General features: G+C 38.2%; 2 protein-coding genes, 1 non-coding gene and 3 pseudogenes across 3 annotated transcripts in view; 1 reads left to right on the top strand and 5 right to left on the bottom strand.

Moving 5' to 3' along the window:
* Window positions 1–122,869: 122,869 nt before the first annotated feature.
* On the bottom strand, window positions 122,870–128,639 carry LOC130874181 (elongation factor 1-alpha 1-like; annotated as a pseudogene).
* A 180,620-nt stretch (window positions 128,640–309,259) lies between these two features.
* On the bottom strand, window positions 309,260–1,051,660 carry Dpp10 (dipeptidyl peptidase like 10). Its single transcript, XM_057769460.1, has 26 exons — window positions 1,051,529–1,051,660; window positions 901,549–901,663; window positions 877,720–877,815; window positions 690,471–690,565; window positions 659,974–660,048; window positions 450,576–450,628; window positions 450,395–450,476; window positions 416,183–416,303; window positions 405,416–405,570; window positions 395,881–395,978; window positions 385,991–386,114; window positions 375,596–375,634; window positions 371,057–371,164; window positions 359,133–359,224; window positions 358,386–358,433; window positions 353,805–353,926; window positions 352,424–352,471; window positions 342,881–342,979; window positions 342,704–342,773; window positions 327,599–327,793; window positions 326,289–326,343; window positions 319,808–319,907; window positions 319,508–319,566; window positions 319,317–319,389; window positions 315,251–315,324; window positions 309,260–313,188 (listed from the first exon to the last, which is right to left on the bottom strand). Exons 1-26 carry the CDS (start codon window positions 1,051,598–1,051,600, stop codon window positions 313,054–313,056), a joined length of 2,403 nt encoding a protein of 800 aa, XP_057625443.1. The 5' UTR covers window positions 1,051,601–1,051,660; the 3' UTR covers window positions 309,260–313,053.
* On the bottom strand, window positions 453,098–453,206 carry LOC130875291 (U6 spliceosomal RNA). Its single transcript, XR_009057217.1, has one exon. It is a non-coding gene; the product is annotated as a U6 spliceosomal RNA (small nuclear RNA).
* Window positions 806,446–808,380, top strand: LOC130874309 (heat shock cognate 71 kDa protein-like; annotated as a pseudogene).
* On the bottom strand, window positions 811,635–812,515 carry LOC130874493 (SPARC-like; annotated as a pseudogene).
* A 101,554-nt stretch (window positions 1,051,661–1,153,214) lies between the features above and the next one.
* Window positions 1,153,215–1,153,433, bottom strand: part of LOC130875180 (heat shock protein HSP 90-alpha-like) — a 2,784-nt gene continuing 2,565 nt past the window's right edge. The window contains 1 exon segment of the mRNA XM_057770919.1: window positions 1,153,215–1,153,433. This exon segment is cut by the window's right edge and continues 847 nt beyond it. The gene's annotated coding sequence lies outside the window, so the exon portion shown is untranslated.

Here is a 1,153,433-nt window from a genome sequence, read left to right as displayed (position 1 = left end):
CTGGGGTAAGAGGAATAAGGAGAAAAGAAAGCTTCTTCTGAGAGCTAGGATAAAACTCCAGGAGTCCATAACACCCCAGAGAAGGATATTTTAAAGAGAAAAAAATATGTCTAAAGGCAGAGAAATAAAAGGTGTTCATGGAGTTTTGTGAGATACTTCACATGGATAGCATTTGCTGTTGGCAGAAGTCATTTGTTCCTAACTGGCTGCCCAGACCACAGAATAATCACACAGAAACTATATTATTTGCAATACTGTTTGAGCAAAAACTTAAGTATATTGCTAGCTAACTCTTACATCTAGAATTAACCCATTTCCATTATTTTATATTTTACTATGAGGCTTGTTGCTTACCAGCAAGGTTCCAGCTGGTGGCTCGTGTCTTTCTCCTTTGGAAGCTCCATGGCTTCTCTTTGACTCTGCCTTCCTTCTCCCAGCATTCAGTTTAGTTTTTCTGCCTAGTTCTATTCTGCCCTATTAAAGGCCAAATAGTCTTTTAAATCATTAACCAATAAAAACAACATATATACAGAAGGACTTCTCACACCATTTCCCATTTTCTGTATAAATAAAAAGAAAAGTTTAACTATAACATAGTAAAATTACATAAAACAAAACAGTTATCAAGCAAAAATGTATATCTACTTTATCTTTTATCATAACAAAAGAAAATTATAATTTATAATAAGTTATTCTTCAACTCCATTAAAGAGTCCAGAAGGATATAATATTACCTAAGTAAACAGGAAATGCATTGTAAGCAACTTCTAAACCTCTAGAATTGACAGAGACATCTCATTGCCTGGACAGTCGTCCAAAGTTCTTCTGCATTGTTAGAGCATCCATTTACAGCCTACAGGTCCATAGAATCAGGCACACTTTTCCATGAAGCAGGAAATTTGAAGATCTCTTCTGCCTTGTAATGGCAAAGTCCAAAAGTTGCTTTCTTCTGTGTTCTGCGGAATTTCTGGCAGACTCTTTCATGAAGGAGGAATCCTGAAGAACATTCTTATCTTTAAGGAAGTTCAGCAGTCATTTTTCTGTGAGTCCTGCATGTCTAATTAATACAGCATAACATCAAGCAGTCCAGGGAAGAGCAGTTTCTTGCCCAAATGGTTAACAAACTCCATAGGAAATCTCTTTGATGACCATATTTCTCTTGAAGATATTGCTGTTGCCAGGAGTAGATATGTTTCATTGTCATGAAAAGTCCTAAGTTTTTAAAATATTTTAAATGCCATATTCTGTAGATCTTTGAAAAGTTTCGAGATTTTCTATCTAACTGAAATATATCTCTATATATCTAGAAAACCTAACTATCATGACTACAAGCTTAACTATTATAAATGACTATCTATTAACATATTTTTCTTAATTATACATTAAATTTTTATTTTCTTTTTATTTTTTTTATTGATTTATTGATTTCTTAAAGATTTCTGCCTCTTCCCCACCACCACCTCCCATTTCCCTCCCCCTCCCCCAATCAAGTCTCCCTCCCTTGTCAGCCCAAAGAGCAATCAGGGTTCCCTGTCCTGTGGGAAGTCCAAGGACCACCCATCTCCATCCAGGTCTAGTAAGGTGAGCATCCAAACTGCCTAGGCTCCCACAAAGCCAATACGTGCAGTGGGATCAAAAACCCATTGCCATTGTTCTTGAGTTCTCAGTAGTCCTCATTGTCTGTTATGTTCAACAAGTCCGGTTTTATCCCATGCTTTTTCAGACCCAGGCCAGCTGGCCTTGGTGAGTTCCTGATAGAACATCCCCATTGTCTCAGTGTGTGGGTGCACCCCTCACGGTCCTGAGTTCCTTGCTAGTGCTCTCTCTCCTTCTGCTCCTGATTTGGACCTAGAGATTTCAAAAAAAAAAAAAAAAAAAAAAAGAGCTGCACAAATACAATACCTTAATCAAGAGCAGAAATATATAGAAATATATGTGTATATGTATACATATATATGTATATATACAAAACAAAATTGACCTCAATTTTGTATCTACAGACCAAGTTCCATACCAATGCAAAGTATCTACCTCTATCAAATATCCCCCTTTAAATGTAAACATTTATAAACAATATTTGGGAATTTGGGCATAGTTCTCTCCAAAATGCCTCCTTCTTTTGGTTGGGTAAAGCAATTTTAGGAGATGATCACAGAAACCTTTCAGAGGGTATTGGTCCATCAAACCACATTAGTCTAAGGTTCTCATGCTCTGTGGAAATTAAAGAAGAACCTCTTTTCCAAAGCAACAAGTTCTTATACCAAAATTCTGAACTCATGATACCCTTAAAAGATATATGTTGGTTTAACTTAGCATTTCATACAATAAAATGTCTCTCTGTGCTTAGCTTCTTCACAGTAAAACTATTCAAAGAAAACACAATAATATACATAAAGCAGACTCTGTATTTTTTGTCTTTATGTGGCTTATTTTTCTTTACTCCTTTTAATCTATGGCTGTCTGCACTCTCTTTAAAGACTGCTTTATTTTTTTAATGGTTTACTTCTTTTATAACTCTTTGTACTCTTATTCTTCTCTCTCCCAAGCCTACACACATTTATCTAACACTGTGACCTATTTAGAGGTCTTTTTAAAGTCTGAATCTGTCTTTATTGTGTATCTGTAATTATCTTTTGACCAGAAGCAGCATTTTTTAAATGCTAAGCAGGCATGACTAGGGCCAACAGAACCCTACCTGCTTGCTCTGCCCAGTCCAACATGGTGGAGGCATGTTCGCTGCCTCTGATAGCCATGTATATTGCCCCATTTTTAGGCACACAGTGGGTCTCTGTTGCCATTAAGCAAGTTGTAGCACTCTACTTACAGACCTCCATTTAAATACTCTATATCTGGACTTCCTAAAGGAGTCAAAGCCATTTGTGCTGCTGTACAAGGAAGCCTTCTTAAAGGAGCCCCATGATTTTTACTGCTACCTGAGTCAGGAAATCTTCTCTTAAAAGAATTGTGCCTCTCCTTGCTTCTAGCCCACTTGAGAAAATGCTGCTACCAAAGAGCCATGCTTAACTCTGTTCTTTTGTGTCTAGAATTCCTGTTTAAGCTTTCTCAGGTTTTTTATGGATATAGTCGACCACATTGGTGTGCCAATTGTTCGTGGAAGCTGTTGGTTCATTCCTGGGTGCCAGACCAAAAAATAATCACACAGAAACTATTTTATTTGCAATACTGTTTGGCCAATAGTTTAAGCATATTGCTAGCTAACTCTTAAGTCTAGAATTAACCTATTTACATTATTTTACACTTTACCATGAGGACTGTGGCCTGCCAGAAATGTTCTTGCTGGTGACTCATGTCTTTCTCCTCTGGAAGCTCCATGGCTTCTCTTTTTTTTTTTTTTTTTTTTTTATACTTGGAATTTTATTTTATTTTTTTTTCTTTTTTCTTTTTTATTTTTTTTTATTCTTTTTTAATTAAAATTTCCAACTGCTCCCCGTTTCCCATTTCCCTCCCCTCCTCCCACACATTGCCCCCTCCCCCCACTCCCCTCCCCCATCCCCACTCCTCTTCTCCTCCCCCCAGTCCATTCCCCCTCCCTCTCGATACTGAAGAGCAGTCCAAATTCCCTGCCCTACAGGAAGACCAAGGTCCTCCCACTTCCATCCAGGCCCAGGAAGGTGAGCATCAAAACAGGCTAAGCTCCCACATTGCCAGTTCATGTATTAGGATCGAAACCTAGTGCCATTGTCCTTGGCTTCCATGGCTTCTCTTTGACTCTGCCTTCTTTCTCCCAGCATTCAGTTTAGTTTTCCTGCCTAGTTCTATTCTGCCCTATCACAGGCCAAAGTAGTTTCTTCATTCATTAACCAATAAAAGCAACACCTATACAGAAGGATTTCCTATACCAATTGCCTCTGCAGGCTTCTGAAGGGTTAGAGCAGAAAAATAGTGGTAGTATTTGAGATATTTAAGGGGAAAGGGAATAGAAATGCAGGCTTTCAAAAAGTTAATAAAGTTTATTTTTTTGTGATTTTTTTCTCCTTGGATTCCCAAAGAGGGTAATGAATATATCACAGGTCAAAGCATGTGGTTAGAGAGAAGGAAAATCCAGAATTCATTGGAAGGTAAACAGGACAGGGATAATTGGAGAGGAGATCTTTGAAATAGAATTAAAATTGATCAGTCAGTCTATCTAAGGGAGAGGTGTGAATCTAGAACAAATAGGATAGCTCTCCTCAGACCAGCAGTTTAGCCTGTGTCTACTTTTATAGCAGTGGGGAAGACATGTCAGCTAATAGAAGGAAAAGAGACAGAATGTTGTGCTACTTATACCCACTCCCACACAGAATGCTAATAAAATTATCTGAATTTCACTTTGCATTTTGTGTATGTTGTTATGTTTGAGTACATATATTTGAACATAAACAGTCATTTTCAGTGGACAGCAACTTCTTTGTACAGAGGTTGTTTCTAGAGTTTTAATTATATTTTTGTGTGCATGTACATGTGAGTGAAAATTCACTTGCCTCAGTATGTATGTGGAGGTCAGAGGGCAATTTCGAAGTTGTTTCTCTCCTCTTTCAAAGGAGTCTAGAATCAAACTTGTGTCATCAGGTTGGCAGCAAGTCATCTCTCTAGGCCCCTAATCAGAGGTTTGTTGCTTATGTGTTTATGTATAATAAACCATGAGCAGATCATGGAATTCAATGCTAGATCACAAAACATTAATTTGGTATTGTTATTATAGAAAATTAATGTACAGTATTAAGTGACTAAGTAGGATTTGGGAGCAGGAATCTATAAGGAATAAAAATGACTAGATAAAAAAATTGGCTGGCTCAGGAGACTCTTTGCAAAAAGGGAAAGGTGTCAGGTAAGAATTACATGCTACATTTGGGATTGAGTTTTGTGCATGGGGATAGATATGACTCTATTTGCATTCTTCTACATATTAACACACAGTTATGCCAGCACTATTTGTTGAAGATGCTTTCTCTTTTCCATTGTATAATTTTAGCTTCTTTATCAAAACTTAGGTGTTCATAGGTTAATATTAATTAATTAATTAATATCAGGGTCTTTGATTCAATTCCATTGGTCCACCTCTCTGTTTTTATGTAAATACCAAGTTGCTTCCATTACTGTAGCTTTATAATGGAGCTTGATGCCAGGAATGTTGATGCCTCCAGAAGTTCCTTTATTGTACAGGATTGTTTTGGCTATTCTGGATTTTTATTTTTCCATATGAGGTTGATTATTGTTCTTTTGTGATAAGTGAAGAAGTGTGTTGGGATTTTGATGGGGATTACATTGAATCTAAAGATTGTTTCTGGTAGGACTGCCATTTTTACTATGTTAGTCTTACCTATCCAAGAGCATGGGCGATCTTTCGATTTTCTTTTATCTTCCACAATTTCTTTCTTCAAAACTTAAAAGATCTTATCAGACAAGACTTTCACTTCTTTGGTTAGTGTTTCCAAAGGTATTTTATGTTATTTGTGACTGTTGTAAATGGTGATGTTTCTCTGATTTCTTTCTTATCCCCTTTGTCAGACTTATATAGGAGGGATACTGATTTTTTTTTTTATGACTCTGTGCTGATAGCATGGAAAACTGCATAGGACCAACTAGAACCACTGAGTGTGGGGGCCAATTATTATGCTTGGGCAGTCTGTGTGACCACTGACAGTGGGACCAAGATTTACCCCTAGTGTTTGAACTAGCATCTTGGACCACATTCTTGTTGGAGAGATACTTTGATCAGCCTAGATATAATGGATGGAGGGTCTTGGTCATACCTTGAAGTGAAGTATCAGACTTTGTTGACTATCCATGGGAAACCTTACCCTTTCTGAGGAGTGGATGGAGTTGGTGGGAGTAAGTGGGGCAGAAGGAGGGAGGGAGTGGGAATAGGTGTACTGTGAGTGGCGGGCTGCATTCCTGCCGCCCCGGCTCCCGGCTGCCTGTCTAGGTTATGTCCCCAAATAATTACATGGAAACTGTATTCTTTTATATATATATATGTATATATATATATATATATATATTGAACATTTATTTGTATTAATTTTTGAAAGTATACAAAATGATGGGTCTCATTTAATCATTTTCACATATTTATTTCATAATAGTTTGGATATCTAAAAATTTACATGTATGAATGGAGATGATAAACATCCACTAAATGCTGATCTAACATTTGAGTTTCCATTCAGATGTATTGCTATAAGAAATAAAATATTTAACATGGAACGATGTCAAGGATAAAATGTTTTTTGAAGTAGAACCCAAATAGCATATAACAATGTAACCCTCTGATATGGCTTGAGTGTGAAATGCCCACCATGGTTTTTTCTATTTAAATACTGGATCCCTTCTCTGTATTGCTTCTTTTTTGTTGTTGTTGCTTGTTTGTTTTATGTTTTTTTTTTTTTTTAGATTTTCGGGGTTTTTTGAGATGGTTTTCTTTGTGTAGCTCTGGCTGTCCTGGAACTAGCTCTGTACACCAGACTTTGAACTCACACCCATTTGCCTCTGCTTCCCGAGTGCTGAGATTAAAGGAGTGAGTCATTGCTGCTGACATGTTTTATTTTAAAGATTTATTTTATTCTTAATCATGTGTATTTGTGTCTCTCTGTGTGCATATGTGCACATGAGTACAGTTACCCAACGATGTCAGAGAGAAAGAGAGAGAGAGAGAAAGAGAGAGAGAGAGAGAGAGAGAGAGAGAGAGAGAGAGAGTCAGTCTCTGGAGCCAGAGTTACCCAAGTGGGTACTGGAACTTGAACTCAGGTCCTATGCAAGAGCAATATGTCCTTTTTTCTTTACAAGAGTCTGGAAACTGTATTCTTTTAAACACTGCTTGGCCCATTAGCTCTAGCCTCTCACTGGCCAACTCTTACATCTTGGTTAACCTACCTCAAACAATCTGTGTAGCACCACTAGGTGGTGGCCCACCAGGAAGGATCCTAACCTACATCTATCTTGGCGAAGAAAGCTATAGCGTCTGCTTGGAGAGGAGAGGCATGGCATCTGCCTCACTTCCCTTCTTCCCAGCATTCTGTTCTGTCTACTCTGCCTACCTAATTTTCTGTCCTATCAAAGGCCAAGCAGTTTCTTTATTAATTAACCAATGAAAGCAATAGATAGATATAAGACCCACCTCCATCAAACAGGGATAACTATATAAAATGAGGAAAGATTGTATTAAAAAATTCTTAACAAAAAGTTCTACATGTTATGGAGAGTTCTAGATAAAGGAGACAAAAAACATGAGAAGTGGGAATTGGCCTTGCAGATGTCCAGACCAAAAAAAAATGCTTTGTTTTTGTATGCCGGGTACATTGCATTACACAGAGAAAGCCAATAAAAAATTAAGTCTTAAAATAGAGAAGATGGAGAGCTGGTTCACTGGTTAAGAGAACTTGTTGCTCTTCCAGAGGACGCAAGTTTAGATCTCAGTATCTAAGTCAAGAAGCTCACAAGCAGCTATAATTCCAGGCCCAAGGGTCTGACATCTTTTTCTTACCTCCACTTATACCTGCACACACATGAACATATGATATGCATGCAGAAATATATATACATATACACATGCATTTAAAATTATAATAAAATGGTGAGAGGAACTATAATTATCCCACCAAAATACATTAAATTTAATTAAATTTAGAAAGTTATTATAGTCTATAGCATTAATATATACAATCAATGAAATATCTATGCTCTATTAATGGTATATTTAAAATGATATCAATAAAACATTTATTTTTATGGTAACTACAAAAAGTAGAATAAACAAGTTTGACTATGAGAGATAGCTATGCGCTGAGTCTTATAGAGTGATGAGTGAAACAGAATAAAGCACATTAAAAATTCAGTTTTGAAAATCTAATATTTTTAAAATATTACATCATCCAAAGAAACCTAGAGAGTCAATCTAAGTCGAACAAAATGCACATGATACTACTTTTCATTTAATAAACACTGAGCCAAATAACTAAGGAAGAATGAATTCATTTTGACTTCCTGTTCTAGAGAGAGTTCATCATGACAGGGAGCTATGTCATGCCAACCATGGGAAGAAGCTCCTTAATTAAATTTCTCCACTGATAGGAAGAATAGAGTATGAAGAGGGACAAGGGGAGACATGGCCAGTGCCTGAGCAGGATGCGAGGCCAGGCTATCACCCATCAGGGACCTGCCAAAGCAGTGCCATCAACTGGGGACCAAGCATTCTAACAAATGAGCCCATGAGGGTCACTTTTCACTTAAACCACCACAAGCGTATTTTTTTTAGAAAAAAAAAAAAGTAAATCTTAAAGTTGTATTGAAACTTGTACAAAAGACTCAGACTAACCAAAGTAATTTGTGAAATAAAAGAATGAACTGGGTAACAGGAGACCACATATATATTTATGTATATATAATATATATACATAACATAATATGAAAAGCCTCAGAAACTGCAATGTAATGGTGTTAGTAGAAAAACAGGCAATTCAGTGAAACAGAAGACAGAAAAATATCCACATACATATACTGAGTTTTTCAGGACAGGTGCTTAGACTACAGTGGTATAGAAGTGTCTCTTCCAGCTCCAAGGTCCAGTGACCTCTTCCTGTCTCACTATACACTGTACATACATGAATGTATACACACACACACTCACACACACAGATACACACATACACACATAAACACACAAAATAAAAATAAGCAATTTTTTTAAAAAGGCATAAAAATTAGCCAAAGCCCTAAATACACACTTCTCAAAAGGAGATGTAAAATGACTACAACAAGGAAATATGCTAATTATTCATCATTAGGCCAATCAAAATCTCAATGAGATATCACTTTCGCCGATTAAGATGGCTATAATCAAAAGGACAAAGAATTACACGTTCCAGGGAGAATGTAAAGAAAATCCAATCTCTGCCTGCTGTTAGTGTGCATGTTAATTAATACACTATTATAGAAAACAATGTGGAGGTTCTTCAGAAAACTAAAATTAGAAGTACTATGAATCAGAAATTGCATCCCTGGGTAGATATCCAAGGGAACAAAATGAGCATATCAGAGATATCTATCTGTATTTCCATAATTTGCAGCATTATTTGAAACAGAAAAGAAATGGAATCAGCCTGAGTATTCACCATCAGTATGAACAAAGAAAACACTAGTATATACACAGTAGGACAGTATTAATCCATAATAAAGATGGACATCTTAGAATTTGTGACAACACAGTTGAACTGGATGTGGGTGGGTTCTGTTCAGTGAAATAAACAGGTTGAGATAGGTTAAAACAATGCATATTTGTTTACATTTGATGTATACAACAAACCAAACCAGGGGCTTGAGAGATGATTCAGTGGTTAAAGAGATTTCCTACTATTTCAGAGAAAAAAACTCCCCAGTGCCGACGAAGTGTGGCACCATGTAGCAGGGTTACAGTCTTTGAAGAGACTTCAGGAGAAGCAATTGGTAGAAAACGGAATCCCAGTGCAGTGGAGATCCCCAGACTTTGGAGTTGTTAGTAGCATGGAATTACCACCAAGGACAGAAACCTGTGTGAAAGTGAAGCCATCATGAGCCTATGAAACAGGAATGGTCGAGCTGGAGAAGAGCAACTCTCTCAGGCCCCTGGATCCCAGAGGAGTGTGAGTGAGACCCAGATTCCAAGCACTGGATATTTCTCACTGTTGTACTTTGATTTTGCTTTGTTCAGATTGCGACTGTGCCCTGATTCTTCCTTCATGAATTAAGAAAACACTTAGCTTACTTTTGATTTTATGGAAGTCCACAGTTGAGAGATTTTGGAACCCTGACTGCTCTTTGGACTGGAGAGGGAGGGGCAGGGGAGTGGAGGGTGGGGAGTAGGGGGAAGGGGAGGGAAAAGGGAGGCAGGGAGGAGGCAGAAATTTTTAATAAAAAAGAATATAAAAATGACTATACCATTAAGACATTCTTTAAAAGAGAAAAAAAAAAGAAATGTTGATGCTTTAGAGAGATTATGGATGTTTTAGAGACTGAAAATTTAAAGATACTTGGGAGTTTTGGAGAGAATTTGGAGTTTTAGAGAGACTGAACATTTAAGAGATGTTTGGGATATTTTGAAGGGGCTTTGAGAAGTGAAAGAGACTTTAGGTTTTTTAAAAGGCTAAGGTTTTAAAGAGTGTGGGACTTTTCAAGTTATTTGTATTATAAATTGTAATGTCAATACAAGATATTGGGGATGAGCAAAAAGAGAAAAGCTATAATTTAACAGCAACAGTTTTGTGTGTCAGTTTCTAAGGGGTCAGTTGTGCTGACTAGTTTTATGTCAACTTGATGCAAGCTAGAGTCATTTGCAAAGAGAGACTCAATAGAAAAAATTCCCCCAATAGATTGGCCTGTGGATAAGTCTATGATGCATTTTTTATTGATGATTGATGAGGAAGAGCTCAGCTCTTAATTGGTGGTGCTTCACCTGGGAAGATGGTCCTGTTGTACATAAGAAAACAGACTGAGAAAGTCATATGTAGCAAGCCAATAAATAAGATTTCTCCATGGTTTCCACTGCAGTTCCTGCCTCCATGTTTCTGCCCTTAATTCTTTCAGTGATGGAGTATTGCCAGAAATTATAAGCTGAAATAAATCCTCTCCTGCCCAAGTCGCTTTGTTCATGGTGTTTTATTACAGCAATAGGAAACAAAATAAGATATCCCCAGTCCTGAGATATTGGTTAAGTTAAAATACAGGTTTTGTGGCTTGTGATAGTTATGAATTTTAGTCAGGTAAATTGGAAATCCACAATGAAAAAAATAGTCAGTTGTCAATTTTAAATAAGACATCTACTTAACACATTACTGCACTTGGTGATTTTCTTCAACATAAGCTGCAAAGTATTCCAGGAAACTTTAATTAGTTCTGGCTGAATACATTTGGCCCTCAACTGGGCAGCCTTTCAGAACATACTAACTTGATATTTACCCTTAACAGTCTGAGTTTTGAGAACACTCTAAACCACCTCTGACAATCAGATAATTTGCAAGATACAGAACCACAAATGAGACACAGCCTGCCGTGGGAAACCAACCAGGTCACAAAAGCATCTGCCCATTTCAGGAAAAGACTGTGTTGCTGCACAGAAATATGTGATGTTCACTGAAATGGTTACCCTGAGTTACAATTATTGAGGGCATCATCCCTCCTTTCTGTGCATATCTGAGACCAGTTTTGTGGTTTGTACGACCCCTCACCATTCTAGGTGATAACTGAAAGAAGAATTCTTTGGATTAGAAAAACTTGAGGGGAAAAGTCCAGGATGGGGGAATTATAAACCCATTCTAAATGTGTTTCTGAATCAACTATGATGACATGGCGCTGGTGAGGAATGGTTTTATGCTTTTCTGCTTGTTTCCAGATCCACTGAGTTTTGACCACCAGTTCTCCAAACAAGCTATCCTAATCTTTCAGATACTGCCTAAATATCATCTCCTACTAGAAGCATTCTACAACGATCTTTACATGAACTGTACCCATAGTGTGGAACACTCTATAGACACATTGATTCATAGAACTAACTACTCTGATTGCCTGACACACCCACTACACCATAAGCACCACAAGGGCAGACACCCAACACATCGGTCTAAGCACCACCCCTGAACCATATAATGATATGAGATCATTGTCTCACACATAACTACTAGTAAACATCTATGTTGTGCAAACTCACTCCCTGAAAACAAAGAATCAACATTCTGAGTTACACATGCTCAGAATGGGACTCAGAATGAGATAACTTCCAGTTTGTTGTTGCCCATGTTTAGGCCTGAGTTGTCCTTAATATTTGCGCCACAGGAATATTGCTCCAACTGTGTCCCTCTGACCTTTGTATTTTGGGCTGCCTTACCTGTTAGACGGTCGCTGTCAGTTCAGGGTACTGTCAGCAGCCCGCACTGTGATGGTACACCAGTGACTTGCCTCCTGCATTCCTCCTGACAGCTATCTCCACAAATAAAATCTAAATTGAAACCACTCCAAAAAATACCCATGACCTCGAAGAGATTTATCAACTCTCCTGGTGGATGTAGTAAATGAAAAGTTATTATTCTTCCTTCACACAAATTCTGTCTGACAGATGGTGTTTGTTATTTTAGGAGAGGACCAGTCCACTAGGTCTTAAAGGGGCTCATTTAACGGTCCCCTTGCACCCCTTCCCACAAATCTTTTGCTGCTGTCTAAAAACACACATACAACAAATTCTACTGTAATATAACTATGGAAAATGAGCACATCTTAGTGTTATGAGGATGAAATTAACTACATGGAAGACCCATCACTGCTTCCCACACATATAGACAAGTGGAAACCTGTGCTTTCCAAGTTCCCTCTGAGTTATTTCATTGGGTTTTCATCGTATTTCTGTAGAACTAGCCTTTTCCGTGTGACATATTTCCTTGCCTTTCTCAAATGCTGTGTGATAGTGAGGCAGGCTTATATAATTACCACTACACTTTATTTCACACAAAGACAAACTGAGGCAGAATTCACTTTTCAAGAGTCCCTCTGAAAGGAGTTGCAATCCCCAGAATCCATGTAACAAGTTTAGTGTCTCCCTGGACACATCTGTAACCCAAGCTCTGTCAGAGATAGAAACAGAAGGATCACTGGGGGTTGTTGGCTATCGATTCAGGGAGAGATTCTGTATCAAGAAAATAAGCTGATAATGAGAAAACAGTCCCCCCCATGTCTCCTTCTGGTGTCTATATGCACACAGGCATGCACGCCTTACATGTGGTATATATACCTTATGCCACAAATATGCAATGAAATTAAATTATTCAAATAATGAATGATTGAAATGTAAATTTTGCAAAATCAATATTCAGCAGGAAGAATTTCCATTTCCTTTTCTTGACAATATTTTTTAAAAGGGAAGACTTTAGCACCTTCCCTGTGTTAACCAAAAATAGTTAATTCATCAATTTTAATTGGACAAATAAATCATTATGCTAGATCAAAACACACCAAAATTAATCTTGTATTACAACCCTGTGAAACAACCTATAAACTAAGTAAAATCGAGGCTAGACTGGGTTGTTTCCCATGCATTTGCATCCTACATTAACATCAATTTTCTTTTAAAAATGATTATGTAGGCAATAGCAAAATGACTCAGTGGTTAAAGGTACTTACTGTAACAAGCCTGATGATCTGAATTCAAGTTTCAGAACCCATGTGCGTGAGGAAGGAAAGAAATGAACTCACAACATTTTAAACTGACCTCCATGTGTTCACAGTGACGTGCGTGCGTGTGCGCATACATACACACACACACACACATACACAGCAAGAGAGACAAACACAGAGACAGAGACACAGAGACAGAGAGACACCCAGAGAGACAGACAAAGACAGAGAGAGAGATAGAGAGGCACACAGAGAGGCCGACAAAGAAAGACAGAGAGGCAGAAGAACAATTCTGACATCTAAAAAATAGATTGGGGAGTGTAAATGAGTGTAATGATTTTGGTAAGCCTTTTTTTTTTCAATATCTCTTGCAGTACATTTTAAAAATTGCTTCCCCATTTGTAATACTAAAGTTCCACTGCTAAAGACTGACTTCAATCTGCGACTGTGATATAACACTCGAAATGTAACTATAACATTCTGGGTTCGTCACAGTAAAAATAACTCAAGTCATGAGCAGCCATAGCTGTTTATAGAATCGTAACCATCATGCTTAGTCACCTAAACAGCTAACTCCCCCAAGAGATTCTAAATAGCTTTTTATTTTATTGTACCACAAAGAATTTCACTGTATGCCCTAAGTTACTCTTGGATTACCTATGCAGCACAGCCTCGACTCAATTCAGAATGATCTTTCTGTCTCATACTTCCTAGTGCTGGTGTTATAGGCACGGGCCCCCATACCCAGCAACAGTTAATCTTTTTTTTTTTGCATTTTCCACTGAGCTATTTGCATTGAATATTTTACTGTCTTATAAATGTTAGTTTTTATACAGTACATTTACATTTTTATAAAAGTATAATCTTGCTTTCTAAAATATTTCACAGGCTTTTCCTGTAAAGCTTCAAGGATGTTTACAAAATGTGTGTCTATTTCTACTTAGAAACTCGGACAATGTAACTAGTTGATTAAAAAATGATGAATTGCCAGTACTTTTATTTTTTAGGTTTATTTTTATTATTTTTTAAAATTACAAGTATAGGGTATCAGCATAGAAATTTAGAACCTGCAGAGGCCAGCAGGGGGCGATATATACGCTGGAGCTAGAATTACAGAAAGTTGTGATCTGCCGGACACTGCTTCCTACAAATCCATACTTGAGTCCTCTGGAAGAACACTGTATACTCGTAATCACTGAGCCATTGTTCCAGACACTACTCTGCCCAAGTTAGGTTTTTAAATAAGCATATTTGGGAACCAGTTCAGGTTATAGAACAGGAACAAGATGGAAGAAAGTGTCCTCAATACTCTGCACCCAAGTTCAGTTTTTGCCAATGTAATCCTTGATGGTACATTGTTCAAAATGAAGACCGACACATTTCCAAACCCAAGACTCAGTTCAGAAGCCATCAGTGTGTCCAGTGTATCCACCCAGAGAACCACATTCTTTTCACTTGTCAATGGTCCTTCTCTTTCCCCTACTGCCTGTTTCTTAATGCTTTCAAACTTTTCATTGCCTTGGCAGTTCAAGGAGTATGCACAATGTACTGTAATCTATCCTTCAGTAAGGGTTGGCACAATGTTTTCCTCATCATGAGACTGAGCTTATTGGATTTTGAGAATAAGACCTATGAGATTTGGTGAAATTCTCTTCAGCATGTGATCTGCTCAGCATATGGTTACCCTCCCCTCTTCTTTAGGGGTCAGAGGAAAAGGCAAATCCATATATTAAAGCATATAAAAATGGGACTAGTTAGAAGGTTCAGCTGGTAAAGTGGGGGGCATGCAAGCATGATTACTGGACTTCAGATACCTAGGCCCATGTAAAAAGGGTGAGTAAGGTAACCCCAGTGCAGAGAAAAAGACAGGCAGTTCCCTGGAGCTGTCTGGCCACCCAGTATAACCAAATCATGATCACTGGGTTCAAAGTGAGATTCTGTCTCAAAAATATAAAGTGTTAATTAATTGAAGACCTCAACCTCTGACCTCCATGTGCACAAATACATACTTGTGTGCACATACTTATATATGCATATGCATATACTATACACATGCAGACCTGAAAAAGTATCTAGGAGTCCATGAAAATATTCAGGACAATATTTTTATTACTAAGAATAGTAACATTTATTGCATATAAGCTGTAGTGCCCAGGATTGTGGATGTTCTGCCATGTGCAGGCCTTCTTAATAAAAACTTGAACTGTTAACATTTGTGTAAAAATTAATATCACACCAGATGTTCTTGTGTGTGTTTATATCAGGGCCAATAAGCAAAGTTAAACAAAATACACTTTAATGGGCTTTTTATATGCCAAATTGTTTGGGAAAATCTTGAGAGACAATAAAGTTGTTCACTATTTTTAGGAACATAATCAAGGCCTTAAATATCAACTTGGAAAATAATGTACCTTATTAAAGCATCATTAATTCTAAATGAATTGCATTGTGGTGGGCCTATTACAGCATGCCTGTACAGCTACAGCAATGTGGGATCTCCAGTGTAGAAGTCAATGTATTTATTTAGGCTTAATATTAAATGTCAAAAAGAATGATATTTATTTTAATGTTACAGTTTTGAATTCAAACTTGTTCCTTCTAAGTTGTTACAAACTTCTGGCCCTTTATTGTATATAGACTAAACATTTTCTTTATTGTGCTTTATTGTAAAAATTAATCTTTTTCTTTTCACAATTCACTAATAGTTCAACATTGAGTTGTTAAATGTCATGTATGATTTCATTTTATTCTTTGCAATTATCGGGATTTTGTAATATTTGCCTTACCACTTACACAATTTATGTCCATGTCTTTGTGTAAGTGAGTATGCACATGTGGTTGCAACGGCCTATACGGTACAGAAGAGAACACTGGGCTCCCTGAGGTGGTCGCTCACAGGTGATTGTGAGTTGCCAAAAGTGGGTGCCGAGAACAGACTTCAGGTCTTTCAACAAACAGCAAGCACTCTTGATTGCAGGGTTAATTCTCCAGCCCCAATATCAGGATCTCAAAGGGGAAAATATACAATACAAGCAGGGATTCTGTCAAAGAAGGTTAATGTAAGGCCATGGGAACATGCCACGGTGATTTCTCTATAAACCCAATGAAATTCAACAGCGTTGGAGGTGGGGAAACACACAGAGATCTCACCATCCACTATTGTGGATACCTGTAACAAACAAGGGGATTGACTTTTTACTTGTCTCAGGAAACCCAGCCTTTAGAGATTTCTCCGTTGGTTGTCACCAACAGCACTAATTTTTTACACTAATGTGTTCTGTGCTGGATAAAGACTTACTTGTTGCTTTAAATGACAGGCGTGAAGTATGGTTCCAGCTCTGTTAGGTCAACAGAAGAAAGAAGATGGCTACCTGCACCTCCTTGCTGCCCAATCCACGTGCCAAGGTTCACTAGCTTAAAAACCAAACACTTCTCTTTATTTTTTGCAAGTATTTTAACTATTTTAAAGAACTATGCCAAGAGATTCCTTCTCTCATACATGCCAAAACAGATTCCGACTACTAGGTATCACACAGAACACTAGGTCAGAAAGTATCTGGTGTTTCATAAATCCATCCTGGTGCTGCCTACTACCAAGCTACAGGGAGTGATCTGACACCCTGGTTCTTTTACTTCTGGTAGTGCACATGAAAAGTTCATAAATACAGACTGGTATTTCAAAACCGCCACTTTCTAGTAGACCTGATCCTGCTGCCTATCCAGGCAGGGAGCACCAAACTACAGGCATGATATCAGGTACTTTGTACCTGACCCCGAGTGAGCACACAAACATTTCGGGCCCACAAATGCTCCGTGCTGGAGATTGCACTCGCGACAGAGCCCAGGAAGCCTTGTTTTAAAATGGCCTGGCTTTTTCTTTCTGCTATCACTGAGTCAGGAAAATCTCTCTGCGATAAGTTGCCAGCAAACAGCAAAAAGCTGTGGTAAACTCTGCTTTTTTTTTTCTGTGTGTCTAGAATTCCTTTTCAAGCTCTCTCAGGTTTCACGTGGAGTTAGTTTACCATGTTGGAGTGCCACTCTTTAAAAGGAGAAGGCCGCTTCCTGCCACGCAGCTAGCTTAACCCCCTGAAATAATCATACAGAACTTGTATTAATTAAATTGATACCTGGCCCATTATCTCTAGCCTCTTATTGGCTAACTCTCACATATTAGTTTAACCCATCTTCATTAATGTGTATTGCCACTTGACTGTGGCTTACAGGCATGATTCTAACCAGTGTTCGTCTCAGGCAGGAAAACCATGGCATCTACCCGCTCTGCTTTTCTTCCCAGAATTCTGTTCTGTCTTTCCCGCCTACCTGAGATCTGCCCTATCAACTAGGCCACAAAGTTTCTTTTTTTTTAAATTTTTTTATCACTTTTTTTTATTTATTTATTAAAGATTTCTGCCTTCTCCCTTCCACCACCTCCCATTTCCCTCCCCCTCCCCCAACAAGTTCCCCTCCCTCATCATCTCTAAGAGTAATCCGGGTTCCCTGCCCTGTGGGAAGTCCAAGGACCACCCACCTCCATCCAGGTCTAGTAAGGTGAGCATCCAAACTGCCTAGGCTCCCACAAAGCCAGTACGTGCAGTAGGATCAAAAACCCATTGCCATTGTTCTTGAGTTCTCAGTAGTCCTCATTGTCCGCTATGTTCAGCAAGTCCGGTTTTATCCCATGCTTTTTCAGACCCAGGCCAGCTGGCCTTGGTGAGTTCCTGATAGAACAACACCATTGTCTCAGTGTGTGGGTGCACCCCTCGCGGTCCTGAGTTCCTTGCTCGTGCTCTGTCTCCTGCTCTTGATTTGGACCTTGAGATTTCAGTCCGGTGTTCCAATGTGGGTCTTTGTCTCTGTCTCCTTTCATCGCCTAAATGTTTTTCTTAGGGTTCACCTTCTTAATTAGCTTGTCTAGGATCACGCATAATAGGCTCAACGTCCCCTATTCATGGTTAGAAACCAAATATGAGTGAGTACATCCCATGTTCCTCTTTTTGGGTCTGGCTCACCTCACTCAGTATAGTGTTTTCTATTTCCGTCCATTTGCTTGCAAAATTCAGGAAGTCATCGTTTTTTACTGCTGAGTAATACTCTAATATGTATATATTCCATACTTTCTTCATCCATTCTTCCATTGAAGGGCATCTAGGTTGTTTCCAGGTTCTGGCTATTACAAACAATGCTGCTATGAACATAGTTGAGCATATACTTTTGTTGTATGATAGGGCAACTCTTGGGTATATTCCCAAGAGTGGTATTGCTGGGTCCAGGGGTAGGTGGATCCCAAAATTCCTGAGAAACCGCCATACTGTTTTCCAAAGTGGTTGCACAAGTTTGCATTCCCAAAAGCAACACAAATACAGAAGGAGCTCCTATACCAATTTTGTGGGTAAGTATGGATGTGTAAAACTGTGTGTTGAAGAAGGGGAAAGCACACATGCCATTGCAAATACATGGATGTCAGAGGACAAGTTGTGAGCATCAGTTCTCTCCCTCCACCATGTTGGTCTCAGGAACTGAACTCAGCTTGTCAGGCTTGGCAGTGTTTTTACGCACTGCACTATCTAACCACTCCTTGTTCATTTTTTTTAAAAACGAAAACTATCTTTTTTTCATTGTAAGTACCAATCCAAGTGACCACTCACTCCTTTCCTACCATTTCCTCCACAAACCCTCTCACTCCACCCCATCTTTATCCTTATCCTCAGACAGAATAAGGCACATTGACTTGGGGAAGATCAAGGCCCTCCCTACTATATCTAGGCTGGACAAGATATCCATTCAAAAGGAATAGATTCCCAAAATACCAGTATATGCAGTGGGGATAAATCCTGGTGCCACTGCCAGTGGCCCCTCAGTCTGCCCCAGCCATGAAACTATCGACTACATTCAGAGGGACTAGTTTGGTCCTATGCTTCTTCCTTCTTAGTACTGCTGGAGTTGGTGACCTCCCATTAACTCAGGTACACTGTTTCAGTGGGTGTCATTTTTATGATTTTGATTTCTTTGCTCATATTCTTATTCCTCGCACTCTACAACTGGACTGTGGGAGTTCAGTCCAGTGCTCCAATTTGGGTCTGTGACTGTTTCCATCAGCTGCTGGATGAAGGTTCTATGATGATATTTAAGATATTTATCGGTCCGACTACAGCGCAAGTCAAGATCAGTCCCCTGTCCTCTATTGCTTAGTGTCGTAGCTGGAGTTGTCCTTATGGATTCCTGGGAATTTCTCTAGAACCAGGTTTCTTGCTAACCATACAATGGCTCCCTTAATCAAGATATCTCTTTCCTTACTCTCATCTCTGTCCTTCCTCCTTTTCAATTATAACATTCCCTCAAGTTCTTCTCACCTTTCCCCTTCTTCCCTCCTCTTCCTCTTCCAGTTTCCCTTCTTCCCTCCATGCTCCCAATTTTGTCAGACAATCTTGTCTGTTTTGACTTTCCTGGTAGATCTATATATGTTTTTCTTAGGGTTTACCTTCTTACTTAACTTCTCTAAGATAATGAACTGCAAGCTCAATATTCTTTGTTTATACCTAGTATCTACTTAAGAGTGAGTCCATACTGTACATAGCTTTCTGGGTCTGGGTTACCTCACTCAGGATGGTGTTTTTTAGTTCTATCCATTTGCATTCAAAATTCAAGATGTCATTTTTTTACAGCTGAGTAGTACTTTAATGTGTAAATGTGCCACATTTTCTTTATCTATTCTTCAGTTGAGGAGCATCTAGGTTGTTTTCAGATTGTGGATATTACAAATAATGCTGCTATGAACAAAATTGAATAAAAGACTTTGTAATATGATTGAGAATCTTTGGGTATATGCCCACGAGTGATATTGCTAGATCCTGAGGTAGGTTGATTCCTAATTATCTGAGAAACTGCCATACTGATTTCCAAAGTGGTTGTAAATGTTTGCATTCCCAACAGCAATGAATGAGTGTTCTCCTTACTCCACATCCTCTCCAACATAAGCTATCATTGGTGTTTTTGATCTTATCCTTTCTGACAGGTATAAGATGGTATCTCAGAGTGGTTTTAATTTGCATTTGCCTGATGGCTAAAAATGTTGAACATTTCCTTAAGCATTTTTTGGCCATTTGAGATTCTTCTCTTGAGAATTCCATGTTTAGTTCTATACCCCATTTTTAATTAGTTATTTAGAATTTTGAAGTCTAATTTCTTGAGGTTTTTTTTATGTATTTTGGAAATCAGTCCTTTGTCTGATGTGGGGTTAGTGAAGATCTTTTTCTATTCAATAGGCTGCTTTTTTTGCCTTACAGAAGCATCTCAGTTTCAGGAGGTCCCATTTATTTATTTGCTTTCAGTGTCTGTGCTACTGGGGTTATATTTAGGAAGTGGTCTCCTGTGCCCACGCATTGAAGACTACTTCCCATTTGCTCTTCTATCTGGATCAATGTGCTCAGATTTATATTGAAGTCTTTAATCCATTTGGACTTGAGTTTTGTGCATGGGGATAGATATGGATCTTTTTGCATTCTACATGTCAACCTTCATTATGCGAACATTATTTGTTGAAGATTCTTTATTCCATTGTATATTTTTAGCTTCTTTGTCAAAAATCATGTATTCATAGATGTGTAGATTAACATTTGTGACTTTGATTCAACTCTATCAGTCAGCCTCCCTATTTTTATGCCAGTACCAAGCTGTTTTCATTACTGTAGCTCTGTAATAGAGCTTGATATCAGGGATGGTGACCTTCTGGAAGTTTCTTTATTGTACAGGATTGTTTTGGCTATTCTGTTTTTTTTTTTTTCCTTATGAAGTTGATTATTGTTCTTGCAAGGTCTGTTAAGAATTGTGTTGGGATTTTGATGGGGGTTGCATTGAAGCTATAGATTGCTCTTGGTAGGATTGCCATTTTTATTGTGTTGAACCTACCTATCCAAGAGATGGAAGATCTTTCCATTTTCTGGTATCATAACGTAAAGTTTTTGTTAAGTAGGTCTTTCACTTCTTTGGTTAGTGTTACCCAAAGATATTTTATGTTATTTGTGGCTATTGTTAAAGGTAATGTTTCTCTGATTTCCCTCTCAGTTTCTTTATCATTTGTGTATAAGAGGGCTACTGGTATTTTTGAGTTGATATTGTATCCAGCCACATCACTGAAGGGATTTATCAGTTGTAGAAGTTCTCTGGTAGAGTTTTTGGGGTCACTTATATACACTATGATATCTTCTGCAAATAACAAAAGTTTGACTTCTTCCTTTCCACTTTGTATCCCCTTGATGTTCTTTTGTTGTCTTATTGCTATTGCTAAAACTTCAAGAACTATGTTGGAGAGATATGGAGAGAGTGGAACAACCTTGCTTCTTTCCTGATTTTAATGGAATTTGCTTTGAGTTTCTCTCCATTTAATTTGATGTTGGCTGTCGACTTGCTGTTTACTGCTTTTATTATATTTAGATATGTTTCTTGTATCCTTGATCTCTCCAAGATCGTTATCATGAAGGGGTGTTAAATTTTGTCAAATGATTTTTCAGCATCTAATGAAATGGTCATATGGTTATTTATTTTAGTTTATTTATATGATGTATTTTCCTGTGTTGAACCAGCCCTGCATCTCTGGGATAAAACTGACTTGATCATGGTAGATTTTTTTACGTGTTTTTGGATTCAGTTTGCCAGTATTTTATTGAGTTTCTTTTTGCTTTTATGTTTATGAGGAAGATTGGTCTGTAATTCTCTTTCTTGGTTGAGTCTTTGTGTGGTTTTGGTATCAGGGTAACTGTAGCCTTATAAAAAGAGTTTGGCAATTTTCCTTCTGTGTCTATTATGTGGAACAATTTGAGGAGTATAGGTATTAGCTCTTCTTGTAAGTTCTGGTAGAATTCTACACTAAAACCATCCAGCCCTGGGTTATTTTAGGTGGAGGTTTTGATGACAGCTTCTATTTCCTTGCAGTTTATAGGTCTATTTAAATTTCTCACCTGATCTTGATTTAATTTTGGTTTATGGTATCTATCTAGAAAATTGTCCATTTCTTTTACATTTTCCAGTTTTGTGGAGTACAGGTTTTTGTAGTATGACCTAATGATTCTCTAAATTTCCTCAATATCTCTTGTTATGTCCCCCTTTTCTTTTCTGATTTTATTAATTTGGATGTTCTCCCCCTGCCTTTTGATGAGTTTGGATATGGATTTGTCTATCTTGTTAATTTTCTTAAAGAACCAGCTCTTTGTTTCATTGATTCATTGTATTGTTTTTTTTTTTGTTGTTGTTGTTTCTATTTTGTTGATTTCAGCCCTCAATTTGATTATTTCCTGGCTTCTACTCTTCCTGTTCTAGAGCTGTTCTACTGCTCCTTGTTCTAGAGCTTCCGGGTGTGCTCTTAAGTCACTGATGTGAGCTTTCTCGATTTTCTTTAGGTAAGCACTTAGTGCTATGAACTTTTCTCTTAGCATTGCTTTCATAGTGTCCCATAGGTTTGGATATGTTGTGTCTTCATTTTCATTAAATTCTAGGAAGTTTTTAATTTCTTTCTTATTTCTTCCTTGACCCAGGGGTGGTTCAGTAGTTTACTGTTCAACTTCCATGAGTTTGTTGGCTTTCTGAGAGTAGTATTGTTTTTAAATTCTAACTTTAATCCATGCTGATCTGATAAGACACAGGGGGTTACTCCATTTTTTTGTATCTATGTGGCTTTGCTTCGTTATTGAATATGTGATCAATTTTAGAGAAGGTTCCATGAAGTGCTGAGAAGAAGGTATATTCTTTTATGTTTGAGTGGAATGTTCTATAGATATCTGGTAAGTTCATTTGATTCATGACATCTGTTAATTCTTTTATTTCTCTCTTAAGTTTATGTCTGGTAGACCTCTCCATTGGAGAGAGAGAAGAGTGTTGAAGTGTTGAAGTATCCTACTAATAGTGTGTTGAGTTTGATGTGCGATTTAGGTTTTAGTAATGTTTCTTTTATATATGTGGGTGCTTTTGTATTAGGGACATATATGTTCAGGATTGAGAGTATATCGTGATGGATTGTCCCTGTTATGAGTATAAATTGTCCTTTTCTGTCTCTTCTGATTGACTTTAATTCAAAATCTATTATTAGATACTAGGATAGCTATGCCCGCTTGTTTCTTAGGTCCATTTGATTGGAAAATCTTTTTCCAATCATTAACTCTTAGGTAGTGTCTGGCTTTGAGGTTGAGGCATGTTTGTGTATACAGCAGAAGGCTGAATCCTGGTTTTTTAATCCATTCTCTTACCCTGTGTCTTTTTATAGGTGAGTTGAGTCCACTGATATTAAGAGATATTAATGACCAGTGGCCAGTGGTTGTTAATTCCTGTTTTTTTTTTAATAGTGCTTGTGTGTTTCCCTTCTTTGGTTTTTGCTGGTGTGTGTGTGGGTATCTGTTGCCTGTGTTTCTATGGGTACAGTTAGCTTCCTTGAGTTGGGGTTTTCCTTCTAATACTTTCTGTAGGGCTGGATTTGTGGATACATATTGTTTGAATCTTGTTTTGTCATGGAATATCTTGTTTTCTCCATCGATGGTGACTGAAAGCTTGCTGGGTATAGTAGTCTGGGTTTGCATCCCTGGTCTCTCAGTGTCTGCAGCCCATCAGTCCAGGACCTCTGGCTTTCATGACTTCCAATGAGAAGTCAGGTGTAATTCTGATAGGTCTACCTTTATATGTTACTTGATCTTTTTCCTTTGCACCTCTTAATACTCTTTCTCTATTCTGTATGTTTGCATTTTGGTTATTACATGGTGAGGGGATTTTTTTTTTTGATCCAGTCTCTTTGGTTTTCTGAAAGTTTCTTGTATCTTCTTATAGATATCCTTCTTGAGGTTGGGAAAGTTTTCTTCTATGATTTTGTTGAATATATTTTCTGTAACTTTGAGCTGGAGTTCTTCTCCTTCTTCTACCCATATTATTTTTAGGTTTGGTCTTTTCATATTTTCCCAGATTTCATGGATGTTTTGCGTTAAAAATTTGTTGGATTCAATGTTTTCTTCAATCAATGTGTTTATTTCTTCTACAGTGTCAACACCTGAGATTATTTCTTCTATTTCTTGTATTCTGTGGGTTATACTTGTCTCTGTAGTTCCTGTCCATTTACCCAGATTTTTCATATCCAGAATTTACTAGGTTTGTGTTCTCTTTATTACCTCTATTTCAGGTTTAATGTCTTGAACTCTTTGCTTCTTCTGTTTGATTGTTTTTCTTGGTTTACTTGGGTTTCTTTGAGGGATGTATTACTTTCTTTCAATTTTTTGTTTGTCTTTTCCTCCATTTCTTTATGGGAGTTTTTCATTTTCTTTTTAAAGGTCTCCATAATTTTTATAAAGTTATGTTTAAAGTCATTTTCTTCTGCTTCTTCTCGGTTATAACAATCAATTCTTCCTGTTGTGTGACCTATGGGTTCTAGTGTTACCATGCCACTTTTTAGGTTGTTGAATGAATTCTTGCATTGGCAACTGCTCATCTCTTCCTTCAAATGAGGCTAACAGTGTCTTTGTGTTTTGGTCCAATCCTTGCAGTGGCTGTCTTAGTGTTTGGGTGTTTTTCTTGGTCTGTTATGTACTGTCAATGTCTGTGTCTCAAGGAGCCTCTGAGGTCTCTCCAAGCCTGCTCTCTTGGCCTTTTCTCATGGTTTGCTCTCTAAGTCCTCTCTCTTGGTCTTCTCTGTGTTGTAGCAAGCTCTTGGTCCCGTTAGCATTATAACAAGCTCTTGGTTCCCTCAGTATAGTAACAAGCTCTTTTTTCCCCTCAGTATCATAGCAAGTTGTGTTTCCGAGTTCCAGTGAGGAGGATAGGTGAGTTTGGGGGAGGGATGGGGCTAGTAGTTTGCAGGGTCCAGTGGGTGGGGTTGGGCAATGGGGGATCCTACCTGAAGATAACTCTCTCGCTGGCTGTCTAGAAAAGCCAAGGGAGTTGAAGGAGGGGCCCAGGGTTTTGTCCCACTGTGGAAAGCCTAGAAGTGGGGTGTCCCATTTCATGGCTGTTCACTTGCTTCTTAAATCTCCTCAATATTGGAACAAGTCATGTTTCAGTGTCCCATCGAGGTTGTGGGAGGATAGGTGAGTTTGAGGATGAGGGGGTTAGTATCTTGGATGGTCAGTTAGATGGGGTTGGGTAATGAGGGAGCCTACCAGCAGGAAACCCTCCTGCTGGCTGGCTAGAAAAGCTGAGCTCTTGTTCATAATTTTAACAGCCAGGAAAGTGTGTTAACTTACAAATGTCATTTCATCCTTGGAAATATTGGTAATAAGAAGCCATGTATGGTAATAATAAATGTAATAAGAAAACTCCATGTATGAGTGAAGTGAAAATATTTTCTCATAAAATTTTTCCAAAAATTCCTTCTTAAAGGAGATAAATATTTGATGTGGGATATCTATAAACTGTGTAAAGATATATTGCTGTGACCTGTTTAATAAAAAGCTGAATAGCCAATAACTAGGCAAGAACTATAGGTGGGACTTCAGGGCAGAGAGAGGCATAGGAGGAGATAACAGAGTCACAGTGGAGAAGCCAGGAGACACAGAGAGGAAACAGGAGGTGCAAGATGGGAGAGAGGTAACACCATGTGGTGAAATGTAAATTAGTATAAATGGGTTAATTCAAGTTATAATAACGAGTTAGGAACAAGTCTAAGCTATATGCGGAGCTTTCTTAATTAATAACAACTCTCCATTTCTTATTTTTGAGCTAGTATTCTAAAAGAAAGTCCAAGTACAAATATTAGCTCCCCTAAATAAGTGACATATGTCAAAAATTTTTATCAGTTTCCAGCTAATGAGAAGTTGGGAATGTTTATTTATAAAGCTAGTAGCTCAGAGGCCAGTAAGAACCTCAGTGGGTAAAGGCATTGGCTGTGCAAACCCTGGAACCTATATAGTGAAAGGAGAAAAGTAACTCCCCAAGCTATGTGTCCCTCTGACGTGCAGCTTCACACCATAGCACACATGCATGCACACATAGTCTCCAACCCAGATAAATAAATAGGTGGAAAAGAAAAATATAGAGAACTGAGTCTTCAAACAGTCCAATTAGTCTGGTGTAAAGTGCAATAAGCAGTTCTCATCCACACTGACCAACAAAAGCAAAGGTGAAATGTCTTCAAGGTTTAGAGCTTAGAACTGACACTGTCAGTTAGACTCCCAGTGCTAGGAGTATGGATCGGACTTCATCACCGCTGAGCTGGAAAGTGTATGTCTTTTACAGTGATTCCCAGCAGAAAGCACAGTAATAACAAAATCAAAATAATGAAGACAATTGTGTTTATTCTACTAGTTTTATGAATATTAAAAGCCAGGTCATTGTTGTGACTTGAATGTGAAGTGACACACACAAAAAAATTATGTGTTTTAACACTCCACCCCCTGCAATAGTGGTGTTGTGTGGGATCATTATGAAATATTTACAAGGTAGATGTTGGTGGGAGAATGTATGTCAAGAGAATGCTTTACGATTTTACAACCTGTCCATGCTTGTTCTCCAATTCATGATTTCTGGGAATCCTTAAGCTCCTGCCACTACAATGCATTGTATTCCCTCTGCAACTGTGAGCCAAACACTCCCTTTCTCCCTTAGGTTGCTTTTGCCAAGATGTATTGTTGGAACATAAAAGCAATATAAACGGGGGGGGGGGATAAGTCATCCCAAAGACACAAAATATGCAATCTAATATAAATAAGAGCTACCATTCATTTAATCATTCACTATCTTAATACTCTTCAACTAAGTTGATCATGAATATATTGGTAACTGAATAATGGCTGAAGATGGACTGTCTCTGAACAAGGAATGATGCAGAAAGCAATGAGACTTGTGTGAAGTAACTTATGAAAGGATTTGGGAAGCTGACTGTAGTTCTGCATGGGATGTTAGAGAATAGAATCTGTATGGATATGTATTCGCCGGCATGGATGTTCTATTACTCAGCCTGTTGTCACTAGGAAGTGGTGGATTTTTAAGAAATGGGTTGAGTCAGTATCCTCCAGAATGACTTGTGTTCTGACTCTCTGCACCCTGCCATCTCACCATGCAGTCTCTCCCCATCCTCTGTGTAGTACCTCCTCTGTCATGTGAGCTGAGCTAAGTCCCAAAGCAGAGCCACTCAGGAGCCAGAAATTCACTCTTGGACCTACATTCCATAACCACTCATCCAGCTTGGGATATTCTTTATAGAAACAGCAAATGGAAAAATCAAAGTATCATAACTTTTACCAAGGAAGAAAGAAGATCAAAAAGAGGCTAAAGTTATTATTGGGAAAGAAACAGCAGTCACTCATGTGGGTCAGGAGGAGGGATTTTCTGGTCACTTTTGCACTTTGACCAGTGTCTTCTTTTTGTCTTGATTTGTCAGTTCCCAAGCTGCCTTTTTCTGATGCCATGCTATAGAATGATGTCTAATAGAAAAGCGGTAAGTCCTAGCTGTAATTACAAGTTCTGTAGAAATCCATTACTTTATCTCATTCTCTCCCTCTCTCCTTCCCTCCTTCCCTCACTCATTTCCTCCCTCCCTTCTTCCTCTCTGCCCCTCTTCCACTTACTCAATGAATAGCAACTATCTATGGTACTGCAACTATGTGTATGCCTCTAGACTTATTAGTGCATTTATATCCTTCCTAGAACTAACTCTCTCTCTCTCTCTCTCTCTCTCTCTCTCTCTCTCTCTCTCTCTCTCTCTCTCTCTGTGTGTGTGTGTGTGTGTGTGATTATTTAACAAGTGTCTCCTGAGTCTCTATTGTGTGTGTTTTCTAAATTCATCATTACATACTTGATACTCCTTGTTCTCATAAAGTAGCAAGGCTCGATGTTAGAGTTTGGGGATGCTAATTACATACTAGAGAGTTATCTTATTATCAGGGTGGCAAGACATCATGATGTCTTCAGAGGAAAGAGGTGGCATTTAATCAGGAATCAAGGCACACATACCCTTTTGCCAGTTTCACATAAAGAAGTGCATTGTGAGGAAGAGTGGCAATTCAGAAGGGCCTAAGATAGGTGAGGAAGACTCCAAACCCAGAACTAAGGTTCTAAGGCCAGCTCTGACTGGGGCAGCAGGTACACGATGTCCTTCTCCTCTTTATGCCAGGTCACATTAAGGACATTGTGATACCATTGGTCCTTGCTAAATATTTGTTTCCAGAGTGGTGTAATATTGGTATTGAAGTCAAAATGACAGGATTTAGAATCACATAGAGACAAGCTTCCAGCTACCTCTTGGAGAAATTGTACATGGAGTCTCTGGGTTGGGCTGCCATGGGAAGCTCCTCTCTAAATCTGAGCAACAGCCTTCCCATGAGCTAACTACATAAAAAAAGAGAGAGATGGCTGAGTACTAACATAAATTAATTTCTGATTCCTGATGGTGGCTCCAATTTGAACAGCTGTCTCAGACTCCTATCCTGGGATATCCCCACTGTGACGGACTGAACCTTCAAACCAAAATCCAAAATTAACATCTGCTTCCTGAAGTTGCTTTTGTCAAGTATTTTGTTACAGCAACAGAAAAGTAATTAAGACATGTGGTATTAAATACATTTACATGGGATGAATAGCTTGAGAGTCCAAGATCACAGCAGAAAGTACCTGGTACTAAGCCTTCCCCATGCTGGGTGCACAGAGATAGTCCCTCCTCTTTCCTTTTCTATCCCTGTCTCATTAGAATGCTAATCTCCTGCAGAGAAAGAGCCCCTGGGTGAGAGTGAATTTCAGTCACTGAAGAAAAATTGTTCTTAAGAAAAGAGGAAGAGTTTAGTTATGTAGAATTTGACTTGATTGTGAAGAAGGATAAAAGCCATCGAGAAATTGCACCCTGGTGTTGAGAAACCTCTCCGGTTTTACAAATCAGCCATTCTTTCTTAACTTTTGTTCAGGCTATTATTAAATACAGATTTTAAAATACTCTTTCAACCAAGCATTATTAAGTGGTAAAAAGGAACAGCAAAGGAAGACATGGCAACTTCTCAAAGGGTCTAAGATAAGATGGACTGCAATCTTCCTTTCATAATTTCAAGACATCTCAGGCAATAATAAGGAAATTAAGGGGATGACCTTTCCATGTTCTTTCTAGACTAGAAATTATAGGATAATGTATGCTAATAAGCCCTTGTAGTTAACAAAATAGGAAAGGACTTCTTTACGAACTCTGCATTATTTAAATTATTTTTTCTGTAGAATTAAGGATCATTTTATTTCAAAGTTAAATTGTGTGTGAAATTGGTTCTAAGGGTTTTTAAGCAAAAAAGGCTACCTGTGGTTTTCAAACTTCTCTTCCCATCTCACAAGTTGTACATATTTATTTAAGACAATTTCAAAAAGTACAAAAATGTCTAGGAAAGAAAAATATCACCCATAATTTTGGTGCTTAACTATATTTCTGCTCAATAATTTTATCTATATTAACCATATTCAACTTTAAAATATTTCATGGCAACTTCTAGTCTTCCTCAGATTCAGCCCCTATCAAAAGGCCCTCTATAAATTTCTGCTGTTTCACGTTCCAACCCCTCTTATATTAGGTTTTATTTTATTTATATATATTTTTTGTGTATGTGTACATACTTGTGGAGGCCAGAAAGAGGACTGGCTTCCTGAAGCTGAAAATACTGGTGGTTGTGAGTCACCTGATATGGGTGTTGGGAACTAAACTGGGGTCCTCTCTGAGGGCAGCATGTTCCAGGTACATGGCATATTCTGTTAATTCCAACTCCAACACTCTGGCAGGAGGGTATCTGAGTTTGAGGCCTGTCTGGTCTACAGAGTTACAGGAGGAAAGCCAGGACTACATAGAGACATCCTGTCTTAAAACAACAAGAAAAAAACAAAAACAAAATGATAACAAAAATAGTGGCGGTATGGCTCTTTACCACTGAATCGACTCTCTAGCTGAGGGTACTATCTGGCTTCTTCTCATAATACTGCTTGGCAGTGTTATTCTCAAAACTCCTCTAATCTCTTGCCTTTCACATATACAAGGAGATTCTTAGGACTGAAGTGCTGCACTTCTTTTGCATGAATCAAATTGCTTTCTCCTTCTTTCTTCTCTGTCAGAACTTTATGTACCATTAAATACATGATATTAAAAATTGTTAATTGAAATGCACAAGGAATAAAATGGCACAAATAACTCAGAGGGAACACTCAGCTGCTTGGTACCTATACATTATAATTGCAGTTGACTTTCTTCAGATATCACAAATTCAATTAAATGGCAGCCAAAGATTGAAACCGGGACAAAATAGCTGACTGTACTGAAATACAAAGGTGACAGCTCAACACCCACTCATAACATTAACTATGAAAAAAAAAACACTTTTATAAATCTAAAATATATGTAATTGTTCCAATAGAGAAACTAGAGGTTATATTGAAACCCATCTGAGGTTCTACTTTTAGCCCACTTTGTGACATCATTAATCAGAATAAGTATACTATAAGAAAGTACAATCATAATTTCATTAAAAATTTCATTTTAAGGGCAGGTAAAGTAGCTTACTGGACAATACACATTACATAAAAGTGTACAGACTGGAGTTCAGATTCCCACCTACCATGTAACTGTCAGGGGAGAGTGAAAGACGTACATAATCCCAGCCTATGAGCAACATATAGGGAATTCTTGGAGCAAGAAGGATAGCTAGCAGAATGGATGAACTCTGGGTTCAAAGGAGAGACTGCCTCAATTTATAAGGTGGAGCATGATATCCTATCTCTGTCCTACACTTGCATGTATATATGTGTGCCCACACACAGGCAAACCTGCATATATACATACCACAGGCACAGTAACTTTTAGTTACTAAAGGGAAGCTGTTGAAAAGGAGGCCATCATCATTGTACTGAAGAGCACTGGTTAATGTTCTAAGGAGGAGCCTTTTGTTCCAGGTAATCTAGTGGGTGTGCTCAGTTTTTTCCACTTGTCCTTGACTCAGTATGTGCAGAGCTCTTCATCAGATCGGTGAGTGCTATTGCTCTTCTGGAGATAGTTAGGACTTCCTGAAAAATCCCATTTAGTCTCCCTTGTAAACTTGACATAAATATCACCAGTGTAGCTTTTTTTCCCAAGATTTGCTTTATAGTGTATTGGTCTCTCTCTCTCTCTGTCTCTCTCTGTCTCTCTCTGTCTCTCTCTGTCTCTCTCTCTCTCTCTCTCTCTCTCTCTCTCTCTCGCGCGCGCGCGTGTGTGTGCTTGCAGCTTGCAGGTATCCAAAGGCCATAAAAGGGTAGAGGTCCCTTGAAGCTATAGTTACAGGTTGGTGTGAGCTTCCCAACATAGGTTCTGAGAACCAAATGGATGTCTGTTAGAAGATAAGTGAATACTCCTAACCACCAAGCCATTTTTCCAGCCCCTTGGTGTACAGATTGTTTGATTGCTAAAGATTGATTTTGATTGTCAATCTGACAAAATCTATAATCACCTAGTAGATAAACCTCTGTGCATATGTACAGGGAATTCCTTAGATTAGATTACATGTAGTGGGAGACCTATAACACTTTGGATGTACCATCCTATCAGCTGGGATCCTGAACTCTGTAAAAGGTCGATAGTGAGCTCAGTACGAGCATTCAACTCTCTCGTCTTTCTTCTACAGATGCAATGTGACCAGCTGCTTCTGTTCCTGTCTCATATCCTCCCTGCTGCAATAGAATCCACCTTGAGCTTTGAGTCAAAAGAAGCCCTTCCTTCAATTGCTTTTGTCAGTCATTTTTTTTTTCACATCAGTAAGCCAACAACTACAATGAGGAAAGAGAATCTGATAGATCAACATGATTAGCAAGTTCATGATGAACTGTCAGAGCCATCTTGGTCAATACATTTAGAGAGAGCCCAATCTGATTTTTATGTATAGTGTTATTTTAGAATATAATTAAAACAATCATATTCCATTTAAGTAGAGAGAGACTGCATATTTACCTTTTTGAGGAGATTCCTGTACAATTTCAATTGTATACGCACAACATCTTGTTATTCTTCTACCACATTCTTCAAAATATAATGCATAGCTGGGCGGTGGTGGCGCACGCCTTTAATCCCAGCACTCGGGAGGCAGAGGCAGGTGGATCTCTGTGAGTTCGAGACTAGCCTGGTCTACAAGAGCTAGTTCAAGGACAGGCTCCAAAACCACAGAGAAACCCTGTCTCGAAAAACCAAATATATATATATATATATATATATATATATATATATATATATATATATATTTTTTTTCCTTATATTAACAATGTTCCAAAAGGGTTGGGTATTGCTTTCCCATTCAGAGCTCATTTCACACTCTTCAATAAAAATTACAAGAAACAAACATTACACATACCCTATCTTTCTGCTTTCCTCATGTTTGCACCTTGTATCTCCAAGATGTATTTCTTTACTTGTACTCTACTAAAGTGACACTTGGTTCAGGTAGATGGCACATGCCTAGAATGCCAGAACTCAGTAACTAGAGAACCAGATATCAGAAATTTAAGGTCATCTTTGGCTTCACAGTGAATAAAAGTCAGCTAGGACTACATAAGAAACTCTCAAACATACAAACAAGAAATATATATATATATAACTCTCTATCTCCCTCTTTTCTATCTACTCTCTCCAACCCTTGACCCTGCCACTGAGAGCACTTTTCTCTCTCTGTCTCAAATAAGTCCTTTTCTGACTCTGTACATATAGACTTCATCAATAAGCTTACCAGTAAGATGGGACTTCTAGGTTTCCCCTAATACATTCAAGAAAGTGTTATTAAGGCTGAGATAATGATGACTTAGTGAGGTAAGTGCTTGCTACACAAGCATAAAGACCTGAATTTGAACCCACATCCCATGTATAAAGTTTAACTTAACCATTCAGGCCTATAACCTCAGCAGTGGTGGGGTGAAGAGACAAGCATATCCTGGATATTCCTGACCAGCTTTTCTTGCCAACTGGTGAACACTAGATGCAGTGAGAGGAACTCTCACAAAAAATATGCTGAACAACTCAGGAAGACAGAAGGTGCTGACCTCTAACCTAAACCACACAGAGAGACACACATGACAGATCTATCTTCCAAGTAGAAGCTGTAGAGGTGGAATGTTAACACAGGTTAAGCTTTTATAAAATTCTTTAGGTAACACAATACTGGAGAATAATTGGGAGGAGACCTTGCCATTTATTGGCAGAAGAGTTATGGATAGGAAAGTTATTAAAGGGGGTGGCTTAGAAAACATGGTAAAAAATGATTCAGTTCTGAAACTGAGAATATATTTCCTGACATTGTACGCAGTATGTGTAAGGCCTAAGTTTGAGAGAACAGCCAACTTTTCTGGTTGTCCTGAAGATGGGAAGGACAGGTAGTCTTGGAAAAATTCAAGAGAGACAAATGTGATTTTGCATAATCAGACACAATTTTGGATTTTGCATCAAGGCATTTTATTTTGTTGTCAATAAGATAATATAAAACATTTGACTAGATTGATCTTGCAGAGTCTACGATAGTAACTTCTGCATAAAGTTTTATATCTTCATAAGTGTTGAGGTTTACATAACCAAATGTACAAAAGAGGTCCATTTTAAAAGAGTTAGAATCAAAAAAAAAAAACTAGCTAGAAGACCTATGGTACTCACATTTGTCTCCTACAGGACAAAGCGTGGTGGTTTGGATGAGAAATATTTGCCATGGGCTCATGGATTTGCATGCCTGAATCCAGTTTGAGGTGTTATTTAAAAAAGTTATAGAACCTTTAGAAGGGAGAATTTTGCTAGAGGAAGAGTAACACTAGGGCCGGACTTTGACAGCTTATAGTCCCTACTTTCTGTTCTTGCTCTCTCCCTTGGTTCCGTGCATGATGATGATGATGAAATTTGGATAATCCAGCTTCCAGCTACCCCTACCATGCCTTCCCTGCCATGATGCATACTACTCTCATGGCACTGTAAGCCAGAATAAACAACTTTATCCTCAAAGTTACTTTTTGGCCATGGTGCTTTATCATAGAAAAATAAATGCAACTAACACATTCAAAATTGTATTTTGACATTTACAGTAAGTTCAAAGTGTAAATAACTCAGTCATACTCTGGTCTGTTCCTATAGTATACTGTGAACTGAAATTGAGGAATTCTATAGTTCTTAGAGCATTGGAGATCCCAAAATATCACCTCTGATTGCAAAAGTCCCAAATCAAGTCTAGTTCCATTTGCATGTAAAAAATTTAGAACAGAAAGAAGTAAATTCCCCTGTATCACTTTGTCAAGAGCTGATAAAGCAGGGATCCCAGGATGTGACTGCTGCCTCATATGCTGAGTTTCTTTAATATCCACTAAAAGGATTGTTTCAGTGTTTCAACAGTCATTACTATGAGTTAATGGAAAAAATGTTGTTGATGGTCATTTCGAAATTGCTTCTTGCAATTTTCAATGTATAAAAATCAGAGGAAGTTGTTTTAAAACCTGAAATAAAGATGTTTGACAAGAGTATAAAGTAGCTCACCAAAGGTCCTTGCTACAATGGTTCAATTCTACATTTGAACACCTTACATATTGAAACAAATTGACATATTATTTTCTCCAAAAAGGCCTGTTTGAATTAGACAAGAAATAAAATATTAAGGTGTTTAGGTAATAGCTTAGTTAGTCAGTTGCTGTGGGATAACCCTGTGTTCTGTGAATTTATATTCGTCTCATTGGCTAATAAAGAAACTACTTTGGCTTTCCTCTTTGGGCACATAACACCATCCAGCTCAGTCTGTCTGGCGCTGGGGGCAAATCCTCAGGGCAAGTAGGCAGGCGAGACTTCCTTTGTTTCACTGGCCTGCCTGCACCAAGCAAGGTAAGGGCTTTGTTTACAAACTACCCAACCTGCACGGAGATCTGATCTCGGCACCAGGAGAGACAGCAGCGGGGTGAGTTTGTGACCAGCGGCAGCGGAAGCAGCCCTGGACAGGGAACTCTGAAGTTCCTCATCCCCCACCCTATACTCCCTGGGCTCCCTGCAGGGGCTCTACACCCTGCATACTGCCTCTCTCTTCTTGTCCCACCCAGCTTGCATCCAGAACCCTTCTTCCTTCTGCCCCCTTTCCTCTTTGGGCACATAACACCATCCAGCTCAGTCTGTCTGGCGCTGGGGGCAAATTCAGGGCAAGTAGGCAGGCAAGACTTCCTTTATTCACTGGCCTGCCTGCACCAAGCAAGGTAAGGGCTTTGTTTAGGAACTACCCAACCTGCACGGAGATCTGATCTTGGCACCAGGAGAGCCATCAGTGGGAGAGCTAATCTGGGTACCAGGAGAGCCGTCTTTGGGCACGGAGATCTGATATTGGTACCAGGAGAGACATCACTGGAGCACCAGGAGAGCTATCACTGCAGAGTGCCATCACTGGGAAGGTACATCAGTAGGCAAGGAGACCTGATCCGGTAAAAGAAGATCCATAGGGGAGCATTCGGAGAAAGAGATGGGCAGGCGCCATTGCAAGAATTCACCCAACAATCTGAAAAACTATATGAAACCACCAGAACCCAGCGACCTCACAACAGGAGGACATGAACACCTTAATCATGAAGAAGTAGATAAAATTGACTTTATGAAAGTGATTGACGCCCTTAAACAGCATGTAAAAAATGCCCTTATAGAAATGGATGAGAAGTATAACAGAAAGTTTGAAGAATTGAGTAAATCAGTGAATGATACCCTAGGAAACCAAGGAAAAACAATCAAACAGATAATGGAAACAGTTCAAGACTTAAAAACTAAAATGGAGGCAAAGAAGAAAACACAAACAGAAGGCCAGCTGGACAGGGAAAATCTAGGTAAACGAATAGAGACTACAGAAGCAAGCATAACCAACAGAATACAAGAGATAGAAGAAAGAATCTCAGATTCTGAAGATACCATAGAGAAAATAAACACGCTGATCAAAGAAAACAGCAAGGCCAACAAATTCTCATCACAAAACATTACGGAAATATGGGACACAATAAAAAGACCAAACCTAAGAATAATAGGAATAGAAGAAGGAGAAGAAGCGCAGCTCAACGGTCCAGAAAATATATTTAATAAAATTATAGAAGAAAACTTTCCCAACCTAAAGAAAGATATACCTATGAAGGTTCAAGAAGCATACAGAACACTGAATAGGCTGGATCAAAAAAAAACATCCTCTCGCCATATAATAATCAAAACACAAAGCATACAGAATAAAGAAAGAATACTAAGAGCAGCAAAGGAAAAAGGCCAAGTTACCTATAAAGGTAAACCTATCAGACTTACACCTGACTTCTCTATGGAAACCATGAAAGCCAGAAGGTCCTGGATAGATGTACTGCAGAAACTAAGAGACCATGGATGCAAGCCCAGACTACTATACCCAGCCAAGCTTTCGTTCATTATAAATGGAGAAAACAAAATTTTCCAGGATAAAAACAAATTTAAACAATACGTAGCCACAAATCCAGCCTTACAGAAAGTAATAGAAGGAAAATCACTAATCAAGGAGTCCAACAATGACCACAGTGACTCAGACATCTAGAGACCCTTTTCCAGCACATCTCAAAGAAGGGAAACACACAAAATCTACTACTAAAAAAAATGACCGGAGTTAACAACCACTGGTCATTAATATCACTTAATGTCAATGGACTCAACTCAACTATAAAAAGGCACAGACTAAGAGATTGGATACGAAAACAGGATCCAACATTCTGCTGTTTACAAGAAACACACCTCAACCACAAAGACAGGCACCTACACAGAGTAAAGGGCTGGGATAAGGCTTATCAAGTAAATGGACCTAGGAAACAAGCAGATGTGGCCATACTAATTTCTAACAAAGTTGACGTCAAACTTAAATCAATCAGAAGAGATGGAGAGGGACATTTTTTACTCATAACAGGAACAATTTATCAGGATGAAATCTCAATCCTGAATATCTATGCCCCTAATATAAAAGCACCCACGTACGTAAAAGAAACATTGTTAAAACTCAAGGCAGCCATCAAACCGCACACATTAATAGTAGGAGACTTTAATACTCCTCTCTCACCAATGGACAGGTCAATTAGACAGAAACCTAACAGAGAAATAAGAGAATTAATGGAGGTAATGAATCAAATGGACTTAACAGACATCTATAGAATATTCCACCCAAATAGGAAAGAATATACCTTCTTCTCTGCAGCTCATGGAACCTTCTCAAAAATCGACCACATACTCGGTAACAAAGCAAACATTCACAGTTACGAAAAAAATATTAATAACCACCTGTATCTTATCATATCACCATGGATTAAAGCTAGAATTCAGCAACAATGCTACCCCCAGAAAGCCTACAAACTCATGGAAAATGAATAGTCAACTACTGAACCATACCTGGATTAAGGAAGAAATAAAGAAAGAAATTAAAGTCTTCCTTGAAGACAATGAAAAAGAAACAACATACTGAAACCTATGGGACACTATGAAAGCAGTCCTGAGAGGAAAGTTCATAGCACTAACTGCCCACTTAAAGAAAACAGAGAAAGCACACATTGGAGACTTAACAGCCCACCTAAAAGCTCTAGAAAAAAAAAGAAGCAGACTCACCTAGAAGGGGTAGAAGACTGGAAATAATCAAACTGAGGGCTGAAATCAACAAAATAGAAACACAGAAAACAATTGAAAGAATCAATAAATCAAAAAGCTGGTTCCTGGAGAAAATCAACAAGATTGATAAACCCCTATCCAAACTAATCAAACGGCAGAGAGAGAATTTGCAAATTAATAAGATCAAAAATGAAAAGGGAGACATAACCACAGACACAGAGGAAATTCAGAGAATCATTAGATCTTACTACAAAAGCCTGTATGCCACAAAACTGGAAAATGTAAAAGAAATGGATACTTTTTTAGATAAATACCATATACGAAAGTTAAACCAGGACCAGCTGAACAACCTAAATAGACCTGTTAGTCGTGAAGAATTAGAAGCGGTTATCAAAAACCTCCCTTCCAAAAAAAGTCCAGGACCAGATGGTTTCAATGCGGAATTCTACCAGAACTACCAAGAAGACCTAATACCTATACTCCTTAAGGTATTTCACAATATAGAAACAGAAGAGTCATTGCCAAATTCCTTTTATGAAGCTACAGTAACTCTGATACCAAAACCACACAAAGACCCAACCAAGAAAGAAAATTACAGGCCAATCTCACTCATGAACATCGACGCAAAAATCCTCAACAAAATTCTGGCAAACTGAATCCAAGAACACATTAGAAAATTATCCATTATGATCAAGTAGGCTTCATACCAGAGATGCAGGGCTGGTTTAACATACGCAAATCTATCAATGTAATCCATCATATAAATAAACTGAAAGAAAAAAACCATATGATCGTTTCATTAGACGCTGAAAAAGCATTTGACAAAATTCAACATCCCTTTATGATAAAAGTCTTGGAGAGATTAGGGATACAAGGGTCATACCTAAATTTAATTAAAGCTATATACAGCAAGCCGACAGCTAATATCAAATTAAATGGAGAGAAACTTAAAGCCATCCCACTAAAATCAGGAACATGCCAAGGCTGTCCACTCTCTCCATACCTCTTCAATATAGTTCTCGAAATTTTAGCAATAGCAATAAGACAACATAAGGGGATAAAGGGGATTCAAATTGGAAAGGAAGAAGTTAAACTTGCATTATTTGCAGATGATATGATAGTGTACATGAGCGACCCCAAAAACTCCACCAAAGAACTCCTACAGCTGATAAACGCCTTTAGTAATGTGGCAGGATACAAGATCAACTCCAAAAAATCAGTCGCCCTCTTATACACAAAAGATATGGAAGCAGAGAGGGAAATAAGAGAATCATCACCTTTCACGATAGCCACAAAAAGCATAAAATATCTTGGGGTAACTCTAACCAAGGAAGTGAAAGATCTATTTGACAAGAACTTTAAGGCATTGAAGAAAGAAATTGAAGAGGATTCCAGAAAATGGAAGGATCTCCCTTGCTCCTCGATTGGGAGGATCAACATAGTAAAAATGGCAATTCTACCAAGGGCAATTTATAGATTCAATGCAATCCCCATTAAAATCCCATCCAAATTCTTCACAGATCTTGAAAGGACAATAATCAACTTTATATGGAGAAACAAAAAACCCAGGATAGCCCAAAACAATCTTATACAATAAAGGAACTTCTGGAGGCATTACCATCCCTGACTTCAAACTCTATTACAGAGCTACAGTAATGAAAACAGCGTGGTACTGGCATAAAAACAGAGCAGTTGACCAATGGAATCATATAGAAGACCCGGATTTTAACCCACAAACCTATGAACAACTAATTTTCGATAAAGGAGCTAAAAGTATACAATGGAAGAAAGAAAGCATCTTCAACAAATGGTGCTGGCACAATTGGATGTCAACCTGTAGAAGAATGAAAATAGACCCATATCTATCACCATGCACAAAACTCAAGTCCAAATGGATCAAAGACCTCAATATCAATCTGAACACACTGAACCTGATAGAAGAGAAAATGGGAAGTACCCTACAACATATGGGCACAGGAGATCGCTTCCTATGTATAACCCCAGCAGCACAGACATTAAGGGCAACATTGAATAAATGGGACCTCCTGAAACTGAGAAGCTTCTGTAAAGCAAAGGACACTGTCATTAAGACAAAAAGGCAGCCTACTGACTTGGAGAAGATCTTCACCAACCCCGCTACAGACAAAGGTCTGATCTCCAAAATATATAAAGAACTCAAGAAACTAGACTTTAAAAGGATAATTAACCCAATTAAAAAATGGGGGCACTGAAGTGAACAGAGAATTCTCATCAGAAGAAGTTAAAATGGCCAAAAGATACTTAAGGTCATGCTCAACCTCCTTAGCGATCAGAGAAATGCAAATCAAAACAACTTTGAGATATCATCTTACACCTGTCAGAATGGCTAAAATCAAAAACACCAAGGATAGCCTTTGCTGGAGAGGTTGTGGAGAAAGGGGTACCCTCATCCATTGCTGGTGGGACTGCAAACTTGTGCAACCACTTTGGAAATCAGTGTGGTGGTTTCTCAGAAAAATTGGGATCAACCTACCCCTGGACCCAGCAATAGCACTCTTGGGAATATACCCAAGAGATGCCCTATCATATGACAAAAGCATTTGTCCAACTATGTTCATAGCAGCATTATTTGTAATAGCCAGAACCTGGAAGCAACCTAGATGCCCTTCAATAGAAGAATGGATGAAGAAAGTGTGGAATATATATACATTAGAGTACTACTCTGCGGTAAAAAACAATGACTTCTCGAATTTTGCATGCAAATGGATGGAAATAGAAAATACGATCCTGAGTGAGGTAACCCAGACCCAAAAAGAAGATCATGGGATGTACTCACTCATAATTGGTTTCTAGCCATGGATAGGGGCCACTGAGTCTATAATTTGTGATCCTAAAGAAGCTAAACAAGAGGGTAAACCCAAGGAAAAACATATAGATATCCTCCCAGCTATGGGAAATAGACAAGATTGATGGGCAAAAAATTGGAATCTTGGGGGGTGGGGTGGGATGGGGAGGAGGGGTGATGGGGAGAGAAAAGTGTGAAGGAGAGGATGAGGGGAACTGGGGGAATCGGGGTGATTGGGGTTAAAGGAAGGTTGGATTGGGGAGCAGGGAAACTCATACCTTAGTTAAGGGAGCCACCTAAGGGTTGGCAAGAGACTTGAACCTGGAATGGCTACCAGATGCCCAGGGCAATGTCCCCAGTTAGTTCATTGGGGCACCTGAGGATAGGGAACCTGAAATGAACCTATCCTATAATCATACTGATGAATATCTTGCATATCGCCATAGAACCTTCATCTAGCGATGGATGGAGATAGAGACAGAGACCCACACTGGAGCACCGGACTGAGCTCCCAAGGTTATAATGAGGAGCAGAAGGAGAGAGAACATGAACAAGGAAGTCAGGACCATGAGGGGTGCACCCAACCACTGAGACAGGGGGGCCGATCTATTGGGAGCTCACCAAGGCCAGCTGGACTGCTACTGAAAAAAACATGGGATAAAACCGGACTCTCTGAATGTGGCGGACAGTGAGAGCTGACGAGAGGCCAAGGAGAATGGCACAGGAGCTTTCATCTGGCGATGGATGGAGAGAGAGACAGAGACCCAATTTGGAGCAACTGTCTGAGCTCTTAAGGTCCAAATGAGGAGCCCAAGGAGGGAGAACATGAGCAAGGAAATCAGGACCACGAGGCGTGCACCCACCCACTGTGACAGTGGAACTGATCTATTGGGAGCTCTCCAAGGCCAGCTGGACTGGGACTGAATAAGCATGGGTTGAAACTAGACTCTCTGAACAAGGCGGACAATGAAGGCTGATGAGAAGCCAAGGACAATGGCACTAGGTTTCGAGCCTAATACATGAACTGGCTTTGTGGGAGCGTAGCCTGTTTGGATGCTCACCTTCCTGGACCTAGATAGAAGTGGGAGGACCTTGGTCTTCCTGTAGAACAGGGAATTTGGACTGCTCTTCAGTATCGAGAGGGAGGGGGAGTGGACTGGGGGGAGGAGAAGTGGAGTGGGGATAGGGGGAGGGGAGCGGGGGGAGGGGGCAATATGTGGGAGGAGGGGAGAAAAATGGGAAACGGGGAGCAGTTGGAAATTTTAATTAACAAAGAATAAAAAAAAAAAGAAACTACTTTGTACTAAAGTAGGGCACAATAAGACCAGGCAGAAAAGCCAAACTGAAGGTATAGAGAGGAGAATGACAGATTCTGGGGGAGATGACACCCAGCCACCCAAGAAGAGATATCAGTCAGCCACCAATCAAGCTGCATATGTAGAAAATAAGGTAACCAGCCTTGAGTCATATGACAAATCATAGAAATACAGGTTAATTTAAATGTAAGAGTTATTTAGTATTCAGCCTGAGCATAAATAATTAATATCACTAATCATTTGGTAGTGATTATTTAAATTATTTGAATGGTTATTTTGATGCAGTTACAGAACAACAGAGGGCAGAGGAACCCCCATTTACATAAGGCACTCCAGTGTGGTGTGTGTCCATCAACCTCAAGCCTAAAAAACTTTTATAAAGTTTTCTAGACATACAAAAACAGAGTCAGACATGGCTTCTTGGTTGCCACAGTTTTTTTTTTCCTTTCAGGACAGGGTTTTTCTGTTTGGAGCCTGTCCTGGAACTCACTCTTTAGACCAGGCTGGTCTTGAACTCACAGTGATCCACTTGTGTCTACCTACTAAGTTCTGGGATTAAAGGCATGTGCCATCAAGGCCTTGCTAACAGCAACTTTTTTTTTTCAGATAGACTGTTTGCTGGTAGAAAGCAAATGCTCAGCTCTTTTAAGAGGTGGCTTCCTTGTCTTGATGCAGGCAGGACAAATGACTCTTTTAAGTGGCCCTGCTATGGAGCACTTGACTGGAATTTGTGGGTGGCAGGCTGCATGTTACTTGGTGATAGTGTGGACCCCACAGCTTGCCAGAATTGGGGAAGTAAGTGTGACTCTGCCATGTTGGAAAGCCCAGCTGGGTGGACCCAACAGCCAAATGCATTGCTTTGGTCCTAGCCATGCCCTCTTATTACTTTAAAGAATCTTGTGGCCAAAAGGGATTACAGATATATAATAAATACAGATTCAGACAAAAGAACTCTCTAAACATGTCACAGTATGTTTAAAAATATATGTAGGCTTGGGAGAGAGAAGAAAAAGGATAGAGACAGTTATAGTTTTAAAGAATAATTTAAAGAATATGACATGAGACCCATTAGAAAGGAATACAGCAATAAAAATTATAATAAATCACATAAAGATTGAACATACACAGAGTGTCTGGATTATGCATATTATTGTGTTTTCTTTGGATTTTTGGACAGTTAATGAGCTGTTAAAAAACATTTGATTATGGGAGCTGCTAAGTTAAACAAGCCTATTATTTTAAGGTGTCTTGTCTTTGAAATTCAAGTATAAGGATATGTTGCTTTGGAAAATATGTTCTGTTTTTGTTTCCATAGAAGATGACAAACTGTGGATTCCTTTTAAATTAATATGGTTTGATTGAGTAAACCCACATGAAAGGTCACTGATGAGAATGATGACCCAGGTTTTCTGATACCCACAACAGTTTCAAGGCTGCTGACTGAGATGAACTAGCCACACAAAATACCCTTGTCATAACTTGACCATAAGCTTGTATTTTCTCAGGGTCCCCAATCAACAAAAATAGTATAGAGAACTATGCCCAAATTCCCAAAATATTATTTATAAATTTTTGTTTTTATTTAAAGGGAGTTGGTTATAAATTGTTATTGGTCACAGCCAATCGTTTTCTACAGAAGAAAGGGAGATATGATATAGAAATAATGAAGAAGGCTGTGTGGTGGTGGCACACACCTTAAATTCCAGGCTTGGGAGACAACGGTTTGCTATGAGTCCATGATCAGGCTGGTTTACAGAGTGAGTTCCAGGACAGATACCAAAGCTACACAGAGAAACTGTTTCTAAAACAAACAAAAAAGAAGTAGAAATGATGAAAAGAAGGGTAGGGTATTATAATGGGAAATGGTAATTTATTGAATTTACTTTAATTAAAAAACAACTGTTACTCTCAAAATATTTTACATTGGTATGATTTTAGCTTATTTATATAAATTTAAAATTAATTTTGCCACATTGTGTCTATATTTTTGTTTATATAGCTCAATTACAAAGTTAAGGTATAATTAGAAATGCAAATTTACAAAAATACAGTTAGTCATCTATAGTAGTTAAACTTCTAGTCATGTTAGTAACCTTTTCTATGTTTACAAAGTTGTATTTCAGAATGGTAGGTACTGTTCAAACATTTCAAAGACCTATATAATATGACATTTAAAATGTTCTAATAAAGTAGGATTTTAATAATGATAGATGTTTGCTCTTGGCAATGGCAATACACTCTGGAGAAGATCATGGACACAATGGAGTTTCTTCTATTTATGGTGAAAAATAGCTATGTAGGCAAAGAAACAGTTCTTGCCTTAATTGCTGACAGTTACTATCTAAACTGGACCAACATGACAGAAGAAAGGCAACTGCCAAGTTTTCCAAGACAAGGAAGGACAGTCCTTCAAAATTTCCTGTCTCTCAGGAAAGTTTATCAGATAAGTTAGGCCTGTAGAACAAATATGTATGCCCCAACAGTACAAAAGAACCTCGAGTAACTGTCAAGGCAGCCAGAAGTTTCTGTCATTTTTTTGGAAGTTGCTTTCTTATATTTCATGCTTAGTCAGGTAATATTTCTTTCTCAGGTCTTTTATGGAGTTAAAGACTAGATAGTTATAATTATAGTTTTTCTTAGTTATGATAGAAAAGTATATTGCATATAAAACTTTAAACTCACTGAGATAAACTAGATAATTAAATATTTTCTCTAATTTTGTCAAATACAAATAATTACACTATGATGTGGTATTATCCTCATTGTGCTGTAAATATGTTTTATTATTATTGGTTAATAAAAAAGCTTCTTTGGGCCTGCGCAAGGCAGACTAGATCTAGGTGGGGAAAACTAAACTGAATACTGGAAGAAAGAAGGCAGAGTCGAGGAAAAGCCATGTAGCCCTGTTGGAGACAGACTCCAAATGGAAATTTACCCAATAAGCAACTGCTATGTGGTGGTACACAGATTAATTGAAATGGGCTAATTCAAAATGTAAGAGTTAGTCAGAAATATGCTTAAGATATTGACCAAACAGTTTTGAAATTAATACAGATTTCTGTGTGATTATTTCTGGAGTATGAGTAGCTGGGGATGTGTATTCCTTTCATTGGTCAATAAAGAAACCATTTTGGCCTATAGTAAGTCAGAATAAGGCCATGAAGGAAAGCCAAACTGCAAATAAAGAGAGAAGAGTAGATTCTAGTAGAGATACTAGCCATCTGCCCAAGAAGATGTGCCAACCAGCAGTTGAATGAACAGAACTTGTCAAAAATGAGGTAATAATTTCCGAGCCATGTGTCAAAACATAGAGAGATATGGGTTAATTTAAAAGTAAGAGTTATCTAGCTATAAGCATGAGCTATTGGCCATGCATAAATAATTAATATAAGCCTCTGAGTAATATGAAAGCAGGTATGGGATGGGGCAGGATAGAAACCTCAGTTTATAGTCAATTCTTCCAAATTGGAGGCTTTGAATTTGGTCCCCAGAACCCATATAAACAATCAGGTCTGTTGGTGTTCTTTTGGAATCCCAGGGATAGAGAGGCAGATATGTGAGGATTACTGAAGTGCCTATACAGCCTAGTATATTTCATAAGCTCTAGGTCAATTGAAGACCCTGCTTTCCACCCTGAAAAAGGTGGAAGGCAAGTTTCTAATGACATCATAGGTTGACTTCGACTTCTGGCCTCTACAAGCATGCATGCACCTCCACACACACTAGTTCATTTACACACACACACACACACACACACACACACACACAGCCATACACATAAAGAAACACAAAAGTAATAGCTACAAACACTTAAGACATGAGGTTTAATGAGTACTAGAAAGAAACAATGGTTAATGATATTGCTAGACTGCAGAGTACATAGATGATAGACAGCTCAGAAGAGAGAAAATTATAAAGAGTATACTGTAGATATCTTCTTGCCTGCTACTATATCCGCCCTTCCTCCATCTCTACCCTCCCACTCCCCCAAGCTCTCACAAGTCTTTCCCTTCTCCCTTCCCTCTCCCCTTCTCCCCTTCCCCCAACCTCACCCCCACCCTTACCCCCACTCCCATGCTCCCAACTTTTGTCTGGCAATCTTGTTTGCTTCCAATTTCCAGGAGGATCTATGTTTTTCTTTGAGTTCATCTTGTTATTTGGATTCTCTAGGCTTGTGAATTATAGGCTTAATGTTCTTTGTTTATGGCTAGAGTCTACTAATGAGTGAGTACATACCATATTCATCTTTTTGGTTCTGGGTTATCTCACACAGTAAAGTGTTTTCTATTTCCATCCATTTGCATGCAAAATTCAAGATGTCATTGTTTTTTACCACTGAGTAGTACTCTAATGTGTATATATTCCACACTTTCTTTATCCATTCTTCCATTGAGGGGCATTTAGGTTGTTTCCAGGTTCTGGCTATTACAAATAATGCTGCTATAAACATAGTTGAACAAATACTTTTGTAGTATGATTGGGCATCTCTTGGGTATATTCCCAAGAGTGGGTTGGCAAGAGACTTGGCTCTAGGGGCATCCTAGGTGTCCAAGGGGATGTCCCCAGCTAGGTCCTTGGGCAGCAGAGGAGAGGTGCCTGAACTGTTCTTGCCCCACTATCACACTGATGATTATCTCGAATATCACCATAGAATCTTCATCTGGCAATAGATGGAGATAGAGATACAGACCCTCATTAGAGCATTGGACTGAGCTCCCAAGGTCCAGTTGAAGGGCAGAAGGAGGGAGAAGACGAGCAAGGAAGTCACGACTACTAGGGGTTGGTTCACCAACTGAGGCAGTGTGCTTGTTCTAATGGGAGTTCACCAAATACAGCTGGAATGGGACTGATGGGCATGTGATCAAACCGGACTCTCTGATTGTGGATGATAATGGGAGCTGATTGAAAAGCCATTGATAAAGGCACTGGGACTTTTTTTACGGCATGTTCTGGCTTTTTGGCACCCTAGTCTATATTATGCACAGCTTCCTAGGCCTGGATGTGGATGGGAGGGCCTTGGACTTCCCACAGGGCAGAGTTCCCTCCCCTCTCTCCAGCAGGCAGGGGGAGGGAGGAAGGGGAGTGGGGGAGTGGGAGGGTATTGGGAGGAGGGGAGGAAGTATAAATTTTTGAATGGAAAAATAATAAAAAAAAAGAAAAGAGTATAGTGAAAGACTGGATGTGAGACTCACAAGTGTGTCTGGAGTTAGCTTGGCAAATACTGTGAGTCAACTACCAGCACCACCAATTGGAGAAGAAAAACCCTAAGCAAACACAAACTTATAAAAGAGAGACTATATGATCTCCTGCAAACCCTTCTCCAAAGATTTTTAGATAGTAATGAGGGTAATATGTTATTTGGAGAACCACATGACAGTACATCCCTGCAAGCCTCTGCATCATTTTACAAGAGCAGAATGCCACACAGTATATACGGCTAAGTTCTCTCCAGATGAGCTCACTTATTTACCCACAGATATTGGCAACCATAGAAGGAGTCTCTAAACAGACTCCTTTAAGCTAGATAGATAGCCCCTCATGCTAACAAATTAGGATTCATTTCTACTCCCTTGAATGGGAAGGAATCTCGCTTAAAGATCCTACTTGAGTAGAAAGAACTCAAGATCTACTTTCCAAGTTCTGAAAAACTTACTCTCCTGCTCTTTATACAGGAGTGGAGGCTAGTTGTCAATGCCAGGTGTCTCCCTCTGTTGCTCTCTACCTTTATTTTTAGTGATAGCATCTCTCCACTGAACATGAAATTTACCTGAACCTGGTACTCATTCTGATGAGAGCACCAAAGCAGTTAGTTGTTGGGATCTACCATCTCCATCCACCCTCCACCTGGAATCTGCCATTTTCATCCTCTCTCCACCATCTGTGCTGGGATTGAAGACTGAAGTCCATGTTATGAGAGTGCTAGTTATCTAATGCTTACAAATGCTCAGCAAGTCCTTTACCCACTGATCCTTCTCCCAACAAGAGCACTGTTGTCTTAAGCATGGCTGATTATTCAGAACAAAAGAAACTGCATATGTTTGTATATGAGAGAGAAAAAAGGGGGCAGGAGGATGGGGAGAATAAAGGGATGAAAGGAAGGAGGGAAGGAGAAAAGAAGGGGAGGAGAAAAAGGAAGGGAAACCTCATATGGAGGAAGCAAAAAAATTGAACTCTTTTTCCTCACTTTATTTTATTTTTTAAAAAGAAAGCAAACTACCATTTTTCTTTTTTTTGATGCCTTATTTTTTTTTTATTAAAAAATTCTGCCTCCTCTCCACCTCCACCTCCCATTTCCCTCCCCCTCCCCGGCTCGCCTCTTTCTCCCTCTCCAGCCCAAAGAGCAGTCAGGGTTCCCTGCCCTTTGGGAAGTCCAAGGTCCTCCACCCTCCACCCAGGTCTAGGAAGGTGAGCATCCAAACAGCCTAGGCTCCTCCAAAGCCAGTACATGCAGTAGGATCAAAACCCAGTGCCATTGTTCTTGGCTTCTCAGCAGCCCTTATTGTCTGCCGTGTTCAGAGAGTCCAGTTTTATCCCATGCTTTTTTAGACCCAGTCCAGCTGGCCTTGGTGAGTTCCCAATAGATTAGCCCCATTGTCTCAGCGTGTGGGTGCACCCTTCATGGTCCTGATTTCCTTGCTCATGTTCTCCCTCCTTCTGCTATTCATTTGGACCTTGGGTGCTCAGACTGGTGCTCCAATGTGGGTCTCTTCTCTATCTCCTTCCATCGCCAGATGAAGGTTCTATGATGATATGGAAGATATTGATCAGTATGACTATAGGATAGGCCCATTTCAGGCTCCCTCTCCTCAACTGCCCAAGGAACTAGCTGGGGACATCTCCCTGGACACCTGGGAACCCCTGTAGGGTCAAGTCTCTTGCCAACTCTAAAATTGGCTCCCTTAATTATGATATATACTTCCCTGCTCCCATATCTACTCTTCCTTTATCCCAACCATCCCATTCCCCCAAGTTCTTCCCATCCTCCCCTTCTCACTTTTCTCTCCCCTTCTCCCCTTTCCCCCATCCCACCCCACCCCCAGTTCCCAGTTTTTGCCCTGTAATCTTGTCTACTTACAATATCCAGGAGTATAACTACATGTTTTTCTTTGGGTTCATCTTGTTATTTGGATTCTCTAGGCTTGTGAATTATAGGCTTAATGTCCTTTGTTTATGGCTAGAGTCTACTAATGAGTGAGTACATACCATATTCATCTTTTTCGGTCTGGCTTCCCTCACTCAGGATAGTGTTTTCTATTTCCATCTATTTGCATGCAAAATTCAAGTAGTCATTGTTTTTTACCGCTGAGTAATACTCTTATATGTATATATTCCAAACTTTCTTTATCCATTCTTCCATTGAAGGGCATCTAAGTTGTTTCCAGGTTCTGGCTATTACAAACAATGCTGCTATGAACATAGTTGAGCATATACTTTTGTAGTATGATAGGGCATCTCTTGGGTATACTCCCAAGAGTGATATTGCTGGGTTCTAGGGTAGGTTGATCCCAAATTTCCTGAGAAACCGCCACACTGCTTTCCAAAGTGGTTGCACAAGTTTGCATTCCCACCAGCAATGGATGAGTGTACCCCTTACTCTATATCCTCTCCAGCAAAACTATCATTGGTGTTTTTGACTATAGCCATTCTGACAGGTGTAAGATGGTACATTTTATATAATAATCCTAGTTCCCACTCTCTCCTCTCCTCCCATTCCTTTCACCTTCCCCTCTACCCTACCTCCCCATTTACTCCACAGAGAGGACAAGGCTCATTGTTCCAAGGAAGTACCAAGTCCCTCCCCACTATTTCCAGGCTGATCAAGGTATCCATACAAAGATAATGGGTTCTAAAAAGCCAGTACAAACAATCAGGACAAATCCTGGAGCCACTGCCACTGTCTCTGCCCATCTGCTCCAGCCGTATAACTGTCACCCATATTCAGAGGATCAAGATCGGTCCTATGCCAGTTCCTTCTTTGTCCAACTAGAGATGGTGATCTCCTATTAGCTCAGGTAAACTATTTCAGTGAGTGTTTCCACCATGGTCTTCACCTCTGTGCTCAAATTCTCATTCCTTCTACTCTTCAATTAGACTTTGGGAGCTCAGTCCAGTGCTCCTCTGCAAGCATCTGCCCCTGTCTCCATCAGTTGCTGGATGAAGAAGGTTCTATGCTGACATTAAGATAGTCATCAATCTAACTACAGGCCAGTTCTGGCACCCTCACCACTATTGCTTAGGGTCTTAGCTGGTATAGAGACATTTAAATTGTATTTTAATAAATAAAGACTACCTGAAGAACTGAGAGTAAAACAGTGCCACTGGTCAGCCTTACAGACCAGATTATGGTAACACACACCTTTAATCTCAGTAGCCATAATGATACACATCTTTTGTTGTGGGAGCTGTGGGCTGCGTTCCTGCCACCTAGCTCCTGGCCGCCTGGCTAGTTTATGCCCCGAAATAACAACACACAAACTGTATTCTGCTAAACACCATCTGGCCCATTATATCTAGCCTCTTCTAGGCTAATTCTCACGTATTAATTTAGCCCATTTCTAATAATATGCATAGCACCACTAGGTGTGGGAAAGATTCAGCATGTCTGACCTGGATGCTGGCTGCATCGCGTCTGGCTCTGAGAGGAGCTGCCCTGCATCTGAGCTCACTTCCTCTTCCTCCCAGCATTCTGTTCTGTTTACTCCACCCACCTATGTTCTAACCTATGAGGTCAAGCAGTTTTTTTTTTATTAATTAACCAATGATCTTCTCCCATCAATCTTTAATCCCAGAGTTGCCATGGATATCAGGTGCCTTTAATTCCAGTTGTGTATACCTTTAATCCAAGTCCAAGGGAGGAATATAAAATGGTGAAGACAGCTCTAAGGGACATCCTCATTCTGAGATTTCAGGAGTCAAGATCACCATTTCTGTCTGAGGTTGAGGTAAGAGCCAGGGGCTGGCTCTTTTATATTTTTGGATCTTTAGGTTGAACCCCATTTCTTTCTCTGAGTTTTTAACAATTGTGCTTTAAGATAGGGTCATCCTTGTGGATTTCTGTGAATTTCTCTAGTGCCAGATTTCGAGCTAGCCCCCAAATATTTCTTTCCTTGCTCTCCATCTCTGTCCTTCCCCCATCTCAACTATCTGATTCCCTCAAGTTCTACTCCCCCTTCTGCCCTCCCTTCTTTCCTCATACTCCTAATTTTCTCAGGAAATCTTGTCTTTTTCCCCTTCCCAGGTGGATGTATATATGTTTATCTTAGGGTTCATCTTGTTACTTAACTTTTCCAGGATCATGAACCAGAGGCTTGTTATCCTTTGCTTTACAGCTAGTATCCATTTATGAGTGAGTGCATACCATGTTCATCTTTCTGGGTATGGTACCTCACTCAGGATGTTTTTTTTTTCTAGTTCCATGTCAATTTTTTTTCCACAGAGTAGTACTATATTGTGTAAATGTTCCATATTTTCTTTATCCATTCTTGGGTTGAGGGACATCTAGGTGTTTCCATGTTCTGGCTATTACAAATAATGCTTCTATGAGCATAGTTGAACAAATGTTCTTATAGTATGAATGAGCAATAGTTGGTACCAGGAGGTCTTGCACAAGTTGATTGACTTTTGCCAAACAAGTTTATTAAGTATGACATCTTGCATATTGTTTACATAGGAAAATGGAGGAGAAGGTAATTATGAGAGGACATCACTAATGGAAAAAAATAGAAAATTTTGTATTTTGATACAAAGTTGAGATGAATTTTGTTAAATCTTACTGTTCATAAGTTTCTAATCTTGTTAAACATATTGCATCTATACAGTTAATTTAGCAATGTAATGCAAAACTATTATTACCAACTAATTAGGATAATACAGATAAGCGTTATTAATTAGTCACCTATTATAATTGAAAATATAGTCACATTGTGTATGTTTTGAAGGTCAACCAAAGACATATTTTAGATAGACAGATCATCTTCAAATACTTCCAAGATCTAAAGCATATACCATTTATGATGTTTAAGTAACATAGGTTCTTCCTATGACAATGAGACTTGTCTGCTCCTGGCAGCACCAATCTACTTTAGAGAAGATAATGGAAACTGAAGAAACTCCACACAGAGTTTACTTTCTTGGTAGCAAAAGTAAACCCCTGGGGAAAAAAATGCCCTTGCCTCTACTGCTGACAGTATGCTGTCCTGATGAGACAAGTCACACACAAAAGAAAGTGACTGCCAAGCATTGTCAAGATAAGGAGAGAAAACCCTGCAGAGTATCTTGCTTCACAGAAAAGTCTGAAAGATATACTAGGCCTGTAGGCCAAACATGGATGCCCCAATATTGCAGAAGAACCTTGGGTGATTGTTCAGGCAGCTAGGTGTTTCTGTAATTAATCACAATTTTTGGAAATTGCTTGCTTGCCCTTCCTGGTTACTCAGCTAAAATTATCTTCTTGGGTCTATGAGGGAGATGAAGATAGATATATATATATATATATATATATATATATATATATATATATATATATATATATATATATATATAATTATAGTTATAGTTATTCTTATTTCCTGATGCAGAAAGCAAGTTATGATAGAAAGTAAATTAGGTACAAGACTTTGGACACACTAAGATAGGATAGATATGGAGTATTTTCTCTGAATTTTACAAATTGAAATGGGCTGGACATTGTTGATGTAGTTTTTCAATATATATATATGTATATATATATGTATATATATGTATATATATAGTATATTGTTATTGTACTTATTGTATATAGTTTTCCTTTTATTAATTATAACCTTTTTATTTTAGACAAAAATGGGAAATATATTGGCTTCTCATTTGTATTTTAATAAATAGAGCTTGTCTGAAGATCAGAAAAGTAAAATAGCCACACTGGCTTGCCTTGCAAACAAGGAAGCAGTGACACACACTTTTAATTCCAGTAACCACATGACACACAGCTTTAATCCCAGTAACCATACTAGTTTGCCATTGAAACCAGATGGTAGAGGTGTACTCCCTTAATGCCAGAACTAGAGAGGATTATAAGATGGAAGAAGATAGTTCTCAGTTTCATTCTGAGGCTTCTTGGAAGCCAGATCACAGTGGCTGGTTCTTTGCTTTTTTAGGTTGAACCCCAATATCTGTTTCTGAGTTTTTATTAATTGTGTTTCATCATCTGGATTAAAACAAACATATTGATCAGTTGAAGACTGAGACATAAGTCCACACATGTGTGGAGAACTGAATTCCTTTTTATAAAGAAGCCAGAAATACATATAGGAGAGAAGGCAGTAGCCTCAAGAAATGGTGCTGGTCAAACTGTATGGCTGCTTGTAGAATGCAAATAGACCGATATCTATTACCTTGCACAAAACTCAAGTCCAGTGGATCACAGAATTCAATATAGTATGAGATGTCTTTAATATTTCATACAAAAAGTGACATCACTATGTTATATTTTGAAAGAACATTGCCCTGTAATGTCACCACAGTGCCTTGTAGAATCCTAGGGCTCATTTATGACACCATGATCTTGCATTGCTATATAACAGTTCTCTATTTTGTCATGCAGTGCCTTATTTTGTCATAGCAGTACTCTACTATGACATCACAGTCTTATATTGTTATACAACAGTTTTCCTCTTGTATCATCACAGAGTCATATTGTGATATAACAATAGAATTTTAGCATAATAGTAATCTATTATTTCATCACAGTGCCCTATTGTGACATCATAGTATAGCACTGAGATTTAATATTGCCTTATTGCATCATCAAATTGTTCTATTGTGACATCACAGTTCTGTATTATGACATAACATCACCTTATATTGTATCATAATTACCTATTATTATACCACCATTTTGTATTGTAATATCACAGTGCTCCATTTTGATATCATAATATAGTATTTTGACCTAAAAATATCCTATTGTCATCACAGTGTATTGTTTATACATTACAATACAGTATTGTGACTTAACAGTACACTATTGTATGATCACAGTGCCCTATTATGATATTACAGTGTCCCATTGTGATATCAGAGTAGCAATTTGAAATAATAATACCCTACTGTGCCATCATAGTGAACTGTTGTATCATCATAGTGTAATATTCTGATATAACAGTATGCTATTTCATCATCATATTACACTATTGTAACATTTTTGCATTCTATTGTGTCATCACAGTACCCTATCATGATAACACGCTGTAGTTTCATGAGTTAACATGGCAATACAGTGCTATCAAAGTGACCTACTATGACAACACAGTGTTGTATTATGAGGTAATATTCCATTATTATTTTATTGTAGTTACCTGTTGTGATATCACTGTTCTGTATTATATTACAGTGCTTTATTGTGATATCACCATATAATATTTTGATGTAGAAATACCCTGTGATATTACAGTGAAGTATCATGACATAATAGTAATCACTTATGTAATCATAGTGCCACATTGTAAGATCACAGTGTAGAACTTTGACATAACAGCACCTTGTAGTGGCACTAAATGTAGTGTTGTGATATAAAAATTCCTTATATATCACCATAGTGGTTGTGATGGTGATTCTTGGTTGTCAACTTACTATATAAGGAATGAACTATAACTCAGAAATTGAGGGCACACTTGTGATCTGAATCATGATACTGGATGACACATGACTTTAATTCAGACCTTGAGACTGGAAGGTGCACCTTTAGTCTGGTTATACTTTCTTCTGGAAGCATATATAAAGAAAGGGAAAGAAGGAATGGGTGTGTTCATTCTCCACCTACTTGCTTCTTGCTTGTCAGCAATCCTTTCCTTCACTGGCATTGAAGTCTACTTTTTTCAGGATTCCAGCATACAAAGAAGACCAGCTGAGACATCCAGATTCATGGGACTGAAGAGCTACTATACTCTTGGAGTTTCAATTTATAACTAGCTATTTTTAGACTGCAGCATGAACTTGGTGTTGTGAGACCAACCATACCATAAAGGAGGATGTGCAGAGCAACAATCTATTATCAGATGGAAAGGAAGTGGTATATACAAGATTGGGCTCAAACAGGTCCTGAAGGCACAAGCTAGTTATCTAAAGAAGTAGCTATTGTTTCTACACCTCTTACAATGCTGCCAAGTGTGCACCTGTAGCCTCATGGGGTGGTTTGTATGATTGGTTGACTGAAGAATAGAAAACTAGGGTCTGGTTTACTGATGGGTTGTCACATTATGCTAGCACCACCCAGAAGTGGACACGTATAACATTACAAATCCTTTCTGGCACAACCTTAAAAGATATTGGCTGAGGGATATCATCACAGTGTCAGAACTTCAGGCAGTACACATGGTATTATATAGTTTGTTTGGAAAGAGAAATTGCCAGAAGTGTGATTGTTCACTGAGTCATGGCTGTAGTCAACGGATTGGCTTAATGGTCAGGGACTTGGAAACAGAATGATTGGAAAACTTGGTGAGAAAGACATCTGGGAAAGAAGTAGATGGATGGATCTCTCCAAATGGGCAAAAAGATGTGAAGATATTGGTGTCCCATCTAAATGCAGTAATCAACTAGATAGGATTGCCCATTATGTGGAGTTTGCCTCTTTCCTCAATAATTCCTGTCATTGCCCAATGGGCCCGTGGACAAAGTGATCATTGTAGCTGATATGGGTTTTATGCATGAGCTCAGCACATGAACTTCTACTCAGCAAGGCTGATTGGGCTAAAAATGCTGCTGAGTGCCAGATCTTCCAATAGCAGAGACCAATGCTGAGCCTCAAATATGGCACCATTTCCCAGGGTGACCAGACAGCAACCGTGAGGCAGGTTGACTATATTGGACCACTTCCTCTATAAACAGAACAAAGCTTTGTCCTTGCTAGAATAGATACTCTGGTTATGAATTTGTCTTTCTTGCACATAATGGTTTTGCTAATACCACCATCTGCGGACTAATAGAATTCATGATCCACCAACATGGTACTCCACACAGTATTGTATCTAACCAGAGAACTCTCTTTACAGCCAGAGAAGTGAGACAGTGGGCCCACAATCATGGTCTTAGCATCTTCCTTACCATCCTGAACAGCTGGCCTGACAGAAAGTTGGCATGACCTTTTGAAGACATAGTTTTAGTACCAGCTTGGTGGCAACAGCATGGAAGGCCAAGACAAGGTTCTCCAGAAGGCAGTATATGCTTTAAATCAGTACCCAATATATAGTACAGTTTCTCCTGTAGCCAGGATCCATAGGTCTTGAAATAAAGGGATGGAAAAGCACGTATATTCACTATCCCTGTTAGTGACCTACAAGGAAAGTTTTTGCTTCTTCTTCCTACAACCTTAATTATGCTGATCTAGAAATTTTGTTCCAGAGGAAAAAATGCTTCTGCCAGGAGCCATAAGAAGCATTCCATTAAATTGGAAATTTAGATGTGCCTGATCATTTTGGGGTTCTAATGCCCATAAGCCAAAAAGATAAGAAAAAAATAAGTGTTTATTCCACATGGATCCAGAATACCATGTGGAAACTGGATTGATTTTTCACAATGAAGATAAGAAGGATTATATCTAGAAGTCAGTAATTCCTTTAAGGATTATGTTTGTAGGGCAAGGTTCCTTTAGGGTACCTTTTGGTGCAACTGTGCACTGTAACTAAAGTTAATGGGAAACTACAACAACCTAATCCAGGAGGGATTGACAAAGGTACAAACTCATCAGAGTTGAAGATATGGGTCTTTCATCCAGGTAAAGAACAAAAACCTTCTGAAAGGCTTGCATAGGGTGGAGAAAATACAGAATGGGTGAGTAGTACTGGAAGGTAGTTCCAAATACCACATAAAGTCACATGACCAGTTGCAGAATCAAGGATTATAACTGACACCAGTGGTTTCGTCTTATTTTCTTAAGAATGATTTTGCACAGATATTTGTATTTTCTTTCAACTTCCTTATCATATGTTGCAACATCAATTACAAGAATATCAATGGTTATCATATGTAAATTTGAGATACTAGAAGGATGTCTACCATAGTACATTGCCATTATTCTAACTCTATGTGTCTGCAATTGTACAGGGCATAGTTATATAATGTTAAACATAATTATGACCTGGATAAATATAACATACACTTATGATTGTACATGGAACAGTTATAGTAGCATGAATAATAAAAATCCAGAGGTAGACATTTGGTTTCAAGATGAAGATCAGAAAAGGAAAACAGCCAAACCACTAGAGAAGACGTAATTTTATGAAGGCTTAGCAACTGCAGAGAGTCCTGAATTTCTGCTTCTCAGTTTGTATTCCCGTCTAGTGCTGGGATTGAAGGCATGTGACATCCTACTACTGGGATTAACGCTGTGAGCCACCATCACATGGATCAGTTTCTGCATTGATCTTGTGTAGTCCAGAGTAGCCTTGAACTCATAGATCCATCTGCCCCTGTAATCTAAATTTTTGGATTAAAGGTGTATACAACCACTGCCTGGACTCTAGTATCTTAGTTTTAATATCTGATCTTCAGATAAGTTTTACTTATTAATACATAAATAAAATATCACTGTAAGATGTATTATATTTAGGCATAATCATGACCTGGTTATTGTTTTTCCTTTGGAAATTAATCATGCATAAGGATATATGATTGTGTATTAATTTGACAAATTATGAATTGTGATGGTTATTCTTGGTTGTCAATTTGACTATATCTGGAATGAACTATATTTCAAAAATGGAGGGCGCATTTATGCTTTAGATCTTGAGGCTAAAAGACATATAGCTTTAATCCAGGACTTAAGACTGGAAGGCAGATCTTTAATCTGGGCTGTACATTGTGCTGGAAGCCTATATAAGGACAAAGGAAGAAGGAATGGTGGTGTGGGAAGAGAACTATGCCCAAGTTCCCAAATATTGTTTATGAAGTTTTTTATTTTTAAAGGGGGATATTTATAAAGATGGATATTTTGCATTATTATCGATGTTGGTTTTGATAAAATTTAAGATCCATTTTGTTTTATATATATTTCTGCTCATGATTAAGGTATTGTGTTTGTGCAGCTAATTTTAAAATGAAATGTATAATTAACAAATATAGGTTAATAGATAATCATTTATAGTAGTCAAGCTTTAGTCATGTTAATTAAGTTTTTTAGATATTTTATATAGAAATATATTTCAGTTAGTTAGGTATTCTTCAAGTATTTCAGAGACCTTCAGAATTTGCTATTTAAAATGTTTTAATAACTTAGGACTTTTTATGACATGAGACACATCTGCTCCCGGCAGCACTTTTTACTTAAAATAGATGGGCATCAAAAAGTTTCCTAAAGGAGTTTGTTAGCCATTTGGGCAAGAGACTGTTCTTGCTAGACTGCTTGATGTTATGCTGTATGAACTGCAGTACCCACAAAGAAATGACTGTTAAAGTTGCCTAAAAAAGGCAAGACCATTCTTTGGGGTTCCTGTTTCATGAAAGAGTCTGTCAGACATTTTGCTAGACACAAAAGAGAAACACTGCCAATATAGACAGAACTGTCTTTGGAATTTCCTGCTTCATGGGAAAGTCTGCCAGATACCATGGCCTGTAGACTAAAGTGAATGCTCCTGTGGTACAGAAGAACTTTGGATGACCGTCCAGGCAGTAAGATATCTCTGTCAATTCTAGAGTTTTGGAAGTTTCTTACAATGTACTTCCTGTTTACTTAGGAAATATTATATCCTTCTGGAGTCTTTTATGGAGTTGAAGAATAGTTATAGTTATAGTTTTCCTTAATTATAATAAAAGATAAAGTAGATATAGATATTATAACTATAATTCTTACTTGATAACTGTTTTGTGAGATGTAATTTTACTATGTTAAAGTTAAAATTGTCCTTGTTATATTTAAAAAGAAAAGGGGAAATGGTGTGGGAAGTCCTTCTGTATATGTGTCACTTTTATTGGTTAATGAATAAAGAAACTATTTTGGCCTGTGTGTAACATGAGGGGCCAGCTTCTTGGGGTTTTCTGTCCCACCCGGTAACCCACAGCTGTCAAGGTCCCAAAGAACATCATACTGAGAGTATACATTAGGTTATAAACTGATTGGCACATTAGCTCAGGCTTCTTATTAGCTCTTATCACTTATATGAACCCATTATTCATAACTATGTTAGCCACATGGCTTGGTACCCTTTTCAGCAGGGTAGGTGATATGGGCAGGAATGGGGGGAGTATGGGCTTCCTCCTTCCCAGCATTCTCCTGTTCTCCTTTGCCCCAACTATACTTCCTGACTGGCCAATCAGCATTTATTTAAAACATGATTGACAGAATACAGAAAATTTTCCAGCACCACTCCCCCCCCATTTTTTTTAAACAAAGGAAAATATCCATAGTCCATTTCCATATTCCAGGCTACTTCCGCCTGGTTGGGGATACTGATAAATCTTATGGGGACCTAAAGAAAAGTTATAATTATGATCAAGTCCTGACTGGAGTATCCTGTGAGTCTTGATCATCTCAGGCAGCACTCTTGAACCTGTTCTGGATTTAGAACTCTGTCATCTGGGCCATCTGTTCCTACCGAAGATTTCTCAGGTGGTCTTCCTTGACCAAACCTGATGTTTCTTAACTCAGAATGAATACACAGCCTCTCATTTCCTGTGGAAACAAAAGCAAAATCTCTTCTCCAAAGTAACATACCTTTTGACTTCAGTTTTGAAGTCAAAGTATTTTCAAAATACGTACCTGGGATTAATTCACCAGCGTTTATAAGCAAATATCTTTTAGCAGCTGTTGCTCCTTCCTCAGCATTCAAATAATTCACTGAGAGCATAATAACATACAGTATCAAGATTCTCTGTGTATTTTTCGTTTTTTCGTGGCTTCATTTTAACCTCTATTTCTTTTATTTTTACTTTTTGGCTTTTTGAGACAGGCTTTCTGTGTATCTTTGTCCTGGAACTCACTGTGTAGACCAGGCTGTCCTTGAAATCACAGATCTGCCCGCCTCTACCTCCTCAATGCTGGGGATTAAAGGTGTGTGCTACCACACCTTGAAGTCACAGAGGTCAGTCTATCTCTCTCTCCCAAGTGTTGGAATTAAACATATGAACCACCACACCCAATTATGCTCATTCTTTCTTTTTTTACTTTAAGAACTTTAACCTTTAACCTACAGATATTTTTAACACACTGTAAATGATATAGAGGTTTTCTTTGTCTTTTAATCTCTCTTTACTGTATATCTCTCTTTTTCTGACCACATGAGTCTTTAATTTACCAAGCCATATGTGTAGGATTAAAGCTGTGGCATTGATGGCTGGATCCAGCCCATTTCTTAGCTTTTTGAGATTTCAGCCTCATGGCAGAGGTACAGGCTAGAGCCATATTTATTGCCACAACTCTATGGAGTTCCAAAGTTCTTGCCAGCCAGCAAGCTGCACAGTGTATCCACCACAACACTCAAATGCTCTCTCTGTAGTTGGACCTCCTGCCTCAAAGAGTCAGAGTTTGCACTGTCAGGACGGCACAGAAAGCCAGTCTTTTAATATAGTGCAGCAGCTTTTTTCCTGCTATGGCTGAAAACAGAAAAGCATGAAGTCAGCTTTTTATCAACACTATTTAAGTGTTTCTTGTAAGGACTTCTTAAAAGAGCTGCAAGTCTTTACAGCTACAGCTGAGTTAGGAAGCCTCTCTCAGATGAGAGCGCTTGCTTGCCTCTAGCAAGCAGAGCAGACCCAAGAAATTGCTGCTACCAAGAATTCACTCTATTCTTTCCCAAGCTTTCTCAGGCTTTCTGTGGATGCAGTTATCCATGCTGAGCACCATTCTGTTGTAAGGGAGCAGTGGGCTGTGTCCCGCCGCCTGGCTAGCTTAACCCGTGAAATAACCACATGGAAATTGTATTAATTAAACACTGCCTGGCCCATTAGTTCTAGTCTCTCATTGGATAACTCTCACATCTTGATTCAACCCATTTCTAATAATCTGTATCACCACTTTACTGTGGCTTACTAAGGGTGAGTCTAACCAGTGTCTGTCTCAGGCAGGAGAAACATGGCATCTGCCACAATTCCCTTCTTCCCATCATTCTGTTCTGTCTTCTTTGTCCACCTAAGAGCTACCCTATCAAAAGGCCAAGGCAGCTTTCTTTATTCAACCAATGAAGGCAACACAAATGGAAAAAATCCTCCTACACCATTTCCCCTTTTTCTGTTCAAACAAAAAAGAAAGGTTTTCACTTCAAAATAGTAAAATTACATGTAACAAAACAGTTATCAAGCAAGAATTACAGTTACATTATTTATATGTACTTTATCTTTTAGCATAACAAAGGAAAACTATAATTATCTATTCTTCAACTCCATCAAAGACTCCATCCAGAAGGATATCATATTACCTCAGTAAACAGGAAGTAAGCAACTGCCAAAATGCTAGAATTGACAGAGACATCTTGCTGCCTGGACAGTCACCCAAAGTTCTTTGTATCGTTGGGTCATCCATCTTCAGCCTACAGGCTCATAGTGTCCAGCAGACATTTCCATGAAGCAGGAACTTTAAAAGCCAGTTCAGTGACTTCCTTCTGTATCCTGCAGAATGCCTCATAGACTCTTTCATAAATCAGGAACCCTGAAGGATCATCTCACCTTTAGGCAAGTTTAGCAATCCTCTCTCTGTGGTTTCTTTGTATCCAGTTTATGCAACAGTACAGGCAAGAGCAGTTTCTTGCCCAAATGGCTAACCAACTTCATAAGGAGCCTCTTTGATTTCCATCTTCCTCTTGAAGTAGATTGGTGCTGCCAGGAGCAAACGTGTCTCATTTTCATTAAAATCCCTAAGTTACTAAAACATTAAATGCCATATTCTGTAATCTTTGAAAGATATTAAGAATACCTATCTAACTGACATATATCTTTATATATCTAGAAAAGCTAACATGGCTACAAGCTTGACTATTATCGATGATTATCCATTAACAAACTATATTTTCTAATTAAACATTACATTTTAAATGAACTACACAATCACAATACCTTAATCAAGATCAGAAATAAATATACATATAAGAAAATTGACCTTAAATTTATATCACTAACACAAAATCCATACCAATGCAAGTTATCCATATCTAAATCATCTCCCCCTTTAAATGTAATAGAACATTTGGTCTCTCAGTGGCTATTGGCTGAAGGAGTGGAAGGAGCTCCCACAGCACCTGTGATAGGGCAGAATAGAGCTAGGCAGGGAAAACGAAACTGAATGCTTGAAGAAAGAAGGTGGAGTCAGTGAGACTCCACTGGGAACTGACACCAGATGGAACCTTGTTGGTAAGCCACAGTCACTTAGAAATACACATATAATGTAGATGGATTAAATTAAGATATAAGAGTAAGCCAGAAACATGCTTAAGCTATTGGCCAAACAGTATTGCAAATTATATAGTTTCTAAGTGATTATTTTGTGGCTTGGGCAACTGGGGAATGAATGAGCCAGCTCCAACAATAGAATGGGATATGTTTGTTTTTTGCCTGCTTGTCCTCACATTTTTGCACATCCATTCCTGCCCTCATCCTTTTAACACATTCATTCCATCACTGCCACTGGAGCCCACTTCTCTGGGATTCCAGCATATACTGAAGACCATCTGAGACACCTTGCTTTATGGGATTAAGCACCTACTAAATTCTTGGACTTTTCATTCACAATTAGCCATTGTTGGACAGCAGCCTGTATTATATATGTTTTGTGATTCTAGAGAACTCTGCCTAATACAATGACCTATTGTGATTTCACAGTGTTATATTCTGATGTATCAGTGGCCCTGTTCTGATATTACAGTATAGTATTTTGGAACGACAGTACCCAATAGTGGCATCACAGTGTACTTTGCAACATCACAATTTTGTATTGTGACATTACATTGCCCTATTGTTTGATCAGTTGCAGTATTGTGACATCACTATTTTTATGTGATATCACAGTACCCTATTGTGTCATTATAGTACTCTACTCTATCATCACAATTCCCTATTATAACATCCCTGTGTTCTATTACATCATCATAGTGCCCTATTGTCATATCACAGTATAGTACTGTGACATAACTTTCCTCTGTTATGCCATCACAGTGGCTTTTCATGACATCACAATGTAGTATTGTGACACAAAATTTCTCTATAGTTTTCATCATAACACCCCACTGTTATATCGTAGTATCATATTATGTATCACAGGGTTGCATTCTGACATGCCCATGCCCTGGTTTGTCATCATAGAGTGATATTATGCCATCTCAATGTTCTGTTGTGTCATAACAGTGCCCCCATTGTAATTTACAAGCATAGTATTTTGCCATAGCAATACCTTTTGTTAGGCAAGCGTGATAATGAGTACACTACAGAAACACCTCTAAAATTCTACAAAGGAACTCTTACAGCAGTTAAACACCTTCACTGAAATGACTGGATAGAAAATTTACAAAACCTCAGTCACCCTTTTATATACAAATGACAAATGGGCTGAGAAAGAAATCAGAAAAAAAAAACTCTCTTCACAATAGCCACAAATAATATAAAGTATCTTGGGGGTAACTCATACCAAGCAAGTCAAAGACTTGTATGAATTTCAAGTCTTTGAAAAAGAAAATATCAGAATTTGGAAAGATCTCCCTTGCTCTTAGATCTATAGATCTATAGGACTAACAGTAAAAATGGCCATCTTCACAAAAGCAACCTACAGATTCAACTCATTCACCATCAAAATTCCAACACACTTCTTTACAAACTTTGAAAGGACAATACTCAACTTCATAAGAAAAACAAACAAACAAACATACAAACAAACATACAAACAAAAAAACCAAAATGAGCGTAACTAAAATGGCCCTGTACAATAAAAGAACTTCCAGAAGTATTACCATCTCTGATTTCAAAATGTACTACTGAACATTCAAAAATCATACGGCATCAAACAAACAGGTAGATCAACAGAAATGAGTTGAAGACCCACCCAGATGTAAATCCACACCCTGTATCACACCTAGTTTTTTATCAAGAAGACAGAAATATGCAATGGAATGCACAAGCTGTTCTAGTATAAATGCATTTCAGTGTGAACAAGAGTGCAAGTATATTCCCATATATCTTATAATCTCAAGATAAAGTGAATCCCATACCTCAAAAGAAGGCCAGATCCACTGAATCTGTTTGAAGAGTAAGTGGAGGGCAGTCTTGAGTGCACGGACACAGAAAAAGATTTTTTGGCAGAACATTGATAGCACAGGTACTAAGAACGACTATTAGTAAGTAATACTTCATGAAACAGAAAAGCTTCTGTATGACAAAGAATGTCTTCATTCAGACAAAGCAGTAAATTACAGAATGTGAAAAGATTTTTATCAGCTGCACATCTGATAGAAGACTAATATCTACAACACATAAGGAAGTAAAAAAAATAGAAAAAAAACTGAAATCAAGAAAACTAATAAATGAATTAAAAAGGGGTACAGATCTAAAGAGAATTCTCAAAAGAGGAAACACAAGTGGATGAAAAACACTTAACAAAATGTGTAGCATGCTTATCCCACAGGGATATGCAAATAAAAGTACCTTGAAATTTCGTCTTATTTCAGTCAGAATGCCTAAGATCAATAAAACAAATGACATCTCATGCTGGTGAGAGTGAGGGTTAAGTAGAACACTCATATTTTGCTAGTGGGTGTGTGAACTTGTACAATACCTATGGAGATCAGTGTGATGGCTCCACAGGAAGCTGTAATCAATCTACCACAAGATCCAGCTGTACCACCCTTGGGCATATGCCCACAGGATATTTCATCCTACTACAGAAACACTGCCCAATTATGTTCATTGCTGTTCTAGTAATAACAGTCAGAAACAGGAAAGAGACTAGATGCTAACCAATTGATACATGGATAGAAGGAATGTGTACATTTACACAAGGGAACATGACTCATCTATAAAAATAGAAAAAAATCATTACATTAATACATAGATGTATGTATCTAGAAAAAATCACTTGTAATAAGGTAACATAGTCCCAAAAGATGAATATAGTATATATTTACTTATATGTGAATATTAGCTGTTAAATCTTGAATAAGTAGGCTACCATCTATATAATCACAAAGGTTAGTTATAGAGTAGAAAACTAGAGAAGAGGGAGTTAAAATAGATAATTATCTATAGATAGGGTTGTGGGGGAGACAGGAAATGGAGCAACAAATAGAAAAGCAGAAGGAAAGGGGGAGGAGGATACTATGAGAAGGGACAGTTAGAACGAAGGGTCATTTGAGGGATTGTATGGAAACTTAATAAAGTAGAAGCTTTTTAACATATATACATATATAAAAGAAAGCTAAATGGACTCATCAAATAACATGGAAGACAGAGACACAATGAGACATTTCCTATTATCAAATAAACCTCCAGTTTCAGGAATGGATTATATTTAAACGAGTTGTTGGCCAACACGACCCTGTGGGAACCATCAAACAACTAGGCTATTGACCAAAGCTATTGATTGTTCTCCACAAACTTAGTGTAAGATCCTATTGCTGAAATCACATCTACATATCTCCATGGCTACAAAGAAGGTGAGCTGATGCCTACCTAGGGCCTTCACTGGTACTAACTTGTGTTCATGTTGTTTTAAAGTACTGACTGTGCACACTACCAGGGCAGAAAAGTAAATACCAATTCAACTGAAAACCTTTTGTTCTACAATTGGTGACTTTCCTGCAAGATGCACTAGTAAGACATTGGCACAAATATTGTGGGATTAACTAATCTGTATCTGATTGTATTTAAATTCCACTCCTTGAGATGGAATCTAAGGCTGGTTCCTGCCTGTGTAGCCAAGAAACTGAGACTAGAAAGGGCATAAACCTAGGGGAAAATGAAACACTACTGTACAATGAAAGGGAAGTAGCAATTACATGACTCCTAATGACATTTTGCTATACTCATAAATCAGTGTCTTTCTCAGCCATCATCAGAGGAGCTTCCTCATGCATTAATGGAAAGAAATAGAGACCCACAGCTGGACAAAGTGCAAAGGGAGACCTTGAAACACTCCATCCTAAATGGAATGTCTCCTTCAAATCCCTCCCCTCAGGGCTCAGGGAATCAAGTGGAAGAAGAGGTAGAAATATTGTAAAAGCAAGTAGGGATGGAAGACACCAAAGAAAAGGCTTTTGAGACAAAATAGGACTGATGTGAATAAGAACTCAAAGAGTCCAAAGCATATTAGGTCTCAAATAATCTTATATTCTAGTAAATCAAGAGAACTCAGCCAACCATATTGAAAATGGATTTGCTATCCAAAAGTTGTTTATAAAATAATTAAGTAAATAACTTCACTCACTGTACTTGGTACCTGAAGAGAGCTAAAAGAACAAAAATGATGATGATATCATTATTTTGATGGCTTGAGAGTCAAAATGAAGCAAACAAGCTATTAAGTGAGAATTTCAGTTCTGTTGCAGCCATTCTTACCTTTTCCTTCAAAACTCTACTGTATGTGGATACTTTTGGTATTCAGATCCAATTGCTTTTATTCGTTTGTTCAACATTTAAGATATGTGTAGACTTAAACACAGAATTTTTTCTGTCTTGGTTGTTCTAATAGTTAATCCAAGCAAATAAGAAGCTAGCTGTTTTGTTTTCTAACAGATAAGCAGGTATTTAGTAGTCAGAAGTCAGCATCTGACATAGTCTTAAAGATTGTGCCCTAACTAGGGATTCTATTGCTGTGATGAAACATCATGACCAAAAAAACTTTGTGAAGGAAAGGGTTTATTTGGCCTATACTTCCATAGCACTGTTCATTATCACAGGAAGTCAGGACAGGAACTCAAATAGGGCAGGAACCTTAAGGAAAGAGCAGATGAAAAAGCCATGGAAGGGTGCTTTGTACTGACTTGCACCCTTTGGTTTTCTTGTCCTGTTTTCATATAGAGCAGAAGATCAGGAAAGGCATCAACCACAATGGGATGAACCTTCTTGATCATTAATTAAGAAAATTCCGTACATGCTTGCCTATAGTCAGAGGCACTTTCTCAACTGAGGCTCCCTCCTTTCTGATGCCTTTAACTTGTTTCAAGTTGGCATAAAACTAGCCAGTAGAGTTGCATAACACCAATCACTGTACACTCAGGAGTGGGAAAATAAACTCTTGAAGGAGAAGATCCATCTCAGGATTTGAACTCATATTTCTGGTCTTGTGCGCCAGTGCTAAAGAGATTCTGGTTCCCTTCTCTGTGACCTTTCTTCTGGATACCCTTCTCTTTTTGAGTATACATGATGCATGCTCATGGAGGCCAGAGAGCAACCTTGAGTGTCATTCCTCAAGTGCCACCTTGTTTTATGAGACAGAGTTAATTGTTCTGGAACTTGATACCTGGCCAGCAAGCTTCAGAAACCCTCTTGTCTTCACTGTCCCACCACTGGGATTAAAGGCACACTGGACTCTTTTTATGTCCATTCTGGTGATTCAACTCAGATATTCATTTTAGCAAGGCAAGCACTTTATTGGCCGAACTATTATTATATCGCTCCTGCTCTTTGTATTTCTACAAATAGACTGGAAATAAAATACAACAGCCTTTTCTATCAATTTGTGTGTTAACAGTGTCTCCCTAAGATTCATGCCCACACTGAAATAAGGTAGAAATTTAATCCCAAATAACTGGTATCCTAATTAAGATAGCCACATTCAGAGGTGGGATTTCAAAATCTATTGTCCATAGCCAAGGAAATGTTCCAAATGAGAGCTCCCAATACCTGAGAGAGAAAATTTTTTGTTACTTTTAAGTCTCTGGGTTTTTTTTTTAAATATACTTTGTTACAGTATCCCTTTGGAAGCATACACACTGTGCCTTTGGAATTGGTTCAAATACCCTCTTCTAAATACATCCAGTGCTTGTGGGGGAAAACCATGGCTTCTTCCTATTCACTGACATACCAACAGAACTGTGTGAAACAGTCAGAATGCTTTCTTTGGAAGAGAAACATCTTCCTCTAGAAGCAATCTTTTCTTTTTCTGATATAACATTTAGCAAGATGAAAAGATGTCAATCATAGAGAGGTATTTGGACAAACCGAAGAAAAGATGCAGAAGGAAGTCTATAGTAGCTAAACGTCAGTAACTATTTACTGAACTAATACAGATGTGCTTAAGTGCAATTCTTTGATTTGATAAGGTCTCATGTATTCCAGGCTGGTCCTGAACTCACTATGCATCCAAAGCTGATCTTTAACTTCTGGTACTACTTTCTTAAATCCTAGAGTGCTATAATCACAGGCATGGACCCAGAACTAAAAGATTCATGAGTAGAAGCCGAGCATGCCTCAAACTGAGCTGCATCCCTGACAATGGCACTATTGTAACAAGGAGTTTTATGATTCCTTTGAAGCATCTTTCTAGGAACCCATGACTCTGAAAATGGGCTGGAAGGTTTTTTTTTTTTTTTTGACAGTCACCTTCACTCACAGGATATGTCATATCACAGAGAGGGTGAAAGTCATGTTACTCCTGTGCTGTGTTTCCTATGAGAACCCCGATTTGACATTCCTGGCTCCTTTTAGCAACCTCTTTCCAGAGGTGAAAATGATGGGGAAGAGTTCTGTTGCTAGAGGCAGAGATCTCTCTGAGAGTGGTGGTGGCAAATGCAGGAGAGAAGAACAAAAAGCTTGACATTTTATTTGCCTTTTCAGAAAACACCTTGGGGAATAAGAAAAGAAAATCACCTCTCATTTCTAGTGTGCAATTGTATAAGAAAATATAATCGTGGGGCATCTGAGAGGTTTCTATTTCTGTTTGCAGCTCCTTGGTAAGCTTATTATGACAATACAGTCAGAAAGAATAGCTGGCATTCTCATGAAAAATACAAACCTTAATGATATGTTTGTGGTGTGTGATTGAAGTCCTCAAGCTTGAGTGTGCATAATGCCCCAAATTATTGTTGTTTGGGCATTAAGATATGATGGATAGTGAGGTATACGCCTCATACTTTATACACCTCCAACTTGCAGTTTTTGACATTGGATTGCTGCACATTTACCAACTGTATGTTATTACTCGGGAGGAAAGAATACTCAGATAATTGGGGACTCTAACATGTGGATGCAGGGATTTATAGTTTACATAAAATTACCTTCTGTAACATGAAGTTTGGAGAGACTGAAAACCTCATATATGCCCCCAAAGGCTGAGAACTTATGAGGCAAGTCAAGATATGTTCAGATTTATAGTGGACATTTACTGCATTTTCTATTTATGTTATTTGTTCCTTCTTTGATCTCTGATCCCCACAGACACAATGCAGTGTACCACCATCGTTTCACAATAAAACAGTATGTATTTTCATGTTCAATGAGATGTAACTTTGAAAAACAGGACCTTTGTCAGAAAAGAAAAAAAAAAAAGCTCATGTGAACAGAAAAGAAAGAATCTTCATAAAATGCACTTATAAAGGTCATTTCTACATTTCAAATAGATTTATTGCAGTTTTTACAGGACTTACAATAGAAAGAAAACTACCATCCCTCTGTTGATTTATAACCTTCACCCTGGCCACAAATACCAGAAAAATAGAAAAGGCCAGTTATGTGATTATTATAATATAGACTCTGTCACTTAATTTAGCAATAAATGTTTTATTAAACATTGAACATTATTCCCCATTACATATTTTTGCAATATAGATAATATCTTAGAGTTTAAAACGTAGTTATAATTAAAAGTTTTAGAAGATCCCTTATGAAAATAATTTTACAAATCTTGGTACTATCTCATATTGTTCTGGTTAATGTTTTTTTTTTTTTTTTTTTTTTTTTTTCGCTGCCAAGTAGACATTTAAGAATCTCTTGGGGTAAGGGAAATTCAGTTGAAGAATTGCTTGCATCAGATTAGCCTATGGGTATGTCTGTGAGGGTTATCTTGATTGCTCATAGAAGCAGAAGTATCTAGTTCACTGTGGGGCACGTGATCCCTTGGCAGATGAGCCTGAACTTGATAAAGGCAGCTGAACCTGGGTCTTGAAGAAGCCAGGAAGCAGCAATTTTTTTGTCTCACTGTCAAGTGCCTGCCGTGCATTTCCTTGGTTAGGGACGACAATGGCATTGTGAAATAAAGTCTTTCCTACCTGAGAGCTTTTGTGTTACAGTTTTTATCACAGCAACAGAAAAGCAAAATAAAACACCTCTCTCTGTGTCTCTCCTCCCTCTTCTCTCTCTGTCTCTCTCTCTGTCTCTGTCTCTCTCTGTCTCTCTGTCTCTGTCTCTCTGTCTGTCTCTCTCTCTCTCTCTCTCTCTCTCTCTGTGTGTGTGTGTGTGTGTGTAAGCAGAAGTCACCCATTCAGCTGGATTGCCTGGCCAATGAGTGTCAAGGATCTTACTGCCTACATATCCCAAATATCATACAATTTTGAGAGCACTATGATCATAGCGGGTTTTTTGATTATTGGGTTCTGATTGAACCCAGGTATTTATGCTTCCAAGTAGAAGGTTTACCAACTTAGCAATCCCCCATTCCAGAATTAATGTGTCAAGTAATTTTAAAAGGATCTTGGCTTATCATTTTGGCAGATGCACAGGACAATGGTCAGAAATATGAACATCTGCCATCAAAGCTTCAGAAATTATGTTCACAATCCCTGGTTATCATGACTGCCAGGGGAAAATACTGAGGCTCCATATATGAACCTAGGTGAATATAATTAAGTGTGAGTAGGTAACTCTATCCAATCAAAGGAAATATGAAGGCGCAAGTCATAAACAATCCCACACCAGTTTGGAATTGTGATTAATAGGGTGGTATTTATTTAAAAGGGAATAAACTTACAGATCACCGTCCCAGACAACAGCCCTCTACGCACGCAATTAGGAAGAAGTCTAGTCGCCGGAACCGGAGCAGGAAGTAAAGAGAGAGAGGAGGGAAGTAGCCGCTTTTTTTAAAGGGAAAGATACCACGCCCCAATGGGCTGGTATCTCGGCGGCTATTGGCTGGAGGTGCGGAAGGACCTCCCGCAACACCTCCCCCTTTTATTTAAGAGAGTTCTAAACCTGCTCTGAAATTATATACAATAACTACAAATATCCTATTCTAACTAGCTTAGGTCTTATATAATAAATAGCTTGGCTAAGTCATGAGTCAAAAGTAACTACATTTATATAGTCTTCAACCCCATCGAAGATCTGAGAAGGGAAATAATGTTACCTGAGTAATTAGGAAGTGCAATCAAACAACTTCTAAAACAAGCAACAAATCACAGAGACAACTAGCTACCTGGGCAATCACCCAAGGTCACGTTTGCAGCGTTGAAGCAACCAACTTTGGCTAAGGCCTAACATAACTGACACACCATTTTCAAAGGCAAGAAACTTGTCAAAACTATCTTACCCTGTCTTGGCAGGATATGACAGTCCTGTTTTTTCCATTCACAGATACTCTGTATTTCTGTCAGTGGTTGAGGTATGGGCATTTCTTTACCCAAAGGCCAGTTCAGCCAAGAAGAAAGGCTCCAGGTGGAGTGTCTTTGGTGCTCAACATTCTCTCGGGAATAGAGCGGTGTTGCCAGGAGCAATTGTGTCTCACTACCACAAAACTCTGAGTTAGATTAAAAGCCATTTTCTACAGCTCTTTGAAGAGGTTGAAGATTATCTATCTATACTGAGTATAATCTCTATGTGTCTAAAGAACCTGATTAGTCTAATTATAAATGACAAACTTAGAATACTATTGATCTATATAATTCTCAATACCTATCTAACTTAAAGACTAAGACAATAAACAACTGTGAAACAAATGAGGACAATGACCTCCAAATATAAGCAATGTATATTGCAGTATGGTAAATATATATCAATACACAAGCAATATGTAAGTATCTTAATCAGAGGTAGACATGTACACTGCAGTATGGTAAATATATACAATATATATCAATACAATATATGTCAATACATAAAAAATGTTTTTAAACAGAGGTAGAAACATGCATGCATACAATAGTCAATATAATTTCACTTTGTATCAATATATAAGAATCGATACCAATACATTTGTCTCAAAACAATAACTCACAAGTACCAACAAGTACCAATCTATTATCCCTTTTTTTTTCAAATGATCCCTGAGCTTATTATAAAATTCCTTCCCCAACCCTCAACCGTATACCAATTATAATCAACCCCTAAATGATGTCCCTAAACCCAAGGGCAAACTTTACTGGGAGAGGGGACGTCGTCCTCTAGAGTTATTTCCAGGTGTCATGGGGGTGACGTTCTTTCTGGGGGATCCTGTGAAAGTAAAATGATGGTTAAATTTCAAGATCAATGTCTTTTAAAATTGCAAATAGTCTCTGAGTATTTTGTGCAGGTCTGGCCAGAATGTTGTATAAGATGTGCACCATTTCAGCTAACCAAGTTGGGATAGTCTTGTGCAGCTGGTACCCAAAACAGGTCTTGTAGTAGCGCTATCAGTATCATGACGTCATATCAACCAGGTGGAGTTGTTATGGGGCCCCATCTTCTTCCTGGAAACTTTAAATGTCACTTCAGGAAAAATTCATTGTTCATTGTGAAAAACTTAAACATTAATCATATAGACATACACACACACACACACACACACACATATATATATATATTCAATGAAAGGAATGATAGATATATTCAATGAAAAGTATGATAGATATGAAGAAAAGCAAAGATGTTTTCTAAACTCATATTTCTTTCTGTCCCCTATCATGGCTCTTGACATGAGACAGAAACTCCAGAAACTCTGGGTTTTTCTCTTACCAACAGGCTTGGAATTGGAGAGGGACTGAGCCAGAGTCCAACTTCAAAACCAGCTCTATAAATTTAGAAATATGGTTTAGTATATTTTACTTACACAACTTATTCAGTTTTCTTGATAGTTCCTATTGGGCAGGTATTTTTCCATCTGTCAGTATCCAAACATCCAGGATCCCTTGAATTTTTCAAAGATGAGTGTTTTCCTGTGGAGATAAGAACAGAACCCTGCCCCCATTCTATATGTTTTTCTTACCACCTGTAAGAATATCATCATTGTGGATGAGTTGTCATTTCTCCTTTCCAAGAGGTTTCTCCTCTTCAAATCGAACCTTTATTAATTTTGATGGTATCCACAATTTTTCTTCTCCTGTGGAAACAAGAGCAAAACCCCTTCCCCAACGTAGCACATCTCCTGGCTTCCATTGAGAGGTCAGCACATCTTTGAAATAAATTGGTTGATTTAGTTCAGCAGACTTTTCCATTATCCAATGTCTTTCTGCTGCTGTCGTTCCTTTCTCATTAGCATTAAGAAAATTCAAGGTCAATAAAACATTATGTAATCTATTTCTGGGGGTATTTTCGGTCCCTTTCTGTTTGTTCAGCATATCCTTTATAGTACGATTTGATCTTTCTATAACTGCCTGACCCGTGGGATTATGTGGTATACCTGTAATGTGTTTTATATTATAATAAGCAAAAAAGCGTTTCATTTTCTTAGATACATATGCTGGACCATTGTCTGTCTTTATTTGTGCAGGTATTCCCATGATGGCCATAACTTCCAATAGATGTGTGATTACTGAATCAGCCTTTTCTGAGCTCAGGGCAGTAGCCCATTGAAAACCTGAATACGTGTCTATGGTGTGGTGTACATATTTTAATTTACCAAATTCCATAAAGTGGAACACATCCATCTGCCAGATTTCATTTCTCTTAGTACCCTTTGGGTTACTCCCTGCAGGCAACGGTGTTTGATTATAGAAGGAACAAGTAGGACATCTCTTTATGATGTCCTTAGCTTGTTGCCATGTAATGGAAAATTCTTTCTTTAGGCCTTTACTATTGACATGATGCTTCTTATGAAATTCTGAGGCCTGCAACACGCTTCCAATCAATAATTGATCAATCTCAGCATTGCCTTGTGCTAGAGGACCAGGCAGACCTGTATGGGACCGGATGTGTGTTATGTACATCGGACAAAGCCTGTTCCTGATTATGTCTTGTACCTGAATAAACAATGAAGTCAACTCTGTGTCATCTGGTATAAATTCAGCGGTTTCAATATGCAAGATAACTCTTTCTGCATATTGTGAATCTGTAACTATATTAAGAGGTTCTTTAAAACCCCTTAGCACCATAAGAATGGCATATAATTCTGCCTTCTGGACAGAATTATAAGGGCTTTGTTCCACCTTACTCAATTCATCTGACTTATAACCTGCTTTCCCTGATTTATTTGCATCAGTGTAGAACGTACGGGCTCCAGTTATTGGAGCATCACGTACAATTCTAGGAAGAATCCAAGAAGTTCTCTTTATGAGGTTAAGTCTACCACTTTTGGGATAGTTGCTATTAATTTCTCCCAAAAAATTAGCACAAGTTCTTTGCCATGGTTCATTGTCTTCCCATAACTTTTTTATTTCTTCAGTAGTAAAAGGCACTATAATTTCTGCTGGGTCTATACCTGCTAGTTGACGAAGTCTCAGTTTACCCTTTATAATTAATTCAGAGACTTTTTCCATATAAGTTTTTAATTTTTTACTTGGTTTATTAGGTATAAATATCCACTCTAAAATAATATCTTCCCTCTGCATTAGAATCCCTGTAGGAGAAATTCTGTAAGGCAATATGACTAGGATGCAGCTAAGATTTGGGTTCACCCTATCCACATGTGCCTCCTGTAATTTTTCCTCAATCATTGTCAGTTCCTTTTCTGCTTCAGCTGTCAGTTTTCTTGGACTATTCAAATCTTTATCACCATCTAAGGTTTTGTTTAAATGAACTATTAGATCAGGTGTTATCCCAACAGCTGGTCGTAGACTGGAAATGTCTCCTAACAATCTTTGGAAATCATTAAGAGTCTTTAACCGGTCTCGCCTAATTTGTGCCTTTTGTGTTTTAATTTTCTCAAACCCTATTCTGTAACCTAGGTAATTAATAGAATTTCCTCTTTGAATCTTTTCAGGGGCAATTTGTAATCCCCACCTAGGCAAGACTTTCTTTACTTCTTCAAACATCCTTTCAAAAGTATCTTTATTTGAATCAGATAACAAGATGTCATCCATGTAATGGTAAATTATGGACTTGGAGAATTGTTTACGAATTATTTCCAATGGCTTACTTACAAAATATTGGCACAATGTAGGACTATTGAGCATACCCTGTGGGAGGACAGTCCATTGATATCTCCTATTAGGCTGAGAATTATTATAAGTAGGCACTGTGAAGGCAAATTTTTCTCTATCCTTTTCTTGTAACGGTATGGTGAAAAAACAATCTTTCAAATCAATAACTATAAGAGGCCATCCTTTTGGTAATAGAGAAGGCAAAGGAATTCCAGATTGTAGTGGGCCCATAGGTTGAATTACCTTGTTGACAGCTCTTAAATCTGTCACCATTCTCCATTTACCGGATTTCTTTTTTACAACAAACACAGGAGAATTCCAAGGGCTGGTTGATTCTTCAATATGGTGAGCATCTAGTTGCTCTTGCACCAGCTGTTCCAATGCCTGTAATTTATCTTCAGCTAGAGGCCACTGTTTGATCCATATTGGCTTCTCAGTTAGCCATTTTAAAGGTAGGGCTGTTGGTACCTCTAAAGGTTTGGTATTTGCTGTATGTTCTTGTACAGCCTGAATGGCTGGTGACCTTTTCCCATAATATCTCATCATGTCCTTCCCAGAATTATGAGTTCCTGGAACTACAGGAATGTTAATCTGGGTATTCCATTGCTGTAGCAGGTCGCGGCCCCATAAATTTATTGCGATATTGGCAATATATGGCCTTAGTCTTCCTATTTGCCCTTCAGGCCCTATGCATTCAACCCATCTTGTGCTTTGTTTTACACGAGATAGGGTTCCAATTCCCAGGAACTGAACATCTACCTCTTGAAGAGGCCAATTTGGATGCCAAGATTCTGGAGTAATGATACTTACATCCGCACCTGTGTCTAATAAGCCTTCAATAAAAGTGCCGTTTATACAGACTCTTAGCTTTGGTCTTTGATCATTAATAGAAGTCCGCCAAAATATACGTTTACTCTGTCCTACTGGGATTTTTGACTCATCCTCCATGCGTAATTGATCATTTAGACCAGTAATATTTTTTACAGCAGAAATTGGAGCTTTTAATTTTCTTGGTGAGGCACATTCTCTACTGTGACTGGGAATGACTGGGCCACTGTTGGCTTGGGGGCCTGCGAGAGGACCCTCAAGGAGTTTCCCGATGGTATCGGGTTGCCTTGTCTGTCTGTTGTTGACCTGCATTCGTTGGACCAATGTCGGCCTTTACCGCATCTCCTACATATACCTGAAGGCCGAGGTCTCCTATTTTTGTCATTCCCAGAAGGGATATTATTCCTAGAAATCCTTTGCCTGCAATCCCTTTTCAGATGTCCTAATTTACCACAATTAAAACACCTGGCCGTTTGATGTCTCCTCATTGCTTTGGAAATCGCTTCTCCTACCCAAGATTCATCATTATAGCTAAACGTCTCAACATTCATTGTATGCTGAATCCATTCATCCATAGGTGCTGATCTAAACTTTAAAGGCCAAATTATCTTTTTGCATTCTATGTTTGCATTCTCAAAAGCTAGAGATTCAAGAAGTAGTCGTCTAGCTTCTGGGTCTGTTACCCCTATGTCCAGAGCCTTAATTAATCTTTGCAAAAAGTTAATAAAGGGTTCTCTCTGTCCCTGCCTAATTCTGGTATATGATTCAACCCTTTTTGCTGGATCTTGTAGCCTATTCCAAGCATTTAAAGCTGCTTGGTGACATAAACACAGTACTTCATCATCATAAAGAGCTTGGACCTGTGGATCAGCATATTCTCCTACACCAAGAATTTGATCTTGGGAAACCTCCACACCTTTTGCTCTTCCTTGCTGTTCCATATGTTTGGATTCTTCTCTGAAATAGATTCCAAACATCAAGGAAGGTCCATTATCTAAAACTGCAGACACTAACTGATGGAAATCGTGGGGGGTAGCTCTAGCATTAGAAGCCCAAGTCCTTATCATTTCCTTAACATATGCAGAGTGCAAGCCAAAGGTAACTATAGCTTGCTTAATTTCTTTTAGATCATTCATTGCTATTGGCATCCATCTAGCTTCTCTGACTCCCTTTGAGCCTTTAGAAGTTGACGCTTTGTCAGAATGAATTACAGGGTATGTCGCTAAAACCCTGGGTAAGCCAGATCTAATAGCTGGTGGTGGCATTGTATCCTGTCCTTGTGCCTTCTTACTCTGTTTACCAGCTCCAATAATTTCTTCAATCATTTCAAGTCTTTTTATCATTGTCTCTCTTAAATCCTGAATCTCCTGAGCTACATGTGTTTCTAGTGATTTCACTGAGGTATCAATTTTTTGATCCCCATTCTGCACCTGTGATTTCAAAGCTTTTGAATCCTGAATCTCCTGACCTGTATTAGTTTCTGGTAAAGATTGTATGGTTCTTAGGACCATATTTTTCCTAAATAATAGAATATTCAAAAGAATACTGAAACCTAGTAACCAGTAAATTAAGTTATCTCCATAGTCGTATAAACCTTGCATGAAAAAACCCATTGTTTTGGTAGTCAAAACAGTAAAATTCATGTTGGAAACGAAAACTGCCATATTACCTATTATCCAGCAGGTGGCGCTGTTCCCAAGTCGCGACGAAAACGGGGTCCTGTTTCAGTGTCCACCTAGTATTTGTTAAAAACTGGGAAATGCAAGTTGCTCAACAAAGTAAATGTAATTAAATCAATTCCGTACACGGAACCATAAACCCAGAATCCAGGGGTAGAGAAGAGTAACCCGGAAGCCGTTTATGCCTCCACGTGACAGAGTCGTCCCAAGGGGTTGCAGCTTTCTGCAACCAGTAACCGCGTGCTCTGGTTCGCTCCGCTTAAGAGCTGCGCTTGCACGGAAAATTTGAAAACAACTCAGAAAAGAGCAAACCACGTGGGCAGAGACTACGCGTGCCTGTGGAATTTAAATCCACGTAGGGAGGCAAACGATAGGCTGCGTGGGGACTTGAAGTCAATTTGAGGTGTCTAAAGGGAAAATATAAAGAACTGCAGCAAGAAAAGCCACTGCGTGATGATTTATGTTAAACTGCTGGCTCCATGCACAAGGCACAGGCCGCAAGGCACAGGCTGCGGCCGAACTGGCGGCCACAGCCGAGTGGGGGAAGGAGGGGTCCTAAAACCAAAAGTTGGGTGCCAGATGAAGGCGCAAGTCATAAACAATCCCACACCAGTTTGGAATTGTGATTAATAGGGTGGTATTTATTTAAAAGGGAATAAACTTACAGATCACCGTCCCAGACAACAGCCCTCTACGCATGCAATTAGGAAGAAGTCTAGTCGCCAGAACCGGAGCAGGAAGTAAAGAGAGAGAGGAGGGAAGTAGCCGCTTTTTTTAAAGGGAGAGAGACCACGCCCCAATGAGCTGGTATCTCAGCGGCTATTGGCTGGAGGTGTGGAAGGACCTCCCGCAACAGAAATATCCTGCAGACAAAATTCTTTGTTTAGAAAAAAAGACATTTGTACATAGGCATGAATTCAATTAATATTGAGGACTAAGGCTCTCATGAGAAACCCATCCCCATTCTAAATGATAGCAATCACCTTCCCTTTTCAATGTAACCACCTATAACTTTGGTGGTTTGAATATAATTGGCCCTGATAATCTTATATGGAGTGACACTATTAGGAGATGTGGCTTTGATGATGTGAGTATGGCCTTGTTGGAAAAAGTCTATCTCTGCAGGGTGGGCTTTGAGGTTTCTTATGCTTGGAATACTGCCCAGTAAATCAACTTCCTGTTGCCTACAATATGTAGTGTTCTTAGCTCCATCACCAGGTTTGCCTGCATGACACCATGCTCTTCATCTTTACGATAATGGACTGAACCTCTGAAACTGTAAGTAAGCCACCTCAATTAAATGTTTTCTTTTTAAGATTTACTGTGGTCATGTTGTCTCTTCATACAAACCTAAGATAATAGGCCATCTGTGAACAATGAACAACTTGTCTATGCCTCTGTTTCACAGCTATATTTGAGTTCTACATGAAGACACTCTAGAATTTCAAAAAAAATATTCTTCTACAAAATCAATGAGATGAATAATAAAATAGAAAAAGATATCACCCAAGGGGACAGAGGAAGCTCATTTGGTAAAGCACTTGATTTTCAAGCCTGGGGACTTAAATTTGGATTCTTACAATTCACATAAAAAAAAAAAAAAAAACAGACTTGGTAGTGAGTGCTTGCAATCCTAGTGCTGGGGAGGTGGACAGAGGCAGTTCTCTGAGGTTCGATGATTACAGTTCAGTGAGACACCCTGTCTCAAAAGCTAACTAACTAACTAACCAACTAACTAGCTTAAAAGAGTGTGCCACACTTCAGGGAAACCAACTGAAGCTGACCTCTTGCCTCCATATTCATACAAGTGTGTGTACACACAAACTCCATATATTAAATGTATAAACTTCATGTGAGAAGGACACCAGAATCTTATGAAGCAGACTATCACAGAAGCAGACATTAAAATATGAGAGAGAAAGAAAGCCAACACCAGATGTGAGAGTAAGTTGCACCTGAGCAGAGAACCAAGATATTGTTCAGAGGATGAAATGGGAGTCAAAAACAAAATCCCAGCGCACAGGGGTTTCAGAATGACAAGCTCAGAAATGAGTAGGGAAGAAAACATCTAAAGGCATAGTTTATAATTCATCACAACCAAAGGGAATCAGAATTTGAAGTAAGACAAGGTGCACAGCAAGAAAGTTGGAAATTAAGATAGATTAACTTATTTTCTCCTTCCTTTTGTGTGTGTATTTGAAATTGTGAGTGTGTGTGTGCGTGTGTGTGTATGAGTGTGTGATATACATGTGTGTGAGTGCACATGGGCTTCAGAAGAGTATGATGCATCCCTTGGAGCTAGAGTGGCAGGCAGTTGTTAGAAGCCAGTAGCTGAGACTGAACTCTGGTCTTTTAGAAGTGGAGTATGTGCTCCCATTGCTTGAACCATTTCTCCAGCTCCTTCTATTTCTTCCAGGAATCAGTATGAAATTTCAGAATATCAAGGATAACCAAAGTCATTATGAAGGCAATAGTGTTGGTATTTTCTTTTAGTAACAATGAGTGCAGGAGACAAAGAAGAACTGGGTTTAGAATTGTGAGAAGGCCATTTTTTCAACCCAGAATAGAATACTTTGTCAAGCCTCAGTAAGTAAGAAATCAGAATAAAGTTATTCTCTGTCATGACAGCCTTACAGAGTTGTGTTTCATGCCCTCAGGGACCCCCTTGAGGATGTGTCATGAAAACCAGAGACAGGGCAATTAAAAGTAGAATGTGAATTCATGGAGCCCAGAAAAGCAGTTGAGAAGCAGACCCAGAGAGTTCAAATGGAAGCAGAAGAAAGCCTGGCAGAGAAGCCTTTCTCTTGAAGAAAAGTGGATTCAGAGTTTTTCCTCAAGATCTGAAGAGAGATTTTGAAAGTTTTTAACAGGTGAAAAGATGGAAGCCAAAGAATTCTGCTTAAAGTAGCAGAAGTGAGCAAAATGGGAGCATGGGTTAAAAACAAAACAAAAATGCAAAGCAATAATAACGACAAAACCCATACCATTTATTAAATAACAAAATAAGCCCTTTGGGAGTATGGATTAAGGTTCTTCCCAAAGACATCATATTTGAAACCTTTTCTTTTTTTAAAAAAAAGATGTGTTTTTATGATGGTTTATGTGTTTTGTCTGTGAAGACATGGGCATATGAATGCAGTACCTACAAAGCCCAGGAGACGGTATCTGTCTCAGGAATGGAAATTAACAGAGCTATCTGACATGGATGCTGGGAAACAATTAATCTTGTCCACAAAGGAAGCTGGTGCTTTTAACTGCTAACCCTTCTCTCCAGTGCCATCCTTCAATTCATCCGTCTATTCATTCATCTTTCTATCCATCCACCCATCCATCCATCCTCTCTCTTGAAACATGAAAACAGTGGTGCTAAGTGTAATTTAAAAGAGCAATGCCATGAAATGATAACAAAAGACAATTATTAAACTAAAGCAAAAACAAAACTATTGTTAGTCTTATCTAATTACTGACATCCGGTCTCATTGAGAGGCCCTGTTTCAGAAACTCAGGTAGAGGAGCTGAAGCAATAGCTCAATAGTTAAGAATGCTTGCTGCTGCAGAGGACCCAAGTTTGGCTCCCAGCATCCGTGCCAGAAAGCTCACACAAGCCTGAAACTCCAGTTCCAGTGGAACCAACACGGTCCTCTAATCTCTCTAGGACATAAACACAGACACAGACACATAAATCAAAATAAATAAATAATTAAAAGATGGAGAGTGATAAAAGAAATATTTAAAGTGTACATATGAACATACAAACTCGTGCCATGTGCACATACAAACATGCACAATCCACATATGCAAAGTACATCATTGATTTCTTCTTATTAACCATGTACACTAAATTATAGGTAATGTATAAAGTTCTAAAACAACCATGTATACTAAATTATAGGTAATGTATTAAAAATTCTTATAAGAAACGATTTAATGGGATTACATGGTGGTTTCAAAACAAGATGTCATGATGCTGTAAGGTATGTTCTAAATGACGTTGACCCTGGTTAAAGCACAAGCAAGTCTAGGTCAAAGAGCTGAGGTAACGGGTTCCAAAAAGTCACAGATGTGAGACGTGTTTGACTTATCCTAGAAGCTGTGTGTACTGCAGGGTGCAAGTACTCATCTCAAAATGATCAGAGTAGTCTTCTTGTCCTGGAAGTGGACATAGTAAAATCGCCAGGGTGTTAAAATTCCAATAGTACTATGAAGCATATGAATCCAATTCAAAGCAGTAAGTGCTGACACAGCGGTGCACGAGGAAAAGGCTTTTGCTGCCAAGTCTGGTGTCTGAGTTGTAGCCTCAGGATGCACATAGACGAAGGAGAGAAACTCCTTCTCCAAGATCCCCTCTGACCTCCATACTTGCACCTTGGCCTGGGTGCCCACGAACATAGTAAAAATAAATCAATGCAATAAAACATATCTAATTTAAAAATGGATATTTTTTTAAATAAATGCAATGGATTATATTTGAGCCAACAAGCAAGTTGCCTTTGAAAACTGCAAGTTTTCACCAAAAACTGCTAAGAAACGCAGAAGAGACAAGCCTTGTTTCTCTGTGTGCATGCACACAAGACAGCACATTTCTTTTCTGTTTTACTTTTCCTCGTATAATATATCCTGATTAGAGCTTCGTCTCCCTCCCGTCTTCTCAGCTCCTCCCCACCTTCCCTCCTATCTGGAACTGCCCCTTTCTCTCTCTCATTAGAAAACAAGTCATAATAAAATAATACAAAACAGAACAAACATATTGGAATAGGATAAAACAAACAGAAGAACCCAGAAGAAGCACAAGAAACAGATATAGATGAAAAGACACACTGATTCACACACTCAGGAATCCTATAAATACACAAAACCAGAAGCTATAGTGTATATGCAAAAGATCTATAGGGTAGAAACAGAGGGAGTGAGACAAAATTTTAAAATAGGAAAAGAAAAATAATAATTCCTGAGGTAACATCATGAGACAAGGAACCTCCAAAAATGACATTGAGTTCATTTTCATTTTTTTAAGTTTCCTTTTATTTATTCTGTGTCTTTTACATCATGCTTCTTGATCCCACCGTGCTACCCTCCAGTAAAGCAAAACAAAATTTAAGAGAGAAAAAAGGAAGAAATGGAAAATCTCATCGTGGAAGCTGGAGTGTGAGTCATGAAGTGAACACCTTTGTCCATGCATTTTTTACACGTTGCATTGATCACAAAGAATCATTGCTGTGGTTCAAGGCCCTAGTCTTTTCTATACTATTGTCACTTGGCCCTTTCTGTGAGTCTTCCTGGAGATTTTTTGCTGCCCTGTGTAGTAGAGATCCTGCAGCCTGTCCCCATCCTCCATCCCCAAGTGCTCCAGGAAGTTACAGATGGGATGAATATTGGGATGGGCCAACATATAACCCTGGTTTTGGTCCTGGGTTGTTACATGGTTGGTCAGCCCATCAATTCTCTTGAGTTCATTTTCTCTTGGCCAACTACTACTACTGGGTGTGCAGCATACCCTTAAGAGTCATTTGTTCACCTCACTCAGGATAGTGTTTTCTATTTCTGTCCATTTGCCTGCAAAATTCAGGAAGTCATTGTTTTTAACTGCTGAGTAGTACTCTAATATGTATATATTCCATACTTTCTTCATCCGTTCTTCCATTGAAGGGCATCTAGGTTGTTTCCAGGTTCTGGCTATTACAAACAATGCTGCGATGAACATAGTTGAGCATATACTTTTGTTGTATGATAGGGCATTTCTTGGGTATATTCCCAAGAGTGGTATTGCTGGGTCCAGGGGTAGGCGGATCCCTAAATTCCTGAGAAACCAGAGGAACATGGGATGTACTCACTCATATTTGGTTTCTAGCCATGAATAAGGGACGGTGAGCCTATTATGCATGATCCTAGAGAAGCTAATTAAGAAGGTGAACCCAAAGAAAAACATTTAGGCGATGAAAGGAGACAGAGACAAAGACCCACATTGTAGCACCGGACTGAAATCTCAGGGTCCAAATCAAGAGCAGGAGACAGAGCACGAGCAAGGAACTCAGGACCGTGAGGGGTGCACCCACACACTGAGACAATGGGGATGTTCTATCAGGAACTCACCAAGGCCAGCTGGCCTGGGTCTGAAAAAGCATGGGATAAAACCGGACTTGCTGAACATAATGGACAATGAGGACTACTGAGAACTCAAGAACAATGGCAATGGGTTTTTGATCCTACTGCACGTATTGCCTTTGTGGGAGCCTAGGCAGTTTGGATGCTCACCTTACTAGACCGGGATGGAGGTGGGTGGTCCTTGGACTTCCCACAGAGCAGGGAACCCGGATTACTCTTAGGGATGATGAGGGAGGGGGACTTGATGGGGGGGAAAATGGGAGGTGGTGGCGGGGAGAAGGCAGAAATCTTTAATAAATCAATCAATAAATAAATTAAAAAAAAGAGTCATTTGTTTTCCCAGTGAGATGGTCTTGGAGCAAACTAAATTTGCAAATGGTTATCAATTGGAGATTGCTTCTGGGTTGGGGGCATATGTTCATTTCTCTTTTCAGTTCAAGGACCACATCTGGCACAAACCAACATAGACTTTGTACATGCTGTATCAGTCTCTGAGTTCATTTGTGCTTCTGTCCTCTTGAATTTAAAAGACCTTGTATTCTTGGTACTTGACATCCCCCTGGATCTTACATTCTTTCTGGCCCTGCTTCCACAGGATTCCCTAAACCCTGAAGGGAGAGTTTCGATGGAGAGATCTCATTTAGGGCTGAATGGTCCAAGGTCATTCACTCTCTGCATATTGTCATGCTGTAGCTCTCTGGTTTTGTACCCATCTACTGCAGGAGGAGCTTCTCTGATACAGATGAGCAAGGTACTCAATTTGTGAGTATAGCAGAATGTCACTAAAGGCTACATTATTTGATTCATTTCTTTAGTAGAATAGTAGTATTTAGTTTGACTCTAGGTCCCTGGGCTAGCTCGTCAGGTTTCTGGTTACTCAAACAGTGTCAGGTATAGGTTTCATCTCATGGTATGAACCTTAAGTCAAATCAGAGATTAGAAAGTTACTCCATTAGCTTCATGCCACAATTTCACTAACATATCTTGCAGTCAAAACATCACTGTAGATCCAACGGTTTGCAGCTTGGTTGGCATTTACCTTTCTCGTCTGATAATATGCAAGATATTTCTTCCATTACCATGAACACTAGTTAGTGGGGGTAAAGGCTATAAGTAGGCATCAGTCTGACTTCTCCATGTTCAATGAGTTGTTTTCAGCGATGGGGTCTGGCTGTTAGTTTGTGGAGAAAAACCAATAAACCTGGCAACAGCCTGGGTTGTTTGGGAAGTCCATGGGATCCCTTTGGCCATTGACTTAATTAGATATGACCCATTCCTGTTATTAGAGGTTTCATTTGGTAGCGAGAGACGGCAAGTTGGGGGCTCTGTTTCCTCCAGTATTTGGCAATTTCTTTCACTCTATGCTAACCTCTATATTTCTATGAATTATGAGGTATTTATCATTGATTTAATACAAGCAAAGCACATTTCAAACCAGTGTGACTATGAACATCCACCTTGTCATCCAATTCTTTTTAACTATTTGTTCACTAATTTTAAACTTTTTGCTCTTCACTAGCTTTGAACTGTATCATTTGGGCCAGTTGACCAATCTTTAATTCATATGAAATTTCATAGCTGAATAAGAAAAACATAGTTTTCCCCCCCAATATTGTCATGTAGGATTCAAAAAACAAAATATCCTAGACACAACAGAAGCTACTGAATGTCTGGCATATGCTCTAGATAAAGCAGGTGACATATCTTTCTAGTATGGTAGCTCTGGACCTTATGTGACTGTAATGTCAGGGCAAGTCTACTTCTCAATTGAGGTTTCTGTTCCAGTAACCCTGTTTACATCCTATACATGACTCATCCTTAGACAAAAAGCCAATGGAGATATTATGATCACCCCACCTTATATGGAAAATAAGGGATCATAGAGAGATTAAATAGTTTCTCAAAGTTACACAATGAGGGGACAATCTCAGGGTCCAACAGGGTGTCCTACAAAACTAAATATGAGTTCTTTTCTTCAGAATCAAGATCCTTCCAGGTGGCTACGAATCCAAACTGTGCTTGGATAGGATATTTTATTTTAAATGGTTCTTTTAAAGTACAGATAAAAAGAAAACCCTCACACGAATTTGTCATTGATACCACTTTCCTCCCTGATGGTAAATCCAATAATTTTATATTCTTCTCAGGGCAACTAGATTATGTAAACATTACTTTATGTGTTCCTAACATGAACAAATTGCTGCACCAATTCAGGGGTGTCATTTCAAATTAAAAGATATACCATGAGGGGCTGGGAGTTAGTTCAGTTGGTAAAGTGCTTGCCACTCAAACATGAGGACATGATTTCCATCTCCTGAACCCATGTAAACATTGTTGACATGGTAGTGCACATATGCAATTTCAGAGGTAGAGAGCAAGAGACAGATCCCTAAGGTTTGCTGGCCAATCAGACTAGCTTAGTCTACTTGCACACTCTAGGACTGTGAAAAACCAAAGACACTGTCTTACATAACAAGGGTGAAGGTCTTGGTTGAGAGGAGGCTCAGTGGTTAGGAGCTGGTACTACTTATTTCAGGGGATCCTATTTCAGTTCCCAAACTCTCTGTCAGGCTACTCACACTGCCTGTCACTTTAGCTCCAGGGAATCTCTCACCCTTTGTTAGTCACCTGCATTCACATTCGCATACCAATACAGACACATTCACTTCAATTGAAACATAATTAAAAAAACCTTTTGAAAAAGAAAGATGGATAAATTGATGTCATCATTTATCAACACACACTTGCGCCTGCATAAACATAAGCACATGAACACATATGATATAGATACTACATAAATTCAAAATTAAGTTTTTAACAAATTATACATTTAGGCCATTAATGTCTCATCAGAGTTTGTTCCTTTAAACACAATATAAAAAGCATTCTATTCTAGACAGATGAATATCTTTGGATGCACAGATTGGGGAACAGATGGTATCTTTTTGTCAGGGAAGCAGAGATGTGTCTTCTCCTGGCCTTCTCAGCGACACCCCTGTGCAGACATCAACCTTGAATACCTTTGCTTGAATCAAGTCAGTGAATAATTCCCACTCGGCAGCAAAAGGAAAACAAAACCCCAAAAACCACAGGAGTAAAGTGTTTTTCAAACACAGGTATATAAACCTTGCTAGGCTTCAAATGAGGTAGGACACAGAGCTGTGCGTGACTTTGAGCAGATGGGTGGAGAGGAAAAAGTGAAGTTACTAATTTCCCTGTGTGGCAGAATGTTGTCCTCTAAGCAAAATGGGCAACATCTTCCTCAGAGCAGCTGTGCCTGTCAGCAAGAGCCAGTCCCACTGAGGTCTGGGTGTATTGGCCTTCCCTCCCCAAAGGAGGAGTGAGGTGGATCAATGGACCCTTACCAAGATTCTAGCGACTCCCCCACATATTTGGGTGCTATTCTGCTCTAATTGCATATGCCCTCTGGAAGCAATGACGAACAGTTATTGTTGTACAGGCTGGGGAGGGTTAACTACCATGTGACTCCATCTATGTAACTGTAGGGAAGTCATTATCCATGCTGTAACAAAAGTTCCAATAAACCCCTGGCTCCCCGGGATCAACTTTGGTGGTATCTTACTTTGCCTTGTTATTGAGACCTGATGAAGAATGTACAGACTTTGCTTATGTCTCCCAGAGAAGGAATCACACAATGCTTTAGATATTGTGGTAAGAATTACTTCAATATGAGGAAACAGAGAAAAAACTAAATATAGACTTCAGTTTTGAAATCAAAACCATATTTTATTCTGGCTGTGATTTGCAACCATAGAAGTTGAAATATTTATTCCAATTTTAAACCATTAAAGGGAAGAAAGACTCTATTTCAGAAGGACACAACTTTTGCATAAACGTTTAAAGGAGTTCATACCCATTTTTATTTAAAGAGCTTAAATGCACAACCTTGTACAAGTGGAAGTATCGTTCAATCTCTTAGAGGAATGTTCAGAATCTTAGAGGTGACAGAAAAGTAGCTGGAATTAAAAGGTTACGAATGAATCGGTAAATTGCCAAGGGAAACCACAGAAGATCACTTTTACAGATAATGGATGGCCACTCATTCAATTGACTAGCACATGTCATGTCCTCAGACAGAAAAGAAAATCCTGCAGCCTCCCTTGACATTATCTCAAGACAGGATACAGAGAAGAGATCTACAGGTCCAATATGTTAGATACTAGAAATGTTAAATGCATTAAATACTGGAACCAAAGAGAGAGTCCCACTTAACATGATAATCTGCTACTTGAAGGCTGGCATGCGTAAAGTCCAGGGTTCAGTACCTAGCATGGCACAAAATCAAGTGGAGTGACCCATGCTTGCGACCCCTGCTCTAGAGGTTAAAGCAAGTAGATCAGAAGTTCAAGGTCATCTCCATCTACATATTTGAATTCCAGGCCAACTCCATCTCAAATCAAAACAAATCAAGTCAGATAACTATCTAAACATTGAAAACACACTGTCTTTTTCTTGGGCAAATAATTTTCATGAGTATGTGCAGATGCCCTGTGATTGCTACCACAACTTCTCTTGGAGAGTAAACGAGCTCTCAAAGGAATATATCCAAGTTCTAGGAATAGGGCATGCATCTAGGCCTAATTCCAAAAGTATGTCCCGCCAAGCAGGTCACAATCTTCTCCTTAACAGGAAAATCTGATCTTCTTGTTTATCTTTAAGATGTAATTTTATTTATTTCTGTATATGTTTCCTGTGTCTATATGGATTTATGTGACCTGAGTGCATGTGTCCATGGAAACAGAAGAGGGTATCATATCCCCTGGAGCTAGAGTTCCTCGTAGTTGTGATCTGCTTAGGGTCGGAGCTTCGAATTCATCTGCAACCTGCAAGACATGCAGGAAGCACTCCTCAACGCTGAGCCATCCCTTGAGCTGCTTAATGGAACTTTCTCTATTGGCAAATGTGAGGACATAAGAAAGCAATATTCAGAAAACACAATAAGGCATATTAGCCCACATACTTATCCCTAATAATGCTCAGTAATGTGGGAAAAGATAAGCCAGCTGAGGTGAGAATCACCAGTGCAGAGTGGAGCTTGCGTGCTGACACATCTTCTCCTATCTATTGATCTTTAATTACTTTTATAGTTCTACTCAGTTTGAGCTGAGGATTCTGTACTTAATCCCTCCCCTTTTAAACACTTACTTAAAGTGAAGACTGTTGTAAAAGAAACCTCTTCAACTAAAATCTGGAGCTGATGGGGCTGGGAAAGGAGTTCAGTGGGTAAGAGTGGTTGCCCTGCAAGCAGGAGAGCCCACGGGCTGGGGATATTATTCATTCTGCAGAGTTTTTTGTGTAAACACTGGGACACAAGTTTTAATCCCTAAAACCCATGTAAAGCTGGATTCAGTAGGGTGCATATCTATAACCCCAGTACTCCTGTGGGGAGAAGAAAGGTGGAGGGAAGAGAATACTTAATGGATTCTTGAATTCCTTAAGTCTTGAGGGTCAGTTACTCTGGTGGGCACAATGGTGAACTGGAGATAATGTCTAAAGGGGGGAAGAAAAATAATACTGGAGATTGTCAGCTGATCTGAATGCATGTGTTACAGCATGCACACACTTGTAACCAGACACATACACACCATGCAGCACACACATACATATAAAGATAAAATAATCATGTTCAAATCTTAAGTGGAAATATGATATCCTAGTTATACTTATATATATTTTTATGTAGCACAAAACCACAAAGAATAATGAGGTGTGTGTGTGTGTGTGTGTCTGTATGTGAGTTTGTGTGTTGTAGTTTTTGAAGGCCTAATAACAAAACCCAAAACCACTTGCTGTGGAAATCAATACTCCACAAATACCCAAGAAAGCCAAAAAACACTGCCAGTGTGTAAGGATAACACCATCTAGCAAGTTTCTCCATGAGAATTATGTGTTTCAAAAGGAAATCGATATTATACTACAAATTAGACTTTAAGTCAGTGTCTATGATAGGATTTCTAAAATGCCATTGATGTGCCAATTTACCTCCATTTCCTTAAGAGAAATAAAAGTAATGCAGCAACTACAGACAGAAAGTTAGCAGGAAACTCACAGTGGCTCACCACATTTTTTCCTTTACATTTCACAATCCTGGGAGAAAAGCTTAATAACTTTTAAAGGAAGAATAGAAAAATCATCAACAAATGACAGTAGGAATGACTTTGAAGAATGCAATCTTGACATATTTATAGCTCGATCAGAAAATTGATGGATTTAGACGTACTCCAATTTATAAAACTATTTTAAGTAGAAAATCCTATAAAGAGAGGCTGTTTGTCAATCCTCCACCTGCATCTTTTTTATCAGAAAGACAAGTTTAGATATAGGTGCCAATCACTTTTACACACATGAATCTACAAATCTGAGGACCTCAAGGAATCCCCAGGCTATTAAGAATTAAATGGATCTTAGGACACAGCTGAGACCTTCGATTTCATAGATTTCTGCTAATATCATTGGATTCATCTTCAGAGAAATGGTTTCATATTTTTTCTTTACACCACTAACATGTGATATGTTTTCTTCTTGAGTCCTGTGGATTGTGGTGTTGAGGACAAGGTCAAAGAGGCAGACCTGCAGAAAATACACTGTCTGACTGTGCCTGATACTAATTCCAAAACAACAAAAATTTGGGCTATTTTTACACAGGTCTGAGAACTTAACTCAGGTCCTACACAAGTGCAATATGTGTGCTCAACCACTTTCCAGCACCAGACCACACATTTAAAATCTTCCAAACAGAAAACTTGCTGGCTTATTCAAAGTAAATCTCCAAGAATGTGTGAAATGAATTTAAAACAATGAATAACCTGGGCCAGTGGCCAGAATCCAGGAAGTCTGTACCCGAGCAATCGGGGTTCCTGGAGTCAAAAAAGAGGAATGGAATGAAATCAAGTGAGAAAACCGAGCAAAGACCATACCGTGAAAGAGCTAGGAAGCTCAGTTAAAGACTGATGTTTAAGCCAGGCAGTGGTAGCACATGCCTTTAACCACCCCCCCCCAACAAAAGACTGTGATTTTATCATTTATGTAGTGAAGTAACAGCTGGAGACTACTAATTTAAGAAGAACTATTGGCTGAGTTCTATTTAGAAAGCTCAATATGTGAATATTAGGATAAATTCTATAAAGTAAAGAATAAGTAAAATACTATTTGACTCCCAAAACAAGTAGATTTATATATGCAATCTACCTGTAAATATATAAAAAATGTAAAAGTATAGTTTAAACTCACATATAAATTTATTTAGAAAACCAAGTTAGTTGTCCCTATAAATGAAAAATTGAAAAGAAACAGAATCACTTTGGGGTATATTTTAGAAAAGGTATAGTTCAAAAGAAATAAGGTCTCAACAGCTAGAATATCTCATCATTAATTTTCATTATAATCATAGTCTACCAGGGTTGATGTTAGGTATGTTATTTAACTATTTTTCATACATTTTTCTACATGCCAAATGGTATATCTAATCTCAGGATGCTCACATAGATGAAAAGGAGATGAAGTACACCTCTTGTTGATGAAAACTGAACAAATGTAAAATATCTAATGTATAATAGACTTTTAAAACATAGTAATTATGCACATGCACAATGCTTTGTGATTCAGCATAATTTTGTATAAGAAAATATATAAAATTAACACTGAACAAGATAATGAGTTTTCTCATGGGTAATTTGAGCACATTATTCATCTCTATAACTAAATTCCAAAGTCCATTAGTGCAATTGTTTTCACTGGTACTAAACAAACACACAGCTCTGCATTACAAGGGAGAATCAATGTGTTCCACATCACCTCCTAAGTAATTTCAGAAGGGAGAGAAAAATGTGCCAATGCAATCAAAAACAATCTGTATCTTTTCTTCCGAAGGACTAAAGTTCCATACCACTGCTATTGGCAAAGCCATTACACAAAAGTGAGAACAAGTGAGAGGTGCTCGCTTGAATTTTCCTCACTTTCTGTTTAGAAGTGCTCAGGGGGCAACACTGAGGTTTCTCCATGGGATGAAAATTTTTGATATTTTTCATTTCTCTCCCCTAAAACACTCATATAGATATTTTTATATGGTTTGGGGATCCTTTTTTTTTCACTGTTTGTTAAGTTTTATTTAATGGGGCAGGAACACATATGCCTGTGTGTGTGTGCACATGCGCATATATGTGCATATGTATGTGCGCATGTGTATGTGCGTGTTTGTGTGCACGTGTGTGTGTGTGTGTGTGTGTGTAGGTCAGAGGAGACTTTATAGGAGTGCTCTTTTCCCACCATGTACATCAAGGTCCTCAGGCTCAGCAGCCAGCACCTTTATTTCCAGTCATCTCTCTAGCACTGACCCTAAATATTCTGAACTCTGAGTCCACTGCAGCTTTCAGACTTCTCTTTCATATTCTATAATATTCACTGATAGCTCTTATCTTTGAAACCCAAGCTTCCAATCATCATTCACTACCAACCAAGACGTTAAAAGACACATGAAGCAAGTTAGTAGAAATTTAAAGCAACTAAAATTCATACAATACAACACAGTATCCGGGAGAGGCCTTATTTGGTAAGGTTCTTGATGTATAAACATAGCAACCTGACTTGAGTCCCAGAATTCATATAAGAAAATCTAGTGTGGCGATCACAGCACAAAGAAACAAAAATAAATGCTTCTTTGTGGCTCACTGCACATAATCAGTTATTGAGTTCCAGGCCAGTGGCAGACACTGTTTCAAAAACCAAGATGAAAAGGTCCTCTGGCCTCCACATGCAGATGTGCACATTCATGTGTTCAGACACATGAACATTGATACATGTACATAGCTCCCATTCTTCCTTCTGCTCAACAGCCATACTAAATATGCTAAAAGCTGTAACAGTTAAATAGATATGCATATGCATCCCCCACAGTATAATATGACTGCAGCAAAATGCTTCAGAGGCTAAACAGTAGTGAATTAAAGAAATTCATTCAAAGCCGGGCGGTGGTGGCGCACGCCTTTAATCCCAGCACTTGGGAAGCAGAGGCAGGTGGATCTCTGTGAGTTTGAGACCAGCCTGGTCTACAAGAGCTAGTTCCAGGACAGGCTCCAAAACCACAGAGAAACCCTGTCTCGAAAAACCAAAATAAATAAATAAATAAATAAAAATAAAAAAAAACCAAAAAAAAAAAAAAAGAAATTCATTCATCATCTTAGTTAATCTAGGTTAATTAATTAAATTCTACTCACAGGAAATGCTAGTAATGTGGCTCAACTACTCAGCATTTTTGTCTCGATGATGTTTACAGTAGACAGCCAGTCATGGGGAACTTGGCTTTGAAGAAGAGCTTGCAAAGTGATTTCAACATAGTGATAAGTGAGTTCAACTTCCTGGGTATGGAAGTAGCAGAACCATAAAAATAACGTAAATCATGAAAATGCAAACCGTAAGTGAAACTCTAAGACTTCAGAACAGGTATCCTCACAATACTGCAATGGACAGAACTTGAGACACAAGAAATGTTTGAGCAGCTTCCTTATACGAGCTCTGTGATAGCAATTAATTAGAATAAAGTGATTCGGGGCTAGAGAAATAGCTCAGGGGTTCAGCGTACTGGCTGCTCTTTCAGAGGTCCTGGATTCAATTCCCAGCATCCATGTGACAGCTCAAAACTGCCTGAAGCTGCAGCTAGGGGATCCAACACCTGCACACAGACATATGTGGAGGCAAAACACCAGTGCACATAAAATAAAACACAGTTAAAGCATAGAAACAAAAAATAAAATTAAAATGATTCTATTAAAAAGTCAAAATTATTTCATTGAGCTTGTATTAATATGTTAAAATATTTATCAAAATGTAGAGAAATGTTATATGTCAAATTTTTATTTTCAGTCTGGTGTGGGGAATACACATCTTTAATCTGACACTCAGGAGGAAGAAGCAGATGTATCTTTATTTTTTTTGGGTTTTTTTTTTTTTTTTTTTGGTTTTTCGAGACAGGGTTTCTCTGTGGTTTTTTGGAGCCTGTCCTGGAACTAGCTCTTGTAGACCAGGCTGGTCTCGAACTCACAGAGATCTGCCTGCCTCTGCCATCCAAGTGCTGGGATTAAAGGCGTTCGCCACCACTGCCCGGCGGCAGATGTATCTTTATGAGTTTGAGACAAGACCTGATCTACACAGCAAGTTCCAAGGTAGTCAATGTTACATAGTGAGATTATATCTCAATTTTTTCACTTTTAATATTTCATCAATAATTAATTTTCAAAATTTATCTTATATAATCAAGGAGGGGCTGAAGAGATGGCTTAATGTTAAAGAGTGCTAATTTCTAGAGGACCACAGATCAGATTAAGCATCCTCTTGAGAGGCTCACAATTGTCTGTAATTTTGGTTGCAGGGGATCAGATATCTTATTCTGAGGTATCTGCATACACATACATATGCACACACGCAAACACACGCATCTTTTTATGAAATTAGAGTGAAACTCACGTTGCTTTTGATTAAATATGCATAATAAATTTCCTGAGCATGAGTCTAATGTTGTTGGAAATGAATTCAAAATGTTTACAATGTTTCTAAGGTGGTTAGTGGTAATTTTTTTACAGACATGTGATACTTCATGTATAATTATTTTTATTATTTGTTAGTACTTCATAACCTTGTGTCAAATTCTGCACAAACTTTCTGATATTTAAACTTTGTTTTGCTTTTTTACTCACATATCTAAGGTAAAAATATACCCATGAGTTCAAGGTCAGACTGGGATACAAAATGAGAACAATATCTCAAAGGTGGGGGGTGGACTGTAATATTTATGTATCTGATGACCTTAGAAGAAACTGCTATTCCACAGTTTGTAATAAAGAGTGAAAAGTATGGAGTCTGCTAGCATGTTTCACCATCACTGTATGCTGCTTTTTTCTTTAAATTGTGTATGTGTGGAAGAGAGTGAAAGACAGACAGACAGACAGACAGACAGACAGACAGATAGATAGAATATACATGCTAAAGCACCTGTATGTAGACCGGAGTACAACTTTTTGGATCTAGTCCTCTCCTGCCACCTTTACATGGCTTCCAGGAGTAGAACTCAAGTCTCCAGTCACATGCAGCAAGCACCTTCACCAGCTCGGACATGTCATTGGTGCCTATGTTACATTTATACTTAACTAAAAACATGCACTGTAACTGGACTTTGAGCACTGTATAGAATTCTGCCTGAAGCTACTCCTTCAGTGTTAGAGATTCTCTCAGATATGGTTAGCAAGGAAGCTGTATAGCTATAATTTATGAAAAATATTTGGCAAGAATAACAGTACTTTACTTTTGCATGTGTGAATATTTCTGACTGGATACATATGCCCAAGCAGAAACAAATATACAAATACCACTGATGACTAATTCAGTCACATTTTATTTCATAATGAGTGACATGGTAGTGACCTAAGTTCCTCAATATATTTTACATCTAATTCTTCTAAAGGACTTTAGTATTCCCCTACACTTCATCAGTTTCAGACAATCACCATTACACAAATTGCTGAGTTTCCTCAATTCCTTCTGGTGTTGTTATAAATGTTCAACAACCAAAATAATCTCTCGTGTCTTTGTTACAAAGAATCAAGTACTGCCTGTACTGAATTCTCTAATTTTCTGCTGTTGTGACAAACATCTGGATAAAACAACTTGAGGGAGAAAGCATTTGTTTGGCTTAAAATTGAGAGGAATAGAATACACCTTTATGGGAAAGCTACTGCAACAGGCAAGGAGAACATAATGGCAGGACCAGGAAGTTAACAGATCACACATTATCGGCATTCAGGCACGGAAAGAGAACAGGAAGCCAAGTCAAGCTATAAACACTAACACTTGCCCTCAATGATATACTTTCCGCACAAAGACTTCACCTTCTAAGATGTCTTAACCTTCTGAAATAGCACCACCAGCTGACGATCAACTGTTCAAACCCATGAACCCATGGGGACAATCTATGTTTAATCCACAGCACTGTCATTCCTGTGAAGTTTATCTAGCATGGTCTCAGGCTTCATCATTTATTTTCTAGATACTGTGTTTCATTATTACTGCATGCATCTCCTTTATCTTTCATTATTTCCCTAACTTTTCTTGCTAATCATGCTGAAAAATTAAATAATTTTCTTGAGGAATTAAATCATTTGCAAGTTGGCCTTTCTTTTTGTTGAGTATCATCCTCATAAAATACCACTGTTATCTTTCTCTGTATTTAAGCTTCACAGAGATCAAAATAGCCTAGAAGTCTCTGCCATTTTATCACATATTTTTCTTTGCAATTCATGGTCGTTCAGTTCTCATACTTGTAAAAGAAATTAAAATGTTTCTTAATAGAATTGAACTGTCAAATTTAATTAGTATTCTTATGCCTCATATTAATGAAATTCTGTTCTTGATCACTCTCTATATTAGAAAAATCAAGTCTTCTCTGACAGCCACTTCTAAAACATTCATGAGAATTATTAAACATTAGCGCTCTATACATTTCAATTTTGAGTTCACACTTTTTTTGATCCCTACATTTTATTTGGGTAACCAGTCTCACACTCATAACATTTATGTGTATGTGGAGGTATGTGTATATACATATCTAAGTGCCTATTGTGCAGGTTCACATGCTTTTGTGTACACACGCATCTGAGGCCATGGGTCAATATCAGGTAACCTCTTCAATTTTTTTTTTACTTCATTTTTGAGACACAGTCTCTCAGTGAACCTGGAAGTCACCATTATAACTAGGCTGGCTGGACAGCAACCCCAATATCTGCACTTCTTTGGTGCTGGGATTACAAACATGTTACCACACCTGGCTTTTTACCTTATCATCTTTCATCTAGTCATCTGAATTCAGACCTTCATGTTTGCACTGCAAACAGTTTACTGATTGAGCTATCTCTATGGCTGCTACCCCTATAATTTGGCTTTAGAGGCTAATGACTCCTAAATCCCTACCTCATCTCTGTACTGTCTCCATGTAGTTTTATATATGACCTAATTGTCCAACATTAAATTGGTCCTGAAATCTCTACAGTTGTTCATAATGTTCAGATTCTAGCCAATTCATTCCTTTTTCTACTTGATTCTATTTAATAATTTATTAAGTCAGTCAACAATATTACCACTTAATACGTCTATATCTTAGCCACCTTTGATCAAGATATTCATCACTCCAACAATAAACTCTTCTGTGCTCTGTACCAGTTATAAATACAATCAAGAAAATTAAGTTACATATTAATCTGAAATGAAAACGATGATGAAGAATTAACAGCCACGTTAGGAGAATGAAAAGACAAGATCATTCAAATGGTACCCAGGACTTGGGGAGTGTATCTAAAGAATTGTGGGAGCCTAGGCTGTTTGGATGCTCACCTTACTAGACCTGGAAGGAGGTGGGTGGTCCTTGAACTTCCCACAGGGCAGGGAACCCTGACTGCTCTTCGGGCTGCTGAGGGAGGGGGAGTTGACTGGGGTAGGGGGAGGAAAATGGGAGGCGGTGGCGGGGAGGAGGCAGAAATCTTTAATAAATAAATAAATTTAATTAAAAAGAAGAAGTTGAGCTTCTTTCGCATCTCCCTAAGACCTCCTATCATTGTAGCTCATCAAGTGATGGCAAATTTCACTGGGATAAACTTGATCTCAGATGGATGTAACTAGGGACCAGACCAAGGCCTGTAGATTACCAGGGGTTGACTCCCAACTGCTTGCAGCACAGGATAAAGAGACATTTCAGGATGGGGAAGAGAGTAAATGGATGCTTTATATTTGCAATATAGTAATATAGTAACAGGCCTACTTTGTGGGGCCCAATCCCGGGCAGGGGTCATTACCTATGGAAACAGTGTCTAGATACTCAGTCTTTGGGATTATTGCATTCCTATATCTTCTGAATTGAATATTTTTCTGAGACTGGAGATATGCTCAAATGGCATAAACAAAGCTGAAAAAAAAACACAGAAAATTACAAGATATTCAAGGCTCCACTTAAAGGTTATACGTACAGGAGAAACAGCTCAGAAGATGAAACACTATTCAATAACTTTTTATTCACATCTCAGCAGCACATGGAACATTTTCAAGGACATATCCAAAGGTAGGCCACAAATTATGATTCAAGGGATTTAAAATACTAGTGACTAATATCTATAATCTCACCTCAGAACAAGATGCTAAAACTAGAAACCAACACCAAGAACAATTTGGAAACTCTAAATATGTAAAAATTAAATATACTACTAAAAACACAATAGATCAATAAAGAAATTAACAGGGAAATATAAGAATGTGTCAGAATAAATAATAATAGAAAGTCATATACAAAGCATAAATTAAAGTAGAATTAAGAATTTTTAACAAGGAAAACAAACACCAATACATCAGAAAAACAAATAAAGAAAATCAGAAATATGCTTTGTAGTTTCTGTGCCTTTACAAAATATGTACTGAGGTTTCTCAAAAACTGAAAACCAGTCATATCATTCTCAGAGAGATACCAAATAGCTCACCACACAGATACAATCATGTGCATGGCTGTTGTCTTCACAATAGCCAGGAAATGGATTCAGCCCACATGTCCATCAACTGCTAAGTGGATAATGAAATTGTGGTACATATATACAAAATAATTTTTCTTGACAGTTAAGGAGATCAAATTATAAATCCTGCATGAAACCATAATTGAATATATATATATATACATACAGAGTAAGGTGACCCAAGTCCTGACAGACAAATTCTATATGTTTGTTCTCACGTGTAAATCTTAGCTTTGAATTTTTATACTGGGGTGTTTAAGTTAGGGGTGTCTCTAAATTCCAGGAAGCTAGAAGAGGGTCAACCAATTAAAATTTCTACCTGCTCCCCGTTGCCCATTTCCCTCCCCTCCTCCCAAATATTGCCCCTTCCCCCCCACTCCCCTCCACCTATCCTCACTCCTCTTCTGCACCACCCACACCATTCCCCCTCCCTCTGGGTACTGAAGAGCAGTCCAAATTCTCTGCCCTGCGGGAAGACGAAGGTCTTCTATCTACGTCCAGGAAGGTGAGCTTCTAAACAGGCTAAGCTCCCACAAAGCCAGTTCATGTATTAGGCTCGAAACCTAGTGCCATTGTCCTTGGCTTCTCATCAGCCTTCATTGTCCGCCTTGCAGAGAGAGTCCAGTTTCAACCCATGCTTATTCAGTCCCAGACAAGCTGGCCTTAGTGGGCTCCCAATAAATCAGTTCCACTGTCACAGTGGGTGGGTGCTTCCCTCGTGGTCCTGATTTCCTTGCTCATGTTCTCCCTCCTTCTGCTCCTCAATTGGGCCTTAAGAGCTCAGACCGTTGCTCCAAATTGAGTCTCTGTCTCTACCTCGATCCATCGCCAGATGAAGGTTCTAAGGTGATATGTAAGATATTCATCAGTATAGGGCAGGATCATTTCAGGTTCCCTCTCCTCAGTTGCCCAAGGTACCAGCTGGGGACATGTCCCTGGACACCTGCGAACCCCTCTAGAGTCAAGTCTCTTGCCAACCCTAAGATGGCTCCCTTAGTTAGGATATATACTTCACTGCTCCCGTATCCACCCTTCCTATACCCCAACCATCCCAATACCCCAAGCTCCTCCCATCCTCGCCTTCTCATGTTTCTCATCCCATTTCCCTTTTGCCCCATGCCACCTCATCCGCAAGTTCCCAGTTTTTACCCTGCAATCTTGTCTACTTCCCCTCTCCAGGCGGATGACTATACGATTTTCTTTGGGTTCAGTTTCTTATTTAGCTTCTCTAGGATCACAAATTATATGCTCAATGTCCTTTATTTATGGCTAGAAACCGATTATGAGTGAGTATATCCCATGTTCCTCTTTTTGGGTCTGGGATACCTCACTCAGGATAGTGTTTTCTATTTCCATCCATTCGCACGCAAAATTCGAGAAGTCATTGTTTTTTACCGCTGAGTAGTACTCTAATATGTATATATTCCACACTTTCTTCATCCATTCCTCCATTGAAGGGCATCTAGGTTGTTTCCAGGTTTTGGCTATTACAAACAATGCTGCTATGAACATAGTTGAACAGATACTTTTGTCATTTGATGGGGCATCTCTTGAGTATATTCCCAATAGTGGTATTACTGGATCTTGGGGTAGATTGATCCCAAATTTCCTGAGAAATCGCCACACTGATTTCCAAAGTGGTTGCACAAGTTTGAATTCCCACCAGCAATGAATGAGTGTGCCCCTTTCTCCACAACCTCTCCAGCAAAGGCTATCCTTGGTGTTTTTTATTTTAGCCATTCTGACAGGTGTAAGATGGTATCTCAAAGTTGTTTTAATTTGCATTTCCCTTATCGCTAAGGAGGTTGAGCATGACCTTAAGTGTCTTTTGGCCATTTGAATTTCTTCTGTTGAGAATTCTCTGTTCAGTTCAGTGCCCCATTTTTATTGGGTTAATTAGCAATTTAAAGTTTAGTTTCTTGAGTTCTTTATATATTTTGGAGATCAGACCTTTGTCTGTTGCAGGGTTGGTGAAGATCTTCTCCCAGTCAGTGGGTTGCCTTTTTGTCTTAGTGACAGTGTCCTTTGCTTTACAGAAGCTACTCAGTTTCAGGAGGTCCCATTTATTCAATGGTGCCCTTAATGTCTGTGCTGCTGGGGATAAACATAGGAAGTGATCTCCTGTACCCATATGTTGTAGAGTACTTCCCACTTTTTTTTTTCTATCAGGTTCAGTGTGTTCAGACTAATATTGAGGTCTTTAATCCATTTGGACTTGAGTTTTGTGCATGGTGATAGATATGGATCTATTTTCATTCTTCTACACGTTGACAACCAGTTCTGCCAGCACCACTTGTTGAAGATGCTCTCATTTTTCCATTGAATACTTTTAGCTCCTTTATCAAAAATTAGGTGTTCATATGTTTGTGGGTTAAAATCAGGGTCTTCTACTCGGTTCCATTGATCAACTTCTCTGTTTTTATGCCAATACCAAGCTGTTTTCAATACTGAGGCTCTGTAATAGAGTTTGAGGTCAGAGATGGTAATGCCTCCAGACAATCCTTTATTATATAAGATTGTTTTGGCTATCCTGGGTTTTTTGTCTCTCCATATAAAGTTGATTAATGTCCTCTCAAGATCTGTGAAGAATTTTGATGGGATTTTAATGGGGATTGCATTGAATCTATAAATTGTCCTTGGTAGAATTGCCATTTTTACTATGTTGATCCTCCCAATCCAAGAGCAAGGGAGATCCTTCCATTTTCTGGTATCCTCCTCAATTTCTTTCTTCATAGACTTAAAGTTCTTGTCAAATAGATCCTTCACTTCCTTGGTTAGAGTTACCCCAAGTTATTTTATGCTATTTGTGGCTATCGTGAAGGGTGATGCTTCTCTGATTTCCATCTCTGCTTCCTTATCCTTTGTGTATAGGAGGGCAACTGATTTTTTGGAATTGATCTTGTATCCTGGAATGCTACTAAAGGTGTTTATCAGCTGAAGGAGTTCTTTGCTGGAGTTTTTGGGGTCGCTTATGTACACTATCATATCATCTGCAAATAATGAAAGTTTAACTTCTTCCTTTCCAATTTGAATCCCTTTGATCCCCTTATGTTGTCTTATTGCTAATGCTAGAATTTCAATCACTATATTAAAGAGGTATGGAGAGAGTGGACAACCTTGTTGTGTTCCTGATTTTAGTGGAATAGCTTTGTGTTTCTCTCCATTTAAATTGATGTTAGCTGACGGCTTGCTATAAATAGCTTTTATTATAATTAGGTACGACCCTTGTATTCCTAATCTCTCTAAGACCTTTATCATAAAGGGATGTTGAATTTTGTCAAATGCTTTTTCAGCATCTAATGAAATGATCATATGGTTTTTTTCTTTCAGTTTATTTATATGATGGATTACATTGATAGATTTTCGTATGTTGAACCAGCCCTGCATCTCTGGGATGAAGCCTACTTGATCATAATGGATAATTTTTCTAATGTGTTCTTGGATTCGGTTTGCCAGTATTTTATTGAGTATTTTTGCGTCAATGTTCATGAGTGAGATTGGCCTGTAGTTCTCTTTCTTGGTTGTGTCTTTGTGTGGTTTTGGTATCAGAGTGACTGCAGCTTCATAAAAGGAATTTGGCAATGACTTCTCTGTTTCTATATTGTGAAATACATTAAGGAGTATAGGTATTATGTCTTCTTGGAAGTTCTGGTAGAATTCTGCATTGAAGCCGTCTCGACCTGGGCTTTTTTTGGTGGGGAGGTTTTTTATAACAACTTCTAATTCTTCGCGACTAACAGGTCTATTTAGATTGTTCACCTGGTCCTGGTTTAACTTTGGTATATGGTACTTATCTAAAAAAGAGTCCATTTCTTTTACATTTTCCAATTTTGTGGCATACAGGTTTTTGTAGTAAGATCTAATGATTCTCTGAATTTCCTCTGTGTCTGAGGTTATGTCTCCCTTTTCGTTTCTGATTTTGTTAATTTGCGTATTCTCTCTCCACCGTTTGATTAGTTTGGATAGGGGTTTATCAATCTTATTGATTTTCTCCAAGAACCAGCTTTTTGTTTCATTGATTCTTTGGATTGTTTTCTGTGTTTCTACTTTGTTGATTTCAGCCCTCAATTAGATTATTTCCAGTCTTCTACTTCTCCTAGGTGAGTCTGCTTCATTTTTTTCTAAAGCTTTCAGGTGGGCTATTAAGTCTCCAATGTGTGCTTTCTCCATTTTCTTTAAGTGGGCACTTAATGCTGTGAACTTTCCTCTTAACACTGCTTTCCTAGTGTCCCATAGGTTTGAGTATGTTGAGTGTTCGTTTTCATTGAATTCAAGAAAGACTTTAATTTCTTTCTTTATTTCTTCCTTGATCCAGGTGTGGTTCAGTAGTTGACTGTCCAGTTTCCATGAGTTCATAGGCTTTCTGGGGATAGCATTGTTGTTGAATTCTAACTTTAATCCATGGTGATCTGATAAGACACAGGTGGTTACCGATATTTTTTTGTAACTGTGTAAGTTTGTTTTGTTACTGAGTATGTGGTCTATTTTCGAGAAATTCCATGAGCTGCAGAGAAGAAGGTATATTCTTTCTTATTTGAGTGGAATGTTCTATAGATGTCTGTTAAGTCCATTTGATTCATTACCTCCCTTAATCCTCTTATTTCTCTGTTAGGTTTCTGTCTGATTGACCTGTCCATTGGTGAGAGAGGAGTGTTGAAATCTCCTACTATTAGTGTGTGTGGTTTGATGACTGCCTTGAGTTTTAGTAATGTTTCTTTTATATAAGTGGGTGCTTTTATATTAGGGGCATATATATTCAGGATTGAGACTTCATCCTGGTGAATTGTTCCTGTTATGAGTAAAAAATATCCTTCTCCATCTCTTTTGATTGATTTTAGTTTGAAGTCAACTTTGTTAGAAATTAGTATGGCCACACCTGCTTGTTTCTTAGGTCCATTTCCTTGATAAACCTTTTCCCAGCCCTTTACTCTGAGTAGATGTCTGTCTTTGTGGTTGAGGTGTGTTTCTTGTAAGCAGCAGAATGTTGGATCCTGTTTTCGTATCCAATCTCTTAGCCTGTGCCTCTTTATAGGTGAGTTGAGTCCATTGATATTAAGTGATATTAATGACCAGTGGTTGTTAACTCCGGTCATTTTTCCTTTCTTTCTTTCTTTCTTTCTTTCTTTCTTTCTTTCTTTCTTTCTTTCTTTCTTTCTTTTGGTAGTAGAGTTTGTGTGTTTCCCTTCTTCAAGTTGTGCTGGTAAAGGGTCATTAGATGTCTGAGTTATTGTGGGCATTGTTGGACTCCTTGGTTTGTGATTTTCCTTCTATTACTTTCTGTACGGCTGGATTTGTGGCTACGTATTGTTTAAATTTGTTTTTATCCTGGAAAATTTTGTTTTCTCCATTTATAGTGAATAAAAGCTTGGCTGGGTATAGTAGTCTGGGCTTGCATCCATGGTCTCTTAGTTTCTGCAGTACATCTATCCAGGACCTTCTGGCTTTCATGGTTTCCATAGAGAAATCAGGTGTAAGTCTGATAGGTTTACCTTTATAGGTAACTTGACCTTTTTCCTTTGCAGCTCTTAATATTCTTTCTTTATTCTGTATGTTTTGTGTTTTGCTTATTTTATGACGAGGAGATGTTTTTTTTTTTGATCCAGTCGATTCGGTGTTCTGTATGCTTCTTGGACCTTCAAAGGAATATCTTTCTTAAGGTTGGGAAAGTTTTCTTCTATAATTTTATTAAATATATTTTCTGGACCATTGAGCTGTGCTTCTTCTCCTTCTTCTATCCCTATTATTCTTAGGTTTGGTCTTTTTATTGTGTCCCAGATTTCCTGAATGTTTTGTGTTGAGAGTTTGTTGGCCTTGCTGTTTTCTTTGATCAGCGTGTTTATTTTCTCTATGGTATCTTCAGAATCTGAGATTCTTTCTTCTATCTCTTGTAATCTGTTGGTGGTACTTGTCTCTGTAGTTCCTGTTCGTTTATCCAAATTTTCCATCTCCATCCTTCCCTCGATTTGTGTTTTCTTTATTACTTCCACTTCATTCTTCAAGTCTTGAACCGTTTCCCTTACCTGTTTGATTAATTTTTCTTGTTTCTCTTGGTTTTCTTGGGTATCTTTGAGAGATTTATTCATTTCCTCTCCCTTTTTGTTTGTAATCTCTAATTGATTATGGCAGTTTTTCACCTCCTGTTTAAGGTCCTCTATTATTTTCATATAATTCACTTTTGAGTTGAATTCTTCTAATTCTTCTGGATTAGGGTGTACACTTCTTATTTCGGGATTCCTGGATTCTGGTGATGTCACATTGCCTTTCAAGTTGTTGGGGGAATTCTTGCATTGGCGCCTGCCCATCTCTTCCTTCAAATGGAGCCAGGAGAGGCCTGGTGTCTTGGACCAGTCTTTGCTGTGACTAACTCTCTGGGTGTATCTCCTCAGTATAGGGGCAGGAACAGTTCCCTACCAGATGAACTCCTCAACACCAAAACAGGGATGCTTGGTATTCCAATGACCCGCGGAAAGAAGGGCAAATGCAGGGGTAGGGCAGGGTTGAGTAGAACACAGGCGACACTGCAGTACAAGCTGGAGGTGCCTGCGCTCCCTTTCTGGGGTTGCTGAGGCCTGCCCACTAGGCAGGCACTCACTGCTCTGGTTGGGTAGCCTTAGTGTAGGGGGGTTTGTGCTCTCTCCCGGAACAGTCCACCCCAGGATAGCACACACTCACCCATCCAGATGGAACTTCTCAGCACCTACACAGGGACTCCTGGTAGCCCCAATGAGCCAGGGACCAAGAGAAGTAGGGCGCAGGCAGAGCTGCAGCAGGAGCTGGGGGAGGGGCGTTTGTGCTCTCTACTGGGACAGTCCGCCCCAGGATAGCACACACTCACCCGTCCAGGTGGAACTTCTCAGCACCTACACAGGGACTCCTGGTAGCCCCAATGAGCCAGGGTGAAAAAGGTAGTCTTAAGGGAAGATAGGTAATAAAGTAATCATCTAGGATAATAGAATACATATTATATTGAAATAAAGATACCTTTACTGAAAATAGTAAAGTTAGTGGGGATAAAAACCGGGAAATTGGGGTTAAGAGAAAGTTAGGGAGAAAGATTTACCCAAACAAAGGATTATGAAAAAGTCTTAATGTTGTGCGATGCTGTTGGCTGCATTCTTGCCACCCAGCTCCCAGTTGCCTGGTTAGCTTATGCCCCGGAATAACAACACACAAACTGTATTCTTTTGAACACTTCCTGGCCCATTATATCTAGCCTCTTCTAGGCTAATTCTCACGTATTAATTTAGCCCATTTCTAATAATCTGTGTAGCACCACTAGGTGGGCTTACCGCGAAAGATTCAGCATATCTGACCTGGCAGCTGGCTATATCGCGTCTGACTCTGAGAGGAGCTGCCCTGCATCTGAGCTCACTTCGTCTTCCTCCCAGCATTCTGTTTACTCCACCCACCTATGTTCTAACCTATGAGGACCAAGCAGTTTCTTTATTAATTAACCAATGACTTCCTCCATCATTTCCCCTTTTTCTGTTTAAACAAAAAAAAGGAAGGCTATTAACTTTAACATAGCAAAATTACATATAACAAAACAGTTTTCAAGTAAGAATTACAGTTACAATATTTATATCTATTTTATCTTTAATCATAACAAAGGAAAACTATAACTATCTATCTATTCTTTAACTCCATCAAAGACTTCAGAAGGATATAATATTACCTAAGCAAATGAGAAGTAAGCAACTTACAAAACTCTAGAAATCACAGAGACATCTCACTGCCTGAACATTCACCCAAAGTTCCTCTGTACCCTTGGGGCATCCATCTTCGGCCTACAGGTCCATAGTTTCCAGCAGACATTTCCATGAAGCAGGAAATTTCAAAGGCAGTTCAGTCACTATCTGCTATGTTCTGCAGAATGTCTCACATACTCTTTCATGAATCAGGAACCCCGAAAGATCATCTCACCTTTAGGCAAGTTCAGCAGTCCTCTCTCTGAGGGTTCTCTGTGTCCAGTTTATGCAATAGTCCAGGCAAGAGCAGTTTCTTGCCCAAATGGCTATCAAACTCAATAAGGTGTCTCTTTGATGACCATCTTCTTCTTGAAGTAGATTGGTGCTGCCAGGAGTAGACGTGTCTCATTGTCATGAAAAACCCTAAGTTATTGAAACATTTAAAATGCCATATTCTATAATCTCTGAAAGATACAAAGAATGCCTATCTAAAATATATCTATGTACATCTAGAAAATCTTAACTAACATGACTACAAACTTGACTATTATGATTATCTATTAACAACCTATATACAGTACATTTTTAAGTGAACTACACAATCACAATACCTTAATCAAGATCAGAAATACATATACATATAACAAAATTGACTTTAAATCTCTATCAATAAAGCAAAATCTATATGAATGCAAATTACTCATACCTATATCATATCCCCCTTTAAATGTAAAAGAACATTTATAAACAATATTTGGGAATATGGGCGCAGTTATTTCTCTCCAAACTGCTTCCTGCTGAATGGGAGCACTGTTATTTAGGTCTTTTATGGTATAACCTGTGTGCTAGGTTCATCTCACAGTTGAGTGAAGTAATGTTTTGAAGGTGTTCACAGTAATCCTTCAGGAGGATGTAGTCCATCATACCATATTGGGATAGAAACAATCCACAGGGTTTCATCCTCTGTGAAAACAAAAGAAGAAACTCTTTTCCAAAGTATCATGTCCTTAGATCCAAATTTTAAAGTCAAGATATTTTCAAAATATCTATGTTGGATTAGTTCAGCAGCATTTATAAACAAATATCTTTTAGCATCTGTTGCTCCTTCCTCAGCATTCAAACAATTCAAAGAGAGCATGATAGCATACAGTATCAAAATTATCTGTTTATTTTCCATCTTTGTGCAGCTTTATTTTAACTCTATTTTGTTTATTATTACTTTTTGAGACGGGTTTTCTGTATATCTTTGTCCTGGAATAACTCTGTAGACCAGGATGTCCTTGAACTCTCAGAGATCCTCCTGTCCCTGCCTTCCAGGCTGGGATTAAAGGCAGGCATGTGTTACCACACCTTGAAGTCACAGAGGTCAATCTCCCTCTGCCTCCCAAGTGTTGGGATTAAAGGTGTGTACTACCACACCCAACTACTTTCTTTCTTCTTTTTTTTTTTACTTTTAAGAACTTTAACATTTAGTCTGCATATATTTTTAAACACACTGTAAATCATCTAAAGGTTTTCTTTTTCTTTGAATCTCTCTTTACTGTATATCTCTCTTTTTCTGACCACATGAGCCTTTAAATTACTGAGCAATATGGGTAGGATTAAAGCTGTGGCTTTGCCAGCTAGATCCAGCCCATTCCTTAGCTTTCCAGCCTCATGGTGGAGGTACTCCTGGAGCCATTTTTATCGCCACAACTGTGTGGTATTTCAAAGTCCCTCCCAACAAGCAAGTTGCAGCATTCTGCTCACAGATCACACTCATTTGGACTGACTTCCTGAAAGAGTCAAAGTTTGCCCTGGCAGGACGGCCCAGAAAGCCAGCATTTTAAAACAGCACAACTTTTTTCCTGCTACTGCTGAAAACAAACAAGCATTCAGTCAGCTTTTATCAATACCATTTAAATGTTTCATGGCAGGACCTCTTTATGAGCTGCAGGGTTTTGCAGCTAAAGCTGAGTCAGGAAGCCTCTCTTAGATGAGAGCGCTTGCTTGCCTCTAGCAAGCAGAGCAGACCCGAGAAATTGCTGCTACCGAGAAAACATGCTTTACTCTATTCTTTCCCAAGCTTTTCCAGGCTTTCTGTGGATGCAGTTGTCCACCTGTTTGGGCAGCCATTCTGTTGAAGGAGCTGCGGGCCTCTTCCCACAGCCCGGCCACCTGGCTAGCTTATGCCCTGAAATAACAACACACAAACTGTATTCTTTTAAACACTTCCTGGCCCATTATATCTAGCCTCTTCTAGGCTAATTCTCACGTATTAATTTAGCCCATTTCTAATAATCTGTGTAGCACCACTAGGTGCGCTTACCGGGAAAGATTCAGCATGTCTGACCTGGCGGCTGGCTGCATCGTGTCTGGCTCTGAGAGGAGCTGCCCTGCATCTGAACTCACTTCTTCCTCCCAGCATTCTGTTTATTCCACCCACTTATGTTCTAACCTATGAGGGCCAAGCAGTTTCTTTATTAATTAACCAATGACCTTCCTCCATCACCTTAATACTTTAACTTAATATTTAACAGCACATCTGAAAGTTCTAGAACAGTGATTCTCAACCTGTGTATCAGGACCTGCAAAGGGGTCGCATATCAGATATTTACATTATAATTTGTAACAATTGCAAAAGTAGGTTATGAAATAGCAACGAAATAGTTTTGTGGTTGTGAGTAATCACAACATGAGGAACTATTTTTAAAGTGTCACAGCATTAGGAAGGTTGAGAATCACTACTCTAGAACCTAAAGGAGAAATCATACCCAAAATGAGTAGACAGCACAAAATAATCAAACTCAGGCTTGAAATCAATAAAATACAAACAAAAAATAAGCAATATGAAAAATTAATAAAACAAAGAGTTGATTCTTTGAGAGAATCAGTAAGAATGCAAACCCTTATCCAAATAACAAAAAGCAGAAAAACACTATCCAAATTACCAGATTTACATATAAGATGGGGGACAAAGCAATGGACAAGAAAAGAAATCCAAAGAATCATAAGGACATGTTTCTAAAACCTACACTCTACCAAATATAAAAACACACTCTTATGAGACAAAGATCCTCCAAAGAGAGAGAGAGAGAGAGGAGAAAACAAGAATAGCTGAAAAAATTCTGAATAGTAAAAGAAACACTGTGTCATTATCCCCAGTTTCAAGTTTTACTACAGAGTTATAGTAATAAACACAGCATGATTTTAACACAGAAGAGCATATCTATTAATCAATGGAATCAAATTGAAGTCCTAGACATAAGTCCATACACCTTATTTTGTTTTATAAAGAAGCCAGAAATATACACAGGAAATAAGAAAGCATATTCTACAAATAGTGCTGATCAAACTGGATGAATGCATATAGAAGAATCCAAATAGACTCATATTTGTCACCCTGCTCAAAACTCAACTCCAAATTTATCAAAATCTAACCCTAAAAGTAGATACATTGAAACTGATAGAAGAGAAAGTATAGAATAGCCTTAGACTCACTGGCAGAGTAAGTAACTTTCTGAATAGAACACAGACACTAAGATCAGCATTTAATGGGACCTCATGAAATTGAAAAGCTTCTGTACAACAAAGGGCATTGTCCATCTGGCAAAGAGATGGCTTACAGTATGTGAAAAGACTCTTACCGCATATCCAATAGAAGACTAATAGCCAAAACATATGAAAGAACTTTAAAGAAAACAGATATCAAGAAAACAACACAGTTTAAAAATGGGGTACACATATAAGCAGAAAATTCTCACAAGAGGAAACTTAAATGGGTAAGAAATGTAGAAATGTTCAACATTCTTAGTCATCAGGGAAATGCAAATCAAAAGTTCTTTAAGATTTTATTTTATATTGGACAGAATAGGTAAGATCAATAAACAAATGACAGTTCATGCTGGTGAAGATGAAGGGTAAAGGGTAGACTCATCCATTGTTAGTGGGAGTGTAAACTTGTACAGCCACTATAGAAACAGTATGGTTGTTCTTCACAAGGAAGGAAATTGATATACATCAAGATCCAGATATTTCACTCTTGGGCAGATACCAAAGGTGGCACAAAGCCTGATGGGGTAATCAATCAATATCTGATTTGATTTAAGGTCCACTTCACAAGATAGAGCACTTACCTGATACTGCTTGGTTGACTAAGGACTCAAGACTAGCTAGCCCAAAGACTTAGGGTAAAACTAAATACTACTATTGTTTAAAGGAACAGAGCAATAAAGTGATCCTAATGACATTCTGCTGTACTGTTAGATCAGCCCCTTTCTCATCCATTTCTGATTCATGATCATTCCTACTGCATCAGAAGGGAAAAACTATAGAGTCCTATGGCCATATCTTATTCAGAGAGTGAGAGAGCTGGAAACACCAGCCCTAAGTGGGATATTGCCATAAAATCCCTCATGGCCCCGGTCACCCCATATAAGGGGCTCTTAAAATACTTTAAGAACCAGATGTCATGGAGCACACAAATATAATAAGGCCTTCTAAGTCAATAAGATTGATTCACATAGAAACTTACAGAAACTGAAGCATTAAGACACAGAACCTAGAATAGAAAGGAGAAAAGGATACATGTCCCCCATTCCTTGATCAGAATCAATCACCAGTTTATACCACCAGCAAATGAAAATTTAGTTTTTTCCAAGGGAATCTCATTGAGGAAACAAACTTTTCCTAAGGGTGGGCTGCATCCCTAGCAGTGATGACCCACAGAAAAAAAAATCAATGGCAACTTTGGAGGATCTTTGTCTCATAATATTGTATCAAGATTTTTCCTTTTTTTTCTTTTCTTAATTTTATCTTATTTTTTTATAGTTGGTTATACACTTTTTCTTCTTCTTTCTTTATACCTTATAGGTCCTTTATTCATATATTATGACTTCCAGTGTAGTGTTTATATAGGATTCCCAAGTGTGTAAAAGGGTGTGGCTCTACAACTATAACAGTTTTTGTGCCTTTTCTTGGATTCTTTTCTTGTTTATTTGCTTTGCGTAATTCTCATATGTTTGTTTTTGTTTCGTATTATTTATTTTATTATTATCCCTTAGAATTCTGTTTACTTTCTAAAAACATAGAAATGGGGTGAAATTAGTTGAGAAATGATATGAGGAGGAACTAGGAGAGAGAGGAAGAGGGGAAACTATCATAAGCATACAATATATAAGAAAAATCTGGTTTTCATAAAAGGGAAAAGAAAAAAGAAAGAGATATCTCCCTTTGAAACTGGTTATTAAATAAGTGTATCAAAAATCTTAATTGTCAAAAGATCTTAAGGTAAGCAACTTGCATCAGTGGATAATATTTATCTGAGAAAAGAAAGTCTGTTAAATGAGAGGTCTAATGCCAGTGTGGGAAACTTTCCTATTTTACCTCACAGGCCCTAAAGGAATCCAAAAAAATCAAGTTGAATCTAAACTAGATGCTTCTTCCCTGCTGACCCTCCTTTATAGTGTTTAAAGGTGCTATGAAAGCACTTGGGAAATAACAATCATCTACCATGCCCCTCAGTTGGGTACCTCGAGACCTACAGCAAATCTCACTGATACAACAGGTTCATGTTCATTATGATGGTGAACAACAGCTTTCTGATTAGACTTGAGGCATGCTCTGTAGAGGTAACTCATGCCTGGTATTATAAATATGACCAAGTGCCATAGCTGGAAAAGATGTAGGCGCCACAGGAGAACCTACTATGTCTGTTTTGCTAGATGGACATCGTATTGAACTGCCACTAAATACCTTTGTGTTTACTCAGATTAGTGATGCTCTCAGTCATCACTAGAGAGGTGTCTTTTTATGGTTTGTAATGGTTAATACAGTTTCCAACTGGTAAAAGTGTGGAGAATGCTCAGCCTTAAGAGAGGCATCTTGATCACCTATACCACAATGGTACAGGGGGATCATTGAAGAAGGAGCAGAGAGACTGAGGTCAGAGATGACTTCCCCTAGAACAATGCCTTCTGAGCACAAGAGAGCCATTTTACTCATGAACATACTGCTTCTGTGATTACCTCTATAAGAATTGTCCAAGATTGGCCCTATCACCATTCTGTCCTGCATGGGGGAGGCACTCATGATACTCTATCCCTCACTTAGGTACTATGGGCAGTTAATGGATCCTGGGAGAAAAGGAGCATTTTCTTCAGTGGTGTAGCCACTGGTAAGTTGTTCACACTCCAGTAAATAATTTCCAATTTATGCTTATATAAACAACCCTAATTAAACCTAGTGAATAAAAAAATCAAAGTAGGAATAGATTTTTAGAAATAAGAAGGTCTTGAATAGAAGAATGATGAGAGAGGGTGTTGAAATAAGGTAACAGAAATGAAATGACTCAAAATCATTATAAACATATAGAAGTTATCAACAATATACAAAACTATAAAATAACTATTAATAAAATTAAACATGAAATAATTGTATAAATATAACTAAAAAGGAACTAATGGAATGTCACAAAAGAACACAAGTACACACAAAATAATTATTTTATTGTCAAAGGTTGGAAGAATTAATATTATAAAAGCATTTCATACTCCTCTCAAACAATCATCATTTTTATGGCAATACTTATTGAAACAAAAAATATCCATCACAGAACAAAAACTTTTGAGAATGGAAAAAAATCTCTGACTATTGGATTAACTTTGTTGAGAAAGTACACAGTAGCATGCCATTTAAGTCCCAAATACAGTATGGAATTGCAGGATCCAATAGAGCAGCATGATAGCATCATAAAAAGATAGATCATGGGAGAGATGATAGAGATTAGAAATAAACTCAGGTATTTGTTTAACACAGAAAACAGGTGCTAAGAAGATGCTATTGGGAAAGGAGAGTACCTTTAATAAACAACATTGGGAGAATGAAAATATCAATAAATGCAGAAAAAACTAGACTCCTCACTCCCATTCTAGTAAATTCCATTGTGAAATGTAACATAAAACTTTAAAATGATTATAATGAGCTTCAGAGCACTGGAATAAGTCAGGGTGTTTTATAATACTCCAAAGATACATAATAGAAAAGCACTAGCACAAATAATGGAATTAAATAAAACAAAACAAACACAAATACCTTCTTTTTTTCACAAATGTCTTCTTGACAAAGCAAGTAATCAACACAACAAAGAGAAACCTACATCATAGGAGAAAATACTTTCTAAATATATTATCTAAAGGATTAATACCTAGAATATACAAAGAAATCAATGCAATAGAAAAAAAACAAAAATAACCATAGAAGACATAATGAAAAGTGGACACAAGATGAATTCTCAACTTTGAAGGCATCAAAGTCCATGAATAAATGAGGAGACATCGCAACCTCACCACAAGTATTTGAAATGCTAATAAGACCATTTAGATTAACAGTTCATCCTCCTTGAAATAGCTAGTGTCAAAAATACAAAATATGAACACTGAAAAGAATGAGAAAAAAAAGGTAATCCTGACACCATGTTGCTAAGAATAAAAATTAGTGCATGAATTATGTAAAACAGTAGAGAATCCTCCAAATATTAAAATAACTAAAACCAGAATAAGCATATGATCCAAATTCCCACTTCTGAGCTTAAATCAAAACACAATGAAGTCGGTATGTAAAAGCAAAACAAACCAAAGCAAAAGACATCTTCAGTTTTCATTAGTGCTAATAGAAATAACCAATAAATGGGATAAACTGTGCATCAAACAATTAATAGACAGAAGAAATATTATATATTTTATATTTGTACACATGTACACACACACACACACACACACCTCATGACTGACCTTGCATCCATCTGGAATCTTAAAGTATTAATCTCCTTGAAGTTGAAAATAGAATAGTGGTTACCAGAACTTGAAAGGTACAGGTTGGAGTCACATAGGAGAAATCATGTCTTAAATTCCACCTGCAGTTCAGAAGAGTGACTCCAGATGACAAAAATACACTCTGTATGTGATGGAGGAAACGTCAAGAAAAAAGTTGAATATTCTAAAATGACAGGTGAATAATGTAGAGAGATAGATTATATAAATGTGTCACAACTTGACATAGTATACCATATTTATATTTAATTTTATGTATCAGTTCAGTAAGTACACTTTAAAAAATATATCCTTCCTTGCTTTGTTCTGCAGCATCACCAACCTATTGAAATGACAACCCTGTTAGTAGTACCAGAGAAGCTGCATCTCCATGACACCCTAATGTCATCTTAAGCAAAGACACTTCAGATTTGAGATAATATATATGATCTTGTCATAGCTGAATGTCAATTTTATTCAAGTTTTGAAATGGTGGCAATGACTTGAGGGCTATCCGTGATTGCATGTCCTGTTTTTGGTGTTCTTCTCAATATACTCCCATGGCAACCATTTAGTCTTATACATTTGGAACCAGGTATTCTTCCACTTAGAGCCAATATCAATTGAAACAAAGTGTTCCCTCTTTTTATCTTTGCTGTTCTGCTTGTCTTCTGTTTCCCGTATGTCCATTGGCTCGTACTCATTTCCCAGATAATACACTCTTCAGTGCCTGCCAGCCTGTTCTTATTTTGAAAACCATAATGAGGGACTTAACCACCACACAATACATATGTGAGTTGTACTCCTTTCTGGCTAATTACTTCTTAATAACAACTATCAAACAGAGAACTTTATGATATGAATTTGGAAGAATGGTCTTTTAAAAATTAAACAGGGTTTGAAATATTGGATAAAATATTTATTGGCTTTTTGCACAAAATATAAATTAGCTTTGAAGTGCCCAAGAACTAATGAAAATCTAGGTAAAAGAGAGTCACAGGAAACACAACAGAGGGCTCACAGTGTCCCGATTCCCAGTGCACTTTTATTGAAGGGTTTAGAAAGACATTTTAGGACCCACAAGTGTCAAAGGTCAAAGATGAACATATTTGGATAGAGATATTGCATCCATCAAGAGTCCTGTGATGAGAGAAATGTGTGTCATTTTGTCTGAATCAGAGACAATCAGTCCTAATTGTTCTCATTCCACTACCTTCCCACAATGAAGAACAAGTCTTTCTACTCTGCCCAGCTCCAAAAGAGGTAAGGGGTGTGAAATGTTACCAAAGAACTACCAACAGAAGGGAGTGGAGATGAATACAAACCGTTCTTCCTCAGGCCCACAGAGTTCTTAACTACAGAGCAACTATAAAGAACTATCACACTATCAATTAACAGAATCTCACAACACCTGTTTTATAAACAATAATAAGAAATGATAGAATGTCAGCATCTTTCATCAATGAATTTAAATTATCTTTTAATACAGAAAATGATGGTTGTTACTGAGTCATTGTCCTTCACAGAACTTATATTCAGTCTGCTCTTGTTAAGGAACAAAAATGCTAATTCACATTTTGATGTAAACTAGAAGGAAATAAAAAATATTAATTTCATGTTTCATTGAATACTAAAATTTAAGATATACACAGTTCTCCTAGGTATGATTTCTGTGTAAAATATGTATATACTTTATAAAATAATTTTTATGAAGTGTCTCCTTCAGTGATTGTTATCAATGATGATGTCACCAGATGCTGAAGAGGCTGAGAAGGACCCAAATGGACAGGTTAGTCAAGCTGCAGTTCTGTGCTTTTCAACACTACCTGGATCTTAAAGTGAAACCTCGTTGTGAGGAACGATCAGCTCTGGGCACTTCCAAGATTCAAAACTAATGTAAGAGTATTTTTCTTTCTTTCTTTCTTTCTTTCTTTCTTTCTTTCTTTCTTTCTTTCTTTCTTTCTTTCTTTCTTTCTTTTTTTTTGGTGACAGTCTTTTTTTTCTAATTTATTTATTTATTAAAGATTTCTGCCTCCTCTTAGCCACTGCCTCCCATTTCCCTCCCCCTCTCCCAATTAACTTCCCCTCCCTCAGCAGCCAGAAGAGCAGTCAGGGTTCCCTGCCCTGTGGGAAGTCCAAGGACCTCCCACCTCCTTCCAGGTCTAGTAAGGTGAGCATCCAAACAGCCTAGTGTTGTGGGGAGCTGCAGGCTGTGTTCCTGCCACCCCAGCTCCTGGTAGCCTGGCTAGCTTATGCCCCGAAATAACAACACACAAACTGTATTTCTTTTTCTTTTCTTTTTTTTTGTATTGCCTCATATGGCAAGAAGTCTTTTTTTTCTATTTATTTATTTATTTAAGATTTCTGCCTCTTCCCTGCCACTGCCTCCCATTTCCCTCCCCCTCCCCCAACCAAGTCTTCCTCCCTCGTCAGCCCAAAGAGCAATCAGGGTTCTTTTAAACATTGCTTGGCCCATTAGCTCTAGCCCTTACTGGCTAATTCTCATATCCCAATCAACCCATCTCTAATAATCTGTGTAGCACCAGTATTACCGGGAAAGATTCAGCATGTCTGACCTGGCGGCTTGCTTCATCATGTCTGGCTCTGAGAGGAGTTGCCCTGCATTTGCTCACTTCCTCTTCCTCCCAGCATTCTGTTCTGTTTACTCCACCCACCTATGTTCTAACCTATGAGGGCCAAGCAGTTTCTTTATTATTTAACCAATGACCTTCCTCCATTATTTCCCCTTTTTCTGTTTAAACAAAAAAAAGGAAGGCTTTAACTTTAACATAGCAAAATTACATATAACAAAACAGTTAGAAAGCAAGAATTACAGTTACAATATTTACATCTACTTTATCTTTTATCATAACAAAGGAAAACTGTAACTATGACTAACTATTCTTCAACTCCATCAAAGACTCCAGAAAGATACAATATTACCTAAGCAAACAAGAAATAAGCAACTTTTAAACTCTAGAAATGACAGAGACATCTCGCTGCCTTGACAGTCACCCAAAGTTTCTCTGTACCGTTGGGGCATCCATCTTCAGCCTTTAGGCCCATAGTTTCCAGCAGACATTTCCATGAAGCAGGAAATTTCAAAGGCAGTTCAGTCACTATCTGATGTGTCCTGCAGAATGTCTCGCAGACTCTTTCATGAATCAGGAACCTCGAAAGATCATCTCACCTTTAAGCAAGTTCAGCAGTCCTCTCTCTGCGGGTTCTTTGTGTCCAGTTTATGCAACAGTCCAGGCAAGAGCAGTTTCTTGCCCAAATGGCTATCAAACTCCATAAGGATCCTCTTCGATGCCCATCTTCTTCTTGAAGTAGATTGTGCTGCCAGGAGCAGAGTGTCTCATTGTCATGAAAAACCCTAAGTTATTAAAACATTAAATAGCATATTCCATAGTCTTTGAAATATATGAAGAAGGTCTATCTAAAATATATCTATGTACATCTCAAAAATCTAACATGACTACAAACTTGACTATTATAGATAACTATTCATTAACAACTTATATACATAACATTTTTACATGAGCTACACAATCACAATACCTTAATCAATATCAGAAATACATATACATATAACAAAATTGACCTTAAATTTAAATCACTAAAGCAAAATCCATATCAATGCAAATTATTTATACCTATATCATATCCCCCTTTAAATGTAAAAGAACATTTATAAACAATATTTGGGAATATGGACGTAGTTATTTCTCTCCAAACTGCTTCCTGCTGAATGAGGGCACTGTTATTCAGGTCTTTTATGGGATAACCTGTGTGCTAGATTCAACTCAGTCAGCAGTCGAGTGAAGTAATTTTTTGAAGGTGTTCACAGCAACTTTTCAGAAGGGCATGGTCTATTATACCTTATTGGGATGGAAGCAATCCGCAGGGTGTCATCGTCTGTGAAAACAAAAGAAGAATCTCTTTTCCAAAGAATCATATCCTTAGATCCAAATTCTGAAGTCAAGGTATTTTCAACATATCTATGTTGGATTAGTTCAGTAGCATTTATAAACAAATATCTTTTAGCATCTGTTGCTCCTTCCTCAGCAATTCAAACAGGGCATAATAGCATACAGTATCAAAATTCTCTGTGTATTTTCTATCTTTGTGCGCTTTATTTTAACCTCTATTTTGCTTATTTTTACTTTTATTTTATATTCTCTGTATAGCTTTGTCCAGGAATAACTCTGTAGACCAGGCTGTCCTTGAACTCTCAGAGATCCTTCTGTCTCTGCCTCCCAGGCATTGGGATTAAAGGCGTGTGCTACCACACCTTGAAGTCAGAGAGGTCAATCTCCCTCTGCCTCCCAAGTGTTGGGATTAAAGGTGTGTGCTACCACACCCAACTACTTTCTTTCTTCCTTTTTTTTTTACTTTTAAGAACTTTAGGAAGTTGAACATCCAAACTGTCTAGGCTCCCACAAAGCCAGAACCTGAAGTAGGATCAAAACCCCGTGCCATTGTCCTTGTCCACTCGTCAGCTCTCATTGTCCACCATGTTCAGAGAGGATGGAGGGGGTAGGACCTTGGACTTTCCACAGGGCAGGGAACCCTGACTGCTCCTGGGACTGGAGAGGGAGGAGAAGAGGAGTAGGGGAAGGGGGAGAGGGGCGGGAGGAGGGGGAGGGAAATGGGAGGCGGGGAGGAGGCGGAAAATTTTTTTTTCAATAAAAAAAAAAGAAAAAAGAAAAAAAAGAACTTTAACTTTTAGCCTGCATATATTTTTAAACACACTGTAAATCATTTAAAGGTTTTCTTTGTCTTTGAATCTGTCTTTACTGTATCTCTCTCTGTTTTTCTGACCATATAAGTCTTTAATTTACCAGGAATATTGGTAGGACTAAAGCCGTGGCTTTGGCGGCTGGATCCAGCCTATTCCTTAGCTTTCCAGCCTCATGGCTGAGGTACAGCTGGAACCGTTTTTCTTGCCACAACTCTGTGGCATTTCAAAGTCCTTGCCAGCAAGCAAGCGGGAAAGATACATGTCTGACCTGGTGGCTTGTTTCATCGTGTCTGACTCTGAGAGGAGCTGCCCTGCATCTGCTCACTTCCTCTTCCTCCCAGCATTCTGTTCTGTTTACTCCACCCACGTATGTTCTAACCTATGAAGGCCAAGCAGTTTCTTTATTATTTAACCAATGACCTTCCTCCATCAGCCTAGGTTCCCACAAAGCCAGTACGTGCAGTAGGATCAAAACCCAGTGAGATTGTTCTTGACTTCTCAGCAGCCCTCATTGTCTGCTATGTTCAGCGAGTCCGATTTTATCCCATGTTCTTTCAGACCCAGTCCAGCTGGCATTGGTGAGTTCCCGATAGAACATCCCCATTGTCTCAGTGTGTGGGTGCATCCCTCACGGTCCTGAGTTCCTTGCTCATGCTCTCTCTCCTTCTGCTCCTCATTTGGACCTTGGGATTTCAGCCCAGTGCTCCAATGTGGGTCTCTGTCTCTGTCTCCTTTCATCGTCTGATGAAGGTTAATATCCAGGAGGATAACTATATGTTTTTCTTTGGGTTCACCTTCTTATTTAGCTTCTCTAGGATCACGAATTATAGGCTCAATGTCCTTCATTTATGGCTAGAAACCAATTACGAATGAGTACATCCCATGTTCCTCTTTTTGGGTCTGGCTTACCTCACTCAGGATAGTGTTTTCTATTTCCGTCAATTTGAATGCAAAATTCAAGAAGTCATTGTTTTTTACTGCTGAGTAGTACTCTAATATGTATACACTCCATACTTTCTTCATCCATTCTTCCATTGAAGGGCATCTAGGTTGTTTCCAGGTTTTGGCTATTACAAACAATGCTGCTATGAACATAGTTGAGCATATACTTTTGTTGTATGATAGGGCATCTCTTTGGTATATTCCCAAGAGTGGTATTGCTGGGTCGAGGGGTAGGTTGATACAGAATTTCCTGAGAAACCGACACACTGCTTTCCAAAGTGGTTGCACAAGTTTGCATTCCCACCAGCAATGGATGAGGATACCCCTTACTACACAGCCTCTCCAGCAAAGGCTATCATTGGTGTTTTTGATTTTAGCCATTCTGACAGGTGTAAGATGGTATCTTAAAGTTGTCTTGATTTGCATTTCCCTGATTGCTAAGGAAGTTGAGCATGACCTTAAGTGTCTTTTGGTCATTTGAACTTCTTCTGTTGAGAATTCTCTCTTCAGCTCAGTGCCCCGTTTTATAATTGGGTTGATTAACATTTTACAGTCTAGTTTCTTGAGTTCTTTATATATTTTGGAGATCAGACCTTTGTCAGTTGCGGGGTTGGTGAAGATCTTCTCCCAGTCAGTGAGTTGCCTTTTTGTCTTAGTGACAGTGTCCTTTGCTTTACAGAAGCTTCTCAGTTTCAGGAGGTCCCATTTAGTCAATGCTGCCCTTAATGTCTGTGCTGCTGGGGTTATACGTAGGAAGTGGTCTCCTGTACCTATGTGTTGTAGAGTACTATGAGAAAAGAAACACAACATCCCATTTCCTGGGACAGCAGGAAGGTTTATGTTACAATTATCTTGGTAAAGTAACATTTGTTATAGGTGTCCCGGGATTACATTTGTTTTAAATGACATTTTTTTTAAGAAGGGCTAAGAAGCTAGGTCACTGAATAAGATAACATGGTGTCCTGAATTTGAATTCCTAGAATCCAGATAAGAATCAGGTCACAACACAAATACCTAAAACTCAGGGCTGTAGAGTGATTGGAAGCAGGAGGATACCAAGTTTGCTGCCTAGATTTAGGTGTTATCCCAGAGATCCCATATCATGGGAATATGATAGAGGGTGCTAGAGCAGAGCAGTCTGATCTCATTCTCTGGGTTATCAGCACACATTTACACACAGATACATGTGTGGGGAGTGCACACACATCACACAAAGTAAATATTGTAGTTTAGAGGCTTTTGATTAATGTTCATTGGATAAATGAGTAATGGACTAGCAAAATGGTTCAGCAGATAACTGAACTAGTAAGTATGACGACCTAAGTTCGACCTACAGGACAAGTGTAGTAGAACAAACAACTCCCAGTGGTTGTATTTGACTTCTACATTGTTGCAGTTGTACAATTATCCCTCTCCATCTGCCTCTTATATACATAAATGAATGTAACAACCATTTTCAAGTAAATAAAGTACGTCTAACAATATGTAATGCCAACCTCATTCCCATTTAAGTGAGGCAGAAATTTGGTACATATATTTCCAACTTAACCTCTAACTTCTATTATATACCATCTTGTTATATATTGCATCCTAGTTGTGTATGTCTGGGTGCAAAATTGCTACACTCAAATATAAGAGCCTCTTAGCAAATTCCATTCAACTTGTTAATACCCAGGAAATATTCAACACATTTGATTTTTCTGTGATAAATATGCACTGCTGTTAATTAACATGATGAAACAAAGATTGTTCTAATAAGCATAAACCTCCAACCTTAGGTATTAAATTGTCTATTATTTTATCTATGCTAAATGAGGCACTAAAATTGCTAGAGATATTTATTGAGAAGGTAGAAGACTTCCAGAAAGAGAAGCATAAAATAGTGTTTACATAGACAATCTCCCACAAGACCTAAATAATATATGTGGGGTGGTTTGACTGAGTGATATTCCCACAGGCTCATATGTCTAAACACTTCATCCACAGGGGTGTTGTTTGGAAGGTTATGGAACATTTAGGTGACAAATTTTTTAGAAGAAAGTCACTGGGGTGGGCTTGAAGATCTACAGCATGGATTCTCAATCTGTGGCTTGTGACCCCTTTGGGGATTGCACATCACATATTTACATTATGGTTCATAATAGTAGTAAAATTATACTTATGAAGTAATCAATGAAAATGATGTTATGATTGGGGTCCCCACATCATGAGAAACTGTTTTAAAGGGTTACAGCTTTGGGAATGCTGAGAACTGGTATATATTCTCTCTCCAATTCCTGTTCACTCTCTGTTTCATATGTAGATAGAAATGTGATATTCTTACCGCATTCTTTTCCTGCCAACTTTTCTGCCATTATGTAATATATATCTCTAGAACTTTAAGCTAAAATAACTTCTTTATTCTTTATGGTATTTTTGTCATGGTATTTTGTCACAATGATATAAAAGTAACTAATGCAGCATTATCTAATCTGATATAAATATATATGGATATAAAATATATGGATATGTAAAATACGTGGTTAGATGGAATACTGTATTATTTAAAGAATGAGATGGGAACCTTGCTCACTTTTTCTACAATTTGTTTCTTATTTTGATACATGATTAGTTCAATAAATGGATACAGAACATAAGGTCATTCAGATTCAACTGAATATATACTGATTATTCTTACCAGGAAGAGAGAATCACAATGTAAATCCAGCAATACAAGAGATCAATACATCATGACTACATGAAGTTTATGTCAGAAATATGAAGATTGATTCAAGTTTTAAAGAAGGGGCAGAGTAATGGTTCATTGCCAAAAAGTGCTTACTGCTCTTGCAGAGAACCAGAGTTCAGTTCCCAGTGCCCATATCAGAAGTCACACATACACACACACATACACACACACACACACACACACACACACACACACACCTGCCTTTCCAGCTCCTGGAGTTCAACCTGCATGGGAGCCTGCATGCCTGCTCACAAAAACAACTACAAAAGAAAGACACAAATGCTTTTTTCAAAGGCCTGAAAGTAAGAAGGCCAACCAGTTGAGAAGAGGAGGGGACTGGTGGTAGTTTAAGAAAGACAAGACAGGGTGAAAAAGTTCAGATATGATCAAAATACACAGACATGTGTAAAAAAGAACCACTTTTCACCCACTGTGTATAATTAGCCCATGCTAATAAAGAAATGTGAGGATCACTATATATGACCTCATGAATAGAATGTAGAGCACATAGAGGATACACAAAGGAAAGGGAGAGAAGAAGGTAAGGATAGTAAACCCCAGTCTCATAGAAGAGAGTGATTAAACCCCTGGAATTGCTTCTGCTCTTGAAGTATGGAACACTTTCCTCTATAGGTCTCTCCTGTATTAGATTATTTTTTAAAAAAAATCTTATCTTATGATTTGTTTCTACAAAACTCAACAAATCTATAGCAAACTAAAATAAGCAAGCTAATAGTTTTTCTTAAATATTAGGAAATGAACAGCACTAAAACGACACAAAATAGTGAACTAAAATGTTACAAGTAATAGCTAAGTAAAACTAGTCTTTAGAAAAGATTAATACAGTAAGCACTAATAGCCTGAAAATGGAAAAAAGGAAAATTAATACTTGTTTCTCACATACCTGTGGCTAAACACATCTGGGAGCGAACTGAGGATAAACAGCCCCAACTCCAAGTCTAAAAAACTGTAGGCTGGATGTCGCTAAGTGATGGTGTGGCCTCAGATGTGCAAGAATTCTGATTCACCTATTAGAACCATTTTTAAAAAATGGAGTAAATTTTCTCCAAGCAAAATTTTAAATATTTGTAGAACCAAAGTATATTTACAGTTTTGTTCGTCAAAGGGGTTCCTAATAAAACTCAATCATTTAAAAATTATCCATATACAGCAGGTTAGATTGGTGATCATGCTATGGTCCAAACACCCAGAGAGACTAAGTAAGGAGGGGGATTGGGGGTGGAATGAGTACAAGGATCTCCCTGAGAAGGGGAAACAGAATAGATTTCTAGGGTGGACTGGGGTTGGGGTGGGTTGGGTTGGGAAGAGGAGGGATCAGGTGGGTGGAATGATGGAGAAAAATACTGGGAGAAATGACTGGAATTGGGGGGCATTGGAGAGATGGCAAGACAGAAACCTCATGCAAAGAAAATCCATGGAATCTGCAAGAGTAACCTTAGCAAAGACACCATTGATGGGGGACCCAGAGCCTGAACTGACCATATTTTGTTACCAGATAAGACCTCAAATAAAGGGATTGGAACACCAACCCAGCCCCAAAAGCTTTTATGTGTCCTGTCTGCAGATGATTCTAGGATAGCCTAGCAGAATCATCATCAAACAGAATAGAGAGACTTTATCCAGCAACTGACGGGAGCACATGCAGAGTCCTACAGCCAAACCGTACAGGAACTCAGGGAAACCTGTGGAGGAGGGAAGGGAAGATCAGAGGAACCAGAGGGGTCAGAGACACCATGAGAACAAGGTACACAGAATCAACTGACTAGGACTCCTGGGGGCTCACAGAGACCTGGGAGCCTGTAGGGGTCCTCTGCAAATATGTTATGGCTGAGTAGCTTTGTGTACCTGTGGAATTCATAAGAGGGCGAGCAGGGGCAGCTGTCTTTGACTCTTTTTGTCTGCCTCTGAGACCGTTTTTCTCCTATTGAGTTCCCTCAGTCAGCCATGGTGTAATGGTATGTGCCTAGTCTTATTGTTGCTTGCTATGCCATGTTTGGTTGAAGTCCCTGTGACATTTGGCTTTTTTTCTGAGGGGAGAGAATCTGGGGGAGTGAGACTTGGAAGATGAGGGAGGGGAAACTGCAGTCAAGATGTAATATAAAAGAAGAATAAAATAAATAATAAATAAATGGATATGTGAAAAATGTATTAATGACTAGTGATTTGAGAAAATATCCACCACAGTCAGTAAATAATTCATTCTGACAATAAATGTTTTCAGAACAAAAACACAAACAAAATCAAATCATTCCTAAACTCATTCTGTACACCTGTAACAGTCTTGAGGTCATTGTTAGCTGTTGTATTACAGGAGAGAAACCATAAAAGGAATTTGAGGATATTGACATGTAAGGAAAATGTAAAAGATTAGCCATCAAGTCAAAAATGTTTTGAAGAATGTGTAAGAAGTTGGATAAAAAATTCAAGAATTTTTTGATGGTTAAATTAAAGCTGTTTTAATCTATAATATAGCAAATACTAATATACTTTAGCAGTAACTAAATGTGTTGATTGAAGTGTTAATACTCCAAACAAAATATAGATTTGAAAACATAATCATGAGATTTTAATTTCTGTGCCTTTATTTATCACTAGTCTTGTTTTAATAGGTCTCAAAATTCTGTGATGAATTTTTGGGCAAATTGTTTCCATTTTAAAAGTACTGATTCTTAAAAGAAATAATTTAAAACTGTCCCTGGCCAAAAAAAAAAAAAGACTCACAAAAGATTTTCCTTTCCTTTTGAAGGCTTTGTTACACTGTTGTCATTGAGCAGTCTTTTACTATTAAACACAAATGGTCAATGGTGACAAACAGATTTGCGACCTTCCATCACTGAGTCAGAAGGGAGTGGTATGTGTTAGGGATAATATTTATTTAGCCTTCTGAGATTTCTAGGCAGACTCGTTGGCCCTACCAGCTTCCAACAGCTTTCGTCCACAGCTTTTTTTTTTTTTTTTTTTTTTTTTCGAGACAGGGTTTTTCTGTAGCTTTTTGTTTCCTGTCCTGGAACTAGCTCTTGTAGACCAGGCTGGCCTCGAAGTTACAGAGATCCACCTGTCTCTGCCTCCCAAGTGCTGGGATTAAAGGCGTGCACCACCACTACCCGGCTTGTCCACAGCTGTGATGACACTCACAGCAACTGTCTGCCTCATGTCAGAAACAAAACAAACAGAAAAAAGAACCCAGGGAAGGAGAGTCAGGAATGCTCTCAACACACATGGGATTTCCTGGGACCATATTAACAATGCCTCCATCACCAAATTTCAATAATTTAGAGTCATCCTCCAGTCTCTTGCCAGAAGTGATGTTTTTCTTTAAGCTCAGTAAACTTTAATGCCATGTGAGCTGTGTGACAATCGAAAACAATGGTATAATCATTATTGATTTGACCTGGATGGTTCAGTCCAATCACCTGGGCAGTAGAGCCATCTCATTCCACTGGTGGGTCATTTTGGCTGCGTGTAGCAATGTTGCCATGTCTAACATCTTTGATAGATGTTCTTTATATAGAAACACACTGTCCCCAGTAAGAGCTTCACTCAAAACTTCATAGTATGCATTTCAGTAGACTGTACCTCTATTTTGATATTGACTGGAACAAAGGTAACCACCATGTCATATTTGAGGACACATATATCCATTCAGCCAAAAGGAACAGTGCCAATAACACCAATTTTATAGACATTCTGGAGGGGCAATCCTTAAGGCTTGCCAGTTTGACAAGTTGATGGTAAGATACAATCCAAAGCTCCCAGCAGGGTAAGTGTAGTCACAACACCATCTTTACAGGTGACTCTCCATCCCGTGAACGAAGGCATATTAGTAATTAGCTCCAGCATGTCACTATTCCAACCCGAAACTGAAACAAATGCTACTGGGTCAGGGTTGTTACTAATTTTCTTAATGGAGATGCTGACTTCTTAAACAATTTATGCATATGTCTTTAGGCTGTAGGGCAGCTTGATGGAATCCATTTTGCCGACACCAAGAATTAGTTGCTTCACATTCCTACTGAGTGCTCACAGGTGTGCCAATTTACCAACACCAGCAGTAATAACCAGTATAACACGATCAGCCTGATATGTGCCTGTGATCCTCTCTTTAATAAACTCTCTATATCCTGGGACATCAAGATAGTCATATAGCATTTCCCATTCTTCAATTTCCACAGGAGATGCCAATAGTGATTCCATATATATACTCAACTTCCAGTTTGTCCAACGTTCAGAAATATTTGAAGGAGTCTTTCCCCATTTTAGCAACCTCCTTTTCAAACTTCTCAATAATTCATTTGTCAATTATATCGGATTTGAAGATCAGTTGTCCAGTTGTGGTGGACTTGCCTGTAGCAACCAGGCTACTACATGTACTACGGTCCTGTAGTGCCTATACCATGTGTACTATGGTACTACGCCTGTAACCTAGAGCCTTCAATTCTGCACAATTCATGAGTTGGGCAAGGGCCTGCAGATTGACACACACACACACAGACACACAGAGACAAAGACATGGGTCATCCTTGAATTCCCCACGAATGCCCCCTTTTTTTGTGTTCCAGGGCAGCTTATATAAGGATCCTTAACTGATAGCCACACTTCTGCCAAACCCACCAGAAACCACGCCCCTGGCATCAGTAACTCCTGAGGGTCTTGTGCCCAGAGCAGCTGAAAACACAGGAAAACAAGTTGTTATGCTCAGAACTGCTCTGAACATAACAAGTTGTTTACAGGAAATTCAGGGTTGGGAGTCCACAACCCCCAAAAGTTGCCCAGGTATACAAATCTAATGATGATTTTGCTGATGAATCTTTTCCTTTTCTGTTCTGACTTTGAATAAGAGATGGTATTACAAACACCTGTGTGAGAAAGTCTACTTAGTTTGTAACTTAGGTGTATTTGGTGCCTCTGTGAATTTATAGCATCATTTAGAGACTATAAGAGGGACCAGATGCACTGGCACTGAAAATGCAGGTGATTGTGAGCCCTCTGATGTGAGTACTGGGAAATGAACTCAGGTCTTCTGCAAGAGCAGTGCAGACTCTAAACTGCTGAGTCAACTTTCCAAAATCTAAATGTTATATTTTTAACATGATAGCATGGATTTTAAATTTAATAAGAGTTGGGTTATCCACTATATTTTAGTAAATCAAAATTAATATGACAACCTAAGGAGCAGATAACTTTATTAAGATGAAATATTTTGTATGTACACATTAAGAAAAGTATTAGAAATCTATTAGTTAAAATTCAGAAACCATAATAAAAAATAATACATTTAACTATGTGAACATTAAAAATTCCCATGTAGGGAATCTATCAAATTTAAACCAAGTGACCGATTATAAAAGGCTGTAATACATTTATAACAAAGAAAACATATTATATATACTTACCTATTATAAGTCAATAAGAAAAGAAAAATGATCCCAAAGAAAATCTGGACAAACAACATAGAAAACCACAAAAGCGTGAATGTGAAATAGCAATATAGCATGACTAGTGTGGGGCAGGGATGCCAGAAAGATGTTTCTCTGAAGTTTTACTTTAATCTTCAACATGCCTCATCAGCTGGGTGTGATCTATCCCCTTATTTTATATATGGAATAACCAAAGTGGGGTTAAACTTATACACTGTCCTGGGTGAAAAAGAAAGGAGGTAGGAATAAAACATTAAATCCAGTTCATTGAGACGGTTCAAAGGGTAGAAACACCTGCTACCTCACCTGACGACCCTGGATCCACACAGGAGAGGTGTCTCAGGTAGGGTTTTGTTGCCATGAAGAGGAACCATGACCATGACAAGCCTCATAAAGAAAAACATTTACTTGGGAAAAGCATACCATTTCAGAAGTTCTGTCTTTAATGGTCATGGAAGGAAACAGGGCAGCACATTGGCAGACATGGTGCTGGAGATGGAGCATAGATTTCTAACTATGTATCTGCAACAACAGGAAGAGAGAGTGCCACTGGGCCTGATTTGGGCTTCTGAAACCCCAAAGGCCTACCCCCAGCACACGTTTCCTTCAGCAAATCCACGTGCACGATAGTGCCACTGACTATGAGCCTATGGTGTTCACAAGAGGCAAGCACATACTTGCTCAAGTTTTCATCTGGCCTCCACATGCACACTGTGGCATTCCACTTTCCCTATCCATAGCACATTCAAAATAAATTACTTAATTTAAAAACTTGGGATTCATTTATCCTCAATAGACATTGCAAAAAATGAAACAAAATAAACCATTTAGTAACTATGCAGGCTTGAAAAAATTGACAGTTTTATATACTTTCATCGGGTGACAGTATTTGGTTCATTGAAATGCAGCTTGATATTATTCAGACCTAGTAACATGAATGTCTGCATGAAATGGAAAGCTGTATATATTAAATTGCTTTTTTAAATAACAAAGCACTGTAATTCACCTGAAAATGTACCACTGGAGCAAGGAAATGTGTTAGGCATATGGTATGGAGAGGATGCTGAACACATTGAGCTCTCCTGGAACTCACGTGGTAGAAGGAGAGAACTGACCTTCACATTCCACACGTGTGCCATGGCATGCATGCACTCTTGCTTGATCTCTTGCTCTCTTTCTCTCATGTTCTTACGATCAAATATTAAAGGTGAGTATCAAATATCTCCTTCATGTATGTACTAAAATATATACACATGTGACAATAAACTGAGAATCTTTTTCAGAAAAATATTAGCTAATGTTTTGATGACAAAGAAAGAAGAGTGTGACTTTGATCCAAGATACTGCTTCACATACGTGCCCACTGTTTAGTTTTATAATGCTTCACCTGCATTTTGGCTTCCCATCTCAACAATCAATGCAGCAAATGTGTGAACATAAACTTTCCATCTCTCTTTGGTGGGGATAGAATTATTTTTCTTGGAAGAAAAAATGTGGAAACATATTTCAAACTCCCTGAAAATATTCATTGAATTTCAACCAAGAATTCTAGTCCTGATTTGTCTTCCTGGTGTAAATACATCTCTTCAAGATTGCAAGTGGATAGAAAGTTGATCATCAGTTAAGAAAACTGAAAGGTAGTCAGGCTTCAGTAACAAGGGTATGGCAATTGTTGGGTGCACAGTGCTGATGTAAGCATCTTCCTTGCTATCTTTTTAAAGAATTCACATTGTAGTTAGAAAGCATAACTCTGGAATGAGAACTCAAAATTTGTGTTTAGCATTTTACTGGAGAAAATGGAGCTTAACTGCATTACTACTGAGATGCATGGATAGTCTTTTGCTTCTTCCACCATTTTGCTTGATGTGTCTGGTACCAACTATACTATGCTGCCAGAATGTTCAGTGACAGTTCCAGTAATATTCATGCTAAGAGAAACAGAGATCTTACCCTGCCCTGTGAAACTCTTTATTCTCTCTTGACAGTATTTCTTAGCGCAGTCCTTGTCAGGCTTCAGACAGGCAATGACTTAATACAATCATTCAGAAACTACAACATTCAATTATTCCAGGATGCCTAAGAGCAATAATTATCAGTTCCATGTGTTCTGAGATGAGTCAATAGTGTTATAAATAAAGTACAGCTGGGCATGGTGGTATATAACTTTAATGTCAACACTTGTCAGGGAAAGGCAGGCAGATATCTATGAGTTCTAAGCCAGCCTTGGAACTCTACAAAGAGAGCTGCCCAGCAAGGGCTATGTATCGAGACCCTGTATCAAAACAAAACCACAAACAGAATCTGGCATACAGTCATGATTACCTAAGCAATCATGGGAACACTTAGATGCAATCCTGTAAGATCTGTATCAGGGAGTCTGTTCAGGCCCCATGCAATATGGGATGATGGAAACTATTATGCTCATGTTTCTATGGTTAGAACTGTAAGCAGTATGTGACTAGAAAAATGGAGATTGCTTTCTTCTCACCACATATTGGCCAATGACAGAATCTTTTATTTATCAGGTGAGGTTCATTGAATCATCTTGGAACATTGATTTCCTAGCTTAGATTTTTAGAAAATTTTAGGGTTGATTTTGCTGTTCTTCATTCCTCACAAACAAACATGACTGGCACTAGTATGCACAGAACTATCTGAATGTATTCACTAAAGTCACAAATATGTATTGAAGGCATCATGTGTCAGGCATTTGATTCAGACCCCAGGAGCAGAGCAGTAACAGAAAGCCAAAAGTATAAGATGCTAGTCCCAGCCACGAAGATCTTACTGTCTACCTATAAAAAACAAAAATAAATGATGAATTAAACAGCAGATTTAAATTTTTTAAACTCTATAAATTGTTAGTAAAATTTCGAGCATCTGTGTACTTCAGGTTTTTTTAAAGATTAATTTTTATTTGTGCCTATGTGTTTATGCACATGTGTGTTCATGAGAACTTGCATACATGTGAGTCCAATGGCTGTGAATCCAGAAAGGGGCATAACATCCTACAGAGCTGGAATTGCAGGGGTTGTGAGTTACCTTCTGTGAGTACTGAGACTGGAACTCTAGTCCTCTGTAAGAACAGCTAGCACTCTTAACTGTTAAATCATTACTGCAGCCCCTGTGTGTTTCAGTTGAAGGGGATGTTTCATGGAGCAGATGTGAGATAAACACTTAAGTGTGAGGGATGGCAAGGACAGAGGCACCGTTCCACACCATTGCCTTTAGCAGTTTGGGGGTTCCCCTAATCTATTGGAAACATTTATTTAGGTAAAACCAGATCATTGGATTCTGTAGAACAAACACCAAACCTCAGCATGAATTATTATGAAGCCAAGTTGGGATTTATTAAAAGCAGAAAGGTACTCAGAGAAAGAACAAAGCACATCTGAGAGCATGGGTGTGGACTCCTCGAAAGGGAACCATGGTATATTAGAAGACATTTCCATCATAGATTGTAAGCATGGGGATTAAAAGAGAGGAGCACGAGAGAAAGAGTAAGATACTCGAAGAATACACACAGGTTTCAAGGGAGAGGCAGTCTTCACTTTCGCCACATAAGCGATCTTAGTGGAAAAAGGTACATTTCAAAGATGGCTAAGAAACTTTTTTTCTTCTTCCTTCTCTTTATAAGTAAGATGTGGGAAAACTGAAGGTAATTTAGGTAGGATTATAATCTCACAAATGGAAGCTAAAGTCCACTGTTGTTGCACAAAGGGGTTAGGACACATCCTTTCCCTGTATGAAGGGTTTATAGTGAGATTCCTAGGTAACTGCTGAAAGGGGGAAAGGATGTGAGCATGTCCTTAGCTATGCTGGAATTCTTGACTTTTAGCAGATCAAGAAGCTTCAACAAGACTTCCAGGAAAGCAGCTCCTTTCCCTTGCTTGCACTGCTTGTTTTTCTGCTGCAGAAGAGAGAGTCTGCCAAAGTGGGTCTAGGAAAATCATTCCCAAGAGAGAGGAGCTAAAATAAGGCATACACAGAGCACCAAAGAGGACAATGTGAGAGGGAACAAAAGGCTGCAGGAAGCTGGAGGATCCAAGATCAGAGATGTAAGAGGCTGATACCAAAGAAAGAGACTCACTGGGTTACACTGGAAATTTATGAAGGGAAACTTGGCATGCCACTGTGACATGCCTAGCATGATGAAGGTAATCTAAAGAGAAGCATATGTCCCTTATTTTGGATATAAAACTACTGAAATAATGGACCCCCAACAAATTGGTGTCTCTCATGATGGGAAAATAAAAATCTAACACCTTGACTAAATGCAGGACAGTGGGAACATACTGACAACTTTTAAAATCACCTTACAGATGAGACAAAGGTTGAGTCAGGTTCTGTATTTAAATTAACCTCACTTCAGGACTCTAAAAATGGATTTGAGTTTGGTAGGATAGATGGATCGATTTGTTCTTCTTTCTATTGTGTGGCCACATATAATTTGCCTCCTTTCCTTCTGTTTATTTCCTTTTCTCTATTAATTTGAGAGTTTTAATTACCTTTTTAAGGATGGGTGGCCTAACCTGGTTTCACCTGTGACCCTCAGTTTGTTATTTTCTGCCACACTGCTCTAAAAGCTCTAAAAGGTGATTTGGATTCCCCAATATGCCGTGATGAAGTGTTAAGATCACATTTATAGGAATTCCACTGGCCATATTAGAACCCACTGAAAAGTCATGCCACCTAGATAAGGGAAATGTGAGTAGGGCATCATGGGCTCCAGCACTGAGCCAGCAGTGAACCACCAAGACAGGTTCTCACTGTGCTTCTGCCAGGGAGAATTCCTTGTCAGACTGACAACACGATGAGGCACTCTTGTGGATTCACATTGCACATGACCAGCAGAGAACTCAACTCACAAAAGTTCTAGAAATGCCCCCAGAAAATCTCTCCTCTATTACAACTGTATCCAGGCTCTTTCTGGCTAAGACAGCAATGACTTACAGACCTGGTGAACATTGGTTCCAATGTGTGAAGAAAATCATTCATGCTCTTATTTACAATGACTTATAAAGCTGCTCCAATTTGGCTGAACAATGACAGTTCCACAGATGAAAGCAATTTTGCTTCCAGAACTAAAATAACTTGTTCTAAACTCTTGTCCTTCACACTGGTGTAGTTCATTATACATTATAGTCCCCAGAGACCCTTTCCTATTGCAAACCAGCAGGAGACTTCCAGACTTCAATCTCTGCTATGAACTACATATCTTCACTGGAAGCACAACCTCCTCCTCCTTCTGAAATGTATGAGGGAAGTGATACTTCCACTGTGTACCTGAACATTGCTCAAAGCTCCTTCCATGATGTGTCTGCTGTCAGAGGCATTAGTAACTCTTCTAATAAATCTTTTAATGAAGGATATTCCAACTCACTGTCCCACTTGAACCCAAGACCTTCATGAAAGTATTTCTCGGCAAAATTGATCAGTGTAAATTTACATCATCCCTAATATGACTGAGTCTGAGGACTTCACAGAAAAGGGTCACAGAGCCTGAACTGAAGTAATTGCAAACAGAAAAATTAAATGTGAATCACGAGTAAATTCTTCATCACCTTGAGTGTAGAATTTAAGACATTTTTGTGGTGGTCTTTGAAAACTCCATTGCCAACTGAGTGTAGATCTGTATGAGGCAATAAGGAATCTTGGTTCCATATGACTCTGTAGCATTTGTTGGTTTGAACTTCTAGAGTCTGACACTGGGGAGTCTTAGGCACATTTAAGCAGAGCACAATTTGGCTAAAATATTTCTTAGTGATAATTAACACAATCCCATCTGCACATCAAAACTTAAGACACACTTATTCTCTTAGTTGGGATTTCCATTTCAGAAATGAAATACCATGACCAAAATGAAGTTGTGGAGGATGGGGTTTATTTCATTTACAATTCTAGAAAAGAGTCCACTTTTAGAGGGCATAAGGACAAGAACTCAAGCACAGCTGGAGCCTGGATGCAAGAGCTGGTGCAGAGTACATGGAGAGGTGTTGCTTACTGGCTTGCTCTCCATGACTTGCTCAGCCTGCTTTCTTATAGAACCCAGCATCAACAACCCACGGATGGAACCACCCACAATGGTCTGGAATCTCCTCCATCAATCACTAACCAAGAAAATACCCTATATCTGGGTCTTGCAGAGACATTTTCTCAACTGAGGTTCACTTCTGTCAGACAACTCTAGCTTGTGCCAAGTTGATATAAAACTATTTAGTACAATTATATTGAAACTCTTGGAAAGTACATGTGACATCTTCCATAAATGTAGATTTGACAGAATAGCTCAGAAAACAGGCTCAAGATAATGAATGCTTACGAAAAGAGTTTTGGAGAGGGTAGCACTACAGATTTGCTGAGATAAACATGAGAATCTGGGAGAGCCAGTGTGGTCTGGTTATGAAGAACGTGCAGAGATCGGCAGGATATTAACCACCTTTTTTCCTAGCCTTCTGGCCAGAAAGCTGGTTCTCTCCTTTTGATGAGACAACCCTATATGTGTAGCATTCCTGGTTTCCCTAATGCTCATCTGTGACGACAAGGACCTCATATTTCCTACACTTTTTCTTTAAAACAAGTGCAGTGAATTTTACTCTCCTTGGCAGTTAGAACTGCACTGTGATCAGAAAACTGATTGTCCACTGGACAGACACACTGAAGGTGTGTTTGGCAAACACAATGATAACACTAATTACCTTTTAACCACCTTAGTCATATACCCTTTAATACATCAGAATAAAATTTTATTGGGAGTAGAACCCGAAACTTACAGATGACCAATCTAATTTCTTTTATTTCTTTTTCTTTCCTTCCTTCCTCGCTTCTTCTTTCCTCCCTTCTCCTCTCTTCTCTTTTTCTTTCCTCTTTTTCTTCATTTATTTATCCAATGTCAGCCTCCAACACAATTAGAAACTATCACTATTTTTCAATAAGACATATGAAACTATTTTTTAAAGACAAAGGTAAAATTAAAATATACTGCTTTTCATGACGCCCTTCAAAGCTTTAAGAAATGCACAACATTTGCCTCTATTTTATTTTATTTTTTTATTTTTTTTTCTTAGGACAGGAGATAGAGTTTCTCTGTAGCTTTGGAGCCTGTATGGGAACTAGCTCTTGTAGAGCAGACTGACCTTGATCTCACAGAGATCTACTTGCCTCTGCCTCCTGAGTCCTGGGATTAAAGGTGTGTGCCACCACTGCCCGGTTGCCTCAATTTTAAGGAGAAAAATTTCTTCTGAACAAATTTGATGTGGGCTCTGAACTCCACACACGGAATGCTCTGTAAGAGATGTTAGTCACTTAGAAATAAGCACTGGAGATAGCTGTTTGAGTGCACTAACTTTCTTTTTCCTTTCTTTTCTTTCTTCTTTCTTTCTATTTTTCTTTCTTTCTTCATTCCTTTCTCTCTTCTTTCTTTCTTTTTTTATTCTTTCTTTCTTCCTTCCTCCCTTCTTCCTTCCTTCATTTTTTTTCTTGATTGAAGGATGGAACTTTTCCTGTTTAAACTGAACCATCTGCTTGCTTATTGACAGCAACCTTCTGAGTTTAGATTTCTCAGCATAGATCTCTAAGGTAAATGGATCCAGACTAAATTTTTTTGTATATAAATGTTTTTACCCACGAAGAAGATCCTTGGGAAATTTAACATAGCAAAAGATCATTGGATTATTTAAGATTTCTATAAGGAGAAGATTACACCATGGTCACACACACAACTAAAGTGAGTCCTCCCCACAATGGAAGCATTGATTAGTGGATGCTAACAAAACAGACCAGGAAGGCACTACTGGGCCAGCTGTCTCCCTCCCTGAATATTCAGGAGTAATAAGAAAACTGTCACAACAACGCCACCTTGGACACATCTCTCAAAGCTAGTCATTAAGCAGCCATCTGGCATAGTCAGTCCCTCCGTCATGTCTCCTAAAAAGACATAGCAGCTATGGGTTTACAAGGGCATCCAAAAAGACCCTGAGTTCCTATGCACTATTTCTCAGATGTAAGAACTGAGCTCCTGGAGGTGAGACAGTATTTTCAGGACTCTGTGGAGAATTAGGATGAGTGGCTCCAAGATTAGATATTCGGGTTGAAGCTTCCAGAAACAAGTCACACCTCTGCTAAAGGTTCTGTAAAAATAATGAATTGACTAACCTCCTATTATTGTGGAGAATTGTAAGGTCGTATCTCCAGAAAGAATTTATCTTAGACTTTCTTCAGCCCATTTAATGGCCACCTATTGTTTACCTCTGTGACTGACCAAGCAGCATTGTAACTAGCAGGTACAATCATTTTGGAGTATACTAACTGGCCCCTGGTCCACCAACTTAAAGACAAAGAATGATATCATATAATTTCTTAGGCCTATAGAAATGATAACCCTACATTGTGTAACTCACCTAATCAGGGTTCCCACCCATGTATTTGAAAAATGCTTTGATTTGTAATTTTCTTTGTACTGTTACTTTACAAGACACATAAAACTATTACGATGTTGGAGCATGGTATTTGGGGTACTCTAAATCTGTGTTTCTAGGCTATTGACACTCATATCTTGGTTCAAAAGGAACCACCACTAATTCCCTTTGAGGGAGAGCAGTGTGTGCTTGAGTCAACATTGGTTGCTATGGAACACTGAAGCATTTTCATGGTCCTCCATGATAACTATTTCCTGGCTGACAGCTCAAGTGTATTCAAACTTCCACTACCAGCAAAGATGTTTGAAATGCTCCAATGTGGGAACAAAGAGAGAGGGAGAGAGAAAAGAAAGGAAATGTAGCCTGTTTCTCCTGGCCCCCTAGGTCACACAGGCTTCTTTACTCTGGTCATGGTCCTTTGAAATCCTCTCTTTCCCACACGTGTCTCCTCCATGAGCTCGTTACTTCCTAGTACTAGCTGTTAGACTCACTATCTGTGAGACCAGGAATGCCTCAGCGGTTCAGAACGTGGACTGTCCTTGCAGAGGAGTCAAGTTGGGATCTTAGAATTCATGTCGGGTGGCTCTTAACTACCTGTAAGTCAGTTAAAGGAGATCCGATATCTTCCCTCTGCAAGCATGCACCCTCCCCCACACATACATTGACATGATTACTTAGACATAATTTTAAAATGACAAAAATAAATCTTTTTAAAAGCTCAATTGCTAGTCTTTCATTTTCATTTCATAAAAACAATGCCCTGTTGCCTTTACTTTCAAAAAGCCCTGCTAAGGCATTTGGAAGTTTCACATACAGCCTATAGAATGTTTTCTTCATCTTATAACTTAATGATCAAAACATAGGTATTAGAACTGAGTATATTACAAATGAATAATCTGTATTGGTAAAAGGAGTCACAGGAATAATCTTGATTTAGGAAATCAAGGGCAGAATAGAATCACAGAGCTCAGAAGGAAGAGAAGCTATTAAAGGTCACGGAGTCGTACTATGCTTTAAACATAAAGGAAAATGAAACATGGGTTGAAATCATCACCCCATCTGTGTAAGGAGAGCGCTAGATCAGAGTCCTGGATAATGGTTTTTGGCTATCTTACCTGCTGAGCAAACTCTTTAACTGAAGGGACTGGGGGGTGGGGGGTTGACTGGTGCATGACAGAACAGATCTCAGAACCAGAACCAGAATCTGGAGGGCTGTAAGAATTACATATCCTTAGGCATCTCTGCAGGCCTGCACATCACAGGTTTTAGGGGCAGACCCGGGGCTCTGTTTCAATAATTTTTTTAAAGCAATTGTGAGGCAAAGTTAAAATTGAAGGCCCCTAATCTGGGCAAACAAATCTATCTTCAGCCATCTGAGAAAATCATTCTGATACTATTCATTCAAATCTGCTAGCACATAGTCATTTTCAATTTTATTTTAGAATGGCCCAAGGCAGTATATTAAATCTCTAAGGCTAGAGACATGAAAATTAACTTCACATCAAATATTTTATTTTCCTGTATGTTACTTCATCTGAAGCTAGTTCCTTCCTCTGCAATCATTTCATTCAGCACCTACACTGTGCTCATTTCTGTGGCATTCTCCTAAGTTCTTCATACATCCCTCCTGTATCATGTAACCAGCTATACTTCTCAAACTTACACCTGTCACTGCTGTTTCAGTTGTCAGTTCCTGTGAGTGATACATACAATATTCCCTTTGCATTTCTCACTGCTCAGGTTTGTGCATGGTGATTCTGTTGAATAGAACTTTGAAGAGGTCATTCTCACCCCTGAGCTTCTATTCCAGTCTCCAAGAGACTACATAAAAGCAAAATGCCCAGTCATGTTATGTTTCACCTCATCACCTAATCATACATATGAGAAATACAACATGGTACAATACACCAGCTGAAGAAAAACAAAAACAAAACAAAACAAACAAACAAACAAAAAAAAAACCACAGGGTCTGCAGAGACAAATGAGCACTTGTAATCAGGTACTATTCTTAGAGGATCCAAGTTCAGTTCCCAGTACTCATTTAAGGCAGTTCACAACCAGCTTTAGCTCCAGACCCAGAGGATCAGATACCTCCTTCTGGCCTCCTTAGAAAGCCACACAAACATGGTACTCAGCACACACACACACACACACACACACACACACATACACAAATAAAATAGATAATTTTTATATCTTTAAATACTATTGCCAAACTAAAAGTATTCTGATTTGATTTCTCAACTATTTGATGCATTTTTCTTTTAATCTTTTGATGACTCCCTAGAGTAATAATGTACAACTTATTTCTTAAAGTGAGAAATTGCTTCACAATACTTGAAAATTAGTACAATTCATTTTATCAATAATCAAAACAGAATCTAGAGGCTACCCTTGAAAGATATAGAGAAAGGTTTTATAGAAATCCACATTTCCTCATGACTAAAAACTTTTAATAGGAAATATAAAGATTCCTGAACCTAACATTTGCAAACATATACAAAGCTATAAACCAGTTTTATATTTGAATACAGAACGATGATACCTTCCAATGTCCACAAGAAGTAAAGGTTGTATTTTTTTTCCTTAGCACTTCTATTCTATGTTGTATTAAGGGATATAGCCAAGAAAATTAAATACAAAAGAAATAATAAAAAGATATCCCGGTTGAGAAAGAGGTTTAGAAAAATTAAACAGCATGATCTTTGTTATAATAGCTGTTAAAATCAGCCAGGCAGTGATCATGCACACCTTTTACCCCAGAATTCAGGAAACATAAGCAGGTGAATCTCTGAATTTGAGGCAAGCCCAGTCTACAAGAGCTAGTTGCAGGACAGGTTCCAAAACTATAGAGAAACCCTGTCTCAAAAAAGCAAAATTAAATAAATAAATAAATAAATAAATAAAGAAGCTGCTAAAGTTCTAGAATAACAGGAATTAATATACAGTTTTAAGGAGGTCACAGAATTGAAGGCAATATACACAAATAATTTGCACTCCAACCTACAAGTATTATAATAGATATTTGGTATTTTTTTTAAAAAAATCTGTGATCAAATTTGTTCAGGACCATTGTGACAGATCTATAAGATTGTTTAGGAGTGAAGCAGGTTTGATTTACCTCCAAGTTCAAAAAGGAAAATAGAAATTTATAGGCAAGGTAGAGTGGGAATGATGGTCAAACAATTGCCAAGTGGAAATCCCAGGGCTTAGAGAGAGCCTGGATAAATGCACTTAGCTTGAAGAGGGCAGAAGACAGGCCAGGGTTATCTGTCATCACCAAGGCTGGCAGAAGAAGGGGGACTAAGATCGAAAGTAATCATATATTAAAGACAGGTAATTCTAATTAAACTGATTTGTTAGGATCCTCACCCAAAACAGACAAATTCTTAATGTTGAATGTCAGGGTCATATTGATAGCATAGATTTGAGCAAACCAGGTAAAGGTTGGTCATGAGTAATGAAAGATAGAAGTTTTAGTTTGAAATATCTATTTATCATTGCACCAATCCCCAACAGAGTTAGATGTGAAGGACACTAGGAAAAGAAACAAAAACATTTGCATGAAAAATGAACCCTGTTGTGTATGTGCCTTGGAAGACGCAATACTTCAAAAATGTTCCCCAGGCAATCTATGGGGAAACTGTAATTTCAATAAAATTTCACTGAAAATTTCAGCACAATATTTTAAAAAGTAACAAGGCCAGTTTTATTGTAGATTTTGTTTTTGTTTTTCCTGACGCATCATAGAAAGTTCATTAGAAAGTGGCATTGCTCAGTAAAGCATAGTGGGACACATCTTTAGTCGCAAGCACCTTGGGAGGCAGGTAGATCTGTGAGTTCGAGCCAAGCCTGATCTACATATTGAGTTCTAGGATAGGGAGATACATAGTGAGATTCTGTTTTAGAAAACACAAAAACCAAAAGGGGGAGGGAAAGAAGGAAGAAAGGAAGAGAAAGCAACCAAGCAAGGAACATTGCTCTATGATAAAATTAAAGGTGCATTAATTAAATAGAATGGAGACAAGAACTAGAATGAAACATACAGTCCAATATATACTAGTATCAATTTTATAATGGTACCTAGCCCTTATAGCTGGGATTTGAGGTATCTCGCAAAGACTTTTGTTTTAAAGAAAAATCTTCAGCATCTTGGTTTAAGGAAGGATGTTTTAAGCCTATGAAAGGAAATCACAGCCTAGAGAAAGCAATCTTCATCAGAATCACAGCCTACTGACTCTCAAGATTAATTATTGGGTCTGGAGAGATGGTTCAGTAATTAGGAGAACTTGCTGCTCTTCCAGAGGTCCAGAGTTCAGTTCCCAGCACCCACGTGTGGCAGCTCACAGATGTGTGTAACTCCTGCTCCTGGGGTTTTAACACCATTGTTTTGGCCTTCAAGGACAACCTCACACACATGTGCCCTCCCCAGATACACAATGTTTTAAAAAAAAAATCACAGTAATAGTAATGACAATAATTGACAAAAAAAGAAATCATAAGCTGAAAAATACAATTACTCAGCTATTGAGAGACTAGTTCATTGGCTACACAGTCAGATTTAATTCCAGTATTCAGGAGGTTGAACCAAGAAAATTACAAGTTTGAGTCTGGCCTGGGTTTCATAACAAGTCAAAATCTAGACTCCATATAAAAATAAGTTAAAAAAATGAAATGATAAAAATATTTACAAAACATGTTTGCTTGCTCCCTTTCTCTGTGCATCTTATTTGTGTTGTTTCAGATGCTACAACCTTGGGTCCCCTCAATTTTTTTTTTTTTTTTTTTTTTTTTTTTTTTGGTTTTTTCGAGACAGGGTTTCTCTGTGGCTTTGGAGCCTGTCCTGGAACTAGCTCTGTAGACCAGGCTGGTCTCGAACTCACAGAGATCCGCCTGTCTCTGCCTCCCGAGTGCTGGGATTAAAGGCGTGCGCCACCACGCCCGGCCCCTCAATTTTTTTTTAACCTTTATGCTACCCCTTGCCTGCCCTGAAGACAGCTTTACATTTCTTTCTTTTTTAGTTTCACCTACGTGCAGTATTTTTCCTGGTAAGAACATATTATAAAGATCCAGCGAACAGCAATGGCAACAAAATCCAACATGCACTGAAATTAAGCTTCCCAATGTCTATATGTCTCAATGAACTTCTCAAAGGAACGGCCATTCTGAAACTGCAATTTCACACTGGGTTTTATACTTTCACTATCAAGTATGTTTTCACACAGTGATCCATCACCAGAAAAGAAGAATCTGTGAGAGAGTTAGAACTAGAAAACAAGGAACTTTATATTCTATTTTATTACTTATGTCCGTGTCCATTGCTGGCATTCAGTCCTCCCTCATCTCCTAGTAGCTAGTCTTTCTTGTTGTCTTTATTAGTCTGTATTCATGTGCACATTTGTTTACATTTTTATATGTACATTTCCCATAATATATTATATATGTATGTATGATATATATGTATATATATATGGGCTAGGATACACATAAGAGGAAGAACATATATGTATTTTTCTTTCTGATGTTATTTGATCTACTTTATATTATATACTATGGTCAGGCAAATTTTTTGGTTTCACTTTTCTGTAGAGGTAAATACAATTTCTCTATATATATGGATATAGATATAGTATGTATATGTATGTATATATAAAATTTTCATCATCCATTTATCAGTTGATGAACAGCTATGTGGATTCCAATTTTTTACTACAGTAAATAAAGCAGAAATAATCTTGGAAATGCATTATCCCTATGGTGTGGTATAGAGTTTTCCGGGTATATAGCTAAGGTATATAGTAGTTCTATTTTTAATTTACTTTCTCACTGAACCTGGAGCTTGTGTACTTGCTAGACTAGGTGGTCAAAAATGTGAATAGCTAACAATTACATGAAAGAATATTCAATGTCACCAGTCATAGGTGAAATTCAAATTAAAATCTCAGCAATGCAATCATGTCTACTAGGACAACTGTGTAAATTTTTAAAAGGTAAAGAAATTGCTAACAAAACCGTGGAGAGATTGATGAGAATGGAAAATGATTCAGTCACTACAGAAGTAAATTTGGGACCAGTGAGATGGCTCAGAGGTTAAAGGAGCTGTCTGCCAAGTTTGAGTCCTAAATTTGATCCCCAGAATCCGTACAGGAGGAAGAGAGAACTGGCTTCTGCAAAGGTGTCCTTTGACCTCTGCCCATGTGCTATGGCACACAAATGCACACACACCAAAAATAAGTAAGGCCTGTAGAGATTTCTCAGCAGTTAGAATACTCACTGTTCTGGCAGACGACCAAGGTCTTATTTTTAACACCCATATTAGACAGCTCACAATGCCTGTAACGCAGCTCCAGGAGACTTGACACCATTTTTCAGCCTCCACTGGTACCAGGTATGCATATGGCACTCACACATACATGCAGGCAAACACTCATCCACATAAAATAAAAAGAAACAAACCTTTCAAAGAAATACATATACATGGAGGGCCTGCACTTTCCTGAAGGGAAGAGAGAAGTAGTTGGGGGAAAGGTAAAGATTGGAGGGAAAGAAAAGAAAAAATAAATAAATTCATAAATAAAATTTAAAAACCAGTTTGGCAAAAGCTCAAGAAGTGAAATATAGAATTAACTGAAGCTCAAAAATTCTACTATTCAAAAGAACTGAAACGAGGTATTCAAACCAGCACATGTAAACACATCTTGGGAACAGCATTGTTTACAACGGTCAGAAAATAGATGCATCCCAAACACTACAGGGGATGAGAAGACAAACAAAATGAACTATATCTCTACAGGTGGGTGCTATTCAGTCCTAAAGAGAGAATGGAGCACTGACCGTGAAGCTATGTGGGTGAACATCAGAAATACTACAACTAAAAGGTGTAAGATACCAAATGACAAAATTTGAAGATCCCTTTTTGTGAACAACCCAGAAGAAGAATCAAAACCACCAAACAAGAATTTTGGTAGTTGTTGGGGTTCTGACTAAGCCAGGTCAGCATGAGGGAGAAACTGCTTACAGAGAGGAGGGTTTTCTTAAGAGTGATGAGATAATTTCTTTTCAGAAAGCCATGAGGACTGTGAAACACCACAGGTGGTACTAAAGGCTGGGGAATTCTCATTCAAAAATGATTAATTTGTGAGCTAAAAAGATAGGTCAGTGGAAAAGGCATTTGCTTTATAAATTTGAAGACCTCAGCACCCACATAAATTCCAGGCAGTCATGGTAGTTCACCTATAAGCTAGATATTTAGAAGACAGGGGTTGGGTACACAGGGAAAGCTGGTTGCAAAGTCTAAACAAACGAGTGACTTTCCTATGAGGTATCCTGCCTCAGTGAATAAGAAAGATGATCAAGAACATACAGTATCAACTTATAGACTCCATTCATTCATATACATACAAAAAGAAAGGAGGGAAGGAAAATTGATTCTAACTAAGTGAATGCAATTTCAACAAAAATTAGGGAGTGATATCTCTTTAAATATTTATTTTCTATGTATGATTATATTACTAAAATTCATATTTTGGCACAACATGTGTGCTGGTGTCCCAAGCTGAATATGTCATCTCCTCAGGAACTAGAGTTACAGACAGCTGTGGGAACTGGGAACTAAATCTGGGTCCTCTGGAAGAAGCACAAGTGTTCTTAACTGCTGAACCATTTCTTCAGTCTCATGTTTCTCTCTTAATGAAACATTTGCTCATGCTTCCCGTTCAATGAAACATGTCTTATGCAGGATTTTCTTTATTTGTTCTTCTTTGTCTATTATACTAACACACATGGATATGTGTATTTACGCACACAAAGATACACAGGAGTGGGTACATTTATCTTTAGAAGACATCCGTGCCCTACTTAAAGATGAGAAGTTGATCTAAATCTTCCTGAAGGTGTAAGAGGCTTGCCCACATATCTCACTATAGCATTCCGCAATGAGATTTACTCTCTATAGCAATGGGAGATTTTCAGCTCCATGAGACTCTTACCCAATGAACATCATCAGTTAACTCTCTTTAGAGCCTGAAAGACACTCTTTAATTAGGTTCTACAGGTTCAAGCAGAATAAGCAAAAAGTAGACCCACTTGCTCAATTGCGACCTTTTACTAAGAAATCCTAGGAGGAAGATGATACTGCAAGTTCTTAGATATTGAGAAGGGGATGGACAGTCAACCTCCACCTCCAAAAAATAATAAGTGTATCTTAACCAGGAAGAGTCACTGACAGCAAGAGAAATGCATGCATTAAGAGAAAGTATCTCAATTAAAATTATATGTATGGTAATTTCACTATAGCGACTTAACTGTAGTTGGCTACTGTGCTCAACTGGTGCGTAGAGTGCTGCTCTGGTAGCTGAAGTATTGCATCATGTGAATCTGTAGTGTGTGTGTGTGTGTGTATGTGTGTGTGTGGTGTGGTGTGTATCATGTGTGCTTTTAGGTTTAGTGTAGGCAGAAGACTGCAAAGCATGTCTGTGGAGTTCAGAGGACAACATGGTTGTCAGACTTCATCTTCTATCTTTCATGACGCAAGGTCTTTACACAGGCAGAATGTCCATAACTGTGTACTTCCGGGTAGCTATGGAACAAGCTACAGAGCATTCTCTTGCTCCTCCCTCACATCTCGCATCACAGGCTCTGCAATTAGGGGCTGTGCTGCAGCATCCAATTTACATGTGTGCCAGGATTCTGAACTCAACCTCAACTCCCCATGTCTGTGCAGCAAGTGCATTACTGACTGTGCTAACCCCCCAAAATTTTACTTTTTTAAAACATATATATTTTTTATTTTGTGTGTGTGTGTTGTAAATGAGCGCAGATGCCCACAGAGGTTTAAAAAAAAAAAAAAAGTCATCAGACTCCACCCTGCACCCACAGCTGGAGTTACAGCAATTGTGAGCTATTCAACCTGAGTGCTGAGAAGCTCTGGTGCTCGGCAAGAACAATAACATGCTTTTTAACCACTGAGTTGTCTTTGCAGCCCATTTATCTGTTTTTAAGTGACTGCTTTCAGCAATTTATTTTAAAAGATTTCTTCTAGCATGGAGAATGCACACAGCTCCTAAAAGTATATTTTGTTCTCAAATTTATCTACTTAGTACTATGAATTCATTATTATGTTCCCAGAGTAATTCATAAGAAACACAATTATCAACCAACCAGTTTCAGAGCAGAATGTCAAGAGAGTTCTTGATTAATTTGTCCCATGCAGGCATCACTGCCTGTGTCATCTCCTTAGCAGTTCCTCACTGTGAAAAGGGAACAAGCCCACACCTGTTCAGTCAGCTGAAACCTCATCCTCCCTAAGTACTCCATATACTTCCAAGCCTCTGTGGCTGTGAGAAGGTCATGTTCCACCTGGTAAACATCCCACATCTTCTAAACTCTCAATAATGAATTCATCTTCCACAAGCTACTGTATTATCTTTTAAAAGAATGTTTCTCAACTATTCCTGGAAATAAAATTCATATAGTCTTTCCTAAATCATTCAAGTAGGCATAGTAATCCATGAGAGATGATGAGTCCTTCTTTTCCTCCCAAATGTCTGGGGAGTCTGGGAGTAATTATATTCATATAATATTTGAAATATAAATGATCATAGAAACCTTTTGTCTAACAAATATACCTATATACAGAAAATTATGAAGAAAGGAAGGGATTCTTTTGACCAAGTTTAAGGGTAAAAGTCCATCGTGGTAAGTAAAGCATAGGAACAAAAATAGGAGGGAACTAGTCACATTGAATCTGCATAAAGAAAGACAAATAATTAACAGGAAATGGGCTAGGCCATAGAAACTTTCTAAGGCCAATCTCTCATAATCCACTCCTTCCACCAAGGCCCTACCTCCTAAAGGTCCCACAGTCTCCCCAGATAGCACCAGAGTATCAGGTTCAAGTGCTCAAATATTGAACCTATAGAAGTATTTCATATTCTATACAACATTCTGAGAAAAAAAATACTAGAAAAAAATGACTGGAAGGAGTTAGGCATTCATATAAATAAAGAAAAAGTGAATGAGCTTCTTGTTGTAGTTATTAGGGAGCCAACAAAACAAAGTCCCTGTGGAGACTTTGCATCATTAAGCAACCCAGAAAGCTCTAATGTAGCCACATCCCAGTTAAGTTGATTTAGTCAACTTATGCACTCAGAGAGTTCTAAATGTGCAGAAGAGAAATCCTAATGTAAGTGACAGAACTGGTGGCATGTTTCAACATATCAGGACAATTGCCACCAAGCATGATGAGAACCACCTCTGGCAGGTTGTCTTCTGACTTATATAGATATGCTATGACATACTCATACCTACTGCAAGCACATACACATGCACACGCACACACACACACACACTAATAATGACAGTAGTAGTAGTAGCAGCACATAAATGCAAACACACACATACACACACACTTAGTGGTAGTAGTAGCAACATATAAATGCAATAGGAATAGAAATTTCATCCTGTTTCAAAGAATACCTACTACAAAAGCTGGCCATGTGGAGTGAATATGCATTACAATTACCATGTACAGAAATATTAGTTGAATGCAAAGGGGAATGGACATTCTGATGAAGGCTGATTATGATGTCAAGTACACAGTCCATTGTGCTTTCCTACAAAACTGAGAACTAGTATGAGACGTTGTGAAGTTACATTCTAATTGAATTGATAAAACATTTTATTTTTAGAAATTTTCAATAAATTTTCACTTCAATAGTCAAGATTGAAAGCAGGACTGCTTAGATAAATTCTGGCTTGGCACATCATGCGCAGTCTACTTCCAAGCAGTTATTGGTCATGTAGAGGATTAGAACCCACCAACTCGGATATTAATACATGAGAAGGTATTTTTATTATTAGAATTAAATGAAAAATCAAGAGAATGTTAATGTGTTTCTGATATTTCAGTTCTTACACCAAATAACTCAAGCTCCAAGGAGATATTTCATCTGACCTAAAGTCACAGAGACTTTGGTCCATGATGGGCTCCTTGGTAGTCTATCTGTTGTGAGGTTGTACATCATGGCAGGGGACCAACAGCAGGACAAAGCTCATTCACCTTATGGTTGATATGGAGCAGACAGAAAAAAGATGCTGGCATCCGTCTCCCTTTCAAAGACAAGCTTCCAACAATGAGCCCATCCAGGAGATTCCACCTAGGAAAGCATGTACCACCTCATTATAGCATAGAGGCATCTTTCCAATGAGATTAAAATCAGAGTCTGTATAGGGAAGCATCTACCACCTCCTCATAGCACAGAGGCATATTCCAATGAGACTGCACAGCAGCATCCACCTAGGGAAACATCTACCACCTATTGAAGCACCAGAGTAGAAGACACTTGGACCTTCGGGATTAATTAATGAATCAAACTTTAGTATTTAATAGAGACAGTATTAATCTCTAGGGTCTAAGTGAATAGAGGAACTAGGGGAGAACAGTTGGATATAAAAACATAGACACACAGACACACAGAGAGACAAACACACACACACACACACACACACATACGCATGATTGCAGACATGCCTCCAAAGTTAAGAGTGTTTCCTACACTTGCAGAAGACATCAGGTTGGTTCCCAACATCCTAATCAGTCTTCTCACAACCAGCTGTCACTCCAGCTCCAAGGAACCCTGAACTTACTTTTAGTGTCTTTGGCTACCTACATGCATTTTGTGCAGACATACAGAGTCAGATAAAATGTGTCATTTTTAAAGCGCTGCAAGCATAAAGTCACAGCTGTTGTATTGCTAGATATGGGAGGTCTTTTTTTATTATCATTTATTTATATTATTTTGAGACAGTGCCTCATGTAGTCCGGGCTTGCCTAGAATTAAATATGTAGTAAAGGCTGACCTTGAAATATTGATCCTTCTCCCTTCTTGTTCCCAAAAGCTGGCATTACAAGTGTGGGCAACCATGCCAGGATTATGTGATGCTGGCGATAAAATCAAGAGTTTTGTGCTCGTCAGAGGAACACTCTACTTTCTGAGCTATATGCCTAGTCCTTTGGCAGAGTGATAATTTCTTAATAAATCAAACTTTTATGCAGTATGGAAAGAGCTTTTATATGTAGTTTACTAGGCTGTTTGTAATAATAGGAAGAAATTCTTTCAGGTCCATAAAAAGGGCCATTCATCAATTAACTTTTTGTTATTATGTTGGACTATAAATTAGGCTCAAGTTACCTTTACCACAGATGTGTCCTTAAATATTTTTATAAAAGTTTTCACAAACAAAGTATATTGGTACACGGCCATTTTTCTAGCACTGAGGAGACTGAGTCAAGGTTATCTTGGGCTCTCTATAGCAACACCCTCTCTCAAAACAAACAAACATACAAAGAAGCAGTCTACCTCTTTAATATGGCTTGCATGTTAAAACATTCTGATGATAATTAATATACTAATTAATGCCTTTATTAGTACTTTGTTATTTAAAATGATGGATTTGTTTTAAGACAGGATGGAATAGAATATATCCTTGGCAGTCCTCAAACTTGGTATATAGCTAAGGATGACCTTAAACTCCTGATCACCTTGCCTCTTCCTGCAGAGTGCTGGACTGAAGGTGTGCACAACCACACTGGCTATGTTTAGTGCTGTGAATCAACCCCAGGGCTTTGTGCATGCTCGATAAGCACTCTACCCACACAGCCACACTCTAAGTCCAAGAATGGTGGACATTTAAGAGCATTAATAATCTGTCAGTTACAGAATTATGTGGGCTGATTCACGATTTTATTTTTCAAAAGAGATTGCTTGCTACTATCTATCCTGTTGAATATTCAATTGATTTCTGCTAGTGACATGAAATAATCTGCATTGGATACCACATTTCTCAAACAATACCTGGGAAAGGTTTAAGATTAATTTTACTTTCAATTATATATCAACTCCTATGTCTCTATTTGTCTGCCTGTCTGTCTATCATCAATCTATTATCTATCTACCCATCTATCATCAATCTATTATCTGTATATCTGTCATCTATATCTATCTATCTATCATCTATCTATCTATCTATCTATCTATCTATCTATCTATCTATCTACCTATCTATCATCTATCTATCTATCATCTGTCATTTATTGTCATTTATCTTTATCTATCATCTATCAATCTATCATCTATCTATCATCATCTATGTACTGTCTTTCATTTGTGTGTGTGTGTGTGTGTGTGCGCGCGCGCATGCACACATGCATGGACATGGATACCCACTAAGGTTTCTGAGTGGTTAAATCACGAGGAACTGTTGTTACAGACAGTTGTGAATTGACCCATATGGATGTTAGGAATCCAGTCCTCTGCAAAACTAGAAACACTTTAAGCCACTGAACCATTTATTCCCCTGACTGGACATCTTAAATGGTGAATATTCATTTCTAGTAAAAGTTTATAGCAGCGTTTCTCAACCTCCCTAATGCTGCGACCCTTTAATACAGTTCTTTGTGTTGTGGTGACTCCACGTACAAAATTATTTTACTTTTTTTCCTACTTCATAATTGTCATTGTACTACTGTAATGAATCATAATATTCATATCTCTTTTCTCATGGTCTTAGGCATGTCATAGGTTGAGAACTATTGTTCTGGAGTCTAGGAAGGAAGACCAAGATCAAGTACCTGTAGATTTAGTGTATTGCAGGCTTTGCTGTTGCTTCATCTACACATAACCAAAGAGAACCGCAACCTCTTGGTACTTAAGGACACTGATCTTCTTATACAGGCTCCACCTAAATGACCATATTTCTCCACTACAGTCTGACATTCACATGCCATCATGACAGTGATGGTCCTGCAATACATGCTGTTCTCAGGGGAATGGAGACATAGCAGTTCTTTCCTTGACCCACAAATAACATAGCACCTAGACATTTAATTGTCAAAAGATATATAGTAATTACTTTAAAACAGCTGGCACTGAAACACAGACTCACTTGTGTGTTTGATGTCCATAAGATAATTACAGTTGTTGAGGACTAGACAGTTGTGTGGCTACACTGAGAGAGTGCTCACTTAGCATGTTCAATACACTGTGTTAGATCCCCAGTACTATGTATACTGGGTGCAGTGCACTCCATTAATCCCAGCATTGGGAAGATGGAGAAAAAGGGATTAGATGCTCAAGATCATGTTTTACTAGCTAGTTCCAAGAAATATTGGGCTTCCTGAGACTCTGTCTCACTTTTTAAAAACTGAACAGGACAGTTTGCTTCTTCCTCTCAAGCAGCATTTACCCATAAAAACTAACTGATAATACACATCCTTTCCTTCCCTCTCCCAACTCTTTCCTTAGTGTTTGCACTCCTAAATAAAATAATACTCAACATTTTTATGTTCATTCTTGTGTATAAAAATATGGCAGTATATTTGCCACATACGTGTAGGTGCTTTCAGGGGCTAAGAGGGAGCTCCAGAGGCCCAAGAGCTCCGGTTGCAGGCAGTTGAGCGCTAACTAGCACGGGTACTGTGAACTGAATTCTGGTTCTCCATAAGAGCAGAAAATATTAGCTGCTGGGCCATTTTTCCCCTACCACTCACCCACCCAATATACTTTCAAAACATCTGATCTTTTCTGAATTTTCAGCTAAGTAAGATGCCTCATTTCATAAAAACAATTACTATTCTGTGGCAGAATAATAGCATATTACAGTTGATCATACCTAAGGATATTTTTTAAATACAGCAATAAAACTCATAGTAATTATGTGAATAATTCTCTTCCCCCCTCTCTTTCTTTTTAAGTTAACAAATCTATGAAATAGCAAGCTTTGAACAAACATATGATTCAAAGGAAAAAAGTTTTTGCTGAGCCCTATGTTCTGGAAGTTTCTTTGGTACAATTTCACCCATTATTCTCTACTAAGAAAGGAAGGCTTTTTTGAAAAGAGAGCTCAATTTTTACAAAAATCATATGTACTTTGTAACTAGGTTCAAAAAAAATAGAAATTGGTATGATAATTTGAAAATTAATGACTCAAATCTACAAAATACAATACCATCTCCAGAAAAATTGGTTATAGGGAAATGAGGATCATTATAGTCTAGCTACCACATGAAGGCCTGTGCCAGGCACCATATCCGTTTCTATGACTACTGGTGACACCACCTCCACATATCTGACATGAGCATCCTCTTCTATTTTGTAGATTTTCTTTAGTCAGTCTCATCAACCCACTGGTGAAATTATTTATGATTTTATTAGCAGGATGTTCTGAATAGAGTCTCAGAAACCCAGGCATAGGTGTTCCTTTTAAGATTCTTAGGCTACCAAGACACTGTTAGTAATTTCTTACAGATAGTGCTTAAAATTAAACTGAAAGAACATTAGTGCTGATGCAAGAGTTCAATAATGGCCTTTTCATCAAATATGAGAGGGGATGGCAAAGAGATCAAAGCATTGTCAAAAGCACAGGAACCATTAGATCTCTACCCTGAGTGGACAGGGCCTGTTTCACTGAACCATCAGTTCCATTCAAGACGAAGAACATAGCTTTTGAGTTTCTCTCACAATGTGGGAGGCATTCTCACTCACTTGTTCTAGTCTTTGATAAGTAAAGTTCTAGAAGTGGTGGGAGAGCTGAGCAGGCAAAGGTGCTTAGCACTGAACCTGGTGACCTGAGCACCATCCCTGGGACTCACATGATGGAAAGAGAAAACAGACTCTGATGCATTGTGCTCTGACCTCCTCACACATGACATGGCACATTCACACATGCACAATAAATGTCAATTTTTAATGTAAAATTTTAATTGTTTGAAAGTATTACACAAGTCTTAAATACCTTGTATGAAAGAAAACCTCATGATCATATGTAGAAAGTTCTCAAGCTCCCCATGCAATTACAAAGACAAGGGGGTGGTGTGCTGGAATCTTTACTGGGGAAGAAGCCACATGTGACCTGAAGCTAGTTTAGGCACACCTCTAGGAAGTCATTCCTGCTGAGACCTATGCCCGTGGTAACCCTCTATTCGTGCACATAAAGATGAGGATCAATAGTTGGGGTTATGTTCTGACCTCCATAAATTCACTGACACACACCCTGCTCACCCTCATATGTGCACACTGATACACACTCTCATATGTGCACCCTGACACACACCCTGCTAACCCTCATATGAGCACTCTGACACACACCCTGTTAACCCTTATATGCGTACTCTGACACACACCGCACTCACCCTCATATGTGCACTCTGACACACACTGCACTCACCCTCATATGTGCACTTTGATACACACTGCGCTCACCCTCATATGTGCACTCTGACACACACTGCACTTACCCCTATATGTGTATTCCAATGTACACCTAAACCCATCCCCACAAGATTCCTTTTTAAAGAAGCAAACCTGAGTTAGTAGATGATATCTTCTTTTAGACATTCTCTAATTCTATCCTGGCATGTTTTAAGGGTCCAGAAACTAAAAAATAAAAAATAAATTAAAAAAAATCTGGCAGCCTTCCTATAAAGAAGTTAGGAATTGGCCATGGCCACATTGGTAACGTCAGAAGAGCAGAAGTCAGGAAGGAGGTCTTCCTCAACAACAACAGCTAATGATCGCAACAGGAATCAACAAAGCAGTCCCATATGATCACTATAAAAAGTTTCCTAATTAAGGAATAAATTTAATCAAATAAGTTTTAAAAAAGGATGCTAAATGGAAATTTGAAAATGATGATGCCATGTTGGCAGTTCACAACAGCCTGTCTCTCCACCTCCAGGGGATACCATATGCTATTCCAGGATCCTCGGGCACTTGTGTGAGCATATACACATATTTGCTTACAGGGACGGAGGAGGGGGAGAAAGAGAGAGTTAAGAGATAACAAAAATAAATGTTTAGAAGGTGTAAAATGGATTAAAGGCTTACACATTAGACCTAAATAGTAAAACTATTTAAAAGGGTAAAGAAAAAATAAGAACACTGAAATTAACAGTATTTATTTTGTAAGACCCCTCCTAATTACATGAAATTGAGAAAAACTTTTAAATATATTGCATAAAAAAGTCCCAGGAGAGAGCAGTAAGAACCAGAAGGGAACAACAGCTTTGGGTGGTGAGCCGACCACACACCTTGGAAACAGTATTGCCCAGAATAGACAAGGGCTTCAAGGCTCTCCAGGAAAACAGGTCAGGTGGAAGTTAGTTCTCACAAGAATATCATTAACATCAGGGAAATGAAAATCAAACCAAAAAGAGGTCAATTTGCCCTGAATGTAATTGTTATTCCCTAGAAGAGCAAAGAAGGGTTGAAGACATGTTTCAATAGTTTGGATTTTGTTCTGCTCTCCCAGAAGACCTGAGTTTCAATCCCAGAACCCACATCAGTTGGCTCATGATCACTTGTGGCTTTACCTCGAGGAATCATTAGACCTCTGCAGGCACCTGCACTCATCTGAATATAATCATCCACAGATAAACACACACACATATGTATGTATATATAATTAAAAATAAACTCTTATTTTTTTAAAATATCAAACCTACCAAGTGATAGGGAATGTGTAGAAAATACTGGTAGAAAGGGGTGCCAGTCAGCTATTATAGACACTAACATGGGACTTCCTCAAACTCTTTGCTTTAGTTAGGGCTTCTACTGCTGTGAAGAGATGCCATGGCCTACAGCAACTTTTATAAAAGAAAACATTTAATTTTCTGTCTTATACTTTCAGAGGTTTACTTCACTATCCTCATGGCAGGAAACATGGGGCATGCAGGCAGACATGACGCTAGAGAAGGAGCTGAGAGTTCTACATCTTGATCCCCAGGCAACAAGAAGTGAACTCTCTCCCTAGGTATAGCTTGAGCACAGGAGATCCTGAAGCCCATCCCACAATGACACACGTCATCCAACAAGGCCATACCTACTCCAACAATGCCACACCTGTTATAAGTGCCACTCCCTATGGGGGACATTTTCTTTCAAAACACTGTATCCCACTCCCTGACCACAATAGGCTTTTAGCCTATGTAAAAATGAATTCAGTCCACTTAGCGTGTACCAGTCTCAAATTTATTTAAAGGTCTAAATTTCCAAGTCTCCTTTGAGACTCATAATAATCTCTTAACTGTATTCCCCTATAAAATCAAAATAAAAAAAAAAACAGATCTCATACTTCCAATATAAAATGGCACCGGATGTACATTATTGTGGTGGTTTGAAAGAAAATGGCCCCCAAAGGGAATGACACTATTAGGATGTGTGTCCTTGTTGAAGGAAGAGTGTCACTGGGGTTGGGTTACTAGGGCTTTTTCTGAAACTTTACTCAGTGTGATAATCAACCAACTTTTGGTTGCTGGCCTATAAAGATGTATGAACCTTCAGCTCCAGCACCACCACCACCTGCCTGCTACCAAGTTTCCCAACATGATGAGAAAGTACTGAAACCTCTGAGCCTCTAAGTGAGCCATCCCAATTAAATGTTTTCTTTATAAGAGTTGCCATGGTGATGGTGTCTCTTCACAGCAATATAAACCTAAGACAATTACCATTCCAAAATGTAATGACAGGAGTATCGTGAGTGAGGAAATATTGGATCAAAACAAGATGAAAACCAGCTGGACAAACTCCAAATTCTGAATCACCATCTCTGATGTCAAAACGCTCTGCAGGTCTCCAACTTTTTTTCAGTTTACTGACTGCAACACACTTCTCTCTCTTGGGCTGATTCTACTCCTTGTTAGAAGCTTTCTTTATCAAGTGCCCTAAACTCTGCCACCTCTATCATCTTGGTATCTCCAAGACAATTCAGACTTTACCTCATTTTCATCCAATGGCCTCTATTGGCCTCCATTCAGAGACACCCCTGACACAAGACTGGCCTCAACAGCTTCCCTTAGTGACAGAAGAAGAATTCACAAGCCCTTTTCTCTATTGTTGATCTGAAAGCGAGAACCATGTGGCCAAAGCTGCCAAGTTCTGCTGCTTGCTGGGGCTGGAAAATGGCCCCCTTGTTCAATTACATCTTCACCAGCTCTCTGGTATTTTTGTTATATTTTGTTTTAACATAATTTATTCATTGAATCTTTGGGAATTTCACATCATGCACCTTAATTCCACCCACCTTCTAGTCCTTCCATATCCTTCCCCCACATTGCAATACCCCACAGAAGAAAAATTCAAAAAACCAAATGTTATTCTTCCTGTGGGGTTGGAAAGGAAACACGAGACACGTGGGGTACCACGTGGGTAAACTTTAATGAGGGGGGGCAACAGGTAAGGAATGGGGGTGAAGAGAAGAAAGGGAAAAGAGGGAGCGGGTTGAGGTGTCCCCCATTTTTAAGGGGGCTCCAGGTGTCTGGGAGAAAATGTCCTGCGCATGCGTGGCTTTCCATTGGGTTGCTGGGATTTGTAGTCCAGAGGAATCCAGGTGCGGCTAGGAGAATGTCCTGCGCATGTGCAGCCTTGTCTCCAAAAGGAACAACACCAAACACATACAAAAAGAAGCAAACAAACAGAAAGAAAAACAAAAATGAAAAAAAAAACCAACTACACAATGAAACCTCTTCCTTCCCCCATCTTCCCTGTCTCTCCAACACCTCCTCATTCCTCCTGGTGGCACTGGGAGCTGAGATATGTCACACAGTGTACCCTTTTGCTCAATAAGCTTTATGCAATGAGTCAATGGTCTGGTCAAGACCTCTGATTTCTGGCACACCATCACCACTGAACCCTCATCAAAACTAACCTTAGATATCCCATAGCTGCCACAAGTCATGGAGATCCTGCTGGTATCCTTCTATAGGACCAGTCCCTTTACAAGCTCCAGCGGGTCCTAGATATGGTAGATGTTAGGTGGGTCAAGTACAGACCCAGCCTGGAGCACTAGTGGTAGTTGAGCTGTTCAGTCCAGACCACTGGGGAATTCCCTTCAGGCAATGGAAGGAGTCAGGACCCCCTATGCCCATGCCATCTAGGTCAGTTCTCCTTTGCCCATAGTGAGTAGTGGGGCCATCTCTTCTAAATACAGGAGGCAAGCTCTCCCATGAGGGTTGGGGGCCATCTCCCTTGATGTACTGCAAGCAAGGGGCCAGGGCAGCTTTCCCAGGGCCAGTGAACAGCCTGGTCATCTCACCAGTCCTCTGAGTTCATCACACATGGCTCCTATGACTCTATGAGGTGATGCAGGCTACAGACATCAACACAGGCCCCCACAGCAGCAGGTCAATGGACCCACACTTGGCCCTTGGCAGCAGCTTAGGCCCAGATGATATCCTGACTTTGGTTCGAATCACAGGGCACTCAGGTTGGCTCTGGTGACAGCACATTCCTGGAAACAAACAAGGCCATGTGGTGTGCCCTTGACCCTGGTTTTCTGTGTGACCTTTGGTGGGCCTCGGACTTCAACACAGACCTGGCTGTGGTAGGACCACAGACCCAGACATGGTTCTTGGCTGCAGCCAGTTATGGATGTCACCATTGCCCCAACTGGCAATGCAAAACACTGAGATCAGCATGACTCCAGCAGTAACATGGGCATCAGACACTAACATGGTCCTTCTCAGGTATCAGGCATTGACGTGGCCTTCAATGGTAATCTCTGAGTCCATGTTGTTGCCTGAAGGCCACAGGGCCATGCAGATCTGAGTGGCCTGAGCTGTTACCCAGTGTTATGGTGATGGCAGAGCCAGAGCTACAGCTGAAGGCTATGTCTGGGTCTGGGTCTGTGGCCCTACTCCAGTCAGTGTCTGTACTAATATCTGAGATTCCTGTTACCTGCTTTATTTTTATGATAGTTTTCTTCACTGCCTAAGCTTGGATGTCCTGAAACTCTATCTGTAGGTACAACAGGTTGGCCTTAAATTTAGAGATCCCCTTGCCTTTTTCTTTAGAGTGCTGGGATGAAAGGCATTCACCACCACATTGAGCTCTAAATCTTTTGTTAAATATTTTTCACATATTGGGAATTCAGATGAGTGAGATCATGTCCTGAGGTCACCAAGCCCATTTTTATTCCATTTTTTAATCTGCTTATCTCCCTGAACACAGGACTTAATTCCATTCCACTTCCTGGTGCTTCTTTTCTCCTCAAATTGTACATTTGTATTTTTTCTTGCTCAGCTTGCTCTCTTTCATTATATATTTTTGTTATAATTAACACTAATAACCATATTACATAGTCTATAATAGGCTGTTTTGAGATTTCCTCTGCTAGTGTAATTAATCCAAATCTCTTCACTTTAGTCTCAAACAGGTTCTATAGAAGAGGATAAAAGGCAGTCACTTTCTTCACCAAAATAACACAAGAATGATTCTAGGTAACATAATAAAATCCTTTGTCTCCAAAACCCCTTGAACCAGGCTTCGACAGTTCATCAAATAGCGCTCAACACTATTCTTTTCCATGCCTCTACTAGAGTGGCCCATTGAGCAGTACTTAAAGCTTTTCTCATCCACAGTCCCAAGGTCAATAGCCCTTCAAACAAAAGCATGGCCAGGCCTTTCACAGCAATTTCCCAGTCCCTGGTACCAGCTTCTGGATTAGCTAGGGTTTCTATTGCTCCGAATAGACACAGTGTCTTTTATAAAGGAAAACATTTAATTTGGGGCAACTTACAGTTTTAGAGGTTTCGTCCATTAACATCAATGTGGGATGTATGGTGACCTGCAGTCAAACATGGTGCTGGAGAAGAAACCAAGAGTTCCACATCTTGATCCCCAAGAAACAGGTAGTGAATTATGTCACAGGGTATAGCTTGAGCACAAGAGACCCCAGACTCTACCCCCGCAGTGACACATTTCTGCCAACAAGGCCATACCTACTCCAACAAAGCCACACTTCATAATAGTGCCACTCCTTATGGAGGTCATTTTCTTTCAAACCACCATACTATTCATAGCAGACCTACTAAGCATGGGGAAAAAAGTGATCAAAGTGCATTGTATCCATACATGAAATTGTAAAAGAGTACATTGTTCATCACTGATAATGTGATAATAGTCTTCAATTTATACATTAGCATTACACTACTGCCCTGGCAAGATTAGCTACTGAAATAAAGAAATAACTATTGAAATTGAACATGCAGAGTTTTAATGACTCCTAAAGGCTACTTTAAGCACACCTGTATGAATGTTGGCAGAGGTGTTCCTTACAATAGGCCCAAACTAGGAGCAATCCTACTGTTCATCATTGGTAGAATGGACACACAGCTTTGCGTTGTTTAAACCATGGTGCAGGGGTTGAAATTAGTTGTCCATGTTAATATAATAAATACCATAGATAATCACATAGATGCTTCATGAAATAAAATAAGGCAGGTGAAGAGTAACAGATACTGTATGATCTATCCCCTTTACAAAGTTAAAAAAATAGTCATCCATCTGTGTAAAACCTTAATCAATGCTAGCTCTAAAAGAAGATAATTTTTCGACATATATGAAGTTTCCTTAACGCTAATGTCCTTTTACCTAGGTAAATTTTATGCTGTTTACTGCACTTTAAAAACTAGTGTTGGGACAATGGATGGCTCAGTGTGTAAGACTGCTTGCCGTGCAAGTATGCAGACCTGAGTTCGAATTTGTGGGACATATGTTCAAAGCCCACTGTGGCCAGAAGAGCCACAACATCCTCCTATCTTATGGTCCCAGAATGCTGTGCCTTACTGACTACCATCCCAGCTGCAGGTTCAAAGGACAGGCCCTGTCATCAGAACTAAAAGAAGAGAATGATAAAACAGGATACAACAAACCCTTCTGCGGCCTATGTGCCCACAGAGGCTCATGTGAATACACACACCACAAAATGCACATTTTCATATATTTCACTTTAATGTTTATAAAATATACAATTACATTTTAAAATATTTTTAAAAATCTAAACCAAATAAGCATGGTATTGTGCCAATAAACTTATCTCTGATGCTTAATTGCACATTTGAATTTCTAATACAAATAAACATTACCCTTGACCAATTTTCTTTCTTTCAATAGGGTTCTTCAAGGAGAGACAGAACTCTGATAGTCTAAGTTACAAGTGCCATACAAGAATACACTGTCAATATTGGATATACTGAAGCTAATTTAAGATTTTAAAATGTCATTTCAATTTAACTGCTCCATACTCAAAACCATCTGAAGAAAAAGACATTTTCTTCATCTGAGTAGCCAGACCCTGGAACTTTGAGAACTCTCTTTGAAAGATTAAAAAAAAATCTTTTTACATCTTCAAAATGCAGTATTTATTTGAGTCAAGAGAATCATCTGGGAGACAAGTTTTATATTTGGTTCAATATGTGTTAAAGAAGGAAGAAAAATATCATGTGCTTATGTGAGACTGTTTAGACATTTTATTTCACAACTATTTCTGCAGTCAGTATACATGGTTTTTGGTCTAATGTTTAATCAGTAACTAATCATGCTCAAAATTTATAATACAACACTGTCTCCATGAAACATTGAGAACATAAACACATGATCTTCTAGAAATACTTTTGCAAGTTTTTTTCCCATATTTCTTTGGTTCATGAAGCCATTTTTAAGGTGTAAAATTACACCTATTAAATTGAAATAAATGTTCATCTTAAACAATTGCATAAGCAGGAAGGACCCTAGAAATATTTCTGCCCTGTTTCCACATTTGAATATATATTCTTAAAATTTTTGTTTTTAATTATGTGTATTTATGTGCTACTATTCAGAGTTCTCTAGAAGAATAAAACTAATGGAATATTTTTATTTGTATTGGAAAACCAAACATGAAATTGAGCATCAAAAACAAGTTGGTACACATGATATCATGTTCATTTGTTTTAGCTTTACAAAATATTTTCAAATGACTAACTGTACTTAACAGACTTCTTAACATATAAAGTAAAGTAATCAAAATTATAAAATTATATAATTACACATATAGCATGCAATAGAATAATAATTAAATTATATATAAAACATATTTATTAGAATGGTTTATAGGCTGTGCTCCAGTTAATCCAACAATAGTGGTTTACTAATGAAAAGTTCAAGAATACAGTATGTTTTTCATCCATGAGGCTGGGTGTCTCAGCTGATATTCAGTATATGCCAGAATCTTGAAGAAATAGGCTTTGATGCAGTGAAGAGATGGGCTTGTTTACAAGGGAAGGCAAACCGGCAAAGAGCAAAAGCTTCTTTCTTCCATGTTCTTATTTAGGCCACCAGCAGAAAGTGTAGACCATACTATAGATGGATCCTCCCACTTCAAAAGTTTTGTTTTGCCTGGCAGTGGTGGCACACACCTTTAATCCCAGCACTTGGGAGGCAGAGGCAAACAGATCTCTGTGGGTTCAAGACCAGCCTGAACCTGATCTGCAGAGGAGTTCTTCCAGGAGATCTAGGGCTGTTACACAGAGAAATTCTGTTGAAACCAACAAACAAAGATTTGGATTGAAGGTGGTATTCCCATTTTAAACGACTTAATCAAGAAAGAAAGAAAGAAAGAAAGAGAGAGAGAGAGAGAGAGAGAGAGAGAGAGAAAGAAAGAAAGAAAGAAAGAAAGAAAGAAAGAAAGAAAGAAAGAAAGAAAGAAAGAAAGAAATTCCTGACAGGTATACCTAGCCATTTGGATTTTACTTAATTCAAGATGTAGTTAGGCTTACAACCAAGAATAGCCATCACAGTGCTTGTCTGTATTGGGGTGGGAGGGAGGTTAAGATATCCCTGGAGCTGAAGTTACAGGCAGCTGTGTACTTGTGAGTGCTGGAAACTGAACTTGGATCCTCTGCTCGGTCAGTATGCCCTCCCTACACTGATGAGCAATCTCTCCAGACCCCACATATTGTGTATTTGGGAAGTATATAATATAGCTTAGTTCAGACAATGAAATGCACACAATACTCCTATGCACGTGTATACCTTCTGAGTGTCCTGCTCTACTACTCTCTGCTCTATCAGTTGTATAAAGGATCTCTCACTGAATCTACAACTAGGAGGACAGCTTGAAGTCCTTCTCTCGCAGATTTCCACAGCACTGGTATCGCTAGCAGTGAAGACACACCTACATGTTAACATAGCTGTGTCTGCTTGGACTCAGGTCCACATGTTTGTGAAACTTCTCTTACCCAAGGCCTAAAAAACTTTTAATGCTAAAATCATGATATTCTTACTCCCAGGTATTTCTCTTCCTTGACAGGCTGCAATCAAACTACTGCAGAAACAACAAAAGAATCAAGATCACCTCATTCCAACAGATTTATCAGAATTGCTCTACCCACAATGACTTGTGTGTATGTCTGTGCAGGTGCTCACGTCTAGATAGTATGTATGTAGTTGTCCATACCTAGGATGGGCATGCTTGTGTGTGCATGTGGAGGTCATAGACCAACTTTGAGTGACACTCATTCTGGGGTGTGATGCAGTTAACATAGAAGCCACAAGGGTCAGGGACTGAACCAGCAAAAAGAGAGTTTAGTTCCTTTAGGGAGAACAAATTTGTGGAGACAGGAGCAATTCCCTCACACTGCAGTCAGAGGAAATTTCAGGAAAGTGTATAACACAGTGTCCTGGGTGCAAGTGAAGTGAAAAGCAAAGGCCTTTCTCCCCCACCCCTGCCTGCAAGCACACAGCCACCTGCACTCTTCAAGGACTTTCTTCCCACTATGTGTGTCTAGATGCAAGATGAAATGAGAGCTGAAAAACCTTATTATGATTTTCTTAGTGGTCTGTTTATTGATGATTTAGGCTTTGTTTACACTCATAAAAAGTATAAAATTTAACAATATATTCCTTTTAATATTCATGTGGGTGGCCTGGGGTGTGTGTACATATGTATACAGGTACCTTTGGAGGCTAGAAGAAGTCATCAGATCCTCCGATGCAGCAATTATAGGTGGTTGTGAGCTGCCTGATGTGAATGCTGGGAACTGATCTCACACGCTCTGGAAAATCAGAAAGCATTCATATCCACTGGGTCATCATTCTAGCTCGTATATTTTTTTCAAATACCATCAGCAGACATTTAGTATTCTTATTCATATTTCTCCTATACATAGATCAATATAACACATAGTCAACAGTTAAAAAGGAAAGTGTGTCCTTAGGGGGAATGTTACTGTATTATAAACTTGGGATATGAACTTGAGGTAGCATGCAAATGGGCAGCCATTCTACCAGCTCCTGGAATGATTGCTAAGATTATCCCGGTTATTGTATTACAGCAAAAGCTTTAAATTTCCATATTTCACGCTTTTCCAAAATTTACAAGATTACAAGTATTTCTGGAAAATAAAGAAAACGCTATTTGTTAGGAATGGGACTGTTATTTTTGAGACAGTTGGAATGTGCTGCAGTGGTTTGCAGTGCCAAAAAGTCCATGCTTCTCTGCAGGAAACTGAGTTAAATGACAATGGGATACCACCCATTTTCACCTAAGGGTTAGAATGGCCCATTAAATTGAAAGAATGGCAGTCTTTCTTTAGTGTACCTGCTTTAATAATTTTTCAAGTATTTCCTAAGTCAGACAAAGTAAGTTTTAAGAGAAGCAAGGAGGAACTGCCCAACGTGCATAGAGAAGCCTACACATACACATTCTTGTCCGTTTCTCCAGCTTTCTGATGATAAAATGTAGAATAGTCTATCAAACTGCAAGACTGATGTGAGTCTCTCACGGCTAGCTGGGGGCAATTCAGCTGAAAAATGGACAATTTAAAGGTGCTGTGAAGACCGACCAAACTCACTTGTCTGGAGGCCATCAGTGAAGTGGCAAATGCTGAAAGAGGAGGGAGCAAAAGCTTCTCTTCTGTTTCACTGCAGCTGTGCACACACCCATAGCAGATGCCTAGTAAACACACAGATAACGGCTCAGTGCTGCTGGGGGCAGGGGAATGGAGAGAGGCAGCACAGTCAGTAAAGCACTTGCTGTGCAATGTTAGCAGAGGAGTCTTATCCCCTGAGACAATATACAGTGGGCAGGCCTTTTGATGTGCATCTGTAATCCCAGTGCTGGGGAGGTGGAGACCCGAGGATCCCTATGATATGCTTACCAGCTGCTTTAACCCAAATCAGCAAGTCCAGCAAGGTGGTGGTGGCGCACGCCTTTAATCCCAGCAATCAGGAGGCAGAGGCAGGCGGATCTCTGTGAGTTCGATACCAGCCTGGTCTACAAGAGCTAGTTCCAGGACAGGCTCCAAAGCCACAGAGAAACCCTGTCTTGAAAAACTAAAAAAAAAAAAAAAAAAAAAAAAAAAAAAAAAAATCAGCAAGTCCAAGGAGAATGAACTGTCTCAAGACATAAGGACAGACCCTAAGGATCAGTATACACAGGTGAGTTTTATCTTCTTCTTTGTATGTATTCATGTGTGCATTTACACACAAGTGCACTTGAACATATATACACACACATACCATCCACAAGATATGAATTAAAGTGATAGTTGATTTACACAATAATCTGACTTTGTCTCCTTGGTGCCTATAGAATCCATCTCAGGAACCCACTACCTTATTTGTACTAATGCCTCTACTGCTCACATATAGCTATGTTTAAAGTCTTATGCCATTTCCTCCTTTGGCAATGTAGTAATAGTAGAAAAATACCTTTGTTTAAAAAATAAAAGGCTGGGCGGTGGTGGTGCACACCTTTAATCCCAGCACTTGGGAGTCAGAGGCAAGCGGATCTCTGTGAGTTTGAGGCCAGCCTGGTGTACAAGAGGTAGTTCCAGGACAGGTACCAAAAACTACAGAAAAACCCTGTCTTGAAAATCAAAGAAACAAAAAAACAAAACAAAACAAAAAACAACAACAAAAAACAAAAACAAAAAAGGACCAGAAAGGAATCAAATAATAATAATAATAATAATTCTGGGCACAGATTCAGAATCAGGTAGAGGCAGATGACAACCTGATCCAGACTGTATTACTAGGTATATCGCTTCTTCAAAAAGATGAAGAAAAAAAAAAACACAATCAAGATCACTGAATTGAAAGCAGAACATGTAACCATTGTACTGGAAATAATCTAGACTGAGTGAGACACAAAACAAGACTGAAAGCTGTGAACCTTTGAAAGCGACTGACAATCACATGGGGGATGGCAACAAAGGGAAGGAGATAAGAGAAAGTGGGGAGATAGAAATCAGACAATATTATATACGTGGATGTATATGGACATATAGGCATGAAATAGGTAAACAGCACAATTAATTATAAAAAGAGAGTGTGATCACAAAGCCTTCACTTATAAATGAAAGAGCACCTTCTTGCTCATCACTGCTGGCCTTCTGGTTCATGTTCAAGCTGGTCACACAGCACTGCTTCTTTCCCTTATCCCACACCTGTGAATCATCCTGTACTGATTTCTAATCCTTGCTGTCACTGTCCCATTCTCAAAAACTTAAGGTGTGATACTAACACATGCATTTTAAAAAATGAATACTTGGTGAATACTTCTTAAACATTATTCAGCTATTTGTGTTTTATCTTTTCTGAACTTTTTTTCCGTTTCATGCTCCATATTTCAATTGGGTTTTTTGTTTCCTTGACTCTTCATTGTTGGAGTTCTTTGCATATTTTACACACTATCATTCTGTCAGATGTATAAGTGGTAAATATTTTCTCCATGGTGCCTCTTTGGTGTCCTTTGCTGTACAGAAGCTTTTTAACTTTATGTGCTTGCTGTCTTAGGGCTTTATTGCTATGAAGAGATACCATAACCATGGCAACTCTTATAAAGGAAAACATTTAATTGGACCTGGCTTACAGTTCAGAGGTTTAGTTCAGTATTGCTATGATGGAAAACATGTAGCACACAGGCAGACGGATGCTGAGAAGGAGGTGAGAGTTTTACATCTTGATCCACAGGCAGCAGATATGACGGTGAGACACTAAAGCAGGCTTGAGCTTCTGAACCCTCAAAGCCTACTCCCTAGTGACACTCTTCCTCCAGTAAAGTCACACTAACTCCAACAAGGCCATACTTCCTAATGTGCTGTCCCCTATGGGGCTATGGTGGCCATTTTTATTCAAACCACCACAATCTCCTTTGTCTTTCCTCTTCAGGAAACCCTTTCCTGTGCCTTTAAGTTCAAATCTATGTCCTACTCACTCCTCTATAAGACTCAGGCTATCGTGTCTTATGTTGAGGTTCTTTATCCATTTGGAGTTGAGTCTTATGCAGAGGGAGATATATACAAATTCAAGCCAGGCCAAACCTCAGCATGGAGAGAGGAAGCAGACATGAAGGTAGACATGAATAGCTGAGGAACTATTGGAAATTGATTGCTGCTCAGAGAGGAGTTTTCTTTAAGAATGTTGCCCCAGGTTAGTGTACCACACTCCAGCAGAAGGTCCTACACCTAAGAATACACCAGCAACACAAATTTCATTTGGTGAGTAAAAACAAATAGAATCCACAAATTTGGGCAGGAAGGGGTATGTCTGAGTGAGAGGCATTTCTGAGGGAGATGACTATGACTAAAATACAGGCAGAAAATTCTCAAAGAGAAAAAAAAAAAACAAAAACAAAAAAAAAAAAACAAAAAACAAACAACAACAACAAAAGAAATTACGTTTCAGTGGTGAAAAGTCCTTGCGTCTTCTTATGAAGACCTCTCTTTGGGTCCCTGCAGCCACACCAGTGACTCACACTTGCCTCTGACTCCAGCCTGAAGGGAGCTGACTCTGTCTTCTGACTTCCAAAGATACCCACACACATGTGGGTACATTCACTATGAGACACACGGACACCCATACACATTTATACACAAATGAAAACTTTTTAAATCTAAAAATAGCATTTAAAGTAATATTTTACTGGCACTGTTTCAAGGCCCTCTATATAATTCAGGAACATTGGCTTTTCTATATCACTTCTGAATATTCAAACAATTATTCCAAGTCCTTTACATAATTAATAAATTACTTTATAACCATAACATCAACTTGAAAAGTCAAAATGTGTGCAAATGAAGGTTGAACATGTATAATATCCTGATACTTGTGTATTATATCTTGACACTCTGTGGTCCTGCTACTGAAGTTCAGAAACTGAGGTAAATGTAGCAAAATATTAAAATTAGGAAAATATTAGTATCAGAATCTACAAGACTCCTTAGGTACTGTTTTACATAACAGCTTCTGGAAGTTGTTAAAAAGTCCTTGAAATGCTTCTGACATTTATTGTATAACGATTTCTTTTGAAAGAAAATATTCCCTCCTGAAGAGAATTTTGCTAAGACTCAGGAAATAAATGAAACTTATAGAGCTTAAGAAGAAAACAAGGTTTAAAAGCTCCTAAAACTCATAAGACCACCTTTCAAGGTTCTACAAGCAGTGAGCCATAGCTGGGGCAAGAAGATTTTCAGTAGAGCTGCCTACATATTGTGTATTGATGGATCTCTGCAGCTACTTTCCAGTCACCTGTGCTCCTAGAGCATTGCTGATAAACTCGCCAGTTCACCAAGCTAGACTTGAGGGGAACCTTCGCTCTTGAGTGCTGTTTATGCCTGCCTAGAATGAGTAGACATTTGCGTCACTCCAGGAAAAGTCATACATGTCATGTTTGCCTTAAGTATAAGGATGGTATTTGGTGGGGAGAATGCTGCCTGTTTTCTTAAAAACATACAGCTACTGATCGGTGGTCAAGTTTTCAGTGATAATAATAGTGTCATGCTTCTATCTTCTGATGCAAGAGTCCTTCAATGTTACTCTAGAGTTTGGTCTCCTAATTTCTGTAATATAAATTTCTCTCATCAATCTACACTCTCCTTTCTCTGCTCCATGGAGCTTTTGCATTTGTTATGTTTGCTATTTAATCATTGCTTCAGAATAAACTGGAACTGTAGTATTTCTTCCAGGAACACACTATACCCTTCATTGGCAGCACATACTCCCGCCTCCTACACCAGTACAGTTTGTCCTTCTCATCTACAGGTAAAGTGGTTAAGAACAGTTTCCGTTTTGGAAGAGTGTCAGGAAAAAAAGGCAAGAGGTCAAGGTTATGAGATTTTCCTGAGGTTGCTGCATGAGAGGAAGTGAAAATTCAACTCTAAACTCATTTTACTGATTCCAAACCCAAAGTTTATCTAAATGGATGATTTCAATCATTGATGAGTGCATACTATTAGGTGTCACCCTCACTACTTTTGACCCTAAGACATATGACCCAATGTGTCATACAAGTGACTGTGTGTGTTGCTGTGAGGCCATGGAAGTGGGTAGAGAAGACAAACACGGACTGCAGTGATTATGACTGACTGATAATATGTAACCCAAGAATTTATATTTTTACAATCTTGATACTATAGGTTCAGACAAAAGGCTTAGAGTCAATCTCTCTTCTCTCTCCCTCTCTCTTTCTCCCTCTCTCTTTTTCCCTCTCTCTCTCCCTCACTCCCTCGCCCCCCCCTCCTCCTTTCCTCACTCCCTCCCTCTCTCTCTTTCTCTGCTCTGAATTTATTCGTTACATTAAACATCCTAGGTTGCTCCTTGGGTCTTGGGTCTCGTAGTGGGAACTGCGGGCTGTGTTCCTGCCGCCCCAGCTCCTGGTCGCTTGGCTAGCTTATGCTCCAAAATAACAAAACACAAACTGTATTCTTTTAAACACTGCTTGGCCTATTAGCTCTAGCCCTTACTGGCTAATTCTCATATCCCGATCAACCCATCTCTAATAATCTGTGTAGCATCAGTCTTACCGGGAAAGATTCAGCATGTCTGACCTGGCTGCTTGCTTCATTGCATCTGCTCTGGAGAGGAGCGGCATCGCGTCTGAGCTCACTTCCTCCTCCTCCCAGCATTCTATTCTGTCTATTCCACCCATCTAAGGGATGGCCTATCAAATGGGCCAAGGCAGTTTGTTTATTGACAAATGACCTTCCTCCATCAGGGTCTGAGTGTATATTAGAATAAACCAGGGAGAATGTTTTAAATATTTTTTAATTTTAAGATTATGTTTTCCCTTCCGCTTCCTCCCTTCAAACCTTCCTGCATAATATCTCCATTTTCTTTCAAATTCATGGCCTCTTTTTTCACTAGTTGTAATTACATGAATATATGCATATTCATAAATATAACAATATAACCTGTTCAGTCCATATAATGTTACTTGTATGTATGTTTTTAGAAGTGATGGCTGAGTTTTTTTGTTTATGTTTTTCAAGACAGGGTTTTTCTGTAGCCTTGGAGCCTGTCCTAGAACTAGCTCTTGTAGACCAGGCAGGCCTCTAACTCACAAAGATCCACCTGCCTCTCCTCCTAAGTGCTGGGATTAAAGGTGTGTGCCACCACCACTCAGCTACAGTTGAGATTTTTAAAATACATTTTGAATTTTCAAATTACAGGCATACAATTATAGTTTGATTATCATTGAATTCACAACTGATATCCACTTATAAATGAGTACATACCATGTTTGTCTTCCTGGGCTTGAGTTACCTGACTCAGGATGATTTTTTTTCCTAGTTGTTTCAATTTCCCTGAAAATTTCATGATGGAATTTTTGTAACTTCTGAATAATACTCAATTGTGTAAATACCACATATTTTTATCCATTCTTCAGTCCAGGGACATCTAGGTTGTTTCTTCTTTCTGGCTATTATTAATAAAACCTCAGTGAATGTAGTTGAGTAAGTGTCTTTATTGAAGGATGGAGCTTCCTTTGGGTATATGACCAGGAGTAGTATAGCTGAGTCTCTCCTTGCCCACTCTCTCTGCCTGTGGATCAAGATATAACTCTCAACTACTCCTCCAGCACCATGCTTGACATGCTTGCTGACATGCTCCCCTCCATGATGATAATGGAAAAAAATTTCTGAAGTAAATGAGCACCCAAATAATGGTTTATCTTATGAGTAAGTTTTGTTATGGTGTATCATCACAAGCAACAGAACAGTGACTAAGACACCCATAAAATAAACCTAACAATAATCTGCATACTACCTCACTCAAAAGACAAAGAATATACATCCTACTCAGCAGTTCATAGAAACTCCTCTAAAATAAACCACATACTAGGACACTAAATATGTATTTTTTTAATTACAGAAAATCAAGAGCAAATAAACCTCTAAGAATTATACAAATTTGTAGTGATTAAACACATTAATGAATAATAAATGAGTCAGAGAAATTAAGAAAACAATAAAAAATAAGTTAAAATGAATACAACACAACAAACCTCTGGAAGAACATTAAAAGCCATCTTATGAGTAAAAATTATAAGTGCTTTCATTAAAATAAATCAGAAAGAATAAGAATGAATTATTGAATGATGCAAAGGAAGAACTTGCAAAAAACAAGAAACAAGTTAAGCACAAACCTAGTGCACAAGACAAAAGAATATTGGAACAGATATTAATGAGTCATAATAAAAGAAAACATAGAGAGTCAGTGGATCTAAGTGATGTCTCTTGGAAATGATAAACAAAATTATGGATCAAAAACAACTTGTACTTCAGCCTTAGAACAAAGTTATTTCCTAGGCACCTGTAAGCACATTCAGTTGATGCAGGAGAGGCTAAGCATGCATGGTCCTCAGAATTCTATACAATTATTTTTGCCATATATTTATGAAATTGTGTATAGTACTACTATACCTGTCATCCTCTAAAAGAGTCTACATATGTCCATAAATAAATTATATTTTAATAATGAAATAAGACAACCTCAGCAAATACACAAAAATATCAAAGAATAATTTTGAGGCTTCCTCTTAAACGCAAATGTGAACAATGAGGAAAAGAGGGCTGCATCCTAGGAAAAGGGAGGGGGGAAGAAGGAATAAGAGAGCAACAGCTGAAGTATGGAAAAGAGTAAAGAGATCTTTGGAGAAAGGTGTTATATTCATAAAAAAGATAAAGCCAATTTTGAAAGCAGAAATCTGTACTCTAACCCTGACTTTTCTAAATGGTACTGAAGCTGACTGTTCATTGACTTCCAAAGATTCAGTTTTCCCATTTAGTCTTGTCAGAGTCCACTGAATGCCTGGGGCTGTGAACCATACTGTCTTCTAAGTTCAGACGAGAAGATTTACAGTGGTCATTAAGGATTAACATATTCACACCTGATCTTCACTGCTGATGCCTTCTGAAACATTGTGTCTTTATCAATGTCATTAACTGTTAGTTTTCCACCCAAAGATATATGATCAAATCATTGTTCAAATAAAACGAAGCAGCAAGAAATACCAGCACTGTAACTAATTCTGTATCTGTGTATAATCGCATGGGAACATTTGTGTATTTGCAGGTGTACATGTGCATGGAGACTGGAAGAAAACCTCTTGTGAAAAATGCCGTTTCTTTTTGAGACAAGGTCATGGGTGACTGACCTGAACTCTCCAGTCAGGCTAGGGTATTTGGGTAGCTAATCCTAGCTCTCTAACTGTGTCTGTTTCTGCTTCCCCACTGTGCCACCTTGCCTGGCTGATTTTTGACATGGGTTCTGAGGAATGTATTGAAGTTCTACATGCTCAGAAGGCAAGCACTTCAGGACAGAGTTAACCACCCTTCTCTATGAATTTTTTTTTGACAGCATAAGAATTTATTCTGATACAGAGTATAAAAACCCTAGTGAGATCAGAGGCATACTGTGCCACTATTCTGATGAGAAAATGGTATCTATGACAAATAAGAGAGCTGTTTCTCTGAAATCTGGAAGAGAACATGACTTTGGATTTAAAAAAACAAAAAGCCTTCATCAGATGTACTTTAAAAAAAATGATGGGCTATTCTCATAGAAAAGAAATAGAAGTCAAGGGCACTTTAATTAGCTCTTTCATCATTGATTTAAGAATCCACACTAGGAAGGTGGAGCATATGTTTTCTAAAATGTGACAAAGTAAAGTAATTACATGTCATTTAATGCTTCTGATTCTAAAACAATTTAAATCTTCCTTTTTTATATTCAAGAGTTTTCTGGAAGGATTAAGATACATAGGGGGGGTCACATATATTAATTGTTTCTCTCAGTATCTGTGCTATCAGGGTTATATTTAGGAAGTGTTCTCCTGTGCCAATGCATTCAAGTGTACTTTTCTGTTCGATAGGTTGAGTGTGACCGGCTTTATGTTGAGGTCTTTGAACCATTTGGACTTGAGTTTTGTGCATGGTGATAGATATGAGTCTATTAAAAAACTTTTCTAAAGCAAAGAACATGGTCAACAAGACAAAATGATAGAATGGGAAAAGATCGTCACTAACCCCATATAGGAGAGAGGTTTGATCTCCAAAATATACAAAGAACTGAAGAAACTGGTCATCAAAAGAACAAATAATCCAATTTTAAAAATTGGAGTACAGACATAAACAGAGAACTCTCAACAAAGGAATCGAAAATGGCTGAAAGATACTTAAGAAAATGTTAAACATCCTTAGACATCACAGAAATGCAGATCAAAATAACAGTCATATTCCATCTTATACCTGTAAGAATGGCCAAAATCAAAAACACTGATGACAACTTATGCTGGAGAGGTTGTGGGGAAAAGGGAACACTTCTGTATTACTGGTGGGAATGCAAGCTGGTACAGCCTCTTTGGATGTCAATGTGGCAATTTCTCAGAAAATTAGGAAACAATCTTCCTCACAACCCAGTAATACCACTTTTGGGTATATATCCAAAGGATGCTCAATCGTGCCACAAGGACATGTGCTCAACATGTTCAGAGCGGCATTGTTTATCAAAGCCAAAACCTGGAAACAACTTAAATGCCCCTCAACTAAAGAATGGATAAGAAAAATGTGGTACATTTACACAATGGAGTACTACACAGCAGAAAAATAACAACCTCTAGAAAACATCACTTTGAATAAGGTAACACAGACATAGAAAGACAATTATCATGTATACTCATTCATAAGTGGTTTTTAAACATAAAGCAAAGAAAACAAGCCCACAGATCACAATCACAGAGAAACTAGGCAACAATGAGGACCGTAAGAGAGACATATATAGATCTAATCTACATGGATGATGAGTATTATCATGCAAAGACAAGAACAGAACCTTGCCCCAACCCTATATGGTTTTCTTACCACTTGTATTGTTGCCATCATTGTGGATGAGCTGTGATTTCTCTTTTCAAAGCAAATCTGTATTAATTTTGATGGTATCCATAGTTTTTCTTATCCTATAAAAACAAGAGCAAACCCCCTTCCCCAAGGTAACACATCTCCTGGCTTCCATTTTGAGGTCAACACATTCTTGAAATGTTACATTGGCTAATTTAATTCAGAAGAATTTTTATCCAATGTCTCTCTGCTGCTGTTGTCCCTTTCTCATTAGCATTAAGAAAATTCAAGGTTAATAAAGCATTATGTAATCTATTTTGGGGGTATTTTCCACCCCTTCCTGTTTGTTTAACATATCCTTTATAGTTTGATTTGATCTTCCTACAACTTCCTGTCCTGTAGGATTGTGTGGTATACCTGTAACATGCTTTATATTTTAACAAGCAAAAAAAAAAAATGCTTCTTTTTTAGAGACATACACTAGACCATTATCTGTCTCTATTTGTGCAGGTATATCCATGATGGCCATAACTTCTAATGAAGGTATAATTACTGAATCAGCCTTTTCTAAGCTTAAAGCAGTTACCCACTGAAAATCTGAATAAGTGTCAATGGTGTGGTGCACATATTTTAATTTTCCAAATTCTGTAAAGTGGAACACATCCAACTACCAGATTTCATTCCTTTGAGTACCCTTTGGATTAGTCCCTGAAGATAGATGTGTTTTATAGAAAGAGCAAGTAGGACATTTCCTTATAATCTCCGTAGCTTGTTCCCACGCAAGAGAAAACTCTTTCTTTAAACCTTTGCTGTTGACACAATGTTTCTTATGGAATTCTGAGGCCTTCAATACACTTCCAATCAGTAATCCATCAATTTCTGCATTACCTGATGCTAGAGGACCTGGCAGACATGTATGGGATTAGATGTGTGTTATGTATATGGGACAAAGCCTATTCCTGATTATATCTTGAACCTGTATGAATAATGAAGTCAATTCTGTATTATCTGGTATAAATTCAGCAGTTTCAATATGCAAAACAACTCTTTCTGTATATTGTGAATCAGTAACTATAGTAAGAGGTTCTTTAAAATCTTTTAGCACCATGAGAATAACATATAATTCTGCGTTTTGGACAGAATTATAAGGGTTTTATTCTACCTTACTTAATTCTTCTGATATGTAACCCGCCTTTGCTGATTTATTTGCATCAGTATAAAAGGTATGGGCTCCAGTTATTTGAGCATCAAATACAGTTTGGGGAAGAATCCAATAAGTTTTCTTCATAAGGTTAAGTTTATCACTCTGGGGATAATTGCTATTAATTTCTCCCAATAAATTAGCACAAAGTCTTTGCCATGGTTAATTGTTTTCCCATAACTTTTTTATTTCAATAAAAGGCACTATAAACTCTGCTGGGTCTATACCTGCTAATTGACTCAGTCTCAATTTTCCTTTTATAATTAATACAGAGACTTTTTCTACATAAGTTTTTAATTTTTTACTTGACTTATGTGGTAAAATAATCCATTCTAAGATAATAATCATCCCTCTGCATTAAAATTTCTGTAGGAGAAATTCTGGAAGGCAATATGACTGAAATACAATTAAGATTTGGATTCACCCTATCCACATGTGCCTCTTGTAATTTCTCCTCAACAATTGTCAATTCCTTTTCTGCTTCAGCTGTTAATTCTCTGGGACTACTTTAGTCTTTATCACCATCTAAGGTTTTGTTCAAATGTATTATTAGATCAGGTGTTATCCCAACAGCTGATTATAGACTGGAAATGTCTCCTAACAATCTTTGAAAGTCATTAAAAGTCCATAACCAGTGTCTCCTAGTTTGTGCTTTTCTGGTTCTAATTTCTGTAAACCTATTCTATAAACTAGGTAATTGACAGAATCACCTTTCTGTATTTTTTTCAGGAGCAATTCATAATCCTCATTTTAACAAAACTTTCTTTACTTCTTCAAACATTCTTCTTACATATCTATGTTTGAATCAGATAGCAAAATGTCATTCATGGAACGGTAAATTATAGGTTTAGGAAATTTTTTACATTTTATTTCCAATGGTTAACTTACAAAGTATTGGCATAGTTTGAGACTATTGATCATTCCCTGTAAAGGACGGTCCACTGGTATCTAGGCTGAGAATTATTATAAGTAAGCACTGTGTCAGCAATTTTTTCTCTGTCCTTTTCTTGTAATGGTATAGTGAAATAAACAATATTTTAAATCAATAATTATGAGAGGTCATCCTTTTGGTAATAGAGAAAGCAGGGAACTTCCAGATTGTAGAGGTTGAATTAATTCATTGAGAGTTCTTAGATCTGTTACCATTCTCCATTTACCAGATTTCATTTTAACAACAACCACAGGACAATTCCAAGGGTTGGTTGAGTCTTCGATATGGTGAGCATCCAGTTACTCCTGTACCAGCTGTTCTAAATCCTGTAGTTTGTCTCCTGTTAAGGCCCACTGTTTAACTCATATTGTTTTCTCAGTTAATCATTTTAAAGGTAGGGCTGTTGGTACTCTAAAGGTTTGCTACTTTTTTTTGTTTTTTGTTTATTGTTTTTTTTGTTGTTGTTTGTTTTTTTTCTTGTACAGCCTAAATAGCTGGTGACATTTGTGTAGTGCCTTATATATCATTCTCAAAATTATGAGTTTCTGGGACTGCAGAAATGATAATCTGGATATTCCATTGCTGCAGCAGGTCATGACCCCACAAATTCACTGCAATATTAGCCACATATGACCTCAGCTTTTCTCTCTGTACTTCTGGCCCTATGCATTTAGCCCATTTTATGCTCTTTTTTTTTTACTTGATATAGGATCCCAATTTTTATTAATTGAATGTCTGTCTCTTGAAGAGGTCAATTTGAATGCCAAGATTCTGGAGTAATGATACTCACATTAACACCCATGTCTTCAAACCCACAACTACAATACCATTTATATGCACTCTTAGCTTTTGTCTTTGATCATTTATAGAAGTTTAGCAGAATATACATTTCATTTCCTATTTCCAATTGAAATTTTTGATTTATCCTCCATGTTTATTCCATCATCTAGAACAGTATGGTTTTTTACAGAAGGCTCTAGATGTTTTAATTTTCCTGTTAAGACATGTCCTCTACATTGACTGGGAATGACTGGACCACTTTTGACTTGAGGGCCAGTGAGAGGCCCCCTAAGGAATTTTCCAATGGTATTGGGTTGCCTTGTCTGTCTTTTGTTGATCTGCATTCATTGGTCCAATGACGGCCTTTGCCACACCTTGTGCATGTACCTGAAGGCTGAGTCCTCCTATTGCCATTCTCAGAGGAAATATTATTACTAGGAAACCCTTGTCAACAATTCATTTTCATATGTCCTATTCTACCACAATTAAAACATTTGGCATTTTGATGTCTACTCATGCCTTTGGAAATTGCTTCTCCTACCCAAGATTCAGTATTATAGTCAAATGTCTCAATGCTCATCGTATGCAGGGTCCTTTCATCCATTGGGGCTGATCTAACCTTTAAAGTCCCAAGTATATTTTTGCATTCTAAGTTGGGATTTTCAAAAGGCAGAGATTCAATAAATACTCGTCTAGTATCTAGATCTGTTACTCCTATTTGTACAGCCTTAGTTAGGCTTTGTAAAAAAAATCACTTAAAGGTTCTCTCTAGCCCTGTTTGACCCTGGTATATGATTCAATTAGATTTACTGGTTCTTGAATTCTGTCCCAAGCACTTAAGGCTCATTTGTGGAATGGGGACAAGATTTGTTCATGATAAAGAGTTTGACAGCATAAATGTCCTCACCAAGAATTTGATCTTAGGAAGTCTCAAGTCCTTTTGCTTGTTCCCTGTTTTTCTAAAATTTTAGCCTCTTCTCTGAAATACCATTTAAACATCAGTTGAGGCCTGTCATCCAGGACTACTGAAACTAACTGAAACCAGATATGTGGTATCACTTTAATGCTAGAAGCCCTTGTCTTTATCATCTCCCTAACAAATGCCAAATGCAAGCCATAAGTTATGACAGCTTGCTTCATGTCTTTTAGGTTATTCATTCCTATGTGTATACATGTACCTTCTTTGGATCCTTTTGGGCCTTTAGAACTTGATGCTTTGTCAGAGTAGATTACAGGGTAGGAAGCTAAATTCCTGGGTAAGTCATCTCTGACAGCTACTGGCAATGTTGAATCCTGTCCTTGTACCTTCATTCCCTGCTCACCGGCTCCAATAATTTCCTCAATTGTTTCAAATCTTTTTACTACTGTCTTTTGTAAAGCCTAAATCTCTTGGCCTGTATATATTTCTAGTGATTTCACAGAGGCTCCAAGCCTATGGTCCTCACTCTGCACATGTGATTCCAAGGTCTGAAGTTTTTCCTTTAAAGATAACACCTCATCCTTGGACATTATTGGATAGCGTGCAGATTGCCATCCTGGAGAGATATTCTATCTGCTAACCTATCATAACTTTTTAACCCATTTTGATTGTCAAATTCAACAGTATGGATTCTTTTAAATAATTTCTCAATATCCTTTAACATGAATTCAATTTTGTTTGTCAAATTAATGTTCCTTTTTTAATAGTATTAATTTTTTCATCTTACTTTTGATTTTTGGTGATACTAATCCTGTCATCTAGCTGTTAATTATTAGTCTGTAAAGACTGTATCATTTCTAAAACTGCCTCATTGTTGTCTCTGTTATCAAACCATTTTTTAAGGATATAATATAAAGAAAAATGGATGTATCCCCATAACCATATAAGCCTTAGCATTAACAAAAATGCTACTAAAAGTTTCAATGGTAATTATGTCTGCCATTATATAACTTTCAGGTTTATTGATTTATTAATTACCTGTTAAATCTGGTAAATTGTTTTATGTGTAATTATCTTTATAGTCTAGCAAGTGTCTTGGTTGCAGAGTCATGACCAGCAGTGCATCCTGGTGCCTTGAACAGTCCTTAGCCGTTTAGGTTTCCCTGCCTTGATGCTAGTTAAATACTGGGAAATATGCTTTACTTGACAAGTTAAAAGCAATTAAATCAATTCTGTACACGGAGCAAGAATCCCAGAACTCAGGAGCCAGAAGTATAAACTGGAGTTGTGCAAATTGCCACATGGCAGGGAACATGACAGTGAGGGTGGGGGGACGCTTGCACATGCTTGGGCAATTTCCAAGTCGCAACTTGCTCCACTGTGGTTGGAATTTTCCAAAAAAATCCACTTAGTAGGTAAAAGCAAGTCAAAAGGATGGGAATGACTTTCTGGGCTATGGATCATTTAGGCCTTTAAGCTGATCTACCTGTGAGGAGTTCACATACATGTGAGGCACTAGATGAAGATGGATGCTTTGAAGAATTCCCATACTAACTCAGAACTGAGTATAATAGAGGGTTATCTATTTAGAAGAAGACTCACAGATTACAGTCCTCTGCTCAAATCAGGAACAACAACTGAATCCAACAGTCAGAAGAGAGAGGCTGGATGCGTGATTTACATCAGCATATATAGTATAAGAAGCCACACCCAAATGAGCAGATAACTTAAAAGCTCCTGGTGGTAGGAATTCTTACAGCATATATGTAACTAGATGTTTTCATAATCTCTTTATAAGAATAGTCAGAAACATTTTTAATTCCTAATTTGTGAATAATTTCGATTCTTTTTTCATTTTAGGAATATTTCGAATTATTTCATAGATTTCCAATGCTTTTTCTTGTTCACAAGACTTCTCCAAATTCTTGTCAGATGTTAAGGAGTGAAAGTGGGTCTGAATTCTATAACAAACCCTGAATATTGCATCTAAAAGAGACACTAGAGTGCCTCTTCAGAGAACATTAATCTAAACTGGGAAACTTACAACCAGGTCTTGCAGGGAAGATGCACCACGTGAGGCAAGCAGAGAGTGACTAGGGACTTAAGATCAATGACACAGCCAAGCAAAACACAGGCTTCGAACATGAATATCCAGCAACTTAGTCATGACTCTTACATTACAATATTGTTTCTCTGACAAAAGATTTCCTTGAATGTACAGCTGAACTATTTTTGTAGGTCATTTAGCACCGAAGCAGAAAATGATTTCTCCTAGAATTATTAAGAATAACAGGAAGCATGTCGGTTTCTCTTTTCAGCACTTAATGAAAATGTGTTGGCAGGGTATTTGTGTCGTTGCAATAATTGCTTAAGAGGTCAGCATCTTCTAAATTGAATCATCATGTCTTTTCTGGTGAGTAGTCACTGTGAAGATGGCTCACCTTTTCTTTGATGTCTTGAACTTCTTAAGCAACACAATCCTCCAGTTACACACTACTGTCTACCACATCCTGGGACATTATACACCAGGCTCATGAGAAAGGCTCTCCTGATACATTTGTCATAAGTTAACTACATAGGACAATAATAAACCTCAAGATCCATCCACGCATCCAGCCTGCCTCAAGTGGACACCAACCCAGCACTCCAGCAACTGTCCACTGAACTCATTCCCACTTCCTTCCATCAGTTTGATCTCAGGGCTTCAGAGTTTGTCTCCCTTGTACAGAGTTCAGAGACATTCTTCAGAAAAGTTGTACGATGTATCTCTTAATTTCATTCTTGAAAAGAAAAATACAGAAGTTCTTGAAATAAAAACTACTGATTTGAGAAACCCCAAGATAATCACTGATTGGCAAAATGCCTTACAGCGGAATCTTGGGAAGTCATGTCCTCAATTGAAGTTCCTTCCTCTCAGATGAGTATAGCTTGAGTCAAGTTGACACATAAAACCAACCAGTGCAGTAGCATTGTGGACAGATGCTTCATGCTTTTGCATCCATGGTGTCCCCAAAATGAAAGACTGTATTCTCAAAGAGTGACAAAAATAAACCGTTCCTTCATTAAATTTCAATTGTTAGTTTCTTGTTTTAACATCAAGAAAAATAACAACTACCAACTGATATATTTTACAGTCTAAATGATCAGAAGTCAAGCCCAGTCCCCAAACAATTCTGTGCTTTGGTTCCATACCCTATCAGTTACAAATATGTTATTGCTATAAAGTTAAATAAATAAGTTAAGGAATGAATGAGTACTGACAGATTTAATCCAGATTTATCATCCTTACATACTCTGACTTTTAAAAATATGAATAGAATTGAAAAATGTTATTATTAAGCTTAAATAAAGGACTTGGTTTCTGCTTTGTTTTGCTAATGCAAAGCATCACAGTTTCGACTCACTATTGCTTTGGCTGTTCATATTAACACTTTTCTAGCATATTAAAATATGATTATGGGTGACCCTTGATATTTTTGATGTGGGAAGTCCTTCTATATATACTTTTATTGATTACTGAATAAAGCTGTTTTGGCCAATGGCTTAACAGAGTAAAGTCAGGCAGAAAATCCAAACAGAAATACAGAAAGAGAGTAGGCAGAGTCAATGAGACCCCTTGTAGCTGCCAAAGGAGACAGTTGCAAGCACTGTAGTAATTAGTATAGCTTCTGTGTGATTGTTTGGCTCTTGGCAGCTGGGAAACCAAAGAAGAGGCACCATTAACAAAATGGTATCTGCCATCTGGGGCATGGAACCACATAAGACATAAAAATAACTTTAAAAAGAGGGCTTTAAGACCCATAAAATTGGGACCCAAGTTCAGTATCTTTGTAGTCACACCTTTTCAGATAGGCTCTCTTTGCTGTCATGAAGCAGATGTGCAATTCCTTTAAGAGAAGGCTTCCTGGTTCATGGTGGTGCAGTTATGGAGCACTTAAATGTGATCTGTGAATAGCATGTTACAAACTGCTTAATGGCAACCTTGACCCACTGCATCCCTAGCAGGGGCAGTGAACATATCTCCACTATGCTAAACTGGTCAGAACAAACAAGGGGAGAAAGAGAATTGGTCCTAGCCATGAGTGCTTTGCATTTAGAAAAAAAAAATAGTTCTCCTGGTCAGAAAAAGGTTTCAGATAAGCAATTAAGACAGATTCAAATTTAAAAAGACCTCTGAATAGGTCATAGTGTTGGATAAGAGTATGTAGGCTTGGGAGAGAGAAGAAAAAGAGTATAGACAGTTAGAGAACATTAAAAGTAACATTAAAGAGTACAGACAGTCATAGATTAAAGGAGTAGAGAAAAATAGACCACAAAAGGATGGAAAATATCCAGAGTCTGGATTATACATATTATTGCATTTTCTTTGAATTTTTTACTGCAGAGAGGCATTTGATTCAGAGTGCTGCTAAGTTAAACCAACGTAGAGGTATATTGACTTCCAAATTTAGGTCTAAGTATATGTTGCTTTGGAAAAGAGGTTCTGCTTTTATTTCCACACAAGATGAGAATCTGGTTTGATGGAACAAGATCCTCCAAAAGTTCTCCCTGAACCATAAAGATACTTCATTCCATAAAAATCAAAAAGAAGATTGGAGAAAAATATGCCCTAATCCCAAAAATGATTGTTTATAAATGTTTGTTCTTGCCTGGTGGTGGTGTTGCACGCCTTTAATCCCAGCACTTGGGGAAGCAAAGACAGACAGTTCTCTGTGAGTTTGAAGTCAGCCTTGTCTACAAGAGCTACTTCCAAAATAGGCTGTAAAACTACTGAGAAACCCTGTCTCAAAAAATGAAAAATAAATAAAAAATAAATATTTGTTTTTATTTAAAATGGATTGGATATTAATTGTTAATGTTCACACTCAATCTCTTTTTTGGTAATAAGTAAGGGAGTTGAGGAAGATTGTTTCCTAGTTTTCTGAGAAATTACCATACTGCTATCCAAAGGGGCTGTACCAGCTTGCACTTCCACTAGCAATGCATGAGTGTTCCCTTTACCCCACAACCTGTCCAGCATAAGTTGTCATCAATGTTTTTGATCATGGCCATTCTTAAAAGGTGTAAGATGGAATCTCAAAGTTGTTTTGATTTGCATTTCTCTGATGACTAAAGTGTCTTTCATCCATTTTAGATTCCTCTGTTGAGAGCTCTGTTTAGGTCTGTACTCCATTTTTTTATTAGATTATTTGTTCTTTTGCTGATCAATTTTTTGAGTTCTTTGTATATATTGGAGATCAGCCTTCTGTCTGATGTGGAGTTGGTAAAGATGTTTTCCCAATCTGCAGGCTACAGTTTTGTTTTGTTGACTGTGTTCTTTGCTTTACAAAAGTTTTTCAGTTTCAGGAGGTATCATTTATTGTTTCCCACTTTTGGAAATATACTAAATGGATTCTCAAGCATACCATAAAGAAATGTGCTCAATTATGTTCATAGCATCTTGAAATTTGCAGGCAAATGGACGGAGCTAGAAAACATCATATTGAGAGAGATAATCCAGACCCAGAAAGACGATTATCATATGTACTCACTCATAAGTGGTTTTTAAACATAAAGCAAAAAAAAACTAGCCTACAAATCACAATTCCAGAAAATGTAGACAACAATGATAACCCTAAGAGAGACATTTGTGGATCTAATCTACATAGGAAATAGAAAAAGACAAGATGTCCTGAGCAAATTGTGAGCATGGGGACCATAGGAAAGGGTTGAAGGGGGGAGAGGAAGAGAGGGCAGCAGGGAAAAATGTATAACTCAATAAAATCAATTTTAAAAAACTAAGGGAGTTATGATATAGAGTTGAATTTACTTTACATTGGTATTGATATTAGTATAGTGATACAAATTTAAGGTCAATTTTTTTATATGTATTTCTGTTCTTGCTTAAGGTGTTATGCTTAGAAATCTAATTTAAAAATGTAATGTTTAATTAAAAATTACACATCAATAGGTAGTCATTTATAATAGTCAAATTGTAGTCATGTTAGTTAGATATATATATATATATATATATATATATATATATATATATATGAATTTCAGTTTGGTAGATAATCTTCTAGACTTCAAAGACCAATGGAATATGCCATTTAAAATGCTTTAAGAACTTAGACTTTTCTCAACAGTGAGATATGTCTGCTTCTGGAAGCACCAATTATTAAAAGAGATTGATGGGTCCTGAAGAAATTTGTTATGGAATTTGCCTTCCATGTGACAGACCATTTTGGCAAGAAACTGCTCTTCCCTGGACTGCTTGATGGTATGCTGTATGAACTGGATATTTAGGATGCACTGAAAAATGACTGCTGAACATTCCAAAAGCTGGGGTGATCCTTCAGGTTTCCTGCTTCACAGAAGAAACTACCAGACATTCTGCAGGATACAGAAGAAAGTGACTGACAGACTTCCAAGATAGGTGAAACAGCCTTTTAAATTTCTTGCTTTGTGGAAATGTCTACCAGATACTATTGGCCTGTAGGCTGAAGATGCATCTTCCAAAGTTACAGAAGAATTTTGGGCAACTGTACAGACACCATGATGTCTCTATCAATTCTAAAGTTTTGGAAGTTTGCTTATAATGCATGTCCTGTTTACTTTAGTAATATTATATCCTTCTGGGGTCTTTGAAGAGTTGAAGATAGATAGTTATAGTTTTTATTAGTTATTATAAAAGATAAATTAGATATGAAACTTTAGACTCACAAAGATAAAATAAATGATAGTATATATTGTTTTATTTTGCCAGATACAAATAGACTAAATAATGTAATTGTAATTCTTGCTTGAATTGTTTTGTGATATGTAGTTTTACTATGTTAAAATTAAAACCTTTTGCTTTTTTTCGTCCATGAGACCCTTGGAACTCTGTAATAGACCCTGATCCAGTGCTAAGAGGACCGGAGAGGTGAGTCAGTGGCCACACGGCTGGACAGCTGGAAGTGCCACTCTATGGGACCTTCCCAGAGGTACAGAATCCAGGCCCCCCCAATTCCCTATGCTTTTCTGGCCATCCAATGGGGTGTGTTCCCGTTGCTGGACTTTCTTTACCCCATCTCAACCTGTCCCCAAGCCTACCTTTTCACCTGTGAGGTCCCTGGAACCCTGCAGCACAGCCTGTTTCAGGGCTGAGGGGACCGGAGAGCCAGCAGGGAGTGTTCCTGCTGCTAGGCTATCTTTCCCCCATTCCACCCCAAACCCAAGCCTTTCTTTTCATCTGTGATATTCTTGGAACCCTGCAACAGACCCTGCTCCAGTGCTGAAAGGACTAATGTCATCAGAGAGGCTCCTTTTCTCAGCTTAAGGGAACAGCTGCAGAGATCCACAGCCAACCATTAGAAGGATAGAGAGCCCATGTTGGAGGTCTCCATCAGAACTCTCTCCTCAGAGCTTGGGGAACCCTGTAGAAAAGGCAGAGGAGGAATTGTGGGTGACAGAAGGGTAGAGGGCACCAGGAGAGGAAAACTAGGAAAATCAACTAAGTAGGGGTCATGGGGCTCACAGAGACTGAAGTGGCAATAGCAGAGCCTGCATGGGTCTGATTTATATACTCTGCAAATGTTTTGGTTATTGGCTTTGTGTTTTTGTAATACTCCTGACATTGGGAGTGGGGGTGTCTCTGACTTTTTTGCCTACTCTTGTGAAACATTTGCTTTTACTGGGTTCCCTCATTCAGCTTTGATGTAAGGATTTGTGCCTGGTCTTATTGCATCTTATTTTGTTATGTTTGTTTGATATCCCTAGGAGATCTGCTCTTTTCTTGGGGGAGATGGTGTTTGGGGAGTGGATATATAGGTAAGAGAAGGTGGGGGCACTGGGAAGAGTGGAGGGAACTGAAGTTGTAGTTGGGATAGAATATATTGTATGAGAGAAAAATTAAAAAGAAGAAAAGAAAGGAAGGAAGGGAGGGAGAAAGGGAGGGAGGAAGGAAGGAAGGAAGGAAGGAAGGAAGGAAGGAAGGAAGGAAGGAAGGAAGGAAGGAAGGAAGGAAGGAAGGAAGGAAGGAATGTGACTGAGCCAGCTTGCTCCTGAGCAATAGAGATGTCTGCCTCTGCATTTATAAGTGACCAAGAAATAGGCCAGACAGTCAGTTCTCTACTGCTGTGTAGTCAAAACAGAATTGGCAGTCAAACCTCTCAATGTGTATGTGGCCACATGCTGTACCTGGTAGCAGTTGTCACACAGGAGGTAATTCTTAGGTTGGAAGAAGATGAAGACAGGCTGTTCTCACTGTCAACACGATCAGAAAAGATTAGAATGCATCTGCAGTGATCCTGGTATTGTTTAAGCTAGCTAAACAGACCAAGTGAGTAAGTTTTATTTTTTTTTTTTGTAAGCAAGATCATGATTTTTCTTTTGTTTTGTCATCTGTGTGTTTTTAGCTATTTTGAGATTTCATGGGGGTGAAAGTGCTTAACGTGAAGCCCCCTTGAGAAGTTCTAGTCTCTCAGGACCCCATTGTGGTTTTGAGAAATTGCTCCCAGAGGAGAGAATAGCTAATAACTGATATTCCTATGAGCTATTAATCATGCTGAATATCAAAGGGATCATGGTTTGTGTTTAAGTATGAACTGCACAGTGAGAGCCGGAAGGGGGAAACACACATTCCCTCATGCTTTTCCTCTTGCCTCCTAAGATTCTCACTTACACGCAGATGAGGCACAGACAAGACAACCCTGTCCCCACTGGCATGTGAGCCAAAAAGGCTTGGCAGACAAGCATGCTTTTAATTTGATGCCAGTTTCATTCACACACTCATGGATTAAATGCTTACCAGACAAGAAGAAGGTAACAAAATAATGTATTTCCTCATTGCATATAAAACTACTGATGAAGAGTGAGATCCCAAAACTTTATTTGCTGTAAGGTTGCAAGCCAAGCAAAGAAGGAGGTGTCTTGAGTAAGGACAGGATACTGATATTTAGTAAGTTGGTAAGACAGGGAAGGGAGATGGTTTAGCTGGTAAACTATCTTTCACAGGAGCACCAGATCAGATCCTCCAACAGTGTGTTCTTATAGGAATGTGAAGTCCCTCCCATAGACTTCCATGTTAGAACACTTGGTCCCCTGTTGGCAGCACTGTTTGGGAAGTTTAAGGAAGCTTTAGAAGGTAGTCTTTCTCCCCTAAGTTTCTTTTGCCAGAATATTTTAACTCACCAAGAGAAGGAAAACTAAGATGCATGTAACAAAGCCAGAGACTGGTGTTTTCCTGCAATCCTGGGACTGATAAGGAAGGTAAATTATTTGAGATAAATGTGTGTCTTATATAATCATAAGTCAATAACTATAACAGGAGCATCTAACATTCCTAAATGGGCATCTGCCCAATATTAGGGACATGAAGTGAAAATATAATTCATAAGGCAGTAAACATCACCAATGCAGACTTTCATATTTTCTTATGCAAATTATCAAATGACTAGAAAGTCAACAAGAACATAGGAATAAGCAGCAGACTGGATCAAAACAAACACACAGAACAAACAAGCTTTAGTTATTAGAAAATCCTCAAGGAACACTCACCATAATAGTCCATACTGGACGCCATGAAGACATCCTGAGCAGAATGAAAACCATTTAAATCTGACATGATGCATGTTTTGTTCATAATGGAAGCAATATGAAAACCAGTAACAATAATCCAGGTAGAAAATAGGCAGAAGTTAGTTCTGCAGAGATGCCGTGAGGTGAAAACACTTGCTTGTGCAAGCATGAAGACAGTTTGCATACTTGGAAATCAAAAAAATGCTGGTTGGATGTGGCTGTTATCTGTAAACCCAGCATTCAGAAGATAGAAATAGATACTCAGAGGAAACGGCTTAACAAGATTAGCCACAATAGTAAGCTCTGGGCTTATATGAGAGACCCTTTCTCAGTGAGTAAGGTGTAGAGTGACTGAGGAAGACTTCTATTATCAAACTTGAATGTTTACACAGACAAATGTGAGCACGCAAGTATACATGCAACAGCACACATACATGAATAGAAAAAAGAAAATACTAAAAAGTCAGTAACCTAAAGAAATAGACAGTTATAAATAACGCATGATTCTCATAAATTTAAAATAGATAAAACCTGATTGGGAAATGAATATTGTTAAGATACCACTTCTGCCCAATTCCATATGCAAGCTCAGTGCACTCCTTATCAAATTCCCAGAGGCATTTTTTTACAAAAAAAAATCATAATTTCTAAAAAACAAATACAAATACATAAATAACTCCTTAGCCAAAGCAATGGAGGAATAGAAAAATAAAGTTAAAGAATTGTATTACCTGGTATAAAATTACATTATAAATCTATAGTGACTAAAGCAGGATGTTTCTGGCACATCAGAGCTCCATAAACAAGGGACCAGGACAAACAAGGGAAATCATAAAACATCCCAGCTCTGTGGTCATTTCATCTGTAATAAAGTTATGAAAGCAACTCAACACAGATGGGAAAATTTCTTAATAAAGCAGTTCGAAAACTGAGTATTCACCTGCCTCAGATTAAAAATTAATCTTCTTTTTATACAGCACGGACAACCTAATTTCCCTTGTACGTAATTTCTGGGAGTAAAAGCTAGCACTGGGCCAGTGAAATGGCTCAATAGGTGAGAGCCTTGATGTATAAGCCCGACAACCTCAGTTCTATACCTGGAACCCACATGAAGGTGGAAAGAAAGATCAATCCCACACTGTTTTTGACCTCACAGTCCTTCAGCCAAATATATTCCAAAAGAAAATGAAATCAATACTTCACAAAGATATCTGAGCTCCTGGATACCTTTCTCCATTATCCACAGCAGCTACAGTGAGCCATGAAGGAACACCACTGCCACGGACATCCTGGATAAAGTATCGTGGTGCTACATGGACACATGCTTAGTGTGGGATGTAGCCAGTCTTCAAAAGCAAATCATGGGGGCTGGAGAGAGGGCTTGGTGACTTAGGCATTTGTGTTCTTCCAGACGACCCGAGTGTGGTTCCCAGAACCTACACCCAGCAGTTCATAACCAACCACTTGTACGGGTGGGAAGGGCATGGAATGGGTAGGTCTGTAAGAAGAAAAATCCAGAGAACTAGATACAGCATGTAAGCCATGGTAAATATACACTATATTTTATAGTATGGGATAGTAGAAGTTGACTAAGAAAGACTTTAGGTGCTCTTATAAAAATGTAATTATATAAAATGAAGGGCATTTTTTTAATTTTTTTATTTTTGCTTAAAAATTTCCACCTCCTTCCATTTCTCTCCCCCTCCCCCTCCCTCTCCAGTTCAAAGAGCAGTCAGGGTTCCCTGCCCCTTGGGAAGTCCAAGGTCCTCCCTGCCCACCCCCCTCCATTCAGGTCTAGGAAGGTGAGCATCCAAACAGACTAGGCTCCCACAAAGCCAGTACATGCAGTAGGATTAAAACCCAGAGCCATTGTCCTTGGCTTCTCAGTCAGCCCTCCTTTCAGAGAGTCCGGTTTGATCACATTCTCCATCAGTCTCAGTCCAGCTGGCCTTGGTGAGTTCCCATTATATCAGCCCCACCGTCTCAGTGGGTGGGCGCACACCTCGCTGTCCTGACTTCCTTGCTCATGTCCTCCTCCTTTTGCTCCTCATTTGGACTTTGGGAGCTCAGTCCAGTGCTCCAATGTGGGTCTCTGTCTCTAGCTTCATCCATCGCCAAATGAAGGTAATGAAGGGCATATAATTGCCTCCAGAATAATAATATTAATAATACTAATGTATACGTATGGGATGGCAAGATGGCTCATCAGGTAAAGGTGCTTGCTATTAAGTCTGATGACCTGAGTTCCACCCCCAGGACTCACATGGTGAAGAGAACTGACTCCCACAACTTGTTCTCTGCTCCTCACATTTGCTCACCCTCTCCTCCATTAGAGAGTTTGAAAAGTCATAATATGTGTATTATATTTATATATACATAATATGGGTATATATTTTAATATGTAAATTAAAATATAACCCACTTTACATATATAAAAATGTAAAATACACAAAGTAAAATATAAAATATATATAATAAAATGAAACTGATCAAAATCCAGAAGGATTCTACTAACACAGTGTTAAGAAAATTCCTAACAATGAATAATTACATTGACAAAAAAGAAGCAGTCTAATAAATAAATAATCAAATATCCTAATACAAGAAACTCGCAAGAAGGGTGCAAAGTAAAGCAGGTAGAAAAAAATGAAATATGAATCAAAATAATGAAGTTTAGAGTAATAAAAAAAAGGAAAAGGCAATGAAACAAATGTCTGGTTCTTTGAAATAAAAGAAAGTATGTCTCATGCAATAAAGTCAGATACAAAACTGTAGAAGGCAAAGAGACATGTATCTTGCAAGAAGCCTCTGAAATGTGGCAAGGGAAAATTTTCAGGATGTAATGTTTACAAACTTACATATATGCAAGAATGTTTCAAATCTCCACAAACCAGAAACCACTGAAACTCAGACAGGCTGAGAAAGATGACTGGCAAAGGCAAAGGAGGCCAAGCCAAAGCTGAGCTGTGTGGGTTAACCTGATTTTACAGAGGCAGCTTGAGGAGCTCACATACTTGCCAGACTCGTTTTCCAATGTCACTGTAAGCCAGAAACAGCCCTTTCCTGATGGAAGTGATCCCATGTAATCTACCTGCCGTGGTGCCAAACATTAATCTCACTAAGAAACAATGCTGTAGACAGAGTATGTTCTGGCATCTCATCTCCAATATTTTGGCTACTTTGTAAAGGATCCCATTGGGTGATGACAGGTGTGGGGACTGCAGAAAGGCTGAAGAAGAACCACAGGGGACAATTAAATTACTCCCGTGATCAGTCACATTTTGACAAATATTCAGAGGACAATTATTTTCATGTTTTTGTTTTGTTTCTGTTTCATCATTGATGGAAGCCAGACCCATAATTTTTTTTTCAAAACAGATTATTGGTTATTTTTCTCCTTGGGATAGAAAAATAGCCAACAAAGAGGAACCTATTAGAGGTTAGATTTAATTCGTCCCACAGTTCAAAGGGATAGAGGTTGTGATGGTATCAGGCATTTGAACACTTGATCCCCAGTTGGTAGCACAGTCTGAGGATGCTTAAGAGATGTTGCCTTGCTAGAGGAGGTATGTCACAGGACTCACCTTCTGGTTTCAAGGTCACATATTGTTCCCAGTTCAATCTCATCTCTGTGATCTTACTTGTGGTTCAAGGTTCAATAAGTGAGGATACAGAGGAACCACTGAACCAGATCACTCATGGGCAGAAAGAAAGAATCATTGGGGAGCAAACTGCTAACATCATTTATCAGGGAGCAGAGAGAAGAGCAAAATGGTAGAAAAGCAAGCAGATCTTTTCTGACAGTCATCAGGGTAGAAATGTGAGCTGACATAGGCTGTCTGATTGACTGGATCCATCCTTGCTAATGTTGTTGACCCTTGAGAAAAAGGAAATGGGGTTTCCTGAAGGATTAAGGGTGGTTCCCCACAGAAGAGACCCATCTTAGGAGGTATCCTCTTCTGATAAACAGAAACCTATAGGCATGCTTATCTGATAAGAGACTTTCTGTTTACTAAGTCAAAGTCTTGACTGTCACCAACACTGCCTTCTTAGGGGAAGGGGATCTTCAGACTTGACAGTTTCAACTCTCAGCTCTCTACTTCAGCATCCATTCCTGCCTGCTGACTCACTTTCCTGTCATCACAATGGGCTTTTATGGTTCTGGAATCATGAGCCCCATAAATTCTTCTTTCTGTAAGTTGCCTGATGGAGGAAGGTCATTGGTTAACTAATAAAGAAACTGCCTTGGCCCATTTGATTGGCCAACCCTTAGGTGGGTGGAGTAAACAGAACAGAATGCTGGGAGAAAGAAGCTGAGTCAGGAGTCGCCATGATTGTCTCACTCCAGACAGACGCAGGTTAAGATCTTTCCTGGTAAGCCAGCTCGTGGTACTACACAGAATATTAGAAATGGGTTAGATCAATATGTAAGAGCTAGCCAATAAGAGGCTGGAACTAATGGGCCAGGCAGTGATTAAAAGAATACAGTTTCCGTGTAATTATTTCGGGGCATAAGCTAGCCATGCGGGCGGTCGGGTGCCTGGGACGCAGCCCTGCCGCTCTTATTACAACAGTTGCCTTGGTCATAGTGATTTATTACAGCAACAGAAAAGTAACTAATACACAATTATGGTGGGGTCACATCAGAGGCTAGGTTGGCTAGTCACATTGCAGCCACAGTCAGGAAACAGGGAAAATAAGAAGTGTAGCTGAGCTACAAATCCTCAAAGTTCACCCCTCCATGATCCACTTCATTCAGCAAGGCTCTATTGCCTAAAGGTTTCATGATCTCCGCAAAGAGCAGGAACACAAACGTGAATCTGTGAGAGACAGTTCACAAATCTTCTTATGCACCTGCTGAGCTTCTGATTTCCCTTCACCAGCATCCTTCAGGAAGGTCTCAAAAGAAGCCTACACTTTTTCAGCTGAGCATTTCTAAGTGTGGTCACTACACCTTACAGAGCCTTCCACACAGCAGGTATTTCCTTATCTCCAGTCAACTCATTGTAGAGTCCTTCCTGGTGAGGTTGGGGGAGCTGGGAGAAGGAGTGTGATGGAGAAGAGACAGGAGCATCTGAGTGACCTCTAGTGACTTGTGCACTAAGTGGATTCTAGAATCAAATTTCATACTTCACCTGAGAATGTGGTATTCCTATACACTCAGCTTTCTGACTTCATGGGTTCAGATATAAAATGCTTCAAAGTGAGTGTAGTTTTCAGGTTATATGGCAAATTAGTGACTAATGATTAATTGCTAGGCTCTCCGGAGGCCCAATTTAAAATAAAGAGAAAATAAAACTCCATTACTGTTAATGAAATTATACAAAGAAATTGCAGAATTTTTTGTAAATTTCTCAGGATCCATACCCTGTACATATGCACACCTGGGGGTCAACCATTTCTTGGTGGTCCTGACTTCAAGCCTGTGTGGATCTGCAGGACTGTGGTGTGGTTTGACTGTCAGAGCAGCCTGGGCTTCTCCAGAGCCTTCCCTTTTAAGTGCTTTACATAAAACAGCTTTTGTTTTAGATTTCATAAAAAAAGCCACCCACATTCTTACTTAGCTGTGAACCATGCAAGTTATAATGATCCACCTAGCCAGTCATGCACATTGGTGCAACAGTGGTATGGGTGTGTTGAGGGTAACCAACAACTTTTGATTTAGACTCAAGGGTCACACTGCAGAAGGGAACCCATGCCCGGTACTGCAACATGTCTAAGAAACTGGCTGCGGAGCTCATGGGACCTGCTACCCTGATTTTCTTAAGAGACACAGTAGCAAGATGCAATGCACATACTCAAGATTCTAACCATTGCAGAAAAATAGAAAAGTAATCAACATCTTTTTAAAATAATTTGGCAGATAGGCCTGACTAACCCATAGGCAGGTAAAATGTTTTATGTTTATGCTATGACTAGAGTTTTGTCAACTTGGCATAAACTAGAATCATTTTCAAAGAAGAAACCTCAACTGAGAAAATGGCCCCACCTGAATGGTTGGTGGGCAAGACTATGGAGTATTTCCCGATTTATGATTGACATGGAAGGGCCAGTTCACTGTGGGAAGTATCATCTCTGCCAGGGTGATCAACAACAGTGCTATAAGAAAGCAGAGTATTCACATGGAGCCCTTCTACACTTCAGTCTTTAAAGTTTTTATTTGATGTTTGTGAATACTGTCAATCTTCTAATTTTGTAATATACTCTGCTCATTCTAAATAAATAAATAGCCACTTTATAAATCAAAAAATAAGCATGCAGACTGCATGGAATACTGGTGAAATAATGGTGCACATGTTATAGGAGTGACCAACCACTTTTCAAATTATATTTATGGCCCACTACATGAGATGGAACTTGGCACTGCTAAAGGTCAAGGTCATAGACCCTAGGGAAAAAACTACTACTACCATTCTGCTAAATAAACACAGAAATAATTTAACTCTTAATGCTATATTGTTATACATCAGTGCTTCATTCAACCCTCATCAAAAAATATTTTTCTTGGAACAGAGGGAAATTTATAGTTACCGACAACTAGACAATGTGCAGAAAGTCAATAACTTTTGAATCAGCCCTTAATGGATGTCTTCATCAAATCCTTCCTTCAAAGCTCAGTACCTATGCAAAGGAGATGGAAATATTGGCAGGTCATGAGTTGCTGGATAACTCCAAGGTAACAGCACCATCCACACACATCAAGACTGATGCACATATGAACTCAGAGGCTATGACAGTACACACAAGCTATGCACAATTTCAAAGCAGGCAAAATCCTAGCAAGGAGAAGAGGGAGTGAATACAGTGGCCCACTTCTAACCAACATGTCCAGGAGTAGTTGGCCAATCCCATAATCTTTTCTTTGGTACTTTTGTCTTTTTGGCATATGTATGCATGTACGTATGTATATATGTATGTATGTATGTATATATTTACTTACAAAAATGGGAGAGAGAATGAGTATGGTAATGTGAAGTTGACTGGGTAGATAAGTGAAGAGAATATAGGAGGAATTATGAAAAGGGAAAGAATATGATATAAATGTGTTATATAAAATTTTTAAATAATACTTTAACAAAGAAAGAAAAAATAGGGCTGAATACACCATAAGGAACTGACCTACAAGCAACAGTCCTTGATGACTTTTCTTTCAGTTCCTAACTCCAGTTTTCTGTCCTACTTAAAATCCTGGCTTTTCTTTACTCAGAGATGGGCTGTTACATGCAAGTGTTAGCAAAAATAAATCCTCGCCTCTGTGAGTTGTTTGTGATCATGTTTGATCACAGTAATAGAAATCCTAAAACATTTCATAATCAAAAAAAATGCCACTTAGGTGAAGGCCATGTGTGTGTTGACTGTAGAAAAGCTAGATGTAACAATTTGTCTTTTAACTTGGAAGATACATTTCATCTTGTCCTCCCTATGCACACTTCTAATAAAGATGTATTTTAAGTAAAGTCCCCTGAGTTTTTATCCCTATTACTCCCTCTTTTCTGAAGTAAAAGTGCCTCATCAGGAAGTAAAGCATAGCTTCTTAAACTATAAGTCACAGCCTTATTTGGTATTGTTACTCAACATAAGAGTTAAGAAATACCAGCAGGTGAAGGTTTCTGAAAGAACAATATCTACAAGCTAATTCAAAATCAGATGTGTAGAGAATCTGAGCTGTTTGGGGCAGCACTCAGCAGTGTTTGATCAAGATTCCATCGCTTCCTTAGTTTTGAACACACAGCACATGCACTCTGAACTTTGAATGCCATTGCACTGCAATGTAAATAAAGCTGCCTGACACACTGTTGTGAAGATGTGAACTTGTTGTATGTGATGGATCATAGTGTTTCTACTCTGTATGCAAAGCTCTCTGCTCTTACAAAACATCATACTTTAACTACAGAAAACAAAGACTTTAAATATTTCCCGTTACCTTTTATCAGCATGAATCCATATATTCCAATTATATTGTATAAGAAACTTGACTTTCTTTTGGGTGACTGACTTCAGCTTCCTAAAATGCCTTGCAGTTTTTTGGCTTGATATCAGATATTGTGTGTAACAGCTTCTGAAACAGCCCTGTACTTGCTTCTGCCATCTTGTGATACTTTCATATGAGGGCACATTCTCAGCGCTGACAATTTTAATGTTAAAGTATTGACCAACACTGAAAAGTGTTGAAGATCCTCTGTTTCCTGTAGTATCAGACACTCAGCCACAATTTAATTTGTGATGTAATGCTAAACAAGTGTGTGTTTGCTTCTTTGTATGTCAAGTTGCTTTTTCTTAAACAAATGATAAAATTATATGCATATCAAATTGTTTATTTTGGGTAAATTTCATTAATTTTATTAATCTTTTATTATTTTATTTATTTGGGGCACATTCATGCCACAGTGCCCGTGTGACAGAAGAAAACTCATAGAAATTTATTCACCATGTGTGTCTTCAGGATTGAACTGAAGTCATTGACCTCGACTGTAAGAGCTTTCACCCAAAGAGCCATCTTGCTGACCCCTAGGTTTATGATTTGTTGTAAATCTTTGTTCAATTCCTACAACTCTCAGAGTTATGTACTTAGCATCGTGTAAAATTTCTGAGGCAAAATAGTTTGTGAGTCCAAAAAGCATGAGCATTTTCATCCTGAGGAATCGCTATTTCCTGTTAGGAGGCATGATCAATGTAATGTTGTGCATGTAGGACCAGCCTAGCCTCTTAGAGCGGAAAGTAGATTAAGTTGTTTGAAGACAAATGAGTGTCATGTACCTGGAAAACTGATTACCTTTCTCTGAGTGAAAAGGTATGGCTCGCTATGATGGGCTAATATACCCTGTGTTTGGTGGTCTTCATAATGACTGTTGAAATTAAAAGACAAAACGCATTTATCATGTTAGTAGCTGCATACCATATACAATGGGTAATGTGTAAACTGGTTCAAGCAATAAAAATCACATCTGAGAGAATAGGCATGCCTGGAGTCAGTGTATGATTCTGCATTATGTTCTCTTGGATGAGAAATGTCCCTCATGTGTGCTTGTATATGAGCACTTGGTAAAGTTTGAGAAGGTTCTACATATTTTAGGAGATGGAGTTTGCTAGAGGCAGTATGTTGCTGGGGTGGACTTTGGGATCTTATAGGCTCATCCTATATAGAACTTGCTGTTCTATATTCTGTCTCTTAAATATGGACAAAAGTGTGATCAGTCAGCTCTCTATTTCTGTCTCTATGCTCAGGCATGCCTTTTGCCAGACACTTACCATGAAGACTCTACTGCTAAGCAACACGAGCTTTGCTTTCTTAAGCTGCTCTTGCTCATGGGATTTTATCACAGTAATCAGAAATCAACTGACACACACATACGTTTCCCATTGCCTTTCCTCAAGTGTCACCAAGTGGAGAAGTCAGAGGCATCAGGCAGATGGAGACCAAATGGTGAGCTTGCCATCTTTTAACTCACAGATGTGTTTGTTTCCAAGGTCTTTCTAGGAATTCAGGGTTGTTTCTAACTCACTACATTCAGGATGATAGTAGTTTCAGTGCCATCCATAACAACCATCACTTCATAGTGAAAGAAGACTTACACAGACCTTTATAAATATTAATATTGCTATTATAAGTACTAAAAAGAAAGTGGATACAACCACAACTCATCACTAACTGACAAATGGATAAGTAAATTTGGAATGTTCATATAATAAATTTCTTGGACATGAAAATTAAACAAGTATTGATGCACAAAATAAAATAAATTTCTGAAATGTATTACTTGAAAACAAATATAAAAGGCTACATGTTATATGACATCATAAATATGAAATGACCCGACTGTAGAGACAAAACTATCAATCACCTGTTCCTGAGATGTAGGTGAGGAAGAGAAGGGTAGTGTGTTCTAAAGAGGGCAGGATTGGGTGAAGGGACTGAAAACCACAAATAGATAATAGTCATCACTGACAACTTATAGTCAGATTGTTTAAAAACTCAATTTAAATTGATGGCTAATGACATGGCTCGGTCTGAAAAGGAACCTGCCCCCAGGCCTGAGGACTTGAGCTTGATTCCTAGGACCCAATGATGGAAGGAGAGACCTAATTCCAGCAAGTTGTCCTCTGCTCCAAATGTGTGCACATAAACACATAAACACAAAAATACTTTGAAAATAAAGACTAAATGTAAAAACATATCTAGAAAAATAGCTTTCCATGAGATGCCAGATTAGAAACTAAACATAAGTGTTCCAAACATCTTATTCTATATTATAATTTTATGTAACTCTAAGTATCTGTGCACTAACTGGAATTAATGTCCTTACTGAATAATCCTATCACTGTGGCACCACCTCTCCTTTCCGGTTACAAAACAGTCAAAATGGAACACGTTCTAATTTTAAGGTTTCTTCTTTTTAATGGAACTATTTACCTACTTGTGATTTTTCATCTTTCTGTGAATTAATATTTCCCATTTCTAAATTACTTCTTTCAAGCTTAATTGAAAAGGCTAATATTGTGTTGTCTCTTTGTGAGGTCTTGCCTACATTGACACACTTTTTGTAGAAATTACTATTTTAAGGATCCCATTTAAATAACTCTATTTCATGATGTCATGTAATTGAATTGCAAGTTCATACAAGCATGAAGAGTAGAGAGAGATACAGAGACATCAAAAGTCTTTTATACTGAGCTGTGTCAGCAGAGAAAACTGGTGAAAAGTAATGGGAATAGAAGTTCACCAAGCTCCTTTTGCTTATTCAGTTAATTGCGACCAAGTTCAAGGTGCTGGGGACACAAACATAATTGCAGGTAAATAAGAGATTTGCCTGTGGCCATACTTTCTTCTCAAAGTCAGTTACACTTTGAACTCTGTTGCCCTCTTCCTCATTTCCAGTATAGTTTGCAGGTATTACTTAACCTTTGAGTACCCTCATTTTCTCACATATGAATTGATACAAAATCTAACATAACTAAGAACTAAATAAGGTTTAAGTCTTTTGATTAGAAGTAAAAGAAACACCGTATGGCAAAGCACCAGATCCACAGAAATGTTAGTTTATATAGGTAAATATGTCACCTATATGACACGAGCAGTAATATGCATGTTCAAATACATGGTTATCAAGTACTGAAATGGGTGACTGGGGCCACAGTTCAGCTGGTAAAGTGCTTGCTTTGCATGCCTCATGCATGGGTTCACGTCCTAACCCAAAAGTGATACCATGAACTTATGACCTCAGCACTCTTGAAGAAGTGGAGTATCATGAGTTTAGGATCATCTTCAACTCTATGAAACACTCTGTCACAGGCTACATAGTTAATATGTAGGTCAGCCTAGGATTCGCAGTATTATACCAGAGTTCAGATTCCCAGAACTCACAGAGAAACAAAGCAGCCTGCCTTTGCAGCCTGCCTACTATTCCAGCTCTCAGGAAGTTGAAACAGGGCTTCTAGGGGTCAAATTGGCTAGTAACAAGCTCTGGGTTTAGAGAGAGACCTTGTCCCAATATGTAAGGTGAAGGTTCATTCAAGAAGACACCTAATACCAATGGAAGCCTTCCCACCCACTCCCCCACTACTGTGCATTCACACTCATCAGAGAACACGCAGGAAAGAACATACACACACAAACAAGGTAATTGTCAAGGCTAGGTATTGTAGCAGCTGGACTTCAAGTTTTAAAGCTTAGAGCACAGCGGCTCAATGCTTGGTAAATAAGCACCTCTCTGAGGTTTTTAAATAGTGTTAGAGCCAAGTTAAGTTTATGAGCAAGCTATAAAATTATAATTTGGTTCTGAAGAGGAAACCTCATTTGCTGGCACTCAACAAACTAATACAGTGACCCTAACTCCCAGTCTGACTGTTCAGTTATTACAACCCACCAGTAGGAGACTATTAACAGGCCTAATTAAGACATCCATCACTTATCAGAACCTCAATAACCATCCAATAACTCTTTTTATGGCATTTCAACCATTTCTTCTAATGTACGGGTGCTATATACAAATGAACTGGATATTATGGGGGTTGATAACGCTTAACCATTTGGCTTGTGTCTCCAGCCTTAATTTTATAGGCTTGCTGGGGTGTAGAGTAGAATACATTTTAGAAAGGCATAGACAATAGTGAGTTTATCTCTATTTAATATAATCCTATATGCTACTAAATTTTTAGTGCCATATAGGTATTTAAATAGAATCATAGAGGCTATTAGGTCTTTTCAGGTTTGTGAGGTTGAAACTCTTGAGAATGCCTTCTGTGATGATTGCTTTTAATTAAAATTAACACAATCTAGAATAACCTGGAAGAAGGGTCTGTAAGAATGTCTGTGAGGGATTGTATTAATTATGGGAAGTAATGGGGGAGTGTGATTATTTTATAACTGACTAGTTGGGAAATCCCACCGTTTTCTGTCCACCCATACAGGAAAACAAGATTGCCTTAATCCTGGATCAACAAGCATTAGGGAATAAACAAATGAGTGGGGAGCTCAGGATCGGTCCGAACAACATCAGTTTTATTATATCCAGAGAATGATAAATTCAGGTCTAGGTAGATAGTCAGGTAAGCAAATAATAACAAAGTCAGACTAGCACTGAATTTATAATTGGCACAATGAGCACCTCCTGCCTAAACCAGTTATAACTAATTGATTTCTGGGACTAGAACTCTTAGTACCAAACACAAACTGAACCATGCGATGCAAGGGACTGAGCACTCTCTTGTTGGTCATTCCTTAAAATCAGTGCATTGAAATGTCAAAATCTATTGATAGTCTGGTGACAGCAGATACTGGACCTACTTGGCTAGATAGAGCTTTGATGCCAGTGAGTTCTGAGTTCAACTCTGAGACCCTGCCTCAATGAATGAGATAGGAAGATATGAATACATGTTGGTATTCAGCCATGAAAACATTTATATATGCATATACACATGTGCTCACACACATGTGATCACAAGCTCATGCAATATCCAGGTTACAATCAGATCCTCCAAAAGGTGCAAATATAAATGTTCATTGTACATTGTCCATTATTAATTTTTCAGTGATTTTGGTGTTTCTTACCATTCTTAAGGGATGCTTCTGTGATCTTAGCAGAAGGCAGGTGACCATGACTTTGCACAGTGAGTGAGCAGAAGGCAGAAGCCTGAACTCCAGCTTTACCTAGCAGCTGTCACATTCCTTTAAGGGACTGACCTATCCTCTTATGGACCTTTTCCAAGGCAGTCTTTTGCAAACTGCTCCCGTAATAATTGGTAATCAAGAAAGTATCTTCTCTCAGAATCACCTTAGATGTTCACTTAACCTGAGTATTGGGTTTGTCCCTTAGCATTTCCATAAGGATGAAATATTCATTCTACCTAGAAAATGAGCTTGGGTTTTAAAGGCTCTATGATATCTTTTCAAAAGTTGTTTGACCTGTAACTATATACAACACACATTTTAAAATATTTATTATTTGAGGATTTCATACATATATAAAATATATTTTGATCATATCACTTCAAAAGCCACCTAAAAATTGCCCTGAGCCCTCTCGAATTTGTTCCCTTTCAAGCTCATGCCCTTTTCCCACTGTTGATGAACTGCTGAGTGCAATGACTGGCACATAATTTTATGTGTATGTGTGAGAGATGGTTGCTGACTATGGTGTATTAATACATATACATACATGTGTGTTTTTGTGCTGTATATGTTTATATAACACATGTATGTAAAAGGAGACTGCACATTGGTTTCCCTGACACCCTGACAAAAATATTCACACAGAAACTACATTAAATATAACTCTTTTGGCCAATAGCTTAGGCATATTCCTAGGTAGCTATTATATCTTAAATTAATCCATTTTTATTAATCTGTGCATTACCATTAGGTTTTGGCCCACCTATTAGTTTCCTGCATCTTTCTCCTTTGGCAGCTACATGACATCTCCCTGACTCCACCTACTCTCTCTATATATCTTTGTTCAGATTTGCAGCCAGGCTTTATTCTGCTAATCCATTTGATAAAACAGATATATTCATCAATCAATAAAAGCAACACTTAGACACATATACAGAAAGATATCTCACATCATCTTTCCCTTTCTGCCTATATAAAATGAAGATTTTAACTTTAAGATAGTAAAATTACATATATAAGACAGCTATCAAGCAAGAATTATAGTTACAATATTTAGTCCATTTATATGTGACAAATTAAAGAAAATACTCCATTATCTATTCTATCTTTGTGAGTCTAAAGTTTTATACTAAACTAAGTAAAACTATAACTATCTAGTCTTCAACTCTATCAAAGTCCAAAAGGATATAATATTACCTAAGTAAATAGGAAGTGCATTGTAAGCAACTTCCAAAACTCTAGTGATGACAGAGGCATTTTGCTGCCTAGGCAATCATCAAAAGTTGTTTTTTAGCATTGGGGCATCGATTTTTAGCTTACAGGTCCATAGTATCTGGCAGACTTTTCCATTAAGCAGAAATTTTGAAAGATTCTTTTGGCTATATTGACAGCTTGTCAACCACTTTCTTCTGTGTCCTGCAGAATGTCTGGCAGTTTCCTCTGTGAAAACAGGAAACCTTAAACATCATCCCATGTTTTAAAAAGTTTACCAGTCAATGTTTTGTAGATATTGCATGTCCAGTTCATACAGCATAGCATCAAGCAGTCCAAGCAAGGGCATTTTCTTGCCCACATGGTTAGAAAACTCTATAAGGAACCTCTTCAATCTCCATCATTCTCTTGAAGTAGATTGGTACTGCCAAAAGCAGACATGTCTCACTGTCAAAAAAAGTCTAACTTCTTAAAACATTTTAAATGTCATATTCTGTAGGTCTTTGAAATATTTGAAGAAAACCTATCCATCTGAAATATATCTCTGTACATCTAGAAAACATAACTAACGTGATTACAGTTTGACTATTATAAGTGATTATTAATCTTATTTCTAAATTATACATTACTTTTTAAAATGATCTGCACAAACATAATACCTTAAGTAAGAGTAAAAATAAATATAGAAAGTGTAACAAAATTGACATTGATTTGTATCAGTAGACCAAGATCCATAACAATGCAAAATATTCATTTCTTTATCATATCCCCCTTTAAATGAAAACATATATAAACAATCATTTTGGGAATTTGGGGCATTGTTTTCTCCAAACTGCTTCCTGCTGTTTGTTGGGCAAAGTATTTTTTATGGTTCAAGGAGATCTTTCTGGAGGTCTTGTTCCATAAGAACACATTAACCTAGAAAGAATACACAGGATCTCACCTTCCATGGAAACAAAAGCAGAATTTCTTTTCCAAAGTAACATATCATTAGACTCAAATTTTGAAGTCAAGATACCTTTAAAATATATATGTTGGTTTAGCTTAGCAGCTTCCACAATCAAATGTCTCTCTGCAGTCAAAAAACTTAAAGAAAATAAAATAGCATACATAATCCAACCTCTGTGTGTATTTTTCATCTTTATGTGTCTTTTTTCTATTACTTTTTCATATTTATTATCTTTATTTCTTTAATCATATATTGTCTTTTTTTTAAAGACTTGGTTTTATTTTTACAACTATTTATTTCTGTTTATAACTATTTATACTCTTTTTCATTTCTCTCCCAAGCCTACACATATTTTTAAACACACTGAGACTTTTTTAGACATCTTTTATCTCTGAATCTATCCTGTTATGTATCTGAAATCTTTTTCTGACAAGGAACATTTTAAAATGGTAAAAGTATGGTTGTTGTATCCCTGGATGCTAGGTCTGTCTCTCTTGGCCTTTCAATATGATGAAGTTAAGTTCACTGCTCTGGAAGCCATCCTCATTGCCTCAGCTCTAGGGACACAGTAGGTCTATTTTGCCTTTCAGCAAATTGTAGTATTCTGTTCACAAACTTCATTTAAGTGCTCCATTGACAGTCCTCCTGAAAGAGTAAGAGCTATTTGTGCTGGCAGCACAAAGCCGGAAGCCAGCTCTTAATGAAGTTGTGCCTCTGCTTACAGCCAGAAAACAGAAGTTATCTGAAAAAAAAATGTGGCTACCAAGAATCTGTACTTGGCTCCCATTTTTTGTGTTTTTCTATGTCTAGAAGTCATCTTTTTTATGTTTAAGCTTTGTTTTAGCTCTTATGTGGACCCATGCCCCAGACGATAGACACCATTTGTAAAAGAAGACTGTGCATTGGTTTCTTGACCACACTGACCTGAATATTTACACAGAAACTAAATTAATTACAACAGTGTTTGGCCAATAGTTTAGGCATATTCTAGTTAGTTCTTACATCTTAAATTAACCCATTTCTATTAATCTGTGTATCACCATAAGGTTCATATTTCTTTCTCCCTTGACATGGCGTCTCCTTGATTCTACATACTCTCTCTATCTATTTCTATTTGGACTTCCTGCCTGGCTGTGCTCTGCTAAGCCATTGGCTGAAACAACTTTATTCATCAACCAGTAAAAGTAACACATGCACAGAATGACACTCGATGTCACATGTGTAGTATATTTGTATACTGAGAATGGTATATGCACATAATACATGTGTGCTGAGTATGTATACATGTGTATATAGTGAATGTACTTTCTGGGTATAGTGATGTTTGCATGTGATATATGTATGCTTGGTGTGTTATGTGTATGTTGACAATATATGTGTGTATATTGGGTGTAATATATTATGTATGACTATATATAATGTGATGGTATGATGGCTATTCTTGGTTGTCACCTTGACTATATATAGAATTACCCAAATGTCTGGACACACCTGTAAGTTTTTCTTTTTCTTAATTAAAGAACTTGATGTTGGAAGACTGACTTCTAATCTAGAATTTTGAGGTGGGAAAACCCACCTTTAATCTGAGCCACACATTATGCTGGCAGCCTATGTAAAGGAGATGGGAGAAGGAAGCTTGCTCTCAATTTGCCTGCTTGCTCTCACTCTTACAGAATAAGCCTATTCCTTCACTGGCATTACAGTCTACTTTTTCGGGAATCATGCATATTCATGGCCAACTGAGACATCCAGGCTCATCGACTGAACAGCTACTGGATTCTTGGAACTTTTATTGGCAAACAACAATTGTTGGACTAGCTGGAACACAGCCTCTAAATCATTCTAATAAATTTAGCCTTTAAATATACATACACATAAACATTACATATATATTACACTTACTTATTTGTACATTCATACACATTTACATGTGTATATACATACAGAGACACATGGGTATAATTTGTGTTTATGTGGGAGAAGTGTCTGTTTATCCTGGGTGTGATACGTGTATATGTGTATTTGTCTATGGTATATTTATATGCAAGGTATGATATATACATGCATATGTGTGCATTTGATGTATGTATACTTGTGGGAATTTGTGCACCTATACATAGAGAGCAGATGAGAATGTTCAATGTCCTCTTCTATATATCTCTCTGCCTTATTCTCTTGAGACTCTTTCTTTTTTAATTAATCAACTAATTTGCTTTTCACATCCTTACCATAGTTTCCCCTCCCGCCTCTCCTCCCCAGTCCCTCCTCACTATTCTCTCCTTCCATCTACTTCTTATTTCTGTTCAGAAAACAACAGACTTGCCATGAATAGCTACAAAACATAGCTTATGAAGTTGCAGTGAGACTAAACACCTTTTATTAAGGACAAGGCAATCCAGTATGAGGAATAGGGTACTCAAAGTCTCCAAGAGTTGGAGATAATACTTTTCCCACTGCTAGGAATCCCTAAGAGGACCATCCTTGACAACTGTAACATATATACAGAGGATCTAGATCAGCCCCATGCAGGCTCCCTGGCTGTCAATTCAGTCTCTGTGAGCTACTATGAGTCTGGATTAGTTCATTTGAAACAGTGTCTCTTAATCAATGAGGTGCTCACCATTTTTATGTAGGCTTGTTGGCCAAGAAATCCCAGAAATCTTTCTGTTTCTTCCACCACCAGTGCTGGGGACCACAGTCATGTTCTTATGTGGGTATTGACCATCATAACTACTCAAAGAAGGACTCATGTGAACTGAGCCATCTCCCTGTCCCAGAAATAAATTTTAAAGTCAGCAAATATTTATCTCTCTTCATGCCAGATGTTTCTCTGTTGTATGTATAATAGAATTGGCTTTTATGATTTTTTCTTTGTGCAATAATTGATAGGAAGTTATATTCTCCCACAACTTTTAAGACTTCATCACAAAAAAAGACCAGGTTGCTTAAGCTATGAGTCATGACTCCCTGCATTAACAGTAATTCATAAAATGTTCATGAAATCAGTTTTATTCTGCCTTTTTTTTACTTTGGCCATTTTATTCAGGTCACTGACTCTTGTAATTGCTTCCACAAAATGGCTGCAGTTTTAAGACTGGGGAAACAGGAAGACTAATTATAGATGCTGTTAACTACTCAGAATTGTAACATGAGGACCAGGCTTGTTGGGGTTTCTGTCCTACCCAGTTCCCACAGCCAGTAAGCCCCCAAAGAAAATAACACAGAGAGTCTACATTAGGTTATAAACTGATTTGCCCATTAGGCTTCATAGTAGCTCTTATAATGTATATTAACACATTATTCTTATCTATGATAGCCACATGGCTTGGTACCTTTTTCAGTGGGGAAGGTCGCATCTTTTTTTCTTCTGTGGTCTGGGAAGGACTGGTGAAAGAGCTTCCCTCTTCCCAGAATACTCCTGTCCTCATTGCCCAACCTCTACTTCCTGTCTGGCTACTGGCCAGTGTTTATTTAAGGTATAATTGACAGAATATAGAACTGTCCTACACCATTTCTCCCTCTTTTTTTTTTTTTTTTTTTTTTTTTTAGAAAACAAGAACATTCGTAGTACATTTTTTGGGAATGTGGATGTAGTTTTCCAGCCTACTTCTAACTGGTTAGGGGCACTGATAATCTTATGGGGACCTAAAAAAAAATTTAGAATTATGATCAAGTCCTGACTGGAGCAGCCCATGAGTCTTGATCCTCTCAGGCAGCAGTCTTGAATCTGTTCTGGATGTAGAACTCTGACATCTGGGCCATCTGTTCCTACCAGAGATTTCTCATGTGGTCTTACTTGATCAAACCTGATTTTTCATAAATCAGAATGAATCTACAGCCTCTCATTTCCTGTAGAAACAAAAACAAAATCTCTTCTCCAAAGTAATATACCTTTTGACTTCAATATTGAAGTCAGGGCTTTTTCAAAATACCTATCTTGGATTAATTTAGCAACATATATAAGCAAATATTTTTTAGCTGTTGCTCCTTCCTCAGCATTCAAACAATTCAAAGAGAGCATAATATCATCCAGTATCAATATTTTCCGTGTATTTTTCATCTTTACATAGCTTTATTTAAAATTCTACTTCTTTTATTTTTAATTTTGGCTTTTTGAGACAGGGTTTCTGTGTACCTTCATCCTGGAACTCACTCTGTAGATCACGCTGTCCTTGAACTCACAGAGATCCACCTGTCTCTGCCTCCCCAGTGCTGGGATTAAAGGTGTGTGCTACCACACCTTGAATTTACAGAGGTCTGTCTGCCTCTGCCTTCCAGGCATTGGGATTAAAGGTGTATGCCAACACACCTTGAACTCACAGAGGTCAGTCTACCTCTCTCTCTCCCAAGTATTGGGATTAAGGGTGTGTACCACCACACCCAATTACTCTCTTTCTTTCTTTTTTTTATTTTAAGGTTTAACCTTTTATTTTCAAGTCTGCATATATTTTTAACACCCAGTTAATCATTTAGAGTTTTTTTTCATCTTTGAATATCTCTTTACTGTATATATCTCTCTCTTTTTCTGACCACATGGGTCTTTAATTTACCAAGCAATATGGGTAGAATTAAAGCCGTAGCTTAATTCCTATTCCTTAGCTTTCTGCGATTCTAGCATCATGGCGGAGGTACCGGCTGTAGCCATGTTTATTGTCACAACCCTATGGTGTTTCAAGGTCTCTGCCAGCAAACAAGCTGCAACAGTGTGCTCACAAACCACACTCAAATGCTTCATAGTCAGACCTCCTGCCTGAAAGAGTCAGAGTTTGGCATGACAGGACAGTCCAGAAAGCCAGTATTTTAAAATGGCACAGCTTTTTGCCTGCTACGGCTGAAAACCGAAAAGCCTGTGGTTATTTTTTTTTTACCAACACTATTTAAGTGTTTCTTGGCAGGACCTCATAAAAGAGCTGCAAGGTTTTATAGCTAAGCTGAGTCAGGAAGCCTTTCTTAGATGAGAGCACTTGCTTGCCTCTGGCAAGCAGAACAGACCTGAGAAATTGCTGCTACCAAGAAACCATGTGCAATGCTGTCATTTTTTTGTAGAATTACTTCCCAAGCTGTCTCAGGCTTTATGTGGATGCAATTGTCCATGTGGGCATTATTCTGTATCTGTATAGTATTGTTTATAAGTGTTCTTTTACATTTAAAGGGAGATATGAGATAGATATAAATAATTTGCTTTGGTATAGATCTTGGTTTATTGATAGAAATTTAAGGTCAATTTTGTTATATGTATATGTATTTATGATATTGATTAAGGTATTGTGATTGTGTAGATCATTTAAAAATGTAATATGTAATTAGGAAATATAGGTTGTTAATGGATAATCATCAATAATAGTCAAGCTTGTACCTGTTATATATAATTTTACTATGTTAAAGTCTTCCTTTTTGTTCCAATTGAAATGGGGAAATGGGGCCCTTCTGTATTTGTGTTGCTTTTATTGGTTATTAAAGAAACTGCCTTGGCCTAGTTGATAGGGCAGAACTCAGGTAGGCAGGGAAGGCACAGAATTCTGAGAGGAAGAAAGCAGAGACAGGCAGCCACCATGTTTCTTCTGCCCAAGATGGGCGCTGGTTAGACTCATGCCGGTAAGCCACAGTCAAGTGGTGATACACATTAATGGAGATGGATTAAACTAATATGTGAAATTTAGCCAATAAGAGGCTAGAGATAATAGGCCAAGCAGTATTTGAATGAATACAGTTTCTGTGTGGTTATTTCAGGGCTAAGCTAGTCATGCAGACAGGACCAAAAGCAGGCCCACTCATTTCTATAACAAGAATAGCCTCAACAAGCCCTGGTATACAATCTTCAGTTGTACTATACAGGTCAAAACCCACTCTATTAATCAGGATTCTCTAGAGTAACATAACTTATAGAATAAATTTCTCTCTCTCCCCATCTCTCTCCCCTCTATTCTCTCTCTCTCTCTCTCTCTCTCTCTGTCTCTCTCTCTCTTTCTTTGTGATATATATGTATAGAAATATGTATATCTATATTTATATATATGGAATTAAAAGAAATGACATAAAGACCGTGAATCAGCTAATCCAACAATGGCTACCTATGAACAGAAAGTTCAAGAATGCAGTAGTTACTCAGTCCACAGGTTAAATGTCTCAACTGATCTTTTATACCCTGGAATCTCTAAGGAATAGGCTCTAGTGACAGTGAAGGAATGGATGTTCTAGCAAGGTGAGTACAAGTAGACAAAGAGCAAAATCTTCCTTTTTCCATATCTTTATATAGGTTTCCAGCAGAATGTATGGACCAGATTAGATATGCATTAATGGTGATTCTTCCTACTTCAAATATCTGTATTAGAAGTACTCTTCCCAAATCAAACCAAGAAGAAACCCCTCACAAGTGTACCCTCCATTTTTGGATTATAGTTAATTCCAAATGTAATCAAGTTGACAACCAATAGCTATCATAACTGTCCTGTCAACATTGATATCTCTAAAAAGTTGGTAAGGGTGATCATCAATAGGTGGTGGATGTGTTTTCAGTAGTAAAAACAAACCTTGTTTATCTTCTCAAGGATGATTTGGGAAACAATGTGGAGATGGCCAGTTGACAAAGGACTGGCCTTCCATGTATGTGAACATGAGTCCATCCCCAAAGTCTAAGTTTAAAGAGGGCATTGTGGGTCATGCCTATAATCCCAGGGCTATAAAAGTAGAGACAGAAAAAACTCTGAGACTCACTGACCAGCCAACCCAGTGAAATTGGTGAATTGTAAGAGAATGGGAGACCCTGACACATAACCAAGGTAGAGTGAGCAATGGCCTTCAAAGGGTCATGTATTTGAATATTTGCTTTCTGCTTGGTGTTTCTGTTTGACGGAGTTATAAAGACTCTAGGAGATGGAGTCATGCTAGAAGTACAGCATTGAGTTTAGGATTTAAGTGTTTATCATTGTGGTAGTTTGAATGAGAATGATCTCCCTAGGTACACATGTTTAATAACTTTATTTACATTGGCAGAACTGTTGAGGAAGGACTAGGAGGTGGAGTCTTTTTGGAAAGAGATGTGTCACTGGGGATGAGCTTTGAGGCTTCAAAAGCCCATGTCATTCCCAGTAATCTGTATATTGATATTTTATTTGTGTTTTAATATATAAAGTTTGTCTGAAGATCAGAGTGCAGAGCTAAGCCAGTAGAGGTCAGGGAATGATGGCACACGCTTTTAAACCCAGGACTCAAGGCCTCCCTCAACTACATGAGATTGAATTTGTCTAAAAATTAATAAAACTCACACAAAGGTGCTCCCCAACTCATAAGTCTCATCCCCTTAATTTCAGCACTAGGGAGATGGAGACAGGAGTGATATTGCTGGGATGAGAGAGGTATATAAGGCAGGAGGAGACAAGAACTCATTGCAGTCTGAGGTTTGATGGAGAGCATTGCAGTCTACAATTATAATGAGGACAGGATTGTCCCTTTGTTTGTCTGAGCCTTGGTAGAGGTAAGACATCTCTAGTGGCTTGGCTGCTTTACTTTTCTGATCTTCAGCTCTGTCTAAATATCTGTAGTAATAAACCCAGCATCTGTCTCTGGGATTTTGTTATTCATGCCACAAATCTCTCTTTGCCACCTGCTTGGGGATTAAAATGTGAAATCACAGTTACTGTTTCCACTGCCTGCCACCATGCCATCCCTCAGTCATAGACTCTAATCCACTAGAACCATATGTTCAGTAAAATTATCCCATTTTTTAAGTTGCCTTGATCATTGTATCATATCACGGCAACAGAAGAGAAACTGATACATTCACCTTATCCCACTGATCTTTGTCTCTGTCTCTCTCTTTGACTCACTCTGTCTCTGTCTCCCTCTCTTTCTCTCTCTCTCTTTTTCTTTCTCCTTTCTATGTATGGATGGAATGTGATCACATAGCTTTGTGTTCCTGCTTCTATGCCATGTCTTCTTTACCATGATGAGTTCTGTCCCTGGAAAAATGGCTACAACAAACTCTTCCTTAAATCACTTTTGTGTGATTATTTTATCACAGAAAAAGAAAAGCAATGGATACACCATCTCAGCTAGTCTCTCCTAGAAAGCCCCTCACAGATACATCCTGGTAATTCCTTCCAGGATTATTTTAAATCTCAAGTTGACAACTGAGATCAGTAATCATAAAACAAAAACTTCAGTTCTCAGTAGTCCTCATTGTCCATTATGTTCAGCGAGACCGGTTTTGTCCCATGCTTTTTCAGTCCCCGGCCAGCTGGCCTTGGTGAGTTCCCGGTAGATCATCCCCATTGCCTCAGTGTGTGGGTGCACCCCTCGCCGTCCTGAGTTCCTTGCTCGTGCTCACTCTCCTTCTGCTCCTCCTTTGGATCGTGAGACTTCAGTCCAGTGCTGAAGAACAATGGCAATGGGTTCTTGATCCTATTGCATGAAATGGCTTTGTGGGAGCCCAGGTAGTTTGGATGCTCACCTTAATAGACCTGGATGGAGGTGGGTGGTCCTTGGACCTCCCACAGGGCAGAGAAACCTGCTAGCTCTTTGGGCTGAGGAGGAAGGAAGACTTGATTGGGGGAGGGGGAGGGAACGGGAGGTGGTGGCGGGAAAGAGGCAGAAATCTTTAATAATTAAATTAATAAAAAAAAAAAAAAAAAAAAACTTGTGACTATTCTTGAATCTTCAGGATTGGAATATACTGCGTACGTGACTGTCAGTAAATGTAAACTAACTGCTATTTCATGTAGAAGGGCAAATAACTTTGAATCATAGATGACCTAAACAAGTCACAAGCAAGTAGAGAAACTCCAAAGTCAGATATTGCCTCATCTTATTGCTTGTTAAGATTTGACTGGGGAAGAGCTGTAGCAGTGAATTTTATTTTATTTTTAAGATCTTCTTATTAAGTTAAATAGTATTATGTGTATTATGTATACCTGTATTGCTATAGCCTGTATGTGGAATTTAGAGGACAACTTGCATATGTTAATTCTAAATGTGGGAGGAGGAACACCAGTGACCCAAATAGTCATAGCAAGCATTTTATATATGTACACACAGACTGCTTCCCGCTAAGGCAGGTTTGAGATTTCAGCAGTGAGTGTGAGCAAGACAAGGGTTTTATAACTTATAAATAGGGTGTTTCCAAATGGGAGTATATGATGAACAAAATAGGCGGAGCTACGGGAGCAAAACAGAGACCAATTGCCATTTTTGGAACATGCAGTACAGAACCATTTGTAGTTAAGGATTGAGCACAGCCCAATCCTTGAGAAACAGATGTTTAATCACAAATAGAAATGAACCTAATTTGTCTTTATTAAATGATGGCTTTTAAACTTAAAATGGAGGTGGTCAGTAGGTATAAGTTCTCTTCCTCAACCATGTGGACCTGGTATATCAAACTCAAAATACTATGTTGGGCAGGAAGCACTTTATCAACTGACATTCCTTGCTGTCCTGAGCCGTGATTTTTAAGTGGAATTTTCTGTCATAATCACTGTTACATAATCTCATGTTTAGTGTTTAGAGTCATAAGAGAGTCGGGTGGTGGCAGCACATGCCTTTAATCCCAGCACCCAGGAAGCAGAGGCAGGTGGATCTCTCTAAATTCAAAGCCAGCCTGGTCTATAGAGTGATTCCAGGACAGCCAGGGCTATAGAGTGAGTCTAAGATCATATCTTGAAAGTAAGCAAACAAGCAAACAAAAACAAACAAAACCATAATTCTTAGTTCTCCTAAGAATTCTTCAGAAATAGTTTTCCAAATACATTGAAAGCATGAGAAGAGGAGTTGTGGTCTACAGGTTCTTCTCTACCTGTCCTTTAGAGCAGCATCACTGTGATCATCTGAACAGGCATAGTTCTTTTCCTCCATTTGAGCTACAAGGATAAACTGAAGAATTTCTCAGTCTCAGGTGCCTGGACAATACTGCAGAGAGTGAACTGATATTGTGGAGGAAGAATCTCAACATATACATCTAAGAAGTTTAAACAGTGATGATAGAGCCCACGGTGTCTCCTTGGTTCACAGTCTGATAGTCTGATAGTCTGCTATTGTGCCTTTCTCCAGTTGACTTCTTGCATTAAATTGGGAAGATTGTTCCACAACTCTGAAATATACATAGATATTCACGTTAATGTTAGAGACAGGGAACCTGAAACTGTTTTCCTATCTTCTCCAATCTGTTTGCTTTCACAAACACAGTAGGTATTTCAAAGTGCTGTCTGGACTTGTGCCTCTTTAATTCTCATATTGTGGTTCTTGTCTTGTCTAAGATATGGCCTCTCAGCCTTCACGCATCTCAATTCATTGAACAAGTAGCTACAAATTTCAGTGCTTAACTAAAGACATAAACCCCAGCCACTCAGGTGACTGCCACACCATAGTTTTAATTTTATTCCTTTCTTTTTTTCTGGGACATTAGACATCTGCCCTTTCATAAGGCAGTGTCTTCTGTACCCCAGACTGCTTTCTGTCTTACAAAGGAACTCGTCCCGGAGTCTGGCCCTCTCCTTTCATTGTTTGTTCTGTCTACCTTTCTGATCCCTTTGAGACAGCCGGTATGCTGAGGTTCAAATTCCCAGGATCCTTCTGCATTTCAAGGCTCTGAAACTGTTTCCTCTCTATAACCACAGAGAACAGCAATGTTATACATATCCACCTCTGGTATCTATGAAAGATTATATCAGTGAGCTGCTATGGACACCAGAACCCAAGGATGTACAAATCTCTTATATTATTTGGCATAGTGATGGCAAATAAACTAAGCATATCTTCATATATAATTTAAATCCAATCTTAGGGCTAGAAAGAGGGTTTAGAAAGTAAAGGTATTTGCTATCAAGCTTGTCAAACTAATCCCAAGGAACCATATAGTAGAAGAAAAATGACTCTTACAAGTTGATCTCCACACTGTAGTAAGCGCATGTGCGCGTGTGCATGCATGCACACACGCACGCACGCATGCACACACACACACACAAAACAGAAATTAAATAAAAGCATATCTAGAATATTTATAACAAAATGTCACTGCTACAGGGCTGTCATAGTCTAGAAGAGAATGAGAACGAACACATCTGCATATGGTCTGCACATAACCCATTCCTTTTTCTCCCATATGTAAATCAAAGCCCCCAAGGAGAAAATACACTGTACTGGACATTCTAGAAGCCTGACTGACTGGTAGACCTGCAGTGATTGGAGTGTTGCAGATCCAGAGTACAACTACAGCTTATCTTACTCTATCCTTAGCCCCTTAATCATCATTCATTTTCCACCCTGATGTGAACTCATATCCATGTGACTATGAGATAAATTCTTTCAGAATATCCTTATAGACCGTTAGCTTCCACCAATCCAAAATGAAAGAGTGTCATCAGGTAGGGTCTGAGATCCACAGCAGGGATTTTCTGATGTTTCTGGGACTTGGTTCCTTAATGTTTCCATCTATATATTTGCAAGTACCTTGATTTTGTAATTTTTGCTGTTATTTTACTAAAATGAAATCATTGCCTCATTGGAATATGAAATTGATGTAACCTAAATCTGGGTTCCTAGGTCATGGTCAGTCATGTTTGGCTTCAGAATAAACTACCTCTTATTCCCTCTGAGGTTAGAGCTGTTTTAGTGGTATCATAAGAAACCTCTCTCTTTGGCAAGCATCATACAGTATAACGTCCTCGTGTTAGCGGTACTTGTGTTAGCTGGCAGTTTGACCCAGCCAACAACCACTTGGGAAAGAGTGTCAATTTAGTACTTGTCTTTATCAGATTAGCCATCAGCTCTGTCTATAGGAGATTGCTTTGATTTTTAATTGATGCAGGAGGACACACCTTCTGTAAGTGGCATCATTCCCTTCTCAGGTTATCCTGTAATAGATAAGGAAGTTAACCAAGAAGGAGCCTGAACAAGCCTGCAACTAGCATTCCTCCTCGTTTCTATTTCAGGGTCCTGTTTGTTTTCTAGTTCTGACTTCTCTCAGTGATAGAATGTCCACTGAAATTGTCAGTCCACTAAATAAACCCTTTCCTTCCCAAACTGCTTTTGGTCAGAGTATATGATTACAGCTACAGAACGGAAAATACACTATAGACACAACACAGACTTTTCTGAAGTCCAACCAATGTTCATTGGCTTATTGCCTATCATGTGATTCTCATTCCTTGTGTGCTCTTTTTGAATAACGACATATTGCCTGGAACCTGCTGCGGTCACAAGGACCACCTCTGCTCTGTCTTCTCTGAATATAAAACACTCCCTTCCATTCTTGCAGCCCTTGTTATTCTCTCCCTTGCTCCGTAATTATGTACAGCTTGTCTTCATTAATAGCTTAACCTTTCATTGATATTAGGAATCTTAGTCATTTTTATGCCTCTCCCGCCCTCCTCATAATCACTGGCTCACTGGCCTTGTCCACAGTTGGCTCTGGATAATTAATTATCGAGTTATGCTCAATAACTGACTAATTAATTTTAAAAATTATATTATTGGAACAGTTTCATTTTGTACTTTCTAAAAAACTAATACAGTGCCTCTCTGCTTCAAGGTATTTTCTTTCTTCTTCTCTTGCTTCAAACACAAAGCTGAATACCAAAATCTACAGATAGTCCCTAAAGGAAAGTCACTGGGTCACAACGATATAAAGGACAGATATTTAAACATCCATATCGTATGGAGTAAAGCAGAACTTGTACCCAAGAGAAATTAGCTGTGAGGAGCATTTCGACACAAACGTGCCTAAGGTATGAATGTAAAAGTAGTAGAGATTAGGCCAGGGGGATGGGTCAGGGGGTAAAGTGATTAATGCACATACATGAGGACCTGAATTCAACCTCCAGCACCCTTGTAAAAGGGGGATATGGCAGCATCTTATATGGAACTGCAGGGCAGAAATTGAGCTGGGGTTAAAGCTGGGTCTTGATGGCCCCCCAGTCCATACAACACATTTAGCTCCAGGTTCAGTGTAAGACCCAGTTTCAAAAATGAAAGACATGGAAGTGATTGAAGAAGATACCTATAACACAAGCACACACAATACATACACAATAAAAAGATTAAGATATTAAAGAATGTAATGGAATGTAAGATGTGCTAATTTGCTGCCAAGTCACATACTCTATAGTTTCAACTTATATTTCATTTTTTCAGCATCAAATACATGTACTTTGTTTTTATTTACTTAAAGAGTATTTTTAGTAGCTGTGTCTCTGGGACTGATTCTTCATCTACATTCCTTTCCTCATTATTGGAAGTCTTCTCCATGGCATCTGCTGTCATTGAGGTTTATCCCCAAAACACCATGAACATGTCTCCTGGTTCTTCATAACAGGAATTCAATAGTATATTGATATAGGCAGTCCCTTACTTTGTAAGACATGCTCTTAAAGCCCACAGAGATGGCAGACTAGGTAAAGTCTCTTGCCCATGAGCCTCCCAACCAGAATTCCATTCTCTGAAACCAGTGGCTAGAAGGAGAGAAGCAACTCTATTCCTTGTACTCTAAACTACACAAACACATTGTGCCTTGCATGCAAGTCCCTGGCCACCCCAAAAAAGTATCTTTTGGTATCTTTTTTTCTGAAAATACCTTTTACCTTTGAGGAACCTGAATTTTGCCAGACTTTTCTGTTAAGTTAATAATATACCTTGAGAGCATTTAAGACCATAGGGTTAACCAACTGTCCTACTGTGTATTCTGCCTACTTACATTTAACCTGACCTTAAGCAAACAATATGGCCAACCTTATTTGCGTTGAATTTCCCATGTAACCAGCTTTTACAACCTAAGCTAACACATAGCTACAGTTTTCAGTTGTGCACTCTTCCGTGCTCCTTACCTAGAGTGATATGTATGTGTGTGTGCTGTGATCATTTGCAGAAAGCAGCCAACAGGATAAAAGCAACCTTAACCAAGAAATTCCATAAATGTAGGAAGTAGCATGTGGATAAACACTGATAGCATTCATGAAAGATTTTGAGTGCTGTACTGTGTCAGTTGGAGCCAGTGAAGTTTCTTCTTCTCTTATAAAACTATGCTAAAGATCACTGTAAAGAATTCCCCATGCAGTGTTCTCTGTGCTGTTTAATAATGCAGAGAAAAGCCCTTTGTTAGAGACGGGCAACATGGGCATTCACAGTACAGAGGCTCAACACACAGACCTGACACACACAACAGACAGACAGCACAGACAGACCACACACAACAAACAGCAGACACAGTTACAGAGTGGAGAATTCTACTTAAGCGTGCTCTTAGTCAAACTATTCCAAAATTAAGTCTCCTTTTCTGGTTTTTTTTTTTTTTTTAATTCAAAAGACACAGAACAAGACAAGGTTATCCACTCTCTCCATATCTATTCAATATAGTTGTTGAGGTTCTAGATAGAGCAATCAGACAAGAAAAGGAGATCAAGTGGATACAAACCAGAAAAGAAGTCAGACTCTCACATATGAGTTACCCCAAAAATTCTACCAAGGAACTTCTACAACTCATAAATACCTTCAGTAATGTATCAGGATACAAGATTAACTAAAAATAATCAGTGACCCTCCTTTTCACAGATGATAAATGGGCTGAGAAAGAAATCAGATAAACATCAACCTTCAGAATAGCCACTAATAGCCTTAAATATCTCAGAGTAACTCTAACCAAACAAATGAAAGACCTATATGATAAGAACTTTAAATCTGTGAAGAAAAAATTTGAAGAAGACACTAGAAAATGGAAACATCTCCCATGCTCTTGGGTAGGTAGAATTAACATAGTAAAAATGACAATCTTAACAAAAGCAATCAGCAGATCCAATGTAATGCTCATCAAAGTAGCAGCAAAATTCTCCACAGACCACAAAAGAAAAATACTCAATTTCATATGAAAAAAAAAAAAAACAAAAACAGGATAGCCAAAACAATCTTGTACAATTAAAGAACTTCTGGAGGCATCAAAATCTCTGACTTCAAACTCTGCTACAGAGCTAGAGTACTGAAAACAGCCTGGTATTTGCCTAAGAACAGATAGGAAGACCAATAGAACCAAATAGAAGACCCAAACATCAATCCACACACCTAAGAACACCTGATTCTTGACAAAGAAGCAAAAAATATAAAATGGAAAAAGGAAAACATATTCAACAAATGGTGTTGTCATAATTTGTTATCAACATGTAGAAGAATGAAAATAGATTCATATCTATCACCATGCACAAAACTCAAGTCCAAATGGATCAAAGACCTCAACATAAAGTTGATTCAATCACACTGAATCTCTTAGAAGTGAAAGTGGGAAATACACTTGAATGCATTGGCAGAGAAAATCACTTCCTAAATATAACCCCAGTAGCACAGACACTGAGAGAAATAATAAGTAGGACCTCCTAAAACTGAAAAGCTTCTGTAAAGCAAAGGACACAGTCAACAAGACAAAATGTCAACTTACAGAATGGGAAAAGATCTTCACCAACCCCAGATTGGAGAGAGGGCTGATCTCCAAAATATACAAAAAACTCAAGAAATTAGTCATCAAAAAAACCAAATAATCCAATAACAAAAATGGAGTACAGACCTAAACAGAGAATTCTCAACAAAGGATTCTAAAATGGATGAGAGATATATAAGGAAATGCTCAACATCCTTAGCCATCAGAGAAATGCAAATCAAAACAACTCTGAGATTACATCTTATACCTGTAAGAATGGATAAGATTAATAAAAAAAAAAACACTGATGACAACTTATGCTGGAAAGGATATGGGGTAAAGTGAACACTCCTCCCTTCATGGTGGTAGTGCAAATGGTACAGCCCCTTTGGATATCAGTATGGCAATTTCTCAGAAAATTAGGAAACAACCTACCTCAAGACACAGCAATACCACTTTTGGGTATATATCCAAAGCATGCTCAATCTTACCACAAGGACATGTGTTCAACTTTGTTCATAGCAGCATTGTTTGTCATAGCCAGAACCTGGAAACAACCTAAATGCCCATTGACCAAAGAACAGATAAGGAAAATGTGGTACATTTACACAATGGAGTACTACACAGCAGAAAAAAATAATGGCATCTTGAATTTTTTAGGCAAATGGATGGAACTAGAAAATATCATATAGAGGTAACCCAGACCCAGAAAAACAAATATATGTGCTCACTCATAAGTGGCTTTTAGACATAAAACCAAAAAAAACCAGCCTACAATTCACAATCTCAAAGAACCTAGACAACAATGAAAACCCTAAAAGTGATATACATGGACCCAAACTACATGGGACATAGAAAAAGACAAGATCTCCTGACTAAATTGGGAGCATGGAGACCATGGGAGAAGTAGAAGGGGAGGGGAGCAGAGAAAAATATATCACTCAACAAAGACAATTTAAAAAATTAAATAATCTAAACCATTTTCAATATGTTCCCCTTTGTCATCACCATTCCTATCCACAACTGTTATATATGTATATAAATATATATACATATATTTTATTTTTTTATTGTTCTTTTAACAAACTCAAGAGATGGTGTGTCAAGGACCCAAGTTTCAAAACCTTCCCTGAGAGTGGTATAGCACAAAGTTCTGTAACAGGGAGACTATGTGCTTGGAGATGGATCTCAAAGACCACTTTAAACTTTAATAGAAATATCTGTATCTACTGGTAAAATCAAACAAAACTCTACCATGGACAGGGGTTTGTTTGCTATGTGTAAAGGACTTGCCTTACTGTAAGCATGAAATCTGAGTCATATTTCCTGTACTCACATAAAATGTTAGGCACATGGCATGCACTGGATCCTCAGCACTAGGAAAGTGGAAATAACAGATTCCTGGAAATCTTTACCCAACCTTTCTAAATCAATGAGCTCTGGTCTCATGGAGAGACTCTGTCTCAAAAGCCAAGGTAGAAAGCAATTACAAGAGCCCTGATATTGACTTATGGCCTGTACATGCATATACAGCACACAAATATGTACTCACACTCAATTACTTAGGAAACCCATTATAAATACTATGATTTTTTTTTTATGCAGAAAGGTTTTAATTGTGCTTGCCCTTCCACTTTTCTTGATTTACACCAAGCTTCCCGGGTATTTGACTTAAGGCTTAGCATGAGTTATTGTATACAACTTGTAAAAAATGGAGATACCTTAATATTGAGTATTTGTCATCATAAAATAGTTTTCTGCAGATGTGTTTTTATCGATTGTTTCTTACAAACCCTATAGAGCTAAAGAAATATTGACAAACAAAAGACCCCAATTATATCCTCTATTGAAAGTAAAGTAAAGAGAGTGCTTTGGACAGGATATTATCATTTGTTTTGTTACACCAAACCCTTAGGGACCCAGAAAAGCAATGTAAAAGATTAGAGGCAAACACTGTCCCAACAGGAAAACAGAAGACAATCTGCTGAGAATGACAACACATCCTCACTATTCTAGGGAGAAAGAAAATGTATCTCAGGTTTTCTCCCCTCTTAAGGTCTAACCCTGAAGTTCTGGAAAGTAGACAGCCAAGAATTAAACAAAGAAAAAGCAAATAGGGATTAGTCACCTATGCACAGGCCTGACTGTGAGAAACAACCAAGAGCTTCTCAAAGGAGCTATCTGACCGGCTGAGTCAGAACAAAAGAAAATGCATCTTTCCAAAAGAGGAAAGAACATTAAGCTTCTAGGTGCAAGAAATTGCCAACCCATTTTACATGCTATGCAATTTTAATATTAGTATATGTACATACATAAATCCTCATATATATGCACAAATATATATATATATATTATGTGTATGTGTTACATATTCATCTAATATATACCAGATAGTATACACAAACATACAAACATGCATACACATATCCCACACACACAAAGACACAAACACAAATATGCACACATACAAACACATATATACACACATACACACACACATACACACACACACACACACGGTACTCACAGATCAGTCAAGAATTCTGCAGTGATTTACACCCATCTCATAGATTTTCACTGAGACTGGCTTTCTAATTTCAAATGTTTTGAAACATTGAGAGATTTATAATTATCCAAAATTAACCTACAAGGATTTTTTGGACTTAGGGAAAGTGTTTCCTATCTGCATAGTCATATGGTAGCCATGGTACTTTAAAGTATACTTTGAAGTAGGTCGTGACTAGGAAGATCACAACAAAAGGATGCAATTAAACAAGTCTTCTCTTAACTTTATATGGAGGTGCAGGTAATAATGCCAGCACAAAAACAGATGCAGGAAGATTGGGAGTTCAAGGATGGTTAAGCATATGTAAAGAAAACATGTCTCACATAAATTAAACATAATGTTCCCAATTCCCCACTGATTACGAACCAGAGGTTGAAAGGATGTCTTACCAGATATTTTGGGAGGAAGGCTTACTCTACAAAGTCCCAAGAGGACAATATTAATACCCAATATTTATTTTACTAATACTGTTTATCTACACAATGTCAAAAAGTGTCCTAGAACCAATAAAATTCATTATACTTTTTTTTCAGATGTAAAGTGATGTGGGAGAGTCTTCTGTTTTGAGTTGATTTCATTGGTTAATTAATAAAGAACCTGCTTGGCCTTTGATAGGACAGCAGCTTAGATAGGTGAAGCAGACAGAATAGAATGCTGGGAGAAAGAAGCCCAGTCAGGCAGTAGCCATGATTCTCCTCTCCGAGGCAGACACAGGTTAGGATCTTACCGGTAGGTAAGCTACCAACTCCTGGTGGTACACAGATTATTAGAAATGGGTTAATCTAGATGTGAGAGCTAGCCAGTGAGAGGCTAGAGCTAATGGGTCATGCAGTGTTTTAAAGAATATAGTTTCCGTGTAGTTATTTCGGGTAAAGCTAGCCGTGTGGGAGCTGGGTGGGAACGCAGCCCACAGCTCCTTCCTATAGTAAAGGAGTAGGCTAAGGCAATTCCATGAAACTTGTCTTACAATGCAGTTCAGGATGACCTGGAAGTCCCTCTCACCCTACCTCAGTCTCCCAAATGCTGGGATTATGCAGAAGTGTGCCATCACTCACAGATGAGCAGTCCTAATTCTGAATTTATTCTGGAAAAAGCAATGAATGACCCACTGTGATTTTTCTCACTCTAGTATGGAAATTCCCTCTCTTTGAAATGTCGCATGAGCCTTAGGTGCTGTACTGGGTCAACCACAGCAGCGATTGTTTTCTGTCATTTCAAATCCATGACTATGTGGTCTCTAGCACTGGGATAGTTACTAGATATTTGTGGTCATGTCACCTTTAAAATATGTCCAGTTTAGATTTGAATATATCAAAATTTTAAATCACACATAAAACTTCAGGTTTAAATTTATTTTTTATTTCAAAAAGTAAAAGTATTTAATAATTTTATTATTTTGACTGACTGTAAAATTAAAAGAGAAATTACCAAGGCCTCAAAGCCTATAACCATATTATTAACCATAATCATAGCCCACACTCATGATGGGAATAAATACAAATGGTAGGGAGGGAGATGGGAGATGTGGAGGTCCATAGGTAAGCCTTATAGAAGCATTCTGTCAAGCAAGACAAAAAGAGCTAGGAGCTGTCAGAGACTTTAGAGATTGTGATGCCAAAGGCTTAAACTTTCCCATTTGAGCTCGTCATGTAAATCAGGCATTCAGTAATGTCCTACTCTAACTGAGCAGAATTACAGTACAGCATCAGGCAGCCCACTGACCCCTTTGATTAAATGAGAAAGACAAATCTGTGGAAAATGGTTCCTGTTTACATCGGTGTTAGTAAGACACAGGAAAACCTGTTGTATTTCTTAATTTGCCTCAATCTGTGTGCCCCGGGTCCCCATTGGGCTCTCCTCTGACTGGCTATGAGGACAGAAGACAGGTATGATCCCTGTGGGGCCCCTCCCCAGAATCAGAACATTCTAACTTGATTGCTAGGTGGTTCCCACCTCCTCAAGATTGCATATTCAATAGAGGGGTCACACCACTGGCAGTCAGTGTCCTTACATTCACCACTCAAGGGTCTCTCTTTGCTTTGCCACCAGCAGTAGCTTCTGAATTATTCATTACCAAACCATCCATATAGAGATAGCAACCTGCAAATTGGAGGATGCAACTCTCATATAAAATACATTAGATACTGAGAGTGATAGCACAGATCTGTAATACCAACACTTGAGAGAATTACCACAAGTTCAAGACCCACCTGAACCACATAGTGAACTCCATTCCATTCTGGACAACAGTGTAACAGACTCTTAAAGTCAATGAGCAGGCAGTGTGGTGGAGGACACCTTTAATCCAAGCACTGGCAGAGGGTCTCTGAGTCCATGGCCAGCATAATCTAAATATTGAGTTCCAGGCCAGTTAGAACTACACAGTAAGATCTGTCTCAAAACAAACAAACTACAACTATAACAAAAAAGATACATTTTAAATCCTAGCAGTGGGCTGGTAGATCTCTGGTCTTGCTGGGTTTATCAATGATGGATCCTGTTTCAGAAAACAAGAAATAGGTACATATCACCTAAGGAATGACACACAGGGTTGTCTTCTGTCCTACAAACACACATACACACACATACTCACATTCACATATGCACACATGTTGAAGGAACTGCGGGCTGTATTCCACTGCCCAGCTCCCAGCCACCGGCTAGCTTTACCTGAAATAACAACACACAAACTGTATTCATTTAAACACTGCTTGGCCCATTTCTATTCATGTGTGTAGCACCCCAAGGTGCACTTACCAGGAAGATTCTTGCCTACGTCCATCCTGGGTCAGAGCTTCATCGCATCTGCCCCAAAGAGGAGAGGGTTTATCTGTAGCTTTGGTGCTGGTCTGGAACTAGCTCTTGTAGACCAGGCTGGCCTCGAACTCCCAGAGATCTTCCTACCTCTGCCTCCTGAGTGCTGGGATTAAAGGCATATGCCACCACTGCCCGGCCCTATCTCAGTCGGTAGAGCATGAGACTCTTAATCTCAGGGTCGTGGGTTCGAGCCCCACATTGGGCGCCATTCTGTTGAAAGAGCTGCAGGCTGTGTTCCACTGCCCAGCTCCCAGCCACCGGCCAGCTTTACCCGAAATAACAACACACAAACTGTATTCATTTAAACACTGCTTGGCCCATTTCTATTTATGTGTGTAGCACCCCAAGGTGCACTTACTGGGAAGATTCTAGCCTACGTCCGTTCTGGGTCGGAGCTTCATTGCATCATGCACTTGTGCACATATATGCATACAAGTTACATTTTCAAAGTAACTAGTTCACTGAATTTTCAGGTTTTCTCAGGCTCTATAAAACTACACCTTGAGACATTTCTTCTGCAAATAGTTAATTTAAGAAGTGAAAAACTCACTTGCTAAGAGAGGACAAAAGAAAGGCTCATTACCATAAGAGCTACCTCTGGGGATCAGCAAAGCTTTGCCTTGCTTAGAGAACACACACCTCAAAGCTAGCGTGGAGGTCATGCTTCCAAGCAACCCACTCAATGAACAAGAAGGATGGGATATTGTTTCTTCAACTTCAATATCAGTCAAGCATGCAAGAGGCTCCAGTTCCCTAGCAGACATGGCTTTGTACTGTGTTCCCTTGAAGTTGGCTCATTAGAGAGGAAGATAGCAGGCAGAATGACACAGTTTTCGGCAGTGAGAAGTCAAGTCAGCTTATGCCAGTCTCAGAAAGATGAGGGGACATGAACAGAGCACATGTCTTAGTTTTGCTCTGCAATTTGTGGTCTGAATCTTTCAGAGAAGGTTAAAAAAAAATGTGTGGGGCCAGCCTAGGAGTTTTATCTATTGTAGAGACAAATTAAGTGAGCAATTTGCCACAGGTGTCTCCACACACCCAGTCCTTTTATGTCTTGCCTTTGTCTGTCCACACAAGCAAGTTATGACTTTAATTACATTGTCCCTTTTTAAAATTGCATTTTACTGTAAACTTCTCTAATTTCTCCAGTGCATGCAATTCTTTTAGAATCAGATTCAAAACTTACTATCAAAATTTACATTTATAGTCAGAGACTATATTTAGTAAAATTAATCAGGTAGTTGTCATTTACTCATGTCTGGTATATTTTTTACCCCTTTTGGTTGATCCAACCATAAATATTATTTTGATCCAAATCATTTCTCTTACCAATACTTATGAAATCTTCTTCCCCACAGTCTTCCATGTTATGGAATTTCATTAATTAAAAACATCACATTAGGGCCATTAAGATGGCTCCACAGATAAACATGCTTGACACCAAGCCTGAAGACCTGATATCAACCGTTGAGTTTCACATGATGAGAGGCGAGATCTGACCACAGAAAGCTGTTCCTTATCCTCCTCACATGTATATGTTCCCACTCTATAAACATGTTTTCAAGCCAGCACTTTACATGAGCATAGTGTAGTAGTTCACAGATGCATGGAATTCCATGGCTTTTGTGGAAAACTAGCATATACATGATATAGGTTAGCAGTTGAACAAGAGGGCAACACACAAAGGCACACAAAGAATATTTAGATGACCTTTCAAATTATGTTACTTATGTGTCTCTCTTCAGTTAGATGCCAGAATATATTTCTCTCATCTGCTCTTCTCATCCTTGCCTGCGCATGACCTTGTGTCTCCTGCTTGCTGTTTCCTGTGTGTATTACCTCTCTTCTCCTTCTCAATAAGATTCTCCGAAAATTCAATTAGAATGCTGCTTCCCACATAAAAATCATTTCTCTTTTGGATTCCTTTTTCAAAATGATTTATGGCTCAATTTTGGAAGCCTCATGTTGAGTTAAGATAGGAAGGAGTTGATGTGTGTAGACTGCTTTGATATAGATTAACCAGCAGGAATACAACAAGAGAAAAAAAATGCTATCTTATTTATTTCAATGTGTAGGTGGCCCAAGAGTTGTCCACATAAACAACGCAATCATGATGTTTTTAACAGTGTTTTCCCAATGCTGAATGTATTGACTGAAAAGCCCTGGACATGGGCTAAATTCAAGGAAATTGATAGGAGGAATAATGAATAAATCTACACAGCAGCCTTTTCTACAATTCTTTTTAAATTCTGATTTAGACAGAATGCCATCTTGTTCGATCCTAAAGGAGAATGGCTGTTAACGTTTCTTTCAAACAAGATTCCCACAGAGGCCTCAAAGCTGTGGCAGGAGAGTCACCAGGACTCAAAGTTAAATGCCTGAGCCTTCAGCATTAAGTATTGGGTGAAGAAAACATGAAGAATTATAGCCAAGGACCATCTTAAAATAAGTCACTGGTGGATTTGAGTCACGTGGGAAACAGCGTGCGTTTGTAGTATTTTTAAAAGATTGTGTTTAATTTTGTGTGTGTATGCATATGTGTTTGTTTCTGTATGAGCATTCCTGCCCATCTGCACACCAAAGAGGACATGTAGATTAGAGGTCAACCCGTGGGAGTAAGCTCTCACCTCCAACCACGTGGATCCCAGAGACTGATTCTGATTGTCAGACTTTGTGGCAGCAGCCTTTACCCATCCATTGAACGATCTCACTCTCCCTGCATTCAGAATTTTCTAACACATCTTCTTAGGCACAACATGGGCCAACTTCCTATAGTGGCACCTTCTGAAGACAATGGTTAACATCTCATTAGCAGTGAAGTCCCTCAGCAATCTTCCTAAGTTGTTATGTTGATCTTTTCAAGGCAAACACAAAAGTCTCAAAATGAAATATTGAAGTCCTTCACAGATATAAAGATTAAAAATAAGCATGTAACAAAGAATTTTTGGTTGTGCATCTAGGAAGCTCTGAAGTCTGTCCTGTGCTCTGAAAAGCAGAAAATTTCAACACACTGGAAAGTGCATCACCTCCATCTGAGCACAGCAGGATACCACTCTGTGACCCCACAATTGGACAGAGGGCTAGGTGATGACACTTGAGAAACTTCCATGGGACCAGAGACCCCTGCTGGGAGGAAAGTCAGAAGGGTTAATAGTTATTGTTGTAAGCTCCCTATGAGCAGTAATGGGACACAGGCATTCTACACTCCATTGCCCCTGTCCCAGCAGGGACCAGCCCTTGGTCAGTGCTATTTCTAGGAGCTTGCCAGGTTTTCTCTCAATACAAAAAAAAAAAAAAAAAAAAAAAAAAAAAAAAAAAGAAAAGAAAAGAAAAAAAGAAAGAAAGAAAGAAAGAAAGAAAGAAAGGAAGGAAGAAAGGAAGAAAGAAAAAAATAACACTAAAGCTCTCATGATTCCTGCAGGGAGTATGGGGAAATGGGGAAAGACTCATTTTAAGAGTATTGAGAGCTGCTCTTAAGAAGGTGCACCCTCTGGAGAAGCTAATTAACACAAGTCTAAAGCCCTGGGAAGCTAATTAACATAAGCCTGAACTACTGGGCTTTATCAGAATATGATTGACCTGGGAACAAGCAAATGCCAAACTCCAGAGGCTCTAGCTGCATATACAAAAGAGGGAAGTAACCAATTCTGTCTCTCTGTAGAGATGGAAGAAACACTGTCTGAAAGTTTTCACACTACCTAGGCATTGTGTTGCCAGACAGACCTACTCAGGGGCAGCAGTATCAGTCCCCTCACTACCCCACCTCACAACCAGAGCCTGCTTAAACTGGCTCAATTCCTTAGTACTTTTAGGAATTAGATAGGCAATAGTGGTTTTGAGGCCACTCGGGATGGAAGAATCTGCTTTGGATGCTGCCCACAACTTCTTCTTTAATCCTAGAAAAAGGAAGCATTGCATTCTGTGTGCATGCATGCACACGCACGCGCACACGCACACACACACACACAAAATCAATCTTGACCAACTGACACACATAGAAGATGCTCTTCAGCCTGTAGTATCAAGTATTCGGCCAACATCCCATCTTTAACTAAACAGATTTAAGCACATATAGCTCTTTAGCAGGAAATTTGTTTTTGTCTTAAACAATGGTAAAAAATAACTTTTCTAGTGAATTGATTTAAAATAAATTTTCTTATGGTTATTCCTTGTGATCTATTTTTATGACTATACAATTGGAAATGATCAATTTGTCTATTTGTTTTTGATCTCTATATATCCAGAGTTTCTTAAAAGGTTTTGGGTATGGACTTGTGAGATGGCCCAGTAGGTAAAGATGCTTGTCATCTAACCCAACAGCCTGAGCTCAATCCTTGGGACCCATATAGTAAAAGATAGAACTGAATACCAAGATTGTCCTCTTATCTCCACACGTACTGTGTTTGTTTTAACATAATGGTTCCTATAAACTCATAGTGAGTGACACTATTAGCAAGTGTGTCTTCACTGGAGTAAGTATAACTTTTTGGAGGAAGTGTGTCACTGTGGAGGTGGGCTTTGAGGTCTCATACTTAAATCACACATAGTGTCTCAGTTCACTTCCTGTTTCCTTTAGATCAAGACATAGAACTCTCAGCTCCTTCTCTTTCACCTTGCCTGTCTGCACGCCACCATGTTTCTCACCATGATGATAATGGAATAAATGTCTGAAACTTTAATGCACCCAGTTAAATGTTTTTCTTTGTAATTGTCGCCTTGATCACAGTGTCTCCTCACAGCAATAGCAACCGTAACTAAGAAGTTGAAATCGGTGACTGGGGTATTCCTATGTTAGGTCTGACCATACTATACTATACTATATTATATACAGGAATATGGGAGTATTAGAAAAGGAGTCGAGCACTTTAAGTGCTGCCTAATAGTGTTAGGAGGATGAAAGACAGTACAGATCTGATTAACTGTGTGGGCTAGACTCTAGAAGCTTCAGAAAAGAAAAAATTTTGTATCTTGCCTAGAAATCATTCTTGTGATATTTGGTGAAGAATGTGGTTGCTTTTTGCCCTTGTCCAAAACGTTTGCCTTACACTAAAGTGAAAAGTTTTGGATTAATTTGGTGGCAAAGGTAACCTCAAAACCTAGTATTGACTCTGTTATGTGTTTATTAATGTTTAGCCTAATAAAGATTTATAATAAAAAGGAGCAAGTCAAGCAGAGAAAATGCAAAATGTAAAATTTGAGGAGGAAAGGAACACCAGAAAGTGGAATGAAGCTAAGTTCTGTGTTTAAGAAGATAAACAGATTAAGTAATGGAATAAAAAGAATGGTGACTTCAGGGCAAGATCTTGCCCAGATAAGTTTAACTTGTGAAAAAGAACTAAAGAAAAGCTTAGAGTCAGACCTGGTGGTGTGAATCTTCAATCCCAGAAGTCCAGAGGCTGCGGCTGGTGGATCTCTAAGTTTGAGGCCAGCCTGGTATACAGACCCAGTTTTAGGACAGTGAAGCTTACACAATGAAGGAAACCATGGAAAATAGAAATCTGGTGAAGATGTAATTGAACAAGGAATCCATGTTCCAGCAACAGAACTTGGCAGATTCAGCCCCATGGTTCTGGCTTTTTGAGTCAAGAATAGAATAAAGGGGTTATGGAATATTCCTCTGCCACTAAGGAAAGATGCTGAGGTCAGGCTTATATCAGGGATGTATGAAGCTGTTAAAGAGAAATTTTCTTAGAGATGCCAAGATGTTAGAGATGCCATAGTTGTGGGATACCTAGCAAGAAAAGCTGCTAACAGGGAGTGGAAGCCGCCCAAGAGAAAGAATTACATTGTAGTCAACAAGCTGAAAGGAGTTGGTAATCTGAAGAGTGTTTTGACATCAGACATGGAGACATAGAGGTTGCAACTTGTCCAGCTGCTTTTCGCTATTACTTTGGTTCAACATTTCTTCACTATGCTCCCTTCCCTATGCTTTCAGATGGTAATGTATATCCTGTGACATTATAGATTGGAAGTATTGATTTATAGAGGATCACAGCTAAGAAACTGCATGGATCTCAGAAGATATTTTGAACTTTGGGCTTTTAAACATTGTTGAGACTGTGATAAACTATGTGGACTTTTGAAATTGAACGAACTACATTGTGCATTGTGATATTATTATAAGCTTATGGGGGCCAGGGAGTGGAATGTGTTAGTTTAAATATAATTGGCTCCCATAACCTGGTAGGGAGTGGAACTATTAGAAAGTATGGCTTTGTTCGAATAGGTGTGGCCTTGTTGGAGGAAGCATGTCACTGTGAAGGTGAGCTTTGACATCTTTCATATGCTCAAGCCATACTTAGGGTGTCAGACCACTTCCTGTTGCATGCATGTCAAGATGTGCAATGCTCAGCTCCTTCTCCAGCACCACGTCAGCCTGCATGCTGCAAATGTCACCATGATGATAAATGACTAAATCTGTAAAAATGTAAGCCACCCCAATTAAATGGTTTTCCTTTGTAGCAGTTGCTGTGGACATGATATCTCTTCATAGCAACAGAATCCCTAAGACACGCACCCAGTGGTAAGGTCTTACACACACGCTGAATGGTTCAGATTCTTGATGAAGTATATAGCTGGATGAAATAAGGAAAAAGAAAGCATTCATCCAACCAACTGTGACAGTGAGTTTGCTCTGATTGGCTTCAGAGGGAAGAACTAGAATGTCATGCAGTAGACACTTGTAAAAGAGGGGCTTGTTTTTGCAGGTGACCAAGATGATTAGAGATGAGAATGCCTTTCAAAAAAATCTCTTCTCAGCAAATTCACCTACTTGTGCAAAAAGAACATGTTCAAGATGCAGTGAAAGAATCTCTGATTGGCCATCTTTAACCAAATGCTTAGTTCTTCTCTAGATTTTTGAGACCAGAGAATTACTATGTGCTGTGACTGAATTTCCATTTGAAAGGCAGGAAATAAAGATGCATCAGCCTGAAGTGATCAGCTTCTATGTTCTCGATATTTGAAATGCAGTGACCCTTTTGGGGGTAAAAATAAGAGCTGCAAATGTATTTAATTCACTATCAGAAACCCCGCAGAGTTCCTCCCATGACCCTACTGAGTGGCACTCTTACTATGGCAATCTAGGGGTCAGAGCGGTGGTTCTGATGACAAGAGCACTTGCTATGCATGCATGAGGACTTCCACTCTGCTGTGGTGGAAAGAGGCTGATCTGAAAACCTCGCTGGCAATTTAGGAAAGCAGAAACAGCAAGGGTCCAGTGAGAGACTATCTCAAGGGAAAAAGAGAGCAGATGAGAATGGCCCACCATCATCCCTATATCCTCTTGCACAAGCAGAGGTGCACACATGCTACACTCAGGTACCTGTGCCACACACACACACACACACACTATATATATATATATATATATATATATATATATATATATATATATATATATATATATATAAAATAAACATTATTTCAAAGAAAATCTGCCTTTGCTGCAACTGCTGTGTCTTTATATCTTTTGAGTAGCCAAAATAGAATTTAACATTTGTTTAGTCTTGTTATTTTTCAGGCACTTTCCTAGAATTTTTTAAATCAATTTTTACTTGTTTTCAAAGAGTTTCATTGAATTCTCATAAATCCACTGATATGGCAACTGTCAATCAAATTTTACTGAATAAGAAAAGACAGGACAGATGCACTGAAGCCCATGCCCAAGGCTGCACAGCTAGTGAGATATTTTGCTAAGAACTCAGCTTCTGCAGAACATTCTAAGCATCTACCAATCATGGGCAGACATGGTTAGCTCACCAAGGCCTGTGAATAGAGTCACTGCCCCCCTGTCTTTCTGATTCCACCTTTTTGTTCATTGTGTGTATGTGTGTGTGTGTGTGTTTGCAGAGTGTTCCCATATTGGGCAGTTCACAACTAGCTACTCATACCACCAGCTCCAGTGCGTCTGATACCCTCTTAGAGTCTCCGGGTATTTGCATGTATGTAGCACTACACAGACACAGAAAAATACCTGTCTATAAGTAATGCATTTTTTTTAAAAGAAAATTATTTGACTCTCATGGTAAAATAATTACTTGCTCTAAAACCTTGGTAACATTTTGTCATATGTATATCATGACAATGTTGACCAACTTTGCCAACAGTTTCCACTTTCCAAGCAAGGATTTGGAGAGTGCAAACACCTGTGCCATCCTACCTGCTACCATGAGACTGCTGATTACACTGCGATTATTCATTAGCAGATAAACTTGACCTGAGCATCATAAACCAAGTAGCCAATAGCAGAATACCTTAGACAGGCCACTGTCCCCAGACAAAAAGCAACTCCTCGCTTTCTATCTATTCTAGCTCTTTACAAGTGTTACTTGGTTCTAACCTCACCTGCAGACTGCAGCCTCTCAGTATGCAACATTTTACATTCCCTATTGATTTCTGAACACAATATTTCCCATGGATATCTGTCGTCTTCCACAAACTTTTGAAACATATTATTTGAACTTCATGAACAGGTTAGACCCCAAACCATGTAGATGGTCAGAAATACAAACACTGTCGAAATGTAAGGACAGTAGAAAATTCCCAGGGACACTTCCTCAGTCAGGTAAATGGCAAATGCACTTGACTCTCAACCTGATAATTATTGGATTGAAGCAATGCTTCTGTGTGTATATATATACATATATATAGTAAATTCATATATATACATATATATCATGCATGTAAATTCATATATGATGCATGTGTGTTTACCAGTTGAGCACTTAAACACACTTCTACTATATTTATTTTAAAAAGTATTATAAACACTGCACAATACTGAAGTTTAATTTTTTTCTAATCAAGTATATGTCTCAGTTGAAGATGGCTCAGTGCATAAACATGTACCAGTATGAGAATCTGAGTTACTTGCTCCAAAACATTGGTACCTTTTTGTCTTGTATCCTTTTTTTTTTTTTTTTTTTTTTTTTGGTTTTTTGAGACAGGGTTTCTCTGTGGTTTTGGAGCCTGTCCTGGAACTAGCTCTTGTAGACCAGGCTGGTCTCGAACTCACAGAGATCCGCCTGTCTCTGCCTCCCGAGTGCTGGGATTAAAGGCGTGCGCCACCACCGCCTGGCATTTGTCTTGTATCCTTATAGTAAAAAAGAATGTGTATGCTTGTGTGCATACTGGTAAAGCACTTGATCACACTTTTATTATATTCACAGGAAATATTATAAACACTGCAGAAGACTGCCCCTTGTCCTTTTCTAGTCAAGGATATACTTGAGTTGCAGAATGCTCAGCGCATAAGAGTGCACAAGCATGGGTACCCAAGTTCAAATTCTCAACATTTAACTAAAAATGCCAAATGTGGTCACACATGTACATGCAACCCAATGCTGTTGTAGAATGGAGATAGGAGATTCCTGTGGCTTACAGTCAGCTAGTGTAGATTCAGGTTTGTCAGAGATCCTACATCAAGGGAAGAAGGCGAAGAGTGACACAGAGGACACTGGATGACTTGCTCTGGTCTCCTCAGGAGCACAGATATATAATCTACACATATACCACTTGTAAATGGACCACATACTCATGCATATAGCTTCTATACATGATGTACCAATGAAAATTTAAATTATCTTTGAAGCTCTGTCATTAAAAAAACACTGCAGCAAACCTTTCATGGAACTAGTGACATTTTGTGACATTTTATCCAATGAATATATTCCCAGTCTCAGCAGGTACTCAAATAATGCATTTAAATAGATGACGACAAATGCTAAGCAGTTTAGCAATCTATGTTTACACTCTTGTTTGAATGACAGTGTTCCTGCAATTTCTGTACTCAGTGCTAGCTATCATTAATTAGTGTTGTCACATTCTTCATGTCGTTTTGCTTACTTGTATTTCTCTAATGACATGCTCTTCAGCAAGCCTGCTTTTGGAAGTGAGCTACTGCTTATGTGATAGTTCTTATTACCTAGCAAGTGTAACCTCTATACTGAGTTAAAACTTGTGGACAAGGGGCTAGCAAGAAACTAGAGAAATTCCCAGGAATCTGCAAGGATGAACCCAGCTAAGACCCTAAGCAATAGAGGAGAGGGTACCCGAACTGGCCTTTCTCTGTAGTCAGATTGGTGAATATCTTAAATGTCACCATAGAACCTTCATCCAGTAACTCATAGTGACAGGGGCAGGGACCCATAGAGGAACACTAAGCTAAGCTCCCAAAGTTGAGTTTAAGAGTGGAATGAGTGAGAATATGAACAAATAGTTCAAGACCATGATGGGGACACCCACTGAAACAGTCTACCTGAGCTAATGGGAACTCACCAACTCCAGCCAGATGGGAAAGGAACCAGCATAAATCCAAACTTTGAATGTGGGCGACAGTTGTATGACTATACAAAAGACTGGGGGGCCACAGGCAGTGGCACCAGGATTTATCTCTACTGCTTGTACTGTCTTTTTAGAAACCCATTCTCTATGGATGGATACCTTGCTCAGCCTAGATATAGTAGGGAGGACCTTCCCCAAAGTAATGTGCCTTAACCTCTCTGAGGAGTGGATGGGGGTGGGGTAAAGGGGTAGGTAGAGGGAATGGGAGGAGGGGGAGAGTAGGAATTGGGATTGGTATGTAAAATAAAAAAGATTGTTTTCTTTTTTCAAAAAAATATATATAAATAAAATAAATTAATTGATCTATTTATTTAAAAATGTTATGGAGAAAAAGAGAGAGATAGAAAAGAAAAACTAGATTCAGACCTAATTATGAAAAGCAAAATTAAAAGCTAAGGAGGTGAAAATTAGAGATGTAAGCATGAGGTCATGAATTTGATCTCCAGAACCCATGTGCAGGCCAGATACCATGGCACACACATGCAGCTTTAGGGGTTCTGGGGGCACTCGCAAGGTAGAAGGATTGCAAGGCTTGTTGGTCTGCATATGAAGTCAGTAAGTTCCAAGTTCAGTGAGATGCCAATCCACAAAAAGTAAGGTGGATCACTTTAGCAGTGCTCTGTCATAAACATATTATTTAAACTTCATAAGGACCATATGTCATCAACTACAGACTTGACATGACTAAGGTGATGCATTAAAAAAGAGATGGGCAGCAAGAAACCAACATCAGAACACAGAGATGGAAAATGAATTTTCTATCATGCTGAAACTTCTTGTTCCAGAATGTAGTAGGGTGAAGACAATGAGAGAGGGTATTCATTCAGGAGGGAGTAGCAAGTTAAGTTGGAGTGAAATAAAGAGAGGTAGTAATTGAAAAAGGCTGATAGACTAGTATATAGCAGAGAGCTAAGAACATATCCAGGCTGTTTGAATTCTGAAATGTCTCCAAAGTTCTCCTTTTATAGTGCTCATCAAGAATGTTATGGGTTCCTGTGGCTGTGATAAACAGAGCAGAACTGGGAAGAAATATTTCTTAATTCAATCAGTTTATACCTACTATGAACTGAAGGGCTTAGAAGGAAAAGCCCAGAGGAAGGGAGAAGGAGGAAGGAAGAGGAAGGGAAGGAGTGGGGAAGCAACACTTGTGTTAAATATTCTACAAGGACAAATGGCTGAGATTATGGAGAATTAAAATATTGTAGAGCCAAATTATCAGGAGCTATTTTTAAGTCCCTTTAAAAGCTATCACTGCCGACCCCTGTTTCTGAACTAACTTCCTGGTTATTACCAATCCTTATAGAAGATCACAAGTTTCACCAATCCAAAAGTTAATAATGCCATCAGGTGACCTCAGACACCCTACCCCGCATATCTACCATCCCCACTTTGCTGTAACCTGAATTTCTGTGGCCCCCACTACTGTATTTGGTAAAGGATTTGATTTATGACTTCCTTTGTTCTATAATTAATAAAAATCACAAGAAACCATGGTGAAACATGGAATTTGGGGAAAGTATGTTTGCAGGCCACAGCTACTTATATTTTGTTCTAGAATAAACTATTTCTTCCCTTTGAGTTCAGAATAGTGTTTTTGTGTCTACACCATATACTAAAATCCCTCTAAGTTTTCTTTTTTTACCGATGGGAAATATGTACTTAATAAAAGGACAATCATAATGACTGAAAGTCCCATAACCAATCCTGTCTACCAGAAGGGCATTGGTTGTCAAGTGCTTACTAGTTGGTTTCTGTGTATGTATTTCTTACCTTGGTTTTAAAAAAAGGAGAAGGAGAAATAATCAACTAGATAATTACACAGTAACATGTGTAGGTAGCTGTTTCTGGAAAAAAGTAACAATATCTCTTTTTCTGCATGTTGGTAACAGAGGAAGTAGGATTTTTCAAATAGAGCAAACAGCAGGCAGCTTGTTTGTCTGGCTGCTCAGAACTGAAATAATCACACAAAACAGTATTATTTAAATCACTGCTTGGTCCATTAGCTCTAGCTTCTTATTTGGCTAACCCTTACATATTAATTTAACCCATCTCCATTAATCTGTGCATCACCATGAGGCTGTGGCCTACCAGCAAAGTTTCAACACATCTGTCTATGGTGTTGGCACTATGGCTTATCTCTGACTCTGCCTCCTTTCTCCTAGCCTTCAATTTAGTTTTCCCTGTGTACCTCTATTCCCTATGCAGGCCCAAGACAGTTCCTTTATTAACCAATGGTATTCACAGCATACAGAGGGGAATCCCACATCAATATAGAAAAGTCAGAAGTAACTAATGGGATTACTGAGACCCTACATTACATAAATTGTCTTCATTGGAGTTTCTATTACTGTGATAAAAACAACATGACCAAAGCAACTTGAGTGGAAAAGGGTGTGTGTGTGTACGAGAGAGAGGGAGAGAGGGAGAGAGAGAGAGAGAGAGAGAGAGAGAGAGAGAGAGAGAGAGACAGACAGACAGACAGACAGACAGACAGAGGGAGAGGGAGGGGGAGAGGGAGAGAGAGAGATCAGATCAAGACAGGAACTCAGGGCAGGAATCATCATTTAGAGGGCAGTAACTGATACAGCGGCCATGGGGAAATGTTGCTTTCTTGGCTTCTTCCCCATAGATTGCTCTGTCTACCTTCTTTTCTATCTTAGCACCACCTACTCCTCAGTATAACTGAACCCAGTGAGCTAGACTGCCCACACCTATCATTATTCAAGAAAATGTGCCACAGACCAATCTGAGGTGTGGGCATTTTGAAAATTGAGGTTTCCTCTAGTTTAAAACAAGTTGACATAAAATACACTAGTACATAAACCCACACCCTTAATAAAAATGTAATATAACTGTTTTCTAATGTTTTTTTTTTTACTTCACTGGGGTCATTTAAATTAAGCTTTAATGCTTTTATTATTAGCAAGCAATACTATTGGAGAATAACCTTTTTGCTGTAGTTTTTACTAATAGATTAATCTGGACTGTACCATGTTTAGACTTATGTTCCATACATTGGGTAATCATGCATACAATGCATATGGCAGATTAGAGTCATGTTAGAAAGAAGATAGCAGACATAGAACTGAAGACAAATAGACTCTTTCCCTTGGTAGTTATAGGTTAAGAAAACAAAAACACAGCAGATGAACAAAAATGATAGGCTTGTAACTTCTGTATCTCATTTATCTGAGGAATGTGAATGACTAATAAATGAATTTGTTTTCTTTTGAGAGCAAATCTCTCTGATAAGCCGACCAAGAGCTATGGTCATTCAGTGTGGGAGAAAAAGCCAGACACAGAAGGTCAACATGCTAAGAAAAGTCGTTCCTTTTGGATAAAATAGTTTTGTGCAAACATAAGAACCTGAATTCTGAATTCAATCTCCATCATGTCCTACACCATCAGAAATGAAAGAAAGAAAGAAAGAAAGAAAGAAAGAAAGAAAGAAAGAAAGAAAGAAAGAAAGAAAGAAAGCCAGTCATGGTGACAAATACCTATAAGCCCAGAACTGGAGAGATAAAGAGAAGAAGATCCCTGGAGCTCACTGAGGAGCCATGCTTGTGCCAGCAGTCATGGTTGAATGAATACACACAGACAGACAGACAGACAGACACACACACACACACACACACACACACACACACACAGAGAGAGAGAGAGAGAGAGAGAGAGAGAGAGAGAGAGAGAGAGAGAGAGAGAGTCCTGTACTGTACTTGTCTAGTATGTTCAAGACTTTAGATTTGGTCCATAGCACTATCAAAATTGTACAAAATGTTATGAACACAATCAAGATTGCATGACCTTTATCAAAACTTTGATATCTGACTTTCAGAAATTTTATATTAGGTAGAAACCATACACTGGGAAAGATCTTGAGAGACAAAAATAAAAACAAAACCCAACAAAACAGAAATGACAGAATTGTATTGCCATTGTTTACAAATGGTAAAAATTCAGTGAGTTTAAAACATATTAAAATCTGTTTTAAAAAAATATTGGGAAAATATGGTAGAATCTGGCAATGTCTTACTGAATGGCGTACTAGATGAATGCTCACTGGGTTTTGAATCTCATATTTGGCTTAAAAACATGTATTTAGTTTTATGTATTTAAAATAAAACAAATTGGGGAGGAAGATGACATACAGTTCACAATTCTCTACATGTAGTAGATGTATTAGAAATAAAGTATCTCGGGAGATCTGATCTTGGCACCAGGAGAGCCATCATTGGGGTGAGTTTCTGACCCCTGGCAGCAGCCCAGGACAGGGACCTCAGAAGTTCCTCACCCCCCCCCATACTTCCTGGGCTCCCTGCAGGGACTCTACTCCCCGCATACTGCCTCTCTCTTCCTATCCCACCCAGATTGTATCCAGAACCCTCCTCCCTTCTGCCCCCTTCCCTCTTTGGGCACATAATGCCACCCAGCTCAGACTGTCTGGGCACTGGGGGCAAATCCTCAGGGCAAGCAGGCAGGCAGGAGTCCCTTTGTTTCACTGGCCTGCCTGCACCAAGCAAGGTAGGTGCTTTATTTATGAACTACCCAACCAGCAAGGAGATCTGATTTCGGCACCAGGATAGCCATCATTGGGGTGAGTTTCTGACCCCTGGCAGCAGCCCAGGACAGGGAATTCAGAAGTTCCTCATCCCCTCCTATACTTCCTGGGCTCCCTAAAGGGATTCTACTCTCTGCATAGCATACTGCCTCTCTCTTCCTATCCTACCCAGCTTGCATCCAGAACCCTCCTCCCTTCTGCCCCCTTCCCTCTTTGGGCACATAACACAACCCAGCTCAGCCTGTCTGAGCACTGGGGGCAAATCCTCAGGTCAAGCAAGCAGGCAGGAGTCCCTTTGTTTCACTGACCTGCCTGCACCAACCAAGGTAAGCGCTTTGTTTATGAACTACCCAACCAGCACAGAGAGCTGATCTCGGCTCCAGGAGAGCTATCATTGGCACGGGGATCTGATATTGGCACCAGGAGAGACATCACTGGAGTACCAGGAGAGCCATCACTAGGGAGTGCCATCACTGGGAAGGTACATCAGTAAGCAAGGAGACCTGATCCTGTAAAAGAAGATCCATAGGAGAGCATTCGGAGGAAGAGATGGGCAGGCGCCAATGCAAGAATTCGCCCAACAATCTGAAAAACAATATGAAACCACCAGAACCCAGCGACCTCACAACAGGAGGACATGAACACCTTAATCATGAAAAAGTAGAAAAAATTGACTTTATGAAAGTGATTGACGCCCTTAAACAGCATATAAAGAATGCCTATATAGATATGGATGAGAAGTATAACAGAAAGTTTGAAGAATTGAGTAAATCAGTGATTGATACCCTAGGAAACCAAGGAAAAACAATCAAACAGATAATGGAAACAGTTCAAGACTTGAAAACTGAAATGGAGGCAAAGAAGAAAACACAAACAGAAGGCTGGCTGGACATGGAAAATCTAGGTAAACGAATAGAGACTACAGAAACAAGCATAACCAACAGAATACAAGAGATAGAAGAAAGAATCTCAGATTCTGAAGATACCATAGAGAAAATAAACACGCTGATCAAAGAAAACAGCAAGGCCAACAAACTCTCATCACAAAACATTCAGGAAATATGGGACACAATAAAAAGACCAAACCTAAGAATAATAGGAGTAGAAGAAGGAGAAGAAGCACAGCTCAATGGTCCAGAAAATATATTTAATAAAATTATAGAAGAAAACTTTCCCAACCTAAAGAAAGATATACCTATGAAGGTTCAAGAAGTATACAGAACACCGAATAGGCTGGATCAAAAAAAAAAAATCCCCTTGCCATATAATAATCAAAACACAAAGCATACAGAATAAAGAAAGAATATTAAAAGCTGCAAAAGAAAAAGGCCAAGTTACTTATAAAGGTAAACCTATCAGACTTACACCTGACTTCTCTATAGAAGCCATGAAAGCCAGAAGGTCCTGGATAGATGTACTGCAGAAACTAAGAGACCGTGGATGCAAGCCCAGACTACTATACCCAGCCAAGCTTTCATTCACTATAAATGGAAAAAATAAAATTTTCCAGGATAAAAACAAATTTAAACAATACGTAGCCACAAATCTAGCCTTACAGAAAGTAATAGAAGGAAAATCACTAACCAAGGAGCCCAACAATGACTACAATAACTCAGCCATCTAGAGACCCTTCACCAGCACAACTCAAAGAAAGGAAACACACAAACTCTACTACTAAAAAAGTGAACGGAGTTAACAACCACTGGACATTAATTTCACTTAATGTTCATGGACTCAACTCACCTATAAAAAGGCACAGGCTAAGGATTGGATACAAAAACAGGATCCAACATTCTGCTGTTTACAAGAAACACACCTCAACCACAAAGACAGGCACCTACTCAGAATAAAGGGCTTGGATAAGGCTTATCAAGCAAATGGACCTAAGAAACAAGCAGGTGTGGCCATACTAATTTCTAACAAAGTTGACTTCAAACTAAAATCAATCAGAAGAGATGGAGAGGGACATTTTCTACTCATAACAGGAACAATTCATTAGGATGAAGTCCCAATCCTGAATATCTATGCCCCTAATGTAATAGCACCCATGTACGTAAAAGAAACATTGCTAAAACTCAAGGCAGCCATCAAACCGCACACATTAATAGTAGGAGACTTCAACACTCCTCTCTCACCAATGGACAGGTCAATTAGACAGAAACCTAACAGAGAAATAAGAGAATTAATGGAGGTAATGAATCAAATGAACTTAACAGTCATTTATAGAACATTCCACCCAAATAGGAAAGAATATACCTTCTTCACTGCAGCTCATGGAACCGTCTCGAAAATTGACCACATACTTGGTAACAAAGCAAACATCCACAGTTACAAAAAAATATTAGTAACCACCTGTATCTTATCAGATCACCATTGATTAAAGTTACAATTCAACAACAATGCTACCCCCAGAAAGCCTACAAACTCATGGAAACTGAACAGTCAACTACTGAACCATACCTGGATTAAGGAAGAAATAAAGAAAGAAATTAAAGTCTTCCTTGAATTTAATGAAAATAAAGAAACAACATACTCAAACCTATGGGATACTATGAAAGGAGTCGTGAGAGGAAAGTTCATAGCACTAAGTGCCCACTTAAAGAAAACAGAGAAAGCAGACATTGGAGACTTAACAGCTCACCTGAAAGCTCTAGAAAAAAAAGAAACAGACTCACCTAGAAGGAGTAGAAGACTGGAAATAATCAAACTGAGGGCTGAAATCAACAAAATAGAAACACAGAAAACAATTGAAAGAATCAATAAATCAAAAAGCTGGTTCCTGGAGAAAATCAACAAGATTGATAAACCCCTATCCAAACTAATCAAATGGCAGAGAGAGAATTTGCAAATTAATAAGAACAGAAATGAAAAGGGGGACATAACCACAGACACAGAGGAAATTCATAGAATCATTAGATCTTACTACAAAAGCCTGTATGCCACAAAACTGGAAAATGTAAAAGAAATGGACACTTTTTTAGATAAATACCATATACCAAAGTTAAACCAGGACCAGGTGAGCAACCTAAATAGACCTGTTAGTCACGAAGAATTAGAAGCTGTTATCAAATCCCTCCCTTCCAAAAAAAGTCCAGGATCAGATGGTTTCAATGCGGAATTCTACCAGAACTTCCAAGAAGACCTAATACCTATACTCCTTAATGTATTTCACAATATAGAAACAGAAAGGTCAGTGCCAAATTCCTTTTATGAAGCTACAGTAACTCTGATACCAAAACCACACAAAGACTCAACCAAGAAAGAGAATTACAGGCCAATCTCACTCATGAACATCGACACAAAAATCCTCAACAAAATACTGGCAAACCAAATCCAAGAACACATTAGAAAAATTATCCATTATGATCAAGTAGGCTTCATCCCAGAGATGCAGGGCTGGTTTAACATACGCAAATCTATCAATGTAATCCATCATATAAATAAACTGAAAGAAAAAAACCATATGATCGTTTCATTAGATGCTGAAAAAGCATTTGACAAAACTCAACATCCCTTTATGATAAAAGTCTTGGAGAGATTAGGGATACAAGGGTCATACCTAAATATAATTAAAGCTATTTACAACAAGCTGACAGCTAACATCAAATTAAACGGAGAGAAACTTAAAACCATCCCACTAAAATCAGGAACACACCAAGGCTGTCCACTCTCTCCATACCTCTTCAATATAGTGCTTGAAGTTTTAGCGATAGCAATAAGACAACATAAGGGGATAAAGGGGATTCGAATTGGAAAGGAAGAAGTTAAACTTGCGTTATTTGCAGATGATATGATAGTGTACATAAGCGACCCCAAAAACTCCGCCAAAGAACTCCTACAACTGATAAACACCTTTAGTAATGTGGCAGGATACAAGATCAACTCCAAAAAATCAGTCGCCCTCTTATACACAAAGGATATGGAAGCAGAGAGGGAAATAAGAGAATCATCACCTTTCACAATAGCCACAAACAGCATAAAATATCTTGGGGTAACTCTAACCAAGGAAGTGAAAGATCTATTTGACAATAACTTTAAGGCATTTAAGAAATAAATTGAAGAGGATACCAGAAAATGGAAGAATCTCCCTTGTTCTTGGATTGGGAGGATCAACATAGTAAAAGTGGCAATTCTACCAAAGGGAATTTATAGATTCAATGCAATACCCATCAAGATCCCATCAATATTCTTCACAGATCTTGAAAGGACAATAATCAACTTTATATGGAAAAACAAAAAACCCAGGATAGCCAAAAGAATCTTATATAATAAAGGAACTTCTGGAGGCATTACCATCCCTGACTTCAAACTCTATTACAGAGCTTAAGTATTGAAAACAGCTTGGTATTGGCATAAAAACAAAGAAGTCAATCAATGGAACAGAGTAGAAGACCTGGATTTTAACCCACAAACCTATGAACACCTCATTTTCGATAAAGGAGCTAAAAGTATACAATGGAAGAAAGAAAGCATCTTCAACAAATGGTGCTGGCACAACTGGATGTTAACCTGTAGAAGAATGAAAATAGACACATATCTATCACCATGCACAAAACTCAAGTCCAAATGGATCAAAGATCTCAATATCAATCTGAACACACTGAACCTAATAGAAGAGAAAATGGGAAGTACCCTATAGCACAGGAGATCGCTTCCTATGTATAACCCCAGCAGCACAGACATTAAGGGCAACATTGAATAAATGGGACCTCCTGAAACTGAGAAGCTTCTGTAAAGCAAAGGACACTGTCATTAAGACAAAAAGACAGCCTACTGACTGGGAGAAGATCTTCACCAACCCCGCTACAGACAAAGGTCTGATCTCCAAAATATATAAAGAACTCAAGAAACTAGACTTTAAAAGGATAATTAACCCAATTAAAAAATGGGGCACTGAACTGAACAGAGAATTCTCAACAGAAGAAGTTTAAATGACCAAAAGATACTTAAGGTCATGCTCAACTTCCTTAGCAATCAGAGAAATGCAAATCAAAACAACTTTGAGATACCATCTTACACCTGTCAAAATGGCTAAAATCAAAAACACCAAGGATAGCCTTTGCTGGAGAGGTTGTGGAGAAAGGGGTACCCTCATCCATTGCTGGTGGGAATGCAAACTTGTGCAATCACTTTGGAAATCAGTGTGGCGGTTTCTCAGAAAAATTGGGATCAACCTACCCCTGGACCCAGCAATACCACTCTTGGGAATATACCCAAGAGATGCCCTATCATATGACAAAAGCATTTGTTCAACTATGTTCATAGCAGCATTATTTGTAATAGCCAGGACCTGGAAGCAACCTAGATGCCCTTCAATGGAAGAATGGATGAAGAAAGTGTGGAATATATACACATTAGAGTACTACTCTGCAGTAAATAACAATGACTTCTCGAATTTTGCATGCAAATGGATGGAAATGGAAAATACTATCCTGAGTGAGGTAACTCAGACCCAAAAAGAAGATCATGGGATGTACTCACTCATAATTGGTTTCTAGCCATGGATAGGGGCCACAGAGTCTATAATTTATGATCCTAAAGAAGCTAAATAAGATGGTGAACCCAAGGAAAAACATATAATTATCCTCCTGGCTATGGGAAGTAGACAAGATTGCCAGGCCAAAAAATTGGAATCTTGGTGGTGTGGTGGGATGGGGGTAAGGGGAGAGGTGGAGAGAAAAGTGTCAAGGAGAGGATGGGGGGAACTTGGGGAAACGGGATGCTTGGGGATAAAGGAAGGTTGGATAGGGGAGCAGGGAAGCACATATCTTAGTTAAGGAGCCACCTAAGAGTTGACAAGAGACTTGAACCTGGAGTGGCTACCAGGTGCCCAGGGCAATGTCCCCAGTTAGTTCCTTGGGCACCTGAGGATAGGGAACCTGAAATGACCCTATCCTATAGCCATACTGATGAATATCTTGCATATCACCATGGAACCTTCATCCGGCGATGGATGGAGATAGAGACAGAGACCCACACTGGAACACCAGACTGAGTTCCCAAGGTCCTAATGAGGAGCAGAAGGAGGGAGAACATGAGCAAGGAAGTCAGGACTACGAGGGATGCACCCACCCACTGAGACAGTGGGGCTGATCTATTGGGAGCTCACCAAGGCCAGCTGGACTGTGACTGAAAAAGCAAGGAATAATACCGGACTCTCTGAACATGGCGGACAATGAGAGCTGATGAGAGTCCAAGGACAATGGCAGGGGGTTTTGATCCTACTTCATGTTCTGGCTTTGTTGGAGCCTAGAGAGTTTGGATGTTCACCTTCCTAGACATGGATGGAGGGGGGAGGACCTTGGACTTTCCACAGAGCAGGGAACCCTGACTGCTCTTGGGACTGGAGAGGGAGGAGAACAGGAGTGGGGGGAGGGGAAGAGGGGTGAGAGGAGGGGGAGGGAAATGGGAGGCGGGGAGGAGGCAGAAAAATATTTTTTTCAATAAAAAAAAATGAAAAAAAAGAAGTAAAGTATCTCAAGGTTGTGACTGAGTCTCAAGGTGAGAGGTTGAGCATGACAAGGAATGACAATATGATATATAGAAATCCAGAAATGTTGGGGTTAAAGGGAAAGAGAGACTTCTTTTTAAAACCTGGATGGGCAATTCATTAAAGTGTAAGAATGACACATACACACACACACATACAAACACAGAGTGTGTATGTTTTGTACTGAGAGTATTATTTAAGCGAGGCTAAGCTATAATGTTCAAAAGGTTAAATTGAATATTAAATTTTATGTTTAATATATAAACTGAATGCTATTAAATATATAAAATCATTCTTATGATGTTTTCAATTTATAATTAATTTATGATCTATGCCTCACTATAAGTTGAGCAATGTTTGTAGATGAAAAATTAGATTTAGTATAATGGGAGGCTATTACCATCTCTGCACACTCTACCCGAGCTCGTGTTCTGGGAAACTGCTGTGAAGTAACCTTGATAGGTAAACTATTGACACAGGACACATAACTTGTAGTGTATATCTGGCTAAAAATAACTATACTTTGTTGAGAATAGAATATGATGGTTTATTTTCAATGCAGAAAGTGCCTTAGTTACACGTTGGCTAACAAGCTACAAAGTATAGGTTAGCAGGAAACAGGAGGCCCTACCTGTCTAGGTCTTCTGGTTACATAGCACACAAGCAGGAAGTTTATCTTCAGATGACAAATTATGGGCAGCCTGTTCACTTGACCAAGCCCGTGCATCCCAAGAGAGTCCCTAAATAACAAGACATTAGGGGAGGGAAAAGCCAACTGCAAAGTCTTCATTGCAGAATTTGCTGTAAAAGGGAAGGAGGGATACCCTATAAAGTAATAATAAAACTTAGGTGATGTCTGGGTAAGGTTCTGCTCCTGGAGCACTCAGTTAGGAACAGAGGGTGGTATGTGCATGGCTGGGGATAGATTGCTTCTACTGACCTGAGCATGTCTGCACCAGACCCCTCTTTTTGCGAGACTCTCGGTAGAAGTCTCACTTCCAATGGCAGCATTCTTTTGTCTTCATGACCATTGCTTTGGCTCAGGAAGACATATTTGCCCCTCACATATTTGACAAAAGAACTTTAAGCTATGACAAAAACAATCTATTGTTATCTGAGATGCATTGAGTTGTTTCTTTATAAAAAGCATTTCCAGTTGAACTCTTTCTTCACTCAGTCTTCACAGTGCTCTAAGGTAGATGATGTTGTTATTCTGTTGTTACAAATGAAAATAACTGAGGCCAAGGTTTCTGTGTAATAAAAATCCAATAGCAAGTTCACACGTACAACTTCAAGAGTTGATCAAATCAATTAATTAAGCGATTTCAGAACTAAGCTGTTTCATTATAATTATTGTGTACTTCCTCATATGGTAACAAGAAGATGGCTAAAACTCTGCCAATTAGATTATTGTCAATTATTAAAAGGGCCATGAAGGGCTGTAGCTAAGTAATAAAATTTTATGTCCTAATCATGAGGCTTCAGGGTAGATTCCCAGAACTACCAGAAAATAAAATATTTAAAAAGGTCACGTAGTGAGTTGATAATATTAGTAGTATGGGGTCCATCAACACAGGGATTGTTTGGTAATGATAATTACATTTATTTATATTGTATATATATGCAATTCCACAGTACATAAGTAGAGAGAAGAGAACAATTATGGGAGGCAGCTTTCTCCTTTCACCATGTGTTCCTAGGATTGAACTTAAGTCACCAAGCTTGGCAGCAAGTACCTTAACCCACTGAACAATTTGGCTGGTCTTAGTCTATTTATTTGAAACAAATAGAAAATGGTTTACCTAAAATTTATCAAGCACTTCCCCTTTCACTTTATTTTGGGTACTGTTTAGTATGACAGTCACTAATACTCACTGGAGACAGAAACTAGCATTAACATAATTGATTAGTGTCAATTAGAACACATTCCCCAGAAATGGGCACTTTCTTGTCTCGTTCTTGACAGTATCTCAGCTATTTTAGCAAATAGGAAGATTGAACATCTGTCAGTTTGGAAAATAGCACATCTGCCTCTATTTCACACAAATACACTCAATTGAGAAATTAAATAAAGTTAACAATGAGTTTGACTTGTCATTAAAAATGTTTGTTTCTTTTACCCTTTTCTGGTTTGTTTGTATTTTATTTTATTATTATTATTATTGCATGTTTAGATTTTTTGTTTTTTAAGGGGAGAGGAAAAGGGTGTGGATTTGGATGGGTGGATAAGTGGGAGGATCTGACAGGAGTTTGGGGGAAGGGAACCATAAGAGGTATACATTGCAAGAAAAAAATGTATTTTCAATAAAAATTGTTGATTATCTTCATCTAAGAAAAGACATTTGTGATAATGTAGTAAATGAAAACAAAACTATACGAAATCAAATTTAATAAAATATTAGTTTGTTTAAGGAAATTTCAGATTTTTGATGTTTATAGTGCTAAAATAGGGTATATGAAAATTAAGAAAAATCTCTGAAACAAATGTTTAAAATGAAATATAATTAGTGAAAATTTTCCATACCTTTAAAATAAATTTGATAGAATGCATATTTGAATAGATAATGAGTAGATGGTTATCAAAAGATAATATGGAATCAATCCCTCCAAATATTTACAAAGTGGACCACCTACAATGTACCAATGTTTATTGATAAATCATAGAGGAGAAATGACATAAACTGCAAATTAAACAGAAATTGCAAACAGATAAAACTAAAACTTTTAAAGTAACAATAGTAATACTAAAAAACATATGTCAAAATAATAATCTTAAGATTCACCTAAAGGAACTGGGCAGCTTAGTCAGGCACAGCCTGAGGGTGAAGGGTCAGGTATTGAGCCCAAGACACCACCAGACCATTTCTCAGCACAAAAGAGACTTATTGCTCCAGAGAAACAAAGGGCGAGGAACAAGATATAATGACAGGACATAGGGGATATGAGGCAGAATGGGAAAGAAACAAGAGAGGGAAAGGGATATTTTGTGTCTTGGTGGGGGGCAACAATGGACTGCCTCTCGATAGAGAGGAGGCAGATGTGACTTATAGTCAAATGACAATTTATAAAGGTAAAAGGGGAAATCCTGTGTTAGCATAAAGTGTTTAATTTTAATTAGGTTAATTAGGACAGCCAAAAGGGACTTTTGATTGTTAAACTTTAATACTTAGCTCGACATTTGTAGTCAGTTTCAGGAGGAGGAAGTGACCAAATAAGGGACTAAACCTTGATTACTAACTTTAGGAATGTAATCTAAAGGTTTTGTTGTTGTTGTTGTTTTGCTTTTGTTTTTATTTTGTAAGGTAGAAGGAACGGGGAAGAAGGACACTGCCTGCCAGAGCCATGCTTAAGCTAAAGAGAGTTCCATTGGTGGGGTGGGGGTGTTGGAGAGAAAGGAGATTCCTAGGCCTCACTGTCCAGCAATCTGAGCCTATTTGGAGAATTTCAGGCCAGTGAGAGACTCTGTCTCTAAAAGAAGGTGGATGGTTCCTGACGAGTAACAGTCAAGGTTATCATGTGGCCTGCAGGTACATGAACAAACACACGAATATGATCAAAGACTTGAATTATTTATGTTGGAAAGAAATCATAAAATTCATAACTAAACACAAATTATTCTATTGAAATTGAATATCTTAGCCCCTTCTTCTGACAGCACTCTAGGAACCATTATGAATGCTCACTTGAAGCTGATCAAGATCAAGAATGGTGAAGCAATTGATCAAAATGTCAACTATGAAAAAGAAGCCAAGCAGCAAAACAAAAAGACAAAATAACTGAAGGTTGTAGATGGTGAACTGTCCTTAAGATACAGGAGAGATCCTGCAAGAGTCCTAAAGTATGAAGATCCTAGCTAGCCAGCATATATTTTTCTTTGCATAATTTAATATGACAGATACACGAGTTCATCTAATGAATTTGTCTACTATATTCTTTTAAAAAAGAAATTGTCTCCCATTTGAAATTTTAAAGTATGATATAATCTAACTGATTTTTATGAATCAATGTAGCAATAGGCAAAACTCTACAGACAGATCTGGAACGTTTATTGTAAAAAAAAAGAAGCATAATTTATTTGATGGCTTTCTGTGGATGTTTTGGGCTGAGTGTGCTAAGGGCAGCATTGAAGAACTGGTGTGTAACTTCTGGATGTTTTGTTTATTTTAATAAAAATTATTCAAACTCTGGATATAGTGCAGTTGGTAGAACGCTGGGATGCTCAGAACTGAATAAACTGGATTCTATGAAGCATGCCTGTAATTCCAGAGCTCAGAGAGTAAAGTGTGGAGGATCAGAATTTCAGAGCCATCCCTAGTTACATAAAAAGGAAAAAAGGGAGAAAGAAAAAGGATAAAAGAAAGGAGCAGTCAAGGAACAGATGGAGAGAAGGAAGAAGACAATGAGAGAATGAGAGAGTGAAGGAAATACAACCTAAAATATGGAGACAGAGACAGAGATAAAAGCAGAGAAAAAGACAGGAAAAAAGGAAAAGACAGGGAAAAGGGGGAAGATAAAGGGAAAGGAGGGGGAGAATAAATTGGGAGATAACCAACAAAGCAAAGCAAAGAATTGACTGAGCTAGTAACCTAGGCCAGAGCAGGCCTAAGGTAGCAAATTCCACAGGAGCAGGACTGATCTGGTGACCTAGCCCAGAGCAGGTCTGAGACAGCAGGCTCAACGGGAGCAGGAGCAGGAGTAGATCTAGACCAGAGACATTTGCAGAGGTAGAACGGAGCCAGCGACCTGGGCTGGAGCAGACCTCAGTTAGTGAACTCCACACAAGCAGGTACAGGGGAGCAACCACTGAGTGAGTGGGCCAGAACCAGAGACTTTTGTGGGTCTGTATGTGAATCTGAGACCTTTGAGGGAGGAGACCTGAGGCAGCCCCCCTCTGGGTTGGAGCTTGAGTCTGGGACCACCAAGGGAGTAAGCAGGAACCAGAGAACTCTGCAGGTTAAAGCATGAGTCTGGTACCTCTGAGGGAGTAGGCTTGAGCCAGGACCTCTGCAGGTCTGAGCACACCCCAGTCTGGGAGCTCTGAGGGAGTAGATGAAAGCAAGAGACCTTTAAGGCAGGGACAACACCAAGCCAGGAGCAAGATCATATTCAGACCAGGGACATTTATGGAAACAGGTCTGAGCTGGCAAACTAGGACAGAGCAGGCCAGAGACAGCAAACACTACAGGAGCAGAGCAAACCCAATGTGCACCAAGCGACCACCAGGAACACTGAGTGATCAATGGGGTAACTAGGACTATAGAACTGACTGTACCATGAAGAGCAACCATCTGAGCCTTTGATCCACTGGCACCTGAAAGATTAATCCCCAAGTCACAGACAGCCCCAACTACACCAATTAGAGGAAAAGATGAGTAGACAATGTAAGAACACATGCAAAACCACAGAGAGCAACATGACAACAGTAAAATCTAGTTATCCTACAACAGTAAAACTTGAACAACCAAATATTGATGAATCACAAGAAAATGACCTAAAAAATAACTTTGGGAGAATGTTTGAGACTCTTAAAGAGGAAATGAGAAATTTCCTCAAAGAAATGGAGGAAAAGACAAAAAAAATGGAAGACATCAACAAATCCCTTAAAGAAAAACAAGAAGCAGCAATCAGCAGAATACAAGAGATGGAAGAGAGAATCTAAAGGGCTAAAGATACAATAGAGGACATAAACTCACCAGTCAAAGAAAACATTAAATCTAACAAAAGCTAAACACAAAATATCCAGAAAATATGGGACACCATGAAAAGACCAAACCTTAGAATTATAGGGATAGAAGAATGAGGAGTTCAACTGAAAAGCAGAGAAAATATATTTAACAAAATCAAAGAAGAAAACTTTCCCAACCTAAAGAATCATATCCTTATGAAGACACAAAAGCTTACAGAGCACCAAATAGACTGAACCAAAATGTCCAGATAAAGGCAGACCTATCAGAATTACCCCTTTCTTCTCAATAGTGACAATGAAAGCCAGAACGTCTTACTCAAGTGTTATACAAATAATAAGAGACCATGGATGCCAGCCCAGACTACTATACCCAGCAAAACTTTCAATCACCATGGGAAAGCAAAACAAGATATTCCATGACAAAACCAGATTTGATCAATACCTAGTGACAAACCCAGCCCTACATGAAGTACTAGAAGTAAAACTCCAATCCAAGGAAGTTGGCTACATCAACAAAAACACAGAAAATTGATGTTCTCCAAGCAGCAAATTCCAAAGAAGGGAAAAACACACAAATTAACATCACCAACAATGAAAACTAAATTAGCAGAAGATAGCAATCACTGGTCAATAATATCCCTTAATATAAATGAACTCAACTCACCTATAAAAAGACACTGGCTAACAGATTGGATACAAAAACAGAATACATCCTTCTGTTGCATGCAAGAAACACACCTCACCCCCAAAGACAAAAACATTGCCTCAGAGTGAAGGGAAACAATTCCAATCAAATGGACTTAAGAAACAAGCTAGTGTAGCTATTCTAATATCTAACAAAATAGACTTCAAACTAAAATCAATCAGAAGAGACAAAGAAGGACATTTTACATTAGTCACAGGAAAAATCCATCAAGAGAAAAATCTCAATACTGAACATCTATGCCCCAAATACAAGGTATCCTCATATGTAAAAGAAACACCTCTAAAGGTTAAATCATACAATAAACCCCATACACTAAGAGTGGGAGACTTCAACACTCCACATTCACCACTTGATAGGTCAGTCAGACAAAAAATGAACAGAGAAATAAGGGAACTAACAGATGTTATGACTCAAATGGACTTAACAGACATCTATAGAATATTACATCCAAACAGAAAAAAAAATATTCCTTCTTCTCACCACCTTATGGAACCTTCTCAAAAATTGATCACATACTCATAACAAAACAAACCTCAACATATACAAAAAAAATTGGAATGACCTCATGTATCTTATCAGATCACCATGGCTTAAAACTAGAATTCGACGGCAAAACTAATTCCAGAAAGCCCATAAACACATGGAAATTAAACAATGCTCACCTGAATCATCGATGGAAGAAATAAAGGAAGAAATTAAAGACTTTCTAAAATTCAATGAAAATGACCATACAATGTACCCTAATTTATGGGACACAATAAAAGCAGTGTTAAGAAGAAAGTTTATAGCACTAAATGCCTGCATAAAGAAGCTGAAAAAATCCCACACTAGTGAATTAACAGAACATTTGAAAACTTTAGAACAAAAAGAAGCAAACTCACCTAACAGAACTAGATGGCAGTAAATAATCAATTTGAGAGCTGAAATCAACAAAATAGAAAACAGTACAAAGAATCATTGAAAAAAGAATTGGTTCTTTGAGAAAATTATTCACTATGATCAAGTCAGCTTCATCTCAGAGATTCAGGGGTGGTTCAACATATGAGAATCTGTCAACATAATCCACTATATAAACCAACTAAAAAATAAACACCATAAGATCATCTCATTAGATGCTGAAACCTGAAACAACCTTATTCAAGACCCAGTAATAGCACTTTTGGGTATATATCCAAAGGATGCTCGATCATGCCACAAAGACATGTGCTCAACTATGTTCATAGCAGCATTATTTGTCATAGCCAGAAACTGGAGACAACCTAAATACCCTTTGACCAAAGAATGGATAAAAAAAATGTGGTACACAATGAAGTACTACAGAGCAGAAAAAATAATGACATCTTGAATTCTACAGGCAAATTAATGGAGCTTCAAAGCATCATTTTGAGTGAGGACAGAAAGACAATTATCACATATACTCACTCATGAGTGGTTTTTAAACATAAAGCAAAGAAAACCAGCTCAAAAATTACAACCCCAGAGAACCTAGACAAAATTGAGGACCCTAAGCGAAACATACATAGATCTAATCTACATGGGAAGTAGAAAAAGACAAGATCTCCTGAGTAAATTGGGAGCCTGGAGCATGGGGACCTTGGGAGAGGGTAGAAGGGGAAGGGAGAGGCAGAGAAGGGAGCAGAGAAAAAATATATAGCTCAATAAAAAAGCTTTTGAAAAATACAACATCCCTTCGTGATAAAGGTCTTGGAGAGAGCAGGAATACAAGGAACATACCTAAACATGATAAAGGCAATATAAAGCAAGTCAACAGCCTGAACCTCTGCTTTCTTCTCTTAGTCCATGTCTGTGGAGCAATGGAACATTTACCCAGGACACAGCTAGGGAAAAACTGTCAAACTCTGAAGGGCACATGCATGGGAATTGCCAAACAGCCAACATCAAAATAAAATTATGCTCTTTAGATCAGTTCAATTATGTAATCTGAATCACTAAACTTGGGCAAAGAAGAGCTACTTCAAAAGGCTTTGGGTCTCCTTTAGGGAAGCAGGCAGCCAATATCTTAAATTTAATTATGGATTGCTTTACATAAACACTGACATGTATCTAACCATGTTATTTCTAGCAATACTCATGAAAAATTATGGCCAATGTATCTTTGGAGATGGTGATATTACCAAAGCCATGGTTCTGAGCACACTGTGGACTATGCATGATATCACACCTACCAATACAAACACGGCCAGGAAGAATTTATATCAGACTCAAGACAATTCCATGTTATAAACTCCAGTTTCTTTACTGTATGCAGTTTTCTACTCTTCTAGTAACAGTGACTTAATGTTAGAAAACAAAAACTTTTAGTATTTTTCTCCCATCATTCCTCAGTATATAAGCAGTAAATTAATCAATTTTAGGATTGTATTGTGTTACAATGTTTGGTTTTTTTTAAACCAATGTTTGAGTGACAGAGGCTATATACAGAGAGAATAAAACAGAAATGTGGAGGTAAGACTTGAATACTAATTAGGGTATTTAGAGAGGAACACAATGAGATTACATTCAGGAAAGACTGAAGGAGATTCTGGGCCATGTGAAAAGCCAAGGGGAAAGCACTTAAGGCAAGGGGAAGTTAGGATTTCATAAGATCTTGAGGCAGGAGGCAGAACAAAGTCTCCATGGTTAAGAACACTTGTTCTTTCAGAGAACCTGACTTCAGTATCCATGTAGATAGTTTAGAACAGCTTCCAGCTTCAGCTCTGGGGACATTCAATACCATCTCTGGTCTCCATGATAGCAGCTTACACACACATAGGAACAAACAACCACACAAGTAAATATGTATAAAGCCCTAAGTCACAATTTTGCTATGTACTACAAGGAGTTTGGCCATTGTAAAGGAGGCATATAAGTTAACATTTGATGCTGTGATAAAGTCCCAGGACCAGAAGCATCTTGTAGCAGAGTTTATTGTGACTTATGGCTTCGGAGGAATGAGAATTTATCATTGTGGGGAAATGTGGCAGCAGCAGTAAGCTAAGAGTTTCATTGGTCAAAGAAAACATTAAATCCAACAAATTTTAACAAAAAACATCCAGGAAATCTGGGACACCATGAAAAGACCAAATATAAGAATAATAAATAGGGATAGAAGAAGAAGAACTCCAGCTCAAAGTCAAAAAAATATGTTCAACAAAATCATAGAAGAAAAGTTTTCCAACCTAAAGAAACTTATCCCTATGAAGATGTAAGAAGAATGCAGAACACCGAATAGAGTGGATCAAAAAATAAATAAATAAAATGTCCCCTCATCATATAATAAGCAAAACACAAAACATACAGAATAAAGAAAGAATGTTAAGAGCTGCAAAGGTAAAAGTCCAAGTAACATATGAAAATAGATCTATCAGAATTATACCCAACTTCTCAATGGTAACCATGAAAGCCAGAAGGTCCTGGGAAGATGTGCTACAGATACTAAGAGATCATGGATGAAAGCCCAGACTACCATACCTAGCAAAGCTTTCAATCACCATTGATCGACAAAACAAGATATTCCATGACAAAATGAGATTAAAAAATACCTATACAGGGTCCAGCCTTGTGTACCACACACTGGACCCTGGATTTGACCCTGGTACCAATCTGAGGAACTGAGATTCTCATCAAAAGCAAAACTGGGAATTGCAACTATCCAGGCTCCCATCTCCGTCAGACTTAAGCCTTCTTAGTTGTAAGGAAGAGAGGAGAGCAGCTAAGCACAGCCTTGAGTTCTTTGCTCTGCCATGTGACGATTCTGAGTTGTGTATAATGCTTATGATTGTCATAAATAAAATGTTTTTATTGTAAAATAATACCTATCCACAAATCCAACCCTACAGAAAGTTGTAGAAGGAAAATTCTAACCCAAGGAAGCTAACTGCACACACAAAAACACAGGTAACAGAAAACCTCACACCCACAAAACCCAAAGAAGGGAAACACAAACACTATCACTGAAAAATAACATGAATTAACAATCACTGGTCATTAATATCTCTTAATATCAATGGACTCAATTCACATATAAAAAGATGCAGACTAAGAATGGATACAGAAGCAGGATCCAGCCATTTGCTGTATACAAGAAACCTACCTCAACCTCAAAGACAGACAGTACCTCAGAGTAAAGGGTTTGGAAAAGATTTTCCAATCAAATGGATCTAAGAAACAAGAGGTGCAGCTATCTTAATATCTAACAAAGTAGTCTTCAAACTAAAATCAATCAAAAGATATGGAGGACACATTATACTCATAACAGAAACAATCTATCAGGATGAGTATCAATCCTGAACATCTATGCCCTAAATACAAGAGCACTCACATATGTAAAAAAATATTACTCAAGCTTTAATCATACATGCTAATAGTAGGAGACTTCAATGTCCCACTCTCCCCAATGGACAGATCAGCCAGACAGAAACCTAGTATAGAAATAAGAGAACTAACAGATATCATGGCTCAAATGGAATTACCAGACACCTACAGAACATTCCACCCAAACACAAAAGAATATGCCTTCTTCTAAGCACCTCATGGAGCCTTCTCTAAAATTGACCATATACTTAGTGACAAAGCAAACCTCACCAGATTAAAAACAAAATGGAGCAACCTCCTCTATCTTATCAGATTACCATGGTTTAAAATTATAATTCAACAGAAAACCCACAAATAAATGAAAATTAAAGAGTGCTGTATTGAACCACCCCTGGGTCAAGGAAGAAAGAAAGAAAGAAATTAAAGACTTCCTAGAATTCAATAAAAATGAAGGTACAATGTACCCAAACTTATGGGACACTAGGAAAGCAGTGCTAAGAAGTAAGTTCACAGCACTAAGTGCTTACATAGAGAAAATGGAGAAATCTCACAATAGTGATTTAACAGTGCATCCTAAATCTCTAAAACGAAAAGAAGCAGACACACCCAAGAGGAGTGGAAGACAGGAAATAATCAAATTGAGGGCTGAAATCAATAAAGTAAAAACAAAGAAAACAATACAAAGGATCAATGAAACAAAGAGCTGGTTCTTTGAGAAAATCAACAAGATAGACAAACCATTAAACAAACTAATCAAAAGGCAGAGAGAGAACTTCCAACTCAACAAAATCAGAAATAAAAAGAGGGAGATAACAACAGACACTGAGGAAATCCAGAGAATCATTAGGTCATACATACTACAAAAAACTGTACTCCACAAAATTGGAAAATGTAATAGAAATTGACAATTTTCTGGATAGGTACCACATACCAAAATTAAATCAAGACCAAGTGGACAATTTTTTGGTTACTTTATTATTATTATTTATTTTATTTTATTACTTTTTAAAAAATTACCACTTCCTCCCCTCCTCCCACTCCCCTCCCACTATCTCCACACACCCTACCTCACACCCCTCTCCAATCTTTTTTTTATTAATTAATTAATTTAATTATTAAAGATTTCTGCCTCTTCCCCGCCACCACCTCCCATTCCCTCCCCCTCCCCCAATCAAGTCTTCCTTCCTCCTCAGCCCAAAGAGCAAGCAGGTTTCTCTGCCCTGTGGGAGGTCCAAGGACCACCCACCTCCATCCAGGTCTATTAAGGTGAGCATCCAAACTACCTGGGCTCCCACAAAGCCATTACATGCAATAGGATCAAGAACCCATTGCCATTGTTCTTCAGTTCTCAGTAGTCCTCATTGTCCATTATGTTCAGCGAGACCGGTTTTGTCCCATGCTTTTTCAGTCCCCGGCCAGCTGGCCTTGGTGAGTTCCCGATAGCTCATCCCCATTGCCTCAGTGTGTGGGTGCACCCCTCGCCGTCCTGAGTTCCTTGCAAGGCACCCTGCCCTGTGTAAAGTCCAAGGTCCTCTCCAATACATCAAGGTTGAGCAAGGTATACATCCAAAGAGAACAGGAGCCCAAAAAGTTAGTACATGTAGTAGAGACAAATCCCAGTGTCATTGGCCCGTCATTCTGCCCCAACTCTCAACCACGTTCAGAGGGACTAGTTTGATCCCATGTTTGTTCACTCCCAGTCCAGTTGGAGATGGTGAGCTCCCATTAGCTCAGCCACATTGTCTCAGTGAGTGAACCCATCATGGTCTTGACATCTTTGCTCATATTCCCCCTCCTTCTACTCTTCATCTAGACCTTGGGAGCTCAGTCCAGTGCTCTGATGTGGGTCTCTGCTTCTGTTTCCATCTGTTGTTGAACCAAGGTTCTATGGTGATATTTAAAATAATCATCAGTCTGACTTCAGGGCAAGGCCAATTCAGGCACCCTCTCCTCTGCTGCTTAGGGTTTTATCTGGGGTCATCCTTGTGGATTCCTGGGAAGTTTTCTAGAGCCAGGTTTCCTGCTAACCCCAAAATGGCTCCCCCAATCAAGAAATCTCTTTCCTTGCCTTCATATCTGTCCTTTCTCCATCTCACTATCTCATTCCCTCAAGCTCTCCCCAAACCTCCCCTTCTCCCCTCCTCTTCCACTTCTCCCCTTCCTTCTACCCTCCCTGCCTCCATGCTTCCAAATTTTGTCAGGTTATCTTGTCTGCTTCCAATTTCCAGATGGATCTATATATGTTTTCCTTTGGGTTCATCTTATTATTTAGCTTCTCTAGAATCATGAACTATAGGCTCAATGTCCTTTGTTTATAGCTAGTATCCACTTATGAGTAGGTACATACCATATTCATAATTTTGGGTCTGGGTTATCTTACTAAGGTTAGGGTTTTCTTATTCCATCCATTTGCATGCAAAATTTAAGATGTCATTGTTTTTTTTTTCTGCTTAGTAGTACTCTAATGTGCAAATGTGCCACACTTTCTTCATTCATTTGTCCTTTGAGGGCCATCTAGGTTGTTTCCAGGTTCTGGCTATTACAAATAATGCTGCTCTGAACATAGATACTCAAAGACATGTTCAATTTCCTTAGCTATCAGGGAAATGCAAATCAAAACAACTTTGAGATACCATCTTACACCTGGCAGAATGGCTAAAATCAAAAACTCTTATGATAGCTTATGCTGGAAAGGATGTGGAGTAAGGGGTACACTCATCCATTGCTGGTGGGAATGCAAACTTGTGCAACCACTTTGGAAATCAGTGTGACGGTTTCTCAGAAAATTGGGAGTCAACCTCCCTCAGGATCCAGCAATACCACTCTTGGGCATATACCCAAAAGATGCTCAATCATACTACAAGGACATTTGTTCAACTATTTACATAGTAGCAGTAGTTTTAATAGCAAGAACCCGGACACAACATAGATGTTTTTCCTCAACTGAAAAATGGATTTTTAAAGAATGTGGTACATTTACACATTAGAGTACTACTCTGTGGGAAAAAAAAATCTTGAAATTTGCATGCAAATAGATGGAACTGGAAAAGAAAACATCCTGAATGAGGTAACCCCAACCCAGAAGTATGAACATAATACACTCACTCATAAGTGGATACTAGCTGTAAAGCAAAGGATATTGAGCCTATAGTTCACTATCCTAGAGAAGCTAAGTAACAAGCTGAACCCTAAGAAAAACATACACAGATCTACCTAGAAAGGGAAAATAGACAAGATCACCTGACAAATTTGGAGCATGAAAGTGGGGGTAGTAGGGAGAACAGAAGCTTAAGGTGAGGGGACAAGGGGAGGGAAGAGGAGAACTTGAGGGTATGGGATAATCAAGAGGGAGGAAGGACAGAGATGAGAGCAAGGAAAGAGATATTTTGATTGAAGGAGCCATTATGGGGCTAGCAAGAAACCTGGAACTTGAGAAATTCCCAGGAATCCACAAGGATGACCCCAACTAAGACCCTAAGCAATAGAGGAGAGGGTGTCGAGGGTGTCCAAACTGACCTTCCCCTGTAGTCATATTGGTGAATATCTTAAATATCACCATAGAACCTTTATCTAGCAACTGATGGAAACAGAAGTAGAAACCTGCCTCAGCGCACTGGACTGAGCTCCCAAAGTCCATCTAAATAGTGGGAGAAGAGTGAATATGAGCAAAGAGGTCAGGACTGTTACCGGAACACCCACTGAAACAATGTGCCTTGGCTAATGGGAGCACACCAACTCCAGCTGGATGGGAAGAAACCAGCATAGGACCAAACTAGTCCCTCTGAAAGTGGGTGATAGTTGTATGGCTGGGACAGACTGCAGTGCCACTGGCAGTGTTACCAGGATTGATCTCTACTGCTTATACTAGCTTTTGGGAAATCTATTCTCTTTGGATGGATACCTTGTTCAGCTTAGACATAGTAGGGAGGGCCTTAGATGTTCCCAAAGCAATGTGCCTTACCCTCTTTGAGGAGTGGATGGGGGTGGGGTGAGGGAGTAGCTAGAAGGAATGGGAGGAGAGGAGGGAGTAGGAACTGGGATTGGTATGTAAAATGAAAAAAAAAATAGAATGTTTTCTTTAAAAAAGAAAAAGAAAAAAGAAAGAGTTTAAACCCTCAGCCAGCACAAGCAGAAGCAGAGTGAACTAAAAGTGCTTCTTCAAGAATCTCAAAACTCAGCCCAGAGACAAAGACCCACATTGGAGCACCGGACTGAAATCTCAAGGTCCAAATCATGAGCAGGAGACAGAGCACGAGAAAGGAACTTAGGACCGCGAGGGGTGCACCCACACACTGAGACAATGGGGATGTTCTATCAGGAACTCACCAAGGCCAGCTGGCCTGGGTCTGAAAAAGCATGGGATAAAACCGGACTTGCTGAACATAATGGACAATGAGGACTACTGAGAACTCAAGAACAATGGCAATGGGTTTTTGATCCTACTGCACGTACTGGCTTTGTGGAAGCCTAGGCAGTTTGGATGCTCACCTTACTAGACCTGGATGGAGGTGGGTGGTTCTTGGACTTCCCACAGGGCAGCGAACCCGGATTACTCTTAGGGATGATGAGGGAGGGGGACTTGATCGGGGAGGGGGAGGGAAATGGGAGGTGGTGGCGGGGAGAAGGCAGAAATCTTTAATAAATAAATAAACAATAAAAAGAAAAAAAAACTCAGCCCCAATGTTATTCTTCTACCAGTGAGGCTGTGCCACCTAAACCTCCCCCCAAAGCCCCACTAACTGGGGAACAAGTATTCAAACACCCAAGACTATGGAAGACATTTCTCACTCAGATCGTCACCAAGGGGATTTAAAGGGAAAAGCCCTACAATGAAAATATGAAATAATCAAGGGAGCAACTATGTGTAGAACATCTTAAACCACAGTAATGGCTTTAAAAAATTGGTGAATAAATAATACTTACAACTATTTATGTGGTACAGGGTAATGCTGTGATTAATAAATACAATGGGTAATTAAGTCAGGTCAATTTTTTTAATGTTTGCGTTTCTGACTTAAATATTTTTACAAAAATCAATGAAATTTATCTTGAATTAAGTTAAACATTTTTAACAATTCCCAAAATGACTTTAAAAATTATTTTGCCTTTTTGTATTACATATTGATGCAAAATTAAAATTAAGATTTGATGATTAGAAAATCAAAATATTGACTAACTCTGAAAAAATATTAAAGATATTCTTTGTTCTAATGTGTCTAATACTGAGTCATTACTTAATTACTTTTGTAAAAAGAAATAAGCAAAATCCATTTCATTAGTATGAAAATTTGTTTGGGTCTTGAACAAATGATAAAATTATACATATATATCATATAGCTATATATGTATATATAAATTCACACACACGCACACACACACATACACACACACACATATATAATTTGTAGATTTCTCTAGCTTGTGTCAAGTTGACAAAAAATAAAACAACCAAAACACTTATCTACATTATACAGTTATACCTCTAGAGTTAGGTATAGGTATCTCAAGAAAAAGAGGTCCAAGTAGAAAAATTTAAAAAGTGCTGAATAAAAGAGAGCTTATCCAGTGAAAATGCTCACATGATAAGTAAAACTCACCGTTCATCAGCAGTTCAATCAAAGACCATTAGTTCTGTCTTTCTATCAATTGACCATCTTGAGCTTCCTTTTACTTCCTTATATAAGCAATGCTTGTGCCAAAAGAGGTGTGAGGCCGTATGAAAGTAGAGAGCTGTTGACGGAGTCTGTACACAGGCAAACCTAAAGGCAAGGTGTGCTTTGACAGCTAAACCAAGAGCTCCTGGATAAACTAAAATGGAGGGCTTGAGAAGAAAGATTTGGGAACTCAGATTGTGTCACTGGTCAGGCTTTTCCAGGGGAAAGACGCAATAGCTTGGGAAATCTTCCTGGTACTGCATTCTGGCACTGGCTACTACAGCCATGTCTTCCTCTTTCACTGCTTCTGGTCTACTATGAAATGAACAGCCTTATTGCTGGTGCATTCCATAGTATTTCTCTCTCACCACAAGGCTTTAATCTCTGCATAATCCTGAGCCAACATAGATGTTTCCTCCTATAAGTTCATTTTTTCTCAGGTGTTTTGGTCACAGATATGCAAAAGTGAGAAATACATGGATCCGTTCATATACAATGTTGTTGTTTAATATTTGATACCATTTTTGCTTGACAAGTAACTTAAGTCATTCTAATAATCTACACCCAAATGGCTTTTATAATATATTTTCTTAGGACTTCCATGGCAACTGTATTTATCTTTGAAACTGAGGCAAACAGAAGTAATCGGAACTTCAGAAATCAGGTCATCTCCATTTTATTATTACTACAGATGTCATGATTTGCACTTGAAAGTTATTTGAAAATTAGATGAATTTTGTGAGACACAGCCAAAAGAAATTATGAATAAAAAGGAAAGAAATGGGAGATAAGAAGAGAGGGAAGATTAAAGGAAGTTTCTTTTTTAAAGATTTTATTTAAAATTACATGAATGTGGGCAGTACTGGAGGGAGTGTGAATATAAGTGTAGTGTGGAGGCAGGAAGAAGGCATCAGGTCTCCTGGAGCTGGAGATACAGGCAGTTGTGAGCCATGATCAAGGACACTGGGAAGGGAAATCATATCTCCTGGGAAAGCAATACATGCTCATAATTGTTGAACCATCTCTCCTAACCCAATTTATTCCTTCAAAACAATTAGCACCGTGTACGTATGCTATCTAGAAATGACTTATTACAGTGATCAGTTAAAATGATGTATACTGATCCCATATTACTGAAAGCAATATGCTAACTTTGGTACAACACAAATCTGCTTTAAATTATTCCTAGCTACTTCATGAAACAGATGTCTAATACATAGAGTAAAATCTTTAATAATCCAGTTAGATTTTTAAAACAGGGAATTAATAACTTGAAGCTTTTTTATTAGTGAATTTGAAATTTTGTAGGATTTCAATTATTGTTGCATTATTAATGAAAATTTCAATTCAATTTGGAGTGGATGCTGCCCCAAGGCTGACTCCTTAATACAAATGTACCAAGATTTATAAAATGGGGTCACTCTGGAGTAGCCAAGATAATGGCCTTGACTAACAGGTAGACAGTCTCCTTGCTGATATGTCTTGATGTGAGGAAAAGGCCCTGGGGACTCTAGAGAGCCTCGTGTGAGACACTTAGGCTACTTAAGAATTTCTTATGAAGAAATTAGGAGACTTCTAAGTAGGACATACTATGAAGACATGGATGTTATACACAGAGGATGCTGTACAGATATTGGATTTTGTCAACAAGGGAAATAAGATCAACAATAATTTTTCAGTTCTAACATAATGGAAGAATGGAAATGATTTCACGGGGATTAGAAAGTGAGTAGACACCAAACTCCTAAGACAGTGAATATGAGGAGTACTTTGAAAATACAATATGATGTAAAGATAAGGTTGGCCAGACATTTGGTAACACACATGACTGGTATGAGGCATAACAATTGGTCATAGTCCTTTCACCACTGAAGTAGCTCTTTATTATTTTCTCTTTCTGGAAACAAAGATAAGATGAAAACCACCTCAGAATCCATGCCAGAAAACAAAACAAAATAAACGAAAATATGCTGAGGGCATCACACCCTCAGGTTTTCTCTTGGCTATTTCTCAGACACTAAGAGCTTTCTCTTTGGATCAATAAATTCTGTTTGCATGGCAGACTAAAACAGAAAATAATAGCCATTTGACTCATGGATTAATTTCCTAAATACTGGCAGGGGTTTCCCCTGAAGGCTGGGATTCTTGAGAATCCCAGAGTTCTAACATTTGAAAGTGAACCCTTAGCTCAGAAGAGGAAAAGGGACACCGAGGAAGGGGAAAATGGGAAGAAGAAGGCTGAATATTGTCAAAGTACATCGTTCATGTGAAGATATGATAAGAATCTCACTTTATACAACTTATATTAATTAATAAGCATGTTAGAATTCTTAGAAGCAATGGAGAAGGAAAGTAGTTTCGCTCACTTTTGAGGTAGAACAAGCTAATACAATGTAAACTATACATGAGCAACAGAATAGAATAAATACCTATTAGTCTATGCTATGGTAAACAATTGAGTAGAGAGATAGACATAGATATGTATATACTTAGCAGGGAAATAATGAACACTGCTTGTGATGGTAATTTCAAACAATTCAAAAAACATATTGCTGTTAAGGGCCTTATATTCATTACTTTTTATATCTCTGAGACAGAATACATGTCAGATACAGCTCAAGGGAGAAAAGATTTATTCTTGCTCATCATTCAGAGGAATCTTCTTTTAAGGTAGGAAAGGCGAATTGGCCAGGAAGCTGGAAAGCTAGGTCTATGATGTTGGAAGCCTGTAGTATGATATGTTGTATCTAGTCGGAATCCAGAGCAATCTGGAAGGAGAGCTAATCCAGAATTCTCAGGGCACATTCCCAGGATCCCACGTCTACCCCATCACAACATAATACCAACTGCAGGGGAACTATGTTTAAATACATTAACCTGGAAGGACTTATGTCTTATAAATCCTAGCAATGATAAAACAGAGATGTACATACATTGAGCATGGGATGTGCTTAGCAACTTCCTTACAAAGATTACAGTGCATAAAGGAGACAGGGAGAGAAACCATAGAAACCAGACATGCACCAAGATGAACATGAATAAATGTTCAGTCTTCAGGTTAGTTCACACTGAGGCACACTGTTATTGGTACATCAAGGTGTTGGAAAGACAACTTAGGGGGTTAAGAGTACCTGCTGCTCCTTCAGTGGACCTGAGGTCAATGGCCTACATCTTTGTCAGGCTTACAACCACCCTTTACTCTGGCTCTAGGGAATCTAGACCTCTTTCCCTGCCCTCAATGAGTACTCACATGCACATGTGCCTGTACAGATATACAGATAGATAGATATAGAAACACAAGCAAAAATATTAAAAATAGAAATAAAATTAAAAAGAAAAATATATGCCATATTTGTCAGCCAAAAGAGCTGACCAATACTTTCCACATTTGTAAATATTTTACATCTATTTATCTATCTATCTATCTATCTATCTATCTATCTATCTATCTATCTATCTGCATAGTATCTGTGTGCATATATATATGCACACAGACATACACACACACATATATATGTATATATATATATATATATATATACACACACATAGTCTCAGAAGTGTTCACAGACAAGAAGACTCTAAAGAAGCATGATAGCTGAAGAGGATTATAGAGCAGAAAAAGAACATTTTCTTAAACTAAAAGGACACAAATATAGACTTTTCTTAATTATTTGTTACAGATTCCTCAGTGGATGAGAAAAGTCAATAGTCCAGGTAAGTGCTTAGCAGTGCAAGAGGACTTAGTATTTTAGCTACACAACTTTCTGCTAAAACAACCATTTCTCATTTTAATAATTTTGTCCTTTATATAATGTTTATTGACCATATCCACTCAACACTATCTCCCCAACTCCACTTAGTATCCCCAACTCCAGGCTTCATATCCTTTTTATTTTTATTTATTTTTTGTTACTAATAATCTCCTGAGCCCAATTACTGCTGTCCTTATGTGCATGTGTGTGTGACCATGCATTGGGGTATGAACAACCTATCAGTTGTCATATCCCCAAAGCAGAGTGACTCTCCTTCTCTCAGCAGGCATCAGCTGCCAACAGCTCTTCTATACTCTCTGAACTGTCCTGATGTGCATGCTGGTGAACTCTGGGTTAAGTTGAGAGACCTTGCATATTTGTCTAAGATAAGTCACCGTTGATGAAGACTCCAAATGCCAAATTTGGTGTTCAATGCATATGCACACACACACACACACACACACACACACACACACACACAAATGTGACATGCAGATAGGTACATATGCACACATAATACACATAGATAACATAAGAGAAATAAATAAAACATAGAACAAAATGAAAAAAGTAAAATTTCAAAGGAACCATAAGTTCAGGAGGAAAACAGTATTGGTAATGAATATCTGCTTCTTCTAAATCAGCATATAAGACACAGTTATGTGGAAAGGGCCTAATGTATAGAGAGTACAGAGATTTGGAAGAAAAAAAGCACCAAAAACAAGGGTAAAGCCAGCACCTTGGGCATAGACTTGTCTAATGAGTATGAGAATAATTATGAAAATGTGTGTGTGTGTGTGTGTGTGTGTCTGTGTGATGTTCATTCACATGCAAAAGCCAAGGACTAATAGCTGAAATTTAGGTACTCTATGAGTCACAAGAAATATTTTTTGGGACAGGCAAAGTGACTCAGTAGATAGAGGCACTTGCTCTCAAGCCTGATGACACCATGCAACCTTCACAGTATAAGGAGACAACTCCCAAGAGATTATATTTTGACCTTCGGATATGCAACATATCACCTGAGCATCACACACACACACACAAAAAAAAACATATATTTTATTATCTGTTTAGGTAGTTCCTGTCACATTTTGCAACAGGGATAAAAAGTCTAAGAATCACACACACAATCCCACTGCCAAGCTGAAGCTAAGCTTTTGGCTTGCACTTCTGAGAAAGTAAGGTGAGAGAGATAGCAGACAGTCTCTCAACAACTCTGTGGTTTTAACTGGCATGGTAACTGAATCCACTACTTTAATCAGTACACAGCACAGGTCACAGACAGTGACCATGTGTCCCTATACACCAAAGGTCACAGGCAGTGACCCATGTGTCCCTACACACCACAGGTAGCAGGCAGTGACCCACGCATCCTTACAAACCACAGGTCACAGAAAGTGATTCATGGAAAACAGTTCATTATTTTCACCATTCTGTCTCTCTGCCCCACTTTTCCCCGGGAGGGAAATTTCAACGTTTAAACTGTTTCTTGGGTTTTGTTTGTTAAACTCTGCTTTATTCGGTCCTTTTTGTCTATAATACCAGCTTCCTCAGTCCAACTCATCAGAACACATTCTATTGTGGCACAAAGTTCTATCTGATAGTAAACTTGAAAACAATCTCAATTAAGATATTCAACAGAAACCCATGTCCTTCTGAGAGATAAATTTTATGACTATTGTGATTGTTTTTGACATTTTGTAGTTGGAACATGCCCTTTCTCATCCTGGATAATTCAAAAAAGAGAAAGTATATGGGAGATACAGGATGATAAGGAAGAAAAGGCCCAGAACAGGAGGAAGACAAGAAGAAACCTGGTAAAACAAACAAACAAACAAACAAACAAACAAAAAAACTAAAAGGCTGGGAATCACAGTTCCATCTTCTTTGTTAAGCTTAATAGCCAGGAGTAATAAAACTAATATCAGAGGCTAAAAATATAGCGATCCAGACAATGCATTGTAATAATTTTAGGTAACATTATGTCCTTTGGAAAATTTGATGGCTCAAACTGAATCAGTAAACTTCAGCTCTGGAAAAATAGCTTGGCTGAAACAAGAAGCAGAAATTTTGTGAGTGGACCACATCCAGGTTTCAGGTGTGCCTTACTTTCTTTTTGAGTATTTATAGTGTAGACCTCATGCTTGCACTAATATTAAAAGTTTGTTTGTTTTGTCTTTTGGGAAAGGGTTTCTCTGTGAAACAGCTCTGGCTGTCCTGGAATTCACTCTGTAGACAAGGCTGGCCTTGAACTCAAAGAGATTCACCTGCCTCACTCTCCATAGTGCTGGAATTAAAGGTGTGGACCATCACCACCTAGCTAAAATAATATTTTAAAAGGTTTACGTTTTTAAATTTTATGCATATGGCTGTTTTGTCCACATGTATGTAAGTGCATAGCATGAATACCTAATATAATCAGAGACCAGAAATTGGCATTAGTTTTCCAGTAACTAGGGTTGAAAAAAAGACACCAGAAAAATCTTACTCATTTAAAATTTTGCAATTTGAGCAAAGTTCATTTTCAGCAGCCCCAAATGGAATATTCACAGAAGAAGGGCCTTGAGTAGCAAGTGTCAATCAAAACCTTCAAAATGCTGAAAACTTCCCAAAAGAAAAGTTAGCTTAATGTTAGGGCACCTAGCTAATTCTTTTGGTCTGCAAATTGATTAGGAAAAGGTTCCTAAAAGTGATGGAGTTCTTTTCATCCAGCACATGTAACCAAGAGACCTAACATTAAGTACATTTAATGAGAAAGAAGGAAAATGGGAGGGGAGAAAGGGCAGACAGAATGATAATCAAATGTCAAACATTTAAACTCATCATGATAAATGTGTTTTCAGTAGAATCAATGTTATGGTTATGGGCATGAGACACGGATGGAATACATAAGTGGCAGGAGTGGGTACATTGTAGAATTTCATCTAAAAGAGGCACCATGCTAAAGAAGACTCAGGCCAAGTCTTTACGAGAAAAAAAGTAGACAGAGAAAGTTATATAATATCTAAGGAAAGTTAATATTTCAAATCCAGTGTCCTAGTTATCATTAATTGCCAAGTTGGCACAGCCTACTCACCTAAGGGAGTCTTACCTGAGAGACTGTAGGATAACATTGACCTGTGGGCACGCCTGTTAAGGGTTTTGTTCATTGTTAATTGACCTATGAGGGTCCTGTCTACTATGGGCAGCACCATTTCCTGGGCAGATGGTCTTGTACTGAATAAAGTAGCTGAGGATGAGCCTACAAGTGAGTCCAAAAACTAGTGTTGACCAATGACTCCTGCCCCTTCCTCTGAGGGATCCTGGCCTGACTTACCTCAGTGAAGCACTATGACCTTTTATCCTCTGAGTTGTCTTTGGTCAGAGTGTTTTTCCACAGCAACAGAAAGAAAATAGGATGAGGACATAATCCCCAGGGTGAGAAAGCTAAGCCTTAATCACCAGTGACTGTACAGAAGGGGACAGCACAATATCTGCCTGGCAAGTTTTCAGACTCTCTATGAATATCCGTTCTTTATAGAGAAAGATCATTCTTTTTGTTGAAGTTTATTTACCAACAAAGGATTTGGGTGAACAAGTATATTCTTTTTCTTGGGATAACTGATTGTGAATCCCTATAAACACAATACAACCCTGATGTGATGAATAACATTGACTGTAAACCTCACACGATCTAGATTCACTTTGCAGACAAAGTTCTTGGCTTGTCTGTGAAGCTGTTTCTAGATTGGATTAACTAAGAAGGAAACAGCAACCTGAATACTAATAGTGCCAACCCATGGTTTGGCGTCTTACGCCAGAGAAGGTGAGCTGAGCACAAGCATTCATCTTCCTGATTCCTGACTGTAGATGCAGTGTGACCAGCTACCTCCTGCTCCTGCTGCCATGATTTCCTCACCACAGTTAACTGTCCTTGGAATGATGAGCCAAAATAAAACCCTCATTAAATTGTCTCAGTCAGGCATTTTGACACATCAATCCTAAATTTGAAGTTGGATGATCATTTCTTATGCTTTATCTACTCTTGGAAAAGAGTTGTAGAGTTTGTGGAGAAAATGGCTGAGGTGAGGGCCAGAATGGCTGACTGCTCTCAAACAAGAATTTTTACCTTTTATTCTTTTTGACATTTTTTTCTGTTGTTTTATAATTTGGGGACCTCTGTGGAGATTGCTTTCAATAGTTTGTTAGGAAAACGTACTTAAGGCATTTAAAAGTTGAACTAAAAACAATACTTCCCAGCCTTCTTTCTCTAACACAGCCTAGCTGAGAAACCTTTCCTGTTGTTTGGTATTTGGGAGTTACTTCTTGTTTCATTGTTGTTAGCTTGGGTTTTGTTTTGTTTTTGTTTTTTTTTTTTTTGCCTGTATTGTTTGTTTAACTCTTACAGTCCAGTCAAGCCTTAAACTTGCTATATAGTTGAGGTGGATCTTGAACTTCTTATCCTCCTGCCTCTACCATCCTACCATCTGAGTGTTGGGTTTTTGGGGATGCAATGTCATGCATAGGGATGTGACATGGGATTCCCCTCTGTAGGCTGTGAATATCATTGGTTAATAAAGAAACTGTCTTGGGTCTGTGCAGAGCAAAACTAACTAGGTGGGAAAAACTAAACTGAGTGCTGGGAGAAAGAAGACGGAGTCAGAGAAAAGCCATGTAGCCCTGCCAGAGACAGATGCAAGCCACAGCCATGTGGCAATATACAGATTAATAGAAGTGGGTTAAATTAAGATGTAAGAGTTAGCTAGTAAGAAGATAGAACTAATGGGACAAGCAGTGCTTTAACTAATACAGTTTCTGTGTGGTTATTTTCAGAGTCTAAGAAGCTGGAAAAAGAACAAGTGTCCTCTCCTACTACAGGGATGCAGCACTGTGCACAGGTAAGGCTATGGGTTGGACCTAGGGCCTAATTCATGTGAGGCAAGCACCATACCAACTGCCAAGATACCCTCCAAACCCAAGTGATGGGTAATATGTTATAGTTGTATATCTAATAACAAATAAGCACATGCCTTATAAACTACTTCAGATGTAGACAAGATCATTACTAATGCTAGCCACATATTCACATGTTGAATTCACATATATACATTTATACAGGCATGTTATATTTCACATCTACATTTCACTCTATATAGTTAGCAATCAAGGGAAATCGAGCTGAACATGTGAAGTGATAAGTTATTAGAATTAATTTAAAGACTGTGCATTGGAATTTGTAACCAATGAGATTGTAAAAAACAGTTGAGTGGTGGTGGCATGTGTTTTTAATCCCAGCAATCAGGCGTCAGAGGCAGGTGGATGTCTGGGAGTTCAAGGTGAGCCTTTTCTACAGAATGAGATTCAGGACAGCTAGAGCTATAGAACATAGTAAAACTCTGTCTCAAAAATCAACAGATAAAAGAGTACAGAAAACAGCTACCTGTTTTCTCACTGTTATAAGGTTCAGTTGGAAGTGATAAAATGAATGCATGAATAAAAATGGCAGTTTCCATTGGTAAAGCAGCTTACAATTTTTCAGTGGATGACCAGAACAATAATCCATCCATCTAAGAGTCTTCTATTAACACAAAGAGATTGGAATATCTTTTTAAAAAATGTATTTATTTACAAAAATGTGTATCATGTGTGTGCAGTGCCCATAGAGGGCAGAAGAGGGCAGTTGGATGCCCTGTCTCCTGGACCTGAAGTTATTGGTATTTATGAACTGCCAAATGGATGTTGAGAAATGAACCTAGGCCTTCAGTAGCACCAAGTGCTCATAATAATAGCCAAGCTACCTCTCCACCTCAAATAATTATAGTTAGAGAAAGCAGCACACAACAAGTCTGAGACTAGTTTTTAGATTTTCCTCATCAGCCCACCCTTCCTTCCTGTGAATATTATACTTACAGAATGATTGGCACTGAGGGATCAAGACTTCATCCTCTATAAACTTGAAATACATATTTTTTCCAGGACATTTTTCTGCTCAGGGTAATGAAACTGAAAGAAGGAACACCTTTGGGCCTCTCATTCTAGACAATGGTTTCTGTGAGGAAGAGAAGCCCAGTTACAATGCTCTTTAGAAGGTGTGACATTTGCTGAGGTATTAGACAACAAGTTGAGCTGATCTTGTGTTTGTCTCCGAAATTGATTCCCTTCCTACACACACAACTAGCTCTTCCTTTCTTTGCCAATGGCCATGTCAACTCCTGTCACATTTACACAGGTGATATAAAGTCATATGGTCAAAAACCTAGACAAGTGAAGACATGTTTACTGAAAAATTCATGGACCTTCTAAACGAAGTGCCTGTGACAGGTAAAATTGCAACCCTAGACACAAACTGAGAAAGGTTATAAAAAATGGCACAAAAATGTTGCCACAGATAAGATTGCCAGCCAGACAAAAACTGAAAAATTCTACATAAATGGTGTAAATTTTTTGCCAGAATTTTAACATTTTTAACCTTTCTTTTCATATTCTTTTCTTTTCTTATTTTTAGAAGGTATTTGTACTTTGAGAATTTTAAACATAAATACAATATATTTTTATTGTATCTATTCCTCATCTCTGCCCTGCAATTCATCCAGATTTCCTCCCAGGTCCAACTCTGAACTAGATGTGTATGTCTAGCTATACATATATACATACATACATACATACATATGTATATGTATATATATAGATAGATAGAGAGAGAGAGAGACATACATATGTATATATATACAGACATGTGTGTGTGTTTGTGTGTGTGTGTGTCACTGTATACAACTAGTGCTGCCCATATGTGCAAACGGCTGTTCAAAGACAATGTCTTGGCTAATACAGGAGAAGACCAAGACAAGACAGCAGGATATTTGATGTTTTGTAATCAGGGTTTCTTATTTAGCCCAGACTTTTCCTTGAACTAGGGACTTTTCTTTCTCCAGACTTGAGTATGGGCTTAGAATTTCAGAACCTTCTGCCCCATTCTCCTAAATGTAGGGATTACAGGGAAGTTCTATCACCGGAAGAACCCAAACTTCTTACTTGCTGTTTGTCAAATCCTTTCTACCATTCTTAAGTCAACCATGGAACAAACACTGCAGTTAACTATTGATCCCATTCATCATACGTCAATCAACAGCAATGCAAGCTTAGTTACTAAATGTGGACAGTTGAGTATTCATTAGCACTAAAGTTTCATAAAAGTAGTAATGTTTCAAGATGTTACTAACATAATTTTAATAATGGTCATCATTTGTTCTAGTTCTATATTGGTATTTTAGTGTTAATTCCATTATTTTTAAACTATCTACACCATGTTAGATTTATTAACTTTGTGTGTTTACATTATTTTCCAGGGATTCTTAGCAAATTATATTGGATATGCTAAGTATATGACATTTATACTGTATAAGAATTCACTTGCACTAAAATATTGCAAACATTAATATCTCAGTTACAAAATACAAAATTAAAATCCTTTCATACGTGATTAATGTACATATACTAAAGTTCAATTTCTAGGGTTTTTTTTTGTAAATTCGATATTTAAGTATATATAAATAAGCCATGAAATAGGTATTTATACTGCAAAGATGAAATTTACTGTTAATAGTCATTTAATGAAAGAAAGAAAGAAAGAAAGAAAGAAAGAAAGAAAGAAAGAAAGAAAGAGTGTGAATTTGCATAACAGGAGAAATGAGAAATAATATGGAAGGTAATGGGGGAGAAGAAACTGAAATCAGAATATACTACAGGAAAAAAATCTACTTTCAATAAAAAAGTTTGTCACCATTCTATAATAAATGACTTAATGGGACACAAATGTAAAAATAAAAAATATTTGTGCTACTCAAGCCATGTATAGAGTCCATTTTATGCCATTAAAATCTTGAAATAATTCTTCATAGAACAATTTTTAAATATGTATATGGATCCACAAAATATTCCCAATGCAAATAAGACTTAAAAATTGAAGATATCATACATACTGATTTATAAATGCATCATATGACTATAATAATCCCAATCCTGTTGTATTAGAACAAAAACAGAGAGACATATCAGCTTCTGGCAGCACCAATCTACTTCAGAGAAGATAATGGGCATCGAAGAAACTCCACATTGAGTTTACTTTCTTTGTGGCAAAAGTAAGCCTTTGAGCAAGAAAATGCTCATGCCTTGACTGCTGATAGTATGCTGTCCTAATTAAACAAGCAGGACACAAAATATCCTGCTTCACAGAAAAATCTATTGTACATGCTAGGCCTGAAGGCCAAAGATAGATGCTTTGGTGTGACTGCCCAGGCATCCAGCTGTTTCTGTCATTACTCACATTTTTTGAAAGTCATTTGCTCGCACTTCTTGCTTACTCAAATAATATTATTTTCTTCTTGGGTCTCTGAGGGAGTTGAAGATTAGATAGTTAAAGCTTACCTGATGCAGAAAACAAGTTATTGTAGAAAGAAACTTAGGTATGGGACTTAGAACTTACCAAGACAGGATAGATATGGAGTATTTTCTCTGAATTTGTTAAATGCAAATGGCCTAGACATGATTGATATATTTATTGTTTGTATATATTGTATATAGTTATTGTATTTATTGTATATTGTTTTTCTTATATTAGTTATTGCCCTCTTTTTATTTTAGACAAAAATGAAAAATGTAGTAGCATTTCATTTTTATTTTAATAAATAAAGCTTGCTTGAAGTCCAGAGAGTAAAACAGCCACAATGGCCAGCCTTACAGATCAGGCCAGAATAACACACACATTTAATCCCAGAAGCCACACTATTTTGTTATAGAAACTGAGAAGTGCATGCTTTTAATCCCAGCACTAGAGAGGATTATGAAATGGGAGGAAACATCTCTCAGTCACAGTCTTATTCTGAGATAAATGAATAAATGGCGCAAGAGCGCCATTTTCAGACTGAGGTAGAGGAAAGAGCCAGTGACTGGTTGTTTTGCTTTTCTGACCTGCAGGTTGAACCTCAAGTCCTCTATCTGAAATTTTATTAATTGTGCTTCACCACATGGCTGTTGACCTTGTCATCTTTACAGCAGTCATGGGAACTCTCTCACTCTGCTTCCTCTGATATTCATGAAAAGGTTTTGGCCTTTGGACTTAAACATTGTCTGCCAGTTTCTTTCATTGGACTCACAAGACACAAACCTAGTGTTTGTCTCTGGTGTTGGGAGCTCTGCTGCCCACTGATCATCCTGACCACTGACCACCTAGCATGCTGATTTGAACACCATGCTCAACTGTCTTTTAAAGACTGTTGAACTGAAGATGACCAGTCTCATCAGTTTAAAACTGGCAAGGTCTTGAATAGGTGTTTTTTTTGTTGTTGTTGTTGTTGTTTTTTTAAAAAAAATGATGCAAAACTGGTCAGAAGTGACCTGGAAAGGCACCTAACATCAGGAATCATGCAGATTTATGAATCGAAGATGGTATAAAATGGTAGCTAATGCCTTTAGGAGAACTAGCATCAAAACAGACTAGCAAACAAACAGAGCCTAAGCCATCAAAACAACCTACAAAACAGAATACAGAGAACAATTTTGGTGAGGATGTGGAGAAAAGGGAAACCTGCAAGCTCTCATCTTCAATATAGATTGGTGTGGCCAGTAACAAAGTGTTTAGATTATAATTAAACTTAAAATAGCAATACTGCTTCAGTCAGCAATCTCTTTTCAATACTGTCTTACATATTTATTGCTGTGAATAGACATTATGGCAACTCTTATAAAGAAAGATATTTAATTGGGGCTGGCTTACAGTTCAGAGATTTACTTCATTATTGTCACGGCAACAAGCACGGCAACATGCCTGCACACAAGGTGCTGGAGAGGAGGCGAAGAGTTCTACATTTTGATCTGTAGGCAGCAGGAAGTGAATGTCATACTAGACCTGGTTTGAGCATTTTAGACCTCACATCCAGGCCCCAGGACCCCTTCTCCAACAAAGTCACACCTGACTCCAGCAAGACCACACCTACTTGTAGCACCACTCCCTGTGAACCTATGGGGCCATCTCCATTTAAAGCATCACAAACACATACTCAAAAGAAATAATACTGCTTTTCCTCAAAGGCTTGCCTTTTTTCAAAGAGATCTGTCTGGGGGAGAAGGGAGGTGGTGATTAGCTAGGTGGAGTGTCGGAAGGGGAAATTGTGGTCAAAAAGTACCGTAAGAGAAAAGAATCATTTTTCAATCAAAAAAGAAAGAAGGAAGGAAGGAAAAAGGTGGCAGGAAGGGAGGAGGGATGGAGGGAGAAGGGGAAGGAGAAAGGGAAGGAGGAAGAAAAGAAATATGTTATATATATATATGTTATATATATGTTATATATAATATACTTTAATGAATATATATACTTTATACAGTTTCCCATGGTAAGTCTTTGACTACTTACATTATGAAAAACAGGAAAAAAAATTAGTGTTCACTGACTCAGAAAGAAAAAAGGGTTACACAGAGAGAAGAAAGGGAGGGAAAAGGGATAGATTGAAGGAGTGGGGTAAGAAGAGAGAGAATGGTAGAGAGATTAAAATATTCTCTTTCCTTAGGAAAAAAGACATCCTGACATTTGCCAAGACACAATGGACCTGGAAGCATTGTGCTAAGTGAGAAGAATGTGACACAGAAAGAATGATAATATATATATATATTTCAAAATTAAAAGACATAAGGTCAAATTTATATAGAAGTTTACTTGTTTAGTCTTTTCTTGTTTTTTTTTTCCCCACAAGGTGTGGGCAAAAGGATGAGGTATAAATCAACACAGACCAAGTAGCAAAGATAATAAGATGAAAAAAGTTATGGATTCAACATGCATTTAGAATAAATTTCCTGATAGCACACCAAATATGGAATTATGGCTGAAAGAGCAGGAGATAGTTGCTGTTGTGAGATGGCCATTATAGTAACTTGCTTTACCTTCAGAACCATTTTATTATATGTCTATATCTTATAATATCATGCTGTAGTGCTTAAATACACATAATAAAAATTGCTCTTTAAAAAGTAAATAACTGTTGAAGTGTGGTACAGAATCATTTAAAAACTGCATTTTATTTCTTAGTACTGTGAAGTTTGCATTGCAGGGCACTAAAATATTATAGTGGACAGTTTATCAGTGTACCTGTTTTTAGCTTCAGTTCATTTTTTGTCAAATATACACCAAGCATCAGAATGTATAATATTCACTGGTTCATACAAAAGTCCATTAATAAGATAATGGATAGAAAAAGTCACTACAAGCCCTAGAAAAATTGTTATGACAGAAAAGTTGACTCATGGGTAGAGAAAGTAGCCACAAATATTAATAACAAAGCAGAGGGTAACAAGAGAGTCAGTAGTTCTCAATTGTGTGTGAGGGATGGTGAGGGGCATGAGCACAGCCAAGGAACAGTAACTACTGCTTTCTGCCATAGCTGCTGGACACACACACACCTACACCCACCCACCCTCACGCACACACCAATCACCAGTGCCAGAGCACTGGAAGCCCCCAGGCATCAGCTGTGCTCACAGTGTTCTGCTTCTTTTGGTATCAACTCGTACCCAACAAGGATTTGCTGCTGCCCTATAAGAATGCTTCTACGAGAATGTTCTGCTCTTCCATCCACATGCCTGCTCTGTTTCCTTTCCATATTAAACCCCTCATGTTAATATAATTCTGTTGTCCTGTATCCTGGAACTATAATTTCACTCTAGGGAATTGAGATGCCAAGCCCTTATCTAAATGAAGAGATTCAATGGGGGAGAATATGAAACGTCATTCCAGGGAGAGCAATTTTCTTCTTTAGAGCAATATAGGTGGATTCATTCACTTCGCCTTCTTTCAGCTTCCCACATCTAAGACAATACCTAGAATTCACAGCATTCTACAGAGGAGTCCTAAACATTCACTCAAAGTAATGGTGATGCTTAATAGTGTCAGCTTGACAAAGTCTAAGGCATATAGGAGATAATTCTCTGGGTGTGTCTTACGGGACTTTCTAAATGAGTTTAAATGAGATGAGAAGGCTTCCCCTAACTATAGACAGCAGAGTTTCATGGACTGTTGTTCTGGAGTAAATAAAAGGAGAAAGTTGGCTGAACACCAGTAGCTATCTCTTCCTGCTTCCTAACTAGATGACATGTAACCAGACATTTCCAGCATCTGCCAGCACAATTTCCCTACCAGTGAACACTCAAAGTATGAGACAGAGTAAGCCGCTTTTCTTAAGTTGCTGTTTTCAGACATTTTGTTATCAGAATCAGATTCAATGGATTATCCAAATCCACAGACTGAATTAAAACACCTGAATATGGTTTAGCAAAATCCAGCTTGAGTGCTGGCTTGGAGGTCTGATCCACTTCTTATTGTACCAAACACTTCCAAATGCACCCCAGAAAGAGTTCTGAGAACTTTGGAGAACTCCTTTGCCATCCAAGTCAGTACATTCTTAGTGATGCACAGCTAATAATTTGATTCTGTGTTATTGGCGTGAACAAAAGAATGATATTGGATTTGGTTTACCTTTTCCAGGCCACCAAATAAACTGAAATTAAAATCTTTTGGGAAGATTTGTAAGTTTTATATTTATATGTATGTATATAAGTTTTTGTGAATCTATACCATGTGGTGATGAGCCATAAAGGCCAGGAGAGGCTGGTAGATCCCCTGGTCCTGGTGGTTGTGAGTAGTTCTATATCAGTGCTGGGAAATGAACTTGGGTCCTTTAGAACTGTAATGAGTGCTCTTAGAACCTGGGCCATCTCTCAAGTCTGTTGCTTTCTGTTTGTTTGGGATTTTTGTTATTTCTGTTGGTGTTTTCTTTTTTAACAACAACAACAAAAAAAAACCTTAAGAGAAAAACTTAGAAAGCATAATAAAGAATCTCGTTTCTTTGAAATGACATTTATTCTTTAAAGCTAGCCTGAAAGACATCTATTGGGAAACAAGTTGTAAATTCATTAAATGTTCTTACTTTTTATACCTGAAAGTGATACATTGATCATGGAAGTTTTAGAGAGAAAAAAATTTTCATGGTTTCTTTTTGAAAATTAAGAAGCAAAAAACAAAACACAACAAACAAAACACCCTCACTCTAGATAAATTTTTATGGCAATATGATAGAGAGGGTCACACACAGACTTTGGCCATTATTTTTTCACTTAGTATTTTTAAGAGCTTGGCTAGTCTGATGTGTGTGTGTGTGTGTGTGTGTGCACACGCGCATGCATATGCCTATACATAGAAGCCAGAAGAGTGTCCATGGCCTGTCATGCCATGTCACCTTCTACCTTATTGTCTTAGTACAGGGGCTAGGCTGGCAGCAAGCAGTTCCAAGTGATCCTGTTTCTGCCTGCCATAGTGTTTGGATCACTGGTGTGCATGGCCATGCCTGGCTTATATTTGGGTTCTAGGGAGTTGAACACAGATCTTTATGCGTACACAGAAAGATCTCTTACCCTCTTATCCATCTGGGCAGCCCCTCTGAGATATTTTCTCTGCTATTTTTTCCTGTCTCTCTTTTGCTGTTGAACTTCCTTCAGCCTCCATACTTTCTTACACTTATTAATATATAAGAAATATATAATATTCAAATTTTGTTCTTGGTTTATTTGTCAAAATATTTTCCACACAAACATCCTATTATTCTTTCTGTTTCTCTCTCATGTAATAATAATTTCCTCAGAGCTGAAACATTCTGTCCTGGACCAGGACTTTTGAAACCCTGATAACTCTCTAAATTGAAACCTTCCATCCAGGGAGGAAGGTAGATGCTAGGGAGACACAGAAGAAAGCACTTCAGATGGGAAGACTTCAGCTATTCCTGAAACTAAAAAGATCAGCTTTCAAGGTAACAAAGGCAGCAAACAACTGTTGGGGGAGGAGACTTTCTGGCCAGCTGCATTCCCTGGAGGAGTACCCTCTGACTTGCAGAAACACCTTACCTCATGCTGAACTTCAGGGGTGCAGCTCTGGTGAGTCCACAGCTGTGTGTTGGACTTCTGTGGTGATGGAGCCATCTTTGAGCCAACTCTGTGTTCCTGTGTAGTCTCAACAAACCTATCTGTTTGTCTAGCTGAACTTGAGTGTAATGGTTACTTTGGGACTCTACTTTGTTCCCTATATGGAGTCAGTGAATGGATGTTCCCTTCCTCCCTCTTTATCTCTCTTCTTCCTTATTCTCTGTCTCTTTCCTCTCTGTTCTTTCCTCTCTTCTTTCCTTTTCTTCCTCCCTCGTGTCTTAGTCACATTTCCTTCTTCCACCTCCCCTCCTTCTTTTCTTTTCCCCTCTCCCTCCCTCTCTTTTCTTCCATTCTCCCTCTTTCCTTTCCTCTCTAATGCTTTGTCCTTTTTTAAAAATTGAAGCACATGAGAGAACACAAAACATTAATAGGGTATGGTTTCAGCTAGATGCTCCTAAAGAAATCCATCTTCCTTTTTTGTTATTGCAGATTTCAAGGAAAGATTTGTTTTTATAAAAGATTGAGCTTAAAGAATTGCCTTCAGTAGCTCATTTATTCATGAAAACCCCATACTTTTACTGATCCAAATTTCACAAGAGAGATTGCTCACATTACGAGTCCGTATTTTTCAGCCTAAATTGTCCCACACGGATATAAGTGGAAGAAGTACACCACTGTTCCACACGCATCAGTCAGTGAGCTCAATTGTATTTCTAATAAAATTTTTAGGAAGTAAGATGAGTTCGCTCTCTACAAATTACAATTTCACTGCATTTTAAATGCTCAACTGCATGTGAAATTATAAATTATATTTTCAGTATATGTATTTCAGTATACTTTTCAGGAATTCAAAGCAACTGTTCTTACTTGCATATGAAAGTCTAATAAAAAGAAAATTTCAGGTAATAATTCAATTTCATTAACAATTAAGAATAATAAATCTGTATATAGCAAAATATCAGACCATATATTACCTTCTTATTTTCTTACTTAAGGCTCTTTCGGAAAATTAACCATATATATATATATATATATATATATATATATATATATATATATATATATGTGTGTGTGTGTGTGTGTGTATAAAATTTTATTGGATCATTTTTCCATGAGTAATATTTTAAAAATTCAATCATATTTAAGCAAATTCACAAGGAATCAGTGCTTACTTCTAACTGAAGAAACATATAGTTTTTATCTGAATAAACAGAACTAGAATTAAGTATCACCTGAATGTAGGGTGTAGTCTGGGGTCAATATTGAATGAACATTGGGTTACCAAGTCATCCTCACAGAGGCGAGCAGCAGTCCTGTTGCAATGACTGTTTTGTTGTTGTTGTTGTCATATTATAGGCATATAGAAAATATTATTAATATATTTTATAATTAAATCAATCAGCATATAAGTATATAAAATATATCTCATAATATAGCAACATGAATGTATAGTATATATTTAGCATTTCATATTGAGTACTACTAATATTTATGAATAATCATTTACAGAAAATAAAGCTTCTAAAATTTCTCTAGCTAGTGCTAAAACTCAGCAAATACAAGAAAATAGAAAAGTTCATATTAAGGATCTAATATGTTTCTAGGATGTGTTGGGAAGTTAAAATAATGAGAGAAAAAATAAGATGAGAGCATATATTAGAAGTTAATACACTTAGAAAATGATGAAAAAGAAAAAGAACAAAATGATTTTGAAGAATACTAAGAAATTAGAAAAGCCTTAGAAATTAAAGCTAAATCAAGCCAGTTACGGTTCCAGTATGGGTGGAAGAGGGATCCCCCATGGCCTCCATTCTCTGAGGATCGATTAGCATTTGATAACTATTTAGAGAAGGATAGTTATTTTTTTGCACAGCCATATCTGATGGGAATGGCAGAAGTCATAAAGCCAGCACAGCTACATGACAAAGATCCAGCAAAGTTGGGCCACATGATGGCTGCTGTAGCACCGTTGGTTTTCATCTCCACGTGGTGTATACTTGGGGGACTTTTAATATTTATACACTTTTGGAAGATCTGATTGATGGCAAATTTCTTATTAATCATTTATTCCTTCTCCCAGGATTATTGTTTCTAAGTTTCCCCAGCAAAGCCCTGAACATATTACCCCTCCCACTTTGAGGGAGATATTCTTGTCTACTTGAAGGTCTTTCTTACTTCTTGGAGCTTGAGACACACATAAAGAAGTCAGAGGTCTCTTTATGAGACTATGAGACATTCTAGAAACATCTGTTCCTTTACTTAAGCAGAAACAAAATATTCAAAGAAAGTAAACTCAAAAAGCTCGAAAGATTCAGTGGGCTAGAGGTCATAGTTCAGATTGCAAGCCTCATCCCATTAAACACTGATAGAATTGCAAGACATACACAGCAACAAATTTAGATTAGCTGAAATTATCTAAGCCCTACACAGAGACTTATACTGATAAATAATATATGGAGTCAAAAGACGGTAAAAGAATGAGATGTCAGGACCTCCCTTTCATAGAAAAGTTAGCATATGCAGAGCCACTGTGGTGTCATATAACCAAGGAACAACAGAATGCCAGGATTAGACCTGTAGACACGTTCTATAAAAATATAAAATATAAACGTTGTGCTATGCCAGAATTTAGATAGTGACTGCAACAGCTTTGGCATGGGTTTTCTTGGGCCCTCTAACCATTAATAGTTAATAATATACTGTTTGGGACATGGCAGTATGCCTGGGCTGGCTTGAAGGTTTTGTTTTGGTCTAATGTCCTTGTAGACACAAAAGCAACTAGTCTAAGAACAGTTTGTCATAAGCCTCTGGATTATTAAAAAATGGGTGATGGGGTTAATGAGTAAGAACGATTGTAAAAGATAACTCTGTTTATCCATGATGTTAAAACTTTAGGGAAAATGATTGAAAATGACAACTATTCTGTCATAATTTATTAATAATGACCAAAAGATGAGTAAAAGGGTGTAAAATGCATGTCCAAAACCCAAAGTGATGTCATCTATGTTTTGGAACAACATGAATGTATCCCTTCTTAATAAATTATGTTAACTAAAGAAGCACTCTGGTTGCCAATCAGTCAGGCTGCAAGAATCTCCAGACCATCACTGCCTGGCTCACTTCATGTTCCATCTACTCCTGACATCCTTTGCTGGGAACTGTCCACCACCAGGAGTGACTCCTAGCACTTTTTGTTTTGTGCAGGTAGCCACGAGGTGGTTATGGGCAGCACCAACTGGAACGCAGGGGTTCTTAATAACAAGAAAAGATGATATTAAAGTGAAGGGGCATTAGATGAAGTAGAGGGCATTAGAAGGGGCTGAAGGATATGCTCAAAATGGAGGCAGATATTATCAAAATATGCTGGATAATTATTTGGAATTTTCAGATAATAAATTTTAAATATTATTTAGAAAGAAACTTTAGAAGTAAGAGTTAAGCTCAATGAAAGATAAAAGAGAATAATCAATATGAATAATTCCTTAAGATAAGTACACACCCAAGGGGCACATTAAATGAAATGATTAAAAAGTATGACATAAAGAAGAGACAATTTATACTAATAACAATCAAGGAAGAGAAAACCTTAAGCAATAGAAGTTTATTAACTTTATAGTCTAATGATTAATTTATGGAAATCTTCCTTATGTTTAAGAAAAATCTCTTAAGTTATGATCTAAACTGTGTATCCAAGACAACTACAGATTTTAATAAAATTATAAAACTTTGTGTGTGTGTATGCAACCAGTTCTCACTATATAGCCCTAGAATTTACAACAACACATACCAGACTAGCATTTAACTAGTGCAAACATAGATACAGACATACAGACAGACAGGCAAACAGACAGAAACACACACACATACACACAAAGATAAAGAGAGCGAGAGAGAAAATAAATAAAAAATGTTTTACCAAAAATATCTAAAAATACCTTTTGTCATCATATTGTCAGTGATAAAGTTTAAAAAATTTCTGAGACTGAAATGTTGAATTATGGGTGAAAATAAATGAGAAATTGTTTTTCTAAGACTTGAAATAAGTACTGAACTTGGATCCATTAATCTTTAATAATTAAATAAATTAATTAATAAAAAAAATAAAAAAAAATAAAATCATTTACATTTGTGTGTGTGTGTGTGTGTGTGTGTGTGTGCACGCACGCTTGTGTGAAGCTGGAGGACTACTTGCCTGAGTAGGTGCTTGCATAAATAGTTTCCATCTGTCTAAGATATAGGTCTTGGAGTCAAAACTCAGATTGCCAGGCTTGGTAGCAAGCATTTTTGCCCATTGAGCTTCCTTGTCAAGCCACTTACATTTTTAAAATATATTATATGGTTCTGTGCACTGGAAAAATAAAATAACAACAACAATAATAACAATAATCAAGCCATCAGTGCTGAGGATCCCAATTGCTCAAATTATATCACATACATATCATTTCATACTGTGAGGAAATAGAGGTTCAAGTATGGAGCAAGAATGGTAATTTAAGCACAGCATGGTTGTCATGCCACAAAGAAAGGAAGTTATAAAAAATTTCTCAGATTACTGAAAAAGGACAAAATATCTTCAGCAAAAAAGAAGCTGGCTGGGGTTGGAGAAATGACACAGCTGATCGCATGCTTGGTGCATAAGCAAGAAGACCTGAGTTCAAATTCCCAAAAACACCATAAAATTTGGGTGTAACATATTGGTGACAGAGTTTGTGGAGTTCATTGGCTAATCATTCTAGTTGAACAGTAAGCTTCAGGTTAAGTGATAGATCAAAAACTAAGGTGAAGTGGGATGATGTTGGGCCAAAATTATCTCAGGGCCTGTACCTCGAGGCCTAAAGAACAGAAATAAGTCTGGCTCCAGTACTTCAAAGCCTGTAGGACAGAGAAAAGCCTGGCTTGAGTTTGAGTGATGATGAAACAGCAAAAATTAGGTAGATGCCCCTACAGCCAGAGGATGGGTTTGGCTGTCTCTCATTGGACAGAGGTACCCCCACATCATACTGTCAGGAATTTTTCCTAATGTGAACTCTCTTTTGATGCAAATTCTCAATCAAGCCAAATCAAAACAAGCCAAATTAAGAAATATCCAGGTTTAATGGGAATCCTGCGCTCTTGGGTGCACCCGAAGGGGAACTGGAAGGCCACAAACGCAGCCACCACTGGGGAGAGAGGAAAGAGACCACGTGTTCCTCTTTTGGGAGTTCACTTAAACACTCTGTGGGAGTGGTCAGGACCTGGTGTGCTAGGATTTGGAGTCCAGACCAATACAACTCTCAGGCCTGGGGGTTGGGATAGATGCGAGGGGCTGGGGTCTACGCTCCCAACTTAACACATACCATGTTACTTAAGCTATATAAGCTGACATTCACAGTAATAAATGGAGTTCCTGCTTCACTCAACTTCCTATCATGTCTGATTGTCCTGCATTGTGGGGCTGTAGAATGGGCATCCTGCATTATGGGGCTGCAGAATGGGCAGATAGCACATCCACCTTTCCCTGGGGAATAAGGAGGCCTAGCAATGATTAGGGGAATAGGGAGGCTCAAAAAGCCAGCAGGATGAGACACCTAATGTTGATTTCTGGCCTCCACGTGCCCCCACACTAGCATGTACAGTCGCACACACCTCCAAATACAATTATATAGATAAATAAAACCCAAAATACACAGCATAATACACAAAATACCTATTCACAAGCATTTGTTCAAGAGTGATGTATAAGGCTGCACAAATATCAAACCAGTAATTAAGAAAACTCATCACTTCAACATGTTCATGAAGTAATGGGTTATGTGTTCCTACCAGGAGCTAACAGAGAGCACACACACACAAAAGCATTTGACAAAATCCAGTCACATTTCAGATAAAACTTTAAAGCATATAGGAAGGCAACTTCCTCAACCAATAAAGAAAAGCATTCTGAGTGGGTAACACAGACCCAGAAAGACAAATATAATATGTACTCACTCATAAGTGGCTTTTAGACATAAAGCAAAACACCAAACCAAAACAAAATTCACAGCTGCAGAGAACTCATACAACAAAGAAGACCCTAAGAGAGACATACATGAATCTAACCTACATGGGAAGCAGAAAAAGACAAGATCCCCTGAGTAAACTGGGAGCATGGGTATCGCGGGAGAGGGTAGAAGGTGAGGGGAGAGGAAGGGAGGGGAATGGAGAAAAATATATCGCTCAATAAAAACAATTTAAAGGAAAAGAAGCTACAAAATCATGACTGTTCATGTCATCAGTACAGAGAGAAATTAGAAGGCACTGGGAACAAGAGCAGGCACAGTATCTTTCTCAGTTTCTTCCTAGTACCTTACTGTTACCTAGGTTATGCAAAGAAAGAGTCTGGAAGACACAGAAAGTCTCTACACATTCAAAGGCTCATGCTGTCCCAGGAAATGATGCTCCCATCTCCCAAGGATAAATGGTAATCTTGAGCCTAAGTCTTCTGACTTGTCAGTCATATTTACAGTAGAACAGTACTATTTCCTTAAAAAAAATATTCTTGAAATGTGGCGGCAGGGGTGGCACACTTTAATCACAGTACTCAAAAGGTAGAAGCACGTGGACCTCTTTAAGGTCATCCTGCTCTATAAAGCACATTCCAGTCTGCACAGATTACCAGAATTGTTACAGTCCTCATGAACATCAAGTGGTATGTAGTCTCAAGTCAAAACACAATCTGCATGCTGATGACAGCCAAACTGAAAAGTTTATTCATAATACCTCCAGGATGGCAGACCCATCCACCTACTTTGAATTTTTGTCTGAACTTTCAAATTATCAACTCATTTTGAGCTTGACACGGTCAAGCAGAATACCTGGTATCTCCATCTTCTCTGGCTTGTATGTCTTCCTCCTTATTTTCATCTATTCCTCAAAGTAGTAGCTTTCTTCACTGTATTAGTTGGGATTCTCTAGAGGGACAGAACCAATGTAATGAATATATGTATTCATTACATACATATATATATATATATATACACATATACATTCATTACAATATGTATATATATATACATATATAACTTATTTGGTAGACTTTAAAATAGTAACAACAGCATATTACACCTTAGATATGTGAACCCAGTTGTTGCTCCTTCCTTGAGGCTAAATTCCTCAATAGTCTGGGTAGTCCTTATATTGCTATCTTTTACTAGGGCAGGACAGCACCCTGTTGTTACTCACTCTACAGGGCAGGGTACCTCAGTAGTCCAGAATTGACAGGGGAAGCACAGAAAGTTCCTGGAGGAGTGGCTGGTCTCCAGTCCCTTACAAAAGCTTGGGAATGATGCTTCTGGTATCAGAGGAAGGAATCTGGATCAGTAGCAAAAATCAGTTGCTGACAGGAACTAAGACCACATGGACAAAGGAGAGATGATGGCTCGTCTGCTGCACCTTTGCCTCTGGACTGCTCCCAGGAATCATCACCCACAGTGGAACTCCCATGTCAGTTAAGGTGATCAGCACAGCTTCTCAGGTGATACTCCCTACTCAGGGGATCTTAATTTTATGGTAATTAAGATGAAAAGTAACAATATTTACCAATTCAATTAACCCTAACTCCTAATCAACATCCTTAGGCCAAATATTTTCCTTCTTCTTTTGTGTTTGCAAGTTATTGCTGGCCTTGGTTATAAAATAAATTCTGAATGTGTCTCCTTGGATTACATCCTCAACCAATATTTTAGTTAGTTCACCATTATCTTTTTGGTATGTAGGGCTAGAGATTTCAAATTGTTCTCTTGTATTTACAGCTTATTTTCCTCACAACATAAGCATTTATTTTATTATGTACAAACAAAACCACAATGGCATCACAACCCATTTACTTTTAAAGAGCTTCTGAGGTCTTGAATGCTTAAAATTCCAAGTTTTGGCACAGAAACATGTCTTGAATTTGATCCTTGAGACCCATGTGGTGGAAGGACAAAACCTAAGTGCATACTCATGCAGGAGCACAAAAAATTTAAAATTATAAGCAAATAAATAAAAGTCTTGTTCTACTGACCCCATGTCAGCTGTCTTCCATAATGTTCTCCCTTTATGCAAATGCATCAGTTCTTAAAACTGTTCTGTTTCTTGACATGTAGATCAATGGACTAGCATTGAAGACTCAGACCTAAATCTACATAGCTAATGAAATGTGAATTCTGACAAAGAAGCCAAAATTATATAATGGGAGAAAATATAACTTCTTCAAAAGTTGGTGCTGGTCTAACTGGATGTTGGCATGTAGAAGAATGTAAATAGATCTATATCTATAACCCTGAACAAAACACAAGCTTATGTGTTTCAGTCTATTTCCCACTTTTTCTTCTATCAGGTTCAGTGTGGTCAGATTTATATTGAGGTCTTTAATCCATTGGGACTTGAGTTTTGTGCATGGTGATAGATATGGATCTATTTTCATTTTTCTACAGGTTGACATCCAGTTATGCCAGCACCATTTGTTGAAGCTGCTTTCTTTTTTCTATTGTATGAGTTTAGCTTTTTTGTCAAAAATAAGGTGTTCATAGATTTGTGATTTAATATCCGAGTCTTCAATTAAATTCCATTGGTCGACGTCTCTATTTTTATGCCAATACCAAGCTGTTTTCATTACTGTAGCTCTGTAATAGAGTTTGAAGTCAGAGATGGTAATGCCTCCAGAAGTTCCTTTATTGTATAAGACTGTTTTGGCTATCCTGGGTTTTTTGTTTTTCCATATAAAGTTGATTATTGTTCTCTCAAGGTCTGTAAAGAATTTTGTTGGGATTTTGATGGGGATTGTGTTGAATTTATAGATTGCCTTTGGTAGAATTGCCATTTTTACTATGTTGATCCTACCCATTTAAGAGCATGGGAGATCCTTCCATTTTCTGGTGTCCTCTTCAATTTTTTTCTTCAAACCCTTAAAGTTCTTGTCAAATAGATCTTTCACTTCCTTGGTTAGTGTTACCCCAAGATACTTTATGTTATTTGTGGCTATCATAGAAGGTGAAGTTTCTCTGATTTCCCTCTCTGCTTCTCTATCCTTTGTATATAGGAGGGCTATTGATTTTTTTGAGTTGATCTTGTATTCTGTCACATCACTGAAGGTATCTGTCAGCTGTAGGAGTTCTTTCGTAGAGTTTTTGGGGTCACTGATGTACACTATCTTATCATCTGCAAATAATGAAAGTTTGACTTCTTTCTTTCCAATTCCAATCCCCTTGATCCCCTTATGTTGTCTTATTGGTATTGCTAGAACCTCAAGCACAATGTTGAAGAGATATGGGGAGAGTGGACAGCCTTGTCTTGTCCCTGATTTTAGTGGAATGGCTTTGAGTTTCTTCTATATTTAATTTGATGTTAGCTGTTGGCTTGCTGTATATTGCTTTTATTATATTTAGATTGATCCTTGTATCCCTAATGTCTCTAAAACCTTTATCATAAAGGGGTGTTGATTTTTTTCAAATGCTTTTCAGCATCTAATAAAATGTTCATATGTTTTTTTTTCTTTCATTTTATTTATATGATGTATTACATTGATAGATTTTCATATGTTGAACAAGCCCTGCATCTCTGGGATGAAACCTACTTAATTAATGGATTTTTTTTTGGTGTGATCTTGGATTCGGTTTGCCAGTATTTCTTTGAAAATTTTTGCATCAATTTTTATAAGTGAGATTGGTTGGTAATTCTCTTTCTTGGTTGATGCTTTGTGTGGTTTCGGTATCAGGGTAACTGTGGCTTCATAAAAAGAGTTTGGCAATGACTCTTCTGTTTCTAATATGTGGAACACATTAAGGAGCATAGGTATCAGCTCTTCTTGGAAGTTCTGGTAGAATTCTGCATTAAAACCATCTGGCCCCGGGCTTTTTTTGGTTGGGAGGTTTTTGATGACAGCTTCTATTTCCTCATGACTTATAGGTCTATTTCAATTGTCCACCTGGTCTTGATTTAATTTTAGTATATGGTACTTATCTAAAAAAAAGTCCATTTCTTTTACCTTTTCCAATTTTGTGACACACAGGCTTCTGTAGTAAGACCTAATGATTCTCTGAATTTCCTCAGTGTCTGGGGCTACATCCCCCTTTTCATTTCTGATCTTGTTAATTTGCATGTTCTCTCTGCCTTTTGATTAGTTTGGATAGGGGTTTGTCAATCTTGTTGATTCTTTCAAAGAACCGGCTCTTTGTTTCACTGATTCTTTGGATTGTTTTCTGTGTTTCTATTTTGTTGATTTCAGCCCTCAGTTTGATTATTTCCAGCCATGCAACTGTCAATCACATTCAGAGGAAGTAGTTTCGTCCTATGCTTGTTCCTTCCTAGTCTGGCTGGAGTTTGTGAGCTCCCATTAGCTCAGGCAAACTATTTCAGTGGGTGAACCCATCATGGTCTTGACATCCTTGTTCATATTCTCATTCCTTCTACTCTTTTTTTTTTCCTTTTTATTTATTTTTTATTCTTTTTTAATTAAAATTTCCACCTGCTCCCCGTTTCCCATTTCCCTCCCCTCCTCCCAAATATTGCCCCCTCCCCCCACTCCCCTCCCCCTATCCCCACTCCTCTTCTCCTCCCCCCACACCATTCCCCCTCCCTCTCGATACTGAAGAGCAGTCCAAATTCTCTGCCCTGCAGGAAGACGAAGGTCTTCTATCTACGTCCAGGAAGGTGAGCGTCTAAACAGGCTAAGCTCCCACGAAGCCAGTTCATGTATTAGGATCGAAACCTAGTGCCATTGTCCTTGGGTTCTCATCTGCCTTCATTGTCCGCCATGCTCAGAGAGTCCAGAATCAACCCATGCTTATTCAGTCCCAGACCAGCTGGCCTTGGTGGGCTCCCAATAAATCAGTTCCACTGTCACAGTGGGTGGGTGCATCCCTCGTGGTCCTGATTTCCTTGCTCATGTTCTCCCTCCTTCTGCTCCTCATTTGGACCTTAAGAGCTCAGACCGTTAGACTTTGGAAGCTCAGTCCAGTGCTTCGAAGTGGGTCTCTGCCTCTGCCTCCATTATTTGCTGGATGGAGGCTCTATGGTGATGTTTAAGATGATTATTAGTCTGACTACAGGCCAAGTCAAGATCAGAACCCCTCTCCTCTATTGCCCAGGGTCCTGGTGGGGTCATCCTTTTAGATTTCTGGGAAGTTCTCTAGATTCAGGTTTCTGCTAACGCTGTAATGGCTCCCTCAATCAAGATATCTTTCTCCTAGCTATCATCTCTGTCCTTCCTCCATCTCAACTATACAATTCCCTCAAGTTCTCCTCTACCCTTCCCCTCTACTCTCCTCTTCTCCTCCTACCCCTTCCTCTGCCCCCACCCCATGCTTCCAACCCTGACAGTTGATCCTGTCTATTTCCAATTTCCAGGTGGGTCTATACATTTTTTTCTTTGTGTTCACCTTATTACTTAGCTTTTCTAGGATTATGAACTATAGGCTCAATGTCTTCTGTTTATAGCTAGTATCTACTTATGAGTGAATACATACCATATTTATCTTTTAGATCTGGGTTACCTTATTCAGGATAGTATTTTCTAATTCCATCTATTTGCATGCAAGATTCAAGATGTCATTGTTTTTTACTGCTCAGTAGTACTCTAATGTGGAAATTGCCACATTTTCTTTAACCACTCTTCATTTGAGGGACATCTAGGTTGTTTCCAGCTTCAGGCTATTACAAATAATGCTGCTATAAACATAGTTGAACAGATGCTTTTGTAGTATGATTGAGCATCTTTTGGGTATATGCCCAAGAGTGGTATTGCTGAATCCTGAGGTAAGTTAATTTCCAATTTTTTGAGAAATCACCATACTGATTTCCAAAGTGGTTGTACAAGTTTGCATTCCCACCAGCAATGGATGAGTGTTCCTCTTACTCCACATCATTTCCAGCATAACCTATCATAAGTGTTTTTGGTCTTAGCCATTCTGACAGGTGTAACATGATATCTCAAAGTTGTTTTGATATGTGTTTCCCTGATAGCTAAGGATGTTGTACATTTCCTTAAGTATATTTAGGCCATTTGAGATTCTTCTGTTGAGAATGCTCTTAAACAAGGAATTGTTAAGAGAACAGAAGAATCTCAAATAGTAAGAAACACGTCAGGAGATGTTCAACATCCTTAGCCATCAGGAAAATGCAAATCCAAACAACTCTGAGATTCTATCTTAAACCTGTCAGAATGACCAAGATCAAAAACACAAGAGGCAGCTTATGCTGGAGAGGGTATGGATCAAGCAGAACACTCTTCCATTGCTGGTAGGAGTGCAAACTTATACAGCCACCTTGGAATTCAGTGTGACTGTTCCTCAGAAAGCTGGTAATCAACTGACCACAATACCCAGTTATACTCTTCTTGGGCATATACCTAAAGGATGCTCAATTATACTCCAAGGACACTTGCTCAAATGTGTTCATAGCAGATTTAATTGTAATAGACAGAACCTGGAAATAGCCTAGATGTTCTTCAACCAAGGAATGGATAAAGAAACTATGTTACATTTAAATATAGAAGTATTACTTAGTTATTAAAAACAAGGACACCTGGAAATTTGAAGGCAAATGGATAGAACTAGAAGAAAATTGTCCTCAGTAAGGTAATATGATTTATGAGTCTACCACTAAATAAATAACCATTTATTTCTCAATTCTGAGTTAGTGTGGGATTTCCTTTAAGCATCCATCCACATTTGGTGTCCATGTGGATTCAGACTCCATGGCTCCCTACTGGATGGCCTAAAGGCTTAGTCGTTCCACAGTCCAGATCAGTCTCCCAACTCTGCCCGCTTGGCTTGCTTTTATCGAAGTGGTTTTTATGTAGAGTTTCCACCACAATGAAATTTACTGCATGTGGCAACTTGAAAACTTCCCAAGTACATGCACAACTACTGCATTCCCTGGGTTGGTTCTTTGCCATGAGGCAACTTGTGCAGCTTCCAGTTTGTGCTCCTTGCCCATGAGTTCTGGTTTTCTTGCTCCATGTATAGAACTAATTTAATTGCTTTTAATTTGTCAAGCAAAACATATTTTTCAGTATATAACCAGTACCAATGTGGGAAACTAAAGTGGCTCAGAAACTAAAGCAGCTCAATACCATTCCTGTCACCATCGTGAATCTATATCCACAATGTCTGCTGGACAATAAAGATTAGTATACCTAAAACAATTTACCAGATCTTTTAACAGGTAATTAATAAATCAATATGGCAGATTACATTAATATTAAAACTTTTAGTAATTTTTTGCTAATACTATGGATTGTATTATGTAAGGCTTATATGATTATGGTAATACTTCAATTTATTGGGTATTGGGATTCAGTTTTCTTCTCCATATTCTATCCTTAAGAAAGAATATGGCACTTTTAGGAATTACATAGTCTTTACAGACTAATAATGAGCTAATTGACAGGATTAATACCATCAAAAATCAATAGTTGCCTGAAAAAAGTAATGCTATTTAAAAGAATAACATTAATTTGATAGACAAAATTGAGTCCATATCTAAGAGTACTAAGAAGTTATCTAAAAAAATTCATACTGTTGAATTTGATAATCAAAATTTGTTAAATAATATTAAAATTTAGTTGATAGACAGTCTCTCCAGGATAGCAATTTGCATACTAGTCAAGTAATGTTCAAGGATGAGATGTTATCTTTAAAGGAGAAACTTCAGACCTTGTAATCACATGGCAGAATGAGGATCAGAGGCTATATGTCTCAATAAAATCACTAGAAATATATATAGGCCAGGAGATTCAGGCTTTACAAAAGACAATAATAAAAAGATTGAAATAATTGAAGAAATTATTGGAGCTTTCTCAGGCTGTACATAGATTTAACTAGCACACATTGGAGCACTAATCTGTAGGAGAAGGGCCTGCTTTCTGGGCTATGCTGCCAGCGCGACCTCTGGCTCTTTTGGGAGACAGAGCATTTGAGTGGGGTTTGTGAGAAGACTCCTATAAGTTGCTTGATGATGGCATGGACTGGCTGTGTGCCTAGAAGTGGGGTGGTGCACACAGCTCAGAGGCATGAGCAGCTCCTCCATGCTGGACTGGGCAGGGCAAGCAGGCAGTGCCATATTACCCCTGGCAATGATAGTAATGATGCAGTTTAAGTTTTAAGAAGCACTTAGCATTGTAAGAAGTGCTCCTGGACAGTAAGTTATTACAGATTCACAATAGGACAGATTCAGATATAAAGGACCTCTAAATGGCTCACTGTATTGGATAAATGTACATAGGCTTGAGAGAGAGAAGACAAAGAATATAGAGAGTTGGAAAAGAAGTAAATAGTTTCAAAAAGTCTTTAAAGAAACAGAGTACAGATAATCATATATTAAAAGGAGTAAAGAAAAATAAGCCATGTAAAGATGAAAAATTGACAAAGAGTCTGGATTATGTATATTATTGTGTTATTTTTGAATTTTTTAATGTGAAGTAGTTAAGTACAGAGACATCTTTCATTGTATGGGCTACTAAGCTAAACCAGCATGTATATTATAAAGGTATCTTGATTTCAAAATTTCAAAATATATGTTGCTTTGGAAAAGAGTTTTTTCTTTGTTTCTACAGAAGATGAGAACCTGTGGAATATTTAAAAATAAATATGGTTTGATAGACCACGCCCTCCTGAAAAGTTGCTGTGAACACCCTCAAAAATATTTTACCTAACTACTGACTGAGATGAACCTAGCACATAGGGTACAGCATGAAAGACCTGATTAACAGTGCCTCCAATCATCAGGAAGCAATATGGACAAAACTACGCCCATATTCCCAAATATTGTCTATAAATGTTTGTTTACATTTAAAGGAGGATATGACATAGGTATGAATAATTTGCATTGTTATGGATCTTGGTTTATTGATACAAATTTAAGGTCAATTTTGTTATATGTATATGTATATTTCTGTTCTTGATTAAGGTATTGTGATTGTGTAGTTCATTTAAAAATGTTATGTATAATTAAGAAATATAGGTTAATAGATAGTCATCTATAATAGTCAATATGGTGGTCATGTTAGTTAGGTTTTCTAGACATATAGAGTTATATTTCAGTTAGTTAGTTATTGTTCAAATCTTTCAGAGACCTTCAGAATATAGCATTTAAATGTCTTAAGAATTAGGACTTTTCATGACAGTGAGACATATCTGTTCCTGGCAGCACCAAGCTACTTCAAGAGGAAGATGGGCATTGAAGAGACTCCTTATGGAGTTGGTTAGTATTTGGGCAGGAAACTGCTCTTGCCTGGACTGCTTCATGGTATGCTGTAAAAAATGGACATGCAGAACCCACGGAGAAATGACTGCTGAACTTGCCTAAAGGTGAGATGATATTTCGGGTTTTCTGATTCATGAAAGAGTCTGTGAGACATTTTACAGGACACAAAAGAAAGTGACTGAACTGTCTTTGAAATTTCCTGCTTCATAGAAAAGTAATATGGACACTATGGGCCAATAGGCCAGAGATGGATGCCCCAACAGAAGAACTTTGGGTAACTGTCCAGGCAGAAATATGTCTCTGTCAATTTCTAGAGTTTTAGAAGTTGCTTACAATGCACTTCCTGTTTACTAAGGTAATATTATATCCTTCTGGAGTTTTTGATGGAGTTGAAAAATAGATAGTTATAGTTTTCCTAAGATATGATAAAAGATAAAGTAAATCGAAATGTTGTAACTGTAATTCTTGCTTGATACCTGTTATATGTAATTTTACTATGTTAAAATTAAAACCTTTCTTTTTTATTTAAACAGAAAAGGGGAGGTAATGTGGGAGTCCCTTCTGTGTGCTGCTTGTATTGGTTAATGAATAAAGAAACTGCCTTGACCTGATAGAGCAGAACTTAGGTAGGCAGAGAAGACAGAACTGAATTCTGGGAGGAAGAAAACAGAGTCTGAGAGATGCCATTGACCCGCCACCAGAGACAGACATGCTGGAATTTGGCTGGTAGGCATGACCTTGTGGTGATACACAGATTAATGGAGATGGTTTAAATTAATATATAAGAGTTAGGCAATAAGAAGTTAGAGCTAATAGACCAAGCAGTGTTTTAATGAATACAATTTCTATGTGATTATTTTGGTTCTGGGTGGCCGAGACAAACAACCAGCCCTCTCCTTGCAACAGTAATACAGACTGGAGAAGGCAAACATGATTTGTACTCATTCATAAATGGATATTAGCTGTTAAACAAAGGACAATAATGCTATAATTCTCAGACCTAGAGAGACTAAGTAATAAGGGGAGCTAATTGGGATATGGCCAGATCTCTATGTGTAGGGGAAATAGAAAAGAATTCATGAGGAGACTGATGGCAGGGGGGGATGGGAACATGAGTGATCAAGTTGTGGGGAAGACATAGGGAGAGAGTGCTGAGAGGGGGGACGGCTGGAAGTAGAACATTTCAGGATCAGGTGGAAGCCTGCAACAGAGGGATCTCACAGAAGTATACTGGGAGTCCTCCACCTTAGACTTCTAGTAATAGGGGTAACCTGAACTGGCTACCTCCTGTGACCAGATTGGTACCTTGCCCAGTTGTCCTCATAGAGGTGTCATCTAGCAGCTGAGAGGCAGATGCAGAGAGCCAAATATTAGGCAGAGCTTGGGGAAATCCTGCAGAGAAGGGGAAGAAAGGAGTGTAGGAGACCAAGTGGTCAAGGACACCACAGAAAGGCTCATGGAATCAACTAATCTAGGCTCACAGGGGTTCCCAGAGACTAAAGCAAAAACCAGTAAGCATTTGTGTGACTGACTTAGGTCCTCTGCATATATGTCACAGTTGCATAGCTTTGTCATCTTGTGGAACTCCTAACATCAAGAACATGGGCTATCTCTGACTCTGGCACTTTTACTGGCATTTGGAGTACTACCCCTCATACTGGGTGCCTTGTCCAGCCTAAATACATGGGGAGGTGCTTAGTCTTACTGCAAATTGATATGCCATGTTTGTTTAGATTGCGATGGAGGAGGAGGGGATTGCAGATAGGAGGAGGGTCTGAGAGGGGAGGAGTGTGGGGAGGCTGAAGCCATGAATAGAAAATAAATAGATGAACAAATTTATTTATTTGTTTTTTTATTTTAATTTTTATTTAATTTTTTCCTTTTACATACCAACCATGGTTCCTTCTCCCTCCCTTCCTCCCACTTCCCCCAAAAAACATAAACAATAAAAAATAAAACTTCCCTATTTCTTGAAAAATTCTAGATTCCACCCTGCTCTGGTATCCTTGAACTAGCTTTCCCAATTCATGTGGGGGCAATGGACAAGATGCATTGATCTTAAAGATTAAACATTGGAGTTAATAAAAATAAAGATACTTATTAAGCAACAGAAAAAATAACAATGTTAAAACATGGCTCTCTGAGAAGATCATTAAAGTATACAAGTCTTTAGCCAGACTGATCAGTAATAAAGAGAGGAATAATCTATTTTTAAGGAGAAGGGGCTGGGGAGATGGCCCAGCGGATTAAGGAGCTTTACCACTGAGCCTGGCACCTGGCACATGGCATTGTATTTAGTGGTGAAAGTTTAGAAGAATTCCCTGTGAGGTCAGAAACAGGACATTGTTCTTACCAGTTCGGTTAAACATTTATAGGCTCTGATTAGGGTAACCAGACACAAAGAAATTAAAAGTGTCCACATGGAAAGGAGGAAGAAAACAAATGAGTCAAATGAAATAATTCACTGATAGCTGGTGAATTTGCCTGTGTATCACTATGTATGCCAAGTTAGACTTGAACTCAAAGATGTTTGCCTACCTGTGCCTCCCAAATTAAACATGTGTGACATCACACTGATCTTCATACTGAAAGTCTTCAAATTGTTTTAAAATCTATCCAAGCAAACTCATGAAGACAGCAAAACTTTATATATGCCATCACTTTCAGCACACAATTCCATTTTACATCAAACTTCTGTGCCATCCCAGAATAGAATTTAAAACCTGGGCATGATGCCATATGCATATAATATAATATCAGAACGTTGAAGGCTGAGGCCGGAAAATTGTAGTTTTCCAGCCAACTAAAGCTTCATAGCAAGAACCTGTCAAAAGAGGAAGGGGAAGGTGTAGAAAAGAGATAGGGGTGAGAAAAGAAAGTAGGAATGGAGGGGAAGTATAAATGAAAAGACATAAAATGAAAAGAAAAAAGAAATTTTATTTATATTAGCATTAAAAACAGAAAACTTTCAGAAGTGAATAACATTCACTTTCATGACCTTGGCACTAAGCAGTGACTCGTCAGATGCCATACCAGACACACATAAGATAGATAAATACCCAGACCTCAAAAAAATTAATTCTTCTAACCAACAAGAATTTTATAAAAAGAAAAGTTCTAAATAATAGTGAAATTTATTTGAGGCTGACATATCAGACAAAGATTTAGATTGCAGTATATAAAAACAGTTCTGATGTGGGACATCCCAACAGAAATTGAGCAGATGTGATTAGACATTTTCCCAAAGAAATCATAAAAAAGGGCAGAGAGTGCTTGAAAGATATAACTCTCCAGTCAGGAGGGAAATGAAAATTAAAAATTCGTAAGCAATGTGATGTTTAGTAGGAGGGTTCTAATAAATAAGTATTATAAGACGTTGACCAGATATATTGAATGTGATAGAGATGCCAACATAGAAGAGCCACTTTCTAAAACAGTTCCCCAGGTCCTAGGACACTAAAGACAGTTGTCATATAATTAAGTAATCCTTCCTCTAAGTACACATAGCCAGGGCATTCAAAGACATGCCCACACAATCTTCTCTAAGATTGTCCACTACAGCACTAGAAGGTGACAAAATTACTGATGGATTTCATTGATGATTTTCTTTTTCTTGTTTGCTAAGGACTGAACCAAGGCCCTTGCACTTGCCTGGCATGCACTGAATAAAACCCCCAGGCCTTCACCCAGTGATGCTGGAATAAAGGAGATATATCCATGTAAGAAAAAATTATTTCACCTTAAAAACAAAGTCCTAATACGTAGTGTTGTAACACCCTCCCTGGCGAGACATTAAGAGGCACCTATTCATCTTACACAGGGCACCGCCCACAGGCCAAAGTAATGGCCTCATCAAAGTCCAACCGAGTGAACCAATGTGTTCCTGGGGCTTGCAAAGCATGGGTGAGGGAGTTCTTCCAGCAACCTGGGGGACCCTAGAGCAGTTCCATCACTGCAGTCACCGCCCAACCTGGATGATGATTTCCCCATAGCTGCACAGATGGAGTTTCACCTTCAGTAATCTTCCCATGCACTATATACATGCTAGCAAGCAACTCTTGCAAGTCCAAGGTCCTGGGGTCAGAAGACCATGTGCAGCTGAGGTAGAATTAGATACAGCTGGGAAGGAGGCATATCAAGAATGCTGGAATCTCAAGTGAGGGACTGATGAGCCTTCCTAGCCCCTCTATGATGCTTTGTCAGCAGGCTCCATACCTAGGTCATTGCTGGTAGTCACAGCTGCTTGACAATAATATTCTCAGAGGAGAGCTTTTTATAAGACATGCTGAAACAGAGGCCAATATTAGTAATATATACTAAAAAAGTCAATCTAATTCAATAAATGGCTCCATTTATACTAAATATCCAGAATTTCGAAGTCTCTAGAAAATAATAGTGGCTAAATGGTTGTCATAATGTGCCGCGCCTGCATGGCCTGGAACCAAAATCCAGAGAAGGACATCAGGATTGAACATGCATATACCTCTCAAGTTGCTGGTAGAAGAAGCCCTTAATTGAAGAGCATCACTGAGGTTTTTAATAGCTAACACAGTCAGGTGGACCAACAGGTGTTTAAATCTAACCCAACCAGGTGGGTCAACAGGTGAAGACCATATTGCCTGATCCTTGGTCAAGGCCAGGGCAATGGGTACTCAGGAAGCAGCGTTGGTAAATAAGTTTGAGACAGCTCTCAGAAGCACAAATCAAAAGGGCAAGAAAAGGTCACAAGTGGGGAAGAGCAACTGGAGGCCAGGATTCCAAATAGTCCGAACAATAACGTAGGATAGGACTGTGTGAAATTTGTCTGAGCCAAACTGTAGTCACATTGCTTAAATATAACAATAATCAGAGCTGGAAGGGAACAGGAAGGAAGAGCTTGCCTCTAGTTGGATAAAATCTATCGTGGAAGACCATGAGGATGGTCAGCCTGCCACAAAACACAGAAGTCCCTGTTACCCCCTGACACACACACACACACACACACACACACACACACACACACACACACCATTCACAAGCAGCCTCTGGAAAGACACTTCTGCAGCAATGGTTGTTCCAGTTGCAGACTTCGGACAGCCTGGGTATTGACTCTTATAACCAAGGGGAATTGTGTCAAAATAAATTATGTAACTGGTGTCACCTTACCTTTAAATGTCCTTTTCTTTCTGTGGTCCCTGGGATGCATATTTGTATCCATTCTTTCTGCAGTACTCTTTCTTGAATAAATATTTGTCCTTGGGGATCTGTGTTGGTTACTTAGGGGGACAGAGGCATGGAAGGTGACTGCAGGCTTTATATACATAATGGCTTCTCAGAGCAGAGCTTAAAAATGCAGTGGTGATTTTTTTTTGGGGGGGGAAGCCTTGTGAATCTATTAGAAACTACTGAAATGTGTATTGCAAAGTGTGAATCCCAAGGTTTGCTCATTATATTTCATTGAAAAGTAAATTTAAGCTCGCTGTGGAGAACAGAGGTCAAAGCCAGAGTGGACAGAGAAGGAATAAGAAGGCGATAGGAATGGAATCGTGCTACCAGAGGGAAATGCGGGAGCTAGAGGAGCAGCTCAAGAAGACAGACCTGGCTGCTCTGGGTCTCCACCACCCTGTAAGCCCCACCTCCATGAAATGGACAAGTTCCATCCTGAAGCACACCTTGCAGCAATCTTTGCTCAGGTCTCAGCTTTCATGGATGCTGCCTGAGAAAGGACTGACTCACTAGCTCAGAAGCCAGCTGGAAGGGATCCTTTCACTTTTGCGATTGTTCTCTTGCATCTTTAAATGCATGGCTCTGGAGGAAATGAGACTGAGAGCTCCTTCCAGTCCCCGAGCCTATGGTAGCAGATGTTCTGAACAGGTGTTCATCTGGACAAAGCAATCATCCTTCCGAATAGGTACCACCTCCTTAAGGGGACAAAGACTATATTAAATTCTGTTGACTTGCTTAAATTTCATTTTTCTGGCAATTAAGTAAAATGCACTCCAATACTTACCGCCTCTCACCCGATTTTTGGTATTAAGACTTTAGATTTTAAATGAATTTTAAAGCATCAATTCAAGAGTTGGATTCAGTTATAGTATGGTATGAATATCAATAGAAGGTCCCTATTTTCAGACCAGGGAGCACATTAAGACACGCTCTTAGCTTTTGGGTTGAAAAAGTATTGTGAAATATACGTGTACAGTTGGCATCACACAAAAGTTAATAGAGACAGGGTTGTGGGAGCTACCCGAGGAACTACAGGTACCTTACAGCTTGGAGTGGCAGAAGAAGACAGCTATGGGGGGAGGAGAAAGGGTGAGGAGTTTGTATCTTACTTAGATTGCAATGTGAAGTTAGGAATGGGCCTATGCTAATGAGGAAGCAGGGGACTTTTGTTGCAGTCTGAGTAGAGGGAATTGAAGCTGTCAGCTTTGTAAAGAGAGAGAGAGTTTACTCCCCGACCCCATTCAGTGTTCAGTGAGACAAGGTAAGAGACAAAAAGAAGCATCATCATCATGAGTGAATTTTTCTTTAAAAAAATGAGAGTTCAGTCACACGAGAGTCTGTCTTGCATGAATGAAGACCAGAGTATGGTATCCAGAAATGTTGAAAGCTGGTTGTGGGAGTATGTGTTTGTAATCTCAGCCCTGAAAAGAGGGACACAAAAGGGTCCTTGGAGAAAGAAAGGGACCTGAACCCTAGGAAGGATTCCCAATGAGTGTCTCTGGCATCCATATATACCAGCACACACACACTTGCATATACATAAACACACACATACCAAAAAGAAAAAATAAGGGAGCGAAAAGGCCTTCTCAAGGAAAGAACTAGAGCATAGAAAGAGATGGTTAGGAGCAGGGGAAAGGCTTCCCTTGAAGACAGGAAAATAGAGGGAAGAGGGAGAAAGGCGACCATGAATCCTGCTATCAGCTGGGAACAGCCATATTCCCCAAAGGAAAGACAGAATAATAGTGCTTAAGACCAGACAGACAAAACATGAAAATTGCTGCTAACAATTGTATTAGCAGTCCTGAGACCTTCAAACAAATGACTTTTGGGAAAACAGACATATCTCAATAAGAGTGTGAAGTTTGGATCTTTGTAATACCATATGGTAGAGAAATCATGAATGTTAGAGCTGAGAACATTTCTCCTTCTTTTGTTATTTTATACTATTTATTTAGTGTGAGGGTCGAACTCAAGTGCAAGGTTGATGATGACTGTCAGGAGTTCTCTGCCTCCACTATGTGGGTCTCAGGAATTGTACTCAGGCCACAGACATGGGCATCAGGCACCTTTGCCCTCTGCAGCATCTTACCTGCCCCAGGATAGTGTTTAACTCTTATCAGGCTCTCCTGCCATCACATATTCTCCCCAAACTCCTTTAAGAGAAAAGGGTTTGGCAGTCTCATCTATTTTCTCCCAGTTGTTTCCAGCATGAAATTGTTCCTCTAGAGATTTCTGTCTTTACCAAATGCATGAAGAAGACATGGTGAATTTGTTATTTATTAATTACAGTGCTAAAATTAAAAACCTTGGACTCAGCCCTTGCTTTCCTCTGACTTAGGTAAGGAAGTGTGCTGCTTTGAGCAAGAATTAAACTAGACAAAATAAAAGTCACTGTTTCAAAAAATAGAATATAAAAACAGAATTTTATAATAAAAGTGAAAAATAAGCCTTAGATGTTCGTGACTTTGCTCTTCCTAAGGTTCAGAAATCACAGTTGTTGATCATAAACAGAAAGTAGCCAGGTGAAATAAACTAATAGCAAGTTCCTTGCTGTAGGTAGTAATACGCTGTGGCTCACGCTGGAAAGAAGCACCCACACGTTAGGCAAGAGCATGGCATAGAAATAGGCCATGTGGCCGGGCGGTGGTGGCGCACGCCTTTAATCCCAGCACTCGGGAGGCAGAGACAGGCGGATCTCTGTGAGTTCGAGACCAGCCTGGTCTACAAGAGCTAGTTCCAGGACAGGCTCCAAAACCACAGAGAAACCCTGTCTCAAAAAAAAAAAAAAAAAAAAACAAAAAACAAGAAATAGGCCATGTGGGGTGGAAACCACACAGCAGTCATTCTGAGGATGACTTTGGTGAAGGTAGGAATGCCAGAGGATAGTTTTGGTTTCTGTTTGTTGTTGTTGTTGTTGTTGTCTTCTAAAGAGAATTCTATCTAAAAGCTCCTGTGACTAGGTGACTCAGGGTGAGAGCAGGCATCTGGACACTTGTTCGGGTCAACTGGTCTGAATGGTTCATCCCATGCCCCATACCTCACCCCAGTTCCAGACATTAATCCAGTAAAATTTCTCCAGACTAGCAGCTTGGTGCTACCCTCTGATATATTGCAGCTCTGCTATATTGGGTTTCTCTCTCTCTCTCTCTCTCTCTCTCTCTCTCTCTCTCTCTCTCTCTCTCTCTCTCTCTCTCTCTCTCTTTCTCCTCTCTCTCTCTTTCTCTCTGTCTTCCCCCTCCCTTAAACTTTCCCTTCTGAACATATAACAAACTCTAAAACTCACCCTTCTGCAGTTCATGAATTTCATTATTTGAATTCACAAGATCAGAAAAGCTGCTGTTTTGTGCAGCTTGGTAGCCACAGAGTTTTCTGGGACCCTTGCTCCTTGAGATGCCCTGCACCATTCTCAAAGACACCCAGTATTTCTGCATCACTGTATCTCTCAGAAACCTCTGCTGGTCATTAATGTGTGTTGACAAGATACTTATGATTTAAGCACCATCTTTGTTTGGAAGTTAAGTGAGTAGGAAACACATTAATTCTCCACATGATAGATATGTGAGTCTATACCCGGTAGTGTCTGGCCACTTGACTAAGATGCTTTGGATTTCTATCTACAGGGGGAAAGTGGGCTGAGCTGTGTCATTCCCACAGGCAGAAAAACCCTTCCCTGTTGTTGGAAGGACTCTTCATTCCCATCACTGCATCTTGTTTTTCATGTATAACAGGGGACTACAGGACAGACACCACTGTTTTAAACTTTCAAAGGCTTCAAAGAAAAATGAAGGGTTTTGAAATATTTTATTATTTCACTTGAAAGAAAGGTCTTACTTTGTAGCCTTGACTTGCCTGGAACTTAACTATCTATACCAGGCTGAATTTAAACTCAAAGAAATCCTCCTGCCTCTGCCTGCTTAGTGCTGGAATTAAAGTCATGTACTGCCATACCCAGTCAAAGATTTTATGTTTGTTTATTTATTTAATTATCTGTATGACGTGTGCATATGGGTACACCTATCTGGGGAAGCCAGCAGTCAGACCCCTGGAGCTGAAGTTATAGGTGGTTATAGGCTTTTGTGAGCTGGCTCTTGTGGGTGCTAGGAACCAAACTCAGGTCCTCTGAAAAGCAGTATGTACTTTCAACTAATCATTAAACTCTCCTGTCCTGCAAAATGAATTTTTGTGGAGGCTCCTTCATCACATCTATTAATCTTGGGCTATGAATTGAACGGATTGGGGTGTTTGTTGTTGAAAGTGGCAATGAGTGTGCTCTATGTCTGTATGTCCTGGAACTGGCAACAGATTCAAAGAAGCAAGTAAAATATTTGCCATCCAGAATAAGAGCTGTTCTGGAGACAGCAAATTGTCGCTAAATTCTTCATTATGGTCCTCTAAATTCTGTGAGCCATTTGCTGGCACTCAGGCACCATTTAACTGTCATGAATAATCAACTTCAAGTAAAGGTCATGGTGTCAGTTTAGAGATATGGTAAATGAGACCCCAGCGTGTCTCTCCTTAAACTTGTCTTATTCTAGCTTCCATTAATCAAATCAAACAACTCCCCCATGCCACAGCTGACTTCATGGGTGTGGGGAGTGAAGCAGTGTTTTGCAACATGCTGAAATCTGGCTCCTTTCTTTTATTATTATTTATTATTGTTAGTATGTACTAGCAAGGCTTACTAAGATTTTGATAACCTAAATTTGCTAAGCTTATAGTTTCCCTTTGTAAAATTGTGCTAGTGATCACACTTATCCACAGTTGTATTAAATGTGAAGACTGAATGAATAGATTCAGGTGTCTAATATACATTAAGTAGCCAATTCTTCCCGCTACGATTGAGTTTGTTTAGCTACTAACTACAAAGTAGGTAGGTTGTAATATAAGTCACACATGTTTTCAAGTACATATGCTGGGTGCGGTGCCTCATACCTGTAATTTCAGCACTTAGGGGCCTGAAGTAGGAAATTCTGAGTTCGAGGCCCATCTGGTGTACGCAGAGACACCCTGCAATTTTAAAAAGTTAGCATACACACACATGAGATGTATTTAGTGAAATAAAACTGAAGAGAAATTTGGGGCTTGAAAGTAGCTAGAAACAATTGATATAGCTGTGATTGATGGATATACAATTTGATAAGGGCAAATTGAAGAAAGTGATTGAACATTTCATAGACTTCACAGAAAGTTAAAACCATTTCTGTACAAAAAAGTGAGTTTGATACTATGAAGCCTTATACTTTGTCCAGACTTTTCCAGATTGCTTTGGGTGTTCAGGGCCTTTTGTAGCTTCTTTTAAACTTCAAGATCATTTTGTCTAATTTTGTAAGGAATCACATTGATAATTTGGTAATGACATCAGTGATTCTGTACGTCACTGTGGGTACTATTGGTAATTACTATAACTTGAATACAGAATCCCAAAGCCACAGTTCGATGGGAAAAAAAAATAGAGTACATAAACACAGTATGACACATTACAAAAATTAGCATGAATTCTTGTCAGGGGTGACAACATGGAACTGTGATAACCTGAGAAGCTGTTAGAGAAGCCAGGCACAGAAAGACAGACATTGCATGGTACTTCTCCTAAGGAGAAACCTTGACAATTTATCTCTAAAAAGTTGAAAGTCAAATAACAGTTACCTAGGAATGGAGGATTAAGCTCAGTGGTGGAGAGGTCAGTCAATGGCTACCATTCTAGTGTTATTGCTAGATGGTATTACAATCCAGACCAGCCAGACAGAAGGAATCAGCACTGCTGTTCTATTATGCCATGGGGTGAATATAATTCAAAATAGATTATACATTTGAAAATAACTACAAAAGAAGAATTTGTACTCACCGTTAAAGATTAAGGAGCTATCCTTAATTACCTTGCTAATTACCAAGTTGATCACTACCCACTGAATACGTAAATCAATACTTTTCCTCAAAAATGTGGAGGGCAGACCGTTAATAAAACACCAGGTAATGGAACCGCTCTGCCATAAGGGAATCTTCACAAGCATTGCCAGGAATCCAGCAGTGCCAGCATGGGAATGCTGAACCTGGCACTACAGACCTACAGCCTCCAACCCAGGCTTGGGCTAGAACCGAGCTTTGATCAACCAGGACTGTCCTGATTTACATGAACTTGATTTACTTGGCCCTGATTTGCAAGCTTCTTAATTGCATGACCCTTATTTACATGCCAGATGTTGCACAACTGGAAATAAATTACATGCACAGCAGTTTACACTAATTTCTCAGAACTGCACACCTGCCAGCCTGTATTATTCTCCTTTACTTAGTACAAAATGACACCCCAGGAATCTGTACATAAAGAAACTCACCCAAAATATAAAAGTACTTCTTTCAAAGGAGATTCCCTATAATCCTTTACCCTGGGATGTAGTGATATTATAGTTAGTTCCCAACCTGTTACCCTTGTAGAGTATGATCCATAAATAGATTTTCATCTAATGGCATAAAGGAGTAATTAATTGATTTTCTGCCCACTAATGTGTTCCCTTACTATCAAATCTACAACAACACACACATATATGTGTATATATATGCATATATTATATATAGATAAAAAACCATCCTAAAAATAGAACCATACATCAAATCTCTAAAATCTTGAATGAGCTAACAAGCAGGGAAAGAGAAAAGCATGTCACTCACGCAATATCCCATGCTTGGCTAAATAGAAAACAATGAAAATAATATAACCAGAGAAAGAAGACTGGTTCCATGTCCAGGTTGAGCAACATCTCCCCCGAGAGTCAGAGGCACATGATCATCTACAAGCATACAGTAAATCATCATCTTTTTCCAGTTAATTCTTGTTTCAAGAATCTAGATTCTAGTCTCGATTACATTCATTCAGTTAAAGTAAAGCCAAAACGTGTCCAAATAACACAAGCTAAACTACACATTATTTTAGTAATTACATTTTGTCATAAACGATTTGGCTTGTGAGGTAATTATCAAAAATATAGCTGTGTTTTATGAGAAAATTCCCCAAAGTTGAATTCAGGACAGGGAGCTGCACCTAGACAGTCTACTGTGAAAACAGAAGGGGACTATGGAACTTTTGGATTAGCTGGGGGATAGCATCATGAAGTAACTGAACATTTATATGTTACAATGAAAGCTAACACCTGATCAAATATGCTACTATTGTCTAGAAAATAATGACTCATTTGACTATGAGGTTTGCACTAAAACAGTCATTAATATTTATATGCATTATTCATATTGTCATTAACATAAATAAATGGGTGGGGATATCTTTGCTGGTAAAGGAGCTTGCTGCGGGGTCTGATGACCTGACCATACTCCAAACCCACATGGTAAAAGTAGAGAACCAACTCCTGCCAGGTGTCTTTTGACAACCACATGGACTCTGTTGCATACAGTACCTTTCTTCATCCACAAATAAACAAATAAATAAATGCAAAACTAAAATCAATAACCACATGGTTGTATCAAATAGTATAATACATGGTACACAGTAGACAGGCAATATTTTGTGCTAGACAACCTTGAAGCTGAAGTTCTATTTATTCCAGCAAAGGAATTTTACATGTTCTTCTCCCCAAGGGCTCAAAATCCAATTACACCACAAAGATCACAGCATCCTAAAGGACAGATGTTGAGATATAATGAGAATCACACTCACTAAAAGTGCATATGAATGGGGAAGTCCTGTTACCTGTGCTTCATTGCCAGGCCTTTTTTTCCCCCATTGGTATAAGCCTTCTACAACCCATCAATCAGGAGAATTAATGGTGTGCCTAGAAATTCAAGCCATATGGAGATAATCAAGGCATCATAAATCTTGTTAGAGCAAATAAAGCCTGCAGAAAGGGACCGATAATGCAGCAATCAAATTTCAAAGCTACCTGCTTGCCCTGAATAACACGTCAGTGATGAAGATAATACGCCAATGGGGAAGTAGGTACTGATTCCCAGGAATAAAGAACTGGAAGGAATTTAAGAATCTTCTTGTGGTGGGGGATAGAGGAGGCTCATGTATAAAAATATTCCATGTTTACTGTCCAATAGCTTGAGGTTTTCTTTCAGACACAAAACACCCATACAGATAAGATCATTGAATTTCAAGCCTCTCCTTTTCTATCTTCATTTTAATCTCCTATCCTTCTTGCTCTGTGACTTTTAGGAAAGAGACTGTAGATATAGAAAAATAATTCCCCAATCTGAGTTGAGTATTTGTAGCCAAACCTGAACCAAAAGTTATGAAGAGATTTCTGCTTCTGAAGAGAATTATAGGCAAATAAAAAGTACCTCTTCAATAAATATATTTGAATGTTATCATGTAAAAAGCCTTTGATGTTGTTTGGATAAAACATAGTGATGTAATGATATCCCAAGACTAAACAACAGACCAAAGCTGAAGTGAGGAAGGAGCAGAAGGCTGGCCAGCATTCACTGTGCCATTGTTCTCTTAAACCTGCCCTCAAAACATCCACCTTGAACTCTCTTGTGATGTGTTAAAGATTTCTTTAAGCCAATGTTTCTCAAATTTTAACGTGTAAAATGAAAGACCCATGACTTGTGTTGCAATCCAAGAGCAGTCATTGTTCCTGTCAAGTCCTTCTTCAGCCCTTTCTCTCTTTGTCCTCACAGTTGATGCTAGGTTCCCTGCTGCTATAGGAAGAGGTAGACACTGTGTCAAGGGCCTGTCTCTGAGCCTACAAAAATATGTCCCAGGAATTTGGATTCAGGAAGAATGAAGAGCCAAAAAAGCTGACAAACCTTGGGTTGCTAGACTCCTTAGGATATCAGAGAGCTATGATGGGGGTTCATTCTCAGAGTTATGCTTTTCCTGTGATTCCTTCACCTCTTTATGTGACCCAAGAATCAGCAACAGTTTGTCTACATGCTCGTGTTGTAGAAACAGAATGCTTTCTCTGAGACATATAAGAAAGCATCTCCATTCTTCCTGTGGCTAGGACTCTCATCAGAACTCCTCCTAAGTTGCTGTCTCTCTGTTTGTTTGCCCATGGAATTGACATTAATAATCCTTTCAATAAATGTCTTACCAAAAAGGACAGTCCTCATCAGTGCCCTCCTCACTTTCTCCACCTGATACTTCTCAACTTGGTGATTGTGCAGATAATTCTGATTCTTTTTCTTACAAGGTCATGCCTGAGAGCTGGCAAATGGGACAAATTTTCAGAAGGCAGTCAAGCATCTGAATAGTCACAGATTAAACCAGTTTGAATTTATATCTGTTTACTTGAAGCTTGGAAAATGTCAAATAATAGCTCTTTATGAAGAGCTAGTGATTCCACAGTTTAACCCAACCTAATGACAGATGCTGTGAATTTAGAATCTAACAGAAAACTGTGACCAGACTCAGAGGCATTACAAACTGACTTCATTTTCCAGTCCTATTGTTGAACTGTATGATATCACTGAGGAATTGTTTGACTCCTCTGACTCTTGATTCTTTTTATCAGAGAGCACTGCTGCCAACTTCACATGTTTGAGCTCATGTGGCAAATAGCCTACACTGGGAACGAAGGTGAATGAAGCTTCAGGGGGAAAGAAAGTCTGCTTTCTCACACTACACTTATGTCAAATAGCTAAAATAGTGCTAGTGTAACCAGGGTGACAGAAAATGAAGGTATTCTAAAGAGACACTTGTGTCCCTCAGTTGATCAGATTGATAAAACAGTTAACCAGAGAAACTTGAATTGTCCCAAGATCTTATGCTGGGAGAAGAAGAAGGCTGAAGCATTGTAACAGCCAGAGGAGGGACATGTAGTACAGAAGAAGGAAGGGCTAAGAACTTGTCAGACCACGTTACAGGATGATACTGAAGCCCAGACAATGTTGGTTCAACAGGGGGAGGGATCACACATTGACAGGGATGATTTAGATGGTGATTACACTTGTTCCTTTGTGTAACTGTAAACTCACATTAAGACCCTGAAAATGAATTAGAGAATGTCAGGGTCTCTTTGTTTCTTGTTCCAGTATGACCACATTAAGTAAATCTCCCCTTTCTGAATTTTCTCCCTATTAATTGGGTTTCTTGAGAATGTGTGACCAAATCTAAAACTATAGGATGGATATAGACAGTAACTTCAAGGTCAGTAACACTAAGTCTAACTGAGCTGGACAGGAGTGGTAGTCAACACAGACATTCCTAGCCACTTTACTGCTATGTCACTGGGCTCTTATACCCCCATAAGCTCATGGGAAGTTCACTGGCATTCTAGAATAAAAAGTATCAAAACTGAACTTGAATATGATCCTTTCAAAACTGTTTGTCTGGTCTTTGAGATAATTCTATTTATTTGTATGTATGTATTTGTAGTATGTCTATGTTTGCATGTGCAGGTGGATGGAGTAAGAAGACATGACTACACACTGGTCCTTGACTACCAATGTGTTTGAGATAGAATATCTTGTTTTCCACTGTGTTTGGCAGGCTAATAGGGCCAGGAACTTCTTGGTTTCTCCTGCCTCCATCACCTAAACATCACAGAAAGCTCTGCAACTACAGTTTTGTGCTACTGTGTCTAACTTTATTTGTCTTTCAGAGAGGTCTTTCCATGTCTGTGACCAGTGCATTATCCAATGAGCCTTGAGAAGTGTTGTGTTTTCTTCTAACAATTTCTAAAATTTTGTAAAATGAATTAAAGTTTTGTTCATCTGATCAACAGTGATCAAGTGAGTGGTGAAACAAATCATTTTCTTTCAGTGGTTGACTATGGGAGGCAATTTAAGTTTGTTTGAGTCTGCTCTGACTCTAAGCACCAAAATCTGCTTCCTGAATGTGTAGCATAAAAATGGTGTGAGATTATCATGTTTACAAGCCTGGGTCTTTTATCAACAAAAATCTTCTTCAAACTATGGACACACCCTTGCTATGGAATAAACTTGGAATAATGTATGCACAAGGGCACTCACTAATGACCTCTCTAGAATACAGTCATGGCCATTTGAGCCTAAGTTCACAAGTAGGGATAGATCTTCTATATCTCCAGTTTAAAAGTTAAAAGTCTTCCACAACCACCACCACCACCACCACCACCACCACCACCACCACCACCACCACCACCAGTTTCAGGTATGTGGAGGCCAGAAGTCGGCTTCATGTATGTTCCTCTGTCTCCCTACAACTTCTTTCTAGGAAAGAGTGCCTTAGTTTTATTTATTGTCCACGCATTCCCATTCTACCAGGCTGTATGACCGCAAACATGTGCATGACTCTTTCTTTCCAGTCCTGGGACTACAAAAGTTGACTATCCAGTTCATCTCTTTACATGGGTGCTGAAGATCCTCAAGTTTTCTATGTAAGTACTTCTGATCCACTGGGTTATCTCCTTAACCCTTCAGCCCTCACCAAACATGTCAATATTATAATATACATGTCCTCTTAACATTAGTGAATTCACTCAGACAATTCCAAACACACCTCAGCACTAGACTGACTAGTGGAAATAAAAATGGTAAGCTATTCAAAAAAATATCCAGGACTATAAACTCAGATATTTAGCATTGTGACTCAGATGGTTGAACACGACTTTACTCTTTTCATATTGACTTAGTAGCAATGCAGAGAAGAGCAGCCATGACATACACTTCTCAGTTGACTGCAGCTGTGACCTAACCTGTTTACTTCTTAGATACATAATTGTGGGTGAGTTACAAACTTCATATAAACTTGGTTCCTTTATGAATTACGTGGGAATACCAAGATCTCAGGCCATTGCTTGAAATTGCTTGGCATATAGTTGGCAATTTATATAAATTTTAAATAGAGACAGAATCAAATTCAAATCTGGAAAGAAACCATAGTTTCAAGTTGAACACAGGCATACATGGTGGGCAGGTAGAAGCAGGTGAATCCCTGTGAGTTTAAGGCCAGCCTGGTTTATGTTGTTAGTTCCAAGTCCACCATGGCTACTGCAGGAGATGCTGCCTCAGAACATAATATAACATAATATAAAGTAAAGCAACATAATATAACACAATATGACATAAGACTCTTTACAAAGAAGGGAAGGAAGAAAGAAACCAGTTTTATTTTTATGTTATCTTGTTGTCTTCTTATTTCATCATATTCACAGAATAAGGTCTTGTGGAAAACTGAATTCCTCTGGAATGTAGGTCCTTTGTCAACAGCTGATACAAGTGTAGTTAATTTTAGAAAGCAATCCTAAGAAGAAAGATTGAAGACTGAGAAGAATGAGAAGAGGAGGAAAGAGAAGAATGTGCCTGTGGTCAATGGGAGCCCAGGAAGCCTTCCCAGAACTACACATCACATGTTCAGGAGGAGCTTCCAAGACTGGGTTTCAATGGACTCTGGAAACAATGAAATTATTTGGAGGAGTTAGACCTGCATGTAAGTAGTTGATGTGTCACTAATGATGTGGGTTCTAGCAGCCATCATTTCTGTTAGAGAATTCTCAAACCATAATGTAGAGGTCAGATCATACTTATGAAATACTGATTGCTACAAGAGGCAAAGATTGTCAGATCAAAGAACATGATTCTGAAATAGAAGTTATCTGCCCACAGGACCCAAGAGACATGACAGGAGCTTGTTTATAGGTATACATATGTGTGTGTGTGTGTGTGTGTGTGTGTGCACTTGTTTTTTTTCTGTAGGTGCTCCATATGCATGAAGGTTCCTGCAAAGGCCAGAGGAGGATGTCAAATCAAATCAGCTGGAACCGAAATTATAGGCTGTTGTAGGGCCCTCTGGGTACCTGGATTCTCCACAAAAGGACCAAGTGTTCTTAACCCATGCAGTATTTCTCTAGTCTTATAACTCTCATTTTAAAGTCATCAGAAGTGGGGGTGAGGATGGATCAACTAATGCTCTACCTGGTAGAAATCAAGGCCTAAGTTTCACCTGAAGGGCAATGGATTGGATAATTCTCCACATGGTAACTAACCAGAGCTTAAGACACCTCAGTCTTATAACTCTGTAAACAAAATCATTTTTAATGGGAGTGTCTGTGCTGAGCTGAAGCATCCTCACAGGCTTTTGAGATCCATGGTTTGGACAGTACCCCATCCCTTCATTCTTTAGAGAACAACAGAACAACGTAGCCCTCTTTTTGTAGCTTGAATGTCAAATGTTCCCTACAGGCTCCCATGTTTGAACACTTGATCTCAGTTTGAAGCACTGTTTAGGGGTGGGGAGTGGATCTATAGAACCTTTTAGAGGCAGAGCCTTGCTTGAGAAAGTACACCACCGAGGGTAGATTGAATGGTTTTAGCCTTGTCCCACTTCTTGTTTTCCTTCTGCTTTGTGACAGCTGGCCAGACCTCAGTACTCCTACAACATATCTTCCCTGACATGTGGAAGGAAACCAAAATAAGCCTTCCTAAGTTGCTTATGGTGATTGTGATTTATCTTAGCAATAGAAGAGACACCAAGACATTTCTCATTGATCCCTATTTACTGAGTAAGTAATGCTCTAAATGGAAGTGAGAGAAGCAAATTTGCTTTCAAAAGGCTGTGTTCATTTTTGAGTTAATACTCCCGATGTCTCTCACTATAGAACTGTTAGTTTCTTTTGTAGCTTTACTTTAATATTAAGGAAAAATTATCTTGTGGGAAGTTTGCCATTAAAGTCTCAGGAATCTCTCAGAATTTGTAAATATGCATTAAAAATCATTGGAAAGCAAGTGAGGCAAAAATGTAAAGCTTCTATCCAGTTCTATAGTTCCATGACACAAAATAAAAGAATACACTGGTGTTTCCTTTGTGTGGTGTGGCCCAGTCCTGGGAGCCCCCAAAATCACAGAAAGGACAATTTTCTATGTTCCTATTAAACATCATGTTTTCGTGTGAGATCCATCGGTACTGTGAGGTGAAAGTGGTCCCAGACAAGCAACTTTCACATTACAAACTGTATTAAATTAATCAAAAAATAGATAAACATTGATAATAACCATAAACAAGAGAAATGATGAACAGTAAAGGTAAACACTTTTTAAATGTTACTCAAATAGACATTCAATAAACCACATCTTTCAGACAACATAATTATTTGCATCATAAAAATCTCTAGTGGTTGAAATCTAAAATATTGATTAAAAAGCTTCAGTTGGACTTCAAATCAGCCTAGAAAGAAACTCCCATTTTAATAAAATAGGCAAAACTTTCCTTGGAAACATTACAACCTATTTTGTTAAAAAAATGTGTTCACTAGTCTTGAAAAGGACCTAAAATCGGTCTTTCTGGAGAGGGCATCTTTCCATATTAAATTGAATCTAATGGAGCAGAGAAGATACAATGCCAAAGCACTGAGGAGAAAAGTGAGAAAGCTGGCCTCAGAGTCCCAGGACCACATCTCAGAATCTTTATGGCTGCTTCGCTGAAGAAGCAGAGGGTGACTGGACACATTCTTGGCTTTTAAAAAGTTCCCTTCCTGGTTTTCAGAGGACATGGTAACCCAGCTTACCCTTTAAGAACAGATCTCAAGCTGTGAACATATATTAGACTGCGTGGATCTTCTCAGAGTTTGGCTTCAGACTCTGAAACACCTCCTGGATGATGCCTCAAGTGGACTGAGAACACACCCTGGCTTCAGTCACCACCATTGCCTTCTCTGACTGAAATTCCACACAGTTGATCTTGTTTATCATTCTCACTTACTGCTGCAAGCTGACAGACACATCGGAGGATTTGGTACCCGTGTGCCTTCCGTTTCAATAAAACACCACATACTGCTATTTGTAAATTTGGGGGGCAATGAATAAAAAAGATTTCAATTCTAATTCTTACCACAAAGCCTTAATTAAACAGCAACAGATGAATCGATTAGGCATGGAATGCTAACTTGACTCTGGAAACAATGAAATAAGTCAGATTTTTGCTTCTATAACAAAAGTGAGAATTGACTTTACTGTACTGGGAGCTGGAAGTTAAAGGTCTGAGTTTTTAAAAAAGCTTTCTCCACCAAGAGAGCAAAATGCCACTCAGTGGCATTGCATTTGTTTAACAAAATTTCTTTATCAGAAACTATAATTTAATATTTAAGTATCTAATTTACATGTGACAAGATATCATATTCAAAAAAGTAAACTGCAACTAGAAAACTATTAACCACTAAAAACAATACCAAACACAACCCAAACATTTATAGGAAAGCAATCGCTAGAATCTGAACTGGAAACAAAAGGGTCTCATCATATTTGGCTCATTCAACGAAGTGTCCACATTGCAGCCTTATAAGATTATCCATTCTAATTCATTAAAGTTTACCCTTTGTAGCATGAGTAACATATAAAGATTGACTCACTGTCTGCATATGCACACGTGCGTGTATATATATATATTATATTGTGAGACATACACTCGTGTGTGTTGATTTAAAGGTATTCTATCTACTGACAACTGCCTGACTTTGGAAGGTGCTGAGATCCATATTTCTACATAGTCTTGACTCATTTAATAATGCCTTTTTAAAAACAGAACTTTATGTAAAATACTCTGCTTTTTGTTTATTAACTGAATATTTCCTTAAGCATAATAATAGACAATGAGAGAATTGCACTTATTATAAAGATACATTAACATGTTAGATTGCAGCTCAGCCATCAAAGATCAGGGACTATGATACTGATGGTATGTTATGCACTTTATGCAAAGGTGATTGTGGCCATTGAAATCAAAGTGAGGGTAACCAGTCACAGAACAAAAGGGGATAACAGAAGGAAACATGCACTATTCCTACTTTAATGTGAAACTAATTTTTTTTCCCAGGAAACCAACCCTTGAAACTTCCCATTACAATGAAACACCTTCTGCACCCTTGGCAGCACAGTAGATGAGGACGTCTGTCTGCAAGTTCTAGTTCACTGTCTGAGTGTGCTGTTCCGGTTTCATCTCCTCAAGCTGTCCTTAGAATTCTGGAGCGTCTACAACATGACAGTCCCTTGGTTCGGTTTCATTGAGCCTCCATAACCCCTTCAGCACTGTCTAGTAGGGTCTGTTATTCATCTTCTTCTGGTTCTGGAGGCAGCACGGATATTTCTTCCTTTAGACAATCACTAAAGAATCTGAGGATTGTGCTGTAGAAATGATGCTTGCTCTTATCGGAAACATGATATCCTTCATCTGGATAGACCTGACATTAAAGAAAAAGGTGAAATCAAGTAATTCTTAGGTTGGGCTAGAGTCTTCCAGAGCTAGGTTCTACTTGCAGCTCTCTCTTTCTCTCTCTACATTAACCTTTCTATGATTTCCTGCAAGTTTTTATTACTCACTTCCCCCCAAAAAAGTTTTCTGAGTTCTCTAAAGAATCTAAATCTGGTTGGATCGACACAAGTTAGCTGAAAGGCTGAATCTTTTCCATTTCTGCTGTGACATGGGAAATAGAAATAATCTGATTTCAAGCAGGTAATAAGGGATACACATCAGTCACATAGCTTTGGACATTTCTCTTTTCTCTAAGACCTGTGAGAAGGGTCTCTATTTAGACTTGAGAGTTTAAACCCTTGTCAGACTCCCTGTGTCGTGGTTTGAATAAAATGACCACCATAGGCTCATATATTTGAATTCATAGTCACTAGGAAGTGATACTATTTGAAACGATTAGAAGGATTAGGAAGTGTTACCTTGTTGTAGAAAGTGAGTCATTAGGGGTGGGCTTTGAGATTTCAAAGGCCCAGTTAGTTTCTCTCTTTCCGCTGTCTCTTGATCGGGTTATGGAATTCTCAGCTACATCTGTAGCATCATGTCTGCCTGCATGACACTATCTTCTTCATTATGATGATAATGGATTAACCTCTGAAACTAAGTGCAAGCTCTCAATTAAATGCTTTCTTTTATAAGTATTGCCTTGGTCATGTGTCTCTTCACAGTGGTAAAGCAATGACTAAGACAGAAGTTGATATCAGCAGTAGAATCTTAGTAGAAGATACTGTTCCTTTCAGGAACCTTTCTCACCAAGATAATACAAAAACTCATTTAAATTAGAGCTTGTTGGTTGAAATAGTAGACCCTTCCTTGTTCTTAACTACTGTGGCCTAAATATTGTAGTCTAATTGAGTAAACATGTAACTACTGGAATACAAGGTCCAGACCTGTAAAGTATTTGCTTGAGAGAATTTGCAACTATGTATCAGTTTTTATGCACCTTAAAAATGTCCACACATTTTCCGGTCCGTTTTACAGTAAAGGCGATATACTTCTTTAAGACAGGTCTAAGAAGTTGAAATGCAGCGTGCAAAGGAGGTTAGAATTTCCTGTCTCTGTAGGAGGGTAGGATCCCTTCACTTGCCTTGAGGGCATGTCAGAAAGTGAAAAGATTTTTGCTATAGCAGGTTCAGAGACATAAAAATAAACTCTTAGAGAGTTTTCTTGAGAAAAATGCACCAGGGCATGGTGACTTCACACAGAGCCTTGTTGGCACTTGTTTTCCTGGGATAAACCCCTAAAATTATTCATCAACAGAGAAGGTACAGCTGTGGCTCAAACAGGCCCATCCACAGCTCACACTAGCTTGAATCTTGGGGTTGGCCATGGGTTTCTAATTTTGCTCCCGTGGAGAGTTAGGCAGTTGTGAAGACTTCCAGGTCTCCAAGGAGAATGACTGGTCAGTTTGTGTATGATCAGGTTAGCTACTTAGCCAACCCTTATGAGGATAATGCCTAAGGTGATAAAGTGAAGTCACTGGAGAACAAAGAAGTTAGTTTAGAGATAAAGAAAACACAGAAACCTAGTGAAGAAAGATGCAGTGAACAGAGCCAGCCCCAAAAATCAGTTATATGAACTTTACCCAGTGAGGACACAGAAACATGTCCTATCAAGTCCTATTAAATACATACCATGTCATTATATCCTCAGGGTGATGAACATGAAGCTACAGTATTTGATATTTGCTCTGTTGGTCTCCAACATCCACACATGCCATTTGGCTCACACAAACACACACACACATGTATGTATGCAGGCACAGCACATGCACACAGACACGCACACATACAGATACATGCACACACGCACGTGTACATGCACATGCACACACACACATATACACACATTTTTCAAGAGCTGTTTTACTTTCCCAGAAGCTCTTGAAACGTGATGTTTCTTTGCCACAAACACAAAGTCACAGGTCCCACTGAGAGCTCCAGCACCTTGATATAAAGCTGAGATGAGAAGACTTTTTCGGAATGGTGGCTTACCTGCAGAGTATAATTCACCCCAGCTTTTATCAGATGCTTGATCAATTCTGCTGAATGTTGGAAATGAACTTTTGCTGCAAAAAATATTAAATTATGAAATTTGAAAGAAATGAATCCATTAGAACCAGAAACTTTTAATATATTTTCCAAAGAGCATAAGTATCTTGCATACATTATTCACTTGGAAGGCCCATCATTAATTTTAACTAGAAAGCTGTTAGGTAAAATTGCAGAGTTTCATTTCACATCATAAAACAGAGCGCGAACACGGGGGCTATTACTAAGGTGAATTTAAGTATTCAATGGAAGTCTTTGCATGTGTGTATATTTGTGTGATTGCTCCTATGTGGGGGTGTGCATATGCACATTTCTCTGTGTGTGTGAAAATCAGGGAACCACTTTGGAAGTAATTACTCAAATTCCTTCAACTCTTTATTTGAGACATGGTCTTTCAATGGTCCTGGACTTTGATTAATAAGCTAACGTAGCTGGCCAGCAGGTTCCCTTTATGCACTTGTCTTTGCTCAGCATCTTGCCTGCACTGGGATTATAACCATACACCACCATACCTGTGCTTTACTTTTTACTTGGATTTTGGAGAATCCAACCTCTGGACTGTGCATGAGAGAGCCACCTGCCAAGTTCTGTAGAAGTTCATTTAGGTATATTTTGCATGGGATAATTTATTTTGTAACTAATTATATATTTAGTTCTTTCTAAACACTGAAGGTAATGAGTGTCTTGCCTGCCATGAACCCAGTGAAATATCTTCATATACATACTTGAGGATTTCTAGAATCTAGAAATTCATAGACATTGACACTGTATTATTATTTTAAGTTAGGAGTGGGCAGCAGTGAGATGGCGCGGCAGAAAAGGGTGCTAGACAAGAAGCCTTACAACTTGAAATCAATTACTGGGACCCATAAATGGTGGAAAGAACAGACTTCCAAAAGTTGTCCTCTGATCCCAAACACATGCTTTTGTAAGCCTGGGCACAACATATACATATACACACAATATGTAACTATATGAATAAATGTAATTAAAATCTCATACTAAAACTGAATGTCCCATGTTGAGAAGATAGAGTATGTCATTCATTATTCAGTGTTAAATATTTGATTTAGACCAAACCGTTTTTTCTCTTTTCCCTCCATCTTCCTTCTGTCTGAATGGAAGGTCCCTAAGCTTTGGAATACACATCTCAGAAGTTCTGTAGTTAGTAATGGCTTTGTCTGAGCTAGTTACTAAAGCTTGGCCCTGCCACTCAAATCTTCCTGTGCTAGAGTTTGCTTGTATTCTGCCTAGGCTATTCATTTCACTCTATACATATACTTAGACTTCTATAAGTAACTTTAAGCTAATATTTGTCAAACTAGGGCAGCTTTATCAGTGGTCTTAGCCTCCCTAGGTTCTCATTTTATGGTGCCAAATAATCTTTCTATACAGCAGAGGGTAGACAGTTTCAAAGAGTCATTCATTTTAAATATGCTCAAGAGCTTTCTGAACAATTTTCTATTATAATTAATAAGAAAAACATCATCAATTCTAAATAACTATAACTTGCTTAGTATATGTTTATGACTATAAATATAGATTTATATGGACAATGCTTGAGGTAAAATAATCTCATATAATACATATATTTTGGAGGATGAAAGGAAAGGTATATGAAAAGGACTCTACCATGTTTACATTTATATATGGCTGAAAAGATAAGCATGCAAATGAATTATTGTGGCAGGAGGGAGAGGGAGGGCAGAAGAGACAGGAGTGGGGAGGGAGGGAGAGAGAGAGAGAGAGAGAGAGAGAGAGAGAGAGAGAGAGAGAGAGAGAGAGAGAGAGAATATGTGTGTTGTGTGGGTATGGGCTCAAGAGACAAAACAGACAGAGACAAGAAGACAACCTTGAGGTCAGTCCTTGTTTTTCAACTGATTCTTTTCTGTTTTGATTTCAGTGTAAAGTCTGTTGTATGCTATTTGTCTCCTTAAAAGGACTAAATGGGACAATAAAGTTTGACTGAATAAGTGGATAAATTTATTATTTTTCTGGGCAATAATAATAGCTAGTCTCTTTGTAGGGTTTCCAGCACTGAGATCAGGATCTGTCTTTGATGCTTAGCTGTCTTTCGGGAACCTGGTCCTCATGCTGAATTACTTTCCCAGCCTTGATGCAGGGGGAGGAGCTTGATCCTGCCTCAACTTGATATGCCCATATCAAGTTCAAGCCCATGAGAGGCCTGCACCTTTCTGAATGGAGACAGAGAAGGAGTGGATGAGGAAGGGGTAGATGGGAGGCAGAAGGACCATGGGAGGGAACAGGAGGAGAGGGCAGAGGGAAATCTTGAGTAAAATAAATGAAAAAAAAATGTTAATTAAATAAATCACAGAATGTCATCAAACACCCACAAGTCAGCTTCTCTATGAGCTGTGTGGTGAATGTGGACATGTGTACACATGAACTCTGTGCACAGACATGGTCATATCCCTCTGAACTGCTATATAACATGAGGTATATGAAACACTTAGTCTGAAACTGAATCAAACAGGAAACATAGTTACAGTAATATCAGCAACTTAACCTGGTAGTTGGAATGTGGTTGGCCTCCACAATCTAAGGGAGTGGCACTATTAGGAGGTGTGACTTTGTTGGAATGAGTATGGCCTTATTAGAGGAAGTATGTCACCGTGGTGGAGGGCCTTGAGGTTTCCTATGCTCTGGATACAACCCAGTGTTTCGGTCAACTTCCTGGTGCCTGCAAGATGTAGGACTTTCAGCACCACATGTGCATGCACACTGCTATACTCCCCATTGTGATGGTAATGGTTAAACCTCTGAAACTGTAAGCAAGCCACCCCAATTTAATGTTTTCTTTTTAAGCATGCCTGTTGTCATGGTGTCTCTTCACAGCAATAAAAGTCCTAACTAAGACACTTAGTAAATGGGTTTCAAAGAGTACTAAAAAATTGTAGGGTGATGTCTAGAGAAAAAATCATCTCATTTTCACTATTATTGGTTCAGCTGGCTCAGGTTTCATAGTGAAGCGGATAAGAACTGCAGTACCAGAACAAATCTCCATGTAAAGTCCTGCTTTCCCAACGCTTATTTCTCTAAGAGACTAGGTGTGAAAATGGTTGGTAGCTCTGTCGGATAGCATTTTTGTGCAGAACAAATAAGACATTGCTAAGTGCTGCTAGTGCACTTTCTGACACATGGTTAACAATTAGTGACTTCCCATGACTGCTATTGACATATGTGGACGACATTAATCCTATGGCATCCTTTAGAAGCATGGTGCTCTCTGACGACGTACATCATGCAATGCTTCTATTAACTAAATCATTTTCTGAATACATTGCCCAATATGTGATAATTGTGGATTTTTAGAAGAGTTCTCAGGAGAACAAAGGTTCCTGTGTAGGCTACACCAGGTTTTCTTTCTTTTTCTCTTTTATACATTTTACATTGTGATGAGAAGTTTGTTGCACAGTAAAACAAAAGGACTATGGGTACCAGCCATGAGCTGCTTCGTGTGGAGCCCGTTACTGTTTTCCTGTGCATCTTTTTATATTTCAGGTAAGAACCTAGATTAACATATGACTCTTAGACTTCATAGCACCTAACCTAATTTTAACTAAAGGATACATACATACACATATGCAAACATGGAGGCATAAACCTACACATTCATACATACTCTCACACACATACCACATTCATTGATCTGAGCCCTGATGGAATCACATCTTGACATCAATTATTTTTTTGTTTCCTAGTCAACACTAGTCGCAATATGGTCTTTGGTTGTAAATGGCCAGTAGCTGCTGTCTACATGAATGCAAGATCAGAAGTAAAGTTTCCCTATCATATCAGAAGGTGATATTGGAGAGTACTACCTTATTTCCTCCCCATTTCCTGCCAGACATCTCATTCTCCATGTTACTTCCTGTACTCTTGTTCAGTAGCTTCACAGGACCCTCTGGAAACAAGTCCTACATGTAAGATGTGTCCCTTTGTAACAGGATAACTCCCATCAGATAGAAGCAACAAATACAATACTTACTATCAGCAGTTCCGTGAATTATTAATATATTTTCTTCTTTTAGACCATGAATGTTATGCAGTACACTGGAGGCCTGTAAGTAAAACACAAGTATTTGTATGTGTGGAGAGAGCCAAATGGAAGAAATTCAACCTAATTTTCATAACAAAAAAGTGACCTTTGCCTTTTGTTGTTAGTTTTGTCTTAGTTACCTGGTAAGTGCTTTCTTCCTTTGATGGCATACCAAGGTAACGCTCAGAGAAAGCCGAGGCTGCGACCAAAGGAAAAAGAAAACAGCATCAGAAGAAGCAAATTGTACTGTTTCATTATTTATTCATGCACTTCAAATACAATTGTCATGCTCTGGTAAAATCAATTGCATCAGGGAGGTGATAACTCACAATAGGCTTTAATAACACATGATAAATGAGCTCAATTGAGTTTTATACATTGGGATTTTGCTTTCCACCAATCAATACCTTAGATTAGGGCAGTTGCTAGGACATACTCACCATACAATCTCATGTCTGAGATGGGTGCAACCACGGCTCCACATTTGAAAAGCTTCTCATCTGACTTTAAGATCATTGCTGCAATATAGCCCCCGTACCCCTGAGCAAAAGAAAAATGATAATAATGATTCCTAACGATATTTGTACCTTTTGATTGCTGTTTAATAATGCACATATCCCCGTGTCTCTGAGTGTAGAATGGAATGCAAAAAATCACTGTGTACTTATGAGGATTCAACAGCTGTTTAAAAATTTATGCAACAGGCTTTTTTAATAACTAAGTAAAATATGAAATTAACTATATAGCACAAAAAGTCACGATTTCATACCATGTATCTGGGAAATGCTCCAAATAATTTGAAATAAAGTATTTTTTATATATCATTTTAAGACAATTTGGTGTGTATTTTAATTGAATACTTAATAATGATGGTGGTTATGTTCAATTATGAAGGGAAAGTAAAAGACTGAAAAACAGAACCAACTATATACTCTGCTTGCAATTTCCTTGCAGGGACTAAGGACCTGTCATTCCAAAGTGTGACTCTAAGAGAACAGAATCTGCTGTCAAGGAATGAATAATCCTGCTTCGGATAAGGATGATTTGAGATGGTAATTTTGAGAAATACAGACAGAAGCTGCACTTATAGAGCATGTAGTAAAGTGTTTCCCATGCAAGCTTTTTGTCCTAAGTTTGATCTTCCAAAACCCAACTTTAAAAAACTAAAAAGCTGAGCATTGTGGTGCACACTTCACATCTTTGCGCTTGGACGGTGGAGGCAGGTGAATACCTGGAGCTAGCTGGCTGGTGAGCCTAGCTTACCTGGTGAGTTCTAGGATAATGAGAGACCTTGTCTCAAAACTCAAGGTGGATGGTGCCTGAGAAAGAACAGATGCAATTGTCTTCATGCGTGGACACATTTGCAAACATATGCACCCTTCCACACACAAACATGCACAGTTATCACTTACACAAAGATGACAAGAAAAGAAAATCTACCAGACATAGGACATACAGGATTTTTATGGTTGTAAGAGATTTATATTTATAGGGAAATTTGTCGATAAGATATCTACCTTCTGCACCATTAAGAGGTGAAGCCTACATGCTGAAACTCTCACCAGTGGGAAAGGCATGAATTAAGTAGAAGAAAAAAGAATAGAGAGAAAGGAAAAGGGAAAAAGGAAGGCAGAAGACACAGATGAATATGAAAGATATGATGAAGAAGAGGAGGAAGAAAAGGAATAGGAACAGATTAGGGTTGTGGTGAAGAAGTGAGTTCTAATTTATATATGCAAAAGCAATTAAACAGTACTTCTTGGAGGCGCAGGGATGGCATGGGGGCTGTGCAAGAACTGAGGTAGATCAGCAGAGCAGAAGATACAAGTGTCTGATAAGGAGAATGGGAACAAAATCCTGAAAAGTTTGCACAATATGAAGCCATGAGCTCAAAATGTATTGGTTTGACTCCTGCCAAAGGAGCAGATTTTAGTTGTTCTTTGCACAAAAGCTAAAGCAAACAAACATGGAGGAAGTAACCAATGATGTCAACTCTCACTGTCCACTACAGGAATCAGTTCGTCACAGAGATGTGTGACATTATGTCATTGTATATAGACTTTAAATCTACATGGCAGTATTCAGGAAAAATTAAGCTAACAACATTTTACAATAATGGTTTAATTCAGTAGACTGGAGGGACTCTCTCTCTCTCTCTCTCTCTCTCTCTCTCTCTCTCTCTCTCTTCCACAGTATGTCATTAGCCTAAACTGCCTCTAACCTATTATTCTCCTGCCTCAGATTCCTAAGAGATGGGTTTCGATATGTTAAGACTTTTCATTTTAAACAAACTTTAATGGTATGCTTGTGATACTGTTGGACATTACTTTTTTATTATGTGGTGTGTGTGTGTGTGTGTGTGTATTTGTACATTTACATGCATGCCACTGTGCTAGATCATGCGAGGTCAGAGGCCAATCTTCAGGAGTCCAGTATTTCCTTTTACCATGTAGGTCCTAGAGATTAAACTCAGGTCATTAGGCTTGGTGGCAAGCACCTTTGCCTCTGAGTCATCTTGCCAGCACCCGTTAGACATAGTGGGTTGGGGGTTCTTATGGTATACTAACACATTAAAGATGCCTAACAGAAATGACTTTCTATTTTCCTCAAGAATTCCCTAGACTCATGGAATGAGACAGGGAGGAAACCAATAACAGCAGCAAACACGCCATCTAATGAGAATTTGACAAGAGCCTTGGCCTGGGAAGATGTCCCAGCCAGGATTCTTCTCCTGAGATCTGGCGCACACATCCCTTGCTTCTTGCTTCCTGAGGAGCTGTGTTTCATTATTTTTTTTAATATGAAAATTTGGAATGTAATGAAGCTAAATAATCTTTAAGACTTAATGATAGTGAAAACTGTGGAATTTAAAAATCAAATCTAAAATGCTGCTTTAATTTGATTTATTTCAGAGAAATAACTTCTGTTTTTAAAGGGAAAAATCAACACTGACAGGAATTAGAATGAATTAAATTGTAATTGCTCACCATCCTCTCAATCATTTCATGTTTATTCACTAAGGGAAAAGTTGAACTTGAAGAGCTGTTGGAAAACAGACTGTGGTCGGCAGTGAGAGTCAGATGTGAGCTCTCGCTAGATGGGCAGGTGTTGGGCTTAGTTTTCAAAACAGTTTACACTTCAAGTACTTTCTGAGTTTGTGGCTCCTTAGACTGGCCTGCAGCCAATTAGAAGTGGTTTGCCTTCAATGGGGAGAAAAGCATCCAACAGTTCAGGATGCTCTGCTTCTACCATGCCAATGCTTGGATTCCTATGATCAATAGTTTTATAATCACAGAAATTTTAGGGGAGGACCCAAACCTGGAATTAAAGTTTGTCTGCAAAAGCTGAAACAGTGTATGTATGACAGTGGAGTGGGTTCCTTTCTTCCCCAGAAATGTCTGTGGGAGATCGGCTAATTCAGACAAAGAAATGGAAACTAATTGGTTTTGTCACCCCATCCCCATCCCCAGAAATTTGAAAGTCCTCCTGATTAGTTCTCCTGGAAAGGCAGCATCAAGTCTTTGTTTTGGGGAGATAGAAGAAGCAGAAAATTGGCAATTTTAAGCACTGAAGTGAAAAGTACATTGATATACCTATGAGATCCTTTTCCTATCTATTTGTCTGCCTGGCATCTGCCTAACTCCTGGTCTTCAATACGATTAAAATATATTGTACATATGCATTAAATTCTCAAATAATGAGTAAAAATGTTTTTTTTAAAAAAATTTGGTATTTCAGAATTAGCAATATTTTATCACCATGTATCTCTCTGCATTAATTCTGTTTCTTTAAGCCCTCACATCTTTATATATGGGTATGATGTGTGTGTGTGTCTGTGTACACAGACACACACACAAATATATGTACACATACAGACTCTCTCTCTTTCTCTCTCTCTCTCTCTCTCTCTCTCTCTCTCTCTCTCTCTCACACACACACACACACACACACACACTTATGCTTGTTTCTGTGATAGTGCAGATGCTCTTGTGCCACAGTGCATATTCAGGAATCAGGGAACAATTTTGAATATCTATCTTCCAACTCCTAATCACTGCTGAATAAGCCAGGCTAGGCTGCACTGTGACATTCTGAGGACTTTCCTGTCTCCACCTGCAGCCTCTATGTAAAAGCAATGTGGTCACAGGTGTGGGCTACTGCATCTGACTTTAAATGAGTTGTAGGAATGTGAACTCACAGTCTTGTGTGTATGTGGCAAAATCTTTGTTCACTCAGGCATTTTTCAGCTCTGATAATATGCATTCTCACAAACTCCAGAAATGCCTTGATCTGGTTTCAAACTTTAAGAAGTTCTTTTGCAAATAACAGAGGCAAAACTGTAAATATCGGTTTCCTCTTTGTAAGTCAAGTTTAATATATTTTATAGTCAGTCTTATCTCTAACCATAAACCAGCTCTGGAAGTCATGTTCCTTGATTTTTACTGTGTGGTCTCATGCCCTCAAGATCTCCTAGTGGGAGGTTGTTACTTCAACGTTTCCTGAAAAAATACAGCATGTAAAAACATGATGACCTAAGTTCAGTCCCTGGAACCCACTCAAAAGTGGAATGAAAGATCTGACTCCACCAAGGTGTCCTCTGACTTCTACGCATTCATGGCATGCATGTGTGTATGCATGTACACACATACACCTGTAATAAATAAACATAAATTAAGCTGCCCTTCTCATCGCCCATCTTTGGCTATATTTTTGCTTCATATCATTGGATATTTTGTTGTTTATCTTCCATTTATTTCTCTATAACAACTAGAAATTCAATAATGTGACCTTTGTGTGTTTTATTATTAGTAGACTTAACTCTGTTAAAATTGTTTTGCATATGTGGCTGTAGTGGGGATGCATGTGAGTTCATGTGCCCATCGAGGCCAGAAGAGAACATCAGATCCCCTTCTGAAAGAGTTATAAGCAATTGTGAGCCTGCTGATGTGGGTTGTGGGAAATGAACATAGGTTCTTTGCAAGAGTAGTGCATATTTTTAATTGCGGAGCCATCTTTCCTGCTCTCCACATTGCTCTGTTAAAAGTGCTGGGTATAAAGTACACAGGATTGGTCTTAGTAAATAATAATATTCCCTGCATTGCTAAGTGATCATTGCAATGCTGTTTTCTCGCATGATGTTTATAAAATTCTCACGTTTTTCATGCAGGTTAAATTCATATCAAAATTTTTAAAAAGAAAACAATTCAGAAAAGTTTTGATTTAGGAGTTTGGTGACCTTTCACAACAAGAATGTTTGCTTTAAAGAGTAAAATAAAAGATCCAATATATATTTAGGTGGATTGAGGGTAGGTTCCAATGATTATAATTTAAACTACCATGGTTCCAAGCCTCAAGTCTAATTATTGAGTAAAAAAAAAAACAAAAGACAAAAAAAACCCACATGGTCAGTTAAATGCATAGCTGCTAAAATGTTTTCAATACTCTAACAAGCCTGTTAAAGCATAATAGAGAAAGCAGTCATTCACAGGGACATTTAAATAAATCACATATAACGTCTAGGAGCCAACATTACAGTGAAAAGATTTGTCATGTATGTATATACCTGGTGTACACATATAAAATAATATTCTAATGGGAGGGCAAAAGAAGATTTAAAAACTAGCTAAGGGCTCTTCTTGTAGATATTTTATTTATCCTCAAAGGAATTTAAAAGAATTGTTTAATAACATTTTTAATTTTTAGCTGATGAGCTGACACCAGACAAAGAAAAAAACATTCCTTTTCAAGCTAGGCTGGAGGACTCAGAAACTCAACCCATGCACCACCATGCTTTTGCACCTCTATCCTTCAGAACTGGAGAAAATCCCACAAAACTATTTTATAAAAAACAGTAAATATGTCCAGTGAAATGGTGTAGAGAATAAGGATGTCTGTGTCTAAGTATAATGAACTGAGTTTGAGTCTCAGGACCCACACGTTAAGCAGAAAGAAGTGTTCCCCAAAATTACCCTCAGACCTCTATATATACAACATGGCATGTGCACGCATGCAGGGGTGCACACGTGTGCGCACACACAAACACACACACATACACACGGGGAGGGGTGAAGACAGAGATGCACACAAATAAACAAATGGTAAAAGGAGAGAAAAAGAAGAGACATGGGAGAGTGGAAATGAAAGTGCAGGTGTAGGATTCATAGAAAATAGTGTTTTTAAAACATTAAAATATATTGCTATTGATGTGCTTTCATTAAAGGATCATACAAGGAAAGCATCAGAACTCATAGCAGGTAACTCCAGGGGTAAATCCAGGGATGTCTGGGAACTCACTATTACATATTTTGAGTTTCAGTATTAAAGACGACTTAGTGAGCCAAGAAGTCAGGAAACAAACTGATCAGGTACTGGAAATTAAAAGTGTAAATCCTGACCATGCTTTGCAAGAGTTCCATCCTCTCTTTTCTGCTTAAGCTATAAAAAAAGAAAAAGATTCACAGGATGTATGTAGCCATTAATTAATGATGAAACATTGCCTAATACGTTTTAATAGTTTCAGTTTGAGGGTGGAAAGATGCCAGCTTAGTGGTTAACCACTGAGAGTGCTTGCTGCTCCTGCCGAGGACCTGAATTCAGCACTCACATCAGGAGGCTCACATAGGCCTATAACCTCATACCCAGGGGGATCTGATGCCCCTCTGGACTTTGCAGGTACTAAACTCATGTACATATACACCTTCTTCCAAATACATAGAAATACTGCTCATTTCTAACACCAGCCATCAACTGTATGCTTGATAAATAGACATCCCAATAAGCAAGTGAATAGACACAATATAAATTATGTGATTTTTAAGGGTCATACAGAAAAGTAAAATACAATGACTAATGAAATTATACATACATAATGCATGTATATGTATGTGTGTATGGAAAAATATATTCAGTGTTTTTATTTACCTTTCCAAAAATGCTTAATCTTTTGGAGTCAATATATGGCAGTTTCAACAAATATCTGTGAGAAAAACATAAATATACATTGTTATACATTTTTGAGTCAAACGCATGTCTGAATTTATGACTTATAGACAGATAGGCAAGTATAAACACTCCCCAAAATCTTCAGGCATGCTTCACTATGGGGTGAAGTAATGACTCAGTGGGCAGAAGTATGAAGATCTCAGTGCAAATCCCTAGAACTCTCATAAAACTAGGTAAGGTAGTGTGCTCCTACAATCCCAGAGTTCCTTCAGCAAGACAGGAGGTATAGACAATAGCATCCCAGAAGTTCATGGGAAAGGTGGCCTGGTGTCCACAGGGGTGACCTCAAGAGATGCTGTCTCAAACAAGGTGAAAGGTGAGGATGGACACCTGAGGTTGTCTTCTGACTCCCATACTTGATGGTAGCATTACACACACACACACACACACACACACACACACACACACACACACCAGTAGAAATACTTTACTAGAAAGGCTTTCCTTATACAAAATGCCTGTACAGTTCACAGTCTTCTGCTCAAAGCTACAGTCCAGTAGTCTGTCATCATTTATGAGCTTATTACAGATGTGGAATCTCCAGGTGTACCACGACCCACAGACATAGCTTCCTTACACCACACCTGGCTGATCTTTGTATACTAAGCAGCAATGACCTTCCTATTGTACCTTTCATGCCACCATAGTAATAGTAACCTTGAGATGTTAAAGAATTAGAGCTAAGGGTGGATGAGATAGCTTAGTAGGTAAAGGAAATGGTGTAAAATCTGATGATCTACATGTAATCTTTATGGTTGAAAAAGAGAACTAACTCCTGTTAATTGTCTTCTGACCTCTACATATGTTTAACAGCTTGTACTCACCTACACATCACACACAAACACACACATACACATACATACATACATACATACACACACAAAGAAACACTGTAAATAACATTCCAAAAATGTATTAGTATTTTAAAAGAAGAATCACAATTAGTTGTGGACATGCTAGATAGTGTAGATTTCTGTCAATCAGGAATGTAGTGGTGAAGTGCTTCTCACAATTCCATAAACCCAAAGTAAATTCTAATTGCAGAGGATAATAAGATTATTCTTTTATGGTGCCCCTAAATGTGATAGATACTTGAGAAAAATGCAAGGAAGCTACGTGTTCAACTTAGAAAATTGGTAGACCCTCAAACACTGCCTGAATGAGTAATGAGTCCCGTTACATAAATTCTGCAGTTATGGAAAACAACAGGAAGACATGCACCAACTTACTTTACAGCTGCTACTTGGTCCTTTGCGTCTACCGACCCTATCCTTCTGTGAATCTCCTGCAAAACTTTCAGGCCCTGGAATCCACTTCCTCTGCCATCAAATCTTGCTACAATGACATTATCAGTGTCAATAAGAACGGAATCCCAGTCAACATGGAACTTATCTGTCACCATCTGGCCTCCTGGTTCTTCATCCCTGCAAATTTGAGCATACTTGATGAAATAAAGAGCAATTGGCAGTCGGGTAGGTTTCACCTTCATACTAACTGGCTAACCAGTATGGAAATCATCTATGCTGACTCTTAACATTTTGCATAATTTTTGACAAGCCTAAAGGTTAATTCTTGATGACAAACTATTTTCCTTACATAAAGTTTTAAATGAAGAGCTCCAAGGATGAGGTGTAAACATGCCTTAAAACTGCATAGTAGAGCCTGGTTTAAGTCATTTTTCGAAGAGAAGAAATGGAGAATATATGTGGCCCTTTTAAAGATTTTTTTTTTCTGAAGATTGACTGTCAACTTGACAGACAAGTCTATTTTTGCTAGATGTCTTCAACAGTGTTGAGGAAATAAATGTGTGGATTACAAGGGTTGAAGGGTCTGATAGAGTGCTAACAGTCATGGAAACTTCATATAATTTAACAGGAAGTATATAACCTTAAAGACTGTTGAACTCTGAAGAAAATATTGTATTAATATTTCCTGGGAGTTTTCTTCCTGTCCATGATAGAATTCTCACTGAGAAGTTAAACAAATAGTAAAAGGGGAAGTATATTTCAGCCTTCAAGCTAACAGCCAGGAAAAAAAGCAGAAATGCATATGTCTGAAAAAGTTTGAAAGCCAGATGCCAAGGTGGACATGAAAATTACAGAGTTTGAATCTTTTCTCCACTGGGGAGAGATAGCATAACTTTACACTGTCAGATTCAAGTGCTTATTTTTGTTACCAGGGCTACATTCCAAGAATTTTCTCCTCATAATTCACTATTCAAGGATAAATCACCAGGTCATCTTTCTTCTACAATCACATATTGTGAGGGTCCGCAGACATGAACCTGTTCCACCTTTACTGGAGGTCAGAGATTTGAAGCTCATTTTTGCTGTTTCAATGTTGTTGACAACAGATGTGATTACAAACAAGAGATTCTGACCTAGGTTGTGGTTAATCAATATTATAGAGGTGGATCTGCACCACTTGGGCTAAAGGTCAGAGGATTCAAATCGATTCCTTATATCTTGCTAATGAAATCTACTGCATTCTCCCCTACCCTTTAAAAGTGAAATACATAAGCATGGGGAAAATAAAAGTAGAAGGATTCAGGATTCACTGAATATCCCTCCCGATGCTGTTCTGTGTATCTGTCTCTTATTTCTCTTACATCTCCGTTTCTTTTGCTTAATAATTCTAATACTCATGCTCCTACCCTGGAACATAAGAGTTTCATCAAGACTGGCTTTCAACAACATATGTGCTCAAAAAGAGACACCAACACAGTACACAATTCTCATCAACAGTTTCTAGTTAGTATCTACTTATAAGTGAGTACATACCATATTCATTTTTGGGGGGGTTGGGTTACTTAGGATAGTGTTTTCTAATTCCATCCATTTGCACACAAAATTCAAGATGTCATTTTTTTAAACCACTGAGTAGTACTCTAATGTGTAAATCTGTCACATTTTATTTTTTATCCATTCTTCAGATGAGGGGCATCTAGGTTGTTTCCAGGTTCTGGCTATTACTAATAATGTTGCTATGAACAGATGCTTTTGTAGTATGATTGAGCATCTTTTGAGTATATTCCCAAGAGTGGTATTGCTGGATCCTGAGGTAGATTGATTCCCAATTTTCTGAGAAACCACCATACTGATTTCCAAAGTGGTTGTACAAGTTTGCATTCCCACCAGCAATGGGTGAGTGTTCCCCTTACTCCACATCCTCTCCCACATAAGCTATCATTAGTGTTTTTAAACACTATCCTGAGTCAGGTAACCTAGACCCAAAAAAGTGAATATGGTATGTACTCACTCATAACTGGATACTAGCTATAAGCAAAGGACATTGAGCCTATAGTTCATGATCTTAGACAAGCTAAGAAATAAGGTAAACTCAAAGAAAAACATATATAGACCTAGCTGGAAACTGGAAACAGACAAGATTGCCTGACAAAATTGGGAGCAAGGGGGCAGGAGGTAGAAGGAAGAGGGGAAGAGAAGGGAAGAAGGGGAGGGTTGAGGAGAACTTGAGGGAGTGGGATAGTCAAGATGGAGGAAGGACAGATATGAGAGCAAGGAAAGAGATATCTTGATTAAGGGAGTCATTACGGGGTTAGCAAGAAACCTGGCTCTAGAAAAATTCCCAGGAATCCACAAGGATGACCCCAACTAAGACCCTAAGCAATAGAGGAGAGGGTGCCCAAACTGGCCTTGCCCTATAGTCAGACTAGTGGTTATCTTAAATATCACATAGAACCTTCATCCCACAACAGATGGAAACAGAGGCAGAGACCCACATCAGAGCTCCCAAAGTCCAGTTGAAGAGTAGAAGAAATGAGAATATGAGCAAAGAGGTCAAGACCATGAAGGGTTCATTCACTGAAACAGTTTACCTGAGCTAATGGGAGCTCACCAACTCCACCTCGACTGGGAAGGAGCAAACATAGGATCAAACTAGTCCCTCTGAATGTGGTTGACAGGTATATGTCTGGGGCATACTGGGGTGCCACTGACAATGGCACTGGGATTTATCTCTACTACATGTACGAGCTTTGGGGGATCCTATTCTCTTTGGATATATACCTTGCTCAGCCTAGATGTAGTTGGGAGGACCTTGGAATTTCCACAAGGCAAAATGCCTTATCCTCTCTGAGGATTAGAGGTGAGTAGGGTGGGAGGGTGTGTGGAGGGAATGGAGGGGAGGGAGTGGGAATTTGGATTGATATTTTTTAAAAACAAAATCTAATAAATAAAAATTTAAAAAAGCAGTTTCTAGGTCACCATATTTAGAGAGAGAGAGAGAGAGAGAGAGAGAGAGTCCAAGAACATTAAGCACTGAGCACAGACAGCATCTGTAAGTGTTAAATCCAAAGGGAACTCCAGTTCTTCAAATTACCAAAGCCAGTGCCTGTGTCTAGAAAAGAGTCTGGGCTCTTGTGACCTACAGAGGGATTGTTGGAAGCCTATACCCAACATTTTTCAGGGATCTGTAAAATGGGGTTCTGCCTGCCAGAAGGGCTATTTCCTTTATCATATACCTGTTGGTGCATATCAAACTCTTGCTAGCCTCCAGGCCCATCTCTCTTCCCCAACTACTCGACTATGCTACCTCCTAAGCTGTTACAGCTCACAGGCTTCATTCCTCCCAAATACGCATTCAGTCTCTAGAAAACAGCACACCCCATTCCCACTCTTCCTGCTTCTCTTACAGATAGCCCTGGCCATGACCTGTTTGCTTCTCTTCCTCTCCATTCTGGACTCTTCCAAATGCCTCTCTTCTCTCTTACCGACAACAAAAACCTCACCCCCGGACATGAAGCAGTCATGTTTTACTGTTTCTTTATTGGCCCTTTACTTATGGTATGGAACTAAAAAGTAAAGGAAATAAATGATTATGGACAAAACAAAAGCTGTTATGTGAGGAATTTTGTTGCCTAAAGTTTATACAGTGAATTTCTGATACCTGGCACTACAAGATGTGACTATATTCAGACAGAAAATCTAAAGAGACAGAAAAAGTAAACTGGGATCCTATGGTTGGTGGAATGCATTTTCACTGGTGCCTTGTAAGTTGAAATTTGGAAACACAACAATTATGATAGACACCTGTACAAGAGCAAGGGGTCAAGAACAAGTGCCACCTGAGGCTGAAACAATAGGGACTCCACCTGCAGGCCACAAAGAACAACTCCTGGGAAGTGCTACCATGGTGGTGTGTTGGTTCTTTTCTGGGTTTTAAATTTAAGAATATATTGTATTTAATGCATTATTTATCTTAAAAATATGGTGACTGGAGAGATGGCTCAACAGTTAAGAGCATTTACTACTCTTGTATCAAACCAGTGTTTGGTTCTCAGTACCCACTAGAATGACTCACTCCAGCTCAAGAGAACTGTCACAGTCTTCTGGCCTCGATAGCATCTGCACTCACATGCACATAGCCCATAAAACACAAAAACATAATAAAACAGTAAAATAAATATTTTTTTATGAATGACAAAATATTGTGCCTTAGTATAACAGAAATTTATTCTATTCTTCCTTACCTCCTTCCCCACATTTCCCATTTGCTTTGTGATTTTGGTAGACCAGACTTCCTCATGCCAGGACCAACGATTATCTACTAAAGACTTTTTCTTTCCTTCAAGGACATTGTATACCTTTTTGCTCTTTCTCTAAATGGGACCCACCACTGTCTCTTTAGCCAAATACAAATATTGTTTAAAGACTCTCATGAGAGCAATAAAAGAAATGCTGAATACACCCCTTTCTGTCCTGCTATTCAAATTGCAGCAAGAGTCAAAAAATGGACTTTCATCACTACACAGGTTGAAACAGTGAACAGCATGGTTATTAATGAGCGAGGCCTAAAGCTCAAAAATGGACTATTAGTATCATCCACACAAAATTAACCTTGGGATAAACATCCTAGACAACACATGAAAATAACAGAATAGAACCAACAGGAAAGGGCCTTAAGGGCATCACCCAGGCAGAAAACATAGGATAAGCAGGGAAGAAATACAATCTTCTAATGATCTCTGCTGTCAAGTCTCACTACATTAATTCTTATCCTTTGGCTAATTTCCATCTGAGATAATTTCTAACAGCATCATTGAAGGAAAAAGAAAAGGAGACTGGAAGATCTTTTATTTGTTTAAATATTTGCATCATCCCAAAGACAGAAGAATATCCAATTTTCAATTCCTTTGCATTTTGAAAGGGTTACACCTACATCACTTACCGTTAAAAGGTACCCCAGCACAATATAGAAATAGATCAGGGTAGAAGAATCCACTGTCTTCTTGTTACGTATGAAATAACTGCACACCTGTTAGCTGTTAGAGTGAAAAACATTCTATACACTGGCTCAAAGAAGAGGATTAGGCAATGTCTCCGTCAATAATGTGCGTGGCACAGGAACACAAGGATCTGTGTGAAATCCCTACAATCCATGTGATTAAAAAAAAAAACAGTCATGGTAATTCACACCCTTCATCTAAGCAGTGTGCTAGTAGAAAAATTCCTGGGGTTTGCCATTCCACCAGTTTATCTGAGTCAGCAAGCTCCAGGTATTGTGAGAGACCTAGTCTCAAAAAAATGTGGTTGCAAGAAATTGAGGAAGATACCTAATACCAACCTCTAGTCTCTACACACATATACACACATGTGTACTCACACACACAGATACATAAATACACACAAAATAAATCTTTTACATGGAGTATTGTATAAATAGGGAACGATATTATCAGTTTCAATGGAAGGCACTCAAACAAATTAGGAGGGTTTTCAGCACCATGCATGAGCAACTTGATGGGTTCTGAAGGGAAAGTCTTACATTACAGGGAAAAAAGGGACTTTCTCATTCTTTCAGGTTTCCATTTCTTACAACTTAGCCCACATTCCAGGAGCCAGGAACATTTTGATAAAGCCTAGGGAAACAATTCAAGGTACTTTATTCTTGGGCAGTGGGGACTGGTCACTGCAGGGTGGGGAACTGGAAGGTTGGAAGTGATGGGCAATGCAGTGGCAGGAGGATAGGTTTGCCTACAGTGGTGAAGTAGGGAGGGAATACAGGCTCTAGAAGGTATTTCTTTGGGTTTGGGAACAGAGGTCTTTTTATAGGTCTTGCTCTCCACAGTAAGGGAAAAAATTCAAGTCTAAGAGCAACACGGGGCCTGTTTCTACTCTTACGCTCTGTTAGGAGCAAGACCACAGGAGGTGTGGCTTGAATTTGGGGAGAGAAAGAGCAACAGCAGGAGTAGAGCTAGTGACCTAACAGGGCGGTATGGAAGCATGGTGACTGGTCTGGCAGAAGTGAAGACAGTCTGATCTTACTATCAGAATCTGAAAGCAACAAACCCCAAGAACTAAAATTGTCCTGAAGGATCTCATGTAAAAAGAAAGAGAAAACTCTTAGCCTGAGCAGAGGGGAGGGGTATTTGTCTCCCTGCAAGAAATTTCACACAGTTCTAAGAACTTGACAGACCAGCTTGCAGGATGAGAGTGGAGCTAATAAATGGTGGTTCAGGCCGACATGGCAACACTCTGCCCAGGACTCCTTAGATGTGCATATACCTGGTCCAGAAAATCAAGTTTCATTTCTCTTCAGGAAATCAGAGATGGGCTAGAAGGAGCCACTAGATTTCTTTACCCCTCTTTCCGATATGGCCACATTGAATATTTCTTTATCTTTTATTATTTATTTTTATTTGCCTTTTCTTCTAATAATTCAGATGTTCATTGGCTTCACAAGGATAGTTGGTCCATACTTGACTTCCTGGGGCATATGGATAGTGTCCCCAAGTTTGGTACCAAAATAAAAGACTATACCTTTACAAAACAAGCAAGTAACAATTTCTCAACAACCTCAGTAAAAATGTAATTAATTGATCATGGGACTCCTGTGAGTACAATATTGAGACACAGAATTCGCAAGATAGAGATGAGGAATGGGGGTGAATTAAGAGTGAATCCACAGACATTCGTTACATACTGTTAGACTACAGATCCACTAGGAGCCTGTTTTCCTCTCCCAAAAAAATCGGGTCAGGTACCTGCTACGCCTGTCACTCAGAACTGTTTCCTTCTGGGACCATTAGAGAACTCAGGCCTGCCCAGAAACCAAAAAGAAGGTAGCTACCCAGAGCCTAAGCAGTGCTGAACTTCAGTCCCAGACAGTGTGGACTCAAAGCTCAACTCCATGACACCTGGGGTTCTGCTGAGTTTATGAGGGGTGCAAATTTACAAAAGCCTGGCACTCCATCTGCTCTTGGGAACTGAGGGATCTGTCTGTCCCTTCAGAGCTCACCACCATGCTACACATGGCAGCGATCTCTCCAAGGGCACTCTGGATTTTGAAAGAAGCCTCTGCTTTCAAGGTCATGGTGCTCTCCCAGCCTCTCTTCTGATTCTCTTCTAATTCAGGGTATGGCCATGGCTGTCCATGACTAGGAGGCTCTTTCCTAATAAATCTCAGCTGAAGGGTGATCATGTGTTAGCCCTGATCTACAAATCTTTGCTCAGTCAAGCCACACTCAAAAAGAAATTCTAAGTTTCTTGACTTTGTGTTCATACATACCTTAAAAGTATACTTTGTTCTTGATAGGGCATTGTGGCAACTTCTGGTAGTTATACCATTTTGTTTTCCTACCCATCTAGCTGGATTCTAGGAATTGATTTATCAATGAAAATCTGGATGTATAACCCAGATTTTTAATCTTATTGTACTTTTCTGTATCAAACAAACAACAACAACAACCACAACAAAAGAGCAACACAATGCTAACAATGAACAGTGGATAATAGCGGAACCATCTAACAAATCAATACACTGAGACACAGAAGTAAAGAAACTACAAAATTAGATAATTAGGAAACTTCAGCTTTTAGCAATAACACAATTATAAGACTTTCTCAGAAAAATATTCATTTAAATGTTAGGCATATGAGGCTCATTTCTACAAACGCAAAGAAACCAGAATTCTTAGTCAGCATAGACCTAAGAGATGAAGATCCTGAATGCCCCTTAGCTGTCTACACTATTTTGAGCCTTTTTTGTGAGTTTATACATTTCCCTCATTTATTTGTGATTGTATTTGTGGTGTGTGTGTGTGTGTGTGTGTTCACATACAGAGGTCATAGAAGACCTTTCAGGAAGAATCTTTCTCCTTCCACCTGGGGGATCAAGCTCAAGTCTTAAGGGTTGGTGGAAAGCACCCTTACTCACTGAGTCTTCTCAGTGCTCCCATCCTCCTGATAATGTTTCATCTCTCGATACATGGTCACCATATCAGGTGCTACCTATCACTTCTCATCCTCAGTCGTCCTCATCTATTAAAAAAATTATGATACCTACCCTGTCCTCATCCCAGTATGTGAGAAAATTACTTTCTAAAGAAAATGTGTCATGAACTGCACATTAAATAGGTAGGCATGATTTGAGGTCCCATATCAGGTGTAGGATACTTCATATGGATAAAGGAGTTGGCATCGTCATAGAAGACACATAACCATAGTTCATGTGCAATGGTTCCCAGAGCATCAGCATTTAGAGGCAATGAATGATGCTTTTTACAGTTACTATCTCAGCAGTGCATTAAGACCACAATAAAAAAGCTTCCAAAATCCCTGACTTCCATGTTTGGCTCTTTTAATGTTGCTGTAGTTTGGATCTAGAATGAGCTCTGAAGGTTCTAGTGCCAAATACATGGTCCCCATCCAGGGACACCATTGGAGGTATTTGAACTTCTAAGGCTAAGGTCTAGAGGGAGATCTTGGGTTCATTGCAGAGTCATCTTCAAAGGATTGTGAACTGTGAAGTGGGAAGAATGCAGAAACAAAAAGCTTGACTAGAGATAAATGTCTTCAGATTCAATTCTGTATTCATTGATAATCATCCAGTAATTAGTATAATATGGCAAAATCTGCCAGGTGGACATGATAGGTAGTATAAGAAGCAGAGGGCTTGACTTAAATAAATAAATTCAATTCCATTTCAGGAAATAATTTTGCTATGTTCATGATTCTGGGAACAGCAGACATGACATATTCTATTTTTTGCTTCCTCCTGTTAAGATAGGAACACATTATTTGCAGGCATCTTTCTCTAAGAACTAATCATAGGTGATTGAGGAGATGCTTTAGTGGATAAAGAACTTTACAGGCAGACTGAAGTTTAGACACCTAGCACCAAGTTAAAAGGTCAAGCCAATATGGTGGCCTGCTTATAATCTCAGGCTCTAGAGACAGGACTCAGGAAACAGTTTCCCTGGGTTAACTGACTAAATGGACCTAGCAAATACTTCAGAGAGAGACCCTTGAGATGGAGAGTGATTGAGAATGAGAGTTGATGCTGACCTTCAATGTTCCACATGTGCCCACATGTAGGTACATTTATAAGAACATGAAACTGTATATATACTTCATATACGCATGGCGTCTATACATATTCAGAATGATATGTATAAAATGAAATAATGGTAGTTGATGTTAATTCTTTTTTTTTGTTTTGTTTTTTTTTTGTTCCAATTTTTTATTGTTAATTCGACTTTTGTTTTCTTCAGTGAATTTGTCTCAACTAATTGCAGTAATTGTTGTTTACTCAAGCCCATATATAATATTGCCACATATTATGAATATTCATGCCAGTATATTAAGATTAAGGTAAATTGGCCAGTGAATAACTTCTATCTGAAGAAACATTCTCCCTGTGACTGATATCTCCAGTAAAGGATAGTCTCCACAAATAAATCAGCATAAGAATATATGTTCAATAGTAAAATTATGAACTCAAGTGAGAAGATGCATAAGGCTCAATTTTCAGCATCATTCGGAAAATCTAAAGAAATGAGAAACTGATTCACCTAGAAGGCTAAATTAATATATGTTGTAAGTGCTCTTATGCTCCAATCTTTCTCGAATTCACCTCATTCTTGAAAACCTTTATGGTTGACTGACCCATTTGCTTTTTGCTTTTTGATCATTCATTTATGAATTCTGTCAGTATTCACAGGGCATGACTCCAATTAGTGTCCTGAGGCAGCATGACACAAAGGAGTTAACTGGTCAACAAATGGATGAGTGAAACTACAGTAACATTTTATTTATATTTTAATAAATAAATCTTGCCTAAATATCAGAAGGGCAAAGCTAAGCCACTAGAGGCCAGGCAGTGGTGGCATACACCTTTAATCCCAGGATTTGAGAGACAGAGGCATATGGATCTCTGTGAGTTCAAGGCAACACTGGGCTACACAAGATCAATGCAGAAACAAAACCAGGTCATTATGGCTCACACCTTTAATCCCAGTACTAGTGAATCACATGCCTTTATTCCCATCACTAGAGGGAGAGGACTTAGTCTGCTTAGTCTGTGGTCACCCATCCTTGGTAAAGGTTAAGTCTTCTCTAGTGGCTTGGCTACTTTGCTTTTCTGGATTTCTGGTTGAACCACAATATCTGTCTCTGGAATTTTATTAATTGTGCTACTGATTATTCTCTGCTATGGTTACATATCAAAAACAAGGACATGCAGAGAATTATCTAGAAATATGTCTTTAAACATTACTAGAACGTTTTTCAGTTGGGCAAAGTATGTGGCAGCATGAGCAAATATACATTGAGCCAAGATCAAAGAGATGTATTTGGCTGTGATCAAATGTTTTCTGGTATCTAGAGGAGCTAATTTCTGATGGCTGCTGTGTGGGTCACATCATCCAGGGTGGAAGTCCCAGCATTTGTCCTCACAGAGGGCAGATAAACAACAGAGAAAGAGGGCTTGGAGGGACACTAAAGGACAGAAAAGTCAAGCAGAAAGCAAAGTGGTCACCTAGAACAGAAGTACTCGGATAGGTAATCTACTGTTACAGAGCTTTAAGAGTGTAAACTTCCAGGAAACAAAATCAATCAAAAGATCAGGGCAAGAAATACAGTCTTATAACCTCAATGACAATTATGCTATTGATTGGTTGAATGACTGATTGGTATAGTGTGTGTGTGTGTGTGTGTGTGTGTGTGTGTGTGTGTGTGTGTGTGTGTATGAGAGAGAGAGAGAGAGAGAGAGAGAGAGAGAGAGAGAGAGAGAGAGAGAGAGAGTCTTTTGTATCCTAGGCTGGCCTCAAACTTATAATGTATATCAAAAGTGACCTTCGATTTCTGATCCTCTGGTCTTCCTGTCCTGAGTGTTGGGGATACAGCCTGTACCATCAGTCCTGGTTTATGCAGTACTGGGGCTGGAAGCCAGGCTTCATGCATGCTATACAAGCAATTTATGAACTGAATTATATTTCTAACACCCCAATCATCTGTACACCAAGCTCTTCAGACCAAGAAAAGATTTTTGTCTCTTTGTAAACCAGATCCACTGCACAAGACAGCAAAAATCATCCTCTATGCCTGACAAAGTAGAAGAAACCTGGCTATTTTCTGCTTAGCAATGTTTAACTCATAACTACTGAAAAAAAAATCAACTATTAATGTTTTAGAAAGAGAAGTCATATCATAACTAGAAAATAGGGTTTACATTTAGGAAGAAAAAGTGTCTCCTTTAGTTCTAAGCAATTTCACTCACTCCCTATGAATTGGGATTTTCCAGTTAGAAATAAAATTAATTAATGCCACTTTCAGAAAAATGACTGAAGATAATAATATTAGGTAAATTACATCCATCTTAGATAGGCAAAAAGGGATTTGAAAACACTTTTATGCTTGCCAATGTCTATTTAGATGTCTTACCATAAAGTTCCAGAAATGATTATGTTAATCAATAGAAATTAAAACATACATTATTGGGTTATATGTGATATACTTTGCACAATTTTAGATAACTGATATCTTAAAACCTAGGAGTCAGGAATTGAGTAGATTAATATATAATGTGAAAAGTATCTAAAGGCAGAAACTGGAGACAGAATCAAATACCTGCTTGCAATTTTTGCTTCAGCCAGTCAGAATGCAGCAATATAAATTCCATGAGCCCGACTATACTACTTCATCTGACCTGGTAGCATTCACCTATTAAATAACTTTATAGGCCCTATATCACATATCTCATATTTATACTGTTATATTTAAATGTGTAAAATATAACTATCTTTAATAAAAGTATGATTATACTTACAACCTATTAAGCACTATCTGAAAGTGTTTATGTCCCAGATAACATTATGTTTTTATACAATTTATTAAATAACTATGCTTATACTTAGAATTTATTAAACACTAAGTGCAAGCATTTATGCCCAGATAACACTTTCATTTTGTATAAATAATATGCATATAAAATTTGTTGTACACTGTGCATATGTAAGGACACACTATTAGCCCCAATTTGTTTACAATATAACAGCAGCTTAACTATTAAGCAGTGGATTGGAAATCCTGACAGCTCTAATTAGAAGCCAGTCTCAGCCAACATATTTACTACTGTGCTTCTTAAAGGAGACTCAGATGGTCCTTTCCACTGCACCAGATTTTTGCATCAACTTTTTGATTTAAAGTTATCATTCTAAGTAGTCAGAATCAACCCGATGAAAGGGAAAGTTTGAAGCCAAGAAGACCGAGTTAGCATCCCTCCTCAAACAGAAACCACCTGAAGGTCTGGTCATGGTGAGTTCCTCATCCTTGCAGCAGGTAGGCATGGAAGCACAAATAACAGCCTCTGCATTCGTCTGAATAAAGGAATCAAACCACAAATGCAATGTCATCCCCTATCTTCCATCTTAAAGGTCATGGTATCCTCTTAGAACCCTTTTCCTAAGGAAACTTTAGTTCTTAGTGAACTTGTGACAACAACAAGGACAACAAAATCCCTACTGCTGAAGGACAAGGTGACTGTAATATAGGAGTGTCCTCCTAGTCAAAATGCCATTGTTTTCAATTTTGCTGGGCCTGCTTATAGGAGAAGAGGATCATGGGACACTCACCCAAGCGTTCACCCACCCTTACCAGTTACATGCCATCCTGTTTCAATTTCATTGGCACAGACTGGGAGAGAGACTGGAGTATATAAGTTGAGAATGGTGAGGGGCATGTTGCCAGCTGAATTCATCAAACCCGTTGGGAGCAAACTTTCCAGTGTGGCTGTTTTAAGGTTGTGGGAGTTGGAATACAATCGGTTCCGTATCTCATAGTGAGTGGCACTATTTAGAGCTATGGCTTTGTGGGAGTGGGTATGACCTTATTGGAGGAAGTGTGTTAGCATGGGGACTGGCTTTGAAGTTTGCTATGCTCAGAATACTCCTATTGCCTGTAAGATGTACGACTCTCAACTCCAGCATCCTGTCTGCCTGCATGCTGCCATGCTTCCCACCATGATGATGATGGACCAAACCTCTGAAACTGGAAACCAGTCCCAATTAAATGCTTTTCCTTTGAAGAGTTGACATGGCATAGCTGTCTCTTCACAAAAATAAAAATCTTAATTAAGACAAAGGTCACATTTGCTCTTGTGTGAAATCCCTCCCCCACTGCTATAAGTAAACCTATAAATTCATTGGCTCCTCCTAGGACTGGAGAAATCATATGTAAGTTTGTTCTGAGATATTAGAAGGAGAGGTAGATGTTGTTTTTGTCTCTCCCAGGGACATTATGATAACAGTGAATAAGACAAAAAATGCTTGATTTTCCAAGTTTTCTCATTTTCATGTCATATGCATACACAAGAACTGGTGAAAGGGAAGAGCAGCAAAAGAATTAGTAAAGAATAAATGAAAGGTGTCTGAGAAAGTTACCACTAGAATTGCAGTTCCTTCTGGTTATCAGGGTCAGAAAACTGTCTGTACCTGAGCTAGATCTCTCAAATCTCTACAAAATATCCCCAGTTTGAAGATAGTACACAACTGTAATCCCAGAGTCGGGAGGTAGAGAGAGATGGATCTCTGAGGCTACCTGCTCAGCAAGCCTAATCTGCTTGGCAAGTTCTTGGCACATGAGAGACTCTGCCTCCACCAAAAAAGAAAAGGTGAATAGAAATTAAGGAAGACATCTGACATTGACTGATATTGACCTCTGACTTACATACCCCCCCCACACAGTGACATATTAGTTACATAACTAAAATATCTAAATACAGTCAGTACAAACCATCACTCCAAGTCTATGAATCATATATATTAGGGGGGACACAATGGATACATGGAACAAAGTGTGTAATTCATTTTATTTAACCTATAAAGGTGGCATATCATAGGCTGAATAACTATGTCAGAGTTAGGTCACTTCTCTAAAAACCACAGATAGTAAATGGCAAACTAGACTTGGAACAAAAGCAGGTTAAACTTTAGAGTAATAATCCTGAAATCAAGTAAACACAAGACACTTTCATATTTTCATATGCCTACCAATGTCCTGAACAAAATTCTGGATAGCATAATGTGTTGTGGACCAATATGGTACCAGGTTTCATAGCAAATCAGAGCCTTAGATACTCAAGGCTCAATGAGTATCAGTTACTATGAGATGTTATGGTCACTATACTGAAGTCCATATTCCCTGATATTACAAAAAGTATGAGTAAATTCAGATCTAAGGCACAACATTACAAACCTCAAGTTTCTTAAGCACAGACTTACTTTCTTTGATCACAAGGCAAGGAATATGAAATGAAAGGGTAGCAAAGACATAACTATTTTTTTTGTTTAAAAATGAAAAAAAAGTTTGTTTGTTGTCACAAAAATACTGACCAAGAGCACAATGCTTCAATAATTACTAAGCAGACATACACAAATCAAGATATCTGATGACGCTATTTTCAGTGACAGTATCAGATTCATTACATGGTTAAAGATGTACCAAGAATTTGAACAATCTCAGACAATATTCAGTGATGGTCTCCATGAGGATTCCATATAGTTGATAGCCTTCCTAGTTGTGGTGTAGAGTTTTTATCTACCTACTTGAAACAAACTAAAATCACTTTGGAAGAGCAATTTTCTAAATCATATTGGCCTCTGGATATGTCTGTAAGGGATAGCACTGTTGATTGATGTGGGAAGACTCATTCCACTGTGGGCAGTAGCATTCCCTAGGCAGGTAGTCTTGAACTGAATAATAGTGGAAAAATTCAGCAGAGCACAGTTAAGCACACAAACATTTGAATACATCTCTTTGCTTTTGACTTTGGATGTGAAACAAGTAGCTGTTTGAAATATCTGACTTGACTCTTCACAATGATGGCTGTAATTTGGACTTACTACCCAAATAAACCCTTTCCTCCATAGGTTGCTTTCCTCAAGATATTTTACCCCAACAAAAGAAGTGAAACCAGGACAGTAGTTAGGTAAGAATAACTCTTTTGTTCATTTAATAAAACTTCCATCTGAGGCACAAGAACATAATTATGAAATCTTTAGATCTACGTATTTCAATAAAAAATTAAATACTTACATTATTAAAAGAAGAGCATACTGGTTTTTCTCCACAAAATCTTTGGGAAAGGACAACTGTAAAGGAAGTTCTTTTAAAGAAAGAGCAAAATATTAAAGATGGAGACTCATTTAAATGTAAAAGTGTAAGATTCAGAGAAAGCTATTCTTGAAGGATGCAGCATGTGCCAAACTTTACCATAGTCATCTATGTGAAGGATTCTGATTTCTGACTTGGCAAGCTTCTTTTTCTGGATAGTTTCTTTCATCATAGAGTTGCTTTCCAAGATGAAATACTCTGAAAAATCAGAGAATAAGTGTCTGTAGAGCATCCACCAAGAGGTGCATCCACTTTATACCCTCCCAGCAAGGCTCAGGGACCACTGTGGAGAGGGGAAAGAAAGACCTTAAGAATGAGAAATCAGTGTAGACCAAAATGAAACAGTGTCTTCTAGACATGACCGATGACAGAAACCATTGCCCTCGTGAAATCACAACAGCTGTGAGTTCTTGGACAAGGTTAATCCAGTGAGCATTCCAGCATGGAGTGTGAAGGGGCTCAAAAGTCCTCATCAGTAGCCAGGAAGCTATTGACTGCTAATGGAGGGAGAGAAAGTTTCTTTAAAAGTGTGGTCCTGGCTGGTTGATCATGCTCTACTGGATGTCCCCACCCACAAGTATATGAGCAACATAAAATGGTCATGGTGGGTTATAGAAAAAGAAAAGGATATGAAGTTGAAGGGATACATGAAGTGTAGGAAGGAGTTGGATTTGGGATGAGTTAAGGAGAGAATTGAGGGGTGAGTATGTTCAAAATACATTGCATGCATCTATAAAATTCTCAAAACATAAAAACATATTAGAGCATTCTGCATACCCAAAGGGGTGTATAAACAGCTACCTTCAATTCAATTACTGGAAATCAATCCACCACCACAAACTAACCTCAGGTTGCTGATATCTGTCAGATACCATACCAAGCATGGAGGGAAATTTCTAGTCTGTCTCCTAAATCACTACAGGGGTCTTTCAACTGAACTTGTTCATATTAGTGACTTTCCATCCATTTGTTCCAATACATTGGACTTATCATTTACATTTCAAAATAAAAGTATAATCATGCTACTACTCTCCTTTAGAATATTTAAAAGACTGCAAAGCTATCTAGCAGTAAAAGAGTTAAAATTTCAATAATTTAGATAAAACTATAAAAACTCAGGAAGATAGCAAAATGTGGTCAGTAGGAAACAACCCAGAAATGACCTACAAAGCATCAGTCTCAGATGAGAATGTTAAAATTATAGCCCAAATGTTCAATATGATGGAAAAAGCACAAAATTGTATGCCGAAAACTAAACATGCAAAATATGAGATATGTGATAATTATAGTCTAAGAGGAAAAATTTCCAAGTGAGACCTATAGAATCTATAGAATATTAGATGTTGCAGAACACACTGATGAACTGGAAAATGTAACAAAATACTAACAATCAGTCAAAAATTTAAAAAATTTAACTGACAGTCTTGGGAGATGACTCAGCGTATAAAAGCATGTGTCCCGAAACATTAGTAGACAAGACTGATTCCAAGGTCCTTTATGGTAGAAAAGGAGGGCAAGTTGTCTCCTGACCTGTTCATATATGTTGTGACATGAGGATGTCACACAATAGTAAATAAATGCAATTTTTTATGTTGATGCACCATGAAAAGCATATAAATAACTTGCTAGATTTTACTTACTTTTTGTGAAATATAAAAATACACTTGGGCCAAGCAGTGGTGGTCAACGCCTTTAATCCCAGGACTCGGGAGGCAGAAGCAGGCAGATTTCTGTGAGCTTGAGGCCAACAGGGTCTACAGAACTAGTTCCAAGACAGCCATGACTGTTACACAGAGAAACCCTGTCTCCAAAAACAAACAAAAAAACAAAACAAAACAAAAAAAACCATTTGGGGAGACTTTAGATAGTAAAATAAGTGATCCTTAAAAGTGTGTGTGTGCATTTATGTGTACATTTGAGTCTTTGATATTTCTCAGACACATATCATAGCTTTTATTTTAGGGGTCATGTTTTATGTTTTTTTATTAACTATATTCATTTGAAATGACTTTAAATCTTCATTATGTTTTGTAAGGTATTTGAAAAAAATATAATTAGTTATAGTTATGTGTGTGTGTGTATGTGTGCATGGTAGATTTGTTCATTTTAACAGTTTGCTTTGTGTTATAGAGGTTTTTGCTTGTTTTTAAAAATCTTCTTGTAGCTGGGCAGTGGTGGTACATGCCTTTTTAATTCCAGCACTCAGGATGTGGAGGAAGGAGGATCTCTATGAGTTTGAGGCCAGCCTAGTTTACAGAACAAGTTCCAGGAGAGGTACCATGGCTATAGAGAGAAAATTTGTCTCGAAAAACCAAAAACAAACAAATAAAAATATTCTTGTATATAACTATGTCTTCTGTGAATGAAGTATAAAGACAGGTGCTATTATTATTCTTGTTTATGTCCTGGCTGAGTATTCAGAGTATTGTAGAAAAAGGGTTGTAGGAAGCTAGCTTGCCTCCCTTGATCATACAGAAGCATCTGTCTCTCAATGGTACTCATAATGCCAGATATACTATTTTTGTGGAGACCATCATCAAATTCAGTAATTCCCTTTACATATTTTGTAGTACTGATTTGAAATTTCTATGACTGTATTGTTAAATGTTTGTCAAATTTATCAAATGTTAGTTTTCTAAATCATTTGTAGTTCTCATAGAGATATGGTGAATCACATTGATTGGGGGTATTTCAGCAACATGGAATGAGCAACAATTGTATAATGTTAGTAAACATATTAGTCTTTTAATAAATTATTAAATGCAATATCTGGTAAACTAGTTTCATATCTAAATTCTTGAGAAACTTTATTTTGTTATTTCTTTTCTTCTTATTTGTGTGTGTGTGTGTGTATGGAAGGAGGTGCAATAATTATCTTGTAGAAGTCACAGAACAACTCCATATCTTTCCTCGGGTGCAGTCCACCTTTGTGTTGTTGTCTGAGTCAGGGTCTCTTATGGTCCACAGGGTGGCTTACTGACACAAAGGCTCTTTCAGTCTCCAACTCCACAGACTGAGACTAAGTGTGACCCCACAGCGCACTGCTTTTCTTACGACAATTCTGGGGACTTGTGCTAGCAAGGGAAACCCTTCACCAACTCAATCTTTTCACCTAGGTAAAGAGGTAAATTTTACTTTAGTTCCGAATTTGGAATATAAATAATAGATGATGTAGGTTTTCTTCCTTTCTTAGATAGGGTGCCCATGATGGATTTGGACCCTTTTTTCAATCTGAGTTAATCTTGAATCTGATATTATTCTACTTCTGCCTCCCAAATGCTAGGATTAGATGTGTATACTAATATGCATGCCTAGGTCTCTTTCCTGGAACAGTCTGTCTAAATGTCATGGTACATTCATTAAGCATTTTTTTTTTTTGGTTTTTCGAGACAGGGTTTCTCTGTGGTTTTGGAGCCTGTCCTGGAACTAGCTCTTGTAGACCAGGCTGGCTCGAACTCACAGAGATCCGCCTGCCTCTGCCTCCCGAGTGCTGGGATTAAAGGCGTGCGCCACCACCGCCCGGCTTCATTAAGCATTTTGTGGATTACACAAGTAAATGCTTTTATTTTCTCTTTACATTTTAAATATATGGTTCCTGGGTATTGGGTTTACTTCTTGTCTGATAATACACATGTAATTACATCATCTTATCATTGTTATGTGAAATGGGGTGAATCTAACCCTTTTCTATTGCTGGTGACCTTTTCTCCCATATCACAGACTTTCTGCATTTGATTTTTCTGTTCATCAATATGGTTTGGAGTTTTATTCATTTTGAATTTTTAATGATTTTTATTGGAGATTTCTGACTATAATTTTGTAATCTTCTTTCACAAGTCCTGCTGCCTTTCTGATTAGAGACAGAGACAGAGTCTATCACCAAGAGTGGTTCAATGACTGATTTCACTTGTTTTTATGTAGTTCTGGAAGAGTTTCTTTCTTTCTGTTTTGTTAATATTTCAAATCCTCAATTTTAATATTTATTTTAATAGTATCCACTCTGAATTTTGTTTTCATTTAAAATATTTTGTGGTTATTAATTTCCTTTATAAAAATCACATCCTATCTGTTCTACTGACCAAATGCATTTCCTATATTTTAATTATCTACTTATTATGCTGGCACTGTTTACTTCTCTGGGGATGGAAGCACAGGGCCTCACACATGCCATGTGTGTGTTATTTTGCTGGGCTCCATCCTCAGGCTCAGAAATCAAGATAAATAGTCACATTCTACAAGAACCAATTCATTTCTGTAATATATTTATCTAAGTCATTATATAATTAATAAAAACTTAGGAGTAAATATTGGGATGTAAAACTGAGATAGGTAGAAAGCAGTGGAGAAACTATGGGCTGACTCTTTCTCTTTACCGTTCCAGATCAAAAAGACCAAGAAATCTCCCTAAGCCCATCCTTATCTCTTCCTGTACCTCTCTACCTGGCCCTCCAAATTCCCTATAGCTCATCTGATCAGCCAGTCATGGATTCTGCTCCTTGATTCAAGGTTCAACTTTATTAGCAGTGTCAGAGTATCAGTGCAAACAAATATCCCACAACATTTTTGTATATCTGATTGAATTGAATTACAACTTATATGTATGATATCATTCCCAACAAATTTCTGCTTCTAAAATATTTTCCTCATTAACAAAAATTGTGAAGAATGTGCTATTTGACCTTCCTAAATTTCAGCAACATTATTTAAATGGTGAAACATTTTCAAAGAAACAATCAAAAATATTGCATAGAAAATATTTTAAAGTGTAAATTTATGTTTCAAAGAGTTAATCACATTTTTATTTAGATATTTAGTAGCCCATGTGTGTAGCCATGTGCATACCAAGGCCTACACATGGACAACTTTTGGGAGTCCTTTCCTTCCACCTTGTATGCCTGGGTATAAAACTATGAGCTTGGCATTTTCAACAGTTTCACTGGACCTAAAAATTTAAATTCTTATCATCTATAGTCCATTAACATTAACTATTTGTACTTTAAGCACTAATATAAAAGCACAATAAATATATAAAAACAGATAATTTTTGCATGTACAAGGTTCTAATGTCACTTGCTAATGTTAGTACAAATGACATGACATTAAAGTTTGTTAAATTTTTGTCTTTATAACTCTAAATATGTATCATATTTAATAGTAGTTTTATAAAGGTGCACTAATTTATTGTACTTCAATTAATAATTGAGTGAATGAATAAGAACATCTAGAGGGACCAATGTGGGAATATTATAGTAGTAATTTCATATAGCTTATTATAAATTACCAGTGGGGAAAAACATAATTACAAGTAAACTAATTATATCAATATAATAACAGTTGGAATTTTTCTATTAAATTAAATTGAATTAATTTACTCATGAAATAAATGAGCAAAGAGAACTAAATTGTAGTTAAAAAACAAATTTAAGAAAGTTTTAAAACATTTCAAAATAATATCAAAGCACCATAAATTACAATAAATTTAGAAAATAGGTTTAGCAAAAATGACTTGTTTTTGACAAATGATTTAAAGATGGGGTAATACTAAGACATCCAATTAAGTGTGGAGATAAGGAAGCAAAGAGAAAATATTAAGAACAGAAAGTTTTGAAGGAAATGAAAAGGGGGATAAGAATTGAGAAAAGAATAAAAAGGAAGCAATGGAAAGAGATGCAAAGCACACAAAAGGCAAAGGGGAGGCTGGAAAGAACAAGACAAGTAAAAGAAACAGACATACCTAAAAGCAGGGAAGAAACAGGTGGTGAGGGCTGAGGAAGTGACAGGAAACCCAGCCTCATCATTTATCTACCAAAATTATGGTGAGCTGAGCCACCCCAAATCACACATTAATGGTATTCAGAAGACAGAAAATGGTATTAAAGAGGGAAGCCTCAATAGCAGAATGTTATTGGCAGTGTAAGCAGAGGAAATACACAGACAGACAGCTGCCCTTTTCCCTGGCCCTTCTATGGGATGCACTGCTTGTCCAAGTAATTGAAAACAAAAACTGTACACCCCAAGGCTGAGCTATCGGGTGTACCTGTCCTTGTACCACAAACCTTTCAAACGGTAATCCTCTGCACACGTTTTTCACTGTGATACATCTGGATAAATATGGGAGTCAATGGAAGAAAAGGTGTTTCAGACATTAACCATGTAGAAATGTGGTATTTATGCCACATCTGAAGTCCATAGATGAAGGGTTTCCTTGCTTTTATACATGGAATGTGTGTCCAGTATAGAGCATTTGGAAAATATTAAAACAGAAACAACAACAACAACAACAACAAAAACAGAAACCACAAAATTACCTCAAAGTTTCCCATAGAAATGTAAGATAAATGCAAATTGTCTGAATATCTGAATTCAGACAATATCCAAAATACCTTGTGTTTTATTTTTGTTTTGTTTTTGGAATAGAATCTCACCATCCCAGGTTAACCTCGAACCCATTATGTAACTAAGGATGACTTGAACTTCTGATCGTCTTGCCTATACTTCTGGAGGGCTGGGATCAGAGGAATGAACCGTTACATCCATGTTATGGGGTGCCAGTGATTGTACTTGGGACTTTGTGTATGCTAGTAAGGTTTTCTAAAACTTTAGTTCCATCTTCTCAAAATTTTATGCAATTTAAGATCAGCTATATATTTGTTTTACAAATTTATATTCAGATTTCTTATTTAGCTTTAATTAACAAAAGAAAATATAAAAGTTTGGAGGCTACTGATATTGTTATGTTTCTAAATGTTCATTGCTCTTTATATTCCTAGTGGAAAACTATGAGAGCCTCTTCCTGTAGTCATTTAAAAAGAAGGTTTTGTGTTGTTAATTTGTTAGGAAAGATATTAAATGATATTTTATTTACTCTGTTTTCTATTGCTTTCCATGTTGGTTAAATAGTCTTATTTTTCTTTTCCCAATTTTTTTCTCATGCCATATTTTACTACATGTGGTCCAGAGAACAGTTGAGACTATCTCATATATGCTTTTATTTTTTCAACCCCCAGTCTCACTTGTCATTAAATACAAACTTCGTGTTCCTAATAATTGTCTGTTAAAAGAAAAGCAAGCATATGACCTCTGTCCACTCAGCCAACTAAATCAAAGTTGACTTTTTGGTGCAATACTAACAATATTTAGTAACTTTTCAGAAGAAATATTCTGTAATTGTCAATAATGTTATAAAACATAGCTTTGTAACAGTGATATAAAATTAAATCCACATCTCATCAAGAATGTTCTTTGATTCACTTTTTGACAGAGGTCAGATATGCAATGTGACCCCAATGTCAACTATCAGATGTCACAGGTCATATCTATCTCCTGGTGTGTTTTTGTCCTTTTGCTCCAAGGAAAGTGACCCTCACTGTTGACTCTTAACTTCCGTGTTTCTGCTCTCGGAATGTGATGATGGAGTCATTTTATACAATGATTTTGTATCTGCAAAATTAAAGCTTCTTGCTGTTTTGTTAACTCTCCTGAAGTTGTTATAACTATCTCTGCTTGGATGCTGCATTTTTAAGTAGGTTCTCCAAAACTGATGATCTGATTACTGAAATGTTTAACATTAAGTGTAGGCATGGGCTGCTTTTAGATATTTGCTATTTCTATGAATTATGCATATTATAGAATTTAATCAAAGCAGTAAGATGATTTCAATTTAATTCAGTAATACCTTCACTCTTACACACATTGCAAATGACCCTATGTTTGTGCAGAAGAAAAAAGATTCTCACTGTCAAAAAATAATTATCTTTGCTATGAGTAGTGAGCAGACCCAATTATTTATCACATCTCCTTTAAGATATATTTTGAAGATGAGGAAAAAGGGGCAAAGAAAAATTGAAAAAAAATACTGAATTATCTTTCAACCATAGAAGAAAACAACAAAATCAGGATCTATGTTTGTGGGAAGAGGTGATAAATCTCTATATGGTACAACTTGATGAGCATGGGCTGCCTTTCTTTTCTTGGAATGGCACATGTCACATTTACACATTTACATCTGCAGCCCCATCTAATGACGATTGCTATGTCAGTAAATGTGACTCAGGATAAAAAGCATGACAGAAAAATATCCTAAGCTCAGAATGCTTCATTTGATTTCTGGTTTTATTAAGTATTAACATAGCTCTATCCAAGTACTTTTAATCACTCTTTGACTCAGTTTCTTTATATGTAAAGGAAAATAATAAAACATTATCTCACGGATGCTCTCCGACTTGACTATGTCAACCAGTAAACATTTACTGTTAAGATAATATTGCTTATGGTGCAGAAGAGATGCACAGCGATCAAGAATGAGCACTGTTTATGAAGAAAACCTGAGTTCAGTTCCCAATACCAACATCATGTAGTTTATGACCTCCCCACCCCCGTAATTCCACTTCGAGAGGATCTGGCACCCTCTTCTGGCCTCCACTGGCACTCGAACACACCTGGCGTACATTCACATCCACATAAATAAAATTAGACTATACAGAATATGATAAATCATTAGAGCATAAGAATTCTGACTTTGTAAATTTAGAAAGCAAAAGAAGAAAATGAAGATGGGAGACAGGGATGAAAAGGAATATAATATAGGAATTCATTCTACGATCAGCTCAACATGGAAAGATGATTCATCAGTTAAGAGTACATACTAATCTTTCAGAGGATCTGCATTTTCTTCCTAATACTCACACTGGACAGCTCACAACTGACTGTAAACCCTGTTCTAGGAGATCTAATGCCTTCTCTTAGCCTTCATGGGTACTTACGAACTCATATGCTGTAAGTTCCCACACTAGGTGTACAAAACATATACATACACATAAAATAAAAATGAATCAATAAATTTGTAAAACAGATTGACTTAATCATATAACTTATTCACTCTATTTAAAGTTTTTTAACATACAACCATCTTATTAGTGAAACCCTAGCCTCCCCTGCATGATTTTATAACATGGGTGGACAATAAAAAATAAAGTTGGGTGGATATATAAATGACTAACCAAGAATATTCACATATAAATATAAATGTGTATATATATATAATGATATCTGCATATTTTATACAAATAAGGTAAATAAACCACATAAAATATTTTATAATCTTCCAAATATTTTATGACTATCTCTGTGCTTCATATTACATTAAGCAAAGGATTAAACATGTTTTTTTTCTTCCCAGAAAAGAGGGAAACTCATGCACCCTACCGACAAGACAAATAAGCAAATAATGTTTTCAATATAAAAAGATATGTTTATGACCTTTGAAGTGTGATAATCTCTATAAAAGGTATGGGATGGGACATAACCTACAAGGGGCTCAAAAATGATCCAGAAACTCAGAGGCAAGAGGGTGGGAATGCACGTAACTGTCAATCTTTCTTTATTGGGTAAAGAAGGTGTCAAGATCTAACATAAGCAGTAACATGATCAAATCAAACCACTACTTTTACCTATTTTTACTGTTTTATTAATATAAATAAAATCAACTTGAAGGCCTCAAAAGCATTATTTATGCTAAGGATCCTGTTGAAGAGTGTCCTAGAGTGCATGACACCCAGAATTAAAACAAACAAACAAAAACAAAACTTTGCCTATGATTGAGGCCAAGCTTAATTTTCCTAGCTGTCTCTTTTTGGTACTCACTTGATGGGTTGTCCGTACTGTGGAGACTGACCACTGGGACCCTTGGACCTGGAATTTAAAAACATACATATATAGGTTTTTAAAGACATGTAAGGTGACTGGAAAGATGGCCAAATGGGCAAAGGTTCTTGCTGTCAAGACAATGGTGGAAGGAGAGAACTGACTCCCATAAGCTTTCCTCTGACCTCCACATATGTCTCACAGTATGTACACATACATGATACACACATACACAAGCAATTAAGTAAATACAATAAGACACCTAACTAACTCATGCTATCATGAAGACTACGTGGCAGAGTTCCTTTTTCCACATGGAAATATTTTACATCTAAAATACAATAAAAACAGAAACAAAATAAATAATTTATGTTATTAATTGCATTTCAAGGGGATGCATGAATTTCATTTCATATCTGAGAAATACAGTATCACAATAAAGAAAAAAAGAGTCTTTTTAATGCTTCCTTGAAAGATTTCCCTAAACATATCCATGTAAGGCCACGGCATGATAACATAAAATGAAAGAAGGAAAACAGTGTGGAAAACGCTGCTCGGCACCAAATGAGAAAGAGCAGAGGAGGTGAGTTCCTATCAATTCCCAAATCCTTGTATGCACTGTGTGAGCAGATCCATAAACGTGTGCTCAGGGAAAGATCAAAGGACAACCTTGAGCATACTTCTTTAGTTGCCATTCACTTTTTATTTTATTGAGAGAGTGTTTTTCACCACCATGGAATTTGTCAAGGAGGCGAGGCTGAATACCAGCCAGCTCCAGGTATCCCTTGCCTCTTTCCTAGCAATGGAATTGCAAGTGCATGGCATCATACTCAACATGATTTTTTACGTGACTTCTGGGAACCAAATTCAGGTTCTTGTTCTCAAAAGGAAAGCATTTTAGCCATGGAGTTGGCTCCTTTGTCCACATTTATCCTAAGTCTCTTAACCTTAAAATTGCTTATTAGGAGGAAAGCAGTTGCTATTTTTCTTTAAAGACAGATTATTATTGCACGGTGATTTTGTCAAAATAATTGTCTATCTCTTTAGATTCCCCAAGTTCAGATGTCCCTATAGACTGTACATCCACTATAATTCCAAAGGATTTCTATTTGAGGGGATTGGAGAGATGACTCAGTAGTTAAGGGCATATATTGTCCTTGAAAAGAACCGAGATTCAGTTTCCAGTTCTCAACTTTAGTAACTCACAACCACTGACTCCAGCTCCATGAAATCTGTAGCCCTCTTCTGGCCTTCTCTAAGTGAAACAGTGGAATAAGCATGGAATCTCAGCAATTATCAAATTTATAAATACCTACTAACAATGAAACTTGTCAAACCAAGTAGATGGAAGGGATCCTACGAAAAGCATATGCTATCTAACCTTCACAGAATAACAAGAAATGTTGGTTCATGGGACTGAAGCTGGCATCAAAATATGTACAATCATCTTTCATAAAGTTGCATGAGATGCAATCACGATTCAACGGTCCCTCGGTAGAAGCACTGAAAAAATAAAACAAAAATGAGAAAATTGTTAATATAGCCACTTGAACTTCATGGCATCAACATTAAAATATATTCAAACAGAAAATTTGCTTTACTTCTTCTATGGAAATACCTTCTAACTTGTGAATCATCCAAAACATAGAAAATCAATTTCCATGTTTAAAGTTATGACGTATATATTTTTCTTCTGGGGATAACATTAAAATTGTGATATGTACATATAAGTTGTAGGTGTATATAATTATTAATAAATTCACTGATTTACATAGTATTCACTATAATTTATTGTTAATTCCATTTCCCTGTTAATATTTATTTCATTTTCACTTACATGTGTATTCATGTATGTATGTGCATGTATATGTGAATACCTGAGGAGGACAGAAGAGGGTGTCTGGACCCTGGGAACAGAACTGTGGTCCTCTGTAAGTGCATTACAGACTTTTAACTACTAAGCTATCTCCAGCCCCTAAGATTTCTTCATAGATATTTCTATGTACAGAATAAAAGACAGAACTTCCTCATAGAAGCACAGATAAAGCAATCTTCAATAAATAGCAGCCAAAAGATGAATAAATATTTCTACAATTTTCCCAAATGAAGCCCATAAGTTTGTAACCTCAAAACTCTAAACATTATAATACAGGATCTTAAATTTTAAGCCCTGGAATCTTAACTAAAGAAGCTACAATTGTGTTTGATAATACATGAAACATTACTGACATATGAGATCAATGGGGAACTTTTTGTCTTATTTTATGATAATGTTGCTTTAGGTCAGAAAGTTATGACCAGTTTATTTAAGATTAAACCACATATCAATACTTTTTATTTTATAAATAGTTCCAAGTGCAATATTAGCCTAATCAGCAGATGAAAACATACGCTTTCTCCACTCCCCCCACCTGCCAAAGAGAAGAGAACTCATGATAGATGTCTTTAGGAAGTCTGGGCAGCTAATGGCTCCTGAGGGAAGGAGAGACATTTTCTTGTGTGGTTTAGCCACTGACCAGGTGTCCATGTTCCTATAAATAAACTTAAGAAATATCTCTCTCTCTCTCTCTCTCTCTCTCTCTCTCTCTCTCTCTCTCTCTCACACACACACACACACACACACATACACACAGCAGAAGGGAGACTTGAGAAGAGGAATAAGACCCTACGTGAATATGATCAAAATGCATGCATGTATGATAATGTCATACTGTCAGAAGGACAGTATTAGTATTGTACATAATTAATATACAGTAAGCAAAAACTTCAAAAAGTTTATTTGACCAAAGTGTTCTCAACCACATTTTAGAATGGTTCACAATTTCAGACACACACATGCATGTATGAATAAGCATGTTAACGTTGATGTGTACTGTATGACAACGCTGGGAAAAAGAGAAGAGGTGTTAGAATGGATGCAAGGGTGGGAGAAAGGAACCAGGCTTAGTGTTATTTCCTGCCCTCAGAGCTACAACTTTATACTTGAAATGTTGTGAGATCATCACAATCCACAGACATATTAGGCACTTAAAAATTCACCCTTCAATGACTTGTGAGATAATCATATAAATGTATTTGAACTACGGTCATGAATTTTTCCATTTAAACAATTTTTAGAGATAAATTCAGTTATGCTAAATACATCTACAATGATGTTCAACTATTATTCCAAAGAATCTGAGTTGCATATACCTTATCAGTGGTAACACTAAGATTTGAAGCCTTTCTCTGTCCTCTTCCATAAAGCTGTTTTCACGTCTATGCTCTCTAGAGATTACCCTTTGTATTTAGGACTTATCTATTTAGTGTGTATATATGTGTGATATGCATTTGTGCTCAGGAACACTCTCCTGTGTGCTATGTGCAGGGCCCAAATGCTGATGTTTGGTGTCACCCGTTATTTCTCCACACTTTAGTTTTTTGGGACAGAGTTTTTCAAAGAACCCAAAGCTGGCCATGTCAGCTCTACTGGCTGACTCACAGTTCCAGGTATCCTCCTGTGTCTCCATTTATCCATCACTGTGATTACAAACATGCACCACTTTTTACATAAGGGTTGGGGATCAGAACTCAGATCCTCATGCTTGTACAGCAAGCTCTTTATCAGTTATCTCCCCAGCCACCCTTTACTCTACTCAGTTTATGACATTCCTGAAACAAAAAAAATACAGTGCTTTTAGACAAAAATATAAACACTGGGTTTGGTAACTGTTCTGACTCTTCCACACATTAAATCAAGCATGGGGCATTTTTACAGCTCAAGCAAGATGATGATTGAGTTTTCTGGGTCAAACTACATCTTTCTGTCAAGTCAACTGGCACTTAATGAGTCATGTAAGAGGACACATATTAGCACAATATTCTCTTTATAGGACAGTCCACTACACTAGTCAGGTCACGAACCATTGACTGCATAGACCCAGTCATGATGCAAGTAACCACTCAGATCTAAGCAGTTGATATGCTTCAAGTCACATTTAGACTAATCAGAGCAAATAGCCTCAAGTATGTTCAGCCAATGACCTTGACCAAGGTTTGTCTCCAACAGACATTTCTTTGTGTGTGTTTTTTTTAATGAAAAGAATAAAATATGATCAAATATTTCTACATCTCTAAAACATTGTTCATAGTTGTGAGGGTTAGTTTTTACTGCCAAATTCACATTCTAGAATCATAATGATGAATTATCTGGATTTGATTGTTCTATGAACATGTCTTTGTGAGATTTCCTTAGTTGTGTAAATTTATATGAAAAGACTCACGTTGAATGCGAGGGGTACCATTCTCCAGAATGTGTGTTCCTGTGCATATCCGTTTTTGTGGGCCAAAGGTTAATGTGAATTACTCCCGCAAGTGTTCCTCCACTCTATTTAACTGGACACAGCCTCTCTCTGATCTAAGAGTTTGTCTGTTCTGGCTAGTCTAACAAGCTGGCTTGCTCTGCGGGCCCAATGTCTTCTCCTCTCAAACGCTGGATTTTCCTCTAACCAGGTTTTGCATAGTTGGAAATCCAAACTCCAATTACCCTGCTTTCAGTCAGCACTCTATCCCCTGTACTTCATATACATTTTTACCCTTAAAAGAAAGCTATGTGACTTGGTAAGAAGGAGAGGTGAAACTTCTTCAAACAGGGTGAATTTCCACTGAGAATAACCATGCAGCCTTGACGTGTTTAAAATAGGTGTGTGAAATGGAAATGAGAAAGTGCATGTAGAATCTGAAAATAATAGACCCTTTGCCTGCCCCAAATAAAAAGTCCTTCTTGTAGGTCCTGCTGAGAGCTGGTAGAATGAGGAGATGTTTTAATGCTGACTGGATGAGCTAACTCTTAAGACCTTGATGGATTTAGTTTCACATTTGGGAATGCTGGGCAGATGTAAATATTCACATATGTATTGCTTCATTTTGTTTAAGTAAAGAATATTCTAGACTCAGATAAGGCTACCTTCTCCAGCAATCTTATTTAATTTTATGACCCTCAACACAGGAGCAAACACAAAATAATAAGAAAAAGATACAGAAAGAAGTTATTGCTTGCTTGAATTTGTATTAAAAGTCCCTTCCATCATGCTATTATGTTATACAGGAATAAATTATATTAATGTCACATTGATTGATTACAGAAAACTCAACATGAGATGGAGCAGAAGGAAAGATTGCTAGAAAAATATGTAAATGTCTGTAATGTAGGGAGGTAAGAAAAGACACACACACACATGCACAAAGAGTAGCGTGAAACTATAAACATGAAAAAATAAAATGAAGAAGTGACATAGAAATCTCTAGTCTGGGCATAATCTTCCAGGCTTCCAGACGGTCACAGCCAAAGGACCAGAGTAAAATTGTAAGGTTCTTTCTTGCAGAGATTGGCCATATTAAAAATTAACACAGGTTTTTAATGTCTTCCTTGCTGTGTTTTAGTATGAACTAAATTTATAAGAAAGAACCTGAGTTCAAAATATAATACAGATTTGGAAGACTTACTGTAAGTTATCTACTGAAGTGCTCAACAATATACTTGAAAAGTATCTTAATTCATGACTTCTATGCCATATTACTATAAAAGTTCTGTGACACTGGTACCCAATTGGAAAAAAGTATTTGAGGTGACCTGAATCTATGTTCCCTTGTCATGGTCATTTACTCTGTTTCTGGAATATACTGTTTTTTATTCTCTCTGAAGTGAGAGCTTTGTCTTTTTTTTTGTCATCAGCAAAACAAAACAAAACAAAAACCCACATATGTAAACAGCAAGACAAAAAATCCTAATCCATCTGGAGCTCCCTATACCTGCTAAGGTCTAAGCCCAAGATACATGACCAAGAGTGTAGGGATGTCATATAGGAGGCTGGTTGTTCCCTTGCCATATTGAAAATGAGCTGAGCTTTTCCCACACCTCCGTTGTCTTATGTTCATGGCCTCTGAAAAGTCAACCTAGGGTAAAAGAGTTCACACCACCTACCTGTACAGCTGCCTCCCTCGGGGAGAAAACTCTGTGCTCAGAAAGTAACTGTTGGGGGAAAAATAGCAAGAACATTAGAGGTATGTTTATTTTTGTCAACCTTAGTTTTTCACTTGAATTTTCTAACCCGTCAAAAAGACAGGCAAGAGCTGTTTTGTTATTCAGTCACAGGAATTTGTTCCAACTGGGAAATGTATGTGTCTTGTTTTGTAAAATAATCACTCTACTTCATAATCTTTCCCGAAGCCTGAAGAGTATGTGATAGGACTGGGTCTGTGTGCAGTGTCTATGAATGAAGCAAAGATAATAGTTTTAAGATTTATTTGTATTTACGTGTATCTGTTCATATGTGTATTTCTATTCGTATGTGTATATCTGTTCATATGTGTATATCTGTTCATATGTGCATTTCTATTCATATGTGTATATCTGTTCATATCTGTATTCTATTCATATGTGCATTCAAGTAGAGGAGGCAGAGGCAGCAGAGGGTGGCAGGTTCCCCTGGAGCAGGAATTATGAGCAGTTGCAAGTCTCTCAATATGGGTGCTGGGAACTGAACCTGGGTCCCCTGCAAGAACAGTCTGCTGTCCTGCTCCAAAAAAATGCTTTCAAAGAGAGGGTCGCTATTACATGAGTAGCTTATTTGAACAAGAGCTTTGATAAAAAAAAATTATTCTCTTATAATAGAAAAGATTACACTTGACAATGCTGATGGCAGCCATGTAGAGAAGCAAAAACAATCACATTTTTTGAGTTGTTTCATCATAGGCCAAGATCCGTATCACTTCCCAGTTTCCTGATGTCAGATGCCGCACTGTAATTTGCTCATTTTTGCTCTGCAAAAAATAAAATTGAAAATATTGATTTCTCATTTTTACTTAAACAGTGTCTCTGTGGTAAACAAAAAACAATACTGGCAGCCTTTGCTTCATCTAATTCTTTCTCAACTAAGATTCAGTTCCCTACATTAAAATCAAAGACTCACACATGTTCTAATAAAAAGACCATGGTGAGACAGTGCCTTACTCCCTGAGCTATAGGGAAACAATCAGAGAGTGCCAGGTAGCTATACAACTGAGAGTTATCATGAGGAAAGCACTTGGCTCCACTGTGACTTCTACACACAGAGGGGGCAGCTGGGCAGTTGTGGAGCAGCATCGTCGCAAACACTTCAGAAGAAACCTTGCTGCAACCCAGCATTGCCATTTATTCTTGCCCTTCCATATGAGCGCACTACCATAACATTTGGTAAGTTATATAAATACTCAAACCGGGACAAGGCTGTATGCTTCCGCAAACATTTTTCTCTTCTTTTCTGTGTGAGTAATTGCACATGCTCACATGACATCTCAGTCCAGCACACATTGATCTGATCAGGCTAATGGCCTGTCCTTCACTACAGACAAATAAGATTTCTTTGCAAAGGCTTCTTAGCTTTGAAGCAGCCAAATTTTAGTCAGCCACAGTCATCTCGCTGTGTGACAAAATGCCAGAAGCTGTTCATCCACAGACTTTACTTGTGGTTCCCACATTTTGATTCTTAAAATCAAACTTCCTTATGTTTCCAGGCATGTGGCGAGGAATCACCTGGGGCTGGGACTCTTAGTCATAGGACACACATATACTCTTCACCTGTGTTGGCTTTCTTGCTGTGTTTGCTTTTGAGACTGGAGATCACTTTGCCCTTTGCCACAGACTCCTGATTGCTGGATATCAGGCATGTGGTACCACATGTGACTCTGGAGTCTGGAGCGCTGGATTGCATGAATGTGTCAACATGCATGACTGGTGTTGCTTTTCTAGCATCTATTATAATTTAGAGTCCACTAGCAACATGAGCTTCCCTGGCACCTCATTTTCATGTTTTCTCCTTGACACTAATTTTTTCTTATTCTTTGTTTTTTTGTCAAATGGTACCATACTTTCTATTTATTGAAAAAATATACAAAGGTTGAGAAAGTTAAATAAAAAGTTAATTCACCAAGTGACAATGTTTAAATACATTTGTTATTTTTCCTTTGACTTGATGAATCATCTGAAAGCAAGATGAACACAGGAGGGTATGTGTACTCTAAGTGTACTACTGGCATGCATCTTTCTGGGAGGGTGTTCTGATATTATCAAATCACAATAATAAAAATTACATTAACAGTTTTGAGAATTTTATACATGAATACTACATTTACATTAATTCTACCCATTTTTCTCACCTTCATCTCCGATGTGCCCCCAATGACCTTTCAAATTACTGACTTTTGTTTAATTATTGTTTTCTGTCTCACACACATATATGCAGATATATTTATGCATATTTATTGGTAAAGGCATGTATGTATGCATTAATGTATTCCACTGAGTTGACTTAGTACAGTTCATTTGCACATGTGTTTAATATTGACCACTTGAGATGGGATAACCTAGCAGAGGGTCATCTCTGGAAAAGGTGGAGTCACGCTCTCAGCAATAATTAGCTGACCATAGCTTTTCAGCTAGGGTTGTGGTTTCAACCATCCTTTGTGGGAGACTTGTCTGTATTCTGTCAATCATGCTTTAAATAAACGCTGATTGACCAAGCAGGAAATATAGGCGGGAAAACCAGACAGGAAATAGAAATGATGTAATGAGAACAGGAAAATTCTGGAAAGGAGGAAGTTGATTCCTTCCACTCCTGCCCAGATCACCGAACCAGCAGGATGTGATCTGCTCCATTGAAAAAAGGTACTGAGCCACATGGCTAACATAGATCAGAAAAAATGGGTTAATTAAGATGTGAGAGTTAGCCAGTGAGAAGATAGAGCTAATAGGCCAATAAGCTTATAATTTATGGAGACCTATGTGTGATTTACTTTGGGGCTAAACAGTTGTGGGGTACTAGGTAGGACAGAAACCCAAACAAGCAGGGCTGGTCCTTCATGTTACAGAATGGCGCCCACATAGATAACTGTGATCTTTTAATACAGTTCTTCATGCTGTGGTGATCCCAATTATAAGTATCTCATTGCTACTACATAGCTACAATTTTGCTACTGTTTTGAATAGTCATGTAAATATCTGATACATGATCCCTAAAGGGGTTGTATATAGACACAAACAAACACAGTGAAAAATTAAAGTCAAGGTTGGAAATAAAATACATCTATGTTGTTCATATATCAAAGAGTTTACAAACAAATAAAGTAGACCTAGATATGTGGAATACAAATAAATGATACAATTAAAATTTGCAGTGTTTTATTATATGTCTAGGACAAGAAATTATAAGAAATTTGGTTTTTGAAAGTTGTAATTGCTGTTATTAACTCCCAGATCTATAGCATTGCCCTGAAAGAATGTTACTATCTGAGGAATATTCTTCTGAAGACATCTTTGAAGTAACTATGTTCAGAATATAGGTGTATCATTAGGAAAATTTTCTTATCACATATTACTGCCAATTCTATTTGAAGCAGAAAGTAAGCACATAGTCTCGATGTTACTCTGTTGTCATAGCAACAAATCCTTCTTCAAAACAGTCTTAGTCTTCTTCATTTACATCTTCCTAAATGCCCTATTGCTGCCCACTATGTAGGTTCATGCCTACAATCTCTCAGCTCAGAAGACTGGGGAAGGAGGATTGAGCACTCTCTGATAGCCTGACCAGAGTAAGTCTGGGTCACATAACCAGAACGTTCCTCAGTGAAAGAAAGAAAACAAATGGATGAATGGAATCTTGTTCTTACAAATTCTCTGCCCTTCTGGCTATCACTATCAACATTATATATATATATTTCTTTATGCACTATCTGAGGTAATACTATGATTTAAGTCTTTGTAGATCAAACGTACAAATGTAAGGACAATGGAAAAACTGAGATTTTAGCCAGGTAGCCTCCAAAGACCAGCTTGGAATCCTAAACAACCATGTAGCTATCCTTATCTGCTTTTAGGATCTGCTTTGATTGTTACAAGAACAGACTTCTATTGCATCAATATTTTAGTTTATCTATAATGTCAATTTTAAAACACCATGCTACACTTGTGACTATTTTCAAAGACCTTTAATTCACAGAACTCTGAGTTGATTGTTTTGTTCGTTTCCCAGGAAATTTTGGTGTATTCGTGGATTGTTTCAGTTTGGCTATGAATAAAACTCAAAACCTTTCAGAAAGCCTTGGACACAGTGTGCAAAAGAATATAGTTATGCAGCATTCACTTCACAGATGTATTTGGTCCCAGATATTACACATTTAAAGCCAGCTATGGTGGTACACACCTATAGACCCAGATTTAGGGGCTGAACAGGGAGATGAGGAGCTCAATCCAGGCTGTGCTATGTAAGTACAAAGTCAGACTGAGCTAAATATGAGACAGTGTCTCAGAGACCTAAAATACTACTGCAACAAAGATACACTAATAAAACTTTTAAAAAAATCTATTGTTGGACACATTATTGGAGGTTCATGACTTTCTAATTTTATTTTGAATATCTATCACTTCCAGTTATATATTTCTAACATGATAAATAACCTCTAGGAAAAACATGATCCATATTTTCTACTAAGGGCCTCACTAATTTTTCTATGACTTACATTAAACCCTATATTACATAACAGTAAAAACATTAACTTTTGTATGGTGTCCAAGTAACTCATTCCAAACCATTCAGAATGTATTAGATTATTATCAAGCATATAAACTTAAATGTGTAAACGATTAATTTACACAAGGGGGTGTCTGAACTTAGAGTAGTTTTGCAAACACTTTAAGGAAACATCAAGTCAAAGAAAGTAAATTTACATTTTTAACACTGATGATTGATTAATGTGTTTGTGTGTGTGTGTACACCATGGCGTATATGTATGTGATGGTTAGAGGACAATCTGTGTGAGTCATGTGTCTCTTCCACCATGTGAGCCCCCATAATTAAATTCATGATATTAGGCTTGGTTACAAGCAGCTTTTCCAGTTGAACCTTCTCTCAGGTGAAGAAATGGAAAATTAACAATGTAGCAAAGAATACAAATTTTTATTACACAGAAATAATAGCTTCTGGTGAATCCATCATCTTTTCTATATAAACTTGGCAGACTAGAAACGCAAAGTGTAGATTTAAATCTCGGTGTAGTTCTGAAAGAGGTTACAGCAGAGCAATGTACTTTGGGTTCAACTCTTCAACTCTAAACTCAGAATACAACAACAAACAATCATATGACTTCATCATTCTACAAAGAGGGCTGGAAATCCAAAATAGAGTGGCTGTATTGGAGACTAGACATCAGACACACACACATGCTGAATTGGTGATGATTTTATCTCATGCAAAAAAGTGAAATATGAATCACGCAATTCTATTCAAAAACTGGAGGCATGTTGGCATATTTAGCAGTGCCTGTATTTGTCACCCAATAACTCGCTGTTTATTCAAATATCTGATATTAAATTCTGCCTAAATTCTATGGTCTCTAAATAAGGGAAATACTGTACTGCTTAAAAATAGCATGCTTTAATTTACTGTCTATTCATCACAGAAAATGAACCCATTGTTTTCAGACAATGTCCTAATCAGATAGAGTGGTGAAATTTAATGAAAAACTTTTATTAGGTTGATTAGGTGATAGGATTGTTTTGTGAGCGGGCTATTCTCTACACTACTTAAAATGACTAAGGTAACTTAAATGGTTCTGAGTGGAATCATCAACTCTAATATGTGAAACTTCTTGTTGTTGTATAGACAAAGTGGGCAGATACAACATTGAACAATTATTTTACTTAACACAGTTTGGGAAAATGACAGTCTTGAAACATTGTTCACCCTTCTCCGAGTGGGAAGGGTATGGTGAGATTTAATCTTGACTCTCAACATAACATGACTTGAAATAACCTAGGAGACACTCTGCTGGGCATGCCCATGAGGGAGTCTCTAGGTTAGGTTAACTTAGTAATGAACAAGTGCCCTAAATGTTGGCAGCTCCATTCCATGATCCGGAGTCCTGTAAGTGAGCTGAAACCAGCCCTCATCTCTCTCTACTTCCTGACTATGGATTCTATGCGACTAGCCATGTCAAATTCCTGCCACCCTTCCTTTTCATCATCATGGACAGTAATTTTAAACTGTGAGCAAAGTAAATGTTACTTTTGTGGGGCATTTTGTCACAGCAATGAGAAGAATGACTAATAGATGGGTCATGTGCCAATAACTGCTCAGAAGAACGCGTTCACGTTTGACAACAGATAGATACTCTTTGTTCATAAGATCAAACATTTATGTTCCTGTGTCTGTGTTGGTGTATGTGTAAATGTGTGTGAAGGTTCACCTGCCTATGCCCATGGGTGGAGGCCACAAGAGGGCACTGGGTGTCCTCTTACAGTCTTCATCTCCAAGTCCATGGAGACAGAGTCTCTTGCTGAACCTGCAGCATTTATTATGGCTGGGCTGGAAACCGCAAAGTCCACCACTACTCTCCCCGCTACTCTATGAACTAGATGGATAAAAATATCTGGGTGCTGGGTCCCAACTCAGGTAATTGTGGAGTATGTGTTCTTAAGCCTGTGTTGTCTCTCTAACACTCCAAATAGTGTTTTCAAGTATTGTTTTAAGTGATTATATGAAACACAAGGCAATGTTCACTATTCTGCTTTCACACATTCCTAATGAAAGCAATTTCGAAACATGTATATAAGAATATACAAGTATTTTACTTTGGGCACAAAAATTGCGATTTAAACATATTAAATAATAGTCCAAAATACAAATGAATATGCACTATGCATATGGTCTCACTGAAATGTTGAACAAATAGTTGGTAATATAAACATACTTCGCGTCAACTAAATGCTAATAACAAAGAATTAGGTTAGTAATTATTTGGAATTATGAAAAAACACATATTTCAAATACAAATTTTAAATATGATAAAGACAAGGAAAAACATTCTGCAAAATGAATGCTGTGAAAACATGAAGACCCGAGTTTGATTCTCCATGGGAGAGACTAGGAAAAATCAACAGTAACTGGCCATTGGGGTATGTACGTTGTCAAGCAGATCCCTGGGGCTCATGGTCCAAACAAGCGTAGTCTCTTTGGTGAATTGTGAGATATTGTTTTCTTTTTTATTTTATTGATCTTTATTGAGCTCTCCATTTTTCAAATATTGAGGTAGATAGTACTTGAGGAATGACACTCAAGGTTGACACCTGGCTTCCACACATGTACTTGTGCTTAGACACACAGCAAAGGGGAAAGAGGTAAAAAGAGAGAGAATATCATAATGTAATGGTGGTTTTTTTTTTACAGAAAATTATTATCATATTTAATAAGAGACTAAGAAAAATATAAGAATTATTTCTCCTTATTGAATTACCTTGACTAGGGATAAATGTAAAAAAAAAATACAACAAAGCTCACGACCATGTTGCCAGTGCTCATCATGACCAGGGTTCTGTACAAGCAGTGAATTGCTGTCCAATGGAAGGCCAGGAAGACGATGCAAGGCAACAATGCCTGGTGAGAGGGCATTAATGCAATGCCCACTTCTTTTTTGGTTATAAATGATGCTGTTTGTTTTGAAGAGCCACGTGTCATTATATAGGAAACCAAAACAAACACATTACATATGCCTGTGATTTACTTGGTGAAATGGGAGGGGGTGTATACAATTTGGGTTGTCAACATTATTGGATCTGGAATTGACAAGAAGGCAATAATTTGATTATTCCTGTGACAGATATTTTGATCAGATTATTGTAAGTGGAAATATCCACCCTAAATATGGGCAGCACTTCACTGTGGTGATCCAAAGGAAAGGCCACGAAAGAAGGGATGTTTTGCTTTCATCACTTGCAGCTAAGTTCATCTAGCCTCTTGTTATTGCCTCTGTTTGCAGATATTAGAATCATCATTTTAGGCATTAAATGTATAGTGAAGGTGACTCTCCAGGAATTTCTCAGGTTTTCAGGGGACAAACTCATACTACTGAGACATCCATTCATATGGACTGAGAAACTGCTGGACTATACCTGTCCAGTGTGAGACAGATACTGTTGGCCTTCCCCCACTGTATCGTTTAAGACATTCTTATAATTCCTCTTTTCATATGTACTTATTTCATCAATTCTGTAGAGAACACTGACTAATACCCTTATGGATCTTTGAACATTTAGAAATAAATTCTTTGGGGGCAATTGAAAATAGAATTGTTTGTGAATAGGGCTTCTTGTCTGAAAATCTACCAACAAAGAGTAGAATAATGTTAATGGTGAAAATGGGTCATTTAAAGAAAGTATAAAAAGTCTGTTTGAGTGAATGCTACAGTTCTATTAAAATAACATTTCAGAATATGATAAATGCAAAATATTAAAAATCCCATTAGAGGATATCAGAAAAACCATGTATCACTCTTTAAATGTTCCAAACCTAAAGTACATTAATTGAAATCTTTAAGGAAAAGGTTCTTATTTTTATGTAAAAAGGAACTGGAAATAAATGCACAAATTGATGAATAAATAATAGGAATGGCAGAACTGCAACACATTTATTTTTTCTCTCATTAATTTAATCAGGTGTTATTTTTTGAAAATGTTGTGCTGACTATACATGTACAGTTTAATAGCTGTTAGTAATTAAAATAAGAAGTTTCAAGCTATGTCCCTTAATTTCGTATATATGTGTGCATGTGTGTGTGAAGCTGTGCCTGTGTGTGTTTATATGTGTGTGTGAATACTGGACATTTTGATAAAGTATAAAATGTTTTTTCCTAAACACCAAGCACCTAAAAAATGTTAATTTGGGTCAACTCACAGAAATTTTACAGACAATATACAGTTTTGTTCTTTTCTCAGAGATGAAATTATAAACGCCCTTAATGGCTCCCAGAATAGAGGAAAGTTTGCTACTTCAATGACAACTTTCACACTCTGTATGGAAGATAAGCAAAGTCAACACAGCTGCTCCAGGAAGTTGCTCTGGACATTGCAGCAATAATGAATGAGATTGCACACCAGGCTGCTTCAGGGAGAAGATGAAATTCTTTTCAAGACTTCAAGAGAAACTCTTGGTCCGTTCCTTATTAAGGTGCTCCTGGCAGCAGATGGCTGCTGGAGGAGAATCATTGTTTTATTGAGAATGTGGCCACTGGTATGTTTCCCATGCTCCATCAGTTGCCCTTCCTAGGTATATATGTGCAGCACTAATTAGAATTAGTGGTTATAATACAACAACAACAAAATATAAAGTTGGAAAGGGATGTATTAAAGAGGTCATGGAGAGAATGAGGGAATGTAGGAATCATAATCATATTCTAATGTATAAAGAGATGAAAATCACAAGAATAAAGAAAACTTTCAAAAATAAAGAGAAACTCTTAACTAAATGTGAAAGTCCTGTTTTTGGAACACACCATCTGCCCAGCACAGTACTAGATACTGTCTTATTCTAAATCAGTTAAGTAAACTGATTTCATTTGGAACTGTGAATATTATCTTATATTGTATGTATTTTTCTAGTCTTCATTCTCCAATTCATTTGTAAAGATTTTCTTTGGTGACGGTATACATGTACACGCATATATTTGTCTGTCTCTGGGTGTAGGCCAGAGAATGACATTGATATCTCCCACAATTTAGCTCTTTCTTGTCTTTTGAGACAAGATTTCTCCCTGAACACAGTGCTCCTGAGCTGGCTAGACTGAGTGGCCAGTAAATTATGGTGGTCCAAATATTTTCATTCCCCAAGCATGACAGATGTCTCTGACCATGCTTTTAGGTACCATGAATCCAAAGTTAGGTCCTCTTGCCTGCATATCGGTTGCTTTACCAATGGGACCATCTTGAATGTTAAAATGTTAACTAAATTTAAGAGTATGTGGTTTTAACAATTCAAAAAAGACTAAAGAAGTATCTCAGTTGTTAAGAAGACATGCTACTCTTCCAGAGAGCCTCAGTTTGAATTCCAACACCCATGTCAGGTGGCTCAAAATCAGCTTACTTCCATAATTCTAGCTCTAGAGGATCTGACATTCTCACAGGCTTCTAAGGGCATAAACAGACACACACACACACACACACACACACAAAATAGATACACACACAGACAAACTCATACACATAAATAATAAGATGACTCTTAATAATGAAGATTCACTAAAATTTCCTGATTATGTATAATATTTATGAAGTGCAACTTGTTGGACAAAATATTTCCCTAATAATATCTAATGATCATTAGATATACTTAGAAAAAGATAAATAAATCTATTTTCTAACGTTCCATTTTTTATATAGAAACTGAAAATATTACCTTAAAATCTTACCTGCCTGTTCTAATAATGATCCAATAGTTTGACACAGAAAACCTTGGAAATTTATTCATATACAAATACATGTATTTATTGAGAACTAAATGCAATTGCATTACTCACAAGCGTATAATTAACTCGTCCACTTTTCTACCTTAATAGCATACTAAGAAAATCAGTCTTCCTCTTCGCTGTAGAAATTACACGTCCTAATTTTTTTATTTCAACCTTGATTAAAATTAAAGTTATATTTGTGGAGATTGATTAATAATGCAAACCCTAGGTAACACTGTTGTTCTGACACCAAATTTTGTGATTCCAAAGTAAAAATTTCTAGATACAAATATGTACATAGATAATCGCAACTTTCCCATGTTTTTGTTGGTATATGCTAATGATACATCACGGGTTTCATTGTGACATTTTCAGACACATACATCACATATTTGGTCCCATTCACTCCCACCTTACTCTCTTGCCCCCTTCCTCTCCTTCTGACCCATGTCTTTTCCCAGACAGGCCCCCTTCGATGTCTTTGGATGCTCCAGTGAGCTTTACTAAGGTTGCAGCAGCTTCAGGATAGAACAAGAAATGAATAATCTGAGAACTTAAATAAACCAAGTTTGTGAGGGATTTTATGCCACATTTATATTTAAATTTCATAAAAATAAGATACTTTTGGCTACATGCTTGAGAAGTTCTCATAATATTTCAATTTACTCACAATTATTTGTCATTATAAAGCTCTCTCTGTGTGAGTGGGATGTTTATTTTACTTCCAAGGATGCTTGTTTCCTCCTGAATGTTCATTACAGAAAATTATATTTAAATTGGCTTATTAATCTTGACATATTTAAATCAACTATTAATAAACTTTCTGATTTTTAAAATAATTTAAACTTTTAAAATTCTTTTGAGATTTTGAAGGAATAACTTTTCTTTCTTCTTGGCCTCTGCATCATTGAGAACACATTAAAACATATTATTTTGTATTTTAAAATCTGTGTTGATTTTCTAGTATAGATGCATGTTCAATTTATTGCACTATTTGATTTTGTTGGGGATCTCCTTGGCTTTGAATATTCAAATTTAATAATATTCATTTATTTATTACTGATTGTACACTAAATACATGTGTGGCTGCACATTCTGTATCATGCATATGCAAGTCAGATGACACATTGTGGAGTCTGTTTTTTTTTTTTTTAATGGATTTTATAGATGAAACATGGGTTATCAGCTTCACAAAGAAAGTCTCTTTACTTACTGAGCAATATTGTCAGTCCAAACATTTAAAACCTATGTAATGTTTGGAGAGTGTTACTTGTAAAAGAAATAGGAAATGTGCATTTAATGAACAAAACCTCTCTAGCTTGTTCCCAGGTTCTTGAAATTAGCATGCTTTTTAGTTATTAAGTTCTTTATCCCAGTTGGGTGTGATGGCACACACCTTGAATCTTAATACTCAGGAAGCAGAAGCAGATTGGATCTTTGAGAGTTTGAGAATACCCTGGTCTACATAGTGAGTTCTAAGACAACCAGAGCTACATAGTCAGACCTTTTCTCAAAATGACAAAAACAAAATTCTGTGTCTCAGAGCTATAGCTCAGTAGGTAGAAAAACTTGTTTAACATACATACATCTTGGATTTGATCCCCAGAACTGCATAGACTGAGATGGTGGCATACGTCTATACTCCTGGCATCTGGTGGTGGAGTCAGAGATCATCATGTATCATACAGTAAGGCAAAGGCCACCCTGGTCTATATGAAATATTGTCTAAATAAATAAACAAATAAAACTATATGTCAAGGCTCTCAATTCACAGTACATACTGCTGACTAAATTTTATGACATTGTGGTGATGCAGCTTGAATATATGTGTGATGTGTGTTGATGGCATCACCTTCCCAAAATATGTGTGACCCCCATGTGCTTAGCTTCATGGTACTCACTCTAGGCTCTGAATGGCACAAAAATTGGACATTTGGGTCTGGGAAGATGGCATAGTTGATACAGCTCTCATCACATCTTCATGAGGACTTGAGTTTCAAACCCAAGAGGCCATGTAAAAGTCACGCTGGGTAGCAAGCACCTGCAACACCAGCACTCCTGTGGTGAGATGGGAGGTAGAGACAGGAGAGCCTCTGCAAGCGTGTGCACCAGCAGGCCTAGCAGAAGCAGAATTTAAATTAAGAGACCCTGCCACAAAGAAGGTGAAAGGAAAGAACTGGCACTAGAGCTTTGCTTCTGTATTCCACAGGTGAGCAACTGGTCATGTGTAGCTGTGTACACACACCAGCACACACACCAGCACACACAAAGTCAAATAAAAGGAAAGAGCACTGAGCCTCCAATGACAAAGAAACTATACCAAAGAAAGAGCCTAGAACCTACCTGGACCAGGAACATAGCTATGTGGTGGAATTCTCCCCGGCCACCTTGTTTGACAGGAACAGTCATAAAGAACTTGCTTCCATCTCTGGAAAACACAGGCTCCTCGTTCTATAATGGAGAAAGGCATGAAGAATCTCAGAACTTAGGTGGGTGCACTTTCTACTCAGCATCAAGCATAAGCTGCTGTTTGATTCTGAATTAGTTTGGGAAATAGAAAAATTGTTTAAAAATAAAATAGAATTTAAAAAATTGAAATTCATATCATATATGCATTAATATCAAAAGTGGAAAGAATGGGGAAGTTTCACTCATGAGGGATGAAAATGATTAAAAAGTAGACTAGATACCTATGTCCATGAATATAGACAAGAAATACTATATCTTGACCTGAGTTTACACTCAGTAATTTATCTCTTAAACACAAGAAAAGAGTAAATAAATTAAACAGGTAAGATTATCAAAATATTTTTTAAATAATAAAAAAGCTTGTAAGAAAGATGTTTGTAAAATCTTTACTGAGCCACTTTACTACCAGGAGATTCATTTCTGATAGTGTGCACAATATTTGCTGAAAATACAAAAAAAATAGAATGCCACAAGTTAGGGAATTACTGAAGATTATTTACTTGAAATCTCCTGCCATTTATGTTCATTTCTCCTCAAACTCACTCCCAAAATGCTTATTCCCAGCTGTGAACCTCAGGTGAATTTTAAATTAAATTAAAGCGACATACTTGTATACAATTATCAAGGCTTTGAAAATCATTACATTAATCATCCACAAAGACACATATAGTGTTTTGTGTGGTACGTGAATGTGTTTGTGTGTGTGTGTACCTCTTTGGGAAATATATATATATATGGCACGGAGGTATTCATGCACACACGATACACTAAGAAAACTGACATCTGATAAAGCATCATATTTCTTTCTGCCTAATTAAAGAATGATTCTACATGTGATACGGTTTCCAATGTAAGATTTTAACATTTTAAAGTCTCATTATTTATTTTAAATGATACTTATGTGCCTATGTGACAGTGTCTGCGGAGACCCATAGAGCTGGAGTTACAGGCAACTGTGAGTCACCCAAGTGGGTGCAGGGATCCAAACTCAGGTCTTCTGCAAGAGCAATGCATGCTCTAACAACCAAACCATTATGTGACCCTGTTTAAAGTGTCCTCCTGGTCCTGCAGATGTCTCACATTGCTATCATGAACTTCTGGTCTCTCTTTTATTCTCCCTGGGCCTGAGTGTGCTCCTACATCACCAAGGCTTTCATTCTTTTCTTATCCATGTCCAGCTCTGCCTCCTATGTCTGTATGTTTTAGCTGCTTTAGTGTCACCCATCACCTGCTGCTCCCAACAGCTTTATTTGATTAATTTGCTTTCATGCACCACCTAATACCGCTCACAACATGCACTGCACACGTGTGCATCTGTTTATAGCTGTGTGACTCGTGCATTACAGTCTTCAGTGATACATCCCCAGCACCTGGAATAGACACTGTTAACAGCAATGGCAAGATAATTTTCATTGTTCACTTTGTGATATTCATGAAAAGATATGATAATTTATGGAATAAGTGGAAATCTCTGCAGTAACACATAGGTAAAGGTTGAGAAAAATCATGCGACTTAACACATAACAAAAACACAGAACACACGACTGAGTTAACCCTGCACTTTCCCTCTCTGCCTTCACATATAACATCCTTCACAGCAGTGTCTCTGGAAAACACTACACTGGACCTGAACTCAACCGTGTAAACTTCCAGGTGTGTTACACACTTACCATCCATCTTCAGGCCCTTGGAAGATAGGACAACCACGTCCATTTCTTGCTTCCTTTCAACTATCCTGAAATTGATGGTGTGCTGCTGCAAGTCCTAATTGTCATAGAAATGTGTTTCCACTCATCACCACACTCAGCTCTTCTATTTCATGAAATTCTAAAAATTCAGTAAGATTCCCATAGTTCTGCTGAAGGAAAAAAATCAACTCTGACAGGCCACCAAATGCATTTTCTTACTAAATAATTGATAGATGGGTGTGTTCTTGTTAAGAAATGACTTCTATTCAGCATTCATGAAGTTGGGTTTAATATAGCAATGCCTGTTAAACTATTATGAATTTTTACGGCTCTGAAAAATTATAGAATAAAACATGTGAAGAAGAGCAATTCAGAAATACTGATATCCATCAGGTTTTTAATTTCTAATGACTATATTTAGTGACTAATTAAACTGAATAAAAACATTGTTGGTTATAAATTCAAATTTTTTATTTCCATTTTATCTTGCATAATAACAGGGCAAAATTATATTAATACACATATGCATATACAGGACACAATAAAATCTTCTTCTCTCTCCATGTGTACAGTTGTGTGTATATCTACCTTGAATCTATTCAAGCCACTGAGAGCGTGAATCTATGAACAGTCTTTTTACTTTTTCTTTTCCAGGCAATAAATATGAACATCAGTGTTCTTGTGCTGAATACTGCAGGGGGCGTATATTACAATTCATAGCAACAGAGAATATCCTTTTTGTTGACTTATCTTGCCAGAGGGATAGTAGATTTTATTACACAAAGATTTTAAAATAATTGTATTTGAAGATGTGATCTGGTTAGGGTTGGAGCAGGAGGTTACATTAATAGGTGATTTATGACGAAGTTTAAAACCTAGATATGCTATGGACCAAAAGCTTTTTGTTGTTGTTGTTGTTGTTTGTTTTTTTGTTTTGTTTTGTATTGTTTTGTTTTTTTTGTTGTTGTTGTTTTGTTTTTTGTTTTTGTTTTTTTTTGATTTTTCGAGACAAGATTTCTCCGTAGTTTTTGGTTCCTGTCCTGGAACTAGCTCTTGTAGACCAGGCTGGTCTCGAACTCACAGAGATCCACCTGTCTCTGCCTCCCAAGTGCTGGGATTAAAGGCATGAGCCACCACCGCCCTGCTCAAAAGCTTTTTGAAAGAATTTAGTTTCCAAAGAAAGGGACATGTGAATACCCTATATACTTGAGAGTAATGATAATGGGATGGAGAAGAAGATGTTTAGGACTGCATGTTGTAGAAATGGGGTGACTTTCAATTGTAACTGTTGTGGATCATCCAAGGGTGTAGGTTATGCTGCAAAGGGCAGAAGGAACACACAAATGCGTTTAAGTTCTGGGAATGGAGAGGGAAGGGAAGGTTGACAGTGACGTCCAAGAGTATTTCACAGCAGCCATTCAGCAAATCCATGGGCAAAGAGATTGGCAGGAGAATGAATGGTTGGGTATCTACCAACTTAAGAGGAACTGTGGTACCCACATTCAAAACCTAGACAACGTCTGTGAGCTGATGAAGGTCAAATAACAGGAACACAAACTTATAAAGTGCAGTGATGAATTGGATACACCGGTGAAGGCAGTAAAGAGTCATACGAAGATCTTGCCAATAGCTAGATGGGCAATTATTAATGAAAATAAAGGACTAGATAGAAGAGAAATGTACTCTCTGTTTACAACGGGGGCTTCATGGTTGCTTCAATAGATTAGGAGATGTGAAACCTGACCTTGGTGCTTTGTAACTCACTGAAATACCTAAAGCTAAAATTTGGATGTTTCAATATTTAGGTGAAAACTAAAACCAAGGATGTATCTGGCATTTAAAACAATTTACAAGAATAGCATGGAAAGAAAAATCAAACCCAAGCCAACCCAACCAGCTCACACTGCCCTTTGTGAAAACCAGTGTGGAGTTACTGATGAAAAGAAGTCAGTTATACCGTGCTAACTATCTGTATTTCCTTCTGAATTTCCAAGGTGAAGCTGTGGAAGTCATATGAGGTATACATTAAATGTGTGAGTATATATAACTTTTTTGTTTTTTGTAAGTGGTTATGGAGCCTAGGCTATCTTTCAATGTGCTACATAGCCCAGGTTGGCCTTGAGCTAGAGGGCCCCCCATCAGCTTCTGAAATGCATGGGGTACCACATCTGGCATCACAAATAAAGGAAAAGAATCACTTCTTAAAATTCAACCAAAGGCTTAAAATTTTATCATTGGGAAACTTGTCTTTGTCTATTCCATTTTTCTGTGTCCACACGTGTGTACTTGTTTGTGGTATATATGTATATATACAACTACATATATACCACAAACAAGTACATATATATGTGTGTTTGTAAGAGCACATGTGCTGTGGATAAATGCTGCTGCATTTATGAGCATGTGAAGAGCTGAGGTTGATGTTGGGAGCCATCTTCATGACTCTTGGACACTTGTCATTGTGGCAGTCTCTCAATCAAATCCATTGCATGCTCTTCCTTGGACTAGTCTCATTAGGCCTTTGTCTCTGTCTTCGTTATAGGTAGGCTACCTCATCCACATGGCATTTACATGGATTGTGGGAATGTTTGCAATGAGAACTATTCTAATCTATGAACCATCTTCCTAGACTCATGAGAGAACATTTTAGAGAAAACTATATGACAAATATGTGAGGAAAATATTCACAATGGTGAACAGGTGACACAGGCCACCTATACTATACCTGTTTAGAGAGCCAGGTGTCGGATGTCATCTCATATTTCTGAAACAGAACAATTAACTCATGAAGCATCTAAGACCAACATGAACATCCATTCATTGTAACTTTTCTTACACTCTTCTCTTCAGACCTTTCTCCCTCATCAACTAGAGAAATATCTCCAGAGATCCATCCCATTGGCAATACTGATTTCAACTGGATGACAAGCAGAGATGCAGCATTTTGATGAGGGCAGCTCCCAAGAACACATCACCCAGGTAGTAGGGGTGCAAGTCACTCTCCAGTTTGTTTTATTACACGCTTCAGAATTCTGTAAGCCACCAGACCCTGTTTTTCTTACCTGTAGTTATCATCTGGAAACAAAATTTAGTCTCCAGCAGAATTGGGCAAACAGCCAGAGATAAAATTCAAAAATGGAAATTCTTTAAAAAACACTTTCAGTAATAACCTTTTTTCCTCATTAGTAGTCATTCAGTGTTAGAGAAAAATATCAAACCTAGGACATGCCAAATTTGATTTTCCTTTGAAATAGCCTGAAAGAGCTATTTCAAATTTGACCAATTAATCTCAAGTATATAAAATATTTTAGAAATAATGTCTTTTTATCATGACATGAAGCTTGTGTTTGTTGAAAGACACAAATATATGTTAAAAAAGGCCATCAAAGGCAAAAAATTGAAATCTTGGGGGTGGGGTGGGATGGGGGTGAGGGGAGATGGGGAGAGAAAAGTATCAAGGAGATGATGAGGGGAACTTGGGGAAACGGGATGATTGGGGATAAAGGAAGGTTGGATAGGGGAGCAGGGAAACTCATATCTTAGTTAAGGGAGCCACCTAAGGGTTGGCAAGAGACTTGAACTTGGAGTGGCTACCAGGTGCCCAGGGCAATGTCCCCAGTTAGTTCCTGAGGATAGGGAATCTGAAATGAACCTATCCTGTAGCCATGCTGATGAATATTTTGCATATCACCATGGAACCTTCATCCGGCAATGGATGGAGATAGAGACAGAGGCCCACACTGGAGCACTGGACTGAGCTCCCAAGGTCCTAATGGGGAGCAGAAGGAGGGAGAACATGAACAACGAAGTCAGGACCACGAGGGGTGCACCCACCCACTGAGACAGTGGGGCCGATCTATTGGGAGCTCACCAAGGCCAGCTGGACTGTGACTGAAAAAGCATGGGATAAAACCGGACTCTGAACATGGCGGACAATGAGAGCTGACGAGAGTCCAAGGACAATGGCAGGGGGTTTTGATCCTACTTCATGTTCTGGCTTTGTGGGAGCCTAGACAGTTTGGATGTTCACCTTCCTAGACCTGGATGGAGGGGGGAGGACCTTGGACTTTCCACAGGGCAGGGAACCCTGACTGCTCTTGGGACTGGAGATGGAGAAGAAGAGGAGTAGGGGGAGGCGGAGAGGGGTGGGAGGAGGGGGAGGGAAATGGGAGGCGGGGAGGAAGCAGAAAATTTTTTTTTCAATAAAAAAAAGCCATCAAATTAAGAAAACTAAATGCACTATGCATAGTTCTTCCCTACATGAGGAAGGGATCAATTCAAATTGTTCACTCTATTTTCATAATTTTATATTACTTGTTCATTCTATATAGATTATTACATACTGTATAATTGATTCCTTTCTTTTAACTTATTATTAAGCATTTATGTGTATGTTTTATCTGTGTGTGGGAATATGCACATGAGTACATTGTCCTCAGAGTTAGAAGAAATCTTCAGATCCTTCAAGCTCGTCTTATATGCAGTTGTGAGTCTCCTAACGTAAGTGCTGGGAACTGAACTCTAGTCTTCAGAAAGAGCAACAAGTACTCATAACCATTCACCCAAAATTACAGCCCCAATCACTTCCTGTTTTCAAGAGCGTTTTTTTCAGTGGTTTACTACCAATGGCTCGATGCACTCATCAGAAATATCTAAAGAAGTGGTTTTTTAATTCTCAGTGGGCATGGAAGTAACAGTCATTCATTCTACCTAGAAAAATAAAGAATTCTGATAACAGCTGCTCATTCATATCCTCCCGGTTTTCTTAAGACTACAATCAGAGCTAAATTCTCATTGTCATCATTTGTTATATAATTTAAATTTATGGAAAAGGAAACTTTTAAACTCAGAAACAGCATAAAATTACTAAAGTCTCAATAAAACTTTAAATAAATGCACTGATAAACATAATGATGTGTGGCATTTTAACTTCTCCTTGTGGTCACATAGTAAAAATACTTTGATTATCCTTGCATAGAAGAGGTAACAGGAGTCTCTGGTTAAGATGGTTTCACCTCTCACATATTAGGCAATGAATGTTACTAAAGAACACCAACATCTCTATCCAGAAGAAGTTTAAGATGACTAGGGCTTCCCTTGAGTAACAACCCATCTAGAACAGTTTCTCAAATGCACCAGGAAGTCCTGGTCAATCAATAGCATAAACAGATGGAGAATAATGGCTGGAATGATGTTAAAATGATACAATGTAACATTAAGAGCATCACTGGCATTCAATATGTGATGATAGCTTCAACTGTCCAATCTCCATATTTAAATAGTCTTCTCTTGAAAATCCATTTAGGAAGTGTGTTTCCAGAATGTCCACACAAAGTGGAATGTACAGATCAAGAGTGCTTAACTTCAGGAGTTTTGACAATTTGATATATTTATGTATGATCAAGATAAGGAGCCCCAGGTTCTTCCCTTTCTATAGACTTCTGCAGTGGTTCCAAAACGTCATTCTTCTCATCTTTCCCCTACAGATTAGTTTGTCTGGTTACAGAAAGTCAGAGAATTAAACCAGGTATCACTTGTTGGTGTGAGGCTTCTTTCATGCCACATTTTTGAGGTTTATTCTTATATTATTGTTTTGTTTTTAAAATTGTACCAGCATTCTATTTCTGGTATTAGAAAAGAAAATTTTGTTTTGAAATGATCTCTCTCTCTCTCTCTCTCTCTCTCTCTCTCTCTCTCTCTCTCTCTCTCTCTCTCTCTGCGTGTGTGTGTGTGTGTTTGCTCCCTTCTGTGTGTGTAACGTTAGGTGTGGATATGCCCTGGCACATGTTAGAAAGTCAAAGGACAATGCCAGGTATCAGTCCTTGCCTTACACCTTGTTTAAGATAGGTCTCTTGTTTGCTACTGCCTATGCCAGACTACCTGGTCTATGACTTGCCACAGGAGAAATGGTGTTACAGTTGCCCACTACTGGGTCCAGCCTTATGTGACTTGTAGGAAATTTCTATCATGTCCTTATGTGGGCATAGCAAGCACTTTACCCACAGGGTCATCTTCCCAACCCATATGACTATTCCTTTTTAAATTGCTAGATGGAATTACACAAAATCAATAAATATGACTGTTGTTTTAATCCACTCCCTGTTAATGAACTGTTTCCGACCTGCAATCTCTGTTACTGTGAATAAAATTTTGCTGATGTTTTATTTTCCCTACAAATCCTTTTGTAAACATATGATTTTACTTCTGTGCAAATAAGTAATAGTGAAATGACTAAACAGGCAGAAATGGAGTTGTACTGTACTAAAATATTCTATTATATATGCCATGTTTACATTTTTGTCTAATCTCAGTTGATCTTCAAAATATATTTTAAAAGAATTGAATAATTTTTATTTTGACCTGCAAAGAATACAAGTTGTAATGTTTTATACCTTTATCCACAAAGTCTTTCCGTCTTTGTTTTACTGTTTTAATTTAGTCATTCTCCAAGTATGTACTATTATCTCAGTAGGTTCTTAATCTATATTTCTCTAATACCTAATAAGGTCAAACACATTTCAATTGTTTGTTTGTTTTTATACTGGTACATTGGATTGACTGTGGTATTTATTTGTGCAAGATGCATTTCAAAAACAGTTTTATCATCCATGGTTTTGTTAGCCATTTACATAATAGTTCGTGAAGAGTTTGATTTTGACGAATCTCCATGTATTTTTTTTCTATGATTGGTTATTATTTGGCTTAATCAGTGTAGTGGAATTGTATTATTTTTCCTGCTGCTATGCTCAAATTCCTGACAAGAAGGAATTTAACTTAAGAAATAGTTCATTACAGATTATAGTCTGAGGGATATAATTTATTGTGACTGACAAGGTATGGGGGCAGGAGTAGGGCACAGACTGGTTATATTTAGTTCACACTCTGGAGTCAGGGAGTAAACAAGAAATGGAGTTGGCCTATCATTCTTCCATTTACTAAAGATTCCACACCCTTCCCAAACAGTGCCACCAAGTGGGGACAAAGTGCTCAGACACATGAGCCCATGGGAATATTTCATATTTAAACCACTCCCTAACCACAAAAGCCAGAAGGTCCTGGACAGATGTGCTGCAAACACTAAGAGACCATGGATGGAAGTCCAGACTACTATACCCAGCCGAACTTTCAGTCACTGTGAATGGAGAAAACAAGATATTCCATGATAAAACCAGATTTAAATAATACCTATCCATAAACTACACCCTATGTTGTAGTCCACACTTTCTTCTGCAAGGTTGACATTATCATCCTTTGGATTTAGAGTTGTGGTTGGCCTCAAATTAAAGTTAGGGCATTACTATGAAGTAGCTGCAAACAATCCCTTCCCATTTAGTTGAAAGTTGTTGCATTTTATAGAGTAGGTATCACTGATACCATAAATGATGGTCCATTTTCTGTAGAGCATGCAATTCAACTGTTAATTTCTCTCTCTGCCCTTCATCTCCCATCAGAGACTCCATAAATTCCTAGATATTTTTGCAATCAGGTTGTACAATTGCATCTAACTTTCTTCTTCTGTAGGATTACTTTGAAATAATATATATTTTAAAATACTTCTCAGTAAATTTATTTTAGATTTTTTATATTTAGCATGTGGATAAGACAGGTGAAGGGAGTGTGTGTTTGTGTGTGCGTGTGTATGTGTGTGTGTGTAGCATCTTTGAGGAGGTCAAAGGACAATGTTTACTGAGTTATTTTTTTCCTCCTTTCACCATATAGTACCTAGGAAACTAAACTCAGGTCTCCAAGTTTGATAGCAGATAGCCTTACCCTCTAGACACCTTGCTGGTCACAATTATAAAATTTTAAACAGGTTTTTATTTTGCAGAAAGGAAATCTGAGAGAAGCTGGGTGTGGTGGTGCACACCTGTCACCCAACATTCAGCAAGGATCAGAAGTTCAAGATCTTCCTCCACTACATAGTGTGGTCAGCAAAAGATACATAAAAACCTTTCTAAAAGGGGCCGGGATTGTTGGACAGAAGGAACTTTAACTTGAACTATGTCGAAACTAGAATAGAACTGATTTTTTAACAATATTAAGTTTTTCAATTCAAGAATATTTGTTTAGCATTTAAAATGTCTTTTAAAATTCTGTGGCACTAAATGCTGAAATATTTTAATTTACCCTTACATATTTAATATTTAAATACTTATCTTATATTAGCGTACCTTCATCTTAATATTATTAGAATATACTATGTATTTTGTTTCATTTTCTGAATTCTCTATTTTGAAATATGTTAAACATAAAGAAAATTTATGACCAGATATTAAAAATGTGCTCTTTATGCTTGTTTACCAATTACTTAAAATTTTTTGGTTGCTTTATTATTGATGTTCTCTCTTCTAAATAATTGGAAAATATTTCAAATATAAAAGCATTATTTTTAAATTATGGGTACATGTTTGCATCTGTATAGATTCTTGGTTTTTATTTCCACAAAATTATCACCTTGAAATGAAGAGTTTCCCTTTTTAATTTTTTTGAAACTTCTTTGTGTTCTTGAGGGTTCTGTTCTCAGGGAGCTGTCGGTGTAGGTTGTGTGAAAGTGTTGAGAACGGACAGGTTGGGGTCACAGAACTCGGAGCTGAGGCCGTACTGCTCGTCATAAGACTCATGTGAATGCATTTACCACTGTGTGTGGAAATGTGTACATGAGACATGAGTGGAGGCCCATGAAGACAGCAAGAGGGTGGCTGATTCCCAGGAGCTGGAGGTATAAGCAGTTCTGAGCTGCCAAATGGGTCCTGGGAATCAAATCAAACACTGCAGAAACAGCACACACTTAATTACTAAATGATCTCATCAGCCCCTAGTTTTAAAATTTGATGCAATGTTTCTTCTCATAGCTAGCTCTGGTCCTTAGACTCCATGAGATTTACAGACTGACCTTAAGCTTGTGATTCTCTGGTCTCTGCCTCCTGAGTGCTGGGATTATAGGCATACTCTATGAATGTAGATGTCTTAAAATAATCTCATTTTCCTATGACAAACCCATTACTTAACATGTATCATGTTCTAGTTACATTGATAGAGTTGATAGATGTTTAAGTTTTTTGTTTTGGGAATATATTTATGAGAAAAATTAATTGTATCTGAACTGACAGAACTTTTTGTTTTTATTTTTGTTTTAGCATCGTCAATAATTTGAGATGTTCTCCTGTACTCCAGGCTAGCTTTGATTTCCCATTTAGTTGAGTATGCCCTTGAACTTATTCCTGCGGCCACCACATCTGGTTTATGTGGTTCTGAGTACTGACCTCAGGGACTGTGCAAGCTAGGAAAGCACTCTATCAGGTGAGCTACATCTCTAGTTCAATTTGAAATTCAAATCCTCCTAACCTCCAGCTCCAGTGACCTGGGAGTAGAGGTATGTCACCATGCCCAGGTTATGGAAAGCTGAGGATGAAACATAGGGCGTGCTACGTAAGCGGCCGCTAACTAAGTTATAACCCCACATTCAGCATCAGTATTTTTCCTGACTCATTTAATTTACAATAATGCCATCCAGATTCAGCCATGTTGCTATTTATCTATAATTTCTTTCTTTTAAAAGACTGAATAACAAATGATTGCATCAACCTTCTATTCATTTGTCTAATTATCTATTCAGTAAACATCTATTTACTCACTGTGATTTTAAACTTTAGCTATTAACCTGATACAACCTTGAATCATCTGGAAGAAGATTCTAAATGGAGGGCATTTTTTTTTTTTTTTTTTTTTACTTTTTGTTGGCTCATAGGCGTATTTGTAGGTGACAGACTTAAGTTAATTGATATGAGAAGACCCCCACTGTGAGGAGCACCATTCCCTAGGCAAAGGATCCTGAACTGCATAAGAGTACAAAAATAGAATTGAGTGGAGAAGCAAGCAAACCAGTATACATGCATTTATTCACTCTGATCTGGGCTATGGATGTACTGAGACGGGCTATATTAAATTTTTGTGGCTGTGGGTAAGTCACAGCGATGAGCTATATATACATTGTAGCCCAGCAGAAGTCTACAATTTTCCTTCCTGTTATCTTTGGAGATGAAGTCACACTATGAATTGAACCTGTTCTCAAACTTGTGATGCTCCTGATGCAATGTTCTAAGTATTGGATTATGGGCATGTTCTATAACACACACCCAGCCAGGAGCATAATAGAATTTAATTTTTTTCTTTTATTTTCCAAATATTTGATGATATCACATATTTCTAATTTAATTCCTTTAATGTTAAATGGGGGACTCTTTGCTTTATCTATTTTTTTATACTTACATTCACTTTATATGCATGTTTGTATGCCTGTTTGTCTGTATGGGGGCCATGTGTAAACAGGTACCGATGGAGGATAGACGTGTTTGCTTAATTCCCTGGAGCCAGAGTTACAGGTCGTTACCCAGCAGCCTGACAGGGGTGCTGACAACTGAATTGGGGTCATCTGCAAGAGGAGCAAGCACCCTTAGCCTCTGAGCCATCTCCTTAATTCTTTTTTGTTCCATTTCTATTTGAGGCTTGTGAACAGTCCTTTGGGACCAAAGATTGCTCAGCCATTAAAGGCTAAGACTTATAACTATCAAGACAAAAATATGATACACTTTGTTGTTGAATGAGATATTTTTAATCTATTTTTTCATATTTTGTCATTGAAATATTTTGCACATTTATTGGTATATATAAAAGGCACTGAGTGTAAGTAATTCTATCTTCTTCATTCATGATTCCAGCTTGTTATGAATTCTGAATCATCACCTTTAGATGTACACATATTTTTTCATGATTAGTCAACAATGCATCTTGAACAAGAGATTATCAATCACTGATCTAATCCCATTGCTCTAGTTCAATCAACTAAAATACATGTTTCCTATGTGGTTATGAAATTCATTCCCTTTAAGAAAACTCAAACATGAAGAAGTTTGACAATGAAGACAAATCAGTCTGAATTCTGTCATTCTGTTCTTCTCTGTTTTATGCTGTATCTGATAAAATGTAGACAAGTCTCAGAATTATGTCCCCTTATATTAGTGTTATCTTCTCTGATAATGCTTTCAATATTTTTTCTAAATCTTTGATTTGTAACAACTTGATTATAAATTGTCTAGTTATTATTTATATTGGTTTGAATTTACCAAATTCTTGGACACTTTGGACACACCTGTAATAGAGCAATATTATATCATTATATTTTCAGTTTTTCTTAATCCAGTATCTTCATCCTAGAATTTTCTAAATATAATTTCACGTATATAACAATTTAAAGTGTTATACATACAATTAAGATTTTCATGTAATTGAGTTAAGAAGAAAAGCAGGTGTCAATTCTTTATGCGCTGGACTCTGGATATTCTGTGACCAACTGCTTCAAACTCTCACTGCTGTGACTTGACCCAAATGATCAGCTACATATTGTAATTGTATTTTTCTCTCAGGAATTCAGACTTGCTTTTAATTCTGCCTTTTCATTCTTCAGCATTTAATGGGATGAGGCTCATCCAGTTAATCTTTCTCCTCAAATGCTGCACTTTTTCACTGAAAGTTCCATCTGTTGTTCATAAAGCATTTTGTGAAGTATTTTTCTAATAGCTTACAGAAACCCTGTGGGCCTTAACACTGTTACACTTGGTATGCTCCTACAGGCTAGTTTGGAGGTAGAAAACTGGGTTATAATTCTTCAAATATATAGAATATTTAACTTTCACAAATCTGCATGGTTGAAAATCATCTATTAAGGTTCTCATTTTCCCTTTTAAAAGTAAATTTCCTCAAAAGAAAAGCAATGTTTGCACAGAGCCAAACACTAGAATATTTTCTTATAGACTCGTGGAGTTGTTTCCTAGAAATCCTTGCTTCTGGAGTGGAACTTGCTAGATGAGAATGTGATTCTCGCTGGTCACATGGTTGAGTGAGAGTCCTAATTTGAATATTTTCCACATCTTTGCCTCTCGCTCACCACCATCTCACTGAGGATGGTGTTCATCAGGAAAGCATATACCTAGTATTCCCTGTTCCTCCTATTATCCCGTATCTGAAAACAGTATTTTATATAATTTTAGTGGTTTACTGAGCAAAGTGTAACCAGCAATGCTTGGTCATTTCCAGAGCAGAAATTTGCAAATTTTCTTATTAAATAATCTGAGAATCCTTTATATCCTATCAAGCATATAATATAAAAATTTAACGTATCGATCCATGTTCTTTACCAAGAGCCTTAAATACGATGCCCATTTAAATTGTTGCAGAGTTTAGAAAATTAGTTTTAGAAATTGAAATTCAACTCACTGTTACAATATTGTGGAACAAAAGCCACTTTCTCTGCTTTTATTTATCATAGGGAAGGAAATACAACCACGGAGCTAATGTGAGCTATATGGAAACTGGGCCATCTCTAAGGAAAATTGGAAGAATACTTATAATAATGTCAAGGGAAAGACAAAATATGGAAAGAAATTCTCAGTTGCAAAAAGCTCCATGTGGTTTAGACTGCTTTTGTGGTGCTGACCTGTATTCATGCATGTCATTAAGAGGGGAGTGAGTTCTCCTTTGCTTATTCTTGATGCCACTCTCTTAAGAAAATTGGAATATATAAGGGAATAGATTATAGTGTGTACTTTCATTTACTTCTTATATTTGGAAGTGTATGTGTCTGGTGTGTGTGTGTGTGTGTGTGTGTGTGTGTGTATGCATGCATGTTCACATATCTGTGTGTGCAGAAGCATGTGGAAGCCAGGATTTATGGTGAGTATCTTAATTGTTCTCAGTGTTTCCTACTGAGGCAGGGTCTCTTGCTGAACTTTGAGATTAGCAATTCATCAAGTCTAGCTAACCAACCTGCTTTTGTAATCCCCTGTCTTCACCCCCCAAATGCTAGAAATACAAAAGGCTAACCACACTTGTCTGAAATTTTCTTAGGGGCTCAGGTACTAAAAACTATGTGGAAAGCACCTCATTCTCTAAGACATCTCCACAACCACACAAGTATAGATATATAGGATTTATTCCTTTTTCTATTATTGTTGTAAATAAAATATTGAAATTCCTATATGAAACCCTAACCATGCCTGACTTCCGTAGCAATGACTCCTAACCACTTTACCTTATGCAAAACATGGAAATAATTTAAACTCACCCTACTGCATGCCCCGGTGGTAGACTCACAGACTGTGAGGATGGAGATGTTCTGAGGCCGATTCAACCACCTGACCACTGTCCTGGTGTTGCTCACCCATTTAACCATGGTGATGTAATATTCTCTAGTTTGAAAAAAAAAGTAAAATTTATATTTAGAGCCTGACAATCAGTTGAATACTGATAAAGATCCATGTGTTGCTTTATATGCAATAACTGAAACATTATAAGAATGTTGTATTCTGTTTACATATTTAAACATGCATATTCTTGTTTAAATATTCACAGACACAAATTTAAATAAATGTATATGTATATATGCCGATATATATGTATATATGAACAAATATACATATGATATGAGAAAACATTTCAGAATGAATTATTTCCCAGAAAAGCAATTTTTGGAACAACGGAAACCAGCAGATGCTTGAATTTTCTGAAAAAATGTTTATTGATTGGGACTAGTATGTAAAAAGAAAGTATATAATTTTAACACTATGCTATACTTTTTGTTAGAAGAAGAGCAGATAGTCAATAAAAATGGAAAACTTAGTCTTGACTTCATGGTTATGTCTTATGCACAACCTTTATGTTTTATCTTATATATGAAGTCTTTAGCTACAGGGGTAATATGTATATGCTATTATGAATATGATATATACGATGTTTAATCTTCTTGTCAACTTGACTATACTTTAGAATCAGCCAGAAGACTTATCTCTGACATGTCATCCTGAAGAGGTTTAATTGAGGAGGAATGACCCAATTGGAAGGTGGGTGGTACCACTGCATGAGTTGCAGACTGACTGAAAGGACGAAGTGACGTGAGCACAGCCATCCATTTCTTTCTACTTCCTGACTGTGGATGCCCTGTGGCCAGCATCTTTATGCTCCTACTGCCACATCTGCCATGATGGACTGTGCTCTCAAACTGTGAGCCCCAATAAACCCTTCCTTTCTTTCATTGTTTTGATCAGGTATTTTATCACAACAACAAGAACAGAAAATAATATTATAGAGTTTGTTTTAGTCATTTGTAGATTACAAAATGGTTCAGTCATTTTTTATAATATTGGTCTTCATCTTGTCTCAAAGAGTTAAAAATAAAAAAGGGAAATCACATGGAAGCATCTGACTGGATATTAAATTTTTACCATATAAAGAATGTTAATTACTGTGTGTATAATTTCCTCAAAGAGATGGCGATTGTTATAAATATGTAATATAAATTTTATTTACAACATATTTTGATTTTATGCTTAGAAATTAACATAATGTATTGCAAAACTCTGAGCTCCCACACCTTAAAAAACGAGTCATTATGGTTTGATTTGTGATAAAAAGGAAAAAGCAGCATCCTTTCTAGATATGTTCCCAATTCCATAATAGTGGAGTCGCATTAGAAACAGCTGAAAAGTGCCATCTGTGCTTGTTGTGTTAAAACTTGTATTTAACGAATGCAGAGTCACTTCAACAATTAAGAGCACTTGCAGCATTATCCTGAAGAGAATTTCAGCACCCAGCTCCCTCATGTGACAGCTTCTAACCTCCTGTAACTTCAACTCTGGGATCCAATGTCCTCTTCTGGCCCCTGAGGGCACTGCACTCACATGATACACACACACACACACACACACACACACACACACACACATAAATAAAATTAAATCTTTAGAGTAGTAAAATAGACTGATATTTGTGTAAGTTAGTGAAAAGTATCATTTATAGATGTAAAAACATGAAAGAACAGATATTTTGTTATTGGACAACCCTTGGCAAGAGATCCAGCTACATGAATCTCACATTTTTTCATGTGTTTCTGAACGGCTACAGTTCCCTCTAAAAATATCTGTTAGCCTGTCAAAACGAAGATATCAGCAAGTACAACTGGCCATGGAGTGATGTCAGACATTGTTTCCTGAGCCTATTCAAAACATTTGAAACCTTTCACAATCAGCTGAGCCCTACTTACAAATTGCCACGCAGCTCTGAGATACCACAACACCATGTGCCCTACGCAATTAACACGGCAACCTTGAATCACATGCACAGTTGATTTGCAAAGACTCTTTGACCAAGTCACTGCGCTGGGGGTTCTAAAAGGAAGAGTGTTCTGCTCTACTTTCAACACTTTTTTCAAGAATTTATTTATTTTGAATATGCAATATTTGGCATTATGACAAATACATAATACATAAAGGGTAAAGGGTCTATAGAGGTGACTCGGGTGTGTGTGTGTGTGTGTGTGTGTGTGTGTGTGTATAATTCTTGTCACACAAACACAGGAAGGGAGTTCAAATCATACACACTCTCAAATACAAACACTGGAATGCACAGAAAATGTAAACACCAACTTTTTATAGATTTTATAAGATTAAGCTCTGAGAAAAAGGAATTATGTGTCCCATACACAAACAGAGAAAAGAAAGGTTGAATTGTCATAATAGATATTTTTGAATGACAGCTACAAATGGCTTCAGTTGTACTAAAATTAATATGACTATTGTAAAGACTTACATATCTTGCCACAAATTACATTAAAATTAACATGAACATTGGAAGTATTTATCAATGACTATACAAATCAAAGTGTCCAGGGCTTTGAGGGTGAAACCCTACACTGGCGAACTGATTTTGAGCCTACATAAAAATTTGTTTCAATTTCCTGACCTAGACAATGGGGAGCCAATTGAGATGTGCAAATAGCATGAACACTTTCTAAGGTGAATAATGAAACACCAGAATTTAAATATTTATCTGAAGTGCCCTTAGAAAAATCTTTGCAATCCCTTCACAGAAGATACACTTTACTATTACATAAACTGGCCTATAGTGACTTCCAAAAATATTTAATATTTGAAGAACAATTTAAATCCTAACAGCTCATTGTTGGCAACTAAGATTTTATAGTGGATGTATTAGTTGTAAAAATTTAAAGATAAATATCAGTATTTTGTAATCAAACACTTCTATTTTTTTAAAAAAAAAATGATTTGGTTATTTTATCCATGTTAGCCATTCATACAAAATTTAATCTAACATAATGTAGCTTAATATGCATCTTATTTATATATAAGCATCACTTTTTTCTTGGCATCTAAAATCTGAAAAATGACAACCATTTCTGAAAACAAATATGCATAGTTTTAAAAGAAACATTTTCCAAGCACTGGAAATTTCCACTAGGTTGTTACATGTACATAACATAGAAATTAGAGCAGAGACTGACACTTAGGCAGCGAGGAAACATGGTTAGACTAGCTGAATCTCTTCCTATGATTCTGCACTTTATTGACCTCAAAGTCCCTGGTTCACATCTCACTTGGATTCCTATCACACACTTTGTTAGATCTTAAGCATAGACTGAGTAACAGAGCAAAGACAAGAGGGTCAAAGGGACACCACTCTAGTCATGGCGGCTTTTTATCACAGCATGTCCTGGCTTAGTAGATGCAACTGTCCACACAGTCTGTGAAGAGGAGTCTCAGAATCCTTTCAAGATGCATGTGTTGGCAATCAGACCTGTGTTATCTGTCAGAATGCTTGTCTGCTTGCCTGTCTGCCTGTTCCTCCCTCCCTCCCTCCCTCCCTCCCTCCCTCCCTCCCTCCCTCCCTCCCTCCTCCCTCCCTCTTTCCCTTCCTTTCTGCATATAAGTATGTGGATGTGCAAAAATATGTATAAATATGATGGTGGACAGAATCCAAACCCCATTGTCCTCCTTAGTAACTTACACGTTTTTTCCTTTCTTTTTACTTATTTATTTATTTTATTTTTTTATTGAAAAAAAATTTTCTGCCTCCTCCCCGCCTCCCATTTCCCTCCCCCTCTTCCCGGTCCTCTCCCCCTCCCCCCACTCCTCTTCTCCTCCCTCTCCAGCCCCAAGAGCAGTCAGGGTTCCCTGCCCTGTGGAAAGTCCAAGGTCCTCCCCACTCCATCCAGGTCTAGAAAGGTGAACATCCAAACTGTCTAGGCTCCCACAAAGCCAGAACATGAAGTAGGATCAAAATCCCGTGCCATTGTCCTTGGCCTCTCATCAGCTCTCATTGTCTGCCATGTTCAGAGTCCGGTTTTATCCCATGCTTTTTCAGTCACAGTCCAGCTGGCTTTGGTGAGCTCCCAATACCCCTCGTGGTCCTGCCTTCCTTGCTCATGTTCTCCCTCCTTCTGCTCCTCGTTAGGACCTTGGGAGCTCAGTCCTGTGCTCCAGTGTGGGCCTCTGTCTCTATCTCCATCCATCGCTAGATGAAGGTTCTATGGTGATATGCAAGATAATCCTTTTTCTTTTTTTGCCACGGGGTCTCTAAATAGCCTAGGGGATCACCAATTCAAGCAGATTATCCAGCAAGCCCCAGAGATCTGCATTTTTCAGCAATACCAGTGCTAAGATTTGAAGTATGGACCACCTTGCTTGTATCTTTTAAAACAATCTGAGTTCTGGAGATCAAATTCAGTACAAGCACTTTCTTGACTTGTGTTGCCATTGGTTTGCTGTGTAACCACCGCTGGTTCTTCCCGATATCTGTTAACCTATATGTGACATTCTCTTTGAGGGTTCCCAGGAATTATACCCTAAGTGCACTATAGTGGCCCTCTCTACAGTCTCAGAATAATGTCCTCCTAAGACTCAATGTTTCACTCAAATGAAAGGCCCTTTCAGTCATTTCCATGGAAATGGAAACATGAATGAGTTAGACTTTCCAAAACATCCTGCTACTTCTTGGAAGACTAAGGAATTCAGAGTAGACATATGTCAAGGAAGAGACAGCACAGCGTCATCAAGCCCAGGTGACAGAAACAGTTCCAGAGTCATGTCAGTAATAATAGAAAATCTTTTATAAGTAAATTCATGCTAAAAGATACTGAGTGAGGAGACCCAAGCAGATGATGCAGGGCTAACTACCCAGCTCAGTGTGTGGAGGTACTTGCTGACAACTCTGGCAACTAAAGTTCAATTCCTAAGGCTCACGTGGTAGAAGACAGAACCAGCTCCAACAAGCTGTCCCCAGACCTTTGCATACATCTCCACAAGTGTGTTCAAAGAACAAAATTTAAAAAAGACAGTGTACTTTTTTCTCCAATAAACATGATAGTCATCTGGTGTCTTCAGGGCTCATCCATAAATAATATTTTTACTAGCTCTAAAGCAAGTCTTTGAACTACCTACCTAAGTTTTCTAGAAAAAGCATTCAGTGTTTGTAACACTTTAATAGTGAGAGCATCTGGAAAACACCACTACTTCTCCAGATGATATGAACCATGTTACCTCCCATTGGGTTTGGTTCTTGGATACTGGAAGGGAACTGGGCCATTTCTTTAGATCCTTTTGGGTTGCATTCTATCCAGAATCAGTATAACTGTACTTTAAATAAGGAATAATTGTAGATTGTGTACAAAATAATTGATGTTTGAAGACAACCTGTATGCATGGTCTACGTACACCTGCTGAAATGACATGAATAAGTGAAAGTTAATAAGTAAAATGAAGAGGGGGAATGGAGGTGGAGACTAGAGAAAAAACTGACTGTCCCCAAGTTATCAAATATGTTTTTAAAATAATTTATTTTCAATTGTTTTCTAGAATTTAATAAATCAGTGCAATAAATTTTTATCAGATCTGCCTCTCACATCCCAACTCCTACTCTGCTATATGCTCCCACATACTACTCTCAATTCTGTGTTTTCTACTTCTCTCTATATATGCATATAAATACACACACACACACACACACACCACTGAATCCAGCTGATGCTACCTGCATATATATGGGTATAGTGCTGACCACTTAGCTATGGGCAAACTATCTTTGCATTTTCTCCTGAAAAAAAAAAAACTTTCCTTCTTCAACAGACATAGACCGCCCAGAGCTCTTCAACTACAGATGGAGGCTTGTGTGTCCTTCCCCCATTCATGCTGCAGTGCTGACAGGTACGGTCTTGTGTAGACAACCATAATACTGAGAGTTGATGGGTACAGGGTACAACTCAGGGCACTGAGAAGTTTCCCTTATGGCATTCTTCAGACACACTTAGCATCATTTCCCTACCCCTATATGCTTTTCCCTGGTCTAGGTTCTTTGCTGTTCCTAACTGGGACCTCTCTTTCACTTTATACACTATTTCCCTAAACTTTCTTTCCACCTCTCAATGACCCCTTTCTAAGCTTCCTTACCTCTACTCAAACATCTTCCTCTTCCCATCCTCATCTTCATTGTCATTTTTGTATGTTTTGTTTTGAGACAAGCTCTCACATATCACAGACAGACTCAGACTTGTTAGAACACCAAGGATGACTTTGAACTTCTGAGATTGCCCTGCCTGTTTCCACGTCCCAAGGCTGGAGCTACAGGTATGCACTTCCACACTCATTTTCTGTGAGGTTTGTCATGAATGTAAGACTTCATGAATGTCAGGAAGGCATTCTACTAAGAAAGCCCTATTACCAGCTCCTTTACTGTTTTACCTGTTTATTTGAATTATAAAACAATCGAAGAAAAAAAGGATAAGGTAATACAAATTTAATATATAAAAGAAATATATATATATATAAAGAATATGATTTCTATAATTCATTTACCTTTTATTGTTTGAAAGTTTCATACAATTATATAGTGCATTTTGATCTAATCGATCCTCTCTTCCCTCCCCTTCAATTGCTCACCTGCCCCCTCCTGACATTTTATTTCAATTTCATGTGCATTTTAAAAATCTCCGTGAACTCTCTTAGTGCTGCCTTCATGTGAAGGAGTATCTACAGGAGACTGCAATCCTCTCAGAAGCCTCATCCCCAGGAAAGGTGACTCCTCTTCCCTTGGTGACTATTGCCTGCCAATAGTTCCTGAATAAGTCTTCATGATGCCCCTTCCCTGTCTGTTTTTGTGGATTACTATTTTAAATAGGCAAAATTGTGTTACATTTGTTTATGCTGCATTTGTTTATCAATGTATTGACATGCTACAGTTGTCTGTGCTATATTTGTTCAATTATGTTAATGTGTGTTGCATTTGTTTCACCTTGCTTGCCTAAGGCACCTGATTGTTTTAATTAAAAGCTGAACAACCAATAGCTAGGTAGGAGAGGGATAGGCAGAGAGAATAAATAAGAAGAGAAATCTAGACTCAAGAATAAGGAAGAAAAAGAAGAGAGAAGATAACAAGGAAGAAAGAGAGGAACACTCCTGGGGCCAGAAGTCAGGCAGCCACCAGTCAGGTACGAAGACAGCTAGAAAGTAAGATATACAAAGAAAAAGAAAGGTAAAAAGCTCCAAGACATAAATATAGATAAAATAGGAGATTAAAATAAGAGCTAAGCTAAAGTCAAGCATTTAAAACTATTAAGTCTCAATGTCATGATTTGGGGGCTGGTTGGTGGCCTAAAGAAAGCCTCATACAGTCTGTGCTAGGATCAGGGCTGGCTTTGTCTTGAACAGGTGTCCATGTTTCTTTACTTGTGACTAGTTCACTCATGTCTGGTGGACCAACTTCAGAAACAGAGTTTTCTGTTCGGTTCATTCAACCCTGCTACACTCTACTTATCATTTTGAACCACTTTAAGGTTTTTTCATTGAATGTAGATAAAATACTCTGGAACTAGATGGAACGGTCTTATCTCATTGGACATGTATTCCCAGCTCATGCTGAGATTCTATCACACACATTCATTCTTTCTGGCTTTTATCTACTCCATTCATTAAAAAAAATAAGTTAATATTAGACAATTAAAGAAGGTCTTTAGTCAGGAGCATTATGTAGAATCTATTACCATTTTAAATAACTTCCATACATATCAGAGTGTGTTATCTGTAAATATGCCCACCTGTGATTAAATTTCCCTAAATTTGTCGACATTCAAATATTTTTTTCAATATTCAGCAACTTTGGGTTGATTATAGAAGTCATCAAAATAAGCATGAAGCTTAGCCCCCCCTTTTGCTCTCTGTCTCTCTCTCACACACACACATACACACACATACACATGTGTGTAATGTGAACTATGTTATACACATATGATGGAGAAAGGTCATTGGCTAATAAAGAAACTGCCTTGGCCTATCTGATAGGGCAGAATTTAGATAGGCGGAGTAAACAAAACAGAAGGCTGGGAGGAAGAGGAAGTGAGCTCAGATGCAAGGCAGCCAGCCGCCAGGTCAGACATGCTGAATCTTTCCCGGTAAGACTGGTGCTACACAGATTATTAGAGATGGGTTGATTGGGATATGAGAATTAGCCAGTAAGGGCTAGAGCTAATGGGCCAAGCAGTGTTTAAAAGAATACAGTTTGTGTGTTGTTATTTTGGAGCATGAGCTAGCCAGGCGACCAGGAGCTGGGGCGGCAAGAACACAGCCCGCAGCTCCCACTACACACATATATATGCAAGTTTGCTATAAACAACACATACCTACATAAAGGGAGTAATTGATAGACAGAAAAGGACAGGAGATAGACATATATTTTCTATGAACAGTGAGACCACACTTCAAGATTAGCTACTCAATATATATTTAGGATCTTGGTAAGCTGACAATAACACCGAATGAAGCTCTTTAGAAGTTTGAGACATTTAGGACTTCAGTGTATAAATGATTATCTGGTTGGTGCAGAAGATATTTCCAGCATTAAATAAATATATGCATTGGACATATGTATACCTATTTACAGTGTTCATTCAGGTTTGTGCATGACACAGTGTATGTGTCGGGGGGGGTGGTGTTCAGAGAACCACCACAGATGTCATTCATCTCCTTCTACCATGTTTGAAGCACGGTTTCTGATTGCTCACCACTGGGGCCTCCACACTTGTTGGCCCGTGAGCTTCTGATTATTCTATTGATTCTGGCTCCCATCTCAACACAGAGGCCCTGGGACTACAGATATACAATATTCCTTATATCTCTATGTGTGTTCTGGAGATCTAAACTCTTCACGAGATTTACCTACTAAGCCACCTCCCCAGGTCCTGTTCAAACATCATAAAGACTTCTGATCTTAAAATAAATCATATTTCATTCAAAGATTCTACTTAAAGAAGATTACCAAATAAACTATCGGCAAGTTGTGGGAGAAAGTAAGGTAAATTACACACATTATTGAGAGAATTTAGTCTTTTAGGCTTTTGTTGTTTTGTAAACAACAAAAACAAAACAAAACAAAACAAAAAGGCCTCACTTAGGCCAGGCTGGCCTCGAGGTCCCTAAATAGCTAAGAATGATCTTACGATCTTAAGCTTCTCAGTATCCCAACTCCCCTTCTCAAGGGCTGGGATTACAGATGTTTGCCACTGTATCTAGTTAATACAGTGCTGGGGATTTATTCAACCAAGGGCTTTGTCCATTCCAGGCAATCACTCTTTCAACTGAGTTGCAGTCCCATCCCTGATCCTGGTGCTTCTTAATGGTAGAGGCACACACTTTTAATCTCAATGCTCAGGAGGCAGAGACAGGTGGATCTCTATGAGTTTAAGGACAGCCTGGTCTACAGAGGGAGTTCCAAGACACAAGCTACAGAGAAATCCTGTCTTGAAAAACTAAAACAAACTAAAAACAAACAAGCAAGCAAACAAACAAAAACAAAACAAAAGAATGAACCAACTATTCTCTGGAAGAAAATTCAGTGGAAAATTAACCTGTCTTCTGTCCTTCACATCACCAGCCAAAGACCCACTCATTAGCATCTTTCATCATTCAGTGGTATCTCTAGTCACCTTGAAACTAAGTACTTCTTAAGAACAGCCAGACAACCAGAATGACTTCATTCCCAACTGATGGAGGCAACCTCTGCTTCATTTTCAAGTGGAATTGTGGCACTGATCACATCATTTTCTAAATTGCAACAAAATGATAATTGGATGGAAAATATCTATTTCTGCTTAAAAGTGGAATCAAAATTGCCTACCTTGATTTAAAAATGTCGGGCGGCATCAGCTCCAAAGTATGAGTTGGTCCATACAGGTTTACAACATATAATTTCACTGTTGGGTTCACTTGACCTGCCTTTGAGAAAATAAAAGTTGTCATATGTAATATATAAGCACTAGACTATATTAAAATTAAAAATAGAATTTTGACTAGTTTACTTGTAGGGGGTTGTATTTTACTGGGAATAAAAAGTCCAATATCTCTCAAATAGAAATGATTTTTAAATTCAACCACTTGATTACTTTCAATTGTTTTTTGCAGATTGCTGCTTCTGGAGCATTTTCACCAGGCAATTAAAGGTTAGAGGAAATTAGGGTAGCTTTATTCATTAGGTGGGGCTGTTTTGCTCCTTTCTCAGAGCTGCAGAAGAACTATGCATGCAAAATAGGCAGTAGACCAAGTGACTGTTCACATCATAGAACTTCAGCGTAGAGCTTTCTAGGGGTAGGAAAGGGCTGGGAAAGGGAAATGAGGAGAGGGGAGAGAAGCCAGTAGTGAAAAAAGAGGAATGGAAAGAATGAAAAAGGAAATGGCAAGATAGAGGAAAAGAAATGGAACAGGAAAGAAAAGGTAAGGGGACAGGAAAGGGGAAGGTAAGGAAAATCCCACCAACAAGGATTATAGAAAACCTCCCCAGAATAGGTTGCTACAAGTTATCCTCTGACTCCAGAGTGCCGTGACACATGTGTACTAACACACACACGCACACACACATACACACAAATAAATCAACAAAATGTAATTAAGAATAAATGCAAAAATATTAAAAATCTTATCCACATGCATCAGATACCACATTTAAAATTCAAAAGATCCTAAAGTATTCCAGTGCATTAGTGTGCCCAGCCCTTCTTTTTAAGCTGTACTAAATGGGTGACTCATATTTGAATGACCCTTGAGAGGTGCAGAAAGAGCCTTCTCCAAGTCTGAGGCAGGAAGAGTAGAAATGCACATATAACTTGGCTTTAGCTAATCAAAATTCCATTGAAGGAACAATAACTACCATGGTGCAGTAGTTGGTATGCTTCTAGTTTGCAATATATTCTAAAGGTTGATAACCAGATTTGTCGCTAAATGTCCCTACTTCAGTACAAAGATTGTTCTACTCATTCTCTAGATGGAAATGGAGATGCTAAAGGAAAATCTCTAATATTGAAAGAGCTGAGACTTACAACATACATGCTAGTTGTGACTTCTGTTATCTCCCAGGCAATGACAAACAAACCGTAGCCAAATACTCGGTGAGTAAGAAAGAGAAATGAAGGCAAACACTCCCAAATACACCTCAAGAGTTTGCATTAGGGAATGAGAGAATAACCCCATGCTGGGCCTGAGGAGATTGCTCAGTACTTGGATTATGTGCCAGGAAAGCATGAATACTGGGGTTCCACTGCCCAACACCCAACTAAATACCAGATAAATTTGTTGGTTGTCTCTTCTTAGCACAGACTCAGAAAGGGCAATTTCTGCACGTCCATGGGTCATTTAAATATATGAGTCATCTACTTAGTGATCAGTAATGCTTAAAAGAAAGATTGGCACATTAAAGCAACGAAATTCCAATCACAGCAGGTGGAAAAGGAATCCCGAGAGAAAGCTGGCTAATAAGACAAGCCATATCAGTGAGCACTTGGTTTGACTGGCAGACAGTATCTAAATGAATAAGGTGAAGGAACAATTTAGAATGATTCCTGATGCCAGCCTCTACATAAATACACAATGCATCCACAAACATGTAGAACTATACATGTGCTCTCAGCACACACACATGGACATGGTAAAAGAAAAGTAAAGAAAGTGTGCCCGCGTGAGTAAATCAGGTGATGTATCACAACATGTTCCTAAACAATATGCAATTATCCTTGTGGTATGGTGGAGCTCGAAAAGACTACATGTTAGATACAGAGAAGATGAACGGAAATTAAAAAACACGAGTTAAAAATTGAAGGCATAGGATCAAGCTTATTTAAGGCCTGCAAAGAGAGATTCATACTCAAAGTATTGACTCAGACAAATGCTGAAACAAGCCAAGGCTTGAGACAACATGATGGATTCTACTCAGAGTGAGCAGGCCCCTTAGCCACTGTTTTATTTTGTTATCACTCGAGACTGACACATCTCTGGAAGAGTGTCACACACTGGCCAGAACATTGTAGCTAACTAAAGTGGTCAGGAAATTTCTTTTCGCTAAAGGAATGTCATGACTACTAGAAGCCACTATTGGCATCATAATTTATGTTTTTGTTTTGTTATTTCTCTCACTAGATCTAGTAGGTTAAAATTTAATTCTTGTTTTGTGATGTAATTTGGCCAGCTAGGATTGTAGCACAAATCTGCATCACCTGGGGCCTTAGATACTCAGAGCCCTGGTCCCCAGCTCACAGACCTAAAATCAGAGTCTCGATGTAGAACTATGTATCCATGTTTTAACTATGATGCCGAGTCATTAGTAAAGTTTTCTGATTAAAAAACTTTCCATGTATTTTTTTTTTTTTTTTTTTTTTGGTTTTTCGAGACAGGGTTTCTCTGTGGCTTTGGAGCCTGTCCTGGAACTAGCTCTTGTAGACCATGTATTTTTAATCTATGCTCAATATGTATGAATGTTATCTACCATTCATATACATCTGTATCATAAATGTATCACCTATTTGTCATTTATCATTTAACATCACTCACCTATTACCATCTAGTTATTTATTACCCACCTATTAATCTTTTATCTTTATCACATATTTATTATTTATTTGTCAGTTATCTATCATCTAACATATCTATCATATATTTTCCTATTTGTATCTCTATCATCTCTTTTATATTTGTGTTCTATTTATCTGTCATCTATCTATGTATTATCTATCTAATCTAGCTATACTCTATTAGTTTATCAAAATTTATAGCTTTCATTTGTTGTCTAACATCTATTTATTTCCTATTTATTCTCTATCCATGACATAGAATTGATCTGTCTTAGTTGCTCTTGCTGTAATTAAACTCCATGAGCAAAAGCAACTTGGGAAGGAAAGAGTTTACTTTGCTAACAGTTATATACAACAGTTCATCATCAAAGGCAGTGAGTACAGGGACTCACACAGGGAAGAAAACTGGAGGCAGAAGATAATGTAGAAGCCACAGAAGGGTGAAGCTTCCTGGCTTCCTCTCCATGGCTTGTTCAGGGTGCTTTCTCTTAGAATTCAGGACCACCAGCCCAGACATGGCATCACCCACAAAGGGCTTTAGACTCCCCAATTAAGTACTAATTATGAAAATGTCCTATAGACTTCCTTACAGATTAGTCAAATGGCAAAATTTTCTTCACTGAGGTTCCCTCCACAGATGACTCTAGCTTGTGTGAAACTATTATTGACAGAAAACCATTCAGCTCAGTCATATTTCTCTGTCATCTATCATCAGTTATCTTCTAAGATGTCCCATCTATCATCTATCTCTCATCTCTCCATCTTATGTAGTCTATCATTTCTCTGTCAACTATTATATCATATTATCTATCTATCTATCTATCTATCTATCTATCTATCTATCTATCTATCTATCTATCTATCATCTATCTAGAATCTATCAAATATACCTGTCTTCTTTATATCTGACCATACCTCACTAGTGTCAGAAGTTAGTTTTCATGAGACTGGTCCAGAGGAGATGACACCCACCTCCAGCACAATATGATCACTGCTGGTGTCTGGAATGTGTTTTGAGATCTAGTTTACCTATATCTGTGATTCAGAGGAATTTGAGTTCAAATGCTGGCTCTGCTATAACGCATCATAAAATATATGATTAAAATTCTAATGCACAATTTACTTGATTTTAAAAGCTGAGACAGATATTCTTCTGAGAATATTTCAGAAAGCAGATATTGTGAGAAAAATGTTTTCTTTCTTTGGATAAAATATTATAGCATTGCTATATTAACTAACAAAGAGATGCTTAATAAGCTAACTATAAGAGGATACAGCCATGCACTAAAATGATTGGTGTTTTTTGATACTATTCTTATTCAGTTAGAGAAATTTGTGCTTATATTTTTATAATTAAATATACTGACTAGACAAATAAGGACATTAAGTTAGATTGGCTCTTACTGATAATTTGTTTTACTTTTGTGAAAGACACGCAAAGCCTAATCATTTCTTTAAGAGAATCTTCCACTGAAACCATAAATTCGCACCTGTGCATGAAAACTGATATCCCAATCAGCTTCCACCCGAATGCAAGTTAAAAAGTGTACACATGAGGCCATTTTTATATAAAGGCACCTCAGTGAGGCATCAGACTGGCTCCCAAATTTTCCTATTCAGCATTTCATAATCTCAGTTACATTTTTACTTTTCCATGGGGTTTGAAATTAAGCAAACCTAGTGAGTTCATTTGCACTTTTAATATTCGAATCATTCAGAGAGTGTACAAATTAGAGAGCTCATCTCTTTGCTTTCAACAGTTGCATTTGCCACAAAGACTGCAAATCCACAGAATCCCTTCCTCCATGATTCTGAAATGCAAGCCTCAATAATAATTAACCTTGTTTTACTGGCAACTAAATTGTCATTAAACGAGATAATGTTTTAATTAAGAAGATTAACCTGAGGTTAGAGAGAGAGAACTCTGCATCTCTTTTGTGCTGAGTTGCTAATGATAGGGTATTTTATGAGCACCAAATCATGCTGAATTAAATAAAATCCAAATATATTTGTTTGGTGTAAGTGTTTCATCAGTATATCTGACCGTGCAAAGTTTTGCTGCACCAGTTTTTAAATCTAGCTTAATTTAAACAGCAATTTAGTATGAACTCAGCGTTATCTCGATTCTAAAGTGTCACTTTCTCAAAGTTTATTGTATGGAAGCAAATTGAACCTGAATTTGTGATGAGAAAACTAATGATCATTTAAAACTAGGGTAGAAAGGAGTAAGTTTGAAAATGAAAGACATACTCAAAAAGACACTGAAATTCTTGTGACTACAAGGACCCTAACCCCAACTTTCTTTGAAAACTGGTATCTTAAGTACATGGGTGGTCCTCTCACATAAAAGCCACATCCAGACAAAGGTATGGTCATTTGGTTTTGTCTGGTGATATGCCTTTTCACTTTTAGTTTTTTTTTTTTTTTTAATGTATGTGGACAGGCATATGACATGAAGTGCATATGCATATATATGTAAATGGCAAGGTACAAGTCTAGGTGTCATCCTCACAATCATAGCTCACATCCTTAGAAACAAAAGCCTCTCATCATCTGGAGCTCTCCAAGGAGGCTAGGCTGGCTAACCAGTGAGTCCTGGAGATCTGCCTATTTCTGCCTCCCCAGTACTGGGATCACAAGCTTACAACACCAGGCCTGGATTATTTTATCTGGATAATTCAGATAATGTCTGTATTATCAAAGTTCCCCACACATGGTGTGCAAAAGATGAGCTATATCCCTAGTTCCAGGTTTTATTTTTAAAAGTTCCATTGGCAGTCAGTGCTCACTTGGAACCTTCGTCACACTATGTTCATGTGTTGATGTGGTGAGACTCTCTGCTCCCCTTACATAGCTGAGTCTGGATGTGTATGTATGTGGGGCAAATGGACCCCAGCCAGTATCTGGTTGTCAGGCAGGTGTTCAGGTTTTCTGAGCCTCTATAAAATAACAGCTGATCCATATGAGTGTTATTTACATTATCTTCCTGTCCTGAAATAGCTGTAACTTAAAAGATGTATCTTTAAAAATCATAGGCATAAATTTGAGGTTATGTGTTTGTGTGTGTACGTATGTGCATACAGGTATCTGCAGAGTCAAGAAGATAACATCAGATTCCCAGGAGCTAGAGTTACTGGCTGCTGTGAGTTATACCCAATGTGGGTGCCAGGCACAAAACCCAGGTACTCTATAAGAGCAGCAAGTGCTATTAACTGCTGAGTCATCTATCTGGCTCATAACTATGCCTTTTAAAGAAGCACTTAACCTTTTAAAAATCTCAGTTTATCTATTTTTGAAAGATAAGTGACTGCAATGAAGATTAAACAACGGATAAAATAGTAGCCTCCCTCAAAACAAAAGAAAAATGTCTACTAGAACCCAGGCTTTGTTTAAATTTATAGACATGCAGAATCATGACTAAAAAAACCATAATTAACACAAAGAAAACAAGCCCACAAATCACAATATCAGAGAACCTAGACAACAATGAGGACCCTAAGAGAGACATGCATAGATCTAATCTATATGGGAAATAGAAAAAGACAAGATCTCCTGAGTAAATTGGGAGGATGGGGACCTTGGGAGAGGGTTGAAGGGGAGGGTGGGGGCAGAGAAGAGAGCAGAGAAAAATGTAGAGCTTAGTTAAAATCAATGAAAATAAAAAAAAGCCATATATTATTAAATGATAAATTATATATAATGATTTTGTATGCAAGTTTCTGGTGACATATTTTAATTTTCTCAAATATTTATATTTCTCCATTTATGTATGAGTCTTAATTTTCTTACATGGCAAGACATGGAACTGTCCAAAGCTGAGAGAGTGATTTCAAGACATATCTATACATATTATTTTAAAAAAATGAAAATCAATTGCAAGTCCCACTCTTGAGAAATAAATTGCTGTGTTGTCTCTTCCATAGCACTGAACTCACTTATTTGTGTACAAACAGCTGCACATTCCTTTACCGCACTGGTTCTTCACCTTTTTCTGTAATTGCTAGATAAGATTTCACCACCATTACTAAATAAAGTAGGGAAAGAATTAATATATTGGAGAAGAAAGTTCAGTTATCTAGCATGCAAAAAGGGCTGGTGTGTTGTTTACAGGTTCAAACCATCAACAACAAAAACATGGCTGAACTTGTAATTGTGAAAAAGTCACATGATTTTTTTTGCATGAAAATGATGAATATGTTTTGTAAACAAGAGTCTTTCATTGTAGGGACAAACTGCAATTTTCTGAAGAGCACTGACTTGGTGCCTTCTATACTAGTTCCAGGTTCAAGGTTCAAGGTTAGCCAAGATATTTGCACTTGAAAAAAACGAAGCATATTTCTCCAAATCAGTGCACAAAAACAGATTCTTGGAGGTCAGGGAGGCATTTGGGTGGGTAAAGTGGCTTGCCACCTCCCATGATGCCATGAGCATGATTCTTGGAACTTACATGTTGAAAAGGGAGATCAGAGTCTGACCTTCAAAGCCGTGTACCCCACCACTAAAAGTAGAAACAGTTTCTTGGTTTGCATAATTAGGAGCGAAAAAATGTACAAAGAAGACATTCAGAAGACCTCTTTGCATGAATAATGCATAAATGGATTCACCACATGCTCCTTATCTGTTATTCATTGGGGAGACAGGTTTTAAAAGAGAGATTGACAGCATAAGACCATGTCAGTCATCACTATGGCATGGGTTTTGGTGGGAACCTCCAGCCTCACCACTAATAGAGGAGTTATTGGCTGTTGGTGGCTATGGTGGAGAGTGTTTTTTCTTCAGTAGTGTGGCTATGATAGATTCCTGAAACTCTAAATGATTAGCCTCACATCCATGAACATTTGAAAAATACCAATTAAGCTCAGAGGGTTGTAACAATGAAGAGAATAGTCAGGTGATGGTGGCACAGGCCTTTAATCCCAGCACTTAAGAGGCAGAGACAGGTGGATCTATATGAGTTCAAGGCCAGTATGGTCTACAGTCCCTGGACAGGTCCCAAAGCAACAGAGAAACTGTGTTTCAAAAACCAAAAATAAAATAAAATTAAAATTAAAGATGAGGATACAAAGTTTTGTAGCAGAATTGTTGGAAAAGGGTTCTGCAGAATTTGTAGTCAAGTAATAGGGATTATATATGATCAAAATGGATTGCATACATTTATGAAATCTCAAACATGAAATATTATAATTTCTTTTCATAAGAGAATTTAAAGTGCCTGAGATGGCTAAGACAGATAAATGTGGTATAAAGATGGAAATCTGTGTTTGAATCTCACATTAAATAAAAACTTGGTCATAGTCATATATATCTAGGGGTATCTTGAAAGGCTAAGAAAGAGAATTTCTGGAGTCCACTTGCCAGCCAGCCCAGCTGAATTGCTGAGCTTTAGGTTCAGTGAGATCCACCATCTCAAAAAATAAGGCACCCAGTGACTGAGGAAGACATGCAACATCCTACCTCTGGGCTTCGCACACTCATGCATATGCAACACACACACGCACACACACACATAAACACACACATCATTACCACCACCACCATAACCGCACCCACTACCACTACCACACAGGAAACCTTGAGGCATTCAGAAGAAACTGCAGGAGGAACCCAAGTGCTTTCCAATTTATTTGTGTTCTTGTCCTAGAAGCTTTGTTCAATACTTGGGAGTAGTTTTGTCTAGGCAAGATTTCCATTCTTGCCCTAGAAATCCTTTTTATCTATCTTATCTACCCCTGGATAGGACTCAAAAGCAGCATTTCATAAACCACATTCCTTATTAGTTTCTGCCAAAATAATGCTGATATGAATGCACTTACTAGTAAATTTTTTATGCTTGTTCTATTCTTTACTGAGTCCTTTATGATTCATCTATTCTTGACTGGAGATTTTTTTATGCTCAGTCAATTTTTATGAGAGAATTAAAATACATATTAACTTATAGCACATTAACTGCCCTAAGAAATCATTTGAAAGCAACTAAACTTTTTTTGAAACTAAAAGAACTAACTTACTTAGCTGTAATATTCCTTCATTTTATAATCTATTCACAACTCTGAGGTTGTACCTAGGAGAAGCTTTTGTCCTCACCTTAGGTTTGTCTCTCTTCTCTTCTCACCTTCTTTTCAACTTAGTAGGTGAGAAGAAAAAAAATCAAGTGTGAGCATCAGAATGGAAGAAGTACAGCAGTCTCTCTCTCTCTCCCTCTCCCTCTGTGTATGTGTGTGTGTGTGTGTATGTGTATGTGTGTGTGTGTGTGTGTGTGAGAGAGAGAGAGAGAGAGAGAGAGAGAGAGAGCGAGAGAGAGCGAGAGCGAGAGAGCGAGAGAGCGAGAGAGAGAGAGAGAGAGAGAGAGAGAGAGAGCATGTGTATGCATTTGTATGGAGGCCAGAGGTTCTTTTGCTGCCATTCCTCTGGTGTTCTCTACCTTTTTTGTGAGATGAGGTTTATTGTTGGCCGGGAGTTCACCATGAGCTTTAGTCTAGCTGGCCAATGAGCCCCATGGGTACACCTATATCCATCTTCCCACTCATGGTATTACAAGTAAGCACGTCAAAGCATGGCTTTTTAACATAGTTTAGAGAGGATCAAATTCAAGTCATTCTGCTAATACAAGTAATTTGTTGTCTGAACAATCCCTCTAGCCCCATTTGTAACTTTTTCTACCCACACTCTTTCTGTTGACTTCAAGTCAGAATTGATGGCTTTGTCTACAGATAGGAAGTTTCTTTTTCAGAGTCACTTTTTCTTGAAACAAGCATGTTGTCCATCAAGTCACTGATGCAGAGAGAAGGAAGAAAATAGCCCTTTTGCATTGCTTACCTTGGGGTATGGGTACTGCTTTGCTTTGGGGTACAGTGTTCCAGTAAACCGAGGTATAACCATATTAGGCACCAAGGAGTCATTTATCATCAGGAAGGCAAGTCTCTCTCCATCAGGTGACCACCAGTGGGCGATGTGAGAATGCAGGAGTTCCTCTAAAATAAATGAGTGTTAATTGAGATCGACTGTAGAGATGTGGGCTCAGTGACCCACAAATATCTGTCCTGGAAATCCTCATTGTGCATGAATATTTTATAGACAGCAAGATAGATTTTATCTACTACTCTGAGAAGTCTGTATTTTCAAGTTGCACTATGAATTCCAGGAAAAGCAGGAGGGAGGAAGATTAATCATCAAATTTGGGGTTTGAGGTAGCACGGTCCTAGCACATGAAAGTATCATTTGAGTGAAGAGAATAAGAACAATGAATGAAAAGTCAGATACAGTAAACCGTGCCTACTCATAATATCATCCGTACCTATTTGCATGCAACTCTTTTTTCTATTCCCTCTTTAAATAAGTTGGGGACTTCCTTTAGCTCCAAGAAAGAGAATGAAATATATAGAGAAACATTTTTCATACAGCATAAGATCCACTATATACTTCTGATTCAATAAGTTAATTTATAGGAACCTAAAAGTCCCCATATTATGCCCTCTGGCTCCTATAGTGTGTCATCATTATAGCTTTTTCACAATTAGAAGTAAGTGTGTAAAACCATATCATTTATTTTCATAGTGCCATCCTGAAATGTAACCTCAGGCTAGCTGTGAACTTTAAATGATATACCAACACTGTTCATAAGTCTATAGTATAATTCTGTGTCTGGGAACAGCTCTTCACTACATTCATAGTGATGATGATGACTTGCCTGCTCTTAGCTTAGATTATAGCAGGTAACTCTGTGGTTTGCCATGGCTTCAACTCTATAAATAGTCTCTTTGTAAAAATGACATCTTCAAATCATTTTACTGAATAATTCAAGTCTTTCCTTTGGGAACCCAGAGACAGTAATTAATACTAAAGAAGAGATTCATAAAATATGCTTTCAAAATTAGATTATTGAGAATAAGTGGTATTTTTTTGGTTATGGTGTATGTGTGTGTGTGTATTGTGTATCTGTTGTGTGGGGGTTGCAATAATTATTCTTCTTCCAAGGGAGGAAATAAAGTATGGGTAATCTATAGAAGAAGATGCAGCTGAGAGTCATCAGCTGTCATTGGTGGAGACCTGGAGTGACATGTTGGTAGAGATGACAAGGACTGAAAGAACAAATGCTTGTGCCACCTGGTTGTGACAAAAAGTAATGGTGATCATAAAGACTATAGAACATGTTGACATTGTTCTTCTAAAAACCTAGAAAAATATAGCAGGAAGAAAAGAGAAATACAAGCTGAAAACACATAGGAAGAACAAAGGTTCCCATGGCATCACTGGAATAGTCCTTGTCTTGTGTGCAGTTGGAAGAGAAAGCCAAGGTTCAATAAAGCCCAGTAATAGATGAAAATTAAATAATTACCTGCAAAATGAATTACAAAATGACAGTATGACCCAAACTTCCCATTATGAACTGAATGCATGCAGCAACATTCCACTATAAAATGAATGTCTGGACATGTGAGGGGCTGAGCCTGAAGAGCACATGGGACTGCATAAAGTACTACAGTCTCTGACATGCCTCATTCCTTCGTTTTCCATCTGTGGCCCATGTTGTGTTTCCAATACAAGTCAGGAACAGATGAAGGCTTAAACTCTAGGAAGGTCCCTGAGCATGGCACCCATGAGCAAGCTGGAACTGGGTCAGAGCTATACAATATTCTGACTCAGGAAGAACAATGAGGTACACTAATAACCAGATCTCTAACTTAGCAGAATTTTGAACAAAATATTTTTATGTTTCTAGGAAAAGCTCTGACCTATAGAAAGTAACTAAGAAATGTCAACTTGATCAGACATATGAGAAGAATAAAACTTGAAATTTAGAGGAAGAGAAATTTTAGGGAAGACTTATCAGGAGGACTAAATATATGCAAATATAATTATGAGTATCTTAATGTCATGTAATGTCAATAGAGTAAACCCATGATCAAAGTAGCTATCAATAATCACATGGACAATATATCGTCTAGTGCAGCAGTCAGCATTCAGCTCCTACCTTATGTGCAAAGGTTGTGATGACTACCCTGTCCCTGGAACAGCATCACCTGCTAGACTAGCCAGCTGTCTAACAGCAGATTGGCTGTGTAGGAACCCTTCCACTCAGTGGGCGGCATCTGTGTTACATAGAGACACATCCTGGGAGTCAACTTCATTTGCTATCAATAGTTCTGTGGACACAGCTTTATGAAGTTTTTCCAAACTATTGGTCACAGTCTTAATAACCTACACTACAGTAGCTGTAACCAGGCAAACATTTATGAAGAAAGGCCACAGGATCACTCACTGTAAGAATCTGGGAGTCTTACCCTTTTTGTATTTGCTTTATGTTTCTGAAATGATGACTAAATGGACTACTTTTTTTTCCTATGGAAATATTGCATTTTTTGTTACTTTAAGAACACTGAAGAGGAAACAACATTTTACAGAAAGCATAGGGATTGAGAAACTAGGGTACACATGAGAATGTACTGTCACTGTGACACCACTAACACACAGGATAGTATCTTTTCTATTCTTTTAATTGTGAGGATGTTAGACATTTTACTGCCTGTATGAATAATAGCTCCAGTTAGAACATATTCACAAGTCCAATACTCTGAATTAGAAGCTCAAATTTCTCTTGTAATCACTTTGAGCTCAATATAGCAGAAAAGCAAAACAGAAGAAAACCAAAACCTAACAGAAAGTCCAATCACTTTGCTTGATCCGATAATAAAGCTTACCTGCCAGAAATGAAGTATATTGTTAGTACACAAAACAAGTGACTTGCAAACCCTACTTTGTCCCATAGTGCTGAGACATTTTTAAAAAAATGTTGGGAGTTGGCTTCTTTGTCCCATAGTGCTGATACATTTTTTAAAAAATGCTAGGGAGTTAGCTCTGTAAGTAAAGTGTTTCTGCCACAACCTTAAGGACTTGATTTTAGGTCACCAGAGAGCATGTAAAAGACAGACCTGCTTGCTACAACATTGGTGATTCCAGATCTCCTCTAGGGAGATGAGAGGAAGAGCAGGGGGAAATCCCTGGACTCCAAGGTTTCGTCTTTCTTGATATAAGTGGACGTAATGAAGAAAAGATTATATCTCAACCAAGGCGACAAAAAGGAAGGGCCAACATCTACAATACGAAGGATGCAAATAAGAGCATCTTTAATAGAATTTCTTCAAGAGACATCCTGAAACAAGCACCATTTATTGAATTGCAACTAACAGGGCATTTATTTAAGGATTATGCTAATTATATTACATTATTTACAAACAATTTCTTTTTTACGAATCACACTGCATTCTAATTTAGTGTAGCTTGGCTTTTTTAAAAAAATAAATTCAAATTCGTGTGGTTTAGAAAATTTCCCTATAGAGCAGATGGAGTTTTCAACACGTAGTTGTTTTTTTTGTTGTTGTTTTTATCACAGATTCTTAAGAACACACAGCCACAAACATGAAGTGTTTCTCAAAATCTAAGATACAATCATTTCATTCAGATTAACAGGCTCTTCCAAAAGACAAGCTGGTTTTTATCCACCTGTAATCAACTTAGACAGACAAGATTTCCTGAAGGCACCACTGCAGTTTGTGTGCTTGTTCTGGTCTACTTACTTTCTTCATGTTACTGTCAACATTCTTGTGGGACTTTTCTGTCTTTATTCACCTCCCACTCCCTTCTTCCAGTCCCATCTTTTGTAGTCCTGTTTTGGCCTAAACATGAAGGTCTCAGTGGTATGCCAGTTAATCCACCAGCTGTTTCCCTCGCCCGCATTGTCTATAGCCCTTTGTGTCTCTGGTTTCCATGCTTCTGTCTTGGTATGTTTACTTTACCTTATTTTCTATTTTTTGTTTCACTGGCAGTCAACAAATGAAAAGCATTTGATAGACTGATTAGGAAGAACATAAAAAAATATGGCAAAAAAATAGGTACTTTGCCTTGTTCTTTTTTTAATGAAACTGATACAGTGGTAAGTGTGTGGAAGGAAATTGTTAACGCTATGTTGTTTATCTTTCTTCTTGCTGTTCTTTCAGAATAAAGCAAGGGCCATTGTTTTCTCTATAGAGCTCCTTAAATTTCTCCATGCCATCAAACTGATCTCTGATTGTAAATCTACTTAATAGTCTGACCTAACTTTGGTTCATATCTGACTACTCTGAGCAGAAGGGTTTGTTAAGTAATAGTTGGTCAGTCCACTGCTTTGTCAATATTCTAGACAGACACCATTATTCACTGTTATAATACTGTGCTCACATTTGACTGATAAATTAATTCTATAGATGTGTATGAATGTCAGAGAATGATCCCTTAAAGCACACAATAAATAATTTGGGCATGATTAATATTCTTGTTCCAAATACCTAAATATTTTGTTTATTTTAGTATATGTATGTGCATGTTGTGTAGTGTGTGTGTTTGCATGTGTGGTAACATGAGTACGGGTGCCCACATAGGCCTAAAAAAGGCACTGAACCCCCTGAACCTAGAATTACAGGTAATTGAGAGCTAACTGATGTGCTAGGAACCAAACTCGGGTCCTCCAGAAGAACAGCAAGCTCCCTTAACCACTGAGTCATATCTCCAGACCTCAGCCGCTCTCAAAACAGTTTAAAGTCCCAGAATTTTTTCTCTCAGAAATTAAGTACTTATAGTTACAGATATTATAAGTTACAGATATTATACATATTTATACATTTCTCTTTGATTATATTATTTACTCCATTATATAGTTACAGATATTATACATATTTATACATTTCTCTTTGATTATATTATTTACTCCATTATCCTCTCTTACTTCCCCCATCATTTCAAGCTATGATGTTGGCAACTGTATGTTCTACATTCCTCCTGTTTTAATCAATTTACAAGTTCCTTAAAAGAAACTTTGACGTAGTACCTTTCATTGTATTTCTGTATCAAATCCAGAGGGTAACATTAGATTTACTTTCAATATATATAATATGAAAAAATGTCTTATATTTTGGAATTTTTTTGCACATTTCTCTGAATTTTAACAGCTCTTAAAAATAGGTTTATATTTTCTCATGAATTGAATGGTTATAAACTAGAAGAAAAGAGACTTAAGATGACGCTCTGAAAGATGTGTGAGTACTCCACTTAGTGTCTTTGGGCATTAATATTGTGCTCTTACAAACTGGCCTGGTAGGGAACATACCATTTCCCGTCCTGAAAATTTGTCATAAAACCACATTGCTTTTCTTTAGCGACAAGGTGTTGCTACGTAGTTCGCGTGGCTGGAACTCACCCTACAGCCGAGAATGATTTACTTTCAATCTTTCTGCCCTCCAAGTGCAGAAGCACACGGTGCCACCTGGCTTGAAGCTTTCCTTGTCGTTTATGTGAGCTATCTTTATTCCCACCCCCCATGGCCTTTAGAGAAGTCAAGTTTTAATTTAAGAAAAAAACGACAATATGCTATGCCCCTTCTGAGTCTCCCAGATATAGGGATTTAGATCAGAATTGCTTTCTGTGAAGTCCAAGGAAGGAAATCTCTGCTTCTCCAGGCCACATGTCATCAAAGTTAACAGACTACACAGAGGTGTGTCCCTGACTCACAATGTGGACACTGAAGAGGAAGAAGGCTGGAGTGTAGAAACTGCTGGCACATTGGAGAAGCAAGGGGACAATGAGAAGCCCAAGCTGGGAAAACCAAAGATTGCTTAATCCCCACTGCCAAATCCTTTGAAGTGGTAATTTTGGTAGGATTCCTGTTGGAAATTGGGTAAAACCTGGGCAACTCATGGACAATAGCATTCAGAGTCTTTGGTTGAGGAAAACCCCAGAGACAGCTGATGGTGTAGGAGGCACAAAGCTTATCCTGCATGGCGAAGCCTGTCATTGTACAGATTACCTTCTGCAATGTGTCAGGTCTACAGTGTCATCGGAAAGGAGTCTGTGACCTGTTTTCTTGTGATCTTCTTGAACTCCACCACACTGCCCATGAGCAATTCAGATTTTTAGATTATTTACTTGCTTACTTATTCATTATCTATACTATTTATAATATATTTGCATTATATTAATTTATGTTTATATTATTTATTTAAATATAAATCTTATTTATATCTTCATTGATTTTTTAAATTATTACATTTTGTTAATTTGCTGATGCTTATAAATACATTTATACTTATTATTAATTGTATTTTATACATATACATAATTTTGGGTTTTATTGGGACATTTTCATATATGTACAGGGTTTTATGTATCCCAGAATGGCCTTGCATTCATCTTGTAGCTGAGAATGACCTTGAACTCCCAATCTTTCTTTCCCTACCGTCAAGATGCTGGGATTACAGACAAGTACCAACATGTCCTCTGTATGTGATGCTGGGGACCAGTCCAAGCATTTTCTGTGTGATACTGTACCATACAAAAGTGCTGTGCTAACAGATTTCCATCCACAGTCATAGAATTTTGTTATCATATTACATAAAAGAATTGAGGACTGGTGAGGTGCTCTGCAGGTATAAGTACTTGCCACCAAGCCCCATGACCTGAGTTCTGTCTCCAAAATCTATATACTAGAAGGAGAGAAACGACTTATATAAGTTATCATCTTACACACACACACACACACACACACACACACACACACACACACTAAATAAAGAAGTAAATCCAAAAATTATCTTTAATATTAATTCTTAAATTTCACAAAAAAGGAACGGTTATGATCCCCATGCAGCTTTCCTAAAAACGTCGATGTCTCAGTCCTCTCAATCAGTGCTCAAGCCTGAGAAGCAAACCTGTGCAAGGGACCTTGAGTATTTTCTCTGTTGGCTTAAAATAATCACAAGGTGTCACCCATCATAGCATGCCAACAGTCTGTGAAATGTCTATACTTACACCAACCCCTCTCCTCTGAGATAGCATCTCCTTGTCGCTGTTCTCTCACTGTGTCCGACACCACTGTTCGTTAGCGACCCAAACCCAGATCAATAGACTCGTTCTTCGTCTTTCCTCATGCCCCCATCTGCTTAGCCACTAAGACCTAACTATGCTACTGCCTCATCGATTTTAGAATCTTCCCTCCCTCTAATTGCTTTAACCTCAGTTTTATGACTCATTATCTCCTGATTGAACACAGAAACTATCTTACATAATAGCTGTTCACAAGTCCGTTTCACCGTTCGACCCACACTCTACACTATCACCAAGTGACCTATCTCTGTGGAAGAGCTAATCTTATAACTCCCTGCTTGACCAGCTTCTCTCATTTCCCTACAGACCAGTAATAAAATGCCCAAAGTCCCAGCTCATTGTTACAGGTCACTGTTGATCTTGGTTCTTAGTGACCTCTTCTGTCTCATTTTACACACCATAGCTGTCAAGGCATTTGAAATCCCTAGGGGTAAGCACCTGTTCATCCCTTCTGTAGCTTTGCAAGCTGTTTCCTGGGGTTAGACATTCCTTCTTATGTGCAATTGTGTGTGTGTGTGTGTACATCCTTGTATGTGCATAGTTGTAGAATTAAGAGGATATGTCAAGTGACAGTCTTCATCTTCTACCTCCTATCACATAGGTTTCACTTGTTCACCCTTGAATACTACAGACTAATTGACTCATCAAAACCCAGATATTCTTTTGTCTCTGTCTCCCTTCTCTGCTACAGGCACTAAAACTACAGATGCATATGCACTACCACACCAGATGTACATGGGTTCTGGTGATTCTAAATTGGCTCCTCATTTTTGTGTATCAATGGTTTTACCCATATCTCCAAAGCCCAATACTTCCTATTCTTTCAATATGTACTCAAGGGGCTTGCTTCATGAAGAATGTTTTGTAAATAACTAGAGTGCGCTAATACTCACAACATTCTTCTTTACAAACCTACATTTACTATGATTGAAGGACTTCTTTATCTTTTAGAGTCTACTGCAGAATTAAGAATGTTTTGAATACAAGAGGCTTCTCAGAGTCGCTCTGTTTCTCCAGACAAGGCTATCCCTTAGTTTCTGCCTTCTAGAATTACTGAAGTAGCCAGCCTTGTTCTGTTTTGTTAGTCAGTGCCTTCCTCAGCATCTCTAGTAACTTATCTTTGAGAGAGAGAAGTCGGAATTAGCTTCTAGAATTCTCAGCAGAGAGCTAGTTTGTTATGGTGTGTGTTTAGCAGTTTGTTTTTACTCTTCCAAGCAGTAACTATTTCTAATACTGCCATTCACCACAGCTCTCGCTACTCCTTGAGACAGTGCTGAGTGTTAAATAGTTTTCCCTGATGCTTGCATGTATATGAAAACCTATTATGCACACACCTATATACATGTACATACATATGATGTGTATATAAATGTACACTCACATGTCAAAACCTCAACCAACTACACATATACATCTAAATTTGACTAAGCTCAATAAGACGGCTCTACTTAGTAACATCATTTATACTGAATGTAAGGCCACATGGTCACTTGCACATGGAAGTAGTCCTGGACTACTAGAATATAGCTGGAATACAGACGGCTAACAGTAATTACCATTGAGTGAGAAGATGAATGAATGGATGGATGTCTGAATGATTTGTTTTTAGTTTAGAACTAAAAGTATCAGCATGCTACCATACTGCTGGGAATACAAAGTATCCAGTAAGAGCTTTGTGACAAGTAGATACACCTGCTTTCCCAGGACTGTCTGGGATATCCTTATCATACTCTGCAGTATTTTCTTTCCAGGTGAGTACTGAGAATGGAATTTAAGCAATGATGTCTGAACTGGTAAGATGGCTTAGTTGGTCAAAGTGCTTGCCATCATGAGTTCCATCTCCAGACTCCACATGATAGGAGGACAGAGCTGTATCTGTCAAGTGTTGCCTGACTTCCCTATACATGCTGCAGCATTGTACACATCACACACATATCTCTCTCTCTCTCTCTCTCTCTCTCTCTCTCTCTCTCTCTCTCACACACACACACACACACAGACACACACACACATACTAAACAAATATCAAAAAATTTTAAAAAGTGGTTTTAGATACCACATATTAGTAATTGAATATTGTTGTTTACTAAGATTTTTAATTTACTTTCATTTTTAAAGGGAGTGCACCATCTCTAGAAATTTCAAATTACTGAAAAAAGTTACAATTATTGACATATAGTATACAGTTATTATATATCTTTTACATAAATGAGCAGTTATAAGCTAATGTGTATACACATACACACACTTATGACGTGTAGACTATTTAGTGTCTTCTGCTGTACTGCCAACTTTTGAAACAAGTGTTCCCTTGTCTCATGTTGAAGCAGCTGTATACATGAATTATGAGCAATATTGGTCTAGAAAACTTATGAACTCCCATTTGTACAGAGGCAACACAATCTATTAAATATGGAAGATTTTACCTAAATGGGTTTGGTTACAGAAAATAATAAAATACTTTCTAAGTGAAAAAAAGGATACTATAGACCAGAACATTTGCATTTAAAAAAATGAGATATGAAACTGATATTCTCAATTATTCTTTTTACTTTATAACTTGTGATCAAGTAGAGTGACTCCCCTTAAATCTTGACACAGACAATTTTGATTGAACAGCTGCAAGCCTACGTATTAAACACAGGCCTGATCTCTCATTCTTGAGCACAACTAGCTAATAATTACCCCATGTTCAAAACTGGACAGAGGTTTTCATTTTCATTGATTTGCTCAGTTATTAACAAAATTTGATTTAGCAGTATCAAAAGATTATGAATTAGGCCCCATTTTTGTTCCCATGTAGCAATTATTAAAACATAACTGAATGTCCCCCATGAAAAGAACTAAAATAATGGTTTGTGTAATTTTTTAAATTTAGCTTTATAATTTTAAATTTTTACTTATTTTTTATTTTTATGTATAGAGTTTGTGTTTGCATGAGTTTATGTGCACTGTGTGCATGCAAGAACCCATGGAGGATGGAAAATAACATTAGCTTTTTTAGAATTTCGTTTAAAGAGAGTTGTGAGCCACGCTGTAGGCTAGGACCAGATCGCAGATCTCTTGGAAGAGAATCAATTGCACTTAAGTGATGAATCATCTCTTTAGCTCCTTATTTTTATTTTTAATAATGTTCATGTGAGTACAGATACCCATGAAGTTGATGTCTCTGGCACTGGCATCACAGACAATTGGGAGAGACCTAATAGCGGTGCTAGGATGGGAATTTTGGTACCGAGGAAGAGCAGTTCAGTCTTTCAGCCACCAAGCCATTTCTCCAGTCTCCCTTGGGCAATTTTTAATAAGTAGGAATTTGCATCTTCTTTTCAAAGAAAAACAAATTTTCTCCACCTAATTCCAGAGTGATGTAACCATCTACGTATAGAAGTTATGTGTCATCAGCACTGAAACTGGTTTAGTTCAGTGTAAATATAGTCATAGGTATCCACACATATCTACTCACCATAAAGCATGTGTGTAATATGCATGAAAACATGAATCACAACCAGGCAGCATGTGAGCACATGCAATAAGAGAGCATGACTGTCTTGAAAAGAAATACAGAGGAGAACCAGGGAGACAATGGATGTCTGTAACAAACAGACTTTTCTTGGAGGTTTTATACACAAATATGTCATTTTGTCCTCTGGAAATTAGAATTGTCCAACTCACCTTCATATAACCAGTCAGCAATACCATTGAAAACAATTCCTTCTTTTCCTGAAGATGTCAGTCGTAAAGAACTGCTCTTGATATCAGGTTGATAGTAGATATTGTTTTCAAAAATATAAATCTGTATTAGGAAACAGGAAATAAATAAAAACCCAAACATGTTAGTACGCCTTTCTTAAAGGTTTGTGATAAGGTATGAGCCCTGGAGAGCTAATAGTCTTATTCTCTACGTGCTTTCAAACTGATATCATTTCAAGTTTATATTCATACAGCATTGAAAGACTAATACCTGTATATATCCTTTTTTATCTTATCGATATCAGGCTGTCATTTGAAAATTTTTGCATGGCCTTTCTACTTTTAAATCTATATTTTCATCAATGGTATAATGCTTGTCTTGTACTGCCAAATTGTTTTGGCTGTGAAATGATATTTTGCAAATTCAAAGGGACTGATGATTGCCACTAGATGCTATTTTAGTAACAGCAAACTGACTTCTGACTTTTGCTAAGCTTCAATATGAGGTCTTTGTTTCTATATAAATGTGCTTGATGATCAATAAAATAATCTTGGAAAATTCTACCTGTTCTGTCCATATTGACTCGCATGGTCACTAATGACAAGCAGCAATAAAATTCCTTTAAGCCGGTAAACAAAATGAAGGTTTCCATAGACCCATATCCTTTGGCAACTCCTTCTTCAGGAGCATAAAGGCGCTCTAGCACGCCCTGGCATGGCAAGCATGGTTTTAGCAGCCATTTCTCTCCCCCTCTGCCTTGCTACAAAGTCCTAGATTACATTCCTAAAATTAGCCAAGATCTATTCACTCATTTGGCCACTTCCTCCCCTTAAAGCTGACCACTGAGATCCAGCTATCAAACTAATGAAGTACAGCAGTTAAAAGTTCCCTATTGTTTTCTCCAACTAACCTGCCCAATAAAAATTAAACACCTTATCATAACAGGTGTTTTCCCCTTTAAACTTTATAAACTGCTATTTGCCTATGGGACATGTCTGTCACAAAGGCAGTTCTTTGTCCCTCCAGGTTAAATATCTGCCCTCCATTGTTCTTTTCCCTTCTCCTTCATTCCCAAACTCTTGTCTTTGTCTCTCTGGGGACAAGGACTTTGTCTTGTAGTTCTTGTGCTGACTCTGGTCCTTTCAGATCATAATATTAATAGTATAGCATCATGCCTGAGAGCTGAAGAGTTTCATTATGAATGAGTTTTTGGGTGCATGTTTGTGTGTTTGAAGCATACACTAAATAAGACTGTTGAAGCTGGAGGACAGTTTTAGGTGTCTTTCCCAAGAGTTGCATGTATATTTTTTGAGAAAGTTTCTCTCACTAGCCTGGGACGTGCCAAGTCAACTAAACTGGCTGGCCAGAGAGCCCCAATGATCTCAAGATCTCTACCTCCAGTTAGAGCTAGGATTATAAACTAGGTAGCATGCCCAGCTGTTCTTAAGTGACAACAATTGAAATCAGGTCCTCATACTTACAATGCAAGTGTGTTACCTATGAAGTCATTTCCCAAGCCCCCAAAGAGTCTTTACTTGAACATATCAAGAAGCTTTCCAAAATAATTTAAATCATAATAGCTCCAATACCAGGATCAACAATGCTCACAAAAATAATGTCCTTTTTTTGTAGAAAATTCAAGATAAAATTACTAATTACTCATTATTGAAAATGTCTTCAATGCCAAATAATTGAAATTATTAATGCTTTCATAGAAAAAACATTTCTTCCACATATTAGTGGTTAAATTGGTAATTATACCTACTATTTGGTGTTTACACAGTGAAAAATGACCCAGTCCTGTCTTTTCTTCTTTTTGCCCTACCCGGGAGCACATACTACCATTGCTGGACCTGTGAACATCCTGAATTATTGGTGGGATAATGGAGAGCATGACCAGTTTCCCACTCACAAGTAAACTTAGATGTTGCAGAAAGCAAACAAGAAATGAAGTGATGGCTTTACTTAGTTTTAGGTACACATTATATAGCACAATCTGTCCTTCATTCATCTTCTTCCTGCTACCACCTATTTATTTCCAGGTGTAAAGCAGTGTGCCCACCATAGTGGTTAAGAAATGAACCAAGATGAGATGGTACAGAATGATCAGCATGTCAATAGCCTATAGCTGCAGATTCTACCAGCAGCAGTGTTGTGTGTGTGTGTGTGTGTGTGCGCGAGTGTGTGTTATTTGTTGTTTTCATAGAAGTATTACCTCAAAGTTTTAGCCAGCTTAAAAGAAAATAAGAGTGTGACTAGAGTGGAACTATAAATCCTGCTCCAGGCCTCTGATGCCCAGTTCTGTGCTGTGCAGACACACATTCACAAACCCACAAGCACACACAATTAAAAATAAGAACACATTCTTCGAACTAGCCTCTACTGCTTGTAACGGTGTTGGAGGATCCATAAAGATACACTGCAGCTGGAAGAGTGTTGGGACTGTCTTCCATTGTAGCTTGCTGTTGGAGAAAACATGTAAATAAAAGCACTCACAGGTGGCAGCAATTGCCAATATGGAAATTAAGAAAGTTTGGTGGCAACTCTTATATCTATATAGAATGCTTCTGTCATCCCCCTATCTAGTAAGTAGTACATATTCAACTTGTTTCTATGCATTGATCTTTCCCAACAGCATTTAGCACAGAATTGCCTATGTCATCTGGAAGTCCTCGTCTTTGTTGTTTCAAATCAAGACTAAGAAGTTATCTTATGCCAGGCAGTGGTGGTGTGTGGCTTTAATTCCAGCACTCAAGAGGGAGAGGCAGACAGATCTCTGTGAGTTTGAGGCCAGCCTTATCTACAGAGCAAGAGAGCAAGTTCCATGGTTATATAAAGAAACACTGTGTCAAAAAAAAAAGAAAGAAAACAAAACAAAACAAAAGAGTAAAGTATTGTTCTACTGCTATGAAGAGACACTATGACCAAGGCAAAAGGTATAAAAGAAAGCATTTAATTTAGGGCTTGATTACACTTTCAGAGGTTTAGTCCATGACTATCATATCAAGAAGCATGGCAGGAGGCAGGAAAGAATTGTGCTGTGATGTGGGATTCCCCTCTGTATGGTATGAATCTGTTTTATTACCATTGGTTAAAAAAGAAACTGTTTCAGCCAATGGCTTAGCTGAGTAAAGCCAGGCAGGACATCCAAACATAGATATAGAAAGAAAGTAGGAAAATAAACGGACTGATCAAAGAAAACACCAAAACCAACAAATTCTCATCACAAAACATTCAGGAAATATGGGACACAATAAAAAGACCAAACCTAAGAATAATAGGGATAGAAGAAGGAGAAGAGGCACAGCTCAAAGGTCCAGAAAACATTTTTAACAAAATTATGGAAGAAAACTTCCCCAACATAAAGAAAGATATTCCTTTGAATATTCAAGAAGCATACAGAACACCAAACAGACTGGATCAAAAAAAAACCGTCCCCTTGCCATATAATAATCAAAACACAAAATATACAGATTAAAGAAAGAATATTAAGAGCTGCAAAGGAAAAAGGCCAAGTAACTTATAAAGGTAAACCGATCAGACTTACACCTGACTTCTCTATGGAAACCATGAAAGCCAGAAGGTCCTGGATAGAGGTACTACAGAAACTAAGAGACCATGGATGCAAACCCAAACTACTATACCCAGCCAAGCTATTGTTCACTATCAATGGAGAAAACAAGACATTCCAGGATAAGAACAAATTTAAACAATACGTTGCCACAAATCCAGCCCTACAGAAAGTAATAGAAGGAAAATCACAACCCAAGGAATCCAACATTGCCAACACTGCCTACAATAACCCAGGCATCTAGCGACCCTTCAACAGCACAACTCAAAGAAGGGAGACACACAAACTCTTCTACCAAAAGCAGTAAGAATAACCGGAGTTAACAACCACTGGTCATTAATATCACTTAATATTAATGGTCTCAATTCACCAATAAAAAGGCACAGGCTAAGAGATTGGATACGAAAACAGGATCCAACAGTCTGCTGTTTGCAAGAAACTCATCTCAACCACAAAGACAGGCATCTACTCAGAGTAAAGGGTTGGGAAAAGGTTTTTCAAGCAAATGGTCCTAAGAAAAAAGCAGGTGTGGCCACACTAATTTCTAACAAAACTGACTTCAAACTAAAATCAATCAGAAGAGATCGACAGGGACACTTTATACTCATAACAGGAACGATTCAGCAGGATGAAGTCTCAATCCTGAATATCTATGCCCCTAATATAAAAGCACCCACTTATGTAAAAGAAATATTGCTAAAACTCAAGGCAGACATCAAATCACACACACTAGTAGTAGGAGACTTCAACACACCTCTCTCACCAATGGACAGGTCAATCAGACAGAAAACTAATAGAGAATTAAGAGAATTGTTGGAGGTAATGAATCAAATGGACTTAAAAGACATCTATAGAACACTCCACCCAAATAGGAAAGAATACACCTTCTTCTCTGCAGCTCATGGAACCTTCTCGAAAATTGACCACATACTTGGAAACAAAGGAAACCTCCACAGATACAAAAAAATATCAGTGTCCACCTGTGTCTTATCAGATCACCACGGATTAAAGTTAGAAGCCACCAACAAAGCTACCCCCAAAAAGCTGACAAACTCATGGAAACTGAACAGTCAACTACTGAACCACACCTGGGTCAAGGAAGAAATTAAGAAAGAAATTAAAGTCTTCCTTGAATTTAATGAAAACAAAGAGACAACATACTCAAACCTATGGGACACGATGAAAGCAGTGCTAAGAGGAAAGTTCATAGCAATAAGTGCCCACTTAAAGAAAACGGAGAAAGCATACATTGGGGACTTAACAGCACACCTGAAAGCTCTAGAAAAAAAAGAAGCAGACGTGCCCAGGAGGAGTAGAAGACTGGAAATAATCAAACTGAGGGCAGAAATCAACAAAATAGAAACACAGAAAACAGTCCAAAGAATCAATGAAACAAAAAGTTGGTTCTTGGAGAAAATCAACAAGATTGACAAACCCCTATCCAAACTAATTAAACGACAGAGAGAGAACACGCAAATAAATAAGATCAGAAATGAAAAGGGGGACATAACCACAGACACAGAGGAAATTCAGAGAATCATTAGATCTTACTACAAAAGCCTGTATGCCACAAAACTGGAAAATGCAAAAGAAATGGACACTTTTTTAGATAAGTACCATATACCAAACCTAAACCAAGACCAGGTGAACGATCTAAATAGACCTGTTAGTCGCGAAGAATTAGAAACAGTTATCAAAAATCTCCCTTCCAAAAAAAGCCCAGGGCCAGATGGTTTCAATGCAGAATTCTACCAGAACTTCCAAGAAGAGCTAATACCTATACTTCTTAATGTATTTCACAATATAGAAACAGAAGAGTCATTGCCAAATTCCTTTTATGAAGCTACAGTTACCCTGATACCAAAACCACACAAAGACCCAACCAAGAAAGAGAATTACAGGCCTATCTCACTCATGAACATCGACGCAAAAATTCTCAATAAAATACTGGCAAACTGAATCCAAGAACACATTAGAAAAGTTATCCATTATGATCAAGTAGGCTTCATTCCAGAGATGCAGGGCTGGTTCAACATACGCAAATCTATCAATGTAATCAACCATATAAATAAACTGAAAGAAAAAAACCATATGATCATTTCATTAGATGCTGAAAAAGCATTCGACAAAATTCAACACTCCTTTATGATAAAGGTCTTGGAGAGATTAGGGATACAAGGGGCATACCTAAATATAATAAAAGCTATTTACAGCAAGCCGACAGCTAACATTAAATTAAACGGAGAAAAGCTCAAAGCGATCCCACTAAAATCAGGAACACGACAAGGATGTCCACTCTCTCCATACCTCTTCAATATAGTGCTTGAAGTTCTAGCAATAGCAATAAGACAACATAAGGGGATCAAGGGGATCCGTATTGGAAAGGAAGAAGTTAAGCTTTCATTATTTGCAGATGATATGATAGTATACATAAGTGACCCCAAAAACTCTACCAAAGAACTCCTACAGCTGATAAACACCTTTGGTAATGTGGCAGGATACAAAATCAACTCCAAAAAATCAGTTGCCTTCCTATACACTAAGGATAAGGAAGCAGAGAGGGAAATCAGAGAAGCATCACCTTTCACGATAGCCACAAATAGCATAAAATACCTTGGGGTAACTCTGACCAAGGAAGTGAAAGATCTATTTGGCAAGAACTTTAAGTCTTTGAAGAAAGAAATTGAAGAGGACACCAGAAAATGGAAGGACCTCCCTTGCTCTTGGATTGGGAGGATCAACATAGTAAAAATGGCAATTCTACCAAAAGCAATCTATAGATTCAACGCAATCCCCATCAAAATCCCATCAAAATTCTTCACAGATCTGGAGAAGACAATAATCAACTTTATATGGAAAAACAAAAAACCCAGGATAGCCAAAACAATCTTATACAATAAAGGATCGTCTGGAGGCATTACCATCCCTGACTTCAAACTCTATTACAGAGCTACAGTACTGAAAACGGCTTGGTACTGGCATAAAAACAGAGAAGTCGACCAATGGAATAGAATAGAAGACCCTGACTTTAGCCCACAAACCTATGAACACCTGATTTTCGATAAAGGAGCTAAAAGTATACAATGGAAAAAAGAGAGCATCTTCAACAAATTGTGCTGGCAAAACTGGAAGTCAATCTGTAGAAGAATGAAAATAGATCCATATATATCACCATGCACAAAACTCAAGTCCAAATGGATTAAAGACCTCAATATCAGTCCAAACACACTGAATCTGATAGAAGAGAAAGTGGGAAGTACTCTACAACACATGGGCACAGGAGAACACTTCCTACGTACAACCCCAGCTGCACAAACACTAAGGACATCATTGAATAAATGGGACCTCCTGAGACTGAGAAGCTTCTGTAAAGCAAAGGACACTGTCACTAAGACAGAAAGGCAACCCACTGACTGGGAGAAGATCTTCACCAACCCCGCAACTGACAAAGGTCTGATATCCAAAATATACAAAGAACTCAAGAAATTAGACCGTAAAAGGTTAATCAATCCAATTATAAAATGGGGCACTGAGCTGAACAGAGACTTTTCAACAGAAGAAGTTCAAATGGCCAAAAGTCACTTAAGATCATGCTCAACTTCCTTAGCAATCAGGGAAATGCAAATCAAGACAACATTAAGATACCATCTTACACCGGTCAGAATGGCTAAAATCAAAAACACCAATGATAGCCTCTGCTGGAGAGGTTGTGGAGAAAGGGGCACTCTCATCCATTGCTGGTGGGAATGCAAACTTGTGCAACCACTTTGGAAAGCAGTGTGGCGGTTTCTCAGGAAAGTCGGGTTCAACCTACCTCTTGACCCAGCAATACCACTATTGGGAATATACCCAAGAGATGCCCAAACATACAACAAAAGTATGTGCTCAACTATGTTCATAGCAGCATTGTTTGTAATTGCCAGAACCTGGAAACAACCTAGATGTCCTTCAATGGAAGAATGGATGAAGAAAGTATGGAATATATACATATTAGAGTACTACTCAGCAGTAAAAAACAATGACTTCTTGAATTTTGCATACAAATGGACGGAAATTGAAAACACTATCCTGAGTGAGGTAAGCCAGACCCAAAAAGAGGAACATGGGATGTACTCACTCATATTTGGTTTCTAGCCATAAATAAAGGACATTGAGACTATAATTCGTGACTCTAGAGAAGCTAAATAAGAAGGTGAACCCAAAGAAAAACATATAAGCATCCCCCTGATTATTAACCTTCATCAGGCGATGAAAGAAGACAGAGACAGAGACCAACACTGGAGCACTGGACTGAAGTCTCACAATCCAAAGGAGGAGCAGAAGGAGAGTGAGCACGAGCAAGGAACTCAGGACGGCGAGGGGTGCACCCACACACTGAGGCAACGGGGATGTTCTTGATCCTATTGCATGTAATGGCTTTGTGGGAGCCCAGGTAGTTTGGATGCTCACCTTAATAGACCTGGATGGAGGTGGGTGGTCCTTGGACCTCCCACAGGGCAGAGAAACCTGCTTGCTCTTTGGGCTGAGGAGGAAGGAAGACTTGATTGGGGGAGGGGGAGGGAACGGGAGGTGGTGGCGGGGAAGAGGCAGAAATCTTTAATAATTAAATTAATTAATTAATAAAAAAAAGAAAAAAAAAACAAAAAAAAAAACAAAAAAAAAAAAAGAAAGAAAGTAGGTAGAGTTAAGGAAAAGCCATGTAGCTGCCAAAGGAGACAGACACTAGAACCTTTACCAGTAAACCACAACCTCGTGGTGATACACAGTTGAATAGAAACTGATTAATTTAATATCTAAAGTCTAGTTAGAAATAAGTCTGAAACATTGGCTTAACATTGTTGTAATCAATATAGTTTCTGTGTGATTATTTCGGTCTGAGCAGTAGGAAAGGAATGAGCAGCCTCCATTTACAGTGCTGTTAAAATAGCTGAGAACGTTGCATCCTGATGTACAAGCTGAAAAAAAGGCTGGACCTGGAATGCTCTATTGAAAACTCAAAGCCCACCTAAATAACACAATGGGAAACATGAGCCTCTAGTACAGGGTAAATCATAATAGAGGACACCTGACTCCCTCTATTTGTCTGTCGTTAGAGTCTCCCTCTCTCTCCTTTCTTCCCTCCTTCCTTCCCTTCCGCCCTCCAAGTTCATTTACTTCTTTTTTTTTTTTTTGATTTTTATTGAGCTCTACATTTTTCTCTGATCCCAACCCAGCCCCGCTTCTCCCCTTCCCTTCTATCCTCTCCCAAGGTCTCCATGCTCCTAATTTATTCAGGAGATCTTGTCTTTTTCTACTACCCATGTAGATTAGATCTACAATATGTCTCTCTTAGGGTACTCATTGTCTCATTGTTGTCTAGGTTCTCTGGGATTGTGATTTGTGGCCTGTTTTTTTTTTCTTTATGTTTAAAAACTACTTATGAGTGAGTAGATTTGGTAACTGTCTTTCTGGGTCTGGGTTACCTCACTCAAAATGATGTTTTCTAGCTTCATCTATTTGCCTGCAAAATTCAAGATGCCATTATTTTTTCTGCTGTGTAGTACTCCATTATGTAAATGTGTCAAATTTTCCTTATCCATTTTTTGTTTGAAGGGTATGTAGGTTGTTTTCAGGTTCTGGCTATGACAAACAATGCTGCTATGAACATAATTGAGTACATGTCCATGTGTACGACTGAGCATCCTTTGGATATTTGCCCAAAAGTGGTATTGATGGGTCTTGAAAAGGTTATTTCCTATTTTTCTGAAAAATCACCACACTGACATCCAAAGGAGCTGTACCAGCCTACATTCCCACCAGCAATGCAGAAGTGTTCCCTTTACCCCACATCCTCTACAGCATAAGTTGTCATCAGTGTTTTTGATCTTAGCCATTCTTACAGGTGTAAGATGGAAACACAGAATTGTTTTGATTTGCATTTCTCTGATGACTAAGGATGTTAAACATTTCCTTAAGTGTCTTTCAGCCATTTTAGATTCCTGTTGAGAGTTCCCTGTTTAGATCTGTACTCCATTTTTTTTATTGGATTATTTGTTGAAAAGATGACCAATTTCATCAGTTCTTTGTATATTTTGGAGATCAAACCTCTGTCTGATGTGGGGTTAGTGAAGATCTTTTCCAATTCTGTAGGCTGTTGTTTTGTCTTGTTGACCATGTCCTTTCTTTACAGAAGCTTTTCAGTTTTAGGAGGTCCCATTTATTAATTGTTTCTCTCAGTGACTGTGCTGCTGAGGCTCTATTTAGGAAGTAGTCTCCTTTGCCAATGCATTCAAGTGTACTTCCTAGTTTCTCATCTATAAGGTTCAGTGTGGCTGAATTAATGTTGAAGTCTTTGATCCATTTGGAATTAAGGTTTGTGCATGGTAATAGATATGAGTCTATTTTCATTCTTCTACATGCTTATATCCAGTTACGCTGGCACCATTTGTTAAATATGCTTTCTTTTTTTCATTTGATATTTTTTACTTCTTTCTCAAAAATCAGAAGTTCGAAGGTGTGTGGATTAATATCCAAGTTCATTTCTAAGTAGCACAAAGCCATACTTCCAAATCCTTCTAAAACAATTCCACATAACAGCGACCAAGCACTCAAACTTATAAACTTATGGGGATGTGGGAAGGGATTCTCATTTTAACCACCACAGAAACGTAATTACTAGGATTACAATGAGGTTTTATTCTAATTTGGGGGGTAATTTTCTCTTTGTTATCTGGAGTACTTTCTCTAGATTCCTTTGCATCAGCAGTGCATATGTTTGACAATTTCATATTATAGTCAGCATTTGTGTTTCTTGATCAGTTGATTAGTTCACCGGTAGTTATTCAGATATGAGGCATGATCTCTTTGTTATTTTGATTGGTATTTCTTTTTGATTAATGAATACATTTATATTTGTGTGTAGATTATAGATGCTCATATGTCAGTGAATAAATTGTCAATGATAATTTCAGAGATTAACGGTCTCTGTGATGGAAAAATTAATTTGGCACATGGGTTAATGGACAACAGATGTTTAATAATTATAAAAATTAAATATTTATTTCCTTTTTAATTTTGTGTGTTCATGTGAGAGTATGCATATATGAGTATGGTTGTCAGTGGAAGCTAAAAGAGGGCACCAGATCTCATGAAGATGGAAACACAGATGGTTGTGAGCTGTCCAGTGGGGTTGCTAGAATTGAACTCAGGTCTTCTGCAAGAGCAGTACGCAATTCACCAATTAGCCAACTCTCTAGCCTCTTTATATTCTGGGAAGAATGCTATCTGGTGACAATTAAGGTAGTCACCAATGTGATGACAGGAGAAAGACATTTCAGGCACCTTCTCCACTATTGGTCTTAGCTAGGGTCATCCTTGTCGATTCCTGGGAGTTTTCCAAGGACCAGGTTTCTCCCTAACTCCCAAACTGCCCCCAACCAAAATATATTTTTCATTATTCTTATCATCCATCCCCCAACCCAATCCTTCATGTTCCCATACTTCCATCCACCCTGATCCCAATTCACAAGATCTCTTTTATTTATCCTTTCCAGGGAAATCCATGTCTCTTTCTTTGAGCCCTCCTTATTATCTTATTATCTAACTTCTCTGGGGCTGAAGATTATAGCCTGGTTATTCTTTACGTTATATCTAATATCAACTTATGAGTACATACCTTGTTGGTCTTTCTGGGTCTGGGATACCTTACTCAGTATGATTTTTTTTTCTAGTTCCATCCATTTACCTGCCAATTTCATGATGTCATTGTTTTTTACTGCTTATATAAATGTACCACATTTTATTTATTCTTTAGTTAAGGTGCATCTAGGTTGCTTTCAGTTTCTGGGTATTTTGAGTAATGCTGCTATGAACATAGGTGAGCAAGTGTCCTTGTGTAATGATTGAACATTCTTTGGGTATATGCCCTAGATTGTTATAGCTGGGTCTTGAGGTAGATTGATTCTGAGAAATTGCTTGTTTTCACTTCCATTAGCAGTGGAGGAGTGTTACCCTTGCTCCATATCCTCTCCAACATAGGTTGTCATTAGTGGTTTTGATCTTAGTCATTCTTATAAGATAAGATGGTATCTCAGAGTTGTTTCAATTTGCATTTCCCTGATGGCTAAAGATGTTGAACAATTGTTAAGTGTAAATCAGCCATTTGAAAATCTTTCATTGAAAATTCTCTGTTTAAATCTGTATCCCATTTTTAAATTGGATTATCTGGTATTTTGATGTCTAGTTTCTTTAGTTTCTTATATATTTTGGAGATCAGCCCTCTGTCAGTTGTGGGGTTAGTGAAGATCTTTTCCCATTCTGCTGGCTGTTGTTTTGTGCTGTTGACAGTGTTTATTGGTTTACAGAAGCTTATCCATTTCAGGAGGTTCCATTCATTAGTTGTCAATCTCAGTATCTGTGCTACTCGTGTTATACTTAGGAAGTTGTCTCCTGTGCCAATGCATTCAAGGCTACTTCTCACTTTCTTTCTGCTTCAATTCAACTGTATTTACATTGAGGTCTTTGATGTACTTGGACTTGAATTTTGTACAGGGTGATAGAAATGGATCTATTTGTATTTTCTACATTCTGACATCCAATTATGCCAGCACCATAATATGAAAGCATCACCAGGCCATTTTCTGACATAGTTTCTGATTCAAGTTTCAAGTTCCTACTTGAGTGCCTGCCTCAATTTCCCTTAATGATGGCCTATGATTTAGAATTGTAAGCCAGTAAACCCTTTCCTCCCCTAAATTGCTTATGGTCATTAAATTTGCCCAGCATCAGAATGAAACTTGAACAATAACTTGTTAAATTCCTTAAGCATGTATGGTATAGAAAACCAAACACTTGTTTTAAAATATTGTGTTGGGGATCTATCTCAGTGTGTAGAATGTTTGTCTAGCATTCATGAAGTCCTAGGTTCAATTTCCTACACTATATGTAATCTGAATTGTAACTGCATACCTGTAATCTCAGCACCAAGATGATGAAGGTAGGAGGAATACAAGTTCAAGCCAAGAAAACAGAAGGCTATATCTTTTTTTTAAAGGAAACAAAAGAAAGGAAGAGAAAAAGAAAATAATTTTGTTACATGTTATTTTGAAAATGAGCTATATGGAAATTTTGCAGTGATTAGGCAAGAGAGATGGCATACATTCACACAGACATACACACATAAATACAGATATTATAGGCACTTGATGATTTATGACTACATATAGGGACAAATACCATACATTTTTTAGATGGACAAAGACACAGTATATGGACATCATTGAAGCAAAATTATAACATGTATATATACTCGGATGGATCATAAATATTGTAAAAATTTATCACTTTAAATTTCAACATTCATATAAGATGATTTTGCAAGACATAATATTTAGGACTATATTGTGTGTGTGTGTATGTATGTATGCACTCATGCATGTGTATATAGGTATGTGTAAAAGACAGAGGAGTTGATTTATCCACTGATGAAGCTATAGAAGATGAACCACTTGAAGTGGCTAAACTCAGGTCTTCTGCAAAAGCAGTGAGCTCTCTTAACTATGGAATTATCTCGCCTTTATACTCAACTAGCTGCTAGCTGTATATAAAGTACTAATTCTATTTTACTACAGAATCATCTCTGGGACAGACAACAGACCAATCAAACCACCTTCCCCTCACACTCTTAAAAAAGGTCTTTATGCAGCAGTTCTCATTAGCTATCCTAACACCTAGGAGGTGATTATAAACACTCCATCTTTTTGAATACATACAAATTCCTTGAAGTATTTGTCATGTTTCCTTGACGGATCGGATTTCACTGAATATTAAAGGAAAATGTTCTTGCCAAGCAACAAAGAACATTACATTTTAATAAAAAGTTTGAAGGAATTACTGTTTAATTTCAGGAAGTAAAAAAATCAAGAAGAAATGGAAGTCTAGTTTGATTTTTATAGCTTAGACTCCTTTGCTATCATAAAAGAGTACAAATAAACAAAACCTAACTGCTTGGGTCTTATAATTAAAATAATTAAAAGACAAAGGAGACAATAATAATTCCTATTAAGTATATGAAAGGAGTACAATGCTGATGTACTTCTTAGGAAAGGCAAACTGCTCTGTGCACTTTTTTTATTGGTATTTTCTGAGCTCTACATTTTTCTCTGCTCCCCTCCCCTCTGTGCACTTTCTAAATCTTACTGAATTTTAAAAGATAAGAACATCTATAGAACAGAAAGCTGCAGAAACTCCACTCCAAAATATATGCATTACAGACATATGTGTATAGATGGAAAGACACTTTAATCAATAGATGGGTACATTTTTGTATTTATTATATATATTAAATATATATCTTGACCTGGTGATATATCATTGTCTACAGTGCTTGCCTAGCATGCACAAATCCTTTGGTTTAATCCCGAGCACAGCATAAATTATGGATAATGGTGTATTCCTAAAATTTAAACACTCAGGAAATAGAGGCTGGAATATGAGGAGCTTAAGGTCATTTCTAACTGCATTGCAAGTGCAAGGCTAACCTGGATTATACAAGACCTTTTCTCAATACCAACTAAAACCAGAACAGATCTGAAATCATGGATACAACTTATGAGAGCAAACCATAAATTTTGAACTCAAAGTTATGATTCCCAAAGTAAGAAAGCAGAAAGAGACTACAAAAGGAACTCTTGGGGATTTGAGTCGTGTTGCTCTTCTGCTCTCAGCACCATCTGAATGGGATGTTAAAATGTTCAGCTCTAAATACTTTGCTTGATATGTACTGAAATCAGTTTAAAGCAAAGGAAAATGTTGCATGGGATTTATTATTAGTTATCATTCACATTAAGTATGACCGTGAAGAATTGTGTCAGTATTTCACTGAAAGCCTCAATGCAACCATCAGCTTTTCTCTTTATGAAATCCTGTTTCCTTAATTTTCCAGTATGTGATAAATTCTCAGTTCCCATTTCTCAGTACTAAGTCAAACTATGAGCACAAGTTAAATAGTTTGATTACCTCTGACATCTGGCCTTTAATAAATCTCTCTGTTGGTTATGAAGTACTACATTCATTTTGTTATAGGACCATCTCTAGGACAGAGAATAGCCCAATCAAATCATTCATGTCAACTGGGCATCCATCTCTGGTATTCTCCAGATAGGGTCTCTATGCAGTAGTTCTCATTTTTCAACACGTATGACTTTTCATTCAGGAAGCTCATTCAAAGTGCCACCGTCTGACAAACCTCCACCACATGGCACAGACTTACAAAATGTGAACTATAACCTTTTGTGCTATAAATTCTTACTTCTGAACTTTAATTGTTCCATATTCCCAATTCTTATACTTTTTTTTCAGAAGAAAAATGGATATCAGATAAAAGTCAATGAAAAGGGCAAATCCTCTCTACTCCAGTCCAGAAAATTCACCTAGCTTCAAAAAAACCATACTATGAATAAGTTGTTTCACTGGAACAAAGAATAATGAATATATTTTGTGTTCAAATACAAAAAATGGAATTTACAGGATATAATCTTCAAGTGTATTACTACTATAAAATATTTCTTAGTATAAATCATCCTCCGTGACTTGAGGAGGCTATTACCTAGGTGTTTTGTGCTCATTTTCCCCTCTGTTTTTGTTTTTTATTTTACTGTTCCCTTACTACACCATATACTTGACTTAATTCATTTTTTATTACTTAATATGAACCAAAAGCACCAGGTACTAGGTTAATTTTTGGGTATTGTAATACAGAAAAAAAAACATAGAATTTGATAGGACTTTCCAATGAAATATGTCTTACTTACTTCTCTTATTGCTGTGACAAATTACCTGAAGAAAAGTCAACTAAAGAAGGAAGTATTTATTGTGGCTCCAGTGTCTGGCTGTGGGCCATCATGGTGCAGAAAGTATAGCGGCAGATGTGTAAGGCAGCTGATTATATTACATACACAGTCCAAATGTAGATATATGAATGTCGATATGAACGTTGGTGTTCTGCTCATTTTCTCCTTTCTATGTAATCCATTACTACAACCAAAGATGATATCATTCGTCTAATGACCTCAACTAACCTAATCCAGATACTTCCTCAAGGACATGCCTAAAGATTTGTCTCTATATGTATTCTAGATTCTGTCAAGTTGATAAGAATATAAACCATCACAAGAGCACAGGAAAATTACTGTAAATATTATAGATAAGAATAAAGAAAATCAGAAAGTACCCAATATGAATGACAGCACAAGTTTCAGTAGAAAATAAACATGAAATTAAATCTAAGATTTTAAATATTAAATAAATGTGGAGAAAAGGAATACTAACAACATATAACAATTTTTAGTAGTGAATTCATTGACAGTTTTCCATGACCCTATAGAAAAAAAAAGGAGATTTGTAGCTTGTTTTGTTTTGTATTCGGTGCCCAGGGCTGAGAACAAAGCTTTGTATATGTGAAGCAACTGCCCTCCCATGTAGCTATATCCCCAGACCCTCAAATCAGATTTCTATCAAAGAGACTTGGGGTTACAATCCTTCCTCCCCAGTTCAATCTTTTTTTTATTTTATTTTATTTTTGGTTTTTCGAGACAGGGTTTCTCTGTGGTTTTGGAGCCTGTCCTGGAACTAGCTCTTGTAGACCAGGCTGGTCTCGAACTCCCAGAGATCCGCCTGCCTCTGCCTCCCCAGTACTGGGATTAAAGGCTTGCGCCACCACCGCCCGGCCCCAGTTCAATCTTTTAATGATATTGAACAGCGAGCAGACTTCAGACTTCATTTTCATTCTTTGTAAAGAGTCAGTCTAGGATTTCTCCCAGAGGTCTACAACTCAAGCCATAGATCCAGATTGGGGCAATCCTTCAGGCAGGAATGGAGATATTTTGAAGAGATACTTTATCTCCCTCCGTTTGGCTAGCAGATTATAGAGACAATGAACCCCAATGGCTAAAATTTCCACAGATATTTGTTTTTTTTTTAATTACTTAGATTACAGTAGTTGGGAGCCTGAAGAGAGTGTACAAAAGCATGAAGACTAGAGTTCAAATCCCCAATACCCACATAAGAAGATGTCAAAGCTGCAAAGCTGCACAAGGGTATAACTCTGCTTTAGGGGTATGTGAAAGGTCTTAGGGGCTTACTGACTGCCAGGTGCAGTGAGATGCCCTCTCTCTAGGGCATGGTAAGGAGCGATAGAATAGAAAGCTTAACATCTCCTCTAGGCTTAAATGTTCACATACCACACACACACACACACACGCACACACATACATTTTATTGTTCATTAACTGCCTTTTCTTCTGCCTTTAGTTGAATGTTGCATTCTATAAGTCCAGTGTGTTCTAGAATGTGGGTAAGAACCCTAATACTCAATCCTAACCCAACCAGCACATAACATATTGCTCTGTAAATCTCCCTCCCCTGGACTGAGGAAATGGAAAGATGTTCCTGAGGGGGGGGAAAAAATCCACAGTCCCTGAGGATCTCCCTCAACGGTAGCCATAGTTGTAGGTTCAGGCCTCTTACCAGATTTTGAGGTGGTATTCTAATCAGCTTTTCCTCAACATGTCCCTAGTGTTGAAAATTGCCTATCCTTTTTGCCTTCTGCTCACTTCTCAACCAGACAATTCTGGCCTTAATGTCCTCCAAATGCAAAAATTCCTTCCTAGAGGAAGATTGGGGAAAGTCAGGAAGAAAACAAAACCCCCACCTTTCAGGAAGCTGCAACATACAAGCTTTACAGTAACCGCCCCTAAGGTTCAACCACCAGTAAACAATTGCTAGCCAAAGTCCTGTGCTATCTGCTGACTTTCCCACCAGCTGAGCTGCCTTCGAGCAATTCAGAGTTCTAGAGATGTTGCTTTCTTGAGCATCATCCACCCTGGAGTGAGTTTTGTGATTCAGCTGTCATCAGTTTATTTATTCTTGTAGGAAACTTCATACTTACACCCCTGCAAAGGATCTCAAGAAACTCATTAGTTCACCAAGCTGACCTTTGGTAGATCTGTTTACTTTGGTCAGTTCTTGGCTCTCTATCTGGGAAGAACAGCCATTTTTCTCAGGTCTCCCCAAGAGAAATCACGCAACATTTCCTAGTGGCTCTGAGTAAGTAGGAATCCATTTTTGTTACCTTCTCAGAGGTTCTTAATTAGCAGGTGGCAGGCAACCTTTTAAGCTTGATACCCTCAGGGTAGGAAGTTCTTTCCAGGTTCCAGACTAAATTAACTAACATCTTTCACTCAGATAGGTGACCTCATATTTACTCATCTAAGGGTCACCACAATGATTATGCCCTATGCACCTAGTCATTGAGGTTAAAATAATTTGATTTTAGATTTCCTGCAATTCTGTTTATTGCAAATGGAAAGCCCAAAACTCTTAAAATAAGAGTTTCCACTACAGAGGGTGGAGACAACGGGAGGAAATTCTCATATGCTTCTCAGTGAGTTTGAGCCTAATGCTTTCCAGTTTATGGGCATGCTGATAAGAAAACAAATTGAAAAATGCAGAAAGTGGAACCGAGCTTGGCTATCTCCCATGCACATTTCTCCCACTACTCTGGGCTCTTTATTCTACTTCCTGCAATTTCAAGTTATCCTTGGTCACAAATGAAGTAAAGTTCGACATTTTTTTTTTTTTATTAAAGAGAAGAAACATTCAACTACTTCCTTTCCTATATCCTTCAAAATTACTGGATACTTGTAAAAATAACCATAAATACTATGCTCAGTCGTGGAAAACCTATGTCCAGAACTATACTGTTTATTTTCATATTCTTTTGTGAGCTTAAATGCAATTAAACCAAGGACGAGTTGAGCATAGGTGTCATTTAAGTTTAAACATATTGAGTGGGTTCGTCTAAACAAAGTTGTATATTATTTTGTTTCCCTCCTAATGTTCTCCTGAGTGGCTTGTCACTTGCACTTGTGTTTCTCTATATTATAAAACTCAATAGAATCTACCTGTAATGTAAGAATTACTATAATATGGCATACTAAAATTATTTTTGATAGGGAAAAAGCAGGGGGGAAGTAATTTAATCTAGAAATATGATTCTTGGTTGTATTGCATAGGGTTCTCCAGAGAAACAGTACTTATGGAAAGATAGATAGATAGATAGATAGATAGATAGATAGATAGATGATAGATAGATAGATAGATAGATAGATAGATAGATAGATAGAAAGATAGATAGATAGATAGATAGATAGATAGATAGATAATAGATAGATAGAGATAGATAGATTATAGATAAATTGGTACATAGATTTATAGATAGATATCATATGTATGAAATTTATTAGAATGTATTACAGTCTGTGATCCAACAAGTTTAACAGTGGCTCTCTTCCAAGAGAAGTTCTAACAATCCAGTAGTTGTTCACTCCATGAGACTATATGTCTTGGCTGCTATTTAGTATACTCAAATCCTGAAGAAGTAGGGTCTAATGCCAGTGAAGGAATGGACTTGCCAGTAAGACTGAGGGAAAGCAAGCAAATAGAGCTTGTCCTTTATGTACACTGAAGTCAGAAGATGTGTTCCCAATTAAAGGAGAATCTACTTACCTCAAAAGATCTGAATTAAAGGTTTATATTCTAACCTCAAATAATCTGGGTTAAACATGGGCCTCCCCATTTTAAATGATTTAATTAAGAAAAAACAATCTCAGGATGGGTGTGGTAGTGCCCACTTTTAATCCCAGCATTTGGAAGGCAGAGGCAGGTAGATCTGTTTTAGTCCAAGGCTAGCGTAGTTTTAAAAAGAGAGAGAAAGGAAGGAAGGAAGGAAGGAAGGAAGGAAGGAAGGAAGGAAGGAAGGAAGGAAAGTCTCCTCCAGGTGTAGCCAGCTGCTTGGGTTTTAGTTAACTCCAGATGTAGTGATGTCAACAACACACATTACTGAGTCATTTTCTTACCTCACATACCCCTTCCTTTCAGTATGGATATTAGCTGTATGTGTGGAAACGCTTGTGGAAGCCAAAGGGTCAATGTCTACCTCAATCGCTTCTCCACCTTATTGCTTTTGAGACTGTCTCTTACTCGATCTGAAGCTCACTGATTGGCTAGGCTAGTTGGACAACAAACCCCAGATGTTCACCTGTGTTCACCTCCCCATTGTTGGGATTACAAACCTGATACCCCCATAATTGTTTTTCTGTTTGTTTGTTTAATATATATATATATATATATATATATATATATATGTATATGTTTATTTATTCTTAAGATTGAACTCAGTTCTCCATGATTGCATGGTGATTACTTTTCAATTAGACACATCCCTCCAACCCTCCAACTGAGATCCCTTCTTAATAGCTGTATGTTAATTCTGGGGAATATTGTTCTGAAGATGAGCTGCATCTGAAAACTTGTGGCAGATCCTTTTTCTCTCTCAGTCTGTTGGCCACCAGGTTGAGAAGAAGAGGAGCAGTAGCAGCAGCAGAATGTTCTGTACACAACCCGTGAGCATGAAAGATACAGCTTTCCAGGAGACAGACTTCGTTGAATCAGCTTAACTTTATTTCAGAGTGTAACGAATATATAAGATTGGGAAGCCTGGGAACAAACCCTAACTTGCATTCAGTGGCATGCTCCTATCATAAGGCTCCTAGCACAAGTCTTAGCTTTCATATGTGCAGCCGGGGAGCCTTCTCACAGGGTTCTGTGGCAGGGTTTAAGCTAGAGATAAGTCAGTAATCTGGTTTAGAGACAGCTTTCAGATGAGGTCAGTAGTCCAGGCCCAGGGATATTCTCCAGATAGGGGTGGGTAGAGGCAGGAAATTCTGATGGAGGGAGGGAGCCCCATGTTGCTGAGCTATTGAGATAAGCTTCCAGGCAACAGGGACAATGTGACCTCTTCCAGTCAGGAAAAATCTTCTAACCAAAATTTACCAGGAAGATATACATCTAGCTTTGGAGATAAAAAGATAAGGAAAGTTCTCTGAAAGAATCTCACCACAATTTTAGAATCTTCCTCCTCAGTTTTAATTAATCTGAAGACATTTTTCTAGACCCTTTTGTACAATAGAAAAACAGAAAGTGAAAGATGGCAGCCATCCCAAAGCTAATGTAATATTAACAACCTAGGCACAAGGAAATCTCCAGCCAAATCTTCCCAAGTCTTTTCAGGTGGGTCTCTTGGTGATACAATAGAAAATGAAGCAGAGAAAAATCGTGTACTCAATTACTGCTGTTTTTTCCACCAGTCTTTTGTAGGAGTTGAGTGCTCTTTCCTAAGTTCGGTGTTTATAATGTTATTATGTTAGAAGAGACAAAAGAGAGAGTGACAAAAATACAGAATCAGGAGGTAAAGACCTGGTTCAGTGGTTAAGAGCAATTGCTGCTCTCACAGAAGTCTGGAGTTCAGTTCCCTTGACCCACTTCAATTAACTCACAACCCTAGAGGATGAGCATCTTGAGGTATCAGATAATATGTGGCATTTGTAAGTGAACTGTTGGGAAAGGATGCTCTAAAGCCATCACTGTGACAAAGATGGAAGAATCATAGAGATGAGAACCCACTTCTGGTGGGAAGGACAGTGTTAATGTCAGTGAACACAGTGAAAGAGCTGGGAAGCAAAATTAAATGAGTCTTGTAGTGATGGCAAAACAACACAGGACCAAGTGCTAGTAGCAACAATTCTCTCTCTCTCTCTCTCTCTCTCTCTCTCTCTCTCTCTCTCTCTCCACCTCTGTGTGTGTGTGTGTGTGTGTGTGTGCGCGCGTGCATTTTCAAGTTTGTGTGTACATGTGTATGTGCTTGTAAAGGCCTGTTTCCCTTGGCCCTTAGCACTAACAGTATGTATTCAAATATATCCAATCTTCCAACAGTCTTTGCAAATAACTTTTAAAAAGAATAACTCGTACCCTTCTCCTAAGAGATAAACATTAATTTTTAACCCAAATTAAGAAACCTTGACTTTTATCTGGTAGGTCATCTTTACTCCCCTAATATCCTCACATTCTGATTATCCAGTCTTATCCTGGCTTTGTTGCCCACTCTCTGCTGTGCCAACGTTTCTCTCTGCCCCTAGTATCCAGTGGACCACATGGATCTCCTACAGCTGTCTTACTCCGTGGGTCAAATGGAGCACATGGGAGGCTGGAGTGGCCAAAGTTGGCACCAAAAGCGTAACAGTTAGAAAAAGGCACAAAAGTCAAAAACAGTGACATCACAAAGCCCTGAAAAGTATTCCCAGCCAAGATGGCACTGAAGGGGAGCAAAGAGGCGAGGAGACCTGGCATATTTACAAAAACGATGATTCAAGTTAAAGATGGGGTAAGATGACATAAAGTACCTGATGCCCTCCTGATCTCTATTAGGGCTATAAGAGCCGCAGCTCATGCGGACAACTGCTGATATGATTGGCTAATTCCACTTCCGCTTCTTCTTGCTTTATAAGTTGCATGCTGTAAGGAAATGAGTTCCTGCTTGACTTGACTCCCCTCTGCATCGGATTGTCTCCGGATGGAGGCGGGAGGGAGGGCTAGAGGGCTAGTAGTGCACTTCCCCTCCTCAGCCAGGGCCAGTCTTGGTCAGTTGGCTCAATTCTTTGGCAGGGTCTTCAGAGGGACCCCATACTACTTTATCCTGTATCCCTTTGTCTCAATTGTAGATCCCACAGGCACTTTCTCCCAGGAAACCCCCAGGCAGGTCACAGCAGGTCATTCTGCAGGCAAGGGAATCAGGTAGGCAGGCAATCTTGACTCTGTCCTTTGCTCCAGTTCCAATCCCCAATCTTATCCCCAGCATTGTAGCAGGCTGCCTGCTGGGGCTTCTCCTATCTTGTTGCCCCATTCCCAGTAGCACACCCAGATTTCTTCCCTCTTGTGGACTCTAAAGCTGTTCCCTAATAGCTCATTCCCCTTCCTTACTGTCAGCTATCAATACCTGGAAGCACTTTTTACCTGGACCCCATGTGCCCACACCTGGCAAGATCCTACCAGGCATTCCCTATCAGGTAACACACTCTCTTAAGAAGCAGAGGGTACCCAACAAAGACAAGGCCAGATATCAGCTATTAGAATTACAATCACCTCAAATCAGGATGCCTAGACACCAGCATAAAAACCACTATAACAACCAGAACAATGCATCTCCGCTAGAACCTAGGAATCCTACCTAGTCTAGACTCTGAGAATTATATCATAGCTGAAGCACAAGACAGGACTTCAAAACAGCTACAAGGAATATGTTCAAGCACCTTAAGGAAGGTGTGAATAAAACCATTTATGAAACACAAATGTTAGAATAAAAAGAAAACAGTTCAAGACAGGAAATAGAGTCAATAAAGAAAATCACAAAGGGGAAGCTCAAAATGAAAAATATGAAAATGAATAAATAAAATAAATAAAAATGAAAAAGAAAAAAATGGAAAACACTACCCCACCAACACTGGTGAAACAGGCTTATGTAAAGCACACTGTTTACATGAGCGCTGGGAATTCAAACCAGCATTCTTCCCCACTGAGGCAACTCCCCAGTCCTTGCTTCTGGATTGTAAGTATGTCAGAAACTCTTTAATTTCACGTCAACTGGATTCTACAGAGTAAATAGCACATTATAAATTCTAAACACAAACTTATTTTATTTTAAGAAAAATCTTAAGTTCGTGGTTTATTTCTTTACAGGGAATAATTTCTATACTTTATTAACTGAATTCTTGAAGGCCATGACCTTTAGAGTTACATAAGGCACCAGAAACACTGAATTACTTAATAAATATTTTATTAGCTGCATAATTAAACGTGGATTAGGTACCAGGAGAATACAACTTAACTTTTATGAATAAGAACAAGAAAATCCCAATACTTCAAAAGTTCACAGAATTGTAGAAAAAATCGAAGTGATTTTACATCATTAATCTTTTAGGAAGACCTTTAACAAGTTACTTCAGTTCCAAGTATATTGGGAATAAGAGAAATATGAAATAATTTATGAATTTATTATTCTATCTATTGTTGGACAAGAAATACAATATCTAATGCAGACAGTAAGTTCTCACTTTTATTTTTTTTTGCCATATAACCTAATTTTTGTCAGTCAGCTTACAATCTGCAGAACTCTGTATAAATAAATTAAGCTCAGGCAAAGAAATGGAATGATTGCAAATTCATAGTTTTCTGCTGTAAAAATAACAGGACACATTTATGATGATAACTACTATATATCACACACAGAGATACACAAATATATACATATTACAGATCATGCAAAACTATAGTAGCACTTTGCTTAGACATATATGTGTGGTATGTATGTGTACATGTATCTTTGAGTTTGCATGTATGTATGGGTGTGTCTGTGTGTGACATAGATATAGTACATGTGTATATGGGGATACAAGGGTGTGGATGGGTGCACGTATGCATATTGCGTGACAAGACAATCTTGGGTATCATCCCTCAGTTACCAATACACCTACTGAGACAAGGTCTCACAGTGGCCTCCACCTTTGCTGAGGAGGCTAAGCTAGCTTCCAGGGATCCACCTGTCTGCATGCCACACCTCGCCGTCACTGAGATTACAAATACTTGCCACTACACCCAACTTTTAGCATGGGATCTGGGTAATCTAACTCATGCCCTCACATTTGCCAGGGAAGCACTTTGCCAATTGGGATATCTCTGCAGCATGTATACTATTACTTTTGGTTTTAACATTAGTATGTTTTACACAGAAGAGGAAATTGGGTGATTTATTGTTAGTCACATGTGTACGATTTTCATTGTTCATCTCTGTGTCCTGGAGATGTGAGTTTTTCTGGAGTTACTTTTCTTTATGCTGACAGGATGAATAATTCAGATCAGCATGAGTAAAAAAAACACTGATGATGTCATAGAAGCAAATTCTTATAGCATGTGTCCCCATGTCTTTTCTGCCAGACTCTTCCTGTATGATGATTCTCCACCATGTCTATGTAGAACTCCACAGGCTTTTGGATTCTTGTCATTAGGAGTAATTGTCTTATTCCCCTATCCATGGCAACACTTCTTCTTTACCTACAGTTTTGAGTAGTAAGTCCTGTGTGACTTCCTGTGAATTGATTATGTTTAGGTTCACTGGACATCTTGCTTATACATGGCTGTTGACTTAGATATAATTTTGGATTTCTGTCTTTATTCCTTCAGATATTTCCTCTTGGCCTTCTGTCTTCTCCTCAGACTCCAGTTATCATATGTCACATCTGCAACAGTTTTCCTATTGTTCCTGACTCCAGCTCTACTTCTTATTTCTAAACCTCTCAATCTTCTTCAGAACAAATGCTGGCTGTTGGTCTATGCTCTCTGTTTTCTGGTGCTGCTGTTCAGCTTATGATCCCAATTGGCTCTGCAATTCCAAAAATACCCCCAATGTCTTGTTCTTAATGTTTTGCATATATCATTATAGCAGATGGGGTGGTGGTTTTATCCTTAAAGTGCTTACTAAACAAGTATCCTGGTTAGACCCACAGCATCCGCATGTATTATGCCAAGAACAGAAGCACGTGTATGTAATTTTAAGGCTGGCCAGGCAGAGGCAGGAGGATCCCTGGGACTCACTGACCTTCTAGTCTAGTTGAATTGATGATTTCCAGGTTTACTGAGGGACTCTGCCTCAAAATAAGTTGGAGATCAATAGATGAAGATTCCTAAAGTCAACATCTTCCAAATACATGCAAACAGATATGCATACAGATGTACTCTTATGCTCATTTACACCAACACATATATACAAAAGAAAATATACAAGAGAGAAACAGAGGAAATATATTTCTACACTAATTAACCTTGAATTTCCATTTGCTGTGCATTTACTTTTCTGACTTAGAGCTGCTGGCTACAAGAGTAGCTCTGCCGGCTGGTGCTGAAATGCACACACTTGCAGCTGAGGTTCAGCCAGAGATGAATGAATTTCCTACACCTTCCTTCACCTCTTATCTTACTTCCCAACTTTCTCTCACCTGCTCTGTACAAACTCACACAAGGATGTCAGTGTGTTTCCCTTTTGGGCTCTGCCTTGACTACAGTTGCCTTTTGAATCAAAATAAGCTAACAGCAGAAGTTGGGACCCACAGCTTACCAGTCACTTGTAGGTCAGCTTTCTCACCTTCACAAATGTCTGATTTTGTGTGTATTCCCCCCTATTTGTGTGTGTGTGTGTGTGTGTGTGTGCGTGTGCACGCATCTGTGTATAGAAGTGTGTACACATTCATCTATATTTATATCTATGTGCCTGTATGTGTGTCTATCTCTGTGCACACGTGTGTGCATGCACTATCTGTGTGTCTGTGTTTGTATGTGTTCGTTTTTCTTTGTGCATACATGTATATATGTGGATATATCTGTGTCTGTCTACATCTGTATATATATTTTTGAGTCTGCATGCATACATCCATGTGCATGTGTGTTTGTATGGGTATATTTGATAAGTGTATATTGATGATTTTCACTTCTAATTTAATTCACTCATGGTCATAGAGCACATTCTGTGTGCTTTCATTTCTTTTATATTTAATGAAATTTGTCCTACAGCCTATTGTGAGCCCATAAAATTCTGTACAGTATGAATCTTGGGGAAGAGGTTGCTTTGGTTTTTGTTTCTTGTTATGTTCTCTCTCTTTTCTTTCCAGAGATACTGTCTTCTATAAATACGAGGTATTTCATTTTAGCTGTGTTGATTAAATTCTTTGAACCTCACTTATTTTCATACATTTCTCCCATAAAACAAATGTTTACATTACCAATTAAAATCATCAATTTATAAATTTCTGAAATTTTTCTATTAAATTTATTTTTTGTACATTTTCCATGTAGTTCTTTTTATTTTTCTATGTCTTAAAATGCACACTAGTAAACATAAAATGTCAGATAGATCCTGCTACAATAATAATGGGAGAGTTTTAGGAACCACTGTCATCTCTGGATCATCCAAACTGAAATGGATAAGGAAATCTCAGCATTAGAATACAGCACAGATAACGTTGTCTTAGCCTATGTCTGCAGAACACCTCACCTAAGAGAAAGAAAATCTACAGTCTTCTCAGTCTCCGGTGGAATATTCTCTCCAAAGTAAACCACAATCTGCCCCACAAATCAAGTCTTATCTAATAGTGAGGACATAAGTAATCTCTTTTAATTTATCAGTTAAACTAGAAATCAATAATAAGATAAACTTCAGAAACAGAATATATACATGGAGACTAGAAAAATAACACTCTTGAATAACCCTGAAGAAATCAGGGAGTATTGGAGAGATTAAGAGCACTTGTTGCTCTTGTGAAGGACCTGGGTTTGGTTCTTATCACTCACTTGGCAGTTCCTAACTATCTCTAACTACATGTCCATGGGACATGATGTCCTCTTTTGGCCTCCACAGGCACAAAGTTTGCATGTGGTACACATATACACCTGTAGGCAATATGGCTTATACAAATTTAACAATGTGGTTTGTTCTCTTTTATTATTCCACTCCTGACTAGCTTTTCCCATGCCTCTTCCCACCTCTAATTGATCCCCTTTCTTCTTCTAGATAGAGTGCCCCTCCCCCATTTTTGTGGTCTTTCTTTTATTATATGAACCAACAGCCTTCAAGATGGCATTTTTTTTCATGTATCCTTTGTTCTGTTTATTTCTCCTCCCCACTGCCCTCCCCACATTGCTGCCATAATTAAGCCCTTTACTCTATATACTAACAGAAAAAATTTAAATACTAGAGAAAGAGCTGTGGCTAATCAATTACATCATTAAGTATGAATGTCTTCTCACAGTTGTATTTTCCTTATTGGGAAGAAGTTTCCAGTCTGAATGACACCTGGAGTTCCTCTTGAGGGAAGGATCCTGACACTGACATAGAGGATGGGTCCCTCAAGGAGTTATCTGCATGCCATTTCTCAAAACTTACAAACTTATTAAAATGCTGAATTATTCCAAATTGGGATCTTTTCACCCTAGGGACTGTATATAATAAGCAATTGCATCTTGCAAAATATATCCTTAAGTTATTGTTTAGACAGCTGACTGCCCCGGTCCTGACATCATTATGCAAGATACCTTGTACATTCAGATGCAAGTATAAAAGTTATGCAATAGCTGTAATGAAATGCAAAGAGCTGGTATTAAATGTTCACCAGATATCATTTACATGGTTGTCCTATCTAAATGACTTGCTTAGTGGCAGCTATGCAAAATATGAGCACACTGAGTTACATATGACCTTGATTTACAAATATAAAAACTATGTTGCAGAAACACCTTCATTTAACTATTGAAATTCACATGATGGATGGAATATAATAGAGAGACAAGAGAGATTTCAGTGTATGGTAGGAAAACAAGTGAGAAAGATGATTATTTTACTTGCTTTATTATTTCTAAATAATCCAGTGGTTAATTAAAAAGTACAGAAAATGTAATATACCTGTAATGAAGTTGGGACACCATGACCATTATTTCTCATGTCAATATGAAGATATGTTTAAGATAACTATTCAATCTGGATTTTATTTTGTCTTTTTAACATTTGTAATGAATAGATCAAAGTTGTTTCTGTTATTTAAAATAAATATTAACAAGGAGCTGGTGAGATGGTTGCTCAGTAAAGTACTAGACCACCAGGATTCCAGTTCAGTCCTCAGCACTCAGGTACAAATCCAGGCATGGTATCATGGGTAGGTAGGGGATGTAAAGACAGGAGGATCCACAGAGCTTGTTAGATAACCCGTCTAGACTACTTGATGAGGTCTGGGTCAGTGAGAGACTTTGTCTCAAAATAAATAAGGAGATATATAGGTAAGTAGGTAGGGAGGTAGGTAGAGAGTTAGATTAAAAGGTGGACAGCACATTAAGAGCAACAACTGAGGTTATGTCTTCCAGTGCATTCATGTTATACATGCACGTACACAAAAACATGCAAACACGTACATTAACAAAAAATTTAAATATGTGTTTATGTAGCTCTTTTCTATTTCTTCCTATATCTGAGAATTTCTTAGCAGTCCAGAAACACAAATTTTGCTATCTAACTCTAAAACATACCTTCCAAAGCATTCCTCATAGTAACTGTCCTATCACCTCAGACTACCCTGCCCTCGCAATGTGAACTTTATGTCAGGACCCTTTTGGTCTAAGTGCTTTCAGAACTCAATTTCCTTTATTTCTATTGGTGTGATAAAATACTTATCCACAGCAACTTTGGGGAGCTAGTGTGTATTTGGCTTATAATTTCAGAACACAGCCCATCTTTTCCAAGAAGTCAAGGTCCAGACTCAAGCAATCACCTCACGTCCACAGTGAACAGCAGCGAGGAATAAATATAGTTACACTCTCTGCTTATTCTTTATGCTCAGCTAGATTTCTTCACTCTTTCACAGTTGAGAGCCCAGCCTAGAGAATGGTGCTGCCCACAGTGGTTGAGTCAATTGGCAATCAATAGGGTCCCCCAAGGGCTGGAGAGATGACTCAGCAATTCAGAGCTCTGGCCTCTCTTTTAGAGGACATAGTTTCAATTTGCAGTACCCAACAGGCTAGTTTACAACTGTCTGTAATTGAAGTTCTTTGTTGGAAGAAATGTGTCTGTCTCAGCATCAGACAGTTGTCCCTTTTCCTTCTGCTGCCTGTGGATCTGGACATAGAACTCCTATCTGCTTCTCCAGCATCTTGTCAGCCTGTGTGCTGCCATACTTCCCTCCTTGATGATATGGACTAGACCTCTGACTGTAAACAAGTCCCAAATAACAGTTCTCTTCATAAGAATTGTTATGGTCATGGTGTCTTTTCACAGAAATAGGACACTGACTATTGACACCATGCCATTCTCAATTAGTGCTTTTACTCTGTCCATTTCTGTCTTTCTCTGTCTCTCTCACTTACTCTCTTTCTGCTTCATACTCGTGGGTCAGATATAAGTTTTTAGCTTTTGCTCCAGTACCATGACTGCCTGCTGCCAAGCTCCCTACCATGATGGTCATAGACACCTTTTGAACTGGAAGCCCCTAATTAAATGCTTTCTATTGTAAGCTGCCTTAGTCATTGTGTTTTGTCACTTCAATAAAACAGTAACTAACATACCTTATAAGAAGAGAGGGAGCAATTAGTCTCTCTCTCTCTGTCTCTCCTTCCCCTCCAACAGCCCAGTCCCTTTCCCTTCCTTTTCATACTCAACAAGATAATGCAACTGCAGATCTTGGTCAAGCAACGAAGCACCAACTTAAACCCTCTTTATTACACACATCATGTGACTCTCTCTTCTTGTCTTCTGCATAACCAAGGGTATGGTTTTTTATAGCTAATAAGATTTGAAAATGAAAACAAAGGATTAGAAATTAATTATCCACCAGTAAGTACACAATCCAGGACTCTTTAATTTATTGAATCCATAACTAATTAAAGCTTTGCACTGGCATATCCATCATTGCTGAGTTTGCTGATAGCCTCAAATATTGACAAAACCTGTCATACCCATATGAAGTCCACCATTAGCCAGTTTGGTTCATGCCTTTTACTTTATTTGAATCCATGTTTGAATGTACAAAGATATAACCTTGATAAATACTGATTTCTTTACAAAAGCTTTATTAAAAATTCTTAAAAATGTTTTTGTAAAATCCAAAGAACTGCAGTTCAGTTCCCACAAAACTACTCAATTTTAAAATCCCACATAACTTAAAAATTCTATTCAATATTTCTTTCAATAAGATATTTCTTTCATAATTTTAAAACAATGATAAATTTAGCAGCTAGACTACTTATAATAGGCATTATTTGGGGTACCTGATATTTGTATAAGTGTATTAAATAACAAAATTGATTGGAAAGCACACAGTTATAAGCTCTTCATGAGTGATAAGGAAATCAGCCGAGTGGAAAATAAAAGGGAAAGGGTTGTGGAGATGGCTGAGTGGCTCAGAGTGAGCGCTGCTTTACTGGAGTCACTGAGTTCAGTTACTAGCAGCTACATTGGGAGACTCCTACTGCCCATAACTCCAGACTCGTTTGACCTCTGGAGACACCTGCACCCACCTGTGCATGCTTGCAACTCCACATTCACACATAATCAGAAATAATAAAAACTTAATCTTCCACAAAGAAAATAAAGGGAATCCAGAAAGAATTAAGTAAACCCGTACAGGAAATAAAAGGTATTCTGAAGTTTGTTGTTACCTAGAGGTAAGTAGATCCAAGATACACTAACAAAGGATTTTCATTTTTATTTTTTATTTATTTTATTTTTAGTTTTTAAATTTTTAATGTTTATTTCATGTGTATGGGTGTTTTGCCTGCTTGCATATTGGTATACCATGTACCTAAAAAGGACAAAAGAATATTTTTAATAACTATCTTTAAAATATGTAGAAAAATTAATTATTGAGAATTATGAAATCAACCAAACAATTAATACCACTTCATTGGCAATACCAAAGTGACATTATTTTAGTGTAGATATACATACATCTCTCCAAGGCTTGGAAAATGAATGTCACTGAAACCAACCAATGTTTTAAAGAATTTCTAAGGATTCTCAAGAGACATGAAGTTGCCTTGTTTCTAGGATCTAGAATTTCATTGGTTCTGACATTGAAAAAAAATGGCCAGCAGGATTGTTACAACTTGAAGCACTGAGATTTGGGTGATTGCCCACCTCCCCTTAACACTGTCTGCTTCCCACTACCTGCTTCTGGTCCCTGTGGCTATACACAAATACCTCCATCATGTTTTCTCTGCAAGCAACAGGCGTATTTGTTTCTAACTCTCAGTGATCTTGTCACCTTTCTGTCCCACCATAAAAAGCTGACTCTAGAGACAATACTGTAAATGAGGAGTAAACACATGGCTTTTGAGCTTCCCTAACTTTCTACAGGGTAAATGCTAAGGTACATGGATGACGCTGGGATCCGGACAGGTGGGTTTCAATTCCATTTGAAATCACTGGCTTGTTTGCTTCATCATCCAGGCCCAGCACCAGAACTATGAGTTAGCCTGCCCCAATATCCACCTCCTCTGTTATCTGCTGGAGTATGTGAAGGTTCTGGACCAAAAGCTACAGGATCTCGTTGACATGAGGCAGCAATAAGGTTATCCAGGAGGAGTCCCAGTGAGGGCCCAGTATCAGCAGTGTAGCAGAAGCCAGAGCCCTCAAACCAAAGCAACGATTCATTGCAGTGAAAGATGTACGGACAAAGGGGTCTTCTGTGTGACTCACTGGGCCACACTACAAATTTCACACCAAACTTTTGTTGCTGTTGCTGCTGTTTATTTTTTGGCTAGGCTTTTAAATTTTGTTTTGTTTTGGGTTGGAGATCGAAAGAGCAGAGAGCAGAAAGGTGGGGACAGGGAGATGAACAAGTTTGGGATGCATGTGATATCCACCATAGAATCAATAATAATTTTTAAAAAACTAATAGTCTGCTTAATGAAGAAAATACAGTGAATGCAGAATATTTTGGAGGACTTGTTTGTGAAATACAATTTAGTGACTATTATACTCAGACATGTATTTCTGAATATTTTAAAATAAGCCTTTTATTTGCTCAATCTAACTCTTACATATATCCATAAAACTGTGCTAAAAACGTAGAAAATTGTAGATTCACTCTCCATTTTAAACTAGTGCCTTAAACACTCATTTAACTCTCAGTTTCTGTTTTAGGGAATAATTACATCCACCAAGTCACCACAAAAGTTCACCTGTTAGTAATATTCATTATTTTCATGGTACAGTTCTAAACAGATGACGCTCAAATATTGCTGAGTGCGACACTGTGATTGTAAAAAACGAACAAATGATGTGGGTACCTCACTCTTCTTCCAACCTGCCTTGTTCCTTCTTTATTATCCTCATGCTTACCAGTATAAAACTATCAAAATGGTGTTTTCAAAATGAAGTTAAGATAACAGAGTGCGGTAAATGATGAAGACTTGAAGGCAAAGCGAAATGTCTTCGTTTTTGCAATGGTGAATGCAAGATATGAAGATAAATAAAGACTTGGCCAAGGTCAAATGATCTGCCTCTGTCATGGACACCCATCTCATGCTTACTCACTTCAAAAGACTTCATGATTTTCCCTGTTGCCTATTTGTTAAATTGATATTGTTGTTTCATTTTTAAACCTAGCAGCATTAGAAATGATTTCTTGAATTTATAAATGGAGCAATGAATTATTTATAAAACAACAATATTGGGTTGCATATTGAAGAAAATTGTAATATTCCTCAAATTTTTATCATGATATGATGGCGTAGATGTTTTTGTTTTATTAATGAAGAAATTGAGGAGCACAGAAAATGAGAAACATACTTCAGCCCATCTGCCTAATGTTAAACTATCAATTTTAATTTTAGAACATTTAGATGTTTCTAAACTCAATGAAAAGACATTTAAAGGTTAAGCTTAGGCCTGTAAATAAGATAAATACATGATGATTAAATTATCATGAATTCAATTTCACACTTTAGATATAGTTATCCTCTTAAAATCCCCTTACTCTTGAAAGCATAGTTCAGTACTATCATGTAAAATTGACAGCACCCCAAAGGAACACATCACACACCCAACATCATTAGCAAGAATATATGAATGGGTACATAATTATTGAGATGAGATTGTTCTAAGGCTCAGTAGAGAAATGCATCCACCACTGGGGAATCGACACAATTCTCCATTCAGTGGGTTCATCAAAATGTGTATTGAGCACATAAAACATGGTCAGGTCGCATTCAAAGTATAGATATGCTTCAAATAATACAAGTGAGTGTTAGCACCAATTCCGAACCACTGTGAGTTAAAAATTAAGTGTTGATTTAATCCATCTGAAAAGAGAAATCACAGTAGAAAGCGAAACTAAGTCTTATGAAAACATTATTATCAAGTGAACTAGGTAAAGATTAGGTAGAATTTAGAAAACTCTAGAATCTTTTATGTTGGTTTTAGAAAATAAAATATAAATAAAAAACTAACATCACTGGGCCTGGAACCTTTCTCTGTCTCTCCAGGGCTGGGGTTCTGAGCACACATTGTCACATCCTGCTTTTTAATGGGTGCTGGAGTTCAGACTGAGTCTAATGATTTCTGTGCAAGAGGGACCTTGGGCTGCAGGTGGGTCCAAACCGCAGCTGAGAGCCCATGGAGATTCTTCTGCTTGCAAGGGACCTTGGCCAGAGAGAGCCAGAGACCTCTTGGTGGGCGAGAAACACATAAGCCATGCAGGCAAAGCTTGACTGAGGAATTTTATTGAAAGGAAGGGAAAGGGGAGGGAAGAAAGAAAGAGAGAGACAAATAAAGAGAGAAAGAGAGGAGAAGAGGAAGAAGAGAAAGTAGGTCGAGTTTCGTTTTTTAAAGAGACTGACTGCCTGCTCCTCACTCAGGCTTGAAGCAGGGCATCTGTCAGGTCCTCAAGAGGCGGGGCCAGATTCCTCTGGAAGTAAAGACTGACTCATGATCCTTGGTTTTACTCACTTTAGCTACTCCCCTAGTCTTCATTTGACATACTCTTAAGAAACCATTTAAGATAAATAATTTAAATAAAGAAATATTTAAGATAAATAATGCAGTGGAACTTAGGAAAACATCAAGGATTGCAGACTAAATTGCACAAGGAATTGAGTTCTGTAACTCCTTTAATTTAGCCTCAGGGTACAGGGTTGGGGTAGGGTGGGGTTGCATGCTTACCAGCTGCTGTCCTTGCACACCCCAGGCCGCATACTGCAAAACTGAGTCCTCGACTTCAGGAGGATTCAACTCCCACACTTCCCTTGAAAAGATGTCAATATTTTCATGTGAACAAACTGACATCTGTGACAACTTAGCCTGTCAGAAATGCTCTTAAAATGCAGAAAACCAAAGAACTTACCCAGTGTGTATGTTGTAAATCAAATATGAAGCGGTAAATGAGTAATGAAAAATCTGAAATAAAAAAGAATAGAGTATTCAATCATTGTTTTCAGAAAAGTATTGATCTTAATGCACACTACAAATTGATATTAGGCAAAATATGAGACATTTGAAATATTTCAGTTAATATGGCTATTGTATTTTTGTGCCTTTTTAGCTAGAAAACACATCTTCCTATTATCCATTCTGTCTATCCCTCTTTCGGTGTGTGTGTGTGTGTGTGTGTGTGTGTGTGTGTGTGACTCTTTGGAACCCGAGGTCAAACTATGCTCTAGTTCCTCAGGTACCATCTCTATCTTCTTGGGTTTTGCCTAGTTTTTGCCAGTAACCCACTGGCCCAAAATTTATTGCTGAAGCTGCCACAGCCACAGGGTCTTTAAACTTGGCTGTTATGTTAAGTATTAGTAACTCTCTTTTCTGACAATCTTCTCCTCCCTATATCAACTTCCTGCTTCTCCAAGACGCTCAAGAGCTTTCATGTTTCAATCCTTCTGCTCCATCATGTTCATATCATGTTCCTATATCAATTTCCCACTTCTCTAAGATGCTCAAGAGCTTTCATATGTTCATGTCCTTCTGCTCCATCAATGTCTAGCTCACATTGTCTAACCTGTATGTCATGCCTAGCCTATATGTCATGCCTAGCCTACATGTCAAGCAAAGTAAATTCATTTTCTCTAGGTCTTTTATGCATGTTGTTTTAAACTTATTTATTTGTCTATTTTTTTTTTAAGTTAGGGTATCCTTAATTGAGGTGGAAATTTTCTTTGGATGTAGCCTGTTCATATTGCTGTTACTGACACAACATTGAAATGTATTTTACTTTCAGGCTCTTAGAAACTCTGTAGGGCATAGGGTTAATTATATCAATATTTTAAGGATGTCTTCTTTTCCCAGACACAAGACTGAATGACCCTCTCAAGATCTTCTAACTACATGGTATTGTGCTTATACACAATACCCAGATGATTTTTGATAAACAATCTTTCTGAAAGGGAGAAACTCATTTTTTTTGTAAGTGTTTGCTACTAAAAACATCTTGTCATTGTAGAGTAATGCTCTATTAAATAGTTGGTTGCTACTCAGTAATATTCAGGAATTTCTTTAAATTTTATTTATTATTTATTTGTTTATTTATTGGATTAATTAGATACAGGGTTTGTCTGTGTAGCTTTGGAGCCTGTCCTGGAGCTAGCTCTTGTAGAACAGGTTGACCTCGAATTCATAGAGATCTGCCTGCCTCTGCCTCTCAAGTGCTCAGATTAAAAACATGTGCCACCACCACCCAACTAAATTTTATTTTTAATTATGTATATGCAGGTGCATCTGTGGGAGTATGCCTACATTTGTACAGTTGCTCCCAGATGGCAAAAGAGTTGCTGGATCCCCTGAAGCTATAGCTTCAGGTGTTTGTGTGGCACTACCCTACATGAGTGCTGGGAATTGAACACAGGTCCCCTGAAAAAGTATCGAGCTCTCTGAACTTCGGAGCCATTTTTCCAGCTCCCGCTCAAGCTATGTTAGTGCTCTCCTTAAATGGTTCGGTACATAAAACACTTGCCACAAGCAGAAAGACTGAAGCTTAGTTCCCTAGAACACGCCTAAAGCCATGTGAGTTACTGCACATTTTCAATCCCCGTGTGATTTTAGTAAGATGGGGAAAAGACATGACAGCCTCCAGAATCTCAGTCACCAGTTACCTTGGCACACACAGTGGGAAATGAAAATAGAGACTGTCTCAAGCAAGGTGGAAGGCAGGAACTAACACCTGAGTTGTGTTTAAATCTGAGATGGCCTTTATTGAGAGGTAAGAAAACAAACGTAGTGTTTGTTGCTATCTATGTTGACATTCACCACATATCCTATAAAATAATGTACCTGATTGCAAGTTTTATGATCTTTGCTTTTTGTGGATGGGTGGCTGCGTGTGGGTGTGCAGTTGAACATGAAGTTGCATGGGAATGCATGGAGAGTTCAGGAAACTCATGTGTCATCCTCAGTTGCTCTTCAACTTGAAAATAAAGTCTCCATCTCCTTTGTATTTTGAGCTAGTGTGTCCGAACCTGGGGTTCACTGATTCAGTTATGCTGGCTGACCAATTAGCCCCAAGGATACTCCTGTCTCTGTGTTCTCAGCACTGGGTTGCAGGCAATCCCCACCTACTCTAGCTTTTTAAACAGGATTTATTCTTAGTTTATGCACATGAGTGTTTAGCTTGAATGTGTTTCTGTGCACAGTGTGCATGCATTATCCATGGAGGCCAGAAGATTCCTTGAAACAGGAGCTACCGGTGGCTGTTAGCCACTATGGGCATGCTGGGAATTAAACCTGGATTCTCTGGAAAAGCAGTCAGTATGTTGAAGCACTGAGAGATCTCTGTAGCCCGTGTCTAGCTTTATATGAGTTCTGGAGAACAAATCCAGGTTCTCTAGGATTATGTGTGGCAAGAGCTTTAGCAACTCAGCCACTTCCCTTACCCCTAACTTCAGTATATTTTTTTAATGGTTTTGTATGTCAAAGTTACACTGGGACCATGCTGATATTGTCTGCATCGTTCCAATTTTAGCATATATTCTGCCAAAGCAAGCACTGACTTCAAGCTTGAAACTGGATCTACCATTATAGCTGACAAAGAGATGAGAAATATACCTGCCTCTGTCAACATATTTTATCTCTAAACATTCTGTTCACCAAAGCAACCTGTCAACTGAGCTATTGCTCTTCACAACAGATAAATGTGTGGACTGTGTTATTAGTGCAAAGCAGCCATTCACCCTGATCACCCAGCACACGTAGCCGTTCACCCTTGCCACAGATCTCTCAGCACATGTGTCTGGGTTTCTAGTTCCACATTAATCATGCAAGCAACACTTCTTATGCATTGACATTTGGAGCAAGACCGACCACTAAAATAATCACTGAAACATGAGTTTGTAGAGCCAGGGAATGTTGTTCTCTTTCTATAATAGCTAGTCTAAAGGTTGCCAGCTCTTATATGGGAATCTAAAATATGTAGATGGGGCTGGAAAGATGGCTCAAAGACTAAAGTTCTTGCTGTCTAAGCATGAGGACCAGAGTTCAAATTCCCAGGAACCCATGTAAATGTCTGTTGTATACAGCAGTCTACCTTTAATTTCAGTACCCTTATAAATGGAAGATGGGTTTGGTGGCCTACTGTAATTCCTGCCACAAGAGATTGAGACAGGCATCCCCAGAGCAAACTGGCTAGGAAAACTAACCATAGTGGTGAGCTCTGGGATTGGTGAGAGACCCTACCTTGATGATTAACCTGGAAAATTGATTGAGGATAATTTCTGACATCAGTGATGGGCTTTCACATGCATGAATATACATATGCACAAACACACATACACAGGCACACAAGTGCACACATACACACATGCATGCACATAGGACATACACACAAATCATCCATATGCCCACATATATATATACCACATACACACATAATGAATATGAAAAAATAAAACAAAAATCTTAACTGGCTTTTAGATAATATGTATTAGAGTACAGGAAAAAACATGTGTTTTCTGATTTGTGGTACATTACATTCTTTTCTGTCTGGAGGTATGGCATGGTGGAACATTACTTCTAAGTTATCTCTGGTTGATAGCCCTGACTAGTCTGTAAAGCTATAGCAGAAGCAGATTGAAATAACATAGGGTTTTGATCCCATCGATACATGCTACAAAGTCAGAAGTTCTTAAGATATCTTAGAATCTAGCACTGTACACAGCTTAGAGATTTTTTCTATAAATTCAATGTCCTTTGTCATAATGCATTAGGCTGGATATGTCCATATGTCCATTTCCCTCAATGACCTCAAATATGCCTTATTGTATATCTGTGTAGAATGAAGATGAGATCCTATACCCACAAAAGAACATAGAATATGGATGATAAAAAGGAAGGTCTCAAATCAGGCTAAGAGTATGTGTTCTCTTTCTTTCCCTCTCTCTTTATGTTCTTTCTCTTTCCTTCCCTCTGTAAAGTGATGGATTAACCTTAAAAGCAGACTAGTCAATGAAAAGTGTATTTATCTTTAATGAACATCTACTTAATACACTGTTCTAAACTCACCCCCTACCCTTCCTATCTTTAAACTTTTCTTTATAGTATTCCTTTCACAAATTATTTCTTTTCTTTTTCAGATTATAATACAGTTACATTGTTTTTATCAGACAGAGACCATCACAGAAAACCACAAGCAATAAAAAATATAGAATAGTAGAGTCCAGTCCCACTGTATGCATTTACAATTCAACTCCCAAACCTCAGGCTCTGGTATTATTGCAGATGTGGGAATAGAAAGATTATAAAAGATAGAGGATTACAAAGTTCCATGTGAGATTGTTTCTCTTAGTAATAGCAAAAGCTAAATCCATAAAGTCTTACCATCATGACTGTCTAGACAGGAACTGAACAAGAACAGTAACAATAAACCTCTTAGTTTGTATTGAAGGAGGGAAAGCTTAAGAAGTCTCAACCCTACAGGAAGAAGTAAAGACCACTAAGGCATCTTTCTGATATTCATTAACATATAACTTGTTTACTTTTAGTCATGGCTCCCTTTCTTTATGGGCAAGACAAATTTGATTACACACCTGGGAGTAATCTAGTATCTACCTAAGTTTAGTGAGGCAGTAGAGTAGAATAGAGATTGAGATGGTTCAGGAGATCCTTGGTCAGAGGCAGATGAGTTAATGTGGGAAAGAAAGCCATCAGAAAAGAGCAAAGTTGGGAACCCCTGGATAAGGCTACCTAAATCCCACTGGTGTGACACAGAGTTACAAAATATCTGTAGGTGATATATGGTTTACTATAATACTAAAACACACACATGAGACTTCACTTAAAACTATCTGTAGTAGACAGAGCATATGTAAGGAATCCCACGCTATACAAATGAGCCTCAAAGTCCATACAATCCAAGCCACATAAAAACGCATGCAATGTGACATACAAACCCCTAATTCTTTGTGCAGTGGGTATGTTTGTGTTTCCATATTTTATCTTATATCTAGTCTACTTCCTTCCTTGGAAGAATATCCATTTCTAATATGCCCTGCATTATCTAATATCCATTTGCCTCCGTCCTTGTACCTGGAAACAAGGACCTGTGAGTTCACTGAAAAATGCTAAAACTTGATCAAGGCTACTTAATCATGCATAACTCTGACTCTCTTTTTAAACCCCCTGTCGGGACCACGAAGATAAACTTTAGTGTCACTGAACCTCTTTGTCTTCCCACTATGACCCCAACAACTCCAGAAGCCATGGACAGAGCAAGCCATGACTTTACTGGAGAACCGAATCCCAGTTCTAACAACAATGCTTAAAGATTCATTGATAGGACCATGAACAAATTAACTGTGATTGCCAAAGTTAATAAGGATTTCACTGTTAGAAAGATGATTTAATATATCAGATTAAATGCCTAGCTGCTTTTCCACATTTTCCCTGTAGAACATCAGTTATTGCTTAAGACATCTGTAAGGATTCATGTCAAGGATAGTTAAACCCACATGAAAAAGGAAATGGGTGATACAGTAACTTCTGTCGGAACTATAGTTGTTATCTTTCTCTGCATTGCAGTTAAGCTGCTAAATTGGTATACATTGAATGTTTTTTTTTTCATGGCCCAGAGAATATTTAAAATGGGATTATGGATTTGCCATCAACTCAAAGAATGAAGGAAAATGAACTGTGAGAAAGGAAGCCCGAATCGATAGTATTCATAAAGAAGGACAATGACACAGCAAGCAGATGGTACAGGCTGGAAAAGGTTGGCTTCTTTTAGAAGTTGGTGATAGAAAACATCCATGTTTATTCTAGAGACACCTTCGAGGAGGAGTTAAGTGTGACCTTTTTGATTGAAAGGCTTTCTTTCTTTTATGGTTTGTAGAGCAGGAGCCTTGTGGGAGCTGCCTTTCCTGTCATAAACGTGGCTCATAGCATTGTAAGGAAGCACTTTACAAAAGTCTCCTTAAAAGTTCCATTATAAAGACGCTCTGGGAACCTGAAACAAACCCTGGATAAAAGGGAGAATGGACAGGAAATGATGCAAGCTACAATTAATGTGCAGCAGCATTTTAAATTACTTTCCTAATTTTTCTCATCCTCATTTTATTTGTTACAAAGTAGAAGTTTTGTAACAAAATGTTACAAGAAGGCATTTTCATACATCCACAGTTTTTGATGATCCACCACCTAGCCCCTCACCTGCTTACTCTAATAACCCCACTCCCACCTTCTCATCATGTGTGTTATATAATCCTCCCAACCCCTCTCCCGTAAAGCCTCTTTCTCTCGCATTGGTCCCTTCCTTGTTTCCTAGATTCTACACACGCTCACTTTCACATTAATACACATCTGTAAAAAGTAGACATTCAGATAAGCACATAGGAGAGAACACGCAATATTTGTCTTTTTGAGTCAAGATTATGTCATGTAATATAGTTCCCATTTCCAGATATTTTCCTGCAAATTTCATTTTCCTTCATTGACAGATAAAATTCCATTGCATACCATACCACATAAGCCAGGATTGGATCAAAGTCATTACCCACTGTAAAATCCACATTTCTTCTCTTACAATAAAAAAAGAGAAATGCAAGCATTGCATTCTCTAGATTTCAGCACAGGAACCACCAAGCACTCTTACACTGACTCTCACAAGTCACAGATGTGGTTAACTATTCTAGGTGGTAAATTGTTATTGAGCAAAAAAAAAAGGTTGTATTTATTTTTAAGATCAATTAAACTAACAGTGACTTTACTAATAAGAGCCAACTCGTGTATTCTATTAGTCCACTGATTGGATGCCATTTCCATTAATATTACTCCTCCATGAATATAATTTCATATTACAAAACAGCAGAAACAAACTCCTTCCAAAGAATAGAAACAGAAAGCACTTTTGCCTGCTTCAGATCACCTTAGTTTTTCAAATACCCTGATCATCATACACAGGCAGAAAGAACAGAAGTCAATAATTCAAACACTGGTGGCACTCAATGTAAGATTTATCTCACAGTACCTCCTCTTTTTGAGAGCAACATGAAAACTCATCCATCTGAGTTAGGTGTCCTTTTGCTACAAGAAGAGATACCATGACCAAAAAGCAACTTGGGGAGAAGGAAAAAGGAAAAGTTATAGCTGAATATTGTTGTCTCTGCATATGAGGCTGACAAGGGGGAAATTGAACTAGCTGGTTTGATGTCATTTTGACACAATCTAGAGTTAATTTGAAAGAGGGAACTTTAACTGAAAAAACACCCCTACAAGATTGGCTTGTGGACAAGTCTATGGTGATTTTCTTGGTTGATGGTTGATGTAAGAGGGCCCAGCTCACTGTGGATGGTGAAATCCCTTGGCTGGTTGTCATGGTACAAAAAGAAATCAACATGAGAAGGTCATGAGGAGTAAAATCCATAAGAAGCCCTGCTACATGGCCTCTGCACCAGCTCCTGCCCCCAGGTTCCTCCCTTGACTTCCCTGAATGATGAATTAAGAGCTGCAAGTTGAGATAAACTTTTTCTTCCCCAAACTGCTTTTGGTTATGGTATTTACCACAACAAAAGAAGCCATAATTTAGATGCCAGCCTAGGCTTCTGAGAATCTTTGTTGGGTTCTAGAAAGGGCAAATACTGTAATAAACAATAAGTAGATTTCACCAATGAAAGATTACCCCCCCAAATCCAGATGTTATTAAGGACACATGCACAATTCAGGAGAAACCTCCTTTCTCAGTGATAAGAGTAGGAAACTCATTAACAGCCTCATAACACTTTGCTTTTTTAAACTCTCTATTAAGCTTCTCTCTCTACTAGTGATGTTAGTGTTCATAGACACTCGGAAATGCAGGCTTGTAACTCAGAGTGGTGAGGCTGGATATAAGATTAACCTCTTCATAAGATGTTCTAAGAAATGCAACCAGATGATTCAATTTTAAGGTTGGGAACATTTTCCCCATCGAGCCCTAAGTCAGGCTATGTTACTGATAGCATTTAGTGCATACATACTAAAGGATGCAGGATTAGAAACATGCTACATTGAAAATAGGTGTGCCATACAGAAGTAGATAACTTCACTCAATGAGACAAGAAAATGCATTTCTGGATGCAGAATGGATTTTTCAGTGTCTCTGACAGTTGGTTTAAACACAGTGAATGCAGATCTCACATCTCATAAAGTGATAAAGGTAGACCTAACATTTACCTTCTAGTAAATTTGCTAATTCCAACCCAAAAGATTTTGAGCTTACAAGCATCTTCCTATGTTAACTTTTAAACTAGAGGAGAGTTACTCAGGAAGCTTTGCTGGCTGGTTTTATTTCAACGTGACATAAGCAAAAGTCATTTTGAAATAAACTCAAATGTGAAAATATCTCTCCCACATCGGCCAATGAACAAGTCTGTGTTGTTTTCTTGATTATTGATATGAGAGGGCCCAGATCATTGGGATCACTGCTGCTCCTAAGCTTGTGGTCCTGGGGTTCATAAGAAAGTAAGATGAGCCGGGCGGTGGTGGCGCACGCCTTTAATCCCAGCACTTGGGAGGCAGAGGCAGGCGGATCTCTGTGAGTTCGAGACCAGCCTGGTCTACAAGAGCTAGTTCCAGGACAGGCTCCAAAACCACTGAGAAACCCTGTCTCGAAAAACCAAAAAAAAAAAAAAAAAGAAGTAAGATGAGCGAAGTTATCAGTACCACTATTCCGTGGCCTCTGATTAGGTTCCTGCTTCCATCTTCCTTCCTTGAGTACCTGTCCCGACTTTTCTGAATGAAATACTCTAAGGTAAAAGGTAAAACAAACCCTTCCCTTCCCAAATTGCTATGATTTTAGTGTGTCTCGCAGCAATATAAATCCCAATTGAGAGAGGAAGAGTACTTACAGGTACTGACAGGAGTACTGCTTCTATTTCACTGTAAATTACAGGTCTATTTAAGTTGTCTATCTGATCTTGATTTAACTTTGGTAAGTTGTTCCTATCAAAAAATTATTTGTTTTAGATTTTCCAATTTGTTCGAGTGTAGGTACTGATAAAACAATGTTGAGACTACTTCTAATATCCTAATGTTCTCAATAAGTAACAGAAGCAAATACTGGGATTCAAATCAACTTTCTATTTCAAGTGTTCTGACAAGCTCATTTTCATGTGGTTAATGCAGTATTCATTGTCAATGGAGAATAGTAGAATATAACTAAGAAAGAGGAAGTACTGGATTTGATATTAAAACTTAGAACGTACTTTATTTCATTGCAACCAGTAATACACATCTTGGACTTCTGAGAGTATACTTTACTATGTCATCCTAGGGTCCTATTGTGTCATTATAATATCTTATTGTGTTGTTACAGAAGAAATCTCATGCTAGTAATTTAACACTACATCTGAGTTTTCATGGGTGAAGCTAATTTCCTTGTGTTGGAGTTTTCCATCTAGTCCTTTCTGTACAGCTGGATTTGTGGATAGGTATTGTTTAAATCTGTTTTTTTCATGGAATATTTTGTTTACTCTGCCTATGATGATTGAACATTTTGTTGTGTATACTAGTCTGGTTCTGCATCCGTGGTCTCTTAGTGTCTACAAAATGTGTGTCTAGGACCTTCTGGCTTTTAGAGTCTCCACTGAGAAGTCAAATGTAATTCTGATAGGTCTGCCTTTATATGTTACTTGGCCTTTTTGCTCTGCAACTCTTAATATTCTTTCTTTATTCTCTCTGTTTAGTGTTTTGATGATTATATAGTGAGGGCAACATCAGAGACAGCTGACCTAAGCTTGTGGGAGTTCATGGACTCTGGACCAACAGTTAGGGGAGCCTGCAGGGGACCTACCTAAGCCCTCTGCATGATTATGACAGTTCTATAGCTTGGCCTTTTTGTAAGGCTCCTAGCAGTGAGATCAGGACATATCCTTGGTGCTTAGCTGACTTGGTGATCCAGCATGGGATTACCTAGTCCAGCCTTGATATAGGGGGAGGAACTCAGTGCTACTTCAACTTGATGTGTCATACTTTCAAACCCTTGGGAGACCTGCCCCTTTCTGGATGGAAATAGAGGAAGAATGGGTGGGTAAAGGGGTAGGTGAGAAGTGTGTGTGGGGGGTAATGGGAGAAAAGGAGGGAAGAGAAACTGTGGATAGTATGTAAAATAAATGAAAAAAAATTATAATTAAATAAAATAGAAAGAAAGAAAAAAAGGAAGGAAGGAAGAAAGGAAGGAAGGAAGAAAAAAAGAAAGAAAGAAAGAAAGAAAGAAAGAAAGAAAGAAAGAAAGAAAGAAAGAAAGGAAGGAAGAAAACAGACTAAGCAAGTCATGGGGAGCAGGCCAGTAAGCAGCATTCCTTTATTGTCTTTGCATTAGTTCTTGCCTACAAGTTCCTTTCATGTTTGTGTTCCTGTCCTGAGTTCCTTCAATGATGAAGAGTGATGTGGAAGTATAAGCCAAATAAATCTCTTCCTAATAACAGTACTCCTAAAATATCTAGAACAAAAAGAACTAAGCACACCCATGAAAAGTAGATACAAGAAATAAACTGAGGGCTGAAATCAATAAAAGTAGAAACAAAGAGAACAATACAAAGAATCAATGAACAAAGAATTGGATATTAGAAAAAAATCAATAAGATAGACTAAACTTTATCCAAACTAACTAAAAGGCAGAGGTAGAAAAACCAAATTAACAGAATTAGAGATGAAAGGGAGATATAATAGAAGACACTGAGAAAATCCTTAGAATTATAATGTCATATTTTAAAAACCTGCACTCTATCAATAGGTACAACTTACCAAGGTTAAGTAAAGATAAAATAAACCAATTAAAGAGACCTGTAACCCATAGTGAAATAGAAGCAGTCATTAAAAGTCTGTCAGTCAAAAAAAAAAACAAAAAAAAAAAAAAAAAAAAAAAAAAAAAAAACAAAAAAACAACCTAGGACCAGATGGTATTAGGGCAGAATTCCACCATATTTTAAAGAAGAGCTAATACCAATTCTCCTCAAATTATTCCATAAAATAGAAACAGAAGAAACATTGCCCACTTCACTTTTTGAGGTCACAGTTACCCTGCTGCCCAAACCATATAATGACTCAACCAAAATGATAATTATAAGCCAATTTCTTTTATGAACATATATGAAAAATTTCTCAGTAAAATGTTTTCAAACCGAATTCAACAACACATTAAAAACTATCATTCACCATGATCAAGTAGGCTTCATCCTTGAGATACAAGGAGGGTTGGTTCAATATAAAAAAACTAATGAATTTAATCCACCATAAAATAAACTAGAAGAAAAAGGAACATGATTATCTCATTTGATGAAGAAAAGGTTTTTGAGCAAATTTAACACCCCACTTATAAAAAAAGTACTGGAAAGGTTTGGGATAAAAGGAACACATCTAAATATTATAAATGCAGTTTACAGTAAAACTATAGTCAACATCAAATTAAATGGAGAGAAACGCAAAGCATTTCCCCTAAAATCAAGAACAAGACAAGACTTTCCACTCTCTATATATCTATTCAATATAATACTTGAAATTTTAGTTAGAACAATAAGACAACTGAAGGAGATTAAGAAGATACAAATTATAAAGAAAGACAAAGTATTGTTATTTGAAGATTATATGATAGTGACCCTAAAATTCAACCAGGGAACTTTTACAGCTGATAAACACTTTCAACAAGGTGGCTAAATACAAGATAAATTTAAAAAGATCAGTAACCCTCCTATATAAAAATGACAAACAGGCAGAGATGGAAATCAGGGAAATAATACCCTTGACTATAGTCTCAAATAATATTAAACATCTTGGGGTAATTTCAACCTAGCAAGTGAAAGAGTTGCATAACAAAAGCTTCAAGTCTTTAAAGAAAGAAATTAGAGAGGTTATCTGAAGGTGAAAAGATCTCCCATGCTCATGTATTAGTTGGATTAACATACTAAAAATGGCCATTGTACACCAAAAGCAATCTACAATACTTGAAAAATCTTCATAAATATACCAACACAATTCTTACAGACCTTGAAAGGACAATTTTCAACTTGATATGGGAAAACAAACAAACAAAAAATCCAGAATAGAAAGACAATCCTGAACAATAAAAACTTGTGGAGGTATTACCCTCCCTGAGTTCAAGCTTTAGTATGCTGCTATAGTTGTTAAAACCGCATAGTATTGACATAAAAAAAATGTTCATCAATGGATTCAGATTGAAGACTGAGACATAAACCTAAACATCTATGGACACCCAATTTTTAATAAATAAACCACACTTTGATAAATGAATACACACTGAAAATAAAAAGCATCTTCAAAAATGGTATTGGCCAAGGTGGTTTTCTTCATATAGAAGAATGCAAATAAATCCATATTTATCACCTAACACATAACTCAAGTACATCAAAGGAGGAAAAAGATTGTAGGAGTGATGGGATGGAGGCTATCAGGAGAATATGGGCCACTGAATTAACTAAGCAGGACTCACATAAGCGTACATGGGTCTATGCCAGATCCTCTGTACATATGTATAGCAAATATACATATTTGTTAACTTGATGTTTTTGCGGAGCTGCAACAGTAGGAATAGAAATGTCTTTGAGTCTTTTTCCCTTGGGACTCCTTTTCTCCTATTGGATTGCCTTATGCAGCCTCAAGATAAGGACATCTGCCTTGCCTTACTTATTTTGTAGTATTTAGTTGTTTTCTTTTGGAGGATTGCTCTTTTCTGAAAAAAATAGAGGAAAAGAGGATCTGGGAGAGAGAGGAGTTGGAGAAGAGCTGCGAAGAGTAGATTGGGAAAAACTGTGCTTACAATTGTTGTGTGACAGAAAGTTCTAGTTATAATGATAATAAAAAGATAACAGTGCCCTATTTTGTCATTACAATGTCCTATTGTGTACAATACTCTATAGTGACATCAAAATGCTCCCTTAAAAGATAATGGTGCCTTATTCTGATATTCATAGCTCTGTTGCATCATCACAACATCCAACTGTGTTATCAAAGAGCTTTATTGTGTCATCATTGTGTCCTATTGTGTTTAACAGTATCTCATTGTGTTATCGCAGTACCCTGTTCTGCCATCAGGGGACTTCATTTAACATCCCATTGCTTTCTTGTATCATCACTGTACCCAAATACGCCATACTAGTGTTTAGTAATGCCATAATAGATTCATGATATGTCATAACCATGTCCCATTGTGTTATCACAGTGTACTTTTGTGTCTTCACCCTTTCCTACACTGCCTTCACAGTGCCATATTGCATCAGAATGGAGTATTATGCCAAAATACAGCTGTATTTTAAAATCACAGTGCTTGACATTACCATCATCATGCTGTTTTGCCAAAATAATGTTTTATTATTCCATAAATTGCTCTGTTGTTCTCCACAATACTCAATTTTCACATCACAATGTCTTATATTACCAACTCAGTACTCTGTTTTGCCATCACAGTAGTCACCTGTGCCATCATACTGACCTGTTATGCAAAGAACTTGCCCTCTTCTGTAATCACAATGATCTATTACACATTCATTGTGCTGTATTGTGCCATGATAATACCTGTCTGAATTATTTTTCTCTTCCTGTGAGGAGATAATATGACCAAGGCAACTTACAAAGGACAGAATTTAATTTGCCAGCTTGTTTATAGTTAGAGGGTGAGTCTATGATCATCAAGACAGGAAGCAGGGCAACAGACAGTCAAAGAGATATACAGACAAACAAATAGACAGAAAAAGAAAGTCAGAGAGGGAGAGACATAGAAAGGGACAAAGAGAGGTAAAAACACACACAGAAAGACAGAGACAGAGACAGGGAAACAAAAGACACAGTCATCCAACACTGTGACCCATTTAAAGGTCTTTTATGTCTAAATCCATCCTATTGTGAATCTGTAATTTTTTTACTATCCAGGAACAGTTTTTAAAATGTTAAGCACTTCTTAAAAACCTAAGTTGCACCATGTAGAGGTAATACGGTATGGTCTGTGTCCTGCCAAGTCTAAACCTTAACTGCGCTGTTATTATGGTAATTATGATAGTTCCTGCCTGATACCAGCACAGTTCAACATGGTGGAGCTGAGCCACTCCTGCCTCAGAGCGATTTGGTGCCCCTGAGCCACACACAGTTCCAGGCACAGAGCAGTCCACATTGCCATCAAGCAAGCCATAGCACTTTATTCCAAATGTTCCATTCAAAAGCTCTGTCTTCTGCAGGAGCAAGACAAAGATTGCAATGGCAGCACAGGCCAGGAAGCATTTTAAAACCTTTTTTCCTGTTGAGGCTGCGGAGTCATGGAAATTTCTTTACAGCATGCCCTAGCAAACAGAAAAAAGCTCTGTTAAACTCTGGGTTTTTTGTATTTAAAATTAAGCTCTCTTAGGTTTTTAAGTGGATTTAATTGGCCACATTGGGCTCCACTCTGTAGAAGGAGCAGCGGGCTGTGTACCTGCGGTCCGGCTGCCTGGCTAGCGTATGCCCGAAATAACAGCACACAAATTGTATTCTTTTAAACACTGCTTGGCCCATTAGCTCTAGCCTCTTACTGGCTAATTCTCACATCTTGATCAACCCATTTCTAGTAATCTGTGTAGCACCATGAGGTCGTGGCTTACTGAGAAGGATCTTAACCTGCATCCATCTTGGAGAGGAGAGCTATAGCATCTGCCTCACTGCCTTCTTCCTCCCAGCATTCTGTTCTGTCTACTCTGCCTACCTAGTTTTCTGTCCTATCAAAGGGCCAAGGCAGTTTCTTTATTAACCAATGAAAGTAACACATAGACAGATGACCGACCCTCCTACATCAAGGAATCATGACGTGGAAAATGAGGTAATGCCACGACCACATGTCAATTCATAGACTAATAGAAATGGGCTAATGTTAGAAGTAAGAGCTAGCTAGGAATATGCCTGAGCCATTGGTCAAACAGTGTTGTAATTAATATAGTTTCTGTGTGATTATTCAGGTCTGGGCATCCAGGAAATGAAAGTACAGTCTCTGTTTACAAATGTAGCCTCTGTGTCTTTCTTTGAACTGAATGGTTATTGGACCAGGAAGGACAGAAACTTCTGTCTACACTATACCATCTAATCATGACAAAAATTTTCTACCAAGTAGGTCCAATTTTTTTTTCAAAAAAGAGCTTATAGGGTCTATCCTCATTTTACCCATCAATGTACCTTATTGTGGTCACATAACACTATATTTTCAGGAAATTGCCTTTCAAAGAGATCAAAAATATAAAAATGTTATTTAATAATATCATGACTTTGCCTTATGATTAAAACTTGTGTTGTATCAGCCAAATGTCCTGATTTGTTATTACCATTCAATGTTCTATCATCATAATGTCCTATATTGCCATAATAGTGCCTTTTTCAACAATCACAGTGCCCTATTATGACATCAAAGTACATTTTATGTTAACAAAAATACCTGGTATGACAACATAGGGATTAGTTATATGCGAACAGGGCCATATTCTGCTATAACTGCACCTCCATATCATCACAGTGTCTTTAGTGATCTCACAGTGCCCAATTATAAAAGAAACAATACTATTGCATCACAACAATGCTCTATTATATCATCACAGCATCTACTATATTACAGTGTCCTATTATGATATCATTGTCCTATTGTGAAATAATAGTGTCCTAATGTAACATCACAGTGTTCTATTGTGTCCTGACAACACTGAGTCATGACAGTGCCATATTGTGTTATCAGACTGTCCAACTATCATTACAGTCATGACATCACAGTTCTATTGTGGCATAAAATGCCCCATTGTTCCATTACAGTGCCCTACTATTACATCACAGTGTCCTATTGTTTCAGTAGTGTCTTGTTCTATAATAATAATGTCCTATTTTGATATCAGTGATGTTTTATGACATAAGACTGCCCTATTGTACCATAACAGTAGCCTAGTTTACTGTAACAGTTAGAGTAACTATAGACCTTTTTTGAATTGCTAGTGTCCTCTTGTGAAATGACTGTGCCCTATTCAACTACAGTGTTGAATTATGACAAAATAGTGACATATTACATCATCACATTGTCCTATTTTTTCATCTCAGTGTCCTGTTATGACCTAAGAGTGTCATACTGGGACATTATTATGCTTTATTGTGTAATCACAATATCCTATTATGCCAACACATTAGCAGTTTGTCACATCATAATGATCTGTTATAGATAATAATGTTCTATTGTGTCATTACAGAGCCCAATTATGACCTTACAGGTTCCACTTGTGGCATAAAGCTGCCATCTTGTATAAATTCTGTATCTTATTGTGTCACCAAAGTGTTTCATTGTATCATAATATGGTCCTACTTTAATATCAATGTCCTAGCATAAACATTGCCCTATAGTAACATCACTGTGTCTGATTGTGACGTAATTTTGCATATTATTATATCACAGTTCCATACTGTGTCATCACAGTGTCCTAGATATTTTAACAGTGTCCTTTTGTGCATCACAGTGCCTAACTATAATATAGCAGTACTATATTGCATTATCAGTGACATATTGTGACAGCACTGTGACCAATTGTCATCACAATAAACTCTTGTACAATCACAGTGTCCTATTATATCTTCACAGTATCATATTATGCCATCACAGTCTCCTAATATTATCAATTGTGACCTAACACTGCTCTACTGTGACATCACAGAGTCATGTTATAAAATAACAGGGCCCTATTGGGTCAACACAGTATCCTGCTTTGTCATCTCAGTGCCCTATTGTATACCACAGTGTTCTATTGTATCCTAACAGTAGCATTTGTGCCACCAGATGACTTGTGTCTGCACAATGCCTTGTTTTGTGATCATACTTCCCAATTATGCTATAACAGGACTGAAATATGTGCTCACACAATTGTGATGTCATACCAATGACCTATTGTACCATCATGGTACATTTTTGTGCTTTTACCCTCTCCTATCTTGTCATTACAATGGTGTATAGTGCCAACAAACTGCTCTATAGTGAAATCACAATGATTGTAGTGTTATCATTATGCCATATCATGTTAAAATAATGTTATATTAAGCCACAAATTATACTATTGTACCATCTAAATGCCCTAACTTTTGCATTACGATGTTTGATATTACCAACTCATCACTCTATTTTGCCATCACAATAGTCACCTGTGCTATCACAGTGATCTATTGTGCAAACACATTGCCCTATTATATCGTCATACTGATCAATTTCACTTCCACCATGCTATATTATGCCATGACAATGTCATTTTAACTACTTTTCTATTCATTTGAACACAGCATGACCAAGGCAAACTACAAAAGACAGCACTGAATTTGACAGCTTGCTTAGCATTTTAAGGATTCCATTAGCTTTGAAGGGGGGACCATGACAGCAAGTAGGCAAAAATGGTGGTAGGTAGGTCAGTACCTGATAGCTTACTTATGAGACAACAAGCATAAGAAAAGAGAGGGAAAGGAAGAGAGATCACTACCATGAAATGGCATATGCCTTTGAAATCTCAAAGCATACCTCCTATGATAGAGTTTCTCTACCAAGGATCTGCCATCTAATCCTTCCCAAATATTTCTAACAAATAGGGTACCAAGAATTCAAAATAGAGCCTATGGGACCCATTCTCTCAATCAAACCACCAAAGTCTCTTATTCTGTAAATCTATTACACTATCATTTCAGGAAAATACACAAGAATGTATAAATAGAATTCACAAATGTCAAAATCACTCTGTATAATGCCATAATCATTTCCTGTTATTTCAACATAGAATTTGTTGTACAACAAAAATGCCCTAAATTTTCATCACCATCTCATATTTTGTCATCATAGCATTCTATTTTGATATGATAGTGTCATAAAGAACATATAAAATGGCATATTGTGATATTCCAGTGTCCTATTCTGACGTACCAATGCTCTATTAGATCATCACAGAATTCTACTGTATCATAACAGTAGATTATAACATAACAGTCCTATTGTGTCATCACAGTGACATATTGTGACATGGCAGTGTCCTATTGTTGTGTCATTGGATGGTACATTCAACTGTACCAATTACAGTGGCCTAGTGTGATACCCTAGTGCCCTACTGCACCCTCAGAATGTCCAACTGTATATCACTATGCCCTGTTGTGGCATTGCTGTGTCCTAGTGTATAAGTTACTTATTTTGTCATTTCATTTCCCTACTGTATTAGTACAGTACCCTATTTTGACATCACAACATCCTTGTGTTGTAGAAAGACACAAGGTCCCCATGCTTACAGAAAGCAATAGAGAAACCAGAATTGTTAAATATGTAGATTTTCCTCTTTAATGGAAGGGATGTGTATACCTGTTTTTCATCTAGAAGGCTGGAAGTGTATGCTGCTTAATAACCTGGTAATCTTTTGCCATTCTGTGGGGTCAGGTTTACCTTAATCTCTCTTATCCTAAGCACTGTTTCTCATTAAATAGATTCCATTCTTTTGGAAGTGGTCAGAGGTACTTTGTAAAAGATATATGCTTTGCAAAGGAGTCTTGATATAGCCATGCCCTAAGCTTTATTGAGATAATTGTCATGAAGAAACCTTTCCCAAAGTTGCACTGTGTTTAAAAATGTAAAAAATAAACTTCTCGGAATCAGACTCCAAGTTTGAACCATAATGACTACCTAAACTGTACTGAACTGTGTTTCCTTCTTCCCTTTTAGGGTTTGTTTCCCTGCCAACGGAAGAGTAGAGCTTTCAGGGGCTACCCCTATGCCCTATTTCAATGTTATAATGCCCTATTTTGTCAAGAGAGGTTATAATATTTTGTCATAAAAATGCCATGTGGTATCACAGTGCCATACTGTAACATCACATGACCCTACAGTGACATCACAGTATTGTATTGTTATAGGTCGGCACCCTGTCTCATTGTCAATGGCCCTACTGTGACATTAAAAAAATCTTATAAATGGCTTATCAGTGCCTTATTGTATCATTGCAGTATCCTACTGTAACCTAACAGTTTTCTACTGTGTCATCACAGGGTCCTCTTTTTTTTAAAACAGTGTTCTACTGTAGTATAAGTGTCCTATTGTGATACTTCAGTGTCTTGATGTTATACAAAAGTGCCATCTTGCATAATCATAGTGCCCTCCTGTATCACCACAGTGCCCTATTGCTTCACCACAGGTTATTTTTATTACAGTGCCCTATTGTAACATCATTGTGTTCTATCATGTCACAACAGCATACTGTTGTGTCTTCACAATGTGACATCACAGTGCCCAATTGTAACATCACATTAATCTAGAGTGACATTACAGTGACCTGTTGTGCCATTATATTGTCTTATCATGCCATCACATTGCTTTAAGGAACTGTTGCATCATCGGTGATCAATTCATCCATCATAGTATTCTATTGACCATTACAGTGACCTATAGTGTATCATAGTACTCTAAGTGTTGTCAGGATGCTCTATTTGGCCATGAAACCTGCTATGTCATCACAGTACCTGTTGTGCATCACAGTACCCAAATATAGCATAACAATTATCAATAGTTCCATCATAAAGTCATGATGTGTCATACCAATGTCCTATTTTGCCTTTATGCAACACTTTTGTGCCATCAATCACACCTCTTTCACCATCACAGTGCTGTATTGTTAAATAAGAATGGTGTCAACAAACAGCTTTGTGAAATCATAGTGTGTGATACCAGAGTCCTATTGTGTCAATCACAGTGTCCTGTTGTGTGATTCTATTAGGTCACAGTGCCCTACTGTGTGATCACATTGTGACATCATAGTGTCCTAGGGTATTTTAAAAATTACTCTGTCATGATATCACAGTCTCCTATTGTGACATAACATTGCCCAATTGTGTCATCATAGAACCTAATTGTATCATTGCATTTTCCTATTGTAATAAACACTGTTTCAAACTGTCACAGAATAGTGTCTCAACACAGTGCCCTATTACATCACCACGATGTGCTGTTATGTCATCACAGTGACACCATGGTGTCATGGTGTTCAAAAACACAATTACCTATTGTGTCAACAGTGTCCTATTTTAACAACACAGTTCCATATTAACATAAACATAGTGTTGATGTTCCTTATTATGTTAACATAGTGCCCTATTCCATCATAACAGTACCCTATTGTGACAGTATTGAATCCTAATATAGGATAACAGTTACCTATTGAGACCTACTGTGTCATAGCACTGTACTCTTGATTGTATACTAATAGTATGGCATTGTGTTGTCACAGTGACCAATTGTGACATCTCAGTGTCCTAGTGTAGTATAACAGTGCTGTATTGTAACATCACAGTGTGGTGCTATCATCACACAACAGTTCACACAGTGGTATTTAGTGTCATAACAGTTCGCTATTGTGTCATCACAGTGTCCTCTTATGCAATGACAGTGTCATACTGTATCATCACAGTGTCCTGTGTGCCACCACAATGCTTTATTATGCCTTTGTAGTGGCTTATTGTGACATCACAGTGCCATGACAAGTCATCAGTACATCTCACTATATCTTCATAGTGCCCTCTTATGTTATCGCAGAATCCTATTGTGATTTAAACTGCCCTATTGTGTCATCAGTTTCCTAATATATTATAGTCATGCTCTACTGTACCATTACTGTATCCTCTTGTATTGTTACAGTGCCCTGCTGTGCTATCACAGAGCCCTAGTGTGAAATCCCAGGGTCACACTGATGTATCAGTGTTCTAATGAGCTATCACAGTGTTCTTTTGTGATATACAAGTACCCTATTGTATCACCACAGTACCCTCTTGTGTGACCAGAGTGCTCAGTTGAGTCTTCACTCTGTCTTGTTGGAACAAACTAGCTTGCAAATGTGACACCTCAGTGCATTATTGTATCACCACATTGCTTTGGTGTGATACCACAGTGGCCTGCTGTGCTCTTGTGGTGCTGTATTATGTTATCACATTACTTTAGTATTGCATTACAATGATTTGTTGTATCATCACTGTGTTCAATTGAGTCACTAAGATGCTATATTTGTCCTTACAGTTCTGTATTGTCTATTACAATGCACTGTTGTTTTATCAAATACGCTGTTTGCCATCAAAGGATTGTATTGGAATATCACAATGCTTTATCATACCAACAAAGTACCCTAATATGCTTGAACATTGCTTAATAATGCCATTATATAGTAAGGCAGTGCTATGCCAATGTCCTATTGTGCCATCACACTCTCCTCTCTTGCCATCACAGTACTGTGCTGTCACATACCATGTATTGTACCAACAAACTGGACTATTGTGAAATGACAAAGCTTGGTAGAGTCATTATTATATCATGTTTTGCCAAAATAATGTCATCTTGTGCCATAAATTGTTCTATTGTATTTTAAATATGCCCTATTTTGTAGAATAGAGTCTTATATTATCAACTCAGTATTCTATTGTGGCATCACTGACGTCAACTATGCTATAAAGGTGACATGCTGTGTCAACACATTGGCCTATTATACCATTAAACTGGCCAATAACAATTTCACGGGGTCTTATTATGTCATGACAGCAGCCGTTTTAATTATTTTCCTATTGCTATGAAGAAACATGACCAAAGCAAATTACAAAAGATAGCATTTAATTTGCTAGCTTGCTTAAAGTTTCAGAGGCTGTTGATGCTCATCATTTTAGGGGAACATGACAACAACCTGGCAAAAACGACCCTGTAGCAGTACCTGAGAGTTTACTTGTTGAAACAACAAGAACCATAAGGCAGAAATGGATGGGGAGGAAGGGATAGAGTAAGAATGGAGAGAGAGCCGGAGAGAATTATTTAGGAATGTCATGGGCTTTTGAAACCCCAATGAACAGACTTCCACTGCCAAGATCCTGCCTTCCAATCCTTCCCAAATATTTCCAATTAGGAACTAAGAATCCAAAATAGAATCCATGGGGTCCATCCTATTCAAGCCAAATATTTGTCTTATTCTGCAAATCCATTACAATGTCATTTCAGAAAAAATGTACTATCATGTCTTCATAGAGATACAATGTGAAGAGATACAAATAACAAAATATTACCATATAATTCCATGACTATGTCCTATTATTCTAACATAAACGTTGTGGTATCAACAAAATGTCCTAATTTTTTTAATCACCATCCCATTCTGTATCATCATAATGTACAGTTTAACATGACAGTGTCCTAAAGAACAACTAAAGTTCCCTATTGTGACATGACTGTAGCATAATTGAGCCCTATTGTTTCATGAAAGTACTTATTTTTCAACAGAGTGATTTATGTTGTCATCACAGTGTCCTATAATGTCATTTCTATATCCTACTGTGTGATCACCTTGCTCTAATCGTGATCTATATTGTGTTTAAATTTTGATCTAATGTCCTCTACTTTGTCATAAAAGTTTCCTAATGTATTATAGAAGTCCCACAATGTGCATTCACCATGTTCAATTGTGTGATCACAGTGCCATATTGTTACATAAAAGTGCCCTATTGTGACTAGACAGTCCCATATTGTGGCAACCCAATGACCTATTTTGATACCATAATGTTGTATTGTGACATAGGTGCCATATTATGTCATAACAATGCCCTAGGATGTCATCACAGTATCCTACTGTATTGTCACAGTTCCCTATTTTGATATCACAGAGTCCTATTGTGACCTAAAAGAATTCTATTGTGCTATAACAGTGCCCTATTGTTATATTAATATGTACTACTGTTTAACAATGCCTTATAAAATGCTTATAAAATGACAACTGTTTCCTCAAAATAATTCTTTATTGTTCATAACAATCAAGGCACTCCATGTTGTGTCTACATAATACCATTTTGTGTTATTATAGGGTTGACTGTGACATAATAATGCCCTTTTATACTACCATAGCCCATAATTTGTCATCATAGTCCCCTATAGAAGTCATCAGAGTCTCTTACTAAACTATCAGTGTCCCAATTTGCAATCATAGTGTCCTATCATGTTGTGAAATTACCCTACTGTATCATCATTGTAGCATCACAGTGTATTCTTGTGACAAAATTACTCTCCTATGACACTTATGATCCCTATTATGCCATTATATTGCCCTGGCATGATGTCACAGTAACCTTTTCTTCACCATATTGAGCTATCACAAAAATGATACCTGTTATCACGGCAACGTATTTTCTCATCACAGTACCTATTATACTTTGATATGATTCTCTTGGGTCATCCCAATACCTTTTTATGCCCTCACAGTGACCAAATATGCCATATTAGTGTTCTTTAGTAGCCTAATAGTTATGATGGTCCATACCAATCACATACCATTACTTTATATCACAGTGCTGTATTTTGGCATCACCATGGTGTATTGTGCCAAATTGTGAATTCAATTGTGAAATCACTGACTTTGATAGTGCCAAACTTATGCTATGTTGTGCCAAAATAATGTTATAGTTTTCCATAAATCATTCTAATATTACATCAACATACCCAAATTTTGCTTCATATTACAAGCTCATTACTCTATTGTCCCATCACATAGTCACCTATGCAATCATGGTACTCTGTTATACAAACACGTTCATCTACTCTGTCATCACATGACCAGTTACCTTTCCAAAGTCTCTTTTGTGCTACAACAGTACCTGCTTTAATTGACTTTTCTATTGCTGTCAATATATATGACCAAAGCAACTTACAAAAGACATGGTTTAATATGGCAGATTGCTTATAGTTTCAGAAGCTGTGTCCATGATGATCATGATGGGTAACTCTGCATCCACATAGTATCCTACTGATTCAACACAGTTTATGGTACCATCTCACTGCCCTATTGTGATATCATAACAGTTATTTCTAATTGTGTCATCATAATACCATAATGTAACATCAATATGTTCTACTTTATTATACTAGTGCACTATTGTAGCACCACAATATCTTTTTGTGACATGAAACTACCCAATTTGTGTCATCATAGTGTCCTACTGAGCCATTACAGTGACCAACTGTGCAAACGATTTGCCATATTATGTCATCACAATGACCAATCACCATCAGAGTACTCTCCTCTGCCATGGCAATGACTGCCTTAATCACTTTGCCATTGCTGTAAAAACATGATCAAAGAAACTTATAAAGACAGCATTTAATTTGACAGCTTGCTTATAGATTCATGGAGTGAGCTAATGCTCATTATGGTGGGGTATTTGGTAGCAAGCAGGCCAAAATGAGCCAGGATCAGTACCTGGGAGTCTATTTGTTTCAACAACAATCATGAGGAAGAGATAGAGATACACCTATTTCACAAGGGCATGAACTTCTGAAACCTCAAAGCATACCTTCACTGATACACTTCCTCCACAAGGCCAAGAATAACAATATTTGAAAAACATTTCCATCAACAAGGGACAAATAATTCAAATAAAAGTACCCATGGAGGCTATTCTAAATCAGACCACCTAAAAGCTATATTCTGCTGAACATTACTTTGTCACTTTTGGAAAAGGCTCAACTATTCCTTTACAGATATAAAAAATGATAATGTACTGCCCTATACTAATATACCTGACTGCACCCTTTTATTCCAACAATACTTCTGCTGGACCAACCAAATGTCCTAATTTGTTATCACTATTACAGTACCATAAAATACAATTTCAATGCCCTATTATGAGATAACAGTGCATACTCTGCCATCATAGTACCCTACCACATAATCACAGTATCCTATTGTGTCTTCACAGTGCCTCACTGTGACATTACATGTGTCATATTTGATATAACATGTTTCTATTGTGTCAAAACAGTGTCTTAATGTATTATCAAAATGCTCTATTCAGTAATCCCAGTGACCTACTGTATTATCAGAGTACCCTTTTGTAACATTTCAGTGATATATTATGATGTAACTATACCCTATTGTGATATCACAGTCCCATGTTGTCATCATATTGTTATATTTTGACATAACAATGTTATACCATGACATAACAGTATCTTATGGTGTCAAAATACTGTCCTACTGTGTGATCACTGAATCCTAGTATATTAAAACAGTGTCCTATACCCTATTGTGTCAACACAACAGCCTATTGTATTCTCACAATGTCCTATTATGTCATTAGAGTACCTTACTATACCATCACCATTCTGTACGGTGACATCAAACTGTTCTATTGTGATATAGCAGTGTCCTATTTTGACAGCATAGTACCCTATTATGTTATCACAGTTTCCTATTATGATATCACAGTATTATATTGTGATCTAACAGTGACCTATTATGTTAAGACAGTGCCCTATTATGTTACAACAGTTCCTTGAAGTATCATCCAAGAATCCTACTACATTGTGGCAATACCCTATTGTGACATTACAGTGTTCTAATGTGACCTTAAATTGCTCAGTTTTGTCAATGCAACATACTACTGTGATGTTACAGTGCTCTTGTACATAACTTATGACACTATTATTGTTTCAACATAGTCCTTATTGTATCATAATGGTGCCCTCTTCTGTCATGACAGTGTTCTACTATATAACAACAGTGCCCTATTTTGGCATCACTATGTCATTTTTGTGATATAACTATGCCATTTTGTATCATCACAGTGCCCTCTTATATCATCATACTGCCTTGTTTTGGCAACATCGTAACCACTTTTGTCATCATATTGACCTATTGTGCAGTCAAATTATCTTGATATTATCTCAAGAGATCTGTTGTGTTATCACATTCCACTATTTTAACATTATAGTACACTATTGCGTCATCACAGTCGTTGCTGTGCCTTCAGAGATTCTGCTGTGTTATCATAGTAACATTAGTTACATAGTATATTCCACACCATAGTCACCATTGCCATTGCCATTAGTTTCCTAATATGACAAAACAGTGTTCAATAACACCATCATAGACTTGTGATATTTCATAAAATTATTCTATTTTACCACCAAAGAACACTTTTCCCACCCTCACATACATTAACATTAGAGTGCTATTATTGTTCTATCAGAATGTTGTACTGTGTCAACAAACTACTCTACTGTGAATTAACAGTTTTGGATAGTGCCATCATTATATCATATTCTGCCAACTTAATGCTACATTGTATCATAAATTGTTCTACTGTAACATAAACATGCCAAAATTTAACATCACAATTCTTCATGTTACCAACTCAGTGCCCCATTGTGCCTTCACAGTAATCACCTATATCATCAGAGTGATCTACTATGGAAATACTTACAGCTATTATGCTATAAAGATCACCAATTATAATTTCACAATATTGTACAATGCTATGACAGTGCCTGTCTTACTTTTCTATAACTGTGAACATTTAACTTGATCAAAAAAGACAAAAATTAATTTGGTACCATTCTTCCTCATGATGGAAGAATGGTAGCAGGCAGACAAAAGTAACCCTAGTTGAGAGCATGAGAGGTGAGACAACCATGAGACAGAAAGAGAGAGAGACAGAGAGACAAACAGAGAATGAGAAAGAAATGAGAATGGGAATAGCTTTTTATCATCAAAACATAGCCCCTGCATTACACTTCCTCCAATAATTCTACGCCTCAATCATTTTTAAATATTTCTACCAACTAGGAATCAAAGAATTCAAATAGGATTATTTGTTATTTTTGATATCATTTTTGAGTTCTTTGTATGTTTTGGATATTGATCCTCTGTTGGATGTGCAGTTAGCAAAATATCTTCCTGTTCTGTAGACTGTTGCTTTGTCCTAATGACTGTATTTGTTCCTTAGGGAAGCTTTTCAGTTTCATGAGGTCCCATTCACTAATTATTGATCTTATGCTTGGACTAATAGTGTTCAGAAAGTCTTCTCGTGTGCCAAAGAGTTTAAGGCTATTCTCCACGTTCTCTTCTATTGGTTTCAATACACTGGTATTGGTACATCTTGTTTTATGTTGAGAATTTTACTTACTTGGTGTTGAGCTTGTGTAGGGGGATGAGTATGGATCTATTTGAATTTCTCTATGTGTATATATCCACTTTGAGCAGTACTATTTGTTGAAGATGGTGTCTTTTTTCATGTATTTAATTCTGGCTTCTTTATGAAAAATCAGGTGTCCATAAGTGTTTACATTTACATCTAGGACATCAATCCAATTCCATTGATCAACATTTAAAAAAATGGAATACAGATATAAACATAGAATTCACAATAGAGGAACCTCAAATGGCTGAGAAGCACTTAAAGAAAGCTCAACATCCTTATCCATAAGGGAAATGCAAATCAAAACTACTTTGAGATTCAATCTTATACCTGTCAGAATGGCTAAAGTCAATAACACAAGTTGGTGTAGAAGTTCCTTTTTTTCTTTGTGTTGTTTGTATTGGTTAATGAATAAAGAAACTGCCTTGGCCTAGTTCATAGGGCAGAACTTAGGTAGGTCGAGAAGACAGAATTCTTCTGGGAGGAAGAAAGCAGAGACAAAGAGAAGCCATGGATCCTCCACCTGAGATGAACACCAGTTAGAATCTCCGGTAAGCCATTGCCACGTGGTGATACACAGATTAATTGAGATGAGTTAAACTAATATGTAAATGTTAGCCATTAAGAAGTTAGAGCTAATGGCCAAGTTTTAATTAATACAGTTTCTGTGTGGTTATTTCAGGTGTAAGCTAGCCTGACAAACAGCGGGCCCCTCCCTATTAACAACAAGTGACAACTCATGCTGGAGAAGGTAACATTTCTCCATTGCTGACAGAAGTACAAACTTGTACAGTCACTGTGAAAATCAATATAATGTTTCCTCAGAAATTTGGGGATTAATTTACATCAATACTCAGCTGTACCATTCTTAGGCATATACACAAAGGATCCTCCCTCTTACCATAAGGAGACTTGCTGAACTATGTTCATAGCTGCTTTATTCATACTAGCCCTAAACTAGAAAAAAACATAGATGGCCTTGAACTGAAGGATGGATAAAGAAAATGTGGTACATTTATATAATAAAGTATTAAGTGAGACAATACAGACCCCCAAAAGGTAAATATGATATGCATTTGCTTATATGTGGGTACTAGCTGCTTATATGTGGGTATTAGCTGTTAAATGAATGATAACAAAGCTACAATCCATAGACCCAGAGAAGTTAGGGTCTTCCTAATGCTGTGACCCTTTAATAAAAAGTTCCTCATGTTGTGGTTACTCTCAACCATAAAATTAATTTTTCTGTTACTTCATAATTATAAATTTGCTACTGTTATGAATTGCAATGTAAATATTTTTGGAGATAGAGATTTGCCAAAAGGATAATGAACCATAATTTGAGAAACACTGGTCTAGAGGAAGAGAATAAGGGGGACACATGGATTTTCCTACGTGGTGGGAATAGGATAGATTCTATAGGTAGACTTGAAGGTGGAGAGAATGGAAATGGGAGGATCTGGTAGAGAGGGAGAAGGGAGATATTTTTGAGGGAGGGAACATGGGGAGAGATAGCAAGAATTGAGGAGAATATGAGGGATGTTATGGAAATTTACTACAGTGGAAACTTTCTAATGAAGTCTCCAAATAGTAAAAAAAAAAAATATGGAGTCCCAACTGGCCATCTCTTGCTATCAAATGAAACTTCCAATAGCTGAAGTGGGTTACATCCAATTGAGTTGTAGGCCAAATGTGTTCCATATAAATCATCAAACAATCCAGCCTGTAGTCAAGACAATAGGTTGCTCTCCATAAACTAACATCAAGGCCCCACTGTTGAAGACAACATCTACACAACTTATTGAACACAGAGAGGCTAAGCTGTTTCCTACATAGAGCCTTCAATGCTATGTTCTAGTGTCTTTAATATGGGAAAGTACTCTGTCATCTACCAAAAAAGAAATGTAAATACCAACCAAGAAACTTTCATGTTTCCTGCCTGGAAAAGAGACTAAGGCAATGGTAGGACAAAGATTGTTGGGGTAACCAAAAAATGTCTGATTTTACTTAAGGCTCACTCCATGAGCCCATATTCAACACTACTTGGGTGACCAGAGGGTTGATAGCCCAGATACATAAGATAAAACCAAATACTTCTGGTTTAAAAAAAAAAGTATCAATAAAATGATTGCCCGTGATATTCTGCTATACTTATAGATTAGTGCCTTAATCAGCCATTAGAGAAGCTACCCCCTAGAGAAGATGGGATCAAATACAGAGACCAGATATTAAACAGAGATACTGTGGAACACACAGCTCTATATGGGATAGCTCCACAAAATCCCTTCCCTCAGAGTTCAGAGAACCCTGCAGAAAAAGAGCCAAAGGGAATGGAAGACACCAGAAGAACAAAGGCCCTCTAAATCAATGGGCAAAGCTAATATAAACTCACAGAGACCAAAGCACCAAGCACTGCTTCTACAAAGTTCTATATCAGGTCCTCTGGATTCATATTATAGTCTTTAATTTGATGGTTTTTTAATGGGATTCTTGAGTGTGAATGAGTAGGTTTCTGATTCTGGGGTCTTCTCTTTGGCCTCTTTTCCTTCTAATGGTTTGTCTTGTCTGACCTCAGTATGATTGTTTTGTTTTATCTTATTGCATTTTATTTTGTTGTTTGGCTTTTATCTTTTAAAAGCCAGTTCTTTTCTATTGAGAGAAAAAAAAAGGAATCAGTCTGGATGGTATGGGAGGCGGGAAGGAACTGGGAGGAATAGAGAGAGGAGAAACTGTAAACTCATATATTGTATGAGAAAAGGGAATCTATTTTTAACAAAAGAGGAAACATTTCATTAAAATTTGTTGTTTTAACTTTGAAACAGTGGCTGTGCCTTTATCAAGTGCCATTTTAACCAGCAGTTGGGACTCTGCAGTTACTGGTTTGCTTCTCTGGCTGCAGCCTGGACACCCAGGCTATAGCCTAAAGGAAATTCTGTTTCCTCAGACAATGGCTCTGTCACTGCTGCTTAGGGTAGCTTTAACTAAAATCTATCATTTTATGTATAAGTAAAACTCAAAATTCAAAGACTGGAGTGAAAATCTTCTAGCTCAGAAAGGCTGAGTAGCAAATAATTAACCTTCTCTCCTTGCTGGCATCTCCCAAACAGTGTCATTCTGATCCACCAAATAACAACAACAACAACACCAAAACAAAAACAAAAACAACAACAAAAAAAACCAAGCTCCTCCAAATACCGCTCTCCCTCCTTTTGGTGCATCTCTCTATTTTTTTCAGATGCCTTCTGATTACTTTCTGTCAACTAGTTGCTAACTTAATTTTATTTAATTAATGCAAATACAAACTTGGGGTTTATATTGTGATTGAATATTCCTCAACAGAAAATAAAAAATATTTCCTAAAAAAAATAAAATAATTCTAATAAAGGAATCAAGGAATTCATCTTGATTCAAACCACAGAACTACCTTAAAATTTCAGAGATTGCACTAACATTTTAGAAAAATCTGAAACATGAATTCATAGATATCACAAACATTGACATGTAGTATCCAACAATATATTCTATAATACCAACACTGACTTTTTTGTACCAACCAAATGTCCTAAAATGTTATTACCATTACATTTAATGTCAACACAATGTTATATTTTTCCATGACAGTATTCTACACAATGATCAAAGTACACTACTGTGCCACAAAATCCTGTTGTTTGACATTTCAGTGACTTATTATGTTATTACATTGTCATATCAGATGGTAGTGCTGTTTGGTGTTATCATAGTGCCTATTGTGACATAACTGAGCACTAACATGAAAACCTAGTGTTCTAATCTGACACAGCAGCACCCCATTGTGTCATCTCAGAGTCTTATTCTGCCATGACAATGCCCTACTTAATCATCACAGTGACCTATTGAACCATCATAGTATCATATTTTGACATAAAAGTACCATATTGTAACAATACAATGCCTTATTGTGACACACAATACTCTATTGTGTCAACACAGAGCCCCATTCTTTCATCACAGAACCCTATACAGATGTGATATCACTATGTTCTAGTGGTACACTCATTTAGCATCACAGTATTCTACTGTGAAATAAAATTTCCAACCTGCATGCTCTATTGTGCCATCATAGTGATTAATTGTACAAACACATTGCTATATTATAATACTACAATGACCAAATATATTTTCAGAATGTTCTATTGTGCCATGTCAGTAGCTGTCTTAATTACTCTTCCATTGCTGCAAAGACACAACAGGACCAAGGTAAACTTACACAAGTAAGCATTTAATTTGGTAGCTACCTTATAGATTCAGAGGGAGAGTACATAGTCATCATGATAGGAGTATAGCAATAGGAAGACAAAAATGTTGCTGAATCACGTTAGAGATTACTTATTGAGACAGAAACCATGACAGAAATATATAGAGAGAGTTGGATGAAAAGGACATTGGCCTCTGAAATCAAAAAGCATACGTCCAGTCCATTGCTCCAGTGTGGGTCCCTGTCTTTATCTCTATCCATCGCCAGATGAAGGTTCTATGGTGATATGCAACATATTCATCAGTATGGCTATAGGATAGCGCCATTTCAGGCTCTCTCTCCTCAGCTACCCAAGGACTTAGTTGGGAACATCTCTCTGGATGCCTGGGAACCCCTCTAGAGTCAAGGTTCTTGCCAACCCTAAAATGGCTCCCTTAATTAAGATATATACTTCCCTGCTCCCATATCCATCCTTCCATCATCCCAACCATCCCATTCCCCTAAGCTCTCCCTATCCTCCCCTTCTCACTTGTTTCTCCCCATCTCCCCTTTCCCCCATCCCACCCAGGGCTTTGTGGGATCCTAGCCTGTTTGGATGCTCACCTCCTAGACCTGGATGGAGCAGGGAGGACCTTGGACTGCCCACAGGGCAGGGAACTTTGACTGTTCTTCGGACTGGAAAGGGAGGGGGAGGGGAGGGGGGAGGGAGAGGGAAAAGGGAGGCAGGGAGGAGGCAGAAATTTTTAATAAAAAATAAAATAAAAAAAGCATACCTCCAAGTCCTTCCCTTACACTTCCACCAACTTGACCAAGAATTCGAATGAAAGTTCTGGGGACCACTCTCAATCAAATACCCACATTTTTTATTCTGGAAACTAATTACACTATCATTTCAGGAAAGTACCCAACTATGTCTTCATACATATCAAAAATGGTAATATAGCACCAGATCACGCCATAACTGTGCGCTGATTATTCCAATACAGACTTCTGTTGTACCAATCAAACATCCTAACTTATTATCACCATTACCTGTTTTGTCACACAGTGTCTTATTTTGGCTTTGTAGTACCTAAATGAGCACTCAAAGGGCTGTTGTGACACAAAGTTCTGTATTATTATGTCACAGTGTTCTACTTCATTAGCACTGTGTCTTATTGTGTCATCACAGTGTCTAAACTGTATGATCATTGTGATATCAGTGTTCTATTATGATTTAACAGTGTCCTATTGTATCATCACAGTATCTTATTGTGACAAGGTATACTTTTGTGACACAAAAAAGTCTTATTGTGTCACTGCAGTACAGTATTATACCATCACTGTGGCCTACTGTATCATCATTACTGTGCCGTACTGGGACTTCACAGTGTTCTTATGTAACCTAATCGTGCCATATTATGTCATGACAGTTTCATAATATGACTCCAAACTGTCCTAATGTACTATAACAATATCCGATAGTGATATCGCTGTCTCCTATTAGAACTTAACTATACCCTACTCTTCCCTCACAGAAACTGGTTGTAACATCACAGTGTCCTATTGTGACATCACAGTGCCCTATTGTGTCAATACTGTGCTCTACTGTGTCATCACAGTGATCCCTTACCATGATCTACTTTAATCATCACAATGTCCTATTTTCAAATCACAGTGTCCTCTTATGCATTACCTGTGCCTTAATATGTCACAACAGTGCTTTATTATAACATCAGTGTCCAGATATACCATAACATGTGCTCATTATAACATTACAATGCCATATTGTGGCATCATAGTGGTTGTGATATTACAGTACCCTATGGTGTCATCAAAGTCCTCCATTGTATCATAATAGTGCCTTATTTGCCACCACAATGTTGTATGGTATTATCACAGTAACATATTATGGCATCCTTGTGTCCTGTTATGACCAGTGACCAGTTGTGTGATCACAGTCCTTTATATGACATCATAGTGTCTTTCCAATTGTGATATATCAGTGTCCTATTGGGTCAACAGAGTGCCCTATATTGCCATCATGATGCCATATTGTATCAACAGAATCCAACTGTATCATCACAGTGCCATTTTGTGATACCACAGAGTCAAATTATGGTGTAGGAGGTTCTTCTATGTGTTACTTTCATTGGTTGAATAAAGGAACTGCCTTGGCCTTTTGATAGGGTAGCACTTAGGTAGGCAGAGTAGACAGAACTGAATCTTGGAAAGAAGGGCAGAGAGAGAGGCACCATGGAGATACCAGGTCAGACATGCTGATTCTTTCCCAGTCCTAGCCATGTCCTCGTGGTGTTATATAGATTATTAGAAATGGGTTAAATCATGATGTGAGTTAGCAAATAAAAACTAGATGTAATTGGCCAGGCAGTGATTTAATAAATACAATTTCTGTGTGATGATTTTGGGTATAAGCTAGCAGGATGGCCGGGACCTAAAGCAAGCCCTCTCACACAACAAAATTATTTTAAAATTGCCACATTTTTAAGCTCACAATGTTCTACTATGGCATCACAGTACCTGATTGTAACATCAGAGTATTTTTCTGCCACATAACAAAGCCCAGATGTGTGAATACAGTGACTTATAGTATCATAACACAGACTCATTGTGTCAGTACAGTGGCCTATAATCTCATAACAGTGCCCTATTATGTCATCACAGTCTCTACTTTTGACATTGCTGTATCTGAGTGTGTCATTGCAGTGACCTATTGTTATATTACAGTGTTGTTTTGTGGTCTGTGAGTGCCCTCTTGGGTTAACACACTGTCCTTTTGTGTCAAAACAATGATTTATTGTGACATTTTGGTGTCCTTTTGTGATATAGCAGTGCCCTACACTATCATCATAGTGACTTTTGGTGTCCTCACCATGCCCTGTTTGTTGACAGAAATTTCTGTCCTGGCCGGTCCTACAACTTTTCAGTTCCAAAGAAACATGCAGAGGTCTACATTAATTATAAACTGGTTGGCCTATTATCTCAAGCTTCTTATAAACTCTTATAACTTATACTAACCCATACTTCTTGTCTGTTATAGCCACGTGGCTTGATGCCTTTTGTCATTGAGGCATTCTCATCTTTCTTCCTCTGGGTCTGGATCACAACTACAGACTGAGTCTTTCTTCTTCCCAGACTCCTCCTTTTCTGGTCACCCCACCTATACTTCCTGCCTGGCTACTGGCAAATCAGCATTTTATGAAACCAGTATAAATGACAAATCTTTACAGAGTGCAGCATCATTTTTGCACAGCACCTATTGTGTTATCATAGAGTCCTATTGTGATCTAAGTGGCCTATTATGTCATCACTGTGTGCTACTATGTTGTACGTGATATCATAGTGTTATATTGTGATAAACAGTACCCTATTGTGTCATCAGGGCACACTGTGATCACAGCACACTGTGATCTCATCGGTAACCTAATGTAACATCAAAATCTTTTTTTGGGGGGAGGGGGCAAGGTTTCTTTATGTAACAGCCCTAGCTGTCCTGGAACTAGCTCTGTAGACAAGCCAGCTTAGCCTTGAACTTACAGAGTCTCTAGCACAATTAATAAAAACCCAGAGACAGATATTGGGTTCAACCTGAAGACCAGAAAAGCAAAGCAATCATTCCCTGGCTCTTATCTCTACCTCAATCCAAAAATGGCAATGCTGCCTCCAGGAATGTTAAAAAATGAGACCAAGCTGAAACCTGTCTCTTCCAATCTTTTATTCCTCTCTAGTGCTGAGATTAAAGATGCTCACCACTATTGCAAACTAGTGTGGCTATGGGAATTAAAGGTATGTGCCACCACTTCATGGTCTGTATGACTGATCAGTGTGGCTATTTTATTCTCTGATTTTCAGACAAGCTTTATTTATTAAAATACAAGTGAAATATTACTGCAGAGATCCACCTCACTCTGCCTCCAAAGTGCTTGTATTAAAAAGCATGTGTCACCACTGCCTGAGTGACATCAGCATCTTCTATTGTGGCATAATATCCTATTGTGTCATCACAGTACCTGTATGTTATCACAGTGCTTTATTTTATCATTACAATATCATACCCTGCCATCAGAGCATCAGTTTGTGACCAAACAATATCCTAGTATATTAAAACAATGTCCTATTTTTTCAAAGCATTTCTTTACTGTGATATCACTGTGTCCTTCTATGAAGTCAAAGTGTCATATTGTCACACAATAGAAATGTATTGAGTTAACAGAGTGCTGTAGTATCACAATGCCCTATTATGCTACCGTAGTGTTCTGTTATATGTATTTGCACTATGTATTATATTATACATATTTGCCCCACTGTACTGTAACAGCATCTTATTATAATAATAGTGTCCTATTATGACACGTGCCCTATTGTGACATGACAGTGTCCCATTCTAACATCATAGTGTGCAATGGTGACATAGAAGAGTGGCTTATTATGCCATCACAGTTTCCAATTATGTTTTAACAGTGCCCTGTTGTGACATCATAGTGTTCTATTGTGATATATCAGTTGTCATTTGGGTCGACACATTGCCCTATCATGCCATAATAATGTCCAATATACTAAAAGTGTCCTAATACATCAACACAATGCCCCTTTATGCTATCAGTATCCTGTTATGAACTTAAAGTACTATATTTTGTTACAACAGTGTTCAATGCTATGTCTTACTATATCATCATACCTTCATGTGTATCTATGTCTTGATGTGATCTAAAAGTGCCTAATTGTGCTATCATAATTTCCTACTATATTGCAACAGTGTGTTATTGTATAATCACAGTGACATTATATTTCCTTTTGATGTCATCACTTTGTCTTAATGGGTTATTTCATAGACCTATTTTAACTCCACCGTGTCCTACTTTGATATAAGTCTTCTATTGTATCCTCCCAGAGACCAACATTATGACATCATAGTGTTGTATTGTCACATAGCAATTCCCTATTGTGTTAAATTAGTGCTCCATTTTGTCAACACAATACCCAATTATATTACCATAGTGTATTACTGCATGACCACTGAACCATTTTGTGAGCTCAAAGTATTCTCGTATATTAAAAGAGACCTATTGTACCATAAACGTTTCATATTATCATGTAACAGTTCCCCACTGGGTAAACACAGTGACCGTATGGTGTCATAACAGTATTGTGCCATTGCACTGTCCTACTTTATCAGTACAGTATATTATTTTGCCATCACAGTGTTCCTATTTGTCATCACAGTATCACACTTTATAATAAGTGCCTTATTGCAACACTATATTCCCCTGTATTGGCCAAACAGTGCCCTATTATGTCATCACAATGCCCTATTCTGTCATCACAGTGTCCTATTGTGACATCATTGTATCTTTCTTGTAACATATCCGTGGCAATTTTGTTTAACACAATGCCCTATTCTGTCATCACAGTGTCCTATTTTGAACTAATATTGCCCTATTGTGTCAACACATTACATTATTATGTCACTACAACATCTCATGTCATCACAGTGCCATTTTGTGATATCACAGTATCCTAGTTTACTAAGATAGTACCCTATATTGGCATCACAGATATGAAATATGCATCATTACAGCACCCTAGTGTGACATTACAGTGTCATATTCTGAATAATCAGTTCCCTATTGGGTTAGCATAGTGCTCTATCACTGTTTTCAACCATAAATTAACAATGTCCTATTGCATCAAAACAGTGTACTCTTGTATTATAACAGTGATGCAATGTGATATTTTAGCATCCTATGGTAACATAAATGCTCTATTGTGTCATGACACTGTCCTATTTATTTGACACCACTGCATTCTATTTTAAAATTTCAGTGTCCTATTGTAATATAACAATGCCCTATTGTGTCAAAAGAGTGACAAGTTGTGTCAACAGTGTCTTACTGTATTGTGACACTGACTTATTGTGATATTTCAGTATCCTAGTTTGTTATCACAGTTCCCTGTGTTGCCATCACATTGCTTTATTGGAACAATGCAGTCTCTGAGTGTGAGAAAACATTACCTATTGAGTCATCACAGCCCCTATTATATACAGTGTTGTACTGTAAGCTCACCAAGACATATTGCCACATAGCAGTGCCCTGATATGTCAATGCAATGTCCTATTGTGTCATCAGTGTCCAACTTTTTCATCACAGTGGGATTTTGTGATATTTCTGTGTCTCAATGTGTTAAATGGGTTCTCTAATTTGGAATTGCATATTCTACTCTGACATACGAGTGCTCCATTGTGACATCACAATTATGTAACATAATTATGTAATTATGTTACATAAAATACTTTATTGTATGAAAACAGTGGCCTATTGTAACATAACTCTGCTCTATTATGTCACCACAGTGTCTTCTATTATTATATTTCCATTTTGTGCAATCACATTGTTCCACTGTATTATATCAGTAACCTATTGGGATATGAGAGTGTACTATTATGACATTACAGTATCCTACTGTGGCATAGTGATACCTTTTAATGATGTCAGAGTGCTCAATGTTTTCATCAACATCCCCTATTTTGTCATCTCAGTAAATTCATGTTGTACAGTGCCCTATTGTGATAGCACAATATCATATTTTGAGATAATATTACCTTGCAGGTTTATTAGATATCACTTGTTTTATCACTGTTCCCTATTATGAAATCACAGTATACTATTGTGATATCAAAGTATCATATTGTCACAGAGCAGTGCTCTATCCTGTCAACACAGGTTCATATTGAGTCAAGACAATGTCTTACTGTGTGATCATAAATCCATTTTGTGACACCACAGAGATCTATTGTGAACTAAATTTTTCTGTTATGACATTACTGTGCCCTAATGTGTCATTACCACTTTCTATTGTGATACCACAGTATCATTTTGTAATATAATAGTGCTTTATTGGGTCAACACAGTGTCACACTGTATAATACATGACAAATTTGATATTTTAGTGTTCTATTTTGACTTTGAAGTGACCTCTTTTGTTACTGTAGTTCCTTACTTATTATCCATGCTTCCTACTGATTAAATCATTCCAGAGTCATATTATGACATTATGGAGTACTCTTTTCATCTAATCATGCACTATTGTACTATCAAGGTATCCTATTATAACCGTCCTCTTTTGTGCCATTGTAGCATGTTATTGTGACATAATGATTCCCTTTTGTGTCATTACATCATTGTGTTGTCATCACAATGATCTACTGTGACATTACAATCTCTTATTTGGACAAAGCAGTGGCTTATGTCATCATAAGGCCTGATTGTGTCATCACAGTGTTCTATTAATACATTACTCTGCCCAATTAGTTTTGCCTATTACACTATCAAGCTATCCTTTTGTGACCTATGGGAGCCCTATTCTGTCATAACAGTGCCCTATGTACTATCATAGTGTCTTAGTGTCATATTGTCATATAAAATTGCTGAACTATGTGGACAAAGTGGCCTATAGTGTTACAATACTGCCATCAAGATGTCCTGCTTTTTATCATCTCAGTTCCCTATTGGCTTTCACAGTTTCTTCCTGTGTCCCACTCTATTAAAAATGGACTCTGCAATTCTAGTGTCGTAGTATAGCCCAATAAAGCCTTACTTGTGACATCACAATGCCATAGTCTGACATCAGTGTGTACTATTGATTTATTATGTCATCACAGTGTCATTTTGTGATATATCAGTTGCATTCAGGGTCAAAAACGTCCTGCCATGCCATTATAGTGTTCAGCAGTGATCTAACAGTGGTTTATTTTATAAAGCAGTGCTTATTATGTCAACACTATGTCCTACTGAATTATTGTTAAATTTCAGTGTCCTGTTGTATCATCACCAGGCCTACTGTTTCATCACAAATCCTTTTGTGACATTAGTGTCATTTTGTGATACCAGTGCCTTATTGTGCCAACACAGTGCCTATCATGCTTATTATTGTGATATAGCAGTGCTCCTATCCTATTATAACATTTATTCTGATATTTCAATGTCCTATTGTGACATAACAGTACTATATAGTATGAACACAGTGGCCTATAATATCACAACATTGCCTGTGGTAGTTTGAATGTAATTGGCCATAGAAGCTTATAAGGAATGGAATTATTAGGAGGTGTGGCTTGGTTGGAGTAGGATGGTTTTTTGGAGAAAGTGTGTCATGGTTAGAGTGGGCTTTGAGGTCTCCTTTGTGTAAGCTTTGCTCAGTGTGATATTCAGATCACCTCCTGTTGTCTGCAGGTCAAGTAGTAGGGATCTCAGCTTCTTCTTCAGGATGTTGTCTGCCTGAACACCACCATGTTGCTCCATGATGATAAAAGACTAAACACAAAGCAATGTAAGCTACCCCAATTAAATGTTTCTCCCTTATAAGAGTTGCTGTGGTTGTGGTTTGTTATGGCTTCATAGCAATAGAAGCCCTAACAAAAGCACTGCCATATTATTGTGTTATCACAGAGTCCTATTTTATCATCACAGTGCCCTACTCTATCATAAATGTCCTATTGTGTCATCACAGTATCCTATTGTGACACTAGGTCTGAATAGAATGTGTTATTAAAGTGCATTATTGTGATATCATAGATTCCTCTGTGTGTGTGTGTGTGTGTGTGTGTGAGAGAGAGAGAGAGAGAGAGAGAGAGAGAGAGAGAGAGAGAGAGAGAGAGAGAGAGAGAGGTGTCAACAGTGTCTTACTATAATGGCTGAAAAAAAAAACTTCCATCTTAAATCCCATGAGCAGCCAGTGGTTGTTAATATCAGAAATTCCAGGAATATAAATGCCCCATCTCGAGTTTCTCTCACACCTGCTGAAGTGCATGTCTACCACAGAAAAAGAACTATGGATTGTGCCTTTGCATAAACCTCTCTACTCCAATTAGGGTTACAGTCCCAAATCCACATGGACACTGTGGTCAGCTGTAGCTTAAATTAAAATTGGGCTAATTATAATTTGAATCAGCTTGGAATAGATGGCCCTGTGATTTATTCTGATAGTTCAGTGCCCTATTGTGACATAACAATGCTCCATTTTGTCATCACATTGCCCTATGGTTTCATCACAGTATCCTATTATGTTATCAGTGTTACCACTGTAATATCACAGTGCCCTATTGTGCCACCCTAGAGCCTTATTGTGATATAAATTTCCTATATTATGTCACCATAGTTCCCTACAACACTATAACAGTGTCCTACTGTGACATCACATTGTCCTTTTGTGACATAATAGTGCCATATTATGTCACTGTAGAAACTTACTGTATATTTATCGCACTCTGTCGTGACATCCCAATTTCATATAGCAGTAGCTTATTGTTTTAACACAATACCCTATTGTGGAAACACAGTATCATTTTGCATTCACAGTGTCGTACTATGTCTTTAGATTGTCATTCTCTGACATCACAATGTCCTAGTATATTGACTTCAAAATGCTGCTCTACCTTGGAATCATTGTGCTTTATTGTAACAATACTGTATTGTATTGTATTGTATCATGTAACAGTGATCAATTGTGTGATCACAGAGCCCTGTAGAATAATATTACAATGTCTTGTGGTACCATTGCAGTGTCTGATTTTATTATAACAGCTTTCTATTGTGATATTACAAGTCCAATCATGACTCAATGTTCTCTATTTTCACATCACAGTGTCCTATTGTTAAATAACGTGTCCTGTTATATCTGTGATGCCTACTGTTTCATCACAAAACCATGTTGCAATACCCTATTGGAACAGCATGGTGTCCGACTTTCAATAACAGTGTGACATTATGAAATTTCTATGACAGAATGTATCATTACCATGTCCTTTTGTAATACCACAGTACTGTTAAGAGGTATCAGTGCATTTTTATGTCAACATTGCTCTCTATTGTGACTTTATTGTGTCTCATTTTATCATCAGAGTGCCCTCTGATGCCATTCCATTACTTCATTCCTCAATGTACCCAACTATAGCATTACAGTACCATTCTGTGCCAACTGTGAGTCCTGTTGTGATCTAAAATTGCCGTTTTGTACCATCTCAGTTTTCTATTATGACAGTGTCCTGTAGTGACATCACAGTGTCCTATTATGGCATAACTGTGTCCTATTATATTGTCACGGTACCTTACTATGACATCTCATATAGTGATATAATTGTGTTCTTTTGTGGCACCAGTGTGCCCTACTGTATCAACACCCTGCTGTATGTGCCATTCAAGAGTCCTAAAGTGATCTTAAAGTGCCCTATTTATCATTGTAGTTTCCAACATGAGTGCCTTATTGTGACACCACAGTGTGCTATTGTGACAAAACAGTACCTTCTGTGTCATCACACTGCCCAAAGCTGACCTCAAAGTGCTATGTTATGACATGACCATCTCTTATTATGGCATAATGGTTTCCTATTATGCTGTCACAAAACCAACTCATATTGTCACATGACAGTACCCTATTATGTCAACACAATGTCCTACTATGTCATCACATGCCATTTTGTAATATCACAGTGTCCTACTGCATTATAACAGTAACTTTATGTGACGTGACATTTTTGTGCTGTGGCATTAGAATGTCCTTTAATGACATCACAGTATTGTATTGTCACATAATTGTTCTCTGTTGGTGAACATGGTGACCTATACTGTCATCATGTTATTTTACTGTATCATTCCAGTGCACTACTCTAGCATGACAATGCCCTAATAAATAATCTCAGTATTCTACTGCATCATTAAAGTGACTCTTTGTGACATCTGATTACCTTACTGTGATATCACAGTGCTCTATTTTATAATTACAGTGTCCTATTGTAATATCTCAGTGACATATTGTGACCTAACTGTGCCCTATTGTCTCATGGCAATATCCTATTATGACAATAGTTCCATATTCTGACACAGTCATGCCCTATCCTGTCAACACTATGTCCTGTTTTCATTAGCATGCACTATTGTAAGATCACACAGTAGGTCATCAAGTTTCCTACTGTGGCATTACTATACAATTATTTTGATGTAAAAATGCTCTGGTGTGGCATCTAAACTGGTATCCTCCTAATAGTATATCAAGGCAGTGTACTTCTGTGACATCAGTGTCCTATATGAAATCACTGTGCTGTAACATGACATCAGACTGTCCTATTGTGAGTTAACAGTTTCTTATTATGATATCATTGTGACCTATTGTGGCACAACAGTATCTGATTATTTCATCATAGTATCCTATTGTGATGTCATATGTCATATTATGACATAAGAGTGCACAGATAATTTATGTACACAAATGTGCCATCATTCTGCCTTACTGTCATATCAGTGTCATTACATGACATTTTAGTGCCTTACTGGGTCAGCACAGCTCTCTATTGTACTGCTAATACCGTTTTTTTTATGATTATGCCATAAGATGTTATTAAAATGTCATGTTGTTTCATCATTGTGTCCTACTACACTGTTACTCTTGTGGCATTATGCAATAATATTGTAATCTAAAAGTGCTCTATTATGTAGTCATAGCTTTCTTCTATGTTATAAAGTTGCTCTATAGTGACATCACACTCTCCTATTGTGTCATAACAATGACTTATTTTTATTACACTGCCCTAGTGTCATGTTATAATAATAACAGTGCCATATTGTATCAACACAGTGCTCTGTTGTCGTCCTAGTGTGATGTTGTGTCATTACTGTACCCTATTATAACATCACAGTGTCATATTGTCGCCTGACAGTGCCCGATTATTTCATCACGGTACTTTTATTTTGATATCAAAATGCTCTGATGTGACATCTCAGTGACTTGTGTTGTCATTCTAGTATTATATCTATGACAGTACACATTTGTATCATCACAATGCCCTATTGTGACATTACTATGCTGTAATACATCGTATGTCCTGTTGTGAGTTAGTAGTGCCTATGGTACTAGGCACTATTTAACTATTACATCATTAAAATGGTATTGTGATTAAACAATTCTATGAATGACAAACGAAGGACCACAGTATTGTAACTTCAGTTTCATACTGTGGCATAACTGTGCTTTGATGAGTCAAGACATTGACCTGTTTTGTCATTATAGTGTCCTATTGTGACCTAACAGTGGCCTATTGTCTCATCACAGTGTCCTAATGTATGACAGGGTACTATTGTTATATCACTGTGCCATATTGTGGCATCATAGTTCCATATTTTGACATTGTTTTCTTACTGTACTATCATAGTACACTATTATGTGAGCAAAGCATTATTTTGTAATTTAAAAGTACCCGATTGTGTCATTATAGCGTAGTTTTGTGATATCTCAGTGACCTTTTTGTAATCTCCGTACCCTATTGTGTCATGTATGTCAATTATGCCACAGTGTCTTTTTCCTGCCAACTGAGTTCCTTAATATGTCATAAGTGCTAAATGATGTCATCATACAGCTGTGATATGCCATACCATATCACTCCTATTTTACCATCACAATGCACTTTTATGACATCATCTTCTTCCTTGACAACATAGTACTTTATTGCTGCATCACAATCATATACCGTGCAACAAACTGCCTTATTGTGAAATCATAGTGCTTAATAGTGCCATCGTTATGCCATGTTGTTCCAAACTAATGTCACATTGTACCACAAAAGGTTCAATTTTACCACCAAAATGCTTTAATTTTGCATCCCAGTGCTTTAAATTACCAACTCAGTATTTTATTGTATCATCACTTTAGTTAACTATTCCATCACGGTGACCTATTGTACAAACACATTGAGTTATTATTTCATTACAATGACCAATTACACTTTCACAGTGCTGTATTGTGCCATAACAATGACTATCTTAATTACTTTTCTTTTGCAGTGAAGAAGGAACATGGCCAAATCAATTTAGAAAAATGGCATTTAATTTGGCAGCTTGCGTAGAGTTTGAGAGGATGATTCCATGACCATCATGGTGGGAATACTGCCGCCAGGCAGTCAAAAAGAGTACTGAATAATTGATAGATTACTTGCTAAAACAACCATGTCACAAAAGGGGAGTGATAGAGCTACCTGGAAATGGCATGACCTTTGAAATCCTAAAGCAAACCTTCAGTGGCATACTACCACCAACAAGGCTACAGCTCCTAATTCTGCCAAAATATTTTCATCAATTAGAGACCTAGAATTTGAATGAAAGAACCAATGGTGGTCATTCTCATTCAAATCTCCAAAGTGCCTTATTGTGTAAGCACACTATATTGCTATTTCAGGAAAATTACCAATTATACCTTCACAGAGATCATAAATATCAAAATAGTACCCTATAATGCCATGAATGTTCCCTATTAATTTAAGCAGAGATTTCTACTGGTGCAATCAAATGTCCTAAATTGTTAACACTATCCCATGCAGTGTCAACATAATGCCTTATTTTGCCATGAGAGTCACCCTAAAAAATTATCATCATGCACTATTTTGATATCACACTGTCCTTTTGTGACATAAGAATAACCTATATGTCATCACAGTGCAGGGCACTATTATATCATCACTCTGTTTCACTATATCATTATAGTGCCTGTTGTGCCAATATAGGGTATTACTATGATCTAAATTTGGCCTATTGAATCATCACAGATCTCTACTATATTATAACAGGATATGGCCCCCAAATGATGATTCTACCAGGTCTATCGTAACACCACTAAGATAAAAAATACCATCTAAAGATCATTTTTTTTCTTCTACAAACTGTTCGGGATAATTTCAAGGTAGCTAACAAAGATAACCCTGCCTTACAGACTACACTAGCCAGGACAGGAGGAAAGCCCTGCACTTTCCCATTATGCAAAATGATACATTTACCTCTTTCAGGACTTGACAATTAACTCAATTTTTTTTTAGATCCCCTAAAGATGCTATCATCCCCTGACAAGTGGAAATGTGGTAAAATATTGTTTGTACAAATAAAGCTTGCCTGAATATCAGTGGGCAGTGCTAGTCACTAACTAATCATAGACATCTGGAGGCCTATACAGACAGACAGGAAGTAATGTGGCTCAACAGAGAGAGGAAATGATAAAGCAGGAGGAAACAGGAACTCAGGTCTCTTTTTAGCTGAGAAGTTGAGCGGTAAAGTTGCTGTGGATTTGCTCCTCCACATTCTGATCTTCAGAAAAACTTTACTCATACAAACATGATATTATCATATAGGCCTTTATAGAGATTGAGAATGTTAGTATAGTATCCTAAAGTGCCATAATTATGCCTTATTATTCCATCGCAGACTTTTTTGTACAAAAATGCCCTTAACATTTTTTGTACAAAAATGCCTTGTTAACATCAGCCCTTGATGTGTCATCATAATGCCCTAATTTTACATGACCAAGCTCTGCTGTGTTATCACAGTGCCCTAGTAAAATGGAAGCATGAACAAAGTATCACAGTGTCATACTGTATAAATACTGTGCCCTTTTGCATCATCACAGTGTCATATTGTGACAACAAATTGCCTCACTGTGACATCATACTATTATGATGTCCCAGTATCTTACTATTCTGTAGCCCTGCCTTTATGTGATGTCACAGTGACTTCTTGTGTCATCACAATATTATATTCTGCCATAACAGTGTATATATGTCATCACATATCCCTCTTTGATATCACAGTGCACTATTATGCAAATAAAAGTGCCCTATTATGTCATCACAGTACTCTATTATGGCATCGATTTCCTCCTGTGTTATCATAGTTTCCAACTAAGACAGCATAGTATCCTATTGTTACACAGTATTGCTTCATTTTGGTATCATAATGATCTATTATGACATCATGATTATTGATGAGTATCTTATTGCGTCATCACAATGCCCTGTTGTTACATCATTGTATCCTATTTTGATATAGCAAGGCCCTTATGCTACATCACAGTGTCTATTGTGATGGTATAGTGCACTTTTGTTTAATAATAGTATCTGTTCTACACCACAAAAAAGTATCATTATGTCCTTTTGTTATAATCAATGTCTTATTGTGACACAACGATATTATATTTTGACATTACAGTTTTCTCTTTTGTCTTCACAATTTCCAGTTGCAGCAGCTTATTGCAGTTTCCTTTTGTTTCATCACAGTGCCCAACTATAATATCATAGTGCCATATTGTGCCTTACTGTGACATCATAATTCTCTATTCTGCCAATAAAACTCCCAAATGTGCTTTCTTCTTGTGTTGTCACTTGGCCCTATTGTGATTAGAAATTAGAATATTTTATTGTGCTAAAACTCCTCCTGTTGTGGTATGACCTATCACAGTGACCTATTTTTGTGAGATATCACCTTCTTGTGGTATCACAATATGGTTGTACTATCCCAATACTCTATTTTGTTATAACTGTGCCCCACTGTGTTATCACACTGCCCCAGTCTGTCATCAATTTGTTGAAGTATGCAATCAGAAGGACATGTATCGTCATAGTGTCCAATATGTTTCAGTGTTCTATTTTATTATCACAGAGCACTCTTATCCTCACAGGGATTGGTTGTTTCATCTCAATGCTCTGTCACCAGACTGACACATAGCTACTGTCCCAACACAATACCCATTTGTACTATCACATTGCATGTTTGTGATACCACAGTGCCAAATAGTGATAACACAGTGTTGTAATGTGCTAAAGAGTGGCCTGTTATGCCATGTCTGTGCCCTGTAGTTCTACAGTATATTATTTTGGTATCACAGTACTCTATTTTGCCAGTAAATGCTTTTTCATATCATCACAGTGTCCTATTATATCATTCTATCCTAAAATGGTATCACAGAGCCTATATGATATTGAAATGTGTGAGTGTCCTATCGTGTAGTTACAGTAAAATAGTGTAATATAATGGTTTCCATTGTGTTATCACCTGGTCCTGAGTAATGTACAGAGACATATTATGTCATCACAGTGTCTTGTTATGTGGTAGCCAACTCTGTTAGCACAGTGCCCTATTGTGACATAATGCTGTCACACTGTGAAAGCACAGTTTTTATTATGTTACCACAGTGCTCTTGTGATATTTCAGAGACCCTGTAACAAATGTGACATCATAGTTCTCTATTGTGTCACCACAGTGCCCATCTGTAAGACCACATTGACCTGGTATGGCATAACAGGGACATGTATCTTCAGTGTGAAGAGTGGTATTATGTCATTACAGTGTCCTATTGTGGTATCATTGTATTATCCTACTGTGTGATCACATAGCTATTGTTTCTTCACAATATGCTTTAGTTATTTCAGTGCTTAGATACACCTTGAAGTCCTCTAATGTGTCAATACAGTTCCCTAATTGCCATATCTGAGCCTTATTGTACTCTGCTGTACCACTACAATGCCCTATTTTGTTAACACCATGTAATGTTTTGTCATTGCAATTTTTTGCTACCATCGTGTCCTATTGCACTGTTACTGTGCCCTACTGTGCACCGCAGTGTCCTTGGGTTGTCATTGTACCCAATTGTTATACCACATTTCACAATTGTGTCATTGTTCCATGACAATTATTTTTTAGAATCTCATACTTCCATGTTTGCCAACAACATGCCTCGTGGTATTATCAGTGCCATATTGTGCCATCACAATTCCCTATTGTGTTTTCGCTGTGCCCTGTTTTGCATAATGTTTAATATTGCTTTCATATAGATATGTTGTGCCTTAACAATGTCCTATTATACTATCACATTGCCCCCTCTCTCCATCATGCCAAGTTTACCCTCACAAATCTCTGTTGTGCCCACAGTGCCATATTAATTACACAGAACTGTATTTATCACTAACGATGACCTAGTGTCCCACCATTGTGTTCTCTTATGCCAACATAAAGTCCTATTTTCACAAGAATACACTATTATGCCATAACAATGCCATGTTGTGAAAAATATAATAACCTATTGTTCGACAAAAGTCATATATTTTACTATCATAATGGTGTGTTGGGTTACCACAATGCAATGTTATGCCATCAGTGTCCTTTTGTCTATGATAGTACCTGATAATGCCAGCCCTGAGAAGCTTTTTACTTTTTACAATAATAATGTCCTATCATAGCATCACAATTCCATGTTATTCCATCCCTACATCCTATTTTACTTTTGCAGTGACACACTATTGCCTGATAATACCAAATTGTGCCAACAACTTGGTCTATGATGCTATGACAATGATCAAGAGTGCATCACAATGCAGTATTGTGCCATCCAAGTTTTTAATACAAGACCCCAAATGTGCCTTGATAATTCTCTATTCTACCTTCATATTATAATAGTTTGTCATAATAGCACCATTTTGTTCCATCATTGTGCCTTATAGTTTTATAATCATCTTCGAGAGTACACTCACAATGCCATGTCTTCCCATAGCAGTGTCTTATTGTGCCTCACTCTATTGTGCTCACACAAAGCTCTACTCTCTATCACAATGCACTCTTGTGATACCATCATGCTCTATTATGCCCACATAATGTTCTGTTGTGGGATCAGAGTGCCTGATTAGGTCATCACAACACCCTATTTTTCCATCACATTTAACTTTTGGCATTAATTATTTCAATGCAATGCCATATTGTGACATGTTTATGCCCCATTATGTCAATATAGGGCTGTGTTGTGTCATGTGTACATTCTGCTATTCCATTATGGTACTCTATTGTATCACTAAAATGTTCTACTTTGCCAGAACCATACCATGTTGTGTCATTACCATATCTTATTGCACAAACAAAATGCCCTATTGTGCCTTCATAGTGGCCCATTGTGCCATAACAATTTTCTGCCATGTCATTATTGTGACTGTTGTGCCATCACAGGGCCCTATTGTTCCATGACAGTATTCTCTTCAGTGATCACTATAAAATGCTGTGCTATAAATGTGTCCTGTGGCATCATCAATGGCTTATTATGCAATCACCATGTTCTGTTCTGTTAGCACAATGCCCCATTATGTCATCACTATATTTTATTGTGTTGTGATAATGGCATATCTTGGCACCACCCTGCTCTATGACACTATCACAATGCTCCTTACTGTGCCCTACAGTATCCAACTGTGTTATGGTGCTTTATTGTGCCATCACAATGGATTCTTGTGCAGAAACAATTGTGTGTCTAGTATTGTCTTGTGTCATAGCAATTTCCCATTGTGTTATCAAAAGGCCCATCTTGCCATAACAATGCTTTATTGTGCCAACAGTACTTTACTGTGGCATCACAGAGCCTAAATTTTGCCTTCACAGTGTCCTAATAATGTATGCAGTATCTTTACTGTAATGGTTATCACATTCCCCTCACACAATCTCCTAATGAACTGTGGCTTCCATTCCAGGGCTCTACTGTACTGCTCAAATGCCCTGTTTTGCTATCATCCTGCCATATTGTGCTTCCTTATCATCTCCATTTGCTCTATTACAAAGCACTCTTGTGATATTTGAGTGTCCTAATGTGCCAAAACAAAGTCCTATTTTGACATTGGAGTACAAGATCATGCTTCATGGTGCCTATTTTACCATCAAATGCCTTGTTTTGCCTTCACAGTGACCTAATATGACAACACAGTACTATAATGATGTGCTATTGTATTATTACAGTGTCTACTAGTTTTCACAGTGCCCTAATGTTCCTTCACAATGCATCATTTGACTATCATAATGCTGTGTTGTACACTTACAAAGTTGTGTTAAAAATTACATTGTGCCATTATAGTGCCTTATTGTGTCATTGCAGTGGCCTGTTATGTTGTAATAGATCCCAATTGTGTCATTAGAATGAACTAACATGCCATGACTATTATGTCAATGAACATGCCATGACCATTGAGTCTATGTTTTTTGTTTGTTTTTCTTTTATTATTAATAATAATAATATTGTTATTATTACTATTACAAATTTTCACCTCTTCTCCTCCTCCCATTTCCCTCCTCCCTCCCCCCATTCCGCCTTCCATTTCCTCTCCAGTCCAAAGAGCAGTCAGGGTTCCCTGCCCTGTGGGAAGTCCAATGTCCTCCCCTCTCCATCCAGGTCTAGGAGGGTGAGGATCCCAACAGACTAGGTTCCCACAAAGCCAGTACATGGACTAGAATCAAAACCCAGTGCCATTTGTCCTTGGCTTCTCAGTCAGCCCTCATTGTCAGCCACGTTCAGAGAGTCGGGTTTGATCACATGCTCCATCAGTCCCAGTCCAGCTGGCCTTGGTGAGTTCCCATTAGATCGGCCCCACCGTCACAGTGGATGGGTACACCCCTGAGGGCCCTGACTTCCTTGCTCATGTTCTCTCTCCTTCTGCTCCTCATTTGGACCTTGGGAGCTCAGTCCAGTGCTTCAATGTGGGTCTCTGTCTCTATCTCCATTCATCTCCAGATGAAGGTTCTATGGTAATATACAAGATATTCATCAGAGTGGCTATAGTATAGGGCCAGTTCAGGCGCCCTCTCCTCAGTTGCTCAAGGCACAAGCTGGGGACATCTCCTTGGACACCTGGGAACCCCTCTAGAGTCCAGTCTCCTGTGAACCCTCAAATGGCTCCCTTAATTAAGATATATACTTCCCTGCCCCCATATCCACTCCTCCATCCCAACTGTCCCATTCTCCCAAGCTCTCCCCATCTTCCCCTTCTCACTTCTCTCTCCCCATCTCCCCTTACCTCTGTCCCACTCCTACCCCCGGGTCCCCAAGCTCTCATCTTTTCCCTGGAAATCTTGTCTACTTCCAATATCCAGGAGGATAACTTTCTCTGTACAAATGGGAAACTCACCCTGGGACTTGCTTTGTAAAACAAACAGGCTGACTTTGAACCTACAGAAAGTTCTATCTACCTCTGTGTTCTGAGGACTGGTATTAAAGGCCTGTGCCAGCACTGCATGGGCTAGTCTATGGTTCTTTTATGGAGCTCTGTTGTACCATCACAATACCATACTAAGCTTCACAATGCTACTTTGCTAACACAATGCTGTTTTGTCATAACAATGTCTCATTTTTGTTATCACAGTGCCCTTTTTGCCATGATTATGTCCTATTGTACCATCAGAATGACTATTGTTGCAACACAGAGCCCATTTTAGCATCACCCTACCCTGTGGGGGCATTCCTGTGGTATATTGTGACAACATTGTGCTTTATTGTGACACCATAATGCTTCATTATGCCATCACAATGTCATGTTGTAATGTCACACTGCCTTATTGTGCCCTCCTATCACCCTATTGTAGCTTCATAGTGTTTTATTGTGCCTCACGTTACCCTAATGTGCCCTCCTAGTACTCTTTCCACCACCATGCCATATAGCTCTATCACAGTGTTTTTTGTCCTATCACAATACTCTGTTGTGCTATCACCATGTCCTACAGTGCCATCACAGTACCCTATTATGCCATCCCAAAACCCCATTTTAAAATTGCAGTGTATAATTGGGCCACATCAATGCTCATGAGTGTGATTATAGAGTTCTTTTGTGCCATTACAGTGTTGTACTTTCAATCATCGTACTCCATCGAGGGATCAGAGTGCCAGAAAGTGTTATTTTTTTTTTGCTTATTTATATTTTATTCTTTATTTTGTTTGGTAACTCTATATAAGTGTATTATTCATTAAAAATAAATTTAAAAATCACAAATGAAAAGACCAATTAATAAATTTACTAGAAAAACATAGCATATGGGCCAGTAAGGGTTGAGAGTATTATAGATATTTTAGATTTATAACAATCAGTAAGCATGCATTTCTGTTGTTATCGCCTTAAAAATAGTATTATACTCTTTAGTACATTCTGTTATAGAAAATGCTGATTTCCTATAAAAAAAAAAAGAAAAACTTTACCTTACAACACATTTTGGTAAAAATATATTTAAATAGATTCTATTTAATGAACCTCTACCTTCAAGAATCAAGGAAACAAAAAATTTTCAACCATTAACAATGAAATAAAAATGGAACACTTGCTTTTTAAAATTGCATCTGATATTTTAAAATAAATTCCTCTGATAGTACACTATCATTACCAACCAAGCATGGGGCTTGGCACTATCTACTGAGGCACATCTACCATAGTCTACCCTTCTATGTATTTAGTTGCCAGCAGGCATATTTGTTAGGTACAAATTATTCAAACCTGGTTTCAAAAGATCCATAACCTATTTAGAGTTTAATGTTACTAGATCCACCCACAACCACTAGCCTATTACCAACCCACTTATATAAATACATAGATTTGCACTTACAGGGTCATCGAAGGGCATTAATGAATAAGTTATTTATACGAAGGTAGAGGTTCATTAAACAGAAAGTGTTATTAAAGCTCCCTGTTTTGTCATTACTGTGCCCCATCAATGTGATCATAATGCATTTATTGTGATATCCCATATTCTATTTTATCACTGTCATAGTTTTTTTCTGTGCCATTACAGCACCATATTGTGTCACCACAGTTATCTTTTTCCAATCACAGGGCCCTATTGTATCATCACAGTAAACTGCTGGATCACGAAATTGTCATATTGCACCATAACATCCTATTATGCCATCACAGTGCCCTATTGCTCCAAAGCATGGAAGACTGTGCATCACATTGTCATGTTTTGCTATGACAATGTCTGTTGGGCTACCATGATGCTGTGTTATTCCATCACAATGTTCTACTGTGTCTTCACGGGTCTCGGCTCTGGGTGCTGTCATAATGGTGTATGTGCCCCATCACAACGCTATGCTTTTCAGCTGCAGAATCTTGTGTTATTCATAACTTAGAATTCTATTAATAATATAAGAATATTGATAAAATGTTTACAACAATGTTGAACTATAAAAGGTGACCTCCTACTGTGACTATTTTTATAAATATGTTTCATGTACCAGGTTTCTTTTAATGAAAATGATGGATCAATGATTCAAATATAGAGACCCCAACATCATAGGAGCATTTTCAAATACAGGATATTCACTGTAATGGACAATTTCATTTCAAAGGTGTTCTACCGAATTAATTTTTCTAAGATTAATTTTGAAAAATCTGCTCGTGTATCCCAAATTTGTCTACATACTCATTATGGAGCCAAGGATTACCTTGAACTTCTTGGCTGCTACCTCCTAGTTGGTGGGGTTACATGTGTGTGTCCCTTCCCGGTTTATGTTGTACTTCCTAGGAATTTACCCCAGGACTTTGTGAATACTAGGCAAGTATTTATACATCCACAGTGCTAATAATTCTCACTTAACATGTAACTTTCACCGGAATGTATTGCTAACTCAAAGCACAGCCTCATTTAAAATGTCCCCCTTTGTAATAAAATATTTTCATGTGCTAGACCTTTCTTCACTAATTAATGCAAATGAGCAGCTTCCACATCAATTGACATTAAACTATTTCACACTTACCATCATTTGAAAATATGTGGTTGGATAACCTGAACAGCTCTTAAAGGTCAATTACTGGCAGCATAAACAGGCTTTCAATTTACTTGGAAATAAATTCTAACATTGTCTCACGTCCTATAAATTAGTTTTCTTTCTAGCATATTGATGTAGAAAGAAATTTAGGGCAGAATGAAAGACAAATGCCCAACCATAATTCTACTTAGCCTGAGAACTAGAGTGAGAGGATGAAAATTAGAAGTGCAGAAAGAATGTAAGAGTCAGAATACAGGGAGAAAGGCTATGAAGGGTTATGTTCTAGCCATGACACAGCCATTGCATTCACGACTTCAGTGCAGTTACAGTTGCATGCCCCAGGCCTGCTCAAGCTTAGGACTGTAACTGATTAGTCATGAATTAGAAAGGGGCTCATGGGACCAAACCAAACCCTGATAGAATATTGACTACTGATGATTCTGGAAAACAATTATTGTCTTTGTATACTCCAGGTAGCCCAATCAAACTTTTTTGGATACTTAGAAACTTCTGGTCATACAGATATCTCTGATTACACTCTGGGTCACAAGGCAAAACATAAGGACAAAAATGTGAGAAAGGGACTTACAAGGGAGGCAGATTGCAAGCAGTGGAAGAAAGCTAGACAAGGATAGGGCTGAGAGTAAGCAGAATGTTTTGTGTATGTATTTAAACTGTCAAAGAAGAAAATTAATAAAAGTTATATATAATTTAAAAATTATAATTTCAATACAGAAATATTTCTAGGTCTATATTAATGAGCCAACTCTATTACCAAAAGCAAATATTGTGTCCCATGGCATCTATTGTCATTGCCAGGTTCTCATGTCCTGGGGCAATATTTGAACAAAGACACGTGGATATTTGCAGAAACATGGATAGTTTCAAGAAAAGGAGTATTTTCAAGGTAGGAGAAGGGGAAGTCTAGGCAAACATTAAGAAGACAAGGATGGTGACCAGAGGATGATGATCATCTATAAGTCATTTGCATGCCATCAGGGTTTTCTGCACCTGTTCTATCCTACTACAGGTAGCCCTCTGCAGGTTCTAGTTTCTCTGTTATTGATTTCTTTCAATATACTAATGTCAATACATTTAGAACCTCACTTTTCTTCAAACCCTCCTTCCCCAGTGTGGATAAGGAAAAGCAGACCCTTCACCCCAGCAGATGTGGTGACACGATAGACTCCTCATTTCTTTAGGACATGTAGGGTTGCTTATGATCAAGTTGCAGGGCTTTTTTCTCCCTGAAAACCAAGTCACATAACCTGTAGTGTTCTAGACAGAATCCTGAGCAAAGCCTTCTGTGGGCTTGAAGACCCTCCTTTGTACAGCTAGCTACAGAATAACTTATGATCTTGCATAATGCTTGCTTCAGTGACTTGTGGCACATGTGTGGCTTGAGGTACATGGTATGAAATCCCCCCATGCACACTAGAAACCTACAAAGATAATAATTCCATTGTTTCTAAGGACTCAGGGAATATTCCCTTTATTTTCCCATTGCTCTGTATATAGTGCAATAAGCTCTCCTCAAGGGGAACTTGCTTCAGTAGCTTTCTGTGAAACCATCACAATATCTTCAACATCTTACATATAATGTCTAATGTCAAATATAATATCTAGGAGGATTAAGTCTCAGTTTGTATTTTTTAAAGTAATATATCCATCATGGGAATTAAAGGTTTATATGTATGCATATAGAAAATTTTATAACATATTATATATAAAATTTTATCATACACATGCACAAACATATTAAGACAAAGGAGTTCAACCAGGAAAAAAGTGCAAAGTTATTTGAAATGCAATTGATTAGTTTATTCAACAAGATCTTAGTAGTGAGCAGGAGAAACAAATATCTAAATGGGTTGTACAGAATTTGTATTGGAAAAACTTCACATTCTATCCCAACAGATAATTAATAGTCACCTGGTATGAGGGAAAATTAAGGAATTAATAAAATTATAGTAAATATGATTTAATGAAATTATGCCCGTTCAGGTATTCATCTATGAATATATTGTTATTACTCCGGTTTTCCCCCCAAAATATAGAATTCTGAAATAAAAATAATATTTTTATGAAACCTTAGGAAATAAATTTAAAAATCACAATGTACTAACATGTTTACAATTGCATATCTTGTTTCATCTTGTTGAGTATTTCTCAAAAAAGTGAAGAAAAATGTATACTCCTGTGCTGTCTAAGCTCTGCCTCCCCCTCCCACGGAATTCACACTGCAATAAAGCAATGTCTCTAAGTCTGATATTAGAAATGTTGGAAAATAAAGAGACTTTATGTGGCCTACTATCTATTTATTCTTTAGAGATTTTTTTAATGAAATTGAAATATTCTTTTCATATTGTTGATTATCACTTTATTTTCATGTCTATTTGAACCAATTTACCATTTGCCTTTTAACCCTGTATATGTCTTCTACATAGGCACCTCCAATATTTATGTCGTTTTTCTAAATGTTGCTTCCTAATTGATTTCAAACCCCAAATCCCAGGCATCCCAGTTCTCTGTTATAAAACATCACAGAGTTAGTTATTCTTAGTATCTTAAAACCATGATCTCTCCAATAACCTGTCATTGTTTTTATTTTGTGGTTGTATTCTTTATTTTTATTTTGTAAAAACAGTTTATCAGGATATGGTACTGGCTGGCCTGGAATGCACTATGTTGACCAGGCTGGGGTGACTTCAAACTCACAAAGATCTTCCTGCCTCTGCCTCCCAAGTACTGAGATTTGAGGCATGCACCACCATATTTAAAGGTGTGTGCTACCGCACCTTGAACTCACAGAGGTCTCTCTGCCTCTGCCTCTGAAGCATTGGGATTAAAGGTGTGTGCCACCATACCCAACTACTCTCTTTCTTTTTTATTTTATTACTTGTTACAAATGGTGCCCAATGTGTGAACAGCTGCATCCACATAAAGCCTGACAGAGCTTGGGAAGTAATTCTAGACAGAAAGAATAGAATAAAGTATGGCTTCTTGGTAGCAGCAATTTTGGGGTCTGCTCTGCTTTCGAGAGGCAAGTGCTCTCATTTAAGAAAGGCTTCCTGACTCAGCTTTAGCTGCAAAACCTTGCAGTTCTTTAAAGAGGTCCTGCCATGAAGCACTTAAATGGTGTTGACAAAAGGCTAACCACATGATTTTTGGTTTTCAGTGATAGCAGGAAAAAAGCCCTGCTGTTTGAAAATGCCAGATTTCTGGGTCATCCTGCCAAGGCAAACTCTGACTCTTTCAGGCAGGTGGTCTGACTATGGAGGATTTGAGTGTGGTTTGTGAGCACACTGCTGCAGCTTGCTTCCTGGTAGAGACCTTGAAATGCCATAGATTTGTGGCAATAAATATGGCTCTGGTGGTACCTTTGCCATGATCCTGGAATGTCAGAAAGCTAAGGAATGGAATGGATCCAGCCATCAAAGCCAAGGCTTTAATCTTCTCCATATTGCTTAGCAAATTGAAGACTCATGTGGTTAGAAAAAAAGAGAAAGATATACAGTAAAGAGAGAGTCAAAGATGAAAAAAAGCCTCTAAATGGTTTATAGTGAGGAAAGAGAGCAGTTCAATGTGTGGTGACACATGTCTTTAATCCCAAATCTTGGGAGGCAGAGGCAGACAGACCTCTGTGAATTCAAAGTGTGGTGGTGCACACCTTTAATCCCAACACTTGGGAGGCAGAGGCAGGTGGATCTCTGTGAGTTCAAGAATAGCCTGGTCTACAGAGTAAGTTCCAGGACAAAGATACACAGAAACCCTGTCTCAAAAAGCCGAAAATTAAAAATAAAAGAAGTAGAGTTTAAAATAAAGCCATGTAAAGATGGAAATACACAGAAAATCTTGATACTGTATGCTATTATGCTCTCTTTGAATTGTTTGAATGCTGAGGAAGAAGTAATAGCTGCTAAAAGATATTTGTTTATAAATGCTGCTGAATTAAACCAAGAAAGGTATTTTGAAAATACCTTGACTTCAAAATTGAATTCAAAAGGTATGTTCCTTTGGAGAAGAGATTTTGCTTTTGTTTCCACAAAAAAATGAGAGACTGTAGATTCATTCTGAGTTAAAAAAAAATCAGGATTGATCAAGGAAGACCACCTGAGAAATCTCCAGTAGAAACAGATGGCCCAGATGTCAGAGTTCTACATCCAGGACAGATTCAAGATGCTGCCTAGGATGATCAAGCCTCATAGGATACTTCAGTCAGGACTTGATCATAATTCAAAATTTTCTTTAGATCTCCATGAGATTATGAGTATCCTAACCATCAGAAAGTAGCTTGGAATACTATGCCCACCTTCCAAAAAATGCACTATGGATGTTCTTTTTTTCTAAAAAAAAATTAAAAAAAAATAAAAATAACAAAAGCAGGAAATGGTGCAGGACAATTCTGTATTCTGTCGATTGTGTTTTAAATAAATGCTGATTGGCCAGTAGCCAGGCAGGAAGTATAGGCTGGACAACCAGAAAGGAAGTAGAGGCAAAGCAATGGGAGGGAGAAAGCCCATTACTCCCCAGTCCTGCCCGACACAAAGAAGAAAGATGTGACCTACTCCGCTGAAAAAGGTACCAAGCCATGTGGATAACATAGGTAAGAAAAATAGGTTAATATAATGTATAAGAGTTAATAAGAAGCCTGAGCTAATGTGCCATTCAGTTTATCATTAATAATGACCTCTGTTTGATATCTTTGGGACTTGCTGGCTGTGGGAACTGGGCAGGACAGAAACCCCAACAAGCAGGCCCTCATGTTACACACATCCATCTCTAAAATTAAAATTGAATGAAAAATTGCAGTGATGTTAGGAGAGGAGGCTCAGTGAATAAGAACTTCTGTTGCTCTTGTAAGAGCTTGAATTCAGTTTCCACATCTATATCAGGCAGCTCACAACCGCCTCTGACTTCTTATCTAGGGAATCTCACATACTCTTCTGGTCACTACAGGTACCTATATATTTTGTGTGTATGCTTCATGCACATATTAATAAAAAAATAACTATTTAAGAAAAATCTGTATTGAAAATACAGTTTGATTCTTATCCTGTGGTCACTCAATACAATTTATTTCATAAAATTTTGTTATTTTAATGTTTATTTTAAAGTATCATATATAACTTTGGTCCTTTGTTAGAGATTGTCATTCTTATTTACTCATTTCACTCTCTCCTGCTAGAGCTGTGAACATTTTAAAAGCTTATTTTACTTTAATTATTTAATCAATTAATTAATTTTGAGATAGAGTTTTTATATTCCATGCTGGCCTCAAATGCTCTTGTATAATTGAAGATGACTTTGGATGTTTTTGATCTTGAACATTTCTGCCTTCTACCTCCTGTCTTAGTCATGGTTCCTATTGCTATGAAGAGATATCATCACCAAAACAACTTTTATTAAGGAAAATATTTAATTGGGTCTGGCTTACAGTTTCAGAAGTTTAGTTCATTATCATCATGGTGAGAAGCATGACAACATGCAGGCAGACTTGCTGCTGTATAAGGAACTGAGAGTTTTACATCTTGATCGGCAGGCAACTGGAAGTAAACTGTCACATTGATGTGGCTGGAGCATGTATGAGACTTCAAAGGCCCCATCCACAGTGACACACTTCCCCTTACAAGGCCACACCTTCTCCAACAAGGCCACACCCCCTAATAGTGCCACTCTCTGTGAGTCAAGACTTCAAACCCATTAATTTAGGAGGGCCATCAAACCACCAAACTTCTCAAGTGCCAATATTACAGTCTTACATGACCATACCTGGTTTATTCAGTGCTGAGAATTGAACCAAAGGCCTCCTGCATGATAATCAGATCCCTATCACCTCAGCTACATCTCTGGTACTAAAACCACAATATCTGATAAAATTAGTACGTTTTTCATCTTTCTGCAACAGACAGACTCTATATTTTGCCTATTTAAATGCATATGCTTATCTTCTTACATTTCACTTAATTAAAAGATCAAATATCATAGAACAAAAATTTTATTTACAAATTACTTTTAAAAAATTAAAAACCACTAGTATTTTCCCCAAAATAAGTACCCACTATTACTGATTATGGACTACCATGAGAAGTTTTACAGTTTTTATTAACTTGTTTCAACAGCATGAAAATCAAGGCTGAAGTGTGGTACAATACCCAGGATGTGGGTAACTGTGTGTCCCTAGACTCAGCATTGAATACATATGGAAATGTGTGCCTTAACTTCATTTGCCTCAGTTTCCTGATGATGGTACTGTCTTCAAGTAAAACAAATGGTTTTCTTTTAAAGGCCAAGAAGTTACTGAAGAAGTCAATAAAGAAGAGCTCTTGGCAGGGAAAAAGGCTGTGGGTTGAAAAGATGTGACAATAACTAACCTTGGGATAAAAATACAGTCAGACATCTATAAAGATGAATGTGTACTTTATATGCTGCTTATGAAAAATGAGCTGAATACTAAACTGACGAGAAAGGTTTGTTGTTCAACAGGAAATGAAACTCTAGGGACAGATCTTTACAAAGCAATTACTTTAATGGTGACACTAATATCTGGAGAATGTTGTTTTCCCCTTTAGTGAAGGTAACATTCAACTGATTTTCAACATACAGGTCTATCTCACCTTTTCTGTAAGGTCTCTGATGGTAGGAAACTCAAATAGAGGAGGAATGAACTCCCCCACTTCATGCATTTTTATCTAGGCTGGAACATGGCCCACACTAGCTCTGTTAATATTAAAAGCACAGTGTTCTTTCTTGAAGCAGCCAAATACTCTGCTCAAAGCTCGACCAAGGAAGTCTGGAAAATGACAACCACATCATTCTCTAAACCACTGATTGAGCAGAAAAATGAGTCAGAGGCCTGGGGACTGAAGCTCTTCCCTCTCTGGCTAGTGGTAAGTCTCAAGCATGCAGTTACTAACTGCTTTGGTTCATATTCCCAACTTGGCAGCATCTATAATTACACAGGAGACAGAACACTGGATGTGTCTGTGATAAACTTTACAGATTAAGTTAAGATAATTAAGATAATTCATGTGGACAGACACACCTTTACTGTGGGTAGCACCACTCTGTGAACTTGGGTCTTAGAATGCATCAAAAAGAGGAAGCTCAACACTAGTATGCAGTTCTCTGCTTCCTGATTGTAGATGCTATATGATCGGTTATCTCATACACTTGTTGTCATGGGGTTTCAACTATTGTGGATTGTACCCTTAAACTGTGAGCCAAAATAAACTCTTTCTCTTAACTTGCTCTTTTCAGATATCTCATGGCAATGAAAAAGTAAATGATATGATTGTGTGTAAGGTTCATAGTAAAGATAAGATCAAGAAAAACAAGACTGTGGTAAAGGGGATAGAAAAACCATAAGAAGCAGAGGCAGTGGATGATGGCAACAAGGCAACAGTGTTTATGGACATAGAAGGGAAGTTGTACCTATGAATTCACAGTGTTGTGACAGTATTCACAAAATCCACACAATTTCAAACCAGACAATATCCAAGCAAGGAGAGGGGCATGAGCACTACAGCATCCTATTCCCACCTAAGAAGCTGTTTATTGGCAATTGATAGATGCTGAGAGAGGGTGATAGCCATATATTTAAGGATATAGCCATTTGTGAGATGAAAACACACTGGATGGCACACACATAAGAATATATGAGGAGTGTGAATTTTACTTTAATTTTTAAAGGATTCAAAGTTGTGCAGGTACAGAAGCAGTGGAAGAACCCAGGGAGGAGTGAATGTAATCAGAATTCATTGCATAAAATTGTTCAATAATTAATAAAAATTAGAAAAAAATATCAAGTAAGAATTATGGACAACTACAGTATGTAGATTTTTTTCTTTTCTGTATCAGTTGCTGATTGATGATTTCCAATACTAAACATTGACGAGTTTGTCTCTTATGACCCCACGTTTGCTTTCCATACTCCTTGGAAAGCCTACTCTGTGTTATGCAAATTTCATCTTGGAAATCATTAGAAATGTTTCATAGATTGTGATTCCCTGGAGTTACCTTCAGTTAGACATAGAAATGTACGTCTGAGGTCAAAGTTATTGTCAGTTGTATTTGGAAAGTGTTTCACTGCTCTAGTAAAATCTCCATTGTTTACACAAGAAGTGAATTAATAGAAAATTTGGGGGCTGAAGAAGTTTGATGATAGTAGACAAGAAAAGGCTTCAGGGCTGGAGATAATGCTCAGTAGGTCAAATATTTGCTTCACTTACATAAAGCTCTTGTTTCCATTTCCATCACCTCGTGAAGGATGTAGTGATGTATGCCTGTATTCTCTGCACTTGGGTAGTAGTGTGGGGGGGATTAGAAGTTCAAGGCCATCCTGAGGTACATGAAGAGTTCAAAGACAACCTAGACTATATAAGCTCTTGTATCAAGGAAGAAGGGGTAGGAAAAGGAGAGAGAGAGAGAATGGGAAGTATTAGGGTTTGTAGGGAGGGGAGTAGGAGTGATATAAACAGAGTGCTCATGTACGAAGCTCTCAAAAACAATATTTAAAATAAAAGGAAGAGAAGGAAAGCAAAGGGAGATGAGTGAAGGGTAGGTTATTTAAGTTAGTATCATTCTATAATGGGAAGTAATAGTCACTCTGGTGTACAATGAGGATAACTATGAACACAGTGGAATACAAAATTATATCGTTTAAATCATTAAAAGACAGTTTGGGAAAAGTTTTAGTTTCTCTTCTCTCTCTCTCTCTCTCTCTCTCTCTCTCTCTCTCTCTCTCTCTCTCTCTCTCTCTCTCTCTGTCTCCCTCCCTGCTTTCATCTGTCTATCTTTCTAAGTGATAACTCAACTGTGAACTTTTCAAGTGTTAATTTTGGAGATAATATTATAAAAAGGTAGAAATGGCCAGCTTAGATAATAGTAAATCAGGTCATATAGGCAGATGTATAAGGCTTTAGCATGTTCTAATTATATATCATGGAAATATTTAGAAACATGAGGGAATACCCAAGTATTAACTGTCTTTCTTGACCTATACAAAGACAGAAAAATTGAAGGTCAGTGTAGGGATTTCTTGGAAAAAATGGGAAATTCAATTTTGGATTGAAAGTACCATCAGACATGGAACATGGAGATAATATAACATTGCTCAGGAGCAATTCAGTTTTCTCAATGACTTGGTTTAAGGCACTATTTGATATAGTCTTGGATCTTCCTGTCAGCCGCACATTACATTTAAATTCAGATGAATATATTGCAGATATTGGAAACACTGGGTTTCATAGTAAAAAAAACTGAGGATGATTATGGAACCTACTTCTAAGAATAAGACCCAATTAAGTCATTCAGTGGATTGAAGTAAGCAGAATTTTTGAAGTCTTCATATATCATAAATATCTCATAAATTTTGATTCTATTATTTTTATTGGGAAAATTATGTTTTAAATAATTATGCAATTAATTAGAATTTTAATTGCACAGCACTAATTAATTTAGCTGTTTGAAACTATACTGTATTTTAATTATAAAATTCTGATCAGACTATTATCTGGGAATTATTAGACAAATCTTTACTCTCTACATTCCTGATTAACAACAACATCCAAAATTATAATAATTGAAGCAGAACAAGCATGGTGAAATGCTTGTGGACTAGAGAGGTGGCCCAACAGGAAATGTACTTGTTACCAAGACTGTCAGCCTGAGTTTGATCCAGGAGACCTCATGAAAAAGGGAGGTATTGATGCAACATACACACACATTAAATGAACATCATACATTTTTTATTGATTTTATTGAGCTATACATTTTTCTCAGCTCCCCTCCGTGCCTCTCCTCTCCATCTCCCATAGTCCCCATGCTCCCAATTTACCCAGGAGATCTTGTTTTTTTACTACTTTCCATGTAGATTAGATCCATGTATGTCTCTCTTAGGTTCCTCACTACTGTCTGGGATTATGGTTTGTAGGCTGGTTTTCATTGCTTTATGATTAAAAACCACTTATGAGTAAGTACATGTGATAACTGTATTTCTGGGTCTGGGTTACCTCACTCAATACGATGTTTTCTAGTTCTATCCATTTGGCGGCAAATTTCAAGATGTCATTATTTTTCTCTGTGGTGTACATCCGTGTAAATGTACCACATTTTCTTTATCCATTCTTCAGTTGAGGGATCATTTAGGTTGTTTCCAGGCTCTGGCTATGACAAACAATGCCAGAACTTGGAATGTAATAAAATTTTAAGCTTTAAATTTTTATATTTCAGCCAATCCTATGTATGTCAGGACATACTCTTTATTACAGCAAATCAACACTATGTAACAATGTCTGATAAACAAACTACCCCACTCACGTTGACTAAAGGGTTGCCATGTGGATAATAAAATCACATGTGGCTGTATTGGAAATGTCAAAGATGTTTTATTATACCACGACTTTGACCATAAATGAGTATGACCAGATCTGTGATTTGGGAAAATGAACTTCGCAGATACTTTGTCAGAAGCTACACAGGCAAATTCTAGTTCATCCGTTACATGGGAGTGGCATCGGAAATACTGTCCAATGTAACTGAACCTTGTCTTCTTTGAATATAGGTCACAGGAATTACCACAAGAATAGGAAATCAAGTTATGTACAGAAAGACAGAATGAAAAGATCTGGTCGTAAAACTTGCTATCACACATCACATCATTGTGCTCAGGACTATTCATAAGAATCATGACTCTCTCAGTTCCTAAGCTGATTATCTTCCCTTCTCTTTTCCTACCCAGGATGCATGTTAATTATTCATATAGTAAGGATTTTTACATACAATAAGACCAAATTAAAACATATAAAGATAGAGTAGTTTTTTATACAATCAATATATAAATGGTAAAACATGACACCAAATTAACAATTCTATCAAACATTGCTATTTCTTTAAACAACCAAACAGACTTAAAAAAGCAAATATCTCCCTAAAACCAAGTGGTAGCTTCAACACCACCTTTATGGCATATTCAGGACCATGAAAGAATAAGTCAATATCATCAGAAATAGGACATTTTTCCTTGGTGGACACTGCTTCCTTTTTATTCTGATTTTTATTGTCTAAATTAACTTGCAAAATAGTAGGTTTCCATATGGGGTTTTTATAATATGTAACATATTTTCCTACAGCATTTTGATCAATTCTCCTAGTTGCCCCCCCCAAATTTCCTTGATACTCCTTTCCCTGTTGACCCACACCCCAATATTCCCCTTTCCGCATTTCTCTACTCTCCAAACTCTCTTCCACACAGCTTCTTATTTCCAGTCTTGTGGGCCTCTTTCTAGTTTCCTGTCCTTTACAAAGTTAGAGGTTAGGACCCTCTTATGAGAAAGGCAGTTGGTATTTGTCTTTCAGAGTTTAAGTAAATCTAAATTAATATAATCTTATCTAGTGCTAATCATTTTCCTGAAAATTTTATAATTTTATTTTTCACTGTTCACTCATCAATCGATGAACATTTAGGGTACTTTCATTTCCTTGAGTGCATAGAGCAGGAATGGACATGATTTGCAGGTACCTGTGTGGCAGGTCACAAGAGATGTATAACTGGGCCAATTTTCTTTTTAGTTCTCTAAGTATCACATAGAACAAACATATTAGTAGCACTGAACATTGTGTGCTCTGAGTATTGAGTAGACTCAGACAGACAATCTCAGCTATCATTACATTTTGTTCAGAACATGGTTTTAAGAAGATTGTAAGTACTGAGAATATGAACATAATGAAATACTTTGTTTCATGTCAACACCAGAAGTCACAAGTGATGGGATTCAATAGCTTCAATGTTCTTTACAAATGTTAAATAAAAGGGATCATGGTTAACTAAGAGAAAGAAGATGATTTTTAAATAAATGGTTTTAAATATTGGTAGATATAAGTACAGAAAATACAGAATCCATTTGAATTTCTTAATTCTTAGATATAGAGATTGGGCTAGACCAGTATATTCTAAAATGAGCAGAATATTATCAAAGTACAAAACAGATAGTGTTTTGGTAGCAACAAGTGAAACTAAATAGTTTTAATTTTTAAGATTTATAATTTTTTACTGTGTGTGTATATGTACGCAGGTACCCACAGAAGTCAGAGGCGGTGAGAACTCCTTGGAGCTTGAATTACAGGCAAGTGTTAATTGTTGATATGGGTTTTGAAAATCAAACTATAGTTCTCTGCAAGAGCAGGAAGTGCTCTTAACTGCTGTGATATCTTTCCTGTCCATTTGCAATATATTTTAAGGACAGTTTTAATTTTAACTGAATATATTCAAACTCTAGTCATTGTGTCCCACCAGCCATATTACAAGCACTCACTAAGTGCCCAAGTAACCAACTACAACTTGAGGAATGCAAATAAATTTCATTTCTAAGTAAATCACAACTCCAACTGTAAAATTTTGGCCTAGAGATACAGTTTGAAAGGGAGTGGTGGTTGGCATGCTTGAAGCTGCGGGATGGATATCCAGGTAGGGTACCTAATATCAGTAACATGTGCACATACATGCTTAAGAAATCCATTTCCAAAAATCAAAAATCCCTCAAAACCTATTTGTTTAAGTTTCTAATGTCACATACAAGAAATTTAGATTTTAGCCAGAATTATAAGCTGTACAAAGATACAAGAGAAATAATGTGTTTTCATGAGATAGTGAACTCATTGGAGACCTTGTGTTTCCTCAGAAATAGTCTGTGGTTTCAGACCTGAATATCTGCAGGGCCAACTTGTATCATAGTGTTCTTGTAGACACAGCAGGAACTTACTTTAGAGTTGTGCAGTATGTTGTCTATAAGAACAATCCAGTGAGGAAAGAAAGGGTATCTGAAAACAAATGCATATTTTCTTCTTTTTGACCTGGGCAATATTCTCCCAGAGGAAGAGCCTTTGCCAAGCAGTGTGCCTGTGTACACAAGTGCCAAGAGGAAAAAGTCTTCCATGGTGGTTTATCTGAAGAGAGGATATTTTCCAAGAGATCATGCCCCAAGGTAGATCTAACTATCTATATACACGTTAATATAATATAATTATAATATATACTCACACACACATACACACCAAATTGGGAAAGGCACAAGGAAAAGGAGACAAATGTTTACTAAAGTGCCCTTTGAACTAGTCAAATTATTCTTATCAACTGATCTTATCTTAAAGGGACAATGAGTGTGTGTGTGTGTGTGCTTTTCAGCTCACCAATCTTTTGTTTTAACATATTTTTTAATTGATTCTTTTGGAATTTTACACATACACCCCAATCTCACTCATTTCCCTGTCCCTCCACATCTTCCTTTCACCCCCCAACAAAGAAAATAAAAAATATAATAATATTAAAAAACAACAATCACACTTTGCTCCTCCATTTTTCCCACCTCTCCATCACCTCTTCCTCTCTCTTAGTAGCACTGGGGCTATGGTGTGTTTGTAGTATATCCATTGTTCAAACAACTTTGCTTGCATTTGTTCTTGTAATGACTCTTTGGTATGGTTCAAGGTCCCTGGCTTTTGGTACAGCATCAATACTGGACTCTCACTGAAACTCCTCTTGGGTATCCATCTGTTGCTGAGAGTCATGGATATTCTGCAGCTCTGGTTCCACAGAACCAGTTAATTTACATATTCCAGCAGGTCATAGACGGGGTAGATGTCTGAATGGACCAACTTAAAGCACTGGATGTGGACCTGGGTGGTAGCTGAGTTGGTCAGTCTGGGCCTCCACTGGGACTACCTAGCTCAGGAGAGGGAAGAGCAAATTTTCCTGTGTCAACATCATTGGGGTCAGCTCTCCCACAACCATGGTAAGGGCTGGGACCAGCTTTCCCAAAGCCAGTATTAGGGTTATTGGGGCCAGCTCTCCCATGTGGAACAGGGCCAGTTCTTCCCATGAGGATTAGGACCAGTTCTCTTACTACAGCAGCAATCAAGGGACAAAGCCAGATCTCCCAGGGTCAGTGAAGGGCAGTGACCTCAATGTTGATCTCAGAGTTCAACATGCTGGTTCGCGAGGCCCCCAGTGTTAACATATCCCACTGTCATCAACATGAACTCCAGGTATAGAAGGATCGTGCACTCAGACATGACCCCCTGAAACAGCTTCAGTCAGATATTAGGTCATGGTCTTGGGTGACACTGTAAGCCACTGAGATCAGCATGGCCTTGGCGGCAGCAAGGTCCTTAAATAACAATATGACCTCAGGTGATGGCAAATTCCATAGGTATCTGCAAGACCTTTTTTGGTAATAGGACCTACGGACATCAACAAAGAGCCTTGCTGCAATAGGCCCAGGGATCCTGACATGGTCCTTGGTAGAGGCCCTTAAAGGAGTCATTTACTACAACTAATATTCTCTGTACTACGAATCAGACTGAAAAAGTAAAATCTCAAGATTTGCAATCCAGAGACCAATTAAACTGATATTGCTAGGTTGATTCACTAGTATTTAGAATTTTTAGCTTGAACAATATGTTTGCTTTGTGTGTGTGTGTGTACATGTGTTTAGATGTGCAAGGGGTGCAGATGAATGTGGAGGCTGGAGGTCAACATCAGACATGAGGTGTGTTCTTTAGTTTTTTTCCACCTCACTTGCTTGAAAGGTCTCTCACTAAATCTGGGGTTCAACACTTTGCATAACTCTTTTTCCAGGGATTCCCAGTGTTCTTCCTGTCTCTGCATCTTGAGTGCTTTGATTACAAGCATGTACCAAGACTTCTGGCTTTGAGACATGATAGACTGGGGACATAACTGATCTTCATGCTAGTGAGGCAAATACTTATTGAGCTTCCTTCCCAACTCCATATGCTCGGATGTGTAGAATCTCTATTTGGTATTTTACTTATGAACAGATTTCAATTAGATAATCCTTAAACAATTGCCAGTCAGAAAATGAATATTATACACGCAAAATATCATCCTCAATCACTAAAACTCAGTAGATTTTCCATAGATTAAGCAATTATAAACAAAAGTAAGAACTATGTTTCATATTATCCTTATGTGATTGATATATATCCTTAGATAACATTATTAATTTGTGGTTTGTTTGTTGAGTACAAAATTATCAAACTAGTAATGCTGTCATATGAAAATAGATGTATTTTATGAATGACTAATTTCTTTTAGCACTCAGTATATTGTTAATTAATAAAAAAGCAAAACAGATGTTTTTTTTTTCTGGAGCTGGTTGAATTGATAAATAAAAACTAATGATTTGTTTTCTCCTTGCTACAGTTTCTGAATGAATTCTTTTATATTGGAGTCAATGTCCTTGAACATTTTTCAGAATATTATATATACTATAACTCATTATCAGGGTCTGGGAATATTCACAGTGGTTTAGTAATCAAGGTATAAGCCTGAGGACTGGAGTTCAGATCCTCAGAAATCACAAAAATGCTGAGTGTGCATGGTGGGCCTCCTATCATTCAATCCTAGGGGAGTAGAGACAAGGGATCCTTGGAGCAAGCTGCCTACAAAGACTCTGGTTTTATTCAGAGACCATGCTTTATTGAATAAGGTGGAAGAGCAATAAGGAATGATTCCCAACATATTCCTACTGCCTCCACATGCATGCACATCCTCCCCTCATACATCCAAATATGCCCACACATGTATACCACACACAATAAATGGGAGAAGGGGAGTCCCAGCATTTATGAAGGCCACACTGTTTTTTCTGTGTGCATCCTAGGCAAGCAATAACTCAAGAAAAAGTACACTGTACAATAGGGGAGGAATATGTTTCAATCAAACCACTGGTTTCCAAGTCAATCAATACAATTGATAGAAGTATCACTTTTCACAAATGCAATCTTCAGCACCAACAAGAATTGTAACACTTTATAAGTTCACATTAAAGCAGGCTTACTTTATATGTATGTCCATGTTCATATGCACATATGGGTGCACATATGGGTGTGTCCACATGGGTGTGTGCATGGATAATGAGACCAAAGGTAGCAATTTGGTATCTTCCTAAGTTGCACTTCTATTTTATCACATTTTTCTTGAGAGGCTGACTTTCACTGAGCTTGTTGCTTACTGATAAAACTAGAAGACCTGGCCAACAAATTCCAGAGATCCTACAGCCTCCACATTCCAAGGCCTAGGATTACAAGTGTGTAGTTGTCTGCTTAGGTCTACAGGTGGGTACTGGGGTTCTCAACTCAGATCTTCTTTTATGACAAGCAAAACATGAGCCATCTCTATAACAATTAATTTGAATTTTATGGTAATTTTGAAATAGATTCAATTTCAAGCACTTCTGTCATTTCAAGCACACATTTATTGGAGGTGGGACTGAGTGTGCATAGGAAAAGATTTCTGACCCACTACGATCTTGATTTACTTTATCCCTTGCCTTGATAATATTTATTCAATGTGAATTTGAACAAGTCTTCCATTAAAACAAATAGATGAGAAATCTTCCTTGAGCTAGCAATTCCATTAGATATTAGCTAAGATATTTTTTTACATGGCTTTAGATTCCTCCATCTTGGAAAGAAAATTATCTTCAAAGCAAAGACTATTTTACTTTTTCTAAATAAATGGAAAGCAATGTTTTGGAGGTCTCTGTTTCTATAGATCTCATAGGTTTTGTTTTATCCAAGTTGATTGACAAGGCCAAGGCTCTGTAAACATGACGTTTATTTGATTCAATCAGCATCAATTATTCCCCAGTGATTGATAACAAGAGGGCTATGTGCCTACTATCTGTCAAAATTTATGGATAGCATCAAAACTTTGGGGAGTGACTTATAGCATGCTATAACTAATGCTTGCTGCCAAAGTGAAATAAATATAAAGAGAGAAGTTAAATCACATAGTTCATCCTAAAAATAAAGTGCTGTCGATCAAACCAAACAAATTATGGAGAGAGAAGAGGGCAGAGAGAGGGCAACTAAGTAGTCCATCCTGAGAGCATTTTTCAGAATTAACAAGGAGATGCAAATGAGGTGTAAAGAAGCCCTGTAAACTTCTTGTGAATTAGTAATCAATTATGGTCCTCTTAAACAGATATAGACCACAGCCACATTTAACAGACTTGGAGAATATATATAAATTACAAATCCATTTTCGCTAATTTTTTTCAAACAAAAGTTTCTATCATGTATCTTGGGAAGTTAACGTGTCTCCATTACAGAAAACAACCTTATATTTATTATCTGGGCTAATGAAAGTTTATTTCTCATTTATAATTATTCCCATACTGAAACAACAAAGGACAACATGTAAATCTCCAAAAGATGGATCTCTTCAAATATGCATCTTTAAATATTAATTTAGAGAAGGTTTGTGCCCATGTTTAAAATCTTCAAGGGAATTGTTGAATGCTATGTATTTTTAATTACCATTCATATGGGAAAAGCACAAGCAGGCATGTAATGCAAATTAAAGTATCAATCAGTTTTCCTTTTAAAATGCTGCAATTCTACATCTCCCATGTGTCTACATTGCTTAGAAACATCTAAATAAAACACAAACTTCTTGAAGAAAATAATGAGTGGTCACTGTTGCTATGAATTTTAGTCCTGAAGTAACTGTTTTCAAAGGGTGATCAAGAATTAGAAGCAGATGGTACCAGAGAACAGAGAAACAAGGCACAACTGGGGAAAAGGCAAGTGTAAAGAGGAAAAATGAATAAAAGCAACATATAGGGTAAGTATTCTTTTTTTTATTAATTAATTTATTTAATTATTAAAGATTTCTGCCTCTTCCCCGCCACCACCTCCCATTCCCTCCCCCTCCCCCAATCAAGTCTTCCTTCCTCCTCAGCCCAAAGAGCAAGCAGGTTTCTCTGCCCTGTGGGAGGTCCAAGGACCACCCACCTCCATCCAGGTCTATTAAGGTGAGCATCAAACTACCTGGGCTCCCACAAAGCCATTACGTGCAATAGGATCAAGAACCCATTGCCATTGTTCTTCAGTTCTCAGTAGTCCTCATTGTCTGCTATGTTCAGCGAGTCCGGTTTTGTCCCATGCTTTTTCAGACCCCGGCCAGCTGGCCTTGGTGAGTTCCCAATAGAACATCCCCGTTGCCTCAGTGTGTGGGTGCACCCCTCGCAGTCCTGAGTTCCTTGCTCGTGCTCACTCTCCTTCTGCTCCTCCTTTGGATCCTGAGACTTCAGTCCAGTGCTCCAATGTTGGTCTCTGTCTCTGTCTTCTTTCATCGCCTGATGAAGGTTAATAATCAGGGGGATGCTTATATGTTTTTCTTTGGGTTCACCTTCTTATTTAGCTTCTCTAGCATCACGAATTATAGTTCAAATGGCCAAAAGACACTTAAGATCGTGCTCAACTTCCTTAGCAATCAGGGAAATGCAAATCAAGACAACATTAAGATACCATCTTACACCGGTCAGAATGGCTAAAATCAAAAACACCAATGATAGCCTCTGCTGGAGAGGTTGTGGAGAAAGGGGCACTCTCATCCATTGTTGGTGGGAATGCAAACTTGTGCAACCACTTTGGAAAGCAGTGTGGCGGTTTCTCAGGAAAGTCGGGTTCAACCTACCTCTCGACCCAGCAATACCACTGTTGGGAATATACCCAAGAGATGCCCAAACATACAACAAAAGTATATGCTCAACTATGTTCATAGCAGCACTGTTTGTAATAGCCAGAACCTGGAAACAACCTAGATGTCCTTCAATGGAAGAATGGATGAAGAAAGTATGGAATATATACATATTAGAGTACTACTCAGCAGTAAAAAACAATGACTTCTTGAATTTTGCATACAAATGGACGGAAATTGAAAACACTATCCTGAGTGAGGTAAGCCAGACCAAAAAAGAGGAACATGGGATGTACTCACTCATATTTGGTTTCTAGCCATAAATATAGGGTAAGTATTCTTAAAGAACAAAGAAAATTAACAATATTTTCCAACTTGTAAAAAAAAAAAAAGAGAATTATCTTTCTGCTAATTTCCGAATCAGACTGTTGACTGAGATTTCTGTCCTGCCCAGTACCACAGCCGTTCAGTCCCAAAGAAATACACAGAGGTCTACATTAATTACAAACTGATTGGCTTATTAGCTCAGGCTTTTCTTATTAACTCTTATAAGTAATATGAGCCCATAATTCTTGTCTGTGTTAGCCATGGGACTTGGTATTTTTTCGGCAAGGAAGTCACATCTTGCTTGCTCTGTCTGGCATCCTCTGTGTCTAGGTGATGACTGAAGACTGTATCTTTCCGCTTCCCAGAATTCTCCTGTTTTCCTTGCCCTGCTCTACTTCTTGCCTGGTCACCCCACCTATACTTCCTCCCTGGCTTCTGCCCAATCAGCATTTATTAAAAGTAACACAAGTGACAGAATAAAAGACAACTGTCCCACAGCATCACACTCTGTAGTAAATACTGAATGGAGTATGTGATGACAGAATCCTGAGGAAATGACTCAGTCAGTAAAATGCTGGCTATGCAACCATAAGGACCTGAGTTTGGATTTAAAAATCCACATAAAAGTCAAGTATGGTAGTATATACTTGTAAATAGAATGATGATGACAGAGACAAGTAGATTGCCATATGCTATGGGATAACCCCTCTGTATGTGTGAAATTGTTTCATCACATTAATTAATAAAGAAGATGCTTTGGTCTATGGCAAGACAGGATAGAACCAGGTAGGAAATCTAAGCAAAGATACAGGGAAAAGAAGAGTAGAATGAGGAAGATGGTAGAGAAGTGCCAGTGAGCCACTAGAGCAACAAGATGTATGAGACAATAGGTGATACCTTGAAACCACGTGGTAGAATACAGATTAATAGAAATGGGTTAACTTAAGTTGTAAGAGCTAATTAGTAATAAGTCTGAGCAATAAACCAACAGTTGGCGATTAATATTAAGTCTCTGAGAGACTATTATAAAAGTGTCTGCAGAATCGGGCAGTACAGAGGAGCCTCCATTTCTGGACATATCTCACTGGCCATAAGGTAAGTATTTTGGCAAACTGCTATAAAATTAAACTACAAATAAATGATGTCATTGAAGGTCTGGTAGACAAAGGGTGCAGATGTAACAATAATTTCAGCATAATCTTGTGATCCAAATTTTCCTCTACAAGAGGAAAATGTTCAGGTTTTAGGGATTGGAAATTTATCTCAGGTAAAACAAAGCATGAGATAGGTCAAATGTATAGGGCCAGAAGTACAGAGAGGAAAACTAAATCAATATGTATCTAACATAGCATTGAATTTGCAGTGGCATGATTTGTTACAACATTGGGATACTCAGGTTAATAGTCCCCCAATCTTAGAAACAAACCATAAATTAACATATGTTTCAGGAAAAAAATATTAGAAGGTATTATAAAGAATAGTCACTGACCATTCAGGTTGTAAAAGAACAGAGTACAACAGCTGCTGATCTTCCAAAGGTACGCAAAGCCCTACCCTTAATGGTTGACAGACAAAGACAAATATATGTGGGTTGTGCAAGGGCCTTTAACAACAGAGAAGCTGCAGGGTTTAGAACAGTTGGCACAGGAGCAAATAAATGCTCAGCATATTGAAGAATCAATCAACCCTTGAAATTCTCCTGTATATGTTATTAAAAAGAAATCTGGAAAATGAAGAATGGTAACAGATTTCAGAGCTGTTAATGAGGTGATTCAGTCAACGGGATCTCTAAAGTTTGGCAATCCTTTGCCTTCTCTATTATCTAAAGGATGGCCTCTTATAGTTATTGATTTAAAGGAATGTTTCTTCACTATACCTTTATAAGAAAAAGACAGAGAAAAATTTGTCTTCACAGTACCTATTTATAATAATTCTCAGCATTTTAAGAGATATTGATGGAAGATTCTCCCACAGGAAATGTTAAATAGTCCATCCCTGTGCCAATATTTTGTATGGTAGCCATTTGAAATGATGCATTAGCAATTTCCTCAATTTATAATTTACCATTACATCAATGACATCTTATTAGCTGATTCAAACATAGATACGTTAGAAGGAATGTTTGAAAAAGTTATGAAAAATTTGCCTTGTTGGGGATTAAAAATTTCTCTAGAAAAAATACAAAGAGAATATTTTGTTAATTATTTTGGGCTATAAGATAGGTTTAAAAAAATTAGACCCTGAAAGGTAATCATACATTTGCTCCAGCATATGTCTCTAAGAAAATGAAACATGTTTTTTTAATTATTATAATAAAGAACATATTACAGGTATACTACACAATCCTACAGGGCAGGCAGTATAGAAAAATCAATCAAACTCTAAAGGATATGTTAAATAAACAGAAAAGGATGAAAAAGACCCCCAGAAATAGATTCTATAAAGCCATATTAGTTTCGAATTTTCTAAATGCTAATGAGAAAGGAACAACAGCTGCAAAGAGACATTGCAGAGTAGAAAAAAAAACTATGCAATTAAACCAGCTGGTATGCTTTAAAGATGTATTAACCTCAGACTTGAAATTAGGACATGTGCTACATTGGAGAGGGAGCTTTGCTTTTGTTTCCACAAGAAAAAAAAAAAAAAAAAACAATGGATACCATCAAAATTGATAAAGGTTAGATTTGAATAAGAGATAGCCAATAGCTTGAAGAGATAAAAGTTTATCAAACAGCATGGCCATTTAATAAAACTAAAATAAAACTAACAAACACTTTGCATTTGATTAGATATAACTTGTCCAAAGAGAATCTCCCCAAAATTAAGGTTGGGAAAGTTTTTGTTTTAGTATTTTCAGGAGAATAAAGGTATCCAGCTAAGGAATCCAAAGACCACTGGACAAATGAGAGCTCTAAAGAAAAAGGACAAATCCTTCAGAAAAAAAATGTCCCAAGAAAAAGAGTAAATTTGCTTATTGGTATATCACATTTCCAACAGGATAAAATTTCATAAATCTTCCCAAATGCTTGTTTCTGCTGTTCTCTACAGACATCTATTGCAAATGGTCTCTTTGTAGTCCCATTCCAGTTGAAGATCAAAGTGGGCTTAGAGTTGGAATGTGGCTCTCTCCTTTTCTAAACTCAAGCATGATTATTATATTAAAATCCAAAATTTCTGTCTCATGTCAGAAGAACCACCTGAAACAGGATAGAGGAAAAACAAATACTTAAGTACTTTTTATTGCCATTAATTTCATGATCACTTGGTTTTAATTGACTCTTTAACAGCTTTTCTTAAGGTATGAACATTATCTCAACGTTTATCATATTAATGGTCTTATAATTCTAAAAGAAGGTTTCATCTACCTTCCTCTACATGGTTTCAAGTTTAAATCTCTATCAGTTTTCTGCAATGATCCATGAGCTTGCCTAACAGCAAAATTTGAAGTCTCTAAAAGGATGATGGGGCCCCAAAATGATGATTTCTTCAGGACTATGATAATACCAGTAAGCAAAAACAAAAAACAAAAACAAACAAACAAAACAAAAACACTACCTAAAGATTGGATTTGGAGTACAAACTGCTCAAAACAATTTTTGAGGTGGCTAGCTGAGTAGCTGAGATGACGCAGCCTAAGAAACTACCTATAGATAGGACTTGAGACAAGCCCTGCACTTTCCCATTACACAAAGCATGGACAACAAATGATAAAGATACTTCTCTCAGGACTTGACAATTAACCCATTTTTTTCTTTTTAAGATCACCTAAAGATGCTGTCAACCCCAGACAGCAGGAATTAAATTCAAGAATATAATACTCAGATTCCTAAAAGGTAGGGTGGGTGGTTATTGGTCTTTAAGCAGGTTATGGCTTATATTAGCTATAGCCTTCTCTTATGTTTTAGACAAAAAAGGGGAAATCTAGTTGTATTTTATTTGTGTTTTAATAAATAAAGTTTGCCTGAAGATCAGAGTGCAGAGCTAAGTCACTAGAGGACAGGGAGTGGTGGCACATGCCTTTAATACTAGCACTCAAAGACACCCTAGGCTACAAGAGATCGAATCTGTCTAAAATGGGAAAAATAAATCACACAAAGGTGTTATCAGCACTAGGGAATCACATACCTTTTAACGCAGTACTAGGGTGATGAAGACAGAAGTGACAAGGGTGGGCAAAGAGAGATGTATAAGGCAGGAGGATACAAGAGGTCATTGTAGTCTGAGGTTTGGTGGAGAACATTGCAGTCCACAGTCACACTGAGGACAGGATTGCCTCTTTGTTTGTGAGCCTTGATAGAGGTAAGAACTCTCTAGTGGCTTGGCTGCTTTGCTTTCTGATCTTCAGTTTGAACCCCAATGTCTATCTCTAGGTTTTTATTATTCATGGCGCAAGTCTCCCAGAAGAGTCTTGTACCAATCTCTAGAAGAAAGAAAATCTCTGACTTTTCCTAACCTTTCAGTGGTGAGAGCAAGTTTCACATCATGGTTTTTAGGCAAGCAGAGTGAATGTAGCAATGAGCAATGAGGAGTCAGGTACCATAAACTGAAAGCTGCAGAGACAAAGCAAAGGATATTGCTTCTTATCTCCCTATTCCAGAAAGAGATTTAGGGAGGAGTGTCCTGGTCCAGACCTTGGAATTTGGCCTAAAAGTATAAGTCATGGTTTTAACTTTCTTTTTAACACACAAAATTTGGATTTCATGGGAAAATCTACTGGAAAGGTCAAAGTTGTGGCAACTGATATTGGGAGGCAACTCTCTGTACCCTGGTAATTACTCTAATAAGTCTAATAGCTACTTTGTCTTGTGAATGCTAACATTAACTACACCTCCTTTGCCCCCAGCTGTCTTAAGCATGACAAAGAGGCTGTACACCAGGATAGAAAGGTATTGATTGGTCTATAATCAATTTAAAAATTACCATACTCCCTTCTAATGGGAAACTGAATAAGTTATCCTCTATAGGGCTTCCTTAGCCAAACAAGATAGTCAATAGAAAAGATTCATGGTCACTGTTATTCTCTACAACTTCCATATGCTTCTGTAATTCTTGATATTGTCATAAGTATAATAATATTTTGAGACAGTATCTTGGGTAGACCAGGTAGGCTGCTGTCAAACTTGAAGTGTAGCAAAGGATATTCTAGAACTCCTTGTTCTCTTGCCTACTTCTCAAGTGATGGTATGTTAGGAGCATGCGGCTATGTCCAGTTTATCAACATAGTGTTGCCGTCTATTGATAAAACCAAGTTGGGAAAGGGGAGATAGCATCATTAGATAAGAGAAGGAACAAATTTAAAGAACACTCATGTCATATCTTTGAAGGCTCAGTGGTGAAATGTAAACCAAATCTAATGTATATGGAAAGTTGGCTGAAAAAAATGAGGCCAGAAGTGAAAAGAAAAGAAAAAATTAGGTGCATTTTATGAGATTTTATAGAAGTTTGCATTCCATTGAGATAGTGGGGGCTATCTAATATGTTTCTAAGTGACATGACAAATGCATTGGCTTTAAAGCTGCTTGATAATGCTAGTGATACAGACTGAAACAGAGTATGAGAATAGGTAGGGTTTGCTAGTTCTTCTGTGTAACCATTTCTTTCTATATAAATACTTGCAAATTTTTTTTTCCTTGTTTTGTTCAGTTGTTGAGTTCACTGTCTTTATTTTTATTTTTTAAAGCATAGAAAATATCAAGCATTGTGTTATTTAAGTGCAAAAGTTGTACTGACTGATTCTCTTTCTTCCTCTTCTTTCCTATAGAAGCTTGTATGCTTCTACTCCAGAATCTCCTTTCCAATGTCACATGTATCTTATTATCCTTTTCCCTAACTTTAAAACTCTTGCTTCTCATCTCTAGTAGTACTGTGGGGACTCTCTTCTTCTCAGTGATTGCTGGGCACTGACCCAGAAGCAGAGAGCAGAGTTCGGATGACTGTGAGCATAATGGAAATAGCTTTCTGTAGTCAGTTTCAGTGAGACAGCTCGATTTATTAAGGAGACGGGGTCAATTTATATAGCCTAAACCTGGGTAGGGAAGAGAAGACTGACAACTAAGAGGGGAAGATACCTAATTTACTTATTTGGACCTGACTGAGGACAGATGAACATTAATAATGTACCCATTCAAATACGGAGGTGAGGGGTGTACTGAATCTCTGAATCTTTTGCAGAGAGCTTTTGTGCAAGGTAATTCTCCAAATAAGGTCAAGCATCTGAGCCTAGAGACACTATCCGAATAAGGTAGAGGTGGAATCCTGCCGCAAAGGGAATCCTCCTTATAATGCCCTGCTCAGAGAGCTATCCTGACATGGTGAACTACTGCCTTAAATGCTGAGTATTCCAACAGGTCCTCATTCTGGCTTTATGTGTTCCATTTTCAAACACACACACACACATACATACGTACATATATATTACATATGCCCAAGGATATCTTTCTCATTTCCAGTTGATATTAGTTAGGATGAAAGGTGGTGGAGCATATCCATATGTCTGTTCTCTGAGAGTATCACTCCTTGAACTCTCTTCAGCATGTTCTTTCTTTCTGAGTTGGTCTATTTGCATCTAAACTACTTATAATTGACAACTACATATTTTTTTGGCCTTGAAAGTAAAAAAAAAATTCTTTTTCTAACTATTTAATAAAAATTAACCCTCTACTTGGGTGAGGTGTTTCAGAAGATAATTCAGTGTCAGAGGTAAAGGAGGACAAAGAAAGAGCAAGCGATTTCAGCGTGATCTTTGAAAGTTTCTGTTGTGGCACCAAGCCTTTCACTTCCTGTATCTCTAGCTTTTCTTTCCAATTTACTCAGTAGAAAGATTCTGCTACATGCTTTCTTCTAGTCCTCCCCATAGTACTGCAAAATTCTGCTGTGTGTGTGTGTGTGTAATGAACCTATGGTTTCAATCATCTTTCTTTCCTAAACCATTCTTGGCCTTGTTTTTATTGAGAGACAGGAGACAGAGAGCTATGGAAAGGCTCTGACCCTTCATTACAGTTTGTAACCATGTCACTTTCTGGGACAGGAAGGCTTCAGATGTTTTCAGTATCATAGGAATTTCCAAGGGCAGCAACACGGTCTAGAGTGCTGTGGGATGGGACAGGTTAAAGAGTGGAGATGGAACACAGGGCTATAGTCTGAAGAGGTGAGTGTGAATTCTCTCCTTCTACTCCCTCCCCTTCCTGATTTTGTTCTCTCTTCCCTCTAACTAGGTCCTCTCTCCTCTCCCTGCTTCCTCCCTCATTTCCTCTCTTTTGTTCTCATTTCCCTTTCTCACTTCTCTCTTCTTCCTCTTTCCCTAGCCCTCCTTCCCTTTCTATTCTGTCCTCTCACCCCTATTCTTCATTTCCTTTCCCAAGTCCTACTTCCTAATCCTTCCCCTTACCTCTAAAGACAGTTAGATGCAAAGACCCTGACTAAAGCCTTGTACCTGGGGAGCATGCATTGTGTTAGACTAGCTTGCTCAATACTGTTGGCGCTGGAAAACATGAAGGGACCAGGGGAAATGAGGCCCCTGGGCAACTACAGATCATAATGAGAGAGGATTTGTGTAGCCTAAAAACAAAATCTAAAAATATAAATAATTATAAAACCAAGAGAAAGACACTCTGTTATTTTTCCATCAGGAGCAATATAGGATCAACTGTATGTAACAGAACCATCACTTGCCAATAATATCTATGAAGATATAAAAGGATAACTGTAATCATAACAAGGCTTATCAGTCACCCCACTTTTAAAAGCAGTGAAGACACAGTTATCCCTGCTGGAACCAAGTGCTGTAATCCCCATCTTGTACCCATGCCAGCAGATAGTTCTGCTGTTCCTTTATCTTGGTGCTGATCTTTTCAAAAGATTAAGGAAATCTGATCCTATCACAACTGCTGAGTACAAAATGGAATTACCCTAGAACAGGCATCCTCAGTCAGAAGTATTTCAACAACACCTGCATTCAAGATCAGATGAAGAGATTAGAAGTTACTTTAAAATACAGGTGTCCAGCTCGGCACCAGTAGAGCCAGCACTGGGGTGAGTCAGTTTCGGACCCACGGCAACAGCCCAGGACACGGAACTCAGACATTCCTCATCCCCGCCTATACTTCCTGATCTTCCTGCGGGGGCTAGACTCCCCAGATACTCCCTCTCTCTTCCTATCTCACCCAGCTTGCATCCAGAACCCGCTCTCCCTTCTGCCTCCCTCCCGTCTTCTGGCACATAACATCACTCAGCTCAGCCTGCTTGGGCGCTGGGGCCGAATCATGCCGGAGTTCCTTTGTCTCAAAAGCCTGCCTGCACCAAGAAAGGTAGGTGCTTTGTTTACTAGCTACCCAATCAGCACGGAGATCTGATCTCAGCACCAGGAGAGCCATCACTTGGGAGTGCCATCACTGGGAAGGTACATCAGTGGGCAAGAAGACCTGATCCTGTAAACGAAGATCCATAGGGGAGCATTTGGAAGAAGAGATGGGCAGGCGTCAATGCAAGAATTCACCCAACAATCTGAAAAACAACATGAAACCACCAGAACCCAGCGACCTCACAACAGGAGGACATGAACACCTTAATCAAGAAGAAGTAGAAAAAATTGACTTTATGAGAGTGATAGACGCCCATAAACAGCATGTAAAAAATGCCCTTATAGAAATGGATGAGAAGTATAACAGAAAGTTTGAAGAATTGAATAAATCAGTGAATGACACCCTAGGAAACCAAGGAAAAACAATCAAACAGATAATGGAAACAGTTCAAGACTTGAAAACTGAAATGGAGGCAAGGAAGAAAACACAGAGGGCCGGCTGGACATAGAAAATCTAGATAAATGAATAGAGACTACAGAAACAAGCATAACCAACAGAATACAAGAGATAGAAGAAAGAATCTCCGATTCTGAAGATACCATAGAGAAAATAAACTCACTGGACAAAGAAAGCAGCAAGTCCAACAAACTCTCATCACAAAACATTCAGGAAATCTGGAACACAATAAAAAGACCAAACCTAAGAATAATAGGAGTAGAAGAAGGGGAAGAAGTGCAGCTCAACAGTCCAGAAAATATATTTAATAAAATTATAGAAGAACACTTTCCCAACCTAAAGAAAGATATACCTATGAAGGTTCAAGAAGCATACAGAACACCGAATAGGCTAGATCAAAAAAAAAAAAAAATCCTCTAGCCATATAATAATCAAAACACAAAGCATACAGAATAAAGAAAGAATATTAAGAGCTGCAAAGGAAAAAGGCCAAGTTACTTATAATGGTAAACCTATCAGACTTATACCTTACTTCTCTATGGAAACCATAAAAGCCAGAAGGTCCTGGATAGATGTATTTCAGAAACTAAGAGACCATGGATGCAAGCCCAGACTACTATACCCAGCCAAGATTTCGTTCACTATAAACGAAAAAAACAAAATTTTCCAGGATAAAAACAAATTTAAACAATACGTAGCCACAAATCCAGTCTTACAGAAAGTAATAGAAGGAAAATCATAAACCAAGGAATCCAACAACGACCACAATAACTCAGACATCTAGAGACCCTTCACCAGCACAACTCAAAGAAGGAAAACACACTAACTCTACTACTAAAAGAGTGACCGGAGTTAACTGGTCATTAATATCACTTAATGTCAATGGACTCAACTCACCTATAAAAAGGCACAGGCTAAGAGATTGGATACAAAAATAGGATCCAACATTCTGCTGTTTACAAGAAACACACCTCAGCCACAAAGACAGGCACCTACTCAGAGTAAAGGGCTGGGAAAAGGCTTATCAAGCAAATGGACCTAAGAAACAAGCAGGAGAGGCCATACTAATTTCTAACAAAGTTGACTTCAAACTTAAATCAATAAGAAGAGATGGAGAGGAACATTTTATACTCATAATGGGGACAATTCATCAGGATGAAGTCTCAATCCTGAATATCTATGCCCCTAATAAAAAACCACCCACGTACATAAAAGAAACATTACTAAAGCTCAAGGCAGCCATCAAACCACACACACTAATAGTAGGAGACTTCAACACCCCTCTCTCACCAATGGACAGGTCAATCAGGCAGAAACCTAACAGAGAAATAAGAGAATTAATGGAGGTAATGGATCAAATGGACTTAACAGACATCTATAGAACATTCCACCCAAATAGGAAAGAATATACCTTCTTCTCTGCAACTCATGGAACATTCTCGAAAATTGACGACATACTCGGTAACAAAGCAAACCTCCAGAGTTACAAAAAAATATTAGTAACCACCTGTATCTTATCAGATCACCATGGATTAAAGATAGAAGTCAACAACAATGCTACCCCCAGAAAGTCTACAAACTCATGGAAACTGAACAGTTCACTACTGAACCACACCTGGGTCAAGGAAGAAATAAAGAAAGAAATTAAAGTCTTCCTTGAATTCAATGAAAATAAAGAAACAACATATTCAAACTTATGGGACACTATGAAAGCAGTCCTAAGAGGAAAGTTTATAGCACTAAGTGCCCACTTAAAGAAAACAGAGAAAGCGCACGTTGGAGACTTAACAGCTCACCTGAAAGCTCTAGAAAAAGAAGCAGACTCACCTAGGAGGAGTAGAAGACTGGAAATAATCAAACTGAGGGCTGAAATTAACAAAATAGAAACATAGAAAACAATCCAAAGAATTAATGAAACAAAAAGCTGGTTCCTGGAGAAAATCAACAAGATTGATAAACCCCTATCCAAACTAATAAAATGGCAGAGAGAGAATATGCAAATTAATAAGATCAGAAATGAAAAGGGAGACATAACCACAGACACAGAGGAAATTCAGAGAATCATAAGATCTTACTACAAAGACCAATATGCCACAAAACTGGAAAATGTAAAAGAAATGGACACTTTTTTAGATAAGTACCATATACCAAAGTTAAACCAGGACCAGGTGAACAATCTAAATAGACCTGTTAGTCACGAAGAATTAGAAGCTGTTATCAAAAACCTCCCTACCAAAAAAAAGCCCAAGACCAGATGGTTTCATTGCGGAATTCTACCAGAACTTCCAAGAAGACCTAATACCTATACTCATTAATGTATTTCACAATATAGAAACAGAAGAGTCATTGCCAAATTCCTTCTATGAAGCTACAGTTACTCTGATACCAAAACCACACAGAGACTCAACAAAGAAAGAGAATTATAGGCCAATCTCACTCATGAACATCAATGCAAAAATCCTCAAAATACTGGCAAACCAAATCCAAGAACACATTAGAAAAATTATCCATTATGATCAATTAGGCTTCATCTCAGAGATGCAGGGCTGGTTCAACATACTCATATCTATCAATGTAATCCATCATATAAATAAATTGAAAGAAAAAAAAACATACGATCATTTCATTAGATGCTGAAAAAGCATTCGACAAAATTCAACATCCCTTAATGATAAAAGGCTTGGAGAGATTAGGGATACAAGGGTCATACCTAAATATAATAAAAGGTATTTACAGCAAGCCAACAGCTAACATCAAATTAAATGGAGAGAAACTCAAAGCCATCCCACTAAAATCAGGAAAACGACAAGGCTGTCCACTCTTTCCATACCTCTTCAATATAGTGCTTGAAGTTCTAGCAATAGTAATAAGACAACATAAGGGGATCAAGGGGATTCTAATTGGAAAGGAAGAAGTTAAACTTGCATTATTGGCAGATGATATGATAGTATACATAAGTGACCCCAAAAACACTACCAAAGAACTCCTACAGCTGATAAACACCTTTAGTAATATGGCAGGATACAAGATCAACTCCCAAAAATCAGGCGCCCTCCTATACACAAAGGATATGGAAGCAGACAGGGAAATAAGAGAATCATCACCTTTCACGATAGCCACAAACAGCATAAAATATCTTGGGGTAACTCTAACCAAGGAAGTGAAAGACCTATTTGACAATAACTTTAAGGCATTGAAGAAAGAAATTGAAGAGGATACCAGAAAATGGAAGGATCTCCCTTGCTCTTGGATTGGGAGGATCAAGATAGTAAAAATGGCAATTCTACCAAAGGCAATTTATAGATTCAATGCAATTCCCATCAAGATCCCATCAAAATTCTTCACAGATCTTGAGAGGACATTAATCAACTTTATATGGAAAAACAAAAAAACCCAGGATAGCCAAAACAATCTTATACAATAAAGGAACTTCTGGAGGCATTACCATCCCTGACTTCAAACTCTATTACAGAGATTCAGTAATGAAACAGCATGGTATTGGCATAAAAACAGAGAAGTTGACCAATGGAATCGTATAGAAGACCCTGATTTTAACCCACAAACCTATGAACACCTCATTTTTGATAAAGGAGCTAAAAATATACAATGGAAGAAAGAAAGCATCTTCAACAAATGGTGCTGGCACAACTGGATGTCAACCTGTAGAAGAATGAAAATAGACCCATATCTATCACCATGCACAAAACTCAATTCCAAATGGATCAAAGACCTCAATATCAACCTGAACACACTGAACCTGATAGAAGAGAAAGTCGGAAGTACCCTACAACATATGGGCACAGGAGATCGCTCCCTATGTATAACCCCAACAGCACAGACATTAAGGTCAACATTGAATTAATGGGACCTACTGAAACTGAGAAGCTTCTGTAAAGCAAAGGACACTGTCACTAAGACAAAAAGGCAACCTACTGACTGGGATAAGATCTTCACCAACCCCAAAACAGACAAAGGTCTGATCTCCAAAATATATAAAGAACTCAAGAAACTAGACCGTAAAAGGCTAATCAACCCAATTAAAATGGGGCACTGAGCTGAACAGAGAATTCTCAACAGAAGAAGTTCAAATGGCCAAAAGACACTTAAGGTCATGCTCAACCTCCTTAGCGATCAGGGAAATGCAAATCAAAACAACTTTGAGATATCATCTTACACCTGTCAGAATGGCTAAAATCAAAAACACCAATGATAGTCTTTGCTGGAATAGTTGTGGAGGAAGGGGTACCCTCATCCATTGCTGGTGGGAATGCAAACTTGTTCAACCACTTTGGAAATCAGTGTGGCGGTTTCTCAGGAAATTCGGGATCAACCTACCCCAGGACCCAGCAATACCACTCTTGGGAATATACCCCAGAGATGCCCTATCATATTACAGAACCATTTGTTCAGCTATGTTCATAGCAGCATTATTTGTAATAGCCAGAACCTGGAAACAACCTAGATGTCCTTCAATGGAAGAATGGATGAAGAAAGTGTGGAATATATACACATTAGAATACTACTCAGCGGTAAAAAACAATGACCTCTTGAATTTTGCATGCAAATGGATGGAAATAGAAAACACTATCCTGAGTGAGGTAACCCAGACTCAAAAAGATGAACATGGGATGTATTCACTCATAATTGGTTTTTAGCCATAAATAAAGGTCATTGAGTCTATAAATTGTGATCCTAAAGAAGCTTAATGAGAAGGTGAATCCAAAGAAAAGCATATAGTTATCCTCCTGGATATGGGAAGTAGACAAGATTGCTGGGGAAAAAAATTGGGATCTTGTGGGTGGGGCAGGATAAGGGTAGGGGGAGATGGGGAGAGAAAAGTGCAAAGGGGAGGATCGGGGGGATCTTGGGGAAACGGGATGATTGGGATAAAGGAAGGGCAGATAGGGGAGCAGGGAAGCACATATCTCAATTAAGGGAGCCTTCTTAAGGTTGGCAAGAGACTTGAACCTAGAGGGGCTCCCAGATGCCCAGGGCGATGTCCCCAGTTCGTTCCTTGGGCAGCTGAGAATAGGGGACCTGAAATGGCCCTATCTTATAGCCATACTGATGAATATCTTGTGTATCACCATAGAACCTTCATCTGGCGATGGATGGAGATAGAGACAAAGTTCCACATTGGAGCACCGGAACGAGCTCCCAAGGTCCCAATGAGGAGCAGAAGGAGGGAGAACATGAGCAAGGAAGTCAGGACCGTGAGGGGCGCACCCACCCACTGAGACAGTGGAGCTGATCTATTGGGAGCTCACCAAGACCAGCTGGATTGTGAATGAAAAAGAATGGAATAAAACCGGACTCTCTGAACATGGCGGACAATGAGGGCTGATAAGAAGCCAAGGACAATGGCACTGGGTTTTGCTCCTAATTCATGTTTTGGCTTTCTGGGAGCCTAGCCAGTTTGGATGCTCACCTTCCTAGACCTAAATGGAGGGGGGAGGACCTTGGACTTTCCACAGGGCAGGGAACCCTGACTGCTCTTTGGACTGGAGAGGGAGGGGGAGAGGAGTAGGGGAAGGGAGAGAGGAGGGGGAGGAGGGGGAGGGAAATGGGAGGCTGGGAGGCGGCGGAAATTTTTTTTTCAAAAAAAAAAAAATACAGGTGTCCAGCTACACCTATAATTCCAACAAGGGGAAAGATGTGGTATTGGGACTGTGAGTTTGAGGCCCACCTAAGTTACACGGGGGAGATGGCTGTGTCAGAGAGACTAACAGAGAGAGAGAGAGAGAGAGAGAGAGAGAGAGAGAGAGAGATCACATATCACTTTTGAATTATTTACTAATTTCTAGGGGCAAAGACAGTGATGTCTAAGATTCTAAGTGGCCAAAATTTTTATATCAAAATATATTTCCATGTTAATAACATCAGAGAGGTAATTGAACACCATTTATTTTAATTGCCATTTTAAAGATTTGTCATTTTAATTTATATGTACAGGTGGATGTTTTTTTGTGTGTGTATTTTGCACAGGCAAAATGTGAATACAGAGTGAAGAAAGTAAGTAAAGCAAGTTAGGAAAATCTTAGATTTTTTTGAGCTGAGTTACAGATGGTTGTGAGCTGCTATGTGAGTACTGAGAACTGAACTCAGTTACTGTGGGACAACAGGAAATGCTCTTAACCATGGAACTATCTCCTCAACCCCTTCCATTTTTACACATCTATTTTGTTTTATTCGTGTGTATGCGTCTATTTGTGTATGTACACGTGACCAGAGAGGTCAGAAGAAGATGTCGGACCCTTAGGAGCTGGAGTTAGAGGGATTTGTGAGCTACCAATGTGTGTCTTGCATCTGTGTTGGGATCCAAATTTTGAGCATCTGCAAGGGCAGTAACTGCTCTTAACTACCCATTTCTCCTACATGCATTTTTTTTTTTTTTTTGGTTTTTTCGAGACAGGGTTTCTCTGTGGTTTTGGAGCCTGTCCTGGAATTAGCTCTTGTAGACCAGGCTGGTCTCGAACTCACAGAGATCCGCCTGTCTCTGCCTCCCGAGTGCTGGGATTAAAGGCGTGCGCCACCACTGCCTGGTCCTACACGCATTTTTAAAACTTTAGTTACTTGTATTTATGTATTTCTTATTTCTATGCAGGGATGTGGACATGCATATGGTAAAGCATGCTGGTAGTGGTCAGAAGAATCTTTCTAAGAGCCTAGTCTCTCCTTCCATCATGTGGGTTCCAGTGATCAAATTCATGTCTGGAATTGGAGACAAGTAAATTTACTTATTGAGCCATCTTTTAAGGTGTCTGAACATCATTTATAATAAGAAACTCTTTGTATAAACACATCAGCACTGTTCTTGCTAAATGCAAGAATATTATAGATTGTGTAATAGTCTGTTTTCTATCAACAGGATCACAAACTTTCTGAAATAAAATTGAACACATTGTTAACAACCACCATGTTTTAGCTCTTCCCTGATGGAAGTGAATGAGCCTGTTGCTAAGTGAACTCAGAGGCACCCAAGGCTTTTGATTGACATTAAAATAAATGGAATATTAAAAAATCAACTATAAAGAAAGGAAGCGGAAAGAAAAATCAAAACATATTTTTATTTTAATTTAGAATGAAAATTGTACAAGTACTGTGAAACTGAGAAAACATCTTTTCTAGTTACACAGTACAGAATGCAAAATTCAGCATATGATAGGCCTGGAGAGGTGGCCTAATGTTAAGAGCACTTACTGCTCTTCAAAGGATCTGAGGATCCGAGTTAAGGTCCCTGCACCCGTAGCTCACAATAATCTGTAACTCCAGCTTCAAGGTATCTGACTTCCTCTTCTGGGCTCCACAAGAACCCAGAACTTACATTGTGCATACACACACACACACACACACACACACATACACACACACACACAACACTACAATAACCCAACTAAATGAGCAGCTCACCAGAACCTAAAAGCATGCATGGCAGGAATGTATTATTTAACTAAATTTCTTCTACTTCACTCTTTGAAAGCAGAACTGAGCTAACTCCTAAGGTTTTTTTTTATCACTTTATTTTTTTTATTAATTAATTTATTTAATTATTAAAGATTTCTGCCTCTTCCCCACCACCACCTCCCATTCCCTCCCCCTCCCCCAATCAAGTCTTCCTTCCTCCTCAGCCCAAAGAGCAAGCAGGTTTCTCTGCCCTGTGGGAGGTCCAAGGACCACCCACCTCCATCCAGGTCTATTAAGGTGAGCATCCAAACTACCTGGGCTCCCACAAAGCCATTACGTGCAATAGGATCAAGAACCCATTGCCATTGTTCTTCAGTTCTCAGTAGTCCTCATTGTCCATTATGTTCAGCGAGACCGGTTTTGTCCCAAGCTTTTTCAGACCCCGGCCAGCTGGCCTTGGTGAGTTCCCGATAGAACATCACCATTGCCTCAGTGTGTGGGTGCACCCCTCGCAGTCCTGAGTTCCTTGCTCACTCTCCTTCTGCTCCTCCTTTGGATCGTGATACATATTAGAGTACTACTCAGCAGTAAAAAACAATGACTTCTTGAATTTTGCATACAAATGGATGGAAATTGAAAACACTATCCTGAGTGAGGTAAGCCAGACCCAAAAAGAGGAACATGGGATGTACTCACTCATATTTGGTTTCTAGCCATAAATAAAGGACATTGAGACTATAATTCGTGATTCTAGAGAAGCTAAATAAGAAGGTGAACCCAAAGAAAAACATAGAAGCATCCCCCTGAATATTAACCTTCATCAGGCGATGAAAGAAGACAGAGACAGAGACCAACATTGGAGCACTGGACTGAAGTCTCACGATCCAAAGGTCTTTTTTTGTTTTTTTTTTTTTTAAGCTTGTCTGAAAGGAAATTTCTCTTGTCTTATATTGTTATATAAAACAATAAAATATTAATGACACACTGACCAATAAATTCCTAAAATCATGTTCCTATATACAGGGCATGTTGAAGAAAGAATAAAGAATCAAAACAAAATGTGAGAAGACAGAATCTGGAGAGGTAGCTCTCTGGTTGAGCGTACTTGCTGCTTTTACAGAGGCCAGAGGCCAGTTGTCAGTGCCCATATCTGACAGCACCCAGCACCTGGGACTTCAGCTCCCTTCAACACTGAGGGGATCTTCCAGCACTCATATGAATCTCCCATGTATGTGTAGCTAAAAAAATAAAAACACATTTTTAAAGTATATAAATATAGTGAGCACTGACCTATTATTTCTAAAATGCATCCTGTGAACTCAATATTGTTCACAGATATTCTCTGTCATAAACCATCACATTGTTTAGATTGTTTATTGCATGTTTGTCAACCCTTCCAGTTGTTGATGTAGTCAGGGAAAGTTACAGGAAAGTAGCAAGGCTCTTTTATTTTGGACATTTGACACAGGTACCATGACCATTTATGGACATTGGTGGGATTGCACCAAGAAGGATGTATTGTTTCCTGCCATTTACGAGCTGTGGCTGAGACTGGGGAAAGGCCCAGTTGACAAAGTGCATGCTATGAAAGAATGAGGACTGAGTTCTACCACCCGGGATGTGGGTTTTAAAGAGCACTCTATAAGCCTAAGTCTCTACATAAATAAGAGGACCATAGTAATACTGATTGATCCCTTTGCAGGGTCTAGAAAACAATAATTCTAGTACTCCGAAAGCTGAGGCAGGGGAATAGCAAGTTTGAGCCAACTTGAGCTTTATAATAAGATCCTGTTCTCAAAAAGAAAAAAATATATATTGGTTACCTCATATATATTATTTTATAAATAAGAAAGATTATATTAATGCTTTATTATAGCCATGATTTGACTATAAAATAAGATATAAACTTGCACACAGATGAATGGATCAGTTAAACATGAGAGAAAGGCATATGGACTACCTTGGGAGTAGTTGTACTTAGAGAACTCAGCACAATTATCTGAACACGGCGCCAATAAATAGTGTGTTTACCTCACCTAGCTTATCTCAGTTGATAGATTTAATCTATGATTTACCTCACAATCCTCTGATTTTTGTGGTGAGTACCTGAAATTTGCTTTTTCAGCAGTTTTTTTAAAAAACATTATATTGTCATTGACTAGAGGTTATTATGACTCAGAAAAGGAACTGTGAACAAATCCTTCCTATCAAATCCAGGTTTGCAGTTTGAATGCTATCTCTCCCATATCCCCACCAACATACACTTTCTGAAGCCCCCAAAAATCAGGTTTACTGTGACTCAATGAGTTCCCTTCCCCCACAGGATTAACACAGAAAAGATGACTTCTAAATAATTACCAGAGGCTCTTTATCCCTGTGGCTTTTTTCCTTTTCTCCTAGATGATCAAAGTGCCCTTCTCCCTCCTGCAAAGTAGATGCTCTGCCTGGACAACATATGGACTACAATTGCCCCTATAAACCAAGCTTTGCACTTCAACAATAGTGGATAAATGATGACTTTTCACTTGATTCATCACATCCTGCTATAGCTTAAATATTTCTGTTCCCTTCACAAGTCACACTGACGTAATTTCCCCCAAGAGTCGGTTGTTCATGATCTGACTGTCAGTGTTGAGAGGAGGGTTGCAGAATGATGGTCCATTACAAAGAGGCTCCATGCTGCTGTCTTATACATTGCTTTCTTCCTTTTTCTGCCTCCTGGCTTGTGAGGATGCACACAAGTAGTCTCACTGATTTAACTGCCACCAGTGGCTTGAAATTGAACTTTTCTGTCTCTCGAATTATCATAAGAAACATTCTCAGCTTTATAAATTGTCTCATCTTAAGTCATTTGTTGAAGAAGCCCAAATTATCTAAGACTCAACTTCAACCCAGACCTCTTGGTCTCTCTCCCTCTCTCCCTCCCTCCCTCCCTTCCCCCTTTCTCTCTCTTTTCCTCTCTCTCTCCCCCTGCATGTGCACACACTCATCTATGTGCGTGAGTTTGCATGCACAAATGTGTTAAGGTCAGAGGAGAAACATGTGTGTGACTCCCGAGGTTTCATGGTGTAGTTTCTATCTGATACCATTGCATCTTAACCACCAGATGGAACACTTCCCATGACCTAGCAAAGTACTAGAGAGCCAACAATCCATGTTCTTAGTGCTACTATCTTCAACACAAGACATTGCGATTCTCCATACATTTTTTTCTCTAACTTGTTCCTATCTCAAAAACACAAACTCCAACTATGTCTACTTCATCATACAGGATTACATCTTCACTTAAGTTACACAAAGCATTTCAAATAAGACTTGTTTATACTGACTGAAACTACACGCCAGTCACACGTTTCATTCAACAATTAGCAAAATTAAAGAAACATTTGGTTTCCGTGTATATGGCAGCTAAGTGTGTTTGTGATTTATAGAATGGTTAATTAGAGATGGAATACGGTGTGAAACAAGAATTAGACTTCTTTAACAGCTCAAAAAAGAATGCAAGTTCCTTTTTTCCAAGCCCCTGTCTCTTTGTCTTGCTCTTTATTTGTGTCTCTGTCTCTCTTTCTCCACCCCTCCCTGATGCATGCCATCTCTCCTACTCCTCTCCTCTCTGCCATGCAGGGGATCCTCAGGTTATTTCTATGCTAGGTGAATGTTTTGTCTGTATATCAATGTCCCAGATCCACATGTGACACCAAAATTCCACGTTGATATAATCAGAAAATAGCTTAGCTTTTCCTGAACTAACTACAATAGAAAAAAATAAAGCCACTGATAAATCCATCTGCATCTGTGGCATAGTAGAAACACACATTTGCTGAGTTAATGGATACTTTAACAAAAGCAGAAGGCCTGAGTACAGTAAAAAGCGTTCTGCTGGGTCAGAACCTGGAACAGCATGAAAAAGTTCCCAAAAGTAAGCTGAATACAATCACATATGACAGTGAAAATTAATGTTAGAGAACAAATAATATTTTAACCTAAAAGGGCCTGAGCAAACAATTATATTGATACACCCTCAGATACACTTTATTCTCCTAGGGTCACTCAGTGCTGAATCAGACACTTTTCCTTCTGCTATTCTATCTAGTGCTGTGTTTAAGCACCATTTTCTAGTCTCAACACTGAGTATGGACTCCACCATAATCTGTGCAGGGACACTCCCTGAACCCTTGTATTTACTCTCTAACTTCTTAGGTTCTTTCTTGACTGTTGCATGCAATGTAAAACACAATGAAATGCTTCTTACTATTACAGCTATAGCAGCCTCTGCCAAAGATGAATGTTGTAAGAATTCAGAAAGAGACTTGCATTGAAGAACATGACTTTGAGCTACAGCAATGATTTCTAGACTTGATCGTTTTTTAAACCATTGCACACTAGTGGGCTTACCCTGGTCATTTCCCATTTTTTCACTTGTTCCTTTCCAAAGGGTTTGACTTAGAGGACCAAGATGTACACTGACTTGTACATTTGCAGAGATCAGTTGAACTGAGTTTCTTTGTTGGAGCATGCTTAGGATTAACAACTTCAAAATGCATTCATTGGCAGTGGACATCCATTGAGTCATAGTAGTAACCTTTTGATAGACCTTCAGTAAAGGTATAAAGAGACAATATATATAATAGAAATAACTAAATATGTATGTAGACAAACTATGGAGGCTTTTGTTAATACCATACTCTACATCAATAATCAATAAGTTGCTTAAACTAGGATTCTGTAAGGAAATGGTATAAAGGGAGCATACTGACATAAATCTATCTATACCAATCACAAGTCTACACCAATAATACTATCTGTATCATCATCTCTATTTGTGCTGTTTTTGATATTATTTATATTTATATCTATTAAGCTTTATCTATACCACCTATATATACACAGATATGTGCATATATACAAACAGAATATGTGTGAGACAGAAATGGAGGGAGGAGGAGGCAAGAAAGGTTTAAGGAAAGAGAAAAAGACAAAGGGATGGCAAAGGAACTGCAATTGAGATTGGGTGAGCAGAGCCAAGGAAGCTCCTGCTTCTGTTGTGAGTGTCCTCAAGCCTCCCCTTCATTTGACACTTACCCTTTTGCTCTGGAGAATCTTGGCCCCAGTGTTTCTTAGAAATCCATACAGACTCAGATTACTGGGAAATTGTCATTACTTGTCCTTCCCTGAAGGATCTCAGTGACACCTTCTCTGTAAGTACTTGAGGGACTAGACAAGATGGAAGCCAAATAGATCTGCCAGTAACATGGAGCCAAATAGTCCGGAACTAAAAGTCAGGCCTAGTCACTCAGGAGATGCGTAGAGAGAATACTCTTTGCTGTACACAGTGCCAAGGTGTATGACAACAGATATGTGTATGTAACATATCACACTTTCTGCTTCACTAGCCTTTAAGCCTTCCATTCATGTTTTAATCGCTCCAGTACAGCTTCTGCTCTCAGTGTAGATGTAAAACATGGGAAGCCTCTGGAGCAGCTGCTCTGAGTCCTGACCTGACAGCCAGAGCCAGTGCTCAGACAAATGAGACATCATTTCCTGCTGTAGGCACCCATTGTCACTTGTGTGAGGACCAATGCCTGTAACAAATGCTCTATCCACAGGTACTATGAACATCTTTGAAATCAGATGGCTACAAACTCCAGACTAGGTCAGCTCTGATTATGTACATTGAATGTGCGTGCATGTGTGTGTGTGAGTGTGTGTGTGTGTGTGTGGAGCATGTGCATTGAGGTATATATTTCTGCGTGTGAGTTTGTGTTCAGATGGTAGTATGTATGCAAGTATGCATGTATGTATGTGCATGTAGAGATCAGAGGACCTTGACTGTCATTCTGTAGGGGCCATTCCTCCTTTTATTTGAGATAATCTCTCACTGGTCGACAGCAATGTAAGTAGGCCACCCTAGTTGGCCAGTGAACCAAAGAGATCTAGTTTTCTGTACCTCTTCTCTATTACTGGGACTATAAGCACACATCACCATATCTGGTTTTCTTTACATGGCTTTTGGTGATAGAACACAGATCTTCCTTGAAAGTTAAGTGCTTTACTGACCAAGCTATCACATTTCTGCCAACTTTTCACATGTTAAGCCTAGTGAAGGGACTTTAAAACTCAATATCACAAATAGTACTAAGCCAATTTTGCTTTTCAGTAGCACACCACGATGTCCCAATCGTCTGTGGGTAAAACTCACAGAATTCCTCAGGACTTTGCACTGTATTTCTGGAAATATATTTTGATATTTTAATCATGAACTATGTCGCTATGATTTTATCCTATAATTCCAGACATTATAATATAATATAATATAGCTAAATCCTTGTCCCTGGAAGTTTATTGTTTACAGATATTGGAATGTTTCACAGATAAATACAACGATGACTGAGCAACAAATATGAAGGATTGATTGGAGTGTACTGAAGGAGTGATTACTATTGTTAATTGCATAAACCTCTTTAGAGCATGATAGGCCTTCAGCAAAGCAAATGGAACATTCTTTCAGATTGTAATCAGATGTGTAATGTCACAGAATAAATCACTGATTCTCAATCCTTCAAGGCCAGTATTCATAAATGTACAGATTGCTTCTAAGTACTTTTGGTTGAAAATGAAATATACATTCAATGGGTATATTTCAGATCCCTATAAAACTATTGTTCCACAAAACCACAAAGCAATATTGGTTAAAACTGGGCAAAATCATAAACACACATGAAACTGCATCTATGTAGAATGTCCCCATGTCTTAGTCAGAGGAAGTGTGAACTCTGCGTTTTGAAGATTTATGTGCTCTCAAATATTCAACTATCTCTTAAAGTTAAAGCTAGCATGCATGTATCACTCATGAGCGCAGCCCATGATCAAGCCAGTAAATGAACCAGCGTGGGTAGGGGGAACCAAAGCCCCTGAATCCCAGTGCAGGAGATATTGGCAGCTGATAGCTGCTGCAGGAGGAAGAGCCAGTATTCTGTAGGTATGTGACCTCTAGTAGTTGGCCATGCTCAGTGGGTGGCCACCTTCTCAAGAACCTATGAACAACTCTAATTGAATTCAGTGAGCTAAAATAACACCCACACACATACATACTCACAAAAGAGGGTGACATGGGGAGGTATGCGAGAAGCTGGAGAGGGAGAGTGAGAATGAACATGATGTATTTTTATACATGTATACAAGTCTCAATAATTAAAATAAATTTTTAAAAAAATCAAGTGACCCTTAACAGTTTATCTTTTAGCTGTCTTATGATTTGTCTTTTCTCCTCACATCTGAAAATTAAATATGAAACCTAGATTAAAAAAAAACATTTTCCATGGAGTCAGAGTTCTCTGATCATCATTCTAAGTAGTAGGTACTCTTGTCACATGATCTAAGGCAATGAACTTGTCAGTGGCTGAATGCTATCCCCTGTGTTCTGAGTGGCTAGACCCCATTCCAATTCCATTGTGCTCACATACTATTTATGACAGTCAGCACACCCTGTATCTGGACCTTAGGTCACATGATCCTTCCGCATCAGGCAAAGGGTCACCTGGAAGTAAAGGACTTCTCACATAGACATTAGTGCCAGGGGTTCAAACATCAGAAACCACATCAAACAGCTGAACACGGTGCCAGGTCCTTGTAATTCCTGTGTTGGAGAAGAGAAGAAAGATGGATTTCTGGGTCTACTGGCTGAGCTAGTGACTTACTTGGCCAGTTCCAGGACAATAAGAGAATCCATCTCAACAAACAAACCAACAGGTAGTGTGGACAGTGTTTGAGGGACAACATCAAGACTGATTTCTGTTGTCTAATCACATACTTGGCTATAATTGCACATGCATGTAGACACCTCCTCCCACCCCCATGAGCATGCACACATATACACATACAAAAATAAGGGGATAATTTAATTCTAGGAGACAGATTTTCTTGGCATTACATCAGGGAATTCTATGACATTACTATTAATTAAGAAAAGTCTTCAGTTGTTTTTCATTTCTATTTATTTGTGTGTGTGGCATATACATATTTGTATGTGTGGTTGTGTGCCTGTTAAAGATGGGATTATAGGCATCTGTGGAATGTTCTGCATGCTATGTGGGTGTTGGGATCTTAACTTCAGCTTCCATAATTATGCAGAACATCTCACAGATTCTCCTACAGTCTCTAATCTTTATTCTGCCCAATGTTTATATTGCTCAATTTTCCAATATCTCTCAAATGGAATTTTTCAAATTTCAAATGTTCAATTTAGTCTCTTTCCTATTTTCTTCCATGTCTTTAAATACTTCTACTTTATTTTATAGTTTTGATTACCATCAGAATTTAAATTAACACCCTTGAAATAATTAAGTTATACTTTTTCTAAAACACATGAAGCCTATGGGATCATCTCACTTACTGACATTCATCCTCATTTTGATAATAGTGTGAGCTGTGATAATGCTGTGCTAATATTATAACTTCCATAACAGTTTTAAGGGATTATTTTTCTACTCTCAGTATGTTCAGTTCTTATAATATCATGTAACTATTTATTTATATATAACCACTTTCTAAGCTGTGAATTAATTAGAGTTTTTATTTGGAAATTGAAACTGGAAATGCAGAGAAGTCATGACATGGCAACTCATAATTTCTTTTATATCTCAGCCTTTCTGTGTGGTTCCATTTCTATCTATCTTATAGCTTTAGTAATTATTCCTTAATTTTCTTAGTATATATTAATTATAAATATTAATGTGTTTCATTGTGATACTTTCCATACAAGTACAGAGTATATTCAATTGTTGATTATTTTCCTTTGGTTTTTCTTCACTTGTACTTTAAAGTTTTTATTATGAAGATGTATTTGCTGAACACATCATTTTAAGCAAGATTATCTCATAGCAGACACTGTTCAATTACACTTGAACATCTCAATTCGATTGCTATAAAAATCTGTTTAAGTTGTTCAGCTTCTGTAACCTATCTTTTCTTCAAAATCTTTTTATGTGTCATTTTAAAGTTGATTCTGCAATTTTATTATGGTAAGTCATGTGGACAGAAGTCTTCTCCCACTTTATGCTGTCTCTATAAGAAATAATATTTCTGTGAGATATGGCTCAGCCCATGTAGGATAATTCCCAGTTGCCTATAATTCAATCTCCAAGCAATCCATTGCCCTCTTGTGGACTCCGAGGGTATCTGCACTCATGTGCACATACTTATAATCAGGCACATACACACAGACAAATAAACAAAAACTTGAAAACAATCTCTTTGTTACAAGGAACAATGTTACCATAGTCAGCTAGGCTAATTTCTTTATTTGACTTAAGAAATTCAACCTTAAAAAGGCTGAAAGACCAGACAATGATGACTAACAGCAGCCTGAAAATCTTCTGGTATCTACTTCTTTCATTGTCTGTTTGAAAACTACACACATAAAGCTGTTTTTTCCAAAGACCTAAAGAGATTGCACGGGTACATTTAACTCTACTTTTGCCAGGAAAAATGAGGCTATACTGTCATGCCTGAGAAAAAAACAATATGAATTAAGTTAGATCATCTAACGTATAAACTACATTAAAATTTCACAAATGATCACATAAATGTTCTTCATAGTTTTGTGTGTGTGTGTGAGTGTGTGTGTGTGTGTATGTGTGCAGGTGTATGTGGAGGTCAGAGAATAGCCTGTTGTGCTATAATTCCCCAGGAACTAGCCACTTTATTTTCTAAGGCTGGGCCTTTCACTGACCTGCAGCTCAAAAAGTAGGCTAGGCTTACTGGCCAATTGAGTTCCAGGGATTTTCCCCTCCCTTCCAGTCCCTGCCAGCCAGGGACTGGGATTACAAATTCATGTCACCACATCCAACACAAAGGACTTACCTTTCCTTAGTGTTTTGTTTTCAATAAATGAGATACCTGCCTGCTCTTCAAGAGGTTCTGATTTTAATTCCCAGCAACCACAAGGTGGCACACAACCATCTGTAATGAGATCTGGTGCCCCCTTGAGGAAGAGACCTGATCAGTCCTCATGAACTTAGACCATGAAACCCAATATGGACAAGTTCAACAGAACCTCCATATATGGGCTGCCTATGCATGCTTCAGCATTGCCAAGGCATAAATTTCATTCATTTCAAATTTCATGATTATAATTCTTGGGGTATTTTTTTTAGTTGATTGGATTTTATTTTATTTATTTATTTTTGTTTGTTTGTTTTTATTAATTAATTAATTTATTTATTAAAGATTTCTGCCTCTTCCCCTCCACCACCTCCCATTTCCCCCCCTCCCCCAATCAAGTCTTCCTCCCTCCTCAGCCCAAAGAGCAATCAGGTTTCCCTGCCCTGTGGGAGGTCCAAGGACCACCCACCTCCATCCAGGTCTATTAAGGTGAGCATCCAAACTACCTAGGCTCCCACAAAGCCATTACGTGCAATAGGATCAAAAACCCATTGCCATTGTTCTTCAGTTCTCAGTAGTCCTCATTGTCTGCTATGTTCAGCGAGTCCGGTTTTGTCCCATGCTTTTTCAGACCCCGGCCAGCTGGCCTTGGTGAGTTCCCAATAGAACATCCCCATTGCCTCAGTGTGTGGGTGCACCCCTCGCGGTCCTGAGTTCCTTGCTTGTGCTCTCTCTCCTTCTGCTCCTCCTTTGGATCGTGAGACTTCATTCCAGTGCTCCAATGTTGGTCTCTGTCACTGTCTTCTTTCATCGCCTGATGAAGGTTAATATTCAGGAGGATGCTTATATGTTTTTCTTTGGGTTCACCTTCTTATTTAGCTTCTCTAGAATCACGAATTATAGTCTCAATGTCCTTTATTTATGGCTAGAAACCAAATATGAGTGAGTACATCCCATGTTCCTCTTTTTGGGTCTGGCTTAACTCACTCAGGATAGTGTTTTCAATTTCCATCCATTTGTATGCAAAATTCAAGAAGTCATTGTTTTTTACTGCTGAGTGGTACTCTAAGATGTATATATTCCATACTTTCTTCATCCATTCTTCCATTGAAGGGCATCTAGGTTGTTTCCAGGTTCTGGCTATTACAAACAGTGCTGCTATGAACATAGTTGAGCATATACTTTTGTTGTATGTCAGGGCATCTCTTGGGTATATTCCCAATAGTGGTATTGCTGGGTCGAGAGGTAGGTTGAACCCGACTTTCCTGAGAAACCGCCACACTGATTTCCAAAGTGGTTGCACAAGTTTGCATTCCCACCAGCAATGGATGAGTGTGCCCCTTTCTCCACAACCTCTCCAGCAGAGGCTATCATTGGTGTTTTTGATTTTAGCCATTCTGACAGGTGTAAGATGGTATCTTAATGTTGTCTTGATTTGCATTTCCCTGATTGCTAAGGAAGTTGAGCATGATAGGATTTCCCTCTGTAACAGCCCTAGCTGTCATGGAACCCACTCTGTAGACCAGGCTGGAAATGGTTGTTTTTTTGAGACAGGGCTTTTCTGTGCAACCCAGGCTGTTCTGAAATTGGCTTTGTCAACCAGACTGGCCTCGAACTCTCAGAGATTTGCCTCATGAGTGCTACGATTAATGGCATGCACCACCACCACTTGGCCTGTTCTGTGTTCTTACCCATCAATTCCGTCCTGCTCTCAGCATATGTATATAGGCATATATTTGATTAAATTACCTTTATATATTTATTATTTCTAAAATTATGACTTTATATATACATACATGCAAACACACAAGTATACACTATACATACATGTTAATGTATGTATTAGAACATACATTCATATATAGTCACAAAAGTGCTCACTGGGCTATATTAAGAACACTAACACAACACATCTACAGAAAATTCTTCTGAGTTCTGTATATCTCTGTCAAGTGTAGATTCAGTTATTTGTGAGTCTAACTAGCCTGAATCTCGTGTAACACTGGGAACCAATATTCATTGAGGTTTGTATCTTAGTAATGCATCTATCCATATAGCATTTAGATAGTATGGTAGATAAATCTCTATTTGTGAGTTTACTTTTTATTTTTGCAGAAAGGTCTTTTTATATAGCACTGACTCTCATAGAACTCACTATTAGGCTTCAAATTCACAGAAATTCACTTTCCTCTGCTTCTAGGGTGCTGGAATTAAGGGTATGCATAGTCCTGGTAACACATCTTTCTTAAAAGCCCTACTAAAAGTTTGACACACATACACAAAACATTTCTACCTGTTAGGCCAGTGCCACCAGTCAGTAATTACATTTCTTGTAAATGAACCTCCACTCACAACCTTACAGTAGCTACATTAACGATGTTGGTTTTATCATTGAGGAAGTTGAGTTCCAGGTAAAAGGTGCTGATTTATGGAAAGTTTACAGGTGCCAAAAGGCAATAAGAGAAAATGGGTTCATTCTTTGGTCAAGGGAAATTTAGGTTGTTTCCAGGTCCTGGCTATGACAAACAATGCTGCTATGAACATAGTTGAGCACATGTCCTTGTGGTACAATTGAGCATCCTTTGGGTATATACCCAAAAGTGGTATTGCTGGGTCTTGAGGAAGGTTGTTTCCTAATTATCTAGAAAATGCCATACTGATATCCAAAGGTGCTGTACCAGCTTGCACTCCCAGCAGCAATGCAGGATTGTTCCCTTTACATCACAACCTCTCCAGCATAAGTTGCCATCAATATTTTTGATCTTGGCCATTCTTACAGGTGTAAGATGGAATCTCAGAGTTGTGTGTACATTTACATGATGGAGTACTACACATCAGAAAAAAATAATGCCATCTTGAAATTTGCTGACAAATGGATGGATCTAGAAACATATTGAGTGATGCAACCCAGACCCAGAAAGACAATTATCATATGTACTCACTCATAAGTGGTTTTTAAACATAAAACAAAGAAAACCAGCCTACAAATCACAATCCCAGAGAACCTAGACAACAATGAGGACCCTAAGAGAGACATACATGGATCTAATCTACATGAGAAGTGGTAAAAGACAAGATCTCCTGCAAAAATTGGGAACATGGGGACCATGGGAGAGGGTTGAAGGGGAAGGGAGAAGTAGGGAGAGGAGCAGAGAAATATGTATAGCTAAATAAAATCCATTAAAAGAAAGAAAAAAAGGGTCTTGAATTTTCATAGTCTACAATCATGAATGGTTGTGCACAACAGAGATGGTAGTGCTCTTTCTGACTGTGTACTATAAACACATTCAACCATCTCCTTTTGCTGAAATGAGCCTCTAGCATGTTTACTTTTGCCTTCTGGGGGTGTCTTGGTTTCTTTGTATCATTTTTGTGAAAATTGCCTGCAAAACACAACTGATGGAAGAAAGGAAGGAAGGAGGTTTTATTTTGGCTCACAGTGTAACAGTTTACCCCATTGTGGTGAGGAAGGCAGGGCAGCAGGAGGGCGAGACAGCTGTCACCTGCTCACACCATACATACAGTCATGAAGCAGAGAGAAGTACATGCTGATACTCAGACCACTTTTTTGTTTTCATTCAGTTCAGGACCCCAGTCCATGAGATGGTGCTACCCATGTTAAGGATGTGTCTTCATATGTCAATAAACATAATGGAAAACATTCTTCCCAGATGTGTCCAGAGGCTCCTTTCCTAGGAGACTCTAGGTCCTGTCAAGTCCACAATGAGTATAAACCAACACAGAGGGGTTGACAAAAAATTCGTAAGGTAGTTATTATAATATTACAGAGATTGTTACCCAGCTGTGCAGTGGTCAAAAAAGGAAAATGTTAGAAAGAATAGCAAGAAGATCAAAGGCTGCTCCTAGCCTTCGAGCACCAAAACACACCACTTTGAAAAATTCATCTAAGTCAGTTTAACAAAAAGGAAGTAATCTTTTCACGAGTTTGAGAGCCCAAGGAAGAATAACTATTATATTATCTCTCCTTGAACTTCCTTCTCCATAATCTTAAAGGTGCTTTAAAAAGCCCACATCTGAAAGGGGAGTTCTTAATAAAAGAAAAGGAAACTTCAAGGGTTCTTTGAATGAAGCATTACCATACTAATTACAGACCTAACATCTATCTACACAAGGGAAACTTTCAGGACCTGATAGGTCACCCTGCACTGTGGAGCTGGAGGTGTGAATCATTCAGTCTCATTCTGCTTCCAGAAGTAATGAATCTTCTTGTGTCTTGTCCAACAAAGTTCCACATCAGTATTTTAGCCACATAATACTGCTCTGTAATGTGCTCCACCAAACTATGATGTGGGATGGCCGGGTACCTAGGAAACTCCATAGAAATCTATTGTGAAACTTTCACATATTAAACACCAAATGATGATGCAGAAATTGAAACCAGTTCTCCAGACAAATGGCTAAAGTACAATGTTTTGTTGAGACTGAGATTCATATAGCTCAGGATAGACTCAAACTTGCTATGGCAGAGGATGATTTTGGCCTACATATCTGCCTGCCTTGACCTCCTGAGTGCTGGGATTAATGGTGTGTGCCAGCTCGTCCAACTTATGGTGCAGTGTGCTCACACCCAGTGTGCACAGTGCTGGAGATGGAACCCAGAAGTCTCATGCATGGTAGTCACTCTACCAAGTAGCTACATCCTCAATCTTTAGTGTTCTTTATAAAGCATTTTCTCAAAACACAAAATATTCACACATTGAAAAATACTATGTTAATGTTCCCTCCTAGTCCCTCCCCCATTCATTGCTCGGTTACTCCTTTCCTTTTTGCGCCCCAGACTTTTCATTTTCTACTTATAAAGTACAGTGTTTCCATAAAATATAGTCTCATCTAAGAAAGGAGACTTATTTAGCCTTATCGCATTATCCTCAGAGCCTTACACAGCCACTGACACATTCTAAGATTTTAATGGTGGTATTGAATAAATGAATATTTAATAAAAACACTGAGTGAATATGAGTAAGTGAATAAATAGAAAGTTAACACCAATCACAAATTCACAGATGTATTCAAACAAAATGATTTCAATCATTCCATCCATATATAATGAGATTCACTTTTAACTCTAAGTACCTGCAATATGGAAATTGATTGGTAATAAAGCAAAGATGTGCATCTTTGATTTATTAATGCTGGGTTTGGGAAACTTTTTCTCTGGAGGGCCAAGGAAGCTGCAGTCTCTGTGAGGGATACCTGTTTGCTGTTTAACTCTTTAGTTTACTGTGAAAGCATCCAGGAATTATTAGAAAGTACCCATGGATGTGTCTGTGTTCTAATATTTCATTTCCAGGAACAGGCAGAGATACTGGAATAATAAGTATCAAGTATGTAAAAGAACGGTAAGAGTGTGAAGAAAATGGAACACTCTAACATTGCTACTGGAGATGAAAAAAAAAGCACATACATTCATTTTTAGACCCCTCCTCTCTCCATAATTTTATTTATGTATTTTGCTTTTGATTGGATGCTTACATGCCACAGAGTACCTGTGGAGGTCAGAGGACAGACAGCTTGCAGGAGATGGCTCTTTCATTCCACCACATGTATTTGACAATCCAACTCATGTCGTTAAGTTTGGTGGCAAGCACCTATACCCATTGGGTAACCTCACCGGCAATATTAGGTATTGTTAAGTGAAAGTATGTTTTTGAACTTCCAATCATCTGTATTACTCTTTGACAGTACAGCATGATTCTTGGAAGAAAATACTAGTATTAGAAGAGTCTGGAAGTCTTGGATTCAAAGACGGCTTGGGGCAGTCAATCCCTAGGCTCATATGCAAATATGGGGCAGTAAGTATTTATTTGCATTTTTCTCTGTTCACAGGTTAGAAAAAGTCTCAAAGACATCTATGCTAACCATTTTTAAAACATTACCAACATATTACTAAGCACCTCTCCATTGAGATAAAAAATCTAATGTTTGTATTTAGAAGATTTGTCCTTTTCTAATGCTATTTATAACCTGAATGCTAAGGACAGGAAAGTAGGTGTGGTTCACTGGATGGAGTGATAGGCCATACTGCATGTCACAGAGAAAGCGGTTCCTCCACCCACCACCACCAGGCATTCTCATCTCTGCAGTAGAAAAATATTTCCCTTTAATTGACTGGATGAGCAACAGGGCATGTTTGCTATTAACCAGTACCAGAGATCTCAGGTGAAGACTTCTACAAAGAGATGAATCCATAATATCATGGTCAATAACTGTACTATATAAACTAACAGCTAGAGTTATTGTTTGGTCCAATTATTGGACTTTCCATTAGGAGATACTCCTGAAAATGCTCCCTGTCTTTTTAAATTGTATTTTTTTTTCTAAAAAGGGTTTCTGTTCTATTTTAGCTTCTGGCATTGCTACATGTGTTTTCTGAAAACACATTTTGTATTTCCAAAATATGTATGTCCTTGTGTGTGATATTTTTGTACATAAGAACTTTGAACAGAAATGTCTAACTCCTAGATGAGGAAGGCAATGTGCTTCATAGGTCAAAGAAAGTGAATATGAGTTTGCCCTTAGCAAGACAAAAAGTTATGAATGTATTTTAGTATAAATAATAATAATGATAATAATTACACCAGCACCATCACAACCAACAAAACCCTCATTTTCACAGGCACTCATTATCTCTGGGAAATTATTTATTTTTCTTTATATAAAAATAAAGCTTACCAAGGAAAGGGTCAAATCTACACATAGAATTTCTTTTTAAATTTATTTTAATTTCAGGAAGAGGTCAAGCAAGTCATATAGGAAAAGAATATAAAAGCTAACGGGTCTGAGAACCAGCTGCTTTGACCTCCAGTAGTGCCTGATTGTCTAGAAACACATGACATCCCTCTACAGACACCTGGCTGGAACTAGAAACACACATTCAGGATTGTTTTTATCAATACTGAAGGTTCCAAAAAAGAATGCCACTATGTAAATAAAATCCAAATGTACCAAGTCTCCTTTATGCCATCAAAAGGTATATAATAGTGACTGGAGAGATGCTTGGCATTGAGGAATGCTGAAGGCTCTTTAAAGTACATGAGTTCAATTTGCATCACCCACATGGTGGTTCACACACATTTTGTAGCTCTAGTTCCAGGGGAACTGATGCCCTCTTCTGGCTTCTGCAGCTACAGGCACACACATGGTACATAGACACAAATACATGAAAAATACCCATTCAGATATAATTATTTAAAAAGTAAGTCAATGCATATAGCATATAAACATTTGAAGCCTACGTGGAAGCAAAGCCAATGAAAAAAAAACTTTTAAATTAATGGGGTTCATTTTCTTATTTTTCCTGTTTAGCTATGTTCTGTGTAGCGTGTCATCCATGTGTCATAAAGCATTGACTATTTATTATCAAAGACAAGTAAAATACTATGCATTTGAAATTTTGTCACTGAAAATAATTACTACCATTAAAATTGGAATATTTTATAATACAAGGATAATTGCAGTATTTATGTTTATTTCAAGTTCAGAGAGCTGACTCTAAGTTAAAAAGATGTCTCAAATAAGATGTGTTGGCAGTGGCATCCAAAATAGTTTAAAAGTTAATTGTTACTCTGTGATTCAAGAAGAAATATTCAAACAAAGAAATGTTCAAACATGAACATTCTTTGCATTATTGTACTGTTTGGACTCAGCAAGCAAAGTGGCGAAGAGGATTTCAAGCCACAATCAGTTTCATTAATGTTGTCCTACCCATGGATGAAGACCATGCTTTTTTGAAATAGGATGGGCAGATCAGGCTTCCAGAATTGTCTCAGTTTTTGGAAGGGTGCAAGATTTATGTCAGTTGGAAATGTAGTGTGTGTGCGTGCGTGTGTGTGTGTCACACATATTTGTATATATGTAATGGGTATGTGTGTGAGAGAAAGAGACAGAAAGGACACAGAGAGAGACAGAAACAGAGTATGCACACACAGGAACATGCATGGGACACTGTATATGTGGAGGTTAGATGACAACCTCTGCTGTTCATCTTTTCTCTTTGTTGGAGATGGGTTCTCTTATTCACTACTGTTTATGTCAGGCTGAATGCTCTTTCAGCTTCCAGAATTTATCCCTTTCCCACCTCTCATCTATGTACAGGCATGCTGAGACTGCCACAGGTGAATTTACACAGTTCTGGAGGATCTGAAATTAAGTCCCACTGGCATGGAAAGTGTTTTACTTGCTGAGCCACCTCCACAGCCCCCAAATATTTCTTTCCCTAAGAATTAGTTGCCAGAACTGGAAAGATGGCTCAATAATACAGGTCTAATTTATTTTTCTTGCAGAGTTTTGATCCTATCACCCAAATCAGGCAACTCACAAATGCCTGTAACTCTCGATCTAGGGGATTGCATACCACTTCCTGTCCTTCTTGGGCATTTTCATGCATATGTACATGGAAATAAACACAAATAGGTGCACATAAATGAAAAGGAAAGAAATATTTTAACAATGAATTAGTTTATCATCTCAATTTATTTCGTCACTTATTATTTATTCTCAAACTTATTATTTATTCTCAAAACATAAAAAATTGGTGGTTTTGAGACATGTAACATTTTCCTATATCTACACTAATCAACAATAAAACATCAGATGAATGGGTATGAGCAAATGGTTTCATTGATCAGCAAGTTACTCAAGAGAAATAAATTCCACCACAGAAAACAAGAAATAAGGAAATAAAGTATCTATCTGTCTGTCTGTCTGTATCTGAATTTATAAAAAAAATAACAAAACATGGGGTCCATATGAAGAATAAAAGAAACACAATAGGGAAATGAGAATTTCCTATTAGGACTACAAACAAAACTAGAGTTAAAGAAGAGAGACCTATGTACTCTATAACTCGCCTATTCTGAAGAAAGGACTCCCTATAATTCCTAGCATTCTTGCTGTGCTATTGAGGATTATTATATTAGAAGAAGTCTTACAGATAAAACCTTAAACCAGGAGAATTACAAAGAAAATACTGAGTGAGCATGTATGTGTGTGCGTGTGTGTGTGCATGCATGTGCATGCATGGAAAGAGAGATAAAAATATTGTATGTGCAGGCTTATACCATGGTGCACATGGCTTATGTTGGGATATCAGAGGACAATCTCTGATGTCAGCCTTCATTTTCAACTTCTTTTTGACAAGGTGTCATGATGTTCATATCACTGTGTACTTCAGACTAGTTGGCCTGAGATCTTGTGGGGAGTTTCCTGTCTCTTGCCTCCAAATCACTATAGGAGCTCTGGGTTTACAGATATATGCCACTGTATCTGGCCTTCATGTACTTGTTAAGATTAAAACTCAGGTACTTATGGGTGCACAGTATGAGAATTCATTTTAGTAGTTGACTTGGCACATCTAGAATGAAATAGAAAACGGATCTCAATGAAGGATCATCTAGATAAGGATGGCCTGAAGAATCTATGAAGAATTGACACAGTTACAAAAATTGATGTGTGACCATTCACCCATCGTCAGTGGCAGCAGACCACATGTATTAATTTATTGTTTTCTGCTCTTGACTATGGATGTTGTGTGACTAGCTTCTTCATGCTACTACCTTCTTGACTTCCCTACTCTGACTCATTGTTACCTGGAATTGTGATATCAATACATACTTTTCCCTTAAGTTACTTTCATCAGGGTGTTTTATCCCAACAACAGGAATCAAAACTAACCCCAAATACGTACTTTACCCACTGAGTCATCTTTCCAGCTCCAGACCTTCTCACCTCCAATGGCTAGTAGCAAAACTGTCCTGGTTACCAGTAAACTGTTGTGGCTTGGATTCATATTCACAGATAATCATCTGCTTCTCTAGGAAGGAAGCCATGAGCAAACTCATCAAGTGGAGCTTCACCTCAGTGCTGGTGAGCTGATACAGACAAGCCATGAGTATCAGCAGGGTTGCTGGAGTAACGAACATATGGACCAAGATAGACAGGATTTCTCAGAACTTCTTATCATGCACAGCTAGCTGAAGCTGTTTAGCCTGACTGATCCACATACTGTCAGAGGACCAGAGAGATGTGAGGCAGAGTCTGAATATTTAAGGAATTATTCACGGCAATCTCCACTGGTGCAGAAGACATTCAACCACAGGGTCCTTGATAGTAGTGTCAGTGTTTGAGGAAGACTTGAGAACTACTTCAGCAGCTTCGTGTGTAGGAAAAATGCTGGCAAAAAGTCACCGGAGAAGAGGAGTCAGCATGAGGTTTAGACGACATGGGCTTCCTGGAGTAATTTGTGGGGACTTCAGAGAATTTAGCAGTCTCTCCTCTTGCCACCAAGACTCAGTAATTCTCTCCCCCCCCCCCGAAAAAAAAAAAAACCTGAGCGAAAGTCTCCATCCATCTCTCAGCCAGGGAGAAACACCAGTTTTCATTGTAGTCTTCCTCCATAGTTACTCTTTTCCTTCAATATTATTCACAATACCATCCCATCCACATTTTTTTGTCTCTCTGATCTGTCCTGCTCTCTTTTTTCATTTCCCTGCCTGCCGTTTAATTATTAAACATTAGCAGTTAATGTAACCCACAAGTATCCCATTCTTTTCTTATTTAACTGTATGTTTTTTTTTATTCTTTTTTAATTAAAATTTCCAACTGCACCCCGTTTCCCATTTGCCCCCCTCCTCCCACATATTGCCCCCTCCCCCCACTCCCCTCCCCCATCCCCACTCCTCTTCTCCTCCCCCCAGTCCATCCCCCCTCCCTCTCCATACTGAAGAGCAGTCCAATTTCCCTGCCCTACAGGAAGACCAAGGTCCTCCCACTTCCATCCAGGCCCAGGAAGGTGAGCATCCATTCAGGCTAAGCTCCCACAAAGCCAGTTCATGTATTAGGATCGAAACCTAGTGCCATTGTCCTTGGCTTCTCATCAGCCTTCATTGTCCGCCATGTTCAGAGAGTCCAGTTTCAACCCATGCTTATTCAGTCCCAGACCAGATATTACCTAAAAGAAATTAACTGTATGTTTTTGATAGGGTCTTTCTATGTAGCTTGACTGTCCTGGAATCCACTCTGTAGATGATGTTGACCATGAATTTACAGAGATCTGCTTGTCTCTGCTCTCAAGTACTAGGATTATAGTTATATGCCTGCACATTCATGCCTGGAATCTCTTGTTTAACTTTATTAGATGAATAGTGATATTTCCACTTTTGATTATATTAAAGGATATTGTTTGTTTTTGAAATGTTGCTTTTAAACAACTGTCTACTTTTTACTTTCTGGTTTTTTTCTTTCTTTCTTTCTATTTTTTTTTTGTTTGTTTTTTTGATAGTACTTTCAGGTCAAATTCCAAAAGAAGCCTCCAAACTAAAAGACTTCCATTAAGAAAAAAAAAACCTGAAAGAAATATCCACCCCCAAATATGCATAAACTGCAATGTGGAAACAACATTTTCTTATTCAAGTTGATGTAACTCTTCAGTCTACTTATACCTATCAACAAGCCAACTGAAATACAGAAATAGTTAAAATACCAGGCAAATTACTTGAAAGAAAAAATGTACGTGAATAAGTTTTGTCAAGATCCCGATCACAAAATGAGAAAATCAGCAACATTAAGGAGAGTATCACTACCAAGAATGAAGAAGGCAAGAATACAAACTCATGTAGCGTGGGGTTTTAGATGGTGAATAATCACAATGTAGGGGCAAGCATGGTACATACTGTGTAACCTCTGTTACCTGATGTATGTACACTTGCAGCACCCAGAGGGACACAGCAAGCTGAGCTGCATGTGACTGGGTGACTGTTCTTGGCTTCTTGTGTTTTGTTTCCTGTAATGCACATGCTACAAAATAAATAAAAGCTTCTTTTTAAAGTTTAAAAAAAAAGAACAAAGTTAATGAAAAATGCAAGCATTAGAGATACAAATCTCAAGCAGAAATGTAGCAGATAAAACAGGAAATACAATCAGAAATTGAAGCCAATGTGAGGAAGTGGTGGACTCACACAACAATGCAGAAAAAGAATCATGGCCACAGCATTCAGGAACTCTGAAACACAGTCATGATACCAACCTAAGAATCCATGAGCAAGGACAAGGCACTGAGATATAAACTAGAGGCATAAAAAAAACTTAATCATTGCAATTGGAGCAGCAATCTCCTCAAATGAGCTGGCTGTGAGTGTGTAGGTGGCTGAATGTCTAAGAGCAGTTGGCATTTGAAACTCAAAACAGACACAAGCAAGAAATAATTGCCCTGCCACATCATAGCTAAATTACTAAGGCACAGAAGAAAAAGAATAAAGAAAGCTGTAAGAATAAAAAACAAAATGATTTGCAATGGAAAACTCATCTGAATTACTTTCCAACAGAAACTCTAAAAGCCAAGAAAAAAATTGTGTATTTCAATATCTTCTTATACCTCATGAGATAAGAGTAGAATAAAATAAAAAGCCAACACCAACAGAAAATAAGAAACTGTACAGACAAATAGAGACTGAATTTGGAGCCATTAGCAGGTCAAATCAGGGTAGAAAACAAACACACACAAAAAAAACACATAACATTTTTGCCTGTTTTGAAGCAAACAAATAAAAAAACAAACCATCCTTGAATTTATATGAAAATACAAATTATATTAAGCTTTGGAATACAGCTAAGAAAGACAGTTCAAAGAGGAGGACATAGATATAATTCCCAAAGCTAAAAATCAAAGAGCACGTAAATAATTATTTTTATGCTACATCTCAAGAGCTTAGGAAAATATGAACAAGTCAAATCCACAATTATCAAGCTGAAAGGAACCATTAACACAAGGAAACAAATCAATTAAAGAAGCATCCCGGATAATCAATGAAACAGAAAGTTTGTTCCTTTTTCAAGGAACAAAGATAAATTTGGTCAAATCATTTCTTTTGCCTGTTGTCAGTGCCTTAACTATGGTGAATAGAGGAGCACATCTATCCAGGAATCCAGCAGCTCTGCACCTGGAAACTCAGGCCATGTATGCTCCAATATTCTGAATAATTAGTGAGTGAACAACATTTAGTTGATTAAATTTAGTAATGGGACATATGTAAAAGAAAGTGATGTCAAGGCAGAATTTCAAGAATTTATGATGGATACTGATGGTAACAGAGATTTGCAGGGGTAGAAGGAGGTCAGTGGTCCAGATACTTACTCTCAGTGGTGTTGTGTAGTGGACAGTCAGAGGCATCATTAACAGCTCAGCAGTTGCATAACTGGATGGGGTCAGCACTGGAGTTAATAGCAGACACATGATAAAACAACATAGATGTTGCTCAAAGAGAACAGGTGAAAGAAAAGGGAATGATGAAGTTTGTAGAGAAATAAATGGTCTGAGAAAAGGTGACCCCCAACTCAGAATGATAGAAGAATGTTCTTTCTCATAGACAGATTGTAGCCTGTAACAGGTGTATGTGTGAATAAAACACAAAATTCAGATAGGAGACCAAGAAAGGGTATGATTAGGTGATGCAGAAGGATGGGTTGTAAGCAGAAGGCCTTGAGTCGTGACAGAGGATAAAAAGCTAGTTTGTTTTCTCTTTTCAAGCCTGTCATCATTTTTGTTTATTTGTTTTTGTAGAGTATATTTGAATCTCATTTTCTGGGATTTAGAGGAAGAAAATTTGCTTCTGCATTTTTAAATAATCTGCCATGTAATATCTCTTTGGGGTAGTGAGTGTGGTTATTGGGCTTGCTTTGAATTCTACTGACCATCAGTGCAGTAACAAATCGACAAATCTTGTCACTAAACTCATCTGTCACATAAACATACTTACCAAAAGAGATTCACAGATGGAAAAATTCAGTCTGAAGACATTAAGCACACACAAAAAGACAAAGAATAAAAACAATACCAGAACAGAATGTCAAAAGTGGGAGAAAACACGGACAATGAAGACTGCTGAGAAGTCAAGAACAATGACACTGGGTTTTGATCCTACTGCACGTACTGGCTTTGTGGGATCCTAGGCAGTTTGGATGCTCACCTTACTAGACCTGGAAGGAGGTGGGAGGTCCTCGGACTTCCCACAGGGCAGGGAACCCTGACTGCTCTCCAGGCTGATGAGGGAGAGGGAGGGGGATAGGGGGATGGGGAGGAAAATGGGAGGAGGGAAGAAGGTGGAAATTTTTAATTAAAAATTAAAAAAGACTGGAAAAAAGGAAAAAAGAAAAAAACAAGATCTCCTGACTAAATTGGGAGCATGGGGGGAAAGGAGAGGCAGGGAGGGGAGCAGAGAAAAATGTATAGCTCGATAAAAATCAATAAACACACACACACAAAAAGCCATGAACTAACAGATTACATTAGGAAAGAGTAGCCATCTGTCTGCAATATACAGCAAACACAATTTATCATCAAGGATAGATATCACCTCAGAGTAAAAGGGTGGGAAAAAGTATTCTAAGCAAATGGAGTCAAGAAGCAAGGAATATAACTATTTATATATTTGACAAAATAGATTTCAAACTGAAACTAACTAGAAGAGACAGGGAAGGACACATGCATCTCATCAAAAAAAAAAAAACCCACTGAGAGGACACTGTAATTCTAAAACATTTATGCACCAAACACAAGAGCACCCAAGGTCTTAAAAGAAACACTACTTTAGCTAAAATCACATATCGTCCTTCACAGAGTGATAGTGGGTGACTTCAATATCCCACTCTTGCCAAAAGACAGGTTGTCCCAACAAAAACTAAATGAAAAGACAGGAGATAAACAACATCATAAATCAAAAGGACCTAGCAGATATTTACAGAACATTTCAACCAAACAAAAAAGAATATATTTTCTTCACATGAAATCTTTTTCAAAGTTGACCACTCAACAGATGCAAGAAAATTCAAATAGCACCCTATACCTATCTGACCGCCGTGGATCAGAGCTGGCTATCAATAAAACCCAAAAGTACACAAACTCATGGAAACTGAACAACTCACCGCTGAATGAAAAATGAGACAAAACAGAAATCAAGAAAAAATTAAAACTTTTTATAATTGAATGAAAATAGAAATGAAGTTTACTCTAACCCATGAGAAACGATGAAGTTGTTTCAAAGGGGAAGATAAAAAGTTAGAGGTACTTCACTTACATTATTAGCTTTTTGAAACACTTGAAAGTTTTTGAACAAGACAAAAAAAAACACACAAAAAGAGTAGATGGAAAAAAAATCAAACTCAGAGCTGAAAATCAATGAAATAAAAACACAGAAGCAAAGAACTGAAGAGTTGGTTATTGGAGAAAATCTACAAGATTGATAAACCCTTAGTCAATTTAACTAAAATATATAGAGAGAAGAGTCAAACTGAGAAAATTATAGATGAAAGGAGTCATAACAACTGATACCAAGAAAGTTAAAAAGAATCATAATTACATACTTTAAAATTATGTACCCCAATAAACTAGAAAATCTAAGCAAATGGATGAATTTATATATAATATCCTACCAAAATTAAATCAGGATCAAATAAGCTACTTAAACAGACTTATAACATCAGTGCAATAGAAGCAGAAATTAAATTTCCCAACCAAAACAAAATTATAGACCAATATCCTTCTTAAACAAAAGTATAAGAATTCTCAATAAAGTATTTTCAAACTTAATCCAAGAACTTATCAAATAGATTATCTATCATGATCAAATTGGAATCATCTCAGAGCTTCATGTATGGATCAACTTATGAAAATTGATAACTGTAATCCACCATTTAAACAGATTGAAATACAAAAAGAAACACACTATCATCTCATTAGATGTAGCAAAGGCCTTTGAAAAACCCAACATCCCTTCCTAATTAACATACTGGAGAGACAAGAGGTACAATGAAAACACCCCAACATAATAAAGGCAATTTACAGCAATCCTACAGTCAACATCAACCTAAATTTCAAGAAAGTCAAAATGCTTCTATTAAAATGAGGAATAAGATAATGTCTACTTTCTCCATACATGTCCAATATTCCACTCAAAGTTTTAACTAGAGCATTAAGACAACTGAAAGAGATTAAAGGGATACAAACAGAAGGGAAGAAGTAAATGTATTTTTTTTATTTGCAGATAATATATTTTATACATAAAAGTCCCAGAAGAAAGAAATTGAAGAAGATATCAGAAGGAAAGAACTCCCACATTCATGGATCAGTAATTAACATAGTAAAAATGGAATTCTACAAAGGCAATCAACAAAGTCAATGCAGTCCCCATCAAGATTTTAAGATAATTTTTACACATCTTGAAAGGATTAATTTTAGTTTCATATGGAAACACACACACACATGCATGCACACACACAAACACAGAGAGAACAAACAAAGAAACAAAAACAAATTAGGAGACAAAAATCTATCAGGATAGGTAAAACAAACTTGAATAATGAAAGAACTGCTGGGGGTATCACCAGTTTCTACTTCAGTCTGTATTTTAGAACTGTGGTCATGAAAACAGCATGCATGATATTGCCATAAAAACAGACATGTTAATCAATGGAATCAAATTGAAGACTAAGACATAACCCCACACACCTATGGAAACCTGATTCTTTTTTAAATAAAAAAAGGCAGAAACACACAAATTAAAAAGAGACCATCTTTAACAAATAGTGTTAATTAATGAATTACTACATGTGGAAAAATGCAAATAGATCCGTATTTATCACATACACAAATCTCAACTTCATATTTATTAATGACCTCAACAAAAAGCCAAATACCTTGAATCTTATATAAAAGAAAATGTGGAAAAGGCTTTAACTCATTGGCACAGGAAAATACTTTCTTACAAGAACACTGATAGCACAGGCACTAAGAAAAACAATTAATAAATAGGACCTTATGAAACTAAAATGCTTTTGTATGGCCATGGACACCATCATTTGGGCAATGTGGCGGGCTACAGAATGGGAAATATCTTTACCAATTATACATCCAACAGAGGGCTAGTACTTAAAATATATAAAGGATTTTTAAAAGTGACATCAAGAAAAGAAATAACCCAATTAAAAAATGGGGCACAGAACTAAGAAGACAGTTCTCAGAAGATGAAGAACAATGTGTGAGAAACACTTGAAGGAATTTTCAGCATCCCTAGTCATCAGGGAAATGCAAATCAAAACTATGTTGAGATTTCATCTTACACCAGTCAGAATGTCCAAGCTTAAAAAATGTAACAACAGCCTGTTTGGATGCTCACCTTCCTAGACCTGGATGGAGGGGGGAGGACCTTGGACTTCCCACAGGGCAGGGAACCCTGACTGGTCTTTGGACTGGAGAGGGGGGAGGAAAGGAGTAGGGGCAGCGGGGAGGAGTGGAGGGAGGGGGAGGGAAATGGGAGGCAGAGAGGAGGTGGAAATTTTTTCAATAATAAAAAAAAATTAACAACTCATGTTGGAAGGAATGTAGGAAAATGGGAACATTTATTCATTGCTGGTAGAAGTGCAAACTTGTACAGCCACTATAGAAATCAGTATGTTCCTCAAGAAGTTAGAAATCCATCTACCACAAGTTCCAACTATGCCACTCTTAGGCATATACACAAAGAATTCAACATCATACACTACATATGCTTGCTAAGAGTTGTGATTATTGCAGGAGAACCTATGACCATCCATCTACTAGACCAGCATCATAATCTCCATCCCTAACAACAATCTAAACACTTGCATTTAAAGCCATCATCTTTCATCAAGAAATCTTTCATATATATATATACATATATATACACACACACACACACACACACACACACACACACACACAGTCAATCAAATACAGAATCCTGGAGCTCAATCTCAATGGACACCTCTACAAAACACTCCTGTCCCTAAGGTTCATGGAACTTTTCAGAAGAGGAGGTGTAAAGATTATAAAGGCTAGAGGATCCAGGAGTTTGCTGTGAGATTGTCTCCTAGTAATGACAGAAGCTAAATCCTGAAGTCTCACCAGCTTGACTCCCGCAATGTGAACAGAAAAAGGATGACACCAATGAGCATGACAAAGTGGACAGGGAAAAGTCCACAGGACCTGAAGCATACAAAGAACTATAGGTAACTGAGGAAGCTGGGTGCTGCAGAAGTGGTCTTCTTTAGGAAAGAGCTCACCAATTGGTCATCCAGTGCCAAATGGTCAACCCTGAAAACACACATACAAGTACATTATACAGACTGAGTAGGAAATATTTGGTATCACACATACACAGACATACAGACACACACATACACATACAAACACACATATAAACTCAGTAACAATAAAAGAAGATGGTATAAATTTGAAGGAGAAAAGAATGGGTATATGGGAGTGTTTGTGGGGAGAAAAGTCAAGGGAAAATGTTATAATTATAATCTCAAAAATAAAAAAAGGAAAATAAAGATTTGTTCTAGTGGTAAGGGTTTGGTAACTTGAAAATAATGCCCGGTTTTCTTTTTATTAAACTATTGTCAATAATTTTGTCACAGAATTCTCTAATATGCAAATTGTATTGCTATACATGAAGCAAAATATGGTTTTATAAATTTTTAAAAGAAAAGTACCAGCATTTCTTTTCTAAGGAAAAAATTTTGTGAATGATCAGAGAAGTGACTGTCACTTGATGGGAGGTCAGGTTATGGATTCCAGTTCTAGAAGACAGAGGAATAATGTGGCCCAGAGACAAGATATGACCAACTTCATTAAGCTCTCCCAAAGATTTTGGGTAAAAAGAAGTCAAAAACTCACCTGTACTGGTATTGCAGATTGTGACAGATTCATTGTAGGGGAATTAATATTGAGTTCACACTGACACAGCATTTTTTTTTACTTTTTTGTTATTAATGTAGTCTAAAGTTTTCATTGAGCTATATATTTTTCTCTGCTCTGTTCCATCCTACCCCTTCCCCTTCCACCCTTTCCCATAATCACCATGTTCCCAATTTACTCAGGAGATCTTGTCTTTTTCTACTTCTCATGTAGATTAGATCCATGTATGTCTCTCTTAGGGTCCTCTTTGTTGTCTAGGTTCTCTGGGATTGTGATTTGTAGGGTAGCTTTTCTTTGTTTTATGTCTAAAAGCCACTTATGAATGAGTACATATCATATTTGTCTTTATGGGTCTGGGTTACCTCACTCAATATGATGTCTTCTAGATCCATCCATTTATCAGCAAATTTCAATATATCATTATTTTTTTTCCATTGTGTAGTACTCCATTGTGTAAAATCCATTCTTTGGTCAAGGGGTATCAAGGAATTTTGTTGTTGTTGTTCTGAGATTGAACTATACTGGCAAGGATTCAGATTTCTCTGCACTTTCTTGGGCTACAGTAGTGATATTAGAGTGTCCAAGCTATGAACTGACATACTTAATTCACTGTGACTCAGTTACCTCAGTGGGAAAATGAAAACTTATTAAACTGATAGCATTACCCATCCTACAGACATGTGGGAATGAACAAGAAATGTGTGGAAAGTCCTTACCATACAACTGTTTCTATGCAGGCACACATCTTACTTATATAAGAAGATAATTATAACTGCCTTTGTCTACTCCCATGATACAAACACCTTAGGTCTAGGATAGGAGCATCTTAACAAAACCAGAAAAATTAAAGCTTGTTGCTCAAGTTTGGAATTTCAGATTATATTGCACAGTGTATAAAAGATGTGTAACACATATTTTAAAGAGATATTGTTTTCATTGTGTTTCCTTTTCTTTCTTCCTTTTTTTTTTCTTTTTTTGGATGGAGTATCTTATATAGCCAAGCCTGACCTTGAACTGCTATATAGATGAGAAGATGACCTTGAACTCCATATCCTCCTGAGTCCTGGCTAAGATTGACGACCTGCACCTCCATGCCCAAGTACAATTCCTTGATTTCAAGTAAGTCTGAAATACTTAGAATTGTTAATGAATTCATAAGTCCTGGATTGGAGAAGAAAAGTATCTAATTTTTGAAATGATTGGTCTAATGACTTCTGCTCATTTCACACATCCATCACTTCTATTTAATTAATACTTAGAACATTACTTCTTTCTAAATGAACTGACAAAGGCAATTCTCTGATGTAACCTCTATTTCAATTCCCTGTGGAAAGGGGAAAGGAATAGGATTCCCAAGTAAGACACCTACCTCCAGATTAATTAATTGAGCCTTCATTTTTACAAAATATTAGAATTGCCAATGTTTCTTAATCTCCATTGGCAACTGCCTTGGTATGAACTCAACAATGCACTCAATGTGAGGCAGTTGTCTTTTGCTTTCTGCTTCATATAAATGAACTATTTCCACATATTCTTTATATTTTTGAGACACATTACCCTACCCTTTGGGTTCATTGAGCATCCTTCTGCTTGAGTTTGTGTTTTAAAAGATAATTGCAGGCACTTGAAAGCAGGGTTATTTTTTGATGCTTTAATCTTTTTATATATGTGATTTTGTATGTGCTCAGGCTGTGTGTGTGAATGTGCAAGTGTGTGTGTGCGCGTGCACGTGCATGCGCGCAAGTGTTTGCATGTGTATATTTGGAGGCCAGAACACAGTTCTTTTTTTTTTCAGGTACATCCCATCTTACACATTGAGATAGTGTCACTCACTGTCCTGGACTGCAGACATTCAGCTAAGCTGGTTGATCAGTGAGCCCCAGGGATCTGTCTATACACCTCCCCCAGAGCTGGAATTATATCACATGCCACTACACGCAGTATTTCTTTAAAGGAAATTTTACGCCAGTTCCACAGTGCTGCAATCCTATGAGCCAGGAGTGTGTTCATACAGCCCATGAAGGCAAGCACAACACAATCATTATTCTTTGCTATTCTAGAATTCATTGTTTTGAGGAATAACACCCTTCTGAAGTATGTGAGTCAAGAATATTTTAGGAATAAAACAGTGTAAGATAAAAAATTAATACATATGTAAAAGGGACTTAATTAAGGCGGCTCATTGTGGGCAAAATTACAGGATAATAAAATATGGTCTGCTTTGTAGCAATAATCCTATGGTTATTCATTTACATTTGAATTTCATTCTTGGTAGGTCTCACAAATTTCAATACCCACCAAATTTATTTTACTTGGTTTATTTTTTTGTAAAGTGAAAAAAAAATACCTTAAAAGTTTTACCACATTAACAAAACCCCAGTTACCTAATTTTAACTTTTTATGGTAGTGAGATAACCTCTAATCTGTTTTTAAATTTTAATTTAGCCGTAATATTCTCCCAAAGAGTCTTGGTCTTCAGTCTAACTTGATCATCCCGAGTCAGTTTCACAGATCTCATGGAAGACTACCTTTTTTTTCAGCATCAATGATGCTTCTGGAAACATGCTAAGAAGAGAAAGAAAAAGGGAAAACAGGAGAGGTGTGGTTGTGTGGCTTTGAAATGCTCCCACTTGAGAGTGGATTTTTTTTCAGCCACACAGCCCGCGGCAGGCAGCCCAGGCTTCGGGGGATAGTGTACTGCACCCATATGCCTAGGATCGGCTGTGGTTGGACTCACCAGATTATAAAACATTACCATATGTGGCTGTGAAGATTTAGAGGAGGAGTGGAAAGCAGGAAATGGGATGGTTAGGATCTTAATACATCGCACTCAATTAAGAAATTACAAAAGTCCTTCATTTATGGCTAGAAACCCATTATGAGTGAGTACATCCCATGTTCCTCTTTTTGGGTCTGGCTTACCTCACTCAGGATAGTGTTTTCTATTTCCGTACATTTGCATGCAAAATTCAAGAAGTCATTGTTTTTTTACTGCTGAGTAGCACTCTAATATGTATATATTCCATACTTTCTTTATCCATTCTTCCATTGAAGGACATCTAGGTTGTTTCCAGGTTCTGGCTATTACAAACAGTGCTGCTATGAACATAGTTGAGCATATACTTTTGTTGTATGAAAGGGCATCTCTTGGGTATATTCCCAAGAGTGGTATTGCTGGGTCCTGGGGTAGGTTGATCCCAAATTTCCTGAGAAACCGCCACACTGCTTTCCAAAGTGGTTGCACAAGTTTGCATTCCCACCAGCAATGGACATTGAGCCTATAATTTGTGATCCTAGAGAAGCTAAATAAGAAGGTGAACCCAAAGAAAAACATATAGGCATCCTCCTGGATATTAACCTTCATCAGGCGATGAAAGGAGAGAGAGAGAGACCCACATTGGAGCACCGGACTGAAATCTCAAGGCCCAAATGAGGAGCAGAAGGAGAGAGAGCACGAGCAAGGAACTCAGGATCGCGAGGGGTGCACACACTGAGACAATGGGGATGTTCTATCGGGAACTCACCAAGGCCAGCTGGACTGGGTCTAAAAAAGCATGGGATAAAACCAGACTCGCTGAACATAGCGGACAATGAGGGCTGCTGAGAAGTCAAGAACAATGGCACTGGGTTTTGATCCTAGTGCACATACTGGCTTGGTGGGAGCCTAGGCTGTTTGGATGCTCACCTTACTAGACCTGGAAGGAGGTGGGAGGTCCTTGGACTTCCCACAAGGCAGGGATCCCTGACTGCTCTTTGGGCTGCTGAGGGAGGGGGTGTTGATTGGGGGAGGGGGAGGGAAATAGGAGGCGGTGGCCGGGAGGAGGCAGAAATCTTTAATAAATAAATAAATAAGTAAGTAAATAAATAAGAAATTACCAAAGGTATGCCCAACTTTATGTTTTCTTTTTCTTTCTTTTTTGCTTTATAAATAATACCATTCAAAATTTCCACCTCCTCCCCTTCTCCCATTTCCCTCCCACTCCCCCACTTATCTTCTCCCCTCACCGTCCAGTCCTAAGAGAGAGCAGGGTACCCTGTCCTGTGGGCAGTCCAAGCCCCTCTTCCCCCTCCCGCTACAACCAGGCCTAGGAAGGTGTGCATCCAAACAGACTAGGATTCAAAAAAGCCAGTACATGCAGTAGAGACAAATCCCAGTGCCCTTATCATTGGCTTGCAGTCAGCCCCCATTGTCAGCCACATTCAGAGAGTCCAGTTTGATCACATGCTCGTTCAGTCCCAGTCCAGCTGGCCTTGGTGAGCTCCCATTAGATCAGTCACACTGTCCCAGTGGGTGGACCAACCCCTCATGGCCCAGGCTTCCTTACTCATCTTCTCCCTCCTTCTGCTCTTCAACTGGACCTTGGGAGCTCAGTCCAGTGCTCTGGTGTGTGTTTTCTTGAGAATTCACATGTGTATGTATGTGTTGTGTGCATGTTGTTGTTGTGTCTGTGTACATGTGTCTGTGTGCTTTGTTTCTGTGTGTGCATATGTGTTTACAGTTTGGTCATTCATGCTTATTTGTAGTAATATTAAATTGATTCATTTACTTGTGCTATGATACATACAAGAAAGGGTACCAAAAATTTAAGAAAGCTGTGTGACTACCCTATAAAATAATTTCATTTCCTCAATTATTCAAACATTGTTTACGTAATTGGTTACATAATTACATAATCATGTTTTTATGTATCTAACATTTATTACCTTTAGTTATAAAATATTTCTGACATGACCTCTTTCAAAGAGATGCCTTCTGTCCTTTTGAGAATTCAGGGGACTTGCTCTCTGAATGCTGAGAGCCTTCATATGTGCTTCCTATATTTGCCAAGTGAAACTTCTATGCCTTATAAAATGCTGAGGTTCAGAGAGTTTTCACTGTTGGTCACACTGCTGTCAAGGTGAGGTTGAAAGTATCAGGTGTTTTAAGCAACCAGAATATCTGAAGACTGCATGCTTGATAGTCTCCCTTACAACGTGCATACACAGCGCCTCTGGGAATGATTGTCACACCCAAATGCTGTCAATAATATTTTTAAAAGTTTTAAACTATGAACTCACATGTAACACATTGTAATTGTAAAACTGCCTAAAGGCAATTCCTATAGAATTTTTAAATTTATTCTTATTGTGTATATGTGTGTTTGTCTGTATGGGCATGCACATAACCCAAGAGGGAAGAAGATAGTGTCAAATACCTTGGAACGTGAGTTACAGGCAACTGTGAGTCACTCAAATTTAATACTTGGAATTGAACCCAACTCTTCCGCAAGAGCACCAAGTACTCTTAACTGCTGAGTCATTCCTCCAGTTCCTATTTTTTTATTTTATTTGTGTGTGTGCGCTTGTGTGTGTGCACGCGTGCACCTGTGTGTGTAGGTACATTATGTGTGCCCTATGAAGGCCAGAAGAGAGTGTTGGCTTCCCTGGAGTTGGAGTTATAGGTAAACTGCAAGCTGCTAGATATATGTGTTGGGAACTGATTACAGATTGCCCTGAAAGAACAGAAATTACTCTTACATTCTGAGCCATATATACAAGTCTCCACATGGATAATTTTAATAAATTTATAATTGTTATTTCCAACATCAAATGTGATTCCTGCAACCCACCATACATGGTTTGTATTCCATTCTAAAACCCCTGTGTGGCTCCATCATAAGACTGCCCTGATTGTCATCACTGAGAGTCCACATAAGTGGTTGACAGAAAATGCCAGCGAGATAGGTTTTAACCACACACTGATTCCATCTTGTTTACTTTAGTGCATAGCCATGGGACTCACACGAACATGTGGACTTTCTTCCATTTGTTCCTCAGAGGTTTCCAGAAATGAAAATTCTCCTCACTCATGACACTAACGTGCTCAGCATTATAGCGATTTTTACCTTTATTCCCTGTTATACATACATTGTCTCCAGGGGTTTATGATGCTTAATCTCAATTGTCAACTTGTTGAGATCAAGAATCACTTGATAGGCAGGCTTCTGGGAATGCTTGTAAGGGATTCTCTTGATTAGGTTAGGAAGTGGGAAGGAAAACCTATTCACAGAGGGTAACACCATTTCCTGGGCTGGGATCCTGGACTATTTAAGAAGGAGAAAATGAGCTGAATATAAGTATTCACCATTGTAGTTCCTGACTGTAGGTTTGATTAAACCAGTTGTCTCAAGATCTCACAGCCAGGAGCTGATGCCCAAAGAAGCCCTTCTTCTGCTGAGCTGCTTTTGTAGACCATTGGATCAGAGCAGTGGGGAAATAAAGAGATTGTTCCCCAGGATTGCTTGCAAAGCTTTTGTGCAAATGCAAGACTTGGGTTTGATTTCATGGAGAAACATTGAGATCATTGTCTGGAAATGCAAAATATGCTCAGGGTAGGAATCCAGCTTAGCAGGTTTTTGGTTTTTTGTTTGTTTGTTTTCTTTTCTTCTTCAAGTTCTTAGGAAATGACTGAAGATGAAGTCCTGGGTCATGGGATTGGGATGAAGCAGACAGAAGATTGGAAGAATGAGCTGCTACATGGAAGCACATCCTTTGAATCACCATGAACATTATACAACATAGAGAATCAGTCATGACCAGATCACACTCAACCATGAGTAATTCTTGGAATTGAGAGTACAAAACTGTTCTTGTGACTCTCAAATACTTATGGATGATATCTCTCTCACAATATGGCATGAGCAACATGCTTTAATTTTAACTTTTTTTATTATTATTAAATTTTTTTTAATTAGAAATTTCTGCCTCCTCCCTGCCTCCCTTTTCCCGCCCCCTCACCCCCACTCCCCACGCGCCACTCCTCTCCTCCCTCCCTCTCCAATCCAAAGAGCAGTCAGGGTTCTCTGCCCTGTGGGAAGTCCAAGGTCCTCCCCCCTCCATCCAGGTCTAGTAAGGTGAACATCCAAACAGCCTAGGCTCCCACAAAGCCAGTACATGCAGTAGGATCAAAACCCAGTGCCATTGTCCTTGGCTTCTCAGCAGCTCTCATTGTCCACCATATTCAGTGAGTCCAGTTTTATCCCATGCATTTTAAGTCCCAGTCCAGCTGGCCTTGGTGATCTCCTAATAGATCAGCCCCACCTTCTCAGTGGGTGGGTGCCCCCCTTGCGGTCTTGACTTCCTTGCTCATGTTCTCCTTCCTTCTGTTCCTCATTTGGACCTTGGGAGCTCAGTAATTTTAACTTTAAATCTCTGCAGTCATACAAAATTCTCTTCTTGGTGATACCAAGTAGATGAAAAGAAGTCATAGGCCATTTAGTCATTGTATGTGTGTGTGTGTGTGTGTTTGTGTGAGTACTAGAAAAGTACAGTTTTATAAAGGAGTTTTGTTTGAAGAAGTAAACCAAAGCTCAGCTTTATAGTCAAGACCTGGGATAGACATTCAATACTATCATTAGAAGGCCCTGAGTCAGCTGTGACAGGCACAAGACCAAGCCTCACATGTCAGTACAGAGAAGGAGGAAGCTCATAATGTTCCCTCTTTAGTCAAGGAACAATGGGCAGTCGTTGGCTACTGGAGGAAGTATCATCAGTTTCCTTTGGTGGCGTGCCCCCTGGTTAGTCACCCAGTGCCCAGGGGATGGCACTCTATAATAAACACACATGGTCAGCACTGACTAGACTCCATGGAGAATAAAAGAAGAGAAACAATAAGGATCAGAGGATGACAGTGGCTATAACAATGATGGCTCCAAAGTAGGAAGAGGAAGTGAGGAATTAGAGGTATGGAGGATATTATATAAATACATTTTAAATGTGTGAGATTGTGAAGGAATACTTTTTAATTGCAAAAGATTTTTAAGGCTGTATGTACAGCAAAATATTTCAGAATCAAACACCGAAGACATGTTTACAAAGACACAACATTATCTCAGTACATCTCCTCTTGTTTGTGGGGTTTGTCCTCTTGAAGACCTTAATTTACTATTAAAAATGCTCATTGCCTAGATGAAAAAAGGATTTTTGAAATGTGTTCCCAAGTAATATATTCAGGAGGAAAATATGGTTTTCCTCTAACGTGCAGAATGCCAGTTTGAAAGTGATCCATTTTCTATTATTGCACATTTCACTAGTCTACAGAAAAGTTAGGATCCTGGCTGGTATTTCCTCTTTTCATTTCCTGCATGAGATTGTTCTATGCACTACAGTTTGAGAATATTAGTCACACAGCCCAGCTTTTGCTAAAATTCTATTTCCTGTCTACTTTGAGAATGCTAAATAAACCAATCTGTTATGATACAGATATGCAAGGGAAGACCTCAGTCTTGACATCCCAGTTTCCAGCCATTATCAAGTGTGTGGATTAATTTCCTGCCATGTGTAGGACTATCAATACTCTACTGTGGAGGACGATTGTTTCTAAAAATGTTCACCTTGAATATTATTATGTTCTCTCTTCCCCCTTCTCTCAGTTTCTGGTTTTCTTTCTTTTCTGGCCATTTGGCATTTGCAGTTCTCTTAAATATATCAATACAAAGCAGCTAATTGTAAGTACTTTCTCTTGTGCATGCAATGGATCAGGCCAGCAGTCTGAATGCCAACAGCAGACACAGAAAAGGCACTTCATTCACTGGAGTAAATCAAGAGTTCTGTCAATAATAACAAAACAAGACAATGCAGCAAATCGATATCCATGGTGCTGGATATGCAGCTCCTTTCAAACAGATAATAACAAATCAGGCTATTTTTAAAGGACTAATGAGCTTGACCTTGTAACTTTTCATTGGTCACTAAGGTTCACTTTAGGGTTGACTGTATGTTAATTACAAAAATACATACATACATATACATACACACACATGCACACACATAGAACATATGATAGATAGCATTCAAAATATTCTTATGGACCAGAGCAGCAAGCATTGTTAACTACCAAGTCATCTCACTATCCCCCAAAATTTCACTTTTAATAACTTAATAAATATTATCCATTTTGAGTCATTAATTGCATCCTTACTTTTGGTGCCATTTGATTTCATTAGCACTGACACACTCTTCCTAAACTCTTTCTTTGTATCTATAACAGTTATTTTATGCTCTGATGCTTCAGATAAGAAATGTCAGAAATGTCAGACTGGAGTCAGATACTCTTTTTTTTTTTTTTTTTTTTTTTTAGACATGGGTTTCTGGAGATCAAGCCTGCAAAGCAAACCCTATACTGACTGAGTGTCTTCCTAGGCACAGATTTTCATTGTCTATTTTTCTCCTTAGAACCCTCTTTTAACCCTATCATGTCATAATCTGGGATGTCAGACCACTTGATAACAATCCCCTTCTGAGATGGCCAAGGACACTTGAATGGCAAAAGAAGAGAAATGAAAGCCCTCATTCTCCCCTTTCCTGAAATGTTCATCACTTCTTACCTTGCGATGTGGCAAAGACAAGGATTGTTAGTTATGGTCTAGAAAATAAGAAGGGTGTTTCCTTGCTGTTGTTGTGGGAGGGCTTGTCCCTGTTCCTAAGCTGGTAAGAGGATTCTCCTTGAGAACAGAGAGGTAAAAAAAAAAAACCACTGGAAAATTCTGACTTTCTTGCAGCAAGAATTGAACTAATCAGCACCATAGCCCAGCTTCTGATTCACAAACAGGACTCAGGTTCATCCGAACCTAGTCTTTCAGGGTGTTTGAGAGAGCCTTTGTCAAGTCTGGACAAATAGCTGTGATCTACTACTATGCTCAATGATTAAACTCTAAGAAACAAAGCATGAAAATTACTTTAAACATTAATCAATATTCAGAGATAAGCTCTGCCTGTTGAAGAAGAGAACATTTCTCCCACAATCTGTTCTAACTACTGCTCTTTTATTCTCTTGATGTAAAGTTTAATATTTTCATTTAAATAAAGGATTCTTGAGATGTTACTGAATTTAATTTTTAACTTTTGTAATATGTTACTATGTTTCTCAGATTGACCTAGAACCTGTGACCCTCCTGCTTCAGACCCTGGAGTGCTAAAATTATAGACATATACAACCAATTTTAGTAAAAATTATAAATCTTTGAAAAACATTTGCCATGCAAATTGAAAAGAAATACCAATGAAACATTGATATAAAAACAACTAGGTGAATATCTAACACTGGCTGTTCCCCTTTGGAATTGTAAGACTTTTATTTTTTCTCTAAAAATTAGGATTGTACTTTAATATTTTAAGTGATAAAAATAAGATAGATCAGAAATTTTAGTTCTTAGGTAAAATTATTTAAATTATGAGGTAAATAAAGAGCAATAGTTTAATTTTGAAAAGCTAAATAAAGACATGCAAAACTCTAAAACAAGCTCTAAATCAGTAATTTGGGAATTAGATTGTCAGCAAGTGACATAATGTGAAGAATAATCACCTCAGCTCATTTTCTATAAGAGCTTTGACAAAGACACCTTGATTGTACATATCCTTGGGCCTTCTCTTTAAGCTTTAATCTCATTGCAGGGCCCTAGGGCTGGACTGAAGAGAATCACTGGATTTCAATGTCCCTCTCTCACTGTGCTTACATGAATGTACCTTTTTGCTATGCTTTTTCATATGACCCTTTATCTTTTAATGGAATTCTCCAGAATGGAGTCCAAACTTGGCTAATTGGGGGACAGACTGTGTGATGAGTGTGGTGGCACAGCTACTCATGCTGGAGTTCCTTCAAAAAAAGAAAAATGTGGTCTTTTATATTCTTGCTCAGAAATGGTGTAATCTTAGAAAAGTTAAGATGAAATAATTTACTAATATCTTCAAAATGAGAAAATAATGCAAATACAATGCCTCTTATTACCCATAAACTGTAAGATTTTTGGTATCACATGTGGTTTGTACACCCAAACTTTGCTCTTTCCCTGGATTACTCAAGTGCTTGATTTCCAAAAATAAATACCTCATGACCCAGTTCTGAAAAAAACAAAAGAACAGCACTTCCCTCCGCGAGCTCGCACGCACTCTCTCTGGCTTCCAGCTCCTCTTCCAGCGACTAGGCTCCTTTCCTGATTGTGCAGAGGGCTGTTGTCTGAGACAGTGATCTGCATCACTTCATATTAAAGTAAAAGTACGCGCAGACGCAAGCGGCGGACACCGGGGCGCGCACACGTGGCGGATGCGGGATAGTCCAGGCATGAAACAGTGAAGCCCACACTGAGAGCAGATCGCCCCACTACAATTAAATCAAGTAGGTTTTGGGTGGCCTGGCCTGCAGAGTGGGAGGCCTTTTATTGGCGAGGTCCACGAGTGAACAGGGAGCCTGGTCCTGTCCCTGAAGACCCTCCTGAGTGGGGAGAGTGTTCTAGACCCGTGGCGGGACACAGGAAATGGAATGGGGGCATTCCCCAACCCCCTTGACCCCCTCCAACCCCTGGTTAGCCTGCGAGGGCTGGTACCCTCTGCTGGGGCTGCTCCTCCTCTGCAGCGACCTCTCTCTCCCTGGAACATCCCAGCTTGTGCCCAGGGCCCTCCTTTACTCCCCCTCCCTTCAGCAGGGCTGCGGGATCACCCAGTATAGTCTGTTTGGGCTCTGGGTCGGGAACTTGGGGCAGAGGGCAGCGGGAGTTTCTCTGTTTTGGTGGCTGGCCGGCAGAGGGGTAGGCCTTTTGTTGGTGAGGTTCCTGGTGAATGGGGAGCCTGGTCCTGGTCCTGAAGACCCTTCTGAGTGGTGAGAGGGATCTTGGCCCATGGCAGGAGCCAGAAAATGGGGCTAGGGCACTCTGTAAGCGGGGCCCTTGGCCAGCAGAGAAACCTGTTCTTGTTTTAAAAGACACATTAGATAGCATCGATAGGAGGAGATGGGCAGGCGCCAAGGCAAGAATTCACCCACCAATCTGAAAAACAACATGAAAACACCAGAACCCAATGATCTTACAACAGAAGGACTTGAACACCCTAACACAGAAGAAGTGGAAAAAATTGACTTTATGAAAGCAATAGAGTCCCTTAAACAACATGTAAAAAATGCCCTTATAGAAATGGTTGAGAAGTATAACAAAACGTTTGAAGAAATGAGTAAATACGTAAATGATACCCTGGGAAACCAAGAAAAAATGATCAAACAGGTAATGGAAACAGTTAAAGAATTGAAAACTGAGTTCCTTTCTCATGCTCTCTCTCCTTCTGCTCCTCCTTTGGATCATGAGACTTCAGTCCAGTGCTCCAATGTTGGTCTCTGTCTCTGTCTTCTTTCATCACCTGATGAAGGTTAATATTCAGGAGGATGCTTATACGTTTTTCTTTGGGTTCACCTTCTTATTTAGCTTCGCTAGAATCACAAATTATAGTCTCAATGTCCTTTATTTATGGCTAGAAACCAAATATGAGTGAGTACATCCCATGTTCCTCTTTTTGGGTCTGGCTTAACTCACTCAGGATAGTGTTTTCAATTTCCATCCATTTGTATGCAAAATTCAAGAAGTCATTGTTTTTTACTGCTGAGTGGTACTCTAAGATGTATATATTCCATACTTTCTTCATCCATTCTTCCATTGAAGGGCATCTAGGTTGTTTCCAGGTTCTGGCTATTACAAACAATGCTGCTATGAACATAGTTGAGCATATACTTTTGTTGTATGTTAGGGCGTCTCTTGGGTATATTCCCAATAGTGGTATTGCTGGGTCGAGAGGTAGGTTGAACCCGACTTTCCTGAGAAACCGCCATACTGCTTTCCAAAGTGGTTGCACAAGTTTGCATTCCCACCAGCAATGGATGAGTGTGCCCCTTTCTCCACAACCCCTCCAGCAGAGGCTATCATTGGTGTTTTTGATTTTAGCCATTCTGACAGGTGTAAGATGTTATCTTACCAAGACCAGCTGGCCGGGGTCTGAAAAAGCATGGCACAAAACCGGACTCGCTGAACATAGCAGACAATGAGGACTACTGAGAACTGAAGAACAATGGCAATGGGTTTTTGATCCTATTGCACGTAATGGCTTTGTGGGATCCTAGGTAGTTTGGATGCTAACCTTAATAGACCTGGATGGAGGTGGGTGGTCCTTGGACCTCCCACAGGGCAGGGAAACCTGATTGCTCTTTGGGCTGAGGAGGGAGGAAGACTTGTTTGGGGGAGGGGGGAAATGGGAGGTGGTGGCGGGGAAGAAGCAGAAATCTTTAATAATTAAATAAATTAAGTAATTAATAAAAAAAAGAAAAAAAAGAATTGAAAACTGAAATCGAAGCAAGGAAGAAAACACTAACTGAGGACCAGCTGGATATGGAAAATCTAGGTCAACAAGCAGAGATTACAGAAATAAGCACAGTCAATAGAATACAAGAGATAGAAGAAAGAATCTCAGATTCTGAAGACAACATGGAGAAAATAAATGCACTGATCAAAGAAAACAGCAAAACCAACAAATTCTCATCACAAAACATTCTGGAAATATGGGACACAATAAAAAGACCAAATCTAAGAATAATAGGGATAGAAGAAGGAAAAGAGTCACAGCTCAAAGGCCCAGAAAATATTTTTAACAAAATTATGGAAGAAAACTTTCCCAACATAAAGAAAGATATTCCTTTGAATATTCAAGAAGCATACAGAACACCAAACAGACTGGGTCAAAAAAAGAAAAACATCCCCTCGCCATATTATAATCAAAACACAAAATATACAGATTAAAGAAAGAATATTAAGAGCTGCAAAGGAAAAAGGCCAAGTAACTTATAAAGGTAAACCGATCAGACTTACACCTGACTTCTCTATGGAAACCATGAAAGCCAGAAGGTCCTGGATAGAGGTACGGCAGAAACTAAGAGACCATGGATGCAAACCCAAACTACTATACCCAGCCAAGCTATCATTCACTATCAATGGAGAAAACAAGACATTCCAGGATAAGAACAAATTTAAGCAATACATATCCACAAATCCAGCCCTACAGAAAGTAATAGAAGGAAAATCACAACCCAACATAGCCAACACTGCCTACAATAACTCAGGCATCTAGCGACCCTTCACCAGCACAACTCAAAGAAGGGAGACACACAAACTCTACTATTAAAAACAATAGGAATAACCGGAGTAAACAACCACTGGTCAATAATATCACTTACTATTAATCGTCTCAATTCACCTATAAAAAGGCACAGGCTAAGAGATTGGATATGAAAACAGGATCCAACATTCTGCTGTTTGCAAGAAACACATCTCAACCATAAAGACAGTCATCTACTCAGAGTAAAGGTTTGGGAAAAGGTTTTTCAAGCAAATGGTCCTAAGAAAAAAGCAGGTATGGCCATACTAATTTCTAACAAAACTGACTTCAAACTAAAATCAATCAGAAGAGATCGAGATGGACACTTTATACTCATAACAGGAACAATTCATCAGGATGACGTCTCAATTCTGAATATCTACACCCCTAATAATCAGTCTGGTGCTGATTATTAACCTTCATCAGGCAATGAAAAGAGACAGAGACAGAGATCCACATTGGAGCACCAGACTGAAATATCAAGGTCCAAATCAGGAGCAGAAGGAGAGAGAGCACAAGCAAGGAACTCAGGACCGCGAGGGGGGCACCCACACACTAAGACAATGGGGATGTTCTTTCAGGAACTCACCAAGGCCAGCTGACTTGGGTCTGAAAAAGCATGGGATAAAACCAGACTTGCTGAACATAGCGGACAATGAGGACTACTGAGAACTCAAGAACAATGACAATGGGTTTTCGATCATACTGCACGTACTGGCTTTGTGGGAGCCTAGGCAGTTTGGATGCTCACCTTACTAGACCTGGATGGAGGTGGGTGGTCCTTGGACTTCCCACAGGGCAGGGAATCCCGATTGCTCTTCGGGCTGACAAGGGAGGGGTATGTGATCGGGGAAGGGGGAGGGAAATGGGAGGCCGTGGCGGGGAGGAGGCAGAAATCTTAAATAAATAAATAGAACAAAAAGATCTTTTCTTTGAGTTCATTATCGTGAAGCCAGTCTCACTTTGTATTATGAGATCAGAATTACTTCTATCACACTCTTCTTTACCAGTAGGTTATAAAAAGTAGGCCAGGAAGTTATCTATTAAGCTATAATAACCACTCTAAAATTAAAACGTAAATGTTGTTAAAAAGTTAATAACAATATTTCTTATAATAAATTGAAGTGATCAAAGACTTTTTTCTATTATATATAACAAATGAAATTAGATATTTTGAGGGCTTATATTACTACAAATATTTTGTGCAGAGGTTTTATAATACAGCAAAAAAGAAATAGCTACTTAGTGAGTACAAAAAAAAAATCAAACGAGGACTGGCAAAAATCTCATCACTTGCCAGATAGCCTGATTAACTAAGTTTGCTTCCATGGACTCACACTGTGGAAAGAAAGAACCAAGCCCTGCAAATTGTCCTCTGATTTGTGGCCTTACAAAAGATCAAATGTGAGAAAGGCTGTCAGGCTCTCTCTCTTTCCCTCCCTCTTTCTCTCTCTTCCTCCTTCCATCGCTCCCTTCCTCCTTCCCCCTCTCCCTCCTCTCTCTCTGCACGTGTGTGTGTGTGTGTATGTGTGTGTATGTGTGCTGATATTTATAAAAATGTGTGCTAGCCAGTGAACCCCAGAGATCCTCCCATCTCTATCCCTTGAGTACTGAGATTACAACATGCCACCACACCCACTTTAAAAAATTATAGATCAAAAGGATGGAACTCAGGTCCTCATGCTTACAAAAAAAATAATAACTGAGACATCATCACAGGCCAAGACAACTTGACCTTAAGTCAGAAGTGAATAGTTACTTCATAAGCTATAGTTTCACTGTTTTACTAAGGGTTCTGAGGACTGAATGGTAAAGACTAGAGAAAAAGATACTGAAAGCAGAGTTGAATATCACCCTTTTAGGAAGGGGACCTGGACAACCAAGGGTCATCATTTGTTGTGATTAATACTGATGGTCAACTTGACAGGATCTAGAATCACAAACAAGTCATCCCTCTAGCTACGTCTTTAGTAGAGAGTCTAGATTGAATTACTTAACTAAGAAATTTCCCCCCTAAATCTAGGGGGCATCATCCCACAAATTGAGCTCTTATTCTGAATGAAAAGGGGAAGATGAGTTAAACACTTGGATTTATCTTGCTCTGCCTGCTGATTATGGACATAGTATAATGGGTTGACTCAAGTTCCTGCCACCAAGGTGTTCCCATCATGATGAACCTTCCTTACTTTATCTGCCTCAATCAGGTATTTTGTTATAGCAAAAAGATAAGTAAGTAATAAGTCATCCACCTTACAACCTGCTACCAACTCACAATGCTCCCATTTGCTCAAGATGGACTCTGTATATTTTGGAAGATGGGACTGTCTCCAAAGCTAGTGTCTTTAGATACAATCTCCAGAAGGGAAATTCATTCAGGGTGACCTAGTCTTCATTTGGATATTTCTCCATTCATCTAAGATGCATTCATGCCTCTTCTTTAATAAGGGGAGTATTTATAATACATGTGTATGTTTGAGTTTTAATGGGATTTCTGTCTTCTTGATGGAGCAAACATCTTGGGGTTTACTTATCTGTAGGTTTTGAATAAAGCACTTTGAACCAAGGATGCACTCTGTAGAGATTGTTACTTAATATGTGATTCTTCATTTAAAAATTCATCATAGAAAATCTTTACCTTGAAGATGAATACATTTCCCATTTATCTGTATCTCAGAAGTGGACCAAATTGGTTCCCACACTCAAATTCTGATAAAAAAAAAAAAGACTGTTCTAAAACTCACTAAAAAATAATACTTAGTGTACATAAAATGATCCTTAAAATCAGGAACCAGAGCATTTGCCAAGTAGTTATGGGGATCCCTAGAAAAGTAAATATTGTGTCAGGCTGGCCCATCTATGTCCCCTGTGTTTGGAAGGCAGAGATGGTATCCCTTAGGACATTCTGGATAGGTGAACTAGCTGAGTTACTTAGCTCTGGGTAAAAGTGAGAGATGGACCTCTCAATGTGGAAGGTAGAGAGTGATCATGGAAGGCACCTAACACCAAACACCAGCCTCTATGCATGCACACACACTCTTGTACATATGTTTACATATAGAACACAAAACAGCCACTTTGAACAGAGCAAGGGCAAACGACTCATTACTGCCTGTCCTCTATCTATATTTATTCTCATACAGTCAGAGCTGTCTAAAAACACAAAGACAAAGCTAAGGAAAGGGTGAGATCAATTTCTCCCATCAAGCTTTGCAATGCTTAAAGATTATACAGGCATAAGGTCGGCATTCTATTTCACTTGCATATTTGGACTCTGAGAACAGCCTAGAAAGCTGAGAAAACAGACTATTTCTCTGGTTTTCTGGTCACTTCCATTCTCAGAGCTTAAGTTGGATCTTTTGTTTGATGAGTTTATTATTTACACAATATAGTACTGTTGTGATCAACTGGAGAAAAATGTAAGATGTCAAGTTCTATCTTGACCACAGAATTTTAGATCAGACACGGACTATAGTCAACTGCAAGATTGCAAAATTTACATGTAAATTTTTGCATGCATTAAGTTATTATTTGATTAATTGATTAGTATCATACACAGAATTAGCTGTAAGCTTGACACAGTCAAGATTCACCTGAAAGGTATCTCAATTAAGTATTGTTTTTATCATGTGAGTCTGTGGACATGTTTGTAAGGGACAGTCTTGATTAACTTAGCTAATGTAAAAGTTCAGGTCACTATGGGCTGTGCCACTTCTTGGGAAGGCAGTCCCGTGATAGGTAAGAAAGCTGGTATCAGTAAATACTTGGGAGGGAGCCAGCCAGCCAACCAGCCAGCAAGCAGCACCCTACATGATTTCCTGTTGTACTTCCTTGGCTATGCGTAGATATAAACAAAGACTATTTGTTTGTTCCTGGCCACACAGACCTAAATAATCACAGAAATTATATTAATCACAACACTGTTTGGCCAGTGACTTAGGCATCTTTCTAGCTACCTCTTACATCTTATATTAATGATTTCTATTAATCTGTGTATCACCACGAGATTGTGGTTTACCAGGAAATGTTCTGAGCATCTTTCTTCTTTGGCAGCTATATGGCATCTCTCTGACTACACTTATTCTCTCTCTAAATCTCTTCGAGCCTGGCTATATTCTGCCTGCTATAGACCAAAGCAGCTTCTTTATTAACCAATAGTAATAAAACATATTCATGGCATGCAGAGGTGAATCCCACATCCAGTAAATTCTCTGGTTGAAGGTATTGCTATATGGGGTAGCCAACTGGCCTGCCTTCTGCTTCCTGCCTTGAGTTCTCCCAGGGCTATGACACGGAATTGTAAGAGAAAACAAACTCTTTCATCCCTTAAGTTGCTTTGGGTCAAGGTGGTTTATTAAGATAACAGCAGAAAATTGGAATGATTGATAACTAACAAGTTGATCTAGATTAACTACTCTCAACCTGTGGGTCATGACCCACTGGGGGTCTCATATCAGATATTATGTATATCAGATATTTACATTTTAATTCATAACAATGAAAAATTATAGTTATGAAAAGCAACAAAATAATTTTATGTTTGGGGTCACCACAATATGACTTAACTGTATTATATGGTCACAGCATTGGGAAGGTTGAGAGTCACTGTTCTAGATAAAAGGATGACTCTTGTAAATTATAATAATAAATATATTAATTTCTGAGCACAGAATGCCAATGAGTATCAAAATCATAGCAATATTCAACTCTGTTAAATCTTTTACCCAAAGTCTACTGGGATATAAATTACAAATTTATTTCTAGTGAAATAGAGTGGAATCTATTTCAAATCAGTGATTCTCAACTTTCCTTAGTGTTCTGAACGTATCACCGAGGATCTGGGTTAAAGGCATTTGTTCAGCTCTGGAGCTCCACAGTGCATGTCCTCAGGCTGTGCTACTTGTGACTCATGGGAGAACAAGCTGACATCTTACTGATAGACACGTATTTTTCTTGCATAGAGTATTGCTTAAGAGGAAAATTATTGTTTCATTGATACAATCTCAGCATTACAAGCAATTTTCCATGAAAGAAAAGATCAAAATGAAAGCAAAGAAGCAAAAGATTTAATGACTTAGAAGAGCAATCAGGATGCTGGTGAATTTCTTTTTGTTGTTGTTGTTCCCTGATGGTCAAATAAAGATATAAAATATAAATGAATTAGGTAATGATTTAAATTTTAATATAAAGTCATCATAAAAATGGGTGCTAAAATGGCTTTCACTTTATAAAATGAATGTATTCCTTGGAGAGCCATATTTTACAAGTTTAGCTTTGTTACTGCTAAGAACAGTCAACTTTCAGGATGAAGACCTTAGCTAAGGGTTTTCTAACTTTTCAAAACATGTAAGAACTGAGGAGGTGATTCAGTTGTTAAGCTGGGGCTATACAAGTATGAAGACCCGAATTTCATCTTTAAAACCTCAGTTATAAAGCAAGGTGTATTGGTATAGACCTATGACACCACTGGCAGGGAGAGAGAGACAAGAGAACTATGGTGGGCCAGCCAGTTTGCTCTAATCTGCAAGCTTTGTGGTCATTGAGAGTGCATGTATCAAAATAATAAGATGAGAGTAACGAAGGATAAGGTTTTTACATGCAAAGCATGCATGCACACGTGCAACTCCACATACATATGCACACATGTACACACAGACACATGCAATATGCACACACATGTACAAAACATATGTAGGCTAACTTGTCCATAAGAACCACATTGCTCTCAGCCCTTGATCTGCTGTGAGACAAACATGTATTTGTATGACAACTATCACACTTGTGTTCCTGTTCAAGGATATTATTTCTAAAAGTAAATTTTTAGAGGAAACATGGAACTTAGAGGTGATTTAAAACATTTTTCTGCACTTTATGTATTCAATACTGAAAGTGTAAAATTTAATGTGAAGCTCCATAACTTCTCTTCCAAATACTATTCTGACTGTACAGAAATTCAATGAGTTGTGTAGACTTTGTGTCTGCTTAATTTGGATGTATGATTTTATTTATTTGCAAAGATTTTTATAATAGTTTATAAAATAAAAATATAAATATTGTATATGTGAAATAAATATTTCTCATGTACTTTTTAATCACTTTATTGTTGAATAGTTTCATGCATGTATACAATACATTTTAGTCATTGCACTCTCGAAATCCCATCTGCCATCCTTCTCTTCTCCTGATGGAAGCCTTCTTTTCAACTGCTCCTTCTGTACCCCTACTTTCATATCTGGCTGTGTATGGCTAATTGTATTTCATGGGTTTTTACCTTTAGCGCAGGTGAGAGGGAATTATTTAGAGCAAAAAAAAATGCATCACTGGTAACACCACTGAAGAAAAAAATACCCCTTCCCAATAAGCATTAATTGCTGATTTACCCTCAGAGAGGGGGTAAGGTTTCATGGTCCCTTCCCCATCCATGATGAAATCCTGAGGGGTCCAATATTGTGAATATTTTATGCAGATGACTTCATGACGATAATGGCCATGTCATGTCCTAAAAACATCTTTTTATTGCATAGCTTACCATCGTCTGCTTTTATATTCTTTCTTATCTCTTTTCCTCAATATTCCCTGTTCCCTGGAAAGGGAGCTAGAGGTTTTTCACTAAGGGCTGAGCCTTTCACCATCACTTTTTCTCATTATACACATTTTTAATGCTGCAGTTGAAGGAAGAGAGACTTGATACTGCATGGTTTATGAGTGTTGTACAACTTTTAAAAACTCACAACTACATAACCTTCTAATACTCATCAGGGCAAATAATCAATCTTCTCTTTCTCCCTGTACATTTCTTTTTAATGGGTAGACATTTGACCAAATGGCATTTTCAAGGTACAATCAGCATTACTAGCAATATGTTTAAAGTATGTGTGTCCCATCCAAAGTACTAACCAGGTTCAGCACTGCTTAGCTTCAACAATAAGATGAGATCAGCTTCATTTGAGACAACATGATCATAAACTGAAATATCTGTTCACATTAGAATTTGAACTAGTATATCCAATACTTGACAGCATTTAATATGCAAGGCAGCATTACAATTTTTTCTTTATACTTGAGTAGTTGGTGTTCATGCTGATACTACAGCAAAAGTTGTGTTTTCTTAAAAACTCCTTACACCCCCAAAAGAATCAGTCTGGAAAAATTATCTTTCTGTCTTTCTGCTCTTTATTGCTTGTTTTTTTTTCCGAAACAAATTTTCATAAATCCCAGGCCACGAGCCTTCAACAATAACTCATTATAAAGCCAAGAATGACCTTGAAATTCTAATACCCTTGGCTTCACTGTGGAGAGCTAACACTCAGGCTCCTATATCCATACTCATGTATGCCGTGCTGGTTGGTTATTCAACACGGGGATTCTAATGCTGAGCAAGCGCTCTACCACCTGAGAAACATCCTAATCCCAATCTTAGTAAAACTGGATAATATTTTAAAGTCCAAGTTTTAGAAAAATCCAGAATCATTTACTTGAAAAAATTCTGATATCACTTCTACTGAATACATACATTTGGTTTCCTGAAAAATTAGAACTCTCATAGAAAGTCTCAGTCAGAGTTTGATGATTTCGATTGTTTTGTCTTTTGCATATGTAACTGGGAAAAAACTGAAAAATAATTTCAGTCTCATAAAGACCTATAAAACATTTGGAAAAGATAAATGCCCGAGCTGGGTATAAATAGCATAGTTAAAATAAAGCTTTTATTGTTCCTCAACTCTCTGTCCATTAATTCTGCAAAAGCTAATTCATCTGGGAGCTGACTATGCTAGCTGACTAGAGCAGATGATGAGGGAGGGGCACTCAATGGATATCATTTGTTCGTGGCAACAGTTTTTCAGCAGTGGATATGATTCTGTATAAATTTTAGTCAGCTGTTATCTCCTTATAGATTATTAATCAAACAGAAATATCCAACTGAAGTTTCCCTCAAGATTAAACTTTTACTTTGCATAATTTGCCATTTGTGGTTCATCTGCTGCTGAGATCTCATTGATACAAAAGAAATGTCAGCTTCAGAGTTGGCTTCCATTACAAATGACACAGTCAACTTTGTGGATTAATGTTATCAAGGTCCTCTTCTTAAGACAAATGTGAATGAGCTATGCTTCAGAGGCAATCAAGCTGAAATCTCCTCCCCGACGAGGTGCATAAGAACAAATGACCTGAAAACTCCTGTCCTGTGCTTTCTTAATACATTCACAGAAATCAAATACCACATTTAAAAGGATTGATACATAAATGAGAGTTTCAGGAAGGAATGGAGGCTATTGTTCCTTGTCAAAATGTATTTCAACTCATCTGATAGAATGTCTTAAAATATTTATCATTCAGAAAGGGTTATTATATTGTCATTTTAGTTATCTTAAAAGTTATTGAATATGAATTTTGTGCATTTTAGAGTGAGAATAAGCTTCTATAAAATCTTTCCTCCCACTTAACAACCCTATAATTCTGAATAAAATACCAGAGTTTTGGAAACTGTAGTAAGTATGGGTGTTCTTAATGGACATTCAAACTTGCCAGGCAGCTGCAGTGAGAAGTCTGACATCCTGAGTTGTGACCACATCCTCAGGACATGTTCTGTGGAAGAAAGAACTGACTCCTCAAGTTGTCCGACCTCCATATGTGTGCCATGGTCCTAGGGCCTCCCTGATACCACACACACAAATAAATTAATGTATTAAAATTTGAAAACAAAACAACTTTTGAATTATACATTGATTAATAATGATTGGATCTGGAATGTATTAAGATCTCTGTGCACTCCAGCGATGGTCCAGACGAAAAATATTCTGAGGGGAAAATCCCTGGTGCAGTTGTTTAAACACTATTGCTCCTCGCTGGTGAGTAAATGTACTATGCTGTTACTGATGCTGCCATCCTTGCTGACAATGGTACCAAGTTAGCATTTGCCTTCCAGTGTGGACTAAACAACAAAGGCTTTCTAGCTTAAGATTACTGATGCATCCAGATTTACAAATGAGCAGGCACTGAGTTCCAGTGTATAGACAGTCAATGTTCAACTATGTAATTCTTACTGTGTAAGCTTGTCTGACAAACCTTCTATGATACATAATTGCCTCATCATTCCTTTTACTCCAGAGAACCCTGTCTAATAGAGACTAATATAGAATTATCATTTACTCTTAAACAAGTTATCATGCCAGCATAGACAGACTAAAAGAAACACTCCTGGTCATAATAAGTAGCTGAATAACTTCAGAATAAGAAAAGTCACTAACCAGAACATAGTGACAAAAAGAAAGACTGAGGAAACAGAAACATTGAGTTGGTATGCAAACTTAGATCAGGTTCCTTAGAGATTTTTGGGCTTTCCACAGAAACTGGTAGATGTACAGAGGCTGTCACTGAATCCTCACTGATGCAGTGTATGCCAAAGTTAGAATCACTACTCACTTGGAGGGACAAGACAGAACAGAGCCCAGAATTTATACAGAAAAGCTCTGTGAACATGTAATATACACTTCAAAGTTAGTTGCCATATACATGTGTGCTAGCAAGTCTATTAAAAAGTCACACTAGAGTCTTGGAGAGATATACACGCCCATTATCCTAGCACTCTGGGAGCAGAGAAAGGAGGATTCTGAGTTTGAAGCAAGCCTAGGGTATATAGTAATTCGCAGCCAGTTTCAGCTCTTAGAGAAACTATCTCAAAAATCAATCAATCAATAAATAAATAAATAAATAAATAAATAAATAAATAAATATGTGATGATTGCTGGTAAGAAATCTTTTATAGGCTGTCTTAGTTAGGGTTTCTTTTGCTGTGGAGAGACACCGTGACCTTTGCAACAATTTTATATATAAACTCAGGTGGTCAGGCTTGGAACCTCTAACCTCTGAGCCATTTTCTGGGCCCCTCTGTTGTTGTTCTTCATACAGATTAAGCTTGACCTTGATTCCCTATTGAAACAGTTATTTCACTTCACAGAACATTAGTTCATTCTCTTTAGATATATTGCTTATATATCATTGATAAATATTGACGACATTATGGTATGTATTACAAAAATGCAAATGTACTCAAGTAGTATTGAATTAATCAGTGAAAAAAAAGAAACTAGAAGGCATAAGGATATGGCTCAGTGTGTAAGGTCCTTGCTACACAAGTGTGAGGAGCTAAATCTTTGTCCCAGAATCCACTGTGTACACATTTAGTAGCCACAGTGGAAAACCACAGACATGGGGATATACTGGGTTTGCTGACCAGGCATTCTCACTGAATCCATGGATTTTATGCAAATATAAGGGATCCCATCTCTCAATATACTGCAAAGAAAAATAAAGAAAAACACCAAGACTGGCCTCTGGTCTCTACATGCAAGTCCATAGATATGCACACATACATGCACACATCATACCACAAATTCAGAGACTTAAAGCTTCGTCTAGTGGTTATTTTCATCATCAGTGTCCAAATTGATTTCATTTGAATAAAAAGATAATGGAACACGAGGATTTACCTTTTGGGGGGGGGGAGGGGTAGGAGATTTCAGTGGGATCTTAGGCCCAGAGATACTGTCCATGAATGACAGTCCTGCTAGCCCAGTCAAAAGAAGCCTTGATGAATTGCCTAAATAAAATATGAAAGTACCCCCTCATTTTAGTACTGCTTTTGTTTTAGTGTATCTTTCCAAGATCTCATTTATCTGGATTACACATGTATGCAGCAGAAATTATGTCTGGGTTAATCGTGGCAATTTATTACAGTGAAGGCCATTAAAATGTTGGTTAATGGTAATCCTCAATGATTAATTTACTCATTGCCCCACATCTGCTTTGGGGACTTAGGAAATACTCTCTTAATAAATTTACTAACTCATATTCTGCCCCTAGAGCCTTGAAATGATCACCTTTTTTCTTAACTACTCATTTTTATTTAAAAAATAAAGAGAGACTTAAGTAACAGTTGAGTTCTAATATGGTTTTACTATAAAACCTGCAATAGTATGGATAATTTAATATAATTATAGCCCATGGGACATTATAAAGATTAGTGGATGTGTGTTCATAAAGATGGCAAGTGTTCATCATATGCCAGGGCATAGGCTGGTGATTTAAGCAAAAGGGCAAGATAAGGAAGAGATAATAGACTAGTGTAATCGAATAGTTAATCACCCGGAATTCTAAGTTAAGCTTATTACTTACCTTCCATTAATAAGACCCTCTTACGTGTGAAAGCTCAGAGTTCTAATTTCTGACCTAGATAATTTTTACTTAGATCAGGTTTAGCCTTTTAAACAGACAGTAAACCCGTACAAACCCACACCTCAACACTGGATAAAGAAATGAGAATGGTGTGGGTGCCAGAGCAATGACAACAAACCTTCCTTAGTTTCTGGAAGAAGAATCTCAAGTAGCCCAAGTTAACCTTGAACTCACTTATATTCAAGGTGACCTCGAATTCGTATTTTTCTCAGCTGACCACAGTAATATCATTTTGCTTAATATGACTCCAGTTTCTGCTCTTCACCCAATAGCTGCCCACTAACCACATTCTTGCCAATCCATAACTACAGCTTTCAGACAGACAGTGCTTTTAATAAACTAAATTAATGAACCATTGTTTTTTTATTGATTTTTATTGAGCTCTACGTTTTTTTCTGCTCCCCTCCCTGCCCCTTCCTTCAACCCTCCTCCAAGGTCCCCGTGCTCCCAATTTACTCAGGGGATCTTGTCTTTTTCTACTTCCCATGTAGATTAGATCTATATAAGTCTCTCTTAGTATCCTCATTGTTGTCTAAGTTCTTTGTGATTGTGATTTTTAAGCTGCTTTTCTTTGCTTTATGTTTAAAAACCACATATGAGTGAGTACACGCGATAATTGTCTTTCTGTGTCTGGGTTACCTCACTCAAAATAATATTTTCTAGCTCCATCCATTTTCCTGAAAAATTCAAGATGCTGTTATTTTTTTCTGCTATGTAGTACTACATTGTGTAAATGTACTACATTTTCCTTATTCATTCTTCAATCAAGGGGTATTTAGGCTATTTCCAGGTTCTGGCTATGACAACCAATGCTGCTATGAAAATAGTTGAGCACATGTCCTTGTGGCACGATTGAGCATCCTTTGGATATATACCCAAAAGTGGTATTACTGGGTTTGTGAGGAAGTTTGTTTTCTAATTTTCTGAGAAATCACTAAACTGACATCCAAAGGGGATGTACCAGTTTGCATTTCCACCAATAATGCAGAAGTGTTCCCTTTTCCCCACAACCTTTCCAGCATAAGCTGTAATCAGTTTTCTTGATCTTGGTCATTGTTATGCGAAACTTTTGCCAGTCCTTGTGGGGCCTTATGAAGCCTATCCTGCCTCTCTCCAAGCCCAGAATCTTTTCTGAATGTGGCAGTTCTTGACTATCAGCAAATAAAGGACTCTTACTCTGGCCATCAACGAATGGCACTCTTCTATGTTTTGTGTGTGTAGGACATCTCCACATCCTGGCTGCTAGGATAATAGGTTGTGCATAATTATGCCTGGTTTATATAGTGCTAACACCAAACCCAGGACTTCTGCATACTAGACAACTACTCAAAGCCACAGCACCAACTTGATCATCACACTTTTTCTAAAAGATAACACATATTAAGCTTTGATAGCTATGTATGGACTCTATTAAATTATCATTCTTTCCACTTCCATCTATCCTTCCTTTTGTTTCTTTCCCTTCCATCCTTTAGTTCTTACCTCTATTTCCCCTTTCTCTTTGCTTCCTTTCCTTTATTCCCCTTCTTCCTTTCCTTCCATTATCTACCCTTTTTCCCTCCTTCCTTCCCTCTTTCCCCGGTTAAAATTGCTATAATTATTTCAGCTTGCATAAAACAAAATTAAATCAATCAATCATCCTGATTTGACAGATGTATTATTTTTCTTTTACCATTTCATCCTTTGTGGCAAACGTTTTGGATAGAATTTTCTCTGAGCATGGGAGAGCTCTATTCTGTGAAATCCATTACAGTACTTACAGTGAGCTAAGCCACTCAGTACCTAAAACTCAACTATGTTAATAGTCCTCAGTGATGTCTATCAATGTGTGCCCAGAAAACTCTTGCATCAGAATTAGGCAGTAGTGAAACACAAAGACCAAGGTCTGGGAACTCATCATGATGAGTCAGAGCCCATTCTTACATCTACTACTCTTATTCTAGGATATGAACTTGGCTTTGTCTTTCCTATAAAATATGACTAGCAAAGACATAGAGTTTCATGACTTCAAATAAGCTGACATTTATAAAATGCTTATAAACATGTCTGATCCATAACAAACACTGAGTAATTGACTGAATAATTAAAATTACTTGGAGTGTAAAACAAGGTGTGATGTAGCGCCAGTTCTCTATCCCACTCAAAATCAAATGGACTAGAATCAATCTCAAACTCTCTCTCTCTCTCTCTCTCTCTCTCTCTCTCTCTCTCTCTCTCTCACACACACACACACACAAACACTTTTGTGTGTATGTATATGTGTTTGTTCTGACATTCATGTGTGTGAATGTGGATGTGTGGACCACAGCGTGTACATGGAAGTGAGAGGAGAGCCTTGGCTGCCGATCTTTACCTACCTTGCTTGAATATTGGTCAATTATTATCTGTTGTGTACTCCGAACTAGCCAGCCCATGAACTTCTAAGGATTCTCTCATTTGCCTCTTAGGTCTCCCTCTGCTGAAACAATGGTATCACAATCACTCATGCTATGGCACCAGGTTCTATGTGGATTCTGGGAACTCAAACTCAGGTCCCCAAATTTACACCGCAAGTTGTTTTTTTATCCACTAAACCATCTCCTCATCCTGAATCACTCATCTCTGTAGCATCTTAAGTTCTTCACACACTTCAGGACTGTCAGATTTTAAGGCCACTGTTCTTAATATTAGGATCCTTTAGGAACTGAATCCATTGGTGTGGTTAATGTAGAAAATGCTTTCTTACTGAACAAGTTAGAGCCTTATGGTGGTAAAATCTCAATCCTTATGGACGATCCCTGCCCTCCACTCTGATTAAATGAATCACTAAAGCTTGTTTCTGTAGTGGTTAGTGTCTCAAAATAGTGGATCTCAATATACAGCTTTTTTCCTCAGCTTGTAACTAGGTAGATTTTTTTCTATGATCAGATTCTCCAGGATAGTGAGAGATTTCTACCTATATATTTATATAACTAAAACTTGTGTATAACTGGGACCACTGAGACTTTGGGATACAACTCTTTTCCTGAAAGCCAATGCAGACTTTATCCAGGAAGAGGAAAAAGCCTGATATAAAAATACAGCTTCAAATTTTTTTCAAGAAAAATAATGCCAGTTGTATATGATGATTTTTACAGTGCATATTTTAATTCCAGAAGGAAATTTAGAAGTGCTGTGAAATCTGTGAATATTTGTTTTGTCATTAGAGTCATTTTTCACAGCTGCACTGGATGACTTTACATAACACACAAAACAGAACCATAGGGGCCAGAGGAATGGCTCAGCAGTTAGCAGCACTTGGTGCTCTTACAGAAGACCCTGATTCAATTCCCAGCAAACACATGACAGTTCCCAGTTATCTGCAACTCCAGTCCCACAGGAACTGCTCTCATTACCTCCTCAGGCAAAAGGCATGCGCATCATACAAAGACATACATGCAGACAAAACATCCATACACATAAAGTATATATGAAATAAATAAATCCTTCATTCCCAGCACTTGGGAGGCAGAGGCAGGCGGATATCTATGAATTTGAGGCTAGCTTCATCTACAGAGTGAGTTTTTTTTTTTTGGTTTTTGGTTTTTGGTTTGTTTTTTTTTTTTTTTTTTTTTTTTTTTGGTTTTTCGAGACAGGGTTTCTCTGTGGCTTTGAAGCCTGTCCTGGAACTAACTCTTGTAGACCAGGCTGGTCTCAAACTCACAGAGATTCACCTGCCTCTGCCTCCCGAGTGCTGGGATTAAAGGCGTGCGCCACCACCGCCCGGCTTACAGAGTGAGTTTTAAGACAGGCGCCAAAGCTACTCAGAGAAACCGTGTCTTGGAAAAAAGAATAAATAAATAATATTTTAAGTGGTAGTATAATATGGATCAGATTTTCACATGTAAGGGGTCAAAAATTCAAAAAATCAGAAGGGATCAGATTTTCACATGTAAGGGTTCAAAAATTCAAAAAATCAGAAGGGATCAGATTTTCACATGTAAGGGGTCAAAAATTCAAAAAACCCACTCCCGTTGTTGTTTTGTCAAAGTTAAGACTCTGAGACCTGTCACAGTTTAAGGACTTTATAACACCAGAACCTCTAAAAAACTTCCAGAAAAAAATAGGCGTTTTTTTTTTTATTATTATTATTTATTGCTTATTTTAAAGATCTCTTTTGAATTTGTATATATGTGTAGTGTGGGGGGGGAATGTGGTGTTGTTATCTGCAGGGACTGATCCCTTCTATCCAGCAGGGCTTTTGGGCTACCCCAATATCGATCCTGGGAGTAAATGGGAGCCCTATAAAGAGCGGCAAACACTCTTCACTACTGAAACATCTCTCCAGACAGCATTTGCTTTTATACAGATGAACGTTTTTATACACGACAGTTAAAGGTTTTATAATCCGAAAGTATTGTATTTTACAGTGAACTGGAGTTCCCCGTTTCATAGTAACAATAACTGTGGGTTGAACTGCATCCTCCCCGGCCCACAGATGTAAGCTTGACCTAGTGCCTAAGTTTCATTTCTTTTGCTGTAATAAAACATCCCAACTAAAAGCAACTCATGAAGAAAGAGTTTATTTGCATTGCAGTTCATTATATAGTCTATCATAATGGGGATGTCAAGGCAAGACATTATTAAATCCACAATCAAGAACAGACAGACTAGAAAGTCGCCCATTGCGTGCTTGCTTGCCTTTTATATTCAATTTTTTTCACTCTTGTACACTTCAGTGCTCAGTCTATCGGATGGTGCTGCTCATGGAATGAATGAGTCACATAAGAAGACGGTCCTCCACACACACCTTCCACAGGTGAACCTGATCTGGATAATTCCTCATTAAGACTCTTTTCAGTAATTCTGATTTTTGTCAAGTTGACAGTAAAAACCAATCAGCATTTGTAATTCCCGATGTGTGTGTAGTGGGAAACTGTTTCTTTAAAGAGACCGTTAGCAAGTTCTAAGACAGAAAGTCTATAACATCCTCCTCTTCGTATTGTTTCATGATCTCATTGTCCTATGTGGCTTTCTTGCTTCTCTAGCTTCAAGGAACTTGGCTTTCTGGATTCATGGGAAAAGGGAGACTTTAGACATTGTCTCTCAGTGCACTGCCTGTAAATACAGTACCTATCTGTGTACCGCCTCTCACTACATTGCCTCTTATTCCACTGCCTCTCTGTCAACACAGCGCCTTCTGTCCACTGACTCTCAGTACACTGGTAGTACATTGATTCTTGTTACACTGCCTATCCATACAGCGCCCAACTGTCCACTGCCTGTCAACACAGTGGCTTCTGCCCACTGTCTCTCAGTACACTGGTAGTACACTGCTTCTCAGTACATTGCCTGTCGAAACCCTGTCAGTACAGTCAGGACAGTATATTGCCTGTCTGTCCACTGCTTCTAAGTTCACTGTCCCTTAGTCCATTGCCTCTCAGGACACACTCAGGAAACTGCCACTCAGGACACTGCCTCTCAGTTTCAGCTTGGTCACTGTAAAGAAACTGAGGCACCCTCAGTGGGCAGGATCAGTTTCTGGTAAGCAGGGCCGAACTCTTTCCTGTCATATAACTTGTACAGCTCAGAAACATTGTAGGCCTTATGCAAACTCCTCATACCTTTGCACTCCGGTTGGAGAAAAGTACAGCAATGCCTGTTTTCAATCTAACCTCCCTCATAACATTTCCATAAAAATATCATGTGATTTACTGACACTGGGAAATCCAGAACCTGTTAGCCATGGCCCCCAAGAAAGAAGCATTCGGGAGAGGGATTACTTGTGCTGAGCCTCTGTTAGAGTCCTTCACTAGGAACCTGAACGTTTCTTCTCCACGTATTCATTAAGATTGTGCTGTGAACTTGTCAGCACTCTGTGTTCACCAAACACCTATGCACACAAGTTGTGGTCATGAAAGACTGCCTTATGCTTCTGTCAGTGTGGAAATTTCCATGCATTTACTCTGTTTTTTACAGTGATGGTGCAGTATCAGCATTTTGCCCAAATGATATAAGGAGATGAGGGTCTTTAGAGACCCTCCTGTTGTCTCTCTATATTGTGGTGACACATTTAGAAAAGCCGACTGGCTTTAAACAGTACAGATCCATTTTCTTTTAGTCAGAAACCCAACAAACATTTCACTGAGCTAATGTCAAACTGTCAATGGGGAGGATTCCTGTGTGACGCCAAGAAAGCTCTCTCTTCCTATTGTTACAGTTAACATTAAAAACTCATGAAGGAAAATCTTCCCTTCTGGTCAAGAGAATGGAATCCCTGGCCTGGGTGGATAACTAAGAGTTCAGTAGGGCAGGTCAGTCACCTGGCAAAGGGATCACCCCTCAGAAAGACAAATCCTCCTTAAGTCATGATGAAGACATAGTGGGAGGAATAATTATCTCCTTAACCACATAATGTATTTCTCCTTCCCAGAGTCTTACTCTGTTCAGTGGCTCACAGAGGTGCAACTTTAGAAATACAAACAATGTTTTTGAATTACCCACAAAATGTTTAACTTTTCTTGTTCTTTCTATTTCTATTCTAAGCATGTTTTTGGTAACACTTTGGCATTTTATTCTTCCTCAAAATTTTTCTGCCCACTTTGTAACTCTTTGCCTGTTACATGAGTGGCTTATGTTTAACTCAAAAGGCATGACTTTTTCCTCTTTTTATTCTCCATGTTCCTCCTTTGAGCAGTTGCTAAGATGTGCAGCTCAGTGCCTCCAATCTTTTCTTTAAAATGATAAAATAAATTATCTTAAGCTTCCTTTTAAACTTGTTCTTAAATTGTTTTATCAACAGAAAAATCTCAAAGAGAATCTGAATTTCCCAGCAGTGTTATTATTTAGATCAAGTGCCGAATTTAGCTATTAATTATTTCAATAGTAAGGCACTCTTATCTTTGTTAACTATTAGCTTGTTTTTGGTATTGTGAGGTCAGAGCCTGTGCTTTGGAAGCTTCCAGGCCCAGTCACCCTTCCTCAAAATTACAATGGAGGAGGCAGGTAAATTAGAGTTTCTATTGCCTCCTATTGACATCAGGGATACTGTTTTGTCCTTTTCCCAGTGAGATAATTGTGGAGGAAAGACAATTTCTTCACATCTGCTTTCTTAGTGGTGTGATAACCAATGGGAGGGGCACAAGCAGCCATTTTGAATATCTTCAATCCTGCCTGGACCAGCACAAGATGAAGGCATCTCCCAGATTATCTATGGGTCATTCACTAACTGGTTCATGATGAGCTTTCTTGTCACATCTCTTTGAATTTTCCTTTTTCTATGTTTTGCAGCCATATTTGTTGTTTTTGTTATTTTAAATTGAAACATTCCTCCACAAAAGCAGGAGAATAGTTTGTGTAACCCAAAGAGCTCAGGAAGTTTAGAAAGTGCAAGATTCACAAATCCCCATCCTTACAGTTTCATAAGTAGTAAAGATACAGAAAAGAGTAGACCCTCTTCAGTGGCCTTGCCTACAAGTTGTACAAGGGATGTGGCTTCTGTGAATCATCACCAATGTTGGGGTGGGCTTTCCAGTAATTCAGCTGTTTTTAAGGAACCGATGCTTCTGTAAGGAACCCTGATAAACTCACTGGTATATAAGGTAGGCTTGTGTTTAATTTTCATCAAGCTGTCAAGGCTATCTTATTTGGGATTGACAAGTATTCGTTCATGTTCCCATGAAAAAACCCACACAACATTCTTTTTCATCCTTTACATGACCCTGTTCTTTCTGTTTATGGATTTCTGTTTCTGGTTTTCAGTTTTAATTCCCTTTACCATAAATCATACTTATTAGTTTGGGGGATTATGGTGTGGTCATATTAGGGATCAGTCTTTCTACCGCAATCATTCAACAAAGACAATTAGCAAGTAGGTCTTATGTGGGTGAGTTCTGAGACTGATTCAGGAAGCTCTGAGCACAAATTGAATTCAGCCAGTGAGCTGAGACTTCCTGTGGAAGTGACATGCTCTGAGGGAGACCATGTGTACAAAGAAAAAAAAAATTGATCCTTCAGGTATAAGAGCCATAAATGAAAAGGAGCCCTGGGCTCTTCTACTTGACATTAATAATGGTGACAGGAAGTGTCTCTAGAGGATGCCAGCTCTGTACACTTGAAACCCTTTTCAAGTTTAAACTCTAAAGCAGACTGAGCCTTCATTTTTCAGTAATGAAGTTTAGAGCTGAATTGCATGCAATAAATCAAAACTAAATATACAAAGTATGAGAAAAGGTTTTCCTATCTCTTAGTGGAATTTCCTATTTATTTTGTTGGCTTACATTAATTATATGGAGTAAGGAATTGTGTCAAGACATTTTCATATGTATTTATAATGCATGCTCAGGAAGCGGGGCAGGAGGATCAGAAAGAAGCTCAAGGTTATCTTTAACTACATAGAAAGTACTGGAGTACATGAGATACTGTTCCAAAAAATAAAGATAATAAAATTGCATTATAGTTTTTAAAATAAAACATTAATAAAATATAAAAATAAGAATTAATAACTAATATAACTAATAGGAAAAGATGTTTTGATTGCATTCATTCTCATTCACATCTTTCATCTCATTTCTATTCTTGCTTTTCCTCTTCCTCTTTTCAATCAGTAAAGATCTTTTATTTTCATGAGGTATGTAAATATATATATATATATATATATATATGACACAGTTTCTTTGTGTTTTTTGTGTAACCTTCACTCTCCTAGTAGCTCTGTAGACCAAGTTGGCATCAAACTCACAGAGATCGACCTGCCTCTGCCTCCTGAGTGCTGGGATTAAAATTATGCATCATTACTACCCAGTGTGAATAATTTTATATTTGTTTTTGTTTTCCTGTCTATTAAGCCTATAAACAACAATCCCAGAGAACTTAGACAACAATGAGGACCCTAAGAGAGCCATACATAGGTCTAATCTACATAGGAAATAGAAAAAGACAAGATCTCCTGAGTAAATTGGAAGCATGGGGACCTTGGGAGAGGGTTGAAGGGGAGGGGAAAGGCAGGGAGGGGAGTTTAGAAAAAATGTAGAGCTCAATAAAAAATCAGTAACAAAAAAGTTTGAAGGAAGAGGTGGCACTTGTCATGAATCACACTGCTCCAGATGTGCAGTCCCTGCTCTTGGTATCAAAGCAAATATACATATTTCTCAAGCTCTTCTTACACAGCAGAAAAGGTAAGAAGCAGCAAGTGAAGGTTTTTTTCCTAAATTTGTGGTTAATTTTCTAGTGACCATTTGAGAGTATTTTAAAATAAACATGAAGGGGTCTGGGGATGAAGATCAGTTGGCACATTGTTTGCCTAGCATATACAAATTCCTGGGTTAGATTTTCAGCATTGCATAAACCAGGAGCTTTAGGTCACACCTACAATTCTAACTCTGGGGAGACGGATGTAGAGAGTCATTAGTTCAAGATCATCCTAAACTACATAGGAAAATAGTGGCTAGGATGCATTATATGAGGCAGTACTGAAAGAGAAAAATAATAAAAAGCAAATGAATAAATAAATAGAATGAATAAGTAGAGGGTAAATGTACTTTTTAGTTGTATCACCTCTCACAAATTCCACAAAAGAGTTCAACTTACTGTGTAAACACTCAACATGAACCTTTTATGAGTTCTCTCCAATCCTCATGAGCTCAGTGATAGCCACAAACTGGGTTTTCTATAGCATGTAAATATACCTCCAGGGCCAATCTTCCTACAGAGAGCAATGGGGCCAACTTGACTCTGCAACTGACTCCTGGATGTCATTCGAATCTAAAGATTGCACTTCTTAATGTATATTCACTCAATAAATATTTATTGGTTACTAGAATATCCCAAGCACTTCCAGTTTTTGTTTAAAATCTTAGATAGTCCCCACTTTTAGTGAGCTACTTACCTAACTACTTACTTAACTAAGCAAGTAAGCCCTTTATGAAGCAGAGGATTATCTGTTCTGTATTACAAAAATATAGACATACAAGACCAGAATAGAGTTAAATCAGCATGTTTAGAAAAGTTTTCACGAAGACACAATAAATAGACTTATGACACCAAACATGGGGAAATCAAGATGGTGCTCACCTAAAAGCTTCACCCTTTTAGCTAGTATTTATTGTTCTAGAAGTAAGTAATTATCAATACAAAATCTCCATGGGCCATAAGGTCACAATATATAGTAACATTTCAATAAGATATACTTACTAGAGCAATAGTGGCATAAATGTTATGGGAGTAACCAAGCACCTTTTGGTTGGATTAGATCTTTGCTCCATCAGTTGGAAGCCATATCTGACACTATTAATGAGGTCAAGACTCTCAAATTACATAGGTCATGAACCCAAGGGAAAAAAACTACTACTATTTCTCTGCCAAATAAAATAACCAAAAATTGATTCCTAATGACATATGATTATATCCATAGGTCAGTGCCTTATTCAATCATCATTAGAGAAAATTCTTGTAATAGATAATAATTAACCCAGACAGAGACCCATAACTGGGCAACACACAGAGAGTGAAAGACTATAGATCACTCAGCTATTAGTGAAATATCTGTGTCACACTGCTCCCTCAGGACTCAGAGATCTATGCAGAAGAGGAGTCAGAAAGATTGGAAGGGCCAGAGGTTGAAGATGACTTCAAGGAACAGACATAGCAGGAATAGTACATTTACAGAATGAATTCACAGGGACCATAGTACCTGTAAGTCCTACACAGTCCAAAAGAGACAAAATCCAGCACTGAAAGGTGAAACTAGACATAAACTATTACTCAAAATCAAGAAGCTTTTTGTAATTGATACCCGCTGAGGGAAGGGGGAAAATCAATGTTCTTCTGCATGGTGTCCCCAGATATATTAACCATATCACAGGGAAAGTAGCATGTTCAGAAAGAGCTGGCTTATACAAAGGAACTTTATGCTTTTTGTTTTTTCGTTTATTTTGCAAAATATGTATATGTGTGTGTGCGCATGTGCACACACTTGCTATTTTTGAATGTTTTTTTTCTTGTCCTTTTTTTAAAACTAGTTTCCCTTTTTCCTCCTTTTTAAAAAAGGTATTCTCCCATACAATACATCCCAACCACAGCCTCCTCTCGATCTGCTCCTCACAGTCCTGCCCCATCCCTGCCACCAGATCCACTGTTCCTCTGTTTCTCATCAATAAAGAGCAGGTAACCCAGGGATAGCTACTGAACATGGCATACCTAGGTGCAACAAGATTAGACACATACCTTCATATCAAAGCTGGAGGAGACAACCCAGTAGGTGGAAAAGAGTCCCAAGAGCAGAAAAAGGAGTCAGAGATACCGCACCCCAACTGTTAGGAGTAGCACAAAATCCCCATAATAAACAACTGCAAGTCAAGCCAGTCTTTTCTTTAAGAGAGGAAGAACATGAAATGGGTAGGAAAGGGGGAATCTGGGAAGCTTGGGTAAGTAAAAAATATTATTAAAATATATTGTATGAACAATATGAAAGTAAGTAAAAAGGAAAGCCTTCATGAGAAAAATGACCTTTCAATTAAGTGTTGGTAAGTCAGTGGAAGATACTGTAGAAGGTGATGAGGAGAGCTGTCTGAGTCTGTAGAAGGAACTAAACTGGAAGTCACAGAAATGGTGTCTTATAGCATGGTGGGAGCAAAAAAGTTGTGAAAGGATTCATACCTACTTATTTAGATGACATGTATGTCAAATAAACATATGGAGACAATAGAAAACAGAGTGGGTGGAAACAAAATATGGACAATGATTTTTATCATTTTATTTGTGTGTGTGTGTTGTGTGTGCTTATGCATAAATGTTTGAATGTTTCTTCCTATGTGTATGAGTACAGATGAGTGTGTGCCTGTGGTAGCCTGAGGTTGTTACTGAGATTTCTTCTCTGGTTGTTTTCTACCTACTCTTTTTGACGTAGAGTCTATCAGCTTGCACATTTGGCTACTATTATTAACCAGTTTGCTCTGAAGATCTTGTCTCATTTGGAGAAGGCTGAGATTACAAAAAGCTACTGTTTCTGCAAAGCATTTATAGTTCTAGGGATCTGAACTCTGGTTCTCTTTAGTGCAGCAAGCTTTAATTACTGAGCCATATCCTCATACTCTTGTTCCAGTGGGTTTAAAAATGTGTACTACTATTTTTAGAGGGAATAGCATTCACAAAAAATGAGTGCAAGTCAATCATAAAAATAAGAAGTCTGTCAGAACTTTGAGTAGAGGTGAGTAAAACTGTAACTGTTGATACAAGAATAAAGTCATTAAACAGACATGTGTGCCTTTCCATAGATCTCAGACTGTTGATACAATGGAGGACAAGGAGCTAGAATTTTCATAGAAATTTTAATTTAGAAAGAGAAAGATGGAATGGACCACAAGGAAACTGAGGTTTCCCTAGAAATCTAAACTTAGAGAGGTAAAGGCTGACACTTAGTTCTAGTCCAGGGAGCTCAGTTCTGACAACTTTTCAAACCAACTTACAGGGAAAGATGGAGTCTGGATAATAGATGGGTCGGGGATTGGTGGGACCACACCTTGACCAGCACCATTTAACTATGCACACATCATATCCTCTATTCAAAACTTAGCCCCTGAAGATGGGCATAGGTGTCACCTTGTACATTTGACAAGCAAGTCTGACAATTTTTAAAGAGGTAACTTGTCCCACTGACAACATTAAATCCAGGAAATGAGTAATGGAAGAGGATTGCATCAGAATAAAAGTTATAAGGCTGGAAATGTACCTAATTAAAAAGCACAGAGTATCTTGCACCTGTATTTTTCTTCCTATCATATTTATGCAAAGCTAAAGTGGGTGTTCAAGATAAGGTAAGATTTTTAGCAGACATATCACAGATGCATTTATTGTTAAAGGTAGGCTTTTTTGTTGTTTTGACAAAATTTAGACATCTCTATAGCAACCCAGGTGTGGCATTACATGCTCTAATCTGTAAATATAACAAGCTTTGCAAAGAACACAATATATAATACTGTAATTAGACAGTTTTGCTATGTTCAGACAATAGCTTGGAAAATACTTTCTATTTAAATTGAGCGATGTGATTGAAAGAAAAATGATCTTTAGAAAGTTAGTTTGCAAAGGTGAAAATGGTTTATTTTATATCTCCTTTGTGAATGTCGAATGTTTTACTTATAAAACACACACACATACTCATTTATTCACTTACACATACCACTCAAATGTGCACACATATACCTAATACTGCACACAAGGTTTTGGAGAAAAATATATCAAAAATTCTTCTGTAGATTCTGAGAAAGTTTTGAAGTTATCAGGGGTTTTTGTTTTATTTTTTTCAAAATCAAGAATGGCATTCTCTTCACTGTGCTAAGTTTTCCACAGTTTCCTTGAGTCACTGTGGAGTGATCTATTGTTGATGTCTGTCTGTGTATAAAGAGCCAGCTTTTGGGGGGCATTGCCCACACCTATGTGCGTAGCCCTACTTCCTTGTTCATAGGGAAGCACTGATACAACTCAGTGGATTATAGCAAAAGGAAGAAAGGCCATGAAGTTGGGAGGAAGATGTATTGGTCGCAATAAGAGGGAGCTGGGGGAGGAGATGGAGTGGTAGATATGATCAAGATACATTGTTTACGTGTGTGAAATTTTCAAATAATAAAAAAGTACATTTAAAGCTATCAGTTTTAATGTTTTTCGAGTGAATACATGATGGGGAACATCCTTCAGCCATTGAGAGGCTGGGCCAGATTGGGGCGTGACTGTGTGGGTTCCCAGAGAAAACCACTAGCCTGCCCAGCTCTTGCTCTCTTGTTCCGGCGCTCCACACCTTGAAGTCGAACTTCATGTTCCTGTTCCATGAGATTTTCCCCTTACAATAAATAATAATCTTGGAATCCTTTGGAGTTATCTTGGGTTTATTTGAGTTGAACACCCCCCCCCCATTTTTACATGTTCATCCTCAAGTACATACTTTTAATAACAATAAAAATGTACAATAATCATAATCTACAATAAAATATGAAATAAAACAGGCACACCCCTCTTAGGCATTGGCCTTTCTTAAAAGCAAAAAGATTCTGTGCATACCTCTGTGAAAGATGACGCTTTGCCTATGTTTCTACACACTGCATATTAGATTGGCAATTTTGGCAGGAATCATGAACAGAGTGACTAGATACTATGACTTCTTCATTTCCTTCATTCAAGCCTAGTATCTCTGTAGGTCTCATCCACAACAAGTGTAGGAAAACAGCACCAGGCAGAGAGTTTGCAGCATTGGAACTGCTCTGGTCTCATCAAAGATTAAGCAGGTGTGAAGGTGCCCAAGGCAAGTGATGGTCTTTGAAGCTTCACACACAGAGCTACAGTGCTGCTCAAATACATCAGCTCCCTTCTCAGCACTCTATTGGGGACCAATGCATTAACATTGGTCCCATCTCTGCAAAGAATGATCCCAGGGCCAGAGAGATGACTTTGTCATTAAATCACTTACTCTGTAAGCAGGAGATCTGGATTTGATTCCCAGAAATCAGGTTACAAAACTAAGAGTAATCCCAGTTCTAAGAAGGAAGAAACAAGAGATTCTTGTAGCTTGCTGGCCAGAGAATATAGTAGAATTGGTGAACTCCAATCTAGTGAGAAATTTCTTCAAACAATAAGGTGGAGGTTAGCACAAGAAGGCATTTTGGGTTGCTCTCTGTGTTCTTTATGCATGTATACATGCACACCACATGTACATGCCCCCCCCCCCATAGCACCAGCATACACACAATAAAAGGTAGCTGGCCATTTGCAGAATACCAGTTTTCTTAGTGGTGATTTTTTATCTTGTTTTTTGATCTTATCATTTGAAGTTCTTGTAAAGCATAATCATTCTATTAATTGCCAGTTTTATCCTCAAGTACAAAAAATTCTATATCTATGATTCTAACAGAACAACTTTATTCTCATCCACTACTTTATTATTTTATGCTTGTACACCATTAACTGACACAGTCACATTACCATAGCCATCTTGGCAGGAAGGAAGATATCTTAAATAGTCTCTTGGGTCTTTGCCTTTGGGACTCCCAAAAAATTGGAATTTCCCCAGGAATTCATAAAGAAAAAAGGAGAAGATTGAGACCTTGGAGGCAAAAGAAACTCATCTCCTGGAAAGGGATTTCAAACTTCTGATATAGTCTTGCAGAAGATACTGGAACAGAGATAATGATGATGATGACATATCTTGATTAGGACTGCTTGGCTATGTAGAACCCTTGCTGTCCTTGTAATCCTAAACCCTGTATTAGATCCCAAAACTGTCTTGAAGGAGTCACTTGACATCTTTATCTTTTATGGAGGCGACAATGAATAAACTTTTTTTTTTTACACTTTTCACCATGATTTGTGCCTTTTGATGGCATGTTGAGGATAGTTAGTCAAGTCCAAGTGGGCCTGGGCTCTGACCCTAACAATTCTACAAAAATTAAGGCATTGTCATTCCCATATTAACTCAGATCTGAAGGCACACAGAGAAGCGTTAGGTTCTTTAAGGGGAAATCCCCATCGTAGATTCTATTCTGAATTTTCTGACAATATGTAGGCACAAAAGGAAATCTCTGAGTACAGATTTTTATTTGCAATCATGTGTACAGATTATTTACAGTACCAAAATATTTAATATTAGAAGCACCAAATCACACATTTCACCCATAACTAAACATATGGGCAATGTCTCTCAGGGAAAAAAAAGTCACGTTTTATGGGACTTTACTTGCAAGCTTGAGCAAGTTTAGATGAGTGCAGACTTGAGATTTTCCTTCCTTATCCACAATTAAATGCGTTCATGGGATTATTTCCAATTTTTCTAGTTAAAATTCCGTAGACGTTACCTTAAAGCTTTTAAGCGGGGCTCAGTTTATATTAACTGACAGTAATAGAAGACAGCAGAATAAAATCTGAAAACATTGCCGATGGTGACATAAATCTTCATATTGTTTTGATCTTTCTGCAGGAATCAAGATCTCTCAGATAGCAACAGTTTAATATCAGGAGAAATGTGCTTCATGGCTTTTCTTCCATTTTATGTTTTATTCATTTATAATACACACCATTATACCATTATATGACAATCCACATGACCATGGACCACACTTAGATGTAATGATAAAATTGATTCTCATTTTTAGTTATTTCATATTGAATAATTAGCACCTGTCCATGGTATATGTGATGGGTAATGTCAACTACCAAGTTCACAGGACCTAGAATCACCTGGGAGGCAAACGTCGGGTAAGATGGAAGAAGGAGTGTCTAGATTAGTTTTACTGAGGTGCAAAGACCCATATTCAATGTGGATAGCACAGTTTCAAAGGATGGGATGCTGGGCTGAATAAAGAAGAGAAAGCAAAACTGAGCATCAGCTATTATTTTTCTCTGCTTTCTGACTACAGACATAATATGGTCAGCTGCCTCATACTTCCTATCATGCTATCCTATTAACTATAGTTACTTTATAGAGCTAGGGTTAAACACCATGACCAAAAGCAATGTGGGAAGAACAGGGTTTATTACAGGATATATATATCACTGTTCATCCAAGAAAGTCAGGACAGGAGCTCAAATAGGGCAGGAACCTTGAGGCAGGAACTCAAGTAAAAGGATGGAGTAGCACTGCTTACTGGCTTGCTCTCCAAGGGTTGCTAGTCTTGCTCTCTTTTATGTCCCAGGACTCTTTGTCTAATAGTGGCACCACCAAGAATCAGCTAGGCATTATCACATCAACCATTAATTAATAAAACGAACCATGACCTTTCCCACAGGACAATCTGATAATGACATTTTGTCAGTTGAGGTTCCGTCTTCCCAAATGTTTCTATCTTATATCAAATTGTTTAAAATTTAGGCAGCACCATTGACCCCTTTCCAAAGACACACAGAAACATAGTATGTTAAACTATAGTCTTTCTAGTTCATACTCAAGCTCTCATGTTAATAATAGCAACACAATACAAAACATTTCATCTTTTAAAATCCTGCAGTATTTAAATGGCCAAACACTTTAAAAGTTCCGACTCTTTAAATTTTCAAAATTTCTTCAAAGTTCAAGCCTCTCTAATGACCCAATTCTCTAAGACTACAACATCTCTCCCAGACTATGAAATCTCTAAAATCTCAAAATCTCCAATGGTGACCTCCTGTAAAAATAAAATATTTAAAAAGTTATATACTTTCTTCTTCCAATCATAATATACCAGGATACTATACTAACACATATGTCTTCTGTGGTATGATGTTTTATACCCTAGAACAAGGAGACAAAATAAACATTTCCTTTCTTAATTTGCATCTGTCAAAATTTTTATCACACTAGCGGCACTTGTTTGAATGAAAATGACCTCTATAGAATCATGTGTTTGAATACCTGATGATTTAGAGTCATGGCCTTGTTGGAGGAGGTGTCTCACAGGGGGTTGGGTTTGGTCCTTCTAAAGCCCACAGCCAGTTCCTCCTCTTCTTCTTCTTCTCCTTCTCCTTCTCCTTCTCCTTCTTCCTCCTCCTCCTCCTCCTCCTCCCTCCCTCCCTCCCTCCCTCCCTCCCTCCCTTCCTCTCTCTCTCTCTCTCTCTCTCTCTCTCTCTCTCTCTCTCTCTCTCTCTCTCTCTCTCCTGTTACTTGCACATTAGATGTAAGCTCTCAGCTACTGCATCAGCATCATGGCTACCTTCCTCTGTGTTTTGAGCCATGATGACCATTGATAACCCCCTGAAAATATAAGCAAGATTCCAATCAAATGCTTCCTTTTAGAAGTTGCCTTGGTGATAGTGCTTCATCATACCAACAGAGCAGTAAAGTAACTAGGGCAATGTTTAAACCATCTAACACAAGAGGAAATCCCAACGGTATCTGCTTGCTATGTATTTATTTAAATTTTTTTCCATATTAGCTTTATATCATTAAAAGTTATTCATGGCCAGGCGGTGGTGGCGCACACCTTTAATCCCAGCACGCGGGAGGCAGAGGCAGGCGGATCTCTGTGATTTCGAGATCAGCCTGGTCTACAAGAGCTAGTTCCAGGACAGGCTCCAAAACCACAGAGAAACCCTGTCTCGAAAAACCAAAAAATAAAAAAAATAAAAAATAAAAAAATAAAAGTTATTCATGAAACATGAGCAAAACATATAAGACATATACATAAAAATGTCATCATGAAACCCATTATTTTGTACTCTAATTTTTTAAATTAAACAATCAATGAATTTCCAAAATCGATGATACTACAGAACTGTAATCATTTTAGGTATGAAGTACAGCCAAATATTGCCCTGTAATTCACTCTGTGTATAATGTATTAAGCAACATGTTTTTACTTTTTCAAGCTCAGAACAAGATCTTAGATGGTTTCATATTTGGAAAATCAATCAAATACATTATCAACCACTGGTTCTGATCCATCACTCTAAAAACTTTAAACCTGCTGTGATTGTAACATGCTCAGAATAACTATATCTACTGAGTCAGATTGATTCTGCATGTGTGAATCTGTGTCTGTGAGTGAATGTGTGTGTATACGTGTAAATACAGAGAGAAGAAGTCAACCTTCATTATCATTCTTCAGGTGTTGATGACCTTATTTATGAAATAAAACCTAGTATTTACCTATGCCTAGGCTGGCTGTCCAGTGTGTTCCCAGAATTCTCCTGCCTTCCCCTCCCTAGCACTCAGTTTATAAAGTTTATAAATTCACATTACCATTCTAGCTTCTGGACTTCTGAAGAATCAAATTTGGTCTTTATGCTTTCAAGAAGAGCATTCTACTAAACTAGCACTCACAACTACCTTTCCTTTTTTTTTTCCTTTTTTTGGATTTTACTAAGAGTAAAAGAAGTTCTTATAACCTGAAATTTTGTAAAATATGGAAGATTTAGTACAAGAACTAAGGGTCCAGCACTCGGGCACTTCTAACATCTAGCAAATGAGCAGTAGACATGAATATGATATGGGGCATAGAAAGAAATTAGGAAAAGCTCTCAGATGATCATACAAAGGTGTTGTTGCCTAAGAAGGAGAAAAATAGAATAACTGGATGGAACACCACAAAAGGAGTGATGGTCCATTTCATGGTCTCGTTGTGGTACATATTACACCATCTCATTCTGGTGATACTCAGTTAAGGCTATTCATGATGAAAACACTGTTTCTATTACAGATGTTTTGCTGAGACAGAGAACAAAAAGGAAGTGCTGACTGTCACCTGAGTTTGGTATAAGGAATGGAGAGCACACAGGTTTGCTTTATGGCAACACAGAAACTGACAAGAAAAAACGCAGATAAGCAACTCTCTTTCACACACATCATTGAAAGAGTTAACTTTATTTGCATATCAATGCGGATAACTAGATATATGATAGGTAGATAGACAGTCTGATATACAGGCACACAGACACGCAAATTAGAGTACTGGTTTCTGTTAATCGTCACCTTGGTAGGATCTAGAATCACCAAGCAGACAAACTTCTGGGCATATCCATGACAGAGTTTCTAGATTGGGTTAACCGAGGTTGGAAGACCCACCTGAAATATGGGTAAGCTATCCCATGCCTTAGGATTCTAGGCTGTGCAGAAATGAGAAAGTGAGCTAAACAGCATCTTTCATCTATTCTACTGCCTGACCATTAATACAATGAGAGTAGGCTTCTCATGTTCCTGCTGACATGCCCTTCCTACCATGGCAGACTGCGCCCCAAAACTGTGAGCGAAAATAAATCCATTCTTCCTGAAGTTGCATCTTGCAGTTATTTTATTACAGTAATTATAAAAAGTAATGAATACTTTCTATCTGGCTACTTTGCTCAATATTATAGCCTCCAATTCTGTACATTTTCTTGCAGATGATGTGATTCATCCACAATAATGGAAAAACTTTATTGTGAAATCTTCCACATTATCTATTTCTATCACCTGTTGATAGGTGCCTAACACCTGTATCACTTTTTTTCAAAGCCTATCATTTAGAATTTAGAACACCATGCAAAAACAAATAAATCTTCACAAGCTGGGTAGAGATTAGGCAAAGAAGGCTGGAGATAAAGTGCCTCAAAGTCAGTTTATGTTGATGGTCAAATCATATCAAAAGAGAAGCCAAGCCTTCTGTGTTGGAGTATATTCTGTTTAACTATTTAATCAAATGATCAAAGAGATTATAGTAGTAAAGAAAACTATAGAGTTAAACATCATGGTACACACCTTTAATTCTAGTATTTGGGAACAGATATAAGCAGAACTCTCTATGAGTTCCAAGCCAACCAAGGTCACATAGTAAGACACCCTTTAAATGAAGTTCTCTCCCTCTCTCTCTTTCTCCATATATGTATATGGACACACACACATATATATACATATATATATCTGATACCCCTGCCTCTGCTTCTTAGGTGATGAGGATCTAATTATACAACATCATTCTTAATAATGCTTAAGTTTTTCAATGAAGAAATAGAGGACAATTTTTCAAGCTCACAAATACTCTTTTCATTTATTTATTTTGTGACCCACTCTGTTTATTTGGGGTTGTCTGCACGTCCGTGAGTGGAGTGTTACTTATATGATCAAGAGTAACTTATTATTAGCAATGCCACCAAGGGTATGATTCACCTATGTCCCTCACCTCTCTTTGGTTTCTCAGTGATAGGCAGAGTCTTCTGAACTCCCCACATCCATCCTTGTGCATATCTTGTGCAGATAACAACCTGTGCTATGAATCTGTGGGCACAGCAGCTACATGATACTCAAAAAACTGTCTCACAGCTCCCCACCCCTTCTTCCTGCTCTTACACTCTTGTTCTTCATGTCCTGTCTTTGATGATGTTCTTCGAGCCCTAGAGGAAGTGTTACTGATGTTCTATTTAGGGATGAACACTCACAGTCATAGCCTCTCAACACTTTGACCAATTATGGGTCAGTGCCATGCCATCCACTGCAGAAAAAGCCCGTCCTACCAATGCCAAGAGCAGCACTGCTCTACGGGAGTAAACATAACTCTTCTGAAGGAAGCTTGCCAAGAGGTCATTTTCCAAAACCATAGTAGTCTTCTCACAATCTGCTCAGTCATGAGCCCTTGACCAGTGTACCAAATTAAGGCATGGATTCTCTCCTACATGGTAAGATTCCAAAACTATCCAAAAGTGTCTAATCCTCTCTGTGAACATGAGAGTTTCAGATAACATGAACTTCTCATGTATGCCCATTTTGTTTGGCTATGGTGATTTTCTTTATGGAGAGAGAATGTACAAACAAAGGTTAATGTTTTGGAATAATTTAGGCAAACCCGCATTTATGTGTAGATAAACGTTCATTGAGACATTTATTTATATATGTGGAATCGGGTAGACACTCTTTAAGCCTCTCCAAAGCAAACACAGAAAATGTCTGCTGAATCCTTGTAAACTTTTCTCTGATTTCCAAAACTGAATCATACCTCTATGTTCTTCACTAGACTTATCTCATGTGTCCTTCCCTTCCCTGAAGGTTGACAGTTGTTAGACAAAAGCATAATCTCTGTGGCATTTCCAGATGCTGGCAGATGCTGGCAGTGTTCCTCTGCATCTTCACATGACAGAACACATCAGTCTCTTTATATACCTCTATCTATACTTTAATGGACTTAACATTTTAATACCTTTAAGTGTGTCAGTGTTTGTGCCCATGCATGTATGTATACAAATCTTTTTTATCTCTCTTTGAATCCTTATCTGTTCCTTAAACAAATAAGTAAGTAGACAAATACTTTATACCTATAAAATGTGTCTAGTCTCTTATTTTCTTAATGAAAGGATGCTGAAAGAGAGAAGGTTATTTTGGAGCCAGTGAGGTAGTTCAGTAGGTAAAAGTACTTTTTTGTTGTTGTTTGTTTTGTATTTTTGTTTGTTTTGAGACAGGGTTTCTTTATGTAGCCTTGACTGTCTTGGAATTTGCTCTGTAGATCAGTCTGGCCTTGAACTCCCAAATGCTGGCATTAAAGGCATAGGCCACCACCACCCTGCTGGTAAAGGAAGGAGAGAACAGACTCCTACTAAATATTCTAAGATCTCACATGTGCTGCTCCATCCATGTGCGCGCCCTCCTGTACACAAAGTAAATGGAAAACAAACATTTTCTCAAAAGAAATTAATTGTATATATTTTCCAAGTCATTTCCGCACAAAATTATTCTAATTTCTCGAAAACACTTTTTGAATAGCAGTGCTAGTCTGGATGACAGTGACAGCGCAATATGTCTTCTAGTTCTGAGACTTTCAGCAGGCGCATCTGTCAGCTTTGTAGGTGATGGGCTGACTTCCCCAGGGGTCCTGCTAGGACACAGACTAGTAGACACCAGAACAGTAAAATTCCTGCAGCCTTTGGCCTCTGTACTCCAGAAACACCCCTGCAATGGCTCCCTGGGTGCTTTGTGTTCTCTTTGGGAAGGCGGCAAAAGCAGGGCAGATTTCTTTGTGGACTCAAGCTGTCCGTATGTCTGTGACAGATCAAGACTGCTGCTTAGGGAGAAAGGAGAGAGAGAACCTGGTGTTTTACTCAGGGTATATTCAGAAAAGAAGAATTGATTAGCATAAAGATGCATTTATTGAGAATATCAAAACATTTGCTCCTTTCTTGCTATGCCTTACAATGCATACCTATCAGTCTGCTCAATGCTCCTCTGTGACTCACCAGCTCAGAAGCTGCAAGGGTCTACAGTGAAGTCTGGTAGCTGTTATCCCAAACAGAACCCCCCTGGGGCTAGCTTTGTAGATACTCAGATCAGCATGACAGCCATCAAAGACTAAATGCACTTCCTCTTTTTTTAAAAAAGAAATACACACACACACACACTCACATACATATGTATGTATAAAATATTGCCTATCACCTTACAAAGAATCGGTGTGTCTTGTGCCAATGGGTTCTTTGAAGAATGCCCTGAAACCTAATCATTGGAGTTTGAAGCTGATGGTGCCTACCAACTCTTATGGAAGAAAATTATTTTTCTCTTTACATGTCTGTATATATGGCTATAGACAGGTCAAAACAGGACTGTAAAGCCAGGACACAAAGAAACCTTTGCAGAACATTGTGTCTGACAGAGACTCTAACAAAAACTTATGTTGGGATACTGGAAATAGAATGAACAAGGTTCCAGAGGAGCTAAACAATGTCTAGACAAATGGCAGTATCTGCTGAGCAGCCTGCCTCTCCTCCTCATTTGACCTTGTTACTCAGAGGGCAAATTTCAGAACGCTGACTGAACTTGATAGCTATGAAGTTAACAGCAGTCTTTCACCAAGTGCTGCATCATTAGAAAATGCATGTACAATTATTTTTATTCAGCTATAAAATCAGATTATAAGTCACAAGAAAATAATTTTGATCATGGGTAGAAGCTGAAGTCTAATGTACCAAGGAAGCAGTCTCTCCCTCAAGTTTGTAAAACAAAAATGGAATTGTAGAACAAACAAGAATCACCGCCATTAGGTAACTCAATGATCCCAGGCTAAGAAAGTCATTGTCATAAAGTTAAAAATCTGTCACTAATTGCTATTTCAGAGTATTGAAAAATTACAGAAATGTTAACAGGAAGGGACACTTCAGAAGGATTCTGTTCACATTGAATGGATCTCTTTCACAGTGTTGTACCATATTTTTCAAAGCATTCACACTTATGCTGAGCCTCTCATATCGCTTAATGAAAACAAGAAATAAGAGTCCTCAGTGTTTTCTTAGTGCACCTGATCAATCTCAGAGGGAAATAAAAAAAGTCAGAACAAAAACACCCAGTGGAATTTTAGATCAAATGACTAAAGTCTAATGATTTCCTCTGTATCTCTCTAGAGATTTATCTGATCTGGGAGAAAGTCCTACTTGACCTGAAAAGCTTGAACAACTAAGCTAGCTAGCTCAATGTGGCGATTCATTTGCATAAGTAAGTGCCTGCCATTCACAAAGGCAGCTAGCCCTGTGATTCATTATGATTAAAGAAGATAATGGAGCTCAGTGTGGCAGAGTGATAGCAGCAGAGGAGCAAGAGGAAGTCCTTGGGAGAGCTGTCAGTACCCACAGTTCTTCTGGACGTTCATAAATCTACTAATCTAATAATGCCCCAATTACATATTATATGATACATAAGACATTCTGAGCAAAGGAAAATAACCCCTAATTCCCCAGAATAGGTATGTGTGTGTGCTAGGGGTATGTGCATGCATGTTTGGGTATAAGCACATATCTACCGTCCTGGGTGTGTACAAGTTAGACAACTCTGGGCAGGGCTCCTCCCCAGCTCCCTTGTTTGAAATAGAGTCTTTGGTTCAGAACTTCACAGTTTGCTCTAGTGTCTGCCTCTAAGCACTCCTAAAGAGCCCTCGAATTGCTCTTTGTTACATGTGACCACTTCCAGCTTGATGTGGGCTCTGGGATCCAAATGCAGGTACCCACACATGTGGCAAGCACTTTATCCCCTTTACTATCTCACTGGCTGACAGATTGAGATTTTAAAGATTGAGTAGATAATGGAATACTTTAAAAGTGCTAAACATTGCATCATTGCGTAGGGAACACAGTTTCATAATTTCTATTTAACATACTGAGATAAGTTTGCATTTTTCAGTTCACCCATTTAGATTTCCCTTGGTTGCTTTTAGGATGAATATTATTTATCTTTATCAGCAAATACTGAACTACGATTTCTGAGTCAGGATTTCATATTTTAGCAAATTCTTAACTCTTTCCATCATCCTAGCATTTGAAAGCTTCTGAGAAGTGCTTTTCATTAATAACTGTTCCCACCATCATTTGACAATGATGTTCGGAGAACTTTTCAGAGCCGTGTCAATCCTCCCAATCTAAGTTCCACATGCACTCTCTATATATCTACTCTGTCTGTCTGTCCATCTGTCTGTCTATCTATCCACCTACCTATCTCTCCTCCATAAAAACACTTCACTCAGACATCAGCCATGAGGACCTGCTTTGAAAGCTGAGTTGACCATAGTCTGTCGGCTGCCCCTCCGAACCACCTGCTGGGCTCACAAGGTCCTGTCTATTTGAAGACTGCTCTTAAAAGGGAAGAGAGAAAGATGCTCTCACAGAGAACCCTCCTACATGGCTACTCTACATAAATGTGTCCAGCTGGCCACATACTTGAAAGTTTCTTAGACCTATAGTCAGATATAATTACTATAAAATGTTCCCTTTATTCTGGTTATTTAAGTAGGTTTTATCACCATATATTAGTTTCACATAATAATGATTTCATTATGACCTTTCCATGTGAGTGTACAAAGTTTTTTGATGATGTTCACTTTGTCACCCTCTCTTGTCTCCCGTGCTCCCACTGATCCCCTTCCTCTTTCCAACTACTCCTCCTTCTGCTTTAATGGTTTCTTACTTGTTTTGGTTTGGATTTGGTGACTCAGTGAGTTTTACTATGATTGCTTAGAGGATCATGAGTGGGAGGCTCTTTTTAAGAAGACTGGCACCACACCAGTAGCTACACCACTCAAAAAAAAAGTCTCACTATTCCTTATCTTCTAGAATAGCATGAGATGCTTATAGAACTTCAGGGAGGGATGAAGATCCTCCCCATAAAACTCTGTTCATTGATACTTTTCTTTCTTGGTATTAGTTTGAAAATAAGAGCTAAGGGCTTTTCCTTTTTTTCCTAATTTTCCCTGTCATTCTCAGATTTTTTTCCCTAATTAAACATTAGAAAATATGAACAAAGTATTTTGTGTCTGCTTCTGGTAAGAATACACATGTGCACACACACACACACCATACTATGCAAGAGATGACCACATGGATATTATCACCATGCCTCAATACATGTCTTATAAAATGTACATATGTTATCATCCTTATACATGGTCTTATAAGGGCTAGAGAGATGTCTTAGCAGTTAGGAGCACACACTGCTCCTGTCCTACAGAGAACATACAGCTTACAACCACCTGCAACTCTAGCTACTGAAGATTCTATGTTCTGTTCTGGGCTTTGTAGGTATTTCACTCATATGCACATACCAACATGCATGCAAATGATTAAAAATAATTTAAATTTAGAATAATCCATACAATAAATAACACACAGAGAGAGAGAGAGAGTTCTGCAAGTGGCCAGTGATGATAAATAAAGCCTTCACTGATTGACTGCAATGGTCTGAACACAAATTCTTGGTACTTTGTTGTCACTGCACAACACTTTTTCCCACTTTTCAGTGTTACCCTTGTTTTTAAGATTAGCAAAATCACCACAATAACGAAATTCCTGAGTCTTCCAAGCATCTGAATAAAGATAATGGAGAATTTGTCTATGTGTTTCAGAAAATGGGATACTTAAAAGCATGATTTCCTCTGCTGTATCCATCTTATCCCTGTTTCTTTGCCAAAGGCCTTGCAATCCAGCATGGATTTGTGACCCCTGGAACATGTATAAATATAGTTATATCACAGAGCAAATGATAAATACTCCCATGAGCCTTAGAGGTAGCTCCACATGTTAGAGAAAATGTCAAAGACAAGAAGGGAAGTTTATGGAAAGAGATCTAAAGAAGCCAGAATGGGAGTTTCAGGAAAGATTCTGGATCAACTAGCACTTCAGTCTGCAATCTACAAAGAGGAAAAGGACACAGTTCTTGATGAAGAAATTTTTGATGATAGGCATCCTATGAGTGTCCAATCAAATCAAAGTGGCCACTGGTTTAGTAATTTGCTTCATAAAAGAAAAGTTTAGGGCTGTGGGGAATTCTGTCAGTAAGAGACTTGCGTCATAATCATAAAAACCATGCAGAATAAAGGCAGGAGTGGTGGCCAGGTGTGACTCTAGAAATATGGAGTCAGAGGAAGGAGGATCCCTGGGGTTCACTCAGAAGATAGCCTGTCCTAATTAGTTAATAAGGTCCAGGTTAGTAAGAAGGCCTGTCTCAGAAAACAAAGTAGATAGTCACTATAGGAGGAAAAACAAGATTACTATCTGACCCAGACATGCATACACACACATATGTGCATATATATATACACACATATATATTCATATAGGTATATATACATATATTCACACACACATTTATATATATCTACACCCCCATGTTCATACTACTATATACCCAAAGACAATCTGATTTCTGCTGCTACATGGAGACCTCTAGCCAAATTCCTCATTGTGGTGTGGTTTTGGAAAACATCCAAACTAATTTAACTCTTAATATTTCATGAGCAACATAGTAAATTTCATATCAACAACAACAACAACAAAAATGAGCCATATACAATGGCTTATACCTTTAATTCTAGTACTTAGGAGGCAGAAGCAGGTCAACCCCTATGAATTCACAGCCACCCTGGTCTACCACAATGTGATCCCACATACATATGTATGGATGGATATTAATTGGGATATCTCTTAAAGTATTTAATTATATATTCTTTGAGTCTCTATGTAAATACCAGTTTCTTATCTTACTATACACACACAGATTCACACATGCATGCATTTACACACACATGCATACACACATATACTTCATATCTAATAAATTTTAGTAGTAATGGATCACAAGCTATTACTTGTGCAATTCACAGACTGTCTTTAAGTTGCAATGGGAAAGATCTTTCATTTCATTGTATATTTATCAAAATAAATAGTCATTGCATTCTGGTAAAAAAGAGAAGAATGGTGATAATTGCTATTGTGCTGTTCTGTGTTCTAGGCCAAGTAATAGAATATCTTGTTATCCTCACTTGAAAATAGCATGACAGTGCTCATATCACAAAGCTGTGCAAATTCTATATTTCCTTAACTTATTACAGAACATAAAGTAGAAAACATGAAGCTGTCCTATGTTTTTTCATCCTCATCAACACAAACTCCCTAAAGTATACATTACCTTGAAAGAAAATATTTGATGTCTCCATGCTAACTTAAGTTATTTACTAGATGAATACATTTATTCAGAATGCCCCTGCAAGGATGGAAAAGTGAATGGGAATACTGTGAAACAATGGTCTTGTATCCTGTAAAGATTAGTCACTTGTATTGGTTTAATAAAATACTAGTTGGCCAATAGCCAGGCAGGAAGTGTAGGTGGGGTGACCAGAATAGGAGAATTCTGGAAAGAGGAAAGGCTCAGTCTACGGTTGTCACCCAGATGCAGAGGAAGCAAGATGAGCATGTCTCACTAATAAAAGGTACCAAGCCAGGTGGCTAACACAGACAAGAATTATGGGTTAATTTAAGTTGTAAAAGTTAGCTAAAAATATGCCTAAGCTATGGGCCAAACAGTATTGTAATTAATGAAGTTTCTGTGCTATTATTCAGGCCTGGGTGGCTGGGAAATGAGTAGCCTCCATCTACAAAATGGCACCAATGTGGACGGTTACCTCCACATAAAACCTGAGAGAGTTTGTGAAGTAATTCTAGATGTAAAAGAACAGAGTTTAGCATGGCTTCTTAGTAGCAGCGTTTTCTCATGTGGACTCTGTTTGCTAGAGGCAAGCATATCTCATTCAAAAGAGGCTTCATGACTTAGCTTTAGCTTCAAAAATCTTGTAGCTAGGCCCTACCACCAAATATTTAAATGGTGTTTATGAATAGCCTACAGCATGCTTCTTGGTGGTTGCAGGGATCTTGAAACTCTAGAGAGCTGTGGTAATAAAATGGCTCCTGCCAGTACCTCCACCTTGAAGTTACATTCTCAGAAAGCTATGGAATTGGATGGATCTAGTCATCAAACTATGGCTTTAATTCTAGCCATATTGCTTAAAAAATTAAAGACATGTGATCAGAAAAAAAGAGCTATACAGTAAAGATATATTCAGCCAAAAACAAACAAACAAACTAACTAACTAAAAGCCTCTTAACAGTTTACACTATGTTTAAAAATATATGTAAACATGGGAGATAAAGGAAAAAGGATAGAGTCGAGAGAGAGAGAGAGAGAGAGAGAGAGAGAGAGAGAGAGAGAGAGACAGAGAAGTTGGATGTGGTTGGTACACACCTTCAATCCCAGCACTTGGGAGGCAGAGGAAGGCAAATCTCTGTGAGTTCAATGATAGCATGGTCTACAGAGTGAATTCCAGATTAGTGAAAAATACACATAAAAATTCTGTCTCAAAAAAACAAAATTTAAAAATTAAAAGAAATAGAGTTTAAAATAAAGCCATGTAATGATGGAAAATATACAGAGAATCTTGGTACTGTATGTTACTGTGTTGTCTTTGAATTGTTTGACTGTTTAGGAAGGAGTAACAGCTGCTAAAAAACATTTGATTATAAATGCTACTGCATTAATTCAGCATATATATTCTGAAAATGCAGTGACTTCAAAATTAAAGCCAAAAGATGTGTTACTTTGGAAAAGAGGCTTTGCTTTTGTTTCTACAGGAAATGAGAGGCTGTGGATTCATTGACAGTTAAGAAAAATAAGGTTTGAAAAATCTCTGATAGGAGTGGATGACCCAGATGATCTAACATTTCAGAGGACCTCTGTTGAAGTTTTCTCTGAGTTCTACACCATAAACAGCTCCAAGACCTCTGGCTGAGATGATCAAACCTCATAGAATATTCTAATCAGGACTTGACAATAATCCTAAATTTTCTTAAGGTCCCCATAAGATTATCAGTGTCCTCAATCAGCAGGAATTAGCATAGAAAACTATTCCCACATTCTCAAAAAAAATGGACTATGGATGTTTGTCTTTGTTTAGAGTGTTGGTTACAAATTGTTATAGATAATGGTCAGGAAAGAAAGCTAAAAAAGGAGATTAGATTCAGGGTTTTTATTTTTAAAAGAAAAAAAAGGGGAAGTACTATGAGACAATGGTCCTGTATCCTTTAAAAAAATTGTCACTTGTATTGGTTTAATAAAATGTTGATTGGACAGTTGCCAGGAAGGAAGTATAGGTAAGGCAACCAGAATAAGAGAATTCTGGGAAGAGGAAAGGCTCAGCCTGTAATTATCACCCAGATGTAGAGGAAGTAAGATGAGCATGTCTCACTGATATAAGGTGCCAAGTCACATGGATAACACAGACAAGAATTATGGATTAGTTTAAGATGTAAGAGTTAGATAAAAATATGCCTAAGTTATTGACCAAACAGTGTTGTAATTAATATAGTTTCTGTGTTATTATTTGGGTCTGGGCATCCTCCTCCTACATAGACCAAATGTTTTCTAGGGGTTATATCAATATGTGAATATAGGCAAAGCAGTACATACCTTTATGGAATGAGTTGTACACAGACATATTATACCATAACCACATCTTTGAATATATGATTAGGATTCTAGAATTCACATTCTTTGTGAAAAAAGCATGTTTATCAGTGTAGAGACACTTATTCTAAAGATTTTTGACTTTTATATCTTATTTTCATATTATGAGTAAAGAGAATGCTTTTGCATATGTTTATGCATGTGTAGAGGTATTCATACACATGGGTATTCATGTAAATATAGAAGCCAGAAGACAACTGTGGCTATTTCTTCTCTGGTGATATTCACATTATTTTTAAGACAGAGTCTGACTTGTCTCTAACTCACCTATTAGACTATACTGAACAGATAACTCCAGGAATCTCCCTATTCCACCTGCTGAATAATAAGAATATACCAAAATGTATACCTTTTTGTGGGTTCTGGGGATTGAATGCAGGTCCTCATGTTTGTATGGCAAACACTTTGTAAACTGAGCCATATCTCCAGCTAAAGCCTCTCCTTTTAAACATGAAAAGACTATGAGGGCAGGACCTCTGGAATCTAGGCATGCCATTGACAATGATTTTGAATTATGCAAAAAAAGAAACCCATTCTCTGAAAAAGAGTTCTAGGGAAATACAGAGCAGTATCCTCCAAGATCTCAACCACAACTCATTCACATGACAGCAAAGACGTGTCTCCTTGGGATTGTGCTTCAAAACTGTACCCTGCTAAAGATTTTTTAAAGTAGTAATGTGGACAGCTTTGTGAAATAGTAAAGAATATATTCATGAATATGAATTCCAGATCCGAAAGAGAAATTTCACCATTTTAGTCAAAGAATTGTCAGTTGAAGGCAATGGGGAGAAATGGTTACAAAGAACTTGGTATTCTCCCCAAAGACAGGGAAAAATTTCTCTCATGGGAAGGATCTCTTTTTTTCTCATGTCAAGACGAAAGAATAACCTATGATCAGAGAAGGAGACAGCACTAAAATGAGTTTTTTTAGAAAAGTTAGAAAAGTTTTTCTACCACTAATTTTCTCATATATACCTTAATAACTTGTTCTCAGACTCAGACTATAAAGCCCATCTCCTTTGATGGTTTGTAGAATTTATTACCCTATAGTAAAATAAGTTTAAACTCTCCTTTGGATTCTCTATTTGCTTGATGTTGCTATTTGTGAAGCTCAATGAATATAAAACAGAACAGGAATTGAACAAAACACTTGCCAAACAACATGAGGACCTGATTTTCCATCACCAGAACACATGCAAAGCTGAACATGACAACACATTTCTGCAATCCCAGCTCTCCTATGATGAGATTGGAGGAGTTCCAAGGGAATTACGGGAAGCTTATGCGCCAGCCAGCCCAGTGTGCACAGACCCTGTCCAAAACAAGGTGACAAGTGAGGAACAGTATCTTTGCCTGTGTCCCAACCTTCCCATGTGCAGTGCAGCCAACCCTGACAATCACACAACATTGATACACATGAAGCAGCACACATTCATACAGAAAGATAAAAGTAATAATAAAAATTATCATCAATGCATGCTTTTCTTTCCATGAATATTCTTTTGGGCCATTATACTTTAAGGCACAAGCTACTAAATTTAAGTAGTAAGGAAAAAAAAAACCCTAATGATTTCTAATTTCCTAAGAAACACTCTATGAACCAGAAGGTAATATCTTATAGATGTGTAAGTAAAGCTTAGTTCTTAGACTGAGAACTAATTGAAACAAGATAGTCAGTCTGAGACATATTGCTACTTTGTAGAGAAAAGTGGTAGCTTACAGAGACATCAGAAAAATCAGTCAATAAATTTTAAACAATTTGATGTGAAAGATGCTGTATTCACATTTTGTTATGGAAAGATATCATATGGAAATTATATCATATAAGGAAGTCTGTAGATGAATACATGATGTATTAGCACTACTGCAAGGAAGAATACATTGGTATAAATGTATAGCTGTTTATAAAGGAGGATGCATGTTATGGAAGGATCCTTGAGCACCTGTCCACAGCAGGAAGCTCTGAAGTCTGTGGTTACTTGCAGCTCCCAAAAGAGTGAGAATGATTTGCAAAGCCAGCATATACCTTCCTGTTCTGATCAACACACAAGATGATTCTGTGCATGGAAAAAGCACATTTAATGGGCATATCTTCCACAAATTCAAATTGCTGATATCGATTAACCAATATTAGTGTTGAGATACATACCCAGGATGTTAATCTTGGGTATTTTTGCTTCAAAATGATAAATACTATGCTGGTAGAGACAGGAGCAATGGAATTAGAAAAGAGACATAGTTTTCTTATCTGAATTTCCTCATAGCAAATGGGTATGAGAATAAACTGTGATTAACGGCCGTTTTCTCATATAATTTTAGAAATTCTAATCATCTTGAACAACTTAAAGTTTGCCAAGTATACTGCAAGGACTCTAAGTAGGTAAAACATTTGTGATAAGCTTATTTCTGTGATCACATATATCAGGGAAAGACGGGATTACTCAATGGGCATGCTTATAGACAATCTGGTGCAAAAGCTGGTCATTTTTGCAGCACAGGTCTCGTGTGAGAAAGAAAGCAGTGGCTCACAGGCTAAAACGGTGCTGCATATGACACACTCTACCTGTAACAATGTACAATCAAGTTTATTATAGGAGTTATATGTGGTTTTGAGCTACCTGAATGGTATCATTTCAGATAGCTCAAAATTCATCCTATGGAACGGCAGTACATGCTAATAATCATTTAGATATCCCTCTAGTCCCTGTTATGGTTTATTTGAGAAAAGGCTTGAATAAGATACTAAATATCCACTAAGGCCATGCACACCCAAAAAAAGCTTTGAGTTTCAGAAGAGATTCTACTATTCTCTTCTAATACTTTCATCAGCTAAAATCATATATGTTTAGATGATCAGCATTTTAAAAATCAGAGTACTTTCTTTTGGTGTGAAAATCATAGCATTGATAAAGTGAAATATGTCATATGTTCCAAATACAAACTCTAATCTAACATATACTAACTCTAATTCAATGCATTTAATCCATATCCTCACCCAATTAAGATCCTTCATTCTCCATATCAGAAGTATTATACTCAATAGTGTATTATACTCAATAATCAGATTAATTTTACAAGTTTAATGGATTCATTCACTCAAGGTTTAAGTGAAAACAAGGCTATGTTTTTCTTTAAGACAGAATAAAATGAGTGAAATTATAATTGTGAAAAAAGCTTAATCAGGTTAAGGTAATATAGTTATTAATCTTAAAAACATTGTGACTCCCATTTACAATTTTAATTTACATTAGCTTCATATTATCTATAAGAACAGGGCAGATAGCTATGAAGAAAGATCTAATCTGCATTTAGATATAAAGTTTCACTGAAATGGGGTAGTGTAATTTTATAATTTATACCCAGTACATCAGACCCAACATATCTACAGGATATCCTTTGAAAGCCAAATGATGCTGGACTTGCATATAAAAAAGCAATGTCTGGATAGCAAATGAATAATGCAACAATGTACATTGAAATGTTCACATTCAATATCTTTGAATTACTTTTGTCATGGCAAATTCTCTTCAAATCCATTCATCTCTAAGTCTAGGCTATGAAAAGTCCATGAAGGTTTTTTTCTAAGTCTTTCACTTTCTATCTTTAGAGTCATCATACCTAGATAGACATAGATTCAAAATGATGCTTCAAACTTATAAAATTAAAATATAAGTAAATTTTGATTCTATATTTTAATCTCTTTTTGTCAGAAACCAAAGAAAAAAATAATATTTTAGAGACAATGGTCAGAAATTAATATTGGCCTTCTTACATGTCTCTGCAGTTAACATATTGTTTAACCATCATACCATATAAAATCCTACTTAATGAATTTTCTGAACTGGTACAATTATTCATTCTTGAATATTCAATGTAGATATTGGACAATGTAGGTTTCCTATGGATTTCATCTAATCCTAAATTCTACTACCTTGGAAAAACATGCTGCTGCTTTCCATATACTTGTCACTTGTCAGGGTCAACTATAGTCTAAGATAAAATGGACAAAGGAGTGAAGCCTATGGAATGCAGAGCTAAGCAGTCTTAGCTCTCAGAATATATTGATCACATTGACAGATCTGTATGAGTGAGACAACGGTTGTCCTGAAAGGAGCTTTCCAAAATGACAAGATCAAATTTATAACAAAAGTGTTTGAAAATGCCTTTGGACACAGAAGGTTTGAATGACAGTTTATCTATTACTAACTCAACGGTCTACATATTCCTCACATGCCCAGGATTGCAAAACCCCAGAAAGAAAACTTAATCTCAGGTGGTGGGATGCACATTTTGTCTCAAAGAGATAACTGGCATCCCATTTCCCTTAAGTAGCAATATGTGTTAACCAACATCACAGAGATAGGGGTTTTTGGGAATGTTTCATTCCTTGATAGAAAAGCACAAACATAAAAATGACCACTTCATTGACTAGTGATTTTATTCACTCCAGCTTTTTATTTTTATTTTTATTCTTTTTTAATTAAAATTTCCACCTGCTCCCCGTTCCCCATTTCCCTCCCCTCCTCCCAGATATTGCCCCCTCCCCCCACTCCCCTCCACCTATCCCCACTCCTCTTCTCCTCCCCCCACCCCATTCCCCCTCCTTCTCGATACTGAAGAGCAGTACAAATTCTCTGCCCTGCGGGAAGACGAAGGTCTTCTATCTATGTCCAGGAAGGTGAGCGTCTAAACAGGCTAAGCTCCCACAAAGCCAGTTCATGTATTAGGATCGAAACCTAGTGCCATTGTCCTTGGCTTCTCATCAGCCTTCATTGCCCGCCATGCTCAGAAGGGGAGGATGGGAGGAGCTCGGGGGATTGGGATGGTTGGGATATAGGAAGGGAGGATATGGGAGCAGCGAAGTATATATCCTATCTAAGAGAGCCATCTTAGGGTTGGCAAGAAACTTGACTCTAGAGGGGTTTGCAGGTGTCCAGAGAGATGTCCCCAGCTGGTACCTTGGGCAACTAAGGAGAGGGAACCTGAAATGACCCTATCCTATACTGATGAATATCTTACATATCACCTTAGAACCTTCATCTGGCGGTGGATCGAGGTAGAGACAGAGTCTCAATTTGGAGCAACGGTCTGAGCTCTTAAGGTCCAAATGAGGAGCAGAAGGAGGGAGAACATGAGCAAGGAAATCAGGACCACGAGGGATGCACCCACCCACTGTGACAGTGGAACTGATTTATTGGGAGCCCACCAAGGCCAGCTGGTCTGGGACTGAATAAGCAGGGGTTGAAACTGGACTCTCACTCCAGCTTTGAATAGATTTGGGACACCTGAATCTGTGTCCACCATCCTAAGCTAACAAAGGCAGAAATCAAGAGAGAAGAGGATGAATTTAGTGATTCCAGCTCAGCCATTATGCAGCCACAGAATGAAAATCCCTGGCTTTCTACATATCTTCTGTAGATATCTTCTCATAGGAGAGTAGTAGCTACATGACCCCCACTGCTTTTTCCCCCTTTTTTGCTTAACAAACTGGGTACTGAACCTAATACTGTGCACAGGATAGGCAATAATTCTATGTCTGACAGATATATCCCTAGCAAATTCCCTCCAATATTTCTATGTATCTATCTATCTACTTCTCTGTCCACCTCTCTGTCTCTGTGTCTCTCTCACTTTTTTAGTTTCATACATGATTTTTTTTCAAGTTTTACTCACTGTTTTCCTCTCTCATTCTTCCCTTCTCCCACTGAAATCTTTGCTCTTTTCCATGAGTCCCCACCTTTAAAAAGGTTTTAATGTTATTTTATTTGTATGAATTATCCATGCATGCATGAATGTGCACCACTTTCAGGCCTACTTTCTGTAGCAGGCCAGAAGAGGATGGTCTATCCCCTATAACTATAGTTAGAGCTAGTTGTCAGCCACCACGTGGGTTTTGAGATTATCCCCAGGTCCTCTGAAAGAGCATCTATACTCTTAACCTCTGAGCCATCACTCTAGCCTGAGTCTCCATTTTTTGACAGGAAGCTTTTTTGTAACTGCCCATGCTATTTTATATTTTGTAGCCCTGATTGGTCTTCAATTTATGACTGTCCAGTCTTTACCTTATAAGTACCTAAGATTATAGGTTTGCAACATCATGTCATTCTTTAGCTTTTTGCCACATTGAAAAAAGTCTCTAGAATATTTATTTTGTAGCTTGGATTTACTCACTCAAATATTTTATTCTTAATCTAGAAATCAATAACACATTTCTTTTTTTCTTGCCAAATTCTTTGGTTTAGAGTTTGTACTATCACAAGTCTCTATTACAATCTGAGAAAGGTAGAGAAGTTGGTAAATACTTTATGAAAATCTGTATGAGTGAGACAACTGTTGCCCTTAAAGGAGTCTTCCAAAACGACAAGATCAGATTTACAACAAAAGTCTCTTAAACTTCCTGTGAACATAGAAGGTTTGAATGACAGAGTTCATCTATTACTAGCACAACTGTCTACATGTTCCTCACAGGTAGTACAGAAATGTATTAAGAATTGTGAACCCTTGTGAAGAGGAATATCCCTTATTTGGTAGTTCTAAATAGTTAATTTGAGAAATCTTGCCTCTGGGAGCTGCAGTATTAAATTTCTCAGATTTTTAAGACTAAATGGAAAATAAAATATATTTTATATAATATTTTACATCTTTTAAATGTTTACAACTGAGACTTCTTTTTAATTTTTAATTTTTAACATTGAACCCATTATTTGTGACAACTCTATGAAGGTCAACCCAAACACTTGTGTGAATGGATAACATGGCCACCTTACTAGTTTGTAGTTAAACTATTTAAGCAAAATGCCAAGACAATATCTTACATATATCATTCTGGCAAAATGATGTAACAAACATCTTTCTCTGATTGTTTTTCCATTTTCATGACAATTGCATAAATAGATCTTAAATTGTACCAGACCACTGGAATTTCAACAGAAAGCCTGAACCAGCTGCAACCCCATATTTAGCTTTCCCACATGCCTTTAAATATGCTTTAAAGTTGATTCTCATTTCTACTGAAAACTTGAGAAAGAAAATAGGTCAAAGCCTAAGCAGATGGCTACTGTGAATTTCATGCAAAAACTGAGAATGAGGGTCAGTTTCTGCATGAAAAAATACTTAGAAAATGCAGTTATTGTGGGTCATGAATCCGCACTTGAATTCATGTCTCAATATTATTTTAGTCACATTTCTATTAACAAACTTTTGGATACATTTTGGGAGTCTTTTTATTTCAATGTAGCTATCAATTTAAAAATATTTTAGAGATATGATATGAGTAACTACAGAGGATTCAATAATTTAGGAATAAATACTCTCAACTGGATCAAAGAAGCAATGTAGCATCTTTTTCCTTTGTACTGATATACAAGATGTGATGAACTCAATACATCTTGTTTCTCCGATCTCACTACATAAATCATTGTACTTCAAACCCATAGAAAACCCTCCATAATTGTGTTTGGGAACTTGCTGGCTATAGCACAGCTTTTTTTTTATCCTAACTAGCAACTTTTCTCTTTTTTAAAACATTTGGACTTTTCTTTAGAAGATTGTCTCTATCACCATGGAAAACAGGGAAGGAATAATATACATGCTAAAGGAAGGAGTTGTGTGTTGCGAAATGATGTTCTTCAGGCATGATATGGTTACTTTACTATGAGAATATCTGCAGTTGGCATTAAACACATGGACCTTGGCTATATGTTTAATATGCTATATGTTAATAAATCTATTAGCCTTCGCTACTCATCAATTTATCATGGAGAGCTCATGGGGACTCCCCACACCTGAAGTTTTATAAGCAGTTTAAGGTTGACAGGGAAGAGAAGCTGTGAGAGTATACAGGAAGGTGAAAGTTATAAGCAGAGAGTAGTTCCTGTGACCCCATTCCTACTGGAGGCTATATAGGTAATGGTTGCTGAGTGGAGGGACAGATATTTTCCTTAGCTCTTTAACCACAGATCAGTCAGTTGCCCACCACCTACAGTCATGTGAGTAGCTCCAACCACGCTCCTGTAAGTATGAACTAATTGGTTTCCTACGGAAAGGAAAGAGCTTAGGCAGAGACTGGGACCTGAAAGTAGAACTATAACTATTTCAGGAAGGGGACAGGATCAGTGAGCCTGGAAAGGGACAAAAGAAAGTAATGAAGGGGACAAACACGACCAAAATCTGTTATATACATGTTTGGGAATACTGTATTGAAACCTACTCTTATGTATAATTAATATATTTCATTAATTATAGAAATTATCTTTTGCCTTATCTGTGTGTATCAGATCGTTTTGGCAGAATTACTTTCACCAAAGCTGCACCAAAGGACTAGATTCATACACAGTGAGCAATGGACTCTCATCTTCACAATGACTCATGCAAGGTCAGGCAGAAGATGAGTAGAAGGGAAGCAACAACACTAGGGAAATGGCATGAGAAAAAGGAAAAAGAATGGGATCTCTTCAATAGGTTCCCCAGTAAGGCACACGTAGTTTTGTCAGAGCTACAGAAGTAGACTGGAAATCCTTCAGAATTGGTGAAAGATCAAGGTTTAGTCTCCTGCTTTGTCTCAAAACACTGACAGGTTTGTGCTTGTGTGCACATGTGTGAGTGTATATGTGTGTGCATGTGCTTGTGCACATGTGTGCATGCCTCTGTGTGGTATGCGTGTGTGTATATGTATGTATTTGTGTGTTTAATGTTATGATATCTGTATATTTGGAAGAAGAAAGATGTCATAATTGGGGGAACGCTGGTGAACAACAGAGGTCATAACTGACACACTGGTGTGGACATGGGCTTCACAGATGTGGCCCAGAAGCAAATCAATGCTTTATTTATTCCCAAATCGGTATTTATGAAGTATCACCAGAATGACAAAGGAACGAAGTATGAAAAATGGCCATCTTGAAGTGAGGGCTAAGAAGACAATGCAAGGATGATGGGCAAAGCAGCTCTGTAAGTACTACGATAAGAAAGAAACCAATGTGCTACACAGGACACAGAATAGTCATATGCTGTGGGGACACAAAAGAACATGTATTATATGCATGGAGAATAATGTGAGAGGAAGAGCTAATAGCTCACTGCTTGTTCTAGATCTAGGATTAGGCATTTCTACAGTATTCAACAGGAAGCATCAAATCATCAAGTCATATAAGGTTCCCAGGTCATCAGCATATCTGAACAACAGAGCTTTGATTTCATAGTATGCTTTTGGAAAAGATGGGGACACAATTTTTGTAGTTAAGAAAGAACTAAAATGGACCTCAGGAAGTCTTTGCAGTAGAAATAGGCTGGAAAGATTTGCTGAGTTTAATGACAGTTTTGGTGTCGCTCACTGAGGCTTTGATTTTTGTTAGGCAATAATAAACAAAAGCAGAAAAAACAAAAGCACAAAAGAATTACGTTCTTTTAGTGAATATGAAGAGATCACTTATACATATTGTATTATTTTTATTTTGTTTATTTTTAAAAATACTATATGTGCATGTGTATGTTGAGGGGTCATCTGTATCTTTGGCAATTTAGGTGCCCATTGAGTCATGGAAAGGGAACCAGATATTTTGGACTTGAGTTACAGGCAACGGTGAAGGTTCTGTCATAGGTGCTAGGAACCAAACTAAGGTCCTCTGAAACAGTATGAACTCTGAACCACTCAACTGTTTCTCCAAACAGGCTTATTGCCTGTTGAGACAACATGTCTCTTTGTAGGTTAGCAGCCCCAAACTGTAGCAGAGATGGCAAGTACTACCGTCAATTACATACATGTCTCTTTCACAGTGTGTAGCATCCGTGCTACTATGTGTACTACGGTACTACACCTGTAGTGTGGCTCCTGCACTACTAAACAGTTCACAAGTCTTGGGCAAGGGCCTGGAGAGTTAAACGCACAAAGACACACAGACAGAGACACAGGTCATCTTGAAACAAAAATGCCCCATTATTGTGTTCCAGAGCAGCTTATGTAAAGATCCTTAACTGATAGCCACATCCCAGCCAAACCCACCAGAAACCATGCCTCTGCCATCAGGAACTCCTAAGGGTCTTGTGCTCAGAGCATCTGCAAACACAGGAAAACAAGTTGTTTTGCTCAGAGAAGCTGCAAGCATAACAAGTTGTTTACAGGAAATTCAGGGTCTGGGGGTCCACAGCTCCCAACAGAAGTGTTTTTATTGCACCATAGCTATGTATGATATGATATGATATGATTTTGCTATGAGTCCAGTAGCTGGATTCTCATTCCATGAGTCACAATTAGAAAGCAAAACCAGGGGAAAAAATGGAGTGTATTAGAACTTGTTCAGAGATACTAGGGCCGAGGGACAAGACCTAGCCTTAAAGAGTGAGTACCATTCTTACAGAGCACTGGATTGTCACATCTAGGATATCAGATGCTACCTTCAGACCTGCACAGCACTCTACTCACATGGGCACACAAACACATAAACATAAATAAAAATGTGATTTTCAAAAGTTATTAATATCTGAATAAGAAATGTAAATTGATATACCTATAGATTCAACACAAAGTTACTCATTCCAGCACTGACAATTTTAAAATTGTTTTAAAGAAATAATTTAAATTGATGTATGTATAGTAGTGCTTGCATGTATATGTGCATGTGTGTAAACGCAGGCATGCACATGCCACAGTGTACATGAATTTCAGAGGACAACCTTTGGGTCAGTTCTTTCTTTTTCCCATCATTGGATTCTGGGTACTGAACCTAATTTCTAAGGTTTGCTAGCAAGCCCTTCTACCTGCAGAGCCACTTTGCTGTCTCTAGCTCTGACTTCTCTACAACAAAGTTGGAGGAATGTCCCTGAGTATTCTTCCCTCTGTTTTTTTGTCTTTTTTTCCTTTTTTTTAAAAAAAAAATCTGAAACCATCAGCGTTCCTAGTTCTATTCTGAGACAAGCATCTGCCTATTTATGGACTTGTGGTCTGTCAGCTGGAAATCAGTTTCTGATGGTCTTGAGTTACCTGAAGAATCATCAGAAACTTCCAGCTTTTGTTGATGATAATGACTGGAACTTAATTCCACTTTTCTAGTTTGTCAGAAGAATGGAGTGCCCAGAAAAGAATGTGCTTCAATGATCCCAGAAGATTTAAATATCCAAACAGTGATTATAAAACCATAAAAGACAAAGGAATTAGATTAGATGCTTGCTTATAACCTTCAGAACATTTCCTTCAACAGTCTCTAGTATGGCTGTCTAAATTCTAGATACTTCGGAGATGCCAAATAATTTTGTTCCTTCTGGCTAATTGATATTTCTTGTTGGTTCAGATCTAGCTAATCAAGGTTTTATTGTGCAAAAGTTAAAATCACACATTTGCTCTAGTACTACTTTCAAGTCTAATTGGGTTATTAAGTAAAATGCATTTGAACAACTAGGCATAAAAGAAATGCATTTTATTCTAACTTAAGTTACCAATTCTCTTCAAGACTGGCTGATGAATGTTTTCCTGACATATGAAGAAATACAGAAAGATATCAAATTTCCTAATGTTTTGATTTAATAACCACTCATGAGTTATTTTAAGTTAAGTCTATCTGATACAGAACTGTGGAATGAATTTAGAAAAACCAAATAAGATGCATCATTGTAGCTCATTATAACACACCCCTCTGCTATATCATGGGAGCATTAAATATTCTCATGTATAGAGATATTTTTGAAGATTTTGAGGTCCTAATAAAAAATATTTCTGTGCAATAATTCTGCAAATGCGTCCTAGTCAAACCGCTTTATGTGTTGTAGCCAGAAGGCTTTTCAAAGAGTGCTCTCCAATTATTTAACACGATGAAAAGTGAAGAATGACCTCATTGGAAATTTTATAGGAAGTGATCATTCATGTCCTGAGTTTTTCTATAGAGCAATAGTGGGATGAAATCGGTTATGAGTGACATTTGGTATCAGGAATAAAGGGTGGTAGGTAGACAGAGCTAACGAAAGGAAAGAATATCTAATATTAAACTTACCAGAAGCTAGGGCACAGCTTCTAAGGATTTCATATCAATTCCTCAAGAGGTTCAACAGATGTATATTCTATCAGCTGATGCTCAACAATTAATGCTTCTTTTGAACTACACTTTTATGTTTGTAGTAGAGTTATAATTATGCAAAGAGAACAGGAGAGGTTGGGAAGACCTGCAGAATTGCAGTAATAGTTTTTACAAGTTGAATGATATATTTGTGTTACCTATAATATCATCTGCCTTTGATGGCCCTTTCTAAGGATTTAGGCTTTTAGAACCTCAACCAACCTTTACACATTTTACTATCTACATAGAAGTGATGTGAGCTCCTATCTCTGGCCATCAGGGTACAATTGTAAGGGTCTTCATTATTTTCTCTACACTTAGGCACACATACATAAACACACACATCTAAATAAAATAAATAGTTAATTTATTTACTGTGTGCATGTAAGAGTTCATGTTTATGTCAGAAGGCAACTTTGACATATCTCTTCTAATATGGCATCTCAGGAATCAAATTCGGGTCATTATGTTTGGTGGCAAACACCTTTTCCCAATGGGCCATCTTATTAGCTCAAGCAGATATATTTTAGAAGGACCATGGCTATCTAGCTGAACTGAATGAACTAACTAGAGTATATGATTCTTTTAGGAACCATGACAAAGTATAAAATAAATGAGAAAACATGTTAGTAAGAAATGATAGATCTTACACCTGTCAGAATGGCTAAAATCAAAAACAACAGTGATAGCCTTTGCTGGAGAGGATGTGGAGGAAGGGGTACCCTCATCCATTGCTAGTGGGAATGCAAACTTGTGCAACCACTTTGGAAATCAGTGTGGCGGTTTCTCAGAAAATTCAGGATTAACCTACCCCAGGACCCAGCAATACCACTCCTGGGAATATACCCAAGAGATGCCCTATCATATTACAAGAGCATTTGTTCAACTATGTTCATAGCAGCATTATTTGTAATAGCCAGAACCTGGAAACAACCTAGATGTCCTTCAGTGGAAGAATGGATGAAGAAAGTGTGGAATATATACATATTAGAGTACTACTCAGCGGTAAAAACAATGACATCTTGAATTTTGCATGCAAATGGATGGAAATAGAAAACACTATCCGGAGTGAGGTAACCCAGACCCAAAAGATGAACATAGGATGTACTCACTCATAATTGGTCTCTAACCATAAATAAAGGACATTGAGCCTATGATTTGTGATTCTAAAGAAGCTAAATAAGAAGGTGAACCCAAAGAAAAATATATACTTATCCTCTTGGATATTAGAAGTAGACAAGATTGCCGGGCAAAAAATTGGGATCTTGGGGGTGGGGTGGGATGGGGGTAAGGGGAGATGGAGAGAGAAAAATGAGAAGGGGAGGATGGGGGGAACTTGGGGGAATGAGGTGGTTGGGATAAAGGAAGGGTGGATATGGGAGCAGGGAAGTATATATCTTAATTAAGGGACCCATCTTAGGGTTGGCAAGAGACTTGAACCTAGAGGGGCTCCCAGGTGCCCAGGAAAATGTCCCCAGTTAGTTCCTTGGGCAGCTGAGGATAGGAAACCTGAAATGGCCCTATTCTATAGCCATACTGATGAATATCTTGCATATCACCATAAAACCTTCATCTGGCGATAGATGGAGATAGAGACAGAGACCCACATTGGAGCACCGAAATGAGCTCCCAAGGTCCCAATGAGGAACAGAAGGAGGGAGAACATGAGCAAGGAAGTCAGGACTGCGAGGGGTTCACCCACCCAATGAGACAGTGGGTCTGATCTATTGGGAGCTCACCAAGGTCAGCTGTACTGGGACTAAAAAAGCATGGGATAAAACCAGACTCTGAACATGGCAGACAATGAGGACTGATGAGAAGCCAAGGACAATGGCACTGGGTTTTGATCCTACAGCATGTACTGGGTTTGTGGGACCCTAGCCAATTTGGATGCTCACCTTCCTAGACCTGGATGGAGGGGGGAGGACCTTGGACTTTCCACAGGGCAGGGAACCCTGTCTGCTCTTCAGACTGGAGAGGGAAGGGGAGAGGAGTGGGGAGAGAGGGAGAGGAGTGGGAGGAGGGGGAGGGAAATGGGAGGCTGGGAGGAGACGGAATTTTTTTTCAATAAAATAAATAAATAAATAATAAAAAAGAAATGATAGAAGTGATGTGGATAATCCACAGTGATTTACAAAAAATAGAAATATATTGTGGAAGGCATTGATCCCCCAGTACAGGTTTAGTTTATCAGACTGAATGCTTTTGATAAATGAAACTGTCCTTTGGCTTTGAGAGCATGTTTGTATACGCTCATATACACAGAGATATATATTAAATATTGAGTTCAAACAAATACCTGAAAATTAATTCAAGCCATTCAGTTTTCACTAATCTAGGAACGCCATCACAGATATGATGGGAGATCTGTCTCATGGCTGACTATTGATGCCACCACACTGACATTCAACATTAACAACCTCAGTGTGAGGCAATCTCTTATGCCTCATTCCCAGTGTTCAGAGCCACAGCAAGTCTCTCTCTCGACTGTAACCACTCCAGGACCTTTCATGATTCCATCCTACACTTACTTAAAAGTATCAGTCCAAATGTTTGTTTGTTTACTTAATCTTAATTTGCTTTCTACTTTATCTTCATCACAGTTTTTATGTCATTACATTGGAATTTGGAGGCCTACCTTATTTTAGTGTATTCTAACATTTAAATTATATACATTTTCTCATGGGCTATTTGTAGTCTTCAAGTGGGAAGCAAAAGTGTACACAACTATTTTTAATTCCTGGGACCTAGCACATTTCCTGATATTTAATTATTTAGAAATAAACGAGAAAGTGTGTGAAAAATACAGAGTAATTAGCATTTGAAAGAGATCAAGACAGATTTTTTATAGCATTTTAGAAGAATTAAAATGTCCCTCCCTTGCTGTAAAATGGAATGTTTTAAAGAATAGTGTGGTAGAAACACAGTTTACTTGAAAATTTGGAAAACTTTATCTAGGTCAAGTTCTACCAATGCCTAGCATTCACATTTGACTTTCTTGGGCCTCATTTTTTAAGAAATAATATTAAAAATGTTGTCAGCTCAAGATAACTGTATTGGAGCACCTTCTGACAAAAGAGAAAAGAAAACAATACTAAACAAACAAACAAAAAGGAACTTACAAGTAAGACTACCAGCGAATAAGCAGTCCCTTTTTTTCCACTGATTAACCAGAGGACATAAGAGAGTACAAAGAAAACTCTGTAATTGTGGCAGATCCACAATACAGTTACTTCCAACTTTAGTAGGCAGCAGGATGGATTGATAGAGCTGTATATGTGCAGTCACATGCATGCATTCAGCAGGGTATGCTTGTCAAAGTCATGCAGTTGCCCTGACAACAGATATGAATGAGGAAAATTTGTCTGACCATGAGTCAAGGAATTTGACTTTGAGCATGTGAGGCAGACCCTAAGCTGAGCCAGACTCAGTATACAACTAGAGTCTTTCTCTTCATAGGAACGAAAGACTTGCTGACATTTGGAAGAAATTCTGGAACAACCATGAAGTAATCTCACAGAAATGGTCCCAACTTAACCTGCTTGAGGTTATGATCTTCAATACCATCTCATTTTTAAAACTGTAGTGTTTGGAGCTACTAAAAATTAAGTAAGAAAATTGATGATCATCACATGAGAGAATTGCAGGATTCCTGTTTTTCCATCATCTTAGACACACAGGCAAAAGTTAGCTATGGGGTTTCATAGGAAAAACAAGAAATATCAACTTACCAAACAAAACGAACATCTGAATCCTAGAAGGTGGCTCTGTTAACAGCATTTTAAGCTCTTTAATATGCTACAGATAGCATTAGGAAGAACTTTGATCTTTATTGTTGTTTGTTACACAGTGTTCTAAATGACATTAAAGAGCATGCCATAACTGATTTCCCAGTGCTTGGTTTCTTGTATTTTCAGAAAGAAGAGAAACTAGGAAGAACCATGGCTAAGAGACTAAAATGTTTCTGGTCAGGCCTGACAACATGAGGTTAATTCCCAGAATCTACGTGGTAGAAGGGGAAAACTTGCATGCTGTCCTCTATCCTTAGCACTTGGAATGCAATATGTGCACATGTATACAAACACACACACACACACACACACACACACACACACACCATGGGGGGACAGAGAAAGAGAGAGAGAGAAGGAAGAGATTGAATACAGGGGAAAATCTTTCATTTTTTAATGTTTGCAAATTTTTGTTTCTTTTGAAAATTAAATGAAAATCTATTCAACTTTAATGTAACTTGGGTTGGAAAGCATGGTTCAGGGTAAAGAGCATTTGCGGCTCATCCGGTGGTCCAGAGCTCAATTTCCAACATTCACACCGAGCAGCCTATAGAAGCTGCCTGTGCCTTCAGCTCCAGGAGATCTTCTTTAGGCACCTGTATTCACATATGGAGATTCTCTCTCTCTCTCTCTCTCTCTCTCTCTCTCTCTCTCTCTCTCTCTCTCTCTCTCTCTCTCTCTCTCTCTCCCTAAAACATTAATGTAGCTCTACAGAAACATAGGAATCAGAACAATGATTCTTCTGAAATATTTTCTTTTGAGATACCCTCTACTAATTCTTTGCTGTATTTATTTAGAGAAGAGTAATAAGAAGTGGTTGCTCCTCAGAAGCACTCTCTGGCATTATTTAAAGCAGCATGCATGCTTCCATGTGTACCTGAGTATAAGAAAGGAGGCCTTGTTTATAACTCAGGCCAGCGTGCTCCCTGCTCTGCAGTGCACTTTGCATTTAGTAGGGATGCCAAGGAAGGGAAAGCACACAGTGATAGTTGAAGTCAACCTACATGCTGTGGTGAGACTACAACACCACAGGCATCATTGTAACTGGCAGGGGGAAATGAATTCTAATTTTAGAACTGAAAGATTGCTTGATTGCTGCCGAGATTCCATTGTTAGTACAAGGACTTGTGTTCAATGCCACCAAACCCACATAACGCAAGCCTAGTGTGGTCGCATATGCTTTTGATTCCTTAGTCAGTGAGGGAGATTAGGTGGATCTGTGGGTTTCCTTACAAAGCAACCCATTTTACTTGACAAATTCTAGAACAACAAGAGGAATGTCTTCAAGAATAAATAAAAAGCACTGGAGGAATGATACTTGGAGCCAACCTTTAGCTCAACACATGTGCAAACATTGCATACATCCATCCCCATACATATATGAACATACACATACATGCAAGTGCAAAAACCATATTTCTATGGCAACATACTTTTGCTTTTGCTGAGATGAAGGGAGTTCTATGTTTTGGCTGATTTCACCCTGTATTTTATTGTTACTGCATATGTATTAATGTCCAGTGATGATTCTTGGCCTCCCACTCAAGTTCAACACAGTCTTTCCATTAACATCAGCAGCTGTGGCTTCTTCTGCTCTGTTCATTTACTAAGATGCTTTTGAGAGCTGTCAAAATGACTTCCACCCATTTTATTCTTTGACAGAGTAAAAGACTCAGACTTGGCTTAAGTCATATAATTTCCCAAATGGACTGGAATTTTCTGGCAGCCCCACTTAGTGTTTGCCATCTGACATGACCTCAAAGAACTGGAGAAACCATCTGTTAATAAGATTTCATCTGCATTCTGCTGTTGGCTACGATGCTCTTTGCTGGGCTGGAGGACCCCCACCTTGATGACATATCCTCTGAGTCATACATAGGAGATAACTTTTTTTTCCTGAAAATTCTATGCCTTTTGTGCCCCCGAGTGAGCTTTAAAGGCAGGAGCTGTCACTCAAGATGAAAAGTAATGGAATATTTGTGCTCTTCTTTTCATGCCTGAGTCTCTTAAAGGTTTGAAATAAATCAACACAAACATTTCACATGTTGAATATGAAGCTCATTTGGTCATTTTTAAAGTTAAATTCAAAAAAAGTGACTTTTTGCTACAATCCTAGGAGATAAAAAAATCCTTTGACTTAGTTCTTAGAAATAACATTATGGGTAAATGTTGAGTCACTCCTGTGTGCATAGTCACCTAGCAGTCACATTGGTCAAGGATAGCTTTCAAGTTCTGATTAGCCCCTGGCAGCCCTCAGTCCAGCATGATCTCTGACCCATGTCATTTCAACCACACAACATCCTTGCCATTCTAAACTGTTGCTAAAGAAAGGGACTTCATCCTTGGAAATTCTTTCCTCATCTAAGTCTCAATTCCTTAGATGGACACTTTGGTTCCTAGTCCTCTGAGATATAAAGTATGCCACAAATCTATCATATTCTCTCTCCTGCTTTGCATTTATCCGTATTCTTCTTATCCATAAATTGCATCTAATTGAGAGTTGGTGAGATGCCTTAGCAATAAAAAGCACTTGCCATCTGAGTTTGATACCCATGATTACCAAATACGTATACACTCACACCCCGCCCACTACTAGTGTTATGCACTACTGATGATTTATTTCAACAGAGTAAATTACCTACAAATTTAATTAGAGAAAAAACATTTACTATAATATAGGCTGTCCTTACATTTAAAAAATAATCTCTTTTATTTTTAATTTCATGTAGTGTGTATGTGTGTGTGTGTGTGTGTGTGTGAGAGAGAGAGAGAGAGAGAGAGAGAGAGAGAGAGAGAGAATACAGGGTCCTATGGAGACCAGAAGAAGACATTGGATACTCTGGCATTTGCATTAGAAGTGGTTGTGATCTGGTTTAGAGATGTGGGTGCTAGGAACTGAACTCATGTCCTCTGAATAAATAAGTGATTTTAAGTGTTTGGCCATCACTCCAGCCCACATTTCACATTTTATTGGGTTTCCCATGTACTCTCTTCCTTCATCTTTTTTTTTATTATGACTTTAGGACACTTTGTCAAACATGGTGTATACTAGGAGCAGCACAGTCAAAGCCCAAAAGTGCTGTAGTCACAGTGGGAAACTCCCAATGTACACGTTCATATGAATCTGTAGTTGAAAGTAAAAGTAATTAAAAACAAAAATAAAAACTAAGCATTGACCCTACACATACCACCTTGTGATTCTTTATATAATCGGTTCTTCATTCCCTCTTTCCGTCTATACCCTTGCCTGTGAGAGTCATCTGTTTTGCTCAGTTCTTATCTGTGGTGCACAGAACACTGCTAGACTACTAAGTTTTCGTTTCGTTTTGTTTTGATTTTTGTTTTGTTTGGTTTTTCATGGACAGTAGCAGGAGGAATTTGTAATTGATGTATATAATGTTTGACATTTAAAAACATCTTCACATTATAGTGTGATGTGGGATTCCCCTCTGATTGCTGCTTCTTTGGCCTATGGCAGAGCAGAATAGAAACAGACAGAAAAACTAAACTAAATATGGAGAGAAAGAAGACAGAGTCAGACAGATGTCAGGTAGCTGAAGAAAAAGAAAGACACCGGAATCTCACTGATAGGCCACAGCCTTGCGGTGTTACACAGATTAATATAAATGGGTTAATTTAAGATGTAAGAGCTAGCTAGAGTTATGCCTGAACCATTGGTAAAACAGTGGTACAATTAATATGGTTTCTCTGTGATTATATGGGTCTGGGTGACCAGTAAACCAATGCACAGTCTCCGTGTACATATGTGACCTCTGGATTTGATCCTGCTATAGAAAAATCCGCTTGATTTATATGGCTTTCTTATTACAAAATTTAATGATTAAAAAGTTATGGTGATCTTAAGCCTCACACTCTACAGACTGAAGTATCAGGACACCATTAACAACTAATTGTCAAAACTGCCCATACTGTAGACAGTTTCCCTCAACTGTCTTCCATACAGCAACTCTATACAATAAATGTAATAAACTTCTGCTTCTATCACTAAATATATAAATAAGAATAAAAACCATACATACCTTAATTAACAACATGTAGAAGTGTTACTTATAACAAACTTCTTAGAAAGAAGTGTAAAGATAGGCTTCAGTCTTTTAATCTAGTCATTTCTTAGAACTCTGGTACAATGACAATCACAGGAGACAAAACTGGAAATGTCCCTCAAGCACAGTGAGAAGTCAAAAAATAATGGCGTGAAGTATTTTTCTGAAAACACAGGTCTCTTGTCACTTTATAACTAAATTTACTTTTGCTCCACAATAATATAAAAGTCAGATCATAAACTCCCAATTGTCCTCATGATCCACAACATCATTTAGAAAACCCCTTCTCTCACAGTGCCTTTTAGAGCAAGCCTCTATTATACATTACACCAATGAATGTAAAACTTATTTTGCTCAAAAATGATGAAGGAAGACAAGAAAACATGTATCCTCTTATTTTGTTTTTGTTGAATTATTGAATCTGCAAAATTCAATAATGCAAACTATTAACACAGTAGCCTCCCTCAGAGGAAATATTATTGTATTGACAGATGAACTAGTATTGTCAGAAAAAAAAAACATGAAATCTTCCCCTTAACTTTATAAGAAAAACAGATTCTGACAAAGCTACACCACAATGTGGAAAAAGACCAATGATGTTTTAATTTGGATATCATGAACAAAATAATTTTGGTACAGAAAGAAAAAAAAGTAAGCCATTTTAAAGCAGGCATGATTCAGGAATTTAGTTATAGATTCACAAAACAGTTAAAGGAATGAATTCCATGTGAAGAGTTACTCATGTGTATCTCTAGGACGTCAACAGGCACACAGATGTCATTATCATATCCTGAGCCTGGGACGTATCTCTTATCTCTGATGTTTGGAGGCTTCCTTTAAAATGAAGCTCCACTTAGGCCAGTCCTCCAGCCTTATTCACTAGGTTTCATAATCCCAAGTGTTGAGGATTGAACCCACACCTTGTACATATTAGATCAGTGCTCTACTCCTGAGCTACATTCAGGCCTGTTACTGGCTTATGCACATGACACACAGAAGACTCAAATCTTCATATATGTCACACTGATAAGGAGGTATCACCCAGATGGAGGGCCAGGCATAACCTGGACAAGGTTTCGGTGGCTCAGAGTGAGAAGAATGTGTGAAGATTTAAATTAAGCACAATAAAATATAACCAAACTGTGCAATCGAAACTTGGTTAGACTTCTGTACTTAGATAAAATTTTATTATAACTGAACAAAAATATTGGTTTTACAAATAAAATCTGACTGATTTCAAAGATTATTTTATCTGTGAGGTTATCTGTGTGTCTGTGTGCAATGTAAGTGGAGTTGCCTTATGGAGAACTGAAAGAGAACAGAGATTCCCTGAAGCTGGAGGGAGAAGCGAATGTGAGCTACCTGTCTCTCCTGACCTGGGTGCTAGGGACCAGTCCTGGAATTTCTGCAAGAACAGCAAGTACTCTTAACATGTGAGCCATCGAGCCCACACACCCTCTCCTCCTCTCCTCCCCTCCCCTCCCCTGTCCTTCCCTCCCCTCCCCTCTCCTCTCCTCTTCTCTCACCTCCTCTCCCCTCCTCTCTTCTTCTCTCCTCCCTTCCTCTTCTCTCCCCTCCTCTCTTCTCCCCCTTTCCTTTCACTTTCCCTCCTCTCTTCTCCTCGCCTTTCCTCTCTCCTCCCATTGCCCCTCCTGTCCCCTCGTTTCCTCTCTTCTCTCCTCCTTTCCTCTCACCATACTCATTATTTCTCTTTCTCTGTGTGAGTGTGGTGAGAGGCATTTTCTGAAGCCTGTACCTGTGTAAAGAATCCACAAAAGGACTCTGGGTATCGCTCTGTCATTCTCTTCCTTTTCCGTTGAGAAAGGGTCTCTCACTGAAACTTAAGCTAGGCTAGCCCTGAAAGCCCACCAGCTTACCTCCACTATACAGTTGGTGTTACAGGGGCACATGAGCAAACCCTACTATTCATATGTACAATGCACAATCAAAAGCAAACCCCATGCTTCTGTCCACTGTACTTCCCCAATCCCAAAGTAAATTTCTTTTCTAAAAAAACAAAAAAAACAAAAAACAAAACAAAAAAAAACTGGTCAGGAGGATGCTTATATGTTTTTCTTTGGGTTCACCTTCTTATTTAGCTTCTCTAGGATCACGGATTATAGGCTCAATGTCCTTTATTTATGGCTAGAAACCAAATATGAGTGAGTACATCCCATGTTCCTCTTTTTGGGTCTGGCTTATCTCACTCAGGATAGTGTTTTCTATTTCCGTCCATTTGCATGCAAAATTCAAGAAGTCATTGTTTTTTACTGCTGAGTAGTACTCTAATATGTATATATTCCATACTTTCTTCATCCATTCTTCCATTGAAGGGCATCTAGGTTGTTTCCAGGTCTGGCTATTACAAATAATGCTGCTATGAACATAGTTGAGCATATACTTTTGTTGTATGATAGGGCATCTCTTGGGTATATTCCCAAGAGTGGTAGGTGATGAAAGGAGACAGAGACAGAGACCCACATTGGAGCACCGGACTGAAATCTCAAGGTCCAAATCAGGAGCAGAAGTAGAGAGAGCACGAGCAAGGAACTCAGGACCGCAAGGGGGGCTCCCACACACTGAGACAATGGGGATGTTCTATCGGGAACTCACCAAGGCCAGGTGGCCTTGGTCTGAAAAAGCATGGGATAAAACCAGACTCGCTAAACATAATGGACAATGAGGACTACTGAGAACTCAAGAACAATGGCAATGGGTTTTTGATCCCACTGTACGTACTGGCTTTGTGGGAGCCTAGGCAGTTTGGATGCTCACCTTACTAGACCTGGATGGAGGTGGGTGGTCCCTGGACTTCCCACAGGACAGGGAACCCTGATTGTTCTTTGGGATGATGAGGGAGGGGGACTTGATCGGGGGAGGGGGAGGGAAATGGGAGGCGGTAGCGGGGAAGAGGCAGAAATCTTTAATAAATAAATGAATAAACTGGTCATTTTACAATTGAGGGCTTAAAAAATACATTGACCTTATGACTCTATTTATATTTTCACTCTTTTTTTCCTCAGAAAAATTGAGGTTTTCTCCATTTACGAATGAAGATGCCCAGCAGGCTACACTACTACCTGCAAATTAGCTATTCCCCTAACACAGTCTTTAACTGTTTTCTTTCTTAAAAGGCAACACCAAAGCAATGCAAAAATTAATTAGTGTTAACACCAATTAGGAGTCCAAACAGTGCTGTGCCGGCATAATCAGAAAATATGGCTCAAGGATTTATTACTATGTACCCATATTCTGTATTGTTTTGTTGCTTAATTGAGGTTTTCCATTTACACTAAGAATTACTATTATCCCACTCATTTAGAATATGTTATTCTGTATTTGATGATCTTCATGATGGACACAGCTAAAGAGAACAAGCTGTCCCTTCTGACTAAACACTGTGGCATGAATTACAGGATCTGTAGGATTTCAAACTTGACAGCTTAGTTGCAAAGACATAGCTTTCTCCCTAGGTGTATGACTCCCTTGCCCTGCACTTGGCATGGGCAGGTATCAATCTGCATTAGAAATCACACAGTAGGTTGGCCACATCCACACAGAGTACAGAGGCAATGTTAGAGATGCCTTCCTTGTGTGGAATCCACCTTCCTGCTGCTCTTTTGTGACAGCAGAGTCGGATGAGGATAAGATCTAACACAGGAAATCAGATGGCAGAAGGCCTGGAGATCTCTCCCCAGTGGGGTTACATGTGACCAAACTGAGCATCCTCAAACAATGCTCCCTTCTATACCTACAGGAGAAGGCTCCTCACAGGAGGTCTCAGGTCTGTGTCCGCCCCACCCTCAGGAGTGCCTTTCTCCTTTCTAATGCACTATTTCTACTTCTATCACCATTCACGTGTCTCTGGTCCAGTTCTTTGTCCCAGGATACAGGACACTGGGAATCTCCGCAGGTGTGCAACCTGCACCAGTAATAGTTGGATGTGAAAAGTTTTATTTGTGCAATGAAAAATTCATATCATCCCTATTCTGTGCAGCCTCTAGACTAAAGGCTCTGTGAACCAAAGTTCCCGGATAGATCCGCACCCTCCACTGAACCACCTTCCAGGCTGAGGACCTGACGAGAACTTCAGCCGCTGTGGGGTGGTTGGAATGCTACAACCTCAGAGCCAAATTACAGTTTGTCCTGGCCCTCATTCCTTTTCCACCTTAGTGTCTGATTTAACAGAGTTGGACTATCATGTGAAAACTTCTGGAATGTGCTAACTTTATAAAGCACTATTTTGGTTGAACTGTGACAATTTTTGCAACTACAGTAATTTGGTTTCCAGAACTAAAGTAACTTGTTTCTCTAGATCTTTGTGTAACCACCGCCTTGAATCATGGGAATGGCTGTTAAAGCTCAGCACCACTGGTTACCATCAGCAGCAATCAGTTGTGGACCACAACAAGGAAACTCTCAGTCTCCTGCTCACCTCTTTGTTACTTAGTCCTGAGCTTAACTGGGATTCCTGTCACATTGTTATGTGCCTCCTCCTTGGAGGCATTACTATCTTTTCTAATAAGTATCTTATGTAAAGAGAAAAACCTGTTTCAACATCACCCTTGAACTTCAGACCACAAGCTTTTCACTATTAACTCGGCCTGAACTACCACTTTTCAATTACACATGATATCAATTCTGTATTCTATTAAATCACCTGTTTTTCGATCCTTTTTTATTTAAACTAATGTCAGCCATTTCCACCCTACACAGACACACACACACTCACACATACATACACACAAGCTGTGAAAACAGCACCAGTCTATGCAGGATAAGCCATTGTCCTCATGCACACCAAACACATTCTCTGTCTGTGACTGCTGAGCCATCTTCTAAGCTACCTCACTTCATTAACATTTATCATGTAGTATTTATCTCATTTTTGTAGACTTAAGTTTCCGTCAGCCTGATCCTGAAGCTGTTCAGTCTCAAAGAAACACACAGAGGCTTATATTAATTATAAGATATTTGACCTCTTGGCTCAGGCTCATTATTAACTAGCTCTTACAACTTAAATTAACCAATAATTCCTATGTATGTTTAGCCACATGGCTTGGTACCATTTCTCAGTAATGCATTCTCATCTTGCTTCCTCTTCCCAGAATTCTCCTAGTCTGGTAACTGCTTATATTTCCAGCCTGGCTACTGGCCAATCAGCATTTTATTAAACTAGTACAAGTGACAAATCTTTACAGTGAATAAGAGCATTATCCCACAGTATACTTTGCAGGTGTTACCCAACTTGTGGCAACAGTCTGGTTTTCAAGAAGCACAAACTGGGAACTTGTCCTTGAGAAGCCAATTAAAATAGGTAAGTTATGCTGAGAGATGTCTTGACAGTTAATATTGTGTACTGTTCTTTCAGAGAAGCTCAGTGCAACTCCAAGCACACACATAGGGCTACAACTGCCTGTAGCTCCAGCACAGTGGGATCCAATGCCCTCTTCTGGCTTTCATTGACACTTCCCACATGCACAGAACCACAGATAAACACATGTACACACACACACACACACAACACACACAAAATTGGCAAAGTAACAGTGAGAAAAATATAATAACAAAGAGATTTTATTTAATGTGGCCACATTGGCAAGAGAAACAAAGAAATCCAGTGACCCTCAAAGTCCATCTTTGGAGTCCTGCAGTGACACCAAGCTTTAAATAGTGATTAGTGATGTGCTCATTTAAGCAGTTCTGGTCTAGGTGTGGTTCCACCCACTACTGACTCGTTATTGTCTGGGCTTCAGTCTCATTCTCTAACATGTGTCTAACATATGTAAATCTCTTTTTGGGAAAAAAAATGTACTCCCCCTACTGAAGGCTTTTCCTTCTTTCAGTATAAAATTTCTGGAGGAATTCTCATTTCTTGAGTTCATTGTTTCAAAAGTCTGTTGGTCAGATTGAAAGGTATCAGCATTTCTTTAAAATACCATCATATCTGCTTGGCCAGTGACATGGTGATCATATGGTTTACTGTACTGAGACTTTATACAGTTCAACTACTCTGTCTCTGAATGGATGATGACCAAAAGTGCCACAAATGACTCTCATCTCTTACTTGTATGCCTTTAGATAGCATGTCCCACCTGGAAGTATAGCTGTTCCCATGTGATAGGGTACAATGGAAGAAATAATTGATGAGGTTTATGTTTTAATAATTTTTAAGGCACTGTAGAGTCCACCTGGCTCTGTCAAATCACCACTCTGGAAGAAGCTAGATGTCATGCCATGTGAGCACTCAAGTGGCCCATGGAGAGGCTCACATGAAAACCACTAAGACTCTGGGCTGGCATCCAGTTCTGCTTGTCAATTATGTAAGTGAAGAAGTGCAGATGCCCTTCCTTCAGCTCAGTCAAGGCACACCACGGACATAGCTGCCACCTCTGCCATCAGTCACAGAATGTATACCATGCTGGCCCTCCAAAGCCAACCACTTCAAGAATTCCATAGCAAAAGCCCTTGTACAACAAATTACTGTCTTGTTATGGAATCAGTACTGGGCAGCCAGAGCAGTTCTATTTTATAGGGTAATAGCCATGGTATGTTTTGTTGTGTCCTCTGTTATTTTAAAGTGATCCGTGATAAAAAATGAATCATAGGTGAATAGTGTGTGCACTAGGAAACTTGGGACACAATGTGTTTTCTTCCATTAATGAATTATATTCATTTACTAAAACTTCTGTGATCAGAGCCACTTTAATGAGGGCTCAATCAGTAAAACGCTCCCTTGAAAGTGCAAGGTCCACAGTTTTTGTACTCATTCATGTGAAAAGCTGGGTATGGTGGTCTACAAATATGGAATTCCACTACTTGGAAAGTAGAAACAGGCAAGTCCCTTGTTGTCCATGAGCTGATAGTCTACCATAACTGGGGAATTCTAGGTTCAGTCAGAAACTCTTTCTTAATAAATAAGACAGAAAAGTGATTGAGGAAGACATAGGACTTGAACCACTGCCCTCAACATGCTTATGTGTACTTATAACACACACGTGTGTGTGTGCACACACACAAACACACAGCATGAGTGGATGTACATAGGTACAAGTTTATTGGTACACATAAATACACACATGTCAGGGATTTACTCAACTAAAACCAATATCCATATGTTTACCTATGAAGATGCCTGCTAGAGCAATTCCTACATCAAATCACCTGAGTATTGTAGCATATGCAAAGCTGTATAAGCCGATCATTTTTATATTTCCCACATATGCATAAAGCATAAAAAAGACAAGACCAGGTTAGCCGGATGGCTCAGTGGGTAAAGAAAATCACTGACAAGTATGATGCCTTAGGTTCCATAAACAAACCCACATGATAGAAGGAGGAAACAGACTCCTACAAGCTGTCTTTTTACTTACACACATGCAATATGATCTGCATGATTACACACATACAAGCACAAAAAATAAACAAGTAAATGTAATAAATTTTTTTTAGAAAAATAGGCAGTTTCACATTAGGTGGTTACATTTGTGATAAAACAATGGATATATGAATAGCTATTTTACAAAATGCAGAACAGTTTCCAGTACTTTTCTTCAAATTCTCCTGCACCCCTTCCTCTTCTACATTCTTTTGTATAGCTATTTATTTATACACATGTAGGTGTTTATATAATTTATACTAATTTTGCTCCTGCCTTATAACCTTGCTTTAGTAAGGAGAGTGTTTACTAGACAAGTAATTTAGCAGCAGCAGCAGCTACAAACAAGACGGGGAAGACAGGGAAGATAGCAGGATGAATAAACTGTCTCATGCATCAGAATATACTCATTAATCTAGACTGCACTTTTGCTAAACTGTTTATTGTGTGCTTTTGCATATGTCTGTGTATGCACACATGTATGTGCAGGGGCTTGCATCTGTGTATATCAGGAACCATTAGGCATCCTGCCCCATCAATCTGTATCTTATTCTCTTGAGACAGTATCTCACTAAAACTGGCAGCCGGCAAGCCCTGTCATCCTGTCTCTACCTCCACTACTTAACACTGAGGTTAAAAGCAAATGCATAGCTATTCCTGACTTTCTAAGTGAGTGCTGAAGGTCCAAACTTGGGTTCTAATACTTGTAAAGAAAATGCTATAATCCACTGAGCCATTTCCATGGTCTAGCTATAAGTTTATCATTAATAGTATTAGTCAAAATAATGGCACAGCTCAAATGTATGAAGCTTAATGGCTTAGACAATCCCATGGCCAGACTGTACTCCCACAGACTTCTTGAAGATTTCTGTGTAATTGTAAAGCACTGAGGTATTAAGACACATAATTTAATTAGATAATTCACTAGAGAAGAGTTACTTTTTCAAGCAGTAGTGCGTGCCTGATTCATTTTACAGCGATTACTTCATAGTTAAAATAGATATTTATCATAAAGAGGACTTTGTCTATGGACCTACAGTATAGTGTGGATGCAGCCAAATCTAGAGAATATCAAATCCACTCTGCAGAGTGTGGAGTGTGGAGAACAGACAGTAACATGCAGCAAGCTGCAGAGATGGAGTGGCATATTCCTGGAAGTGGAATACAGTTCAATTGGTAAAATGTTTGCTTTGCACACACAAGGGCCTGAGTTTGAGCCCTGGAACCCATGTAAATATGTGATGCACGTACTGTGGTAATCCCAGAGCTGGGAGAACAGAAAGAGAAGGACCACTCAGCCTAGCAGAATGGGCAAGACATGGGCTACTGAAATGCACTATCTCAAAACAATATGGATGGCTACTGAGAACTAACGTGTTGACTAGGGCTGACTCCACGTGCAACTGCACACATAAGCGAGTGTATACATGTACACACACAGATACCATATGTTCCCAGTATTGCATAGATGTAAACTGCACACATGAATGCGTGTATACATGTAAACACGCAGATACCATATGTTCCCAGTACTAGACAGATGTAAGGGAATCTTTCAGCTTCTCTTGTGTTCTAAAGGAGCTAATTTTTGCAGAAATTATGCACCCTAATGCTTAAAAGACCACTACAATTACACTGAAACAGCTAAATACATCTAATTAGTGACTGACCACAAACATAAAACATAATAAGGAAGAAACTGACAGTGTAAAGCAATAAAGTCCACTTGTCATGTAGTATAAGTTAATTTTTCTTACTTTTGGCATATGTGTGTGTGTGTGTGTGTGTGTGCGCGCACTTGAGTGCAGTGCTCTTAGATTGCAGAAGGGGATGTTGGATCCTCTAGAGAGGGTGTTATGGGTGGTTATCAATCACCTAACATTAGTGTTTGGAATCGAATTCCAGTCATTAGGAAGCGCAATGGCATTCCCAACTACCAAGCTACCTCCCCAGCCCCCATACTTTGAAACAGAATAAATAAAAAAATCCATAAATTAGGAAAATAACAGTTTTAAAAATAATTGTTTCCATTTATGTTAATCTTTAATATGTTATGTACAAAATACTGAAGAGTGTTCAAAGATGACTTAAGAATCCACATACTGAATAAACCAAATGGTCCAAAATCTCATTGTTGTCAGCTGCTGACTAAAATGTGGATTCAAACTATTAATACACAGATTCCAAGTAACCAAGAGACAGACATCTGGCAGGGAGAATGATTTTTAACCACCAATATTCATCTCAGAAAGCTTGGATTAGATCAAGGTTAATCACACTGGAAAGTTTTGTTTCTACTTTAAAAACATTTGTAGGTCTGAGCAGATAGCTCAGAGAATAAAGGTCCTTACCACTAAGTCTATTAATGTAAATGCAATCTCAACAACCCTGTTTTGGAAGGAGAAATCTTGCAAGTTTTCCTTTGAATTGCACATAATTGTGTGCACATAAACACATGAACATTCATGTGCATGGACACATAGGAGCACACACACACACAAGCACATTCACATACCACACTAAAATACAATAAAATTGTTTAAGTCCTTTAAAATATTTTCATTTTTGTATTTTTTTTTTTTTGAGATAGGGTTTCTCTGTAGCTTTGGAGCTTGTCCTGGAACTAGCTCTTATAGACCAGGCTGGTCTCGAACTCACAGAGATCCACTTGCCTCTGCCTCCCAAGTGCTGGGATTAAAGGCATGCGCCACCACCACCTGGCTTAAAATATTTTCAATTTTATGTCACCTAAATGCACCCATGTGTCACTTAGACAGCTACTGTTTTAGGAATAATTTAAAACATGAAGATGTATAATCACTAAGCCTGGAGAAATCACAGATGCCACTTGAGTATCAAATACAATGTATACCTCAGTCTGAAAGATGGCTTGGCAAGAAAAAGTATTTGCTACCAAGCCAGCCAACCTGAGTTTAATCCCCCGAGCCCACATGGTAAACAAAAGCTGACTCTCGCAAGCTCTCGTCTGTCTTCCACTTTTGTATTGCAGCACACATATGAATTCACACACAAACAAAATGCAAAAGAAATTAAAATATATAATATATGGAATGGAAATTACATTGTTTTTAATTAGTTAGAATTCAGTTCAAAATAAATGTAATTGTGATAATGATTATATCTGAACACAGCTTAATCCTCGATGGTTCTTAAGCCAATGATAGTGTGATAGAAGACTGGGACATCTGCAACCAGTAGGATGTATCCAACTCTACCAAAGCAGAGCCTAAGAATGAGGGGGTTAACATCTCTGAGCCTGCCCCTCCTTAGAAAATTGTATCAATATCCAAGTTATGGGAGCTTCATGGCATTTACAGTGACGAACCCAGTTCTCATTTGTCTCACAAAATTTGAATGCTTAGCAGTTTGCTGTCTTGTGTAAACTTATTTTGATAGAGAGAGCAAAAGAAGCAGGGTCACACGGAGAAAAGAGGGGGAGAAAAAAATCCTTTAATCAACACAGTACTTTACTCATGGACAGCTTTCACAGCTAAATCAGCAGTGGAGTGGATCAGTCATGATATATAGTGTAGCATAGGATACAGTAGTAAGAAGGTACAATTTATCACAGAATTTCTGAGAGCCGTGGGTAAGTTCTATACAACTTTTGACAAGAAAGGGTAAAAACCTAAGAATATACTTCATGAGACTATTTATATCAAGTACAAAACCATCAGAGCTAAAGAGTAAAATGTGCACAACCATGCAAGTGGTTGGACATGCATTTGGCAAAGCTTTGCTTTCTTAGTCCAGGTGATGGTAACATAGACATGTTTACTTTAGAATTAAGGCTCACACAATGCACAAAATATGTGAGGAAATGTTCTTTGATTTACATGCCAATAAATATTTAAGCATAGAAATTCTGAATATAAACAAATATTTTCTTCTAAAATCAAAACATGAGCCATTCTGTCACGTGATTCTAGTTACTTTTTAAAAAAACTATTTGTTTTTTGTGGCTTTCACATCATACATTTTAATCCCATTCATGTCCCCATACTTTTGCATCTGCCCTATGCCCTTACAACATACCCCCCCCAAAAAAAATAAAATAAAATTTAAGAGAAAAGAAAAAGAGAGATCTCATCATGGAAGCTGAAGCGTGACACAGTGAGTCACGCAGTACACCCTTTAGACCATATACCTTCACTTGCAAGTGTTTATTGCAGAGTCATTGGTCTGGTTTGAGGCCTCTGATTTCTGCTACACTATTGACACTGGGTCCTCACTGGGACTTCTCTTGGATACCCTGTTCTTGTCTTGTTGTTGCAGATATCATACAGCTTTGGATCTACAGGACTGGTCCCTTCACATTTTCCAGCAGATCTTCGATGGGATTGATGTTGGGGTAGAACATAGCCATGGTTGGGCCTGGGTGGTTGCAGTGTCGGTCAGTTCATCAGCTCTCCCTTATCCTCACTACTAGCTCTCCAGCATTTCCCTGCTACTTCACCATTTACAGCAAAGAACAAAGAGTGGGGCTATTTCTCCTGTTTTTATTCCCTCAGGACCAGCTCCCCCACATCTACACCACCAGGAACAGCTTGACTGTGTTGCCCAGGTGAGGTATAGGGGCCACTCCCCTGAGTGTTGCAGTTGATTGGGGCAGGGACAGTTTTCCTGCTCTCATGACCACAAGTGAAGGATAAGGAAGTGGGGAGAGCATTTCTCCCTTGCCCATGCCACAGGATGACAGATGAGGGGTATGAGCAGATTTCCCATGCTCACATTGTTGGGGTCTACTCACCTGCAACCCTATCAACAGGGTCAGCTCTACTGTGTTGCCCAGGCAAGGTACAGGGCCTGCTTTCCCAAATGCTACAGCTGGAGAGGGTAAGGTGCATGTGATAGGGTGAGAGCGAAAGGACATCTTGCTATCATACTCACTATTGCTTGGAAGACAAGGGGGACAAGGGCAGCTCTTCTACTCTCGCCTGTGCCCTCTAGTTACATTCTATTTATGTCTTTTAGCATACATGTTTATAGATGTACGTGTGTATGTGTGTGAGTCTACGAGTTTCATAGCATGTGTGTAGAATTAAGATGACAGTTCTGCTCTTTTCCTCTAATATGTGGGTCCATAGGATGAACTCAGGTTATCAGGCTTGGTGTTAGGTACCTTTACCCACTGAGAAATTATCAGCCCCATATAGAAATATAATATGGCAGAATAAGCAGAAACTTAGAAGAAGAAAAAAGAGGCCAGATCAGGGTTGAGTTTCATACAGAAAAGATGGTTATACAAGTCAGAGATTTAAGAAAAACAATACATATGAGAGAGAGAGAGAGAGAGAGAGAGAGAGAGAGAGAGAGAGAGAGAGAGAGAGAGAGAGAGAGAAACTTAGGACTTTGTATTCATTCAATTTTCTTATCACCAGAATGACATACTCAGAACCCATACTCAGAAGATTTGTGGACTGCTTTTTAAAAATTCATTTGTAAGCCTGGATAGTCATGCCTGTTCTTGTATGTATCTAATCAATTTCCTTTATATTTATGAGTTGTATACTATTTCATTAATTTGCAACTATTTAGCCATTCACTAAAGAAATAGCATCTGAGTTGTTTACGGTAACAAACAGGGTCTCATATATGCCAGTATTGGTTCTAACTCTCTGTTTTGCCAGGAAGCTTGAAGTCTGGTTCCTCCTTCCCCTACCTCCTGAAAATTGGGATTGCAAGCATGCACCATCTTGCCTCATTTATATGGTAGGTGGTGATTAAATACCAGGATTTATGTGTGCTAGTAAAGTTCTCTATGGACTGAACTGTATTCAGGTCTCTCAAGTAATTAAAAATAAAGCTATATAGTTTCAAGGCAATCCTTGGCTATATAACATGATCTCTTGTCAAACATTAATAAGTTGAAAAAGAAACAATCATACAACCAGGCAAATGAAAAGGTAAATAACTAAATACTACTATAAGTATACACATAAAAAGCTTGGTGTGAATCTAGGTTTCATGTCACTGGAAAAACTACCTTAGTGTGCACATGCTAGGTTGGATGGTAGCACAAGTTTGGTTGTTATCGACACCACCATCAATACCCTCTTACACAATCCTAGCAACAATATTGGAGTGATCTAATTTCTCTCTGTGCTGCTATAATTCAGTGCTAACACTGTTGTTCTTTTTTAATAATTGATCCATTTTTATAGATGTTATTTTTGGTTTTAAGTGGGTTCTACTAGTCTACAAAGTTCTACAAAGTCTAAAGACTTTGAAATGTGGATAGCATCTCTCATGAGTCCTTTACTGGTGTGGGTTCCTTTTCTTTTCATATAGATATTTTCCCTCTGCTCTTAATATTCCATTCTGAGAATGCTTTACATCTGTTGCTTGTATTAGTCACATTTCCATTGCTGTGATAAAAACAGTGTGATCAAAAGTAACTTAAGGAAGGAGGAATTTATTTAGCTATGGTTTCAGAAGGATAAGTGACTATCATGTTGGGGAAACACGGCAGCAGGCATTAGGCGTGGCAGATAGAGCAGAAAGCTATAATATACATCTTAACCTCAAGCACAAAGCAGAACAAGAAAACTGAAGAGAGACTATGATATAAATTCTCAAATCCTATCCCCAATGACACACGTACTTCCTCACGCAAAACCAGACCTCCTAACCCTTTCCAAATAGCAACACCAATGGACTAAATGTTCAAATACCTGAGCCTGTGGGGGACCTCTCTCATTCAAACTACCACATGGATCCTTTGCTAAATATGTTATTGCAAATATTTCTCACAGGCTCTAGTTTGAAATTTTACTATCCTAGTGCATCTTTGCACAGAACAACAGTTTCCAGTTCCATAGACTTTACTCCCAGTGTATTGTTTAAGGAACGTTTCCTTAGTCTTAGACACTAAATACAATTTGGGTTTCTTTACCAATTACATATACATTTATATTTGGATTCAGTCTGAATTCATTCTTATTTTGCACAAGAGATTAGAATGAAGTTAGTTTAAGTGATTTTTTTTATTCTAATATACTTTTATCTGTTCCTTTTGTCTTCTTTCTCCCCTCTCTGTCTCCCTTTTTCATTTCTATTTAAAAGCTTTTATTACATTTTATTTTTTGCATTTTATGTGTGTTTGAGGAAACATCCGTGTAGATGACAGTGTACAAGTAGAAGTCAGACAAAAACTGGTAAGCGCCAGTTTACTTCTTCTACTATATATGGTCCTGGGGCTCAAATTCAGAACACCAGTCTTGGTGGTAAGCACCCTTACCCACTGATCCATCTTGCTGGTCCCTTGTTTTCTTCCTGACTGTGGATATCTATTCATTCCATCACCATTTGTGGAAAAGACTATAATTTATATGGCTGGACTGTTCTGCCACTCTCTCTATAACTCACCTGCTACATTCAAGAGACCCATTTCTGAGTTCTAGATGCCTTCTAATTGCTATGAGTGCTCATCTTGTTGATAGCTCTAGTCTTGATTGCAATGGCTTTTACCACATGCTAACATATCAATGGTCTTGGGTCAGCAAAATGGATCAGTGTGTAAAGGTATTTGCCACTAAACTTGATGATCTGAATCTAGTATTTCAGACCTACACAGTAGAATCAGAGAAGCAACTTCCAAAACTGTCATCTGACATGTACCATGTCATATATACTATGTATCATGATACATACACATGAGTGCATGTGTGTGCGCACAACATGCACACACACTACTCATGTCAAACATATAATCAAAAAATAAAATTTCATTATATTTTTTATATGGCAAGTCAAATTTAAATTCCTCCAGGTAACATTAGTTTACGACCTTATAGTATATTTTAATATTTTTCTATTTTTTGCATATAAAAGACATTTTTCTCATTGTAACATGTTGCTTCCAAAATTTGAAACTGAGGAAAGTACTGGGAGAGCAACAGTTAATCAAAAACCCAAAGACTCTGAACAGGGACATAAACCTGTAATGACAATCTCACCATCTTTTTCAGAACACATTACTTTTAGTAAAAGCATAAGCTTTAAAGAGACACAAGATGTACACTCCAAAAGGCTAACACATTGAACATCAAGTCTTCTGAACTGTGAAATATCATGTGTTTGGAGTCTTTCGATGCATTATATGAGGTTTTCTGCCTTAACTCCATAAATTTTTATTGTCTGTCCTAAAGCTCATAAAACTTCCTTGAATAATCTCCTATCATTTATTCTCTACAGAAACTAATGTGCTGAATTGCCTTTTAACACTTACTCTGATTTTTAACTGTGGAAATCATACCTATGTACAAAATACCTACTTGCTATATGTATGTTCTAATTGTGCTCTGAAGCTGGAGAAGAATAATGAAGCAGTGATGGAGAAAAGAATACTGTGTTTGCTAAAACTTTATTTCTTTTGTTGTCCTACTTTGGGTATTTTCTGAGATTATGTAGCTAATATTCAAATGCCATCAACGGTGTTGGATATGGCTCTGTATGCAAAAGCAGTGGCTGTGAACCTAAGTTTGAATCCTCAGAACCTTGGCAAAACACAGACCCAAAATACAAAGTCTGGGATTCCATTGCTTCTATGGAAATGGGGAGAGGAGACAGAAGTACCCACAGAAGCTCACAGACCTTAAACCTGGAATATAGAAGCAAAAAAAATAGCAAAGAGATCCTTTCTTAGGCAAGATGGAAGTTGAGGACTAACACAAAGATTGTTCCTCACCTTCATATGTGTTTCCTGGCATGTACATACCTACCATTTTACAAATTATACATAAGTACATACTTACATTTATGTGCTCACACACAAACACACACACAGACACACACACACACAGAATTACCACTAGCTGGCAAAATGATTCAGAATGTGAAAGCCCACACTTGCCACAAGTAATAATTTACAGATTCTGCACAATATCCATAAAACATACAAAGAAATCCTGACTTAGCAAGATCGCTCAGTGAGTAAAGACACTTGTCACTAAGACTGTTGACCTCAATCTCTAGAACCCAGATAGTAGAAAGAAAACCATCTATTTCAAGTTATCCTCTGACCATTAAAGTATTCTGTAGACCATGGATGCCTACACACGCACACACACACACACACGCGGAAAACTTTAAACACACCACCAAAGCATATGCTATCTGTTATTTCAAACAGTATTCTCCTTGTGTATACACTGAGCTCAGAACACATCTAGTAGGAAAGTCTCTGACCTACATACACCCAAGACACTTTCCCGGATGCTGATGGGCTTATCCTGAAAGCAAGCACGTCTCTGTCATATTTCCTAAAAGCTAATACATTTGTCACTGTCACTTGACAGTTTGTTCTAGTTATTGGCTAGTCAACTGTGTTGCCTTCAGCCATCTCTTTCCCAAAGCAAACTCCGCATGTCCAAGCCATTCTCAATATAACCATAAATGCTGTCTCAGTGTCCACACAGAAAGTTTTCTGTAGAAAGAGCAAGAGTTCCTTTACCTGCTTGACGTCATATGCCAGAAGAACATACTTTAAATCTGGGGAAACTGAGTGTCTGGATGCTTTAAAAGTTACCTAGAAGAAGAAAAAGAAAGAGGGTTTATTATTTTAAGGAGATGAATAACCAAGAAAGTGGGTTGAGTACTTATGTCAAATATGGAAGAAATCGGAATCATCAATATACTCTTCTGAAACAGACAATGTCATTGTTTTGTTTTGTTAATTGCTGAGAATTTCAGACAATTTACCTCCCCCAACAATCTCCCCCCCCCAATCATCCATTCCTCCATCTAGTCCACTTTCTACTGTCCACCTATTTTGGGAGTGAGGCTAGCCAGGTATGTGGTTGATCTACCAATGATTTCATAAGTAAAGAAAGCTTCCTCTTACTCTCCCAGCAGCCATCACATACCAACAGCTCCTCAGCAGGTAGCGTTTCCTGCCCGCCTCCCTCCCTTTATACTGGGATTTTGTGTGGCCAGGGTTAGTACTGGTCTTGTGCATGCATCTATAATCACCGTGAATATATTTAAATCAAAGTTTTGACAAATCTTACCTAACAGTTTTGTAGAAAAGACATGAAAGGAGCCATTTTATGTGTAAATACTTAAAAAAGCAATCATTTTATAACTGAGGAAAAATGGGGCTAGAATGGTATTCATTTGATACAGTGTTGCCTTGTATGCAGGAAGCCCTGGATCATCCCATGACTATATGAGTGGGCACCCAGGGAGTAGAGATAGGAGAATCACAAGTTCAAGTTCATCTTCAACTATTTAGCATGCTTGAGGAAAGTCCGAGTTATATGAAACTCTCTAAACAGAAAAAAATGCTGAGTTAGGTATGTGTCTCATACCTGTGAATCTATAAATCTAGAATTAGGAGTGTTGAAGCAGAAGGACTACTTTGCAACTTCATTGCCAGTCGGAGTCAGGGCTAAAAGTGATATCCACCATGGGCTATATACAATCTCTCTCTCTCTCTCTCTCTCTCTCTCTCTTCCTCCTCCCCCCCCTGAATCTTTCTCCCTATCTGTATGTCTGTATGTGTTGTACATTACTGTCTATATATATTTATTTATGATATATGTTTGCATTTGACACACATCAATACGCACAGAGACTCTCTATGTTGCTTTCTGTATACACATTTTTGAGATACGTATTTATATTTGACACACACATACGTCTATATTTCAAATGTATGCATACATACACACATGCATGCACTGAGGTAAAGGCTTATTGAAATTCTGAAATAGACACAAAAGATTTTTACAGTTGCATGTTTGGTTAATAGAAAGAAAAGATATAGTGAAATTCTGTGTGCTGCCATTTTTTGTCTGTTTTTTTTTTCTTTTCCTATTTAACTCTTTAAGTATTTAAAGATCCATCAAAGACAAACTTTCTTTAGAGGCAGTTTTCTGGGTAAATCAGGTATAACACAAATACATAACTAATTGCATTTGATACCAAACAACTACTGTAATTACAGTGTACCTGATGGATTCTGAGCTTATAAGTTAACTATTGAACAGATCTAATGATAGAAGTAATTTAAAATTCATGATGAAAGTTAAATATATTGAAGGTGGATAAATGGTTTTACATGAAATATAGGTGTTTGTTGAACTCATATCAAAGGGAAAGACAGGAAAATTGAGTTGATAGGAACAAAAATAAATAGTCTGAGTACTTTAAGCAAACTAGATTGTTTGCATATTATTTGCAGAGACTTGCCTATGTAAATCATTTTGTACATCTTACTTCAAGGTAACATCCACACAAAGCTATCTAGGGAAGATACAAGAAGCTAGGTTTCTTCTATTTCCCTTTCCTCTTGTCCCCAATCCCCTTCTGCTTTCAATAATACCAAGATATGGGGAAGAGAGTAGCTTTCTATTCAGTCTGTGGACAGTGATTAAAGCCTTAATCATCCTGATCATGATGTCTGATAAGCATCTAAGTTTTCAGGCTGATGCTTGAATGGATGGTGATAATGTCAATTTACCAGGAAGATGATGCACTCCAAACTCAAGACACAGGCTCCTGCGTTTAAGCCATGCCTGACATTTTCCTCAGATCTCTTCCTTTGCATTTTTCTTCTTCGTGATCAACTAGTGACCTCAGTCTTGCCCTCTGCTTGACTCTGTTAGTCCTTGTCAGAGAACCCAGGCCCTGCAGGTTACCAGGCTCTAAACAGAAAGGACTGCAAGCAAGATATGATGAACAAGGCAGACTCCTGTAGCCCAGGTGTTCAAGGTAACCTGACCACCATTAGACAGAATGAGGCACATGGAAAGCAAGCCCCACTTGTTTACCCCAAGAAGTAATGGGCCCTACATCGCATATACCATGTTCTTTTGCCTGAGTCTTGGAGAGCAGGCTATGTACTAAGTTCTCCTCACCCTGCAAGCTTCCCTACCCCCTTTCTTTTGGAAATTTTTAAAAGAGGACATCATGTTTGGCTGTGGATGAGGACAGCAAATTACTTTCAGATCATACCCCAGTGCTAAATGTTGCCAGCATTCTCGAATTATTTGATTGAAGGATAATTACTCACTGCCTCCCTGCAGTTCCATGCTTCCCTTTCCTTTCTCCTCCTTACTGAAATCCCATGCCTCTGAAGTATTTGTCCAAACTAGAAGAGATAACAGAAGAGTCTGACCTAGCAGTCAAGCTGGAAAGAATACAGCTAACTGTAGGGTGTGGGATTTGTAGTCAGAATCTAAGGGTGTTAGTTCTGTATCACTGAGCCCCCCAACTTATGGCATTTGGCACATGTTGTCAAAAATGAATGGAATTGTCGGGTATTCATTTGGTATTTTCAAGAACAAAATTACAATTTAAGAGCGTAAATTGCTTTATTTCCCATTCTGTATTTTTACATGTCATTATAAAAATATAATAAGGTATCCAATGGTAGGGGCCAAAAGGTTTGCTTTTAAAAATCAAGAAGTCTTTTTAAAAGAAGCAGAAATGAAGGACTATGAAAAAGCATGTCAGTACCAAGTCACCTTCCTGAGAAGCAAAACCAAGGAGAGACAGGCCAGTGAAAACTGTGACTGGTTCATACCAGACAGGGGAAAAAAATCTAATCCCTAGGACAGAAGCGATGACAGTGTTCCCATAACAGGTTTTAAAGAGCAATGTGGAGGATACTGTCTGTTCAGTCATCTCTTTAAAGAACAGTACCCATCCTAGAACTGCAGTGCCTGGGGCAGGTAACCTTGTGACCGGATGTCACCACTTCTGTCCTAGGGATTAGAAATCCCCAACATTATAGATGGTAAGGCTGTCTCAAGGCCACAGAAATGCAAAAGGAATTCAGGAAGGCTCCTTTCACAGGCCTTTAGTTATCTCACCAGCCAGAGGGTATTTTTGTTCTTCGTTGCTTTCATTCTTTTTGGTGGAGACATTTTTTCCCTGCCTGGTATGAATTATTTAAAGGAATCTCACATGCTTTGTTCCATCCACCCCTATGTGAGATTCTTCACACAAATTAACTTCCTGTTTTCACAGGTGCGTCTGGGCCTTGGTAACAACATTTTAGTGTCTTTACAGTTCCTACCATTATCCAGTCTGACACTTTGTTAATTATCACTGTACTCCCTCTAGTTTAGGCTGCACACAAACTGGGAATTGTTCCAAATAGCTTTTCAGGGGCCCAAAGCTGCTGAATCTAGAGCTGAGCACTGGTCATCTGGGATGGAGGGGTCCATAATGTGAACATAAGAAACTCATTCTAGAGCTACAGAGGTAGCTCAGTGGCTGAGAATGCTCACTGTAAAAACACAAGGACCTAAGTTCAAATCCCAGAGCCCACATAAAAGGCTGGTGTTTCTATGTCTGCCCATAATCCTATCATTGTGGAGATGAGGGGGCTGGTGTTGCTGGGTCTTGTTAGCTGCAAGGCCAGTGTAAGGCTTAATGAGAGACTATCTCAAGGGAATAAGACAGAATGCTATAGCAGGGCCCTTTAGGTACTCTAGTCTTCTTGTCTGTATCTGCACACATATGTCCCCATATATACCACATACATATATATGCCATAATCTAGTAATTAATTTATGAAACTCTGGAGGTTTTACACAAATTCATGTTACTATAAAGTAGTGGTCTTCAACTTTGGGGTCACATATCTCTTATCCTTCATTTCAGATATTTTATTATGATTCATTATAGTAGGAAAACTACAGTTATGAAATAGCAGTGAAATAATTTTATGGATTGGGGTGACCACAATGTGAGGAACTGTATTAAAGGGTCACAGCATTACGAAGGTTGAGAGTCACTGCTATGAAGCATTTGTGTTATTATCTCTTGCATCTGAGGGAAAAGTTCTATCTAACAGTAGTGAAAGCTGCTTGAAATTGGCCTTATCTGTGTGCTATACTATGATTCTAGTGAGTATCAACTGGATAGGACTTCACATTAGAGCTAGGGGTAGAGAGGTGACTTATCAGATAAGAGTGATTGATCCTCTTCCAGAGGACAAGAGTCCTGTTCTCAGCCTCCATCAGCACCTGTAACTGCGGCTCCAGAGGACCCAAAACCCTCTTCTGGCCTTCAAAGGAATCCCCTCACCCAACAAATAAATGAAAACAATTTTACAAAAGGAACCATGAGTTTGGGGAAATTTCATATAGTAACTGTTGTGCTCCCTTCACAGCTTATTTCCTGTTGAGACGAAGGGCTGCAGAAAAAGTTGTTGTAGGTATACATACCAGTAAGGGCTGGATGTAGGAGCCGAAACATGACATCAGAAAATTACTCCTCCTGTCCCTTCTACTATTTGTTTGTGTCAGGGTTTCTCACTGGCCCTGAACTTAGCCAAGTAGGCCAGGCTAGCTTTCCAGTGAATTCCAGGAATGCCCTGTCTTCATGTCTCACTTCACTGATGATGGGATTATAAGCATGCAGAACCTGTTCTACATTTATGTGGGTACTGGGAATCGAATTCAGGTTCCAATGCTTATTGACTAAGCTATCTAACCAGAAGAACAAATGATTTCTGTATGTGTTTACCATTACTAAACAATAATGCCTATAGTGACTGTTTCAGCATAGAGAGTCCTGGAAGGTATTAAAAGGCATGCTTTCTACATACAAGCGAAGTTCCTTTAAAGAACAGCAAAAGGATAGGCTCAATAAACACAAATATGTACACAGTCTATTTGACAGACTAACATGCTGAGATATTTAATGCCCCTGAGAAACACGTGCAGCGTCTTAGACATCCTGCGTTACTCAGTGTAACACAAGTAATTCACTGTATGGGAAGCAGCAAGGTTCCTGAAGGTTCTACAAGGTAAAGGAAACCTCACTAAGTGTATTTTCATGACATATTGGTCACAGTAAGGTAAGCATCAGGTGCCGCTGTGGTCCACAGCAGAACTGATATCTGAAATCGAACAAACTGCAGAGACAAAGTACTTAAAGAAGATTGTGGATGCCAGGGTAAGAAAGGTTGACTGGACTTGCTCAAAGAAGGAACAGCACTCAGCACTAGATACTCCTCATCTTAGAGGAAATGTGTAAAGTTTTTTCTTCAATTTTTTTCTAAGAAAAGTCAGAAATTAATAGCTTAACACCAAGTTCTATGGTTTTAAAATTGTTATGTAATAGTTTCATTATGGGGGAAGAGTGTCCTTCATGGGGTGTGGAAGTTTGCTCGTTTATGGGAAAGTTAATGGTTTCAAGGATGGGAGAGAGGAAAGCAGCTCTTGATAGTTTCCAGAAGCATAAACCTATTACATACTTGGAGAATGTAGGTGAAGAATTTATGATATATAATGATTTCAGTGAAATCATTGATTATGTTATAAGAAACCCTCTAGGGAGCATACAAGTAGCATTAAAGGCTTTCAGGGAAGAAGGGGATGGGAGTCTAGATGACGACATCATATGAAAACCACATTATCAACTCATTGACTAGGGCAGACGTATCATGAATGGTAACACCAGAGCCAAGGAGGGAGTAAGATTGGTTTTGTATACAGAATTTTGTTTTGGCAAATGGATTGAAAGTGAGCTGATCTGAGGCTTCCCTAGAAATTAGGAAGACAAGCCGGGCGGTGGTGGCGCACGCCTTTAATCCCAGCACTTGGGAGGCAGAGGCAGGCGGATCTCTGTGAGTTCGAGACCAGCCTGGTCTACAGAGCTAGTTCCAGGACAGGCTCCAAAACCACAGAGAAACCCTGTCTTGAAAAACCAAAAAAAAAAAAAAAAAAAAAAAGAAATTAGGAAGACAAACCACACAAGCAATATCAAGAAGTTAAGGAAGAAGGGACCAACATAAACAAGTGAGGATGTAAGCAGGAGACACTTGGAAAATATATGAAAATAAATGATTAGTATTTGAGGGCAGAAATAAAGTGGTTGAAGAATTACTCAGAGCTTTTTAAGTCAACGTTGCCATTAGAAAAAATGTTTATGTATCATTTTCACACTATATTATTTATCTGTGTATATGTGCAAGTTGTGTTTCTGTTGTGTGTAGAGGTCAGAGGTCAGTGTTGAGTATTGTATCCTCAAGTGTTTTATTGTTTTGGCAGCTCCTATTGAACATGAAAGTCACCAATTACAGTTCTGTTGGCTAGCCAACATCTCCACAGATCTCTCTATCTTTACCTCCCACGAGCTGCAATTATAGATGCATGCCACTACACCTAGATTTTTTTACATGGGTTCTGATATCTGAACTCAGATTTCAAGCTTACAGGGCAAGTGATTTTCTTTATCTCTGAGACATGTCCCTAGTCCCACATGTGTCAATGTTTGCAATGGTACGCTTGAGCTTCTGAAAGACATCAGAACAAATATTTGGGACTAGTATATTGAAAATCAGATGTAACAGGGATATCTGGAAGCCTCATCTCTAATGGGTGAGTTTCAGGTGGAAGGTTATGCTCAATTCCAATTTACCCTTTTGAGAAAGGGGGCAGCATTCCTTCCTCAGCAAACATGTCCATGGTGTGATCAATAACACTGCAAACATTCTTAACATCTTATTTATATCCTCATTTATGGCACTTGAGACATGGTCCCTCTATGTAGCCTGGGCAATCTTCAAAGTCGCTACCTTTCCATCTTTATCTACATTGTTGTGGGATATTTGATCACACTATGGACATCGAGATACCATTAATTAAATAAAATCAACCTTGTGTCAATGGGTAGAGTAAGAAACAAGCTGATAGGAAGTAGCCATAAAGTTAGAGGGAATCTGAAAAACAGAGAAATGCAGAGGAGGTAGTAAGGAGGGACTTTGAGTCTGATGATCTTTTAGTTTTGAGATGGAGAAAGAGAAGCTCTTTTTCTGAGATGCTGGCTAAGGAGGAAGGTCAGATTGTTGTTTCTCTGCCTCTCTGAGCTAGTAGGTTTTCACCCCACATTTTACTCCTAAGTCTTTATAGGTAGAATCACACAATTGAAATCTAGTTTATGACCACTATGCATGCTGGGGTTATAGTCATAGGACACCACTAAAAGAGTTTTGTATTCTCAGAATGTGCTTTTTTCCTCATACATGTTCATCTCCACTCGCTCTAATAACTTTGCCTCACTCTTTTCCTTTCCCAAACTGTATTTCCCTAAGATCATGTTTTAATTTTTCTCATTTAAGGGTACAATTGCATATTGCTCTTCCAGAGGACAAGAGTTTGATTAACAGTTCCTATTTGGGTGGTTTACCCTCTAGCTGCAGAGGATCTGGTATTCTCTTTAGGTCTCTGTAGGCACCTTTATACACATACATGCACAGACTCAGACACACACATACACAGACACATAGGATTTTTAAAAGCCTAAAAATAAACTATTAAGCTTCTATTATTCATAGCATAAGTGATAAGTCTGACCAGACTGAATAGAATTCTCCTTGCAGTTCATTAAAAGATTTATCACTGTTTCCATCATCACTTTTGTAGATTGTTTGAAATTGCAATTTACATGTTTTATTGTCACAGTAATGTCCCTACTAAGAGACTTCTGTGCAATGATTCACTTTTGTCACAGACATTATATGTAGAATTAGAAGAAGTATAATGATAGTGTTCAAACATGCCAGATACTGAAGATCATAGCGCGAAATCACTGAAGACAAACTGAAATGTCAAGAGTTCCAGGAAATGGAACATAAACATTTGCATGACTCTACGCTGAAAAGAACTGAACAGAAAGAATTAGGAAGGGTATTAAAATTAACAAAAACTAGTAAGAAAGATGTGGTAGCCTTAAAAAGTAGGAGACTACATTGAGAACTGTTCAAATGGGTTAAAGTGTTACTCAAGATTTTTGTAATCAACTGTCTATAAAAGTATATGCAAGTATCTCTTCTTGTATAATACAAAACTAAGTAGAATCACCCAGTCAAGGAACTTTCACAGAGTGTCTCTTTATACTGGAAAATGTAAAGCAGCAACTTTTTTGGTAAAATACACATTTTTATTATTTTTGCAATCCATTGAATCCAATTAGTGCTACTCATATGCACATGACTGTAAAACCGTCCATTGGAGTATGGCTGACCTGTCATTGTCCACGTCCCTGAAGAAAACAGATTCTTCCTTTCTAGAAGTTATCACCTGTAATAAACTTCTTAGCTACAGCACACATGTGCCAAACACACACACACACACACACACACACACACACACACAATAGATAAATGTGAAATCTGGATCGATGCCAAATGAGGGTCCTTATTACTGTTCTTCACATTTTGGCTTGCATAAAAGCAACAGGCAAAATGTAGACTGAAAAGTTTTCCTTCTGTAGCCCTGGACAAGGTGTGGTTTGTTGCCCACAGTTATAGTTCTGCTTATCTGGAGGGATTTGAAACTCAGATCTTGAATTGTTTGTTCTTTACTTCTCCCTTTTATTAACTGCTCAGTTAATAAAGAAAGAGCTTCCATTATATTCATTTGCGATACGACAACAATATGTTTTACAAACATTGATCTCTTTCTGTCGTTTATTTCTTCGTGACACCTAATATTTTACGGATACTGTAATCTTTTCCAGAACAATGCAATGCAGACATTTCCATGATATAACTAGGTAATTTTGTATGATATGTATGCACTTATGCATCTGTGGGGCAGGTGGGCACATTGTGTAAATATGCAAGTGAAGGCAACAAGTCAAGCATTGATAATACTCCTCAGGAACCTCTCACCTTTCCTTTTGATATGGGACGTGCGGTTGGCCAGGAATATACAAGTAAGCTAGACATGGTACACATAGGGCCGTGGCCATGCCCTTGCCTGAGACTCCCTGACGCTGGCACACACTGTCATGACTAGGTTTTTGGTTTGTTTTTTTTTTAAATGGATTTTAAAATAATAAAATATCACTTCGCTTCATGGCTAGGTGTTCTGGTTTTCAGAACAGTAAATCTATACCTAGTAACCCATGGGGATATTTCACATGGATACCCACTGCTCAATAAATGTGAACAGCCAACATAGTGTTCTATTGATTTAGATCAAAGATCATACTATACAATTTTTATTTTTAACAGAAGGCAAAACTTAATGGTCACGGAGCTCTATCAATAGTTTAAGTAGAGCAGGCAGGGTGACTTTGAAGGGAAATGTCCCAGCATTTCCTTCCCAGAAAGTGTTGACAAACTACAATGGCTCTGGTTGAAAAGAGACAGGAACATTGTGACTTGCATATTCATGCCAATTATTTTTTTGAAATTCAATTTGTGCGGCTCTAATGACTTTTCAAATTATCTTAATGCATAATATATTTCAAATATATTTTTCTTTTCCTAAATGATTCTGTTACATTCAAGCACAAGTACACTGAATAATAGAGTACACAAAAGGAGTAAGGAGCTGGGATGATGACTCAGTGCTGCACAGGAACAAGAAACCGAGTTCAGATCAGGGGCACCCATGGAAAAGCCAGGGTTTTTTGTTTGTTTTTTCGGTTTTTTTTTTTGGGGGGGTTTTTTTTTTTTTTCTTTGTGAGGAGAAAGCAGAGGGATCAAAGTTTCAACAGTCTGCCAGTCTAGCTGAGTGGCTAGCTCCAGGCTCTAGAGCTGCTGTCTCACAACCACAAAGGAGAGCAAGGAACTGGGAAAGACACTGATGTTAAACTTTGCCTCCACATCTACACGCAGTAGGAAGTGCGCCTGCATACGTGAATGCATATACCACAGACACAGGGAATTGTGTGTGTATGTGTGATAGTAAAAGCTTTTTGAATACTAAAATAGCATAAATTCTGGATCTGTTTTCTTGCTATAATGCTTTTTAATGTTTCTGAGATAATGCTTAATAAGTAAGATGTTTAGACTACTCTTGTCTAATAGCAAATTACCACAAGTTTTGCTTTCTGTAGAAATTCATTTACTAAAAATTATTGTTAATTGAATTTATTATTTGACAATTTTTTATATTTATTCAATAAATATCTATTGAGTACTTGAGTACTTATTACTTGTCAGGAATGCTATTTTTAGCTTAATTTAATTTAATTAGTTTTTTTTAATTTATTTTACATACAAACCATAGTTTCTCCTCCCTCCCAGACAATCATCTGCCCCCTCCCCATCCATTCCCCCTTTATCTCCATTCAGAAAGGCGCAGACCTCCCATGGACTTGAACAAAGCATAGGCCATCAAGTTGAGGTCAGGGACCAAGCATTTCCCCATGCACCAAGGCTGAGCGGAGGTAATCCAGCATGTGGAATAGGTTCCCAAAAGCCAGCTTAGCACCAGGGGCAGGTCCTGATCTCAGTGACAGGAGTCTTATAAACAGTCCAAGCTGCACAATGGTCTCACACAAACAGAGGCCCTAGAATGGTCCTTTGCAGGCTGCCTAACTGTTGGTCCATAGTCCACTTGCTCCCATGAGCTCAGGTTAGCTGTCTCTGTGGGTCTCTCTGTCAAGACCTTGACTGCTCTAGCTTGTACAATTACTCATCCCTTTCTTCAGGATTCCAAGGAGCTCGACCCAGTGCTTAGTTGTGGATCTCTGAGTCTGCTTCCATCAGTTACTGGATGAAGGAAGGTTCTCTCATGGCAATTAGGGTATTCACCAATTTGATTACAGTAGATGGTCAGTTTAGGTTAAGAGTCTTAGCTGGGGACATCCTTGTGGATTCTTATGAGTTTCACTAGCACCATGTTTCTCCCTAACCACTAAATGCTCCCCATCAAGATGTCTCTTTTATTACTCTCACTCTCAGTCCTTCTCCCATGCCAGCCTGCCCAACCTGCTCGCTCGAGTTCCCATTCTCCCATCTCCCATCCCACATTCAATTTACCCCGGAGATCTCTTCTGTTCCCCTTCCCAGGGAAATACATGCATCTTTTTTGGGGACCTCTTTTAATCTAGCTTCTATGGGGCTTTGGATTGTAAGTTGGTTATTCTGTACTTTACTCCTAATATCCACTTATGAGTGAATACTGTGTTTGTCTTTTTTGTCTGTGTAATCTCACTCAGAATATCTATTACTTGTGTGTGTGTGTGTGAGAGAGAGAGAGAGAGAGAGAGAGAGAGAGAGAGAGAGATACTGACACCTAGTACTTCAACTTGCTTCTACTAAGTTTACAAAAGGTGCAGAACTGAAAGTCATTTTCTGCATTTTTCATATTGTGAGAAAGTGTAGATATCTTTACCATCTTATTAAATAAACAAATGGTAAGACTAAGACTAAATTCTCTGTCTTCCTGTTTTTAAATATCCAGGTTCAAATGAAGCCCAAAGTTTCAATAAGCTTCTTAGCCTCTATGGTTTTAAATGTTATTATTGATAAGTTTATTTCATTAGAAAAGCTGAGGAAACATTGAAGGATTGCATTGCCAAGCACTTATTAGAGATGTACTTGAGTCAGACAGTGTCTTAGGGATTCCTATTGATGTGAAGAAACACCATGACCACAGAGAATCTTTTTATTTTATTTTATTTTATTTTTTTATTAATTAATTTATTTAATTATTAAAGATTTCTGCCTCTTCCCCGCCACCACCTCCCATTCCCTCCCCCTCCCCCAATCAAGTCTTCCTTCCTCCTCAGCCCAAAGAGCAAGCAGGTTTCTCTGCCCTGTGGGAGGTCCAAGGACCACCCACCTCCATCCAGGTCTATTAAGGTGAGCATCCAAACTACCTAGGCTCCCACAAAGCCATTACGTGCAATAGGAACAAGAACCCATTGCCATTGTTCTTCAGTTCTCAATAGTCCTCATTGTCCGTTATGTTCAGCGAGAAAGAAAACATTTAATTGAAGTGGCTCACTTACAATGTTAGAAGTTCACTCCACTATCATTATGTCGGGAAGCATAGTGGCCTACAGGCAGACATAGGGCTTGGTACATCTTGGCTTGCAAGCAACAGGAAGTCAACTGAGATATAGGGTGTTATCCTGAGCATGGGAAACCTGAAAACCTATTCTCAAAGTAACATACTTCCTTTAACAGGCCATACCAACTCCAGTAAACTCACACCACCTAATAGTGACACTTTCTGTGAGATATGGGCATCAATTATGTTTAAACTACCACAGACAGGTAGCTGAATTGATTTACTATAAACTTTTACCCACAATCCCTTCCATCACTCTTCTTTCCATTTCCTTCACTCACTTCTTTTATAGCAATGAATGACTTATGTATATGCATATCTGTGTGTGTGTGTGTGTGTGTGCACATGCCATAGTGTACTGTGCCCACAAAAAGCAGAAGAGGGGATGAGATCTCTGAGAGTTACAGATGATTGTGATCTGCTCAGTCTAAGGTCTAGGAATCAAACTCAAGGCCTCTGCAAGAGCAATAAGGACTCTTAACTACTGAACTACCATCCAAGCTCACAGAGACTTTTAAGTTGCTAGCAAATGAAGGACTTTAATGAGTTGAGAATAAATGAAAACATTTATGAACAGCATAGAACATAACATCCAAAATGGAGGACTTACCCCTGAGGACTTAGAAATTGTGCATAAATTGCATAAATTGTGATTCAGTCTCATAATTAAACAATTTTAATTCACTGCCATAGCAAAATCATATTCCATCAGTCAAACAGATGATCATGAGAATATTTGTTGCTTGAGGCATTGGTAAGAGGAAATAGGATATACTATTCTTAGGTGCCGTCAATGTATTTTGATATTACATGCTAAATTTCTAGTTCTCCTTTGCTTTTGTTTACCCATAACTCTGCTATGAATTGATCCTACAAATACATTTCAAAGAAGGTATCCAAAGTCTTTTGTGTGTGGAAAAGATGTGTAATAAGTAAATAAAAATGGTAATACATTAGACAAGAAAATTCTAATCAGTGTTTGAATTCTATTAAAAGGAAAAAGTATTTTAAAAAGTATACATGTAACTTATATTACTAATTGCAGATGGATAGAAGGAAATGAAAGGACAGCTTATGTAGTAGAGTACTTGACTATTATGTAAGAAGCCCTGGTTTAGCCGAAGGTGGTGGCGCACGCCTTTAATCCCAGCACTTGGGAGGCAGAGGCAGGTGAATCTCTGTGAGTTCGAGACCAGCCTGGTCTACAAGAGCTAGTTCCAGGACAGGCTCCAAAGCCACAGAGAAACCCTGTCTCGAAAAACCAAAAAAAAAAAAAAAAAAAAAAAAAAAAGAAGCCCTGGTTTACATCTGCAGCATGTCATAATTTGACTATGGTGGTACACACTTGTAATCCTAGCATTCAGAAGGTAGAAGCAAGATCAAGAGTTCAAGGTCATCCTTGGCTACACAGTGAGTTTAAGGCAAGCCTGGAATACATGAGACCCCGAGAAAGGGAGTGTATGGAAAAAGTGAGAGGATAGAAGGGAAGGTATGTTCCAAGTAATGGAAATCGGTAATGCTGCCACATACAAAGACACAACACAATGTTCATATCCACATATGAATATGGATATCTTGGGAGATTGCACATTTTGAAATCTATGAAGCCATAAACAGAAAGATTTTTGTGGAGCTATTGTGGAAAGATACAGATATTCATGAAAATAACTTCGAAAAGTAGTACTGATGGACTACAAGGAAAATATTTTTGTTTTATATGCATCTTGATCCATTGTTTTGAACAGAACTTCATATGAAGACTGACATGTTTTGGGAATCAACATTAGACCTATAAAACAAGAATTTGGGGCCCCTAAACTGGAAACTTCTACCAATTCTTCAATTGGAATTGTTAAAGACAGATTCTCATGTAGCCCAGGTTAGCTTCAAACTTCTATGTATCTGATGATGATCTTGAACTTCAGACCCTATTGCCTCTACATCCCAGTAACTGGGATTGCAGTTAGGTGGTTCATGTCTCGTTTATGTGGAACTGTACATGAAGCTAGAGCTTCTTGCATGCTAAGCAAACATTCTGCCAACTGAGGAAAATCCTAGCCACTGTCTTCACAGCAAACTTTTTAAGCAATATATATTAATTATGGGTAAATTTGTGCATGATCCAACACTAAAAAGAAAGAAATACAATTGAAAAATAGACTCTGATTTACTTTTGTCTTAAACAAATAGGTTCTTTGTTGTCTGAAAACATGGGCTTGCAGTGAATATGTTGTTTTTGTGCTGACTTAGGAAATACCATACATGCAAATATAAGGTCTCTGGACATGCACAAAAGAACATTTTCTTTATACGTAGCACAGTAAGATGCTAAGTTTTTTCCTTTACAACTGACACCAGTCTGACATCTTGTTTATAATCAAGCCAATATCCTTCCTCATTCTCCACTGCTTATAATTATGCCTCTTTAGGAAAAATGTTTTTCATAATTTATTAAAATATAATTCAATAATTTATTTAACTTGGTTATTTTTCTTCCTTGATTTTTCATTAGAGTCATTGGTACATACCACAGACGCATTTTATCCTAGATATTTTTGTTTTCTTTTTCTTCTTCTTAACAAAATTTTATTCTCAGTAACAAAATAGATTTAGGCTGTGGCTGTAATGGTGCTGGAACATTTGCCTAGCTTACCCTAGGCCATAGGTTCAATGTTTTGTACTGCCAAGATAAATAGATTTACGGCACATGTGTTTTAAAGGGCATATTGAAACAGTAATACAAATTTTAGAAAGTCATATGCGGATACTACAGGAGTTTTTAAAAGACTATAAAAGGTTCATAAAGTCACAGCATGGAACTGATGCTAGGTAAAATTTTTCTCTGTCCCTCCTAACTCATGTCATTGTTTTTTTGATTTTTTGCAAAAGAGGTTAGGGAACTTGCAATGAGTCAGTTAACTCAGAAGAGTCAATTCTAATTTCCTCTCTGTTGCTGTGATAAAATATTCTGATCAAAAACAACTTAGAAGAGGAAAGGTTTATTTGATCCTATATTTCTAGGTCACAATCCATCATTGAACAAAGTCAGTGCAGGAATTTAAAGCAGGAACTCAAAGGCAGGTATGTTTGTTATTACATACAAGACTACATCTGACAAAACTCATTCTCAGCCAAGAAAATAAAGTAGAAACTGTAGAAGAAGAATGGTGTAGCTGGCTTATGTGCAATTTATTTCTTTTTTATTGTTTTTATTGAGCTATATGCTTTTATCTGCGCCCCTCTCTTTTCCCCATCCCCATTCTACCATCTTCCATAATTACCATGCTCCCTATTTATTCAGGAGAGCTTGTCTTTTTCTACTTCCCATGTAGGTTAGATCCAAGTGTGTCTCTCCTCTGTCTCTCTTAGGGTCCTCTTTGTTGCCTAGCATCACTGGTTTTTCTTTGCATTATATCTAAAAGCCACTTATGAGTGAGTATTTATATTTAATATAATATAATAAATTAATAATAAAATAAATATATTATATTTGTTTTTCTTGGTCTGGGTTACCTCACTCAATATGATGATCTTGAGTTCCATCTATTTGCCTGCAAATTTCAAGATGTCATCATTTTTTTCCACTGTGTAGTACTCCATTGTGTAAATGTACCACATCTTCTTTATCCATTCTTCATTTCAGGGGCATTTATGTTTTTCCATGTTCTGACTATTACAATTAATGCTGATATGAGCATATTTGAGACCATGTCCTTGTAGTATTATTGAGCATCGTTTGGGTATATATCCAAAAGTGGTATTGCTGAGTCTTGAGGCAAGGTTACAATTACCCTAATACCCAAACCACACAAAGAAAGAGAATCACATACCAATCTCATTCATGAACATTGATGCAAAAATACGAATTAAGAACACATCAAAAAAATCACCCACTGTGACCAAGTAGGCTTCATCTCAGAGATGCAAGGATGGTTCAACATATGAAAATTTGTCAGTGTAATCCACCATATAGACAAAGTAAGAAAAACCATAATAATCCCATTAGATGTTAAAAAAAAAAAACTTTGACAAAATAAAACACTTTTTTGTGATAAAAGTCTTGGAGAGAGCATTGATACAAGGAATATACCTAAACATAATAAAGGCAATATACACCAAGGCAACAGCTAACATAAAACTAAATGGAGAGAAACTCAAAGTGATTCTACTGAAATCAGGAACAAGACAAGTTTGTCCAGTCTCTCAATAACTATTCAATATAGTATTTAAGGTTCTAGCTAGAGCACTAAGGCAACAAAAGTAGATCAAGTAGATACAAATCAGAAAAAAAAGTCAAACTCTCACTATTTGCTGATAATATGATAGTTTACATAACTGATCCCCAAAATTCTACTTAGGAAGTTCTACATTTCATAAATACTTTTAGTAATGTATCAGCATACAAGATTAACTCAAAAAAATCAGTATCCCTCCTTTATACAGGTAATACATGGGATAAGAAAGATATCAGAGAAGCACCATCATTCAAACAGTTACAAATACCAAAAAATATCTTGGAGTAGCTAACCAAACAAGTGGAAGACCTGTGTAACAAGAACTTTAAATCTTTGAAGATTTAAAAAAAATTTAAAGAAGACACCAGAAAATGGAGACACCATGCTTTTGGGTAGGTAGAATTAACATAGTAAAATAGCAATCTTACCAAAAGTAATTTATTTCTTATGCAGCCCAGGATCACTTGCCTAGGAATGGTATCACTCACAATGGGTTCAGCCCTTCTGCACCAGTTAATAATCAAGACAAGTCCCTTCAGACATGCCCACTGTTCAATCTGAATTACAAAATTCTCCAATCAATATTTTCCTATTAGATAATTTTAGGCTAGGTAAAGTTGACAAAGCTAACTAGGATAGAGTCAATGATGATGATGATGATGATGATGATGATGATGATGATGATGGTGATGTTTTCAGTGGTTTGTAAGAAAATAGCCCTCAAGCAGAGTAGAAGTATTAAGAGATATGACCTTGTTAGAATAGGACCGGTCTTGTTGGAAGAAGTGTGTCACTGTGGAGGTGGACCTTGAGGTCTCATATATGCTCAAGCTCATGCCCAGTGAGACCGTCTACATCCTGTTGTCTGCATATCAATATGAAGCAGTTCCTTCTCCAACACCACACCTGCCTACATATTGCCATGCTCCCCACCATGATGATGATGGACTAAACCTCTGAAGTGTAAGCTGCCACCTCAATTAAATGTTTTCCTTTCTAAGAGTGGCTATGGTCATGATGTCTCTAAACTGAAGTAGAAACATTAACTGAGACAATGATGATGACACACAGCACTCAAGATGGCAAAATCTAAGACATTTCATTTCAGAATGGAAATGTGGCACTTATTATTCAAAAACATCACAAATATTACAAAGGGTTATATATTAATTTCTAGAGCTAAAAATAAAGTTTCTGTTTTATTAAACAATATTATGGAGTATAAAATGAACAAAAAATCTAGAGACAGAGGAGTAAAGAAAGAGGAACAAAATGAAATTTCAAAAACTTGTGACAAATATTTCCCCTTTAATGAATGTTCATTGTCCTACTCAAGAGGGTCAACAAATTTAGAACTGATCAAAACAAAAAAGAAATCCTAAAATAGACTTGTGAAATTCAAATGAAAAAAAAACTCAAACAGAAAGGTAGGAAAAAAAATGACACCATATATATAGATGAGTAATCCAGTAAGAAGCCATTTCGACTCTAAGGGAATCGTTATATATTTCTTAATCGTTAAATGAAATATACTATTTACAAAGAATACAAGGCATCAGGGTACACATGGCCATTAGATCCACACAGGGAAAGACTCTGGCATGAAACGGGAGGGTACACAAGACAGCAGCTTCTACCACAGGAAGATGCAAAATAAATTACCAAAAGTGACTATATGAGCTTATGAAATGCAGAAAACATTTCTTTATAACTTCTTTTTCTGTTGATTATAGACAATAGCTGCATAATCAGTAATTATAAAACAGTATCATTTGTGTATGGTATTGTATCCATATATGATAGAGATGGAAGCAACAATACAGAGGAGAGAGATGTAATGGAAGGATTAAGGGCTATTTTTATGTACTATTGAAGTAGGTATTTAACTGGATTTAAATTACTCTAATTTATTACTTGTAGGACACTTGTGGGTTCAAATAGGAAAGTTGTTAATACTGACTACTTCAGTTTGATCTGTATAATCTGCATGATGGAAGCAAAGGACCAACTGCTACGTGTCATCTCATGACCTCCACACATGTTAGAATATGCAGGTGTTGGAAAGGTGGCAAGTGGATATCATCATTTTTCAATGTACACATATATAAAATTGTCAATAATAAAAATGTATAACTTAAAAGAGAAAGAGAAAATACACTGAGAAGGATAAAAATAAGAAAAATAATTAAAAAACAAAAGTACTAAATTTGACAGGGCATAGTTAGAGAAAGATGGGGTGGGGAAAATACCTGAGTTAAATTTTATGTATACATATAGACATTTAAGACCATAAGAGAGTCCAGAGATAAAAATTTATACATTTCTAGATGGTTCATATATGACGGAGATGTAAAACCTCTTCAATGGCAAAGAATAACTTTTTCAAATAATCCTGTGTGTCTCACATGGACAATAATGATTTTATTTCCAGTTCCTCATATACAAGAGTGGATTAAAAATGAATCAAAGAATATAAGATTATAATAATCATAAACAAAAATACAGAACTTCATTTAATTAAAATAAAATAAGTAAAAGAAAGAATAAGTACATTTGAAGTCATAATTGGTTATTTTCAGAGAGAATTTCATGTAGCTCAGGCTTGCCTTAAACTCCCTACATATCTAAAAATGCCCTTTACTTCTAACTCCCATCCTCTTCCAAAGTACCAGGAGTATACCTCATCTGCCTTAGGTGACACTAGGTTTTAAATCCAGGGCCTCATTCATACTAGGCAAGCAGTCTACCAACTGATCTATATCCCCATTTCCCTAAACAAAGATCTTTCTATAGCCAAAGATAGCAATCACAAAGTAAAACAAAAAGGAATATTCTTAGAAAAAAACACAGAAAAAGGAACTGGAAAGATGATCTCAGTGGTTAAAAGCACTGGTTACTCTCACAGGTGGACCATGGTTGTATTCCAAGCAGTAACAACTCTGTAACTCCTGTTGCAGATGATCTGCTATGGTTCTGTTCTGACCCACTGCATACATGTGGTCCACAGACTTACATGCAAGAGCAGCACATTAAATTAAATTAAACTGCAGGCCGGGCGGTGGTGGCGCATGCCTTTAATCCCAGCACTTGGGAGGCAGAGGCAGGCGGATCTCTGTGAGTTCGAGACCAGCCTGGTCTACAGAGCTAGTTCCAGGACAGGCTCCAAAACCACAGAGAAACCCTGTCTCGAAAAAACCAAAAAAAAAAAAAAAAAAAAAAAAAAATTAAACTGCAGACATGATCAAATAAGGAATGTGGATTTCTAATACATAAAAAACTCAGACAGTTTAACAATGCAAATACAAATAAACTAGTTGAATAATTGAAAAAGAGAGATATGGAAAAAAAGTTGTGGAACCAGCTAATGAATACATGAGATCTTCAAGGTTTTTAGTAAATTATGGAAATAGAAACTGAGGTTGTTTCCACTTACCCATACTCAAGGGAATCAAAAACATTTTAGTGGAAATTTCTAGAAATATGAAAGTCTTAAATTTAAAAGTCTACGACATTTTTCATAACAGGAAGATATCTCATATCATACTTTTCCAACCCATAAGAAATGTCACTCATCCTCTGTGCAATGGATTCATGCTCTGCACATTACCTACTGTTAGTCTTAGCAGATATCTTGGTTATAAAACCAACTACTCCAATGTCTAGTTGCTCAGCATTGAGGTTTTTATAAAAAATGTCCCTCAGAGCCTCATGTGTTTGAACACGTGGTCTCATTGGTGCTGCTGTTTTGGAAGGCTATGGAAAGAGGAATTATGTTGGGGCAAGTGGGCCACAGGTGGCCATCAAAGGGAGTGGCACTATTATGAGGTGTGGCCTTGTTAGAGTAGGGGTGGTCTTGATGGAGAAAGCAGGTCACTATGGACCTAGGCTTTGACATCTCATATATGCTCAAGTCACACCCAGTGAGAGAGACCACTTCCTGTAGCCTGTGAGTCAAAATGTGGAATTCTCAGCTACCTCTCCAGTACCATGTCTGCCTGCATGCCAACACGCTTTCCACTATGAGGATAATGGAAAAATCCTATGAACTGTAAGTGCGTCACAATTAAATATTTTTTTCTTCACAAGAGTTGCTGTGGTCATGGTGCTTTTTCACAGCAATAGAAACCCTAAGACAATATATAAAGATAAAATCCTGCCAGCCAGTTTTTATTCCTGTTGGCTTGTTCCTCTAACTCTATGCTTTTGGAACCAAAAGCCAAAGTGAAGCTTTTCTTCCTGAAGTTGCTTTTGTCGAGGTATTTTATGACAACAATGGCAAAGTAACTATTTATCTGGGTTCAGGTAACCCTGATATCATCTAATAAAGAACTCATTGCTCGATAGCAGTGAAACAGGCCACTGAATATATTTGCTACCCTTGGACAAAAAGGGGAAATTTTAGTTTAATAAGGAAAAGACTCATAGTTGAGTTGCTTAGAAATAAAGGAAGGATGAACCTTCTATCTGAAATGCTATGATGCAGTAATGTAGACTAATGTGCCACTATTCCCTACATTGCAGAATACAAGGGCAGAGTAGGGCAAATGCATGACATTTGTAGGTAGAAGATGTGAACTGAAAGTGCATTCCGTTGTTCCAAAGTGGAGATAACTCTTTAGCCTATACTGGCCCAGAATGCACCAAGCAACCCAGGCTGAATGCTGGATAACAGGCATGGGCATCTACACCAGGCTAACCCTCAAATTGAAACTATATCGCCTCTTTTGGATTGACACAGAAAATGGAAAAGAGACTTGGAGTGAAGATGAACAGCAATAGATAATATAGAATGGTGGCTGCAGGGCAGGGTGCATGAGTGTGTGTGTTTGTGTGTGTGAGAAAGAAAGAGAGATACACAGGAGCAGAGAGAAAGAGACAGAGACAGAAGGAGTGAGACACAGAGAATGGCATAGAGATCAAACATAAAACTCAAAGTTATTTGAAAAGAAAGAATCATGGTATGGGTAGTAAATATTGAGACATTTAAATTATGATAAAAGCCAGGCGGTGGTGGCGCACGCCTTTAATCCCAGCACTCGGGAGGCAGAGGCAGGTGGATCTCTGTGAGTTCGAGGCCAGCCTGGTCTACAAGAGCTAGTTCCAGGACAGGCTCCAAAACCACAGAGAAACCCTGTCTAGAAAAACCAAAACAACAACAACAACAAAAACAAAAAACCAAAGTGAATTCCTGAACAATCAAAGCTACACAAATAAACCCTGTATTCAAAGCAAAAAAAACAAACAAACGAGGACTTTGAAAGAGATTCGGTTGTGTTAAAAATAACTGGATGGGGAGTCAAGGCATTTATTTCCTTCCTCTAAAGACTGCTCTAGACATCTGTTTTTCTAAACCTCAATTTCTTGATAAACAGCAATGGGAGCTGAGAAAGCTTTGCGACAGTATGATGGACTGCTATTATCAATCTGTGCTTGCCAAACACCAGAGCCTCCTTGAACTCATGTGTCTCACAGGCATATTCAATATTAATTTACTATGCTTCCACTGTGTGATCAAAATATCTGCTCTTTCTTTGTTTCTTTTTCTTTCTTTCTTTCTTTTTTTTTTTTTTTGCACTAGGAGGTTTAGAATCCACCCTCCCAGACCCCACATAAGGTCTGCATCACTTAGCTGCAGAGGCGGAACATTCCCAAAGGCTGAAAGGGAGGGAGAAATTGCATTACCAACGTCAGAACTCACAAATGTCTCTTGAGAATGTAGGTTTGTTTGCTTAAATCACCATAAATGAATATAAAATTGAATATGACTTCATACTTAATATTAGCTTTTAAGTTCATTTTATTAAAATTATTATTTTTCTTTCTGAGACAGGGTTTTTCTCTTGTTCTAACCTGGAACTTACTTTAATCTTCCTTTGTCAGGGTCTTGAGTCCTAGATTACAGGTGCATGTCACCATGTTCATATATTATCATTATTTTAGTATAGGGACTACACATATGTAATATTAAATAAGTACTTACTAGTGTTCAGTGTGGTGTTTTGTTATACATGAATATTGTGTAAAGACTAAATAAAGATATTAACATAATTTTCAGCCAACTTATGTTAGTCTTGGTGATAAGACATTAGAAATATATTCTCCATAATACCAAAATACACTTTATCATTAACTGTGGCCACCCAACTGTGCAATAAATCTAAAAACTGAACTTTCCTGTCTAACTAAAACTTCCTTTGATGAGCATTCTTAAAAAGTTTTAATTAGCTCTCCATGACTGGGACTTAGCCAGATGTGAAATTATTCAGAAATAAAATGAAAGGCTGAACCAGTCATCAGATGGCCAAAGGTGTGTAACTTCAGAAATTGCTCCAAATAGTCTGACTGGCTGTGGCTACATTTCAGAACACAGGCTTCTCCGGAGGCCAACATCCAAAGCAATGGCATATTCGGACGCCTGCTGTCTTCCAGCTCTTACCTGATGCATACCTCCAGCCCCACAGGGATCAAAGGAAGACCTAAACAAAGGCAACAGCTGGAACTGTGAGTACTACTGCAAGTCTCCAGGATGGATTTGAGAAGGAGTCCTAAGTTCTCTTTGCAATGTTCAAGCACATGATGTCTAATAAAGGAAAATAACATTCATTCCGGCCTTTTGTTTTGATCAAAAGATATTCAAATGTATTATTTGCTGGACTTATTAGCAACAATGGATGCAATTGATGATGCTTTCATTTAGAATATATTTATTATTATTGTTTGTGTGAGAGAGAGATGTGGAGTGACTTGCACACCATTTGTGTGGAGGACAGAAGACAGCCCAGTGGAGTCAGTTCTTCCCATTTTATCAAGATCCTAAGGACAGAACTCAGGTTTACAGACTTGCATGCAAGACTCTATATCAGATGAATCATCTTACCTGTCCTTGAGAACAATTTCAACCGCACTGTCCCTGTGAATGATAACTTAATAGAAGATAGCCTCTATCTTATTCTTAATGATAATTTAGGTTGGAATATTTGGAGATATTTTAGTCATATTCTCCTCAAAGGAAGAACTCTGTGTATAACTCAAAAAAGACTATAACACACTGTCCTTGAAACACACAAAGACAACTAAAGTATCTTCTCACATTTTAAAATTAAATTTTAAAATTAGTATGTGCCCAAGATGTGTGAGGGGAGAAACAGAATTTCCACTACTGATTTTCCTGCTTTTATGTTCATTATTCTTAAAACTGTACCAGAATTTATTTTGTATTCACATGACATAGCAAAGAAAACAATATAGAAAATCATAATCATTATGCAAATGTATAAGATAAGAGTCTTAATGTAGATGGAAGTTGTTTATACATGCCAAAAAGATATACACTCGCTAGATTTAGCCTGTGTTTCTTTTGGTAATAGTCAATAAACAGTTGAACCGAGTCTGTCCAGCTATAAGTTTTCTTGAAAAAAATTCTCTTTCAACATATGGCTTTATTTCTGATTCGGATTAATTTTAAAGAGTTTATTTAAACATGTATTTTTAAGATTTATTTTTATTGTTTTAATTATGTATTGGTATATGTCTATAAGTGAGTATTTACGCCCAACTACAGAGGCCAAAGGTATTGATTTCCCTGAAGCTGGCATTACTGAGGGTTGTGAGCTACCATATATGGATACTGAGAAACAAACCTCGGTGCTCTGGAAGAGAAGTGCTCTAAATCGCTGATCCATCTCTCTAGCCCCTTTAATATATATATATATATTGAAAGGTTAAAATATATACATCCTTATTTTTTGACTGTTGCTTTCCATATTAGTACCCCTCTTCATACTTAAGTAAAAGAAACATATATATATATATATATATATATATATATATATCCTTTGTAATTTCAGAAAGTAATTAGACAAAATTATATACAGCTTTTGTTTGTTTGTCCAAGACCACAGCCAATGCTCACATTATCAATAATAAAAGGATCACCGCTGACACACAGGTGATGTTTCTGATGCTTCTTTGCATGCTCCTCTGTATGAATTAGTTCTGGCTCTAGATATAACATTCTAAATGATTAGACTGGTAAGGAACAGTTTTGGAGCTAAAACTCTTTTCCAGCCTCATGTTTAAGAAGTGGTAAATTTTCAGGATTCTCCTTCCTTAGAAGTTAGCTTAACTCAAATCATGAAGAATGCTGTGGGGCCATTTATCTCAGGAAATTATGTATTTTTGACAGTTATATCCAGTATCATTCTGACTCAAATTCTTCAACCTATCATTACACAACTTAAAATAATCAGTTATCATTTAAGATGTGCTTAAAATAGTTAAAGAAAAACATATTATCAAATTATTTTAACTTTAAAAGAAAACCAGGAGCTAGATATGACATGGTTGCCACACACACTTTGTTACTTTTGTAGAGGACTCAAGTTTGGTTTACAACACCCACATCAGGCTATCAACTGCCTATAGCTCTAACTCCAGGGGATCTAATGCTCTCTTCTGAGCTCCATGAACAAAATGATCACTCGTGGCATACACGCAGACACATAAATAGAATAGAGAAAAGCTTTTTAAAATAGACAAATTGACACACTTTAGTATAACAGGTTTTCTAAGCATCAGAATATTTTGCTATACATTGGAAAACAATATTTATCAATAAGGTTTCTCAGTTGATTTGCTATTATTTTACTAGATCCCTTTTCAGTGATAATTATCATGATGGATTATGACTACAAGTAAAATATTTCTATTATGAAGAGTAATTACCTCTTAATTCTTATAAATTCTTTCTAATACGTTGACTTAGGAGAAATGTTAAATCAAAATATTAACTTCATATGAACTTTAAAACAGAATTGGCCTTAGCAATATGCTATCTTAGAGTTGGAAGGAAATTTTTTTAAAGCTTCTTCTTGAAATCATTTCTTGGTATTTTACTTTTTTCTCTCTGTTTCCAGTTTTAGTGAACTAGTTGCTGCTAAACACCATCTTCCCTTCTCCTAACCTCTACTTTTTTCCCTTCTCTTCATTGCATTATAATCCTTTTGAGACTTATAAACTTTTTATCTGGATCATGTCAGATATGAATTTAAGAATCCTATGCATCATCTAAGAATAGTAATTAGAATATTTGCTAAATGTGGCTGTGTTAAGCATTACAGGTAACATAGAGGAGAATATGAATAGATGTAAAAGGTAATTTAAAAGAATAAATACACAACACAGATAAACTGTAGTAATTAGCACATGGAGGATATATTAATGGGATGAGATGGAATACTATACACTAATTAATACTATGCACTAACAATACAAGAATTGGGATGATAACATGATAAACTCAACACTTCTTTTTTAATATGACAAGACCATTAAAATAACTAATAATTTTATTTATTTATTTATTAAAGATTTATACCTCCTCCCCGCCACCGCCTCCCATTTCCCTCCCCCTCCCCCGATCAAGTCCCCCTTCCTCGTCAGCCCTAAGAGCAATCAGGGTTCCTTGCCCCGTGGGAGGTCCAAGGACCACCCACCTCCATCCAGGTCTAGTAAGGTGAGCATCCAAACTGCCTAGGCTCCCATAAAGCCAGTACGTGCAGTAGGATCAAAAACCCATTGCCATTGTTCTTGAGTTCTCAGTAGTCCTCATTGTCCGCTATGTTCAGCGAGTCCGGTTTTATCCCATGCTTTTTCAGACCCAGGCTAGCTGGCCTTGGACAGAGAATTCTCAACAGAAGAAGTTCGAATGGCCAAAAGACATTTAAGGTCATGCTCGACTTCCTTAGCGATCAGGGAAATGCAAATCAAGACAACTTTAAGATACCATCTTACACCTGTCAGAATGGCTAAAATAAAAAACACCAATGATAGCCTTTGCTGGAGAGGTTGTGGAGAAAGGGGTACACTCATCCATTGCTGGTGGCAATGCAAACTTGTGCAACCACTTTGGAAAACAGTGTGGCGGTTTCTCAGGAAATTCGGGATCAACCTACCCCTGGACCCAGCAATACCATTCTTGGGAATATACCCAAGAAATAGCTAATAAATTTTAAAGGAAATAAAAACAATTTATGATCAAAATAGATATTTCATTCATACAAACTAGGTAATGCAACCAGCAGAACTCAGTCTTATATGTTAAGAATATTCCCACACTGGATCTCTAAACCCATCCTTTCAGATTTGACTGGGTGAGATCAGACCCATTACAAAGGTTACCTACAGAGAAAGAAGGGCATGAAAATGTGTATAATCTTTATTCCAGAAAGGAAAACTACAGAAAATCAGCCACAATTGACTTCTCTCTGGACTTCATGATCATACTCACCATGCCAACCCGTTCTTCCTTCTTACTGTCTTATTCTATGGAGAGCTTCTTTTCCCAAAGATTCTTATACCTTCTCTCATGTCTCATGGTCCTTTACCTAGTGAAGAAATGCTAAAGGCTGCCCCACGCTGCTTTCTACAATCTTTCGTAAAGGTTGACACTATCTTCTCAAAGGAGATACTTAGAGAGTAGAAAGTCTGTCATATAAATTTTTCCTTTAAGTACTATAAAGTATGGGATCCACAGCAATTATTTGTAGATAAGAATCATTAAAACAAAAATGAAATTATTATCTCTTATTTATTAACTCAACTTTTATTGTATTATTATTATATTGTGTGTATATTGTGAGTGTTCCTATGTATGTGGAGGTCAGAAGACAACTTGAAAATTCTCTCCCACCACCATATGGGTCCCAGGATATGGATGAAACACAGGTTTCCATGCCCTGGGTGTGTTGCCAAGTCACCTCTTTGTTTCTAATGACTCAATAATTTATACATGCACACATATTCACACACAAATATTTATAACTGTTGTTTAATTTAGTGACTTTTCCTCCATGGCTTGTTAAGCTTTCTTTTCTTAAAAAAAAAAAAGTTTATTTTATGTGTAGGTGTTTTGTCTACATTCATGTATGCCCAAGAATCAAGTACATGCCTGGTGCATACTGAGGAGAGAGGAGGACATCAGAGCCTCTGGAACTGGAATTACACAGTTGGAAGCAAAGATGTAGATGACTGAAATCAAACCCAGTATCTCTGGAAGAGCACTCAATGCTCTTAACCACTGAGCCTCCTTTAGTATATAATCCATTAGCACCCTGTAGTAATTTGAATGTAACTGACCCCATAATCTCATGGGGCATGGCACTATTAGAAGGTATGGCTTTGTTGGAGGAATTATGGCATGGTAGCAGTAAGCTTTGAAGTCTCATATATGCTCAAGCTACTACCCAGTATGTTAGTCTGCTTCCTGTTATTTTCTGATGTAGCCAGCATTATGTCTGCCTGTAGGCCACCTTGCTCCCCACCCTGATGAAAATGAATTTAATCTCTGAAACTGTAACCCATCACCTCAATTAATGTTTTCCTTTATACGAGCAGCCAGGGTCATGTTATCTCTTCACATCAATAGAAACTCTAACTAACACTCACCCATAACAGGTTGGCTCCTCCCCCCACATCAAACATCAATCAAGAAAATGCCTTGCAGATAAGCCCACAGGCCAATCCAATCGTGACAATCTTTCACTTGAGGTTTTCTCTTCCCTAGTGACTCTAGGATGTATCAAGATGACAATGAAACTAACCAGCACAGACACAAACAATTATAAACATATTCACAGCAATCCATGAGATTCAAGCCTAAATAATTGCCTTGCAGCAAATAAAAACCCAGGTACAAGAATACTCACTGCAGAATCTTAACAAATCTTTAAGATCTATCACTGAGGAGATGTGTCATAAAACACAAAGAGACAGAACATCACCAAACTCATTCTATGAAGACAAAACTAGATAAGATACAATATAAAAACATAGTCCATCTTACCAGATAAATATAGGAGAAATTTTCCCAAGAAAACATTTGCAAAACAAATTCACAAATACATTACAAAATTAATACTTGTCCTGGCTAGTTTAAAGTGTCAACATTCATAATCTAGAGAAAACTGAAAGGTAAGCTTGGGTTGAGGAATTATTTAGATCAAGTTAGTATGTGTGCCAGGCTGTGAAAGACTATCTTGGCTGTTAATTGATATGTGGGTAGTTCCAGGCCACTCTGAGCATTACCATTCCATAGGCAGGTGGGTCATGTACTACATATGTAAAATCTAGCTGAGCATAAGGCAGCAAGGATCATCCTTAGTGATTCTTCACTTTGACTGTGAAGTGATTTCCTTGAACAATGGGGTGTGGAGTAGCAATCCAGCCTACTTTCAGTTCTTCTTTGAGTTCTTTCCTTAACTTCCTTCAATGATGGACAGTGACCTAGACTTGTAAGAAGAATGAACCCATTCCCCCCTTAAGCTGCTTTAGATCGTGGTGCTTTATCACAGCAAAAGACAAAAAAAAAAAAAAAAAAAAAAAAAAAAAAAAAAAAAAAAAAAAAAAAAAAAAACAACAACAACAACAAAAAACTAGAACAACATACCATGACCAAGTAGCTTTCATTCTAAGGCTACAAGATAAGCTCAACAATATACTAAAACATAAATAAAATGCAACATATCACTTCAACACAAAAAGAGTGTATGTAAGACTACACCCAGTCCTATGCCAAATGGGGAAACTGAAAGCTTTTCTGTTAAAATCAGTAAGAAAACAAAACTATTTCTCCAGCTTTGCTCAAAAGTCAGTAATAGCAGTAACACCAAAGAATAAAATCAAAACAAATTAGGAAGAAAAACTAAAAGCATTCCTATAGCTGGTCACAAACTCCGATTCCTAGAAGGCTCTAATATCTAAGCCAGAAAATCCTTAGATCTGATAAACATTTTTAACGAGGGAGATTGCTCAGTTAGAAAAATGTTGCCCTTGCGAACATGAGGCCCTGACTTTAGATTCCTAATATCCATGTAAAAAACTGCTCGGGAAAGAACACACATGAATTCTAGGGTCAGAAAGAAACAGAATGATTTCTAGAGCTTGCTGGCCATCCAGGCTAGAAAACTAGTGAGCTCCAGAAACAGGGAAGTAAACCCATCTCAAATATAAGGTGGAAAACAATTGCGGAAGAAGACATCTGATGTCAATCTGTGGTCTACAGAGAGAGGGGGAGAGAGAGAGAGGAGAGGGAGAGTTTAAACTAACTTAGGTACTCTTCCTTGCTCTCTGCTTCACCCTGAGGAGTGGGTGGGGTTAGGGTGGGGAGAACATGGGGGAGCAGGAGGACAGGAGGGAGAGGAAACTGGGATTGGTATGTAAAATAAGATTGTTTTTAAAATAAAATAAAATAGAAAATAACCAAAACAAAATTAACTTAACCAGAAAGAGAATGTGTAATTAACTTAACCAAGGGAGTGAAAGACTGCCATAATAAATCTTCAAAATATAGAACTAATTAAAAAGATACTAAACCAATAAAATGGATATGTTACCAAAACCAATGTACAGATTCAATACAATCATCATAGAAATTCCAATGAATTCTTCAAACAACTAGAAGAAGAGGCAACCCTAAGGCTCATATGAGCGCAAAGATCAGCAAAAGCAGCATAGCAAGGGAAATGCTAGAAACACTGAAGGACCTGCTCTCCAATATCCTATAGGGTTATAACCAAACCAGCATGGCTATGAAAGAAAAATAGTAATCCAGACCAAAGAAATGGAATGGAAGCCTCAGTAAGAAACCCCAGAGCCACTATCAGCTGTCCCTGACTAAGGTATAAAATAAACAAACATTAGACAAAAATGGCACCTCTACAGCAAATGTACTAGGGAAATTCAGCATTATCACGGAAAAAAAAACTGAACCTGCCCATGAGGGGAAATGATGGGAGAGGTGAGAAGAGCATTTTATCCATAAATTGTAAGACCCTGACCCCAATTCTTTACCTAAACTATAGCTGAGTTATAGATACATACATAGCAATAGAGAGGTTGCTGGTGAGCACTGGAATGCAGAACAAAATTAATTATTCATTACTTACAAAAGTTGAGTTTTCCAATAACAATGTGGTAGCATTTGTTTCTGTATTCAGTTTAATAACGTGTCCATTGTCGGTTTTATATACCACATCTGTATCTGCAACAACAAAGACATCCAAAATTGGCAAATGCATCAGGATAATGAAATATCTGTAAGGGAGAACATGTGTATTAAAAACACACATTAGAAGCACCATTGTCAGCCTTCAATAACCCCAACAGATTTTTACACTTGGCTCACATTAATCCTCTGGAAGTATCAGGAAACCTGCCTAACACATGCTTCACTGTGCAATGAACATAGGTTAGTGATTCTCATTTTCATGGCTTAGCAAATAAAAATTAATTAAAATATAGGCAATCTGCCACCCAATTTGAAAGGAAGGAAGCAGAAAGAACACCCCCCAGCTCCTAAAGGAAGTTATTCTTTTTATCTATAATCCAGTATTTAACTGACAGGAGCTGCTGATTTATAGTAATTTCACAATACTAAGTCAGCCCATGAAGAACCACCCTTCTGCAGACTTGGACCTCTTTCCAGCCCTCTGGCTCCATGTGATTCCAACTCAACTGCATCTTGTTGGGGTCAGAGAATCCTTTCCCTGGTATTTTACTAGATTTTTTTTTTTTATGAGTGCAGAACAAAATCACCCAGGATATTATCATATCATCCAATCCATTTTGAGAACTTTAGAAAGTGACCTTTATTTAAAATAATGGTTTTGCTCCTAGCTAACTTGTATGTATTTGTTGGTTAATTTTTATCAGCTTGACACATTAGTAGATATAGCTTTAAAAAGGTGATTTGTATTGTGGAATTGTCTCTCTGAGATTTGCCTGTGGAAATCTACAGTAGACTAGACTCTCCCCTGATGTGGGATTTCCCTCTGTATTCGGTGATTACCATTAATCAATAAAGAATTGCTTTGAGCTAGGTGGGGAGGACTGGACTGAATGCTGGGAGAAAGAAGAGTAGAGTCACAGAGAAGTCATGCAGCCCTGCTAGAGCTAAATGGAACTTTCCTAGTAAACTACAGCCTCATGGCGATACACAGATTAACAGAATTGGGTTAAATTAATATGTAGGCGGTCAAGCAGTGATTTAATTAATACAGTTTCTGTTTGATTGTTTTGGGGCTGAGTGGCCAAGAACCAACAAGCCGCCTCTTGCTACATTCCCCCTCCCACATCAATCATCAATCAATCAAAAAAAAAAATGCCCCACAGGCTTTCTTAGCTTCTGAAATCAACTACCAATAAACTGGTTCTTTATATCATTTACTTTTCCTATAAACCTTGTATCCATGCACAACAAAAGACATATTCACATTAAGATTAAGCATTCGTGGGGTGTTTGCTATTCCTTTTGGCTCTTCTATTCCTTCCTTCTACAAACTGTAAAAGGCAAGGCAGACTAGGTTGTTCCTTGCTTGATCTTTTTCACTGATCTGTTCTTCTGTTTTCTTGTGCTCAATAACCATGAGCTTGATTAAATAGCTTTCCTCCTATCCCAGTCAGTATTTTTCCCTTTGATAGATCTACTCTGAACACTTTTATTTTCATGAGCAAATCACCATAGACTGTAAGAAAGAACAAAAGATCATGCCCTCAACGAATGACTCCATAGACTTTTACTGCATCCGTAGTGATTCCTATACCCTTGCACACACTCCTCTTACATCAAATAAATAAATATAACAGCCAAATCCCCAAAGTGGTTTACCTCTCAGAAAGCAAACAAAAAGGGGAATCTTAAACATGGATGATTTCTGAGGTCCTAGAGATTAGGCAGATCTGAGAGTGTACTTTTACTATGAACAGTCCCAGGTCAATGGAAGGGAGAACATAATTCATGCTACGTGGTCTCTCACAGAGAAAACCCTAAGTAGGACATGAGGGATTTTTAATTAAGGATACAGGTAGGAATATTAATCATTCTCTTAGAATCAAAGTAGAAGGAAATGTAGCTTGATAAGATAAGGAATACACTTACCATTGATTACTTTAAAGTCTATTTTGTTGGATAATTGGATTTGAGATTTGTGAATACTGATAGCCCTTCATACCATGCCCACAAATTTTTACACCAGGTCTTCACATTTTATTAGAGGAAAAACTTTTCTTTTAAAAATCCTCATGTAATTCTTTAGCTCAATATAGAATAAATGTCTCATGAAATCATACAAAACCAGTTAATATCTGTCTGGGTTCATTGGTTTTCAAGCCATTCTTTCTAATCTAGTTTTCGGGTTCTTACATTTCTCCTCACTTACTGCATAACTTATAATCGCTAAAGAACCCACTGGCTGCTATCAGAACTTCTCTTGGTAGATTAATAAGTAACAAAGTGGCAAAAAGCATTTCTAAACTGCCTCATTCCTTGTTTGATATTAGAAAATGAAATATGAGTGGCTCATCAATGAGTGGAGTACCTTAACATAGGAAGATTAAGCCAGGTATGCTTCAAGCACCCTTAAAACACAGCTTTATACATGCTTCTGCGGTACCTTGATTAAATAATCTTTCCTTCTTTTAAGCTCACTGAAGTCTAAGAGCCAATTATCCTAAACACGTATTCAACTCAATCAGATCCCTAAAAGGAAAATATTTGACACGATAGCTTGACTTTTTATCCCCCCATCCTAAGTGCTTGCATTTGCAGTCTCTAAAACTCATAAACAAATACGGCTGTCACATAAGCCCAATCCTTTTCCCCCTATAATTTGAATAACAAAAAGAAATACATAACAAGAGCTGGAGAGACAGCTCAGCAGTTAGAAGTTTATGCTTGTCTTTCAGAGGATCTTGGTTCAGCTCCCAAAATCACAAGGCACTTGCAAGTATAACTCCATGTCCAAAGGAACGGGATCATGTGTACAGTGCACAGCAAACCAAAAACTAAAACATTTTTAAAAAGAAATTTATACCAGTATATCCTAGTTTAGGATGTTCTAGGTAAAAACCCTGCAATTTGTACCTCTTCCACTCAAAGCCAAGAGCAAACATTTCATATAATTTTGCTTTCAATGTGGTAAAAGATTATGATCCCAGCATAGGAAATAATTTGGTTATAAAATTGAATAAAATATGTCTCAAGCATCACACTGAAAGAACTCCCCTGACTATTGAAACTCCAGTCTCAATAAAGATTCATATCATCCAGTGATGGTCTATATTGCTTGTCAGATTGGCAGGATCTAGAAACACCTTAGAGGTAAAACAGCGAGGAATTTTCCAGGTTAGGTTAATTGAAGTTGTAAGGACTCACCATTCTAAGGGTTTAAGATTATATTAAAAATTAAAAGTTAGCTGATAATAGAAATTCATTTTTTCTGCATTCTGACTAGGTGTCAAGAATAGCCTCAGCTCCCAGGACTGTATCTTCTCCATCATGATGGGATGCATCCCTGTAATGCAGGATAGAATAAGTTCTGCATTCGGTAAATTGCTCTTTTCAATCTCTCTGGTACAGCAAGGAGGAAAGTAACTCATACATAATCTGACCTGGTTGGGACTAGGGCTGTGATGATGTATGTCATTTGCAGGCCTTTGAAAAAGTATTGCAGGAGGAAGGTATATTAGGTTTGAATTTAAATCAGAAAAGCCCTAGACTATTTTAAGAAGATACCAACAAGCCATCCTGGTAAGAATTTAGAGAACCAGACTACAAGAGAAATGTGGATAGTGAAGGCTTGACTTGTGGGGTTTTAAGGAGAATAGGGATCCTCAAGTAACTAAACTAAGAGCCATTCTTTCAAATATGAACAAAGGATGTGGTTAAATTGTGCCCATGCCCTGAGAACTTATTAGAGGCTGAATTTTAAATAAGTGAACTCATTGTTTGGCAGAGGAAATGTTAAGATAACATTGCATTCAGGCTGTGGCATGCTAAGGATCACTGCTCTTTATATCTATAGTGGGATAGAATGAAGAGAAATTTTAAAAAGTCAGGTTTTTCTAGGAAAGAAGTCTGAACACATTCAAAGTCACAGATAATGGGAATGGTATACCAGAGTGAGAGTGCACCAGTTAAAAATTCTGAATTTGAAGGAAACAAATCCCTTTGGAAGAGGACATCCTGAACAGAAATATTACCTGCTCAAAAAAAAAAAAAAAAAAAAAAAAAAAAAAAAAAAAAAAAAAAAAAAAAAAAAAAAAAAAGAAAGAAAGAAAAAGAAAAAAATCAGCCATCTAGGCAGAAAGAAGCTACTTTTGTCCAGTGGGGGCAAGGCTATATGCCATCCTGATAGGCTAATATGACATCACCATCAAGGGAACACTTGACAAACAGACACAAAAGATGTAAGAATAGGGGATCATAGAGGGATACACAGAATGCTTTCCAAAGGCTGCTGAGAACACTTACATGTTATAGAATCAGATTCTCTGAAAGGATTAACTGGAGTGGGCTGGCACTGCAAGAAGTTATAACAACAAAGCCTAAGTTGAAATTTAGACACTAGGCTGTCAATAATACCATAATCATGGGAAGTTACTGAGAAAAGCTGAAGGCATGGAAGGAAGCTGGAAGTTGACCCAAGAGAGAGATACTATATGTGACGGAGTTATCAGAGTTAGATTGAAGAGGTTACTTAAGCCTTTTGGAACACAGACAATTCCTTCATGAGTCTGAAGTATTTAGAGTTTTCCCTGTTGGGTTTGGTTCTTGCTTGTTTAATCTTTCCTTGCCTTTTTTCTATTCCACCCTTGTGGAACGGGGATGTTCATCTATGCCACTGCTTATTGAAACACTAACTTGCTCTTGATTCTATAGCTCAGGTTTAAAAGATTATTTCATATCTCAGAAGAGACTCCTACTTTGAATGTTTATACAGGTTTGTTCTATTAAAAATACATGGTGATTTTATGCATATTGTGTTGTGGAATTAATTATGAACCTGTGGGAGCAAAATATGAAACATGCTGACTTAAAAGTGATATAGTTGAATGTCAAAAAGACAGGGATGGAAATTTGATAGCTTATACCAATCGTAAACTTGAACAGATTTGGAATAACTTTGAACACAAAGCTCTGACCACATCTATGAAGGTGATTCTAGATTAAATTAATTGAGAAGACACATCTTAAATGTTGATAGCACCAGACCATTGACTGGAACAAATGAAAAAAGGAGAAACTCTTTAATGTGAACATTCATTTCCCTCTGTTTCCTGACTGTGGATGCAATATGACCAGCTGCCTCATCCTCTTGCCATTACTTTTCTTCAGTGTGGTGGATTGTAGCCTTCAGCTATGGACCAAACAAAACACTTTCTTCCTTAATTTGCTTTTTTTATAGCTATTTTGACACAGAAATGTGGAAAGTAACCAATACAGAATGTAAATATTCCCTCCTTCCAGATGCCCTGAATTTTTAAAATGATGTTCTCTCAGATAGTATCAGATAAGAAAGCCCAATCCATTAATATGTTATCATGGTAGCTTAATGGGAAGCTGACAGTTGAAAAAACTCCATTCTCTGTGTATGTTATCATAAAGTCTCCTCATTAGTTGAGGTTATTTTATTACTTACTAAAAATGTAAGCATGTATTTAGTTTAGCAAAGATAATTTGCTTGCTTCATATTGAAGAATAATATTAAATCTGTCTATAAATAATTCTTTGAAAACTGAAAAAAACTAAGAGCATAAAAAGAAATTCCAATGTGTTCTGAGGCATTTGAATCCAAATATGATCTTAAAATAGTATATTGCTATATGTATAAGATAAGCATTCTAAATTCTCCTATATTGTTAAAGAAAACACAGAACCAATATCCTGAGAAATCAAAGCTAAGAATTATAGAATGAAAAAATGACCTGTTTTCACAGAAAAAGTCAAACAATTTTACAAATGATTTATTAAATATTGAGTTAAGATTCCATTCCTTAATTAAGCATCTCAAGGATCAATCAAGAATCCAGAGCCATTCATGATTGGAACCCAGCAGGATGCCCGTCCTCCTAGCAAAAAACACTTCTTGCAGCAGGGCCACAGGTCCTCATCATTTCAGCAACCCCGCATCCACAAGAAATAGCTTCATCTTTTTATCTACTTCAAAACTTTGTTAAATCCACATCCTTGTCTCCCACCCCCCAAATCACCCAACAAACCTCTGGAGAGGGGAAATTTTGTACCTTTGTTAAAAAACAAGAATAAAAAAAAAAAAAAAAACATCCCCCCCCAACTAAATCCATGCACTCTGGATTCTTAAATATCTTTGATTTCTTATGCTTGTGACATATCACTCATACATACTTTAGTGAATATACTTCACTACATTGAAAAGTATCATAAGCCTGTTTATTTAAGTCTTCTCTGTCCTGAATTTTCCCACTTGCTCAATAAAGCTCTTACATAACAATAAACTTTGTTATGCAAAATATTTCTGTGTCCTTGTGCCCACTGCCCGTGCTAGTCTGCACATCCCCTGCAGTATAGTTGTGGCCTTCTCTCCTGAAACTGGAACTGCCAACACCGCTCCACACTTGCAATTAATTACCACTTCAATCCTTAGTTTCCCCTACATTCAATTGCTCCTAACTCAGCTCCATAGAGTGACAGAGATGTCACATCTCTGTTGAGATGAACAGAGCCTTTGCCTTACTTAGGTATTCCTTCTTCAAGCATCTCTAGAGGTCCCATCCTCCAAGAGGAACCCTTCAAAGATCAGCTATGGGCTTCAACTTTTCCCTACCATCTTTTCTCTGAGTGATCATTTTACTGATACCTTGCTATACTGATTCGATTCAATTTTTTAAAAACCTGTACACTAAACTCAGTAGGTTTAACGTGAATGCACTGTAACTTTAGCTACACACAGTCTCCAAATTCCATATGCCTAGGTTTTTTGGGGTTTTTGTTTTTTGTTTTTTGTTTTTTTTTTTGAGGCAGGGTTTCGCTGTAGCTTTGGAGCCTGTCCTGGCACTAGCTTTTGTAGACCAGGCTGGCCTCGAACTCTCAGATATCCGCCTGCCTCTGCCTCCAGAGTGCTGGGATTAAAAGTGTGCGCCACCACCACCCGGCATGCCTAGGTTTTCATCAGAACATGAAATTTCCTGTACAAACTCCTGTGTTAGAACAGCCATGGGTGCTGTTTGAGAAGGTTAAGGAATCTTTAGGACATGAGGCATGGCTAGAGGACTTGGATCACTGGAGATGGTCCTTAAGGTTTTAGAGACCAGCCCTACTTCATGTTCCTCCACTGTTTCCTGACTATGGATTTAGATTGATCAGTAAGTCCCCTGCTCCTCCCAGGATACTTCCCTTCCATGGTAAACTCTGTCTTCCTGGAACTGTAAGCCAAAACAAACCCTCCCCCTTAAACTGCTTTGTCTGGTAATTTTCATATACGAAAGCAAGAATGTAGCATATGCTTATTTCTGCCACCCTGACTCTGTTTCCTGTATTAATACTATTCTTTATAATGTTATACCAGAATAGTTGTTAGCAATAAGACAAATTGAGGCATTGCCTAGATCAGATGGGCTTGTGCGAGTGCAATGTGGAACTTTTTATAATTAATTGAGGTAAGGTAATGCATCCTACTATAGGTAGCACCATCAATTGTTTTTTTCAACATCACTCATAGAAATGCCCATAGACCAAATTTCAATACCTAAATTGAAGCTTCACCTCTCAGATGATCACAGACTGATCAGGAGAGCATTCAATGCCACCAAGGGGCAGTTGCTTTGCACTTGAAAAATATCTATATGCTCTAAGAACATTTGGCCCATTAGCTCCAGCCTTCTACTGGCCAACTCTCACATCCTTATCAACCCACCTCCATTAATGTGTGTAGCACCACGAGGTGGTGACCCATCAGGAAGATTCTAGTGTATGTCCATCTAGGGCTGGAGCTTCATCGCATCTGCCCTGGAGAGGAGGAACATGGCATCTGCCTAACTTTCTCTCTTACCAGCATTCTGTTCGGTAGTAAACACCCACCTATGTTCTAACCTATCAGGTCAAGCAGTTTCTTCATTAATTAACCAATGAAATCAACAGATTGATATATGACACTCCCACATCAGGGGCAAGATGGAATCAGACATATATTTACCTTCAAAATTCAGATTCCTATAAGTAAGATAAAGTTAGGAACAAAAATACATTTTACTAAAATATTACCATAAGAAATGTTACCTTCATTATAAAGTCTTCACTGACAATTAGTACTAATTCATGCAGAAATATCAACTGTATGAATAGCCCTTCCCATGATAAAGAGCTCCTCTAGGATATATAATGGACCCGTTGACAGCTACTTAACTGATGACGTCTATCTGATTTTGGTGAAAATGTGAATAGCAGAAATTTACACAGGATCAGTTTATTCTTTTGATGATTTTCCAAATAAGCAAACAAAACAGAAGAAGAAAATCAACTCCTCTTGAATTACAAACATCTTTTCTCCCACCTCATATCATAAGCAAACAGTGAGAATTTGACTTCTTCTTTTCCAAATTGTATCCCATTGATCTCCTTTTAGGGTCTTATTGCTCTAGTGAAGACCTCAAAAACTATATTGAATAGATATGGGAGAGTGGACAACCTTGTCGTGTTCCTGATTTTAGTGGAACCCACTGGAAGTTTCTCTCCATTTAATTTGATGTTGGCTGCTGGCTTGCTGTATATTGCCTTTATTATGTTTAGGTATGTTCCTTGTACCCCTGCTCTCTCCAAGACCTTTATCATGAAGGGATGTATTTTGTCAAAAGCTTTTTCAGCATCTACTGAGATAATCATGTGGCTTTTATTTTTCAGTTTGTTTATATGGTGGATTATATTGACAGATTTTTGTATGTTGAAACATCCCTGCATGTCTGAGATGAAACTGACTTGATCATGTTGGATGATGGTTTTGATGTGTTCTTGGATTCGATTTTTATTTAGTATTTTTGCATCAATGTTCATGAGTGAGATTAGTCTGTAATTTTCGTTCTTAGTAATGTCTTTCTGTGGTTTGGGTATCAGGGTAATTGTAGCCTCATAAAAAGAGTTTGGCAATGTTCCTTCTGCTTCTATTGTGTGGAATAATTTGAGGAATATTGGGATTAGCTCTTCTTTAAAAATCTTGTAGAATTCTGAGCTGAAACCATCCGGTCATGGTCTTAGGCCTTTTTGGAGGGGGAGCTTTTGATGACTGTTTCTATTTCTAGAGTTTAATTTGCTTATCTTGTCTTGATTTAATTTTGGTAAGTGATATTTATCCAGAAAGTTTTCCAATTTTGGGGAGTACAGGTTTTTGAAATATGACCTGATGATTCTCTGTAGTTCCTCTTTGTCTATTATTATATTCCCCCCTTTTCATTTCTGATTTTGTTAATTTGGATATTCTCTCTCTGCCTTTTGGTGAGTTTGGATAAAGGATTGTCTATTTTGATGATTTTCTCAAAGAACCAACTCTTTGTCTCACTGATTCTTTGTATTGTTTTCTTTGATTTTGTTGATTTCAGCTCTCAATTTATTTTCTGTCATTTTGTTTTCTCATGTAAGTTTGCTTCTTTTTGTTCTAAAGTTTTCAAATATTTTGTTAATTCTCTGTGGAATTTTTCCAGCTTCTTTATGTAGGCATTTAGAGCTATGAACTTTCCTCTTAACACTGCTTTCATTGTGTCCCATAAATTTGGGTATGTTGTGTGCTCATTTTCATTGAATTTTAGGAAATCTTTAATTTCTCCCTTTATTTCTTCCTTGATCTACTAATGATTCAGGTGGTCATTGTTTAATTTCCATGTTTTTGTGTGCTTTCTGGAATTAGTATTGATGGTACCTTCTAGTTTTAAACCATGGTGATCTGATAAGATACAGGGGGTTATTCCAATTTTTTTATATTTGTTGAGGTTTGTTTTGTTACCAATTTTTGAGAAGGTTCCATGAGGTGCTGAGAAGGTATATTCTTGTCTGTTTGGATGAAATATTCTATAGATATCTGCTAAATCCATTTGAGTCATAACATCTGTTAGTTCTCTTATTTCTCTGTTCACCTGTCCAGTGGTGAGAGGGGAGTGTTGAGGTCTCCCACTATTAGTGTGTGGGGTTTAATGTATGATTTGAGCTTTAGAAGTGTTTCTATTACATATGAGGGTGCCTTTATATTTGGGGCATAGATTTTAAGTATTGAGATTTCCTCGTGATGGATATTTCCTGTGACTAATATGAAATCTTCTTCTTTGTCTCTTTTGATTGATTTTAATTTGAAGTCTATTTTGTTAGATATTAGGATAGTTATACCTGCTTATTTTTTAGGTTCATTTGATTGGAATATTTTTCCCAGCCCTTTACTCTGAGACAATGTCTGTATTTGAGGTTTAGATGTGTTTCTTGTATGCAGAAGAAGGATAGATTCTGTTTTTGTATCCAATCTGTTAGCTTGTGCCTTTTAATAGGTGAGTCGAGTCCATTTATATTAAGGGATATTAATGACCAGTGATTGCTATTTCCTGTTAATTTAATTTTCATTGTTGGTGATGTTAATTTGTTCTTTTTCCCCTTCTTTGGAATTTGCTGCTATGAGACCATCAATTGTCTGTGTTTTTGTTGATTTAGCCAACTCCCACAGGTTCGAGTTTTTATTCCAGTATATTGTATAGGGCTGGATTTTGTGGCTAGATATTGGTTAAATCTGGTTCTGTCATGAAGTACTTTGTTTTGTCCTTCTATGGTATTGAAAGTTTTGCTAGATATAGTAGGCATCCTTAATCTCTTAACATCTGCATAACACTTGACCATGACCTTCTGGCTTTCATTGTCTCCAATGATAAGTCAGGTGTAATTCTGATAGATCTGCCTTTACATGTTACTTGGCCTTTTTCCTTTGCAGCTCTTAATATTTTTTCTTTACTCTATATGTTTAGTGCTTTGATTATTATGTGACAAGGGGCTCTTTCTTGGATGCAGTCTATTTGGTGTTCTGTAAGCTTCTTGTATCTTTATAGGCATATCTTTCTTTAGATTGGGAAAGTTTTTTCTATGATTTTGTTAAATATGTTTTTTGTGCTTTTGAGTTGAACTTCTCCTTTTTTCTATACTTATTATTCTCATGTTTGGCCTTTTCATGGTGTCCCACATTTCCTGGATATTTTGGATTAATCTTTTGTTAGATTTAGTGTTTTCTTTGACTGATGAGTCTATTTGCTCTATTGTATCTTCAGTGCTTGAGATTCTCTTTCCAATCTCTAGTATTCTGCTGTTCATGCCTGTGTTTGTGTTTCCTGTTTGTTTTCTCATGATTTCTGTTTCTATAATTCCCTTGGCTTGTGTTGTCTTCATTGTCTCTATTTCAGTTTTCAAGTCTTAAATAGTTTCTTCCATATGTTTGATTAATTTTTCTTGGTTTCCTTTAAGGTATTTGTAGATGTCTGCCAATTTTTTGTTTCTCTTTCCCTCCATTTCTTTGAGGGAATTTCTCATTTCCTCTGTAAGAGTTTCAAACATTCTTCTGAAGTTACTTTTTAGGCCATTTTCTTCTGCTTCATCTATATTTGGCTATTCAAGTAGATGTTGTAGGGGCTTTAAGTTTTATTGGAATTGTGTTGCTCTTTGTGATGTTTCATATGTTCTTACCTTTTCTACTCATCTTTTCCTCTAATAGGTATAGTTGGGGCTATCTGTGATTCTGTTGATTTATCATCTAGGTGCCAATGAATCCAAGGCTCTGATGGTTGTTCCTCATAGTACAGTCAGTGCCATAGTTCTAGTTACCCCATTGGTCACTCCATGTTTCTGAGATTGCTCAGAGCTCCCGGGATTTGTTCTGCTCCCGTGCAGTTTGCTGTCTCAGGCCTGCTCTAGCCTAGGTGTCAACTCTGACCTGTTTCTGTAAATCCTGGTCTGGATCAGTTTCTGTGTAGGTCCCTAGCTTGGGGTTGTTCCTGCAAAGGTCTCTGGCTCCAGTCTACTCCCTCGGGTTCCAAGGCTTGGTGCTCCCAGACCCACAGAGGACCTGGCTCATGCTTACTCCCTCAGAGGTCCCATACTCACCCATGGATCTGCAGAGAACTCTGGTTCCTGCTTACTCGCTCAAAGGTTCCAGATTCATGGTCAGGCCAGCAGAGGTCCTGGCTCAGACCTAGTTCATTGGAGGTCCTAGACTCATACCCAGAACCACAGGGGTCCTGGCTTAGGTCTACTCTCTAGAAAGTCCCAGATTCACATCTGGACTCTCAGGGGTCTCTATCTTTGTCTCACTCACTCAGTGGTTACTCCCCTGTACCTGTTCCCTTAGAGTTTGCTGTCTCAGGTCTGCACTGGACCAGGTTGCTGGCTCAGGCCTGGTCCGCCAATGTCCCTGGACTGGATAGGCTCCCACTCCTGTGGAGCTTGCTTTCTCAGGCCCACTCCAGCCCAGGTAGTTGGTTCAGTCCTTATTTTATATATATATATATATATATATATATATATATATATATATATATATATATATATATAAAGATGTTGGCTGCATGTATGTATGTGCGCCGTGTACATGTCATGTGGTTATAGAATTCTGAAGAGATGCCCTGGACCTGGAATTGTTGTGAGTAACCATATGGGTGCTAGGAATCAAAGCCAGGGCCTCTGAAAGAGCACTGAGTGTTGTCAACCAGGAAACTGCATTCCTAGCTCTGAAAAGAATTCCTTAGGCTACTAATATCCATAGGTTAGGACAATGGTAACCACTGCTGCTAACATCCTGTTTGAAATTGTAATAAATGCTTTTCTTTACAAAATCCTTATTCCTGTACACACCAACTTTGTCAGGATCACTTGTCCTTTGTAAATAGGAAGAATTTTCAGATCCATGGTTTCCAATTGTTCACTTAAAAGAGATCAACCCTTACTTAATCATGAGCATCTCTTTTTCTCTCAAATCTTTTAATTTTGACATCACTAATTAAATGACCTCAAATTTCACAGTGATATTTCCTTAATCATGATTTAGATAATACCTCATTGAACTTATAAATTATAGATATAATGAATTCTGCATATTTAATCATGATGTGAGCCTTGGCTTTTCATCAAAAATTCTATGCTAATTGTTGGAATGTCTATTGGTAGAGTTGGTACTATCCTTAGCCTATCAGTTTTGATATCATCCCCAAATCTTTCAGGGATAATCTCTAAAGTTTAGTCATTATAAAGCTACTTGATACTATTCCAGTAACAATTGTGTTTGCTGTTCAAAATCAACAGCCTGCCATGATGATGCAATATAGTCAACTACCAAATGAATAGAAAAAAGGAATGCTGTAACATTGCCTATCTGTTGGCAGCATGGGGTGTGTGTATATGTGTATGTGGGGGGTGAGACAGAGTTGTGTACACACATGTCTATGGAAACATGAATGAGTAGAGACTATAGGAGAACAGAAGTTGTCCTGCTCTATCATTGTGCATCTTACTCTTTTGAGAAAGAGTGCCTCACTGAACCCATCACCCTGGAAGCTGGCAAGTACCAGTGATATTCCTGACTTCATCCCCCACCACCACTATGGGGCTCCAGGCACATATAGCCATGGACAGCATTTTGCACGCTAGGGATTCAAACTTAGACCTCTGTGCATGAGCAGCTTGTCCTCTTGCTTACTGCTCTACCTCTTTAACACCTTAAGCCTGTTTCTTACCTTCAAGACAATTATAATATCAGCACAACCAAGACTAAAGAAAAAGGGAAAATGGTTTAATCGGTTAACAGCTTGTTCCACAAGCATGAGACATGAGTTTGATCCTTAGAAACCACATACTTAGTTAGTCCTTGTATCTGTAGCCCCAGAGGTGTTGAGGTTCAGACAACAGGATCCCTAGATCAGAATCAGAGAGCTCCAGGTTCAGTGAGTGATTCAGTCTTCAAAACATCTTGAGGAAGACACTTGCCATCAAACTCTGGCCTCCACAGTCATGTGTCCATATGCTCATAGACATGAACACTTACTCAGACAATTTCCTATTGCCTATTTCTCACCCCTGACATGACCATTCCACATGGGCCACTGGCACTACTTAATGAAAAATACATTGAATCATATCATTGAATATAGAAGAGGAAAAAACTGTGATATTTAAAAGATAAAAAAGAGAATACTGATGCTATAGTTGTGAACATAAGTATATAAAGTAGCTGTGAAGGTTTTGTTGTCTGACAAATTAATTCACACTTTTAAACAACAGATGCTGTGACTCTTCAAATGCATAATGGCATACATTTATCAATTTATGCATATTTTAATTAAATCCCTAAAGAGAAGAATTGATCACTGCACTCCAACAAGTATGTAATTAAATCATAAGGTAAGATGTAATTGAACAGAAAATTGATTTAGTTGAATAAATTGGAGGAAATGCTGCATTGATTTAAAAAAAAACATTGAAAGAAGTGACAGCAAGAATGATTGAAATTAGAATTCTCAAAGGTAATTGGACCATGAGATGAAGAGCAGAAATATCTTTTAGAATGTCTATAGGATGTAGTTACCAATATCATAAAAGCAGAAATAGGTACCAGAGTGATGGGTGGATCAATGGTTAAGGGCATGTGTTTCAGAAGTATGAAGAAAGGAGTTTAAGTCCTGATGTCCATGCTTGCCTTTAACCCCAAAATCCAGGGAAGCAGACACAGGAGGATTGCGTTGACTTGCTGGATGCACAAGGGTAGCTGTAAAACACTACCTCCAGTTTCTGTGAGAGAACCTGCCTGAAAGGAACAAAGTGAAGATGATACAGTGGGGCAAATGATGTTTTCCTCTGGCTTCCTCATGTGCAGGTGTATGCACCTGTATGCGTGGGTGCTCTCCGACACAAACATGCTTTATCTCCCATGCACACACACACATACACACACACATGCTCACAAAATAACAATAAAAATAAAACTTATAGCTAAATTTAAGGCTAAGTTCAGAGAAAATGAGACAGTATTTTTTTTTTCTTTTTGGGGAGGTTGAAGTATTTCTTAAGTATCCTATAATTCTCTAATTTTTGAATCCTATCAAAAACTCTGCTGATTGAAAAAAAGAAGTTGATGATTACACAGTCACACAGTTGGTTTAGCTGTGCTCTGTGTTCTGTCTGAGATGCGACGTAACTGACTGTAAGCAGTTATGAGGAAAGGTTCTGTTTTTTAAAGGACATAGATCAGCTAGACAGCATGATAAGCCACTATCCCTGTGCTCTATTTCTGGGTAGGGAGTAAAGGAAAGCATATGAGTGCTTTGTCAAATGCTCCAAGATGGAAAGCCTTAACCCCCCAAATGATTGTTCTATATATTGGCAAACTGTAGGCACAATCGACTCGAGGCTGATGACGAAATGAGACTATGGTACAATCCTACTGAAATCTTTCACTTGATTCAATCAGACCTCTAGAACCTGGACACACTGTAGCCTTTGATTTATCCTTCATTTTTAAACCATCTCTTTTGTGCAGGGGGCATATATGGCATGCATGTACATATGTGAGGGGGTCTACTCCCCTGGGCATCTATGTAGAAACTAGACTTGACCAAAGCTGGGTATCTTCCTTAACTGCTGTATTCTAATTTCATTTCTGTTACTGTGTTGAAACATTCTGACACAAAAATAACAGATGGAAGAAAAGGATTTATTTGGCTTACAGTTTCTAAGATGACAGTCCATCCTTTTGTGGGAAACAAGGTAAGGAATCCAGAAACAATCATAACATCTATTCTGGCCAAGAACTGAATATGTGGTCAGTATATACCAGCTCCTAATTCACAGAAAAAGTATTTTCTGGATGCCAAAACAAAAAGAAAGAAAAAGCTGAAATTTGGGGTAGGGGACATAGACAATCTATCTACAGTATGTGTGCTGTCCGTGATTATTTTTCCTTAAGAAGGGTGTTATTTCTAACTAAAACAGTTCCTCTACACTCTTTGTCATCAATTGTCATTCCCTCATATGAGAAAGTTCGGCACAAAGGATTTTAAGTATGTGAGTGTCTAGGTCAGGTTCTTCAATAGCAAACATGACAACGACAGTAACAGCTTTAGAAATGCTACCTTCTAAGAATGCTGCAGTGTATCTGGTGACCAACTGTCTGCCACCTACTCAGGTTATGTTTATTTTGGAGAAAAGGATTTTGCATGACACCTCAGGAGTTAGGGTGCAGTCAGGAGATGCTTGACAAAAAATATGCATACATGCTCTTGCCAGGATGTATTGTAGAATGTCTTTCCACTAAGAGGAGAGATATGAGCTGGTGGCAGATCAGTCTGAGATGGCAGAGAAGAATAATGTAAGCATTAGAAGAACCATGAATCACCAGTGAATCTTCAAGTCTTTCATTGGGGTATACTTATCAGTCTTCACATGGATCAACACATTGTATGAGAGAGTCCTGCCAACATAGACAAGCTTTAAGTCTTCTATGTATAGTCTCTCACTCGATATGAGAATGCAAATGTGTTAAGCATAAATTTTTAAAGTATTAAAATCACATTTATTATTTACTTGTGTATGAAGGAGAGTGGCATGTGCTACACTGATACAATCCTTGCAAAAGACAAGGACAGCTTGAGTTGCTGAGAACGAGTCCTCTCCTTGTACTATATGTGTCCCTGGGGTTTAACTTGGCTCACCAGGCTTGGCAGCAAATGCCTTTACCCATCGAGCCCTTAACCAGCCAGAAAGTGCAGTTTAAAGCAAGCTGTGATTGTTTCCCTTAAACTACTGTTGGCAGTCCACATTTGATCATGGTAAACAAAAATCGTTCTTGCCAAATGTTTGGGCTACTTACATCAGCTGTTTGAAATTTTGTTTTCTTCATTTGAAGCCTGAAAAAAAGTACATGCTCCAAATATCTAAAAAATCAAACACTGTCGTGCACGTTGAACCTGGAGAAACTTACTTTGAATAACTACCCAGTATGTGATCCTGGAAATGAGAGAATTGGGCTCTGAGGATTTGACCAAGACTTCAAAAAACAAAACAAAACAACAACAACAAAAACCCCTTAACCTGACCTAACCAGAAGACTGTCCTCAGAATATTTAACCCTTTCAGGTTCCATTGCAGAGCAATTGTTAGTACTACTGAGATGTAGAGTCCCAAGCCAATCCATTTCTGCAACACTGGTTACTGAGTGGAACTACATTGTTCATTACTTCCTTCTACTCATGCACCAGTGGCCTTTCTAGAGATCTTCAAGGGTGTGTGTTTTATACACTTGGGCAGGTGCATGAATGTGTGTGAATGGTGGGTAGCAGGGATCATTCCTTTTACTGGCCACCATTGTTTGAGAGTCTCTCTCTTACCTGAAACTCTCCAGCAAGCCCCAAGGGTCCACTGGCCTCTTCCTCCCCAGTTGTGAAACAGGTGGTATACATCTCAACTAGCTTCTTGTATATGGGTTCTGCAGATTTGAAAGTTCTTCATCCATACAAAGCAGACACAGTCAGATGAGCTGTCTTCCAGTCTAGCTTCTAGTGTTTCCATTTTTCTTATATCTTTCCTTCTTTTCTTTCTTTGCCTGCTGCCGTCATGTATCAGTATATATGTGTGTGTACTTGGGCATATCAGTGCATATATGGGACATTCAGAAGACAACTTTAGGAAATTGGTTTCCTCCTTCCATGATGTGGGGCCCAGAAATATAATTCAGTAAACCAAACATAACAAGACCATTCTACTCAGTGAATCATCTCACTGACCTGCTTTTAACTTTTTTAATAAAAGTAATTTATGAAACTAAAGTGTCAGTCTTAAATCATAAGACCTAAAAGCCTGAATAAATGGTGTGTTATGAACACAATGATCAAAATGGCCTCAGCCAACCTTCAGTAGTCCATCATGGGGGCACAAGAAAAACAGTGCTCTCTGTCACTACGGTTGAACATGCTGAGAGTTGGCAGTCACGTGTGAAGTGTGGAAATGATTAGAGTTGTTGAAACACATATCTCTGTACTTAACTCCAGTTGTATCTTTCCTTTTGCTGACTTTTCCTAATTTTACATTCTGTTTATTCAATCTTCCTCCCACTTAATTCTTGCCACCTGTCTGCACAGATGGTGGCTTGCTCACTTCTGTGTGAGAGCCACAGACCCGGACCCGACAGACCATCCCCATTAAACTGTTGCTACGTTTTGTTACTTCCCTGGGTTGAAAACAGGTCAAAGAACCCATGAGAACAGATGTTATTCTGTAAGCATTTTACTTCAGTTTCTCTCCTCTTGAGGTGCTTTAGAAAACATGATATGATACACGTTCTCCTGAACATTATGCTTCTGCCTCAAAAAGACAAGCCCCCTGTTTCTCTCCTGAAGTATGGGATCTGCTATCCACATCATTAGGTAGAGAAAAGGTTCAGCCTCATGCCCTGCCTTGCTTCTCCTGCATGCTAACGTCCTCGTTTTCTCCCTGGAACACAGCTGGAAGCTGTGATAAAAGAGGAGGTAAATGTCTATGCAGACACAGAATGATGTCCGAACTATTCACAGGGGCTTTGCTCTAATCCACCCGTTTAAACAGAACAAAGAAGTAGCAAGCTAATGCACTGAATGCACCCCAGTGCCAAACAACTAACTGCTAAGTGATTTCCATGGGTCAAAGATATACAGGAAGACAGAGTCATGTGAAAATCTAATCTGGAAAAAAACAACGCTGCGTCGCATTTATCTGAGAGTGATTGACATTTATTATTACTTACCACAGGAAAAATCATCCGCCTAACCATTTGTATTTATTTTGTTTTATTATCACAATACTGCCTACTATTTGCTGATCAGACAATGGTGGGGAACATCCTGTCTCTGCCTTCCCAAACTGGAATGGCAAATGTGTTTCTCTTGCCTGGCTTTTTGTTTGGGTCTTGGGAATCTGAACTTGAAACCTCATTCTTGCATGCCAGGTACTTACTGAATTATCCTTTACCTATTAAAAAATAATCCCACATATTTCTGGTATCAGATGGTGAAGAGAAAGATAAAGACATTATCCTTATGGGAGAAGGAGATTCAGTAGAAGTCACAGCAAAATAGACTCTAGGGGACTCCCTGCGCCCTTCTACTATGCTTCCCTCCCAGCCTTGATTGGCAACAAACAGGAGTAGAACTAGAGGGATAACTCCTGCCCATTTGCACAATACTAAAATTTGTTGCATTGCAGAAAATAACTAAGAGCATCCAGTTCTTCCTGTCTTGTCAAACTCAGCAATGAGTTTATCAGTATCTCTGAAGATGGGAGGGCTACAGCAGCTGGACAAGAGACATGTCTGTCCCTGTTAAACTGGAACAGACACCCCTGGAACTCAGTGAAAATGGGTTGAGGCTCCTTGTGGGGCTAAATGTAATAGTATTTCACTTGTATTTTAATAAATAAAGCTTGCCTGAAGTTCAGAGAGTAAAACAGCCCTACTCGTCTGTCTTATAGATCAGGCAATGGCAGCATACACCATTAATCCCAGTAGCCACACTAGTTTGCCATAGAAACTGGTCAGTAGAGATGCACAGCTTTAATCCCAGTACTAGAGAGGATTATAAAATGGGAAGAGACAGGTTTCAGCTCAGTCTCATTCTGAGGATTCCTGGGGGCAGGATTGCCATTTCAGATTGAGGTAGAGGTAAAAGCTGATTGTTTTGCTTTTGGGACCTGAAGATTGAACTCCAATATGTATCTCTGGGTTTTTTTTTTTTTTTTTTAATTCTGCTACAGCTAAATAAGAACAGGAGATTGGAGACGTTCTATCAAGGCTCCCTGGTCTTATAGTTAATCAAGGATTGTATGTATGTACATTTACAAGAATTATATACATCTCAGTCCATTTTATTCTTTGATACTTTCATGAATATATGGATGAATTTTGGTAATTTTCACCCAATGCACATTCTCTCTCTCTCTCTCTCTCTCTCTCTCTCTCTCTCTCTCTCTCTCTCCTCCATACCTCATCAGTTAAACCCACTCTTTTTCTCAGTATATGACCCACTTTTTATGGTAGAAAATACATGCATTTTTTTTAGAAATTACATGAGAGTAAGTAGAATTATGCTGCTTAAAACTATCATGACAAACCATATCCAAAACCATTTAAATCTTGAAACATTTAGCCAACATTTAGACTATGAGTTGCCATGTAGGTGCTGTGAATTACATGATAGAGAGCACAACGCCCCCCCCCCCGCCCAGCTCCTGCTGCAGGGCTGTCTTTCTTACACACGACCCAACCCCCAGCCCACCCCCCCAAGCCTGCTCTGCTGTCTGCTAGGTCCTTTGCTCAAGAACAGTTTCCCGCTCCTACACTAAGGCTACCCACCCAGAGCGATGAGTGCCTGCCTACCGGGCAGGCATCAAGGTCCCCCACAAGGGAGCGAGGGTACCTTCAGCTTGTGCTGCAGGGTCTAATGTGTTCTACTGGACCCTGCCCTCCCTACCACGTTCTTCCTTTTGTCCGTGGCTCACTGGGCTACCAGGCATCCCTATTTCGGTGCTGAGGAGTTCCATCTGGATGGGAACGGTTCCTGCTTCTACACTGAGGAGATATTCCCAGAGAGTCAGTCACAGCAAAGACTAGATCAAGACACCAGGCCTCTCCTGGCTCCATTTGAAGGAAGAGATGGGCAGGAGCCAATGCAAGAATTCCTCCAACAACCTGAAAGGCAACAAGACATCACCAGAATCCAGGGATCCCGAAATAAGAAGAATTGTACACCCTACTCCAGAAGAATTAGAAGAATTCAACTCAAAAGTGAATTATATGAAAATAATAGAGGACCTTAAACAGGAGGTGAAAAACTGCCATAATCAATTAGACATTACAAACAAAAAGGTAGAGGAAATGAATAAATCTCTCAAAGATACACAAGAAAAACAAGAAAAAGCAATCAAACAGATAAGGGAAACGGTTCAAGACTTGAAGAATGAAATGGAAGTAATGAAGAAAACACAAATTGAGGGAAGGCTGTAGATGGAAAATCTAGGTAAATGAACAGGAACTACAGAGACAAGTACTACCAACAGATTACAAGAGATAGAAGAAAGAATCTCAGACACTGAAGATACCATAGAGAAAATAAACACACTGATCAAAGAAAACAGCAAATCCAACAAATTCTCATCAAAAAACATTCAGGAAATCTGGGACACAATCAAAAGACTAAACCTAAGAATAATAGGGGTAGAAGAAGGAGAAGTACAGCACAACAGTCCAGAAAATATATTTAATAAAATTATAAAAGAAAACTTTCCCGTTTTTACATATATTTGGTTAGGCTGTGCAGTGTTTGTTTATTCCTGTTATTTTGCTTTTGTGGCTCGTGTGTGCGTGCGTGTGTGTGTGTGCGTGCATGCGTGTGTGTTTCCCCTCTTCCTCTTTTGATTTGCTACCCTGGGGTTATTTATTCCTTGGACTTTCTTGTGTGTGGCTAAACTCTTCAGGATGGAGTTTTCTTTCTGGTGCCTTCTGTAGGTCTGGATTTGTAGACAAACAGGATCCATCCTTCTACTGTATCCAAGAAACACACCTTAACATCAAGGGTAAACATCAGCTGAAGGGTAAAAGGATGGAAAAAGATATTCCAAACAAATGACATAAGAAGCAAGCTAATGTGGGCATTTTAATATCTGAAAAAAAAACAGAGTTGGAAGTTCCTTGTCTTGTAATGTCATTTATGGGCTCTTTCTTTTTAAACTCTTATTATTTTATATTATATAATATAAAATTAATATAATTACATAAAATTATAATGTAATTTATATATTTTATAATGGGCAAACTCCTAAAGACTGCTGTTCAACTAGTCTAGGTAGATTCAATGAGAGACTGTCTTCAATAAATAAAGTAAGCAGAAATTAAAAAAAAAAAAAAAAACTTTCCCAACCTAAAGAAAGATATTCCTTTGAAGGTTCAAGTAGCATACAGAACACTGAAAAGACTGGATCAAAAAAAAAAAAAACAACTCCTCACCATATAATAATCAAAACATGAAACATACAAAATAAAGAATATTATGAGCTGCAAAGGAAAAAGATCAAGATATTTATAAAGATAAACCTATCAGACTTATACCTGACTTCTCTATGGAAATCATGAAAGCCAGAAGGTCATGGATAGATATACTGCAGAAACTAAGAGACCATGAATACAAGCCCAGACTACTATACCCAGCCAAGCTTTCATTCACTATAAATGGAGAAAACAAAATTTTCCAGGATAAAAACAAATTTAAACAATACGTAGCCACAAATCCAGCCTTACAGAAAGTAATAGAAGGAAAATCACAAGCCAAGGAGTCCATTAATGCCCACAATAACTCAGACATCTAATGACCCTTCACCAGCACAACTCGAAGAAGGGAAACACACAAACTCTACTACCAAAAAACAAAAAAAGAAAGAAAAATGACCAGAGTTAACAACCACTGGTTATTAATATCACTTAATATCAATGGACTCAACTCACCTATATAAAGGCAGAGGCTAAGAGATTGGATATGAAAACAGGATCCAACATTCTTTTGTTTACAAGAAACACACCTCAACCATAAAGACAGATATCTACTCAGAATAAAGGGCTGGGAAAAGGTTTATAAAGCAAATGGACCTAAGAAACCAGCAGGTGTGGCCATACTAATTTCAAAAAAAGTTGAATTCAAACGAAAATCAATTAGAAAAGATGGAGAGGGACATTTTTTACTCATAATAGGAACAATTCATCAGGATGAAATCTCAATCCTGAATATCTATGCCCCTAATATAAAAGCACCCACTTATGTGAAAGAAACATTACTAAAACTCAAGGCAGTCATTAAACCACACACACCAATAGTAGGAGACTTCAACACTTCTCTCTCACCAATGGCCAGGTCAATCAGACAGAAACCTAAGAGAGAAATCAGAGGATTAAGGGAGGTAATGAATCAAATGGTCTTAACAGACATCTATAGAACATTCCACCCAAATAGGAAAGAATATACCTTCTTCTCTGCAGCTCATGGAACCTTCTTGAAAATTGACCACATACTCGGTAACAAAGCTAACTTCCACAACTACAAAAAAAATTAGTAACCACCTGTGTCTTACGGAATCACCATGTATTAAAGTTAGAATTCAACAACAATGCTACCCCCAGAAAGCCTACAAACTCATGGAAACTGGACAGTCAACTACTGAACCACACCTGGATCAAGGAAGAAATAAAGAAAGAAATTAAAGTCTTTCTTGAATTCAATGAAAATAAAGACTCAACATACTCAAACCTATGGGACACTATGAAAGCAGTGCAAAGAGGAAAGTTCATAGCACTAAGAGCCCACTTAAAGAAAACGGAGAAAGCACACATTGGAGACTTAACAGCCCACCTGAAAGCTCTAGAAAAAAAAGAAGCAGACGTACCTAGGAGGAGTAGAAGAATGGAAATAATCAAACTGAGGGCTGAAATCAACAAAATAAAAACACAGAAAACAATCCAAAGAATCAATGAAACAAAGGTTGGTTCTTGGAGAAAATCAACAAGATTGATAAATCCCTATCCAAACTAATCAAACGATGGAGAGAGAATACACAAATTAACAAGAACAGAAATGAAAAGGGGGACATAACCACAGACACAGAGGAAATTCAGAGAATCATTAGATCTTACTACAAAAGCCTGTTTGCCACAAAATTGGAAAATGTAAAAGAAATGGACACTTTTTTAGATAAGTACCATATACCAAAGTTAAACCAGGACCAAGTGAACAGTCTAAATAGACCTGTTAGTTGCAAAGAATTAGAAGTTGTTATAAAAAACCTCCCTACCAAAAAAAGCCCAGGTCCAGACGGTTTCAATGCAGAATTCTACCAGAACTTCCAAGAAGAGCTAATACCTGTACTCCTTAATGTATTTCACAATATAGAAACAGAAAGGTCATTGCCAAATTCCTTTTATGAAGCTACAGTTACCCTGATACCAAAACCACACAAGACTCAACCAAGAAAGAGAATTACAGGCCACTCTCATGAACATCGATGCGAAAATCCTCAGTAAAATACTGGCAAAACAAATCCAAGAACACATTAGAAAAATTATCCATTTTGATCAAGTAGGCTTTATCCCAGGGATGCAGGGCTAGTTCAACATATGAAAATTTATCAATGTAATATATCATATAAATAAACCGAAAGAAAAAAAAACACATGGTCATTTCATTAGATGCTGAAAAAGCATTTGACTAAATTCAACATCCCTTTAGGATAAAGGTCTTGAAGAGATTAGAGATACAAGGGTCATACCTAAATATAATAAAAGGTATTTACAGCAAGCCGACAGCTAACATCAAATTAAACAGAGAGAAACTCAAAGTGATCACACTAAAATCAGGAACACGACAAGGTTGTTCACTCTCTCCATACCACTTCAATATAGTGTTTGAAGTTCTAGCAATAGCAATAAGACAACATAAGGGGATCAAAGGGATTCGAATTGGAAAGGAAGAAGTTAAACTTTCATTATTTACAGATGATATAATAATATACATAAGCGACCCCAAAAACTCCACCAAAGAACTCGTACAGCTGACAGACACCTTTAGTAGCATGGCAGGATACAAGATTAATTCCAAAAAATCAATTGCCCTCCTATACACAAATGATAAGGAAGCAGAGAGGGAAATCAGAGAAGCATCACCTTTCATGATAGCCGCAAATAGCATAACATATCTTGGGGTAACCTAACCAAGGAAGTGAAGGATCTATTTGACATGAACTTTAACTCTTTGAAGAAAGAAATTGAGGAGGATACCAGAAAATGGAAGGATCTCCCTTGCTCTTGGATTGGGAGGATCAACATAGTAAAAATGGCAATTCTACCAAGGGCAATTTATAGATTCAATGCAATCCCCATTAAAATCCCATCAAAATTCTTCACAGATCTTGAGAGGACATTAATCAACTTTATATGGAGAAACAAAAAACCCAGGATAGCCAAAACAATCTTATATAATAAAGGATCATCTGGAGGCATTACCATCCCTGACTTCAAACTCTATTACAGAGCTTCAGTATTGAAAACAGCTTGGTATTGGCATAAAAACAGAGAAGTCGATCACCCAGATTTTAACCCACAAACCTATGAACACCTGATTTTTGATAAAGGAGCTAAAAGTATACAATGGAAGAAAGAGAGCATCTTCAACAAATGGTGCTGGCAGAACTGGTTGTCAACCTGCAGAAGAATTAAAATAGATTCATATCTATCACCATGCACAAAACTCAAGTCCAAATTGATTAAAGACCTCAATATCAGTCTGAACACACTGAACCTGATATAAGAGAAAGTGGGAAGTACTCTACAATGTATGCGCACAGGAGACCACTTCCTACGTATAACCCTAGCAGCACAGACATTAAGGACAACATTGAATAAATGGGACCTACTGAAACTGAGAAGCTTCTGTAAAGCAAAGAACACTGTCACTAAGACAAAAAGGCAACCCACTGACTGGGAGAAGATCTTCACCAACTCTGCAACAGACAAAGGTCTGATCTCCAAAATATATAAAGAACTCAAGAAACTAGACTTTAAAATGCTACTTAACCCAATTAAAAAATGGGGCACTGAACTGAACAGAGAATTCTCAACAGAAGAAAATCAAATGGCCAAAAGACACTTAAGGTCATGCTCAACCTCCTTACCGATCAGGGAAATGCAAATCAAAACAACTTTAAGTTAATCCCAGCACTCGGGAGGCAGAGGCAGGGGGATCTCTGTGAGTTCGAGACCAGCCTGGTCTACAAGAGCTAGTTCCAGGACGGGCACCAAAAACTTCAGAGAAACCCTGTCTCGAAAAATAAAAAAAAAAAAAAAAAAAAAAAAAAAAAAAGATACCATCTTACACCTGTCAGAATGGCTAAAATCAAAAACACCAGTGATATCCTTTGCTGGAGAGGTTGTGGAGGAAGGGATACCCTCATCCATTGCTGGTGGGAATGCAAACTTGTACAACCACTTTGGAAATCAGTGTGGCGGTTTCTCAGGAAATTTGGGATCAACCTACCCCAAGACCCAGTAATACCACTCTTGGAAATATACTCAAGAGATGCCCTATCATATGACAAAAGCATTTGTTCAACTATGTTCATAGCAGCATTATTTGTAATAGCCAGAACCTGGAAACAACCTAGATGACCTTCAATGGAAGAATGGATGAAGAAAGTGTAGAATATATACATATTAGGTACTACTCAGCGGTAAAAAAGACATCGTAAATTTTGCATGCAAATGTATGGAAATAGAAAACACTATCCTGAGTGAGGTATCCCAGACCCAAAAAAAAGAACATGGGATGTACACACTCATAATTGGTTTCTAGCCATAAATAAAGGACATTGAGCATATAATTTGTGATCCTAGAGAAGCTAAATAAGAAGGTGAACCCAAAGAAAAACATATAGTCAATTGCCTGGATAGGGGAAGTAAACAAGATTGCGGGGCAAAAACTGGGAACTTGCGGGTGAGGTGGCATGGGGCTAAGGGGAAATGGGGTGAGAAACGTGAGAAGGGGAGGATGGGGGGAGCTTGGGGGAATGGGATGGTTGGGATATAGGAAGGGTGTATACGGGAGCAGAGAAATATATATCCTAATAAGGAAGCCATCTTAGGGTTGGCAAGAGACTTGACTCTAGAGGGGCTCGCAGGTGTCCAGGGAGATTTCCCCAGCTAGTACCTTGGGCAACTGAGGAGAGGGAACCTGAAATGACCCTATCCTATAGCCATACAGATGAATATCTTGCATATCACCTTAGAACCTTCATTTGGCGATGGATCGAGATAGAGACAGAGACCCAATTTGGAGCAACAGACTGAGCTCTTAAGGTCCAAATGAGGAGCAGAAGGAGGGAGAACATGAGCAAGGAAGTCAGGACAGTGAGGGGTGCACCCACCCACTGTGACAGTGGAGCTGATGCATTGGGAGCTCAATAAGGCCAGCTAGACTGGGACTGAATAAGCTTGGGATGAAACTGGACTCTCTGAACATGGCAGACAATGAAGGCTGATGAGAAGCCAAGGACAATGCACTAGGTTTCGATCCTACTGCATGAACTGGCTTTGTGAGAGCCTAGACTGTTTGGATGCTCACCTTCTTGGACCTGGATAGAAGGGGGAGGACCTTGGACTTCCTACAGGGCAGGAAATCTGGACTGCTCTTCAAATTCGAGAGGGAGGGGGAATAGAGTGGGGGGAGTGGGAGGGAAATGAGGATGAGGTGGAATTTTTTTTCAACAAAAATAAATTAATTAATTAATTAAATTACATGATAGTAAGTAGACTTATGCTGCTTGAAACTATCATCACAACCCATCTCCAAAACCATTTTAATCTTGAAACATTGAGCCAACATTTTATGAATTGCCATGTAGATGCTGTGAATGGAACCTTGGTCCTGTGGAAGAGTCATCTCTCCAAATCCCTGAATAATAATAACTTATTAACAGATTAAATCTTTTAATATACAAGATGTCTTCCTGTGGTTTGTCCTATTACTCTGTTAGTTGTTTTTATTTTCAATTCATTAATTTTTTTATTTACTTCTCTGTGAGTATGATACACACACATTAGTGGGAAAGTAGTTTTGGAGGCCAGAAGACTGAGCCAGATGCCCTGGAACTGCAGCTAAAGACTTGGATTGTGTGCTTTCTCCTAGGAATGTGACAGTTTTCAGCCTTCCACTCAGGTCATGAATTTGTTCTTTTTAATTTTTAATGGGGCATCAGAGGAGGATCCATCTTAGTTATCCTGGTACCATTTGCTTGAAAGAATCCCCTGTTCTGTGGAGATCTTCAGGACTTTTTGACTCTCCATCCTATCCCATTGGTTTTTATATCTCAGCGTCCTACTTTCTCACTCAAGCCTTATAACCAAATTTTTAAGTATTTCTATATTCAATCTTAGAAAATTTCATAGGTTTATACAATGCATCCCAATCATTTTCACCCAGCGCTCCCTCCCGCCAACTCCTGGCCTCCTCCCAATACATCTCCTGCTGGCTTCCTGACTTCTCTTCTCTTTATTTTTAAATAACCCCCTGAGTCCAATTAGTGCTGCCCATATGCACACGGGTGTAGGGTCATTCACTGGCTCCTGGGCACCCTGCCAGTGGCCACACCCTAAAGAAAACTCACTCTCTCTGCCCAGAAGCCATGAGCTTCCAGTTGCTCTTCAGTCAGGATTAGGACTTTGGGGATCTCTGCCTGCTCCATAGTGGAATTTTCATGAGCTTTATTTCCTTCAGGTTTTATATAGGAAATCACTGTTTCCCTGATTTTGTTTGTGCCACAGCCATGTCATGTTCAGAGGCCAGCAGTTTACATTCTTTCTGAGTTTTAAAAAATGTAAGGAGGATTCATCTCATCTTGTTTCTATTTTCAGGATTATTTTGATAGTTTGGGTTTTCATGAGATTCCATATAAATTTTAGTGCAAGCTTGCTTATGCAAAAAAATACCCATTATTTATATTTGACAGATTGTATTAATTTGTGTGTTGCTTTGGAAATAATTTGTATTTTAAAGCATTGTCTTTCAATACATAAAACGACATGTTTTCCCTTTACTTACATTGTTTTTAGTTTCTCTCAGAAAGGTTTTGTACCTTTCAAGGCACAAGCTTTTGTTCTCTTGTTTAAGTATTTTATTTATTTATTTATTTATTTAATTTTATTTTTTTGACAGACTGGAGAGGTAGTGCAGTGGGTAAGAACAACTAAAGAAAGCAAGAAAACCTGAATTTGCATGCCTAACGTCCACGTAAGAAGAATTACATGACTGCATGTTGCCATAAACTTAGCATTGTGGATGACAAGACAGACGCATTCTGGCAACTCCCTAGCCGCTAGTCTAGTTGAAATGGCAAGCTTCTAATTCAATGTGAGACCCTGTCTCAAAGGAATGTGGTGAACAGTGTCCTCCTCTGGCCCCAACATGCATGCACCCAGAGTTATACTTCTATGCTCCAATGTACACACCTCATACACTTGTACAAAATGTATTTCACGCAGATACAAAGAAAAATGTGTTTTTGTCATTTGATTCTATTATTAGTTGAATTACTCCTTACTTTCATTTTACACTTCTTCATTGATGATTAGAAATGCAACCAATTTTTTGTAGGGACTTTGTTTCCTCCAACTAATTTTCAAATTAGTTCTAACAAAATCCTGTTCTATTTCCAGAGATTTAAATATGTAAGTTCATTTGCGAACACAGATAATTTTTGCAGATTCTGATTGAATAGCTTTAATTCATTTGCTGGGCCTGCCTGTTCTCCTTGGTTAGAAACTCCCAACACCTCATTGAGCAGAAGGAGCGGAAGTGAACCTTTCCACCTCACTTGCATACACAGATTTTCATGGTTGATGTTGTCAGTGCTGGAAATGGAATCTAGAGCATCACACATGCTTTGAAAATGTTCTGTCCCTAGGCCGAGTTTTACACTTTACAACAAGATTTTATCAAGTTGCCCTGGCTGACCCTGAACATGGGAACCTCCTGAGTAATTGCGATTAGAGGTTTTTGCCACGTAGGCATGTGTGTGCATTTTTTCCCTCTGTGTGTGCACTAAATTATATTAAAGTAGTTTGGTTGTTATTCTTCACTTTTATTATGGTTGAATTGAATGGCCAGAAGACTAGCAAAGCTCACCCATGATATTGAAAGTTGGCAGTGGAGTTTCCAGAAACAGATCTTGTGGACTCTGATATGGCACATGCTTTTATAGATTTACATTATGATGGAGTTTGCAAGAGGCAGGGAAAGACAGGAGATGGAGACCAACTTTTGGATAGATATCAATGAGGGTGTATCCTTAGAGGAGTTATTTTGTTTGTGGCCTCTATTTCCATCTTCTCCCTGGCCATATGACACAAGCTTCTCTGCTCCTTCCTGGCCTTTTTATCACGAGGGACTAATGTCTCTGTAGGTATCAACCAAAGCAAAGATCCCTTCCTTTGCTGCTTTTCTTATTGGAGCTCTGGAGCAACAGTCAAGCCTCAGCAGCTTCAAATGGAGGGGTTCAGCCACTCTCTCAATATACCAGTGAAGGAGACAGGGAGTGGTGGAAAAAACAGAGATGTCAGTCTCGGTTTGCCCCCTATCCCGCAATTAGCAGAAACATTAGTGACTTAGAATTATTGGAGGGACTTCCAGTAATATCTGCAGGAACACCCATGATTGACAATTTAGTTGTCAGAAACAACTATCAATGATCAGGGTACCCATATCTGGAATTTGAAATGAGTATATGTATTCAAGTATATTAGTATATATACTTGTCTCCCATGATTTCATGCTGCAGGCGCACTTCTCAGAATGGATAGGGGTAGAGAAGAATAAGCCGTTGCTTCACTGGAGCATAAGTCCACTACTATTACCCACAATTCTCCATTGAAATTATCTTTCTGAAATAACAAGCTTTTTGTAGCTTCCAGAATTCCAAATTAGTTTCCCAGACTGACCATAAATGCAATGTCCTTCTGAGTAGAGAGACATTTTGGGTCCTTCCTGCTCTGTTAGCTCCCTAAAATCCTTTCTATGGCTATAAAGACTTAAGTGACATCTCCACTCACTTCTACAAGCTATAGATAGTTTCTCATTAAAAATTAATTAAAGTGTTATCTGTCTTATATCAAAAGATACTGACATTAATGCTTTTATTATATTAATTCCTAAGTCTACACCATACTTGTGGACTTTGTAATACTTAAATCACATAAAATAATTAACATCATGCAGGATGTTAAACACTCATTTATGTTATTCCTACTGGCCAAGCATACTCTAATATATAACATACATAGGAATAAATCAGCAGTTCCTAACTTATTAACTGATGGCCTGTCTCTGCAGTAAGAAGAGTAGGATAAGACATGTTAGTATATTTTTTTATAATTAATGAATATTCTATAGTTATTGAATAAAACCAAAAAATAAAATTTTGAGACTTATATTTGCTTGGAAGCATGTTTTTAAGTTTAAGATATGGTTAATAACCAGACAGGCTAACAATTTTAAGAGGTAAGTCTAATTAGTGCAGTTGGGATGATTAGTGAAGTTAGAATAGGAAGTAGGTATGCAGTATCAAGCAAGTGTTCTTAACCACTGAATGAAACATCTTTCCAGACCTTTGTTGATAGATTATTTTACAAATGATACTCATAATTATTGGACGTCTTTACAAGTATAATGTTTATTTAAGGGGTTAGGTTATTGGAAGACAATCCATATTTATTGACTATAACTTTACAAACCAAATCAATTTCTAATATGAAGGGTTACTATGTTGAAGGTTGTGGTTAGAGCATGACTGATTCTTATGGCCTCAGAATCTCTGCCTAAAGAGCGTAAGTCCTTGCAACCCCTGCTGTCTTCCTTTTTTAGGTGGGGGGGAGGTGGTTCAAAACAGAGTTCCTTTGTGTATCTTTAAGGCTTATCCTGGAACTTGCTTTGTAGAGCAGGCTGACCTCCAATTCACAGAGATCCAACTGCCTCTGCCTCCTGAGTGATGGGATTAAAGGTGTCTCCCACCACCACTACCTCCCGCCCCATGTCGTCTAAACCTGTTTTAATTGGCTATCTGCAGTAGAAGCTATCTGTGAGATTGGAGGGCTGTTGGTAACTCTTGGCCTCTTTTTTATATCCACTCTATCTCTTTTTTAGATTTCAAAGAAATCTTGCACTAAGTTTTAGAATTTGAGAAAAAGGAAAACCTTTACCTAAATTTGATTTAAAACATACCTAGTTGTACTCTGACAACTTAGGAAAATCCCCCATTTGTATTCCATACACTCTGTGAATAATAGAATAAAATAATATTTGTAATCGACATTTCCCTTACATTTCCCTGAGGTCACAAATTGTAGGAATTGCTAGATATTGATAAGATTTGGCATTTCTATGTTCAGAGACACAGTATTACCACAGACAACCATAAATTCCATCTCTGCTCCTCACAGCCTCTTCAGACCCCAAAACACACAGAACAGATCCTAAATCACCCAGCCATTCTAGGTTTACACTGAGCAAACAAAATCCTCAGACTCCCAAACACACACAACAGATCCTAAGCTCACCCAGTCATTCTAGCTTTATACTGAGCTCACAGAATCCTCGGACCCCAAAACACACACAACAGATCCTAAGTCACCCAGCCATTCTAGGTTTACACTAAACAAACAGGTCATTGCCACGATGCTCTTTGTCTTCACCAACATTTATTTTAAGATTTACATTATTTTAAATTCTGTGTACGCGTGTGAATATGTGTGGGCACACACACATAAGTACCGGAGTCTACCAGGCCAGAAGAGGACATCTAACACCCTGGAGTTGGAGTTACAGGAAATTGTAAGTTGCCACACTGAAGATGTGAGAAACTGAACTTGGTTCTCCACAAGAACCTTGCTCTCTTAAGCACTAAAAAATATATTCAGCCTTCCATCCACAGTACTATTAGCAAAGTAGAAAACAGGCCAACATATCAGGCTTTCTAGAAAATGTACATAGAGACCCACATGCAACACTTGTGCACAGACGTCCACATATAGGATTCTGCATGGGAAAGAAATATCACAAGGAAAGTCAGTACCCATATATCACTAAAACAATATCATATTATAATATTCCACAACTAGTTGCTATGATAAACTCCGAACAAGCAATATGGGAATAAAGTAAGTGTGGATTCCAAGTGTTACATAAACTTCAGCCTTTGCTCCTGCATATTCTCCATGGCAGCCAGCCAGAGAGTCTTTGGAAGACAGAGGACCTATCCTGGATTCATTGGTGTTTATTTCTCCCCATTCTGAGAAATTGGCTGATATTGATAATTGTTATAAAAAAGTTTGCCCCGTGAGCCTTGTAAGCTGCCAAGACTGTAATTGGTCTGCAGCAGAAAGCTGCAGTACAGCCTGCATCTGGTCCTGAGTCAAGGAGCCCTTCCCTGACTAGCAGCAAGGGAAGCGTCTTTCATTCAGGGAAAACAGATGGAACAATTTGACTGTAATGGAGTTCATCTGAAGGAACTGTCCCAGCTTGTCCCAGTTGAAGGCAAGTTGGCTCAGTTTTCACATAAATAATCAACACCTGCATGAGTTGGGATTACCAACCCTGGCTCAAATAAATTAGTGAGTGACTTTCCAGGTATCTATTCTGTATGGGGTATGAAGGCACTTGGACCAAACACAGCATTGTACTGCAAACTATGACCTCCTATTTCTATCAAATAATTATTAACATAAGAAATGATTCTGTAATAACTGGGAACAACTTGAGAACAGTTCTCGAGCACGTTTTCAGTTATGCTAACATGTGGACTTAGTGATTGTGATGATAGTCACAGAATTTACTTACTTTTTTTTGTTTTAGTCCCTTTATCTTCTTTTTTGGGGAATGGGGCAAAATCTTGCTATACAAACCTGGACAGATTATAGGCTATGATCCCCAGCCTTCAACCCCCCAGTGCCGAGACAACAATCATGCTTCACCACATCAGTTCTCAACTAGACATTGTGATTCAAGTAGAAACTCTGAAAAACCCAGATGTAACTTCCTGGTTTCTTCTACCCTCTTAGGATCTGTTCAGGAATACAAACAGGAGCCTCTTAGAAATGTGCCCAGGAACGTTGACTCACTCAGTGTCAAATCAACCCAATGCTGCAGAAAACCATGTATCCATAAATCTCTGTGCTCTGAAGGAATGGCAGTGTTCCAGCGGCACACTTCACCAAACTCGTGATGTTTATGCTTGTATGTCAGTCATTAGTCTATGTGCAATGAATAGAGGCATGAGTTAATAAAATCTATGGAAAGTAAGCAAGCCTATGTTTTATTGGAGAGATAAACAAGTAAAACTAATGTTTGTCCATAGGTGATTGCTGTGATTAAGGTGAAACAGTCTTTGTAAGGACTGTATGCTAATCCTGATTGAGATCTGTTCTTAAAAAATACCCTTGCTGTGGGGCTTGAGAATGTAAGAAAAAAACGTTTTCCTAAAATGCATGGCACCCTGGGTTTAATTCCAATCACCCTGTTTCAAAATAGAGTTGGTATTTTTAAACATTGCATCTGCATTAATAAGTCATCATTCTGCATTTTTATATTGGTTATGTTTTTAAATATGCAAAATTCTCTTAAATTATATAAAGGCAACTGATTTTACATAATTCTTTTTTGTGTGAGTTATTTATTTGAAAATTCATTTGAGTTTTTAATTCAATGGTTTTAGTTGGGAAAGTTTAAAGATTCTGATGTTACTCTTGTAGTCTATAAAATTCATTTTATCATTTGCCAATTTTGACACTTGAGACAAGTTATACTTCAGGAATTCAGTTTCCACACATATAGAGTAGTTTTTGACAAAAAAAAAGCAAAACTTATTTACTGAATAAAGTTGTAACAGGCATGATTGAAACCATAGTAGAAACTATAAGTAAACATATATCATTACTACTGTAGAATAATATATGTGTTATATAAATAATGCAACATATTCAATTAATTTACACATATATTATATAAAGAGCACACAGACATATGGAAATATCCCACTGTCTATGAGAAGTAAAAGGGACCCAGTGGCTCATTCCAAGAAATAAAATGGTTTTCATAGTCTAACAGCAAGCCTCACAGAAGCCGTGGTAGAAAGAGAAACGGGAGTGTTAGAACCCCTTTGTAAGCAGGAAGTGGAATTACACAGCAGTCCCTATTCTGTTTCTTTCTCTTTCCACATTCTGTTTTAGTGTGCTTTTTTATTTTTTGATTTGTTTATTTTCTTACCTGACCTCCCCACTCTCCCCACTCCCTTGACATTTTTGGTTTTTTTTTTTTTTTTAGACAGGGTTGCTCTGTGTATCTTTAGTCATTCTGAAACTCACTCTGTAGACTAGTGTGAGATTAGCCTACTTCTAAAATAGGCGCTCAAATTCACCAGGCAGGCAACAATGACCCTGAGCTTTTGACTCTTCTGTCTCTATCTCCAGACTGCTAGGATTGCAGGTGTGCACCACCATGGCTGGTTTCTCTTGTTGTAGGGATTAGATCCAAGGCCTTGGGCATGTGAAACAAGTATTCTACAAACATAACTATATTCATAATCCTATTTAAAATTAACTGCACTATGCTAGAAGGCTAGATAGACATTTACAAAGACAACAAATTAATTGATGCTAAGGCATGGTGTGTTCAAGAATGGACATAGAGTTCCTGAAGGGTTGCCCTGTCCTGCTTAGTTGACTATCAAGGCAAGTGCTGTGCTGAATACACCTACGTTTCTCTTCCTGCAAACTGAGCCTAAGAACCTAACCAGTCTCCAGGTTTTGTATCCTTATAGCATTAGCTACCATGAGCTATGCTATGAAAACACATTTTATAATTGGAGCATAGAGCCCCATGCTCAGATTCTATTATGATCATGATGAAGCACAAATACTCAGAAGCTGTTGATAACCGTTGGGTAAACTTTTCCTGGAGATAGATATGTGAACAAACGTCTGCTTAGGAGACTGGAGAACCAAGACAGACCAAAATAAATAGTGCATTTAAGTCTAGTTTCTGGAACCAATATGTTAATCAAGATTATTTTAAAAGATATGGCTGAGGAGACACTTAAGTGAGTTGTGGGTGACCCCAAAAGAGTTTCACCATTGGAAAATTTCACCACAGCATAGATGGATGATAAATTCCCTGGATGCATATATGGAGTCCATCCTTCAGGTAACCTTCTGCCCTCTTTATACTCTAACTCCTGAGACCACATGGATGTGACAGAATTACATGTAGCTAGGGAAAAGATGTAGGAGGGAGTGGCTAGAATCTCAGATGAGGAACTAATGGGCTTCTCCAGCTCCCTGGCTAGTCAGAAGTCTAGATCTTAACAGCCTCTTGTGGATGATTTTGTTATTCTGATTAAGATTCGAATGGCTATTATACTCAGAGGACTACATTCCAAAATAATATAAACATAGAATAGAAGCAAAGAGAGATGCCAACAGGTGAAGGAAGAAAGGTGGCAAAGTTTACTAAAAATTTCCCTTTTCTCAGAATTGTAAGTCATTACAGTGTTGGATCAGGAGGACAAGAAGTAATAAAGGTAATGTTAGAAGGAAATATGGTGCATTAAGTTATACATGCAAGATGATGTTATAAAAATGAAAGACAAGAAGAGATGGCTCTTTAGATAAGAGAACTTGCTGCTATTGCAGAAAACCCCAGTTTGGTTTCTAGCATCCACATCAGATGTTTTACAATCACCTATAACTCTTACTCCAGAAGATTCAATGATTTCTTCTGATCTCTGCATACACCTACACTTATGTGCACATAACCTCCCTCTATATGTATGTGCACCATCATGGGTATGCACATTTACCTCTACACGCATATGCACAATCAAAAAAATTAAAGTAAAATACAGATACATTTTTGTCTATCTTAAATTTATGAGAAGATCCTCTCCCCTCAAGCAAAAGCAGTAACAGATGGAAAAACTTCAACTCTGTTGAGTGTTTTTGCCGTTCTGTCTTATCTACAATGTTTGAATACTGGGAACATAGCAGCAGGCCTATGCTTGAGTGTATTGAATATAAAATGCCCCACCCCATAGGCTCATGTGTTTGAACACTGTCTCCAGTTGATGGAACTTGTGGGGAAGCTTGTGGAACCTTCAGGTAGTGGGTCAGTTTGTTCTATAATCCCACCCCACTTTCTGCTCACCCTGTACTTCTGACTTTGGATGCTTCTAGAGTCCAGCATTGTCACTCCCCAGCCACTATGTCCATTGGATCTGAAGACTGAAGTAGTCGCTTCCCCTGAGTTGCTTCTTTTCATGTATCATTTGTCACAACAAGGACAGTACATAACACATATGTCAACCTCTATGAGGATGGCAGAGTGCTCATTTCCATACCGTCCCGCCATGATGAAATGTGCCCTTGAACTGTGAGCCAAAATCAGCCCTTCCTTTCTTAATTGTTCTTCGCCAGGTACTCTATAACAGCTGCAGAAAAAGAAACTAGCATGCCATATATTAAATTACAAATCTAGTGAGACTGTTTAGGAAGGAAATGAGACCAACAATTTGTAGTCCACATGTTACAGGGAAAATTGCAGTTGTGGTCTTGATGTTGGGATAACAGACCATAAAATGCTCATGTAAACCGTGATGAAATGTGACAGACATGTCCAAATACCAAGTCACAAAGCCCTTCAAACCGTGTCTCATCTGGGCAGTTTTGTTCTTCTGGTCTGAATTGCAATTACAAATAATGAAAGCTAAACATCTCACGTGTGCCCAGGGAGTGAAGTCTATTCACGCTTTCCAGCATTTCCACCCTGCACTTGTTCATGTGCTGTGTCTGGATGCCCAGGTTTCTCTCTGTGCCATGATAAAACTGGACAAAGACAGACCAGAGACAGGATGATGAATGAGGTTCCCTGCACTGAAAGCCTGGGTTGGCCCCTGTTCTTGGCAGTCCTTCTACTCACACACATGCTCTGAAATGCATTCTTTAATCTTTCAGAGGGCAAGCAGCTGAAATCTGCAATGGCTGAGAAAAAAGCAAGGTACAGTCTTTTAAGTTTAGATACTTGTCTAAATTCAAAAGTCTTCAATTGGTCCAGTACACTTTGGGGGATAAACATTGTGGTTGGGCTAAGGAGATGGTTCAGTAGGTAAAATGCCTGTCACACAGCATTAGGACCGAAGTCAGGACCTCAGAATTCATGTAAGTCCAGATACCTATGTATATGTCTCTCATTAAATTGTTTCCATGGTAATATGGAAGGCAGGGACAGAATTCCTGGAAGTTTGGGGACTGGATAGCTTGTAGTAAACAATGAACAACAAAAAGAACACAACCATGTCTCAAACAAGGTAAAAGATGAGGACCAACACATAGGGTTGCCCTCTAACTCCTGTACTCATGTCTTGGTATGCATATAACTGCACAGAAAAACACGTATGGTGGAAGGTATTGTTTAATCTAATTAACCAAACTTATATATTGAAAATACTGAAGTCCAAAAAAAAATGAGGATACAAATACTCTTTTCAGTTAGAGTCCCTCACCTTGAGACATGTTTTTTAAAACTTTACTTCAGTGAATTTGAAATGCACCTAGCAGCACAGACCTTAAGTGATGCCCACATTCTAAAGAAACCAGTCTTTTAAGAAGGCGCAGGGAAGGTAATCATTTCTTCAAAAGTAATTTCAATCTGCAATTGTAGAACTTCTGAAAGGGTATTGATTCCTTAAACAGAGATAAAATTAAAGTAAAATAGGTTTTAGTTGTAATGGTAAAGAGCCAATACCATCTAAATAGCAGACCTTTAAAATTGACCAGAGGCTAAAATCACACGGTACAGAATGACACATAGCAAGTGTTCTCATACAATTTCATCCCTAAGTTTCATACATTATCACCCATCACTGAATAGCCTACACAGCACGAGGTTTCATTCTGGAATTTTATGGTGTCATTACCTTGCTTTTTTGAGACAGAATCTCAATTTTTCCAAACTGGCTTTGAACTCTGTATTAACACTAGGAGTTTCTAAAACTTATATTCCTGCATCAACCCCCCAAAATTCTGGGATTACAGATGTGTGCCACCATATCTGGTGTCGAATATTTTAAAAACTTATTTTGTATATGTTTTTGTGTTGTGCATGTTTATGTATGTGGGCATGCACTTATCAAGGGCACATATGCAGTTCAAGAGATGGTCTGGATAATTGGTTGGCATACTCTTTCTATGACATGAGTCTAAGAGATGGAATTCAAGCTGTCAGGCTTAACTGCAATCACCTATATCCTCTCAAAGTCTTATCACTGGGCCCTAAGACATTTTTAATCTGAACACTTTTTTGAATTTTCACATTTCATTCTAAATGATTTTTATAAAACTCTAACTTTATATTTCATTTTCATACTGATTCCTTAATTATAATCATTAGTATACAGGAACACCTTGACCTTACCCCTATAGAACCAGTCACCTCACCACTCTGCACCTGGCAAGCAGCTCATGGACTGTATGCAGAGACAGAGGTCCCTTTAAAAGAACCCCCTCTCTCTTCCCAGCTGTTCTGAAAAGGCAAAGAGGCCTTTGCATCCCTCCATCTCCCCTTCCACTCTTTTCCTCTTTCCCCTGTCTCTCTCTTTCTCTCTCTCTCTCCCTTCTCTCCTCTCTACCCATTCTTTCAATAAACTCCACATTCAAGCTCTGTTTGCATGGTTTATTTATTCTGTTACCTGCCATGGTTTGAACCCACCTGTCATGGTAAGCCACAAAGGTCCCAACTAGTACCTTAGCATAACAATAATCTTCTCCTCACAATCTTTTAATATATTGTGATGGCTAGTATTAATTTTTAACCTAACTGAATCTGGAACCATGTGGGAGCATATCTCCTAGCATTCCTGTAAGGGATTGTTTATCTTCTTAGAATGTTCATGAGGGATTACCTTGACTGCATTTGTTAAGGTGGGAAGGCACCCTGCTGACACTGGCATTCTGGGCTGTATAAATGGAGAAAAGGAGTTGAGCAGTGATACGCATCTCTCTTTTCTGATTCATAGGGTGGACAGAATGTGGTCCCAGTTCCCTACTTCAGATTCCAGCTGCCTTGACTTTACCATCATAGCAGAATATGCCTTAGCTGTGATCCAAAGTCAACACTGGTTTTCTTAGATTGCTTTTGTCATGGTGTTTTGTTACAATAACAAGACACATATAGTCAGCAAAGCTGAAACACAGAACTCTTTGGAGAGGCTGACTAGATTTTCTTTTGAAGTCATTCTAGATCACTAAGCTAAAAAATGTGTTCCATAAAGTCTTGTATTTGTACCAAACATTCTACAAAATAAACCCTCTTACAGAACTCAAAAACTCTACTACATAAATCTTCGTTCTAATTATTTTTAAAATTAATTCAAACCTTGCACCTTTAATTTCACCATAATAAAATACAGTACCCCAGCAATTCTGTGGACTCTAGGAGAACACTCTATTCTCTTCCTCTGCATGTCTCATAGTTCCCTGATATTTGAGAACAGAGATGTGCATGTGTGTATACATGTGTGTGCATGAACTTCTTCCTTTTCTCCATGGTCATCAAAGCTATTTGTATTGCAGTCTTCTTCTTTTCTCTCTTCTAAGTTTTCTCTAGTCTTTCTAAATTTCTGGTGGAGCTTTTGATATCTTATAATCACAATAGACAGAATGGTTTCTTCACTCTTCTAAGAACATGAATTCTCTTTGTCGTTAAGAAACCTTACTATCAACAAGAAGTACTTCTCAGCTAAAAGTTAAAATCAAGTCTTTAGAGTAAAGGTAGTGTAAGACAGGGCATTGCTTCTTCCATGGGGCAGGCGCACTGCCTCCCTCAACTCTTGAAGACAACAACACTCCGAGGATGATAATAAGTAGCACCATATTTATTAGCAAACAGTCTCAGAAGATAGTCTACCTAGTTACTTGATCCACTTTTACTCAGAGAAAGTACAGGGCCTAGCATCAAATTATAATTCTAACAATATCCACTCTTCAGTGCTGCATCATAGTGTTATAGGCTCCTTGGGAGTCAATTTCTAAATGATGAATATTTTGTTCTATTTTCAGATATAAAATACAATGTTGTTCTGCCATATCTCATAGTTAATTATGTTATATCAATTACCAGAACTCTAGACAAAATGCTGAGTTTATTATAGGATATTTTTACAACAGAGGAGATGGGATATAAATCTTTAATAACTGAAATGACTTATGCTGTTATTGATTAATCAAATGACAATAGGCTTTTAATTGTGATGGGGGGGTGTTAATATAACTAGAAATTCCCTACCTAGAGTATACATCTACAAACATGGATCTCCGCCTCTGTTCTTAGGCCAGGAATAGTGACACTTGCCTATAGTCTTAGCATTCAGGAGACACAGGTTGGAAGATCACAAATTTGAAGCCAGTCTGAGTTACATAGTAAGAGCCTATGATAAAAAAATTAAAGCAACCAATAAAACTGACAAACAAACAGAAATCTAAATGGTGTACTTAGGAATACTAGGTCTTGTTTACAGGCTAGAAGAGTAGACCCATGACTTTATGAGCCTGTATTTACTCTGATCTAGACTCAATGGCAATGTTTGCATATATGTCAGGAAAAAATGTAATGTCCATATTCCACAATATCTTCTCATTCTATCATTGCTGACATGAATCTCTTCCACACTAAAATGGGGCCAAAAGGTTTATTAATTGTAGGCAATTTGTACTGATGACTTGCCTTTAAAAATATGAAAAGTGACCTAGACTGAATTATTCAGCATTACAAAATTGCAACAAAGGTAGTGAGTATATGGAAGATGACCTTTACACTGATGAAATATAACTTTAATCTATTAATAATGCCTTATCTTAAATCCACTGATACTTGCTCAGGACTCTATCAGTTCTTGGCAGATTCTCCTTCTTGAATTTCTAGGGCCTCTTACCTGGATCTCTCCACCTTGTACTCAGTGAAATGCCCTCTGTTGGGGCATCTGAGTTTCCCCTTGCGTGCTGGTATAGACACATAGTTTTCTGTGGAGTTTTAAGGCTCTAGGAAAGTAGGGGGTGGAATGGAACAAAAGGGTGACTGGCCACAGGGAGGAGGTCAAATGTTCTTTCTTCAATCACACTCATTTTTAGTGTAGCTCTCCTAGTCTGATAACCCTCAATTCAAAGCTGGCGTTTCAACTAGGTAATACAACACAATTTTCTTTTTTCTTTCTTTCTTTTTTTTAAATAACATTCTCAGGCTTTATTTTATTATTATTTTTTTATTGAAAAAAAATTTCCGCCTCCCATTTCCCTCCCCCTCCTCTCACCCCTCTCCCCCTCCCCCCACTCCTCTTCTCCTCCCTCTCCAGCCCCAAGAGCAGTCAGGGTTCCCTGCCCTGTGGAAAGTCCAAGGTCCTCCCCCCTCCATCCAGGTCTAGGAAGGTGAACATCCAAACTGTCTAGGCTCCCATAAAGCCAGAATATGAAGTAGAATCAAAACCCTGTGCCATTGTCCTTGGCCTTTCATCAGCTCTCATTGTCCGCCATGTTCAGAGAGTCCGGTTTTATCCCATGCTTTTTCAGTCACAGTCCAGCTGGCCTTGGTGAGCTCCCAATAGAATAGCCCCACTGTCTCAGTGGGTGGGTGCACCCCTCGTGGTCCTGACTTCCTTGCTCATGTTCTCCAACACAATTTTCAAGATAAGATGACAGAGTGTATTTTATAAGGAGTTGGGCAGCATGATTAATGAGTGAAATAGCTAATGGATAATTGTGTGTATTTATGTTTGTGTGGGGTGTGTGGGGAGGGTGGCACATGCATATGTATTTGCATCCTTGCAGAGCCCAGAGGACAGTTCAAGCACTGTTACTCTGGGACTGCCCAGCTTATTTTATGAAACAAAGTCCATCATTACCCTGAAGATTGACAAATAGTCTAGGTCTGGTAGTCAGTCAGCCCAGGATTCTTCCCATCTGCACCTCCCTATCCATGAAATTGCAAGTGAGTATCACTACACCTGGCATATTTTTTTTCATGAGTTCCCTGGGGAAGAAACTCGGGCCCTTGTGCATGGGATGCAAGCACTCTTTTAACCTAGCCATATCCATAGCTCAAATTATGTTAGACTTCTGGCCTGAAGGAATTATTACTGACCCAGCTCTGATCCCAACTCCCCCATTCACAGAAATAGATGAATAATATCACCTGAATCTTTTCAGGGTAATCCTGAGTACAGATGGATAGATAACATAGCCCAGAAATTAAAAAAATCAGACATAAAACTTGAAGACTTGTTGGAGCTAGTCACTGGAGGCACACACTTCAAATCCCAGCTCTTGGGAGACAGAGGAAAATTTCTGTGAGTTTGAGGCCAGCCCGAACTACAAAGTAAGTTCCAGAATGGACAGAGCTGTTACATAGAGAAACTGTGATCCCCTCCTTCAAAACAAAAAAGATGTGGTTCTAGGAGTCCTCAGTAACATTCTGTTCTAAGAAGGGTGTGGAAAAAGAGAAGGACCAACTCATACTCGAGTCACACAGAAGATTACTCTCTGGAAACAGTTTAGAACTCAGGCACAAGGATCAGAAGAAGTAACCAGGGACTCAGTTATAAAAATTTAAAAAAAAAAGGAATAAAAGAAAAATGAACTGAGTCTTACTGGCTAAAGGTTATTGCTATGCAGATATATTTTATTATCACTTACTTTGAAGTTCAGAAATCAAGCCCTTCCCATATTCATGTTAGGGTTGATGAGAGACATAATGCTGACAGACAGAAGCACTTAAAGAGACAGCCAGATTTGCAGTGTATCTGATAACACACCAGATTTCAAGAACTCTTCATGTGGCGGTTTGGAAGAAAATGGTACCCAAAGGGGGTGGCATTATTGGGAGGAATGGCCTTATTGGAGCAGCTGTGTTCTTGTGGGAGGAAGTGTGTCACTGTGGAGGCAGGATTTAAGGTCTCATATATGTTGACCACTTCCTGCTGCCTGAGAATCAAGATGTAAGAACTCTCAAGTCCTTCTCTACCACCATGTCTGCTTGTGTATTGCCTTGTTTCCTGTCATGACAATAATGAACAAAACTTATGACCTGTAAGTGAGCCACCACAATTAAATATTTTCCTCTATAAGAGTGTCTCTTCACAGCAATACAAACCCGAATTAAGATGATCTGTTGTAGGAGCTGCGGGCTGCGTTCCTGTCACCCAGCTCCTGGCCGCCTGGCTAGTTTATGCCCCGAAATAACAACACACAAACTGTACTCTTTTAAACATTGCCTAGCCCATTATATCTAGCCTCTTCTAGGCTAATTCTCACATATTAATTTAGCCCATTTCTAATAATCTGCGTAGCACTACTAGTTGTGCTTACCCGGAAAGATTCAGCATATATGACCTGGCGGCTTGCTTCATCATATCTGCCCTGGAGAACAGAGGCATGGCATCTTACCTCACTTCCTCTTCCTCTCAGCATTCTGTTCTGTTTACTCCACCCACCTATGTTCTAACCTATGAGGGCCAAGCAGTTTCTTTATTAATTAACCAATGACCTTCCTCCATCAATGATCCACAATAATGAACTCATGGGGGAAAAACAAAAAATCAATTAAGAAAAGAACAGTTTGCATTTCCTCTATATGTTATAGAGGAGTTATAAGCAGTATGCATGAATAAATATGTTTATATATCAAGTTTGTGTTTATGTGCATATGTATAAATAAAAGGACTGCTTATAGTTTCTTGACCCTTCACATATAGTTGCTTTAATTCCAAATAAAGAGAACCCAAAGGGCCCAAATAGATTTCTCACATTTGAAGTGAAGATCATCTGATGTGGAGAACTACACTAAAATTGAGTGTCCCTGAGAACCAGAGTTTCTCTCTTTGGGATGCATTGATCTTTGTAATACAAATTATCTATTTTCATGTGTATGTGTGTGGACCAGTGTGTGTCCATGCATGCTACATATTTACAGCAGTTCACGGAAACCTGAGGAAGGTGTCAGATCCCTCAGAACTAGAGTTACAGGAAGTTGTAAGTCACTATGTGGGTGCTGGGAATTGAACTCAGGTCCTCTGCTTGAGCAGCCAGTGCTCTGGCCACTGATGTATCTCTCCAGTCCCATGACCATTGTCCTTACAGCCCTAGCCTTTAAAAACCCGAAGCATGAAAATTCCATCAGCTTGAATCGCACCAAGCAGTAATAACTATTGATCATTTTCCAAGAATATGTTAGGTGGCAGGTTGGCTGCAGAATACTCAGAGATGAATTATCACTGGAAGGAACCTATAAAAGGACACAAACAGAACAGGAGGACACTGGATAGCATATGGAAAGTTTGGTCAATTAATCTCCAGAGGATGATGAAAGACTTTGTAATTATTTCAGAAGGCTATAGAAATGCTCCAGCAGTTAAGAACACTTTATGATCTTCCAGATAACCTAAGTTTGACTTCTAGCACCCACTTTGGGTGGCTAGTTACCACCTGTACCTCCAGCTCCAAGGGATCTGATGCCCTTGTGTGGCTACCTAAGACACTGTTCACATGTGGTATGTATTCACACAAGCATTCACATAAAAATACAAATATCCATTTTAAAAAAAACAAAATACAAATAAACAGGACAGTCATATTTTAGAATCCAAATTATTAAATATGAATCCATTGTGTTCATTTTCATGGAAAATTAGTTGTTTCATATCTCAGAGGACTTTGAGCTTACTATTATCTAATAAGTTATCTTTTCTTAATCAAACCATGTATTTGGCCTGTGTGGTTCAAAGACAAAGAGGAGCAGAAATAAAGAGAGAAGAAGGTAGACAGATGGAATTGAGGATGGGACTTAGTGGATAAACCTGAGCATGGATTTTCAATATTCAACAACAACAAACCAAGTCTACTGCAATGCATAAGTTCCAGGTTCAGGCAGAGATAATGTTTGAAGAATTATAATGCTGAGTCAGTTGAGGAAGAAACCCAAATCTGTATCTAGCCTGCATTCACATATGTATGTCCAACACACAGAGAAGAGGGGAAGGGGTAGAGAAGGGGGGATTGGGTAAGAAGAGGTGGGGGAAGAGGGAAGGAGGGGAAGGGAAAGAGAGAGGAGTGTCATAGTTTAATGCTCTTGCACATTGTAAATATTTCTCACTCATTTTGGTTTAATAAAACACTGATTGGCCAATAGCCAGGCAGGAAGCATAGGCAGGGCAACCATACTAAAAGAATTTTGGGAAGAGGAAAGGCAAAGACTCAGTCACGAGACAGATACAGAGGAAGCAAGATGAGAATGCATTACTGAGAAAAGGTACCATTTACATGGCTAAACATAGATAAGAATTATGGGATAACTTCAATTGTAAGAGGTAATTAATAATAAGCCTGAACAATAGGCTAATCGGTTTATAATTAATACAAGCATCTTTGTGTTTCTTTGGGACTGAAGGGCTGTGGGAGTAGATGGGACAGAAACTTCCATCTACAGAAAAGAGAAAGGAGTAAGGGAAAGAGATTTGACTATACCGAATCACATTAAGATGGAACACAATCTATAAATGCAAAAATGTATAAGTTTTTCAAATATTTTGGTAAATATAACAATACACACTCACTTTTAAAGCAATATGAGTCATCATTGTCTTTCACATCAATGATAAATATAAGCCACTATTTTATCAATGTTTTTCCATCTTCATTGAAAGTATGAAATTATTTATTTACTTACCATGTGCAATGTAATATTTTGGAATATCTATATAGTTGAATTTCTATCATAAAGTAGCTAATTGATATCAACTCACACTGTTACCATTTTTAACCATCATTGTATGGTGAAAATATTTGAGATCAACCCTAAGTATATTTTAAATATGTTATAAGATATAACTGACTAGGTTTACTATGCTATTCTTTAAATGAGGAAAATTCATTTTTCTGCACAATTCAAACTCCTAACATTTGACCAACATCAGTTTTCTTTTGTAATTCACAGAGAGCAAAACGTAAACATTTTAAAAGACATGTTAGGGATTTCCCAAATGCCTCAGTGGATAAAGGCATCTGCTGTCATGCCAGAGCCTGATTTTGTTCCTTGGAATCCACAAGGAGGAATGAGAGACCGGATGCCTGTAAGTTGTCCTCTGACCTTCACATGCACCATGGAACATGCTCTCACACACCCATGTACAAAACAAATAAATAACACGTAATTAAAAATAAAAATAATGCTAGTGGATTTTAACAAATATATATCAACATGTAAGAACTACCACAATGAAAATTCAAAGCCTCTCTACCACCCCTAGGACTTTGGGAGATTTTAAATTTTACTGGAAATGGGGAAAAATAGAATATTTCAACCACAAGGCTACAATGGACTTTGAAGATGAGAAATTAGGAAGGTATACTTTTTTATTCAGCATTTCTTCTCTTAATGTGGATTCCCACAAGGGAGATAATCAATAATAATTGGCTAAATAATGAATTTTGAGCACATGTCCACTTCATTTAATTCACCTTTCCCACAATATATCTCCAGACTACAGAGTACAACAAATCCTCCATAATTCTGATGTTTTATCCGAAGTACACACATCCCTGAGTTTATTGCAAAGAAAATTCTAGGTCATGTGATAATAACATGTGTAAACTGGCTTTGACAAAAGTTCATCAGATCCATTTTATGGTACTACAACTTCTCATCAGAAGCATCAGCTTTTCTTAGTGCGGGATTCAGACTGCATATGCTCTTTAGTTTTTGTCAACTATACAGACTGAAGTCACCTGGGAAAAAGAATCCTCAAATGAGGACCTGCTTCTGTCCCACTGCTCTGTGAGTACTATCTCGACTAATGTTTGATGTGGGGAGGGACCAGCCCATTATGGAGATGCCACCTTTGGGCACACATTCCTGAGTATATAAGAAAGTGGGCTGAACAAGCCATGGAGAGCAAGCCAGTGTGTAGCTTTACTCCATGGTCTTCACTTCAGTTCCTATTTCCAAGTTCCCCTTCGGCTTATTTCAGTGATATATTGTGATGTGAATGTGTAAGCTAAAATGATCCCTTTCCTCTCCAAGCTGATTTTGGCCATGTTGTTTATCACAGCAACAGAAAGCAAGAAAGTTCTGACTTGGTCAGAAAATATGACCCTCCATAGACCTTTCTTTGCAGTTTCCCAAGACATATGAAACAGAAGTAGGCAGTAGAAATATCTTTATGTAGCACCTATACAGTCCCCATGATACAAGGTTTCAATAGAATTGTAAGGCAAGTAGCCTAAAGATTATAAAAAAAAAAAAGAATTTCAGAGGCCAGACTAATTTGTAAATAGCAATGAATAACATCAACTTTTTGGTTTTTTTTTTCAATTTATATGTCTGTGTGATGTGTTGATTCATGATCACATGTGTGTGTGCATGTACATTTGTATGTATGTTCACATAGATGCTCAAAGTGAGTCCATCTTATTCACTGAGTCATTTGAATCCAGAATTAACCCGTTCAGCCAGTCTGGCTAGCCATTTTGCCTGGATTCTTGGATTGCAAGTGAGCTACCACAAGCCCTGGGCTTTATGTAGATGCTGGGGTCAGAATTCCAGTCCTCACACTGTACAGCAAGTGTTTTACCTGCAGAGACTTCTACCCAGTACATCATGAGAATTGCTAGTGTTTCTATATCCCTCCAAGAAAATCTCCATCTAAATAAGTGTTGTAAAACTCCAAGCCAAGACCCACTGCAACTCTTAACATGAGAATGTCACCTTGGGAGATATTACTTGAGTTCAAATAGATAAACCTCCTGAAGCTTCATTATGTCTTTTGCGCTCATGTGCCCAGAGAGAATAACTAATCGGGAGAGAAAGGAACATTTCATATTTGCAGGTTGTTATGAAAAATGTAATCCATTCATACAATGGAGAGCATGATTACTTATGTGGACACCAAGTAGAGTTAATGGGCCTCTGAAATCTCTACTATCAGTCACTAAGAAAGGCCTATAAAGCTAAAAATTGAAGTTCCCATCGCCACTCAATATTCAAGTGAACACGATGGTTACTAATTCTTAAAAGGAAAATTACCACATTTATTGCTATTGCTGCAGAGAAAGAGCAAAATTAAATGCAGCTTTGATCCTTGAGGACAAATTTCTTATTCTACTCTCTGTAGCTCCAGCATCTAGCATAATTCTATGAACAAGTTGTACGTCTCTCGAGGAACCCTGTGAGTATAATTCTGCTGGAGGATGGTCTGATATGGTAGTCTCTTCCAACTTGTTCCTTAAACTCTACTAACAGAACTGAAATTAAGTCTCTGAAGTTAAAACAGAGGAAAGCTATTCAACCAGGGGCATTTTGACATATTGTATGTATAAATAAATATTTTATTTTAAATTGTGTTTCGTCACCTTTTCTTTCACTCCTGTTTTGTTTTGTGGGACCAAGTCTCCTGATGTGCAGGTTGGCATTAATCTTGTCATGTATCTGAGGATGACCAGTATTCCTGTAGTCCCACATCTGCATGGCAAGTCCTAGAGTTACAGATGTTCACCACTGCACCTAGCACACCCCCACACACAAATACCAATTATAGTCATGATGCCAAACCACAAAATATTTATAGTATTTATAAACATAAATATAGTAGAGTATAGGGCTTGGGATAGTTGATCTAAAATGCCCAAGGCACATTTAATATAAATAAATGAAATAATTTGCATTAAAATCAATCAAGTCACACTTATAAAAATAAACACTTATCCTAAACATAGAAAATTGGAAGTCACATGCCCACCCAAATTACTGAGTTTAAAACAAAGTCTAAAAATAAGTCTAAATAAAGGCTAAAGGATATTACTTCCTCTCAAAGTGCTTTTGAATTTTAAGCCTCCATCATACAGAAAGCATGCTCCTGTACTGTCTCTACTTTTGCTGCCAACATATAGGTAAAATGAAAAGGCTGTTTTCATTAGGTTAATAATCCCTGTGGTTGGAGGAAAGCCCAGAAAAATATAAACAAAGTATATTATGTTACTAGTGCACTATGGCTAGTAAGTTAGTATTAATTATCAGCTTGGCAGAATCTACAGTTACTGGGAATATGAGCCTCTGGGCATGCCTGTGGGGATTGTCTCAATAAGTGATATGAGAAGACCCCTCTTAATTATAGGCAGATCTGCCTGAGGTCCAGACTCTGTAAGTAGAAAAAAGCAGATGAACTGAGGCATCCTTCTCTGCTTCCTGAGTGAGGAAGTGTGGGTGAAATGTCATGAGCAGCTCCTGCTCCTCTCACATGCGTTCCCCACCACAGTGAACTGTGGAGCTCTGGCTCTGGCCATCCAAGTATCGCTTTCTCCTTTAAGTTACTTTGCCAGGGTATTTCATCACTGCAATGGGAAAGTAACTGAGACAATGTATATGTTTTCTGTGTGTCCGTTTAATATGATCTTCCTGCTAAATACTCAATGAAAATTCGTGCCTAGTAATAACCACACCCGTGGACATGGCTATACTGTGCAATGAATGCATTCATAGTGTAAATGCATCTTTTTAATTAAAAATACATTAGCTTTTCAGGTTATTTATGTGATGATTTCTTTAAATCAGCTTGATTTTTCTAGAAATGTCACCACGCTAATGCATTCACAATGAGCATGTAAATTAAGGCATTATTCAAGTGTTTAGTCATGCACATGCAGGACAGTCATGAGAACTTGATCAGCATTCAGGTCATTTGACATGTGAAGACCAGTTCGTCTACTATAATGTTTTTCACTTTGCTACTTTGCTAATACTAAAAACAGAAAGATAGAGCAAGTGAGATGTTTCAGCTCCTAAGGGCACTTGCTGCTAAGCCTTATGTCCTCAGTCAATCCCAAAGACCCAGATGATGGAAATGGAGAATCAATTCCTAAAAGTTCCCCATGAGTTCTACACACAGGCTATTGCACCATGTAACACACACACATGTGCGTGCGCACACACACACATGCACACTAATGCTACTGCATTATTTTTTAAATATTAAGAAAAGAAACTGTTGAAAGTTTTCCCCCACTGACTAGAAAAAATTCTGTTTTTCTCTTCAATCCAAAAGGACAGTTTAGCTACAATTTCTCAAGTAAATTTTTTTTTTAAGTAGCTGTCTATTGATTCAGATCTAACAGAAACAAAGCTTATTCCTAAGACACTTTGATGGAGGGATGGCTCAGAGGTTAAGAGCATTGAGTGCTCTTGCAGAGAATCTGAGCTCAGTTCCCAGAGATCACATGGTGGTTTACAACCATCTGGAATGAGATCTGAGGCCCACTACTGGTGTGCCTGCATACATACAGGCAGAACACTATATCTAAAAAACAAATACATCTTCAAAATTGCTTTATTTTTTAAAATTACCAAAGTTTTCTCTCCCTCCTTTGTATTTGTGTGCGCACATGTGTGTGTATGTGTTTGTGCATGTGTGTTTACTAACACCTTTAGCACTCAATATTATTTTTTGAGATAAGTGTTCCCAGTGAGTCTGGAACCAACTGATTTGGATAGGCTTGCTTCCAAGTGAGCCCCAGGGATCCTCAAGCTTCTTCCTCCCAAGCACTGGGATTTAGGCTTATGGCTGTTAGAAACCAGAACTCAGATTCTCAAGTTTGCACCAAAGGCATCTTACCAACTGATCCATCTCCTCATCTCCTAAACTGCTTTCTTTGGTTATGATATAAATAATCATATTATTGAAAATGTTATTCAATCACACTGAGAAACTAAGACTATATCTGGACAAGGTTTTGCTTCTTCTCTCTTCTCTATCTGTGGCTGCATAGCACATTCCCTAAAACTAAAGTATCACATCTGTGAAATTCAATTATTGCTAATAAACTCAAAGTCTGGCCATCATAAGAATAATCCACTTTTAAGATATTTACCTCATCCTAGCAAAGAATATTATATTCCTTTAATCTCAGCTCTCAATGTGAAACTACTCATTTTCTCAAGAATGTTTTCCTTTCATAGGCGATTTCAAAAGAAAGGAATCACATTGTTTCTTTTACTCAGAGAAACAATATTATATAGACCATATCTGTAGTTTATTCCTTCTATTCATAATATATAATATATGCACATACATATATACATGCACACACACACACAAACACTTATATATATACACAGAGAGAAAGAGCTATAGGATGTCAGGTATACACGTTTTATCCATTCCCCAAATGATAAAATCTGGAATGTTCCATATTCTTTTAGCTATGCAAATAAAGCTACAGTGATGTGTGATTCTGCCCTGTTTGCTGTGAATATCATTGGTTAATGAAGGAACTGCTTTGGGCCTATACCAGAGCTATAGGAAAACAAAGATAGACTGGGAAAACTAACAGAATGCTGGAAGAAGGAAGGGTGGTGTCAGAGAGAAGCCATATAACCCCCTCTGGAGCTGTACAGAACTTTACCTGGTTAGCCACAACCACGTGGCAATACACAGATTAATAGAAATGCTTTAAATTAGTATGTAAGAGTTAACCAATAAGAAGCTATAGCTAATGGGCCAAGCAGTGATTAAATTAATATGGTAATGTGGTTTCTGTGTGTTATTTCAATTCTGGGACAAACAAGCAGCCTCTCTGCCTACAAATTTGGCACCAACTTGGTTGACTAAAATCTACTTAAAACCTGAGAGGGCTTGAAAAGAAATTCTAGACACAAAAATACAGTTTTCTGCTATTTGCTGGTGGCATGCCACAGCTCCTTTGAGAGGTTTTCCTGATTCAGTGGTAGCAGGGAAAAAAGCCATATCATTTTGAAATGCCAGTTTTTTGGGCTGTGCTGCCAGCGCAACCCCTGGCTCTTTCAGGAGACCGAGTATTTGAATAGGGTTTGTGAGCAATGTGATATGGCTTGCTTGATGGCAACATGGACTAGCTGTGTGCCTAGAGATGGGGCACTGTGCATGGCTCTTGGAGGTGGTGAGCAGCTCTGCCATGCTGGGCTGTGCAGAGCAAGCAGGGAGTACCGTATATACCTTAGCAATGGCACAGCTTAGATTCTTGATTCTTAAGAAGCGCTTAGCCTTTTTAGAAGCACTTCTTTTTTATTTATTTATTTATTTATTTATTTATTTATTTATTAAAGATTTCTGCCTCCTCCTCGCCACAGTCTCCCATTCCCCCCCCCCGATCAAGTCCCCCTCCCTCGTCAGCCCTAAGAGCAATCAGGGTTCCCTGCCCTGTGGGAAGTCCAAGGACCACCCACCTCCATCCAGGTCTAGTAAGGTGAGCATCCAAACTGCCTAGGATCCCACAAAGCCAGAATATGAAGTAGGATCAAAAACCCATTGCCATTGTTCTTGAGTTCTCAGTTCTTATCCAAAAAAATTACATATATGCAATAAAGACATTCCAGATTAAAAAGAAAAGATCTATAAATGGGTCACGGTGTTGTATAAATGTACATAGGCTTGGGAGAGAGAAGAAACTGAGAGTTATAAAAGGAAACAAATGGCTTATAAAAAAAACAATATCTTTTAAAGGAGTATAGGCAGTCATAGATTAAAAGGAATAAAGAAAAATAAGCCACATTAAGATGGAAAATTCTCAGAGAGTCTGGATTATGTATATTATTGTGTTTTCTTTGAATTTCTTGACTCTGGAAGATCTAAGTAAATAACAGGTATACTTTAAAGGTATCTTGATTTTAGAATTTGAATATAAGGATACGTTGCTTTGGAAAAGAGATTCTTCTTTTGTTTCCACAGAAGATGAGAACATATGGAATTATTCTAGACTAACGTGGTTTAATGCACAAAGATCCCCTAAAAGATCACCACAAACATCCCCAAAAATTACTTCACCCAATAAAAGCAGGAAGAAGTTTAGACAGAATTATGCCCATATTTTCAAATATTGTTTGTAAAAGTTTCTTTACATTTAAAGGGGGATATGCTATAATTATTTGCATTGTCATGGATCTTGGTTTATTGATACAAATTTAAGGTCAGTCTTGTCATATGTATATTTCTGCTTTTGGTTAAGGTATTGTGTTTGTGCAACTCATTTTTTAAAATGTAATGTATAATTAAGAAATGTAGGTTAATAGATAATCATCTATAATAGTCAAGCTTGTAGTCATGTTAGTTAGATTTTTTTAGATGTACAGAGATGTATTTCAGATGGATAGGCATTCCTCAAATCTTCCAGAGACCTTCAAAATATGTCATTTAAAATGTTTTAATAACTTAGGACTTTTCAGGACAATGACACACATCTGCTCCTGGCAGTGCCAATAACTTCAAGAGGAAGATGGGCACTGAAGAGGCTTTATATGGAGTTGGTTATCCATTTGGGCAAAAAACTGCTCTTGCCTGGACTTCTTGATAAATTGTACATGCAGGAACCACAGAGAAATGATTGTTGAACTTGCCTAAAGATGAGACTGTCCTTCAGGGTTTCTGCTTCATGAAAGAGTCCACAAGACATTCTGCAGGACACAGAAAAAATGTGACTGACAAACTCACAATATAGGCGTAACTGTCTTTGAAAAAACCTGCTTCATGCAAAAGTCTGCTGAATACTATGGGCCTATAGGCTGAAGATGGATACTACAAAGGTACAGAAGAACTTTGGAAAACTGTCCATGTAGTGAGATATCTCTGTCCATTCTAGAGTTTTGGAAGTTGTTTACAATGCACTTTTTGTTAACTTAGGTAATATTGTAGCCTTCTGGAGTCTTTGATGAGTTGAAGAATAGATATAGTTTTCCTCATTCATGATAAAAGATAAAATAAATGTAAATATTATAACTGTAATTCTTGCATAATACCTTTGTTATATGTAATTTTGCGGCGAACTCCCTGACCAGCAGGAAAAGACGACCACCAGAAGAGGATTCTTCCCAAATCATGCTTTATTGGAGCCTCTTGGTTGAAGGGAGAGCGGAAGCGAGGGGCCCCGAGTGCCAAGCAGCGGCTGCTTATATATGGGGTAAGGGAATGAGTCGTGCCTGGATTGGCCGATGCGCACCTGCCGATGCTCCTGGCCACGGGATTGGCCCTAAGCACATCATCGTCACTGCACATGCGAGAGGCATGGTTCCACTGCATTGCCTAATATGGAGCTGTTCACCAAGCGAGGCTGGGGCCAAGCGCCATCTTGTAATGGCGGCCACTCGAATCGGCTCCCAGCATAATTTTACTATGTTAAAGTTAAAACATTCCTTTTTGAAGGTTGAATAGGGGAGCAGGTGAGCACATATCTTAGTTAAGGGAGCCACCTAAGGGTTGGCAAGAGACTTGAACCTGGAGTGGCTACCAGGTGCCCAGGGCAATGTCCCTAGTTAGTTCCTTGGGCAGCTGAGGATAGGGAACCTGAAATGAACCTATCCTATAGCCATACTGATGAATATCTTGCATATCACCATAGAACCTTCATCTAGCGATGGGTGGAGATAGAGACAGAGACCCACACTTGAGCACTGGACTGAGCTCCCAAGGTCCTAACGAGGAGCAGAAGGAGGGAGAACATGAGCAAGGAAGTCAGGACCACGAGGGGTGCACCCACCCACTGAGACAGTGGGGCTATTCTATTGGGAGCTCACCAAGGCCAGCTGGACTGTGACTGAAAAAGCATGAGATAAAACCGGACTCTCTGAACATGGCAGACAATGAGAGCTGATGAGAGGCCAAGGACAATGGCATGGGGTTTTGATCCTACTTCATGTTCTGGCTTTGTGGGAGCCTAGCCAGTTTGGATGTTCACCTTCCTAGACCTGGATGGAGGGGGGAGGACCTTGGACTTTCCACAGGGCAGGGAACCCTGACTGCTCTTCGGACTGGAGAGGGAGGAGAAGAGGAGGAGGGGGAGGGGGAGGGGGGCGGGAAGAGGGAGAGGGAAATGGGAGGCGGGGAGGAGGCGGAAAATTTTTTTTCAATAAAAAATAAATAAATAAAATGTGACAAAAAACATTCCTTTTTATTTTAACAGTATTATTATATAGACTATATCTGTAGTTTATTCCTTCTATTCATAATATATAATATATGCATGTACATATGCACACACACACACACACACACACACACACATATATATATATATATATATATATATATATATAGAGAGAGAGAGAGAGAGAGAGAGAGAGAGAGAGAAAGAGAGTTAAAGAATGTGGGATTCCCCTCTGTATGCATTGAATATCATTAGTTAATAAAGGAACCACTTTGGGCCTATATCAGTGCTTTAGAGGAAAAGAGTTAGGTGGGGAAAACTAAATCGAATTCTGGGAGAAAGAAGGGCAGCATTAGAGAGAAGCCATGTAGCCCCATTGGAGCAGGATGGAACTTTACCTGGTAAGCCATAGCCATATGTTGATATACAGATTAATAGAAATGCATTAAATTGATATGTAAGAGTTAGCCAATAAGAAGCTAGAGCTAATAGACCAAGCAATGATTTAATTAACATGGTTTCTGTGTGATTATTTCAGTTCTGGGTGGCCTCTCTAACACTATAATTAATAAAATGAAGACTGAGTTTTGTCATAATTATATGTTACATTTTACATGTACATTTACCTGGAGACAGAATTGAGGGATCAATTGATAAATATGTATGTAACTTATAGGATCCTTTCAATTTGGAAAGAGCATTCAAGGACTTCTATGTATAACAGTCCTAACTGTCCTGGATCTCACCCTGTAGAGCAGGCTAGTTTGGAACTCACAGAGATCCACATTTCTAGGCCTCCCAAGTGTCTTTATTTCCTGGTACTTGTCTCAAAAAATAAAAAAAAAACAACCTTGAAACTAAATTAAAGCATTGCACACCAAAGTACTAAATCCAATATCTATACTACTCAATGACCTTGTATACAATTAGAATAGGTGTTTGGAAGTGAGCTCTGAAGCTTCACATTATATCTTACACTTTCAGTGTAGAATATTTTTGAAAAATCTATTCTTTGAGAGTTTTATACATATACACAGAATGCATTTTTTTGGTCATTTCTACTCTCCAATTCTCCATCTCCTTCTAGATCCTTCCCCTAATATGGCCCCTCTAAATTGATGTCCTCTTGATCTAGGATTACACAGTTCAAATCCCTCTCAGCACCACTGTCTTCCATGCTTACTTGGTCCATTAAGCAGCACTTGAAAGCATTCAACTGTTTTTCTAATCCACAGTCCTGAGGTCTGTATTCCTTCAACCAGAAACACAGTCAGTCCTACCACAGCAACACCAAAGTCCCTAGTACCTACTACTGTCTTAGTTCGAGTTTTTATTGCTGTGAAGAGACACCATGACCACGGCAACTCTTGAAGAAAAAGATCTAATTTATAGTTCAGAGGTTTGGTAAATTATCATCATGGTAAGACAGAGTGGTATGCAGGCACACATGGTTTTGGAGAAAGAGTTGAGAATTTTGCATCTTTGATTCACAGGAAAGAGAAAGTGAACTTAGACACTGGGCAATATCATGAGCATTGGAGACCTCAAAGCCTGCTCCAAAATGACGCACTTTCCACAACAAGGTTATATCCACTCCAGCAAAGTCATACAACCTAATATTGCCACTCTGTATGAGCTTATGGGAGACAATTGCATTCAAACTAACCCAAATGTTGAAACTGAAAGATTAGGGGATCTTCTGAAATTGAACTAAATGTATTTTATATTATTATTTGTGGATGCTGGGTGGGAGCAAGGTGGTGGTGTGAATAAGAATGACTCCCATCGACTCATAGATTTGAATGCTTAGTGACTAGGGAGTGGTATTTTTTAAGAAGAATTAGGAGCTGTCACTTTTTCAGAGTAGGTGAGCCTTGTTTGAGAAAGTGTGTCTGTCATAAGAGTTACCGTGGTTATGGTGTCTCTTCACAACAATAGAAGATTGACTAAGACAGTGGGTAAATTTTTGAGATTATAATATGATTAAATCAATTTCCCATTCCTTTTGTTCCCTCTAAACCTCTCTTTGTTCTCTTTCAAGTCATGACCTCTTTATATTAATTATTGTTAAATACATATATGCAAACCTAGTAAACATTCCTAGTACATAAACACAAGCTACTCCGTCTATATATTGTTATATGTGTATGTTTCATCACTGACTATTTGGTATTTGATAACCAATTGATGTGCTTTTCACTAGGGGAGCATATATATCATCTCTCAGAATTCTTCAGTTGTCTTTAAACTTTGTGTAAAGTTAAGGCAATGTGGGATTTACCCCAGGCACACAATTATGTCTGCTGGCAACATCCTTGTTCAGATCATGTTTAGCAGCCATATTACTTAGACTTTAGTGTAGCTTCTGACATTTCTGGGAAACACAATCTCACAGCAAATGCCCCATTCAATTATTTTTTAAATATGATAAATGGGTCCAAATCTACAGTTTTGCATGATGTTTTACAAGTGACTGTCTTTTGAAAACTTATTGAAATGTTTTGAACTTCTCAGGTTTCCTTACTATCTTGATTTTGTAAACCTAGCTCATTCTATACTCATAATCCCATTTTACTGATTGATGTGTCTAATTTGCAAACATCTTGATAACTATAACTTTGTATAATTATTTAATATGAGTTCAGGGAATTTTTCCACTCTCTTTCTTCTACCGAAAAATTATGTGGGATACTACATGCCTTTGGATCTTCACATAAGTTTCAAGTCAATTCATCAATTTCTGTCTCCCAAAAGGAAATTTATCTGAGTTTTGATTGAAATGGCATTAACCATACAGATCAAATTAGATAGAACTGACATTTTAACAATATGGAGTATTACAATTAATGAATATGGGATCATTCTCAAGTTTGGAGAAAGCTTTTAATTTGTCACAGCAATACATTGTAGCTTTGACCCCCATTTTTTTTTTATTGTTATCCAATCTTATTCTTAAACAATTTACTATTTTTGTAACTTAATTTTCAGGTCATTTCCTACTGGAATGCAGAGAGTGATTTATTTTTAAGCTGATATTGTATCTGTGACACTGGCAGATTCATTTAGAGAATCAGGAAATTTCAATGTGCATTCTTTTGCATTTTGTGAAAAAGAATCTTATCAGCTAGGAATAATAATAATTTTGCATTTCTGTTTCAATTTGCATTCAATTATTTGTTTTCCCCTTCCTCCAAAGTTAGACTAGAGGACAGCTAGACCCTCCAGTCTAGTTTTGAATAGAAGAAGCAAGAGCATTCTTGTGTCAGTTCAGATTATAATGAAAGTATAATCTATGTTTACCAGTGTTCAAGACATTAGATGCATTGGTTCAAAATGATGTTTTTGATCTCAGTTGTGTTGAAAGCTTTTATGATGACAGATTATTGTGAAAGTCATGTGGGTTGTTTTTTTATTTTAATATTATAATTTTTGTATTGTGAGAGATGTGGTATATTGGCACATATATGGGCAGTTGCACATATCATCAGGTGCCCTGCTCTATCACTCTTCAATATAATCTTTTGAGAGATCTCCCAAAGATGTTAGCCTAAGGCAAAAATTCTTCTAGCTGTGTATACAAAGGACTAAACAGTACAGCATTTATTTACATATAATTTGTTCTTTGGCAATAATTATAATTACATGGAACACCTTGCCTACATAACAAGCAGGCCTGAATCATCTGAAACATACTCATCTTTCATATTACTGATGAATATTATTTGAATTTAGAGTGATAATTACTTACAATATTTTCAGTTATAGAGAAAGATGAATGTGAACATATAATAACAGGGGGAATCCTACATGGTACATCAAACGAAGTTCATGACTTTAGAAAGAATTAAAAAGAAGGAATTGATAGAAATTTAGAGACCAATCAGGAAGACTAAGAAGTAAGGCACAAAGTGTTTCTACTTACACACTGAACCTTATCCCTGTGAGCCATGGTCTTGACCATCCAAGGCCATGAGGACACAATTTATAGGAATAATCTTAGTCCTCATGAACAAAGGTCATTCAAGCACATCAAGGTAGAAAAGTCAAATGAACGATATGATGGTTTTAAGTAATTATAAAATTAACACTGAAACTGAAAGGTTGACTTAGTGGTTAAGAACACTTACTGCTCATGCAAAGAACCCAATTTCAATTCCTAGTACCCACATGGAAGCTTACCACTTGATAGGCACCAGGCATGCATGTGGTTGTAAGAGGAAAGAGGGTCTGCTTTTGTCCTGCCGCCTGGTTAGCTTACACTCAAAATAATCATACAGAAATTGCATTTATGTAAACACTGCCTGGCCCATTAGCTCTAACTTCTTTTTTTTTTTTTTTTTTTTTTTTTTTCCGAGACAGGGTTTCTCTGTGGTTTTGGAGCCTGTCCTGGAACTAGCTCTTGTAGACCAGGCTGGTCTCGAACTCACAGAGATCCGCCTGCCTCTTCCTCCCGAGTGCTGGGATTAAAGGCATGCGCCACCACTGTCCGGCTTAGCTCTAACTTTTATTGGCTAATTCTTTTTTTTCCTTTTTATTTATTTATTTATTTATTTAATAAAGATTTCTGCCTCCTCCCCACCACCACCTCCCTTTTCCCTCCCCCTCCCCCGATCAAGTCCCCCTCCCTCGTCTGCCCTAAGAGCAATCAGGGTTCCCTGCCCTGTGGGAAGTCCAAAGACCATCCACCTCCATCCCGGTCTATTAAGAGGAGTATCCAAACTGCCTAGGCTCCCACAAAGCCAGTACGTGCAGTAGGATCAAAAACCCATTGCCATTGTTCTTGAGTTCTCAGTAGTCCTCATTGTCTGCTATGTTCAGCAAGTCCGGTTTTATCCCATGCTTTTTCTGACCCAGGCCAGCTGGCCTTGGTGAGTTCCTGATAGAACATCCCCATTGTCTCAGTGTGTGGGTGCCCCCCTTGCGGTCCTGAGTTCCTTGCTCGTGCTCTCTCTCCTTCTGCTCCTGATTTGGACCTTGAGATTTCAGTCTGGTGCTCCAATGTGGGTCTTTGTATCTGTCTCCTTTCATCGCCTGATGGAGGTTACTGTTCAGGAGAATGCCTATATGTTTTTCTTTGGGTTCACCTTTTAGAGTACTACTCTAAAAGTAGTAAAAAACAATGACTTCTTGAATTTTGCATGCAAATGGACGGAAATAGAAAACACTATCCTGAGTGAGGTAAGCCAGACCCAAAAAGAAGAACATGGGATGTACTCACTCATATTTGGTTTCTAGCCATAAATAAAGGACATTGAGCCTATAATTCGTGATCCTAGAGAAGCTAAATAAGAAGGTGAACCCAAAGAAAAACTTATTGGCTAATTCTTACATCTTAATTTAACCTAGTTCTGTCAATTTTTATATCACAACAAGGTCGTGGGTTCTGAAAGATTCAGCATGTCTGACCTGGTGTCACCATGGTGACTCTCTGTGACTCTGCTTCCATCCTCCCAGAATTCAGGTCTGTCTACTCTGCCAACCTAAGTGCTGCCCTATCAAAAGGCCAAGGCAGTTTCTTTATTCAACTAATGAAAGCAACACATAGACAGAAGAACCTCCTATACCATGTGGTAAATAGACAGACATGCAGGCAAAGCATTAATATGAATAAAATAAATTTTAAAAATGTATAAACATAAACTTAGCATTTGAGAGATAAACATATGGGCATATGTTTGAGTATTTTTCTAGAATGGCTTAATTGAAGAGAAAAAGAGTCATCCAGATGTGGGTAGCAACCTTCCATGGACTGGATCGCAGACTGAATTAAAATAAGAAGGTTGGACCAACAAGATGGCTCAGTAGATAAAGGTTCTTGTTGCCAACCAAGAAACTTAGGTTCAATAGTTAGGGCTCAGATGGTGGCAGAAGAAAACTGCCTCTCATATATCATGCATTTAATTTTATGCCAGTGTTATTGCATACATGTGCTCTAACACATACACATCCCACAGGCTTGCACACACACACACACACACACACACACACACACACGCACAAACACATACCAAAATATAGTAACTCAGAAGAATGGGAGGAAGGAAGGAAGGAAGGAAGGAAGGAAGGAAGGAAGGAAGGAAGGAAGCAAGGAAGGAAGGAGTTGAACACCATCATGTTTCCTGACCACTGAAGCAATATGTTCATATGATTTATGCTCCTGCCACCAGGCCTTTCTTTCCATGGTAAACTGTATCCTCAAATTGTTAAAATAAAAATGAAACAACAAAAACCCCTTTTTTTCTTAAGTTTTTCTTGTTAGTATTTTTCACGGCAATAAAACAAAGGATGACCACTGTCTCTATGAAAGCAAAGTAGTATAAATTGAATTCCTACAGCACTGTCAAAGCATCATTGAAAGTTGCCATACAACAAGGTTCTAATTAAATGAAAATCCTGCCTTATTCATGTAAAATGCCATCCATTCAACTCCTTTAAGGTCAGGTGTAATAGAATTCTCACATGCATGACAATTCACAAATGATCTGTAAATTTTATGTTAATAATACTGAAGATGGAATTGAAAAACAAAAGAAAGATAATCTCTATTGTCAGTTGAACTTTACTACTGACAAATTGTAATTTCAAGATGTGGACTTAAACTCTCCTAACTTGCACCAGGCATAGAAAAAAGGAGGGAGTACCACATGTACTTTGTGAAATGCCTTCCATATACTTATATGTCTGGAAGCATAATCTGTAGATGGAAGTATTTCTGTACCTCTCAGTTCCTCAGCCATTCAGTACCAAAAATCTACACAGAGACTTAAACTGCCCTAATAGTTCAGGGATATTATTAAGTATCTCTTACAACTTAAATTAACCTATAATTCTTGTCTATGTTTAGCCATGTGACTTGGTATGTTTTCTCAGTACAGCATTCCTCATCTTGCTCCCTCTGCATCTGACTGGTGATCACATCTCTTTTTTTCTTCTTCCTAGAATTCTCTTAGTCTGGTTCCACCTATATCTCTTGCCTGGCTACTGGTCAAATAGTGTTTTATTCAACTAATATGAGTGACAAATCTTTATAGTATACAAAAATATACTCCCACAGAATTTTCCCCTTTTTTTCTTTTCAAAGCAATAACCCTGAATCTAATCTCCTTTGGTTAGCTTTTTTTTCTGACCATTATCCATAAAAATTTGTAACCAATACTCTAAACAAAGATAAATATCCATTATCTGCTTTAGAAGAATGTGGGCATAGTTTTCCAGGCTACTTCCTGCTGACTGGGGATGCTGCTAATCATAGGGGGACCCCAAAAAAATTAGGATTATAGTCAGGTCCCAACTAGAGCATTCTGTAGGCTGGATCATCTCAACCAGAAGTCTTGAGGCTATTGAGGCTATTCTGAATGTAGAACTCAGAGGAAACTGAAACAGAAGTGCTCTAAAACACTGGATCATCTGGGCCATCCATTCCCATTGGAGATTTTTCAGGGGCTGTTCCTTATTTCTCTTAACCTAGAGTGAACCCACAGCTTCTCATTTTCTGTGGAAACAAAAACAAAATATCTTCTCTAAAGTTACATATCTTTTAACTTAAATTACAAAGTTAAGGCATTTTCAAAATATGTAGGTTAGTTTAATTCAACAACATTTATAATCAAATGTTTTTTAGCAGCTGTTGCTCCTTTCTCAGCAGGCAAATGATTCAAAGACAACAAAATAACAATACAAGATCCAGACTCTCTGTGTATTTTCCACCTTTACATAGCTTTTTAAAAATTCTACTTATTTGTTTTTATTTTTTAATTTTTTTTTTCAAACAAAGTTACTCTGTGTATTTTTGCTGCCCTGGAACTCATTCTGTAGACAAGGATAGCCAGCCTTGAACTCATAGAGATCAGCCTGCCTCTGCCTCCCAAGTGCTGGGATTAAAGTCGTGTGCCACCACAGCCAGCTATTCTTCTTTTACTAAGGACATTCTCTGTTTTCTTTTCTCTCTGAAGCCTGCATATATTTTTAAACACACTGTAACCATTTCAAGGGTTATTTTTGTTAGCTGAATCTGTTCTTACTATATATCTCTATCCTCTGAGCACTTGAATTTTAAATATGCTAAGCAGCATGGCTAGTATTAAAGTTGCAACTTTGGCGGCTGGTTCCACCCCCATTCCTTAGCTTTCTGAAAGTCTAGCCTAATGGTGGAGGTACAGGAGGGAGCCATGTTTATTGACAACACTCTGTAGAGTCTCAAGGTCCATGACACCACCAAGAAACCTGATGCTGGCTTCTCATAATCACCATTTAAGTGTTTTGTGGAAGAGACTCTTAAAAGAGCTACAAGTTTTTGCCACCAATGCTGAATCAGGAAGTCTCTCTTAAAGAAGTCACATCTCCAATTGCTGCTATCAAACAGAGACTACCAGAGAAAAACAGTTACCAAGAAGCTGTGCTGTACTCTGCTTTTGTCATTTTTTTTTTAATTTTTTTTCTCAGGCTTAGTATGGGAAATCTTGCCAAATGTTTTGGTGGTATTTGTAGTTGGAAGATTGTGTCCTACCTAGTCCCTCAGCCATTCAGTACCAAAGAAATACATTAATTTAAATTAATTAAAAATTGTGTGGTATATTAATTCAGGCTTATTATTAACTAGCTTTACAATTTAAATTAACATATAATTCTTTTCTATGTTCTGTTAATTGTGTTGGTACATTTTCTCAGTGCAACATTCTCATCTTGCTTTCTCTGCATCTGTCTGGTGACTCCTCTCTCTTTTTCCTGTCTCAGAACTCTCTTAGTCTGGTTGCCCTGCCTTTACTTCCTGCCTGACTACTGGCCAATTAACATTTTATTAAACTAATACAAGTGACAAATATTTACAGTATACAAAACATAATCCTACAGCAATGATACTCGGAAGTTTCTGTTTGGGGAGGTCATAAAACTTTAAAAGGTGGAGTCCTGCTAGGAATTGGATCCCTGAACTTTTGTAACCTGGCCTCACTCTCTACTTACTGGGAGTATATGTACTATGACTAGCCAACCTACCACTCCTGCTACCATGCCTTTCTTGCCATAAAGAACTTCATCTCCTTGAACCACGAGCCAAAACCAAACCCTTTCTCTTTAAGTTATCCTTGTCAGATATTTTATCACAGCAAAAGGAAAAGTACTTAAAATGATACAAAATTTAAACCTTCAGAAATTTAATGATTGCCATTTCCTCTGTAAATACACACATGGACATATACTTCCTTAGAGACGTCATAATTCCTTGAAAACCTTATTCAATTTTTAGCTGCATAAAAACATTAGTATTAACTTTGTAGTATCTCTTGGTTTTTATTATTATTGGTTATATAATACTATGTTTTCCTTCATAAATTAAAACAAAACATTAAAATTAACTAGTTTGCCAACAAACTATTTCATTGGATATGATTGAGAAACTATCTAAGGGTAATAATTGCCTTGGTACCTAAATTTAAGCAGCAAATCACCCATTTTCATTTTCAAAGGAGATATTTTTAATTAAGTAATTTTGTTCAAATTGAAAAGTATTCATATAATTTTGTAATTATAAAACAATCTATTACATAAAGAAGTTGGAAGACAAGTAGCAGATGCTTTCAAAGAGGTATATTTTCATATGTAAAACTTGGCAGAGTGATAAACTGTTTCAGTGTGTTGAGTTAATATATTCATTGAAATGCTGGAGTTGTTTTTATACTTAGAAAGAACCTTCTTCATTAGAAATTTCTTAAAGAACAAAACATATAATTTAAAAGTTAATTTTGTAAATTGGCAAAGTAATGGTTCTTATGACACTTTTACATATTATTATTATTACTTTTCCTCTAGCTTTTCTTATTCCTCAACTCCTTTTCCCTTTGCTTTCTAGTCTCACTTCTCTTCCTAAGCATTCCCCCTTGGTGGTTGCATGACCAATGTATCCATCACCTCTTCTTCCTCCCCTCCACCAGAGGATCTCTTCCTTCCCTTTCGTTATCCCTTCTACCTCAATCACATGCACATGTATGAATACACACATGCAAGCACAGACACACAAGTGGGTATATATATACATGCACATACCCATGTACATGCATGCACACACATACCTATAACATGTACACATATGAATGCATACAGTCACCCACAAATGCAAATACATGCACAAACACATGTGAGCACACACACACTGGCACACATAAACACATCCATATAACCGCATATGCATACACATGCACAAGGGAATGGGAGGCCACTGGGGATGCTTCTCTCATAACATTTGACTCCTTTTCCTTGGAATGGAAAGTGCCTTTTTCCAATATAAAGATGTATAGGTATTTGGGATTTGTTGAGAGCAGAAGAGTATGGGAGTCCTTCTGTCTATGTGTTGCTTTTATTGGTTAATGAATAAAGAAACTGCCTTTGCCTGTTGATAGGGCAGAACATAGGTAGTCAGGAAAGATGGAAATGAATGTTGGGAGAAAAGACGGCAGAGAAAAACATCATGGAGCTACTGGAGACAGACTTTGGGAATTTTATCCAGTAAGCCACATCTTAATTTAACCCTTAATTGTGTATCAATAAGTGGCAGTGGCTTACTAGGCCAAGCAGTTCTTTAATTAATACAGTTTTGTGTGATTATTTCAGGATTCTGGGCGGCCAGGACAAACAAGCAGCTCCCTAAATCACAGAACCTTAGATAAAGAGCTGACATTTAAAATTTCCTAATTTATAGAAGAGAGAAATAATCATTCTTTTTGTGAGATAATGTTCTTTTTCTTCCAGGAAGTCACTCCTTTCTTGCAGATGTTTGCAGAGTCTTGTGCACGTTGGGGCTGACCTGCCTACTTTCCAGAATCCAACCTCACAGAAGAGAAGCATAGCCTTTCCTTTTCCAGGTTACAATCCTCTTCTTTCAGATACTGGCCACAGCCTAGGCAGTGGTCATTTTTACCCTCTCTCTAAAGTTCTGCTTTCCTCATTTCTTCTACTCAGTTGCTTGCCAAACTCTATTGCAGACCCTGCCAGCATCCTTAGACCCTAACTAAAAAAAATCAAAGCTTTCTTCTTTTTCATCTACCAACCTTCTCCAGGTACCTGCCAAGATTAATAGATTTCCTGTTCTATTGTTAAATCAAATCTTAATAAAGTTGTCCATAAACTTTATGAGTGCATTTTAAAATTCTTTTGGGATTAAAAACACCAAAGAGGAACAATAGTTTCCCTAATAACATGTTTTCTTCTTCCTGTCGTCGATGGATGTACATTGAACTTGGTGCCATAATCACCTATTATTAATAGTTCAGCACATAAACATTGAAGTAAAGTGTCTCCATAACATGATGATATAGATTGATGCAGGTAAATACTTGATTGGTATATCTGGGTCCTATGGCAAATCTATTTTTAGGATCTTGAAAAAAAAACTCCTCACTCAATTACATATAGTTACATGTCCTAGTGTGTGTTTATCAACTTAATACAAGCTAGATTCATTGGGGAACATTGTAAGAACTTAGGCTGAGCAGCTTTTCACCTTTTCTTCTGCATCCGATTCTGTCTTGACATTTCTGCCTTGAGTTCTTGCAGTGACTTCCTTCCTTGAGAAACCATGGCATGGAACTGTAAGCCGAAATAAACCCTTTTCTTCTCAAATTGCTTTTAGTTATGATGTTTCCTTAAGTAGTAGAAACTCTTACTAAGACAGCCACACATTTAACTTCTTGACAGTAAAACATGCTTTTGAAATTGTATCTTTTTATCCTTTCATGGGTAGTTTTAATTTTTTATCTTTGATGATGGAATATGTGTTATACTGTCACAATAACAACCAATAATCAATTGTATACTGCTGTGGGATAATGCTTTTATGCCCTGTAAAGATTTGTCACTCATATTGGTTTAATAAGGTGCTGATTAGCCAGTAGCCAGGGAGGAAGTATAGGTGGGGCAACCAGACTAAGAAAGTTCTGGGAAGAAAAAGGCAGAGAATTAGTCACCAACCAGATGCAGAGGAAGCAAGATAAAAATGCCATACTGAGAAAAGGTTACAAGCCATGGTTAAACATAGATAAGAATTATGTGATAATTTAAGTTGTAAGAGGTAGTTAGTAATAGGCCAAACAATTTATGATTAATATAATTCTCCATATAATTTTTTGGGGAAGGTGTAAAAAGTAGCTGTGGAACCCAGTAGGACAGACATTTCTATATACAAATGTAGTGATATTTCATTTGTACTTTAATAAATAAAGCTTGTCTGAAGATCAGAGAGTAAAACAGCTGCCCTGTTCAGTCTTACAGACTAGGCAGTAGTGACACCTTTAATCACAGTAGCCATACTAGTTTGCCATAGAAACTCGCCACATCTTTAATCTCAGCCATAGTGAGGAATATCAGACAGGAGGAGACAGCTCTCAATTAGTCTCAATCTGAGGATTCCTGGTGGCTGGATCATCATTTTGGACTGAGGTAGAGGTAAGAGCCAGCGATTGGGTGTTTTTCTTTTCTGACCTTTAAACTGGTGTGGGATAATGCTTTTGTATACTGTAAAGATTTTTCACTCATATTGGTTTAATACAACACTGATTGTTCAGTTGCCAGGCAAGAAGTATTAGCAAGGCAACTAGACTAAGAGAATTCCAGGAAGAGGAAAGGCAGCCACGTAGTCACCAGCCAGACACACAAGAAGCAGGATGAGGCTACCTTACTGAGAAAAGGTACCAAGCCATGTGGCTAAGCAAAGACAAGAATTATGAGTTAACATTAGTTGGAAGAGCTAATAGGCCAACCAGTTTACAATTAATATAAGCCTCTGTGTGTTTCCTTGGAACTGAACCACTGTGGGACTGTGTAGGATAGAAACTTCTCTCTATATTATATGATGTTATATTTTGTTACATCTTGACCTTTCTTATTCCTACATTATATCAGCAAATATTACAAGACAAATAAGAGAAAAAGTAAATAAAAATAAATAATTAAAGGTTATATAATTATACGCTTGATAATATCCCTGTTGTCAGAGTTTTATTGAGAAAGTTTCCTTTGATTTCATTGTGTTGGTGTGTTGGTTTAAAGCTTTGTTCCTTTTTATGATTAATAAGAGGGTTATTTATTTAAAGAAAAACTTACAGATCACCATCCCAGACAACAGCCCTCTGCATGACCAGGAAAGGAGTTTAATAGCCGGAAGCAGAGTCCAAAGCAAGAGAGAGATAGAGCAGGGCTACCACTGCTTTTTTTCTTTTTTTTTTTTGGTTTTTTCGCGACAGGGTTTCTCTGTGGTTTTGGAGCCTGTCCTGGAACTAGCTCTTGTAGACCAGGCTGGTCTCGAACTCACAGAGATCCGCCTGCCTCTACCTCCCGAGTGCTGGGATTAAAGGCGTGCACCACCACCGCCCGGCTACCCCTGCTTTTTAAAGAGAAAGAGACAATGCCCAAGTGGGCTGGTACAGTTTTACATTTAAATTCAAAAGCCTGGATGTTAAAGGCTTAGTCTCATATTTCTTTTTGCTACTAATGAATAGTCCTTGGGGCTTGGGGAAAAGAATTTATTATACTGTGTTTGAGTTACAAAAGGATAATCGTTCCAGCCTAAAGTATTCTGAATTGAAGTATTTGTTTTACCGTATATATTTAGTATAACTTAATATAGTCTAATTTCCATCTAACTTCCATGACTGCCTTAATATTTACTGTCACAGGGTCCATTGGAATACTAAAATTTTAGGGGAGACTATCTGTGGATTATCTCCTCATGATGATAATGGCATAATTTTGTAGTACATGCCAGTTTGCTAGGAGATTGACTGTCTCTGTCTCCTCACAAAATGTGGCTAGTTCTTTCAATTTCTTTTTATTTTGTCTTAATTTTGAGGTTATAACACAATTACAGAATTTCTCTCCTCCCTTTTCTCATTTCAAATCTTTCCATACATTCTTCCCACTTCTTCAAATCCATGGCCTCTTTTTCATATATTGTTATTGTTGCACATAGATATATACATATATCTATATATATACATATCTATATATGTACATATGCACAAAATATACATATATCTATATGGACACAATAACAATATACTATGTATATGCATGTATATTCCTAAATATTATCTGTTCAGTTTTAATAATGTTATATATATGTTTGTTTTCAGGGATTAATGTATATGTGTATGTGCCTGCTTGACTTATGTGGACCATGTGCTTGCAAGTACCTGCAGAGGTCAGAAGCCATCAGATTCCCTAGGATTAGAGCCATAGGTTATTGTGAGCTACTCAACATAGGTCTTGGGAGTTGAACTTGGGTCCTTTCAAGGACAGTAAGTTCTCTTAACAGCTAAACCATCTCCAGTTTAAGATTTGGGTAGGAGATAGCATTAGCATGCTTGACATGGTGCCCTAGAGTTGGGTTCTACTGTTCAGATATGACTGAAACCAACCTAGAGCCAGAGGAAGGGAGGTGAAGCTTTTACCAGGACATGTGCTTAAGCATGAAAGGAGAAACAGATGAAGCAAAGAACATGTCAGGAGGTTGATGCCCAATAACTGTAGTTAGATGGTACAGAAATCATTTACATTTCACATCCAGATTCATGAAGATATGATTCAAGCCCGTATTGTCCAGTTCTGACTATTTCATGTTTCAATCCAGTTATAGTAGATACATCCTATTGGTTTCCTTGAATAATATTGTTTTTTGCTTGCCTTTGTGTAAAAAGAATATACTTTCGCTGTTGTCTTTTTAATTCTGTTTAATTTTAATACAGCTATAACTGTATCCTCAGATTCCATTTAAGCCCTTGTTCAATCTAAGTGAAGCAACAAGACAAAAACGAACACTTTGGGGTTCTTTATGAGCATGTGATCATTCTTTTTATTGTTTATATGAACCAATCCTTTACAGTCTCCTTAGAGCTCCAAGTCTAATACCAAAGACACTGAAGGAACTAATGCTTAGCTGGGTTAAACATTCATGCACGTGATAGACACGGCTTGTAATGATTAGTGTTATTTGTCAACCTGATAGAATCTAGAATCAACAAGCCAGGGACAGTGTGTCCTGATGACTCTGATATGAAATAGTCCATCCTAATAATGATTAGGACCATTTCCAGAGTAGGAAGTCTTGGAATGCTAAGATGGAGAAAGGAAACTGATTAGCAAATACTATGAGTGCGTTCAACTATTTTTTCCCTTTCATAGGGAAATACAAATGGAAAAACTATCTCAAGTTCATGCTGATTTAACTTCCCCAAAATGATGGACTATAGCTTAACTATCAGCCAGAACCAATGTTTTCTCCCTCAAGTCAGGGATTTTATCAAAGCAATGGGTCAAGAAACTAAGACATAACTGTAACACCATATTAATCCTAATGGAAAGATAAAGTAAACTCTTATCTAATGTCACCTGCTGAAATGTTACCTCCAATATCAAAGTAAGGGCATAGAGGGGGTTCAATGGCTCCATAGTACAGCAGAAGAACAAAAAAGATGCCCAGAGAAGAACAAAGCTGATGTCTGCTAATATAATCAAGTAGTCCTGCTTCTCTCATTTTGTGTCTCTTGGTATATTTTGCTGTTATAATTTTCCTTAATAGAAAACATCAATAATCTTACTGTTTTGTTGAACATTTCTACCTAAAAATGAATGAATTTTCCTCAAAGACATGTGGTTTTCTCCCAATGACTATTGCTCAAATGTTTGACATAACGAGTTGCTGCTTTATTTAGAAAATAATTCTCATTTTACCATTTCACTATTTAAAAATGGTCACAATGACTATAAACTATGCCTGTTTGCCTGCCTGCCTCCGTGCCTGTCTGCCTGCCTTTGAGTCCATCTCACTAGTAGCATTATCTGGCCTAAAAATTGCTATGTAAATCAGGCTAAATTTGAACTTATACTAATCCTTATGCCTCTCCTCCAAACAATATGACTCCTAACAAAGTAAAGGATAATTAGTCTTATCCCAAATTATGCTTTAGGAGCTGAAAAGATGATATAGTCACTAAGAGTATTTTCTATGCTTTCAGAGGACCAGAGTTCTATTCCCAGTACACATAAATAATGCACATACACATGCATATGAACACTCTCACACACACACATACAGAAAATTAATAAACACATACATGAACACATGTGCATGCCCATAAACAAATAATAACTCTTTAAAAACTGTAATTTATTTTTCCTGAAAGTTCATCACTTTTTTCTTATATAAAAATTTTAAATGGATTAATGCATTTTCTATTCAACAAATATTTATTGAACAACTAAACACTTCATGGGATTTCCCCCCTTTTTTTTTCAAGACAAGTTTTCTCTGTGTAATACCTCCAACTGTCCTGGAACTCACTCTGTAGACCAGGCTGACTTCACACTCACAGAGATCCACTTGTCTGTACCTCCTTAGTTCTGGGATTTCAGGCATGTACCATTGCCCAGCTGTTGAAGTTATTTTTGTAAAGCCTCTTGCTGGGTAAACCAGGCTGGACTTGAACTCACTGTCTTTCTACCTCAACCTCTTGAGTTACTGGATATGTAGCAGGCAGGAACCACAATGCCCAGAGAGAACGATTTTAGGTGGGAGAGAGCATAAACTAAAACAATCATCTTATTGAATGCAAAGCTACTCAAGTGGAAGATACTTACACAAAATTTTGATGAAAAACCTCCAGAACCAATGACTGCAACAAAGATACCTAGGAACTCTCCCAGAAAACATGCTCTAAACATAAGCCTCTTAGGTATTTCCATTTTTCAGACTGTGAAAGAAATTCATTTGATATTGCTTTAGTCTGTGTGTGTGCTTGTGTATTCATGTATACATATGGATTCACACAAAGTTGAATAGCTCAAGATTGCCGGGCAAAAAATTGGAATCTTGGGGGTGGGGTAAGAGGGGGGTAAGGGGAGATGGGGAGAGAAAAGTGTAAAGGAGAGGATGGGGGGAACTTGGGGAAACTGGATGATTGGAAATAAAGGAAGGTTGGATAGGTGAGCAGGGAAGCACATATCTTAGTTAAGGGAGCCACCTAAGGGTTGGCAAGAGACTTGAACCTGGAGTGGCTACCAAGTGCCCAGGGCAATGTCCCCAGTTAGTTCCTTGGGTACCTGAGGATAAGGAACCTGAAATGGACCTATCCTATAGCCATACTGATGAATATCTTGCATATCACCACAGAACCTTCATCTAGCGATGGGTGGAGATAGAGACAGAGACCCACACTGGAGCACCGGACTGAGCTCCCAAGGTCCTAATGAGGAGCAGAAGGAGGGAGAACATGAGCAAGGAAGTCAGGACCACGAGGGGTGCACCCACCCACTGAGACAGTGGGGCTGATCTATTGGGAGCTCACCAGGGCCAGCTGGACTGTGACTGAAAAAGCATGGGATAAAACCAGACTCTCTGAACATGGTGGACAATGAAAGCTGATGAGAGGCCAAGGACAATGGCACGGGGTTTTGATCCTACTTCATGTTCTGGCTTTGTGGGAGCCTAGCCAGTTTGGATGTTTACCTTCCTAGACCTGGATGGAGTGGGGAGGACCTTGGACTTCCCACAGGGCAGGGAACCCTGACTGCTCTTGGGGCTGGAGAGGGAGGAGAAGAGGAGTGGGGGGAGGGGGAGAGGGGCGGGAGGATGGGGAGGGAAATGGGAGGCGGGGAGGAGGCGGAAAATTTTTTTTTCAATAGAAAAATAAAAAATAAATAAATAAATACATGTTTATGAAGTACCTTGTCTTTCTGTGTGTATGTATGTGAGCATAGTAGTATATGTGCTTGTGTGGGTTTCAGTGTGTACAACCAGAGGAGCATATGTGTATCACTGTCATTTTATTTCCTGAGATAAGGTCTCTCATTGAACTTGAAGCCAGAAGAATGAAGCTCCAGTTGTCACTCTGTCTCCTCACAATTATCTTTATAGGCATGTGGGACCATAGCCAGCCTTTTCTGTGTGGCGTTGGATCAGAATTTATAAGGTTGAGAAGCAAGTACTTTACCCACTTAGCCTTCACTCAAGCCCAGGTACCTTGCTTTTATGTAGTAATTTTTAAGATAAATGTTTGACTTCTGACTTATTGGGACTTTATAATACATACTTTCCTTATAATGCAATAACATGCAATTCTTTTATTCCAAAAAATAAGTCTATATTGTATGCTTCTCAGGACTTGATCCATAACCTTCTCATTATTCAAGGATATGGTTTACCACAGTCACATATATTATCAGAGTGGCTCATAATGAGTGGGCAGTTTTCTTTTCTATTATTTACTTTTATTTGTAATTGTGCATATTTATCCATACATATCAAATAGTATTACTTTCATTCTATTCACAAGTTTGTTATTGGTCAAATAAAGTATCTTGAGACTCACTGACACTCAGCAGTTAGCTGGAATCAGATAAATGCTAGTGAGAAATGGATCTTGTTTGGGGCCGGCATAACTAATACATCCAACATGTCAACATGCTAATGCTTGTGAGGAAGGATAAGAACACGGAAAGATATAGCGTGAAGAGACAGGTCAGTGAGTAAGAGCACTGAGTGTACAAGTATGAAGACCTGAATTCAAGAACCCTGCAACCAGTATGACAAGATAAGTATGACTGAATGTGTGGTGGGAAGCAAAGAAAGGAAAATGACTTGGGCTGGACTATGTGAGTGTAGCTGAAAAATAGTAGCTTCAGATTTTGGGAGAGACCCTGCTTCAAAGATAGAAGGCAGATTGATAAAGGAAGCTTCCCAATACATTTCTTTGTTCTCTGTGCACATACACAAGTGTGTTCATGTATGTACACACATATATACACCACAAAAACATTCCACATTTATACAAACATGCACACACAGAAAGACAATGAAGGGGACATGGGAAGAGAAAAGAATGCCTCTAGCCCAATATCAGGTCTAAGTATCTTACTGTGGTTAGTCAAGAATTTTGTCTTAATAGTAAAAATTACTATTAAGCCAAATTTTTAGAGAGTGATGCTTCCAACAGGATAGCTAAAACAGTTACTAAACTGTTCTTAAATTAAAAACATTCTTGAACTTTGAGTTTAACCATTCTACATTCCTTTCTCACTGATAAATCTGTTCTTCAATCAAATATCTGTTCTAACAATCAAAATATGCCTTGATCTTTTTTTGAGTCTGTTATAAATTTTTATTAAATAACCACAAAGTTAAATAACAAAATGTCTGTTACACATTTATATTTTATGAAGATACAGGATAAATGAATATATTTCTGTCTCTAGATATGCTTTGAAAGAATACATAATTTCAAGAATTAAGCACTATATTTAGAACTGAGAGCAGTGAAAGCTACTATATACTATAGATTTATTTTGTGGCTAAAATGCATTTATTTTTAAAATTACATTTTTTTCACTTATTTTACATACCAACCAGTTTCCCCTCCTTCCTGTCCTCCTGTACCCTCCCTGTTCCCAGCTACCTGCTCCCAATCCACTCCTCCTCCATCTTCTTTCGGAAAAGGACAGATCTCCCATGGGCTTGCACAGAACATGGCACATCCAGTTGAGGCAGGACTGAGCTCCTCACCTTAACTGCTAGTCCAGGTAATCCAGCATGAGAAACAGGTTACCAAACACGAACTAAGCACCAGTGAGAGGTCCTGCTCTCACTGTTAGAACCCTTACTTAAGAGACTAAGCTACACTACTGTCACACACAGGCAGAGGGTCTAGGTTGATCCCATGCAGGCTCCCTGACTGTTGGTCCATTGTCCATGAGCTTCAGCGAGTTTAGGTCAGCTGTCTCTGTGGGTTCCCCCGTCATGACCCCACTGCCTAGTAAATCCCTGCTCACTTTCTTCCACAAGACTCTGGGAGTTCAGCACAGTGGTGGTGCTTGTTTGTGGATGTCTGCCTCTGCCTCCATCAGTTACTGCATAGAGCATCTCTGATGGAAATTAGGAAAGTCACCAATCTGTTTACAGCTTAAGAACCCACTCCACTACCAGTAGGAGTCTTGATTGGGGTATTCATATGGGTTTTTGGAGCTTTTCCTGGCACCAGGTTTCTCCCTAATCCCCAAATGTCTCGACATCACCCTCAAGATGCCTCTTTTGTTACACTTCCCCTCCATCCTACCTCCAACTTGCTTTCCACAGCCTGCTCAACCCGATCCCTCTAGTTTTTATTCCTCTGAGATTCCTAGTTTACTCAAGGGATATTTTCTCCTTTTTCTTCCCAGGAAAATCCACGCATCTGTCTTTGGACCCTCCTTGTTATCTAACCTGTCTGTGAACTGTAGGTTAGTTATCCTATCCTTTATTCCTAATAACCACTTATGAGTGACTACATACCAAGTTGGTCTTTGTGGGTCTGGGTTATCTCACTCAGAATACTTGTTTTTAGTTCTATTTATTTTCCTGCAAATTTCATGAGGTCATCGTGTTTTCAGCTGAGTAATATTCCATTGTGCAAATGTACCATATTTTTAAGCCATTTTTTGGTTGAGGGGCATTTAGGTTGTTTCTAGGTTCTGGCTATTACAAATAATGCTGCTATGAGCATAGTTGAGCAAGTGTCCTTGTATTATGATTACACATCCTTTGGGTATCTGCCTAAAATTGGTATAGCTGGATATTGAATTAGATTGATTCCCAATTTTCTAAGAAACCACCATACCAATTTCCAAAATGGCTGTACAAGTTTACACTCCCACCAGCAATGAAGAAGTGTTTCCCTTCCTCCACATCCTCTCTAACATAAGCTGTCATCATTTTTTTTTTATCTTAGCCATTCTGACAGGTGCAAGATGATATCTCAGAGTCATTTTGGTTTGTATTTCCCTGATGGGTAAGGATGTTGAGCAGTTCCTTAAGTGTTTTTCAGCCATATCAGATTCTTCTGATAATTCTGAAAATTCTCTGCTTAGATCCATACTCCGTTTTTAACTGGATTATTTGATATTTTGATGCCTAGTTTCTTTAGTACTTTATATATTTTGGATATCAGCCCTCTGTCAAATGTGTGGTTGGTGAGGGTATTTTCCTACTCTGAGGTAGCCGTTCTTTCTTATTGACACCATCCTTTGCTTTTCTGTTTCAGGAGGTACCATTTATTTATTGTCAATCTCAGTGTTTGTGCCATTGGTGTTATATTCAAAAAGTTGTCTCATGTCTCAATGTGTTCAAGGCTACCTCACACTTTCTCTTCTATCAGTCTCTATGTAACTGGATTTATGTTGTGGTCTTTGATATACTTACACATTAATTTTGTTCAGGACAATAGATCTAAATCTATTTGCATTTTCTACCTGTAGATATCCAGTTATGCCAGCATTATTAGTTGGAGATGGTTTTTTTCATTGTATAATTTTGGCTTCTTTGTCAAAAATCAGGTGTTCATAGGTGTGTAGTTTAATGTCAGGGGTTTTTAATGTGATTTCATTGATTCAAGTGTCTGTTTTTATGCCAATACCAGGCTGTTTCTATTGCTATAGTTCTATAGTAGAGATTGAAGTCAGGGATGATGCTGTCTATAGAAGTTTCTGTATTATGCAAGATTGTTTCAGCTATACTGAGGTTTTTTTTTTGTTGTTGTTGTTGTTGTTTATCTATATGAATTTGAGTATCCATGACTTCTTGGTAACATTTTCTCAGGTGGGGTCTGTTTGCTAGAGGCAAGTACACCTCATTTGAGACAGGCTTCCTGACTCAGCTTTAGAAGCAAAAACCTTGAAGCTCTTTTAAGAGGCCCTACCACCAAACACTTAAATGGTATTTATGAGTAGTTGATAGCATGCTTCTTGGTGGTGGCAGGGACCTTGAAATGCCATAGAGTAGGGGAAATAAACATGGCTCTGGCCAGTACCTCTGCCATTAGGCTAGACTCTCAGAAAGCTAAGGAATGGGGTGGATCCATCCATTAAAGCCATGGCTTTAATCATAGCTGTATTACTTAGCAAATTAAAGACTCATGTGGTCAGAAAAAAAAAGATATACAGTAAAGTTAGATTCAAAAATGAAGAAAACCTCTAAATGGTTTATAGCGTGTTAAAAAAATGTATGTAGGTTGGGAGAGAGAAAGGATAAAGTCATTAAAATATAAAAGAAAGAAAAAGGGTGACTGGGAGTGGTGGCACACACCTTTAATCCCAGCACTCGAGTGGCAGAGGCAGGCGACTCCCTGTGGGTTTGAAGCCAGACTGGTCTACAAAGCTAGTGCCAGAACAGGCTCCAAAGATACACAGAGAAACCTAGTCTCATAAAACTGAAAAATAAAAGTAAAAATAAAAGAAATAAAGTTTAAAATAAAGCCATGTAAAAATAAAAAACATACACAGAGAGTCTGGATACTGTATGTTAAAATACATTTGATTATAAATGCTACGGGGTTAATCCAAGATAAGTATTTTGAAAATGCCTTCAAACGATATATTGCTTTGGAAAAGAGGTTTTGCTTTTGTTTAATTAATATTACCATATTAATCGAATCACTGTTTGGCCCATTGGCTAAAACTTCTTATTGACTAACTATTACATATTAATTTAACCCATCTCCATTAATCTGTATATCTCCACATGGCTGTGACTTACTGGGTAATGTTCCCTGAAGGCATAAGTCACAAACAATCCCACACCAGTTTGAAATTATGATTAATAGGGTGGTATTTATTTAAACGGGAAAAAACTTACAGATCACTGTCCCAGACATCAGCCCTCTGCGCAGTCAGGAAGGAGTCTAGTTGCCGGAAATGGAGCAGGAAGCAAAGAGAGAGCAAGGAGGGAAGTAGCTGCTTTTTTAAAGAGAGAGACCACGCCCCAATGGGTTGGTATCTCAGCGGCTATTGGCTGGAGGAGTGGAAGGACCTCCCGCAACAGTTCCCAACTTCTATCTCCTGCGGGCTACGGGTTTCTTTCTAACTCCTCTCTCCCAATGTTCCACTCAGTTTTCCCCACTTAGCTCTGTTCCCTATAGCTCTGCTATAGGCCCAAATCAGTTCCTTTATTAACCAGTGATATTCACAGCATAAAGAGGGAAATTCCAATCACTGTTCCCCTACTCTGGGCAGCCCAAGACAATGTCTGAGAGTGTTTGCTTTGCTTTTCTCATCCACTAAAACTGTTGTTTCTTTACTGAATTCATTTCTTGAATAAGAAAGGCACTGAGGAGCCCTTCATCAGTGACACATCAGCATAAACTACCATCCTTTCATTAGCAAACATCAACTTTGCTTCAGTGTAAAATTCTTTACTGTGACTGGAGTCAAGAGCTTAGTTTCCTCTAAGTAGGAATGCCTTGGGGAACCTCCTTGTGGTAGAGAAGAAAACACCATGACACCATCGAGTGCATCTCTTGCTGTGAGTGACAGAAAAACATATCATGATTCTAGTTTATAGGATGATTGTCTGAAGTATCCTGCTTCGGATACCAAGTAGATAGAGCCTAGTATAGCACATGTTGTGACATGCTTGCCATAGAAGCCTGGCTAGCTGAGTTCAACCCCTGACATCCACATAAAGGTAATTAAAGAGAACAGACTCCACAAAGTTGTCCTCTGACATCTGCAGTGTACACACGCACAAATGCAGACAAATAAAAGTCAACAAAAATAAGTACACCAAAATAACTTACTTAATCTTTTGGACTAGTTAAGGACAGTAGCCGTTCAAGAGTAGAACTTCAAAAAACACAAAAATCACATATGAGAACCAGTGAGGTGACTGAACTGATAAAAAAGCTCTTTGCCACCAAGCATGACAACCTGAACATAGTACTCAGAACCCACACAGTGGAAAGAGAGAACCAAGTCGGTCATGCCGTCCTTTGAATTCCAAATGCAGCTGTTCCTGTCCATCGGCAGAGGTGCTGGCTGTTTCCACACTTTTGGATGAGACAGGTAATGTTGTTACAACCAGTGGTACGAGAATGCCTGTTCTCTTCTTTCTTTCTGTAGTTCTGGGTATAATCCTAGCAGCTGGATTCCTGCATCATGCTGTTTTTAGTGTTAATTTTTTCTTTTTCTTTTTTAAAGCATTTTGTTCCTAATTACCTCTAATCACACGTGTCTTTGTGTGGGAACATACAAGGTTTGTGTAAGTGCCCACAGAAGTGTCATATACCCTGAAGGTGACGCCAAAGGCAATTGTAAATCATCTGATGTGGGTCAAAGATTAAGCCCTCCATAGAAGCAACAAGCTCTCTTAATTGTTGAACTTTTCTTTAATTCTTTCTTCCTCTCCCCCTCACCCCCCCTCCCTTCCTCTTTCTTTTTTCTTTTTGGCTTGGAGGCAGTCACATGTAACACAGAATAGCCTTGAACTCACTATGCCATTGAGAATGATGAGAATGGCCTTTGAACTTCTTATTGTCCTGACTATACCTCCCTGATTATGGATTACAGGCAACCCCTCAACAGGTTTTAATTTTATATTTAATTTGTGAGGAGCCTTCCTATCTATGACGTAAGTTATGCTTTTTTTTTAAAAAAATCTCACCAGTAGTGTAAAACCAAAGTTTTTATCTCCCACTTCCTTGTAACCATTTGTATTAGAAAATTATTTGGATAGAAGCTATCCTTATGGATGTGTAGAGGTGTCTCACTGTGATTTTAGTTACTGTTTCCCTAAGAAGCAACTTTCATGCATAGCTTTACTTCACATGCTTAATCTAACTAGTTATGAATGTTTTTGTTTAACTTAATATTCCATCCACACAGAAAGACCTCTGAACCCCTTCACCTTGAGCTAACGAACTTTTACTGTTGAAGCTGTAACTGGAAACGCTCTCCATGGGCTGGTGTATTTGACGACATGGCATTCAGTAGGCAGCACTGTTTCAGAAAGCTATCAAATCTTTTACAAGGGGGATATTGTTGGAAGAAGAATGTCACTGTCACTGATGACTAACTTTGGGGATTTATCAGCTGCCCCTACTTCCTGTTATCATTTACTTCCTCTACGAGGGTGAAATATGTTCTGCCTATTTTTTTTTTGAGTGACAGACCAAGTTGCTGCTGTGCCTCTCCTGCCAAGATGGACTGTGTTAGTCTAGAAATATAATCCAAAATGAAATTCTTTCTCACCAAAGATTCTTTTTGTCAGGGTATTTCATCGCAACATCAGAAAAGCAACAATTACGCATTCTATACTTTTGAAATGTGTACAGATATTCTATATTTGCTATTGTCATATATCAGCTATTCGATATGAGACAAAAATACATCTAATAAAATAAAATGTGTATCACCAAGGAAATTACTTTGTATTCACATAAAAATTAGGATGCAATAAAAATAATGCACAATTTCTTTTGTGTGTTTGGTGACAGCTCTCAAAACACCTCTCGGAGAGTCATGTTCCACATTCCTACTTCATTCCTAGTGAGTGAAGTTGAGCCTTATAGCTATTTTCTTAAAGCGAGTTTATACTCTGAAGTGCAAGCTGTTGGCTACTACCTGATTGAGGAAGGGAAGTCTGAATTATGAATATATGTCCTCGACTGTTTTTCTATCCAGCACAATTTTCCAGTTATGAAAGCATCAGTTAGACATGTATCTATAAGATCAGTTTCACAATTAGCACAAAACTGAAGCTGGCCTGAATTCTTATATCCCCCAAACTATGAACTATGAAATTGCTATGCACTTAGATGCTTTGAATAACAGATTCTTTCTTTTTAAATTCTGTATATGCCTCTGTGTGTTGTGTGTGTGTGTGTGTGTGGGGGGGTTAATCTGTGCATGTGGGTGCAGGTACCAACAGTCACCAGAAGAGGGTATCAACACTCCTGGAACTGGAATTTTGCCAGCAGTGAATCACCCAACATAGGTGGTTGGATCCTCTGGAAGAGGGGGGTCTGTGCTCTTAACCACTGAGCCACTTTGACCACAACTGTACATCTCTGTTCAAAATTTAGTGTCTATGGAAGAGTTCAGAGCACTGTCTAGAAACTCAGAACAAATCCATTGTATTCCAACTCAGTATTCACTCTAGAAGAGTGAGCCAGGCATGAGATGGAAGTGGTGGGAACACTGGGTCATGATTTTAATTTTCTCTATAAAGTATAGAAATGTACATTTTTCCTAATGCTGCAAACTTTTGTGCTCACAATTAAGGGGTGGTTTGTGTGAATACAAAACTGTTATTTATCGAGACCAGCCTGGTCTACAAGAGCTAGTTCCAGGACAGGCTCCAAAACCACAGAGAAACCTTGTCTCGAAAAACCATAAAAAAAAAAAAAAAAAAAAAAAAAAAAAAAAAAAAAAAAAAACTGTTATTCACGAGAAAGACAGTTCAGCATGTGCTTTGACCTAATCCCCGGAGAAGATAATGAATGAGCTATGTTTTCCATGACAGAAAGGAGTGTCATCTTGTGTCAAGCACATTTATCTTCTGTAAAATCATACATGAGGGCTAAATTAGGGGATATTGGAAGCTCTCATGAGCCTAAGCTCTCATAGCCTGAATTTCTATGATGTGCAATTATTGTATACCATATACATGACATTTTACTATTTGCCTTTTTAAGAAGAGATTTTACTGCGTCCCAAACTTCTCAGACTCCATCCTTTTGCTTCTGTCTCCTTTGTGAAGAGTTTACAGACATTCACCATCAAATCAGGTGATATTTGCATTCAAGGTCATGAAGTCAAATGTTTAAACAGCAATGAGATAATGCTTTTCAATAAATACCATAGCTTATACTCTGTGAACCTGACATATGTCATATATTATTAAGCCCAAATTTTAGGCTGAGTGTAGTAGCCCAGGCCTATAAATTCAGGATTGGAGAAGCAAAAGTAGTATTGATGCTAGTCCACAGTCTACATAGGGGGTTTTAAGATAATCAGAGTTACCTAGCAAGACTCAGAAAAGAAAACAAAGGAACAAAAGTAAAACTAAATCAAAGTTTGTGTGATAGATTAGGAATTATTATGTAGTTCAAACAAATTAATTGGACTTAATATTGTTTGAAATTCTTCATGTATAATCAAGTAGGAATTTCAGAATGGCAGCAGCAAACTTCACATATATACCCAGGAGCTTTACAGGAACTTCACATATACCATAGACCTTTCCTTAATGTATGTTGCCATCCTCATGATTCACCATTGACTTTTAGTGTGCATTTGTGGTTGTTTGAATGAGATATGTCCCCATGGTCTTAGGCATTTGAACACTTGGATTTGAGTTGGTGACACTCCGTAGGGAGACTTAGGAGGCTCAGCTTTGCTGGAGGAAGTGTGTGACTGGGGGTGGGCTTCGTTCAGTAACTTTAAACATTGTTCTGCTTGCAGCTTACTCTCTCTGCTTCATGCTTGTGATTCAAGACATGAGCTCTCAGATTCCTCTTCCTACTCTCCAAGTGTGTTCTCTTATCCCAATGTAACTATAAATCCAAATAAGTTTCTCTGGTCATGGTGTTTGTCTCAGTAACAGGAACACAACTAAAATATAGTGTCTTTTATAAGATGCTAGGTCAGTCCATCCTATCAAGAGTCCAGATGGGCCTCACTAAATGGTGTCCAGAAGTGGCTGGCTGAATACAAATAATATTTTATCTTTAATGAATATACATCAGTATTCACCCATTATCTGAAATATGGCACCTTTCAGTAGAAACTTACACATCAAATTCAACACAGTAATCTTTAAGTTATACTATGGAAGCATTTGACACAGAATTTTCATAAGTTATACTCAAAGGTTAGGGACATTCAGAAAAAAATATTCAATTTGCATTTTGCTAGTCTCCAGATTAAAAGTAACAAAAGTCAAGCAAACAAACTTTCAGAATTGCATTTGTAGAAATAAAAATTTAATCAGATAATGTTAACTGTAGCCATTTCTATCAGCTCACCCATGCCAAGAGAGGAACACTCTGTTTTTAATAACGCACTGTGTAGAGGGAACGTTTTCTACTGTGAGTCCAGATTTCTCACAGAGTTTTGCACACAGCAGAGCCCTGAATTTTGCATTGCAATAGGACTTTGACTGATGCCTCTGAAAAGCCTTTCTTCCTCCTTGACTTCTTGTATCTACAATGACCAGAATTGTTTCAGAAAGCAAAAAGCAATATTTCTATTCTTGATAACATCTGTCTGAATTGCTTTTTCCAAATGCTATTGATTCAAAATAGTCAAAATTCATCTGCTAGATGAAAGGAATTGCAGAATCTCATTTCTTTCTATATTTCACCTCCCACTGACTCCTAACATGTCTGTGCTAATAATACTCCCTCTGCTGAGACCACAGTGGTGGGGTGCCATTCTTACATTTGCTTCCATCTGTCTAGGGCAGTGGTCCTCAAGCTTCCTAACACTGTGACCCTTTAATACAGCTCCTCATGTTGTGGTGATCCCCAACCATAAAATTATTTCATTGCTCCTTCATAGCTGTAATTTTGCTACTGTTTTGAATCGCATTGTAAATATTTTTAGAGATAGAGGTTTAACAAAGGTCATGCATGACCCACAGGTTGAAAACTGCTGATCCAGAATGTTCTCAGCTATATAGCCTAAGAGTTCAGAATCTGTGGATTTTGTGGATGCCAATGTATACAGTGTGGCACTTTTGATTTGTTCATGGGCTAAAAATTTTTCTTGACATTGGTTGTATTTTTGATAAAATCATTTAAGAATATAAAGTCAGACATCACATTATAAGTATTCTAGGATTTTAACCATGGTTATAAATTAAAAATTATATTCAATGATCAATGAGTAAAACTCAAAAACTTCCAAATATATTTTCTAGTTTTTGAAATTGCACTTAATAGATGGAGGAGGGTCTATGTGTTACTTTCATTGGTTAATAAAGAAACTGCCTTAGCCCTGATAGGACAGAAATTTAGGTAGGCGGAGTAGGCAGAACAGAATGCTCGAGAAAGAAGCAGATTCAAGCAGACGCTATAGCTCTCCTCTCAAACATGGATACAGGTTAAAATCCTTCCCGGTAAGACACCACCTTGTGGCGCTACACAGATTATTAGAAATGGGTTAATCAAGATGTGAGAATTAGCCAGTAATAGGCTAGAGCTAATGGGCCATGCAGTGTTTAAAAGATACAGTTTCCGTTTAATTATTTTGGGTAAAGCTAGCCAGTTGCAGGGAGCCCTCCTGGGTGGCGGGAAGTGGCCCACTGCTCCATCAACACTTAATTTGTGTGTGTGTGTGCATGTATGCGCATGCCTATTGGCATGTATTACTGTGAGATAGTGGAGGTCAGAGTACAACTTGTACTGGCCTGAGGACTTAATTCAGGTTGTCAGCATTAGTAAATATGTCTTTTTGTCTCTGTCTATCCATCTCTATCTATCTCCTTGTTTCTCCATCTCTCTCTTTCTTCTCTACTCTCTCTCTCTCTCTCTCTCTCTCTCTCTCTCTCTCTCTCTCTCTCTCGTGTGTGTGTGTGTACTGATTGTGCATATAATGAAGTTGTCAAAATTTTTGTAAATATTTTTTCAATTAAATTAAACATTGGGAAATGATAAATAGAAAACCAATATTTATTCAATATAATTTAAGGCATAGAAAACATTGAGATTTAAAGATTAAGATTTTTGTGGGTTTTTTAGCAAGAGATATATCAAGTGCATTTTGAACAGCACTTGCCAAACTTTATTTCAAGTATGATTTAAGTACTTACAGTGTCATTTCAGCTTCTTCAATTGTCATACACATTTCTAATTTTGACACTTGATTCCAACATTGAGTATTTTATGCCTTATCTGTCATGAAATATCTGACACTTGCTTTAATGGGATTTTTTAGTCCATCATACTCCCTCTGGGACACTTTCAAATCGCCCCCCTCATTATAACCTTTTTTATTTGTGTATGAACTGAAAGTCTTTGTGTGTGCCACACCCATTCACCCAGGAGAACACTTTCCCCAGTATAATCTGAAGAGGGGCCTCTGAGAGGTAGCTAAGGGTTATACATGATTTCACAAGGATCTAGGAGTAGTTCTGGTGTAAGTAGTGCTTGTATAAGTCAAGATATCTGAAAGAATGGTCTCTTCTCTCCTCCATGTAATAAGCAGGTGACTTGGTGGCCATTTGCATGTTGGGGAGAAGTTCTCAGTAGGAACTACATCTGTGTGATGTTGTGTGATCTAGTTCTGTGAGAAATTAATTCCTGTGGTTTACATCCCTGCTTTATTATGGTGTCCTCCCTGCTGTGAACAATATAGTCACTGAGTCTGCCTTTATTCAGTTCCTCTGGTTTTGTGTCTGGGACCACTGTGTGACTGCAGGATGAACACCCATAATCTAGTTATTCCTTCTGAAACACTACTCAGACTTAATTATTTTCATTTCATTTATTAGCAGTTTCCATCTCTTTGCAGAATGTCTTTATGGGTGTGCTTTCTTTCTCAACTATTCATTTATTATTTATTTGCTCATTTTTGGGTATGTGCATGCCAAACGTGTGTGTGTTGACATTGGGTGACAACTTGTTGGAGTTAGCTCCTTTTTTCAAAATGTGGATTTGGGGCCCAGAACTCATAGCTGGTATCTTATGCCAGAACCATGTCTCTGGCCCATGATATGACATGCTTAGGATCTTAAAACAAGGATACTAGAGGACTATGCATCTTGCTGTTTGTGAGACTTGCAGACAGCAGCACACACAGTGACCAGCAGAAAGAAGGGCTGAGAAGAGCCAATATTTACAAAGCTCATTTTGTGTTTACATAGTGACTGTAACAAAAAGAGCCAATGCCAAAGTTGGTTTTATGGAAATTTCTCAGGGCTAAATTTGGATGATTTTTTTAAGAAATGGAAGATAATTAACTAAAACATGACAAGTGGATTTCTTTAATTCAAAGCTATGTAAAATGTATACCAGTTGTATGTTGATGTTCTACTTTATTTTCTGTAGCTATGATAAAACAATATTACCAATAGCAATTCAGGGAACAAACGGTTTATTCTGGTTTAAAAGTTACTAGGATAGAGTCTGGAATCACAGAGGAGTCATGCTAGGGGAACAGGAAGCAAAGAGTTCACTTCTCATCAGCTTACAGAAAACAGAGAGAGGCAACAGGAAGTAGGGAAAGACCATAAGTCTGCAAAGCTGATCCAGTGGCATACGTCCTTTAGCACGGCCACACCTCCTCCAGATTTCAAAGTCTCCAAAAACATCATCGCCAACTGGAGTTGTGTAAGTGGTCATGTTCAAATACAAGAGCCCATAGGAATATTTCTTAGTCAAGCCACCACTGTGGTGTTTGTGTATTTCTGTATCTGTTCATGCCAGCATGAGTTCAGCCACTTGGCAGCTTGAAACAGAAAACTGAAGACTCTATTGCCTGAACCTCAGACCTCTTAGCATAGATAAAACATGGCCAATGAAGCTCCCTTTAACTTACTGACTCTATCCTAAAACACACATTATTACTCAGGTGTCTTATCCTGGGAGTTAAAACTGGGCCCTTCCTTTCACCAAATTAGAAATAGTGAAAAGTAACCATGACAATGTCATTAAAATTGACTCTGATAAAACAAAAATGAAGCTTCCTATATTTATTTTATTTTTAATTGTATATGTAATGTGTATATCCAAAATGGGTTGTGGTGGCATATGCCTTTAATCCCACCACCTGGGAGGAGGAGGCAGGCAGATCTCTCTGAGTTCAGAGCCAGCCTGTTCTACAAAGTAAATTCCAAGAGATCCATGACTGTTAGACAAAGGAAGCTTGTCTTGAAAAACAAAAACAAAACCCAAAATAATAATAGTAATGGCAACAGCAACAACAATGTGTATATCTTCAATGTATTTGCATGTGAGTGAAGGTACCTGCAGAAGCCAAAAGAGGATCTTATTGTCATGAGGAGGCCCCATGACCAAGGCGATTTATAAAAGAACGTATTTAATTGGGGTCTTGCTTACACTTTCAGGGGCTTAGTCCATGTCTTACTTAGGGTGTCTATTGCTGTGAAGAGACACAATGACCATACACACATACACACACACACACACAAAATCATAGATCCATCCCAGAAAATCAGTTAATTACCTTGAATAGAGTTTCATTCCAGCTTACTCCCATAAAGAAAAGCCACATTCTTTTCCCAGACAGTATACCAGTCTGCAGGGCTCAGGGTAGTGATCAAAACACCTAGCACAGATTTGAGAAGTTCAGCAGTAGTACAAATTTTATGTGGTTGTTCCCAAGGTTTGTAAAAACTGAAATCCAAGTTCTCAGATATCCAGAATCTGAACTCTCAAATCATTTATTTTAGACACATGCTAGAAAGATCCACGTTTATCACCATGCACAAAACTCAAGTCCAGATGAATCAAAGATCACAACATAACGCCAACCACACTGAACTTCATAAAAGACAAAGTGGGAAGTACATTTGAACGCATTGGCACAGCAGACCACTCAAACTATGAATAAATTGGACCTCCTAAAACTGAAAAGCTTCTGTAAAGCAAAGGACATAGTCAATAAGACAAAATGGCAGCCTACAGAATGAGAAAAGATTTTCACCAACCCCAGATAGGATAGAGGGCTGATCTCCAAAATATATATAAATATAAAAAAAAAACCTCAAGAAATTGATCATCAAAAGAACAAATAATCCAATTAAAAATGGGATACAGACCTAACAGAGAACTCTCAACAGAGAAATCTAAAATGGCTAAAGGAAATGCTCAACATCCTTAGCCATCAGAGAAATGAAAATCAGAACAACTCTGAGATTCCATCTTAGACCTGTAAGAATGGCAAAGATAAAAAATACTGATAACAACTTATCCTAGGGATGATGAGGGGTAAAGGGAAAACTCCTCCATTGTTAGTGGGAGCGCAAATTGGTACAGCCCCTTTGGATATCAGTATGGCCATTTCTCCGAATATTAGGAAACCTTCCTCAAGACCCAGCAATACCACTTTTAGGTATATACCCAATGAATGCTGAATCATATCACAAGGACATGTGTTCAACTGTTTTCATAGCAGAATTGTTTGTCATAGCCAGAAGCTGGAAACAACCTAAATGACCCTCGATGGAAGAATGGATAAGGAAAATGTGGTACATTTACACAATGGAGTATTGCACTGCAGAAAAAAAAATAATGACATCTTGAAATTCTCAGACAAATGGATGGATCTAGAAAACATACTGAGTGAGGTAACCCAGTCCCAGAAAGATAATTATCATATATACACATTCATAAGTGGCTTTTAGACATAAAGTAAAGAAATCAGCCTACAATTCACAATCCCAAAGAACCTAGACAACAATGGAACCCTAAGAAAGACATACATGGTTCTAATCTACATGGGAAGTAGAAAAAGACAAGTTCTCCTGAGTAAATTGGGAGCATGGGGACCTTGGGGGAGGATTGAAGGGAGGAAGGGAGAGACATGGAGGGGAGTATAAAAAATGTATAGCTCAATAAAATGAAAAAAAAAAAACTTCAGAATCCATCCCTCATCCTTGGTTTTTGAGGGAACAGTACCTCAATATATCTCTTGGAAAACATTCTTTAAAATGAGCTCAAAAGAGTTTTTATCTGTTAAAAGTATTACTTTACCACATTTTTAAAATTTTAAAATGTCAAAAAACTACACTTAATTTTCAAATTGGTAGCTCATTTCCTAGCATGTGGGAAATGTTTTTAGATGTAATGATAAAAGGGCTGATTTTCCAAATAGTGTAATAGTTTTAAAGTCCACAAATAGAAAAATGCTTCTTTGTAAAAAGTAATGTAGTTTAACTAACCATATTGATTACCTTACAAGGAATATAAACCATCAGCACTTAAAATTTCTGAACTATTTTGAGACCTACAGTTCACACCCATATAAGGTTAGAGAGATGGCTCAGTAAGTAAGAACACAAGCTACAAAAGCATGAGGACCTGAGTTTGAATCCCCAGTACCAAATAAACAAGAAACAATGGCAATAACAACTAAAAATCAAACAAACAACAATAACAAATATAACAGGCATGGCTATGCTTACCTGTTACCCCAACACTGGTGGGCAGAGACTGGAGAACTGCTGGAGCTTGCTGCCTGGTCACCTAGATCTACATCAGTGAGAGACCTCGTCTCAAAGGAAAACAGTAGAAAGTGATAGAGTAGGATAACTTATGGGTGTATTTGCCAGTGATTGTGTACTAATGGGAAAGTACAATTTCTTAACGTGCTGGTTCGTTTCAGTCAACTTGGCACGAGCTCGACTTATCTGAGAAGAGGTAAGTACAATGATTGATAAAATGATTCTGTAAGCCTGTGGGGACTTTCTTGATTAGTGACTAATGTGAGAGGTCCTGGCCCACCATGGGTGCTGCTGCCTCTGGGGAGTTAGGTCCTGAGTTGTGTATGAAAGCAGGCTGAGTAAGCTTTGGCAAGCAAACAAGGAAAGGAGCATCCTATCCCAATGGCCTCAAAGTTAGGCCCCTGTCTTAGTTTCTACTCTAACTTACCTCAGTGATGAAATATAACCTAAGAGAGCAAGCTGAATTAAACACATGCCTCCCGAAATCATTTTTCAGTGACGGTATTTTTATCTCAGCTACAGAAACACAACTAAGATAAAATTTAAAGTAAAATATCTTCCTAGAAAATACAAAAATGCTTCACTACCATTAAACTTAAAAAGAAATTTAATAGGTGTTTTCATTATGTATAATCACTAATTTTAAGACATTCTTAATGGCTTTTAAAACAAAAATTTTAATTGACCATAATCACAAAAGGACTGGAGGGCTCTCAATAAGAGACATTGTATCAAAACTGGTCCATCCCTGAAGTCATTAGAGCACTAACAGAAACAATTTGCTTCAAAAAAGACCATAGCTTCAGAGTTAGGAGTGCACTCAAATATTCATAGTTTCTTGTATTTAAGTAAAAATAAAAGGTTTTCTTTTCTTTTTATTAAAAATTTCCCCCACCTCTCCTCCTCCTATTTCCCTCCCCCTTCCCCCACTTCCCCTTCCCCTCCCTCTCCAGTCCAAAGAGCAGTCAGGGTTCCCTGCCCTGTGGTAAGTCCAAGGTCCTCCCCCCTCCATCCAGGTCTAGGAAGGTGAGCATCCAAAGAGACTAGGCTCCCACAAAGCCAGTACATGCAGTAGAATCAAAACCCAGTGCCATTGTCCTTGGCTTCTCAGTCAGCCCTCATTGCCAGCCACATTCAGAGAGTCCGGTTTGATCACATGCTCCATCAGTCCCAGTCCAGCTGGTCTGGTGAGCTCCCATTAGATCAGTGGGTGGGCGCACCCCTCATGGTCCTGACTTCCTTGTCATGTTATCCCTCCTTCTGCTCCTCATTTGGACCTTGGGAGCTCCAATGTGGGTCTCTGTTTCTATCTCCATCCATCGCCAGATGAAGGTTCTATGGTGATATGCAAGATATTCATCAGTGTGGCTATAGGGTAGGGCCAGTTCAGGCACCCTCTCCTCAGCTTCCCAAGGAACAGGCTGGGGACATCTCCTTGGACACCTGGGAACCCCTCTAGAGTCGTAAAGAGGTTTTTAAAAAATATTATTATTGTTATTATTATTCTATGTATATTTTCATGATGTAGAGGTAAGTGGGCAACTTGTAAAAGTAGGCAATTTCCTTGCATCATTTCTTAAAGATCAAAATCAGATTTTCAGGCAAGCAGCAAACCATCTCACCTGTCCATCCCTGAAATCATTAGAGCACTAACAATTCGCTTCAAAAATGACCATAGCTTCAGAATTAGGAATGTACTCAAATATTCATAGTTTCTTGTATTTAAGTAAAAATAAAAATACCAATTCAAGATTTCACTCCACTATGGATTTTGTCTTGAGCACTACTCACCAGGCAGTGCTTGAGGGGACTCCTTAACCAGACTACATTGAACATGATAATTATTGTGGGTGCTAACCTCTTTCACGTGAAAGAACAGAGACCTGAGGATATGAAACCAATCTGATTCTTCATGGTATTTCTAGGACCTAATTTAATGTTGGATAAATAGATGCGCTGTTCACTTTAATTTTAAATGGAAAATACTATGATTAGCTCAGCCTATGCAAGAACTGTGTATACCATCCTCATGATGAAGATAGAAACATATTTTTACAACTACAAATTACTAATAGGATCCTAAATGAAAATTACTCAGGCATTTTCGTAACACAGTCTCCTGCTTTTATTTTTTCTAGTCAATTTTATCCTTGCTGCTCTTGCTGTCTGACATGTGAATTACATTACTACCATAACTCACATTTATAGCTATTAATATATTTCTCTTTTTTACATGGAGTAGGCTTGTTTTATAAAAGCTACTTTACTAAACACTGCACCCAAGATACTTGTCTGTTTTCCAACCTAATGTGATTGATGCTAGAGGCCCCATATGAGGATTTGCCATTAATATATTTCAGAGCCTGTTCAGCATTTGCTACCAGAACTCATTTGTGATACAAATCAAGTAGAAAGCTATGGCCATGTTATCATAAAATACAGTGTTAGAAGATTCAAGTATAATAACTGTGAGAATTGGGCTAGAAAGTCTGTCTCCAGAATCATACAGAAGCTTGCAAAACCACAATTTACATTTATATTAGTACATAGCAGGAATGGTATGCATATGCTACATAAGGAGTGGATATTAAAGACTCAAGAAAGCAAGGCTGGAGAGAGGACTCAGCAGCTACGAGCTCTTGCTATGGTTGAGTAAGACTTGAATTTCCCAGACTCACATCAGGTGACTCACTGTCACTTCCTGTAACTCCAGTTCTGGGAGCCCCAACATTCACGACACTCATAAGCATATACATGTATTCAGACCTTCACATTCATGTTTTAATTCGAAAAAGAAGCTTCTTTAAACAATATCACAGAAAACATTTGTCATGTAAGCAAGGAGAATATATATCAATAAAATATTTGGGAGTAAAATCATGCATGTGCTCACTCTGTGTGGTCCTATGGAATACCCTAATGTAAAGGATAGTTCCATGTTAGCCTGATATTTCAGTAGTCCTTAAAGAAAGATATCAATATTGAACATTTGAAGAACATGGAGTCTAATTAGAATATAATGTGTGTAACACTTAGAGAATGGTATCTGGTGGTTAGAATTAATGATTTCATAGAAATAAAGAAAATGACATGTTACTTTTAAGTGTTCATTTGATATTATTACGTGACACTTATTTTTAGTTTTGTGTATATATGTGTGTGTGTGTATGCATGTTCATGCATTTGAATGCAAGCACATGTGTGGTATGGGACATGTATGTGGTCAGAGGACAACCTTTTCTGTTGGTTCTCAGCTTACAGCTTGTTTGAGGTAGGGTTTCACTGTTCACTACTGCAGACACCAGGTTATCTGTCTCATGAGCTTCTGGGGATTCACCTGTATCTGCCCCTGATCTCTCTGTGGACAAACTGGGATTACAGATATGCACAGTATCACCAAGTATTGACATGGGTTCTGGTATTCAAATCTGAGTCTTCATAATTACAAAGCAAACACATTATCCATGGAGCTATTTTTCCAGCCCATAAAAATATTTACTTAAAAATGTCAACACATGCACATATAACAAGTCAGTTGTGGCCAAATTTACAAAGCAATCATTAGTTTAAAAAATGAGGGGTATCAAATAAACCATTATTGTAGGCTTTTAACTGGTTTTGATGGTGTAGATATCCTGAACAGCAATCTGGAACATGGAAATGAACACGCAATTCCAGTGCAATACCGTGAAAAGAAAAATGGTTACATGAATCCAAAGTGCAAGTGACATTCATCAATGCACAGCAACATTAGGACCCAAAGAAGATGATTTAACAAAAATGGATGTGAAGGCTGTTTTATCATCAGAACTTTTCATCTCCTAAGGAAGGGGACTGTCAAGCATCAAAGAAAAAAATGGCCTCTACCTCTTAACTGTTAGCTGTGAGGGAGAGAGAGAGAGAGAGACAGAGACAGAGAGACAGAGAAAGAGAGACAGAGACAGAGAGAATAATGAGGCCCTTGCCTAACTTAAGGGAGCCAACCCCATCTAACCAAATGTTATTTAATTTTGTTTAGATGGATATGGATATGTCTGTATGCCTGTCATATATGTATGTGTGCAGGAGCCCACCGAGCCCAGAAGATGGCATCAGCTGAAGTTAGGAATAGTTGTGATCTGTACAACATAGGTTTGAGAAATGAACTTTGATGCTTGGAAAAGCAAACAGTGTTCTTGACTATTGAATCATTTCTCTAGTTCCAATCTAACCTGTCTAGATACCTAGATAGATCTCTTTATCTGAAGGCAAGGAGTACAGTACTGCCACCACAGGGCTTAAATGGTTCTTCGATTTCCAAGTTTTAGTGCAATTGAGCTTTTGATTTATTATTATTATTATGGATTGGTTATTTGAATACTCTCCACATAGTTTGAGATGCAACCTCATCTGTGGCTTTTCCCACTGACAGCAAGTGGCATTGACATGTTTGTAATTTAAAAGAAATAAAGTCTCATTGTACAATAGCTACTGTGAAGCAAAAGTTCCACATGCTAAATTCTGAGTCTGAGTTACAGTTACGGGCCATACTATACCAACCAGCACGACTATCACCCGAACCCGCATTCTGATCCTTGTGGTGGCCCACCCTAGCATCTACCCCATTTATGGCCTTCTAGGATGTGAAGTGATCACTTCTGTGGAATGATAACAGAAGGATCTCCATGACTCCAGGCAACAGTAGGATATCCAAGATGGTCTGCCGGAAGCCTTGACCAGACCAGTGACTCATTGCAATGAGCACTGGCAGGTGGGGTGGATTGGACAAAAGAGTACACTGTGTGGCACACTGCAGTTCCTGATGCCACTAGGATGTATGAATGTCTTTCTCTGGAAAGACAGAGAAGTGAGGTGCATATTTTCTCCTGCTTGTTTTTTTTAATTAATTGGGGGAGGGGCAGGCTGCAGGGGTAAGGGGCTGATACGTAGGGACTGGGAGGTGAGCAGGATTGGAATGTATGATGTGAAATTCCCAAAGAATTGATAAAGACTTAAACAAACACTAATGACAACTTATGCTGGAGAGGATGTGGGGTAAAGAGAACACTCCTGCATTCCTGGGGGGAGAGCAAGATGGTACAGTCCCTTTGGACATCAGTATGGTGATTTCTCAGAAAATTAGGAAACAACCTTCCTCAAGAACCAGCAATATCACTTTTGGGTATATAACCAAAGGATGTTCGATCGAACCATAAAGGTCATGTTCTCAACTATGTTCATAGCAGCATTGTTTGTCTTAGCCAGAAGCTGAAAAAAACATAAATGTACCTAGACCAAAGAATTGATAAGAAAAAATGTGGTACATTTATACAATGGAGTATGACATAGCAGAAAATAATAATGACATTTTGAAATAAGCAGTCAAATGGATGGAGGTAGAAAACATCATTTTAAGTGAGGGAACCCAGACCCAGAAAGATAATTATCATATGTATTCACTCGTAAGTCGTTTTTAAACATAAAGCAAAGAAAACAAATCACAATCCCAGAGAAGCTAGACAATAATGAGGACCCTAAGAGAGACATACATGGATCTAATCTACATGGGAAATAGAAAAAGGCAAGATCTTCTGAGTAAATGGGAACATGGGGAGCATGGAAGACAGTTGAAGGGGAGGGGAGAAGAAGAGAGGGGAGCAGAGAAACATGTATAGCTCAATAAAATCAATAAAAAAGAAAGGGTGGGCCAGAAAGAAAGCTTAGTGGGCAGAGGAGCTTGAACACAAGCCTAATAACCTGGGTTTGACCCCAGATCTCACAAGATGACAGAAAAGGACTTGAGAGTGTTGTCCCCTGACCTTCATACTCACGCCATAACACGAGTGCTTCTATACTCACAAGTCATGTTTACAGGCACATAAAAAATTAAACAAAATTCTTTTTACATAAATTTTAGTGACTTAAAGGTTACAAAACTACCCCGAATCAGCCAATTAGTCAATTCATGAGGAATAAATACAGGAGGATAGAAAGGATCCCTCTAAGCTGCCATCATGGCCCTTCAACATCACAGGTAAAGATGTCCTCTGCTTAGAAGTCTTGCTGATGTCCCTCACACAGGGAGCCTAGGGAAAACCCCCACATCACCTCTTTCGAGGATCACACAGCTTCTGTCTTTGGAAGCAAGCTTAATTTCAAACTTCTTCTTGCCTACAAGAAATTTGCTCTTCTTTCTTTCAGACTTTAGACAAATCTACAATAGCTTAAATAAAAGACTGGTCACAGCTGAGGCCTGCTGGGAATCTAAGGATTCCAGCTAGCATAATTAAGTGTCTTTCCATGAGCTGGCTTCTTGGGAAAGGCAAAAGATAGAAAATAAATTGCACCCAATAACTGACTGCAAATGCTAATTACATAATGTGAAACCCATTTCACTGGTTAACTGTATTTTATTCTCTTTTAATTTGGAGTATGGCTAATATTTTTATTGTAATTAAATTGTAATGTAAATATCTACTATACAGAGTTTCTAATACGTGACACTCTGAAAGGTTCATTCAGCCCCCAGAGGGTTGCAACCAGGTTGGGAGTTACTGTGTTTAACTCTCGATCTTACACATCTGCTTTTTCCCTATCATGATTTAGTCTCCAGTTCTAAAGCTAAAAGAACATTTGGCTTTTGTCAGTCCCTACCTAAAGGCACTCATCTTAGAAAAGAAGAATATGGGAGTCCATTCTTGCTAGACACATGGATTTCCTCCTTAATCTTCAACCCAACCTCCTTATAAACAGAATTTGTAACTGGCATGTCTGACAGCATGCTCAGCCTCAGATAAGGTCATGCTACCAAGGCGTCATTGACCTTCTATCCACTGAGACCTTCACTTGGTCATTTATTCTTTGTTGATGGCACTCACAGCAGGTCAGTAGTTGCTTATTTTTTCAAGGGTTAAGTTACTTTCAAGGGCTTATGCTCTGTGATTCTAGGAGCCTCTGAGAACTATCTTTAATATTTCAAATCTATAATTAGTAAAATCATCTAGAGCTTGTTATAAAACTCCTGGACTCTACTTATTTTATGTCAGTTTAACGAAAAATCATAAAAATAACCCCAGATTTCTACTTTGTATAATTTGATCTTTTGTAAAAAAGTGCTGAGTCTTTTCTCCAGCCTTCTGTAATCTGATCTTAATTCTTTAAAAAATATTACATATGTTTAATTAGCCTAATGTATCTAGAAGAGCAGAGAATGAAAATCATGTGCTTATAAATAGGGAAGGAAGGGACTGGAGAGATGGTTTTCTAAGCAAGCATAAAGATTTGAATTCTGCTGGGTCCAGGGGTAGGTTGATCCCGAATTTCCTGAGAAACCGCCACACTGCTTTCCAAAGTGGTTGCACAAGTTTGCATTCCCACCAGCAATGGATGAGTGTACCCTTTACTCCACAACCTCTCCAGCAAAGGCTATCATTGGTGTTTTTGATTTTAGCCATTCAAACAGGTGTAAGATGGTATCTTAAAGTTGTCTTGATTTGTATTTCTCTGATCGCTAAGGAAGTTGAGCATGACCTTAAGTGTCTTTTGGCCATTTGAACTTCTTCTAAAAAAGCATGGGATAAAACCGGACTTGCTGAACATAGCGGACAATGAGGACTGCTGAGAAGTCGAGAACAATGGCACTGGGTTTTGATCCTACTGCACGTACTGGCTTTGTGGGAGCCTAGGCAGTTTGGATGCTCACCCTACTAGACCTGGAAGGAGGTGGGAGGTCCTTGGACTTCCCAAAGGGCAGGGAACCCTGACTGCTCTTCGGGCTGATGAGGGAGGGGGACTGGATTGGGGGAGGGGGAGGAAAATGGGAGGCGATGGCGGGGAGGAGGCAGAAATCTTAAATAAATAGATAGATAGATAGATAGATAGATAGATAGATAGATAGATAGATAGATAAAGATTTGAATTCTGATACAACAAATTCTCATAAAAGCCAAGATTAATTTTATATATGTGTAACTGTACAAGCTCATACATGCACATACACAAACCACATATGCATAGATTAATTGATTAACAAATTCCATGAGGAAGAAAATGCTGCTTGCATTATACCAATATATTTCATTTAAGTTTCCAGAGTAATTGACTTCTTCAAAGCACTGATACTTTAAATAAATCCAAATAAAATTATTATTGTAATAAATATATTTAATAATTCAAAAGTGAAATAGTAATCTATGAGAATTTGTTCAATAATTTTGAATATTCATTTTTCAGCAAACTGAAGTTCCTAATAATTCCTCTTTATGTTTGGAGAGAAGGCTCAGTGATAACAGTGCTGGCTGCTCCTGCAGAGGATCTGACTCTTATTATCCCATATCAGGTGGCTCAACACCACCTGTAACTCCAGCTCCAGAATACTCAACCAGTTCTCTGGATTCTATAGGCACCTGGCACAATGCACATATATGTAATTTAAATAAATATTCTTTGAAAGTAACTATTCTTCCTTGATATAAATAAAGCTACAGGAAACATGCTACCAAGTGTTAGAAGTTTGGAATTTCAATTTTTCTTAAGTGCTAAAAGACACACGCTGGAAAATGCAGTATGATATCTCCTCATGTGACAAAATCAACAACACAAAATTGCACTTCACAGGCAGCATACAATAGTCTCTCTCTGAAGCTCTTCAACCTGTAACTATAGGTATTTTTAATCTTGTTTAATAATACATCACTCTCACTCTGATTTCTTGCTTGTCTTTTATCACCTCAACCTCTCCTACAAATGATAGTTTGGATGAAAGGGTTGGAGCTTCTCTTATGCTTCTTGCTCAGTTTGCATAGTTCATGTGACCTGCAACTAACATTTATAACACACACACCATATAAGTATGTTTATGCAACATCTTCCCTGTCACCTTTAAAGAAAACAACAAAACTGATATGAATGAAGAAAAGGGAACCCTTAGTTATGGATACAGTATGTTAACAGATAACCATAAGTAATCTTGAAAGGATGACATCATCTCTACAGAGGTATTTAAAGACAAAGAAAATGTTCTGCAATGAGGACACTAAGTTGACTACCCAGTATCTTAAGTACTTACATTCAATTCAAAATGAGGACCCTCTAAATCTATCAAAGACCTCAACATAAAGCCAGACACACTGAACCTTATAGAGGAGAAAGTGGGAAATACACTTGAATGCATTGGCACAGGAGACCACTTCCTAAATATAACCCGACAGCACAGACACTGAGAGAAAGAATTAATAAATGGGACCTCCTGAAACTGAAAGGCTTCTGTAAAGCAAACGACACGGTCAACATGACAAAATGACAGCCTACAGAATGGCAAAAGATCTTCACCAAACCCACATTGGACAAATGGATGATCTACAAAATACACAAAAAACTCAAGAAACTGGTCATCAAAAGAACAAATAATCAGATAAAAAAAAAGGGTACAGATCTAAACAGAGAACTCTTAACACAGAAATCTAAAATCGCTGAAGGATACTTAAGGAAATCTGCAACATCATTAGTCATTAGAGAAATGCAAGTCAAAACAACTCTGAGATTCCATTTTATACATGTCAGAATGTTCAAGATCAAATATATCAATGACAACTTATGCTGGAGAGGATGTGGGGTAAAGGGAACACTCCTGCATTGCTGGTGTGGGTGTAAACTGGTACAGTTGCTTTAGATATCAGTATGGTGATTTCTTAGAAAATTAGGAAACAACCTTCCTCAATATCCAGCAATACCACTTTGGGGTATATAACCAAAGGATGCTCAATAATACCACAAGGATATGTACTCAGTTATATTCATAGCAGCATTGTTTGTCATAGTCAGAAGCTGGAAACAACCTAAATGTGCCTTGACCGAAGAATGGCTAAGGAACTGTGGTACATTTACACAATGGAGTACTACACAGCTGAAAAAAAATCAATGACATCGCCAGGCAGCGGTGGTGCGTGCCTGTAATCCCAGCACTAGGGAGGCACAGGCAGGCAGATCTCTGTGTCTATTTTTGTGTCTGTTTCTGTGAGAGTGTGGGTCTTGTGTACCCAGTTCAGCTTGGATTCCAGAAGAGGACGTCTAATCCCGTGAAGTTGGGATTACAGGAGGTTGTGAGTTGATGAATGGGTGTTGAGAATTAAACTTGCATCTTTTGGAAGATAAGAAAACACTTCATAACTGCTGATCTGTCCATCCAGCTCCTTGTGCTCCTTGTGTCAATTCTGAATCATCTTGTGGCAGAAGCTGCTTGTATTTAGTGGTTGGTTTTGGGATTCAACTACACTGTAAATGGTGTATTGTTTGTCTTTTTTGTATCTGTTTTGTGTAACAATAAACTCAGGCAATTAGAAATAAAAATGGTAAGCAAATATAGAAGATTTTTTCTTGCCTATGAAAATAATTACGATAAAGTTCATAGTGTCAGATACAATTTCAGATAATAACAGATGGCAATAAAGCAACCTCTTTTCTATCATAGTAGTTTTATTGCAATATTCCTAGAGTCACCTGAATCCATGCATCATACTGTCCCCTACATGCTCTTTATATACATACATATGGGTAAAGCTTAACTTCTGGCTCAGGTACAGTAGAAGATCATCAAGAAAAGGAGTAGAGAGAACAATTATAACACTATAGTATAATAAAGCTGCCTGTACCACACAGCACAGTGACACCATAGTAGCTGATCTGAGAACACAGGATTAAGTAGCTAGGAGTGGGGATAGGGGGAGGGAAGTGGGGGGAGGGCAATATTTGGGAGGAGGGGAGGGAAATGGGAAATGGGGAGCAGGTGGAAATTTTAATTAAAAAAGAATAAAAATAAATAAATAAGTAAAAAAAAATAAAAAATAAATTTTAAAAAAAAAGTAGCTACAGTTGAAGAGAGATAGTAAAGACATCCTGGAAACAGTATGACCAACATTCTTGTCCAAACAAAGCAGGGGTACTGAAGACTAGTACACAATTCAGAAATCTGTGCAATTAAATACTTATTAAGTAATTCTGGGACTTTCCATTAAATATTCTCAGATAACAGCTGATCTTGAGAAAAGTAGTAAAGCTGATAAAGGGGTTCTGTACTTCAAACTCTCCTGCTTCAATGAGCAGATCCATTGCAGCACGTCTCAGCAAAAGCTTCATAGAGGACCCCTGGGACTTGGTACTTAATTTTATTTTTTTAATTTGTTTTCAGGTAAAGCTTCTATCACTTTTCAGTGCCATATACATTTGAAGGCAAAGTCATTATTTTTGGAGTTACTCAATATCCCTCCATTGAAGAAACTTTGTCTATAGGTAGAAAGAGTGATCTGCACAGGGTGAAGTCAGTCAACTTTCTAGCATGGAGGATTCCTAGCTCAGAAGCTGTTGATAGTTAATGGTTTCTTAGGGGAGGGGCATTCTGCTGTCTTTAAAGATAGAAAGCCAACCATGCTCCAGCAGGTGGCCCCATACTCATGAATGCATGAGCTGTAGAAACTAAGTGATGTAGTTTATTAAACAAACAAATAAAAACCAATAAACAAACAAAGAAACTAAACCAAAAGATTTCATAAAGTTTGGAAGGGGTAGATGAATAGAGGATGGATTTACAATGAGTTAAAGGGAGGAGTGGGGGGATGAATATGATCCAAATATATTTTATGCATATATGAAAGTGTCAATTGACAAAAATGTTCTAGGTACAACAATCTATAATTTTTTGAGGAAAGATGATAAGAAAATAAGATCTTTTAAATGATAAATAAATATCTTAATAATAGTAATATTTTACAAAATGCAATAATAAATTCACTGGTTGGAAATTGACTGTGTACATATATGTGCATACATTTCTTTCAAAGAGGCCTAGAGCCAGATTTCTTATCTAGACTGTTAAACTAAGGAAACCCTCACATGGAAATGCTTTCTTAAGCATTATTGGCTAAAATAAATAAATATGGTTTTATTTTGTTGCCATGAGAAAACAGTCTAATCAAAAGAAATTTAGGGTAGTAAAGGGTTTGTTTCTTCAGACAATACCATACCACATTCCATCACTGAGAGAAATCAAGGCAGGAACCCAAGGTAGTAACTGAACACAACTCTTGCTATTTTATACAGTATTAGGTCTAACCAAAGGACTCACTCACAGCCAAAGTGCACGCAGGATCTATACAAGGTGCTACTTGCTACCTGAGTCCAAGACTGATTCACCCTTAGCTAGCTTTCATAACAGTTCATGACCACCTAACATCAAACCTAGAGATGCTCCTATCTGCAATGCTCTGGGTCACCCTACATCAATAAAGAAGACAATTTCCAATGACACATCCACATGCCAACCCAATCTAGGTCATTCCTTATTTGAGGTTGTCCTTCTTGATGGCCCTGGGATGTGTCAAATTGATTGTTAGCGATAAGCAGGACAATTACTAAAATACATTCACCGAGAAGACAAAACTAGCTCAAACTTTGGAACTCTTTATTGGCTGTGGTACAAATATCAATGAGACACACTATGACACTTACAGAACTTTCAGAATAGGTGGTTGCTAGGAAAATTGATTTTACCCCAGAAAAACAAAGCCTATGTACCATGCTTACAGCAATGTGTTTCTGCATGTATTCACTTGGAGGTCACTCATAATCTTCCATATTTTATCACATAGCTATCACTTCTCACCTGCTCCTGAAATAAAACCTCTGGAGACAAATGTCCTATTTACATGATAAGTCTATAAAATCCTTTGGAATGCTTTTTCAAAATATTTAAACCAGGCTGAGAGATGGCATGAGAATTATGGCATTTACTGGAGGACTTGGATTTGCTGTGTACAATCATTTATTTCTAAAGGATTGAAGCCATAATCTGACCTCTGTTACCACTTCATACATGAGCTGTATAAACATACATGCATACAAACACTCATGTACATAGAATAATGGAGAAAAATGTTCACAGGAGTAGGGGCACGTGGGTTTGGCTTCAGGTGTGGAGGTCAGAGGACAACATTGTAAATTCTTTCTTTTTTATTTTCCATCTTTGCATGAGATTTGGGATTAAATTTGTGTCCTTGGGCTTGAATGGACGCACTCAACCTGTGAGTCATCTCTCCAGCCCACTTGGGAATTAATTTAAATATGATTGAATTGGAATAAAATCTTCAAATAATAATCAGACCCTCAATTTGACATCCATATAGTTCAACAGGCAGGAAGAAATTAGGGCTATATATTTAGTTTTGTATATCGTACAGAATTTTGTCCTAACTTTTGTTATTTTGCTGCATCTAATTATTTCAGATTAATATAAACTAACATTACTAATGATCATTTTCAGGTTTGATATCCCAGTAATATATAAAAATAGAAAGTATTTAATAGCAAAACCTTGATAAAAATTAGTAAAGTAGTTAATTAAATGACATCGAGAAATGGCACCAGTAACAAATATAAATGAAGCCACTATATCATGGATCCATTTTTTGAATTAGTTCTTCCAGAACTGGAAAACTCTGTGATTGCCATTTCTTCAGACAAAGCCAGAGAGAAAAGTCTCCTTATTAGGTCTTACTAACAAAAGAATATCTATATTATTAATGTAATATATTAATATATATTATTTTCTAAATTATTTGTCTTGGTTCTTTATTTTTAATATTACAGGTCTTTTGCTTATATGCTATGGTTTCTAATGATTTTATGGGATTTTTGCATGTGTAAATGTGTGTGTTTCTGAATTTGATTTGTTTCTTGTGCTTTTTCTTTGGCTCCTTTTTCCTGCTTGTTTTGTGTATTGGTTTGTTTTTATTGCATATTATTATAATTTTTAGACGTCTCTTTTCTAATGATAGAGGAAATAAAAGGGTGTGGATTTGGCTGGATGAGGAAGTGGGAAGGTGAGAGGAGTTGGAGGAGGGGAACCATGATCAGAATACAGTGTATAAAATTATCTATTTTTAATAAATAAAGGAAAAAGTTATCTTTTGTTTTTTAAGTTATTTGAATATGTATATATCTGTGTGTAGATATCTGCACATAAGTGCAGTGCTTACAGAGTCCAGAAAGGAAGCCACACCCCTGGAAATGGAGTCGCAGCTGGTTATAACCTGCCCCACATGCCTGTTGGGAACTAAACTTGAGTCCTCTGCAGGAAGAGTACATGTTATTAACTGCTGAACCATCTCTCCTGCCCCTATTAAAGTATTTCTGACTTTTTTAAACCTACTATTGTTAAATCATCATGGCCTTTGAGTCATTTCTTGGTCATTTGATATGTTCCTATACAGGTTATAACTCCTGTCATCTCAGGACTTACAAAGATTACCATGTCATTGCTCCCTGAAGTTCCTGCTGCTGTGAGCTGTCTCCTGTTTACTTATTATGCATCACCATTGCTGGAAGAGCAACTGAAGATGGGTAGAGTTAGTTTTCCTCCAGACCCATTCAGTTTTTAGTCCATGGCAAAGCTCAAGCTCGGTGCTTTTAGCTTCTACAACTTTGCTTTCCCCTTGCTTTACTCAGCAAAATGGAAGCTAATACAATGTCTTATGTCGAAGAGAAGAAAACTCTACTTTCTCAATAATCTTACCAACACATCCACAAGACTAGCTTTCAAGCTCTGGCCTTTTAATGTTTTAATGTCACTTTTGTAATTTATTTAGAAGTATAATTGTTTTAGATACTTCCTGTCAATTTATTTATTTTTGACAATTTTGTATGTTTATATAATGAATTCTGGTCATTTTCATAATTCTTCACCCCTTTATTAACCTCCTCAAGATATTTATTCTCAAAATGCATCTCCCCAACCTTAATGTCTTTGTATGTGTGTGAGAGAGAAATACTGATTTAATTAGAGTCACTAGCATGAGCATGAAGAGTGGGTATTTACTGATGCATGGTCAAACCCTGGTCTTAAACTATGTGTAATGACAGCAGTATTTCCATGACTGCTACAAACCCTGTTCTTTATTGGCCTTTAGCATATGAAGGCTATTTCAGAGTGATAAATGACAGTCATGGGTTGAGGTCTAGATAAAGGAAAGCCCAACCTTCCCCCTAAAGCCTTTTCTACAAACCTCAACAAATTTACATTTTCTTAGGAGAACAAATTACCACAAATTAGCCTTTGTTAAATATATTTCATCCTCAGACATACCCTATTTATCCATGTGAGACAGATATTCCTATGACAAGCTAATCTCCTACTATGGGGTATTTTACTCCCATGGGGTACTTTCCTAACATGGGATATTCTACTATGGGGTATTCTCCTACCATGGGGTACTTTCCATGGGGTGCTTTCCTACTGTGGGGTGATTTCCTACCATGGGGTGCTTTCCTACAAAATTGTCAAACATTCCTCACTCCTCATTCAGAAACTGAGTCAAAAATACTTCTCACAAATATTTTTTCATTCTCTAGTTAACATCCATTGTCATCCTTGAATATAGATCAATGGACATGAAAAGTTCCAGAATTCCAAGAAAAGATTCAGTCCATTTCCACATTATTAATATACTATTCAAACAAGTGCCCTTTAGCTCCTTTTAAACATCACTAGGGATCATTTTAATGGACCATTAATATATTTTAGAAGTATTTTAGTTCTTATATTTTACAGAACTGAAGCAGCATATATATGCAAAAATCTACTCATTTAAGTTATATAGAAGAGAAAGATGTGGCCTAGTTTTAAATAAAAATTGAAAGCTCTATTCTGGCTTGGTGGATATAGCTCTGAGAGGAAGAATCCTGGTGACAGTGGTGGCTTACTTTACTTAATGCCAGTACTATTACAGATACCCTTAAAGAGGAAACTGTACTCAGAATCTCTGTCACCCACTGGAAATGCAGTGGGTCAATTAGTTGTCTTAGGGTGAGATCATCATAATATATCATTATATTGATATTCTTCATTAGGCAACTGATCACTGGTCTCTCTCTATATACATATTTTCCTAGCAATGAGACTCAAATATATTTGCATGACGCCAGTCACTCTAAAGGGCACTCTACTGATGTTCATAATGTTTGTAGGTGCATTACACACCATGCCAATATTCTCCAAGGTGACAGGATAGTCTGCTTTCAAAAAGTGGCTATTTCCAAATTGCACAAAAGCACTGCTTCCTCAAATCATGCATTCCCCTGCTTCCTACAGTTCTCCATGCCAACTCCCTCTTTCACTCTCACTGGATGGCACAGCCTCAGAGAGAAAATTGAGGCAATCAGAAGAATGCTGTCGCTCTTGCCACCACCTATGAATGTGCCAAGTTCTATGTGGAGATGTGCTACTCTGTTATTAAATATCACAGTACTTTCTACAAAAACATGTCATTGTGTGACCTAAATTCTACCCTTTAAACATCTTCAAGGATGGCCATAGAGCAACTGCTGTCATTTTTCTTGCATATATATCACCTAATTTAGCAAAACACCCCTATTGGCACTTTACATTATAAAATGCACTTAATTAAAATAATTAGCTGAGTTTCTATTTGCAGTTATAACTAGTGAAAGAAAACAGAGTAAGTGTCTATAAGTGCTCAGTTCTGGATAGGATGCCTTTACCAGCATCCAGCCCTCTAAAGTTCAGAGATCATGGAAAAGTATGTGTAGGAGATGGAAAGGAATGCTGTCAAATGCTCATCTTTGAACATGACATACCTACTCTGCTCATGAACTCACAGAAATTGAGGATGCTTGAAGAAGACCTACTTAAGGGTAAGCCAGGCAAAATCTCACCATGGATTTATGGAGGAACTCTTGGCATTTTATATCTTCTCCAGGAGGAAAAGGAACTTTCATTTGGTTGTGGCAACTAAGAAGTTTCCCATGCTCCAGTGGACGGCCCCACACCCACTTATGTGCAGCAATAATTTAACTCGGGTATTAAAAGAAAAGAGAACATGAATTAGAATGGGATACATTGGGATTATCCAGGAGAATCTGTAGGGGAAATCTGGGGCAGAATATGATCATATTTCAATAGCTCAAACAATATATTTAATATATTCTTTCATTTGGCCTACATTCATGTTCAATAACAACTACCATGTCTTTGTGTTGTTCCTTCCTTCATGGAATGTTTTTGGAAGAACTGATTCTAAACTTTTCCCTATTTTCATGCTTTCCTTGTTCCATTTTAATCTTGTTTCTGTGACTTCATGGAGAACCTAAGAATCATGAGCTGTATGTTACTTTTATAAATGTCTTGTTCTCAGGACTATGACCTTATCCCAGCAACATTGAGGAGAACAACTTTGGCCTGTTGCATTCACATTATCTAGCTGGATTCTGAGGCAAGGATTCAACAATGCATCTGCATTGAGGAACCAGGATCTATATTTCTGCATTGTGTTTAAGTACACATACATAGATGACTATCTGACATTTTTCTTTAGATGTCTCAGGCATCTAAAATATACTTTAAAGATAATTGATTGTATGTACTAACCTGACTAAGTTGTGCTACACAGGTGTTTGATCATTCATGATTGTGTGTGTTGTTGTTATTTTTTTAAGATGTAATTAATATTTAAATGAGTATGCTCTAACTAAAACAAAATATCCTTTATATTGCTTGTGATCATGCCTCATTATTCAAATGCCTTATATTTAAGACTAGGGGTCTCTGAAGAATAAGGAATTCTTCCTTCAGGCTGCCTTTGGATTCAAGACCACAACACCACCCCTTGCCGAACTTTATAGCTTATTGGCTTCCTCCACGTTGCTTTTTAAAAAAATCACTATTTATTTAGTGTCTGCATTCATGCATGTGTACACAAATATGTGTTGTGATATATGCAAAAAAATTCAGAAGGCAATTTTTGGGAGTTGTCTTTTTCCTTCCACTATATGGATCTTGGGGATCAAACTCAGGAAGTCAGGTTCAATAGTAGGTGACTTTGTCTGCTGTGCCATCTCACTGGCTCCATGTGAAAGATTGAGAATTATCACCTACTACCCTACTAGTTTTTTAGCCAATTTTAAATTCATTGTTAACACCTTTCCTTCCCCCTGTCCCTCTCCTTCTCTCTCTGTCTTTCCCTCTCTCCTATCTCTGTACCTATACAAATAAGTATTTTTCATGCATATGTATATATATAATGCATTATATATTTGTATATATACATGTACGTGTATATATGTATACATGAAAAATCATTTTGTGTATGTGCTGATTTTATTGGTTAATGAATGAATCATTTTAATTATGATTTTATTGATTAATGAAGCTGCTTTGGCCTGTGATAGTGCAGAATAGAGCTAGGCAAAGTAAACTAAACTGAATTCTGGGAGGAAGAAGGCAGAGTCGAGGAAAAGCCATGCAGCTACCATAAGAGATAGACACCTCCCCTGGAGCCTGATGAAACTTTGCCAGTAGGACATGACTTCATGGTGATGCACAGATTAATGGAGATGGGTTAGTTTAGGATATAAGAGCCAGATAGATATACACTTAAGCTATTGGTCAAACAGTATTGTGAATAATATAGTTTCTGTGTGATTATTTCATGGTCTGGATAGCTGGGAACAAACTAACAGCTTCCCCCAACATATATATGCATATACACATAGAGAGATAAATATACACACTTACTTATTCACCTTTCTTCTTTCATTAGTTGGGCTATTTGAGAAAATGGAAAAGCTTGTCATAACCAGGTTCTTGATGTTTCTGGTAAACTTGCTTGTTACAGCACCATCCAAGAATGGTGTTATGTGAGATTTCTGAATGCTTGTGCAAAAGCTCCAAGAAATCAAGAGTCTTGTAACCTCAGTTTTTTCAAAACATTCTTGGAATGTGCTTTTGTGTCCCTCCCAGTTGTAGCAGATAAGAGTGAGTTTACTTCAGATTATTTACTTCAACTATCTACTCTTATTTGTTTATATGCCTATGGAGAAAAACAGGGTATTGCCACATGTGACTTGCATTTATAATTGTATACTTGACTCAGGTGATTCTTCTTCTTCTTTTTTTTTTTTTTTTTTGTTTCTTCGAGACAGGGTTTCTCTGTGGTTTTGGAGCCTGTCCTGGAACTAGCTCTTGTAGACCAGGCTGGTCTCGAACTCACAGAGATCCGCCTGCCTCTGCCTCCCGAGTGCTGGGATTAAAGGCGTGCGCCACCACCGCCCGGCCAGGTGATTCTTCTTAATGCTTAAAGTTAACCCTGATGCTCTGAATAAAGTTGATTATTGCATGCACCTCCTTTATAGGCTTCATGCACCCATGCACAGCTGCCAACAAGAGGTGGTCAACACTTACCCCACAATTTCTATATTACAAGTTAATATATTATTTCTCAGACAGAAACAAAAGACAAAGAGAAGGGGCAAGAAAAAAAAAAAAAAACAAGCTAATGTGCAATACAATCCCACACCAGTTAGGATTTAAAGGGGTATTTATTTGGGGGGTTAAAACTCACAAACACCAACCATCAGAAAAAGAGCCTAGTCGCTGGAGCAGGAGCCAGAGCCAACAGAGCGGGCCGAGGCTTGCTGCTCTTTTTTAAAGATAAATAGACCACGCCTCAGTGGGCTGGTATTTCAGTGGCTATTGGCTGAAGGAGCGGAAGGTCCTCCCGTAGCACAAACAAAAACCTGTAAACTCATCCTTGAATCTCTTGTTTCTTCAACATATCATTTCCGGTCTATCAGGGGATCTTGTCAACTCTATCTTCAAAATGATTTAGACTGGCCTTTCTTTATATTGCTACCATGAACTTTACCAAGTAGATCTCTCAGACTTACAAGGCTGAAAACACACATGTTGGAGAGAAAAAGATCAGTGTTTCTAGTGAGACAAAGGAATTATATGTAAAAAAACTAAAGTAGTGTGATAACCACAGTGGTGGCTTTAGTCTATATCTATATAAAACAGATGATTTGTGTAGAAATTAACAGAGAAATTAAGCACTACTACCTAGGATAAGTGAAGCAGAAATACCCAGAGACAGTATGGAGTTGTAGAAGCCAGAATGAAGGTTTGTGGTTTAACCTGACTAGTCCAGCACTTTTCAAGAAAAATGTTCCTAGCAATTTTTCATGCACCTGCTTTAATTAAACTCAGTCATCATTCCTCCAGTGTCACTAGTCCAGTTACACTAGCTTCTTGATAACGAAGCTACTAAATCAAGCTGAGTTGCTTTCTACTTAAAGAAGCATTATATTTGCACCAACTAGTAATCAGTGTCCTGGCTAGTTTAATTGTTTGTTATTTATGTATTTAGGTCAACTTAACACAGACGGAGTTATCTTGGAAAAGAACCTCAATTGAGAAATGACTCTATAAAATTTGAGTAGGTGAAGAAGTCTGGAGGGCATTTTATTTGATGGATTGCTATGGAAAGCACCAGCCCACTGTGTGGTGCTGCCAACCCGGGCAGGTGATCCAGGGTGGCATGAGAAAGCAGACTGAGTAAGCCATGCAGAGCAAACCAGTAAGCAGTACTTGTCCTTGTTCTCTCTATCAGCTCCTACCTTGGCTTCACTCTGTAAAAGACTATAAGATTTAAGATGAGATAAACCATTTTCTCTCCAAGTTTTTTTTTGTTTGTTTGTTTTTTTTTTTTTTTTTTTCTGGTCGTGATGTCCATCAAAGCAATAGAAAGCAAAGATAGTCAGAATGGAGAACTACTCCAATTAACCCTCCTCTGAAATGTCAAAGCATGTTCCATGCTACTTGAGAGTCAAGGAAGAAGACTGAATTAAAGCAATCTTGAAACTACTTGATTACTTACATCTGTGACTAGGCTAAGGAAATTGTCTATTTCCCAACCACCATAGAGGCTGTTTCTTGGCAATAAAGTCTATAATGAAATCTAGTAGTGAATGAAAAAATATTTTGGAAGAGCATCCTAAAATTAAGTAGGTGAACATTCTCAGAAGATAAATACCAATGATCTAACCTATAAATCTAATCAAAGCTAACATTTTAGCCACTATTTTTGAAACATTCAAAGATAATAAGGAATTATAGAGTTAAAATAATAAGTAAATATTGATATACAAGTACATGATATGAAGGTAAATATAATTTAAAATTCATTGTAAAATAATTCCATTAATAAGCAAATTTATTAAACATGAAATAGTCTTTTTGAACACTGTGAAAATGTGTTGCTGTCACTGGTTTAATGGAGAGCTTATGGCCAATAATTTGGCAGGAAGAAGTTAGGCTGAACTTGCAGAGAGGGAAAAAGAGAGTGCAGGGATGAAGAAGGGTAGAGTCTCCAAAAGATGTGGAGAGAAGCAAGATGAACATGCCATACTAAAAAAGGTACCACCATGTTGTAGAGTGTAGATATGAAATATGGGTTAATTTAAGATATAAGAACTAGTGGGTAACAAGCCTAACCTATATATCAAGCATTTACAATTAATGATAAGTCTCTGTGTGGTTATTTGGGAGCCTGTGGTCATGACCAAAACAAACAAGCAAACAAGCAAAATCTACAATTTATATTACATATTATAATACAATTATCAAACACAGGCCCACTGGAATAAAATAAAAATGACATTGTGCATATTGACATAAGATTCATTGTACAGAAGGGTTCATTTACATCATGATTTATTTTCCACTGACATCGGGTCCATATCCCTACTTTCACATACACATTTGTAAATTCCCCTTAGGTTGAACCTGAGTATATTTTAGGCCAGTGACAAGAACAAAATGAAGCAAGACACTGATTTTATGCATTAGCAGAAAATGAAGGGAAGGCCATGTACTTTATCACTATAGTCTATAGAACTCATGCTAAAGAAAGGTGCCATTATGTTTCTGGATCTGTGCACTTGGCAAGCTTTTATCTGTTCAGGTTCTGGCATTCAGCCCTTAATGGACCTGTTAATTAATGCAGACCTTGGTGCTTGCCGTTTCCCTTTACCTATGATCATATACTCAAGGGCAAACTAGAGATGAGCTCTGTAGAAATGATAGTAAGAGAGAAAGGATTGATGCACATGAGTACTAATGCCAAGGCAGAAACAGAAGTGACTGTTGGTGTGAATCTCTGCTCTGAAATGAGGCCAGCAAACAACCCGGCGGTATTAAGATTTGAATTTATCATATAGGTAGCAATGTAAATCAAGCAATAATAGCAATGAAATTGACCAAGGCATATGCTGAGGGACAGAGCTAAATGTAAGAGAGAAGGGGAAGGGAATAAGAAGAAGGGAGAGGAATAGAAAAAGGAGGAGGAAGGGCAGCAGCAGGAGAAAGACAAAAAGCAGCATGCCAAGAAGAAAGAGAATGAAGATGAGGAAGAGGAAGAAGATGGGGAAGAAGGAAAAGAGGAGGAGGAAGAAGAGAAGAGAGAAGAAGAAGAAGACTGGAAATGACAGAAGGGAAAAGAAGGATGCATCGGGCCAGTCAGGAAGTTAAGAGCAGAACAGTAAAATCCCCCTTACCTGGGAAACAAGTGTAGGGGTGAAGCAATGACAACTCCCCAGACTAGGAATGAAGACCAGGAAGGGCACCAGGAATCTTAAGGTCTGCCACATGATGACCAATGTAGCCTCTCATTAGAGATCAACACATTCTAAACTCTGTTTCAAAGTCTCTTAAAGGCAGACTTATACTTTGAGGTTTAGCTTGGGATATTTCTCTATAGCATGATGATCTTTGACACATTATTTTCCCAAAGTAAAAATTTCTCATTTACTTTTAAAAATACTCTGCTTTTGTTTGGACTTTATGGGAAGCATTAACTATTTAAGCAAAGCTAATTTCAGATTTTCATGTTGACATCACTATGCCAGCACCATTTGTTGAAGATGCTTTCTTTTTTCCATTGTATAATTTTAGATTCTTTATTAAAAGTCAAATGTTCATAGGTGTATGGATCAATATCAAGGTCTTCAATTTGATTTCATTGGTCCACCTGTTTTTTTTTTCTTTTTAAACAAAAAGGAACGTTTTAATATAGTACAAATTACATATAACAAAACAGTTATCAAGCAAGAATTACAGTTACAATATTTATATCTATATTATCTTTTACCACAAATAAGGAAAACTATAACCATAAATTCTTCAATTCCACCAAAGACTCCAGAAGGATATAATATTACCTAAGTAAACAAGAAGTACATTATAAACAACTTCTAAATCTCTAGAATTGACAGAGATGTCTTGCTGCCTGGACAGTCACACAAAGTTCTTCTGTACTACTGGGGCATCCGATCTTCAGCCCTCATGTCCACGGTTCTGATCACAAAAGTATTACTAAAATATTGTAGATGACTTTCAAAAGTAGATTGCACTGAAAGAAAAAATCAAATTTATGCATGTTTTAGTTACTTTTCTACTGCTATGAAGAGACACCACAACCATGGCTATGTATAAAAATGCATTTAAATCAGGGGCTTGCTTATAGCTTCAGATGTTGAGTCCCTGATCATCCTGATGGGGAGCATAGTGGCAGGCTTACAGGCATAGTGCTAAACCAATAGTTTGAGGACTTACATATTACCCATAAGCAGGAGGCAGAGACATTGGATCTGCCATGGGCTCTGAAAATCTCAAACTCCCACCATAGTGACACAACTCCTCCAACACAACTCCTAATCTTTCTCAAAAGAATTGAACCAACTGTGGACCAAGTATTCAAATACACGAGCCTGTGGGAGCTATTCTCACTGCAACCAGTACGATATATACCTTGATAGACAGAGATAACTTACTCTAGGGTCTGAGTACCATTGAAACCATAGCATTTGCTGCTCTGACATTATATATTCAAGTTCATCTTTTATACTGACTTAGAGACCCCATTTCCTGATCTCTTGTTTCTTGTGTTTCTCTTTGTGCCTTTTTTTTCTACACTACGAGGGCAACAGAATAGAAGACCAGTCACTGCTCTGCAGAGGGAACTTTGGGGACAGAGATTGGGGTGAGTTTACTTGATACTCTGACCAGGCTAGAGAGACCTGTTGCTTCCTCAGGTGACCTGTTGTGAATGACCCAAAGCTAGAGGGCTAAGATGTCACAGCACAGTGCTGGAGGACATGTCACAAAAGCTGGCACGTGGATACTGCATGCTCAGCAACACAGCTCATGAAAGGAAGACTACAGGTGCTGGAATCTTAGATGTCATTAATGTTTTAAGGCAAATCACAACATTTCAAATAACACTTATTTTCTTTATTTCTCCCCACAACTGTGTGTGTGTGTGTGTGTGTGTGTGTGTGTGTGAGCCATGACACATGACGAGGTCAGAGGACAAATTATAGGATCCAGGATCCTTCTTCCACCATGGGGATTCTGGGAATTTAAGTCTGGTCATCAGGTTTGATGGTAAAGTTTTTTTTTTTTTTTTTTTTTTTTTTTTTTTTTTTTTTTTTATCTATTGAGCCAACTCACTTGCCCAAATTCCAGTTTTAACAGTGAAAAATATTAACAATCACAAATTTTTCATTGTTCTTGGTGTAAGAGGAACTGCCTACTGAATTCCCAGCAACATACTAGAAGCAACTTTCAACTATGTCTACATTGAGTGAATAGCCATGTTACAGGAGGAAAATAGTTCATTCCTCTCCAGCAATATTTTGATGTCTTGATTTTCTTAAATAACAAAAGCAAAGATTGAGTAAAAAAGTTTATTCAATATATTAAATATATAAGGATGGACAACACACAGATTTTCTCTATATTGAATATACTTTAAATTTTCCTTAGTCTCTTATATCAAGCAAAACCCTAATCCAGTTGCTCCAGTATCACAAGAGAAACAAAGTGCCCACCACTGCACTAGTATGAAGAAATTAGGATGATGTCACTCCAAGCACATTGCTCAGGATATCTTCCAAGAATAGACAAATCACACTGCAAGAATTCAGGCACGATGAACTTCAAAACTCATTGTGAGCTATTCTGACCAATTTAAATTCCATCTTACCCACAAGTACACACACCTGGTTTTAGAGTGATTTATTTGAATTCTAAGGTCTCTCTGTTTAGTCACATTCCTTAAAAATGATTTAGTTTTCATGGATATGAAAATCTATTGTTTAATTACCAAGCTATTAAAATCGAAATAAATAATACATTATGATCCAATCTTTTTTTCCCCTATGTTATAATAAAGTTTTATCAATGCTGGTAGTAGATATCTACACGTAGTCAATTTCATGTGACTAGTCCTTGGTAGTATCACCACTGTCCTCCCAAATCATCACCAATCACCACAAGCTCCCCTTAGCTGCAATTCTGAGCCTTTAGTAATCGGATTTGGAATTTGAAGTGAAAATTTATCTGGGGGAAGACATAATTTATGGTTGTTTGTCACTGGTTTTATTCATTTAACAATAATCTTTGAAGTTTTTTTCTGTATACGAGTAACTGTGTGGAATGTAGAAGTCACAGCATTTCAGAAAGCAGAAAGAAACCCACGTCTATATGGGCAGCCTAGGGGGAATTCTCAGTGTGGGGACAACCTGTGGTGGGCTGGAATTTTCTCAATTCACTTCACTGGAACAAATATTGATGTTTTTAAGAATTTTGCAATCCAGTTATTGAATATAGTCTTGCTTCTAATTCGCCATCACGAGAATGCCCACAACATTGGAAAACACTATTGGGACTACATCCCAGTAGCTAAAGGTTCATCAGTTAGAACTTTATCATACCATACTGAGAACCAAAAACTAAAATTATGTACACATACATGTATGTTTCATGAGTCATATATATAATTTGATAGTAAGTAGAGTATTTGTTATAGGCAAAATGAAGGGAGTGATACGGATAAGGAATGATAAAGTCACAGTTAGGATGGAGTTGGAGATAGTGACAGGCTCTTATTATGTAACTCTGGCTGGCCTGAACTCCCTGTGTAGAACAGCTGAGCTTCAACCTCACAGCTTTTCCCTGCCTGTGCCTCTTGAGTGCTGGAATCAAACACATGTGTCAGCATGCCTGGCACTTTTTTCTTCTTTTTTCCTTTCCTTCGCTATCTCTCCCACTCCTACCCATACTTTCTCTTTTCTCCCCATTTCTTTCTTTAGACACAAGGACTCACACTATATCCAAGACTGTACTAAAACTTAAAATTCTCCCTCCTCAGTCTCTCTGGTATTTCTATTACTGGTTTGACTCAACAGGCAAATTTTCCTTTTAAAACAAAGCTCTATCCACACAGGATGTTCAAAGCAGGTGCCCAGGTATTTATGCTTTGACATTTATAAAAAGTCTTTAAAGTACTATGTTGTCTATGGCTAATTATACTACTAGTAAAATAGTGAAGGGAACAAAAATCAACATACATATGTAAGACAGGAAAGCCAGAGTTGAGGGAGAAAATAGACTCTCCACTGAAGAAATAATGGCTGTAAACTATATGCTACAAACTCAAGCCATTTACAGTGCAAGGAATATTCTATATTCCCAGGATTTGTCTTCAGTGATTCCAGCAAGCAGACATCACTCTTCTAAGAAACTGCCTGTGTAGATAGCAATCAGAAACTTCATGCCAGGAACTCCCTAAAAATCTCGTTGAAGGGGTCTCATTGAACGCGGCTCCAGCTTTGGGGAAATCGGTGCGGTGTCGTCGCCAGCACAGCCGGGCTTACACGCGAGCAACCATGTCTAAGGGACCTGCAGTCGGTGTTGATCTTGGCACCACCTACTCGTATGTGGGCATCTTCCAGCACGGAAAGGTGGAGATTATTGCCAATGACCAGGGTAATCGAACCACACCAAGCTATGTGGCTTTTACTGACATGGAACGATTGATTGGGGATGCTGCGAAGAATCAGGTTGCGATGAACCCCCACCAGCACAGTTTTTGATGTCAAACGTCTGATTGGACGTAGGTTTGATGATGCCGTTGTACAGTCTGACATGAAGCACTGGCCCTTCATGGTGGTGAACAATGCAGGCAGGCCCAAGGTCCATGTAGAGTACAAAGGAGAGACAAAAAGCTTCTACCCAGAGGAGGTGTCCTCTATGGTTCTTACTAAGATGAAGGAGATTGCAGAAGCTTATCTGGGGAAGACGGTTACCAATGCTGTGGTCACAGTGCCAGCCTACTTCAATGATTCTCAGCGGCAGGCAACAAAAGATGCTGGGACTATTGCTGGCCTCAATGTCCTTCGAATTATCAACGAGCCGACTGCTGCTGCTATTGCCTATGGGCTAGATAAGAAGGTTGGAACTGAAAGGAATGTGCTGATTTTTGACTTGGGAGGTAGTACTTTTGATGTGTCCATCCTCACAATTGAGGATGGAATTTTTGAAGTCAAATCAACAGCTGGAGACACCCACTTGGGTGGACACTTTGACAACAGGATGGTCAACCATTTCATTGCTGAGTTTAAACGAAAGCACAAGAAGGACATCAGTGAGAACAAGAGAGCTGTCAGGCGTCTGCGTACTGCCTGTGAACGGGCGAAGCGCACCCTCTCCTCCAGCACCCAGGCCAGTATTGAGATTGATTCTCTCTATGAGGGAATCGACTTCTATACCTCCATTACCCGTGCTCGAATTGAAGAATTAAATGCTGACCTGTTCCGGGGTACTCTGGACCCTGTAGAAAAGGCTCTTCGAGATGCCAAACTAGACAAGTCTCAGATCCATGATATTGTCCTGGTGGGTGGTTCTACCAGAATCCCCAAGATTCAGAAGCTTCTGCAGGACTTCTTCAATGGAAAAGAGCTGAACAAGAGCATCAACCCTGATGAAGCTGTTGCTTATGGTGCAACTGTCCAGGCAGCCATTTTATCTGGAGACAAGTCTGAGAATGTTCAGGATTTGCTGCTCTTGGATGTCACTCCTCTTTCCCTTGGTATTGAAACTGCTGGTGGAGTCATGACTGTCCTCATCAAGCACAATACCACCATCCCTACCAAACAGACTCAGACTTTCACCACCTACTCTGATAATCAGCCGGGTGTGCTCATTCAGGTGTATGAAGGTGAATGACCAAGGATAACAACCTGCTTGGAAAGTTTGAACTTATAGGCATCCCTCCAGCACCCCGTGGTGTTCCCCAGATTGAAGTCACTTTTGACATTGATGCCAATGGCATCCTCAATGTTTCTGCTGTAGATAAGAGCACAGGCAAGGAGAACAAGATCACCATCATCAATGACAAGGGCCGCTTGAGCAAGAAAGATATTGAGCGCATGGCCCAGGAAGCTGAGAAATACAGAGCTGAAGATGAAAAGCAGAGAGATAAGGTTCCCTCCAAGAATTCTCTGGAGTCTTATGCTTTCAACATGAAAGCAACAGTTGAAGATGAGAAACTTCAAGAAAAGATCAATGATGAGGACAAACAGAAGATCCTAGACAAGTGCAACGAGATCATCAGTTGGCTGGATAAAAACCAGACTGCAGAGAAGGAAGAATTTGAAGACCAGCAGAAGGAACTGGAGAAAGTCTGCGACCCTATCATTCATTACCAAGCTGTACCAGACTGCTGGTGGGATGCCTGGAGGAATGCCTGGCGGCTTCCCTGGTGGAGGAGTCCTCCGTCTGGTGGTGCTTCTTCAGGGCCCACCATTGAAGAGGTGGATTAAATCAATCCAAGTAGAAGTGTAGCATTTGTTCCACAGGGAAACATTTGAAGAACCCAAATTTAGCAAGTTACATGGTGGTTTCAAATTCAAACTGCTAAAATAAATTACTGGGCATTCTCAATATTTGAACACGGAACATGTGCACAGGGAGTGAAGTAAGCATTGCACTTTATAAGCACTGTATCCTAAGTGGAAAATGCAATGTCTAATAAAACATGTGGAAAATGGAATGTCTAATAAAAATATTTAAATTGGCACCATAAAAAAATCTCGTTGAAGATGAGTGTTCAGCTCTACAGTGGACCGCATACGGGGGAATCTCAATAGAAGAGCACTTGCCTATCAAGCACTAGGAACCCCAGCTCTCCAAATAAAGAAAACAATAATAAACATAAAATGATAGTTTAGTCCTTGAGATTCTTCCAAGTTGCCACAAATATTCTTCTTGCTGAGTCAATGAAATAGGATTGGCCTATAGAAGTGTTTAATCAGAGCTGGGGAAAGAGCTCCCTGGAAGAACATGTCTCTAACACACAGAAAGCCTTGAGTCTTTTCCCACGACTGAATAAACCTAGCAAAATGGTTCAAGCATGTAATACAGTCACTTAGGAGGTAGAGGCAACAGAATCCAAGGTCATCCTCAGACAGCCCTTTTATCTTTCCAGACACTACAGAAACTCTATGGAGTTCATGTGCTTTGCCCATGATAAGAATACACACTTTCCTCTTCATTTCCAACTTATTTGAATATTGAGCAGCTGTTATTCACAATGGAGTACAATAGAATTTTTCATGTATATTTTCAATTCAATGAAAATTTTATATATGAAACATGAAAATATTACAACCTACATATAATTAAATCAAAAGGAAGCAAAAAATTACAAAGTGAAAGCCACATTAATCTAATTATGCATTAGAAAGTTGATGCAATGGTGACCATGAAAATTGTTGGGATTTCTGATTTATTTTAGCAAACACCTTATCTAAGAAGACTATTTTCTAAATTCCTTTACAGGCCTCCTGAATTTTAATATTTGTACTGTATTTTGAAACAAGTATAAACATTATAGGCTAATAGATAAGAATATTATGTAAAATTTAGAGACAAAAGCATTTCAATGAAAGATATGAGATAGAAATTGAAAGCAAACTCATTAGGAAACAAAGCATTAAATTTTTAGAGGAGAAGGAAAAAGATGGAAAAGAAAGACGTTTGGAAAGACCACGCCAGGGACAATGAAAGAGTCCGGGCACACTGTTTGCCATTAATATAAACACTTTAAGAACTGACTGGTGAAATGAAAGGGAAATTGGCTTGATCTTTTAAAGAGGAAATGTTATTACTGCTACCTAATAGCAGAAGACATTTTAACATGTTTAGAAAGTGTCATGCAAGATAAACAAGTGATCATTCAATTGAGTGTTGGAACATTGGGTAGTGCAATATTGAGGAAACACATAAACTGGATATTAGCATTATTAACATGATTTTTGATTGTTTTGTCATTGATTTTTGTTTTTTTTACTGTGTATGTGTGTGTGTAAAATAGTTTTGCTATGTAGACCAGCATACCTGCAAATTCAAATTATCAGTCTTCCTGCCTCAGCCCCCCAAGTACTGATAACACAAGTGTATACACCATGCCTTGCTATAATTATTGTTTTCTATACTTATCATAGCCTGAAACAAATGTTAGCTGATTGTAAAATTAGCCAACATTTCTAATAATATTCCATTAAAAAATGACACCGAGCCGGGCGACGGTGGCGCACGCCTTTAATCCCACCACTCGGGAGGCAGAGGCAGGCGGATCTCTGTGAGTTCGAGACCAGCCTGGTCTACAGAGCTAGTTCCAGGACAGGCTCCAAAGCCACAGAAAAACCCTGTCTCGAAAAACAAAAACAAAAACAAACAAACAAACAAAAAACAACAACAAAAAAACTGTCTCAAAAAACAAAAACAAAAACAAACAAACAAAACAACAACAACAACAACAAAAAGAAACCGAGCTGAAAAAATATTCCTGTGAAATTCATCTGTTTAACATAAATAATCATGACTTTTTAGTCTTTTGTTTCCCAGGTAATTACTTTTTATTGTGGAAGATCTGTCAAACTCTTCAGGTCACTGTGAGACCTCACATGATTAATGAGAAGAAGCTTTTTGTGAAACGCTTGGAGGTGAACAAGTGGTCAGCCTGTGAGATCTGACCATTTCCTTGACTGAAGTTTCTCTGCATGAGTAGAAGATTTAAAGGGGGTGGAGGGACAGATGTGTTAGAAACTTTGACAGCCTTTCAAATGTGATAAAAACAAACCAACAGAGCAGTTTCACTCTCTCTACTTCACAATTTTCCTTGTCTTCCTCTTTAGTCTCACTTGCCTTAAACAGTCTCCCAGTGCCTGAAGTCCCTATGGAGAGATCTGAAATCCCATGAGCCTTTGAATAGGGGAATCCCAGGGGTATTGTGGTTCACCCATGGTTGTAGCTTGCCAAAATTTGAACCAAGAATGAAACATGGGAAGAAACTGAAGCATGAAGAAGATAGCAAGTTCTGGTCATAGCAGTTGCTGGGAATCTACACATTTCCATAAGAGTTGTGAAATATTCTCTCAGCTATTGACCTATGCTACCAAGACTTGCTATCCAGGTACTGACTGATCAGTCCTTAAGTCTCTCAGAGAGCCCTTGCCCACATTTTGTATCTATGTCTTTAGCTTCCCTTTGCTTAGCCCTAAATCACTAATAGAAAACCTCAGGTAGCTCACAGCCAGAAAATAAAAATAATAATAATAATAATAATAATAATAATAATAAAAAAAACAACACACAGTGTCTGACTAGGTATCTGTTAAAGTCAAGTGGGGAAAAATAAAAGAAAAAAGATAAATATACTTGTATAAGGCAAGTTTGCACACCTTCATCTCCAACACAGTCAGTGAGACACTGGATAGTACAAGGGACAACAAGGGGGCCATAAATGGGCCCTAGCCTCAGATTGGAGTTGAGTCGGAAAATACCGTGAGTTGGATTATACCCCCCCTTTTTTAAAGTACTGTTAATTTGTTCAGTTTAATCTACATTAGCACCGTATCCCCAAGCAGAACAGCCAATCATCTAAAGATTTTAAACAAGGAGGGGGAGATGGAAAGAAGAAGATCAGAAACTGAAAAGCTTGGGCTGCAGAAAGAGTGAACTTAGATCAGCAAATCCTTGTCGATGTCCTGCTCCTTGATTTCCTCTAGCTGGCCTATTCATCCCAGGCAATGTACTCATTGTTGTGGAGGTCATAGGTTTAGAAGAAGCTTATGGTACAGTGTTCCATGGGGATGAGGAGAGCATGCAGTGGGGTCAGCTCAGGGTGGGACAGGTGCAGATCAAAGGGGTACTGGTCCAGCTGGCAAAAGTGCTAGTGCAGGAGAAGATGTTTGTGTTGTAATTCTCAAACTCTCGGGCCAGCAGTTCCATAGGACAGACGTCTCTGGACTCCCGATGCCTCTCATTTTCATAGATTTTCTTCACATGTACCTTCTGCTTCTCATTGAGGAGGCTGTTGCCCTCATCTTTCTGTACAAGGTGACCAGGAGTCAGTCACGAATGCACTAGGGAAACCCTGTCAGCATAGAAACAAGCAGTGGGGATATATTTGCGTAGCCAAATGTAGTGCATGCGGAGCTTATGGCCCTTCTTGGTGCCCTCCAGGGTGCACTTTGTAGCAAAGAAGTGGCAGGAGAAGTCTAGAGACCTGCCATTGTCACACACCTCCTCAAACTCACCAGTGAGAACAGGGAGACTGGTGGGATCATAAGGTGCACGCAGAGGCACTCACACGCACGCACGCGCACACACACACACACGCGCGCGCGCAAACACACACACACACACACACTGTGCTTGCCATGGTGGTTCTGTCAGGGGTTGTCAGCCCTTGGCACTGTCCTCAAACTCTACCATTTGTACCTGGATGGGTTTGGCACCCACAGGTACCCCAGCCTGCTCTGCCACATTTATCTCTGCTTTCATCTCCTCGGTATCTTCAACTGCCTGGGAGGCTTCCAAAACTCTCCAGTCCAGGCAAAGAGGAATGATGATCCAGGCTCTGATGGTGATGGAAATCCTTGGCATAGCCATGCAGTTTGGCAGCAGGCAAAATAATTCTGGTTATATGACTTATTTTCTTGAACTCAAATCATCTTTTTGCACAAATCCTAAAAGAAGCCTTTTGAAATTTCAATGGCATCTTTAGAGTAATAACTTATATATCATAAAGAGTGATCTACTAATTGTAGACTTTGAGAAACTTGAGTGAATACATTGCTGGCCAAACAACCACAAAGTCAAGTATCTATCTCTCTATCAACTTATACATATATTTATTTATTTATCTTTAAGCAAGATTTCAAGTATACAAGGTTGGTCTCAAACTACCTAAGTCACAGAAGATGACCTTGGACTTCTGATCCTCCTACATCTAGGTCCTGACATAGTTGTGTACCACCGCTCCTGGTCTACACTGTGCTTGTGACAGAAAACAGTCTTCCTGCATGCCTGGCAGGCACTCTAACAATTAACATCTAACAAGTCCTAGCATCACAACCAACTTTCAAACATTCCATCACTGCAAATAATGTCTGACATTAATTTACAATTGCTCTTTCATGTAGCCTCAAGCAAACACTGGTTTTCTCCAATGGTCTCTATATCTTTCCATTAAAAATGACATTCAGCATAGATTAACTCATTAAGCAAAGGCACAAATTGAGTGCGAATTCTTACACTCTGCATCATGCTTGAGGCCATCCACATTGCTTTATTAAAGATTTACTTTATTTTAAATCATATGTACATGTGTGTTTGTGTGCACATGAGTATTCAGAAGCAAGAATAGGGCATCTCTCAGATGGTGGATCCCTCAGAGCTGGAGTTTTAGGCAGTTGTGAGCCCAGCCTCCTGACAGTGTGGGCTCTGAAAATGAAATTCAGGTCCTTTGCAAGAGCAAGAACAGTACATGTTTTTAACCAATGAACCATCTCTCTAGCCCCACTTCATGTATCAACTCCAAGGAATCTTACATTGTTGAAGAGGAGTATACCACAAAATGATGTACTAGGTTGTTTGACCTGCTTTCTAGTTTGAAGTTGTCACAAGTATCATTGAGTGTGCATGTTTGTGCAAGTCTTTGTATGTGCATTTACTTCATGAGGTGGAAAAATACTTCAGGATAGAAATGCTGGACAATGTGGTAAGAAATTATTTGACTTGCGAGGAAATTCTCACAGTTTTCTAGGTGTCAACATCATTGTACATTCCTGTCAAAAGTGTGTGAGCTGTGTGTGTGTGTATGTTTAGTGTGTGTATATGTGATAGGAATCCTGTGAGTATATGTGTCTGTGTGTGCCGCATATGTGTAAGAATGTATTGCCATATTTTGTGTGTGGAAGTCAGAGAATAGCTTGCTGGAGTCAGGCCTGACCTTCACCTTGTGTATTCCGTGGAAATAACTCAGGTCATCAGACTCAGGGGCAATTGGCTCTACTGTTTGAGTCACTGGCTGACCTTAGTTGTGCTGTCTTGATAGAACCATCAAATAAGCTCTTCAAATGCAATAAAGAACACCATCCACCTTTCCACAACCTCAGTAACTCTTCTAGTTTCCCTTCCAACTTCTTATTGCCAATATGTAAATTGTTTATGAAAAGTTAAAGTTTAACTGTGTGCAGACCAGGCTGCCTGAATACCTTTCCCACTCTCTGTTATCCCAGACCCAATTCCTGGGGTCTGTGGCTCCCACAAAGCATTACCCATAGTCCTTCCCTTCCAACCTCATCACTGTGTCCCATCCCCCAACCTTGGCAGACACACCCTGCTCAACCACAAGCCACACTGGCCAGGAGACCAAGTAGCAGCCCGTGGACCTTCTCCATTCTATTATATCAGATAAAATTCTCAGGCTCACCCCTAGCATTTTGCAGCAAGAAACAATGGGGAGCTTTCCTCCTGGCCCCTGTGCATAGATAGATCCCTAAGACGATCTTTCCCATGCCTCCTTTTTCCCTAGTCTCCAAAACCAGCAAGTATTCCCCCATGAACACACCAGCTGATAAGTCCAGAAAAAGACAATATTCAGCCATCACACTGTCTGAAAATTCAAAGAGGAATCAGAAGCCAAGGAACAAAACTGACACTCAACCAAGATAAACCCAGAAATCAGCACCTAGACCTATAATCTCCTCAAACCCAGATGCCTAGATGCCAGCAGAAGAATATAATCAGTAACAGACAGTGCAATATCTCTCCACCAGAGTCCAGCTATCCTACTGTGGTAGGTCCTGAATATTTAAACACAGCTGAAGTACAAGCAGAGGACCTTAAAACCAACTATAAGAATATGATAGAGATCCTTACAGAGGAATGAATAAAAGTTTTATAGAAATTCAGAAAAACACAATCAATTAAAGGAAAGAAAGAAAACTGTTCAAGATCTGAAAATGAACATACAAACAAAAAAGAAAATACAAACTAAGGGAATCCTGGAAATAAAAAAATGTAGGAATGCTAACAGGAGCTACAGAGGCAAGCTTCATGAACAGAATCAAGAAATGGAAGATAATATCTCAGGCACTGAAGATATAATAGAAGAAATATATACACTGAGCAAAGAAAATGTCACATCTAAAAACTGCCTGACACAAACTACCAAGGAAATTTGGGATATTATATTAAAATACCAAACATAAAATTAATATGAATACAGGAAAAAGAGGAATCCCAGCTAGACTGAGAAAGATGTCATAGAATCAACACCCTTCACAATAGCCTCAAACTATATAAAAATATCTTGGTGCGACTCTAACCAAGAAAATGAAACACTTGTATGATAAAATATTCAAGTCTTTGAAAAAAACAAATAGAAGATATCAAAGATGGAAAAATCTCCCATGAACACGGATTAGTAATATTAACTTAGTAAACATGGTCATAATACTAAAGTCAATTTATAATTTCTATGCAATCCCAATTAAAATGCCAACACAATTATTTACAGACCTTGAAAGAAAAAAATTTTAACTTCATATGAAAAACAAAACAACCAGCATAGTCAAAACAATCCTAAACAGCAAAAGAACTGATTAAAAGATTACTATCCTTAATTTCATGTTGAACTACAGGGATACCATAATAAAAAAAAATGGCATTGGCATAAAAACAGACATGTTGATCAATAGAATCAAATTGAGTGCCCAGGCATAAATCCACACACTTATGGACACCTGACTTTTGATAATAGATCCAGAAATACACAATGGAAGAAAAGAACAGCATCTGCAACAATGGTACTGGTAGAACAGCATGACTGCATGTAGAAGAAAGCAAACAGATCCTTAGTTATCACCTGAACAAATTTCAAGTCCAAGTGGATCAAAGATCTCACCATAAACCCAGACACACTGAACCTGATAGAAGAAAAAGTGGGGAAAAGCCTTGGAAGCATTTGTGCAGAAGACTACTCCCTGAACAATTTTCTAACAGCATAGGCACTAAATATCAGTAATCGACAAATGGGACCTCATGAAACTTAAAAGCTTTTGTAAGGTAAACAACACAGTCAATTGGACAGAGAGAGCCTGCAAAAATATTTTTACCTGCTTTACATCCAACAGAAGTCTAATATGTAAAACATATAAAGAACACAATAAACTCTATATTTAAAAAATAATACAATTTTAAAACTGGGTAGAGAAATAAACAGAATTCTCAACAGAGGAATTTAACGTGCTTGAGAAATACTTAAAAGAATGTTCAACATCCTTAGCCATCAGAGAAATGCACATCAAAACTACATTGAGATTTTATCTTATACCTGTTAGAATAGTTAAGAAATGACAGCTCATGCTGGTAAGGATGTGAAGCAAGGGGAATGCTCCTCCACTACTGGAGTGAGTGCAACCTTGTACAACTATTATAGAAATCAATATGGCTGTTCCTCAGAAAATTGAGAATACGTCTACCACAAAATCCATCAATACCACTCTTGTGCATAGGCCCAAAGGACTCTCCATCCTACCACAAAGGCATTTTCTTAACTATGTTCATAGTAGTTTTATTCATAAGAATCAGAAACTGGAAACCATCTACAAGTCCCCCAACCAAAGATTGATAAGGAAAATATGAAACATATACACAATGGAACATTACTCAGCAGTTAAAAAAAATGACATCATGAAATTTGAAAGGAAACAGATGAAACTAGAAAAAAATCATGAGTGACATAACCCAGACCCAGAAAGACAAATATGGTATATACTCACCTAAAAGTGGCTGTTATTTCTTAAGTTAATGATAATCAAGCTACAGCCCACAGACCCAGAGAGATTCAGTAAGGAAGTATCTAGGGAAGATACATGGATCTTCCTGGGAAGGGAAAATAGAATAGATCCTGCAGGTAGACTGAGGGAGGGTAGGAGGGGACGGGAGCAGGAATAATCAGGTGGAGGGAGGTAGAGGGAAGGACACCAACCCTGCTACAAAACCTTCCACCCACAATCTGACCTTTCTGCAAGATGTGCTGAGGTAATGCTGGCACAGAATGTGTGAGTGTGGCAGCAAATCTCGGATCTAAGGGTCCACTCAAGCAGAAGGAAATTTTACCTGTTACTACTTTGATGGTCAGAAACTGAAGACTGGAAAGTCAGAGGCAGAGGGTAGAACCAAACATGACTGGTCTTAAAATAAAATGAGTCCTTATGATATTCTGCTTTATTCACAGATTGGCACCTTATCCATTAATCACCAGAGAGGCTTCTTCCAGCAGCAAACAAAAGTGGGTACACACACCCATAGGCAGACATCATGTGAAGAGAGGGTCTATATTGCAGGTGTCCCTTAGGTTCTTCCCCCTGATAGCTCAGGGAAGTCCATGGAAGAGGAGGAAGGATATTGCTGGAGTTACAGGGGATGGAGGACACATAGAAAACATGATGAGAACAAATCAAGTAAGCAGGGCCCATATGGGAACACAGAGACTGAAAAGGCGAGTATGGTGAGTACATAGGTCTGCTCCAGGTCCCCTGTGTATGTTGTTGTAGTTAGCTTGGTGTTTTGGTGGGAGCAGATGTATCTCTGACTCTTATGCCTGCTCGTGAGACCCCTTTCCTTCTATTTGGTTTCCTTGTCCAGCCTAGATATTAAAGCTCTCACCTTTTCCTATTATAACTTGTTTTGTCCTGCTTGGCTGTCATTTTTTTGGAAGTCTTTCCTTTTCTGAAAGCAAAATGGAGGGGCAGTGGATGTGGGAGAAAGGGGGTCGGGGTAGCTAGGAGGAGTAGAGGGAGGGGAAATTGTAGTTAGATGGATTGTATGAGAGAAGGGACTATTTTAAATGGAAAAAAAGGAGAAAATACAAAGTGTAAAAATTTGTGCAAGTCCTGCAAAGTAGAAAATGAAGCATATTCTATGTTCTTTTTGCCATTCATACATCTTTCATGAAGTGACTTCATTCTGTATTTTTGTTTGTTGTCTATTAATTTAATCATTTTGCTTGTTAATGGATCCATAGTTTTTACTTAAATCAATTTTGATAATTTGGATTGTTCACCTATTTCTCACAATTTTTGAATTTAAAATGGCTAATAATAGTCCCATAATATTCTTTTAATGAAATATCAATAATAAGGTCCCTTTTCATTGTCAAGGTTATATTTCTTCTTTAAAGGGTTTTCAACTCATTTTTTTTAATTTTTAAAGACTAACAAATGTTAGTTAGCAATTTTATTAAATTTTCTAAGTTTTTAAAGTCAAAAACCTTACTACTTGTGGTGCCCATGCTGATCTGTTTTTTAAAAATTCACCTTTAAGATAATATAATTACATAATTTTCTGTTTCTCTTTTCTCTATCCAACCATCCCAATCCCCTTGATCTTGCTCAAATATATGGTGTTTTTTCATTGATTGTTGTATAGCACATGTGTGTGTGTTTTCCTACGCATATAAATCTAACCAACCCTTTATGATGTTACTTGTATGTATCTTTTTCCTAGGCTGACCATTTGCTATTGCTATGCTCTTCCATAGGGAGGGCTATTTCTTCCCCACTCTTTGTCCAGGGTTGAGGTCTCCTGAACTTTCATCCTTCAAATACATTAGTTAGTTTGTCTATTGGTGTCATCCTTGCTCTGATATTGTTTAGAGAGGCATGTTGGTGAGACCTCCTGGGTGTAGCTTTTCTGGAATTTTTAGGAGATACACCCTCACAGCAAAATTCCTGTTCCCCTGGTTATTACAATTTTTCTGTTCCCACTACTGCAATGGTCTTTGGGCTTTAAGTGCAGGAGTCAGTTTGTAGATGCACACCTTAGGATTGGGCTCCACAAGTCTGTACTTTGATTGGTTGAGGTTTTTTAGGATGGTTTCCATCCCTTTCTAAGAGAAGTTATCTTGATGAGGGGTGAGAAGTAGACATATCTGTGGACATAGAAGGATAACTTTTAAAATTTAATTAGGGATGATGCTGGTTTAATAAAGTGGAAATTGGAGGGGTCTCTCCTGAAATTCATGATTTCATTATCCCTGAGTGTTGACTAGGCTTCCAGTATCCAGCATGAATTCACTATTGTTGACCTGGTCATAAGTCCAGTTAGAGACCTGTTGGCTACTGCCAGAGTCTGAAGAATGCTAAGGTTATCTTGTCATGCTGGATGTTGTTATTCATAAATTCCATAGCTAGTTAAGACTTTTTATGTTGCTTGCATCCTTTGGAAGCTTGCACCGAGCCTTCTAGTACAAAGAAAGTTAGTCCTCAAGGAAGAGGCTTTCAGGTCTAACCCAACTTGAATCTTCTGAGTCATTTGTCCAGCAGTTATGATGTCTTTAACAACAAGGACTTACCTCCCATCTCTGAGGGGCACCAAAGGCAATAGCAGTAAGCTGTGATGTTAGAAAAGATTTTTGGACAACCCTCACCAACAGCTCAAAAGGGGCTTCTCTTCCATGCTGCTGGGTTTGTTTTTTTGTTTGTTTGTTTTGGTTATATTTTTTTATTTTATTACTTGTGTGTGTGTGTGTGTGTGTGTGTGTGTGTGTATTCTTAGGTAAATAGAGAATGCTATGATTCCTTATGATTATCCCAGGCATTCTTACTTTATTTTGTCCTCCCCTCCTGTTTTTAGGCTGACCTTGAAATCACAACTCTCCTGTTTCAATTACCTAAGTACAAAGCAGTGTAGTTGCAGGCATAACAACAAAGCCTAGCTCCAGGATTCTACATCTTTTTATTTTCCAACAGATATTTACTCTTTATTTAGTTGTAATTGCATCGAATTTGATTTTTGTGGGTTTATTTTTCAGTTTTTAAATAGTATTAGAATGATGTATTTTCTTTTGTGATATTAATGCCTGAGATTATTTCTTTCTAAGCACCAGTTAGTAGAATTCCATAAATGTTGGCATTTTGTGTTCTCAATCAAATTAAAATCAAGGCTTTGTCTAGTATCTCTCATGAGACCTTCTTTGCCAATGGTCTTGGAAATTTATGGTTTAGCTTTCAGATTGTCAAGGTTTACCAAATAGCCATTTATGATGCTGCTCCAGTTCTGCTGGCTTCAGAGCAGACTCTCTGGAGGATTCCTGCCCTTCAAAATATATTGACACTATAGTTAGTGTCTCAAATATGTTTCTTTGAAATGGTTCCAATATTTTTTCAGATTTTCATCTTTGCTTACTTACATTATTTTTGTTTTATCAATTACAGTAAGATTATTAAAAATCTCAATTATAATTATTAAAACATCTCTATTTTACAGTTCTGATAGATTTTTGCTTAATGAAAAATTTTATCTGAAAAATAGATATTAAAAATGCCATATATTCTGACTGTAGTTTTCTTCTTCTAAATTCTCCCAGATCCTCTCTGCTTCCCTACTCAACCAAATTAGCACCATCTATTTCTCTCTATTTAGGATATAAACAAGCATATAAATGAATAATAATAATTAACTAAATTTGATTAAATAAAGTCAAACAAAACATATCAGGACAAAAATACAAACCATATAAAATGACCTAAGAAAGATCTCTAGAAACACATAGGGGTACAGAGACACACGCATTCTCACACACATAAATCTGATAAAATCACATAACTGGAGACCATAACATACATGCATTTTCTTACTTGCCTATGAGAAAAAAAAAAGCCATGGCAAAAAATTCTGAGACAATTAACCTCTAAATATGTCATTGAGTCTGTTTTGTGTTGGCCATCTATTGCTGGGAATGGCCTTAGGAGTGGTTTGTATACTCAGTGAGACTTCATTGGAGAAAACTTATTTTCTAATTTAAAATAGCCTGTGGGTTAGGGATGTGGACTTGTGTCCACTTTCCCTCAGTGGAAACCTAATACAGTAGAAACTTCCTAAAATACATACATGTATGAAGGTGATCTAAATGACATTGCTAACATAGCAGATGGAGTCCCAGCTAGACAACACTTGTCACCATGCGAAGTTTCTAGTTCTAAGACTGAGTTACATCTAATCCAGTTGTTGGCCAAAAGAGCCTCATGGAAGCCACCAAACAGCCTAGGCTATTGCTCTCTATAAACTTTTGGTAACACTCTATTGCTAAAGACAAGACCTACAGAACTCATTGAATATGGCAAACTAAGCTAGAACCTATCTAAAGACTTCACGTTTACTGAATAGTGTTCATGGTACTGGAGGGAACTCTGTATGTGACCAAAATAAAAAGGGAAAAATCAACTCAGCTAAAAAATCTACAATGATGAACTGCTTATAAGATGTGCTAATGCAACAGGGGTACCAAGTTTGAAGGTGTCGCCAACTAATATCTGATTGGTAAACAATCCAATCCATGAGATGGAACCCAATCTCAACATTGCTTGGGACTATATTGCATTGAGACTATAAAGGCCCTAGACCTAGGGGAAAATTGTTTACTACTGTTTTGGTAAAGGAATATAGCAATAAAATAACTCCTATTAGCGTTCTTTTATACCCATTGATCAGTGCTTCACCCAGCCTTCATCAAAGAAGCCTCCCGCTGAAGTGGATGGGAACTAATAAAGAAACCTACAACTAGACAATATAAAGACAGTGAGAAACTTTCAGAATACCCAGTCCTAAATGGGAGGGCTCCATTAATTCCATTCCTTTAATACTCAGGGAACCTTGTGGAGAAGAGGTAGATTTATGTTTTTTCATTTTTTATATTTATTTATTTATTAAAGATTTCTGCCTCCTCCCCACCACCGCCTTCCATTTCCCTCCCCCTCCCCCAATCAAGTCCCCCTCCCTCATCAGCCTTCCAAACACAGCACGGCTGGTGCATATATGAACTCATCGAGACTGTGGCGGCATGCACAACAGCTACAGAGGGGTGGGCCTGATAAGCTCCCAGTGCTATGGAATCTAACAGCTTTATAGTTGGGTTCGTTTAAGATGATAATAGTTTCCTTATGTATTGAATGCATTTTTATGAAGAGAGTAGTCTTTATAACTGGCTGTGCTCCTGCATCGCAGTGTATTTTGAGAAACTAGGGAAATAAACAGCTCAGTGCATAAAAGTGCTTGTTGCTTAAGACTGAGGTCCAGAGTTCCGCTCCTCAGCACCTGGGTGAAAGAAAGGCTTGTTTGATGAACTCTTGGTAATCCAAGAGCTCCAGGAAGACACAAACATTTACCTGTCATCTCCACATGCTTATACACCACATGCATGCACACCTTCACACAAGGGCACCCACACACCTGAAAACAAGCATATACACACTATAAATACGTGCAAGCAAGAAATAGAGCATACTCGTGCTGATTTTAATTTAGAAGTTGCAGCTCTCTTACATCTACTTTTACTTGACATAAATCTGAACCAAGGCCTTTTTTGTATCTTCTAATTCAAAGTGAATTCCATTTCCCAAAGTGACATCACAAGCTCTAGGTTTTATCCTTTCCGTCACCCCCACTTTCTGATTAGTGTTCAGAAACATGAATCTATGTTTGTTCTTTTGCTTTTTTCATGCTACACACACTATTTTATCCCATTTGTTAACCATATGCTCCTTCTTTTTCTTTTAAATATATGTATTAACATTTATTAATATTTATTTAATATTTAATTCTTCTGTGTGCTGTGTGTGTCTGATTCATTGTGAATGTGTGTGTATAATACAAACAGATGACTCTATCCATCCATACTATCCATCTATCTCTTTAGGCTACAGAGAGACAAAAATCAAGTTTAATGTACCACAGTCTCCTTGTTGCTATTGATCTGACAACAGTGGAATACCTTCCTATAACATCAACATGTACAGTTAGAAATCAGCCAAGATTTCCAATGTCCATGGCACCTTAAATTTCAAGAAACTGTTATCTTGCACATATGTTTAAGGATAGTTTACTAGACAGGCTTACACGGTACAACCTAGTATTCTACTAATGTTAGCATATACTGTGGACTAAAAACCCAGTTAGTAGCCTTTCTGCACACAAGCTGGATGTCTCAACAGTTCCAGCTTGACACTCAAGACCTGGGTGCTTCCTGGAAAGCTGCTGTGTAGGAGAACTAAAGAAACTAGATTCCCATGGCATCAAAAGACAAGTTGCAGCAACAATGGCTCAGATTCACTCACTTGCAAGAAGTGATGGCAGACAGCACTAGTTTTCCCTTTATATCTGGCTTGCCAGAGTAACACAGGGCTCACTCCAGGGGAAGATTTTTCTCACCTCATTAATCTTTCCTGGAAATACCTTCACAGACCCACCCAAAGGTGAGTCTATTAATTGCTTCCAGATCTAATCATGTTGATAACCAAGATGAACCATCACAGTACATATACGGTAAAGCATGGATTTGGAGTAAGCCCCAGGCGGGGGGTTAACTACCAGCCACATACTGAATGTGCTCTGCACCATCGCAGCCCACTGAGGACTTTTAATAAGGGGAGAACAGAACATGTTTTCTTATATACTTACAAAGAGAAAGCTGTGGCTATTTGCATTCAACAACAAGCCTCAACCTTATAAGGGAAATGTATTCTGTTATTTATGCTATATATATCTAAGTCTTAAATAAGAAGAAATGAAGAGATTCATTTCAAGCAATTTTGTTAAACACATATTTATGGGATGGATGAGCGCCTCCAAGGCATTCTCTCTGCGTTAAGGACACGTCATGAATTTTTTAACTACTTAATAATGCATTTGCTTCAGGGGTGACTCCATTTAATAAATCATATAAGTTGTAATGAATTCTATCACACAGTTATGTGGTGAGAGATATTCCAATACCTAAAGCACTGCTTTCTAAAGCCGCTTCAGATAACCAAGAGGAAACAGAACAAGAAAATATTCTCAAACAATAAAAGCGTTCAAGGAAACACATTCAAAATTCCCTCCAAGCCAAAAGGAACAAGTTCAGGAATAGATCTTGAGATTGCTTGTAATTCTTTGTGTGGTGTTATGGTTTGTTTTCTGATTATTGTAACAAAATACTCTGAAGGATTCAACTTAAGAAAGGAAGGATTCATTTTGCTGCACTGCCCTGTGGGAACTGGAAGGCGATGTCACACCCAGAGGGCCATGAATGCAGGCTACTTACTGTCCCTTTTCCTTTCTCCATTCTGTATAGGATCCCTGCCAGGGCAGGTGGATCTTCCCTCCTCAATTAACATGGTCCACAGAGTCCCCCACAGGCATGGCCAGAGCTCTTTTTCCAGCTGATTCTAGATTCTGTCAGGTTGGCAATTAGTACTAAATATCACACACAATAAGCTATTATCTAAGCAAAGCACAGACGCATTGCAGCATGTAAAATGAAACACCAGTCACGAACATTTGTTTTCAGTGATGACAGCTTAATTCTTGAACTGAGAATGTGCAAGTGTACTATGGGGTGAAGTGTGAATGGATCGGACATGGGGCCATAAGCAAATATAGTTACAAGATAGCTTGCTTGTGGGTAAAATGCTCAGGAGAGTTTCCAAACTTCAGAAACAAAATCCTAAGTGTACCGAGACTAATGTTGAACAGCCTAACTCAACCTGGTGAGTAACTGGTTATTTGAAAAATCGAGCATTTCTGGCAAGACACACAAGACTGACATGGGATGACACCACACAGAGTCTAAGCTAGAGACCGAGTGTCCCAGAGTCCTCATTGCCTTTCTTTCTATCCATTGAGGAATACTCTGCTGTAGTGTGTGTCCAGTAGGAAAAAAAAAACACATGAATGTTGTTTTCTCAATTCTACTTTAATGTACATTTTTTAAAGTCACGGTCTGTAACTTCTTTTTTTTTAAATTTATTTTATTTTTTAAAACAATCTTTTTTGTTTTACATACCAATTCCAGTTTCTTATCCCTCCCCTCTTCTCACTCCCCTCCACTTTCTCCCCACCTCACCCCAATAACTCCTCCAAAAAGCCTCCCTTTCAGGAAATCAACAAAGTCTTTTGCATCTCTTTAAGAGATGACCAAGTCTCCCCTCACTGTATCTAGGCTGAGCAAGTTATCCTTCTATAGGGAATGGGCTACCAAAAACCAGTTCATTCACTAGGGATAAGTACTGGTCCCACTGCCAGTGGCCCCACAGACTGCTCCAGCCACATTCAGAGGGCCTAGTTCAGTCCTACACAGGTTCTGCCACTCTCAGCCCTGAGTCAGTGAGTTCCCACTAGTTTTGGTTGGCTGTTTCTGTGGGTTTCCCCATCATGGTCTTGAAGTGTGGTGTTTATTCTTGATTGTCAAATCAGTCAACTCAAAACTTGTCCCCGGGCAGACTGTTATCACATTTCCAGGAATGATTAACAGTGGAAGGAAGACCTCTCCCAGAGCACCTGAAACTTTCCTAGCAGGGTTATGGACCCAAGGAAGAGAGAAAGGCAATGCCCTTTGTTGGTCTGTGTTTGCCTTTGGTTGGCAAGTGCATCTATCCTGTTGTTACTCCTGCCACTGACCTGCATGGACATCAGAACATCCTTTGGCTTTTAAGTGGATTGAGGATCAAGAGGTTTCCAGGAATCAAAATCCTTCATGCCAGATTAGCCCTTCTGAAGGACTCAGAATGTTGATAAATCATGTATATCAATCTAATAAATCCCCTTTGCATAATATATATTCATTGTATCCATTCTGCTCATTTAAGAAACCATAATACATATAAATTTAATTAGAACAATTTTATCAAATGTCCAAACACTTGGAAACTATAACTCCCTTGCTATATTACAGGATGGTGCTGTTAAACTCCTTTTCATAATAATCTACAAAATGCAAACTAGATAATCAACATGTGCTTGAGCTAAAATGAAACTAGGGAATAAAATACATGAAAAGATAAAAATGTCTGCTTCCAATTCACTTTTCCACAATGATCCCACTAACTAAATAGGCTTAATTCAGGGAAAATTATGTAACATGATTACTACCCGGAAAGAAACTCAAACATGATGAACTTTTATTTTTCTCTTACTTATTGACTTTATAGGCAACATATATATATAAGGCAACATTCTCCTGAAATAATTCCATTGGCTGGTATAATCATGGCCTACACTGACATGATCAAGATGCATAGGTATATGCAGGTGCCTGTAGATGCCAGAAAATGGCATCTGGTCGCCTGTAACTGGAGTTACAAGTAGTTGTGAGCTACTCTAATTAGGTGCTGGGAACTATACTCTGGGAACGCATCTCTAGTCCTCTGGAAAAATTAATAACAACTCTTAATTGCTGAGTCATCTTTCCAGCTGCCTGGAATGACTTTCTTAATTGTATGTGGGTGCATCACAAATTGTACACTTCTGATCCGCTGAAGTGGTGAGAATTTTCTTACACTACATTTGAAGTTCAGAGTCTGGGAAGTCTCAGCTCATTTTTCCTCCATTGATAAATGAGCACAGTAGCTAGAAGTGAAGTTGCAATGATAGAGTTCTGACCTCTATGCATGACTGGCAGTAGCAAGGAGAGCTAACGGCTGTGGAAGCAGCAGCCTTTTATTGCTCTTTAAACTTAGGGCATATGTTGGGACAGTAAAAGCAAATGCAGTGGGAGCTATTGACATTGTATGTTTTTGCCTTGTGCATCTATTTTTCTCATTAAGTGACTACGCAGAAAAGAACGACTAAGCAACAATGAAGAAATAATTACCAAGGGCCTTTTCGTCATTTGACATGTCATGACTGCAAGGTGGGAATAAGATGGTACTTGTTTTAAGAAACCACGAGAGCTGAGAAATACCTTGGTGATTAAAGTGAATGCCACACAATCATGACTGAGGGAGTTCATATCCCCTCAAACTGTGTATATATTGGGTGGGCATACAAACTGGCTGGTGAGACTAGTCATATGGGACAGGTCTAGATTTGCCTGTCTCAAAAGTTAAGTTGGAAGAGTGGTCCATAGTGATTCCTTGCATTCATCTCAGGCCTCTTCATGTACACCTGAACATGTGCATGCCCACACATATTCAAACACATAAATACACGTAACAGAAACATGATAAATGGAAAGAGGAAAGAAGCACTTGGGCTTCAGCTATTGGATTTCAAGTTCTGGGAAAAGTGTGTTTGCTCAAACTGTTATATAATTGTTATTCATAATTCATAGAAATTAGCATCTCATTGCAGTAATAGAGTTCAAAGTGTTTGTGAAGTGCAAGTTTGTCACAAAGAGTATTAACTAAGTATTTGGAGAAAATGAAAATACAGCAATAACAACAAAAAAATGCAACAGTATCAGATAAAGGCACCTTTGTGGAAAGGAAAGATTTACACAATTTTGTACATAAAACATTTTTAAAAAATGTATATGTATGTGAGTGTTTGTGTAAGGATACGTGCTTATGAGTGCATGTGACTGCAGGAGCCAGAAGAAGGCATCAGATCTTCTTTATTTGAAGCTATAAGTGGTTGAAGGTCACCTGAAGCAGAGAAGCAAACTCCAGCCTCTGGAAGAGCACTATGTACTCTTAAGCACTGAGCCAACTCTCTTGTCCTCAAAAAATCATTTTAAAACAAACTTATTTTTAGATGAATAGATGGCTAATACTTCCACTTATAGCACTAATTTCTTAATTTTTAGTGCTCATTTAACAAAATTGGGGTACTTTTCCTCAAATGAAGTGTTGAGAGTTTTCTCACATTGCCATTGACTAGGGGAGGATTGACAGTCTGCTCCGTTTATTTTGCCTTCATTGCTCTATTAGCACAGTGGCCCTGTGCAATTGTATGACAGGGCCACTTAACCATCCTCGTTAGTCAGCATGGGCTCAAGAACCCATGAGGTACCTAAGAAAAAAATTTCCATGCTGGAATGCTGTGTTAAGCAAGGGACATCCTGTCCGTTCATGAAGGACTCTGCAGCAAGGGCTGAGCCTACCAGGCCAATTAAAGAAGCACTGAAAAATCAACAGAGGGCCAATGAGATTGCGCAGTGGATAACGGTACTTGCTACCAAGCCCGATGTCCTAAATTCAATCCCTGAGACCCACATGGTTAAATCAGAAAAACAGCTCCTGAAAGTTGCTATGACCTCCACACTGTGGAATGTGTGCACATACATAGAATTTTAAAAATATATGCAATTATTTATTTATTTTAAAATACCAGAAAAATCAAGCGGTCTGCCTATTTCTTTACTCAGAAATTTACGCTGGAAAATATGTGATCTTGTAGCATACAACTCATTATCATACTACCACAAATAATAAATAAAAGCATAACATCACTTGCATTGTCATGAACCAGAATGAAGACAGAAGGATAATAGAAATACATAGAACTCAATGGAAAAGAATGCAAAGTTCCCCAGACACGACGGAACTGCTGCACTCATGAGCCCATGGCAGTGGTAGCTGAGTGCATCTACTGAAGATACTGCTAGTCAACGCTCCAGCACAGAAGGCAAAGAGACACACAATGCTTCCACACTTAACTGGGGCTTTGTTGAGGAAGGGTAGAGACAGTCAGTCTTCTGCAAGGGTGTGGCCCCAATAGGTTAACCACACTGCAGAGAACATCAGAAATTAGACTTAGTAGATCATTAAAAAACAAACAAACAAACAAACAAAAACAGAAATCTAAGAAGTGGGAAAGTAAAGTTGGGAGGAGTTAGGGGGAGACCTGGTGCAGTTGATATGATCAAAATTAATTGTACAAACGTATGAAATTCTCAAGAAATTAATAAAAATATTGTGTCAATTTTCAAAAACAGAAATGAAAATCTGTTTTTCTACGGAAAGAAAATTTTAGACTATGGAAAGATCCAGGGGAGTACTTCAAACTGAGCTGTAAACCAGGTATACTCAGAATTTAAAAAATGGTACAGCTACTTTGTGGAAAAAATTATCTCATTTGTAAAAGCTGACATGCACAGGGCCTGCACCAGGTCCTTGGTAGTCCTATTTCAGAGTTTTTACGGAATTCCTGAGTGTAAATGATTGAGTCTTTTCTTCTCCTGGGCTATGTTTTACTTCTGTTTGTATTGGTCAATTCTAATATATTAGTTTTATTTTATCTTATTATAGTTTAGTATACTGTTTGTTGTAGTAGAACACTCATTCGTTTCCCAGTTGCCCTGATCCAAATAATCACACAAAACTATATTAATTGCAACACTTGGCCTGTTAGCTTAGGTTTTTTATTAACTAACTTTTACATTTTAAAAGAACCAATTTCTGTTATTCTGTATTCTACCACATGGCTCATGACTTGTTGCCTCTTATTCTTGGGCAGTTACATGGTATCTGCTTCCCTCCATAGCCACATGGCATCTCCCTGACTCTGCCTACTCTCTCTTTATATTCCTTTCTGCCTGGCTATGTTCTGCCTTGCCATAGACCAAAGTAGTTTTATTTATTAACCAATAAAAACAACACATATACAGAAGAATATTCCATATCATCTCCCCTTTTCTGCCTAAATAAAAAAGATTTTAACTTTAACATTGTAAAATTACATATAACAAAACAGATATCAAGCAAAAATTACTTACAATATTTATTCTATTTACATATAGCAAATTAAGGAAAACACTCTAACATCTATTTCTATCTAAAATTTCATAACTAATTTATCTTTTATCATAACTATGGAAAACTATAACTATCTGTCTTCAACTCTTCAAAGACCCCAGAAGGATATATTATCTACATAAAGAGGAAGTGCTTGTAAGCAATTTCCAAAATTCTAGAATTGACAGAGACATCTTGATACTTGGACAGTCATCCAAAATTCTTCTGTAATATGGCATCTGACTTTAGCCTACAGGATCATAGTATCCAGCAGACTTTTCCAAGAAGCAGAAATTTTGAAAGAATGCTTTGTCTATATCGGTGATTTGTCAGTAAATATTTTGTGTGTGTCATGCATTATATCTGACAGTTTCCTTTGTGGAGCAGGAACCCTGAAGGTTTATCTTGTCTTTTGGAAAATGTAGCAGTCACTTTTCTGTGGTCTTGCATATTCAGTTCATATGGCATATGGTCAAGCAGTCCAGGCAAAAGCAGTTTCTTGTCCAAATGGCTACCTTGTCACATTGAAGATAAATTCCATAAGTTTCTTCAGTGTCCATCAACCTCTCTAAAATAATTGGTGCTGCCAGAAGCAGACATGTCTCAACATTGAGAGAAGTCTAAGTTCTTAAAACATTTTAAAAGCCATATTCTGTAGGTCTTTGAAGTGTTGAAGATTATCTAACAGAAATATATTTCTATATATCTAGAAAACCTAAGATAACTACAAGTTTGACTATTATAAATGACAAACTAAAATTTGCAGTTTTAATTATGCATTACATTTTTTAAATTATCTGCCTAAACATAATACCTTAAACAATAACAGAAATACATATAGCAAACTTGACCTTAAATTTGTATCAATAGACCAAGATCCATACCAATGCAAAGTATTCATCTGTATACCATTTCTCTCTCTCTCTCTTTTTTTAGAAATTGACTGTGACCATTAGTCACTTATAATCAACCCTTTTTAAATGAAAACAAAGATTTATAAACAATCATTTGGGGAATTTGGGCATTGCTTTCTCCAAACTGCTTCCTGCTATTTGTTGAGGATTATATTTTAAGTTTCATAGAGAACTTTCAGGAACAGTCTTATTCCATCAAACCACATTAGTATAGGAAGGAATCTACAGGTTCTTATCTTCTGTGGAAACAAAAGCAGAACCTCTCTTCCAAAGTAACATCGTTAGATTCAAATTTTAAAGTCAAGATACCTTTAAATATGTATGTTCATTTAGCTTAGCATCCCCTGGAATCAAATGTGTCTCTGCTGTCAAAAAATTCAAAGAAAATACAATAATATACATAATCCAGATTCTCTGTGCATATTCCATCTTTATGTGGCTTTTTTCTTTATTCCTTTAATTTATGACTGTCAGTACTCTTTTATATTACTTTCATTGTCTCTTTATAGATTTTAATTCTTTTTGTAACTGTTCATCTTTTTTTCCTTCTCTCTCCCAAGCCTACATACATTATTAAACACATTGTGTCTTGTTTAGAGGTCTTTTGTGTCTTAATTTGTCCCTATTGTATATCTGAAATCCTTCTCTGACTAGAAGTATTTTAAAATTGTAAGCAGTATGGTCACAGTGGCCCTGGATGCTGGCTCTGCCTCTCCCAGCCTTTCAACATGATGGAGATATCTTTACTGCCAGCTCTTTGTCTCCCAGGTAGGAACTGTGATCACCACCTCAACTCTGGGAATGAGTGTACAGCACATAGACCCTTTTTATCTGAGTAAAAGCTAAATTGTCATGCAGCACACTGCACAGCCTGGAAGTATCTCTGTGTATGGTAGTGGAAATCTGCCATGCTCTTCTGCCTGTGCATGCCTAGCAGAACTGATCCAGTCAGTTGCCCAGGCAGAGAGTGCTGAGATACTGACGTGCTCTCAGCTACTTTCCTCCTAACCCTGAGCAGGTGTACAAGGACCCAGACCTGAAGTGGGTGGCAGGCCATGCAAGTTAGTCCCAGTTGTTCCAGCGCCATTTTGTAGTAGGAGACTGCTCATTTGTTTTCTGGCCTCTCTGACCCAAATATTCATACAGAAACTATATTAACTACAACACTGCTTGATCTATTAACTCAGGTTTCTTATTAACTAACTCTTATATCTTAACTCATTTCTATTATTCTACATTCTATCAAGAGGCTCAAGGTTTGTTGCCTCTTGCTTCTTTAACAGCTACATGACATCTCCCTGACTCTGCCTACTCTCTCTCTATATCTCTCGCAGTCTGGTTATATTCTGCCCTGCCATAGACCAAAGCAGATTTACTCATTAATCAATAAAAGCAACAGATAAACAAAAGGACATCCCACATCAATTTATAGTATATTATAAACTCTTAGGAGGTGTTTGATTATTAATGAGACACAGAGAGCGAAGGAATGCAGATGGGGGAAAGATGGTAAGAAAAGGGGAGGAGTAGAGGGAGGAAAAACTGTAGTCACTATATATTATCTGAGAAAAAATATTTTCAACTGGAGGAAAAAAATAAAAACTATATTTTATAAAAAATAATTAACATGCATTAGTGAATAAAGAAAGGTAAAATTGGGAAAATCTAGTTTAGAAGATCGGAAATGCTTTGGAATTTGTAATAAATTGTGATTGAATAATATAAAAACTGTTTTCAACAAAATGACAACCCTCATGACTCAATTATGTTTTTGACTATTAATTAATTAATTTACCTATTGGAAGCTTTTATGTGGGGTACAACATACATGTCAAGGTCAGAAGATGGGCTGTGAGAAGAGGTTTTTTCTTCTACCCTGTGGGTTCCAAAGATACTTGGAGACAAACACCTTTACCTGTTGAGCCATCTCACTAGTCACCCACACCCCAAAGTCTTAGGTTGAAACCCTCAGCTCAGAGTATAATAACATTTAGAGGCAAGGCCTTTAAAGGGTTGTTTGCCATGAATCTCAATTGGATCTGACTGGTATCCTATGCATGTGTGTATATATATAGTACAGACATGTACTTGTATGGATATATTAGGTCAACACTGAATGCTATTCCTCAAGGGCCATAAGCATAATTTTTAAAACAATATCTCTCACTGGCATGGAACTTACAGATTTGATCAGGCTAGGGAGCCAGAAACCCAAAGAACCCACATGTGTTTACTTAGTGATAATAACAGTTACTCGGCTCTGATTTTTATGTATCTATAGAAAATTGAACACAAGCCTTCTAACTTGTACAGCAAGGACCTTCCCCAATAAATTATCTTTCCAAATGATATCTTTCTTAAAAAAGAAGAAAGGTGGCCAAGGAAACATAGTCAAAAAAGCCACTGAGATCCATATTCATGGAAAAATGGTCTATTACAATGCATTGTAGAAATAGACAAATATGACCAAAGAGAGGGTTCTAGAGAAAACCAGAGCTAAGTGCTAGGGTTCAGAGTTTAATATGTGTGTTTTCTTCAAACACTTCTTCATTTTAATTTAATTTATTTTATTTTATTTTGATACTGTGTCTCTCATTGGCCAGGAGCTCTAAAAGAAAACTAGGATGGCAGACCAACAGGCCCAGGGATGCATCTGTCTCCTGCTTTCCCAGCGCCACAAGTGTTAAGTAACCATGTATTTACTCCCAACACTCCAGAGGCAGAAGTAGGAGGATATTTATGAGTTCAAGGCCAGTCAGTCTACAAATGAGTTCGAGTCAGAGCTACACAGTGAGACCCTTTCTCAAAATCAAACATATCAAGCAAACAAGAATCACTATCCTGCCTTTCTCAAGTGAGTTCTAGAGATCAAACTCAGGTTTGCTTGCATGGTAAAAATTTTACCTTCAGAGCCACATCCATAGCACCTTAACCCTCAGCTTTTATAACATCCATTGAGTACTCTGAATACAAATTTTAGACATCTACTAATGTCTCATATTTAAAATGGCTAAATATATTCTTGAAAATACATATAAATAGGGTTGTTAGTGACATTTTCTAGGACTGCTATTTGAGCAAATGAGGAGGTTAATAAAAAAAGGGAGGAAGGAAGGAAGGAAGGAAGGAAGGAAGGAAGGAAGGAAGGAGGGAGGAAGGGAGAAGGAAGGAAGGAGGGAGGGAGGGAGAGAGGGAGGGAGGGAGGGAGGAAGGAAGGAAGGAAGGAAGGAAGGAAGGAAGGAAGGAAGGAAGGAAGGAAGAGACTTGATTAGACTCCCATCCTACTATCACAATCTTGCTATTTGGGAAAAATAATTGCACCTCTTAGGAAGTATTTTGAAAGCAGCTTTAATTCACCAATTCAATCATAAAATAAAAATTAAACATACTAGGATAAATGCTTTTAATTTTTATCTATCCATTTCATTGATAATATTTAATAGAGCTTTTCTTTTCTTTTTTCTTTATACAGAGTTACATCATACATACCAGCCTATAAATAAAAGTTTATTTTAGTAAATGGATATTAGTTTCCACATCTCTTAATGAGTACCTTCAGGAGTAATAATCTGCATCCTATACAATCCTTCATTGATATTTTAAAGAGGAATATAGTAGAAACACCACATTTTTCCTTCTTTAGTTAACTGTATTCCCATTTAAAATGTCTGGGAGCCAACTGTGATCCTTTGGCTATTTGAGATGTTAAGTTTCAAAGGCTCTAAGAGTTTCAAGGTCCAGCTTTAAAAATAGAAGTCTGTTCGCATCACCTGCCACATGAATACAATGGTGTTCTTTATGCCATTTTGAATAAACTCCAAATGTCCTTATCCATATGATAAAATAGTCTATAATTCATTTTTGAATACTTTTCTAACCTGGTCACAGTCCCTGCCCTTGTATCTAACAAATTCCATGTCTACATTCTACTAACAAAAGATATATTTCAAGTCTTAGAATTCTCCACTGTGCTTCCCAGCTGTGACCCTACATGGATACTATTTCTTCAAACCAAGTGGTCTAATATTTATCCACACATACTTAGCCCAGCCAATTTCCATGCATGAGTCTTGCCTAATTTAAAATCTGCTTGGTTCTTAGAAACCATGCATGGAAGATCAGGTCTAAGACTGAGGCAACCTAGTTAGGAGAGAGAATGAGCAGCCCTCCACAAACTATGAATTGGAAATGTAACAGTTCCCAAAGTTCCCTCCCTTTTCTGTGGTGTGATACTTAATAACAATAATAATAATCAATTTTACAGTATTTACAATCACCTTGGCGACAATCATTTGGGCATATTCTTGGGAGACTATCTCTGAATTGGAATCACTAAAGTAGAAAGTCCCACCCTAAATACAGGTGGAACCATTCCATGAGCTGGGGTCCAAACTAAATCAAAATGAGAAAGTGAGTTGAGCACCAGCATTCATCTCTATTTCCTGACTATCGATGTCATTTGACCAGATGCCTCACACTGCTGACACCATCCTTCCCAGTCATGATGGAATGCACCCTGTAACAGGAAGCCAAATATTCCCTTTCTCTCTTAAGCTGTTATGTATGTTTGAAAGAAAACATCTCCCCTTAGGCCCATATATTTGAAAGGTTGGTCCCTAGTTGGAAGTATTTGAGAAGGATTAGGAAGTGTGCCCTTGTTGGAAGAGGTTTGTCACGGGGTTGCGGGTTGGGCTTTGGGGTTTCAATGGCCCAGGCTCTCACTGCCTCCTGCTTATGGATTACAGGTAAGCACTCAAACCCTGCCACAGCAATAGTTCTGCCTGCATCCTGCAATTTTCCATGATGCGATGCTCACAGATTCTGTCTATCCAGTATTGTAAGCCTCAAGCAACCTCGCTTTGTATAAGTTGCCTTAGTCATGGTGTTTTATCATAACAATAGAAAAATAATCGAGGCTGATGATTTTCTCAGATATTTTATCACAGCAGCAAGAAAATAAACCAATATATCTGGGAATGCATAATGGTTCAGAAAATCCAATAACCAGTCTCCATGTCCACTGGCAAGACCCTTCCTATAGCAACTCAAACTCATGTACTGACAGATCCTGATAGAGTTCTATTCACTAGTTCCTGGTAGAGTTCTCTCCACCAGAACTGAAATTCTACAGCACAGCAGACAGTTTCTATTTGGAGCCTGTCATGAGAATAGTCTCTGTCTATCCTGTCTTTACAAAGTGGTAAGGACATCATATTTAGCAAAGTCATTTATAAATATGAAAGGCTTTAATTTTACTCTTTCTTATTTACTTATACACATAAATGGCACATAAAAAACCACATAAATGGCAAAGAGAATTTCCACATATGAATCATGACAATGTTTAGTTTCTTACAGTAAGCAAAGACAAAATAACATGACTATTGTAAACATAACAAGCTTTTTAAAAGAAAGTCAAGGACTATCTTTTTAAAAAGATCTTCATAGGAAGCATTGCTTTCACTGCACCACAATCATTCCATTAAATGTTGAATAGGGCTGAAAAGAATTATTATGTACAGAAAAATGCATCTTGTATGAATACTTTGGGTCACTCAAATTAAGTGATGAACAATGAAATTCAAAGAAAAAAAACTGAAAAGCTACATTAAATATATTCTGATTTATAAACTACCTTGCCCACTTAATAGAATTTCCTGATCCATGTTACGCTCTGAAAATGTTTAGTAGCATTAAATATATTAAAATTAGTATTACATATATACCCTAAAAATATTATATATAATTCCCATCTTTTGTTATTCTCAAAAACTATTTTCTACTTGTCTAAAAGAAAATACACATTTATTATAGGTAAAATATTAAAGTTGAAAAATGGGAAATAAAAAAAGTATAGCTCAAAGATTCACAAGAGTAAAAAGGGCAGCTTTTCCAAACAATGTGTGTGTGTGCATAGTATATGTGCACATATGTGTGTACAGAGGCCAGAGAGTGTCAGGTGTCTTGCACTATCACTCTCTTATTCTCTTGATACAGGCTCTTTCTGTGAAACTGGAGTTTGAATAGCGGGTAGGAAACCCTAGTGACACTCTTTTCTCTCCTCCGACTGCACTGGGTCATAGGCTTGTGAGTTCAAGTTCAGCTTTTGACATTGGTGTCAGTTGTTTTACCTAGGTCCACATTTGCACAGAAAGTGCTTGGACCACTGAGCCATCTCCCCAGATCTCTTTTTTTGATCTTTTTGTCATGATACCAAACTGATGTCCTTTCTATAAAATCAATTATTTACAAACAGTAAAATGCATTATAGCTTATTCAAATTTCTCAAAGATGAGGGCTTTAATGTGCTTTGATGATTCTAAGTTTTAGGGTCAAGAAAACAAAACTATCTAAAGTAGAATTAAAGAGCTGGAGGGATATTTCAGTGGTTAAGCATGCATACTGTTCTTGCAGAGGACCTGAGTCTGTTTCCCATCACCCATATAGAGTAACTCTTAACTGCCTATAATTCTAGTTCCAAGAGATCTGGCATCTTATTCTGGCCAACTTGTCACTGTAGTCACATGGACATACTCCCAAAGCAAACATAATACACATAAGTTAAATAAATAAATAAATAAATAAATAAATAAATAAATAAATAAATAAAATGTCACTAAAATGTAAGGACTTGCCTTTATTTCCCATTTGATAAGAGAAAAGAAAATAGAGGCAGTTTACTATCATCAAATATTCACTTCCAGAGCAGGCCTTCATGACCATCAAGTCTAACTGTCTGCTATACAGATGTGAAAATGACACACAAGTACCAGCTTCTAGGTCCATCTGAATTCTCACAGAGAGAATTCATGTCCTTGGCCATTAGAGCAGTCCTCACCTTTATATGACACTAAGGGTATATTAGCTTGTTTCACTGAATGTCTATTTAACATCATTGAAAGAAAATAATAAGTTGTTACTTTCAAAGACATTTTGACTTCTTCCTACTTCCATCCCCACCATTCACCTTGTTCTTTCCCCAGATTCATTTATAAAGCCAGAGGAAACACTGTTAAAGAATTGCTTCTGTTTCCAACTTAACATTGGGCCAGATATTTATTAGTATGGAACTTCAATTGGTAATTTTTAATACTTAATTATACAAATGTTTTCTCTCTCGAAGCTGGTCATCTCAGGATATAACAATATACATCTTACTTCTCGGTCAATATTCAATGAAGAATTTAAGGACAATGCTGGGATGCTTTGAGGAATTTGTTTAAAAATGTTTGACATCAAGTGGTGCAAAAGGACAAAGCAGTGACAAAAAGAGAGTAAAATCATCTGTTTATCATATAAATCATCTCTTCCTCAGAGACTCAAAGGGAGAATGCAGTCCCATAACGATGCAGCTGGAGCCATGGGACCAGTCGTTCCCCAAAATATCATCACCCACTTGGTAGAAAATACCAGTTGGTTAACATATTATTACTCACATCTAAAAATAGCCCTGGGGCAGTCATGCTAGCTTTACTTTATTTCTTTGAAGGATTACCTTTAGGAATGGTGGCTGTGTGTAGTCAACGAGCATTCCTGGGAACATAAACACAAACTGTTGAGTTGCCTTTTTCTAGTCTCTGTGTAATCGTCTTTTCTTCCTTGAACTTAAGAGAAATGGTTCTTGGCTCTGTAAACACTCTGCAAGGTCTCTGACATAAAACAGAGGTGAGATTCTTAAACAAATATGAGATGCTTAAGAAGAAGCATTTGCTGGAGATTAGATTAATTCGTCCACCACTAAAAACAAAATTTGCTACTTCTTCCCATTGTTGCCATGTATCTGTCTGTTGTAAATAAGGAGTCAGTTACTTTTGATGTGACTAAATTGGTTTACAGTAAATAGGTATGCTTAAATCATAAAACAATTGGAGGCTGGAGAGATGATTCACCAGTTGAGAGTACTTGCTGCTCTTCCAGAGGACCTGAGTTTGGCTCACAGAACTCATGTCACATTGCTCCTAACATTCTGTAACTACAGGGACTCTACTACCTTCTTCTGGCCTCCTCAAGAAGAGTCCAAGAATAAGAATATAAAAAAATTGTAGATTCAGAAATAAGAATGTAGAACCAAAGAAATATAGAGTTGTATGCCTAGGAGAATGAGAGCAGACCATTATCAGCTTAAGGATTAACTATTAACGGTGGTCACTCCACTTTAAAACCCATAGCTCTATTTACAAAGCTGAAGCATCTCTCTGCAAACTGAGAATTAGCCTAAGATAACACTGGATCATCATGATTATTGATGGATAAGAGCTGAGTTAACTTTTAGGAGGTGGATATACATGACCTTGAGGTTACATATTTTCCCTGCTGTGTGAAACTGGCAGCATCAAAGGGGAGAAAGCACAGAGCTTCAGAAAACACAACTGGAAATACCAGGGAAGACAATACATTAAGTAAAAACACTAAGTAAACTGAAAAACTCTATTAATGAAGATTGTAAATTAAGGCAATCTGTATCTGAGTTTTCCCTTGAGATTATAAAAATTCCTTTATTCAGACCTAATGCTTGGTGCCCCTTACTATAAGAAGGTGGGTTCAGAAGCTGGCCTTTGCCACTGCCTTACAAACCCATCTCTTGTGGTGATCTCAGCTTACTGATAAGTTATTTTGTGCCCTGTGGTATTTTTTATTTTTTTCCTGGAATAAAGTTTGCTTCTGGTTTATTAGACTTGGCGGTTTGTCCCCATCTTTGCATAACCCCCATGGACCCAACACTCAGGTACACCCACATATAGTGTGCACACATATTGACCAACATATACACATACATTTTTAAAAAATAAAGTTTAAAGAACTAATTAAAGAGTAATCACTTATAGAGGAGCATGGATGTCTCTTTCTGTGAATTTGCTACAATTAACAGAACACTATTAAATAGACAGACGGTAAGATAAGCACAGATTGTGTTACACTTATGTGAATAGCAGGTATGTTCCAGACTTTTAAGGAGTTTTTCAAGTCTTCATCAGTTTGAATGAGAAGCTTTGTAAGTATTTCCCTATTGCTGGTGAAGGCTAAAATTCATAAGCAGTGCTCTACCAGACTAATCTTATTCCTACACTTTCCATGTTCAATAAGACTTCAGACTGGACCTTAAAATACCAAGGTATATAAATATCCAGCTTATTCTATCATTTACTTTTTAATAAGTTTTATTAATTAATTAAGTTCCAGGTGTAATGCCATAGATTGACAATTTGTAAAAATAAAAGTGTTTCATGGTGGCTAGGAAAGTGTCTTCAGTAGGTAAAATGCAAGCATGAGGACCTGAGTTAGAACCATCATCAAGAAAATTTCACCTGTTAGATCTCTGTGCATTCAAGTCCAGCCTGGTCTACAGTGCTAGTTCCAGGACAGTTATAGCTGTTACACAGAGAAACCCTGTCTTGAAAAAAACCAAACAAACAAAATATAAGAAAGAGAGAGAGACGGGGTGGGGGGGGAGGAGATGCGCCTGACAGGTGACACTAGATACATCTCTAGTCGCTAAAAAAAAGAACATATGTAAATGTATGTTGTTCATACACAAATACATACTTACATACATTAAAGGGAGGGTGAGGGGGACAGAAGAAGGGAAGAAGAGGCAGGAAGAAAAAAAAAATCATTTTTACTTAGAGTTAGTATAAATCAGAATTGAAACAGGTTATCACAATATAATTATACAGGAGCTATAAAATTACTATTCTTTGATAAGATGCTCTATCAGTTTGCACATGAGACTTCCTTGTGATTTATGCATCACTGAGTAGAACCGTGGTAAACATGACACACTAGTTTATCCTTAGTCTTTTTTTTTTTCAGGGCCCTATTTGCAGAGCTTCATTCAGTGAGCTCAGGACTAGTGGGAGAAAAGAAACTGGTCTCTTGCAGCAGTATCACACAGCACAGAATTCTTTGTTTTTACTCATAAGAAAGAAAAGAGCCTGCTTATCTGGTTCACTTGATCCTATTAATTAATTAGTAGCATTCCAATTACATTGGTCTTCTTTATAAAGTTTGTTCAATAAAATTAATTTCCTAGGGGATTTTGAATAATGACTATGTGATATATAAATTGTCTATCTCCTAATTAGTGAACAGAATTAAAGCACTTAAAATCAATATGATGAACCCTAATTAATATTCAGTTATACCTGCATGGTCATGTTTGCTCCCAGTTGGTAAAGCAGTCTTAACATATCATTAAACTCTCTTCTTTATCAAATAGGAAAATGTCTGTCATATTGTGATGGTTTGTTTTAGTTGTCAGCATAGAATCACCTGAAAGTGATCCTCAAAGGGGGACTGTCTAGATGAGGTTATCCCATGGACATGTCTGCAATATTGATTATGTTACTGAATTGGAAAGATAAAGCCTACTGTGTACAGCACCGTTTCCTAGGTTTGGACTTGGGTATAAGAGCAAAGGAAGGCATCTAAGTAGTAGGCATGCATGCATTAATTCATTCCTCTCTGTTCTTTAATTTAGATGACTAGCTGCTTCAAGTACCCACTTCTTTGCCTTCCTCACAATGATGGTTTGCAACATCAATCATGAGCTAAACTGAATTATTTCTGCTAATATCTTTTTGTTGTTCTGTTACTGTGGAAAGATAAAGGATTACACCCAGCATAAACAGCAGAATACAAGAGTTGGAAGAAAGAGTCACAGACCTTGAAGATATGATAGAGGTGATAGATTCATTGCTCAAAGAAACTGTTAAATCTAACAAAAGCTTAACACAAACTCTCCAGGAGATATGGAACACCATGAAAAGGCCAAACCTGAGAAGAATGGTGATAGAAGAAGGAGGAGAACTCCAAGTCAAAGGCACAGAAAATATATTCAATAAAATCATAGAAAAATAACTTTCCCAACCTAAAAAAGGATATTCCTATGAAGGTACAAGAAGTGTACATAACACTGAAAAGACTGAATAAAAAAACCTAAATTCCCTTGATCAAAGAATCAATACGTAAAATGTGGTAAATTTACACAATGGAGTACTACACAGCAGAAAAAAAAATGACATCTTGAAATTTGTAGAAAAATGAATGGATCTAGAAAACATCATACTAGGTGAGGTAACTCAGACCCAAAAAGACAAATATCATATGTACTCACTTATAACTGGCTTTTAGACATAAAGCAAAGAAAACCAGCATACAATTCACAATCCCAGAGAACTTAGACAATAAAGAGGACCCTAAGAGAGACTTACATGAATCTACATAGGAAGGAGGGAAAAACAAGGTCTCCTGAGTTAATTGGGAATGTGGTGGCCACAAGAGAGGGTAAAAAGGGAAAGGGGAAGAAAAGAGGGGAGTGAAGAAAAATGTATAGCTCAATGAAAACAATAAAAAAGAAAAAATGTTGAAAAAAAGTCTGAAGTAAAGAAAAAAAATTACACCCGTATTGAAGAACCCAATAAGGAAGCATGACATTTGAAAAACCTACTCTTACTCAACAAACATTTTTGAATGCCAACAAAATGTAAAATGATGGGTAATATTTGGAAGAATAGAAAGAAAGACACAGCTTGGGGGAATTCCCAGAATATCTCAGGGAAAGATTGTTTAGATCAGAAGTTCTATGAGTATGTCTTTGGTGGATTTTCATGACTCCCTTATCAAACTTGGAAATGGTTGGCACTATTTCCTTGATTTTGCAACCAGGACTTTTATTTTTATTATTTTATTTTTTAAAAAATAACTGTCTTTTTTATTTTATATGCCAATCCCAGTTGTCATTCCTTCCCCTCTTCCCATTCCCTCCACCTTTCATCTCACCCCACTCCCAATCCACTCTTCAGAGAGGGTAAGGCATATTTCTTTGGGGAAGGACCAAGGTTCTCCCTACTATATCTAGGCTGAGCAAAGAATCCCTCCAAAGAGAGTGGGTTCCAAAAAGCCAGTACAAGCAGTAGGGAAAAATCCTAGTGTCACTGCCAGTGGCCCCTCAGTCTGCCCCAGCCACACAACTGTCATCCACATTCAGAGAAACTAGTTTTGACCTATGCTGGTTTATTCCCTGTCCAGCCAGAGTTGGTGGGCTCCGATTAGCTCAGGTAAGCTGTTTCAGTGGGTGTCCCCATCATGGTCTTGACCTTCTCACTCTTCCTACTCTTCAGCTGGACTTTGGGAACTCAGCCCAGTACTCTGCTGTGGCTCTCTGCCTCTGCTTCCATCAGTTGCTGGATGAAGGTTCTATGGTGAAATTTAAGATAGTCATCAATCTGACTACAGGGCAAGGCCAGTTGGGGCACCCTCTCCACAACTGCTTAAGGTCTTAACTGGGGTCATCCTTGTGGATTCCTGGGGATTTCTCTAGTGTCAGGTTTCTTGCTATCCCCATAATGGCTCCCTCAATCAAGATACCTCTTCTCTTTCTCTCTATCTCTGTCCTTGCCCCTTCTGGACTAATCAGTTCCCTCAAGTTCAAGTTCTCCACTTTGCTCCTCTTCTGCATCCCCTTCTCCCCCACCCCAATGCTCCTAATTTTCTCAGGAGATCGTGTCTATTTCCCCTTCCCAGGGGGATCTATATGTTTCTCTTTGGGTTCTCCTTGTTAGTTACTTAGTTTCTCTGGAGTTGTGGACTATAGGTTCCTTATTGTTTGCTTTATAGCTAGCATCCACTTATGAGCTAGTACATACTATGCTCATCTTTCTGGGTCTGGGTTAATTCACTCAGGATACAACCAGGACTTTTTAAAGAGTAGAGGAAGCTATCTGAGGGCAAGTCCTGCTGGCACTCATTTCTCTGCTCCTGGCTATGGATGGGATGTGATTAGCTGTTCTAAGTTGCTGCCTTCATCTTCCTACACTGATGAACTGTTACCTGGAAATCTGGGACAAGATAAATTCTTTCTAGTCTCAGTTATTTTTCATTAGGATATTCTATCAAAGTCACAGAAATGAAACTAGAACACATAGTTTATGTAATGCTCATGCATAGGATAATGATGCAGAATTCTGATTATATCTGCCTAATAGTTAGGTCACAGTTCTTATGCTTCATTGTGTTTTGAAGTTAATGCTTAAAAAATAAACAAAACTAAGTAAAGCAAATTTCCAACTAGGGAGCTGGAAAGTTACTATGAACTTTTCTAGCTAATACTGTGAGCAAATGTCAGAATAAAATAAAAAAGAAAGTAAATTTATTTAACACTGCATATTCAGGCTGTTTTTATATAAGAAATGCAAGCTATAAATGACATTATTGAATGCATATGTGATATGGGAGAGTCTTCTGTTTTGTGTTGATTTCATTGGTTAAATAAAAAGACTACCTTGGCCCTTTAAAAGACAGAAAATTAGGTAGGCGGAGTAAACAGAACAGAATGCTGGGAGGAAGAAGCTGAGCCAAGCAGTTGCCATGCCTTTCCTCTTCGAGATGGATGCAGGTTAAGACCTTTCCTGGTAAGCCACCTCGTAGTGCTACACTCATTAGAAATGGGTTAATCAAGATGTGAGAGTTAGCCAGTAAGAGGCTAGAGCTAATGGGTCAAGCAGTGTTTAAAAGAATACAGATTCTGTGTAATTATTCTGGGGTAAAGCAAGCCGTGCCGGAGCCGGGTCTGCAGTCCACCGCTCCCTACAACACATATGAATTGATACACTGGAAAAACAGGCCCATCCACATGTATCAGTGAGTAAAATCTCACTCAACTAACAATATTTTTCTGGTGGAAATTCTTTCTAAGCCTCCTCCCCATCTTTCTTTAAGCCCTGCCACATTTCAGAAAGCCCACCAAATGATAACCTCTCCCCCAGAAATTCTCAGAGTATTTAAACTGACCCAAGGAAAGAAAAAAAAAAAAAACATATGTTTTTTCTGTCTCTCTTTCCTTTCTCCTCTCTGGGAGGCTGGAAAATCATATGGGAATGTTTTATCCATTCATTAAACCAGGACCTTTTCTAATTTGGTTTGATTTGGTCTGATATGGATTGCTGTGTTGGCAGAGAGGCTTATTGGGGTGTAGAAACTTTTCAAATATATTGTGGTTTGGATGATCAATGTCCCCTGTAGGCTCATGCAGTGGTGCTGTTTGTGGAGGTCGCAGAGCCTTTTAGAGGTGGAGGCCTACTAGGCAAAGTGGCCTCTGAGGACATTCTTCAGATTCTACTTCATGTTCACTCTCTGCTTCCTGACAATGTCTATGATGTGACCACCTGATCTCCCTTTTCTGCTAAGTATTCTCTGCCCTAATGAATTTTATTTCCCTAGATCTGTAAGTCAAGATATCCTTTTTTCCCTTACGTTGCTTTTGTTGGAGCATTTCACTATAGCAATAGGGAAATCAACTAAGTTATATATTTGTGGAGACTTTTGGCCGACTTCCAAAGAGACACACACAGAAGAAGTTTATGAAGAACAGGAGTCCAGGCTTGAGCCACTTCAATGATATTTACTCCATATACTCACTGTGATTTTCTAATTCAAGGACTTAGGGGCACTGATGTTTTGTTTTGTTTTTTTTTTCTCCATTCATCTTAGAAGATGAGAGCCCATTATCTTTCAAGAAGAGTCTTATAAAATAGCAGCAGTTTTCTTCCTCTTAGCACATTTTCTTCTATTCTCTTCTTTGACACAGAAACCTTTGAAGATGGCGTGCATAGTGGGAGATACTGAGGGCACTACTCCAACACACTATCAGAAGCACAGAGGCACACATTGCAGATGCTGGGACTCCTACTCCTTTCCAAAACTGCCTGCTGCTGCACATCGGTCCACAGTGTCTTTCCCTTCACTCTCCTGACATGGTTTCAATTTTCCCATCCTGTGCTTCAGCATCATTTGTTATTGCAATTGAATGAGTGTGGACCAATATGAGCAGAAGGTAGAACAAAAGAAACTAGGACTATGGTAACCTGGCCAGCACAGAGCTTTCCCTGCAACCACGAGGGCCCAAGTTTCTTCCCTGGGACTGGTGTAAAACACAGAAGCACATTTTAAAAGACAGGCATGGTGGCACAGGCAGGCATACTCAGTTTCCTGGATCTCACTCATCAGCCCGTGTATCCAACTTGACAAATCTCAGGGTGGTAGATAGCCTTGTTCTAAAAACAGCAACAACCAAAGTAGAAGTGTCCTGTGGAAAAACAACCAAAGTTATCATAAACACACACACACACACACACCACACACACACACCACAAGGCAACAGAGGGGAGAAGCTGACTGGCTTATCTTGCTTTTTCCTCCATCTGGAATTCTTCTCAAGAGTGTAAAATATATACTTCTGCCTCATGCAACTACTTATTTAAAAGTAACTTACCAGGAGGAAACAGTTTTATGCGCTAAGTGAACACAGTATTCAGAAGAGATAATTAAATCCAACCTCAGTGGTGACATTTCGATTCTGGATGCCAGTGTAAAAAAAGCAGAGATTTAAAAGTACATATGAAATCCAAAGTAACTTCTAGGTGATCTTCTAAATGCCAGACTTTCTAATCCCTCAGGGCAACACAAGATGTCAACTCCTAACACTAAATATACAACTCTAAATAATTCTTACATAAAATTTGTATTGTTTTGCTGACAGAGCACACAAAATCTAGAACAAAGTAGTATTGAGATAGGAAAATAGAAAAAGTAGGGGGCCTTCCAAAGATGGTGGATGCAAGGTGGCTTCAGTAGAGAGACTACAGCCCTCTGTCTACCTGAACTGTATCCAACAACAAGAGCATGTGCTGCAAAGCCTAATTTGCAGCAACCTGGGAAAGTGGGTACTATGACATAGACCCCAAGATCACCACAGGGCCAGTGCCAGGCTCCTTTGGAGTCAGGCCTCAGTCCAGACAGGAGGCATGGCACACCTCCAGGCTCCTCTGCATTTCCCTCGTAACAGTCAGTCTCCTTTCCAGTAACAATCAAGGGTTTTAGTTCAGTTAATTTTGAAGAGGAGCAAAAATGTGGGAACTCCAGTGCCTGCTCTCTGAACTCAGATCCATGTCTGAAACAGTAGAGCAAAAGGAGGAAAGCTTCTGAAAGTTTTTGATCTACAGAGAAACTAACAGAAATGCTATTTCTTCACAGGTCCCTGTCTCTTCTATTTCCAAAGATACAATTCCAGAATAAACACCCATGTATTCCTCTTTCTTTATCTATTTATTTCTTAATATATCCTTTGATTCTAGGCTTCCAATCCCAATAGCCAAATGCATATTCTTTTCAAATAAAACACTACCGGTAAATTGAACATTGCTAGATCCATCAGAATAATACCACTTCCCTCCTTGTTTTACTTCCTACACCACCTATGTCTACTGACTGTGCTCTGTTTCAAATAGTCTCCGCTCTCTCCGTAATTATCCACTACAGTACTTCAGCTCATTTTCCTTATTTTCAATTTCTCTTGCAATGGGTTTAGGTAGTAAGGTACACATGGCTCTTTCCTAACATCTCTGATCTTGATTCACGTTCTCATTGATTTCGGAAACTCCCAAATCCATAGGGAAGCAATGCAAAGTGATTTGTCTACAGTTCTGTGGAGTCCTTCATCATGACTGACGGCATCACATCTGCTTTGACGCTCAGCTCATCTTCAAACCATTGTATAAGCAATGATCTTACAAAACCTGCATACTACTCAACTTTTCATTTCGAAGATGAGGAACAGTACCATTCCCCACTTGAATAGATTGTCCCACCAAACTAGTACATTCATGGGGTTATTGTTGTAGTTTTGACATATAAGGTGTAACAGTCTATAGATCACTGGTAAAGAGCTATGGCCTTTAGTTTGCTCTGGTTTCAACTCCTCTGGGGATGCTTTCCATGAGTGTTTCATTTGCCAGTTCTTCCATGGCACCTACAGCCATGAACTACCCCATCATATCACCATCATCCTCCACTAACCAATGTCCCAAGAGTATGTGTTATATATGGCAATAGTAATAGCCTGACCACAGTAACCACTGCTATGCTAGTAACAACATAGCTAAAATTTGGGCTGCTGCTTTGTCTTTGTGTGTTCATGCCTCCAGACCCTAGTTTAAGTTAAATTACAGGAAATACTCCAAATAAAATTTAAGGTCAGATCTCTAACAAAAGCCAGAGCTTCATGACAACACTCATTTCTTGCCCTCTGTCCTACCTGCCTATTCTCAGAGACCAAGCCTAACTCTCTCTGACTTCGGTGATTGCATATACTATGTCCATATAGGAGTTCTGATTATAAACTGGGCCTAGGTAGGTAGTGTGTTCTCTGATCAAGGTTCATTAATGACCGTTTCCTCTGGTCCAGTTGCTGAGTCAATAGCCAGTTACCTCAAGTAATGGCCTCTGGCTGTGTGATAGCCCCAAGAAGAGGATATGGACCAATTAAGAGTGTTTCACACTAGCAAAGAGCTTTGTCCTGCTGAGCTCAGAACAGAATCAATCCTAGCTCTTTCATGAAGGCAGAACCCTGCAAAATTAGAGAACCTTTTAATGCTTATTGAAATCAAGTAGAGTTCATAAAGCCTGCAGAGAGCTCCCTACCTCTGAAGGGCAATGATTTCCTTCCCATTCACTCTCATAAATGACGCCCCGAGGCAGAGAGAAATAGCCAAACACAACTGCAGTTTTCCAGGAGACTTCCACAAGGGATCAGATGTTCATATTTCCAAACTCCTGCAAAGTTTCACATGTGCCTTTCCTTTCTCCTCTCTAGTATTTCCGTTTTGGTTGTGCTTCTGCTACTCATGAATTGATGCTTCTGGTTATTCTACTCTTAAAGCAACACAATCAAGGCAATTGCATCTGTGATTGAATTTTCTAAAATGGAAAACCGGGATGAATTTTATCTCTAAATATTTAAGAAGATCCAAAGGCTGATGGAATTTTACAGCAACAAATATTTTGGATAAATAAGTGAACGCATGAGGCCAAGAGCAGAGCTGAGAGGAAGGACAGCCATGCCATCTCCAGTCCTCGGTCCTTTAAAGCCGGTCCTGTAGCTGTCTGTCACTCTGTGGAACTGGCAGGGATTTTGGAGAGTGACGACATGTTATGTAAGGACCAAGGACTGCTTTGTTGTTGTTAAATGTTCCTACATATATAGATAAAAATCCCTCCCCCATGTTCTTCCACTGATAGTCAATAATGCCAAAATATTTGCTTGGTTTTAAATTATTCTTAAAATATTTGATTATCAGTATTACTTACATGTAATTCTTTAATATTTTTTGATTAGTCATAACAATATTTTTAGTTAATTTGGTCTTTAATAGCAGAAATGATATATATATATATATAATTTAAATAATCTGGAATGAGTTGTGGTGGAAATCAATTGATGGAGGTAAAACAACTTGAAATCATTAAGGAGAGAAAAAGGATATCCAATGACTTAAAAATAATTTTAAACCCATTATTTCTAAGGAACATTTTATAAAATGCCTGAGAAACAATTAAGAAGATGTTCAACATCCTTAGCTATCAGGCAAACACCAATCAAAATGACTGACTCTGAGATTCTATCTTACACCCGTCAGAATGACTAAGATCAAACACATGGCAGCTCATGTGGGAGAAAATATGGAGCAAGGGGAACTCCTCCATGGCTGGTGAGAGTGCAAACTTGTACAGCCATTCTTGGTTTAAAGGATGCTCAATTGTACCACGAAGACACTTACTCAACTATGTTAGAAGCAGCTTTTGTTGTAATAAACAGAACCTGGAAACTAGATGTCCATCTGATGAGCAATGGATTTAAAAAATGTGATAATACGTATACACTGGAATATTACATAGCTGTTAAAAACAGAGACACCAGGAAATTTGAAGGTAAATAGATGAAACTAAAAAAAAAAAAAAATCTTCCTAAGTTAGGCAACCTAGACATACAACAATGGTATTTCCCCACTCATAGTGGGGTATTAACTGTAAAATAAAGAATAACCATGCTACAATCCACAGACCCAGAGAGACTATGTAATAAGAAGGGTTCATGGTGGGGGGATACCCAGATCTCTCTGGAAAAGGGAAATAGAAGAGATTTCATGAGTGGAGTGAGGGCAGGTGGGGATGAGAACATGAGCAATCAGATTAGGAGGGCATGGAGGGAGAGACTCTTAAGAGGGTACATTTTGGGGTCAGGCAGAAGCCTGACACAGAGAGTCTCGCAGGAATCTACAGGGAGGAATTTAGTTTGATAAAATTAATGAAAATAGCAGGTTTAGCACAAAAAGTACTATTGCCACATTAAGGTAGTTCTTCAATGCATTCCCTAAGACTGTCAACCTTTATTTAAATATTTAATTTTTATGTACATGTATGTGCCTGGAAGTGCACATGGCTCTGTGTGTACAGGTGCCTTGGACCTGGAGTTAGAGGAGGTTGTTAGCTGGTCAGATTGGATACACGGACTTTGGTTCTGTGCAGAAGTAGTAAGAGCTCTTAAACACTAACCCATTTTTTAAGCCCATTAAATATTATTTTTAAAATAGTTTAAAAGAAGATGAGAGATAGCTAAGCTGGCAAAATGTTTGTCTTTGGCATATCACTACCTGAGTCTGATACATTAAACACATGGGGAAGAAAAAAGAAAAAAGCCAGGCACGGAGATGTGTTTGTAATACTAGTCCTGGGAGGCAGAGACAAACAGATTTCTGGGCTCACTGGCTAGCCAATCTAGCCTGCTCAGTAAGCTCCATGCCAGTTAAATGACTCATCTCCACAAAATACTATGTGTGGAAACGGCGTGTTCTTTCTTATATGAGGTTGCTCCCTGTGAGGGCTGTAATATTTCTTGATTTCCTTGAGCAAATATAACTCAAATTACTGTTTGAATTTGAATACTGCCCCAAATCAGCCTCAGAGAAAGAAGAGTAAGTTCTATACAATGAGGTGTTTGAAATATTTATCATGCATAACTTGTTGAAAGAAGATAATAGAAATTTAAAATAAATACTAAAACTCTCGCTGTAACCTATGTATGCTGCTACAAGCCTTCATGTATCTAATATCTCACGAGTTTCTCAAGTCCTAGGTATTTCTCCAAGGTCCCAGAGGCTGCCAAGAATCAGAGTGGAGGGCCCATGGTAAATTCCAGAATGCATACCTGTGAACTCAAAGCCTGACTTATATTCTCATTCTCTCTCTCTCTCTCTCTCTCTCTCTCTCTCTCTCTCTCTCTCTCTCCCCCTCCCTCTCCCTCTCCAACTCTCTCTTCTTTCCCATTTCCCCTCTCTCCCCAATCTCTCCTTCACTCTCTCTCTCTCTCTCTCCCTCCCTCCCCCCTCTCTCTCTCTCCCTCTCCAACTCTCTCTTCTTCCCCATTTCCCCTCTCTCCCCAATCTCTCCTTCACTCTCTCTCCCTCCTCCTTCCCTCCTTTCTCTCTTCCTTTCCCCTTCTCCCAACCTTCCTCCCTCACTCCCCCTCCAAACTTCTCATTTATTGAAGCTGTCATATTAAGAACAGATAGAAATCCAATGGTGTAATGAATTAAGGGAAAATTTCAATAATGATTACTGACATTATTCAACCATAAAGGCTAAATACAAGTTAAATTCAAATCATTAATGGTTTCCAATTATATCACATTGCTTAGTATGTATATTGGGTGGTGGATGAACTGTAATATGGGAAGTTTTAATTTCTAAATTGTTTTCAAATTGAGATCTTGTGGTTCTAATCTAAAACTTTGAATGACAAATATACTTTTTCCACTTGAATTATTATAGAGTATCAGTTTCTGGTTTTAAAATATTAAAGTCAGTTTACTGACAATAATAAACTCATAGTACATTTTCAAAATAAACAACCAGAAGTATGTATTAAAATAAGATAAACCAATTTTTATTAGTGTATTTTTCCTGAAGAATCATTATTTTGAGGAAGAAGTGCTGAATTGATATTTCACTTTTAATTTCCCTTAGAGATTCTGAGTCTTATTCATCCTGGGAAATCACTAAAATCATAATATTTGGGACAGGAGTGATGGTTCAATAGGTAAAAGTGTTTACCATCATGCTGATGATCTGTTTATTAGTTGAAATATAATATATAAATCTGAATAAAATGAAAAGGACAGTTTATAGAGAAATACTTCAAGGAACCAATACTGTAGTAGCAATATGGAGGGTATTTGGGGTTGAAGTTAGGACCAGTTTCATTGGAGAAAAGGGAAGTAAACAACACAAGGTAAATCGTAGATGCTCTCAGAAGATGGCAGCTCATGAAAAGAGAAGAGATAGAGATGATACAATTTGGTGGACATAAAAGGCTGAGAGGAAAAGACCCATCTGAAAGCTTTGCAGGTACTCTGGGGAAAACTAACTTAAAAATCCTGTTCTTAAACATTAAGGAAATGAATCATTATCCTCTCAGTCTTGTAGGTGATGATATTACCACATAAAATTTGGGTACATGTGAACCACGGGGACCCAACTGAAAACTTTACCCAGCCTCTGGAACCTTGATTCTTCCTTTCAGACTGGCTCACCCCCTCCACCTGAGAGGTGTGTGGGTTTACAATGTGACAAAGCTATAATGACACTGTTCAGCTATAATGACACTCCACAAGGTCTCACTCAATCTGTAAAGAGACGGTCTCATGATTCTCAGTCATTACACTATAAAAGGATCTTGGGTTAACTTAAAAGCTGATGAAAACACACTATTTTATCATACCATGTAGTTACAAAAAACAAATTAAAGAATTCACACTACTCTAAATGGTTGAAATCAAGTAAACCCGCATGCTAACTCCAAGGAGAGACAGGTGCACGTGTAAATAATGAATTGGTCCATTTTGGGGGGAAAATGGCATATCAACAGAGAAAAGATGTGTGCAAAGAATCTGCTTTAAAATGCTATTTGTAAAGACATGGCAGTGGTGACATATTAATGCCCTAGGTATACAGCTCTTGTAATGAGTGTTCTAGCTCATTAAACTGACATGGGTATTGACAGCACCACGCTCATGGCTAGGTGTTAGAGATTAGAAGTGGGGAAGGGGATCAGTTTTAAAAGATTTATTAATGGCCTTAGAGTTCAGTTAAAGCAATGAGAAAAGAGGGGTGTCTTTTATCAATTCCCCACCCTCTTTGATAGGGAGAAGCAGAAGTTACTCTGAAAGTTTTCCTACACATTAAATTGTTTTCTTAAACCAGCACACAGCTGAGCTGGTAGGTTACATCAAAGCTTTCTGAAGATATGGAGATGTCACGGCAAAGTCTTAGGACTCAAGTTGGATGGGAAGAGCTCCTCTTGTAATTATATGTAAGTTATATATGAAGATATATGGCTCAGTAACCAAAGCTACTTCTTGGAAGAATGAAGACCTGGACTTGGATGGCAAGCACCTATGTAAAACTGAATTTGTCTGTACTTGCTTGTAATTACAATGCGGGGGAATGCCTGGGTCTTGGTGACCAGCCAGTCTACCTGAATTAGCAAGCCCCAAGTTCAGTGAGAGACCTTGTCTCATAAAATTGAGAACAATTATAGAAGATGCCTGCTGTTAACCTCTGACTTGAGTGTACAAGTTCACACACATTCTCATGGACCCACATACACATAGTGACACAAATGTGTATACACACAAAACTAATAAAAATAAATGAAGGAATAAATAAATAATAATTTTGTTAAAGCATCACCATCACAGAATTAACCAATATATTCTCATGTGCTAGCGAGGACTGAGAAATCCATCCTTTCCATCATAGTATTATTTAAAGTTAGAAAACTTCAATTGAAAACAATGCCTCAGTTCAGGCTGCAGGGCTAGCCCATCAGTTAAGAGGGTGAACTGTTTTGTGAAGGTCTCAAGGTTTGTTCCCAGGACCCACATCTTTAAATTTTCATTAATTTATTTTTATTATCCAATGATAATGGCATAAAATTATGGACTTCATTATTATTTTAATATATTTCTATAATATATTGTGACTATATTCACACACATCATCCTCCCAGCCCTGAGTTTCCAAGGTAGTTTCCTTCCTTTTCTCAAATAGCTCTTCTTCTATTTCATGCATCTTGGAAAGCACTTAAGTCTTGTAGTGCTGCATCCAGTGTCCATGACAGACTGCATAAAAAGATTCTCGCCTTTGTTTAGCACATCTCCATAAACAATGCTATTTCTTATCAAAGTTCCTGTTAAATTGCTTTTCTTCCAGCTCTTGAATTGAACTCATATTATGACTTTTCATGACACATGATTCATAAGATAATGGAAATCATTCATAAACATACATATACTTTCTATCTTAACACTTAATTGGAAAAGTTCTCAACAAAACTCTGGCAAAATGAAAGTGAAAGATTATATAAGATGATAACATAATGAAAATTTCCTATGTTGGACTTCCCACACTCCCTAAAATGATCAATATTCAATGGGAAAAAATGCTAGCTAACATTTAAGTCATAAAAATACAAACAAGTCTCTAGAGGTGTTATATCATGAGGGCTCATTTAAAAAATAGTCTTGGAAACTGGAGAGGTGACTTTTGGCTAGTCCATATGTTGCTCTTGAAGACCAGAAATATGTTCCCAAATACCCACCACATTGAATGAAATTCAACAATTTGTAACTCAGCTCCAAGGACTCTAATGCTACTAGCATAAGGCATATTATATACCCACAAATACACACACACACACACACACACACACACACACAGAAAGAGAGAGAGAGAGAGAGTTTAAAATAACAATAGTATTGGAATTTAAGACCATTAACTTATTTTATATCATTTAACAAATCCTTTGGATGTAAAGAAAACTTGGAGGGAAATCTTTGAGTGATCCCAAAGAACTATAAAACAGTAATAGTGTTGATGGTTGCCACCATACTTCTTTTTCAACAGAGACAATGTGAATTTAGAATGAACAGATCTGCTTCAAACTGTGGCTTCATGTATAGCCTCCTGGGCTATTTCATCCAGATTTGGATAATTCTAAAATAAAGAAAACTGCATCTATATCATATATTATGCCAATAAACACTGTACACAGAGAGAATAAAAGTGACCTCCGAGTAGGAAGAGAGGGTCCCCTAGACATTCCAGTACTGAGCACAAATATCCTGAATTCTGGTGTCATTCTTAGCTCCAACTCCACACTCAGTTTTAAAAGTTTGTTCTATGTTCATTGTATTTCAGAATTCTGTGTAAGTTGGGCAAAGATTCACGTTTGCTACATTATACTGCAAGTACTTACTGCTACATCTCAAGGTAATTTTCTCTTCCTGACATTTACCTTTCCCTTAATATTCTGGTCCTTGAGCTTCTATTTGATCACAAGTACTATGCTCATTAAGAGAGAATATACGAACTTAAATTTCCATTCTGTTACCTACCATTACTGTGGCCTTGACCACGTTCCTCTTTTGCTTTAAATTGCAGTTCTTTGTTTATAAAATGAGCACGTTTGTACTCGAACTCAGAGAATTTTACACATTATCTATGACAAATTAAATATTCAGGAAGCAGTGCCTGGGTACCAGGGAGGTCCCCAAGCATAACTTCAATTGTCAGAAGCATAATAATGACCCAATGAAGGCAGATAGTGCACCTTTCTTTTTATACATTCTTACAGTACCATGCAAATATTAACAGTGTTTCCTTTTTAACTGCAAGCACACAGGTAATCTAGGCAGAGAGGAAATGGAATGGATGTGTTAGAACTGTCCTATGGGCACTTCTTTGAACATACATGAAAGAAAACCACTGTGAATATGATAGAATATTCCACATGACTAAATGCTCAACTTTAAATGATTAAAGAAGAGAGCAGGTCAGCCACTGAATGGTAAACAATATTGTCTCAAGTTATTTTTCCAGCTAACAATCTCAGAAGGTGCATGCTAATCTAATATAAACTTGAGGTCTGAAATATTTGGCTTTACATTATCCAGACATCTCGATGGGCCATTGAAATTTATTAAATGACCTGATTAAGTAAAATCAGCACTTTAGAGATGTGTACACACATACGTAGAAAGAAGGAAACATGACACGAAGCAAACTGAATTAAATGAGTAATATGAGCTTCTGAAGTCCTGATGATGTCCAGGTCCGAGCTGCTGCTGAGGACAATGTGTGGGTCAGCATCAGCACTAGGATGAAAGAAGAGGTTTTGAAAAGACAGAAGCATAAAGTGCTTCTATGTTTGCTTTTTTCTCTTTTTTAATTGATTGGGTCAGGGACGTTTCCTTGTAGGGAAATGCTGCAGGGGTATGGGAAGAATATAGAGGGACCAGAAGTTGAGTGGGATTGGGGTGCATGATGTGAAATTCTCAAAGAACCAATAAAGAATAATGTTATAAAATAGAATAATAGAGAACTCTTTCCTACACATGAAGAATTAAAAATTATGACTGATTGCAAAGACTTTCTCTTAGAAACTGCATAAATTATTAGATTTTCTCAAAATCATTTATAGTCAAACACAAGCATTTTAATAATAGTTCCAACGATTCCAGAAATCTCCTTATCATTATCTTCCTTCCCCCTGTGTTTCTATAAGCTGGTAGGACTTTAAGTTATAGGTAGTAACATCATCAGCATAAGTCATAATACATAGACTCACATGAGACTTTATCCCTTTTCCCAACTGTCCACTCCAGCTCTGAACAAAGATCTTGCTTCTAACCAGATATTGTTATTGCCTGTGGATCATGTAGAGTTAAAAGAATCCTCTCTGGGTCTCCATTTACTCTTTTAAAAGGTGCCCTTATTTTCTAAAGGCTTTTCAAAGAACTACAAATAAATAGCATACATGGGTATGTTCTAAAAATACATAATTGCATGTACATTCTGATACACTTTGAACATATAGGAAGATATTTGCCACCAGAACCTCCCACTTTAATTTGGCAGCAATAGAGCTAACAGTCATCAGCAAATCTTCAGCTTTGCTTCAAAGCTGTAATTTAATCAAAGTATCAACATGGTGAGGATCAGATCAGTGTGTAATAATTACAGTAAAATAACCATGTGCTGATCCAAATTCTTAAATATATTCACTGTTTCTATTTCCAACATATAGCATGTTTCTTACAGCCAGCCTTACACAGTATGATAATTACTGTGGATGTGTTCATACATCCCTGCTCTTCAAAAATGCTCTTTTTCACTCTGTGAGCTCATCTGTCCTTTATACCCATTCTCAAATCTATTCCTTCAACAAAGACTGTGCTAAATGGTTTTATTCTTCTAATATAGCCTTGTAGTTCTAAGATCTGTTTGTGAAACTATCCTCCAAATTTCTCACTTAACCTCTGTGCGCTTGCTTTGAATCACTAGGGTTCACGTAGTTTCTTTTCTTTTCTCTTATTATGAATGTCTGTTTGTGTGTAGGTGTGCATGAATGCAGGTTCCTATGGAGACAAGTAAAGAGTACTGTATCCCTGGGAACTAGAGTCACAAGTGGTTATGAGCCGCTTGACATAGACGCTGGAAACTGAACGAAGTTTCTCTGCAAAAACAAGCACCGAGTGCTCTTACCTCCTCAACAATGTCTTCAGTTCTTATGTTCATGCAGCTTTTATGGTATCTAAGAACCCTCATTATGTTGTATTTCTATTGATATCATCAGTCATACACAGATATGTGATTCATGATCATTAGTAGATATGTGAAGACATTAGTAGATAAAAAGAGTCAGAGAGAATAGAAAAATATGTCCAGTGTTCCACACTATAATGGGCAGGGAGTGTGAAGATTGCAATGAGGTATATTGTGAATTTAGGGGGAAATAAAGCGCATCAGACCTCATCACAGCTTGAATTAAACAGTTCCTGCAATTCTGCATGTATTTCTACTTACCACCCTGCTCGCCTTTCTGACTAGTAATTTCATTTTATAACGCCTGAGCCATATGAAAAGATATAGTGCATGACTTGAAAAGAATATATTCACAGTTTTATTAAGTGAAGGGAGAATGTTTATTTCTATGTAGATACTTGAATAAAGAAAATGTTTTGGCTGTGCACGAATTGATGACATGCTGGATAAATAGAAATAACAGACAGATATGTACTTAGATGGATATATAAAAAGATAGATAGAAATAGAGACATGGGGCTCAACACATCTGCAACTATACGGTATTAATAGGGAAACCCAGTTACTGCACCAATAATGTGAAGACCAGTACACTTGTGTAGGACAGCACAGGACATTATGGGCATGATTTACTTCACTGAAACCCTTTCTATGTAAATAGAGTTGAACTGGGCACACAGCTACAACTCAGCAAGTTCTCTATCTAAACATTCCCATGCCAACCCTGTTTAAGTAAGCACAGTTTTATATCTTATTTCTTTCATTATCAAAATACAATGTTCTATTTCAGCAAACCCAAGGAAAGGAACATGTAGGTCCCTTTAAGCTATGTTTAGATTTCCAGTTTTTCAATAATTTCACCTCTAAATCACACAAAGATGTATTTTCTTCCTGAAATTTTTGTTTTAAATCTGAATGTGAACAGTGTATTTTATGAGTAAATTCCTTCCTATTCTCTCCCGGTGTTTAGTATAAACATTGTTATTTTAAGATACACTGGATTCTTTGAAATATTCACTTTAGGAGAAATATTTAGATTTGAATTTCAAACAAAAGTTTGACTCTCTGCAGCTAATAAAGAAGATGACTCGGGTATGAGATGCTGTAGTAGATGATTGTATTTGTCATTTCTAGCAGTTTAAGCTAAAATTTAACAAATAATAAAGCAATAAAACCCTTCTAGTCATTTGAGAGGTGTAAATGTGCTAAGTAGTACACTTTTGCGAGCCCTTTGATGCTTTTGTTGATAACTTCTCTACTTTCCTTAGTGAAGTACTTTGCCATGCATTACTCGAAGGAGGAATGTAAGACATGAAAACAGTTCACTAGATCCCTAACCTGATTTTCAACTTTCTGAGCTGTGATTCAGCAACTGAAGGTCACATCATTTCCCTAAGTCTCCGGGTATGTTAAAGAAGGCAGAGCATGATGAACTGGAGACTGGAAGAAGGCATTGGTTGTCCCTGGAGCCAAAGCTAGTTACAAACAGTTGCAAGATGCCTGGTGTGGGTGTTACAAGCTTCATTCCAGAGATGCAGGGCTGGTTCAACATACGCAAATCTATCAATGTAATCAACCATATAAATAAACTGAAAGAAAAAAACCATATGATCATTTCATTAGATGCTGAAAAAGCATTCGACAAAATTCAACACTCCTTTATGATAAAGGTCTTGGAGAGATTAGGGATACAAGGGGCATACCTAAATATAATAAAAGCTATTTACAGCAAGCCGACAGCTAACATTAAATTAAATGGAGAAAAACTCAAAGCCATCCCACTAAAATCAGGAACACGACAAGGATGTCCACTCTCTCCATACCTCTTCAATATAGTGCTTGAAGTTCTAGCAATAGCAATAAGACAACATAAGGGGATCAAGGGGATCCATATTGGAAAGGAAGAAGTTAAGCTTTCATTATTTGCAGATGATATGATAGTATACATAAGCGACCCCAAAAACTCTACCAAAGAACTCCTACAGCTGATAAACACCTTTGGTAATGTGGCAGGATACAAAATCAACTCCAAAAAATCAGTTGCCTTCCTATACACTAAGGATAAGGAAGCAGAGAGGGAAATCAGAGAAGCATCACCTTTCACGATAGCCACAAATAGCATAAAATACCTTGGGGTAACTCTGACCAAGGAAGTGAAAGATCTATTTGGCAAGAACTTTAAGTCTTTGAAGAAAGAAATTGAAGAGGACACCAGAAAATTGAAGGACCTCCCTTGCTCTTGGATTGGGAGGATCAACATAGTAAAAATGGCAATTCTACCAAAAGCAATCTATAGATTCAACGCAATCCCCATCAAAATCCCATCAAAATTCTTCACAGATCTGGAGAAGACAATAATGAACTTCATATGGAAAAACAAAAAACCCAGGATAGCCAAAACAATCTTATACAATAAAGGATCATCTGGAGGCATTACCATCCCTGACTTCAAACTCTATTACAGAGCTACAGTACTGAAAATGGCTTGGTACTGGCATAAAAACAGAGAAGTCGACCAATGGAATAGAATAGAAGACCCTGACTTTAGCCCACAAACCTATGAACACCTGATTTTCGATAAAGGAGCTAAAAGTATACAATGGAAAAAAGAGAGCATCTTCAACAAATTGTGCTGGCAGAACTGGAAGTCAATCTGTAGAAGAATGAAAATAGATCCATATCTATCACCATGCACAAAACTCAAGTCCAAATGGATTAAAGACCTCAATATCAATCTGAACACACTGAACCTGATAGAAGAGAAAGTGGGAAGTACTCTACAACACATGGGCACTGGAGAACACTTCCTACGTATAACCCCAGCAGCACAAACACTAAGGACATCATTGAATAAATGGGACCTCCTGAGACTGAGAAGCTTCTGTAAAGCAAAGGACACTGTCACTAAGACAGAAAGGCAACCCACTGACTGGGAGAAGATCTTCACCAACCCCGCAACTGACAAAGGTCTGATATCCAAAATATACAAAGAACTCAAGAAATTAGACCGTAAAAGGTTAATCAATCCAATTATAAAATGGGGCACTGAGCTGAACAGAGACTTTTCAACAGAAGAAGTTCAAATGGCCAAAAGACACTTACGATCGTGCTCAACCTCCTTAGCAATCAGGGAAATGCAAATCAAGACAACATTAAGATACCATCTTACACCTGTCAGAATGGCTAAAATCAAAAACACCAATGATAGCCTCTGCTGGAGAGGTTGTGGAGAAAGGGGCACTCTCATCCATTGCTGGTGGGAATGCAAACTTGTGCAACCACTTTGGAAAGCAGTGTGGCGGTTTCTCAGGAAAGTCGGGTTCAACCTACCTCTCGACCCAGCAATACCACTATTGGGAATATACCCAAGAGATGCCCAAACATACAACAAAAGTATATGCTCAACAATAGCAGCATTGTTTGTAATAGCCAGAACCTGGAAACAACCTAGATGTCCTTCAATGGAAGAATGGATGAAGAAAGTATGGAATATATACATCTTAGAGTACTACTCAGCAGTAAAAAACAATGACTTCTTGAATTTTGCATACGAATGGACGGAAATTGAAAACACTATCCTGAGTGAGGTAAGCCAGTGTAGGGACATAGCCCCACCCATTGGGGGCGTGTTCGCCTCAGGCTAATGTTTACGGATAAATCTGCCAGGCGTGAGCCCAGCAGGCTTTTTCTTTTGCTCTGCTTTTCCGGTACACCGTGGGAACCTATGGTCCTGTAAGTTTATTTCCTTATTAAAGCTGTATATATCTATATAATCTGTCTACATTCATTTGCGCCACCACATTTGGCGTCCCAACGTCGGGCTATTTTGCCCCCGACCCGGCACAGGGGGGGGCGCAAGCTCCACCTTTCCTGGCTAGTTGCCTGAGCTCAGGAAGGCGATTTACAGCACGCTCCCTGCTCGCTTTCCCTTCCCCCCACTCCAGGCCACTACAGTCGCAGAGCAGCGACCCCCCACAGAGCAGTTAATAGCTCCCTGCTTCTTCCAAACCCTCACTGCCTGATTTAAGTGAAGCACCCTCGGTTTTGAAGTAAAAGCCACCAACCCCTTCCCTTAACAGGCAGTACAATAATTTTTGTTTTGAGTTAATTGTTTCAGACCGGCTCTGGCTTAGACCACGTGGACTCAGGTGCATTTCTTTAGCCACCACTGGCAGGAAAACTTCATTACAGGTACATAATTTTCTTTTATAAATAAGAAAAATGTCTGAAAACATTACCATCAAGACTTTAACAGCCTTTTCAGTTGTACCATGTGGGAGATTTTACAAGAAGTGTCTGTCAGCCCACAGATATGGATCTTTCTGGGATTCGTAGTTTTCCTTGGTACTGTATGGTTTGATAATAGAAATATGATAAAGTCTTTACTAGACGAGGTTGAACGCTTAAAAACAATTGAGAATGACAACAATCTTCTCAAAAATCAGTTTGAAGTTCTCCAGGCAGAGAACAGATCTTTGTTTAACACAACTCGACAAACTGAAAAAAATTTAGAAGAGGTACAGGCTGATGTTAAGGAGAAATTCATTACTATGGAAGAGGGAACAGCTGATTTGGATCGTAAGCTTCAGTCCCTTTCAGTAGGAACTGAAATATTAACGGCTGATATTAAGGAGAAATTTATTACTATGGAAGAAGGAACAGCTGATTTGGATCGTAAGCTTCAGTCCCTTTCAGTAGGAACAGAAACATTAACTGAGAGAATCAAAACTGCTGAATGTGACAATCGGATTTTGTCTAAAGCTTATGACAGATTGACAGAAAGATTATCTATACAAGAAGACACGGTATATGCTATAAAACTTATGTCCAAAGATGAGACGTTATCTCTAATGGACAAACTTCATACTTTAGAATCCTCAATGAAGGCTTTAGAACATAATTCTGGACAGGAGATTCAGACATTAAAGAAGGCAATGGTGAATAGAATTGAAAAGATTGAGGAATTTCTAAATTCTGAGGAAGAAGAGCAGGAGGTAGAAAGGCATATTTTAACTAAATCTGTGGGTAAATCCCTCCGAGACAATTCCCACAAAGCTCTACCTACAGTTCTACCTGCCTTTCCAGTTGTAACAACTGAGAAAGTAGTTGGTTCCAGAAACCCTAGGGTCATCAAGGAAGATACATGGGAACCTGTCCGTATGAATGATCTCAAAGAAATTAAACAGGCTGTAATGACTTTTGGAATGAATGCCTCTTTTGTTAAAGAGATGCTAAGATCTTGGGCTACCACGAACAAGGTCACGCCCAATGACTGGTTTCAACTGAGCTCTGCTGTCCTTGAGAGTGGAACGCAATTGAAATGGAAATGCTTATTCAGGCAAGAGGCTAGACTTTTAGAACAGCAAGAAAGAGCAAAGGGAATTGAGATTTCCATAGATCAAATTTTGGGAGAGGGGCTATTTTCTGAGCCTCAGGAACAAGCTAATTTGGATGAAAACATACTCTCTGTGTGTACTACAGCAGCCTTAAGGGCTTGGGACAGGGTGCAAGACCCAGGACAGAGGATGGAATCATTTGTCAGAGTTAAACAGGGTCAAAGAGAACCCTTTAGTGACTTTTTACAAAGAATAACTAAAGCTGTACAAATAGGGATATCTGACCCAGAAGCAAGACGTATAATGATCGAGACTTTGGCTTATGAAAATGCAAATGTGGAATGCAAAAGGATTTTGGGACCTTTAAAGCTCAGATCAGCGCCATTAGAAGAATGGGTCTTGCATACACTAGATGTTGATACATTTGACTATGGCACTGAAGCATGGGTAGAAGAAGCAATTTCCAATGGTAAAAGGAGACATCAGAATACCAAATGTTTTAATTGTGGCAAAATGGGTCATATGAAAAGGAATTGTAGACAACGGATTTTCAGAAATAATAATAATGCATCTTCTAGAAATAACAGAAATAGGAGGACTCAGCCTTCAGGTTTATGTAGAAGATGTGGAAAGGGCAGACACTGGACGAATGAGTGCAGGTCTACAAGAGATAGACAAGGCAACCTGATACAGACGGGAAACGTGAGAGGGGGGGCCTCACAGGCCCCCATGGCAAACATGGTTCAGTCATTTCCAGTTACTACAGAGAACGTGACTCGTCAGGACAATTAGAAAGCCCCATGCCTACTGTTACAAGCAATAATGATCAGAAAGATGAGTTCCGTGTGTTTTGGCAAACTTCTATAAATGACCAAAGACCAAAGCTGAGAGTGTGTGTAAATGGCATTTTTATTACTGGCCTGCTGGACACAGGTGCGGATGTAAGTATCATTACCCCAGAATCTTGGCATCCATATTGGCCTCTTCAGAATGTAAATGTTCAGCTCCTGGGAATTGGAACCCTATCTCGAGTAAGGCAGAGCACGAGATGGGTTGAATGTATAGGACCAGAGGGACAAATAGGAAAATTAAGGCCATATGTAGCCAATATTGCAATGAATTTATGGGGTCGTGACCTATTACAACAATGGAATACCCAAATTAACATTCCTGCTACTTCTAGAGCCTATATTTCTGGGGATAATATTAAAAGATATTACAAACGGAGAAAACCGGCCATTCGGGCTGTACAAGAACAAGCAATTGATGTCCCTTCAGAGATACCAACAGCCTTGCCTTTAAAATGGTTGACTGAGAAACCAATATGGACAAAGCAATGGCCTTTAGCTGAGGAAAAGTTACAGGCTTTAGAACAGTTGGTACAAGAGCAATTAGATGCTGGACATATAGAAGAATCTACCAGCCCTTGGAATTCTCCTGTATTTGTGGTTAAGAAAAAATCAGGTAAATGGAGAATGGTGACAGATCTCAGGGCTATCAACAAGGTTATTCAACCTATGGGCCCTCTGCAATCTGGAATTCCTTTGCCCTCTTTATTGCCAAAAGGATGGCCTCTCATAGTTATTGATTTAAAGGATTGTTTTTTCACTATACCTTTACAAAAAGAAGATAGAGAAAAATTTGCCTTCACAGTGCCTACTTATAATAATTCTCAACCTTCGAGGAGGTACCACTGGACCGTCCTCCCCCAGGGTATGTTAAATAGCCCCTCCCTGTGCCAATATTTTGTGAATCAACCATTGCAAATAATACGCAAGAAATTTCCCAAATCGATAGTATATCATTACATGGACGACATTTTGTTATCCGATTCAAACATGGATACCTTGAACAGACTGTTTGAAGAAATAAAAATACTTTTACCAAAATGGGGATTGCAAATTGCTCCTGAAAAGATTCAGAAGGGAGATTCTGTTAATTATTTAGGTTATAAAATAGGTTTACAAAAAATTAAGACACAAAAGGCACAAATTCGGAGAGATCGCCTACGGACTCTTAATGACTTTCAAAGACTATTAGGGGACATTTCCAGTCTACGGCCAGCTATTGGGATAACACCTGATCTAATAATTCATTTGAACAAAACCTTGGATGGTGACAAAGATTTAAACAGTCCCAGAGAATTAACAGCTGAAGCAGAAAAGGAACTGACAATGATTGAGGAAAAATTACAACAGGCGCATGTGGACAGGGTAAATCCAGAGCTCGACTGTATTCTCGTCATACTACCATCAAAAATTTCCCCTACAGGAATTTTAATGCAGAGAGATGATATTATCTTGGAATGGATCTTTTTACCACATAAACCAAGTAAGAAACTGAAAACTTATGTAGAAAAAGTCTCTGAGTTAATTATAAAAGGCAAGTTGAGACTTCGTCAACTAGCAGGCATAGACCCAGCAGAAATTATAGTGCCTTTCACTGCTGATGAACTAAAGAAATTATGGGAAGATAATGAACCATGGCAAAGAGCTTGTGCTAATTTCTTGGGAGACATTAATAACAACTATCCAAAAAGCAAGAGGCTTAACTTCATAAAGAGAACTTCTTGGATTCTTCCTCGAATCGTCCGTGATACTCCAATAACTGGAGCCCGTACGTTCTATACTGATGCCAATAAATCAGGGAAGGCAGGTTACAAATCAGAAGACTTGGGTAAGGTGGAACAAAGTCCTTATGATTCTGTCCAGAAGGCAGAATTATATGCCATTCTTATGGTGCTAAGGGATTTTAAAGAACCTATTAATATAGTTACTGATACACAATATGCAGAAAGAGTTATTTTACATATTGAAACTGCTGAATTTATACCTGATGATACAGAACTAACCTCTTTGTTTATCCAGGTGCAAGATTTGATTAGGAACAGGCTTTGCCCTATGTACATAACACACATCCGATCCCATACGGGTCTGCCAGGTCCTCTAGCACAAGGTAATGCAGAAATTGATCAATTATTGATTGGTAGTGTGCTACAAGCCTCTGAATTTCATAAAAAACATCATGTTAATAGCAAAGGTTTGAAGAAAGAGTTTTCTATTACATGGCAACAAGCTAGGGAGATTGTAAAGAAATGCCCTACTTGCTCTTTCTATAACCAAATGCCACTGCCTGCAGGGGCTAATCCAAAGGGCACCCAAAGGAATGAAATCTGGCAGATGGATGTGTTCCACTTTGCAGAATTTGGAAAATTAAAATATGTTCATCACACCATTGACACGTATTCAGGCTTTCAGTGGGCAACGGCTTTAAGTTCAGAAAAAGCTGATTCAGTTATCACTCATTTATTAGAAGTCATGGCTATCATGGGTATACCTACACAAATAAAGACAGATAATGGTCCTGCTTATGTCTCTAGGAAAATGAAACGGTTTTTTGATTATTACAATATCAAGCATGTTACTGGTATACCATACAATCCTACAGGTCAAGCAGTCATAGAAAGATCAAATCGAACTATAAAGGATATGTTGAACAAACAGAAAGGGGTGGAAAACACCCCCAGAAATAGGTTACATAATGCTTTGTTAACCTTGAATTTCCTCAACGCTAATGAGAAGGGAACATTGGCTGCAGAAAGACATTGGATAATGGAAAAGTCTACTGAACTAAATCAACCAGTTTATTTCAAGGATGTGCTGACCTCACAATGGAAGCCAGGAGATGTGCTGCGTTGGGGAAGGGGATTTGCTCTTGTCTCCACAGGTGAGGAAAAATTGTGGATTCCATCAAAATTGATAAAGGTTCGTTTTGATGAAGAGAAGCCAGTTGGAAAAGATAAATAACAATTCAATCACATGGATGGCAATCATACTGATGGTAAGTAATACAAATAGGTTGGGGGCAGGGTTCTCTTCTTATCTCCACAGGAAAATACCCATCTTCAAAGAATTTAAGGTACCCCTAATATTTAATTACTGATGGAGGGACTTGTTCTGTAAGTATTAATTTATATATATATATATATATATATATATATATATATATATGTCTTAAACTTTCTTTGCTTTTCCTCATATCTGTGTCTTTCTTTATATGTCAGTATATGTCCTTGTTGTTAATGTTTAAATTTCCCATAACAAGCAACAAATTTTCCTACAGTAATCTTTGAAGTTTCCAGGATGAAGATGGGGCCCCACAACATCAACTCCATCTGGTTTTTATGACGTCATGATTTTTTTTTTAAAGCGCTAATATTAGACCTGTTTTTTGGTACCAACTACAAGAGACAATTTCGAATGGTGCACATTTTTGACAACACTCTGGTCGGACCTTCTCAAAACGCTCTGAGACTAGTTACAATTTTCTTAGGTCAAAGGTTAATTTGGAAATTTTACCATCATTTGCTTTCACAGGACCCCCTAAGAAGAACGTCGCCCCCATGTCAGCTAGAAGCAATCTTAGAGGACGGCATCCCCTCTCCCAACAGAGTTTGCCCTCAGGGTTGGGGACATCTTTTAATGGTTGGTTTAGGGTTGAGGGGATGGGGTGATATTTTTTTTTTGAAGAAAAAAAAAAAGAAGAAGAAGAAGAAGAGGAAGAAGAAGGGGGTAACTGGTTTTTTGGAATGATTGGTATTTGTGAATTACTGTCTATAGAAAATTGTACTGGTACTGTTTCTTGTATATTGATATGTTAAATATTGAATATGAGTGTTCCTACCTCTATTTTTGTATGAGTATGCTTATAACTTTGTCCATATTGTATTGATACATCTACCATATTACATTGTACATTTCTACCTCTGATACTATGACATTGTTTACAGTTGAAGATCATTGTCTTCATATATTGCACAGTTGTTTATTCTTTTAGTCTTCAAAGTTAGATAGGTATTGAGAATTATATGTTTGTCATATTTATTTTTAAGTTTATCAGGTCTTTTAGTTACATAGAGATTATATTTAGTATAGATAGTATGATCTTCAGCCTCTTCGAAGAGCTGTAGAAAATGGCCTTTAATCTAACCTAAAATTTCTATGCCTAAGAGACACAATTACTCCTGGCAACACCACTCTACTCCTGAGAGAACGTTGAGCACCAAAGACACTCCACTGGGAGCTTGTCTTCTTGGCAGAACTGGCCTTTGGGTTAAGAAAAGCCCATACCTCAACTTCTGACAAAGATACAGAATATCCCTAAGTGGATGAAACAGGATTGTCTTATCTTGCCAAGACAGGGTAGGATAGTCCTAAGAAAGTTCCTTGCCTTTAATAATGGTATGCCAGTTATGTTAGGCCTTAGCCAAAGTTGGTTGACTCAACATTGCAAACGAGACTTTGGGTGATTGCCCAGGTAGTCAGTTGTCTCTGTCAATTGTTGCACATTTTGGATATCTCTCAATTGTTAAGTGATATTTATTCCCTTCTCAGATCTTTGACGGAGTTGAAGATTATATAATTGTAGTTACTCTCTATGTTATTTAGACTCCTTGAGATAGAATGTTTAGCAAAAGTTTTGTTCTCAATATTGTTTGTTATATTTATTATTTGTTATTATTGTATATAGTTGTATTTGGTTTGGTTCTATCTTATTTAGACAAAAGGGGGAGATGTAGGGACATAGCCCCACCCATTGGGGGCGTGTTCGCCTCGGGCTAATGTTTACGGATAAATCTGCCGGGCATGAGCCCAGCAGGCTTTTTCTTTTGCTCTGCTTTTCCGGTACACCGCGGGAACCTATGGTCCTGTAAGTTTATTTCCTTATTAAAGCTGTATATATCTATATAATCTGTCTACATTCATTTGCGCCACCACAAGCCAGACCCAAAAAGAGGAACATGGGATGTACTCACTCATATTTGGTTTCTAGCCATAAATAAAGGACATTGAGACTATAATTCGTGATTCTAGAGAAGCTAAATAAGAAGGTGAACCCAAAGAAAAACATATAAGCATCCCCCTGAATATTAACCTTCATCAGGCGATGAAAGAAGACAGAGACAGAGACCAACATTGGAGCACTGGACTGAAGTCTCACGATCCAAAGGAGGAACAGAAGGAGAGTGAGCATGAGCAAGGAACTCAGGACTGCGAGGGGTGCACCCACACACTGAGGCAATGGGGTTGTTCTATCGGGAACTCACCAAGGCCAGCTGGCCGGGGACTGAAAAAGCATGGGACAAAACTGGTCTCGCTGAACATAGCAGACAATGAGGACTACTGAGAACTGAAGAACAATGGCAATGGGTTCTTGATCCTATTGCACATAATGGCTTTGTGGGAGCCCAGGTAGTTTGGATGCTCACCTTAATAGACCTGGATGGAGGTGGGTGGTCCTTGGACCTCCCACAGGGCAGAGAAACCTGCTTGCTCTTTGGGCTGAGGAGGAAGGAAGACTTGATTGGGGGAGGGGGAGGGAATGGGAGGTGGTGGCGGGGAAGAGGCAGAAATCTTTAATAATTAAATAAATTAATTAATAAAAAAAAAAAACAAGAGCGCTTGTGATTTCAATAGAAATGGTAGATGGAAAAAAACAGTTGTAATCATTTATGTTTACGAAGTCTCAAGTTAAGGAATGTTATAAATTAGATAAGGGAAAATGTCTTACCCCAATGGAATCTTTGTGTAGGTTTTGATTCCCAAAGGTTGCGATCCAGATGTCGCATGTTGGAATGCATCTGGGGTCACAATGGAGTGCAGTGGTGGTGGTGAGATGCATTTGCAGCTCGTCTTTGTCATATGGATTCTATTAATATCTTTCTTTTCAGAAAAAAATAAATGTAAAACTAAAATGAGAAAAAAAAAAGAATTCTAGGAACTGTTAGCTACCGAGTCAGCTCTTCAGCCTTGAAACTTTATTACTTCTTTTTATTTGAATTTATTGAGCTCTACATTTTTCTTTGCTCCTCTCCTTTCCTCTCCTCTCCCCTTCAACCCTCACCCATGGTCCCCATGCTCCCAATTTACTCAGGAGATCTTGTCTTTTTCTACTTCCCATGGAAATTAGAACCATGTATGTCTCTCTTAGGAGCCTCATTGTTGTCTAAGTTTTCTGGGATTGTGAATTGTAGGCTGATTTTCTTTGCTTTATCTCTAAAAACCACTTATGAATGAGTTCATATGATATTTGTCTTGTGGGTCTGAGTTACCTCACTCAGTATGATGTTTTCTAGATCCATCCATTTGCCTGCAAATTTAAAGATGTCATTATTTTTTCACTATTGGGTATATACCAAAGGATGCTCAATCATACCACAAGGACATGTGTTGAAGGAGCTGCGGGCTGCGTTCCTGCCATCCAGCTCCCCACGGCCTGACTAGCTTATGCCCTGAAATAACAACAGACAGACTGTATTCTTTTAAACACTGCCTGGCCCATTATATCTAGCCTCTTCTAGGATAATACTTACGTATTAATTTAGCCCATTTCTAATAATCTGCGTAGCACCACTAGGTGCGCTTATCGGGAAAGATTCAGCATGTCTGACCTGGCGGCTGGCTGCATCACGTCTGCCTCTGAGAGCAGAAGCATGGCATCTGAGCATACTTCCTCTTCCTCCCAGCATTCTGTTCTGTTTACTCCACCTACCTAAAGGCTGGCCAATCAAATGGGCCAAGGCAGTTTCTTTATTAGCCAATGGCCTTCCTCCTTGAGACATGTGCTCAAGTATGTTTATAACAGCATTGTTTGTCATAGCCAGAACCTGGAAACAACTTAAATACCCCTCAACCAATGAATAGATAAGGAAAATGTGGTGGTACATTTACATAGAGGATTACTACACAGCAGAAACTTTATTTCTAATACCCTCGTTCATACCTCTGAGAGGATCCATGGCCCTCATACCAACAGTTCACCTTCTGTCACTTTTTTTAAAAATTTTACTATACTTAATTTGTCTATTTGGGGTGCCTGCATGTCATGGCACATGTGTGGAGATCAGAGGATAAGCTATGAGCGTCAGATCTCTCCTTCCACCATGTGGATCCTGGAGACTGAATTCAGATTATCAGGCTTGGTGGCAAGCATCTTCACCTACCCTGCCATCTTGTCAGTCCTTGGCTCTTATGCTTACACTCATCTCTAACTGTTTTTAAAAATAAACAAGACTCATGAATAAAATAAAAATTATTCTTTGACTAGGTGAATCTACTTACATTAGTCATTGCATTTTAGTTAAACTCCCTGTTTGTTAAAAAGGGATGGCATAGTTATTGAAAATGTGACACGCATGGACAAAAATGAAAAAAATAAATAAAAACAGCAATTCACGCTATCAGAACTGGATTTAATATTAACCATATTCTGTCCTTGTATTTTCATAAATAGATATGTGCATGTATGGAACAAAATTGTGAGGAGTGTGCATGTAATTGTGTAGAATGCAATTTTCATTTAATATTTTATTGTAAGCTTCTATCTAATATCATGTCTTTTCCAAGTGATTATTTTAACTGTCTAACAGGTAAATAGTTGCAAAATTACTTAGCCCAATGTGTAGGTTTGCTTGTGTACTATTTTTGTCTTTATAAATTACCTTTCATAAAACACAAGCCATCTTCAAAGACATCAAGATATAAACACACCTCTACCCTATGTGAATGTCAGCATATTTGATGATTTTAAACATTACATTGAGGTGGAACTGGAGGTGAAATTGTGGATGAATGTGGTTATAATACTTTGCATACATGTGTTAAATTCTTAAAGAATAGATAAAGTATTATAAAAATGCTTGAACTTAAACCTGTGAATAAAAGTGAAAGAATGTTTAAAAAGATAAAAGCAGAGGTCAAAGATAAGAAAATTGAAGTGAGCACTAAGTGAGGTTACACGGAGGACAGTAATGCCCTACAGCTTCTATAACTCTGCCAAGTTATGGTGACAAACAGGAGTCTGAGTCTGGTAAAGTAATTTAACATAGACAAACAACAGCAGCATAAATATATTTGCTTGCTTTTCCCAATGCTGAGTTCTCTAATCATAGTAAATAATACTGGTGCTCCTTAGATTAATGTCCCTCATTTTTCATAAAAGTGATAACCATGACTTTTTCATCCTGGGAGAGAAATGGCAAAGGAGATTTATCAAGAAATATCAACACTCCAGAACATCTCTAGAGACAAGACTGCAGGCCCTTCCCATTTAAAGATCTGTGGGGCTGCAGCCTTTCCAGATATAAAAGCTTCTGTATCAGAGAATTTGGGCATAGTGATTAAGCATGTAATTCCTATACCTGAGAGGCTAAGACAGGAAGTATAATACCATGAGTTTAAATCCAACCTGATCTATAAAGTGCATTAGTGCTGGAGAATTGTGTGTGTGTGTATGTATGTGTATGTGTGTGTATGTGTGTGTGTGCATTTCATGGGGGAGTGTTCTAGTTTCTTCTGTTGTGTTAAACATGTAACTGAAAGAGACCTAGGAGAGGAGAGGTGCTGTGGAACAATGGTTTTATTCTGTAAACATTTGTTTCTTGTACTTGTTTATTTTTTTATTGTTTATTTATTTATTAAAAATTTCTGCCTTCTCCCCACCACCACCTCCCATTTCCCTCCCCCTCCCCCATCAAGTCCCCCTCCGCCATCAAGTCCCCCTCCCTCATCATCCCCAAGAGTAATCCGGGTTCCCTGCCCTGTGGGAAGTCCAAGGACCACCCACCTCCATCCAGGTCTAGTAAGGTGAGCATCCAAACTGCCTAGGCTCCCACAAAGCCAGTACGTGCAGTAGGATCAAAAACCCATTACCATTGTTCTTGAGTTCTCAGTAGTCCTCATTGTCCATACTTGTTTAATAAAATGCTGATTGGCTGGTAGCCAGGCAGGAAGTATAAGCATAGTGACTATGCAGGGAGTAGAGGCAGTGTAGTGAGAACAGGAGAATTATGGGAAGAGGATTCTGCAGTCTGCAGTCGTGACCCAGCAGCAGAAGAAGGAAGATGTGATTGCCTCGCCGAATAAGGTACCGAGCCACTTGGCTAACATAGACAAGAATAATGGGCTAATATAAGTTATACGAATTAATTAATAAGAACCAGAGATACTGGGCCAATCAGATTATAATTATGTAGACCTCTGTGTAATTTCTTTGGGACTTAATGACTGCAGAAACCAGGCAGTACAGAAACCTCAGTCAACAGAAAGTGTTTATTTGGCTTAAGCTCCCAGGTCAGTGAGAAGTCAGGACAGGCGCTGAAGGTAGGAACCCAAAGGAAAAGGAAGATTGCTTTTCTGTGAAGCATTTTTTCTCCAGGGAACTCACGCACAGCCAGGAAGAACAAAGAGAAACTAGAGTGGATGCTGCTTGGTAGCCTGCCCATGGGCTCTTAGCTAGCTTTCTTATCCAATCCAGGAACACCTCTGAGAAATATTGCCACCCACCATGGGCTGGACCCTCCAACATAAATTAACATTCAACACAATGCTCCACAGACATGCCCATATGTCATTCTGCTCTGGTCAAGGCCTCAGTTGAGACATTCCTTCTCGGGTGACTCTAGGCTCTGTCAAGTTGACAAGTAAGCTAACTAAGAGAGATGTTCCTTATGACTGACAGAGAAGAGTGGCTGCCATGGATATCAGCTGTTTGTACAGCATGCAACTTAGGCTAGCAGATTTAGAAAAAGACTCCAGATAATGAAAAGAGTGTGGGTGCAGGCCCAGACTCCAGGGGTGTTGGATGTGAAAAGCACCTTAGCATTTACTTTTGGGAGGTTGGATGTGTGTATGACGGTTTACTGCTGGGACACTGGGGATTCCTGAAACTGTGAAAGATGAGGATAAGTTTTCTTTATTATTAGTTTCAAATCTTATGTTCACAGAAACATTTCTTGAAGAAAACTGGAAACAAAGAAAGAGAAACAATGATAATCTACCAAGCCATTGCCATGCAACAGCGTAGGCTCCTAAGCTGTGCACTGTGGTACATGAAAATTCCTGAAAATAACATGCCATCTCACACTTTGAAATGTGTGCAAGGCTGCTTAACTGATGAGGTCTTCACTGACTGTAAAGAGGTTAGAATATCATAGGTTCTGGAGCCTAATTACATTTCGTCTTTGGTTATCTTCAGCACCCCTGTTAGTTCACCTATGTGTCTGACATAACATTCTTACCACTAACAAATAAAACCTTTTGAAATGCATTGATTTAATGAACCCTAGTTCTCAGCAACCCAAAGACTAAGAACATCATTGGACAGCATCTGAGGCCTCCCGGTCAGAGTCCCCTCATTCTGCTGTAACCTGCCCTTTACTATCTCCTCCAATACATTTTCAAAGTATCTCCTTTTGTTTATAACTTTCTTCATTCTCTTACTTAACCAAACCATTACTACATTAGAATGTGGAATTTGGGTGATCTAGATTTGTTTTTTCAGGGCATGGTCAATCATACTTGGGTCCAGAATAAATTATCTCATATTCATTTTTACATTGACAGTGTTGTTCACTTTCTAATAAATACATCATTAAAGACATGCCAATTTTGCTGACTGTATATGTACATGAATGTACCTGGTGAATTTAGGACACTATCATAACACTCATGAATGGAGCAAAAGCTCTGTATGAATGAACTTGTCATGGGTATGGTCTGTGTGTTAGAAAAGAGAACGGTCTTTCAGAGAGAAACAGCAAATCAGATAGCAAGCTCTACACTTGATGGGTGAAATCTGCTCTGCTGCAGTGAATACCTGTGCAGCATCAAGCAGGTCAACATTTCATCCCACAAGTAGTAGGAGCTCACAAAGCTGAAGTCCCAACCCTAGCTGAGGACCTGTGAATAGCTGATGACTGATGGGCTAGGAAAGTCAGCTTTCTGTGAGGGTGTGGCCCTTGGTAAATAGACAGCACTCTAGTCGATGACTCCACACCCATGAACATATGAGCAGCCATAACTGCACTTGGTGGGTTAAAAGCAATATCTAAACAAAGGACCCAAAGTTGGAGGGGTTCAGAGACAGTGGGAGGCTCTAGAGGTAGCCAGGGGAAAAGTGGGGTGAATTTTATCAAAATACATTGAATACATGTACGAAATTTTCAAAGAATAAACTTAGCATATTACCAAATAAAATAAGACAGACTTTCTCTTGTCCTTCTATCTGGAAAATTTTCTAAATTCAACCTCATGTTTGTGGGTGAATTTAGTGTCACACGCTGTTACACACAGCATGTGTGATGTCATCTATTAACGGTTGTACAGAGAAGGCATTCACTATTAGATTCACCGGAGTTCAAACTGATTACCAAATAAAGGTGCAGAGATTAACAATTTCAAAAGCAGAAAGATTTCCAGGCTTCAAGGAGATGTAAGTAGGAAGATGTTATAAATATGGAGATCTCAAGGACAAAAAAAAAAAAAAGTGTGGCAAGCCAGTTATTTAGCTAACCATGAACCAGCTCCTCTCCAAGGCTGCAGTGACACCCTCATATACATCACTGGAGAACCAACATAGACAATGACAACACACGTGCCAGTGCCAGCTAGGCAACCCTCCTTCTCTTGACCGATAATGCATTAAGCGTTCATAGGATGACCTCCAAGAATTAAATGAAGCTTCAAAATGAGCTGGGCTTGAATTCATTCAGGTGACTTTTATGCTAAGAAAACCATAATAGTGAAAAGAAAGTCAATCTTTCACTTTCAGATATAATTGTTCACAAGGAGTTCAAGGTTACCCCCTCAATGAAGGTGGCTCCTACTCAATTATTTTGGGTATGTTTGGAATATATAAATAAAGTAAGTGTCTAGTGACTGCTAGCAAGAAAAGTGAGTTTAAACAAAGCACAGATCCACCCACTGTTACTGCCCTGCTAAGAAAAAATCCTTCAGGGAGATGAGCTACAAACACGAGTGAGAGTCAGAGGGGGTAGTGCTCAATGGGCACAAATAATATGCATTGCACAAATGTATGAAACTTTCAAAGAAAAATTATTTTTAAAGGAATAAGAGTATTCTAAAGAGGTACTTGTGTCCCTCCATTTGACTATCAGATTTTTAAAACAGTGGATCCCAATGTATTTGGAGTTTACTCAAGAACTTCATGGAAGGAGAAGTAAAAGACTGAGGCCTGATGCCACAGAGAACTATGTCTCAAAGGAAAGGAATTCCACACAGTTCTTACAATCACGCAGGGGACACTGGAACCCAGACAAGAAGGAAATAGCAATAAGTTAAAATAAAACTTCAACTTGTACTGTTAGCTACAAATACACCTCTTGCTGTTTATTTAAGCCTAATCCTGACATGAGAACCCTAAAGATAACTGGGGAAGGGGTGCAGTTCCAGCGTTCTTTATTCTTCTCAATGTGATCACGCTGAATAATTGCTTTTCCTTTTTGCTATCCCTAGTTTGTTCAATCAGATTATTAAGGCTGAGTAGCTGAGCCTGGCTTATGTGGAAATGTCAGGACCCAGGCTTTGATCCCAGTAACTCAAGGAAGACAACCACTCTGAAAACAGTCATTATCTTCCAGCTACGAATAATATGGCATCATCTTCAGTGGTATTTACACGGACTGCCTACATATCCCAATTTCAAGGATTACTTTGATAGCAAATCCTTGTATAGACACTATTTCTCTAATGGATTAGGCTGTCATAGCTGTGGTTTAGCCATGCAGAGTTGCCCCCATGTACCATCTCAAGATCAAGTTAATCCAAGATGGTTAAGGAAATTGCAAAAAAAAAAAAAAATGCAATTAACACCTAATACATGACTTTCAAATCTTGAGCTATGTAAAAGCAATATTTGTGTCCTAATCTGAAGTGTATTTCAACCTAGCCTACAGTTCTTTGCTGGGATGTCTGTTTCCTCAGGTTCTATGATACCACGGTGTCAACTGTACACAAAAGAAGAATGCATGATAAACAGTACAAGCTAGTCTGAGAAAGGGGTTAAAGGGTTTTCTTCCTTTCTAGAGTCTGACAATATTAATATCTACAGTTTGGTTCAAAATCCCAGTCAATAGTGAGAAGGATGAGCTGTCATTTCAAATCTAATAATTTACAGTATTTAAATTTAATGTTTGAATTTAAATTTAATGTTTTTTTTTTTTTGGTTTTTTTTTTTTTTTTTTTTTTGATTTTTTTGAGACAGGGTTTCTCTGTGGTTTTGGAGCCTGTCCTGGAACTAGCTCTGTAGACCAGGCTGGTCTCGAACTCACAGAGATCCGCCTGCCTCTGCCTCCCGAGTGCTGGGATTAAAGGCGTGCGCCACCACCGCCCGGCTAAATTTAATGTTTAAAGAACTCTAGAACCATCCCTTTTATCAGTTCCTTCGATGAAAGCCTGTGTTGACAATTATGAGAACAATTAACTGTGATCACATCTTGGGAATAACGATCAAGGGGAAACCCATGCATCAGAATAGCTCTTGATAATAATGTATTTTACTAGCTATTTTTAAATTAAAAAATATATTCATTTGTGACAAAACTATACCAGGTAAGCCATCATAGAGAAAAGACAAAATTCTGTAGATAGCTGGTCTCAAATTTATGAACAATTACAAAGGAAAATGCAAAAATATTATTAAGAAAATCCCTTCATTGTAGTCTCTCTATATAAGACAAATGCCATGTCACACAGTCATATTCCAGCCAATATTAACTGACATATGTTCAGGAAAAAATGGCAATAGGTATCAATTAAAGACATTCTTTTTTTTTAAATGATACATTTGCATTCTGGTTTCTTTTGATGAACTGTATTGATATCACATAAATAATTTTGATTTGACCCTTATCCACATGAGTTAAGATATCTTCTCTTAACAGTTAAATTTTTACTTAATAATTAATGGTTAATTTCTTACTATTAAGACTTTATTATAAAGAGCTACCGTGTAAAAATATCATATTGTACAGCAAAATTAATCAAACCCGAAGACTATATACATCTCAATGAAAATATTTCTAAACATTTAGAATAGCCATTCTAAGGGTTTGTTAAAACATTCAAGAAGAAATAGATCATTAATAAGATCATCTTTATCTGAAAAAAGGCAAAATTTTGCCCTATCATACAAATGATACATATTTTCATGTAAATGATATATTATTTTCATACAAATGAAAATAAATGAAGTATTACATCTAAAGAAAGTGAATGTCAACAATTAACTCTTTCCCTTGAGACGTTTAGCACTCACAGTCAGACAAATTACACACACACAAAGAAGACTTGCAACTGTCTTCACAAATATATTTTTCTTGATTAATTTAGCTAGTAACTCCTCTTCTTAGCTTCCATTAAGACAAACAAATGCTCAAGTTACCACACACTGGTTTTGTTTTATTTTCTTATTTTAATACAACTTTTATTTCAGAAAAGTTAAAGCAGTTTTATTTTTAGGGCAGACAGAAAGACAAAGTACAGTAGAGACACTACAGTTAGTTTTATATGTGGAAGACAGCTGTAGAGGTAGTGATGCATTGTTGAGATCCTGGTTCTCTCTAGGATGAGCCTGAGTTCTCACCCAGTAGATAACACATTTGTGAATCTCAAAAAAATTACAGCAGTACACTCAGTTCAAGCGTCATTTTTTTTTTCAGTTAAAGAGATTTCAAAACCAACACTATACCTGAAAAGTTTTTCACCTACCATTGATCCACCGAGCTTCTGGATTATGAAGTCCAAATCCTTTCCCCAAAAGCTCCTCTAGCGACAATCTTGTTTCTGAAGAATTTGTTAGCTCATCTGAAAAGAAAAGACATACAAAGTCAGGAACTTATTGCATTGTTTTTCTTATAAGAATGAGATTTAAGATTTAAAATACTTTGCTTCAAAATGCACATTAACTAGACATCAATCTGAAGTGGGCATTTGAAATAGACTTTGACACTCAAAGATTGTTTCTTGACGCTTTGCTTTGTTTTGCAAGAAAGAGTCTTATGAAATGGAGACTCTCCTTTCATTCCTATCTTGCCTAGACCTCCAACACGTTAACATGCTAGGTCTCAAATTTTTAAATAAATCATAGAGTATTATTATGCAATTGTTTTAGTTGATACCAACTTAAAAGGTCTGTCCCAGTGTAAACACTGACACATAGACCCCAAGAACAGGGAAGAACTACTGTTTTTCCACTCTTCGGCAAGACCCACTTCTGTGCCTTTGATCATAAGCTATTCCTCACTTTTTACACTATTTAACAGAAATTTAGCCTTTTGTGAAAAGCTAAATATGAGAGAGGTGGGGGCACATCGCAGACAAGAGAGAACTTTCGAATTCAAGGCAATTTAAATAAACAGAATGAATGCAAAATTGTACCGCGCAATTAGCACCTAGCAAGTGCTACGCAAATCATATTCTTGAATGCCAAGTTCAAAGAGTAGAGAGCTACAAAGAAAACAAGTATTACACATTAACCCCTGGAAGCAGAGAATGATTTGATTTTCTTTTTATATTCCAAAGCCCAGAAATGGAAGACTATGGCTTGAATTAAAAAGTTGTGTTTGTAACACCTTCTTACATTCATGGGTCTATACAAAACAATTTGTCACTTTTTTGCAAAATAACAGCATTGTTTATTTGTGAATGAGCGAATTCTTCTCGGTGACCTTTTAGCTATGACCTTCCCGCTGACTGAAAACTAAATGTCAAAGATATGTACTAATCTCACTAGATTTTATCTTTGAAAAGTTCAGCATTCAGTGTACCAAGAGCTGGCTGTGGCTTCTCTGCAGTATGAAGGGCGGTCACTTATTTCAAATATAGTCCACTGCATCCATTAACTAAAACCATGGCTGAGAAGATAGCTTCTTAAAAATGTGAGAAGTATCTGATTTCTGCTTTAGCACCAGACATGACTATATACGGATGTAAAAAGCATATAATCAAAAAAGATATACATCTGATTGTTTACTGAGGAATCAGAAAGGTCAAAATTTGAAGTTTCTTGAGGATAGAGAAAGCACTCAGCAGTTAACAGCCTTTACTGCTTTTCCCGAAAGTTCCAAGTTTGGTTCTTAGCACCCACCTAGGAGAGCTCAAAACTTCCTGTAACTCTAGTGCCAGAGTATCTGAGACCTCTCCTCACCTCTATGGGCACTTGCACACATGTGATATACACTCATAAACACATACAAATCAAAATGACTTGAAAAACATTGAATTTACTGAATTCTAACAGAAGGTTTCAAATAACAAGTACCTGTGGAAGGATATTACATTTACAAAACAAAGCCAGTGACAGAGGGCAGTAAGGATGCAGGATGCTGAGGAGCTTTAGACAGACCTACAGATTATCTTGCCCAAGATGCCAAAGAAAACTTCAGGAACAAATTGATTGCCCTTGTCTACAAGAAATCAAACCCTTCAGATACTCACAAAGTCAGTTTGGAGTTTTCTAAAAAACCCAACAGTTTATCTTCTGCATCACTGGAAGTTAGAACCAGGGACACTCACATCACAGGCAAGTACTTAACCTCTGAGCAAGTTTTACATGCTTTGCTTACTCTTTCTTTTAGGATGATGAATATATGCACATGAATAGACACATGTACACATGTGTGCTACAGTATTTACATATGACCTTGCAGTGAAAGTATACAACACTAAACAGTCTTAGGTATAAATAATTATTCAAATACTCAAAACAAGTGTTTGTAATCCTCAAGCATGTCCTCTTCTTTAAATATATTGTTATTTCTACTTATGTGTGAGTGTGCACCTGTGTCCAGGTGTCCACAGGGCCAGAAGAGAGTATTTGATCAGCTCAAATTGGAGTTACAAGTGGTTGCTAAGAGTGGAATTTGGGTCTCCTGGAAGATCAGCAAGCACTCTTAACTACTGAGCCATCTTTCAAGTCCCTTCAAACAGGTCATTTTACATTATAGAACGCATCATACTGGACTCTTTTCAGCTAGGAATCCTTATCTCTCTTTATCTACACATACACACACATACACACACACACACACACATGGCATCCGAAAGCTTGTTAAAGTTTTCAGTACTAATGCTTGGGATAACTTACTATTCTCATATTTTCTTACATTTGGAATATTCCATTTTTCATTGCTCATGTAGTTTACCTTCATATTGATTTACTGCAAATAAAATAAGCTTGAGATTACTAAAAACAGAATTTTCCCAATGCAAGTGACTATTATGGATAAGATTACTAGAAACTGTATCACAACTTGTCAGAAATTGCATATACATATGAAATTCGGGAGAAAGGATAAAGGAAAATTGTTGATAAATATTAAGGATAATTGAATCTTTTACTTTTCTGAAGTTCAGAAATATATCTGAATAGTTTTTCATATTCTCTCTTTACTAAAGTTTAATCAGTCTGTTGTTTAATATATATTTTTTATGTAAGTGTAGGTTCTAACACAATTCTAGTGGAAGGCTATCACTTGCAAGTCCTGCATACTCTTCAGTCATAGTCCTTTCATGGTATATAAGAACAGAGAAAAGGACTCAAATAGTAAGTTCCTTGCTCCTTGTTGAATTTACTATGTGTCCTTGAATTCATTTCCTTGTGTGTTTACTTCTATGCCATTGATGACATCACCCCCAGCAGTCAAGATACAGAAGAGTCATCACCAGGGTCTCACGGACCCCAAACCTTCCTTTCATTAACTCCACCCACTCATTGACTTTGGCAACTGGCATTCTCTGTGGATGATTATAATAAGCACATTGTGTCAGTCTCAGAAAGTCAAGTTCACAAGCCTTCTCTTATAAATGGAGCTGAATTTTATATTAATACTTAAGGTCCTATCTGTGTGTATGAACATGCAATGAACAAATGTGAGTAAGAAGGGAGAGAGATAGAAGCCTAAATGTGATGAGGGATATATGTTCAAAGTATATTATCCATTTATATGGGACTCAGTACCATGAACAAAGAATATATGTCAAGTTAAGATAATAAAATATTTTGAGTTAATACTATTGTTCTGTTAAAAGAACATAGCAATAAAATGATTTCTAACAAAATTATGCTCCATCCATAGATCAATGTTAGAGAAGTTTCCTCTTCTAGTTAATGGAAAGTAACACAGAGATTTACAATTAGACAGTGTGCAAAGAATGAAGGATATTGGAGCACTCAGCTCTAAACTAGTTGTCTTCATTAAACCAGCCCTTCACTCAGGACTCAGGGAGCCATGTGAAAGAAAAGGTAGACGGATTGCAATTGCCAGAGGGGATGCATGACAAAGCAGGATGGATGCATGCATGAACTCACAGAGACTGCAACAGTGTGCACAGGGCCTACACAAGGTTAAGCTAGAGAATGTCCCAGTGCTGAGTTGGGGAAGTGGACATGGGTTCCCATCTGTAATCAAAAGCTATCTTTAATTGATACCTTCCAAAGGAAAATAAACCATCAGTGGTGGAGTCTCACTGGACATATAGATCACACTTAAGAGTACAGACACCATACCTAGCAGTAGATGCCAGCCCCAAAGTCAGTGGTATTTTAGCAGACATTTTATCTCATACTGCCTTTTTTGTACATTTTTTTTTGCCTTATTGGTTTTTTGTACAGCCTTTTAACAAAAAGGCATGCCTTAGTAAGCTACTTTCACTTTCTTCATTAGTTCTTTTGTACAAAAGCAAGGTCTTTCTTTGTTTCTAACAATACACATACATACACACTCAGGAATGCACAATGCAAAAATGAGTAATCTTTTTTAAAAGGAGACAGGAAACACTTAGAACCTCATATTGAAACCTAGTTCCTCATGTGACAATCAGACACGAGAGTCACATCAAAAATGTGCAGTATTTCATTTATTTTAAAGATTGTCTCAGTAGCTTAACTCCAAAGCTAATTTACAGCAGAGCATTTCAGATGCCATTCAGGTATCTCAGTCACTCCAAGTAAACACTGAGAGGTGGCACAAAAGCAAACTGGCATTAGATTGCATAGCATGCTGTCATGCAAAGTTCCTTCCTTAATAACTTCAGTGGAAGGGTTTTACATTACATCAATATAAAAAAATCTCTGCTAAAACTTAATATTTATTTCTTGTCAGGCTTATCATTCTTGGGAAGTTTGTTCAAACATGATTTACTTGAACTGTTTAGTATTTAAATACAAGTGATCTGCTATGGCTAGATTTAAGCTCATATGCTGGAAGAGAGCTATCCAGGGCAGCCTAGTTCAGAGGAGGACCTTGGGGAAAGGATTGGATTATGAGGACTCCGACCTCACCCTTGGATTAGTGTAGTGTTGGGATTATAATGTGATAGGTGAATATCAAGGGTGATGGACACATAGAGGTAAGATTAAGTTGAAGAACATAGATCTTAGCCGGGCGGTTGTGGCACACGCCTTTAATCCCAGCACTCGGGAGGCAGAGGCAGGCGGATCTCTGTGAGTTCGAGGCCAGCCTGGTCTACAAGAGCTAGTTCCAGGACAGGAACCAAAAGCTATGGAGAAACCCTGTCTAGAAAAATTCAAAAAAAAAAAAAAAAGAACATAGATCTTCAGTAACTCCCTCAGGGACCACATCCTACCCCCAGCTTCCCCTCTTACCCTTTCCCCCACCCTTTCCCATCTTCTCCACTTCCCTTTCCTATGCTCTGCCATCTCCCCCCACTTTCTTCCAGTCCCATTGCCTCCACTTTCTGCTTACCATCTTTTTTTTTTAAAAAAACATCTATTTATTTATTATGTATACAATATTCTGTCTGTGTGTATGCCTGCAGGCCAGAAGAGGGCACCAGACCCCATTACAGATGGTTGTGAGCCGCCATGTGGTTGCTGGGAATTGAACTCAGGACCTTTGGAAGAGCAGGCAATGCTCTTAACCTCTGAGCCATCTCTCCAGCCCCTGCTTACCATCTTTTACTCTTCCCTCTTGCCCCCTTCTCCCTCTTATCCTACCCACTTCCTCTGCTTTGCTCTCTTGTTCTCCCTCCAGACATCTCCTTCCCTCTGCTCTTCCATCTTTCTTTTTATGCCCTTCTTTTCTTCTAGTTTGTTTTATAAAAATATCATGAATAATGGAAACTTTCATTCTGGAGGAGGGCTCACTGGTGGTTGCAGAGTTCTAAACTGAAACATGCCATCCTGGATCTTTAAGACTTTGCAATCTAACGACTCAAGCAACATAGGAAGCCTCTGAAAGCTAAAAGACTCCCAAGCTTCTCTTCTTCACCAAAGTCTGTTAGGCGGTAGGGACTATAAACTGTGAAGCTACCTACAAGTTGTTCAAGAAGTTCTGGGGATGCAGCACACATGCTGGGATGGGTTTTGTATAGGCCACTTCCCTATTAACTATGCTCCTATAAGCAGCCACCCATACTTCTATGCTACTAATATACTTATGGGTTTCCCAAGTTAGATTTGGATCGAGTCACTTGGATTTGTCTTAGTTCCATATTTGGGAAGAGTAGATGCTTGTTCATGCCTCTCCGGGAAAAGTCGCATACCACATCCATAAGATGAGCAATCACTCTGTACACCACACATTCCCAACTGCCATGTCTTGTTTTCTTAGAATACTCCAGAAACAGGAGGCAGAAACACCTTGGAACTTCTATTTTCTATGAGGAAAAATAAATTTTTCCTCTTTAAAATGGGATTTTCTTCAAGTACTTTGACCCAGTGATTGCATCATGAGGATTCAGAACCATCCATGGGTTCATCTAGAGCTGGTGATATGTGAGCGATCAGGGCGATGCAGGACAGAGTGAAGGTAGTAGATAATCAGGGACTCTCTCCGGCACTCTATCCTGCTCCCAATCTCTCCTTCTCTCCCCCTTCCTACCTTACCTTGACCTCTACGTCCCTTTCCTCTTCCTCTTTCTTTCCTTATCCCTTCTTTTCTCCATTCTTCAATTTCTCCTTCCTGTCTCCCTACATCCTTTTTTTTCAGGTCACTTGCTGTATAAGCAATATTCTCCTGATGGAATGTTTTCTCTGCTTGTGGGAGTTCTTACATCCCAGGATATTCTAAACTGACTAACAAATTAGCTCACTTAGATGTATGCATACCTGTGCTTATACATGCATGCCAGGCTGAAAACCTATCACAGGGTAACCACTGTTATTAAAGTGATTAATATTCCCTAGCCATGTAAGACTTTGCTGTCATTATGAACACCACAAACTCCAGAGAAATGGAGAATGTAATAATAATAACAGTATTTACAGACCTATAAAAAGGACTCATAACTTTCAAATAGCTACAGGATATAGAAGCAGCTAAATTGTTCCTCTTTGGAAATGTGAGTTCAGTACTAGAACAAAAATTGAAAAATTCATTCCATGTTCTTTCTTAGACTCTAGTCTGTTATTTAAGATCATAGACTGCTATTGGTATTTCTGTTCTTCCTTCCAAAACGGAATCCAATCTTGCTCTTAAATGGCCTTTGAAATTAGTTGGCTACATAATCTCAGAAGAAAAGGGTTCCATCCCTCAGTATTGAATAGACGAAAAACTAATTGATAGACTTTCATTTCTTCGGCTCTCTTTACTAGAAAGAATTGGGCTACTTTTATCTGGTTTGTTCTTGCTATCAGAGGTTCAGAAATATTTCTTTTAATTTAAAAACCCATTTGAAATAATTTTCTGTTAAAACATGAATAAAAGAAAAAATCTAATCAAGTTATTCAGAATTCCTCCCATAGAAGAAAGCCAGTCTGCTTCTTATGCATGAGATTGTACCTCCATCTGTCTTCCAGTTAGCTAGCAACTCCACTGCCTTCTGCTGTAGCTCAGGCGTTTGTGTGTTTTATCTGTGATTATCTTCATTCCCCTTGTTTAGCATTGATGCAGTGTACTCCTGCAATTTGCTTCTCTTTAAAAACATTTTGTAATTACGTTTTTAATCATTTTATTGGGAAAAAGGATGCCCTGTCACTCATATGGAAGTCAGAGGACATCTCAGTGAAGTTAGTCTCTCCTTCCATCATGTGTGAGATCTAGAACTCAAACTCAGGCTGTCAGTCTTGGCACAAAGCACCTTTACATACTTAGCTATCTTTCTAGTCTTTGTGTGTCTTTCTTACACATCAAGGAAAGCTTCCTGCTTCTTCCCTCTTCATAGAACTGGCTGAAAATGCAGAGCACATGTCGTAGTAATTAAGTTTAGATTCCAGATATTTAAGCATTCTTGGTGTTTTTACATTCTTTCATGGGTCAATCAACCTTAATTGATACTGTGTAGGACAGCTAAAGTCCTAATTTTCATCTTCTTCTTTGTTTTTATTGTGCCATCTTCTTTCACTATTGAATGAAATGCTACCCTGCAGACAAACTGCTGTCAAAAGTTACAAAATTGGAAATAATTTTGGTTCATAAATTATTTTCTTGAATTTTTATTACATTTGGTTTTATTTTTATGTGTGTGAATACATACATGCATTGTGGGTTTTGCATGCTATAGTCCATGACTGGAGGTCAAGGGACCATTAAAGGCCTAGTTTCTTCTCTTTACCTTCATCATTTCAATCCTGAGGTTAGAACTCAGATCATTCTACTTAAAAGCAGGTGCTTTTACCTGCTGAGCCATCTTGCTAGCCCCGCAAATAGTCCTAAATGTACTTTTTAAAGACATGGAAAAATTTAAAAGCTTTGCAAAATCAAAAGCTGATTAGGACACTGAGTTCAAGTAAAAACCATAAGATGTTCCAAGATGTGCCAACTGTCAACACCCAACTTTGTGGAGTAGATAGATACAGAAGTAACTGCTTGAGGGAGGACAGGGACGTGCACAGAAGCAGAAGTAGCCTCTTAAAACAGGAAGGGGGTATGCAGAAGTAGTCCAGACCCTTTGTTTAGCAAGATCAACTTCCTTGACCCTAAATAAACCTGGCTTGTGGTTTTTGCCTATATATGTCAACCCCAAATGAGAAATGGGAGTTCTCCCTACTGAGCTGCATTGTATGTAGTGATCGAGCTCCCAGCCTGTCTGGAAAGAATAAACCTTGCTTTTGCATTCTGGACTTGACTGAATTCCGGTGGTGTCTCTCTGGTAGTCTTGACTTGGGCACAGCAACCTAATTTATTAGAAAACAAACGGGACCATCAAGATGACTCAGCAGGTAATGTTCATTGCTATTCAGGCTTAGTGACCTAAATTCCACTCTTGAAACTCAGGGAAAGGTAGGAAGAGCAAATTAACTTCGCAATGTTTTTCTTTGTTTTTTGACCTTCACAAAGCACTAAAGCACACAGACTACACCCATGAATACATACATACACACAAACAAGAAAATAAACAACACAATTAAAAATGAGACATGGACCTAAACAGAGCATTCTCAAAAGATGAAATATATACACTTAGGAATTTTTTTCTTTTATTGTTCCATATCCTTAGCCACCAGAAAAATACAAATTAAAACTATGCTGTAATTTTATTTCACCATAGGCAGAAGGGCTAAGATAAAGCAAAAAAGAAACAAAACAAAATTATATAAAATGACAATAAATGCTGGTGTGTATAAGGGGAAGGAACACTACTCACTCCAGGTAAAAGTGCAACCTGGTATAGCCACAATGGAAATCACTGTGGAGTTTCCTCAAAATGCTGAAAATTGATCTAACACAAGATCTAGAAATACTACTCTTGGAAACATCCTCAAAGGACTTGACATATTAATACAGAGATTTCTGCTCATCCATGATCATTGCTTCTTTGATTACAACAACCGCAGTTTAGATGTCCATCAGATAACGAATGGATATTGAAAGTGTTGTATATTGACACAATAGATTGTTACTCAGCTATCAAAAAATAAAATTATGAACTTTGCAGGTAAATGAACAGAGTTGGTAACCAGGCCCAGAGAGGTAGATGGCACATGTTCTCTCTTTTTTGGAATTTTTAAATATTTGTGCTCTCTTTGGAATACACACAGAAATGAGTAAATTAGTTAGTCACAATTGGTTGGGCTTTCAAGGAAAAAGGGATAGAGTACAATGGTTGGAAGGGCTAAAGGGGAATAACAGAACAGGAAGAGGGTAGTGGGATGTGGAGACAGAGTAAATGTGGGAAAATGGAGAAGGATAAAACAGTTTTTGAAAGTCATTGGAAATCTAAGAGTATATAGGTAGCATTTTAGACTTAATGGTTGTTTTGGAAATAGGACATAAAATTAGATGGGTAAAAAGGGGGTCAGATCTAGAAGGAGTTGTGGCATACGGACAAATAAAATCCAAATACATTGTATAAAATTCTCAAAATCTAGTAAAGGAAAGAAAAATATAAACCTTTTTTGTCTTAAGAAACTATATAGTTCTCAGTGCCTATTTAAGCAATAAAATTATAAATAGAACAAGACTTGGTGGCACACACCTTTTATCCTAGCACTGAGAAGACAGGTAGGTAGATATTTGTAAGTTTGAATCTAAACTTGTCTACATAGGAAGTCTAGGCCATCCAGAGCAATGTAGTAAGACCCTGTGTGAAAAGTCAACAAAGACACAAGGAGTATATGTTGATGGAATGGAAGAAAAAACTCACCAAAATATGGGTATAAGTTCATAAATACTGTTGTTTGTGTAGTTGACTTTATTTTCTTCCATAAATGAAGGCTCATAAAGAAATCACTAGGCACAGAGCTCAGATCATTGTCAGTCATTACACTGATTTAAACATGGAACAGTATAAAGAACTTTAATTTTTTGTATCCTAGAAATGAACAAGTTATGTTACTGTTTTATTTGGGAGGCATATTTGTTTCATTATTTTTGTAGCCAAAACATGTCTGTGTATTATCTTAGATTTGCTATCACAATCCATTGGGCAAACATGTTAACGACAATGTCAAATGCACCAAAATGTATCAGTGATACATTAAAGAATGTAATGCTCACCACTTCTCCTTAGTCTAATTTGACCAAAAGTGAATCCACGTATAAATTCACCCTTTCTCTCCCCATGCCTCCAGTCTGGAGTTTGTGGGTTTTTAGCTTATCTGTGTTCTGCCTCTTGAGTATCTCAGATCTTTTCCTATTTCCTGTGTCACTCTGGACAACAGCTTTGCTCTGTATTCATTGAACAACACAGAAAGCATCACATCAGGAAGGATGATACACTTTATAGAAATCTTTAAGAGCATTTTTAAAAGGATTAGGTTACTGGCTCTGACTGAACTCAACTGACCTAGAGAACAAACACTACTGCAAACGTACCACTCTTAAACTATAGTACTATGTTGATTTCAATATTTATGCCAGATGTTTTTTATATGAAGTTTCTTTCAACCTTTTGGCTGTTTTCAGTAAATGATTACAATAGCACACATTCATACATACATATTGCTCTGAGTCAGGGGCATGGAAGAATACATAATTTAAGATTAAAACTATGCATTAGCATAGGTTGTCAAAGATGACTACATGCATGGGAAGTTCAAGGCAAGCAAGGTTGGCTGTTCCATAGTTTTTCTAGAGGTGAGTTAACAAAACAGGCTTCATACACAGAAGGCTATCAGATCAAGTCTTAAATGGCCTCAATTTTTATTAACTCAGCTGTGAGGCTCAGAAAGAGTTCTAGTCTCTTAAAACATAAAAGTTATTTTTATAAAAATGTATCTGCGCACCACTCAAAATGGTACTAACTGTCCTTAATATATAATGAAGAAATGTAGTAAAATTTAAAATTCATCGAGGTGTTTGTTTTTGAAGGGAGAACACTTGGCCCTGTCAGTTTGAAAGGTTCCAGTTTGAATAACTCAAATGGTAACCTCTACATCAGATCTGTGTGTGAAAGAAACTTCATGCTTCATGACAAGGCCGTGGTGAATTCCAAATCACCCACTCGAGTAAAAGTCAAAAAAGCAGCAGTATATATCCACTAAGATACATCTGTGTTTAGTCCCTGTCAATTTGACTTCCTCCTTCTCATGTATTAGGAATTTACTTTCATAGTGTTACTTTTCTTTTTCTTAAGCTGTTTCTATTTAAATGTTGTTTTCTGTTTGTGACAGTAGTTTTATTACTTAAAAAGGAAAGAAAAAGAGGTTAGTAAATTGTTCACCAATATCTTCCAAGCCTTTTGTCTTTGATATCTTAGAATCATCTAACTACATTTAATTTATAAACCTGGATATATTTGAATGCATGCTTTCCTTGTGGAACATAATTTCCAAATAGAAACTTCATACAGAAACCTTGTTGTTTCTTTGTTTTATTGTTTTGTTGTCTATAGTTGACATTTTTATTTTGTGTGTGTATGCATGTGTGTAGGCATGTGTACGGGTGCATCAAATGTATGTACACATGCAGATAAGAAATTGGTACTAGTTGTCCTTCTCTATTGTCCTTCACTTTACTTTTGTGACAGAGTTACTCACTTAACCTGAAGCTCACCATTTTGTCTAGACTGGGTAACAAGGGAGTCTCCAGAATCTACCTGTCTCTGCATTACAGCACTGGGGTTATAGAGATGATTGGTACAATATCTAACTCTTACATGTGTTCTGGGAATCTGAACTCAGGTTTCTCAGGCATGTACAGCAAGACCTTTATCCAGTAAGCCATCTCCCCAGTACATTCCTTTTTTAATTTTTCTTTGTGTGTGCTGTATATGTGTTTGACAAATATGTACATATGTGTGTGAGTGTTGATACACATATGCCTCGGAGCATGTGCAGAGATCAGAGGCAACATAGGTGTTGGTATTCATTGATATATGAAAAGCAAGTAATAATGCTAAAAATAAATGAGAGAATAGCTAAAGCACTAAATACATCTATAAGTGAACAGAAAATGTGCAGTTAATTGAGAAATTAACAATAAAGAGAAGCACAATGTGGTGCATTGCTTGGTGGCTAAAGTGTTGCCATGAAATTGAGACAATTGAATTCAGATTCCCAGAATGCATATAAATTCCAGGTGAGCACCCTGAATGTTTCCATTCCAACCTTGAGAAGAAGATGTAGGGCATTCTCCAGTAGAAGCTGGATAGTAGCAATAGCTGTATCGGTGAGCTGTAAGTTTGATCTAGAGATCTTGTCTCAAAGCCATAAGACAAAGGGTGAAAAAATAGAGTACATGATGTCCTCTGATTCTGCATGTGTTCACCGCCACATATTTATAAGCATATACGGTAGTGTGTTCAGCTACATGCAAAGAGTGCTTGCAGGTTCTGTGCTGTATGATGTGTCAGTTAACTGCACACACACAAACACACACACAAAACCACCACTCAGAATGTGAGTCATACATACAATCACCAGCACCCAGAATGTGAGGCACAGAAGAAAAGATAAAGATTGTGATGGAAAGAGAGACAGCAATTCAAATCATTAGGATTCTCAACTGATGAATTGTGAACCATAGAAAATAAATGGATTAGTCTTGTCTTCCTAAATTTATAGTTATTGGCGAGACTCTCTCTCCAGGGAGAGGCAGGAGGCTGTAGCTGTGGATACTGCAGCAGTGTCTGGCATGCCAAAGTCAATTTGTGATCCACAGATTTAAGAGCATAGTTCTCCATTTTAAGAAGGATGTCCCAAAGTCTATTCTCACAGATTCCCATTTTTCTAGACGTTTCTTAAATGGGGCAGAGATTACATTTGTCTGATCAATTTAAAAAGTGGAAAATAATATTAATATATGTGTAGGAATGATAAAATAATCAAAATCATCCTGGTTAAATTGTCATTTTCACGAGCAAAGATAAAATATAGTACAATACTTTTAAAAGTACTATTCCTTAATTTTAATTTTTTAAAATTTAGTGCATGCAGCAATGGGTTTCTTTGTGGCATTGTCAAAGCAGTTATACTTTGCTAATATTTATCCTTCTTCTGTCCCTTATGGCCACTACTTATCTTCTCTCCAAACTGTAGGTGAGAATATGAACTGGTAAAGTGCTGTGGAAATCGTTGTAGAGCTTCCTTAAAACGCTTAAAATAAAGCTCTTATAGGTCACAGTAATGCCACTCCTGGATACGTCCTGGGTATATCAGTACACTCCTGGGTATGTTGGGTGTATCATCATACCACATCCAAGTTTATCACTGTGCTATTTACAGTTTTATAGAAATGGAACCAGCCTAGAAATCCATCAATAGATGAATACATAAAGAAAGTGTAGAATTTTACACACACAACAGTATTTTTATGTGGCTGTAAAATACATGGTGGAGGAATGAGTTCCTGATATTTGCAGAAAAACAGATGGAATGGGAAATCATTATTATATCATTAAGTGAAATAAGCCAGATTCAGAAAGAAGAACTCTTCGTGTTTCCTCTCATAAGCAGAAATAGAAGTCTGTGTGTGCGTATGTATGTGTGTGTGCACACGTGCACATGCGCTTGTGTGTAGGATGTGAAAGTAGGAAGGGAACCATGAAAGAGGAAGAATAACGCCTAAGGCTGGGGAATAGATCTATCATTTGTCTATTGAAGTATCATCTACAATAAGCATCCATCACTCACTTATCTATCATTTATTACTATCATCTATTCATCTATGGAACATTTCTAGTAATAAATTTAAAAATATTTTAGAAGAAAAGACTAAAAGTATAGGAAAATATATAATGCTGCACCGTGTTATACAATTTTATATATTGTGGTTTAGCAGAGAAAATACATACTCATACTTATTCAGGGCATTTGACCTTTCAGTAAAGTTATGACAGGGAAAATAAAAATTTACATTAGGTTTCTTCAGCTTTTCAACTCTCTCTTGCCCTGTGTCACATTGAATTTCTCAACAATGTTTTCCTTTTCAAGATTGACTTTTACTCATTAAAAAAAAAGTGAGAAACAGAACGTAGCAAAGTTTGGCTTATGTATTTACTTATTTTGGGAAATATATCTGTCCCGATCTTCTTTCAAGTAGGAGAATGAACCAAAAGCTATTTTATAAAGCCTAAGACTCATGGTCTAGCCCAGAAGCCCAGGATGTCGTTTCTACTTCTCTCACATTTGCCCTGTATGAACTGGACCATGAAGTTAACATGCATATTGGCTGCTTTTGTGGCTGTTGTGACAAAACCCCCAACAGATGTACCTTAGGGAAGGGAGGATGTATTAAGTCCTCATTCGGAGGAGCAGTCCATCGTGTAGGGGAATTAACAATTGTAAGAGCGTAAGGAGACTGCTCACATGGCATCCACAGGCAGGAAGCAGAAGGAAATGTATGCTGGTACTCAGCTCACTTCTTCTTTGTGCTTAGTCTTGCTGCAAGGGCACGTAAAGCTGTTGCCCACATTGTGGGTGAGTTTTCCCATCTCAGTTCATTTGATCTAAGTACTCCCTCAATGATGTACCCAGATATATATCCACTGTAACTCTCCATCCTGCCAGGGGTTGGTGAGATGGATTAATATGTAGGGTACATTGCATATAAAGATGACAAGGCAAGTTTGATCCCCTCAGAGTCATGGAAAAGTAATGGAAGAGAATTGACTCCACAAGGTTGTCCTTTTTTGTTTAGCAATGCACCCCTATACGCACAGCATACACATAATAATAATTAAATAAAAGTTGCAAATAGAAACTTTCCAATTGAATAGTAACTATCATAATTTAAAAAAACTCAAGCAAATACTGAAAAATATTAATAAATATTCTACTTCATGTTAGTAGTGGAAAGTTAGATAAAATAGTACATGTCAAACACCTACTACAGCATCTGGTATGTGGGAAGCTGTAATAAATGTTATGTGTTAAAACAGGATTTCCTCTGATCATTGCAAACTTAAACACATTATAATATAAACTAAATTTTTTTCTGTTACATTTTGGACATTTTAAAATATTAGAAAAAATGTAACAGAAAAATAAATAAAATTTTGTAACTTTTTCTTACTCCATTTTTGTTAGCTGTCAGAAATGTCTATTTAACAAGCAACAATGGAACTCAGAGCAATGTCTCGACAGTCAAAAGCACTTGGTGCTGTTGCAGAGGATCCGGTTTGGTTCCTGATATCACCCATATTGGTTGATTCACAAACACCTGTAACTCTAGCTCCAGAAGATTTGATGACCCCTACTGACTGACCTCTGTGAGTGTTTGCATACGGAGACACATAGCATGCATGCGTACAAAATATAAATAAGCTTTAAAGATAACAATTAGTTTACTCGAGGGAAATTGTTAGGCTGCCATTGTTTTCTCTTTGGCAGGCTAATCGTACTGAGCAATGTGACATTCTTGTGTGCTCATCTGTGCCGTTCCTGGAAAAGTAAACAAGCAAAGACATTCCATAATTCCTATCAACATCACACAATCTCCTTTTCTAATTCAACAAAATAAAACAAACAAATTGCATCTTGTTTGACGTTGTTGTTTATGCACGGGCCATGCAAATCTGAAAATCTGTAAAATATTATTTTCCCCTCATAAAAGCATAATGAGAGAGTTTAATTGCTGCTTTGACATTTTAAAACACAGGTCACATGCTTTAATGACACCTGTTAAATTATAGCTGCCAAGACATTGTTTGCAGCATAATCTAACATGACATTCTAACTGACTCTTAGCAGGTGCTATTATTGCAATGGCAAACAATAGTCACCGGGATCAACCTACTCTGAATGTCTGTATAACAAAAACAGTTCACCTGTCACATGTCCAATCAAATCCTTAATGTCATCTAAAGCTATGCTCAGATATATGTCTTTATCTCCTTTTATCCAAACAGAAGCAGATGGATATATTTTTAATGTTAGAGTCTTTATTTTAGAAAGCAGTTTAACAGTAATTAAATAAAAATTGTTATTACATTTTACAGGTTTATACAATTCTGCAATGCACTTCAGTCATTTTTACTGAGTCTTTCCTCTCCTTTGGCCCCACCCCCACTGGCCTCCTTCTTCTCACTAAGGACTCCTCCTACTTCCATGTCTTCTTTTGTATGTGTTCACTGAATTTAGAGCTAGGGCAACTAACCAATGGTCAACACCATTGAAGAAAATAACCCACCTCCTCCCACAATTGCAATTCATGATAAAATGTTGTGGGGCCCAATTTTATAAAAGTTCTTCCTATGAGGCCTCAAGGCGCTTGCATATTTCTGATTGTTGTCATAGTGAGTAGAAACAGGAAGCATTCTCCATCTCAGTGCTGCACACAGCAAGGCCTGGTGTCAGGTCACGTATTAAATATAGGCTCAGAGAACACTCAGATGCATCAGCGTCATATTAAGGAATTATAACACTGATGTCCTCTTGAATTACATGGACTATGAATGAGTCCAAATTTGAATTCTGCTTTTCTTTTATTGTGTCTCCCATTTCTCTGTAGTTTGTGGTTACTGGCATGTCTATAGCCTATCTGTGATGAGTGTCTTGTCTGTACCTACTGTTTCTCCCAAACAAAAACTTCAATATTTATTGATCGACAGAGAAAACATGACATGAGAAAGGAATGATGGATTCTCTTCAGACCTCTGTAACAAAGTATAAAAGGGAAGAAGTCACCCAGTTGACTCAGAACAGCATACAGATGTTATCAAACTATATCTATGACGTTTGTGACATTTATGGTAGGGAGTTGATTGAAGGTTTCATCAACTACATTGGCTCTTTTCAGTGAATGGTTACCACAACACATACACACACGCATGCGCGTGTGCGAGCGCGCGCACAATTATTCTGATTCAGTAACATAGAAGACAACATAATAAGTGTAAAGTAATTCATTTAGCTTAGGTTGAAAAACTGATGACAACAGAAATCCAAAGAAAGCAAAGTTGGTTACATCAATTTTGTTTTGTTTTGTTTGTTTGTTTGTTTTATAGGCAGGGTAAACTTACATGTGTTGAACACACAGTATGACAGCAGGCTAAGTATATGGTCTTCGATGATTTTTGTTGTGTGGTCTACCAGAAGTTTAGTCCTTTATTGTTCAAGATATATTTTCATAAAAATGTATCACCACAAGGCTGGAACATCAACCTGTCATTCTGACACTGAGGTCAATTTATTTACATTTGTTTGCTTTTTACTTTCTACAAAAGCCATTCAAATCTGCTGGGTTGCTGACTTGTTTTACAATACACACACAGACACACACATACACTCAGACACTCTATCATCTATCTATCTATCTATCTATCTATCTATCTATCTATCTATCTATCTATCTATCTATCTATCTATCTATCATCTATCTCTATCTATCATCTATCTATCTATCTATCTATCTATCTATCTATCTATCTATCTATCTATCTATCTATCTACATATAATTCTTAAAGAATTTTCCACATGCATACAATGTACTTCAATTCAATTCACCTCCCACTCCTCTGAGGTCCAAAATACTCCTCTTAACCTCCCAATTTTATTTACTCCTTTTCAATGTTTTTAGAGCCCATGTAGTCTAATTTGTACTGTTCACAAACTCAGGGGTCTTGGTCCATTCACTGGAGCATAGTTGAACTACCAGGACCCATATCCATGAATAAAACTGGCTTTCTCTCCCACAGAGACCATCAATTGTCAATAAATCCTCAGGAGGGGCCTTCACAAGTCTCTCCTTTATCAATGCTAGAATGTTTAACTGGCTTGATTTTGTCCATGTGTTGTGCAAACAAGCATAGCCGCTGTACAAGAGTCCCCTCGTGCCTAGAATACATTGATTTGCTCTGGTCTTCTTCAACTTCTGGCCTTTACTATTGTTCCATCTCCTTTTTTATAATGACCCTTGGGGACTGAGGGAGAGGGGAATAATTTTGACCTCCCATTTGTGGCTGACAGCTGACTAACATTTACTCTGCACTATGACTAGTTGCAAGTTTCACCTCAAAGCATCTACCTCAAACCAACTTTTTGGATGGAAGTTGAGAGCTGGACTAATCTATGGGTAAGGATAAGGGATTTGGGAGGCAGTTTGATATTACATTCATTTTTCAAGACACTGACAGTAGTTTCACACTGAGCACACTGGGACCTGTGAGCTTGTCAGCTATGACTTTATAGTCAACTTTACAGTGCCATGCAGGTTTTTTCTCCTCTGGAATGGGCTTGAAATCAGAAAGGAGGGAGGCTTACGTGTGGACAGGGATAGGAGAATAAGACAGAGTACAGGGGAGAGGAGAAATAACTAGTACTAAGAGGTTTAAAAATTCTTACTAAAATGAAAGTGTGACTGGATTTGCCCTACACAGGAGATCATGTTCCTCTAAGAAGCCAGATGTTGACCGAAAGCCCAGTGGCATTTATGGGATATCGCCCCTTGAGATGTTCATCAGACATATTGCATATATCTTCAAAACAATACAGGATATTGCCCCCCACTCTTATTTCCCCACCAGAACTTGGTGATAGAACCCAGTTGTTGAAGGCAGCCACATGTTTTGGTCATAGGATATAAAAAAATCAAGTTGGTACTGACCAGTCAGCTTTCTCCTTGCTGGCTATCTCTCATAGTTTGAAAGATTCTATGTAGGCTGTTGAAGAGAAAAGTTATGGACAGTCTTATCCAGCTATAAACTCTATAAGCTTTAATAATGACTGCAGTGGAAAAGTTAAATTGTCCTATTAGGTGATATTTATGTAAACAAAGGCATGATTCCCTAAGTGTTAACCTCAACTTTGGTTCTGTTGCTTGTCGTGGGCATCTACCTGGTTCCCTCTATCCTTAGTCCTACCCTTTGACTCCAGTGAATTACTTGACCTTGATGGGTTCTATACTCCACCAGGTAGTAGAGTTCTACCTTAACATTAATATACTTAGCCTAGGATTTTTCTAACTATTTCCTTACATGGATTGGACCACTCACAAAAGTCTTAAAACTGAGACTACTTCAGGAAGTAGAAACAAAGGTATTCCCTGCTAAAATTGAGATTATAAATGAATGTCTGATACTTTTCATGCTCTGATTGGTCTGAAAAAAATCTATGTTATATGTTCATCTATTGAGTACCAAAGTAATGAAAATTCTGCAATAGGAATGACACTGTGTCAGTGTCATTCCTGACACAATTTGAAATGACACAATTTCAGCCTTAGTCAGCCATGATAGGAAACATGAAATCAAGGGCACCAGCCCACTGAAGCCAAATAATGGTGTCATATAAAGAACCCACAGGGTGTTATTTCAACATGACAGGCAAATGAAGAACTTGATGGATATCTTTTACAAAACATTGTGACTAAAAAGACTAGGCACTGCTGCTTCACAAGCAAGCCAAAATTGGTAGACCATATTCCTCATAAAATGCCTTTCAGAACATGATAACTCACATTTTAAAAGCATGTGCATGTGTGCACATAAGTATGTTGATATATGTATGGGAGGGTCATGTATGTTTGGATATGTACACATTGTGTGGTTGTCAGAGCACAATCTCCAATGTTCTCTTGAGGAATATCTTCCATATCTTTGTCCTTTGGGACAGGGTATCTCATTGGCCTAAAGTCCGGACAGGGTATCTCATTGGCCTAAAGTCCAACAATGAACTAAAACAGAACGGTTCTAGATCACCAAGATTTCTGTCTCCATCTTCCTGGTGCTTAAATGACAAGAACATGGTATGACAGCCACTTTCTTGCCATCAAACTCGGGTCTTTATACTTTCAAGGCAAGCAGTTTAACAGGTGAGCTCTCTCTAGTCCCTGCTACACATTTGATGTAAAGCAGATACTAGAAAAAATGTATTCACATTAGATGGTTACTATGCCTTTAAGTGAAAAGAAATTTTTTACCATGTTTGTAGAGTATAATTATTGGCCTTACATTCATTGCCTTCTAAAAGCAAAAAGTCTCCTTCTTTTGGGTTTTTGTTTGTTCATTTGTCTTGAGACAGTGTCTCTTTCTATGTAGACCAGACTGGCCTCACCCTCACAGAGGTCTGCCTGTCTCTGCCTTCCCACTGCTGAAATTAAAATCATGAGGACCCATTATTTATTAAAGCTAACATAAGCTAAAAAAGTATTCAGGTTCGATTAATGTACTCAAGCACTCGACTCTTCAATTAAACATTGAGTGAAGTTTTTTTTTTTTTTTCTCTTTCAGAAATGCTTCCTTTCAAAAGGAATGCTTGATTGGTTAACTCAGTCTTCAAAAACAATCAAGCCTTCTCTTCACAAGGCACAGAAGATTCTGACAAGCAGAGACTGAGGCACCTGTTTGAAATTACTACTGTAATAAAATCTGCAATCAAGCCAAAATTACAATGAACATGTGTTTGTCTAGATATAGGCTTGCATTCCTCAGCATTACCTACAGACTCCGAGGCTATTCTGAGAAAAGCAGCTTCTGAATAATTTCTCAGACGAGTTAATCTTTTGTAGGCACTCACTTATAGAAACCTAAATATATTTTTTTCAAAGTGAAAATATAGAAACCTAAATATAATTTTTTTCAAAGTGAAAATAACACAGAAAGAGTGTGTGTAAACTGGATTCACATATGTATAATGGACTGGTCGCCATTATGATATTGTTGCAGTTATTCTTACTATGTTACACGACAGGCATTTGAGAGGCAATAGTTACATAGGTAAATTCCAGTTCCATGTGGTGCTTTGTTTCTTAATCTGTCAGCCAACAGGTGGGACAAACATGTCTCTTTAGAATACCTTCGTCCCTGCCAGGCCAGTGAAAAATACGCATCCTCATCATATCCACTTATGTCGCCTCCCCTGCCCTTTGGGTTTGTAAACAGTAGTGGTGGTAGCATGGCTATCTATTTGTTAACACACCATAATCTACCATAATTATTTTGATTTTATTTCATAATATCTCTACCAAAAATAACATGGAATTCCAATGGTGTTTGAATATGTGAAACACACTGGAAAAATTACAAATTAAAACAATAATTGTCACTATCACCTCTATGACTAATGTCATATGCAAATTCAGTGTTTGAATTGGATATGTGTGAAGATTTTGTAGACTTCTGTTTTTATATAACAGGAAGAGAAGACAGCGTTTAAAATTTAAGACAGCAAGAGAGCAAATTAAAAGCAGAACATCTACAATATGGTTTAATCTCCACATGAACCTACCAATGTCTAATGTTTTTCTCCTTTTTTCTGTGTATGCTGTGGTGCACATGTATGTGCATGCTTCTTTCCATGTATGTGAGCACATACATGTACATACATATCTGGATGTCACAGGCTGATCCAAATCTTCTTTCATTTTCTACCTTATTCAGTGAGGCAGGCAGTGTTAATTGAACCCAGAGTTTGCCTTTTCCCATCTGTATGCTCTTCTACCCTGTTGCTGCAAGATTAAAACAAACTTCCTTGGGCTCCCAAAATAGATTGAAAACCAACCAAACCATTATATAGAAATTCTCCAGGACTTCAATTCCAATTTGGAACTGAGCAACTAACAGACTCCCCACCTTTCCAGTTTCAAACAGCTTTTCTGATGTATTGTGTCATTCATTCAATAATTCTCCTTTTAATATATATATATATATATATGTGTGTGTGTGTGTGTCATTCATTAACTCAGTGAGGAAACAATTTGAAAGAATGAAACACTGAGTCAAAGGCAATAAAATCAGATTGGAAGGATGAGCTCAAAAGAAATCATGGAACCAGGTTTTTGCATCTGGTGAATAGGCACCCATTCAAGACAGCAAAAGCAAGTGGTTCATTTTTTGTAATTATGCTCAAATTCTTATGTTTAAGTGAAACACCATCTGAACAGAAGCTCATCTTCCTGGAGCGGAGCCTCTTGGCATGCTGCAGTCACTTATTAGAGCCATCACATTGCTCAATTACACCAAACCACAGATGCACGAGTGAGGCAGTGAGGGGGAGGTTCCACGGAGCATATCAGGCAAGCCAGTTCTTTCCAGGAAATCATTTTTGTTGCGTATTTCTTCAATTACCTTTCTCTCTTTTTCTGCTCCCTTTGGCTTCCTTCCTTTCTATCTCAGGATCTCCAGAGGACAAATATAAACTATCACCTATTAATTTTTGGTAGTTTACACACTTGCAAGTCACCATTTTTACAAAGATGGAATATTTCCTTCCATGCTGGAGTGATTGATAACTGTCATTTATGTAAATTAGTCACTCTAATTACATGAGTAAATGACTCTAAAGTGGAGTTCTTGCTAATCACATTTTGCTCAAGAGGAAATAAGTCCACTGTTTTTACGGATTTAGATAATGATGAAACTGTGGTAGGAGTGAAGTGTAAACAAAGCAACAGCAAGAGGTCACAACTGTGCTCCTCAGTAGACTTAAGCTACTCAATCCTATTCCAGAAATGACTATGTTTCCATAAAACTAAGCACAGTTATTTCAACTTTGCAAAAGACACTCGGGTGGGCTACAGAAGCAAGTCAGTTTTGTCCTTTTCTGGAAGCTGCCTTGGGTAACCCACTACTTGTGCCTCCTTTATTGACTGCTACTAAAGAACAGTAAAACTTCTGAGGATTGAAGTAGAACCCACGGAAGAACTACATCCATGATGATCTCCATATCAAAGTATCTAAAGATTCCTGTCCAAAGATTATTGAAGGGACTATCCTTATTAAGGTATCAAGACACCATTGATGAAAAGGTGCACAGGGAAAAGGTCTCCATGTTCTGATGAGTCTCTTGTGATATTATTTCTACCTCTCTCATATTCTCTATGTCCATATATTGGGTTATCATCCACAGTTCCAGACTCCACACCTTCAATCTTCAGGTCTCAATGAAAATTGAGTGTACTATCACTCCTATTTATTGCATTTATAAAAGGCCTCAGCACCAATGCAATCAACACCAAGAACAATTTTGTTACCAAATTCAAACTTAACCTCTTTCTTAAGATCTTGGTCTTTAATCAACATAGCCAAGAATAAATGTGTGCTTCTACCAGCACCCTAGGGATAATAGCTGTGCAGCATCACTCCTCAGGTATGTAGTGCTGGGCATGGATCCAGGGTCTCAGGCAAGCTAGTCAAGCACTCTCCTAACTGAACTACATCCACAGGTCCCATTTTGCCCTTTCTTTTTGAGAATTGCATATGAATGCTGTTTATATAAATGTTTATGTATAATACATAGTATTTTGAGTTTAGATTTTTGCACTTAACATTATGCACACACAGGGCTTTGTGTGTTTTGTGTATGTTGAGCTTTGACTTATCTCTCTGTGGACTACTATTCTATTATATATTTGTTCATCCATTATCTACTTGAAGGATATAAGGATAAGCAAAGTCCAGAACAGAGAAGGTTGAAATGAATGCCAACTTTGTAATACAATTTCTATAAATACTGAAACACAAAATAAGAGTCACATGGCTTAGGCATTTGTAAAACCAACAAACATTTGGGTAGTAATGGAGATAATGGATCTTCCTTACATCCGCATTTTATGTATCTCATGTTCCAGCTTCACCCACAATGGCACATAATATTCAAGATACAAAATCACCATACCATTAGCAAAGTTGTCTAATTATGCCTTTAAAACATCTAGGCTGTGTTAATCTGCCCAAATGAACCATATACCACCACTGTCTTAAGGCATCATGATTATGCCCCACAGCACCATCCAAAGATAGAAACAGCCATAGATTACCTGGTGTTAGCAGGATGACAGACATGGTGATGAGTGAGCATACTACCAAGATCACCAGCAGGGCGATGGCAATTCCCTTCCAATTTCTCTGTGGAGGGCTGTTACTTCCCAGTTCCTGCAGAGACAAAAAAGGGAGTTTCATGATTATATTTGCTTCAGGAGAAATACATTCATAAAGGAAAGATTCAGCAAGGGCATGATCATAGTTTGAAAGCTGATTAGAACCAGTTTTCTTTTCAAATATTTCTTTAATTATTCAGTAGATATCTTTGGAGTGGGTGGGAAATCTCCTTCCTCTACCAGAGGATGTAGCAGAGCTTTATAGCTGCTGTCTTGGTGTAGAAAGTGCTCCAATGCATTGACTGTGAGCAAAAGGCTCTGTAAAGGTGTTGGGAAAAACAATGTCAATGTACATTTGTGACCACTATAATAGAAAATACTACAAAGAATTGAAAGTACATTTATTCTTGAAGCATTGTCAATTGCTGTTTTAAGCATATGAAGAAAAAGATTGAAAATAGGAAAATAATACGCAATGTTCTTTACCATCAAACACTGTACATTTGTCAATGAAGCAGGATATTTCAAATAGTTTCTCCACCAGTCATTAAAAACAAACCGGGTGTAGTAGCTAAATTAAGTGAGTTCTTCTATATCAATGATTAAAATATTCTCTCACTGGGCAATGGGCAGATATTGGCAAGGAAAGAAGATTGACAGGATAGGGTAAACTGGGGCATCTCTTCCAAAGCAAAGAGTCAAGCTATTCATTTTCCAACTGACCTGTGTTCTACCCTGCTGCCTGGAAATGCAGAAGCTTGATTTGCCAAAGCACAGTCCAGAACACAGAAGGTTGCAATGAATGCCAGCTTTTCACTGAAATAATTTTATACAACATAGAACCTGAAGCTGAAGAGATGATTTGGGGTTTAAGAGCAATCAATGCTCTTGCAGAGGACCCCAGTTCTGTTCCCAGCATCCACATTAGGTAGCTCTAAACCACCTGTAACTCTAGCTCCAGGGCATTCATTGTTCTCTTCTGGTCTTTGCAGTCACCTGTGGTTTTATGCACAAACTCACAGGAACATTCTCTCTCTCTCTCTCTCTCTCTCCCTCTCTCTCTCTCTCTCTCTCTCTCTCTCTCTCTCTCTCTCTCTCTCTCTCTCTCTCTCCACACACACACTAAAATAAAGTCTTACTAATACACTCTGACACAGATTCTCATACTGTGATTATAACACTGAGTTAAGTCAGATCCACGCTCATTGCTACCAGCTGTGACAAGGAGTAATGGATTCACAGGAGGTGATGTATACTGAGTTGTTCTCCATCTCAAGGCAGTCAGTCTAACAATAGTAAATTTGTCTTTCGTTATGAGGAAAACCTACAATGACATTCCACATTCCGATTTTCAACTTCTCCTTGGTTTCTTTTTCTGTGTGAATGTTGTGCTTGTATTTGCAATGCATGTGTATGTGTGGATGCACATATTCCTATGTGTGAATGTATGTGCAGAGGCCACAGGAGGTCATCAGAAGTCCCACTCTTTTACTCGTCCCCTTATTACCTTTAGATAGGCTTTCTCACTGACCTGATATTGACCTTTTTTTTTTTTTTTGACTAAGCTAGTGGCCACAAGCTCCACTTGGTCTCCCACCTCACAGATGTTGCAGGCACATATATACACATTCATTTTTTTACATTGGTGCAGGGAATCTGAACTCAGATTCTCATACCCTTAACCCACCTCCCTAGCCTTAAAGTATACTTATTTTCTAACTCCTCTTTCTCTCTTCTACTTATGATAATGTCTATTCATTTTCTCCCACATACATCAAGTGGGTTCTTTGCTATATCATTCAATTTCGACTAGCTAACACAAACAATAAATGATGACAGACGACAGACACAGATTCTTCCCTGGACCGCAGTATTCCCACAGGCTTTTCAAGATGTCCATTGACCACAACCATTCTCAACCTGTGGGTAAAACCCCCTTAGGGGTCACATATCACATATCCTACATACCAGATATTTACATTATGATTCCTAACAGTAGCAAAATTACAGTTATGAAGGAGCAACAAAATAATTTTTATGGTTTGGAGACACAATGACACGAGGAACTGTACAAAAGGGCTGTAGCATAAGGAGGCTGAGAAACACTGATATACCAGAAGAGGTATATGTGACGATGGGTAATTTTCTGTGGTAATGCTTATATGCTCTTCAGAAGCAAGGGACAGGAACAATCACTAGTATGAATCAAAGCCAGCAAATGTTCTGCCAATTACCAAATACTCATCTCAAGGACAGGCAGATAAGGTTAGAGAGATGGTTGAGTCCATAAAATACTTCTTTTGAAAGTAAAGACTTTCATAAAGACTGATGATATATATGCATCTTATTCAGAGTATCCATGTAATAAAAGTGGCTAGGAGTGGTGGTGTACTTAATCTCAGTCCTTGGAGTGGGCATGGAGACAGGAGGATACCTGGGACCTACTGACTAACCGGTTTGGATAAATCATTGAATCACAGCCCAGTAAGACATTCCCCCTTAAGAAAACAAGGTGAACTTCATCCTTAGGAATAACAAGTAAACAACATTTATCTCTAACCTGTTCACACATGTACACCCACATGGAAATGCATCTGCACACACACTCATGTTTGCACACAGAAATAAATCTTTAAAAATTGCTTTAAACATGTGTCTAAGAAAAATTGGAGATTTAAAAGAAAAACATCATTATTCCTGCTTAAAGTGATATGCTAATACTTGGGGCTTAAAGTATGAGCTTTTATCTCACTGATTGTTCGGTCTGTTTCTGAACAAGTCACCAGTTGTCCTGAAACGAAACTCCTTGCCTTTTATCTCTTCTCTGTATTTACTTTAGTGCTTCAGTAACCTTCCTACGTGCTTAATTCTGCAAATAAAAACATGACGTTTCTCAAAATCCAACCCCATAAAGCTGCAAATTATTTCAAACCGGGTAACAGATTGTACCAAATCATTCCCTCTTGGGAAGCTGAATTTTTAAAATTATTTTTATTCGAATTGTTTCTATTCTATTTGTGCTGTTCACACTTTCAACTGCAGATAGTTTCAAGGATGATTTGGTCACCAGTAGTCCAAGGACATTTATACTGAATTGCATAGATTTAACACATTTGAGATTCTTCACACTGAGCATCAAAATTCAGTGGGTTTGAATACATTAGTGATAAACTCAGAATCACTAATAATGTGTTGCTGTCGCATTAGGGAAAGAAATCCAAGCACTTTCCCCCCAGTGCTATTCCAGTAGGAGCAGGCCTAAATTTGAATTCTCCACTTTCCATTGTTTTCCACTGTCACTGCCTGTCTGTTGAATGAGCATAGATCTGTGCCTCTCTGAAAGCTGCTTCCTTAATCCGTGTCTCTGCGGCTCTGTGCGCATCCCTAACAAATGGCTTTTCTTTGTCTTCATTGGAGAGCACAGAAAGCATCACATGGGAAAGGAGTGGAACACATCACAGAAATCATTAGCAGACATTTACAAGGAATTAAGTCACCGACAACAACTGGCCCAAACTGACAGCGACACCAACCAATATTACAAACATCATTGTTTATCAGACAATGCCTATATGTGACATTCAACATTCATGGTGGAAGTTCATATTTTCTAAGCTTGCTTTCAACATCTGTTTTGTGTTTTCAACCAATGATTGTGCTAACACAGCTACAAATACCCATGCCTATCTCTTTGCGTCGGGGGCACGCAAGACTGTGCATCATATTATAACTGTGCATTAACTTAGTTTATATAAAAGCTGATTACATGGGAAATTCAATACAAGTAAAGCTGGTTGTTGCACTGTTTTGTTAAAGGCCGGTTAAACAAGAATGCTGAGTACAATGCAGTCTTAAGTCTTGTGTGATCTCTAAGTATATTCACTTTAGCTGTGAGGTCCAGCAATGGTCCCAGTCATTAAAAATTTAAGAGATTTTTTTTCATAATAATTTTTTGCTTCACTGAATAATCTAAAAAAGTCCTTAAAAAATAATGACATCTTGAATTTTGCAGGCAAATGGATGGAGCTAGAAAACATCATTTTGAGTGAGGTAACCCAGACCCAGAAAAACAATTATCACATGTACTCACTCATAGGTGTTTTTTAAACATAAAGCAAAGAAAATCAGCCTACAAACCACAATCCCAGAGAACCAGACAACAATCAGGACTTTAAGAGAGACATACATAGATCTAATCTACATTGGTAGTAGAAAAAGACAAGATCTCCCAAGTAAATTGGGAACATGGGGACCTTGGGAGAGGGTTGAAGGGGAGGGGGGAGGCAGGGAGGGTAGCAGAGAAAAATGTAGAACTCAACAAACATCAATAAAAGAGATTTAAGTTAGCTCACATATATTTGATTATAACAGTGATAATGCTGGCTGTAAGCTCAGTAGCTGGCACATGGTCGGTTCTTAATAAAGGTTTGAACATAAAAAATGAAAAAGTCTTTAAAATTAACTGAAATAACCAACTCCTGAACGTTGTCCTCTGACTCCCAAACACACACTGTGGAACACACACAATGTAAAAAATAATAAATAAGTATTATAAAATTAATTTAAAATTTTCTATATTATTTTATATCAGAAAAACAGCACTTAGATGTAATATTTGAGCAACTACCATGAACTTAAATTCTTTTGAGATGTTTGTAAGGTGTAGCTAGAAAATGTTTACCTAGATCTTCCTCAAAAAAAAAACAAAAAAAAAAAAAAACAAAAAAAACTAAAAAACAAAAACAAAAACAAAAAAACCTCAAAATTCAGAATTCTGACAACTAGCCAAATTTCCAAAAAATATTACTATGTATCATTCTGTAGAAGGTCTGGGGTGCTCTTGGGTTTGGTTTGAGAGCATTGCGTAAGATGCACCTGGGAAGACATTAAGATAGGACGTGTCCACAGAGCGTAGCGCATACTGAACAGTTTGCCAACTGCCAGTATAACACAAGGCTGAGTTCACATAACACAGAAACATTCAGAGTTTATCATTTCCCATAAACTCTGCTGTGAGAAATGGGGAATTTCTTCAAACTGACATGAAGTAATCACTACGCATAGCCAACGTGTAGAGAAACAGAGTGGTAGAGGCTATGGGATAGTGCGTGATTCTGAAACCATCCCAAATCCAGAACTGAAAGTCTTTTTTATTTTTTAAAAAATTTATTTATTTATTTATTAAAGATTTCTGCCTCCTCCCCGCCACCGCCTCCCATTTCCCTCCCCCTCCCCCAATCAAGTGTCCTTCCCTCATCAGCCCGAAGAGCAATCAGGGTTCCCTGCCCTGTGGGAAGTGCAAGGACCACCCACCTCTATCCAGGTCTAGAAAGGTGAGCATCCAAACTGCCTAGGCTCCCACAAAGCCAATACGCGCAGTAGGATCAAAAACCCAGTGCCATTGATCTTGAGTTCTCAGTAGTCCTCATTGTCTGCTATGTTCAGCGAGTACGGTTTTATCCCATGCTTTTCCAGACCCAGGCCAGCTGGCCTTGGTGAGTTCCCGATAGAACATCCCCATTGTCTCAGTGTGTGGGTACCCCCCTCGCCGTCCTGAGTTCCTTGCTCGTGCTCTCTCTCCTTCTGCTCCTGATTTGGACCTTGAGATTTCAGTCCAGTGCTCCAATGTGGGTCTCTGTCTCTGTCTCCTTTCATCGCCTGATGAAGGTTAATATTCAGGAGGATGACTATATGTTTTTCTTTGGGTTCACCTTCTTAATTAGCTTCTCTAGGATGACGAATTATAGGCTCAATGTCCTTTATTTATGGCTAGAAACCAAATATGAGTGAGTACATCCCATGTTCCTCTTTTTGGGTCTGGCTTACCTCACTCAGGATAGTATTTTCTATTTCCGTCCATTTGCATGCAAAATTCAAGAAGTCATTGTTTTTTACTGCTGAGTAGTACTCTAATATGTATATATTCCATACTTTCTTCATCCATTCTTCCATTGAAGGGCATCTAGGTTGTTTCCAGGTTCTGGCTATTACAAACAATGCTGCTATGAACATAGTTGAGCATATACTTTTGTTATAGAATAAAGGATCATCTGGAGGCATTACCATCCCTGACATCAAACTCTATTACAGAGCTACGGTATTGAAAACAGCTTGGTATTGGCATATAAACAGAGAAGTCGAGCAATGGAATTGAATAGAAGACCCGGACTTTAATCCACAAACCTATGAACACCTGATTTTCGATAAAGGAGCTAAAAGTATACAATGGAAAAAAGAGAGCATCTTCAACAAATTGTTCTAGCAAAACTGGTTGTCAATTTGTAGAAGAATGAAAATAGATCCATATCTATCACCATGCACAAAACTCAAGTCCAAATGGATTAAAGACCTCAATATCAGTCCGAACACACTGAACCTGATAGAAGAGAAAGTGGGAAGTACTCTACAACACATGGGCACAGGAGACCACTTCCTATGTATAACCTCAGCAGCACAGACATTAAGGGCATCATTGAATAAATGGGACCTCCTGAGACTGAAAGTCTTTTTTAAAGGGATAGTCTATTCCAAGGAAATCTCAAGTGTACAGGACTAAAGACTTTTAATGTTTCTTAAAACTACACTTATTATTTGTCTTTATGTGTGTGTGTGCTCATAATACTTCAAGTGTGAAGGTCAGATAGAAGACAACTTTGGACTTGGTTCTCCCTTTGCACGATGTGTGTTATGTGTGTTGGTACCCAGATGCAATGGCGTTATGTGAAGGCAGAGAACAAGATGCAAAAGTCTCTTCTCCCCTTTTACCTCAGATGTCCTGGGGAGGGATCTCAGCAACAGCATCTTTTCCCACTGAGTGACCTTACCCTCCCAGAATCATAGGTCGCGTCTATAAGAAATTACTGATGTTGACATCATTAAAATGTTTTCTAGAATAATACAGTGCATTTGTCTGTGGTACTGGGAACTGAACTCACTGCTTTGTGTTCCACTAAATAAAATCTTCATTCATTTGTTTGAGTTTTAAATTTATTTTCAGACAGCGTATCACTAACTAAGCCTGGCCAAGAATCTGACCCTCCTTTCTCAGCAACTGCAGTATCTGAGATTACATATATATATAGTATTCAACATATCTTAAAAATTATGTCTGAAATAATAGCACAAAACAAATTCTGAGGGTCAGTGGGATGGCTCAGTAGATAAAGACACTGCCAAAGCTGACATTTTGAGTTCAGTTCCCTATGACCCGAAATATGGAAGCAAAGAACATGTTTCTGAGTGTTGGTCTGACTTACATACGTATACTGTGCCATATGTACGCATGCATGAGTAGCCTACACCACTCCTCACATATAGATATGCAAATTTAATTAAAAAATTGGTACAGAAAATTTGAAATCAACTTAAACAAATTGAATTTAAATTCAAGTTAATGTCAAGAGTCAATAATGTGGAAGAGTGTACTAATAAATGATAATCAACTAAGATCCATAACAAAATATGATAGCAGATAATTTCTCAAATTTAAATTTCAGTTAATAATCATAGTGGCCAATGCCTCTTAAAACTCTCTAGTGTCCTCATGTGCATTTGCAGTTTCCCCATTTAATCTCTCTGACTGGAGAACTCTGTAATTAGAGTGAATATTTTTAATAAATTATCACATTAGGGGCCAAGGAAATGGCTCAGTCAGTAAAGTACCCATGATGCAGCCAGGAGGGCCCATAGTCATTGGCCAGAACCCACAGGAAAATGCTGGGCATGGCAGGAGATCCCTGGGGCTCACTGGGCAGCAGAGTCTACCTGATTAGATGAGTACCAGGTTCAGTGGAAGACGGTCTCTCAAAAAATAAGGTGCAGAGCATTGGAGAAAGATACCAATGACATCTCCTGCACTGTTTGCTCACACATACATACATTACACTGATTTTTCCTTTGTTTCTCAGTGTGTGTGCACATGCTTATGTATCTAATGTGTATGTGGGTGCCCTCTGAGGGAAAAAGAGGGTAACTCATCCCTGGATCTAGAGGGAGAGGCATCTTTTCCTTCCAATACAATAAATGACCTCATGGCACAATGACTTTCTGCAAGTAGTTGCAATCAGACTGAATGGGGGTAAAGCTGTCAGCAGCCACAGCCTCCCCTGGATCTTGTTTGACCTGTAGTGGCCACAGTGGTCTATGTCAGCAGCTGCAGCCTCCCTCACTCACGTGGACTTTGCCAGACCTACAGAGCACCTCAGTGCCACGTGTGCAGACTCTGTGCCTTTTGCTGCTATTTGTTTTAAGGTTTTGTGCATTTTGGTTTTCTTTTTGACCATTACTTAGCTTCTGAAAGAAATAGAAATTGTATCAATTGCCATTTGTCATTAACTCCTCCCCAGTAATTAGAATTGTGGATGACATGCTTTCATAGTAGAAATATTATACAGGTGCAGTGCTTTGAAAGAAAATGGCTCCCATAGGGAGCAGCACTATTCATTATGAGGGATGGACTTATTGGAGTAGGTGTGGCCTGGGAGGAAGTGTGCCACTGTGGGAGTGGGTTTTAAGGTCTCCTACACTCAAGCTACACCCAGTGTGACACATAGTTGCTTCTGCTGCCTGGGGATCACGATGTAAAGCTCAGCTCCTTTTCCAGCACCCTGTCTGCCTACACACTGTCATGAAGAGACCTGGACTAACCCTCTGAAACTATAAGCCAGTCCTAGTTAAATGTTTACCTTTATAAGTATTGCTGTGGTATGATGTCTCTTCACAGCAATAGAAATTCTAAGATGAAAGAGAAAAAGAGATAATTATCAACACACTGTATAGTGTATTTACATTTTCAATGTCCCAGCTTAAGAGTTCTTAGAGGAGGCTAAGCATCTGTGGTACTTACAGTTCCAAACCACAGCTAAAATTAGGGTCAAAGTGATTAAGATGTAAACAGGAGACGGGAGAGATGGCTCAGCCTTTATGAACACTTACTCTTCTTTTTGAGGACCTGAGTTCAGTTCCCAGGACCTGTATCAGGCAACTAAAAATTGCCTGCCTTATTAGATCCACAGATGAGACAACACTTCTTTGCCTCAGAGGGCAGCCACATACACCTAAGCACATAGGTGCATGCTGGAACACAGAAACACACACACACACATACACACACACACACACACAGAGAGAGAGAGAGAGAGAGAGAGAGAGAAAGGGAGAGAGAGAGAACAAAAAAATTAATCTGTGTAGCAAAAAGATAAAACAATCAGATCTAAAGTTGGGGAAGTAGTGAGCTAGGAGCACTGACCATGTGTATTGAACCTGTAGACCACAAACCACAGCCCAATTAAACACAAAAATTTCATTAAAACGTGACAATGTTTTTGCAACTTTTATAACTAAACTGCATGTTTTTTGTTAGTCAACTCTGTAAATGACAACATCATGTATCAAAATACACTGTATGAAAAATGTCTTTCAATTAAAAATGTTAAAAAAAAATGTTAGACATCCCTGTTGGTCCAAGCCTAGTTCCTTCAAAGACCCAGCAAGTGAGAAAATATCTTATGACCACAGACTAGCTTGGGCTTTGTAAGCACACAAGTACCTGCAACAACGAGGAGCATGACTGATCAAGAAAAGAATTAGAAGAAAAACTAGATTTTAAAGAAAAAAAATGTATACAAAAACTGAAGCACAGATAGGTAGAGTTGAACCTCTTTGTACTGACTCTGGTTCTGTCATTTCTCAACAAGGAAGGACAGCTGAGAATTCACAGAACACTCCAGTAAGAAACATCATCAGAGCTGGAGATGTGGCTCAAATTTTAACAGCCCTTCTTGCTCTAGCAGAGGGCCCAAGGTGGCTCTCAACTGTATGTAACTCCAGCTCAAGGGTTCCTCTGATTTCCTCGAGTACTTGTACTCATTTGTGTACACACACACACACACACACACAGAAACACATCATACCACATACACACACACAAACACAGAGACACAAACACACGCATCACACCACTCACACACACACAGAGAGATAGAAACACACACATTACACTAGACACACACAAACACAGAGACACAAACACACACATCACACCAAATACACTAAATCTTTAAACAAGGAAACAGATACATCATGCTATTAGCTATGTTGTGTTATTTTCCCACTACTTCATAAGGGTTCCTGCCAACTTCTCCCAGTTCCTTTCCTAAGTCTCTTCTGAGAGATCTTCTCTGTGCCTGTGACGTCACAGTCCCTAGTACTTCACCCTCTTTGTTGCCCTGTCTTCTCTAGGCTTTGAAGTTCTGCAGTTCTTACCCATTTACTTCCTCATTTCTCTACACGAACATAATCTAGCAACCTCATAAATAGTAGTTCATAGACTCCCTTTTTCTACTTAACTAAATTTGTCCATTGGTAATGCCACATATGTATAAAACATATTCTGAAAACCTTCATCCATAATCTCTCTGATCTGCTTCCCACACTTAACCACCCCAATTCTCTAAAATCCTTTCCCCACATTCATTTGTTTTGTTTTGTGATCCACTAAGTTGAACTAGGGACATCTATGTGCTTATAGATTTAAACAGTTCACCAGAACTTGGTAGGCTCACTGTTGGGTAAATGACTAAAGACAACAACTGTCTCTCCCCCCCATAATCCATCAACCTCTACCCAACCCATGATTAAGTTGCTAAGAATTTTTTTGGCAAATTTCTGTAACAATGTCAATGATACCTAAAATACAGAAAAGACTAAACTCTAGAAACTGAGAAGGCTAAGGATATTCCTAAATTCTCGGAAGGCGTGATCTTCTTCTGCCTTTAAGAAGAACCTTGTATACCAGTGCCAGTTGCTATCCATAGTGCCTACTTCTTAATATTGTCTAGGACATGTAGACTTCTCAATTTTCTGTTTCTCTGAGTGCCTCTAATTAATAGACTCCTTACTAAATAGATTATATAACTTAATATGAACTTTTATACTTTTCCATATCTTGTTTGTCAGTAGTGTGTTGTTCTCTGCCTTTCTAGACCATTCTTTATCACACCTTGGGGTGATCCACAGAGCAGCACTATCAGCATTGACTGAAATCTTGTTTGAAGCAAACATTATTCAGCCCATCTCAGACTCCCTAAATCCCCAGAAGCAGAGTAGGTCAAGCAAAGCTTTCCCAGACTCTCCAGAGGAGTCTGCTAGGACTGAAGAAGCATTGTTTGAGGGTGGGGCTACTCTTACCAAGGTCATGGCCATTGCGCATTGTATAACTGCAAAGAATTTCTTGCTAGTTCAGCAATATTTGTTTTTAAAAACCTCCCTAGGTGAGGGACTTGGGGTGCAGCTCAGTTGGAGAATGTAAGAGTGTTTGCCTAGAATTTATGATTCCCTCTATTTTATCCCCAGAACCTCATAAACTGGGTGTGTTGATGCATGCCTGTAATTCCAGGACTCTGAAAGTGGAAGCAGGACGATCAAGATCATCCAGCATGATGAGTTAGAAACAAACCAGGGCTGCATGTAACTCTCTTAAATAACAGACAAAACAAGAAAACCACAACAGCAAAAGGATAATCTAGGCAATTCCTCTGCAAAAGAAAGAATGGAAGTTTTCAAGTTAATATGATCTGTTTGAGACTCAGAGCAAGGTGGTGTCTGCATGACGGCTTAGTGGTTGCACATTTAATGCAACTGGATTGTATTCTCCAGTCATCTAGCTACTAATTCTTAGTGGTTGCACATTTAGTACAACTGGATTGTATTCTCCAGTCATCTAGCTACTAATTCTGTTCATGCACTGTTGTCTGGATCCCTGCCAGCAGAACTCCAAACTTAACTACTCACAATAAGACACTGGATGAGGCTGATTCATATTTTTCTGTGCATGCTACTTTTCATGGCGTATTTAACTCTAAACTGAGCTCCACCTGGTTAGAGACTATTTCATACTCATCTGAGATAGGAATATACAAACCAAATGTTCTCTAAATATTCATACTGAAGCATTTGTTGAGCTTTTCATATTAAGAATAAAGATCAAATGTTCATGTCAGCAATGTGAAGCCTTGTGGGAGCAGTCAACAATCCCATGGGGATCTCTAGACATTCAGATGGGGTCTGTGTGCAACTGACAGTGCGTCTCAGGAGTAATTTTGTGCAGTGGACAGGAAGTTTGAGAGACTGGGTATGTGACTAAGTGGGTAGAGAAGTTACCGGAAGTGCAGGAGGCCCTAACTTCTATCCCTAGTACCGCATAAACACTGTATGGTAGCACTGACCTGAAATATCAGCCCTTTGGAGATAGAGGCAGGAGGATAGGGAATTAAAGCTCTGCCTCAACTATATAGTGAGATGGAGGTCATCCTGGGTGCCATGAGATCTTGTCTCCAAAGAAAGAGGGAGAAGAAGAGAAGGATAAAGAGAAAGAAAAAGAGAAGGATAAATAGGAAGCCTGAAAGATTGACTCTTCTATAGAATAGGTCAGCAGCCCTGTATCTCTGGTTTAGTTAGCCATCATATATTGCTAATGGACCAAACAGTTGATGTTAATTATTAGTTTTTTAAAGAAATACATATGTATGTATGCTTTGTGTATGTATTTATCTGAGTGTATGCATGCATCACACACATGCAGACAAGCCCAGAGGCCAGAAGAGAGTGTAGAATCTCCTGGAACTGGAATTTCAGGCAGTTGTGAGGTACCTGGTATGGGTGCTGGGAATCTATCTCAGGTCCTATGCAGGAAGTGTTCTTAAATGCTGTGCCATTTATCCAGTCCACATATTTTATTTTTTAATATAAATAAGATATAAAAATAATTTTCTAAGCACACCTGAAAGCGCTAGAAAAAAAAGAAGCAGATGCACCCAGGAGGAGTAGAAGACTGGAAATAATCAAACTGAGGGCGGAAATCAACAAAATAGAAACACAGAAAACAGTCCAAAGAATCAATGAAACAAAAAGTTGGTTCTTGGAGAAAATCAACAAGATCGACAAACCCCTATCCAAACTAATTAAACGACAGAGAGAGAACACCCAAATAAATAAGATCAGAAATGAAAAGGGGAACATAACCACAAGACACAGAGGAAATTTAGAGAATCATTAGATCTTACTACAAAAGCCTGCATGCCACAAAACTGGAAAATGCAAAAGGAATGGACATTTCTTTTAGATACTCCTTAATGTATTTCACAATATAGAAACAGAAGAGTCATTGCCAAATTCCTTTTATGAAGCTACAGATACCCTGATACCAAAACCACACAAAGACCCGACCAAGAAAGAGAATTACAGGCCTATCTCACTCATGAACATCGACACAAAAATTCTCAATAAAACACTGGCAAACCGAATCCAAGAATACATTAGAAAAATTATCCATTATGATCAAGTAGGCTTCATCCCAGAAATGCAGGGCTGGTTCAACATTCGCAAATCTATCAATGTAATCCACCATATAAATAAACTGAAAGAAAAAAACCATATGATCATTTCATTAGATGTTGAAAAAGCATTCGACATAATTCAACACCTCTTTATGATAAAGGTCTTGGAGAGATTAGGGATACAAGGGTCATACCTAAATATAATAAAAGCTATTTACAGGAAGCCGACAGCTAGCATTAAATTAAATGGAGAAAAAAATTAATTTTCTGCTATTTGCCAAAAATTCTAGAGTGAAGTTGCCTTCATCTTGTCTTCAAAACATAGCACAATTTGTGGTATCCAGTATGTCTACCCGTATTTATTAAATAAATTTTATTGATTCATATGTGATATTTACCATCAAGTTTCTTTCAGAATATATTTCTAAATTCTTTTAACAATCTATAAAAAGGAGCAATATGAAGCTTCCATGGATACAGATTATCCATGTGTAGTGTAGAATATTCCTTATAAGAGAACACAGAAACCCTGTCAGCTTGCCTTGCCTACCAGTCAATTCATTAAAAATTACTGGTGTGAATTAAGGGAAATATTTTATTATTTAAAATACCAAATAAAAATAGTAGCATGGAGCTAATTCATGTCATTGGCTATTATGCGGTGGAGCCAACATGTCACAGAATCCACACTTCTTTGTTAAAACTTCTTCGTATAACACATTGCTCATGTCACAAAGTCAAGCTTGTTTGGGGTACAATTTCTATGAGCTTTTCACAAAGTAAAGTAGTGGAAAGGGTCTGTGAGCTCTTCGGTCTATCAGCTTAAGTTCTGTAACTAAATCTGGCTAATTTAAATAAAGGAGTAAACTATTTATGAAGTTGTTTGTAAGAATTAATCATCGTTAATGCACGAAAATCAATTCCTTTGAAACAGAGAGCTTTAAAACTTCTTTAAATCCTCAATAAACTTATAGATTTTTGAAGTCTACACTTGATCAAGCTATTGTTATAGTAGGTATCTGCATACACTGACTTGATGGAGGATGGGAGAATGCGGGGCAGGGAAAGAAGGAAGGAATGGAGGAAGGAGAGGAGGAGAGAGATGGAGGGAGAATCTGCAGATGAGCTTATTGTCATCCAACAAAAGACACTCTGGAAATATTAATACTCCAATCATTATGAAAAGAGGAAAATACTTTTTAAATACTCAACTCCATCGAGTATGATACTAAGTATGAAAAGAATCAAAGAGAATGAGGTCTTTGGTGGAGTTCTTTGTGAAGTGTGCTAAAGATCACATCTGTTCTCACCCTTCCCCAGTTAAAGAGTCTCAGCTGGGAAGGAGGAGAGTGGGATGTGAAATGTGAATAAATGTCACCCTAGCTGAAGCAGCCCCCATGCCTCCATTGTCTTTTCAAGGTAATGTTTAATGTGTTTCCTTTTCTGCTAGTGAGTTAAAGGTTGTAATTGCCCAAGAGTCAAATTAAGATCCCAAACAAAGGTTAAACAAAACAGGAGTGCTGAAGATGGCCAAGGAGCCCTGAAGCTCCGAGCTGAGTTCAAGGCTGGCATTATTAATTTGCTCTTCATAACAGGACTGACCTTTAGATAGTACTGAGAATGGAGAGAGGGACTTGGCAGTGAACCTGATCTCCTCTTAACTAACCGTGCTTCTTCTTAACCATCACAGCTTGTAAGCTAAGACCTCCCTAGTTGGATCCAATTGATTTCTCTGCATAGTGCTAAGTCTCAGAAGACAGAGCCAACAAAAGGCTGTGGGCAGGGAAGCTTCCTTTTCATAAGAAGTTGTGACTTTTTCTGGAGTCCAAACCAATATGAAGACAGAGGGTTTATTTTCTAGTTCAAACATTGTTTCCCCACACATTAACATACTATACTCCTACCAGTTTAACTCTGCAACAAATCAGACATAATTCACTTTAAAACTAAATATTCCATCCTAAGTTAAGATTTCAAAGCTGCCTTTTAAAGGGGAGATATGGAAACAGATTCACTTTTTCTTTTAAATTGACACAAAGAATGTATATAGGAGTTCCGATATCTGATACTGTTCTATATAAAGGTATAGGAGACCCTGTGTCTGACAATGTTTTACATAAAGGAATTCAGTACCCTAATGAGGCAAGTAAAGGTAAGATACCAATTTTACATTTTTTTCCTCTAAGAGAAAAACAGAAACAGAAATTAATGAAGTGGGGTGGAACTGATACTAAATATGCTTTTAATTATTTTTATTGCTTTTGCTATTAAAATGTTAATCAGTTCCGTGCAGGTACTTTAAACAAAAGGAAATTTCAAAGAAAGTTTCTCCTGTACATACCAGCCAGTATTCCATGATCTTGTAAGTTAAAATTCTATATGAATATGGAACATGTGTGTGTTAACTGTTCCACCGCTCAGATGGTCACAACCAACTCTAACACAAATGCTGTGCACACACATTATAAAATCAAAAACAGAGAAATTTACAGCAGTTTTGATTTAAATCTGTAATAAAGAAATTCTCTGTATGCTTTTCAGAAATTTCATGGGTCAGGAATAATTACATAAACACTAGGTGAATTTAAATTTCTCTTGTAAGTATGCGGCACGTGTTCTTTATGTTCTGTTGAGAGGATTGTCCCTCTAGCTGAAATGCTTTGTGTGGGAAGTCAGGCAAGGAGTGGCATGGAGTCAGTCAATGTTTCCATTCATGAATGGAAGAGAGCCTTCTTTCCCCCATTGTCTGTGAATGGAGTAGCCGAAATTCTCAAGTCCCTAGAATGTCCCCTCCATTCAACAATTTAAAAATAGATCATTTCTCAAGCATCTTCAGAAGGAAACTGCTCCAAACTGTCCTTTTGCAGGAATTATAAGACCACAGGTTGTTTCAATTAATAATATTCTTCCATTTTTTCTTTTCTTTTTTAAGTTTCCTATTCCAAGAAAGAAGAACAAATTCTGTCTCTTATCTTCCTGGGAGAAGAGGCACCAGGGACTGAGGGCTCATCTGTTAGGAAAAGATAACAAATTCCAAGTCTGTCCCTGCTGTAAAATTACTACTGTTGGTCACAAAGAGAAATGATTCATTTTGAGTTGATGCTTATTAGTATAACAGCAGCATTCGGGAAAGTTGGTGTTTAATAGCTGATTCATTTCCGTTATAATCTTCTGCAACATAAACATATGAGCATAAAACTTCCAAGTAAAGCAATATAATGAATCAGTGTACCATTGTAGACATGGTCACTTTTCCTTTTGTCAGTTATTTTTAAAAACGTGTGTGTGTGTATGTGTGCGTGTGTGTGTGTGTGTGTGTGTACATACTGAGTTCCCCAAAGGACATATCACTGTTCTACTACTCTCCACTTTATTTCTTTGCGGCATGATCTCTCATAGAACCTACAACTAGTCTGGTAGCAAGCAACCTCAGCAATTCTTTTTCCATCGGCCATCTATGCACACACACTCACAAATACACACACAATCACAGGTGGTTTGTCTCTAAAATTAGAAACATATCTCTGTACTATTTCAACTATCCTGATAATGTGTGTCTATCATATACAACCACCTTTTGGCTATGGATATGAAAGCCATATTCACAAAATGGAGCAATGTTGACCCCCCAGGCTAAATGAGGCCCCTCAAGTCTACTCAGCACTTCTTGGTGATTTTTATGTGAATGTGGATGTTCTTCTGTATATGTGCTGTTTCTATTGGTTCATGAATAAAGCTGCTTTGGCCTATAGCAGGAAAAAATATATCTGGGCTGAAAAGGATAGAGAGAGAGAGAGAGAGAGAGAGAGAGAGAGAGAGAGAGAGAGAGAGAGAGAGAGAGAGAAAAGGCAGAGTCAGGGAGACACCTTATAGCTGTCGAAGGAGACAGAAATCAGACCCTTAACAGTAAGCCACAGCTTCGTGATGATACACAGATGAATAGAAATGGGTTGATTTAAGATGTAAGAGTTGGTTAATAAAAAGCCTGAGCTAACAGGCCAAGCAGTGTTGTAATTAATATAGTTTCTGTGTGAGTATTTGGGTCTGGGCAGCTGGGAAAAGAAAGAGCAGTCTCAGTTTAGATTTATGGGGCCGCTTGATAAACTTAATCTGTGAATGTAGCTCTGTGCCTTCCTTCTCCCACAGTCTCTTTCATCAATGCAAATGGATTGAGAAGGCTGGCAGTGCCTGAAATACAGACTCAGTGGGCTTGACTACTTTCTCTTCCACTTTTCAATTGTGCGTGTGTATATGCATGTTCATATGTGTTTGGGTACCTACAGAGGTTAGAAAAAGAGTCCCTGGAACCTAGAGTTCTGGGTAGTTGTTACCCACCTGACTTAAGGTACTGGGAAGTGACTACAGTCTTTGTAAGAGCATCAATTGCTCTTTGCCACTAAGCCATCTCTCCAGCTGCTCTTTTGCTACTTTTCATGTTGAAAATGCTTTTTGGCATTTATCTCTTTGCTTTTATTTGGCTGTCAGATGAAATCAGTGGATTAGGAATTGAGCTTTTATCTCCATAACCTTGTCAGATTCTTTAAGAACAGAGAGAAGTAAACCAGGTGTGTTGGTACCTGCCTGTAATTCAAGCACTGGGGAGCTAGAAGCAAAATGACCACCATTAGTAGTTAGTAAGTTTGATGTCAGGGTGTCATACAAGGAAACATGGAAAAGGGAGAGGGAGAGAGGGGGGAGAGAAGGAGGAAGGGAAAAAAAGAAGGGAGAGCGAGGGGGAAGAAGAGGAGGGGATCAAGGAGAAAGAAGAGAGAAGAAAAAGAAATAGAGACTAAGTTTACTGGTGACTACCAGATTCTGAGTTCAGTACTTTTTTCATGATGCTCTAAGAAAATACCTGAATTGGGTACTTTATGAAAAATTTATTTAGTTAAAGGTGCTGAAGGTTGGGAATGGAGAGATGGCTCAGCCGTTAAGAGCACTGACTGCTCTCCCAGGGGTCCTGAGTTCAATTCCCATCACTCAGCTCTCAGGTGTAATTCTAGTTCCAGGGAAATGACACCCATTGCAAAACAGCAGTGCATATAAATTAAAAATTAAAAAAATCTAAAAATATGCTGAGGGACTAGATGACTAACAGCACCATTGTGGCTTCTATGAATACTTCAGGTTGGCCCAACTTACGATGGAAATAGGAAAAGAGAACGAGATGAAGACATGGGCTTGTGAGGAATAATGCAGGTATCCAAAGAAACAGGAGTGCCAGTCATGTTTCATAACAACCCAAGTTAGTGAACACAGCCCCTCGAGAGCAATGACTCACCCCAACCAGAATATAACTCATCATTCTTAAAGTACCCAACACCTCTCAGTACCTATACTCATCTTTCATATTGATAGGATCAAGTACCTCCAAACTGTAGCAATAGCTGTTCATGAGCCTTTATAGGAAATAAGAATATAATGCAACCACCCTCTGTCACCTTCTCTGTTTTTATTAATACCAAGTACTCATTGTGCTTGTGTTTCTGCTTATTGAGTGTATTTCTTTACCCCTACCCTTGCTCCTCAAGCCTCCCATTTCTGAGTGAACAAACACAGTCTATTTGTTTCTTACCAAAAGCTTATCTTCATTACGTGGTGGTGTAAAAATGAGAGAGAAGAAAACAAGAGGAACTAGGGGTATCATGGTCAGTAAAATACTTGCCTTGAAAGCATAAGGTCCTAAATTTAGTCCTTGATACCTGAATACAAGGAAAACACAGTACTTGAGAGGAAGAGAACAGAGGATCCCCCAGCCTTACTAGTCACCTGGGTTAGTCAAGCAGTGAGCTGGGGCTTCAGTGAGAGGGAGTTTCTTAAAAAATAAAAAATAAAAAAAGTGGAGAGTGATAAAAGCATAGAACATTGCTATCTGACCTTCACACACATGTACATACACAAACCCACACAGACAGAACACACACACACGCACACACACCAGTGCAGAAAATCCAACAGACAGAGAAAGGAACAAGTTATAGTGCCACAATGCGCTTCAAATATCTAGAGAAGCTGTGGAGACTCAGAGGGAACACACAGGGCCCTCCCTATTCCATGATTCCTACACCATCAATCCTCCTACTCAAAATTAAATACCTAAGGAAATAATAGGTTCTGCCCTGGCATATCCAATCATGCCGTGATACAATGCTATGCTACTTTCATATCATGAATTATTTGAAGTTGCTTTTTCAGCTTTCCTAAGCACCTGACTGGGGAAGTCTTGGTTAGACTCAATCATACACTAGAGCCAGCAAGTCAATTTTCTTTTTCTTTAATTATAAACCTATATGCTTAGGCAATGTAATTTATGCAGTACTTTCTGTGCCGTTTGTTCCTGTGAGCCTGACCCCAAGAGATGGATCCATTAAACATGTGTACAACATCAAAGCTCCTGGGCCCCAAAGCAGAATGGCAGCCCTCCTATCTAGCTGAACCCACCAAAATAAATGGGATACTGAGAGAAACTTTAGTGTCCAGTAATCTGACTTGACAGAGTGATGATCTGACCTTCACATTCACCTGCATTTCAACAGTCACAGTAGACACATACCAAGCTGCAGCCAGCATCTTCAGTTACGTCCTCAGCTGTAGTGCTTCTTAGCAGGTCCCTGGATCATGACAATATCCCAAAAAGTGTTTCCATTTGAAAACAATGTGTTTCCCAGATACAGGAAATGCTCTTTTATAAAACAGCATCAACATTTAAGCCTGTGATTAACTGCATCTGATGGTGACCCATAAGATAGCATGAACTCAAGGCTGGGAAGATGGTTCCGCCAGTAAACTGCTTGCTGCTCAAGCATGAGGATCTGAGTCCAGAAGTCCAGAAACCACGTAAAGGGCCAAGTATGGTGGCATGTGATTCTAATCTCAGAGTTGAGGAGGCAGAGGGAAGATCCTTAGGGTTTACTGACCAATCAGTCTAGCTAATCAGTGAGACACCCCCTCAAAATATAGTGGAGAGCAATAGAGGATGAGACTGATGTTGCCTTCTGGGCCCCTTGTACACACACCAAAATGCACATTTGCACATGGAATTAAAATATAAAGAAGAGTGTAAAGGAACTAGAATTTTTTCCTGCCTGATAATGTGGCCAAGTGTCAAACATATATAACTATGTATAGGGTGTAACAACTAATTCAAAATGAATGACTGTATTTCTGATTCATTTGTTTAATGTATTATATTTTGCTGTTAATTAGAACACATTCCTTCATTTAAAGAAAATCTTACTGCACAACGGCATGCTGCTTTACCCCAGCAGCTTCATGTGTCTCTTTTAATCTTGTCTCTTGACTACATCATATTCTTTTGAGATTGATTTTAATCTTGTGGCTCTAGGAACTGTAGGCTAGACCTTTTATGGAGAAGAGACAACCCAAGTATATAGGAGGCTAAGACACCTGGTAAGCATACTGTATCATGTCTCTACAATGATAAAGTTGTCTGATGAAATATTTAAAAACCACATCCTATTGTTAGGTAATTCATGACTCTATTGTGTGGTAACCCACTGAAGATGGGTGATCAACAGATCTGGATGCAGGGATACATGGTATTTGGTGTATGAAAATGTTCTAATAACATAAATGACAATGATTTAAACTAAGCACAAGTCCAAAATGGAGAAATAAGTAAAACAATCCCATTTGATATGTCTTAAAGACATTCAGAACTTGAAGTTTAGATATGTCAAGATCTAGTCTTTATTTATTTGCAGAGACTCCTGGTACTATTTAGTGAAAAAAAAAACACCTTTATTTTAAAACAAAATCAGAAGAATTAAAGCTGCATACTTTTGTGAAAATGACTAAGTGGAAATATACTTAATTATATTTCAATTCATTTGCACACACACAGTCTAGCATCGTGAAATAACATCAGGAGGGACTCATATCTATGTAGTTGAAAGACAAGGTCTAGATGAAAGGTTTAACATATAAATAGCATAAAATCTCAAAGGTTGAATGTGATGATTGAAGGAGAATGGACACCATAGCTGGTGAAACTGTTTCGGGATTAGGGAGTAGGAAGTGTTGCCTTTTTGGAGGAAGTGTGTCATTATGGGTAAACTTTGAGATTTCAGAAGCCATTTCAGGCTTAGTATCTCTCCCTACCTCCAAATTGCAGATGAGATGTGTAGTGAAATAATCTATTTATACACTGTGAAGATGTGCCACTCTGGTTTGTTTAATAAAAAGCTGGATGCCCACTAGCTACATAGGATTTCCAGGCACAAAGTACACTAGGAAAGTAGAAGGGCAGAGTCTCAAGGATACGCCAAGGGATGCAGAGCAAGCAGCATGGGCATTACAAAGTAAAGGTAACCGAGTCATGTCAAAGAATGTAGATTAAAACATATGGGTTAATTTAAGTGATAAGAGTTAGTTAGAAACAAGCCTAAGCTATTGGCCAAGCTTTTATAATCAGTAATAAGTTTCCATGTCATGATTTGGTTGCTGGCTGGCAAAATATCCACAGCACTAGCTACAAAGAAGTAACCTCTCAGCCACTGACTTATCATTCCAGCATTGCCTGTCTTACTTCTGCCATACGTCCTGCCATGGTGATCATGAACTCACCCTCTGAAACTGTAAGCAAGTCCTAACTAAATGCTTTCTAAGTTCCCATGGTTGTGTTATATTTTCACAGCAATATAAGAGTAACTAAGACGCCATGGAAATGGCTCAGTAGGTATGATAGCTGTCTGAGCAACATGAAGACATAAGTTCCAATTCCTAGTACCTATGTAAAATGCCTGCTCTCACTGCATATACTCCTATTACCCCAGCATTGTCAGGCTATTAGGGGTGGAGACAGGAGGATAGCTGAGACTTTGTGGCTGACAGCCTAGTTTCAGGTCCAATGAGGGATCGTGTTGCAAAGGAAACAATGAAGAGAGTGACAGAGCAGGGCACCAGATATTATACTCTTGCTTTCATATGTAAATAAGGGTATCCACACATGCACATATACCACACACACACACACACACACTCAAGTAAAATAGAAAACTCAATCACAAGACATAAGAAAGAATTCCATTTTTAAAATGAAGTTTTTTTTTTACATTACAGTATTTTATTTTGTTTCTTTATTAATTAAATTTATTCATTTAATTTACATCAGGACCACAGTTTCCCTCCCTTGTTTCCTCCCAATCCTCCCCCGAATACCCCCTCTGCACCCCACACCCAGACTTAAAATTTAATTCAGAAATATTTAGAGCATAACCAGACACTGCGTATATCGTATATGTTGACTTATTTTATTTTTACTTATTTGTATGCAAGCCTGTAAGTGCATGCCAAGTATGTGAAAATGACCAAGGAAGCCAGAAGAGGGAGTTGAATCCCCTAGAATTGGTTGTGAGCCATTTGAAGCGGGTTCTTGGTATTCAACTTGAGTCTCCCAAAAGAGCAACAATTGCTCTTAGACCATGAACCATCTCTATAGCCCCATCATGGATATTTTAAAACATTCTTTAAACAAGTAAATGTTTACCCTGAATGACTGCCTAGAATCTTTATAATTCTAGGTTTTTCTGATTGCATAAACTCAGGGGAAAGGCAATCAATTTCTCATCCTTCAGCTTGGAAAAGTATGGCCTATACTTCACGGTAGGTTTTTAGAGCCTGCACAGTGGCACGATGTTACAGATCCGTAAAATCCAGTCACCCTCAAGGCCTTTCTATTGATGAATGTGTTGGAAAGTAATGAGTATACAATGAGGATGTGGTCAGAGACCATTCCCTGCTCACAAAAGGCTGGTTCTGAAATTCTCATGGCTATAAAAACTCACAAAACTTCTTCAGTACTAGTTATTCTTGTTGATGAATAGGCTTAGCATCAACACATCCATCATTTAAGTAAAAGTGGAGGTAGAAAAATCTGTAAATAAATAAAACATCAACGCACCAGCCATATAAATGGCTCATGAGGATGCATAACGAGACATTGGCATATACCTGGGCAGTTCTTCCTTTTTAAGATGCAAATCAAAACACACTGTTAATTCCCCAGCTACCGGAAATATGTGACCAGGAACATTCAATATGTCATGTTGGTTTATAAAGGTTTCAGTTAGAAATTTTATGTTCAGATTTAATAACATTCAGTTAATGACCTTGAGAACCTTTTCCAGGAAGGTGGGAAAAATTACAGGCAAGAAAGAGCAATGGCCCTACTTCCATCTGTGGCCCTATGTTATATTCTATTCCTCTGATGTAGGTTTTTGTCGAAAAAAGTAACAAGCAGAGGAAGTCCTTGCCTCAGGAAAGGCTGCCTGAATGGGCATTATCTTCATCTTTAAGGAGAGAGAAGGACACTCCCTGACATTATAGAACAGCCTCATTCTCAGGTAGTACTGTAGTATTCAGAAAGTGACTAATAATGTCACTGCATATTCATGACTATTAACAAATCATGATCTAGAGAAAGAAATGCCTTTCCCCTAAATATATCCTACATCACCCTAGAGAGATGCTTGCATTGCAGCCTCAGTGATATTTTAGGACTGAGACAGTCTTTCTAGTTAGAGGTTATTTTAAACTTGGTTCTCATCCTTGCTTTAGAATGCATCCCAAATATATATTTACTTTTCTAGACTCAAATAACCCAACAAAATGGTTGTCAATCATCCCATAGACATCTCTGCCCAGAAGACTTCTGAACAGGGACTTCAGATGGTAATATTGCTGCTATACATCTGATCCACAATAGATCAATGCACTGGGACTTAAGGTAATTTTCTACCTAAGAATTATAAATCAGAAACACTTTCTGTTTTGATTTGAATGTGAAAATTCTTCTATAGACAGTTTGAACATTAGGTACCCAGATGTTTTCACTCTTTAGGAAAATTGTCAAAACTTTAGAAAATGAAGTCTTGTGGATGGAAGTAGGTTCTTGGGGACACGCCTTGAAGTTTTACAGTCTGGACCCACTTTCCATTGGCACTCTGGAAGCAACGTAACAGCCAGCCACCTGCTCCGGCTGCCATGCCTTCTCTGCCATAAGCCAAAAGAAACACTTCCTTTTTGTAGTGCTTTTTTTTTTCAGGTTATTTTATCACAAACATAGGAAAAGTAGTTGAGACACTTTGTATTAAATATGCATAAAATGAGTATTATTTCCCTCACTCCCTTCCTCTGTCCTTCCTTTGCTCCCACTCTCTCCTCTTGCACCTCTCCTTTTCCTCTTTTTCTCAGACACCCCCATCTCTCTCTCCTTTTATGTTCTAACTATAATAAGGATTGAAATCCATTTTTCTTATAGGTGCTTGGCAGATGTCCTACCAGTGAATGTTGCACCAGGTCCTAAAATTAAACAGCCTTGCTCAAATAAATATTGTTTCCAGTCCAGGATCCTGATAAGGTCAGAACACTGCTGATGTCATAGAAGTGAATAATTTTCATAGACACAATGCATTTACCAGAATACGTTTCTGAAGAAGTTAATTCTCAGTAAGTCCTGTCTTTATAACCTTACCTTACAGATGTTTCAACGACTTTCTCAGTAGCTTAACTTTATTATGGACATATATTATGAAAGTTTTCAAACATAGAACAAAATTGGAAGAATGTCATTTCCTAGATTCTATAATTAATGTTTCTTTTCTGAAATAGTTAGCTTTATCACATTTCCCTGCCTAGACAGACACACATACACACACACACACACAACACACACACAAAATTATTTAAAATATTTTAACCTTAGAGTTAAGAAATAGTACTAATATTTTAGTGAGTTAAAATATGTAGATAACACTGAATTATGTATCTCTAAAACTCAGGAATCGCTGAGAGTTTAACAATAGGCTCTCTCCTCTCCAGAGAAGCAGAAAATACAGGATTATAGAATCTATATTTGGGAAATTATTATGTATATGGGTAGAGAGAACAATATAGGTGCCCATCCCATTGTGTCAGGAATTGGGCAAGGAGAAGAGGCAGAGGAATCATTTACTGAAATTTGAAACAAACAAATGTATTAGATGTACACATCACATTCTATAAAAATTTTCCCACAAAAATCATATGCCATATAGATAATATAAAATCACTTATTATGTGTGTTGAAGTGCTTAGAGATAAGGTGTACTGATGTCATGAAATTCCTTCATAGTAAGAAGTATCTGAACTTAATGAATGAGTGAGTTAAAGTCTAGAATGGCTGTGTGTGAGTGTGTTTGAATGTACATGTGTGTTTGTGAATGTGTATGTGTGTGCACATATGCGAGCATACATGCATGTAAGTGTGTGTGTGTATGTGTGTGTGTGTAGGTGCACATACATCCACTTCTGTGTGCAGCTGGGGGGATCAGGGAGCCAGGAGTCTATGCTGATTGTATTTCTCAGTTTTCACATGCTTTTGGCAATAAGATCTCTCATTGAATCAGGAACTTATTGAATTGGCTATACTGGCTGGTCAGTAAATCCCAGAGATTCACTTGCCTCTGGACAACCTAACACTGGATTACAGGTGCACACCAACATGCCTGGATTTTTACATGGGCACTGGTGAATTGTACTCATGTTCTTATGCCTGTGAAGTATGTACTTTACTGATGGAGCTATTTTTTCAGTCCCATGAACACTTTTATTGAGGAAGAACTTATACCCGTTTTTTACCTTTTCTGTCATCTCTTTGCTACCACACTGAATCCACAGTGCTACCACTTAGAAAAGAGTCAATACTGCTTCAACTTCAAGCCCTCTGCTTATTTTATTCTTTAAACTCCACAGGCTACCTTACACAGAAAGATAAACCATATTTTAAAATTCTAAAGTGAAAATGATATGCCTTGCTCTGTATACCTCGAACAGAAAGCTTGATTAAACACTGTCAAGTCTCCGCTCACAAATAACACAAGTGTTTCTCCAGGTCCTAGTGAGGATAGAATCCAGCTATCTTATCTTGATGGAGAAAGATTAGTACAGAAACTACATGAACGAAAATCTCTCCAAACATTATTAAAAACCTTCGCTGTGTAAACTTTAATGATGTTTGCATACGAGTGTTAGGGTCCATAATAACTCTTCTCAGAGTGTTTTATTATAAAAATAAAGCACAGGCTCTGTTTCCTCCTGCAGTAATGAAAAAAGAATAAATATAAATAAACTAACTAGAGCAAAGACCATGATTTAAAACCCAACATTTATTTATTAGCGCTAATGTATAAGTTTCCGTAAATAATATATAGAAACCTAACTACAGCATGCATAGAAATTAACATAAACATCTTATTTTGTTGAACAAAATGAACTAGAAACACAAAAGAAACAATGGATAAAGAAGGTGCTTCATTAACTATGGCACGTCATTAGCTCATTCCCACTAATACTTGAGTAATAAATTGTGTATATAGTATAAAGCAAAGAGAAGCATCTATAATATAGTTAAACTTAGGAACTACAACCTAATTGTTCTTGGGTTTTATTTCAGCGGTTTCACCCTTAGATGCTAGCTAGTGTGCAGGACAGCAGACCGGGAGGTTTTTCTCTTCCATTCTTAAGCTGGATGAGAGGGACAGCTAGGGGGACTAACCAACTTCACATTGCTCTTTGCTGGCTGAGAGCAATCGATCTTTAATCTGTTGAGTGTGGAACAGTTCACACGGTGGAAATGAAAAGCCTTTCCCCAGACAATAGGATGCCTTTTCTCATTGGAGTTCCACGAAGAAAGGTCACCACAGAACTTGCACACATCACAGGGGTTTTTGAACTAAATCAACACAGAGACAAAGGCCCTTCCTAATGTGCCCTGCCTTTTGTTCTTTGTTGCATATTCGGTATTATTTTCACTTAGATATATATAGTGAGCAACATCATATTCCAACACGATAGGCACTGTATCTTCCATCTCACAACAGGTGTTGATTCTCCTTTTACAAAACAATTATCTCAGTAGGGATTGCCTGGGTAATATGAGAGTCAGTACCAGCTGGGAGCATGAATGTCACTGTGGAAAGACTTATGGGGCTATTCTGTCACTTATCCCAAATTGGTGGCTAAATTCCTGAAGTATTATTCTCTTCAAGCAGCGTCTGAAGACTGTTAACCTCAGAGGATGGTGGGAAGTGAAGAAGATAATGAGAGCCAAGTCCTTAAGATGCTGAAATATTGCAGATACTAAGCAGAAGGCTAACTAATACGGAGGCTGCAGAGATGGCTCGGGGGGACTGGTGTTTTCTATGCAAGCATTCTGACCAAGTGTGGCCAGGTGTGCCTGTAACTCCAGAACTCTCAGAGGCAGAGACAGAAGGGTCAGTGGTGCTTGGTGGTCTTCAGTCTAACTCTAGGTTCAAGGAAAGACACTATCTCAAAAAGTGAGGAAGAGTGTAAGAGAGCAGAACAACCTTCTCTGGTCTCTGCATGAGCCCACAGGCACTCGCATGTGCACATACACCATGCACATTCACACAACAAAAGTAAATGAATTAACCAATTTAATTAAAGAAAAAAGAAAGAAAAGTTAGCTGTGTGAAACCTAGTTACAAACCCACACTTCAGCTGTTAAGACACAACGAACAGTGAGTACAGAGCGAAATGCTGCTCAAGGTGTTAAGAATAAAAGCTCATCTTGTATCCTGCCACATGAGTGAGGTAAGCCAGACCCAAAAGGAGGAACATGAGATGTACTCACTCATAATTGGTTTCTAGCCATAAATAAAAGACATTGAGCCTATAATTCGTGATCCTAGAGAAGCTAAATAAGAAGGTGAACCCAAAGAAAAACATATAGTCATCCTCCTGGATATTAATCTTCATCAGGTGATGAAAGGAGACAGAGACAGTAACCCACATTGGAGCAACGGACTGAAATCCTAAGGTTCAAATCAGGAGCAGAAGGAGAGAGAGCACGAGCAAGGAACTCAAGACCGCAAGGGGTGCACCCACATACTGAGACAATGGGGATGTTCTATCGGGAACTCACCAAGGCCAGCTGGACTGGGTCTGAAAAAGCAAGGGACAAAACCGGACTCGCTGGCCCGGCGATGGTGGCGCACGCCTTCAATCCCAGCACTCGGGAGGCAGAGGCAGGCAGATCTCTGTGAGTTCGAGACCAGCATGGTCTACAGAGTAGTTCCAGGATGGGCTCCAAAGCCACAGAGAAACCCTGTCTCGAAAAACCAGAAAAAAAAAAAAAAAAAAAAAAACGGGACTCACTGAACATAACGGACAATGAGGACTGCTGAGAAGTCAAAAACAATGGCACTGGGTTTTGATCCTACTACACATACTGGCTTTGTAGGAGCCTTGGCAGTTTGGATGCTCACCTTACTAGACCTAGAAGGAGGTGGGAGGTCCTTGGACTTCCCACAAGGCAGGGAACCCTGACTGCTCTTAGGGCTGCTGAGGGAGGGGGAGTTGATTGGAGGAGGGGGATGGAAATGGGAGGCGGTGGCAGGGAGGAGTCAGAAATCTTTAATAATTAAATAAATAAATAAAAAGAATAAAAGCTCATTCCTAATCAGAAGCTCAGGGACTATCATGAAATAAGGGGTGGAAGTCATGCAACAGCCAAATGCTATAGAAAATAGCTGAGACATTCTTAGCACGGAGGCTAAGTTTGCTTGCACTGGACCTGGACAGGTCCCATCACTTCATGGAGTCTTACCCCTCCCTGAGGAATTAAGAGTACTAAGGGGTGCTGACAAATTATCCGCAGCTAGGTGGCTCTGATTAAATGTGGGGAGGGGACTGTTACTAAATAAAATAAAATGATAAGTGTGAGAAACAGACACAGGGAGGAGGAAAATTAAAAAGAGTGGGAGGGAGATAAGGGGATAAAGGATGAGATCAGTCAGAATATATTATATACACATCTGAAACTCTCAAACAAAATATTTAATTAATTATAAAAACTACAATGAGCAAGAAATACCATGAGAAGCTGGGAGTTTGATAAAATCGTGAGGAATGCTTTCAATTTTAGAGCATGATATGCACTAAGGGAAAGAGGAATAAAGGTAAATGATCCAGAGAATAAATGAGAAATTAATCTGACAAAGATTTAAAACGAATTCCTGTAGCTCATTGATCACCCATTGGTCCTTACAGTGCCTCTTTCTCTCCATGGTACCTTAGAGACATGTTGATAAGACATCTGATTTAAACCCTTTCTTCTTCCCTGCACCCATTCCTGAGCATCACTTTCTTATGCTTCCCTTGAACACTCTTCCATGCACAGACACATACAGACAACACCCAAACTATTTTTCCTCTCTCTCTTTGTCCTCCCTTCACACACTGACACGTACAGACACCGTTCTGTGGTGGCACCATTCCCTGGCTGCGATCCTGAGCTAAGTGAGCTTACTGACTATAGAAGTCATCTGACTAGTTTATTCTTGTTTTGATTCCCTTGTCATGATGGACTGTAACCTCAAGCTGTAAGCTAAAACAAATATTTTTCCCTTTAAGTCTCTTTTATCAGAATAATTTATCACAGCACCAGGAAGAGAAACCAAAGCAACTGGCTAACATATTACCCTCATAGTATCATACAATGGTAATTAAAAGTATGGAAAGAAGCACTTGATGCCTGATGCTCTAACAGGTTAGAAAATCAGATGCTGTAACTTAGTGAGGCCACACAGAGATTATAAATGAAATATTAATGGGGTTTTTGAGAGGTAACACACTATGACTCAGCAGAATTGCTGTAACTAAAGCATGCCTAGTCTAAAGAAATCAGAATGCAGCAGAGAGGCTTTGATTATTACAGGAACTTCAAGTTCATCACCTAAAAGTAAGAACAAATTACTAACAGTCAAGAGCATGAAGAAACTATAAGGAAATTTCATGGAAATAGATATTTTCTTCTCTTTAAAAACAGGGTTTTTCTTTAGAATTGTATAAAATTGTGAAGAAAATTGACAATTCATTTCTTTGTAACTGGGAAATGATAAAATGATCACAATAAAATATTGCATGTTTATACGTGTATGGGTGTGTTGCTCATGCTAAGAAATTCACAATTATAAAAAAAGCCACCAGATTGATTAGAAACCAATCTTGTTAGGGTCTGCAAGCGAGCTCATGGGTACAGGGACTTGGCATCAAATCTGATTACCTGAATTCAACCCCTCAAACCCACTTGAAAGGAGAGAACAGACTCCTCCAAGTTGTTCTCTGACCTACACACAAAGAGACACACATTTTTTTTATCTTAAAAAGAATGTGTATCCTGATAGAACATCTCCATTGTCTCAGTGTGTGGGTGCACCCCTCGCGGTCCTGAGTTCCTTGCTCGTGCTCTGTCTCCTGCTCTTGATTTGGACCTTGAGATTTCAGTCCGGTGCTCCAATGTGGGTCTTTGTCTCTGTCTCCTTTCATCGCCTAAATGTTTTTCTTTGGGTTCACCTTCTTAATTAGCTTCTCTAGGATCACGCATAATAGGCTCAACGTCCCTTATTCATGGCTAGAAACCAAATATGAGTGAGTACATCCCATGTTCCTCTTTTTGGGTCTGGCTCACCTCACTCAGGATAGTGTTTTCTATTTCTGTCCATTTGCCTGCAAAATTCAGGAAGTCATTGTTTTTTGCTGCTGAGTAGTACTCTAATATGTATGTATTCCATACTTTCTTCATCCATTCTTCCATTGAAGGACATCTAGGTTGTTTCCAGGTTCTGGCTATTACAAACAATGCTGCTATGAACATAGTTGAGCATATACTTTTGTTGTATGATAGGGCATTTCTTGGGTATATTCCCAAGAGTGGTATTGCTGGGTCCAGGGGTAGCTGGCCTGGGTCTGAAAAAGCATGGGATAAAACCGGACTTGCTGAACATAATAGACAATGAGGACTACTGAGAACTCAAGAACAATGGCAATGGGTTTTTGATCCTACTGCACGTACTGGCTTTGTGGGAGCCTAGGCAGTTTGGATGCTCACCTTACTAGACCTGGATGGAGCTGGGTGGTCCTTGGACTTCCCACAGGGCAGGGAACCAGGATTACTCTTAGGGATGATGAGGGAGGGGGACTTGATGGGGGAGGGGGAGGGAAATGGGAGGTGGTGGCGGGGAGAAGGCAGAAATCTTTAATAAATAAATAAATAAATAAAAATTAAAAAAAAAAAAAAGAATGTGTATCAGCCTAATTGTTTTTCTTCTTTCTTAACTGGTAACAACACCTTTTAGACTGACATAAACCTGAATGAACATAAATATTTAGTTAAATATAATCTCTAATATTCATGGCCTATAAACCAGAAATGGTTACTAAGAATGAATAATTATTATTTCTACATTATAAAACACTCAACCATTAGAAAGCAATACATTACTGAGAATTAACAACCTAGCATCGGGAGAATGGATCACGGCATTCCCTTCTGCAGACCTAGATTGTAGACTGCTTAAATTTCAAGCAGACTGTTTATCAAAAAAAATGGAATGCTGTATTTTGGAAAGCTTTCCACTGATTAATTTTGGTATGAGCATGAGATAAAGTATACCCATGAGACGGCGATTTTCCATTGCATGCATCAAAATGACTCCCTGGAATACTGTCACTGAGCAACATGCATAAGCTCTGGGAAGCCCCAGGAATGGCAAGATGCACTATTTTTGCTCTTGGCTGTAAGTCGGGCTCAAAACTAAGAATCTAGTAGAATAAACTGAGCTCAGACTGGAGAGAAACTACTATCAACTTATAAAATCCAGTTAGAAGAGAGACTGACAAGATGTCTCAGTGGTCAGAGGCACTTAAAACCAAGACTGATCATCTGACTTTGATCCCTGGTCCCACTTGGTAGAAGGGGAGAACTGCTGTATCTAGATGGCTGGGGACCCCTAAATGACCACCACAGAGAGTGAATCTGGTAGGGAAAAGCAAAGTGCCTTTATGCAAGCTTGTGCTTGGACTCTCTGTCCTATGCAGTGATTGAGAGTAGAGAGTGCCCAGTCCAGGCAGGGTACAGTTTTTTTTTTTTTTTTTTTTTTTCTCGTAGTAGAGGTTGGAGGTGAGGGTGAGGGGATTTCCAGGGTTTGGGATCCTGAATGGCTGGCATTTGTCTAGGGGTATCTTGGCAATAGAAGAATAGGTGAGTCCTGGATTCAGGGACATCTGGTGATCTTATCTAATATTATCTATTGATTGGAATATCAGGTGCGTCCATTTAGATGCTGACCCTCCCTGGGTGGTGTCCATGTATGGCTTTTCCTGGAAACCAGTGCGGTCAGTCAGTAACATGGCAGCAATGCATTTAAGCTGTTCTGGGTCCCACAAGAACTTACTCTTTTATGTTATTTTCTTTCTTGGTGCCAGTACCTTGATACATGAGCAGACACAAGGACACACAGACGTTAGTACAGACAGAGCTAAATAATTGCAAGGAAACAAAGAATTGCAAAGTACTTGATGAGGATCCATTATTAAGAAATAGATGTTAAACGAGACTAAACACGTTCAGAGAAGCTTGCTCTGTGGACTGTGTGAGTTTTGCTTTCATAGGAGTCTAATGTGTCAGTGGAGGGGAAAGGAGACTCTCGGTGTTTCAAGACTGGGTTCACACTTTACTGTTCAAGCTGGGAAACAAGGTATAAAGTAGAAACGACATCTTTACCAATGGAACAAATGAGTAAATAAGAAAAAATTGCCAATGCCATGCTTTAAACCAATGACTTCAAAGTAGAATTTATGTTCTGTCCCAATCAAAGAATATGGAACCTTTGATATTTCAGCAGTATCCGGTCCACTCCATTTTAAGGAATCCCTGAAAGGGTGAGATAGTCCATTCACAGAGGAGGATCACATTCAAGGTTACACTCTCCCCAGATGCAAACCTCAGCAGTAAATACCTGTTATGGCTTGATGAAAAATGTCCCACATGGCCCCATATATTGGAACATTTGGTCCCCAGTTGGTGTAGATGTTTGGAGGAGGTTATGAAACAAAATGTGGAGGCTTGCTGGAGGAAGTACTCCACTGGGGGAGCTTTGAAAGTCATAACCTCACTTAATTCTCTCTCTGCTACCTGTGTATGTGGTTGAGATGAAGTATCTCAAAGTCCAGTTCAGTCAGCGACTGCCGGGCCTCTTACGCTGTTATGGACTCTTCCTCTGGAGCCAGGGCCCAAAAATCAACTTTCTTCCTAGTTACTTTCTGTCATGGTATTTTATTTTGGCAACAAAAATGTAAGTAGTATACCACAAGAAATACTCTTTTTATAAACGCTGTTTTTTTTTTTTTCAATTTCTGCTTTTGTCAAATTGTAAGCATGAAATGTGAGATGAGGTGCTGTCCAGATGGCTTAGCCTGTACACCAGCGTTTAGTCCTAAGGATCCACACCATAGAAGAAGAAAACAAACTCCCACGAACTGTCTTCTGATTTATATACACAGCATAGTATATGCCTCTACTCCTACTAAATAAATAAACAAAATGTAATAATTTGTAAAAAATATAATGTGAACCATAATTTAAATTATGCATTAGTCTTAACCTGTCTGATAGCAAAAAGCAAAAGATTTCAGACCGGAACCTTTATTTGTAGATGACATGTGCTCACTCAGAAAATTGCATTGGGTCTAGAGAAAGGATCTTAGAATTACTACATTAATTCAGCTAAGCCATAGACTATCTCTTTAAAATTTTAAAAATAAATAATTTTATTACTGAGTAAGAAATCATCTTCATAGAACTTTGTCTTAGCTTATAACTCTTGTGGCAATTTTAAATATCTTATGAGAATTTCACGTTTTAAACTTTAAAAGCAGCGCTCATTTTTCACAACTGGCGCGGTAGCATTTTATGGCATGGACAGCATGGCGAGCATTTCATCTTGACAACTCCCAGCATTTGGCATTGCAGACCACACTTCTTCATTGGCTTTGAACCTTTATTTTTGAAGATTCTCACAGTTAATGTCTTTCCCTTTGGGAAATTTTGTATATGCTTTGGTAAAGGATGAAAATGTGTACAATGGTAGCTTCGCTAACCAAAATAACTCTTTCAGAAAAAGTTCAGCCATCTCAGAACCAAGAATTTCATTGTGCTCTCCTAATTACACTGACAACAGGAAAGTTGGAGATTCACTAGACACACACCTGATGCCATGGTGCTTGGTTGGTAAAGTGCTTGCCTTGCATAATGAACATAATGAAACCCTTGCTTTGACCCCAGCAATGCATAATCTGGTGAGGTGGTACATCCCTATAATCCAGGTGGAGGCAGAAGGATAAGACAGACATTCATTATCCTCAGCTCTACATCAAGTTCAGGGCCAGCCAGGGCTACGTGAGATCTTCTCTCAAGAAAAAAAAAGGAAAGAAGTTATGGTCACAGGCACTTTGCCAAAGTGAGGGTCTGTGTTTCCTACTTTGGGTATATCCTGTGTCCGGGGCCACGTGTTCTCACAGTCACAGCTGCCATGGGGATTCACTTCACATCTGCATCCATTCTTCAGCATTAGCAAATGAGCTCCTCTGAGGAAGAAGCATCCTCCTCTGCCAGCTCGCATGTCTGTGATGTCTCAGACACAATTACTCAGTGGGATTTCTGCCACACTGCTAACTGGTAGGCGCTGTGAGGGTTGGGGGGTCTACAGAACACACACCAGCAAGTGCAAGGCTTGCCTCTGCTTCAGAAGAAAAGGAAAGCTGCAAGCATTTCTTAGATGGGTTGAAAAGTTCCTTTATGAAAAGCATCTCTTTCTATCTTCTACTGAAACAAAATAAAATATTCCTTATCTGCAAATAGGGGACTATAGAAGAAAAACTCAATTTGGGGGAGTAGCTAGGCAAATGTAAAAATTAGAAGTGACCCAAATTCACACAAATCTACTGAATCTGTCACCAGCAGCATATTCCAGTGTCATCTCTCCACATTGCCCTCTACACTTTAAGGATAGAGATGGTAGAGTTATTATAGCTTTGAACTTTATAAATACAACACACACACACACAGGTATATGTACACATATGTACACATCTATTTGGGAGTGTGTCTATATGTTATGTACATAAGAACTACATGTGAACTGCAATGGCCAAACACGAGCATGGGATTCCCTGGACCTGGAGCTCCAGTGCTTATTAGCCCTGCAACATACATTCAGGAAATCGATACTGGGTCCTCTGCAAGAGCAGCAAGCACTCTTAACTACTGAGCAATCTTCTTTGCAGCCTAATCTATAGGTTTTAGAGCAGTAGTTCTCAGCCTTCCTAATGCTGTGACCCTTTAATACATTTCCTCATGTTCTGCTGACTGTCAACCATAAAATTATTCCATTGCTACTTCATAACTGTAATTTGGCTACTGCTATGAATTATAATGTAAATATCTGATATTTAGAATGTCTACTATGGAAATCCCAGGTGGCTGATAGCTTCAGAACTAGTGTTTTAGAGAGAACTGGATAGCATCCTCAGATGATTTTTACAGTGGCTCAACTGTAGTCATGCCTAGCTGGCCAAGATTTGAATAAGATTGGGCCCATCAAAGATTCATCAAGGATGAGTGAGTGATCCATGAAGCTCCATACTTATTGGAGTGTCTAAATGCAATTAGTACTTGTTGGAGGAGAGATGTTACTTTCTTCAAGGGCATAGCCACAGAAATATTTTCCTTACTCCACTGAATAGGTTCCCACTCAACTCAGTGAGCCACACACAGAAGGAAGATATGACAGGAGGTTGTGTTGGCTCCCGCCACAGCAGCATCCTGCTTCTGCCAGCCACCCAGGCAGCTTCATCATCACCTGTTTCAATGTGTGCCCCTTAAAAGGGTCCACCAGGCACAGTTCTCTCTCTTACCTTTCTTATCTTTTGTTTGCCTGCCTGCCTGCTTCTCTCATGTCCCCACTCAGATGGCCTTTCCTTCGTTCCCTTTCCACCTCCCCATTCTCCCAGTAAACCTTTTGCACTAACTCCATCGCATGCGGCAGTTCCTTTAGTGGCATACTTTGGCAGGGTCTTCTGAAAGGTACCCACTTTACCCTTTTTTTTTTCCCTTTCAGGAGGGACTTAGGAGAAGAGCTCCAAAGGGAAAAGCAAGGATGGAGGGTAGGGTGAAGGATGGAAGTGGGGAAGAAAATTGCTAAAACTTATTATATAAATTGTATAAAACATCTTTAAAAGAATCATCAGCTGTGAAATAGTGAAAGAAATCAGATAAGCACAGGTTAGCCACCCAAATGGATTCAGAACTGCCATGAAAAAAAAATAATGACATCTTGAATTTTTCAGGAAAACTGATGGAACTAGAAAGCATCATTTTAAGTGATGTAACCCAGGCACAAAAACACAATTATCACATGTACTCATTCATAAGTGGTTTTTAAACGTTAAGCAAATAAATCAGTGATGGAGGAGTTAATTTCATTGGTTAAATAAAGAAACTGCCTTAGCCCTTTAATAGGACAGAAAATTAGGTAGGCGGAGTAGACAGAACAGAATACTGGGAGAAAGAAGCTGAGTCAGGGCAGTCGCCATGATTCCCCCACTCCAGACAGACGCAGGTTAAGATCTTTCCTGGTAAGCCAGCTCGTGGTGCTACACAGAATATTAGAAATGGGTTAGATCAATATGTAAGAGCTAGCCAATAAGAGGCTGGAACTAATGGGCCAGGCAGTGTTCAAAAGAATACAATTTCCATGTAATTATTTTGGGGCATAAGCCATGCGGGCGGCTGGGTGCTGGGGATGCAGCCCCGCCACTCTTATTACAACAAACCAGCCCACAAATCACAATCCCAGAGAATTAAGACAACAATTAGGACCCTAAGAGAGACATACATGGATCTAATCTGCATGGGGAAGTAGAAAAAGACAAGATCTCCTGAGTAAATTGGGAGCATGGGGACCTTCGGCGACAGTTGAAAAGGAGGGAAGAGGCAGGGAAGGGAACAGAGAAAAATGTAGAGCTCAATAAAAATCTATGTTAAAAAAAAGAACTGCCATGGAATTCTCTTATGTGACTTCTCCTAGGTAAGGTTTAATATTTAAGAAAAACTGGCACCATCTGTGATGGTAATGATAGCCGCGAACTTAACAAAGTCGAGAATCCCTGGCATATGGGTGTCTGGACATGCTTGTGGGAGAGACCAAGTGTGCCAAATGATGTGGGAAGATTCACTCCAACTGTAGGCAAGGTCATTACTGCAGGAGGGGATCTCAGACTCTGTACAATGGAGAGAGTGAACTGAGCACCAGGAAGCATCCATTGCTGTTTCTTGACCAGCTACTTAAAGCTCCTTGACTCCCCACCTTGATGAACTGCATTGAGCCAGAACAAAGCCTTTCTACCGTGGGTCGCATCTGCCAGGCTGTTTTATCACAGCCACAGAAAAAGAGACTTAGACATCACTCACTCTCAAATTTCCAGGATTGCAACAATGTAAAAAAGTAACGCAAGATGGAGAAAATTAAATCGTTCAAACCTCACAGCAAAGGCTAATAGTCCAAATTTAAGTAATAATCAAAATAATCAAAAGATCAATTCAACACAGAGTGAAATATAACAATGACTATTTCCTTTCGTTATGTAGTAGATCATCTTCGCAATGTCAGTTATTCAGTGACACCCAGTTAGCCTGACATCGTTCATATGATAGAAGTCCCGCCAAGTGCCACCGTCTATGAAGCTGATATTTGCTTATTGTCTAGAACATGTCCCTAGCCTTTGTAATTCCAGAATACACCTTAAGTCTTCAAAATTTTATGATCCAGATTTTATGGAATGTTTAGCATTTTAAGGAGCTCTCTGCTCTTACAGAGTTCCAGATTTGTTTTCCACCAACCTCTCTGGCTTAGGTGTGAACCTGAACATATGTGTGTGCATGTGCACACATACACATTCAAATACATAAATATAAAATAAAATAAATAATTTGTAACCCCTCTGAGAAATGTTTCAATACCTAGAGATTCAAAGATTATATGAAAAAAAAATCCTGAATAGATTTTCCAAGTTATGTGTGTATATTTATGTGGAAGTATTTGTAGAAGCAAAAAAATTACAAAGGGGGCTCATGGGAGGGCATAAAGTGGACTTAAGGGAGAGGAAGGGGAAGCATAACACACTCTATAGAAAAGTCATAGAGGGAACACAGTGAGTGGGTGCTACAAAGTGCTACAGGCAATGGGGAGAGCAGGAAGGTGGGGGAGAGGAGGAGCTGGGGGAAGAAATGGTAACCAAAATTAATTATAATGTATGTGAAAATGCCATATGAAAACCAGCTTATTATTTTTAAGACTGGAGAAAGCAAAGACTCAGAGGTTAATAACATTTGTTATTCTTTGGAAGGATCTGAGTATGGTTCTCAGAATGCAAGTTGAATAGTTCCATACCAAACTCCACCTCTGAGAGGTCTGATGCCCTTTTTGGCTCTCATGAGCAGCAAGTGTAATCTCATGTACATAAGCACAGACATACATAAACATAATTTAAAAAAATTCAAATAGTAATAATATCATTTTTTCACCTGAATATCTGAAAGTATATGACAGAGATCTTAAAACTTTGGCCATAATATATTGAAGTCATAATAAAGTTTTGTCTATTTTTTAGGGTGTCTAAACATAAATGTTCATTTCCATACATACCTATTCATCACATACAAATGTCTTTTACCATAATGTTTTTCCCACAAGAAAACATCTAATTCTATATTCAGAACCTTAACTACTTTCCCTACAATGTATTCTACCAAGACTCTTCAAGCACTATTGGGACAAACTATCTGCTCCACTGGGCATTATTAGATATAAGGAATAGAGCAGCAACAAACAAACAAACAAAAAACCATTACAATGTTGGTTCACAATCACATGCTGTGTAATATAAATCTAAACAATGCATAGTTAACTGAGGAAGTTTTACCAGCCAAAGAAAACCTCAACCACATTCACTTCAGGGAGAGCCCCCTTTGCTAAGAGGAAACTAGTGGTCACCTTGCCACATATCAAGTCAATTTCCTACCCAGACAGAATCTAGCTAGTCTGACTCACAGCTTCTTTTTCTTTCTTTAAAAATATCTAATCATCATTTTATTTTATTCATATTAATGTTTTGACTGCATATACGTTTTGTATCATCTGTATACCTGGTGCCCACAGAAGTCAGAATGGAATGTTGCATTCTCTGAAACTACAGTAATAGTTGGCTGTGTTAGTACTGAGAACTCAACCAGGATCCTCTGGAAGGGTAGCCTGTGCTCTTAGTTGCTGAACCATCTCTCCAGCTTCCAAGCTACAGTTTCTGAAACTGTAGCTCACTACTCACATGGAACCCCTTAATCTATTTTTGCAAAAGATTGTCGATAATGAAACATTCCTGAATGTTGAACAAACGGCAGCCTACGGAATAGAAAAAGATCTTCACCAACCCCACATCGGACAGAGGCTAATCTTTAAAATAAACAAAGAACTTGAGAAACCGGTCATCAAAAGAACAAATAATCAAATTTAAAGAATGGGTACAGACCTAAACATAGAACTCTCAACACAGGAATCTAAAATGGCTGAAAGACACTTGTCTCTGAATCTGTATGATGTAAATTTCAATGTTTTAACTCTGCATTTCTAATTTGTTACTCTTATAAAAACATAACAGCTTAAAGATTGAAAAGTAAGACATTCCATATTTCCCTATCATTTTTCAGTATGTAAATATCAATACAGTCTAACTTGATTATATCGTTGTAGAATGTTTGATTTTAACAACTGATGTTCCAATCACCTGTTGAAGTTTCATAATATATATATGTGCATGCATGTATTATATATATAATTCTGTAATTTAATATGATGTGGAATTCCCCTCTGTATGTTGTTAATACCATTAGTTAATAAAGAAGCTGCTTTGGGCCTATTGCAGCACAGAGTAGGGCAACACAGGAGTTATAAGTAGGTAGAGGAGGAGAGAGTAGGCGGAGTCAATCTATGTAGCTGCCACAGGAGACAGCAGATACTGGATGACAGACAGAACCTTGCTGGTAGGCCACAATGATGTGGCAATATACAGATTAATATAAATGGGTTAATTCAAGTTGTAAGAGCTAGAAATATGCTTAAGTTATTGGCCAAACAGTATTGCAAATAATATAGTTTCTATGTGATTATTTCGGGTCTGGGCAGCTAGAAACAAACAGCCTCTGACTACAATAATATATGTATAGTAATATGTACTTGTAAATATATATATATATATATATAATTTATTTTGACATGTAATTAAAACAAATTTTCCATCATATTTAGGAACAACTGAGAGCATAACCACCATTTTTTGCTGTGTATACCTGGCTAATATGTCATGTCACAGAAACCAATGTTGCCCTAAAACTTTACCATTCCCCATTTATTTTCTGCTTTGACAAATAACACAAATTTTACAGAAATTTTAAAATGCCAATAAACTTTAGAAAAGTTTAAAAATGTATGTTTCAAAACCATCTCACACATTACACAAGCACTCTGTATGTGTGGCAATAGTTCATAAAAAATCTTTAACTTGTCTGGTATGAAATACCATCACAAATTACTGTCTATGTATGCTATATTTTCATTAAAACTCAACTTACAAAAGAAAAATATGAATGAACAAAGAAATAATTTAGTTTGGTAGAATGACTTTTATTATAAAGTGATTTATTCTCTTATAAGAATGAGGGAAAATGGTGCTTAAAGAGCCCAAATGGCTCATAAACATTTAATAAAACGCTTTCTTCTATAACACAATGCCATGTGTGGAAAAATGGAAGAAAAAATCTCACAGGATTTAAGAAAAATTATCATTTTCATTTGCCTCTAGACTCAGTTCAAAAGGTAAGCTGAGTTAAAAGACAGTATTGCCTTCACAACCGACACAGAGGATGGGAAGTTCTACATGGTTGTTCATTGCCAGGTCCTGGAGCCCTGTCCAACTCACAGGCACCCCTGTGTCTGTGACAGAGTTACCTCAGGATTCTCTGTTAGTGTTTCCTTCTGGACATTTATTTTACTTTTGGGGTTTGAAATAAGATATAAACAGAAAACGTTGTCTTTAAGAATTTACTTCTGGGACTGAAAGATCATAATAGCTTGGCAGTATGGAGCTCGCTGCTCGAGAAACTCGAGTTTGGTTCTGAGCACCCACACAGGACAGTTTACTGCAAAGTCAGCAACAGGGGCTCCTTCGCCTCCTCTTGGCCTCTGAAGGCACTGCAAAAATTCACATACACCGCCTCCTACCACGTATAGATGGTTGTGAGCCACCATGTGCTTGCTGGGAATTGAACTTAAGACCTATGGAAGAGCAGGCAGTGCTCTTAACCGCTGAGCCATCTCTCCAGCCCCCCCCCCACCACATATATACATAACTGAAAAAGTCTAAAATGCTTTGAAAATAAAAGAAAAAAATTCTTCTTGACTAGTGGGATAGTTCATTGGGTAAAGGTACTTGTTGACAAGCCTGACAGACCTTCCGCTGCCCACATAGTAGAAAACGCCTACCACAGTTGATTTCTGGCTCCTGAAACCAAAGAAACAAATTTGTATCTTGCTTTTTAAAATATCTACAGTGTGTGTGTGTGTGTGTGTGTGTAGTAGAAACTGTGCGTTTTAAAAATATAATAGTTTCTCATTTTCACTGAGATGACTCGAGATTTCAATTTATGACACCTCGGGAAAAAATGAGGAAGAAATGCAGATCTTAGATTTTTAAGTGGTAAAAGGTTTTGGCATATATTTTATGTGGAAATATTTTCTAGATGAATAGGCATAGAGGAACAAGGGTCAGCAGCAGAATTCCTCAGTTGAGAGCTTTATGGACAGGATCCCAGGTGGTCCTGTGAGCAGAACCACAATGAAGAGAAAGACTCTTTGCACCTGCTTAATAAAGATGGGGGGGGGGGGAATAAGTGCATCTCTGGAGTAAAAAGATGATCTTGCCAAATCTCCTAAGCTTCCATTTACAGTGACACCAATAAGGGGTTTTTAGTTCACTGGCAATCTTACAGAGACCTAAATGTGATCCATCTTAATAGGGACTGTCCTTCAGGACACCAAGAAATAAATGACATCATTAATTTCTTTTGAAGTAATGTCTCCTTTCTTATTAGTGTCCCACTTCTTGTGATAGTGTTCCCTTGGACATTTGACCACTTGACTTAATGTAGTTCTCTCTCTAACGCCAATGGATTTAGTGCAAAAGCAGTTACCCACACTTAGCAAAGGGCTGGATTTGCTCATGGGATCATAAGAGCATCATTTTGAAAATTAAAATTGAAAACAGGTCAATATAATGTGAGTTTGCTCTTCACGGAAAAATGTGTGCTCTGGTCCATGATTCTCTCTACAGTATTATTAAACTGTTCCCTTGAGTGATAGGTAGGATCCATTAGCAAGTTTAGACAACTTTCCATTTCCTAAATGTTGGTTGTCTGTTGTGTGTTCAGCGTGCAATGTACGACTCTTCTGGATATCCGAATGTGACAAAATACCATATTTAATGAATATTTACAATAAAAAATTTAAAAGTTTGTTTTTTTAAAAAAGAGAGGAAGACATAAAATTGGTAAGGGGATTTAGGAAGAGTGATCCTGGAAAAGCTAGAGAACAGAAGCAACCAGTTGAAATAATCAGAATAAATTGTACAAATATAATACGTTCATGTATAAAATTACAAGTAGATGAATCAATCTATCTAAAATGAAAATAAAATAAATATAAAAACAAAAAAGAATATGGAACAAGTATGTGCAAATATTTTTGCATGATTTTACACTAATGATCATTGACTGGTACATCTCCAGGTCATCTTTTTCTCTTCTGTATTTTCCACAATATAAATATTACATTATTTATATTAATATAATATATAAATATTATTAGAACTTGGTTGTCCAAAATTTAGATTGCTCAGGTCATATGTATAGTAGAATTCTTTTCCGTAAGGAACACATTTCAGAAGCCCCACTGGTTACTTGAAAGTATGGTGGTACCCAGTCCTGTATATTGCATAGTTTTTCACTGATGTATATGTACCTCTTGAAAAGCTTCATTTATAAATTATACACAGTAAGAGAGTAGCACACATCACTAGCTATAAAATACACCTTAAGCCATGTGTAGTGGTGTCAAGCTCAAGGGTCAGAGGCAGGAGGATCTCTGTGAGTTTAGAGTCAGCCCAGTCTACATAGATAGCTCCAGGAAAGCCGGGGCTAACCAGAAAGATCTTTTCTAAAACCTACACACATGTATGACAAAAGATAAAACAGTTATAAAAATAGATCACAATTCAAGTTACATAAGTGTAGATGCTCAAGACATTATCTTGTATATTTTGAAAATTATCTGGTTTTGGCAAGTATCTATTTTTCCCTCTCAAAAACTCAGAAGAGAATGTTAAATTTTAATTTAAAAGATATTCTATGGTTTCTATCTGGTGTTTGTAAAATGCCAACATCTCTGGTTTTGGGCAATGAGACCATCAAAAGAAAGAAAGAAAGAAAGAAAGAAAGAAAGAAAGAAAGAAAGAAAGAAAGAAAGAAAGAAAGAAAGAAAGAAAGAAAGAAAGAAAGGAAGGAAGGAAGGAAGGAAGGAAGGAAGGAAGGAAGGAAGGAAGGAAGGAAGGAAGGGGGAGAGGGGAGGGGAGGGGAGGGGAGGGGAGGGAAGGGAAGGGAAGGGAGGGAAGGAAGGAAGAAAGAAAGGAAGAAAGAAATGGAGTACTTTAACATGGACAATGCGGTGCCATGGTAACTGGTCTGATAACTAGAACAGAGCTGAATAACTACAGCTATGGTTGGTGATTTGTACTGTATGGGTACAGTGAACAGAACAAGGTCCTTTGTGCACTGACTAGAACAGCTGGGATGTTGAGGGATATCATTGTGTTACTGGAATGGTATGGAATTTCAGATTTGTAGATTGTTGGTTTCTATAATTTTTCATTTAATATTTTGGACTATAGTTGATCACAGATATGGTAAGTGAAAAAGTGGTTAGGGCAGGTAGTTAAATCTTTATCTCATTCCCTCCAAATGGTTACCTGCCAATTGAATATTTTCTTCTGATCAACATCTATGCTAACACCTAAGGGAAAATACAACTCCATCATTTCCAAATAGCCATTTAAAATAGTGGAAGTGGCAATGAGATGGCTCAGTGGGGAAAAGCTCTGGGCAGGCAAATCTGACTACCTGAGTTTGGTCCCTAGAACCTATAGATGGAAAGAGCCAACTGTTGAAACATGTTCTCTATCTCCATATCCATGCTGGGACACATATGTTTATGCACATGTACATCTAGGGTCACACACAGAAAGAGAGAATAAATAAAATAACTTAATATTAGTGGTTTACATTAGCCACTTTTATTTAAAATCTATGAAAGGAGTTTCTGACCCAGGAGAGTATAAAATGGGCCATGACAGAAAGTGAGATATGGTCCTGGTGACACAGTTTTAAATTTACACATGAATATGTTACATTTTTATATGATACTACAAAAAGATGAGATTTTCTGTGAACATTATCCTTATAGTTATTTTTATCTCCGAATAAGAATTTGAAAAAGCATCCCAAATTCTTTGAATATCAGTTTTATTGTACAAGTAATAAGTCTAACATTATATTTATTGTTAGATTTTTGAAATCATATATGAGATCATACGTTATAAATTATTAAAATTATAATTATCTATCAATATATATCAAAAGATTTATTATGTAAAAAATCTGAGTGTATAAGAAATTATATACATTAAACATGAGTGCTGAGTATACAGCTATCACTCTGTATATGAGTGGTTAATGCATTTTTTTTGTGTACATATATATGTGGGGGCCAGAAGATGATTTCAAGTGTCTTCTGTACTTTAAAGACTTATTATTTATATTTTATTGGTGTTTTGCCTACATTATGCATGTGCATCATGTTTATGAATTACCAACAAATGCCAAAAAGAGGGTTATAGATCTCGTGGAACTGGAGTTACAGATAGTTGTGAATCACCTTATGAGTTTTGGGAATTGAACCTGAATCCTCTGCAAGAGTAATATTTGCTCTTAACTGCTAAGTCACCTTCCCAACTCCCAAGTGTCTTCTTCAATCTCTTTGCAAGTTGCTTTTTTTTTTATATGTTTTTGTTTTATTATGATAGGGTGCCTAGTCCAGACTTGTATTGAAATTTCTAAATAGCCATAGATGACATTGAACTTCTGATCCCTCTATGCCCTGAGTGCTAAGATTAAAGTTGCACAGCACCTTGTCCTACTTATTGGTGTAGAAGACCAAATGCAAAGCTTTGAATGTGATAAGCAAACACTCAAACAGCTGAGCAACAGCCCCTGACCTCCACTTTACTTCTGAAGGTGGAGTTTCTTACTGGTTTTGTTAAACTGGTTAAGCTATCCCCAGGGGTTCTTCTCTTTCTGCCTTTGCAGCTCTGAAATTTAAGGCTCATGCCAATATGTCTGGTTTTTCACATGGGTTCTGGTTCTTAAACTCAGATCCTCAAGCTTATACAGCAGTCAATTGACTGAGACATCTCTTCAGCCCCATCAATTATCAATTTTATCAACATATACTTTATGTAAAAAAATAATGTACTTGAGCAGGTACATTGTAGATGGAAGTTTCTATCCTATTTGGTCCCACAGTCATTCAGTCCCAAAGAAACACACAGAGGTTTATATTATAAACTGTTTGGCTTATTAGCTCAGGCTTATTATTCGCTATCTCTTACAACTTAAATTAACTCATAATTCTTTTCTATGTTTAGCCACGTGGTTAGGTACCTTTTCTCAGTAAGACATTCTCATCTTGCTTTATCTGTGTCTCTGCCTTTCCTGTAATCTTGTAGTAAGTCAAACAGTTTATCCTCGTGTCATTCTGAGGGTCCCTGGAGGCAGATAGCCATTTTGGATTATGGTAGAGTTAAGAGCCAATGACTGGCTGTTTTGCTTTTCTGGCCTTCAGGTTGCACCCCAATATCTGTCTCTGGGTTTTTATTAATTGTACTACATACATATTTGTGCAAATTGAGAGACAGACAGGCAGAAAAAGAGAGACAGAGCAAGGAGAGAGAATACGTTGCTTAATCAGTGAATTCAATCATGCCTCCCATGATACTTATCAAAAATAAAAAGCAGCATTTCTCCTTCAGAACTGGTCAATCCACCTATTTTGAGCATCCAATTAGAGAAATATTTTGAATTATGGGTGGCTGTTAAAAGTCATTTCAGAAAGCCAGGAAACAATTTCTATAATTTGCATGTACTAAGCTGGTTTAAAAAGTTGACCTCTCCTCTCTGGTTCATAAGATCTGGTCAGGGTGCAGTGGGCTGTTTCTAATAAAGAAGAAAACAAAACAAGATTCTATTCTGGGCCCAGAGCCTTGGCTAGGGTGCTGTACCTAAATGATGTTAAAGAGGTATGCTAAGGCCAACAAGAAAACATTGCTCGTTCTGTGCATGTTGGTATGCCTAATGAGGAGAAAGGCAAGAAAGATGGGTAATTTGCTTGTCGTCTAGAAGCCAGTTATATGCTTGTAGAATAATGAGTTATGCCTTTTGTAATCTCTTCCAGTGCTTCACTTAATGCACATGAATGGGTTAACTTCAAATTCTGAGTTTCTAAAGCTCTGTTTAAAAAGTCAGTGATGGGTAATTTCTCTTTCTATTTTCCCCAGCTCCTGTTGCCATAAACTTCTAATTCCCTGATGGATAGTTGTCAATGAATAATTCATGTAACTGAGGCTCCAGTGTGTAAATTTTTTATTAGCTCCTTGGGCAGTATGTGTGGTGCACCATGCTGCCCATCGGGTCTCTGCAGAGCTGTCATTAAACAAAAATGGAATTAGGCAGGAGGGAGCACCTTGGTTAGACCACAAGATAGAGAGCAATGAGAGCTCAAAGCTCACATCACATTTAACAAGAAAGATGAGGCACTGACAATGTAGCATCTGAAGAATCAGAGTTGGGTTAGTTGCAGGGTTTCCAGAGTTCAAGCATGCCCACGTGAAATGAAAGGGTCCTTAAGTATGAGTTTCTATATTTACCTTCAACAAGAAAACAGATGGGTAGGGAGATAGCCCTGCCTGTTATGTCAATGAAGGGTTTGCTTGCAAACATGAGGACCTGAGTTAGGTCACTAGCACCTATGTGAATAATAAGAGGAGTTGAAGGAAGAGTAGAAAGAAGAGGAGGAAAAGGAGGTGGAGGAGGAAGTAGAAGCTGAAGCAGAAGCAACTGGGTCTGATGGCAAGCTCTTATAATCCCAATATTCGGAAGGCAGCGGCAAATGCTTCCCTAGTGTTCAATAACTGACTGACTAGCCTAGTCTACCTGGAGTTACAGATCGATGAGAAACTTTAAGAAAATAAAAAGTGAATGTCTACAAGATAGACACGGCATAGATACACATAAATGCACCTGGACCTACAACCCGATGAAAACCAGAAAGATAAAATAATTGAGTTCTGCTTTCAAAGCCAGTTATGCCATTAATGGAATAGAAATTGCATTCACATGCAAAGATAATTTAACAGCTAACTTCTAACCAGGGCTTTTCCAAAATATAGAGAAGAAAAGTGACTCACTGGAAATCTCCCATCCTATTTGAGTGTTTTAACTCTGTAATTCCTAAAGCCTCGGCCACGGAATTCTATTTTAAAAGCAGACACCAGTGTTCCACTCAAAACAATTTAGAGAACATAGCATAGGCCTCCTGCCTTAAATGCAATCTCCAGAATAAATGTTTCTATTAAACTATAGAAAGGCATCAATCTTCATGGTTTTTAAAATCATCATCGCAAATTGCCGGGGACTGTTAAGTCTCAGGGAGTGCATACACCTAGAAATGAGCTCAAGCTGGGCTGTAGAAAGATTTCTGATGGTTAGATAAAAGCCAGATTTCCTCAGAAACTTGGAAAACAGATTTTCTGTCTCCATAAGTCTGTCCTTCAAGAAATCACTACTCTTACTATCTTACTATTCTTTATAATCCTTATATTTTGTTCATCATCCTCTCTCTCTCTCTCTCTCTCTCTCTCTCTCTCTTTGTCTCAGAGATAATCTGGTCCTCTTTCTCTCTACTCATAATTCTTTCAGCTGCCTCTGAATCTTTTTTCTCTTTCTTACCCACAGTAAAAACTTGTCCCTTCTTCCGGTGAAGCCATTTTAGCAGTTTCTACACTGTGTCCCCTTGCATATAGGAACGTTCTGAAATATTATCTATATATATATGATATATATATGATATATATATATCATATATATATATTGGGAGGCAGTTTTAAATGCTAGCTACTGGTGAGTGCTCGTTTAGTGAAGCTGTCTAAAGTAACTGAAAAAAAAACCTTACTATATAATTTTGGCCATTTGAGACTGCTAAGAGAACACTCAAGTGCATAGACAGAGTGAATGCATCAAAGAATAAAGTGGAGAAAAACTGTCGTCTTAGAAAAAGAAAGGCATTGCACATTTTAGCATTCAAACAACTTTCGGTGTAAAACAAAATGCAGCCATGTCCAACAGCTCAAGCCTAAATTTATATATACTGCTTGTCTGTCTGTCTTCCCTTTAGATGCCTCTTTTAAAATAACATCACATAAAGATTAAAAACTCCACTTTTCCTTAGAAATGTACTTGTTCATCTTTATCAAGCACAGCTGAGCTGTAACAGCCAGAGGTCAGAAAGCCGCCACGCCAAACCCCAATATGCCGGGCCTAATCTGATAGTATTTCCCTGTTCTATGACAACACATCTAAGCTTTTAAATATTTAACTCTGAAGCATTTTGATTCAACATTACAGCCTCTGCATTCTGTTTACTTCTCACATTTTCACTTAGTGGAGAGTGCAGAAAAAAGCTAGAATGTATGGACAGAGAATTGGCTCAGGTATTAAGAGAACTGTTTGTTGCTCCTTGAGAGGACTCTGGTTTGGTCCCCGTCACCCTCAGGGTGGCTCACCCCCACCTCTACCTCTGTCTCCAGGGGCTCTGACACCTGATCTCTGAAGACACCAGATATGCATGTAACATACAGACATATAGGAAGGTAAAGCACTCATGCTTATAAAATAAAAACATGCAAAAATAATTTTTAGAAAGCTAGTGTTAGAAACCAGATGCTTCCCCAGGGTGCCTTTAACAACTCAGCATCAGCAGTCACATCACCCGCTGCCAAAAGCTACACATTTCTACTCTCTTGACCTTGAGTTGAATATTCTCCCTATGAGCATGTGATTAGCGCCATGAAGGCCAGCTCTCTAGGTATTGTTCTGTCTGTCTCAGTCTCACTGTCTCTGTCTCTGTCTCTCTCTTTGTCTCTCTCTGTCTGTTTCTCTCCCCCCTCACATATTCTAAGGCAGCATTTTGCTCCCTGTTCCCAACCCTAATTAATCTCTTGCATGAGATCTGTTGTGTGGTGTGATCTTTGTAGCATAACTTAGTCCTAACCCACCAAGGTATACCTTCCTCAGAAACCCCAACAGCTAGCATTGTGGTTATGTCCTGATGTTGGAGATATTGGCAACTAAACACACTCTAAAAGTAAAATGGAGGCAAGATATTGAAAGTGGTGATATTTTATGAGAAGGTGAATTTAATCATCGTTACATGCCCACTTTCACTAATGAGTTTTCTGGGGATCCAGTCAATGAAGTCATTGAGTGAGTGTGTCCTCCAAATATGTAAAATAAAAGAAATTGATCATGTTTGGTTTGACTTTTAGTAGCTCAATGTTATAAAGAAGTTTTGATAGGGCTGGCATTTATAAAAAGTTTTGTGTATATATGAATAAGGCATGCTTGCATATGGCTATTTGTGCTTGTGTATGTGTGTCTAAAGTTGATCTTAAGTGTCTTCCATAATCAAATACTCTCCACTGTATTTACTGAAGCAGATCTCATGAATAACTGGAAACTTTCCAGTTCAAGTTAGTGAACTGGACCCTTAGGTCTCCTGCCTCCACCTCCTGGGTGCTGGGAGTCCAAGGATTCTCAGTTGCAGCTTTTTCATGGGCCCTGGGATCCAAATTTCTGTCCTCATGCATGTGTGGCAAGCACTTTGCCCACAGAACTTTTCCTCATCCTCCATATTTGCAGTCTTTAAAGAATCTGTGCATTCCAGATCAAATGGGAGAACTGTTTTAACATTTGCGTAGGTTCGCAAATTATACAAGTGTAAAAATTGGAACATTTTGGAATTACTTCTCTTTGGGAACTAATAGCATAGGCTAGTCTGGTAATTTCAGTCACCTTGACCTTCAGAACTCTATGATCTAAGCGAACTGTTCCCTTTCAACCTCCTACAACAAGCTCTGATTGCTGAGCTTGGTAAGTTTCAGAAAGAAGAATGAGGGAAGATCAAGGAGACAGGGAGAATAATTTTAACAGTGCCAATTGTACTACAACAACATCAGTTTCTCTGAGCATCTTATTCATTTCAGCTTTATTATGCATCTGCAAAATGCATAATTAGCAAATGATTTCTAGAAATTCATGCACATAAAATTATTGATTGACTATATGTCCTTGTTTTAAAGGCTTCTTCATTAAAAGTCTAAGAAGATTGTTCAAATATTTTCACATGCATTTGATTCATTAAGATGTTTCCATTAAGACAAATGAAGATTGAAGTAATATTGTGTATGTATTTTTGATTTATTAAGTGATATTCTTATCATAACAATGGAAATTGTTAGAATCATCTAAAGCATTACCTATCTCCTCTCTAACCACGGGAATTCCTATATCTAGGCTGATGAGATGGCATAGTGGGTAAGGGTACTTGGCGCCAATCCTGATGACCTGAGTTTGATCTCAAAGGTTCAAATGAGAAGAGTGATAGTTGGCTTTTAAAGGTTGACCTCTGACTTCCTGCCACATCTATACTGTGGCATGAGTGCCCACAGACAGAGCCAGTGGCTAAATAAATTATAAAAGTCTAAAAATCTATATATGCTTCTCATTTTATAGTTTTTGTTAATATATGTCAAATTAAAATAAAGTCATCCAAATTATGACTTGTTCTATTGAAGCTATTGTATTAATATTGTTCAAAGCATTTTTGTTCTGATTCAACTACTCCAGTCTTTTCCACCTATGGTTTATCTAAAGCTCGATTGTTTTCCAAGTTAAATTCTAATTTTCTGATAGATTTTGAAGTTTTATTGCAGCCAAATAAATATTTTTAAAAGCCATCATAACTGTTCTATGCTATCTGGGGTCTCTATGAGTTATTCTTGCTGAGTTCAAAGCTTGTCATCACATTTCTGAAATCAGTTACAAAAAAGGCATTAAGAATGAATGTTCAACAGTAAAGAAAGGAAATCCAACATCCTGCAGAGCAAAGACTCCAGAAGGCAATATCTGGCACAATCCCTTGTGGGACATTAAAGCCTCCTCCTCGGAAGGCATACAGTTTCCACGGTTTGAAAAGATCAAGAAGGCTCTTCAAAGCTCTGTCAAACTTCCTTCATTTCAAACCTTAGCAGATAGTAAAGTACCCATGTGTCTAAAAATGTCAGTGACAGTTTGTAAAAAAAAAAAAATGAGAATACAGTTAATAATTATTTTAGTATTGTCCAAATCAAACCAATCAATTTGGATTTTGTCCCTCTAGGAAAAATCCATATTATCTTTCTTTAAACTACTTAAAACAGGTTTTTGATGTTCTACCAACACAAAATGCAATCCCCATTTGAGCCACAATAGCATGATAGAAAAAAGGCAGTCGCACATTTTGAAACATTTTAATTGTTCTCTGACAACTTCATTCGCGTATATAATGTATCTTGGTTACACCTACACCATACTCCCTCTCTCCAACTCTCTCTACCACTCACAATATCATCCCATTCCAATCTTCATGTCCTTCTTTTATATTTATTTCTTTAACTCACAATATCATCCCATTCCAATCTTCATGTCCTTCTTTTATATTTATTTCTTTAACTCACCGGATCCAATTAATGCTGTCTACCTGCACATGATGGGTATAGGGTCATTCATGTGGGCATGTGACAGCTACCAAGTGGCCACACTCCTAAAGAAAAGTGACTCTCCATCCCCTAGAAGCCTTAGCTCCTCAGATAGAGGTGAAACTTTGGAGCCTTCCCTCCTACATGAGGGAATGTTTAACAGGCTTCATCTTGTGTAAGCAATCAGCTGCTGTGAGTTCATGTGCTCCTGTACAGAAGTCAGCATGCCACAGGACTATGTCCCATCCTCAGGCTCTGGGCATTCTTTGTTGTTGTTTTTTGTGTGTGTTTTTTTTTTTGTTTACTTTTCATTTTCCTGCTTCCTCCTCTAAGATGTTTCCTGAGCTATTCAGGATAGCATAATGAAGATGTCTCACTTAAAGTTCAGCACTCACAATTTCTTATAATCAGTCCTTTGGACAATAACGGGCCTCTGCATTAACCATTACCTATTGCAAAACTCTTCTGACCAAGTTAACACCACACAGCCCTTTTAGTAATTGCTTATCTGAGTTTGGATGTGCTAGGTACACCAGCATCACTTATTCTGATGTTTTATACTAAATTATTTTTCCCCAAAGTGGAATAAAAATATACAATTTGCAGGATATTGCTAAACATATGCTGCATTTAATAATTTAAAGAACAAACACAGCAGCTGGAAAGATGACCTAGCAATTAACAGTACTTGGTGCTCTTGCAGAAGACCTGAGTTTAGTTCCCAGTACCCATATTGAGCAGCTCACAACCACCTACAAATCCAGCTCCAGGTGATCCAACATCTTCTTCTGGCCTCCATGGGAACTGCACTGACATGCACACACACACACACACATTATAAAATAATTTTTAAAATGTATGAACAAAAAAGAAGAAAGAATGAATACAATGGAATACCTACACTAAATGATTGACAGTCAGTGGCTTCCTGGAGCGTTGGTATGAGAATGGTTTTGCACCTTCAAATTTAATGTTTGTGGGAAATAATATGATCAAAGACTAATATCTACAATGAACATCAACATCACATTTTAACGATGCTTCCTCAACAACAAAAGGCCTCCCATAATTTCTGAGTTAAATAGTAACACCCTATTCTCCATGGACAGGAGAAAACTTACCCTCCTTTTTGGTTGCTAGGGATGTAATTAGTCTGCCCTCTACTCTCTCTCTCTCTCTCTCTCTCTCTCTCTCTCTCTCTCTCTCTCTCCTTCTTTCTCTCTCTCTCTCTCTCTCTCTCTCTCTCTCTCTCTCTCTCTCTCTCTCTCTCTCTGTATGTCTGTGTGTTGCACATAAATGTGATTTGAGAAGAGAACCTTATGTGTCTTTCAACGTTCATTTGAGATAGACTCTCTCAATGGCATGGAACTTCAGCATGTAGACTAGGTTAGCTGGTCATTTAGTCCCAGGTATTCCTATATTTCTTTTTTTTTACCTCCTAACCTCCTATCTCCTATCTTTTCTGGGATATTAAAAATGCATCGCTATATACGGATCTTTCCCTGGGTTCTGAAGATGGAACTCAGGTTTTCATGCTTGCAAGGCAAGTACTTTACTAAGGCATCTTCATGGCCTATTGTCTTGTCAACAAATTTATATGTAACACACCCCAACAGGTTCTGACCACAACACCTAGTGTTCACAGAGGAAGCAAGTGAGATATCTGTTCTTTTTTCTTAAGTTTACCAATCCACAAACTCTGTGTTGTATAACAGTTTCCTTTGAATTGAAAAGTTGCATTCAGGAAAAAGGAGGAGGAGGAAGACAAAATATCCTGTGTAGCAAGGATATGCTTGCAGGATTCTGAAATGCCCTTCTCCATTTTCATAGAAGGAATTAACAACTACTGTAGGACGATATTGACGTGCAGAATCTCAAAGATTAGAGAGTCTTAGACTATGGACCCTCTGCAAGCTCAAGACCTGCAGATTTGACAAGTAGTCAGTCACCCATGTTGGGAGGGCCTTTTTGGTGACATTTTAGTGAGGGTTTCTATTTCTGTGATAAAACAGCATGATCTAAAGCAACTTGGGGGAGAAAAGGGTTTATTTCATCTCACTACTCACAGGTTACACTCCATTTCCAAGGGATGTCAGGGCAGACATCTAAGGCAGGAACCTAGAGGAAGGAACTGAAGCAGAAGGCACAGAGGAATGCTGCTTCTCATGGCTTCCTCACCCTGCTTCCTTGCTGTTGTGTAGCAGCATCCAGATGGCTCACAACCACTTCTGTCGCATGAATAATAAAATCCCAGAGACAGAAACTGGGGTTCAACCTGAAGGTCAGAAAAGCAAAACAGCCTGCCACAGGCTCTTGCCTCTACCCCAGTCCAAAATGGCGATTCTTCCTCCAGGAATCTCAGAAAGAGACTGTGTCTGTGAGCTGTCTCCTCCTGTCTCATATCCCTCCCTAGGGCTGGGTTTAAACGTGTACACCACTGGAATTAAAAGCATGCATCTCTCTGTTTCTTTCTTTTTTTAATTTATTTATTATGTATACAATAATCTATCTGTATGTATGTCTGCAGGCCAGAAGAGGGCACCAGACAGATGGTTGTGAGCCACCATGTGGTTGCTGGGAATTGAACTCAGAACCTTTGGACGAGCCGACAATGCTCTTAACAACTGAGCCATCTCTCCAGGCCCAATCTCTCTGTTTCTATAGGAAACTAGTGTGGCTACTGATATTAAGGGTGTATGTCACCACTGCCTGGTCTAAAAGACTTACAACTGGGGCTGTTTTATTCTCTGATCTTCAGGCAAGCTTCATTTATTAAAATACAAATGAAATATCACTACATACTTCTACCTCAAACTTCAGAAAATCCAACACCCTTTTCTGGTCACTCTAGGTATCTGCATTCCTATGCACATACCAACACACAAACAAGCACTTAAAGTATTGTAAAAGGTTGTTTTCAAATAAGTACCTACATCCCCCCCCTTAATTGCACAGAAATAAGGTATTTGCATTTATTGATTATGAATATAGTTTCCAGATGATACTTCTATGCAACATTTTTTCTGTTTTATGTACATTAGCAAGGACATTTCAAGGGCATACACTAATTATGACTTTGACACCATTTTGATTTCCTGGTTAGCCTTGAGAATAATTCCATGGCAGGTACCAATTCCCTTGTTAGTTTCTTCTACTTTTAATTTCCTCATTTAATGAACTCCAGGAGAGGTTCTGACTTTAACAGCACCCTCCCACATTTAGTTTTCCTTTTCATAAAATCACTTCCAAATTAGACATTTATTAGGGTAAACTAAAGCATCTTACAGCTCTTAAGAACAACCGTGAAAAGGGGGTTTTCAGATGAAGGTTCTATGGTGATATTCAAGATATTCATCAGTGTGACTATGGGACAAGGCCAGTTCAGGCTCCCTCTCCTCTACTGCCCAAGGACCTAGCTGGGGACATCCCTATAGACACCTGGGAACCCCTTTAGAGCCAAGTCTCTTGTCAAGCCGAAAATCGCCCCCTCATCCGCCCTTCCTCCATCTCAACCATCCCACTCCCCCAAGCTCTCCCCAATCCTCCCCTTTTTCCTTCTTTCTTCCCCTCTCCCCTTCCCACCATCCCACCCCCATGCTCCCAACTTTTGCCTAGCTATCTTGTGTGCTTCCAATTTCCAGGAGGATTTATATATGTTCTTCTTTGGGTTCTCCTTATTATTTAGCTTCTCTAGAATTGTTTACTATAGGCTCAATGTCCTTTGTTAATGGCTAGAATCCACTAATGAGTGAGTACATACCATATTTGGAGATAGAGACAGAGACCCACATTGGAGCACTGGACTGAGCTCCCAAGGTCCAGTTGAAGAGTAGAAGGAGAGAGAACATGAGCAAGGAAGTCAGGAACACAAGGGGTTGGTCCACTCACTGAGACAGTGTGCCTGATCTAATGGGAGCTCACCAAAGCCAGCTGGGCTGGGACTAAACTAGCATAGGGTCAAACCAGACTCTCTGAATGTGGCTGACTGAGAAGCCAATGATAAGGGCACTGGGATTTGTCTCTACTGCATGTACTGGCTTTTTGGGATCCTAGTCTGTTTGGATGCACACCTTCCTAGGCCTGGATGGAGGGGGAAGGGCCTGGGACTTCCTACAGGGCAGGGAACCCTGCCCTCTTAGGACTGGAGTGGGAGAGGGGAGGGGGGAACCAGAGGGAAATCAGAGGAGGTGAGGAAGTGGAAATTTTGAATGTTATTATTTATAAAGCAATAATTTTTAAAAAAAAAAAAAAGAAAAGGGTTTTCACGTTATACATTTAAATTTCCATGGGCAAGTGAATAAACAGTAGAAATGTGGTAATACACACAAGAGAATTTCCCTTAGCCACAAAAATTTAAATGATGAAAAATAGATAAGACTATAAAACATTATATATCAAGAGAGGTAACCCAGACATAAACAAACCAATCCCACCCGTTATTTCTTATATGCAGACCCTAGCTTCAGATGACATACACATATCCAGGTGGGAGTACATGTAGGTTAAGTCTACAATCTGTAAATGAACCTATGAGACCTAAATAGTGTCTCTAAGCAGTTTTAAAGGAGGACATGGGGAAGACAACAGAATACATCTGATATTAAAGAAGGAAAAAAGTGCTTAGAACAAATGAGGTGGTGGGGAATCAGGGACTGGGAATCAATCAAAATGAAGGGTCTATGGAAAAAAATGTTTGAAACCTGTTGCTGTGTAAGCTAGAAAGATAAACATAAAATTGTTTCTAAAATTCCCAGAATAGGTCTGCAATAAAGAGCAGTAGCCTCACTACTGGCTGTGTACTGACAAGAAATGAAGTCAATCCATTGAGAAAATGGTTCACTCATAGGCTTCATGCTGTATTGATGACAGGCAAGAGAGAGCAATACCTGTAACTTCTGCCTTGTTCATCACAGGATCACTGGAGAGTGATGCAAAGTCAGCACTCCAAACTGTGGAAGAAACATGGACAGGCACACACAGCACTTAAGGAGGCAATGCTTTCATCACTGAGATGTGGTGAAATGCAGCAACATACTAAGGTTTAGGTGTGGCAGGAGCCTTTCATTCATGAGGTCATTTCAAAGAACAGCAACAGCTCATAGCAAGCCCTAGTTGAATGGGGCATCTGACCCACAAATGAACAAGAAATATCAATCCAATCTTCCTGTTTCTAAAGAAAGAAAAGGGGTTATAGCATGAAAGAGATAAATCCAAACCAATACCAACAAAATGATACTGATTACTTTCAACATGCTATACAAAGAAATATATTAGAGAGAGAAAGAGAGAGAGAGAGATACAGAATTGAAGGGTTAAGCTAACCAGGGCTGGACAATGAACACTTGTGTCAATGAAACAAAATAAATAAGTAAATAAGTGACTTGAAAATAAAACCCTGATATTTTATATTGGTAGTGTGTTTAAAATTGTGGCTGAATAATGCTAAATGTTTTTGACATCTGGAAGATGGGTGTTGTGTGTGTGTGTGTGTATGTGCATGCTGTTGTGTGTATTTGTGTGTGTGCATGTGAATGGTACACACCACACCATGACAGCTATGCAGAGGTCAAAGGAAAACCTCAGGTGTTGGTACTTCTTTCTACCTTCCTTGAGACCATGCCTCTTCTTCTACACTGGACAGCCCAACTTGAACATCCTATGACATTTCAGAGGTTTTCTCATCTTCCCTCCCATCTGCCAACTGAGGGTGGAATTACAGAAGAATGCTAACGAACTCTGCTTTACATGCATCACGTGGATCCGAAGTGGGAATCGCACTTGTGCAACAAGTGTTTACCCACTGAGACGTCTCCTTGGCTTTTCTTTTCTTTTTTTTTATTAATTAATTAATTTAATTATTAAAGATTTCTGCCTCTTCCCCGCCACCACCTCCCATTACCCTCCCCTCCCCCAATCAAGTCTTCCTCCCTCCTCAGCCTAGAGAGCAAGTAGATTTCCCTGCCCTGTGGGAGGTCCAAGGACCACCCACCTCCATCCAGGTCTATTAAGGTGAGCATCCAAACTACCTAGGCTCCCACAAAGCCATTACGTGCAATAGGAACAAGTACCCATTGCCAGCCGGGCGGTGGTGGCGCACGCCTTTAATCCCAGCACTCGGGAGGCAGAGGCAGGCGGATCTCTGTGAGATCGAGACCAGCCTGGTCTGCAAGAGCTAATTCCAGGACAGTCTCCAAAACCACAGAGAAACCCTGTCTCGAAAAACCAAAAAAAAAAAAAAAAAAAAAAAGAACCCATTGCCATTGTTCTTCAGTTCTCAGTAGTCCTCATTGTCCGTTATGTTCAGCGAGACCGGTTTTGTCCCATGCTTTTTCAGACCCCGGCCAGTTGGCCTTGGTGAGTTCCCGATAGAACATCCCCATTGTCTCAGTGTGTGGGTTTTGCTTTTCTTTAAAAAAAAAAAAAAAACTGTTTATAAATAAATTCAATTTTGTGGACTTTATTAACTTAAAAACTCATTAAATAATTTTCAACTGGAACACCACATAGACTATGCTCTCAAGCAATGAGATCATTGTATGAAAAGATTGATGAATGCCATGGCAGGTAACCTTCATATAGTCACAACATCCACTAAGACAATCAAAGTTTCTCTTGAGGTTCTCATCCTTTCCTGATAAAATAGCAAACATACTTTGACATAGAATGTCTGTATGTGTGTTTAAATGTAAAGAAAATAGGAGGCAAGAATCAAAGAAAACATTTGTTCAAAGCTTTGTCTTTCATAAATCCATTAATGTATTTATTTACCCCTATACACTAGATAGATACAATAAAACAGACACACACATGAAAATATATGTCTACAAACAGAAATATACATGTATATAGATATGTATTCATAAATCCAGAAAGGAAGAAAAATACGTTAGAGAAAACTTAGACTTTAGACAAAATCATTTTTATACGCAAAACAAATTATGACTATTTGTATAGCAAAATCCTAAATTCAAGTAAAACCTTTCCTTGTTTAAGGCCAGCAACTGTAGCCAACATGAAGTCCATCAGATTTATTTTCTTGGACATTCAACAGAGAGAAACAAACAAGAAAAGTCCACATACGACAAACCAGAACTGATCTACTCGAATGAGAAAGCAAATTAACAACTACAGTGTCACAATGATACATCAACACACTGAAACAGCCCAGCTGAAACTCAGCTAGAATATGTGCAATGCTTTCTGCTATAATCAAACCGACAAGGCTATAGGTCATCAGCCTATAGCAATCAGGTTAGAAAGGTGCAATTATCCAAACTATTAAAGTAAAAGTCATCCCTTAGACATACACTCACCTGTCATGAGCAAATATCATGTAATTTAATCAACCTCTTATTGAATAAATTAGGATTTCTCATAAACCTTAGATCTTAGTATCTGTTAAATACTGGTCTATGTATATTATTAGGAAAAAGAAAGGGTTTCTGAATAAAATAGAAAGAAGCCTTGTTAGAGAATACAAACCCTCTAATTTATGGCATAAGGCATTCTGTTTGAGGGGAATCTGTTGAACTTCAGAAATCACATATATATGTCATTTAATGCATTGTGCATAAGCGGGGTAGAAGGCCTTGTATATGTGGCCACAGGGTTCGTGTTTGAGCAATTTTCCAATGTTAGTTTCTTACAAAATATACAGAAGGTAAGACACCAGTTATACCCTATTGCCACATTTCCAGCCCTGGCCACTTGATGGAGCTTGGAATGGGCTGGAGAGATGGCTCCTCAGCAGCCAATAATAGTATTTGTTGATCATACGGAAGGGAAGGCATGAACTCAAGTGGTAGAACCCATGTGTACTGGGTCAGATCTGCCGGTGATTCTGGCTCCATAGGATTTGGCCTTCATTGGCACACACACTGTACATACACACACACACACACACACACACATTTGACACCATCATGAACATGGGAACCAAGTTCTTAATCTCTTAACTGTCTTCTCAATCTCTGTTCCAGGATTCTTCATCAAGCCTGGATACACTAATGATGCTGGGAAACCCTGGGCTAATTATCGTGATCCTGATGCACTAACTTGTTCCTTTCTAAGGCTGTCTCCAAATACACAGTCCTCTTCCTGTCACCCTCCTCACTTTTGTTTCACTGTCTTTCTCAGACAATTTACACTTCAATTAGCCCCCATTGATACAGGTTGAAAAGACTTAGAGCTAAGATTTGGGGGATTTGGGGTTCAAGAAAGAGCTTTGAGTAAGAGGATTATAGTAAGCTCATTCTTCCCCTGTGGTTGAATTTAGAGATCAACACAGAACCTGCAGATAGCTAACAGGGTGGCAGGAGAGACATATCTACACCTATGAAAGATGGTGTCAAGGGAAACGAGCTATTTCCGCTCACGATGACAGCCTAGCTCTCCAATCTCAACCCACTTTAAAACTGTCATTAATAAATCAGGTCAACCACACCTCCCCTCTACTTTTCCTTAGGGAATGCTGGGAAGGGTTTTTTAAGTTAAATTTTTGGAAATGGGGGAGGGGAGAAATGTTTCCAAAGTTGTGGATTTCAGTGGAAATAAAGGAATAGAAACAAGTCATTCAGGATGGGGATATGTAGGACTTTAACTGACTCCTCCTCAACATCATCATGGTGTTAGGAATTGAACTCAGGATCGCATCCATGCTTAACAAACATAATTGTGTATATGAGTGACTGAGTATATACGTGTGTGTGTGTGTGTGTGTGTGTGTGTGTATGTAAGTGCCCTTGGAGGATAGAGGAGAACAATGGATTCCTTGGTTGTGTGTGAGCCAACATGGGTGCTAGGAATTGAACTCTGGTTCTGTATAAAAGCAAGCAAATGACCACAGAGTCCTCTCTCCATCCCCCAGGTTCTTTTATTCCTAATGACCTTTTCCACAACAACTGCAGAGACAATTTTTTCCAAAATCAATAGGAAAAAGCCACAACACAATTTTCCAGAAGTCAGTCAACTCTCCATTGCTTTCATTCTTTTTCGTTCTGGCAGAACTGAAGTCCCACCTTCTGGAACAAACTCTTCCACACTCAATTCTATCATAATGATTACATATATGAACTTGTTGCTTGATTGAAATTCAGTTCACATTTCATCATAAAAGCCATATCTGGTGGGAGTGGTACGTGATTTCAGTACCAGCACTTGGGAGGCAGTGGTCTCTAATTTGAGTTCGAGGCTAGCCTGGTCTACAGAGCTAGTTCCAGGACAGCCAGGGTTAATACACAGTGAACCCTGTCTTGAAGAAAACAAAGCAAAACAAAACAAAAGGCATAACTGTAAAAGCATATTACAACTGTCCACAAGATAATTCTAGAAGGTGTGAGATAAGTCTTGGCTAAGAAAATATGGACTGAAGTCTCACGATCCAAAGGAGGAGCAGAAGGAGAGTGAGCACGAGCAAGGAACTCAGGACGGCGAGGGGTGCACCCACACACTGAGGAATCTTAATATATATTAAGGTTTTTGAAGTAAGTATTTGTTAAATTCCCAGTAAGTACCAAAAATTTACAAAGTTAGAATGTAAGTTGTTAATGAGGACGACATATTAATCAATATTATTTTACATAAACTTCTCTAAGAACCAAAACCAAATAGAGGTCATAAGAGATGAGACCTTTGCCATATTAAATAGTCCCATGGTTGACTCATTGTGCTTTGAGTCCATATTGCCTACATGGCTCATTGTGGAATAATTTTAGTCATCACTTTGACACAATCTATAGGCACCTGGGCAGAGATGGATTTTCTCAATCAGTCTGATCTGTGTCCAAGGCTCTCAGGGATGATGGGGGAAGACTCAGGTTAAAGGTGTGCAGTGTCATTCCCTAAATTTGAGTACAAAACTGTATAAAAAAATAAACTGGGCATCACATAGCATGCATGCCTACATTCCCTTTGTTCTGACTGTGAGTATAACCAGTTGCTTCATGTTCTTGCTTGCTGTCTTTCAGTGAAGGAATTATGAACTGAATAAGCCTCTTTTCTTTAAAGCTAGTTTTTTCAGGACATTTCATCACAGGAAACAAGGACAATCATCATACATTCTGTTCCATTCTTGTTCCCTTTTCTGGTTATTTATCTTTGTATGTGCTTGACATATTCCTTGTGATTTCTCTTTAAGACAAACCTTTGATCTTAATATCTACCACCAAGTTAGGATCTGTTTCAGATAATATTTATAACATAATATCTAATCTCATCAGATGTTATCAGTTATTGATTAGAGGTAAGGAACCTGCCCAATCTCTAAATAACTGCTTTACAGAACAGAGTGAGATGTCAGCATATCTGGGTTCCTCATCTATGTATGTAACTTATCATCTTTTGAAGAAAAATAATCAGAAACATGTTTGTGCTTGTGTAAGTATAATTTTTCTTATGATTTCCTAAACTATAATGTATATGAACTACTTATATACACTTATCCCATGAAGTATTATAATTAATCTAGAGATGACATGTTATTCATTAGCTATATGATAATACAATTCCATTTGTTTAGTATGTGTGAAAATCTGTATTTGTATGATGTACAATCTAGTATAGGCATGTGGTTGCCAGAGTTGCCCTTCATGGATGGCAAAGAATAGAATAGACTTGCAAAGTGCATCACTACCAAGTCTAACTTAACATGCATTCCTGGGATCTGCACTCAAATCCTTCCAAGTGCTTTACCCTGCACAAGATGCCACTGTAGATAAAGGACTTGTTCAACTAGAGATTTTCATGGCTTTAGGAAACACTGGAAGCTAAGCTTAATGGATGCTGTGAGATCACTGTCGCTAGATAAGGGATCCATAAAATGAATTCTTGCTCCTGAAACACATGAGAAAACCATTGCATGGGAGACATTCTAAGCATTCACCTCATTCACAGACAGTGAGTGCATGCCAAAGAGAAAAAAGAAGAAAAGGAGTAAATATTAAAAAAAAAAAAAAGATGACTTTCAGGGATTGTTCAAATAGTGAGTTCACTGGTCAAATACATTGTGCACCTATTGTCTTACCAGGCTTTTTATCAGCTTACAGAATATACATCCAAAGAGTTGAGTTTGGGAACTCAACTATTGTATAAAGTTAATAAACAACATGACAGCTATAGTAATATTAATAAAGAATTATTTTTTGGATGCAGTATTCAATCTCTCTCTCTCTCTCTCTCTCTCTCTCTCTCTCTCTCTCTCTCTCTCTCTCTGTGTGTGTGTGTGTGTGTGTGCCTGTCTAAGTTATTGATTCAACCTGGAAGTTTTCATAATCCATACACTTATTGTTCCTTCTCTTTCTTCTTCCCTCCCTCCCTGTCTCCTTTCTTTCTTTTTTCCCCTTTCTTTTTTCTCTTTATTCCTTTCCTTATCTTCCTCTGAGTATCACTTTAAGTTACAAAACAATCAAAGTTCCTTTTACTTTGATCATTAGTCTGTATATTTGCAAATCTCTTCTGTAGATGTCGTTTAAAAATGAAAAACACTGCATCTGTAAAGCTCATTTTCTGCAGTTCAGTCTTAGAAAGGCATAGTTAGATGTTTCAGCAACATGGCCTAACACAGTCCACAAAATCACTGCAGATGAAACTGAGTCCACTTACCATAGTGGACAATGTCTTGCCGTTAATTTATATTTCCGCCTTTATTTCTCGTGACTTCTATCATAAACCCACTTACCCAATATAAGCAAAGTGTTAATCCTATGCTCCAGAGTCACTGCTCTTTTCCTTTTTGCCTGTGAAGTTTTCTTTACTTCTTTACCTGTAATGATCTTTATGCTCATTTGCATCTATTTTTTTCCTTGAGCAAGGGTCTCATTGCCCAGGCTTTCTTTGAACACATTGTGTAGCTAAGAGCTAAGGATGACTCTGGACTGCTAATCCTTCTACTTCCTCCTCTCCAGGGCTACAATAATAGGAGTGCACCACCACAGACCATGTATGTAATGCTACTTGTAGAAGCTCCTTGCATGCTCGTGAATCACTCTACTTTCTGGGACATAACCCTATCCCTCTTCTTCTGCATTTCTAAATGCCTCTAACGTTCTCAACAAAAAAAAAAAATGCAAGATATTTCTAGACATGGACATAAACTCTGAATTCCTGACTTAGCCTTCTTTTCTAGTAGTAAATGTTATGGTTATTTTAAGTACACTAAGTGAAATGGACAGTGTGCATTCTTCTGTGTATCCATGCCATGTTATCTATTTTATATATTACCTGTTTATGATTGATCTATCACCTCAAAAAATGATTCCGAGGACAAGCAACAATTTTGTTCTTTAGCATAATAAACTTACCAAAAATTACTGTTTGATTCCCAATGAAACATTTTATCATGATATGATTTAGAAGTTGTCAACAACTCAAATGCTTTGTTTTGTGACATTCATAAAATGACAAAAATTTTCCTTATGCACATTCTTTACCAATTCCCCATCTCTTCTCAATGTTGTGATTGCTTCCATGACTTCAATCAGATTTCTTCATGTGCTAGAAATTGATTGTTTCAGTTCACGGTGCACTCACAGCAGAACTGTGGGTGGATTTGTGCCTTCTAACACTGGTACTCCTCACAGTTTTACCCATTTCTTTTTGGCACAGTTTTGCACAGCCTTCATCAGATAGTCATGAATGTAGTATCCTTCTTCATTCTCATAATCAGCGGGGCTGTTCTTCCTCTCTTCCTCCACCTCCACTTAACTCAATGCCAATAAATTCACAGCAGTTTTTATAGATTCACTTCATTTTCTCTGTGTAACTACTCATGGCACTGCTGTCATTGTTAAATGACAAGTTGTATACTTGTGTGTGTGTACACATGTTTGTGTGTGGTAAAAATATGTTTGTTGTACATATGTATATAATATGTGTGTATCCATGTGTCATGTGCATAGGTATGAGTGGTGGGAAAATATGCACATGGTTACCAAACATTGATCTCTTCTGTCTTCTCATCCACTCTTGAGTCAACTTACTTTGGTGACAGTCTTTTATTGAACCTGAACACTTACATGGATTTTACATAGATGCTAGGGATCCAACTTGGGTCCTCATATATGTATGCTTGGCACCTTTCAGACTAAACCATTTCCCAAGCTTTAACTTCTGTGTTCTTGATGCACAAATGGAACTAGCACTCAACAGAAGTCTGCAATCACAGGCACAAGAATCCCCTCATGAGAAACATCTTCTAAGCAAAAAGAAAGCTAAGGTAGACAAGTACATCTCAAAACAGGAGTCAGTTCTGAATGAAAGGAAGGTGGGCTGAGGCTCACAGCCAAGCACTTAATACATCTGCCAGCCTTTTTCCTGTGGGACACATACCTGAGTCCCAGAGACAGAAAATTGCATTGAAGCATAAAAGAGAATAAAAGGCTAAAAGCTGCTTTACAGAAATATCTAAAAGACTCTGAAAGCACAGGGCAAAGCTATACAGGGACTAGGGAGACATTATGACGTCCCCAGGAGGCAGCATCAGCACCTAGAGGGAAGTATATAAGGAGGGAAGTGCATTAGAACCTTAGATAACCATGTAGCAGAGTATTCACAAGTTCTGCCACCTGCCACCTGCTGACAGCAAAAGGGACACAGGAGCCTTCACACTCACTCTTGATTTCCAGCTTGCTAGGTTTGGAATCATCTAGCAGACACACTTGCAGGGTGTCTGTGAAGGTGTTTCTGGAGGGGCTTGCGGGGGAGGAGACATATGCTGAACATGGACAACTGATCCATGCCCTGGGTACCCAGACTGAATAACAAGGAAAACTGAGGATGTGAGCCGAGTCTCAGCGTTTATCTCTGCTTCCTAAATCATGCGCATGTGATCAGCTGCCTTATGCCCCCTGCTGTCAGACATTCACCCCAGGATGGACTGTGTCCTTGAACTGTGAGTCAAACAAGCCCTAATTTGTTTCAATTGCTTTTGTCGAATATTTTGTCACAAAACCAAGAAACGTGCCCAAAGTGACTTTTTAAGTTAAGTCAGGGTACAGCTTGATCCAAAGGATGATATTTTTAAGAAAGCTGCATAACCTTCCCTCACCAGTAGACATAGGGCCACGGGAATATACAAAATTGAGCTATTTTTTTTGCCTCATTTTCATATTTAAACTTCATACAGACTTGGTCTTCTTTTCAAATACTTAATATAATCCTTCTAGCCTTTCACACTAACCTTAAAAACTAATATTTCTTCCTGTTTATTAGCATTTGCACCCATTTTCCAGTGTTTGGATTTCACTACAGCTCCTTCCTTATTGTAAGCACTAAAAGAAAAATACTGCCAGAACAGTGAGGGCAAGGTCAGCAACCTCTTTTTTTTTCTCTCTCTCAGACTGATCACAGCAAGACTGATCTCACAGCTTCTCTTATTGTTTCCTCCCCTGATGGGGGAGAGTCTTCTGTTTTGTGTTAACTTCATTGGTTAAATAAAGAGACTGCCTTGGCCCTTTAATAGGACAGAAAATTAGGTAGGCGGAGTAAACAGAACAGAATGCTGGGAGAAAGAAGCCGAGTCAGTCAGTTGCCATGACTCTGCTCTCCCAGATGGATGCCCGTTAGACTCGTCCCTATAAGCCACACTCAAGGGACAATACGGATATTAGAAATGGGTTAGATCAATATGTAAGAGCTAGCCAATAAGAGGCTAGAACTAATGGGCCAGACAGTGTTTAAAAGAATACAGTTTCTGTGTAATTATTTTTGGTAAAGCTAGCCGGTGGCCGGGAGCTGAGCGGTGGGAAGCGGCCCGCAGCTCCTACAACACTCCCCAAATGCTCTCCTTTGCCAGTGAGCCTCTTTCTTCATTTTGGGGTCATCTAATTTGCTTCCACAGATATCACTCAAAGATTGAATACATACCATAGAGGGCTTTTTTTTGTTTGTTTGTTTTGTTTTTATATTCACCATCTTTTTTCTTTCTTTCTTTCTTTCTTTCTTTCTTTCTTTCTTTCTTTCTTTCTTTCTTTCTTTCTTTCTTTCTTTGGCTTGTTGAGACAGGCTTTCTGGGTGTAACATTTCGTCTGTCCTGGAACTTGCTTCATAGACCAGGCTGGCCTTAAACTCACAGAGATCTGCCTGCCTCTGCCTCTTAAGTACTGAAATTAATGGCATGTGCCACCACTGCCTGACTATCATGGTACAATATATATCAGCACAATTTCCTAAGGACCATACCTTCTTTACCTCTGTAACTGACATACACGTACACTGATAGCCTAACGTGTATGTGTGGCATGTGTATCTATAAATGAAGATGTGTGTATGTACGTGTTTGTAAGTATTTATCTCTCTAATGCAAATTTATCAATATATCAATACATACTTATCATGTACATTATAGTATATATTCTCATAATACATATTTATATTGTTGGCATGTGTATATGTATCTATGTATCTAATACAAACATATTAACATATTTATCATGTATATTATAGTATATATTCTTATAATACATATTTATATTGTTTGTATATGTATGTATACATACAGACAATATGTATGTGTAAGTATATTATTTGATTATAAAAAATTGTAGTTCTATGGCAAAAACATACAGACATGTTACATTCACACTCTCAAAAAAATCAGTCAATATCTTAGCTCTCTTTTTATGTCTCTTTTCCCCTTCCATTCTTTAGATACCCACTCATACCCTGGACTATTTTAAGGCTAGAGTCAAAGATGCCCAATCATGGATAATCCTGCTGTTCTCCCATGCATGATGGAGTCTACTGCTAACCCCTACTGTTCACTGTTTAACAAATGTTATATATCCCCAGTGCTGGTCCCAGTGAGATTCCCTGTCTCTGCGTGGCCTCATATAGTACTCTAGAAGTGCAGTAGTTCTGTACATAGCTGGGGATGGAAGAGCACACCATCACTCTGCTGGATCATCTGGCGAGAGGGAGCTTTGAATGCTACTCAGTACAGAACCTGGATCTCTGTACTCTAAATGTAGTTTCTTTTTAAGTGTGCATCCTCTGAGCTTTCAATTCAATGCCCATTGGTTTCTCAGAACATGTGCAAGCTTCCCTCTTAGAGCTGGTTGATTATGGTCTCTTAATTAAAACTAATGACATTATGAGATGGCTCCATGGGCAAAAGCACTTGCCAACAAGCTGAACAACTTGACTTTATTCAATCCCTGAGACCCACATGGTGGGTGAGCGGGAGAAACCTCAATGTTGTCCTCTGACTGTCACATACATATCATGGTGTTCATGCTTGCACATGTGCGTGTGCAAACACACACATACATACACTAAACAAACAAACAAACAAATAAATAAATAAAGTGTATAAAACAACTATTATCAAAATGGTGGTTCTTGTATTTTGGGAAAGACAACAGCTGTCTGATTTAACTTAAAGCCTTCTCAATGAAAGAAAATTCAAGCCTGGTATTACACACCTAAACAGTTACCCACAGCTAAAAGGACATGGAACCTAGAGGAGAATCGACTTCTGTCACTTTCCTGAAACCAGTATAATCTCTAAATGCTTACATTTGCACGCACAGATGTGTATAGTTCTCACCCCTTGTCAAAGAAGCTTCTTTTTACAGCAGATTGAGATTACTGCAAAAATCTTTAACTGATCGAAGTGTAGAAACTCAGTGACAGATGGGATGTCCAGCCCCCACTGATGTATCAACAACACAATACCTATACCTAGGACTCAGAAAAGAAGACAGAATGGTGCTAAAAGCTAGAGGACCAGAACATCTGTTTGAGGAGTCTTCTATATATGGCAGGGAAGCTGCACCCATGAAATTTCAACAGTATAGCTTCCTAAACAGGACGCAAAGAGTGACAATATTAGTTGACACACCATTGTTGATGGGGGAAGCTCACTGGGCCCCACCCTTAAGAGAAGAGCTACAAGCAATTAATGACTTCTGAGAGAAGAAGAATCAGTCTTTCGTAGACATGAACCCCCAAGTGATTATCCAATACCATGTGTAAGCCCTAAGAGCATATACAAATAACAAACACTAAATGCAAAAAGCAAGTTATTTATATATTTATTTGCATGTATGTGTGCATTTGTCTGTGTATAACAATATTAATTAAAGTAAAAGAGACCATGAAATTGTCTGGGATCTGGGTAGAGCATGACAGGGCTGTTTAAAGGAGGAGAGGAAGGAATGATGTTAATAGAGCATACAATTGTGAAAAAATAGATTAAGAAAAGTCAATTTCAAAAGCATGCTCTATCTGGGATAATTTACACATTTCAGATATAAAACTCAATTAACAATGTGTTTTAATGTTGGTTTTCTTAAGATAGGTATAAGGATGCCAGAAGATTCTTTAATATTTGCTGCTTTTACAAGACCAAAACCAGTAATGCAATATCAGCAACAAAAGCGACATGTTGCTGCTGTATCAGAGCATTTGCACTGGTGGCCCTCTAATACAGATGTGAAGAAGCAGGTGACTCCGGAATGCAATTTGGAAAAATATTATATCCATAACCTATGTTGTCACCTGGTTTTAAATTTCTTCTATGCTCATTAAAATGGAAACAGAATTACAAGAAGATCCTGGGACAAGGGACTAACGTTGTCATTTCAAGTTTTCCAGTGTGACACACTCTCATTCAGTCTCAAATTTGTAAACCACAATTAATTCATTTATGAACTTAAAAACAGGGATAGAAAGAGGGCAAACTTTGTAAGAGCACTCGGTTCTCCTTCAGAGGACCTGCGCTCAGTTTCTAGTACCCACATGTTAGTTTACAACTATTCCTAATTGCAGTTTCAGGGGAGCAGAGGCTCTTCTCTGATCTCTGCTAGAACCAGAGACACCTCCAGTATATACACATTTATACAGGCAGACAAACTACCCATACACATGAAATGAACTAAATTTAAAAATTAAGATATTATTACGGTTTCCAAAAGATACAATAGCCAAGGAAATTTATAGAAGGAAGACTTTATTGAGGGTTTACAGATTCAGAGGGTGATTCCATGGCCATTTTGGCAAGGAACATGCCAGCAAGTAGTAGGCAGGCAGGTAGGCATGACACTAGAGCATTAGTGGAGAGTTTGTATCTTTAATCATAACCACCAGGTAGACAGACACTAAGAATGCCATAGGCTTTTGAAACCTCAAAGCCTACCTTCAATGGCACACTTCATTCAACAAGGTCACACCTCCCAATCTCTCTCAAACAGTTTCACTAGCTGAGAACCAAACATTTAAACATGTAAGCTTTTGGAGTCTTCTTTTCCAAAGCCCCACACCAGGCCAATCAATGTCTGATCTAAAGCAAAGAACCTATTTTAATACCATTAAGCTATTTGTGCTCATTTTTAATTCTAACATTTCCATTGCCACATTACACAAGCAAACATATTTTTACATTTTCCTTGATGGAAGTACTCTGTTTTATTCTGATTTGACTTCCCCAGGTACAAAGCCAGGAGCCGTTCTGCTGAAGGAGCTGTGGGCTGTGTTCCTGCCACCCAGCTCCCGGTCACCTGGCTAGCTTATACCCTGAAATAACAACACACAAACTGTATTCTTTTAAACACTGCCTGGCCCATTATATCTAGCCTCTTCTAGGCTAATTCTCACATATTAATTTAGCCCATTTCTAATAATCTGCATAGCACCACTAGGCTCGCTTACCGGGAAAGATTCAGCATGTCTGACCTGGTGGCTGACTGCATCGCTTCTGGCTCTGAGTGGAGCTGCCCTGCATCTGAGCTCACTTCCTCTTCCTCCCAGCATTCTGGTCTGTTTACTCCCCCTACCTAAATTCTGCCCTATCAGATGGGCCAAGGCATTTTCTTTATTGACCAATGAAATCCCACATCACTCTTCAATACTGGGTTGCATGGTATGTCAATTTTCAGTTTGCAACAGAATTTCCATACTAATTTTCACAGTTGCTACACATGTTTATATTCTCACTGGCAGTGAAAAAAATTGTCTTTAATCCCAGCACTAGGGAGGTGAAGACAGTAGTGATATGGCTAGGTAGAGAGATGAATATAAGGTGGAGGAGATGGAAGCTCAATGCAGTCAATCTGAAGCTGTCTAAGGAACACTAAGGTCTGCAGTCTGAGGCAATCAGTCTCAGCATGTCCATCTGAGAAGGCAGTCTGAGGACAGGATCTTTGTTCTGAGCATTGTTAGAGATAAAAACTCTCTAGTGACTGGCCACTCTGCTTCATTAGTCTTTAGCATTAACCCATATATCTGATTCTAGGTTTTAATTATTAGTAACAATTAGAATTTGTGCTACAGGAAACCTCTCACTACCATGTACAATAAAATCTTTGGTGTCTATTAGATTACTTAAAGCATGCAGATCGACAAAAATCAATCTTAGGCATACTGTAAACACTATTGGTTTCTATGCATTTTCATTGAGCTCCCAGTCTGTAGAGGCCCAAAAATGTGAGCCTATTTCCACCTTGTCTGATGGTCAGAGAGTTTGGAGGTTGCTAAAAATTGTTGACAACAACCAGGGCTACACATCCTGACTCAGGATGTGGTTACTTGCTTCTTTTGACATTAAAATGGGCCATACAGGTAGATCCTCTTCATCCCGACTGATGATCAGGATATGAAAGCATATTTCTGCTCCTTCTTTTGTAATAGGAATTGACTTGGGAGTGGCTTCTTTCAAGATACTTGGTCTAATGTGGCTTCACTGCCTAAACAACAGAATGCTAGTGAGTGGACTAATGGCTTGATAATTTAAACAACTGTTCAGGTTTTCCTTTGTATCACATTAAAGAAGTCTTTTGTTGCTTTCTTCCCCCTTTTGTATTGTGGTATTAAAAAAGCGTATGGAAGATTAAACATGGGAAATTTCAGTATTCACCCAAACTCCCTCCTGATACTATCCCATGTTTCTGTTTTATTATTTTATTCGGGTCTCTGTCTTCTTTACTATGTTTCTGGTCCCCGTGCCCCTACCCTGGCAAGAGGTATTTTCTTTGACAACAATTTTGACAAACACTTAGCTGGGTGTTGTAACACCAGTTTCAGGGCAGTAAAGGCATACCTGTTATAAAGTTTGAAGTTTAGCTCTGCTATGAAAGAATCAGTTACTGAAAGTTGAACTACTACAATGTCTTTGAGGTGGGGTCTTACATAGCCTAACAACTTGTCACATTGCTGAGGATGATTCTCCTGCCTCCTCCTCTGAAGTGCTGCCATTATAGGTATGCCACAAGTAGACTCATCCTTTCTTCTGCACCCCCCCTCCCTTAAATTAGAGAACAGAGACCTATGGAAAGTACAGTAACTAGAAGAAATTTTTATAAAACCCAAAATGGGAGGCCAATTCCTTATTATAGCATGTACAACCCATGTCATTCTGGTCTCCTGCTCCTCTTAAGGTGCAGGAAGTGGTCTGTGTTCCCAGTAAGCAAATCTATCCCCACACCTCCTAGAAAGAGATACTTGTTTCCCTTAACTTGCTCCCACAGGGGCTTTCTACAGCAATTTGCCTTTCGCTGTAGATATCCAAGAAGTCACAGTGAGAATAAAATTAGAAGTGTACAATAAAAGCTTGGTAAAAAATAAAAATAAGGGAAGTCTAAGCGTTTTTGAGTAACAGAGAAGGAAGCTGGAGAAAAGCTAATTGAGTCTGAAGATCATGTTCTGACCCTAGAGGGATCATAAATTTACACTATGACTCAATGGGGAGATGCCAGTTACAACCTGAGAATAAGGCCTGCAATCCCCATCAAGTTCTTCCTGCTTACCATGATCAACATTTAGAAAACAGAAAGTCATTCTGGAATGAAATGGATACTAGAAGATAAGCAAGTATATAAAGGGATTGTAGAGCCCCAGTACCGGAAACAGTGGCATACTTTGTATAGTGAAAAATAGTGGGAGTTTTTAAATCCATAAATTCCATATTGTCTTTAATGAAAATGTATATGTGCATGTGTTCATCTTCGTGTGTGTGCATGTGTATGTGTGTGTGTATGTGTGTGTGTGTGTGCTTGTATACATGAGTATGTGGAGGGTAGAGGGAAGTATTAGATGTCATCTTCAAAAAACCTACTTCCTCCTTTTGAGCGTAGGAGGCTAGCCTGTAGGAGGCTAGACTGGCAAGCAGCAGGATCCAGTGCCCTGCCTGTCTCTGCTGCTTCAGCACTGGGATACAAGTGTGTGGACTGTGACACCTAGCGTTTTCATGTGGTGCTAAGGATTGGGGTAAGGTCCTCATGCTTGCATTTACCCATTGAGTTAAAAAAAAAAAAAAAAACACCTACCCACAGAGCAGGAATGGGTATCCCTAACACCCAGAATGGTTTTAAGACATGACTATTACATCATATAAAACTATAAATTGTCCAATAATAGCAAATACACACACTGAGAGCTCTGTCCAAGTTGAAGCATGCACAGGGAGACAGTGACCTGGTCAGTGACTATTCTCTTGCTTCCAATTGTTCCCGGTGCTGCAAACACTCCAGTACAGGCAACTCATTGTAGAATTGCAATACTGAAATTTTTATAATCATCTTTAAGAAAGTCCTGCTGATGACCTGATAATTAACTGGACTGGGGAGTATAATTTAAACTATGTTGCTAAACTGTTATGAGCTTGTTAAGCTTGTAGAAAGTGGACTCTGAAAGCAAGAACATACTCCTTAGTTTCCTTCCAAATCCTCCTTTCTAGATAATGTTGCTCTGTAAGGGGCACGAGGAAAGCATCAGGCACCATAGGACACTAAAATTACTTTGTCTCCAAGACAAGCAAGAAAAGAAAACCTTTCCTGCAGATGCTATTGTCTATCCCATAGTATAGAAATTCCCACAAAGAGAAAGGAAAATGGAAGCTCATCTCTGAAGAGAAAGCTCAGTCAGAAACTCCAGCAGACTGTTTTAGCTTCTCCAGTAGATTTCTGCTGGATGTTTGCAAGCCTTTCCTTTTTGATGGTACATTTGGTGCCTTTATATGCTGTATCAACCTGGTTACTAGAGTTATCTCTGGTAGATGCTGTAAACACCACACACACACACAAATAAATGAAACAAATTAAACTCAGGGTCTGCAGAGATGGTACGGTACAGTAGTTAAGAGCACTTAGTTATTTGGCAAAGAACCTATTTTGTTCGCAGGACTCAGGAGGCTGCCACTGGCCTCCTCGGGTCCCATATATGTGCAGAAAAACACACATAAATGTAAATATCATTTTAAGTCTTAAAAAAATACACTTTTGATTTGATAATGCTCTGCTGTGTCTGTGACTTCTCTCTACTTGCTGCATGTTATTTGTTCTTTTGCTTTTATTTGTTACATGCTCAACAAATACACAAATTTAAACCTATTCAATAAACTGTGACCAAAGAACAGCTACCGGTGATCATACTCTGGATCTTCAAAACAGAGCAAGGAGAAAGGCCACATTGCATGTGTATTGCTTTTACCTGCTGTAGTGCTGTTTCACACACTGTGATATTTGACATATGTCAGATAACATGATTAGCATTGTAAGTCATGAAAGAAATGGCTCAAACACTAATAGAACTGACAACAGGAAGAAATACAGCATAGTATAGAAGAGTCTGTTGTTTGTTTAGAAAATCACATCAGGGTGTTTGTGTGTGTACACACACATATGGAGAGAGAAAAAAAACTGTGATATAGAATGTTTCTTAATGTGGAAATCAGTAAAAAGACAGTAAATGGTACTCTGTGTGCTGAATGATGGTAAGGGAATGTGAGAGAAAGCAGCCATTTTTACCCCTCATCTTGTCACTTATAAAAATCCACATCTTTCTTCAAGATTGGCCTGATATAAGACATCTCTCACCTTCTGTCCTGCTGATGTTAGGGCTGATTTATACCTCTTGTCTGAAGGTTTTAACGCTGAAGGTCTCTCTGAAAGACCAGGGAAGAAGCAGGAGAGCAGAGATGGTGCAACTGTGAGAGCTGGCACACAAGAACCTGTATTCCTACATAGGATATAGCCAAGGCATGTGATCATTCCAAGAGTGAGCAAGAGGTAGTCAGATCCGCTGAGGATTAGCATCAAGTTCATGCCTATCAGAGCTTGCCAACACAACAAGTCTACATCACTGGCAGGCTCTCTGTGGATTGTTCTTGGCAGAGATGGAATTTGGCTACAAGAAATTCTGGAGGGACACCAGTGATAGCCTCTGCTGGAGAGGTTGTGGAGAAAGGGGTACACTCATCCATTGCTGGTGGGAATGCAAACTTGTGCAACCACTTTGGAAAATAGTATGGTGGTTTCTCAGGAAATTTGGGATCAACCTACCCCTGGACCCAGCAATTCCACTCTTGGGAATATACCCAAGAGATGCCCTATCATACAACAAAAGTATATTCTCAACTATGTTCATAGCAACATTGTTTGTAATAGCCAGAACCTGGAAACAACCTAGATGCCCTTCCACGGAAGAATGGATGAAGAAAGTATGGAATATATACATATTAGAGTACTACTCAGCAGTAAAAAACAATGACTTCTTGAATTTTGCATACAAATGGATGGAAATAGAAAACACTATCCTGAGTGAGGTAAGCCAGACCCAAAAAGAGGAATATGGTTTCTACCCATAAATAAAGGACATTGAGCCTATATTTCATGATCCTAGATTAGCTAAATAAGAAGAAAAACATATAAGAATCCTCCTGAATATTAACCTTCATCAGGCGATGAAAGGAGACAGAGACCCACATTGGAGCACCAGACTGAAATTGCAAGATCCAAATCAGGAGCAGAAAGAGAGAGAGCATGAGCAAGGAACTCAGGACTGTGAGGGGTGCACCCACACAGTGAGACAATGGGGATTTTCTATCGAGAACTCACCAAGGCCAGCTGGCCCAGGTCTGAAAAAGCATGGGATAAACCCGGACTTGCTGAACATAGCAGACAATGAGGACTACTGAGAACTCAAGAACAATGGCAATGGGTTTTTGATCCTACTGCACGTACTGGCTGTGTGAGAGCCTAGGCAGTTTGGATGCTCACCTTACTAGACCTGGATGGAGGTGGGTGGTCCTTGGACTTCCCACAGGGCAGGGAACCCTGATTGCTCTTTGGGCTGATGAGGGAGGGAGAATTGAAGGGGGAGGGGGAGGGAAATGGGAGGCGGTGGCGGGGAAGAAGCAGAAATCTTAAATAAATAAATAAATAAATAAATAAATAAATAAATAAATAAATGAAATTCTGGAGGGGAGTCCCAGAATATGAATGAAATCTGTAAAACTGTAGTACATAGGAAAAGCACTTGCATGCCATCCATAAAGTGTAACATGGGAGAAAGCCAAGAATGGAGGAAGGGAGTGGGAAAAGAAGACGTTTCTCCAGCTACTCTGTTACACAACTCTACATGTTATATAGGGAATATATACTATATATATTGGGTATATGAACACTTCATAAGCAGAAACAGTAATCTACCCAAGACCACATTCCAGAACCAGATCTTAAACAAACATACAAGCAAAAAACTAAGCAATAGCAAAAATACTTAAGATTCTTTAAATATATATTAAGTTCCTGAAATGTTACAGAATCAGACTTTGATTCCAAATCTTAAAAACAATCATCACAGATGAAGGTGTCTTTATGTAGCCTCAACTGAGTGTATGTAAGCAAACACACACACACACACACACACACACAGAGAGAGAGAGAGAGAGAGAGAGATACCTTTGATCACTGTTGAACTTATGCATCAATTATTTTATTGTTTCATGGTCTGTAGAACAAACTGTTGTAATCACTGATTTGTTTTGATATTTTAAGTCCACTCACAGATATTATATACATGCATACACATATCAATTAGATGACTCAGAAGATAAAAGCACCAAGTATTTGTTGTGTATACCTGACAGTCTGAAGTTGATGTTTGTTGCCCATGGAGGAAGGAGAAAGCTAAATCTCAAAAGTATTCTTTAGACCTCCACATGTAATTGTAGCACATAAGTTTCTGCATTTTCACAATCCTAAAATAAATATTAATAAGCAACACAGAACTAGAGTTAGAATTATCAGAATGACTCAGCTCTGGTACTTACAAGGTATCACAAACTATAACATGATGTCACATTCTGATAGTTGAAATTGAATTGTCCCATATATGAAATGAAGCTAACAAGCTCTCATCTTGGATAGTTGTTTGAAGGTAACCAATGATGAAATATGCATAAATGACTCATCACTGAGGCAACACACAGTACCCACCAGATCAACAGGAGCTTCTGTTATGATTATGTAGAAATATTAATGTGTACAGAGCACAAAAGGAGAGCATTAACTTCATTCAATATGTATTTTAGGGGACTCATGTGATAGTTATTAAAATGAATAAATTTAACTTCTTTGACTTGTGAGAGCATAACAGGATACCCAGGATCCTCCCTTAAAGCAGAAAGGCTTTTTTTCACAGAGGTGGCATGGCAATTCTTTCCATGTTCAGAAAAGAAAGAAAGCACATTATATTGGGGAACCTAGAGTACCTGGGAGTTAACACTGAAGACTAAGGTGTGTGTATGTCTAGAAAAGACAGTCAGAACATCATCATAATAATAATCATTAAATGTGGAGACAAGGTTTTAATGGGAAAAGGGGCAAGCATGAAGACCTGAGTTCAAAATTCCAGCATTCTTATAAAAATCTATCTGTGGAGACTGGAGGGATGGCCGGTCAGAGTTTAAGAATTCTTGTTCCTCTTGCAGAGGATGCAGATTCGATTACAAACACTCACATGGGGGCTTCCAGCCATGCAGTTCTGTAGAATCTGAACCATTACCTGATGACTTCTGTGAACACTAAGACATGGTACACATACATACCTTCAGGCAAAACTATAACACACACAGAACACATACATCGAACAAAGAAAAGCAACCATAGCTGCACGTGTGAATGGCAGGCATGAGTATGTCTGGACTTCGCTGCAAGCCTAGCTATATGGTCACTGAGACACAGTATCAAAGAAATAAGGTAGAACATGCTAGCAAAAGACATCTGATGGCCTCCTCAGGCCTCCACACAAACACAGACACACATATCCATACTACATGTGTACAAACACCATGCAAGCATGTGTGTGCACACATAAATATGCATGCATAAATAGAGGTGAGATCATCATAATCTAATTTCATATAAGAAAACCTAATAGGAAATTTTGGAAAGCAGTCTGTCAAATTATCAAACCCTACCTTATTAACTCTAGGCATAGAGTGTATATATTATGTTCAATATTCATCAAACTCTCTGCCAGTTTTCATTCAGGAAAAAAGTAATCATGGATCATTCTGTTATATGAGAAGCAACAAGAAGCTAACCCTAAGTCTACAAGAGTAGAATGAACTCTTTCAACACTGTTCTCCAGAAAGGGGATGAAGAAAGAGGCCCTTAGCCCAGATTAGGCAGTATACTTTAATTACTAAGGTATATAGTGTGATTCTGTTCAGGGATTCCAGAGGCTTATTATGTTTGCAACGTCAGTGGAGCAAACAGCAAGAATCCTTCATGAGCCTCTGAGCAGGTGCTCAGCCTACATCCATACAGTCACCTGGAAAATTCAGAAGATACAGAAGTCTGCAGCCCCAGTCCCCAGTCTTTGTGTAGGGTTTGCCAGCCATTTTCCATCTTTAAGTGAGAATTAATGGAGGAAAAAAATTACTTCTCTTCCCCAGCAAGCTCTAATCAAGGCTTTAGTAGACGTGTGCAGTCCAACTTCTCCATTCATTTGGCTCCCAAAACAAAAGTATTTCAGGAGACTGAAACAAATCAATCATTATTTTTTAATTAAATGAAATAACCAAAAATATGTAAATGATTACAGATAACACATTGTGTAAAGAGTGATTCTTTTTCTAAAGATTAAAGTAATAAGAATTTATTAGAAAAAGTCTCAATAGAAAAAAAAGGAAGATGCTGGGAAGGTAACTCAGTAGCTAAGAGCACTTAACTGCCCTTGCAGAGGATCCAAGTTTAGTTCACAACAACCACATTAAGCAGGCAGTCCAGTGCCCTCTTCTGGCCTCCACATGCAACTGCACTTGTATGTATGCACACACACACACACACATTAAAATAAAACTTACAAAAGAAAGTAAATAAAAACACCTATAAGGTGGTAATTAGGCAAAAGAATAGTAGAATATGCACTTCAGAGTCATGTATTTTCAAAGTTGAAGGAAGCTTGGGAGATTTAATTAATTGTATTTTTATGAAGAATTGGAGCTAGGAATTCCAATGCTGAAAAAGCATTTGACAAAATTCAACATCCCTTTATAATAAAAGCTTGGAGAGATTAGGGATACAAGGGGCATACCTAAATATAATAAAAGCTATTTACAGCAAGTCGACAGCTAACATCAAATTAAATGGAGAGAAACTCAAAGCCATCCCACTAAAATCAGGAACATGACAAGGCTGTCCACTCTCTCCATACCTCTTCAATATAGTGGTTGAAGTTTTAGCAATAGCAATAAGACAACATAAGGGGATGAAGGGGATTCGAATTGGAAATGGAAAAGTTAAACTTTTGTTATTTGCAAATGATATGATAGTATACATAAGCGACCCCAAAAACTCCACCAAAGAACTCCTACAGCTGATTAACACCTTTAATAACATGGTAGGATATAAGATCAACTCCAAAAAATAAGTTGCCCTCCTATACACAAAGCATTAGGAAGCAGAGAGGGAAATCAGAGAAGCATCACCTTTCACAATAGCCACATATAGCATAAAATATTTTGGGGTAACTCTAACCAAGGAAGCAAAAGATCTATTTGACAAGAACTTTAAGTCTTTGAAGAAAGAAATTGAGGAGGATACCAGAAAACGGAAGGATATCCCTTGCTCTTGGATTGGGAGGATTAACATGGTAAAAATGGCAATTCTACCAAAGGCAATTTATAGATTCAATGCAATCCCCATCAAGGTCCCATCAAAATTCTTCACAGATATTGAGAGGACAATAATCAACTTTATAAGGAAAAACAAAAAACTCAGGATAGCCCAAACAATCTTTTACAATAAAGGAACTTCTGGAGGCATTACCATCCCTGACTTCAAACACTATTACAGAGCTTCAGTATTGAAAACAGCTTGGTATTGGCATAAAAACAGAGAAGTCAACCAATGGAATCGAATAGAAGACCCAGATTTTAACTCTCAATCATATGAACAACTGATTTTCGATAAAGGAGCTAAAACTTTACAATGGAAGAAATAAAGCATCTTCAACAAATGGTGCTGGCATAACTGGATGTCAACCAATAGAAGAATGAAATTAGATCCGTATCTATCACCATGCACAAAACTCAAGTCTAAATGGATCAGAGACCTCAATATCAATCTGAACACACTGAACCTGATAGAAGAGAAAGTGGGAAGTACTCTACAACATATGGGCACAGGAGATCACTTCCTATATATAACCCCAGCAGCACAGACATTAAGGACAACATTGAATAAATGGGACCTCCTGAAACTGAGAAGCTTCTGTAAAGCAAGGAACACTGTCACTAAGACAAAAAGGCAACCTACTGACTGGGAGAAGATCTTCACCAGCCCCACAACAGACAAAGGTCTGATCTCCAAAATTATCAGAACTCAAGAAACTAGACTTTAAAATGCTAATTAACCCAATTAAAAAATGGGGCACTGAACAGAGAACTCTCAACAGAAGAAGTTCAAATGGCGAAAAGACACTTAAGGTCATGCTCAACCTCCTTAGCAATCAGGGAAATGCAAACCAAAACAACTTTGAGATATTATCTTACACCTGTCAGAATGGCTAAAATAAAAAACACCAATGACAGCCTTTGCTGGAGAGGTTGTAGAGTAAAGGGTATACTCATCCATTGCTGGTGGGAATGCAAACTTGTGCAACCACTTTAGAAATCAGTCTGGTGGTTTCTCAGGAAATTAGGGATGAACCTACCCCAGGACCCAGCAATACCACTCTTGGGAATATACCCTATCATATTACAAAAGCATTTGTTTCACCATGTTCATAGCAGCATTATTTGTAATAGCCAGAACCTGGAAACAACCTAGATGTCCTTCAATGGAAGAATGGATGAAGAAAGTGTGGAATATATACATATTAGAGTACTACTCACAGTAAAAACAAAATGACATCTTGAATTTTGCATGCAAATGGATGGAAATAGAAAGCACTATCCTGAGTGAGGTAACCCAGACACAAAATGATGAACATGGGATGTAATCACTCATAATTGGTTTCTAGACATAAAGAAAGGACATTGAGCCTATAATTTGTGATCCTAGAGAAGCTAAATAAGAATGTGAACCTGAAGAAAAACATACAGTTATCCTCCTGGATATTGGAAGTAGACAAGATTGCTGGGCAAAAATTGGGAACTTGGGGGTGGGGTGGGACGGTGGTAAGGGGAAATGGGGAGAGAAAAGTGAGAAGAGGACGATGGGGGCAGCTTGGGTGAATGGAATGGTTGGGATAAAGGAAGGGTGGATATGGGGCAGGGAAGTATATATTCTAATTAAGGGAGCCATCTTAGAGTTGGCAAGGAACTTAACTCTAGAGGGGCTCCCAGGTGTCCAGGGAGATGTCCCCAGTTAGTTCCTTGGGCAGCTGAGAAGAGGGAGCCTGAAATGGCCCTATCCTATAGCCATATGAATATCTTGCATATCACCATAAAACCTTCATCTGGTGATGGATGGAGATAGAGACAGAGACACACATTGGAGCACTGGACTGAGCTCCCAAGGTCCCAATGAGGAGCAGAAGGACGGAGAACATGAGCAAGGAAGTCAGGACCACAAGGGTGCACCCACCCGCTGAGACAGTGGGGTTGATCTATTGGGAGCTCACCAAGACCAGCTGGACTGGGACTGAATAAGCATGGAATAAAACCGGACTCTCTGAACATGGCAGACAATGAGGGCTGATGAGAAGCCAAGGACAATGGCACTGGGTTTTGATCCTACTGCATGTACTGGCTTTGTGGGAGCTTAGCCTGTTTGGATGCTCACCTTCCTAGACCTGGATGGAGGGGGGAGGACCTTGGACTTCCCACAGGGCAGGGAACCCTGACTGCTCTTTGGACTGGAAGGGGAAAGGAGTAGGGGGAGGGGGAGCGGAATGGGGGGAGGGGGACGAAAATGGGAGGCTGGAAGGAGACAGAAATTTTTTCAATAATAATAATAATAATAATAACCTAAAATAATAAAAAATAAAAAATGATATGGAGAAGCATGAATAAAATCTCTGGAACTGGTCAGTGTGTGTCACATACATGTGTTGAAATATCACATCAAATTTTATTAATATATAAAACCGCATATTGACAAAAAACAAAAGTTAAAGTTAATAAAATGTGGGTAGTTGTAGCAGAAATACTAGCCACAAATAAAATTATAAATTATCTAAGCCAGTTATGGTCTAACTCTGCAACAGATAGCATTCACCAATAAAAAGAATGGGGTTTCTGGTCTACTTGCAGCATAGAGGGGCATCATATGTTTCCTGTTAAATATACCTGTCACTGACAGGGACATACTGTGTGGTTTGGAATTACTTGTATGATAACCTGGACAGCAAAAGCATGACTGAACAGAAAGAGAGTACTGTCTACTAAGAACTTTAAGTTATGCAGAGGATGAAAGAAAGGCAAGAGAGAGTTTTAGGAACTATCTTATGTATTAATTGTGGTGTCATTACATGACAGTATGTAATTACTCTCAATAGTTCAGTAAAGCAAGAAGTCTTGATCCATATCACCTCCAAGCTCTTGCCAATCGCATGAGAGGGAAATGAGGAGTCTTAGTTCCAGCTGGAGGGCTCAGCATCTTCCTCTACTACAGGATAAATACTTTAAATGATTTCATGTGTTTAGAAAACCAATGTCATAATGAGTAATTTTACTGTTAGTATATACATATTCATACAGTAACAATCATTGAGATGTACACATAGTTTATTTAAATTTTTCATTAAATCCCTAATACCTCAGTACTAGGGAGAGATGAATCAACAGTTATCAATGTGTACTGCTCTTCCAGAGGACCCGAATTCAGTTCCCAGCACCCATAGTAACAGAGTTCACCGTCAACTTGTACTTCAGGTTCAGGGGATCCAACAACATCTTCTGGCATCTGTGAGCACCTACACTCAAGTGTACACACTTCTACACACATACACACACACACAATTAAATAACTAAAGATCCCTTTACATTCCTAACACTTGGCTTGTCTGCATAATTTAATCCATGTGGACTTTTTAGTGTATCATGAAAAGAAAGAAGAAAATGTATACTTCGTTACATCACTAAGCAACAATGCAAAATGAACAGTTAGGAAGATCAGTCTCGTCCTTGTCTTGAATTCATAGTAAGAAAATATTTAATGTTTGTTACTTTGCCTAACAAATAAAACCACCCTAGGAATACGACAATATCAATGTGTTTTCTGCCTCTTAAAATGGCTATGAAACACATCTTTATGTCTGTAGTCGATATTTCTGTGCCTTGGTTCTGAAATTCTTGTTTTGTCTTACTGCACCCCTCATGAACAGCCTAACCTACTACAATTGAATATACAAAGGTAACTCAATTAACAAGTAAAATCGGAGGTCTAAAATGGTAAGCTGAAATAAGTGATTTTGCTCTGAAATCAATTTACCCCTTCCAGGTAATTTAATTAAATTGTTGCTCTTCCAACTGCTACTGGAGCTACGGACTTGATACAGCTGTTATTAGTCAAAGTGAGCATTTTAATAAACTCCATTGCAGAAAGAAGAACTCGATAAAATGTCATTTCTAAATTATTAAGCATTTTGTAGCTAAGAACGAGATTGCCTGCTATGGTACTGCATGAACGTTCAAGGGCTGTGTTCGCAGTTATTTTATTCACTCGAGTTGGTAATCAACCATACAATCTGAAGCATTAGGGTTTTAAAAATATGGGCCGATTATGTCTCAAGCAGATTTCAAGGAAATATAAAAACTTTCATAATATCATCTTTCTGATCCCAAATGGCAAAAATTGCTTCTGCATTCTTTCACAAAACCACACATTTATTTTTAGAGTGATTTCACCATTAGTCTGTATGTATACATGATTAATACCAATATGATATTAATATCATAGAATCAACTGTTACCCTGGATACAAGACTACAGACATGTCTATGGCAGGGGTGTCTTGATAGTGTTCCTTCAAGTGGGAAGACCCACCCACTGTGAAAGGTGCCGTTTCCTGGCTAGGATCCCGGACTCTTTAAATAGTGAAAGAGCTGAGAAGTAGCATGTCTTCACAGCTCTCAACTTGTTGATGTAGCTGCAGTGTGAGCAGCGGCTTCAAGCTCCTACTGCCATGCCTTACCCAAGATGGGCTGCAGCCTTGAATTGTGAGCCAAGTTAAAGCATCCCTCCCTTATGCTGCTTTTGTCAGATGGTAATTACAACAACAGCAATAAAAGAAGCTATGGCAGTCAATATCCTATTCAATAGACCTCTACTTAAGGACGTTGGTCTTGGTTGGGCTTCTTGTCTCTTGGTTCCTGTAAAGGTGGCTAACGTGGCAGGAGCTCAGTAAAAGATTATTGCATAGATTACGTGTATGTTTACTGCTTTGATAATAAGGCAAACAATACCATACAAACATTAAAAATGGTTTCAAAATACCCCCAATTATTGATATTTTTTGCCAATGCAATGCCTTTTGTTGACCCCACCTTGCTTTTAAATTCCATTACTTATGTCAGTGTGTAACATATCTGTATATACTAGAAATCCTTTTCAAAGAAAATTTCTCTTATTTTTCCCCAGCAGTCTGATCTCAGTAGTATTTTGTTTTTCAGGGTATCCTGGAATCTTCTTGCTGAACAGGATATTTTGTTTTTGTTTTTTACCTGTTCTTTTTAGTTTTTACATTTTACCATAATCTTTTTCTGTCTTTTCAGTAGGATTCATTCAAAGCCTCAATTCAACTTGTTTATACTTTATTAAAACTCTACATTCCCTTTTTCTTTTACATATGCTGTCTAATATTCTGGTTCTTACATGCCTTATAGTATGTACCAAGGACTGGTTGTGTATTTCTAGGCAGTTTCCTGAGTTTCAAACTGAAATTACTTCTCCAAATCCCTATGATAAAAAAATAGGAGACCCCCAATTTACCTAGGGCTACTGGCTCTCCCGTACAGTATAACAAACTTAGGTATCATTTTCATCTTTTTGATCCTCTCCTCCAGTGCTCCCTCCTCTCAATTTGCTGCTCTCCTCTAGTCCTGCCTCTCCCCTCTTTCCTCTCCTCTAGCCCTCTCTCTCTTTTCCCCTCTCCACTGGTTCTCCCTCTCTCCTAGTTCCTCTCCTCCAGTCTTCCCTCTCTTCTTGTTCTTCTTCTCTGATCCTCCCTCTTTCTTTGCTCCTCTTCTCTGGTCCTCCCTCTCTCCTCTAGTCCTCTCTCCTCTTTAATTTTTAACCTTATGGAACATATTTATACTTTTAGTTACTGATCAAGTTTTTCTGTTTCTGCAACACATATATAGATATACACATACATGATCTGATATTCTGAAAAATAGTAATAATCAATTTTAATAAAGCATGGTGAGAGAGAGACCCAAAATCAAATATACTCTTTTAAGATTAAAATTTTAAGCAAAAGTTAAACTCACTGGAGGGAAAATCTTAGGTAACCTGGCCTTTCCATGGCCTTCTTACTCTCTCTCTCTCTCTTTCTCTCTCTCTTTCTCTCTCCTCTCTCTTTCTTTAAATCTCAGAATGGCCAATTTTGAGTCTTACTGATAATGCAGCAGCTTTTGTACTCAGCCGAGTCTTCCCCAGGCAAGATCCATCCTCTAAGACATTGAAAGATTATTGGCAGATATAGGGCATCTATTTGTATGAGTCAAATGCATTTATAATTAGACTTATAAATGTTCATTAAACTGATTACCCATGCTAAGACTTTTGCCTTTGAGTATGCTCCTTAGAATCACCCAGGCAACAGATTTTTATTAGTTTCTTCAGGGTGAAAACATCCTTGGAATCACAGAGGATGTAATGAAAGAGCCCTAAATTTGCATTGGAAGAGCTAGGTGCTATAGTGCACATCTCAGGGCAAACTAATTAAATATGGACTTTATTTTTATTTCTTCATTTGATTATGAAATAGAGATGGATTAAATTGCCTTCACATAACTTCTACCCTACTTATCAGAGATCATGATTCTAAACCAGAAATTACAACCTACAAGCCTCAGCTCAACAGACAGAGGGTCCATTTTGCTGGTGAACACAGTCCATTTACTTTGCTTTCTCTGTGTTTTAGTGCCTTTGATAATATATGCATTATTGAATTCATTTATGGGTTTCTTCTATTCATTTATATTACCTATTTGATCTCCATGGGGATCTTCACTCCCACAGAGTAACAGGCACAATAATCAACTTAATACTTACTGAATTTGCTTTCATTCTTGATTTTTTAAATGTGTGTGTAAAGGTCAGAGGACAACTTTGTTGTGTGTTCTCATACTCAACCATGTTTGCAATGTGGTGTTTTCTTCACTGAATTGTGTTCCATGATAGCTAACCCACAAGCTTCTGTGGCTTTCTTATCTCCATCTCCTACATCACCACATGAGCACTGGGACTTCGGATCCATGCTATCATGTCCAGATGTCCATGGATTCCAGGTCTTCATGTGTGTGTAGTAAGCATTTTATCAGTAACACTAAACTATCTCCCCAGGCCCTGAACTTGCTTTCTGATGCATTCCTAAACACTGACTCGCCAGAGAGTCATTCGTTTATTCCTCTCATCAGGTAAGGCAGGTCTGCAGAAGAAAATCTTCAAAGCCCAGACTAAAAATAACATTGCTTAGTCACACTGAGCATTTATAACACATTTTTTTGGATTCAAACTAACAGAAAGAAATGAACAGTTAGTTCAGACAATCTTTTTTGCCCAGATCTGGCTTAAAAAGCAGAGATAAACATAAGTGTGCCATCCTTCTGACTGATAGTGCTGTTTCCTGTATTTTTTGTTATGTCCTCTCTTTATTTTACCCTCTGAGAATGTCTAAGTCATCCTTAGCTCACATTTAAAAGTACCCTGGCACCATGAGTCATGCTTTGCTGATTCCTACTTGAATGCACTTGAGTATAGACCTCCAGGGATCCATATTAGCATATGCTAATTTATATTAACACATGCTGATTTGGATGCATGAAGTAAGCCAGGTGGTGACTACAGTATTATAATGAGAGCATTCCTATTTAAGCACTAATCTGCTTTCTCCATAAATTAACACATGAATGTGAGCCCAGGTTGCTAGATTACTAATATTTTAAGAAAATTGAAAATTACCCATTTCCTCATGAAATAACCTCACTTTGAAATGTTGTCAACAAAATTTCAACTTCACCATTACAAAAATATAACATTTGGAAAAACAAAAACAATAACTAAACACATTGAAACATATATGCAATATATATTTCTCTTGGGCAACTCAGTCTATAACTTATCATTCGGTTAATTTTGAAATCAAAATTAACTGAAATAATTTATGGATCTCTACTTCATTAACTGTAAAATATTTTAGTCACATATAAATAGATAGTATATGAGCATATGATCTAAACATACATATAAATACATATGTGAGTGTATGGATATGGTAATTACAAGTAATCTGAATGAACTAGAGTGTAGTGCACAGTAAGGACTGTACTATGGCTCCTTTTTGAGTCTCTCAAGAATGAACACAAAATTCCCTCTCATTCTTGGCACCATCAATTAGGTAAACTCCAAGTTTAGGCAGGTCTAATAGTTTCCCAAGCTAATTTGTGTAAATGACATACAGCCCCCCTGTATTATATGTCTGCATTACATATATTCACTTGCAAACAAACTACTCTGTAGTACCAATTTTCCTGAATTTATTTCTCTTTGTAAATCATTAAACTCAAGGTTTCCTCTGTAAGATCAAATGAAAAAGCTCTCAAAAGGTCACTAATTGGAAATACTCTGCATTATTTTTGTTTTGCATTTCACACAGACTCATAAAAGCCATCATTGGTGGTGCTAATGGCCATGATTTTGACAGATCCACGTAGATACAGTGATGGACCAAACAAAAGAGGGGAAAAAAAAAGAAAGCAGTGTAAGAATAATGTCTAAAAGCGTAGATTAATGTCAGGTAGCCTGACTTAGTATAAAGCCCCTCCTTCTTGACCAAGGGCAACTAGTAGCTAAGTCTCCCTGAGCAACAAGGACCTTGTCATCTAATCAGAACTCCAGTTTTGATGGGGAGTCAAATGAAATTGAATAGTGCTTCAAAAGATTACAGGGAGAACTCAGTAAACATCAGTTGTTAAAGTAACAATCATTATCATCATCCGAACACACCCTCCAGGATGATGAGCTGACTAAAAGGTTCAAAAATCTCTAGGTATTGACAACAGATGATGATTTCTGATAAAAAGTGTCAGCTGTTCATATTGCCCGTGATGGAAAGTATAAGTGCAGGTGTGTATGTGTGCCATGGCACACGGGTGGTAAGCAGAGAACTTCAGCGAGCAGTCTTTGCTTTCTTCTTTCTTGAGATGAGATCTCTGATTCACCACTGTGTAGTCTCCTGTTAGCTGCTGTGAGTGCCAGCCTTGCTGCCCTGTAAGCTCCCGGTAGTTATGTCTCCAGACCATCTCTCCATGTAAGAGCACTGAGACAATAGACATGGACAGTCTGTAAATGAGTTTTGGGAATTTGAGCTTAAGTCCTCAGATTTATGTAGCAATGGTTTTACCCCACTGAGTCATCTCCCCAAATGTAATTTTATCATTATTAATGCAAGAGTTCTCCAAAGAAACCATCATTGAACAGGGTAAGAAAAAGTCAGTGTAGCTGCTTTTTCCTTCAGTTTTATTACCCTGTTATTCATAGTTTATAATATTTGAGGTTACTTACTCTTTTAATTACTGTTTCCAAAGATTATAATTCATAATTTTGGATAAGATTTCAAGCTATAGAAAGATCCTTAAAAAAAAAAGAAAAATCCTTGTGATAAGTACTATATGTGATCATTGTCTATCATCTTGATGATGGTAAATAAAGTAACTTTTATAGACTTATTTTTTGGTGTGGGTGGGGAGTAGATAAATGTGCAAGTGTACATTCATGGGTGTAAAGGTCAGAGATCAACCCAGGTGGCATGTTAATTCTCAACCTATTTCTTTTGTGAGACAGGATTTCCCATTAATCTAGGATCTTGCCAATGTGGAAAGAAGGACTAGACAACAAACTGTAGAGATCCTTCTGTTCCTGTCTCTCAAGTGCTGAATTATAGGCATGTACCACCATATGTACATGGTATTTCAGGGGCTGCTTGAGGTACAAACCCCAGTCCTAATGCTTAAATTGCAGACAGTTCACTAACGGAGCCATCTCCCAAATCCCTACATATCCTTTTGAAAGAATCATACTTGCAGTTCTCAATGAGATGTTGACTGAGGTTTCTGTCCTTTGTGAAGCAGTCACATCTTGCTTGCTCTGTGTCTTGGTGACAACTGCAGACTGAAACTTCTCTCTTCCCTAATTCTTGTTGCCCCACCTCTATCTACCTCCTGGTCACCCCACCTATACTTCCTGCCTGGCCACTGGCCAATTAGCATCTATTTAAAATACAAGTGACAGGGTACAGACTTTTGTCCCACTGCAATGAGACAACTTCTTGTCTGCAGAGCAATAAGCAGAGAGAGACCAGGTTTAAGAATAGAGCTAGAGAGTCATGGCCTGAAACTGAAATGAACTGAATATGGAAAAAGATTAGTAATCAAAATTGGAGATCTAGAACCATGTGGTTATAAATATGTCCTGAAAACATGAACACAGAAATCAAATATGTTCCTGCCATGAATAGAAGGTGGGGAGAATAAATGAAACACAATTTTGCATATTTTCATAGTGTTCAATCTAGGTACAAAATTTCTTTCCTTTGAACCTGTGGGTACAGAGAAGTCTAGCAAGGATTATATGTTACTGCTTTGGAAGGAAAAATGAAAACCTGATTTCAACAGCGAGTAAGATGGCTCAGTAGTAAAAATGCTTGCTGTACAAGCTTGAGTATCTGAGTTCAGTTCTTGAGACCTTTATAAGAGGTTGAGAAGTGAACCACCTCCACAAAGTTGTCTACTAACCTCCACATGCATGCCATGCAATGCCATGCCATGCAAGTACCCATACGAAACCACACACAAAAATGACAAAAATAACATTTATAAATTGTTTTCACCTTTTAAAAGCTATTTCTTCAAATATAAACAAATTTGCCTGCTTTTGTTGATAATCTATATAAAGCCATCAATTAATTTACTTAGGAAAAAAAAGTAATGCATTTTATTACTGAAAACTGAAACTATTGGATAGAAGGCACCCAGCAATATTTAGTAAGAAGTTGTGAATACTAGGATGTATGATATTTATGCTTCGGAAACAAATAAGATAACTGTGATGATATTCCTTGGAATATATGATACTGACCCTCCTTTGTAAAGATATAAAATAAGTCTATCTTGAATTTATCACATAGTAAGATTTTTGGGGGGTGTTGAAATTTTGAACAGAAAACCAATAGTCATAAAACTGATTTTCAGAAATCATGATGATCAGGAATAGAATATTCGACACAGAAAATTGGCTTAGTTTCCTTTTTCTGTTGTTATGATCAAATATTAGGAAAAAAGCAAGGGAGAAAGGTCTCATTCTGGTCTTCAGTACAGGTTCCCATTCCTTCTAGTGGGTAAGGCAAGAGAGCAGAAAGTTAGAGTAGTTGGTTATATCACGTCCGTAAGCAAGAAGCGGAAAACAATGTGTGGACATTCTTACTCTGTTCCAACATTACAGCCTAGAATCCTAAGCAGGGAATATGGACAAGTTTTCCACCCAATTAACTCAATCATGATAGTCCCCCATAGGCACAGTAAGAAGCCCATCTTCTAGGTGGTTCTAGTTTCTGACAAGTTGAGAAATAATACTAACTACAACAAAATACACTAATGTTTGGGTTTAAAATGTCTCCTGCAGTTTGATGAGTGAAACGCTTGACTGCAACCCAGCAGTGTTCAGAGGTGCGGCATCTGGGAAGTGACAGCTCACATCATCATGTAGCCTCTGATCTCCCTCAGGTGTAATGGGAGGTGAAGGAGACTTTGGAAGTGGGAGATAATTCGAGACTGTAGGTGCCTTGGTAGCTTCTCTTTGGGGGCTGTAACTTTTCACAGTCCCCAGTTTATCTTTATCTCTCCGTCTCTGTCTCTGTCTCTCTCTCTCTCATACACACATGCAAAATACATAAACAAATAAAACATAATTAAAAGATAAAAACAACCAAAAAATTCTTTCAATAAAGCCAGAAATAATGCTTCAAGTGGAATCAAAGGCTTTTTACTTTCCATTCTGAAAAACTCAGTTCAGTACTCCTTATATGTAGAGTTCAAGTTTTTAATTACACTTAGCTGCTAGGATACAAATACACAAATGGTATCCTTCTGAATGCAAGTCAAGAAGCTGAAGGAAGAAAGGAAAATTACATAAAACATTCATTCAGTTCAACATGTGTTTACTGAGTCTTGTAATGGAAATACTAAATATGTCCCTGGCAACACATTCATAATTAATTAAATCACAGGAACTGCATCTGCTATTGAAAAGAATACAATCTCTTTTCATGGGTCAAAGATAAAAAAAAATAAGCACAATGAAGGTATTGGGACATATGACCAGTAGACAGAGAGTATTAAATTTTGAATATGAAACATCCCTCATAGGCTCATATATTCAACACTTAGTCCCCAGGTGGAGTTGCTGTTTTGAAAATTTGGGAACAGTTTGGATTTGGAGCATTGCTGAGGAAGTGAATTACCATGAGTTTTTACAAGCTTGGTACATTTTCTGCTGACCCCCCCCCCACTTCTTGATGTGAGAGACAATGTCACCAACTACCTCATGTGCCTGATGCTCTGCCTTCCCACTACAGTGACAATACTTCCTTGAATCACAAACCAAACCCTTTTCTCTTTGAGTGGCTTCTCTCAGATATTTAAGTCTCAGTTTCAAAGAAAGTGATTAACACATGGAATAGCTCAGGAACATCTTAACCCTCAATGAAGTGTCAGGAAAAGCATTGCTAGAACTGAGTCTTGAGTAAGTATGATCAGAGAACACAAGGTGAGGACAACTCTAGGCATGGGTGGCCAATAACAACATGGGCGATAGTAGAAGGATACATACATTCTAACCATGCTTTGCAGAGTAGAATTCCTTATAAATAGATACAGAGAAAGTGAAAACTACCAGCTGCAGTGGTATAGTGAACACTATTACTGGGAAGAACTTGACCTCACAGGCAAGTCAAAGGGCTTAAGATTGATGATGGGGACACCAAAGCAAGAGGCCAGAAGCAAGCATTGCATCCTCTGGAGCTGGAGAGATGCTTGTAAACTATCTGGTATCTGACATGGGTGCTTAGAATCCAACTCATGTCCTCTGCCACCTCCCTAGACACTTTGGTGTCATTGAGTTGGCATTCTTCATTTATTCATAGAATTAAACGATTCTCTGCCTCTAATTAGTGTCAGATACTAAGGCAAGACCAACTCATAGCAAATCCTCACTGACAAGAAAGACTGGATATGGTGGTCGATAGTTAAAGCAAGTATCAAGGAGGCTTCGATGTAGAGCAGCAGGTAAAATGCTGGGCACACAAGCATATGCCAATCCCTCACAACCACATAAATGCAGACTCAGTGATCTGCATTTACAATCTCAGTTCTAGGGAGGTGGTGACAAGAGGATCCCTGGGACTTGTTGGTTTGTCAGTCTAGCTGAATTGGTGAATATCAGTTTCAACCTGAGAGAGACCTTGTCACAAAAAATAGAGAATACCCCAATACTGCAACTGAACATACATACAGGCACATACAAAATGCATACACACACAAACACACAGACATATACAACCAAATGTTAGTCTCCAAATCAACAACAATATTCATCACCCACAAACCCAGAATTAATATTCAATGGCATTTATAAAACAAACATGCTATGTGTCTTAGCCAAACCCAATTAACATTCACAAAAAAGACTAGATCAATTAAATAACTATTAAGATGGAAAAATGTTGTGTGGAGCGTCAGGCTGTGTCCCACCACCCGGCTAGTTTTACACCCGAAATAATTACACGGAAACTGTATTCTTTTGAACACTGCTTGGCCCATTAGTTCCAGTCTCTTACTGGTTAACTCTTACATATTGATCTAACCCATTTCTAATATTCTGTGTAGCACCACGAGCTGGCTTACCAGGAAAGATCTTAACCTGCGTCTGTCTGGAGTGGGAAAATCATGGCGACTCACTGATTGGGCTTCTTTCTCCCAGCATTCTGTTCTCTCTACTCCGCCTACCTAATTTCCTGTCCTATCAGGGCCAAGCAGTTTCTTTATTAGTTAACCAATGAAAGCAACAGATAGATACAAGACCCACCTCCATCAGAGGAATTGAAATTTAAAGCCATTAGATGATTACCCGACAGCCAAGTAACTGATGAATAATGAGCAGAGGACTCAAAACTAAATTATCTGTTACCTTTTTCTGTCCTTTTTCTGATCCAGAATTTTTTATTTTGTTTATTTTACATTTATTTGATACTTAAAATTACAAAGACTCATAAAGCCCCATGCTGGAAATGTGGGAAGGGAGTTTGTTAATGAGACTTTCATAATATCATCTTACAAGACAGAAAAGAGGGTAAGTATAAATACATGAAAAATGAATCAAAAAGCACATTGTAATTGACCTCTTTAGTATATGACAGCATGTCTTGAGCTGTACTACAAATATACATATAAATTTGTGAAATTAACTGTTGAAACCTTTAAGTCCAATGGTCACACCAGAGACTTTGGAAGATATGGTTTCTTTTTCTACATACTTCAGCTAGGATGTAATGTGACCTATGTTCTTAATTTTAATTTAACCACTTTGCATCAGCTTCACAGATTACCAAAATCATGTGGCCTACTTCATTATACTTCTCTTAATCATATTGACCAAATAACTTAAATTATATTAGTGAAGGAAATAACTTGAGTTCCTCTACAACAAAAATAAACACATTTTAAGATTATTTTATTCTTTTATTTGTTTTATACACATGTATGAACTTGTGTGCATATATCTGCTGCGATTTATGGAGGCCAGAAGGTATCAGATCATCTGTGACTGCAGTTACAGACACGTTTGATGCAGGTCAGCTGCAAGAGTGGTCATTATATTGAACCACTGAGTTATTTCTCCAGTCCCTAAAGTACTTTTTAAAATTTGATCCAATATCTTAAGTTACTCTTTGGAACTCCACAATCAGATGCACAATAAATTTGTCAGCATAGATTATAATGCCAGGTGTTTCTCCTAATATAGTCCTGAGTACTGACATTAAACACATCCATCAAAGAGTTACTATAGAAATAAACTATAATTACCCCTTATGTAATAAAAACACATTTTAAAAATACACCAAGTGGGAAAACAGAGAGAGTTAAAACTTTTCTTGCCTTTTATGACCTAAATCACTGTGATGATTAATCTTGATTATCAAGTTGATAAGACTCAGAATCACCATAGGTTCAGAATCAACTCTGGGCACATCTGGGAGTGAGTTTTTGGATGCATTAACGAAGTGAGAAGACTCTCTTTACATGTGTGCACCATACAAGGAGCTGCTAGATACTGGATTGAATAAAACAGAGAAAGGCTGGTCAAGCAAGTTTATTCATTGCCCTCTGCCTCCTGACTGCAGATACACTGTGTCCCGTAGCCTCACAATTCTGCACTATGCCTTCTTTATCATGATGGATTATTCTCTCAAAATGTGAGCCAGAGTAAACAGTGTTTTCTTTCCTGAAGAAGTTGCTGCATAGGGAATTTCGCTACAGCAAGAGGACAAATAACCACTCCAGTTATGCCTATATTATAGTCATCAAATAACCAATCCAGTTATGTCTACTCTGCAGTTATCAAAGAACCAGTCCAGTTTTGTCCGTACTACAGTTATCAAATAAACAATTCAGTTATGTCTGTACTACAGTTAACAGTCTAGCTGCCAATAAAACAGGGGCTCAGAAAGGCAGGATACACAGGACAGCAAATGAAAACAACCACCAGAGAGAGTGTGTTGAACACTCAGAGGTCAGAAGGATGCCCAGAGTCACAGTTCTTTTAAGAAAGAAATAACATGTTGAGGAAAGAGGTTTATGGATGTTCCTGCTTTTTCAAGTAGAGAGAGAATGTTGAAGACTTATACAACCTCAGTAATACGAGCCCATCTTATGTTAAGAACAGTGTAGGTCCACTAAGTGTGATGGAAGAAAAAAAAAAATGAAGTTGAGACTGGGGAGATGGGTTAACTGGGAAAGTCTTTGCTAGATTAACCACAAGTTTGACCTTCAGAGCCTGGGCAAATATCAAGCTTAGTGGTGTGTACTTGTAATACCAATACTGGTGATGTAGAGGCATGTGGATCCCTAGGGCTCACTGACCAGCCAGTGTAGCCTCTCTGACAAGATCCAGGCTAGTAAAATGTCATATCTGGGACAAGCTGGACAGTGCCTGTGGAATGACACTATTGTCCTCTGACCTCCACATGTATTCACACATGTGTACCTGTGCACACGTGATCAGGGATGTCCATCTTATATACATACACACAGAGGAAAGGAAGTCAGAAACAACTCTGTACTGTCTGTGGGCAAACACCTGCATAGTGTTTTAAGAAATTGCAACCTACATAAAATACTCATTGAAGTATTACCTATTGGTCCCTCTCAACATCAGCTGAACTGCCATGAACTCCACATGAGCTCGCGCATCCTAACATCACTTCTGTTGACAGAGATCATTTCGAAAAGTCGGCTGAAAAATCGGCAACGATAAACAATTTCAAACCCTGTAATGGACTGGGAAATGAGGTAATCCTCTCGGGTCTGCTTAACCCCAGAAAGGACGCCTGTAACTGCCACAGAATTAGGATAATCAAGCTTTTCATCAACTTGCTGAAAGCTAGAGTTGTCACTAAACCATCTTCATGTGCTGTAGCTTTTATTCCTTACGTTTACTTGGCACGCAGACCAAACCCCCATTCATTCCGCACACACAACTGTTCTCAGTTCTCAGTATGCATGGCACTCCCTGCTCACCAGTCACATTTGCCTGGATGTTATAATTCCTTCCTAGGTCTCATTCCCAACTTAGAGCCCTTGGAGGCTGTATCCCCAAACACTAGAATTCAAACAAAAATTCAAATTGCAAATGTCAAATGCCATTTACAGGGATTATTTCATCCCATTATTTCTGTTCAAAAGAACATTGTAGTACTCTAATGTGTATATATTCCACACTTTCTTCATCCATTCTTCCATGTGGGAACCTAGCCGGTTTGGATGCTCCCCTACCTAGACCTGGATGGAGGGGAGAGGAACTTGGACTGCCCACAGGGCAGGGAACCCTGACTGCTCTTTGGACTGGAGAGGGAGGGGGGAGAGGAGTATGGCGTGGAGAGTGGGAAGTGGGGGGAGGGGGAGGGAAATGGGAGGCGGGGAGGAGGCAGAAATTTTTAATTAAAAAAATTTAATAAAAAAAAGAAAAAGGAACATTGTAAATCCTGTTGTTATTTGTACATAGCATAGAAAGCCTAAGAGCCTAACTCTTTTATAAATTTCTTGACCATGCTTATTTAGTTGTGGTAGTAAGTATTAAAATGAAAGCAGTCTAGATACTACTGTCTGGGGCTTGCAGCCGAGAGTAAGAGTCCCCTGTGCACACTGTACAGGCAATGCATCCATTCATATCCATTAAAAGCATTCTAATACACATGAACACTAAGATGCGAATGTTAATTACAGCAGTGAAACTAGAAAGAAATCCAAAGACTTATCAGAGAGTGACCACAAACAAAATACAGATTGCTATTTCCAAGAACAAGGAGGGCTCCCATGAGCCCTAGTTGGTAGCATATGTGAATATTCACGCACGTGTATTCATTAAACAAAACAGCATCCTTGCTCATGCTTCTGTGAAGCAAACAAAAAGAAAGAAGAGCCAGTTTAGTCTGAGAAGACTGTATGTTATCACTCAAAATAAAGGGATAAGATATGTAGACAATGTAAGAAAGCCTGACATGAAACAAAACCTTATTAAGGCTTCAGGGATGGGTACAAAGAATTACTAGCACAAACTTCACCTTTGGGCTGGAGAGATGTTAAAAGAATGTCTAATAGGCTTGAGTTTGCCAGCTTGCTTTCATATTGATGCTTCAAGAACTCCTGCTTCCTGTTCTCAGATACATAATATCAAAAACAATGAATAAATGAAAATATCTGGTATCTTGCAATGTTGTGAATGTGTGTGTCTGAAATGATTCCCCATGTCAGTAGGTGCAGCTCAGTTGGTAGAATGTTTGAAATGAGCTCTCACTGGGATTGCCCTTCAAACTTTACAGAGCCATCCCCCATTAAAACAGATTATTCTTCTTCCATTTAGCTCTGTAACATATATGTTAAAGAACCTGTTTAATGATAGGCTAAAACTAAGGTTATAGCATTGTTGTTTGGAGGTGATATTTAATTAAGGTGAATAGAGAAATTACTTATGTGGTATCAAATGGTAAGGGCTGAACACAGAGTATATCTCTCTTATGTATTTGCATAAACAAACTTTTAAAAATAAGGTTTTCAATCAGTCCTTGAAATGTTCGGATATTTCTTTAATGTATTTTGATAATATTCATCTCTCATTACCTCCTATAACTCTTCTTAGTGCCCCATCCTGAGCCTCCCATCTTTATATCTTTTTTTAAAAAAAATAATAAAATCAAAGTCCAGTCAATGTTATCCACATGTCCATGGATAAGAGACCATACAGCAGGCATAGACAACCTGCCATGAGCCATGAACTTAAAGGGGAGTGATAATCCCTCCCCGGCTAGATTTTGTGCAGGTCTCATGCAAATAGTAATCCTGGCTCTGAGCTGATGTATGTAATAGCTGTGTCATGTCCAAATGGCAGAATTTCCCAGCATTCCTCTCAATCCAGTGATTCTTTTATTCTTTTCATGCCCTTCTTCCATGATCTTTTAACCGTTATTTTCCCCGGGAAATAAAATAATAGTCCAGTTCGAAATAGGCAATAAACACAGTGTGACTACCTCTGACATTTTTAGAGTGAAATAATGAAATATTAAATCCAGTTATAAAGGACCACAGAAACTAAGCTATTTGAACAACTGATGAACAAATACAATTATTATTATTATACTATATAACTATATATAGTCTCATGTGATACTATTATTATTATATTTATTATAATTACATAATATCTTTATTATGGTTGTATTTATTGTGTACATTTGTGTGGTATATTTATACATGTGAATACACATGTGCAGGTACACTTGCCCAGGGTGTGTAGGGGGGGGCAGAGGACAAGGTCTATCATACTTCATGTTGCTTTTGAGACAGGGTCTCTTTTTGAATCTAAAGCTCACTGGTTGAATAAGAAATGCTGACCAGTGAGCCCCACACATCATCTTGTCTCTGATTGCACTCCAACAAGTTGTTACAAACACATAGCAGCAAGTCAACTTCTGCAAGATCTTGGGGATTTAAATCAGATCCCCATAAATGCTTATGTCCTAAGCCATCTTCCCAACCTGATATATGATACAGCAGCAAGGGATTTTAGTATATGATAGGTTTAAGTCCCATATAGGTACCATGGACAAAACTGATATCATGCAATTACTATTAAATCTGTTAAACACAGAATGGCCTCCCAAAAATATCATGCTGTTTCACATAATGAATATGTAAGAATAATTAAGAATATATGATGATTCTCTGAGCACACAAAAGACTTTTAAAAGATATTCCGAAGTGTGTCGTCAATCTAGAAAGATTCAGACTAGAAAAAAATATTTTGACCATGCTAACCCACATTCCGTAATGTCAATGATTAGTGTGTGTTTCTTGAAAAAGAGAACTGTTAGTGCATGCCATGTCCATAGGGTTGATATTTTCCAGAAGGCAGGCAGCTCTGATACTCGTCACTTGATATTAAACTCCCTCGCAGCTTCAAAAGACTCTGTAATGAGGGGTCATGCCATAACAGAGTCCAGAAAGGAAGTTCAGCACAAGCCGTTTTCTAAAGAGTTAAAGTGCCTTAGGGAACAATAAGAATTTAGTTTAAAGGTAACATAGATAAAGATTAACCTTACAACCTGAAAATTAGCTCATTTGTGGATAAAGCACGGGTACTTGACAAAGGCATCAGTAGGGCAAAGCTTCATTGAGAAATAATTACAGGTGAAGGTCAGAGTTACGCAACCTGGGTTTCTGTTTTTGTATAGCACACTGTTAACTCAACATCAAATGATTTTGACCTGTCTTGTGCATGAGCACTTAAGCAGAACACCAAATAGCTTCAACTAGTATTTGCTTGTTAGGGGAATAGAATAAGAAATTGAAAAGAAAAAAAAATACTGAACCACGAAAATAAAGCATTGGCTGTCTCTCTCCCATCAAATGTAAAGAAGAAAGGAAAAAAAGTAATCGGCTTATTCAGTTGATTACTTAATTTACTTATGTATTTGCTGTGTGTACGTGTGTGCGTGTGTGTGTGTGCATGTGTGTGCGTTCGTGTGTGTGTGTGTGAAGGTGCTTTTAGAAACTAAAGGATAAACTCAGATGTTATTATTCAGGCACTTTCTACTCTTGTTTGTTTGGTTGTTTGAGACAAGCACTTTCACCAGCCTAAAGTTCATCCATTAGGTTAGGCTGTCTGACCAGAGAATCCTAAGGATTCCCCAGTCTCTGCAGACAGAGACAGAAGAATTACCCTGGTATATGCACACACACCACTATCACCACCACCACCACCACCACCACCACCACCACCACCACCACCACCACCACCACCACCACCAATTCCACCAGCAGCAAACTAGTGAAAAGACCTTGTGGGAAACAACATGGAAATGGATGAGGACTGACACTGAAGGCTGTTCTCTGACTCTGACACAAATAATAGCACACCCATACCTCTCTCACACACATGAACACACATGTGTAAAAGATAAAAATATCTTAATCACCACAGTATAACCAAACGTAGCAAGTCTATACTAAGAATTCATTATGCCATTTTTAAAACTGGATATCAAAACTCAAGTAAAATATTTCATATGTATTTATTTTAAAATATTTGAGTCATGCCCAAATCTTTAGAAACTCTAATAAAGATGTTATGAAATGGGCTGGGGAGATGGTTGAGTAACTACAAGCCCTTGTTGTTTTGCCAACTTATACGTCGTTCATACACAAGGCCAAACTCAGAAAGGACTTCAGAGTCTATTTATTAGACATAATTATGAGATTCTAGTGTTAGGTATGATGTGAGCTATGCTGTCTTGATAGCTGTGAAAAGTTGGTCCTATACCTACTGTTTGAGATCATTTAAAACTGTAGTATCAGCTATATGATTAGTAAAATTCACTCTCTGGAAGGCTTCTCTTTGTGCCTAGAACTATCTGGGCATCTGGCTCCTGCAGCTGTGGATTCCCCTAAGGCTGGTCTCCCTCCCACACCATCTCTCCTAATCTGTAAGAGCCTCAAGGACAGCACTTGTCTCAGCATTTTCACACAGCACCTATTACAGTCTCTGCAACACAAGTGGTGATCAATACTTGCTTAGTGAGTAATGCGGACAAGTGAGGTAGTTAAAGAATATGAAGCAGAGGTTGGCTCCAAATGAAAACATCACTCAAAGTTGAAGAGCCAGAGGCTCTGCCTTTCTCTGCTCTGGGATCTTTGTTTTAGCAACTAATAATTATTTTAAAGGAAATTATTCTTCTACTCCATGCAGTGTGTTTAAAACTAAATGATGATGGTAATAAAACATAAAATAAATTAGAAATAGAGAAGAGACATAAAGGTTCCTGAGATGAGAATCCTGAACTTAACATTGACACCAACTAGCCTTAAGATGAATAGTAATATCAGAGCTGGGGAGATGTGCGTGTTGTGCAAACACGAGGACCTGTATTGCCAGCACATATGTATAAACCAGGTGCATGCATTGTTAATCCCAGCCTCAAGGGGCAGAGACATGCAGATTTGTGGGGCATTCTGACCAGCTAGTCAGGCTGAAACAGTAAATACCAGGCTTCCCTAAGAGATCAGGGCTGAAGGAAGATATCTGACACCAATTTATGGCCCCTGCATATATATATATATATATATATATATATATATATATATATATATATATATATATCACAAGCACTTTTATGTATGAGTACACCATCCACACACAAGCTAAAAACTAAACACTTGAATTAATGGGTAATCAGGCTCTAAAATACCATCATTCTCTGACCAACAGCTGCATATTAGACAACAGACATAGATGAGGAACTAAGATTCTCCATTTTCCCAAAGCCAGGAAAGACCCACCTTTCTGCCATTCCACATCAGGAAGATCTGAGGCTATCTCCTCTCCCTTGTCTCTTGAGTGCTCTTTTCTTAGGAACACCAGCCTGGCCTAGGTATTTTACCCTGTTACAGATTCTTCAAAGGATTTATCAGTTATCTCAGTTCCATTCTATTCCACACTCTACCACAATCTTTTACCCCTTATATTCTCAGTTCTAAGATAGGGTCTGAAGTTGAGCTTTCTTAATGAGCCTACTCTTCCCTTAAACTAATGTGCTTTCTCTTTTTCTTGTGGAATTTGGTGGTCTACAGAACAAACTCCACATTCATGTCTGTCTATTTAATTGAGTTTGGTTATTTAGTCTTCAATGGATGTAAAAATATTTAGCAGGCTTCCTTAAACACTAGAAACATTCACTTTTTCCATTGTTAATCATGCCAGGACTGTACATTGGTTCAGTGGTTAAAGCACTGATCATAGCTACTTCAGAAATGTTAAGTGGACACAGTATCCCACCTGCAATTCCAAGTTTTGATGGTGGAGATACGATGCCCACAGTAGAGTGGCAAGCAAGACTGGGCTTAGCTGCAAGCCCTGAATATTATTGAGAGGCCCCACCTCAAAGAATAAGGTAAAAAAAGCAATAAAGGACAATTCCCTACATTAATCTTTGGACTCTAGGTGAGTACATACCCACCAGAAGCACACACATGCGTGCATGCACACACACACACACACTCACATCATATACAAGGAGCATTGTATATATACTTATGCAAACCACACACAGAATAAATGGAAAAAATGTTCCAAGCCAGAACAGAGCATTTTTCCTTTCATTTTTGAGATATAATAATTACTTCTTTCATAATGAAAGTCATCACCTTGCTTTGTAAAATGCTTCACAACACAGGCTACCTATTGCACTGAAGAAAAACTGGAGCTAGGAAGGCACTAATTGCCAAGACTGCTGGAGGAAAACAAATACTGTACTGTAACTATCCACCAGTTACTCTCCAAAATGCAAAGCCAGGCTAACCAGCGAGACAGCTGCGACACGCACAATGATATAATGTGTTTGCCGATCTGCAAAATTGTTTGAAAGTTGCTGCTTCAACAGCTGGTATCTGGAAAGTGTAAGCATCGTTCGGGCTAGTTAAAATTACAGAGAGCCGGAGTGTTTACTGTGCACACAGAAAGGAGATTCAAATGTTGAAGCTACAGCACTTTTCAAAGTCTGAACAGTCAACTGCAAGCTTGTTGGCAGTTTCATGCTTTGCTAACTGTTCTGTTCCATTGGTCCTGTACTGTTTCTCATTCCACAAGTCCTAGGATCCTATGTTTGAAGTTTGTTGAAAGAACTATTCTTGTTCTCAACACTGAATGATGAAGGCAATTAAATGCAGAAGACAAATCTCCTGTTAGAAAGATAGCACCTTCACTGTTGCTGAGATCATCAGTTCTTTACCAAAGCATGGGCAGAGACTGAACAAAGCACATAGACTTCCCAGCTATGATGGTGCAAATTCACATGGTTAGGCATTTATAATGTAAATAAAAGATCGATTATTCCCAATACTCTAGAAAAATGAATCATTATAGCCCCTTGCTACTAGATTCTGCAAAAAAAGAAAGATAAGTCTTGCTGAGCAGTGCTATGTCATGCATACCCAAGCTCATCTTCCAGCACATATGTTGCTCTGCTATCACTGTGATGCCTAAATTTTCCCACAACACTCATTTATTGTGTGTGTGTGTGTGTACCTGTGAACACATGTACGTGCACATGTACACATAAACTTGAACACCATTCCTTATGTACAGTGCATCTTGGTTCTTGACAGTCTGTCACTTATAGCTGAGTTTCACCAAGTGGATGGGTGAAAGCACATTTGAGAACTGTTCACAAAGCCAACTCCCATCTCTTTAGTTAAAGAGGCACTTCTCCAATGTGCTGTTAGTCAGATGTTCTCACGAGTTGACTTAGGTGTATAGGATGACAAACATGGCTCCATTTTACAATGTGAAAAGGCTTGCTTTTAGATAGTGTCAACTGGTTTCTCTACTGCTGCCCTCTTTAGAGATTTGGGGGTCGGGTATCTATTTTATATTTCACCCCACAATTAGAACTCTTCTCAGAAACTTCTTTTTCAGAGAATAGTTACTAAAATGTGGAAGTTAGGTTAGAAAACATTGCTTTAAGGTGTTATATTGTTAAAAAAATTAAATTGGCTTTCTTGTGAAATCTGCTGCATGGGCCTTATGCTGGGATACATGTCATCCATCTGGCACACTTATTTAGAAACCTTGTCTTCTGATGCAGAAAGTACCACATCTTTATCATCATATTATCCTAAGCATATGTGTATGCATGTGTAAAACATCTGTATTCATAAGAAAATATTCCTGTCAGAGGCTTTCTGGGAGTGGAAATCCATTTCTTCCCTCTGGGGAAAGTGATTTCTCCTCTCTCTGGATCCTGATCCCTCACAAATGCCTTCTCTACTGTCTAGAGGAAGGGAATTCTTTACCTGATTGGAGGTGCAAGCTTGTCTTAGTTTTGTTTCTGTTGCTGTGATAAAACACTCTGAAAAGGCATGTTGAGAGAGAAAGGTTTATTGTAACTCACATTTTCAGGTTCCAGTCTATCATTGCAGGGAAGTCAAGGTAGGCACTTAACTTGGCTGGTCACAGCACATTCACAGTCAAGTCCAGGGCAAAGTACAATGAGTGCATGCACACTTACTTGTGCTTAGCCCCAACTCTACACTTCTACAGCTCAGGATCTCCTGCCTAAGGGATGGTACCACCCACAATGGGTTGTCTCATCAATTAACATAATCAAGACATTCCCTCACCAATAGACACACAGACCAAAATGGCCTAGACAACATCCCACCTAGACATTCTTCCCAGCTGATTCTACATTGTGTCAAAAATGACAAAACTAATAATCACAGAGATGAAACTGAGCCTCTTCTTTTTGCTCCTGTGATCTATGCTGTCTTCAAGTAGTGACAGTTCTCTCTTCCTTCCTACAGCCAGGGTGGGTGACCGAGGCATTCTTCTTTCAAGAGCACTTCTTTTTTTGTTTGTTTTTTTTGTTTTTGTTTTTTTGTTTGTTTGTTTGTTTGTTTTTTGAGACAGGGTTTCTCTGTGGCTTTTGAGCCTGTCCTGGAACTAGCTCTGTAGACCAGGCTGGTCTCGAACTCACAGAGATCTGCCTGCCTCTGCCTCCCAAGTGCTGGGATTAAAGGCGTGCGCACTTCTTTTAGCCACAAAATACCCATCTACAAAGTGACAGTCAAAACACAAGCTGTGAGGTCCAAATGCTGACTATAATGTGCCCTGTGAAATCCCAGCATTTTCAAAAGGCACAGTTGATGTGGGAGTCCCCTCTGTGTGTTGCTGTTCTTTAATGAATAAAGAAACGTCCTTGGCCTGCTGATAGGGCAGAACTTAGGTAGGCGGGGAAGACAGAACTGAAATCTGGGAGGAGGAAAGAGTTAGAGAGATGTCATGGATCTGCCACTGGAGATAGACGTGCTTTGCTAGTAAGCCACTGCCACATGGCGATACACAAATTAATAGAAATGGGTTAAATTGATATGTAAGACTCAGACAATAAGAAGTTAGAGCTAATGAGCCAAGCAGTGATTTAATTAATACAGTTTCTTTGTGGTTATTTCAGGCTAAGCTAACCAGGCAGCCAGGACGAACAAGCGACCCACTTACTCCAAGACACAATAGGTGTTGTGGATGTGGTTCAGTGGTAGAGTGCTTACCTATTGTACAAAGGCCATTGGTTCAAGACCAACCACCAAAAAGAAGAGAGGAAAAAATTTAAAAAGGCCAAATACACTTGAGTCTTGTTTGGATCCATTTCCTCAGGCTATCCTCTGACCTCCACACAAAAATATATAAATGTAAAATAAGTCACAATAAACGATTTTATTTTCTGCAACTATTACAAAATGTACCTGCACTGTCTGTTGTTTTACCAGAAAGCACTGCAAGAGGCTGAATACTTAGCTTTATCTTAGCTTTGAATAGTGTAAGACTAGTGCTGAACTTGTGCTGAGAGAACCACTTCCCCTGAAACTAGATGAGTTGTCCCTTTTGTACCTGTGCTGTCTGACTGCCCCAAATGCGAAGATACCTTGTGTTCAGAGGCTGCCAGCTCACATACCTCTTTAAATTATAGAAGAAAGAAGTGCGCAAAGTGTAACGGTTTCTTCTTAAGTGTAGAAGACACTTTCATTAATTAGTGAAATTTGCTTTTCTTGACAAGTGGGCTGAAAGTGGGCAAGTCAGACAACAGAAGAAAATGCATAGCAACCCAGAAGTCCTTTGCTCAAGTTCACCTTCTACTGAGTCCTGTATCTTTAAAGATACTCCCTGGAGGAATGGAATTTTTCTATAATGTTATTCTTCACGTGCTCAACTTAATCTTGCTACAATTTGACAAAATGTAAAATTTTGGCAATTCAGTTATACCAGCTGTCCTGGATGGTTTTATGTCAACTTGACACAAGGTAAAGCCATCTGAGAGAAGGGAATCTCAACTATGAAAATGCCTTCATACTACCAGGCTGTAGGCAAGGCTGTAGGACATTTTCTACATTAATGGCTGATAGGTGAGGGCCCAGCCCATTGTAGGTGGTGCCATTCTCAGTCTGGCCATCCTGAGTTCTATAAAAAAAAAAAAAAAAAAAAAAAAACAGACTAAGCAAGTCATGAGGGTCAAGCCCCTAAGCAGCATTCATCTGTGACCTCAGCATCAGCTCCTGCCTCCAGGTTCCTGCCATGCTTGAGTACCTGTCCTGATTTTCTTCAATGAACAGTGATACCAATTAAACCCTTTCCTCCCTGATTTGCTTTTTAGTCATGGTGTTTCATCACAGTAATAGAAACCCTAACTAAGACATCAACCATACACCAAATGTTCCTTAGTCTCACATCTATACTGAATATATAGAATGTATTGCTCAATATACACAGATATATCTAGTTAATGCTACATTATAGCTTGAGAAAATGTTGCTCCAAATAAAAGAAGAAAAACAAAAAGGAATATAAAGGATTCAGTCAGGGCAATACAACTTTCTAAGTTATAGACTTCTCAATTAAAAAAGAGCAAAAGAGAGGAATAGACGCACTGCAGATAGACTAGTGTCAAGCAATTACGCAATTACTAATACAAACTGAATTAGATTAACTTACAATTCCAAGGGCTTTTAATCAGAAAATTGAAAATGAACTCTATCCACCAAGCAATGATTTCTCTAGGTATTTTAATTTTATGAGTAATTTATACTCAATAGCCTTTATTTGTTAAAAAAGATTATAACAAATAATATAAATACAACTTTTGTGATTTAAACTTTTTATTTGTGTACACACACACACACACACACACACACACACACCAGACTATGTCACATCCTCTGGAACTGGAGTTACAGGTGAAATTGTGGGGCTTGGAACTAAACTCTGATCTTCCAAAAGAGCAGCGAGTGCTCTTAACCATTGAGACGTACCTCCACCTGCTTTAGCTGACTTTAATCAAATATAAAATTATCTTGATGATTACTATGCTAAAAATGTATAAGCTGTAAATTAAGGTCAAATTTTGAACCATTCTGTTCACAGATGCCTGATCTGAAGACACACTATTATGTCTGGTCTGAAAGATGTGACAATATTCTAAAGAGACTCTGCGATCCACAATTTGATTCTCAGACTCTCAAGACAATGGACCCCAACAAAAGAAAATTTCTCTAGAAATTTTATTCTAGGAGTTAGGAAAAGATTGAATCTTGCCAGAGAGGGAGCTAGTCTCGTGAAGGCAGATTTCACACAGATCCGAATGGCTGTCACATCATCCTGTGGGAGAGAATGGAGCCCAGACAATGATGGCTCAGTGGTGGTCAGGACTACAAATGGACCAGGACAGCAGAGATGTGCACAGCTCTGTCCTCTATGCAGACTTTAATCTCCCTTCAGGACAGCAAAGATGTACTGGAGTGGGGACGCCACTGAATCTCTTTCCTACTTCGTATTGTGACCACATTGAATAAGTCTTCCTGTTTCATAGTATTGATTTGGCTGTTCAAATTGGCTTTCTGAACGATGGATGATAAAACCTGGAATATTGGGTACACACTGTGACCCCAAGTTTTATAATATTTTACTTTCTTAAACACAATTTAAAAAACATTCCATTTTTCTTTGCTAATTCCATATATATATATGTGTGTGTGTGTGTGCGCGTGTGTGTGTGTGTGTGTGTGTGTGTGTCATTTTTATTCCCCATCACCTTTGCTCATCCGCCTCACACTCTTGCATGCAGGATTATCTCTTGTACAGAACAGACCCCCTCTCTTGCTCTCTGTTTGTTTCATTGTGACTCCCTGAGTTTATGTAAGATGTTTTCATTGGGAGGGAGAGCTTTATTCTGCTTCTACATGGTTCTGAATGCGAGCTCTGCAGATAGGGAGGCAGATCTGGATATACAAAGGCTATTCTCTGCTAAAGAAATGTTCTGCTTTCCTGTTCGTGGCCCCATATCCTCTGTTTGTTTCCAGCACAGTTACAAGACTCTTCTTTAAGGCTTTGTCAGCCGGCAAGTTGTATGAAAACACCTCAGCTGTTTCCAAAGTAAACAGGGGAATGGTTCTGTAATTTAAGCCACATGAATTTAGGAAAGGATGGACCTTTGATACAGCTTCAAGCTCCGCTCCCACACTCACTCTTAATCATCTTTTGGATTTCGTGACACCTAAGTGTTCACCTATTTTCTTTGCTAAAAAAAAATTTAGTTCTTTAATATTTTTCATATTGTATTTATTTACTTGCTGGCTCACTCATGCCAATGAACTCATGAGGAGCCAGAGGACAAATTGGGGGACCTAGGAATCCTAGTCTGGTAATCAAGATTCACGATAAGTTGATCCTGAATTTCCTGAGAAACCGCCACACTGCTTTCCAAAGTGGTTGCACAAGTTTGCATTCCCACCAGCAATGGATGAATGTACCCCTTATTCCACAACCTCTCCAGCAAAGGTTATCATTGGTGTTTTTGATTTTAGCCATTCTGACAGGTGTAAGATGGTATCTTAAAGTTGTCTTGATTTGCATTTCCCTGATTGCTAAGGAAGTTGAGCATGACCTTAAGTGTCTTTTGGCCATTTGAACTTCTTCTGTTGAGAATTCTCTGTTCAGCTCAGTGCCCATTTTATAATTGGGTTGATTAGATTTTTACAGTCTAGTTTCTTTTTTTTTATATTTATATATTGGTATTTATTTAATTTTTTATTTTTATTTTTATTCTTTTTTAATTAAAATTCCACTTGTCCCCGTTTCCCATTTCCCTCCCCCTCCTCCCAAATATTGCCCCCTCCCCCCACTCCCCTTTCCCTATCCCCACTCCTCTTCCCCCCCCCCCGCCCCCGCTCCATTTCCCCACCCTCTCAATACTGAAGCAGTACAAATTCCCTGCCCTGCTGGAAGACCAAGGTCCTCCCACTTCTATCTAGGTCCAGGAACGTGATCGAAACCTAGTGCCATTGTCCTTGGCTTCTCATTAGCCTTCATTGTCCGTCATGCTCAGAGAGTCCAGTTTCAACCCATGCTTATTCAGTCCCAGTCCAGCTGGCCTTGGTGGGTTCCCAATAAATCAGTTCCACTGTCACAGTGGGTGGGTGCACCCCTCGTGGTCCTGACTTCCTTGCTCATGTTCTCCCTCCTTCTGCTCCTCATTTGGACCTTAAGAGCTCTTGAGTTCTTTATATATTTTGGAGATCAGACCTTTGTCAGTTGCAGGGTTGGTGAAGATCTTTTGATCCTACTGCACGTACTGGCTTTGTGGGAGCCTAGGCAGTTTGGATGCTCACCTTACTAGACCTGGAAGGAGGTGGGAGGTCCTTGGACTTCCCACAGGACAGAAGACCCTGACAGCTCTTCGGGCTGATGAGGGAAGGAGACTTGGTTGGGGTAGGGGGAGGGAAGTGGGAGGCAGTGGCGGGGAGGAGGCAGAAATCTTTAATAAATAAAAAAAAAAGATTCACGGTAAGTACTGCCATTTGCTGAGCCATCTCACAGATCAACTTCCTAATTTTAAAAACATGTTTAATAAATGCAAAGAAATTCTTACCCATGACTGGGCACAGCATATTCAGGACACGTATACATTTCATGCAATGCAAGCAACTCCCCTTACAAACTCACCATCACTCCATGGTCAAAACTTTCCAAGTTAGTTCTTCTATCATTTGGAAAAATACCCATTTAGTCTTTTACAGAGTTAAGTGAGAAATCTAAAATAGGAGCAGGCTGGTGTTGTGGCTCGGGGACGAAGGAAATCTCTCTTATTTCCAAATATTAATATTCTCTTTCTTCCTTTCCTAACGAAGAATTACCATGCCTGCTTCCTCACTATGAGGGTAATTTCTTGGGGAGTGAGCTCCGAACTGCTTATGAAAATGGAAATATATTCAGTCAATCAGCAATACTTTAGCTTAAATTCATATAAAACATTCTCTGCTCCATTATGTGGGAAGGCTCAAATAAAAAAGGCATAAAGATTCATGGACTCTCATGATCAAAAGGAGAACACGGAAGGTCAATAGGCTGCGATGTATCCCAGAGTGTGGCTCTAACGAGAACAGAAGACAAACTGATCAGGTGTAGCAGGAACCCCAGAGCTGCAGTCCTGAGGATGTCCTTGCTGGAGGCCAAGTGCCAGAAGAGAGCTCTGGTTCCTGTTTCCTTGACACCTCTTAAATGAGCAGCTCTGTCTAAGGGCTGTGTGACTACATGACCAAAACTAAGGAAGAAACGTGGACACCTAGCTGGGCCATTGGGCTGATCAGCTCATCCCTGTCCCCGTAAATCATCCCCTTTTCTGCCTTAAGTTCAGTAAAAAAAATCTCCTAGACTGGCAACTAGATGGTACCCTATTTTCTGGGATCCCTGACTATTCTCTGTCTCTGTTTGTCTCTGCTTACCCCCACTCTCTCTCCCACCTAGGAATCTATAAGAAATTACTCTCTAAATTGCCCCCTTTGTGAGTTTTGCTCTTTGAATTCATCAAACAAGTACCAAACCCCTGGCTCTGTATGGCTTTAGTGGCTGTGGAATTTTCCAGGTCTCTAGGTTGCCAAGAAGAGAAGGACTCTGCCATTTTCAAAGTCACTCTAAACTTCCCATAACAGTTCTGGAAGGGTGTTCTGAGACCACATTGCAAAAGACCACCCAGGATAGAAACAGGCCCAGAGTAGGTTAGCAGAGCAGACTTCATTTACAAACTGCTGCAGGAATCTGCCTGGTTCAGGAGACAATATTCTTATAAAGTCATATCCTCCCTAATAAATTATTCATTTCCACCAAACACACCAAAGAATACGCCAGAGTTTCTTTCTGAATGAATCTCTTTGTTGCTACTTAATCAACCTTCATTTTTAATCTGCATATATAAAAGATTAAATGTGCAGTACCTAATGACTTTGGGGGTAAAAATTACTGAACGTTTAATCTCACCGCAGGGCTTCTTGAACACCTATGAGAAAATTCAAGAATTAAGGCAGAGATTGGTCGTGGTAAGGGTTATTTGAAAGCTAAGCCTCTATACAACAAATGATCTCTCTCAATGCTTGCATTCTTCACACACACCACTGCTCAGAATGGAAAAGACGCCCAAACGAACCGTCTGTCAGAGAAGATAGAATTCAGCTGGAATGCCAGTTTGCTTTGCTGCTGTTCTAAACATCCTTTCTTCAAACTCACGAACTGGGGTGGGGTCCGCAAAGAGAACTCGGCTTCTCCCATGCAGCTGCTTATGCAACAACACAGGAAAGGGACTAAAGATGCTGCTATCTCCACACAATCTCAGCTTGAAATGATCATTCTGCTCTCGCTACATTTTCCTCACTACCTCTTGGTTGTTGATCAGCAGTTTAGAAGGCAGAACCCCTGCCTCCCTCTCTCTCTCTCTCTCTCTCTCTCTCTCTCTCTGTGTGTGTGTGTGTGTGTGTGGTGTTGGTGTGGGAGTGTGTACACATGTGCACATGTAGCCACACGGAGGTCAGAGGCAGATGTTGGGTGCTCTGCTCTATCACCTCTCCGTTATTCTCCAGTCTCCCCCACAGAGCTGGAGTTAGAAGTACATGGGCAGCCATAGCTGATTTCCTACATGAGAACTAGGGATCAAAACCCAGGTACTGATGCTTAAGAGTACTCTTAGCCACTGAGCCATCTTCCCAGCCCCTCTATTTTACTTTAAAACTCCAATGTTATGACAATGTTTCATTACTCAGTATATCAAGCTGACATTTTCACACAGTATTTGACATGTACCTAAACTCAGATTCATACCTGTGAATTATGCCTTAGGAAATCCAGATATTTTTAACCATTCCATAAAGACAACGATGAAAAGCCAATCATAGCACGGTGACTGCCTTCTCTAACTATCTCTTCCTTGTATATACAAAGCGAAAGGAACAGAGTGCTGTAACTAAAAGGCAATGATTCCAGGAGGTGGTGGGGCTGTTAGGTTTGAGATAAAGGACTGCACTGGCCATGCCCACCTGTCACAGTCTCCTTTTAATTACTGTAGAAAAGAGACAACCCCCTGACTAAAAGCTTGTCTGTGAATCTCTAATCCTCTAACTAATACTTGAATTCCTGGATTTCAGAATGGCAGGAAAGAATGTTTATAGGCCTAGATTACCTAAAAATATCATACGGCTACCAGTAGCAGGTACCTGGACAACCTCCTTTCACAGATGGATACGAAGGGATGCTCTACTCTGACTCCTGGGTTTGGCATCTCACCAGAGGTATTTACCAATGATGCTCAATATTGTGTTTGATTTTGTTTTGTTTTTTATCATACTTATATGCATGATGTTTTATGATCCATCAATTAACTAGATGGTTGGTGTGGGACAATTCTGTATTCTGTAAATTGTGTTTTAAATAATTGTGATTGGTCAGCAGCCAGAACGGAAGTATAAGCAGGACAACCAGGCAGGAAGTAGAGGCAGGTAAAAGAGAATAGGAGAATTCTGGGAAGGAGGAAGCCCATTCCTCCCTAGTCCCACCCAGTCACGGAAGAAGGAAGATGTGACCTACCCCGCTGAAAAAGGTACTGAGCCATTCATGTGGCTAACATAGATAGGAATAACGGGTTAATATAAGTTATAAGAGTTAATAAGAAGCCTGAACTAACGGGCCAATCAGTTTATGATTAATGTAGAATTCTGTGTGATTTCTTTGGGGCTTACTGGCTGTAAGAACTGAGTAGGACAGAAGCCCCAACAAGCAGGCCCTCATGTTACAGATGGTCACTAAACTTTGGAAAGTTGAATGTCAAATCTTAAATATTTCATTTTCAAGTGGAGTACATGAGCAGCAACATTAATGATTAGGAATTCTCTCTACATACAAAATATTAGTTTTTATATCTAAGCAAGTAAGTAGTGTTAAGAGAATTATTTAGGAATGTTGTTGCTGTTTTTTTCTCTTGTTTTTATTGTTTTGTTTTTAATGGAATAAAAAATAATACATAGTTGTCAAGGATAAAGTTTGAAGATTCCTGTGAATTTCAGGGCAGACAGATGACTCAGCAGGCAAATGTGATTGCCACTAAGCCTGACCTCCCAAGTTTGATCCTACATGGGGCCTACATCATGAAAGATAAGAATTGACTCTCAAAAGCTATATTCTGGCTTCTACTGGAACCCCATGGTTCACACGCAAAGCACACACACACACGCACACACACACACACAAATAAAATAATAACACTGGGTGTGATAGCAGATGCTTGTCGTCCCAACAGTGGGGAAAAAAGACAGGAGAATTTTTGCAACACACTGGCTAGCCAGGCCAGTCACAGCAGTAAGGGCTGTGGTCCTTGAGAGAACCTGTCTCAAAAAAATCAGGCAGATAGATATACAGAAAGAAACCAGCTTATGATCTTCACAAACATGCACACAGATACATATACATGAGATATACACAAGCTTATCTGACACAAAAAGAAGGGGGAGCAGACACCAGGGGGAGGAAGAAAAGAAGGAATTTGAGAAGATCAATGTGTTTCATCTTACAAGATCTGTTAGTACACACAAATATATTTTAATTAGTCTTGTTGCAATTATTTGAATCATAATTATTTGAATCATTTCTAGACAAGCAAGACTGATGGGACCAGGACATTGTGATGAGACGGTATAATCAAGGAGAAGCTCAGTTGTTTATAAGGAACACCCCAAATCACTTAGCAAAATTCAGGAATAGTTCACAGTGAAAAATACACTATTAAAATTCAAAGAGGGGCTGCTGAGATGACTCAATGTGTAAAGGAACTAGTCATCAAGCTTGATGTTCTGAGTTCAGTTCCTGGTATAAACATGGTGGAAGGAGAGAGCAGACTCTACTGGGAGTGGTCATCTGACCTTCACAACCACCCTGTGAAATATGTGTGTTTCCCTACCAACTTCCCCAAAAAGATGTATATAGTCATAGAAAATTATTATTATTTATTATCATCATAGACCCTCTGTAAATTATTGAAATTATTCTGCAAGTAGTGGGACGAAGACCTATAATAGGACAGAGCCTAAGAACAGCAACTACCTATTCAAATTCCAACTCACATCATCCTCAAATATAGTCTAGACATCATCTTAAGTATACTTCTAAACCTCAGTATCATATGACACATCCAAATAAAATGTAGAGTTTCTGGAATGTGTTAGTAATCAACTATTTTTCCTTTCAGTACATGTTTTTAGATATGTATGCCAGTTGATGGATACACTGATACACGTGTGTGTGTGTGTGTGTGTGTGTGTGTGTGTGTGTGTGTGTGTGTGTGTGTGTATGTTCTCCTTGGTCACTTTCTATCTTATCTTTGTGGGCACAGTCTCACACTGAACTGGAAGCTCACTGATTGTATAGACTAGTTGACCAGCAAGCCCTGTGGTTTTGCCTGTCTTTGACCTCCAGCACTGGAGCTGTAGAGATGCACATCAAACTCAGGTCTATGTGATACCGGCTATCTGAAATCAGGTCTTTATGCATTTACACTAAACACTCTACCTATTAAACTGTCTCTCTAGTCCTCTAACAATCAACTTTTACAAATAAGCATTGTCTACATCCCAAGTTCTGACAAATCAAATCTTATGTTGGAGTTCAGTGTGGGCTCTATGTACAGTGAGAATATCAGATGTCATTGCTGGATGATAACCAATAAAATACTGAAGCCCAAAATGTGAATTCTTAATTAAAATATAGTTCTGAAATTATTGATATTGGAGCTGTGGAGATGGCTTAGTAGATCAAGTAAGTACTTTCCATGCAAACATGAAGACCAGAGTTCATATCCCCAGAACCCAAAGAAGTACTGGTGTCCCTGGAGGAGAATGACAGCCTGCCTGGAATCCCAGATCTCAGAAGGTGAAGCTGGGTGATACTACTGGCAAGATGACTAGGAAGGTTAGCTAAACCATTAAGTCATGGGTTCTGTGACAGAACCCAATAAATGAAATGGAAATCAGTTGTAAAAGACACCAACAGAAACTTCTGGGATCCAATTCATACGTGGACATGCACCTTCATACAACCATGACTGACATACAGCAGGAGCATATTACTTAATTGTGGCTGACTGTTTCTGATGCAAAAGTCTCTTAATGACTGTTCAAGTAAGTCTACCAGTCCAACTCCAATTCATTCTAATCTTCTCTTTGCTTCCTAATATTCTCTCCTTAAACCTCTCCTTACATAATATTTATTTGCCAGCAATGTGCTTCAGTTTACAAACAACTAGGTTATGCTTTAATCATTGATTTTCAACAAGTGACTAGGCTCTTAGATAGGAATCACTTCTCTTTTTGCTTTACACCATTAGCCACAGACTGTGATTTCAGCTGCCCTTGTGCTGCACTGCGCTTGCCCTCCAAACCTGCCTCTTGGCAGTTCACTTCAGGGCAGTCTGGCTGCACACCTCACCCACACCTTCACATGTTCTAACATATGTGAAAGCTGTGAGCTGATGGAGAGGTCCACAAACATTCATCAGATCCTTTCAGCTTGATCGAAAGCCTCGCCTCATTATATTTATACTGAGAACAAATGCTAACCCAATCTATTCTAAAAGTTCCTTTCTGTGGCTGGCTCAATTGGTGAAGTGCTTGCCTTGCAAAGAAAATGTCTTATGCTTACATCTCTGGAAACTCTGTAAAGAAACTGGGCACTATGCATAAATACCTGCAATCCCAGCTTTTTGAGGTGAAAAGAAGGGTACCCATGGAGGGTCCATGGACCAGTTATTCTTGCTGATACAATAAAAGTACTAGGTCAAAGAGATCCTGAAACAAACAAAGAGTGGAGGGTTGTTGAGGAAAGAGTTTAGGTTGCCTTCCAACCTTCATGCTTAAGTCATGCATGTATGTATGTGCTCTTAGCAAACTTCCCACCCACACAAATTTTTTGCTTATTGGTTCAATTAATCTACTAAAGTGAAGAGAAATAAAATTTCAAGTTCAGTCTTAACAATGAAAGATTTTTTACACTTATAAATCTGCAAGCATTTTGAAACTCTGAACCTAGAAATTTATATATTTGAAAAGTTTTGAATAGGAAATATTTTGCAGTGATAACTTTAGAATGTCCTTTCATAAGGTTAAGAATTCCTCAACGGTTATCTAGCGGGTCACTGTCAATGTAACAAGCCTGTATATGGGATGAAGGGTACATCTCAAAGCCAGGCAGAACCAAACCAAAGATATTCGGTTAAACACTGGCCATCTGCAGGAAGAATATATTGTCATGACCGGAGATGCATAAGTTGAACTCAAATTCATCTTTTGCAGTTGAAGTGATTCTTTTTTTCTACATGTCAAATAAATTGGAAAACCACAGGGAGAAATCACTGGGAAAATATTGTGGGGCTTGATGAATTGTTCACAATTCATAAATAAAATGAACATCTGGTTCCAGGGGAAAGATGACATTTGGATGAGATGTATGTTTGCCTCTATATTGAAAACACTTCAGATTGGCATGAGATATTGCTCCCGTGGACACCTTTCAAGAGGGGTTCTTTATCTGGTCTCCTCTTCCTTCAAATATGCAGTTGTCATGGAAAATAGTTTTTCACCAAACTTAAAGCAATGTGGTAGTGGATTACTATGTATTGGTACTGGAGTAAATGTGGAAGAATGTCAGAATATTCTAGCATGCATTGACCAGGTACCTGTTGCTGTTAAGGTATGGTGTTAAGGTATCATTGTCCGGGCATTTAAAGGAAGGAAAACCAAGACAGAAGGTGCTCCTAAGAATTGTGTCACATCTGGGCTGGGAATGGGAAAGTGCTCACCTAGCATATATTAATCTCTTGGTTTAGTCACCAGTACTACAGAAACTAGGCATGGTGTAAGGCTGTATTCCCAGCTCTCAGGAGGTAGGGGTAAGATCAGCACTACAGAGACCATTTCAGCTATATAGTAAGTCTGAGGCTAGACTGGGGTACATGAGATCAAGTTCTCCCAAATTTTGTTCATTATCCAACTTAGAGTAGTGAGAATAAAATGCAATAATAATTTCTGGACACACACAGAGACGTCACACTTCTCATGACAATATTTTTTTCATTTTAATCTTTCAATGTATGTATATGGTGTTTGTACTTGTGTGTACACATGTGGGAATACATGTATTTGCAGATATATATGCATATTCATATGTGTGGATGTCAGTGGTTGATGCTGGGAAGCTTCCTTGATTACTCTCCACTTTACTTTTTGACGAAGGTTTTCTCAGTTCAATACAGAGATTGTAGACATAGGTAGACTACCCTGTCACCTGGCCTCAAAGGGGCTATAATTCGGCTCCTTGGAAATTCTGGGGAATGTGCTACAATCTTCAGAAAACTTGGCAAGCTCTTTAACCATTGATTCACCTGCCCAGGCCCATGAAAGTGTTATTTTATGTATGAATACCTGAAAAGGTGAGAGCAAAGCTATAAATCCTCTTTGTATGTTGAGATCGACAACTGAATGAAAGGGAAGCACTTGGTGAAAACCACCTCTAGAAATAAGTTCATAATTGAAGAGACAGATGAGCAAAACAAGCTTCACTCTATAAGCAGCTTAGGCTCCATCCATTTCCATGAGCCTCCAGTGAGATGATCCATCATGGAGGAAGGTATCATGATGGACAAAAGTTGTTTACCATATAATGGGCAAGAAACAGAGACACAGGCTATCAGTGCTCACAGTTTTTTTTCTTTTTCCCACCCAGGATTCAAGGTTGTCAGCTCAATCAAATATTTCCTTCAAGGGTTGTCAGTAATGTGGCATGATGTTATTATTATACTCGAATATAAATAACGGGTAGTCCTAACATCTTTCACAGTAGACAATAGTAATAGATCACAAAGGGGCAAAGACCACATCACTTTAGAAAAATGTCTTTCTTGAAAGCCACATGGAATCAGAACTAGATGCTAGTATAATGTCTCACGAGTACAAAATGGGTTTTGAATTAGAGGCTCCCATTCTCTAATTACTATGCTGTTTCTTCAACACACATTTGCTAAGTCTGCAAAGAGGATTGACATGTACTATCTATTTATAGAACATCCCCTCATCCCAGGAGACACTGCCCTCGCTCAAGGTTGTAAGGGAGGGAAAAGTCAACATGAAGGAGCTGCTACCCTGGGTGACAATCAGCACTATAGCTCCAAGATCCACTTAAAAGAAATACTGTGGGATTTGTGCTGTACCCAACATAATACCTCATTCCAAGCATGACACATGCAAGTCCATTCTACTTCCATGCCATCCCAATCCCCCCAAAAGTTCACAGCATGTTTTAAAGCAGCAGGAAAGAGTGTCTTGAAAAGACTCACTTCACACTCTTATATAGGCAATGCATTAGCACAAGGTTCTCATTCATCTGACTATGTAAAGGAATAGGGACTTATTTTACTCAGCTTTCAGAGGCTTTGGTACAGGTACAAGGTAAGTTAGTTCTACACCCTCAGTCTTTGGTTGGACAGAGAGCATCATGGTCACAAGAGTCCAAGATGGAAAATGTTTCTGAACTCATGGTGACCAGGAAGTAAAGAGAAAGTATTCTCTTACCAAGAGTCTCTCCTTTGTTGCCCTTTAATTTCACCAGGAGACCAGTTTATAGGGTAGTTTCAGGTTATGCCTGCCTCTCTTCACTCATTCTCTTTGGAGACATTTTTAAGGATACCTACAGGTATTCTTTGCTAATTTCCTAGGTGTGTATCAGTCTAACATGACAATCAACATTGCTATAGGCAACAGCATGGAAGAGGGAAGACAACCCTGTTCAGAGAGTCAGATCCTATTCTGAAGCCATCTCTGCTAGGGTATAAACTTACATACTACTCTTCCTTTATCTCCATGAGATGGGCAATATTATCCATCTGACCTCACAAGCACAAATTCCAAAGTATCAACAACAACAATTCAAAAGGGGCCTGCAAGAGGTCACAGAGAGTGGAAGCAATTGCTGCCATGCTTGACTCTCTGAGCTCCAGTAAGACACCTGCATGACAGGAGAAACAGACTTGCCCCTTGTACAATAGTGTATCACACACAGAAGATAGATAAATGTAGATAAAAAACATGTAAACATAAGACAAGTGGAAGTTACTTTACTGGCAGTTTTTGATCTAAGAATATTCTACTCTGCATCAAATACCAAATTTCTTTGTTACTACATTTAAAAAGTTTTTACATCTTATGTCACCAACTATATATATATGTCTAGGTATATTAGTTTCTTTTTTAATATGAAGGAATTGATTTCCAGTTTAAATTTTCATAATAAAAATGTGTTAATTATAGCAAAAAATCTACACAATAATGTATATTCAAAGAAGAATATATTCTCATTTTAATGACATCCCTTGGCCTACACAACTTATGTAGATAAATACGTGCAATATGTGTACCCTTTTATTATTTTCAGAATGGTTCTGAGACAACATTCATGCAGTCTAGTAGGCTTCAAGATTTTTATAGAGCCAAATACAGCCTTGAATTTGTGGATTTCCTGTCTTCCCCTCCAGTCCCAGAATTACAACTATGAACTATTACTTCTTGTTTGTATGGCACTGGGTACTAAACCCAGGGCTTCATATATGGTAGGTGTGGTGGTTTGAATATAAATGACCACCATAAGCTCATATATTTGAATACTTGGTACTTAGTACTTGGGGGAACGGTTTGGAAAGGATTAGAAGGAGTAAGCATGTCACAGGGAGTCTGCTTTGAGGTTTCAAAGGAATCAGGCTATTCCTAATGTGCTCTCTGTCTCTCTGTTTTTCTGTCTCTCTCTGTCTCTCTCTGTCTTTCTCTCTCTGTCTTTCTCTCTCTCTCTCTCTCTCTCTCTCTCTCTGTGTGTGTGTGTGTGTGTGTGTGTGTGTGTGTGTGTGGTGTGTCTCTCTGCTGCGGGGTTATAGAACAAGATATGATCTACAAAACGTCTCATCAAGACCATCAAGAGGTCTCAGTTATTCCTGACTGCATGGTTTTGCTCTGCCATCATAGACTCTAATCTTCTGAAAACATAAGCCAAAATAAATCCTTTCTTTTGTGAGTTTCTTAGCAATGGTCTATTGTCACAGTAATACAAAAGTAACCAAGATGCTAAGAAAGTATCAATTGAGCTACATACCTTTTATAATTAATGTACTATGTAGTAAGTCTTATATCACCCCTCTTAGATAAAATAACGGTAGCAAATAAAATATACTTCCATCTACCTGGGGTGAGTACACAGATGAAAATATATGTATTTCATATATACACATATCTGAATATAAGACAATGCACTGCATTTCTTAATGATTTTTAGACTCATGCATTTCATTTGTGAAGATATTCTTTAATATTATAGTCAATAATCTTAAATATACTTATTTTCATATTTGCCCCAATATTCAAATAGATTTCTAAAGGTGTGATTAATACATCAATGAGTAAACCTTCATTCAGTTTTACCAGATGCTGCCAAATTTCTCCTCATTTTGGTTAAGTCATATAGTGCCTGTACCAACTCCCAATGACAGACAGCATGTGCAGATTACCAAATGTTTAGATTTCAGCTCATTAAAATGTTGATTAATATTATTGCAGTGTGTTTTAAACTTCTGTTACTTCTGTTTCTATTTTTATAAGAAATTATGAGGGTCTTTCTATATGCTTAGGAATCACATTGTTTTCCTCTTTCCTGTCCATTCTCCACAGTGGTCTTTCTTGGGTTTTGTGTATTTTGACAGTTTGATTCTTGCTAAGAAGCTATGGTACCATTTGCTCTCTTAATGTATCTCTGTAGGGTTAAAATTGCTCAATTAATGGTCTCTTTTAGTTAAACTCGATGAACATTTAGAAACCATAATGTGTGTTAGAAATTAGCATATGTTTTATACAGAAGGATCAAGCTATCTGATATTCTCCATGACCCTGCCTCCTTAATTTTCACTTTCTTCCACACCTCCAATCTCAGACTATCTGATGTCACTTAGAATCTACAACTATCTTTCAATGCTCTATCCTAAAAGTGAGGACCCACAGATCTAATAGCAATCAATATCTCCTGACTTCTACATGTCTTCCATCTCACTTTTCCTCTCTCTTCTCCCATTCCTTAAGAAACTATTTTGATATTGTACTTTGCTGCTTTTATCATTTCTTGCCTAAATATCATAAAATATGATCCTAACATAGTGCTTTCTCCCTCTCTCTCTCTTTCTCTCTCTCTCTCTCTCTCTCTCTCTCTCTCTCTCTCTCTCTCTCTCTCTCTGCTTCTTAAGTTGGAAATTCTACCTTGTTATAGTCATACTCCCCTGGATGTTATGATCATTTGAGTTTGGAAGCCTTGATGGACTTCTTCTCTATATGAGATATAGATGTATAAACAACTTCCATTCAAATATGTGTTTATACATGATTTCTGGTTATAACTATATGGATGCATGCATGTATATGAGTTTCTTCCATATATGTGACTTAAACATACACATACATATAAATTACTTCCCTCTATGTACACATGTAGCCTCTATTCATATATATTTTGCCTCATATGTGTGTGTAAAGTCATACATATATATATATCACTTTCTTTTACACACACACACATACACACACAGGCGACTTAAATGAATACGTAGACATGAATTGCATCAATACAAAAGAGATGAAACTTTCCTGGTTAATAGTTTCACACTGAACAGATGAAGCCTAGGACATTCCATCAGTTCCAGTGTTTTCACACCATCTCCCCTAGAAGATTTAGACTCATGAAAAAAGTGTTACTATTTCCCTATAGTTATCACCACCACCCAATTAGACAAGAGTAAATGTCTATATTTATGTTATTTTTGTGGTTTGTTGATTATAATCCTAAAACCAAAACCCCATAATCCTTCTTTTAGTTTCCTCCATAAATTTAGCAAACTCACCATTTTAATATAGGGTGACATAAAGTTAAAATATGCCTCAATACACATTTAAATTTTATGCATTTCTGTCAGATTTTTGGAAAGAACCTATCATTTTAAAGACTTCAGTGGTTAATTTTTCATGCATAATGAATTTGGTGAAATGGTTCATTAATATTCTGTGAGCTCTTTTTTAGTACAGTCACTCGCCTGATCAATTAAAATTTTTATCACTTAGTATTTCTTTATTGAAACGCTCTAAATATAGGTCATTGAATGCTAAAGATTAAAATGTCTTTTGGGGAATGTTGCAAGTGGTGTGTGTATGTGAATATGTGTTTGTGCATATTTGTGTGTCTGTGTCATTTGTGTGTGTGTGTGTTACAGACATGGAAGAGGATACATAAGCCTATGTGCACACAAGGGGAGGAAGAGTATGTTAAGTGTCATGCTCTATTCATCTCCACCTTTCACTGAACCTGAGTTAGGATGGCAGGCAGTAAAATCAAGCTATCCTTTTTTCTCATCCCCTCAATAGCACCAGGGCAACAGATACATACAAAAATATACATATTTTATTACATAGGTAATAGGGATATGAACTCCAGTCGCCATGCTTATATAACCAATTCTCTTGTGTACTTTCTCCCATCCCCAACAAAATTTAAATTCTTGACCTCAATTTTTCCATGAATAAGATGTAATTTATCTTCTATCAATATTAGAACCATGTACATGCTCTTACAAATCACTGAGTCATTATAATCCAAGAGTTTGCAGAACCCCTCCTCACTGATAGAAATAAGCTCTTGAAATAGCAACCAGATGCACAGTGAGTTTTAAGCTACAGACACAATATGACAATGTCATCATATTGTTCCTAAGAGTTGACTACCCTAATGATATAATTCACTTATGATCTACCTCATGTGATATACTAACACAAATTTTAAAGGAAAATCATCCAATACTGCCCTTTTATACCACTATAAATTCCATAATTTGATTGATGCAGAAATCAGGACTCCTATATAAAATTTAGTTTTCTGAAATCATTGATAGAACTGATGATAAATTATCCTTTAAAATCTTTAGTATTCATTGTAATTTTCACACAATGGTAAATTTGCTCCTTTCTGCAAGAGTGCATCTTTCAGGCTATTAATGGCACAGCTTACTTGGGGCATCTGCTTGTCCTCAGTCACCATTTAGACTCAGACAATGAGAGACAACACATGCTTCCATTCAGATATCTGTCTCTTGTACAAATGTTTGAAGGTGTGTTGGGTGATGAGATAAATAGCTGTCTTTCTTATCTAACAAGTATTAATATCCAAATACTGCAAGGCCGATGTTGACCTTGGTCATTCATTACAGCTGACTTGACTTTGCCTGTTGCTGCTTCCCCATCGGTGGATCCTGTGCAGCTGTGATGAATGGGAGCATTCCTCAAGGGCAGCCTCCAAAGAGAATGTCAGCCTTGTCAGGCCTCTGCTCTCATCTCAGAAAACACCAGGACCAGAAGAAATACGACTTTGCATGTATCACCTCAGTATTCACCAATTTTACTTCCTAGCTGTGTTTAAAATTGCTTCTTTTTCTTGCAAAAAGTAGTCTGTCTGGCACAGTGGGGTCAAGTGTGCAGATGACCCAATAACTCTCAAGAGGTGTGCGTGTGTGTGTGTGTGTGTGTGTGTGTGTGTGTGTGTGTGTGAAGAACTTCCTTTGAAAATCTACATTATAGTAAAAAAGTAACTATAATAACAGTCGAAGCTGAGATCACTCAGATTCCTGGACAAAAGATTTAATACTGACTTCATCTAGGTCTATATCTGAAGGGGATAAACATGGACAGGAACAAACATCCTTTGTTTTGGAGTCTCTTTGGAAAGGTCACACCATGATTGGGAAGGTATCACAATAGTAAAAAGTGGGTAAAACTCTTGTAGAGAAACCAAGTTTTGTTTCCAACCTTCAAGCTCATAGCTGTCTATAATTCCAGTGCCATGGGATCTGATGCCCTTTTCTAGCTTTGTGGGTAGCTGAAATCACACATGCACATACCTACACATATACATACTTGTTCATATAGTTAAAAAAGAAATAAGCAATTTAAATAACTTGACCACTGAGAATGGTGGCTTTCACGTACTCTTTATAACTAAGTAGGGATAGGAAGAGTTTTGACTTGTGTGCAAGTACCTTGCACCATTTTATTTCTGTGTATAGTGCAGTATACTATACCACATTATATGTATATGTACATACACATGTATATGTATATGAGCATAGTAGAATGTGTCTTACTATTCATGGCTGTGAGTATAGAAATATGTGAGTCATGAAAATCATGAAGTGCTCAGAAGACAATCTTAGCTGTGATTCATTGCTTTTCTCCTTATTTGATACAATGTCTCTTGGTGTTTGCTGCTACAAATGCCAGCTACCCTGTGAGTGAGTTTCTAAGGATTCTGCTGTCTCACCATAGGAACTCTGGGAATGCAGATGCATGCTGTGGAGTCTAGCCGTGCATGGGTTCTGTGGATCTGAACAGATTATCAGGCTTGCATGACAAATGTTAGCATTCTGTATATGCTGACACCCGAGCAATCCATGGATGAATGGGAATAGCATGTGATGGAGGAACAGGATGCCTAAGAGATAAGTTAAACTCTTGCTTTCTAGAGCAGGTAACTGCTAAATGAAGCCAGCCCTATGACTAGCTCTACCTATACCCTTCCTGTCAGAAATTCTCTTCTCTCTTACCTTTGACCCTTCCCTATAGTTATCTTCTCCCTTTTCCTCCTTCCTTTCTGTCTCTCTATGTCTGTCTGTGTCTGTGTTTGTGTCTCTGTCTCTGTCTGTCTTCCTCTCTCTCCCATTTCAGTCTGTCTGTGTTCCTCTCTCCTTGCTTAATCTTGGTCTTGAGTTCTCATGTACCTACCCAGCTCTCTTTTGGCCAGGATTCATATATCTCAAGCTGAAATCAAACTCGCTGTATAGTCAAAAATGATTTTGAAATTTTCTCTTGCCTGTACCTCCCCAGAGTTGGTAGTACAGGTGTGTGGCTTTTCAATTTGTTTGAGTATTTCTACAGTGAGAATTCAGGGCCTCACACATGCTAGGAAAGTACTTTACAACTAACTGAGCAATATTTCCTGGCCCAGATAAAATTTTTGAAATAAGATGGAGGCTTTAGCCTCCAGATCTTTTAATTATACATCATGAAGCAGAGAATTAAACACAATCTGCCTAAGCACTTGTCTCAATATATGTGGGTAGGCACAATATTTCACCAGACTTTTCCTTTGTGACTTCTTACAAATCAGTGAAAGTTGCTCACTTTATGAGTTTTCATGCTAAAACTGGCTGAAGATTATTTTTCATGCTTCAGAATGAAAAGAGCAGATGTGCCTTGCCTTGCAAGGTCTTAGTGTGAAACTGAAGATGTTTTATATCGTAAAATTATTTATAATTCTCCATATTCACAAGCTGGACGATGTGTGTCGCCATCCACTGATAGGATCCTAGTTATTTCCAGGGGACATAATTTGCCAGACATCTATTGAGTTTGCCATGATACTGACACTATAAAAAACACACTTATTTGCCCTATCTAACACATTCAAAACTCTAAACCCAGGAGAATCCAAGCTTCTCGGTTGTCCTTTGTCACTGTGACTAGATTATATGATGGAATGTCTGAGTTAATTTGCATAACTAGCATCTAAGCATAGAGATCTTAAATTATAATACATCAGAGGACTGATTCCTCAGGGGATAAATGAGTCATCTCCACCTGGCCCTCATATATAAAGGTGGAATTAGTTTTCCTCCGACCTGTACTTTAAATTTTATCTATTCAGTACTGGTGACAAACAAGGGCCTTTGCTAATGTCATTTCATGTTCCTTCTCTATCTAGGCCATTTAAGGAGAATTTAAAATAGAAATTAGCAGAGTTTTGGCTGATTTTTATGCACGTGTCCACCCCTAATAGAACCCCTAGGCATCCTAATATACATGGAGACACCAAGGACCAGATGGCTACAAACTACTTTCTGTTATTCAGTGTAGCTTCCTTCTTTTCAAAAGATATATTTTACATATTATCATTATATTATATTTATATATTACTATACATTTATATATTTTATTTTATAAACACTTTATGCATTACTAAACTTCAATCCTGTGACCTACCATAGTGAGCCGCCTGTAAGATATTCTGGTGTCATGGTGGTAGGGATGTTATGGGAATAAGCAGCCACTTTTTTATTGTATTTAAGGGCCATTCTATGATATGTAACTCATCCATGATTGACACTGTTAAAGTGGCCAAGAGAAGAGTGGCTATGGATGGAGGGGAAAACATAATGCCACCATCTGTTAATGGTACATTGCAATAACAAAATTCCTATAGAAATACTGCTGTGTTCATAGAAGAGTCTCTTGTTAATTCCTCACCAGCTAAGCTTCTTATTGCAGTAGATTGGAGTTAACATGGATACCCATAACTGTCCAGTGTGTAGAGAGTGAGAGCCTTTGGAGCCCTCAGTCATAAATAGGATGTCTTCATCAAAGCTCTCCTCTCAGGGCTCGGGGAGCTATGCAGAAGAGGAGATGGAACGATTCTAAGAGGTGATGGATGGAAACAGACTCTTCTCTAAAAAATGGGCAGATGCATATATGAACTCACAGAAACCGTGACAGCATGTGTAAAACCTGAAGGGTGGAAATAGACATAGGGTCCCATCCCCAGCCAAGAACCTATCTTCAACTGATATCTGCTGACAAGGGGAAGATCAGTTTTTTCTAATGGAATGTCACTAGGTATATTAGTCAGATTTCAGGACAGAACCTATGTCCAGGTGTAGATGGCCAACTTAAAATTAATTCTGTGATATTTTTTGTTCTTATTGCTTTGTTTTAGCATTCTTTTTGTCTTCTTCGTCTTTTGTCTATTTGTTTTGATTTTTGTTTTGTGGTGTTTTTTGTTTGCTTGTTTGTTTCTTAGTTTTATGGTTTTTTTTTTCTTTTTTTGTTTTGAAAGAGGGAGGTGGGGAGGATTTGGGAGGAGTTAGAAAAATATAGTCAAATACTTTGTGTGAAATTTTTAATTAAAAAATAAAACATGCAAAAACATATTATTTTTATTTCTGTAGATATGTGTGTGGGTGTGTGTTTGTTTGCTGTGGGAGGAGCTGCCCACAGAAGGTGAAAGAGAACAGAAGAACCCACTGGATGTGGAGTTACAGGCAACTATGAGCAATTTGAAGCAGGGAATGCTGGGAAATAAACTGTGATATTTTGGAATAGATGAGATGCTGCTAACCTCATTTCTCTGTCACATCTCCTGCCCCTATGGCATGACATTTTAGAAATTTTAGAAAGCATATACTTTCCTGGATTGTGGTTGTTTTGAGGTTTTTTGTTGTTGTTGTTGTTGTTTATTTTTTGTTGGTGTGGTTTTTTTTAGGAAGACAGGGCCTTCCTAAAGTGCTTCGTCCTCCCTAGTATTTGGATCAAATGGTTGTTCTATTCATTGTTGGGTATGAAATCCTAGGCTTTCTACATGCTAGCTAAGTACTCTACCAATCGACTACATCTCTGGCTCAGAAGTTAGATAAGCATTTTAGTGTTAAAATCTTATCTATTACTAAGTATGCTCTGATACAGCACAAATTGGAACATTTGATTTTTTTCTATAATCTTTTATGGAGAAAAGAGGTTATTTGACTTTAACTTTGCAATATTCATAGAAAGTTAAACTCAATAAGAAAGCTGATTCTTTTCCAAATGTCAAAAACAGTTTAACTAAAAATTCCTTTTGTGAAATGGTTTGTAGTCTTTATTAATGAGCCAATAAAATATTCCAATACTACTATTTTTCTTCCTGAAATATTTAATAATAATTTTTAGAACTACCTGGTATAATTGGTATTTTGAAAAAATAAAATAAAATAGTTAGCTATATTTTAATAAGTTTAAAATAGTTCTCTGCCTTTTAAGCTTTTAGGATACAAAGGACATAAAAACCCAGGAGTTGATAATCTTTGAAGTAATTATTGTGTGAAAATAAAAGAAGATTCGAGTGGATTCTAGAAAGGCTAAGTATTTTAACCTCTCCCTCAGCAAAATACTCTCTTGCTCACTGAAAGATCATCTACGATTTTGAACATATGGAGACATTTTAGGTTAAATGTCTGGAAGAATGATATATTTAATTTGTGTGTGTGTGTGTGTCTGTGTGTGTCTGTGTGTGTCTGTGTGTCTGTGTGTGTGTACAAGGTGAGGTTAGGACACCCACATAACAGTACATCTGTGGGAGTCAGAAAACAACTTTGAAGAGGTACTTCTTTCCTCCCTTTACCTGGTTTGTGGAATCAAATTGATGATGACGGACTTATACAACATGCTTTATCCTTTGAATCATCCATCTCACCAGTCCAGAACAAGCTATTCCAATAAATGTTCCTACTTATCAAATTGTGTTAAGCTCACATACTATAAGAAAGTGCTCTTGATGAAATCATAATTATATGTAGAGAGCTCCCATATTCTTAAATAATAATATAAAACATTTCACAAAGTCAGACCTGTCCAAGGCAAGTTTTGGGCATCACACAGTTAATCTGTATCCTTACATCTAGTATCATAGAAAATACAAGATCCTTATTATAAATTTCTATATAGTGTTATTGTTTCTAAGTAAAATAGCTCAAGCATGAATATTTCAAAAAGCATAGAATCCTCTCTTTGAGTATGGCAACAGTTCCTGCCCTTTCACCTGTCCACTGGGATTGCTCACCAATTCCTTTCAAATTTTGGAATATATAAATGTCTTTTGTTTCAAGTCTAATGGGACAGAGGCATTTTCTTTACTATAATAGACGTACAAAATATGCAGGCCAATGAGATAGAGATGAAGATATTCAAGCATAATACATACTTATACATGTGTACAGACACGCAATGCACAGTATTGAAGTGGCTGCTGACAAACAGAATCCTTTCAATGACAGTGATCTTCCTACCACTGTGATGAACTGCAGAGATAGTTGACTTAGGAGAAAGAAAGTATTTAAGCTACAGTTTCAGGGTTTGAGTTGCTGCCAGTAGTTTGAACTGCTTAGAAGCATGTGACTAAGCCACAAACAGAGACTGCAGCAGAGCAAATGTTTATTTTTTGGAGTGCAGAGGAGGAGAGGAAAGTGCTCAGGATTTCCTCCCTATGGTCACTTGTTGAGAATTCAATTTCCTCTCCCAAATCCCACTGTTGCTGGGGAAAGCAACATATCCTTTGGAGTTCTTGGTCTCATTAATAAAGAATTTAGAAGCTTGGCAGTGGTGGTGGTGCACACACCTTTAATCCCAGCACTCGGGAGACAGAGGCAGGCGGATCTCTGTGAGTTTCAGGCCAGCCTGGTCTACAGAGTTAGTTCCAGGCCAGGCTCCAAAGCTACAGAGAAATCCTGTCTCTAAAAACCAATAAATAAATAAATAATCAATAAAAGACTTTCAAAATGATGTGACAGGTATTTTGAGGATAATTTTATTAGAATTAAAGAGAAGTAGCAGAGCAAGCAAACTGTGATGTTCTTGGCAATTGGCAGAGAGACTGAGAAGAGAAAGAGAGCACTATGCTGTTGCCTTAGCCTGGTACATTCCACAGACAGGCACGTGTCAGAAAGGCCTGTGGGTACTTCCTGGTGGAAGTGCCTACCAGAAACTGCACTGAGAGGAAGCTTCTGGGAAAGAAAAGAACATGATCTCATTATTAACAAGATACTAATGACTCATTAGTACAAATGCCAGCTCTCCACCGGGGGCCTGAGCTGCATCTTAGAACAATGCTCAGATCCTATCACCTTTTCATATGATAATTTGAGTTCCAAGAGATGGCCAAGCTGATGTTTACATTTCTAGTGTGAGGCAGGATGTGGGAGATGGGTGATGAAACTTTAACAGATGGAGACATCATCTCTTAGTAATCATCTGCAAATCTCACCAAATGCTGAAGACAAAGTTTCCTATACAGCAACAAAACCATAGGAGAACATTCTAGATGCAAACTATAGCTTTTTGAGTTTAGCTTACTTGAGACACCAAGGTTCAGAAGGTATGAGATCTTAGGAAATACAGCTAGGGAACACAGAAGTTCTTTTTGGGTCACACACATTTTACAGGTATTAATAACCATAATGATTTGATCATTAGTAACACTGATTGACCAACTGATTGCTGAGTATTAAATCGTAATTAGCCATCTTTCATAGATGTAATAGTAGCAGACGTACCAGTACAGATAGGAATATCAGCAGGAGTCCCTTCTTCTCACATTATGGGTAAGGAAACTGAGGCTGGTGAAGTCGAAGAGCCTGACTAGAGCCATATATCTTTGAAGGACCCAGCCTCACCCTCGGCTGCCTAATCTCTGGAGTCCACATTCCTGACACTTCAGGAGCCATAACCACTAGGCATACACTGTTCTCAGGCAATGTTCCAAGACAAAGCATGTGAGCTCTCCTCTGCATGCTGACAAATGCTTCTGTACAACTGCACCAAGGTTGTTACAGAAATACTGGTCTTATAAACCTGTATGCTGTTGTGTCTAGCTTTATGTGTGTGCTGGAGTCTTAAATTCAGGTCCTCACATCTATGTAGCAGTGTTCTATGCACTGAGCCACTTCCCTGGCTTTATGGTACATTCTGATCAATGTGTTCTAATGCCTGTTTGTGAGAGAGAGAACACGAGGGATTTATTGGGCATCTGACTTTGTTTAACACAATGTCTTACAAATGCACAGCTTTTCATATCTGAATAACATTTTGTTCTATACATGCACCACACTTCCTTCGACCTCTTATCTCTAGATGAGCATCAAGTTTGATGCCATTTCTAAGTGATTATGAAGAGAGCTAAATGAAGCAGGGCCTCACAGGTACCTCCTTAATATGCCGGTTGATTTCCTTCGGGTCTGTATCCATATGATAAATATGAACCATAAAACAGCTAAACAGTTCTATTTTTAGGGATTTTCATTATATTATTAGCAGTGGTAGTATTATTGGTATTATTAGTATTGGTGTGTGGGTATCTGCTGTATGTGTGTGAGCATGTATATTTCATGGCATATATGTGGACGTCAGAAGACAACATTAAGGAGTCCCTTCTCTCATTCCATCCTTACTCAGGTTCTAGAATTTACCAGTTTAGGCATCTACTTGACACAAGGTTTTCTTTCTTTCTTTCTTTCTTTCTTTCTTTCTTTCTTTCTTTCTTTCTTTCTTTCTTTCTTTGTTTCTTTTTTCCTTCCTTCCTTCCTTCCTTCCTCCCTCCCTCCCTCCCTCCCTCCCTCCCTCTTTCTTTCTTTCTTTCTTTCTTTCTTTCTTTCTTTCTTTCTTTCTTTGTTGTTGTTTTGTGTTCTTTTGCGACAGTTTCTCTATGTGTCCTTGATTGCCCTGGAACTCGCTCTGTAGACCAAGTTGGCATCAAACTCAGAGATATGCCTGCCTCTGACTCTGAATGTTGGGATTAAAGGTGTGTATCACCTCCAGGAGATCCAACATCTTTTTGATAATAGACATTCTAAGAGAGCAAGATGACATCCCATTATGATTTGACTTGACCTTTTCTTTCCTTTGACATTTAGTGAAGTCAATTTTTTGTTTTGTTTTTGTAAGTCTATTGGCCATCAGAATCTCTTTCTTTGGGAAGTCTCTACCTTCCACTGTAGCCCATTTTTAATTGGATTATTTAGGGAAGTAGTTAATTATATTATCAGATTACTAATATTTTATTAATGTTCTGTATCTTAGGTGAGCAATTTTCAAATTGTTTTTTCTATTCTGTAACTTTAGTCCCAGGGGATCTATCTAATGCCCTCTCTGGGACAACCCAGCCATGACACACATGGTGTGCAGATGCACTGCAGATGGAACATTTACATACATAAAACAAGTTTTTAAAAAATCTCATCTTCTGAGTAGCACAAACTAGAAGTTGTGTGTTCAATAACTGCATGTGGATGGTGATGACCAGAATAGAATGTACAGACAGGGGACACATACTTATTGCTGTAGAATATATCTTTGTGCAGTATAGATATGCAATAACATTTCTCAGTATCCACTATGATAAGTTTCTCTGAGAAATTAAAAGGTATAATAAAAGGATGAGTTTTGATAATTTGATAAGTTTTTTTAAGCCCCAAATTCTTCCCTGAGCCCCTTTGGGTAGTGTAGGCAAATGATCATCAAAGTGTTTTTTAATGAAACAAACTCAGATATTTGGACAGTTGGCTGAGTTAATAAAGTGCATGCTGTATAGGCATGAAGACGTAAGTCTATATTCCCAAGCGCCTTTGTAAAAACTGGGCATGGCTGTGTATGTCCAATGCTGAAGGACAGAGACAGAGACAGGTGGATTCTGGGGGCTTGTTATCCAGACAGTCTAACTGAAGGAGTAAGCTTGAGTTTCTCTGAGAGACTCTGACTTAAAGAAAAAATAAAGTGGAGAAGTGATTGAGGAAGATGTTCTGTATCAATCTCTGGCATCTTCACACACATGTCAGTAAGCACACACACACACAAGCAACACAACAATGTTTATACAAGCAAGCAAATAGAGAGTCAGGGAAGGAAGATGCTTGTTTCCTGATACAGTCTTTTCTTTATAAATTCCCAACTTTTTTATTATTTGCTCTTGTCCTATACCTTACATTCATAACTCCCTCAATTTCTGGTGACTCTGAATATCAGTTTTTAGGTCAGAGTATGCCATGCTATCATCGGGAGATATGTAGGTACAACTGAGACATAGTGGTGAAGACCCTCTGCTTGACCTTAAATTAAAGGAACAAAAGAAAGCATAAGTGGATTCCAGATCTGAAGATAAATTAGAAGATTATACTGAGTTCTGGCAACTAAGGAAGTTTGTCATGAAGGAAGGAAGACTTATGTGTCTTAAATCACAACACGTGGGTGAGTTATCTCCCTCATCCTCAGAGCAGCTGTGAATGCAACTATATCCAGGTACAATAGCCCCATGCAATTTGATCTGAACTGAGGTTCAGGAGAATGGCTGTTCTCTCTGCTGTATGCAATTACCCTATCTCATCTTCTCGAGAGAAGCTATTTGAGATTAGCAAACTGTTCTTCTCTGTCCTTCAAAGACACCTGGACCAATTTGTTGGAAGGAAAGGACCAGCAGTATCGGATGACTGGCTGAGTTCCAGGACCTCAGTGTTTGTGAATCGAGTCTGACACTTGAAGCTCCATGGGACTTGTGGAGAGCTTTGATAAAATTGCTGAAGAAGCTGACTGGGACAGCAGATGTAGGTACACATTGCACCCTATTCTAAAGTTAGTTGCAAAAAAAAAAAAATCAAACAAAAAGACAAATGCAAAATAATTCCCTCCCCCCTCCAAAAAAAAAAAAAAAAAAAAAAAAAAGCATGTAAGGGTCTTTCCTTTCAGAACAGCCCAGAGAACTGGCTCGTACAACGGCTGTGCTAGGCGAAGAGACGGCTGGATGCTGGAAACTGGTTAATATATTGAAGAAGAGCTTTCATGTACTCACTATTTATTATTAACATAGACTCTGAGCTTGTAAATTTAGATGTTAATTACAGAAGACAGATGAGTTGCAGACTGGAGAGAGGGTTTCATCTGTAAAACACTTGTCTTGCAAGCATAAGGAACTGAGTTTGATTTCTGAAACCCACATAAAACACAGTGCATTGTGTCATGAAGTTGTAATCCCATCACCGGGGTTATAGAAACTAGAGAATCCCTAGAACTCGCTGGTCAGCTAATCTTGGCTGTCTGAAAATAATGTGGGGGAATCTCCTAAGATTAGGCACTATCTTTCACACATGTATGTGCACACCTGCACACACAGACCCACTCACATGTTGCTTTGTTTTGTCTTGCTTTGCCTTTCTTTCTTTCTTTCTTTCTTTCTTTCTTTCTTTCTTTCTTTCTTTCTTTCTTTCTTTCTCTTTTGGCTGTTTTCAATTCTGTGTGTATATGTATGTGCATGAATATATATGTATGTATGAGCATTTAATGAATGTATGTATGGATGTAGAGGTATGGATTCAACCACACCTGTCATCCCTCAGATGCTGCAAGCCTTGATTTTTTGAGACAGGGTCTATCAGTGACCTGAAATTTGCTAGAAAGGCTAGGGTGGTCAGCCAGAGAGCCACAGATATCCATTAGTTTTTACCTTCCCAGTGTTGAGATTAAAAGCAGTTGCCACAACATAATGCTTTTTTTCCCCTAAAACAGGTTGTTCTGGATATTGAAATCACATCCTCATATTTGTGAGGCAAACACTTTACCAACCAAGTCATCCTTTGCCACGCATGGGTAAATACCTTCTTCATGTCTGAACTCACACTCATTTTCCTTGTCTCGGCTACTTGAGAGGTGAGAATGTCCATAAACCGAAGCTTCCATCAATCATGACAAAACTGATCTTGTTCCTCCCAGATAAAATCTATACATAAAATTTAATCATATTAACCTAATCTTCAGAAAATAAATACAATTAATTAAAACATTTTAGCTAACCCATAACCTTCCCACTTTAATGCTCAGTGGTTTTTTTTTTTTTTTTGATAACATCAGAGACAACAAGATATAATTTCTATAGGACTGATAATGAAAGTGTTCTCCCTCTACCAACTTCTCCCCTGGGAGACGGGAACTCTGGTATCTAATACACCAAACCCATCAATTGTTGTGCTTATATAGGTGTTATTGTCTGTGTTTTTTCAGTCAACTAGGTGACAATCACATGATCAATGCCAAGAGTTTTTTTAAAAGGTGTAAGTATAGGTTAGATAGATGGCACAGTGAGTTCTCAGTACCACACTAGGCAGTTCATGCCCACCTATAGTCCAGCTCCAGGGGATCTGATACTCCCTCTGGCCTCACTGGATGCTTGCACCCTCGTGTAAATACCCATACACAGACACACACACACACACTTGCAAATAAATAAAAATGAAATAACTCTTTTTTAAAAGATAAGCATTATTTAAAGGGAGAGATTATTCAAATAATAATCCCTTCTTAAAACTCTTAAGGAGAGAAATAGGAACTCACAGTCTCTGTTAATAGTAATTAACATATGTAGATGTCATACTGGCCATATGTTTCTTCCAAAGTCCAGGTCATTTAATATTTCCTTGCCTTAAACACACCCACATGAAGGATTATTATTCTTTAAAAATTGGCTGCAGGGAAGTCAGCAGATGGCAATGCATTGTTATGGTACCTGCTTAATTTTGCAGCCCCTGTATTACCGCTGGGTGTGCATGACCTCTCTGAAATGCCCGTTCCCTGTTACACAGAGCTACTCATTCTGAGGTTTATATAACAATTCTGGGCTTGTTAGTCATACAACTCCAAACCAGCAATTTTCCATATGATGCATTTGCCCGGGTTTTGTCTTAACTCAAAATTGCCCTGAGTGACCCATAAGCAACTTGAAAGTGACATTTCCGAGCCCAGGCATCTAATCCTAGATTGTATTTACCTATTTCCAAATATTTGCACCATCTGTGATTCCATATTGGTTTTTTTGGCTTCACTGTTACAGCCCAAGGACTGTAGTTCTGGGAAGGAATGAAACAACACTTCGAATACAGAATGTATGATAAGCAGGAGATGGAATTTATCCATGAGATGAGGAGAGGAAATAACACACTCAGGAGGGTTGATGCATATGCATTTTGCCACCTTCAACGCCCAGATCTGTTGACTTCTTGGCACTGATAAGGAATATATAAACAAAGGCTACATATTCCCTTAACCAACTCCCAGTGCATGTTTGCTCTGGAGCTCGTAATCTTCATATCAATAAGATAGGAGCTCAGGATTAAAGATGACCTTCAGTTTCTGAGTTAATCAAATAAATGGAGAGAGGTTCTTTAAAACCAGGTCCCCGTGTTTGGGAACCTAGGCATTCAGCATAATTTGATTTTTCATCACCCTGCAGAGATCTAGTCAAGCAGAACAACACATTAGGAATCAAATGATAAATACTGCATCTGTCAGTCCTTCCCAGGTGAAAAGCCCCTCTATAGTCTACCCTCCCAACAATTCTATGGAGACAACACCATTTCACTTCCAGAGGCAATATAAATTCAGGGAGAGGCTGAGTAAAATAAACTTAATCTAGAAAGTCAAAGTTCTGGAGATTAAATGAATAGGCTTCCCCAGTTGTTTCCACCAAAAGAAATTATGCATGTCCCAGAAATTCTTTATATAGATTGATTTATTCAGCATATAAACATTTCTCAGCCGGGCGGTGGTGGCGCACGTCTTTAATCCCAGCACTAGGGAGGCTGAGGCAGGCGGATCTCTGGGAGTTCGAGGCCAGCCTGGTCTACAAGAGCTAGTTCCGGGACAGGCACCAAAGCTACAGAGAAACCCTGTCTCGAAAAACCAAAGAAAAAAAAAAAAAAAAACAAAAAAACAAAACAAAACAAAACAAAACAAAAACCATTTCTCATTCCTGGTATTAGAACTTGGTTCCCTGACAACTCTGTTTAAAAATAAAAATAATCACAGTTTCTGCAATGAAATCATACCCACTAAGAAGCCCAGCTATTCAAGGTTGTATGTGCATGTACATCTATTTATGTGTGTATACATGTGTGTCTGGTTCTAATGCCTGTGTATGTGTGTGTGTACATCTGCTCATGTCTGTGCCCCATAAATGGCTTAGGAAAACCCTGAAACATACCAGTATTCAGAGTTCTAAAGAGTTGCAGTTCTAAAGGCAAGTGTCTAACATGATTGCCATGCAAGTTTGGGCATCTGAGTTCGGAGTCCAAGAACCATGTTTAAACACCAGATGCAGTAGTGCATTTGTAAGCCCTCTGCTCCTACAGTGGATGAAAGGCAGAGACAGAAGCCTAAGAAGAACAATGTGCCAAGTAGCCTGGTGAATGCAACATCAAACAATAAGAACTTGTGTCTCAAACACAGTGGAGGCAAGGACCAACACTTGAAGATGTCCTCTGACCTCCACACCCACCTGTGGGCCGTGTGAACCTTCAGTCTCACACACAAGTATGCACATATTCCATACATATAAGAATATTTTATGAAGAGGCCGAGTGTGGTGATCTGTGGATTCTGACACAAGACAGGAAGCCTAAGAAAGATCACTTCTTTGTAAATAGAGGGGGCACCATCATTTCTTGGAATGGTGGGTGTCACAGTGTCACAGTAGACTTTCATAATGTCATTATGGTTGGGAATCAACTTCTTGTCATAATACTATAGATGACACAAATATGCTCTTCTACAAAGGGTTGTAGCTCATGATCAAAAGACTAAGGACACTATCTTAGACTTAATCCATTGCAAAGGAAGACTCTGGAGATGCTGAGTTTTGCGTATGGACTTGAAACTTTTTGAATACATACACTGAATCATTAAAAGGTCACAATGTCATAATAACAAGTTTCACTCTGACATTTCATAAATACCTTTTCCATCTATTCACCTCCCATTATCTCTTTAGCAAACTGCCAGGTCCTCACACACACATCCATCTCATTATTATGAAAATTTGCTTCCTTTGTTGATAAATGGTATGGTAACGCGGTAGTGCACCAGGTCAAATTACTGAGCCTGAGAGATGTCTCATCTCATCAGCCAAGCACATTTGCTGCTCTTTCAGAAGACCAGAATTTGGTTCCCAGCACCCACAGTGGGCAGCTCACAGCCACCTATAACTCCACCTCCAGGAAGACCTGACAACTTCTGATGTCCTCCATGGTGCTGCAGTAACATGCACATAACTACACACAAATAGACATAATTAAAGTAAAATGACAAAAATAAATCTTCAAAATACATTTCTTTATCATTTATTTTTATATAAAAGGTCACACTTATGTCAAGAGCTAAGGAACTTGAAAGTGGCATTCTGACACCATCCAGGTAAACACTCAGCTCTCACACAAGGAGACATCCAGGACCAAACACAGCTTCTAACGCTATAAACAAATGCGTGATTTGAGACAGTCGGCTCACTTCTGGGTCGTTAGTAATTTAATAAGTAGTTGTTTTAGGCTGAGGTAACAGAAGTGTTCCTCAGACTATAGACATTGCTGCTGATGCTTGGGCTGGTTCCGAGGAGGAGTTTGGGGAGGCGAGACTGGCAATGACATCAAGATTCATTCTTTATGCCAGGAGATCCAGTTTGGCAGAAATAAATTTTAGAAACTTAAGAAAAGAGAAGAAAGTTTACTTAAGTTTAGAGATGACACATATAAAAGAGGAGAAAAAATTAGAAATACATCATTTTGAGAATCCTAGATACGTCCCAACAGGTAAGCACTTGCTGCAAGTACATGAGGACTTAAGTTTGAATTCCAAACATCTATTTTAAAAGCTAGGCTTAATTGTACCTACTTCTGTCACCTCAGTGCTGAAGGAGGGAGACATGGCTACTAGCCTTACTATAGGTTGTGTGAGTCCTGTATCAAGGAAATAAGCAGAGTGCTGCATATACATACATACATACACACACACACACACACCCTCCTATGGTTCATCTATACTAGAACGTGCATTATAAACATATATGTGCATGCACGTGCACATACCCCATACACATCCTCCTATGGTTCCCTTACACTAGAACATGCCCCCCTACACAATACATTGTGTACAATAAATATAGTTCTGATGTTCTGATTCTGTGAGGGATTGGATGGAACTCCTCACCACCACAGGAAGCACTAAGTTGGGTCCCTGAAACTCAGAGTAACCAAAGTGAATCACTTCCATCCCTACACCGTGTTGGAATCATACATTTTATCGGTTCTCCCAAGATTATCCTCGAGAAACTGACATTGAGACTAGCAAGACCGCTCAGTTGATAAAGGTGCTAGCTGCCACTCCTAACCACCCCCTTGTGGTGGGAAGAGAGAACAACCCACAGGGTATCCTCTGACCACTGCACATGCGCATTGACACATAAATGACCGCACTCAAACAAATAAACAGACAGGTCCAAATATCTTAATAGAAGCATAGTTCTGCATAGTTCAAATAAATGAATAGTTCTTAATCTCAGTGCTTTGCTTTCACCTCTGGTGGGTTGGGAGTTATCACTTCCTACCCATTGCTAACAGATTTTGAGATTTCTCTGTCTTCATCTCCTTATTTTGTCTTACTTTGTCAAATAACTTTGACTTTTTTTCACTATCTTTGACATCGTTTTTAATTTCTCTCATCTAAATTTCCATTTATCTATTCTTCTGTGTACATTACTATGCTCTAATGCTATTATTTCTAAATTAATTTTAAGGTCTACTGAATTAATTTGCAGTATTTTTTAAACAATTTTTTCTGTGGGTAAGACATGACATCTTCACAAAATGTCATTACATAATAAAATATATTTAAACATCTAAGGACAGCCAAAAGAAGTAGCATACCATAATTCCTCGGATCAAAAAAGAGGAAGAACCCCGTTGTGGAAGCTGGACAGAGGCTAATAAGATGGTTCAGTGGGTAATCATGCTTGCCACTAAGATTGATGACTTTAATTTGGTCCCTGGAATCCATATTGTACAAGACAAAATAGATTCCTGAAAATTGTCCTCTGACCTCCATGTGTATGTCATTGTGTGTGTGTTTGTCTGTGTATGTGTCTCTGTGTGTGTTTGTCTGTGTGTGTGTTTGTGTGTGTGTGTCTGTCTGTCCGTGTCTGCGTGTGTGTGTTTAGGTGTGAGAGGGGAGGGAAGAGAAGTTCTCCAGCTACCACCAAAGCTGGGACCCAGCGAAATTTAAGACTTCTGAGGAAGGCAGAGAGTTTTCTTTAACAAGTTTTCTTTAACCTCATAGGTTGGGCACACTGCAACATAAGCTCCACTGAACATGTGACTAGGTTGATTATTAAAAAGCAAAGAAAAGATGACATACAAAGTCAGAGTGGGTAGGGGGGTCTGGAAGGGTTCTGGGGAAAGGTGAGGCGGAATATGATCAAAATTCATTGTATACATACCAAACTGGAGAACAACCTGTGCAATTTGAGAACCTGCCTCAGAGGAACAGTATTAAAAAAAAATTACTTTTTCAGTCCAGTTTGAATGTAGTCTTTCTTATCAATTTTCCACTGTTTAAGTGAGAAAAGGTATTTGGTAAATTTGTAATATTTTTAGTTAAAAAAGGTATTTAGGAAACGCACATACACACAGAGACACGCACACCAACACAAGGGGATGGAGAGATTGCTCAGTGATTAAGGACCCAAATTCCAAGCACCCATATGCAAGGGTTCAGACATGCTCTTCTTCCCTCCTCAGGCACTGTGCATATAGGAATATACCCACATACACCTATACGTATTAGAGTTAAAGAAAAATGATGTAATTTTTCTAAATGTAAAATCTCAACATGATGCATTTTACAATGATCTCTGCCTTTGAAGAGTGGTTAATCGATGGATGAGCCTGAAAGTGTCACTCGGTTCCTTTTGCTGGATCCCTCAGGTTCCACTAGAAGACTTTCTTACCTCCCCATGCTCACAACATTAATGTAGCTTTCACCAGGTTCCCTGGTTCACTGTTTCTAAATAAACCACCAGGGAGCCTGCCGTTCTCATTCTCAATTATAACCCAACCTTGTCACACTGCTCTTTTCAAGGCAGACACCACCGAATGAAATAAAAAATCGAATGTTCATTTAGCTCTCAAAAAGGAGATGGGTATGAAGCTAATAAAAATGACTGTTTCCCTCACTTGTCTTCATTTGCTTTCTTGTAACCTCATGCATAGCTATTTGTTCTAACCTAAGAAAATCAATAGGTATGAGAAATTACAATGATATTAAAGTCAGATAGGATGGAGTTTGCCGGAAGAACATTTCCCAGTGTAGAGTCAGTTTTTATTATGAACTCAACTAACTTTTCTTTTTATGATTTAAAAAAAATTCTACGTGTGCAGGGGTTCCCCAAAGAATTCAGAGTCCTGATGCTGAAGTTATAAGAATTTGCAAGCTGTCTGCTGCTGCTGGGACTGTCAACTCTGCTCCTCTGATGAAACAATCAGCATTCTTCCCTTTGAACTTTTACTCCAGCTTGTTCACAAGCCATAAGGGCACTCTGTTCTGCTTTCTCCTCGCTCCTTTCCTTTCAAATCTGTACTGTGGTTTTAAGAGGGGCTGTGGATTGCACCATGAGTAGGAAGTGATGGCTTCAACCTGAAGTCTGTTTAAACACTGCTCTCAAACCTTCCTCTTGTCATCTCATCTCCCTGCCTCCAAATAACCAAATCTAAAAACCCATTTAGTGTTTTGCTTTTCTGTTTGTACAAAAGTGTTCCGTTCTTATCAGTTGAATAACATGTTACCTGAAGACTTGTTGGAAATATTAATATTTTTACTATTCCAGATAAACAATGGCATGGGAAGTATAAGGTCACTTTATTATGTAGAAGACATGATAAAAAGTACTTTGAATGATAATTCCTGAGAAGAATAATTCAAAATAAAAAATCACCAGTCTTTCATAAAGGTGGACTATTTGGAGTGGCAATAGATGTTAGATTTCCTACTGTATTAAAAGTTCTGAGACTTCAGGACAGCTCAATAGGAGATGAATATATGACAGATCTCTGTCTCAATGACCTTCTTTCCTCGAACCGTATTACTCGTCTCTGTTTGAACCTAGGACGGATAATCACTCCTTAGGTATGTGCGGCTTATTGTCTCTTAGGTATATAAATATACCTACCAGGGAGGAGGGAGGTGTATTTAAATGCCTTAGAGAGCACATGATTTCTACTTTAGAAAAAGAAGTGAACTCATCTGACTTTATGAGCCACCAGGTAAAGTACTTGCATGCCAGCATGAGGACCCCAGTCCAGGTCCCCAGTAGCCACATGATGAGTGTGATGTGCTGCATCTGTAGCAAGGCTAGACAAATTGCTCAATAGTTAAGAGCATTTGCCATTTCTGCAAAGGAATTAAGTTTAGCTCCCAACATTCATGGCCTCACCCAGTCACTTGTAACCCTAGCTTCAGAGCATCTGACCCCCTCTTCTGATCTCTGAAGATACTGCATTAACATGTACATACCCATACACAGATGAACACACACACACACTTTAAAATAATAAAATGAATCTTTAAAATAATTTGAAACATTACTGTGCTGTGGATAAAAATATAGTACACAGACTTGATTAACACCTTTAAAATATCATTCAGCAAAAAGGAAAGCACAAGGGAGTAATATCTTTAGAAGAATATCAGTATATGATGTGTTGTATATATGTGTTGCGCTGGAAGAATTTGGGGGAGAAATGTTTCTGACTATGCTTGCTAACCCTCCTGACACCAGTGTTGCCAGAGACATCCCCTGGGATATTGCAGACTTCCATACTATAACCTCTCAAAGGAGACTGAAACTCACCCCAAGGAATGTTTCTCTTAAAATAGTTCACTATACATTTTCCTTGTGTGTGTGGGTGTGTGGGTGTGTGTATGCCTCTTGACAATTACACACATATGTATAACACATTTTGATAATATTACCAAACTTTTTTCTTCCTCCAACAAGCATGCCTCCTCCCTTCTTGTCATCTTTATAAATGACCCACTGAGTCCACTCAGGGTTATCTATAACTCCATGAGTATGAGGCTATTTATTGGATCTTGGACAACAGACCAGTGATTACAACCACTGAAGAAAAATGACTCAGTCCTCTGGCACCTGATGTCTTCTTGGGGACAGAGAGTCACTTTTCTTTAGAAGGGCACCATTGATAGTTTTGCCATGCCAATGACCCTGCGGACGACCCAAAGGCTATGTACAAAAAAGGGGTTCTAATAGGAATTAATGGGTTCAGGAAATAAATGAATTCTAAAAATTACAAAATGAGGACATGGAGTCGGGAGGAAGGTGGTATGGGGTCTATGAGCAGAGTTGAAAGAGGGGAAGTGAAGGGTGGATATGATCAAATACAATGTGTGAATATATGAAAATTTCAAAGAATAAGTAGAAAGGAAGTGGACCCCCTTCTCCTTAGCAGCAGTTAATGGCCAGCAGTTCTTCAGTGAAGGATGGGTAGAACCTCGTGTGCCCCCCCCCTTATCCAGTGTAATATTGATGGTGCTCAATATTGTGCAGTTCCTCTGAAGACAGCAGTTTCAAGTTCTGGAGTACATAGCTGCATCCCAAGGATATAGTTCTATAAATCACATCACCTCCTCAAACATCTTTTTCTCAGACTGATTATCTAACTAAGTGAACTGCATTGGAAACTCTATGCAGCATATTTGATACCTAATTAAACTGTTAGGGAATTAACCTGTATTTATTTTCAGCTTGGTCTATTACAGGATGGTGTGGTTAAATGAGTTTTGATTGACTGGATTCTGAGATGCAACAGAAATACTTTGAAACCTGAATGCCTTGAAGTCATATGATACTTATACACACAGACTTATTGAAACTTAAAAATGTCCACTGAGAGTTTATGAAATATAATGTGTCTGTTAGAGGTGACTTATGATCCTCTTTTTATTATTTAGATTTTGATTGGGCTCTTATTCCCAGTGCACACATTAATGAGAATATTGACTATGAGACATGCATTCTTCAAAAGGCACTCTCCTTTTTCATATTATTTTATTTAATCAACGAGGGAAGCATGCAGAGTTCTAATAGTCTCCTTCATTCACAGGAGAAATGAAGAATCAAATCATCCTGTCTGTCCTGAGCTGCGTTTGTGTTGTTGTGATAAGACAGACTGACAGAAAGCAACTGCAGGAGGGAGTTTATTTTGCCTTATAATTGTAGGTTGGAATGCATCACTGCAGGGAAGTGAAGGAAACAGGAGTTTGAAGCAGGTAGGCACATCACATCATTCACAGTGAAGAACACAGAGAATGAATGCATGCAGGCCTAGTACTCAGCTGGCTTTCTCTACTCATATACAGTCTGAGCCTAAGACCAGGGGTTGACACCTCCCACTTTCAGGTGGGTCTTCCCACATCAGTGATGGACAGCAATGCAATTGCTGTAGATACTCTCGTAGGTCAAACAGGTCTGGGAAATCCTTCATTAAGACTCTCTTCCCAGGTGAATCTAGCTTGTGACAAGTTGAAAATTACTTGTAGATCCATACATAACTTTGAACTTAGGATTTCTAGCAAATATCACAGACAAAAGTTAGTAAATATTTATGGTTGGTGGTGCAAAATTCTCAGTTATAGTCATGATAATTAAAGTCTATATGCAACATGATACATGCTAAATACATGAAATAATCCTTTGCATACTAAGGCTTAAAATATTTTACAATAATAACTAACTCAAGATAGTGAATTTTAGAAATGGCTTCATTTTTCCCCCTCAGTTTGGAAGATATTTAGCTTAAACATTTTTTTTTCAGTGAAATAAGCATAAGATAATTTAGCATTAATATTTAACAACACAATTTCCTTTAATGTGTTTTTATATGATTTAATTTTTTAAATGTGTCATTTTCTTGTCCCTTGAAATAAATAAATAGATATAAATCCAGGTAAATCTCAGCAAGATGTTTTTATAGTATATTCTTAAATCAGTAGATAAAATGGCTTGTGTATAAAATATTTATGTTGTATATTTTATTAGTTTATGGTTGTATGTTTAAGTGAATAAAATAAGAAGTTAAGAGAGAGTAAAATGCCAAGTATGTTGGTCACAACTGTTACCTCAGCCCTGAGGAGGAAAGATCATAAGTAGGGGTCTTTCTTGATACACGAGGAGTTCAAGCTAACCCCGGGACACATAGCAAGACCTTATTTCTGAAGTCCCAAAAGTAGGGGGCTAAGGAGATGGTAAAGCAGTCAGTAAACTACTTGATGTCCAAGTGCGAGAACCCTAGTTGTGGTCCTCAGCCTACACATGAGATCCAGGAGCAGAAACTCTGGGAAAGAGAGGACAGGTGGATGTATTGGGCTTGGTATCCTGCTAATCTAGCTAACCAGTTCCAGTGGGTCAGTGAGATGTTCTGCCTTCAAATCCTATGGTGGAGAACAATAGAGGAAGATGCTGGACATTGACACCTTACACAAATAAAGGCACAAAGACACACATGCACACACACACACACACACCAAAGGAAAAAAAAAGGCAAAGGATAGAAACTTTATATCTATTCCAAATCATAGCAGGATCCTTATTCAACCATAATAATATTTTCTAACCAAATCATATGGAACTATCATTATAAATTACAAGGTATGTTTTACATTGGCTAGAAGAAAAGCAAAGTGTTCACTATATAGTTTATATGGGGCGTCACATGGGCTTGTTGTTGTGTTGTGTTTGCTTTGCAAGCTCTTACACTGCACCCAAGGCTGGCCTGGAGTTTTGATTGTCCTGTTTGGCTCCCAGCACTGTTTACAGACCTGCTTTCAAATAAGCTTTTCAGAATTATTTCCAAAGAGCTTCATGACACTACACTAAAAAGAATAATTTTTAGCTAAATTTTGACATGTTTATATGTGAGCAGAAGAAACATGGACAATGTTTTTACAACATTTTCGTTAGTTTACACTTCAATATTGTTAGCAATAGCTAGACAAAGCTGCAGTAAAAACAGTGAATGACAACTCCCTATCAAGTTGTTTTCAATTAGGTTACCTAACGGTCCAGAGTAGAATGCCTTTATTTGCCTAACTTTTTTCATACATAACCAACGTCATCATAACTTGGCCATGAGTTAGTTATCAGGAGACCTGCAGGTGTTAGTTGTGATAAAATTGGACTTCTACCAAAAGTGCAATTTTAAAAGAAAAATGCATGTCAATTTTTATCATCGGTGTCAAATAGATGCTTTAAAAAATACCATTGACTAATATTTCATAAAGTGAGATTGTTCTTTTGCTTTATTTGGGTCTTCTTGTTTTGTTTTTGTTTTGTCTTTTGGAGTTGAGAAGATAGTCAAGCATTTAGGTTATCTGTCCCCATTGGCGTCAGCAGAAGGGCGCCACCTGGTGGAATGAGAACAAATTCAAAACCTTGCCTTGCTCTTAAGAGATGAGAACTCTGTTCACAGACCTTGAGACCAGAAATGAGCGATAGAAACTTTCTAAAAGCTTCTTAATGTATTTATGATGGCTTATTCTATTTGTTTCATAGTATCTAGCTTATGTGAGGAATGCCTGGTTAGCTTTAACATCCCCAAAGGCAGCATTTACATATGTCCCTGATGCTTTAAAGAGATCTACATCAATTAACCTTTCAGTGCACATATGTGCAAAGTAAAGTTTGTGATCATCTTGCCTACTTCTCATAAAAACGTGTTGCTGTGATTGTGTAGTTAGGAGATGGGACTTCTGACTTAAATGAGCCAAGTTCTGTCACTTCCCCATTTCTGGATACAAATTGGCTTAAGTGCCTTAACTTTGCCGAGGGGACATTATATGTCAGCCCTAAAGTGAAAATAACAACAGACGGGACCCCAGCATGCTGCTTTGAGAGTTTAATAGGAAACTGCCTCTGATAAATATCTCCTGGTCAACCTAAGCACATCAGAGCACACACAGCAACCGCCTCTGAAGTGCTTGTTCTCAGATCACTGTGAGCTACAATTGGCCACCGCAGATCTTTCAATACATCAATAAAAAGTGAGGATCTAATCACGTGAAGTGGGAATGATGGTGTCTTTCCATGAGGAAGTACTTATTTTTGAACATTCTATAAATGTAGAGTATTATGTAAACAAAAATAGCTACTGTAAATGTTGTTATCAAATCTTTAAAAAATAGATGAATCAACAGTTATTTAAAAAGAGACATGATTAAAATAAATATATTAGCCATAATTCCAATTATTAAAAATGTGTTCAGACCCTGATTCTTTCTTGGAATAAGTTCCTCAGGGCTTCTGTGATAGAGGACAGCAGATGACAAGAGAAAGCAGAAAGGTCAAGCCCTTTACAGGTTCTGATAGCAGCCAGATTCCATGACCCCAGCCACTGCCGTTCCCTGGAAAGACTGTTCTTGCCAGTTCTAAATGAACATAGAAGTCAGATGCCACAGGACAAGGCATCTTTGAGGCTCATGAAAATCTCTATCACAGAAAGTGAAAGACCTTTTGGACAACATTCAACAATCTAAATCATTCAGAATCAATACACAGTAAGTGAGTGGCTGGAATGTGCCTCCTCTTTAGCCACTCAGAAGACTTTTGTAAAGGCCCACTTCAAGTTAAATTTACAAATTTTTATTTTGAAGTATCGTAGCAGCCAGCACAATAAATCTAGCATATCTAGTATTGTATGGAAGTTGTCTGATAATTGAAATTCAAAGCATAGTGACTGAAGCTGCTCAATTCTTTGTGGGCTTCAGACTCTAACTTAAGTATTCACAGCAATCACCCACATTATATGGCCATCATTTCAGATATTAATCTTTAGACAAAAGAAATGCTAGCTATAGGGATTCCCCAGGAGTTTGTGAAAGTATCCCATGAGGCTCCTGTAACAGTTATATCAATCTGACCTTGCATTTACAAAATCAGCCTCCTCTAATGCACGTATAGAATGCATACCGCTGACACTTAAGAACCATGTGCAGCCACAAAATGTCTTAAAAGCAGCCAATTAGAACAAGAGATCTGTAGATGGCCACTCTCTGAACATCTGGAACAGCCACTACAAATATACATGCTGAGAAATAAATGGAATCAAGTTTGAAGCTCTTTCCCCACGTGAATAGTAAGCATCATATTAATCTAACAAAGGAATTTACCATGCATATATACAATGTACTTCTGTATATCTGCCTTGCCTCCTGCAACCCACCCCCGCCCTTACAGAAGCAGTCTGCAGCTCCTCGAGTTACCAGCTGGTGTCACAGGTTAGTGAGCAAAAATTTCATGTGGGGACTCTCTTGACTAATTCTTTTTCTCAGTCCATCATTCCAGGAGCAGTAAAGAGTTCAAGGTTTGTTGGTGAAATCTAAGGAAATCAGCCTGAAAGGGGAATGTCACATCTGTTCTCCTCTCGTAAAATATTTTTTTTAACAAGCCTAATAACCGGTCTCTACATGGTGATGTGTGCTGATGGGGGAGGGTATCAGAGGAGAGGTCTAAGAGGGGAACATTACAGAGGAATGCTTTAATCTTTGCATTCTTATCTAAGAGCAAAGGTACTGGGCAGTTGAAGGCAAACAACAACAAAAACCACCTCATAAATCTAGAACATTACTCTGTAAACAGAGAAAGAAAGGTCTGTAAACCTCTGAAAAATTTCCACCACCTGTGTGAAACACATGTATGGGAAATGGAAAGGGGAGAGAAAGATAGGAAAGAAACCATAAGCCAGGAGAGATGACCAGGACTAGAATATTAGTGACAGCATCCCTGGTATCCCTTCCTGTGCCTCAGCATCGCCTGAGCAATTTGGACAGTTCCTCCAAGGCGGATTCAGAGGACCAAGAGCTGAATAGCTGGAGTTTAGTTGCCTTACTCTGTCCCAGGCCCGGTTACCCCCCACTTCTAACCATGAGCTGAGAATGTCTCTGAGGTGAATGCCTCTAGCAGCCTTCAACTGAAAATGCACTCTTGGGGCAGAGAGCTCTTGGTGCTCCACCTCTGTGCTGAGCTCCTCCAGCTCAATCACATTGTGCTGACCAAGTACCGGCTTCCTTATTCCAGTTGGAATTGATGTAAACGTGACCGCGTCTATAGCAAGCTCTTCACAGCTTCCCTCCTCCTCGATGGAGCATCGTCATGCTCCTGACCCCTCCAACTTTAGGAAAAAGCGTGACCTAACTCTCAAATCTCCCCAAAACCAGACACAGAGGAGACAGAATTTCTCCATAACATTAGGCTACAGACGCTCTAAAGACCCAAACAACAATAACCAAAAATGGGGTGACAAGTACCGAAGGACGCAAAAGGGACAGGATCAGCCAAAACAGGGTCCTTTAGCTCTGCAGACGAAACACATCTAGACCCAACAAAGCAGTAAAATCAGTGTCTTTCTTGCCCCCCTCAATGATAAATGCCGTTCTACTCCCCCATGTTCAGTTCTACTGGGCAGACTAGAAACGCCGAGTCCTTCCTCTTCTCCCACCTAGCTTTTCCATCTTGGTCTTCTCAAAAGAAAATAGAAGGGAAACTCTGGTAGCTTAAAGGTCGTTTGCCTACTTCAGTATCTCTGGCTAGCGCGCGTCCGAGCCACAGTGAGACAGGGCTGGACCTGTGTAAGTGACTGTCTCCAGGATCGCGCTAGAACCATCCAAAACGCTTTCATGAGAAGTCAAGACTCCTCACGGCTAAGACCAGATTATCTCTCCCTCCCTTGACGACTCCCCCCACCCCCCGGGATCCCTGGGGGCATCTCCAGCATTTACCTCTCTGCCCCCTTCCCCGCGGCTCTCCACCTTGCCCATCCCGTCGCCCAACCCCAGAGCGCACTAGGATGCTCTAAGTTCCTGCTGGGTCCATGAATGAGGCGAACAGAGCCTGAGAGTGGGGTGGGAGGTGGGGGTATGAGAAGAGGCAAGCGTGGGAGCCGATTGAGGGACAAGGAGGAATGGCTAAGTGGAGCCACCCCTCCTGGGAGGGATAGTCCCTAGAGGCCAACTCTCACCTGGTCAGCCGGCTGAGCCTGGCTTGCCCTGGCCCCTGGAGTGGGTTGCTGCTCCTGCTTCATGGCTGTCATCCCCTGGCCGCCCGCGTCGGAGCTCGCACTTCCTCGCGGGCACTTCGCACTCGGGGACCGTCACTTGGCAAGCGAACGCATGTCACAGACGCCCCGTCGCTCTCGGAATTGTCGGAAGAGAAGAGCGGCAGCAGCGATGGGGTGGGGGAAGGGAGCGCCAGGGAGGGGACTGAGAGCGGCAGCAGAGCCAAGCAGGCTCCCCTCTTTTGCAGGATTCCTCTTTTTGGCTACCGCAGATCCTCGGGCTCCCCACTGTCCCCGCCCCCCACCACCACCCGAAAATGCAGACACCAGACGCGACCAAGTGGCAAGTTAGTGGAGCGGCGGGCGGCTGGCTGCCAGCACCTGATCGCGCCGGAGCGGTGGTTTGCAACGGCGAAGGAGCCAGGCTTTCATTCTACCGCAGTCCGCCACCCGTGCACCCGCACCGCCGCCGGCCCTCGGGGGCTCCCCGCGCGGTGCTCAGTGCGTCAGGTGCAGAAGCAGCAGCAGCAGTAGCAGCAGCAGCAGCAGCAGCCAGGCTCTGCGCTCTAGCATCTCCCGAGCAACTGTAGAGCGCGCGGGAGAGACAACCCCGCACAAGCTCCACACTCGTTTAGCCCAGGCCGCCGGGCTCTGCGGGCTCCCCCTGTCCTCCACCCCCCCCCACCCCAGGCGGGCTCCCGATAAAACCCGGAGAAGCGGAGTGTGAGCCTGTGCAAAAACCCTCCGTGGCTCCAGAGCGGCCACTAGGCATGCTCCAGCACTTTGAGAAAGCAGGGGTAGCGGGAGATCCCCGCCTGGAGCCCCACTGGGCGTGTGCAACACCTGTCTGCACTGGAGACATTTGTCCCACATGGTGACCTGCCGCTGTGTGACTGCTGACTAAAAGCAATAGAAAGGCTTTAACCTCCAGCCTGGATTCCCCAGATGGCTGCCTGGGTAACGCAATGGAATCCCTAAAGGTTTGTGAAAAATGACATTAACCACACATGATTCTTCTCTCCACATCTTTTTCCCCCGGATTCATTTAAAAAAAAAAAAAAAATCTCTTCACATTTTAAGCCCTTCCTAGTCATACCAGCCATTCCCATTACAAATACGTTTCGCTGAGTCTACCTTGAGCCAAACATAACATGGGGGGGGGGGCGGGGGTGAGGGGGACGAGCAACAAGGAAGACTTTAAGGTGGCAGTCCTCTCCATTTGCCCTCCACCTCTGCGCAGGAGCTTAAGCTACGGCGTGAAGACTGGGACCTGGAGCAGCGATACAAATCAGAAAGTCAGCCTAGTTTGGAAGTGGAGCACTTTAGGCTATAATTATCAAAGGTCACTAATTTCACCCACGTGCACCTGCAGGTGGCTCTGTCCGAGGTGCTCAGAGGAATATGCTTTGGGTAAATGGAACACAAGCAGTGTCCTAGTATTTCTGGGTCCACTGAGGATTGCTCCTCAGTGGGAAGGCAAGAGAGAGGCAAATACGCAGGCGTTGGCTCTTCTTCCACCGAGTGAGTTCTGGGGACTGAACCCTGGTGATCACGGTTTGCAGCATCGTCCAGCAGAACAGAACCGAGACCATGAAGGGTGCTATAGCACAGCTGTGAGGGGGTGTCTTTAACTATGGGCTGACTCCCCTCCTGTGCCTGGTATTCAGACCATCAAGTCTCCTCTTGTCAGCTGTCGGTCTTGTTAATTGTGTTTCTACAAAAATTATGTTTACCCCCAAGCAGTCATAATAACGAATCAGCTGACGAGAAGCCTTTACTTTTTGAACATCTGTGATCCCCGGCTCCTTGTGAATGTTTTATTTGCTCTGTTCCAGTAGAAATAACTTTTTGATGGGAATAATTTTACTTGTTGTAAAAGTATAAAGCATATATAAAGGTGAAATACAAGAAAATCTGCCATAAATCTGGCAACCCAGGTATTTTTCCCCTCCTGTATCATTTGAGTGTTTGGGGAGAGAACATGCATTATTCAGAAAGTGTTCCCATCTTTACATTCCTCTCTTCTCTTCATTACTGGAGTGGACGGGTTATCTCAAGCGTTTCCATTTGGGACAATTTGCTCACCGTGAGGGAACTTACTTTATGACAGATTTCTTTCACACAGGCAAGTACACGGTAGGAATAGCAGCCTCCGTTTAGGATCACTTATTGGATTGAAGTCTGTGGCTGGCCTCGCATCCATTCTCAGTATTCACTATAATTTACTTTGCTTACAAAACAAGACACAAATTGTTACATGCTTCGCTAACTGTGGTACCTAGGAGAGAATCTTATTTTTAAGAATAGCTTCATTGTGTCTTTTGTGGTCAATTCCTATAGCTTAAACTTTGGAAAGTTAATCATATGTAAATTGATTTTCTCAAGGCAAATATTCTCTCTCTCTCCCTCCTTCCCTCCTTACCTCCTTCTCTCTCTCTCTCTCTCTCTCTCTCTCTCTCTCTCTCTCTCTCTCTCCCCCTCCCCCTCTCCCTCTCCCTCTCTCCCTTCCCTGAAATTTGAGAGAATAAGACACTTGAATTCCAATGGTAACTAATCTATTCCCAACTTAATTTCTTACTGAAAGGAAAGATAAACTGTTCAAGAAAAATTAAGAAGACTTTGCCATCTAAGAAACCTTTGCCATTCTCATCAGTGTGGTCTTTGATTATGGTATCATTGAAAACAAAGCCACAAACACTAATTCATAATCAAATATCCATAAACACATCCAAGACAAACAGCACTTGTGCTTGTACCCAGCTAGGCTTAAGCAGGCAGCTTGTGCTCCTCTTGCATCATTGATGAGCTAAGAGCAAGGGGAAGTCAGTGGCAGCCTGCTTTTGCTTTCTTACCTCATAAAAATAAAATTTTCACACAGTACCATTATTCAGATCCCCTCTATCTCTAAAACTTCATGGTTTTATATGTTAATTTTTGTAAATTAGGAAAATATCTTCTGGGTGATAAATTATATATGTTTAAAACAGTGAGAAAAATATAATTAAATTGTGTATGTAGATGTATGTATATATATAGCAATTAATTAAATATTAACTAAAAAAGAGATCATGAATTTTGGAGGGAGGTGGACATGAGAGAAACTGGAGGGAGGAAGAAGGGGTGGTGGTGATGTAATTCAGTATTCATGTATGAAATTCTCAAAATATTAAAATGTAAAGTAAGAAAAGATGAATTAACTCACAAAAGAGCCCTGCCTATAAATTTCCAGTAGATTCTTATTACACTTAGTTGTATGATAATTGTATTGTTTTATTAATATCTTTAGAGCACATAAAAATAAAATTAGAATTTAATTGACAAAGCAATATTGAAAATAAAAAGCTTTATAATGAGGTTAGGAATGATTAGCAAGTATATGCCGCACAAGCTTAAGGACCTGAGTTCAGATCCCATGCCCTCAATAGAAAGTCTCCGGTGGAACTCTATGCCTGTAATCCCAGTGCTGGGGAAGCAGTAGAAGGAGGATTCCTATTGCTTTCTGGCAGCTGTTCTTGCTGAATCAGCAAGCTTCCAGCAAGGAGAAACAGTGTCTCAAATAAGAAGAGAGCAAACAACAGGAAAATACAATAGATAGGAACCTCTGCCTCCTCAAATATGGCCATGGACTTTCCTGCACACCTTACACACACAGACAAACACACAAGAAGCCATTGCACATACATACACCATGGTATACACAGCATAACTAAAGTAAACTATAATGCAAGTTTTAGGAGTACCTCTAGATACTCTTTCTTATTTTGTTTCTTGGAGAAGCTAACTCATGGACTGGACACTGTAACACTTTGAGTAGGTAATGAGAGCTTTTGCTGTTGCAGTGGTATGGAGTCCTGCTCCCACCACTTAGAAACAATGGGTGAGGCCACCATAACACACTCCTGTTAAGGGTTGCAATAGACAGTTGACCCTTCATTCAGAAAAATCTACCAATTTCGGCTCCACCATTGCACCATGAAAACCGAATGACTTCTAATTCCAGTTTCAGATCCCCATAAAGAAAACTTTGCAAAGCTGTCTTCTCCATATACTTACTGGGGACCCTAGAGACACCCCAAAACTTTCCCAGCTACAGAAATGCAGACATCTATATTTTGTATCTGAAGGTGTCACCCAGTGCCTCAGGGGTGAGATTCATACCCTGTACCGCCTTTCCCCTTAGAATATGAAGTTGAATCATTGAGGACAGGTCATGAAAGTAGATAATGAATGAACTGACTCAAGATATCATTAAAATATTTCAGCATCAGTAGCAAAGATAGATTGTTCCAGAAATAGGCAAGTCTTATCTGTTCTAATCTTCCATTTCAAAGTAAAGGCACAGGGACAAAGAAGCAAAATTTACTCTCTACCAGCAACCAAGTAATAAATAAGGGCCAGTTAAACTCTGATATGTCAGAGAAAGACAAAAACGCCTCGAGATTTTACAGAGCAGAGTAGAGACACACTCTTCAAATTCAGATAAGCTAGATAAAAACAAATGTGACCCTGAAAAGCGCTACTTGCATAGCGGCTCCCTCTCTTGCCTCTCTTTTTCCTGAAGTAAATCTGCTTTGTCACAAACAACCAACCTTCACAGGGCTTTCCCCAGCAGGGGCTGGTCCCCCACTGAGTGTCTGTAAGAGCAGAGCACCAGGGAGACAGGGCTCAGGAGCTAAGCTTCAGAGATCCGGCTGGAAACGGGTCCAATTAGCTCATTGCACATGAAGACACAACTTTAGTTCATACTGCTTGGTATCATTTGGTTTCGATTTATAAATTACCTCCCCTCCCCTCCACCAGCTTCTCAAGTTCCCCCACAGTGCCAGAGAGCCTCTCCTGTCCTTGGGCAAAAAACCAGAACAGTGAGCAACATTCAGAAAAGAGCTGTGTATTTCAGAAACTTTAGCAAGTAAAATATAATAGATGTTTGTTTTAAAATAAAGGAAAAAAAAGGGATGAAGAGAGGAAAAAAAGAGGCATTGCCTATTTAGGTGATATCTATGCTGGCGACACAGCCTGTTCGGGGCTTCTTTTGCTGCTAACTAAACTTTCTGTCGCTCCCTGCCTACAACAGGAAGACTCTCCTGTTATAAAAATTCATAGCCCAATTATGATCTCTGGTGGAAGGAGACAGAGTTGCAATATCCTCAGAGTCATTCCTGTTGCTCACCAGAGACCTGGGGATATTGACAAACAGCTCATTCATACTGAGTTGCAGCCTGAAGAGCCTCTCTGCTTGTTATATTTAGACATCTCACGTCTTCCTCTCACCTCAGTCTTTGGTGACATATAAGAAGGCCATTGAGGCAATAAAACAATGCAGGTGATTTTTCCTAGGGGTGATTTTTCTATATGGAGCTGAGCAGTGACAATGAAATGACTTGTAAATGTAGGATGTCATCTCAGTTTTATTGTTTTACCCATTACAAGCTCAGCAAGACCTTGTGATCATCTTACTACTTCTTGTGTGTGACATATGTATGCATAGGTATAAGCATGTTCACAAATATATGGGTGAACATGTTGGTGCAAATAGGTACAAGTAGAATTGTGTGTGCACAAATGTGAAGGCAAAACATTGATGTTGAGTGTCTTCCATAATTTCTCTTCCCTTGATATATGAAGGTAAGGTCTCTTGGGAGCTTTTCTGAGGGCTTTCCTGCCTTTCTCTACTGAGTTCTAGGCTGCTGCTACATCATGGTTTTTAACTTCATGCTGGGGATGCAAGTGCTGGTCATCAAGGGCTTTACCTGCCGAGACATCTCCACAACCATATTTTACTTTTTAAAGAACAGACATATACATTCACACCTGCACACACACGAGTGTTGTGTGTGTCGGCACAAGGAGTGGTTGTGTATAGGAAGTCATGCACACTTGTGTGGCAGTAAGAAGACGACTTGTGAGACTGGTTCTATCATCCACCACGTGTAGCCTGAGGATCAAACTCTGGTCATTAGGTTTAGATGTAAGTGCCTTCATTCACTGAGTTATCTCGTTGGCACCATTCCAAGAATATCTCAATGAATTGGTTATTGGCACAAGAAACAAAAGACCTTTCATCCCTTTCTGATGATATTAGCAGTAATTTTATTTTTCATCTTCGTGTTTGTTTGGAGACAAGGTTTCTGTCTACAAATGGCAGAAAGGCTGTCAGACACGAGAGAGTGTTAAATAACACTAGAAAACATTTGTCCTTTCCAGATAACAAGCCTTCATTTGATGGATTCATTTTTCTTTTGAGCCTGCTATTTCTCATTTCCCTAAACAAGACTAGATTTTCCAATAATACAAATATATCTTCTGTTTATCTCTGGGAACTAACTATGTATGTGCTTTCTCTTACAGTCAGACATTAGGGTAGGCTCCTTGCCTTCTGTCTTTATATAATTCACAGGACAACAAGAACCTATTTCCTACTTAGGATGGTTTATGTTAATTGTCAGCTTGATAGAATCTAGAATCATCTTAGAGATGGCTCTCTAGATATACCTGTGGGGGATTATCTTGATTATCAATATACAATCAGGGTGGAAAGACCCACATTAATTGTGGGTGGCATCTTCCCCTTATCTGGCATCCTGGACTGAACAAAAAGGAGCAAGGATGCTGAGCAGCTGTGTTTATCTCTCTCTGATGACTTACTTGAATTCAGTGTCAACACTTGCTTCAAGCCCCTGGCAACATGGACTTCCCTGCCGTGGCAAACTGTACCTGGAACATTATGCGAAGACAGACCCTTTCTTCCTTATGTTACTTTAGTCAGAGCATTTTAGCAGAGCAAGAAAAGAAACTAAGAGACCACTTAGGAAAATCTACAGGTTGAGAGAACTCTATGTATGATCTTGATTACATATTGGCAAATAGAGAGGAATTTTATTTTTTGGTACACTTGTTATGCTTAGTTTATTACTAAAGATTTACTATTGGACTCTAATAACCAGATGAATTTTCTTTCAGAAGCCAAGAAACAGCCTCAGATTTGCATGTGAAGGCCCTAAGAACCTGCTGTGTGTAGCTTAGAGGGGCCCTTATTCTTCCTACTAGCTAAGTTTTTAAGACTGGTGATTATTTCTCTATAGTGTCCAACAGAAACTGGAGGCTAGAGTTTTGGGGCAAGTTATTTACCAGACAAAGCTATTTGTTTAGTCTAAGCAAATTGTAACATCAGAACATCCTGGGAACCAGACTGTATTGCTGTATTGTAATCAAGCTCGTTAAAATACATGTCTCAATGCTGTCATGCTTAAGTTTATATAACCTATGAATCTCTATTAGTTTCTTGCTAGTGATATAGGTCTCTTCTTATATTCCTTCCTTCCTTCCTTCCTTCCTCCCTCCCTCTCTCTCTCTCCATCTAGTTTTCTATCATCTATCTACCTACCTACCTGTCATTATTCATCTATCTACCTGTGAATCTTTCTGCCTATCCCCTACTTATCCTTCACCTACTATGTATCTCAAACATTTATCGATCGATGTATTGCTTTTCTTAAAATCATCTGTCATCTATTGCTCTCTCTATATATCTGTTCATCTATCCATCTACTTATCTATAATTTATTTGTTTACCCATAGCTATGTATCTATTATCTATGTGTCACTATCAATCATTTATCTACCTAACTGCTCGTGCTTAATTATTTATCACCCACCTGTCTACATAAATTTAGAATAATAGGTAAATATTTTACATTACTCATTTTCTATCTAAATTTGTAAATCTATATATCTACATGCCTTTATTCCAGTGGAAGAAAGAAAAAAGAACAGAAGAGAAAAAGACAAATTAAGATGGAAGGATGCAAAGTAAGGGCAGAACCCAAAATTATACATTCTGAAGCTATTAGGGTGTCTCAAAGCTCACATTTTTATTAATGCTGCTATAGAGATATCAAAAATTAATAACTCCCATTGGTTAGCTCCAAAACACTCTTCCTAACATTGGGTGTATGGTATGGATCTGTATAATTTTGTAATTTACAGTCCTCATTATAACCTTCTCATTCCCCTGCAGGTGATTTGTAGTTGACAGTCTCAATTAATTTCAAGCTTACGATTTCTTGTAATATTTTATCATATGTTAAGTTTAACAACTTGACAATAAGCATTAGAGGAGGAGGTGAAGAAAATATGTAATGAATAGTAGAGTTCATAAAAAGCAACCACTTGAGAAAAGCTCTGCAATTATCTCTTTACTGACTTACAGTTGGGATGCTTAATCTTCACTTATAGGACAAGAAAATCTTCCTGGGTGGGTGAACAGTCCACATGGGTGATTTCCTACCTTCCCCACAGAGAAGCCGGCCCTGCATTTTCCCATCTTCCTCAATGATTGTGAACACTTATCCATGAACTCTAAAGCTCACTTGTACTTTGGGCCTTTTTTTTTTTTTTTTTTTTTTTTTTTTTTAAGCAAACTATTCCTGTAGGATATAGCTTACTATGTAGCTCTCAACTTTACCCTGGACTGACTTATTTAGCACCACAGTTGTGCTGAATAGAATCTTACCTGGTGCAGTAAATTATAATTCTTAGAAGAAAGCAAATCTCTGATGGGAGATAGGCTTAGGGTTTTGTTGTGGGTATTTTTGGATGTTTGCATGTAGTACTGGGTAGGAGCCTAACTGTTTTCCTTGTTAAATAGAGAAGAACTTGTAAGAAATGGCCCTGAGAGAAAAAGTCTTTTCCCACTATCTCAAGACTAAATTCCATCAGGGTCTCCTGTGAAGATTTCTGTTTTGGTTTTGTATTTTACTGAAAACAGTCACTATGAGATTATGTTATAGGCTTTATTCTTTCAGCTTGATAGAATGTGGACTCACCTTGGAAGACAGTGTGCAGTAGTGACTGTCTATAACAGGATGGCCCCAACCATGTCTCTGAGGAAGTTTTCTTAACTGGGCTAAGGCTCAGCAGAGTATAGGCTAGACTGTATCTGAGTGGAGAAAGGGAGCTGAACAGGGGCATGCATGCATTCATTCTCTGCTCTCAACTGTGGCGGCAGAGGCAGCCAGATCTCAGTGAGTTCAAGGCCAGAACTCTGGTCTGCAGAGCAAATTCCAGGACAGCCAGAGCAGTTACACACAGAAACCCTGTCTTGAAAATAAAAAACAAAACCAAAAAATAATATAACAGGTTTATGTTTTCAGCATCTAGTTTAGCTGTTCTTATAAGGAAGGACTATTTTGGAAAATATGAGTTATAGTGATGCCAGTTTGGAAATAAGCTAGATAAACATCAAAACTATACTGTTTTCAATACAAATAATAAAATATCTTTATACGTCTCTAAATAGCAAAAAACATCCAACATGGGTGTCATTCGTTTTATATATAGTAGAAAGCTAAGGCAGCCAGTTGACCTGAAAGTCTCAAAATATTCAGAGAGAAAGCCAAATACTCAACACTGGGCACACAACAAGATAAAGTGTCACTCTGTGCATTCCAATATTCAGACAAAAGGCTCTCGTGGAAGTCCATCTTCTGCGCCTCTTTCACAATCCTGAAGTCCGTGTTAGCAGGAATTTTTTCCCCAAAATATTTGAATAGATATTGCTCCAGCAAGCTTTTGAGAGGATGACATCACATCTCTCCATGGAAGAAAATATGTAGGCTCTCTCTGTAAGGGATGTGCCCTGTAAGCAGGCATCCACCTGGGTAGAGCTTTTCCCCCTTGGGGCTTGGCAGGAAGCAAAAGCCCTTACGAATATGCTGATACTCATCCTACTTCAACTGCCATGAATAACTGTGGTTTCTGTTTCAGACGCAAAAGTTTCAAGTCTTTTGTCAATGTCCACAAAATGGGTTAGGCTGCAAGCAGTGTGTATCTGTACATCAGTGTTAGCATATCATAGTATTCATAGTGACTGTCATAGGATACATACGGGCATTCTGACTTGTCTGTCACTTTCCTCACACTAAGTGGTACTTGGCTATGTGTGTAGGTGCATGCCTCTGTGTGTGTGTGTGTGTAATTTGGAGGTCAGAGGACAACCTAGGACATCTTTCCTAGAAAGCCATCTACCTTGTTGATTAGAATAGGTCTAAAGGATTCTTCTGTGTATGCCTCCCCAGCCCTGGGATTCCAAGTATGCAAATATGTCTCCTTTTGTTATATTCTTCTGGAGGTCTAACACAGGCCTTCATGCTTACACTGTACTAACTAAGATGTTGTATACATATATGTGTACATATGTGTGTATATATTATACACAAACAATTATTTATATTACTATAATATATATTTACTGTATATCAGCTATATATATTATATAAATGACTGTATATGCATTCCTATTGCTATGATAACAAGAGAGAAGCACTGCATTTGCAATTGGGAAGAACTTTTAACTATATATAAATTCACGAAATCAAATTAGGTTTAAAAATAAATCACATAATATGATCAAGGTCAAATATCATATAAAGATTGGCCTTAAAATAGAATAAAGGGTGATGAGATAGGTCAGTAGGTAAAGGTGCTTGCTGCCCAGCCTGATGACCTGGATTCAATTCCCAGGCCCCATGTGGTAGAAGATGAGAAATGACTTCTCTAAAATCTCCTTTAACCTCCACCCTCATATTGTGGTACACACACACACACACCACTGAATAAACAAACTTAATTTTAAATAAATAAATAAAAACCTTAAAAACACAAAAATAAAACAAGAGGGAACAGTGGTGGTTTGAATAGAAATAACCCCATACATTCATATGTTTGAATGCTTTGCTCATAGGGAATGGAGCTATTAGGAGTTATGGCCTTGTTGGTGGAACTGTGTCATTGTGGGGGTGGGCTTTGCGGTCTTACATGCTTATGCTATGCCCAGTGTGGCACATAATTCTTGTGCTGCCTGCAGATCAAGATGCAGAACTCTCAGCTCCCTCTCCAGCAACATGGCTGCCTACATGCCACCATGAAGAAAATAGACTAAACTTCTGAAACTAAAAGCCAACCCCAATTAACTGTTTTGTTTTATGATAAATGCTGTAATGATGGTGTCTCTACATAGCATTGGAAACCATAACACAGAAATTATCCCTCTGCACCAGGAACTGGGGATTTCTAGTTTACAAGTCAAAACCAGCCTGGTTTTCCCTACACAAATAAACTTTGTCTGGAATACAGATCAGTGCACTCACCTATCCGTTGTCTGCCTCCACTTTTACATTTCAATGCTAGCCTTAAATACTTTTGATTGAACTAATATGATATGCATAGATAAGAGAGAGAAGGAAAGAAATAGAAAGAGAAAAAGAAAGAAAGAATAAATGAATGAAAGAAAGAGAAAGAAAGGAAAATAACATGTAGGAAAATATGTACAATTTAGAAAGAAATCCTATCATTTGAGATAGCAATCCTGATATTTAAAAAATCTTATCTTTGAAAAATTGTACTGTAAACCTGAAAATGCTAGCATGTAACGAGAAATAAGTAAATTTTAATACTTTGAAGGCAAAAAAGGTATTTTTAGTATTAGCTAAAGTACTTTCTTTTAGAATTAATTAATATGTTATTTTTGCTTTGGTGTAACACCTTATTCTAGTAAGAAGAAATGAAGTAGTATATTTAAGAATTTGAAGTAAAGATCAGGCAGAACAAAGGCTTTATACAGCATATCTGAGTGTTAAAAACACAGGCTGTAGAGGGACTCTGATTTGTCATGAAATATGGTCCTAATAAATGTCTTTTAGGAATCTAAGAATAAGGTGTGAAACTCAACCATGACTAAATTATCATGAGTAAAAATCAAACAACAGTGATGTGAAATTTTAGTTTGTAACTAAGTATACTTAGTTCAGAAATGATGAAAATATTATGAATTTGCATCTGATTTATATGAAAATTATATAGGAGCCCTTAAAATCTCATGATTTTAGAAACCCAGTATATATTTTTCACTTAGAACCCAGGAATTTAGTTTAGTTAAATTTCAACTCCTCGATACCAAATGTGACAAGTAGACATTGCAGGGAGGGTAGGTATACACTGAACTGAGGATACAGACCCTGTTGAGTGTCCTGACCAGCTATACCTCTCAACTAGACACCAACTAGCAGCAACTGAGACTGGAGCCTTGGCTGAAGGATTTTCCAGATGAGATTGGTGTACATGTTTGTCTGTAGGGATTATCTTGAATATTAATCTATTTGGGAAATCCCAGCCACTGTGGGCAGCACCATTCCCTAGGTAAATAGTCCTAGGCAGTATAAGAAAGTTAACTAAGCATGAACGCATGTATGAAAGTCAACCAGCAGCATCCTTCATTGTTTCTGCTGTACTTTTTGGGCTATGGCTGAAATCCTTCGTTAGAGGTAATACTGTACAGAATTAGCAAGCGAGCATGACTTCAGATTTCTGCTTTGAGTTTATGTTTTTATTTACTTTGGTGATAAACAGTGATCTAGAAATGTAAGCTGAAATTCATTATTTCCACTCCTACGTTGCTTTTATTCAGTTATTGATCACAGCAAAAGATAGAAAACTAATTTGGTGAGTATTAAATATTTGGGTACTAGAAAATTAAGATAGATCCATGATTAAATAAGAGCACTCTTATTGAGATCTCTCCACATAGCTTTAAGATAATCAAAGCCAACAAATGGGGAAGAACAAAGATGCTATATATAAAAATATAACATTTTCAATCTTTTTTCTTTTTTATTTCTTTTTGTTTTTTTTGAGACAGGGTTTCTTTGTAACTTTGGAGCCTGTCCTGGAGCTAGCTCTTATAGTCCAGGCTGGACTTGAACTCACAGAGATCTGCCTGCCTTTACTTCCCACATGCTGGGATTAAAGGTATGCACCACCTCCATTTTCAATCTTAATAATGTATGCTGGCTGCATCATTGTACTGATACTAAATAGTGCAGTGTGGACTAGGGAGATGGCTCAGTGTGTAATCTGCCAAATCTGAGTTTGGACGACAGCACCTATGTAAAGCAAGATTTGGAAATGTGCAATTGTAATCTTTGTGTTCCTACAGTGAGATGGGAGGAAGACAGAATTCTCAGAATCTTATTGGCTAGCTAGCCTGGAATGAACACCAGCAAACAACAGATCTTTTCTCTGAAAAGGTGGAATGTACTCCATGTAGTGACATGTTTAATCCCAGAACTCAGGAGACAACAGAAGAAGGATCTCTGTGAGTTCTAGGCCACCTGGGACTAAATAGTAAAACCCCATCTCAAAAAACTAATAAAATATTAAATAAATTGAAAATGGAGCAAAGTGGAAGTGTAGTAATAGTTCATCCAAGGTTGTCCTCTGACCTCCAGATCCATACTGTCACCTGTACATCCATACTGTCACAGGCACACCTATGCTCACAGGACGATGCACACACATATTTCACATGTGTGTGTGCGTGCACACACAAACACACACACACACACACACACAAAGATTAAAACATAGTAAATTAAATGTGTGATATTATGTGATATTCTCATTCCAGCATGTCAAGGGTGTCAACAAACAAGATTATCAGTGTGATGGAGGAGTTACTTTCATTTAATAAAGAAACTGCCTTGGCCCATTTATAGGCCAGCCCTTAGGTGGGTGGAGTAAACAGAACAGAATGCTGGGAGAAAGAAGCCGAGTCAGGAGTCGCCATGATTCTCCCACTCTAGACAGGCGCAGGTTAAGATCTTTCCTGGTAAGCCAGCTCGTGGTACTACACAGAATATTAGAAATGGGTTAGATCAATATGTAAGAGCTAGCCAATAAGAGGCTGGAATTAATGGGCCAGGCAGTGATTAAAAGAATACAGTTTCCATGTAATTATTTCGGGGCATAAGCTAGCCATGCGGGGGTGGCTGGGTGCCGGGGACACAGCCCTGCCACTCTTATTACTACATCAGTGAGTCTTGGAATGACAGTGGTTGAGAGTGCTTGCTGCTGTTGCAGAGGTTCAGAGTTTGGTTTCCAGCCCCAGTATTGTACTGCTCACAACCATCTGCAACACTAGTTCCAAGGGATCTGTTACTCTCTTCTTGTTAGGCTCTGAGGGCTTTAGTACTCATGTACATACACTGACCTTTGTGGACGTAATCACTCACATACACATAGCAACATATGAACACACATACACATAATTAAGAGAATAAAACAGAAATATTTCTAAATAAAAGATTCTCAATATCAAAAAAGAAGACTCGAATGAAAGAGTTTCACTTAAAAAGCACACAAACCCCCACATTTAAACTGGTTTGGAGAGCTCATTATTAAATTGTACTGAATGAATAAATAGCAATAACAGTGGAACTATAATCTTTACCACAAAAAGAATGTAATTGATCCATCGGGGGTACTGCCCAAGTCTACTTCCTCAAATCTGTGGGACTGCTGGAATTCACAACATTGCCTGAGGACTACTCAATTCTCTTAGAACTGCTCTGTAATTTGAGCATGTTCCCATGGAGCTTTCTCTCCTCTCTCTCTTCACAGTGGTAAGGCCAATGAACTCCCTGTATCGGCCATTCCCTTTCATTTTCCCAATTTTAGGCAGATTATTAGTAACTTTTCTGTTGCTGAGATAAAATACCATGACCAAAAGCAACTTAGAGGAGAGATGTGCTTATTTTGGCTTATAGTTATAAAGGGGTAGAATCAGTCATGAAAGGGAAGACATGGCAACAATGGCTTGCGATTAGTCTAGCAACCAGGAAGCAGCGAGATGGCATTCCATCTCCACACAGGAAGGGGAAAGAGAGACACACAGAGAGAGTGTGTGTGAGAGCAAAATGTGGGGCCAGAATATAAGTTCTAAAATCCCATCGCCAGCAACCTGATACTCCTATAGTTAGGTGCCGTCTTCTACGAGTTTTCTAAGCTCCCAAAATAGCACTACCAGCTGGAAATCAGGTCTTCCAACACATGTGACAGTGGGGACATTTCCCACCAAGCAGGTATTTATCAGCAGCTCTCTTGTTTATCCAGTTGCACTTACTTCTCAGAGAACTTGAACTTAGATAGTTAGAAACGGGGACTAACCAGTCTTAATCAGCTGTCAGAGCCCATGGTTTCTAACTGAATTTGATTTACAGATAATCAGCATATATATATTTACTATAAGAACATCTCAAGTTTGTTAATCTTCAGTTTCAACTGGGCATCTTATATTTTTATGGAGTACATCTGCCGAACACAGGAGAAATTTTCAGATCTTTTACAAAGATTGGGGTAATAAAAGACATCAAGGCTCCTCAGAAAAGAGGAGGAAATAAGACTGAAGATAAAAAACTATTTCTGACTTTGTTGCATCTTGATGCAAACTAGTCCAAAATCTTTCAAAGCTTACCAACCAGAGAATCAAAACTCAGCAAGGCTCTGTCTAGACAAAGATGGAGAACTATGGTCTCCAATAAGTGCTGTAGTTGACAGTGTCCATCAGATATGTTATAATGTTAATTAGTTCTCTTCTGAAACAGGGAGTCAATTTATTACTTTCATAAATACCAGGTAAAAGAACAGGAAGAAACATTTATTCTGACTTTTTTTGAATTAAGCTACTGGGTAACCATACTATAGATTATAGGAAGCTTCTGCAAGCTATAAAATTATTCAATACAATACATAAAAATAATAAATTTGAAATTAAGGTATTATATCTTTGGAATCTCCAATAAAATAATTGATCCATACATTAAGCATCAATATGCTTCTTAGTAAAGGAAGTACAAATTACTTATAGTGCTGCCAAATGGGCCCAAGCTGATTCTAATTGAGAGCCCCCTTGTCCATCTGTAGGAACTACAGAGAAGAAGATACAGATTGGCAGCAGGAAGGTGCAATCGTCAGGCCCACTCTAGGGCAGACTCCCAAAGACAAGCCCAAGGTTACAATAGACTCATTTCAAGAGAAGGAAGTTTGAGGGAGGGAAGAGAAGATGCCTTGATCAGACCCTAGTTAAAGGATGTTTCAGTTTACAAACTGATGACTGAGCTACAATGCTCCAGGCTGCACCCTGCAATATGAGCCATAAAGAAATTCAAGGAAAAAGACCTTTATGAAATTCATGACAGCACCGAGTTTTGGAAGGATAATGATAAGAGCATATGGATAGTTCTCTAGGAGGCCAGCGTGTTTCATTCTTTGACGTGTGTGTGTGTGTGTGTGTGTGTGTGTGTGTGAGTGTTGAGGATGGGGGTAAAAACAGAATTTGTCTTATGTTATTTGTGTGTGTGTCTGTGTGTGTACTTGCATTTTGTTTTAAAATAAAAGTTTTAAAAGTACTTAATTGAGTCCTGGCTCTCACTAAAGACACAATAAAAAGCAGCCATTAAAGAATATAAAGTAAAGCACAGTGATTACACCGAGCACAAGCTTTCTGTGCCGTTTTAAAGAGAAACTGAGACTTCAGCTCTTCGGGGTCACACTCTCTCTCCAGTGAATGCACAGCTATAAAACTGCCCCTGTCTTTTCAAAATGTGTTTATGGCATTGGAAGCCGGATGTCAACCTTGCATTTAGAAGTCCTCGGAGTTAGTAAACACCAACACAGGAGAGGGTGATGTTTTATGCTGCTGTGGATCTTCAATTCAAGGCCATTAACTCATCTACATACTTTTAAAAAACTGTATCGATGCAGCCTGGGTTCAGCGCTGTAGTCAAAGATTGCAGATTGAGGTCTACTTGCTCAAATTCAAAGTTATTACAGACAGATGCCTATTTGTTCAATTTCAGTTTACCTGAAAGAAAAAGTGAGGGGTCCCAGTCTAAGCCCACCATTCTTACTGGTAAGAGAATGACATAAGCTTTATGATACAGAGCACAGCAATAACCCATCAGTATCATCAGTATTTCCCCTCTGTTCTTAGTGACATGTTTGCCTTTAACGGGCTGGTATTCAAGTCTGCAATTTTCCAAGCTATAAATGGGTGTATGGCGCAATATTCAAGCAAGTTAGTTACTGTTAAAAACATATATCCTTTTCAAACCTGGTGATGGTGGTACATGCCTTTAATCCCAGCACTCAGAAGGAAGAGACAGGCAGAACTTTGTGAGTTCAAGGTCAGCCAGGTCTACAAGAGCTAGTTCCAGGACAGGCTCCAAAGCTACAGAGAAACTCTGTCTCAAAAAACAAAAACAAAATCTCCTTTTCATACAACCAAGACTCCTTCACCGATGGCAGCCACCTTGGTACCACCTGGCCTCACATTTCTGTATCTTAGCACAGTGTTTTATCTAAGGAATTCTTCTCATTTGCCAAGGGATGCTACAGTCTTGCTTTTGCCTCCCTGAAGATGCCTGCCCAAATGTATATTCTCTCTATTTATGACATTCTCTAGTCCCTTCTGACTCCCCCAAGAAGTTACATGTTCAGTGAAATGTTTCTGCTTTCCACTCCCGGGGCTCTTGATCTCTTCTTATGCAGTTCTCCCGTGCCATTTAGTGTCTCATGCCATTAGTCACCACACAACCACTGCAATATTCTTCCCACTCCACCGGTCTACTGAGTCCATTTCATGTTTTCCATTTTTTCCTGTGAATAATAATGATATGAAAACAATAATGCCTCACATTTATTGAGTGCTTAATGTGAAGCAGGTACTGTCTAATGCTTTTCACGCAATAACTCTGGAGTGAAGATGCTATCCCTGCTTCCATTTAAAGTCAGAGCACCAAGACCTAAAAGAATCTTTGCCCAAGGTTGCATAACGGGAGCACATAATTCTATTGCTTATATAGCTTATGATGTATTATCTTAAGTTGAAAGGTATAAATGATATACAACTATGTATTAAGTACATAAACTGCATATAGTACATTCTATATCAACTTTTTGCTTGGCTTAAAATTGCTGTGAAATACCTATTGTCTATTGATGTGCCATCTATCTGTTTATCGTCTGTCTATATATTTATTACCTAACTGCCTGTCGGTATCTGTCCTATTTATATATAAATTATCTATCTGTCACATATTGTATTATTTATTAAATCATCTGTTTATTAGTAAGTATTTATAATTTATAAAATATTTATTTATTTTCTATTTATCAGCTACCCCTTTAGCTTTGATTTCTCTATCTATAGGCTTTGATAGTCATTTAAGTTAATGAATGAGGATGTGAAGATATTTGGGTAGTTTTATGAGTTATGTTTTAGATGATCTTCATGCAATTTCTCTAACACAAAGGGTAACAGTACATTTTACTATAACAAAATATTATAACCTGCATGATTAAGCAAAATACTTAATTTTCAGTAGTTGAAGGTGTGAATTTCAAAATCAAGGGCTGATAGATTTGCGTCTGGTGGGAGTATACTGTGGTTGTGAGATAATATTTCTTGCATCCTTGGGTGGAAGGGTAGGTTATACTTACAGAGCCTCTTTCTAAGGGCACTGAAGGAGCAGATAGGAGGCCATTTCCACCTATCCATGTCTCAGAGACACATCTGCTACCACACTGCTCTGTGACTTATGATTTTAATGTGAAATTAAGGAGGATACAGACATTCACATTATACCAGAGGAAAACCCAGTCTGTGTTCAGAAGCCTTGGTGGGATATGTTTTGCTTCATTTTGATTTTTCTCTATTATTATTAAATTAGTTTGTATCTTGGAAGTCAGTGAGGAGAAGTTTTTAAAGCATCTTCCAAACAAGAAACAGAACACACCTGCCATATATATATATATTTTTTTTTTTCTCTTTTATATGTAATATATATATTACATATAAAAGAGAAAATACAATATAAGGCATAAGTAGACCATTCAAAGTTCTTCCTGGATGTAACAAAATCTCAGCATATTAGTGCAATTATTACTTTTAATTGCCTTTTGTTGCATTTACGGTGTGTGTGTGTGTGTGTATGTGTGTGTTTGTGTGTGTGTGTCGATGCATGTGCCAGAGACTGTCAGTGGTGCACGCATGGGGATGTCAAATGTCAAAGTACATGCATAGAGCTCAGAAAACCACTTTAGGGAGTTAGTTTTATCCTTCCACTATGTGGGTCTAGAGGATCCAAACTTAGGCCATCAGACCTGGTGGCAAAGAACTTTTACCTGAGTTAGATCACTGGCCCCTAGTGCAGTGAGTTTTATGCTGTGTGCATCTTGGACTTTCCTTTCATCCTCAGGATGAAGTTGCTAACAGGGTGGGAGACCATCTAGGAATGAGGGTTTCCTCAGCATCTAGTTGGCTTTTTCCACAGCTCTGCTCAGTTTTCCTTCTGACTGGGACTGTCTGAGATGGCAACATTGTTTCTTTATATCAGATTCCCGTAAATACCACCTCAGCGAACTACTCAGATCTTGCCCATATATACACTGTCTGTTAGAATTCTTCTCCCCTTCTCATAATTTTTGTTCCTTTTTTTCATGAATTCCTTCTTTATATTTTTTCACATTCAGATATTCCCAGATTTATACCAGGGTTGCATACCAATAAACTCACTATAAATTAAAAATATAGAAATTGAAATTAATTGAAATTAATATTAGAAATTGAAATTAAGATATCCACACTATTGAACATCACAGACCAGACCAGCAATTTCTAAACATGCTGAGAAGACCTGCACTACTCTGCTGTTGAAAAGAATCATTAGATAAAAATTTATTTTATAATAGAGTGCTTAACATCTCATGGATATTACTAAATATGATTCTGAAAGCAAAACCCAGAATGCTGTGTGAGTGTACTCTTCTACTGTGTAATGATGAAGTACCAAGTTATTGTTTCTGGAACTCCATATAAATTATAAGTATAAAAATATGTGAGTTTGTATAAATAATTATCTATGAACCTATCATCATTATCTGTCATGTGTGTGACATTTATGTCTCACCTATAATTTTCTCTCATTTATTAATCACCTATCTGTCTATGTATCATCAATTATCCATCTACCCATTATCTATCATCTAACTTACCAATCTGTAAATCTATTTTCTATTACATAGTTGTCTATTATCTGCATGTATGTATACATGCAAGTATGTATGTGTCTATGTATCTATCTATTATCTATTTAGTAATAATATAATGATCATTTTTCTGTCATCTATCTTCATATCATGTAGTTATTTGGCTACCTAATATAATCTATCTATTACCTATCCATCTGATGCCCATCGGCTTTTCCATCTACGTACCTGCCTAACTGGGTACCATTTTGACTATTTTGTACTTAAACAGTTGCAAATATTTCGATCACAAGGAAAGGGCTTAGGGATGCTCAATTCCCCCTCTGTTAGCTCATGGAAGCTTCTAGAATGGCTTAGTTATCATCAATGATAACTTCACAGTGTCCCTGAGAAGATAACAACTGGACACTTTGGGGGAATTAGAAAAATGAACCACCTGAGGGCACTGGTCAGGGAGAAAGGGAGTATGTGGGGAATACTTAGAAGATAGTAATGGTGAAAAGGCATGCCGCCCTCCACACTGCCTCTGGACAGGGGACGATTTCAAGCCCTTAGGCATTATTCCAAATTCTACCTCATTTGAGGCTGAGAAGACACCTCAGTGAATAAAGTGCTAGCCAGACAAGCATGAAGATCGAAGTGAAGATCTCCAGCACAAGAAAGTAGAGACAGGAGGATTGTTGCAGTGTTCACGATCATAACCTGGAAATGGGGAGGGAATAGCCATGTCTTTATGTAAATAGACAAAGGAAATGAAGCAGCTTCTCCTGAACAGAAACTCTAGAAAGGAGAAATTAACAGTTATTTACCATTAGAAGTAGAGGTCAGAGTGGGGAGCTTTCCTACCAGAGTAACAGTGTTTATCTCCTTTACCTCACTGTTAACTGCTATAACTATGATTATTATTTGTGTGTGTGTGAGAGGTAGGGGAGGTGGGCACACACCACAGGCACAGCCATGAGGAAGTCTGGGGAGACTGTTCTTTAGGAGTCAGCTCTTTCCTTCTGCCATGAATTGTTCTCAGGTGCGTGTGGGAAGCACTTTTACCCAGTGAGCATCTTCACTAGTCCTACATTGATAATTCTTTCTTCAAATATGATTGTGTTGATGCGGGAGTCCCCTCTGTGTGCTGTGATTACCATTAATGAATAAAGAAACTGTTTTGGACCTATAGCAATATACAGTGTGTGGTATATATTCATACATGTGGTGTGTGTGTGTGTGTGTGTGCATGTTCCCATGTATGTGGGCACACATTTGTGGAACACTTGTTGGGAGACCTAGGGTTGATATTAGGAGTTTTCTTCAATGGCTCTCCATTTTAATTAATTAAGGCAGAGTCTCTCAATCAAGAGATAGCTGATATGGGCAGTCTCAATATCTTATTTGCTCTGGAGATCCTCTGTCTTCCCCATTCCAGGCTGTAGGTACAAGTAGGCTGAAACACCTTTCTAACACTTGCATGGGTTCTGAGAATCTGAACTCCAATCTTCTTATTTTGTGTTTGGTCAGGAGTTTAGTTAATAAGTCATCTTCCCCTGTCTCCTACATTGGTGTTTCATAAGAAGATATTTCAGTTTCATGTTGTAACAGTTTGGGGCAAGGTATATATACTACTTTAGGAGTTTTCTACTTTCTGGTAAATAACTGACTGAACCAATAAAGACTTAATTTTGAAAGATGTCGAATACAGGAGATGACTTAGTTGATAAAGTTCTTTCCAGACAAGCATGAAGACTTGGATTTGATCCCCACCCAGTACTCACATAAAAAAATAGGCATAGAAGTGTTATGTTTTCAATTCCACCAAGGGGGAGACAGGTGAAGACAGGAAGAGTCGTGAAGCTTTTGGATCAACCAGTCTAGCTGTGTGGGGCAACACTAGGTCTCCGTGTCAAAAGAAGTGGGTTTCAAAGTGATTGAGAAAGATGCCTGGTGTCCTCCTCTGGTCTCCATACACAGCTACTCTGATACCCCCCACTCTGCACATACACACTTTATTGTCTTGAATGTGAGGAAACAAAATAAATGAACGTTACCCTATATTATCCATAGTCATTAAGATTGTCTGCTACATTAAATAGCAAAAGCTTTCACTTGAAGAAGGGTTGCTGCATTTTCTTGCTATTTTGCTTCCTATAGTTCAAAGTGCACTTGGTACCAGGTTATGAAGAAAAGACTACTTTTAGAAATTATATGAAGATGTCATTATTGAAATGTAGCCTTTTACTGAAGCTGCCTATCGGAGTGACCCTACTCTCTCATCTTTGAATACGATGTGCCAGTGAACCCTTACACATCTGATAGTTTGCTTCAATAAGGTTGATGCCCAGCATACCCCATCAAGCCCCTCATGTTTATGCCTTTAAATTATACAAATGATTTGACATGCATTCGATAAAGCTCTGCTTAGACAGAGCCATCCCTAGCAGGATCAACCATGATGTTTCTACAATGCCTTTGGCACATTGAGAGTCTGGCGTGTTTTATATTTTTCATGCTTTCTCTGTCACAAACTGCATCTGGTAGACAGAAGTTATCCTGCATCTCCAAAAGTAACCTGTCCTCCGTTCACACCCATTTTCCCAGACATTTTTCACTTGTATTTTATAAATTTCCCAAGCTTAATGACCAGTTTTGTATTATGCAAGGCATTGCACAATATCACAAAGATCTCCTTAGGAGATTGTCATCACTATTGTTATATTAATTACACTAATAAACTGTAAATTCTAGCCTTCTCTGTGTTTTCTTTGACTTTGCTTCAAGGCTCTGGAAATACCAATTTTCTCAATTGATAGGAGTAATCCTGATGATGTACCTTCCCTCCTATTATTTCTCTTTTTCATCTAGAACCAGAGAGTCTTATAGCACCATGCACCTCTGCTGCTGTGATGATATGATCTAATGTGACCACAGAATGAGGAAAGACCCTCTGTGAGGTGAATTGAGTAGTAACAGTATCCTCAGAAATCCAGACTTATGACTGAAATATAAAGCATAAGTATATAAATATCAAATGACATTCCTTTTAAGGAATATTCAAATTCTGAATTAATGCTCTAAATGAGGCAAGTGGCCAGATCTAGGAAAGATCCATCCATCAGCAAGGACCACAAGCTCATCTGCGAGGGTGATGGCACTCAACCACTTTAAATGAGGACCTGAATTAGACAGAGATTATCAATGACTTTTAAACCAGAGGCTCAAAGAAGTCTCACTTCTTCAATTCCCCCGATATATAGTGATTATCCCCAGAGAAGAGCTCCTCCTTCTCTGAGTGTAGACAGAGAAAGCCATAGAGACGTCTGAACAGTCACAGACATGGTGCAGCAGCGGTGAGTCCTCTGGTGGAAACCTTTTAGACTATACCACTTCTACCCCTAATTCTCATTTATAATATTTATATCATCAGGAAACTTTGTTTTATCATTCTGAACCTGTACAGATGAGTTTCTGGTCTTGGTCTGCCTCTACATACACTAGCCTACTGGCTTCCTTCTGAGCACCCTCCAAGGAGCTGACTTCCAGGGCTCAAGTTACCTGCGAGCTCACATTGCTTTGTCCCCAGCCTCTGACTCTGTGTCGATTTAGAACCCTGAGCTATGACAAATAAAGATTTTCTGGAATTCTGGAATCCAGACTTTTCCTATTTTTGCACAATGTCTGCATGGCTGGGTTTGATTAACTGATCACTGCAGAAAGAAGTGAATGATTTTTGAAAAGCCTGGGATTATAGGCACTTGATAAACATTAAACAAGGGAGAGGAACTCAGCCCTTCCAGAGCATTGACATCTGACTCTATAGCATCAAGCCCTCAAGAGCTGTGAGTCTAATGTAGGTCAGAAATGGTGAGCAAAGAGAGAGAGAAGACATCTTATCACAACACTGTGGAAACTCTCAATCCCACATTTGTGTGCCTCCAGACTTCATATATTTTAAGATTCTGTTTTGTTTTTAACTATGTATGTGGTGGATGGGGTGGGTGTATGCAGGTGAGTGTATGTGAACTTGTGTGTAGAAGAGAGGAAAACTCCAACTATAATTATTCAGGCACTCTTCACCTTATTGTTTGAGATGGGGTCTCTCACCAACCTAATATTCATTGGATGCTATTCAGGCTGGTGATTAAGCCCCAAGGAACAGCTTGTCTCTGTGCAATCAGTACTGAGACTATAAACATGAACCAGCGTGCCAACCTTTTTTTTTTTTTTTAATATGGGTTTTAGGAGTCAAAGTAAGTTTCTTGTGCATGTGAAATAAGCATTTTACTAACCAAACTACCGCAAATTTATTTTTACTTTGTTCTCTAAAATTAAGGCAAAGACCTCCATCTCAAAAAATAAATGTATCTTGAAGTTTGACTAAGAAAATAAGTAAATCAGCAAGAACTCAAGGCATTCAATAGATGCACACCATTTCCCTTTTTTTCTGAAACTGTTACATTTCTGGTTAAAAACAAAACAAAACAAAACAACAAAAAAATAGAGTCCACTGTGCAATATAGCAATCTACGATGGATACACTTTCTGATAATCTTTTTTTTTTTTTTTTTTTTTTTTTTTTTTTTTTTTTTTTTTTGGTTTTTTGAGACAGGGTTTCTCTGTGGCTTTGGAGCCTGTCCTGGAACTAGCTCTGTAGACCAGGCTGGTCTCGAACTCACAGAGATCCACCTGCCTCTGCCTCCCGAGTGCTGGGATTAAAGGCGTGCGCCACCATCGCCCGGCTCTGATAATCTTTTTATTTTATGTGTATGTGTGTTTGCCTATATGTGTACATTTGTACAGGTGCCCAAAGAGGCTAGAAGATGGTTCCAGGTACCTTAGATCTGGAGCGCCTGACACTGTGAGCCTCACAGCATGGTGCTTAGAACAAGGCCTGAGCCCAAGCCTTAAGAGCAGCAATCACTCTTAACCAATGAGCCCGCTGTAGCCCCAGCTGAGTGGCCCATTTATTATTTTACCTTCCAAAACCAACAGTTTGCATTTTCTTGCTCTCTTGCTCTCTCAATGACTAACAGACATCTCAAGATGATTACGACCCCAAAGCATCTCCTAACTTTCCCCCACTTCATTATCTATACCATTTCTGTAAAAGAAAGCTCCATTTTAAAAATTATTTGAAGCAGAAGAACAACAGGGACGATTACTTCATTCTGGCCCCCTCTCTCCTCTGTTACATCACATCTAATCTTTGCTGTCACATCAAAATAGATCTTGATGTCTCGCTACTTCTGCCTCTAGAAATTTCTGGACCAGTTTGAATCTTTTGTCTGGATAGCTAGAAAGAGCTTGTTGTTATCTTTTTCTACAATGTTGCTTCCCATCAAGTTGCAGAGGAGAGGCAAAGTCAGCTTTTTACCACAGAAGCCGTATTCCATCATTCTTCTATTCAAAACTATACAGTAGGGTCAGGGAAGTTGGCTCAGGGGGTAAAGGGATTCCTACACCAAAACTAAAACCCAAATCAAATCCCCAGTATCTGCATAAAGCTGGGAGTGAGGGCATAGCATCTGTAAGCCAACACTGGGAGGCAGGAATAGGATGATACCCAGAGGATGATGACAAGCTAGTATTGGTGAGTCAGTGAGTTACCGGTTCAGTAAGAGATCTTGTCTCAAAAAAGTAAGGTAGAATGCCTGAGGATGACACTCTGGAATCCACAAGCACACAATTCCTCAACACACACCACTACACATACAAACAGAAGCATACATATACAAATAGACACACACATACAAGCATACATAGGAGCACAAGCCGATATACACACAAACACATGCTGTTTAGTAGACTCTTGTCTCAGAGAAAAGAAGAGCCATACCTCTTACGCTATTTCTGAAATGACATCACGCATCTTGCCATATGCCATAGCCAGCTCTTAGAAACATTCCACCGTCACTCCTCCTACTCACCGCCTTGAAGCCCACTGGCCATTTGCTGTCCTTGCATAGAAACTTTGAATTATTTCTGCAGTTCCCTTAGCCAAGAGTATATTTCTCTGCAAAAATCTACATGGCTCATTCTTCCCTCCAGGAAGTCTCTGCGAAATGCCCTTGTGCCTGGAAGATCTTTCCTGGCCACTTACTAGGAAATTACATACTGTTCCTCGATCTGCTCCTGGCTTTGGGTATTGGGCAGTTTTTGTTGCTCCAATAATCACGTAAAGAAACTAGAACTAGCATACACAGAAAAAGGGTTGATTTAGACTCACGTTCTTATTTGTTTCAGCCCATAATTGAATAATCCTATGACTTTGAGTCTAAAACAAGTCAATTTATCAGTGCTGGGAGTGTAAAGGGGAACAAAGTGATGTGATCTCCAGTTAATGTGACACTCCATGTCGACTGCCACATTGTCAACTTGGCAGGATTTACAATCACCTCGGAGACCCTCATTGTCTGTGAGGCAATTTCTGGGGGTTAACTGATGTGGGAAAGCACACCCTAAATATGAATATGTCATTCTGTAGGTTGCGGGTCCCGGGGTGGATAAAAATGGGGACAGTGAACTGAGCAGCAACGTTTACCTTTTCCCACATCCTGACTGTCCTGACATCAGCACTATGACTACTCTACCTTCTGGCAGCCATGCCTTGTCAGACCTGCTGTAAAGACCCCTCTCACCATGAGCCAGATTAGACTCTTCTTTTCTGAAATTTCTTTTGTCAGGATGTTGTCATCCCAACAAGAAAGACAGCTAATGCAATTAGGATGCAAATGAGAAAAGGAAGGAGACTATTCTGGTACAGCTGCCCTTCTTTTTTTTTTTGAAGGTAGAGTTTCTTTTATTGGATTATAATTGGTGTCATCAATGTCATAGTGCATAGAGGATCTCAGATGGCCAAATCTAGTACTTTAAGAAATATTCAACATATAGAAAAATTTCTGAACATTTTTTTCTGCAGTGTAAATAAATCTAGACTTTGATACAAAATTCCAATACAGACAATGTCAGGGAAGAAACTAATTATCAATGGAAATTAGTGATTGCTACAAAGCACAACAATATCATCCCACAATAATATTAAAAACATATCAGTCCTTAGTTATTAATGTTCTCCATGTTGATAAGATGAACACTCCTTTGTTAATTGTCACACATGTGGTAAGTTACTGAATGTGATGTTTTCCATAAGTTTCCTTAACTGATTGTTCCTCCATGTAGACTCTGGGGACCTCACATATAACTCTGAGAGTAATTACGGAAGAAACTGTGCTGTGATTCAATTTTATGCATACATGCATTTTCCTTTATGTGAATGTGTATGCATGTATTTTTGTGTGTTTCTTTGTATCTGGGTCTATATCTGTGTTGCTATATTATATGTGTGTGTGTGTGTGTGTGTGTGTGTGTGTGTGTATTTGGTATACGCTTCAGTATAGCTGCATCTCTCTCTGTTTTTAGAAGTGAGCATAAATTTGCCTTGTATCTATGTGTTTCTATATGGGAGCTATTTATGTATATCTGCCTGTGAGTGTTTGTCAATACATGTGTCTTCATGTGCCTATATGTATATTCTTCATATTTCTTTATATATGCTTGCACACATGTATATCTGTGTTGCTATGTATTTTTGTGTGACTGTTGTTATGTCTTTGTATATGGGCTTAAATTTCTCTATGTCATTGTCACGTTGTGTGGTTATTTGTATCCATGTATTTCTCCCTGTGTGTATTGTCTGAGAATATGCATGCATGTGTGTCTATGTATCTCTTTTGCAAAATTCTCTTTCTGTGTTTCTTTGGGTTTTATATGTCTTTCTGTCTACACATGCCACTGTGTTTATCGGTGTGTCATTGCACAAACCAGTGAGTATGTATAAATGAGTATGTGGCTGTAATATGCATTTCTCTCTCTATAGATGTATCTCTATGTTAGCAGTTTCTGTGTTTGTGTGTGTATGTGTGTATAGTTCATATCTATGCTGAAGCAGCTCAACTGAAGAAGAAGCAGCTGTAATATGGGGTCCAGGGAAAGTTTGCAACCCATGGAAAGAGAGAACAAGCCACTTACTTTGATGATTGGAGGCAAGGGAGAAAAATCCACCTGTGGAGACAGTCACTAAAGTGGCAGCAAAGCCCATGGTGACTGGCTAACTCTTGATTTTGTGCCCAGAGTTGAATGCCAGATGATGTTTTTAGCTAATTATTTTTTATCAATAAAAACTCAGGAGTTAGCTATCAATGTAAGAGCCTGAACAATCAGAATAGGAGCGGAGAAGCAACAAATGCAGCATAATACTCAAAATGTAGTGCCCCTCTGGAAGGATCTCTTCTTCCAGAACTCAGCTTTCTGGTTAACGTGAGCATAAGTTTGATTTGGGTTTCATTGACACAGAGCATCCGGTTCTTTTTCACACAGTACTTCCAAGCTCCTGCCTGCTGCATTGACTCTGCAGATTAGATATTCACAGAGGGATCTTTAGCTGATGTCCGGGTATATGGTAGCTAATTCTCCCGATGCTTGCTTTGCACCTCTGAGCCACTTTGAGACTCAATCCCTTTTTCTGCCTGACAAAGTTTAATTTATTAAATCTTTGACACTCAGCCCAAAATGTCCATTTTATAACCAATCTTCCTAGATGATTATCTTCAGATTTACAACCAGGTCCTTGATATACACTCACTGTCTCTGTAGTATTTGCCTGGCCTTTTAAAATGTAAATCTTCCAAGAGGGTGGGCAAGTAAGAGTAAGGGGAGAAGAGAAGATTCATTGTGTCCAAGGGAGTCAATTGATCTTTACATTAAGAAACTAAAAAATTGAAAAATATACAAACTTTTTTAGTATTTTCATCTCTGATATCAACTTATAAAACCAATTCTATAGCATCAATATATGTCTAGCTTAGATGATTAAAATGTTGAAACCATAATTCCCCCGAGCCTCTTTCCAGAGGTAATGTAATATATCATAAATTACAGAAGAAGTCTGCTCTGTCCTTTTGCATACATTTTCACTGTAATTATTTGAGTGCTTGCTCTTCTTTTTAAAAGATGTATTTAATTTTTAATTATGTATATGTGTGTCTTTGTGAGTGCATGTGTATGCATGTACCTACAGAGGCCGGAAGCTGGTGTTGGAGCCCCAGATACTGGAGTTATGGGTGATAATGAGATTGCCCACCTTGGATGCTGAGAGTCAAACCTTGGTCCTCTGAAAGAGTATCAAGCACGCTTATCTACTGAACCATCTTTCCAGCCTCAGTCATTGTTACCCTAGTTTCTACTGTCTTCACAGACACCCTACTGGAAAATAAAATTTCTAGAAATAAGACAACTTTCAATCATATTTAAAGGAGAGATAATGATTTATTTAGTTAATACGTCTGTGTGTGTTATATCAGCAGTTTATTTTCACTTACATCAATACTACTACCTAGATGTTATTGACACTTTTACAATTTTTCCCAGATCTAAGCAATAAAAATTTACTACAGATTGCAAAGCAAGGAAATGCACATAAATTAAACATAGCGTAACAAAGTTTTGAAGCTTAAAACTTAATCAACAGAAGCCAATCAAGGATCTGGAAACTTGTGCCATGTGATTCTATATGGAAAATTTAGTAATGTCAGGCTTCCATTACTTTTCAAAACTTTTAATTAAAACACAGAATCACCTCTTCCAAAAGAGAGGTAAGCATGGTTGATGGGTGGATCAGCAGTTAAGAGTGTGCTTGCTGTTCTCACAGAGGACCTAAGTTCTGTTCCCAGCACCCTCACAACCCCTTGAAAGTCTAGTTTTGGGGGCTCCAATGCCCTCTTCTATCCTCTGGAGGCTCTGCACCCATGGAGTATACACATATCCGGACATATACATTTAAAAATATAAATAAATCTTTAAAAAATGATTTGAAACATCATCTTGTTACAGCTGCTGAATTATTTAGTGTAATCCAATTAATGGAATGTGTGCTTGTATTTTACGTTCCCAAATGTAATATATGGCTCATGAGAGATGTTTTCCTCGTGAGCAATTATGTTCATATTTTCTGTGTCCTTTAATGCGACTTTGTGGGCATGGAGAGACAACTCAGTAATAAATGCATTTGCTACTTTTGCAGAAGATCTTAGATCAGTTCGCAGTCTCATGGTGGGTAGTTAACAACAGACTGTAACTACACACCCAGTGGATCTGATGTTTTCTGGTTTCTGTAGGTACTTGAACTTCACACACACATGCACACACACACACACACACACACTCACTCAATAAGACACTGAGTAAATATAAATGGATCCAAATTCTAAATGTGTTTTAAAAGCAAAAGCAAAACAAAATATCTTATTAAATCTATGTGCAAGTATTCTACGGCAATGCAAATCAGCCTTAATTTTATTTTCCAAATGCTACTCTTTAACCAATATAATGCACAATCAATTTTAAGTACCAGGAAGGATACTTTATAATGCTGCTCCAGGGAAGATACACAATTCCTCATTTTATCTCAGCATCATTAAGCTGTATCACCGAATAATCTATGAACCCCTGATTAACCAGATGCCATTTTCCACCCTCTGTCCCAGATTAAAATGCAGTGATGCATTCAATACAGTACTTTCGAAATATCATTGATAAGTTCTTTACTTTCTACTTCCAGATAGACATCCTAGACCCCCATGTTGGGTCCATAATGAGGCAGTGAAAGTATTCAAGCATATAATGTTTAGAAAACAAATTAGAATAAAACACGTTGGGCCCAGAGCTGTAAGATGCATCTTAGTTCTGAGTGATGCATACCAATGTCTCTCTGCCCTTATTTCACATCCTTCTTTTTCCTTTCTTAACTTTGGCCTTTTAATGTATTGCAATAGTGCCCTGGTTTCTCTGTGTAAGTCTTGCTTAGCCAAGTGGGACATAGTGGGAAATATTAACAGCCTAAACATCAGAGCTAAATAGAACTTTGAACTAGTTTTGTTACCATGGTTTATTAGCATGACTGTTTCTTAAGGGTACCCTTGCACTGTGTGTGTGTGTGTGCTTGCATGTGTGTGCATGTGTGCATTTGTGTACATGTACCTGTATCTTCGTGAATGTGAGTACCAGTGTGTATGACACAGCACATGTGTGGAGATCAGAGGACAATCTCTGGTATTGGCTCTCCCTCTCCATCATAGGGTGTCTTGTTTATTTCTACATACCCTGGGTTAGTTGGCCCATGGCCCTCCATGGATTCTCTTGTTTCTGCCTCCCATCTTTTGGTAGAAATATTGAATTACAATGCTATGGTGTCTAGCTTCTTGTGATCCAAACTCAGTCCCTTATACTTGCACAGCAAGTGTCTTTCTTCAGCTAGCTCTCTAACCTGCCTCAGGCGGTAATAGGCTGGAGGGGCAGCTTTACCCCACCCATGCTACCCCAAGACAGCTGAGTAATAGGGACAGTTCTCCCATGCTCACAACCCCATGGCTGGCTCACCCAAACCTCCACTAACAAGGTTGCCTCTATTGTGCTGCTGTGGCGAGGTGGGTGTATGGCCTGCTTTCTAGAATGTTGCAGCTGTTGGGTGACAGGAATGGCTCTCCTGCTGTTAAGACCACAGGGATAGCTCTCAGACCTTCCTCAGGCATTGATGAGTTAGGGGCTATGGAAAGGCATCTCACCCTATCCCATGCAGCCATGAGGGGTGGGTTAGGTTTCCCATGCTCAGGATCTCAGGACTGGCTCACCTGTTCTCTCTTCAACAGGGTCAGCTCTGCTGTGCTACCCAAATGAAGTGCAGGAGTCACTTTCCTATTGCAGCTGGTCAAGGGGTCAGCTCCTTTGCCATCTCTGCTCATTCTAACACTGCCGATCTGGCTGGTGCTGCCATGTGCCAAATAGACCCGAGTTTTCTGGTTGGAGCCTAGAGTAGACAACCCTCAGACCTGCCTGTGGGTCTCCTCCTACTCTATTTGCCATGATGCTGGGCTAGGCCATGCTTCCTCATCACAAGGAGATCATTATAGTGCCCAACTGCCTGGTTGCATGCCATGGGGGTAAGAACTCTGCTTGAATCCAGTGTCAGGCTAGAGTTAGACACTTGGACCCATGCTTTTCTGAGTCCCTCTCACCCCAACTATATTGTGTTGGGAAGGAACACTGCTGGAATCTGGTGGAGGGCTGAGGTTAGCATCTCTGGCCAAGCAACAGGTCTTTTAAAGAAGAGTCTAATGAATCTCACTTTCTTCCCATTGAGGAATTACATTTGCCATTTGAAAGTCTCCAAATATGAATGGGCCCTTCTATTAAGTAAGCAGCATTTTCTCAGCTGCAGCCTGATCTCCTCTCCTATCTCAGCTACCCTCATGAATTTCTTGGTAGTGGCCATGAATATCCAAGCTAACCTAGCCAAACACTCTTGACAAAGTGATGTGGCCCAATCAATTCCATCTCTATATGGTCAATTTCAAATAACAGGCAGCTGGCCTACAGCACAGCCTTCACTTCCCTGACTGACCTCAAGACTACCCCTTTGACTGTTCTAACACACAGGTTTCTAGCCAAATATAATATTTCTAGCCAAATATAATATAATATAATAAGTATATTAGAGAAAATTCAATCCCCATCACAGTTGAAAGTGTGGGTGTCACTCCCTAAAGATGTTCTTTAGTTATAAGCCTACATGTTTATAGCCAGAATATGTGAATCCTGAATAGATGCCCTTCACGCAATGCAGATGATGTAAGAGATGCACTTAGAGTTTATTTTCCATTAGCATATATGAAATCCTCTCCCTACAACTTTCTCTTCCCCCACACACAAACAAACTGGCACATGGTTTCTCAGGAACTCTTGTGGCAACAAGACAAAATCATCTAGACCACAATAGAGAGTGACTTTTATCTCTAGCTACTACTAAGTAAAACTGAGTTATTCAACCTCAGATTTGTACAGAGTAACAATTTGTCTTATTATCACTGGTAAAAAAACAACTGCCTTGTTTAAGGTCTACTTATTTTAAAATATGAGATACATAAAAAATCTATTTTGTGTGTTTATTTCCTATTATTTATTTGTGTATGTTCCTTCCTGAGTATATGCATTTGTGTTTACACATAAGTGCATGAATGTTCAGACCAGAAGACAACATTCGATGTCATTTTTTTTTTGTGTGTGTGTGTGATAGGTTTTGTCTCTGACCTGGAACTCACAAGCATGCTGGGTTGACTGAGGAAAGAATCCCATGGATCCACCTGTTCCACTTCCCCAGTGCTGAGATTATAAGTGCATGCCTCCATTCCTGACTTTTGTATTTGGGTTCTTGGGATCAAACTCAGGTCCTCTTAAGGGCTTGGAAAGTACTCTAGCACTGAGTTACATCTTCCAATCTAAAAATCTAAATTTTCTACATGTCTCTTCCCTTCTCTTACTTTGGAGCTAATTTATTTAATATCATCCTTCTTTCTTTCTTTCTTTCTTTCTTTCTTTCTTTCTTTCTTTCTTTCTTTCTTTCTTTCTTTCTTTCTCTTCTTCTTCTTCTTCTTCTTCTTCTTCTTCTTCTTCTTCTTCTTCTTCTTCTTCTTCTTCTTCTTCTTCTTCTTCTTCTCCCTCCTCCTCCTCTTCCTCCTCCTTCTCCTCCTTCTTTTTCTCCTTCCTCTTCTTATTCTCTTTCTCCTCCTCCTTTCCTTCTCTTTTCCTCCTCCTCTTACTTCTTTGGCAATGTCTTTCTATATATAACCCATACAGAGCTTGAACCCATGATCTTCCTGCTTCATCTTCCCAAGACCTGGGATTCCAGAAATACACCACAATGTACAACTCACTGAAGATTTTAAATATGATAATTTGGGTCAACATTTAGAACATCTGTGTGTGTGTATGTGTGTGTATGTGTGTTTTCTATGCCCTTAGAGATATTCAGTTTTGGTATGATTTTTGGGACCTGAAATACACATTTGTTTACTGCTTCTTGATGTAAATCAGTGAATGGGCTTTCTGGTTTTCTTGTCTACATCTTTGCATCATTTTGTCTCTACTGTGTATATATCCCCTGAATCTGTTTGACTAAACAGACAAGATAACTATGTATGGCAGAATGGGTCATGATAGAAACCAAAACCAAAGCTAAACTACTGGAAATGGCCTCCCTGTGGGTTACCTCTTGAAAATATTTGCAAGAACATTCAAGAATAAATGATTTTGAAATACAATGATTCCTAGTTGCTTCTTTGCCCACTTGCTGTGTTCCTGTAGGGACCATGAAAATGAGATCAGGGTTGGAAAAACATCACCATTTGCTTCTAATATCTTAATAGCATCCCACATCATCACAGAAACAGACAGCACTCACACAGGTGCACTCTTCTGTTCACAGACCAAAACACATTTTCTCTAATGGAACATCTAAAACTCTTAGGCGTGCTTAGAGGAAGCCAGGGACACACAGTAGTTGTGACATTACAATTCATATTCACACAGTTCTCTTCCAGGAACAAAACAGGAAGCTACAGTTCTGTGTCCTAAAGTTTGCTCTGTGATACACTCATCAAAGACACAAGACATATCTTTTTCCTTCACAGTTGCTTTTGCTTCTTATACCTCAATGTTTAAGAGAGATTTATTATTCTTTAGAGGACTTGAGCTCTGTTCTTAGCATCCATCTTGGTCATCTTTCACCTGCCTGTAACTCTAGCTCTACAGTATCTGATGCTCTCTTCTGTGCCCACTCTCCACATATATGCCAGATACATAATTATAAAGTTAAATAAAAAGGAAAGAATTTAGCTGGGTATGATGTCATACAATTTAACCAGTACCAGAGAAACAGAGGCAGATAGATTTCTGTGAATTTAAAGTGAAACTAGTCTACAAAGTTGAGTTCTAAACCAAACAGGGTTGCATAGATAAGGACCATGTCACAAAACCAAGAACAAACATAAAAATAACACAAACAAATTATCTTCCTAAGTGTTCTGTCTTTTGCTCCCCCCCCCCAAAAAAAAAATCTGTCCTGGAGCAAGACTCAATGACAGTACAAGGTGATATTAGCAGGTTGACTGCTCAAATCACATTCTTAGGAGAGAAACTGTTACCTTGCCTGTCACCTTCACATCCATCCTCAGCATAAGAAACATCACCATTTACATTAGCCACAAATAGCACAAAATATATCCACTAAACAAACAAGTGGAAGACTGTATGATGAGTACTTTAAAATCTTTGAAGAAAGAAATTGAAGACACCAGAAAATGAAAAGATATCCCATGCTCTTAGGTAGGCAGAATTAACATAGTAAAAACAGCAATCCTACCAAAAGCAATTTACAGATTCTATGCAATGTTCATCAAAACCCCAGCAAAATTCTTCACTGACCTTGAAAGAACAGTATTCAATTTCACATGGAAAAGCAAAAAGTCCAGGATAGCCAAAACAATCCTATCCAAAATAAGAATATCTGGAGGCACCACAATCCCTGACTTTAAACTCTACTACAAAGCTTCAGTACTGAAAAAAATTTGGTATTGGCATAAAAACAGACAGGAGGACCAATGGAACTGAATCAAAGACCCAGATATTAAGCCACACACCTTCAAACACCCTATTTTTGACAAAGAAGCAAAAAAATCAAGTGGAAGAAAGAAAGCATATTTAACAAATGGTGCTGGCATAACTGGATATCAACATGTAGAAGAATGAAAATGGATCATATCTATCACCATGCACAAAACTCAAGAGAAAGTGGGAAGTATACTTGAACACATTGGCACAGAAGACCACTTCCTAAATATAACCCCAGTAGCACAGACACTGAGAGAAACAATTAATAAATGGGACCTCCTGAAAATGAAAAGCTTCTGTAAAGCAAAGGACAGGGTCAACAAGACAAAACCGCAGCTTACAGAGTGGGAAAAGATCTTCACTAACCCCACATCAGACAGAGGTCTAATCTCCAAAATATACAAAGAACTCAAGAAATTTGTCATCAAAAAAACACATAATCCACTAAAAAAATGGAATATAGACCTAAACAGAGAAATCTCAACAGAAGAATCTAAAATGGCTGAAAGACACTTAGGGAATGCTCAACATCCTTAGTCATCAGAGAAATGCAAATCAAAACAACTCTGAGACTCCATCTTACACCTGTAATAATGGCCAAGATCAAAAACACTGATGACAACTTATGCTGGAGAGATTGTAGGGTAAAGTGAACACTCATACTTGGCTCATGAGAGTGGAAGCTGATACAGCCCCTTTGGATATCAGTGTGGTGATTTTTTAGAAAATTAGGAAACACCATTTTGGGGTATATATCCAAAGGATGCTCAACTCTGCCACAAGGACATTTGCTCAGCTATGTTCATAGCAGCATTATTTGTCGTAGCCAGAACCTGGAAACAACCTAAATTCCCCTGGACCAAAGAATGGATAAGGAAAATGTGGTACATTTACTCAATGGAGTACTACACAGCAGAAAAAAAATAATGAAATCTTGAATTTTGCAGGCAAATGGATGGATCTAGAAGACATCATATTGAGTGAGGTAACCCAGATCCAAAAAGACAAATATCGTATGTACTCACTCACAAGTGACTTTCAGACATAAATCAAAGAAAAACCAGTGTACAATTCACAATCCCAGAGAACCTAGACAACAAAGAGAATGCTAAGAGAGACATACATGGATCTAACCTACATGGGAAGTAGAAAAAAAGACAAGATCTCCTGAGTAAATTGGGAGCATGGGGACCTTGGATGAGGGTATAATGGAAAAGGAGAGGCAGGAAGCAGAGCAAAGAAAAATGTAAAGCTCATATATATATGAATCATGCTAAAAAATAATTTGTCTCTAATCTTCTCTATGGTCCCCTAGGCAGCCCTTTGTTTTATGGTATTGAGGAATTCTGTATCAAGCTCATGGAGCTGAATATCCTCTCTTAAAGGCTCACATTCACTTATCTGGACCAACTGATGCTTTAACATCAAGACTCATATACACCAAAGGCTCCCATGAGCACTTACATGACATGTGGGGCAATACAGGTATTGCACTGATGAAATGAGCTTTACAAAGATCCACTTTATCCCATGCTTTTTCAGACCTGGGCCAACTGGCCTTGGTGAGTTCCCGATAGAACATCCTCATTGTCTCAGTGTGTGGGTGCCCCCCTCGCGGTCCTGAGTTCCTTGCTCGTGCTCTCTCTCCTTCTGCTCCTGATTTGGACCTTGAGATTTCAGTCTGGTGCTCCAATGTGGGTCTCTGTCTCTGTCTCCTTTCATCGCCTGATGAAGGTCAATATTCCTTGGACTTCCCACAGGTCAGGGAACCCTGATTGTTCTTTGGGCTGACGAGGGAGGGAGACTTGATCGGGGGAGGGGGAGGGAAATGGGAGGCGGTGGCGGGGAAGAGGCAGAAATCTTTAAGAAATAAAAATAAATAAATAAATAACAAAAACAAAACAAAAATAAAAAAGAGATCCACTTTATACCAGGAAGGCTGTGTTGAAGTGTAAGGCCATGCTGTCTACCATTACGAGAAACAGCACTCTCCTCACACCGAGGCTCCCTTTAGTGTTGGCATAACCTGATTTTTCTTTAGAACATATGAGTTTAGTGCTATTGATAAGGGAATTTATAATCACCATATTTGATAAACTTAATTTTAAAAAGAGTCAAGAAGTAGGGGATTCATATAGAATCAATGGTTTGAAGAAATGATGGAAAGAAAAGAGAAAGGAAAGAAAGAAGGAGAAAAGGAGAGAAAGGAGGGAAGGACGAAGACAGTCAATGAGAGGAGAGAAAGGAAAGGAGAGGAGAAAAGAAGGTTTACAAGAGTAAGAATAGAAGTTGCTAGATTCTCACCATAATCATCTGCCTTGGTTTCTACTACCCCTGAATATAGTACATGTCACCAACCACGCTACAAGGAAGAAGAACAAAGGTGACCCACATCACCCTCCTTAGAAGATCCCCACAGTGTCAGAGGCCTACAAGCACGGAGGCGTTTTCTGTTGCACACATTAGGTGTACCTACACTTTCAGTCCTCCACCTCCAAGGTCAGGTTGTGCTCACTATCTATCTGGTCAGTTTAGCACCTGTCAGTCACTGTTCTTTGAGGCTGAAGGTGGAAAGCCTTCCTCACCTCTCTCTTCAGTATTCTACTCCAGGCATGACTGCTTTTCCTAATCTGAGTACAAAGTTAAGATTGTCATCTCTCAGCTTGCCACTGTACAATGAAGCCCGTGTCCCAGTACAGCAGCCCCAGAAGAAGGCTTCCTGCTGCTCTTCTCCCAGAGTGTCTCTGCAACCTAATGCAACCTATAGCCTTGTCCTAAAATGCACTTTTCTTGCTCTGAGTTAAAAATTTTCCATTACTTAAATAGCAAAACAAAATATAATGTAACCGCCGTTATATCATGCTGCTTCCTTTCAGTTTTTTTTTTTGTTGTTGTTCAAAAGTGCACTTATCATTGACCCTGTTGATATTGTAAATATTTTATTATCCATTATGCCGAGACTCTGATGCTTTTGGGCAGAGGCTTAATTTGCATCACTTGCTTTCCCATACATTTTGAGGTATTGGAAGTGGTATGGTTGAAGGATAAAGGGCAGGAACTTTGGGATCGGGCAGGCAGGTTTTATCTCTGGTCTTAGCACACTCATGGTGAGATGCTTAATTAGTATCTCTCAGTTCACTGTTTAAACTGGTTATGGTCACTCCTTGCTCATATGCTGCCTTGAAACTGGTCTGACCGAAAAGATTTCTTAATCTGACAGCTCCCAAAGAAATGTGGAGTTCCCCCAGGAATCTCTTGTGCTAAGAGGAGGGAAAAGAGGGGAACCTACCTCTCAGAAAGAGATTTCACATAGTTCTAACAATGTGAGGGAGCGAAGCACATCACAAGATGGAACTGAAGCCCAGATGAGGACAGTTCCACAGTGAGCAGGACTGTATCTTGATGAGGCGGCTTACACATGAGTATCCTCGGAACTCTATTTAACCTTGATCTTATTTTAGGACACCAAACATGGACTTGGGGGGTGGTGAGGAGTTTACTGGATATGTTTGTTCCTTATCCAAATGTGTCCATATTGAGTAAATCTCCTTTTCTCTGTTCTCCCCTTTTAGCCTAGCTCTTTTATTGATTTATTGAGGACAGGTGACTGGACCTGACTTAGGGCACAAGTTGTGCGTTTCAATGAGGGTCACTGACATAGAGCAGTCATGTAAGCTCTTATCACTTATTCTTCATTCTTCACAGTAGAATCCAGGAGTGACATTCATTGGGAGTATGTCAGTGAGTGGCAATATATAAAATTATCTCAAGAGCTATTACTTGATGGAACAGAGATGACTCAGTAGGTAAGGCACCTGCATTGCAAGCTTCAAGACCTAAGTTTGGATTCCCAGAATAAACGCAAATATCTGTAGGGCATATAAGTCTGTCTATAATATCAGCACAGAGGGCAGAGATGGGAATTTCAGAGTGAGCTTCCTAGCTAGACAAGCCAAATTGAAATGATATGATGTCAAGTGAAAGATGTGGCCTCAATATAAAGATAAAAATAAAGCAAAGAAGATGTAGCATAAACTTCTAGCTACCATATACACATGCAGCACTGTGCAAACACGTGCACCTCCACACATGTGAACACACATACACACATGCAAAAAATAAATATTACATGATCAAACAATAAATGTGCTCATTCTATAGAAGAATTTACATGTATTTAGCCTGTGCCTCAGAGTGGCTATCTTTCATGAGATTTTATAAATGATATCTTTCCTACTGTCATTCCTAATTTTGTGGCTGTTTAACTATGTGAAATACCAGTAACTTCAAAAACAAATCAAATTATAAACAATATTCTCTTTTTAATAAATTTATTTTCAGAGCATAATAAGGGTATTTGCTCTAAAGGCTACATCATAACCAGTTTTCTATTAATCTAAGACACCAACATTAACATTTAATCCTCCCTGCCCCTCGCTTTACCTCCACCTATCAATTGTGGGTACAATTGGGTAGTATAGGGTGAATACAAAAAGCTAGAAAAATTTCCTCATGGAAATGTAATAAGTAATTTAGTTCTTCTGTGTCCCAACAGTCTTCCCTTACTTTAAAAATTGTAATAGGAGGCTAGGAGAATAGCTCAGCTTGTTTATTGAATAAGTGTGAGGACTTAAGTTCAAAGTGCCAGGACCTATGAATGAATTTATGAAATGAACCCCTGTGGCTGAGATGGGGGTACAGCAGCAGGTGGATTCCCAAAGCTCACTGACCAGGCAGTCTAATCAGTAGGTAAGCTCCAGGCTCAGTGAAAGACCCTATCCCCCCAAAATAAATTTAGAAGTAATGGAGAAAGACACTTGATGCTAGCCTCTAACAAACACCTAAACATGTACCTACATACACATGTGGATATGGTCACACAAACAATTATATACAGCCCTCACACAGAGTTGCAAATAGGGTTGTAAAGAAACTAGTTTGGTCCTGAAAATCGTCTAAGTGAGGCCCAGTGCTTTCAACCCTGAGCTGAGTCTCCAAGAGCAAGTCACTGGTCTTCTCAGGGCATTGAGCGTCATGTACAAAGTAACTCCTAATGCCCGTTAGCATTCTTGGCATGAAGGATAAATAAACTGGTTGCTATTACTTTCATTATTTTCCCCACTTTGGGTCTAATATAAAAATCTTCTTGTAGAGTTTTATGAAGAATAAGTAAGAAAATGACTCAAGCAGAACTTTAGTATGCCTTATGCCCTTACTGAGTGAGCTGAGCTCCTTGAACTTTAGGTTCCTGAAGCAAAACATTCATGGCCAAGTTTTCCTTTATGCGCTATCCATTAACACCATCTATAATGGATGAGCTAATAATTATGTTTTTGTTCTGAGGAAGCAGACAATACTAATGGATGATTTGGTTCTCTTTGCATTTATGCACATAAGAAACAGCACATGGGACATTTGCTTATGTAAAAATAGCATTGGGATTCCTTCTGACTCTGACTCCCAGTTTGAATTGGTTCCAAAACCTACCCAAATGGAAGAGCTTAAAAAGGGCACATGAAACACATCTAATAATCTGTGACTTGATGATATCTAGAGTCCCATAATGAAATTTCAAGTTTATATATTAACTTTTCCATTGTATATAAAGTACATCATAGTATGTAGAAAAATCTATCAAATGCTAAGGAAATAATGTTTTGGGAATGGGGACATGAGTCAGTTGGTAAAATGCTTGCCTAGTAGGCACAAGGCCCTGGCTCAGTCTCCATCACCAGATAAACCAGGTGTGGTGGTGTGATGGAGGTGGGTCATCTGTCTATCTGTTGCTTTCATTGGTTAATTAATAAAGAAACTGCTTCGCCTTTGATAGGACAGCAGCTTAGATAGGCGGAGTGAACAGAACTGAATTCTGGGAGGAAGAAGGCAGTGAGCCAGATGCCATGCTTCTCCTCTCCAGGCAGTCGCCATAACTCTCCTCTCCGAGACGGATGCAGGTTAAGAATAATCCTGGTAAGACACCACATCGTGGTGCTACACAGATTATTAGAAATGGTTTAATCAAGATGTGAGAGTTAGCCAGTAAGAGGCTGAAACTAATGGGCCAAGCAGTGTTTAAAATAATACAGTTTCCATGTAATTATTTTGGGTAAAGCTAGCTGGTGCGGGAGCCGGGTGGCAGGACGCAACCCCTCCGCTCCTTCTCCAGAGGTGCACACCTCTAAACTCAGAGCTGGAGAGGTGGAATAAACAGAATCACAAATTCATCATCGTCTTTGCTACATGGTGAGTTGGAGTCTTAGAAACATGAGACCCTGTATCAAAAAAAAATGGGTAAGGCTGGGGTGCTTCTGTTGGTAAAGCAGAACTTGTACTCAGATCCCCACTACCCATACAAAAAGCAAAGACATAACGTTCCAGCACTAAGAGAAGAGGTAAAGCTCTCCTCTAATTTGAGCTAAGTGACCAGCTAGTCTAACAGAAACAGTGAATTCCAGGCTCAATGAAAGACCTATTTCAGAAAATAAATTGGCGATTGACAAAGAGGACAATGATTTCTTTACTCTACATTCATGTGCACACAATGCATGTTCACCTATAAAAACACATTCACAAATTCCTAGGAATTCTTATGTACACACCAAATAAGTTAATTAATTAATAAATGAATAGATAAACAAATAAATTAAATGAAACAGTATTTTCAGTCAGTGATCCCTTGCTAACCTGTGAGACATTCTTGTGTAGCTGTCAATCATAGTGACAGCTCTATGGTTAACTTAAAATAATCAAATGATAGAGTCTTTAGTTTGGTAGCCCTCACAGCACAGATTAGGGTCTGCCAGGCTTGCTGCTGAAGGAGTTCCTAGTCCATGTATTCAAAAAGCGTACTGCTGTGTCACATCTTTGAACTGGTATTCTTATGACATCCTATAATCGGGCTCCAGGAAGCCTCAAATTGTTTAGATTCAGAATCCTAGTTATTGTCATGCTACCTTGTTCTTAAACTGCTCCTTCAGCCCAGCTTCCTATAGGCAATCACCACAGAAAAAAAGAAGAAGTTGAAATGGGGTCAGGGACCTGGACCTGGATCAGGAAGATCTCACAAAATAAAAATGGAAAAAGAACTCTTTAGACTGGACTTGAGCACATATCTTGGCTAAATCAAATCTATTCTCTCTCCATCTCTACCTTCCTCCCTCCATCTTTCCCTTCCTCCCTCATCTCTCTCTCTCTCTCTCTCTCTCTCTATCTATCTATCTCTCTATCTCTCTATCTCTCTATCTCTCTATCTCTATCTCAGTCTATCTATTTTATCTCAATCTATCATCTATCTATTTATCTATCTATAATTATCATTTATCAAGTCTTCATTTTTTATATTTTATCATCTTTTTATATATCATCTTCTATTATTTATTTATAACTATCTACCTAGAATCCATTAATTATCTATCTATCTATCTATCTATCTATCTATCTATCTATCTATCTATCTATTATCTATTTGTCTGTGTGTCCGCTCATCTGTCCATCTGTCTATGTGTCTGTCTGTCTGTTTATGCACTACTTATTCTCTTACTTTCACTTGCTATGTACTTAATAAGCTCACTCATTGAAAACTAAAGATATGGTTACCAGAGATCATCTCTTGGTTGTATAGAATACCCACAAACTTGTGGTTCTTTTGATCAACCCCCAAGTATCTGGGAATTAGAAATGTGTGATGCCGTGCTTGGCTTCCAACATTTGACATTTTCATTAAGTGCACTCTAAATTCTTACATAACCTACAAATGTTTTCCCATTGAATATCATAGAACAAGTGATACTGAGTTGAATCTCTAGCACTTTTTATGTATCATACATATGGAAGAATGCAAAGAAAATATATCTTTATGAATATATTACAGATGAATAAGTACTTAAAAAATAAAGACCAACTTCATTAGACATGGCAAACAGCTTCCATATTTCTTTGGATCATGATTTTAGGAAAGATTTTCAACTTATCATTCAATTTGAAATTGACCAAATATTGAATTGTATTATCATCTGCCAGTCATACATTCATCTTTTAAAATGGACATGGCAAATGTAAACTTCCTATCAGTTTGTGAGCCAGAGAGGGGAAAATGAGGATTCAGTTTGAATGGCAGTCTCCCTACCTCTCTGAGTCTCTTTCACAGTGGAGAGCTGCAGGAAGCATGAGTTTGAAATCATTTTGTTCAGACAGAGAGAAATCCAGGAGCCTGTGTCATACGGAAGGAGCTGCTAGTTATTCCGAAGTGGCTGGAGTCTTTTAAAGTGTTTTCTCATAATTCCTTGAATCTGAGACAAGCCTTCACTTGGTATTACAACATCTTAACCAAAATCCAGTGAATTTCTGTAGTCCTTCTTACCTTCGTGTGTTTGTTAAGCTTAAGAACTTAGGAGCGTGAGAGTTCTTTAGTTCTCTCTTCCATCTCTTGTATTCTGCTGTTTGTGGTTGCATTTGTGGTTCCTGATAGCTTCCTATATTTTCCAGTTTCAAAGTTCCCTCCATTTGTAATTTCTTTATTGTCTCTATTTCGGTTTTCAAGTCTTGAATTGTTTCTTTCATCTGTTTGATTGCTTTTTCTCGGTTTTCTTCAAGAGATTTGTTGATTTCTTTCAATTTTTTTGGTTTTTTTCACCTCAATTTCTTTGAGATAATTTTTCATTTCCTTTTCAATGGCCTCAAACATTCTCTTAAAGTTAATTTTTAAGTAATTTTCTTCTGCTTTTATCTGCATTGGGGTGTTCAAGTCTTGCTATTTTAAAGCTACTAGTTTTTGTTGGTGTTATGTTGTTTTTTTGTGCTGCTCAGTATGTTCTTACCTTGTCTACCCATCTTTTCCTCTCATTGGTGTAAGTTGGTCCTGGGCCGCTTGTGATCACTCTTTCAGGCCAGTGGATCCAAGCATCAGATGGTTATTCCTCATGGTGGAGTCAAAGCCACGGTTCCAACCACCCTGGAGGCCACTCAATGCTCCCAGAGGTTACTTGGCACTCCTTGAATTTGCTCTGCAATCTCAAAGGTCCTGCTCCTAGATAGGTCCTTTGCTTGGGCCTGCTCCCAAAGAGGTCACTGGCCTTGAACCTGGTCCCATGGAGGTAGCTGACCCATGCCTGGTTCCATAGATGTGTGGGCTCAGATCTGCCCCCCTGGAGTTCACTGGCTCAGACCTGCTCCAGCAGAGGTTGCTTGCTTAGGCCTACCCTGACAGATGTCCCTGGCTCAGGCCTGCTCCCATGGAAGTCACTGGCCTGGGCCTGGTCCTGCAGAGGTCACTTGCCTTGGACTTAATATTGCAGAGGTCACTGACTCTGGGCCAGTCTCAAAGAGGTCACTGACTCAAGCCTGCTCCCTCAGAAGTTTCTCCTTCATACCAGATCCTGTGGAGGATTGCTCTGGCCTGTTCCCAAGTCATTGGCTTGTGCCTGCTACTATGGGATCGGGTCTTGGGCCTGTTCCCATAGAGGTCACTGGCCTGGGTCTAGTCCCACTGAAATTGAGGGCTAAGGCCTTTTCCTCTGGAGGGTGCTAGCTCAGGCATTTGCCAGTGAAGGTCACTGGCTCAGGGCTGGTCCTGTGGAGGTTCTTAGCTTGGACCTGCTCTGGCAGAGGTTGCTGGCTCAGCCCTGCTCCTGTAAATGTTCCTGGTCCAGGCCTGCTCCTGTAAAGGTCACTGGCCCAGGTCCTGGTCCTGTGGAGGTTTCTGGCTTGGACCCAGTCCCACAGAGGTTGCTAGCTCAGGCCGGCTCCCTCAGAAGTTGCTCCCTCATACCTGCTCCTGATATCTTAATATTAGTAGTGTCAATTATCCCATAAAAAGATACAGACTACCAGAATCAATGTGAAAATAGCATCTATTCTTCTTCTGCATACAATAAACACACCTCAACATCAAGGATAGACCTTAGAGTAAAGGTTAGGAAAAGATTTTCTAAGCAACTGAACCTAAGAAGCAACAAGACATCTTTTTTCACCAGGCAAAGCTTCAAGTCATGGGCTTGGTTTACATTAAATTGAGTTGTAAGCTAAATAGGCACCATCTTTCCCAAAACAACCCAGATTATAGCTCTAACTGAGGGTTTCTTTCCACAAACTGATAGAAGGGTACCTTTGCCAAAGACAACACTACAAAACCTAATGAACCCTAAGAAGTTGAGCTGGTGTCTACATGGGGCCTTCACCCCTACATACTAGTCTCTTTGGTGAAAGATGATACTCCTCAGGCTACCCAAAGAATAATGTGGAACCAATCCAGCCACAAAAACTTTGTCTGAAAAATATGCTAGAGCAACTAAGCAAGGTACATATGAGCTCACACAGACTAATATAGAAATTACAGGGCCTACATGGGTCTGCATCAATTTCTCAATGTATATATTATAGCTACGAGTTCAGGATTTTTATTGGAGTCTTGATTATGAGAATGAGTTAAAGACTATTTTGCTTGTTCTTGAGACTCTTTTCATTTTGTTTGCTTGTAATGTCAAACTTCAATACAATAATTTTTGCTTCATCTTATTTTGTCATGTGGTTGTTGTCCCTTTTGACAACAACCTGCTCCTTTCTAACGAGACACAAGAAGGGAGTGGATCCAGAAGGGAGGGGAGATGAGAAGGAAGAAGGAGGAGTGGAGGAAGGGGAAACTATAATCAGGTTATATTATATGAGGAAAGAATTTACTTTCAATAAAAGGAAAAAAGTGATTATATTTGTGAACTATGCTAGAAAACAATGGATAAAATGCAGTTTGAAGTTGACAAGAATTTTCAAATATATCAAAACTTTTCTGCATTATTCATGGCAGAGTTACATACTGCAATATGCACAAAGTCTTGTAATAAACAAATCTCTCTCTACCTTCTTAAATTTTTTTACACTTATTTATTGTGAGCATTGTATCATGTATACATATGTATCTATCGCAGTTAATGTGTGTTAGTCAGATGACAATTCATGGAAGTTGGTTCTGTCCTCCCACACTGAGAATTAACCCATTTCTATTATTTTATATTTACCACGAGGTTCGCAGTTTATTGGCAAGGTTCTGGCACGTCTGTCTCTTGCAGCAGCTACATGGCTTCTCATTGACTCCGCCTTCTCTCTCTCTACATCTATCTGCTTGGAATTCCAGCTTTGTCTTATTCTGCCCTGCTGGTAGGCCAAATCAGCTTTATTCATTAACCAATGGCAACAAAACACACAGCATACAGAGGGGAATAACCACATCAGGTCCATTGAAACTATAGTCACAGGCAATTGTAATATGCCCAACACAATTCCTGGGAACAGAACTTGGGCTCTCTCCAACAGCACCAAATGCTTTTAACCAAGGAATCATCCCCTAGCCACTAAATCTGTACCAATTTTATCCAGAAGAGTATACACAGGAAATAGGCAGTTATGATTCATTTTATTTTCTATTTTTAATTAACTTTTGAATCTCACACAGTAGGCCAACCTGATGAAATCACTATGTGACTCTAACTGGTTTTGAATCTATAAAAATAAAAATTACAAACCTGAGCCAACATGCCTACCTGTACTTAGTTTTCTACAAAATGGTTTCTTTATAATTATTTTTGTTTTGTTTTATTATTTCTCTGTTTTTAAAAATAACAAGCAGATAGCCTAGTCTATGAAGTGAGTTTCAGGACAACCAGGGTTTTTACACAGAGAAACCCTGTCTCAAAAATCCAAAAATAAAATAAATAAAATAAAATAAAAAATAACAAGCAGAGCTGGTGAAATGACTTAGCAGGTAAAGGCCCTTGCTGCCAATACTGGTGAACTGAGTTCAACCTTCAGGTTCCACTCAGTGGAGAAAGAAACTGACTCCTGCAAGCTGCCTTCTGACCTTCACATGTACGTTATGACATTCATCAGACCCTTTACAAAGCAATTACATGCAAAATGAACATGAGAAAATGACACGAGCACATACTTTAAAATGAGTAACATGAAGAAATAAACAGAGGAAGGGGCTGGAAGTGCCCAGTTAGGGAATTGCTATGAAAGCATGAGGAACTGAATTTGTACCATCAACCCCCACATGATATGTATAATGATGTGCCCCTATAACTCCAGAACTGGAGGATGGAGACAAGAGAATCACTGGGACTCAATGGTCAGTCAGTCTAGGCAAATTGGTAGGCCATAGATTCAGTGACAGGTGCTATCTTAAAATAAAAAAATGAAAAAAACAAAAAACAAGGTAGGTAGTGATCAATCTATTAACGAATAAAGATATCCAATGTCAACTTTAACTTCTACATGTGAAGACAGACAGTCTCTCTCGTTCTCTCTCCCCCTCCCTCCCTCCCTCCCTCCCTCCCTCCCTCCCTCCCTCTCTCCCTCCCTCCCCCTCTCTCTCTCTCTCTCTCTCTCTCTCTCTCTCTCTCTCTCTCACACACACACACACACACACTAAACATAAAAATTTTTATGGCTTAGCAGATTAAGAAGTAGATTGGGTATACATCCTCTGATATTTTATCTTAAGAATTCACACATTTCAAAGCTTTCATCCAGCTCAGCTCCTACTACAACTGACATTTTTTACTGCTGTTGCACTTCAATTCACCTATTAAGCAAGTAAGCTAATAAAAAAGAATATACTGAGGTAGGTAGGTGGGATGGCAAAGATGTCACCTCTCCCACAGGTGCATTAAAAATTAAAAATACGATATGCATTAGACTTCCCCCAAAATGCACCTCCTCCCTGCACTGTACCTCCGTGTTTGAAACATGCAGCCATGTAGATTCACTTTAAATCTTATTACTGTTAATGTGGCTACACAAGAATAGATAAAATAAGAGCAGATTAAAGACATGTTTCAAGTTTAAAATTAGGAAAGAGTAAAGACTGAAGTCTCAGCGTATGAAGGCAATGATGGAGGTGAGAAGAGCTAACAGGGGAGTTGATCCTTCTATGGCAGTCACTTGTTGCAGGAACTGCTACAGGGCAGAAATAGGATGCAGTGTCAGAAGTTTACTCTTCTCTTCAATAGAAGACAAAAATTATGAACCCATGCCTTCTGTGATGTGCTGTCATAGCCTTAAGAATTTAAACTGTGCCTTGTTTTTATTTTAGACACTGGAGATGGAACTTAGGGCTAGCCCATGGTAGACAAATGCTCTGCTAATGAACTTTACTCCCACCACCGCATTTAGAAAAAAGAATTAACTATTTTAGCACAATAATACTCTGAATTCTGTAGCTAAATAATGTAATCCAGGACACAATTGTGTTTTCTGGATACTTGTACACACTCACAAAACAAAAGACATTTTCTTATTGTTAATTTTTTTAAAAAAATCTTTTCTTATACTTACTTGTTTCTCCCTCATTCCTCTTCTCTTTCCCTCCTTTCTCTCTCTGTCTCTCTCTCTGTGTCTCTCTCTCTGTCTCTCTGTCTCTCTCTGTGTGTGTGTGTGTGTGTGTGTGTATGCATGCATGTGTATGTACCATAGTTCACATATACAAGTGAGGGAACACCTTGCAACAATTGACTTTTTCCTTCCCCATATAGGTCTTAGGGACTGCACCAATAGCTACGGGCTTGGTAAGTATCTCTTGGCCACCATCTTGCTAGCCCTGAACTTTCTGACTCTTTCAGTTCAGGCAGATATTCCTGGACATGCTCTCTAGCTTAAAATCTTAAAATCCTAGAGTAATGAGCATCTTTACTTACTAGAATTCTGCATCATTTATATGTGGCCTCATGTGCTATTTACACTTGTATTAGCATACTATGAATATTTCATTATAATAGGGCTCACTTGGAAAGTCTAGAGAAATTCAAAACTATACTTGGTGAATGATGAATGTATATTGTGTTGATTCAAAAGGGAAGATCTACTCCCAGATGATCTTAGGTTGCTTTCGAGAGGTCCCTTCTGAATGCTGATGTGTCCTCCTGCCTTTACAAGAGTGGAAACAAAGCTGTTTGTGTTGAACTTTGAAAGCACAATGACTAATTAGCTCAAGGCCTGTAATCAGGAAAAGGTTAGGACAGGAACAGAGAAGCATAAATGTCTCTGGCACACAAAAGGAGCAAGAGAAAGATCATCTAAACAAGAACAAAGAGAAGTTGAGTTTTACACATAATGGATGATTTATATGAATATACAGATACGGAATATACAAAATCGAGCATATACACATTATAGTTATATATTTTTGTATATATATGTATTCCTCCATTTCAAATGTAAACCATTCTCTCATCTGAAAATTATTTTCCCAGTCATAATGTACTTGTACTAATTTATATCATTACTACCGCTTTTAAGTAAATGTGTTTCAACTACTCTAGGCTAGCAAAAAGAGCATTATATTTGGTCAATATTGCCTAAGAGCAGAAAACAGAAAGTCACTTGATATTTCGTGAAGTGCTAATACAATTCTTGTCAGCGGCATTGTTGCTGTGGACTACAGACTTCAAAAGTATGAAATAAAAGAGAAATATTCAACAAAAGCTGGCGAGATGGTTTAGAGATAAAAGCTTTGGTTGCATAAGCCTGATGTCTTGAGAGCAATTCCAGGAACCAGATTGGAATGAGTGAACTGGCTTCCTTAAATTGTTTTGTGGCCTCCATGTGTATGACCCCACCACCCCACACACAGAGCACATATACACACCACCATCACCATCACCACCAACGAGACCAATAATAAGGTTCAGCAAATGGATATCTTGCAATAAATCTTTGTAGCTATTCTTAGGAATTCCAGGACTCTTCATATATCAGTTCTCACAGCAGTTATGTAAAACAGCACAGTATTGACATTCAGTGGACACTTGTCCTTCTATATTTTAGATGATTTATAATTCATGATGCAATATAGAAACATTAGGACATGGAGACACTTCTACAGTGTTTGAGGAATGTCCTACTTTACTGCCTATTGCTGTGATAAGGTAACATGATTCAAAACCAACTTATTTCATATTACAACTTTTGGTCATAGTCCATCATTGAGGGTGGTCAAGGTAGGAATTCAAGCAGAGCAGGAACCAGTAAGGGTAAACTGATGCAGAGAGGGTAAAGGAAACCTACTTAGTGGCTTGTTCCATGGCTTGCTCAGTGTGTTTTCTTGTACAATCTAGGGCCCCTTGCCAAGGTTTGGTACTACCCATAGTTGGCTGGACCTTCCCACATCAGTCAAATACCCAATAGACTTGCTTGCATGCCAACAAGATGGAGGTATTTTCTCAGCTGAGGCATTTTTTTTTCAAGATAACTCCAGTTATTTTCAGACAGTTTGAGTTAGACAGCAGAACTGACTGATCTAGAAGCATGACCCAGGGCAAACTATCTGCTAAAAACCACTGTTTTCCTTCCCTCCCTCCAAAGCAGCAGGCAGAACTCCATTGTGAATTTATAACATGTACAATTTGTCTTTTTCTTTTCACTGACAAACACATGCATTACGTGACTTGCTGTATGTTGTAAATTGAAATAGACTGAGCAATTTGCTCTCTGTCATGATCAAATAATTATTTAGTCAACAGTTAGATTGTGGGCAATGACAAAGGCAAGACAAAGTAAAAGACTGAGGTGGAAAGAGTTAAAATCGAAATTTCATATGGAGGCCACCAGGTGAAAAAGTATGAACAGCAGGACAGCAGGCAGGCCAGGCTGGGCTCAGTGTGAGAAACATGAGCAGCAGTGTGGCAGTGACGATAGCAATGGCCCTAGAAATTATCTGACCACCGGATCCCCAGCCCTGTCAACAACAGGAGGAAAGACTATCGGAACTTTGGGCCTGTAGACTCTTGGAGGAATGATCACCAAAGTCTCTCTTCTGCCTACACCTGAGGGAATAATCAACGGAGGAAACGGGGTCTCATGAAACACGGGCTTCACTTGTTCTGATTAGAGGAAGACATGAGTAGACTACAGGATAAGAATATATTCAACAACATAAAGAGCAATACAGCACCACCAGAAATTGGTGACTCTATAACAGCAAGACCTAAACATCCAAGCACAGTTGAAGTAGAAGTAAACAATGTTAAAAATAACATTATGAAGATTTGAGAATCTTAAAGAGAAAATAAAAAATTCCTTTAAAAAAACAGGAAAAAGATAATCCAAAAAATGAAAGAAATCAACAAATCCATGAAAGAAAACTAAGAAAAACCAATCATAGGGTAAAAGAAATCGTTCAAGACTTAAAAACTGAAGTAGAGGCAATAAAAAAAGAAAAACCAAGGGAAATCTGGAAATGAAAAATCTGAGTAAATGAATGGGAACTACAGATGCAAGCGTATACAATAGAAATGGAAGAGAGAATCTCACTCATTGAAGATATGATAGAGGAAATGGATTCATTTGTCAAAGAAAATGTTAATCCAACAAATTCTTAACACAAAATATTTGAGAAATATGTAAAACCAAAAGAAGACTGAACCTAAAAATAATAGGAATTAAAGAAGTCAGCCTCAAAGACATAGAAAATATATTTAGCAAAATCAGAGGAGAAAACTTTCCCGATATAAAGAAAAACATGTCTATGAAAATACCAGAAGCTTAAAGAACACCAAATAGACTGGACCAAAAAAGAAAGGGTTCCATTACCACATAATATTCAAAATGTTAAACATACAGAATAAAAAAAGAATATTAAGAGCTGCAAAGTAAAAAGGTCAAGTAACATATAAAGGCAAACCTAGCAGAATTATGCCTGACTTTTCAATAGAAACAATGAAAGTGAGAAGGTCCTGGTCAGGCATTCTGCAGACACTAAGAGACCACAGTGGCCAACCCAGACTACTATATACAGCAAAGTTTTCAACCAACATTAATGGAGAAAACAAGATATTCTATGAAAAAAAAAAAAAACAGATTTAATCAATACCTATCCACAAATGCAGCCCTACAGAAAGTACTAGAAGGAAAACTCCAACTCAAGAAAGTTAGTAACAATCACAAAAAAAACCAGACAATAGATAATGCCACACTAGCAAATCCCAAGGAAGAGAAACACACACACACACACACACACACCACCACCACCACCAACAACAACAACAACAACACAAACAAAAATAACAGGAAGTAAAAAAAATCACTGATCATTAATAGCCCTTAATACCAAGGGACTCAATTTGCCTGTAAAGAGACACAGGTTAGCAGAATGGTTTCAAAAACAGGATCCATCCTTATGCTGTATACAAGAAATACACCTCAACCTCAAAGACAGACATCACCTCAAATTAAAGGGATGGAAAAAATTTTCCAATCAAATGGACCTACCAAACAAGATATTATAGCTATCCTAATATCTAACAGACTTCAAATTATAATTAGTCCAAACAGCTGAAAAGGTCATTTCATATTCATCACAGGAAAAATCCATCAAGATGAAGTCTGAATTCTGAACACTTATTCCCCAAATACAAGGAAACCCTCATTTGTAAAAGAAACATTATTAAAGCTTAAATCACAAATCAAACCCCCCACACTAATAATGGGAGACTTCATCACCCTACCCTCACCAATGGACAGGTCTACCAAACAGAAACCTAACAATAAATAAATAAATAAATAAATAAATAAATAAAGGATCTAACAGATGTTATAACTCAAAAGGACTTAACAGACATCTATAGAATACTTCACACAAGCACAAAAGAATATACCTTACTTTTTTATTTTATTTTATTTTTTTTTTTTTATTAAAAATATCCGCCTCCTCCTCGCTTCCTTTTTCCTCCCCCTCCCCCCACTCCCCATGCCCCATTCTCCTCCCCCTCCCTCTCCAGTCCAAAGAGCAGTCAGGATTCCCTGCCCTGTGGGCAGTCCAATGTCCTCCCCTCCTCCATCCAGGTCTAGGAAGGTGAGCATCCAAACAGGCTAGGTATACCTTCTTCTCAGTACCTCATGGATCCTTTTCCAAAATTGATCACATAGTCAGTAGGAAAGCAAATCTCAACAGATACAAAAAAAATTGGAATAAACCCTTCTTTCTTATTGGACCACCATGGCTTGAAGCTGGAATTCAACAACAACACTAATTGCAATAAGACCACAAAATCATGGAAACTGAACAATGCTTAACTGAAACATTGTAGTGCTATTTCATTTATATTTTAATAATAAAGCTTGCCTGAAGATCAGAGAGAAAACAGCCCCACTATCAGCCTTATAGATCAGGCAGTGATAACACATACCTTTAAACCCAGTAGCCACACTAGTCTCCAGAGAAATCCAATGGTGCATGGTTTTAGTCCCAGTCCTAGAGAGGGTTATAAAACACAGGCTCATTCTGAGATTTTTGGAAACAGGATCGCCATTTCAGACTGAGATAAAGGTAAAAGCCAGTGACTGGCTGTTTTGTTTTTTTTTTGACCTTCAGGTTGAACCCCAATTTCTCTGCCTCCGTTTTTTTTTTTTTCAATTGTCCTTCAAATCACCACTGGGTCAAGGAAGAAATTAAGAAAGAAATTAAAGAGTTCCTAAAATTCAATGAAAATGACTGCACAACATACCAAAACTTATGGGATACAATGAAAGCAGTGCTAAGAGGAAAGTTCATAGCATTAAACAGCAACATAAAGAAGTTGGAAAATTTCCACACTAGTGAATTAACAGAACACCTGAATACTCTAAAACAAAAAGAAAGAAACTCACCAAGAAGGACTAGATGACAAGAAATAATCAAACTGAGAGATAAAATCAACAAAATAAAAAGAAAGAAAACAAAACAAAGAATCAATGAGACAAGGAGCTGGTTCTTGAGAAAATCAGCAAAATAGACAAACTTTTATCCAAACTAACCAAAAGGCAAAGAGAGAATATCCAAATTAACAAAAGCAGAAATGAAAAAGGGGGACATAACAACAGACACAAAGGAAATCCAGACAGTCATCACGTCATACTTCAAAAACCTGTACTCTAGACAATTGGAAAACTTAAAGGAAAAGGCCAGTTTTCTGGGTAAGTATCACATACTAAAATTAAATCAAGACTAGATATGCAAATTAAATAGACCTCTAACTACTAAGAAAATAGAAATAGTCATCAAAAGTCTCCCATCCCTCCAAAAAAGCCCAGTTCCAGATGGTTTCAATGCAGAACATTACCAGATTTTCAAAAAAGAACTAATATCAATACTCCTCACATTGTTCCATGCAATAGCAATGTAGCAAGATACAGAATTAACTAAAAAAAATCAGTGGCCCTCTTTTACATAGATGATAAATGGGCTGAGAAAGAAATCAGAGAAACATCACCCTTTACAATAGCCACAAATAACATAAAATATTTCAGGGGTGCATCTAACCAAACAAGTGAAAGACCTGTGTGACAAAAACTTCAAAGCTTTGAAGAAAGAATTTGAAGAAGACATCAGAAAATAGAAAGCTCTCCCAAGCTCTTAGGTAGGTAGAATTAATAATAAATATGGTTATATATATATATATATATATATATATATATATAATAAACATGGCAATCCTACCAACAGCAATCTACAGATTCTATGCAATGCCCATTAAAATCCTTGTAAAATTCTTCACTGACGACAAAGGAACAATAATCAATTTCCATGGAAAAACAAAATACCCAGGATAGCCAATACAATCCTATACAATATAGAAACGTCTGGAGGCATCACCATCCCTGATTTCAAGCTCTACTGTAGATCTATAGTAACGAAAACAGCCTGTTATTGGCACAGAAACAGACAGAAAGACCAATGGAATAGAACTGAACCCTGATATCAATCCACATACCTATGAACACCTGATTTTTGACAAGGAAGCTAATATTAAAAAGTGGTAAATTAATGCATCTTCAACAAATGATCTGGCATAACTGGATATTGACATTTAGAAGATTACAAATCAATCCATATCTATCACCATGAACAAAACTCAAGTCCAGATGGATCAAAGACCTCATCATAAAACCAACCACACTGAATCTCACAGAAGAGAAAGTGGGAACTAGTCTTGAATGCATTGGCACAGGAAACTACTTCCTGATATGGGACAATGGTCTGTATTCTGTCAATTGTATTTTAAGTAAACACTGAATGGCTAGTAGCCAGGCAGGAAGTGTAGGCAGCATAACCATACAGAAAATAAAGACAGATCAATGAGAACAGGAGAATTCTGGGAAGGAAAGCTTATTCAGCAGTTGTGACCCTGTCACAGAAGAAGAAAGATGTGACTACCTCACTGAATCAAGCCACGTGGCTAACATAGACAAGAATAATAGGCTAATATAAGTTATAAGAGTTAATAAGAAGCCTGAGCTAATGGGTCAATCAGTTTATAGTTAATGTAGACCTCTGTGTGATTTCTTTGGGACTTAATGACTACAGAAATGGGGCAGGACACAAACCTCAGACAACAACTCTTAATTATAACTCCAGTAGCATAGACACTGCAAGCAACAATTAATAAATGGGACCTCCTGAAACTGAGAAACTTCTGTAAAATAAAGGACACAGTCAACAAGACAAAATGACAGCCTACAGAATGGGAAAAGATCTTCACTAACCCCACATTTGAAACAGTATTGACCTACAAAATTTACAAATAAGAAACTAGACATCAAAAAATAAATAATCCAATAAAAAATGGATACAGACCAAAACACAGAGCTCTTACCAGAAGAATCTCAAAATGCTGAAAGACACTTAAGGAAATGCACCACATCCTTAGCCATCGGAGAAATGCAGATCACAACTCTGAGAAATCATCTTATAACTCTAAGAATTACCAAGTTCAAAAACACTGATGGCAACATATTTTGAAGAGAATGTGGGGTTAAGAGAACCACTTTGCTATTGCTGATGGGAGTGCAAACTTTAACAGTTTCTTTGGAAATCTGTATGGCAAATTTTTCAGAAAATTAGGAATCAGTATACCTCAAGACCCAGCAATATTACTCTTGGGCATATACTCAAAGAATGCTCAATCATACTACAAGGACATTTGCTCAGCTACATTCATGGCAGCATTATTTGTAATAGCCAGGACCTGGAAACAACCTAGATGTCCCTCATCTGTAGAATGGATAAAGACAATGTGGTACATTTACACAAGGGTGCACTACTCAGTTGTAAAAGGTAATGACATCTTGAAATTTTTGAGCAATTAAATGGAACTAGAAAAAGAACAAATGAGTGAGGTAACCCAGACCCAGAAAAACAAATATAATATGTATAGTATGTACTCACTCATAAGTGACTTTTAGACATAAAGCAAAAAGTAAAAAAAAAATAAAAAATAATAAAACAATTTTCAGTTCACATCTCCAGAGAGCCTAGAAAACAAAGAATACTCTAAGAGAGACATATATGAATCTACATGGAAGGGAAAAAAAAGAGACAAGATCTCCTGAGTAATTTGGGAGTGTGAGTGCAAGGGGGAAAGGTGGAAGGAGAGAGGGGAAGAAGGAACAGCAGTGGGAAAAAGTGTATAGCTCAATCAAAAACACTAAATAAAATTAAATTTAAAAAAGATATTTTATATGTCATGTACCTGATTTATCACATACGAATGCATTTTCAAAATGAAGTGGGATCCTGGAAACTGTTGTAGGTTGTATATGAGATGCTTGGATATTATTATAGGTTGTATTATTAGAATCTTTGGCTATTGTAGTTTGTATTCTTAGGGTCACTGGGTATGGTTGTAAGTTTTATTGCTAGGGTACTTGGGTATTGTTGTAGGTATATTGGTGGGGTCCCTGGGTATTGTTATAGGTGGTATTGATGGGATCCCTGGGTATTGTTCTAGGTTATATTGATGGGATCCCTGGGTAAGGTTGTATATTGTATTGATTGGATACCTGGGTATTGTTGGAAGTTGTATTGATGGGATCCCAGAGTAAGAATCTAGGTCGTACTGGTGGGGTCCCTGGGTATGATTGTAGTTGTACCTCACTGTATTAGTTAGCAACAAGGTAATAATCATCTGCAGCTTCACAGTTATCTCCAATGCACTGCCTTTGTTTTATTAATTTTATAGATTATAAGAATAATGCCACAAAACATATTGCTGGCTTTCATGCTAAGAATATTTCCTTTAACTCAGAAACACTACACATTCCATTTCAGAGACAAATGCCACTTACAAACAAGATATTGTAATATATATTGAAGTTTCATGTACTGAAGACTGCAGTGGCTATGGGTAGCCAATGAATAATGGATAGGAATGATTAATGACTGAGATGAGGAATAACTAGATTTGGCATGTGCATCCACCATTTAAGCAAATTGATATGTGGACTGTTTTGTTGAAAGAGCTGCAGACAAATGACATTAGGCTTCAGTGATTGAATGGGTCTCCTGAGAATGGATGAGCCATTTTGTTTTTATAATTTTCCCCTCACAACTCCACACAACCGTAAAGGTTACCATGGGCTTTATTGTTTTGTTAACAATGGTTGTCACAGCAACTGAGTGACAGACACAATAAGCCCAGGCAAGCCTCTTCACACCTACTGCTTTCAGGTCATTTACCCATTTCTCAGAACTGGGCTATTTATTCAAATAACATTCTGTAGTTGCACTTCCAGTGGAGACAGTGATGCTGACTAGTGACGACTCTGAGAAATTGTAAAGAACTGTTTTTCCACAGTATTACTGACTAACCTTCTCCAGGGTACCACCATGAGAACAACTATGCATAGAGCCAAGTCTCTCTGCATCTTCCTTAGTTATTCTGTCCTGCAATTGTTCAGCTCTCCACAAAGGGAGACATTAATAAGGCTATGTACTTATAGTCTGCAAGATGTTTTTGTTCCTCTATTCCTATCAAACCATTCATGTCTCATTAAGTCAAGGAATTAATACACACCGGATTTCCTCTAAATTTCAATGTAAAAAAACTCACTGCGTTGTTATGTCATAACCTGGTCAAAGGTGTGCCAAAAGTAATAGGTTACTAATTCCAGTATTGGTGAATAGCACTAGATAAAAAAAAATATGTGGATATTTGTTATTTGACTGAAATGCCCTTTTACAATATGAGAAAGGCTTGCTTTAAAGGGTGATTTTATTTTTTTCTAAATAAGAGTAAAGTAAAAAAAAGGCACCATTGAAATGAAATAACCTCATTATGTATATTTATGTGTGTGCACTTGTGTGTGCATGTGTGTGAAGGCCAAGGTTCAACACTGAGTGCTTACTCTTCATCTTATTTTTGAGACAAGGTCTCTCAATGAACCAACAGTTCATTGATTTCCTGAAAACTGGAAGCTCCAAGTTCAGCAAGAGATCCTGCCTCAATGGAAGCAAGCAAAGAATGATAAGAAGACAACTGGGTACCTTTCTTGGGTCTCTCCATGCACATGAACACACACAGACGCACACATGCACACAGTTGCCAATGTAAAAGAACACTCAGATAAGTAAGAAGAAACAGAAATGTTTACAGCAAAAAAATCTAAATAGTAAATATAGGGTGTTCCGAAGAAAATAAGAATTCTTTTTACTCATTACAAAAAGAATGGCAATAAAATGGGAAAAAAAATCATCCCCTATTGTAATCCTATTTGTATAATACATCTCAAAGATTTCTTCCTCCCTTAACTGATGTTTGTACTGTTGACCAATCTTTGGCCTTGAGTTTTGTAAATTCCACACATGAATGAGATATTGTTTATTTATCTCTCTACATTTCTAACAATGCATTTTAATCTTGAAAATTATTGAGACCTGAGGGAGTCCACTTAAAATGTTGTTTCCACAAAAAGTGTTTAAATATGTATTAATTAGCATAACTTATTCTTTTCATAATATTTGTGTATTTCAAAACACATGAACAAGAAATGTACACATTGTGATTTTCATAATGTAAGAAAAAAGGAAAGAAAAGAAAGAAATGAAAATAATTGAATATTTTAAAAGTCAATTTATAGAATCAAAAATACAATATAACAAAGCTAAGAACTTAGCTAATGATCTAGAAGATAAAATTTAAGAAACTGTTGCAGGAGACAATCAGAACAAAAGATAAATTGAAGGATAATAGAAGAGAAGGATTTTTTCAGAGAAGACAAATGTAGGATACTGTATTTAGTCCATCAAGAATTCTAGGTACAAAATTAAAAGAATTCTAGGTATAAAGAACAGTGAAATGAATGAATGAGATATATATTGAAAGTAGATTATATTTGGGAAAGAATGAAAGATCTTCATGCTGAAGCTCATAGGAAAGCTTAGTGTGAAGAACAATTCATGCCTTTGGAGTTTCAAACCTTCAAAGATTAAGAGAAATATGCTTATTGTTCTATATATAGGAAATGTCAAACGAATGTCCAATAAGCAGAGCACTTGTTGATCTATTTCAAAAACACTGATGGCTCAGGATATAATCTAGACATAGTTTGAAAATCACTTGTGGGTCAACTCATCAGTGACCTATGTGAAACTTCAGCTTTTACAATGTTGAAGGACAATTCTGTGTATGTCTCTCAGTTGACAGACTGCATGCTTAGCCTGTGTAAAGTCATAGGTTCCATCCTTACACCACACACTGTAGGTAGTGGTATGTGTCTATAATCCCCACATTCAGAAGGTAGAGGCAGGAGAATCAGAAGTTTAGGGTCATTCTTGGCTATACAGCCAATAGAAGGCCAGCCTTGGTTACATGTGATCATATATCCAAAATAATATGTAAAAAAAGTTCAAGAATCTCACATGCAAAAAAGATTACCTCTTTGTTTTCACTTTCAGGCCCCAAATGAATAAACCACTAGCTTCTGGGTCTATCCATACTTGACTTGTAGCTGTGCCTCTCTTTATTCCCTACCTCAACACTCTGCTGGTTGAAAGGATTCACCTTATTCAAAGTCATGGCCCTTCTTAGTATAACCCATACTCAGAGTCTACTTCTTGGTGTCAATGAGGATTGAAATTTAAGGAGCATCAGGCATCCCAAAAAGAGCTCCCCATTATAGTCAGAGGAGGCCTCAGCTGTGACCAGATCACAGTGCCATGTTCTCATTTATACAATGCTGCCTTCTTAAAAAAACAAAAACAAAGCAAAACAAAACAAAACAAAAAAACCAAAGGAAGCTCTCATGTTTCCTTTGCTCATACTATGACAGGTGGATTTTCATAGACAAGGTGCAATCAATTAGTAGATCACAAATCTGTCTCAGATTTTATTCCAAGGTAACCAAACCACTCTAGTAAATTTAACAGGAAAGTTTAAAAACATGAGGACCATTTGCAGTAGCAACCAAAACAGCACTCTAGGAAGACAGAATGAGAAGATGAGTATGAATGCAAATTAAGTGTCATTGAAGATACATGAAGAAATCTATGTCTAGAGAAGAAAGCATCCTATAGATAGTGCTTGGGATATTTTCCTTTAGCATTTGAATTTAGTAATAGGATTGCATTTCCTTTTATAGGTTCCACTTAAGTTATATATCTACATAATTTTATTTACATAATTTTAAAGCAATAAATGCCATGCTTTTATGCTTATGTCTCTGAAATCAACTCACAGTAAAACTGGAAAGCAACCTGAGCTACATATCAAATATAGATTTTATAAACTTTACAATTTTAAAATAATAATACAAACAATAATCTTTAGAGGCAGAAGAAAAGATATGTGACTGGGTGAGTCAGGGTTCAATCTTTTGAAAACTAGAACCAATTGTTCTCTAAACCTGAGCAAATAAAGAAAAAAAGTTAAAAGTATTTTAAATTTGTAAACAAAGATGAAGAAAAATGAGAAAGTATGAAATGGAATGAACTATATAGAGTAAAAATGGATATTTTAGGTGTGGAATTTTGAACTTTATTTTGTCTTATTTTGTCTGAGACAAGGTCTCAGTAGGTGGCCCTAGAAGACCTAGAACTTACTTTGTCGTCCAGATTAGTCTTGACCTCAATGCATTCTGCCTGCCTCTGTTTCCCAAGGTCTCATATTTAAGGCATGGGCTTTCATAATCCGCTTGAATGCAATGTTAGATTCACTTGTGAATTATATGTGAAATTATGTTCAATTTATCTTAGTATACATTTAAATTTCCCATAGATAATTCCTTAATATGTTTTAAATGTGGTTTAGTTCATTATTCAAGAATTTTATTTGTGTCTACAATGTGTTTTGACCCTAGCTGCCTGCACTCTTCCAACACTTCCCAGACCTGTTCCATCAACTGTCCTTCCTCCCAACTCCCTGTTCTCTTACATTTTCCCAAATCCCACTGTGTCCAATTAGTCCTGCATATATGCACATGGATCTAGACCTATTCACAGGAACACGGACAAGAAGCACATTCTTGCCAATGAAAATCTGGGTGAATACTTAAATTCCTTGATTTGGATAATATGCCTCACTTTTAAAAGAATTTGCACATGTTGCTGAAATAAAAATTATTTCTCCATCACTTCTGGACTGAAGCTTTTCCTATGTAAGTACATTTATTTTAATCTCTGAGACAGGTAAGGGGGAAAGCCCTCTCATCTTTTTAATGGTTGAGGAAACTAAACAGAGAGGCAGGAAGTTGCTTTGTCTAACGTCATAAGTAGTTTTGGGAAAATAAAGACATGTTTCTTTTCCCCCTAACCCTAGAATTTTCTGGTTCATGTCTCCTTCCTATCTCTGAGAAGGAACTGATTGTCAAACAAACTTAATCCAAAACAGCAGCCTCCTTATTCCACCACAAAAGGGAAGGCGAGTGAGAAATATATAGTAATTAAGCGTTTTCTTCCTGATTTTTATCCTCCATTGTAGTAGGCACTTGTAAAAAGTTATGTTCATTAACAAGAACTAAGAACTAAATTTTATTTTCTTCAGGTTCTGCATAAGAAAGCAGAAAGACCAAGTGGCTGTATCACTTCTGGGCCTCCACAGAGGTTCAAAATGGCATTACATTATCTAGGTCTCATGTTGGTGATTTTTCTTTTAAAGCAGTCTCAACCTTGACATTATTGACAAGTTGGGTTAGACGGTTATTGATCTGAGAATTTCTCTGACTGTTGTACGATATTTAATTCATTCCTGACTTCTATCTATTACATGTCAGTACTCTTCTTCTAGACTTGTAACAACTCAAAATGTTTCCATGTGCCTCCAGGAAGCAGGTCAAAAGGATGACCTCTGGTGCGAAACACTACTCTATAGGAAAGGGCTACCTCTGTGAATGGTATTATAGGTGTAGCTCCTTGAATTTTAATACCCTTTAGCACTGTATTTTCTTTGTGCCTCCTTGTCACATTTTTTACTGACATTTCTGTATCTATAATTCTTGGAAACCCCAGGGCTAAGAAACTCCCAATCTTTGTTCTAGAAATGTATTTCTATGAGAGTTCATATACACCCCTATACAGCCGAGATAAAAATACAGTTATTCATGTTGTCTACCTCTTAGAAGAGCAGACAATAATCCCTGCAGTGGATGCTCCAGTGGAGGCACAATTTCACCACTGGTAGGGAAGGGGAATTGTCCCAATGCCCTGATGCAGACTACAGCCATACTCTACAATCTCTTACTCCCTTTCTCTCCCGTATACCCAGCTCTGCTTCTACTGATGGTGTTTATTGAATCAATCCTGGTTACAAAGCAAAGGGACCTAGTGCAGGAAAAATGACAAGACTGACGGATACAGGATGATAAGTGACAAGTAAAGTAATAGAATGGCCACTAAAGACATGAAATTTGACTTTATTTTTTTGACTTTTGTTAAAAATAATTGGTAATTTCTGTATTAAATCTATATGTTTATTTAAAGATGGTCAGTACATCTTTCCCAATCTGTGTTTGCAAAGGTCTTCTACGTTTAACTGAGGCTTGACCTCAAAAAGCAGACTTTTGGTTTCTCTAAATGTTGGTAAGGTCTATTCTATATTAGGATAACAAGGCATGTAAATATTCAAGTTCCTTACACATACACACTCACACGTACACATACACACACGTATGTGTGTGTGTGTATGTGTGTGCATAGGATACATTGGGAAAGAAGAGAGAGGCATGATATAATTATATTATTATATTTTAAAAACTCCAAAATTATAAAAATAACTATATAAACAAAACCCAACTTGACATAAAAAAGTCATAGTTTTTTTTTTTTTACTATATTCTATGTACATATGTTTTAAATGATTTTCAGGTTACTTACAGTAACTAATATAGTATAAATGCTATTGTATTTTAGTGTATAGGGGATAAAGGCAGAAACAATCTGTATTCATGTTCAGCACAAAGGAAGCAGTTTGATTTGAAGTACTTTGAACTTGCTAATGCAGATCATGGAAAGCCACCTCTGTCTGTCTACTACTTTATCTATCTGATAAACGTCATTGTTAAAAGAATATCAATTGGGATTAATGTTTCTGGCTTTTAAAATACAGAATTTAATATTCTAGGCCTGTGACATAAGGTCAGTCTTGCTGTGAGTTCCTGAAAGTAAAGTAAAATGAGACAAAAAAGAACAAAACCATTGCCAACCCCAAGTCGTGCTACTATTTCTCTTTCGTTGTCTTGTTCACCAGTATCTTGCTTCTCATTTTTCTTCCTAAACAACTTATTGTTTTAAAGATTGATTTTTATTTTATTTTATGTGTGTGTCTACAAGTATGTATGCATACTTGAAAGCAGTTGTCCATGAAGATCAGAAGGGAGTGACAAGTCCCATGGGGTTGTATTTACAGGGGTTTGTGTACACCCAACCTGGGAATACAATGTGAATTCTTTGCAAGAGATATATCCTTTCTTAACCACTAAGCCATCTCTTCAACTCCATAGACAATTTGCTTTTCATCTTTATCTTTTAATGTTTTGTGGAAATAGAGTTATACAAACAATTACTTCGGATAGTGGGCTCTCATATAGATAGTCTCTATTCTTTTTATAGTATAATCCTGTCAAATATACTCCCTCAAAACTGTAATGGTCAGAGTCATGCTAGCCATTATTAATTATTGATTATAGAAAAATCATTGGTTTAAACCCCCTCCCTTTTTAGCACAGTACAGATCCTCAGCCACATCTGTCATAGTAAAGCTTTCCCAGTATTTCTAATCTGTGCACAGGTTTTCTCTCAGGACTTTGCATCTGGATGCCAGGAAAGTCACTGTTAGGGCTCTTGCTCAGAATGTAATAAGTATTCCCTTCCTATGTCACTCCCAGATACTGTCTGTGGAAATTATCAGTAATTCTAAGCAATACTGCAATCACTGTACCAAGTGACATTATCTGAGGTATGACACTGACCGGGAGAATAACTAAGCAGCAAGTAAGATAAAGTAATTTCCAAACTACAGTAGGTCATCACAGTGATGTCCAAACTGCTTTAAGTAATGGGCATTACATGGATGCCCACATCTTTATTCTGGGAACAATAGGTAAATACCTGAGATATGTCAGGAGTTAATCTGACTTGTGCTTAAAAGCTTATGTTACATTAAACTGCACTAGTGAACCTTGTAAACTACTGTGTCGTGAAGCAAAAACAAGATAAAGACATGAAAGTTGATAGATATTTAGTGAGAAGAAGGCAGTGTTGAGAAAGGGTAAAAGAGGGTGGAAGAATGAGTCTGACAAGAACACATTAGACACTTGCATGGATTTGTTCAAGAATAAAATAAAGGCATAAAATGTTTGCTGTTATAAAATCAACCACACTGAGCCTCATAGAAGAGAAAGTGGGAAGTACACTTGAACACATTAGTACAGGAGACCACTTCCTAAATAAAACCCCAGTAGCACAGACATTGAGAGAAACAATTAATAAACGGGACCTCCTAAAACTGAAAACTTCTGTAAATCAAAGAACACTGTCAACAAGACAAAATGACAGCCTACAAAATGGGAAAAGACCTTCGTCAACCCCACATCAGACAGAGAGCTGATCTTCAAAATTTACAAAGAACTCAAGAAATTGGACACCAAAAGATCACATAATCCAATAAAAAAAAATGGAGTACAGACCTAAAAACAGAACTCTCAACAGAGGAACTTAAATTGGTTGAAAGACACTTAAGGAAATGTTCAACATCCTTAGTCATCAGAGAAATACAAATCAAAACCACTCTGAGATCTCATCTTACACCTGTAAGAATGACCAAAATCAAAAACACTGAAAATGAACACTCCTGCATTGCTGGTGGGAGTGCAAACTAGTACAGCAGCTTTGAATTACAGTATGGAGTTTTCTCAGAAAATTAGGATACAACCTACCTCAAAACCCAGCAATACCACTTTAGAGCAATCATACCACAAGGGCATGTGTGATTTCTTTGGGACTTAATGTCTGTGGGAACTGGGCAGGACAGAAAATTCAGGCAACAATCTACAAGCAGTACAATTAGGTTATGTGAGAAAATAACGGGAAAAAATGCATTAAGTTTCTCTGGATAGTGCTACTTGCCAACCTTATCCATTTCCTCTTTACAGGGTCACAATTAATATGAGTCTCAATAAAATATTCTCAGAAGCAGTGTTCCTCATTTTGAGGTTCATGTATCAAAATCTATACCCAAGATTCTTAGTTCTCGCATGTCATCAAGCATCATGAATATATTTTCTTTATTCCCAAAATTTAGGGAATGATCTTTTGAAGCCAGGAAATGAAATCTATATGGTGTGAGTTTTGCAGTAGTCTGGCCAGAGAGTTATCAAAATGAATGAAGGGATCAGCTAATGCCAAAACTACAAGTGTTAAAGGAGTAAAACAGTGAGTGTCAATCATGACTGAAGACTAGCTAAAGTGCATGGGTCGTAGTGCATCCCACCTTTCATTTTCATGTTTCCCCAGGAAAAGCAGAGTAGTGAATTCTATAGCCCACATGAATTGTGAGGGTATGAGCCGCACAAAGGGAAGAATGCAGGGGCTGCTTCTGTTCACTTTTCATGTGACCTACAGGGGTGTGGCTGTCCTTGCTGTGAACTCGATACAATTTAGAATCATGTGAGAAGAGAATCTCAAAGATGAATCATTTACATTAAGCTGACCTGTGATCATGTCTGGGGGAGACTGTTTTAATAACCTGATGTGGGAAAGGCCAGGCCTCTGTGTGCAGCACTATTCCTTAGGTAGAAGGTCTTGACCTAGCTAAGAAAAGAGAAAGTGAGTTGAGCCAGAGTACTTTTGCTACCTTTTCTCATGGATGCATTGTGACCAGTTCTTTGAAGTTCTAGCAATGATGACTTCCTTACACAGATGAGCTATAACTGGAAATTGTGATTTTAACAACTCCTTCTCCTTTAAGTTATATTTGTCAAACTAATTTATCACAGTGATGGCGAAAAAAAAATAGAACCCCAGTTCTTATAGTATTTTTAAATGGTGACTCTTCCACATCCTTTTCGGGGTATTAGAGACAAGTTAAGGAGAGTATAATGGTCTTAGTGAGAAATGGCACCCATAGGTTTGTATATTTGAATGTAGGGTCCCCAAATGGTGGTCCTGTTTTGGGATCTTATAGTACCTTTAAGAGGTATATCTTCTTTGGAGGATGTATGTCACTGAGAATGGGCTTTGAGGGTTTATAGCCTGATAACACTTCCTGTTCCTCCCTACCATATATTGCCTTGTCATGTATGTAGATGAAAAGCTTCATCTCTGCTTTCTCCTTCAGTTGCTCTTCCTCCACATCCTATGCCATGATCGGGGTACATCTCTCTCCCTCTGGTACCGTGAGTCTAATCAGTGCTTTCATTTATAAGTTGCTTTGGGCCATGTATTTTATCACAACATCAAAAAGTAGCTAATACAGAGAGTTCACTTCGTATTTTTCCTCATGTGTAATGATTTAAAGGTGGTTTAAATGTGAAATGTCTTCCATAGGCTCACAAATTTGAACATTTGTTCCCTAGTTGGTGATACTGTTTATAGAGGTCACAGAATCCATGGCAAGTGAAGCCTTGCAGAAGAAGTTACATCATTGGAAATGGGCTCTTAAGGCTTACTGTCTAAGCACATTTCCTGTTCTCTCTGTGTCCTGTGTAAAGATGAAACATGATCTTTCTGTTTCATGCTCCAGCTGTCATGGTATCCTCCTGTATTCCCATGATAGAGTCTGGCCATCTGGAATCACAAGCTAAAATAAACACTTTAGTTTATAAGTTGCATTTGATTATAGTATTTTATCATAGCAAGAGGAAAGTAACTGGTACTGACTGGTAAGAATGTATAGATATCTTTGCATTGAGAAGTCTGAGACTAATTCTACAGATACATCCCAGCACCAGGTCTCCTGGTTAAAAAAAAAATGGGGTCTGCTGAGGTCTTATTTTCTTCTATGTGCATCTTCCCAATCTGTACTCCTTGACTCCCTGCTGGTGTTAAGTCCAAGGGAATTGCTCACTAAACCTCTTATATTTATATTTCTGTCCCAAATTCTAGAAGACCCTATCAGATACAGTAACTATATTTCTGCATTCAACTTCAGTGCCCACAATATTTTGATCATAATAAGAACTGTGATGATTAGTATAAATTTCCAACTTAATAAAATCTAGCACCATCTCAAAATGTTGTCGAGGATTATCCTAATTAAGCCCATCAAGATAGGAAGATCCATTTAACTTGTGGATAGGCTCATTCCTTGGGCAAGGGGATCCTGGATTGCACAAATAGAGAAAGCAAGTTGAGCAAAAGCTTGCAAGCATTCATGATGCTCTCTCTTGACTGTAGATAAGATATGGCCAGCTCATCAAGCTTCTACTGCCTTGACCTTCAGCCATAATGAACTTCATTTGTAGCTGGGAATCAGAAGAAGTTGCCTTTTTACAGAATATTTTTATCAGCACAATGGGAAAAGTAACTAATATAAGAGCTGTTTTAAAAAAAAAATTCTACAAGGTAAAGGGATAAACTGCATTCTTATGCACATTCTCACTTCAACTCAAGGTGACCCAACTGCACCTCTATTTCGCATCTTAATAAAGAACAAAATGGCTTTTTAAAAACCTTTGGAGTCCACAATTTTCTTAAAAAATCATGGCCATATACACACTAAGTAAGGGCCAAAGGCTTCATTAATGCCTACTTTAAATAAATTACAGTCTGGAGCAAAGTGATACATCTCTATTGTAGGGATTTCAGGTCATATTTATTGAGGGATTAATGTCTTACATGTTCATGATAGTTTGTTAACTAGCCAATAGGAGTCATTATTTAAAGAAATTCATTAGTGAGATTTGAGTGATCTGAGAGCACTTAAGTAGGAATCAATATTTCTAATCCGGTTTAAAGCATTCTAGCGAAGATAATCAAGCTTCAATACAGACACGATATGACATCCCCAGATTTTTAAGATTTTATCTTTAAGTGAGATCAAAGAGTCAGTCTTTAACATGAAGTTATAAGGAAGATTTTATGAGTTCTCTGACAGCAGGTTGTGACATTCTACTACTGTTGATCATTTTGTTTAGTGAATACTTGCTACAAGATCTTACATACTGGTAACATGGCCAACTGATTGTCAACCAAATAAGTATATGCCTCTCCCAGAGTTGGTTATTTTTATGATAGTGTAATGTCAATATTCAGCAGGCATATTGTTTAGACAAATATCTTATTATACTTTCTAAGAGACAGTATTAAAATAATGAGTTTGATGAAAGTGGGATATTCATTTATTTATCCTTAAGAGTTATGCAAGTTTCATAATAATATGTTATGCATATTTCATGTATAATACAAACTATTACCACAAAAATAAATTGAAAACCACATTTTACAGAGTTGAGAATGTCACTATATGTGTGTATACATATATGTAAAATTTTATTAGATTGATAAATTTTAAGGTGTTGTTTAAACTTTCAGAAAAACTGATAGGGTAGCCCCCACCTTACACTTCATGCCATAGTATATTAATTTCAAAAGTCCTCTGGGGATAGTTTGCCCCCTCTAAATCTTGATAGAAAGTTGAGTAAACAAAACAGCTCAAGAGTAAATACATTGCTCTCTTGAGAACAGATGGATGATAGTGTTAATTTCATGACATCACCAGTTTGCTGTTCAACCATAGAAAAATCAGCCTTGGGGGGAACATAATCAGAAACTTGAGCTGACAGCCTCCACTTCCCAGGCTATTTCTGTTGTATGCTGTGGTAAACACATGATCCCACCTCTCTGCTCCTGTTTGATCTTCTAAATTGACATTCCATCTGAGGGGATACTTTGCTTAGCCCAAAAATCTCAACCAGGAAGTTTAGTTGTTCAATGTTCTGAGCACTCAGTTTGATGTTATACTACCCTTTGTCCCCTCTCTCATTCCCCTTCTCCTTGTCTATCAACTCTCTGTCTGCCTCTCTCTCTCTCTCTCTCTCTCTCTCTCTCTCTCTCTCTCTCTCTCTCTCTCTCTCTCTCATCTCCATCTATCTATCTAATCTATCTATTATTAATATATCTATCTGGTATTTGCTATTGATTCCTTTACTTTGGTTTGCCACTTACATGTAAAACTCACTAAGCCAAAACATAAATTATGGCTATCATAGATCATTCTGCAGATCAAGCAGAAAAAGAATACAGGTATGATGTATTCTTTGGGTTCCTTTCCTTTACTAATATATTTCACATTCTCAATCCAGATCATCTTGAGCTCATCACCTTCCTTTCCCATTCTTCTCAATACTTATTTTTCCATTCTCTTCATAAATCATGGAGTCCATCAAATGTTTATACATTTCTGTAAAGTATATTAAACACATATGCATTGATATGTGTGTGTGCATTCATGTTTTATATGTTCATGTGCAGGCTAAAGATTGGCAGATATCTCAATCAGTCATTTCTACTTCTTAATATTTAAGAAAAGGTCTCTCTCTGAAAACAGACTCACCTGTCCACTTAGTGTGACTCACCAGTGAGCTCTAGAAATCTGCCTGTCTTTGCCTTCCTCACACTGGCGTTTTACATATGTCAACCTGACCAGTTAATATAAGGATGTGGGATACCTAAGCTGAAGTCTTCATGTGTTCAATCTCCCAGACACTATGCTACATCTTTTATAAGTAGTTTTACCAGAACATGTCCCTTTCCTAGCAAAGTTTGCCCTCAGGCTTAGGGACATCATTTTGGGGTTGATTATAATTGGTATATGGTTGAGGAATGGGGGAGGAATTTTATAGGCGCACGGATCTTTTTTTTTTTTAAAGAGAGAGATAATTTGATGATGGGATAATAGATTGGTATTTGTGAGTTATTGTTTTTAGGCAATTATATTAGTATAGATACTTGTATATTAATACAAAGTTAAAGTTATTAAATATTGTATACATGTATGCTTCTATCTCTGTTTAAAACATTGTTTATGTATTGAGATATATATATATATATTTACCATATTACAGTGTACATTACTACCTCGGGATCAAGATACTTCTACATTGTTTACATTTGAAGGTCATTGTCCTCATTTATTGCACAGTTGTTTATTGTCTTAGTCTTTAAGTTAGATAGGTATTAAAAATTATAGATCAATAGTCATCTATGGCCCCAGCTCCTGCTGCAGCTCTGCCTGCGCCCTACTTCCCTTGGTCCCTGGCTCATCGGGGCTACCAGGAGTCCCTGTGTAGGTGCTGAGAAGTTCCTCCTGGACGGGTGAGTGTGTGCTATCCTGGGGTGGACTGTCCTGGTAGAGAGTCTTATTCCTAAAATATTCCCTGAGGTGGGCTGGCGGAGCCAGCTATAGGCGGCGACAGTTTCCCACCAGTGGGAGGGCACGCACCGTGAGGCCTGTGGTGGTACCCGGTGGGCTCAAGGAGCAGCAAGCTCCGGTGGGTCCCGCAGAGTTCCCAATGTGCGGCTGTTGTGAGCAGACCCATGGACACAGAAAGTAGCCATAAAAGCATTTATTAAAAGGGGAGAAAGGGAAGGAGGGGGAGAGAGAGAGAGAGAGAGAGAGAGTCAGAGAAAGAGGGAAAGAGCCAGAGAGAGCGCGTGGCCACGCTGAAGAAACAAAAGAAAGAAGGGGAAGATGGTGCAGGCAGGTCAGAGGTAATGGGAGTGGGTGTGGCTTGTCCCTTAAAGGGAAAGGAAAGCACAACAGAGAGCACAAACGCCCCTCCCCCAGCTCCTGCTGCAGCTCTGCCTGCGCCCTACTTCCCTTGGTCCCTGGCTCATTGGGGCTGCCAGGAGTCCCTGTGTAGGTGCTGAGAAGTTCCACCTGGACAGGTGAGTGTGTGCTATCCTGGGGCCGACTGTCCCGGTAGAGAGCACAAATGCCCCTCCCCCAGCTCCTGCTGCAGCTCTGCCTGCTCCCTACTTCCCTTGATCCCTGGCTCATTGGGGCTACCAGGAGTCCCTGTGTAGGTGCTGAGAAGTTCCATCTGGACGGGTGAGTGTGTGCTATCCTGGGGCGGACTGTCCCTGTAGAGAGCACAAACCCCCCTACACTAAGGCTACCCAACCAGAGCAGTGAGTGCCTGCCTAGCGGACAGGCCTCAGCAACCCCTGAAAGGGAGCACAGGCACCTCCAGCTTGTACTGCAGTGTCGCCTGTGTTCTACTCGACCCCGCCCCTACCCCTAGCATTCGCCCTTCTTTCTGCGGGTCATTGGAATACCAGGCGTCCCTGTGTTGGTGTTGAGGAGTTCATCTGGTAGGGAACGGTTCCTGCCCCTACACTGAGGAGATACACCCAGAGAGTTAGTCACAGCAAAGACTGGTCCAAGACACCAGGCCTCTCCTGGCTCCATTTGAAGGAAGAGATGGGCAGGCACCAATGCAAGAATCCCCCCAACAACTTGAAAGGCAACGTGACATCACCAGAATCCAGGAATCCCGAAATAAGAAGTGTACACCCTAATCCAGAAGAATTAGAAGAATTCGACTCAAAAGTGAATTATATGAAAATAATAGAGGACCTTAAACAGGAGGTGAAAAACTGCCATAATCAATTAGAGATTACAAAAAAAAAAAGGTAGAGGAAATGAATAAATTTCTCAAAGATACCCAAGAAAACCAAGAGAAACAAGAAAAAGTAATCAAACAGGTAAGGGAAACGGTTCAAGACTTGAAGAATGAAGTGGAAGTAATAAAGAAAACACAAACCGAGGGAAGGATGGAGATGGAAAATTTGGATAAACGAAAAGGAACTACAGAGACAAGTACCACCAACAGATTACAAGAGATAGAAGAAAGAATCTCAGACACTGAAGATACCATAGAGAAAATAAACACTCTGATCAAAGAAAACAGCATAACCAACAAATTCTCAACACAAAACATTCAGGAAATCTGGGACACAATAAAAAGACCAAACCTAAGAATATTAGGGATAGAAGAAGGAGAAGAAGTACAGCTCAATGGTCCAGAAAATAAATTTAATAAAATTATAGAAGAAAACTTTCCCAACCTTAAGAAAGATATTCCTTTGAAGGTCCAAGAAGCATACAGAACACCAAATCGACTGGATCAAAAAAAAAATCTCCTCGTCATATAATAATCAAAACACAAAACATACAGAATAAAGAAAGAATATTAAGAGCTGCAAAGGAAAAAGGTCAAGTTACCTATAAAGGTAAACCTATCAGACTTACACCTGATTTCTCTATGGAAACCATGAAAGCCAGAAGGTCCTGGATAGATGTACTGCAGAAACTAAGAGACCATGGATGCAAGCCCAGACTACTATACCCAGCCAAGCTTTCGTTCACTATAAATGGAGAAAACAAAATTTTCCAGGATAAAAACAATTTTAAACAATACGTAGCCACAAATCCAGCCTTACAGAAAGTAATAGAAGGAAAATCACAAACCAAGGAGTCTAACAATGCCCACAATAACTCAGACATCTAATGACCCTTCACAAGCACAACTTGAAGAAGGGAAACACACAAACTCTACTACCAAAAGAAAGAAAGAAAGAAAGAAAGGAAAAATGACCGGAGTTAACAACCACTGGTCATTAATATCACTTAATATCAATGGACTCAACTCACCTATAAAGAGGCACAGGCTAAGAGATTGGATACGAAAACAGGATCCAACATTCTGCTGCTTACAAGAAACACACCTCAACCACAAAGACAGACATCTACTTAGAGTAAAGGGCTGGGAAAAGGTTTATCAAGCAAACGGACCTAAGAAACAAGAAGGTGTGGCCATACTAATTTCTAAGAAAGTTGACTTCAAACTAAAATCAATCAAAAGAGATGGAGAGGGACATTTTTTACTCATAACAGGAACAATTCACCAGGATGAAGTCTCAATCCTGAATATATATGCCCCTTAATATAAAAGCACCCACTTATGTAAAAGAAACGTTACTAAAACTCAAGGCAGTCATCAAACCACACACACTAATAGTAGGAGATTTCAACACTCCTCTCTCACCAATGGACAGGTCAATCAGACAGAAACCTAACAGAGAAATAAGAGGATTAAGGGAGGTAATGAATCAAATGGACTTAACAGACATCTATAGAACCTTCCACTCAAATAAGAAAGAATATACCTTCTTCTCTGCAGCTCATGGAACCTTCTCGAAAATAGACCACATACTCGGTAACAAAGTAAACATACACAGTTACAAAAAAATATCGGTAACCATCTGTGTCTTATCAGATCACCATGGATTAAAGTTAGAATTCAACAACAATGCTATCCCCAGAAAGTCTATGAACTCATGGAAACTGGACAGTCAACTACTGAACCACACCTGGATCAAGGAAGAAATAAAGAAAGAAATTAAAGTCTTTCTTGAATTCAATGAAAACGAAGACTCAACATACTCAAACCTATGGGATACTATGAAAGCAGTGCTAAGAGGAAAGTTCATAGCATTAAGTGCCCACTTAAAGAAAACGGAGAAAGCACACATAGGAGACTTAATAGCCCACCTGAAAGCTTTAGAAAAAAAAGAAGCAGACTCACCTAGGAGAAGTATAAGACTGGAAATAATCAAATTGAGGGCTGAAATCAACAAAATAGAAACACAGAAAACAATCCAAAGAATCAATGAAACAAAAAGCTGGTTCTTGGAGAAAATCAACAAGATTGATAAACCCCTATCCAAACTAATCAAACGGCGGAGAGAGAATACGCAAATTAACAAAATCAGAAACGAAAAGGGAGACATAACCACAGACACAGAGGAAATTCAGAGAATCATTAGATCTTACTACAAAAACCTGTATGCCACAAAATTGGAAAATGTAAAAGAAATGGACACTGACACTTTTTTAGATAAGTACCATATACCAAAGTTAAACCAGGACCAGGTGAACAATCTAAATAGACCTGTTAGTTGTGAAGAATTAGAAGTTGTTATAAAAAACCTCCCCACCAAAAAAAGCCCAGGTCCAGACGGCTTCAATGCAGAATTCTACCAGAACTTCCAAGAAGACCTAATACCTATACTCCTTAATGTATTTCACAATATAGAAACAGAGAAGTCATTGCCAAATTCCTTTTATGAAGCTGCAGTTACTCTGATACCAAAACCACACAAAGACACAACCAAGAAAGAGAACTACAGGCCAATCTCACTCATGAACATCAACGCAAAAATACTCAATAAAATACTGGCAAACCGAATCCAAGAACACATTAGAAAAATTATCCATTATGATCAAGTAGGCTTCATCCCAGAGATGCAGGGCTGGTTCAACATACGAAAATCTATCAATGGAATCCATCATATAAATAAACTGAAAGAAAAAAATCATATGATCATTTCATTAGATGCTGAAAAAGCATTTGACAAAATTCAACATCCCTTTATGATAAAGGTCTTAGAGAGATTAGGAATACAAGGGTTGTACCTAAGTATAATAAAAGCTATTTATAGCGAGCCATCAGCTAACATCAAATTAAATGGAGAGAAACTCAAAGCTATTCCACTAAAATCAGGAACACGACAAGGTTGTCCACTCTCTCCATACCTCTTTAATATAGTGATTGAAATTCTAGCAATAGCAATAAGACAACATAAGGGGATCAAAGGGATTCAAATTGGAAAGGAAGAAGTTAAACTTTCATTATTTGCAGACGATATGATAGTGTACATAAGCGACCCCAAAAACTCCAGCAAAGAACTCCTTCAGCTGATAAACACCTTTAGTAGCGTTGCAGGATACAAGATCAATTCCAAAAAATCAGTTGCCCTCCTATACACAAAGGATAAGGAAGCAGAGAGGGAAATCAGAGAAGCATCACCCTTCACGATAGCCACAAATAGCATAAAATATCTTGGGGTAACTCTAACCAAGGAAGTCAAGGATCTATTTGACAAGAACTTTAAGTCTATGAAGAAAGAAATTGAGGAGGATACCAGAAAATGGAAGGATCTCCCTTGCTCTTGGATAGGGAGGATCAACATAGTAAAAATGGCAATTCTACCAAGGGCAATTTATAGATTCAATGCAATCCCCATTAAAATCCCATCAAAATTCTTCACAGATCTTGAGAGGACAATAATCAACTTTATATGGAGAAACAAAAAACCCAGGATAGCCAAAACAATCTTATATAATAAAGGATCGTCTGGAGGCATTACCATCCCTGACCTCAAACTCTATTACAGAGCCTCAGTATTGAAAACAGCTTGGTATTGGCATAAAAACAGAGAAGTCGATCAATGGAACCGAGTAGAAGACCCTGATTTTAACCCACAAACATATGAACACCTAATTTTTGATAAAGGAGCTAAAAGTATTCAATGGAAAAAAGAGAGCATCTTCTACAAATGGTGCTGGCAGAACTGGTTGTCAACGTGTAGAAGAATGAAAATAGATCCATATCGATCACCATGCGCAAAACTCAAGTCCAAATGGATTAAAGACCTCAATATTAGTCTGAACACACTGAATCTGATAGAAGAAAAAGTGGGAAGTACTCTACAACATATGGGTACAGGAGATCACTTCCTACGTTTATCCCCAGCAGCACAGACATTAAGGACAACATTGAATAATTGGGACCTCCTGAAACTGAGTAGCTTCTGTAAAGCAAAGGACACTGTCACTAAGACAAAAAGGCAACCCACTGACTGGGAGAAGATCTTCACCAACCCTGCAACAGACAAAGATCTGATCTCCAAAATGTATAAAGAACTCAAGAAACTAGACTTTAAAATGCTAATTAACCCAATAAAAAAAATGGGGCACTGAACTGAACAGAGAATTCTCAACAGAAGAAATTCAAATGGCCAAAAGACACTTAAGTTCATGCTCAACCTCCTTAGCGACAAGGGAAATGCAAATTAAAACAACTTTGAGATACCATCTTACACCTGTCAGAATGGCTAAAATCAAAAACACCAAGGATAGCCTTTGCTGGAGAGGTTGTGGAGAAAGGGGCACACTCATTCATTGCTGGTGGGAATGCAAACTTGTGCAACCACTTTGGAAATCAGTGTGGCGATTCCTCAGGAAATTTGGGATCAACCTACCCCAAGATCCAGTAATACCACTATTGGGAATATACCCAAGAGATGCCCCATCAAATGACAAAAGTATCTGTTCAACTATGTTCATAGCAGCATTGTTTGTAATAGCCAAAACCTGGAAACAACCTAGATGCCCTTCAATGGAGGAATGGATGAAGAAAGTGTGGAATATATACCTATTAGAGTACTACTCAGCGGTAAAAAACAATGACTTCTCCAATTTTGCGTGCAAATGGATGAAAATAGAAAACACTATCCTGAGTGAGGTATCCCAGACCCAAAAAGAGGAACATGGGATGTACTCACTCATAATCGGTTTCTAGCCATTAATAAAGGACATTGAGCATATAATTTGTGATCCTAGAGAAGCTATATAAGCAAGTGAACCCAAAGAAAATCGTATAGTCATCCGCCTGGAGAGGGGAAGTAGACAAGATTGCAGGGAAAAAACTGGGAACTTGCGGGTGAGGTGGCATGGGGCAAAGGGGAAATGGGATGAGAAACATGAGAAGGGGAGGATGGGAGGAGCTCGGGGTATTGGGATGGTTGGGATATAGGAAGGGTGGATACGGGAGCAGCGAAGTATATATCCTAACTAAGGGAGCCATCTTAGGGTTGGCAAGAGACTTGACTCTAGAGGGGTTCGCAGGTGTCCAGGGAGATGTCCCCAGCTGGTACCTTGGGCAACTGAGGAGAGGGAACCTGAAATGATCCTATCCTATACTGATGAATACCTTACATATCACCTTAGAACCTTCATCTGGCGATGGATCGAGGTAGAGACAGAGACTCAATTTGGAGCAACGGTCTGAGCTCTTAAGGCCCAAATGAGGAGCAGAAGGAGGGAGAACATGAGCAAGGAAATCAGGACCACGAGGGATGCACCCACCCACTGTGACAGTGGAACTGATTTATTGGGAGCCCACCAAGGCCAGCTGGTCTTGGACTGAATAAGCATGGGTTGAAACTGGACTCTCTGAGCATGGCGGACAATAAAGGCTGATGAGAAGCCAAGGACAATGGCACTAGGTTTTGATCCTAATACATGAACTGTCTTTGTGGGAGCTTAGCCTGTTTAGACGCTCACCTTCCTGGACGTAGATAGAAGACCTTCGTCTTCCCGCAGGGCAGAGAATTTGGACTGCTCTTCAGTATCGAGAGGGAGGGGGAATGGTGTGGGGGGAGGAGAAGAGGAGTGGGGATAGGGGGAGGGGAATGGGGGGAGGGGGCAATATTTGGGAGGAGGGGAGGGAATTGGGAAACGGGGAGCAGGTGGAAATTTTAATTAAAAAAGAATAAAAAAATAGTCATCTATGTTTGTCATATTCATAATTAGGCTAATCAGGTTCTTTAGATACATAGAGATTATATTCAGTATAGATAGTATAATCTCCAACCTTTTCAAAGAGATGTAGAATGTGGCCTTTAATCTAACTTAGAGTTCCATGGTAGAGAGACACAATCTCTCCTGGAAACAATGATCTATTCCCGAAAGAATGTTAAACACCAAAAACACTCCAACCGGATCCTTTCTTCTTGACAGAACTGTCTTTTGGGCAAAGAAATGCCCATACCTCAACCACTGATAGAGATAGAGAGCATCAGTAAATGGATAAAACAGGATTCTCATATCCTGTCAAGACAGGGTAAGATAATTTTAAAAAGTTTCTTGCCTTTAAAAATGGTATGTCAGTTACATTAGGCCTTAGCCAAAGTTAGTTGCTTCAACATTGCAAATGAACTTTGGGTGATTGCCCAAATATAACTATACACAATAGGAATAATAAACAATTGTCAGTTGTCTTTGTCATTTGTTGCACATTTTGAAAGTTTCTCGGTTACACTTCCTGTTTACTCAAGTAATATTGTTTCCCTTCTCAGACCTTTGATGGAGTTAAAGATTAGATAATTGTAGTTACCTTCCTCATGATTTAGCCAAGCTTAATTTCAACACAATATTTAGACTCCTTGAAATAGAATATTTAGTAAAATTTTTGTTTTGCATTCCTTGCTTAATATTGTTTATTATTTGTAATTTTATATTTGGTATCTGTTCCTATTGTATATAGTTGTTTTTGGTTTGGATCGATCTTGTTTGGACAAAAGGGGGAGATGATGGGGAAAATCTACCAACCAATCACATCTAATTAGGGTGTGGCTACCTGGGGCCTAGATAGAAATACTGGGAGAATCCAGGTATGCCCCCTCACTGCGCGGATCACACTGGATGGATAGGAATTTGGACCTCCCATTCTTGTGGCGTGAGTTTCCCCTCATAAACATTAAAGTATAATTGTTACTCTTGAGCTGGCCTGGTTATTTATAGTACCTACCTAATTCACAACATCAAAGGTTTCCAAATTTCCTTGGTTCATGAAACCAACTGTCTTAGTAATAGATTCACTAAGATGCCAGAACAAAGACAATACCTAAAATACTGCTTTAAATCATTAAGGACAGGAAGAGTCACATGTATCCATTTCAACAACCTGCTGTCATTATATGAATTCTCTGATGGTAGAATTAGTAGGACACAGTCAGTTAGTAGGTCACTTTGCAGTTCACAATGGCCATATAAATGACCCAGGAATTTACTTTCAAGGGGCAGTGCTTTAACTTTCTGTGCAGCTCCACAGTCCATTATTTCCTTCTAACGCTAGTATGTGTATGTGTACGTGCATGTGTGTGTGTATAACACATATGTGTATGCAGGTTTCTGTGTGTGCACAAATATGCACACACATTTTCAGGCCTGTAGGGGCCAGAAGTTAATTCATGTTTCTTTCCTAGTCATTTTCTACTTAGTTTTTATTTTAACTTTTTATTACATTTCACTATCTATCTATTAATCTCTCCATTTATTTGTGAAAGTATGGGTGTGTGCAGTGGCACATGTGTGGAGATCAGAGAACAATAAATTCTAATGGGATTTATTTTCTCTTTCCTTGGATCCTTGAGATGGAACTCAAATTGTCAGTTATGGCAGAGAGCACCTTTATTCATCATCCTTCTTTGCTATCTATTGTGTGATAAAGATTTTTACCAGCAGAAATTTGGAGAGAAAAAGATTTACTTGGTTTACATAGCCCAGGTCACAGTATATGAAGAAATCAAAGGCAGAAACTCAAGGCAGGAACCTGGAGGCAGGAACTGAAGCAAATGCCATAGAAGAATGCTGCCTACTTGCGTGCTCCACACGACTTGTTCAACTTGCTTCCTTATACCACCCAGCACCACCTGCCCAGGGGGCACTACCCATGGTGGGATGGACCCTCCCACATCAATCATTAATCAATAAAATGCCCCACAAACTGGATTACAGGACATTATGTTGGAGGCATTTTCTTATTTGGGAGTTCCCTCTCTCAAGATAGCCCTAGTTGGTGTCAAGTTGACAAAAAACACTAGTCAACTCACTTCTCATGTTGCTTTTTCATATGGCTTCTCCTACTGAACCCAAGAGTTCATTTACAGAGATGGTTTCACCTGTAATCCCCAGGAATTCTCTCTCTTCCTTCCCAACATTGAAATTTCAGATGTTCACCACTAGGCTCTTTACCAATTAAATCACCTGTGCATCCCTCATAAAGACCAGTTCTTTCTTTCTTCCTTTTTTTTTTTTTTTTTTTTTTTTTTTTGGTTTTTTGGAGACAGGGTTTCTTTGTGGCTTTGGAACCTGTCCTGGAACTAGCTCTTGTAGTCCTCGAAATCACAGAAATCCGACTGCCTCTACCTCTCAAGTGCTGGAGTTAAAGGCGTGTGCCACCACTGCCTGGCTTATAAATATCAGTTCTTAAATGACATTCTTCCAAGTGCTCATTTTGCCCTGCCAGGTTTTCCTGGATGAACATGCTATCCTGCACACCTGTTCTTTGTATTACATCATGATATTGAAAAGAGAGAATTAGTGTCAGAGCCGCTGACCCTGAAAACTGAGTTTTCAAAGGAAATGCCTGTGTCATAGGGAACATATTCATTTTCAACTGCAACTGAACCATTTCTATGTGCTATCCTGCACATTGTCTGATAAGTTATGAAGTTTATTTTTATTGAATTATTATGAATTCATTCCAGTAATATTAGGGACCCAGTTTGAGAACTACGTGTCTGGGTGTTGGAAGATTACACATGCATCCACTTGTGTACCTTGCATAGATTAGTAATTTCTCACCTTGGGTACATCATTTGAATGATTTAATCTATAAAATGTTCATGGCTTCCTGGCAGTGTAGAGATAAAGTCTTTGGTAATCACTAGATTAATAATTTTCAAAACAATTTAGAAAGGGGGAGGGGGAGGGAAATGGGAGGTGGTGGTGGGAGGAGGCAGAAATCTTAAATCAATCAATCAATCAATCACAGAGACGAAATAAAAAAAAAAGAAAGTTCCCTTAGGTCTTTTAGGCCAATGAGATGATGTACCAGGTAAAGACACTTGCTCCCAAGCCCAACAACACAAGTTTGGTGTTCACCGGCATGGTAGAAGGAAAGAGCGAACCACCACAGTTTTTATTTGACCCTCATACACACTGTGATGTGGCATGCAGAAACACACACACACTCACATACACACACGTACAAATATAATAAAATAATTTTATAATAAAGCTTAAGGTACTAGTTCACATATATATGTATATATCTACTTATATGTGTGCCTACATATATGTTTTTTCAATTATTAAAGTTTTAGTATTATGATATGTGATGTTGTAATGTTATATTAGACAGGATTCTCTAATGTTATAGAACTTACGGGTTGATCCTCTTTGTGTGTGTGTGTGTGCATGTGCTTATGTGTGTGTAAAGGAAATTTATTGAAATGACTTGAAGGCTGCAGTCCAACTAATCAAATAATGTCTAACTGTGAATGGAAAAATCCAAGAATCTAACAGTTGCTCGATTCCACAAAGCTGGGCGTCTCAACTGGTCTTCTGTGTATGCTGGAGTCCTGAAGAAGTAGACTCCATGCCAGAGAAGGAATGGATTTGTTATCAAGTTGAGGACAAGCTGGCAAAAAAGAACAAAACCTTCCTTCTTCTTTGCCCTTATATAGGCTTCTAGCAGACAGGGTAGTCCAGATTAAAGGTGTGCCTTCCCTTCTCAAGGTCTGTATTAAATGCACGCATTTTCCAATTTCGAGATTCAAATCAAAAGCCTGTGTCTTCCAGCTTCAAGTCTTAGAACAAAAACATGTTGTCTTCCTGCCTCAAGATCCGGATCACAGGTGTGCTCTCCATTTTTTGATTGTAGTTCATTCCAGATAAAGTCAAGTTGACAACCAAGAATAGTCATTACATATGTGTAATGTGCTTATGGCTCAGAAAGGTCATGTAGTTCCTTAAAAAGACTAAAATGCCAAGTGCTCTTTGAAAATCAGAAATGAATTAAGTTGACTTCCAGTGCTCCTTGGGATGGTCGCATATTTTATTTGGTTTTATTTATTTATTTATTTATTCATCTTTTATTCATATTTTACAAGTGTAGAATTTAAGGGGAGGTGATGAAAGTTTCCCAAGGAGACTTTATTAGGTTTTCTTACATAAGACCTCAGGAACATAAACATTTGTTGTGTGGAGAGGGCTCTCCCAAGCTCTCTCTTGCTGCATCAAATATATTCTTATGTTTAGGAGCAAACCTTTTTAGTACATCCTGGAAGCAAAGACTCTTCTTATCCACATATATTCTTTTTCTAAGAAACCATCTCTGAAATCCAACAACTTATTTTGCTACCCCATACATTTCCTTTTATTTTGAGAAGGAAGAAATGCTGCAAATCTATTATAATTTCCAAAATGTTTATTTAATTTTAAGATTTATTTTTATTATTTCTGTGTATCTATGTGTGTTTGTATGAGTGAATGTAGCATGTGTGTTGATGTTCATGGAGGCAGAGGGGGATATTTGATCCCTTGGAGCTGGAGTCTAAGGAAACAGTAAGATGATTTGCATATATGAGCAAATTCTTTTATAACATTTTTATTTGGGAGAAGGACCAAGTTCATAAGAAATCTATTCCAGTGTATCACCAGGAACCATTTGATTGTGTATATTTGCATCATTAGAAAAAATGTATAGCAACAATTAGGTCAATTATGAGAAAAATGTTTTCAAGTATACTATACAAAAATTAAATTGAGGAAGTGACAAAATATAGCTCATATATAAAATTTAAAACTCTGTATTTTATTTTTAATGTTTATATGTGTGAATTAGTATATTAGTGTGTAAACATGTATATGGGTCTATATGGACTCCAGAAGGGGAAGTCAGATCCCCTAGAACAGGAATTACAGGCAGCAGTTGTGAGCCATCCATTGTAATTCCTGGGAGCCTAACTAGGTCATTTGCACAAGCAGCAAGTGCTTTTCGCCATGGAGCCATCTCTCCAACCCCAAGAGTCTAAGAGTTTCGGCTATAGCAGGCTATCTAAATACCCAAATAGTATCCTTGATTTCACATCTTCACACTCTAAAGAATATTTTGCTTTCTGCCCTTTTTGACAGATGTTTTCAGAACTTGGACTTATTCATGTGCCTATTTTAATGTCCTTCTTGTTGCGGTTACTAAGTAAAAGTATTTAAGCTGAATTGATTATGCTGGTAATTCAACTACATTCAAATTCATAGAGTTAAATTCTGCTGATTTCAATAAACAAGATGGAGTCAGTGATTTCAAAGAAATTATTCTTAAAAGATTAGAGGTAAGTTTTAACTTAAGGTGGAAGAACTAATGGGGCAGCAATTAAGAGCACACGCTGCTCTTTCAGGGGACCTGCGTTTGGTTTCTAGCTCCCACATTGGGCAGCTCTTAACCATTTGTAATTCCAGCTTCATGGGAATCAACAGCCTCTTTTGACGTCTGATGCTAACCACACATGTGTGACATCACTGACACAACCACACGTACCTACACCCAAGTAAAAACATTGCAAAACTTGACCACAATAGTAAAAGTTCTGTAGTTTCCCCACTTCACACACAGAATATCACCTTTCCATACCATTTTGTGGTCTTCAGTTGTTAGCTTAACATTAGATCACTGAAGGTTCCCTTTTGCCTTGGGATCAATGAGCAAGTTTGTCAAAGGCAAGAGGAGTAATTTTCTATCTCCTACAATATATATCTCCTACCAGATATTGAACTTCTTTTATTACCTTCAGCCAATTCCCACCGGAAATTGAATGGCATTCACACGGTTGCTGCTGTGGTAAGGTATCACATTGAAGGTGACAAGATGTCATATTTCTAATGGTGAATAACTCCTAAGCTGACTTGAATGAGAGCTTCCCAATTTTAATTTGTACATTACTTTGTAATGCAATAGTGATTAAAGCTGTGGTGCAAATATATGCTTCCTCATGTGGAATAGAACCTGAAACCTACTACTTACAATTCAGTCCTTAATAACTCAGAGGTACTTAAAAGCAGTAGGCATAACTTGAAAAGAATAGGAATAACTTTAGTGTCTCCCATTGAGTATGAGAATTGATCACGTAGAGATATACATGATATTTCACTCTTAAAGTAGAAATTTTCATAAAATGATCTTTACCACATATATCTCATGATACCCCCAAGTGCTTCTTTTCACATTTTGTGCATGTTCATATGTGTGTGCATGCATGTGAGCTACACAGTCAGCATGTATAGGTCAGAGGATGACTTGCAGAATTCACTTCTTCCATATTTTTTCAAAGAGTTATTTTATATTTTAATCTCACCCCCAGCTCTCCTTCACTCCCTATCTCACTCCTCTATGTGCATGTGTATGTGTATGTGGGGGGGTACACACATACAGGTGCTTACAAAGGCCAGTAGTGTCCAATTCCTGAAGCTAGAGTTACAAGCAGTTATGAGTATAGGAACCAGCCATGATAAGCTAAATATGAACAGATCACCCAAAGGAAGTTCTTTACTTCCAACCATTATCAACTTGCAGAGTAGGAGTCAGCCATCAATAAGTTTAATGGCAGGGCGATGGTGGTGCACGCCTTTAATCCCAGCACTCGGGAGGCAGAGGCAGGTGGATCTCTGTGAGTTCGAGACCAGCCTGGTCTACAGAGCTAGTTCCAGGACAGGCTCAAAAGCCACAGAGAAACCCTGTCTCGAAAAACCAAAAAAAAAAAAAAAAAAAAAAAAAAACAATAAGTTTAATGGAGGCCTGAGTCTTAGTAGTTTACCCTGAAGCAATACCTGGTTGCAGGAAAGACCATAACCTAAGATTACATGAGCACCACCCAAGAACAAACCATCCAAAGGAAATGGCTTAAGCTGCACCGACTGTAGATAGGATCACCTGCCAGTACACACTCACCCGGACACCCCTAGACAAATGTCAACCAATCAAGAGTCCTGAATTTCAGAAATCCTTCACCCCTACCTTTACTACTATAAAAACCCAACTCTAACTGAGCTCGGGGCTCTCCATTTATTCCAATACATTGGAAATGCAGAGAGACCGAATTTGCAAACCGGCATAAAATAAAGGCTCATTGCTTTTACATACGGAACACGGTATCCTTGTTGGCTTTTGGGGGACTTTATGGATTTGGGCATAACAATGAGCTACTTAAGACAGGTACTGGGAATTGAACTTGTGTCCTCTGCAACAACACTAAGGACTCAAAAGCTGAGGCCTCTCTCCAGACCTTCTGAGAACATTATTGGCATCAGTCAAACCAACTTATTACTAACTGTTAGTATTTGTAATAGCTTTTTTGAACATGCCACAAAATGAGAAGAAATTCATGGTGCAGGAATCAGTGCCAACATTTTTACTTTCTTTTTTGTAAATGTATTTTTATTTTTAAATATGTGTCTGTGTGTTGGTGTGTGCATGTGAGGGAAAGTACCTTTAGAGGCTAGAGAGGTTGGGTCCCCTCCAGCCAGAGTCAACTGTGTAAGCTTAGTGTTGGTGTTGGGAATTGAACTTGGGTCCTCTGCAAGAGCATATGCCCTTAACTGTTGTGCCATCTCTCAAGACCCAGGTCCCACATTTTCTAAGCAGCTTAGCTTCCTGTGTGACTAGTCATATACCTGTCTTTCATCTCAGCCTGAAGAAAGATGGAGAAGTTAGATGGCTTGGCATTGCTTATCTTGGTTTACTTCCTTGCATTCTGAAAATGCTTTTATCTCACATCCCTGTAATCTTTCCTGGTTTTTATCTTTTGAACTTTCATCTTACTGGGTGACAAAAAAAAAAATCCCTAAGGCAAAGCAGAACCAGGTAACTCCAACTGAGAAAAGGCAGCTCAGAACTCCTACAGCAGGTTTTTAGCTCACAGCCTTAGCTGTATTTGCTTTTTTAATTTTTTTTCACTATATACTTGTTTAAAAACCAAAGAATATCAGTTGATCAATCAACTATTTTTTATTATTAATGACAATGTGTAGTCACATAGCACATATGAATCATAAAATGCTCCTATCATTAAAAGCTCAATGAAAGGTAAATTAAGTAGTTTAACTGTGTCTACCAGTTTTACCAATGACAGTGTTGAGGTCTATTGGTCTCTAATGCATGTTCTCATATTACACTATTAGTAGATGTTAAGGGTAAAAATGGATCTTCTTAGATTAGTGTTCTATCTTTTACTGTACCATGCCTCAACTTTACACATTAGGTATTTAACTTGAGTATACAGAAACAAAACCAATAAGCCTTCCTGAACCCAGTTCAAACAAAAGAATATATGGCTGTTGTAGGAAGTTCTGTCTATGTGTTGCTGTTATTGGTTAATGAATAAAGAAGCTGCTTTCAGCCAATGGCTTAACAAAGTAAAGCCAGGCTAAAAGAGATATGCATAGTAGAGCTAAGCAGGGAAAACTAAACTGAATGCTGGGAGAAAGAAGGCAGATTCAGGAGAAGCCTGCCGAAGACTTTTACCCAGAATTTTACCCAGTAACCCACAGGCTCGTAGTGATACACAGATTAATGGAGATGGGTTAATTTAAGATATGAGTTAGCCAGAAATATGGTTAAGCTATTGGCCAAACAGTCTTGAAAATAATATAGTTTCTATGTGATTATTTTGGGGCTGAGCAGCTGGGAACAAATAATCAGCCTCCTTACAACAGACTGTGAGACCTAAATGTGATAGAAGTTGTTCCACTGTGAACTCATATGTAAGAAAGCACTAAACACAGACTTAACTTGGAGAAAGCGATGTCTATATGCTGGAAAGTTAGAGCCCAAAGAGATACAAGAAGTAATATAAAATAATATTTTAATGATGGACAGGATATTTTATGCTATAGAAAATGACAAAGCCATTTTAAAACTTTTTAAAGGTTTATTTTATTTTTATTTTGCATATAAGTATGGGTGAGGGGTGGTATATGGGTGAATGTGGGTGTCCCCTAAAGCCAGAAATGGTTATCTAATCCCCTGAAACTAGAGGTACAGGCAGTTGTGAACTACTACAATAGATCTTGAGAACTGAACTCAGGCCCTTTTCAAGAAAAGCAAGCACTTTAAATCTCTCATCCACATCTCCAGCCCCAGATAAGATGTGTGAAACAGAGTAAAGCAACCAATGAGTTGATAATAGGCATGAAGCATTTGGGAAGTACGTTATTTTTGTTAGTTTGTATATTGTTCAAGACTGAAGACTTTGACATCCAGTCAACAGAAATTGTCACTGATTAGTGTCATGAATTAAAACACATTACTAAATTTTCTGAGATTCAATTTCCTTACTTTACAAATGTGGCATAGTAGACCAGTTGCAGGCTGCAGGAATGGTAGCATTATGGAATTCTAAGCAGAGTGTCTAATGTGATATACGCAATGAATGTCATGAAAATTACTATTGCAGTAGTCCTTTTTCTTATATGGTTTTGTTTAATTATCATCTGAAAATACAAAATTGAAAATTACAAAAGCAAATAATCTGTAAGATTTTAAATCTTTGGTAGTGATAGAACAAAACCTTACAATACAATACAATACAATACAATACAATACAATACAATACAATACAATACAATACAATACAGAGCTCTGTCTCTGTCCAGTATAAAACATGAACCATTCTTCTTTGTTTTTTTTCTACCCCAAAGATACTACCAAAATGTTACTCACTGAGTAACAACCCCTCTTATCATGTAAAATGTCATTGTTCTCCAGTCTGAAGACCTTATTATTAAAGAACTGTTATGAAGTAACCCAATTTTATTCCTATACCTCTGTCATTCACCTTACTTCATTTAATCAATTAGGCAGCACACCATCTCTGGTGCCTTAAATGAAATGGTCTCCATAGACTGGTATACTTTAATACTTTGTTCCCAGTAGGAGGGACTCTTTGGAAAGGATTAGGAAATGTAGGCTTGTTGGAGGAGATGCGGCACTAAGAATTAAGCTTTGACATTTCAAAAACCCATGCTATACCTCCTAGCTTTTTCTGCCTTTCAGGTGCAGATAAAAATGTAAGTTCTCAGATACTGCCTCAGTGCTATGCCTGCTTGACTGCTGCCATGTTCCCAGCCACATTGGCTGTGAACTAACCCTATAAAATGTAAGCAAGCCCCCAATTAAATGCTTCCTTCTCTAAGTTGCCTTGGTCATGGTGTCCCTTCGGAGCAATAGAACTGTAACTAAGATAATCATGAACTCCAGTCTTCTGGAACTGTGAATCCCAAATCAAATGTTTTCATTTATAACTTCATGTTTTGTCACAGCAGCTGTAAAAGAAACTAAGACAGAATTTGGTACCAGAAGTCAGGTATTGCTATGACAAACCTGACCATGCTAGCTCTTTTGGAAGAATGAGGAAAATTTGGCAGCTTTGGACTAGGAAAATGGTTGAATGTTGTGTGTAGAACTTAATGGGCCAATCAAGTAGAAGACTAGAAGACAAGAGTGCTAAAAGAATTGTGAACTATGGACATTCAAGTGAAATGGTTTCAAATGGGAACAAAATTAGTAATTGAAGCAGTCTTGGGATATTTTGAGAAAGGATGCTACTTCTTTCTTGTCCTAAGAATCTGACTTCAGCCTAAATTTAAAAGTTTTAAACTAATTTCCCTGGCAGAGATTTCAAGAAGCCTGGTATTGATTCTAGTATTGTTGTATGCTTATTAGTAATCATTCAAACACAGGTCTAAAATGAAAAAGAACAAATGAGGCAAAATAAATACAAAACATCCCGTTTGAGGGAAAAAAATAAAACCCAAAAAGTGTACTGTGGCTATCATAGTTCATGTTGGAATAAATGAAGAGAGTTCTGATCTAGAATGGAACAAAGAGGGTGCTGTCCTCATAGCAAGGGCCCTTCCCCAATTTTTTCTAAGACACTTAGAAAGAAAAGCCTAAGGAGTTTTATGTCTCTAAAAAGAAACAATAAATCAAAGCTTATGCAAATGTAATTCTAAGAGAAGGCCAGGCTCCATTACAACGAGGTAGCTGAACTCAGCAGAGTTGGCCACATGGGATCAGCTTTAAAGTCATGAAGAATGCACAAGATAAAGGGTTGTGAAATTATCCTCCATGCTTAAGAAAAGTGACTGAGGGCCATACGGCCAAACAGACCCTGCATGGAGGCACAGAGGCATCATTAATTGAAGGTAGTGCATTAATGATCAGAATTTCAAGGTCATTATTTTGTTTTAGTGAGAAATGTTCTCTATAAGTGTATTATTTGAACACTCCAAATTGATGGTATTATTCAGTGAGGTTATAGAACCTTTAGGAGGAAGAGCATTGTTGGAGGAAGTACTTCCTGCTCTCTCTCTCTCTCTCTCTCTCTCTCTCTCTCTCTCTCTCTCTCTCTCTCCCTTCGCATTCTCTGAAAACTAAGTGGTACTGCTTCTTTCAATGCTGTCCCCAACTTGCAGAAAATCACCTAGAATGTGGGCTCTAGAACACTACTGGTGCCATTCTCAGCAGAGACTTCAAACAAGTCGCCAATCACAGAGCTAAACAAGAGAAGAATCTATCATGTTAAATACCACAATGCAGGGCAGGTGCACAGAACAAGTGTACTCAAGAAAAAACAATAGAAGCAAACATCAGAATAAGCGGCACAAAAGGAAATTTTCTCAGAACCAAGTACTCTTAGCAAGAATTTTGACATTGTTGTTTATTTTGTGTTCATTGTACATTATTTTCAAAGAAAATTTTAATATAAATTGGCAAGTACATTCAGGAGAAAATGACAAAAATGAGACATTTTTAATCTTTCCTCTTTCTTTAAGCCTAATAAAATATAAAACCATAATTAAGAGGTTAAAAAGAAAAACCATTTTTAATATGACAAAGGAAGAATGGAGCCTAACATCAAAGGGAATATTGTAAAATAAAATTTCTGTCTTATAATATTAAAATTTGTGCTCAAGTTAATCCTTCTCTTCACTGCCTCTGACTTCATACTAGAGACTTCTCTAAAGCAGAATGATCAGGTCCTGAAGTGGTGACTAAGGGATAAGGTGTGGAGATGGTGACAACATTCAGGAGCATGGATAGTACCAAGAAGAACACAGAGTGAACTGGTTGTGACATAAATCTACAATGTAGATGAGGTGAGGGCATGTGCACTGAGAGCTTGTGTGCATCTTCAGTGTAACACGTGTGTGCTTCAAAGCCTCTGGGAACTCAGCTGTTGGAAGCAGCTGCTGGTGGCCTCTATTCTTTTTCTCTCATCTGTGGATCATGGAGTCACTGGAGCGCCTTACTCCCTGGAGGACAGGGAAGAAAGGCAGCATCTCCTGACGCCTCTGCTGACAGCTGCCCTAGGGCTTAGGCAAAAGTTTCCATGAACAAGACCTAAGTCAAGTGGTGGTGAAACGCCCTCCATGACAGAGCCATTCAGGATTACAGTGTCGGGGTTGGTACCTACTTTTTTTTCTGATTCCCGTACCTTCTTTTGGGTTTCTATTTCTGCCTTTGATTTATTTTTGCATGTTTTCATGAAATCTATCACACATTGTGCCTAGTAATCTTGAATGTGATGAATCCTCCCTGGGGGGAAAAAAGCATTTTTAAAATTAATTGGCAACCATTTTTTAAATAAAAACTAGAATGTTCTATGCTACATCAAATACAGCAGTTGAAACAGGCAATTCAATAACATAACTAATTCTGCCCACACCCTTGACTCATAGCTCAGGGGTAACTCTTCAGGGGCCCAGCTTTCCAAAAACATACTCCTATTATACTTCACTCTTTAAGACAATTCTGACTTTGATTTTCCCCCCATTCTCAGAACACCCATACTAGGAAATCAATTACCTTCAGGGCAAAACTCAGATTTTGTGCTGAAAGAAATCCCCAGTTTCATTATTCTTTTCTTTATCTTGATAATTTTTCTCTGCCCTGTTATCTACAGGAAGCTTCTTAATTGTTATCCCCAGAGGTCACTCAGTGTAATTCTCACCTCAAAGAGAATAAGGGTGTTTACTCTGGAGACAAATGAACCAGGGTCTGAGAACACAAATCTAGGTTACCACAAATCCTCTATCTGTGGGAGCAGTTTTGACAAAGTATTTGCAGTAAGAGAACAATGAAAGCTGGACATAAAGGTACTTCTCAGGTATATAGGTGAGGACAATGGAGATGTGGGCTACACCCAAGCTGGGAAAACTCTGACATAGACCTTAGATGTCATCTGTCAGCTTCTTAGCCCTTTTGATGATTGGAAACTAGGCGTCTGTTTTTAAATTCCAAAGGATTGACCTAATGGTCACAAAAATGCTAGGTCAGGTATAGAAAAGAGCTATAAATAGCTATTAAGGGACTAAAGATACCCAAGGGTAATTATTCCGTATATTTACAACATTCCAATCTCCCAAATCACTGAAATTCTAACCAGTTAGTCAGCCTTATAGTATGGAGGGTCAGTGGTAGGCATGACTCTTTTTAGGAATTTCAGTCACAATCCTAGTAACCTGGTCTTCCTCAAATTAGAAAAAAGAAGTCTTTTGAAAACACATTTTAAAGATGAGATATTTTGTTAAAGGAAGGCTGAAATAAGCTGTAGGTCTCTGCTAAGGACAACTGATCTGCTCTCTTATCATGGTGGGTAGTGGGCTGGGGTAGGGGTTTCATCCTTCAACCCTGCTATGAACTTAAGAGTTAGTAAAGTCAAATTTCCTGATTGTTTTTTTCTAACCTAAAAAGGTCACACAGAATTAACCAGTTAAGGCCAGTTTTATCCAAAAGGGCTGGAGCTGGAACAGCAAGCTGAACTGACAAGAACTCTGCTGGTGGTGTTGTCTGTTGCAAAACAGACAACTATGCTATGTTTCTGGCCAAATATGGGATGCATTTCTCCAGCTCTTGAGTCTGGTCTGTCTTACCTGACACTCTGTGGCTACAGTGTTTCACAAAATGTGTTTACCTATGTTCTGAACAGAGACGGGTTGGGGAACCTTTGAGTTCATTTGTTCCTCTTTAAAACACTCATATGAACAAACCAGGAAAGACTGCTACAGAAAAGAATAAATACGAAAAGAGTTCCTGCTCATCCTCCAGCCGTAGATCCATGAGGGATATCAATGTCTATCCACTGTGACCAGACAGGCCACCCAAGATTCTGGACTCAAATAACTAGTTACTATTTGAAATCCCTACATTATGAAGTGGTTTGGTCTTCAAAGTTAATATGTATAACTATATTACTTTATTTCAGTTACCTTGTTAAAATCATGAATGATCCATGATCTGCAGATCCTATGGGCATCTTACTTTAGATTGAGTTGTCAACTTTACAGTTAAGAGTCATTTGAGAGGAACATCTTAGATTCATTCAGAAGCTGCCTAGTTAAAGCTGGCCTGTGGGCATATCTGTGAGGGGTTGTCTGAATTCTTGATTGATGGGGGAGGCCAGGCCACTGTGGGTGGTCTCTGGTTCTGGGCTGCATGAGAAAGCTGAGTCAGAGCCAGAGAATGAGCTCGCATGTTGCTTTCCTCCATGTTTCCTGCTCAGGTTCCTGACTTGAGTTCTTGTCCTGACCTCTTACAAGAATGGATTATGACTTGGAAGTACAAACTGAAATAAACCTTTCCTCCCCAGGTTGATTTTGATCTGAACATTTTATCACAGTAGCAGAACTAGAAAAGGTGTTTCTTTAGTTCTTTGTAGTAGGAACAGCAGGCTGCATTCCTGCTGCCTGGTACCCAGGCGCCTGACTAGCTTATGCCCTGAAATAATAACACACAATTGTATTCTTTTAAACACTGCCTGGCCTGTTATCTGTAGCCTCTTATTGGCTAATTCTCACATCTTGATTAACCCATTTCTATTTATGTGTATAGTACCACGAGGTGGTGGCTTATAGGGAAAGATACAGCATGTCTGACCTGACGACTGGCTCCACAGCATCTGACCAACTATGTTTTCTTTCTCCCACTGTTCTGTTCTGTCTACTCCACCTATCTAAATCCTTCCCTATCAAAAAGCCAAGGCAGTTTCTTTATTAACCAATGAAAGTAACAAATAGACAGATGGCCCTCCTCCATCAGTTCTTACCTCAAAGGACTGACTTTCAGCATCTGGCAGTGTAATTACTCCTAATATTAACTCTCATTCTTTGTTACTGTGCCCTTGTTCCTTATTTCAGTTAAAATTTCCATTATATTGATGCTTTTTGCTCACTATAGATTTTATATCTACTTGCTTGCTTCGTGTTACCATTTATCTTGAATGTTAAGTTGAAGGACTTTAGAATCATCATGAAAACAAACTTGTGAACATATCTCTAAAGAAATATCAATATTTATTGAGATGGAAGGCCTACCCTGAATATGAACATCACTGTCCCACAGGCTGGAGTCCTAGACTGAGTGAAAAGGAGAAAGTGAACTGAGAAGCAACAATTATCTCTTTCTGTTTCCTGACTGTGGATGCAGTTGGACCATCTGCTTCATGCTCCTATAAGCCTTGTCTACTGTTCTGTACCCTCAAACTGTGAGCCAAAATAAATCATTCTTTCTCCCTTAAGTCAAGTTTGTCAGGTATTTTCTTAGAACAATAAAAACAGTAACTTAGGCACTGTTCACTAGATTCCATTCTCTTTTTCATTGGTTTCTACATCCTCATTCTCCTTTTTGAATATCTACTTTTTTCTCTCCACTAGCATTTCTGTGGTTATGGTAACCTAACCTAATTTTATCCACAACTTTTTTTTGTCTGCATCACTAACATGAACATTTGGTCTCACAGAAGACAGACATATGTCCCAGCTAATGAGGATCAGTATATCCCAAGATGTGTAAACTCAGTCTTCTGTGCCACCTCCTGGCTGGCCAGTTTCTTCTCTGAAGTATGCAGTGCCAAGCATGTCACCCAGAAAAGCAGAGGTACCTAAGGAGAGCAGCTGGCTTGCTCTATGCCATTGTGTTTCCATCCTTTTTATTTCTTTCTTATTGGTCTGTTTGGGTATTCTGCTTTTTCTTAAAACATCAAGATTCTGGACTCTTCTCCTTTATTATGTGGGATTCTCTAAGGTCTTTTCTACAGGTAGATATGAAATTACATTATTGCATAGTCACTACTGGCAGAGGCTGAGGAAGTATTGCAGAGGAACTGGTAATTAACTAGCATATATGTGTTACTGTGAGCTTATTTCTGCCCCTGCCAGCCATCAGTAAGTGCTTGGATCTTTCTGTTCTGTCTAGAATCCTACTCTGTCCCCATCATTGTTCTGGGTAAGATGTAGCATTAAAGACAAAACTGATTAATAATTTTGAGTTGTAAAGATAACCTTGTCTGTGGTGTATCCTATTGTATTACAAAAGTGTCCTGAATGGAATTAAGCTCAACTTGGATTTATAGAGGAAGCTAGACCTCTTAAAACAGTGGTTTTTAACTTTCCTAATGCTGTAACCCCTTAATACAGTTTTATGGGCTGTGCTGACGCCAGTCATAAAAATATTCTCATTGCTACTTCATAACTATAATCTTGATACTTTTCTGAATCATAATGTAAATATATGATATGCAGATGGTATTTGTCAGCCCCTGTGAAAAGGTTATTGAAATCCCCCAAAGGATTATTACCCACAGATTGAGAACAACTGTCTTTGAGAAAACCTGAATGGATAGTGATGGGGACTTACAGAGTTTTGATTGAGTGGCATCTGAGATAGAGGGCTAGGAAGTCTAAACACAAATAAGTCAGCTTTGTGTGTGAGTATGTAAGAATAAGTATGAGTATGTGTGAGTGTATGTATGTGTGTGATATGTCTCAGTCAGTAATTACCAAAGTAATGTTTCTGCTTCACCGCATAAATGTTCTAACTTCTTTCATGCTACTTTGATGCAACCCTCTGATCAAAAGAAACTTAAGGGAAGAAAGAATTCATTTGGATTACACTTCCAGGTCACACTCATTGAGAGACATCAGGGCAGAAACTGAAACACGAACTCCAAGGCAAAAACTATGAAGAACACGTTGCTGGCTTGTTCATATTTAGCTTGGTTCTTTACCAACCCACAACAACGGTTATGCGCACAGTGGGCTGAGCCCTCTAGCAACTAACAGTCCAAACCATACCCTACAGCCATGTCCACACACCAATGTGATCTAGGCAATGCCTCAGTTGAGGCTTCTCGGATGACTGTAGGCTGTGCCAAGTTGGCAACTAAGGATAAAACCAAAAGCATATTTTTTCCTTGATTCTACTTGAGAGGACTGACTTTCAGTTCTTTGGAGAAACACACAAACCAACCAAAAGAAACACAAAAATCAACAAAGAAAAGCAAAGAAATACAAACAAATAAACCAAAAAAAAAAAAAAAAAAAAACCAGTCCTGGGCAAGAGAAATATATGTGTCTAAAAGTATCAGGGTGGAATTCAAAAGCACAGTCCCCTCTTACTAAATGATTAATGTTAGGATGTTGGTTGGTAACCTAACCTACTGTCAAACCACTAACTCGAATAAAGAGCAAATTCTTCTTGCATCCTTCACCTTTCTCAAGGTGGCGCTGTGATGTGCTGAGTTAGACCTGAGGATGTGGACTGGGCTTTGTATTTGTTTTTGTCATAGTATTTGTTTAATCCTTTGAATGGAAGAGGTTAGGATAGCCAAAAATTTGTTTTTTGCATCATTTGTTTTGAGCATCTGTAGTGTCAAAGCTGATGTGTAGATGCTAAGAGATTTCTGAGATGCATGTCTAGAGATTGGCCAGGAAGAACATCTGTGCCCAGATTAAAGTGTGACCTCTGTATCATTCATAGTGAGAATAGGACAAGCACTTTATAAATACTCATCTATTTTCCAGTATATGCCATTGCTACAGGTTTTCGTAGATATGTCAACTATATTCCTGTATACCCTATCACTACTGGCTTGCTTACATGTCTCAACTATATTCCAGTATACCCTATTGCTACTGGCTTGGTTACACGTGTCTCATTGCTGGGTTAAAATATCTGACCGAAGCAAATTGAGTAAGGAAGGACTCATTTAGCTCATAATTTGAGGGTTCATTGTGATGGAGAGGCCTGGTGACAGGATCATGAGGCAGATGGTCATACTGCTTCTGATGCCACAGAGATGAATACTGGTACTCAGCTTGTTTTCACTTCTTCAGCTCAGGACCCCAGGCCATCAGATGGAGAACTCTACAATTGGACTAGGTTTTTCCACCTTAGTGAGGACAGTTTAGAAACCCCATAGAGGTGTCCAGAGGTTTGTCTCCCAAGTGTCTCTTGTTGGCCATCTGTATTAGTCATCATAAATATCGATGACCTCCGTGATAGTAATAATTTTCTTTTGAAATTGATTTGAAACCATAACTTAGAGTCAGAAAGGAATCAATGCTCTTTAAAATATTACCTGGGAGATCTCAATCATCCTAGAGAGATTCCTTTTGAGGCATGCTATTCACATAATTGGCAAGCTGATGGCAGCTTTAGGCTGTGAGTAACTTCTATTCTTTCTTATAAGGCCATGAGTTTCTTCATGGGACCCTTCAAGTTTATTCAAAATAGTCTGACAGATTCTAAAATAAAGAACAGACTCTTAAATCAATTTTTAAAACTCAGCCTGAGAGGAGGCTGGAACTGTGGCTTAGTTGACAGCAAGCCTTGACTAGCACACTCAAAGCCTTGGGTCCAAACACCAGCAGTTCATAAGCCAGGCATAGTGGTGTACATCCGTAACTTCAACACTTGGGAAATAGAGGCAGGAGGATATGCAGCTCAAGACCATCTTTGGCTACATAGAGTTTGAAGTCATGCTGGGATAAATGAGAGCCTGCTTTTTTTAAAAAAAGAAATCATCAACCTGTAAAATTTCAGAAAATATTCTTTACTTTCTTCACATTTTATTGATCAAGCCAGTGTTTTCATCCATTCCAAGATTCAAGAGGGAGGTTTCTACTTGCCAATGAGAGGAGCGTCAAAAAACACATGGGTGTTCTTATTCTTCCACATTGAGCTCCTGATGGAATGTATTCAGCCAATGAAACATGGTCTGTTACCTGTATCCTGTATGTCTCTTCTAAAGTATCCACTTCTTCCCACAGATTTTATATAGAAAATAAAATATCACCTTACCTCTGTTATGTATCACTTCCCAATTTTCCTTTTTTATATTTGGTTTCCTCTAGAAACAACATCAATCCATTACCCATTCTGTTATTGTGATACTCCTTAAGATTAAATCCATTTTGTTTTCAGGTGCTCCTGTGTGTACCGTCTACAGTAGATGTAGCACCCACACCTGCCATCATGTCAACACCTGAATGAATTTCCCTGAAGACACCTGCGCATATTGGAGCTTTTTGTCAATGCTCTGTTTGCTCCATTATTTCTCCATATGGTCAAGTGGCATATTTAAACATTTCAAATGAATTTTATAATTTTTGTCATAGGTTTTTCTAAGTTTTTGAATATACATTGAGCATATTTTACCAAATATCCTACAATCTTTTTCTCTTGCCTCTCTTTCTTTTAATCCCGATTATCCCCCTAGACAGTTTTACCTCTACTTTCATGTTATATGCATATGTATTTGTACACATATACATATATACATGTATAAATAATCATGTATATACAAATATACAAATAATCAAATATATGGTTTTGTGTGTATATCAAATCTATGAACCATAAATAATACCAATATGTAATATTTATCTTTCTTAGAATCAATTAAGTCTATCTCTAGCTTTTAGCACAGTCCCTAACAATCACAACCACTAAGTAACTCAAGAATTAATAACACATCCATGCTTAAAGAAACACAGAGGGGTCAGAAAGACTATGCAGAAGTGTAGGTCTTTCCCTTGCAGATGACCCTAGTTTTGTTCCTAGTACTTATGCTAAGCAGCTCACAGCCACCTGTAATTGTAGCTCCAGGAGATTCAACTCCACTTTTGACTTCCACAGGCAACTGAATTCACATACTTATCGCCTTAAGCAGATACACAGACACTTATTAAATGTAAAATAAAATTTTCTTTTTAATGAAGTTCATTAGACTCCTCATACCCAGTATTTGTGAGCCCAGCATCATTTAGGACAAGACCATTCAGTAAGGGTTTTGTTTCACAATATATTTCACAACTTCTCCTCTCATCTTCAGAAAGGGGGAAGATCATGGACTCTGTGTGATATACCTTGTCTGCCATGGGGAGGTGAAATGAGGATCTCTCTTCTCTGCAGTTCTGCCTGGCACTTTGAGCACAGTGCCCAAGCCACTTGCATTTCCCAGGAAGAAGAAGCCATGCTGTAATAATTCAGATACTGTGATGTGTTCCTGAAACATATGGTGCTAGCTCTGACTTATCCTGAGGAAAGCTGGTCAGGAAGAGGAACTGCTGAAAAGCTGAAATCTCTCCCAACAGCAAAGGAGGAGACGGCAGGGCACTGGCATCCTTCCTCCTTCAGCTAAGGTTTCCTGCCAGTTTGAGGTCCATATGCTGAGCCTGGAGAAATGCTTTGCATATCATGATGATTTCTAGTTGCTTGGGGCTAATACTCCTCTCTACAGTGTGCTCAAGTTTCAAGCCTACAGTTATTATACAAGTTGCAGCTTACAGCCACAGGTCGGGGAGGTGGCTCAGCATTTATAAGATCTTGCATATCACCTTAGAACCTTCATCTGGCGATGGATCGAGGTAGAGTCTCAATTTGGAGCAACGGTCTGAGCTCTTAAGGTCCAAATGAGGAGCAGAAGGAGGGAGAACATGACCAAAAAATCAGGACCACGAGGGATGCACCCACCCACTGTGACAGTGGAACTGATTTATTGGGAGCCCACCAAGGCCAGCTGGTCTGGGACTGAATAAGCATGGGTTGATTCCGGACTCTCTGAGCATGGCGGTCAATGAAGACTGATGAGAAGCCAAGGACAATGGCACTAGGTTTCGATCCTAATACATGAACTGGCTTTGTGGGAGCTTAGCCTGTTTGGACGCTCACCTTTCTGGACGTAGATAGAAGGACCTTGGTCTTCCCGCAGGGCAGGGAATTTGGACTGCTCTTCAGTATCGAGAGGGAGGGGGAATGGAGTGGGGGGAGGAGAAGAGGAGTGGGGATAGGGGGAGGGAAGTGGGGGGAGGGCAGTATTTGGGAGGAGGGGAGGGAAATGGGAAATGGGGAGCAGGTGGAAATTTTAATTAAAAAAGAATAAAAATAAATAAATAAGTAAAAAAAAAAAAAAAAGAGAAAGTTAGCTTCCATTCTTTCTGCTAACAGTATTGTGAGGAGGCTTCTGTTTCTACATCCCACAATGCTTAGTTTCATGAAGCATTTTTCTCTGGGGTGAATATATACCACCAACATGGGCAATAGATGGCAGTAGAGAAAATGTCAAATGTCCCCTGTAGAATTCTTATAATGAAGCTAAGAGCAATGAACCCAGTATCATTCTAAATCTTCAGTATAAATCTTACTCTCTGATGATTTCATTATATTGTACATTTGAACCAACAGTCTGTTTAGGAAATAAAAAAAACTGATATTTTTAAATGCATTTAAAAATATTATTTCTTTTTTAACAATTTTATACACATGAAAAAGGAGTCATGATAATAAGCACCCCAATGCCCCCTTCCATCCCACAGACACTCTCAACAAATCCTGGTCCCTTTAACACTATCACATCCTCTCTCTTTTTTTTCTCTCTTTTTCTCCCTTGTAACTCTGAGACCCATTAGAGATGCCTTGTGGAATATGGACTGATCTTGCTGGCTTGATCTTATGAAGGTCTATTACTGGGGCATTGAGTTCACATACACCCTGTCATGTCCCGAAAACAGCATTTTCCAGTACTTCTGCCTAATCTGCAGCTTTTAAATTATTCCCTCACTCTCTTTCATGTTGTTCTTTGAACCTTGTTTGTAATGGGAAATAGAAGATATGAGAATTCAATAGTCACTTATTTTCACCAATTAGAAGTCGTACATCTTGCTGGGTGGTGGTAGCACACACCTATAATTCTAGAACTTGGGAGACAGAGAAAGGTGGATCTCTGTGAGTTAGAGGCTAGCCTGGTCTACAAAAGTTAGGGCCAGGACAGGTTCCAAAGAGAAACCCTGTCTCAAAAAACCAAAACAAAAACTCAAAAAGCAAAAGAATAAACAAACAAAAAACAAGTTATGCAAATCTGCATTAACCGTTGACCACTATGGAGGAAAGTTTCTCAAGACTAAAGCCAACTACAACATAGAAACTTTTTTTTTGGGGGGGGGGGGGTTTTCGAGACAGGGTTTCTCTGTGGCTTTTTGGAGCCTGTCCTGGAACTAGCTCTTGTAGACCAGGCTGGTCTCGAACTCACAGAGATTCACCTGCCTCTGCCTCCCAAGTGCTGGGATTAAAGGCGTGCGCCACCACCGCCCGGCAACATAGAAACATTTTAAACATACAAACACTTACAGTTATTCTGATGTCTATTAACCCCATACACTTTACACCTCGTATGTAGATTTTTTTCTGAACTTGTTAACAAGGAAAAACCACTGCTTCAACTACCTAGTCTTCAACTCCATCAGAGACCTGAGAAGGAAATAATATTACCTAAGTAAGCAGGAAGTGCAAGTAAGTGGCTTCCAAAATATATGAGAAATGACAGAAACAGCTGACTATCATAGTCAAACTTGCAGTCATTTTAGTTAGATTTTCTAAATATGTAGAAATACATTTCAGATGAATGAGTAATCTTTTATACACTTCAAAGATCTACAGAATATGGCTTTCAATGTTTTAATAACTTGAACTTTTCTCAACAATGAGACATGTCTGCTCCTGAAGCACCAGTTAATTCAAAGAGGATGGGCATAGAGGAAACTCATTATGGAGTTTGTTTTCAATGTGACAAAGCTAGCCATTTAGGCAAGAAACTGCTCTTTGGGACTGCTTGACAGTATGCTGTATAAATTTTACATGCAGGAACCACAGGAAAATGACAACTAAACCTTGCCAAAACAAGGCAGAATGGTCCTTCAGAGTCCTGCTTAACAGAAGAAACTGCTAGATATTCTGCCAGGCAAAGAGGAAAGTGACTGATGAACTTTGCCAATATAGGTATGACAGTCTTTCAAATATCCTGCTTCACTGAAAAGTCTGCCAGATACCCTAAGTCTGCAGGCTGAAGATAGATGCCCAACATTCCTGAAGAACTTTGGGTGACTATCCAGGCAGCCAGATATCTCTGTCATTTCTAGAGCTTTGGAAGTTGCTTGCAATACACTTCTTGTTTACACAAATAATATTATATCCTTCTTGGATCTTTGATAGAGTTAAAAACTAGATACTTACAGTTTTCCTTAGTTATAGTAAAAGATAAATTAGATATGAAACTTTAGACTTACAAAGATAGCATAGATGTTAGAGCATTTTCTTTAATTTTGCCAAATATAAATAGGCTAAATATTGTAACTATAATTCTAGCTTTATAACTGTTTTGTTATAAGTAATTATACTATATTTTAGTTCCTTTTTGCTTGGACAGAAAATAGGAAATGTTGTAGAATGCATTTTTTTTCTTCTCATCTGTATTTACCTTTTAAAAGCAGAATGTGATTGGGCACTGTATTTCCACTCACAAGCCTTGCTCAGTTACAAGACCTAGGGAAGCTTAGGATTTTGCTCTTAGTACAAGCCACATGGGGAATTCCTGTTTTAGCTTGTGTACTTACTTCTAAGACTAGTACATGCAGAACTATAGGGGATGAAAAATTTTAAGATGAAACTTAAGCCATCTTAATTTTTT

The sequence above is a fragment of the Chionomys nivalis genome, chromosome 5 (assembly GCF_950005125.1).
Source record: "Chionomys nivalis chromosome 5, mChiNiv1.1, whole genome shotgun sequence".
In the NCBI taxonomy this organism is placed as follows: Eukaryota; Metazoa; Chordata; class Mammalia; order Rodentia; family Cricetidae; genus Chionomys; species Chionomys nivalis.
Note: the sequence above shows the minus strand (reverse complement) of the source record. Positions and strands in the feature narration are given on the sequence as shown.

What these genes read in the sequence shown, in the direction of transcription:
- Dpp10 (XM_057769460.1), bottom strand. Translation starts at nt 1,051,600, where the DNA reads ATGACAGCCATGAAGCAGGAGCAGCAACCCACTCCAGGGGCCAGGGCA. An exon ending in ACACCTGGCTCTCTAAACAG is followed by an intron (nt 371,165 to 375,595) that starts GTATAGTATAGG and finishes TCTCCATTATAG; the next exon opens with AACGAGGAGCCTGTGTTTTC. An exon ending in GGGTGAATTATACTCTGCAG is followed by an intron (nt 313,189 to 315,250) that starts GTAAGCCACCAT and finishes CTTTAATGTCAG; the next exon opens with GTCTATCCAGATGAAGGATA.